Source organism: Phasianus colchicus, chromosome 13 (genome assembly GCF_987193195.1).
Source record: "Phasianus colchicus chromosome 13, bPhaCol1.hap1.1, whole genome shotgun sequence".
Lineage (NCBI taxonomy): Eukaryota > Metazoa > Chordata > Aves > Galliformes > Phasianidae > Phasianus > Phasianus colchicus.
The window spans coordinates 14,911,980-16,031,635 of NC_143448.1; the positions used below are offsets into that span (position 1 = coordinate 14,911,980).

Sequence of the window (1,119,656 nt, forward strand, 5' to 3'; positions counted from 1 at the left end):
CAGTTTTGTTTCTCAGCACGTTTGTGTGAGCTGTTTTTGGTTTCAGTTCACATGGGTTCTTTTCACCTTCTGAGTTTCTCTCTGACTTTCAGGTTACTGCCTTTTTTTTTTTTTTTTTTTTTTCCATCTGAAGCCAAAAAAAATAAAGGGGAAAAAAAAGAAAGAAAGAAAGAAAGACTCAGGCCTACTCAAAAGCCCTGCCAATTTATTTAAAATTAGAAAACAAAACAAAACTCTTAATTCTGGAATGGGACAATTTGTAACTTCACAGTAGCTTATTTGTTCATAGCTAACGTCCAGACACTAGGCTGTTCCTATTAAAAGTAGTTATGCTCAGACCATAGGGATGCTGGTGCACATACCTGCCTGACATCGAACATCTTTGCTTATGATTAAAAGCAGAGCATGGACAAAAATGGAAGCACCAAAATTCATCCTTGCAATAAAACAATTCCAAGGGAGGGCTCATAGCTTGATGTTGAGGTGCCTTTGTGCTAGGCCTTCCCAACATAAGAAGGACATGGACCCCTAACCACTCTTTCCAAGAAGAGATTTGTCCTCTAAAGTCAGCCATGAAGATGCTGTCTGTGTGGAGAGTACACAGCAACATGGGGATCTATATTTGAGCTCCATTTGGCACAACCATTGTCTTTGGAATGCTTTCATTTTATTTTTATTTTGTACCAATGTTTAACATGGCTGCTACTGTTCTGCACATATTTAGGTGTAGGTGAAAATCGTGAAGCATAATTAATTGTCCATTAATGAGTTTTTGCAAAGAATTAAGACTCTAAATGCTAATCCGTGCTTCAGAAAGAATGCCAAATGATATCCATGCTGCCTACCTGCTTCTGTTTAGCACATGAGACTGGAAGAATTTGGCTTTAATGTTAATTAATGCCTTCAATTAGAGCTTACAAAGTATAGTAAGCCCCAGCCATTTCATCATGAACCCATACAAAAAATTTGCTGAATCTATAGCTGGTGGGAATAAGCTCTATAAACTTTTTTTTGTTTTTTTCCCCAGCCTCAGATCAACCTGTTCCCAGAACTGAGTCTTCTCAACCTCTGTATGTACATTTGTCTGTCTTTTTTTTTCCGACCAACAAAGTAATGAAAACAAATGAACTAGCAAACAATCCCTCGGTGAAGAGAGGTGTGAAACCACGGAAGGAAAGGGGCAGAACACAGCTGAGAGAAGAGCAGGTACCGGGGTCTTCCTCCTCTCCTTCTCACAGTTTCCTTCGGCACAATGACAGCAGTGGGACCTGCCCTTTGAGGACCAGGTTCTGAGATCAGTAGTTAACAAATATCACCTACTTTCTGCCCCAGAAGATGCTCCAAAATGCACACAAAGACAACAAGACGACGCTCAAGTTGGAACCAGCGCTTTTACCAATTGTCAAGACGCTCTGAACGTTTCCAGCACGTCCTGCACTGCTAACTTGTGAGCACCTCACTGCACTGTGATGTTGGCTGGGATGTTACACTCTTAGCATCTAGACCTATTGGTAGAGCATTCTGCCAAATTATTTATCTTGCCTGCGTTTTGCTTGTTTCTCCTCCCCAGCGAGATCACAGATAAAGTATATTTACTGGTTGCTGCTGCCCCGGCCGGCACAGGAGCAGGGCTGGAGTGAAAGCAGCTGTTTCTGAGCAGTGTGCGTGGCTTGTGCTCATTCTCAATTCCCAGCGAGCAGGATCCTTCAGCGGTGATGGAGTAGCTTTGAGTTTCAGTCTATCTGTCACTGCTCGACTGTTTTACTGTGCACACAATGCACTGATGGGCGACATCACTCAACTGCAACAAGTCCAGCTACAAAAGCAAGTAGCAGCAATTTGTAGCCTCAATGCAGCCATTTAATCATTCCCAACACTTCCCCCGTTGCCATTCTAGATAAACTAACCTGAGAATTAAGAGCAAATATTTGACTTCCCCCCCCCCCTCTATAATTTTACGCAGTCCTGTATGGTACTTAACAGGAGACCTTTGCCCTTTAGTTAAAAGCTGTGACCAGGAAATCCCACCTCCTCTTAATGAGCTTTTTTGTTCAGCTTACAGGGAGGGATTTGCACTCCACTCTTGCACTACAAATGCTTTGTCTGCTTGGCTTTTTTATTCAACTGATGAATAAAAAAAGCAAACACCAAACTTTACACATGTTTCAGTCTCCATTAAGGCAACAAAGAGCTCCAAATGCACGCCCTAGCAACAGCAACAATTTTTTTTAAAAGAGAAGAAAGAAAATGTGGTCATTTAGGCTGTGGTGCTTTCCATAGCTGTTCCTTAATGCTTCTGTCAAAAAAGCAATATGCTTTTGAATATCAAAATACATACCTGTAGGTAAAAGGACAGACAGCGGTTTGGGAATCAATATTATTGCTCTTTCTACTGTGAAACAATCATGCAAGCAGCCCAAGCAATGGCCTTTGTCAAACTTTTTACTTGCTTATATCTTCTGACCACATGCTGAGACCTCTTGCACTCCAGTGGCCATGAAAGTGTTTTTCCCTTCTTTTTTCTCCCCCCCGTATGCCTCAGAGAGCTCTTGGCTTTCTCTAATCTCCTATTCTTGCCTTCTAATCACTGCAAACGCCTCACAATGATAGAGTGCAGACACCGGCATCGCGTTATGAACGGGTTGGAACTTGGAGGGCTAAACATAGTCACAACAAGTGCCAGTTCTGTGAGAACCTCAAGATTATTTGAAAAAGATAGAACAGAACATATTCCAGCAGAGAAGGGAACAGAAAGCCTGGGTTTCCAGAGAGCAAAACTAAACGTGTGCATGTGCAGAAGTCAAGTAGGAAGGGTTTTCCACTCCATTATGCAGCCCAAGGGCTGGGAGAGTATTGCTGCCTGGGTAGGAGGGAGTAAATGAATCTGGCAGAGCAGGGAGAGAGACGGGCTTATCAAGGAGCATGTAATGGAATATATTAAGCAAAACAAAAAGGAAAAGGGTAGAGGAACTTTTGGTGCCGGGCTGTGTTTTGGCTGTGCAGAAGTTAGGGCTAAAGGTTGGATATTAGGAAAAAAAATATTCTCAGAAAGAGTGGTGATACAGCAGCACAGGCTGCCCATGGAAGTAGAATCGGAATCCTTGGAGGTGTTCAAGAGCCGTGGACATGTGGCACTGAGGGATGTGGTTTGGTGGGATGGGCTGTTGTTTGGAGTAGATGATCTTAGTTATCTTTTCGATCTTGATTATATGATTTGATGAATGCAGAGAAATCAGACATTTGGAAAATTTGTCATTGCCATCACTCCTAAGCCTTTGGGATTAGTTAGCTGATATCAACCCTGACCAACTCTTAGAGGCCACCAAGCATCCTTAGAAATTTCTTCCTCACAGGAGATTCCTAGCAGATCAGTGCCAGTGGTGTTACTGGAAGATGCACTGGCACCACGGTTTGGGTGCAAGTGGGACACAAGGGAGCCATATAAACATTTGAGCAGGAAGGGACCTTTAAAGGTCATCTAGTCCAACTCCCCTGCAACAAAAAGAGACATCTACAGCTCAATTAGTTTGCTCAGAGCCCCATCCTTCCTGACCTCGAAGATTTCCAGGGATGGCTCATCCACCATCTTTCTGGGCCATCTGTGCCAGTGTTTCACTGCCCTTATCATCAAAAGCTTTGACCAAAGGCAACACGTGGCCACACGTAGGGGCACCCATGACAGCCTGTGCCCATAGAAAGCCCAATAAAAGTGCACGTGGATGTCTCATCAGATGAGATCTATCCAATGGGCCCTGACCATGGTTCATACTTAAATTTGATTGACTAATCTGCCAAAAAATGTGTTTTAGAAAAGTACAGGATAGGATCAACTCAATTACAGGTGCCAGATTACCTGTATGGCAAATGTCAGTTACTTTGGCAAAGGGTTGGTCTGTAGGTTTTCGGTAGCAGCACATCTTTTCCCAGATGTGTTCTACAATTATTAAAATTATTTCAGATTCAAAATCAGCTTTTCTTGTTGCATTTCCTGCAGTGCCAAGCCAGATCTTCAAAGATATGTCTAACACAACTAACCAGACAGTAAAATAAACCTTACTCAAAAGATTTTAGAATGCTTAACATCAGTGTCTTTGTAGAAAGAGAAAATCAAGAAATCGTTTCTCCACTGTAGCTAGAAAAACTGGATAAAGCCTACCATTCATTCTAATGAGCTGCAAATGTTATTTCAGGGTCCTGAACAGTATTTGCTCTGTGTATGTGATCAGTGCTGTTAAAGCTTCATGGAGGATGGGTGAGAGAAGAAAACAAGTATTTCACTGGCAGGGGCTTCCCACCACCATCTTTTGGTTTGTCTCCTATCCCATGGCTATTTGTGGCTGCCAAAACCATTGAACTTCTTACAGAAGAAAGACACAGCTGCAGCAGGAGCTGGGGGACATCACAGGCACTCTTTGCATGTCCCTGCAGCATCAGCCGCCAGAGACTCTCCCTGTCCCCTTCAGGCTAAGAAAGCCATAGACCTCGTCATGTCTAGCTTTCACTCCCTGGAATCACAAGCTGGAGTCAAGCCCCTAAACTCATACCATGCTATGGGTTGGCTGGTTCAGAAACACTGAAGACTGCATTCCCTTATGCATTTTTCTTGTAGTTGGTTGGGCTGGACCTCCTCAGGTCAGGTTTCATATCCCCAGCCACCACCTCCAGATGGGGACTTACAGTAGTGCCTTCCAAGCTTGCCAAAAAGCAGCAAGAGAAGCAGTTCCCTTGCTTTCCCATGACAGTCTAATGATGACAGAAATCACCCAGCATGGGCTGCTGGGTTTGATATTTTTTCTGCTACTGGGCAGAAAATAATGTGCCTCTTATTGGAGTAGAATTTGATTTAAAATGGGAAGGATTTAGAATTCACGTTGTAATCGGACCTACATCTCCCCTGCCAAATGCTCCTGACACTGGGATTAGCTTTATATTGCTCACATTTTACTACCTCGTGAATCTTTCGTGCTATGTGGACAGTGCTAAATCTCACTGATAAGGGATGGATGTTGCTCCTACTCCAAAAGGCCCTGCAGTTTCATCAGGGAGTACTGTAGCCAGGTGTGGGGCATGAAAAGGAAACCAACCTAATTCTTCTGTTTCAAATGCAGAGTGACACTGCATGTCTACCAGGAGCCCAATTATGGACACCCAGAAACTGTCATCGTTTCTGCATTGTGGTTGCATATGGCTGGAGGATAAGGAGACCCTAAAGTGGCACTTCCCAAGATCCCCAGCACATCACATGGAGGCAGAGCTGTGACTGCCCCAGTGCTGTGACTCACAGCCTGCCTCAGCTGCCTTCAGATCCAAATATCCTCAACAGTTTTGATCCCATCCACATTTTGCCATTTTCTCCCCCCTACACAAAGGACAAAAAACATTTATGGATCACTGTGGTTTCAAGCCAGATATCCCAGGAATGTGAACAGAATATGAACAGCAATTATTGTATGACCTACTGTTGCAGATCATGAGTTCCTCCTGCTCTAACCACTGACAGTGTTCAGAAACACAGGTAGGAGAACAGGTGGTCACCAGAGCCTGCTCAGCTCTGTCTCACCCACAATCTGACAGCAGTCAAACATTTTTACATTTTTCTGTATCTGCAAGACGAAGGCTTCAAAAAGTTTGCAGTTCCACCAGACCTCGCGCAATATTTGCAGCACCCCTCAATTAGAAACACTTTCTCACATACCTACTCATAAAATCACCAGCGTCCGCATCTCTGGCAGAAAGTTTTGTAATGAATTCTTTTTTTAATATATTTTCAGCTGTAAACAGCAGAAAACGCCCTTCAGGCACTTCACTAGACCTTTTATCCGTATGCAGGAAAAAGAATTGATTGATTTTGAAGTTAAACGTTGGCATCTGCTGTTATTCAAAACCAGGACCTTGGATACACTCATCCGCCATGCTTTCAGCTCAGCCACCAGTGTGCTGCAAATGAAGACAAGCTGTTGTCAAATGAGAAATGCAAAATAGTCAATCTGTTTGTCTGTTTAATGTAACTGGGAACATAAGCTGCTAAAAATGCTACCATTCTGCACTGTCAGATGGGAGACACTCTCCAACAAACGAAAGCCTAATGACCCATTTTACTCAGGCGCTCTGGAGTTCCTCCTAATGGTATTTTCCATATGCACTTCAACATGCTTTTAACTGAAACTGCAAATGGTACTATTTTCTATCTAACACAAGCGTGTAATCTGTGTAGCGTATTTTTTTTTTCCTCTGGCACCATGAAGGAATGCTGATGTTCAAGGCGTCTTGAAACAGTGAGCATATTGCTCAAGCATCTGATGCTCATCTTCTCTTTACACCTGTCATTGTACTGTATTAAAGGAAAAAAATCAAGTCATTAACCATGATAGATATGTTTTTAATAAGAAAGTGTTGCGCCTCACCAGGCAGATAAATAGCAAGTCTTAAGATATCTTCAGAGCCTAAGCATACAATTACGGAATAAAGTTAAATATGCTGGGGACTCTTCAAAGACTGCTATAACTTGTAAAGATTAGGTCTCTATCAATTACCCAAGCTGCACTTCTTCAAGAATTTTCTAGCATTAAAATTGCTAATTTGACTTTTCCTCTGAAAGTTCCTCATTCCCTACAGATAATTATGTGTGAAATGTTGCCTAAACAAAACAGCGATTTGGCCAAGAAAACAAGTGTGTGCTCCGTTGTCAAATAAAAAAATAGTGAAAAACAATGCTAGGATTGCCAGGGAGGGGTGATAGGGAACTCGGCAGTTCTCAGCCACTTCATTAAATATTCATAGCGTTTGTAAGTGAAAGTTCCGTGGATCTGATTTCAAAACCCACAGAACTCATTTTTTAGTGTCTTTTTCCTTTCTTTTTCTCCCCAAAATGCTATAGGATTTAGTGCATCTGCATGGGCAGCACAGTATCAACCAGCCAGCATTGGGTTTGCCGTCTCCTTAGAACACCCAGCAGCCCCACAGCCTGCTGTTACACTCATTGCTTTAAGCCCCTTGCAGTGTCAGTCCCAGATTTCTCTCCATCCCTGCTGCTACCACGGTGATATCTCTGTTAATTCTTACATGAGAGCTGCTCAGTGTGGAGCTGCAGGCTCCTGGCAGTGCTGTGCTGCACGGTGCCACACGGGTGCACTGCCCTCAGGGTTCTGCCAGCATCCATTAGCAACCCCTAACCAGCACTGAGCTCCAAGCACTCCCAGTGCCCCCACAGAAAATTAGATCCCATTCACACAGATTCCTTTTCACTGCCACAAACACACAATATTATTATTCTTTTCCATAAGATTGTTCCATTGGTGGGAACCAAAGGTGTAAGGAGTAGAGGACAGCTTAGCTGGGGAGGTGCTGGAGGTGCCACCTGAACTGTGATTGCCACCAAAGGGCCAAAACCAGTTAAAGAACATAAAGGAGATAACTGCAGCTTAAAACAGTTGGGACTAGCAGGCTGTCAGTGTGTGAGTGCCTTGGATTTTTGTGCTCAGGAGGGGACGAAAGAGCACAGAAGGAGCAGGTACAAAAGTGGAAGACAGCAGAGAGTATTTAATGCGGAGGGTTAACACAGTGGCCAGACATCTTTAAGATTATATAGAAACTTAATACCATCTTGGAATTATCTTCTCAGTAACCAAGAAGATATTAGTGCATCCAAAAAAAAAAAGCTTTTTTGCTTTATTGGAAGAAGTCAGGTACCTAAGAGAGAGATTTCAGGCTAGGAGGGGAAAAATCTATTGCTCTTTGCTTGCTGTACGCCTCCCTCCTGCACTCCAAAGGGAGAAAAAGAAAAGAAAAGGAAAAAAAAAAACACCATAAAACCAAAGCCAGGCCTTTCCATCACAGATCAAAAGTCAGGCAAGTAGCATTGCATTGTAGCTGCCTGAATTATATTTGGCCTCTGAATAATAAATAGGGAATTTTTCGAACCACAGGCTCATTAATGAGCACTAATTCAGAACTGATGGCACAATGTTCAGTAACTTAAGCAATGTAGACAATGAAGGTTCTCAACTCTGGTACAAAGAGCGACCTACAGAATCTTGCAGAATGAGTAATTACCACTAATATCCATTTCAGCTTCTATTAGAACAACCAATAAAACAAGGTCATGACAACAGGCAAGGATCACATCCCGGCAAGCATCGCAGTGGGGAGAGACAGAGTCACCCTGGAGCAGGTGGGCTCTTCCTATTAGTTGAGCTCCTCGATGAATAAGGGTTCTGACAGCTCCCTGGAGAACCGCAGACGTGCAGCAGTGGCTCAGGGAATAGGGGATGGTTTTCAAGAGCACAAAGGTTAGGCTGGGACGGGCTCTGGTTTGACCCATAACTAACAAAGGCTCTGAGGACAGACCATCCGCTGCTGACTTTTCTTTTTGCCTTTCAGATAGTTTAGTATTAACATATGGTGGGAATGATTCAGTAGTCTAATAGCTGGGGATGGACACGGGACAAGTTGTAACAAAGGGAAAAGTTGACAGATAGGAAAGGAGCAGCAACGGTTGCCTGCAGTGTGAAAAATAACTGAGCAGAATGAACTGCCTGGAGAGTTTTCTACTTTGTACAGATGAGCCTTATTATTTCCTAAGAGAAGGAGGGAAAATATGGTCAAGAGAGGAAATAAAGAAATTATCTGCAATTTTTTTGGTGCAGTAAGTAAGTAGGTGGCTGGTTGTTAAAAACAGTCTCTGATAATACTCAAGGGACCCCCTGGTGCTTTTGAAAGGCTGTAGGAAGACTGGTTTTCTTCCCCCAAAATGCACTAAAATTTCACTCTTAAACACAGGCAGTTTTTCAGTGATACCATTTGACTTTTAAAAACACACAACATTCAGACAACATAGGGCTACTCGAAGTGATCCCCTCCCAAAACAATTCATAGGCTGGAAATTGTTTATCACAACCATCTGAGCAATACTGAGAAGCCCAGAGGGGTTTGCAACCAGAGCTAATTGCCTAACAAATACAATTCACAACAAATAGTTGTGAACTCATAAAACATCAACTGTGCTGGCTAAATCTTCGTCTCTCAGGAGGGTTCATTGTATAGCTCGAGTGGTGCATTGTGGCTGTGCTGTGGGAAGAGGATTTCCCCAGCTCCAGAAACAGCCAGGGCTTGGTGAGGCTGCAGGCAGCCAGAAAGAGGTCAGCACGGCTCTGAACTGCAGCAGTGGCTCTTGAAGTTATGAGATTGAGGAGTAGATGTCAATGAGGCCAGTCCTTTTCACTTGGAACTTTGGTGTGTCCTACTCCATGCACCAGGCACCTACAGAGAGGGCCCACAGAGGAGCCAGGATGCTGTGTGCACCTGGGTGAGGGACATCAAGACCTGTGACAAAATAGGAGAAAGGGGTCTGTTTCCCCCCAGAATTATGAGTTACAAATCCCTTAAATGAATGTGAGAAAGTACATATCTTTTAATGAAAACCAGCACCCAAAAAAGTCTTCAGCTGCCTTTTGCTTAGGGTGCTCAGCAAGTAGACAGGGGTTTGGACACACAGTTTGATCTCCTTAGAGGATTTATTAAATGATGGATTTTGGCTGCCCTAAAGTATTTTGGCCTTAAAAGCTTAGAATCATAGAATCACAGAGTCATTAAGGCTGGAAAAGATGACTAAGATCATCCATTCCATCAACCCATCCCCATCAAACCATGTTTCACAGTGCCACATCTCCATACTTCTTGATCACCTGCAGGGATGGTGACCCCACCACCTCCCTGGGCAGCCCATCCCAATGTTTTGCCACTCTTCATGAGAAGAATTTTTTCTTAATATCCAACTTGAAGCTTCAAGCATTACAAAACTCCAGCATCAAAATCCACCTAAAGGATGCATTCCTACCTGCCTGTGCCCCAAGTCTCCCATATTCCAGTCTTCATCTAAACATCCTCCCATTTCTACATTTTTTTTATTATTATTTTTGTGGTGTACTATCTAGTATGGGTTCCTGCTCTCTGTTAAAATGTGCTGATTGATATTTCTTTTCTGTTTAACTTTAAGGGACCTTAGTGAATACTTTAAGGTTTACAGCTCAAATGATTGTTTAGTAAGTGAAACTCTTCTCCTCCAGATTTTGGTAAAAAACTACACAGTTAAAATATTTTATTTGGATTCATACCTCATTTTAAAGTGTTGCTCATAATACCTGACAGGAACTGAACTTTAGTTAGCTTTTTTCTGCCTCTTTTCCCTTCTTTTGAAGGAAAACAAGAAGTTGAACATAGCTTCTGACACATTAGGCATGACTACTGGGAAATTAAAACAAATGCTGGTACAATTCACAGGGGAAAAAGAGCTCAAAGTTTGCTGATAAATTTGTTCTCAGCTCCAAATGCGTGTCATAAATTAATAGGTGATCAACATACTGTATTTAGCTGGCACGAAGTAATTTTCTCTGAAGATATTAGACAGAATATAGCCAGAGTAGCAAATTGGCTGAAAGTGAAGCATTTTGAGTGCTTTGTTAAATTCATACCAGACAACTTCAAGCTCCAACAAAATGGAAAAAAATCTTTGCTGTACTTAACTCCAAGGATTTAAAAAACTGACTAATAATGCAAATACCCAAAGGTTAATAGCCTGGTGCCATCGCCTGAGCAGGCGCCCAGCTTACGAGAGCTCCATCACGTTCTGCTCGGACAGCTGGGATGCTTGGAGCGCCGTCAGCATAGGCACACTCCAAGAGGAAAACGCCTTTCAAGGAAATCAGAAGCACGACCTCACAGCCTCATTTGGCATATCAGGCCAAGCTGTTATAAGGTGACAAAATATTCTGCGGTCCCAACTCCTAACCCATGTCAAATAATTCAGAAAATCATGTATTTGGCAGGTGGAAACCATAGAATCGTTAGGATTGGAAAAGACCTCTAAGTGGGATAATATCAAGACACTGTGCTAGAAATGAACACGTTTCTCCAGTTTCTAGAGTCTAGATCTGCATTCTTCAGCCCATTAAGTGCACACCACTTGCAAGGAGCAACTTTCAGCCCTGGAAGTCCCTTACCAAGGTGATACTAGGACAAATTACTGAGGAAATGAAGTGAGGCATAGCCTAGAGCACTGCTGATTTGGAGCTAACAAACCCCTCTCCTATTTCCCACGTATCCCCAGAATCAACCTCTTCTTGGGTCTCTGGAGAACAGTGGAACAGAAAGGTTACAGTGCTGGTCAGGAAGGCAGGGAGATCAGCAGCCCTCTTTGTGCTGCACTGCACCGCCAGCCTTTTGTTTCCCACATCAAACCCCACATTTAACATATGTGTGTATATGTGTACGCGCTTCAAAATATCTTCAGAGATGGAACAAGGCAATATTATCTTTGAGAAAATGCAGATCCTAACTTCGTCTCCCAAAAGGAAAATTACGGACTTGAGCAATTCCTGGTACTTATCCAAATAGCCTTGTCAAATTATTTAAATACCGCATTGTGATATTATTGAAGTTGGTACCAAGTTACTCTTGGCAGAAGCCAGTGCTTGCTGGCAGGTGCTGAGTAGCTGAGCTGTTACCGCTCCAGCTCTGTGTCAGCAGTGTGTTGGCTGCTGTGGGGCACTGCAACCAGGGAGCTCAGCAAAGTGCCCTCTGAAGGGGTTCCATCTCCTAAGTTTCTACCTCTTGGAGGCTGGTTATGGATCTGCTGTGATGCTAGAGTGACACTAGCTTTTGGGAGGTGAGTTGGAGGGAAGTTTTGTACAGCTGCATTCAGCACAAAGCCAGTGAGGAGCTCACTTCTATCTTAAAACAACCTTAGTATGTAAATCTCCCAAGTAGAAAATGGAATTTAGGAATTTACCTGCTCTGTATTTAAGGGAAGGAGGGGGAAAAAGCCCAGCTTAGACTTATGCATTTTTCATTATTCAGGACCCACTCTACTGATGTGTGCTGAATGCTTTCGTCTCTGCTATAATTTCAGTTGGAAAACAGCTCTAAAATCAAGAGTTTGGTGGTGTTCCACAGACGATGATTCAGAAAAATGGTTCTGAGCTGTGGATACAGTAGTGACTGCCCAACCAGCAACAGCAATGGTGGGGACAGGAGGGACACCTTCAGGGGGAGAAGGAAACAAAGTTGTGGAGTAAGCATGGCATGGGAGTGATTGTGTTGGACAAACTGGGAAGACGCCATGAATCTTCTCAATTTAAGAGAGGATCAGGAGACCCTGTCAGCGGCCTCCTGCAGTACTGATGAGTGTGCAGAAATAAGATCAGGCTCCACCAGCTCTGTCAGCCAGCTGAGATGTGCACCTCAGGGAAGGACCTGGTAGATCACTCAGTCCCCACATCCTTTACTAAAACCTTCAGTCCCTCAAATATCTTTTCAGGTTTTGTCCACTTTGGCTGTAAATGTCTCAAGTGATGGCTTTTCCATCACTCCTCTTGGGAAACTGTACCTTCATCTAACAGCCCTCAGTAACAGATCTCTTGCTATTCAGCCAACATTTGCTTTGGCTCAGTTTCATCTCATTACTCTTAGTTATATCTTCACGTACCATGCTGACATGCTTAATATCATCTGAACGTTTTTGAGAGCTAAAATTTATATTATCAAGACAAGCAAAAGGAAGTAAACAGAAGATAAATTTTTCCATAGATATTTCTTTCCACGGATAAGTCTACTTAGAATGAAGCCATGCTCTAGGAAGGAATCAGTAAGCAGGTGAAATGAAATGACAAAGTTGTCACTTTTCAATCACACTAGCGTGACAAGATTGACTCTTCTGCTGGGCACCTTTACCCTTAGGGTAATTATTTTGGTGTTGCTGTGCAATAGATTTCACTTTAGGCTCCTCGTGAATGACTACAGGACAAATTCACTGCTGGTCTGAATGGATATAACTGCTTCAACTTGTCCTATGTTTTCTAGCCAAAGATTTGCCTCTGCAATTCTGTAAGAAGACATCTGCTGGGTTACAGGACACAGCACCTTTGCTCATGTTGGAGCAGCGTACCAGCTCCGGGACTCCATCTCATCCTGCAAATTGATTATTTCCACTCTTCAAAGGTCCACGTGTCTTATGCATTTGAGTGCAATTTTACTGAAAGGATCCAAATCTATCTGCCAGAAAGCTCTTTTTTCTTTCTCCAGAAACTCATAGGGAACATGCCTAGATTGTGCTTTGGTGAGGTGAATGCAGAGACTGACTTAAATTAATATGTCTGGGAATAAATTATTTCTGGAGTGTCTTGAGCCAGCATCACATGAATAGATTACCATGAAGCACTATGGGAAGCAATAATTCATCTGCAAATCATAGTTTAAAGCAGGAAAAAAATCTATGAAAGCTGAGGATAACTGCTCAGCCTCTTTCTCAGTGGTGAAAGAGCTTTGCAATCTGCAAAGTACCCTTGTCTTTGCAAGATCTTGGTTTATTCAAGAGACTTTTCACATTGTGTTATAAGGAAAAAAACACCCAGATTTCACCTCTACTGTCTCAATACCATTTAAAATGAAAGAAGTCATTACATGTGTTTGTTTTTAAAACACAGCTTCCTTCTAATTCAGCACTATAAACCAAAGAGCTAAGTGCTTCACGTTGAGAGCAATGATAATTCTCCGCTGATCACAGGAGAAATGTACTTTGCAGTCTATCTGGTGCCTCCAACTTTCCTATTCAAAATCACATAGCTGTGACCTCAGAGGGAATCTTCTCACTTTGTACATCAATCAGCCCAGAGATCTCATATTCAGCCTTCTCTACTCTCCATCTCACTATACCTCTATAGAAATCCACTGAAATTCTAGCATAAAAAAAAAAATAAATCTTTAGTTTGCCACCTGGATCATACCACATTCCTTTCTTCTACATTGTTCATAAGCACTTCTGATTCTCTTTCCTCCTACTCTGCCCACAGCTCTGAAATCTGGAAAGTGCCTTTTGATTCTGCCCCCAGCCCAATGACGTGGCTCAGAAACAGAAGCAGTGCTCTGAGAGCTGCAATGAATCAGCCTGTATTCTAAAGACCACCACAGCAGCAATACTGAAATTTGTAACACCTCACCCTGAAATTCCATACGAGAGTCTCATTAGCAGTTCTACAAAGGTTTGTGTTACAACAATCATCTCCATGACGTGAATGGTCATGATGAGCATTTCAAAGGCAGAAAACCAGCAAAGGTGAAACTGTGGATATGCCAACAGGAGGAGAGATGACAACACATGTACATGCAGCCTCCAGTGGAAACAGCTTTGTTAGCCTTCATGGAAAAGGCCTTAGCAATACAGCCTTCAGAAAGGGCTCAAAAGCTCTGTGGAGACCTGGCTGCACATCCCCTTTCAACCTGTGATGAAGTTCATTTGATTGCATCCCAGATGTGACCATGACTCGAGTATCAAGACCAAAGCAATTCTGCGTGTGTCTCCAAGTGGTGGGCAATATGTCTGCTGCTCTCAACACAAAGCAGACAGAGCGAGGCTTTGTCTGGTCTCATTCTGTCATCCCAAATCTAACCTTCTCTTAACAGCCATAGCTGACAAGAACTAAATCTGACGAAGCTACTTTACTTCCAGAGGTAAGTTTGACACCTCAGTCCCTCTGAGATACAGAACTCAGGTATTTGGAAATGAGCCTAGGAAAAATCATCTGCTTTCTCATGAGTGCCTAAATAGGAAAAGAAATCAAATTCCTGTTGGGAAGGAAAAAAGAAAAAAAAAAAAAAAAGAAAAAGAAAAAAAAAAAAAAAAGGAACAAATTCTCCCAAACAGACATTTCTTGCAGATTGCACTTGATCAGCAGAACTCATTGCACTTCTGCAGAAAAGGCCCAACTTTGTGGAGATGTCTAGAAGGCATTTAGTGGCTGGAAAACCCACTTAGTCGACTAACACTTCTTTTCTGCATTTGGAAAGACATCCGTGGGTCCTTCTATGTTATAAGTTCTCAGGCACTTTGAGAAACCTGTCCAAACAGCCTCCTGCTGCTGCTCGTGTCATAACTGTTAGCAGCTCCTTCCATAAATAAACACAGAATCCTAATATTTTCTATACAGTCCAGTTCTAGACTAGACTGGAAATAACTCAAGGTAATTCTAGGGAAGATATGATGCCATATGTTGTTGTATTAAAAGCCTGTGTATGTCATAGGAAATATTTTCATACACTCCTTTTACAGGGTTTCTGCAGCGCACTAAATAATTTTCCCTACTCAGCAAAAATACATTCCAAACAATACAATGCCACTCTTGAACTGCTGTAATCATAACCTCACACAACTTCAGTGTGAAAATTTGTTCCACTGACAAAGTTTCCTATTTTATTTATATAGTCCTATTTAAGGATATAGGACTTGTTTTAATACTACATAAAGAACCAAGCAACTGTTTGCTCAGCTATGGCAACAAGAAATACAAAGAAGGTGCATATGTCCAAAAAGATAATAGCTGACTATCAAATGAATCCCTGAAATTAGTTGTGAAACGAAGGAAATGAAGTGGAATATGTGAACGGTTATGAAAAACAACTAAATTAATTTGCATGGGTAAAAGAAACGGTACATGAGAGACAACTGTCACAGCAGAGTTATTCTCCTTATTTGAAATAAATGGGATTGGATATGCACATGCATGTGTGCATTTACGGGTGTTTGTGTGAGAGAGATTTATTAAAATGTTTAATGAAATTGCCATGGTTGTATCAAGTTACACACAGTGCTTCACAGGTCTAATCCTGCTCACGTTAAAAGTAATGGAAGTAAGAACAGTTGACTAATTATCACTGTGTAAGTGTTCCACTACGCTCGTGTTGGATTCTAACAAATTACTAGAACCTCAGGGAAAGAAACAATGCTAATTAAGATGAACTTTAGGTGTAGGACCTAATTAATATGATCTTTACGTGAAATTTGTCCCAAATGAAGCAACTTTAAAAGTTACATGAATAAATGCCTTGGGCTGTGTAGCACTAAATAAGTTAAAAAAAAAACAAACAAACACACTCCTTAAAAATCAGCAAGCAACAAATCAAGATATTAGCATGGTGTTACGTGACTGCAAAGTCTTTGCTTCAGCAAAAGATTTTGGTTTGCTTTAGCTTTGAATACCAGTGCAGGTGAAATGATAAATGCTGGGGGTTGTTTCTGCTTCCAGTGGATATCACACAGGGATGCTAGAGGGAAAGTAGAAGCATGGCAAGAATGCACAAGTGGCTCTTTTGTTTGGGGGGAAATATCGACTTCAGGATTTTGACAAAAAATGATGCGTCAGTCTATTAAGATAAGAACTTAAAACTGTATCTGCTCGTAACTTAAAATGCCCTCCTCCTGTTTCCTGGGAGACAACCAGATCCCCAAGTAGGATAAACCTGCACACCAAGTCAGTTGCAGAAGGCTGAGTGGTGAATACTGGTACGACTCCTGGTTGTGCAGCTACGTACGTGCACACACCAGTACACTTCAAGTACATAGGAACTGAAAGCAGTGCACATGGTAACATTTTGCAGTCTGGGAGAGAAATTGAGTCTCAACACATACTATTTCTGTTCTCAATCAGTACAACTTTTTGCACTTGGCTGTTTGCAAAGAGACTGGTGGGCCAATGTTACATACAAAATATCAGCTCCTGGTTGCCCCACGGGGTAGAATTACCATCCCATGGGCAAAGAGGCTTTGAGTAGAGAAGATGAGGTTCACCATGACGCTGACAGGGACACTGGGAAAGGGACTTCACTTGTTCCATAGGTCAAGTTGCTGCTCTACAAATATTGTTCAATGTTATCTAGAGGATTTATTTTTCCTTACAAAACTGGAGAACTCCTTATGCCTTACAATCCTGCTGCATTCCCCATCTGGGGCTAAAAGCTGAGCCTGCTATGAAGCCCAGCATGAAGCTCTGGACATCTCTTATAGCACCTAAGTGCCAGATGGACTTAATCCTCTGGCTGGACTCCAGAATCTTGGGGTGAATCCTGATCCCATTGAAACTGCTGGCAAGAGTCCCACTGGTTTTAATAAGGTCACTCTCTGGTCTCTGCTCCAGCAGAGCTTTAGGGAGACCCTGGAGTTTTTTACTGAATGAAAGTAAGTTGACTGAGTATTGATTTGTCTGAATTAAAACAAAGACAACAGCAACAAAGAAGAAAAAAATTAGCCTATGGGAAAACCAAATAACAACTTACATTTATTTGGTTCTGCCAGATATAATAAGAATATCAGATGCAATATGTGAACATACATAAGCATTTTGGCTTTTCTATGAAACTGGAATTCCTCACATGCTGACCTCGTGCCCTCCTCCTACTTCTATTTTTCTCTCTCACCAGTCCACGAGGAGAAGGGGGAGAGGGAGAATGAGAAAGAAATAAAGACAGAGAAAGAAAAAGACAGAATGAAAAAGAGAGAGCAGAAGAACAAAAGCAAGCAGGCAAGGGAGAGAGAAAGAAAGAAAAGAGAAAGAAATCAATGCGCTGCCAGTCAGTTTTTTAGGGCTTGTGGAAGTTATGGGGCCCTACACAGAGAAGGCATTACATTTTTTGATCTGAAGCCAGAGTCTTAATGAAATAGGAGGGCAGGAGGGAGGCTAATGTGATTCAGCATCTAAAAGCAAGCAGTTGCATCAATAATTTTTAGCACTGGCACTTGTGCTAAGACAAAACATAACAGAGTTTAGAAGACGAGTTGTCAGTGTGATTTGGGGGCCTTTCAGTTATTCAATATAACTCCATTAAGTTTTGGAAGCACAAACAGGTAGCAGGGTTTTGTGAAAGTAATACTCTTAAACCAGTATATAATTAAAATTGAGCTCTTTGGAGAATAATTCTACTATGTATTACCAGAGGTGACCTCTCTCCTATCAGTCTCTGGTGAATAGCGCTATTTGTTTTAGCGTTGTCCCTTTGCAGCCTAACAAACAGAACCCCAAAGCAGCACTGGGCTTGAGCTGGGCTGCCTGTAGCTGTGCTCAGTGCCAGCCTCTCCCTCCTCTCTGCAGGCAGCTTTTGGAGCGCACCCAGCTCTGCTGCTGGATAGCTTCTGCTTTGCTGCACCAGGGAAAGTTCCTTGTTAGTTTGTTTTGAGTGAGATGGGGTAAACTAGGCTAAAGGAAACCTTATGTTTTGGTTTTTTTCCTCCCTCATGCGGATAGCGCATAAAACTTCGAGAGACTGACTGACTTTTCAGGCGAAGCTTTGCAAATCTGCCTACGCAAGGAATTTGGCTAGGATGAAAATCCCACCAGTGAAGAGGTCTCACTACAAGTTAGGCCACGCATGACTTGTTTCCCCCTAAATCCCTCACACAGAGCACCAGCTCGCTTGTGTTGTTTGCAGGGCCTGGCCTGGCCCTGTGCAGGGGGCTCTCACTGATGGAGGGTGATGCTCAGGGTACAAACTGTTAGGCCAGGAATCACACATAATGGCTTTTCCAATATTTTTCACATCAAATGTTGAGTATAAACCCTGATGACAGCTTGTCACTGGACAGCGTGGGCTTTCCAACAAAAGCACCCCAAAAGCATTGTGTCCTTACTGGAGAAAACACCACAGGCATGAAGAAGACCTATACCATAAACATTACGATTTGAGATAGAAAATTAACTTCAACCATGCAGAGGCTGTGTTCCTTGGACACAACAATGCAAGGTATATCAGCAAAGCCTGGGCCACTACTGAGCAAGTTGATAAGCACGTTTATCCCTTTCAGGCTGGAAATCCAGTAGGAAGAGGTTAAAAGAAGAACGAGTGCTGGAGTCATGGCACCATGATCCCTGGTTTTACACTTAACTGCAGAAATCAGTGCAGTTTTCTTGGCTCCCAACACCAACCCATGGCCAGCACTGCCATGAGCCAGTACTCCCACACATACACTACAAAAGGTATATTTTGATTATATTTTCTCTCTTCAGATCTCATGACATTTACTTGCTCATAAAGTAATCCATCTATACGTAACTCCACGGCTACGGCGATCGTTAATTTTGCTGAACTGATACAGAAAGACCGAAGAAAGGGCGTGAAAAGAATCACCAATAAAAGCTGATTTTGCAACACTATTTATCTTCCCAATTATTCTTAAATACAGCATTCTGTTCACTGTTCTACATATCTATTTATATTAAAACAATACAATAAGCTGATTCTGAACTAAAGGAAAAAATTCAGCTAGCGAGCCAGAATAAGGGAATATGAATTGCTTTACATCCCAAGCATGCAAAACGCCTCACTTCTATCCCCTAAACTTACTGAAACTGTAAATTTGCATTGTCTCCTGCTCTCCTAACACAGAACTGCTGTCTGCCTCCCTCATTAATCTTCATAAATTTCAAGTGATACAATGGCCTGGCCTTGCCCTGCAGGCATTAATAAGCAGAGACAATTGTAGAAGGCAAAAGTTTGGGGCAGTCAGCCCATATGCCTAACCTATGTCTTGTTGTGCTGTGATAGGGCTTTTTGGGATGATAGCGAGCAGGGGGGTGTTTTAACCCTCCTTCACTTTTTGGCTTTTAAAACAGTACTGATTTTTGCAAGTGCTTTTGAACTCCCAGGAAGGTCTAGACAACACTGGCTTTGGAATGGAAAAGGAGGCAAGGATTTGTGAACGGCTATATTTGGATAGTATATCACACCTAATGCAACTGCTTCTGGCTATGAGCAATCACTGAGCATCACCTAGATGTGAAGGGGCCAAGGATTTTCCTTTGGATAGGTTAGCAGGCACGGCTAGGACATATGCTGACCCCTGCATGGTGCAAAGTGGCTGTACCTCTAGCCCTGGCCTTGTAGGACTCCATATTTTGCACCTTGAGAGTTTTAGCTTAAAAAAAAAAGAGAGAAAGAAAGAAAGCACAGCTCACAGCCTGGTGCTACTGCAGAAAATTACGGAGCAATTAATAACAATTTACAAGGCAGAACCAACACGTGCTAATACGTATAAAGAGCCATGTAACAAGTGTGGAAAACATCACGTTAAGCAAAAATTTCCATGGTGCAATGCTGAATGTCCTTAGACATACCATTTTCTTCCATATTTAACTTGGAAAAAAATATTTCCTAAAAAGAGCAACACACAGTTAAGGAGTACATCGAAACTGAAAAAAACCCAACGCAGTCCCCAAGTTCAGGGGCTGCTTAGGGCCAGGGATGGAAGTCTCTTCTCCAGACATGTATTAAAGTCCCCTTCTGAACAATTTTATTCCATATGGGCTATGTAGCACAAAACAAAGAGAAGGGAGCTAATGCTTGTGGAAAGCTCTCTTTGGAGGATGCCAAAGCAGTAATAAAAACTGTTCTAATGATTTGATCAGCAAAACAAACTAAAAGCAAACTTTAGAATTAATGAGAGCTCTAGATCAAAAATGTGGATGATTTTCCTCTCATTAGTGGTTTTTATCATCAGATGCTAGCATTGTTTGAATGAAATTCATTCAAAGACCTCAAATAAAAGCAGTATTTGGTAAAAGAAACCGTGATTTGGGTCGATTAACAAACAGAACATCTTGCTAAATAATTCCTTTATGAACTATTCAGTAATGATGTAAAGCGGGTATCTTTCTGCTGCCTCAGTGAAACAGCCTTCAGAAAGATCATTAAACCAGCTTTTTGTAAGACGAGCTAAACACAACAACCGAAACGTCTGTTATAAGTTTATATTTGTGTTCAACTCAATTAGGCCTTAGGCGACAGATGAAAGCAAAGCAGAGTTTCCTCCGAGGCCGTTTCAAGCAGCTAACTTTCTCAAGAAGTGCTTCTGCAAACTACTTCAGTCTTTCCAAGAAGCGTCACATCCCAGCAGTGCAGACAGAGCTACACCCACACAAAACACAAGCATCCCACCTGCCTTCAGTGCTCACTGGGCCATGCATTCCCAGCGAGGATGGGCTGGCTAAAGGATGGGGTTTTACTCCTTATCTGATCTCTTCTCATTGGAAACTCCCTCCGATAGACTTCTTCCAAATGAAACATGTTCTGTCAGAAACGTTTCACCTGCCCACTAAGTACATTCACTACAGAGAGCCTTTTTATAATGTGCTAATTTATTTTTAGAAACGGTTTTATATCGCTGAGCACCCTGAGTGCCTTTGGCAACTTCAGGTACTTTAGAAATAAATGTATTATTATTCCTCTTTAGAGATTTAAACTGTATGTTAAGTGGTTAAAAGTAGCCATTACATGGTTGGTGGCTTTTTCTTTTATTGGTTTTCCCAACGGCAATTTTAATACTGAATTTTATTATTTTTATTATTTTTATTATTTATTTATATTACAGCACTTAGACTCTTAATTTAAGGAGAATCGGTTCCAAAAATGGAAGCAGGGTGCCTGACTGTGAAATGAGGTGCCTGAGGCCAAAGCTGCGTCTCTGAGAGCTCCCAGGCTCTGGGACATTCATACCATTCTCTGATCCAATCACCTCCAGTTCTGCCCTCGTGGACTTGAGGAGAACATCCCACTGCATGTGTTTCTCAAGGAGCTAAATCTGATTGTCACTTCACAAATGATACTTGGTATACAGACATAAACAAATTGCAGTTGCCTTCTCTCCAAAGAGAGCATATGGCGCTGCTTTCAAAAAAAAAAAAAAAAGTCAAAAAATTCAGGCCAGATTCACTGCCCTGCTGTAGATCAAGATGATCCAAGCCTTGTAAAAGCACCTTTTTTGTCACAGCCTAGACTAGCTCATCACACAAGGGCTTGCCAGGAGCTTTAGCAAGCAGTTTTCTGTGCATGGGGTCTAAGGTTCATCAATCCAAAACCAAGCCCCAGACAGCCCTGCTTCTACAGGTCAGAGTGTGAAAGGGGAAAGACAAAGTACACACAAGCTCCAGAATCCCTACTTTCTGGAGAAAGACACAAAATACTGCCAAGGACAGTGACTCCAACACTTCCCAGAGAAGCTTGTTCCAATGCATTACCACTCTTTCTGAGAAGAAATTTTCCTAATATCCAACCCGTGTGCTTTTAGAAGTCTGAATGTCTGAGATCGTCAAAAAGTTATCATCAGATTAGTTTCCCCACAATAAGGTATTCTTTTCTCTTCCTTGGAGACACTTGCCAAGTTTCAGCTGTCATTACTTAACACGTTCTTCAGTTTAAATGGTTACCATCTACTAACCTCGTGAAACTGCCGGTCAGTGAGAAATGGAGAACAGCCAGCTGATTAGCTCTGATGGACTGCTGCAAGGAGAGCTGCTGCGTGTTACTAAAATGCCAAATTACTGAGGAGGACTGCAGCCAAGTGCAACACTTAGTGCGTGGCTGCTACCAGGAGGTCAGTGCATCAGAGATACGGTGTCTGCAAAGCTGGAAGCTTCTTCTGAACCTCTTCAGAGAGCGTGCCGTGATTTGGGGAAGACCTCGGAGGTGTCTCTGCTGTGTTTCCTTTGTAGTGCAGCACAGCAATTCAGCCTGAGTTGAATGCACGTAGGTGAGGGGCAGCTGCAAGCATGTACTTGAACCTATCCTTATTCATAAGCTAAGGAAGTTTAGGCAGGTGCCTGAAAATTAAGCAACCATTAGAATTTCACTGTGACATAAATGCAGGTTTTTATCTGCAGATGGGCTTAATTGGCAAATAGAGCTAATGAGTAAACTCTGCTACAATAAACCAGGATAAAGGACAAGAATCACAAGGAGGCCAACAATCAGAAGCAGGAGACGCTTTCTAGAAACCATGGTCAGCACATCTAGCTGCAAGCTGAAAGCCCACAAGCACTGTCAAGAAGGCCAACAAGTCACCAGGTCAACCAAGAAGGTCTCAGATTGGTCCCACCAGTGGTCATGAAAAATCAACAGGAATCCCTGCACAGATTTTGACAGGTGCTGGCTGAAATGCTACACAGAAAGTACCTGGATCTCTGTTAAGGCAAAGCTTCATTATTTCCAAAGCGTTATTAGCATCAACATTTTATAAAGACTACAAAATTTGATCTGAAAAGGTTCTTTGAAAATCTGGCAGCCTGAATAGAAATTCTGGGCACCTGGCTTGAACATTGCTCAGTTTTCTCTAGTTTCATCCACGGTGCCATTATTTATTTAGTTCTGCAAGTTTTTAGAGGAATGCTGCAATGTGAAACATATCACTTGCAGAGAGCCCCAGTTTTGGCAGCCCTAGCTAAACTAATGCCAACTCAATGCAAATCTCTCCCTGCTTGTTTGCATGTATTATAACAGCAAGAAACACATTTTCTTTGAGACATAATGAAAATACACTCAAGCCTAACATCAGTGTCCATATAAGGAAAATATAATAGTCAAATTAGTTTTTTCTCCCTGTATGTTTGGATAAGTCAATTATTTATAGTGACAGTCAATATTGTGTACTCAAGGTGGTAGTAAGCAAAATACAGCCCTTCAGCAGGAACAGCCTGCTTGATTTGTTTAAAGTGTCATTACAGACGTACCCCTCATTGTTTTTGGTACTGCTTTTGGTAAGGCCTTCTGTAAAAAATGAACTGTATTAAAAAGCAAAGAGCGCATCATTGCACACCTTTAATGATCCGAGGATGTCGGATGCAGTTTCGAAGCTTCATTACACACAACAAAAAAATAATGGGAGTAGTTCTGCAACAGAGGAATTCTCACAATCCTGCAAGCTCTTAAATCTTTCAAACGATCTGGTTTCTCTAGCAGGTTTCTACATCTGGTCTGGCTTGGTTTTTATTAACCACCAGCTCAGCTAAACAGCAATGTCCTGTTAAGTCCTCGTTTGGTGATGGGCTCTGGCTGTGCTCTGCAGGGGCCTGGCCTGTCCCTAAGGCAGGAAGCCATCTGTGTGGCTGGATGAATGCTCCAAGCTTGAAGGCTTAAGAATAGCTGAATTTTGGGTAAGAAAGCAAAAAACATATTCACAAGTGAAATCTCAGGAAGGTACCAGTTCCACCAGAGTCTGACTGCAGTTTTCAGACACCCAAGGACTGAGCAGCATGCAAATATTATTGCTTAGGGTCACCTGATAACGTCTAGAAGAGCAACATCTGGTGCCAAACCAGTTGCATACCTCAAGTCACAACAAATCTACAGGCAACTCCAGTAGTGAAGGTTTGAGGTTCTGAGCTTGGCTCAATTGGTGACTCGTGGAGCCTCCCTGAAATGTTGTTAAAGCAGAAATGGCTATTGTATGGGCTGTTTTGAAAGCTTATTTATCTCTCTAAGGTTAAAATTGGTATTAGTGTGATTTCCTTGGTTTAACCGATGCATCATTCCCTGCAGGTTTTCAAGAAGAGGGTAGATATTGCATAGAGGGACATGGTTAAATGGCAGGGTGCTGATGGGACTAAATGATTTTAGAAGCCTTCATGGCTCTATGAGTATGGCTCTATCTGTATGGTTCTGTGATCACACAGCTTAGATAAAACCAGTTATCATTAAATCAGTTTATTTTGCAGCTGTTTACAAACTCCAGCAGCTTTACTGATTTGCAATTAAACACAAAGAGAAAGCACAATCCCTTTTTTCTTTTCTTCCTTTTCTTTTTCTTTGTTATTTTTTTAGAAATAAGAGCCCAGTTATGCCTCATTTGGAACAGTTCCCTAGCAGTGCCCTCTGAAGCCTGGTCCTGTGCCACCAGTGCACAGAAGCGCTGCCATCTGCCTCTGCGCAACCAGGAGATCACCTTGTATTCCCGCAGTGAGGCTGAAGGAGCATCAGACCCTGCAAGCCTTAACCAAAAGGTGTTTATTGCTACCGTTATTTCCATGACAAGGGCCTGAGCTGTTTGGTCCTGGATTTGCAGAGGGAGGTACCTGAATGCAGAAAAGATGCTGGTGAGTAAAGCATAAGGGAGAGTTAGGCACACCAATGTCAGAAGGAGAATTACTGTCGATTAAGGAGAAGGAAAGTTAACTGTCATATGGTGTAAGCGCCAGGGTGGGAACCAGGGAAGATAAAACGTGGTTTTTCAACTAGAAAGAAGGGTGAAGACTAAGCTTAATGCGAATAAAAACCTCATCATTCTGCTGGGCTCCCAGGGAGCTCAGGACGCTCAGTTTTCACTACCAGGAATATGGTACTGCCATATAACTCCTCAGTGCACAGAGCTTGCTGAATTTTTCACATTTCTCTGGGCTAGATCTGCAGCTGGTGCAAATCAGCACGAGGGCTTTGACTTGGGTGGCACACGGCCAATTTTCTCCAGAGAAGGAGTTGGTGCAGATATGTTTCCCAGTGTATAGACTTCTAGTTATGATAGACAGTTTCTGGGCTCCAGCCGGTATTGGTGATCTGAAAAGGGGGTTATGGGAATTGGCAAGATATGAAATGGTGTGGGAGAGCTGCAAATATTTAATTTCCTGTGAAATAATTCCCTGGTGGTTGTCTGCATGTAAGTGTGTGCGTGTGTGCACGCACACAGCTCAACAAGTTACAGCCTAAAATGAAAAGATTTCCTATTTCCCGTGAACCACTCACGGCAACAATTGTCTGCCCAGGAGTGTCAGCAGGCAGCTAAACTCAGGCCCATTTTCCTTAATACAATGCCTTCAAGACCAAATTGACTCCCAAGAAGCTTTCCAGCTCCCTGGCTGCAGAGCCAGTTATGTGTTTAAGGAGGAAATGTGCTGGGGAGGATCTGGACTGGTTTAGCGCCTGCAGAGAGCCTCCAGACTCGTGCACCTGCCTCTCCCCGTGCCCACAGCCAAATATAATCACTGCAGCCCCTATGCAGAGAAAGGGGCACGAATAGGGCTGCGGCTGTTCCTGCGCTATAAATAAGAGACAAACGCCTGCCTGTGTGGAGGAGGAATGCAAGGCTGCAAGGAAAGCTGAGTGGGAGCAAGTCCTGACACCTCCCAGCTCCTCACCTCGCTGGGAAAAGTTCTTGTGCTTTCCATGTGCACGTGCACACACACAGCACAGAGAACAAAAGCTTTGGGGAAAGTCACAGAGAGACAGTTCTAGCGGGGCTCAACGAGGGGAAAAAATGCCTCCGGTCAGCATTGCTTGTTTGTTTCAAAAAAAAAAAATCCCCAGAGTCACAAAACAAAAGCTAAAAACCAAAAAAACTCACCTCACCCTTAACTGAACTTGAGAATTAATGGGGAGCAGTAGGCAGGATGGGGAATGCGCTGTCGTCCCTGCCCAGTCGCTGCCGCTCCCCCAACCTGTGCACAGTGGAAATCTGTGGCCTGCCCACTTTCCACGCAGGTGGACAGACGTACAGACAGGAGGCTGAATGCAATTTGCTGGTTCAGAGGAAAGTGAGGTCTGCAAGTGGAGTGAAATTGCTGATCTCCAGCAAGAGGGAGCGCTGCCATCCCCTGTCAGCAAGCATCCGCCGGGTGCGTGCACACATGCACACATATATATTCTTGCACACCCCTCCCCACCAAGTTTTAATTAAGAAATGCAGGAAAATACAATATTTTTTTATATTGTCCTTTCAAGGAGATCTCTATTTGCATAGCTGGAACCCCCTTCCCGTGCACAGCACTAACATTAGTGTGACCTTTTCCTGCTAATTGGAAAATCTTACGGAAATAAAGCCTGTCAGAAAATGAGAAGTGTCTCCCCTTTAGGCTGGCCAAACGACCTCAGAGGGGGAAAAGAAGTTCTGAATTTCTGCTCCTTCTGCACACACTGCAAAATCTTTATTACTTCAGAGAGCCTTGAAACCCAGTAATGCCCCTCCAGTGCAAAGAGAAGTAAATAAATTTCTTCTTATGACCACTTTGGAGAAACACACAACCAGATTTACTCAGCAGGGATAGATACTGGACAAGATAATGAAGAGAGAATAAGAATATGATAGGGGTTTACAGCCTCTTCTGTCTCTTTAAAGTGTTTTAATCCTTCAGAAACAGGATATCGGGTCCATTTCCTTAAAGATACAGTATCCCTTCTGGGACAAGTAATGTTATAAAAACCTAAGATGTAACATCTATCTCACAATATTGATTGGCACTTTAGTGTGATAAAAGGGGTTGAACCTGAAGGAAGGGGGGGAGGGGGGAGGAAAGGCAAAAAAGGTAAACTTGGGATTACTCTTTGAAGAATTGGAAAAAAGTCCCTGGAACACTGGGTCAAACTTTCAAATACATATATTTTTTAAATATATATCTATATATATATATATATTTTTTACGTGGAATTGAACCAAATGTTATTTCAGTGATGTTTAGGCAATTCTCTTGATTTTTTAAAGCATACAGATCCACATTCATGCCTTTATTTCCAGCTGGTGCTGGAGTTAGCCCCAGCTCCAGCACAAAGCACTGTGGATACTTTCTATGCTCCAGCAGAGGGGAAAAAAGGAGAAATTTCAAATAAAGGGACGTGCTTTTGTTATTAAACAACAAAGGAAACCCCATTTCAAATGGCTGTCTGGCTCATTTACAAAGTTTAGACAGCATCACCCTTTTTAGACAGCATCACCTGTTTTTCAGAAGTGCTTTGAATGAAAACAGAGAAACAACTGTCATCATACAGACGTATCTACAGTCATACCTGAATTGCTCAAAGTTAAAATAACGGAGACAAACACAGAAGAAATTATTCATCTGAGTAGTTCTTACTCATATGGATGCTCTCGTTTAAGCCTACAGACCTATTTCTATGGGTTAATGGGACTAGACTTATATTTTTGCCCAGAGAAGCTGTGGATGCTCCATCCTTGGGGGCATTTAAGGCCAAGGTGGATGGGGGATTGGGCAGGCCAATGTGGTGGGTGGCAACTCTGTCTGTAGCAAGGGGCGTTGGAACTGAACGTTGGAACAAGGGGGTTATGGTCACTTCCAATCTAAGCCAATCTATGAAGCTGTGATTACAGAGTGAGGTTAACAAAGCTGCCAGGACCTCTGCCTGCTTGCTGCAAACATAGAGACCTACCTGGCAGGTGCCAGGTTTGAGAGCCAGGGTGGCCCAGCATCCCTGATCCAAGTTACACAACGTAGGGTGGTACTGGCATCGCTCAGATCTTCACAGGTTTAAGTCCCAGCCATCCTAGAGTCAACAGTGTTTTCTGAAGGGAACAAAGTGACAGGCTCTTTCAAGACACATATGCTCCATCTCAATGCTATTCTCATCCTGGATTTTGGAATGAAGCTCAAAATACACACTCCAGGCACTGCTGTAGGAAGAGGATGCCAGCAGGCAGAAGAGTGCTCCCATTAAAACATGCTCTGAATACAAGGAAACACTGAGCACAAGATCATCCAGCTTGCTTTTTAGGGTTGTATTGCATTGTTGATGTGGCCAGGAAAAACAACACATTCCACATCCTGGTGCTCATTTCACATCTAAATGACCTGCATAAATATGGTTAGTTGTTGGGCCATGCAAACCCTTAAGATCACACAGCTGAGGAAGTCAGGTGGAAAAAGAGCACACAGGTTTCTGCCACCCAACACCTCTCTTACCCCACGTATTTTTTTTTTTTTCCAGATATTTCACATCACCCTACAATTCACTCACCAAGAAACTTACAAGGTAATAAAGCAGCAAAACAGCTCTCACCAAACCTCAGGTCTCTGTTACAAGCAGAGCATCCCCATTTGTCAGGGCCGCATGGACACCCTGTCCACACACAATAGTTACTTGCCCAGAGGGTCTCTCTACTTTAGTGAAATCTTTTATGGGGCTTGAATTATTCAAGCCTTGACCTTTAGCAAATCTCTCAGTCAATGCTAGTTAATGTCCTTTAAAGTCATTGACCCCAGGTCAGGGACCAAGGGGGTGCTTCATCAATGAAGACACACCGTTCAAAATCAAGAGGGGCAAAAGGTGGGGGAAACAGCCCTGCCAACAGCCCCACCTGACCAATAGCTTTCACTGTCACCACACAGTATCCAGCCCAGCATGCACATTTTGTAGACAGTTACCATGTACAACATTTTGTTGTGAGACCCCAAAGCAAACAGAACACTTGCATGGCTCTTAAAAGCTAAAGTTGGCTTGACCATAAAGGAATGCTGTCCTCCTTTTCACTTTCTCTAGATAAGATTACCTCTTACAAAACAATTTCAACACCACGTAGAAACAAGCACAAGCTCTATAACAAGCCTATCTTTCTGGAAGGATGGGTTTTCAAATGTGAGCATGTGTGTATGCTTTGTGACGGGACCTGACGTACTTTTCTAAATATTTCACAACATTCATTAACAGTAAGGTTGCCTACATTGCTATAAACAGCAAAAGTTCTGGTTCAAACCTTCGTACAAGCTCAGCACTTTTAATCTTGGACTTGAAAATGGTTCATAGGACTAGGTGAAAAGCTAATTTGGGGAAGATTTCTGCTTTCTTCAAATTGTAAAAATGTCAATGGGAGTCATGAGGTTAGACTTATTGGGCAGGCTTCTGCCCTGATTCTAGCTAGGGGAATTATGCATAATGAATTAACCACATGACTAATTTTACTTCATTTTCTATTCTTGAAGTGTCTGGAAGCAAATTAAAATACCTTGAAATTATTCATTACTCAAAAGTACTCATTGAGGGAGGGATTTATTTCACTTCACTTCAGACACCTAGAAGTTAGATGTTTAGCTGCACGAGTCATCCGGGTATCCTGTATGAGTAAGAAGCAGAAGGCAGCTCACCCTGCCCCAGGGATAGGTACTGAAGGCAGATGGGTTGAACTTCTCTTGGGGTGCAATAGAGATAGCCCAGGTGGCCAAAATTAGTTGAAATTAAGCTTAACCTGCTTGTCACAGTGTAAATGCAGCCTTTCCACAACAGTGTGCATGAATGTTCCAGAATGAGCTGACTGTTTGACATGAATAAGCCAAACCTAGCAACCATTGGAAACATTAATAGTTAAGCACCTAACTATCTAAATAAATAAATAAATGAAAAAAGAGCCTGTGTGTTGTATTGAATGTTTCTGTTCCCTGAATGGATGAGTTCAATTCACTGGACCAGGCTTCAGGGACAGCTCATCACTGCTGGTGGTTGCTCGTGTTCTGCTTCCTCATTGAAATGCTTCTGGTTGAACATCAGTGTGAAACAAAGGAGAAAGGGGGGGGTATGATGAATGCACTGTGATGTTGTGAACTTGTTCTTGAACAGAGGGAAAAAAATTGCTATGCTTTTAAACAATTCAAGTGTTGAATAAGACTTCTAAATTTGGCTTGGCCTTCAGAAACAAGGAGCTGTCTCACAAGAAAGTTGTGAAAAATTATAAAAGGAGACCGTGCATTCCGGGACTCAACCCCACCTCCACGATGGGAATCAGAGCATGGGTAGCTACAGCCTGCTGCATTCTTCCAGAAAAATCAGCAGCACAGGAGCATGGGAGTTGTGGGGGTGAAGGCAGGGAGGTGCGATCTCGCCTTTGGGGTGATACCTTCAAACTGAGCTCCAGGCATCAAGATGTGAAGGGTTTGTCTCCTAACAGGAGATACATGGCCGAGGTACACCCACACTGCTCCAAGGGTGCACAGGCAGCTCCTGTGACTGGACATAGGCTGAGAGGGAATGGCCCCAAGTTGCAGTAGGGGAGGTTCAGGTTGGATATATCAGAAAAAAAACTCTTCTCAGAAAGCGGTCGTGCATTGGGACAGGCTGCCCAGGGAGGTGGTAGAGACACCATCCCTAGAGGTGTTCAAGAACCATGGAAGTGTGGCACTGAGGGGCACGTTCAATAGGCATGTGGGGAGGTGGACTGTTGATTAGACATGGTGATCATAGGCATCTTTTCCAGCCAGAATGACTCCACAAACAGAGACATGGCTGGGGACTCCATGCTGAGCAGCAGCTTGCACCAAGGCAGGGGAAAGGCTCTGACAATGGAGTGGGAGATGCTCTCAGATCTGCAGTCCCTCTGCCAGCATCACCTCGGGGAGTGATGTAGCTCCCCACCGCAGCTCCACATGCCCCAAATACAGCACCAGGAGCTGCCATCTGCAGCTATTTGAACCAGTGAGCAAAGACTCCTTTCTCTATTAAGATATTGGAAAAAGCATTAAAAGGACCTGAACTCCCCAGGTGACATGATGCAATCCCTTCTCCAAACACGCAGGCTGCGTTTACAGGGGGACAGCAGAGCCTACCATTTTACAGAGACCCTATTAATGCTTTCCCCCCAGGCACACGGGAACGCTGCCGTTCCTGTCGGTTCAGCTGCTCTCTGCTGCCGCAGCCTAGAGGGACCCTTTTGGACAGAGTACAAAAAAGTGCAGCAGTGCCTGTTTGACACCACATGAGGGAACACGAATTGTCAATTTGTTGACAGTGTCATGTTGCCACTACCAGCTTTCCCCACGCTATTTGGAAAGAGCTCAAGTCAGTCGATTTCCCAGGCTGAGCTTCCTCACATTACAGCTCTGCATGCCCAGAGAAAAGGCTCAAGCAGAGTTGGAGCTGCTTTCTAACAGAGGGAGAAGCTGTGCAATAGCACAGATACAAAGATAAGGTGATTGCAGGCGTGATGCTTGTACGTGTCAGTATGGCCAAGATAATATAGTTTTGCTTTTCCACCAGCAGAAGCTCAAGTTCACAAAAGACAACAGCAATTAAAGCATTTTGTCATCTGAAGGCATTTTCAGATCACCCCTACAAGAAGCAGCAGACAACCATCTGCCTTGAAGTCGAGCTGGGCAGTGCTGGCAGGGACCGAATGCCTCCAGACAGACTGACAGTGCTCATGGGGAATATTTGCAGCCTGCTACAGAAATTCACAGGTTCTAGAGAGAAGCTGGAGCGTGTTCCAGGCAGCCTTCAGATCACACGCTTGGAAACTGCCTGCAGTTGCTGCTCAGTGCCTGCATGCTGGAGCATCCCTGCAATCAGCACCTATATGCACAGTGCATTTTGCAGCCTGGTAAACTCCTGACTTTAGCTCTTCCAGAAACTCTGAATATAGAATGCATTCTGAAACAAAGAGCAAAAATAAAAATCTACCAAAGTCATTTAAGTCAGGAAACCTAATAGATTCTTGGCAGCTATACACGCACACTTCAGTTTTTATATTACTTTCCCTGTGACGGTAGGAAAAGGAGGAGAATCACCCTACAGAAACAGTATTTCTTCTGTGCATAACAGGCTGCCATTTTGAGAGCAATATTGCTAACGTTCCTTCTGCTGACTTTCACTAATTTCTCAGTAACATTGTCAATATAATGGGACTTCCACTTACTGGAAGAGAAACGACCCTCTTTGCTTGGAAACATAGGCCATACTTGATATTTCCTTCTCTTAACAAAAAATCTTTTAATTAAACAAAAAGAAAGCCTGACAGATCTAAGCAATCTGAAATGAGATGATTTGTTCTTAATGATGAAAGCCAAAGTGCTCTGCTGGCCACCATCAGAAGTTGCTCCTACACTGAAGGATGCACTGCACTGATCCAGGAGCCTGAGCACCCACCTTGTTGTGACCTGAATTCACCAGGTGTGCCTAAACCCTCAGCATTTGCTAAGGAATTCAACAGCAAGCATGCAGCTGATGGAATTTGCCCCATTGCCTTATTTGCTGCCCTGCAAACGGGGTGAACATGTTCTGCTTAAAGCCCCTTTTAACCAAAAGGCTCCTTCCACAAACAGTCATATATCAAGCTGATGGAGCACATTTCTAAGGAACTGCTCTACACCTTGAAGACTGAAAGAATAAATCTTTTTAATAAGCTCTTCGGTTTTCCCGGTGATGCAGATTGAAGCAATATTATAGAAATGCATATAGTTGTCAGTAATTTTAACAGGAACGAATAGAAAATGCCAGGAGGACTCATTTGTGAAATGGAAACATTTCGTGTGATTTTTTTTTTTTTTTTTTTTTTGAGTGTTAAAGATTCCTGCAAGGACAAAGAGGCTGTGTATCTATCACACTGATCTGTGCAATAACTGCATGCTTCCTGGGATTTCCTTCCGCATCAGCTCTGCAAGGTTACTTTGCATTTTCCACATGCACAGGATGCCACAGTGCAATTAATGCTAAAGCAATCAGTTACAAGAGATACAGTTCCCAAGCTGGGAATGACACTGTTTCCTGAAAGCTACACCACACATATTGGCCCCAGAAGAAGTCGCTTTAAAATTAGAGAGCGCCGTCATTGCTGTGCAGCTCCTGTTAGAGCAAAACTGATCTGAAGACTTGACCTGTGCCCCCTGAATGGGACATCTCATAGGAGATCAAAGCAAGATTTGGTCCTCAGAATTCCCTGGTTATGGTATTATAGACACAGAGGCGACGCTCCAAAATTAAGCAGTTCCCCAACTGACCAACCAAAACCCTTTTTCTACTCCTGCATGAACTACAGCAGCTCCCACAGCACGCAAAAAAATCACAACACTCAGCCAAACCCTTCTCTCAGAGGCACTGAACCACAGAAGCCTCTGCCCATATCTGTCCTGCACATGTGTGCTGGCTGCTCAGGAGTTCACTCCTTGCCCCGCTTTCCCCTGTAGAATTGCACCAGTCAGGGCTGGCAGAAGTCAGCCGGCAGCTCAAGACACTGGGATAGAAGAGAGCTTATGAGAGTGCAGCCATTGGAGCTGCAACATTGTTAGGAAAGCAGGTTAAAAAATTGCTGATAGAGACTGGGACAAAAGTAGATGCAGTGTCAGGATGCGTGGTGTCTAGATTTTTATATGCAGTAGGTGCCTGTCTGGTATAGTTTGTACAAGCGATCACTGTTCCACTCCATTAACTCCTCATTAGGGCAGCATACTGCACCTTAAAAGTAGCTTAACCTTAAATTACCAGTATCCAAGCAAAAGAAAGAAAAAAAATAGCACATCAGGACCTAGTCACTGAGTTCCAGCACACGTCAATTAAGACAGCCAGCATGCTTTAAGCCACAGCTCTTCAGAAGAGCATCAATGTGTACCAGGATGCTGCAGCTTTAATAATTCACTATTTCCTTATTGAGGTCTGATGATGCTAAAATAAGGTGTTGAAGCTTGATTAGTAGTAGGAACATAGCAGCTTAACCTCTAACATTTAGCCTCCTCCTCCGGATCGAATTACTGATCTTTATCTTGTTGAGCTGCGCTAGCAGTTGGCTTGGGAACATTACACCTTCCTAAAAGCTGTCAATCTTTGTCAGTGTCTTTGCACAATGGATTGGAATAGCTATTTTTAAAGGCCTATGTCACCTTTTTTAAGGATGGTGTTTTTATAGTATATCGAGGGTTTTTTTTTTCCATACCCATTGCCACATGCTCAATATCACCTTTGAGTCTGAGAATAGTTTCTATTAATTTTACCTCCATTTCTAGTGAATGGGTGCAATAAGATGAGTCATCGAGGCAGGGGAGGAGAAATCATAATTTAAATTATTCATCAACACTGATTTTGGGCTTTCATTTTAATTTATTTTTCTTCTCAAGAGCTCAATACATTTTTCCACGTGCAATGAATTTCTTCAACATTACATTGAAATATATTTCACCAGCACTATGCTAATACAATTTTGTTTCAATGTATTATTTTGGCTAAAATTAGTAATAAAGAGGTGCAAATGCACAACAGGAAAATATTAAGATTTACATATTTTTTCTGTAGAATTATTGTAGGAAGACTGCAATATCAAGATTAAATGCTGACCTTTGGAATGGACAGCATCTCCCCATCACCTTTTACAAAAAGAATCTTTGGAGAAGGACAAAACCATTTTCAAATTAACTTCGTGGTTTAAGATCTACTTCACTTTTACCCCAATGTGAAACCAGGTGTGATTTCATTCAGAACACAAACTCTATTTATAAAAGATTTGGTGCTGATTTAAACACTCAGGTTTCCAGCACATAGAACTGGGAGCAGAATTTGGCCCAGAAAGTTCATTTGAAAACGTGCATTTATTCCCATCTGGTTCTGCTGCTGTTAATATATATGCTTGCCTTGCAAAGTACTTTAAAACTCAATAAACCATCATAGTAAAATAGGATAAAATGTTTTTATAGTAACAATATCTCTCACTACTATGGGACCTTTCATGCCAAAGTACCCTGAAGCTCTTTATAAATGTAACAAACTGATATTCACATGCTTCATCTACAAAGATCATTTCACCCACACTGAATGGCAGGTACGAGCAATAGCTTTTTTCACAGCTGGCAGAACTTTGAGCTAACTGACAAAACAAATTACAGGTTACACAGGTACAAAATAAGAGTATTTCACTTGCTGGAAAACATTCCCATTCTATTGAATAAGGATATTTATTTATTTTTTTTTTTTTTTACAACTTCAAAAACCAAATTAGATAATTGCCCTGTACGGCCCCATATGAACTCCTGAAATACTCCCTTTTATCCCCAAAAGGGCTGTCCTTTCCCACCCCTGGCCAACAGCAGGTGCTGTTATAGGAAGAGTAACCAAACAAGGTGAATAGAGTCCAAGCACCCAACACAGTGCTGCTTATCTCAAGTACAGCGTCCTCAGGACAATCCATGCCCCAGAGACATAAGGATGCACTTGAAGACCTGCCCAAGCTCCTGAATCCAGTTCTTTCTGCAGAGAGACACCCTCCTGCAAAGCCTATGCTCCTCTTTTATCCCTTTTCTTCCAAGGCAGAGGCACACATACAGGTTTGTGTTTCAGCCCTGCACGCTCCTTCTAGGCCAGTGACACGCAGGGCAGAAGCACGAGCCGAAGGTTCATCAAATGCTCAATTTTCCCAATGTGCCACCATTATAGGAATGCTGGTGCTAAATAACTTTGTGGTGGCTCACTGTGAAAATGAAGGTCACAAGTTGTCAAAATGGCCCTCTGCTTGATCTGCGGTGTGATGAGCTCCTGGTCCAGCAGCTGACCAGACACAGCAGGGATGCTAGCTGCAGCCACGTGCACATCACTGCCATGCCCTACTTCTCTGCTATACTAAATCCCAGAGAAGGGTACGATTGCCATACCATGTGGCAAAGGTGCCTCATTCTTATTTAATGAGGTGGCTTTTTTTTTTTAAGTATAGAAGCATCAATGGATACAAAAAAATCCCAGAGAAGGAATATTTGCTCGCTTTGTTTTTCTCCTGAAAGACAGTGCTGTGATATCATGGCATTGACTGCCAAGACAACGACTAGATTGACTAGTAAATATGTATTTTAGTGGAGCTCAGCAGAACAATATCCCCTGTAACTTAAGTCATTCCATTAGTAAGACAGAGGTACTCAAGAACATTATATCATCTTTATTCCTTCTGGAAGAACTTCACTACCATCACTAAAAAAAGTGCTTCAGAGACTGTAAATACATTTAAGTAACTCAGACAAAACAATAGGATCTGACTAAAATGTGAGGTGTTTATCTCATCCGTCAGTCTGATCTGGAATACAAACCACAACAGCTGTAGCAGACACAAAAGCACCTCTCCCTAATCATTTCTCCCCTCTGCTACAATGCTTTCTCTACTTAGAGTGCATGCTGCACCATCTCATTGGTATGGGGATTTCTTTCTAAATACAGGACAGTTGATTACAGCAGGTGACTGTCTTCCACACATTAAGATATATAATTTATGGTAACAAAATTCAGCAGGAGTGTGAAACATTGCTAAACCTAAGCAGTGTGAGTATGAGTCAGGGCCAATGTCTTTCTCTACAATTGAGAGACTCATTTCAATCATGAGATGTCTTTAGATTTAATAGTAAGAAAAATAATGTCTTTATCTTGCTCTTCCTAAGCTTCACTAAAAGGCAGAAGTGAGATGCAGCATACCAAAGTCCAATTTCCCTATTGGGGCACCTATGTGCATAGCTTGTGCTGCAAAGATACACTGAAGTACTAGCCTACCTGAAGAACAAATTCTTTTCTCCTCTTTGCTCCTACAAACAGGAGCACGTGTTACTATTGGCACTAGGGGCATAGGTGCACATGCAGGTGAGATGCACATGTACACAGTTTTGCCTCACCTTCATTTGAGGACTTCAGGGAGTTTAGCTATGACATTTCATCCATAGAATATTGATACAGATTTAATCCAATTTAATTTTAGCTAAATAAAAAGCTCTCTAACCCCACTAAGACAAGCAATTTCTCCTTGCTGAGGTCACATCGCTGCCTCAGAGTGCATGTCATTCAGGACACAGTGAGCAGCAATACCACAAGCACATACAAGAAAGCACAAGGCATTAGTACAGACAGTTTGCGCAGCTCAAGAAAATAAGAAAAACAGTAATGAAGTTGAATTGATCAACAGTGTACCAGTCTTAATTGAGGAAAATGTTCAAACTTTGGCTTTACTTCAAGAACATGCTTGGTGGGATCCTATTCAACACAGGATTTATGCAATACCCAGATCTCAGTAAAGCAGAGAGCGCATTTGCGTTCAGGTCTTTAACCACAGTTTGCTGAGTCAAAGTTTATGCTATTAATACTGAGGCATTGACAAAAATCTAAAGGTTTCCTTAATGGTGGCATGTCATCAGAAGAACCACAACTTTCTACTTTATGATGAAAAGAAGGGAAACAGTGTCAGAGCTCCTTTCACAGATCAAATGAGGTCTAGAGACTCAACAACATGACCCACACCACCACAGCGATGCTACCTGCAAGATGTGATTAACCAACTGTGCTTTGACATCCGCTCACGTTGTCAGCATTTCCTGGATTTCCAGTGCCCAGGACATTCCAATTCCTACTTCTGAACTTCAGTGAGCAAAAATATTTGACCAGTATTTTAACATATATATGAAAGAAAAAAATACTCCTGTTATTGCTTAAGTGGAATGACTGCAGCCACACCTCCACCCTTTCCATACCTCCAATGCATGCTTACAGATCAAGATCAACCTCATAAAAGACTGGAAATATATTGGTTTAAATCCCTTGAATGTTATTAACAGCCAGTTAGTTAATTTATCTGTATGAGAATGTCTAAGAATTCATCAGAAATAATACATCCTAAATTTCTGATTAGTGGAAATGAGAAATACCATACCAATCATCCAGTTAATTCACTGAAGTGTTTTATTATATGTGCCGATATTTGGTATTGAGATGTCATATTCCCATAATGAACACAATCAAGGATGAATGACTGGTAAAGCTTTCAGCTCATGATACCTATAAAATCTAAGTGTTAGCAAGGCACTATATACAGATTAATTTATAGATTTCTGTTAACATACTGTGTGCTCTCCTCTGTATGGCTACAACTTATCAGGTGTGGAAGATAACTTTGGCCATGTCTACATAGCAGCATTGCTCCATGCTGCTCCCGGCAGATAGTTCAGAATGGGAACCCTGTGTGCACCATGTACATGGCAATCAGCTAAATGCAGATTTTTTGCCCCAAATAAAACAGTTCTCTGGTTAATAGAATCTTGTCACCTTTTATCATCAGTTTGCACCTACCAGACTTTTGATGGTTTTAGGGACATAACTGTGGTCCCGCTGAGCTCAGTGGGAGCTGCTCAGCAGAGGGCAAAACCAAAGCCAAGATTTTAACCATAGCTTTTTCTTTGGAAATGCAGAAACAGTTTGCTTCTGCTCATCAGATTAACTCACTCTAGGCTCTAAACAAATAACTGACTATGATTTTTTTTTTTTTTAAATAATAGATGTTAAAATGTGAATCCAAACAAAGAAAACATATCTACAGAATGGCTGCTCTGAGTTTAATGCGTATCATTAACCATTATATGCATCTGTTCTGAGACCAGAATTACAAAAGGCCAAATTTTCTTAAAAGCATGTTAAAATATTAATAGATATCTGAAACAGTTTTATTGCATGGGTTGCCCGTCTTAGAAAAGATTACATCACACTGGAAGAAAGGTATGAGGAGTGCCCAGACATTGGTGACCCACCGCACTGAGTAGCATCATGAAACCCTAATGGGAGATAAGATTGGACATTATGGAGGGCACCAAGGCTGGTGTGGAAGAACTTTACTGGGAATGCTGGCTATAAATTTCACACCATCCAGCTTAGTAATTTTATGAATATAAGCAGGCTGTACTCACAATCCTACACATCTACAGACTCTGAACATCAGCACTGAAGTCACAGCAGAGTCAGTCATCTATTATCCAGTTATATTTTTCTCATAATTGACATACATGGCATACTGAAGCTCAGCTCTGAAGTCAGTCTTTCTCAAAACTACCGTTCCTCCATCACTCATGCTCCTTGGTTCATTTTCCTGTGGTTACGTGTGAGTGCTAAGCCTGCTTTCATTAATTTTTTACTTGAAGCAGCAAAGCCTCAGAATATCTATTTGGGGAGAGGAGATGCAACATACTACACAATTAAGAGAAGTAAAATGCAATGCTGGTTTCAATTCTTTGCCTTTCAGGTAGAGGTTAATCAATGACAGCCACAGGGCTGGAAGTGCCAGCAAATTTTGGGAGAGCAGTGCAAGCATAACTACAAGCTTCATCCTGAGTCCACTCACATTCCTTTATCAAGCACTGACTAAATAATAAGAAAAACAGCTAACTGATTCTATACTCCCATTCAAACTTAAAATTTTTACTCTTCTATTTTAGAACAGAGCAAAGCTCTCAAAATGCCCGTGTCCTGACCGTAGGTTCAAAGCAACTCTAGCTTTGAAACAGTTCTGACTATAGTACCTATTTTTCTCCAGGTGCGGAGTGAAGATTTATTTCTAAAGGATTGAAACTGTTTGGAAGATGAAAAATGCCCTAAAGAGCATCAATCTGTTGATTGCTCTCATCGTTGACCTAAGTGTAGCGAGCAAGTGGCAGCAGAAATATTTCCTGTACCTTCATGCCACGCACAGGTTATGTATGAAACACGTGATTTCCAATTTTCTCTCCCCTTATTGGGCTCATGTTTCCTGTAAAGGGCTTTGACTAATTGTGGTTTTGACAAGAGGTGCATCACATGCTGCCGGGTGAGCGCACCAGCGCAGGTCAGTCCGTCAGACGGTCAGTCTGGAAAACAGATCCATACTCCTAATCCTTAAAGCTGATATAAAGCAGAGATAAGTGCGTTTGCAATTCAGAGGTTACTCTGGGTAAATATTTGAAGAGAAATGAACTCTTGAGAGAGAAGAACTGGAAACAAGATGTCCTAGTGACAAGGATTTCTAAGAAGTGGATCATCTGGTTTTTTTTTCCTTCTCATTTAGTCTCTCTGCTGAGGTTCATGGCCTTGAAACTACAAGAAAGCTTCCCTCCCCCCCTTTACAGAAAGCTGGAGACAAATAGGTTTCTAGCAGGAACCACTGAAAGATTCATCCTGTGTCTCTCCTTGCCTAGGCTGCAAAAAGCCTCCAACCAAAGCGGGGACTCCTGTGCCTCAGAGGAAATATCCTTCCAGTTCAGCTTGTTGTTCAAGGACAAAATGGATAAGCTGTCTTTGAACTTGGAAACATATGAACCTGCACTAAGCTTAGAAAGTTGCTAAGAGCTCAAAAGCTCACCTTATTCGTATTTGACTCAGTTAGGCATTTTCCAGTTAAGGCATCAAATACTATACAACACTATATAAGCTATTTTTCAGGCATCCTCTGCAGCATCACTTCTTAGTCCCTTGGATTCCCCAGTTTCTTGAATTCTAGAAAACATTTTGGACCTCAAGTACATCTTCCAAAGCATTTAACAGCAGAGATTCTTCCAATAGCTCACAACATGCAAACTTAGGAGTGTTGTTTGAAAAACTGCCAGCAGCTGCAGCAGCTGCACAACCATCCAGCAGCTATTCAAGTTTGGATGTTACCGTCCGATTGGCAGCAGAGGTATTTTGCCTCAGATTTTATTCCCCTTTCTCATAATAAAACACGTACCATGTTCAGTCACTCAGCTCTGTTATTAATATTGATCAGCTATAGGCAAAGATTGATTCCCATATAGAGATTTCTTTAATTTCTGCTCACAGTGCCTTGCTGCCCACCCCTCCCCCTACAGCATCCCTGTCCAGTGAGTGTGTTATGAAAGCCCTCTACAGCAATGCCTCTGAACTGCAGCGTACCTGCAGTCAGCTGGCAGCAGGGTGTGCAGGGGGGGACCTCAAGCACCTTTGGTACCCCCTCCATAACACCACAGATAGGAGCCTCGGATCACAGGGATCAGCTGGGCTTGGAAACCTAAATACTTATTTTAGAAACATGGGCGAGGTTCAGATACAAATACAAAGTCCCATCACTGCAATACAACGCTGCTGAGCCTCTCCTGACTCTGCCACCTATCACACGCCACAAATCCTTGCATCAGAGCACCATAGCATTTCCAGCTACCACAGCTTTATAAATAAAAGATGTAAAACCTAAACCTTCCCTTTATTCAGACAGTCCACGAATTTATACACAAACACGCAGAATTACATATTCACAGTTAGCTGTTAACAAGGCCAACAAGTGCTTTTCCTACCAGGGAAAGTTAATCCAAGTTATCAAGGTTCTCCAAGGGAAGAGCTCAGCTGAACCAGAGGTACTTCGAAGCGCAAGCACCATTTATATAAAGTATCACACAATATTATTTTGTACTTCCAGTTTTGAAAGGCTGTGTACTTTTTCCCATTAGACTAACAAATTACAGCAATTGTGGTCAGCAGTGTGGAGGTTTCTCTGCAGAGCATTTGCCCCCTGGGAGGAAGGAAATCAGAGGGGTGTTAAAGCAATATTGTGCCTTCACCCGGTACGCGGAGCTGCCTGATAATGGTTAGCTAACAGGAACCATCCAACTGCCATTGCTACCACCAGTGGGTGTTGCTGCAATCTCTGTATCCCTCTTGCAAAGGGACAGAAAAAGAATAATGAAATTCAGAACAGGAGAAACAAAAACAAAGGAATGGGAACAAATAAGGGAAATTTAAACACCGTAGCGCAGGGAATTTGCCACGTGCATTTATCCCTGCTATGGGCCAGGCATAGCACACAGCCCACAACATACACACACACCACGTATGATGGCAGCATTGGTTATACCAGGAACCTAAACTGGCAGCACCTGGGTAACACCTGTTGCAATGCTAGACAGAGCAGATTGCAAACTGCTGTGAGTTTCAAGCATGTGCAGGTGTGTGGTTTCACCCCTGCTGGATCCCATTGCAAGAGGGGCATTACAGAGCAGGTATGAATCAATAAGTTCACTAAATTGCCTCAAGTATTAGAAAATGGGAGCAGTTAAAGTGGCACAGAAACAGGATATTCTCATTGCATGCCTCACTATGTGTTTTCTCATTAGGCTCTAAACTAAGCTTTGCAAACTTCTGTGATCTTTTCATTTAAATAAGTAGATTGAACGTATAGGAGAAATACCTGCAGTAGGGAGACACTGCAGCCTCACGTGCAAGTGTGAGAACATCCCAAACACACAAATTATCCTGCTATAATCCACATTTACCTAACTCATCCCAAGCTTTCAGAGAAAGAAATATGCATTATAGAAGCACTCGTGAGCGCTTGCTCTTTAAGACTTGCCAAAGCATCATTTAAACCACAGGATGTTTCTTCTGAGCAAAAAAGGAGTGCTGAAGTTTGCTTCATGAGTTATACTGAATATACCAGAGCATATACCTGTAAGCTATGCAGCACACAGATAAACAACTGTCTTGTTCATACATACAGATAACACAGCTTTCTCAGTGATTATTCCACATAACAAGAACGCATAGGACAAGCTTGCTCAAAAAAGTTTGAGCAAAAGCACACTGAGACATCTCTTTGCATTTCAGGAAGGAGCTAAGAAGGAAGCATTTCTTCTGCCCAGCGACAGCAGTAGTTCTTGGCCAAATTTTTATTGTATCTGCACTGATTATTTAGCCCTATTGGGGCCAAATATCCCCAAAATCCCAGATCTTAAAATTGCCTTTTTTCACTAGATGTTCACGTGACAATGTGAGATGCCATTCCTCAGCTTACACCCTTTTTAAACATGATCTGCTTGATCTCTCTCATAATGAAAAGCAAGATTTTAAATGCATGTCCAAGCTGTGCACAAAAACACCCAACTCAAAACACTTTAATGGACTGCAAATTTGAATGCCTGTACTTGAAAGCCCGGTTTATTTTGACAATATTGCTTTTTCTCCATCGTTACCTCTGACCTCCTGTATTCCTCTCAGTGGATTATTTTTTCACTGAGAGAGATGCCTAAGCATGGAGCAGAGTAGATAAGTGGTATGGTCAAATCGCTACCGGCAAACCCTGGAATTACTGACCACTTTAATAGCTCCCGTTGACCTCCAAATGAAACTTCACCTTTGGTTATTAACATGTCTCTCTACTTTTATGATTTTTTTTGGAACATAATTTGTCACAGTTTTTATCTGCACAGAGCAAGCGTTGGGCTTTTTAAAAAATGCAAGTTATCTTTTTACAACTGCTAACAATTATACATCACAGAACAGACCGGCCCGAAAACCAATTATGAAAAGAGTTGCATGGGAAGCACCACTGGTCCTGAAGTCTGAATTATAGATTTCTGAACTGTAACTGTGTTGCAGCTCGCATTCAGGAACGGGAACTGAGAAACCCAACTTCGACAGGGCTTGTTAGATCAGTGAGATAAGAGAGCAGCGTAGAAATTAATTGCCTTTGTTTTGTATTAAAATCTGATAAAGGGCTCACAGCGCTACTTGAGATCAGAGTGAGCGCTGGGGCTGTGTTTGCTGTCACCACCAGAAATCTGCATGGGGCCAGCATGGCCCTTGCAGTGTGCCCAGTGCTCCAACCCAGGCTCGGCAGCATTCAGGGAGCCCTTCCCGTGGGCTTGGCGCTGGCCCCGATGATTCAGAGCAATGACATTTTGCAACCAGATTGTACAAGCAGGAGCAACTAACCTGAGCCGTGCAAATGCTGCCAAAAGGCTTTCAGATGATCAGAGCAATATGCCAGTCAGCTAGAGGTCGATTGACCAATTAACAATGAGATCTGGTGTGCAGGCGTGCCATTTCAAATCATTATTTGCCAGAAGACCAATTACGTGGAGAGTTTTAATTTAAAAAAACACTTATTTTTTTAAATGCGTACTGGTTCCTAGCCCCAGCTTCATACCACAGTGCTGCAGCCCTAGGGACAGGTTGCAGCTGGCAGAGTGACAACAGCACTTCAGCAAAGCCTCCAGGAACATGACTGGGGCTTCCAGTTTTGCTTCAACTTGTGCTAAGCTGAAGGGATGGAGCTAAATATGAACCAATACAGCTCCTCAATAGGAACAGGAGCAAATGCTTTGAAGGTGAAAATTCATCAGCAATTAGTGATAAGATGCACTTCAGAGCAGAGTTTGCTTTCTAACAGTGCAAGGTTCAAAACAGACAGTGGGAATTTCCACTCTGTTCCCTACTTATTTTTAACCAGTTAAGAAAGAAGGAGCTCAGACCCTTAATAACTGCATTTGTTCAGCCTCTTGCAGCAGTCCTTCTGGCTGAGCCCCCAGAATAGTGCTCCTCTAGAAGCACCCCACTGCCCTGCCAGCCAGAGGGACAGACAGGCATCAGCACATTGGCATGGACACAAAGCAGCCTTCACCATCACCCCAGATCTGGGGAAGCCTTGGGACTTCACTAAAGTGCTGGGGTAAACCCTTTGCTGGCTTGTCATCCTACCATGCATGATACCAATGTTCTGTTCAAACAGATAACAGGGAGAGCTACAGAGGTAGCAGTGTTATAAGGGCCTTACTTGGAGTTAATTTATTGGGTGCTGTTTTAGAGGAAAATAAATCAGCTCTTACAGATTTTAATATTCAGTGCCATCCAAACAGAGGGGAGAACATGTGATATGAAAGACCTTTGGTCACATCTGCACAGGGAATGAACTGCTTCTTAGCTCTGAAATGCTATTCTGCAATTTGTATGCAATATCTCAAATGGTGCTATGGTGAAACGTCTACCTAGATGACTTGGTGCCGCGTGCAATAGTTCTCATAGCTATAGCAACAATTTTTTTTTCCACCCCTCCAAAACAGTACTGATCCAGAGCTCACAGGAAGAGGGGAAAAGAGCAAAAAGGCAAGTGAGATGTGAACACTTGTGAAAGCAGCTCAGGTCTGAAACTGAAATTCATCAGTGAGTAACATCCTCTGAATGTCTGTCAGTTCTATAAGCACGTATTCTGCCACTGCACCAAAGAAATTAAACCCTGAAAGTCACTGCTGTTTTAGAAGTCTTCTTTTCACCAACTAAATGCCAACTCCAAAGGACTGAGGCTTAGAGCCCTCCCAGAGCTTGGAGGTGTCTCACTCTCCTTCATGAAATGAGAAGCACTGAGAAGTGAGCTTTTGGGCTGTCAGAGCACAGCATTTCCCAGCACACCTTTACACATGGCTCTGCACTAGACTCAGGCTGCTGGAAACCAGAAAAACAACAATAGAAGTCTTGCCATATAACAAGCTGGCTCCATGTTTAAATTACATCTATTTTTTTTTTTATAGTCCAGGACAAAAAGTGAATAGGAGATTCATCGAGAAAAGCTGTTTTCATTGTTTTGCAGCATCTGGCTTTAGAATATTGGAAGTGTCCTGCTTAGTCACACTTGCCGATGTTAGCCTGAACCTTGCTCCTGCCAGGTGATTAGAAACAACCCTCTTGTGAAACAATTACACAATGCATGCATTGAAAGTAATTTCTAGGAATTGCATCAAATTATAATAAATCACCACAGGTTTTGACAGCTGAGCTTAGAAGTGCCTCGCTGCTCTTCACCCAGGACACAGACAGCCTCACTCCTGACATCTTTAAGCCGTAGCAAAGCAAACATCCTCCACCATGCTTTTTCAGGAGGCAAAGTCAGCATTAAATAAGTTATTTGAGTCTAGCAAAGTCCTGCAGCCGTGCCCTTATATTGGTACACAACTGGGGCAGGCACGGCCAGCAGTGGGCCAGGAGCCCAGGAAGCGGCGTTCTGCCTGAGTAGGTGGCTGTCTTCCTTTTGAGTCACCTCTGAAATCCACGTGCTGATGTCATCTCAAGGTGTCATCTTGTGGATATAAAGCTTACATCCTGACTGCCTGCAGTTCTGAAAGGGTTAGGGTTTGAGGCTTTTTTCCCCTCATTTTGCTCTCCCCAGGTATAGCATTGCTTCAATTGAGCAGTTTGGACAAGTTCTGGTTTGGAAAGCATCACTTTCCCCAGGCAATCCTTCCTGCTGCAGATGCACAAAATGAAGCTAGTCCTTGTCCACTGGGGCTTTGCTATTGTGCCCTGCTGTGATGTTCTTCCCTAGATGTCTGCACTCAGATATCAAGGACTACGATGCTTGATCTCCTCCTAGCAACTCAAAAACCCTCTTACTCCAAAGATTGTCTTCAGGTTAGATATTGTTCCTTAATCCAAGTCAATGACCTTTATATGCAAAATTCCTAGCATGTCAGGAAGCACCTTTATTAGCCTGAGCAGTCTCAAGATTTTAGCGATTTCCACAGCCTTCAAGAGCTTATTTCTTGATAATGTTTTCTTGAAGGCATTAAAGGTCAGGCTGGACCAGGCTCTGAGCAACCTTATGGAGCTGCAGGCATCCCTGTTCATTGCAGGGGAGTTGGACTAGATGACCTTTAAGGGTCCTTTCCAGCTTAAACGATTCTGTGAGGTTTTCTCAATGGGCTCATGTAATCGTTGCCAACAGGCCTTAACAGCCCTCCGCAAGTATACAAGGAATTTCAGCACCCAAATTCCTTTGTGTTACTGCTGTCAGAAACCTACTATTGGTTTCTTCTCCTAAGAGTTATGGGGGATCCAGGACAGAGGTCTTTGTCATGGTCAGCTGCAAGCAAATGAGGCTGGATCTGATCTCATTTGCATCTATGCCAACAGGCAGGAACTTCATCCACTGCAGTGGAAGCTTCCTGGATTTACTCTAGAGCAACTGAAATTAGAAGCCTGCTCTAAGTGGGCGGGAGTTCATTATAAGACTAAATAAGGAGTGAGTCATTTTCAGAATTTTAAACTGAAAGGAGCCGCATTTGGCTGACCTCCTTTTTTCTCCTTTGCACGCTGACAGCTTATTAGATTACAGCAGATAAGAACCATGTTCTCCTATTGGCCTTCATGGTGACATGTCTATGTCACTAACAGAAGTGGAAACAACGGTTTAAGAAAACATCAGAGCAACATATCTAAAGAGCACAGTGGTTTTTACTGGGAGTTAATTTTGATATCTAAAGAGAGAAACACTGGCTCAACATACCTGTATGCATTACCACTTCATCCAGTGTACATAATCCAAAAGGAGCCAGAGATGTTGAGCAAGAAGAGATGAGAGATCCCGTAGCGGATTGCAAAAAGCTGATCACTGCTCAGAGAAGTGATTGCCAATCTTAATTATAATTAATTACTGTTAATACCGCCATTAGTAAGACACTTAATTAAAAAAGAAAAGAAGAAAAAGAGACACTGAATAACCACCTCCCCTGCCCAGCTCCAAAGCCTGCCAGGGCTCCCAGTAGCCCCATTCTGACTCCTGCTCTGGCCTCCCAGGTCATAAATCCTTTCATCTTCATCTTGCAACTCTTTCAAGGAGACTCTTAGGCTCCTCACTGCCCAGGTGTTTTAAAAAGATGACTTACACTGATGAGATTAGGTTTGAGAGAGAGACAGCCCCCTAAATCACTTTTGGCCTTGCATCACTCGGCAAAGCAGACAAGAAAATTTCCAGGCTGAAGAGGTCCCTGGGGTAAGAATTCTGAGGCAGCTTAATTTGAGATTCTAGATCTACTAAGCCTCGCAACGTTCAGTTGAATAGTCACTCACCCAGAGTTTAAGATTGTCTTCAAAGTAGTGGCAAATGGAAGTAGTAATTACAGTTGTACCACAAGTGGAAACACTAAAGGCACACGAAGGAAGAGGTGAACGCCAAAAAGTTTATCTTCATCAGATTGGAGAGAAGTGAGAACAGAATATGTGAGGTTTATTGGATCTTCTGAACCTTCTGGTACATTTTTATTGTAAGTCTTGAAATCAATCACGATATAGAAAGCTATTGAGTGGGATTCCTCTGTGTCAAGGGCCTATTTCCTGCAGTAATGATTGACATAACCTGATATTGGCTCTGAAGTGATTGTAACCAATAGCAATCTGGGGAGGCAATAAGGACTATGGGATCGTTCTCATTCGCTCTTATGACCACAACGCTAAACACCAATTACATCTGGCACAAGCTGCCTCTCATGGACGCCCTAACAAAGAGATCAAAGATTGATCTGAAGACCTGAAAGCCTAGTTCCAGTCATTTAGCTCAAAGGTAAGGAGGATATTTGATTGTGATCTAGAAATACCTACGTGGAATATTTTCAAAGAAAAGCATAAAACACTCACAGTGAGGCCCAATATATCCAGATTAGAAAGAAATAGTTTGTTATCATGATACAAGGCTGAACACTTGCTTGCAACATCTCTACTGGGGCTGAAGGCCATCTCTGAGGTGACTCCACAGCACTCAATTGGGTGCTTCTATTGTTCTAGCCATAGTAGCCCAAGGGTCATTGGCAAGAGCATGCATCCAGCCTCACACAGAGCTCAGCGCTTTCCTAGGCTGTGGCACATCACCAAGAGCACTGCAGGAAGCCCCCAATCACATGCAGACATTGCAGATGCTGAGAATTCAGGACAAGAGGAACCATCTCGCACAGCACCAACATATCCTCCTATCCCCAAGCTGCTCTAGATACACCTTCCAACATCCCTCTGTCCCTGTGATTGCCTTTGGGCCCACACAGCAGGCATTGGCATGCCACTACTGCAGTACAAAGCCCAGGCCAAGAGGATTTTCTGGACCATCAAGTCATTCCCTCAACACCACATGTAGCTTCATCATACAGACTTCGGGATTTGCCTTTAGAGGACATAAGGCTGTTTCTAAAGCACCCTGCACTCCTGGTTTCTATATATAACCCGCAGAACACGCATTGCCCAATACGTGCCGCTGGGGAAGGGGAGCGGTGTAGGTGGGGAAGGCCATTTTGTGGAGGTTTGGATGCCTTACAGCTGGCATTAGCTTACAGATCCCAAGAGAAAACCAAAAAAAGACCACCTGGGCGGAGGCGTGAGGAGCCACCTGCATCCCGGGGGACGTTTCGGTCCTTCATGGTTGTAGCTCAGCCCCAGTGGCACAGGCATGGCAGCCAGGACCAACAAGTTGCCAAACCAGCCCAGCCACCACATGAGCAGCTCCAGACAAACTTTTTACCTCCTTGCTTTCGATTGGGTTTGGTTTTAGCGAGCCGGCTTTGTTGCTGACTAATGGCCTTTGGCAATTGGCACGGGAAATGAGACTTCACTGAACAGCAAGGTATGGTGAACTGAAATGACAAGATTATACTAGTAGTTCATTAAAGCAGATGGGGGAGATTAGGGTGCTTGTTACTGTGATAAAGCAAAATTGCATGTGTATGAAACACGCCTAGACAGAGCTTAAAAAAAAAAAAGAACAGCATAAAATGCTACCTTTTATCTCAAACAAAAAAGGGAAGAGAATTAGAAAGAGCCTGTTCTGATAGACAAAGAAATTTGGCAAATCTCAGCATGAAGCATATCTGGAAAATAAGGAAACAATTACAACATTTATCTGGAGCTTGGGCTTCCTTTTTAATAAAAGCCCCCAGATGAGACAAACAAGCTAGATCACCAACCCAACTTTTTTTATTAATAAAAAGAACCTCTCACTTTAAAAATGCAGGCTCTACTGGAAGTGGAACAGAACATGAGAAATTTGTCATCTTTCCACTTGCACCACAGTCACTCCAGCCCAACATCCCTAAGCCCTCCACCTGGTCTTTGTGCTCTCAATCTCACTTTCATTCCCCATTCATGTCCATCCTCCCCGCTGCAATAGGATGCAGAAGCACTGCTTTGGAAGAAGCATGTTGCCTCAGTGCCAAAGTGCAAGATACCTGCTTAGGAAGTTATCATTGACAAGGGTCAGAAGCTGGCTTGAATTAGCAAAAACACTTGCTAGTACCCTGCAAAGTCCCACTGACTTAATTTACAGGAAAAGCAGACAAAAATTGCCTGTTGCAACCATTTCACAGCAGAGGATATGCCCAGAGAACACTCAGCAGTAGAAAAACCCAGCCCAGGATTGGGACTTTGTTACAGCACAACCCCAATTCTACTCAAGTCCCCTCAACTTGAGAACTTTGCTCAAATCTCTCTGATCTTTGTCATTTAAACTGCCCTCCTTATAGAAGGAGAGAGGCCATAAGGAACAGCCAGTGCTTTGGGGAAGTTTGAGCTAAGGCTTGATTTCAGATCTGAACTTTGTCATTCAGGCCTCTCTCTCCCCTTTCTTCTTTTCCTTTGTGTTCGCAATACGCACTGACTTTGTAGATCAATGCAGAAGGCTGTAAATGATGCATGAAATGAAAAATCCCTGTCCAGCCAGAGCACAGAGAGAATACAGACAACACCGTACTGTCATTGCTATGGTATTTGCTGCAATGTTCACAGCTAGAAAAGCCCACTAAGTCCCAGAACAATGCTGGACTATTTTAAATCTCAAATACTTTGGGGAGGGGGGGTGGGGGGGGGGGAAGAGGAAGGGAGAAATGAACCCCCACACATCCATCTCCTTTCTGTCTTTGTTTTGGAGAGCTTTCACCAGAAAACTCTCCCATATGAGTCTTTCATTACTTCCCACTCCCCCAAAAAAGCATTCCTTCCCCTTCTTGTATGGGGGTGGCAGGGAAGGCGGAAAGAGGAAAATAAAGAGATTGTATCAAATAAATGCTTTCATCAGGCCAGCTCGGCGTGACTCATCAGCCACGCTGCACAGAGCCTTGCCTCTGAGCAGGCTTCAGCAGAGGTCAAAACCATTGGCCAGGGGGTCTGGAGGCTGTCCCCATCCCCTCGACCCTCTAGCAGGAAGGCGGATGGCTGCATTCTGAGTACTGAACTCATCCCTGCACCGGCACTAGGGATGATGAGTGCTTGGCAGCACAATTCTTCATATGGAACATTAAGCTGAGGTCTTGCACACTCCTGAACATTAAACATCCCATGATAGTCATGAAGAAGAGCTACGGGTTTTATTAACCTCAGTGTCCTGGACACATTGCACCAGGAAAGTCATCATTAACCTACCTTAAGAATACAGGCAGGGGCCCTCTTTGCAAACTATGCTCAAAGAGATACAACCCTATGAAATACCTTTAATAATTTAAAGTAACTACCAAATGTTGTAACTATAAAGGATATAACCTCACCTCGAGGAAGAAAATCTGTAAAGACTTTGACATAGTGAAGCATGCAGATCTAAAGCTGGATGCTTTTTGCTAGTCAGTGCTTAAGCATACATGCAAGATGAATGCTTCCCTCCTGCCTTGTGCCCCCTGCCAAAACCTGGATTATCAGGGCCTGGAGTTATCTTTTAGGCATCCTTTGCATTTCAAACTCAGATAAAACTCATTGACAACACTTCAACATGCATTAAGAACTCACCTGAGAAGCTTCAGGACTGAATCAAATCAACTTCTTAAAATAAATTCATATGATTCTTAAAAATTGAAATGGCTTCTTTTAAAAACTAAAAGTAGTGAGATAAAATTAGGTTTATTTGCCTTTGCCCTACTAATTTAAATACAACCTGGTTAACCCAGCAATAAATAGTACTTGAGTGATAACGGATTGCATTTGACAAATGCCAGGGTGTCGTTTTTACACTGGCTGATGTATTTTTAATTTGTGCCTCTAACACCAATCTTCAATTTGCTGCCTGTGCACAGGGGAAATAAAATTACAGGAGGAAGTAGAAAACAAGAAACTCATGCACTACCACAACTCTGATCCATCTGCTCCGTGCTGCTTTATTTGCAGTCCTGAGCCACGACAGGCAAATTCACCATGTTTGCTGCTTATTTACTTGGGAATGTTAAGTCAATAATAAAGGATGAGAGAAGAGTCAGAGTGGAAAAGATATCACTATCAAGCTTTAAGAAAAAAAAGACATATATAGTCTAGAATGACCATAGCTTGTAAGAAAATTTAAGATATCTACATACCCAATTTGGGATCACACAGCCTGAGATCAAGCAACAAACAGAAGAACAGACACCTGCAGAACTCACCCTCATCCCTGTCCCAGTACACCCCAGGGTTTCAGGAGAGGGAAAGCACTGGGACAGGCAGGGCCAGCAGCCACTGCTGTGTTAAAACTGCAATGCTTCAGGCTGGAAGCTTTCACACTTGGAAATGGTAAATCACAGAGAGTCTCTGCTAAAGTTTCAGCCCATAGAGAGTTATGTTAAAGCACCAGCTGTTATTTACATTCTATTATTTTGCAGACAGAGTCACAAAGGGAAGAAAATGGCAGTAAAAGCAGGGATGCATCTTTAAGGGGGGAACCCCAGCCTTGACCATAGCATGCAAATGTGGAGCAAAGCCCAGCAACTTAACAAAGGCTCTGCGTGCTGCTTCCAAAACACTTTGGTTATATTCATGAGCTGAGAGATGTAACAGCTTGGCAGTTACCACACAATAAGCCTCCTTCCTGCGTCTCCTCTAATTTTGCTTGATAGATATGCAAACCAGAGGAGCAGAGAGCTAACCAGGCCTTGCTTATTGATGGCAGACAGACCATAACCCAACTACCTTTCCTTTAAGCTGCCTCTGAGAGCACCATTTCAGCCTGGCATGGAGGCAGCAGGAGGATGCTGGGAGGAAGGTGCCTTCTCCAGCCACAACCTCTGCTCCAGGCACTGGGAACAGCACCAGAAGTTTTCCAACTGAAACCATTTCTATTATTTTTTTTTCCAGGGGTGGTTGCTCACATCTGGTAAAGCTGTCCCTGGGCTACTGCCATATGTAAGGACAAGGTTTTATGACTTACTGTCTGTGAGATTTATGGAGATGATCTACGATCAGCAATTTTTCATATTTTTATATCCTGAACAAACACACAATAGGAAGGTGTCAAACAACCGTGTCTGCAGCAGAGGCACTGAACTCAGCACCGGGGAGCTTCTCACTTCTATTCACTGCCTGAGACAAACGAGGTACAGGAACAGAAGCAACTAATTAAAGGATCAAGATGAGCTACCCCACCTCTTTTATGATATGTAAATGAGAACTATACAATCTGCATTGATGAAGTTCAGTTTTTCCTCAGCAGTACTCCTGAGCATGTAAGTTTTGGGATGAAATGGAACCCATGAGCTGGCATCCTAGGATGGCTTACACAGTCTAATAGTGTTAGGACAAAGAAGAACAACTTGAAACTCAAAGAGAGAGGAGATTTAGATTAGACACTAAGAAGAAATTCTTCTTTTAAAGAGTGTTGAGGCCCTGGCACAGACTTCCTAGAGAAGCTGTGGATGCCCCATCCCTGAAGGCATTCACAGTTTGGACCTAGGTCATCTTTAGCATCCTTCCCAACTTAAGCCATTCTGTGACCCTGTGATCCTAGGCATAGGCAGTGCCCCCAGCCATATGCCACAGGCTCAGTCCTGCCCCAGCTCCTGTATGTTTCAGAGGAAGGAAGCGGCTTATCGCAGCGTTTTGCCAGCATGCTGCTCTGGCTTTCAGTGTCACAAGCCTTCACCTTTCACTTACATTGGGACCAGCACTGTAAGGAGATTTAGTGAAAACAATGAACAAGAGGAAGGGAAAAAAGGTCTGTGGAGGCCTTGGTTGGGCTGCAGCCCTCAGTGCCTGCTCCCACAAGTGGCTGTTGGCAAAGGGCAGCAACTCGGGGAGAAAGGAACCACCTCCATCTATTGCTGTGTGTCTGACCCAGGTGTTCAGCCCCTCATCACTCCTTGTCTCCCTCCCTAGTGGGATTTTTCCCTTCACCTCTGGCAGTTTTCTGCCATACAAGAACAGTTACTAGACTCCTTACCTGCCTTCTGAATGTCACATATCAGAGGAAGATCACACCATCCATGCAATAGGAGATTATAGTTAACTATAACACAAATAATAATTCTTATTATCCTTATCAGACTCACGCTTAAACCTGATGTCCACAATTCTCACAAAAAGCACTGCACTGAAGTGCTGGAAGCATCATAGTCTGCCACAGTTCCCAGTGCAGCACTGACATCGGGTGCCATAACTTTGTAGCATCACTCCCACCACAGAGGGAACATCCTTAGGTATTGGCTCCCACAGCTGACAGCCTATCCCTTGCCTTATGTGGCCCAACAAACTACTCATTTTAAAAGATCACATTAAACACGCTTCCCTTGTGTACAAACAAGTCAGATCATTTGAAAGATACAATCAATTACCTCCAATTTGAACAGGTTTGCTCTTTTCCTCCACAAAAAAAAAAAAGCACATCATATCATTAAAAAGAGAAAAGTACAGAGATACTGAGAAAGTGGTATCAGTCCAGCAAGGTACTGCAGGCATGGAGAAGAGCATGGCACTTGGTGATCACTCAGACAGAGGCGCTTGAAAGCAATCCATAAAATTGATCATCCAGCTGCACAGCTTATAGATGTGGATCAGAGTTCTTAGATGGCTAACAGTGTTATTTTACAGAAAATGTGCAAGTTTCAATACGCAGGCTGTGGGATAAAGCAGAGACCCTGCATTGTTGCTCACCAAAGCACACCAGCTTTCCTCCTTTCTGATTCTTTTACAGGGGGGAAGCTTAAAGCAAGTGCAGGATGCAGAAGCGTAGGTGTTAACTCACAGCAATCCCACATCTGGGCCATGCAGAATGAGACGGCTTCCAGGTGAGCTTTCAAGTTCTTAGAGCTGAACTCAGGTGACAGTGTTCAGGCAGGTCTGATTTTCACAGCCACACACACTGCCCCAGCTTCTGCCTCCTCCTACCTCTGGGAGATAGAGAGCACTCAGATGGAAAGTGAATACACACAAGTGAAACCCAGAAGCACCAAAGGAAGGTGTAAACTATAGCAGCAGAGCTTCAAACGCATCCACCTCCCTCCATCACATTACTCGATGCACCTGCAACACAGCACAGTAACTTCTGCTAAGAAACATTTCCTCCTTTGACATTCACTGTGACACACGACACAAACTCCCCACTTGTTATCAGTCCCAAGGATTGTACTTCTTCTACATTGTTAGCATTTAATACAGCAATGCCCCTTTCTTAATACTGTGAAAGATTATGTGAAAGATTGTATCGGGACAGAAAATGCGTATTTGGAGAGCAGCTCACTTCATTCACCCTGGTAACTACCTCCTACAATTATCAGGAAATGAAAAATACGCATGCCACTGCCTTTTCTTCTCACACATTTAAAAAAAACAAAAACAATAAACAAGCACAAAGATCACCACAAACACTACAGGGTTACTCACGCACAATGCGGTCCTTCGCACTGTTTCCACAATGTATTACTAATGGACAACACTTTGAGGCTCTACAAATGGGGGAGAGAGTTTCTGATCATCAGACATTGTGTATATATGTTCACACAGCCTTTCAAAGCAAACTGACTCAACACAAGATCTACAGCAGTAACATGCTGCCTCTACTTGATAAAGGAGCTCTGGAAAGTTTGAAGCAGATACTGTCACCAAGTTACCATTTAAAAGGCATTAAATACAGAAAAATAAGAAAAAATATTACCTGTGCTGAGGATTCTTTTGGAATAAGAAGAATTACAACTGTGGGATTCGGTACATTTAGAGGTGTCATGGGGTACCTATACACCATGACCCCCAAAATGGGAGTGCAGATATGAAAAGGGAAACATAATACAGAATTCTAAGAGGAGACCATAAATAACAGAGTAGTAAGCAAGAAGTCATTAAAAAAGGAGTTTATGTGAACTCCTTAAGGTAGTTTCCCCCTATCTTCATTTTACAGTGTTAATAGCACTATTTGACTTCAGTCTTCCTGGACAGACATTTAAAAGGGAAAGGCTTCAGGTTTATTAAACAGAAGTATTGAAATTGCTAAAGTATCTAATTTGGTCCACGTTATGCGCTTTCTAACATTGTTAAGCTTCATTAGGATGCTGCAGCACTCAAATAAATGAAGACGTATTTATTATTTCATTGCCTCCTGCCATTAAAATTAATACTTCCTCTGCTAAGAGGTGCAGAGGGCAGCACTCGAGATGTTCAACATTGTGCTGCAGGTATTGTGTAAAACAGCTGGATGCCAAACTCAGGTACTTCAGCTCAGTCACCAGAGTCCTGGAAAAAAATTCATTTTGTATAGAGAAAGAGAAAAACACATCAAAGCAATAAGCTGGGCTGAGCCAGCCCAGCACTGCCCATGCCACTGCGCTACAGACTGAACCTGCACCACAAACTCCTTAGCACAAGCAATATTACCATTTCATGAAGTCTTTCAGAGCAAAAAAAAAAAATACAACAAACCCAACCAAACAAAAAAAAGTCAACAAGCAGTTCAATGGTCTCTACCCTTACCCAGAGAAAGAACAGCCAAAAAGTACCCCTACACAGCTGCCCTTCATCAGAAAGCACACGTGGATTTGGCCACCACTGCTGCTCTGAAGACCTTCCTCTTTTGGGCACACTTCCCCACTTTTCTTGTCAGACTCAGTCTGTCACACAAGACTGGAAGCCAACAAACCTTCACAGCAAGAAAACTGTTGGGAAATCACCTTCTGATTTGGAAGATTTCTTTTCTAGAAGCAACCAGCAAGCAAGGTCCAAGAACACCCGAATGTGAGCTTTCGAGACTGCTCGGTCTCTTACCTTTGAAGTCTTCTGATTCTCAGTGCGTAAGTAGCCAAGTGATGTCAATCCTTCTGGACCAGCTGGGTTGGAAAGTTGCTGAGATCAGATCTGCAGAGGTCTCCTTAAGTCCTTTCTGCCATCAACCCCAAGAGGCACTGAGTTTCCCTCATCTCTCACAGAGAAGGGCTGGAGAACTTGTGCAAAAATTACATCTACAAACACCCCTCTGCTGGCTGCCTGCAAGGAACCACAAAGGTCTCCCAGGCCTACAGTATCAAGAGGCAGAGGTGCAAACACACTACACACCAGCTCTAACACCCAAACACATGGCTACAAAAAAAAAAAAAAAAAAGCCAGACTTACATAGGCCATCTTAAACCACAAAAATCTCTCCTTCTCCACCTCAACCTCCAAAATGCACCCCCTAGATTTGAAAGGAGCTCCTATATGCTACCTCTTAACGAGACACACTTGTGCTGAACAGCTGACACTGATTAAAGCTGCACCCAACCAACCCATCCCACTCCACCCATTCACACCAGCTCCTTGTTTCTCACTAATGCTTATTGATGTGAAGTATTATCGGTGTTTGTTGGACTTTTGCTACAAACAGCCTAGTAGCGAGGCACACTAAACTGCAGCAACCTGAATTTTCTCTATTCACCATTCTTTTCCGGTCAGCAACAGGAAAAATGTGGCCTTCCCTCAGCTGACTTAAATTTAAAAACATTAACATATTATATAACTCAGTAAAAATCTTGCTAAAAAAAGGTACATTGTGTTCACTCTGCTCACACATGGTGGGGAGGAAAATGGGTATGGACTTCTTCTATGGCTTTCAGTTGATTTGCTATCAATGCCCAGCTGCTTTAGAGTAAATACAGGAACAGGGTGTCATATGGGTATCCTGAAGCAAAAGAAGAGAGGTTTCCTATTTCTTTGTTAGCTAGCAAAGATGGTATGCATGTTATCCAAAGATAATACAGGGGAAGAAATCAATTCTCCGTGTTGTTACACATCCTTGCGTGCAAATGTAAACTTGGGGAAAAGGGAAAAAAAAAAAAAAGAAGAAGGAAAAAAAAAAAGAAGTGCATTTCTGTTATGCTGAGGTCATATGAAATCACAAGTGTAAGTTGATAGGATCGTCATTAAAAAAAAAATAAAAGGGCCTCTATGGACAAAGGAGCTACGATTTCATTCTGTTCCCCCTTGGGACAGCCAGGCTTTTTCAGGATGCTGTGGATTTGGCTAAACCTTGGGGTTTGAGCCCCAAACCTGCCAACACTTTGCCATGGGACAGTGGGGTCTCTCAGTAATGCTCACACGATGCGCATTGCTGATGTGGCCCTAGTGAAATGTGTATCATTAAACATTGAATCAACACAATTATCATTACCACTGCTTTGCTACCTGTTGGCATGGACTGGGTGTGAGGGGGATGGATGGAGCAGCCCCAGGGGTTCCATGCTTCTGGACCTCACACAGGTGGTGGGCTCTCCTGTCCTAACGCAACCAGATTAAGCAATTTGCTCTTAATTAGTACTGCAGCCATTTGCAAGTGAAGAGTAGAAAGCAGGCTGTCTCTTTAAAGTTTAAGTGGATTCAGTGCACACAGTGAATTTAGAGCCTGCTGTTGGAAAAGTTCAGCTTTCTGTCACCGGGACTGTGCTCTCTGCTAATTTTTACAAGAGTTCAAGTTGTATGCACCAGTTAGCAGAGACGTTGCAGGGGGTAAAATGAGAATAGAAAGCGTGACCTCTTGCTGCCTGTGTTTATAGTGCCTAAATTATATCCAGACAATGCTTCAGGTCCCCTCCCTTGCTCTGCCAGGGCTGTGTGTGCAAGAGTGTGCACTTTTCCCCTCCACTGAGACAAGGGTGCCCTTGGTGTAGAGATCAGCTGCCTGGGAATCCACTGTGCTGGCTGGATGGGAGCGTCTCAGTGCTGGGCACAGCATTCCCAGCCCCTGTGCCCCACACTGCATCAGGAGCAAGGAAGAGCTGCAGCTTTGTCTGCAAGCCAGCTAGCGTGTATGAATAATTGAACACCAAATTAAAAAAAAAAAAAAAAAAAGCCTTCCTAGCCAGGAGATGTACTTCTAGCCAGTGTTTTTCACTTTTTCAGTGTGGTGAACAGTTATCCTTTAATCACTAAAGAGACAGCATAAATACCCACGCCTTTGTCCATGGCTCCTCTCTCCTGCAAGCTCCATGCAATGAAAGCATTGCTCCTTTCCAAACATGCCCAAGCAAGAACCCTTCAAACAGAGCACAGGAAACCACTCCAAAAATAACAGTCCATTCAACTCCTGCTTTGTCCTCCCACTGCCAATCTTGGTGCTCCCTCTGTGCAGAAAGGCAGACGTGCAGGCAGGAGCCATGAGGCTCTTCGGATGAGCCCACACCAGTGCCAGGGACTTGTGTGGCCCAAGTGAATGCAGACAGAAAACGTAATTTTTCTGCATATTTCTAAAGAATCTTGAGAGAAAAATCCTCCTGCCCATGATGGTGCTGTCCAGATGATCAATGTCTGGCATTCTTCTATCTTCACTACAGCTGGTTTAGATTTGAACTACAGGTTCGTTTGGGCTTACACTGTTGGTTCAATAAACAAACACAGGACGTAGTCCATCATGCTAACTGCAAAATAAGGCTGCTCACCTACTTCCAAACAGGCTGCTTTTATTCATCCCCGCCTTTTTCATTCCCCTCTCTTCCTCTATTCCCCTTCCACCAAACCCAAGAAGTTTGGGTTTCTGCTCCTTTCCAAAACCAGAACGTATCAAAGACCAGAAAAAGTGTGAGGTCTCTCCCACAGCCCTTCCAGCCATGCTTTGCTACAGAACATTCCCAGAAATCGCTGAAGAAATTGCTGAGACACTTTCTCTTCCTGAAGGAAGATGCGCCCACGAGCACAGCTCTGAGCCAGGCCCCAGTCTGTCCCCCAGCTGCCGGGCCCTTTGTGGGCGGCAGTCTGAGGTGGGCTCGTGGGGGCTTTCAGGATCACTGGGGCGCAACGAGAGGCCAGCTGCTTCCCACTTGTTGGGAGGAATTACAGTGAGGCTGGGAACCAGTTAACCTGCAGAGAAACTCTGATTTCCAGAGGTACCCTTGTCTGCCCAAACTCGTGGCTTTCACCCAGAACACCATGGGATCTTTTTGCAGAATCCTTTTAAGCTGTTCTAATGGTAGCACTCTGAATCTGGAGAAGAGCTTTGTTATCAATGCCGTGCAAATTGTTCATCCCTTTCTCTCCTACAGCGCTCGCCTCCACTCACTCGCCTCTCTAATAAATTCATTTGACCGCAAAGGGTGCTTTATGACTCTTGTTTAAAACGGCTTCCTAATGATGCTTGACAACATCTCCTGCCTTTGAAAGAGCCTCGCTATGCAAGGCTCTAATCCCACAAAAGGAGGGATTCTTGTTAACCTGCGCCTCCGTCCTTTCTGTTGAGTCACCACCTTTAATGAAGCACTGAAGGGGAACCAAAACGCAGCTGGGAAATTATGGCTTTACATGATCGTCTCTTGCTCCGAGAGAGCTATTGCCCAAGCCCTAATCCCGTGACTCAGCCCTCTCCTTGGACCCCTTTAATTGTCAGAACCTGAGGAAATCCGGGCCGAGGTAAATAACACTTCGGCAGCAACAGAATAGATTCACTTTAGGCAATGAATTTTTAATGAGCTGAGACTGCAGAGGGAACGCAGGGCCGGGATCCGTGCTGCTTATCTGATGGGAAGGTCAGTGTCTGAGCGCGGGGAGGGCATGGATGAGAGAACAGATCTGACAGCGCTCTTCAGCTGAGATTTCAGCTTGTCACGGCCTGGCATACCTTAACACACGAGGACCTGCCTTCAAGGTAGCAACTTACACATACTCATGCTAACAGAAACCGCGTGGTGTTTTCCCCCGGTAAAGGCAACCCAAGGGTTGTTGTCTCACTTTGCAGAAATGGAAACTAAAGAGCATACAAAGGAAAAAAAAAAAAGAAAAGTAACCAAACCGAGCAAGATCCATGCAGACGTGTCATGCTCTTTCTGGAAAATTAGACAGCTCTACAAACAACCTGCAAACAGAAACATGCATAAGATTCTGAGCAGCCCATTGGCATATTATCTCTTATTAATTAGGGCAGCAGGCCCAGCTGATATCATAGAATCATAGTATCATTAAGGTTGGAAAAGACCACCAAGATCATCCAGCCCAACCATCAACACATCAGCACCATGCCAGCAAACCACGACCCTCAGTGCCACACCTCCACGTTTCGTTATCACTACCTCACCAACCTAACCATCAACACCTCAACAAATCCCTGCTAGGGACGCTTGAATAAGAGTTTAAACTCTTGAATCTCTCTGCACTGGGGTGACACGTCCAAGACCACCTGCAACTCAGGCAGAGGCTGCAACAGTGAGCTTCTATGCCAGGGAACACCACAGAGGAGTTATTTGTGAACAGCCTCAGTCAGATCAGCACATCTAAAGTTTTTTCTCAAAGTAATGACAAAGTTGGTTTCCTGCACACTTAAGAGATTTTTTTAGGGTTTGTCAGAAAACAAAACCAAACAGGGCATTTCTGCCCTAAGACTGGGGCTTTCTCATTTACTGGATTTCTATGGGAATAAGTAGTTTTGTGAGGCTGATCCCTCTGCTGCAAACAAGAGGAAAGGAATACTGATTGACAGTCATTGCAGAGTATTCCCCCAGTTTATCATCTCCCTGATGTTTTGATCCATACCTAGTTTGAAGAGGCCTGGGCAGCTCTCAGGTGTGCCCATAGACCTGGGATGGATAAAGGACATATGGCAGAAAGCAGCACAACTTACAGGGGGCCAGCGCAAAGCAAATTTATTGTGAGTAATGGCCATTGGAAGGGGGAAAAGCTCCCATAGGAACAAAGGTGAAAGGGTGCCGGCTCCCTGCTCTTTGCAGACAGCCAGGATGCTAATAAAAATCTTGCCGTACCGAGGTGGATGGTGAAAAGCAAATATCAGTTCTTGGGAACGGATTTACCGCCGTGGTGGAACAGGTCAGTGCAGAGGGAAGTGGTTTGATCAGAAAGCCAATGAAATTCAGATAATAATTATGCTCAGTAAGAGGCAAAATAATCCTTTCATTTGCTGGGAGGTTTCAGTCATGCACTTTGACCTTCATCCTAGTGTTTCATTAATAGTTTATATTAACAATTAATGGTTGCTTTCATTGGTGTGCTGTGCAACTCGCATCAGAGTTAATTTTCAAGTTGGATGTAATAACACATAAGTCTCATGGGATACTCACCCCATGTGACAGTGCCTTTATTTGAACCAGGAGTCAGGAGAGGAAAATTAGGCCAGACACCAGCCTCACACACCTATTGCCTGAGCGCAGCCACCCTGCCTGGTGCAGCAGCTCTCACTGCCAGCTGAAGTCTGTTGTAAAGACAATTTGTCTTTGGGATGCCTTCAGAGCTCAGCATCTGGCTGGAAACCCACCTAGCCCCCGGCTGCAGAGGTAGTTGAAGGAAATGCATGCTGTTTTGACTAAAAATACATATATATTTCTTTACCATGGGACCAAAACTCAATTATAATTGAATATACTTGATACCACAGCTTGATCTTACTACCATTACCATGACAGGAAATACACTGTGACAACATTTGTGGCGACACTATATATTTGCTCCTATTTAAGGGGCAAACTACGTGTTTAGATTTGGTGATAGTTCAACTGTGAGGAAATAGGCGTTCTGCTCCCTCGAGTGTTCCCCTGCAAATAGCTCAATTAAGGGATTAATTGAAGTGCAGAGATGTCCCCTGCAGGGCTGAAAAAATGCCTATCTGGCACAGCAGTGTCATCTCTGGAAGATTCCTTCAGCAGAGACATTGAATCTGGAGAAGACAGGGACAAAACAGAGAAGAGAACGGCTATGCGAGGCTATGGGCAGCAGCCCTGTGCATCCTCATGCATCCTGGTGCATCCCTGCTGGGCATCCCATCCTGCTGCTGGCGATGCCGAGCTGTGCTGTAATGATCCACCTGGCAGTGCCCATGAGAGGTAATTTTACAGAACCCCAATGAATCAAGTCATCAATCACTGTCACGTCGAGTAGCAGCCGCGTGTGCTCCCAGCTCGGGAAAGCCTATGCGTGCTCAGGATTAAGTTGCAAGTAAACTCAGCAGTGCTGAAATGCTTCCCTAAGTAAGCACTGGCAAAGTCCCTGCTGAAATGTGGCAGAGTTTGTGCACCGGCTCTGGCAGAGCTTAAATCAGTGCCTGTGACTTAAAGTCTGCTGACGCTTTAGCATACAATTACCGTGAGCAGAAATATTCCTGGCAGTGAAGTTATCCATGTGCAGAAGTATGTGCAGGATCAGGGCATAGCTGCATCGTCCTTTGTTCCTTTCATCACGTTAGCAATGCTGAATTAAGCCTTCAGCTTTGTCTTTTCTTGTACACAAACCCTCTTGTATAGTTACATCACTACTGAATGATGAAGGAGAGGAACTGTGTAGCAAAGGGGATTTGATGGAAACAGCTTTCTGCTTTAACACAATTTTGTTGAAGAACTTAAGAAGGCCAAAAAAGAAAAAAAAAATGCAAAAACAGGTTAAGATTTCTAAATCTTAAGGCTTTATGAACTTGGGAGTGTTTCCTTTTGTGAGAAAGCCTGAAAACACAGGGAGAAAGCCAGAAATGCTCCGTCAGAGACACAAATAGCACAAATACAATTTTACCCAGCCCTAATCACCTCTAAGTGGGGGAAGGAGCACTGGGAAGAACAAAGATGTGTGGTTTTTTGCACTCTCCCTTCATTCTACTTTTGTGCCAACACTTGCTTTTGAATATATATTAAAACCTCCACTTTGCTGCCCTGCTGAGGCTGGGGATGTGCTGGGCTGGGAGGTGGCAACAGAGATTGGAACCTGTAACAGAAATTGGAGCTTGCAGTGCTTAACAAAAAATTCATATATGTATGTGTGTGTGTGTTAACTACACATATTTTTACACTGAAATGGAGAATAGCTGTTTGGGAAGAAATTGGAATTCCAAACTCAATGAATGTGTGAACCCTTTGCACTTTTCCATGATTCCATGTGGCTTTAGAAGTGCTGCTCCGCAAAGGGAGAGAACGCCGTGCTCAAATATTTGAGTAGCTGCTCACAGAGGGTTTGAAATTGTGCATCTGACTGTGCAATTTGCATTTCATCACCTAGTGCTGGAACAAATACAGCCCAATGAGTAATGATCCCATGTTCTCACTGGTGCTGCTGTGGTGGGATGATGTTTAATGGGCATGGTGGGGATGGGTTGATGGTTGGCCTAGGTGATCTTAGTGGTCTTTTCTAACATGAATGATTCTGTGATTCTATGACTGTAATTCTGTGTCCCTCAGCTCCACATCATTTGGGTTCCTGCACTAAATCCACCATCACTGACTTTCTGGAACGGGTTTGAGGTGTGTTCATCACAGAATCACAGAATTGTAGGTCTTAGAAGGGATTTGTGGAGGTCATCAAGTCCAACCCCCCTGCCAAAGCAGGTTTCCTACAGCAGGTTGATGACAAGGGGCATTTCAGCGCTATGCTGAGGACTTGCAGTGTTCCTTCTATTAAAAAAAAAAAACAATCTCACATTTTCCATGGATCTGTGGCACTCTCTGCTCCAAAGAAAAAAAAAAAAATCACGGATCTACTTAGCAGCAATTCAGAGCAAAGGATGCATGTGAGAATACTGCCATTTGCTCAAGAGCAAACAGCAGCAAGAAAGAAATGAGAGTCAACAGAAGAGGCATTGGTGTCTATTCACTGAGCCCTCACTGTGTGCAGCAGCTCACTCTCAGGAAATGAGTGCAGCACTTGGAAACATCTCTGTCAAGCAGGGATGGGTGAGCTGCGCTTCCGATGGAGGCTGATGGCTGAGGAAGTCATAAAAGCTATCAGGGAGAGGAAAGAGGCAGGTGACATGTGTAAGAAGGCAAATATTAAGGGGATGAAAGGGATTATAAAGCAAAGCTGAAAAGATGTAAAAAGCTGATTAGGAAAGCAAATATGACAGAGAGAGAAGAATTGCCTATGGGGTGAATATAAACAATAAAAAATTTCTTTTATGCAGGTAAAGAAGACGAGATTAGCAGAGAGGCCACTGGGCTACTGAGAGATGGAAGAGAGAGCTTAGAGAACTTAATAACATGGGGAGAAAGGGTAAAATAATGCACATGAAATTATTTTGGTTAGCTGACCCTCGTGGGACCAGAGATGCAAGAACAGGCACAGAAGCAAAGTGCCCTGCAAAAGCAAAGCTGGAAACAGCTCACATTGGCAACCACCAAAGCAAGGTGATGCTGCTGGGGAAGAAATGGAGCTGCATGTGGAGGGTGTGATGGAACCTGAGCCACCTCAGAGAAGAGCAGGAAAGATAAAGTGCCCAATAATGGGTTTGGGTTCTCTCCTTGGAGATAAGAAGAGGAGAAGAGAAGCTGATATGAAGCAAACATATTTGAGCATCCAGGACAAGAGACAGGAAGAGCCAATAAATATTGGCAGTAGGTTATCAGCTGGTACAAATGCATGTAAAATGCATGTGCACTTATTCCCACTAGCTGAGAATCTGGCCCCAGCCCTGCAGTGTAATTTGAATCAGAGGCTGGGTTTTAGCCATGTTAGCAGGGATGAGATCACCCAGCATCTGGAGAAATATGAACTGATAAAAACGGATCTGCCCAGCTTCATAAAGGGTAAATCTTGTCTGACAAATCCGGCAGAATTTGTTTTAGGAGCTAAAGTGAAAAACAGGCAGGGGCAAAGCAGTGGAGCTAATCCACATAGATTTCAGAAAAGTCATTTAAACGCAGCCCAGGATGGTAGACTAATACGTAAGGTTAGCAAGTATGGCATAAAAACCATTGTCCTTGAAAGACTAAGGAAATGGTTAGGTGATTAAGGGCAGGTTGTAATGGTAAAACTTTATGGGTCAGAGAGGAGGACGGTGATGTGGTGAAGACAGCTATATTTGAGGTTATTATGATGACAGTTCAAGGCATCGGATGGAGACTCATACTTTTTACACTGTAGAAAAACTGTTCTGAGGAAAGTGCTACCCCAGGTGGTTCTAATCCAAAAATCACACTGAAACCAAGGCCAGTCTATCTTCTGGGGGCATTTGTGGAACATAAAATCTTCCTGGGTCAGCAAAGCATACAATGTACAGGAATGAAATCAGGCCCAATGAGCCCAACAAATGGGGGGAAAAAAGTGCCCTCCCCTAAGGCAGGGCAAGGTCAGGAAGGCCAGAGGAATAGATAGGATGTGATGGGGTCTGCAGAACTAAAAGATGTCAGAACAAGGAAAGGATTTAAGGATGTCAGCACACAGTATGGATGTAGTGATTCGTGGATGTGTTAGCACCTTGTCTAGGCAGAGCTGCAGCTCACTCTCGGTTCTACAGGGTGATGGTGGGCAAGGCCCGAGATAACAGGATGCCCAGGAGAAGGGGAAAAACAGGGAAAAATAGGCACGATGTGATGGAGATGATCCAGAATATGAAACCAAGAAGGGGGAATAGTTTAAAGAAGACTCAGCCAGTGAGAATTCTCAGCGCATCCTCTGTGCAATCCAGACCCTCTGCAAATGCACATAACCTCATGTAGACAACCTTTGGTCCCTATCTATGGGCTGGGTTCAGCCAGAGCCTCTGGATCCAGCATTTCTAAGCATTCACCTTGAATCTATTGTCATTTCCAAGTGTTCAAAGGACTTGAGGTTTATGTGAACTTCTCACAATTTAGGCAGCAAAACTGGGCTGGGAGGGTCAGCAGGAGCCATACAAAACTCATCCATCAGTGAAACCACATGTCTGCTGTTTCCCCCTCCTAGAGAATGGAAAGGTATCCCAGCCCCAGCTCACCCCAAAGCCAGATGTGGGGTGGGGACCCTGGCACAGGAGGAGGACAAGGAGGGGATACTGCTCGTCATAGCAAGCTGCTGCACAGATAGGAATCCCAGATTGATTAATTGATTAATCACACCTGCTAATTACATTGAACAAATAGGCAAAATTAATATTTGATGTAGGTCCCTACAGAGACTGTATGGATCAATTTTCCACAGATAAGACAGCAAAGTTCTCACAGAAAACACAGAGAAACGCAGCAACATCTCCCTGGCTTCATCACATCCATCCCACCAGTGCTGTGCACCCATGTCCCACTTGTGGAGACATGCAAGCACATGCATGTGCTCAAAACCGCTCCCAGGGCTGCCTGGCTGCTGCTCGTATGAAAATCAAACATCAAAAACACATCAAGATAATGAAAATAGCAGATCAGCTGCATTTAATACATAAATCAGTGTTGGAAGCATTGCTGCGCAGCTCGAGCTGCCTTCAAGTCAAACTCCCATTAATACTGAGCAAAAACATTGGTGCTTTTCAGGAGTCTGTAAAAATCCCTTTTTCAGGGAAAAAGCTGGGTCTGTTTGCAAGGCATTGCCACAGCTGTCCAACCCCACCCTTGTGCCCTGGGATCTCCCCTTTCCAGATCCTGCCCCCACTGCATTTTTTGGAAGCTCCAGGGATGAAAGTTCCTATGTAAATAGACATTATCATACATTTGCCAGGAAGCTGCTGCGCTGATTTGGTGGCTTTGTGGAAAACGGATTTTAAAATGGATTTGTTATTGTGACAGTGAATTTCTTTTGTCTTGGATTACTGTCTAACTACTATATAGTGTAAGTAAAAGACATTCTGCAAATCTAATGCCAGGTTTTTGTTTCATATACCTCTACTAATCTAGAAAGTCTGGTTGTATTAAGAAACAGCATCAGAAAGGAGTTAAGCCAGCATATCCTCATAAAGCTGAGATAGGCATGAAATGTAATGAAAAATCCTCCTGCAAATAGGCTGCATTTTCAGCCCCGAGTCTTTATTTATTAAACCTACTTTAGGAAATTCAGACAATCTACCAACGTAGTTTGGAACGATGTGTTGTGGGCTTACAAAGTAATCTTGGGAGAGCAGAGAACACCTTGTGTTCTCACAGCAAATATTTCCTCATCTTCAGAAAGATTTTCTGGTGCATGAGAAAAACACTGCCTTTATTTTCATAAGTGATATCCGCGTCGGTGAGGAGCCTGGCACTGGACCAGCCAGCAGATGCATGGAGCAAGAGGGAAATGAGGTGGTGGTGAAGCAGCTCTTGGCTCAGGCAGGTACTCCCCAAAGCTTCTGAAAATTGAACCTTACCATGAAGTCAGTGTGGAGGAGTTTACTTGGTGCTCGTTACTGCATTGCCCAAATTTCCAGGCTGAGCTGGACCCCATGGCATGTCCCTGAGAATGGCAGGTGCCATCTGTGCCCTGCCCCAACCTAGCACCAAGGTCAAGTCCATCATGCAGCAGGGGTGCCCACCGTGGGAACAGGCTGGAATAAAGCTGCCCGAGTTCCATACTGCAATCCTGAGAACTTCTGTTCAACTGCCAGCAAGCCCTGAATCATCTAATGTCCACAGACACATTTCCCATTTCCTTTAAGTGTCCTGGGTGCCTCAGCCCAGCTTTTGTGCATGCCCAGCTGCTTCCCAGAGTGGCAACTTGCAGCCAGGAGCTGCAGCAAGGAGCGGGGCTGACTCAACCCTGTCTCCAACTGGGACCAGTTTTACCTGCCCAGACCCTGGTGAGAAGGCTGAACTCCACTTTCACAGAACGTAACTACAGGCAGAGAATAGGAAATGAGGTTATGTGCAAACTCCCAGGCACTGCACTGAAAACCACCTCCTGGTCTACATGGCCTGATCACAGCACGGGGCTGAGCTAACAGAACCTGGAGGCTCTGGGGCCAGCAGCAGACGAGCTATAGCTGCCCCCCCCCCCCATGCTCTAGGCAATGCTCAGCTAAGCAGAGCAGCAGGAGCAGAGCTGTGGTCATAGCATGCAGGGGGGCTGTGCCGAGCCCAGTGTCCCAGGAATGCAAACTCCTTATGAATCGGAAATTCCTTGAATTCATGCTCTCATGATGTGAGGAAGAATGCGCCTTTAAAAATTCTCACAGCCACTTTATTGCCAGAGCCTGGCAAGAAGGAGAATTTTACGCTAATCGGAAGGGAAAGCACAGCGCACCTTTAAATGAATATGGATAACATTATTCTATTACTCTGATGATTATCACCTAAATTGCCTCGTAAAATGCTTAGCACTGTTTATCCTGACAGTGTTTTGATGCTGGAGAAATTTTCAATTAGAGATGAAGAAGGGATGAGTGGCAGTGAAGCCATGGGAGGGCAGAGTAGTGGTGAGCTGCTGGGTCACAGCAGGCTCAGAGCCCATCCTGTTCCAGTGCAAGCCAAGGCTCTGGAGAGTCCTGAGAACAGCCTTTCAGTATGGGGAGTATAAGGAAGAGAAGGATAAACTCTTCAGCAGGATCTGTTGGAAATGGTTCCAAACTCACAGCCTCTGAGACTCTGTAATTAGCGTGCACTCATTGCTCATTTCTTTGGTCACAGGTAGCATAAGACAGCCACCATGCTGCTTGTGTGCACCAAGGCACATGGGGCTGGGGGTTCAGGTTGTCGTCAGGGCTTCTTTTGCTATTCAGTTTGTATAGAAATTATGGTGACACCAGACTTGCTGGCAGACAAAATAGTTAGTTGTATACACTGTCACTGTTGGAAGAACATTTCTTGTTCTCCTTACCAGCAACTCTCACAAACATGAGGACTTGATGATCCCCAGAGGTCCCTTCCAAGTCCTGTGATGCTGTGATTCTGAGATCCTATCTGTAACTGAGTGGAGCACACTGGGGCCACTCAGAGGAGCTACCTGGGCCACACAGGCTGTGCCCGCAGCCCCTGCTGCCTGGGAGATTCTCTTAGACATTTTAAAAAGTACCAGCCGGGATTAGAGTCAAATGACATTTGCTCATCTGAGCTTTCTCTCTGTAACTGACACAGGGAGAGAGAAAGAGAGAAAAAATCTGAATAATTGAAAGAAGAGGAGGGAGAAGGAAAGATTAGGGGGTGGAAAAAAAGGCTGAGTTCTCAGTTGGCAAGGGGAAATCCCACCAAGGATATGTGGAGATAATACTGAGCTGCTATTATATGCCTGTAACCCTCTGAAGGAGAACTTATCTCTCAATGGATCTGCAAGGATGTTTTAAACGAATCAGTAAATGAACCAGTCTGGGGACGTGAACAAAATATGTGTGTTTTCCAGCCTCTAAATATAAACAAACAAAACATAAATATTCAGAGATCACTCTAGATAGTCCTCTTGAAAACTCTTTGAGTAATAAAATAAATAGGATGGCTGTTTGTATTTCTGAGCAGATGATCTCCATGGCGAAAGCCAGGAGGGAAGGAGCTGTCTCGCGGTCCCTGGCTGCTGATTTACTCACCCGTCACCGCCGCCCCATGCCGAGCAGTGTCCACACCACATAAAGCTCAGTGCTAACATACGACACACATAATGGACCTGCTTGGAAGTCCTCGCTCGAGGATTTATGAAGAACAATCTAATTATTCAACTCAGTGCTGCTCACTACCATTATTGCTCCTATTTAAAGCCTCCCCGGAATAGGCAGTTTGTCTCAGGGGACAGACCTTGTCATAGCGGTTTTCATTGATAGAAATACGCTCCTCCAATTTGATAGCAACCAGCTAATCCTGGAGGGACTCGGTAAACATAGCTCATACCTGATCGGCCCCAGGAATTAGGCTTTGACAGCCTCGATTTTCTGGGAGCAGAGAAATGGGGCTGCTTTGCCAATAAACTCTAATTAAAGGGGAGCGGAGCACAAGCCCATCTCAGCAGCACACACCAAACTGCTTGCTGGATGGTGATTGTTCCAGCACCCCGAAGGAGGGAGGGGGATGCCAGCCTCCCAGGCCTGATCAGACGCAGGATGCTATGTTATTTATAACCCTGTGATATGTAACAGATGAGAGGAGTCACCTTGGCTAAGCAAGCCACTCGTGTACCCTCACCTTGGGATAGCTCCTCTTTTGTGCAGCTCAAGACATGGGCTGGCAGAGCAGGGAGAGTCCAGGGGAGATCCCTCATCTGCGTGGATTCCCTCATTCTCAGTGGAAAGTGGTTTTTAATTTGCCTGAATATTTATTGATTCTATTTGCATGCAAAAAAAAAGAAAAAGAAAAAAAGTCCTTTGTTCCTCCTCTCTTACCAAAATGCATTGGTGGACAGTCAACAAATTCCTCTCATTAGCTGCTGGCGAGGAGCTGAACGCTCCTTGTGACCAAAGAGATGAGGAGCAATGAGAGCTCACAGCTTTAACTCGGCCAACCTTAACAAGAACCTTTCTTCAGCCCTTCCCTGATAATTGAACACTGCCCTGACTTCAGGCTCCTGAGCAATGTCAGGAGATGCCCGCAAGGATTTAAGGTTGTGATATCCAAAGGGCCCTTGGGGAATTAGTGGTCAGGTTTTTAAAAGTATTTAGATACCTCACTTCCATTGATTTTGAGACTGGCTACGTGTGTGAAAACCTTGCTATTGCTTCTGCTGTTTTATCTTTCTTTGCTCAAGGCAATGCTAAGAATGATATATGGGCCATAATTAAAAATATACATGGAAAGAATAACCCATATCTCTACTTTTCTCTATTCCCCTTCCACTTAGGAAGCCCAGACATCTTGTACGTGTGTAGAAACAGCACCATTGCTTTCTGAGCCATTCCATCATCTAGATCACAGTTTTAGGTCCCTTTTCCAACCCACCCATCCATGTCTGGCTCTTTTGAGCATTTCTTAGCAGGACCTGCAGATTACTGTGCTGGGGCTCTCCCCCGTGGATCCATTTTCACTTTCATCTCTTCTGGGTTTTGAAGGCATAACAAGCAAAACACAGCTTAGCACAGAGCTGGGTGTTACAACATGGGGATGGGAGGGCATGCAGCTGCTCACAACTTCATTTTTGAGGACAAAAACACAAATGCAATGACTTCCAGTGCACAGTGGGCAGCTCCAGAATGCAAAGGGTAAGAGCATGTGCTTTTCCTTCAGATCTGATAGGTCGCTGCAGATGGCTTGACCTGCTGTACCCTTTGTGTAACATCAACTCAATGCTTTGGCTCCTGGTGGCTGCTGGGTTTTGATGTATTGCCCCACACACACTGTGGCTTGATATAGAGTTGGTAAGTTGTGGTATAATGCAAACAATCTGGATTCTAACTTGATGCCTAGAAACCAGGTGAATGCAACCCAGAAACCCACATGGTTGTGTTATAGATGGTGCTGCATCACAATTGACAAGAAAATTCCCACCCTCAGCATGGATGTTTGATGCTGAAGGCAGTAAAAGTGCAGCTGAAGTTCTTTTATTAGCTTGTAAGTGACAGCCCTCTCAGATAATAAATTATTTTCCGATAAGAATTTACTCTTCAAGGTAAAATGAACTCCAAAAAGAAGTCTGTAGGTGCTGTCTGCACTGACTTCAACGCAGGACTGTGGTCATGGGACTGAAAGTGTGTCCTTGCCATGCACGTCCACCTTCCTTACATGTTAAAACCCCCAAACAGCAAACTGGCTGGGGCTGAAACTTGCATGCCCAGTGGGCAAGGTGGGGGAGAAGGAAGAGGAGAGGAGAGGAGAGGAGAGGAGAGGAGAGGAGAGGAGAGGAGAGGAGAGGAGAGGAGAGGAGAGGAGAGGAGAGGAGAGGAGAGGAGAGGAGAGGAGAGGAGAGGAGAGGAGAGGAGAGGAGAGGAGAGGAGAGGAGAGGAGAGGAGAGGAGAGGAGAGGAGAGGAGAGGAGAGGAGAGGAGAGGAGAGGAGAGGAGAAAAAAAAAAAGGAAAATAGTGAGAAAGGAAGAGAAAGAAAGGAAAAAAGGGAGAGGAAGAAAGGAATGAAGGAAGAACAAGAGAAAAAAATCTTAGTTGGGCCCTCAGTGTACAGCATTCCCACATATGGAAGCTGGCCTTGAAAGCATTACATATCAGGGCTCCCACCTAACAAGTTAGTTCAGCTGTAGTTCACTTCCCTCAGTCTGTTCCAAAGCATAAACACCCTCCTCTGCCCTGTGTGCAGACACACACTCCCACACTCCCACCTGCACACCCCCAGGCCTCCAGTACCCACCTCTGTCCCAAAGGCAGTGCTCAGGAGAGCTCACTTGTCAAACCTTCCACAACAAAGAAGAAGTGAGATTCTTGCAGTGCAAGTGGCCATTCCACCCAAATCAGTGGCATTGCTTCCTACAGCCTGCCTAACTCCTGTGGTACATTTCTAGGTGAAATGTCTTTTTCCCTTATGGGTAAAGAGCACAGATTTTCTGGAGTTTACGCTACAGTATTGAAATTGGGTATGAAGTCGGCCCTTTTCAGGCTCCTCTGAATATGACCAGCATACAAGCACCTGTGTAGCACCCTGTCAGCTCTGGCAGACCTGGGCACTGTAAGCAGGACAGCTGAGCCTGCACACCTCAGGCTGCTCCCAGCCCGAGCCTCAGCTGTGCTAGGAGCTGACAAATGAGCTTGACTTATTGAGACAATAGTCATGGCTGCAACTCAAATGAAATTTGGGTTCAGACTTTTACAAGTTTAAAAATGTAGATTTTTTTTTTTTTAACTTGAGTTACTTGAGTCGTAAGTCTTTAAAGGGCTGTGTAAGACCCCACTGCCTCATGCAAAAGTCAGTGCAGAATAACTCCCCTGTAGACATTAGAACCTCTCCTGACCTCACTACTAAAATATTTGAGGCAGTGAACGAAGTGAGAGAGAAAAGCTGTTCTGTGGACATGCTGCAGCATCTCTTTATCTTTAGAGCCTAAAGAGGGTGGAGTGCAATTAGCTCATCCGTGAGAAATCTGGGCAAGCAAGGAGCTTTGAGCAGCTCGGGTTCAGCTCTGGACCTGGATTCTGCCTGGAAGGCAGCTAACTCATTGCTGCAGGGGGCTCTGTTGGGAATGTGGACCTGTGAATGGCATCTGGAACATGGAGAGGGACGCCTTGGTGGCCATTAGATTCCAAAGCTGCAGGCTCTGCACTGCTGCTTTGCAGAACAAGAAAAGCGGAGCAAAAGGGAGAATCACTCCAGCAATGCCCCATTCCTCAAACTTTTTCCATGCTAAACATCAGAAAGAGAACGATTTTGCACAGACCTGGGCCTTATATGTAACTGGGTCTCCCTGAGCAGCAACACTGCTGCATGGCTCTGTACCCACTGCCAGGAGGTAGCAAAACTTCCAGGGCTGGCCTGAACTGCAGGGTGCATCCCAACCCAAATCGTGTTTTCAGAGGAATGGAAGCAGAAGAAGATATTCCCAGACAGCTGGATGTGAGAGTATCTCAATATCCGCTCATCCAAGCTTTAATCTCTAAATTGCAAAAACATTAACATTATTGATTGATCAGACATCAATCCAACAGGAAATTTAATTAAATTAAAATGTGTCACTGAGCAGTCCTCACTGCGTCACGTATAAATCTTGGTAATAAGTTGTCAGAGACAATCACAACTGATACTGTGTTCCCAGCCTCATTTATCCCCCACCATTTTATTTTCCTATGCTGACCATAAGCATGCCCACAGACATTCCCTACATCCTCCTGATGCACACCAACCCAAACCCAAGCTCCCAGAGCTCCAACAGTACTGAACATGGTCTATTCATAGAATCACAGAGGCACAGAACCATTAGAGTTGGAAAAGAGCGCTAAGACCATCCAGTCCATCCATCAACCCCCTCCCACCATGCCTACTAATCAAGTCCCTCTTTGCTACATCTACACTTTTCTTGAAAACCTCCATGGATGGTGACTCCAGTACCTCCCAGGGCAGCCTGTGCCAATGCCTCACATAGCCAATAAGACCCGAACCACACATCTCCTGAGCAACACCTCCACACGTAGCACTGCTCAGCAATGGATTAGCCCATCTCAGACCTCATATCAGCCGTTTTTTCCCCAGCAAAACAACTGCACTGAACCACACTGGAGCCTCTGCCGAAGCACAGACACATGCAGATAATAGCAAGATGCTACAACGGATGATTAAGAAACAACTCTGTACAGTAACTTCTTTGGAGTACTATAAATCATCACGGCTGACTGAATAACACAAAAAGAGATTAAGAAATATTTTCTCCAATTCACTTCTGAACAGCAGTGGGTTTGGTTTGCTGTCACTTCTGGCAGCATGGTATTTACTGTAATTTATTATTATTGTCGCTGCTTGCTGCTATTCAGGCAGCCACCGGCTATTTACAAAAAAGTTTGGCAATCTGGGAAGTGTTTGTGGGCTTTTCTCTATGCTGTTTCTCGTAGCCATGAGGGTGTCTTTGGTTCCCTGACATTTGCTGCTCTGGTTCCTAAGTACTGGGGTTCCCAGGGAAGAAAGGAAGGGAAACCCAGATCAGTATTTATAGACATCAAACTCCAGCACTAAGCATTTTGCAGAGAGAAGGGAAACAAAGATTAGGTTACTGGGATAAACCTTATTTGCCATCAATGGCTCCCACACTCACGGAGCAGACTTACAAGCTGTGCTACCTTCAGGAACCACTTGTGTTACTTTTCTGTTGTTTCCTTTAATCTCACTAAATCCCAACTCCAATTCCACTTCTCAATAGCCAGCCCCCAAACAAATCCCAAGGTAATACCGATCGGCGTGTGACTGGATGTGAAAATAGAGCTGTCTCGGCATCGATTCCACAGACAGGGCACAGATTGTCGCTGTCTGCACCTCCCACTTGCAGCACAAGAACAGCTTTCGTGCCTTTGTCACAAGTGCAACCTGGGGAAGTTGCGATGCAAAAGCAAGGAGAGGAGTGATTAATTTCCTCGACAGCGTTCTTTGCTGACAATAAATCACTTAAGAATTTGATCTGGTAGGGTTTACCTCTCCACGGCCCAGGTCACTGGTGGCTGTTCTGGGGTGTGGGTTTCAGCTGGGATCAGCCCCTGGTGCACCTCTGCTTTGCCAGCGAACGCTCACACTGCACAGGAGATACAAAGTGAGCTCAGCTGCAGGGGAACGGCTCTGGAGTGGCATTCAGAGGCAATGATTAAAGAGCTGTAAATTATGAAGTATGTCAATTCCGGATATGCATTTAGATGGAGTTTGTCAGCCCCAGCTCTGGAATGTGTATCGCCCTCAGAAACCATCCAGAAAAGCCAACAGACTGCTTTAAACCCCAGCATGCGATGGGCCCCCAACTAGGATTTAATGGATTAGAGTGGCTGAAAAGGACCATCGCCATCATCTGGTTTTGTTTCCTATGCAACACAGCTGAAGAACTTCACCCACTCATTTCAGCATCAAAGCCATAACTTCTGCTGAAGCTATTGCATATCTTTGGAAAGACACTCGCTCTTGATTTAGAGACTGAAAGTAAGGCTAAATTCGCCACATTCCTAAGCCAACTGTTCCAGCCGCTAACTACTCTTGCTATTAAAAAGGCACACATCCAGGCTGGATTTATCTAGCTCCAGCTTCCTACAGTCAGGTCCTGCTATGCCCATCCCTGCTGTGGGATGAAGCAGACTACGCTCAGGTTTAAGCTGTAGGGATGACACTGTGAATCGCTGCAAGCTTTCTCTTCTTGGATCATCTTGGAAATTTAGAAGATTTATGAATGGACAAATTCATTGAGAGTATCTTTTGCAAGAGAACAGCCAGAAAAGCCCACCCACCCTCTTCTGATGAAGTTCTTCTGTAGGGTTGGTTTTTTTTTTTGGTAGCGTGTGAGTGCTTTGTTTTCCTTTTAATCTGCTAGCTCTTGGAACACAAGGATGAGGAAATGCTGCTAAAGATGCACTGCACTCCGATCTCTCCCTTAGCACACAGCCGCGGAATTCTGTGCATCAAAGTAGCAGCCTGTGTCACATCCAGCACAGCCACCAAACAATGTCCCTTTAGAAAGGGCACCGGGTGAGAGTAGCTTTATGACACTATTGATTTATCCTGTGCCTGCAGTTAAAAACTATACCCAGACAGACAATAAAAATAACTGCTCTAACCATATAACAGCTTCCTGCTACTAAAATGGATTTTACACTTAAAGTCATGGAGGGCTTTTCTTTCTTTCTCTTTTAAGTCTCAATTACTTTTTTTTTTTTTTTTAAATAAATGGAAATGAGAAATTGTGAGAGCTGTTTCAGTCCTGATGTTTTCCTTTTCTTCTGACACCCTCAGTGCTGCTTTTTTTTTTTTTTTAAGGATTATTTTCCTGCCACACAGTTATGTTGCAATTGCACCCCATAACCAGGTATTAATCAACCAGGTATTAGTCAGGCCAGATAGTTTAGTGCAGACTTCCTGCATGCAGAAATATGCAGTTGAAGTGGTAATCTGGAATGAATTTACCATATAAAATCAAATTGATTATGGTCTTTGTGGTCAATTGGATGAGCTGGGATTGATATTCTAGAATTAGATTCAAACTTGAAAATAATATCAAAAGCAATAGGATCATCCCCCAGAAACCCTCTTCTAATTCAAAGGACCCCACTGGGGGGACAGGGATGCAGATTGAGATTTATGCACTGAAACTGTTCATACAAGTTGCTAACAAGTTTGTGTGCTAGCACGTGCTGGAAAAAACAGCTCAGAAAAGGGAAAAGGAGGGTGAATCTGCTCTTCAAGTACCATTCCCCTTCTATTATTTTTATGATTCAGGAGACATTGCTTGAATGACACACAATGCGAGATACTGTAGTGTGACCTCCTGTCCCTGGAGACACTCTCAGAAATTAAATGATTGTGTTGGTGGGGATTTTGTAAAAGCAAGCAAATAGTGCAATAAATGAACATAAATCCACAAAACATCGGTGGGAAAATCAAGATTAGGCTCTTAAGTGGGGGGTTTTCTTCCACATACTAAGATGAATTAACTACCTTGCTTTAAAATTAAATCATTATGTCTTCAAGATTTGCTTTTATTTTAATCTGTAAAACACACTAACAGGACTGCTTACACATACAAGCACCTCATGGAAATTCTATGATTTCACATGATCTCCAATCCAGGGAGGGAAAACCTATGACTTTTTGCAGCTTTGCTCTCACACGTCTCTTTGGTGACTTCAGCACTGGAGACCTTAACATCAGTTTTTGCACCACTGTCTGGTGAAGTGCCCAGGCCAGGTGACACTGCAGACAGAGATCATTTTTTTGGTTTCTCTGATTTTCACATAGTGAATAGCAGATCATAACAAAGGCAGAAGTTAAAATTTCCCCTTAGATTACAGACTTGATTAATAATCTTCATTGCATCTTCTGGTCATCTGTACAACCCACCGTCCGGTCCCTACGTTTACACCACCTTCCTCACACAGGATTCACCATTTTAAGCGTGCCATTTCCCAGTGAATCCCCTCTCTGGTACTCACTTTCACTTGTATTGCTTTTTGCATCCTTGCAATCACTATTCCCTTCTGAGAGCCACCAGCACCTGATCAGTGTTGAACAAGGAGGATGATATAGTTAGCTAGCAGCCTACTGAGTTTTTCCCTGGAGCAACCCTTGGCTGTTTGGAGGTGCTATGGAACCCCTACACAAAACCAGCATTGTTGGCTCCCTGTATGGCAGCACAACTCAAGAGCAGATCCCACAGGATCCATCTTTTCCCTGTTCATTGCAGGGGAGTAGGACTAGATGACCTTTAATCGTCCCTTCCAACTCAAATGATTCAATGATTCTGTATTTCTATGATCTTTAAAGAGACTTATCATCTATCACAGCAAGCTTCACCTGAGCTCCATCAGCCTTTGGTGAAAGCTTGACCTCTCTGAATCGAAAGATAACTGGGAGCAGAATTTCTCCTTGCAAGTCCTCACTGCTCTGCAATGCTGAAATAAATCCTTATGGGGGAGTGATCCCTTCTGGTGCTTTTCAAAGCCTGCTCTTGAGAGTAGCAGATATATTTATATTGGAGGTGGGTTGCTAAGCACAGTAACTACTACATAGGAGCTAGGCACAACAAACCCGCTCCCCAGGTTTGACTCTGTGCTCAAATACAGCTACGTGGGTGTAGATGGCTGCATAGCTCAATAATTGTGGTAGCACATAAATCCTGAGCAGGAAATTATTTAAGGTAGCTATGGCACCTGAGAGTTTGCACTGCGAAGATGCTCAAGTGGGGCTGTGCGGAAGCAATAAGGAGGCTGCTGTGCTTCATCCTGATAGGAAAACATTCTGCATGCCTGCTGGTATAGGTGAGAATACAAGATGCTGCTCAGGAGATGAAGTGGGATAACAGGACACAAAGCAGCCTGGCTCCAAGGGGAAAAGGCCATGTCCCACCTGGTGCAGTCCCATGCCACAGACTCTCACTTACAGAGCGTGAGTGCTAACAAACTCATGCCAACATCACATCTTTGCATTTGCACAGTTCTGGGATTTCGTGCTATATCCAGGAGGTTGTTTTGACATATGTTCCTAGAAGATTGAACAAATGTCTTCTGCCTCATTTCATTCCCCCCTCCAACACTGGCAAAAGAGCAGCAAAGGATCTGTATGTGCCGCATCATTCTGTGCTTCCAGCTGGAAGTTTTTTCTGGGGAAGAAACTGGCTCAACAGAACAACACGGAGGTAAACCTGGGAGATCTGAAGGGATGCTGCTGCCTGCAGTTCCACGAGCTGGTCTTTGGGAAGTATTCTCAGAGCTCACCAGTTCACCAGTGGGATGCCAATTGCCAAGTACCGCTATCAGTTGATTAAAACACAGCCTGCCAGCTTCCTGCTTGATAAAACTAAGTACCATCTGATTGGGAATTCTCAAATCCATTACGGAATGGCTAGTCCATCACTTAAATCAGCACACACCACTTTGCTATGAATCATCAACATACTTTGTTAATATACGTGCAGCAGCTAAACCCTGACAGTCCATCAAACCATCCCCGAGTGCCAGATTCTAGGGGGTGGGAAGCGGACAGAGCTTCAAACCACAAGGTTTTCCTGTTGTTCCTTGCTCAGCTGGGTGAAGGTCATTTCCTCTCTTCACTCATGCAGAAGGAACTCAACGCTCAGCCCCTGAAGATACAGCAGCAGCCCCTGCAAGGAATCCTCTCCTGCATGGCCACACCAGCTAGGCAAGGTCACTCCCTAAAAACAGAGGTGCAGTCTTGTTATTTATCTGTTCTGCATGCTGTAGCACTGCCATACAGTAGAAGAAAGGGGCATGTTGCCACTGCATTGAGGATAACCCACTAGCTGGTTGGAAGCTTTAAACAAACAAACAAAAAAACCCACAAACAAAACACATCTCCCTTGTTGCCTCTTTTTAGGGTTTTTAATCTGCCGAGTTGGAGGTGGGTGTCCAACTCCAGATATACATCAGTGTTTGCACACCAGCTGCAATGTATTCTTGATCATCACAATGTGATAGATGGAAGTGTAACACAAAGTGCTGTGGGACCCTTGCTATAACAACACAGATATACCAGAAGAACACATCAACTACAGCAGAAAGTGAAATCCTAGTGCCTTAACTTCTTAGAACTTAAGAAAAGAGATCTTGGGGAGGGGAGCAAAACGATGCAAAAGCTTCTAGAGGGAGTGAGCAATGAAACTGGGAGGCCATTCATTACTGATCACCTGAGCAGCAGATTATAATGAAAGGAGATGTTAGGAAGGTAATAAGTCCCAATCATAGGAGTTCTCCAGTAGTGCTCTGACAGTACTAGCCTCCAATCCCACCATTCCCCTTCTGTGTCCTTTTACCTTCTCTCTCTTCCACGTCCCTCCTTCAGTTCTCCCTCTCCATTCTTTTACATTGCAATTAAACACGTTAACATTTACTCAACATACATACAGACAACACAGCATTTCTATGTAAAATGACAATACATGTTTTTTTTTTTTCTGGTGTAAAATCAGCGTAACGCCATATCTGGTCTCAACGCATTTTATTTACAAGAAAACGTGTAAGCAGGAGACAAATATCTTTTGTTTGCACTGTTTCAGAAGCATAGATTATAATATTAGGGGTATTTCATGCCCCCTCTTGCATTGCTGAAAGTCTGGGAAGTCTCAGCAGAAGTGAGACTGACTTGGAATAGGTGTAATAAAGCAGAGATTCACAGGCATAGTTTCCTCACTTACGCTAACACAAAGCAAAAGGACAAAGAGGCTCCCCAGATTCTGCCCCTGAGGTCCAAATTTGAATATATATTTTTAAAGCTGGCCAAGCAACTGAAATTAAGCCTCACGTAATTAAGTTCCCGTAATTTGAACGGAATGTAGTCCTGGGAAAGTCAGCAGTATGGAAAAGTTATGGCAAAGCAGGTACACTGAATTTTTGGTGCCATTCCTGTACATCAGAAGTCCACAAAGAGGAAATTTAGGATAAGTCAAGAGCTCTCAGTCTCTGGTGTGCAGACCCCAGACGTCCCTGGGCTAAACCCAACAAGCAGCTGGCCGGGTGGTGTGCTCCCACCTGAAGATCTCTTTGGGCTTTCTCTGGAGAACTGTGATGCTGCTTCAAAGTCTCTATTCCTCAAAAGCACCACTTTCTTCTTCTTGAATGTATGGAACATTGCTCTCCGGTCCTCATACCCGCCAGCAGTCCTGGCTTACCTCCTGCTGCTGAAGAAACTTTTGGCCTCCTCATGGTGCAGATTTATAAGCAGTGTGATCTCTTCTCAGTCCAGACGTCACCACTCCAGGTCTTCTGGGAGACTAAGGTTGGAAATTGGAAAAGGGATCACAAAACGTGATAAAAGTAGAAAAAAAAATAAGGAGAGCAACAAGAAGGAACAGCTACAGAAGATGGAACAGTTAATGAACAGAAAGGATAATGAGCCAGAAGACTTGGTGGAAGAAGGAGTAATAGCAGGAGCAAGAACTGCCAGACACCAACAGAAAAGGCATCACATAAAGCATTCGATCCTCTTTGTAGAACAAGCTCCACTCCAGGGTGGCATGGGCGCTCACAGTGGGTTGACAGCACTTCTCTTGCAAAGCAGTGTTGCATACACCCCAGAGAACTTCACGGTAGCGTGGCTCACCCTTGGGATCAGAGCTGAATGCCCCACCAAGTTCTGATTTGCTTTTGGAGAGAGCTCCCTAGTGGATCTCCTCGTGCTCCAAAAATGCTCTGAAGCTGAACTACTGTCCCCCAGAAAGTGGAGACAACCAGAGAACTACTGTAAAACCACTCTGTTGTTCCAAACAAAAATAGCAGCATACTAGCTGAAGAAGGCAAGAGAAGCAAAGCTACTGCCAGTGACCTTAAATAGATTAAAAATATGTGGGGAAAAAAAATCCTAAGAAAGAAGGAAAAAACTAAAAAATATGCTGAAAAATAACAAGGTTTTTGCTTTAGTTTGTTGTTTTTTCTTAATACTCTGCTATTTATTACTATTATACTTTCAACAATTCCACAAACTTCAGCTAACATCAGTTGGTTCTCCACTTGAGAGTACTGAAACACAGCTTGCCCAATGATGACCAAATTACACGGGAAGAACTACATTTAATAAGACAAATGATTTATGAAGCTATTGTTTCCTAGGTTCTCACAAATAACCTTAGCTGGTGTTAATCATTCACCCTCTGCCCTGTGTTATCACCATGTAGAATAGCCTTTTTAAAGTGGCTGTTTAGGGGCATAATCCTTCAGAAAGGCAGGATAGCTTCAGACAGAGGCAAGTAATTCTAGCACATGAGCAAAACACGTGACATTGTCCTTCCATGTGCATGGAAAACTTTCTTTTCACCATGCAGAACTGAAAAGTACCAGTGCTATTATTCCCAGCTTGCAGTTCTGCCCCATCCCTTTGCAATGGGCTGGCAGTGTCGTGTTTGAGGAAGACTGCTCTCGAGCAGCAGACACCTGCACCAGGACTTTGTGTCTTTCTGTCTCTGTATTTACTGTTCTCCCTGAAAAAGCACTTTGATCTTTTGGTGTTTCACCATTTGTCATGCCGTACCCTTGTCAGAAGGGAATGGTGGAACTTGAGACCTTCTTGTTGGCTGGTTTTAGGTGTAAGGTTCAGTCGGTTCTTTTTTAGCATACAGATGAGCTTTCTTGACCTTAACAAGTCTGCACTTTAAATAATGCTTAAATAGCATTCTAGTGGGTTGCACACAGTTTACTTATGGAAACTACAAGGAAACTAGACAGCTTTTCAATTCCTGTATCAAAGATAAAGAGACTCACACATAAAAGGGTGAATTATTTTGATTTGTAGTTTTCAAGCTACTACACATTCACTAACAGAAATGCTCCCTCATCTCTGGTTTCTGATAGTTCATATCAGGTTCAGTGGCCCAGATTTTCAGAAGTGACAATTCTGGATGCCAGTATTTCTCAATGCCAACCAAAGGAGCCTTAAAGATGCCAGATATTGTTAAGATATTGTAATCTTTGGAAAACTGGGTATTATTAACCTCTCTTAAACAAGACACCCCAAAATGACAGCATGGAAAACCACCAGAGGTGGATTTTCCAGAGGGATAAAGTTCTTTTCCTCACCACACCGTCCCCTTCCACTGGGTTGCTCGTGCCGGTCCACACAGCATCAGCCGTTCCCCATCACCATTCAAATTCCCTACAGAATCAAAACTGCCAGTCCTTTCCAACACTCTCAACTGCTGAACATCCTATGCAACTTATAAAAAGCTCATTTCCTTAGCTTTATCAGCTTTTAATTTGCTATCAAAGTCTTCTAAGGCTTGATTCTGGACAGCTAAAATCTGGCTATATGGTACTTGAGGGAGAGGAGGGAAGAAACCCTATCCCATTATCCGCATTATCCAGTTCCCCTTGGATGTCCTCCATGTACTTGGAGGAGCAATGCCCCACTCTTGAGGCTTCACATTGCAGCCACTGCCTTTTTGGCAGAAGAAAGGTGGATGTGGCTCCCTTCAAAGTCAATCAATGTGACTTCTTTAATCAATGTAGAAGGTCACTACTGTACCACCATCAAATAGACTTGGGTACAATTCTCGCTGAGTCCTAAATGTTTATGGGGGGCTCAAGTTGCAGCGGGTGCTGGAAAAAGTCTTTTCCGGTACCTCAGCACATCTCCAATTCCTAGGACCTTTATAAGTGTTTAGAACAAATAAGAACAAATAAGTACATCCAGGTCTCTGAGATACAATGAAGTATGCAAAATGAAACCCCAGATTACACAAAACAGGCTTTTGTGTTTCATGAAGGCTTTGAAGACATCCCATTTTTGCTCAGAGAGCTCTTTGTGAAGGAGGTCACGTTTTGAGTAAATTTAAAATGATTTCAAATTTCACATCAGAATAATCTACAAAATTTCAGTAGGGTCACAAAATAGAAATCTGTATTTCATGGGACTGCTGACCTGAGCAAGGCATGTGCAGAAACATTCAGACAAAGTCAGGACAAACAAGACTATCAATTCAAAATGTTGAATCTTTTAAGCCAGAAAATTATTCTCCCCCTATTAAAATCATTATCGCCCCAACTGGAACTGTTACAAAAGCCCACTAAAGTCAAGGGTAACATTTCCATTGATTTCCAAGGAGTTTGGATCAGATCCTAAATCACCTTGTGACGCTGCAGCAAAACCCAACCTCACTGCAGTGAACACACCTGATTTCTTACACTGCCACTCCATCCATTCGAACACACTGCAGCTACAGTCTGGGATGTTTCAGTCAATAAACACTGTTTTATCAAAATCAGCAAAGCTGAATACTGCTCCTTGGTGCTAAGTTAGGACAACTAATGAACATGTCTTTTCCTTAAGAGTGTTCGTCTGCTTTAATCAAATCCAAATGCCCAAAATTCTTGTTCTGTCAGCCTGGCGTCTTCCTGCACAAGCATAGGCTGGGGCTGGCTAAGGGCATATGAAGTGAACAAGGACCTCACACTATTTTTTATTTGGAGGTACGTAGGCTTCTTTTACAGCTGAAGACAATTCAACAAAACCTGGTTAGGTAATGGCTTGCCAGCTTTTGTGTGTGGAAGAAAGAAAGAAGGGAAGGAAAGGAAAAAGGCAGGATGGCAAGAAGAGAAGAAGGAAGAAAGGAGTGAAGGAAAGCTTCATTTGCTAATGACAAGTCACAAAACCCTTCTTTAACCTCTTGCCTCCTCTCAACAAAGTCATCCACCTACAAATTAAAATCATCTCCAGACACAAATTATTTTCCTAGGAGGCTCTGTAATGTGAATTGCCGCGTGCGCTAAGAAATCATTTTGAAAATAAGACATGGAGATTCTCTTTTCCCTCAGCAAATCAAAACAGAAGTCTATATCTGAGAGGAATTTCTGGGAAGAACAGAAAATCCTCTGGAGCTGGTACTGAAGAAGGTGCTCTAAACAAGCCTACAAGAGCATAATGAAGCAACGATTTATTGCGCGCTATGCAACTCTCACTGCTGTGCAGTATGTTGTAAGAACAAGCAAAAGGGAGAGGCAGCAGTCATACAGCCTCGTGTGTTTCTGGATATTACCAGCTCTGTGTGTGACCGTGTGACTCTGAGACGTGGATGCAGCCACGCTGCATTGCATCTCAGAGTTAAGAGTTGCACCATCTCCCCACCTAAGAAAGCTAAGAAATAAAAAACTGCATTTGGATACTGTGAAGATTTGCTTAAATACCAAACGTAATTTAGGTTGGATGTGTTACTGCTCTATTTGCACAAGAGGGATTTTCTGGAATGTTTTCATCAGGAGGTGAAATCCTGTATCTTACAAAGTCAATGGCAAAGCTTCCCATGGTTTCAAAAAGAGCAACATTCCATCCACTCCGTTTAAAATGCATTAGTGACTTGTTACAGATAGCAAATTCTGCACACAAAGTTATAAGAAAATCTTGGTCCTAAAGAATTACAATCAAATAAGGAGCAGGAACATGCAACACAACTGGTATTGCACCAATCAATTACATCAGTCAGTCAATTAATTTGCAATTAGTTGTGCTTTTTTTGCAATTTAAAATTCACTTGGTTTCTTGTAATGACTGCTGGATTGCTTGCAGTTCTGCCCAAGTTTCTCCCATGTTCTTCAATTTAATTAAAAAAAAAAATCACTGTAACTAAGAGCTAGTCTTCAAATGTGTTTGGTGAGTTATTTATAATAAATAAATGTGAAAAAAATTACCTGCAGACTACTTATGCTCCCCCCCTCAACACACACACAAAAAGGCTAAATCAGTGAAATAAATTAATTGCTATGAATTATTCAGCTCTACCTGTGGCAATGAAAAATAGCAAGAGCATTAGATTTCTTCTTTGTGTACTAAGCCTCTAATTTATAGAGAATGCATATTAATAAAACACAGGATATTCATCAATATTCAAGTCACTGGCTGCCTGGCTATTTAATCTAAAATTACCAGCCAGCTCAAAACTCTTACTAGTTAATCATGCCATCTAAGCTATTCCGATATTGATGGTTAACATTAATTGCCCAACTGCCATTTATAAAATCCTCTCCTACATCTTCCTTTTGCCTAGCAAAGCCCTTCAGTGTGCTTAACTTTAGGAAGAAGCTGGAGAACGCCAGTTCATCTGGGTCTCTGTACAGCCCCAATGGCTGGATGTTTTGCATGAAAAGGTGTCATCTCTCACTGTGTTTTTGCATCTCTGCTGCACACATTAACACAACGGCCAAAAATAGCCATACCTGTGGGCACGAAGAGGATATAAAGAGAAATCCTAGCTCTGCTGCAGTCGGCCCTTTGACTTCCATGGCATCAGGGTTTTTTCACAATCAATACACATCAATGCACCAGGAGGACTGCCCAAATTCCCTTACCACACCAGGTCTCGGTTCCTTAAATCTTGTTGAAAATTGGCCTCCAACTCTCTTAATAATCACCTTAGCTAGCTAGCTCTAGATATAGGCTCAAGCTCATGAAGTTTGTTGTAGCAGTAAGAATTGCTGATGGGAGGGATGTCAGTTTCCTAAAGCAATTTAGGCTAACACCAACCTTGAGCCAATCTTGATATTCATCACCTACAGTTTCTCTTCATCCTTCTATCATTTTATAAACGTAATCAGATTAAAGCAAAACAAGAAACAAACAAAGAGGAAAACATTCAGCTGTTTTAATTATGATCTTGGAGGCTAAGATCTTGCTAAAATTATTGAGTAAAAAAATGCCCTTTCTCTGTTCCCTGGAATAGAGAGAACATGTTTTCTGAGTTCTGCCACTTTGTCCGCCTGGAATTCAGGAACTAGCACCAAAGCAGTGGTTGTTCCCTTCCATTATCTGAGGGCTGCTCGTGAGCACTTCCTGGCTGGGTAAGACACGTGGTGGTGTTTCTCTTCCCCGATTGCTCCGGCACCAAAGCGTGCTCCTGGCCTTGGGACTTATGTAAGTGTTGCCATCCACCACAGCCATGTCAACAAGAACTTGAACCTGAATGTTTGCAGAAAGCAAACACGAGAAGCGCAATAGCGGAGTCTATCCCAATCCATTTCAAAATTCTGGTAAATATTTGTGAGCAGTGTGTTTTGTAGCGTTCGTACAGCTCCCATTGGCAATTAAAGTCAGCTTCAAAACACACGGAGGCTCTCAGTGAATTCCAAGCTGCCGAAAGGTAACAACACGCTGACAGCAGGGAGAAAATGATGACTGCAGAGTGAAACACAGCCTCGGAACAAGCAAAGACTAAATAAACTCTCAGCATACATTGGTAATTCCTTGTGGCTCGAGCCTTGTCTGAATGGGGCTTTCACCGGTGGTAGAAAACCAGGTTTAAATTAAATTTAAAGACCATTCTTAAAAGAATTTCTATGCTGCTTTGGCTGGACATTGTGTTTTTCTAACCGATGTTTACATAGTTTGACCAATTTTCACTTCTTTGCTTGAACTGAAACTATTAATTAAGCTATTTAAAAATTAAATTGAGTATATGCCTCCTTTGGACTGGATCTCAGGCTTCATTTAATTGTTGGTTCTTCTGCTGGGTTTGGCTACGAGGGTGTGTGAATCTGTCTCGATTTGGAAATGAACCCACATTTACAAATACATTTCACACAGGCTACAAGATTGAGTAAAATGCCAAAGACATGCCCTGTTTTAATTGTTCGGAATATATCCCTGTGATATTAAAAATGACATCTGCAATAAACACAGCGATATGAGCCCAGTGTAGCTCACTGCAGAGAACTGTGTGCATCCGTAAATGGCTTAGCTGGAGTTAGAGGCATAAAACAAATGTTTGATTTTGTGAGCATGAAAACATTCACACATTTCTTGTGATTTATATACCGTAATCATGCTGGATTTTCAAGTGGAAAGGGTGCCTAGAAATTACTGATAAAGGGTCATCTCTATCTTTCTATTTGCAACTAATATAATGCAAGGCTTTCTGTCTTAGGGGGGCCCAATGTGCATACCAAAGTCTGATTTAGATTTTCCCGTTGAACGGCTTTTCTGTATATAAATCTCATGAAGACACACTGATCCTTTAAACTTCAGTGTTGATGCTGAAATTATGCTGTGTGTCAAAATTACATCAAACAACCGCACTTATTTCCACCAGAAAAATTTGATTATTTCACTCTCATTTACATTACATTTTTTCCCAACTATAATGCTGACTTGGAAATTCCCTTAGGTCTGGACACACGAGGTATACTTTTTCAGTAGAAAGAAAGCTTTCATTATATTTCTGATTTTTTTTTTCCTCCTTGATTTGAATGTTATAATTGGATTGGAGAGATATTTATTGCGAACTTCATGTTTTGCCAGGCTCTGCGAGCGGCATCTTTTAATTTCTCTTTTCAATGAACCTTTTGACTTGATAAAAGTGGCTCTAAGGTATTTTTACAAAAGAGGCCAACAGAGCTGGTTCATTTTAAAACCCTCTCTTTAAAGTATCTCATTTCCTTATTATTTCTTAATAGCGGCACAATCCTGTAATGTCATAAAGAATGCTGCAGTTGACTTCAGTGGGATCGGGATCACTCCCTACCATAATTAATTCTATATTTCAAAATATTAAAGGTTATTTTATTTTTCTTTTTTTCTGCCTGAGAAAACATTTTGTGTAAAAACTTTTTTTTTTTTTTTCCAAGGGTGACTGTCAGTATAATAATAAGTTGTGTGCTTTTCAGTTGCAACGATTTATGCCTCTAATGAAATTTTCCTCTTCTCATTTACTGCAAATTTTTAATGTGAGTTTTTACAGCTGTTTACTCAGTTATTCTTAATCTTCCCTTAATATTAGGTAGAAACAGAACTGGGGAAAATCTACCTGGTTATGACGCACACCGTCTATAAAGTTGCTCTGCTCATCCAAAGCAACTTTTTTTTCCCAGTGGATTCAGATGAGATGAAATTATAACATTTTGAAATACTTTTCTTACTATACAGAGATTAATACACTTGTAATTAATAATAAGTTTAAAATATTATGATGCCTCCAGAGAAATCAAAGGACCTAATGCCAATCAGCCCTACTGTCAGGGATGGGCTGAATCCCACTGCATTAATTACGCTCTGCAGCACAGCTGACTCTCTGAGCTGGAGTAAGGGGGAGAGAAAACAGCATCCCACCCACACCAGAGAGAAAGCACACTGCTCTGGCGCTCCTTTTGAGAGGCCCCTTCAGGATCTGCAAGAGCAAAGGGCTGGGAGCCCATCTCACAGGGAGAAAATAGCCGAGCATCCACTCCCTGGGCACAGCCTCCCCACCCATCCTGCTATGAAGCATCTGAATGAAATGGTCTGGGGCCAGCAACAACTTGACCCTGAGCAGCTACGGGCAGAGCGGTGTGTCTGGCCATGCCCTGGGAGCAGGGGAAAAAAATGATTTTCCCTTGGGACCATTGGGTAAATGCTAAAAATACAAAGGACAGCTTCAGCTCCGCAAAGAGCACAACCATGCCCAGTGAGCAGATCCTGTAGAACTGGTGTGCAGAGAAGAAAAACTCTGCTGTTTCATGGGGGTGCCAGGACGTGAAAGTTAAGAACACGGACAAGCTGATGGAGAGGCATGGAGCACATATTGGTACACTGCCTATGCCAGGTTTGCCCATTGATGGCACTGATGCAGTCCCAGGACATGTGGGAATCATTCAGGCGTTTGCTCAGCACGGGCTGAAACAGCAGGGAGGTGTGCAGCTCGTGGACAAGGCACACCATGCAATGCCCAGCACCCTCACACTGCCCACAAATGAGGGTGCAGAGGGGACCCGCTGCCTCCTGCGGGCTCTGCAGAGCGACAAGGGCACTGCTGTCAGCACTCTGCAGGAACAAGCAGAGTGACATATGCTAACACGCTGTTAAACATAACACAGCCGTGTTTAAAAATACACGAGCTAGTCGGATCAAATGCATTTTTAAACATGCCTGCCTTCTTTTTTTTTTTTTTTTTTTTTTTCCCCTCCAAAAAGGAAGAGGTTTTGGTTAACATGTGCTAGTAAAAACATTTTTGAGCACGGTAGAAACAAGAGATGTAGAGTTGGGGTAAGTTGGACAAATAGCATCAGCAGGGAGAACTCACTTAAAAGACAGGTTTGCACTGATAATGTTAATTTGTTTGCATTGTCCAGTGTGCAGGATTTCACCACAAACAGAGAGCAAAATGCTTATGTGCAGCATAACACCCATGTAATCCATCCACAGCGTTTATAAATTCGGCCCTAAGGCACTACAGCAATAAACACCCTTGTTATGTAATACGATAATAACAACTCCCCAAAAGCGTTACAACTCTTCCTGTCAATACAGGTATCTCTTTAATGACATGTTAAAACTGAGAGCAGAATTAAAACCGCAGTGCAGTTTTGTGCCTTTGGTGATAGTTGTAATATACGTCCAGGGAGAGGACAAATCCTTTCAACTGAAAGGAAGCCAGTTTCTGACTCTGTCCCACGTTCCCTTTCTCTCTGCAAATTGCTGCTGCTGGAAAACACGCCAACCTTTTCCCTTTGCATGCTCTCCTGCTGCTGGCTGCTCCTCCAGCTCTGTTCAGCTCAAGGGTTCATCATCTACAACAGCTCTTCAGTTCCAGTCTGAAGCCACGATACGATCATTTCCAGCAAAGCTGGTTGCTGCATCAAAGGTCAGCGAGTGTGGTTTTTGGCCGGTGGATAAAAAACAAGTGTAAGAGAACAAGAGGAGACAAAAGGCTTTGCCTCCATGCAAATGTAACGTGGAATCGCAAATGGAAAATGGAATAGCAAAATCTAGGTCAGTGAAAAGCTTACTTGTGTGAAGAGACAATGAGTAGAATTGCCTCTAAATATAACAAATACTTAGTCAGGTTTTTACAGAAATTGTTGAAGGTTCTTTAAACACCATTCCAAGGGCCTGATTGGTAAATCTTCATGCCCAAATGTCATGGTGCGCAGTAAAATGGAGGCACAAAAATGAAACCATACAACAAACTCCCATCAATGCAAGTACACGAATACGTGCTCTTGTTGACTGCAGAATCCTCAAATAGCTTGGATTGGAAGGGACCTCAAAGATCATCCAATTTCAACCTCCTGCAGTGAGCAGGGTTGTCAACCACATAAAGAAACCTTAGAGCAAGACTCCTGCTACACTCTACCCAGCTCAAAGCCTTGAGTTTGGGCTGCCTGGCCCAGGACTGACCTCATGCCAATGAGCCATTGCTATGGAGCATGAGCTGTGAAGTGCTGAGCCCAGTGCCATGACCAGTATTCCTGTGGGATGCAGAAGGGGAAGGAGGGCTGAGGTTTGAGCTCAGAGCAGACTCAACGTGTGCTCTCAGTGACTACTGGGAAGAGAAAGGAGAAAAATGAAAAGGGAAAGGCCAGGCTGAATGTTTACATCACTGTTCTGCCCTTTCCATGCTGTGTATAAGAGAAGGTAAGAGAGCTGCCCTGACCACCTATGACAAAGAGAAGGAAATGTTCCTGGTGAAGGAATCCCGTGAAAATCTGTAACGTCCTCCACACATGCTCTGCTTGTCCCCATGGGAGGTGGTATTATCAGATTTTAAAGAGAGCAAGCCAGAGAAAAAACTGGCTTACAAACCTCCTTGGTCTGAAACTCCACAAATTCTTTCCACCATTGCGGCACAGCACCTTATGTGCTAGGTGGAAGGGTAAGCTATTGAGTGTTGAATTACCAAGGGGAAAAAAAACATCTCAAATTCCTTTCTATTTATACTCACAACTTTTCCAAATCATTATACACAAATCCCCTTGCCTCAGCTGAACTGCTCACGGGTTATGGGGCCAAGAAATAGGTGGAGCCTCCATAGCTTGCGCTAAGCCTTTCAGAAACTTGGAGAAAGCTCCCAAAAATGAAAGCAGTGAAAATTATCATGCAAGGCAGAGAAGATTTAACTTCTACAGTCCTCTGTGGGCATGCAATTAATACGCAAGACAGTGGGATACTGCTTTCATAACAGGGAGCATTGGTTGCTTCCTTGTGAGGTGTTTTCTGGGACTACCTTCATTGTTAATGGGTGCAAAGAGAGAAAAAATTGAAAAAAGCATGCCGTGTTTTGGGGTATTTGAGAAAAAAATCTATTCTGGTAGCCCAGACACTAGGCTAGGACTTGTTAAGTTGTGAACTTGTTAAGTTCATGCTCCACCAACGGCTTCCCGCATGACAAGGAACCAAAGCCTATTTCTGCCAGTACAAAATCCTCCTTGACTTCAGCAGACACCAAGGCCTTCGTGTTTCAGCTGCTCACCCCTAAAACCATTGGACAGCTGCATGGCTCCACTGCACCAGGCAGAGGAGCTCTACGTCTGGTGCTCATCCTCAGAGATACACCTGTGGTGCTTCTGCACTTGGGATGGCTCAAAACTGTAGATAATCAATATTTTGTTTTCATTCCATCTCAGTCACAATGAGGCAGATGGATACTTTTCAGATTTTAGTTTGCTTGATATCACTTCTGGTGCTTCTTTGTTTCATCTATGTTTGGTTCATTGTTTTTAGCCAAACTGGTGGATTAAATTAGGGGCATCCACTTTCACTTCTGTTTCTGGTCTATTTTCATTTAATGGCTTTCAACTTCTAGCAAAGTGTTCTCATTCTTGGATTTCCAACACTGAACTGGGCAATACAGACATTAAAGTAAGAAATATGCTAATTAGACTTTATAATAAATGTAAAAGTTATGAGAAGTCTCTAATCATATGAGATTTGGAAGCTCCCATTGCTGCCCTAATTAAGAACCTCAGCCCTCTATTATCACGCACCAGGCTTACCAATGCAGCCACAAGCAAGGACAAGGGGCCCCACGAGCTCCTCTGGAGGGTGAAACCTTAAAGGAGCAAATTGCACATCTCAAATAAGGACTATATACCTTGACTGCACTGTGTTTGGTTTACCCACACCCAAGTGCTTTTTAAACGTGGGCTGTTGAGCGATCCAAAAAGCACCCTAGCCAACATGTTCTCAGATTTCCAACCAATATCCCTTTAAAATAGAACAGTTGATGTTTCATCCTCATTAACAAAGTAAATATAACATTACTCAAAGTCCGGTGCCTTTTGTGCCAACCTGCAGCAGTATTTTCCTGCTAGCAAAAAGCAGGCTGGAGTTGGTGACATAACACCAAATATACAGATGGGAACACACTATAATTAGCAAGGGAATGTCATTCCTGCCATCTTTGCTTCGTTTGTAACTGCGCCTGTAAGCTCTGGGGAATGGTGTGTATTTCACACAGTCTGCACACGAGTGAGGATTGCCAACTGTCCCAGTTCTGGTGGAATACCCGAGATGCCCTGCCCGTGGCTGCTGGGAACGCCAGCAGTGCTGACGGATGGCAATGCCCATGGGCTGGCATGGCTCTGTGTGGCAGCAGTAAGCCAGCTCCTTCTACAATGCTGTGCTCCCATACAGAGCAGTGCTGGCACTACCCATTTCATCTAGGCAAGCTCTTCCACGCACACCCAAAACCATCCTTTTGCCCATCACTGAGCCAAATGCACAGCCTGGAGCTAACAGCAGAGGCCAAGAACTGTGTTACCCTTCCCACTTCTCTTGCTCCCTGCCTGGGGAGGTAGTGAAGTCACCATTCCTGGAGGTGTTCAAGAAAAGGGCAGATGTCACACAGAGTGACATGGTCTAGGGTGATCACAGGCATGGGCTGATGATCTTTCCAACCTTAACAATTTTATGAAAGGGAGGAGCTATTCAGTGCAAATATAGGGATTTTTCCTGGAGCTATGCTTTTCAGCACACAGCCATTCTTTTTTTAAACTCTATTGGTTCCTGTAAAACACCGAATCAATTGTTTAAGGTTTTACTTTAAACGTACTCAATAATATAAGTCCAATTGTCTTTTAAATACTTTGTCATCCTCTGCAGGCACTTAGATCAAAAACTCACTGTGCACTCCACTCTGTCTACAGAGCCAAGAGGATGTGTTCAGTTTTTCATCAGGCCACACAAACTTGTGGAACTAGCTAAGGGAACAAACAGGCCAATAATGTAATATGTTCTTTGTCTTGCGTGGAAAGTTCAAATCAGCTTGGTGGAGGAGGCTAATTCATTGTATTGAGCTCACAGGGGCCTTGCCTCTGAAGATCTCAAAGCAGGGTAGGAATATTTAATTGCACAGGTTTTTTAACTCCATGGAATTTAAGCAGAACAGGTACTGCTGATCATCTTATCGCATCACCAAAAATAATAATAATAAAAAAAAATCCCTATATATTTCTTGCACAAACTCAAGTTTTGAGATAAAGTAGAGCATTTATTTCTGGCAAGGACTTCAACCTTGATGAACAAAACTTTACATTACGGTGGACATCCCACATCCCTCAAGATTTCCCAATTTTTCCTTCTCTTTGCATAAAAAGAAGAAAAATCCATCTTCACAAATCCTTCTGCAATATCACCACACTGACAGCACAGGTTGGGAGGAGCCATGACTTTCCAAAGGTTACACGATGCCTGAACATGCATTTTCCCAGCACTATTTGAAGCTCATTTAAGCTCAAACTGCAGCTGAAATACCCTTCTGTTGTGTCCCCACCTACATCCCTCAGTGGCACTCTGCCTGCTCAGGGCACTGATTTGGCCCAGCTCTGGTGCTCCTCATACAGGTTCCTCTTATGGAAGAATAGGGCAGCTCTCAACACATGCAGGAGCCCTGGGCTTTGCTCATAGCTTTCCCTAGGATCTCCCCATAAATTTGACAGATTGCCTTGAGATCCCTGGAGAAATGGCACTGTTCAAGAACAAGGCTTAATTATGATTGTTATAATATAGTTGTGCCACTAATTCCCACTAAGAACTGCAAATTGCTCCCATCCCACTCTTCCATCCCCCACATCTGTCAGTGCTGGCAGACAATGAATTCCCCACCCAAAATATATTAAACACATGAAATCAAAGCCTTATTCAGGTTGGAAAAGATCATTAAGATCTTTCAGCCCAACCATCAACCCATCAACCAACACAGTGATTCCACTACCTCCTTGAGCAGCCTGTTCCAATATCTTACCACCCTTTCCAAGAAGAAATTTTCCCTAATATCCAACCTGAGCTGGATATTCACAGGGTACCTACGTGCAGATCTCAGTTTCTCTCAAATATATTTGTGATCTGAATGCATCAAGTAATGCATTTTCATATGATTTTTTTTAGTAGCTTGACAGAGCCTGTTCAAAATTCAAGTTGTGAATGGCCAAATGAATCTTGTAACATCTCTCCCGTGTCAGTGATCAACCAGATTCTTCTATCATGTACAAATTTAAAATTCATTTTCCATAAAGCTTGCATAGTTGTCTTCAGAAATCATTCTGAATGTTGGGTTTTTTTTTTTTTTCCATTTTTTTCTCTCCGGTTAAATTTAGTCATTCTGAAATCCACAGGAAGCAATCTCAGGCGGAGTGCAGAAGGCTGAGTTCACTGAAAACCTCAAGTGAATTAAAATACTTCAGAAATACCTTGCATTTGTGCCCTGGAATAAACAGGAGCCGCCAGAAATGCCTTCTCCTCTCTCAGCCAAGTAACAACTGCAGCATCCCGCAGCCTGAAGGTTAACAAAAACTATGCTATAAGGGTTAAAGGATGAACTCAGCCCCAGGGGGACTGCTCAGGGAACATATGAAGGGCAGTTCAATACCCCACCTACGAAAATGATCCACTGCACTGTCAGCTTAGCAACTCAAGCAAGAAGCTCTGAGATCTATTCATGTAAGGTTGAGCCTGAAAAAATTACGAGTTGTGATGAAATTAAAGACATCCAAATTTTTAGCCATTCTCCGCTGATAAAGGCTCTATTATTACCATTTACAAAGGGGAAACACAGCCAATTATAAGCTACTTCTGGCACATGCCAGGCCTCCAGTAGAAGATAAGCCAACACAGCAGAGCTTGCAGCTGGAAGCCCAGAAACCTGAAAATGAGCTGACTCATGGAAATAACCCTATATAAAATATCGGATGGTTATTTTTCTCTGCCTCATTTCTGTGTGTCTTAGGGATGATATATGAATTGCCTTATTTACTTTGTCCCATAAAACTTACATTTTTTTATTAATGTGCTGCCAGCTTCAGGAGCGGCTGGAGGGAGGAGGGCAGGAGCAGAGCAGCTCTGGTACAGGGCACTAGGAAGGCTGTGCACAAGTGATGCTGCACACCTAAGAGCTCAGCAGTGCTTTGGTTTCACAAAACAAGGACGCTGCCTGTACAAGTTTTAAGCTGGGGAGAACTGAGTGTTGAACTGGGGTATGGGAATTTATACTACTGCTCATCCCATCAGGCAGTTCAAGGTTGTGACCAGGCTGAAGTTTTTCTGCAAAATGCAAGGCTTTGGTAGCACTTCTGAGGAAAAGGAGACTCGGGAGAGACCTTATTGCTCTCCTCTCTCAAAGGAGATTGTGGTGAGGCAGGGGGGTGGCCTTTTCTCCCTGATAACAGTGACAGAATGAGAGAGAATGGCCTCAGGTTGCACCAGAGGAGGTTCAGGTTGAATATTAGGAACAATGTTCTCTCAAAAAAAGCAGTCAGGTATTGGGACGGGGCTGCCCAGGGAGGTAGTGCAGCCACTGGTGGTGTTCCAGAAATATGTACATCTGGCACTGAGCAACATGGTTAGTGGAGGAGATGGGTTGGACTAGATGATATTAGAGGTCTTTTCCAACCTTAACAATTCTATGATTCTATTCCACAGTACACTTGAGGAGCTACAAGATATGGTTTAGTTTGTGGTAGCAATGGTAATGAGAAGACGGTTGGACTAGATGATCTTACAGGTCGTTTCCAACCTTGTGATTCTATGATTCTATCACTTGAGCTGCCACTCCCCTTCCAAAACCCCTGGCAAGGAGCTCACAGGTTGTTGGGAGACATCACACAGGAGGGTGGGATGGTACATGTTTCATTTCCTTGGAAACAAGGTTAAAAGCCTGCCCTCCCCACATTATACCACACTGTCAAATTAGGGATGGCGAACACTCATTATGAATACAATTAAACACAACAGCCTTATATAATTGCCTAATTTTTATCTGCTCCTCACCTGAACAAACAGCAGAAAGAACCAAAATCGAGGGGGAAGATCCATGCTGGGTGTAAACAGGTACTTCTGCCATCCACCAGCTTGAAACACATTGGGACAGATGTCAGTAAGACAACCTCCCCTGGAAACTACTGTCCACAAAAGAGATGCTTGGGAAACTTCTATTTTACTGGGCAGAAAGGAAGGAGCTTTGCAGTGCTGTACCAGCTGCCGGCTGTAGTGGTGGTGGGGTAGGTAATTAAGAAGGACATCGTGTAACAGATAAATGCAGGATAGTAAGTACTCATTACTTGATATATAGTATATCATCTATTATTAGAGGCTAATAATTCTCTAACCTATTCATGTTACTCTTTTGTCCGTGTTGCTGGCCATTTGGCACACTCTAAATTTCTCAACATAAAATTTACTAGATGTTACAACTCATATCTAAAACTGAATTTCTGTGCATTTCACTGCAGTATATCACGCAGCTATGTAAAAGCACAGCACTAAATCCTTCGCAAAAGGAAGAACGAGCCAACAAAACTCAATGTTTTCGCTTTACTGCCAGAAAAAAAAAAAAAAGGTATATTGCATATTTTTATTAGTTGTAATTTTAACATTTATTTCTATCTTTAGAATTCTGAGTTCTAAAGATGTTTAGCTGTATTTTACTCAAACTCAATAGTGCACTTTCTGCTGGATATTTTTATTCTTTTGGATATAGCCTGTATTTTAAATACATTTATACATACATTTAAATACATTTTCAAAATGCATTTTAAAGGAAACCAAGAGGAAGTGCCATCGTGTTTAATTACAGGGAGCAAAATCCTCAAGTCATGTAAATCATCGTTTCACAATCTGCTCCACACTGTCCTAATTTGGAAAGTGCACCATGGCAAACAGAGCTAATCTTATAAAGGATTCTTTACACGTTTACAACACTCATGTAACTTGGAATGTCAATCTCCATCAGCTGTCCTAGATCACTCCAAAGTACAACTGTAGAACTCATTTATTAGGAATTTCTTCTTGGTGGCTGGGCACTACAACCGGATGCCCAGGGAGGTGGTGGAGTCACTGTGCCTGGAGGTGCTCCAGAACCGTGGAGATGTGGTACATAGAGATACAGTTCAGTGGGTAATATTGGTGGTAGGTGGACAGTTGGTCTAGATGACCTTGAAGCTCTTTTCCAACCTTAGTTATTCTATTTTGGTTCTCTAATACCACTGATACTTGATTTTTTTCCATTTTAAGTTACTTCATTTTACTTTGTTATTTCACATTATTTTATTTTTTGGAAGTCCAAAACCTCAAGCTGCAATCTACGAGGAGCCAAGCCACTCAACGCAACCCGCTCCATGAGGTTCAGAAGTCACGATAAATAAAACCACATGGGATGAAGCAATGACACAGTGTTTGCCTGCAGTTCTCTGCTGATGAGCAACTACACAATGACTCCACTGATAAGGACTTACAGCTAGAAACCAGAGTAGCCAACCAAAAATGAAACCAGATCTCTGCCTCCGTCCTCTGCAAACTGTTTCTCAGTGCAACACTCTTCTGGGAGACAGAAAGCACTCGCTGCGGGTTAGCTTTCTGTCATGCTTTCTGTCAGCTCGGAGATGCTGCCAGTGAGCAGAAGTCACCGCAGCACTGGGGGAGGACAAAGTCTGCAAACTGCCAGGCAGGGCACAGCACAGCGAGGGCAGCATCCCAGCAAATCCCCCATGGATCTGCAGAGCACACCTGAACACTGCACCAAAAGGAGAGCCGAGCGGTGTGCTTGGCCACTGAGCCAGCGAAGGAAAATCCTCTCCTAGGAATTCTGAAGCATCCCACACTCAATAGGTGCTATGTGTATATATAATATATATTTAATGCTCTCTGCCTTGTTTACATATCCTTCGTATAAAAGCAACATTTTGTCCACCAAAGGGCACTAAAACCTACGTGCATTTTTGCAGCGCCGTGCTGTTTGTTTTCATGTGTCAGCAGCTTCGCATGAGTACTCATTTAAATCCCGTTCCCCATAGTTTTGGCCAAGGCTGGCATTGGCTGCCCTTACCTATAGGCAGATTCTGCATGCTGCACTACAGGCTTTATACTCCACCCCAGAGATCACTGCTGTTTGGTTCTGGAAGATTTTCAGGCTCCCTGGCAGCGTATGAGCATTTGGGGTCCTTTCCTTGTTTTAGGGACAGAATAAACACTGCAGGTTGAGCTCAGAGCAGATGCAACACAGCTCCCATAATGAGAGCCCAGCTCCGGAAAGCACAGCAGAACCTGAACACACGCGAGCGAGCAGCCTGGTCTGAGCACAAAAGGCTGCTATCTGAAAAGGAAAAGGTTGTGCTGATATTACAGTGATAGCAGAGGAGGAAAAAGCTCTGACAAGTTTCTTAGAAACACCAGGCTGCTCCCGCACACACCTCCAGCCCTGCTCTTTCACCCCACTCCTTTCCCTGAGCTCAGCAGCCACCGCCCTGGGTTATACTCCATCTCCGAGGACCTTTGGTAACTTTCCCTTTATGCACTGAGGAGATGGAAAATGTTTTTTTCCTGCAGTTCGGATGAACCGAATTAAAAAAAAAAATTAAAAAAAAATGACTTCACTTTCTAACAGATGCACAAGCACACCTTGGGATGAACGTGTGATGGAGTCCAAGCAGTCCACCACCTGCCTCCCAATTACATTTGCTGCATTGTCCCTGGTGGTGTGCACCTGTGACATGTTGGCACTGAGCAGGATAAGCAGAGCAGGCAGGCATGGACCCATCCGCACGTGTTCTGCTATGCAGAAGTCTCCCAGTGATTATCACTGCACTTTCTCAAAGCTTAAAAGGGGCATTTTGCAGCAGCTCTTATGGATGCTATGAGTTAGCACACAAGAACTTTTAGTCCTGCAAAACAGCAAAACTATAAAAATACAATTTAAGAAACTTTTCCTATCAGGGTACAGCTGCCCAGCTGGCCATAACAAGGGAAAGGTCACCCTGGGCTCCCTGCACCACACACACACACTTCATCAGCCAATTAACCCACCAGCAATAATCCTCATCACATCTGAATATGATTTTTACACCTGGAATAATGGAAGAACAAACACAGCTGAGACTGCAGCAAGAGCTATTACAAAGGGCTTCCAAGGCTTTTGGCTCATTATATTTGTTCCAGTATGGAGTGGTGCATACCATAAGGAACACTGAGCCATGTGCTCACAGTGATATACACTGACAGGATTCATCTGACATTGGCAAGTGAAATCTTACTTTGCCACTAACTACCACAGTTATGCCTTATTATGCACCAGCAGATGCCCTAGCTGTGATCCCTACAGATGCTGTCCTTGCAGCAAGAGGCTAATCAGAGTTTTAACTTCTTTCCAGTTTTCAGTGGGATGGACACAGTGGGACAGATCCAGCCTCGCAGTTTTGGGATGTCCCACGAGTGCCCATGGGCACCACAGGACCAGTGGAGAGCCTGCCACACAAACCCTACAACAGTGAGAAAACTCCACCACTCCACAGACCTAACCTTAAATCCCTTCATAACACAGCCTGTCTAAACAGTGCTTCCCATTCACGTATTTTCAGCAGAGGATATTTCTTCAAAGACATGAGCTACATCTAAGAAAAATGCTCTCTAGCAGATAAATCATGAAGATGCTTTGCACATAATCAATATTCAGAAGAACCAGGCTTTGTTCCTGCCCCCTATTATCCTGCTGATTAGATATACTCAAGAATGGAAAAGCTAGAAAGGTACTGGGACAGAAGAGCTGCAGCACTGTCACGATGTGGTGCTGCAATACTTATTACTGCCAAGAGAGAAAAAAAGAAAAAAAAAATACAACAGAGTATCAAAAAAAGTCTTAATGTTTGTGAGGTTCAACTACAGCTTTCAGTTACGTTAAGGTGACAAATCCCAAACAATGGAAATTGTGTAATAAGTTAAGCAAAAAAAAATTAAATAAATCCAGTTTCATTCTTAGTTCATGAACTCCCTAGCCAATGACAAATTATGCTATTAGCAGCCTTGGAAGGATTGTGAAAATATCCCTTACTTACAATTGAATGTGCTGGTTGGTGGTTGTTTTGTGTTTTTTTTTTTTTTTTCCTTCATTGTTGTGTGTTGTTGAGCTAAAAATGACAAAGCCCTGAATTTCATCATTCTTGCAATCTATTCTTTTCCCCTGACTTCCTGTTTTCATGAAATTTTAATAAGGCATTTAAAATAAATAGCTATGCAGAGTCTCTATGCCTCTTTGAATGCTTGGGATGGATGTTTTGGGTAAAGTGATAGTCCAGAGACCTTGAGAGCATTTAATCCCATTCTAACTTGGCAAGACTACAGAAAATTACAACAGTGCTCTCTCCAGTTCTACAACTCTGAAGAGATTTTAGGGGAATGGAAGGAGGCCAGCCTGGTGCACAGGACAGCATGGGGAAATAGTGTTTCTGTCTCTACCAATCAGAGCTATTCAGAAAGGTCACTCTCTAAACAAGAAGATCACCTAAAAAACTAGAAGAGTATAGATGATGCTACCTTGGTACCTTTCCAAGGTTGGTGTGTAACACAAAGCCCTTCACTGAGCACCTCACACCCCTCATAGAATCATTAAGGTGGGAAAAGGCCACTAAGATCATCTAATTCAACCATCAGCCCACCCCCACCAGGCCTGCTAACCACATCCCTTAGTGCCACATCTACTCTTTTCTTGAACACCTCCAAGGATGGTGACTCCATCACTTCCCTGGGCCAGGGACCTTCCCAGCTCCCCGCCATGCTTCCCCCAGCCCCTGCCCCACATCCACTGTCGTCATGGTTTGGGCTGCAGGGAGTAGCTGGGGTTGAAGGTGCTAAAATGGGAGAAATCAAGAACCAGCTTAGAGCAGAATAGCTGAGAACCATGCAGGATCAAATCCTTTATGAATCACACTGCTCCTTAAGAGTTGTAGCGCACAGAATAAAAGCTCCAGATTTTAGGAAATTGGAGGAATGACAGAGGAAAGCCGCTCAAGTTTCAGGGTCAGTGTTTCAGTTATTAGCAAAGGTGACATGATTTGATAGGAGAATCCAAGACCTCAGATCACAGCTAAGCCTGATCCCTGAGCCTCACTCCAATTTAAACTTCTACAAGATTTTTATTATCATGCACACTAAGAGCTTCATGGGATGGACAATAAAACAATAATGTGCCAGTGGCCTACGAATGGTTACCAAGCTAAACCATTTGTCTGGGACCAGTCATCTTCAGGCCATGGTTTCCTGGATAATCATGTCTAAACTTGGGTGAGATTAAAAGAGAGACACATCTCATCTGTGCACTTTGGGAATGTATCACATCCAGGGCTCAAGGCTTTGCTTGAAGCAGGAGGAAGTTGGGCGAGTTTTTACTGCTCACCTAACAGGGAGGAAAGGGCAGGCCATCAGCTGCCACCTCCACAAAGAAGGGAGAGCAGCTAAGTGGCAAAATAAACTTGCCACAGTGGCTTAGAAAAGCAGAGATGTGGCTGCTTATAGATGTGAATGAAAGTAAGAGGATTACAGAGTGCTCGAGAGGAGCCATGCTTGGCAGGGCACACGAGGTGGCACAAATAATATCTCCTATCAAAAAAAATACAAAAATTATAAAGACAAAAACTTCCAAGAGCCCACATTTATGGAGATACCTCCACGTTTTGGGGGTCCCCAAGTTATGCCCAACTCCCACCCCCCAGCTGCCAGGCACAGCCTGAATGCAGCAGGCAGCCTCTGCTCATGGCCCCAGAGTGCTTTTCCTCTCCCTGCAAACCTTTTGAACCCTACTGGTAGGTGCAGGAAGCATTGTTTACACAGTTGGACACATTGCTTTTGCACACCACTGTGAGCCATCAGCAGCAATCTCCGCACTGGCCAGCTCACCAGCCTCTCCTTGGCATAGCCCCTGACTTTCATATATCAAATGGGCAAAAATATTCCAAGCAAAGCAAAACAGAGCGAATCTTGGCTCCTCGTCCTTTAACATACATATTCAATGTGCAGGAAGCTGGGAAGAGCTATTCATGGGGTTGGCTTGTTTTTGTTGGTTTAGGTCTGGGGAAATGGGGGGGGGGGGAGGAGGAGGAGGGCAGTTTTCAACGCACACTGCATTCTCCACAGATTTTAATAAGTGCTTTAAGCCACAGCAATCCCTTTCCTCTCATCTCCCCCCCCTCCTCCAGTGTTTAATTTCTACAAGGACATTTCACTTTAAAAGGAAGAAAGGACTGCACCATAAGGGCTGCAGTGCAAAGCTTTTGCTAGTCATTTCCAACAATATATTTTGGAACTGTTCCCAGTAAACAGGCAGATTAGCTGCCTTTGGTTCACATTTTACATTGTTTGCTAGATAGGGAAGCTCTGAAAAGCAGACTCTGTCCATACTGTTTGGTTGCAATAAAGCTAATTCTATTCAGTCCTATAGCACTATGATAGCACTTGTGTAGGATTTCCCTTCGCTTGCATATTTATAGGGTCTTGTAGAGCTCCACTGTAGCTCAGTGCCAGCATGAAGAAATCAAGCTGTCAGTAGTTTCTATTTTTGTCCCTACCTATAGTTTCAGTAATGACAAGTGAGTGAGGCAACATATGCATTTCCCATCTACAGGAAAAAATTACTGTCTTCCTTCAGTGTCTTACATCTGTGCTACAACCTATTTTCCTAGGGCTTCAGATTATGCTGATAGTTAACATGTACAAGTGTTGGTCAGGTGCAGCTGATTCTAGACACAGCATTAATGGAACCACAAGAGAAAAAAAGTTCCAACAACTCATGATTCCTGGTGTTTTCACATTTTGCAACAAAGTAAAGGGGAAAAAAATGCCTGGGAAATAGCTGCGTAGCACCCAGTTCCCATCGTGCTTTGATCAGAGCACACATTCAAGTGAGTTTGGATTCTCCACCCAATTTTGAGAGGCGCTGATTATATTTAATGCCCTCTTCTTGACCCTGTGTGGTTAACTCATTGTTGCAGCTTCTGCAGCAGTTGGAATGGGAGCAGAAGCCAAAGCCCCAGCCACAGAACCATGGAATATTTGAGTTGGAAGGGACCTTTAGAGGTCACCATGGTTAGCAACGCCACGCACTTCTACCAAGGGATCGAAGGCCAGGTTCCAATGCTAACAGAGAGATAAAGTGTCCCAAAAGCTGCTGAATTAAGGTACTTCTTCCATCGTTTGCAGTCTTCTCCTTTCATACCTTTAGAAAGGCTTTGACCACACCAGAGCATGGTGACCCCAGGAGTGCCACCCCGCCCAGCAGCTCCAAGACATTCACACAGCTGTGCTGGGAGGTGGGCACCTGCCCTGGCACACCACTGCTTTGGCTCAACAGCCCCCAACGTGACAGCATCACATCTCCAGTGACAGCTAATAAGACAGAACTGCACCCCACTGCTTTACAAAGCCACAACTCCAAACTCCTTCAGAGATAATGCTTATTTAAATAACACAGACACCAGGCATTAACAAAAGCTCGTAGGAAAAATAGCTTGGCAAGTTTGATAAGAAGAAATAGACTCTTTCATATTCTTTCCTCTCTTCCCCAGGTCCATCCTCCGCTTGCTTTGCCCACAGCCTGCAGAAGCAGATTTTTAACCCCACGTTCTGTTTGGAAGGGGTATGTGGGCACCACAGCATTCAACCTTCATCCACACTGTTCCTCCACCTGAACTGACTTTTTTTTTGGATTCTGCTCCAATGCACCAAAAGGAACAGGCAGAACTGAGACGGGAGGGGAGGGAAGCAGGGGGCTGTTGGGGGAGGCTATAAATAAGAAGCAGGGAAAAAAAATATGTTAAAAAATACAAGGCACCGCTATAAATCCTTCTCTCCTGTGTGAGCTGCTGTATCACAGAGCTGGTGGGGCTGAGAGACTTCCCCTTACTTTATAGTGCATGACGATCACCCTCTTACACCACCGCTGTATAACAAGCAAACGTCCCAGCTCCTGGGAAGTAGCTCATAAAAAGATGCTCTGCGTGGCCTCTTACGGTCCTTGGAGCAAGAGGAGCAAAAGAAAGGGCTTTAATGAGTTTAAAGGGGGGGAAAAATACTTATTTTGTTTGAGCTGTTTTCTGGGAAAGGGGTACTGGAAGGTGGGGAGGACGAAAGGATGAGGAGGAGGGATCCGAAGGAGCAGAGCTGGGTCTTTCTGCTTGTTAATACACAGCAAAATGATATGCACACATCCAGCTCCGAAAGCGACCGCGGGGAGGGAAGGAACACAAAGGAGCCATTTATTGCCTGAGAACTGTCTCTGAACAAACCCATTGTGTTAAAGTAATACAAATTCACAACACCTTCCTGCCTTCGTCTCCATCTGGGGCTGCGTTGGTTCAGGGAGCGGATGCGGCCGCGCAGCATCCTCACAAGGTCACCACGCGGGGCCAGATGCCATACTGATAGCACAGAGGTGAGGGAGAGGGGAGAGCATGGCCAAGAGGCTCTCAAAAATCCATCACCTCCTTTCTGGCCCAGCTGCGGATTTATCTGGAGAGGCAATTTAAATCCGAGAGCCAGAAGGAGGTATCTTTTGATGTAACATTTTGTTCTTTTTTTTTTTTTTTTCCTGAATACAAAGTTATTCCAGGCAATGCAGTTGGCCTGAAATAGTTATCAGTTACAAAACCAGGGCTGCTCCTATCTCCTCTCCTTGTGCAATGCTAAGATGATCCTCCCGCTGAGCTCCAAAGTAGGGGAAAAGCTATTAATTAAAAATAATTCTCCACGTTAAGGCTTGCCGCCTAAAGCTCCATTAATATGAAGGAAATTCCAGCCGTTCACTCCCTGCTGCTGGAGCCTTTTCTTTCTCTATTTCGTTTTGCTAAGCTTTTTGAGAATATATATGGAGATCGCCTCGACGCCTCCCTTTCCTTTCTCCTCAGAATTCAGACCCTCTCTTCCCCATTCCAGGGGAATGGGTCCCCCAAAGGACAGGTTTGTCCCCCTCCCACCACCTTCTCAAAGACAGGTGATAACAGAGGGACCCCCACAACCCTCCTTGAACCCAAGCCAGTAGCACCAGCCAAAAGAAAGGCGTTTTCCTGCCTTCCCGCTGAGCGAGCAGCACATTGCTCAAAATACCTGCCCTCAATTCCCAGTGTCAGCAGCCTCGGACCCATTTTGGCTTTTTTGCTGCTTGGAGATGCTCGGGGCTCTGCTCCTGGGTGATGGGGCAGGGCTGCAAAGCAGGACATCTCCGCCCTAAGCAGAGACATGGGGAAGAGGAGCACAAAGCCCAGGTCCTCACCCAGATATCAGCCGAGGGCATGGAGGATGCAACCAGTCTTGAAATTTACAGAGAGAGCCATGCTCCCCACATTTCTGCATCCCAATGTTCAGCATGGGGAAGGAATGTTCTCTCCTGCTAACTGATGGAGATGTGTTCCTTATCAGTGATGCTAACTATCATGGAAATCTTCTGAAAACCCCTTTAAAAAAAAAAAAAAAAAAAAACAACCTACATTTTATCAGGTATATTTCACATGTTTGGGAAGCGTAGGAAAAGCACAAAAAGGAAATACTGAAACAAACAAGAAACTGAAGTCCAACAACTATTTTCTGCTATGGGGAAGGGCTGAAATTAAATGCATCCTTACGCCTCAACACCACAGAACTGCAGCACATGCACCAATTCCAACAGGGCCAACATTCCTGCAAGACTTCTGCCTGTACAACATCACAGTGTCTGTAAGTCATACATTTTGTGCTCTTATTAATAGCTGCATACACGTCCATGACTTCCCCTCTGCATTCACGCACAAGTCTTTCAGAAAACAGACCCCAAGCAGTTTGCTTTATCAAATTCTGGCTGTTTTGAACTCCCCCATGCCAAAACATGACATACAGGCTGTCAGAACAAGAGACCCATCTCTTCATTGCACACATCTTAAAGTCACTGCGTTTGATTTTTTTTTTTTTCAAGCAGAAAAAAAGAAAAGAATCAGAGGTACCTTCAATTTATTTTCTTATGATTCCTAATTTCTTTTTCAAGTTCCAAAAGCCCCAAAGAGGTTCAATTAAAAACGTTTCTGCATTTTCAGGCAGCAATATTTTAGCACACATTTTTAAGAGTACTTTCCTAAATGCTTTTTTCTACAGAGATAGAGGTGAGGAGCAGCAAAGGAGATGGTGTATGATGAGAAAAAGTATTTCATAGATCACTGTGACTTTCCATAGAGCTGTGAAATGTCTTAGGTTAAACAGGATTCCAGTGGGACAGAGCAACAAATAACCCTCTCATTTTTGAGCATTAGTCCTAGTGAGCTGGGAATTTAGGTCCCAATTCATTGAAGTGGTTAAGTCCATATTTCAATGCATATAACTGAATCTCACAGAAATCACAAAGGCTGGAGATCAATGTAAAGTTTTATTTAAGTGGGGTTTCAGGTCCAAAGAATCAGCATAGCCAGCAACAGAAAGGACAACTCACCCGCTATGCACATGCTTTCTTTCCAAACCATCCCTGCACCACAGTGCCAACACAGCCAGCAAGCCCAGATGAATGTATTCCCGTGGGAATTCCCACTGGGCTCTGAGCATAGACATAGATCTCCATGGTGTGGATCCCTCATGCTACCACTGTCCCTTTGAGTGAGAAATCCCTGCCTGCATTATCACTACTGCTGTGTGGTGCTGCCATTAACAGCCATGGCAGTGAGTTAGTCAAGTACAATCTTTGAGGTCCTTTCTCACTCAAGCCATTCTATGATTTTACATCTATTGTAAATAATATTTAGATTTTCATAGGTAGCACAGGACCATCTATTCCAGGCAGCCACGCAAGTTGCATCCTTGAGTTTATAAGTTCTCCTCCTTCCCTTTGCCCTGCCTGAGTTCACACACACTCACACCAAGTGAGTCATCCAGGTTGCTTCGTGGCCACGTCAATTCATCAGCAAAACGATAACATGAGCTCTTCAGAACCCCAAACCACAGGATGTTTTTATCTGAGCTGCACAAGACAGCCCTTTCCCAAATCCAGCTGAAGGATGCAGCGCTCCATAAGCGGTTTGTTACTCACTTCTCTTCCATGGGAAACTCATCCCAAATGCCTTGCAAGAGGAATTACTGAATACAACCCCCCTCCTGCCTACATCACTTTATTTATACTGCAATAAATACAAATCAAACAACACTTTTGATGTGAAAGCTACCGATTGAGAATCCTGTGTCCACTTGAGGCTGCTTTCCATTTCCTAAAGCGATATTAATTTGTAATTTTTCCTCCTGTCTCTGCAATTACTTTTTAAGCTCTTCTATTTCACATCATCAATCCCACTTGTAAGGCTGCAAGTCACCTCGATGCCATCTGTTGAAAAACAGAGTGATGGAAAGTCTGAATAATGCACTGAGTCAGGGTTATAGATGCTACATTTTGACAAAGAGGCGTAGAGCAGGGGGAACAGATTAATAATTACTTCACCTGAAACGAAGATCAGTTCATCTATAGAGGCCTGACCACAGGCTGGAGCTAGTTCTATAAATACCTGGGTTTAGTCAGGACTAATTCAAACAAAGTAGGTATGCAAATATTCAGCACACTCCAACAGCAAGACACTTTCTCTGATGGTTCTTGCTTTAGCATGTCAATCTGAAACCTTGATTGCTTTTCTCACACTTCTTTGGATGAAAGGACATAAACAGCTATGAAACCAGTTCTTTAATATGCTACTCTTCAATTCAATTCAAACATACACTTACTGCAAAAAGAACAACATGAGCTGAGGAAAAAAAAGCAGAGTGGAGAGCACCGTAATGTAATAGCAAGTGCAAAGCAATTTACATTCCTGGATCCTGGACGATTCACATACAGAGCAATTTTTCTACTGTATGACAAAAAGCCCAATCTAGGGGAACACACGTTTCTAGCATTAGTTGAGGATAGCTCAAGGAAAAATTGTTTTTTTCAACCTAAATTCTACATTTTTAGAAGATTTTTAGAGATCAGTGCTAATAATTGCTGCTTGGCATGATTGAGTGCATACATATTGCAGAGGACAAAAAAGTCCTAAATCTTACTGGCTTGGATTCTTTGACCTCAACAAGTTTAGTCTGAAAACATTTGTAACATGATGAAAAGCTTTGTGAGAATGCTAATAACATCCTTAAAGGGTTAATGACGCCGAACTGATTGGCACTAAAAACTAGATTTCATTTGGTACAGTGACAGAGAAACTCTGCCACCAGGAGTATATGTTCATGCCCACATTATTATAGGACAATTTAGGTCATCTTATTTTAAATTTCATGGCTCTGTAACATAGATGTAAATCAAAGGCAGTGAGGCAAATGATGATTTTTCCATAGTGAGGTTTTTATAGTCTTGATCTTGAAAATATGCTTTGGGCCTGAGCTGTCCATCAAAGTCCTTTGAATTAGCCAAAGGAGTTTGCATTGCTGCTAGTGTACAATTAGAATCAGGAAACAAAAGCAGAAAGCTTTCAGAACAAGGCACGTATCATTTTTTAGTTTGGGCTACACTATCAATTACCATTTTTAAAAGAGCTGGAATCAAGCTGCTCGTGTCTAGGAGCATGTGAACATTGAGATGGTGAGGCTTCAGCAAACGCTGTGTGCTGGTAGAGAGCCTCAAAACACTGCAAAGAGAGCCAGGTGTTTACTTAGCAAATGCACAGAGAGCTGTGTGTACACCTGCACACACAATTTGCTTTTGAAGTATTTCAAGCGTTGACTGTATGATCGTAGCATGCAGCCTCAACCACATACAAGCAATGCCTTACTTTAATAAACACGCCGTGAACTTGATGTATTGGTTGTTTGCTTTTTCAGAGCTGATTTATCTGCCACTTCCATTTCCAGATTTGATTTATCGGTCAATTCCTTTTCAAGATTTGATGTATTGGTCATTTTCTTTTCAAGATTTGATGAAAGCACACCATGTGAGCCCTTTCAGATCTATTTCTAAATATTACACATCTATCTACTGTGTAGGTTTAAAATCTTAATTCCAAAACTTTCTTTATTAATAATTCATCTCTTTCTATCTGGAGCTAGCTCTTGCTTTACACGAGTATAATCTGAATTAGATGAAACAAGCAATTACAGTGGACATAAAATAAAGTAACTGTAGTTTTACAATAAATTGTGCTCTGTGAAGCTTTAAAGAGAGTCTGGAGGTTTATTAAAAAGCATTAACGCAAAATAGGTAGAATTTCAGTTTTAGTTTCAACATTTTTATGCTCTAGAATCACATGCTGAAAAAGCAAATAGAAAGGAGCGGGTGCTTTGCTGCTCTGACTGCCCAGGGGATGCCAGAGAGGGAATCTCAGTGTAAGGCACAGGGCTTCTTGCTGTGATAAAAGACACCAGAGCAAAGCTTAGGGGAAATATCAGAGCCATGGGAGAAAGCTCTCTGATCCCAGCCCTACACCCTCTGAAGCCAGTGCAAGGTTCACACCCAAGTCCCCTTGGGGCTGGAGGGACCCAACGCCTGGTAAGAAGGTGAGAGGCTCTCACCAAAGCCAGTTTGCCATACTGCCACAAAATTCCCACCAGTTGGCCAAAGCAGGTCATGCACAGTGGAACCACAAGAGGTTCAGGCACCATGAAGGGCAAGCTGGTAATCTCTTCTCCTGCCAAGTGGGTTTGAAGCCAGACTTCAGAGGGCCATCCACTGAGTGGGACAAAGACCTGGCAGAGTTCAGACTCCATACTGAAACAATGAAGGGAACAAGGTAAGCCTGACTTACTGGCCAAATTCCAGCAGCTGTAATTAAGCTCTGCTGAGCTAAATTCTCTCTGCACCCTCTACAAGATACTGGTTTGTTATCTACTTCCTCATCTGCCTCAAACTGTGGGCAGTGCTGTTTTACACATTCAGATAGCTGCTTGAAAGGAGCTGTATCCATCCATCTCTTATCTACCTCGCAGGGGTGATTTGGGGACTAATTAATAAATATTTGGAAAGATGAAAGGTGCCCAGAAAGTACAAGACAGTACTATTTCACACTCACCTCTGAGCAGATCTCTATAAACTGTGTGACATGAAAATTCAAACAGTTCAAGGAATGTGCTGCAGACTGTTGGGGGAGCTAATGCTGAAATACAAAGAGGTTCCAACCTGCCCAAGGCTGAGCACCAATGCTCCCACTGAATCCAAGAGAAACTGAGAGCACTCCTCATACAACAGAAGATGCTCAGCTGCCCACAAAATGAGGTTAGCTTTGAGGAAAAATTTATTTGTGCCTCAATACAGCTTTTTTTTTCTCTCCTGGTAGCAGCTCAGGACAAGTGCCACCAAAGTCAAAGGCAGCTTTTCCAGCACGTTTAACCTAAGTTTGATTTGAGAAACACACAGAGCAGCAGCTGGCTCCGAGATCTCCATAGCTTTTTTCCCTGCACAGCTGGCCCTGAAAGTGAGAAGTGTGCAGAGGTAGAGAAACATAACATGGAGGTGCCAGGGTCAAAACTGAAGATGTGTGCTCCTACCTCTGGCCCTGCAAAATTAATAGAACAGTAATAGTTAAAAAAAAAAAAAAGCCATAAGCAAAGGATCCATCCAAAGCCCACTGAAACTACTATTATGACTGCTACCTGCCATGAGTAGGACTTCAGGGAAACTCATACACCCAAATGTTGCCACTGCTCTTCTGTATGACAGATCGTGATCAACATAGCCAGAAAGCTGTATCTTAGTGGGGTGACTCACCTGCCTCCTCATTGACTGAGCACAGCATCACTTCATGCTACCAAGGAGAATGCAGAGAAAGCTATTTAAAATGATACCCTCCCATGCTCTTAAGCTGCTAGAAGCACCAATATAGAAGGCAACGATAGGAAGTTCTGAGGATGGACTAACTGCTACTATTTCCTTTGCTATACAAAACACTGTAGGCTATTTTCCCCCCTTTTCATTTTTAATATAGTGATGCAATTGCAACATGGCTCATCCTTTGGAGAAAACAAAGATTGCTCAATCAATCTCTGTACTTGAGAATATTAAAAAGTCTAGCACAGCATAGCAGAAGCACACGAGGAATTTCTCAGCCTTTTTCTAGAAGGGCTAGCAAGGAGAAGTCACCAGCTCCCCACAGACAAATACCTTGAATTCAGTCAGACCTAATTACCCATTTCTTATAAAGCAGAACAGCTTGTATTGTGGCCCCATTGAGTTCTGGCTGAGGAAAAACCACTCTCACTGAACGTCTTGACCCTGAAGATTCAGAAGATGACACTCTGAGGTGGAAAAGTCCACCTACACCTCAAACAGTGGGGTCCACAGCCACGTGGCTGAGAGCACAGAGGTTGCAAAGGATGGGACAGTCCAAGGAAAAGTCTCTGGACTTTGACTTTTTTTTTTTTTTTTTAAAGTGATCTGAGAACCCTGATTTCCATTTGCATCCAGTAATGACTTCCTGTCCTCTGCTGCTCCAGAAGTCAATGCTACTCTGTCCAAGACAAATCATCCTCCTGAGATAGGAAAAGGCTCCCACCCCAAGTGAATAACATCCAGCCCCCTCCTACTTTCCCAGCAGAGCTTCCCCCTCTTTTTTCCACTATGCCAGCATTTCCCACACAACGCAAATCCACACTGGAATCCTTCACACAGCAGGGAGCCAATTCTCACACCACGAAATGCCAAATCCCCCAGAACGCGTAAAACAAACGCACTGCAGTTTGCATCCTGCACTTGTTGAAAAGCAGAAATGGGCCCTAATACTTTGTTTCTCATCTGCTGGCTTCTCTCTGAGACAGCGTTTCAAGACAAACAGGTTGAGCGTGGGTACGACATGGAAGTGGTTTTGGTGAGGTTTTGTACAACCTAGTTCCCACCGCCGTGCACAAAGCATCCGAGTGCCCTCTGCTTCAGAGGTGTCTGCTGGCAGTGTGGGAGGCTCGGACAGGAGATGGGGATCTCAGCTGTGCTGACTGGGCTTCCGAGAAGCAGCTCACTGCTTCCATTACCCCACAGCTTACTGTGCTTCCAGCAACAGAGGCAGAGCATCACCTGTCACAGCACCCGTGTCAATGGAGCTCTGAACGTGCTGCCACAGGAAACTGCAAAATTACCCTTCCTAAAATGGACAGTGCTTACAGTGCAGTTTGGAGAAGGAAAAAAAAAAAAACACCAGTACAGCTATTGGCTCTCCTCTGTTCACCTATTGCTGTACGCAGGGCATTTACATCTACAGCACAACAAGGAACAGATGTTGGGTGATTGAAAAACTTGAGCCTTCCATTGTTTTATTGACTTGTCACCACAGAGAAATTTGCTTTAATTTACTTTAAAAGTAAATGACTTGATCTTCATAAAACTGGTGGCAAGTCACAGTTCTTAATGAGGACGTTAAGCAAGGATTCTGTTTAACAACCAGAGGCACCAATTCCAAATGCAGCGCCTTATCTGAACAAGCACATCTATCTTCCCTTTTGGAACATGGTGGTTTATTTTCAAGACATTCAACGTATTTGTGTGTATGTGTGAGTGTGGTGAGGGAGGGAAGGAGGGGGGAGGGAGGAAGAAGCCTGTGAGTCCTTGAAAACCTGTGCAAAAGCTTTCGTCTTCCCTCCCTCCCCATCTTTATAATGCTTGATGGTATCAGATGATACCAAGTAAACTCCCTTTTTTCCCCCTGAATCAAGTTCCCCAGACATCCATCCCAATGCCAGCATTGCCAACACAACTCAAGCTCTAAGCACCAACAGAAGACACCATCTCATCTGGGTGCTGGAACATGAAAGAGATCTTCCAATCACCTCATCATCACCACATGAGATCACTTTCCACCATTACCAACAGGAATACATCCAATTACACAAGAAACATCACCTGCAGCTTTTGGAAACAAATGAACACCCACACATCAGGGCACAAGCACTTTCCTTCTACCACCTCCTCCACAGGTTGGGTGTTTCCAGGACAGTGACCCTTGCTACAGCATTCATGCTGGATGTACGTGCACTGCTTGTGGCACAGAGGTGCAACAGATATTCACATGCATTCACAGAGAAAGGGAATGAGAAAGAAAGAAACAACTAAGCTCAGTGTCCAACTGATGGAGCCGGAGCAGTGGGCAATGAATGCTACATCGGCACAAAAGCCTTCCCATGTACAGAGCGCGCTCTGGCTCCCAGTTCAGCGCATTAGCAGCACTAAAGCTGGAGCACCAATTTCTCTAGGATTCAGAGTAAACAGCTCTAATTAGTCCAAAGCACTCCTTCCTGCAGCTCCCTGTTAGCCCCTTGCCCAGGCACAGACAAGCCCTCAGCCAGCTCCACTAGCCTGAGACAAGCTGAGCCCAAGGTGTTAACAGCTGCAAATACAACGCTGTTAGTTTAATTGGGTTATCCATCCTTGATATTTGAAAAGTCCCTTTTAAGCGTTACAACTTCTTCTTTAAACAACTGAGTTATTATTTTCTCCTGAACTCCATTTTCATTTTAATGCTGATGTTCAGTTTCTTTTGCAAATCAGTGAAGGGGAAATTCTCCCAGTAATATACCACCCTTTTGAACAACTTCTTCCCTTCTGGTGCAGTTTTAAACAGATAGAGCTATAACAGCCAAAATAAATTTTATCCCAGAAAACTAGAAGTTAAGCTTAACTTATAAAGCCTTTTTAAGGGAGGAAAAATCTTGCCAGCCTTATCACCGTGACAGTCACAGTTGTTTAGATTTATTATGCAATGGTAATCGCATTATACAATAAATTTGCTATAGTAATGCATTAATCACTTTGTAAAGAAAAATGAACTACTTGAAGGAAGACAATACTTTTTTTTTTTTTTTCCCTCTTCTTCCCCACAGTATTAACAGATCCTTAACTCCATCCTTTAGAGATGGAAACATGCATTTTCACTTCTGCTGCTGTATCTCCAATTTGAGCCAATGGCTCAGCAAGGTCACTATCATTTTACTTCTCATTTCCCAATGAAATCTCTCTTTAGATCTTCAAAATGCTTGAGTTAAAACCTCTACTCATTAGTTGCTCTGTCTAGTTCAACATACATTTCCAACATGTATACTTTTGATTGAAATGACAGTTTCAGTGGGGTTCAGAGAAGAAACATCCCTGGAGAATACCTTGTTGCAAATAAATACTTTTGCTTTGCTCCAGGACATCTCCCCAGCAGCCCCTGCACAAGTGCCCAGAAGACAATAAGAAAAGCAAAACTAGCAGGCTCTGATTCCCCTCATTTTTCTATGGAGCAAAGTGAACATTCATTGATTATTACCATCACTCCCAACTTTAAATGAATAAATGCCTTCAAACCTACCACAAAGCCCACATCCGTGCAGACAGCCAAAAAAAAATAAATCCTCTTCAATCCATCACCATCAGCAGCATTTTGAGAGAACTTCCCCCTGCTACAAAGAAGGAACCAAACCCACCCAGCTGAGCTGGAGCAGCTTTTTGGTGCTAGAGCTGATTGCATGCACCTGAGTTGCTAATGCAATCAAGGAAACTCATTAGGTGATCTCCACAGAGCACCTGGGAGACATACTCAAGTTGTTACCTGCAACTGTGAAACTACCACTCCCCCTCCTTTTTTATGTATACAATTACAAAAGTTCATCATCTAATATACCATTTTTTAAAACATGTTTCCCAGTACCTGTCAGCAAATTCTGGCTGTGCGCTGCACTACAGAACTCCTGGTGCTGGACTAAACTCACAGGGAGCTGCAGTTAATGCACACCTGTACAGAATCCTCACTAACTCTCTGTCCCACGGAAGAAAAATCATCAGTGTGAGAATTAAATTATTCCCTTTTCAGATGTAGTAAAGCCTCCAAGCAGCATTCTAACAGTCCTTTTCAGCACAGGTAAATCGAATCCCAGCAAGTTTACTGTATGCGGGCTCTTCAGAGGAGATATTAAATAGCAAAGTCATGATTGTAACCTATGAAAAAAAGCCTGAAAAACACGGTGTTGTTTAGTCTAGAGGAAAGGAGGCTGCAGCGAGCCATAACAACAGCCTTCAAATATGCAAAGGGTCAGTGTGGAGAGGCGTACGTCATGCATGGTGACGGGGACACAGCACGAGAGACCTGCAAGACTCCTCTGCTGGACCAGGGGAAAGGGCTTAGAGCATCTGCGGTGGCCAAGGTCTGTGCAGGAGTGTCTGGGGGGGCTGCAGCTCACCGGGGGGGCCTTCAAAGCCAGGCTATGCAAATATCTGTCAGGGATAACGCAATCTGTCCGACCCGGGGACGGATTACATCGCCTCTCGAGATTTCTTGCAGCCCTGCTTCGCTTATGATTTTATACACTGGAGCCCCAAGGGTAATTTTCCCCACTGCCCGAGATATTCACTTATCTGTTCAGAGCCGGGGCATTATCTCTGCCCGTTTACTTGATCTGGGTTGTGCTCATGCGAACAAAAAGGACGGCGTCTGCAGGCAACACGCAGCCCTGCCGTCACAGCGGTGATCTGATGCTGATCAGTGCACGGAGGGCATGGAGGTCAGCGAGAGAACGCAAGGGTTTGGGTCAAAGTTTGAGGATTGCTTTGTGTTAAAAAATATGTACGTGAATAATTCTAAAATTTGGAGTGGGTCTTCCTGGCATTTTCATGGGTATCGGATCACAGAATGGCTTGGGTTGGAAGGGATCTCAAAGATCCTCCAGTTCCCACTCCCTGCAATAGGGTATGTGGCTTTCTGCTGCGTGATGGGCAGTGTGAGCAGGGCCACGATGCCCCATCAACCCCCAGTGCACCCACCAGGACCCAGTTTGCTAAGGGAGGAAGGAGAAGCTGCTGGGAGAAGTTCTTGAATTAAATCTTGCTGGAATTAAATTGATTTTTAGATTGTGTAAAGCTTCAGTAACTGCAAAACTGTCCCTTTTAGGAAAAAAAACCACAATCACCAATGTTCCTTCTCCTTTAGATTCTCTAGCTTGATGTCTATCAAACTTCTATTTTTGCAGCAATGCATTACACAGAGCTTTTCAGTCCTTTCTCCCCCAGAACTGGAGTATTTATTCCATAAATTAAATTAGCTTTCTTGATTGCAAGTTGGGAAATGTACAAGTATCTAATAAATCAGAAGAAACGCTTAACCAGATCGTACATCAATAAATATTCCTCACACTTAATCTGAAAGCCATTAGGTAGTTGGGGTGGTGACTGATTTAACACCAGCCATTCAGTTTACCTGTGATGCCACATTATTTAAACTCAAGACTTTATACTAACTACAATCCAGATTTAAACTTTCGTTTGGAATTAATCGCAAAACTTGAAGGATTTTTCCTTCTCTGTTTAAAAAAAGAAAGAAAAAAGATTTAATTAAAAACACAAGATGAAATAAATATTTTAGGCAACCAGCAACAAAATGGGAAAATACCATGTGTTTGGAGTTTTAGTGCCCTCTGAGTGCTGGAATTTATTTGCAGCAAGCAGAAAATAGACAGCAAGCATAAAAATTCAGCAGATTCCCGCTAGTAAAATTATTTATCAAGCTAACAAGGGAGGAACCCTTCTAGTAGCAACAAGCCAGCAAGGAAAAGACGTGCCTTTATATTTTACCTTTGGGTTAGCACACCAGTAAAAATGCCAACTGACAAGCACTTCACATAAACATTTCTTTCTAAATGAGCTGCCTTGTTAGAAAAAAATCTAAGCAAAGGAGTGCTACAGTCAACAGACAGAAAAACCCGGGATGAATACTGCATCGCTCCGTAGTACAGAAAAATATAAATAAAGACATAAAAATAATGTGGATGCATAAATGACTTTAATAAATTAACACTTCATTTTGCATTTAAAATAACTGCTCGGGCTATAAATCTATCTTAGCTTCAATTCCACCCAGAAAGAATGCATCCCAGTTATCTGTTATTTAGCTCTTACCCTTGGACCGTACGCATACACATACATACAGGCATGTGTTGGCTGTGCTGTGCGACTCAAGCCCCATTGCAATATTTACCATATCTTCTTTTACAACCGAAACCCCGACGTCGGCTTTACAGTTCAGTTTAACGATAGCAAACTCTGATTATAAATTATAAGCGGCTTTATTGCAGCCCGAAGAGGGGGAAACTGGAAGACCCTCGATTTCCTGATCCCAATTAAATTTTAAAGGAACAGAAAAGTGACACACGTTCTGCAAAGAGCAGAGCTCCAAGGAGAGCTGCAAATTGTTCCTGTCGGCTGCGCAGAGGGCCGTTCCCTCTGAGCACTGCTTTGCTGGGATGGACGTTTGACAATTGTCAGCAAGCTTTAGAATAAAACCAAACTAAACAAAAGAAAACAACAACAACGCAAATCCCAAGGATCTCTCGTAACCATTATTATTCCATCGCAGAAAAAAAATATATATAGCTTGTGGGAGGGTAAGTGGGCAAAATCAGATTCAGCATTTTGACCGATGCTGTAACGCAGGAAGTAAAACCTGCGGCAGTTGTTGACAAAGAGAAAGCAGAAAGGAAAGTTTTACACTATGCTGAATGGCAGAAGGGATGCCCGGCTTGGGCAGAACTTGTGACCGATCCCCGATGGTTTTCCGGCCACAGTCCTGAGCTAGATCCCGCATGGCTCACTCTGAATGAGAAAGACAGAGGAAAGGTGGAAGAAATAAAAAAAAAATATATTTTTTTTTAATTAAAAAAAAAGAAAAAGAAAGAAAAATTAGAGTTTCTATTTGTGCTTTTCTCCCCTCCAAGCCAGGCATTCTTCTCGCCTCTGCAGCAGCCCACAGTGCAGGGAGGGAATGCAGCATCTCCCACTCCTGGCTGCACCGCTGCCCAGCGCATTGCTGGGGCTGGGGGAGAGCCTGGCTCCCAACACCACCCAAGGGCCCGATCCGGCATTCTTCTCACACCCAAAGATTCCTGCAAAAACAATGGGAGTTTTGGGCGTGCGGGAAACGGCGAAGCGAGCTGGCATTTGTTAACTGCTGATGGATTGCATTAATATGAATATTTGTCTGTAGGGGACAAACACTTTTGAGAAGCGAGAGCAACATTATGGGCAAAACATCAGCAATAATAACCAAAAAGGGTAGAGAGAAACATCACTGATGTAAACCATGAAATAAATAATATATGTCAACCTTTATGTTTCTTGCCTTTGATCTGAGAACAGCTGACATTAAGTCCAGGAACTGATACCTTTTTAGCTGAGAAGATACAGGATGTCAAGTTAGGTTTTTTAGTGCAAGGCCAACATGTGAAAACAAAGCTAAAAGGGTTGAAGAAATGAGTACAACAGAAAACAGAGATTATCTCATGTCATTGGAAAGAAAATGCTGGGTGTTTCCACAGAAGCTGAGTGGTTAATACAGTGCTGACTTTGCTTCCCCATTCTCTCCTTATTAGAGTTATAATTCGGGTCTGAGTGACAAGGAAATAGATCCTGAGCACAGAAAGGGAGCGCTGCTGGCAGAGTCAATGCAGAATGAGGTCTACAGCATGCACTTGTGTACGGGGCTGACTTCCCTCCCCTACATCACCTACATCCCTGACATTGCCGACATCCTCCACATCACCAACATCCCCTACATTGCCTTCATCTCCTACATCACCTACAACACCTACAATGCCTACAACACCTACATCTCCTACATACCTTCCATCCCCTACATCACCTACATCGCCTACAACCCCTGCATCCCTTACATCCCCTATGTCTCTCACTCCCCAGTCCGTACCTCTCTCTTCCTTCCCCTCCACCTTAGCTGTTTGGAGGTGAACACAAAGCCCCACGAGCAGGTGTAGCTTTGAACCTCCTGCCCAGGTGGTGCAGCAGCAATCTGGGGCAGCCCCACGCTGTGCAGGAGGGCTGCTCTTGCCTTCAACCGAGCAAACCTGGCCATTGCTTCTTGCCTAATTGCTGCTCTCGTTGCAGCATCCCGCTGCCAGCATCCCACACCAGGGGTATATTGGTGGTGCTGCACGGAGTGCAGAGCAAATGTGCTTAATTTAGCCCAGGTCTTAATCCCAGTGACTTCGTTTGAGCAGAGAAGGGCTGGGGAGCACGGCTCTGGGGTGTCAATAAGGCAGTACAATATCTCTGCACAACGTGAAGCCAGCTATTTAATTACCTATCACTACTAACAAAAGCTCTCTTTATTTTTATTAACTTTGGGAGAACGAGGTTCCCCATCACCAGAGTATGTTTAAATAATTACTGTGCAGAGTAACACGCCTGCAAACACAAAAAGAGGGGGAGCAGAGAGAGGGGAAAGAAAGAGAAGACATAAACTCAGCCTCGCTTCCCAATTTAAACTATGAATGACCCCGGGGTCAATTTTTCAGAGTATCTCAGATCAATTCAATTCTCACCTCCGCTGCCTACCTGCTAGCAAATGAACTTACTGTGCCTTCCAATAGGCAGAAACGACTAAAAGGAAATCGCATTTAGCTGCATCTGAATAACCATGGTTATTAGGCATGCAGAGGAAAAAATACCATTCCCCTTCTCCTTCTCCTCCTCTGGTTGTCATTCTCACCTCACTGGTGATTAAGATGTAGGATGCTCTCGCAGATTGTTAATTAGGTATTAATATCTGCAAGGGGCCACAGCAAGCTCCTACACCTGAGGTCATTTCTCAGAAGTCGGGCTGTCTCCAGTGACAGTACCTGCAATTCCCAGAGCTAGTTTGATACCCACTCAACAGCTGGAGCCAGTGCTTCTTTCATGTCTGGTTTCATTTCCTATCTGAAATTATATGAGTGCTAATATCTTTATTATCTTTCCTGTAGGAGTGCAGTGCTCGAGCATGGCACAGCGTGTCGTTCAGAGCCTTTCTTATTTATTTATCTTTTTTTTTCCCCCTTATGCTGTTTTTTTGAATATTTTCAGCAAAAGTCTCTGCGGTTAGCAAATTTACAGCTGAAGACTCCATTGCAGATTGGGGGGGGGAGGAGGGGGGGTAGAAAGTAGGAGGGAAGGTAATAATCTGGGGACAAAAGAAAAGGAAAGCTGCACCACTGCTGAATAATAATGGCTTGAACCTTGGGAAATAAATGAGGAGTTACAAGGGCAACGTGACCTCTGGACGTTGTGCAGGTGCACAGCTCTTTAAGGAGCAAGCACTGAGGATGCATACTTGGTGTTTGAGGGGACAGGCACACCACTGAACCACCATTTGCTTCTGTTTTGCCTCAACCGAACTCCAAACCTAAGTTACATTCTATTCAGCAAACCACCTGCTCCATGCAGAGGTTTCTCAGCCCAGCGCCAACTCCAAGCCCTACAGACTTGTGAATTCAGCCCTCGGATGAGAGCAGAGTGGGCAACACAGGAGGCCTCCAGCACAGAGCTACTTGTTGGCCCCATTAATTATCCAGGTTTATAACTGTGTAAACGGAGACATAAAGTGATCAACAGCAAGAGACCTTTAGAAGACACCTCAGATAACACGTTTAAAGTGCTGCTGGATTTTGCTGAATCTAGAATCAAAGAACTGGGTCAAAGTCTCACGAGTGAGTCAGGCTGCAGCTCCCAGCTCCAGCTTTCTGCTCTCTCTAACCATCGAGACTATCTATGGAAGCCTGAGAAGTCATTTTACACATGGGACTGACTCTACATCAGTACTTTTCCTATCTCATCTATCCCCTGGATTTTGGTATGGCATGAGTCATTTTGTAAGCAGCACAAATTAAGAAATCCAAAAGAGATGTTTGAAATATATATATATATATGTATGTAAGTAGTTGAAAACCTCTATTAGAATTAAACAAAAGCAAAAGCCATATTTCTGGAAAAAACATATTTTTTTTTTTACTTACGTAAAGTGACTGTAAATTGTACAAAATACATTGTAAAGAGAGAAAGAAGAGAGATAGGTAACTATTCATTTCTGAGCAAGAATAACAGATTGCATCCCATCTGAAAGAAAAGATTCTCATTTAGACTTAATATAGCACATCTGCTTGAAAAATACATACAAGGCTCCCATTGACTGCCATGGGAAACTTGCCAATAATATTTCGTGGAAGTTGTCTAGATATCAGCTTCGAAAAATAAAGACGTTTTAAAGGGAGGGCAAATTCAAAAATGGGAAGTTAAAAATAACTCATTCGGACCCAAAGAAATCGGGCTGTTTTTAGAGTTCTTAGCTTTCATTTGCAACTTTATCACATATACGGCCTTAGAATAAAACTTAGCTGAGGAGGCCTCGCTGCAGGGAAGTCAGGCAGTTTGACACGGCAGGCCACGAAAGGAACACAAATAACAATCAGACCTGGTTGTATGTCAACAATGCACTCCAAAAACCATGAGAGTGCATTCACAAAACATAAATCTCTTTAAAAAATGTGTGTGTGAGCACAGGAATAGCATAGAAATGTAAGTAAATGTACATGTTAGGATTGCTGTGATTTCCCTGGTGGGAAAGGTCTCAGAGGTAAACTGAAAAAAGGAATAGCAAATGTATTTCTGCTTTTTACTGCTCCTTACTCTCTCCTTAGTTCTAAGGCTCGTCCAGATAAGGAATTATGTGGTAAGATACAACGCAGTGCTACCCATTCCCAGGGCAACACTCCTGCTCCAGAGTAAAAGTGGATTTTCCTGCTTAGTTTATTCTGAAAGCAGCTTAAGCTACACTGCAGGGGAAGGGGGAGAGGGGGAGAATTCATTCTTAATCCCAAATTGGAACATCCATCCAGGGAATTCATGGCACCGCTACCGTTAGACGAATTCAGATCTTGCTTTTTATTAGCACGATTCCCCCCATAGATATTCCATGGGGTGGAAACCTGGGCCCTGTGAATTCAGTGTGGTTTCACCAAAGCTGTGGTGAGGCCAGGAACCCACTCAGGGCCTGTCCTCCCACCTGGGATGGAGACAGGGAGCAGTTCAGATCCTTTCCCTTAGAGCACAGCCAATGCCCTTCAGAGTCCATAGTTTTGTTTTCAGTTTGAAACATTAAAAGTTATGCACAGTGATGAAAACCACCAATCGTGGAAGTCCTACACAGGACTTCCCTTTGAAAGGAAAACTTGCCTTATGAAATACTGCTCACAGCAATTCCATGGCCAGGATGCTGCTGCCATTGACCCCAGAGGGACACCCAGGTGAGAATATCTTAACCCTCCAGTCCATTTGTTAAACGAATTGCCTTGAAATACTAAAAGCAAGCCAGAAGTAACATAATTCCTTAAAGGAGTCAAGTTAGGTAGGTTAGTTAGTAGGTTAGACCACAGAGACCACTGTCCACTACTGGAGATTTACAGTCTGAAATCCCCTTACCCAAAGCACCTGCATGAATACCGAGTGAGAGCAGCTCCAGAATGCACGGAGGGCTGAAGTCCTCATCTCTGAACTTATTATTCCTAATATCACAGAGACGTTTCCCTGAATTGTCCTTCTCCTTTCCAAATTCCCCATCTGACCAGATGTCTCTCTCTTTCTTGCTTTCACCTGTCAATCACGCTTGCAGCTGAAATTTGATTTCTCTCCCAACAGTAACCTTAGATGAAATATTACCATAGGGGTCAGAACTGCCTGAACCTCGCCATAAAAGTTCGTTAACTCTTCCGAGACCCAACAGCAATTCGCTTAAAAGGAAGGGATTTTGCTGCTGTGTTTTCCTATTGTAAGTGACAGTGTCACCACAGTGAATTGGAAGGAAGGAGTGAGGAATTGTTGCAGAGAGCAGCAAGCTAAGTCCTGAGATCACAGCAGAGAAAGAGCCTTTGCCTTTTTTTTTTTTTTTTAGTATATGGACAACAAGAATTTGTATTGCTGATATGATTTATAGAACTCGTATATAAATCACAGGAGCCAGGAGAGGTTTCCTCACGAATTATCAGACCTGCAGCCCTTAGCCTGGAAAGAAGGTAAGAGAACAGGAGCTGCACCCTCACAATGAAATACCTACTTGGAAGCCCACTCATGAAGAACCCCAAAGAGCCTCTCTGCAGTGCATTGCATACCTCTTCCCCATTTTTTTTTTATTAATTTCATGAGCTAATCAAATACTGCTTTATAACAGCATGCTGTATTTGACCAAAGTGTGGCAGGCCATGCTCCTAACTGGAACAGGAGGTTTTATTGCACAACACACACCAGAGCCTGTGTCATTGCAGCCCTGCAGCTCATTGGAGCCACTTAGTATTTTTTACAGATGAGGTCAATAAAAATCAGATTCTATAGGAAAAAAAGCATGCCTGTTTGAACCTAGCAGGGGAAGGAACTGAACGCTTAATCCCCACATTTTCCTGACAGTGTATTTTGTAGTCAATGAGAGTCTAAATGAAAACAAGTTCCACGAGAAGAAGCAGTGCTGATTTAGACCCTATTGTGAACTAGGAGCTGCCTAACACACACAGCCTCATGACTTCCACCCAGAGCTGAGGGACATCTTCAGGAGACCCTTAATCTCTGTAGCCGATGCCTGAACGCCAGCATTCGAAGGGAAAGAAAGAAAACATTTGCAGAGGATTATAGATGAGCGGTGGGTGGGACATGGGACGGCTGACAGAAGAGCAAAGCCCAGCACTGTGGATGCTCTGTGCACCTGAAGTCAGCTTCACCCCACAGAGCACATCCCCAATGGGCAAGGGGAAGCCCAGCACCCTCCCCAGATAGGTAAAGTGCAAAGGAAAGTGGGAACATACCTTTTGTTCTGACCTCAGGTAACAGGGATTTTCACATCACCGTTGTAGAAGATTCTCTCGGGTACCTAATTTAGTAAATACATTAAAATATGCTGTTATTAAAAGGAATTCTTAGCACTGTAAAACATGTCTGTTGTGCCACTACTGTGCAAATAGGGCCTCTTATATTCAAATCCTGTATTTAACTCAGACAGTTGCTTGTGCTGCTCGTTAGCTGTAAGAAGAAGAAAATTAACACAGCTTAAAGCGAAACGTTCCTTGCACATCTGGCCTCTCCTCTGCACGAATAGCAGGAGAATCTCACCAAGAAGTTACCTTAAAAACATCTCACCGGTGAGCACTACCTCCTATGACCTGAGAGCACGCCGCTTTCGGCATCGTTCTCTTAATGGTTATTATCAGCTGTGCTAATGTCATTGGCAAAATAAGAATCCGTTTGTGTACACATTCCCTTATTTCCCAGACAGTAGTTCAGTAACAAAAGCAGAGCTGTCACTGCTCCCGCGGTTGCTCGCGCTGTACCAATTCCTACTGTCAACATATATTTAAAATCCAATTTAAATAAAGAAAAAACAATTCAACACACACGGAGCAAATCTTTGTATGCTAAATGAGGTCAGGCAGCGAGCCGATCTGCCTTTCCTAAATACGGGAATTCTGCTGTGTCCCTTTGGTTAACTTGCTCTCCCTGCTCCCATGCACATCCATTTCCCACAGACAGCTCCAGCTCCATCCTGGTGGTGTCACAGCACCCGGCAGAGGGGACCGCCTGCTCCCCCAGGGGCATCGATCCATTAGCAGCTCTGCTGAACTATCAGCTTATTAATAAGGAAAGAGCCTCAGAAAGCTAGACAGTGCTACAGCAGCCAGAGACACAGAGCAGATCGGTTAATTCCAGAGGGCTGATAACTGCCCTTTATTTCATCTGGCTGAGCTGGGGTGAGAGCTATGCTGGAATACGTTTTCAGCTCCACGCGGTGTTGTTTTAAAAGGATTTCACAATGAAGGGAGCTGAAAGACTGCGCGCAGTCTGGAGACTGTATCTGGTGTGACATGAATATAGTTTTTGAAACAGATTTAATCTTACGATATTCCCTCCTCTACAATGACTTTGCAGGAGGAAACCCTATGGAAAGGAAAATCTGTTCATCCCACTCTGCAAACACTGAATCGCGCTGCAGACGGCACATCTCTTCCTACATATCAAACGGCTTTCATCGGTGATTCTGGAAATACTTATGTTTTAGGGGAGGGAGGGAGGGAGAAAAAGAAGGGAGAAAAAAAATGTAAAGAGCTAGGTCTTATTTGGTTCACTTTGGGGCTCATTTTCATTGTCTCTAATGTCTCAGTGCAACAGCCCCAAGTGCCTTGGAGAGCTAAAACTAATTCCTTCCCCATCCCTGTCAGCTCCCAAGGCTTTGGCAAAGCATTTTTGTTTTAAAATTGGAGAAGTGGGGTTCAGGCTGCAGGGAAGGGAATGTGCCTGCTTGCTGTTAGAGAGGGCTTTAAACTTAATCATATACACACTCTGTCATATATCCACATAGATTTGGGAAACTCGGCCTTGGAAAGCTCTGTTCTCTGCCGTACTTCAGATTCCTTAAAAGCCATGAAATGTAAATCCTGCCCCCCACCCTCCTCGGTCCCTGCAGGGATCTCAGGGCCTGATCCAAAATGTCATTAAAAAGGTTCCCTTTTTAATGGGGGGTTTAGATTGGACTCTGTGTGAGCACAGGTGAAAGAGAAAAGGAATGAAGGGGGAAAAAAAAGGGGGGGGAGAAATGAGAAAACGAAAGGAAAGAAGAGAAAGGGAAAAAATAAAGAAAGAGGAAAAAGAAGAAAAAAGAAAGAGAAGAGGAGAGAAAAAGGGAAAAGAGGAGAGGAGAGGAGAGGAGAGGAGAGGAGAGGAGAGGAGAGGAGAGGAGAGGAGAGGAGAGGAGAGGAGAGGAGAGGAGAGGAGAGGAGAGGAGAGGAGAGGAGAGGAGAGGAGAGGAGAGGAGAGGAGAGGAGAGGAGAGGAGAGGAGAGGAGAGGAGAGGAGAGGAGAGGAGAGGAGAGAAGAGAAGAGAAGAGAAGAGAAGAGAAGAGAAGAGAAGAGAAGAGAAGAGAAGAGAAGAGAAGAGAAGAGAAGAGAAGAGAAGAGAAGAGAAGAGAAGAGAAGAGAAGAGAAGAGAAGAGAAGAGAAGAGAAGAGAAGAGAAGAGAAGAGAAGAGAGAAGAGAGAAGAGAAGAGAAGAGAAGAGAAGAGAAGAGAAGAGAAGAGAAGAGAAGAGAAGAGAAGAGAAGAGAAGAGAAGAGAAGAGAAGAAAAGAAAAGAAAAGAAAAGAAAAGAAAAGAAAAGAAAAGAAAAGAAAAGAAAAGAAAAGAAAAGAAAAGAAAAGAAAAGAAAAGAAAAGAAAAGAAAAGAAAAGAAAAGAAAAGAAAGGAAAAGGCTGTGAGGCAGAGGCGGGAGGAGGCCCCAAGCACATACCTAGGGGAGGATCAGCCAACTGGAGCCGCCTGGGAGCGCACCGGGGCTAAGCCTGGGATGCAGGGATGGATCCTTTAGTTACGCAGAGTCCCCTTTTGTTCCAGGAACAATTTAGAAACGAACAAACATGCAAACAAAAAGAAGAAGCCACCCCTCACCCTGCCCTAGCCCTCCCACCCCCCCGCTCCCCCGTCCTGGTCCCCCCTTGCATGGCACTGTGACACCCCCGGGCTGGGGCAGCACCCCAACACGTGTGTGTGTATGTGCATGTGTGTGCACACGTGTGCAAGGCACTCCCTCCCCACAGAACAGCCCCCGCAGCCTGGGAGGTGACGGGGGCAGCGGGACAGATGCAATGCTGTGACACAGACACCTCACTGCTGAGCAGGTTATTTCCAGGCTGCTCCAATCTGTGACAGCACTGACCCCAAAGGTGCCCTCAGGCAGCAGTGCATGTCCCCATGCTTGCTGCTGCTCGGGATGCACAGGTAGCTGCCTCCGTATGCAGCACCAACATTTCTGCCAGGAAGGTGGAAATGCTGCTGCGAGCATTCCCTACTCTGCTGGAAATGGAAAGACACCACTCGGTTTGTTCGCTGGAAAACTTTTCTTCATCGTGGTGCAGAAGCACCACTTCCAGTGAACCACTTCTGCTCATTTCGACTGCCTCCGTGCAACACATTGCAGGGGAAAAAGCAAAGCGAAGCACATCCACGGGGCTCCAGTGTGAACAGGGGGGAGGCAGTGCTATCCCCGGCCCCCTCCCCACACTGTGACCACAGGGCGGCACCCCTCTGCTGCATCACAGTGCACTGATTTAAAAGAGGGAATTCGGGAAACAAAAAGGAAATTAGCAATATACATTTTTTAAAAGTTGGTACAGCAGCGTAGATAGAAAATGGGAATTTCGGAGTGATAAGATCGAGTGCATCGGGGCACTGAGATGCTGTCATGCTGTGCCGGCTTGTATTGACCCTGCTGGGGCTGACGCTGCCTCCAGCCCTACACAGGGCCCAACGAGCCCCGGCCCTTCGCTTTGCACTTGCAAAGTTAAGTCACATCCTGGGCTATTTTTACACCGTGCTGGCTTTGAGCTCACCAATCTGAATGCTCTTCGCCCTCCAAGAATGACAAACGCTATTCTCAGTCCTCCCCCACAATTTCAGGCAGGCAAGAATGAAACGCGGCGAGGTGTGCGGGGCTTTAATCCATTGATTTTTATCTGCTGAGCTCCCCAGAATTCATCAGTTAAGCAGCGTTCACACAGCGCTCGAGTGCTCCCTCCCCAAAAGCCGCTCAGCTCTGTGCATCCTGGTGTGCAATGCAGGAGCGGTCTTGTCCCAGCCAAGCAAGCATGGCTCTCGCCATAGCTGCAACAGACGGGCCCTTCACAACCCCACCTCTGTGATTCTGAAAGAGGGAAGGAAGTTTGCTAAAAACCTGAGCTCCCAGCACTGTGTCACGTTGCTTTTTTTTTTTTTTTTTTCCTCTCCTGTGTGAAATGTTCAGTCCGTCCGTCGGAACAGGTGTCAGAGACACAGGGTCCATTGAGCTCCTCTAGTGATGGGAGCAATAAATAGAGGATTTCCTCCCCGTGCAGCACACGCTGAAAGGACACCGATGTACTTCTGGCATCTGAGCAGATAATTCTGATATATGCATCATTTCCTCCCTAAATCCAGGAAGCAGCTACACTCTGTATCTCATATTAGTATGTTATGTCAAATAGAAATTGGTATTAAAATTATGAATGATTCTCGATCGAGAACTTCCTACACGCTGAGCAGAGGGAAACAGCTGTGCTGAGGCTCTCGGAAAGGAGAGGAGCTGGGAAAGTGCGCTCTGTGCGCTTCAAATCTGCTGCCACGTTTCGCAGGGGGTAGTGCTGCGTGGCGTTCTGATTCAGCACACACATTCTCAAGCTCTAAAAAGGGCAAAGAGGACCTTCTGACAAAAGGCAGCGGTGAGGGGCTTGCAGAACTCCCTCCCTTCTTTCGGATGCGCTCCGGGATGCTGCTTTCTTTCAGGCAGGGAAAATGCTGAGGCACGAGTGCGGGGACGCTCGGGGAAGACGGGTTTGCTTTGTTTTAGGAAAAATAATTAAAATAAAGGTGAAGGATGCTGTGGGGTGGGGAGGAGGGGGGTGCGCTGTGCTCACGGCCAGCACGGGGCTGCAGGCATCTCCCGGCAGCGGTCACATGGAAGTTCTTTGTAGCGCGGTTACTGAATGGGGACACACCGCAGGGCTGTGAGATGGGGCAGCACTGTGATGGCACGGACCCTGCGGCACGGCAGCACCCAGCTGCCCCAGTGCTGCACCCCAAGGGGGGCAGGAGGGCAGCCAGAGCCTGGCCAGGGGCGATTCATTGATTAATGAGCGTTGTTCAGAGCGGAGCGGCTCCGTGAGACCTCGGCAAGCAGTCCTGCAGCAAAGGTGGGTGCTCCCATGTCATGACTGATAGAGCCCCAACACTCGCTTGGTGTTAGCAGCAGCGCTGTGTGCTTCTGGTTGTTTTTCCCCTTCCGTTGGGAAGTTGGTGTGTTTTGGGCTGAAATTCACATGCAGTCCAGCGAAGGCTGCGCTACTTCCTATTCGTAAAGAAAGATTGCATTGCGCAGTAATATACAAAACTGGGAGAGATGCAAAGTTCCTTCCCCTCAGCTTGGGTGTGCGATAGGAATTTTCCCTTTTGCACTCGGTCTATTTCTAGGAAGGATTTCTCTTATCACTGTTCAAACTGCTCCCCGACTCTCACCTATCTCACACCCTAACCCTGCCCTAACCCTGTCCAGCAGCAGCACAAGGACCAGGAGTGGTCCCACGCAGGGCCTCAGGGTTGCACCGGCTTCACCCCATCCCCATGCAGAGCCCTCTAGGAGCCCTTCGAGGAGCTGAGCACCGCTGCGAATAAATCTGTGCATCAGTACAGGTTCAGCCCGGGGAGGTGGGAGAAGAATTAAAGAATAAGTAAAGAACCCCTGTCTTTATGAGAGGAGATAATTCTCCGATCAGCCAATAGCAACCAGTTTACCCAGAGCTTACACATTAACCAGAAAGTGGAACTCCAATTAACCAGAGTCTGGAGCTTGAACCATTACTCAAACCCTGGTGCAACAGAAGGTCAGATGCCAAAGGGCGCTGGGGAGGGGTGTAGTGCAGCATCACTGCTGGGGACCGTGGTGGTGGCACTGGTCTGACCCATGGCAGGGGAGACCCACAGCTCAGGGTCTCGAGGCTGCACAGGGCATGGTGGGCACTCGGCAGAGGAGCCTAATAGGTGCTTTTGTTTTGGTGGTAAAGCTGGGAAGACCAACAGTAGGAAGTGGGGGGATGAAAAGGGGAAAAAATTAAAACAGCACTGGGTTTCCAAGCCTGGGTCTTGAGTTAGAGCCATTGTCCTGGGGGGGCTGCAGCGTTCTTCGGAGAGCCGTTAGCACAGACCTCATCCAAGAGGTGAGAGAGGCCCAGCACACTCCTTGCAGGCTCCTGGGAAGGCTGCACTGAGTCAGCGGGGGCCGAGCAGCCCACGGAGCCTCAATGCCCTCTGACATGGGGATGACATGGGGATGACAGAGGGAACTGAGCGCACAGGGGCTCGGGGAGCGCAGCACTTCCAGCACGTTGACCGCTAGGGCCGACTGCAAAACTTGGAGGAAGCCCTTTGAATCCTTTGGCTCACTCAGGGCTCTCTAAGGCCTGTAGCAAAAATTTGAAAAAAATGACCGAAACAAACCAACCAACCAAACAAACAAAAAAAACCACCAGGTGAACGAAAGAATGGGGTGAAACGGGGCGGGGGAAGCAAAGAAAGGTAAAAGGAGGCATCGTGGGCCTCAATGGCAAGAAGCACTCCTGCCCTAACACTCCGTAGCTCTGCCACACGCCAAGCCTGATGAGGTGCCATCCCCAACCCGAGACAGCCACGCTCTGCTGGGACGCGACGGGACGAGGATGCGAAGCGCTCCCGTCTGCTTCGCCCCGTCACCAAGCAGCCCGAATCCTGGGGGCCGTGCCAGGCTGGCAGGGCAGCAGGGCAGCCCTCCTGCTGGGGACTCACACAGATGCACCCAAGCGAGGTGTGCGCAGCACCTGGGAGCCCACGGTTCCCATCTACCTGGTTTCTACCGGGTGGCAACGTCGCGTCTGCACAGCGCTATCCTTTCCCATCTCCCTCCTTCCTATCACCGAGGTCAGCTCCTCAACCAGCCTCAATGCTCCGCCAGCGCTGCTCTGCCAGAGGGGACTGTGCACTACGTGCTAAGAAACGGAGCACAGAATCGGGGGGGAAAAAAAAAAAATGCAGTTTATTATTGTAGATTATTCTCTCTTTCGATATAACCATAGAGTCAAAAATGAAAGGAAAGCACATAGGAACATCACACGTGGTTAGTTAGTAACTCAAGATATAAAACAATTTTGCACAGCAAAATGTGTAAAAGAAAAAAGTAACTGACAAGATTTTTTTATATTTATTGTGGTAAGATTTACTTTCCATTTTTTTTTCTATTTTTCTTTTTTAAAAGACAGGATATCAGTCCCTGAAAATAAAATTTACTGATTATTGCCTTTAAAACTGCGGAATCTTTTTGAAGTTACAGAAAATCCAGTTCTGCACCACAATACAACTGTAAAAAAATCTGCATCATTTTAAAACTGTGCAGTAATGCCATCTTTTATAACTGCATAAATCGTATTAGCGTTCTAAACAGGTTCGTCCTTTTTTTTTTCTTCTTTTTTTTTTCTTTTTTTTTCTTTTTTTTTTTTTTTGTATTATATGCTTGCAGGTTATATCTTAGTGCAATTCAGTCCCAAATACTTCAATTTTGAAAAAAAAAAAAAAAAAAATCCATACATTTTGAATGTAAAATACCCCTATAGATATAAACAAGGGTGCCTCCCCCCTTTAATACTTTGGTTTTCAAATACAGTCAGTGGTATAGCAAGGACTACATATACCCAACTTATAGGTAAGTTGCAAGCACATGCTGCATAAACTACTTTTTAAAACAGTCCCGTTGCAAATTCTACCCCCCTTTACATCACGACAGTAAACAATTTAGTGCATCAATCTTTAAAAAAAAAAAATAATAATAATAATAATAGAAATCTACATCTAAACAGACCTAACTCTTTCGGATTTATCTATAACATTCCTTTATCTGTAGCATACATTTTAACTGGGCTAACAGATGACAGAAAGTAGAATTAAATTATATACCAGGAACCCAGAGCATTCCACATTTGACCATGACCAAATGTAAAAAGGAAAAAAAAAAAAATAATAATAATAAATCAAATCAAAAGATGGGGCAGATCACCTACAGTTAATTGGTTTAGACTGCTTTTAGGCAACAGCACGGTTTCAATGTCCCCCCGAGCGGGATGTGAATTTTGCATTTGAGCATCTTCCCAAAGTTCTTTCTGCGCTTTGTGTTTTTATTCATTCATTTACTTATTTTATTTTTTGCCACATCGGGTTACCAACATCCATCCTGGCATGTCTTTCTAAGAGGGAATGCTTCAGTGCATTGGAAAGGAAGTCTGAAGTTCTGAGTGACTCAAAGCAGTTTTAGAGCAGATGCAAACTTTAATGGGGAGGAGGAAGAGGAGGAAGATCAAAGGTTGCACTTTTTTGCTTTCAACCCAAAAAAGTGATGAGGCAATAAAACAAAAGGATGAATGCCATGCCATAATAGTCTCCAAAAGTCCATTTCCAAGCAAAAGGAACAAAAAAAAAAAGAAAAAAAAAGAAAAAAAAAAAGAAAAAAAAATAATTATACCGTACATGACCAGCATGCAGGGTTTGTTTTCTTTCTTTTTTTTTTTTTTTATTAATATAATGTCTCTTTTTCATAGTCTTTTGAAACAGTTACAGTTCATTGCTGCTAAGACAAAATAGCAAGCGTAATGCATGAGATGAGGATGGGATTCTAATGGCAGACTACAGTCTCACGTTTGGCAGATTAAGGCCAAAACTCACATGGACACACCGAAGGCTGATGCAGGCTGGTTGGGGCAGGTTGAGCTACACCTCTAGTTTCGCACAACAACGCTAAAAACTGATGGAACTCAGCAAGCTGGAGTCTAAAAATTTCACTTTTTTTTTTTTTTTTTTGTATTTTTTTGGGTGGTTTTTGCTTTGTTTTGTGTTTTTGTTGGTTTTTTTTTTTAACGTTTGTTTTTATTATTTTTTTTTAATTATTTTTCTTTTCGCAAAGCTCAAATCTCATATGAAGAACTCAGGATGGCAAAAAAAAAATATGAAACAACGTCAATATGGTCTGACTCTTTTGGACACAGCAAGCTCAAAGGAAAAAAAATACAAGTCATGAACTTAAAAATATATATATATATGATGTGGATGGCAGGTTTCAGAGCAAGCTTCATATGAAGAACTGAGTTGGTGGCGAGTTGGATCTTTTAAATTTAAAAAAAAAAAAACAACAACAGCAAGCCCCCACAATAATAATAATAATAATAATAATAATAAACAGAAAAGAAACTGATGTAGAACTTGAGGTTGGCCAACACGCAGCCGGCCCACCTTAAAAAAAAAAAAATAAAAATCAACCCAAAACCCGAGTTTGTCTGAAAGCAGTTTTGAGTTGGAAAACCAAAAAGTGATACAAGGTGGCACGGCGGGTCGGCGCTCTAGCAAAGCCCCCAACAACAACTCACACGGAGAACTTTTAGGTAAGGTGGCAAGGCTGTGGGAACTCACATGAAAAACTCTGGAGAGGAGGGGTTGTCGCTGCTGGATCCGTTTTCTCGGAAGCCATTGCTGACCAGCTTCTCGTACTTTTCCTTGTAGGCGTCCCTCTCCCGGACCAGCCTGGAGATCTCCTGCTTTAGGTGCTCCACTTGCTGCAGCAGCTGGTTCTTCTCCGACTCCAGGACGTGCCGCTGCTGGACCCTCTTGAAGCGGCAGGACTGGGCATAGCCCCTGTTTTTGAGGGTCCTCCTCTTCTGCTTCAGCCGGATCACCTCTTCCTTGCTGACGCCCCGCAGCTGCCGGTTCAGCTCCCGCACCGACATGGTGACCAGCTGCTCGTCGGAGAAGCGGTCGTCGAAGTGCAGGCCGCCGCCGCCGCCTCCTCCTCCGTGGTGCGGGTGGTGCAGCCCCCCGGCGCCTCCGCCGCCGCCGCCGCCGCCGCCTCCGGAGCCCGCGGCCGAGGAGGAGGCGGAGGAGGGCGGCGCGCTGCCCGGCGCCGCGCCGTGGGGGTGTCCGCCGCCGCCGCCGCCGCCGCCGTGGTGCGGGTGGTGGTGGTGGTGGTGGTAGTGGGGCGCGCCGCCCTGCGCCGCCGCCGCGGCGATCACCGCCGACACCACGGCGGCCGCCGAGCCCATCTCCTCGGCCGGCACCGAGCCGCCGGCGGCCGCGGCCAGCTGCTGCCCTCTAGCATAGCCATCGAAGGCGCCGGGCAGCGGGTGGTGGCTGCTGTTGATCAGCGCCTCCACCGCGTCCTCGGGGCTGAAGCCCAGCGCCTCGGGGTTGAGCTGCTGCGGGTAGCCCGTCATCCAGTAGTAGTCTTCCAGGTGGGTCTTCTGGTCGGTGCCGGAGCCGGGGCTGGGCGCCGAGAAGCTGGGGGACGGGGGCACCGAGCTGCAGGGCGTGCTCATCGGGGTGGAAGAGAGCGATCCCCCGGCGATCAAGCGGCCGCACTGGCTGATAATGCGATCGGTCTCCACCGGCTCCTTTTTCACTTCAAACTTCATCAGATCGAAGTCATTAACATATTCCATGGCCAGGGGACTGGTGGGCAGGTCGGAGCCGCTCATTGCCAGTTCTGATGCCATCCTTTTGCTGCTGACAGTCCTCCAGAAAGGGTGCGCTCCGGGAGCGAGGGCGCTGCTCTGCGCTGCCGCCGGGTGAGCCAGCTTTGCTGTCCGTCCGTCCGTCCGCCCGTCCGTCCGTTCCTCCGCCGCGCCGCGCCGCGCTCCGCCCGCTCCGCGTTATCCCCTGCAGAGCCTCCGCTGCCGCTGCTGCATCAGAGCGAGGGGCTCTGCGCCTTCTGCACGCACGGCTCTTTCCTCCCTTCTCTCTCTTTCTCTCTCGCAAACTGCAGCTGGAAGCGTTCGCGGGTGTTGTTGCGAGGAAATTTTTTTCCTCTCTCTCTCTCTCTCTTTTTTTTTGCTTTTGTTTTGTTATTTTTAACACTTCATGGTGCCTTTCCTCTGCGCTTTCTCGTGCAAAGTGCAGAGCGAGGAGAGAGGTTCATCGGGGGAAGGAGGAGGGAGAAGAGACCGAAGACAAAAAAAAAAAAAAAAAATCAAATCAAAGTCGATATATCGCAACCAAAATAACAACAATCATAAAAAAAGGGAGAGGGAAGAAAAAAAAAAAAAAAAAACAACCAACAAACCCTCAACCCCACAGCTACAGCAAGAAGATGAAAAATATTTTAAAGGTTTCATCCAGCAGGAGAGTTTAAAAGCATTGCAGAGTTTTATAGCGCTCCTGACGTCACCCTGCAAATGGCAAATGGACTCCGCGGCCGGACCAATGGGCGGCTCCCTCCCAGCGAATATTAGCATAGAACAAGGAAACTTTTGGGAGCTGTCAATCAGGGCCCCATCAGCTGACTGTCAGCTGGGTGCGCCTTAACCCCTTCCTGCCCGCCGCCACCGCCGGACGCACCCGGGTAAGAGGCTGCGGGTGGGGACCGTTCCGTCGCGTCGGGACAGCGCCTGCCGAGCGCTGCCGTCGGCTGAGCGCTCCGCTCCGCCCCGCGGTGCCCCGGAGCTGCCCCTGCCCTGGAGCGGACACCGGAGGGCACGGCGGGGCTCTGTGCGGGGCAGCGCGGTGCCGGTCCGAGGGAGGGGGCGGTGAGTTCAGCCCCGCGGGCTCCGTGCCGCTCCCCGCGTTACTCGCCGTTCCCCACGCCCGAGCACGGGGCATCCATTTCCTTCCCCCAACACCACGCCGGGTTAGCAAAGAGCCCTGCAAGTTTTCAAGCCTCGCTCCCTCAGGATTCAGCCCCGTGGCGAACAAACTGCCTTTACTTTCGCCTCCCCTCTCCCGGTGCCCCCTCCGAGGGGGGAGGGCGCGGGGCCGGGGCGGGGGGGCGGCCGTGCGGGCGGAGAGCGGCAGCGCTCGGTCGGCGGCGGAGCGGCTCCGTGCGAACCCCGACAGCGCCATCTCTCGTCCGCAGCGCAGCGCCGAGCGGAGCCGCTCCGCTGCCGGTCGGGCCGGGCCGTCGGGGGGGGGGGGGGGGAAGCACGGGGGTGTAGGCGGGGGGTTGAGCTGCGGCGGTCCCGGTGCTCCCGCAGTGCCCCTCCTGAGCTGCCAGGCTGGATTTTATGGGAATATCGATAGAATTAAAGTTCCTTGTAATTCCGTGATAAATGGGATGTCTCTAGTAAGTAAGATGAAGTGCGGTGCTGTGAAGTTGTTTATCTGGAAAGTAATTCTCAGAAACCTGACTTCTGACACTTGGTCATATATTAAACCGGCGTCTTGAACGTTGTACTTCAGATGCTCCTTTTCCCCCTTCCCCTCGCAGTTTGCTATTTATAAGACTTTGTAGGTGCGGGCGAGTTGCTGGGTAATTTTTCACCAACTGTGAAAAGCATCGTTTGCAACAGCCAAAGAATTCTCTGCTTGGGAAATAGTACGGGGAGAGTGGGCTCACGAATAGATAACATCTCCCGACCGTGCCATTATCGGCACAAAGCCGTGCGGCTGTGCTGCTCCCGGCAGCCAAAAGGCAGGGAGGGCACGCTGCGAGGCGAGCAGGATAACGACACCTAGATGGGATCGCAGAGGCGATTCTGCAAAGCTAAAGCATGCTCTGACAGCACAAACAACAGGAGTGTAGTTCTGCACAGCCCCAAAGACATCCGGACATCTGCCGGGTTTATCTTAGAGATTGCAATTAGTGACAAACTGAATGCAACTCGGGTTGGCTTTCCTATTCCTGCACACCATTGGAACCAGCAAAAGTTCCCAGCTCACAGCATAAACCTCCCAGGACGGCCCCATTCCCCACTCTTGTTTTTCCCAGAGCAAGATGAATGTGGCACCGTATGTCACTTAACGTGCTCACCTATGAGAGGCATAAAAAGTGAAGGTTACTGCTTTTTGGAACGCACACTCGCAGTTGTTCCACTTGCATGTTTGATGGGTGTCTGTGAAAACACAGCTCCAGCCCCAGCAAACTGTTTGTTTGCATTCGGAGTGCTCCGTTTGCAAACCAGTAGCTTTCTGAGTAAACTTGAGACAAAGAGCACAAATTTGGGTGAGCTGAGGGGGGCCTCTTCCTTCACACCGATGTGAGCGAGTGCAAGCGGAGCTGTGACCTCCAGAGCAGCACTGGAGTTATTGTACAAAATTGTTCTGCTGTGATTATTGCAGAGCTGCCGCCCCAAAACGGCGCGGCGTAGCAGGGAGAAAGGATTATTAGCAATTTTTGGATAACCTTCAGAAGCAACAACGCTCTCCTCCCTCCCCTCTGTAATTCTCACTGTAGTGCTATTTTCCTTTATTATTTGGCTATTCACGACGGCTGTCTAAACATTTACAGTCCCCCTATTAACAGCGTTTCTCCCCTAACAATCGCGCACTTTCATTTCAATTAGAGCCATTCAGGCTCGGGTTTTGCCACCAGGCCACGTCCCAGCCCCTCTCCCTCTGCCAGCACCGACCCGGGCAGCGCACAGCCCACATCCCCGCACCTCCTGCCCCGCTCCAGGTTAGGAGCTCAGACCGCGATGCGTTCTGCTTTGGGTGCGGATCAGGAACAACACATTAAGAACAGTTACCGCTCCCATTGTTTGCCCGGTGTCTGATTTTATGGTGCAGAACTAAAGAGTGCCCGCTGAATTTGACTATGGAACCGGGCAAATTGCTTTCCGAAAGACTTCTTCGGAGCACAGTGATAAGGCACAACCCGCTCCTAGGTGCAGCGCCAGATAAATCCTTTTAACAGTCCTCAGATCAGTTAACAGGGTGAGTAAATCACAGATCGCTGTTAGCAGATTTATGGGAGAGAATTAATAGAATCAGACGAGATAATCTGGCGGGGATAAAATTGCTGAGGAAACAGTCCTGCCTTCTATGGGGGGTACAGAACAGCGCTGTGATTGCGGGCAGCCAGCGCGGGTCGGGCATTCGGGGCTCAATCATCGCGGCAGCAATTTGGCGTTTATTAATTCTTTTCTCTTTAAGCAACTCGCAGATGCAAATAAAAGCCGCGCTCTCTTTGAAGACACGTTCTTTATATATTTTTATTGGAGGTAATTTACTATTTGCATTACCTGTATTTACTTCATAATTGAACATTTTGCATTCAAATTTATGGAACGCGCTCCGCTCGAGAATGTATTTCTCCCCGATTAGCATAAATAGTCACTTACCTCATGAATTACTAACAAAGTTTATCTGAAAATATAGGTGTCTTTTTTATTAAGTGGAGCACCAACATATGTACCACGAATCCCGATTTGCTGGTGGTGCTGTGGTGTCGGAGAAGAGGGAACAGAAGCAGCGGCAAACAAGCGCCATCGATTAATATCTGTATGAGCGTGACAATAATTGCTTCTGCCGATGCTTTGCTAATTGTTAATAACGAGCCGGCGACTCAAAGTTTCCTGCAGAAGAAGCAGAAAGGGGGGAACCTCCTTGGTGGGTTTCCCCCCTCGTTGCCCCATGCTCGCTGATGGCCGGGGCTCGCTCGGGGCTCCCTGCTCACTGTTGGGATTGTTTCTCTCTTCCCCTTAATCCTGTTTTTATGCTCAGCTGCAAATCCCAATAACGGATATGATTTAGGCCCATCCTCCAGTATTAACACGACCCTACTTAGACAAAGGACACCCGAACCCTATCGACTGCCGGATTGAATCCTTCATCCCATGGAAGCCAACAACAAAACTTCCATTGATTTCAGCGGCAGCAGGATCAGGTCCTGGCTGGCAGCAATTTGTTTGTGTCAGAGGGCCGGGGGCTGCAAAAACTGAGAGCCATCAGCCAGCAGGGAATGAGGTCTGCTCCCCACTGACTTCCCCACATGCCCACTGACTTCTGGTGCATCTCCACAAAACGGGTGCTGACATACACGTGTGTTTTGTCTGGGTGCAATGAGCACATCCCTAAGTGTACCACTGCAAAACAATCTGCTTTCAGCGCTCTCACTTTTCCTGTGCCTGGGCAATCCATTCCCGTGACTGCAGCTTGCTGCCCCATCCACTGTTCTTTTATTTTAAAGCTGAGAAAATCTTCCTTTTAAACTCATGCTGAGCATCAAATTGGACTCCACTTGCAGCTGAACATCTTGGCTGCCTGTTCCCCAGCCTCTCTGGTATATTTTATGTAGAATTCTCTCTGCTAATGCAACTTGCTTTCCCTCTCTGTTCTCTTTTCAGTTTTGCATCGGTGTTGCCGAATCCATCATTTCCACTGCTTGCTTATTGTGTTTCTGAAACACTCAAAATATCCCAAATAACTTCGTATGATCCAGAAGGAACTTTCTTCTGGCTGGAGGTTGGTGCCACCAGGTTTGTGCTGTGCTCACCCTATGATGCATGTCCCATTTTACTCATTTCCATGAATGGCTCGGGCTGGATGTAAAAATCAATACAGACATCCCTGATGCCAAAAACCTATTTGTCTGAAAGATATAAAAAGTGAAATTGCAATAAAGATTTTTATCAGGTTTTATGGTGGAATTCGTCATTTATAACTGGGATGATGATGTTGGGTTATATAATGTGTTTGTGCTCAAATTAGCAAAGAGAGGTAATCTGGTAAAATCTGGTGCACAGGTTGAACCCTGTAGAAAACTACAATTAGTTAAAGGAGGAGAAGAAAAAAATTACATCAGTATCACATCACCAAGCTATCCCAGCAAAGCCCTGTGATACACACGAGGCGTTTCTATCTATTTTAGCTCCAAAAAATCCTTGCTGCTTCTCTCCCTTCTGCTCTGCATTGAGTTGTTTCAGCAGCAAGGAGCAGTGGCAGCATGAAATAATATGTGAATTTTATGTGCTCTCTCTTTCCTCAAAGCTGACTGCCAGTGAGTGGCAAGGGGGGCACGATATGGAGGTGATGTTTTGATGTGTGACTGCAGAGGGTGAGACGGCCATTATTAAGAGTGATTGACTTCAGTAACTTTTAAACAAAGCTGTGATTTAATGTGTTAAAGCCTGAGATGGCACAGACTCGTTATTAGTTGATGTGGTGGGCTGAGTGCCATGCACTGGGCTTATCCCATGTGAGTAAAGCATAGAAATATGTGGGGTAAGCAATGGGGTCTTCAGCAGCCCAAGGCTCTTGGCTTGCGTGGCCTTATGGCAGAGAGGGATTGTACCAACAGGAGCACATAAGGATCTCACATTACCTCCAACCTTCAATTATCATGCTGAATCTGGCCTAACCTGCTTATCTCCTGAGCATTACTCACTGGGTTTTGGCAGGAGGAGGTGTCAGTGAAAACGAGACAGTTCTGGAGCCAGCACTGCTGCCAGCAGCCAGGGCTTAATCCTGGGCAGAGCTGGGGACAGTGTATTTCTCTCCCTGCCATGGCTCCAGCTGCTCCCACCCCCAGCCCTCTCCACCAGGTGAGCTCTGCTCACATTCCCATGCCCATTCCTGTGCCTGGCCCCCAGCTCTGGTCTCCATGTTGGAAACCCAGTGGCTGGAGCAGTCTTCTTGACTCTGGAGATACAGCAGCATCCGTCAGAAAATCCCTGTGAAAACAGCCTGGGTGTCAGCAAATAGGAGCTGTAGCTTTCTAAGCAGCTACATTTGATTTGGTCTGATACATTTAACTTTGCCTTTTTTCTCCCACTATTGGCAAATGTGTTATTCTCCCACAGCACTGAGAACAACCTGCATTTTCCAGGATTGCTCTATAGAATCTCGGTGCAGAGAAGTGCATGCTGTGATGACGTCTGACATTGTTCAGTGGCATTCACTGTCCACACCAAGCAGGAATGGAAAGTTTCATGCCCCGTTCCCCTCCTGCTCCCCAGCATTAGCTCACCATTGCGGCGGGGCTGGGCAAACCACTTTGCATTTGCCTCCATCCGGAGTCCGGGTCATTGGGAAATGCTAATCCTTAACAAAAAGGAAATGATAAAAATACCCATGAAATTAATTTTCACACCTGCAGTCGAGATTAATAACAGCAACCGGAGTGGCATCCTATTTCAGCTCCCTGGAGGTGACTAAGAGCCCCGGCCATGAATATCATACCAACCACCAGAGGAATTCACTGTCTGAGGGATCCACCATGGAAAACAATTGATCCCCAGAGCTCCGCCTGCACAATGGAAAACGGCTTTAGTCATGTATTAGTCATTTTATCACAAGATGGTATTTCTGCACTGGGAGGTTTGCCCTCTGAGCCCAGAACAGAAGAACAGCATTTGGCTTGGTAATTTACACAAAGGTTTTCATCATGTTTTCTTTAGAAGGATGTGTGTAAATGATGAAGAGCAATAAACTCAGTCTTCTACAGGTTAATTCATGCCAGTTTCATGTGCGCTTATTACCTCCTGTGCTTTGAATCCGTCCCACACGTCCCTGTGAGTGGCACTGCTAATTCACTGAGGTAAGGGAGCAGTCCTTTACTAAAACACACTGCTTGAATTTTCCCCAGCTTCTGCTTTTCTCCCTTAATTGCGAGGGATGAATTGTGCCGACTGCCTGCTTCCCCTGGCTGGGAGGCACTGCTCTGCCACTGCCATCCCCAGCCTTCAAAGGTGACATGCAGCTACGAGCTATAAAGCAGGCAGCTGCACGGGGGCTCTGAACTGCCTTCAAAAGGCACTTACTTCCAGTGCCAGAGCAGCATTAGTACTTTGAGCAGGACAGGTATGCACTTGAATCGTTCTGCAGAATCATCTTGCAGGAAGAATTTATCTAATGATGTTGACTTAATCTATTGGACACGAGGTGATAGGTGACAATATCTGCTTTATTTTTTTCAGCTCTCACAACCAGCTTTGCTCACGCAATGCAAAAAGCCGTTGCCTGTGCCCCAGGAGTGCAGAGTGCAAGCACATTTGCACGAGGTCTTCAGCAATCATGGAGCTTATTTATTTGCACAGCACTGGAATGAGACAGAGAGAACTGGAGACGCAGAATTGTTTCTCTGTGGTTTGCACAGAGATTTTAGCTGCAGCTCTTTCCTCTTCCTTTGGAGCATTTGCTGCTGTAGTGCAGCTTGTGTTATTCCCTGCGGAGCAGGAGACGGGGAGGGCAGTTCTCTCTTTATTCTTTCCTGCCCCCTCTATGGATTTGCACTTTTATAGCTGTTCAGGTAACTGCTACACTACTTACAGCAGTGGCAGGCTGGCTCTTTTTGGTGTCAGTTTGGCTCCAGCAGGTTTAGATTCCATCTCCTGCAGTCTCCTCCAGCAGTGATTGTCTTTTTTTAATCTACCTGAAATTCAAGGTTCAGCTTCAAGCCAATTCCAGCAGCACGTGGCTGTGTCCTTTTGCAACTGATGAGCCAAAGGAAAGCACAGAGAACCACTAATAAGAGGGGTGAGACACCATAAGGTTTTATAGTTACTCGCACCACTCAAATAGCCTGCTATTAGTACTTCTAATCCTGCAGATTCAAAGGAAAGCTATACATCATAGCACAGTTTTCCATTCTGCAGATGGAAGCGCGCTGTCACAGGATGCCAACATCTTCATATCACCAAAATTAAACAGGTCAGTGCAAAAGGTGCACTGCAGGTCAGTGCAGAAAGGCGCACTTAGCTCTACACAGGTCACACAGTGCCTTCAGTCTGGGTCAAGCTACCACACGTGAGCCCTGCTGTTTGGCCACTCCAAAGCTGCATAACATTCCTGGTATTGGTAAAAACTCTGCCCCACTGTGTTAGCTCGCTACAGCAGTTGCCAGCTGCAAAGATTAATTTTTAACCTCCTCATTTTCCATGGCTAAGGCAGATGAGCAAACACTCCCCACCAGCCCTCAGCTGGGCAAACTGTTGTTAGATCGGTGGAGGTGACAGCTCCCGAGGTTCTGTCCCCTCATTTCTGATGCTGGTGTGCAGTCCTGCAGCACCCATTGCAGCAGAGGTGTAGCAGAGCTGCAGTCACGGTGCCAGAGCAGTGCTGCTACAGGATTTCCTCATGGAAAAAAAAAAAAAAAAAAAAGAGTACAGTTTTAGGCTTCTTGTGGTTTCTCTGAAAGATAACAGAGCTTTACATACATGGTTATCTGGAACTTGATCTTAGGGTCAGAAGTACAAGCATGTAGAGTGCCTTCTCTGCATGGGAGGGAATGGCTGGTAACCCCCCTTGTTATCTTCCCCATCACTTGCTTCTAGCAGCACCTGGCCCCTCCTTATTTAGCATCTGCCAGCAGCTGGCAGGGCTAGAAGCCATCAGAAGCACTAGCTTCTTTGTGATTTCAATTTTAAGCCCACCACTCATCTTACAATCAAAACTCATCCGTGGGATCTCCATGTGCTTGGGCCCTGACCTCCAGAGAAAAACTGATTCAAAATCATATCAATTTAATTTCCTAAGTTGCAGTCTTGCAAAACTGGGCTGGATGTCCGAAAGCGGAGAGCCCCTTAGGTTGCACCCAGAGTGTAAGTGATGGCTGTAACCCAGCAAATAAGTCCCTTCTCTTAGCTAGTAGGTAACAATTTATTCACGCTGCACAAGATTTCTGCCTCAGCTGGGGCAAATAAAAGCAGAGCGAGTTCCTCAGCATTTGCGCCTTCATTTGGGAATTTCAACTAATAACTTTCTGTCCTACTGCTGTTTCACAGGTCCCCTAACTAATATACTGGGATGTGTGAGAATATTGCTGTGACTCATAATCAGAGCTGCACAGTCCAAACCCAAACTGGATTTGGAGTGGTCGGGGCAAGGGCAAAATTACAAAAATAAAGACAATGAGATGTGGAAGACTCGCTCTGACGAGTGAACGCCCACAGCAAACCAATGATCTGCATCAGCAGCCAGGTAGCAGCAGACACAAGAGAAGTGCCTGGTCCACCAGTCTTTCTGGTTAGGTGCAATTTTCACTCGATGCTTGCAAGGCAGTAGCACAGAAAAATAATATCACGATATTCAGTGTTCCGGACAGGCACAGCCTTGGGCTTTCCCAGAATCCTAGCAGGAAACAGAGAGATGGGACTTCAGTTGGGTGTACAGGCAGCAGGGCAAAGCTGAGAGGAAAGATATTTTACTTTGTACACTTTGGGCATGCTTTTCATAGAAACATACAGACACAGAATGGCTTGGGTTGGAAGGGGCCTTCAAGATCATGAAGTTTCAACCCCCCTGTCATAGGCAGGGCCAAAGGCTTTTCTCATGGTTCACACTGATAATAACTATATATTTTTGCAAAATCGGAGAACTAGATAGAATAGTCAGATGCTGCAGAAGATGAATGACTTTTCCATTATAACAAAGTGGTCTGTCCTCAGTCCCTCGTGGCAGAACAGCACCAGTCTTTCTGCCACGCATGTCCATCCATATACAACTCAAGGACTTCCTGGTGAACGTAACATCTCTAATGCAAAACAATTAATCATTCCACCACAGCTGAGCTCGGCTCATTTACCAACAGTATGCAGTGAATGTTGTATCAAGACTGTGATGATCTGACGGTTTTAGGAATAAACCTTTCAAGGAATAGAAGACATTGATGCAAAATTGAGGTGCCACAGAAAAGGCCAGATGTTCAACTTTTAGGTCTTTATAGGGCATGCAAATTTTTTCTCATGAGTGAATGTGCACATTACCCATTGATGCGATCACTTATGCATCCAGCTCATCATCTGAATAGGCAAATATCTTCTCTTCTGCAGCAACCATCCTCAGGATTTAATGCAAAATTCATTCTTTTTGAAAATCACTCCCCTAGAACACAATGGTAAATCATCCAAGATAAAGCGATGTGAAGAGAAATGCTGCACCCTTCTTCTGAGGCCTTTATTCCCTTTCTCTAGAAAAATGTCTCCACCTTCCTGCTGAAAGACACAATTATTTCCTCGTATTCACACTGTGTTACTTGCTCAGTAGCTCACATCATTGATTGGGCTCCATTATACCAAATTCTAGAACGCCAGAAGAGCTAAGTATAAAGCAGGAGACAACAGATACAAAAATAGACGTGGACCACGAGGTAACCATGAAACCCCCTTGTTAGGATTGTCTCCTGCAAACTGGGGTGAGTCGGTACAGGACAGGAGATCACAGAGAATGAATAGCTAGTGGTGGTCCTCACATCAGGGAATTATCACCATTAAGACACTTGTCCGACTGTGTTGGACACCACAGTGTCTTTCACGTAATCTGTGGCTGAATGGCGTGCAAAAATAAGGATTCTGATCCCTAGTTCATCCTCATTTAGTTTTTTTCTGAATAAAAGTCACAATCTCCCAGCAATAGCCATTTTCAGTTGTGCCATAGCATTCCGAGTTCTGCCTTGCCAGTTTCCTGGCAGATTAGCAGCTATTGAGATCCTTGCTTGTTTCCTCTCCAGCCATGTGATGTTTATAGTTATTGGGTTTCAACAAATGGAGAAATTCAATTGAAGATGATATGTAATATAACACAATATAAATGAAATGCACTTTACATTTGTATATCAGCTTGTTAGCAGGCAACTGACCTTAACAAGAATTGCTTAGACACCTATCTCTAGGCACCAGCTTGCATGCATCTGTTTGGTACAGAGATATGCAGTGGGTCATAGTATGAACAGAAAGCATATGAGAACAGCTAAATACAACAACAGATAAACGTAAGAGCAGATATGTAAGAAAGCGAACCTGCCACCATCATCAGTCTCTAAAACAAATGGTTACTCAGGAAGACCAAATACTCTTCCCTCCTAAGAGAACCCAAGCTATATTATATACACACACAAAAAAAAACAAACATGCCCGTAGTTTTGGTGCCATAAAGCATAAATCATCACATAGCCCTCTGCAGATTGCCTCTCTGCACTGAACCGTTGGGCCACGTTCCCCGAGGTCCTCCATCCTGCAGCAATGAGCAGGACTGGAGGAGGTGGTGAGGCCAGCAGTGCTCCCAGGCCAACCTCTGCCCCTGCCGCCCCGCATCAGTCCTGCGAGCTTGGGGCTGAAATCCAAGCGTGTCTTTGCAGGTGATGGCAACGCCATGCCTACTTTTCTCTTTCCTAAAGAATTATAAGAATTCTGGACCCGTCGTGGGTCTGCGATCCCCAGTGCAGAAGGAAAAAGGATTTTTAATGAAAACCAGCTCCAGTTCTGAATATTTAATACCGTGCCCAAGTGGTAACAGGATGATAAAGTTTTGATAGGCCTGGTATTGGCTTTTATTTTTTTAAGGGGGAAACTTCTCTCTCACTAACAGAAAAAGCATTTTTAATGCCAACATCAATATAAAGCGCTGCTGGGACTTTTATATCATTTCAATATCAGGCTTGCATTCAAGGAGCAAAAATAAATGTAGTGTTCACAACCGTTGGATATTATAGCTGAATGGCTTTCAACAAGATCTTGCCATGTTTTTATTCACAAAGTATGATTTGGGGTTTGGGGATGGAAAAGGAGGGACTGGAGGGGAGGGGAAGCAGTTGTTAATGTATAGACATTAGCTGGAATGTTTGAGACCAGTCTTACTGGGGTCACACCATCATGCATAATACACCAGGGCATTTTGCAAATAGCAGAATTCCTTCTTTTTTTTGGCTTCCATTTTGCCTCTTCTGGCAGCATCAATAAATTTGTTTGATGCACTTTAAATGTTTAATTAAAACACGATGTTAGCACATTTACTGTAAGTGATAAAAAACACTTTGGAGGTGGTCTTAAAGCAATTGGTGACTCTGGAATTGCTAGACATGCACTAGTAAATCAGATACAAATTCCATAAATTGGAACGATTCTCTTTCAGTCCTGTGCCATTTCACAGATATTAAAGCTGCTTAATTTAATTCCTCCGTAATGTGGAATGTGTACAGCAGCTGATGTGACTTCTTCTGACTGATTGTTTAAGGTCAAATAAACTCAGGCCTACAGAGCACCGGATAGAAATTCCCTTTTATATTAATACTGTTTATAATTCAGTTCTCTTTCAATCCCTTAATCAGAAAAGAAATGTTTATTGTGTGATGTTGCTATAAAATAAGTAGGAATTGTAATAAGCATTTGAAAATGTTAAAAAAAAAAAAATACACTAAGTCACAGCTCCTGGTACCAACAGTCTCATCTATTTAAGGAGGTTTATTCAACTTACTTAAAAAAGAAAACTTGCTTTTAATGCAAAGCAGACACTTTTATATATGGAATATATTTTATAAAGTACAAAAGAGAAGTCAAAGCTACTGTAAACCATTCCTCAGAAAGTACCACCACTCTATCTGCCACCTGAAATCTATACCCAACTGAAGTCATTGGGAGTTTTTCTGCTTCTTCCCATTAGAAGGGCTCGTGTTTTTAGGAACTGCATAGGTAGCATCTTTAGCAATGTGCAAGGTATAGCATCTGCTGCTCCACTGCTGTTTTAATACCTGCATTCAAAACACAATAGTAATAAAAGCTTCAGAACAAATTATTACGATTGGCTTCTTTGCCTACGTTGGAGATCTTTACAGAATCAAATTAATACAGAATATAAATATCACAATTAGATTTCACTGAGATGAGCAAATAATGAATCTTTCTTCTTCAGCTAAGAAAGTAGATTTTCTTGAGAAATCTGAGTCAGCATTTCCTGCAAGATGAACCTTTTTCCCCTTCCCCCACCAATGTCAATAGCGAAGAAGTCAATGATTTCCAAGGATGTCACGGATAGCTTGCAATAGAAGAGGTAAAAGTTCACTCATTTTGATGTGTACATAACTTATTTCAGTCATCTTCAACAATATGTAACATGAAATTCTTAGCATGGAAAACTTGGCCACATGTCATGTTCTCTACCCATGAAAAAAACCAAGTAGGGGACATGATATTTCTCTAGAGACGTGACTGTGGAGAGCTCTGCAATGGGAGCCATTAGGTAGGCAGCTTCTTGATGTGAGGATTTCCAAGGATGGAGTGCTTCTGTTCTCCGCAGTGTCAAGCAGCATGCAGCCCTGACTCACAGCTGAGATTAATGCCACGCCGAGAGCAAAGCAACGGTGTACAACACAAACTGATGGTGGTGATGTCAGAGAAGTGTGCTGGTGAAAATGATACTGTCTTCTTCAGTTTGTTTTTAATTCGTATCTGCTCTCTTTCCTGATGAAACCACGGTTTTACCAACAGCATGAGGTAGAATGGATTTTTATCTCTCATGCATCAACAAAGTTATCAGCACGTTCTAATTATGCTGTGTTGTGAGAAGCAGCAAGAACACAGCTGGATTTTCCGATTCCAGCTCTGAGGTGTCTGCAAGGCAGACATTTGAGAAAATAACTAGATACTGAGGCTCATTAGACCATGTAGCACTTAAACTAGGGTTGAATTTGTCTTGTGAACTCTGTCCTGTGTGGTCAAATTCCAACTGCACGTCTGCCTGCCCTACTATTAATCACTTTTTGGATTAGGAAACAAAAATCACCTCTCCAACATTCTTAAGCAAATGTGCTTTTTTTTCTTTTCGTAAACAAACAAAGAAATCAAAACTATTTGTCTTCACTTGTTGACTTGTCCAAATTATCTCATCCCAAATCCAATGACAGTCCCAAATAGTAGCAGGAAAAATTCTCTTTAACAGCTGCACATCTTCTGAAGCTATTGTTTTCCTCACTGTTACATGGAGCTGGTGGCAGTCTTTAATGGTTAAAAAGAGGAATGAAGAGGCAAAGCCCCTGCACAACCTCACTCACCTTCACCTGACCTGTTTCAGATTCTCATAACTGCCTGAAAAACAGAGAAACCAATTGGGTCCATGCATAGGGGGGCCTTCGTTAATAAACTGTCAAAACCCTGTCGAGCATCAAAGTCATTTTCAGCAGAAATTAATAGTGTACTTTGGAGTTGTTTTCAGAAGAAATTAACTGGGTGCACTGGAGTAATTATGACACCATTTCTGAAAGGAAAATCCAGTTCTGCATTTAGCATGAAGAATACTCATAACCAAGGAGGAAAAAGCCCAAACAAAAACAAAATAGATTTTTGCCAGTTCAAGTTCAGCAACTGCGTTTCTCATAAAGAAAAAAACATTTGGTACCAGATACAGAGCTTTAAAGTACCCATATCAGGCAAATGTTACAAGGTGTTGTCAAAAGTCAAGAATATCATTCCTACTTACTGTGATTTTTGATAACCTACGGCATTAAGTTCTTCTTTACGTTTGTCAAAGGTCACAGTGCTCTATTAAGCATCCCTGTTTGTAGATAACTGAGCAGATCAGTCCTTAAGGTAAGCTCAAGGCCCACAACATTTTTTTTTTTCCTTTTTTTTTTTTTTTTTTCTCGTGGAAAACTACACTTTTAAACAGTTTTGATATTTCATCATATAGCTTGTGACAGGCCTATTTCACCATTCACTAACATGGGCTGCGGTGTCATCACAAAGTCCCTAACGCTGTGTCAGTGTGAATCTATGGAGAAGACATCAAGATGTCAACATATTCTGAGAGGGGAAAAGAGTGTCAGTGCAAGTCTACAGAGACATGGTGGTATGTGGAGAGGAAGCAAAACAAAATTGTATCCATGGTTGTGCAGCATTGCCAGACAAAGGCACGTTCCATGCAGAAGCTTTTTGAAGAAACGTGCAGCACTCCAGGGGGAGCAGCCAAGTAATTGTGGTATTTTCAAATTTTCAGCTTTATGTAACTCTTCCGTGCATTTTAGCATAGATCTATAGTGAGAAATCTCATAGATTGGAAAATGATACAGTAGTGTGCTAACGGGACAGATGAACATCTCCCTGGATAAGCCACGCTGTCCTCCTCAGGTCTCTCCCTTAACATCTTCTCTTGTAAGCAGAGGACCATATGTGCCATAGCATCAGTACACAAATAATGCAGTAGCTGATGCATGGTGCTACCTACAGATTTCATGGAGTCAGTTTTGAGCTCATCGAAGACAGATTGAAAGGTTCATTTATATTTAAGCAACTGGGCAAAGCCCTCAGGGATGCACAGCCCCACCAGTCTCTGCAAGCATTCGTCTTTCCTCACCCCTACAACGTTTCATCAAATATTTAGCCCTGCAACTCCTCTTCCCACATGCTGCCTCTCCTCCTGGCTGAGCTGAGCACCATATATGTTGTGAATGGAAGGGCTCCTTCTCCCACACACCCTGGGGAAGGGCATCTCACCCTTTCAGAACTGCAGTTCTAAGCCCAGGTTATGCTTCTTAGCCCAGACATCTGGGACACTACCACAACACAGATTAGCCTAAATTATTTTTTTGCATGATTAGAAGACACTGGAATGTAAAGGTATGCACATGTTAATGTGTGGTTGACCAAAGCCCTTTCCAATTCTCAGTGAGTTCCTCCATCAACACTTACACACCATGGCAAAACTGAGGTCAGTGAACACAGATACATCCTTGCTGTGAGCTGATAGGAGCCAAGTTTCCAGAAGTACTGCCAAATTTTAGGAATGGAAGCTTCTTTTCTTCAAGAGTTCTTGAAAGCCAACTGCCCGAATTAACTGAGGCACTCAATTCAGAAGACTCCAGAATCATAGAAGAATCATTAAGGTTGAAAAAAGACCTCTAAGATCATCTATTCCAACCATCCCCCTATCACCAATATTGCTAAAAACCATAGACTAAATGATGTCCCTAAGTATCATATCTAGATGTTTCTTGAATACCTCCGGGGATGATCAGGATCCAAAAGCACCCAGGTATCAGTGCACTTGTTAAAATAAGGCTCTCAGCTGAAAAATGGGACTCCGAAGGCCACATCACACTACTGGGTGTTGTTAAAATGAAAACGAAGACAGAACTCTAAGTCCTGCTGCATCCATTTATCAGTACAAAACAGCAAACAACCCAGGGTTTGGCACAGCAAAACAGTAAAAGATGCAACTGTCCTGACCTTGCTATGTTTTTCCCCCTTTTGCAGCGTGCTCCATCTTTCCAGTGGGGGACCTTCGCCATTCCCATAGGCAAGGTCAGTGCGTGCAGCCTGCTGGGCACGTCGCTGCAGCGTGCACCGAGCCACATCCACCGCGGGTGCAGCTCCACCAAGCCCTACAGCAGGGACTAATTTGGCCTTGTGTATTTTGAATAAATTGTTAACTCTTCTCGGCATGAAGAAGTGATTATTGAAAAGTTTGCCTCCACATACAAATGCAAATGACAGTCGAAGAACACGTGAATGTTAATCTTCCAAACCAAGTACGTAGACAAATGCTAGTCATTAGAAACATTTCCGTGCATTTATATTAGGCTGTCCTCTAAAAGACTTTTCAGACAAATATGTCATCAAGATATTCAAAACCATGTAATCTTATCCAAAGTTTCATCTATCAACAGTACAGTTTTCATCTCTCGCAGCTGTGTGTCAGAATGTGCAGGCAGATTAGCCAGCTGATAGCAGGGGGGGCAGGGAGAGAGGGGCTCTGTCCTCATCAAGAAATTCTGCTGGGGAGAAGAGACTCTTGCTGATGATTTTCTAAATATCTCCCCAAGAACCCTTTCCACGCACGGATGCAGGGGACCTTTGCAAAGATGTTCATTTTCTGACCGGAGCTGGTGCTTTAAGTCCTCCTCCCCCCATTTCCCCTTCTCTGCAGAGGAGTTCTCGTAATGAAAAACATCCTGAGCACAATTGTGTATCTGGTGGCTGGGGCAAAGCATCTCACTCCGCAGCAGATCAATTCACCAGATTTCTTGTGCCCTCATTGGCTTGGGGAGAGCGAGATAAAGCCCAAACCCAGAATATTTTGAACTCCAGCTGCACTTTTCACCTTCCTCAAAGGGCAAATCCCCACTCCGACCCCTTCTGCTAGAGCCAAAGGGATTAGTACTATTATTTATTTATTTAAGGGCACCTGACCACTTTCAGAAAGCAAATTCCGTAATTCTCTTGTTTCACGGAGGGAAATGAATGATAATGACATGTATGGGCTTCTGATAAAGATGCAAAGAGATAGGACTAAAACATACAGTAAAGCACAGTGAAATGATTCTCCACTATGAGGTTCAATATGCTGCCGTTGTTGTCTATGAGACAGTTTCCATGAATCCATGCATATGAATCTGTGCATAATCTCTGAGTGTATTCATTTTCATCCACATTCTTTAAAGCAAATTTTAGCATTACTGAGGAGCTCTATCTTGATGGCACTTGAAGACAATGTTTTCAAATTTGGGGAGAGTGGGAAAGATTTTCAAAACCCCAGAAGAGCTGTTAGGACTTAACACCATCAAAAATAGATTCTTGCTTTTCTGGGTATCTTTGAAATATCTTTTTGAAGCAAAGCCCTAAATCTTGGTGTTTAGCAGCGCTAAAAGAAGTGCCTCCATTTTCAGGGTGGCAGATCCAATTTGTGCTGACTGTGCACCTCTGAAAATCAGCTTGATTTTTGAGGTTACCTTCTTCTTTTGTGTTTGTGGCATGAAGATGCCTCCCCATGGGATGGACAGAAGCAAGGACAGTGCTTAGCCATTTGCCATTGGCTCTGATCTCAGCTTAAAATGGTATTTCAGCACAATTTTTTTATTTTTTATTTTTACTAGGAGAATCCTATGGTACAGACACCTTCCAGCATCTAAAGCAATCTAATGTCAGCTCAGCACCAGAGCGGGACTCACTGAACCTCTCATGGAAGGAGCACCAACAGCAAGAGGAGGCAGGGCTCTGTACCTCTCAGCATTCCTCTGAGCTTATCTGCTTCCCTAACTTTAATACCAAATCAATCTTTTTAATGGGAGCCCAGCACTTAACCTATTTCCGGACCTCTTCCCTCAGCTTTGGGAATGTACTTTGGAGAAATGACTGAAAACACTGGAGCAGAGTGAAGGAGCCTTTCAGAGCAGATATGGGGGAGTCCTGTGAAGTGGAGGCAGGAGTTAGATGTCTATTGACAGCCCTTAAATGCAAAAGCAAAATCTGTTCCACTCAAACAAGCCTGGCAAAGGAGCCCCAGTATGACATTCCTTACAGCTTCATTTAACAGACAAATTTTTAACTCAAAAGCAATTTTTAAAGCTTTTTCAACATTCACGTCTTTAGCTTCTTGCTTGGAAAAGCACCTTTGTCTCCTCCCAAGAGAATTGGGCAGCAGGATGGGAAGGGAAGGACACGTTATTTGATGAAAGAAGACACTGCTGAAGGCCTGGGGCTCTCTGCCTTCCCAGCAGAGCCTTGCTGCCGGCCTGCTGCCCAGGCACACGCCTGCCTGCCAGCCAAGGTCCACCGGGTCAAAATCTGCTTTACAGAAAGTGCCCTCAGCTATTGTTTACCTAGAGGAACCACTGCAGCCTATCAGGAAGTAATCTGCCTTTTTGAATGAGCTTGTGTGCCCAACTATTTATTTGCTAGTTAGATGTTAATGGCTCTACAGCAGCTGTTATGGTCTTCTGGGGACAGCATGCAACTTGTACGGCTGCACGGGACTCATGTACCAGGTGAGGTATTAATCTGGTTAGTTGAAAAACTACGGCCTGTCCACAAATCATTAATGCTGGCTACAGTAGGGCACACTTAACACATGTACTTCTGGGCCAATCAGTCACTCCTGTCCCACGTTACAGATATTTAGCCCAGAAAGTTCTGTACAAGTCCCTTTCCAGGCCCATTCTCTTGCTTTCTGGGCTGCCAGACCAGCAGAAACCAGCACGAGGCATGGGACCATGGGTGGAGGCTTTGGAGGTATGGCTGCAGTAGGAATGGAGGAGGAGAGCAGCCTGCCAAAACAAGCATGGGTGGTGTGGCTTCAAGAAATGGGAACCCAGCAGCAGGGAGCAAAGCTTGCTGGAGTGGTTTTCAAAGATGTTTTAGGAGACTGGCTTTGATTTTAACAGCCGGTTCTACCAATGGAGACCAAATTGCCTTTGGCACAGCTCTGTCCTTTTTCTTTGCCTACATGCTGCCATAAGCCACAAAGCACTCACCAAGACTCTAATGAGCTCAACTTCAAAAGAACAAAAGCCACAAATAGCATGATGTCCCACAGGAAGAGAGCAGGGACACAAAGAGAGGTAGCAGCAGTGATTTCCTCAGCAGTCGATCTACAAAAAGGGATAAGTGGGCAGCCAGGAGGTTACACTGCACTTCCACATCTTCTCTCAGTTCCCTGATCCTCTCCCCACCCTGTAAGGACTCTCTTATGGAAGCTTCAGGAATGGGTTGATGGTTGGACTGTATGATCTTAGTGGTCTTTCCAACCTTAATGATTCTATGATTCTAAGCAGAAGTTTGCCCAAGGGAACACAGAAACATGCTGTGGACCCAAAGCATCCATGCTGGGTATTTTGACTTTCACTGGGTACTGGGGACCAACTTCTGTTCTCACCAGAGCACATCAACAGAAGGGACATCAACAGCCGCAGAGAGAACTCACTGCTAAGGCTGGTATTTCCACTCTTCGTCTTGTCATCAAGCCTTATTTCTCAGAATGGTTGGAGTCAAGGATGTGGTCTTGGCCTTATCTTTGAATTTCCTGGCTTTTGTCACCAAGCATGTCACAAAGGTGATGTTATTAGCCCGCCTATGCTGATAATGACATGGAGATTTTGCTACTCAGAAGCTTATTAGAAAAAGCTGCTTACATCATGATGCAATCGCAGCATGTATTCCCTGCCCTGAATTTGCCCTTGGGGTGCTCAGATGGTTCCCCCAAAGCAGAAGCGATCACAAAGGCCATGACTGAAGGAAAGGACGTTTTCCCCCACATGCAGTTTCACTATGCTGCTAGAGTCCGTCTGGCACAGCATCTGCAATTTGCACATCGTAGGCATCACCAAAGCAGCTTTCCTCCTAACTCACAACAGCCATCATTGCACGGGGGTGGGTTTACCATTGGTTGGTTCCACTGTGCAACCCGGATTAAAACCAACAAAAAAAAGCCACCAAACCCTAGTCCTGCATGCAATCAGGAGCTGTGCATCCCACACAAGACATGCCAAGTTATACAGAGATAACAAAAGTTCAATAACTACTTCAGCAGATTGAGCTCTTGATTACTACAAACTATCTGCTTCAAAGAGCTGCCGCCTTGCCAGCAGAGATCCATCCAAGCCAGCAAGCCACCTCTGCACTGCGGGCTGGGAGCTCCAAGCACCTTTGGGAGCCTGTGGAGGTGCTTTAGTCCTGGTGAGGATGGCTGGAAGACGCGGTGAGCTCAACCTGCCTTCAGAAGGTTTTCCGGGCCAATAGAGGCACCTGAGGACGTGGGGGAAGCTGACACTGCCAGATGGCATGGACCAAGGAGAGGCTGAGATGAGGGCTGCGGGGGACGCGCACACTGATTTCTCCAAAGACTTATAACCGTGATGAAGGAAGAAATAGCTCTGCCACAAGAGAGTCTGATGAGAAAAGTCATTTGCTGCTGAAATGTAATTTGAAAAATGTATTTAATACCAATTAACAACACAAGGCAGTAATATCCACTTATCTAAACTGCTCGCGGATTACTTGCTTTTCACTTACTAACCTACCCAGTAATTTCCACAAAAAAAAAAGAAAATACAGGTCAAGCTTTTGCTACCAGATTTAGTTATTTTATCACTAGACAAAGATGAGCCAGAACGGTTATCAAGAAAAATAAGCTGGGGGGGGGCGGGGAGAGAGTGTGAGGGGGGAGGAGGAGAAAATTGGGAAATCTTAGACATTGTATTAAAACAACAGTTTTTAGGGTGTTTGATTTACTATTCAACTGTGCACAGCTGCTGCTATGAGAAATAGGAAGCATGCCAAGGGAAAGAGATGGGGGAAAAAAATTAAGGAGTGGGGGAAGGTTTGCAGAATCAACTGGTTAATGAGATATGAAAATTGTTATGAGTAAGCCACTGCTGAAAAGCACTTTGTTTGTTTGGACCAGCTTGCTGCTCACTCACTGACACGGCAATTCAGGTGCTCTCTCCAAAGGAATTAATCGGTGAATGTGAAATTTAGATGGCATGTGGGTTTTCATGCACCACTTTAGGTCCTCTGTGTTTCCCCTTCTTAATCTTGGAGCCATCTAAAACTTGCTGGGGCCTTGGCACGTGTTATTCCCTCTCGCCCTCAAGGAATGCTGCAGTGCTCTGCACAAAGGGGGACATTTTCAATGGGGAGGACAGTACAGGATATGTCCTACAGCCAAGCACTGGGGAAGCTCAGAGGACAAAGTGAGAGACAAGGGTTTGGACTCCACCACTTGCAATGCCATGGGCGATAACTCTCAGCACTTTGCCCTGCTTTTTAAGCCTCGTTATGCGGAAGGACTCAGGGCTTAAGTGTCCATGGAGTATCTGAGGTCATGAGTTTTTAAAAGATGAATCTCCCTCTGTAGTCCACAGGAATACCCCTAATTCTCTCCCTTGGAGCTTCCCACATCAGACTGCTTAGGTGGTTCCCTACTGACCGTGGCACCTGTAGGAATCCCAATCCTGGACACTGAGCTATTTTCAGATACTTGGCCCAGCAACCTAAGCACCAAACTCAGGATTATGCTTTCCACAAGGTAGTTAAGTAACCTAAATAAAAGAGCTGCCTTATTGTCTCAATCTCTTTTGAAATAAACTAAACCTGGTTTTGTGGTCCAATTGAAAAAAGCCTCTCTAGATCAATCTTAACTTGTTTTTAGTAATTCCTTGGGTTTCCCCCTGAGAAGCACTCCCATCGTGGCAGTGCTCCAAAAGTCCTCACTGCAGAATATGAGACTTGAGAAATCATTTCTTGGGCTCTTATCTCGCATACCTAATTGAGATGCCAGGCCACTACATTTAAACTATAACTTGCAGACTAATTAAAGGCAACAACTTAGTGCTTACCTAGGGATTCAAGGAGATCGCAAGATGACCTGCCTGTGTTGTAAAGGGAAGATTATACAGGCTGAACTAAACAATGTCTTCATTTTGCTGGTGATGCCTGATCTGAGGGTGTAATCCTCGCTTATCCCCACACATAAGCCTTTTTGTTATTTAGAGGCAAGTAACCTAGAGTTGCTGTGCAGACCTTTTCTCCTGGCTTTCGTGTCCTTCCCCCTAAACTGTTTCCAAGCAGCTAGCTGGTCAGTGGGAAAGCCTCACTTTTTTTTTTACTGGGGAAACCACACATGAAACAAAGTTTTGTGTGTGATTTACTTCCATTTAATTGCATATTCATATCTTCTAGATTCTAATCCCTGCCTGTCCAATTGCACAAAAATAGATGAGATCTTTCTGCAAAACTGCAGACCTGAAATGGCATTTAGAAGCTCAGGGGTCAGTTGGACAAGAGAAAGCAGGAGGGAATTCTCCTGTCTTCATGAAGATGGTGATGAAGCCTCAATTTCACATGGTGTGGAAGGAGGCAGGCAGGCACTGAGGAAGGAGGAGTTTGACAGTGTTATGGGGAGGCAAACATTTGACACTGACATGCTGGAATGCTGTAAAAATTTAATTAGATGAGTACATTAGTCATAGTTGTACTAAGGGGTTCATATACTACATGCAAAAAATGCATGCTCCAGTACAAAAGAAATATTTAAATCCTTCCTGTAAATACCATTTCCCTCATTACTGGGAAATGTGGTCTCTGTGGGACCATTGACCATGTCATTGTATTTACAGAAGTATGGTTAGAACGAGATTAACAGCATTTATGGGAAGGGTTTCATACACAGAGAAGGATGCCCATTATATAGGGAAGGTTGTGCTGAGTTGCAACCAAGTAGGCATAGGGTGTAGTTCTGTGGTGTTAAGCCATCTTGAATAGCCTACTGTTTGTGAAAACAAGGGTTATTGGTGCATTGAGATGTTCTTAAACATATCAAGGAGGCCTATTGCCATTCTGCCCCTAGAAACCATTGGGGAATGCTTTATGGCTGTCCAAAGGAAAGCTCGACTAACTTGCTTGCCTAGTCAGGGTAGTCAATGCATTTCCACAAACGAATCCTCATCAGGCCATTCCTTGGGACAAGGTTTATTCAAGAGTTCATGTGAATCCAGTGCAGACTGTCCCACAGTGAACAGCAGAGAAGAAAGATTGAGGGTTTTCATAGCTCCGAGTTTGGACCAGCAGGACATAATGCATTACAAATCTCAACAACTTATAATATTGATGGGTATTGTTTTCTGTGTTTTTAAGCTACAGCTGCAATGTTGTGGAGAAATATCTAGATTTCAACAGCCCTCATCCACTTTGTGGCAAACCAGGAAACCAATCTAGCCCAAAAATTTCCCACATCTCAATGTAAAGAACTGGGTTACTGTGGGGCTGCTCCAGAGTCTGCAGAAACCAAAGTCTTTGGAGAAAAGCTTTGAACATGGAGATCAAGGGGGTAAATTGGCTCCAAAACAGTGAATTGGTAAACTGCTAGAAAACATCCCTGCCTCACAAAACACATGTCTTTCCTTGGGTAATGATTCCTTCTCAGAAATCCCTGCAGATAAAGAGTTGGACCCTTTCCTTTATTTTTCTTTCCCTTCAACTTAAAAACATTGCCTTATTTTCCAAATGTAGTCATTTGGCAATGTTCATTTAGTAGTAGTAAATAAACAAATAATTGGCTGTGCTTTATTTTAAACAGCATTTCAGTTCTGATACCACGTGTGATATTCAAATGTAATTACAAGACTGAGATACCGGATAGGAAAAGGGTGAAAACAAAGGATGATTCAACTTAAATCAGCTAATTTTGTCTTAATCAGTGTTTAGATTGTTCTGATGAATTTGATATCAATTCTACAGAAAAGGAGAAGGCGGTGTTGGTGATCAGTTCATTTCCTAAATTCACTGAATTTGTAAAGAGGATGCTGTTGTTTGTCTGTAATCACCTGTAAGCACATAGACTAGGAAGACGTGTGAGTTTTGAGGAAGCTAACTGTGACTAAAAGCAGAGATGGGAATACCAGGTATGCAAGTCTTATGTTATTTACTGGCCACCAGCTCCCAACTTCTGTGCCATTTTTGGAACCCCTTCCAAACTAGATTTATCATAACTTTCAGAGACAGTGAATCAACAGAGAAGTCAAAAGAAAGAGGGCTCTGGGGAGAACTAGGACTAATCTAAGACTACATACATAAATTAATCAACGGCAGCCTGTTTTTGAGCACTAAAATGTGCATCAAAATTAACTTTCAGATGAGCAAATCACCACAGGTGTGCTCCCAAACATTAATGCACTATTCACACAAGTTGGAAAAGATGTGCCACACTGGAAAGAGAAAGAAAATGAAGCCTAAAACCACAGATCATATTAAGAAGATATCTTTCTTCTCCAACTCCCATACTGAAAAATCACAACTTCAAAAGACTCGTCATATATCACCATTTTTGTTGCTTATAATCAGTAGATCAGTCAGACCAACCGAACTGCTCTGTTGTAAAAGTTAAACAAATTACCACAGATTGACTGCAAGGCATATACATACATAATCTCTTTTTGAAATAGGGAAAAAAAAAACAAACAACCTTGCTCTAGAACATCTACTGCCACACTGCCTCAGAGCTGCTACAGTGAGAAGCTGTTTGGGACTGCAAGTGTGTTTTATTATGGGCAAAGATATCAGCTGATAACTGCATCTAATGCAACAATGATGTGAGCATCTCAAAAACACTGAAGGATTTCTGAAGGAACAATGTCAGTGGGTAATGGTCTCAAGCAGTTACAAGGACTTATTTAGGCACAGACTGCTACTCAGCAAATGACCAAGTGGGATTTAAATTTGATAGACAATGGAAAAATGAGTCAGCCAGGAAGAGCAAGACAAAGAATGAAATCAAACATTCTCTGGATGAAAATATGTAAAATTTCTATCCTAAAACGTACGATAGGTCACTTGTTCTGGATCGTGTTCCCATGCCACTAACACAGCTAGATGAAAGCAAGGTCCAGGCACACAGCTCAGCAGTTTACCTGTTTGCTAGTCACACTGATTTGATTTTTAGTTTGGTGGAACTAAGGCTCCCACTAACATACAATGCTGCAGATGTAAAATAAAAATTTTTGAAGGGTTTTAGTGACTTAAGAATTTAAGTTCCATTTGCAAGTGTCTGACAGGCGCTTTTGAAAACTGGATTCTTAATTAGTAAACCAGACAACCGGACTCTTAAGATCATTAAAACGATATTAGGTAAAAACTTCAAAGTCAATGGGATTTATACACCTTAGGCACATAAGCTCCTCTGAAATTTTTCCTTCATGTCAATCTGCATTCAAATAATTCTTCTTGTACTTGGCTGCAGTGTGTTTGTCATGACCACCAAGCATGATAAATCACATCTCAAAAATCCAGTAGTAATAGGAATTAAATGAATGTCTCCTTAAAACATTATATTTCCTAAAAGATAAAAGAAATTCTGCCTAAATTTTTTTTGGGGGGGAGGGTGGAAATAGCTTGCTAAAAAAAAATAAATAAATTAAAAAAAGATAATCAGAATGAAGCCGTTCCAGCTCATTTGAAGCATGCTCCCAAACGAGAGCTAGAAGACCAGAAAGCTGTGACTAGTAGAGAATAGGCAAAAGCAGATGTTGTGTCCAGAATCCTCATTGTGAAATTCAATAGCTGGTTTGGTTAGTCCTTTGAACTGGTCACTCGGGAAGGCAGTGCCAGCTTCTTTCATGGCAAGTTTGAGCAGTCCAATGTTTGAGTGTAGTATTCACCTCTTACTGGAATAAAGAGACTGTGTTTGTAAATAAGATGTCAAGTTGTGTTGTATTAGGGCCTTTTGCAACTGACAAAGATTCTCATTTTCCATAGAATAGAACCATTTGACTAAGAATAAATACTATCTGGCAGTATTTCTAGAGTCATGCTTCAAAGAGAAATTTGAAGCTGCTCTTGTATAACGTGCTGACATTAATCACCAAAAGCGAGATTCTCATAAACAAAATAATCCAAACCAGTAACATAAGCCCAGTTCTGGCTGAGCACTGATCAGAGCCAAACACACAAAACACTGGGTTACAGCAAGCAGAAAGCAGCCTGGTTCCATTGCCCAAGGAATTGTCCATGCCTTTGCATCTCAGAACAAGAACTCAGTGCTGCTAAAACCTCCCGACAGTGCAATCCATGAGCAAGAGCAAGTAGATACAAACTGCAAAAATAGCATCAAGGAAGCAGAGAAAGGTTTTAGTGCTTTAGTGCTGGAGCAGCAGAACAAATGGCTGAACAAATCCTGAGCAAGCTGATCAGTGTTATCACAGAATCATTAAGGTTGGAAAAGACCTCTGAGATCATGAAATCCAATCCCAACCCATCCCCACCACGACCACTGACCATGGTGTTCAGTGCCACATCTCCACAGTTCTTGAACACCTCCAGGGATGGTGACTCCCCCACCTGCCTGGGCAGCTGTGCCACTGCATCACCACTCCTGAGAATAATTGTCTCTTGTATCCAACCTGAACCTCTCCAGCACAACTTAAAGCCATTGCCTCTCATTCTATTGCTGTTACCCAGGAAGAGAGGTCAAACTACACCTTGCTACAACCTCCTTTCAAGGACCAAGTCAATCTTTGTCTCTGTTGAATGATGACAAGTCTCTGGGTCCTAAGGGAGACATCTTTCACCTTGCTGGAAAGTAAGGAAGCTGCTGCTGGGATCAGCTTTGGTACTTCTGATCCCAACCACAGTGGCACAATTGCCACGCTGATAGTCCCAAATGCAGTGAATAGACAGTGCTTCCTCCTATCCCTTCAATAAAGTGAATATTTACATCTCTCCCACCCCAGCTGATTGCTTGAAAGATGAGAGAGGGAGAGAGACATTGCCAACAAGAGTACATTTAATGCAGCTATTTTTGCCTATGAGGAAAGCTGGACTAGAGCAATGCAGGGTGGATTCCAGTCCTTGTACCAGCACATGGTGCCTGTGATACTTTAGCAGTGTCTGACCTGCTGGGACCCTGCAGCAGATGGAAGAACAAGGGGGACTATTTTGAAGCCCATTTAATAGCCCAGTCTGCAAACAATCTTCTCCTCTCTTGCTGCTGTTCTACCCTTGTCTTTCCTACTTGGCATGGTGCCTTTTCCCCCCCAAGCAGCAGCTGTGCACACTTGAATAGTAAATCAAACACCCTAAAAACTGTTGTTCCAAAATCTCTTCAGATCTTTCTCTCCTCTATTTCTGTTCTCATTTTCTTGCTAATGATTAAAGCAGTTGGCTTTTCCTTTTTTTTTTTTTCCCCCCCTCAAATCTGGTATGAAGTAATTTTGTGTTGCAAACAACTTGACGTATCACAATGTCTACAAGGAAAGGACTTGGGAGGTTCATCAAATTCTCTGATGACGCTAAAATGCTTTAGTTGTGTGTGGGGGGGAGAACACTGTAGGAAATACACAGTGGGGGGCTTCATAGTGCCTTTGGGAGCTGGAGGACCCAGATCATTCAATGAAAGGATGAGGAAGATGTTAACAGCCTGGATTCCCAGGTGATAAGCATCTATAAAAACACGCTTCAGTCAGTACTGATTTGCACTAACCAGGAATCTAAGCCTGTGTCCTAAACAGCATTTCTTTTTACAGTTTCAAGACTATTTCCAAAACAAAAATGCCTAGAGGATTAATATTAAAGAGAGGGCGATGAAGAAAGGACAATAAAATACCAGACAATTAGCACTATGCAATACATCATATGTTTTTTGTTGACCTCAATATCCATCATCCTGGGAAAAAAAAAAAAAAAGATGCATTTTTTTGTCCAGAAAGTTCAGATTTACAGAAGGTAACTTGCTGCTAGAAATGCCCAACTCCAGACCAAAATACCTGACAGCTTAACTGTTCCTTTGCTTGAAACTACTGCAAGAAACTCATGCTGGACATTTAAAAATATACAATTTGAGGAGAATAAAACAAAACAGAACTATCTATATATCATTTTAGCCCTACCTTTTTTATTTGCATGAGGCACTTAATCTATGGATATCTTCTCCTTGTAGTTCATACGTCTGTGAGAGTGTCGTGATGGGAGAGCTTTGGCTGTGAAAATACAATGAATGCTTTATTACAAAGAAAACCACAGTTTGAAAAGCAGGGAAAACTCTGATTCACCAGCATGACTCACACATGCAATGCAGAGCCTTCGATACCTTCAGCAAAGATGCAAAACCAGCAGCATGTAAGCACTTGCAGAGAGAACAGATTTTCCCTACATGAATGATCTTTTCAAAGGCCTTATCTTAATCTTTCTGAAAATCTCTCACTGGACTTAGGACTAGATTCCTAAAGGCAAGAGGAAAGTCAGTGGTAGACTCCATTTGTTTCTGTGGATATTACCATATCCACCAGACGAAAAAAAAAAAAAGCGACTCAACACCACTATCACGATAGCTGGAGATGGGAAGTCAGATTTCTGAAAAGGGCCAGGGAAGACCTGTTATGTTGACCAGCATCTGATCACAATCATCAAAGCTGAACTTTTCAGGAAATGAATGCTTGAGGGCCCCCACCTCAGGAGATAATACTGACAAGTTCTCAGTTTGACTTTGTGTTTTTGAAATCATTACAATTTTTTTCTGAAGGTTTTCAAATGTCTTAAAAAAGAAAAAGAAAACAACAAGACTGGAAGGTGTAAGCTTGGTTGAAGGTAAAAACTCAGTTGACTGCAGCATAAAGGATTTCAGAGCAATTTCATGCTCAGAGATGAAAGGATTTTGTTCCAGTACTCCAGGTCTCAAGACCAGTGGTCCTGATTATAATAATGAAGTATAATGCTGGGAGAACGTGACAAAGAGTCAGGCTCACAGCATCACCTTGCAGCCCAGCAACGAGAGGAAAGAAACCAGTTCTGGGTGTAACTTCAATTCATTCTTTCTGCTGGTGCTACAAGAAGCAAAGTGCAAGAATATCCACAGGCCTTAATGGTGAAACATCATCTGCAGGTGAAATTAAACACGTTTCTTCAACCTTCCTGAGTGCCATACCCAGGGCACTCATTTTTCTAGTAAAAATAAAGTTTCTTCTTAATGCAGTTAACATATTCCAATCTTGAAAGAACAAAGCTATTTCCTCAATTGTTTCCAACTTGTTCCTTGTTTCAGGATGAGACAGTTTAACTACAGATTGAAAAGTCTTAGTCTCCTTCACCCCATCTCAGTTTAGCACACAAAGATTCTACATTCACCATTTTCTGTTTCTGTGGCTGGGTTGATGCCACTCTCTTCCCTGAGCCTCTTAGAAGCCATTCCTTCTGTCATATACGTGTGCTGCATGCATTCAGCTCTACTGTTTGGGAGCTGCATCTCTTTATGGGGTCTTTTCTTTACTGGTTTTGGACTAAATTGTGTTTTTACATGCCTCTCATCCACATAAAAGAGTCATGAATTGGCTGAAACCTTGGGTTTATAGCTTATGCCGTGGGAGTATTAGGCCAGGGCTTATGCTACATACAGTAGCTTGATGTTCCTCAGCAGAAGAGGCAGATATAAGATTAAATCAACTCAGATCCTGTACACTCATCTCCCAACCATGCAGTGCTCATATGAAAGGTCGTCTCACCCCCATAAACTCTCATGTTTATGTTCTGAAACTAGCAAACTCTTTGGTTTTCAGTGCTGCCTTTCCTCTCTGGACTTGCTTAACTCTGCAGCCAGCCGTAGTCATTAATGAGAAGTATTCCTTACCACTTCCACACTATCAGCTAACTCGGCTTTGGACTTCAGTATATTACACATCACTTCTGGGTAAAAGCCAGAAATGGCCCTCTACATTCCATAATATTAGGTTGGATCTACAGAGTTCCAAAAGGCGGACTTGGTACATATTTATCTTGCTTAGAAAGAACAGCAAATAGATTAGTGGCTGTATATGAATGTGTATTAATGTTCATTAGTACTTGAGCAAAAGCCCTACGCCTAGAATTAGTAGGAAACACTGAAAAATTGGTCTTTAGTACTGTCTGCAAAGAGAGATTATTTTCCTCTTCATAACAGATTAAGCATTTGCAGAGTATAGGAGACCACCCCTCAGTCCTTTGATGTCATTACTCTGATCCAGCACCCAAGGCATGCAAAACAGAAGTTTTCCTCCAATAGGAAGATCAGCATTTTTTAGTATTTCATACAACGATTCCTCTCCCACATCTCCGTATAATAAACAAATAAAATATAATAGCAGGGATCTTACTCAGATAGGCTTCTGCATTAACACTACAGAAATACTTGCACATGGACAAGACTGTGTTCTGCCACACTGAGCTAGACTGCATCTCTAAGACACACTCCAATAGAGAAGAGGGACATCTTCTATCCCAGAACTGCATATGCACAATTCCTGCCTGTTACCAATCACAAATACTCACGCTGCCCTCTTCCTACATGGACTGAATTATGCTGGGATGCTACAACAGCTGCTCTTGGCCTTTCCCTACTCACAAGTTTGTGTCTGAGCCCAACCCCGCAGTGACCCACAAGCATCTGGCTGCTCCTCTGCCTTTCCCTGGGCTCACATTGCACACCATGACCCAGCTCAGGTACACATGTTTCTGGGTATGGCTTCAGGGGAGTTACGAACATGAGTCTGCACAGAGAGAGGAGAGAATACACAAAGAGAAAGCGCGAAAAGCAACGACAAACCTTTGGAATAAATTGCAAATAGAGGTGCGCAATTTGTGGTTAGAGAGACGGAGTGCTTGTTATTACTCAGTATCACTCATCTCCTTCCTCCAAACGTACATACGAAAGCCAGGAACAAATAATGTTTTTATAAACAGGGAGGAGGTTTTATTTTCTAAATTGGGTTATGTTAAAAAATAATCTAGGATGACTGAGTGAGATTGTACCTATGCAGAGAAATTACTATACAGCCAAGTGAATCATTAATCCAAATATAATGTATAACTTTACGGCAAACAAAAGCCAGACGTATTGAGAGTGAATTGTTTACATATTAAAATATACGTATAATTGTAACCTTCTGTTAACACATTCTTGAAGAAAAGAAACACTAGTTCTAGGTTTTAAAATGCCATCTTAACTATGCTCAGTGAAGATCTCTGTATGTAATAAGAGCGGTATATACAGGAGGGATTCTTGAAGGGGGAAAAAACCCAAAAAACTAGATCCTATGAAAGTGTTTAGCAAGAGTGGCTCCATCTTCATTTGTCTGTATTAAAAGAATTCATTGTCATCTCTAAAGACAAACTTCGGGGGCGGGAGGGGGGCTAGAAAACGTGCTTTATTGAAAGCAAGACATGATTTAATCTGATCTCACCAGAATTTCATTCTAGCTCTAGGAAGGTTGCCCTGGTGACATCACGCTTTGCATCATGTCCTCAGCCCACAGGCATCTATTGTGAGCTCTAGAAGAGACTTGGCATTAACTAGAAATGGAGGAATGCACACATTCTGAAGTACCGGTCAGGGAGAGCAAAGGCATCTTCCATTCCTGCTACTAAGAGAAGTCTAGTGCCTTGGCTGGGATTTACACCGGTTGTTTCCATCACCACAGAAAGAAACAGCCCGGCATTTGCACCAAGTTCTTTTCCAAGTTCTAGGGATAGTACTTGACAGAGCAGAGTCACTGTTGGGTCTTCCACCAGTTAACCAATTCAACCACCAGAAAGAAACCACCCCGAGTTAATATAGGAAGCAAACAAAGCAAGTTTCTAGCTCCCTTTCCATTAAGAAATGGATTAGAAAAGCATTTTCATCACCCATTCAGCCAGAGGGAAATAAGAACGGAGAAAGAAATCCTTGAATTATATATGCTGATTTATCTAGTAGGCTGGTTTCCCCCCCTACAAGCCCGTGGTAATAAACACCATGGCTCTGTTCCACCACAAATCCCCTAAATAGACTTTTATGAATATTTTTGTTCTCTGTATGATCACATAAGTTTGGCAATACAGCCAAAACACAACTGCTTTCCCTGTCCCATAAAGATTCCCTATTTCCCTCAAAGTAAAACCACTTCTCCTGAAAAACAGCCTCCCCATATGCAATCTCCTTTGCTCCTCCTGAGCTGGAGCCCTGTTGAAGCCTGTTGGGTGGCAGCTGGGCTCTTGCCCTGATCCCTAGCTTTCCACATTGTTCTTCCAAAACCAGGAGCCCACTTACAGGCGTAGGAGAAGATACGAGGATGCATCCAGATAGATCAAGTTGGCTTCACACACTCATGCCTGGTGCAGTGCATGCAGTACATGTTTGTTATCTAACCTCTGTGAGCTTTGGAATGTCTCCTATGACATCTTTGGGGATATGAGAGATCTGGAAGCCAGGGAATACAGTAGTCCAGAAGAGAAGGAGACAAGGAGATGCTGCTCAGAAACAAAACTCTAGCACAAACCCCAGTGAATCTGCAAGATCTGCCAGGCAAATGACAGAAGCCACTGTCAACACAATAATTGTGTACATCACACGTATTCACATTTCATTGCAATTTCCATGTAATCATATTTCATATTTTCCATCCCACTGAATAAATAGGTTGGAATGAAGATCCCTCAGTCTATGTTTCCCAAGACAGGAGAACCATTTCTAACTCCCCCTTTCCTACAGCCAAATGCAGGAAAGCTCCTCTGCCAAATACTCAGGGCAAGGGAGAGACCCACCCGTCATCTCAACGAAGACAATGAGAAAGTGAAGATTGACTTGCTTGTTATCAGAAGGTTGCCAGCTGCTGCGTGCACACATTGGGAGGATAATTTCAGAGGAGCTTTGTTGCAAGTGCCCTTCTTTTCCAATCAGTAGGCATCATCTCCACCGAATAAGAAGCTAACACAAACACTAGTATTCGAGTCATTATAGTGACATGTAATACTACAATTTTCTGGGCTATTGATTAGTGCTATTCTGGCATTGTAACCCAAAACACTGGAGGAAGTCAAGTGAAGAATGAGACGAGGAGGACTTAGCATGCTGGTGAGCTGGTTAAAATACCTTTGCTGAAAAACTGGCTTCGTCAAAATCACAACTTCCGGCCAAAAGGTACAAATTTTGAGACAAAGGTTTTACAGGTAGTTTGGGGATTTTTGTCTGGGTCTCCAACCTGTCAAATTAGCTCTCTAGTCACCAAGCTATCCATTATGCTCTCCCAGGTTATACTTTATTTTATTTTAGTGCAGTTTCATTCTGAGCTGCATCACAACCAAATTTTTGAAATAGCTAAAAAAATTAGTGCTTCTCTGTCCCTGACCCCTCCTTAGTGTTCAGACAGAGGGAAATAACTCTATCATAAACTCGATGGGGAGCTTATTGATAACATAAAATGGTACACCATGCTTTTCAAGACATTTGTTATTACAGTCAGGAGAGAGGATGTGAGTCAGAAGGTTCTTTCTCAGTTTCATTTGCTTTATTTATTCACTTGTTTTACTGAAACCTAAGTAGCTGTTAGAGGTAGAAGTCCTAAGATGGATGTGTTCTTTGACACACAACTTAATTTCCAAAACAAACAATTTCAACTACTTTTCTGAGTGTCATCCTTCCTGAGAACATCTGATGCATATGCAGAAAACAAAAAGTCAGCTGCAGAAGAGCTCTGGCATTGGACTGCTCTTCAGGGAGGTTCACCCTTCTTACCACCACTTCATTTCCTCCAGCACTCGTCTCTATCTCTGAATTAATTTTACTTCACTCCAAGCGAGCAGATGATGACAAAACAATAGTCTGCCATCATCTATACCAGAACTCTGGAAAAAAAAAAAAAAAGTATGCATAGTGAATAGATCTCCATTAACATCAGATGGAGAAGGAACCCTTCAGCAAAACCTTTCACACAGGTGATGACTAGAGGTGATGGACAGTGTGAGCATCTTCCAAGACGGTAGCAATGTTTTAGATAACTCATGATGCTTTCCAGTTTGGGGACTTCTTATCTGCAACACATCATTTCTGGTAGACTAAGAACAAGCTGAGGAAGTGTTCTCCACACCCATTGTGGCACTTGAGATACCTGTGCACTCAATTTATATTCCTCAAAATAGCCAAACCAGTCCATTTGTACACATGGAATGGACATGTGAACATGTAATTTTTCCCTGTGTCTGACAGAGCCTGAGTTAAAAAACAAAAAACAAAAAACCCCACATACTAATGAAAGATTTAAGCCAACTTAACCATGCATACAAGTGTCAATTACCCTCTAATTTCCATAATCTCCTCCTCACAACTCTGCAACCTCCCCCCCTGCACTTCTTCCTTTAAAATGGGAAAGTGAACTTTTTAAAAGAACAGTAGATGAAAATCATTATCGGTAGTGAGCTATGGCATAGAGCTTTGTGCCAACACATGCTGAATAACACTGATTGAAATATATGCTCAAGAAACCAAGCCCTTGTATTTTGAGTCACTTTTCCTTTTGGATTCAAAAATCTTTGCGTAAAATCCCTTACTCGCTCTGTTTCCACACATTTGAGGACTGGGCTTTTGGCTCTGAAGACCCATATCAACCTTCTGATCATTGGCAAGAAAAGAGGCAAGGTTCAGGAATGCCATAGTATCCTTAGTTTCCTTCTCTAAGGGCACTTTGAGAATATAAATGGCCATTCGGCTGTTTGGGAAGAAGAGGCTCAAGCCCCTCTAGAAAAACAAACAAACAAACAGTTGAAGATTTTCTCTTTCTTGTCTTTATTTGGCCATGGTGAAGCAGCCACGTCCACACTGTCTACAGGGGAACAGTTCAGCATGAGCCAGCATGGGAAACAAGAAGGGAGAGAGCTAAAGACCTGAACTGGAATTATGGCATAAATATGGACTCATGTGTACATGGGACACACTGCGATCCTTCAGATGTCCCTGCAGACTCACCGTTTCTCTCTGCCAAATCTGAGCCTTTCTTGCATAACATAAAGCTTTCCCAGCAGAGGTGGCCTGGGCAGCATCTTCTTTTTTCATTGCCAACAACTATTTCTGAGAAAGGCCAGAACAGAGCGTGCCAGAGTTTGGAATTAGATACAAATTAATTGCATGTAATTATTCAAAAGCATCAAGTATCTTTTCAGGATTTCATACTTATTGTTATTGTAATTATGTCCAATTTGCAAATACAATCATTGTAAATTAGTCTATTGATAACTTGAGCCTTCTCATTGTGTGCTATCACCTCACCAGATTTCTTGTGGTCTCCTGAAATGAGTTCTTTTTAATCATGATGAAGACACAACTAGAGCTGAAAATTGACCGTGCTTCTCACAATGGCTGTCTTCTATTCAGAAGAGGCAAACTCGTAAGTTATTAGCCTATGATTAAATTAGAATGTCACTGCAACATCTAAGAAGTCAAAGTCATAAAAACTTGATTTTTGTCTTTCACTGGAAACTTGCGAAGAAAAAAAACCACTAACAGTCAGTTGCCATTATTCAATGCAAAAATCTTAGCTGTGTTACCTTTTTGATTTGATGACTTTTTTTTTTTTTTTTTTTTTAAATCCATTTAGGTTTCTCTCATCATTTCATGTAAGCCAGGACCATCCAAACTGCAGGGATGTCTTGGGAAGGTTAGTACAACGATGCTTAAAAGCCCTTCAAAAGCCAGTTTTTATGTAAAATGTGTAAGACTGGTTAAACATTTTCCTTCTTAAGCTGCCCACAAGCTATAAGTAAGTATTAATATGCACAAATGGAGACAGATCTGAAGAAAATTATGTTTTCACACACATAAGATTATAAACATAGCTACTGGCATTCAACTGTAGTCAGTGGTGCTCAATGCTGGTATGTTTGGCCTCAGATATTCCCTAGGCATGCTCTTTCTGACAATCTAGTACATTGTTTGGCCAGTAAACCTTACAGAAGAAGAAAAGGTATGGCAGCTAGAAGGGGGAATACTGAGCAGCATGGAGTGATGCAAAAGAAATAAGTTATGAAGAGGAGAAACAGGGAAGGGAAAAAATCACTGAAAGGATCTTGCTCTTAGATAAGTGGGTGGGTGAGATAACCCTTCCAGATATTCTCCAGCTTTATGATTCTGTTATTCCTTTCACCAGTCTGAGGTCTGAGCATATTTAAATGGCCCAGGGTATGCTGGTGCTTAATTAAAACTTCAGAGTACCACGCAAGTAAACCTGTAGAGACTTTTCCAGGGTCACTGCGCTTACATCCAGAAAGGTGCTGACACAAGCACACATAAACACACATGATGTTGTAAGAGGTGCACTCATCATTTATTTATGAAGTTTATAATCTGACACTTAAAAAAAAAAAAAAAAAAAAATCCTAACAGGCTCTAGCATTCCACAGTTGTCGAAATGTCACCTCTCAGATACAGATATTGATTTACAGTTTGAGACCAAGCGCATTGTATTCTGTGCTAACAAGCCAGTACAACTCTATTCAACGTTTCTGAGAGAAGGAGAGGACTAAACCATCGATGGTGTCAGAAATCATTGAGTTTTGTGGGTGTATTTTAACAGCAATCTCTGAACTGGGCAGCCTGTAGACATGAGTATGGTCTGCCTGGGCAACTGGACCTAGTGTCATAGTGAGGGTTAATGAGAAGACAGTGTCAAGTTTTCATTTAGAGTTTGTAGGATTGCAGACAGTAATCCTGAAGGAAATAGGGCAGAACCACAAAAAACAAGGGCTAGATGAATCCTGGTCACTTGGTTGCTTCTCTGACATATGAGGAAACAGTTTTAATCTCATTTCTTTTATAGCTTTTATTGAGATTTCAGAGCACTTAATTCAGAAATCGACAGACAGTTCCTCCAAGCAAATCTTTGTTGAAAATCACCTGAATGATATAGCTCAGAACCCATATTGTCCAACATAGCAAAATATGTCCTGAGGAACATATCAGCTGACACACAGAACGAAGTCAACACTGGTGGTGGACAACTGTTAGAACAACGTGATAATTAAATAGAGCACAAGGGCCAAATCAACAAACGAAACAACCCAAACAACCAAAACATTAGCATGGATGTAATTTCCACATCAGAAGGCCAACATATCAATTGCAGCCAAGCCAATAGCAGAATTCATGCAGATGCTATGAGGACCAGTGGAAAATTCAAGACTTGAGTGCAAACTTCCAAAACCGGGATCCCATTAAAAGCATTTTATATTTTTTTCCATTACATATTCAGTTATAATTTATTTATACTGCAACAGGTTCCAGACAGGACTACAGTTGCTGCAACACCTTAATCAAATTTGCAATTCTAGAATCTGTCTCTATCACTAATTACTGCATGCAACATACAAGGCACACAACAATTTCACAGTCCTTAATCTCACATCCTTCAGCTACAGTATCAAGTAAGAGACAGACTCCCCTTTCCAAGGGCCCTGGCTATGGTCTGCAACCTGCAGTTATTCTCACTACTGTTTTCCAGGACATTTAGGCCTGGGTAACTGCCTTAGAAGTAGCTGTACACTGAATTATTATTGCCCACAACTTTAGCACCAGGTACTTACTTCTGTGGTGTGTTTGTTGATAGAAGAGCAAAGCACATTATGAAGAACAAGTCGATTCCTCGTAACCAGGATGCATTCAGTAGCTATCTTGAAGTATTCTTCTAGGCCTCTAACTTGGCTGTGTACTTCATTTAAAAACAACAGACTCTTCAGATACCCTAGTCCAAAATTTCTCCTACTCGTTCAAAAAATTACTGCCTGCTATCCAGATGTTGTTTTATCATGAGGTAAGCCAGAAAATCTGCTGGAATCTTCCTATTGCATTTCCAATACAAAGCATTCTAATGATGTTAGCCTTGCAAATAGTGTACTGAAGAACTTCCACTCAGGCTTTATTTTTTCAAAGGAGCTTTTTAACATCTTGTTTTCCCATGCCACCCTTTATTTATTTATTTACTGTGGTGCTTTGTGGGTGGTGGGTGCTCAATTGCACCAGTGGAGAGCTGTGCAATCAAACTTGCAACGAGACAGTAGTCTCTGATTGTCATCAGCTGCAGCTTATTATTCTCTCAAGGATTCCTTGTGCCAATCGATGATAAACAATGCGTAATCACTTGCAATTGATTGCGAATCAGATTGCATAGACTGGCATGTGGAGTCCTTGACAAAATAACGAGCGATGCCTTTTGCCCATTGCCGGGTCTGTGAGGCCCACATGTCATTATCTGAGAGCTCCTCTTCTCTCTCTGACTGTGGTGTTAAGCAGCTTGTGCAGGATGTACCAGGTCAAGGTTGTGCTTATATTTGGCATGCGACGTTTTGGTCATTCGTTTCATGTTGGTCCTGTCTCTCTCCAGATGTCCTCAATGACTGCATTTTCTGGGGATATTACCCTCTGCATCCTTACGCAGACAAAGTATGAGGGTGCAAGGGGATGCTTATGACTCAATCAATAATGCACTGAAACTACTTTTCTTCATATTTGCTAAATATTTCTAAACCTGTTTTCCCCTTCAAAACTAGGGCAGTTCATTTCTGAAGCAGTAACTAAGTCCTAAATGATTTGTTCCAAAGCCAGTTAAGATGCATTATGAGTTCAGGTAGGTTTTACTATTCAAACTTTTAGCTTCTAAAGTTATCTGGCTCTGCTCTATCAACAAAGGGCAGCCTGAAAAATATCACAAACTTGTCAATGAATTTATATCAATAATACTAAGAGATGTAAACATTGTCCCTAGCTACATTCTGATTGCTGCTCATGGCTACCACCAAGCATGGCTGGTATATGGAATTTTAGATGATGGTAACCAAACGCTAATGTTTTGATTTTAGAAATATTTTGTTTATCTAATATATATGCTGTTATTTAAGAATTTATCTCCCAGCTGCCAATGAGATTTCTGGGCCACAAATCTTGTTTTTATAAAAATGTTTAGAAGTTCTTCCGTTAAAGGAGATCAAGAAAGATCATTTTAAATTCCTTCTCTTTCTTGATGTCTTGGTGTTTCAGGGCTAGGTATAGGTGAGGCTGCAGTGATATTGTTCCAAGTACTGATCTTAGAAGAGGACATGAAACTGCATCTGATTTCCACACAAAATAAATGAGCAAACAACAAATCTATTACAAATACTCATGAAATAGGTTGTTCAGTTGAGATGACTTTTTTTTTTTTTTTTTTTTTACTTTCAGCAAGCAGGGTCTTGGCTTGCTCTTTATATTTAAATAAGAAAAGAATGACATTATCATTCACTGAATATTGTGGTTGCGATAATCATCTCCATTGATAACGTACTTCCTTTTAAACATCTGTAAAACAATCAATTGGGAACTGATGCACTGCTCTAATCTTACTTTAGAATCTGGCTCTCAGTAAGGAGTTTAAAACTGTAAGAGAACAAAAAGTAGGCTTTAATAGAGATGAAAGTCTCAAGTATGCTTCTGATGGCTTTTTTCTTCTGAAGAAAATTTCCCTTACAGTTTATGTAAGCTGATGTAGCTCCACGGGCTACAACAGTACTAACTGATTTACCCAAATATCAATGAGGTCAGGGAGAAAATTACTGAATGAAAAATACAGAGCTAATAATTAATGCTTTTGTAAATCTTTGTCCAAATGTTTCTATAACTGTCATCAGCGCGTTAAAGTACAACTTTCTGAAGCTATGGTGTAGTGTACAATTGCTCGTCCATGAGCATCACAATAGCCATAGTTAAAGGGATAAAGCACATGTAATGTCTGCAGCAGGCTTTTAGAAAAGTACTGTTCCCAATGAACATTCCCTTCAAAAACAAAACTGGTTATGTGTTATTTTAAAGTTCATTTGCTTTCACCAACCCAAACTGGTATGTCAGCTGAGGAAACAAGTGGACAACTTAGGGTTCCCCCCATCTCCCCACCCCACCTCCCCCGCCTTAATCTTGATTTAAAAACAGAAACAGAAGGAGACATTTTCTTAGCTTTTCTGTTTTCTAAACTACAGCCTTATCAGAGATCTGAAATATGTCAAAATTCTCTAGTACTTTAAAAGGTCACATATTTGAATAGTTGGTTTAAATTACCTATGTTAGAAACCAATTCCCAGCAACTCACTTCTCAGGCTTGAGAACACACTCTAAAAACATGTGAAGCTTTTGAAACATTGGACACAAAACATGAGCCAAAGCATTTGGGAAAGGAGGAGATGATTTTCAGCTGGAATGAACCACGCTCCTGCTGCAATGTCCAGTGGCACTCTGTCAGCTTGAAGGGCCCTTCAATCAGGCTCTTATACACTTCCCAAAATTACATTTGCTTCTTGAAATGTTCAGCTCCGAGTTGGACCAGCTCAGGACAAGGCCACAAAAGAGAGAAGTGTTTGTGCTGCAGTATGCAGAGACAAGCGGCTGCTTAAGATTCATTGCAATTAATTCATTCCTCAATGGCAATGGGATTCGTGTCTCCAAACCTGCTGGGGCTGGCAGGCTGTGGGATGAGCTCCTGCACAGCTTCGGTGGTGATTTCTCTGTCTGCTCAGGGCTAGAGGTGGGCAGACAACTTTATATTGGCCTCATTACACCTCTACAAAGAGGAGAGCTCCAGCCAACCCTGTGATGAAGGGATGATGGAGGTGTGGATGGCACACTGATATCTTTGCTGTGCCTCCAGATTTCTTGTGTAAGAGGAGCTGTGATGTGGTGTGAAGTGTGGGAGACGTCCTATGTAGCTTTATTTATTTACACTGGAGCTTTTGTATGACAGACAACCAGCATTTCACATGTTTCTCCAATGCGAGTCAAAACATTGGCCAATTTACAAACACAGTGGGCACGGATGTGCTGCAAACCACTCGTAAATAATTACAACCAGGTTTGTATTAACTGCCTGGGCTTTCTGCAGCACACTGATGGAAATATGTGATTGGTGAACATCTGTGATGGGTGCTTGTTTTTTTTTTTCTAGTATTGTCTTAGTGTAATAAAAAGCAATTTCATTATCAGCAGTGAAATAGATACAACATAATTTGTTTCTGTTTTGACATTTGTTAAGGATTTTTAAGCATTAAAATAGTAAAACAAGAGCTATAGTTCTGGCTATAGATAAATAATTCCAGTAACTGCAGAATGATGAAAATGCTAAGGCAGGATTAATGTCTTCAGTGTGATGGTAAAGAAACTCTCAGACTGAAAATTCTTTCCCAGAGCGCATATATATGGTTTGCTGTATTGAGTTACACTTGTAAACAAGAGGTGAACAACTTCGGCACATCTGAGAACTGAGCAAGGCTGTCCAGATAAAAAGAGCAAAACAGTCAAAAATAAAATAGGGAGTGGTGAGAAAGATGTTTGTGCCTGGAGATGGATTCAATTTAGGGTTAGTCTGGGTTTTGAGGTTCAGATGAGAGACTTAATTAAGACAAGAGCTGTAAAATCTTAAGGAATTTCAGATCCTCTTGGCCAAAACCTCCTAAGAATCAGTGTTTTCACAAGATTACATGTATAAAATACACAAATGGAAGCAGAACATATGTGCTGCTCCAGCCTTGGAAGTGACTTAGAACCAAAAAAAAAAAAAAAAAAGGAAGTTAAGATTTCAAAATCTAGCTTAGCTCACTGTTCCCTAATGCTGACAAAATTCAAGAAAGAAAAATACATTAAAATATCATGAAAGTGTGCAAAAACAGATTTTAACTTGAACCATAGAGAGATGATGGTTCTGTACCTCTGGCCCACGCCTGTGGCCCATTTAACTTGCTACTTGTACACATGGTCTCCTGTCAGGAAGGCTTAAACTGCTGAGCAATGTGATATAATGTCAGAAAGTACTTGGAAATCATTCGTGACTCAAGTGTGATTTGTAAATTCTCCTCTGCAAGCCTCCTGAAACTTTTCCTTGAAGATGAAGCCTCAGTTGCATAGTATGAGTTACAGAAATTAATAAAGTTAATGAAATCAGGCACTGCTGGTTCACATGTGATTCATCAGTCACACATCTCTGTTTAATTTGCACAGGTTTTGAGCCTACTTCTCACTTAACACAAAAGCCTCACTGTTAGTTTAAGAAATCATCTTATAAAAAAAGAATCCATTTTCTGATGCACCATAAAATATCTAATAGCAATGAATGATTACAGTTGCAAGAGCTATTTTGGCTGGAATTGCAGTAGTTCCCCAGGCCCAGGATTAACACCACTTTCCCTGCATTTTAAAAGCTGGGGAATTGTCAGTATCCTCCAACCATCAGTGACTAAAACCAGATGTTTCAGTGCAAGAAACCTCTCATTAGGCTTGGAGCAAGCTTTGAAAAACTGGTTTGCTTGTTTGTTTGTTTGTTTTAAGAAAGGGGAGTGCAATGCACCTGAGTGTAAATGCAAATTGCACTTTTTGAGTTTCATGTTGATACAGCAAAGCATAAAGGAAATGACAAAAACACTCCACCAACAAACAACTTTAGTTAGTTTGTGGTTTCAGAGCTTAACTCCAACCCTTGAGGATCACTGAAGGTGATTTCGAGTTAGAAATTCTGCCCTTTGGAAATTCTACTTTTCATAGTACAACTCCCTGGCTTGGCAAGGCACAGTAGATCTCAAGTTTCATTCTGAAGGGCTCACGTGGGGCTGCCTCTGTAGACCAGCATTTAGTTTGCATAAAATTGCATTATTTTGATTATAAATAAAAAAAAAGGGATGATACACCGGGACTCTAAAGGCAGCACTGACACGTGTCTTCAAGTTGGACAGGTTTTAAACAGTAGCAGTAAGGCAGTAGGATGAAGCTCAGATCCAGCAATGCCTCCAGTAAAAACACCACCCAAGGAAGAGGGATGGAGGGTGGTGTGTGCTCTGGCTGTGGATAAAAGAACCAGCTTCAGAAGCGAGGAATGAAGTGAGGCATCCTGGCTGGAGCAGTTTGCTTTGAAAGCTAACTCCTCTCTCGAGGCAATCCTGTTGTGTCCCATCTGCAACCAAGGCTTATTTGCCTGACACTTGTAATGAAATACAGGTTTGCACTAGGCAAATAAGTGCACTGAGGTAGGTATTTGGACCTTTTCTGTCATGGACACATAATTCAGCCCTTCTGTTCCCCTTGTCCTGCACCCATCTGGCCATCCATACAACAATGGATGTTCAATTCCAGCCTAGACTGATCTGATGGAAGTCCATATATCCAATAAATCCTTTGTCCCATGAATGGCAGCACAAAGATGTGCTACTTAAAGGACAGATATTCCAGAATACAGAATCTGGTGTCCTCAGCACATGGTTGTGGAAACCATGTGAAGGACAAATGTGCACACGGCCTCCTTGCCAGTGATGATATCCATCTACTAGATTTCAAATAAGTCATAGAATAATAGAATGCCTTAGGTTAGAAGGGACCTTAAAGATCATTGAGCGCCAAGCCTTCTGCAGTTTAATGGCTGCCACCCACCAGATCAGGCTGCCTAGGTCCCATCCTGGCCTCGAATGCCTCCAGGAATGGGGTGTCCACAACTCACATCACTTCACAAATCACTTCATCTGATTCATCCTGCTTCTGCAGAATAGGCAGAGCTGCTCCCCCTTGGAGGAACTTTATGGCATGAAAGTTCTTTAGAAATCCTGAGGACTCTGAATGGTGCTGAACCCCACGACAGCAGAGGAATAGCCCTTACATCCTTCCTGCTTGCAGTTAAGCATCGCTACCATCAGAACCACAACTGTGAGGCTACAGAGAGAAACACTCATAGCAGAGGAGAGCATCCCCATGGGACAACATGTTTTCTGTATAAATGATCTCCTGTGTCCCCACCGTGGGTCTCTGCCCAGCATTATGTTCTACACTGGGGCTCTGGCAGCTGCAGGGCTGCGTTCAGATGTGGCACAATAAAACAGCTCAGAAAGGCACAGCAGTGAGAATTGGTGATGTTTTGATCAGGGTTTTTTTTCCACCTAAAAACAAAATTCCAGTGAAATAACAAGTGCTTAAAGCATGTATTATTTATTTTCAACAGAGTAAAAGAGCCCCTACAGTATTTTGAAAGAATGCCTGTTTTATAGGTCTGCAGTGATAACATGTTGGAAGTAACTAACAATTATGTTATTTTTGTCCTTGCTAATAATGCTCAGGGAGCAATTGATGTTTCTTTTAGAGTTAATAAGAAACATTTGCAGCAAAATCAGGAACTGTGGAGATAAAGCCATTGGCAAGAAATAGTATGTTTAAATACCATAAAACAGCCAGTATCCAAACAGGTGTGAGATAAAGCATTATAAATAAACTACTCTGTATGCAGCCCATCACACGGCAAAGTTGTGTAAAAAATTGCATGAAATAACTTCACTCCTGTTCAGAGGGAAATATAACCAATCCTCGTGTCTCCTAATTAGCCTCAGCAGCTGAGAAAACATTCCTTGTGTGAAAACTCCTCAAAGTTAGGAGTCCTTCTGTAAAAATGTGAAACAATCCCCAAAAAAGCAGTTAGATTTACAGAGCTTTTGTAGAAATTGTGTCTAAGTTTTACAAACCTCTCCCCCAGTCAAAATCAGTCTCCTGAAGAGAGAGTAAAACGCCTTTCAACTTTGCAGCTATGTACCCCAGTCCTTTAGCTACTCCACACTGGTGGCAAAACGATAGCAGATGATGTCTGTGTTATTTTTATTGGTGCTGCTTTCCCAAACACACGGACATTTACCCTTTCTTCATCCAAACATTTGGTTGCATTAAGGGTTGTTTGGTTTAGATTAAAGATTTTCTTATTTTAAGACCAGTCAAATGCAAAGTAAATCAGCACTAGCAAACATGAGGTGAAAATAATTACCCATACTCACATGACTGATAAGTAGGACTATGGAAAATGGTTCACAACAAAATCCACCTGGTTTCTGTAGCTCCTACAGATCAGAAGCTGTGATGGGTTCATTGAAAGGTTTGTCAGAATCTACTGACCTTTCAGGTTAACCCCGGGATGACTTGTATTATTGTTTAGCCAGCATACGAATGTAATCAGTGTGAATTTTCAGTGAGATGCTATGATTTTTTTTTTTAAGTCCCATTCGGTCTTTGAGTTGTTTGAAACTCAAGTTAGACAAGAACTTAGATGTGTAAGCGTGAATAGTATGTGATGGGTCAGTGGTGGGACTAGATTATCCCAATAGTCTTTTCCAGCTTTGATGATTCTATGCAGAAACTCCACAGACAGATTTCAGAGGGGATCAGTAACCAGAGCCTCCAAATGCTCCTCACTGTTACTCCACTGTTACAGAGTTCAAGTCCCTGAACCCAGGTCTGTGCAACCCACGTTGTGCAAAATGCCAGAAGAGAAACCACAACATCTTGAGTCATCGTCCCTGGAGGTGTTAAAGAAATGTGGAGATGTAGCACTGAAGGAAGTGGCATAGTGGGCATGGGGGTGATGGGTTGATGATTGGACTAGACAATCTTAGTGGTCTTTTCCAATCTTAATGATTCTATGATTCTTTGGAAATTACTTCTCAGGCCTGTAATACAGGGTGTGGTTTGGAAGAAGCAGCCTTTCCCCTGATGCTCTCTGCTGACAAAACTTCCTGCAATTTGTGTTCTATATAGCATAGAAGACTCCCAGCACACTGTGACTTGGTTCCCATCTGGCTTCTGGTCTTAAGGAAACAAACTCAGTGTGATGCCAACATTTGTTTCTCCCTCATCATTCTGCACTGGATGACTGCAGAACATCCATGAGATGCCCGCAGGATGCAGCCAAAACATCCCCAGGCTGACCAGACTTGTGCACATGGGTTTCACTCTGGAGCAGCACCAACCAGAGGTGAACTTGCTTTGGTCTTGCTTTTGCACTAAGAAAAGCAGCTAGGAGCACTCAGAGTGGCACTGTGTTCCATTGCATAGTGCACACAAGCACTGGAAGAGCAGATACAGCACTGACAGAAACACAGAAATGGGAGCACTTCTTTGAGTTGGCTCTTTCTTGTTAACCACCAGATATGATAAACTCCCAGCACTGCTGCTAATAAGCAAAGGAAAGGAAGCCAATCTTCTTTTATACTCTGACACACAGTGCAGTTTGGTTTCACTCAGAGGAGCAAACCTTTTTCCCTCATAGCAGTATTATAAATAGGCACACTTCTTATCAGATTCTCCTCTTAATGTTTTTCATTAGAAAACCACGGTTAATTTTAGATAATTGTTGGAGATAATCTCAAATTTGTGTGTAATGTATGCCCTAGTTCTAAGAAAAACATGACATTGGGGAAGGTACTGCCTGCCTAACAGCTTTTCATTTACAATGCTGCTCTGAGATCTCTTGTTCTTGTCAAATGAATTCTAGTGTCTTAGACATTCAGACTCCTATCTCTCAAAGCAGATAAAATTTTAACTTGCTTAGTATTTATTGTCTTCTATATTTTGTAACAGCTTCTGAGCAGTGTGTTCAGGGACTGAGCACATGTCCTGCCAAACAAGAAGAAAAGGTTTTCCAAACAGTTTATGCCAGGATTTGCAATGGCATCTCTGACTCTTTAAGCTTTCCTGTGGGAGTCAATTTTACTTTATTTGACAGCAGTGGCATTTGCTGCCAGAAGAATAAAGACGACAGTTGTTTTAAAAAGCACGTGTGTCACCCTGCACTATCAAACAATCTGCTCAGCACTGCGAGAGATTTAAGATGAAACGAATAATATAAATTCCCAGGACGGGGGAGAAAAAGTGTTTCCAACACCAGAGGAGGTTCATCTACCGATAAGGAAGGATTAAAAGTGGCTTGCAAATATTATGTTAAGTCTTCTGGAAAGGACAAAGAGCAAAACCAAAATGTGATAAAAGTTTGGGGGGGGGGGGGGGGAAGTAGCACAAGAAAAGGGAAAGAGTTACATTTCTCCTAATGCTTCTCAGAGAACTAGGCAGGTTTCTCTTCTACAGCAGATTCTGTCCAGAGCACGGCCCTTCCAGTCCAGTCTGCTGTTCAGTAATTTGGAAGTATAATTGCCAAACACTCCTTGAATAGCACTAAATATATATAAAATGCAGTGTCACATGGCCCATGATACATGAGACACCATTAAAAAAAAAAAAAAAAGGAGAAACAGCCTCTGACCTCCCACTGTAAGAAAAGGAGAGGGGAGATAGAGGTGCAGTGATTTCTTTGGGATGCCAATGGAAGGCCAGTAGGAAAGCAATGGGCTTGGGTATCTTGGTCTTTCTGCTCCAATGTGGAGACATCTCTTCTCCGAGCAATGTTTAGAGTAGCAGTCAGTGCTGAATGTTGCAAATATTTGGAGCTGAATTGTCTCAACGTTTTGAAGGCTATGTACCTTGCATGTTGTGTTTTTCTGGGAAAATTAATGGAAAGATTCTCCTTGGCAGGAAGGAAAGCTGTGAAATCTGAACATCTCGCACAAAATTTCTGATCTGCCTTTAGGAAAAGCCAACTTCCTTCATGACCTGGCTCCTTCCCACTGGAGAGGTGACAAGGGTCAGGCAAAAAAAAAAAAAGAAAAAAAGAAAAAAAGCCTACTTTTGACTTTGTGGGGAAAACTTAAACCCCATAAATTTCAGTAAATTTTGAGTTTTATTGTACAGTACTGGCATATTTCTAACAGCAAGTTTCTTAAACAAAGTTCAGCCCTGTTATTTTATCCTCTCTGTTTATGATATGTGTGAATAGAAACATATCCAAGTTCACAGCTGACAGCCTGACCAGAGTGTCAGCTAACCTAGCAGACTGCAGATTTTCAGGGCTGGCCCCATTTTTCACTCCTAGTGGTCCATGGAAATCCATAGCTTATAGATCTTAAGATATTAGAGAGCCTAGGGTGTTTTCTCCCAGTGTTAATTGTATTTCAAACAAACACCTTTTACTCTCATACACATTCATAAAAAACACCTCATTTCTTCATGCTTACTGGTGAGGGAGAATAAAATGAAAGCTGATAACCTCATTCATATACAACAGCTCTGCTAATAAGCCTCATTTCTTACCCTGCAATTCCAGTCTTGCACCTCAAATGAGCAGAAACTGCTAGTAAGATCAGAAGGTATACTATTTTTAATAAAGTGATACATTAAACTCATTTTCACCTGTGATCAGAAGCCTTTCCACAAAGACTTAAAGAAGTTAAAAATTAATGTATGAATGACACAGATCAGCTAGCCTGGGGTGTTGCAGAACAAAACATTCTGCTTTTCAATGTGGGTTACTCTTATGGTTCCATTAGCAAATTAACAAATGAAGAGAAAATACAAAAAGAAAACCAAAACAAACCAACAAACGATCAACACAACATGAAAAGCACGCTTCGTGCTCATTTAAAAATGCCCATTAGATCATAATGTATCAACAGCAAGACAAAGCTTCCAGAAGAAGAAACTGGTGGGCTTATATTAACTCACTGGTTCTGACTGTCAGGGAAGGGTTTAGCATAGGATAAGCCATGCAATGAGTGCGTTCTTCTCCATAAGGAAATCCATAATGTAAAACCACACAAAAAAATGGCTCTAATTCCTGTTTTAGAACTTCAGGTACTTGTTTGACAGCAAGATAAGTTTGACCAGAATATCCATACTACAAACCTCCGGGGTGAAATTTAACTCCGCATAGCTGATTAACCATTTAATAAACACGCTGGCAAAAAGGCTAACCCATTGTTTCTACTCTTCTGTCCAAGGACAAGGATAAGGTTAGCTTTTAAGAGGCTCATTTTGTTTGCTGAAGCATACCAAAAAGGATCATCTTATTAGAGAACTATCACAGGAAGGTTTATAACACTCTTGCCTGCACAGAAATCAGGTAACAAATAATACATTCACATTTAAACAACGCTCTTTCTTTCAAACTTCTACCAAGTGACTTACTTGCAGAAATACCAGTGTGGATTCCTTCACCCTCTCCTCCCTTCCCTTTCAGCCCCATGCTGAATTCAATTTCACCATAAGGGTGAACCAAGACCACAAACTTCAGCAGGGATCCACTGCACTGATGGTAGAGGCTCGTTTGTCACACTGGCTCCCATAAGACATTTTCTTTAGCCAGCCTTCAGCTTGGCTTCCTATACAGCTGTGAGATGATGCTAATGCTAGTGCACAGCTGGTTACAAACTGCTCTGGGCTGCAGAGCAAAGGACCATAAAAGTCTGCACCCAGACAATGCTCCGCAGCTACCTACAGCCACGAGACATGTGGCACAAGTCAGGATTTCATCATTCACCTCTAGGAGCACGCAAATGACAATAACCAAAAAATGCATCCTACTTTCCAAGTGCAGCATAGCAGAGAGTGGTTTTGGCTTCATTGCTTTAAACAAGGCACTGATTAGCGTAATCAGCGAGCGATTAGCAAAGACAACTGGGTCACTGGGAGTTCAGCATGTGTACTGTTTGCCAGGAGGCACCAAAACGCTTCTGCTCGGTGTAAGCACACATGCTGATATGATTGTCCACCACAAGCATCCATTCAACAAACTTTGCTTGGGAAATCAGCTCACGCCCCCTAAAATTTAAGTGTAAATATTGCAAAATAAGAATTAGGATACTGGTTGGCTGAATAAAGCGTTATATGTTGTTAGTGTTTTCTGTTAAATAGCTTCAGTATGTAACACATAATCAGGAACGTTGTGATATGACAACAAGCCATCTTTTCTTTTTCAAAGATTATTATAAACAAGTTCTACGCGTTGTTGCACAGCCTAGATATGACATTCGGTATCAGATCCAGTACCAAAAACTCTCCAATAGCAGCCTGTACAAAGAACAAGTACACAGCAGCCCTCCTGAGCACAAACACTACAGCTCACACAAAACCATGGCTGACTTCAGCCAGCCTTCTAGATACAATGGAAATACTTAAAAACAAGGCTAAATGCTTATCTGAGACAACTCCATTTTCTCCATATCACCCACTGCATTCAGTTCCTGCTAGACTACAGCTACCCAGTGTAGTCTATGACTCGTCACTGGATATGCCTGAAATCTTGTTCTGTGTGTGTGGAGGCAGTGGAATGGATTCAGTCCCCTTAAGGAGAGAGGGGGCAGGAAATCCCCAGTGACGGCATTTCTGCTATCTGGAAAAAAACCCAGATTTACATACCAATACATTTGTCCTTCCTTTGCTGAAATGGTGGATGCCTATTCCTGCCAAAAGAGGATTGTATTACATATACAAAAATGCTATTAATTTCATGAGTTTCTTAGTTTTCTTTGCTAAAAGAACCCATGCAAGGATCATAATCCTGAACCTCAAAATCCAGCAATCACAATACACCTACAGCAAAGATCCTTTCTTTTCCCTCTCCTTTCTTTTCACCTGCAGACGAGGAAAACAGTATATTTTCAGGCACTATTTCCAATTGGCATTCTCTGTGATTGGACTCTGGGCATCATTAGGGCTGAATAATAGCTGGGGTACACGTGTGTGTGAACATGTGCAATATATACACAGAAATATGTGTCCACATATATATAAATAACATGACTAGTAGTGCCAGAAACTTGATCCTTAAGACTCCAGCTAAGGGCTTTACTACACTGCTCTATAACAGCTCTTAAGTGGTTTGCATTTTCAGATAATATAAATTTGAGTGTCATTGGCCTCCTATTCCTTCTTTGAACTTGATTACTGATGATTTTAACAAAGATTGCCATGCAAACTTCAACAACTCACATTTTGCCAGGTTTAAAAAAAAAAAAAAAAAGGCAAAAAATTCCCTACGAATCTGACCTCTTTGTCCTGCAGTATCTCTTAGTGGGCTGTGTGAGAAAACATCTATTTGGTTACTACCATCAGCCACTGTTTTGAAGTAAATAAATTTATTAGAAAACATATATGAACCAAGGCTAAGTTGAATCTAGAAGCTGGATGCTCTGCATTCAATTGGAGTTAAATCAGACCAGTGCAAATACAGGGAAATCCTCCAGCCAAGAGACAAAATATTTTTTTGTTTCCAGTCTCTAGGACACTAAAAATATCTTGGCATGGCAACGCCATATAATACTGCAAGCCTGATATGACACAAAATAAAGTCTGGAGATGCTGTCCTGGAGACATGCCTTTCATTGGCTCTGAATTTGATCCCCAATACTTGACAAACATGCATTTCACAGCAGGGTGACCACAGCCTTGCTTGGATAGGGAACTACTGGTTACTACACTGCAAGAAACGTGTTGTCAAGATACTTCTGGTTCCATCCTCTCCCCTAATGCCTTTTCCTTCTCAAGGGGCTGAAGGTGACAGAAAGCTAAGGGATGTCATTTGTGTAGCTGCGAGAGAACATAGAGACAAGGCTGCTCCTATGAGGGTATCAGGAGACATTCTGATTTTGCTATCATCAGGCTGTTGTAATCCAGTGTGTTTGAAGAAACGTGACCTCAGATTACAACAGGAGGCATAAGGAGATTTGCAGGAAATAAAGCAAATAGAGAGGAGAAAGATTTTTTTTCCTTGCCAAAATCACACACATCCATAACGTCAGCACCAAGCCAGTGCCTGCCCAAAAAAATAACACCTATGGGCTGAGGGAAAATATCACTATAATTATTAGAGAATAATTAAATAAACATTACTTAACAAAAAAGCAGGATTAGAACAGCAAGGCTTCGCACCATAACCAGAGAAAACTGAGTTATAGAAATTCTGCTGTCAGCACAGACAGTACTTGAGAAGTGGCAAAAAACATAAGGAGTAAGCAGAGAAAGTTAAAATAAGGTACAACCCCAAAGGATGCTTGCAGGAAGCTGCTTACCTCCGTTGCTTTACCAAACTCTCTTGATTTTGTCTTCAAATAGAAGTGGTTAAGATAAGCAATCAATCTCCTCCTCCTCCTTTTTTTTTTTTTTTTTGTCAAACAAACCCACACTTATCTATCATATGTGGAATGAGGATAAAGATCAATAAAGCAACTTCTGCACAACCCATCTTTCACCCTTAAAGAGTGTCAGCTGGGAAGAAGTTACAAATCCTTATCACCTGAGCGTGATGCCCACACCATTAATTGCAAAACACCCACGTCTTGTTGTCCACAAAATGGATGCAAGCTTTGACGACACCTGGAGCACTGTGCACAGCTTTGGGCCTCATGATGTCAGAAGGGCACGAAGTTATTAGACATATTAGCTATAGTGTCCAAAGGAAGGCTGGGAAGATGGGGATGGGTCTGGAGGGAAGGATGAAAGTGGCTGAGGTCCCTGGGTTTGTTTGGCTCAGAGTAGAGGAGGTGAAGGGGAGGCCTCATGGCAGCCTATGGAGGGGAATCACTGAGCTCTATGGGGACAGCAGGAGGGTCTAAGGGATTGACATGGAGCTATATCATCCCTCAGCCTGCTCATTCAGATTTGCCTTGTGGATTTTGCCTGCTATTATTACAATAATTCTAAAATTATGACAGAGCAGAGCTACTGAGAAATACGGGCAGGGTATCAGTTTACGCTGTGAGAAGTTCCTGTTCAAACAGAAAATGCAGTCCTCTTGGAAACTGGAAATTCCTATCATTTCCCAAATTGCACTGATGTACTGACAGTCGTGTTGCCAGCCCATCAGGGTTAATGGGCTCTGCAAAATCCAAAGACCAATTATATTTAGAGCACAACACAGCACTGACTATTATGTAGCAACTTAGCTGGTATCTAATTACTTTTGAGGAAAATGCATTGCAGAACAACATCAGTTTTCAAAGATTTAAGTTATTAAGGAAGATTAAGGAATTTCACTCTGGAAAAGAGACTTTACAGTGACCTAATTGAAGTTTTTAACATTCTCAAGGGAACTAATAAAAATTGGTTCATGCAAATTCTTCATACTTTCAAAGAATACGAACACAAGAGAACATTATCTAAAAAAATTAAGAAATTGAGATCAAAAAGAATTTAGAACAACAACAAAATGAAACAAAACAAAGAAATGCACAGAATAATTTGAATTAGAGGGGACTATTCTACCAGGTCATTTAATCCACCCCCTCCTCCCCTTGAATCACAGAGGGATTGATTTCCTTATCCTCAAATAATCCCTAATAGATGGGTGTCTAGTTGAGCCAATGATGACAATTCCACAACCTCTCTTGGCAGTCTGTACTTTCAGAAGAATAAACATATTGAATAAATTATTAAAAAAGGCCACCGTGGGCAAGGAGAATCAATGAAATCAAGGGAGAACTTGTTAATACAGAGTGGGGACCGAAAGACAGGGAGTAAAAATAAGCTCATTAAATGAATGAAAGATGAAAATGGAGAAAAGGCACAGAATCTTGTGGTGTAATTTTTTATTCTTGTAATACTGCTTTCACTTACTATTTAAAGAAAGAACGCCTACACATTTCTCTGAACACAAAGCAATTTCAAGAATGATCACATGAAAACTGCAGCTAGTGTACTGTCAGCCTCTGACAAAAGAAATGAACAAAAGCAGTGCCCAGCAGTACATTCAGAACAACTTTCTTACCAACCAAGCCAACACATTTGCAGTAGAAAATTTCAGGTAGGTTCCTAACAAATGCACTCACACACAGGAAAGCGCACACAGAAACAAAATACACCATGAATAAAATACCTACATGTGAAAGTTGGGTTTTCAAGGGCACAAGGTATAAATACATAAAGCCCCTTGTCCTGCAAGGGGACATAAATATTTAACATCACAACATCAGCTTGTTGGGAATATTCACCTCTAAGTGGTGAGGTCCCCAGCCTGCACCCAGCTACACATTCTGCGGCCTCAACACAAAATCTTTATGGCAGTGCTCCTGACAGAAGATAGTCAACAGAAAGCCAAGTGTTCTTCCTAAATCTGTCACCTAAATATTTCCTGCAGAAACATAATTTTGCACTTTAGCTAGGGCTGCAGTTACATTAAATTAAATGCCAGCACTATTCCCTACTGCTGGGGGTGGTCGTATTGGGAAGTACAGTGAAGACCATGTGCTCATGTACTGCCAACAGCTGGAGATGGTCTTGCCTGTATTATTAGAAGAAAACCTCATCCGATTCTTTCATGGCTTTTCCAACACTGCCTTGAATGTGAAACCATTCAGAAGATGTATCTAAGGGCAGCAGAACACCTAGCGAGTTGCAGCGGGGCTGCTGGAGCCTTTAGAGGTGTTCTCACATGCTGCAAGTGGTGCCGTGTGCTCCTGCTGATCTCTGGGTGTAACTCAGATTCGTCACTTCAACTTTTACTTTGGGATGTTGCTGGCTGATGCACGTGCATCGAAATTCCTGGAGATGATTTGTTTTCTAGAATGGGGTCAAAACTCTCAGCTTCTCCTCCCTTCGTTAAAGTGCTCTTGTGGGGTTATTATTAGATGTACATGTCTCCAGAGAGGAAAGAGAAGGATGTGGCTTGATTGCTTTTGCTCTGATGGATTGACTAATTGCTCATGGTTACATTTGACACTTGGATTATTTTCCTTTATGCATTTTGGAGTTCTGGATTTTGAGTGGAGTTAGAGCGCTTCTGATAGACAACGAATGTAAAAGTAGAAATATTCACTGCCTACAAACTCCTAAATGAACGTGCTGTGCTTCAAGAGGGGCTGAAGTAAGCATCAAACATGTCATTTGTTTTTTATACCCCTTTCAGATTTCCCAGATATTCAGGAAAGCATCTGCAATGCTCGTTCTCTCAGTTACACCTGAAACATTGGATCACTGTAATTCTTACTGTCATTCTCCATCTTCCCATAAGAATGCTTATTTTTCACAAGCCACACTTCTACAGTTTCCTTGTTTACTTGGGCGACTATCCACAGCACTTGGTCATATTCTCTTTATGGACTGCCCATGCAAGGTTATTAAGCGACCTGCAAACTATAATTATATCTCCATAAACACCTTCTGTCAGTTTTGCTATAAACATTATTGATTCACATAATTACAGGACTGGACCTATTTCGTTTTTAAATCTAGAAAAAAATCCCTGAAAAAGAAAACGAAACTGTGATTTGGGATTTTTTCTGCTAAGTTTACCTTCTATTTGATCAGGCTCTAGCTGTTCATTCACATGCAGCCCTTGCTGAGATTAGTTTATGTGTCTGCAATGGATGCAGACCAACTTTCTTGTTCCTGACAGGTAAAACTATACTTCCCTAGGCATTGAGTGCTTTCTCTCTCACATAATTTTATATTTTTGTTAACCCCTTTGCTTTCGAGATGTGAAGTTTAGCTCTGCCTTAAAATATATTTTGCATTGTACTTGGACTACTTACGAAAATCCAGTGACCTCATTTCAGACTAGGAGACAATGTGGGAAAAAACATGACAAAATATAAAGATTTTTTTTCCTGCATTTATGTTTTCTTTTGCTTCTAATAAATATTTAAACAAAATTGAACTAATTTAACTTGAGGACTGTTCAAGCTCAACAGTCATTCGTTTATTGCAGTTACTTTCAGAGAATTTTTATCTCAAAAATCTTTGGCATCAAACCAGAAAACGTTCTAACTTTCTTCTCCTTTGTCTTTAAGCTTACAACTTGCTTGTGCAATTGTTGCATGAAAGTAATTTTACTTTTTTTTTTTTTTTTTTTTTTTTTTTTTTTTCTTATAGGAAAACAGATGGAGAAGAATTTATCTGCAGTGGGGATTTGCTACATATAATTTATTTCACAGGATCAAGTAAAAGATAACTGTGAGCTCACACTAGCCAAGCTTCCAGAACTATATCGCTTCCAAATTGTATATATTTTTGAGATTAGAATTATGGAGAGATGTGGGTAGAGAGCCTTGGAGGCATTTTTCAGATTTCCATGAAGGCTACGCTGTACATTCCTAGTGCTCCCCCCTGACTGGGTGTCTCCCACAAAGACACTTATAATTTGTATTCTATTTACTAGCTTTCTGAAGCACTTGGTATTGAAGGAACAGCCCAAGCACCTAAAAGAGCTGCTCCCTTTTCCACGGTGGGCACGAAGTCATGTAAGTGCCATATACACCGATTATGTGAGCAGGATGGAAATCGTTCTGCCACAGGCAATGTTCCTGAGATACCATGTCTGAGTGGAAATTTTCTGGTATGTCCTATTGTTTTAGCATTACATTTTATTATTTTTTGTTAATACGGTAGGAAAATCACACTGCTTCCAGAACACGTTGATGCTAGTCAGGACGCTCTTGAGGCTAACAATGAGTCAGGACTCTGGACTCTTACCAAGCTTCTCTTCCATTGAGCTGTATTCTTTTTTCTTCCTCCTTAAGGAACTAGCTTTTATTGGCCTACTTAGCTTTGGATTAACTTACACCATACATTTCATAGCATATATATTCCAGTAAAAGCATACACACAGTACCATGCAAATTAACCTCCTAATCAAGTTAAAAGGTTGACTGACATATATAGAGCAGTGTGGAAAAGAGGTTCCACATGATAACGTGATGGTTCACGTTATTTGCCTTGCAAACCAGGCATCCCCAGCGCACTCTGGAGTGATAAAACCAAATCATGCTTGTGAGTCAAAGGCTGAGAGTTGCAAGAGGGAGTCGTACAGTGAGCAGACCTTCCTTCCCATGTGTTTAACAGTCAGGCACAACACTAACTTATGGAGGACAAGCAGCAGATCTAAAGGGAGAGAAGGAGAGGTCATTTCAACTGGGAAAGGAAATAAATGAAGCTTTCTGTCAGTGGCACAGAGGAACGCAGAGGTTCAACTCCTGCTCATTTTCAGACTACCTTTTAAAAGATCTCCCTAGAAAAGGTCTAGGCAAAAGACAGCAGAAAGAAGCAATCACTGATGAGCACTCCTTGTGATAGGGGAATCTGGTCATTGATGTGCACCTCTTCTCTCATGCCAACAAGCTCGTCTATTAAAAAATGTCTGCATTATGGTAAAGGTATAGGATGAAATTCTGCCAGCACATCTTTATGAAAGTTTAAAGCATCTCAAAGCTACTTTACTGCTAACAGTGCTGTGATAATTCTTCTGTCTCCCACACCTTCAACTGTTCTATTTCTCAGAAACAAATTTGAGCCCTATGGCTCCATTTGCTTTTTTTTGCTTTTTTTTTCTTCTGTTCCTAAGCAAAGGGTCACTGAGTGCCTTAATCAAATCTCACACAATAATGAAAAAGTAAAAGGCATAATGTAACATTTAACAGACTAACTGTCCCCCGTGCTGACTGGCTTATGATTTTTCTCAAAGAGCAAAACGCCAGTAAGATCTGAATAGTTCAGTTCAGGAAGAAAGAGAGGCCAAATATCTTTCTAATCACAAACCTTTGCCCCATGGGGTCTGAATTCTTGCTTTAAGGACCACATCAGAAGATTTATGAAGTCTACTGCTTTGTTCCCATTTTTAGGAGGCACTCCAAGTCACACTGAAGTCAATAGGAGTCCTTTCACTGGTTGGACTCTGGAGCAGGTCCATAGAGAATGTCACTTTTCTATGATAAAAAGAGAACTGTGCTGAACATGCTCAGCATTTCCACTGATGCTCACATAGAGTGGAAAGTGTTTCTTTCTAGATGAGTGATCATTCTGCACAGTCTGTAGAAACACTAACCAGACACAGCACTTGCCCAGTTTGTCTTCCTGTTACTCAGAGGAAGGCATTGCAGTGCTGTACATCCAGCTTTAAGAATCAGATAAACTTGGATCTCACACTACTGAGGACAAAGAGACTAAAATTAAGGCAGCTTTCATTTCATCAAACAATCAGTCTTCATAAACTGAAGCTCTGCAGAGTTTAATACAAGTTATTGTAATATTTATTTAGAGTTTTACCATCCTTTGTAGTCCAAATACATGGTCCTTCATTATGTTTGTTTTCTAGGTGTGAAATCAGATTTGAGATATGCTTCAAAACTCTGGCACCCGAGACCCCAGAGACACTTTGGATGTGATGGATAGGATAGGATAGGATAGGATAGGATAGGATAGGATAGGATAGGATAGGATAGGATAGGATAGGATAGGATAGGATAGACAGGACAATTGGAAGGGACCTACAAAGATCATCCAGTCCAACTGTCTGACCACTTCAGAGATAGTCTGTGAGATCACAGAGTACTGTCTGTGATATTCAGAGACTCAGTGTAACATACCTTCACTGCATCATCCCAGTGCTGCCCAGGGGTGCTTTACTGACTACAGGGACCAGAAGATCCTCACTCATGGAGCACCATGGAGCACAGCAGCATCTAAGTCCAACTTTTTCTCCAGCAGACAACCTATTTTTTCCATTTTGACAAAAAAGATGCCGTTACAAAAAACATCAACTAGTACAAAGGAAAAAAAAAGAAACAAAGCCATCCGTGGGAACACTGGACTGAAATACCTTGTTCACTCGCAGCTATAGCACAAAATCCACATTTATTTACTTGAAAGTGGAAGGTGTGACATTTCAAATACTCTCTCTGATGGACATAGGCTCCGGCTGAACTATGCTGTTCAGTTCTCCCTCGTTGGGGCTGTTTGTCTTTGGTTTTCAACTGCCTTATCATGATATGTGTGTACTCTGCATACCATGATGTGTCAGGCTAGATCAGCCCACAACTTGTCACAGCAACAAATTAAGGCAGTATGAGTGAGCTGCAGATGCACATCACATGACATTGAGAAGTTAATAAAACATAGTTTGATGGAAAATACATTGGTGTAGTAAACATCCTTTGGATTGCATTTCCTTCTCTCCTAGCTGGTTGGACTCTGTTTTTTAAATGTGCACTCTCTGAAACCTCAAAGCTGATTCTGTCATTTAGAGGTATGTGTTTAAATGTGCAAATGTGCATCTTTGTTGTTCCCTTAACAGTTATTCTGGCAAAACTACTCCAACTCACTTTTATCAGTTTGCATTATTAGGAAGAGCCATTCTGAGATGAGAGAAGATGGCCAAGCTCCTAATAACTAACTGAAGTGACCTGGGCTTTATTTAGAGGACCTTACGTTCACATTTTTGCCCAAAAGAACCAAAAATTTTCACCCAGCTCTATGTTCCAGGTTCTCCCAGACATGTACCATTCCTTTCCTTTGCTGCCCACCTTACATAACTCCCCTGAGCGTGTGTCAAAGTGTCAAAATGCTGCAAAGAAAATCATACCCCTTTCAACACCCGCCCTTTCTTTGCAAGCCTGATGTATTGGAGAGAGCTTGGTTGGGCTAACCTGGAGAAGAAAAAGAGTCTTGAGCCTGGAAGCCAGAGCTGGGAGCGGAGCCGTGCCCATCTCCCTGTTGAACTTGCTCTGGTTTGTGTAGGCGTGGGCTCAGTGAAAATACAAGGCTGACTCCAAGCATGGGAAGCTCTGCAGAAGTCAACCAAGAACAATAGGACTGTACGCTGCACGAGCTGGAGCTGTATGGACGTGTTCCCTTCGGTCTGGTGGCTGAATGGCAAACTGGAAAAAAAAAAAAAAAAGAAAGAAAGAAAAGAATAAAGTAGGGTTGAGTCCAAAATGCCTAATATTTTGGTGCATCAAATATAAGACCTCCCCACAGTTTCATTTTGGGTCACTTGAGATTGCTCTGATTCACCTACAATGGAAATTTGCATGTTGTTTTCATTTTTAAACAAAAAAACTAAACACCAAATAGCTCTAGCTGAAAAAAAAACCCTCTATTTCATAACGTTAAAATGAAGCTTAAAGCGGTGTCAATTTGCTCTCATAACGAAAAGTCGAATGTTCTTTTCATCACGTTACTTTCAAAATAGTCACGAACAAGAAAGGTTAATTTTGAAATATATCTGGCTTTAAAAAGTTCAGAATTATAAAGTTTAATTTGAAAATACAGAAATGAAACATTTGAACCTTCCTGAGAAAAGAAATGCCCCTGGTTTTGCTTTCTGACAAAACTCTTCACTGCATTCAACCTGAATTTGTGAATAGTTTTCCACTTCAAATTGCACTTCTGGCAAACGTAGTCTATCCTGGAAAGATTCCACCAGCTCTGTTGAAACTGGCACATGCTCACATACTTCACTGAATAAGAGATTTCATCCCGTAAAATGGGGATAAGAGCAAAACTTCCCCACTCAGAGAGAAAAATCTATGGGCTGAGTTGTTAAAGTTGGTAAAATATCAATGTCTCAGGCAGACACACTGAAGGTTTTGACTTCCCAAGATGTAACACTTCAAAGCAAGAGGAATTTTTGAGTTTTAATGGGAAGGAGATCAGGTTTTAAAAGTTCTAAGTAGGTAGATGAACAAAGAGCTAGTGATAAAACAAGCTAAAGTACTTTAAAATTACGCTATAGAAGGCCTCGAATTTGCAATATTACGAAGGAAGGGGAGCAGGAAGGAGGGAACTCTCAGGGCTGCAAGAAACCTGCATGGCCCCTGTGCAGGTGTCACTACCCATGTCTCATTGTTCTCTCCTTTTCCTGACCAGGAGCACCAGAAATCAATGTTTTGGGTGGAATTTTCCTGTTTCATTATATGTGACACATTTGAGACTTGAGTCTTGCAGCAGACTTTTAGCCTATGGCGGTGGGCAGGAGAGACGAAGCTTCACTGAAATGTGGAGCACACGTACACAGAAAGAAAATGGATAAAACATTAAAATGACAGCTTGCTGAGGTGGCTGTTTGTCGGACTGGCTTTAACCATGATCACAAAGTGATGTGCAGCAGTTGACATAGCTTGCTCTGACGTGGTGAAACAAAATCGATGCTTAGCTTGCCCCACTAGACCAGGATTTGCTACATGCACAAAATTTCCCAACCAGGCCACAACAGGTGTGCCAACAAAATTGTGAATGTACAGAGAGATGTGTCTATACAGTAGCCTTGAATCAAACATCTAATCAAACTTTGTCGAGATGGATTCAGAGGCTTGATCAATGAGCCGTGCTCTGCAGTTCAGGTCCATCGTTAATTTTAGAATGCTTGTGCACCCCATGCAACGTGACAGCAGAGACGCAAGAAACAATGTCAGAGTTAATAAAAAAATACCTCAGAGCCAGGAGAAAGTAAATGTTTTGGGCAAAATTCTGGCCTCACTAAAATCAATGGCAATATTCCCACTCCCTTTTGCAGCACCAGTCCCCTTGCCTACTGATGAGTCAAAGGACGCTCTGTAATAAGAATATCCATTGCACTGAGGTTTATTTTGTTATAATATTTCACTTTAGCTTCCGGATATACTTTCCAATCAGCTTTTGTTTAGCTCACAAAGGTCAATTAATGTAATTCCCGAGCTTCTGGATCAAGTTCTGTGTAGATGGCTCTCTCTAATGCATCTGCCTGTCATGAACTGCTCACACATCTCATATTTTCACTTAATTCCCTTTGAAGTTACCTGTGTGCCTAAAGTTAAGCCTCTTTTTCAAATCTTTACAGAATCAGGGACATAGTTTTTATAATTCTCCATTCAGCTGACGAGGTAAGACCAATGGAAAAGGGCTCTGATGTATGTAGAATTACATGTTGTGTTCTTCCTCTGAGCCGCTGCAGTACAAAACCCTGTCTGCAGGGAATCTTGTACTTGTTAAAAATCTATATTTTAGTTTTCTCCATTTGTTCTACAAAACGGAACTAACAGGCACAGCAAACACACACACAAACGTGCATACAAATATTTAAGAGCAGGAATCACACAAAAAGGCTGTAGAGGATGCTGGAAAAAAATTGGATTTTAACCACTCGAAAAGTATTTTTTCAAAGGCTACAAATGGAAAATATTCATGTGCTAATTACCACAGGATGTGCAAATATACGAAGGGTTTTTTTAATGTGCTTTTAGAACTTTTAGGAGAAATGCTGTGCCATTTAACGCGCCCATAGTGTCACATTATTAAATTTACGCTCCTGTTGGTTCCAACGAGATTATTTTATCATCTCCAGCAAGAAAGAATAAATGCCCATAACTACAATAAAATCTGCTTGCATAACGCATTATTTTTAAAAGAAAAAGATAACTGATCCTCGCTGCTGCCAACTGTTTGAGCCATCTCTGCTTGCAGCAGCTCAAGGAGCTCAGCTGGGCAGCTCTCACACAGCTCGGCGGCAGCAGGCTTGGACCCACTTTCTGCAGCTGCAGGAGCTGAGGAAGAGGAAAAAGGCTTGGAGTGACAGATGCCAACTTCCCAGCCTCTCATCTCAAGGGACAAAAGGGAAAACGAATCCTCCACTTTTCACAGCTCCCGGGGAAAAATTCCCCACCTCCTTTTGTGCATCTCTGCTACACCAAGGACCTCCTGTTTCCCCACGTTTCACCCAGGTGCAGTGGGGAAGAACGTCTTTCGCTTCTTTTGCACTCAGACAGCAGCAAAGCACGCATTCTCCCCATCTGCATGCAAAAGCAATGCTCTGTGTGCACTGCAATGGGGACGGGTGCCCATCCTCACAGCTCTGTGCCCGTGTCCCCCCGTGTTGCTGCCTTCCAGCATCTGCTCAGGGAGACCTCGTGCAATGCAGTGAGAGCAGCGCGCTGGGAAACAAATTCCAGCGCTCGGCTCTCTGAGCTCTGCTGTTCCTACAGTAGCAGTTTCAATGTAAATCTTTTCCATTGCTGCTCTTCTTTTCAGCCTACGGTTTTGAAACCCTGCACTTTTATTTTGCTCTTCCAGCAACGCCTCCAGCAGCCAAGCCAAGAAAGACCTCTTCCAAGTGGATCGTGAAAGAGTTAACAATGCCTTTTCATGCAAAACCACAAACAAGCAGGGGGAAAGAAAGAAAAAAAAAAAAGAGAAAAGGGGGGGGGGTGGGAAAGAGAAATGGAAAGTATCCAAATTCTAACCGAGAATAAAAGTGCAGGGAGAATATGAAACGCACAAATCATCCTGGGGTTCAGAGTTGATAAAGTTATTAAAAAAGAAAAAGGGGGGGCATGGGGAAAAGGAAAAAAAAAAACACACTTAGTTCTGTTCTATACCTTGAGGCTGTGGGAGTGGGGAGAGAGAAGGGGAACGGGTCTGACGGGAGCGGCACCGCAGCCCCAAAGCTATGGGGCTCTTTGGGGCACAGGCTGCACACCCCGCACCTCTTGGCATGGCCAGGCTTATATAAATTTGGCGCTTGTTTGGCTTAAAAAAAAAATTAAATTATTATTAGCAAGTGGGAGAAGAGAGGCTTTTAATACAGGCTGGATCTGGCCGGAGCGTGGGGTGGGGTTTGGAGGGCCCCAGCCGGCTATTGGGCCGTCCGCTTAGCAACAGCGTGGAAAGGGCCAACCCCAGCATTTTTACAGCCGGGCCACCTTCCAAGGATGGGTGCCAAATGCTCCGATCCTCTGCCAAGAAAACAAACAAGGGCACTTTTAAAAACTCCAGAGTTAAAGGGTGTTTTTTTTCCTCCTCCACGAGCGATCCCCACGCGCAGTTAATGATCTCTTTCCCTTTATCGCAGAAGTTCAAGCTCTGGGGAGTTGGTGCCATTGCAGGTTTCAGTAGTCGCTTCCACTTTCCCTGTATGTGGCAGTTTCACATCTCCGCACGCCGGAGCGGTGCCGTCAGCTGATTTCCCTTCAGATGCTGCGGGCTCCCTCACTCCATCTTCACGGTGGAAATCTCTGCTGCGTGCATCAGGCACTGAAATCCGCTCTGCGTTTATGCAACTCGCACGGTTTGCTACCGGTGTCATCTCTTACCTCTTCGCTCATTTGAAATCTGCTAAAGAAGGGGAATAAGAAGCGCGGAGACTTAAATAGGCGAAAAGTGGCTTGCAGCTAGGAATCCTTTTTCTGCAGAGAAGGAAGGAAGGATTTGGGATTTTTCTTTTCCTTTTATTAAAGACATATTTCTACGTCATATTTTTAATGTGGTCTTTCTTACATATTAGCCTTTTAGGTTACTGCAGCTGGGCGAGAGCCAAGCTTTTGCTGGGAAGAAATACAGACCTCGTGTTTTTTACCAGCTGAGGAATCTCTCGGTCCGTACTGTGACACAAAACCTCTTCTTTCCCTCTGAAGGAGAGGAGTGTGGATGTCAGAGCTCATTTCCGAGACATGCCACTGTTCTCAGGTGCTGGTGGTTTGGTGCCTGCCCAGGCAGAGAGAGCCCTGATGTTAGATTTCGGCTTTTGTGCGCTAGGGGGTTAAATTAAACAGATTTCTGTGCCGTTGCCATTGTTGCTGTAAGATACTTTAGTAAGAGGTGAAGCCAGCAGCACCTCCTGGGAAATATTAAACGCTTCATGGAGGAAGGCCTAAAGAGGCCAATATCACGGCCCTTTTCCCATGCAAGTCCTTCCATTTATTTCAGAGACTGCTCACATGAGTACAGCCAACAGGGTCAGGCCTTTATTTAAACACAGTAGCACCTCTGAAGGCTAAAGGATGTCATTTGCAGTCATGCTGCTGTTTCACTTCCTACCTCTACCTCTGATTTACTGGGCAACCTTGAGTAAATCACTTAACCTCTCCAGGATCAAGTTTACCCAAGTACAAGAACACTGCGAGCCTCCAACAATATTTGCAAAGTGCTTTGCAGTCCGTGGAGGAAAGATCTACTTGCAAATGATCGCTATAGCTGCTTTTAAGGAAATAAAGCTCAGTTTCTGTATTTAAACATGTATCCCAACTAACCTCATGTCTGCACAAGTGGCTATGCACCATAGTCCGCTACTTGGCTTTCATAAGGAGAATATGCAGGGAAACAGCTTGAAAGGGCATCATCTCACTCAACTGCACTCATGTCCCTTGATCTAGAGCTGCTAGCAATCATTCTCTACAAAGTTTTATCTGGCATATTGAGAGACCCATTCCTGCAGTTGTGGCTGAAGCTGAACATGCAGTTCCTAGAAGCAGCAGCCATGGTTCCTGTGCTATTTGCTTTCACTAACTACTCAAATGTTCAGTATTGGAAAACCTGGTCTAGGGAAGATTTTTCTGACTAGCAATGCAACAAATGATAGGAACTTCTGTGGTTATGACAATGCTCCCAACTAAGGCAGAAATAGGAAATATATGAACAACAGGAACCATACAAAAAAAGAGTTTGGGTAAAGGTTCATTGCAGTGAGAAAAGGAAAGGGGCTTCCTTTTTATCCATTCTGGTTCTGCTTATCTTTTACTAGAGGTTGTTTTGAGTGATGAGGAAGTAGAACAAGAAATCCATTTGTTTTCCTCATGACACAGCAAAATTCATAACCTAATAACTCAGAATAACATCCCTTCTGCCCTAAAGAAATAATCTGACAAAATTAAAGCAAGACTTTATCCAGAGATTGTCCAAATCGGTAGTAAATTTCCACTCAATTGAAAGGGTTTTGAATAAAGCCTTCGTGTGGGAGTCCAGCACACTGAAGCAACATCAGAAAATCTCGATGTGAATTCAGGACCAGGGTCTTAGTTTTCTTTTCTTTTTTAATTACTCGTCAGGCTCAGCCTGACGGAGCCCTACATACTTTGGTGGGAATTTACAACATAACAAAATAGGACCAAATCCTGTGGCATGTAAGGACACCTGGATCAACCTGCAGGCCCTGAGCCAACAGCCGATATGCACTGAGGAGCCACTTATCACCATACTTTCCCCAAGAACGGCTTCCTTTGCTGTGCTGCTGGCTCCAGCATGTTCAAAATACCTCCACCACCCTCTACAGTATGTTTTGCAACCCTCTGAAACTGAACTTTATTTCAGGGGTGCATACCTTGTGTCAGTAATTTCTATATACTTGTAGTTGGTTTTATAGCACTTGGTTACAGTAGGTAGTACAGTCTGCCAAGAAACTGATATGAATGCATTTCATAACATGCTTTATATAATCCAGTATTAGAGAACATTGCAGGATCTGTAATTATGTTTGCAAATGCATTTTATTGAGTTCTACATAAAAGCATACAGTACTGAAAGCAGCTCTTAGGCTGCAGAAGTATATATACTTTGCTTCTTTCCATATATTTCTTTTTTTCTGTATATTCAACAATAACAGAGGGGGAAGTACAAAGGTTAGCCTTGATTTCCTGTCAGACTCCAGCCCCTGACCCAAGCGTCCTTGAACTTGGGGACAGCCAAGACCCTCCCTGGAATCTCAGCACTATTATCTGCTTTCGTTCTAAATAGCAAAAGTGATTATGTGAATTCCGGCTTGAGATCTATCAAATCTTTAGGTCTTTCTTCTGTTCCTGACACCACGGGAGAAGAAAAAATTACATGCAGTACAGGCTTACCTTTACTGCACAGGTAAGCTGGAATCTACTACAGCATGAGCTAAAAGTGTTCCGTGCAACCTGATTTCCCAGCCTGTCGTTGGCAAGGAATGAGCTGCTTGACACATCCCACACTGACTGTGAGTGACCAGCAGCTCTGGGATGGGAGCTGCCTGCGGCGCTTCTGACCCCACTTGGCTAAGTGCAAGGAGAGGAGCTTAGCCTCTCGCCTACAGATTTCCAACAAAACCTCTCCTTTACATTGTTAATTTGCAGGAGTCAGGCAGTTCAGACAGCAGCACCATCTCTTCTCATACTGCCTTTCCAATAAATGTCCGTTCAGTCAGGGTTGATTATTTCATCTGAAGCTTAAGTCCCAGACCATCCAAAGCCCTTACATACATACAGCAGCTATACCAGTACACTAATCTGCTGCAAGACTGCTATCTGTTGTGAACATAAAACCTACTGAATACGTTGAGTTTTTGTGCTTTTTTTAAATCTCGCATGGAAATACAGTATAAATATGGTACAAAGCTGGGAGAAGGTGAATTAATTATAGTTCGAGCCTTTTTCCATTTATGGTGAGCTTTCTCCTTCCTCCCCAGCCCCCGAGGAATTGCACTGTAAAACACTCTCTCTAATAGGTTTTATCTCATTCTGCCTCGCCTCCATTTTCTCCAGCTCCTCTAGCGAATATTTGCCTCTCCTACCTGCTGCCCAGTTAAATCAGCTTCGAAGTCAGTGACATATGCCAGATCGTGGGGGCTGTCACTTTAATTCCTTCTGTACATATTTTTCTCCTCCTAACGGGGTGCCAGGGGCAGATGTTTAGAGAAGGGACCCCTTTGCTGCCTGGCACACTGATTCCTGACATTAGCTGCTAATTACGGGAGTCGAAATCCTGGTCTTCACTGACAGTACCCTGAGTTGAGCAGCCGGTTTCTCCCAGGTGCAGTTGAGTGCAGGTGCCAGGCATTAGGAACTGCATCCTACACTCCAGCAGGGTGATTCAGGAGCACTGCTTGCAGCTCCAACTCACCTCAAGGATCAAGGGAGCAGATGTCTCCTTTCCCTTTCACGCCCTTGTGCTGCCCAAGTGCACCTAGCTCAGGCTTTGGGACTCAGGATACATCTCAAAGCCCTTTCAAATCAATGGAAATACTCTCATTGACTTCATGTGGCTTTGATGGGAAACTCAACTTTAAAATCTCACCGGGCCAAAACCACAGACCCTGCTGGGCTTCTTGGAGGTGTCTGCACTTTTTCTGCCAATCTGACTAGGAGAATGCATTCTTTGCTGGCAACTTCTAAGGGAGCTCTAGGGTTTCTGATGGTTTGCTAAAATCCCCCAGCTACATAAACTTTCCTCTGTTTCTGGCACCTTATGGAGCACCCAAATCTAAGTCTTCCTCAGGGCACGGGAAGTTAAGGTTGAGCCAGGTGCAAGCTTGATAGACCAAAATAACCATGATTTATTAGTGGGCTACAGGTTTGGGTTTTAAATTGATGTTTATCAGGAAAACCCTGGAAGGAGGAAAACAGTCAAATCACTGATTAATGCAGGTACAATGGTGGAGGCAGCCAAATTCGAGCTCCTGACTGGTGGGACAGGGTAAAACAGGCCATGGCCACTTATTGCCCAGCTGCCCACCTACAGCCAGAGCTGGGGCAACCCTTACACACTGCTGTCCTGAAAAACAGGAAGATTTTGGTATTCCCTTTGGGAAGGATACAGTTCCTAACACCATGGCTTTCTCTTCCAGCTAGAACTTAACACCATCACTAAACAGACAATGAAATAACACACATTTCTATGTGCAAGTGTCCAGGGAGTGATAAATTGAAGGCTTGGGTTTTAGTTACATTAATAATGCATACAGAAATGCTATTTGAAAATAAGAAAGTGATACATTTTATGCTACGCAGTTGGTGGGGCAGGAATGGAAAGAAGAAATTTAGATTTACACTTCCTTTGCAACGCTGGGTCAAGGTGACTCCCAGCACAAGCTGGAACAACCCCACCGGCAACCTCCTACACACCTACCTCATACAGCTCCAGCTCCTCTCCCCAACTTAGTCACCTCTCCAAGCTTATTGTAGGGGGAGAGCTGGGAGAGAAAAGGCACTGAATTGCCCGTCCCCTCCCTAGGATGGCCTGAGGCATGACATGGGGACTCTTTTCTCTCTTTTTGTCCTGATCGGGGTGAAGTATTTCAGTGGGAAAACCGTGCCTAAGGATGTAGTTGTAAATCATGGAAAGAAATGGCTGGAGCAAAGCTCTCCATTTGTTACTACTCAAAAGAAAGAGAGCAAACCATTCCTACTGAACTGAACTTCAGTGACCACACAAACTTTACATAAAGCCAGTGTGTGAACGTTCACATTGCAGCACAAGTTTGCTCAGGCTGTGCTGGTACGAGGTGGCAGAACAGAGGCATTTGTATCCTGCACGTTCAGGGAGTGCATGCTTCACTCTGCTTGCTGGCTTTGCCTCTTTTATGGAGTTCTCGATTCACCCAGAGAATGAAGATTCCTACCACGAAGACAACTGGGAAACAAACCCAGAGAACACTGCACTCTGCAAGGACTGCTCACACATGCAGTTGCTTTTACTGGTGGCTGTCGTGACAGACAATTGCAGTGCACTTAGGGCTATTTCTCTGAGACGTGAGCAGGGCATTGCTTAATAAGGCAAGGGGACAAGCTTCCCACTGCCCATTGTGGTGGCAATTAAATAAGCCTCTTTGCCACATGTGACTGTGCCTTAGGAAATTAGTGTGATTCAGAATAATTTGGGTAAAGGAAAATATTCCCTTAAAGGATTCTGCCTGGGTTCTTCTGAGCGTGGAGGGTGGGAGAGGAGTGCTTCCCAGCCCTAGTGCAAAGGTGAACTCTGCCCAGAAAGAAGAAATTCGAGCCCACTGCAGCCACCTAAGGGCATTCCATGAACCAAAATGGAAAACTAATTAAGAGGGTGAATCATTTTCTGAGACTTACTCACTTTTGCACAGCTTTAGTTTTTGTCTTTTCTGTCAGTGGAGAAGCTCTTGATCCAAACCAGTGTTTATAGCCACGTTTCCATAGAGCTCTGGCATGCACAGCCAACTTGTGCGAATGACCTGCAAGACCTGTTTATAGACCTCCATTACAGAGCCTCTCATTTTCTTGGATGATTATCGTAGGTGTCAAATAAAGCTAGATTACCTGTTTTATGTCTTAGAATGATAAGCAAGCCAAAGCAAGTCATTTGGCTCATGTCGTTATACAGGTATACCTAGATATATGCACACATACATTGTTTCAAACACTCAAGGCAATCTCACAGCCTTTCTTGTTGAGATTTCGAAATCTCTTCGTTTTACCAAGGTGTTCTGCTCAGTTGGGTGATGTTGGCATCTCAGCTTCTCTGGTTGACCTGCAGAGATATTTTGCAAGATTTGAAAGAGGAAAGAGTGGCTCAAGAAAGAAGCTCTTCTTCCGGAGGAGTGATGTGGTCTTCCCTGATGGAAGGGATGTCTCACCCATGACAGAATTTGGTGCCTACAATGGTTACAGGAGATGAAGCGTGTGCTGACAAAGCTCGTTGCTGGGAAGCTTATAAATGATTCCTGGCACTACAGTTGGCAGTGGCCAGTGTTACCAGTCCTACCATTGTGTAACATTTGCACTTTACCACAATCACCAAAACAATCAAATGAGAAGAGCATGCTAACACTTGCTGGAGAATAAACTCAGCAGTCACTCTAACATCACACACTTTTTCAGCTGGCAGCTCCACCTCCTTCTCCTCCTCTGGCTGGGATGAGTGGGCTCCACCGCTGGTACCTGGAGCCCCACCTTCCTGGGTGCGGTGAGCATGGAGCCCTGCTTCCCCTGGGCAGAGATGTGCTAAGGCTTCGGGATGCGCTGACTCAGTGATGCAGGGCTGATTGCAAGTAGCAGTTTCAGCCAGCCAGCCAGCTCCAGCTCGCGTATAATATGCATTTACCAACAAACACACACAACCACAAGCTTCTTTTATAAATGATTCCGGAGCCTGGACAGCAGAGAGCTGGTTAGGGCTAAAGACTTGCAAAGTGCAAATGAGGGTACGTGGGAGGCCTGCACAACGATGGCCTTTGCGCTCCCACAGCTTGGGTCAGCTAAATTCACAGTGAAGCCCCATTCCTCAGCATAATCGAGAGATGCTCGGAGGCTGCTCTAATTAAAGCAGATTGCCGCAGCCCCGGGGAAGCTGTTACAGGAAATGGAGTTCAGTTGGACGTAGGAAAGCTCAAGGAAAAACCCCCTTCTCTTCCACCTATTCTAATATATTAATTTATGCCCTTGGAGGATCCACTTCTCAAAGGGACACCCGAAAAGTGTCAATAGAACCAAGTCCCTGCAGGATGAGCTGCAGTCTGCAAGATCTCTTACAAGAGGCTGAAGAAGTCACTTGAGAGCAGCGTGCTCTCTTTCACAGAAAAGATGTTCTAGCTGACATGCTGCTCCTCTCAAAGGATGAGGCAATATCCCTGAGAAGAGAGGGTGTCTCTTGCATAGACAAGCTATTCAGAGATTTCTGGGCTTGGTCCAAAATCAATTGAAGTACATGGCAAGACTTTCCACTGATTCCAAAGAGGTTTGAATTAAACCCAAACGTCAAAGCCAACACCATAAACTCTGCCTGGAAGCCAATACGCAGCCAAGCGCCGATTCCTCAGCATCATGTGCTTACAGCACGATACCCTGCTTACTCAGCAGGCAGCTCGCATTCGGCACCGGCTCCTCGTTTCCCTGTGGGTTCAGCTTCCTTTGCTGCATTGCAGTTCTCAAACCCAGGTGACAAAATGTGGTCACAGCACTGAGGTCTATAGCCATGAGGAAAGGTCACAGCACTCGGCGCCGTGCAGAAGCAGGGTGAAAAAAAGGGCAAAAATCAACAAAACAACAAAGTTCCTATACACAAGGAATAGGGTCTCTGAGCTCTCAGCCAATTATGTTAAACAGTGGAAAAATCTTTATTCTCCCACAACCAAATGGAACAAAATGATGACACAATGGCCTCAGTGCTTTAATCAGCAGGACAAGTCAAGCCTTTTATTCCTTTGTATATTCCAGTCAATGGAAAGTTATTGCTTAATTAACCCCCTTGAATGAATACCTGATAATTAATAAACCCATATACTGTACCCCAAGGCTTTGAGTTTAAGAAATCTCTTCTGTTCAACTATGAAAAAAGAAAACATGCTGAACTAATGGGAAATAATTCTGGTAGAAGGCAAACCAATTAGGATTAGTGAATTCCATTTCATTTAAAGTTCCAAGATAGAGAAGTAATTTATCTAGTAAATTAATAGTGTTAGTGACTTTCCTAATATATTAGCAAGTCTTTCGTATCATATTAGTGAAAACCAAGCTGGCTAGTACAATAAAAGAGTTATTATAAAGGTATGAAGGTTACTAATGTGATAAGATTTTTTGCATCCAATTAGTATTAAAACAACGCTGCTCCAAAGTGGACTTTTGTATTTATTTATATGATTACACAGCCCGCTACAGAGGCCACATCTTTTATCTCAGCAAATTACCAATTCCCCTCCCAAATTTGGAGCTACTGTATGTTATGTTCCCATGCAAAACTGCATGTGTGCTGGTATCTGTAGATCTGCATGCATAAATGACCCAGATTATTTGGCCTGGCTGCACTGTGTTTAGCACAACCCTACGGTGGTTTTGCATTCTCCTAACCTTGGATCAGCTAGAGACTGGCCTAATCAGATACAGCAGCCTAAAGGCAAAACAATTAAGCTGAAATTATCATATGGAATCAAGCCAATGCTCCATCTTGTCTGGTATCCTGTCTCCATCAGTTGCTATATCCTCCCACCTTCTCTGGAACAAGGTGAAAAATACCTGCTGCACTGAGTTGATGGAATAACCTACTCACAGAGTCATTCTTCAGGACTGAGCCACACTCTAGCTTCCCGAATAAAACTGTCCATGTTAAAACCTGAGCTAACAGCTTTACTATTATAATAAAAACCCAGGTAACTACACATGCTGGTACACACAGACAAAAAAAAAAAAAAAAAAAAAAAAGGAAAAGACAAGAACCAAAAAGTGTTTTTACTACATTTATTCACCCACTGTTGCACAAATGGGCAAATTTTTGTACCTGCTTATATTTCAGGTCACTTATTCTAACCAACAGTTTATAAACATGCCTTTGCTGTGTGTTTATGTACAGTCCTTGGAAGAAGGCTTTCAGATTGTCATAAAACTCCTTCTTATTGGGTCAGCAGTAGAACTATACAGAATCAGGAACCTGCACAGGGGTGCTTAGAGCTCAGCTGTATTACAGATTATAAATTGTGCTATTTTTCATCTTTAAAGTTCCTGCAGGAGTAGTTTTCCTAGGTAGATCAAATTAGTAAAGTAGAAACAGATGCAGTTGATTGTCCATGGCTCAGGTAGAGGTATGGGTGATAAAGACTGATCATGGCCAATGGAAGCTAATGAGAAAAGATATATTCCTGCACATTCCACCAAAATCAGAGCTGTGACTGATTCGATTCATTTCACATCCTTAAATCACTAGAAATAGTTCTAGTCTGGTTTTCAGACTTGGGTCCTGCTATTTCACCCCACTGAAAAACACAGCATCTCCTACACCACCTGGAACTTTGCCTAACTTGGCAACATTTGCTCCTCCGTACGCCCAAGCCAGAGAGAATACAGAGCAATCAGAGTCTGCACAGGGAAAAGCTGAGCTATATGTCAGAGTTTATACTGACACATGAGTGGAAGGAGCTGAAAAGATTAGAATAAATTCCACCCCAGAAGACAACACGCATTTCTTTTTTTAAGCCCCTTCCCATAAATTCAGGCCCATAAATTCTCCTACGCATTCAATGGGAATTGCTGGTAGAATGCAACATGAGACTTCTAAGGACATTAAAAACTGCATGGTTTTCTGCAGCAGTCACCATGAGCCATCATTGACACAACTGCCACAGACAAATTCAGTACAGAACCTTTACCTCCTCGAGTGTAGGACAAGTAACTATGCAAGCATAGGAACAGGTATATTTAACTTCATGACTCATTTATTGCCCTTGTGGGGGTGGGAAAGGATCCCGCATCATTAAACCATACTCTAAGCACATAAGCAGCCAAACTTTTTTTGTGTGCCTCTTTTTGAAATGTCAGATTACGATCACATCTGGATTGAGACCATAGAAAAAAGAGGAGTTATTTAAATTATTTCAAAGGTGGAGTCAAAAAGGAGTAACCAGGAAGCACATAGGAGATGGAAGAGTGAGCAGCTCAGAGAAAAATAAAAAACAGGAATCCAGAAGGAAATTCTGGATTCCTAATGAAGAGAAGTCTTAACACAGGGATAAGGCTAGGTCTGAGGCTTGGACAATGGTAACTGGTGGTGAAGATTTAAACAGATGGTGAAGGAGCCTGAGGTCAACCATGGCTCCAGTGGAGCTGCTGAAAGAGCAACTGGAGATGGGGAAAGATTACTAGAGAACGAAGAGTTATGGATGCTTTAGGAGGAAAAAAAATGACTAACTGTCAAACCAGCACATAAAATAAGACAGCTGAAGAGCGAGGTCATCGGAACAAGCAGCATGGCTGTGGGGGCTGGGGAAAGCAAGAACACTCATAGGAAATCAGATGATGATTTGATAAGGGAAATTCAGATTCAGAGGTCAAAGAGGAAGAAGTTGGTGAAAAATAGGTCAAGGGAGCAGCCTCCCTTCATTATTTTGCTCTTCAAACCTTTAATTTAACAGTTGCTAATGACAGACAGTGCTCAAAATGACATTTGTATTACCCTTCAACCCTGATGTAAAAATAGGCATAATCCTGTTTTTGCGATGATTAATGCAGTGTGAAAAAGATAATTAAACAAGGCCTGGTGTACTTTTGCTTTCTATGCCTCACTGCTACCTTCAGTGGCTCCTGCTCAATCTCCTTGAAAATCTATTAGACTAGTGCCACCATTTTATCACTTTTCCTGCATTATGCTAGACTTGTCCTCCCTGGGTTTTAGACCAGCAGCAATTCCTCTGAGGAACAGAGCAAGGATGAGAACTGTTTCCTACCCATGTGATTACATGACCTTGATGTAAATTCCAGCACATAAAGTTTTTACAGGTAACGCTTACTCTTAATTACTCACTTTGTGCAGTAATAGCAACTTCTACCCCTTCACCTGGTTAGGAAAACCCTTGGCAGCCACCGAAGGTGGTTCCACTGAAGGTGATGCACTTCACCAGCTCACAGTTACCATCTTATTTCTGAGAAATAAGCACAGGAGCTGATGGGGAGACAATGGTGCTCTGGAAACATTAATACTCTGCAGGAGGTATTTGTATAGTTGTTAAAAATAAAGTTTTTGAAGTTCTGCTCTGGAATTTTATCTCTATTTTTATTTTTATTTTCCAAAAGAAAAAAGCCTGCAAAAACCGAAAAAGGCACCAAATGTCTGAAAAGAGATTTATTTCACTTTTTTCCTGAGGACCCATAAATTTGGCGGATTTGATCCTAAACGAGTTGTAGACAAACATCAGCTTACTCCTGATATCATCAGAAATGGATTTTCTTCCTTTGTGCTGCCCCATACATAATCAAAGGCATATTCAAAACACATAATGCTCTGCTATTTTAAAATTATTGCTTGATCCTATGGCTGTGGAAAAGCAGTGGAGTCAGCCAGTGTCTCTTTGGGGTGAATCAGCAGCAGAGGCAGGACTGGAACTAAAGACATTGCAATACCTCCCTCTCTTCTTCCAGTTCCCAAAGCAATAAAACCCTTCTATGCTAAATTAGACTATTGATCAGCGGCTACCATTCCTAATGGACATCCTGTCTCTCATGTCTGGGATTAGGATGTTCTTTCTGCTGCTGGATAATCTTAGTGCTGCACAGTTGCTCTTTCTCTGCTAATTACTGACTGTAAGAAGAAAGATCTCCTGGTTGTTTTCTGTAAAATATCATCAAACAGGATCACATGAGAGGAAATAGCAACATCAATTTGCAATCTACTGCTATCTGATCAAGTTTGAGCTAACTACCAGGTATGTATTTTCTTTTCTATGAAGTGACGTTACATCATTAAACCACCATCTGCAACATGTTATAAAACATGTTGATAATTCAAGCTATCGTGTCATAATATTCATTAGGGGGAAAAAAAAAAAAAAAATCTTTCTTCCCACTCTGGTGACGGTCAAAGGGTAAGCATGAGAAGAAAATCAGACCTACCAAGTTTCTGAAGAAGTACCACAGCCTGAACATCTTGCACCAAATGCAGTCTAGGTGGCCCAACTTCAGTAGGGGTTGCCCCAGCATGACCGAATTTAAGCACTCTGATTACATGAGAAAAAGGGCAAGATGTTCTTTTCCCTGTGACCTGACACCCACACATGTTCTCACACAATGAGATGAGCCCGAGTCACACACTCAGCGAATCCTGCATTTTGGCCCAATGCAGGCACGCAGCAAGTGACAATGTGACAAAAGAGTCTACAGAGTAATTTCCCCACTTTTTGGTCCTTTCTCAGGGCTGTGAGGCAACGATGACAGGAATAATAGCAGAGAGCCTCAGTACTTCCTACCCCTTCCAGACAGCATCATCCAAGGCAGTTCTTAGAGATCCTTTATCATTTTGGTCAAGGAACAGTATCACAAATTAATTTTTTTTAAGCTCAGCTGTGATCCATACATTGTTATGATGAGACCGAGGGCAACAGTAATCCAGCCCACTGAAATCTCCCAATTTTGCACACAACCTTTGTTTAGGGGTGCACCTATTCTATTTTCATCCAGCTTTTTCCTAGACTGAAAACACCCATTAGCAAGTCAGCATCCCACGCTACATCCCAGCAGCCAATTTGTGTGCTCCCAGTTAGCACAGAGAGAAAAACATCTTTCTGCCAAATGTACCCTAAACTGCATCTTGCTAAACGTCAAGCACCGGTGGTGAATTAATAGCCCTGACATACAGATGGAACAGCAGACATATTTGAGAGTGCTGCTATCACCTCCTGCCTTCTGAGGTCCACATCCAGTGTCCAAATGGATGTCAAGGGAGGGCCTTCTATTCTTTAAGTGTAAGCTGTTTTCTGTTGTATCATGGTTTGGAACTCAATACACAAGATGTACCATGGCACTGTGACATAGTGACAGCTGCTGAAGAAATGCTGTGTTATAAACGTGCAATGATGCAGTGAACTGGCAAATCCATATGGCTGAAAAAACAAGGAGGAGGAAGAAGAAAAAAGTATTTCAGATTATTTCTGAACAAGGTAGGCACTTGGTAGTTTGCTTCAGTTTACGGGCCATAATGGCAGCTTTTATGAAAAAAAATGAAAAAAGGATTATGTATGCACACACACACACAGGTATATATATCTATATAAATGTGCACAGCTATTGCTCTTATCCTAGAGATGATCTGCACGTGGCTGGAGAAGCAGAGCTGATACTGTCCTACAGCTCCATGTCTTACTTGGTTGAGCTCTTTGGCTGAGCAAGTAGTATCTTGGCTTGTCAGAGTACCACCTTCTCCAAGCATCCCCCTGAAACACATGTGCAGCCTCCCCCTCCCTCTTCTGTGCAGACAAATGATTTCCACACGTATATACACCAGGGAAAGATCAATCCCTCACTTTTGCAGCATCGTAAGTTATGGAGGATTCTCTGCATGTTAGAATAAATGAGCGTGGACAGGATGGACGTAGGACATCGCTGAGGGAGACCCCAAAACCACATGGAAATGTTTATACAGCTTAACCGTGCCCTCATAATTGATGGATCTCAGCAAGCATACTTGTCCATTATGTTTAAGAATGCTGATAAATCCAAGTCCACGACACATGCTTCTTAGGAAAGCGACTATTGTATGTTATGGCTTTTCAAAAAACCGAATGAGGAAATGGAAGCTCACAGCCATATCAGTCCACGTTTCCAAACCTGGCTGCCACAGCTTGCTTCCCACTTCTGAAGGTGAGATCCTAACAAAAGTAGCAGTCTCACAAGTTCTGTATGTTAACAGCAACCATCCAGCTCCTTCTAAGTCCAGCTATTTTTGCTTAGATCCTGAACACAAGATTAAAAATCCCAATTTTATCATGCAGGTTTGAACTCGCAGCCCAAAGAGCAGATGGAAACAGGAGCTGAAGCCCGTGAGTCTGCTCTTTTGTATGGCACTTTTCCATCCACCTTTAATCAATGGTGTCTGAGAACTGAGAGCTCAACAAGAATTGAAGTCCAGCGCTGGCAACATTTGCCTATGCTCCATAATCACCCTCAGATTTTTATGGAGAATTTTCTCCCCAGTGATTTTTTCCCTTGTCATTTAGTGCCACTATTTCAGATTTCCCCTTGCCGACCTGCTGGAGTGTAATCAGTGCATCTATATAGAGTATGAGAATATATTTGGAAAGCTTATTTCCAAGGGCCATTGGTGATGACTAACATTTTTACACTGCACAAAAGAAGAGAAAATAAATTTAGGAGTAGCAAATAGAGCCACTGTGTTATTTCCTTCCCTGTAAATAAATAACTGTAGCACTTATATTCCAATTGAGGAGCTGGGTACCAAGCATCTTTGTGGGGAAGGCACTATTCAAACAGTCATAAACGTTCGCCCAAGACATTGACAATGAAGGCTTAAGACAGCACAAATTATAGGGAACATGAAAGAAGCCCTGCTTCCCTTGAAGACACCACCTGTTTAAGCACCTGGGAAAAATTATTCATAGCACTTCACCACTACACAGACAATAAAGATCCTATGGAAATGTCTTTGTTTAAAATCAACATTTATGGCTCAGATTTCACAGAAGTGTATGTAAATCCTAACTGATGCAACAAATGCAAAATGACGTCTTTAAAAACATGGGCCTTGCACACCAGGCTTCAGAGCAAGCCAAACCATTTCAGCTTTAGATTCTCCTATTTTAGGACCAGAAACCTGAGACCACAATTATCCCTTTTTTTTTTTTTTTTTTTCTTCATCTTCATTCTGGGTTGCTTCACCTCAGTAAATATTTATACAAACTTTTTTTTTTTTCCCTGTATAAGTACTGCCCTCCCCAGCCAAATAACTATTAACCAGAAAACGGGAGCAAACCCCACTGGCATTCACCCAATGCAGCTGCTCAGTTCCATGCCCTTGCTCAAGTCACAGGAGACCAGACCCTTTAAAAGCCAGCAAACTCTCTACACTGGGGCCCTTCCATTCTGTGCAGGTGGATAATGCAGCAGGGGAAGGGGGATGGGTGCAGAGCTCAGCCACACGTGAACCCAGGTGATGTGTGTCCCTATGCCCTGCTGCCTGTACCTAGCAAGCACATTTAAGACTTCAGTTCCCCATGCTATGCCCATCTTCCTTATCTGCAGAAGGTGAGCTGAAGTATTGCACATCATGCTGTATCACAAATACAATCTAAGAGCCTTATGATGCTTCCACAGAAGTTTAAAATATTGTGTTTAAGAAGTACTGCATAACTTGATTTTGAATTATAAATTTTACCATTACCTTACACTGCTTTGGTTTGTTTCAGTCCTGTTTAAAGACACTCTGAAAACAATTAATGGACTTTCTCCAGATATCTCATGCTGACTCTTTCATTACTGGTGCTTTTTGTGAATAAATATATCACCAAGGAGGAGAAAGCTTTCAGGTACATTTGGTTAAGTCACCATGTGGCAGATATGTTAAATTATCCACATGAGCTTGGAAGGTGTCTCACTGCATAGGGCTGCACACTCCTTAGGTGTAAATGACTCACGTGTTACTGAATGCCAAGAAGGATGCAGTCATAGAATCACAGAAACATTAAGGTTGAAGAAGACCTCTGAGATCATCTAGTCCAACCATCCACCTGCCACCAATAATGCCCACTAAACCATCTCTCTAAGTATCACATTTCCTTGGTTCTTGAACACCTCCAAGGTTGGTGACTCCATCACCTCCCTGGCAGCCCATTCCAGTACCCAACTGTTCTGGCTTTGAGCCAGATTTTTTTCCTTTATACATAAGGAACAACACTGTGGGGTCAATTGTGAGTCAAGATTCCTTGTCTCCTTCCCAGCCATCACTGTAGTAACTTGTCCTTTACCATATAGCACAGGATTGTACTATGATGGAGTTCACACTTTTCAAAACACTTATTTCAGTCACAAAGGCAACCTGATAACTTTTATTTGCTTTCTACTCTCAGGAAAATACCAGGAACTGTCCTCTCCCCACACCCCACTTCCTTTAGAGAAACCCCAACAGTTTTCACAGAAATAGGAAATGACTGTTACCTTTAGGCTTGTGGGTTTTTAGGTTATAGGCTTCTTTGTTTTCTGTTTAAAAACTTGACACTTCCATTTCATTCTTCCTGTTTGCCTCCATCTTCCAGCTCTCTTTGAACTCCCTCTTTTCTTTCGGGTACGCTTCTCACTCAGCCTGCTTCAGTTATTGTGAAAGAGATGCCAACAGCCAAGACCTTGAAAGAGTCAAAAGAAGGAGTACAGTCACATTTTGGTATTTTTATTGCCGGAGAAATTCTCTACTGTGATCCCTCTTGAACATTGCTTCCCCATAAGGAGGAAAGCTGGTGAGGGGCAAGGAGAACCCCTTGTCCTGGCCAGAGCAAAACTCTGGCCTCTGAGGATAGGATGAGTGGGACTGTGGGAGGCTGGGGATCTGTCCATGCCAAACAGGAGACAGTATGGAAATATGACACAAGAGGCTGCAACATTTTTAAATAATTTTTCATCATGTTTCTTGCCTATGTAAAAATCAGTCCTTAGAATACAACCAAAGAAATCACGCAGCGGTTTAATATTCCTTACAGTGCCTGTGTGGGCGATTTTCATACTCCCTGGTTGGGGATGCAATTTGCCCCAACAACTGTTGTGGCTGCTTATTTTTCCAAGTGAATGAAAACACAGCTACAAGTAGAAGTTACGGCAACCACTGCCGCCTCATTTACCTCTGCAGTCAGGTTTCTACTGGTACAAGTGCTCAGTTATACACAGGAAATGCAATTGCAGGTGCAAAACTTGAAGCTCATGTTTACACCCACCAGCGGGAGGCTCACCTTCTTAAATGTATCTGTTTATGTGCAAAGCACTGGAGAAATTGCCATAATAATATCTCCAGCGCATACATGAATATTACAGTGCTCCTTCTGCAGAGAGGAAAGTTAGTACGGGAGTAAAGCACATAACTCCGGGTCACAGCAGTGGAACAAAAAAGCCTGTTGGGAGTTCCTACCTCTTCCAGCTTAAGATCAAGTCTGCTTCTCCATTTTAACTCGCTTTTCCAAATAATTAAAAACTTTCTGAAAACCCGCAAGAAGCATTAGTGAATATATTCCACGCTTGTTTGTTCTAACAGTTGCCAGAAGGTCTTTCGGCCTCCTTGTCATTTTGCACTATACGACCTAAGTAACACTGATATTTATTGCTCATTTTCATTTAGCTCTTTGAAGACCAATCCACTTAATGATCAGAAACCTCACACAATTTAGCAGATAACATCACTGCAGAGACTTGTTGGGAAGCTTTAATAAGTAAAATGAATACTAAGAGGTGGGCCGGGGTGATTGTTGTGTTTTAATGCTAGATGATAAGAATCAGAGTTGTACCTGCTCATTCTTGCTCGGCGATTACAAACACGGAGCATTTCAAGTGGACACAAATTTCGGGCGATGTTGTTCCAGTGACTACCTCCAACACCTGTAAGACAGGCATTATGGTAATGATGCCTGCCCTTGCTGTCACTTGTATTCATTCACATGGTTTCTCACGCAGCAGGCGAATCCTGTTACCTCTGACCCGCAGGTGGGAAATGCACCATGGCCCAGTCCCACCATCCCTCCTCCAGTCTTTCCACTGCTGGGATCAGACCACTTTTCAGCTGGAAGATGCACAGGTAGGCTACAGGGGGTTGGCACAGGGCTACGAGAGTGTGAATCACAGAATGGCATGGGTCGTAAGGGACCCTGAAGGTCATCTAACTCCAAGCCCCTGCTGTGGGCAGAACGTAAAGTGCTTGCAGTGTTACAGCGCATCCAGAGGAGGGCCAAAAAATGCTCCGAGGGATGGGACACCTCTCCTACAGGAACAGGCTGAGAGAGCTGGGGCTGTTCAGCATGGAGAACAGAAGGCTCTGGGGAGAACTGAGAGCGGCTCTTCAGTACTTAAAGGTGGCTGACAGGAAGAAGGGGACAGACTCTTTAGCAGGGCCTGTTTTGATAGGACAAGGGGAAATGGTTTCAAACTAAAAGAGAGAGGAGATTTAGACCGGATATAAGGAAGAATTTTTTGCAGTAAAATTGGTGAGGCACTGGCACAGGTTGTTCAGAGAGGTGGTAGAAGCCCCATCCCTGGAGACATCCAAGGTCAAGTTGGATGGGCTCTGAGCAGCCTGATGGAGCTGTGGGTGTCCCTGTTCACTGCAGAAGAGTTGGACTAGATGGCCTTTAACAGTCTCTTCCAGTTCAAGTGATTCTATGATTCTATACTGCCCAGATGCTAAATTTCTAGGTACAGAGAACTCCTACAGCATGAGATCCCCATCATGGCAATGGCAAAGCTGCCAGTGCCTCTCACTGCAGTATTCCAGATCACAGAGCAGATTAAGGGAGCATCATGAGGTGTCAAAGGGAAAACAGAGTACTGCCAGTACACACAGGCAGAGAAACTCAGTGACTTGTTCAAGGTCACACAGGAAATCTGCAGGGGAACAAAGAGGAGAATCTGGTTCTTCCTAGTTCATGCCCCAACAGCTGGCCCCAGCTCAGTGACACATGGAAATGTGCCTTTAGTCCCACTGCAAAATACTTCAAATTGCAAACTTCCTACTGTCCTCCGAGAGTGTTTTATTTGTGGAAACTTTTAAAAAAACAGTCATTCTATAATGGCTATGGAAAGTTGTTTTCTTGTAAAATTGTAAATAAAGCAGTACTTATATTATTGTTATAATCTTTCTGGTCCTCAGTGACAGGGTGACCCCCGTTGGTGTACGGAAATGGAGCAATTCATGAGTAATGGACCGTTTCCTGACATGCATATGCTGCAGCCCATCTTTTGTTCTCGGATCTTCAGGGACTATCTCTTATCATAGGTCTTTCCCCCCATGGAGAAATGCTTGGAGATTGCTTTAGGTAACACAGCAGTGGGTAACTGTCAAAGCCAACTTAAATTAAAGAATCTTTTCAGCAGTTCTGAGTATGCCATTAGTGGACAACTGCAGGGGTAAACGATTTAATTCAAAGAGCTTTAAGCTTAGAAATGTTTGGGTTTCAGACCTATCTCACAAATAGGGACCACTACCTTGTCCTCATGAGCACCCGAAACTCCCATTGGAAACCACAGGGCTCTGTTTTATGATCAATGGTCTTTGCAGGAAATACCACTTTGAGGACTGAATTCATGACCTAACAGAGAAGGCCAAACCCTTGCTGTTGCCTTATGTTTCAGGGGATGTCCACCTTTCCTACACAAACAGATGGCACTGCAACAACAGCCCTCTGGGGAGGTTTTGTGGATGCACAGTTCACAGTGAGCATAAAACAGTAAAACCAGACCAAAAACTTTCATTACCCAGCGATGCAAGTCACAACAGCAGGGTTAAATCTGTTTCTATTTAGACAATATCTGGAACAGCGTTTTATTATACAGCCTGTAAAGCACTGCCTGTGCATGGGTGGAAAGTACATTGTCTCCTTAAATAAAGAACTGGGGCAGGATTGTTTGGCACTTTTTTTTTTTTTCTTCTTGTTTTTGCTTTAACCATAAACACAAAGTAACCATTTCTCCATAACATTGAACTCTTTGTGGCCTTCCTAGAAACAATAAAAGTAGCCAAAAATAAACAACTACTTAGAATAAATATTAACTCAGAGACCTTTAAAATATGAAGAAAGCTGTCTCCTCAATATCGTCTCTTCCCTGATAATGCAAAAGCCACCCCATGGGGTTTAATACCCAGGGATTTCAAGGCTTCAGGGTGTCTTATGATGCTCACTCCCCGCAGGCTGAATGCCAGGCTTTGTGACTGGCTCTGTCTTAAAAGACAGAGTCCTAATCACTTTCAACTTCTCTAATTCTTTGCATTCCTTCCTAGCAAAATAACTGCCTGCCTCATAATGGTAGAAACATTTGGAGACTAAAAGAAACAAACATAAAATAATCAATTTTCAAGGTCCACTTGCAGACGGAGGGACTGTTTATGAAACATTTACTGTTCAGTTGCAGGAGAAAATCTTAACAGTAAAAGGGGAAGCATGGAAATACTAGAGAGATTTTTTGTGAGGGGGTGGGTGTGGGCATTAAAAATCTCCTGCTCCACAGCTCAGATGATTGGCTTTTCCAGCACGTAGATGCTATCCACATGTTACCCAAGGAAACATGCATTTTAAGCTTTGCAGAGTGAGGAGGGCTACTACCTCTCACACAAAACAGAATGGGTTTGCTGACCACCAGGCTGTGGGTTCAGCCTGTAAAACATCCCAAGCTTCAGCCTGGCCAGACCAAGCAGTGACTGCAGCACGGCCCTGGCAGCAGAGTTCACCCCTCTACCAAGTGCTTCTCTTGCACAGGTTCTAGTTTCTGAAACAAAGCCTCCTGCTGGGTTCTGACTCATCATTTCTGCAGATTTCCCATTAATAGAGGACAAGAGACTGATCTTCCAAGCTAGGGTCCACTTCTGGTTTCCCCCCTTTTTACACCACACACACAAGAGTTCTGGGAGCAGTGGTACCCGTCACAAAGGATGCCACAGGATGGAAATACTTCTGGTTAAAGTCTTATCACTTCAGCAGCACTGACCACGCTTCTGATCATAGCTTGTAATCTCTCTCCAAGCACTGCCTTCCGCCCATCATCTCAGAGGTTTGATATTTTGATAGCCTTATCCCCTCTTGGATCTGGATTTGATCTTTATCTTCTGTGGTAACATTCTAAGAATTAGAAAAGGAAAAAAAAAAAAAAGAAAAAAAAAGAGCTTTTATTGGCTTAATTTAGAAGTAAGACTTGCTTTTCAATTCCAGTTAAATAATTCATTTAAATCTTGCCAAAGATGCTGGAAAACTAATGTGTACAGATGAGAAACAACCTTTCTAAAAATATGAATGGAAAACATCCAGTCTTTCCTGTTATGTTTATAGTTTTCCCTTACAGCATCGCATTAAAATTACAAGCTCTCATGTGGTATAATTTGGTTACATCCCCTAAAGACACAGGAAAATAGTCCCAAAGGAACTCTACCCCAGTGAGAACTGAAGGCACTGAGTACATCACTCAGGAACATCTCTTTTTTGATTGTTAGTGAGTGGGAATACTGGTTTCTTGCCTAGACCTCCCCAGACCTCCCTTCCCATATGTGTGAAGATGGAGCTAGATGGGGTAGCCCAGCTCACAGGTCTCTCTTACAAAGATCCATTTGTCTGGGTTTTGAGGTCTGTTACCTTTACCCACACTGAGTTCTGAGAGCAAAAGGTAACTGTGTCCAACTAACAATGAGGTGAGAGGAGGTCCCAAGTATAGGTAGCACATCCATGAGTGACAAAGACCGGAACTCACCTTCACACGTGGAGACGTTCCTCTCTTACCATTTCCAACCCAATGAGCAAAAGTTTTCAAAAGCACTCAACAGTGGCCTAATGCTGTTCCCCCTGGGGCTAATGCCAAAACCAGTGATGTTTGCTCAGCCTTGAGGGCTCTGGAAAGCCTGATCTGCTGATGGTGAACCTCTGAAGACCAACCTGCCTTGGGCATCTTCCCTATTCATGTTCAGCTCCCTGCTATCCCTCAATTTGTAAGATCAGGACTACACTGATCTTACCCCACTTGTCTGTGGGCAAACAATCAATTCTTGATGTGCACAAGAGTTCATGGTAAATGCATTAAACTTCTTAGATCTGTAAATAAGTGCACAAGCCATATTAGACCCTGATATAATGCAACAGATAAGTTCAGTGATTAACTTTTAACATACAAGCAATGCCACTGAAGTCATTTTAACAAAATTATGTATCTCCCTTCATTTTGTATGCTTAACATTAAGCTCATAGTTAAGTGCCTGACTAATTAATTCTCTCTCTATGTACTTTAACTCAGGCTTGTTTGGGTCATTCAGTGCCGTCTTACACAGATAAACAACAGTACAGCTTCTCTAAAACAATAGGCTGAAACCCATTTGCATGCACTGAGACTCTAACGGGTGCCTCAGGATCTGTTTTCCCACGAAATATGACCTTCAACTTCTCTCACTACATTTATGGACAGTTTATCACTCAAGAAGCTGAACCTGCCCTTCTCAAGATATCACAGTTTCTGGATTTTGTCTCAGTGCTGGCAGGATATGGGCTGCATTACCAAGCCCTCCATGCAGAGGATTCCCAGTGCAGGCACATAGATTTCAATGGGTTGCACTACCTCAGTGGAGAGAATTTATTCAATCTACAACATTCTTCTAGTTAATTGTGCTGTAAAGTCACTTCATATACACAACTATCATAAGAACTGGTTTCTAACGAATACACTTTTCAAACCTCTAATAGGGAATTTACATAAGTACCAGCAAGAACTGGTTTATGGCTTTCATTTCTCAGGCAAGGGAGTAAGAATCTTACCTACAGCCAGAAACAAGTCCCCCACTCCTGATACGCCTGTGGATGGATGAACCAGGTCCTGTGTGCAGGGATAAGTCCCAGCCCCGTCACCTGGCTCAGTGTTATAGATGAACTGATGAGGATGAGCTGCAGACCCCTTCCCCTTGCTGAAGAGAAGAAATGCAATCCGTGCTGTGATTCTCCTCTTGCTGCAGGAAACTATGTATAAAGCCACAAGCAATCCTTTGTAGCCGAAGAATCAGCTAAAAAAAATTCAATAATTAGCCAAAGAAGCTAATTGCTGATATTTTGTTAAATAAAAAGAAAACAAAATGCTTTAATGATCTGTGTTGCACGCTGCTCTAAATGTATATTCAAATAAAGCACGTCTCTTATTGAACACATCCAATTCTGGGCTTCCCAGATTCAATATAAATGATTAGACCTGTCTCTCTTTAGACAAATTATCAGTAAGGAAAGCCCTAGAAATATTTTCTTGTGAAATACAGTGCTATTTCTTTAAATAAAGGGCTCTGGCAGTTCTGTGAGGCAGTTAGCTTAGCGCCATTAATACAGAATACAGTCTATCAGCATTTAGTGAACTCTCCGTGACCCTGGTGGAAAGTAACTACTTTAGCTTACACTTATGAAAAATATTATTAAAAAATGCTTTTGAAATGTAAGCATCATTCATAGTCAGTGTTAAACCAGAGTTATGCTGCCGGCTCCATCAGGCATTTCACCAAAGATGGGGATCACTTGTCTTCTCCGGGGGATGCAGAGGGACTCTGGGAGCAGGAAAGCAGAGCTTCTCAAAGTACCTTGCTCCTCTCCCGCCACATGCACTCACAGGTTGCTTTTTTATTTGCTACATATTTCTTCTTTCAGCAGAAACCTCTCTGACATGGCCTACATATTCAGTTTTGAAGTTCACCTGCTTTGCAACGGAGCAACAAGTATGTGCTGCGCATGAGTACGTCCTGATGTGCCAAGACATGGCCTTCAAGGGTCACAGCTCCTCCCTTGCAGAAGGGCATCCTGGTCAGGAAGGATCTCAGGGAGGAAGCCCAGGGCTGTGTCCGCTCTTCCTGCCTTGCAGAGGAGGAAATTTTAACACTTCTCTGCCAACAAAAGGCAGTAAATGGCTTCCTTTGGTCACCCACACACACACCCTCACTGTCCTCAGGATCACGCCTGCATGCCATGGCTGTTCACCAAGTAGTACACAAGGTCACAGAATAAAACAAGCCCTTGGAGAAACCACCTGAGACGGGGACTTTTGGACGTGGTGCAGCTATCTAGGCCCACATGCATAACACTGCAGGTGTCCAACTGAGATGCAGATGCTTGGCCACTGAGTTACCTGGAACTCCACATAAAGCTGATGGGTCAGGCCCTCACAGAGAACAAATGCACTTCTCTGAGGTATCTCTGGGAGCATCTACTTCTCAACTGAACGCATAAGGGCACCTTTGTGCCTAATTCAGCCTCTTAATTCGGACATCTCCATTAAGCCAGACCTCAGTCCAAGCTTTAGCAGTTGCAAACTGAAATCAGGAAGCTCTTGCAGTCTCCTTATTTGTGTAACATTCAGGAAAGACATCTGGTGACGGGAGCTGAGCCCTCAGCCTGCAGCATCAGTGCTTCTGTGGATAAGCACACAGGGACTGCCTGTCTGAGCCCTCTGTGTCAGAAATATGGGTTTTCTGCATTTGGAAGAGGGCCACCATTGGAAGCTGAACCTGGCCAGACCAGTTAGTAACATTCTCACGATAAACAGAGCTGTGCATTACTTGGGCCACTGGCTGATTATAATAGCTATGAAATTACCCAATTTAGTTCACCACGTCAATAAAATTTATACAAAAATACCACCAGAATCTTGGCTAACATATGGATAACTGTATGAAAGTTACCCAAGCCAATGTGACAACCATTTAAGAGGACTAACCTCTGTCATACGGTTTTCATTTTATGTGTATGCTATACAAACACAACCACCACAAATATGCGTTACAGGCTGCCTGGGACTCACTACCGAGGTGAATTAGCGCTGCAGTCTGACCTGTTGAAAAGCTTAACCTTTAACCTCCTGGGCAATGGCGGTTGCAATTTGCAAGCCATTCTTGTGTTGAGTGGCTGAAAACATACTTATTTACTTGTGTAAAGCTATAAATGAAATGGGTTGGGTGAGCTCAGCTTACTTCCCAGTTCACAGATCACGTCACAAAACGCTACCACATGTTCGGCAAGTAATTCAGCGTGAGGACTGAACGCTACCGCACTGTGACCCAAATTCACTCTTCAGAGAAAGGAGTTTCTTCTCATCTGGAGTGAACAGGAGAGAATTCTGAGTGACTTCCTTTTTAAGTAACTTCCCACTATGCTTCCAAGAAAAATGAAATTTGAAGAGGTTGTTTGAAAATAAATCATTTTCAATAAATTCTCTCCATATCCCTGCTGATACGCTTCTCATTAGAAGTGTATGTTTCTTCTTGCTGCCTGCTGGTGGGTCTCAGCTCTGACCTGGCTGCATTACCCACGTAAGGTGAAGCATTCAGACATTTCTCCATTTTATCTGCAAAGGCTGCAAGTGGTGCTGCTTAGGATGAACTGCAAAGAGGTAGTTGGGAGGTGGACGGAAATACCATTTTTCACTCTCAGGTTTTGCAAGGTTTATCACTTATCAGTTTTTTGAAAGATGCATCATTTCAGGATGTGAAGCTCTCCCTGCTGGAACTGCTCTTGTCTATCAAATGAAGCCAAATCAGGAGATAACCCAGGTTTAGCAAACTGGATGTTTTGTAATGTAGATAGCAGGATAATAACTATTTCTAGATCAAAGTCGGTGACTAGGCGTTGCTCTTGGCTTGTTGGCCTTTCTGTCTGACTGCATAACCACAGGTAGGCTTGAGTTGCAAAATTCAGATCAGAATGCAAACTCCATAATTTGAGAACTATTTAGTTGCAGAGACCTGGTATGGTTCATGGAGAAGTGAGACAGGAATAAGAATGCTCAGAACCAGGGGCTGTGCACGAACTACAGTCAGCCTGATCGCGTGCTGCAGTCCTGGCCCACCTTCAGCCCCAATGCAGGTAAACTGCATCACACAGTTTTCTGAACAGACTGAAGCCACTTTTTCTTTCGCTCTGTATTTACACTTATGTGTTGAAACAGATCGAAAACATTAACCTTTCATACCTACCATAAAATTCTTCCATTAAAGCAGATACTTCTGATCTTTGTTGTCTGATATTTCAGTTCTTGTTTGAATACTTCTCTCCTTTCAGGCCCTACAATGAAAGAAAGAAGAGTGCCTCAGTGAAGACATAGACAAAAGGGTTTATTTCTCTGCTACTTCAAAAGATTTATGTTATCCAGAAAAAGCTCAAAAGCTCTGGATGAGCCAGGAAGGTTTAGGGAGGGATGCAAGGGAACAGCACACTATATATATTGCTGCTTTTCCCTGCTTTCATATACATACCATAGGCAGCTGTAGCCCTACAAGTTTTAGGTTAAAATATGACACCAGCCCTGGGATATATCAAGGAATATGGAAAGATGACACAATAAACAATAGGGATAGAAAAGGACAGAGCAGAATACGGGTGTACAGACTTCACTTACTTCAGCTGTAGGCACAAAGGAGTCCACAGCTGATGCTGGTGCTGAGATTTCTCTTGGCAGTACCAATGAAAAATAACAGCAGTAAAAATAACACCGTCATTCCAGAACTTGTGACAACCTACTTTCCAGATATTGGTGAAAATTGCAAGACTTGTTTTTTAAAGAAGAAACCTGAATGAAAAATTTCCAATCAAAAACTGCATTTTGAAGAAAAAGTCATCTTGGATGGGATCCATGCATGCCACACTCTTCCACTATATTTAAAAGCTGGTTTCAGAGGTGAATATCAGCATGTGAAACAGCATTACTATTAATGCTAAGGTCATATTTGTTGATTACGAAGAAAGCAGCAGATTTCCTTTGAAGAGAGGAACCAGTATTCCCCATTGGCTGGGAGCTTGCTGCGATAGCTCTGCAGTCAGAGGCTGGCAATAATTACACCTTGGGTTTTGCGGTCATTTTGGATTGGTGTGAACATGATAAATGACATGTTTTAATTTGAACTATTGCTCAGCAGGCCTGTTCAGGTAGGCAATAATTCACTCAAGCAGGCAATAAACCTGAACAGGCAATAGCCCACACTTTGAAGTATGCCAGCAAACTCTTTAGCAACAAAATAAATATGTACATGAACTTCCGCCATAAATTGTCTTTAGTGAGGCAGACCTAGTAAGAGTTTCGGAGCTGGCTTTTCAGGTACTCATGAGGAGCAGAATGAGTCAGTGGGCAGATCCTACTACTGCATTAATTCTTTGAAGCTGGACTAACAAACTGGTCCAATGTTAGGAGGAGTCTTCTGCTCAGTGGAGGCAGAGTGACTAAGCTGGTAAGGCAGTTTTTTCCTTTTACTAACATCAGTAAATTGCCTCCTGTGAAACAACTTATAAGTGATTCTGTTCCTTTGCAGCCTACCAAACTGCAAAAAGGCAGCAGCAATGTGCAGAGAAGGCTTGCTACAGCTCTGAAGAGATACTGGAGGGTCCAAGCAGATCCAACACTCAGTGCTCAGGACACCTGCTGGCAAAGACATGCTTGCACAACACTCTTCTTTACAGTTCTGATTTAACTGTTTTCAAGTCAGGCTGCATAGCAGACATTACATCACTTCAATACTGCAAATGCGACGTTTTCAATCTTTGGGCAAACACATGCATTGTTGTAGTTGCTTAAACTAAGAGTTTCATGAAAATGTCTCCAGACTTGCTGGTAATATGTTTCTGTCTCTGTGGGATGCAGTTGCAAAGGAAAGCAAAAGCGACTTGATTTCTTTTGGCTGCCACAAGGTCTTATTTTCTTCTATGAGGACCTAGATTGCTGTCACTGGTTACCCTAACAGGCCTGAGGTTGGTCTACGTGAAGTTTTTCCACCTTCTGTTTATATGAACAAGGGAAAGAATTTAAAGTCAGAAGAAAAAACAGCAACAGATTAAATGGAAAGAGACAGTCTGTCATCAGCAGGAGATGGCTGTGAGTCCCCATTGTTCTGCTGCCCAAATGTGCTCTTGTTCCAGATACTTCTAGGTGAGATACTTTGAGATACTTCAACATCTGAGACTGTCCCTGGTGCAGGATCCCCCACCTGTTTGCAGACATTCTACATCAAATCATCTTGGACACCAGAGCAGTACGTGCCACCATCCTATGGCTGCTGGGAGGAACCTCTTTATGGTGATTCACCATGCTGGGCACAATGTTCTTTGCCTCCCCAGTGGTGACCATTTGCCTTTAGAAAGAAAAAGAAAATGAATTTCCATGCTGGGCTTTGAATCCAGATTTACATTCTTTCCCTGCGTGAAGTTGCCCAGCTCTGTCACTCTGTTTTGATCCATCGCAGGAGTAAGATCCAGCAGCTTCCTTCCAATGGGAACCTGGACCTGAAAGCCTTCCTTCTCCCTTCCCACACCATCTGGGAGCTAGGATTTTCCATCTTTTGTTAAAATAGTTACTTACAAAAGGAGGAAAGGGTTGAGGGCAGTTCACCGCGTTTATTTCACTTGGTATGTGTTTGCCTTTGCTTAAACACAGGCTTGTTTTCATGCCAAATGACAGTTCTATTTGTTCCCCCACCCCCTTTTTTTTGTGTAGCTTATGTAGAACATCTGGTTTTAAAAGTGTCGCAATTTCTAAACATATTCTAACGCTCTTGGGATCAGAATATCAACAACTGTCTATTGCGGTAAACCGCATGTCTGGAAAACATTCCTGCAAACTGAGTTCTTAAATAAACATAAAGCATCCATAACACATAATGCAAAGCAACATTCACTCATAAACTCAATATTTAGACCAGATGAGGTGCAAAATATGGTTTCTCTAGACTGAGCCACCACAATTTACAGTAACATTGATGGGCTTTCCGTTGTATACAAGAGAGGGCAGAGGTGTGGCATGCAGATTGCAGCCTTTCTTTTAAGAGCTCGTTCTGCATTTAAGTCCCATCCTTAGGGGTTTGCTTCAGTTGGAGTAGGAAAACCAGGGCTACATTCTCCCAAAAATTTCTATGGTTATTAGAAAGTAGGAATCTAAAAAGGAATGGCAAAGGACTGACACATTAGAAATGCCTATATCTGATAAGCCTGCTGATCTTGTGTAATATCTGCATCTATGCTAATTATCTGCATGCATGTGTCTGAAATCCAGAGGCAATTCAGAGATAGCTTAAAGATTAAATAAACTGAATAAGATGGTGAAAGGAAAATTGCAGTAAATTGGTCTGAGTGGGAAGCTTTTGTTATTTTCAATCATTATTATTATTTATAGGGTGTGGAAAGTGGAACCATAAGCAACTTTATAGAGATATGCAGTCATGCTTAAAAAAAAATGGTTTCATTTTGAAACTCCTCTCCACACTGGTTTCAGAAGCCCTATTTGTAATAAGGAATAGTACCAAAGCGAATAATCACTTCAAACCACTTTTTAGTATATTGGTGGCTGATGAAGTTTGTTGCCTGGAAATGGAAATGCTGAAAACTCATTAAACAATTGCTACATGCTATAAATATCTTTTGATTATTTTTACAGATTGCTATTTCTTATAAATATTACCACCCTCTCCCTAAAAAAAAAAAATAATCCAAATGCCTTTCTCCAATTAACCCTTTAAGAATTTCCACCCATGTTCACGTAAATATTTCTTACAAGGAAAAAAGATGAACACATACACTAAGGCTGATATAATTACATTTGAAGGCTACTGAGAAGTCTACTGAATCCAGCTCTTTTGGCATCTCAGAGTTAAGGTTTATCAAGAGAAAAATGAAAAATTAAGACAGGCCTTATCATTTCATTCCCTAATATTAAAAAGGGCTGGATCATTTTTTTTGATGATTAACATCTGTAGTTATGTAAGGTAAGATAAGGATATTAGAACATCTTGCTTCCCTGTATAAAGAAGATCATCTGAACAGTATGCAAATGAGGGCCTCCACCCTAATGCCCCATTATGCAACTGAATAGATGGTTTGGCCCCAATCCTGCACATATTAGGATGAAAATACCCCCACACCATGTTCATCACTAGTGATACATACCACACACTGGACCTAAGTGATGGCTGGGGGACAGATTACAATTGCTTTGAAGACTGAAGACTGCTCCGAGATTGGTGAAATTTTAGGTATCACAAGGATAAATGCTCAAGTTATATTTTTCACCTCTTCCATAACAAACTCAAAATTTTGCACCGCTGATGTAGGTTACTGGACTGACCCAGTGTAACTGGAACTGATTCTCCATAGATGCTCAAACAAATGGTTTCTAGAAAGCAAGCCCATTTTTAGTTTACTGGAAGCAAGCAAACTTTTAACAAATCAACCAGAGTGAGAAGGACTGAGCATTCAGCCGAACATATTTCAAGCTTGAAACAACTGGGCTCTAATGCAAAGCAGATTTGTGCCAACCTGGAGGGACTTGGCCATCATGGCACTCCCTTGGGATTCACATTGTGACAACCCAACGGCTCGGCGTCTTGCTTCTGTGAGTGACACTACACGGCATGCACTGCCCGCAATTGCTATTAGTAGGCTGCAGTCACCCCTACAAAACAACTGCTTTTTGCCAAGTCTAATCACTATACCATACACTTGAGCTTCTTGAATGAGGGGTTCTCATTCAAGCATGTAGTTTATTCAAAAACACATGCTGCATTCATTATAGCTGAATATTAACAAACACCTTGAATTCTTGCACGACTATTGGTATCAGGTCTCTTGGCTGCAGCTAGGACAGAATGCCTTGTGGGAAGTTTGATGCCCAGCCAGGGCTCAGATTACAAAGCATACACAGCTTTTTTTCAATATATTGAAGAATCCACTGAATGTTACGTATCATCAAAGTACTTCCTAAACACATGTGGTTCTCCAAAATGTTTATGTTGGGATTGCAATGACTCTGGAAAAATCCAGCTTTCCTTTTCCAGAAGCTACAAAACAGCAATTACTCTATTGAGGGCTGTTTTAAAGACATAACCGTTCCATAATACGTGTGTGTGTGTGTGTATTATTTTGGGAGGAAAGGAAGAGAGAATCTTGACAGTTTTGATAAAAGCTTGAAAGAAAATATAAAAAATAAGCTCACACAAAGGACAGTTTAGAGCTTAGGCTGTATATTGCAGCGTCCTGTTCACTCTAAGTTTGAGGCAATCACTGGTGTATTGCTACACAATCATAACTACCAGCATTTTCCAGGAATCTGATCTATCTGTAGGTTTGTACGACCTCTGTTGCTTGAAGACTTGACAACTTTGCAAATTCTTGTGTCTCTTCACACAGCTTTCCTGTGGAGCACAAGAAAAGTTTTTTTGTACTTTCAAGGCTGTCAAACTATCACAAATGTAAATAAAGGCAGAGAGGAAGCCTGTGATTGCTAAGAGTGGAAACAGGATCACCTGAACACTGGTTCCATGCCTTACCTCTGAGATTGCCCTTGCTCTGCACACACAGTGAACCCCCATCTTATTGAGACTCATTACATTAACATATTTCTCAAAGCTGCATCCAATATAATATCCCATTTCTCCAAATACCCCGTTTCTTCAAAGTATGTCTTTGACATCTTCTGTTGAGTAATCTAGAAATAAATGTTTCTGTTATTATTCCTAAAGGTGTAATATTATTTACGGTAAAGGGTCATGAATACTGACTTCTCCCACAGCCTGGAGCCAGCATTCTCCCCAGTTTCTGTTCCACCCTATTGCAATCTATTTCCCTGACCTCAAGGATTACCTCGTAGCCTCTGCAAAGCCACTGCCTGGCCCACCAGAGAGCCCCGGTGCAGCTGTAACCTGCTGAGCAAACGGAGAGCACTTAGGTGTGACACTGCTCACAGACAGCACCTGTGCACGGCCCAAGTGTTTGCTCACACATTAGTTGTGCAGTGGGAAGTCTCTCACCCAACCGCTCTCACTGAGATTGTCCTGCTACGCTCTGCCCTTGAGAGGCTCCATCTGGAGTACTGCGTCCAGGACTGGGGCCCCCAGTACAGGAAGGATGCAGAGCCGTTGGAGTGGTTCCAGAGGAGGGTCATGAGGATGACCAGAGAGCTGGAGCTGAGCTTGTTCAGCCTAGAGAAGATAAGGCTCCAGGGAGACCTCATTGCAGCCTTCCAGTACTTGAAGGGAGCATATAAACAGGAGGGGGACAGACTTTTTACATAGCTTGACGGTAACAGGACAAGGGAAAATGGCTTTAAACTAAAAGAAGGGAGATTCAGGTTCAACATTAAGAAGAAATTCTTCACTCAGAGGGCGGTGAGGCTGTGGCACTCTGCCACTCTGCCCTGAGCAGCCTCATCTGGTGGGTGGCAACCAGCCCATAGGGGTTAGAATAGGTAATCTTTAAGGTCTCTTCCAATCTAAACCACTCTATGATTCACCCAAATCCCTGGTGTGAGCTCAGCTTGGATTTAAAGGAAGCCAGGTCCCTAGCTATGACACACAACAGCAGGCTGGTATCAGCCCAGCCCTGGTATTGAACTGAAATATGCCTTGAGATAAGTGAGCAAGGGGATGGCCTCTAAAAAACACAGCTCATGGATTTTGCATAGGATTAGGCAAAAACTTCCTTCTGTTTTTATAAATATTGACAAAAGGAAACAGGAAGATAGGTCTGTCCATAAAGAAGAGGTCTATTAATGCTGCTTTATTCAAGTGATAGTTTTATCTCTGTATTAAAACAAAAAGGGTAATGCTAGATATTACTTTTTTTTATCTTGATAGTTCTAAATCTCATAAAATATTAGTATCTGTATCAGCTATAAAAATTAACAGCTCCAGATCCTTCAGTGTCGTGCTCCTCAATTTCATTTTATCACCAGTTTTTCAGTTGTCTGTGCATGTACGTGTATGTGTGTGTGCACATGCACACACATCCCTCCCTTTGCAAGCTGCTTGGCTGGTGATGAATAGGCTTATAATTGCTCAGCAAGGCTGTGCAGGAGGGCTTGCGAGTGGCACTCCTGATTCCTTTACATCAGAGGTCACTATTGTACAGTAAGATCCTGATAGGAGATTGTGATAACATGATGGGAAAAAAAAAAAAAGAAAGAAAGAAGGAAAGAGAGAAAACTGGCTTTATGGCACGGATTGTTCCACAGTTAAATAATTTTCTAGGCTTAAAACTGAAAAATTCTGTCTGGCATCTCAGTCCAAAACTGCCCTTTAAAAATGTTTGGGAGCCAATGTAAACACCAAACTCACTATGCTGTTTGTATGCACTTACTCAATCTAACCTTTATTAACAATTAATCTATCAAATTTCAATGCCTATAAAATCCCCTGAGGAATAAGCCCTGCTGGAAGCCTGTATCTAGAAAACAAAATCTGCAATTACTGGCATTATTTTTTGATGCAGAGTCAAATTTAAACAGAGTTTTACAGACCGGAGCATCAATTTGCATTTTCTACTGTCTAAAGGCATTGGAGTCCCTCGTTAAAGCACACATACAGTGTAAATGCATACGAACTACAGGAGGCAGCCAGTACATATGGAACAGATAAAGGCCACATAACTTATTGAACCTTGTGGCCTGCTGATGTAACAAAATAAGCTTTGCAATGAGCAGTAAGATCTTAACATCAGCTCACTCTTTTGCTGGAGTGTAATAGATGATAGCTCTCTTAGGGCCAGATTTGGATCCCCATGTTTATCAGGAGTCTTACTTCAGGCTCTGGCCCTCAGTACACTGAATGAGGGATTTAGAAACGTTCATTTGTAATATTTTCTCTGCTCTGAGCAAAGTGCAGTAAGAGGCAGCTGGAAGGTTCCGTGTTCCAGCAGCCGAGGGGAAGGAGACCCTGCGAGCAGCTATACAAAATCTTTACAGAATGGATGAGTCCTCTTCCAAACAGCTTTTTGTCAGTTTAACAGCAATTTGGCCTGAACTGGCTAATCACTTAAATCAACCCTTTGCTGAATTTTTTAAACCAGGAGGGTTAAACTCTACCAGCCAGACCTAGCAGTGTGTGCCATCACCTTTTCCTGCTAGCAGGGAGTCCGTCGTTCTTGAGAGATGCCCAATTTCTGTCTCTTTCTGGTCCCCTTCTGTAGGTTTCTTGACAGTTTTTTTGTTTTTTTAACTCAGCCTTCCCTGGATTCAAAGTCTAATCTCACTAGGATTGTTAGTCAAGAAATCAGCCCATGAGAGTTTGGTGTAAGGATACAGGAGAAAGTTCTTGCACACCTTAAGCCTGGTACTAATGGAAACACCCTAAATGCTGATCTAGACCACAATAAGGCAAAGCTTAGAGGGAAAATCTAAGGAATCTCAAGAAGCCAAAGAGCTGATCCTATTTGTATGCCACCTGTCACCTGTGCAGGTGAAGAGATTTCAGCCTCCAAGGGCAAACTCTCTACCTTTGTGCCTTAAAGAAATGCTCCTGATTATAAACCTTGGCTGTGGAAGTTTGCTGGTAGCAGATCTATTAAAACAAAGAGACTTTATTGCTTGAGGAAATGTGTTTTGAATGGAAAGTACAGGTCTGAGAGGAATGGGTGGCTATTTACTATGCTGCATTTCCAGCAGCAATCTCTACATGCTTTTCTTTCCTTGTTTATTTTCACTCTTTTCTTGGGAAGTAACTCAGAGCTTCAAACCTCAGCTTATAGGAAAAGTTAAGCTGAAAACCTTTTGTGAAATTGTATTTCATTCCAGCATCCTAGAGGCCTGTCCTGTATTCCCTCCCCAGAATCCATCTACATCCTAACAGACACTACAAAAGAGAAGGTTGATGCTATTGTTGTTCTACAAATGCATTTACAACTTTGCATTCAGTAAACGTCCACCTTCTCTCCATGAAAAACAGAGTATATTATAAACCCATTCCTGCTCTGGAAATGCACTTCTTGTTCACTAGGCTACACTCACATGTCTATACTGTCCACTGGAACAAAGTGACCAAACCACAGGGCAAATTAAATGTAAGTACATTTGAATCCATTCATAATATAGCTGATATCTATAAAAAGCAGCTTCTAATTTTCCATTTTCAGAAATCTGCAGGGAATGAGAAGTACATTTCGAGATTATGCACAAACTGAAAGCTCTGAAAATCTTGCAAATACTGAAATTGATGTAGATGGCTCTTCTGGGCAAATAACATCTCCGGAGAAAAGACAGAAGCTCAATGGCAGTTGCCTAAGGTAAGAAGGGCCGAATAAAAAGGATTCCTCATCCTGGCAGTGAAAGAAATACAAGTCAAATGAGATCTAATCCAGCTCAGGAGTCAGGCAGGTCAGTCTCAAGCCCAGACGAGAAAGAAAAGGTCATGGGCACCAGTGGCATAAGCAGATAAAAAGATCCAACAACAGCATGGAGACATGCCCCCACTGAGTAAACAGAGCAAGGTCACTCAGCTCTCAGCTCTTCCACAGCTGTGGCAGTGTCACGGATTGGCAAGGAACGCTGTGAAGCCCTGTTGAAAACATCAAGTCACCATCTGGTGGTATTCTCCAAATAATCTTCCATTCTGACACACCAAGAAGATGATTCAGCAAAAGAAGAACAGTCATCCACAATACAGTGATGCATGTTAGTTCACAAATAATAGGAACTCATTTTTCACTTCCATGATGCTGTCCACAGTGTGGGCAGCAGTCAAGAGCCCCTTCTTTCTAAGGTCATTGTTTTAGTTTAGGAGATGAGACATAAACCCTTTCGAATCAACTATTGTTTTAATCCAGTTGGATCTTTTCTTGCTTGTTTGTTTTCGTAACATACAACCTGTGAACATTTCTTCCAAGGAACTACTGAGATGCACAGACTGATCATAAAGCTCTGATAAGAGCCTGCAGTCTAACCGCTGTGAGCACTGCTTCAATCCTGATCCCCTTCATCTTCCAAGGGTTGATACACTTCATTCCATTTTGCTTATATCTTGCTGACTTCTTAAAGAAAAGTCTAAAAGCAAGGGTTCTTTGTGATTCCTCCTCACAGAACATAGGTCTCAGTATCACTCCACATACGAGAGAAATACAGATCTTTCTTTCCTCAGGGAACAGATCTCCAGAAAATAAAGACCTACAAGAGAATTCTCAAAGTTCAATATCATAGCATTACATATTTCTTTCTTTTTTTCTTTTTTTTTTAATCTAATCCTCTGTACAACACTTCATAAAGTTTTAAAGGGGGTTATGCATTTTCTATAAAGTCCTGTAATGGCACGTTCCCCCATTAAGCCTTTATTCTATAACCTGTTCTGTATTTCCATGCTTCCCTGTAGCATTTCAGTAATGTAACCTCAAGATGAAACATACTACTGAAATGTTAAAATAGTTTCAAAGTCTTTATTTAATAAGTTTCTACCATTAAAGGATAGGAATTATATGAGAAGTTTGCTGCATAACGCATAAGAAAACAATTATTTAGATAAAGAAGATCTGAACGGCTTATATATTCCTTGTTCTTCAACCCATTACATGACATCATTTTAATATAAAAGTACTTTGTAATTATGATGCCTTCCCTGATAATTCTTTGTTGTACACCACTGAATCTTGCTTATCTGAGCCCAGAGATCTTACACACACCTTAATGAAGTCCCACAAAAAGCCTTCTCAACCCCTCGCTTTGCTTCGGTGTGCTCGAGAAAGCATTTTCTTTAATTTCCACATTTTAAGCTTTAATCTTTGCCTAGAGGGCAGTAAAACAGCATCTCCAGAGAACTCCAATAACTAAATTTGCTTCTCTTACTCAGCGAAGGTCCACGGGTTCTTCCTCAGCGTTTGTAAGGCTGTGCTGAAAGTACAGCCAAACCATAACCAACCCGGCCAGCGTGGCTTGGCACGAGCACGGCGTGGTTCGCCCCGTCTGTCTCCCCACTGACCCAACCAACCAAGTGTGAACCTGCCAAGAGAGAGCCTCCACGCCATCCCTGAAGGGTTTTGTCAACCCTGCTGCCAGCGACCCACCAGCTATGAGGTAGTGTCTTGGTTGGAGATTGCAGGACTAATTCAATTAGTTAATGACGGGGCAGACGCTAATGCTGAGAAGTTGCCGCTCTAGTTTCTGGGCCTAACCGAGGACTGTGAGGAAATGCTGGAAGTAAGACAAGTGCATAACTGTTCCATTGCAAAACTTCAATGTCTGTAAGATTTTCTTCCAGTGAGGTATGCAGCTGAGACGCTGCTTCATGGATCAAAAGCCACCTGGCGAGTGGAACAAGATCTCAGATAGGCAAACAGCCTGAGTGCTCTTTTCTTTTTAACCGAAAAAAATAAAAGAAAATTCAAATCCAAACAATCTCCAGAAATCTCTCCCCAGATCTCTCAAAGATCTGAAGAAAGACACGTGTCCAGTGGGACTCACCTCTCTGTTACCCACCAAAGGGTGTGAGTTCTACAAGAAAACGCACTTGAAGCAGAAGTGGAGTGTTTCTTAGATCACAGCAGATAACACTGAAGTTGAAAATGCTGGAGTCAACGGGAGTGGGGACAGCCCCAGCAAAGAAAAACATCTGGGCAGCAATGCTAATAAACTTGGCTTCTCATAGCCTTTTATACCTCTGCTAAGCCTCTGTCACCCAGCTGGGATGTTATCCCTTAGGAAGGGCATGACTGGAGCCCTTCTCTACCTTGCAGCCTATTTTCATAAATTGTATAGGCACATCTTTGCCAGCATATACCTCTTCTATCTTCTGGTGACATAGAATGAAAGGATTAGAAGTCAGGCAAGGAGGATAAAGATGGACAGAAATAGGATATGGTGATTGTCTCACCCCTCTAGAAAACTAGAAAATGTGCCAGAAGGCAAAATAATTACAAATTATGATAGTTATTTGGAGATAGGAAGACAGAACACATGCAGGAGTGTCATCCCCTCAGTATTTGGAATTACTTAATCTTGCTGGGAGACAGGAACAAAAATAATCATAGACTCACAAGTTAGGGTCATCTCTAGCAGATATTTGCAAATGTTTTCAAGTGCCTGTGCAGAAGGGATAACCTCAGATTGCAGACAGAGGGTGTTACCACTTTCAATCCAGCACTGTTTCTTGTGCAAAGCTCTGGTTATGGTGAGCCACAAGCTGTACTGATTTTCTTTGTGGATGCTTGAGCTTCCCTTCCAAAGCACAGAAAGGTATAGGAGATCTCAACCAAAATCTACTGGAGTTTGAAATATGCCTGGATTAATTTGCTGGAACTCCATTTGTACCGACATTCAACATTCAGAGCAGCCTTGCAGCCATGCACACAAGTTGTGCTGAATAACACAGCCTTCCCTTTTCCCTCTGGCAAAAATGGAGAAGCAAAGGAAGGCTGCTTGTGAAAAGCATTTCATATGCAAGACAGATTAGAACATTAGTGGTGTAATAAAGTAAATAAGATGGCAATTGACCTGAGACATGTGGGGTTTACCCCGATTTTTTGTTTATAGTTGAAGGTCGTAAGCTATACAAACCTCTATTGATCAGAGTCCTCTTTGTTTAAACAGAACCTACTGTATTTATTTGTGCTGTTCCTCTAAAGTCAAACAAAAGGGGACAGTTTTAAGTAAATCTCTGCATGACACTGCTGCCATGTGGTTCATTCACTCAGTATACAGATGTTTTCAATCTGTACAGTTTGTCTTTCATATCCATATGAGATGAAGCAGGCTTGATTTAGGCTGGGAATGATGCCAAAGAGAGAAGATACACCATTAACCCTTAATAAACGACTTACGAAGCATCCCCAGCTTATTCATTAAAAGGACTCCAGGAAGGATTACCAGAACACCTGATGAGCAGTAAGAAGCTTTTACTTGTCTGTAGTATTCTGCAACAGGCACTCACACAGACAACAAAACACTTGGTGCAGGAGATCTTCCCCTTTTATTCTCTCACACATGCTAAAAATAAGCACTACCAACAGTCAGCATTCAGTTAATGAATTGTCAAGAGCTAGATGGGCAGAATTCACTTTGGTTTTATATTGCAATTGATGCGCTGTGAAAAAAGGACCCTGTGCCCTGGGCATCACATGTGTGTACAGAATTAGTTCTTGGTTTATCAACTTACTACTCTGAAAGTACATATTACTGCAGCCTATAGGTATTGCTCAACACACACTACATACAAGAGACAAGACGGTGCCTCTTAACACACTGAGACAGCAGATCAGGAGACTTCCCAAATGCCACATGGGAAGGACATAGAACCACAAAACGAAACAAACTGTCCCAAAATGTAGCCCAGGAAGTTACTCATAAGACCAACCCACCTCCTGTGTTGTTTCCACTCTGCTCTCCCAACCACCCTTTCTCCTAACAACCCATCAAAGCCCTTCACAAGCACTAGAGGCGTGCCAGGCACAGCACTGCGCTTGTTTTGGAGACAGGAATATCAGAAGCAGCTACTGGCTTGGAAGCAAATGGGAAAAAAAGGCCACAGCTTTTTCTCAGGCAGTTTACAGGGCTTCGCATGCTGAGTCTATTCTTATTCTATTATCCGTCAAACAATCTGTTGCATCACTACAAAGAAGAAACTGCTGATCCAACACAACCAATAGACAATCTCATTCAATCACTTTCTTCCTTCATTAAAAGATGCAAAGCCCAGTAGTGAGTTTAAGCCCGCTGCGCCAATCGTAACATCTCTTGATTCGAGCAGGGAGCAGCATGGCTTGGCAAATGGGAAAAATCAGAACTGATTTGTTTCTTCCTCCTACTCCAACTTGGTTAGAAGGGAGAAATTCAGCACATCGCTTAGCTTAAAAAATTCACTGTGGAAGGCCACTGCTCGGGAGCGTGGGCTGAAGCAACTGCTCCTTGCTACGAAGCGTTGTCCCTACAGATTTTATAGCCAATCCCATGCAGTTAGCAGGAGGAAAAGCCTAGGATCTTGGAGTGTATTCTGCCCCATTTCAGGTCACGTTTGAAGAATGGGCTATACATAGTCACATGTATATTCAATTATTCATTCTCCAGGAGGTGTTTCAGTCAGGGAGAGCAGGCTCAGCACATACCATAAAAATACTTCTGTTCCTTACGCTTGAGATCTGCACTACAGGTCAAACGAGCTACACTCAGTCATGGGACATTAAGTCCCTGGATCTTGAACTCCAGCTGACTGCCTCACCCAAGCGTTTGGGCGCAGTGAGCATCTCCCAGCCTGGATGCGGAACGGAGAAGTCAGCGGGCTGGGTTTCTCCTCACCCCGCTGCCAAGAGAGCTGCTCTGCACAGCTCAAACCCTCCCTAGGCACAGCAAAGGCAGGGCTTTTTTCCACCTCCTTCCCCACCGTAAAAACCATCTCCCCCCAGTGCTAATCCCAGTGCAAGAGACACGGCCCTTTTCTCGCTGACTGGGGGGAATTACTTAATTCGGCACAGCTGGCCCAGCCCAGCTCCCCTGGCAGTGCAGGCAGCCAGTGCACGCAGCTGGGAGCCTGTGGCTCAGCCCGCTTTAACCCCTCCCCAGCAGTGCAGCCCGAGGAGGGATTGGGGTGTTCGGATCAGGGATGCACCCAGCTGGCTGCCATCGGGTACCGTGTATGGGGTGTGTGCCCTGAGCTCTGCTCACCGCTCAGAGGAGTGGCTTTGGGTGCCCATCAACATCTGCACATAGCACACATCATCAGGCAGCATGGGGGGTCAGGAGGGAAAGCGAGGGGCAGATTTGCTGTAATTCATAAACCAAGCCAAAAGCAAAAGCAGCCCAGTTCCCAGCCTTTGGCCACCCCAGTCTGCAGGCACGTGGAGCAGACCTTTTAGGAGGTACAGACTCCTTTAAAAAGAAAAGCATGCTGCTTTATGCATAGCATTTCAGCAGAGCTTCAGGGAGCTTATTTCAAAGTAAATCTCTCATTTGAACACGGGGAAAGAGCGGAGGAGCTGGGGAAGCAGGGAGCCACAGCTGCTGGCCCCTGCTTAAGTTTTAAACCAAACCAGAGACAACAGTCAAAGTTGGGACAATCCTGGGTAAACCACAAAAGATGGCAGCACTTCTCATCATCCTAAAACAACAACATTTTTCCAAGTTCTTTTTCAATCAAAAATGCTAGCAAGGCCACCCTGGAATTTGCTACCATTTTTCCTTACCCAAAGCTATTTTTCAACACAAGTATTGAGTTTACATATTAATACACCACTAAAAACAGGATGAAGAGTTCGGAATGCTGGAGTTACTGATTTGTTTGGGATTTTCTACAAAAAAAAAAAAAAAAAAAAAATCTGCTCCACCAATTTTCTTTTTTTTTCTTTTTCCCATTAAGTGACTGTTTCAAATTAATAGAAAGAGGATGCAGCATTTCTTGGGTTGTATTTTATGGGTTTTCCCCACATGTGGAATCTTTTTAAACATGAGAAGCTGTGGGTAATGTTATTATATGCATATTTTAAGTTAACCATTCTTTATATCTTTCTCAAAAGAAAAGATTTACCCTGTTTATGTCTGAGAAAGATGTTTATTTGGAAGATTTACTCCAACCCTAGCGATTTCCTTTACAGGGATGTCAAATGGAAGACTATACTAGCAATTTTATAATTAGAATTAGGGTGGAATAGAAAGTAGTCATTGCTTTTTGCTTTTCTAAATCATGGAAGCTTCCTATAAATCAGACTTGACAGGTTCACGACGTTATTCTCAGTGTTGTTCCTGAGCCAACAGGGCCATTTTTGGGGTGCTGACAGAAGTCACGACCTGCAGTACCAGTGAGCCCATTGGCACGGCTGAGAGATGACAGGAACCCAAACTTTCAGAAGTGGCAGCTAAACTGCAACACACCTATTTGGGGGTGGAGATGAAGAAGGTAAAGAGCAACTGGACAACGTCTAAACACCAAACAGGCAGAGTGATGGCTATTGAAAGCTCCCTGTCTCCAATGGGCTGCTGAGCACCGCCGAAGAGCAAAGTCATGGGTGAGATGGAAGAGGTGAGAGCACCCAACATCAGCAGTTGGAAAAGGATATTTGAAAATTTCTACGTGATCCTTCTCCTCAAAACGGAATTCTTAACAGGAGGTATTACTGGGCTGCTGTGAGCACGAAGAAATTTCTTATTTTTAATTTTAAAACCTTCCTAGCAATATTTTGCCTGTATGCAAAGTGCCAGCAATAGGTGGTACCCATACACCTAAGGAAACATCTACTGCATCTGGCCCCAAATGCCATCTATGCACACATTTTACTTTTCCCCTTCCTCACTAACCTAAAGTCCCAGGGCAAGAAATCTGCTACTTCCAACAAATGAGTTTCTTCAAATAAAGAAAAAAAAACAAACTACATTCAACTGACAGAAACTGAAGAGAAAACTAATTTTATGTAAGGCTTGCCTGCTCTAAAGAAAAATTCATTTTTGGCTCAAGAAAGAAATTTTAATTATACAGGAAAATATATATGGAGTTGTTACTAAGCGATAAGCAGGGAAGCAAGTTTTTGGATTCCAATTTGTATGACTCTGAGATTCGCCTGGGTTCTGGGTTTGGTGTTTCCATGCGTCAGAACTGGCAAGTCACACCGAATGTGGCTCTTATCTCCTTTCTTTGTTGTAGTTCTGTGCTGATTTGAAGTTTCCCAGGCTGGTGACACAAAGCTAATAAGGACGGCTATGAAACCTGCTCACACAGACAGCCCCTTTCCCAATCACCTATCCCTTGAGGCAAGTAAATAATTCAGTTCTGAATTACTGTAGGAAACAGCACTATCATGTCCCCTAGGCAAAAAAGTGAACCATGGATATAGAGTGACCACAGGCTGCAGACATTGGAAAAAAAAGTGGAAAAAAAGAAGGAGTTCCTGTGGTCAATGCAGAGTGGCAGGACCAGGAAAGCTGATGGCCACAGTGCATGGCAGGTAAAAAAGGTGGAGCTTCCAGGACAGAGGTCTCCAAATGTGGCTACCTCTGAGCATCCAGCTACAGGAGCCAAATGACAAGCTAGCTGACCCCAAGTTAAACCTAGGTTTGCTTCTCCAGACATAGGTGGCCTTTTTAAAAAAATAAAATCATGCCCTTTGTAGTGATAACTACAAAATTAGGGTGCTTGCCTACATCAACAGAACTTCCTCACAGAGCCCCTCCAGAGCCATTCTCCATGAATGAGGGCACCCACATTTTGCTTCCTCAGAGTTAGAATGCTCAGCCAAGAAGCAGGATATCCAAATTAGGCTGGAGCAGGCCAGACCATCACGAATCAGAAGTCTGTAGAAAGATCATAAAATAACAGGGTTTTTTTGTTTTTGTTTTTGTTTTTTTTTTTTGTCTCATTTTGTATCATCTCAAAGAACATTTACATTTGTTGCTCAACAGTTTGTACATCCCTTTTTTTTTTTCCTTCCTTTTTTTTTTTTTTTTTTTTTTTTTCCCACTGCTGTCAAACCAAATTGATTTTCAGTCGTTTTAACCTGGATAGGATCAGCATGCCTGCTCCCCCCGGTGAAAAGCCAGGACTGCAAGGAGTTGTCTGAATTCTCCGATCCTTCTGAGGCACAAAGAATTTCTTTGTCTTGTTTCTGAGAGCTGAGGGAGAGATGGCACTTAAGGCTGAATCTCCACCATCCCCCTGGTAAGCACTTCATGCTTTTGCTATTGATAGAGGAGGGAATGCTTTGAGGGCTCACAGTGCAGTTGGCAACATCTTTCCAGGAAAGGACTTCTACTGAGCACGCTTGTGTATGAATTACATCTCAGCCCTAGGGAAGATGGTTTCTTCAGTTCCCCTTCAAGGTCAGTTGTGGGGTAACATATGTTATTCGTCTCTCAGTCTTGTTAACAGAAAATCTGACTGAGCGACATGTGGAAACTGGGAAATGAAAATAAACAACATGAATAAACACATTTAAAAGGGCTTGGGGGGAGACAGAATCCCAACCTGCATGTAACATCCTTACAACAGGACAATGCAAATGACATTTAGGATTTGCATCTTAATGGAGACGGCAAATTTGAACTCTACATGACTTCAGTGCATCTGCTAAGCAAATAGAGCCACTCTTACTGCAGATGTATGGTGTGGAGTCAGTGTAATATCTGGGAACCAGCAAACTCACTGCCATTGTGAACAGCACACTTGTTTTCTTGTTCTTCTGTTTGGACGTTGCTTTTAAAACTCAAAACAGAGCAAGCTTTTGCAGAGATTGCTATGTTTAAATAGATCCTCAGCCCTCCCTCCATTATGTGCAGGAGTAACTTGCAAAGCTCTGTGCTCCCACCTCTGCCTTCCTCACTTCGCCATCCCCTTCACCATCCCCTTAAACAGAGCTGGCTGGACACAGCCACAATGCCCACCCCAAGCTCACCAGGATGAGGACACGGCCCCAAGAGCCAGATAGGATCCCTCCCTCTGCTGCAGAATCCCTGCCCAGGGCAGCATGGATGCAGGTTTCAGCACAGCCTCACTTATTCGCACTTGGGATTTGCTCTGAGTCAACACAACCTGAGGACACGTCAGCAAAGCTGGAATAACCATCTCTGGTACCCAAAGAGGCAGAACCATGACGTGTGCTGATAACAGGGCTGCTGTAGGTGACACAGTCATACGTTCCAGACACCCAGGGCTGCTCTTCCCTGCTTGTAGCAGCTGAAATTATCCCCCATGCTAGTGCTGTAGCCCCACTGCAGCAGTTCTCATCTGCTACAGTCATGTGTGCCATGCCAGCCATACTGAAGAGTTCCCTCAGTGGCTCACCAGTGCTGCAGCACACCCACTCCTTTCCTAAGATTTGGATGCAGATCAGAGCAGCTTGGTTGTAACAGCATTTGGCAGTAAATGTCTACCAAGCAACCTGGCCTGAACAGCTGAAAGGAGAGCAACAATACAAAGTCCTACAAAAAGAGACTCAAAATTCTAGAAGGAAAATTTGGGGCATCCCTTGAACCTCTATATCCTTGTATTACTATTCCTGCCTCACTCATTGCTATGTAACGCTTTTGTTTGCACTCCTTCTCTTTCTCCCTCACTATTAGCAAGGGAGAATCATGAAGTCAGGTTACAAGCATCTGCCTGAGCTTGCGTCTGTGTGTGCAGGCACATAGGGATGGTAGAGCAACCACTAGTACTGCCAAAGGAGAGAGCCGGAGACAGCTAGTGAAAAGAAATACATCTGAGGATAGTGAGCTAGAGGGAAGTGGGTGAGAAAAGTAGAAAAATTATCAAAACAGTTTCTCTCAGCCAGCTGGCATAGCTGCTCTGCTAGTGAAAAACTAGAGGCTTTCAGTGCAGTGTGTTTTGTAAATGGGGCATTACAACTAAATTCAATTATAAAACATCACACAAAAAGGCATTTTAGAATTTTCTATGGGAGCACTGGTGCTGGAACTGAACTGCTTTTAAACGAAACCAAAAGCCTTTGCCTTTGTTATTCATCATGTAACAGCATGGGATGTTTTCAAGCTTCTCAGAAAGTGGAAGACACTAGCTCAAATCTGAGATGAGGAATTCCTCTTAAGGAAAACCCAAGGATCAATCACTGCTCCTGGCTTCCTGATGGATTTTGTTTGCAAAGATCTCATGGGTACAGATGTGCTGCCTGAAAAGCAGGTTTTGCAGTGTACCTTGCATCGTGGTGGCCAGATCCTGGACATGCATCAAAGCTCAACCTGATGAGTCGAGCAGACATCAAGACGTGCTGTGATCTGTGCAGGGCTGGGTACCACACCTCCCGGCAGCACAGTGATGCTAGCAGCAGCTCAGGAAATAGCCCTTCCTCTGAGTAACAGCCTGCTCAGCCAAGGTGAGAAGCAAACCAGACAGGTTCTCTACCAAATTATTTCTATATATCCGTGTTCTTTGTAGGACTGGTGTGCTGCAATGTATTCGCATGGAATTCATTAGCACATCCCTTCTGCTAATCCTCACTGGGTTTAACACAACGTATACATTGATTTTTCCTGGCCTCTAGGACAGCTGTGTCAAGTCAGAAGCATGTGCATGAGGACAGGCTGAACCCAGCAGCTTGGCTCCTGAGAGGTTAGAGAAATCTGGGCTCTGAAGGCTCACTTGGAGGCTCAGGTGGAGGGAATTTATATTAGGATTTAAAGGAAAAAATCTGTCTCTTGATCTGTTCTTGCCACCTCCTGCTTTAAATGCTAGGATCCTCTGCTGTATCCCTGCAGCTGACTGTCAGATACATCCAAAGCTTGACCCAAACCACAAAAAGCACTAGAAAGCAGGCTCCACATTTGTACAAAGACACCCTCATGCTTCCAGAGGACATCTTTAGGGCTCACAGAACAGGACATCCACTCCACCATCCCACGACCCTCATGAACTATGAGGTTGTTCAGCAAGGCTGCTGATGACAACCTTAGCAGCTGAAGGAGAAAAAGATTCTCCTTCTTTTGCCAGCTGGGAAAGTGAGCCCCATCCAAACACCCTTGGCTCCAAGGCAGCCATCTAATGATTCCCAGGCTTAGCAGAACATCGTTATCCCTCTAAATATCATACAGTTTGGGATGGATTCAGTGGCTTTTTGGATTATCACCATGAATAAAGATGAGGTACTCCCTGAAGATAAAGGTGGGGGCCATCTGCTCTACACTCAAAGGAGTCCAAACCATCAGAGCAATCACAAACATGTGAACATCACTTCTTTAAAATGCTGGCACTGCGGCACCGGCCACGTGGTTCAACCACATGAGCAATGCCAGAACACTTCATGATATCATGTCGGGAGCCACCCACGAACGCCTATCCTCACTCTGGCTCAGCAGCACTACTCAAGCATGAGGCAAGGCTGTGCTGCATGGAGAAGGCATCTGCAGTGGGAATGGGGACTGGAGCTCCAGTGGGGCAGAGCTGCCTCAAGGGAGGCATACGGAGAAGAAAATGTATGGGGAAAGAGATGGAAATCAAAGGGTATCTGGAAGTAGGGAATAGAAGGAATGACGTGAGCAACAGGAAGAAGTTACCTCACCTTTCAGAGCTTGATCAGACTTGCACCGAGTGCAATGCAATTCATTTCCCCATCTCTTTAGATGTCAAATATCCAGAGGCGTTCAAAGTGGAGCAACAGCCAAGAATAGATGTAAAACTATAGATGTGCAAGCATGGGTACATGGAGCTCTTCCACTTCCTGAAAAAGTTTATTAATAATACTATCTAGAACCTCAGCTGTGCTTTAGTAATTCCTACCAGCTGGGAATTTCATTCTCTACTTAGAGATTTAGTCCATGTACTCTGACTGACAATGGTGGACAATTTGCTCATTTTTATTGTATGTGTTACATGGTTTATTATCTGGAACATAGATTTGATCATGAAATTCTCACTGCTTTTGTAATAAATCATTTGTCTAAAGAGTCACACTTCCCAATTTACAAATTTTCTATACGCACCTCTCTCTTGTTGTAAACATATTTGCTAATATTGCACATTAGCTGTGTAACATCACGTATACTTTTTGATACAAAATAAATGGCAGATGTAATGTTTCTGCTCTGTAACCGTACTGTCAAAGTTGAGTTCTTAAAGTTGACCATCTAAATCTGTAATTAAACAAAAATAAAAACAATTTACTAATGCAAAGTGCTACCTATCTGCTTCTCCATCTCTTTCAGAAAAGACAAAACCTCTAGGAGAAAGTTTTCTAAGAATAATATTTTAAAATTTCCATGGATTTCAGCATCTCTTCCAATAACAGATGATTATTGTTATTACTACTACTGTGAGGTTTTGGTAATCTCATAATGTCCATGTAAATTCTGGCAATGAGAAACAACTTGACATCTTCAGTCTGTGCTAAAATCATTAAATTAATAATCATGTGCACAGCCTGCTAGGTTACGGTACATCTCCCCATTGCAGCCCAGCTTGGCACTCTGTACACGTGCTGGTAGATAATCCAGGTTTTAAAAGCTGACTCCCTCTTTATCATTGTGTGACGTAGGCCTACAAAGGTCAAGGTAAGGCCATTGTGTCTTGAGTCTATTTTTATTGTACAAAACAGTGGATGGAACTTAATTATTTTTTCCATCTGCCAACCATTTTGACTAATTGAACCCTTTGGAGCCAAGAGTCAAGGTTTCCCAATGTAAACCAGACCCTGGAACTCGGCATTAGCAGAAATGTTGAAAAGTCATGAAGGAATTTTTGGTTCTGAGGTTTGGTTCTGTTTTCCAGAGTCTGATTGGGATTCAGAAGAAATCCAAACCCCTACCCTAAGTATACATTTTTTGGGGTTCTTTTAGTGTCTCAAATTTTCCAGGCACTAAAACTTCCCATTACAAAAAAATAAAAAAATTAAAAAAATTAAAAAAATATAAAAATGGGATATAACTTAAAGCCACAGAAGTATGGAAATTCCCAGTGAAGGCTTTGACTTCCATTATTTTGGCAAAAGCAGAGCATGCTTGGGCAGCATTAAAAAAGCAGCATTACTTAATACTGAAGGGTTTTCTGACAAGTTCTCTGTACTGAAGATCCGACTGTTGACCATTCTGCAGTGTATTTTCATATTTTCACCAACATTTTTCTCCCTTAACAGGGTGACTGCTTTAGCCATTAAATTATCTTGCCTGTTCTATCACTTGATTACGTATAAAGAAGTTTTCAACTGAAGTAATATTATACAGAATCACAGAACCTCCGATCTTAGCTCAGAATGTTCAAATCTGTGAAATGGTGATTCTTGCAGCAATGAGACCATCAAGAACTGAAAGACCAGAGGTATTATTTTACCAGCTGTAACTTGCAATACAGCCCATCTTTAACAGACTTGGGAACGGTGCTTCATATTGTTCTGCTTGGTAGTGAAGCCCTGATGGGTGGCTCATGCTTCTTAGTTTTAACTTTCAGTACCATAAATCCGCTTTGATTTAGTTCTGTTTAGGATGTGATATAACTAAGGTAGTATTCCCACGCTGATGACTACTGCTTCATTTATCTCAGACTCTTCTGCTATTGAAGTTTCTTTCCCCAGCACTTCCTCAGCTTGCCATCAGTATTAATGACGTGCCACAAGAGATGTTTCATCCTTTGTTTTTCATGTCTTTGGTATCTGGCCATTAGGAAGCAGAAGGTTTGGTGACTTCTACCCATTCCCTTTGACGGAAAGCTCATTTTACAGCATAGCTGTGATCATTTGGAAATGCTTCACAGAAATCAGGGATCTGTCTGAAATTCTACACTGGAGGCAAATGAAAATTTCTAATAGATCTGGGTCTTAGTTCCGCTAATTTCAATGGTTCGTTTCACTGTTCTGGCAGTCAGGATCCATTAGTGGAACAGAAGGAGAAGCATGTATAATGCATGTACAGCAACCGTATTCTAATCTGAAGTTTCTTTTTTTTCTTTAAAGTTCTTATTTTTTAAAATAAATATATAATGAGTTACTGACAGTACTTAATATCTTATACTAGACACAGTAATACCCCAAATAAATACTTAATTTCTGCTTTCCTGCAATTTCACTAGGATTACATCATGTCAGATTACTGTAAGTCTGCTTTAACCTAGTTTGAAAACACTAGTTACTCAAAGATCTTTACAATTCTTAATTTCATTCTTTGAAATACCTTTTCTTTTGCTTCCTTTATATGGTTTTTCAAGCCTGTGAAGGCCAGGAGACAGAACAAGCCAACAGGGAGGAAGTTATGAAAGCATAAATGCTGCTCAGTTGACAATAGATCTCCCTCCCTTCCTGCACCACTGGCCAGCAGCAGCTTGTTCTGCTGGGTAGATGTACAGCTAAGTCTTGCATCTAATCCAGCCTTTGGATCATCTGATATGGTAGCAAACATACTATTTGTTATTGTAATGTATATAAAAGTATCTACAGATAATCACATGGGCATCACAGGGTCTTTACCACCCAAGAAACAATATGTATTTTTGATCTCTTGACCTGATGCCAGACCAGAACCACTGAGTAAGAAGGGAGGTGTACTCTACCTTTAACCACTGACTGAAGTCATTAACATGCACTCCCTACCATGAATTAAATTAGTTTAGATTCTACTGACGATGCAAATAAACTCATGAAGCATAGCTCTATAGGGCTACAAACTAACCCATTTCAAAAGACTTTTGCTGCTGCTTTTTTTTTTTTTTTTAATCATTCCACATGATGAATGGCAAACTCCCTAAATTATCCAGGAAAAGAAATTTTAACCATTCAGCAAATAACAAAAATTGTTTTAATGATAAATAAAAAGTCACAAAGCTCAGCATGTTCTGCTGAGAACCATTAATGAGGGAAGATGGTGAGGTCCCTGAATTTACCTTCCCTTTTATTAATGCTCTTTCCCATTTACAATCCATACACTTGATCAGAACACAAAATCCTTAAATAAAAATTCTGACAAAATACCCAAATCTTGGCACTTATTGTCTTTCAAATGCTGTCTGATCTTTTGCTAAAGTCTGAAAAACTGAAGGAATTGAGGTCCTAATCCCATTGCATTCCTTCAAAACTGGACCATAATGATGACATTAATTATTGTTGCCTTTGACTTTCCTTCCTTCATAAATATCAGCTTAAAAACTGCCATTTAAAATAGCTTTCCTGTGGTAGGAAGCACCTTATCTTGTACTTGCATGTCCCTGTAACATGTGCATATGGAGCTCTGAACTTTGTTTCTGTTGCCCTCAATTAAAAGCAAAACAAAAAAAAGCTTGATAATATTTTGTTGGAAAACGACCTAACGAATATCCTGCTTATTGCAGAAAACGAATACGGCATGTTCCCTTAGCACAGAAAATAGGATGCAGTCTTGGGACACAATAAAGCCTACAAACTGCCCTTCCCTCACCTCTGCCTCATGATCCTCATCCCTGTGCTCTGTGGTCCTCCCAAAACCTGCACCATTTGTTTTCTGCTATGCTATCTAAACGGGAGATACTGCTATCTCGTCAGTTTCCAAAAAATTCTGGCAATCCTGTAATGTCTATTTTGGAATGGGCATTTAAAAATACTTTCCCGTCCTTTTTCAATCTTAAAAGGTGCTTTAATGACCTAGCTGAAAGGATCTTTAGCGTCCTCTATGCAGAATTTTAGTTCTCATGCTTAATTAAGGTGCATCTGCCAATAAAATTTGGGAATTCCTTCCTCATGACTGTTTCACGTCTCTATACAAAACCTACCCAAATTGTGTTGACACCAGCTGACTAAGTTAACTCTATAAATAGGTTTATATACCCCATCCCAGCACCAAAACCAGAGGATGAGACTTATGCAAGCTAGCATCAAAACTACAGTTAGTCGAAATACACACTTGAGAGAAGAACAGAAGATAAACACGATTCTTTTGGGCCTGCATATAGCTCAAAGTACATCTTTTGTGTTTTGCCTGGACCAGCAATGCTCACACAGGGCACGACAAATTGCAAAGACCACACTGATACTGAAACAATGACACTCATAAAATTTCTACAAAGATGACAACAAGCGGACAGAAGCTTGTTTCACTTGTATTCTTAAGATTTAAATGCAGCCAGTTGGCTGTTTGTAGTATTATACGCAGGGAAAATGTAATAAAAAGAGAGTCTGAGCAGAAACAGGGTGGGTACTGTGGATTTAGGAACCGCAGAGCGAGTCACAGGATCTCCAGTGGCCCTAGATACACAGCAGTGGGTGTTTTCCCAGAGAAATGTCTGCTGGGGAAGAGACTAAGGAGATGGATGGTGGGACGAACATTTTTCATCTGAAAATGGGTGTTGGCTCCTGTCAAAAGCTGTCTCAATCTCTCCCCAAGAAAGCCATTGCCAATACTTCTGTGCAACTTGGCACGATCATCTGTCTCTCTCTCAGAGAAAACTGCTACCCCATCTCCACCCTTCTATGTGATAGCAGAGGCTCAGCAAGCACATGTAGGCCTCAGTGACAGATGTGAGCTGAGCAGCTCTGCTCGGGATCTAGATAAAGAAGGAATGAAGGTCTTTTATCAAGGCACTGCAAACACAGGGCATTACGTGCAATAAATACACTTTTTTTTTTTAAATTTTTTAATTTGAAATCCCAAAGAATGGCTCATTTTTAAAGATTTGTAAAAAAAAGCTAGATATCTGAAAACTTGCACAGTCAAAGACTGCTTGGAATCACCCATTCAGAAGGACAGATTTCCATGGGGAAACCATGCTTGTGAATGGCAATCAGGAATTCAGAAAGAATTTCAGAAACAATCCTTTCTGTCTGAATTTCATACTTCTTGACGTTGACCAAAGAAAAATCCTGGCGGTATTTTTGCAATTACTTTATTTGCTAGAATCTTCTAAACAATTTTTTTCTTTTCAAATTCCTCAATTCTTTGCAAATAGATGACATTTATCTGCATATCACTTAACTTCATAACCCTCTTAAAAACATGTGGTTGATTTGGCACCATTAGTTTCCATATGATGTTACTCTGTGACTGTATCAGATAATTGCATAATTTATTGGCCTTGTGTATTGAACTGAGATCTGAAGGCAGCTCTCCCAGACCATTTACTCCAGACTTAGGAACAGCAAACCAGAAGACAGAGCTTGAAAAACAAAATCAAGGAGAACAGTAACAAGTGGGCACTTCCACATATTTTTTTTTTTCTCAAGAACGTACAGTGCTCAGTGCAGAGCTGAAATTTCATTTGCTTACAAAAGCGTCTTGCTGGTAATTAAAATCAAAGCAAGAAAATGAAAAACAGACACAATATTTCAAGCGATAACTACAGAAATGTACAACCTCCACACTGAATGCTGTACATTTACTCAGAAATATTCTTTGCCGATCCCTCTGTGCTACAGCTTCAGCTCCTTTCTTTTCCTTCCCACTGCGCTCAGTTGAAGGTGGTACTCATGGGATACACAATTACCCACCATATCTGGGACCTATTGAACATTTTTTGCCATTATTGTTTCATACCACTCACTCAAATGACATTAAGACATTTTGGAGTTTAATTTAGAAAACATTTCAGACAAGTACTGAGTGATACCTTCATCACTGCTGATATCTTTCATTTTACACCCACAATTAATATTACAAATGAAAACTCTCAGCTGCCTGCCTGTGTCATCTGTCCACCAAATAAATTGATGGTTGATGCAACTAATTTCATAGCACAAAGGAGCATCTGCTCATTTGGAGGCCACATTAGCTGTCCAATTAGGATACCATGTTCCATAGCGTATGACGATCAAGTTTTAGACCATGAGAAGTTACCAATTCTATGCCTTGATGGAAAGGAATGTTCAAAATAAGTTTTGCAAGATCAAAAGGAAACTGGAAGCTCAACAATTCCTATCAAATGCGTACTTGTTTCAATATCAAAATTAGGATGGATAACAAAAGGTCTCTGCATATTGGAGTTACCATATGAAGACTTGTTTTAAAAACATCCGAGAGCACTGCTTCTCTTGAGAGAAACAATTCCTTCAGATACTCTACAAGCACTCCTATCTCCAAATGGAAAAAAACAAGCTCGACTCCAGCAGCAACAGGATCCATTAAGGTTCAAGACATGGAAAAAATGTATCTCAACATATACATATGTACACCTTGGAAATCAACCGGACTTTAACACATGCTTAAAATAACAGGTGAGTCTCTGCACTTTACTGAATGAGAAGAAATTTAGGCATGTATTAGGCACCCTTTCTGAATGTGGCAAGGGGAAATTCAGAAGGGCTTGGTAACCGTGCTCCACTTGCTTAAGCCGGAATTAGGCAGCACAGTATTACCAGAAAGCCTCCCAGCTCAAGGAAGTGACCAAACCTCTGTACAGGCTTTCCCGATCATTTGTGCAAGGAAGGCATTGTGCATGCAAACAGGAAACAGGATTTGCTTTGCCACAAGAGAAAATTCTCCTGTGCCAGAGATTTGTTTCATGACAAAACAAAATTTCTTCTATGCAAAAGCTGTAATAGCTTAGTGGTATAAGTTGTATAAGTTGTCACGGATGGACTGTAAAATGAGGAAACTTCTTTCCAACGTCATCATCATGGAGCAGAATGTTAAATTAAACTCAGTTATTAAGTATGACAGAATGAGTGCTTCCAAAATGTCCTTTTAAAAGTTAAGTGTCACTAATGGAAACAACACCTCTATAGAATCACACATAGCCATTACAAAGTTATTAATGTAAAAAAACAGAATTCTACATCCTGGCTATTACAGACAAACCCTTCTTGATAGAGAGCTGAAGTCCACATCCTTACCAGCTGAAAACATTGAAAAGATCTCAGACTTCAAATAGAAAAGCAAATCCTTGGCTGCAATATACCTACTGAAAATAGTTGATTTGCAGAAACTGAGGACCTGATCTGTTTTGTTTAAGAATGTTTCAAGCGAAGAGATAACACTGGTTGTACTAAAGGAAAAGATGTGTCATAAAACCATGAGAGTTACCTTGTAAAGCTCTAATCATTAAGCCAGTAAGCATATTCTTCCTATTGAACAGCAGTGTGGAGGAGATGCAGGAAAGAAAGTATAAATATAGTATAATACAGGATAATTTCTGCTTTCATTCTAGGGAGGTTTACCACATAACTTGGTCTGGTGAGCTAAATTCTCCTTATTTATAGAGTTGAAATAGAGGACTAAAGCATACTGTAGATTTGGGGGCTTCTAGAATACCAGTCAGAATCACAAAAATCAGAAGCATCTTATTTTTTAAATAACATCAGTTTATGCAAAATTGTGATTGGTTAAATGATGATTTTCTAGTTTTGCAAGTGGAAGTGAATTGGACAATGTTCACTATCATAATTGCTTTCTGTGTGAAGAGGTCTTTTTCAGGCTGCCTTGGCTGCTGCTGTTTTAATCAGAAGGTTGTCTATTTGTATGTTAATAGTTTCATCGTGGTTTATTAGGCTTGTTGATGGAAAAGCAAAAATGAGATGCTTTACCGTTTTCAAGCTTCACTATTAATCTGTGATTTTTTTTTTTTTGTGCCCACACCAAACCATTTCAGCATCCTTTGCCTTAAATTCTCTTAATGAAAGCATGAAGAATGACAAAATACTTCCTTTCATAAAGCAGAAGGCTGTGCCAATTCACTTTCAACATGCTCATTCAGTGGAACTGAGGTAAATATGTTGCTCCACAGGTGCTTTTCCTTGCAATAACATACTCCCTAGTAATCCATTAAATTCATCTCATGCTCTGTTTAGTACCTACTCTGTGAACTGCCTAGCTGGTTAAGGTCACTGTGATAACAGGGCCAGGTTAAACAGCATGGCTATGGTGAACTCTGGCATTCCACCACTGTGGCCACAATACAGATAAGAAATGATGGGCAGCATCACGTGTGCAGTACCCATCCAGACCAATAAAGCATCTTCCCATCACAGGGTTTAAAAACTCAGTACAAGTGTTGGACAATAACCATTTCATTCCGGAGTTCCTGTTAAGTGCAGACAAATAATTGCCACTTAGCAAGTCTCTATTAAATTCAGCCCAAATTCAGCCCAAGCAATCCTTTCCAAAAGGCTGATGGGTTTTACTTTATTATTTCCTTTGCAGGGTATTGGAAAGTGTAATCACTGGTAACTAATCAAACTTCTTTCAAATACCCACAAATATATAAAGGGAATGAGATGATTAATTATTGGGCTAAGCCATTTCAAACGAGACCTCATCTAAATGAACAGATTTATTTCCAGAGCGAGCAGGGTGTAAATTTAGCTGGTTTTCAAACCTCGGAATCTGATACATGCCTAGATTTGAAGATGGAGCGTGTTATGGGTGGCTGTACAACCTCCCCCAGACAAAGCACTGCAATAAAAATACAGACTGCAATTTTACAAAAAGACTTCCTAAATGCAGTGTTGACCAGGGTTAATAAGTGCAGCCATTGGGTATTGTTAATTACAGGCAGGATTCGGTTGGGCATTAAACTAGGAGGATTTTGTCTGTTCGGCAAACATTTGTAAAATTTCAAATATTCAAACGAGCATTTCTTTTTTCCACAGTTTGAGGAGAGGAACGGAAAACATTTTGTCAGATCTTCTTCCCCACCTTTAAAAGCATCTTTTTGTTCCTGTGGTTTCCAATCAGTTCCTCACCTGCCTACTCAGTCCTTTCATTTCTTCCAACATTTCCACCTATTTAGGTGGAGTTTTAAGGAGTAAAGAAAACTGAAACATCTTTGGTTTCCCCCTTGCTGCCCTTGGAAATCCCTGGAAGTGGCAAAAAATTGCCATAGAATCATTACGATTGGAAAAGACCTCTAAGATCATCTAGTCCAACCATCCACCTACCACCAAAACTACCCACCAAACCACATCCCTCAGCAGCACATCTCCGTAATTCCTGAACACCTCCAGGGATGCAGAAACTTCAACTCAGCACCATTACCTCACTCCACTGCAGCAGTGATAATCATTAGATAATCTTCAGTCTATTTTCTCAGTAATGTCACAGGCTCACCTCATCTCTACGTATTCATTTTAAAAGGAATATTGTCTGAGTAAAATAATTGTGTCCAACCAAACCTAAGCTCATAAAAGTACAGCACCCAGCTGCACAGATATGCAGCATTTCCCATTTATGAAATACACAGTTAGAATCCAGTTAAAGTATAGGTGGCATATTCTTGTTCTTAGGCAGAAAATTAATGTGAGATTCAGTTCAATGCAGAATGATGTACGCATTTCTTCACATACTGAATAAATTTTACAAACTAAGTATCAGGGAGCCCCACCAAAGCCCTGCTTGAAGAAATAATGCAGATCTGAGGTGGTGGAGGGGCCTCACTGCACAACACAGATTGCACACGTAGCGCATTTGTGGATGGAGCATCTGCACTTTGCAAGAGATCCTGCAGAGAAACTGTCAGCACCAGAACCCTTGCAGAAATCTGCTTTCAAGCACAAGCAAACTTTTATGGAAAGCATCTCTCTGATTTGCAAAGATCTGTTCACAGCTAATCGGTGCTGTCCCTGGGTGGAAGCTCCATGTCGAGGTGTGCTGACGCACAAGAAGCACTGCAACACCAACCCAAGAAAATTCCTCATGCAGCATTTGCTCTGCACTGCTTTGTTTTTTGTGGCACGCATTTAACAGCCTGATATTTTATACTTGTCCCCAAGGTAATTGACAAAACACGTTTCTAATGCTGTTTAACAATTCTAATGACAGCGGCTGAAAGATACATTAAGAAAAAAATAATAACATTCTAAGTCATACATTTTATGTCAAATGACACGGTTCCCAAATTTGTTGTTCCATGGCTCTCTATTTCTGTAAAAACTCTCATTGAGGCTGTAGGTCACAAAAGAAGAATGAAGCCTTGGAAGGAGATACAATGACTACTTAATACTGTGTGGGATTATATGCAGTGGCCTGTGGCAATTTCTTATGTCTCTCTGGGTAGCGATGCTTTTCCAACGTTGCTTTTTTTTTTTTTTTTTTTTTTTTTTGTCATCACACGATTCCATTGTGAAATATTATTTTCATGAAGGAGGAAGAAAGAGCTGGTTACACCCTGCAGTGTTTTGGGGAAGACTAAGAAGCGTGGTTTGCAGGGAGTATGTGTGAAATATGACATTTCATTATGTGTAATTATTTTTTAACCAGTAATGTCCATGTTGAAATGAGTTTCTTATTTTTGGAATGCACGGGGAGTGGCTGGGGAGGGGAGTCATGTTTTTTTCCTGTTAATAAACTCAAGTCATTCCTATGCTAAAGTAATTTCTCAACAAAACAAATTTCTCTCCATCTGGGTAATGGCACACCCAAATGTGATTACATTACAAGGGATTTTAAATTAAATTTCAAGGTAGGAGCATTATTAATCCAATGCATTTGTCTTTATTATCATTGGATCTAAAACAATAAAGGACTTGAACTCTCTTTTCGATGGCAGCTCAGAGCTTGCTTCTTGAGGAAGCACAGGTTGGATTGGAAACATGGAGAAATCAAGTGCTTTGGCACCAAGCGTAAATAGAAAGTACCTCAAAAGGTGAAGCAGGAATGGCCACAGCCATTTAAAAAGACAGGCATTTGCAGGGGAAAAGCATGTGATTCTTTCTGAGCCAAAAGGAGAATGCTGAACACCGCCTGCCTTGCTATTTCAAAAAGAAGTGTCCACATGCCCATGGGAAGAATCTGGATGCCCACATGCTTTGAACTCATCTGCTTTCTTGTGTTCACAGAATTCAGACTGCATTTTGGACGCAAGACTTATGTTGGTTTAACCCATGACCAACAAAATGCAGTAAACAAATACAGAATGCATGAACCCCATGAGCCCCTCTTGAACACTGTTTTTCAATCTGTCACAAGTAAAACCTCAACTATCTCTGCTTATAAAATGAACGTGATCAGGATTTGTCTTGGCAGCATTACTTGTCTACCTTTTTTCCCAGAGAACCTGTCAGCTATCAGCTGATTATATTAGATCCAGCAACACAGCATGGATTTTACCAACATTCCATCAGAACCAAAAAAAAACCTAAAATCACCAAGTGCCACAGCAAATAATAACAAAACACTGCTGTATGATTTCCTACAAAGCAGCAACTTTACCAAATGTGAGAAGTTCTCACTTTCCTGCCATTCCAGGACTAAGAGGTCTGATGCTGCTTTGCCCTGTTCACTTCATCCTCCTCAGCTTTTTGAAATCTGAAAAATATTTTACCTTAGTGCAACTGCATGCATGCAAATATATATTTGTCAGTAGGCACCCACACAGATATACGGAGTTTTAGCTAATACTCATGTCCCATTTAAGAGCTAAGAGCACTCTGATTCCAAGAGCTCTGCTGCAGCAGAAGCACTGCGTTTTGATGCAGTACTCATAGCTGAGCAGAAACAGCTCAATCTTCACAGCATATTCCCTCAGTAACTGCCTGGGCATGAGATTTCCAAATGCTCAGACATAACTCTCACTGGAGAGTACAGGCTGATTATGACAAACTCCGTCAATTTTATTAGCCACACAGATGTTATGGATATATGTGAAAATCCACCATAATTCTTCCTGTGATGTGCACGGTGGCACTGCTGCAAGCTGTGCCATTCCCCTGCACAGCCCCAGAGCTTGCAGGCTCCCTGCTAGCCAGCCTCCCATGTGGTCCCCACACTGAGAGCATCTTAAAAAGAAATGGATCAAAAGGATTAAAAATGATGCTGTCAAGGCACTGGGTGATTGCGATCACTGAGTTCTGACTGTCATGAAAACTACGATTGCTGCCTTGCAATTAAGGTCAGAAAAGACCTCTAAGATCATCTAGACCAACCATCAACCCACCCTTCACCATGCCCACTAACCATGTCCCTCAACGACACATCTACTCTTCTTGACCATCTCCAGAGTATGTGACTCCACCACCTACCCGGGCTGTCTGTTCCAATGCATCGCCACTCTTTCTGAGAAGAAAGCTGTGTGACCACTCATCCTCCAGTGGTGAGGTGCCACCACAGTCTTCCTTACACCTGCCATGGGGCCATTTCTGCTCTCCATGCCTGTCTGGGCAAGGCTGGGTGCACAATGCATGACTGAAGAAGACATGAGAAATGCTTACATTCAGCTCATTTGGCTGAGGCCCTGCCTGGCTCCCAGCATCAGTTCTCGAAGGCTCAGCAAACAGAGGGAAAGCAACAAACACATCTCTAAGAAAAAGATTTTGCCTGAAGAATCTGTGGATGCCCCCTCCCTGAAGGTATTCAAGGCCAAGTTGTATGGAGTCCTGGACAGCCTGGTCTGGTGGGTGGGAAACTAGCCCATGGCAAGGGTTTGGAACTCAATGATCTTTCAGGTCCCTCCAACCTAATCCATTCTGTGATTCTGTTAAGCCTATGGGGCACTGGTGGTTTTAGTCTTTCCTGCACCTCTAGGAAGCTGAATGCAGGTTTACCCTGCGGAGGCAGATCCAGGCACAAGAGCTGAGAAGCCTCAGCTGTCAACCTCTCAGCCTTCCCATCTGTTAAAAGTCTCAGATCCAATAACCTAGAGCAAGCAACAGGCCACGTGTGAGAACTGAAGAAATTAGGAACAGTGAAGAATCCATTGGCAAAAAGAATCCCATAAATGCATTTATTACGGGCACTCAGTTACCACAGAGATTGGTGCCTTAAGAATGTTACTAATAATAAAATAAATAACACAGGCCAGGCAGGAAGAGCCCACGGAGCTGAATGAGAGCTGCTCCCCGCTCAGGGCCTGCAACATGGCTCCTCTTGGGGCAGCCCACTGCTGGGCCAGCCAAGGGAGAGCAGAACTTTGGAGCACTTGTTACTTTCAGGAGTCATTTCAGAGAAATGAAACCCCCACAACTGCAAATAATTGAAAACGTCAGTAATATCTTGACTTGCTCATGTCTTGCACGGTTTACTATAGCCCTGTCAAGTACTTTATTGCTGTCCCTCCAGGGATGTTGATTAAGCTCACCGTAGGCTCACAAATACAGCTTTTTCCCCTCTCTCTTTCTTTCTTCCCTGCACTTTTTCTTTTTTTTTTTTAAACAAGCAAGCCGTTTTCCCAAGTACAATGCCTAGCAATGGGAGCTGTAACATAGACGAAGGCAGCCGGCCAAAGGCAGATTAGAAGGAATAAAGATGAGGCATCCTATGCTGTGATGGTCAATGCTTCTTCACAAATAATTTTTCCAGTTGAGGGGTTATGAAAGTCAGAAAGTCGTGTTAAAGAGGCGTTTCAAATAAATAGAGAGTATCAACCCTCAGCCTTGGGCCACTCTCATGTTAATTTCTTTTACCTGTGTACAAAGGGATGTTCAGAGATTAACATCTTAGGTAGGTGTTTCACAGCCTTCCCATGTAATTTTACACGTATATTAAATTTTCCATTTAAAATATCTATATCAATACGGGAATCAAATGAGAACAAGCCCAGTATGGAGAAAAGCACTCATCAACAGCAGTCCAGGAGAAAGACCTACACCTGTTCTCTCTTCTCTGTGCATCTCCGACCACCAGAAATGGCCCTGTGGTACTTATCTTTCTCTCCCACAAAATGCTGTGTGTCACCTGAAGATCTGTCTCCTTCCACATTCCAGTCTCCCAGCGTACATCCTTTGCTCTGTCCCCTTGGTTAATGAGGCTAATGGGCTTTCTTATTTCCACTAAGTTGGAAGAGGATTTTTCAACTCCTTTTAAACAAAGATAATTTTTAAAAACTAAGTTTTGGTTAGGAATGCAGTCTTTTTGTCTAGGCTTTACTCACTATTTAATGTTCATTTATCTCCATTCTTTCCCAACTCCAGCTTTAGAGTGCAGCTGATAAATTAGACTAATACCCTTAAAATACCCAGAAGTACAAAATACACCGCTGAAAACTGTACCTGTTGTACCACCATTGATTCTCAGCAATTGTCTGCAAACCTATCCCTCTTCTTGCCAAAGTCTTTGCTTGCAGTCTGCACAATGATGTTCAGAGGGAAAAATTTCTGTATCTGGCTGGACTGCAAGGACACACTCATTCAGGGTCACTGTGTACCAAACTAATGAAGGGATGAAAAATCATTTGGTGCCTTTCCTTCCACTTAAACAACGCTCCGGCACAATCTAGTCCTTGCAGTGCCCTTTCTGGCTCAAGGGCAAATCATTCAAACTACCTCAATTAATCTCTTCCCAGTTTAACTCTAGCTAGATATGCTATCTGATGGACAAAGATGCTGAAGAAGGGCTGTTCTAGTTCTTGGAACAGTTCAACCTAATGGAAAGTACCAGTGAACCCTTTATCTGCCAACTTAATCCTGAGTCAACATAAGCATGTCAACAGGACTCCTAGCCACTTGTGTGCAACATGAAGACAAGAGATGAGTCAAGTATGATGCTCACGTGGCAGAACAGGCAAAGGACTGAAAGCAGAGGTGGAGCTGGTTGGTTTGGAAAATGAGGTATTTGGTTTTTGCCATGACTCAAATTAATCGGTGACAAGATGCAGAGATGTCAAGGAGAAAACATGGGGGATAAGAAGACGAAAAAATGTCCACTCTTCCAAGCATGGAACTTGCAGAAGCAGGAGTAAAAAGCCTGATGATATAGAAGGAGTAAGAGGAGAAAGGCAAAGACTACATCAAATTTCCAGTTTCCACAAGTATTGAGCTTGGGGTTAAATCAGTTTCTCAGATACTCAGGTAACTCGTATGACAAAGATGTTGGTTTTGAGAGATAAATGAATCACTAGACTGTAGGGGAGCCAGCATATGAAGGATGATGCTGCAGACAGAAACCTTGTAAATTGGTATAATAAGCTTAGCACTGAATAAGCAGGAAGGAATTGAGCTTTATTTGAGTAACAGCATGCTCATACCTAGTTGAGTTTTGAAGATGTTGACATGTGATCAGTGATAGCCATCTCCCAACCTCTGAATGCTTCTCTGTAAGTAAGTTTGTACAAACCAGCTGATCTAATGCTTGTCTGCATGGCATCATTCTGAGGAAGAGGAGACTGTCAGCACCAGAGGAACCAACAAAAAAACTGTGCTATTGGAGGATGATATGCAGTAGCTGAGAAAAGTCCATTACTGACCAGAAAAGACTCAAATTTTGACACTCCACTGAAATATTTTTATAGATTAAAGGATTCCTCCCTTAGACTGCCCACACAACAACCACAGCTCCTGGCTGTATTATATAAGTCATTTTCCATATACCTGTAAGCAAAGACGAAAGAGTTAGGAGGCTGTGGGTTTTCTGAGATAGGTATCAGAGGACCTATCTTAGAAGATCAGAGGCATTTTGTGCTCTGTTCCTCAGCCTCTTCAGCACGTACGTCATCTAAACCAAGCACTGATGTTGCTTCCCCCTCCTACAATAATCTTCTGTACACAGTATTTGGGATCTCTCCAGTAGAATCAAGCAGTTTGGCCTACTGCCATATTCAGTTATGTCACAAGGAATTACCCCTTTTCTGTCCCTTCTGCTTGTGGCTTGGTTCTTTTAGGAACAGAAACCCTATCCTATGATTACATAACATTACAATAGTATTTTCCTACAGGAGCAAGTGAGAAATATAGAAACAGGCTGTAATTTTCATTAGCAGTTATGTCTGTTCTTGCTATCTACGTGATTTCTCTTTCCCAGGCCACTGCATCTTGTTGTGAGCAAAACATAATCCTACTCTCAGTACTACAAGATCAGTCTCTCCGGGAATCTACATGATGTCAAAAATCTATTCTGATTACTCCATAGCAGAATCACAGAACGGCTTGGGTTGGAAAGGGCTTTAAAAGATCACGCAGTTCCAACATCCCTGTCATAGAAGGGACACCTACTACCAGACCAGGATGCCCAAAGCCCCATCCACTCTGGCCTTGAACAATTCCAGGGATGGGTCATCCCTTTCTCAGGGCAACTTTAGGTAATGGAGTATTGAATGCTTTATTCCAGGAAGACACAACAGTGTTCACCTAAAAAACCGTCCACCTACTTAAACTATATCCCTGAAGAGTCTGGCTGTGCTTGACTCCATCCTCCCTACCCAGTGTCCGCTTTCAGCTCTCCACTGATTTAATCATTCTTTGACAATGCCCCCAAATCACTTCCATTACTTTATTGCTACTGTTCTTTCCTTGAATAGTCATGGCAGACACCAAATACAAACGGTACTGGGTTAAATAATTCAGTAATCAGAATCAAACTTGATGTGGCTTCAAGATGGACAAATGATGCACATGGACATTATGACAGCAGTGTCACATTGACTTCTCTAGCCTTTGATATTTTCAGCATCTCACCTATAAGAATCCATGTCCAAAGTTATCAGTACTTGCCTTAGGCCACCAAGCTATCCTACTTAGTCAATTTATTAAAATATTTAATCAATCAAGAAAAAACAACGAGCGTACTCATAAATAAGCTTAGAGTTTGGCAAGACTGAAATATAAAAATAACCCATTTGAACAGAACATGCAAACCCCTCCTTTTATCTCCAAAGAATCAAAAAAGGCATAAATCTTGCAGGCTTTAGAATATGAAACTCCTTAATGCTTGATAGGAAATGGGAACCAAGCAAGTTCACGGTTGTCCATCAAGAATTTACTCTGAGATTTTGAGAACTGGCCAGGGCTGGAAATAATGCAAATACCAAACTTTATATACCATTGGTAGATCTAAGGTGTTTGTGACAGTTTTCTTTCTACTCTGCAGTTCTGCTTTTTTTTTTTTTTTTTTTTTTTTAACTTAGTAACTACTACTTTAAAGTGAAGGTTTATTTGTTTTATCAGAGAACTCTAAATTCAGTACTCTTAACTCAAAACCAACTTACTAATGAGAGCCTATATTACACCATGGTGGTCACTGCAGTCAAAAAACAGCATACTGAAAGCACCAAGCTGTGTTTACAGTGCACTTCAGCTACATTTTGTAAGACAGAGAGACCCCCAAACTACCTTAAATTCCTGGTAGTTCAAGTTCAGACGCATAATAGTGCTATAATTATGTTTGTTATGATCAAACAGCAAATGTGCAATTGTTACTCATTCCCTTAATGACTAGTCTACAAGTGACTAGTTAACTGATGGCCACATAGATGATAATTAACGAATTTGAAAAGACTGATGTAAAATAATCCAAAGCTTCCTTAATGATGTCAGCGTGCAATCACCATGGTTATTTATTTATGATCTGTAGTAAATCATTTTGTCAATTTTTTCCTGAGTTTTTTTGTGGGTTTTTTTTTGTGTGTGTGTGTTTTTTTTTTTCCCTTCCCCCTTCTTCCCCCCAAGTCCCACCACGGAATACCAGCTTTAAAAATATCCAACACTGAAAAAGCAAGTACCATTAACTGCCACCAGTAATGCCTGGAAACATAACTGCAACCAAGGCTATCATCCTGGTTTAGGAAAAGCATCATTAAATGGCCAAGAGCAACAAGTCAGTAGGATTCCCAGCAGCGTTCTGATTGTGAACATATAGTTTCAAACTCCATGAAAACTGGAAGCGCTACCAACAAAATGATGAGTCCTTCCTTCTACTAAAGAGAATGTTGTTTCTTGCTCATTTATACTATTTTTAAGGTTGACTGCTGAACAGGTATATTTTACTCTGCAACAGAACACAGCAAAACCTCCAGTAACAAGTTACTTATGCAGTTCAGGGTGGGATTTTTGGCCAGCAATGTTTGCAATACAGCAATGTTTGCTTTAAAGAGCCTCCATGCAAAGGAACTGTAGTCATTATTTGTAATGGTTCACAGTAAGGTGGACACTGGTTTCATTTAAAGCACTGCCACATAGGCATATTCCTATGTAGGATTGCTGGAATTTAAGCATGTGACTCCCATTAACATTAACGGGAGTTATATTTTTTAAATCTCTGCACATTGTGATGAGAATATACCCGATAGAATCCAATTAATCTGAAGAACATTGCATACATTTGGGAACATTCATGTTGTACAATTTCACTGGCATATGGATTTGTCCTCAATAAAGCTTGCTAGTATCTGGTAACAAAGACATTAACAATCTACTGCACATTTAAATTAAGGAGGACTAGACTATATGTTTTCCCAGCTCAGTGTAGGCAGCTACAAAAGAGCTTTTGAGTGTAAACAAATAAAGAATTGAGAAAATAAGGAAGAAGATGGTATTTTAAGAATGTGAATATTTGGAGAATGCTGAGGAATGAACACAGAGGAGGCTGTTCGTTTATAGGTTAGATGCATTTTCAACAGGAACCAAGTGAGTACAAGAAAAAAAAAAAGAAAAAAAGATGGGGGGAGGATAAAAAGAATATTCAGACTTTGGTTGTTTCCCACACGCAGAAGATAATGTGAATGGAAGTGATTTTGTTTCAGGGGTCACAGCAGAGGCTGATATTGCAACCTTTCCAGATCCTGAAAAATATTGTTTGATTAAAATAACTGCCCCGTTGTTCTTGTGATCCTAAGGAGGCTATTTTACATGACGGAGACAACAACAGCAAAGTAGCAAACAGTAAGTTTCAGTGCTTCAGAGATAAAGCACTAGAGACACATTGCTGCTGGAAAGTGTAACAGAACATTAAAGTGCATGATAAGTAAGCAGGAATCAGCAAAAAGTTAATAGGAAACCACAATGACAATATGTACATGCAGTTTAGTATAATAATTCTCTCTTCTTTTTTTTCCTTTTCCCTTTTTTCTAACAGGATGAGGAATTTAATAGTACACAGGAAAGCAATATCTTAGTAAAGAAAGAAAGGAACAACCAGAGATAAGGAAATGATGGCTCTTGCCACTAAACAATCTATCCGATTGGAAGAACATTTGTTTGTAAATGTTTGACAAGAGCTCGTTTGCCCAGACCTTGAGGATCCTCAGACCTTCTTCAGAAAGGCTTCCTGAAGAAGGAAGAAATATGTAACCGGAATTGCGAGAAATGAATCACTATTTTTGAAACCAGGATTCGAAACATGCTGCAAGGCCTGATGCTCACAGAGTGATTGTTAGGTTCTGTGGAGGAAACAAGAGCCCTGCAACCGTCTCAAATCAGAGATCTGCTTGGGAATGTGCGTGGGCCAGCTATGCACAACGGCTGCAAACCCACCTACCTATGGAGCACCCTGCACTGCTGGATGCTTGTTTACACCGACTTCTACAGATTGGTTCAGTGCTTCATTCCTAGAAGGGCTGCATAGCTTTGTATTGTGTTTGCCTTTGCAATACATTACATAACAAAAATATGGGCTGACAAGGAGGTGAAGGCACCCAAGGCTCTGCATCTCCACGCTGGGGGGAAGCACATACCAACATGCACAGGCTTGCTTCAGTATAAGATTTAATACAGTGCACTGTGATCAGAAAAGAAATACATTTTTAAGCTTTTTTTTGACAGTGAGGTCTAGTAGAAAGAAGGATGCATTACTGAGAAGGCAAAGTGCAGACAAGAAGTTCAAGAAAAGTTCAGGTGGTTTCATATCCACTCAGTTGAGACAACATGAATGTGTTCCTCCTCATTTTAAGAAGAAAGCTGGGATAGTGCAACTGCTTGGTCCTCCTGGATCACAGAATCATTAAGGTTGTAAAAGATCACTGAGATCACCAAGGCCAACCATCAAAGGTATTGCACTAAGCCTGGACAGAGGAGGCACTGTCCCAGCACTCCTCAGTAAGGCATCAGTCTGCCTTTTGCAAGCACTCTTAGAGGGCATGATTTCATGATTTGGGAAGGAATTCTCATTTTGTCTACCAGGGAAATGTCTAAAAGTCTTAATCCAGAATATCCTCAGGGCTGGGAATTAGAGAAAGAGAGAAAGGGAGAGAAAGGGGGAGAAAGGGGGAGAAAGGGGGAGAAAGGGGGAGAAAGGGGGAGAAAGGGGGAGAAAGGGGGAGAAAGGGGGAGAAAGGGGGAGAAAGGGGGAGAAAGGGGGAGAAAGGGGGAGAAAGGGGGAGAAAGGGGGAGAAAGGGGGAGAAAGGGGGAGAAAGGGGGAGAAAGGGGGAGAAAGAGAGAAAGGAAAAAAAAAACAAGCTACATATTCAGGGAAGGACGCAGGGAAGGTAACTGTCAGGTAGTGGAGGACAGTGCTTCCAGCTGAGCACCACTAAGCTTCTTCCATCCCCTCTGACTGACAGCTGCCACAGAGCCTGAGCATCACTTCAAGCAAAGAGCAAAGAAAGCACAGCACACAGGAAATCCGTAGCGAGAAGTTTTGTGACAATGTACTCAGCGTCTCACTGTCACATGCAAAGAATAGGTGAACCAAAGCCTGTTCCTCTCCCACAATAAGTTACAACTGATCTGACCTCTACTTCAGACTGCAGCAACTGTGCATCTTTAACATCCATCCTTTACTGATGAAGCTTTTTTCTCTAAGCAATGACAGCAGTGTTAAAGCCAACAGAGAACATGTGCAATTCATCTTTTCACTTGGAATTAAATACTCACTTTATAAGAAGGCAAGTCTATCTCTTTTAATAGAAAAAAAAAAAAAAAAAAGACAGAAGGGACAGGAACTACACTGTGTTTACAGACCATAATTTAAACCTGATCCTGAAAAGTAATGTTAAAATGATAAACAAGTTTGTGATGTGTTAATGTTTAATGACGGTGTTATTGAACACAGGGATTAGATCCCTATCAGATGGGGTTTTGAAGAAGATACCTGGACTATGGAAAGATTTTCAAAGGCATTTTTCTTGCTAAGAAATAGCCATCTCCTTGTACATGACTCCTTCTCAGTATCTTAAAAACACATTAAGTTTTTCATCCTCCAGTTCAGACTTTAAAACTGCTGTTTATCTATTTTAAAGATTTCTGTGATGAAAAAGGACTATAATTAATGGGGGGTTTAGGCCTCACTGTATACATACAGTCCATTCATCTACCAATCCATAGACACAGCCACATTTTTAAATTTAAGATGTGGTTAAAACTTAAAGGACTGATTGCAAAATATTGGCAAGGACCATTTTATTTAACAAAATATCCAGTGGTTTGCCTAACATCTAATTCCACAATGAGCTCACTGACGTTATCATTTTCCAAAAGACTCTGAGAGGTTTTTTAGGGTAAGAAAGAAGAGCTAAGCCTCGGAATGTGGATGATCCAATGCTCGTGCAAGAGAAAGTCACTCCAAGCAACACATAACCTTACCTGACCTATGAAGAGATACCACCCACACAACACAACTTCCACATTGCAAATCCAAAGTTGCCCCAAAATACAGAAGGCTATACCTTGCTATACCGTGGTACCCTCAAGAAAATGTCAAGCTACTCATAGTGGCTTCTCAAGGCCCATTCTTTGAGGTCAGGTTGGATCAGGCTCTGGGCACCTGACTGAGCTGTACGCATCTCTGTTCATTGCTGGGGAGTTGAACTAGATGACCTCTAAGGGTCCCTTCCAACTCAAACAATTCTGTGATTATCTTCTGCCTTGGCTGGCACTGAGAAAACAGCACTTGCTCAAGGCCAGCAGACATGCAGGTACACCATGGTGAAGATGCACGTGTTCAGAGGGACTGCAAGAAATTACCAAATTTAGAAGCAGATCGTAAAAAAAAAATAGTCAAAAAACAAAGTCCCAAGTTTACCTTCGGAATTCATTGGTTATCAAAAGCGAATTAAAAAATGAATGCATCCACACTCCGTTTACTAGGGTTCTGATTTGGGCACTCTCTGAATGTTTTACATATATATGTATGCGTGCAGCTAAAAAAAGATGGGCTGACAACCTCAGCTAATGTTTTCTTTTGAAGAGGAAGATCAAATTCCTACATAAAAATTATATCAAAGAATTGTTTGAGTTGAAAGGGACTCTTAAAGGTCATCTGATACAATTCCCCTGCTCTAAACAGGGACACCCAATGCTCAGTCAGGGTACTTACAGCCCAGTCTAGACTGACCTTGAATATCTCCACAAACAGGACATCCACTAACTCTCTGGAATGCTGATCCTAGCACAACAGGCCTGCAAGCAGTCAGTGGAAATGTGTGTGTTTAAAACCAAGCCCTTTCTATATCTTGGCTCATTTGTGATCAGAAGAGTTAACATCTCACCAAAGACCAAACAATATGTTTATGGGACTTTATCTGATGGAGAGGTTACTTCATATTGTTTTAATTCCAGTTTATACCTTCTTGAAGGTAATTGGTATTGAAAAAAACACGTCATTTGTCTGGTGCAGAACAGAAAGGTCTGTAGTATCTCTATTCTAAGATATGTTATTGCCTATTCAAGCTAAGAGAACAAAAAAAAAAAAAAAAAAGAAATAATAAAAAAAACTTTTTTAAGAACAGTAACTTTCTAATAAATCCAACACAGAATGCTACAGACAGCACTTAAGAGCACACTGACATAGTATTATCTACAGAATTATGGACAACCCTAGGACCTTGCCAGGTTGAAGCTTAATACCAGAAATAGAATAAATTGATTCAAGAAGTCATCTTGAACACCACTGTTCAGCTTGAGTGCAGTTCATTCTCTAATGATTAAATGTTTCTTCTTTATAAGCTTCATTCTGGCCAAAACTATCTTACATTAATATTTTCACAAACTACATTCCAAAATAAACATTTTATATATGATACAAATACCAAAGTCACTTCAGTTCACTTATTGTGGTCATGACCACTTTGGCAAGATTACGGGGAGGGAGGAGAAATCCAATAAATTAGATATTTTCATGATTTAGTGTTTTCAAAGGTCAGAAACCAGCACACAATATCTCCCTACTCTGAATTACACATCAGTTAATAGAAAGAACAAAATTTTCCAACAATCCAGCCAAAACCTGGCATCTGACAGAAGAACTTCATCAATGTGTCCTATTCCTTGGGCTCCTCCCTCTCACCATTACATCCTGAAGAAATACAGTGCAATAATGGACATGAAGACTAGCTCTTAAATTAAGAAAATGACAGCAGGGGAATGATGAATGGTGAGGACCTCTTTTCCTTTAAGGGTGGTGTGCTTTCATTAGCTTTCTTCATAGCATTTGCACCATAAGAAGATAAACTAAGGCAATTCAGTGGGGAGGGAATTTCAGAGGAGGGAAGTTTAGCTTTGTACTTCAGATCTCATCCAAGCATTTGCAAAATCGAAGTCTCCCTGGGACTTCTGCATTAGCCAGTATTTCAGAATGGCTGGGACAGCTGCAAAACTCACAGCCAAATTTCAGACAGAAAGCACATCTCCAGAGTTCTGGGGACATGCACTGAACGTTGACTTTCTTCTCTTACAATAAGCCTGCTCAGTTTCCTATCCACCTGGACTGCTTACTCCTTTTTGCCCCAGTTTATTTTCTTCTGATCTATTCCGACACAGCTGGCTTTTGGCAGATACTCACAATACTCATCACATGAGGAATACATGTGATGTGTCGAAAAATAGGGCCCAAATTTTGGATATTGTTCTGTGATATGCTGTCTCATTCCCTTAGTCTGGAAGTACCTTATCAAAACATCTTTGTAATTCCCTTTCATTGGTTTATCAACAGCTCTTGCTCTGAATAAAGAAACATATAGTTCACAGAGCAAAACACTCAGGACTGAGCTGAGCACATCCCTCTGGCAGGGATAACCCAGGATGAGAATGCTCTGGTGATGCTGCACAGGCTGGTTCCTGGGCTACCACATCTATTGCACTGATGAAAAAGTGTCGACTTCTGCTTTCCAAAGCCATCAACAGCTTTGTGGCACTTAGTAAGGCTATGCCAACCTGTGGAATTGATATGAAAAGAGCAAGCTAACAGCCAGGAGCTTCTGGGGTGCCCCTACACATGTTCCCTCTGTGTATGTCATACCGATGAACTCATCAAACACTCTTGGTAAAAAAAGCAAACAAAAAAGGCCAGCATAAGACCAAGATATATAAAATGCTCAAAGCAACATTAAATCATCTGAGGATGCTCACATTAAACAGAATTATTGTCCCCATTAAGAATCAATCAAAGCTATTTAGAAATCATTGGCTATTCAGCCAGGTCCCTGTGAAACTTCCCAATGAGGCAGATTTTCCACATAGGTTGTTTTTTTTTTTTTTTTGTGATTAAAAGCACTGTCTTGCAAATCCTTGCTCACATCATCTATCGTCCTAACTTGACTAAGCAGCCCTAATGGATGAAGAGTGCAAGCTTACTCATCTCATCTACATTTACCTAATTCTGCTGATTTCAGCCTGATTTGCATGACAAGAGGAAATGAAGCCAAGGGACCTACTCTCACTGAGCAGAGTTTGCAAGACAAGAACAACAGTCATGCCTACAGCTGGGCACAAACAGGCACATATCATCATCAGTTCTGGTCTGAAAGGCACACAACCACACTAACACAAGACTGGGGAAGATGCTGATAAATCCACTTGAGAGGCAGAACTCTATACTGCAGATATATTCACACCCTAATGTGTCTAAACGACTTCCTGACCAAAGCTGGCTCGTGCCCCAGTAGCTGGGAGCTAGCTGGTGACAGCACCAGACTGCGTAGATGCGTTCTATGAGGTAAGTACATCCTATACTGACAGCATTTAGCTGATCCTTCATCATAAAATGTGTATTCCACTGGTCTCTAATTGACTGGCCTGCTGACTGTATGAAATTGCCTGGAGACAAAGAAATGAAATGGGACAAATTACTTTAAGAGTAATTATATTAACAAAACGTAATGCGGTTTTGTCTGCCATCTAGAAATACTGTTAGCATCAGACAGGAGAGCAAGCGAGAATCTCAAATTCCACAACTCAGACCAGAAATTAAGGACTTGCTCTTTCTAAAACCAAATTCAGTATTTGCCACGATTTCCGTAATTTATAATCCTGAAAATTAACCTTGACATCCATAAATTGCCATGTTACAAGTTTCCTAATATATCCTTCTGACAGATCTTCTGCCCCACCCTTTCTGTGGTCCAAGTGGGATTTCTGAGGATACTGTGCTGATAGCAGCACTTTGATAAAGCACAGTGACTGTTTTCTGCTGTCTCTGAAAAATGCATGTGTGAATGCTTCATGGGTACGTTTGCATGCATGAGTGTGTTTAACACGATACTATTGACCTGGTTCTTAAAAAAAAAAAAAAGATTATCACAAAGCAATTCATATCCTGGCAAGCAGAAGGTACCAAGTCAACACGAACCCATAAAATGCTTCACATCGAAGTCTCCATTTCAGGCACTGAAGTACAGCATTAGTGTGTATGAGGCATCAGCCTTTTATGGGTAACTATATGATGAGGTGGATATTGTCTTGCTTCATTTTTGTTTGACAGTGCTATAAACATATAAAATTAAAGCAGAGCCCTAGCCAACTCTTCTCTGATAGACTTCTGGTGGTATTTCTAAGGGAAAGAAGGAGACTAGAGCAGGAGAGTGCAGTATGAGATGCATGAGCAGGACCTTAATACAGCTGAAATAAGGAGGCTGGAGCTAAATGTGGTAGTTAGGCAGCAGCAAGCAGGAGAGCAATAGGGTGCACAGTGACACTGCAGGGAAGGAGCAACTTCAGGCTCTCTGACAGCTCACTTGCAAGTGTGACTCAGGACCCCAAATTCACCTAAAAGCACAGCCTGCTTTATATACATTCACTACATTTCAACTTAAGAAACCATATGAGACAAAGAAGGGGAATATTAAAAGTTGGCTGTGTGATTTGAATGCAATGTGCCAGCAGTGAAGCTAAGGCACATGGGACAGAGGAAAGAGACAATAGAACCACACCTCTTCCCTGCTGAAGCCAGTAAGAGGGTCAGCTGAAGCAAGTGAAGCTACATGGTGCAACGCTGGGCCAAATACAAAGAGAATTAAGCGTTACAAAAAAGAAAAAGAAATTATACAAAATCTGCCTCTAATAGCAACAGAAATGCATGCAATATGCAGCATAGGCAATATATGCATACATGGTAGATATTACTAAAAACCCAAATATTTTCTTCTTCACCCTTCTGCCATTGCTAAAAAAATAGAATAGCTTTAGCTCCCTTTGACAACAAATCACATTAAGGTCACTCTGAGGAGCAGCAGGATATAAAGATCTGGTATGAAAAATCAAATTATCTTTGGGGTATAAATGCAATACAAATGCCACCCAAAATGCACTTGAAAGAGAGAAACAAAGTACTAAAGCATTAGATTTCACAACTTATTTACAGAGTGGAAGTCATCGAAATATACTTCTCCCTAAACTCTTTGTTCCCAAGCTTTAAACGCTCAGTAACTTCTCAGCCAGGGAATGTGCTCTTCCCCTTCTATTTTTGCTGTGGTTTGCCTTATCATGTGCTAAATATGTTATTGCAACACATTAGTTACTTTGGTCCACAAACCTTCACACTAGGCTCTACAAATCTCACAGATAAATCACTGATCAGAATAAACTGATTGTCTGTTCTGGATTCGCTCTTGTAAGATTAAAAAGAAAAAAAGCCCACAAGATAAGTTCAGGAAACAACCTCAAGGCTGTTACTTCTCAAAAGGCTGTGGGTTTCCACCCTCTATGATTTTTAGATTTTTTTTTTTCCCCCCAGGCCTTTTGTGTGAACAGTAAAAACTGCATTTCTCTTAAGTTGTGAGAAAATCATCCCACAATCAGAACATATTTCTAATGTTACAAGTCTGAGATATACTTGACGTGCAGACAGACTGTATATCTGTCCTCAAACCAAGATTTTAAAAGCTGCTTTCGTGACCTACTAATGCAAAATATCCGCTCTGCTCTGCACTTGTGTTTTCAAGAGGATCATATTCAGGCTGGTACAGTTGATGTATGGGAGAGAACATCCTGGAACAGCTAAGCCATGAATAATTCCAGATCTTCAACTACATCAAGCACCTTCATTCGACATCCTCATTCTGAACACCATCTTTTTTTAAATTAGTCAATGGATGCCAGATTGGGGTTATGGACTTAATTAATTTTATGTCTGTGACATGCTCACTGTATAATTATACCAAGCTGTGCACCATTAGATAATTATTTTTGGTCCTCAAAAGAGGAATTCAATTTGTTTAAAATTATTTTAGCTCCTTCAGAAAGAAGGATATTATTTCCCTTAGAAAAGCCGTCAAACCAAGCGATAAAGCAACTCCATTCTGGTAATAAAAGACTATGGCACTGAAGTGGTTACAAACCATTTTGTTCAACCAGACTATTTACAAGTAGCAACAGGGTATCTGTTTCCTGTCATCTCCATCATATATCTTGAGGCAGAGAGATTGGAGCCCAATTACAGCCTGATATCTAATCAATACACACCTTATTCCTAGAGCAGGAAGTAAAGGAGGAGGCCCTTGGGAGCCAGAGTTCAAATTACTCTACTGTCGATTCTAGATAGCAGCTAATGATAGGATATATTTCTGAAAAGGGGGGTGGGTGGGAAGGCCAGCACAGTTTAATGGGAATGTTAATGCAAAGAACACATATGTATATTAATTTAGACATCTATTTTCACATTCCACTGCCCCTACGTGAATCAGAAGGAAACTGACCCAATCTGCTTTTCACTCCTACAACTTTTTGGACTTAACGTTCTAAAATAAAGCATTGAAGTGCCAAACCCAGTCCAAAACCTTTAAAAGGAGGTTTGTAAAATGTAAAAGGACGTTTGGTTAGATTCTTCCCCCCACACGCCACATTTTGGAGCTTGTTTTTTTTTTTTTTTGTAAACTTTCACATGGATACGGATTTTATTCAGCTCCAGCGACTTTCAGCAAAACCAGTTAACATTTCCCTTTCCCATCGGACTAGTTAAACTCATTCTGTCATGTGCATGAACCCACCAGGCCAAACCCTGCATTTAACTGAAGGCAGCTGTCTGTTGACTCTTGGTCAGTTACTGGCTGTTTGGGAAGATCTTGAACAGATATCTGGGGACTATTTGTCCTCAAGTGTCAACTTCTAATTTTGTCACTTAGCCATAAAATTAACCTCTCCTACTTACTAATTCCTTCACATTCTTAGCAATGGTTCAAAGCACTGCCTTTTGTGTAGCAGTCCTTAAGAAAATGTTTTCGTTTTTTTCATCTTCCAAGAATTTGTGTAACTCAGAAATGTAAAATACCAAGAGCAAATAGCCCGAATAATCAAAGAAAGTCACATGCTACACTCAGTACTCAAGAATGAGAATGAAGCACAGGGGCCTAATAAATCTTGTTAGAATTTAGTTTTCAAAATGGTCTGGAAAGTTGCCTGGTGACATGGATTCCTTCTAGGTTTAGTACAGGTTTGATTAGCCAGGAATTCATCATCTTTTTCTAGACAGCCAGACCACAAACCTACAAAATTCAGTAAACAAAAGCAGGCGACAAAATTCTCTCTCTGGTTTTCTGGTTGAAAGCAATGCACAAGGCCCCAAGACCCTTTGGTTCCGTTCCCAAGATACTGAGCAACACTAGACATGCAAGGCACATAAACTGTCACAGGGGAACTTTTCAGGTGTCCAAAATCTTCACTTATTGGGATTATCAAAACCATATAAACTGGTACCAAACACCCACTCCACACTCCAGCAGGAGTTAGGCCACAGAGTTCCTCTGCTGCAATCCTTCAGGCTTCTAACTTAACTTCCTAGCTACCTATACCTGGTCTTGGATCATATGCTTCAATTCTTCATGACATATTTGTGTCCTTACTTAAGTATTGGTCCATCTTAACTATTTATTATATACATTCTTCCAGCCAGCGATCACTGCAATATATTTGTACAATACTTAGCATAAGCTCAGCTTGGGATTTCTTAGTCTGACTCAATATAGCTATTGCTAATACAGAGTTTCACATAAATGGGGCCCCAAGATTGTATGATACCTCTAAGTGCTGCTGTACTACAAATAAATAGTTATATGATATACATAAATCTTGCATTTTTAATGCTGAAGTCCCTTAAGAGAAAAAAAGATTTTAAATGAGACAAGAACTTTCTAATTATAATGCATGTTGATGATCTTGGAATAGGTACAAAAACCATTAAAGACTTCTACTTATTTTTTCTGCCTCTTAAATAGGAAAAATCTTTTCATCAAACACAGATTGAAGCCAGTGATAATGTAACTCTGGCTTACTAAATAATAACAGTGCAGGGCTTTCTAAATAGCCTACTTCAAATAATGACTTATATTATCCTAAATTCAAAAGCAAACAACTGGGGAGAAGGAAATCGCTAAACGAAGAGCAATATTAAATTCCAGAGGGTGAATGTGTTCTGCTAAAGGTGTGGTCTGAATGGAATTTGACCTATATCCATAATTCTGCTGTCACTCAGCACAGCTCTCAGAGCATAAAGATGGCAGAGGAGCAGGCTGTGCACAAAGCTGGGAGCTGCCTCAAGCTGCAGGTCTCCTGGGGGGCACGGAGGTGTGACCTCACTGCCTACTCCTTTACCTCCAGCCTGGGCACCTGCCTGTGGCTGCCATTTAGGAAAAGGATGAGGTGTACTGGATGGTGGCTACTGCCCAGCATGGGTTAACCTCTCCCAGCAGGAGCAATCAGTTCCTCCAACAACAGCAGCAGCAAGCTGATGGGCTCAGACAGCAATCCACAACCCCTCCACGTCTCTAGGAACTCAGCACAGAACCACAAAGGAGGTGGTGGCTACTTACAAGGTCCTTAGCCTTTGCGAGAGAGAAGAGATTGAGTTAGTGAGCTGCCTTTATTCTAGCTGAACTGTTGGACGAACTTCCAAAAATATCCTTGAATTGGCATTCTGCATACAGCTGTGTTTATGAAAGGCAGTATCATGTATGTAAATAAATTCAGATGCTGCTTGAGTTATTTTAAAACAATCAGTAGAACACTAATCATTTTATAGGCACAATCTTATCCCAAGAAAGTGACAACTTGGTGTGTATATACATGTACTAAAAGTTAAAGGCCGTCACTTGTATCTCCATACAGATATTAAACAGTATGTAGACTTATCTTACAGCCCCATGAAGAGCTACTTTTGTTTTCTGTGTACATACTTTGCTTGTTGATGTAACCTTCAAATACAATAATCTAAAAAAATCACTTACCCAGAGCTCCAGGGGCCTCATCCTAGATGGAGCTCATTATCTGCAGGTATCAGATGTACCTTGGCAGCATGTAAAACCCCTTGCCAGATGAGCAGCTCCTCCTCCCCTGCCCACAGTGCAGCTAGCAAGGGGGTAAGCTGAGCTCAAGTGTGGCCCCAGACCCTCCCAAATACCCCATGCCCCGTGGAAGGTCAAGCAAGGTGGGTACCCTGAGCCCAGGCCAGCCTGCTGCTGGGCCTTGGCCAGACAGCACGTGTATCACACAGCTCCCTCTGCTTAAATCCATTAATTATCTCACAGTGTAAACAGTTTTAGAGTACTGCGGTTGCTGGCTCATGGAGAGATAATGCAGTTTAACCACTGTCTGTTCTAACTTCATTGCCGAGCTGATATAAGGAGGGTTGCAGAAATACCTGAGCGAGATGGACAGATGACAAACATTTCCTGGCTATGGCTCCTATCAGCCCGCAGCAGCCTGGGATGATGCTTCACCTCAGCTGGACTAAGCTGAGGACATCACATGTGCTCTGCTGATGCTCCCTCTGCCTTCAAGAGGGCAAGTATATCACCTCTCAGGTGATGCAATTCTTTTCCTATCAGACACCGCAAAGATAGAATTGTTACCCTTTTCATAGGAGCCTCACACAGCAATCCCATGGTATCCAGCAATTCTCTGATTCACGTCTCAAAAAGCAGAGGCCCTGAACTGATAGGCTATCTGGCAGGCAAATATACAAAAGAACACCTGGTACTTCTTTATGTCACACTATTCCATACCAGAGTTCTGTAATTCAGGTGGTTGTTTTATTAAAACATCATACTTCGTTCCCATTCATTTTTCTCACCTTGGAGAACAATCTGGGATGCAGAAGGTATAATCTATCATAGTCTGCTATGTACTATGTTATCATTTTTACCTCCAGTGTTAGCCTGCAGAGATGAGTCCGGAAATACAAATGCTTCCATTAAGGTTAACTCTGGTATCATTTACATTTTCCTTTTTGAACAGAGCCCCACACAGCAAGGTGAACTGGTTATACCACGAGATCTATAGAGAACATGGCCACATAACAAGGTACATCAGAAATAGATAGAAATTAAGCTTAATCTTGCATGGTAAAAAAAAGAGTCGAGTCCACCTTGAAATTGATGCATCAGCAATGCAACGTCTTCAGACACAACACAAAATCTGGTGGCTAACCAGTATCACCAAGATTAACCTTATCCTCATCTCCAGGGTCCAAAGTGGGAACTTTGGGCTTTAAATAGCACAACGGTCACCGTGTAGAGGACTACAAAACCTCAGGATTACAAAACAACCCAGGCTATTGCAAACTTCCCTCACAAATTCTAATGAATAGGTTTTTTTCTTTTTTTTCTTTTTTTTTTTTCCCCCCACTCCAATACTGCTGTTTCAAATGAAAACACATCGCTGCTTTGTTGCTGAGCACTTTCTCCCACAGTGCCCTGCATAAAGCCTTTGCTTGTGCACCCTCTGGAATGTGCTTATCCCAAGATGCCTAATTGCCATTTCTTCCACCTTACATTAGAAGCTTGTCACATGCATTAATTAGGTCCATAAAAATATACTCAAAACCCTACTACTTAAATACAAAAGAGAGCAAAAGAGAGAGAAATGAGCATGTAATTTCCAAGAATGACTGCTATCTTGCTGAAGTTAATTCTGTGGACTGATGGCCTAATTGCCAACATGGCTGAGGTGAGGCCAGAGATCTCAGGCTGCTCAGCAGTGAGCACTAACATGAAAACAGCAATCTTTCAACTGGCGTTTCCAACTATGAATTCAATTTAAATTAAAAGCTTTCTTGTGGTACAAACAAGAAGCTGCCATTTCATTGGCAGGCACACAGCGGAATGGGCAAGCAGGTCCAGCCATGGGAATTAGAGACACATAAAACTTAACTTTTTAAAAAATCTTGCATTTTTATGTGTTGATGTGTTTTGTTTTAGGCTTGAGGGAATTAAACTGCTTGACTTATACAGCCCTGAAAAAATCATAGAATCGTTTGGGTTGGAAGAGGCCCTTAAAGGCCATCTGGTCCAACTCCCTGCAATGAACAGGAACACCCACAGCTCCATCAGATGCTCAGAGCCTGTCCAGCCTGTCCTTGAATGTCTCCAGGGATGGGACATCCATCACCTCTCTGGGCAACCTGTACCAGTGCCTCATCACCCTTACTGTAGAAAACCTCTTCATATCCTATTCAAATTTCTCCTCTTCTGCTGTGAAACTATTTCCCCTTGTCCTATCACTACAGAGCCTGACCCCACAGGAGATGGGTCCAATTCCTTGGTTCAAAAATCAACTGATCCTTAATTCTCTCTGGCACTAAATAACTTCTGCTGGGAGAAAATTCAGCTGCTTGTTTGGAGTGACCAGAGATACATGCAGAACGTGTCTGTGAAAAATAAACAGACAATAAATTGCTTTCTGAAAAATGAAACCAGGTTTATATTAGTACATCAGCTGTACTTGGTTTCACATAATTCTGATATCCAGAGAGCTAAACAAGTGCACATCTTTATAAAATACATGCAAAAGTACATTCAACCTATCTCAAATAAAATATCTTTCACTAGCTCTTCTGGTGATCTGTATCTTTTAGATTTATAGCAATGCTTATCTGAGGAGGTCAAAGTACTCTGTAACAAAGAACTGAAACTCACAACATCCCAGACGAATAGTAAGCATGATCATAATCTATTTTACAATGCTAAATATGGTTTTACAGAAGTCAGACACAGAAAGGTTAATCACATAGCTCCAAATAAACCCATGTAACACAGCTCTATCTTCTCTCTTCCTTCAGGGCTTTCCCTGATCAACAAGAAGAGCTCCAAGGGCTTTAAGAGCAGCAGTTAAGGGTGCTGGTTCCCCTCCTGCCCTGTTCCCCAAAACATCCACCCTGAGGCAGAGGTCTTTTCTGTCCTGGAATTCCGAAGTCTGGCACTGGAGGAAGCTTTGGCTTTGAGCTAAGTGAGGTCAGATTCTTTCTTAATGTTTGCATGCCTTTCCATTCACCTTGCTTCTCACCAGCTATCTCCATCCATCCCAGCAATCTGGGATCAAATATGTTTGTGAGCACAGGAATTCAGCAGAGGGTTGGCAAATGTTGGTCTTCTCCTTTATATCCTATTACAGCAGCACTTCCTTTTAGACATTAAACCAGCTCCTGGGAGAAGTCTTTCTTTTAGCCACCATAGTAGAGAGGACAGAAATCTGCCAAAGGGCCTTTCTTGTACTGCCTACTCTAACTTGGTGTTAGAGACCATCAGGAGGCTGTAATGACTGGCATTACTCCAAATAAATATTCCCTGATTTTTTATTCCTTAAAAGCCAGTGAGATGAGTCCCTTTTTACACAGCCTGCATGAGCCCAGATTAACCACAGCAATTGGCATCACTATTTGTTACCTCGGAAATGTTTGTCCCTCTTCTAACATGGGAGTTTACTTTGCTAATGATAAGAGAAGGTCTGAGATGACTTTGGAGCTGAAAGGAACTTGCTTCAGGTGGTCTATCTAATTAGAGCAAATCTAAAATACAGCATAGGTAGTTCTTTAATGCTCACCAAGCTATCAGCCCCTAGCATAGTCTACAGACGGTCAAGCCTGACATCAGCACATACTTTGTTTTCTTCATTTCAATAAGCCATAAATTTTAATACTCAGATCAGACTAAGTGAGTTCTCCCAGGCTATTAACTTATAACTAGGCTGAAGTAATTACATCTTTAGTAGAATTCAAAGGTAATGGTTGCAGTGAGAAGCACATATGCTAACATACTGACCTGGCAGTGGGCACAGACCCAGAAGCATGCAGCCAGAGCCATCCTCATGCTTTGGCAAAACTCAAGATGTAATTCTGAACCTTGCTGATGCCCTCTCCTTTGCAGCCTTAGCCTACCTGAGTAGTTCAGGCTTCAGCAGCGACCCCACAGAAAATGGATGGTCACAGGACAGCTTGGGTCGGTCCAAACCCCAAAACTGAAGCCCCACTTTCCTCCTCCTCCTTCCCCAAGCAGATCAGATTTTTGTGGCTTGCGCTCCACTTAGATGATGTCTGCCTTCCTTGCTGTGCTTTATCTTTGATTCACTACTCTGTGTTAAACCTCAATTGACCTACTTGACAATAGCACATTTTATGATGCTAGTTCTACTGAAGAGAAATCTGAGATACAATGAGACTAAGTAAAACGTCCAGGGTTATACATGACATTTATAGCAGAACTGGGAGCAGAACTGCAGGCTCCCCTCCTCTCTCTCTACCAAAAGGACTCTATTTTCTCTTTACTTTATCTTCTCTCATGCTTAAAATAGTTGTGGCTTATCAAGAGATTTCGCAAGGAGCTCAGGTCAGCTTACCTGTTTACCCGGGGGCTGCTGTGCTTCAAGAAGACGTGTACCTTGGAGCTATGTGCCCCATGATACCTAGAGACCTTTGAAAGCCTGCCTGGCACTTAGCTAGAGCACACAGCTGTCTGCAACAATCACGTTAAAAAAAAAAGCTGGGGGATGAAGGCAACATAAGTAGGCTGGAAGAAGTAAAGAGAAGATCTTACAAGGGCTTTGACACCAGCAAACTGGCAGTCATGTCAAGAAAAGCTTGTTTACATGGGACACATAAGTATCTCAACAGGTGGGGAGAGAATAAATTTATAGTCTATTTTATTAAGTTATTTTCAAAATTCTTAGCTTCAGCTGCAACTGAATGAGATAAGCAGGAATAAAACATTTGCCACTATACAAGCCACTATGCTATTAACCCTCCCAGCCTGCTTACTGCCATAGTTAATTCTTATCCATTTTAAGTGAATAACCAAAGAGTGATGCATCAGCTTGGTTAAGGAACTGCTGCACCCAAAACAAATGCCAATTTCAGGAAAAGGGAAGATTATTCCCTCCTTTGCTGCTTCAGAAGTCATAAACCTGAAATCTAAAGAGTAGCAAGATCCTTCATCATCTCAGTGGAAGTCAGGAACTTAGAACTTCTGAGGATCCAGGCCTCTCTCCTCACACTTTCACTTTTATGCACAACGGGGGGACAGTCGTTCGTTTATTTGACCTTTACAAACCCCAGAAGCCATGCAAGCTGCTAAAAAAATTAGCTGTTTTTTAGGAGAATCATTTGGAAAGATCCTTTTCCCTGCTTTGGCGAGACTGTCAGGTGTTTTAGAAGAGCACAAAATCTTTCCCAGTTTGATTTTTACTTTAACATCAGTTAATTTCTATTTGTTCTTCCTCCACAATTTCACTAATGCCCTTTCTGTATACGTATATTTGTCCATTACAATCTACAGAACAATCACCCTAATTGATCCAGTGTTAACCTCTAACAATTAAGACCCAGACTGTTTTTATCTATTGCTGTCCCAGTTGCAGCATTAATTCCCTATAGTGCTTACATCTCTGTCACCACCACCACCCAGCCCTTTTACAAAAAGCACCTCTGCAAATAAATGCCACTGCACAGCATCCTTACAGGAGGAACTGGGGGCTGCTGAAAAGCCCCCGCTCTCACAGTTTGTTTTTGCCTTGTGTTGTATATAATGATAAATTCCATACAGGTGTCACACTTTTTAGCGGGAGGTGAGGATTGATGGGGAACAGTAGAACGATCCATCATCAGAGGCAGGTGGCACAGTATCGGAATTTCAGAAATCTGTTCCCAATCACATCCACTGCTGGATGACTCAGTAACGACCCTATTTGCGATGCGTTACTGAAAATCAATGTGCCGCATTCAAGGTCAATGTACTGTTAGAAAACTCTTTAAGCACTGATGGATGGATTGTGTTCATTCAGAATAAATGTGAGAAGAAAGTGACAGCGGAGCATCACAACAGTTGTGCCAACTTCATGAGAACAGCTTCCTCCTGCAGAGAGAATCCTCGTTCCCTGGGGGATTGCGTCACTCCTCATTTCCTTTGTTCTTTCTCTTTTGAGCATTCAGGTAATTGTTTAATGTGTCTATCTTTGTGCAATTAGAAGACTTCAAAGTGCAAAGGCAAATAGTGATGAACAACAATCTTTACGAACTTCCCTATATGAATAATATTAATCATTATGAAAGACTATCAAAGTTTATAAGGATTAAGTAGGCAAGAAGGGAAAACATTTGAAGAATCTAAAGCCACACACAGGTACCAACAAAACCCTCTGCAAAGAGCTCTAAAGATAAAATCCCAAGTCAAAACATGGTTTTGATTTTTCTGTTATTACAGCAGCGAACAAGATTCTTAGTGCCTTTATATATCTTTACAAATTTTTCAACTCTCTAAGTGGTTTTGCATCTCTCTAAATGTTTTAAATTAGCTGGGAACTTGCCACGCATGGTAAAACAGTTCAGCTTATAAAAGATCTACATTTATTAATAAACCTAGCTCAATTTTTCATTTAGCAATGGGATGGGATATCTCACTCAACTAGTTTGCCAAACATGAATTAATGGCACTTTGGAGACGCTTTCCAGAGGGATTCAGAAATTATGCTCCTTTTCTTTCCTGAGAAATAATGAAATTGTCTTTTAGTTGATGGGGGGGGGGGGAAGTAATCATCAGCTTCCAAAAGGAAAACAGGATTGATAGCTCAAACAAACAGGAAGGGGGAAAAGTGTAATTTACCATGTGGTTCACCAGCAGCTAAATCTGTTCACTTGACACAATAAATGATGTCAGGCTTCCTCACCCACTGTGTCAACAAAATGGGTGTTGTCAAAAACATTAAGACATCTTATTGACAAACTCTCAAGTCATTATACTCTTTGAAGTGGTTTTGTCTTCTGCCTAAAATTATTGCACCGACAGCATCGATTCATCTGATACATTGATACTGCAGCATCGAGCTTCAGGGAGGATACTGAACACAGCCAAAGCCATTATCCAGACAAAGTTATTTTTGACCGTTTTGGTAAGGCTCTGAGAGGTGGGCAGTTATCATGGATGAGCAGTTCATTAACAGTCCTCAAACAATTATGTCTTTTTCAACAAAACAGTTTTTTGCCACCAGGTTATTTTGCACCAGGAGATATCAGCTAAGGGTTAACTGCAAATACATTGTCTTAAGCGAGCTGCTGCACAATATTTCATCCAGAGCACACTGCTTATCCATACACTTTAAGGAGTACAAAGCTTACAGAACTCCTCTTCTTACTCAAACAGCAGCACTAAACTGTTCACCCAATGCCATATGCAAAGCCTGAGTGATTTTACCAAAAGTTACGTTTGTTAAAGAGGACTTGGTCAAACACATGTGAAAGAACTCAGCTGGTGCAAGAAGAAAGGAATCAATGCTTAGATGAGAGGTCAAAGCGTGAGTGCGTATCACAGTCTTTTCTCCAGGTCAAATCAATGTGGCCAAGTAGGGCTAGGCAGGACAAACAGGAGGCACCAGTGGTGTGACTTATGGCTACTTCTGACCCTTAAGTTTAATACAGCATAGCCTAATCCTTATACCAACATGAATCACAAGTGACTCCATGAAAGCATTATCATAGAATGGCTTGGGTTGGAAGAGATCTGAAAGATCACCCAGTTCCAATCCTTCTGTGTTGTGCTGGCTGCCACCCACCAGATCAGGCTGCCCAGGCTCCATCCAGCCTGGCCTCGGGCACTGCCAGGGATGGGGCATCTACAGAAACCTAATGAGAAGAAAGTAATTTTTGTATGAGATTGAACAGCTATTCATAAAGGGCCCACTTCTTTCTTCTCTCCCATCTTTTTCACATGGGACGCAGCACACATCCCTGCCTCATTGCTGGCATTGCATGCTGCTCAGCTCTGCAGTGGTTTGGCAGGTCCCAGTCCCACAGCCCAGCACCAGGGGCAAATAACCAGCTCTCATCGCCCCATTGCAGCTGCACGCACAGACCACGACCGTGTGCCATTGAGCTTTTGGCCTGCTGTCCTTAATGTAAAGTATAGAGCTGAAGATAGAAGCAGGCTGAGTGTGCCAGCTCTGTCCACTGTGGATTCATGATTAAGTTTTGCCATTAAAATACAGTATATAAAACACTAATTCAGGCCAAAATTATAGACTCGGATAATATATGGGATTACTGTGCCAACAATCCACAATAAAAATACACAGTACAAATAAGTGAAAGAATCTGATGTCAAAAATGGATAATGAAAGTAAATTGTATAAACGTAATTAATAAAGGCTTGGAATGGAAACTTCCAATGTATTCAGACCCACTGAATACCCAAAGACTCCTACATTTAAGCTGAGATAGTAATGACCAGCTTCTTCTGTGTTGTTTAAACTGTCTTTTATATCAGAAGGCATCTAGGAGTCTCCACTAAATTGTTTTAATTAAACTAGCCATTATGTTTTATTAGTTCCAACTTGACCACATTCAGATGAGAAATAAAGATGCATGGAAAACCCAGACTCTGACATGAAGAAATCTATTCCTGCACAAATGCTCACAGCTACTATCTGGTGCTGCCCTAACTGGAGATAACAGCCCCTGTTTTGCCAGACTTGTCATGTACCCTGGAAGTCTGACAGGGATTTTTGTGATCCATTTGCAGTTTTTGCGGAGCCTTTTCTAAGTACTTTTCTTTCCTTTGCTCAAAACCCTCAGAGCCTGGGTGGCCTTGGTAAAGGATTTTCAGGTTTTGTAACTATGACGATGAAGAAAATATTTTTCTTGCATGAAGAACATTTGTTTACAACATCCTACTGGAAATACAGAGAAAACAGGATGGGGCAATGCCTACCTTCCCCACAGCCTCTGATGTTCAGACTTAGTGCTGCACTTACAGGGGAGATTCCCATGAGAAACAGTAGGAACTGTCACTTCTATCTGGCTTTCCACATACTCTACATGTAGAATGCGGTGAAATAAATGCATAATGTCCTGGATATCTCCATATAACAATGAAAGCATGCCTTACTCACACAAGCCACAAAGATGAAACCCCATCATGAGCCCCAGTTTTTGATCCTTCTAATTTTGATTTACTCCTATACTGAAAGGCATGCTTCCTACTATTTTTCATATAGCTGATGGCTGTGAGCCACTGAGATCAAGGAATATTTGCTCACTAGCATGGATGATGGGATTCCTAGCTTCATTTTGGGGTTGTAAGGTGTTTTTGCCATCACAGAATTAAAGCTGCTACCATTGTAAGTCTGTGCAGTTACACAATTTGAATACTAAGAAGGTTATGTCCTGCAGACATATCTCTTGGTTTCTGATCAACTTTTCAAACAGACTGCAATCACACAGAATTCTACTGAAATACACTTTCCATCTTTAATCACAACACAAGTAATTAGTAAAGCCTCCTCAGGAATCTGGTGGAACCACATGGCTAATTAGTCCACTTCTACCACTCAGAGGGCCACGGCCCAAAGGAAACCAGCTTCTGAAATGTCTTTCCCAGACCCTGAGCTGGGAACCTTTGCCAGTATCTGGGCCATGTTCAGGGCACTGCACAGCTCTCCAGAACACCAGGTCATGGAATTGAGGAGCCAGTGCTTCTGTCCACACAGCAATGAGAAATAAGGGCTGCTGGCAGGGATAGAAGCCTGCCAAACTCCATGCCTGCAATGGATGACTTTCAAACAAGTACACATGGAGAAAGAAATAAATTCCTTGTAATTTTCATAATAAACAAAACCAGAGTGAATCACTCCAGAATAATAACTTTGGTAGTTGGCCTCTCTTATTCTTTCAAAGAAAGCAAAATCATTTTGTACAAATTAAAGACCATTTCTGCTGGGAAATGAGAAATTGCATCCTAACTATTGCAAAATATTAAACGGGAGGCTAAAGAAAAATCACCCCACACCTTTGCACAGAAAGGTGCACCAACTGTATAGTTCTGCATTAGAAGTATTTACAGACACCTTTGTCAAGCTGTTTAAATACCTTGCTACATTAGTCTCACCATAGGTTTAAGTCAGTTTTCAGGCACTCAGCAGAATAAATTGCATTTTCAGGCCTTGCTGTAGCTTAGCCCATGCTTCTACCAAAAGCAGCACCACTCCAAGTACAACCAACGGTCTTCTGCAGATCCAGATGCTGGAGGTGGAAGATCTCCCCCAGCCAGCATGGGGATTGCCACAGCTTGTCACTGGCTGCTCCAATGCAGTCAGACAGCTCAGCGAAAATTGCTGAAGGTCTCAGTTGAGGGCAGCAACCATACAAATCTTTCCAGAGTCTAGGCTAGTTCCACCTCTTCTAAAATAGGCTGTTTTCCATCTTACCCACACAGAGTGCTATGTCATTATAGCTGTGCGGGTCATGGTACATCACACATACTTTGTCCCCTCGGTCATCATCTTCCTATCTATTTGCATTAACAGAGAAAAAGCTACCATTAAGGCAATTGGAAATACTATATTCCTCCTGGGCAAGTCCTACAGAAAATCCTCGGTGTTCTGTACAAGTGATGCCAATGGAAAATGGTCCAGTGATGGCAGTCAGGGTATTATCAGCTGCTCTACTGCACAGCTTAAATTAAATAATAATTAGAGTAAGTTACTCAAAAGTGGTTTGGATATGCTTCCAAATGGAAGTTGGAAAAGGAGGGATTCAAAAGGAGTAAAAGATACATATGTTTTGATAATCTGAAGTGAGCCAGATTACCCCAAAAGCCACTTAATTACACCAAGACTGAAACATCTGGTTTACATTATCTGCTAAAAAATAGCATGGTGAAAAGTGAACCACTTGGAGAGGAAACATCAACATTATTCTTGACTTACAGACTGTCACAGCAGAAAACTAATACCTATGTTTTTTAATTATATTTTTATCTTCATATGATACAGAGAGAGGAAACTCAGCAAAGCAACAAGCTGCTGTGTTAAGACAAAGGAGGAGCCCTCCGTGCCCTGTTCAGAGCAAGTGCAGGATGGCAGCAGCACAGGGACCAGGCTGCTGGGATGCCAATATGGCAGGGAATTTTTGTTCCTTGGTTCCTTTGGAACACATGTGATACACTCTCTGATTTCCTGCCACATTGCGAGTATTCTCACAGAGGAAGAAAAAGAGCAACATCCTCCACTTAGCCCTAAGAAAATTCCTAACATCGCTGTTGTCTGCTATTATATGATCTATTTCCATTTTTATTTCCTCTCAGTTGCAGCCAAGGAAAGACAAACCATGCAGAAGTGATGCCAACTGTGCCCTGCACATACAGTAGGTACTCTCCTGTCTGGAGATACCCAAATCTCTCCCTGGTACAGTAGTCTGGTATTTCTTAACAGTATCGTAGCTGAGAAGTCACATTACAGCACTTCAGAACATTTAGAGCCTAAGAAAAACCTTTTATGCGAACATTTTCAAGCTCAAAGCTCTAATCTAGGACTTGGTATATTTATCCAAGTCCTTAATTATTAATGTTACTCTATTGATTTGATACCTGAAACAACAAAACCTGTGCAAACTAATTATGCCCAGCTTCCGACTTCACAGGGCTTCTTTGCTGCTCTACTAAGGCTTCTCTTTCTTAATCAATACAGTCTGATTCATAAAACAGTACAGAAATAACAAAACTGAGAAATAAAAAGTATACATTCGTTATGATATGAACTGTGCAAAAGATACGCACGTTGTCATAGCATTTATTCACCAGAGGGATCCCAATGATATTCTGAGCTCATCTTATTACCCTAAAGCAGGCAGCACATTCATACCAAACTCCTTCATACAACTAATTTGAGGCCAGATTGCTGTAATTTATGTTCTTAAACTACATCACCAGATCTGAGGTGAACACTTTCAATAGCATGCAATGCAGCTTTGCAGTGCTCATTCCTGTTCAGCTGATTGGTTGATTTGTTGGCTTTTTTCAATCTCATGTGCGCATATAAAACCAACAAGGGGGCAAATACCGAATCATCAGCAGTGCCTTTGGTGCTCTACAAAAGTCATGACGTAGCCACTTTGCTAATGGGCTGTGAAGAGGACATCCTTACACCTCTTCCTACGATGTCATAAACTTATTCCTACAACTGAGGTGTTGCCATGTGGAAGAATGAATAACTACGATGTTTTGTGAGCTTAACAGTTTTTTATTAAGGTCACTACAAGAAATAACTTAAAACTTAATGATGCTGGTGACTCCTTGATCACAAACACATAAAACATTTTATAAAGATGTGACAAGCTGGGACAACAGAATCCCACTGAAAAACTGCTTTGATTTAATTTACCCTTAGCAAATTTTACACTTTTGAGAGGAGTGAAATTATATTTGTTATCTCAGAGAATATATAGGGTTGTTTTGTTGTGTTTTTTTTTTTCTTTCTTTAATGAAAGAGAAAGACAAAACAAACACAGAATCTAATGGAAACAGTACTCCATTTCAGTAGTAAAGGTGAGACTGCCTAGGTAGCCTTCCTAGTGTTAGCAATGACCTGTCAGTGACAAAGAGCATTTTCCTTTCCTTTTTCCAATCATTTCCCTTCCCCTGGAGACTGTATACCATATGTTAGATGTCAAAAGAGGCTCAGAACGGAAATTATCACTTGGATACAAGTGTAGATGTAGTCTTCAAACCTCCATATTTTAATCTCCACGTTTGAACATTTATTCTACTTTTATAGTAGTGTATATTGACATAGAAAATTATTCAAATCCTCTGATCTCTCCAGTTCAAAAGCAAAATGAACTATATCCATCCCAGCTACCATTGTTTTCCAAATGTTATTTAGAAAAAAAAAGTTTGTAAATGTGGAAGAGAGAAGAAAAAGTGCAAGTTCAGGGAGATTAGCAGCACACATTTGTGAACGAGCTGAACCAGAAGACTAGCTTAAATTCTTTAGTTCAACATGGTTACATCAAAACCAATGGTGATCAGAACCTGGTTCAAACATCTTCATTATCAATAGGCTCCATTAGTTCTATTGAACTGTATCTTACATCACAGAGGGAGGTAATTTACAATTTTTATAACCATCATAATTTCTGGTACACAACTAACCACATGGCCATTCTTTCGAAACATGAAGATAAATCACAAGAAAATCAAAGGTGTATTTAATGCTTGATGACAAATGGCTACTAACAAACATTTATTGCGAGAAATTGTTAAAAACAGTGATTATGGGAAAATGCTCAACAAAGGTGATTAGGACCACTTATTTTTTAAAAAAAACTTCCATTGCTTGTCTTCAGTGCATGGACCACCAAGTTGCATTTAATCCTTTCTAATTCTGAGCGGGATAATTATGGCAAAAGCTGGTAAATGAATCACATGTCTGTACAGGAGTATCGCAGCCATTGTGGCATTCAGACGGATGCTGTGTCAGAGGATTAATGTGGTATAATGCCACGCTTGCTTCTGCAGCCTGTTATTTCAATCTTGTGAGCTGCCTTTCATCAAGGTGGGGAAATACAGTAAGGTTACTGTTGATCACAGGCAGCCGGAGAGGATGCTGTGTGACATCCAAGTCCTTCAGTACTACTGAGGACTCTTGGCAGCTTTTGAAAGTCTTGTTTGGTGCATAAATGGAAGGAGAGTGAGAATTTGCCTGCGCTAGGAAAAAGTTGGCAGGTGGAGTTACAACATAAGAGATGCCATTGTGCCAACAAGTTACTTAGTTCTGAGTATTAAGCAGTGCTCACCCAAGAATTCATGAGGTCCTAAAACTGCAGAGACAGCAAATCTCTGTCCTGTCACTCACTGCAGATAGGGAAGCAGAGATGTGGGGAAGGCACAGAACTAGATGGACTGCAGTAGCCAAGTAGTCTATAGAAAATGGTGGAATATGATCCAGTCTAGAAAAGCGTGGAAAACTTTTAATACTTTCTATTTGCGATAGAAGATAGAAACGATACAGTTTCTCCACTATCTGGGCTGAGGGCTTTGTCATTATACTGAGTGTTTCCCTCTGAGAGGCCACTCAGGAACTTCGTCATGGAGCAGCCTGATCCTAATCAGGAGAGACTTCTCTCTTGCTGGACAACAGGAGCACTTTGAAAGTTATAGAGCTGTAGTTGTTGTGCCTCTCAAATGCCCACCTATGAATGTGTGCCCCGTGCTCACAACCTTTCTATAAAGGAAAGCAGCATGGGGTGTGAAAATTGTTGAGGAGCAAACAGTATTTCTCCAAGCCACTGCCCAAAACATAAAAGGGATTCAGAACACTATAGATCAGTAAAATTCCATTAAATTCTATCCAGTATATTTTCTAAAACAAGATGGAAGAATGCCAGAATACCTAAACAAAGCAGTTTTTCATGCAATTTCCATCCCACTGAGATGTAATAAGCCCTGGAGATCCTATAAAGAAACCTGCTCTTGAACAATTTACTGCCCAGATTTATAGGTCCAAGAAATGAGGATGGTTCAGATTAACTTCGTATAAGCATCTCATCTCAAGAGTTCTTCTCTGAACCAAACCTGAGCCAGATTTCTTTTCCCAGCTAGCTGCCCCTGTATGCTGCCTGAGTCATGTGAAGGGATGGAAGATGGCCACAACTGCCTATTTGAGAATTCCCCCACTATGGGGGAGTCTTAAACTGCTTCAGGTCACTGCAATCTGTTCTTACACGTCCATCACAGCAGAAGGACATCAAACCAGAGAGAGCTGCTAAACTCCTTTGTGGCTGGCACTGAGAGCCTGACCTCCTCTAATTGCTGGGGGGTCAGCACCACAAAGCTTGTCAACCCAAGAGCCATCAACATGCAAAACTAGCTGAGGGTACAGAGCTTAATTTTTTTTTATTGTTTCCATCTTGCTGAGAAAAAAAATCTCAATCTGAACAACAGATTTTGGATTACTTTTCACGTGTTTTCATGTATGTTGGGTTACTTTACATGTAAGAATTGCAGAAGAAGTTCTTCTGATGGAGAATGCTGAAACTAAATATTGACTTCTTTTTAGCTTTTATATTTTGATTGGACGAAAGTAATTGAAGGAAGTCAACTAAGATACAACATAAGCTTGGCAGGATTCAAACCTTGTACAGTTCACTTCATTAGGTCAAGATGTCTTCAACAACTTAAGATCTTATGATGAAGACATCTGCATGACTTACTATGTGGGCAGTGATAAAAAAAAAAACAAAACAACAAAACAACACTGAACCCAAATAGAGAAGTTAGAAATGCTGAAAATCTAGCATGTAATGTCTGCATTCTCTTTAGAGAAGAGAGTGAAAAACTCAGAGCTACAGGCCTTGATTTAATCTTGGCTGCCTTGACTGAAGATGAACTAAATACAGTTCATTTTGTATGAATGCAATGCTTGTGACAATGCATTAAGAACTCCGGAAACAGAGCCATGAAGAAGACCTGGTAAAGCACACTTTAGTTTTTATCCACACTCTATCTGAGAAGTCAAACACTGTAGCATTAAAAATAAGGGGTTTTAGGTACCCATCTACTTTATTATAAATTTGAAGGTTACAGAAGCAGGTCAAAGTTTAAAAAAAAACAAAAAAAACAAAAAAACTTCAGATTTCAAATTAAAACTTTGGTGAAATAGCAATGGATTGAACCAGCATGGGAAGAAAAAGAAGGGCAGGCAGTTTTAGTTACGTCTCTGAAAAAGATAACAGTGAAAAGCCTGATTTGTTTATGCCAAAGGCATTTTGCCATCTACTTCCACAGAGCCATGACAACTCTGCTGTGTTCTGCAGGGCCCCAATTCTGCAAATTGTACAATGGAGAAGGGAATTTCTAAAGTCAGTGGGATTCCCCACCACTCTCAGGATCAGAAAATTGTGGGAAACTATGTATAGAACTTGTTTGAATTTTGGCCCAACAGTTTTCTCATTTCCTTTGACAGTCTCCATAAAAATCCTCTTGTACAATTCCACTATCTTTTCATCTTGAGATGCCAAAATATAAGAGTCTGAACATCTGTTTGAAAAACAGAACACGCCAATATTTAAATTAGCAATGGTTTCTTTTCCCTCCAAGACTATCAACTAATTATTTGAAATAGATTTACCCAAATATTGTGCTTAGTTCCATATTACACATGCATAAATGAGAACAGAATTTGGCCCAGTATGTTTAAGCTAAGCACATTTTTGCAGCTATGAAAAGTAATCTGATTTCCATGGAATAGTTCATACATGGCAGTTTGCCTTCCTGGGCCTCAGTTCATGTCAAGCCTTTTCACTCTGTTCATTTTATGAAGATTTAATTGAATCCTACTTAAATAGCATCAACTAGCACTTATTCATAAAGCCATCAAGCCTTTCATCACAAATTCATAGTTTTGTAACTCAAAAAAAAAAAAAAAAAAAATCATATATCTTCAGTTGTACTATCACTGGAAACACTTGAAACAAACTCTTTTGTCCACAGTCTTCTACTGCAATTTCAAAATGCTGTCCCACGAGAAAATAAGCTTTAATTTATTTGTTGACTAAAGGTGATTTTATTTTTCACTGTTTTTCTATGGTGATGGTGAAATAACCACTGAATGGACAAGTAACACTGGAATATAAATGTAGTAAAGAAATACAGGTAGAAGAGTAATGAGAGATAGGGAGGAGAGGAGGAGAAAGCCGTTTGGCAAACCCAGAATGCCTGTTACTCCAGTGCCAGAAAGGCTGCAGACATAGCTAAGCTCTCCTTAACCCACCTTCATCTAGAGCTCAACAAGCACCAAGTGCAGAAGATGTGCAATCTGTACAGCTCAGAAGAAAAATCCAATGGATTAGAGCCACGGAACACTGAGGTTGGAAAAGACCACTAAGGTCATCTAGTTATCGTCAACCCATCCCCACCTGCCCACACACCACATCCCCACCTTCCTTGAACACCTCCATGGGTGGTGACTCCCCCACCTCCCTGGGCAGCTGTGCCACTGCATCACTGCTCTTTCTAAGAAGAAATGTTTCCTAATAGCCAACCTGAGCCTTCCCTGCAGCCAGGGCCACCTGTCTCTGCACAGCTGCTGCCCTCAGCCCCACTGCTTTTTCTACCTATTTATTACCCCTAGCATTTCAGCATAAGCACTGCTGAAACTTCATCAGAAAGAAAGTCTGAACACTTTGCCATTGGGCAAAATTTTCAATTTTCTTCCCCTCTTCCCCTCTGACCTGGGTTGTTATTTGCCAGAATAAATTGGGTTGTTACATTATTGGTTCTTGTTCTTTACAGTTGGAGAGCTGATACTGTGCTGCTCGTGACAACCTTCCAATATAACCCAGACATGCCTAAGGTAATTAAGGAATTATTCCCCCCCAGCAAAACAATACCGTATTCCTTATTTCCATCCCATAAATGATCTAACAAGGGACCAGGAAGCCTTTTTGTCTCATAAAAATAGCTTTCACAGGTGCACATTTCTTATTATTTGACATAGTAAAGATATGGTAGATTCACCTTAGCAGTGATGAAAACTGTGTGGGTTGTAGTGCCAACCAATGAAGACCCAGTACTGCAGGACAGCTGGCTTTATTCATCTGGATGGGATGGATAGGATTTGCATTGCCTATGGTCTTCACATGGATTAAATCTGGATTATACTCCTAACCAGAGAAATAGGGAAAGTTCTTACAGTCTGTAAGGAAAAACCATGTGACAGACAACAAGGCAGCCTCCTCTGCACCTTCTATAGCTCTGCCACAATGCAATGGAACAAGAAAACTGTTTCCTATATTGTGCCCTTGTTTATTTACACCTAAAAGCAGAACAAATATAAACTATCTATAGATGCTAGCAGAGCAATACAGAGGAATATTTTTTCCTTCTTAAAACCACCAGAAAACAACAATAATGGGGTTAAGCTGACTCTTGGTGACATGAGACTGTTCCACAAGCTCCTTTCAGGTAAATGTAAAGAGTGATAAGGTCTCTCCTGAGCCTCTTCTTCAGACTAAATAGAAACAGACATTCAAGAAATCCAGAAGACAGCTTGCACTGCTAAACACATTGCTGATGGTCTGCACCCCGCAGCACCCAGTGACCCTCACCTCTCTCCCATAAGCTGTGTTCACTAGGTAGCTCTCGGTGCTGATGGTTTCTCAATGGACACTTCAGTTCTGCCTGTACTTGGAAGGGTTTTCTATTATTCTAACCTCTTGGGCAGCTCTTCCTTTTGTTCTGCACATTTACTTTCCTTATCTTATTTTAACACTCTCTTATCTGCATTCTTTCACATCTTTTCTTTTAAAGAGGTTTTCTTCACTACTATTACTATTCAGTACAAGTTTAATGCAGCACTTGTGAGCCTGTGTTAATTAGGTTACTCATCCATTACCACCTATCTGGTCACATTTCAGGAAGAATGAACATTCAGGTCTTGTCCTCTCCCATCAATCAAATCCCACTTGAGGTGCTGAGCAGTCTTCTTCCAGTGTTCATATGCACAGGCCCTGGGCTGCTCCCTGCGAGCCTGTTCACCCAGATCCTCAGTGTTAACACATGGAGAGTATCCTGATAGATCTAACTCCAGAGAATAAATAGACGAATCTGTCTGAAACAGACCCACGCTCTGGCTGAAGGACTTCCCTGCCTCCTCACAGTGGGTTGGATTCTCTTTACTAGATACATTTGCAGAACCTGTCAATGCACACACTTTATGACGAACCCCTTCATTCTCTGGAAGGTCGCATCAGCTTCCTTTTGGGGCCAGGTGTTTCCTGACAATACCTATTGTCCTGCCTGCCTGGCAGCTCCGAGCTCTGACATCCACCATAGGGCTCTCGCTTGCTCCTTTTGTCAGAACACAATCTGCTTCCACGCACACTTTTCTCACACTGAGGACGTACCTCCCATCTGGCCAGAATCAGCCTTCTTTTCCTTTCTCACCAGCCCTGCCAGATAACAACGGGCTCATCCTCCTGCAACCAGAGCCTACGGCTGCTTTCTCCAAGCGGAGCAGGACTGCGGCCAACTCAACATCATGAGCAGCAGCACGCTGTGAGACAAACAGGCACATTATTCCAAGTTCCAGCTTCCTCTTCCCTTTCATGGTATAGTATCTGCTTAGTTCATCAAGGCAGAGAGCGCTGTGCAGTCCAAAAACGAGTGCCAGCTTCCTTCCAGTGCACATAAAATCAAGCCTCTCAGTGATCTGTGCTGAATTAACTCCCATGCACTGCACGGAGCAATGAAGTGCTGTAATGCAGCAGGGTGGGCAGCCTCTCGAGCTGCTGCGACTCACACCAGGGCAGGAACTCCTCACAGTGAGCATTTTGCTGAGCTACTCATGGGCATCAAACATGTGGTCCAGCACATGGGGGAAATGTCAGCCCTGTGCTGTGTCCCATAAAACAAAACAGGGTTGTCAGTTGCCCATAATTGCATCCAATGTTATAAAACTTCCAGAAAAAACAAACAAACAAACAAACAAACAAACAAACAAAAACAACCCACACTCTAAAACAAAATGTTAGAACCCCATCCCTGGAGACATTCAAAGTAAGGCTGGACTGGACTCTGAGCACCTGAAGGAGCTGTAGGTGTCCCTGTTCAGTGCTGGAGAGTTGGACCAGATGACCCTTTAGAGTCCAACTCGAACAATCCTATGATCCTAGCTTTAGCCTTCATGATGCATTATCTTTCTCAACTCCCTTATGTAGGTTTTTTTTTTTCTGTGGGGAAGATGGGGCTGCTTTGTTTTGGTCTGATTTGTTTGTGGTTTTTTTTTGTTCCTGCCAATTGTGTGAAATGGAACATATTTTGGAGGAATGAATTAAATTTTACAAAAGCTCTTCTAATAATATATATATTTAAAAAAATAAGCAAAGAATAGCAAGTATTTGCCCAGTAGATGAACTGTAAATGTTATCAGGCAAAGTAAACATTCCAACTGTAATTGTTATTGTAGATGGATGAATTCATAAATATGGAAACACTAAAAAATGGTGTAATACAGAAACAAAACGCAATGGACTGAGAAAAGAATGCAGTGTGTAGCAGCCTGGACAAAGGCAGCTCACAAAGGTTAAAGAGCTAACAAGAGCACTGAAGAACAGAGCTTTCTAATGTGGCATCAGCTCCATGGACATATGCAAACATTCACTGCCCATTCACCCCTTGGGATTTCATTGACACTGTGCAGGAACCCAAAGGAAAGCATTCCTATCCCTCTGCCCAATGCTGAACACGTCCTCATTAGCAGTCTGAGTTGCACCAGAAGCACTTGGAAGCCTGTCTCCCAACCATCCTCACGTAGCATGCTTTGCTCACAGGTTGCCTTGGAGCACAGTAACCCTTTGTGTTAAACGGAACCACAGCACATTCTGCAGGCATACACCTGGCTTGGGCCAAAAGGACTGGGTTGGGGGCAATCCAAACTAAACCCTCCATTTAAGTGAGTGCTGTGGACATTGGGTACTCAGCAGCAAGTGCTTTGCTCCTGCACTGTGTGCCTTGCTTTATGGGTGTAACATCCTTAAGTACCTGAGCTTGGAGGCTGCTACAGAGGCAGGCCCAAGCAGGGATGCTGTGCAGTCCATACTGTTTTCAGTTGCTTTCTTCCCACCCCCCTTTCAGCACCAGCTGTCAGGCAGCACAAATACATGGGATAAAATCACACTGACCAACCTCACGTTGGGTTTCACGGTCCTGGTGTTTTCTTCTCAAACTTTGCCTTGTGGGAACCCCCAGTCTCCTGACACACGCCAAGCCAGAATCAAAGACATCCTGGATGGTTTGTCAGCTTCAAGATACGACTGCGTATGAGGAGTGAGAGGATTGGCTGTCACCCTCATGTTTATTCCTTCAGTCCTCTGATGCTTTCCAAAACCAATCTGGGCAACACAACCAAACCTCTACAGCAGCAGCCCGTAGGCCTGCAGTAGCCAGACAGTTCTTTCCTGTCCAAAAGCTCCTGGTCCCCAGTGGTGTGGTCAGTGATAGCGATGCACTTTCCTCATAATTTTCAGCTTGTTGAGTTGCTCAGCTGAAATCAAACTGTAATTTGAGGATAGAAGCACTATTTTGAGTGTGGTACTTCAAGAAAACTACCCTTTGTTTTGCCAGAATGCCAACAATATTTACACCCCTGGTTTTCTCCTATACAATGCATTGCAAGTACAAATATTAGCCCTTAGATGATCTGATCTTCAATCATAAAAAGCTGTCTCGGAGCTAATGCTTGTACCCACGGTTCATTAGCAGGCAGAAGAAAAAAAAGCTGCTGAGAAATAGGAAGGCTGGCCCTCTGCTCATCTGCAAATTTATCTCTGAATATTCAGTACAACCTCAGTCATTAGTTTCCAAAGTCACACACGGAGCAGATAGATGTCAAATCAATATCAAGACAGATAACTTCTTATCAGTAAGAAGGGGTACTGAGAAACAGTCTCTGCGTGATGGTATCATTTCATTAGGTTAGTTATCAACAACCAGTGCCATATGTGACAATCTCATATAGCCCTGAAAAAAGCTTGGGAGATAATAGTATGCTTTATAGCTTAATTTCATGCAGCAGTTAATTATATGGCACATTAAATCTACCTCAAAATAAACAAATACTGTAATTATAGCTAGAAAAAATTTATGCCTTTCTAATCCACCAAAGCCTGACTGGGGGAGGTGAGTATACTTGGACATCTAAATCAATATTTAGGTCCTAAAAATGGATATTTAGACAGCTCGCAATCTTTACATTTAAGAACTGTTGTGCTGAACAGTCTTAAATCAAACAATTACTTCTCTGCAGGAAATACGCCGCTCCTCGTTTTGCTATGCTTTAACAATCACCTCTATATCCAACTGCTTTGCATACCTACTAAATAGAATTTCATTGAAATGTTGAGGAATCCATATTTTAGATGAGTTTTAGCACTACTGCATCATATGGAATATGCAATAAGATGCAACTGAATTAATTTAATCACTGTGATGGATTATTAGTATGCAAATCTAATGGTGTTCCTTTGCGATCACATTACTCCTGCTTACAAAGGATTGCAAAACTTTCATTATGTTGGCCAATCAGTCAAACATTGAGTCAGCTAGTTCATCTTTTCTGTCTTTCCTAGTGTCTCTCAATATATCAACTGGATGGTTTGACAGTCCTTTAAAGAGCAGAAACCAAAGCATCCCTTCCCTCCCCTTCCAGCAGCAAAGACCTCTAATATCAGATTCACAAAAACTCTTCTGGTTCACCTCTGCTGAATTTGCAGGATGGGCTGTATCACAATACTCTCTTTATCCTGCACTTCCCCTCTCACAGAGTAAATAAACCGAACTAATTAGGTTAAGGGATAACCATGAGTAATGTCACAGCTGCAGCAAATGACTCTCAGAGAGGAACTATGGAATAACTCAAGCATTTGAAAGAGTACAGAAGCAAGTGCTCTACAATAACCCACCATATATCAAAATAATAAAAAGAGACAGAATTTGGCAACAGGGAGGACGTGGCAGTATTGACATACATAGAGATGTCCAACATAAATATTTCAACATCCTTTATCAACAGTTTCTAAACATAACAAGAATGCAGCAGCTCAATTCCAAACAGCATCATGTTAGCGATGACCAGATTGTAGATTTAGATTGTGAGCAGGCTGGAGAAGAAAGGAGAGGGGGGGGGAAATGGTTTGCAGCTTAGTAGGTCGCTTTCAAAACGGCAGCATTGGTGCCAAATGGAGCTTTCTAATTAGTTTTATTTTCCTGCTGAAATTGCAGGAGCGAAGCACAAAACGCTGCATGGCACTGGGGTGATTCGTGTCTTTCTGGAACCTCCAGCCTAGGCAATCCCTAACTAGCACTATGGCTGCTGTCTGTGGAGGGAATTAGGGTTTAGCAGCTCCAGGATGATCTCCTGAAAAGGAGTTATTCAGACTATAGTATTGCAGTGGGGAAAAACACAAACCTTTTAGTTTTCAAACTGTATAACTTACAAGCTGCAAAAATAAATTGTTTTTCATATAAGCCCCACAAAAAGTTAATTCATAAACACCGTTGCAGCTAAATCATTTCTTTATGTGACAGCACTTAGACCTCCTAAATTAAAAGAACTAGTTTCTCAGCTATTTTTCTTTCATCTTTCTGAAAACATACACTTGAATGTGTGAAAACAATATGAGACACCAAGTCCAGACCACCTATCTAGTGCCACACTGCAAAATCTGGTTTAACAAGTCTGCATCTCCCTCCTACTGGGCTCCTCCAAGCTCTTCTCCAAGATATAGTGACAGAGACCTGACACAGTGACAGTTTTTCTTCCAGGATCATCCTTCCATCTCCACTCCATCTCTGTTTGGTGCATCACCCAACACAAGACAGGGAAAGCCAGGAGGATGAATAGCATTTATTTGAAAAAACGGTGATTTGCAAACATTCACAACAAATTGTTACCAATATTGCTGGCTACATTAAATAGTTGTTTGCACTGAGTTGCATGGTGTGCCTTTTGAATTAGAAGAGATTCTCGTGCTTGTCAGAGTTCTACGCACTCTGCCTTGGGGCTCTGCCCTACCTACAGCCTCCAGAAAGTTATTACTCTGGTACCTCTAAATAGGGTTAAGGATCCGTGAAAAAAGACTATTGCTTCAGCATCTTTTTATCCCTGTGTTCATCCCCAGCAGAGAGCAAGGTATTACAGTTTAATTCCATTAGGAGACCCACCAGCAAGATACTGGAGACGTCCCAGGGGCTGGTTGTTTAAAGTGAATCAGAAAGCTGGGGCTGAGCTGGAGATGAGGGCCAGTTAGGCACCGTGCCATGCGGTGACCATATAAGTAAGGCCTTTCAGAAGCTATTTTTAAGGATAACAGCACTTTTGTCAATTGAGTCATTGTGAAAATCCTACACCCAATTTTCTGGTTTGTAGTATGAGTTTCACGCATCCACTTAATGATTTCACTCTTTTTCCACATATGATTGCCTCCTCCAAGCTAAGCAGGACTCTGACCTTTTACTCGCTTATCTAAGCTAACAACATGGCTCCATTTGTGAGGAGTGACCACGAGGCCTTTAAATTCCAACACACTATGAAGAAATACCACAAGGAGACAAGTCCTTGGCTTTGATTTTATCAATAAGCACACCACTGCACACTGATGGAGCTCAACAGGACGGTTCCCACCATAAAGCTGAGATTGCACCAGTTGAACTGGGTCAAAAAAAAATCAAGTTTGTGCAACTAACAGAATTCTTCTCTAAAAACATTGAAAGTGGAGAGATGTTTCATTCACATCAAAAACAATAAGTTGGCAAGAAAGCTCGCTAACGGCGCCAGATCTGAAGGTGTGACCATGACGGTAAGAAGAATTGGTTTAAGAAACCATTTATTTGATGAAATTGGAGGATCCCCAACTTCATAAATCAATTCCCAAATTGCAGGAAAAAATATTACCTTTTAAATGCCCCTAATTGTTATTCATTATTCTAGGCCCTCTAAACCTCACCAGAGTGGTTTATTGATGATGTAGCCTTCAAAGAACATTATTCAGGCAATGGAAAGGAGGAAAAAAAAAAAAAAAGAAAAGAATACTGCACCAGAATAATGAATTACAGTGGACAACAACAGGAAGTTTGGTGCATTAGCTTTGGGCTAATTTAACAAATAGGATTTTTTTTTTTTCTTTTTTCAAGTCGGCTAAAAAAGAAACAAAATTATTTAAAAAAAAAAAATGGCGGTGAGATTCATGTGAAACTACGGCACTTCATTTTTTAGGTTAAGCTCTTACAAAACTTAATCCCTTGATACAGGATGGGGTTCATTTGCTGCAGGACTTCTGACCGCAGGCTTTGTGTTATTTGGGTGTTTGTCTTAACAGCTGAGCTGACATCCTGAGTCACAGCAATCACAGACAGCTTTGGCACCGGCCACCTCTCAACCAGGTTTTCACACGGTGACTTTAAATTGTGGGGTTTTTTTGGACTGGAACATTTGTACTAAGTCAGGGCAAGTTCAGTGTGCACATTAGGCCTGATTTTGTGAGGACTTCAGTGTGCCTAATGCTAAGCATGCAAATCATCCAATTCACCCTTCTGGGACAAATTCACTGGGTAAATTATTGGCATCAGTAAGACTATCGCTCCCATTTTGGGTGTTTCTTTGGAACCAATTCCTTCACAAAACATAATGTGATGGAGCTGGGATGCAGGCATCAATGAGAAATCAGGACCAGGCAAAAAAGCATCATATGAAGGAGGAAATAAAATCAGATTTGGGGAAAGTTAAAGAGACCTGCAGAAAAGTCTGACAGAGGCACCTGGCAATAAGGGAACGATGTGAGTGAAGATAGGAGACAGCTAGATAGCTAGCAGAAGTGCTAGCCATCAAGAGCCTTCTCTGTGCAGAACACTGAACTCAATGGCATTTCTAAGAGACTCAGAGGAAGATGTAGGTAATCAAGAGAAACCAAACACTTTGCAGAGGACATTACCTGCAATTAGAGCAACGCAAAGAGGAGCAGAAGGTCATTTCTTGCTCTTTTTCTGCTTAAGGATCAAATGTTCATGAAACTTTCCTTAAAAAGCTAGCAAAACCATTCTTCCGGGTGGAGTTTGTCATTAATTAGTTCATCAAATAGGCTCTAAATACATATTTGATCATCTTTAAATCACAGGGATACCTTCGTTCTTTAGGTTGGAATAAAAGCAAGATTAAAACTGTAACAGAATCAGATGCATCTCAGAGAGGTCTCAGTGTAAAACTGGCTTTGTGCACATAGACACCAGTTATTAGACATGGACACCAAGCAATCAGAGTCAAACCAAGGAGAAGACATATTGCTCCAGAGATGGAAATGATTTTTAATGCAACTCCTTCAGCAGGTAATACAACACGGGGCTGCAAAATTCACCTAAACCCCAAAAACAACAGCCTCAGGAGCCAAAATATCATTCCTAGACCTGAAATCCATCCCAGCAACTGATTCAGTTCTGCCCTCAGTGACTTTTAAAAAACTGATAGCAAAAGAAACTTTAATAACGCTCAATCTTTATAGGAAAAAAAAAAAAGACAACAGCCTTCTTTCTTTCACTTGCATTACAGAATTTACCCTGGGCCTGGGACAGATTTCAGAAGCACTTGCACACAACAAGAGAAGGTGAGGGGGGCACTGCCCCATTAAATTTTCTCCTTTCCCCTTTGTTCTCTCAGCAGCAACCTAAACAGAACTAATTCTGATGTTCCAGTGTGCTGTTGTCTGCCTCTAAGTGAGAACAAAACAAAAGCAGCATTAAGCTGAACTATGTGGTCATCCACACACCATACTGGTTTGGATGACTCTCTGTCTATGTGGCTTTTTGTGTTAAGAGCTCGTATCAATGGTCTCCTTGTTGTCCGTTGAGCCCCCATGGGGTTACATGAGTACTATCTCAATTCAATAGCTTTTCTCTCAACCATTGTCTTTTAATATAGGTTTATAGTCCTCAAGGATATATGCTGCATTACAATTAGTCATAATGTCCAGCAGTTACTGAGGCTTATTTGCAAGGCACAGTTTATTGCCCTTTGTAAGGCTGACAAAGAGATACTTGTTGAGAGCCTTATACAAAAGGCAAATACAATGTATGAATTTCTCAGTAATACAAAAGATGAAAATAATAGCCGGTCAGTAAACAGCTCTGTAAGAGAGCAAGTAGCATCTCCCCTGCCTCCTCCTCTGGCACCCACTCCTCAAGTAAATGCAACTCACCAAATTTTAGAGGGATACCTTGCAGAGCTGTGCTGCACACTCAGCTCTGCACTGCACTACCGCTGAAAAGAAAGCGAGTGGAAGGAGTTACACTGCATACCCCACGCTGGAGGTCTCTGTCATTTCTCAAGTTCAAAAACACAGATCAAGTCCTCGTGGTGGGGCTTAACACACCCTGACCTGCAAAGAGGAGGAGCCTGGAGCAGCATCCCTGCTAACAACAGGCTCGCATGTGAATGAAGGCATTTCCCATCTCAGCACAGACCTGCGTTGCTCTGCTCCATGAACAACCCCCAGGCCCACTTATGGTGCTGGGGGACTTACAGGCACAAATGGACACAATCCAGCCTCCAGAGGAACAACAGTTTTTCCTATTAATTAGGCAGAAAGGAGGCAAACAGGTGGACAAGCAGGAGGAGTCGTCCACATACAGCCAGGGGATGCAAAGCCCTCCTGTTGTGTGCTCCTGGGCACAGCAGGGGGCTGGGGCACAGGGAGGAGAGAGGGGTGTGGGAAGGCTATTATTACCTAACAAAATATAAGTTAAATCTGTGAATATTGCCATCTGGACTGTAAAGCTGAGGGGCAAAGTGGGATCTGAGAGCAAAGAGGGAGGCAGCAGAGTCTGCGCATTGTTTACCTCAAGAAAATGGATAGTAGTTTCATTTGAAATATTTGCACAAGATACTGTGGTATAATGGAGAAGAGCCAAGGTAGAACAAACTGCACCTGCCTCCTATCCTCTCACCCTGCCTGCCCCACTGCTCCAAGGTTTTGAGTTTGGGGAAGGTCACACCCAAACAATATGAAAACACAGACCTACACAAGTTGTATTACATGGCCGGATGTGAGACACAACATCCAAAATCCCCTTCAGATGCAGAAGGCGCAGCTCACATCAGATGTGAAATTGTCTAATATAACAGGCACTTTCAAGCAAAGCAAACCCAAACTAGGCCCCAATGTCCTTGGCTCAGAGCTCCTCAATGCTGACAAAGTCAGACCCATACTAGGTGAGTGGTCATCTTTACATGAGAGCTAAAGAAAGTATAAAAACTCATTGCTGGGAAAGAGCAAAACATCATCTGTGGATGGTGATAAATCACCGGGATTCTCTCCAACCAGAGATCTTAACATTAGAAGTTACTAACTCTAAACACAAGGATCTTTTGCATACCTGTGTGCCCAAGCACAAAGCAAATCCCTGTCACTTGAAGTAGAGAGATACATAAATATAAGCATCATCATTTCTGTTCATTTCCTTTTCTAGGTCTCTTCAGCACTTGGGAGAATTCCTTGGATGGTAGCTAAGCTCATTAGTTGATGAGAATCTTCTGCTGCTGTCTTATGGCTTTTCAGAAGTAGCATTTCAGCCAACTTGCCAACACCCCAGCCTAACTCTGGGTCCTGCCATTACGTTGGCTTTCTCCCCTACAAAATCATTTTTCTTTTCCTTCCTCAAAGCTACTTCTGTTTCTTCTTCCTCCAGGACTCGATGTTCGACAAATGTTTCATCACCTTACTTCTGCCAGAGAAATTACCACAGTCTTTACTTCCATCACCTGATGGTAGACAACCACTTCAGACTCGTAGTTCAGAACCCATGCATTAAGATGGGTGACTCTGCAATCATTGTACTGGTATGTGACAGACCTCGTAAGAAAAGGATGCAGTCAGTGTCTGCATCAGTCCAAGATGCCACCATTTTTCATAGCAGTGACTTAGAATCAAAGAACTGGTTATGTCTGGAGGGACCTTAAAGACTGTCGAGCTCCAACCTCCCTGCCATGGGGCTTCAAGATTTCAAGGAGAATTAATAAATTGCACTTAAAAGATGCCCAAGCCAAGACAGACTCCAAAAGTCCTCAAGGAATTGTCCTATTTCTAAGGCATTAAACCCAGCCCTCAATGAGCAGGGTAGCAGTGTGGCTACTAATAAGGAAAATCTCTGCCAGTTTTGTAGAATCAAAGAAGAGTAATGGCTGTTTTTTGGGCTCCACGTGAATGTTTGCCAATATACCTTTGAACATGAGTTCAAAATCACAGCTAATTTTGTTCCAAGACAGACGTATGTTTTCAATGACTCTTCATATCAAAATAAAGTATTTGCCCGTTGGAGAAAACATTTATTTTTAAATTAATTCAAACAGTTAAATAACAGGGGCACATCAGTTCAGGATATAACCTCTCTCTTCTGTGTTCCAGGGAATGCAACTTTTTATTTGATCCTAACCTTTGAGGGTTGAAAGGATTCTCTTTACACTTATATAGCAACATCATCTATTAGCTTTTCAACCCAGAAAAGCTTTCAGAGGGAATTGTAAATCACTGCTCCCTACAAGCCACGTGCAATAGGATCCTTAGACTGAAAACTCCTGACAAATTGCTTGCTTCTTAGATATTCATCACATAGATCTGGATCAGATGCAGGAACTCGCATTTTTTTTCCACATGCCAACTCTGTGTATTTTAAATTCATCGTGAGGGAAAGCACGAATAGCAATAGGACATTAGAAATGTCTTTTCCCGATTCCACCAGTTTACAGATGCACGTTTGTTCTATACACTCTCTGGCAGATTTTAGTGGAGTAACCATTCACATTCAAGTACCATTCCAATCAAAGGCTTTGCCTTCACTTCAAAAGTCCTACGTGTGAATAAGCAAAGCTACATGTGTAAATAAGGGTACATTAAAAAAAAACATAAAAATAACAAAGATTTTATTTCAGACAACCAAATAAGCTACTGAAACTTAATTGGGTTAAATAAACATTTATCAGAACTTTCAAATCAAAGGGAAAAAAGGGTGTAAAATATACATAAGGATCTGGTAGTGATACTGTGTTTCAGTAAAGTACCTCCTGACCTGGACTCCAGGACATGAGAAGTGCTATGGCTGACACTGCCTTGCTCCAGCCTTCAGGAGGTAAAAGTGTTCCCTTCCCAGCCCAGGCTCCATGCAAGGTGCAGCACCCACAGCCTTGTAAGCAAGAAGAAATCCCTGACAGCCATAAGGAAGACCAGAAAATTAATTTTGTGGGACTTTTGCAACACACCCTTTGGGGAAGGGCGAAACACCATTTGTCTCCCCCATGGCTGCTTACGCCTATGATAAGAAGAGGTGAGAAGGGTCAGACTGTCCCTTGGGAGATGAAATAATCCATTAGAAGTACATTACTCATTACAGGGAATAAAAGACGACACAGATGGGGAGAACTTCAAAAAGCATTACAGAGCCAGTTCTCACAACTGGACGAAGTTCAAACCCTTTTGCTGTACTTCCCTGTTCCTTCCTTCTACACGTACATCTCTGCATACAGGCAGCTCCATCACCTTCAACTTCCATGGCATCTTAATGCCCTGCATATCACTTGCACTGCTCTTTGAGACATGGTCCTTCACAGAGCAACTAGTTAGAAGTGCATTTCATGCAACACATCATGATGCTGAATGCAGTCACAAGCTGTGAGAGCCAGGGAGAACAAAACAGTTGTGGGAGGAGCATGGGGGGTAAAATTAAAATTCCTTCAAAGGAAAATTAAGCTAAGCCTGGCAAGCACGCATGGTTACGATATTACAGAATGCATATTTTTTCTTCCCCTTGTTCACGTAAACACTCCTATACACCACCATAAATTCCCAACAATAGAAGTCTTTTACAGCAGCTCCAGGCAGAATGGGAATGCTCACACAGCCATCCCAGCCCAGCACAAGTCCGTTCCTCAGGCAGTGCAAAGCTTTGTAGCACGACTTGCTTCGGTGAAGTGCAACTAATTCATCCCTCCTCCTGCAAACCCCTTCTTTCATGCAGTACAGTTTCACCCTCCCATTCCTGCTTTTCAAAGGAAAGCTCCCCCCAGCCCACAGGATTACGTGCTGCACAAGAACCATCATTTGAGCCACCACTGCAATACTGCTTTCAGGAGTAGGAAATGCATCCTACAGGAAGAAAAGACGACTACTGCCTGACTCAAGTCCCAAGCTCCTAAAATCAGCATTCTCCCTAACAATCCCCAGGACAACTACACCACTAGTGAGCAGCATTACATATTTCTCATGTGTTGACTCTTAATATTCCAGCGCAATGCAAACCAGTGAAATGCCACCAAACTGAGTGTTACCCTTTAACCCAAGGTCTAAATTTAGGGCTGGTCTGTTGCTGCAACAGCGTTGCTTTGGTTTATGGCTGTTTTGTTCTGGAAATCCACGCGTATCCGCTTATCAGAGCTGCACAGAGGTTACTGGACACTCATTTACCCTTGATCAATGCAAGAAGCACGCTGCTACGCAAATCTGCAGCATCCCCACTTTGCAAACATTTCCATCTACAATGCTCCAGTGAGATTCACTGCAGCTTTTACAGCATATTTAAATGCCACAGCAAAACGCCAGTCCTGTGTGTAAGGGATGTTCATCAGGAGTCTGGAAGCCTGAGAGCCTCCTTTGCAGCGATCCTCCAGATCCTGAGGATTTGGGGTTGAGCTTTCTAACCTCAGAGCCCAGTCTAACAAGGACTCTGAGACAACTCTGATAGTTTAGGATCATCTAGGGAAAAAAGCTCCAAACTAAAAAAGGGGAGATTTAGATTGGGTGTAATTAAAATAATTAAAACAATTTACAATACGGGCAGTGAGACACCAGAGAGGTGGTGGGTGCCCCATCCCTGAAGACATTCAAGGTCAGGATGGACCAGACCCTGAGTAACATGATGGAGCTGTAGGTGTCTCTGCTCATTGCAGCCACATTAGACCAAATGGCCTTTAAGGGTCCCTTCCAACTCAAATGATTCTATGATCTCCCATTAGGATGCCATACTCCTCTTTTTCCACCCAGTCTTTGTGCTCCCCAGACAGCAGTGCTCAAAAAAGCTAAAGGTAATGGAGAAAATCAAGTTCTCCTGAAATTAAGAATTTTCTTAAAAGCCAAGACTATGAGGTGTGCTGGTGGGGAAGGAGGGTTGTTTAAACACAAAAGATGGGACAGTCATTCAATTATACTTTCTTTTTTCAATATTTATCACCTACCATGATTTAGGATTCCTCGTTGAGCCGTAGGCTAATAAACAGAATTGCAATGTGCTTTCAGGGCATAAGAAGCTTCAGGTGACAGGGACCAACCCAAGACAGGATTGCTGTGTTTGCTACCTTCCTCCTGACACCCATCACTGAGACACAGAGCGGATTTCATTTTGGACTTCTGAATGCCCTTCTATGGAGGGGTAGGGTCTCCACTAGCAGAGACCTGGCACTTTCTTCCCAGGGAAGCAGTGTCCCTGGGGGACTATGCAGAGATTCTCTCTAAAATACGAGAAAGCAATTACTTCTGGTGTCATCTACATCCACTTTGTCCATTCTTCTTAGAGGAGGAAGGAGAAGCTATGGTGTACCCACAGAGCCGACATACAGGTTCTGCATTTACTGGTCTTCTCTTCCACAAAGATGCTGAGCTCTGCAAGCAAGAGTCTTAAACATTTCTCTGAGCAAATATAACCCTGCTTTATCTTTTGTCCTTCTAACATTGTCTGGATGAGACTTCAGTGTTTTGCTTTGTTGCTCCCTAAGGAGAGGGTAAAAAGTATAAAAGGGAAAATTCAGCAAAACAGATAAACATCTAAAGTTTCCAACAAAACACATGGTTTAACTTAAGGAAAATTCAGACAGCAATCTCTTAGAAAAATATGTACTTAAGTTTTGCTCTTTACGGAGCAGAGGAAAAAACCTCCAAGACTTAAAGGGAGATATCAAATAGGAAAGCTGAAAAATATTGAAATGATCATGGTTCACTTCAGCTCTGCACAGTGCTTCTGACACCAACTTCAGAGAGCAGAGTCCAAACCCTGTGAACTCACTCTGAGATATAAACTCCTCACTCGGTGATCCCTAAGCATCCAAACAATAATAAACACATTGATGAAGCTTGTTGGAAAGAGCCAAAAGGAAGATGTTTTCAAGAACTGGCTTGCTTTCACTTCCCTTCAAGCTTTGCTTGAGCAAAGGAGGGCTCAATGACCCTGCCTGCCTCTATCAAACATTACTACAAAAGATAGACAAGCAAACACTCCTCTTTCCCTTCCTGCAGCTCAGCATTAAGTCTGACCTCTGGTAGCATTTAATTACTTCACCTTTCCTGTTGCTGTGTATATTACCTGAAAGTCTGAAGTTGGACAGGGAGGTAAAGCAGTGAAGCATCTGGCCCTGCCTTTATCAGTTATCATCATACTCGTTGTCTTTTCTTTCTCATGGAAACAGGGAACAGGAGATCTTCACCCTGCAGTGCACTTTCCCAATAGCTCACTGGTTTAGAAACAAGCCCTAGCTCCATCTACCAGCATTGTTATGTGCTCTAATCTGAACTGCTTGAGATCTCTAATGTAGCTTGAACCTAAACTCAGTAAAATTGGTAAAAACGAACTTCAGAGAGCTTTGGATCACCTGATTAAAATTAATTTTGTAGCATTTTTGCTTTGACATATCAGCCTCATGAAATGCCACAAATACACCTACACACTTTTTTTTTATTTAGAAAGAAGTTTTAAGAAACTATCCACATCTTCCCTAGAGATGCTCAAAATAGCACTTACACATGGAGATGAATTTGCAACAAACAACGAACCGAGTTTCGCAGTGCAAGACTGGAGCTGCAGAGATCCCTTCGTGGCTTAAAACAACCTCATGAGCCAGGTTTGAAATACAGAAATGAACATTTTGTAGAACAGAGCAGCTGGACATGCTACAAGTCTTTTCTGTAGAGCAGCACTGCCCAATCTAGATGTCAAAAATGCTGAGAATCATCCGGGGATCGCACTAAGCAACCCTAAGATAAAGAAGAGATTCAGATAAAGATCCACCACAGGTGATTGCACCATTGTTATTTGTCTGTTTTGACCATGTCTACCTCATCACTTTTTCTTGTCCCTCTTGAGATTACCAAGTTCTTTCTGGAAATGAGGACAAAGCTGATAATGCGACAATATGATCAACTCATGACATCACAAAGAAAAAATCCGCACTGGGATGGTCAGAGAGAAACTCATAATTCATATCTGCCCAATTACATCTTCATAAAGAAGCAAATACTTGCTGCTTACTCTATTCACAGTAATTACTTCTTACAGTCCCTATTCTTCTGCTTGCACTTCAGTTTGGGTTGGTTGCGTTCTGTCAAGGATTCAACTGAAGTTTCTGCAAAACACTGAATCTTGCAAATCCTAAGTGTTATTAACTGTCAGGTGATGATATTTAACCAGATTAGTATATCAAAGTCATGGCAAAATCACATTTTAGGTGAAAATTATGTCTTTCTAGGCAGGCTGATTTTATCAGATCAAAACCAAAAACATGTTTAGGAAAAAAAAAACTGCTCAAGAAACACAAATCTGGCTGCACTGTTCTGTCCTTCCTTGTGTCCTATGGCACAGCATGTCTATAGACTTGTCAGCAGTTCCTTTCCCCTCATTTGATAGCTACCTCATCAAGTGTGAATCATGAAACCACATAAACTGCAACAATGCTGTCCTCCTACTGACTTCTCGGAACATAAACAATAATAACGTAAATACGACTTACCAAAGACTTAAGCAAAGCACTTAAAGGAAATCTATATTTTTGTATAAACCACGGATGTTTAGCAATGGGGTATGATATTTCCAGCTATTCAGAGCTAAGCAGAAATTATCTCACTACTGGCTAGTATGTTCCTTGGATACTGAAAATTAAAGTCAAAACAATATCTTTTATTTATTGCATATTTTTGTGTTGATATCAAGCAGCACGGGTAGGGGCATTATGGACTGGTAAATGGTTCAGGCTTGATCACTTTACAAATGACAACAAAGTGCTAGCGAGTCTTTGTAAAATGCAATGAAAAATTCATTTCGAGCAGCTTGATGCTGGAAAAAAAGAATCTAGAAATCTTATATGCAGTTCATTGACCTCTTTTGAGCGTTCATTTAGCTGTTGTTGGATACTAACCTTAGCTGATACTGAATATCCTCAAATGGGACCAGCTACCAAGTCACGCAATCCTCATATTTCTATCAGCTAATTGGTAACCACAAATATTTGTAGTTTGTGTTATCTGAGCAATAACGAGAATCCAGCATGGAAAAGACTCAGACATGAAAATCAATGTTGAAACCACCTTAAACCCCTTAAGATGACAAAAGACAGAGTCAAGCCTGGAACATTGTCCTTAAAGTACCCCATTTGTACTGCTCAGCCTGGGGATCTTGCAGGAAGAGCTCCTCCACAGATGAGCACACAGTAACATCTGCTCATCGCAGCACCTCAGCTCCCACCAACCCCTCACCACACTGTGCACCCACCAGCAGAGCTTCTCCCAGTCTTACTCCAGTGCTCTTATCCTCTCCCCCCATTGAGTGGGGAATCCTAAACGCAGTGCTTACACTGAGCAGTGTGAGTGCTGCCTTTAGCATGAAAGCTTCCACCGGCAGATCTCAGCACCTGAACCCTTTGCACTGTTTCCTGAAAGCGAAGTTTGGAGCCTTGCAAGCTGTCAGAAATGACTGTGAAGATGTTTTTGCATGAGCAAAACCTTCCTAGGACCAGAAAACAACGAGTATAAAACTGATAATAATCTGCTATATCAGTGTTCAAACAATAACCAAGACTGGATTATGTTGAGGGTCTAAGGTGCCTTCACTCCAGTACCAAGCACTGCTCAGAACCCTACAGCTGGTCCTGAGGTGCCATACACAACTTCCATTTATTATCTTCATCCAGCTGAATCTGATTACTTAATTGCAGCATTTATGGGTTTCATCTATTGGGAATCTAATGTAAGGTTCTGACAGAGCTGATAAGTGAAGTACTAAGGGAAACGTAAGGAAAGCTGTCAAGCAGCAGGAAAATTCTACAAAAAAAAAAAGTTTCCAGTAAAGGAAAAATATTTGCCATATTTCTTGCATCCATTCCACATGTGGAACTCCCTGGCACGTGGAGGTCATGCTTTGTGCTAGCACTTTCAAGCACTGCATTATCTCCCATAAAAGGCAAAGAGTGACAAAAAACCAGCAGCTTATTTGCATGAGGGTTTTCAGCCATGACCTCGGGTGAGTCACAGGCTGTTTGTCCTCTGCCAAACGAGAGATGGTGGTGCTCTCCCTCTGACAAGGGCTCTGAGAACTGCAAACAAAGGACTCCAGATATTGAAGTTCTGGGTACCCTCAGCACAGCATGTCCCCTGAGCCTTGGGCAAGAAAGGTGCCAAAACCATCCAGGTAAATTAATGCCATGTAAAGGAGGCAACACTAAGAATATTCCCTGATCACGTGTTGTTATAACCTATGTAACAGTGCAAATTAGTGTGTTTTTCCTCATCACGTTGTTTCTTATTTCTCATATTTACAGCACTTTCGAGTCACCTGATAAAGAACAGAAGTTGGTATCTTGATCCACAGCATGAAGATGACAGTACATTTTGCTCCACTGTTTCCTCAGGTCTGCTTCTACTTTTGTATTTATTTATTTGAGCCACTAAATTATCTAATTAGTGGCATATATAGTTGAAACATGAGCTGCTGTGAATATTTACTGCACACTTGTTCAGGCATTTATCTAAATAGGTGGCATGCCAGGCCTATGTAATAAGGAGTAATGATTCTTTAGAAGAGTTACAGGAAATTATGGAATACAAAAAAAAAAAAAGTTTTGCACAGTGGGTTGTGGCTTCCAACAACATTTATCAATTCTTCCTGAGATAGAGCAATTGCATAGTAACGACAAAAATTTTATTGTAACAAATAAATCAATACTTGCCCTACTGCAGTCTCAGATGTTACTTTTATGGATCTTCCCATGTCTATTATATAAAACTGCTCCTGATAGAGTGCATTAAATGACAACTGCTGGGGTGGGGGGTGGGGGAGGGAATACAGCACCACATCTTTGCACACTGTGCTCTACCTGCTATTAATCACTATCTCATTGCATGGAGATCCATTTATATCACTGCAACAAGAGCGCTGAGTGGCTTACAGTGATGGACTGCACTGCACATGGAATGTTTGCTTTTACAGCAGAGCTGTCACCGCACGCCCAGCAAAATGAAAACTCAAGTTATCCCCAATTAGAAGCAGTATTAACAGGGTGGCAAGACCAGTAAGGGAATATCATGAGGCAAGGATAAATAAAATCCCAGTGTCCTACCATTTCGATCCTCACACCTACCCTACACCAAATCTGCTCAGGGCACTGTCCAATGCAGACACATCCTCTCTCTCATACCAGAAAAGTGCACTACCCCAGTCTTTTTTTTTTTTTTTTTGCAGGGCCCTTCAATGTAAGAGCAAAACGATATTTCATGGCACACTAAGTAATTACAGCAGTATTTTCCTGGATATCTGATATTTCTAAGAGAAGTCAAACTAGACAAATTCTGTTATGCATGGGATCATACCAGAGTAACCTTTGGCTTCTAGAGAAAAACCGAAGGACAGCAACAAAAAACCACATTACCAACCAAATATGCAGTACAGACAACTAGGGAAGAAAGAGGAAGCCCAAACATGGCTTTTTCACTCTCCCAAACCAATAGCTAGTAAAAGGAGGATGCCTATCCCTTACATCTACGCTTCATAGCCTCTGACCCTACAGCAAAGGCTCCAGCAGGGACCAGTGCCAGCAATGAGCAGCAGGAAGGGCCTTTGAAGTCAAGGGAATACCAGGCACAGGCAGAGTAATGTCCCAGTGACTGAAGAGTTACAGCTGTCAAACACTGCACCTTGTCTAACCCCACTTGCTGGAAACATTTCCCAACAGAAAGGATATGGTGATTTGTTTTGATTTTTTTTTTTTTTTAAATATATTGTGCTTGATTTTGTTGTTTTTCTTTACTTTTTTTTTTTTTAAAGCTTAACATCCACAAACATTCATTACTATTTTTTGAATAATATTGTCTTCAAGAGCTTCTTGCAAGAGTTAATTGCGCCAGTTAATTGCTTTATCCCTCTCTCCTTTCCCTCTTTCTCGTATCAATTAGATGCCACTATCTGAGAACTTCTAGGAAGACAACATACTAGACATCATCTGTGGAAAGAATCCCTACTCTTTTCAGGACTGTTACACAGAAAGACAAATGAAAAAACAGCTTTATCACTTCTCCTTTCTTGTCCACATGCATGATGGGTCTCCGATAAAACAGGACAAACATTAAATAAGTCATATGAACTCTCTACTTCCCTAGTGCCTTCATTTTGAGGTGAAGTACCTTCATTTATTTTTATTTTTTTAACTTAATATATGGTAATGTTGCTTTGCTGTATGCTGCTAAGCATCTTCCTTGCCACTTCTAATCCCATACTCTACTGTCAAGGTACCCTTTACCATCCTACTGGTGCCACCTGGATGGCATTCTGCTTACCCTACATGGCCTGTTTTATCTTTGATGCATTATCCATACCCTGTGGAACAAATAAAATAACAACTTTTGCACTGTACTTCAGTGCTTCGTAGGGATACATGTTTCCTCTGGGACTAGGATTAATTTATTCACCAGTATGCTAATTTCATTTGCCTATGGCTATTAGTGAATAACCTGAAGCCTGAATTTGGCATGGTTTTCAGGAGTGCTTGCAATGATAAATGACCAAGAGGGTATATCTACATGGATTCTCCTTCTTCTGCATTTTAATTCATTAACCAAATGAAGTCTTAAAACCACTTACCTATTTTCCACCCTTCTGATAGATTAGTGCACATTTCATAGTCATTGATCTGATAAAGACAAAAAACCACCAAGACCGTCTTTCACAGCATTACAGGCAGGATTCTCTCCATTCTTCTCATTACTCAGCTAAATCCAATTCTCCTCATTGCCATTTGACTTGCAAGGGGTTTTGATCTAGGCTTTGTTTTCTAAGCATTTGTCTTATCCAGGAAAAGCACTTTAACCTAGAACAAATAGCAGGGAATAAGCAGGGAACTCCATAAAGAAAGGGTCATAGTTCCAGATCTGCAGCCTATCCTCATATTTTGGGGATACGTGGTCCAGAGAGATTGCAACAGCTTCCATGCTTCCTCCACTTCCAACCCCATGAGCTCAAGAACAGCAGACTTCAGTGGTGCTGTTACTTTATCAGTGCTTGCTCCTTAGAAATCTATTTACAGAGACTTGCCTTATCTTTCCATTCAGATTCAAGTAAATCACCTGGTGATCATTCAGTCCAAAGGTTTGGACCAAAGGTAGGTAGCTCCTTCAGAACATCCTTACCCTTTACTGAAATCAACACTGCACAAGTGTCACACCATCTCCACTCAATACACATTGAGTCATTGCTTCCAGAAATAGCACTTGTTTTTAGCTCACATGAGGGAAGATCCCCAGTACAACAAATATAGTCAACTTTTCATTTGGGCAGACAGGGAAGCAAACAGCTGGCAAAGACACGCTTTGTTTACCTGCTCTATTTGATGACTGATTTTCTGGTTCCAGAATCCTTTACCTAAGGCTCTAGCCTTTACGCGGCTTTTAAGGATTTCAGTTTAAAAAGTTAAATTTGAAAAGCATCAGTTGCTCTCCTGCTGAAGAGTGTGGATAAGGTTGTGCTATACCATCTGGTCCCAGCTGATTTTATGCTATTAAAGCGAGTCATCTTTTTAAATCAGTAACTAAGTATTTTTAGTTTGCATTTGTTGCTATTCTACAGCTGGGATCACAGTGTTTTGAAGTAAATCAGATGAGAATTATACTGTGCAGAATGTAGCAGCAGATATTCAGTGCACCTATATTAGGTTAATGTATTCTTTTTATGGATTTATTTTTCTTAGTCCAAGAAATGCAGAAAAGAACAGGGAAAATAATGAAATCCTTCAAACAACTGATTTACTCTATATCAGGGATGTGTTTACCTGCCCTACTTAGATGGGGAAAAAAACAAGTTTTAGCTAAATGTGGCTAGATATGAATATTTTCATCTTTTATTTCCATAAAGATTAGCTACATATGGCCCCTCGAGTAAACAATGTGTATTGGCTTATAAGCTCTATTGGGAGGAAAAACAGCAGCATTAAAGATGGATCTTCGCTCTCAGTTCCACTGCAACTGCACTGCAGCCCAGAGGCTACAAGAAACAAAAATGTTTATTGATTACTTTCCCCATAACTTTGTACAAAGAATATTGAAGAGCAGAGTGTACTAATGACTTAACTTCCTTCATTTAGTTGCAACATGAGGATGGAAGAAAAAAGCAAAGGGGATGTTATTTGTTTAAAGAAAATTGGGACTAGGGAGAAACACATAACCTTCACTCCTTTCAAATTAGGAATTGTTTCCAGCAGAATATATTCACATCCTTAAAAATAATGACTGAAATACTGTTTTATCTACTCACTGTAGAGCAGGAACAAGGCAATAACATTGTGCTCCCATGGCTAACAGACTGCCTTTTGAGAGACCTATTAACAGACACCAATGCAGTGCAGCTCCACTTCCAGTACAAGGGCACTTGCTTTCCACCACTTCTTGCAGCCCTCCTCGTCTCCCTTCCTTCGTTCCCCCCCATTTGTTCATGAAGGTTACTTCATTCTCTCTAAGCAACTTTAAAGCAGGTGCAATACACAATAGGAAACGTGTAAATGGCAAAACTGAAGTTATAGTTCAAAGTAACCATGCGCTGCAGAAAAGTTCTTGTGGCATGGCTGGAAGCCTTTACATTTCATCCAGTGAGGGAGCAGCTCAGCTCTTTTCAACTTCAGCTCACCTATATTCAGCATAAATGAGTTTTCTAATTAAAAGACAAGTAAAATCATTAAAGATAGTCACCTAGTTGTTCTGCACATTCACAGTCAATACCACGTCCCAAATGCATATTTGTACTGCCTAATTTTAAGTGCTTAGTAGAGCTCACAACCTTTGCCTCAATAGCAGAGGCACATCTGACAGACAGCCAAGACAACCATAATATGTAAATACTACATGAGGCATCTAGAACTAGCCTCCTTCAAATGCTTATCTATCAGAAACATACTGACATCTTAACCAGTATAATGCTATATTAGCAAACAAGAGTTTTCCTGATTGCACAGCAATCACTGTTACTTCAGTCTGTCAATTAGACAAGTAACAGCATTTCTTGATTTGTAGATTTCTCTGCTGACAGTTTCTGACTGACAGAGGACACAAAGTGGCATAACTAGCACCTGCTTATATTTTTACAGTCTGTCAAAATCATTAAGACAAGGCTGCTGCCAGCCCCACAGCCCAGCAGAAACTAGTCCATTGGTGAGAGAACAGGGCAAATGCAGCAACTTGATCACCAATACCCTTCCCTGGTGGAGACGCACTGACACCTTCAGTACTTGCCACAGTCACTCCCTAGCTGCAACTCTTAACAAAAATTTATTAAGTGGTTTGGTTGCTGACAGTACTGTCTTTGAAGTCTCCAAATGCACACAAGAATGCCCTTTGCTATGAAGATCTACACTTTCTTCAATTTGACTTCAGGTGAGAAAACAAACATACTTTACAATTGCGTTCTGTTCAAGTTCACATCACTTGAACATTTATCAGCTTCTCCTCTACTCAAAGCATTATTCATTTCAACAGCATTTTCCCTTGCTTTTCATCCTATCCTCAGAGAGGCAGTAAAACAGATTTATCTTTACCTTCTGATCTTTATTGTCCATTGTCACTTTTATAGATAAAAGCTTTTGCTTTGTTTCCTCTGCATCCAGATAGTGGTTCTGCCTAGAAATCCAACTTTTCTGGGTGCCGTTTTGCTTTCTGTTAATCATCTCCTCGTGTGACTAAATTGGCTTTGTCACCATCTGCCTTACTGCATTTGGTATTATGAAGTGTTTCCATGTTTGTAAATTTAAAAGTGAACCTCCAGCAAGAGAAGAAATCACAGATACAGTGCTTCTGAAACACCAACATATGCCTAAAAAACAAACCAATATCAACTATGGTTGACCAGCAGTGGCTTTACTAATGATGGCTCTTTGTTAATTTGGTTCTGTTATTCCCATCCTCAATTCCACATTTAGATAGGATTGCAGATGTGGCTGCCTCAGGATATTTCATTAGTCTGGGAAACTTGAGAAGTTGGTTCTTCTAGTGACCATATAGGAGAGAAGACAAAAAAAAAAAAGATGAGGGACATCTGGGAAATGCTAATTTCATCTTCAAGGAAAAAAACTACAGCCACTTTAAATGACAACTTATTTGTATAAGCATGTTTGATCGATAAGTAATGGAATATTTACAAAGCTTTCCTAATAGTTGATGCAACATGTATATACATGTGTCTTGCCCTACTGCCAAAATCTCTATGAACTGGAAAAGCACAGAATTTAACTGTAGACTGGAGTTATGCTACTCCCCTAAGCCTGTCAAAAAGTAAGGAGCATTGCTTCTATTAGCAATGGGTAACATTAACAGGGGTACTTGAGTACTGCAACCAGAGAAGTTTCGAGGGAGGTTGCATATGAAGTATAGCCCTAATTCTATGAAACAAAAGTGAAAATTGTCTTCTCTATATTCCTTAGGCTCTAGATAACAAAAGATAAACAAGTGTAATCTCTCTATATTTTATTAGGAATTGGTCATCATAGTCCCATCTGCTCTATCAGTCAATTCCAGAACATCTGAATGTAATATTAAAGCTAACCCAGTGCAGGATACTTACTCCTGTTTCTGTTTAAATAGCAGTATATTTCAGTTTTGGCTTGATCTAATGCAGGTTTTATTGAAACAAGTATATTACTGCTGAATTCAGTTTAAGTTTTCAATACATTTTCTATAAACTGAATGTGTGAATATTCTCTACATTACTCTCCCGATAGCAGAAGTCCCATGGCAAAGCTGACTAAATACCTGCTTAGCAACACAGCATGACAAAGCCATACGCCTTTCCCACTCAGGTCACAGAGTCAAAACCGACCCTTCTGCCTTGATGAACAATTATTTTCTGAGCAGCAATTGGAAGAGGCTCACCACAGTACACTGAGGCCAGAACCCCACTGCTCAATATCACAGTAGCTGTGAGCCAACAACAGCCACTGTGTCAATGAAATGTTGCTGTGCAGCTTGGAAATAAACAAAACAAATTAAACATGGATTTTGCAACCTGAAGTTCATCTGACACAACTGTACAAGGTCAGCAGCCCATCTGAAACTGCACTGAGCAGTCATTTCATTCAAGATTACAGTAGGAAATTTGCAAATGATTAAACTTCAGGCCACCAACACTTTGGTCTTCGGTTGAAAGAAGTTCATTGAGATTCCAGAGACACTACCAAACCTACCAGAAGCAAAATCTGGGTGGATATACTTCACAAACTGTGGAGACCAAATAAACAGGAACAACAGAAGGAAGAAAGTTTTGGAGAAAGAAAGAAGGCAGCCCAATGTAAAGCAGCATCTGAGGCTTCTTGGAGGAATTAGGCTGTGGTTGGCTCTGAAGACTCAGGTTGGACTGACAACCTGACCCTTGGTGGTTTCACTGTGCAGATTTATCTTTTCAATTTGCACTGCATAAAGCACTTTTGAAAACATATGGTAAATGGAGACATTTCTGAACACATCCCATGTAATAAATACATTTTATGTTGTATAATAAATAACCAGATTCAATTAGGCTCAGCATAGGAGCCATATTTTGTGAGTATTGTTAGAAATTTTAACATCTAACAATTTTGGAAGAAAACATTAACTTTCAAAAAGAGCATCAAGTTGATAGTCTGATGTCTCCTTACAGCCACAGCAAAAAACCTGGATCCCATTATTGTAGTTATCTTGAGAATGGCATTTTAACTTCTTATCTGTGCAAGCCAGGAATAACACCTTTGAATCTTCATCTTTACACTTGTGGAAATTATACACTAGATGATATGTGGTTAAACTTAGCTGCAGTGGTCCAAATGCAGTTTTACATGAAAATCAGACTGCCAGTATCTTGGAACGAAGCTGCGGGACCAAGCTATTGAACTTCTGCCTTCCCAGAAGGAAACAAAACTATAAAGATCCAAGTAAAAAAGGATCCTTGAAATTTAGCATGGAATAGTAAACTTCATGTGGGCAAGCTTTCTAAAAACACTACCTTCCTGCTCTGGGGGTGGGGGGGTGGGGGGGTGTAAGACATATCCTTATTCCATTTGTTTGTCAAGTTTTGAAATTTTGTTACTCCAAAGCTCCCCCCCCCCCCCCCCCCCCTCATTTTTTCCAGGCAAAACTGGAAGCCAAAGCTGGATGACAAGGAAGTTAAATAAACTTTCTTCTGTTTGGAACCATGTTTGTAAAAGCATACTACCAACTTGGTGTGTGAAGAGATGAATAATCATTTGTTATTACATGGAAAAAGATGGATTTGACAAAAAGATGTGGAATGTTTTCAGATGATTTCATTGTTCTGTTGGATTGAGGTTTGATTTCAGCCTTCCCTAATGTTCCCAATCTGCACATCACTAGAATTCTCCCTCCCTCCCCCCCATCATTTCAATGCAGTTTTCTAAGAAGGGAAAAAAAAAAAAAGGATTCAAAGTTTCTGGATCCTTTGAATTTTCCATCGAGTCAGTGGAGTTTCTCTCCAGGTTTGCTGGAGCAGACTGTGGTCCTGTAAGATGCATCTCTTGTGGTTCACCCAAGATGTTATTTGGGAAAATCGGGAATTTTCCAAATGCTATGCTATCATTTTAAAATAAGTTGGTAGTTTGGTTTCCTATGATGCATGCAGGATTAGTCTGGAAACTACAGCAATCAATTGTGGCCAAGTTTTGGATGACAGTAGATATTTCAGTCGTGGAAACTTGTGCAAGATATCTATAAGCAGGGAACAGCACTGATTCTCTATCACTGCTATTGCCATCTCCTGCTTTCATTTGCTCACTACCAGAGTTATGTAGCTTATGTTTTATGTCTATACCATAAGATCATCAGGTTTGGAACAATCATAACTTCTCTATACAGTACATAGCACGGTAAGATGTAAATATTTGACTGCATATATTGGGTAGATAATAACAGTCCATTAGCTCTTCGAACAGCAACAAACAAAAACAGTCTACAAACCAGCCAGTAAAATCTTTTGGAAATGGAAGCTGTGGCCCAGGTGCTCAAAGCAAGAAAAATTACACTCAAGAAAACAAGCAACTCTTGTTCAGATATCTTTGCACATTTTTTCTGTTTGGATGTGTTCAATACACTTTGAGCAGCAATCTGTTATTGGAGTATTTGGAAGATGCACATAGGGCCTGTTCTAAGTTTTACTTCACATGAGCTACTGCGTACAATAATATTAAATGGGTTGGGCACGTTGTAGCACTCCTACTTGACTTAGAGAAGTGAAAAGCAGTACCAAAGAAAATGCCAGTTTTCATTATGATTCACATAGATACATCTTATATATTTCATAAACCCAGTAATAGCAAGGAAAAAAAAAACAGGAGCAGAAAAATATCACCACCATTTATGATAACCTGCACCCTGATTACTAACAAACCTGCTTTTTTTTTTTTATTCTTTCAGGTAAATATATTCTGAAGCGAATAACAGATGACTGATGCTGCAATACAGAAAATCCTACATCAGCTACATTACAATATTTTTAAATAACGTTCCAACCTCTCAACCATCGTATGCTATCAGCATTGCTCTAGATTAGTTTTCTGTACATTTTCATCTTTGAATCTCTGGACAGAAGATTAGTTTAGGTCATATCATCAACACAATGAGTTTGCTGATTTCTCAAGCTAAATTAAGGGAGTATCATTACCACAGGAGCCCAACTGTGCTATGGAAGCTAAGTGCACTACACTTACACATGTATTTAACTTCAGTTTCATTGTCATAGTACTAGCTTCTACTTGTGAAAACCTGGTTAAGGCTGTATTATGCATGTATACATGGGCTCATATGCAGGATAAAAACGTACAAGACAGACTACCACAGTAAAGCTGCAGTCATCTCAGGCTAACATCCTCTAAGTTCACATTCATTTCAGCATAACAACGGGTGTTGTCTTTTTCTGCATGCAAAGCAACATGGTCATCAGTAATTCTCTTTCTAATTTCACATACCTCAACGTATTTCTCAGGCAGAGGTCCTAGTCTGTCATTCACGTTGGCTGATAGCAATCCTATGTAGGGGCAGATCTGATCCACTTGAACACTAAAAAAAAAAGAGAAATAAGACTGAGTACCTAGATCAGATTCCATACAGATAAAACTGACCTTCCATTTTAAAGACAAAAACAGCCTCATTAAAATATGTTTGCTGGGGCCAGTTTTGCAGCAAAAATAATTGTTACATGAACATTAATTACAGGTGGAGGTTTTCGCAGAGAGTGCATTCTCAAACGTGAGCACAGAAGCTGGAGGAGAACAATTCCCTTCTGACACACTAAAACAAAAGCTAGCTGAAGTGTACATGAAAGCTTTTCAAAATCAGCCAATACCAATTTAAACAATTTGAGACCCTTTGTCCAATTTTTGCCTGCACGTAAAGACACCTATGTAATTCTCCTACTTAGTTCTTGTAAAAAAACCCCACATGTAATGGTTTATGATAACATAAATAGTAATGATTTACTTGGCAAGTCCGTGCAACATACCAACAGGCCTGAAAGCCAAAGGCTGAAGCCCAGCCCCAGCCGTTACTTAAAACAAAGCCACAAGATCTCCAAGCCTCAAACTGCCAAGTCTCACCAAAAAGGTGATGATTTAGATCCACTAAATTTCACATCGAGTAAATGAACTGCTGAAACTTGGTCTTCAACCAATGCTTGGAGCAGACATCAAATCGCAGGGTCTGAGATGAGAAAGGTTCATCCAGAGGACACTGCAACAGGTCTGAGCCCAAATAGGTATAAACAAAGTGAGCTGTACAGCTGCCTCATTATTATACTCAGATGGCCAGAAACATTTTATGTCCTGATGATGCTGCGTACAAGGGATGGGAAAAACAGTTCTGTTATTATGCAGAGATTTTAAAGATGAATGTCTTTAAAAGCATGAAGATCAAAAAAATCAAATTAAGATCCTGCTGGCGATGAGTTTGTGAATTTTTTTGTTTCTGTGGACCAGAATCAGCAAGATTTATTTTTGTAATGGAGCCTTTAAGATTCTGTATCTCCAGCTCAGCAGGGATCTCACAGGAGCAGCACGTGCAATGAGCTCAGCACCGTGCAGCTGGAGGGCAGAAGTGCTGCTGCATCACAGGGCTGGGCTGCACCACTCTGCACCCACCCAGAGGGCACCACAGAGACAGAGGCTCTTCACCTTTTGCTTGTGTACAAAATATTTGTAGAAAACAGGCAGTCTTCCTAGGGAAAAGCTGGTTCAAACCATGTATCAGCCTTATTTTGGAGCCTGAACTTGCTCCAGAAGCTCCACCAGCCTTGCAACCTTAATAACTTGGTCTTCCATCAGTGGTGAATATCCTTATGAATTTTCACAAGGGACACCAAGGACCCAGAAACAATCATGTCTCAGCCCAAGGCACACTGAGATGGAAGCCATTCCCTGCATTTCAGCAGAGCTTTTAGTCTTTATCAGGCTCCAGGAATACTACAATTGCATATAAAGAGTTTGTATGCACTGATAAGAAGGGACAAAACAGTTTAGATTGCATGTCAGATTTCACAAACAAAAGTCAAGATGCCTGCTTCGCTAATGACATATATACATGGATATATATGAACTACACATTAGGTAAATCATCTCCATAATTAAAGCCATAATCCTCGAAGAAAACTGGTCATCACTGGCAGTTCATCGTCGCTCAATTCTGGCTCAGGCCTGAAGCAGTGTTCTTAATAGCTAATTTCAAACGGATTTTTTTTTCTTAAAAAGACTGTATATGACAGGAGATACTATATATTTATAAAACAGTGACCATAGGATTCCACTGTTTTCTTAAAGCATGCCTTAGAGCAGTCAGATATTTATGTGCCATAAGGAAAGGTTATCACAGCTTTGTGAAACAATCCTTGCCTACATGCTACCAGAACAAATTTATGTATGGCTGCATGCAGTGTGACCTGCCCCAAAGAATATGCTCCTAAAGAGGGCAATCAGGATCAGTCCCAGTTCCTTGACAACTAGCTCAAACTTTGCCATGCATTTTGTTGAGATGTAACAAGGCTCACACTCACGGCAATATGAGTTTCCCCAACAGAGTTTTCACTAAATTAAAGAACAAAACATAACTCTGACTCCAGTGCATAACTGTTGAGGAGCAGCAATGCCAGATTATAACTAACTTTCCTATACATTTCATTATAATTCAGCATTTGAGATCAACTTGCCCAAATTATGATTAGACCATCAAAACCTACTTAATTCCCCAAAACTTAACTATCTTACTTACTATTTCTTAACTTATATTTTAAAGGTTTTATTTCTGTTAAGGCAATTGACTGCCTCTGCTTTTGTGCTGTTGAAGCAACAGAACCCTCAATGCTTTCCAAAATCAGATTTTACTATAAAAATACATCATCGGGTCCCAATTATGAGCAGGAAGTACCCAAAAATGGTGATTAGAAGCTTAGTGTGCCCTACGAGATTACCTAGGAATTTTTCTGTTTAAATAATGTTGGTGGATTACCCTACATTAACAACATAATACGAGTTAATGAGGCACTCAAAACAAAAGTCATAGCACTACTCTTCTCTTGTTTAATTGCTTATAATCTCTGTTCAGTATAATACTAGGTGCAAACAATTAAATACAATGGTAAAGCAGTTCATCAAACCTAAGGAAGATCCATGGCAAGCATTCAGACCTCTATTCCCTGAGGTTAGAAGTTTAAAAACAGAATAATACTGAATCATATCCCCACTCATAGCCCTATTATCTTTCCTTTATTTAGCTCTTAGACAAAAACTGATGAAGAAGCCTAATCTCTAGATTTTATCATCAAGTAGTAAGAACAGATACATCACAATGTATAAATCCATGTCGCTTCCCTGGAGTCAATGGAGTTGTATTAATTTACTTTAGCCCAGGTCAGAGCCATTGCTTTCATATACTCAAAGCTAGGAGTACCAGATCTTTTTTTTTTTTTTTTTTTTTTAACCTCTCAAATCAGAATCATCACATCAAATATCTGTTTGATCTTGAAGAGATTTTACATGTTTTATTGGCATAATACTTAGACAGTGTTCATTTTTTTCCTAATTCTAATTCTTCTGTGCTACAGAAGCACATAGGAAGAAGTAAATACTTACAGATCCACAAGTAATTAAACTTAAGAGCGCTGTTGGGAGAATTGTCACAGCTGATCTTCAGACATCTCACCTGCCTAAATACACTTGCATAGCATTTACTTGTCTTTAAAAGGAGCAATAGATTAACAAACCACAGGTGCCAAATGAGGATGGAACAGAAGCTCCCTTTAAAGTTAAGCACACAAGTCCTAGTGTGGGCCAGTGGCCTCAAATCATTTAAGTGCTGTAAAGACTTCTCCCAGCAACTCGTCTCTTCCCACCTAGAATAAATTTCATCTCCGCTGTCTCACTCATCTACAGTAAACAGTGATTTCAACAAACACCTTCCATAGTTAGAGAGCAGGTGTTTGAAGGTAGGCTTTAGGAAGGAAGGCAATAGCTAGAAAACCCCAACACACGACTAAAAGACATCCACCAAGCTTTGCTCTTCAAGGGGCTTTCTCTAGAGAAAACATTTAGCTCAAAACAAACTGAGCTGCTGTGAAAACACCACCCTTAACAGTAAGCACAAAGCAAGTAAAAGCACAGCCCAAAAATTAATATATAAATGACATACAATTACCTTCACTCTCGCAGGCAGAGTAACTAATTTTACTGGTCAGTTAAGAAATTTAAAGACATGCTTACAATTCCCAAGGTCATCTAATGCAATAGCTCATAGCCTTAAGGATCAAGCAAAAGAGTTCTTGGCACTATCTTCCTCCAGTACAGCATTCATTCCTACCTCAGCTACCAAAAAGGGCCTCACGTGCCAGATGACATGGTTTATAATCTCTCACTCAGAAGCTAATTCACTGCAGCTGAAGCCGGCTCCAGCCTCACCCAACTGGGCTCCCTGGCAACAACTGTAGTGAGGACAGACACCTGTGTAGATGGTTAGTGCAAGAACCTTAACCTTTCCTGTGCCAGCGGTGTAGCCTGGTCCACGTACATCTCATCGCAGCCTTAAACATACACAAGTGTTCCAATGAAAGCAGCCTGTTCCTCATTAGCAATTTCACAGAGTCCGAAAATAATGATGTGACAACAAACTCAACAAAATTTGCTCTAGGGCACAACAAGAAATAGACAAGATTTCCATATTTTTGGAGGACAATTTACTGTACTTGAAAGAGATGAATTCTTTCTGTTTACATTAACCGCCTCACTATTTGGTCCAATTATTCCTACTACTTCAGCAATCATGTTATGCTTGTTCAAGAAGAAAGAAATAACAACAGCTTATCTAGTTGAGAGCTAAGAACAAACAGTAAAAAATCAGTGGATGTACTTAAGCACTACAGTTGTTGCTATTGTGCTAAAGAGATGATTCATGTTCTCATAGCAACTCGGGTGAAAGAAAAATGCTCCTCTTCTGAAAAGGCTTCTGTTGTAATGGCTAAAGAACTCTTGAATAATCAAGCTAAATGGAGAGGGGAAAAAACACTTCCCTATGAAATTACGGGCACTAAACTCAAGGACATGTTGATCTTTATATTATATCGATCTTCATACATATCTCAGTTAATAATCTGCCACTGTTATATACGGTATCGAGCCGAGACAAAAACAGACAGCATCAAATATCAGAAAGCCCTTTAAATAATGTGAATCTTCCAGCCAACAGCTGTGATAACCGAATGTTTATGGAGGCTTGCTACAGGAGAAATCTGTATCGTATATTCAAAGCCAAACACTCTTCAGTCAAAACCATTCACACAAACGATTACTACCAGCTCTTCACAAACTGCCCCATGCATTTTGCATTCACATGGCTAACTGGCCACAAGCAGCGAGCACCAAATCCTTTCTGGCATGGCTGTCATGCCACGCTCGTGTGTCACTTTGCTCTCACTGCACGCACATCACAGTCACAGCAGGTTGCAGGGAACTGGCAGGAGTGACAGAGAAGTCCGACTGGACTGTGGTCACGTTAAGCTGACTTCATAGTTTCGGTGCACTGTGATCTTGTCTTCACCCATTGAGGCTTATACTGTTACCACAGTCAAAATAGATCACAGTTTGCTAGCACATTACTGTCATGTTTTATTCATGCTGAATATGCTTTATATATTTTTTTCTATCCATTCATGGCAAAATGGTTTTCACAAAGCACTTGCTAAGTTGCTGCAGGCACGGAGGATAGGCTTGTCCTTGACCTGTGTTTTAACACTCCCCTTTGAGTAGAGCTTGAGTTTCAAATAATGGCCAGGTTGTGGGATTAGGAATCAATACTCAGGAGCGCTGGCAAGAGACAGGGGGCTTAATTTCCTGATATGTGTCAGCACAAAGCAAGCTAGACCTAGGCCAGGTATCATCAGTTACCAGCACTGCCTTCTGAAGCTGCTCCTAGACTGAACTTGCTGGGAAGGGATAAAGGCATTAGCAGTTGCTTTCCTTTCCCCAGCTGCACTCTCCTTTTCTCTCTCACCACTGTCTTCTTCCTCATCATCCTCTTCTGTTTCATTCATTGCTTTTCCCTATTTCCTCTCTCATCATTTTCCTCTTCCTCATCATCCTCCTCTCCTCCCCTCTCTTCTTTCCTGTTCTTCATCCACAGGAGCCTCAGCATCACCAGCTGTGGGTGCTGGAGCCGTGTGCATCTGGCATCATGTGCAAACCACTTCTGGCAGTACCCACCCAACCCTACAGGATGGAGCCTGCTTGGATAACAAAAACCCACAGTTGCCAGAGGAAAAAATTAAGTCTCTCAAACTGATTGTAGGGCAAAAAATTACTGTAAAACTCAGCAGAATCCCACCCAAAGGAAGGGATCATGGAAGTAGACCTTTTGATCTCACCAAGGTATGTTCCACATCATCCCTGTGAGGGAGCGTTCAGCTGGTGGCCCACAGCTGGCTGCAAGATGGGCTGCAGCCTTCAATGTTTATTTCCTCTGCCAATCTGTGTTGCAACTCTGTAGCCACAGTGAGTTCTGTAAGCGACCATTAATTAATAGCTTCAGCCAAGCAACACAGTTGCTGCCCTTTTTGCAGTGAGCATTTTGGAAACTAAAGCCATACTGGTAACTTCTCTTAAAAGTTTTCTCAACAAGTTTTGACAGCTTTAATACAGGAAAGTGAGATGGTAGCAGGATATCTACCCAGAGATTGTCATACGGTTTTCTTAAAAGCTTTTTAGGAACTTCTTGGAATGCCCAATGGTTTCGCCATCTTCTCTCTCTATCAGTTGGATTTTGGCAGAGAAGCACAGCAGGATATCCAAGAGCACCAAAAGAGGATGGACTCATTCAGGCACTACTCCCACTGGAACTCAGCTCCTGTGACTGCAGCAAAGTCCTGCTGGCAAAACACAACTGCAAGCTCAGCATCCAGCCCTAGAGCTCCTGGTGAGCATGCTACAGCAAGCTCCTCTGGATGCAGCAATTGCTGTGACTGTTCACTAACACTTTTTAAGACACTGACTTGAGCATGCACCTTATCCAGACCTTTCAAGGCACCCAGTGTTACACTGAGACTAACGTGCAAATTAAATCACAGCCTAGTTAGGCAAATAGGTTTAAATTTCATTATTATATTTGCTTTTAATATCTGCAAAATACAAAAATATCTAATAAAGAAATGCTTCTCTGCTTTATTTTAGAGTCATGTTGAAACAACTAAAGCAGCTCTTTGTGGACAAGGTATACACACCCCAAAAATTGCCCATAAATGAGATTCATCTTTGCCCTACACCCACTAGCTTCTAGAGCCAGCAAACAACCCCAACAGACAATGAACTTCACTTTCAAATTGCGTTGAGGATGTATCTGATGCAGGGCAGTCAGTGCAGGGAGCACTCCTGACGTGAACTTTCTTCTACTCCTGGAAGGCCTGGGAGCACGTACCCATCTGGAGTGCTGGGAGCACTTTTGCCCATACACCCGCATTTCAGCAATTGGCCCAAATGTCTTCTAGCTAATTTTGGTTTCCACAAGAGCTAAGCTGCATGCATATGGCTCTGTTATGATTAAATGATGCACATCTAAGTGCACTGTGTTTACAAAAAGAAAATGGTTATGAAGCGATGTTTTCGCTAGCTCTCTTTGTGTGCTTAGAACATAATTAACTGGAGGACAGGCTTGTCCTGACACAAGTCAAAAATGATTTAAACAGAGATCTTTCAAATTAAATGCTTGTGAGCCTGCTTTGCGGGTTTTATGGATTTCAGGAGGGCAGATTCACATGGCAGAGTGCACCAGGAAGTATGGGAACAGCACAAGAAATGCCCATTCCTTGCAGTACTTCTCTGGCTTGTCCGTTCCTGAAGCATTACAGCAGATGATTCATGAGGCAGAGAGTGTTCTGCAGTGCAATTTGCACTCTGCATCTGTGTCACTTCTTGACACAGTAAAGAGAAACTTGGATACACCAAAGGTTGGCCCAAAGTTAAAAATAATCTCTGGTAACAATAAGCGAGCTCTTCCTGGTCAGTATCAGACATGCAGACCCATGTAGATCACTGCTGTATTTCCAGCAAGCTTCAGTTCCAATAGTTGTGTTGCCCCAAATCCCCAGTGCAGGGGTGCATAGGCATTTGCAACCCCATTGGCATCTCTGTACAACAGCTTGGCTTGACCTTTAAGGGCATTTTATCCCGACAGTACCCAGAGAAACAGCCCACTGTACAAACAAAGGCATTTGGAAGTCACAGAATCATAGAATGACTTGGGTTGGAAAACACCCCAAAGATCATCTAGTTCCAATGCCCCTGCCCTGCCAACCGCTAAATCAGGCATATGCAATGGAGCTCAGCAAGAAGTGGAGTCCTGTGTTCTTTCTTTACCTCAGCAATATGATGAAGCTCAGCTTGGTTGGGCTCATTTTTCCCTACTGCCAACAGTGCAGTACTTTTTAAACCAGCAAACAAAGTTCTTGCGTGTGCTGCTTTGTATTTTAAAGCAGACCCCTAAGGAACTTTCAACAGTGTCAGCATCAGTGTATTGCAGTGTTTGCCACCACCCATGCCAAGCTAAGCCAAGGGAGACATTATTCCTGGAAACTCCTGCGTTCAAGGGATTTCTCATGTCTCTGAATTTACTGAGGACCAGCATAAATTATCCTGGATAGCTTCTTGGGGCTGAAAGCGATCTTGAAAGCTCTGGCCCTTTTTGCCTAGAAAATGAATTCTGAAATGCTCGTTTTGGACATAAATCGGACCTACTACTGTGGTGTCACCACTAGTGGAAGCTTGGTAGCAAACATGCTCTGTATTTCTTTCTTTCTTTCTTTGAGTGTGCTAGGTTATTAATGTTGTGGTAGGGACACGATCCAAGTCAAGGTGAGAAAGGGTTACTGCTGCTAAAATGAGTGGTTCCCAGGCCTCCAACATATTCACACCATTACCTTTGTGCAGAGTAAAAGTAAAAAAAAAAATCTGCAATTAGAGCCCAACCACATCAGTGCTCTGATACATCACACTACACAGCCACATGAACAACAGCATCCGCACCAATGAGGAAGCAGAAATGTATTGCTGGGGGCAGGGCTGGTGAACATACAGAACCACTTCAGGAGCACAGCATGCTTACCTGAGCTTGAAGCTCATCAGAAATTCCTCTTCTAAATAATCTACACTGTCTCATAAACTGCATAGATAAATTACTTGACAAAGTAGTAAATCTGTCATTATATGAATTGGGTATCTGGTCACTGATCAATCAGAGGCTGGAAAGCATCCTTATCATGATGGCTAATGTAGAAGACCACCAGTATGCTTCTAGAGTAATCACAAGACTATGCACTAGAAATATCTTTCCACCACTGTTTCAGAGAAAGGGATTTTTCTGACCCAAATACATTCACCTAATGACTCCAAAGAACAAATGTTGGTTTTGCTCTTTTCTCAAGAAAATAAAGTTTTGACTTGCACAAAGCAGACCTTTCTGGTAGATCCTACTGGAAGAAGGTCACGCCTCACAAAGGCTACTTTCTCCAGGAATTCAGCTCTGTCCCTACTTTCCTCCAGAACAGTGTTGAATTCATTGATGAAATGCCTTTGGCAGAAAGGAGCTACATTTCTGCTCAGCTACCCCAGGTCAGATCTTGAGTTGCATGGATTACATGGGGTCCAATCTTGAAATGCAGTGATCTTCTGCTTTAGCCAGATATAACCAGACCTGGAGGTCTGCTACAGCTGTGTTGACAATCCAGTAAGTGGCAGTGCCAGAAATTAAATACAATATTGCTCTTTTTGGCTGCCAAAGTAGCTCTAAGGAACCATTTACACTGAGTACTGCAGAGTCCAAAATGTGGGAGGTATTGCCCAGAATGCAAGTGAAAATGTGACTTTAGAACTGCACGTTGGCAACCAGCCCTCACACTGCAAACAAAAGGGGCCAAGACCATTCCTAGCATTAACTGAGGAGGGTAGGCTCCCCGCTGGAGTTAGTGAAATCTGAAACAAAACAAATCACCACAACTGTGATCCAGAAACTGTATGTCTATAATCAGATCTGCTGTCCTTCTGGGGGCTGGCTAAAACTTACATTTAGAGGGCTTTTGGAAAGCCATCCGTCTCTAATAAATAGGGTACCAGCTATACATCAAGTGCTGTGAGTGTATCTGGGGTTTGAATCACAATATGAGACATGGTAAGCCAGTTGCTCATCTTTGTTTAATAACAAGTTCCCCTTAGCCCAACACATAACCATCTGGAGAGAAGGAAACGTTCCCAAAAACTGTGATTTAGTTTTTAGTCAGACCCCTTGGGGGTCCATTCATTTTCTATTCATTTCTTTTTCACATATTCTTCTCTTGGACCACTTCAGCCTTCAAGAACAGCTCTCATACTCTAAGAAATAAATTTCTCACACAAGTACACTGTTCCTTCCTCTAAGCACTGTTTTTCATCTGGACATGAAATTCACACTGTTTCTGAAAGCTATTTCAATTCTTCTGCAAGTTACACTTTAGCAGAAATGTTATTCCAAAATTCTTTGCTCTCTAGTCCGCTAGGATTACCTGGTGGTAATACACCATACAGTAATTACCCGGTGCAATACTCCTCACCACAGCATCTCAACCCACTTTTATGAAGTATGAAAATATCCATGAGCCTCCTTCAGGTAAAATGCCTCGTTATTTTTTGCTATTGCAGGGAAAACAGTACTTCCTTGTTCTCCCCAACATTCAAGGAAAGTAAGAGGGAAGAACTGAAACCTGATTTTCCCTTTTATTTTTTATGAAATAGTTTCTGCAAATATACTTGCAGACTTGAGGAGGATTTCACACAACAAAGTTAACCTGGTGCATTCACAGTGAGGCCCTCAGAACAGAGCTACCTTGATAGAAATCTTACTCCGTGCTGCCATTTGCTAAACAAGCAGAAAGTTCATTCTGTTCACCTTTGTGTCCCATTCATAAGCAAACGGCTCAAACAACTCTTGATTCCAAGCTGTCTCCCTGCCTAATAAGTTTCGTTATTGACAGCTTGCCAGCAACAGCCCTAAAGTCAGCCTGAGAACATAAATACAGCCTCTTGAGCTTGCTTCAGTGCTAGAGAACTGCTTTCAATACTGTCGACAAAGCTTTAATGGTGTGAACTCAGAGCTCGAGTACTACTGAGCACTCCAGTGATCAACACCCACAGAACATTCAGAGAGTTTCGTTCCAAAATTATTTTAGGAGCCCTTGAAATCAGAGGCTTTCTCTCTGCTCTGCAAAAGCACATTTTGGAAAACAATTTAGACCATTTTTAGCTGCAGAAATGTTGAGATAACCCCACGTGCAGTGTCACTTTCCTGTTGACTTCATTCCCACAATGTCACGCTCTCAAGCCGCCTGCCTTTTTGGTCTCTTTGACTTTCCAAAAAGCTCTGAAACGCCATGAACATATATTAAAAGTTCAGCAATATTTCCTGTTCCAGCTCATTCCTGAGTGGCTCGTGGGATGGAACAAGTCCTGCTGCCCCCTCCTCGTCTTATCCTTTGGTTAAACCTGAAGAAGCTGCATGCTGCTCCAGTTCGGGCCACCAAAGCATGGACCACGCTGGCTCAGGCAGCCTGTGTGTGACCTGCCCACAGTGTGAACACAGCTAGTTAAAGCCCCCACGCTGCAGCTACAAGCTTAGAACATCTTTACCTAGTATTTTTCCTCATACAGAGCAATAAATGCTCCAAGTAATTATTGCCTTGTGTCTCATTCTTGCTTTATAGCGTCTGGAGTCTTCTTTTCCACCGGCTTTCAGGAAACGTGCTGCAGCACCCAGCTGTCCCAGAGCCCATTCCCCACCCCAGCTCACAAACTGGCCAGCATACGAAAGTTGCACAAGTTTAACAACCTTTAAACTGATCTAAAGCGGCACAAAAGCATGTGTGGAGGAAAGGCTATTGGCTTGCAACTATCTTATCCAAAAATTAAACAATTAGTGGTTGATGCAGCTATTATGGTAACCTCCTGATTTAAACTAATTTGATGTAAGATGGTTATAAACCAATTTAAGTGTGTCCAATCAGAGACTCGTGCTGGTTTAGCTAACTGGATTTTGCAGTTGAACTGATGCTGCTGTTGTACGTGGACAAGCCCCTGGGCTCATGCACCCCGTGTTGACATCGCTTCTGTCTGCTTTCATTTACACAGGGCTGTAAATCTCACCAACTCCTGGCAGTCCTGCTGAATGCCCACGCAGAATAAGTGGAATGCTAGTACAAGCCCAGAATTCTTTCATGTTTTTGTTCTCAAAGAAGAAAAACATTAGTATTTTATCACACAGAGCATAACTCTTACTGACTAGCCTCCTACGGATGGCACTCAAGCATAATAACCATTATAGGAGCTGAAGTACACAGTCTCATGTTTCAGTGGCGAAGAATCATCATCCCCAACCACACAGCCCAGCAAATGTCTGGAACAGTTCTAAGGAAATTGAGGTGTTACTCTTCTGTGAGCAGAATTCAAACCATGGAATCGTTTGAGTTGGAAGGGACCCTCAAAGACCATTTGGTTCAACTCCCCTGCAATGATCAGGGTCTTCTACAGCTAGATAAGGGTGCTGGGAGCCTCGTCCATCCTGACCTTGAATGTCTCCATGGATGGGGCATTAGGTGCACTATGTGCAAGTCATCATGGCAGCACAAAAGAACGGTAAGCAAAAACAGAGCATGGAAGCAGGTGCACAGAGGTATCTCACGGTGACTTTCACTTGTTCTCTATTTTGTACAGAAAGTTTTGGCTTTCTGCAAATTACTACAGGGTGTGATGCTGCTCTGATCCCTGCTACCGACTCCAGCTTTAGGCACAATGTCCTAGAGTCCCACTGGAGCACAATGCTCCTCCTAGCTCATCAGTCTTCGTCTTGATCTTCTTTTCATGGCTGTGGCATTTCCCCAGGCCACATTTCCTTCTGACCCATGAAGCGTGGCTCATCAGTTCTGAATTAATCATCCCCCTCTCTAAAAACATGCTTCTATTAACAGCAACAGGGTTGTTCTGGGAGTAATGACCCTGATGATACCACTCTACCAATATATGAAACTCAGACACACTTGATATGATCATAAGAGCTTGTCCTTAAAAAATAATTAGTTTCTATGAAAATGTGGGGGAAACCCAAGATTTTTATCTTCAATACACTAAGCTGTGTTCTGAATCGGATTTTTAAAGTTTTGCTACAATAAACAAAGCCATTTTTGTCAGAACATTCTAGGAATTTCCTCATCAAAGTTCTACATGATTGAAAAGGAATTTCTCATCCAAGGCCAAACATTTTTCAAAAATATTTCAACGAGTGTAAACAGTAAATGCAGTTTTATATATATATACAGATACAGGTCCAACATAATGATAGATTAGTATGTTGAGCTATCATTGGTCTGTGATACTACAATCTCTTAAAAGCTTGTAGCATTTTAATAAGAAGAGAGGCCCAATTCAAAGTAAAGAAAAAACCTTTAAGCTCAGAGTAGGCATATATAAACTGACAGACTGACTGTATTATCTAAACTGCTGTTTTATAGCTGTATTATGCACTCAATCTTAAAAAAAAAAAAAGTTAACATAAAAAATGCATAAAGATAAGGCAGTATTGAGGGGTGGAGTTGTGTTTTTTTCATTAGATACATTCTTTGATTTCCCTGCCTAAAATGCTGCAGTCAGCAGTAGCTTAATTCTAACTTATAATTAGGGTTATGCATTACACCAGGACTCTTGAGCATGTCTAACCTAAAGAAGTTCAATGCATAAATGAAAAACAGACCTGTGGCTGGCTGACTTGGCATCAGCCAGGATACCAATATATAGCAACAGAATAAATTTAAAATGAAAATTAAATGTGGTCATTATAGCTTAAATTGATGTCACATTTGCCAACTGTTTATGAAAGAAAAAATTAAAGATAAGCATGATTCTGGAGGAGGCGGTGTGCCCTGATACACAGCAGCTTGCTGGGACTTGGGGCGCATTCTAAAGTAACTTAACACTGATTTTGCTGCCTACAAAAATGATGAAAACTTGTGGGTTTTTTTTTTCCTAGATTACTTTCTTCCAAAATGCACACGGTGCTTAAGCGCACAACTGCAGAGTACATTTTTGCTAATGAAAGGCTTCTTTTAATTTTGAGAAATTTGGTTGCTTAACAGCTCTGGCTATTAACACCAGCAGGTCAAAGACTCAAACACGATTCAGATCTCCAAAAGACTTGAAAGCCTTATGGAATTAAGTGAAGACATCCTGATTAATCTGTGCCTTCTATTTATTCTATTTTCTATTGCTGGCACAAAAGGTACAAGGCCTTGTATCTTTAAGGACAGTTTCCTCTAAAAAATGAACAGGGTAGTGAATGGTGCAGAATACCTTTCAATTTTCTGCATTACAGCAAATAATTCAATTGGTGTGAAACATATTATTTTTGTGTGCTTCTAAGCCTTTTTCGGGAATTATGTTGTTTAGCAACAGAATGCATTTTACAAGCATGCAGCTTAATCCCATGCAAATCAAGTATTAGAGTGTGTAATCGCCACGTTAATAAAACCAGATTCATGGAAGGGCAAAACTGGATGCAATCCGTGGCTGAGTATAACTTGCATGCACTCACAACTTGGGGATACACCCTTCCCTCTCAACTGCCTCTCCAAGTGTTTCAGCACACGATGGGAAGAAATCCCATAGCCTCGATTTTATCCATCCATGGCAAAGAATCATAGAATCATAGAATGGGCTGGGTTGATAAGGACTACAACCATCATCTAGTTTCAACCCCCCTGCTATGTGCAGGGTCACCAACACCACACCAGGCTGCTCAGAGCCACATCCAGCCTGGCTTTGAATGCCTCCAGGGATGGGGCATCCACAACCTCCTTGGGCAACCTGTTCCGGTGCTGTGAATGTTCATATTCAATCAAGACATCACGGGAGAGGCTGAGAGCAGAAAGGAGACGAGCACCCCTCCTCTAGCCTCAGTGTTACAGCTTCTATCACACATTTCTCCAAGTGTTTAAAGGGTTGGAAAGAAGTGTGAATTTCTGCGTTCCTGTGCAAAGCGGACACAAACCAACAATGGAAACACTATTTAGAAAAGGCGGAGTCTTCCGCTGTGATTTCTTTTTTCTTTATGATTCTGTTTGCTCAGTGAAGAAACAAAGTGCTGCTCTCTGGCAGAGGCCCAACCATTTCTACATGGCTTATTCGAATATACAACATAGTGTTTAAGCATGAGCGTAATTTTAAGCAAAAAAAGTCTCTCTGAAGTCATACCGTAACAAAGTCACGCACCAAATGTTAAAACACATATTTAAGTGCTTTCCTGGATTGGAGCCAGAATGCCTAGCTTGCTGGATCCAGCCTTCAATATGTAGGTTTAGATCTTAATTTACAGACTTGATCTTAAGGAATAAGATTGTGCAAAACTGAAAAAACTTGCTTTGTTATCGCAACCATTAACCTCCTGAGTCCTTTGGAAACACATCCCCTGCAATAAGCCCTGTGGACATGCCTTTATACACACGGGTGTTGCAACCACACTGAAAAGTTGGCCAAACTTCAAAGAATTTAAGTTTGATTTTATGTCTATATATATGCATGCATATATATATATATATATATACACGTATGTGTGTGTGTGTACATATGTATGTCATGTATATGTATCAGCTGAAGAGGCAATGAATTAGAGTTAAACATTTGTTTTTGTAAGTCATATTGATTACATCAGTCATGTTTCCTAAATAATTAAAGGTTTGCTTTGATCTTTGATTGTAGGCTTGAGTTTATGACAGTTAATGTAAGTATCTTTAAATGAAGCCATCCCACACTTAGCTATTATACAGCCTCACACAGGATCACCAGCGTTCATCTGACTAAAATGAGTGAATTCAGGAAGCAAAACTATCATGAAACTATTCAGCCAAGGAGGCAGGGCGGGATTGGGTTTCCTGATAGCTTAAATCTCTTTAATGAATCACAGCAAGGTCAAACCACCCTCCCTGCTGACACCAGGGAAGCCACCTGAGCACAGGGATGGGAGCAAGCAAAGGGTGCAACAAAGCCTTTCCTCTTGTCTTCCTTTCTTGAATCAAATACTTAAGGAAAAGAAGACTACACAGAATTCTTATGTAAAATAACAACTTTCCTTGGCACAGTCTTTTTTTTCCAGACAGTATTTCTAGTAAAAGAGATGGGAGAAGAGGTTAATCATCCACGGAACTGACTGCAAGCAGCCTACCAAATAAGCAGGGATCAGCTCAGAGGACCTCAGCTCATGTAAATCAGCATCGTTTCATCAAGCTTGGAGCTTACGCCATCATGCACTCACTGAGGATCTAAAACCCAAATCTGTAAATGAAAATGATGCTAATTACAGTTCACCACCGAGCAACTGCCTTAATTTTAAGGAAATGAAGGGAACGGGCTTGCTACATGACAGTCGATATCATATTGCTATACAACTAACTTAAAGTTGTATAAGTTAGATTATAACTTTTGAAGAAGCAATTATGATTTTATTGCACCCACTCTGCTGATGATTAATGCAGAGAGCCTAGGGGAAAATGCATCCTATCATTTGCTAACATGCACTATAATTATGCATACCTCTCCAGGTACTGTAATTTAGGACTTAAAAAGCAACATTCTGAACGAGGACTGCTGCACTTGTAAAACATTACAGATGTGTTATCATATAAATGAGGTAGCTTTGACATGATAGTGTTCTAATAAATCCTCAGCTCAGATTTGGAGACAAGATATGTCAAAAGCAAAATCCAAACTGTCTCTTAATCTTCTACATAAACTGTTTATTTTTTCTGAGCCCTACAATAATACATGTGTCAAGAAGGCTTTGATGGCTTCTAGATTAAAGTACTGTTGGGTTGGAGTTTTCTCCCCCATTGCAGGTCATCTTAAGAAGGCTCATTTTAGTTAAATTAACTCAGCTAGTTGCAGGTTTTAAACGCAAAGCAAAATAAAACTGTTTTCACCAAATTGGGGACTTGTAAGATGAACTTCATAAATAACAAACTGATTTCGCTCCATTTCGGTGCAAGTTTTTAAATAGCGAATGCTGAATGATCTTCTGTCAGCTGAAGAGCTTCCTTTCACACCATTTGCAAGAAATCCAGGAAAAAAAAAAAATTAAAAGGCAAATACTTTGTATTCAGGGAGATGAATTTATGGACCACCCCCAAACTCAGCTTGCCACCACTCTGTGTATTTTTTATGTTGTAGCACTGACCTGATGTCTCTTGCAGGTTTGGGCCCAGATCTGCTACATGGCAGAGTGGAAAGGGGCTTTCCAACCCCTGCACAGTTTGGTTTAAAGTCCAGCCTGTCCAAACAGAAATTTGGGAAGGGAAATAATAAAAAAGAGGCAACAGTGCAGACCCATTGGCAGCTGGGAAGCTAGGAATAAAACCTCTATTTGTTCAATCAGCATTTAGTCATGAAACTTCTCCGTGCTCTGATGCTGGCCACTTCTACATCCCTCATCACCAGCAAAAATTTATCTTTTTTTCAAATATGCAGAGAATAGATCATACACACACAGACACTCGGAGCTGCTCCTGGAAAAAGCAAAAAGCAATGTGTGCTTCTGGGGTTTTAGTGGAGCATCTCTCCCAGCTGTCTTGGTAAGTGGTAGGGAAGGAAGAAAAAACAAACGAATAAACAGAAAAGGCAGCATTTCTACACAATAATGCGTGAACAGCAGTTGCATGTTACGCCAGCATCTGCTCTAATTATGCTATATGAGTGGTTCAACAGCATTTTGTGGTTGACTGTGCTGAAAGCCTCCCATAAGTTTGGGTTGGTAGAATTCAAGATTTATTGCTATTCAAAATCAACGGCTAAAATCAACATATATCTGTAGTTATTCATTCCAACTTGCAATGTCAGCCATTATTTTTCATCAATTTCTTTTTTTTTTTTTTTTTTGGCCAAAACAAAAACATAAACTTAAAAGCTTTTTAACAACTTGACCACAGAAAAAAAATCTGAGCGAGATATTTTATTTGATATATTACAGACAGTCTCTCTCCTAAAAGCAGATTATTTTCAGGTGTATCCCACAGAAATTATCTTTCAGGAGCTGGCAGAAAGACATGTATTTTTCTTCCATGAAAGTTAGCTAATTTTTGAGGTAGCAAATAAGAAGTTTTCATTATATGCTCTTCCAAAGTGAAGCTAAAGCAGGAAGTTTTTGTAATTCTTTTTTTTTTTTTTTTTTTTTACAAACACTTTGCCCAATATAAATAATAATAATTTGCCATTTGCCCAATCTTGACTGAAAAAACTTGGATGAAGACCTTTTCTGTGACTGCTGGAATCTTTATTCTTGCAATCGCTCAAGTTGCAGGCAGTGTCTTTGTGGAAGTAAAGCACCTGCAGCTGTCTAAGGTGCTTACAAAAAACACAGAATTCTCTTCTGCCCTCAGCTTTCTCAAGCTGGGTGTACGCTCAACATCTCCATACATCTCCCACTCAGATTGTTCTGCTGAGGCCAGGGGTATCAGGCTCTGAAATTGACTGCTGCTCATTTTGCCAGAAATGCAGCGGTCTCTTCGTACCGTGGTATTCCTCTTGTCAGGCACAAATTAAAGCCAGCCCCAGTTTTCGCACATTCACATTAAATACCTTTTATGGGTCTCTTTTAAATATCCTGTCTTGCAGAAACTGATCTGTTGGTAGATATTTTTACAAAGAAACTTCTCAGGAGAATTTTATATTCGTAATCATTTCAATATTTGTCTCCAGAACTGTAAAGCTATAACCCATTACTTCCTATTTGATGTCACTTGGACGATGCTGATCTTCAGTTTCCTTCAACAAGAAAAATTAAGAGTTTGTAGCAATATTTTTAATGGCACTGTTGCTCACTTCTTTGGTGAGGGGAAAGACTGACCTCAGACCTTTGTGACTTTTGCAATAGTCCAGAAAAAAAAAAAAAAAAGAAAAAAGCAAAGCCTTACAAGAAAATGGGAAGGAATTTGCAGTGGGCAATAGTGCTCTTGAAAGGGACCCTTGGCAGCTGTCCCTGCACACATCACTGGAGCAGCTGACTTCCTCAGACCAAGCTGAATCCCTTCAGATTTACCAAAAACCCCAAACTAAGAGATTCCACTGTAGCAGAAGTTGACCTTATACACTCTCAGCATGTGAACTTGCTGCAGGAAGCCTCTCCAGCTCTGGACCACCACCAACAGAGAAAACTAAATGGGTAAATACTTCACAAGTTAGCTCTTTTGCAGTTATTATTTGAGACAAATGTGCAAATTACTGACTTGCAAGTAGAATTAGATGTTCTCATACTGCAGAGCATGCACTAAAATATGTGCACGCGCCATCACAAGATTTGCCTCATTACAAATATGGCTGAACTTGTTTCCATAATGGTTTGCGTTTGTTCTTTTCCCTCTTCACATTTAGTTGATGTAAATTGTAGGTTTCTTGTGCTCTGAAATGATGTTCGCTTTATCAGCATTTCAGCACTATTTTATCTGTATATAAAGATCCAGCATCCTCACCCCAACACTCTTCTTCACATTTTTTACCTCAGATCCTTTATGCTTTGTGCAACGCTCTTCTAGAGACTTCCTCCTATGACTCATCCCCACAAACCAGCACAGCAATTTGGTGTACCACTCAAGCAGGTTTTGCACATGCCTGATGTTACATCACTCCCTGTTGGATGATTTAGCAGCACTGCACTGCAAGGTAACCGAGATCATCACGACAACGTCTTGAGAGAAAAGGAGAAGCACATAACCTTGCATGTAGTTACCACATCTCTTCAAGCTAAAGAAATGTATCTACCAATATTTATCAATTTTAATAGCAATCCACTCTGAAGATGCTAAATAAAGGAAATACTGCCTTTATTTTGTGAGTTAAAGAATAATTCTCTCATGCTGTAACGGCTTCCAACTTCTGCCTGCCTGGGTAGATGTAAACTGGCCTGAATGACCTGCTGAGGATCAGTGAAGTGCAAAGTTGACCTGGCCACAATTGTGTTGAATGCTCTGTGGCTGTAATTCAATGCAAGACTGTATCTCCCCTTAGTGGATGGGTCATGTCCTCAGGACTGCTCTCATGATTGATGCAGACTTCTGTCAGCAGGTATTGCCGAAATGTCTGACACAGTCAACATTCACGACCATGAAATCACACAGAAGTCACAAAGTGAGCAAACTGTATTTCTCATGCAAGGTGAGATTTTACACCTCTGTTAATCCTTCGGAAGCATCTGCAGGGATTTTTCCAGCTAAAGCCAAGAATTTCATAGCACAAGTAAAGAAGATAATTTTACACTGCTGTTAGCATCAAAGCAGCTCTGTATCTATCTTGCTTGAAATTGGCCTTTGGAATTCTCCAATAAAAAGAAGAATGAAAAATTGAGAAATATTGATTAATGGGACCACAGAGTGAGTGGGATTTCAGATCAGTTCAGTTCAATTTATTAGTCAATTCAAGCACTGTGTTCATATTAGATTTACATTTAAGGTGCTGGGCAATCAGAAACAGCTTAAGCTTCACACGAAGATGCTCAAAAATGTGTCAGTAGTGACTAGCTTTATTTCCTCTATATGCAATTCCAAAGTCTCAATTTAAATTTCTCCTTCCAGCAACAGAACGGGAATGTCTTTGGGACAAGAATACACAAGAATACAAGAATACAAGAATATACACTTATATCCAAGCAGAGATATTAAGCAGAGATTGCTTTTTCACTGATTGCTTGAGATGGCAAAGAGAGGGCTAGAGTTTTGAGCCAGAAACTCCTCTTTGTCACAGAGGAGAAAATACTGCATTGGATGTTACAGAAAACGTCACATGTGACTATTTGGACATGAAGTGATAATTCAAACAGACAGCTTTCCCCATTAGGCAAAAAAACAAAAGCTATGTGCTCTTGAAAATACGTACCCTGAGACTGCCGCAAGTAAGACCAAGTATGAAGTATCTCACCTGGACAAAGATGTGTTTCGTAAATAGATCTGTAAACCTAGACGCCACAGGATGCTGTGTGAACATGTTTAGTAAGGCAATACTCCTGAAAACCCAGAAAAATATCCCCTGTATTCAGTGCAGTGAATGTGCACTAGGGCATTTTCATTCTGGTTTTGTCAGAAGAGAAAATTTAAGCAGGCAGCACGAGCAAAGGCATGTGGGAGCACAGAGCACACATATACCACTGTGCTGCCAAAGTAACAGCAGCTCAGCCCAGTGTCTGAGTTGCCAACACGCTTTTACATCTTTGGGCAGAAGTGTATTGGAAGAACAAAAGCATTGTGATATTTTGCAACTTTATCTTTAAAAAAAGAAGCCCAATCAAACTAAGGAAATACCCCATCAGATATCAAAAGGTTACTTGACAATAACTTCAATTCTCACTCTGGCACACCAGCCATTCCCAGTCCTCCAGGAATCTGCTGTATTGCTCTTCGGAGAGTTCTCAGAGTCCCAGAACACCAATGGAAGGTGGTTAAGTTACACAAAAATCTCTGCAGTGTTGCTTAGGAGCCAATCTTTGCAGTCTATAATGAAAATCAACATCTGTGCATTCCAGAGACTTTGAACTTCAGGTGTTTCACACTTCCTGCTACTCAATTTATGGAAAATGCAAATGAAAGTAAAGCAGATAAATGTTCTTTAACAACAGGAGGGTTTTGTCATGTTTGATATCGCATTGTTCTGAAGGAGTGGATTAATTTAGCCACTACCCAGGATATCAAAGGTTATGCTTGTAGTGGAGACAAAATAGAACCTGCACGTATTTTGATAAGGTTACATCATCAGGATAGTAACAATAAAACCAGCTTGCCATTTCTGTGCAGTCCAATTTTCAAGCAGGAGGTGTCTTGTGCTCCCCCTTATAATGAATCAGGCTGACTGACATTTGGAATGGCAATAATTTCCCCAGGAGATGCAGCTGCAATCTTAGTATTTTCTGTTCTTGCTCTCGATCTGATTTCTCTTATCCACAGTATGAGGCAGCTGAGTATAATGCAAGAAGCATTATCAGCAACAATGCTACAATTAATGCTGAAAGAAAATGAATATTTGTCTACCAAATAATAGATTTTAGAATACCTAGGGGAACTACTGTACTTTGAAAATGAAGCCGTTTTGTGCCTTTATTGAAATGTACTCATATTTCCATGGCTGTACTCTGACTAGTTAACCATATCAAGGTAATAAGTGCATAGACAGTTTTTACTGTCCTGTGTTAATGCTGTTTACAGAATGCTAAGTAGTCCAGTACTACCCACAAAACCAGTCTATTTTGGCTGTAATCCATCTGTATGTCTCCACACCTCACTTCTTCCATTATTAAATCCAAGAACTAGAAAGGTCATGGCAATATCTCTCTGATTCAGAGTGCTAACGGCAGAGGACATCTCAACATGGAAACAAACGGAAATGGAGTTGTGTGCTCTGTTATTGGTGGATGTGGAGGCAGACAGATAACCGTTTCCCATCTTTACTATCTCAGGGTGTCTTTTCTTTTTCTAGTGTTCAAATGCCAGAGTCATACAAGTGTCCCATTCAGCTCCCTGGTGAAAATGGGATAAAGAAACACAAGCTATCGGAACATTCAAGCTTGCAACCAAGGCCCAAACTGAAAGGTGCTATTAATAAAGTGAAACAAGCAGCTAGACTTCAAACAACTCTGGATACAATAAGGCTTTACAGTAAGTTAATGCCCCCTTGACCATCTGCATATCATCAATCAGGTCATCCAAGAAAAAGATCTATAAATAACCTATCTGACCAACTCTGAAAAGGCTTTTGATACAATCCTTCATAAGTGCAATTGGCAGCATTTAGACTACCTTATTTGTGAGCACAAGAGTCATTTGTCCCTAGCTGGTCAAAAAATCAGTTATGCTTCCATTTGATTGTATCCACAGAACGTTTCAAACAACAAATTACAGTGAGGCAGCTGAAATCCTTCCCTGAGACCTGTCAGTACCAGCAGAAGAGCAGAAGTCTTAACCCAGAAGGTCCGTGCATCCAGCTGGACTGAGGTAACTTGCCTCACATTGCTCAAATGCAGTAGAGTCACATACATTTCCTATCAGCCTCATTTAAACAATACAAAAATAGCAAGCATGTGAAGAATAAGAAAGCTCCCAAGGTCATCAGCCAATAGAGCGTAAATTAAGAAATACCCATTCACTTCTTTAAGAGTTGCCAGGGTGAGCAGAGAGATGCTAACCTGGGAAATCTGTTTGTCCTGAGACATTCATGGAGGAAAGGCATTCAGGGAAGAACCAAGGCTGAACTCCAACAGAAACAATGGCATAAGAATCTATCAGATTGTAACTTCTCACTCCTGCTCAGGACTGCACTGCACGTAGGTTCCATGCAGCAGTCCTGCCTGCTGGCTCCAGGCCATCGATGGCCCAGCACTGAACTCTGAGGTTCATCTCATCCCTTCTTCCCTGGACCTCACAGCCCCAGGTCTCTCAGCAGTTATGCTTCCACCTGCAAACCTGGAGCTGTGGGCCTGCACCAGCAATCCGAAAACTGCTCAGGGCCTCGGTGTACAAGAACGTGAGCAAAACCCTCTTTGACATGCCTAAGCTGGTCTTTAATAACGTAGCCTACAGGTTAAATAAATATGTTTGATGAACTTGGCATGGTTATTTATTATTAATTTAGTTCTATGCAAGAAATGCAGGTCACCCACCGAATCAGGCACTGTCACAATCATTTTGAACTCACCTAGAAACGAGTTCTTATTTATTGGAAATGTTCATAATCCCACTGGCTTCAATAGAGTTTCATGAGCCAAAGTCACCAACTAATCCGTATCATATTTACTAAGTGATGATCCCTCCCAAGCAATTAAAGCTTTGTCCCTCAGATGACACGTTGTTTGTTACAAGTAATTCAGTCTAGGTGGAGGATCGATCACTTCTCAAAGCCTTATGATAATAAAATTCTGAGAACATTTCCTTCATACAGAATCATTTTGTTTTCAGTGCTTCTAGGAAAGCCTAAACATACACAGTCTTCCTAGAACATCTCTTTCTTCTCTGACAGCACCACCATTTTTATTTGTAGTTGATTTCTGTGGATTTATTTTGGGTCACCAATGTACTCCTTATGGATCTGCTCAGTGAAGTCAATTACAGTTTGGTGGATTGGTTTTCTTTCTTATTTGTTACTCCTCTTTTATGTTCATGAGCTATAATAATAATGAAACTCTACTTAATGCTTGTATTATCTCCCAAAGACTACTTTTCACTGAATTAAATGTAGGGATGGATTTTTTTAATGAAATAATACTGTTTATTACAAAAAAATATTTAATCATAATTACATTAGGAAACATACATAAAAGCTAAGTAATAAAATAAAATTAGTTGGAGAAAACAAAAGGAAAAAAAAAAGACAGAAAGGATTAAGTAGAGTCATATAAGGAATAGATTCTATTTAATGAAAATTTCCACAGTGTTCAACATTTTTATTATGGTTAATAGCACTGTGCTTCATTTTTGTCTGCAGTAATTGTGTATTCTTAATGAATGGGCACTCTTATTTCCCCATTGAGCACTGACAGAAATTAATAAACCTAATTCTGTAGGTTTAAGTTTAATTCTAGTGAAATATATAAAGCAGTTACATTTTCACTTAGCTACTAACTGGAATAGAAATGGGTTTAAGCTTTTCAGCAGCTTAATAGGGAACAAATTGGGTTTTCTTTTATTTCTTTTTTTTCCCCTCGTTCAGCACTTGGGTCTATTTTTGTTGCTACATGCAAGAAAGGACATGTCATGGCTGGTGAGGCCGAACCGAGCCTACAGTGACAGTTGTTAATTTTTTTTTTAAATACAATTACTAGACTTAGCCCTTTATGCCAGCCTTGCTGTTAATGATTGGTAAAGATGATCTCCTTGGTTTGCACTTTGATAGAGATGGCAAGCAATAGCAGACTTCAGACTGCCATCCAGAAAACTCAGCCATCATACTACTCAGAAGACAAATTATCAGGTTTTTATTTATTTTTTGTCTGATTATGTAAAGTAAAAAGCAAAGAAATAGCCTAAAGCTGAGCAAGAACTGAGTGATATCGGATATAACTACAAATGTTATTTTTCTTAGAAGAAAAACAGGATGCCTCCCATGAAATTTCAAAAAAACACTGGAGTGCATCTCAAATGCTGGAAGTTGGGTGCCCACACACTGCATGAACAAAATCAATACATCTTCCCACTACAACAAAGGAGACATGGACCAAGTATAAAATAAGTAATAATTTCATATAAGTTACGAGTAGACTGCTTTGGCCCCGTAATGTAAAGCCTCTCTTCTAGCAGGAGGGCAGGTTTAACAGTTCAAACTTAAAACCAAAGTGAGTTTGGAGGTAGGTAAATAACTCAAAACCACAAAATGGAATTTAAGGCAGAATCTGACTGTGAGTCACTAAACTCCGAGGTACAGTGTGCTGTGGCTGCTGGGACCTAGGCAGCGAAACAAATGTGGGCTTCGTGTCTTTTTGGATTTACAGTTTTTAAGAGAAACTCCAGGTGCTGAAGAGAGCCATTTTAAGAGCCACCACCGAGTGCCTTAAGGACTTGGCATGTTCACTTTGGGAAGAACCAATACTGTGACCACAGGTGGGCAATAATGAGACAATCACTTTCTAAAACACATTATTTTAAAAACAAGAATAGAAACATCAGTCTGGCATCATGACAAAAGTGCTCTTTTGGGAATAATTATATGGATTCTTCCTATCCTATAGTTTTATTTTAGAGTGGGCCAAATCCCCAGCTGGTTTAGATCAGCAGCTGATTTACTCCAGCTAAAGACCTGGCCTCCTATTTCATTTCTATTATTACCTTATCTTTTACAGTCCCCACTGTCCTAATTTATCATCTGTGTTGGAAATTCCAGGAGCACACTAAAGGGCAGCCATGAACAAAGAAGCAAAGAAAGGGAAAACCTATCAGAAAGATTAGAGCAGAGCCACGTCATGAGCTTGTTTGCACACACACCCGTTCGTTTTGCTAAATCATGAAACTGTAATATAGTTGAATCGTATTTAGAGAACTGAAGACAGAGGAGATGGTGACAGAGGCAAGAATCAGACACAAGGAGGGCTCTGAAGTACTTAAAAGCAGGAGATGTAGGAGGGCAACAGGAGAGAAGACAAAGCTATTAACAGAGGACATGTGGATGGTGCAGAAGTGGAGGATAAAAGGGTGTCAGCAACATGAGAGATGCTGGAGTGCAAAGGCATGCAGTGGGGAAAAACGTACAGCTTCAGGCTTCATTGTTGGGCTCATGTGAGGAGTGGGCAAGGTCTGTATGGGAGCTGGGAAACTCCTCTGTTCCTGCTTTCACTTTGGGTTTGGAAAGCCATACTTACCGTACTGGGAATCCAAAGCAATACCACCTAACCTTGGGTGAGCAAAGTAAAAACAATTGCGAAGGAAATTGAAGAATAACAGGATCTCCTCGTTCTCCTTTCGCTATAGCATACAGAGCTGGAATAGACTCCCAGTTCAGGAATTGCTCCAGAGATAAACAAAATGAAGTAATATGCTATTGCACGTCTTCCCAAAAGTAGCCTTTTCTCATGCTTCCCCCAGGGAAAGCTGAGAAGCCTAACCTGAGCTGGCTCTGCCAGTTTCTTTCAATTCTGTAAGTCCCCAAGGATCTTAAGTTAAACATTTTGTGAGGGATTAGTGTTGAAAAGAAGTGAACGCTTACTAAGCAGCAACAGGTAACACACTTCGAGGCAATGCAGAAGGATCTCTTAAAACCATATGGCTTGTGCCTCAACCACCCCACGCAAATTAGCTCTGAGCAGCATGGCCCATACATAGCACATACTATAGGCTGAGTTACTTCTAGAAAAAAAAAAAAAGAGAGAGAGAGAAATAAGGCAGGAATTGCATACATAATGAAACAAAGCAGAATTGCTCCTCTTCAGGGCAGTTCAGGATCTCTTGCTACCTGGTACCAGGTGGTAGATGATGAACACTTAGTAGCTTAGGCCCTGGACCACTAGAGGATGATAATGGCAAGATCCAGTCATCTCACATGCCCATCAGAATTGTATCTGAGTGCTGAAGTGAACATGTCAGACATTTAGCCAAAGATTCAGCTCATAGGATATGCTGCTCTGTAGGAGCTGCAAGAACTAAGCAGCAAGAAAGGCTTGTAGCAACATCTCTCTCACCAAAACCATGCAGAAGAAAACTTACTCTACCCAAACAGTTTCTGTTGTCCAGAGGAACACATTTTAGGTTTTAGGCGTCAATTTTCTCAGCCATTTTCACACCATGACAATTTAATTCTTTTTCCCAGATCATCTAAATAACCATTTGGTTAATGACAAATAGCTAACAGCTTCACTATAATAATCCATGCATGAAATTTGAGGTTACATCCTTCAGTTAGTCATAGAAATGCATTTTCCTGCCCTGGTTCCCATCACTGCTCCCATTAGTAGCAGACTAATAAAGATGCCCTGCAGCACCAGCCACCCAGTTAAGTAACAGGGTGAAATCTCCACCCATTTTTTCTAATGGAAGACTAGCAGGCAAACACTCTGCTGTTTACCTCCTCTATAGGTGTCCCAAAGGACATACAAGTGTTTTATTTGTCGATCAGATGCACCCAAGTTATTATTATAAGCCGCAGTTTCATACTTATTTAAATTTCATTTTTGACTTAAGTGTATCATTTCTGAAAGTTGCCTTTGAAGAAAGAAACCTAACCCACCACGTTCTATTTAGAGCAATGAGGGAACAGCACAGGTGCAATGGAGACTGGATCTACCAGCTGAAATTCAAGTTTGTCCACTGTGATTGATTGGCTGTCACTGACAGGACCTAACAAAGAAAACATTGGCTCCTGTTTGAGAGTTGCACCTACTAAATATCTATGCAATTTTACGAAATTAATCTCTCTTCATTTCTTTGGAGAAAACTATTGTTTTCCCAAGGCTGCATTTCATCGCATGTCCTACACATTTCCCAGGCAGTGGAATATTGTCATGTGAGTCTGACAGGCATACTCCTTGGTATGCTACTTATTAAATCTGCCCCTACATGTTGAAGATCAAATTCCACCACCTAATATACAACTTTAGCCCTTTTGATTACATCAACACTCAGAAACTCCAGGAGATGCAGCTCTCCTGCAGCCATAAGGCTCTCTCCATGAACCACCAGGTGAATGGTACATCACCTCCTGTCCCCCTGACTTTTTAAATTACCTTCAATCATGGAAAACTCTTGGGCACGCATGCTGGCAGTGCTGTGAAGCTGTATGGGAGTATTTGCCAGAGGGAACTGCACACAGTAGTGGTGCTACAAGTAAAATCTGAGGGCACTCGAATATGAGCAGAGCCAATGTCCAGCTCCAAATGATTATCTTTATTCTCTTTTTGGACTTTTTGTTCTTATTTTTTTCACTGAATCTAAAAAGAAATTGATGTTTAACTCTAGGAGCACTTCAGGACATGTCATGAAGGCTATAGTTTGTTACTGTCCCCAGAACAACGTATTTCAAGGCGGTAATAAAGTAATCAATGAAGCAGCATGACATGAGACAGTGTAGAGGCCCCACACTTGGTTTAGCGTTCACGACAACAATAATCAGCCAGGATTAATCATCATAATGGTTTTTAAAATTTAACTTCAAAGTGGAAGCCAGTTAGCTCAGGAATTTTGCCACTAGAATTCTAGCTCCAGTGCAGTCCATGGTCATCGCAGCTAAAAGCCTCAACTCTTTTATTAATCTTCAACCATTTAAATAAAATTAATTGATGGGACATCAGTGATTCATAGCAAATCAGTATCCAGAGAATGCAAATAAATTTCTCAGAATGAGAATATCCACCAAAATCACAGGCTGGATTGAAAACTAAGTCTTTCCTTCATCCATATTGGAAAATGCATTAAATCAAGACCTTGGTACATATGTCTTCAGACATACAAAGCCCTAATTAAGAGAAAAGATTCTGAAAGTTCTCACAACTGATAATTTGAGAATCAAAGTCATGCAAGTACCTGAAAAGAAAAACAAGTCTGATTACTCCAGACATACATCATGCTTTGACCCTGCAACATTGAACAGCCTTGGGTGTCTCCAATGAATGTAGTATCCAGCAGTTAAATAAAACTTAACATGATATGTATACAAGGTACGTATGAGGTGATTTATATAGCCAGGGAACCAAGATCAAAGTATCAAAAAGAAGTAAGTGATAAATACTTCCCATTTGTTTTCATATCTTTGTGGAGATTACATGCAGACACTATCTGGGTTTTACACAGAAGCACGTGTACCTTTTGGTGCCCAGCATCACACTATTTGTCTTGTTAGGAGAGTTTGCTGAAGAAAAGCCTCTGTGGATATGGGGTATAGAAGTGCCTGGAAATCATTTTTTCCAGAGATTCTTCCCAAGCTAACCTATTAAACATGGTGCACAACAGGCACAGGCTGAGGCAGAAGTCATTTTTAATATCACGACCTGAGTACAAATGATGAAGAAAAAATCAGACCGTAATAACATCAGCTTTTACATAAGAGACTGGAGCAGAAAAGCAACAAATGCAAGATGATAAAGCAGCAAAAATGAGGGCAACTTCTGTCTTTGAACAATTCCTTGCCTGAATAGGGAAGAACCTGAACAGGAGCACAAGTTACACTTTTAAGTCACTGAGGCAGTACTTCAAAATTTACTCTACTTCCAATATTTTGCTCGGCTTCAGCTGATAAAACCAAACCTTGAAAAAAGTTCTGCTTTTTCCTATACTCCTTGTCTGTTAAATAAGCACGTAAAAAGAAATGTAAAGAAAGGAATCAAATAACTGATTTTTCATGTGATTTTTCATGTGATTATTTCACCGAGGAACAGTTAGGTTTCATAACTGAGAACACCCAAGTACCCCTCACAAATTCACACTAGCAAACAGCAAAGTGACAGCTGAGATTTGTTCCTGTGAATCTTCAAAGCCGAAGCTGCAGCCGGCTGTGTTGCCAACAAAGTACAGGTGTAGACCATATGAGCTGACAAAAACAGGATTCTTGGGTGCAGTCACTTTTATGTGCACAACACAGCCATGCCACGGCGTGCTTGAACATCTGGAATTCACCACTTGGTTCTGGAGTGCTTTTTAACTAATTTCTGAGAGATTTAAGCTGCCAGATATCAGTAAAGCTGCTATAATGAGTTCTAGAGGATTTGAATGCCACTGAAATGCATGGGCATGCAGCTGCAGTGAGTCAGTTAAGAGGCTTTAGTGATAAAAGTGAGGGTGGCAGGCTGCAAATTGTCGGAGGTACAGAATTGGATGGGATCTCTGCTCAGTGGTTTGGATAATCCTTTCACTCCTCTACTTCAGGGAGCATCAGGGAGAGAAGACGCAGTGTAAGGAAGCTATTGCCCATGGGATGGAATCAACACCACGCATCTGCCTAAGTCACCTTCAGCCACTAAAGCCTCTTTCCCGACATGGAAATATCCAAATTCTGTCTGTGTTGACAGTGAAACTAGGCATGAGGTTTGGTATAACACAGCAGGCGCCTGCTTTCAAGTACGCCATTGGTTTCTACATCACCCAGTGCAAATCTGGGTCAGGCATGAATACACATGACTAACTGAATTTTTGTCAGGAGGCCAGAGCATTTCACCAGTTCAGGTTGTGGAATATCCAAAAGAGAGATTATTTTCCTGAACAGCACAGCTAAATGAGATTGTGCTCTACTGGAAGCCACAAGAGCAAACCAGTGGCTGCACAAGACCAAAGGTACTGGTGGTGCCATGTCCCATGTACAGCCCATTGGTGCTGAGCAGGAGCCCAAGGCAGGCAGATGCTGATACCTCCCCAAGGCCTCCTCCACCCTCTGCTTTCCTGGCCCGAAGGTGCTGACCTCTGACAGGTAGATTTCTCCTTCTTGACCATGTCTAATTTCTGTATGTTTCTCTTCCAGGGCTCACATACGCAGCACAAGAGCAAGTGAGCTGTTGTGCACATCCCAAGCAGCTGGTGGAAGGGCACTCCCTTCCTTCAGCTAAAATAAGTGACCTCTCTTTTATTCACAACAACCTCATTTTTATGCCACCAAATGCTCATTTTATTTAAAGTGGGAGAAGAAATATCCAGGCCCTCTCTACCAGGGGACTACTCCACATAAAAAGGAAAGGGATGGGGGTATATTTTAACTCTTACTTGAAACAACAGTCTTTCAGGTATAAACACAGCTGTCTGTGCTAACACAGAAATTCACTTAGATTAGATTAAACAAATAGTCAAGATCAACCACTACTAGGCGCTTCAAGCCTGAGCAAGTAATCTCTTATTTAAATGAATCACTGGGTCATTTTAATCAGTTAAGTGGCTTAGCACAGGAATGCCTGCCATTCCCCCAGGTTTCAAGAGCTTCCTTACCTGCGCTCATGGCTACCAAAATAATCACTCCACTCCACCCAGCTATTAAGCTCCAATTCATCAAAATCGATGAACCAAAAAGTGAACTCTCTGTGGCTGAAATGCCCCTTTAAAACTGAAGGATGACTCATAGGTGTAACCATCTGCTTCTGGCTTTCTACTCTTGGTCATTGCTAGGCAATTTAAATGAGGTGGTTGAAACTTACTGATAGCACTGAATAAGACTCAGTAAATTGCTGATGCATTGCACTGGCACTTTCCTAATAATAAAAAATAAATAACTTAAAAATAGAACAAATGTATTTGAGGCACCACAGGCTCATTAATTCACTGGCTGCTACTTTATCTTACCATGGGATAAGCTGGAGCAGAGGTGTAAGGAGTAATCTCAGCTTCTGTTATTAAACTGTCTGGAAGTGGAAATGTCCCAGGAGTTGAGAGCATGTTCCCCACACACACTTATGTGTACACACACATTATGTGGTTTGTGTTCAAGGCTGCTCTATCTCTGTTTACAACCCGGATGTTGGCACAACTGTAAAGATTTGGCCTCCTCCTGATTCAGGTCGTTTTATTTATATGTCCCTCAAACTTGTAAAGGTCCTTGCTGCAGCTGGGAGGAGTTCTGGAGAAAGGGACACGAGGGAGCTCCAGAACAAAAGCAACCAGGTGAGGGCTGAAGCAAACAAAACACAAACACGCTGAGAATAGCAAGGCATGGTAGGGAACAGCAAAAAGATGTGCCCTCCTGCATGTAGAGTTACATGAAGGTTTTTATTTTGTCCCTAATTTTTAGCTGTATCAGATCTGACTGTAAATTGCTCATCCTGAAATGTAAGACTATTGAAAACACAACAGATTGAGAGGGGAAAGTGTGAATTACCATACAAGACACATGCAAGCACTTCTTTTAGGGTTAGAAGATCATAAGGACCTTCAAAGTATATGAATTTTAAAAATACCTCCTATTGCTCTTCCCCAACCCTAAGCTAAGGTTTCCACCACCACTAATCCCAGTGATGACAAAGGGTTCATGGTGCATACAAGCATTCAGAGGGGGATGAATCTCTGCAAGAGCATGACTACTGATATCTTAGATAACAAAAGAGGTTCTAGAAGTAGATTGTTGGAACTATAGACTGTTTTCAACTGTAAAAATGCATAAAGAAGAAAAAAACAGGAAAAAAAAGTGAGATTTCTGTCTCAGAGTTCTATCTAAGACCTGATGGAGATGGCTGATTTCCTTCATGGCTTCAGACAAGATACTCAGTTTCCCATCATTAAAACCATAGGAAAGGCATAAGAGAAGTGAGAATTCTTCAGCCATTACCACTTGTTAAGTTTGATGTTTTTCTTTTTGAGGAATAAGTGAACTGCAGAAAAGCTCAAAAAGAAAGATATATTTCAAGAAGGAAGGAAGGAAAGAAGGAAGGCAGGGAGGGAGGAAGGAAGGGAGGAAGCAAGGAAGGAAGGGAGGGACATACAGGAAAAGGAAAGAAGGAAAAAGAAGGAAAGAAGGAAAGAAGGGAAAAGGCAGGAGGGCTATCTGTTCAGTAGGAATCCAACAAAAAAACAATTGTTTTACAAGGGCAATTGAAAATCAAAGTGAAAGAGTATTTATAGCAACTGAACTGTTTAAAAAAACAAACTGAAACTGCAACAGCAACGACTTCACAAAATCATATTCCTGAAGAAGGGGAAAAAAAGATCAAAGATCTGCAAGCAGCCAGCTCTGCATACAAGTGGCTTTATCAGCTCTTGGCTGTGCTAAAGAGAGTCAGGCATTCTGAAAGAAAAAACATTTAATGAGGTGATGAACAACACTTTCTTGGCCTTAATTATAAGGATAGGACTAAGCAACAATAATTGCAGGATAAATTATTGTCAAGAGATATTTCCAAACAACAACAAAAAACCCATGTCATTATCAAACAATTATTTTAAGTCTCATTTACATATAAAAAAGAATAAATGGAATAGTCCTCTTTTTCTTTTCCATTTGTGGGGGTGGTGGAAATTTTCAGGGTGGTGCATGGGAATTAGATGCACTACACCCAATATCACTAATGACAGATTAATTCTCTGCAGATCACTCTGGGAATTGTACATTTGTATCCAAGGGCACAATTCAATCCAACAAAAGCTCAAACCTCTGTGAAGTGCCCCCAAAGAGTCACACATAGTTAATAAAAGAAACAGAAGACCAATTTCCTCACAGAGCATCATTTGAAATAAACAGCAGAAAAGTTCCATTTAGGACAGAGAGAATTAAGCTTTAGGTAGATATGCAATAAGCTAATCAGACCTTATCAGATGAGCCTTTAAAAGCTCACATGAAAGAAATGAGATGTATACAGTAGCCTTGAGTCAAATAGGATTTCAGGAGCCAACAAGTGTATGTCATACAAATGGAGACAAAATGAGATCATGGCAATTGCTCTCAGGCATTTATCTCAACACTACTTTGTGCCTACAGATCCCAAGCAGTGGAAGACCAGTAGGCTTTTGGCATTAGAAGAGGTGCAGAGCTGCATTGTCTATTTTCCCACATGAGCAAATGGAGCAAAATAGCAGGCAGATTTTCAGCGTGCTTCCTGCTGAAATATTAAAGTAAATAGTCATATTTTCAAAAGAACTCAGCAGCTCAGAAGAACACTAGGTGCCACTGGTTTCTGAACTTTTATTTTTAAATCCAGCTACTTCTGGCTTACATTTGCCATGATCATCTTAGTGAATCTGGGTGGTTAAACCAGAGACCTGGTGAAGAGATTTTTTTTCCAGAAGTTGAGTGTGTTTGTCTCCTTGAATGCAAAATCTAATTTTTATTTTTTAGTTATCCCTCCGAAAAAACAGTAGTACTAAAGAATGGGTTGCTTGGCAAAAAACTCTCATGCATATGAATGAGTATATATGAATATATACTCTGTGAATACAGTACCTACAAGGAAATGCGATAAAATATAGCGATGGTATCTGAATGTCTTTCCTGTTTGCAGATATTCTGGCAAGTAACTTACGCACAGTGACCATCAGTTATGCTTAGAACAGATCAGGCATATTATCATAGGAATAAGCACAATAAGAATCTCACTTCTTTCTCCATGAAGAATGAACTAAAGCTGGGTGCTCTCAACACTTTTTCTTTCGCTTCATCCAGAAAATAGGGGCAGTGATAAGTATTATTGTTTAAACAGATTTTCAACCAGAATAAAGGCAAATACATTTTAGACATTTCACCCACTCACTCGCAAAATGTAAAATCCATTGCATAAATTAGACAAGCAGTTTTCAGCTTGTATTTCGGAAGTATTATGAAGTCCATAGGATACCTCAAAGCAATCAAAACAGAAAGTTGCCAAGTCTAGCATTCTATAGGCTTACATTTGCTTACTTGTTAAGTCCATCAGATCTCTTCTAGTACACGGAAGTCTCCATTAATTCAAAAAACTTACTGGCTACATTGTCCCAGCTCACAGCACACACAAATGAGAACATAAGGTGCAAACAGTTGAGAAGAAAGTCCGGAGATTATATAAATACATACAGAGCTACAAGGAAATACGAGACATGGAGCTTAATCAAAAGTTCAGTAAATTCCCAGATTCTGGCCAAATCAGTGGGATATGAATCAGACCCTAGATACTAACTTCTTAAGACTGGGATTACATTAGTGACAAGGACAGAATAGAAATGTGTTTCTTTCTACTACTTTGCTCAGTGACATGAGACAGCACACTAGCGGCTTCCTTTCTGCCCTTACTCTGCTTATTGTAAATTAAAGCCTCAGCTCGCAAAATGCAGAGAAAAGCACAGTTTCTTATTTCAAAAGCTCCCTCTAGCTTTTCCCAACTGTTTGTTACCAGAATTTTCCTGATGATCTGCTAGAAAAAGCAGCTTAGAGTCAAAGGTGGTCTCATCAGTCTTAGAGAAACACAAGCATATATTGTATAACCGATTTCAAGTAGGTTTTTAATTTGTAAAAGCCGCACAGTTAAGATGATGCTGAAAATCCCACCCCCTTCCTTTGATTTAAGATCAAAGAGATTGTTAGAAAAGTGACATAACCCTTAGCTGTCCCAGAAAACCACATCTGCCACAATTAAGCAGTCTCGGCCTCCAAGCCTCGTGCTCACGGAGCAGCACGTCGGGATCAGAGGGGTTGTGTTGCAGTTGTGGGCACGTTTGCAATAAACAAGCACGGGTCAGGCTCCCCGCAGCTTCGTCCCAGCCTACAACAAGCAGGGCACACAAAGGGAGCTGGGACTGCACACCGAGGCTTTGGGGCTGTGTGGGACGCTGCTTTTTGGGCACAAATGCTGAAGTCCAGTTCTGCTTATGTGGGTATGTGAATGGGAAGGGCTGTGTCCACTCAGAAAGCATATATGAAATCATCTATTGCACATACTTCCCTCAGTGCAGGTACTACATCAGATGAAGACATGCAAACTCCAGCAGGCACTACTGGCTGCCCAAGCATCACTCAGAGACCGGCTAGAAACACAGATACCTTCAGGAGTAAATTGAAATGAGGGGGAATTTCAGTCACTTTGCAGATCAACGTCGGATGAACTGTTAGCCCACATCTTGTGAAATGCTGATATAGAGGACCAGAAAATGATGCATAATCCTGTATATTCTTTCTACGTATATTTAACTCTATCCTATCTTTACACATATTTTCAGAGATTTATGATTTCCCCACATTAAAGTACTCCGTGTGCTATAGGAAGGATAAAAAGACACATTATAAGCTTAAAAACTGAGAATTTCATGAGAGTTAATATTGTCACTGAGGGCACACCAGAAAGAATTACTGCATTTCTCAGGCTGCTCTAACATTAAAGGATTAAATCAGAAAAGCAAAGTCTTTTATAAACTGAAGCAAATGTACAGACAATGTCAAAGCTATTTGGCCACAAATTGGAGCCATCATTTTCACTTTGAAGGCTTGCACAAGAAGCTATTCTGCACTGCAACTGCCAAAAAAATTGAAGGGAGAAAATGAATGGGACAAGGCAAGTATGGACATTCAATTCTGAAACAATGTGAAGTGCTACGTAGAAGCCATATTTATATGAGACATCGGAATGCTGAAGATTTTAATACTGCCTGTCATGGCTGCACTTGTCACACATACAGAAGAACATAAGTGAATTTCATCATCCTCTGCAGAATTAAACTGTTTTTCCCATACAGAACATCTTAACTCCTCTTCATTAACACTGGAATGATCTCAAACTCCTCTCTGCCCAGATTCCAGTCTGTACTTGTGGCTACGGACGCATCCATGACAGGGACCCTTACCTAATACAGTCAGTAATAAAGCAGAAATTACGGAACCACCAAGTCTTTATTCCACAATATGCAGTGGTCCAACAGTGGACCAACTCTCAAAGCACATGTGACAGCACAAAATCTATTTTTCTTTCACTTTGTAAACTGTTCTGTTTAGAAATTTGTTCCAAGACTACCTGCCAGCTCAAGTTCCATGGGAAAGAAAGCTGAGAGACCTAACAGAGACAGATTCGGATCTTCACTTTCTGCAAGATGTTCACTGTCAGCTACATCCATCCATATATTTCAGTGTTCACTGTATTCACAGTAACTTCAACAGTAGAATCACAGAATGCCTTAGGTTGGAGGGGACCTTAAAGATCATCTAGTTCCAACCCAACAGCCATAGGCAAGGCTGTCACCACTAGATGAAACCATCTCACGTGCTTTTGTCCCAGTGTGTTACATTTACTATTGTAATTAATCACAATAATCCATAACTGTGAAGACATAGAAAGCTCTGATAGAATTGAGAAGCCAGAAGCAGATAAGAAAATGTTCCTCTTGTAAGTTCAATACAATTGCTAAGCGTCAGCCATAAGAGTGCCACTAGGTGGGCCATTAGCAGGTGTAAAATGCCATGAAGCCATGGAGCTATGGCACCAGACAGCAACGTTCCATATGAGACCCAGCTGTACACACACACAAATATCCACCAAACTCTGAACTAAAGAAAGCAGTGGGTCCATCTGAATGATTGCATTCCCTAGAAGTCTCCCACCGTTGCATTTTGTTGTACTCCTTTCTATGGACATTTGTTGCACGTATATGTTTCTATTTTCCTTGAGATTTCAAAAGAGTTGGCATTTTTAGAGTATTGCTAGTTAATTGTTGGTGAGAAAAGACAAATTATGAGCAGGGGAACTGTTCGGGGAGGATTTAGTGTATTTGAATAATTTAGACCCCTGCCGCCAATGTGACAGGATTGTTTTTCTTTTGCAGTAGCCTGCTGCTGCAAGAATTAAAACTGTCGTGGCAGGCTATAGCCCGCGCTAGGCCTTAGTAATGAGCTTTATCAGTCAATAAATGATTTTATGCAGCAAATTAAACTGTAAATTTGGTTTAGGTGGTAAATATTTAGAGAATAAAGATATCCAGCTAATGAGGAGGACTGGGTGGGGAGAGCATGTAATGCAAATGTCAATCCTTTAAATCTTTGGGAGGCTCGGGCTTTGCAGAAAGTTTAGTGCTACAGCCTTTTTTCTAACTTTTGTGAAGAGCAGGGAACCCTATCTCTGCTGTATTTACAGTGCTAAAGGAGGAGGGAAGACCATTGCAGGGTTCGGTGCAAGCCACAGGTCCGTGCACACATTTGGCCCTCAGACCAAGGCATCAAATGGCCTCATGCTGAAAGCAGAGACACTGGATATGTTGCACTCACAGCAGCCAAGCACGGGAAGGCTGATAGGAGCCGAGTTCCCAAAGGATCAGGGAAGCTGGGAGCCTCTTCCTGGCTCAAGTCTGTACCTCTAAACACAGCTCACGTGAAAAGATCTTGGTCCTCAACTTGCAGCAAGGAGAGAAGCAGCCCTTAACAGAGGCACCTGATTTAAAACCTTCCCCTCTCAAACAGGAGACTACTTCTTACACCATGACCTTTCAGCTCTGGAGCTGCTTCTCCCCTAAGGCTCACCCAAACCCCACGCTGCTCTGTGGCCCACCCTTGAGGGCACATACATGGAAAGGGATTCTGAGAATGTGTTTTTAAAAGGCACATCTGGATTAACATGGATGAAAGGACCCCAAACAAATAAGTCGCATTTGTTCAAAGGTCAGGTGATTAGCAATATGCTGCTTCAAAAGCAGATGGGGAAGCATTCTACCAAAGCTGGTTTCCAGGATGAGTCCTTGACTTCCAGCTATGCTCCAAGGACTATTCTTTCTCCAGGGAAGGCCTGGAAAACTTATTAATCTTGGCAAGGGCATTTACAATGAAGATGAAAATTTTGCATTGAAGTTTTTTTACTGTAGCCAAAAAGTCAGCTTTCAGAGGAAAAAAGTATGTGATAAAAATGTCAGTCAGCTCCATAAAGAATTGCTGGAACTCTTCCTAAAGCTAGAAGTGTTAACCTTGCTTTCCTTCAACAGTAGTAGCATTTTTTCCGTGCGTGATTTCTGCTGGATATATTATTCTATATTTTCTGACAAGGAAAATATACACAATCCTTGATAGGATAAGTGAAACAATGGCTTTATTTATGCCTTCCAGGTGACACTGCCAGATGGTAAACCTCACACAAACAAAACCAGAAGTGCCTGGATGCTGCATAGAGCTAACAGAGAGCCTACTCCAAGGTGGGGAAACCATCTCCTTTCGTGAGAAACACAAGCCAACCAAGAATCCATGCCAAAAAGTCCTCTTTGAGCCAGTTCCAGGCTCAGATGCAGCACGGCTCACAGTGACAACACACGGAGAACCCCAGCTATGCAGAGAGCTGCTGTGAACAAGGATGTCCCTACTGGGGTGTCCCTATGTTGCGTGAGCTTCTTGCAGGCACTCAGGTCAAGGTCAGCTTTGACATTCTAGGCAAAGAGTGACGCAGTCAACTATGAAAGGCATTAGAGCGAAATTTGAAAAGGACACAGTTACATATTGAAAGGAAATTGAGCCACGGAATATCCCAGTAAAACTCGGTTGGACCCACACATTGTACACTCCAAACAATATGCTATTAAGTGCAATAAATCCAAACGGCACTCTAGAGATTTGTTTGGGAGATCAGAATATGTATTATAGATATGCTATGGAAGGCTGTTTTAAACACGAAATCTATTCAATTGCAAGCTGTTGATGTTAACCATTTCTTGAAAGACCCAATACACTAATGCAGTTTATTTACATGGCAGAGAATGAAACTTCATGTATCACCTTCTCCAAGCCTTTCTTTGATTAGATTGCCTCAGTTTAATTACCAAAGTCTGTTAAAGGACTTTCAGCACAAATGTAATTTCATGCAGGTGTTACCTGGTGTAATGAAACCAGATGTTTCCATTGGAATAGGCCTCCCTCATTTGAAATGTGTTGCTGCAATAGCCTGATATGTATATCCATCAGTTCAAACTGAAGAAGAAAAAGAGCGGTTGGGAATGTTAGGTAAGTTCAGATTTTGAGTACAGAACAGAATGTGCCACCTGTTGTCTCCTCTTTTCTGATTGTACGTAACTTTACTTTTAAATATCACAATTGTTCCGACTTTGAGTAATTCAGCAGGCTGGCCAGCTCTGCAAAGCATTAGGAGCATAATGAACACAGGCACAGACTTGCACATGAAAAAGACAAGGCTGTTCTTCACCAGGCACAGTCTTTTTATTGTCATCTTATCCTTCTGTACTTCATATAATCCATGAAGCTCTCTAACCACTTTCTGCAGTGAACTAGAAAGTTCTTGTCAGGTTAACAAAACATATTTATTGAGGCATATCAGCAGCAATTTAATAAAAATAAAATCAAAACTAAAAGCACTTTCAGTTTTCATTGTACCTTTGAAAAGCTTTTGAATATCCATGGGTTTCTACTAGTAGGAAGTTATTCTATAGGCGTTTTTAGAGCTGGTAAAATGGCATAAAATGGCATGAGTAGTCATACTGATATTCACGAGAACGACATGGTCAGACCTGTAGTTTAACTAACATTTTGGACATGCAGTTTACTTTTCGTGTTATAAAACCCAGTAAACGATAGTAAGCTGGCTGCTGTTGTGAATACAAAAGAAGTACATATTCCTTGCATGAGACAGTCTCCTCATTTTCCATCACATGCATAATCATTAGTGCTGCTAATTTTATCTTCATTATTGTAAAGTCTTGACTGGCCAAATGACAGACTAAAGGCTTAAAGCAAGAAGAAGAACCAAGACCACACCATGCCTAAGCTAACAGCAATGGGGGCTAGTTTCTATAGCATCCAAATTTTGCATCACTTTTCTGATTAACCCAGTTCATCACCCACAAAGCGGAGACAGAAGTTGTACACATCAGGCAGTACTGTCTGACACTGGAGAAAAACTCCTCACCACGCTGCAGAGAGTAAAAATGGCCCCTGCCAGTTTCAAACTGACACAAAAGGAGCTGTGATGAAATGTTCACATTTCAACCCAAAAGGAGCAAACCCAGCCCCAGCTGGCCAGCTAAGTGACTCCAATCGGCCATTCAAACATGAGCCTGAGTCAGAACCCTTTCACATTTCTCCCCATTGTTCTGTCAAGCCCTGATGCTGCACAGATGACACAAATCCAGCCCTGGGACTCAAACTCATGGGACTGCAGAGCTCTGAACAATGCAGAACAAAGGGCCTATGGGCATTAACAGAAAGTTCACAAGTAACAGCTAACAAGCAGTGGCACACAAGGCTTGCCAACCAGACAGCTCCAAACAACCAATGCACTCACTCTCTGGGTTAATTCTTTTAACGTTAAAAACAAACAAATACAGAAGATCAAAATACGAATAAATCACACTACCCTCTCCTATTCTTCCATCTGTATCTCATGCTAACCTTCAATCCCTTTGGAAAGCACACAAGCACTGAATGAGAATGAGAACTTGCAAGGTGGGGTCTTGAACTGCAAGTACAACAAACAGGCAGAGTACACGAACATACACAAGTGAGCTCATGCACACACACACACACACACAGACATTGTACATTAACAGCTCCAAACCTCTGCCTTTACAGTCGCCTTCTCGAAGGAATTCATTTTTATTTTGTGTTGTTTTCAGGTTTACTTGGGGGGGGGGAGGTGTGAGGAAAAGGGAGATATAGGTAAGTCAACTAAACTACTGTCTGCCCTCATTATTTCAATTCAGGGACTGACAGTACAAGACTTAATATTACAATAAAGCAAAACTGGTGTCAGCAAAAAAAAAAGTTTCGATGACACACTGATATGGAACACTATGATACACTGGTAAAAACTATGTGAAAACCAGAAACACATAAGACTGCAATTTAATCTTTTTATTTGAAATATAAATATTGTTACTATCAAGCTTGACAGTATAGAAAATGTGTGCCCTGCAGCCTTCTGACAAAACAAAATTTATATTTAAAACTTCCTGAAATAATGCCTTTCATATGTGGAGTTTTGTCACATTGCAGCGGCTCTGAGCCTACCTTATGGTCCTGCACCTTTAATTATTTTATGCCTAGAAGACACATTTTAAATAGAAGAGGCGGGTTACAAGAGTTTTGACAGCTGTGGATGATTAAAATACTGACAACATGCACTATATAAAATTCCCTGAGGTTTTAGCTGGGTACTCACACGAAAGTTAGCGATTAGATTCCCTCCCCCACATCCCACCAGCATGAAATGCTCTTAGCACCAGTCTGCTACCCCCTCCTTTTTAGTCAATGCAACCCCTCCCTTCCCCCCCCCCCCCTTTTTTTTTTTTGTTTAATATCTCAAGGCCACATACTTGAAAATTGGTCAACAAATTTGATTTAGTAATCTGTTCCCATTTTACAAATATGCAGCCAGGTTTCATGACCAGCTGTTCTGTATCACTGCATGAATGGAGGAAGGGAAACCATTTAAAATGTATGAATGGTTTTAGGTTTTGTTTCCACCTACCCCTCCCTTTACAACAGTGTTACAGCTTGTACTGATTTTCTGGCCTTTCGACCTATGTGTTTTGGTTGTGCAAAATATTATATTATGATGGGAAAAAAAAGTGCTCCCCAGTTCAGGAAAACACTGATAGACGTTCTTAGCTCTGCTGGCAGCCTCCTGACTTGGTACACTTCAGTAAGGGACACATGTATGGACTTTGGTTAAACTGGGACTCTAACCTTCCAGTTCTTCGTATTAAAGGCTACATATGAAATAATAATAATTACAGTGACATCGAGCTGTGGCTACAACTATGTCAGTCTGTCTCTCACTTTATAACACTACTGGCTATGAAACCCTAGAAGCAGCAAACTAACTTCAAAAATATATGAGTATTAGCAGAGTCAGACTACCAGGACGTGGGTCTTAAAAGTACTGCTCGTTTTTATTATCTTTAAGTCATTTTAATTAGACACTTCAAAACGCAAGGAAGATAAAGAAATAATCACCCATCATTTGGATGCTCCTCAACCCCAAAAGAAGGAACATTGAAAAGGCAAAGATGGATCTGGGATGAGCCAGTTTCTACACTGACAATAGAAAAGCACATCCTCCTTCAGTCTCATGAAGCAACCTGGCAAAGGTGAAGAGTTAGGATGGCCAGGATTGAACAGACTCCAAACTTCATATAAAGCAGAGATGACCCAGAGAGACGTGCAAGCCAGGAAGCAAGATTAGCAATGAGATTAATGTCATGGAAAATGCAGACAGAGAACCTTGAGAACAAGAACAAAACCCACATGGTCAGGTGGGACAAGAGCTGGGTCGACTCCTGGTTGGGGCAAGGACAAGATCAAATACGTGGCACACAGTTGCAGCAACCCACCCTGTAATTTAGATTCAGCTATTGGTGCCTCTGTATGAAGAAATGTCTATTTTACCACTCAAGAAACCTCTAACAGGTTTGATGCACACTCCTTGTGATTCTTTGGGAGTACCGAAAGGTGAGGCTTGGCTGTACAGAACACAGTCGTTCAGTTTTCAAGCTTCTGCTGTCCCAGAAGGTGCACACTATACCTGCAACTATGCAATTTTTCTTGTAGGGCTATGTTAAATAACTCTGATATTAACAAAGACAGGGATTGGAGAAGGTTCTTCTCCTTACAGTCAGCGCACGTTATTGATGCAGAACGAAAACTGTAGAAACAGAAGCCAAAAACAGTTGAAATATTTGTTTAAAGAAGTACAATCAAATTATTATGTTTGGCCAAGATATAAAATACTCTTTTAATCTTTAATATTTGTAAATACAATGTCATAAATATGTATATATATTTTTAGATTAGAAATAAGGAAGGATTTTTCCTTCCTTGAAAAATCACAGTTCCACCAGTTACATACGCCAGGAATGAGCCACAACAGCAGAACTTCATACAGCAGTACTTTACTTCCTATGAAAGCATTATGAAAGCAAAGTGTTTGGAAGATGATGCCAATTAACAAGTGCCTTCAGCCACGGGCCCTGAGGATTTCAAAGTGCATCAGAGAAGCAAACAGGATATCTCTCTTCAATTCTTTTTCCAGATATGTGTAGGCCCTGTGCACTCCTCCCCCAATTCCCCATACTTTGAGTGAGCAGAGTCTGTTCATAGCAGTGTTTGCCTCTAAAAATCTATGGATGGAAAATTCAAGACTTTAGCCAAAAAGTGTTTTATATAATAAACTCAGGATACAATCACACTGAGCCCCTAATGAAGCCTAAGTACTACAAATGCCAGGCTGATTCCACAGACAATGTGGTTTTGTAGAACAAACATGAATCATATAAAAATACAGCTGAGAAATGTAAATTCATCTCACCAGGGTGTAAAGGCAAACCCAGCCAAAGGCCAGAGACAATTTGCTGGTTTGTCTTGCTGTGGCTGGTGTTTTGCAGGGTAGCTCTATCCATGTTGGAGTTCTCAGTACAGCAAATGTAAGCAAAGCACCACACACATCTTTTTAAGCCCCAAAAGAAGTCTTAAGCAGTGAATAGCAAACTTCTACAGCTGTGTGAAGGACTCTGAGCACCTGGCCATTTTGAGACAGGAAAAAACAAGCCATTCTGAACATCCTTACAAATAATTGGAAACGCATCGTTCTCCATCTGTATGGTCACCAGAGTCAAATATTGACAACAGCTCTATGATGAGTATAACCTGAACAAACACAGGTTGTAATAAATGGCAGAGGCTGTTCACTCCAGTAAATATACCATAAACAGAAGTACGCAAGGGAACTGCTCAAATCTTGGTTCATCCACCGCAGAATAAGATTAGAGAGCAGAAATCTCTGCAAGGTGGAAGCAAGGATCAATGATATGCTGTGCCACTGAAGATGAAAATTATACACAGCAATCACAGGAGTTTTCAGCCTCTTCAAAGAAAACGACAGTGCAGGACCATATTAGGACTGCCTATTGAGGACCTTGTATGAACAGTTGGAAATGAGTACGGATGTACCACTGTGGTCTGAAACTGAAAGATTTGAGTACCTGACAGCATCTGCTGACATCATCCAGCATTTTAACCTTAAAAGCCAGTGAGAAATAAACCACGGATCCAGTGCCAAGGAACCAGTTGTGCAAAAGACAGTCATCTGTGCACCTTAATTATGTTGTCTGTGCTGCGCTGTTGTGAACCCAGGCCAAGCTGAAAGTGGGGAAGATGGGTGCTCCTCCACCCCTTTTCCACCATTCAGTCATCGCTGTGCAATCAACAGCATCTGCTCATTTCCAGATCCTAGTCAAAAGACAAACAGCATTGAAAATCACTGCCCTTCAGCTAGCCAGCACCCAACATACAAGCTGAAATCCTCAGGGCTGGGGACTGTGAGAGAAGTGCCTGAGAATGAAAAAAAAAACCAGAAATCTGGGAGTATTTCTTTTCTTAAAAAACTCAGGGAATATTTCAACTATCCCCACCACCCCACCCTTGGGAAAATGAGTTATTAAAAATGCTGGAATGCAATCTGTGTCAAAGGAGACATTACATCAGTCACTTGTTCGCCTGCTTTTTGTTGTTGTTGAAGTTCTCAGTAAAGCAAAAGAATGAAATACATAACCTAGTGTCCTTGTCCTCAAACCTTCACTGTTATATATAGGATATTGCTGAGTATTTTATGGCTACTGCTGTTTCCTCACTAGAAACTATCCAATACAGATGTTCAAGCATTGGTCTGTAAAACACAGCATCTATTAGAGCAGTTAAGCCACACAGCTCAGCTCTTTCTGGCTTCCCAGTTCGTTACATATATCATACCATACATTATTGGTTGAATCATCACTTTCCAACTGATTTTGGAGTTTCACAGTGCTCAGCGTCTAACACACACGCTGATGGGCTCAGAGTGTCTCTCATCTTTCTTCGCACAAGCAGTTACAGCTTAGCATTTTTGTATCCAATTATGAAGAAAGATGAGAACGAAATGGGAAATAAAAAAGTGACAGGTAGAATTACAGAACAAAATGGTATTGTATGCTTTGCTTGATGCTAATTGGTTTTCTTAACTGTTTGAAATCTGTGGCTTAGCATACAATAACCCAATGGGAGTGGCCTGCCAGCCATTTCAGACATGTTTTTTGTCTATTTAATTTATTTAGTGGCAGCTTTAATGCTTTTTGGCTGCTGGGCAACTCAACAGACATAACGAGGATGATCTTTATGGCACACAAAATCGGGGGGGGGGGGGGATTAAACAGGAAACATGTTTCTATCAAAGAAACCAAGATGTTTTGGATTAGCTGAAGTTTCCTTTAAAAAAAAAACAAAAAAACAAAAAAACAAAAAACTTTAAAAAGTGCAATATTTCATTGTTTAATGAGCTAAAAGTTCAACACTTCCGAGCTCTACCATCACAAAACTTCCTTTCACGTACTTCTGATTCTTCTTACTGATAGAACTTTTTTAGTCAAGTCAGCTGAGACTGCAGATGGGTCACTGCTGATGAGCAAGTGGAAATGCGAACAGCCAAGTGACAGCAGACCAAAGTAATATCCTACACCTGAGTAACTCATCAGTACGCGCTGTCTGGGTATGATTATGAGACTACCTCACAGATTCATCAAGAGTAATCAAGAACTGTTGAAATCTCTGCTGGAATTTGGATACTGCAGTCCTTCTGCTGTTGGCAGCAGGGGGACAGAGGTGAGTGGCAGGGTCCCTTCATCTGAAGATACATGTCATTTCACATGCTGAGATTACTGCCTATTTGAATAGGTATCTGAAATTATATTTTCTCCTGGCACGACATATGTATATGATCTATAAAAATGCGGGGGAAATATGCCCACTTCTGAAAATGTGGCTTGTATATGGCTGAGGTATAACAAAAACGGATCGGCTAACGCCTGGTGGCATTCAGTGAAAGCTGGGCTCAGAGGCCAGCACTGCTGGTCTTGTCTTTTTCTCTACTGACACCAAAGTGATGGAAGGCAAAGGGGGCAGGGGAAGAATCAGGATAAACTTTCAAGTGGCTTCAGACATATAACCAGATTTCCAGTTTGGGCTCTGAAACCAAGACGGATAATAAATTTAACATTTTCTCTGGATGGTGATGTTATTAAATAATAGGCATAAAATCAATAACTACCACGTTCTTTGGAACTTTGTGAAACTTACCTTGTTCAAATTTGAAAGCGCTCTCAGATCCAGACAGCCGAACACTGTAGAAAAGCAAGGTACATTTAAAATTGAACATTTTGGGCTTACTTTATGCTCCCAACTACAGCTTTTGGGATTCTGCACATTAGCTCTACTTATTGTTTTTTATATTTGTAAGAAAAATAGGCCTCAAAAGATAATGGATAGCATGCCTTACCAGAAAATATACAAGAGGTTCTAAAAATGGTACACTTGTAAATTGGTATAGATATTTATACTTGCTCTGATCCTCTGAGATGTACATTGAAATTTGTAATATAAACAGCAAAGGGTATTCCAAGACAAGCAAATTAAAATGAATTCTGCATCATTCTCTCCTGTCCTATTATTATAAGTTCTCAGGAGGCCTACAAACATTTGTACGTGAATTAAAACTGCATGTGAGTCTAGTAAAAGTTACTTTAAAAGAATCTAATCTTTTATTAGATCACAACGTAATTGATGTTTAAAATAAGAAGTTAGGCCCATTATCACAACGTTTAAATAGGCTGTGATAGTCTATCATTAGTATGCTATGTCTTTATAACATTTCACATTGTTTTCTATAGATCTAAAAACACATATATCACCATCAATTTATAATGACCAAACTTTTTTTATTTAGAAAGTAATACCATCCCCACCTCTGAGAGTGAGCTATTTATCACCATCTGATAAGAACACTATCCATTCCTATTCTCTTGGCAGCAGCTTTTCTCTTGGGTTGCTCTTCACAGGTAATAACATAGGCCAGGATAGGACCTCCCCAGCCTTTGAATCGTTAGTAATGCCAGACTCCCCCCCTTAACATCTGTCTGCCCTGTTCTGGAAACCCTCTGATGAAGTCTGCATCATTACTCAATTCCCCTTATGATTAGAAAGTTTCCCTCCCAGTCATCCTAATGCATCTTGGCTGAAAATTAAATTGGTTTCTTTTGAATTCCCTCAAGTGGAAAGAGAACAATAAGCACCATCCTTTGCACAACATTCTCATATTGAAAAGACTATCCTGATGATCTCTCTACAGTCTTATCAGTTCGCACAACTTTTCTTCATAGGTCATCTTCTATAAATCACAGATTTTCTTGTCACACTCCTCTCAATTTAATATGCCTTCTTGATTTCTAAATAAGGTGTCCAATGCAGTTCTTCAGCTGTGCACTCTCCATTGGAACTTTTTTACCTACCTTTTCACAAGGATATCATATGAGACAAAAACAGAAGCTGAAATCATGATATTTCAGCAATATCTTTCCCCCCTACTCAGGCAAGTTATTCTTTCAGAGAAAGAAATCACATAGATTTGCTGAGAACAAATCACTTCAATCTCATCCTATCTTTTACAACTTCCTTATCATTTGAATGGCTAGAAAGACATTTTTTAAAGATTTGTTCCAATGATTTCCAGGAATAACTGTTGGGCTGACTGGCTTATGAATTCCTGGTCCCTTCTTTTTCTCCCTTTAAAAAAGTAGGCATAACATCTAATCTTCTCCCACACTGGGGCTTTCTTTGTCTTCTATGTTATCAAATAATTCTGTATCTTCAGCATCATTTAGTATACGCTTAAGAGAACTGCATGCTGCTACTTCCTTTCTAATAAATTGATTAAATCACTGTGAGACATTCCTGGAAAACTAAACTGGAGAACAGCTGAACATTCTTAAACGACCAATTTGAATACACAAAGGAGCCTAACTTGCAACCCCAAGCACAAGGTTGTGAGGTAGTGCTCCACATACTTGCTCAGATATGGCTGGCTCTGCACATCCAATTAAAGAATTATCAAATTCAGGGAGCCACATTTGCAGAAAACTAAGTACGGAAAAAGTAGTTTTCTGCACATCCCAGAGTAGCTGTGCAGCTGCAAGGGACAGGAGAGGCCAACGAGACCAACATGATGGAGAAGCTGGGCCACTCCTTCTTTGCAGCAGCCCTTGGTTTTGCTATAAAGTGATTTCTCATCAAAACAAAAGGAATGCACTACCAAATCCTGGCTTACTATCAACAACAAAAAAGGGAAGACTTCCAAGCCAAAGAATACCGTCAGAGTCCAGATGACAAAAGTTTTGTCTTTTAGGTTTAGGTTCATTACTGCAATGATCCATGACAGTTCATCACTTCACCAACTCTCTGCCATGAGGTTCCAACAGATGGCTTCGATCCCTTTTACTCTTTAGCCTTCTCCTGTCCCAGCTCTATAAAGTGCCCAAAGCTACTGCTTGCTCTGCATGTTTGCTGAGACGACCCTTCCCACACAGAGCTATGGCCACCTGAAGTAATGGGTCAGAAACACTGCTGCATTTTCTCCTGTGCTCAGTTAGGCATGCAAGCACAGGGTTTGCAGGACAAAGTTTGCAACTGAGCTTGGTCAGTTTAATACTGGAAGGCAGGAAACTTGAAACCTTTAGCAAGCATTAAATATTCTTAATAAAGCAGAGAAAGAAATTGCTCTCTCTGTATGCTGCCCCGTGTGAATATTTTTAACATAACATGTGAAAAAGGAGTCTTTCTGAAGAGTTGATCCATGCATTATGTCACTTGTGAATTAAATACTGTGTTATCTTCTGAAATTATAGAAAGGAGGAGGTATTTTTAGTAATTGCTGGTTACTCAAGCCACCAAAAGAAAGCATGTTTCTCTGGGTACAACTGATTCTGTTTGTGGTTTCAGAAACCACTGCCAATATTTCAATAATGTATACATTACGAACTGCTACAGCTGGCAAGGTGTATCTGTGTTGTCTCTTCCAGGGAAGGATTTTGCTGCCTATTCAAAATGAATAGATTCAGAAGTGGAATCCAGCATGGAAAATGAAGGAAGGTCAGAGGAAGGGTAATATTTAAAGAAGATTGAGCTTTTTAACATGCTACTGGCTTCAGGATCTGCAGTCCCTAAAAATACTGGGTTTTATGCACTGGAATTCTGAGCAGACCGAGTACAGCTAAAGTGCTTCTTTGAGTGCTCAGAAGGACAGTTGTTCAGTATTCAAAAAAGAAAGGAAAGAGAACTTTTTCATTTTTAGGACACTCTGAAGCATAAACACTTTACCCAAATAAGCAACCCAAAAAGGGATTTTCAATCGACCAGAGCAAAGCTCTCTAAAATACCTTGATTCTGGCAGTTAATAAAGCAGATGCAGTACCTGGCCTCTTCTCCCTGCTTCAAGCAGAAAGTCTGAAATGTTTGTGTGGTGGGGGCTGGAGTGCAGGGAGGACTGAAAGATGGGTCTGAAGGTTTGGGAGAGGTGGGGAAGTACCTGAGAAATCAAGAATTGCCAGCCATTATGAAGATGCAGATAAACAGTGAGAGTTAAAACTCCATGGCTGAATTAATTGTTTGGAAACACATGAGAGCTGGCAAGCTGAAGGATGTGGGAGAACTATTCACTGCCTAGTTCAAATTAGATATGCAAAGGGACTATAAAAAAATCTTATCCTTGCATGACCATTCATTGATCTAATGACCAGCCTGAGCTCATCCTGACTGTCAACATATAAACATCTGTCCGTGTTGGTAAGCAGATGTGTATGGTCAGAGACTGCATAGGCCATGGATGCTACACAACAGAACCTCTTTTCTAAATCTACAGAGTCGTTTCGACAGGAAGGAGAACACAAGTCCTGTAAACAAAGAAATATGGAAAATTGTCCTTACTGGTAAGTAGGTGAAAATAATTCCCATAGTTTCCAATTTCATGTTTTTAAGCATTGAATTCAGAGGGTGGGAGAGGGGAAAAAAGCACAACAAAATAAAAATAATAACAATAAAAATAACCTTGCAGAATGAAAGGAAACCCATGCACTGGGTAACAGTGCATCAGAATTAAGAGGCATATATATATATATATATAAATATTTGCTCAACATCTGTTCCAAAGAGTTCCTACTAATATCATAAATTACACACAGAAAATACTCAGTATTTCACACTACCAGCTAAGACATGATTTTTCTCTTGGTTAATTCAATGACCAAACTTGAATTTGCTTCAGTTGGAGCATACTGGACCTCTGACTTCTCAGATTTATTTTCATGTGCCTGGGAGCAAAATTCTAGTTATATATCTACGCTCAGGCATAACTTTGCTCACATCAAGAAACCTCTCTGAGCAAGAAATGAGCACTGCTCCAAGACTCAAGGATACACTAGTAGGTCCTGCACCCTGCTCTGTTTCTATGCACTTTTTTTTTTTTTTTTGCTTTAGTATAAGCTGACTTATAGGAAGCTTCCAGTAGAGGAAAGCTGTAACTCATCTGAAAAGAATCTGTGCTTTAAGAAACTGGCACCTTCTTACTGGATCTTAAATAATATATCACATAATGCAATTATTCTATGTCTCCTGGTCATCACATGGTCTGAGGAAATCATAAGCTGGTTTTTAATAGTGGGAATGTAAGAATCCTATGGAGTTACAGTATACGTAGAACCCCATTCTTCTCTTTCTGTAATGTAAACTCATATTGGAATAAATATTTTTCTAAGTATCTATTCTCCATTTCATACATACATACATAATTATAACATGTAATAATTGTGCTTTGGGATGGTTACTTACCCAAAATATGCCAGACAATTACACTCTATGGTATTTCACTTAGAGACTCCCTCTCTCAAAATGTCCTGTTTGAAATGTGTGACACTCCTCTGCACTCCACTGCTGAAGTTGTGTTGTATTACAATCACATCTCATTTTAAGAACACAGCCATTTTTTCCTAGATCAGACACCTGCTATCAATTTGAATGGTATCTGACTGAATATTTGTGCAGGAAGGACAAGAATCAATTATTCATGAGTACTAAACAATAGACTGTACAAACACAGTTCATGAACCTGAATCCTTTACAACCTAGCTTATCTTCGATACATTTATAAGGGCAGCCCCATCTTTCTAACAACTGACATATTTATGGTACAAAAAAGGGGGAACAAAAAAGAGGAAACAAGTGTTTTCGCTAAAAAAAAAAAAAAAAAGTGAAATGTTTTGGATGATGTGAGATTTCTTTTCTCTTTCACTTATAAAAGTGATAATATTTAACCATTTAACAGAACTTAACTAGGCATCTCATGTGACAGCCCTTTCCCTGAGACTTCTAGCTCAGATTCTGCTGACCCAGGCTGTCTGGGTAATCCACACGGACACAGAAATACATGCGACTTTTGGATGCTTACCCAGGAGTGTTGTGTGAGTTTTGGACTCCTACCTGTTCTTGGCAACTTACCAGAACAAAACATTTTGAGGTTCTCTTGTCGTTAGGTCTCCTTCACTGCAGGAACCTGCGCTCTTTCTCTGGCAGCCTCTTCACTTTCAGCTTTTAAGTGCAATTCAATCAAACTCTGCCAGGTCTGCAGCGTTGATCTCCCTCTAAGTACTGCATTCTGTTAAAATCCTTCCCCATTTCGAACAGGGTTGTGAATGCTGCTGTTCTATTGTACACATTCTAATGTAGACTCTTCTTATTATCTTACGGCAATGGTTTAAATTCTGGTACAAATGTTTAAAGCATGTGGCATTCTGAAATTACAGTATCCATATCTGAAGTGTCACCATTACAGCTCCTAGTGGTGAGCGCCCAAACTATTGTGAAACATAATTTGAATTAAAATCAATCCTCCAATTGACTTTAAAGAGGCACCCAGTGCTGTTTATTTGTTTTCATGGAAAATAATACAGGAAATTAATTTCTTTCATACCTTAAGTGTTTGAGTTATAGAAGCCTGTAATGTAACATGGCATGCTTGATGAATAACATTTGCAGTGATTTACTTTAGAGCAAGTGATTGGCAGTTAGTGATTTTGATAACAACTTGCTGCCTGACACGCAATGGGCAACTCAGCTGTACAGCCAGTTCAGTGAGAACAGACACAGGGGGAAAAGAATTTCTACCGTGTTACATTTTATGATGGGGATTCAGAGGGAAGGAGGAGGACATAATTCTTTCCAAGATCTAGTAGCTGCTGCTTTAAGAAAAGAAATGACAAGGTTATGGGCTCTCCCTCTGCCATGCATCTCCTTCATAAATTTTAGCATTAAATTATAAATAAAACATATGAGGACTCAGCTCGATGAGAAATATGTCTGGACTTTGGCACTGTATAGGTCTGCACAAATCCATACAAGCTGCTTAACATTGATTTTCTTTGGCGTCTTTTGCAGCCCTATGCGGGCTACGCAATGCAGAAGGCAGACATGCCTTTTATTGTATCAGGCCCTTTGCCATTAATTACAGACATGCCTTTCCTTAATGACGGGGCACCACTGGCCTGCTGATTCCCAGACTGGATCACCAGAAGATGCAATCAGCAGAACGGAGCAGGGCTGCCAACCACGGGCTCTTCCTGGCCTGCCTGTTTTCCCCATCCTCCATTCTCTTTGCCACTGAGTCTTTGAGGCCACTGAGCATTGCCATCACATGTACCATGCCCCAATGGCTGAGTTCTGCTTGTTCAACCATCTTTCTGTACCCGTTGACAAAGAACCCAACATATATCTCTACTCCCCTTCAGGCAGAGTTCACAGTTGAGAAAGCAAGAGGGAAGACTCATCTTTCATACACCTAGAAGTGCAAAACTCCACAGCAGAGCCAATATTATACTCTTGCTCAACATGTAAAGCTAACCAAACCTCCTGAGTCTGCAAAACTGAGTGGAAAAATTGCAAAAAACAAATTTTGCCTGTGGTATTTTCACATCTTTTCTCTGGCCCTGGCTAGAAAAGTAAATGGTCTCAGTGGTTAGTGCACGGGGCCAGAAGTGAGGAGCCCTGGGCTCCGTTCATACCTCTGCTACTGACTCACTGCAGCAAACTGTTTGGACAAAATTCTTGAAAAGCACTGGCTAATTTTGGGAGCCAATTTTTTTTTGCATAAACAAGTAGAGACATGTAGGCGCACTGTACCTACCGCTTCTCATAAAGCCCGAGGGAGAGTCTGGCACACAGCACATCACTGTCAGCCATCCAGACCAGGATCTGGACCTTCGTTTAGGAAGACACAAAGCACTCTTCCATCTGAGTCAGAAAGCTGAGAGCTCCTCCTGGGCCCAGCGGATGCTATTCCAGAGATGCCAGGCTCAGCATTTAATCACAGCACCTAAAATTACTGGATTGAGCACTCCCAGTTTCTCCCATCTGCTAAATGGGCATTATACCTGTGTCATAATAGTCCTCTGACCTCCTATTATGGTGTGTCACAAAACCCAGCAATCCCACAAGATGAGATCTGTTTCAGAATATCAGAATATCACAGTAATATTACCTTAGAAGAGGTTTCGCTCAGATTTGTGCTTCTTGTAAAAGCCAAATCGCTGTTGGAGGATGATTTTAATTTTTCCAGATTAGTTTACCCACAGTAATATTCCCTTGTGTATGAAGGATTTGTTAAGTTGCTTTTCTTAATAAACCTTTCATATCAATTTCATCCTGCTGGGTAGATTTTGCCACTTTAGCAAGAGCTACTAAAACATGTATCTGATTAGGGAAAAAAAATAAAAATACAAATGTTCATATTAATTCCCCTTTTTTTTTTTTTTTTTTTTTTTTTTAACTTTGACATATTTCCTAGAAGATCTATCACTAATAGTTAATCCCTGCGATCGGCCCACGTAAACAATAACTGCTGAGCATGTAAAACAAATTGGGCAGGACCCTGCCTTAAGAGCAGGAGGTAGAGCTCCCATCAAAATCAATTCTCTCCCAGATCAAAAGGGTCATTCGTAATTATGCACGTGTATCTAAGAACAAAATTTGCCTTATTGAGAGATATTGCTACTTCACTTGCAATAATGTAAACGGTTAAAAGACAGGATAAAATGAGACATCCTTGCTGTTGTTGTACCAAGTGAATGTCGTGTCTCTGTCCACAATTCACCTTCTGCTGAACTGCCTGCTTGCAGCATTTCAAAACTTGATGCATTTTCTTTGCCCAGGGCAGTTTATATATGGCACGTTTCTCCCCTCAACCAACTTTACAATTCTTGTGCTCCCAGAGAATTCTCTCCCAGGTGTGTTCAGATTGCATGGGAATTCTGTCACTAATCAAAGAAAAACAAAGCATTTGAATATTAAAGTATAGATGGGAAGTCCTGAGTCTCTTGTTGAAATGCATGTTCAGTGGATCTGCCTGCTTTGTTACAGTGCTAATGGATCCCCCACTGTCACATTGCTGATCCCTGCTGGAAAGCCTTTATCTCTAGGGGACTAAGGTATTTCACCTCCCCTACTTCTTTCCACACCTCTGAGCAAATCATTAAGAGAAAAAAAAAAAAAAAGGCAAACAGATGCTATCACTCTGTGGACAGGACACAATCAATGACATCGTTCCAATTTGCAGTTTAAGTTTGAGAGAAATATGTTTAGAGGAAAAAAAAAAAAAAAACAACCAGAACCACAGAAATGAGAAAATCTAATCAACCATGTCTTAAAACGCATGGTGAACACGTCCCCTGCCTTATGTCCCTTATGGAAATTGTGCTTATACAACAGATAACTCAGCAATGCAGTCAATAACTGCAAACTCGATACTTCCAAAGGCACTAAAGGGGAATGTCAACCAGCACTGATGAGCAGCTTTGAACCCCTGGCATTTCAGATGCAGACTGACAAGCTAACAGGCCTTTCTTCCTCTGAAGGGAAGAGGGTTTTCATAGCCTGATTCCTATGAATAAAATTCAGTCCAAAAGTGCTGGGCATGTGCCACATTTCTTAAAAGGGCAATGATACCAGCCACTCTTGATACACTGGGGGAGGCCAATGGATGTTTGCACTCAGCACGGTTTTTCCAGTGAAAAAAAGGAACAAAAATATCCACAGAATATCTTACACCTGGGTAAGTACATCCATTTGGCGGGGAAGCAAAATGGAGTCCACTTCAGCTAATTTCTCCTCACTCGTTTATATTTAGCCCTGCTATAATGGTCCTGCAGCTCCCATCCTGCAAAGGCTCAGCATTGCCTCTTGAAATTAAAATGCTGCTGGATAACAACTCCAACTGCTTTCTATGTGCGGCTCTGATGAGGGGAATCCCTTCATTTTTTACAAAGCAAGCAATGACAAAATACAAAGGGTTCTGTTAGGCTGCACGGTCAGTGAGATTAAATGAAACCCATGGGTTAGTCAGAGTGTTAACTGAGGGAAAGTGAGGTGTTTATCCCTTTGGTCTGACCAGCACTGATGAGCACATGCAGAAGCAGCAATCCCTGGGTAGCAGGCACACAAGGACCATGCCTTCTGCTTGGCTTGGCTTATCTCTGCATCCAATGCCTGCAAGATCCTTCTCTGTACACGTTTAACTACTTGAGAAATGTCCATAATGCACTGCTTGAAAAAGCCCTGTAAGGCATCAAGGTAAGCTTAAGAAATGCTCTTAACTCTCCCAGGCACCAATTGTACAGCTCTGATTTCTCTTTTTCTTGGGTTATCCAATGTTTCCATAGCTATAAATGTTATTTGTGGTCAGAAATTATCCTGCCCTCTTTTTATCCCCGTATCTCACACACATCGTTTGAATTTTAAATTTAATTCTAAGGATCCTGTCAATAATTTTTCGTTCATAAAAACAGTATTTCCATCATGTCGTAAAAAAAAAAAAAACCCTAAATATTTTCAATTTCTGGAAGTAAAAAGCTAAAGCACAGACTGAGTAACTTTGAGAAGTGGAGTTCAGTGGTGCCTGGTATGGGATCCTTCAGAATGTGTTCTTTAGCAACTCTGCTGTTTGTACTGAGATATCTGGTAAGGTCTTTTGGGAAAACATACCGCATATCTCTTTAAGGTCCAACCAAAATATCATCTATCCTGCCCTCAGTACAACGGCCTTACTGAGATAAACAGTTCAGGGGAAAAAAAGTCTTCCACTGTAAATCATACTAACCAAACACTGGTGGGCCAAATTCCCTACCCTCCACTCCAGCAAGATGCTGTTTGCTCAACAGGGAGTCTGATTATTTGACAAAATTTAGGAGGTTAAAATTAAGACAACATAACTGTGGTCCTCTAAGAAATTATTCTGTTCTTATTTTCTTGCCTCTCTTTTTCTTGGCACCATGGGACTTCAGGTCAGAGCTAAAAAGCTTATGAACTCATTTCCTAAAATTTTCAGTCTCCCAAAAGCTTGCTTTCCTTGGATTATTTTTAATTCAGTCAATTTGTAACACATATTCAGCCTGTATCCTCCATAATATTTTATGATAAATCCCATTCAATTTCACATGTACGGTTGCAAGCTTTATTGCTTAACAAACATTTCATCTTCTCTCCCATAATTTATATCTGAATGAGTTTATTATAGACATAGCATTTCATTCATTGTGCAGTTAATTCTGTAACATGCTGCCTGTTTTCTGTATGGCCGCTCTACCATTATGTGCTTTCAGTACAATTGAATTTTTCCTTGGGAGCTTTATAAAATGGTTTATGAATATGTAATACAAATTGTATTAACAAGGCAAATGTACTTTTTATTCCTTTTGTGAACATTTCCAGTCAATGACTAGTGAGAGAATGAGCATGGTAGCATGCATCTCCCTCAACTCCTATTCACTAGGGCTACCCATGCAATATTATTTCTTAAAGGCTCATCACTTCAAAAACAAAGGCGTTTTAAAATCTCGGTTGATGCTGCAGTCAGCTCCATGGAGGGGAAGATGAGAAAGCTTTGCAAGGCGCAATCTTTTATGGCATACATTTCAGGCAGTCTTATTACCTTGATTACTATTATATATTTGTCTCACTTTAACACCTAGAAACACCAGTCCTGTTGGATTACATGCCTGCATGCATACATGACAAAGAGGCTATCCCTGCCTTAGAGCAAGCATCACTGACCATACTCCTCTAATGAGACAAGAACTGGATCACAGAACGGGAATAAGAACCGGCTTAGAGAGGGTTACGACATACAAGAGAGACTGTATGGAGGAGGCATCACTTTCAGAGCAACCGACAGAGATGATATATTCAGTGTGTGCAGCAGCTGCTGGGGGGAGTACATCATGCAAGGGGTAGTGACAGATGATGCTTAGCAGCCACACAACATTCTGAGGGAGCTCCCAGCATGACTTTCACTGTATGCATATACTTGCAAAATAAGAAGCAACATGTTTCTTTACCTAAATTAGTTTGCTTCCAGTAGACAGAAAACAATTAGCACACCAAGAAAGAAAGGTAGGCCCCTGGCCCCCAAGAACACTCAAAGCTTCAGTATAAAGAAGCTTATTTTACACCACAGCCTCAAAGCTCACCACAACACCCTTGTTAAAGCTCACAAGGAGGTTTGCTTGTGCCACTTACTTGCTAACGCACTTCCTTATCTTCTGCTCTGTCTCTGATTTGAGAATACACCTCCTGTTAAAAACTCCATCCTTCCATTCACCATTTTGGCCAGTACACTTTCTAGAACTGATCTGTGCCCGCTGTACTGGCTGATGGCTATTGGCCTGCCATGTGTTCTCAGTTACAGCACGGGGAGTCGCTCCTCAGTGACGTGACGGAAAGCCTAGAGCCTTCAATAGGAAATAATGTGGTACTGACAGAAGAAGGACAAAACAGAAAAAGTCTGAATATATTTCAGCTCAGCTGTACAGATTACAAGGGATGGAGCAAAAATTTGCTGCTGGAATTCAGATTCTTTTGATGTCTACCCACAGGCTCAAGAACTTCTGTACTGTCTATACTGGGAGGCAAGTAATATTTAACAGGCCGTTTTACTACCCATGTTAGATAGAATTACATCTATAGAGTGGGGTTTGGCTAGCTTCTTCTCTCAGATCCTCAGATGGACGTGTGGAAGAAAATCCCCTGGTGTCATTCTAGATTCCTAGAGCTAGTCTGGATTTGATGAATAGAGAAATCATCATGAATTAAGAGCAAGCCAATAAACAGGAAGGGACTTTCATATTTCATGAAACATGCTTGTAGAAGCATTCCCATTTCAGGAGAGGAAACAGCCCTGCTTTTAAAGAAGGGATCTTCTTATCTGCCTTCTCTATACTCGCGTATGCAAAGTGGGGTTCAGTAATACTGCTCACGCAGAGAGTCTCATGATTTTCCAGATTAGATTCATGAAAGGACTCAGAATTAGCAGCATGGATTGCTGAGCCATACCCACTCCTTATTAAATTCTTCCAATGACGATTTTACTGGAGTTTTATATTAGTGTTAACAAAAGACCTGAATAAGATATAAGTAAGAGATGTTATATTTTAAATAGAAGTCCAGGTAATGTGCCACTGGGGACCTCAGGATCAAATGAGCTTTTATATTTTTATGTAGAATGTAATCACTTTTTTCATGATTGTGGTTGCTACATTACTGTTATTAAAGAGTTTATTACCCTTTGGGGAATACTGCTCTCTGGAATTACATGCTTGCAGACCAGAAGAGATAGTGTAGCTTCATCCACTGATCCACTATACAGCATGGGACAACAGAACAGCAGCACACTGGGACTGGCATGGCATGGCACCAAGCATAATCCCACTGGTAGCGCAGGGAGTCAGAGTGAGATGCAATGGAAACTGGAAAGTCATTGTTATATGGTTATTCTGTTTGCAATCCTTTAGTACATAATGAGTCTCTACCAGGCTTTTCAGGGAAATTGGCCAAAATGTAACATGTAAAGAGAGGGCAAATAGGCAAAAAAAAAAAAAAAAAAAAAAAAGGGAAGATATTACAAGAAATGGAAAATTACCTAACAGACCAATTATCCCTCTTCAAACTTTGGAAAATCTTAGCACATCTTCCTAGACTATTATATATCTATCATTTATTACCAAGTCGACCTTTACCCCTCTCTCTACCTTGGCAGCGTTATGCTTTCACGGGAATTACTTTTTAACAGAGTATTCAATCTATCAGAAGACCCATTCAGGACCCACTTTCGAATCAAAGGGGTCAATACCCTCTTCCCACTGATCCGTTTTTCAGCAAGCGCTACGGTGAATATTACAAAGAAAACAGTGCCAGCTCCCAGGACAACCCTACTGGCTCCTTGCACCCTAAATACATCTTCTTCCATCTCAATTTCAGACTGCACTCTCAAGGATCATCATTAGGCAACGGGCTCATCCTACTAGTTCTGAGCTTCTATGCCTCCCATAGATTCCAGACTAATAACATACTTAAATGCGTACATCTCAGAAAGCAGACGTTATTACTGAAGTTTCCTCATTATGACTCCTGTGATGTAAACACATGGGTGGTGCTATTTTTTGACATTTTGCTTGTTTTCAAGGGGGAAGATATCTGTATGATATGTTTACACCGGAATGTGAATATCTGGAGGCAAATCAAATATATTAAGTGCATCCATATCATTACCTGTTGCTTCACTGAGACAAGGAAGGAATCTCTTTGTGGAAGATGAACAGGAATGTATTACCACAGCATCTTAAGAAATGCAAGTGATCCACAATGCCTAAAAAGGTTACAGGAGGTGACAGAATGAGTAGGTCTCTCTTTCTCTCACCACTAGGAACATCTCCTTGCTTCATTTCCCATGATAAGCTGTCAAGCAAACACTATCTAGAATATAAGAGGAAACAACTCATCATTTCCACATACAGTGGCTGCTTACGTCTCCATGTCATGGTGCTAGTAGTGGTTCTGAGCACACAAAATTCATAAATATCAGCAAAATGTGTGAAAAATATTCTGGAACATATATACTCATGTGGGTATTATCCATGGTATCTGCTGTCATCATTTATCAAATTTGTCTTTCAAAGATATTAGACTTCATGTCAAGGAGAAATGATATCCAGGACAGGATCATCAATACTACCATGCTGTCTGCTACCATGCTGTCTACAGCAGAGGAATTAAATTAAATTGCTATTTTCAATCTCAATCAAACAGAACTGAGACCTGGAGACCTGCCCCAGGTGTCAGTGTAAGGGAGAACAAGGAGGCACAAGCAGTACAAAGCCTAACAGACACGTCATGGTAGCATCTCACTGAACACCACTCAGAGGGTGGAGAGTCCTGGTTATCCTGTTCTAAGATGACCCACCCTCTTCCACTGTGAATTAGTAAGCAATTTCCCCTCAACCTGTTGTTGTTCAATATCATCACAAATACTCAGGACTACACAGAATGCAGTATCCCATATCAGCACTGGTACAAGCGCTTTTGCAGGGGAAAAGGGATCCCTATGCCCTGAGCATGACCACGATGGCATCTTCCAATAAATAGGATAACACCACCAGTAACATATTCTCAGCTCCTGCTGTGCTTTAACCACGCATTCCATTTAGCCTCTCAGGCAAGGACAGGGAAGGAGCAAGCAGTTTCTTGACTCTCCAGAGTTAAGATTTATGCTCACCCATACAGCATGTACACAAAATGAAATCAGCCTTTATACAGCCCCCCAAGTGGGAGGCACCCCGTCCTTGTATACCCATTCACACACCACATATCATGTAGCTCATAAACCATTTCACACATTAATGAGATCCAAATAATGCAGAATCTACAAAGTAGTAACATCTGTAGTTACACTACTTAGTTTAAGTCACAAGGATTAACAGTCCCCATGGTACTAGAAATACACTAATCACTTGCAAGGATCACAGAAGAATTGTTGCCATCTTGTGCTGCCTGGCTGGCCAAGTGATTTTAATCTTCTTTTGAGATAGATACTGGATCTTATAAACCACTGGTCTGCTGCTGTAAATAATGAAAGAATTCTACAGCCTATGTCCACCCATTATGTCCTTTTCGTGTAAGAGGCAGGAAAATCATATTTTAATGCGAAAAATTTTGTACTGAAAAAAAAAAGGAAAAAGTTTGCAACCAAAACTCTGTGAAAGAGCTTTGGTTTTCATTTTAATGACTCTTCCACAGCCTTATTTAAGAAAATCCTACAAGTAGGAGATAATCTAACAAATCCATGCATACCTAAAAACCCAGTGTTGAAAATAGATTGCAAAATCTTTTCCAACCCTCTTTAAGTAACAAAAATGAAAAAGAAATTAAAAAAAGGAAAGAAAAAGAAGAAAGCTTAAAATTCTGGATGAGCTTTTTTTTTTTTTTTTATATATATAATTAGAATTTTGATAATTAAATAGCATCTTTTAAAATGCTTTCTATAATACTGTATTTCCAATATGTATATAGATGTGTGTACTGAAATGTAATAGATACATTATTTCACTACCACTTTTTTAAGAACAACCAGAAATAATAGCATTCTTTTCACTGACTTGAACAGGCATCCATAGATCATCCAAAAGAATGCCACAGAAGAACAGCATTTGAATAATCCGTACTTTGAGTAATAGTTTGAACATAAAAGATTACTGTGCTGATGGCAGCCAGTGGACATATTTCATACTACTACAGTAACTTTCTTTCTTATCACTTCATTTAGTGATACCATCTCTCTTGAAAAAATAATGCTGTATGATATTTCTGTCTCCTGGAGTCGAGATGAGCATAACGATTCTATCTGGTTTAATACATGATAGCACTCCTACATCAGTTCTCCGTGAAAATCCAAAGGATTTCAAGGAAACAAACCTATATACCATGTTTGTCTTGTGTATGTTTGGCTTTGTTCTTTTCTGCAGTCTTTTCATTATTGCCGGTGTGCTGGCCGAACCCTTTCTATAGAAAGAATAATCGTAAATCTGCATGAAGTTCATGATGATTAGTTTCTCTTGGAGTTGGGCCAAAGAATAAGCCTTTCTCCAATACAGCCTTCACATGCAGGCTCAGTCAAGAATTCGTTTATTAATCCTATCAAGACTGGATTAAGCCACCCAGAGGCTCTAGTGACATCAAGTAACTCTGCGCCTTGAGATAGGCCTCCCAATCGAAAGATCTCCAAAACAGCAAGTTAGAGGTTAGCCCTGAACACAGACCACACTGTATCTCTACTTAAGCCCAAACACTGGATCAGGACACCCACATCGAGGCATCTGTCTCCCCACTGCAAGCACTAACAGCCCATGCTCCAGTTTAGGCCAGGACACAAAACGCAAGCGTGCTACAGGCTAAAGGATATAGGAATATTTAAAAGACAGAATGCGTTCTAAAAGATACTGTAACTGAAGATGAGAAGATAAAGTCTAAGCAACCCAGTAGCCAACCTAAGAATTTCTTTACTTATACCGTTTTATTCTATAAGCACACTGGTGAAAAGATTTCAGCAGACACTTCATGTGTCAAAATCTTCTACAAGTTTACTTGTCCATACACAGTATTATTTTGGTATCAAGAGCAATCATACCTTGATTCAAATAGTCTTTCTACAAGCTGTATTAAAACTCTGTCACTCCATTTCCTGAGAGCTCAGCTGACTCTTTCTGGGCTTCCTAGTTTCCTAGCTTAAATTCTTCATCTTTCATTTTAAAATGCAGATTTTGAGCTTGATACTCTACTTCAGAAGCACGATTATGCTAAAAACCTGATTTCCGCCTTCTTTTATCTCTTTGGCTATTTCATTTCAAGAACATAAGCACAATTTTCCTGGTGCAAACTCCCACCTGGTCAGCCTTGTTAGAAATGTTTGTGCCTCCTCTCAAACCAATCCCTCCCCCCCTTCCTACCACATCCCCCTCTCAATCCAGGCGAGATTTGTTACTAACATTTCACAGAGCTCTAACGTTGTGTGAACTCTTGCTGAATTATTGTTGTTCCAGGAGTGTCCTGGGGGGATTTTCAGAGCTGCTGTGAGACAGTGATATTCCTTGTGGAAGACTAATAGATTGTCACTGCTTCCACTGGGAACAATGAAGGTCAGATGTGCTAGCTAACCTATGTTAACACACAACTTCCTTGCTCTGCTCAGGAACAGCACTGAAAATAATACCATGCCTAGGTATCCCTCATTGCCATTTCACATACTGAATCAGTCCAAGCAATGCAGGGCTTTTGGCTTCAACCTGACCCCTGGCAAATCAACTCACTAATCCCACAGGATCCACTACTTCACCTGCACCAACAGAGTGAATCTCAAAAGGCAGAAAGGGAGAAAAAGGACAGGAGGAGAAGTCATCTGCTCAAAGCATCTCCGCCAGGCAGCTCAGCCCTGAGCCCTTCCCTCCTCCTGCAGCACACTCCTACTTATCATCACACAAACCTGGATTAGTCCTCTAAAAACTGCTGTGCTTTCTTTTTAACCAACTCAGTCTACTTTTGTTTTGTGTTTTTGTGTTCCATTTCTTACCTGTCACTTGGGGCTCTTCCAGAAGAAACAGACTGCACAGTCACAACCTGACAGAAGCTGGTGGATGAATTCCTCACCCTCTGGATCTGGACATTTCTTCTGGGTCCTGCAGGAGCTGTAGCCTCCTTGCCCATCTGGTGCCCTATAAAAGACAAAGGTTTAGTTTTGAGCATGTATGTTCACTATTCAGTGTTGTCCTTTAACACATCTGCATGCATGCATCTGTTGATCTTCTGTTTACCAATACGATCCAGTCCAGTGTTTTTGATATTCTGAAAAACTACAGGAGCAAATGAAAAGCTGAAAAGGAAAGGTGCGTTCAGAAGTTTTGACAGAAAATCTAATTCATAAATATTATAACTACGAGGGAAAATGAACCACAGCTTGATCACACAACACGAATAGCAATTAGGAACAATTGTTGAATTTAGTTTAGGTATGCAGCATACGTAGGTAAATACACTGAATGCTAATGGTTTTATAATAGTCTTATTAATTCACACACATAGTTAATGTTTAAGATAAACTCCCCATCTTTAGAGTAATTTATGCATTCCACTTTTATAGAATTCCAATTGAATGAATATGAACATAATCATTTTGCACAAATGTTCTCTAAGGAGTGTGCAGAGAGTCTGAGGCAATGCTGAGGCTCCCCACAGCTTTATTCATAATGGATCAGTCTATTCATTCCTTATTAATTTAATGGAGTACAACTGAGCAGTCTAGCAGCTTGAGCTTATGAGTGTTTCACAAATGGGGCTTTTTGCCTGTAATCGCTTAATCCTACTGGCTAGGCCTCATAAATTGAATAAAGGAGTGAACTAGGTTTTAATTAAGTCTAAGGAATGAGCTTGTCTGAAAGATACTACAGCCTCTTAAGATCACAGTGGTGAAGTGTGTTTGTCCAGGAGCCTGGCGGGGGCAAGCAGCCTGGGTTAGTTAGGGTAGAGACCAGTTGCTTTGATGTGAGGTATTTGTTAATACCTTTTTCTTTTTAATTAAAAATCCATTTTCCACTGTCAGTACCATCCAAAAGCATAAGCGAGAGAACTGCAGCGAACCTGACTGGTTCGGGGAAGCAAAAGTGGTTTGGGATTCATTCTTTCTGACTCCATAAAGCAGCTTACAGCCTGATGCTGGCAATCAGAGAACAAAACATTTGGCCAAGCAGTTCTGAGCTACTCTGTGTCAGGGTCCAGCCTCGGGTTGAGCCAAATGCATGCAGAACTCAGGAGCAAAAGCACAAAATGGGGAGTTGGGCTCTCACCCCCTTTGAGGGGTCCTGTGCATAGGGTCAGAGGTAGCAGGCTCACAGCCACCTGCCTGTTCCACTGCAGAGCACAGCGTTCTGCCCCAAGCATACCTACACAGCAGCTCAGGAGGAACAACTCAGTGCTGCTTTCTGACCAAATCTGAGCAAGACACAGGAATTAAAGCTCCTCTCCTGTGCTCCTCAGAGGCCCCATCCTGCCAGCCTCTTCTGAGTGAAACAGAAACAGAGAATCACTCCTCCTGCAAAATGTATTTGCAGCCACTTTCTTTTACAATTCAGCTGCTGGAGAAGCAATTCTGTCCCAGGCTCCAACCCAGCCTGGCTCTCAGCTTGGTTAGGACAGAGGGGCCTTCAGCTCCCTTCCTCTCCACAGCAGCCTCCAGAGACCAAAAATCACCTTCTACACTCCTCCAAACTACCTGTTGAGGATGTATCCTCAAGGATTTTGAGTTTTGTGGTGATGTAAAAGCTTTTCTGATGAATGTATTTCACCTCCTCCTCTGGTGGGCTGTTTAAGTTAGCTGTATTGGATACAGAATAGATGCGAGGCATTGAGCTCAGGTACCCTCCTCCCTCCTGGGACCAAGGTTAGAATCTAAACAGCACTGCATTCTGTTATAAAAACTATCAGTTTGGTAAATCATCGTTCAGGATGCAGGATTTTCTTCTTGTAAATAGAGATAAAGAACAAGATTCTGGGGAATCTGTCAGTTGCTTTGCAGTACAATGAAGGGAGACGATATGCTGTTCCTACTGTGATTCAGTTCCAGTGCAAAGTATCTGAAAGTACTCTGTAACCCAAGTATGGTTTCCACACACCCATGAACAGCACACTGCAGTCTCAACAACAGTCAGACTCTTTTTGCTGAGAGTATTATGTGCATACATGGCAGAGAGAGCCCCTGACCCCAGACTCCCACCTACGGGCACTATTTTACAGGCTTGGCATTCATTTGTCATTTTCCTTCCATACTCACAAACAAGAAATGGGGAACTGTAGGGCTGGTGAAAGGAAGGCTAATTTGCCTAGCTTGCTTCTTGTGGGTTTTATTGAATTATGCCGCTGCCCCTGAGTCATGCTTTGGTATTAGGTTTTAGCTGTAGGTTTAAGTTATGCCAAAGGCAGGAAGGAGATGAATTTTAATTAGGCACCCATCTCTCGATGTGTTCTCCTAGGATGCTTTGAAAATCCAGGCCCTAGAGCTGTCATGTGTGTGTGCATGCTTGTTCCTGGGCATGCTGTATATATCTGTGCATACACAAATCTACATAAATAAATAAAGCAACACGATCAGACGTTCAAAGGCATTCAATCCTGAGCAGCACCCTGTTGTTCTTAACAAGGGTTGGTGCCTGCTGAGCTCCTCTGAAAAGCCAGTCCAGATCTCTGACTGTGGGGAACGCTGAACTTTATACAGCTGAGATGAACGTACACCGTTTCTGATGAGAATTAAGTTTGAATTGCTTTGCAAGATCTGGTTCTGAGTGGGGTAGAACACTGCATCTTTCTAACTGGTTGGCATTTCAGTTTCAACCCACCTGTCCCACCCTGCTGATGACTTCAAGGACCATGGCAGCTTGAGTCCAAAGGCTCCTGTCATGGCAGTGGCAGAATTCAGAATGCCTGCTATAGATGGGGTGAAAAAGAATTAAAGTTAAATAAACACCAGAAGTGCATGTTAAAATGTAAATGCAAGCTGTATTTATTTAAAATTTATTTATTTATTATGTATTTATTTATGATTGCTTAATTATTTATTATGATTGCTTAATTACAGTTCTTAAAAACAACAACAACAACAAAAACCCTAAAAAACTGTCTTTTAGTCCTCTGAAGAACTCGTGTTCTACACACAACTAGAAAGGCAGGCCAGGCTCATCTCAGAGTGATGGACATACAGTGGTCACCACTTTCAAACAGGTATTATTCAGGATCTGAGATTGTTTTCTGTTTTGATTAAATTTTCTAAACTACTGAAAACTCTTTTTTAATTATTCATACAAGCAACAAACAAGTGGGCTCTGGTATGTGAATATGAAGGAGTGGAGGCCTCTAGATGTGCTTTCGAGAGCACTCTTCATGTCAGCACACTCACTGGAATTCATCTCCCCAGGGTCTGAAAGGCAGACTGCTTTGAAAAGGAATCAGAACCATGAAGTTGCAAAAATCACAAAATCTGAGAAAGACAGAGACTCAAATGATAAACGATATCTCTCTCCATTAAAAAAGAAAAAAAAACTGGACTCCATTAGCAAGAATTCAGTGAGGGGCAAAGAGCTGGTTGGAGCATTTCAGCATCTATACTTTGTAGATGAAAAAATTGCACCACAGAAGATGAAGAGCCAGTGGAGTGTGACAGCCATGCGTGACCCTGAAATGCCAAAATGGACATTAGAGCTGGTCCTTGCACTCACAGATCTCTCAATCCCAAGCAACCTCCCCTGGTAGCCATCACATCTATATAGCTCAACCTTTCCCTTCCCACCCCATATTAAGATCAGAGCCCCTCCATTTGGCTTGCCTCTTGGGTAGCTGTAGCTCAGCAAAACAGACAATACATGTGCGAAGAAAATCTGTGGAGCTGCTGGAACATCCCATAGAGTTAGCAAGTCAAAAGGATCATTGTATATCCATGTTTTTTCAGTGCAAGTAATTAATGGGGAAATACCTCAGAAGTACTTTTATATGTAATAAGTGGAAGACACCTCCTGTATGCATAAATGCATAAAGCCATCTGTATCAAAAGTACTACTGATCTGTTTTTAAAAATGGTTAATTCTCTCACATTTTAAACCAATGGCACTTAAAAAAGATAACATATAATAGACTGCAGCATTTTCCGAACTAGTGCAATTTTTAAGGTGCTGCTAACACAGATCTATTGACTGATTTGCACTAATTACTTACAAAAGATGCTCCAGGGCAAATCGCACACTCTCACTCAATTTACAAAGGAGGTCATTCAGCAATTGACAAGGTGTGCCCCTCCACTCCAACAGCTGTTGGATTGGAAAGAAAATAAATACTGAACTCCGAGAAAATGGAGAGAAAATGTTGTCAAGCTAACACAGAATTCTCTTCACGTTGTTAATTGTTAACACAAAATTCCTCTGGTTTTCATCATCCTGCAAAGGGGAAATGCACAACTGCCACAAATATTAAATCTGTGTAAGAATTGGTCCTAACGTGCTAATTTGTTTATCTCCTTGTACAGTATTTTTCAAATTTCTGTGCACAGAGCACTTAGGACCAGACAGGAACCAAGGCAGGTAACTCCCTAGGAGGAGTACATCCAAGGAAAGCACAAGGGGCCACCCCCTTAGTTTTTCTGTGCATGGGAACACGGAAATTGTACCTAGCTATCTGCACTAGGCCAACTGATCAGCCCAATGGGCTCTAGAAAGAGGCTAGCTTATCAGCAGCGTCTGGGCAAAGCTGTATGCAGTCCCTCACACTGCCCACCAAGCTTCCTACTCACCATTTCTAATTACACATTAGAAAGCTGCACAGGCAGGTGAGACAGAACGGCAGACAAGTTAGGAGTCTTTTTCACATTCCCACACTATGATAGAATATATACACAATCAAAAAGCAATTTAAGTTAGTATTAATGGTGAAAAACAGGATGCCAGCATTGTCTACTGCAACAGCTGTTCAGCATCTGAATGAAATACTGTATCCAGCGTTCACCCATCTCATAACATCCTTTTTGTATGTCTCCGAGGTCACCTAAACACATTTATTGACTTCATTATTTTTATATAGGGGGAAAAAATGGATGCTGCAGCAGAGCTGAGCAAATAACTCACAATAAAATCTTTATTCAGTATATTTCATCTTTTTTTTTTTACTGTTCTTGCAACATAGTGAAATTCTTACATTTACCGATTATCTAAAATCACTATCTGAGAATTTCTGCAGTAAATTTTTTTATGCTACAAGATGTTCTTGGAAAGTTCAGAGTGAATATTTACCATTAAGTCTGTGTTGTTATTTAGATAAACCATGCAGCATGTTTCTGCTCTCCATTTGACTTACGTAATTTCTAGGACAGCACAACTTGTGAATTTTACTGGTAAGCGTACATGACAAACCCACTAACAGTTGCTTAGAGTAGCTCAGATTCTAGGACATGTCAATAATTAATTTCTTGAGAAGTAAAATTAAAAAGCAATTTAAGGGATCATATGCCAGGTGTCCTATCCAGAAGAAGCAGAACCAGAAAATGTGATAGCAATGCACAAATGATTGTTGATTAGTTGTACATATTGCGAAATGAAACTCCCAGTGCCACATTACATGAGAGTGTGGGTATACTTTTTTTCTTATTTTTTTCTTGTTTAAAAAAAAAAACAAAACAAAACTTCTCTAAAAATTTATTTTAAAAGACTATTTAATTCCACTGAGCTCCCATTTCACTCATGGCCCGAATCAAAGACAGCCAGATCCTCAGATGCTATCAGTCCTGTGGCATAACAACATGTTGATGAACTTATGAAAGAAGGCTATGAATGACATTGCTGAAACAAATACATTTGCATGAAAACTGTAGCCCACAATGTTCTCAGATGAGACATATTAATAGGAATCCAGACGAACCCTAGATCGTTCAGGATGTGATGATACCAACTCCTGCTGATACAGATGGGTACTGATTTTGCAATATACAGTTCTGAAAAGTAGATTTGCTTCAGCGAGCTCATATTTGGATCTTGTTTTGAAGCAAGCTAAGGAATTCAGACATCCTCAGGTACAGATACATACAATTTTAGAGTGCTTTTAGCAATGAGTCTCTTCAAACTGAATGAGGTCTGAAATTTGCTTGACCCATCCCTATTAAAACAAATGAACCAACAAGTGAAGCACATAGCTCATTATGAGTATAAAAATAATTCAAAGCAAGCCCCCCACTGGCTCAGCACAAAGGGACGGCTCCTTGGTTGGTTGCTCAGGGCATAAGTAGGAATGACACAGATGCAAATTGTATTGGGGGAACAACGATGCAGAGCTATGTATGTGGGGAAAAGTTTCATCCTTTAACTGCACACAGGGGATCGTCAGACGTCTGTTCAAAGGAAATTAAGCCACGAGCTCTGAGCAAAAATGTCTCTTCTATGATGGGCAGACAGGGTGCCACAATTTCTAATGAGCCAAGTTTTATCCAAATGTTTTCTGAATTTTTGTGTATTTTTCACTAAAGTAATTTTATTTAATTAGTACAGGAAATCCAAGTAAAGCATTACTTGATTTCTATAATTGCCAGAAACACATCAAAAGAAACAGAAGCCTTGATATGATGAGACTGACACTAAGAGGTGCCGTGTTCTCTTGGTTTTGGGCTCCTCTTCTTAATCTTTTCACCAGTGTGCAAGTCAGTAAGTCACAGTTAAGTTCCAAAAACTTAATTTTTTGTCATTAATGTCAAAATTGTCATTATTACACAAATACAGGTCTAGCTCTATGCTAAATGCTTTTTATGACATTGTCTGCAAAAGAAGACAGTGCAAAAACTGCTGAAAGAGATTATGGCCACTTCATGTGCCCTGCATACACTGTAGAGGAATGGCAGGGAGACGCTCTGAGGCAGCTGTCTGACATTCAAGTTCCAACCATGCTGGTACAATTGAAATGAAGGCACTAGGACACTGCCAATGTCCCTTTCTTTACAATCCCATACCCCTTTTAGTACTGCAAGTGATGTTCCTGATGATCACTCAGCAGAGGTTCAGCAGCGATGCCCACACTGATACCCCAGTTAATGCAAAAGACCAAAAGGAACTTGTCCCTCCAATGAGCTCCTCTAGATCTGACATCGGTGACATACACAGTATAGTCTCATCTTGACTTCCAGTAACCACATGTATCTCTCAGTTGCCCAACCAGTGGGACTGGTCCATCCATGGGCAATCTCAAAACAGGAAATGACTGACATGAAACACACGGAGTAGCTTCCTGTCTTCTAGAGTCTGTTGTGATAGAACAAGGGGAAAGCGTTCCAAACTAAAAGTGAAGATATTTAGATTGGATATATGGAAATAGTTATTTATAATAAAGGTTGCCCAGAGAGGTGGTGGATGCCCTGTGCCTTAAGACATTCAAGGTCAGACTGGACTGGGCTGTGAGCAACCTGATGGAGCTGTAGGTGTCCCTGCACATTGCAATAGAGTTGGACTAGATGGTCTTTAAGAGCCCTTTCCAACACAATTCTATGATTCTGTTCTATGATTTTAAATGGTGATTCTTTCAAGAACACTCCAGAAGTGACACCCAGAGGACAAAATCCTGAAATCAGTAAGATCTTTGCCATTGACTCCAGGGGGAACCAGGATTCCTTTTCAAGATGCTTTGAAAAAAAGACTGCAGACAGTCTCATTCTGAAGTATTAACTTCTATATCTTCAATAGCTGCTGTTGATTTACACTACCTGAGGATCTGACCCTTCAAAGTTACAGGGAGCTTGGACTCACTCTGCTGTTTGCTGGCATTGCTACTCACCAGCCCAACCCTGTGCTGTGGATAACAAGAGAGCTTTAATCCCCAGCACTCTCAATCAACACCTTTCACCAGTGTCCAATTCACATTTTGTTTTGTTTCCTTAATGGAAACTCACAGAAGAACAAAACTGATAAACTTCCTCTTGCTCAGACTGCAGGAGCACAGGATAATATACAAGTTAAATGAAACATTAGGAGGAATAGAAAGCACTTTAGAAAACATGCACTGCCTCTTTAACATTTCAAATTTTTCTTTTAACATAAAATTACAGCATAATATAAGAAAGGAATTCAGCGAGATGCTCTATCACAATACTTGGGCAACTTTAACTCATCTCAAGTGTTATTATAAGAAATAGAATTTACTGGTATGGACTTATATTCAATAGCACTCCTTCCCTTTTTAATGAAATGTCATTATTCCAATACAAATCCTTTCATTCTGCAACCCGCTCCCCCCTTCATCTCACTATATTTCATTTCCTGCAGTTACGTGATATTATTGCCTTTTTTTTTCCACAGCTATTGATTTAGGTGTATATGGTTATTACAATGCAAAATAAAACAGTTCCCCCATCCATTCTACCTTGTACCGTTGAACATTAACTTAATTTGTTTCAAATCTGCATTTGATTTGGCAAGGAAACCATTTATCTTTATGAAGAAAGCCCTCATAAAGTAGGGACTTCAGGAGATCACTGCTTTAAAAATTTAATAGCCTTGTGTCTTATACACTAGAAAAATGAATTAAACCTTCAAATATTATATGTCTCAATGTAACCTTTTTGCATTTCATACTATGTTTAATTTATTATATCCCAGGAAGAAAAAAAAAAACAAGACAGATAAAGTCTCATTAGATTTAGGGTGGTAGTTGGTTCTCAGTTTTGTTTTGGCTTGGGTTGGGTTCTTTACATTCCAGGACTAAAAGTCTATCAACTTGATATTAGCAGTGGGATGTAGCTGAATGTGGTCAGGCTGGTGGTGGTTGTTCTGTGCCTGATTTTGCTTGATTTGGTACTCAGCACTGATGAGAATCACTCAGCTCTGAAGCCACCTACAAAGCTGACCTCCCAAACCATATGTAACATGCAGTGTCTCTAAGAATGATTTCTGTGGAATGAGCACAGGACAAGCTTTCAGAGTTTACAGCAATCACAAATCAAAATAATTTATGCATTCTCACTAAAACCAGAATGTTTGGATTGCAATGTAGTGTGTGATAACTTTGGCGTGACTGGTGAAAGAATGAGGTAGGAAGAAGAAACATCCATGACTGTAATGGAAAAGTTCTGATTTAAAGAGCCAGTCACTTGTACGACTAGGCTGATGAACAACAGCAAACAAGTGAAATTAATCAAAAGGTTGTGGAGGTTTGAGAACTGCTTTAGGCATCTATGCCCCTTACTTACTGGGAAAAAAAAGAAACAAAACAGCAGCATGTCACATTGCCACACGCATACAGTCATTCTGAACATCTTTAAAACACTTGTTTTCCTTAATTCAACGCATTCTGAACAAGAGCTTACAGTGAGCATACAAATCTGACCATGTCCTAACACAGTGCACCCTCCACTCCCAGGATCTTGAATCTCGAGCACAGGAGGCCTGGCAGCAGTGATCCTACAATTCCTTGTTCCTCTTTCCCATCCATTCTGCCCTCTGATACACCTCATCTGCACCCTTAGGCCACAACAATCTTAGCCAAAGAAAAGAAAACATAGTGTTTCCAAGACTGATTCTTTGGAAGACCAATGTCACAAATGCAACCCATGGTAACAGTATTCTTATTCTGAGGACAGACAGCTCATATGGCTTGGTATGGGTGAACATGATATCAAGCTTAACCCCTAATTAGCAAAGTAGAAACACATCAATCCTCTAAGCCTAGAACTAAAAGTAAATGAAACTGCGAGCAAAAATCAGAGCACGTATTTAGATGACAAATTATAAAGGTAATTATCTAACTTTAGGAGGTTGACCTTAGTAAACTGAAAGACACAATTTAATATATTTTAATATAGTACTCAAAATAATTTGTTAGCACACCCAGTAGTGAAAAAGTCATAGTCAGAAGATACCTAGAAAGAAGAAAGAGCTTCGAGCAGAGAGGCATCAAGAAAGAACCAAAGTACACTTAAGCAGAAGTAAAAGCATCTCAAAGGACTCCCTTTGGGAAGCCATGGAAGTGAAGGGAAGGAGGCAATGAAAGAGCTAAAAGTTGTGTAAGCAGAGAAAGAAGGAAGCTCATAATGCTCAAATGTAAAATAAATTCACCATCAGGACAACTTCCATCAGCATGCACCGCCACGTTACTGAGCTATATTATTTGGTGCACCTAAGTTTTATTGATTTTACAACCATAAAGTAAACAAAAGAGACACTAGAAATGCATTGAATTGGTCTCATTACAAATCTCCCTGCCTGTATCTTAGAACATTCTTAAGCTGCGTTTAGCAAGCAACCTGGAAAGAGCTGATATACTGTGTAAACACATTAGAAACATGACTGTATTTGCCTATTTCTTCCCAGTAGGTAAAAAAGGGCTATTTTCATTGGATGATCTCCAGAAGTGAAATCAGAGCACAGCATTGTGATTAGTCAGCTCATACGCTGAATTCCCAGTTTCAGTAAGAATAAGTAACATTCTAATTTAGAGCTGATATTTGACACCGTATGAGAGGGAAGGGGTTTGCTTTCCATTTTCTCCATGGACAACAGCGGTAAACTGCAAAACTCCCTGCTAAAGTGTGTGATCTTTGGAGAATGCTAATTGACCTACTAAAGTTGGCTTATTTTATTCGATGAAATTTGCTTATCACAGGCCTCTAGGTGCTTTACACAAACAATATAAATGAAAATAATGAATAAACCAAATACCTAAGTGACAACGGGGACCACATCAATAGCTATCTGCCCAACAGAATATGGCTCAAAAGAAACTATATTACAGCATCTGATCATCTCCAAAGAGGGAACTTTCCCCCCTTCTGAGGTTTGCTTTATTTCCAAGCACAGGGGGATTTGTTAGTTTGAGGCAGATCAGGTATATCCGCCCCTTGCAGACTGCAGAGCACGGCAGTTCTGTGAATATGAGCACATGCAGAATTGATGCCATCCCGTGGGTGTAGAAAGTGGATATACAAGGAGTGCAGATCCTGATGAGAGCTCCTGCACTGCCAGGACAGAATTCCTCGGTGCGGTGGCTGGGCTGAGCTTACAGCACAAAGCTGCACCCTCCTGTTGGTCCCCTGCTCTCATGCAGTATGTGGGGCAGGCACACCAGCAGAAAAGCTTCTCTCTGATGTTAGGCATTTTCTGAAGTACAGAGTTCCTCACAAAAAATCCTGTCATCTTTTTTTCTCTACCTCTTTCTCTTTGCTTTGGTTACATTCTATTTTGTTGCTATTTCTGTGCGTTAGTTTCCTGCTCAGCATGAAAGTAGCAGCTTTCACAGAAAGGCTCAACCAGCTCCCATGTTCTCTCTAGGTCAACCAGGTCAGAAAAAGCCTTATGAAGGAACCTGGGTAGGATCTGAAGAGCACAGCCATCACCTGGTGTGAGTCACAGCAATGCTAGAGGGATACAAATTATGAAAGTGTAAATGTAATATTGAATTAACCAGACTAGGCTCATGCCAGCTAGCTAACTAAACAAAGCTCAGCATGCCTTAATTCACCTGTCTGTCTGGGCAGCTCTGCTGCTTGCTCTGAACTTGCAGGTCTAAGGCTGCCGGAGTCTTTGGTATCTGAAAGCCCACTGTCCCAGCACTAAAGACCTGCAATGCAGGGCTCAGGCTAGGACAGGAACCTCACCAGCTGCAGAAATGCAACACATCTTTCACTATGTTCATGATTCCCAAGAACTATGCAACTCAACCACCTTTAAAGGTATCCACTGATTCTTTGGCCACTACAGCAAAGCACTCCATAATATTGTTATTCACATATTCCATCCCACTTAACAGCAGGTATATGGAGAAACACACCTCTTCTTCGTAGATTTAAAAGTTCACATGGGAAGAAGCTTCATTCAATCTTCTGCTAACATGACATACACTTCACAGCTGTAATTTCCTGCAGCATCTAAATGTTTCCTGTTAATATTTTCCATGTTGTTGCTGTTTTTATGAAAAAAAAAAAAAAAGCCTTCTAAATATTAACATCGTCAGATGGCAGAATGGAAAAAGCTAACATAATTCTTAGAGACACCACATACAAATCCAGAAACAGATCTGAAAACAGATTTCTCAGCACTCTGTAAATTGTGTCACAGAGGACAGACCAAAAATCCAGTCCAACCTTCTGCTTTTCCTCACGCAGTGCTTCGATGTTGTAATTTGACCTCAATTCCAGCCAGAAGACAAGCCCCATTTCTGTGCTGTAACACAGACTGTGCACCTTTATTTTCTCATTTATCCACACTCATTCTTCTGCTGCCTCCTCCTCACATTGCCATGGCACATAATAATCACACCGTTGCTTATAATGCTTGGAGGAGAAGCTTAGGCTCCTTTTCTTGGAGAAAAAAAAGAAGTAACTATTAGGACAGCTGATCTGTGCTCTTGGACTGGAAGTTTTTAACTCAATGGAGCTTTGAAAGATAGGAAACGCTAAACACAATAATACTACAAAGTAGCCAAAAACAAAACTAAAATAAAAAAAAACAAAACAAAACCAAACAAGCTGGATTTTAGTCCTCTAGTGGTTCTTGGCCATACTCACAAATTCCATTTTATGCCTTAATGACTGTCATACTGTGAGCAGCTAAGTGATGGGGATGTCTACCAAGGCAGAAGAGCAGAACTTCTCCAGAAGTGTGCCCAGCATTTGCCAAGAGTTTTATTACCCCCAAGAAAACTGGAAAACGCCTTACCCTTGTAGAGAGCAGCAACATACCCAGTAAACAACTTCTGTTATTATGTTGTTCCTTTGTTTGTGCTGCCTGGAAGGCAGAACCAGTTTTGATGGTACGAGCATTTCTTTGGCTATGCTGGCTGCCCAGCCCAACAGCTCAGCAAAAAGCACTGTGCTCGTTCCTCCTCTGGTACCTGCAACCCACAGGTGTCAGCCTTCCCCAGTAAGTGAGAAGTAATTGACAACATCTCATGTATCTCTAATTTCAGAACACTTTGCTACAGATGGGCCTAGATCGTGCTCTGTATGAGCAAAGCTCGCTCTGCTGGAGCCACGTTCAGGATCAGACAGCTCGGGTCAGACAGCTCAGCTGACTGAAATGCAGCTTCTGGAGATCTTTGCAAACTTTCTGATTGACATTAAAACCAAAAGCGTGCTTATCATTTCAAATAAGAAACTCCTTCTTTTCTCAGAGAAAATCATGCATCGTGGCTTTGGCATAAACCTGTGAAATTTCTAGCCAGAATTCTGTAAAAAAGTGATCACAAGGCCTATTCCTCCAACCATACTGTGCCAGAGCTACAGTGCCTGGCAAAGCCTTGCTTTAACAGGAGTCAAGCTTGACCCTGTGGGTCACTCTGACTAGCACTGTCCTCCACATATTACATCAATTAAACCAATGAGATTGCATGTGGACACAAGTGAACTTCAGCATCCATCCCCTGACGTGGCACTCTTTATCTGTTCACCTCTTTCCATAGGTCTGCAGGTGTTTCTGCCAATCGAATGTACAGCAAAGCATGGGGCCCATGACTATTTGTACATCGATCCCTCTGAGTACCATTACTGTCTTCTCCTGTGTTAGATCACACAACCACACCTTCCAGCTCTCTCTCTCAGTATGTTGGTTATTTGGATGCAAATCCATATTTTAAACAAATGTGAGCAAAAAATAAAGCACCCAGAGTCTTTGCAAGTGTCCATGACATGAGAGACTTCCAGTGACTTAAGCTATTTTCCTTGCTGCCATGCTGTCAGATGATTTTCTTGCCATTAACACATGCCTGTACAGGCCAAACTAATGCTTACCTTTTGGGAGATACGTGAGGAAATAAATGCAATTACGAGCTAGATGTAATCACAATTGCCTTACTATTAGAGCTGCCGTATGCTCTCATGGTTTAGTTAACAATATATGCAGAAGAGTGGAATTGCTTGATGTTCCCAGAAAAGGGGAAAAGAAGGAAAAAAAGATAAATATGGCCTCTTTCATTTATATCTGTGAAAACACAACATTTAAATGCAGAATTTGACTTTCCAAATATCACACCAAAAACCTTTTAACAAAAACAGCAGGAAGAGAAAGCTCTTTAAACCATGATATTCCATGAAGGATTATGAAAATAGAGGTCATTGCAAGAAAGAGAATTGCAAATACAACTTGAAAAGCTTCTCACATTTGTAAATACATTGAAGAGAATTTATTCCTCTCTGGTTTTGCTACCAGAGGATATTTACAGGTTCCCAGGGAAAAAGGAAGGAAAAAAAAGGACATCAAATTTGATATACTCTGTGTGGTGCAACATGCTGATGTGTCGTAGTAACACTCAACTGAGCTTCAAAGGAAATGAGTTTTTGAGGCTGGAGTTACACATTATGGGCCTGATCCTGACAGCACACTGAGTGTTCCCTGTGAGCCTTTGCTTGCCCTCAGCTCCTGCTGAATTCTGAGACAGCTTTTGATTTCGTTTGGTGCAGAAGTAATGAGGCAACATTGCAGTGTGCTTCACAACAAGAGCCAAACTGCATCTGCTCACAGAGCCCATCTCACTGGGGCCTGGTTCCTTCATTCAGGTTCAGGAGTATAAAACAGTAATAATTATGGCAGCAATAATAAAGTAAGTCTTTGTCCCTGACTCTGTGCAGGGACACTTCTTACCCAGCTGGCACAAAATCCAGCTGGGTGCTTTCACACGTGCTTTGGCTTATGATGGGCTCCCAAGGTTACTTTCCTCAGCCTTTGCCTGACAGGCACTGCTTGCAGCTTTCAGACCTGGCTCAGCGGGGTCTGATTTTCATCAAACCCCAAGTATTGGCAAGCTTAAAGATATAAGATAAAGATAAAGATACTCTTGAAAGCATAGGCTTCCTTATTTCCAAGCACAAACCTGCTGCCACTGGCAGGTGATGTGCACACAGCCCTTTGGGTTCCAGCCCTGGGAGGTGCTAATTTGGGCAGATCACTCCTTTCAGTCCAATGTGGAGGAATTGCTCCCACAAAGTCCAGCTCAGCTCTGCTGGTACACGCACTCACAGATGAAGAAGGCATAAAATTCCTCCTGACTTAAGCCACGTTATCTGAACCTCCAGATATTTCTATGGCTGCACCATGAAAACAGACTAGAATTGAGTGAGACAGCAGAAGCAGCTTTCCTGTCCCAAACTTGTGGTGAATCCAAGCTGGAAAAGATCTCTCTCTGTAGTCTGTGGCACAGTTGAGGTTGTAGTTACCCATACTGGAAAACAAATCCAACCACTCCTGCTCCATGCAAAATGCTGTATGTAGGTTTGCCTTTACCAATCAGGCTGTCCAGCTTTGCAAGCTGCAAGGTGAACACAATGGCTGAAACTAATGGCAAAGCCTTCAGAGGTTCTAGTAGAACCAAGACTTCACCTGATGATTTCCTTCTGTTAAAGCAAATCAAGCAGAGAGACAGCTCAACTTCTCACTGCCCAGACATCTGATATCAATAAGACTTTTTTACTCTGTCCAAAACTATATTTAAATTGCATTTCTGGCAGGTTTTGAGATGTGTGATATAGATCTCCTGCTATCACATCAGATGTAGTTTCCCTCAGAACTGTTGAACCAGATGTAAAATGTGAGAGATGTAAAAAGTAAAATAAAAACCCTGCTCAGAGTAAAGTGTTTCTGGCATGTGGCTATTACAAATGGGAGTTTTAGATGTCTATCTGCACTCCAGCCATTTAAGAGGGTACACAGTACCATAACTCTATTGGAGCTGATTAGTGCCAGCTACTTGTGATCAGTAGGAATTTAAAAACCAAGGGCTGCCAAACACTAACAATTTAAAAACCGTATGCCAGCAATGCGCTGCAACTGAATATTCTGTAGTGCACTTAATTTCAAAGTAGAGCCATATTTAGAACACTGGGGGGAGGAAGCTAATTTATCACATCAATATTTGCTTTTCAGCACTTAGAACTATACATGTGCTGTTTCTTACTGACAAAGAGAACTGGAGGCACAGAGAGAAAGGAATTCTTGCGAGCATGTCAAGCATCAATACACTTACACAGACAACAGGTAGAGCTGTAAAGTACTCTTCTCTTTGCGAGCACAAAATTGTCTTGTTTGAATCTCAGTTGCAAATGTGTGTAGGTATAGAACTGAGTTACAAATGGAGAAAGGTGAACAAATTTCACAGGATTTCACAGAATGGCCAGGGTTGGAAGGCACCTCAAGGATCATGAATCTCCAACCCCCTGCCACATGCAGGGCCACCAACCTCCTCATTTAATGCTAGACCAGGCTGCCCAGGGCCCCATCCAATCTGGCCTTGAACACTTCCAGGGACAGGGCATCCACAACCTCTCTGGGCAGCTGTTCCAGCACCTCACCATTCTCTCTGTAAAAAACTTCCCCCTGACATCCAACCTAAATCTCCCCTCTCTCAACTTAAAACCATTTCCCCTCGTCCTACAGTTATCTATCCTTTCAAAGAGTTGATTCCCCTCCCCTCTGTAAACTCCTTTAGGTATTGAAATGCTGCAATGAGGTCACCCTGCACCCTTCTTTTCTCCAGGCTGAACAAGCCCAGCTCCCTCAGCCTGTCTTCATAGGGGAGCTGCTCCAGTCCCCTGATCATCTTCGTGGCCCTCCTCTGGACCCTCTCCAACAGCTCCCTGTCTTTTTTGTACTGGGGGCTCCACACTTGGACGCAGTACTCCAGATGGGGCCTCACAAGAGCAGAGTAGAGGGGAGCAATCACCTCCCTGTCCCTGCTCGCCACCCCTCTTTTGATACTTCAGCAGCAAAGGTGAGTAAAAGCATGCTGACACTGAGGGAGAAACAGCTGCACCCCCAGCACATGAACATCCTGGCTCCATCCTGCACAGCACAGACTGAACGATCGCTTCCTTGCATGACATTCAGCACCACCTGAGCGATGAGGGGATTTAACCAACTGTGTGTTCCATACAGAGATGGGCAGTAATTCTCCTGTCACCGTTTTTATCTCTTTGCAACCTCTTTTTATTCCAAGGAAATCACTCCTGATTTATTGTACAGAGTGAAGAATGAGGCTGAGTCTGTTTCATCACAAGACCACAAAGGCAGGGACTCCCACCTCACAGGGACTCAGATTTTGCCTCCCCTGGAGAGTATGTGTCTATTAGCATCCCACAGACACTGTGCTGCTCAGAGCCTTCAGTTAGCTACTGCAGCTTGAGCCATGCTAAAAAAGTGAATGTAATTGCATCTAGTGGCCAAACCAAGAGAAAAGAGAAGAAAAAAGAAAAGCCATGAAACCATTTCCTTCGATCACCAGGAAACGAAAAGTGTTTCCAAGAAATGAAATCTGATGAGAGGAAAGTTCTGCCTGGTCCCAGGGGAAAGGTGATGGCTTTGTTGTGAGCAGCACCCTGACACCAGCTCAGAGATGCAGAGATGGGCGCTGCTGACAGAGGCCACAAAGGACTGAATCTGCTGTGAAGAAGGCTCCTTCCATCATTTTTGATCTTGAAAAATCCCCAAGGGATTTTGCTTTTTTTTTTTTTTTTTTTTAACACAGAAGACTTTCATAGTTTATCAAGCCAAAAAGCGTTACTGAATTGAACTGAGTTAGAAGCATAGCCAGAGTAATAAAAATGATCCACACTCCTTGTAGTTAGTCTGTATCTACACAATGTTTTCTGTTAGTACCTAAATCCCCTTAAGTAAACACGATATATTGAAAACTCTATGCTTAGCCAAGCTCCTTCACCAGTGTGAGCAACTTGTAGGAGTTCAAGGAAGGCAAATGCTAACAGCTTTTTGACAGGCTGGTTTCCTCCTGCCAGGCACGGGGCAGAGGAACCAAGAGAACAGCCCCTGTATGACTGCAGAGCAAAGAATGTGCTAATTCCTGGCCTTGCTGACTTCTGGCAAGGGCTGCCTGGATCTTTTAACATCACTGCAATTTGTAATTGTTCAAACTGATGGCATCCTAGTTAAAATGAGCTATAAAAACATGCATGAGATGAGGCTCAAGGCTTGAAACTATGGTGGTAGGATGGAGAGCAGAAATTTGGGCAAGGGGAGCTAAAGAGGTCTCCATGTCTCATAAAGAGGGGCTAAAATGGGGCCTGCATTCCCAGCTGTGAGGATGCACTGAGATTTGTGACCGCTCCTAATTGGGAACAGTGCCCGTCCCGTGGAAGACCAAACACACTGTGCTTGCAGGGAGCTGCCATCCACCCTGCTGTAGCCCAAGGGCCTGAACAGAAGCCATGGAGTTATGAACCTACTTGTGATGACAAATGCAGAGATTTCTCAATCAGTATTTTAATTTGTGATCCTGCGCTGAATTCTGCACCTCACTCATGCACACACAGAATCTTAGATAGGGCCAATGCTTCACTAGCAGGAAATCCAGGTCTTCTCACTGCACTGAAAAGATCACTACAGATTATGTTTGGTAGATGCCACTATGAGTTTTCACATATTCTTAAAGAAATTCTGTAATTCTAAAAAAAACCAACACCTTGATCCTAATGGTAAGTGACATTTTAGCTCAGTCACAATTACAATCAACGTGACTTACTCTTCACTGTAGTAGCAGGATATGATCCTTAAGTTCATACAGGGTTAAGTTTGTTACCCTCAGAGATTTCTTAATGACTCTTGTTATCTAAGCCCTCATAATGGTGACTGTGTATTATGTTTTCAGTGCACATCCTCAGACATATTAGGACATGAAGTGAACCTGACAGGGAGCAGAATATTTCCTTTCTCCTCTGAAGTGCCCCAGGAGGGCTTTCTGCAGGTGACCTCCTCAGACCCTGGCTCTACATTAGAGTTATTGTCCTGAGAGAAGATTCAGTTAAAACACCCAATTCATTTCATATAGTGCTCTTGAGTTTATTCTTAGTGGCAGCTAACTTGTAAAATTTTATTATGGATTCTTCTTTGGTTTGCTTGATGGAAAACAATTATTCTATCATCACATCTAAATGCAGTTGTGTGTGTTTCTGATATACCTTGGTGGAGCAAGCAGTTTTCTTTCCATTACCATTTTCAGATAAAATGCTAATTTCGGTTAAAAAGCAATTCAAAATATCCATCCTGGGATGATATTATCAATATCTTAATTTAGATTTCACACTTCTAAAAATGGTTGTGTTCAAGTTGGTCTGCCAGCCTAAAATAAGCCTTGTGGCTTTTGAGCACAACCTGTGGACCAAGTAACATTATTATTATTATTATTATTATTATTATTATTATTATTATTATTATTATAGCAGCATGTTGATTTCTTTTAGAAGGGCAGAGCTCACTGGTTAGGCAACACACAAATGCTTGGTAGGCTTCATCTACACCCAGAACTGCTCCTGCTGTTCACAGACCGAAGACACAGTGCCAATGAGTCCTAGCCCAGCAAGGGGAGCTGAAGCACAGAAAAAATGCACGTTCTGCAGAAACAAAAAGCAATCTCTGAAGAAGCAGATCTCTACCAGCTGTACTGGGACAGCCAGCAGCACAGCCCTGTCAGACTGCAGTGTCCCTGCTTTACCAGCTCTGCTTCTGAATGCACTGACACAGCAGTGCTACATATGAAGCCAGTCTATCCACAGGTATTTCAGGGACCACTGCACGTAATTGTGGAGGACAGGAGCACCCCGTGTACCCCCCATGTGGCTCAGGGGGTGTGGGAAAGGCTGTGTTGCCACTTAGAACCAAGACAATGTCAATGACAACAGAGCTAAACCTGTACAATTGATTTACGTGAATGTTTTGAGAGGATTGTAGAGCAAAACTTGAAATAACTTTGAAATATACTGCTCTACATATGACTTTGGCAGTGAGCTATTCTTTACCCTACAATAAACTATTTGGTGCCATGACCCCAGCCAAGTCAGCCCACCAGGATGGGCACAAAGATGAGCCACACCTCTCCCTTCCCTTAGCACCATGTTCTCTACAATAAGAGAAATAAAAACGGACAATGAATATCACTGAAACCTTTCAAAACTTGCCTGAAATTGCAGGGGAAAAAAAAAAGCCAACAGCTTGCAAAGTACAGGGGGTGACCTCCCTCCAAATCAAAGGTGCCTTTGGAAACGCACAGCTTTAAGTTGGGTGGGAGGTGATATGTGCCCTCACTTCCATAGGGTTACACACATTAGAAGTCCAATAGAAATTCAAAAATAATACAACATTGCCATCGTTTTCTGTGGTTTCAGGTGAGGACAGTCAGAGCTCACAGGAGGTCGAACCTGAAATATTTGCAACGTTATGCTGCCCATATATCAAGCCTTTTCTCTTAAATCTCTGGGCAACGGGCATTTAAATCGAGGTTCAGCACTTATCCTAAAAATTTGCTGTTTGCAAGATGCAGTTTCTAGTAGAATTTTCTCTTGAAAACCATTTGCTATCTACCGAAAAATTCACAATCCTTATAGAGCCATTATTCACATATTTGGTACACATCAAGTGAAAAATACAAGCCACCAGAAATATTATACAGTTTCTTCAGTGCTCAACAGTCCAATTGCTCTGATGAGGTGGCAGATGCAATCTAGGAAATTAAAGTCAAGCGAGTGCTGCAGAGTTGTATTTAGAATCTGGCTGAAAGCACAAGGACCATTTGAAGCAGCTCTGTGCAAAGCCCGTTCACAGGGAGGAATCTTGTTTCATAGCAAGAACCATGGTGGGGTTAAAGCCTTTAAAAAAACCCACGAACAAACAGGTCTCCTAGAAAAGGTATGCAATGTGATTTTAGTTAAGGCTTAATAGAAACTCCTGGGAGATCACCCAGTGTTTTTCGTGCTTGCATATGCACTTGAACATCATTTTAGAGGTATGTAGAATTATGCAATACCATGGATATTAACATGGTAATGAATATTAACATGATAATTAATAATATACTTAAGTGTATGTCATGCAGCTGAGTGAGCCAAGAATGAACCAAATGTATTGTACCAACTAACCCCCCACAGTTACAAGACAGAAATGAACAGCATTTTGTAATTATATACAGTGACATATTTTCTCATATCTACTGCCAAAAAAAATATCACTTTCTGGAATTAAAAGAGAGAGCAGCAAATAGAAACAGCTATGTCATCAGCAATTGCAAACATGTTTTCAGCTCCAGCTCCTGATAACTATCCAAAGACGTTCTTTTAATTGGTTAAATTGACAACTGTCCAAAAATGCAGGGCTGTGTTCACTCCTAACAAGTCAAACAGAAATCAGAGTGCCAGAGAAGTTTTGCAAGGAGACAGGAATTAGCAAATGGGTAGCACAACCCAAAAGTGAATGGTGCTGCTTGTAAAGGAGCATCTTAGATATTGCAAGACTCTATTAACTTTGCCCCATGGGGCCTGATCAAGTTGCCCATGAGAGACAGATGACAGACTGATTTACTGTATTTAAAATATAACCTTCTCTCACAGGAACACTAAGAGGATTGCTTAAGACAAGTCTTCTTAACACAGAAGCTCTCTAGTATGCCATAAAACGAGCTGGTGAAATTCAGAGCAACCTTTCAGCTGACACAGATTCAGAGAACTAGGTTCCAGCGCTTTACAACTAAAAGATGTCTTTGTAGGGCATTATTGTGAAGTGCAGGTGAGATTTCAGTCTGGGATGATGTCTCATTTGCCCCAGCAGCAGTGGGAGAAGCACATGACCCCATACATAAACGTTCACCCCACTCAGAGGTAAACTGGCTGGTGTAAATGGGATCTACAAAATGATGCAAAAGCAGGCAGAGGGAGGCCCTGCCAGATCTCCTCTGCAGCCAAAGAGATATTTCACCAGCCTGATCATGTTTGAACATTAATACTTACTAACAAGGATAACATCACAAGCCAGTAGGAAAGCAAGGTCTCTGCTCTGAAGTTTCTTATTCGAAGAAATTTTGTCTTTCAAGTAACAAACTATATCCATATTAAAAACTGAAGCCAGAAGAAGACCACAGATTCTGGTACTCCTGGACACAGAATACTTTCAATATTCAGAATCAAGGCAACCCAGAAACTCAAAATACCTACAGATTATAGATGACACACAGGTAACAAAAAATAAAAATAAAAAAGACAGTGATAATAGTTTTAGTGCAAATAAATTCCAGTCAGAACTGACTTATGCAAGTAGTCAGCAAAAATAAGTGTGTTTATTTACCTGCTTGAACAACCAGGTATTAAAAGCCTATATGATCTAGAAATTTCTGTCCACAAATCGCAGACTTCTTACATCTCTTACCATATTTTGCCATTTGCTACAAAAGGTTGTGGGTGTAGTAAGTTGCAAGTAACTTTACAAGTCCTAATCATTAGATTCAAAGACACTGCCATGTTCTTGCTCCCTGAAATCAGCATTTCTCCCTATGATTAGCTGCCTCCTGTCTCCTTGTGGTGATTAAACCATTAAAAATACTACACTCAAAGAATGCTGAACAAAGCTTTTGTGGCCCAAGAGTTACCACAGAGAAAGGTCTGTGTACATCTTGAAATATGTGCCAATATGTATTTGGACAGTTGTTAAAAACATGTACAATTTTTCCCAAACACTACAGCTCCTTCCAAACAGTGTAGTTTAATGGCATAATGCATATTTAAAGATTTTTAATAGCCTGTTTTATTTACGGTTATTTACTCAATAGAGTATATCAAGCCTTCACAACCTTTGTGGACAGTTGTGTAACCTAAGTGAGCATTCACACAGCTTTAAAGAATGTGTCCTTTATGCAGTGTATGGATCTGCAGAAATCATTACAATCAGACACTGCACTCAAAAAATGTAAGGGTTGAGTTACCTGGGGAGAGCTACAGTGGTACTGCTACACTCACAAGGGACAATTCTGCCTTCAAGATGCCAGTATAAATTCAAAACCTGTCCACCAAACCGGTGGTGGACTCTTACTCTGGATTTTTCTGTCTTGAAAGGAGAGGAGGAGGAAGAAGTAAGATTTCCAACAATTCAATTTAAAATACTGTACACGCAAGCCTTTAGTAAAGAAACTATTACAATTCTCTGCTTTAGCTGGCCTCTTCCATGTCAAACTTCACCTGAAATTTACTTTCTCAAGTTTTATAACATGCTCAATTCAAACATGGTGATACAGTTGGTAAAGAAAGAATCCAACAAGTAGCACACCACAAGCTATTTAAACATAAATTATTTTGAGGCATGCTCCCCATTGAGTAGAAAAACCTAGTTCCTGTTTCAGGACTGGAGATTTCACTCCTCTGTTGGCAGTACCCAGGCCATCTCATAACAGCTCACCTCTGTTCCTCCTTTGTGATTTGTTTTGAGATAGAATGGTGAAAAGAGTTCTCTGAAAACGGTTATGATTTTTTTTTATTTTGGCATTGTTACTGTTGTTAAGCAAAGTTCTTTACATGCTCAAGCTTCTCTTCTTTCTTGTGCAGATCCTACTACAACAGCATCCCAGATACTATTGCATTACAAACGAAACTGGAAAATATTCAGAGCACTTAAGAGATTTGCAGAGACTCAGATTGAAGAGTGTAAAGTGCTTCAAACAATTTCTCACAGGCCTATCTATAAATCACAGATATCAAATTCAACTTTGAATGTGAGAAAGGAAAAAATGAGAGCTGAAATTCATATACTGTAATTAAATGGAAAACACATGCAGAAAAATAATGGAAACATGAATCGTGTATATTGCATCTGTCTCTTATTATGGTAGGAGTGGCAATGATTAGTAGAAATAGGGTTGCAAAATGATTTCTTATATAATATCACTTCCTGTGCCCACAGGGTAGCTGTAATAAAGACAATTCACCCTTAGGCAAGGGCAAAGGCAGAAGACACAGATCTTTCTGTTGGAAAATAGAAGCACTCAGTTGCACAAAAACCTTGCCAGCCAAAGGAGGTGCTGGTTTCTCATCGTTTGAAGATACCAGCAAGCAGTCTTGGAACTCACCTCAGAGAGCAATACTGCTGCCAGGGACCTACAGCCCAGATGATCCAGGTCAACAAGAATCTGCCTCACAGCTGTCAAGCACAAAGGATGAACACTAAGAATGCTCTAAAAGCCTTAAAATGTTGACTTTTCTGGACAGTACTATGCGAATTCAATGAATGGTACAAAAATATGTACAATTAGATACACACTGGGAACTTGCCATTGTATGCACATGTATGAATGGCTCCAGTGACTGCAGCAACAATATTCCCATCCTCGGCACTGCTCACAAGTGCTGTCTGTACTTTTTAAGGAATCAAGAGTAAAACACCTCAGCTAATGTACAGGTGTGAGAGTCTATCAGGGCATGTATACCATCCGAGTATACATGACTTCAATAGGTAGCAGTTGGCCATAAATATATAATTGTGATGTTCTGCATTTTTTGCTTTAAGATTTTAACCCTGAGGTCTTCCAGAAGCAGAACACGTTGCCTAACACCACAAGATAAAGCAGTGGCAAGCTTGAGCTGGCAATCTGGGTGGATGATCTCCCCTTCCACCCAAGCCTGACTCACTGCAGCTCCCTGCAGTCAAAATAGGAAGGGGCAAGATCTTTGTTGCCTGTTGACGCCAGCAATCAGTTTGGCTGCCTTTATGTGCTGCAATGCCCAACAGGTTCAGTCCTTCTGTATTCACTGCTATGAGCACTACTGCATTAACTTTACTAATTTACACCCTCCTGAACTTCTATCCAGTGTGCTGAGTCTGAGTTTGCAAGGTGCAGGGAAGAGGGCATTATTCTGCAAACACATAATTTTCTTAAGAGTTGTCACCTTTTGTTATTAAAAATACAAGAACAACAAGAACACATACAGGCCTGAGTAATAACAGAGATTCTGGCAGATTTTTTTTTCCCTGTCATAAGCACACTGGGCCTATAGCAAGTTTTTCCCTTATTAAATAAAGAAAATTGAAAGGTAGGGAGAAAAAAAAAAAATAATCCTGCATTGCCTCTCAAATTACATAACTTTCCAAATATTTGGGGTATCCTTTACCACAAACAACTCAAATGGATGAGGACAAGGTTTGTCTCCTTGACAGTTCACATCCTCTTGCGGCCAATCTTGCTCCTCTGGAATCTCACTGAAGTCAGTGATCTAGAAGCAGGGATGACAGATGAAGCTCGAGATCCACATTTTAGAGATACCTACCCACCGTTCATACAGATCAGCTCAAGATGAAGATGCAAGTGAAGACACTGCAGGCTCAGGTTGATGAGATGGCTAAGACAGTTAGCAGAAGCAATCTGAAATCTTTGGAAATGTGTGTTTAATTCCACTTCCAGATTCTTGGCTAGAAGGGACAGGCTTGAACTATATAACAGTGACTAACATTGTTTTTCAGTATCTGCTTAGAATGGCTTGTATTCCTGTCTCTTTTTTTCACCAGTTATGGTACTGCGTGGCAATCCTGCATTCTCACTGCATGGCTGGCTACCTTCATTGTAAAGAGCAACGTGACAAGTAAAGGTCAGCCAGCAGCAGGTCCTACCTTTGCGAATCATCAATCCAAAACAGTTTTTATGTCCTTAGAGCTCCAAGAAAACCTCTCCAGCATTTTGAACTGAGAATAGGAAATCTGCATTTGATAACAGGCATGAGATGAAGCAGCTCAAGCAATCTGAGATCATCAGAAACCAGGAAAGAAGCCATAGCTGTAACCATCCACTCAAAATCAACCTATCAGCTCTCAAGAAAATAACTGCTATGTTAAAAGCTTTATCATGTTAGGCAACTTGTTCTCATAATAATTAAAATACAATGCTGTAATAAAAGAGTTTAATTTATATTTTGATAGTCAGGTTGGCACGCAACTTGATTTGGGGCTGTTCTCAATTAAGAACTGTTTATGGTCTCCAAAATCTCTTCTTGGATGCTCCTGAGGCTCTGTACCATACAGAGGAGGGGAAAACTGGCAAATCATAGTAGTGATGTGAGAACTGTGCTAGAGAAACAGGCAGCAACCTCGTGGAATTTGGATTCCAAACCCAACCAAAGCCAAGCTGTGCTGAAATGTAAACAGTTTGGCCAACTTCCTAAATTCTAGTATTACAATTTTCATTTATATATACTTTATTATTTTCCAGCACGTATGGACTTGACATTGGGTAGAACACTCCGTTTCTAAGACAAATTTTCAATTTGCAAAGTTTTCACCTGCACTTTCCCACTCCTGCCTACCAGACTGAAACTCCTGCATCCTGCCCACAGTGAGCCAGACCCCTAGGTTGAACAGGGACCCATTGCCACAGCCCTGTCAGCGCAGCAAGGATGAGCAGTGCTGTCATGGCCCCCAGCACCCAGCCTGTGCTCACAGCAGGACCTCTCTATCTCATGACATCTCCATGGCAGGGCAGAGCACGGTGCACACCCTCTTATATCACTCTGCTCTGCAACAGAGGGAAGGTGAGGACATGACAAAGAAGCAACCATTCCTCCTTACTTCAAAAGACACCGTGGTGCCACTAATAATTCTCCCAACTTAAGTAACAGCCAGCTTTATAAACAGTAATTAAAGATGCCTTCTGGTGTACCTGCGAAGGAAACACTGTTTTTATTCTCCACAAGGACCACATTTTCTTAAGTGACTTTTCATTAAAGAAGTCAACCTTGAGCACAAAAGACTTAATTGTCTGAGGGACAAGCAGTTACATGTCGTGTTGTATAACCTCTAACAATGCCTCCTAACATCAGCTAAAAGTTAAAGCCTGAGATTTCAAATGGAAAACCCCACGATCTTTCATCTCCAACCTCCTGCATGCTGCTAATCAGCAACCCTGAAAGAGAGGAAGGACTCATAGAGCAAAGCAGTGTGAGATCTGTTAACTATCTTTACAAAAACCTTGCTTAGTCCCCTGACATTTATTGGAGTAAACGTACCAGGGGATGAATTAAACCAGCATTCAGAAGTTCACAAAGTGGGCTGTTCCTCTGCCCGTACTTCTCTTTTAATTTCCAATCTCAGAACTGCTCGGAGCTCTCTCCAAGCACTCACCATTGACTGTCCAAAAATTAAGCCTTCTCTGAGTGCTTGCTAGGAATGAAAAGTGGTGCCAGTCACAGCCCTGCCTGCTCAGAAAGCCCAGCCTGGGTGAGCCCAGAGACGCAAAGTCACTGCTCTGCCTAATTACAAACCCGAGGCAGATTAACCTTTGATGACTAAATTAATCTTCTAAATAAAATGAATATGCATCAGCCTGCAAATTAGGATTAAATGCTTAGTAGAATCTTTATGTGATCAAGCAGGTTTTGTGGTGCAGATGTTAACCATTAACATGAAGCAATAAAATCATTCTTTTTTCTTATAATAACACCTAACAATTCTAAAGACACCTTTCATCTGAGAATCTCAAAGGGTTTCATAAACATAATTAATTAACCCTCTCAGCATCCAAGACAAGAGCATAATAACATCCTCATTCAACAGCTGAAGAAACAGAGGCACGGAATAGTCCTAGACCACATGCACTGGATGGTGTGTAATGGGGATGTTGGGTGCTTTGATGAACTGACAAGGTTTATTCTGGCTTCTCCTCTCACGTAGCCTTTCTGCAGCACTGCAGGGTAGTTTCTGACCAGCACAGCCTCACTGACCTGCCCAGCAATCTTGTCCCCAGCCTTCAAGTGCTGGAACAGCCCCAGTTCACCACTGGAAGACAGCTCATGTTCTAAACTGGGTACTGGGCCCTTGGCATGCCTGTTCCTTGCACGTAGCAGTAACAGAAGTTCAATCACAGGAAGACACAGATTACAGCAATACCTCGTCTTTTTGACTGCTGGTGGAGCAGTTGCCTGTAAGGGAATTCCTACATCTGTGTGGAGCAGAAGTTTGCATGAAGGCAGGAGGGGGAGATGTGGACATGTAGGATTGAAACTAGTGAACTCTGAGGTCCTTTTCAACCCAGGCCATTCCATATGATTCTATGATTCTTTCTTTTCTCCTGGAAGATGAAATACTTGCAGGGAAGCAAGGAAACCTTCTGCTGAGGTTCCCTTCCTGCACTCCTTCATCCAATGGGATATAAAACCCATTTCCAAGTGTTTTGCAATGAGGAATTTATACAAAGACATATATCATGATTTTTCAGCCTTACTTTCCTGATTTTAACCTATTAGTTTCCAACATTATGAGCAACTAAACTATAAAGTTAAGTTTCAATTTTAATTATTTGAATCAAAACCAACGTAAAGCTTCACTGAGGTAAGGACAGGCACGTGAGAATTCATACTAATAATAACCTGGTCTGTTGCTCAGCTTTGTTGACCGAACACATCAGCTTCTGCTAGTATGTAAGTTTTTCTTCTGATGTGAACTGATCTGATGGTGTAAATGGCTGCTACTGCCAAGATGTATTTTTCAGAGTATCAGGTAAGTTCTTCAAGTCAACTAAAATTTCTGGGCTTCTAAAAGGAAGCTTACACTAGAAATGTATGGCTATTTAAGAATATTGACATCACATACACAATTATAATACAAAAGAAACTTTAACAGTGCTGTAAGTCAGACATGTAAAGGCATCTTTTGTTTTGGGGCAATGGCTGCTAAACTTCATGGAAAGAATCCAAGGACTTTAATAAGCTTTGGATTGGCCACATTATTACTATGACTGTAATTCTTGATTCCTCTTGTAACATCTCAGGCCATGTGAGAAACTCAGGAAAAGCAATTAACATTCCACCATTGACTTTTGTATTTATGTTTTAAATTTACCACTTAAGACTTTAATTCTCCATAAAACTGCTTAAATATACATAACTTCAGTGTTATTTAAATGCTTTATGATCTTCATGAAATGATTAGCTAATTAAAATCACTTATCTAATTTAGTACCTACAATTTACCTTCATTTATTTGGGAGGAATTGGATTTAATGTGCAGCTTTGGTCTGTTTTCTTTGTCAGAAAATCTTAATTTGGAAGGAAAATTGTGATTAAATACTGGGGGAGGGGAACACGTCTTCTAGGCTGCAAACTTAAACTAGCGGTAATCATTAGCTACCATGTATGACACGGTGAATATAATTAAGAAATAAATTTATTATAGAAACTTGGAATTATCAATTAAAAAGTAGTCAGTGCAGTCCCACAAGGTCCAACTTGATTACTCACGTTATCTGGGCTGTCACTTCCAATGCTGGTTTGAATCTCAAAGACCTCTGAGGGGTGCTCTGTGTGTCAAGTTAAATAAGTGAGACAACCTTAGTGGAAAAATGCAGTGGTACAAGCGGGTGCAAGCACAACTCTTTTAGAGGAAAATAAAGATGTCAGCTTCAGCTTGAATATTATTGGCAAACTGTTTTTCCTTCCTGCTGTACTTCTGAGTTGACTGACAGAACAAGTCAATTTGTGGCTGAAGCGCTGCCCGTGTGATGTGTTAGGAGGGGAAGAACCACGGGGGCATTGAAGGACACTGTGGCCTGTTACATTTTTTCTTAATTATTACCTTTGCAGACTTTGATTTTTTCCTCTGAAGAGATTTCTCAGGTCAGAAAAGACCATTAAATTAGCCAGTATGACCTTGTATACATGCTAGGACAGTAGGCAACACTCACTGACCCACCCTCCATGCACTGTCCTCCTCCTTTCTCCAGGCCATCTCTCACAATACTGACCTACAGATTTATCTCAAGTACGAGGCAACAAATCAGTGCCAAAAAGTTCATAGCTCCTCCTATCAGCCTTTCTCTCTAAAATCCCAGCTCCAGCAAAATGATTCTGATGCTCACTCTAAATCAGAATGAAAAAATTGGCATGCACTGAAGAGCCAGGTTTTGTTTCTTGTGTTGAGCGTCTCACATCTCTATTGCTCTGGGGTCTAGCTCAGACTAGAAATAAAATTAATAGAAAATGTCACCTTATCATATATTTGACCTGATGGGTGTAGATGGACCTTAAATATTTCATACTCAGCTGTGGAGGCCAGGTACACCTATTTATGAATTCAGATGAAAGCAGAACAGAGTTAAAGCATAAGTTGTTTATCCACAGGCTCACAATAAAATCCTAATCTTTTCTAGCACCACATAACTTCTTCAAACCAGCTTACATCAAGAGACCTAACACCTTCCTCACAGCTCCAGAATCTATCTACACAGGAAAAATTCTGGCATTTACCCCAAACAAGGGGAAACAATAACGGTACACAATTAACTATACTGTCATTTAGAGTACAATTTGAAGACTTTATTTTGGCTCTGAATCTAAGACCACTGTAGACACAGGAATACTGACAGATAGTGATAGTCTCCTCTTTTAATACTAAGCTGACAGCATCAACACTGTTCTTCAACTTGGTATCAAGGAGTGTCAGGAAGAGTGAAATACAGTTTACCTTGTCACATCATGCAAAATGAAGCATCTCTGTGTTTCCCTAGATTCACCCCCCCCACCAGTGTTCCAAAATGTGCACAACAAAACCTCATGAAACTCAGATGATTTCAGATCATGTTACAAAGTCAAAACACAGAACAGATTCACTGAAAGATTTGCTAAGGTTCACCAACCTGTTGAGTGAACCTGGGCCCAGTTCCAGGCAAATCTGGATTGATTAATGTTTTCTTTAAATCAACATCACCTGACATTGTTTGCTGCTGAAGTGAATCTCAGCTTTTTCTTTTCTCTTTGAATTTTGGATCAGTTTAAGTACGGAGCTGAAAATAGCACGTGGAAAACAGATCTGTCCAATACTAAATAAAGAGCATGTAGAATTGTTTCCTGCAAAGCGATGAAATATTGCAAAACCTGCACCCTACCAACCTCATCAACATTTTGCAGTGTTATTAGCCTTTTGGTGAGGATCAGGCATAGGGCTTTTTTCAAACTGTCCAAACATTTACAAACAGAACAGTACACAGCTTTTCAAACAGGGGACCAAACTGATAGATACTCAGCTACACAGAATGGCACCTCTTTCTGCTAATGGACCCCCTGACATCAATGGAACTACATATAGAGTGATATACCACTACCCATTGTGAATAAGAGCTACTGTAAATAAGCTCTGGAAACCATATTCCAGCTGCAGTTGTGGTTGGTGGCTTGCTGCATTCCAGCACTTGCTAAATACAAATAAATGAAATAAAGTGGGAGATAGTAATACTCTGATTTCTGTTAGCACCAGCTATACATTTGTTCCAAGTGTCTCAGCAATCAGAAGACTACATAAATACCTTGCCATGCCTGTGGGATCCCATGCTAAGTTATAATCCATCACTGAAGCAGGCAGCAGCTCTTGAAGATATACTAAAGCATTTCTGAGGTTGAATGTAATTCACTGCTATACTCTCTGGTTGCATGTTTATTTCATCTCATAGGAAGAAGTGGCTACCTGTGGAGTGCTTGTATGCTGTAAATTTCACTTAAAATTTGTGTCATATTAAACAATTATTGACCAAAGGCTCTGTAATTCACCAGCTGATTTATTTTCTCCTTTCTATAAGAACTCTGTCAATAACTTTTACATTCTGTAGGACTACCCTGACACTCAGCTTAGCTGTATTTCTATCATTGCTTGAGAACTGCAGGACTAAGCCACGTAAAACCATTCAGACAAAACAAAAATCTGTCCTGTTCTGTCCTTCCTACACAAACATTTGTGTTTATAAATATATATATATACACACATCACATAATTGCTTTATTTATTTGGTTCATTTCTGACTCCTGGTTTGAGACAAACAAAAAAAATAAGGAAAATGTTAAAGAACTGCCAAAGTTTCTGTTGAAATGGAAAAGGAAGGGAATATTGTAAGATAGACTGCTCCCTCAATTTCTTCTTGCCTATTTGCAGTCCCAGTGGACTCACACAAGCTTTGAACAAGCACAAAGGCCTGGCAGTGCTGACATGAGCTGAACTGCCCTAGCCTTGTGAAATTCAACCATTGCAACTTCAGGATCAGCTTTGGCAAAATGCAGATATCAGCCCAGAAGAAAAAGAGATTTAAAACCAACTAGATTCTGAAAGAGAACTTTTGTCAGCAACTGAGAAAGTCCCCAAATTTCCCCATCAGGGAATGTTCTAGCAGCTTAATTTTTCCCTTATTTGTTTGTATTGCACTGAAGTCCATCCAAGTGTCCCCGCTTTTTCTCGTTACTACTGATTTAATTGTTGGTACCCACTAAGGATTCAAAAAAAAAGGAATCTTTAAGGTTCAGGCTGTAAATACATCACCGAGTCCCGACAGTCTAGGGATGTCAAAGGCATGAAATGATGACCATGAAAGGGAACTCTGCATCTGTGTTTGCTTAGTGGAACTGCAGGGCTGACCTGCAGGACTGATGTGGCTGTTTAATATGGTCTCTGCAAACCGTTCAATAACAGCAGAACTGCAGTTTAATCCTCTTACCATTACCATTGACATTATTCCATGTCCCACGAATTCCAACCCATCTGCAGGAGAAATACTTACCTCTCTGGCAAGACAACAGAGAGAGCCAAATTTTTTAAAAGGCTGCCACAATCTTTCAGAATTTTAATATTTTTTTTTTGCATGGTAACATTTTTGCATAGCACCATAGTCTAAGTTTCATATCAATTCTATTCCTGTAAGTCAGGGGTAAAGGTAATGCATGATGAGGATCAGAGCCTAAAGCTCTATGAAATTGAATTTTTTGAAGCAGATACACAAGGATATTTTGAGACCATATATTCAAAGGATCAGAAGCAAAACCCTCAATTATTTGACTTTCAGGAGAACAAAAAATTATATTCAAACTAGAAGGAGATAAGTGTGAGATTTGAAAAGCTTCAGAAGTGCCTGTAATCCTGCTTTGCAAATTCTTGTTCAGTTTTTGCAGGGTTCTTCCTATTCAGTTGAATTCCCTATGAAGAGTTCACATGTAAATGGACATGACCAAGCTTTTCACACAGTGATTCCCAATTCAATGTCCAACATTATAAAACTTACTTAAAAATTACTGGGGAGGGTAAAAAAAAAAAAAAAGGAAATGATTACACAATAGCATTAATCATTCTTATTGGTTCTCCCATACATTTTTAGAGGATCACAAAGAGTGTCACACCTTGAAGGTGAAGGATTCGAGGGAGTGAAAACCTTCTGGCTTTGGAATGAAACACTTCTGATGCTGTATGATCATTCTTACCTCTCTCTGCAACCTTTGGGGAGTCACAGTCCATCCACGGAGAATCACTCCTTGAATGGAGCAGTAAGAGCTTTGTGCTACCATTTGTGTCATGTCACTGTCTTCTGGCAGAGGACACAAGTGAGTCTGAAACCAAAGCAGACACTTAGTGTGAATGAACTGCAAAAAAACCCCAGAATATTACAAAATCTGGAAGACTGGTTAACAGCAGTGTCCTAGTCAGAGTATATACACCACAGAAACTGGTTGAGGGAAGAATGTTTCTGTATACAATACACTCAGGCTCTCACTATCACTTAATCCCTCTTCCATATATGCTAAATTCCAGCTGCAGGCCGGACTGCCTCTGAAGAATCAGAGCTAATAGCAAAGTAACAGTCATATCTATTGGCTCTTTCACCAGCATTTCACAACAGATATCACATGATTAGGTGCTAAGCGGGACTATTTGCACTTCTGCTTATAGCACATGTGATTATGTAATTCTGTGTAATGCCAAAATGGCTATTTAAGTAGCAGCTACACAAAACAGAGATACTGGTTGGACAGCACAGAAAATACAATCTTAAATAAAACTATCACAGTAAAAGTACACAAATGCATAAACATATATATGTGTTTGTGTACTTATGCACCTTCCATAGAATGTTTTCCAAATGTGGACACACTGGGTGTTTTTTCCCAAAAAGATTGAGTTAACAGTTCTAAAGCAAGACTCTGCCTCTCTTTCTCCCTAGAAAAGTTGTGCTTCCTTACAATACAACTTGTGGTTTGACAGATCCTTAAAACCTAATGGATGAAGTCCTTTGAGTTTATGATCTCATCTGTCAGCTGCTGCTGATGTTTGTCACCATCTGGCTGGCACTAGATGGCTCTTTCAGAGTTTTAGGTGAGGTAGCATTGCACGTATTTGAGCACTGAGTTTGCCAGAGGTTTAAAAGCTCTGTCTGGACAGGCACTTATGGGTAGCTAAGTGGGAGAGATGTATGCAGACACACTGCATAGAGTCACCCTCTGTCAAGTTCCTCTTATGGAACTGGATGAATAACTTTCCTTGCCCTAAAATAATACAGAGGAAGGTACATCCCGTTTACATTTATTATTTTTCAGATGAGACACGACCTATTTTCATGGCATAGGAGCAGAGCTTCTGTGAACTTTGATGAAGCATCCCACAAAGTATCAAGGTTACTTAGGAATGCTGCTGTATTTCAAAACATGTCCCTCTAACTGTATGGGCAAAGTGGTGATGATGATAGGAGTCTCCCACCGAGGTGCTCCACAGAGGTCAGAAGAAGATCACCATTTGTTTAATTTAAATAAATCGATTTGTTAAACAAGGAGCTGCCGAGATTATACAGTTAGAGGGGGGAGAGCAAAGAAAGATAATTATTTTTGTTTGCATAAATCATTTTCTTATTACTTGGGGATCAGGGTGGTATTGTTTGGGTTTGAGAAAGGAGGGCAAAAGAAGATAAGTGTATCAATTTGCTGATCAGGGTTACATGGGATTTTGCCTTTGGGCTTGGCTAAAGGAAAGAAGATCATTACTTTTATTTAAATAAATCAATTTGTTGTGATCAGGGATCACATGGGGTTGTGCAGTTTGCAAGGAAGGCACAGGAAATTCTCTTATGGATAGTTTGGTGTAGAACAAATATTCAAACAGTCCTCTGATAGAAGGAGAAAGGACCAAAAAATACCCACCAACTTCAGGACACCAAAGCTATGTTTAGGTTTTGTTCTTTTTTAAGATCCCATCTTTGCTATCTTGTGATGGTCTCCATTTTGATGTACACTTTTAACAAATTGAGTTACGGTTTATGTATATAAAACACATATTTAGATAATGCAGATAGATAGACAGACAGACAGAAAGACAGCAGCTAATAGGACCTGATCCTGCAAAAGCTCTCATATTGCTGTAACTAACGGGAAAGCTGTAATTGCCTTCCCAGGAGGTAGGACCAGTCTTCCACTGAGGAATATTCACTGAAATCAATGGCCATTCTGTGCACAGACACTTTGAGGGCCTGATATTTGTTGCTTCTTTTCTGAGGCGATTAATGAAGCTCTGTGTGTAATTTTAAAGGCTCTTCATGAACTAACTGGAAATCTACAGCACTGAACATCAGCGAACTCATATCCAAAACTAATAGGCTCAGTATTACTGCCAAAAATTGACTAAGCGCTCTTTGTGCCTGCAAATAGGGTTCTGTAGGCAGTATCCTTCTATCTGCCTTCAAGGGATAATCTCCTCTTACAAATAAAACAATTGTTTCATTTGCTCGTTGCAATGGTTGAATGAGGCTGCAGAAATGAATGTCACTGGTTTTGAACGTTCCAAAGTCAACCAGGGGAGAACCTGGGGAGTGGGGCTGCATTCAGCTAACACATATTGCTCTATGCAAAGCTAATTTAAAAATGCATTTTCACAGGTTTGAAGGCAATTCATGCAAATTAATGAGCAAACCATTCTTAGACACATATTAGAGATATAGAAGGTCTTAGGTTGGAAGGGACCTCAAGGTCCCCATCCAATCTTGTTCTGAACATCCCCAGGGATGTTCCAACTGTTCCAGTACCTCACCACCCTTTATGTCAACAGTACCACTCAGGTTGGTGTCATCAACAAACCTGCTGAAGGTATACCCAATCCCACTGTTAAGGTCATTGACAAAGATGTTAAACACCAATCCACAAGATGGAACCCTGATAGACACTTGTCACTGGCCTCCACTTGGACATAGAGCCACTGACCACAACCCTCTGGCTACAACCATCCAACCAACTCTTTACACAATGGATAGTCCAGCCTTCAAATCCATATTTCTCCAATTCATAGATAAGAATGTGGTACAGAACCATGTCAAAGGCTTTGTACAAGTCCAAGTTCTCACTATATCAAATAAAAAATGGCCCAACTGTAGCACTTAAGTAAAACGTCTGTATATGCAGGAACAAGGTGTACCATACACTACCTTGGAGTAAAAAGAATGAACAATCTAGTTAGCTCTTTAACAAATTAAACACCGTTAGAGTAATTACAGAAAATAGTGGGCCTTAACCATCCCTTGGGTGATTTCAGAGCCAATGGTGCAGTCCAGAGGATGAATTTGCATTTATAACAAGAATGATAAATCTAACTAAACATCTTTATTTTTACAGTACGTTAAAGAAGCATTTTTATTTAGTGCAGTCATATATCTCCACATTATTTTGAAGTATGCTCCTTTATTGCTTTTATGTCTTCAGAATTGCCTGAGGAAAGCATCCTTTTCTCCCTGTGTTTCATTGTTGCTACCCTTGTAGAGCATAACATGCACAAACTTGATTATGATTAATTGAGGGCTCTGGCAAATTATGTTTTTATTCATTTCCATCTAAGTCTTCCATCTGCTCAAGGAAAAAGAAGGAAATTTTACATTTATAAGGACACTTAGGGCTTTGTGGGTAAAACATCAGAACAACATGTTCAGCAGTAATGGCTACAAGTGAAGACAGCCTTTCTTCACTTGCACTCTTGCTCTTAGATCATCAACACAATGCATCCCCATCCTACAGGGAAGGCTGACGATAACTAGTCAAACTGCATTTGATCCAAAATCCTCCTGCAGAGCTGGAATTTCAAACTGAATTAAACAAGTTTAGAGTATTGCTCAATTAGATCCTACCACCAAAGGATCACTTAAAGGAGTTAAGTACTAGGTCTGTAAATATAAACACCTGTGTCCTTCGGCACAATGCATGTAACATCAGGCATGCTATTTATAAGAGGCTCTGATGAAGTTCTTACCCAAGGTGATGCAGCTGCATAGACCAGCCCCATTAGGCCTGGTGTACCACATCAGATAAGGCCCTTCCTTCAGGGTTTATGATTCAGATATATATGCTTGCCATCCCTGGAAATTGGCAAACGAGGTTTCACTTGGCAGTCTGGACTTTGCTTAATAGGATGAATGACAGAAACAAGAAGTCGTGTTTAACTTGTATTAATGCAGGGAGGAAAAGGCAGGGCTTCTTCACTTAAAGACAGCCTTGTTCTCCAGCCTTGTTGATGCATAGCATGGAGTGGTGCCGTTGGCTAATGAAAGAGCTAAACTATTTAGAGATCTTCTTCTCCAAGACCAGGGACTTGAAATAACAAAACAAAACAACAACAAAAAAAAATTCAGCAAAAAAATACAGATATGTTCTGCCAATTGTAAGCCACATCAGACACAGCTTGTGCCAGACAGCTAGCAAGGATGTTACTTCAGTGCTTCTGTATATGGGCGGACAAGAGGGGAGGCTAAGTATCAAAACCAAGTTGTTTGTGGTCCAAGCGAACCAGGGCACATTTACAAGTAGATATAGAAGCTACAAATCCTTTGCCAAGGTTTGCAAAAATCCTTGTCATACATGTACTGACAGCAGTGCTGTAAAACCTCTCAGCAGTATGCTGAAGGTAATTTTCTCTGGTAGCCTCAAAGTAGATGAAGAAACCACTTTTTCTAACTGACATGGTTCGTGCAGTACAACCATCTCTGTGGAAAGGTTTTTGGGTCAGGCCTCCTCCAGGATGAGTGAACCAAGTACAGGACGGCAGATGAAGGCCACAGTCACTGCCAGGTCTACAGGGAACATAACGAGCAGTCTGTACTTAGCAAGGAAGGATGTTCTTTTAAGTCCAAAAGGGTTTCAGTCCCAGCTGAGTTGGCCAAGTCACTTAAGCATTTTGGTTTCTGGGCTCACAAAACAGGCTCATTTACTCACTGCAGTGACACAGTTGCAGAGGAGCTGAGAGATGCCTGATGGCTTTACCAAGAAGCAAACACACCTCCAAGCTCAAACAGGAATGTGGGGAAATAAAGTAATTTGATGACAAAGCTGCTGGAATTGGACTCAGACGCCCCTGGAAATGCTGTCCCAGCTGGCTGAAGGTGCAACACAAGCATCTTGCTGCAGTCCCTGTTCCCTTGCACGTGGTGCACACATAAGGGCACAGGAGTTCATCCAGTCAGTGTGCGAAGCTCTGCATGAAGCCTCTTTAATTGGGCTTTGTGTGCATGTGTGAATACCATCCTGATACTTACAGGGTACTCAGGGAAACATAAGAATGGCAGCACGGCAGAAATGGAAAATGTATTATCATTCACATAATACATTTGATATCTGCCATCCCTCCCCCTTTTTTTTTTTTTTTCCTGCTGGCTGTGTTTGTGATTGTATGTGAAATTAATTTCTGAAGAGTTTAGCTAATAATTAGTGGTGAGAAGATGTTGTCAGTCCCTCTAGAAAACAGGAAATGGTTGTGGCTGACAGTGGGTCACGTGAGTGCTCCACTGCTCTGAGTTAATAAATATTAATCTCTCTGTCTTTTAGGAGTATTGTGCAATATCTCTGATTTGACATGGGAAATGATCAGTCCATGCCAAAACTATTCCTGTTATATAAAAAGGCATATTTTCCTTATTTACATTCAAGATGATATTTTTCAAATTAAAATGAATACATACAGAGATTAGATCTTCTCTTACACAAATCTATGCAGGATGCTATTTAGGGTGTGCCTTTTCTGCTAACAACAAATTCTTCCAACATCAGATAAAACAGATTTATCATCATATTCCTATTTTATCTTCTAACTTTTGCTCGGTTGGAAAGCATAAAAGAGACAGGTGACCCTCCAGAAAAAAAATCTGCAGAAAATGGATTTAAATCAAGGCAAAAACCCACAAGATCACTTGGGAGTTGCCAACTTTGCCAAAGATTTTGCCTTGAGCAAACTATTTTCCTTCTCTGTGCCTCAGTTTCCCAGCTGGAAAGCAGAAGGTGAAGGAAGGTATCACAGTGCTTTCCCTTCCTCTTTTTATCTTGTCTGCTCCCCCTGCAAGCTCTCTGCACAAGGCTCATTATGCTTATAGCAGATGGGGGCTCCAAACTCAGCTGGAGCCTTCAGGCATTGCTATAGTATAAATAACAGTAATGATGATAGAGTGTTAAAACAGACAGAACGTGTTCTTTGTTCTCTGAGATGGGATTCAAACTGTGGCTGGACTCCTATTTAACACTACCAGCTAGTTTATTTATGAGAGGATTTATCAGAAGTGGTCCAGTTTAATTTTCTCTAATTCACACTGCATGAAAAAATGGCACTGTCTGATTTTAATCTACAACCTGACGATGGGGCTTCCCAGAACTACAAAAATACTACATTCAACGTATCCAAACAGCCATTGTAACACAACAGCACAGGCTGATGATGCCTGCTGCCTCATAGCTCTGCTCCGTCCCATCTCTGCCTCATTTTCCAATAGGATCTCTGAAGGCCAGAACCACTGAAACAGTACATCAATTATTAATGGTAATTAAAAAATCTCAGGCATTCAGGATCTTTCCTGGGCATGCTGACTCACAGAAAGAGTTAATCTTTTGTTCTTACACCAGTCTTTTTATTTTTTAACCAAGTGGATCTGTGTTTGTTAAGCTGGCTTCTTCCTAAGGAGGAAGGAGAGGGAGAGATGGTGAAAAAATGCTGTCTTTTTCAAATGGAACAAATGCATGAAGTTAAATCTAAGTGTGCATTGACAAGCTCACAGATTATCGTGCGGTGAAAAATAATAATACAAAAAAGATGGAATCTACAAACCAATAGAAAAAAGATTCAAAAGCAGGGCAATCAATACCACCCTGAGATCAACAGGAAATGCTAAGAATAACTGTATATCATGTGTGGCTTCAAATTTATAACCGGGACATATAATCCCATTGTAAGAAGAGAGTCAAGTTCAAGAACTTAGCCTCTACAGTAAAGCTCTCATTTTAACTAAAGAAGCTGAGGTCGACGGCCTCTCAAATGAAACAGATAAGGCGACATAGGGTTCTTGTCAGAAACAAATGTTATGTCTCTCCCTACTGAAAAGCTTAAAGATATTATCAGCAAAAGCCTAGTTGGGCCTGAAATGGGTCCCAGAGAAGTAATATTAACCAGGCTCCTGGCAGATCATTTATTTATCTCAAGCTAAATTCAATAAAGAGAGCCATATATAAGTGAGGGAAAATAATGCAGCTGCTAGTAATTTATCATTGGATGGAAAGTCATTGTTATCCTTATCTCTCCAATGATGTTCTATTTCCAACTGGTAATGAATTATGGGGCTTGCCACATCTTTACTATGTGACAGGTCAACACTACCTCATGGGTACTGTACTGTATTTATGCAATCAATAGGGAGTTTGCACAGAAAATATTGGCAACCATTTTGTGAGTGACCTAGAGCAGTATGGCCTTATGATCATTGCTGGTGGTCAGTGGCCATAACAACATTTCTGTAACCCTTTAAAACAAAGGTTTATCTGAATGCTTTAAAAGTATTTTTTCACTCTGCTCTCTGTAAAGCCATGCATGTAAAGTGGACTGTTAATTGTAAAACATTCTGTTCATTGAAGATGGCTCAGCCACTAAAGGGATCTTTCCTGTTCTTTTGTTGCACTTATCAGAGGGATTTATGAAATCAAACTTCAGCACAGACTTCTCAAAAATAATTTGTGCCTGTGGTGTCTGGGGCACAGCAAAGACACAAGGAGCAGAGGTCTGGCCAGGCTGCTGCTAAGACATAAGGGCAGGCTAATGAGCAGTGCTGGGTGCCCCATGGCTCACCAATTCCCAGCAGTTGTAAGGAAGTGATGCAATTCAACACTGTGTTTGCCTTCCCCAAGTCAGCAGTGAGGGACCCTGCAAGAAAAGCAGTGGAAAACAGAGCTACCTGATGGATGGCTCCAGGAGGAGCACCCCACTGCTGGAACACCTTGCAAGGACACTGCTTCTGAAAGAGTCCCTCCTCTGGCTCCGCTCTTCTCCATTTCTCTACACTCTGAAGTTGGTTTTCATTATTCAAAATAAGATACTGTGTGATCTGAAAAGTTTGATTTTATACTAAAAAATGAGAAATACACTTTCTGAGTTCTACATGGGTTTGAAAGGTGAGATAGTTTCCCCTTGAGCCGCCTTCTCTACTGATAAACGAGCGATAAGCCATTTGTGACCTCAAGTTGTTTCAAGAGATGAACAACCCAGAAAACCCCATTTTGCTATAATTTTTTTTTTAGTTAAAATTTCTAAAAATAGAAAAACACAGCTCCTCCAAAGCATGGCAGGAACGTGTTTTGAAAACCAAAGGGAATGAGTTTCACTGAAGAGAAGCAGCAGCAACATTGATGGGAAAAGTTCTCACAACCAATAACTTAGTGATCTGAAGCCATGCAGTGAGGTGTAGTGGGGCCACCGAGACTGATCTCACCAACATCTCTAAAAGAGCACAACAGGACAGGATCATCCCTGTGACACATCCAGTTGAGGCAACAAGAGGAAAAGTAAAGCTGTCGTTTCCCATTATTATGGGAAAAGGAAATTTGGATACACTGGCCAGCTACAGTTCACTTAAATAATGAATTAGGTCACCTAAGTGATATTAGGTAAGGTGGCTCAGATTAAATTAGATGAAAAACAAAGGTGAAGAGCTCTGTCCATTGTTATATACCAGGCGTGCTTCCTGGTTGCAGAGACACAGCGTGCCTGCTGGCATGCAGGCATGTGCAAATGTGCCTCTTTGGCTCTGCATGCTTAGGAAAGTCTTAGTAATGGAAAAACAAGGGTGTTGGAGGTGAAGCCTGAAGTCCTTTGGCAGAGCAGTGTGTGCAAGAGTTTGACCAGAGCCTGCTGGCTCGTGCGCTGGCCCAGCCTGTGCTGTCGGCCTGTCAGCTCTGCCAGCGCTAACACTCATTCACAACGATTCAGAAAGTCAATGAGAGCATTTCCATATCCTGGAGTAAATAACGTCGCTTTCCCATATACCGACAGAGATATAAATTCCATATGGTTTGGCTACACAAGGAGGGGTCTTTCCCAGATCACATTAACACATGAAAACTCTGATAGTTTCCTATCAAGAAACTCAAGGGGTCATCCAGCTGATGCCCTTTCTTTTAATTGCTGAGAAAGTGTAATGGATTTTTACTATTTAAACAAGTAATATAAATAGCAAAAAAAAAAAAAAAAAAAAAATCTAGGTGTCATATCTCATGTAAACCGAGATAATCCAGAGAAATAAACTCCCAGAAATCAACTATTGATTTCTGAGTCTATCAGAGCCAGCAAGGAGTCTGCTACTCATCAGATACTCTTTCTCATATAGTTTTAAACACACTGTCAAAATCGTGTATAGTTTCTAGCTCCCAGGACTTTGACTTATATACCAATCACTCAATTCACTTTTTAATTTCCATTGTTTGGAGTCCTATCCTAAAAAAAAAAAAGAAAAATTAAAGAAAAAAAAACCAACAAAACCTAAAATATTGACTTAAAACTACTTAGGTTTACAGAGGTACACTCTGGTAAGAATGATGTATGTGTTTAATAATATGTTCCCTGGCTAATAAAATACTAGATTATTTTTGGACTACAGAATTTAAATGGAAGGAAGTTTAACCATTAGGAACCTGTTTACTATTACCAAGGGAATGACTAGTTGGCAGGTCAATAGCTATCAGCAGAAATAAAGAACCACAGCAGCCACCTGTGCTTACAGCTTGTCGCTGTTGGGAAAAAAATAAATGAAAGAGCAAAAACAAAGAAGTAAAGCTATGGCATAATGGTTTTTTCAGGTTAGGAAAAAAAAACAAACAGAAGACACTGCTCTGGGACTACTGATTTCAGTTTAGTAGAAACGATAGCCAGCTCTTCCGTGCTGTTTAAGATGAAATAGGCAGCAAATACCTCTGTGAAACTATGTCTCTAGATGAAGAGTTGAAACTGAAACACGCTGCAATATCTCAGACAGGTTGTTTGTGGCATGGGTATTAGTTATAAAAGGAAGTGTGCATGCAGGGAAGCTTCCCCTTACTATGTGAATAGTCCCACCATTTAGCCAGTTGGAGACTGGCCACCGAGAGTTGAAAAGGCCAGAAGACACCTGCTTCAAGAGCATCCTTCCTCTACCAGATGGAAATATTTGGAGCCTTGAGAAAGTTCTCACTTATTGTCATTTGAATGGGTCAGAGATAATCACATCTGCAGAAGAGCTGCACTGTGTCCCCCGGGCCAACAGACACTGGGCTGAATCATAGTTCCATTGGTGTCAATGGGACTTCCTTTGTGAAACTTGACCATGAGGCTATCTATTGCCAGCAGGGAACATTTTGAGAGGCAATGAAATCTTGCTCCTACCCAAGACAAACTTCAGTCCTGAAGTTAAATGCAAAGGAGAGATTCGGTTTTGGTTTTTTTTCCCTCTGATTTTTCATTTCCACATGAGGATGATTTTTCTCTCCTTTACCAGTCAGTTATGGTAAACACATTTTTCTGACCTAGAAACTTCGTTGTGTATATATGTGTGTTTGTATGCACTGTGTTGACATCTACATTTCATTAAAAGTGAATTAGCATCATTTGTTGATTAAGATATTCTCTACTATAATCATAACTATCAACTGTATTAGTAAGTGAAAGCATGGTAATGGCAAGTATTCTACATAATGTGTACAATGTTGTTTACTAAAAACACAGATTAAAGTACCAGTATCACCTAATACTGAAATATTCAATATCTGGGTGATAAGATGAAACTACAGAGGAACTGATTTTTTTCTTTTATTTCTTGCCAATGAAACGCAAAGAAACTTGAAGTGCTGAAGTTTGGATAGTTTCAAGAAGTTGCACTGTTCAGAAAGGAACAATTCTTCACTTAGTAAAAACCAGAGTGAAAAAGCAGAGGACACACTTATACTTCCCAAAGTCATTATGATTGATCCAGTCAAAATGGTGCCAGTGTGGGGGTTTTTTTCCAGATAATTTTCTATAATCACAAAATTTTCGATGATTTTGTTTTCATTGCAACTCATGACAAAATTATTACTTGCCTTCCATTTTAAGGGCTCTGCATGTCATACAGATGCAGCAGCAGCAGCACCTGCAGAACGCTCCTGTGCTCCCATCCACCTCCTGGTGACAGCTCCTAAAGGCCTGTTGAAGTCAAATGGCACTTGGCCAGGTTTATACCAGTTATCCCATCTACAAGTTCACAGTGGTTTAGCAGCTGTTATAGATATTAATGGCAAATCAATTGCTATTGATACAATCATTGTCCTGATCCACAAGCAAAACCTTAAATAAATGGACAAATACTAATTTAGGCTCCAGGTGATCAGGATTTCTTCAACACACTTGTTAGTATAAGCTTCCCTTCTGAACTTTGATAAGACACAGAAGAAAAAAAGAAGGAAACGATCAAGGAAAATGATTGCTGCTATGGACAACCTGCATTTCACCATCCCAGGTCCTTAACTTTGATTGTCTAATGCTGCCCATTTTTGGTGCCCTGCTCCCTGTTTGCACAGTGAAAGATGACCGCAGTGCCAGCTTGCTCTCATGGCTCAGAGCCAGCAAATGGCCAAGGAGCTCTTCATTATGTGAGCCAAAGAACACTTCCACAATAGTCTAAGTTAATAAGCAAGGCAAAATGTGATGTTACCTGAAGCTTGCCACTTGCCAAAATGCTATTGCTAATGAGTAAGCAAAGGCTGAGAGCACTGCTCTGCAGCATGTGCCACGTGCTCCTGTACCGAGCAAACAAGTGCATGGCAAGGCATGAAATCTGCATCCTGGGGCCTCATTTCTCAACAAAGAAATGAGAGCAATGGATTCAGCAAACTTTCAAAAGAATAAGCTCACAGGCTTTGACCACTGCAGTCCCAGGGAACTGCACAGATCTAACTAGCAGAGGTTGACTGCAGCACAACCAATGTAGCTCCAGGATGCCTTTTCAGCTTGCACAATCTACATCTTTATTGTTAACTTCTAGTTCTGTGTTGGCTTGCTAAACAGCATTAATATCTTTCAACCTCACGTTTTCCCAGGTTGAGGCCTCCAAGAATAAAAAGAAATACTTGAAGTGCCAAAAAGTTACGTCATTGAATAGCATACAGGAACTTCACTGCAAATACTTAGAAGAAAAAAAAAAAATCCTGCACTCAGGGTGCACTGTTTTAATGTACAATTTCTTTGAAATTCTGAAAATACTTGTGTGCTGATTTGTTAACAAAACATCTCAGCATTTGCAGTCCTTAGTTCTGCCTGAGGTAATATCGGAACTGTGGAGAGAGACACCATTAGATTTTCCTTCCTCTTCCCATAGGGCTCAGGTTCTGTAAGCCAGGTAGTTGATCCATAGAAACAAGCCACAGTCAGTAGTAAACTATCCAGGACAAAATCCCTATCACAGGAGTCTTTAAACCAAGGTCAAATGTACTGCTAAACTATGTGCTCTAGCCCTACCACAATGCTGGGATCACCAACTGAAATCCTCTGGAATCAGCCACGATGATTAAAATGATTCCCGCTGGCATAAAAATCTGCAATATAGGTGAAATAGAAACTAGGGGCGAAATTTGTCCAAATGCAAAATCCTGTGATAAAACTTTGAATAGAATCCCAGCCAAAGTGCTTAGAAAGTTCTGGGCCACCCTGCATCCAGTAAAATTTTTAGGGAAAACCCCCTGAACTACACATGCAGAAGAATTGCTATGTCAATTCTGATTAAGGTTTTGTTTTGCATATGTGAGAGGAAATAAAAAGCATCGCCTTCTGCCCCAGGGTCGCTGCTGGAAGAGAAAGACCAGCTGGGACCTCTGGTGGAATGCAGAGGAAGCTTAACCTTTATCTGCCTGCTCTCCTTGGTATTTGGTGGAGGAGCACTTAAAACGTGCATCTCCAAGGGAAAAAAAACCTCGAAGGAAGCTCTTTTGACCCAGCAGCAGGTTTCAGAAGTGCTGCAGCCAGCGGTGGAACTGCTGCCTGTCCTCTGGGCTCCGCCAGGTCCTGGTGAGTAAGGCAAAGGCACCAGCGTAGGACGCACACGTCAGATGTGGGATGTGAGAAACTGGTCTGGGAGCCCAGCAACTTTTTCAGTAATGCCTATTGTAGAGTAAGATTTATCGAGGGAAATGCTGACTCCACAACACACTAATAGAAATAGTTTGTTGAAGGGCAAAACACATGCAACTGCATGGAGACTCAGAGTGCTTTGGGAAGCACATGGTTTTAGCAGACCTCAATTGGCCAAATCATATTTTTGGCTCCCAGAATGGTCAGCTGTCCTCTGCTGCTTCTTCACTGGTACACAGCACCAGGTAAGTGGGCAGAAAGCAGCCACAAACTGCACAGGGATGTTAGCAAACACACAGGTTCCCCCACAAAGGGATTATACCACTCTTCTCTGTAGTCTGGAATGCACATCATTATGTTACCAAACAAAGGAAATTATGCAAAGATAGCCCCAGAGGCAGAATAACCATGATCCGCTCATACTTGTGAATACTGGGCAAATATTTACTAGCCACAACTAATTACCTGTCTCTGCTCATTTTGTTAAATGATCAAAGTAATCCATCCACGCACTGCGTGTGAATGTGACTATTTGTACAAAATCACATCCATTTAGTAGCACTGCAGGCCCAGATCCTGCAGTGTGCATCACTATTCACATACAAGTGATCTTATTGAGGGAATTGCTTCTAATCACTTAACAAACACCAGGACTGCAGGCTGCAGCCCGACTCCTGCAATATTAAGGTGAGAAGGATGTATAGCAGAGCAAGGGTAGGATCAATTGTTCTTAGGTTTCCTCTCTTGCTCATCAGCCCACCTGACACACATGAAATATTTGTGAAATCGATTTCAGAATGACCAGACAAAGCATAGGAAGTACCACAGTCAGTTCATCAGCTGGCTCTTCCAGGAACACTTCAGGAATTAGAATGGGAGCACATTACTTCCTTTCCCACTGGATAACTGCAGTGCATACAACAATAACCCTTGTTCTCAGAGATGCTGCCTTGCACGCTGCCTCACTCACTCGATGAAATGAACATCGTTTGCCCCCTTTCAGCAGCTGCTGTGCAGACCATTCTATAAGCTTAAACTTACTTTCTTCCTCTCCCAGTTTCTTCAGCGCTGTGCAGTATTTTGTATCAGCACTCACTCATGCTGAGGTCCTTCCAAATAAGTTCTCTTGAATCCATTACTCTCATGCAATGGCATTTACCCCTTCAGAGTGTGAGGTCAGTTCACCTTCTGCACAGTGCAGCAAGAACTGGAGACCTCATTCTGAGTTTGGCTGTCTGAAATGAGAGCTGTGCTCTCAGCCCACCTGGAGCAACAAGGACAGCAACAAGGCCTGATAATTGGGGCACTCCTCAGGTACTTTTCTCCTGCCCAAAACAGGTTTTGGAGGCAGACAGCTAATTCCCATCACAGGCAGTCCAGTCTGTGTTTGCTCCAAGTATGCAGCACTTTCAAAGCCCATGGTTGTACTCATCTAAGGAGAGCTCCACATATGCTCTCCTGGCTCAAAAAACAGGAAAACTTTGCAGTAAAGGTACAGAATAGGGTTCACCGTGATTTTTGATAAGTGCATACAAAAGGAACTCTACTTATTTATTTATGAAGTTTCCCTTTATTTCAGGAATTGTTTGTTGCTCTATTTGATCACAGTACTTCGCAAGCTCCTAATACTTTTGCATAATGTTCTTGCCTTCATTTGTAATCACTCTTTATTCAGTGTGGAAGATGGATTTTTCCAATTTTGTGCTATTATATACCTTAGCGTGGAAAGGATTAGATGGGTTTTCTTTTTCCTTTTAGTCCTTATTTAACTGCTTGTGCGCTTCAGGGATTTATATCCCAGTAGGTCTAATTCCAGGATTATAGGTATCTAGATATCCAGTAAATCATTTAGCAGCATATAGGCTTAAGGCAACTCCAAATAACCCCTCCAGCTAGCTCTCCAAGTTAGCTAGAAGTACTAGATTTGCATGAGAGTTATAAAGTAATGCAGAATCACCAATTTAGAGTCTGCTACTTACTTCGAAGTCACTCATAAAATTTATACCCACTTCAGTGCAAATATGGCAAGGCCTTCAAGTCCCATTGTTTTAGAAGCTTTCCTTCTTCCTAGCCAAATACTAATCAAAGTCTCCTCTTCCTCAGATTTAGGGTTCAGCTCTCATTCCCATAATGTTGTACATTTATTTAGATAAACACTGTCAGGTTGAGTTGACCTGAAATTTAGATTTATTAAAAATGAAATAAAATGAGTAACAGAAAGTGTTCTGTATTTGTTTTTCTAAATTCCAGTGAAAGCAGCTTCTTGGTTTGGACTTCAGTTTTCCTTGGCATCATCTCAGCCTGAACATTGCCGCACTGTGCTCATACGTGAAAACAAATAGGGGACAGACAAAAGTGAAATTGAGTTCCAGGTTTTTTTTCTTGTTTCAGCTTAGTGAAAAGTAAACATGTGGTGCTAAAGATCAAAAGTTTCTGAGGATCTATTATTCAGAATAATCAGAAGTAAGACTCACAGCAAAGATGAGGAAATCAATGCTTTTAACTGTGTCTTTTAACTTGCTCGTATCCCTTTAAACATGGCAAAGGGAGTGAGAAAGACTGCCCTGGCAGAGTGCTAAGCAAAACTATGATCTGTGCCAGTTCTCACCAGGCGTGCCTGCAGATTTGTCATTCTGTGTTTTGGGTTAGGTATTGTTCCACTGGCAACTACACCAGAAGCTCTGGAGAGGTACAGGTGTTTCAAGGTCAGCTTTCTGGTTTGGTTTGAGACGTGTGAGGATGTTAAATACATGACTAAAGATACTTGCAGCACTGGCTGATACTCGCTGACATGTGAGAGAAGGTGCACTGTACCTGACCATCTTCTTGCAGCACAGATCATGGAACAAGAGGCTGCTAAAGGAGTGGAACAACAGCATGGCCCTACACCACGAGAGGAAAGACCCTGGTTCTCCAGCAAGGCCTGGGGGAAGCCAGGACTGCATCTGGGGCGCGGTAAGGTGATAAACCAGAGCAGCCCTCCCACCCCTAGGGGTAAGTGCTTGTTTCAACTCTCTTTATGTTGGGTGTGTCAGAGGTGTGGGCCTAGAGGAACTGCCATGGCCAGAATTAATACGTGTTCTTCTGTAACACAGAAATGCAAAGTCCTTTCTAGACAGAGGCTTTTCACCTCCATGAGTGTCAACACAGAGTTCGTTTGAGGTGAGTTCTGTGGTGAAGAGAAAGGTAAGGTTAGGTGAGAAGCCTTCCCGTCAAACCAAACTTGACGGAAGGCCAGGACTGCAGGGCTGGATTAGGACTGGGCACATCCCACCACACAGGGCTGTGAGTAAGCTGCATCAGCTCAAGCAGGCATGGAGCTGTAGAAGCACACCTTGCATTTGCAGTTCCCTTCCTCACAGAGAATGGGAAGGGGAGATTAGTAGTAATAGCAGTTCACTAACTTTTTGCTCACCAGCTACCACAGAATCATTAAGGTTGGAAAAGACCACTAAGATCATCTAATTCAACCACTGCACCCATCACCACCATGCCCACTAAACCATCCTGTGCCCTGGCTCAGGTGAGCAGTCACAGCTCTGCCTCCAGCAATGTCCATCCTGCACAGAGTGGGTAACCATGCAGGCAGAACTGGCCATTATTACATGGTCCTGGTAGCCAGCAAAGGGGACAATGGAGAGTTCAGTACATTTTTTTGTCTCCCATGCAAGAGAGAAATGAAGTCATCGTGTAACCCTCTTTTTCTGACCACTCAACCTTCTTGCAAATCATTCCCGACCTGTGGTGATAGCATGTTTAGTTCAATCCTTTTAAACTGGCTTGAGAGAGCTGATCTATAAATGAACGAATACTGAATATGGAGAAATAATGCACTCCCTTGGTGCCACATCATCCCGGTCTATCGCTCATAACTTTTCACGTTCGTGTAGGCCTTGTCAACAGATCTGCCTCAAAGGGTGTGCAGGATCAGCAGGCTGCAGATTCAGAAACAGGCAACATCTAAATTCACCACCAATTCAGTAACATCTCTGCCTGAATATGATAGATAAGGATTTCAGGAAAGCATGTCAAAGATAAAAAGAAAGCTACCCTTTGCTCTTGTTTAATTTCCCTTCCAATTTCCTAAAAGGTCTGTTGTAGGAATGACTGTCACCAGAAAGATACAGGGCCCAATTTACAGCCATAGTACAGAACTGCAATAAGCTGTTGCAGTCTATAATTTTCAAGTAACACCACATTTATGAAAACTGCAACAATCCCTTTTTGCTGTGATTTGTGGACTCAGATGCCAGAAAAGCCAACTCCTCTCTCGTTGCAGAAAGCAAGAAGAAAGAAAGTGAGAGGAAGATGAAGAAAAACAAACTGGCTGCTGCCTCAGCACATACACTGCAAAATAAATAAAAAACAGTCTTAAAAAGTGTTAATAAAATATCCGCTAAGAGAAGAAAGGGAAGATTAGATCTGACAAGTTGGCCATAGGGCCTTCTTCAGGCTCTTCCCGTTAGAACTACGACAAGATGACAAGTTGAAAAATTGAACTGTGTTGACATGGCCTGCATTTTCATAAATTTCCTGCTCCTTTTTTATATTAATAAAAAAATCTATAAAATAAAAAGGGTAGGATTCAACCTTAGGCCTGTAATACTTTGCAGTTCTCCTAAACATCTTGTACCACGCTTTGGAACAAACGTAAGAGTAAATGAAAGACCTGTAACAGAAAATGTGTTGTATTTACTGAATAATCAGCTCTAATTTTTTTCTCCAAGGATCCTATTTGAGTGGAAAGACTTCAGCATGAGTTGGATGAGGTCCCAGATCATCCTGTAATATTTAGGGAGAGCAGCATTACTACCACAAGAATGATCCAGAAAATAAAGTGATTAGAGCTCATTATCTTCTGCTTTTTTTTTTCAAAATCCTACCAAAATCAGCAGAAGAACATTAATTAGGTCTAATTCTATTCTAAAAGCCATTTAAATTCTTTCTAAATAAGGATAAAAATTCTGGGATTTGGGAAACATTCATGAAGAAAGTAGGAATATTGTTGCAAATGGCTGAAGCAAGAGTTTACTTCCCTTGTATCCATAAGGAATCAAACCCAGAGTTCCCCTATTTAGCTCTGTCTGTGCTTCAGGCAACTTCCAAGTTTCAAATCTGAACTGTCTCCTTTTTTTCCTCAAAGAACCAGCCTTATAATTAAATAAGTAACAACTATACCTTTAGTTTTGCTGTCTGGGAATTTGTTTCCCAATCCATCTTTTGGAAACTCTGAATTTTTCTCTGAATTGCTAATATTAAGTAAAAGTAACATGAGAAATATTCCTGTTACATCATTTTATTTTTATCGTCATCATGATTACTATTGCTGTCACAATCTTTTCGTTGTCATTTTCGTCACTGCCTAACCAACATGCAGTGCTGCATGGCACACAGTCTGATTTCATGTTTGAAATGAGCACAGCTGTGCAGAGATTAAAGGTCCAACAAAGAGTTTATCAAAAGTGCATCTAGTATTGTTTCTAATCAGTGAACTGAACAACCCCAAGTACAAAGGCTGGCAGGTTACAGAGGTGTTCCTCACACAGTGAGCTCTGTAATAAGCATGCTTCAGTCATGCATTCAGTTGTGTTGCTGTCTTGAGGGGCGCTGCACCTTCTTTGAGGGGGCTGCAAAAGAAGCAAATCTTGATCCCCAAGCACAGACGATGTCAAGACATATGGCAAACATTTGTCTTACACAAAGGAAGTATTCTCACTGCTATGACATTAAAGGTGTCAAGGGGCAGGCCAGCAGCAAGCTTAGGCAGCGTGGCATCAGTGAGAGACCAGGCAACACCAGGACAGTGAAAGCTCTCTTGCTCACTGGTTTCGGTCATCTTCTTGCTCAAAAAACAGGTGGGACTCATAATGAAAGAAGTTATGTAAGAGCAGAAAGTTTGATTCACCAAGCTGCCACACTGGCAGCACATTTACACAACTTCTCCACCCAAAATCAGGAGGTTTAACTGTAGGGATAATTGCACCCCTTTGGCAAGGGCGGTAGAGTACACTTAAAAGGGCAATCAGAGAAAAAGGGAAAGGAACACCATTTTGAATAATTGGAGCAAAGAGGTAATACATATCTCAGTGTCACAGCAGAGACTGGCCAAGGTAACATGCACTTATTCTTATCTCAGAATTGTATTTATCAAAGTAAACTATGTTTGAGCTAAAAGGGAACACATAAATCTTCTCTCGTTGTCATCTTGAAATTCACAGCAGCTGCTAATTATATTATAGATCTTCCAGAAGTATGTACAGTAATTAACAGTTTCAGCCACATTATTAGACTTGCAGATATATTTTGCATTTTGCAAGCCTGATAGGAGCAAACGGTCACACAAAAATGGTGTAAATCAGCACAGAATCAAGAAACCAAATGGGAGTCCCCAACTGTACTGGATGAGATCTGATTTGCACTGGATGAAGACATAACCTTTAAGATGTTCACTGGCTGAACTCTCATTTTGGCTCACTCACTTAAGCTACAAGTCACTTCAGGCTTTTCCATGTTGCAAGTTATCATCAGGGTCTGACCTGGCCCCACTCAGTATGTTGGAATTGGTGACAGCTTATGTTCTTTACATCTTAAAGTCTTTCATAAAGAAAAATTGTGTTGTTATCCTTAAAGCTGGAGTACGTTCAAGGCCTCTGGAGTTCTCATGAGACCCTTGATACTGCATCCACCTGTGGATGAATTTGTCAATTATATAAAGAAGTAAAAATAAAATTTAGCTAACTAACCAGGGTGTGGTTATTCTAACCACTTTCTCCATATAGCACAGCTGCAGATAAAAAGTGCTACAGGGCATAAATGTAAGTATTATTTATATATAAGGGAAAACCAACTTATATATATGGGAAAACCAACTTGTATTACTAATTTGTTCTATTTGTCTGATTTTCATATCAACTGACATCCAGACAAATACTGTACTGAGTGAAATCAGTACCGTGCTGAGTACTAAGTGAAATTCTTGAACCAAAAGGAAGTACGTGGGCAAAAGACCAAAGGGCTGGCAAGGTGGAGTTTTCAAAAGCATTATGTGACTTATGAGCTGAACTTCCCATATGAAGCTTTCTTCTGATAGCGTGCTCTTAAGTCTTACATATTCTTCTACGAAAATATAGAAGCACTAATATGCAGGGGCTGTTCTGAAAGCAATAGCTCCTATCTTATTCTGTTGATCCACAACGTCACAGGCAGATGGTGGTGGTATGGCAATAGATGTTGAACCCTCCCACCAATACTCCATTCCATTTTGTTGCCTGTGTGACAGATGGCAGCAGGGGGAGAGTCTGACAAAATGGTATCTGACATGGAAGTGCATATGAAGCAAAGATGTGTCATTGAATTCCTCCATGCAGAAAAAAAATGCATCCATTGACACTTGCTGAACATTTATGGAAACCAAACACTGGATATGAGCAAAGTGAGTGGTGGGTGCTGCGTTTCAGCAGTGGCAACAGCAACAGTGGGTCACCTCTGTTGGTGCAGATTTTTATGAGCGCAGCATGCAGCTCCTGTTCATTGAGGGCAAAAATACAAAGCCAGTGATGTTGACTATGTTGAAAAATTGTTTTGTAGGTGAGAATTTGCTTTGTTAAATAGTATTATTGCACTCTTTGGGTGTGTTGTTTCCACAGAAATTAATAAGAGGCATTACTTTTGGAGCGACCTACATATATCCTCTCAGAAGCAAACTTTCTTAGATATTACAAACCCATATGGAATGATTATTCAGATCTCTGATTCTTCAAGAAGGTGTTAGAAATTCAACAGTGATTAAAAGAGTAAAGAAGAGGTTAATATATTCTGTAAGGCCAGCTGGGGCATCGAAATATCATAATCTCTTCCCACCTCAAGAACAGCCTTACAATCTTAACAGTAAGATATAAGTATGTATTTTTTGTGAGTTATGATTTGAAAAACATTTTGATATCATTACTGGATAGGTTTGATGTGAGCACAAAGCTGTAATTTCTATGAGAATAAGCCATAAAGGTCTTTTGCTGTTTCAGTGTCTACCCTTGCAAAGTGATGCGTTTCCTCTATTCTCATTGTGATTAAGAGTTAAAATAAAAGTGGAAAACTTTCTTCTGTGCCCAGCTGGACGGGCAAGGTTTAATGTGTGACATCCTCCATGGGAAAAGAATCTAAAGTAGAGTTTCAAGATTAATATCCAATTTCCAGGCTTTTACACTACTCGGCAATCACTCAAATCTAACAGTGAAGCAAGGAAAAGATTAAAAAGCCAAAGGCCACAAACCTGTTTAAACTTGTATAGTGGGTTCAAAGTTTCCTCTGAGATCTTGAGCTATAGTTTTCAGATATCACAGAAGTACAAAACCTAGACAGTCCCACAGATAAGTTCCTATTTACTCTAGATGAACTGAAGAAATATAACGAATCACACTTTGGACCTTGTTCTTAGCCATAACTAATACCTGGTTATTTTGGTCACTCGCTGAGAAGTGAATTTCAGATGTGTTTAAGAGTAAAATGAGCTCCAAAAAAGGGAAGCTGCTGCTACTGGAGAGAAGGATGGTGGGAAAATACTTGTGGCTCCTTGCCAAAGTGAGAATGCATTACAGTGCCTGCAACTGCTGATAGTCCTGTTGCTGAAAACTTAGTAGGAATCCCACTGACTTTGGAGACAGCAGGCTGGAATGCTGGCAAACAAAAGTATACATGTGAAACAAAGCAGAGGGAAGAATAAAGCAGTAATGCATAGTCCTTATTTACCTACATTTGCCATCTGCAGTCTTCTGGTTACTACACTGCCTTGACATAGGTTTTAGTTCTGCTTATCGATGTGAACCAGATCCTTCTGCTCAGCATGCGATCTGGGAATGCTAGTAAGAATCCTTCCTCTCTTTCCAACCATCTTAAAGAGGAATGGGCCACAAGATATGGCCCATTTTGATGAGAGCAAGCCATTTAACTTTTCCTCCACATAATACACAGCAGAAATCCATCTTACCATTCTACAACTGAAGGTACTGAGTCTAATGAAGAATGCATGAAGAAGGGAGAAGAATATAATCAGTACTTACTATGTTCCAATAGCAACGTTAGTTATATGGCTGCTCTTCTAACATACCAGGTACTGAACATAGATTAGGGGTCTGTCACTACACTCCAGAGCACGGTATGAACAGACAAGAACTAGCAGGAGAGGGCAAAGAAGACAAAGAAGTTAAAATCAGCAATATTAAAAATCAACTTCATCCTCCAATGGTAAAATGTAAACTTTTTCCTTTTCTGAATGAAAACAAAAAGCTGTTTCTCAGTCTGCCAAATATTTAGAAGTTATCTGATGTCCTCACTTGATCTGCTGAAATCCTACTTTGCAGGTTTACCAAGATCTAGGCTATGGCACCTTTTGTCAAATTACTTTTCCCTTGTCAGCAAACCCTTTCCTATAAAAGAGAACTACACTAACCTTGTTGATAGCTAAGGAAACCCAAATGCTTTCAGCAAATATGAAAGAATCGTATATTGGAAGACAAATATCTGTTCTTTGCAGTGAGATTCACAGGAACTCATCTCTTGGCAGCTGATAAACAGTTGTCACAGCTGGGCAGGCTCAAATTCTGAAAAATATCCGTGGAGCTTGAATACATTGACTCTAAGGTCATCAAGAAACCGGTTCAAAACAGGAAAAAACTCTAACCCCATGGATTATAAAGACTCCATATAACTATAACAGGTGCTTACAGTAAATTCCATTATAAGGAACCTCCACCAATAACTAGAACTGTAAGCTCTTAAAAATGGGTTGTATCACTCGATCCATAGCATCAAGGAGATGTTTTAAATAGCAAATGAAGATGAGCAAACTGAAGGAGAGGAAGAAGAACACGTTGTCCATTATTTTAGCAGGATCTCATCTTTTTATCGCATTTTAACATCAAGTCAGATTTTATTCTGTTGAGTCCCACTGCACCATTTTAGAAGAAACAGCTGTTATCAGTTCTACAGGTTGGTATTTCATTCTGTATTCTCAGAGGGTTGTCACTGACCTGTCCTTCCTGGTCCCACTGAGCAATGCAGGTAAACAGCCACTGCCTTTCCCTGTGAGTGGCTGTTGCTGGCACAGAACTCCCAGTTCTGGAAAACAAATTGCAGACCATTATCAGCTCTTCTGGTAATTGCTGCTGGATGGAAACTGAGAGCGCAATAAATCACAACATCATTATACTAAGGCCCAAATGGTCTGGAATATTTTAGCTTGAGATGGTTAATATAGAAGTGATATAGACTGCAGTGGTAGATAAAAATATACTATGTTGACTAGCTTATATGTTTTTCTGTACATTTTAAATTAAAAGTGAACAAACTTTAAAAAAAAGAAACCACTACAACTTATCTTTAGCTACAACTTTAACATTTTGCTTCTTGATGGGAAGGAAAATCTCTCAGACTTCAAATATGTGAGCCTTGAACTCTGCACAAGGCATTATATTTATGACAGAGATACCACACATAATGATTGTAGGCTAAAGGTTGGTGTATTTTCATTGTTTGGATTCTCTCTTTAAGGTAAATGTCTATCAATCCATTATATCTCAGTATTCTCGTGAACACAACAGTTTCCAGCAAACTTATTCACGCTCAGGCAAAATGGAATTGCTTGGTTTGAAGCAAAGTTCTCCAAAGTCCAATAAAATAAATGTATTACAAAACTCAAATGTAAAAAGAGAGAAGCTGAACAACCAGGCACTTTCAAACAAGCACTGAGTCATGTGAACAGAAGAAGTTTGACGGGATCTCCCTTGGGATATTCCACGAACATGTACAATCCTAGGCACGGAGCCAAAAGATCCAGGCATATCAGTGAGGTGCAAGATAGGGAGGAGTTAGCAGTCATGTTTGAAAGTATGCATTTAATGTTCAGCCAAGAAGCGATATTAACAGCCCTTGTATATTTGCCAAGTGCCCAGAGAAAAGCGTAAGGATGGAGTGGAGAGAAAGGAAATAAATAAAGCTAGAGAGGGAATATCATCTCTAAGAGAATTTTGTTTCTCTCTCTGGTTCCAGACCAGCTCATCAAAGCCAAAAGGTAATTCCACTCATTGCAGTATCTTCCATCTTGTTCAGATTTCATCCATGAATAAGCAACTGGATTTCTACCAGACAACTGGAAGCCTACCAAAAGCACAATCCTCTGACGTGCTAGCAAAGCTGGAATTAGATAAAACATTCATGAGAAAGACCCACAGATTTAGTGGATGTGACTTTCATAAATGCTGATGTTCAGAAAGAGCAGCTTTATAGAAAACATTTGCCCTTAGTTTAGAAAGTCTGTGCTGAAATGAGTTAAACTACCTCATTATCAACTGGGATTTTTTTTGTTCCTTTTTGATGATGGCATTGTTATTAGTTTCATTCAGTTAAAAAAAAAAAACAACAAGGCTCTGCAGGGCTTGTATTAAATGGTTTAGGATTATTATAATCAAATTTTGATTGAAACACTATTAATGATCTATCTTGGGAATTTAAAGCATCATTTTGGAGTTGATAGCATCTTTGTGATGGAAAGCGTATTTTTTTAATTGGATTCTTGGAGAAAGTACTGTAAGGCCTGTTCAGTTTATGTTTTAATTCAGACTGCCCTGCACACATGTACATGGTTGCAAATATTCATTTATGATCATGGCTATGTTAGATACACTTCACAAGAAGAAAGAAACAGGCCAAGCAGCAGAGGAGGCAACCTGCCTCTTTTCAGCTGAGATCATCCAAATGCTGCTTGATGCTACCAAGAACAACAGCAAGCTTGAATCCCATCAGTGCCAGACAGTCCTCCCCCGAATCTGCGACCGTGGTGAACCAGGCTGCACTTTAGCCAGGAGTATTTCTTCTGACCTCTGTGCAGCAATAGACCTCCCCTGGAGGAAAAAACATAAGACGTTTTCTCTCCTCTTTCATGAGTTTGTGTGCTGAAAACAACTGGTGCAAGCAGAATGTTCTGAGCAGCACTGCCTGCATCCAGGAGCTGCCTTGGCACTGAAAACAATGGGCTCACTTATCTAAAAGGTTGGGCAAACACTGTTATGGAGTGATCTCTGCATAACTGAGAGCTGACAGCTATTTACATCACCAAGGATTTGGCTGCACTGTAACTGCTCTTGTGACAAGCCATGAAGCTTTGAACGCTGGACTGTTTGCTTCCACATCTTTTTACACCTTGACAGTCTCCCTAATCAATCAGCAAATAAATGGTGGAAGTTCCTGAACAGCATTTTCAAAAATGACAGCTTTACTGCTACCATCTTCACACCAGCTTCTGCAGAGTGACTATTATTTCTGGAGATGCTGGGGGTTTACTTAAAGAAAGAAAGAAGAAAGAAACCATGCTGCTGCTAGCACTACTAACCCAATGAGCACTGCCTATCAAACCAAAATGGTGAAAAACTTCTGTTATGGAACAGTCAGTACTGGTGGCTCCTTTGCTACCACCTACCTGTGTAAATGCAAATTCTGCTAGTGGTGAAGCCTAAGATAACATAGTCAAATGCAAACTACCACTTGCCAACACTTTCAAATTACTTCAGTGCTATCAAACTGTTGTACACTAATCATAGCAGAGCAAAATGTCACATGCAGTCCGAATTTATATCAGTGTGCCTCTTATGGTGACCATTCTGATATTATTATTATGGTGACCCTCCTGATATTGCTGAGTATGAACTTGTGACAACACTCAGCTAAAATCATCAGTGTCTTTTCACATTTGGGCTGTAGATGAGGTAGTACTTCCTCAATCCATTCATATTCTTCAGCTATGCACCCAATCCCACTTTAGGCCAAAATCCAAAAGCACCTCCAGCCTAATCTTCTTACTCATTTTATTGTGGGAAGGAGCCCAGGTGTGTGTGCTGAAAGGAATTTCGATGGATGCCTGTGGTGCTCAGATCCCAGCATACCACCACTTGTGCAGCTCTCACTATGGCCTCAGCGATGAGGGCTGCAGGAGGACCAGGGCACACAGCACCAATCACACTGTTACTGCAGCTGAGGCACTGGAAGGGCTGAGGACACTCTAGCTGCCATATAATTCCACTGTGTCCCCAGAGCAGGACTGCTGTCCACAGCATCAGCCCAACCACGCTGTTGTTATCAACCTCCAACCTCCTTGGAAGGAGGCTCCAGCCATCCTACCCCAAATGCAGCAGGACACAGGAGAACTGGGGTGGTTCAGCAGTGCTTGTTGGACCAGGCTTCTAAGACACAACCCAAACGTGTACACTTAGAATTGTAATCAACTAATAAAAGATTCCTAATCTCTGAGCTGCACAAGAGGCATGATATTCCATTGACAGCGACTGAAGAATTTATCACTTTATCACTTGTTTTCCTCGCTGAAGAGAGTCACTTATCAGCAATGTCGCCTGGAGAAGGGTGGGTGTTGTCTGGGAATCAAGGTCCAGCATTGGGGTGTGTAACAAACGTTAACCACTTCATCTCACCTCACAGGGCACTATTTTAATTTCATCTTTATTGAGCCTAATTATCAGTTTACAACACTTGTACATTACAGAAGACATAAACCTAGATCACCTCCTACAGGCCAAAGAGGAGAAGTCCTTTCTCCTTGCCATGAACAGTGCTGTTCCTGACCTGCTGGGCTTTTGAAGAGTCAAGCAGACTGCTCCAGCAATGCTGAACTGCAGTTACTAACGTCAGCATTAGACCATTATGGAAGATTATGGCAACCCTGCCCACGGCAGGGAGTTGAAACTAGATGATCTTTGAGGTCCTTTCCAGCTCAGGCCATTCTATGGTTTTATGATTCTCCTCTAGCACTGAATTTTGGGGTTAGTAGCAAGCTTCCCCATATATTGCATATCAGACTACATGATAGAATATGTATGCTTTAGGAAATCAAATACAGAACCATTAGATGCCTGCCAATTAATGCAACCAGAAACAACCTTCGCACTTGAATTCAGACTTTTTCTATTCCTTGGAATTCTTTCCTGCAAAATGGGGTTTCTGCAGACTGTCATAAAATACTGTGAGGGAAAGAGTAATAAGTAAAATACATTCTTGTTACTGGTGACAATCTGAGAGTTAAAGTGTGTTTGAAATGCTGTGTTTTGCAATCTAGTCTATGTGATAAGTGATAAGTTATATAGCTGTAATAAACAGTAGCGATACATAAAATGTCTTACATTCTGTACAGACCTATTTGCATTGCAAAAAATCTCCATTTAGATTACAATGAACTCTAAATTATAGAGTAAACAAGTTTTGGCTACATCTCGAGGCCCAGCAGGGAGGAAGGCATCGTTTGCCACTACAGCAGAGGAATGCTGTTTACATCCAACAGAACTGCGCATGGAGACTTTGCAGCTTTAACACAGAGACTGTGACCAGGCCTCCTCAGTCTCTTTGCTTTGTGGTTTTCATTGGATGGCTGTAGGCTCTCCACTTAAAACCAGAAGCATTGAGCAGTGCTTTACTTTTCCCAGAGAGGTTAGGCCTCGGGGGATCAAGCTGAATATAGCCTACCTTTGAGCCTGCTTGCTGTGCAGCAAGCCACTGAAATGAAGCACTATTGTGTGCTCTCCTTAAGAAACAAGGGTGTAATTTCATCTTGGACTAGGAACAGGTAAATGACAATAGGATATTTGCTTTAAACGTTGCCTTGTCTTCCCCCTGCTGCAAATGACTCCCAGCCTTCCAAGGGCTCAGATCACCTTGCCCTCTGTCAGTCTGTGCCAGCACAGGCACAGCACAGGCTGTGCCAGTTGTGATGGTTGATGATCTCAGAGTGGTATCAGGAAAATCACACTCAGATATCCAAACCTTAGCAAGTCACATGTATCTATCTGACACCATTATCAACTCTTCTGTACCCTAAATTGGCCTTCTACAAACTTCCAGCTTGATGCTTCCTTTCATTAAATGCGTATGCAATGTTATTAGGAGATAATATCAATCCCAATGATGTCAGATGAAAATTGTGTCTTTCTTTGACCTTGCAGGGTATGATCTGGTCTGAAAGTGTGACAGATTGTGAACAGCAACCAGGGAGGGCTCACGTTATCTGCTCCAGATATTGGAAACTGGTTGCCACCTGGTTTCACAACTTACAGAACTTGATAAGATACCCAGTTTGTTCTGGAGATCCCACCTCCCACAGCTTTTATTCATTTATCTAGACCAACAATGACATAAGATCTTTTCTGTTGGCTACCACAACTCCAGTTTCACACAATGATGTCTTGGGAGTTGCATCCTGAAGTCATCCTGGAGGTTGCGCAAAAGGCATCAGTTCTCTTTTCAGCAACAGGTCCTTTCATAGACCCTAACAGTATCAAAGCAGCAACTTCACGCCTGCAGCACACAGTGGTGTGAAGTTTTGCCTGTCTGTGGGCCCCAGCACTTAATACTCATTTCAAGCTCCAGCCTACTCTAATTAAGACTGGGAACCTGTCATTTGAAGATATCTGAAATAGGGAGTTGATTCTCTCTCCTTTATCCAAAGTACCTCAAAATACTTATTCTTCCACATGTGCCCAGATTTTCCTTTCTGGAGGAAAGAAAAAGAGGCAAAGGTATCTTCCAAAGAATACAAGTTGTTTGGATAATTTTTGCTGTTGTTTACTTTGGTGTATTCCACTGATAAGTCTGCTGTTTTTTGTGCTAAACTGGGTTTCCAGTTCTTGTCATAAAATACCATAACATTTAGATTTAGGAGACTAACATTCAATTTTCATTTTTTCTACAAAACTTGGGACAAAGCTTGAGAGATCAGCTATGAGTCTGTTCTTAGGAATGAAGTAAAACACTCCACCTCTCACCCATGCACTCGTGGTGGCTTCCCATTTACTTCTGCATCCTCCCATTTACTGCAGAAGTGCAGAAGAAGCCCAAGTACATGAACACAACCAGTTTTTTCAAAAGCACAAAACAAAACAAAATAGGTTTGGTGCACAAACTGAGGTGTGCCTATGCAATAAGCAGGCATCAGAATCTTCTGGTTCAGGTGACAACAGAACAAGGAAAACAACTTGTTAAAACATTACCTGGAGCAGAAGTTCCTAAGTCTGCGCCAGGTGTGGCACATGCTTGAGCAACTCCTTTCAATTAAGCTATCATCTTGGAGATCCCTCGTGGGTGGTATGGCTCCGGTCTGTCCCTTGTGTGGGTTGGATGCTCTACCACATGACTTTGTGCTAATTATTATCTTTGCTGTCATATGTGCTCACCAAGAAGCCATGCTCATCACCACAGCTCCCGCGAGGCAGGTGCAAGGTAGGCACTGTGCAGCTGGATGCCTTGGTGGCATGAGCAGCCAAAGCAGGCATGGGCTTCTCTTCTAAAATTCCCAAAGAAAGGCTCAAGACTCTCTCATGAAGCAGACACATGCCACCAGTGATTTTATAAAGGTTTGAGACTCTCTCAAGCAGACACATGCCACCAGTGATTTTATAAAACAGCAGTTCCCAATTTAAAAAAGAATGTTCTATGCGTTAGGTTTGTGAAGTTGAGGACAGAATTAGTTAGCAACTCCTGTCCTGCCTGGCTGCCATTTCCCCGTCCACTAAAGACAGTGGTGAAGCAACACATCGATTTGTCCTGGAAAAAAGGAAGACTTCCCGGCTGAAAGAGCTTTTCTCTGCTGTCTCTAAAAACAAATCTCTCCAAAATATCAGCAACAAATCAATTTTACTTCTTTTTAGTAAAAAGCAAGGAATTACCTTTCTTGATTTCAACCTTATTCCCATGTCACAAACCCATCAGACCAACTAATCTTAGCAGAATTTACCATGTGTTCATATTGGAACCCAAAGATGGATTTATTTCTGTTCAGTCTTTGTCCAAAGCCACAGAATGAAATTTGTGTTCAAGGTTCCTGAAGCTGGAACCTCCCAACATTTGAAGAGTTAGGTCTCTGTTTTCTGTTCCACTTCTAGTAAAAATAAATAAATTTAAAAGGATTAACGATTTATGGGGTAGTAATCTATAAAAAGCTCTGCATTCAAGGTATTAGAAAGCAATATAAATTCTTTTGTGGAAATGTAAACGGGTATTTAAATGTAAGTAGGTATTATACCCAGCTGGTTAGATAGGGACAGGGAGAAGTCTCCAACTGGCTTTTCTGGGAATCAGATAGGTCCCTAAATCATTAACTTAGTATTAAATCATCTCAAAGATATAAATAAATTGAAAGACTTATTCAGGGATGTCTTGCAGAACTGAAGTAGTTTCTAGGTGAATGACTCATAAGATCAAAGTCAAGGAAGACACCCATTTAATTAGGGAAGAAAGCCTTGAGCAAACCGTAACACCTTTGCCAGGGACAAAACTTTTGTGTGCTCCAGTTTCATCCAGCTGTTCTGGAACAGAACTGCCCCCAGACTATCCTGCGAAGACTGAAATGAAACTGGGAAGCAGCTGATCTAGTAAGGCTCCTGTTAATTCCAGAACAGCGCTACACCAATAAATATTCAGGTTCTTCTGCAGCACAAATTATCCAACAGAACAGGTTTGTGATCACAGTCCAGCCTTACGCAAGTCTGCCTTTAAATTCCATGGCGACTTCACCATCTTCCCCCTCTGGCTGACGCAGTTCACTGGGGTAACTGCATGGTTGCTTTGCATCACAGATGATCTCTGTCTGGCATAGTGCATTTTCTCATGACATAATCAATCATGCCATTAAGGAACAACTCATCCTTGATGGCTTATTCAGAGCTAAGCAGAAACCACAAAATTCTTTTGCCATTCAAAGTATGCAGAACTTTCTTTCCTCTCCAGACACCAACATGTTTTAGCTGATACCTGATGCAAGGCACTTAGTATCACTTTCCAGTGGATTTTCAGAATTACTTTGTTTTACAGTATGTATTCTTCAAGTCAGCACCAAAAAAACAAAGCAAAACAAAATTAAAAAAGAAAAAAAAAGCAAAACAAAACAAAACAAAACCACCAACCACCAACTCTTTGTACTTTTGTATTAGCATGAAGTAGGAAGTCTGGTATGACAGTAAAGAGAAAAAATTATTCACTCTATTAATTAATCTTGTGGTAGTAGTGAATTTGGTAGGTGTGCCTCCATTACGGAGTGGAAAAGTCATAGTCTTACACACTTTATTTTTACACCAGCTGCTTATAAAAGCACATCAAAGTCATTGTTACTGCTGATTTTAGTACCAGATTCTGTCTAAACCACTGCACTGGTTTGCTTCCTTAGTCTAGCCAGAATACAGAAGAGAAAAGAGCAGAGTTGCTGTGCTGAGCTGCTTCGTAAGTTTTACTGGATATCATTAAATTCATATAAGAAGAAGCTGAAGTTCAACAGTTAACTGCAATTTGTCAACATTTAGTGCATGATTGCTTATAAAAGAATGATCTTCCTTGGATTTGGCTGCTAGCAATACTTTGGAATCTATTGTTTCAATATGAAGAAAACACTAATGCAACCTTGTGATACTTTTCTATAAGCCAATTACTTTCATCAAGCAATATACAAAGTTTTGTTTCCTTAATCCTGCAGAAATTCAATGATGCTAGATATGGTACATATGGTCAAACTTTCAAGCCCTTTTCCAGGCAACACGTAGCTCAAAAATTCTCAGTAATAATGACAAAGAGACGTGCACTAAGAAATAACTTCAGACATACATGGTACAGCATTAAAGGAGAATTATTTCTGCTCAGCCTGGGGAAATCACAGACAGCTGTATGTCTTCTCTCCTTCTCCACTCTCTTTCATTCAGGAAACGTGCAAGTTACCCTCATCTGAAAACTGCCAAATGTGAAAATCTTCTGCACTGTCTTTTGCTTTAAAAATATCATTTACTGCATTACCTCCCCATCCCTCACCAGAAAAGTAGATCTGGGGGTTTTTAGACAAGTCATAGTCTGAAGCCTTGCAACAAAATTATGGTGTAGTGTTAATGTCTGATCTGAGCATGTGTTCCCTGCCACTGCTCCCAACACTGGTAGAGTAAAGCATCTCAGCAGAATGTAAGATGGCATAATGAAGACAGCCGAGATAGGATGTGAACAGTCTGTGCCACGTTTGGATACAGACTGCCGTGATCTTTTCCAAGCACGCTTTCAGTCCTCATCTCTCTCCATTGTAAATTATGAAGAAATAAAGATAATAAAAGCAGGAGAACAAAAGATAGGCATTTCAGGGAATGTGGGAAACAAGAAAGGAGTACAAAGAAAACAGAATCTCAGGAAAAAAAGGGCACATCAATAAAAGTAATTGCACCTTTTTTTTCCCTGTAGTTTTCTAGTATGCTCCTCTGCTTTTTTATACTTACTTAAAACAAAGATATGACTATTCTGATCATTTACCTTCCTATTACTGTTTGCTCTCAATTTTCTAGTTAAAATCAAGAAAATACATATATATGCCTATTGGAAATCACTTAGGCAGAATAGATTTGCCATTTACCACATTGTACGTGAAAGCCTGGCATTTCACAAACAGAAAAAAGAAAAAAGTTATCTGTTAGCCTTATTTAAGGTGTGCAATTAGTAAAGCTATAATGCAAACACTCTCTGCTCAAGCCACTGTGGGTGTATATATGTATGACATATCTAATATGAAGCTGAGCATCTAGCCACTAAGATGCTCCCATAAGCTGTACCACAATCCTCTTAAGGATTTAGGGAAATCAGAGGCTCAGCTTTACCATCTGTGGTTTAATAAATATTTTCTTCGCAGGCTTTGTGTCTTGTTTTAGGGACCAAGAAAATAGTCATGCGGTAATTTCTCAGTCATGGCATTACTACAGAGCTCCTTTTTCTCTTTCCTCTTCTCCACGTTCAACATCTCTTTCCTCAATAACACATTCCCAAGTGGACAACCTGTGGTGGGCTGGCATGTGACCCAGCAAGGCTCTGCTAGACCAAGGGCTTCTGTGCAATCTGAATCCCATCACTGGGAGAAAACCATCAAAAGATTCTCACTGCAGGGATCCTCTGAGTCCCTGACTGACTTACAGCTTGTAGTCCCATAGCAAGGCATAGTGATCTCTGAAGAGCAATTCGATGCAGATCTCACATCCTCAGCTCTTACAAATGTGATGCATCTCAGTTCATCGTGCAAAAATTTTGGTACATGACTCAAAAGAGCAAAAATAATCCTTTCCATTTTTGCTCAAAGGCGATAGAAGCGCTATTTTTACCAGTACTATTTAAGCAGCATCAGAAGATATTTTGTAGTTCCTTTATCACATTCAGTGGTGGGGCTCCATCCAGCACTAACACCTCCAAGGAATTCGATTTTTTCATGCTCTAACTGTGCTAGCAGTATCCTCAAGCTCTAAAGCTTCCAAGCTATCCAAATCTAACTTAGAACAAAGGAAATCAGAAGAAGTTGGGCAACTTCTAAGAGAAGGACAAATTAAGGAAATTAAGATGAATAGTATTTCCCTCTAGAGCCTTAGATGAAGATAAAGAAGGCTTGCATAGGCCAAAGGATGTTAGTACAAAAGGTGCTGAGTTTTAAGTGGATGTAAAAAAGCCTCCTTGTAGAGAATTCAAAAAATAAGTTAATGATTCTGTATGTTTTCACAAGAATCTGTGAAAAGAGAGAGAGAGAGATACAGAAATCAATATAAAATCAAGTATGGAAACAATATATTATTCTATTGGTCTAGGGATAAGGGCAGAAGGCTGAGAGCTAGAAAACCTGGTTCCCAGAGCCAACTTTGCCACTGACTGGGTGCATGGTATGCCCAGTGTATGAGATTGGCAAAATTACTCTCTCTTTCTGAGCTACAGATTTCCTTCACACATGTATTTCAAACATCATCAACCTGGAGAATCTCTCCTTTTACTCATGTTTCATATTTTTAGGGATTTCAATTTCTGCTGCAGGCTGCAGCTCTTAAGGTACAATATAAAAATAAAAGCAGAGCAGAATGGAAACTATAAAATGTAGTTCAGTGGGTTGTTTCGATTCTGTAACTGCCTCAAAAGCAACAGTAGTCAAACAGTCGCTCTGTTTTCAGAGTCAGGTCCTGGACTTGTACAGCCTGTAGGTTTTGCATGTAATTTCATCAGAGCACGATGCGTGAGGATGCTATATTTTAACCTGAAAACAGACTGCGGATGGTGTTTCAGTGCACTGCACTTAGTGCATGCAAATCTTAACAAGCACGCTCACAGCTGTTTCAAGAGATGTTTTGTGAGTAGAACTGCACGTGAATGAAACGCTGCCCATAGGATATTTCAGCAGTCTTTTCTGAAAAGCCGTGTCCTGGATTCCTTTGTACTACCTTACATCAAAGGGGAGAATTAAAAAAAAAAAAAAAAAAAAAAAAGGAATCCCTTTGAATAACTCGTTCTAGGAGAAGATCTGTCCTTGTCAAATGAATGCACCTCCGTCTGTAGCTATTAATTTTAAGGAATGATTGAGACATGCCACTTATTTAAATTGAAACGCGTACTTTGCTCTGGAAAGCAGGCCCCACGCAGGAGCACATTTGCACAGCAGCCAGCTGAACCCACGCACGCAAACCACAGCAGCTTCCCCACTTTGCATAAGGCAGCGGACAATCCTGATGGGCTTTATGTGCGGTTACATCAACTGCACACGTAATCATGGTAATTGCATGCAGAATTTGAATGCAAACTGCACAGCTAATTTGTTTTTTAAAAGGGGGTAATCTTGCCACACTGTATACAAAGGAGTCAAACAGTAATTACAACATGCTTTTCAAACCTCTTAGAACAAACTCAGTGTTTCCATGAAGCTGTGCTAAAATATTTTCCAGCTGCCACTGTGCCTGCACACTGATAGGAAGAAACTTGGTAAAAATCACTGGGAGAGATGGATGAATTTCATTTGTTTGACAGAACGTCTGCATAGTATTTCTTAACAAACAGTATCAACAGCAGCTTATATTGCTGGGATAAGGAGAGTGGGTCTGTGGCAGAGCTCTTATCAGATCCATAAATGCATTAGAGAGCGTGGCGAGAAGTCAATGGAGTCAGAGCAGTTTGTAGGAAGGCCTCAGCTGAGACTGGGCATTTTGCCTGGGATGGCAAACTGAGGATTAAGGGCTTTATGGGACATGTGAACTCCACTCAAATGCAAACATAAGCATGATTAAAATTTAGCAAACTATGATGTGCAAGCCCTTGGGCAAAATCCAGTAGACACAGCTGTATTTATAGGTTGATACAAAGAAGATCTGTTAGGCTTAACAGCAATTCAGCAGCACAGTGAACAGAGAGGAGTCTGAGATCTCTCCCAGCTAAGCAGGGCTATGAGTCTCAACCTAATTCAGCATAGCTTTCCCTTAACTACTCCCTGTGGCAGCTCTGACCATACTGTTTCTAAGCGGGACCATTTTTCCTATGGATCAATGCATTAGCAACTATAATTAGACTCATAGGAGAAAACTACATCATTCTTTCAAAGACCAGGTGTCTGCACAGCTATTTCGATCATTTCAAGATCTTGGCTGAGGGCTGCACTTCATTGGTCTGAACCGATAATGGGAACAAAAGAAATTTGGAAACAATAAGAAAGATTAATGGATAGGAAGGTACTACAATCTAGATGGGCTGCAGAGCATCACATACAATGAAGCACTTCACCAGGAGTGAAAGCACTGGAATCACTGGAAATGAGGCATTAGAGTCACACAAGAAACTCAGAACTTCTGCCAGCAGTTCTCTGCAGCAGGGAGAAAGCATAACTCAGAGTCAGGGGAAAAAACACTTGGGACATGCTGGTTATGAGATCTGCATGTGCCCTCCAGAAAGCCATGCTGGTGCTTCTCCCTTTGAGTGATGAAGGTGAGCAGGAAAAGGGCTGTTATTCTGATTTGGGCATTACCAGTCCTCAGCATCTCAGTGTGAAACAGCCACTGTGGAAGTACCTCTGCCTCCTGCTGAGCCTCAGATAGCAGTGACAAGTCACCTGTGCTGCAGTGGCATTAGGACACAGATTTTTTCTCGTGACAGAGGGCTTCGAGACACTGGATTACATGCTTGTCATCACTGCTTATTGGCTTTTGTTCCTCTCATGCAGGCAGGCAGCAGGGAGTGGGGTATCACAGGGCTGTGCTGAGATCACAGAGGACATCTCGGTATTATTCTCCCCTTCTGGTATAAGAAAATCTCAGATTAAAGAAAGACTTTACTCTAAAACAGAGTCCTGTATATAAGCAGTGAACCTGAGAAGCCCATGTCCTTGTAGCCAGGTTGCAGCGCTCGCCTTTCTACTGAAAAGGCACATTCTCATCTGCTCCAGGGCTCCAACACCGTGGGCTTCTGCAGTTCTCTCAGCTCCCTAAGGACAATTGCCACCAGGCTGAGTCCCCATCCTTCTAGAAAGCAGATATGTGTTGCTCTAAAGCACGTAATTGTTGCTGCATCTTACACACAGGCACTTTGTTATGCAGTTTTTATAGGGTGTCATTCCGTATTCTTTCATTCTATTCATTTGTGCGTTGTTTTTTAAATATTTTGAACAAACTTCAGAGGCTGACTTATTTGCAAGGAAAACAGAGCCAAAGAGACTCTCGCTCTCCAGTTTCAGTGTGAGCCAGATGGCCACACTTTAACCATTTCCCTTAAATCAAACAAACAATTGCAAGTCAAGAAACACTAGGACAGCCATGGATGCAGTCAAATTTACAGCGGGCGAGCCGCTCCTCCCACCCTGTTGCAATATCTAGTGATTTTACTGAGTCCTGCAATAGCTAATGTTTTTTTGAAGTGTGGCTTAAATCAAGAGACTGCATGAGAACCAAAGCTTGGGTGGGTGATTTTTGCATTGGCATTTTCTTAAGCTTGAATTTCTAGTCCATGTGGCTGTAGAAAAGCTGGAAAATGTTAGGTGAGCACTATGATGGAAAAAGAGCCATCAATGTCAAACAAATCTCAAAATCATTACTCTTATTATTCCCTATGTATGTTTTTTATTTGTGAGAAGAGTTGCTTCAAACTGAACAAATAATAGAGAAAACTTTAAGAACATGTTCCTAACTCTCTGAAACAAGCAAAGCTCAAAAGGTGCTGAAGCTGGCAAAGCACGGCCTCAGGTAAAAATTGAGGGCAGCATCACTACAATTAGCAGCACTGAAATGAGGTGAGGGTGTAGCAGTAGGACATGTCCTTCTTTTAATAAAGGAAGAGAACATTTCTCATGTGCTTCACAAAGTTTGTGTTACCTTCTTGTCACAGTACTTGTGCTGTGCAGGTGGGATAAGGGCAGGCAGGTGTTCTACTTAATGTTTGCAGCTTCTTAAATCCCAGCAAGACCTAAATACCATCAAATTTAGAATGGGACAGGGTTTGACAACTGATTTTTTAAAATGCATATGAGCTGCAAGAAAACATGACTGGATGGTTTTGCTCACGAGCTCTCTTGTAGGGACAGGGACAGCGCTTCTCCTAAGATTTAGAGCTCCCCAGGCAGTGATCACCTCTTTTCCTTCTTGTTGTTTGTACCCCTTCTCACTGGCAGTAGAGAAACTCATGCAGCATCAAAGACTGGAGATCAAACTATTCATGTAATTCAAACGCAGTATGTCAATAAAGGATGAAATTCTCTCATACGCACAAACTGGGAGCACGTTCCAAACCTATCAGCGTAGCACATCAAGGGTTGAAAGAGAAACTTGCTCTTTTCCAGCTTGAAACCCTTTTCAGAACACAAGGCAAAAATGGTAGAATCCTGCTCCTTTGTCCCCTGAAATTACACAGAGCATAATAAAAAAGTGACATGCAATCAGCCTCTTGATGTTTCTAAAGTAGTAGCAGGAATTGATATTGCCCAGAGCAGCAGTGAGGTTCTGCGTCCCACACGTGGTAAGAGAAACTGAAACAAGGGATGTATGGAAAACCCATTACCAGAAACCTATGTGGAGACAAAACATTTTGGTTTTCGCCAGATCTCGAGAGGTCCAAGCACAGCAAGCTAATGTTTGTGATACAGGTCAGTCAGTCTCCAAGCTTATGTTATTTTGTTTTGCTAAAAGAATATGAGATGTCAGAATAATCACTGGTGTTTTTACTGACTAGCTCTCCCTAGTAGCTCCTCTTATGTGTAGCTGGTTTTAATTTGTAGAATGAGGGTGGGCATAGCTTAACATTTCTAAAGCTCTAATTGAGAGCATTTCCCTAGCAGAGAACAATAACATGACATTAATTTCTTAGAAGTTTTTAAATTAGATGCTTCAACTTTAGTTGGCAAATTTCTGGACTGTTATTATTCTTTTTTCCTAAGCCCTTTGCTTTTACAGTACAACTAAATCCAAAATGTTTGTACCATTCAGATGACAGATGACATGGCCCAAAGGCAAACACACAGATCATCTATCAGGTGCATGGCTCTGCTGCTGGTTTGCTGTGTGCTTTGCCAGCAAGTCTGAGCCCTTGTGCACCTCTGTTCCTTACCTGTAACACTGAGATAATGACACTTTACTTTCTTTCCTAAAAGCTCTGACATCTTTTGTATGTAGAAGTGCTACACAAGACTAAAATACTAATGTAAATGCCTAGATAACCCTATTCAGTAGAAATAAAGAAGAGTTGATAGGGAGAGAAATAGTAACCTTTGTCTCAAGGGATCTGGGTTGTTTTTGGTTTCTAGTCTCTACACATTTCTTTCTATCTTCCAGAATTGTCTGAAACATCTGCTGAATTGGCACAATTCGAAGGGAGAGATTTCACCTCATCCTAATTTTGTCCTGATGCAGAACTGTCAGTGTCTGGTGTTTTCAAAGGAAACAATTTTTTCTGAGAGCGGTGCCAGGAATAATCTCTGCTCTTTGACTCAATCTGTAAGCCCACAGGGTTATGTATTTATTTACTTATTTATTCTGATGTCTCCAAAAAATTAATGCATGTTGCTCTACCAGACTGCACGCTGTAAAACAGCGAAAGCAAATAAACTGCAATTGTTAATGTTAATTGGACTTACTTTACCATGTCATTTCCAATTTTTTTCAAAACGGAGATTAAAAAGGGTTGGAAAAAAAGCTGTGATTTTGTCATAAGCAATCCAGTTAGCGGAGTGAACTGAAGGGATTTGATTGTTCAGAGCTCTGCACAACCAATGAACCACATAAATTCACATTAATCTGTCCATCCACACCCCTCAGACTTGTCTGCACGGCCCTGTGTTTCTGCACTCAGCATCCCTGTAGGTCTCAGGCTCCAGACCAGTGTGCAGAAGGGTCACAGCTTTTCGGTGCATTTTGCACTGCTCACCTACTGCACACATCTCTGAAAACATGAAATTTCTGTAAGTATATAACTCACTGAGGCCTCAGATTGTTTCACCCAAATGGCAAACAAAATCTTGATGTCCCACTGACGGTTGACATGGAACTTGCTCAGTGGAAAACCCTGTGGCACCATATCTTGCAGACTCGAGAAGTTCATCCAACCTAAAAAGCAGTCCCTCACCCAGCCTTCAGCACAACAGCAGAACTGCATCCCCACAGCACTGTGCTGATGGCGTTCCCCAAACTGAATTTAAAAGACCCAGGGGAGAACACTCCAGCCTAAATAATCTCATTCTTTCAGGATCTTTTCAATAATATCCTGCTTCAATTTTCCAGTTGATAGTTTCAGTTGTATTATTCCTAGCAGTCCCTTAATAAAACCCTGTATCTTTTTTTCCTAACGTCATGATGCTTATGCCTTTTGCATTCCAACACACTCTGTCTCTACTCGTGCCCTCAGTTCTGTGTGATTGTCAGTGACTGTCAGAGATGGAGCCAGTGCCATTTACTTGCACATGAGCACATTCCCACATGCACACAGAACTGTTCAAGTTTTCTATGAATTTCCACTGAGTGTAGTCTTGAGGTGCACAGAATGAAGCTGGGCAATGCCTTACCAGAGTCTCTAGTCCTGCTTCCATTTCCCTTTTCACATGGCACTTTCTTGCTGCCATGTCATACAACCATAGAGACATAGAATGGCTTGGGTTGAAAAGGACCTTAAAGATCATCCAGTTCCAATCCCCATGCCATGGGCTGGTTGCCACCCACCAGATCAGGCTGCCCATTGCCCATCCAGCCTGGCCTTGGGCACCTCCAGGAATGGGGCATCCACAGCTCTCAGGGCAGTCTATGTCAGGACCTCACTGCCCCCTAAGTTAGGAAATTCTTCCTCGTGTCACTAACACACATTTAATGTGCTGTCATCAAGCACTTAAGTTCTCTATAAATAAAATGCTCTTCTCGCTTTCCTCCTCAGAATGAGGCTTTCCTGATGTATTAACATCACCTATTCTGTCTTATATTGTGTTGTGTTCTGCCCATTCTCTGTGGTTCTGTTTGGACATACATGAGCAGCTTCACTGTCCACTCAACCTCCCACATCACTATCATCTAAAGATTTTATTACCACAGCTTTCTTTCAGTCAATACCAGTAGCCAGGAATCACCATAAATCCCATCCTGATGCTAAAGACATCCCAGTACAAAAGATGCTGCTGTTAATAATTATCCTTCAGCTGGTTTGCAATACAATATGTATACACAAACTAGCCTGTAAACTTGTTTTGCAAATAGGAATGTAATGAGAAACCACACCAAATATATTACTGAGACCTAAATCATCGGTATATCCAGCAAATTGCTTTTTATTCAATTATTTTGTAATTTTGTTTCTTTAAAAAAGTTTGGAAACTTTACTTTCTATTCTTTCTTTGCTACTAAGGCACATTTTTTCCTATTAAAAAAATTGTTCCCTTTTTTCATTCCTGTGCTCTTTTTCACAAGCTTTCCCAAGACCTCTCACTAATTAGCTAGAAAGACAAGATTTGTCATAGTTTACCCTGTATCACAAAAGCTGATGATAAATTCACTATTTGGTGCAGCTGCAGAGCAGATGTGGGCCTCAAACTCTGAGATTTTTGTTCCCTCTGTGTAATGTGATTCAGAAACTTTAGAGTATATGCCAGCACTTATCAGAATACAATACCTGAAATGCCTCAGTATTTGTCTTTTGGGGGGAACATGATTTAGCTACAAAATCTCAGATGGAAGAACATGATACAGAAAGGGAATTTTACCATTTGCTCTTGCTGGTGTCTGGAAGTCATGTCACAGAGTGGTTTCAGGCTTAGATCCTGGCCCTGGAGTCCAGCACTGGACACCATCTTCCTTAGAAGTGAAAATGGCTTCTGGCATGGATGGGATGAACGTCAGGCAACGCAAAGGCACCCTGAGCTCACAAGGCAGTAGGCACTGACTGCACTGGGAAGAGTGAGTTACAGACAGACTGAATTCTTTCAGTTCCAAATACAGAGAAGAGACTTGTTACAAAACTCCCAAACGATGATGGGATTGCAGAAGCAAAACTGTCAGAGATTACCCACCCATTCAGATCATCCAAGACCATATATTTTGTCCTATTTAATGGAAAAAATAACTTGTGATTACATGAGAGGAGGAGAATCGGTAGGAAAGTTGTAAGGTCTGGAACTGGGTAAAGCAAAGGTTACATGTTCTGTCAGGGAAGGCTCCAGCTCCCAAACCCACTACAATAAAATTTACTGCACCTTAGAAATAAGCATGGAAATCAAATACAGAGAAGTGGAAAAAGGATATGCACAGACGGCATGTTCATATGGCCAACATATGGAAATCAAATGGAATAGCTACTGCTTTCTAAGTTTCACAGAACAATGAATTGAAGAAAAGCAAAAGTCTCCTTTCTCATTCCATTTATTTCCCTCAATACCCCACTGCCTTCCAGCCCTCACAGCATGTATAGCACTTACCCTGTTTTTCAGATATTTGCCGTTTATCTTGGAAGCCTCAGATTGTTCCATAAGTACTCTCACTCCTTTACTACAGTAAAGTAAACCACATAAAGAAGTAGCAGATGAAAGGCAACAGAAGGATTGGCAGGCAGTTACCTACAAAAATCGCCTCCTCACCATCAACACTGGGCTCATTCTCACAGCTCAACGGAAAGAGCAGCATATGAGCATCACCGTACACACACACATCCAAAGTGTTTATTTAACCACACACGTATAAAACCCTGCTGAAATCAAAACACATCTTAATTCTAGGCAAAACTTCTTAATTAAAGAAAACATATTTTCCTCATTAATACATTGTATGATGTACCAACAACCATGACATACTCCTATGGCATGTTTTTTTCTTCTCATTGTGTGAACATCTGTACATTTCCCCAGAAGCTGAATTTGACACATGTGATGCAGGAACAGAAATGCATTTTCAGTGGAAGGCGAGAGCAAACAGATGTGTACAGCATCTGCCAACAAGTTATAAGGAAGTTGCTTCTGCTTCAGGACATAATAACCTATGTACCTCTGCTCAGAAGAATGTTTGTCTTCTGTAGAAAAGGCAACACCATACTATGAGATGTACTTCCAGTGTGGAAAGTGCAGGACTGTTGGTTTGCAAGAAACCCTTGGAGGTCTTCTAGGCAACCCCTGTGCTCAAGCAGGGTCAGGTTGCTCAGGAGCACATCCAGAGGGGCTCTGCTTATCTCCAAGGATGGAGACTCCACACTCTCTGGGTAACCTGCTGAAGTGCTTCACCACCCTCACACCAATAGAAATATATATTTATGTTTAAATTGAACTTTTTGTATTCCAATTTCTGCAGTACTGAGAGGAGTCCAGCTCTGTCTCCTTTACTCCCCACCATCAGACACGTGTCAGATCCTCCTATCCCTTACTCATCTCCATGGCCCTTCATTGGACCCTCTCCAGTACGTTCCTGTGCTCACAGCTGGATACAGCACCCTGGATATATCTCACAAGTGCTGAGCAAAGGAGAATAATTACTTCCCTCAAACTTCTGGCAATGCAGCTTCTACTACAGCCTGGGATGCTGTTGGCTTTCTTTTCTTGCAGATACATAAAGCTTATGTTCAGTGTGTCATCTACCAGAAATCCCAGGCCCTTTTGTCAGACTTCTGGTGTCCGGGCAGCTCTGGTAGACACGGACTTCATTTTCAAACCTGTGTATCTATCCCAGGCACATAAATCCATAACGGGCATCAAAATAAAAGCAGGTTGCTATTCCAAGGCACTATGTACCTACAGCTCCCAATGGAGAAAAGTGGAAGTGTTATGATTAAAGCCCTATTTCATGTTTCCAGGTTGCCTGCAGCAGAGCCTTCATCATCAAATTTTGTATAAACAGAGCCCCTGCAAGATGCTACAGTTCAGCTAAGCTCTAACAAGAACTACTCAAGAGAAAAGTGCATTTCCTTCTAGTTTATTCCTTTGGTTTCAATTGTGATAAGTTACAAACCTATTGTAAGATAGATTCCATGCAACACAGGGGCATGCAGCCCTAAGATAACTCATCGTAAAACAGTGATCTATGTGGAAGGTTAGATAATGCTGCATAATGCATGAGAATACAAGATTCTCTATGAACAGACCCCCACTGCCATGTGCTGGGAGATATGAATTAGACATGATGAACAGAATAAAGCCAAGATGTCTGTGTTTAGGATATCTTTTTATAAAGCACTTGCCTGTCCTTGCACTCAGAACAGGTAGCTGCATCCATTCCCTCATTAACCATTACAGACCTTCATTTTGGAACTCTCTTGTTAAGGTGAATAGAAAAAAAGGGAAAAATAAGATCTTACTGCTAAAGCCCAATTCCTGGCCCCGAGGGTGCCTAGTTGTACAAAATGGTTGCAGAATGTAAATGCTGAAATGAGCACTACAGAAATGCTTATGGATGAAGAAACAATATCATGAATTGTGTTATGTCAAGTGAGACCCAATTTATAAACAGACAAAAAGCTTCTTGATGTGTAAGTAAGTGATGGGAGGCAGGAGATTGTTCATTGTACAAATGAGTGCAAAATATGATAAAAAGGAACTGCAGGGCTCTCAGGAAGAGTAATGTACTTACCATTATCACTTTGACACTAGCACATTCATTGGTGTGGAGCTGCAGTGAATCTGTGCCTATCACTTGTGAACTCTGTGGAAGGTTCTGCACTTGGTATGCTTTTAGGGTAGGTCTCTGGAACATCCTGGAGTTTCTCACCATCAGCATGATCAAAGTCAGGGGCTTCTGTGTGCCGAGGGAGGTTTGGCAGAGGGACAACAAAACAAGTGTCCTGATTTGGAAGTGCCAGCTCTTGCTCTCCACATGGCAGTGATGTTTACACACTCAAGTTGCCTTGAAAGCTGTGGCTGGAAGGGCACAAAAAGCAGGAGGAGGACAGTGGGCAGTGTTTCAGAGAGCAGCAGCAGCTCAAGCAAGTTATGGGGGGCTATTTGCATACAAACAAAAAAGGCAGAGACTGAATAGAAGATGTCTGTTATTTCTCCAGTGGTTTTTAACACTGCCTCTTTTATCCCTTAAGCAAATGCAATGATGTGCCATACTGATCCTTTATTCATTTTCTTTCCACTGCCTTCATGCAGTCACACCTTGGACAAGCCTCTAGAAAGGGAAGCATTCAAGCAAAGCTGTCTGTTTACAAATGTGGACCAAGCACCAGCTCTCAAGATGAGACAGCAAGACTGGCTTCAGTTTCGACTCTGCAGAGTCTATGTTGCAAACCTCAATTTGCTGAAAGCAGTGTGGCAAGTTAGCTGGATGCTGCCATAGCAATTGCGCACAGAATTGGGGTGATAGTGCTTTCTGGCACCAGGCATAATAGCCTACACCCTACACAAAGCCCTAGTGCTGAAGAAAAGCCAATTAGTTCTGTTCTATTGAATGAGCTAGGTGTTACAGTGACTATACACCTTCTCGCTGCCAAGGTGCAGCTGTGTTTTAGAGGTTGAAAAACACTAGCAGAGGGAGGAAATACCCAAGAAAGAATCAGAGTCAGTTTACTCCGACAGACTACAGTGCCCTCACGTCCGCTGTACAACACCTACACATCAAGTTTAACATTTCCAAGGGCATTGATGGGACTTGGAAATCCAATCCCATTCAAAATGTACGCTGCAGGAAGTTAGTGCTCCACCGACCACTGCAGATGAGATGTAAACACGGGACACTGGGTAAGACGCTGAGTTTGCAATGCTAAATATATTGGTTGCTCTCTGTCACCGCTTTAATAGGAGCCACTATAAAGGTGGTGTTCAGAGTCAGATTTTTTCCTGTTGCACTTTGCTAACCTTGCCAATCTCGGAGTTGGGGCTTAGAGCAGTGAGTAGTTATCTCTTCTGAAGAAGTAACAAAATGCCATGGCTTTCAGACCTCTTATCTCATAGACCCTTATCTTTTTTACTTCCAATTGTGCCTGGGGAAAGGATGAGGAGCAGATGAACACTCAGGAATTTAGCACATTGTTAGTATTTTTTTTAACCTAGGGGCAAGGAAGAAAACCAGTGAGCTAAGTGCTGTGAAGCACAGCGCTTAACTTTGCCTCCTGATCTCTGAATCCTGCACATTAAAGGCTGGTGCTGCCGTTTGATACCTGCTGCTGCTAAGAGAATGCATAATGATAAAACCACCAGCTAAGCTCTTACATCATTTTACAATCAGGCATCTCAAAAACTGTTTATCTGATCAGCACCAAATTCTGTCAGAGCGTTGACATGTGCATTTCTAAATAATTTCAGTATGTCAACCTGAATAGACACACAGAATCAGAGAGTTAATTATCTTTGACAACTTTGCCAGCTAATTTCCTATTTATATGTACCAAACTAGGGGCCTCTTTTATCCTTCCTTGTCACAAAGAGTTTATCAATCAAATCAAGGCCTAAAATTGGCTGCCAAGGCGGTCTGCCATCCCAAAGGGGAGTTTATCTGTTTGAAATCTTTCTGACTACCTAATGACAGCAACATTGACGTGGAACATAACAGGCACTGTTTTCTGTTGTTCCTCCTTCCTCCTCCCCTTCCCCTTACACCCAAGCACACCCTGTATCGCTGGGACAAGATGCAGTTCCGGCCTCACTCCTGTCCTCCCGCTGCTCCCGGCTTCCCAACAATGGATGCAGCTGTCAGGACCTGGTTGGAGACACACACAGTTCACCTCAGGATGTGAGATGACAGGACCTGCCCGTGTCGGCTCCATCCTTGTCTCTGCCAATTCAAGCACGTTCGCTGAGGAATATGAACAGCATTAAACACTGCCCGTTCCCGCTGACAGGCATTAGATGGCGGAGCTTTCCGTGCATGTTGTCACTACTTTTCCCTGACAGGCAGTTATGTTTTACTCTAATAGCCATATAGCTCCTCTCGAGTTCCCTCAAACTGGGTGGGATTTCACAAGGATACCACAGGGCTGTCACTCTTTGTGCACAGCGGAGTCAGCCCTCATCGGGGAGCTCCCCATAACATGAACCACGTGAAAACACAGCCACATCCCACGGCAAGGAGAATGAACCACTGTCTTTCTCTTCAGTGATACATGTATAAATCCAATTCCAGTGTTGGGACTGCCTGCCTCATCACAGGTGGGGAAAAATGTGCATGGGCTGAATCCCACTGTCCAGATGACACCACAGAGGTAATTTCTCTAGCAAAGTTAGAGAAGGATCTTCCTCTGAGATCAGAACGGCACCGCAGCCCCTCTCAGGTACAGATTAAAGTGTTGAGATTCATCACACATAATGCTGGCCAATCACATCATCCCTAAGCGTTAAAAATAAATTAATTAAAATTATAGAACTCTCTACAAACTTTGAGTTCTTGCTTAAGAGAGCCACTACCCCCAGTCTAAGCCACACAGGGAGAAAAGGACAAAAACATGGTGCTATTTGCCTTCTTACAGATGGGGCTGTTTCTTCCCCATCAATGTCCAATACAGCCACGCTAACTAAAAGTGGAATATGCTCACTGCTCTACCTTGCATGTATGCTGTTCACTGCAGATGCATAGCAGATAAAATGTCTCCCTGACCTCTGAGGCTCAAGGTTCCTTCCCAAGAAGTCAGCCAAAGACAGTTATAATCACAGGTTTTTAACACCCCAATAACCTCTTAAATAGGAAGGTGTCTTTCATTTTCAGAATATGGCTCCATTTCCTATCCCAACCTGTCATCCCAAAGGCTCTCCCTTCAGTCCACTGCAGTTTGAGAACATGGTGGGCACAGTGTAAACCAGTCCCCTTGATTAGAAGAATACCTGAGTTGCATTCTTTCTGTAGATAAGGTAAACATTCAAGACATGCATCCTATCCATTGCAGGATGAGGTCTCACAGAAGGTACAAAGCATCTGGAGTGAAATACTTCATTGTAATGAGTTCTTGAAAGCAGATTTTGTTATTTTATTACTTATTATCTAAAAGAAGAGGCAAGAGGGGAAAAAAATGACTGGCAGATTCTTTAATGTCACCCAAAAGCCTCAAGGGCCCAATTAATCAGGAAATATGTTTGGCTTTTGGACTTCAGTTGCCCATTCCCTGAGGCTTCTGCATTGCGGGGGCTGGACATATGTTACTTGCTCACGCTCTATGAAATTATATTTGCATGGGGAGTGATACCTGCTAGTCCAGAATTAAGATGTCAAGACCTTCTCTCATTCAAATGCCATCTCTCTCAGCTGGAATGTGTCTGGAGAGGGCCCACGATCCAGTAGAACAGCTTGGTTCATAACCTTCGCCATTCCCACGAGAGTCTGTGTGAAGATCCAGCTGTTTGGATAGCACAGTGGAATAAGAAATAGGAGAATGTGCATACTTACACCCTCCTAGATTCCAGCTGAAGAGTATAAGGCAACTCATCACCAAATAACTTAGATAATAAGAAAAAATATTTCATGAACTCATGAATCTGATGCTGATTCAAAGCCTTCAAACCTTCTGAGCCAATGGGAAAACTCCTTTCTCTTTTGAAATCAGTGATAAAATTACAGCAGGAAAAAATAATTCATCCAAAACACAAGCCAGGAATGGTCTTAAGCAGCTAAAACTGAGCTGGTTTCTTTGGAAACAATTAACATCAACTTAAAAGTTCATGAAACTTTCTCACCTGCATTGCTTGTTCTGAAGATATGCAGTTTTTCAAAGGTGCCAACAAAAACTAGTCTTCATAGCACCATTAAAGGCCAGTTTGCATTCACAGAAAATACTCCAGAAGCCTAAAAGTACCTTTTGCTTACTTATTCTGGGATGCACAAATAAACTTGCAGTCTGTTCCCTGGTCAAAGGAACATATAATTTAATTGGTAAGCCCTCATGACTGCTGGATTGAGTTGATCTGCGGAGGGATCACAGCAAATCCCCAATCCGAGCTCCCACTGCCTACATGTTTTCAGCAGGAGTGGCTCAGGGCCAGGCATACACAGACACAGGTATATTCAGACACATTCACTGCGCTTTGGGAGACTTACAGTGACAGATCTCACACTAACTCCAGCAGCAGAAAAAATGGCTCATGACACAGCTTGGGGAGTGATAATGTGGGTTAATGTTGTCTTGTGCAATGGCTATTATTTTTATTTCCCTGTCTCTGGAAGATGAACACTCAAAAATATTTTTAAATATGGAGTGAAACGACCATGTCCGGGCCCCAGAGAACAATCCTGTGTGATTAATACTGACGCCCTGGTTGCCAGTAGCCCTGTTAGTGCTGTAAGGGCTCCTCACCATCAGTGAAGGATTGCTAGGGCTTCAGCGAACACACACAAAAGTTGCTGGGCAGGAAACAATGAGAAGTGAAATTTTCATCTTTCCACTGCATTAATGAAGCCACCGTAGCAATAGTGCAAGGTTTCATGCACCAGAGAGCCAACTCTCAGCAGGGAACTCACATAAAAAGAGGAGATTACTTCTGGATGTCGCCTTAGCTGAGACTCCCAGTACAGCCCGTGGGTGCTGCAGGTGCTTATCCAGTAGAAGCTGGGCAGAGATCAGCAATTCTTTTCACATTAGCTGGTATTGAACATCAGTCATTACAACCGGCACGGTCCAGATTTGAGCCAGTGACCTATGGGTGAAAGGCTGCAGCTTCCCCAGCCACTAATCATTACGTTTTGACACAACCAATTATTCAAAAACAGTCACTCGGAGCTCAATTAAAATTTCGGCAACTTAACCATTTCTTTGCTTCTCCTCTGTCTCCTGCATGCTGTGCTCCTCAACCTAAACAAACCACATGGAATAACTGCATTCAAAGAGCCAGCATCTCCTGCAGTCAACCTCTGTCACCACTCCACCAGCCCTCCTGTGTGCACACGTGCTGAGGCAAACTCCTTCTGAAAGGAAGCAAAAAACCAAAGAGGTGTACAGATGGGTTGAGTTACCTTGCTGGTGTGTAGATGTTATAATTAACTCTCTGCCTAATGCTGAAAAGCTATTGTTAAGTTTCACGGCCTTTGAAGATTCACATTTGTAACAGCAAACCTCTCAAATGAACGCATTTAGCAATGACTGCATTTTTCAGTGATTTCTTAATGTTGCCAAACAGAAGCGCTGAATATTTATAGAGTTTCTGTCAAAAAATTACACGTATCGTTGCTTGTTTTTGCTTTGATCTAGAATGTATTGTCTATGAAGTAAAAAAAAAAAGGTTTGGACAGAGAGACAGGGAGACAGAGCTCTCCCCCTGCACACCTCCAATGTGCGCTGACTGCTAGAGGCACTGCGTCAGGCGGGTCACCTCCGACTCCAGAGCAAACCTAATTAAATTAATGCCACCTCTTGGACAACGCAGGATCATTACTGCTGCAACCATTCCAACATTTATCACATCTCTGCGGTCATCAATCAGAAGCTAAATGCTTAGTCTCCCACTCTGTGTTTCCCACAGTGCATCCAGCTGCATTCCTTCTCTCCAGCCGCAGGAAATTATCACAGACAGAGCCCTGGTTTGATTACAGCCATGTGTCCAGCTCCCATGCTGTCAGCAGGGGCTGCTTTGCAGTGCAACAGGTAGGTGCTCTGGCCCTGGAAGCCTCAACATCTACTCCAGCCCTTAGGGAGTGGTAAGAAGCATGGAGGGCTGTGGGTTCTTGGGGCTGCCACCAAAGGTGGGATGCATGACTGGGAAAAAGATCAGCTTGAGGCAGGAGGACTCAGCCTCCACATTACACGGTGAAAAAAACACAAACAGCAGCTAAAAAGAGGGTAGAATCTGATGTCTTCATTTTCAGCTGCTTCTGCTTCTACCAATCTGGGTCCCTCAGACATTCCAACCAACATGTAATTTGTAGCACCTCAGATTTCACCTTCAAATGTGGCGCAGTGCGTAACTTCCTAACAGGGACACAGGTTTCTCTCTCTTCTATGAATGTGTGGGGATAACACAAATCTCAGTGCACAACACGCTCTTCACAATGCCATTTCTGAAAGGCAGACCTTACGAGAATGTCTCTAAATAATACTTTATGTATGTCAGTACTGCCGTATCTATTGCCTAAACAGCTGCTCCTTACACTTCTCTCTGGAACATGGATGCAATCAGTTATTCTGGATTTCCACCTGCCAGGATAATGATAACGGACTCAACAAGGCCTCCAAAGGCCATGTCTGTTACCAGACTGTGCACAGCTGAGCAGGATTTTGGTCTTTCAGGCAGACACAGACAGCTCAGCAATCACAACCTGCCTAACTCCACGTTGCAGAAGTGTTTGAACATCAGCAGGACGCAGCAGAAACAATGATGCGACTGACAACTTTCGTTCTGTGATTTCAGAAATAAAGGGGAAAAAAAACCTGCAGTTGGAATTTACTTCCCACCCCCAGCTCTGTCCCTGTCATTACCATTGTGCGTTCAGATCTTTTCCATGATTAACTTCACAATACTCCCATCTTCATCAGCTCTGCAGGCGAACTCAGATTTTTAATCACTGCAGTGACTGAAACAAAGGCACAGCCATCCTGCCTTGGGGAGATGACGGTCTGGCATTTTAAACATTTTGACCACACAATCCACATATTTCCTATAGAGCTATTTAGAGTATGAGCAGAAAGGATAATCAGTTATTTGAATTATCTTTCTTCTGTTATTATAATGATTCTTTAATCCTGCGATTGATTTTACATGAAAACCTGTCAGTACTCTTTTAGCAGAAAACAATCTATGAGGGTTTGTTGTAATAATTATTACGGTCCTCTGGCCTGTCTTACACAGAGAATACACTTGTTCTGATGAAATATTGCCCAAGATTGATGTCAGAGTTGACACTCTCATATATGTTCTGGACAGGTGAGGGCTGTCAGTGTGATTGCCAACGCGGTACTGGAGCTGAACGCACCATATTGCCACAGTGTATGTGCTGTGTTTTTGCTGAGAAATATTCCTTTGCGGGTTAATTCTGCAACTTGCTCACAAACATTTGCTGGAAGTTTGGTGCAGAAGTTGTAGAGAACATTAATTTTAGATAATAATAATAATAAAGCACTTGAGCTCCTTTAAACTACTGGAGTATTAAGAAAACACGAGTTAAGCAGTTTATGAAGCTTAAATTTTTATAACTGTTCTGGGGTATTGGTATAATACTTAAAGTTCTTCTTTCAGTGTACATTTCTGTAAAATGCATAACAATACCTGCTTAAATTCAAATTTACCCAGGAGACCAGAACATCTTTGAATTGCTCATCTGCTTTATCATGCAAATTTTTTATTTATCCTACAAACATTGTTAGGGATAAATAATATAAGTTTTAAAATGGTATATTATACTTTAAATATACGTGCAAAGTTAGAGAGAATAAAGACTGTGGATTAGTCTTCCTGGACTAGTGTAAACTGAAAGGCTTCCTTCACTCCAGTAACACTTTCTCAGATGTGGCATCTCCAAATACAATGGTGAATTCTTTACAGATTATGGCACAAGCATCCATTATATCCTTTCTAGCATGCAACATATTGATATTCACTGCATTTAGTCTAAAAAAGTTCCATTAAAACTTGATGTCCTTTATAGTTCTGAGCCTCAGAAGTAACTGGAGCAGTGACCAACAACAGTGCCTGCTTCCTAACACAGTGTGACACATGGGTGTCCCTGAGACTAAAAGATTCCTTGTGGAACCTACAGATGCCCAGTTCACAGCCTGCTGGTGCAGAGTGCCCCTTAGAAGACATACTGCAGTGTATCCCAACGTCTGGTTTTGGTATGGAAAATCTCTTAGCATTTGTTACCTAGCATTTAATCATTTTCTGAGATGCTTGCTGCTGTAGATGTCTGGAATAAGATATTCTGCTGCTCCATCTCCTGCTTTCACCTTTGCATACAGAGAACTTAATTTTATTTGGTGAAGAGGCATCATTTGTTCTTCAGATTATTGAGATGTACGATGAAAATGTAGTGAATTCAAATGCTACAGAAAACTAACACAGACAATAAGTTAAGTACACTTTTGGAGAAATAGAATTAATTCTTCACCTCCAGATATACAGGCTTGTCCCATTTGATAAAGGCAGATGTAGAGGCAAAAGGAAAGGAAAAGATATCAAGCTAGCTGTAAAGCCACAGAGCAGACAAGCGCCTTGGAGAATGTAAAGCGACTCAGAGACTTAATTGTTTGCTTGAAACAGCCTTCCAAGCTGCTTCTCACTAATGCAGATTTTTAACTCCTTGCAACCTTTGGAACCAAAGTGGTTTCTTTTTAATAATAATAACCACCAGCAATAAAAAACACTGCTCCCCATCCTGACTCCCAGATGACCAACAACAAATACAACCGTAAAATTGAACTTCAGGAATGTTTCAAATCACATCTTCAGCTGCCATAAGTCAGAAGAGTTCTATATCTACCAAGAGAGTTGCACTGATTTTTATCACCTAAGAATCTGATCATTGTAATACAATATATAGAGAAGAAATGTAACGTTATATCAGATAAGTAGTTAACCAGCCTTTTGTTTTTCTCTCTGATATCCTGCCTCTTCAATTGCTGCAAACAATTAAGTGCCCACCACTTGTTTGAACAACCAAACCAAAATAATTACAAATGCATGTTGCACTACAACAATTGCATATTAACAAAGGCCTGGGGCCAATTAATCATTACACCGTCAATATCTAATTTGCATAAAACTATTCTCTTTAAAGACTCCATGTTTGGGGTGACAGGGTTACCTCATTGATTATGTAAATGCCCCATCAAGATTTGCAGAAGCAGTCAAAAGAAATAAAAAGGCTTGTCTATTTCCAGCTAAGTCAACATCTCACAGCTACAAGGCAAGGCAGGATGGAAAGGGAAAAGGAAAAACAAAAAAGGGGAAAGGATAAAGGGAAAGGAAAGGGGGAAAGAGGGAAAAAGGAGAAGACAGGTAAAAAGGAAAGAAAAGCAACAATGTAGGCCAGGCTACAGCATAATTATGAGTATAAAGCTGCAAAGAGAAAATTCAGAGCACACCAATCAACCAGGCACAGGTGGACTGAATTCTTTACAGCCCTGTCATGTTGCAAACCCCACTAAGACAGCTCAAAACCAGTGTTAACATTTTCTATTTTACCTAGAGCTTCCTCAAAGGTACATCCCTCAGAGGAGAAATGCCTCTTGAGACAAACCAAAGTCCCGCAGATGAACCCACCAATAAAACGATGCAGTCCCCTTATGGTGTAGAATATTCATTTTCCTGGCAGTTTTCTCTGGCTTCTTAAATGAGCAATTTTCTCATTGAGCTATGAGACGAGTTCTCACACTGATTGTGGGTGACAATAATAATTGCAATATATTTCTTTACACAAACTTGTCCAAGTAGGCTGCAAATTCAGCAGGCTGTGAGCTCAGTGACAGCAGCATGGCTCTGTTCTCCTCCATGCCCCAAAGACAGGGCCATGGCAGAGCCTGATGTCACACATCAGCTGCAGGACAGAGTAGAAGGAGCAAAGCACTGCCTGCTTCCATTCATCCCACCTGCACTGAAACAAGGCATCTCCTGACTCCAGCTTCAGGTTAACCTTGCATTAATAAGAGTTGCCTATTTTCGCCAGGCACGTGCAAAACAGGGAGTGCTGTGTATTATCTTCAAGGAATCTTTTTCCCCTCTGACTGGTAACTAATAGTCATGAAATGATATAAACCAGCCTCCTAAAGGATAATTAAATACTTTTCCTATGGTAAAAGAAAGCACAGCGGATAGATTCATCTTGCCCCAGAGTTACAGAATGAGTGTCTAACATGAAAACAGAAAACCCTTGCCTCTAAAAGCTAGCAATAACTGTGGTTGCATGCGTTTAGTGCTGCAGTGTGGTGGAGAACAAGGTATAAAAAAGCTAGGCCAGGTTTCACACTATCCAAAGTACACACACCTACAGAAGAGACCAAATATTTGGAAATTCCAAATAGTAGGAGTCCAAACAACAAGGCCACCAAGTAGGGAAAACAGAAGACTTCCTATGGCATATACTGCAAAAAGGCATCAGGGGGTAACATATATCATACCTGCAACACACTTCATGCTCTATTCTCCATGGAGGGCTTTTCAACACCAAAACAGGGGACAAGGTGAAGAGAGGGGAGTTTAAAGTGCAAGCTGCACTCTCTGCTCCAAAAAGCACACTATGCTGATTCAAAAAAAACATTTTCAAAAATGCCTGTGGGTAAATTTGAGCTGCCCACAGCTCCCCAGGGGCAGTCGAACTTGCTGTCGAGCCATTTATGTGGATTTCAGTCAAATTCTAATTTTAGTGTTCATTAAACATGGGTAATTCCCAAGCCAATCCCTGCATCACCTAGTATACATAATACCTCTACAATATAGGTCATCCTCACTTAGAAAACGTATACAGACATCAAAGTACCACTATTTCATTATAAGTATTAACTTTATAAATAATTATGAACTTCATAATTCTTTACAAGATGCTGTATAATCATAAATGTTTAAAAACCATTCCAGTAGGTAGAGGGGAGGGTGGATGTGGTTTATATGTATACGTATATAACCCCCACACATACACATATATGAGAAAAAGGAAAAAGGTCTGAATATGCATGCGTGTACTTCGGGCAGAAGGATGTTTTCCTGACATGTAGGCTACTGAGGAGATGTTCTGGCTTCTACTTCAGCTAAAAAGAAAGCTCCAAACCTCCTGTCCTACTGGGGGTTCTCAGCTGTGCATTGTTCTCAGGACAGCTCTTCTGTGCAGGGAGGTCCTGACCAGTCCAGACATCAGCTCTTGAGGTAGGACCTGGCAGCAAGGCATCAAATTTGAGTGCTCTCCACAGAGATATATGAGGTGGCTGTCTCCTGACCCTATCTCCATCCAATGTGACACAGATGTTGCCAGGCAGATGCTCCAGTCTGCCCGTATCACACTTCTTTTTCATGTTGCTAAAGAAGCACACACGTTTATATATACTTTTTGCATGCTTAACTGAGGAATACAGAGACTCATGCTTCAGGAGGCTGCCCTGAATTTGACTGATTCGGCAGCTGGACATGGCATTGCTGCTGTAGAGGGGATCACTCCATGCACAGCCCCTACATCACGCAGCTGCCCCACTCCCAGCACCAGGCCCTCCTGTGTCCCACCTGTAGTAGCACCCCAGGTGCTTCTGTGTGCTCCTGTGTGCAGAAACACACAGCTCATTCCCCCTACACCAATCTGCTGCTGCACACACAGTGCTTAGGCCCAGCTGGCTCCTTTGGTTGGCTTCAAAGAAGCCTCTTCCAAAAGGACTCTCCATAGGAACCAGTTATTGGCTCCTTTGAGCAGTCCTGTTACTAATCTAACAGTAGCATTTTAAATATGCACCCTTGCACTGCATTAATGTGAGAAAGTGGATTAAATATAGTATAACCGCTTGCATTTTAACAGCTCCATAGCTAATGTTGTTATAGGCTGCTGGGTTTCTTTTTATTAATTTATATTGATTTGAAGCACTCAGAAAGGCAGAGCCTGGCAGAAGGAGCAAGGCCCAGACAAGTGCAGCAGCAAGCACACATCCCCACACCACTTGGAAGGGGAAATCATTTGCAGAGAACAACGCACCTACTGCTTGCTGCCAGCCCCACTAACATGAGCCTGTTTCTCCAGCCAGAGCACACATTACTTTTCCAAAAAGTGAGCCAGCAGCATCCTAGAGATCAGGCTGGGGTTACCCTGCTTCTCTTAGCCCTGGTTGAACCGAAGGGTGTTTTTAGCTCTGCTTGCAAGAGCTCAGCTATGCATGTTTGTGCGAACTCAACACAGAAATATGAGGGTCTCCATTTGAGAAACAAACAAGCAAGGGGAAAAAGAAAAGAAGATAAATTACTGAGCAAGGATCTGCCCCTCCATTCACAGAAGTTTCCACACTGACCACGTGATGAGCTGATTCGTGTGCATTTTGCATAGATACGACTCACAGCTATCTACTTTCTAACACAAGAAATGAATCCAGGCCATCAGTCCATCCCCTCTCTCCAGGTCTGTGTTCAGCTTAAATAACCTCACCATTCCTAGGCAACTCAGGTAAACCAGGCTAATGACTGCTGCTTGTACAGCTGACTTATCCCTCCCCAGTCTTACTTAGGAAATTGCAGTGGGATTGATTATTTGGGATGGGATTTCAACCCATCATGCTCCCCCCACTGGGTCACATGTTGTGGTGTATTTATATCTACCTCAGTCATCCTAAGGATAAGTGGAAATTTGTCAGTCATCAACATGGGGCATTCAGAGAAAGTAAGAGCAGAATCAAATGTAAATGGCATCTTCAGGTTTCTTTCTGTGCTGGCCCCGAATCTGGCTGGTTTGGCACGGTTATTGGCTAGGGCAATCTTGTCACCTATACCAGTGCTCAAAGTATAAACAGAAAGTTGTGATTGATATCAGCAGCATTACTGATTAGCTCAGAAATACACAATTACTAAAGAAGGATCCGGCGGGTAAAATGAAGAAGTGAAAGAAAAGCACAAGTAACAAATATGTATAGAGTAGATAACAAATGGGGGAGGAAAGAGGAAGAGAACTGAAAACTAAGGATAAAAATGAGAAACTGAGAATTGTGGAAAACTGAGATGAGAGTGAGAGGATGTAAGGGTCAGCAGAATTAATGGCAATAAGAAGAATTTATTTGTAGTATGTTAAAAACATATGGAATCCTAAGAATGAAATGGAAAGATGCCAAGGAAGGCAGATATGTTCACTAACAGTAACAAGCTTTGTTCAGGGCTGCAGGAAGCACAAATATTGGCCAACTGACAAATATTTACCAAAAAAAATCACTTGCTAAGTGAAAGAAATGTGTAATTGTGGAAAGGAGTATGTGTGGAAATGCCACCTTTCGCACATGCAGCAGGCTGGGGTTAAGCAGCTCTCCTCACAGGCTGATCTGCTCGGGTTTCTCTGTATGGAAACCACCACCATACAGCCATGTGCTAATAGGGATGGCAGCACTGCTGTAAGAGGCATTTTAGCCAGCGCGAACAGAACACATGAAAAATAAATCTACTGTGAAACTCGGAGTACCTTTCTGATCCAGTTGTGTGATTGCACACAGCTCATTCTGCCTCTCAGGTTTTCAGTTTGTAAAATGAGGAAAATAAACATCCCCATCTGCTGTGTTCCCAAAGCTAAGGAATCAGCAGAGATGCCCTATGACTGGCACTTTAGGAGCGTTCTGTAGGATGTGATACATTATCTACATCACCCTTCTAAAGGAAGAAAGATTTGCCCACCACCTCTGAGCACCACACATTTCACAGCACTTGAAGGACAAAAATAAGATAGGAAAAAAGATACATTGAGGCCATTTCAATTTTCCAAAAAACCAAGAAAGGGTGCGCCCTGCAGCCCCTATCAGTTGGAAGTGGGAACCTACCTCCCTTTGAAAAGCTCAGCTTAAATATTTCTTGGTTTTGACTCAATAAGTTCTGCACAAAAATGAATACCTCACTTCAGTTCCTATCATTTCTGCGTCCCTTCCTTGCTGGCAGGCAAATATTGAATTCATTAAATTTTATTAAAATATACATCTGGTTCCTGCTTTTACAAGGCTATGAAATCTGCGGGTCTTTGCAGAGCAAAATCAGCTGTTCCCTGTTTAATATGGCTTTTATTGCACACGGACACTAGAGCCGAGTTACAAGATCCCCTTACCCAGCTGGCAGCCAGCGGTTCCCGTGCACAACAGCAAGCTCACATAGAGACTGTGGAAGATTAAGGCTGGCTTAATGATGATGAAGCTTGGTGCTCTGGTACGTGCAGCTCTAGAAGCCTACAAACTCCCATAGGATACCCTGAACGTTCAGGTAGAAACCGATTCCATGTCAGTGGGATCCAAAATGCAATTTGGTTCGATAAACCGCAATCGTGAGAAGCCCAAGTGGAAACAAAATACTTAATTTGCTTTCCCCGGTGGAGGATGAATATTTTCTGACAATAATGAAATTTCATTGCGGAAAATTCCCCTAAATCACGCTTTTTATCGAAAGAAAATTTAGAAAAATCTGTGGTAGAAAGTTGCAGCAGTAATTGGACGCCTCGCGGGATGCTGCACGCACTGGCCTATATTGCACACACTCTCAGATGCACGTAACTGAAGTGAACTGCACTAACACTGACAAACGCTCCTTTGGCAGTTCCAAAATGCATCATTTTGATTTGAGGGAACGTCTGCTAGGATACGTTCACAGGGAATTTACATTCCATCTGAAGGCTGTGGGAACGTGCTGACTTCTCCTTGCTTCCTCTGAGAGCAAATGGAGTGGGATCTCATCTCAGATGTGGAAGATTCAAGCTGAAATCCCACTTCACTGTAAAACTCTCCCTACAGTAGGCTGTTACTCACCCTACAATAGACTGTTAACCACAGCATGCTTCCCAGGCTAGAGTCTGGCAGAATCTCTTTTAATACTAATGAAACAACTCCAGTTCATTGAAACAGCAAGTGTACAGTGCGTAAAACTACTGCAGTTTTATCAGGTGCATGTACAGATCCCACTATAAAGTGATGTAAAATGCTTTAAGTACCATATAATGGTTTGGGTTGGAAGGGACCTTAAAATCATCTGGTGCTACCCGCCCTACATAATAAGGCTGGAATCGTATTCTCCCTCACCCATGTAATGCAAAGAAACGTAGGAAGCTATTCTTACCCTGAAAATGCAAAGATTACTACAAGAGTTTTAAAAAATAAGCACTTAACCTTATTTGCAAAAGCTACAAAATCCCTAGAATAGCACAACCCCACTGAACACACACAAGCACTGCCACCACCAGCAAATCCCACTGACTTCTCCTTGGAGTCAGCAAAAGGTCATGCTTTTCAAAGTTTCTGTTCCTTCTGTACACTGACAATGGCTATTTTCCACCTCCCGCGACCTTGAGAAGCTGCTCCCTCCCGGCTTGCCAATAGTTGTAAAACAGGGAGTGCAGCAGGAAACGGATATGGATAGAGCGAAAGTGATTCTGTTGTCCTTTTGCACACCCTCCGTGAGATGTTGAATGTGTTTGAATGTGATCCATCAAGACATCGATCCCTTGGGGAAGTGGGGATGTGTAAGGAAACTTCAAGTGCTTTCTAACTAGACCTACCTACAGGAGGATGTACTGAGCAGTACAGTAAGAAGATACATTATTATCAATAGTTCCATGTCATGGGACAAGTCACAGCAGAGGTGAGGGGAAATCAGATGTGTTCTGGGGCTCTAGAGGTTATACACTCACTCGAAACAATTTCTCCTTGAAAAGTAATGAGCAGATTGCTCTCTGTTGTGGTCTCTCAAGCTACGCTGTGTTAAAATCAGCTGCAGGAAAACAGAAACGCAACACAGAACAATGCTTTTTAATAGAACATTTTACAGGTAACACTGCAGGGATGGCATTATATTTTAAAGCTGCCAAATTCCATAATTAAAAGACAAATGTATGATTGAGAATTTTCTGCTTATGCTTAAAACCCAAAGAATTAAATCAAAATCCTTAAAAGCTATTGCTAAATGAAGGAAATGCACGAGCTGGCCCTAGCAGCGAAGTCTGTCATCAACGCAGGCTTTACCCAGCCTAAGCCACTTCATTCTTTGATCAGAAAAGAGTGGCTCGAGTGAGTATTTCAGCAGGCTGGCAGGTGTCTCCAGCAGGACAGCTGCATGCTCTGAGCTCAGCTCAGGAGTGACCGTGCCTCCCCTTTCCCCCCACCCAAACACCAAGTCCAGACCTGCATAACCGACCCATCCTCGGGACAGCGCATGGGCAGCGTGAGAACAGAGCTGGCAAAAGCCACTGCTGCTGCACTGCCAGTACAAGATCCAGAGAGATGAAGGGTGTAGAAGAGTTTCTCACTTGGTGCTAGGCCAGGCTAAAAGGCTCAGCTAGCCCTGCCAGCAATACACAACATCTCAGAGTGCAGCCTTAACAGGATTAGCCAGAGTGCTGAGTAAGTTGCAGAATCAGGCTTAATTGTCACTAATTGTATTACAGGGCCAAGGACCAAAGCCTCCTAGAGGCTGCTCTCTCTTATCTGCACTGATCTGCTCTGTGGGCTGAGGGAATGGAGAGGAGCCTTTGCCCCCAGACATCAATGGCAAACCTCTTCAATCTTAATGGTGACAGAGCAGAACCTCTTCACCTAGGAAGAGGTGCCTGTAGGACCACATGTGTTTAGCTTCTGTCTTCTAACATGAAGCCAAACAGCCCACATAGGTGCTCTGCATGTTTACTTTCCCAAGGTTTAACTTTTTGCAGTGGTTGTTATTTTTGGTAATGCAGGTCTTCAGTGATGGAGCTTTGGAAGTAATTCAGATCTAAATTACATTGGATAATTCATCAGTTAGGTTTCTAAAGAACCTGGAGACCAATGGAGCCCCTAACCATGAAAAATGTGACTCTGCTCTTTGATTACCAGCTGGGATCTCCAAGCTCTTTTGGCCTACAAAGCGACAGTTTTTCAAAATATACACCAACTAATATTTCATTTCAGCTGGCAGGACTCCATAAAACGGTTTGGACCTTACAGTGCACTTAAACCTTTTGATAAACAGACTGTATAGATTGAGCAGATGGTGGTTCAGGAGTTCAAAATGCTCAGGTTTCCAGCTGAACATACAATAACCTGTAGGCAGAAGCAGAATAACATCTGAACAGGTTGGAACTATGGGATGGTCTGTTCTTTAAAGCTGAGAGAGAGCTGGTCTGAAACAAGAACACAGAATTGGTTGGGATAATCCTTTTCTGTGGGAGAAAGCATTCAGTCCCTTGAAGCCACAGGCAGCTGCGTCATTGCACAGCCTTTTTACAAGCAGGCCTAGTTTCATCAGAACAGCAGTTGGCTATTGTGACCCCATCACTTCATTTGGAAGGCTGTATGAGAACCTAATTGCTTTAAGGGACAAATACTGACATTTAATCTACCTTTTAAGAGAATTTACATTGAAACTGAAGCTTTAGCCTGTCCTCTTCACCTTTCTGAGGGGGAGGTCTGTGGGAAGATAAGTCACAGTCAAGAGTGAAAGAGCCAAGACCGGCTTTTCAGCTGAGGTGCAGAGATATTAAAAAATAAGTCAAATTCTGTATGTTGCCACTGTTGCATGTGCACAGGCTGAGCTGCAGCTCCCACATCTTACAACTCCAAGGTTTCCCAGAGTACAAAGTTCAAATGCACTTCGCGTTGACATGAGAGCTCTGCAAGACTCACCTCAAGCACACTCCTCCAATGTTTTCCCATTCCAGGATATCTCGGAAAATGTGATGAGCTGGGTAGAAAGCAGGTGCAGAGCTGTTTCTTTGTGTGAGTCACATTTTCATCCTGGGATTCTACTGCCCCAGACTGAGCTCCTCCTGCAGGAAACTACCAAGTGTAATAGCAGGAGCTGCCCATTTCCAATAGGAAAAGCCGAAGCCCTGCACATGGCAGGACAGTTTGATCCTCCAAGCCCTTACTCTTTTGCACTGTCTTTGCTGAATCAATGGACCTGCTAACCTGAGTGCACATCACTACAGGAATAAGGAATACCAATTCTGAATATAACTTAGCAGCAGCAGTTGCAATGGAGAAGGAAAATTAAGACCTTCTCTGTGCCAAATATTAAACATCCCAATGCATGAACACTTTTCTCTTTACAGAGCTGGATTCTGACTAGTAGTTACACCTGTAATAGAAAAGCAGCCTGGTGCTCTTTTAAAAATGGGGAGTAAAAAAGGATCTACGTCATACGTGCACATCTAGTGAGTCCTGTGACCTGTCTTGGAAAAGACTCTTAGGATGCTGAAAAAACCCACATCTGAAATACGTTCCTTGCAGTTGAGTTTCAAGACATTCAATGAGATAGACATGCTAAATCATTTGCTGCCTCCACAAACAGAGGCATGCTGTGGTGTTCTGCCACCCCTCTCACATCCAGTGTTCTCTATGGTTTAGGTCCTTGGTGAAGCCCAGAAAAATCAGCATCTAATGGCTGATGCACAGGTAGCAAAGATCTGCTGCCAGCCCTGGTAGAGCTGGGGCCATTGACTGAAGCAGAAATAGTAGAGGGGGTCAAACAAACAAAAAAGGAAGGGTTGTTTCCAGCAGTCCTTCTTTCTCTCTTTAAATCAGCCAATATGAAAGTCAGGCTTTTTGTCTTCTCTACTTTAAAAAAAAAAAAAAAAAGAGTAGGGAAAACGAATGTTTCCAGAAATTAAATGGCAAGTTGTGTTATTTTTAGGGGGTTAGATGACAGGAGGCATCACATTTGAAAGTACTCACTTGATCAAAGAGCCCTAAAAGGATTCAGCAGCACTGAGAACTATATATCAAATAGGATTATGACAGAATTAAGGGACTGAGCCATTTATAACTTAGGGCAGTCTCCCTCTTTGAAGCCTGCCTTGGTAATTGATCCATTTTTCTATAAACCAGAACCATAGCATTGCATTAAAAATCTGTATCTATTCCAAAACTATTAGCTTTGTACAAGATAATCAGGGGAAAAGGTAACATTTGTATGTGACACTAGAATTTTCACTTGAAAAAGAAAATAGTCATGACATCTAAATAGAGAGAACATTTTTCTATCAGTATTACCGTGTCCAACAAATTCTCTTCTGCAGCATGTCAAAGCACTAGCTGTGCATTATGGAAACATAAACCACACAATAGATGTGGAAATTATTGTTTTTGTTTTACACAAATAATTGAAAGTCATATGGATTCCCCAATGGCATTTATTTTACCTCTTTGGACATTCAAATAGTGCTGAGATGAAATCTGAAGACATCCACCGATCAATGCATGTACTCTTACTCATGCAAGTAACCTTTCTTTGTGGGATCTCTGCCCTCAGATACTGCTCCTGGTCAGGTCAACAGCAAAACTGCATCACTTCAAAAGCACCTACAGATGTCAGTGGGATGTGTGACACCCCGGTTCCTTACAAAATGAAGGAATTTGAGGGATCTAGACCTCAGACTTGAGGCACACACGTAGGCTTGATGCTGCATTTTCTATCATTTTGGCCCATGCTCACTCATCATCTGAACACAGCAAAAAGGAATGCTGCCAGCCTCTAGATGCACTGCAAAAGACTGTGTTAAACTACAAAGCAGTGAGTAAGAACCAGCAGTAGAACTAAGATATTTGGCCATCTCACTACTGTAAGAGAAGAAGGCAGAAATTATTAGAAAATAATAAATTCCAAAGCTTCTGATAACTGATGTCTGCCAACCTGATGTCATTAGCACATGGTCTGGCTTTCTAAAAGGATTCGGCAAGCTCAAATTCTGAGTCAAAATGAACTCGTGTAAAGATGGGTTTGTTGTGCCATCACCGTGCAGATTCTAAACCAGGCAGCCCACAAGCCACACAGACAAACCCACAAGGACTTGAAGATAGGGTATTAGATCACCCTTCCCTCCAGTCCCACCCTTTCATTGGACGTTCTAAAAACATTTGTTATATCTCCTTATGGAAGGTTTGAAAATAATATTAAAAAAAAAAATCTTCAGCTATCACAGGGAAAAACATCCTGTGGTACAGAACTGAAGCACTTTTTGACCACAACTAGCCTGGTAGGCGGCAAGCTAAATGTACACGAGAGTTTAAATTCAAAATTAAAAGGCTTGTTTGGCATTAAGATATCCTTTTACTTGTTCATTTATTAGATGCATTAGAGTAACTGAAAAGAAGGACTAATTCCAAAGTACAGATTCCAAAAGCCACGGCACTTATTAAAGCACTTCGCTCAGTCAAACCAGGGTTTTACTGAACTGAGTGGATGAAAGTACTGCCATGTGTCTATCCCACCACACAGCAGACAGACCCTACCTTTTCAGATGGTGCAGACATAAATAGACCAATGTTAGCATGTCTGAAATTCAGAGAATATTTTCACCACCTAAAATAGCTGCTTGTAAAAGAGGTAAGAGCCGGAATTGTTCAGGCACTTTGGCTTATCCTCTGATGGCACCAACCTCACCCCACTGACTGTAACAGGAACCTCGGAAACCAAAGTTCAGAGTGAGTGACAAATGCCAGCTCCTTTCCCTCTGCACATGGCTTCTTAGGAAGTCACCACTGCAACTGAACCCTGCGTACTGTCTGGAGACGTGTCTATGTGTACATACTTACAAACATGGGAGACACAAAACCACACAGCTCTTTCACTGAATTCTGCCTTCACTTAAATTCACGTTCACTTGAATTTTGCCTTTTATTAACAACTACCCTTGGTATGATTTAGCCCATTAGATGGGGAGTATCTCACAGCTCCGTTACGTACAGAGAGCAGAGGCTGTGCTGGAGGAGAATATCCTCTCCTGCTATTAATAGAAGGTGCACCTGGTAAATTCTTAGCTGCTTCTACACATGTATTTTATGCACACACATGCACAGAAGAATCCTTCCTATAAACATTCTTTGAGGTGGTGAGGGTGTACGTCGCCAAATCCATACATTAATGGTAACTGCAGATTATCTGCTGCTTTGGATCCCACCTTTCCACATTAATCTGTAATGTACTATTTTTGGAGCTCAACTGCTCACCCACTATCAAATATTGTGAGCCTTCTCTGCTGACTCAAATGGGTGCAGAAGGAAGACACTGGGCAGCAGCTAAGGATCAGCTCAGCGTGTATCCAGGCTGAGACAGAGGCAAAAATTTGCCTTATGCTTCAGGTCCCCTTCCAGAATAAAAATGTTCCACCTCTTGCTTTTGAATTGGCAAAAATAGAAACACATACTTTAAATTTATTTAGATATGAGTAACTCTGTGGCACTCCAATGAGTTAAATGTTCCCATTTTGAATAATAAAAAGGAAATTCTGAACCCGAATATTCCATCCAGGCATTTCTAAACTTGTGGAAAATAGAGGCTTTTGCTCAAACACCATACAAAATAATCATTGACTACTTATTATCCACTTGGGTTCCCAGCCAAATTCACCCTGAATGTCAGCAAAAACCCACTCAGCTTCATAGCCTTACACTGCAAATAAATTTGTCACTCCTGCCTACTCTGGGGGCAAACAAACACCATTTGACCTTGTATTGATTTCTTTGATTAATCTCCCATTTAAGCCCCATTCTGAGGAGTTTAAATGGGATGTATGAGAGTCGTGGCGTTTGTGCCATGATTAAACCGAGTTGGGTGCCTCCCCTACTGCACACTGGTACACCAGATTACAAAAACTATCAGTTCTCAACCATTCACACACAAGGACCATAGACTCCACCCACAGCTGGTTGGGTTCCTCTGGCAGATCCCATCTAAATCAGAAAAGCCCAAACTTTGTGTTACATTTTCTCTGTGTTCTTCCCATTTAAAAATATTTACATAAGCTTAGATTTCAGCAGTTACAAAAAAGCATTTTCTGCCAGGACAGCTCGTCCCAAGCTATGCAATGCTGTTCAAAATGTCACTGAAAACATACGACAAAGTTTAGCTTGCTAATTCTGTGTTCTGTTTGCTTCTCTTAGAGTCAAGAGAAACTTTACCTGTTTGTTTATTTGTTTTGCACACAGGCTTTGAAAACATGACTCTTAGGGGAAAATCCATTGGGAAAATCACTTTCTCTAAACTTCTTTCCTCAAAGCTGTGTGTAGCAGCATCAGTCCTGTTGTGCAGGGGTGAGTGGGCCCTGCATGGAGGTGTAAGCATTGCAGCAGCCTGATGCAGTAACAAAGCTGGTGCAGAGCACAGGGAAACACTGTCATTACACCGCACACAATTACACTATCACCCAGATTCTCCAATTAACAGTACAGTCTCATTGTACAGCCCTTGCTTCAAAGGGAGCCTGATTTAAAAGACAAGGCAGGTAACTGAAGCCTTAGGTTATACACCGTACAACTAAGAAATGAGGCAAAAGTAATTAAGTGACTTGACCAGGATCATACAGGAAATCTTTGGCTGAACCAAACCCCGAGTCCCATTCTGCTCCCTTGCCTGGAGCCATAATTACAGCAGCATTCTTCTGCCCTGACCTCAGCCACGCTGCAGGCGCATGCACACGTCGCAGGCATGGCTCCAGTTCCTTCGCCCTGCAGACCTGCTCTGCTGTGCTAGGCAGGCACCAGTGAGCCCCAAGGAGGGGACCACGGCTCCAGGTGTGTCACCCCGTGCCTCACTGCCCCAGTGCAGGGTTCCCCCTTACCACCCTATGGCTCTGTGTGCTGTACCCAGCCTGGCCAACTTACAGCAGCCGTAAGCTAACCTGGCAGTTGTAGTGTGCTAAAATCACTGCGTTTAAGATGTGGTGGCTCCAAGAAGATATGATTTTTGTTTGTTTGTTTTTTGGGTGGTTTCTTTTTGCATTTCTTTAGTGATTAGAATGTCACAGGAAGTCTACTAAAAATTATTAGCAGTGAATTGGATAAATGCAGCCCTGAAAACATTAACCAAAGCTCGGAGCTGCCAACATTGCAAATGATCAGGATGGTCTATAATTTCAAGGAAAAAAAAGCTATATAGCTGGGGATTTCAATAAGTGTACTTTTTTTTCTTATAAGGATTACATTAGGATGTACCTGACATATTTCTTGCCCCAGTTTTATCTCCAGTGCTGTCTATGATGACGCTAAATAAACTTAATTGAAGAATATAAATACTTTTCTCTCTTTTCCTCTTCCTTTCTGTAAGCACTACTGGCAAAATGCTCTTTGATACAGCTTATTGTTGTAATTAATATGAAACAGTCTAGTCTAAAATCAGGCAGCATCAGCTCACCAGCTCCTACAGACTGCCACACTTCCACAAATGCTCAGTGTGGCTGAGCTCTCCCCCAAAACGTCTGAAAAAATACCATCAAACCAGACATGGAAAACTCACCCACACAAACAGCACAGGCACTGTAACTCTCAGTTCCTATGCACTCTTTCCTTTTTTTGATTGATTTTTATAAGAGCAGATAGAATGCAAGTCCCTGGGTCAGGAGGCTGACAGCGATCCACCAGCAGATAAGTGTTTTTAGCTTCGCTCTGGAGGAATTAATTCACAAATTAATTCCTCTGATATATTTGATTGAAACAGAAGTGTGCTGCCTCGTGTGGGGATCTCCATACCTTTTAATTTCAGGCAGTATTTCCTCTCTTGGCGAGCGTTCACTAGAAAATGAAGTCCTGTTAACTGGCAGGATGTTGCACACAATTTTATGGCTGAGGTAGTCAGGAAGAAACCAGCTTTGCAATGTGTTACACCGCTGCAAAGCACTATGGGGTTAACCATGATAATCTAACATCACAGTATATCTTTCCCCACATCTACACTGACAGAAAACTGTGTTGAAAACTGCTGATGACAACATGTCCTCCAGGCTGGGTTTGAACACATTAATTTGCTTGAGTTGGTGAGGAATAGCGAAACAGAGAACCCGCTTTGCCCAGGCTCTTCCCGTTGAGACACAGTTCTCATATATCCCTTTCCTTTGGGCTGGGCAAACTTCAGCACATTGGAAGGCTCTGATAACACAGATCAACCACGAGCCCCATTCTGGAAATCCCAAGCACACAGTATTATGGCTTCACCTTCCGCCAGGCCTCAATATCTGTGACACCATAAAGAAACACACAGATCAAAAATAGACATATCGAGGATTTACATTAAATGCCACCTAAGATGCATTATATTTTTTAAGCAAGTAAGTCATTATGAGTAAAGGCAGAGACTGCAGATTAATTATCCAACTTGCTCTTCAACTGCTTAGCAAGATTATGACTGCGACTCTCACAGAAAGGGGATACTGCAGTTTAATTGCCTTAAAAGCTCTCTGTAGCTTAGTGAGATTTTGGCTGTAACTGCGACAAATCTGCAGAAGGAGAAGCAGAGCAGGTCCCACCAAGCCCAGGTAGCACTGCCTCACCACCCTCCCTGATGCACCATCAGCACAGAACGGGACTAAGATGGAGAGATCCTATAGTGATATTAATTCTGCATGTTGAAGGCAAAGCCAGGCTGACTGATTATGTTGCTGATTTAACCTTAGCAGGCAGACTGAGCATATTTCAGGGCTATCCTTTACTCGAGCTTCTGAAAGCAGGAACTGCATAAAAATGTTCACATTTTTCTAGCAGGCAATTTTTCTAAGATTTATAGTGACATTACAGTTTGTTTATCGATTGATTCATAAAGGAACGGAAATTAACACATCACTTCCCCCCACACCCATGCCCTGTGCCAGGTTAATACTTTGACGTGTCAACAGGTGAGCTGAGAGCATAAATTCCTTCCATACTGAAAACAAGCAGCATTGCCTCTGAACTTTTTATATTAATGCTACCTGCAACAGGAACAATTGCTGAATTTTTTTGGAGATCGGTATGTAATGCTGCCAGTCTGGTTCTAACCACAATCAGAGAAGAAGCTCTCATACTCCCAAGTCACTCTGCTTTGCTGGGTTTTGCTCATGACAAAGGAACATATTTTAATTCTGTTTTAGTACACTCCTGTTATTACAATCATTTCAATTAGAAATACGGTGTAATTAATCCAGGTAGAGCAGCTGAGAAAATCATGCAAGCTTTATATCTCCTCTAGATTACGGTCCAGATTCATCAAGTAATAGCATATGATTTACAACATACAGCCTCTGCTACATACTCGAAAAGCAAATGGAATCTCTCCATCTGCACAGCCTTTCAGTTATTGACCCAAGTGTTAGTAGGGCCAAAAAGATAGCGACAGCAGCGAGTAAAAAAGGGATTGAACAACATTCATTGACAGAACTCAGCAGTCCCCACGGACTGGCTGCAATTGGCAGCAACGTCTCGTTTTCAGTGTCCAAATATAGTAAGGTAAGCACAGAGCTGATGCATCCGCTGTCCAGGCACCACTTATCAGCAACTTTTGCTTTCCTTTTCTCTTTTACCTTGGAGATTTAAAAGCATAACACAGAGAGGAGTTCAGGGGCAGAAATTTTAAAGAGAAACAAAAAGAAAAAAAGAAAAAAAAAAAGGAAGATTAATACAAACAATAGTGATGGAGATTTTACTTTTAAAGTAGAGGAAATAAATGCCTTACTTAAGCACCCTGAAGTCAGAGAAAAGATTCCTGTTGACCTCTCAGGGGAACCAATTGGGTTCTTAAAGATGTTACTAAATGCCTAAGGAAATGCTTCAAATCATTTATTATACAGTCTTGTCCTACAGAGAGCTTATGCAGAAAAAGCTCGTGTGTTGTCTAGGTGGAACTCCTATTCTAGCTGCAAATCAAACGTCATCTTCAAAAGTCCTAAGGAGCCTCTCTCAGGCTGCACTGAGTTACTACAGATGCCTCTTTATCCAGAATAGGATCACAGCCACAAGCTTGTTTGCTGCACCAGTCAGAACCATCTTCCAAGAGCAAGGCCTGACGCTGGTCGGTCTGTAAGACCTTGCCATCACACTGCCCAGTGAGTTCTTCCAACACCCACTTATAAGGAGTAAGAAAGCATCTATTAAATATGTCGTGGGGTTGAAAAGTACGAGGCCAAGTGCTTTTCTAACAAGAGTCTGGCTTAGGATGCCACAGACCTCAGTGGTAGTACAGGCTTTTATCCTACTTCTGGCATAACAGCCGCGCTTCATGTCTCACGTACCATGGAGTCAGATCTCAAAATGATTTCATTCCTAAATGGAGTAGCAAAACAAGGGAGAAAAACTTTCTAAAACCTGTCATTTTCCCTTTGCTGCCTCTCACACGCATGGAAGCAATCCCTTTACAACGCAGACACACTCCTCCCAAATGCAGGCTTCTCTCCTCCCCATCCAACCTTCGAGCAGTAATAAAGTAGTACTGCAGGATTTCCACTTTTCAGTAAAATACATGGAAATAAAAGAATCCCAAAGTATCAAGTAGAGACAAAAATAGGTAACGCTTTAACAGGGCTGTCATGCTTTTCTGCGGGAGTACTTTTTCAGATCGCATGAAAGACAGGTTGTTAGATTATTCTAAACCAGTGCCACGACGCACACGTAATTAACAGCACTGCTGCCGCTAAAGTGGCTGTCGAGAAATTACAGGAGATGTCACGGACTTCTGAAAGTCCTCAGCAAAATCCCTGTGCCCAAAATAACTTCAGAAAGTAGCTGGCGATACAGAAGGAGGAAGAGGGGCATCTGGTTTCACCATGGATAAATTAGTTTGGGAACATTCGCTGGGAATTCCGTGTCTTTCAACATTGGTATTTGTTACCATTTATCTTTAGGTTTTAAATTCCGCTCTTTTTAATGTTTTCTTTTTTTTTTTTTTTTTTTTTCTTAAAGCTGCTCTGGAAGCAACACACATCCAAAAGAGAGAGAAGTAAACTTCAGATAGAGTAACTCTGTTAGCATATATTTTATAAAGACTGTGGAAATGCAGGTGCATTTTTCAGCGTTTTGTCTAATCACAGCCTCCTGAATAGCCACGATCGCCTGCATCCACGCTACGAGAAAGCTTTCTCAAACCCGTTCGAGGCTCTAGACCATGGTTAGCAATTAAAACTCTCACGGCAGTTTCATGTTGCTCCCCATGCAGCAGCGGGCAGACGGCCTCATTAGGGATGCACACGACCTCTGTGCCGCGGAGCTGCCGCGCTGCAGGGAAGGCGCAGCCACGGTTGGGTTTCTGCTTCCGTCCCAATCTTTAAACGTTGGCTACTGCTGCTTTAAATATTTATAGCAGATGCAGGAAGTGCAGCTTGAATGTAATAGAAGGGGAGAGATGGCGAGAAACTCGTTCTCTCCAACTTTTGTTTCACTTTAATCCCCGGTTGCTAGAAGTCAAGAATTTTGATACGGCATGGTAGTGCTAAGGCTGGGGGCTGCAGACTGAGCAGGCTCCTGGCCCCTTAGCATAGGGTTAAAGTCAAAAGCAGAGGAAGAAGCTGTCTGTGGTGAATGTAAATTAAGTTTTCTTTCTCACTTCGCACAAGAAAAACCATCAGCAAAAGCAGAAATTTCTGTAGCGATATGTTACACTATATAAAGTCTGCTTCAAGACATTACAGGGCATAATCATCACTCCTGTGCCTGCAGCACCGCCTGTGAATCAAGTCCAGTGGCATCAGACACACTGTCTTGATTTCAAGTTCTTTGCTTAAAATCTCAACCTGCCTTTCATCATTTATCCCCCTTTCATTCTGGCCTTGCCAGACATAAATAAAGCATTATTAATTACATTAATCAATTATAATGCATCCTGTTCTTATAATGAAACCCATTTGTTGCACTGGAATAATCACATATGTATGGTACAAGGCAGTTCAGCCAGTTAGTCCTGGCCAATAACAACATTAATCGGGAATAACACATCCCCCTCCTTACCAAGAGAGCATCTTTATTCTGTGAGCTCCAGCTCCCATTGGAAAAGGAGTTCCCAACTGTTCCCAGGGAGGAAAGCACAAGATCTGAGCTACGATGGGCAGGAATTACAACCTGCACTGTCCAGGCTGGGAAACTGAGGCACAGAGAGGTATGTGACAATCCAATGGAACGTGGTGTCATGAGTGGTTGTAGTAAAAGTGCATCTTCCTGTTGTAGCAATAGGACAAAATTCCACATCTCTGAAGTTTTTTCTAAAAACAAGCATACCCTGCCTAGACCTGACTCCAACAAGGCTGTGTTACATTATGATGAAAGCGAAGCTTAGTGAACAGTAAATAAGGAGCTGGCTTGAAGTTAGCTTGAAAAGAAAGAAGGGGAGATGTCTTCAGTCCTATTTGTCAGTGGATTTGACAGGTTCAAGAACAAATGGACATAATTGATGGCTTCTGAAGATAAGGACTTAAATTGCCAACATTCTGGATATAGATATGAGGGTATTTGTCTCTGGAAGTTTCATCAGATGACAATTCAGAGATGTCAGTTAGGAAGGGCAGCACACAGGGGAACGCTGCTTTCTGTGGGTATTGGAGCAGACCTCATGGCTCTATCTGCTGCTGACTGCTTCCAGATATGGAAGATGAGGCTCAGGCTTGATTCCATGGCTCACCGTTGCCTCAGGGAAGACCCTGCCTCGGAATTCTTCAGGTCACATCCACAGCTAAAAGACCAAGCTGTGCTTTGGCTGATAACATTTAACCTTGACATCCCATGGTCTGTCAAATGCTGTGACACAGGCCTCAAAACTCAAGCCACTGGGAAGGGAAGCAACAGGCACATGCACACTAACTTGTGTGCACAGATTATTTTTCTGGTTAGCCTGGTCTGGTGGTTGGCAACCCTGCACATAGCAGGGGGTTGAAACTCAATGATCATTGTGGTCCTTTTCAACCCAAGCCATTCTACGATTCTGTGATAAACAGAGTGATGAACACGCTTTTAGGAAGCCAAGACAAAAGGAAAAGAAAATGATAAAAGTGCATACGTAATAAAAGAAGAAGGAAAATTGTAAATACTGAAAACTCAAAGTTTTATAGCAGTGGCTGCAATTGTTTCATAGAAAAATTCCAGCCTCGTTTAGTGCTGTGAAATTTTACAAATACACATAGAGGGAAATGATCTGAAACCCTACTTTTGCTCAGGGCTTCTCCAAATGGGTTTTTTCACTCACAAAGAGCAGTGCAGTTTGCATTGACAAGAAAATAAGTACATGAGGTTATAATCTGCCTTTGTTCTGCATGGGGAAATTCCACAGAAGATGGAGCTGCTGGTTATTTCCATCCTCTAATTAAGATACATAACAATTCTGTTTGGCCTGAAGTACACACTAAAGTATAGACATGTCAGAACTATGAAAGGGAAAAACTCTTCTTCAAAAGGGATTTTCTAAAATCCTCCAAAACGATACAGAGAAGAGCACTCTGGTCCTCTCTGACCCAGCACTGAGTTGCTATATGTGTATGCAAAACCTGATCTAAGTTCACTGGTGTCACCTGGAGTCCTGAACACACTCAGCCTGGCTGCAAAACAGAAGGTATCCAGCATACAGGTTCTTTTGCTTTCCCCTTTTGGCCATTTTGCTGCATGCAACTGCTTGTACAAAGCCTAGCAAAGCTGGAACATCACACAAGTGGGTCATGAAGTGCCTGCATCAGATAAATTACTGAGCCTGTCACCTGAACACAAAGCAGAGCTCCAGGGGTCTGGGCTAACAAGATTATAAAAGCTGATGATGTATAAGGATGGTGAATGTTCCTGCAAATGCTTAATGATGTGAGTAACCTAACTTACACATGGCAATCCTTTGAACAGCATAAGAAGTTGCAGCTGGGTCCCTGTGTAGCATTTGCAATTCTTGGGCAGCATCTTGCATTGTTAATTTTAACTGAAGGGATGTCCATTGGTGTTCTAGGCCATTTAGCAAAGGAAAATTAGATGATAAATCCAAGCTCTTTGGGACTGCAGCTCTGAGGGATTTCTCAAGCATTTCAAGGAGAACAGATTCTGAGTTCATACCTGGGGTGCAGCAATCAGGCCTTGAAAAGTGCAAATATCCAGAGTGCTGAATTCCAGCCCAACAGGTGGTGCTACTTGATGAGGAAGGTGAGGGATACCTCGATCTGCTGGGGACACAGACAGAAGGGACAGGACACTGCATGGTCACACGCATGCTGCTGTAACACGTGATCCTGCCCAGAGCATCACTATCAGAGGAGATTTGTATTCTGCTTTTCTTACAGCAAACTCATTTATATTAATTACCAAGGAGATACCAAACACAGCTCCACTAAATTCAGTCTTGATGGGGGTCTGGTGCAGCCTGATTTAGTAGTTGATTGAGTGGTTGGTAATCCTGTCTACAGCAGAGGGTTGGAACTGGGTAATCTTTGAGGTCCCTTCCAACCCACACCATTCTATGATTGTTTAAATCTCCGTGCATAACCTGAGCACAACTAACACGATGCCCTTTTTAAAACCTCAGCCAGCCAGAGGTCTCCTCACCTTAAAATCCCAAGGCAGAGTTGTTCAGCTTTCCCCATACACACACCTGAAAGTATGAGCTAAATTTTTCTCTTTGGAAAAAAAAACAAAAAACAAAAAACAGACCATATTTGGAAAGGAAGGTGAAAAAAAATTATAAGTTAGCTCTGCACCTTTGTCACACATTTTAGAAGAGAAGGTATTTAATTAAAGACAACTGCTCACCTCCAGAGAATCTTAGCTTCCAGCTCCCTTGGGTACAGAGATTCGGAGGGGGAAAAATTACGAGTGGTGCTTAGAAATGTGAGAGTGAAACAGAACTACATTTATTATTTCTGTTGTCATTCAATCTGCTGTTCTTTGAGCATTTGGGGTTGGCAATATTGGTTCCCTGATGGGCAGAACTGCTCATTAATATATGTGATACATCTGCTCTTCACGTTGTACAGAGAGCAAGCAAAATCAATCCTGGTTTTTGAGTCTGAGCTGGGAGACATAATGGGGGCTGTATCAGACAGTAGTCTAAGCCCAATTTCTCCATTTCATAAAAAACATACGTTTTGAGATCATTAAGATGTGGTCTCTTCTTCCATTCCTATCTGCTCGAATTTTACATGTAAACAGAGAGCTTTTTAACTGAAAATTCTGCACCTGCTTCCCTCCAACAGGTAACTGATTTGTAGCAGTTCACACCTACCTTTGCTTCACTTGGGATGTCTAACCAGTGGAATGGCCAACCAGCCTGCAGTGAGGGCTGCTTCATGGCAAACTGCTGTTTAATCAGAGTCACCAATGTCTCACATTGTGTGTAATGTGTAATGTGCACCTCACCAAAGCACCACAACTATTTTTTCAGCATAATGTAAGTTTATACTTCAGTTATTCTAGCATCCATCACAAAACAAGATGCTTTGATTATTTAGATACCTCCAGTCTGCCGGTATAACAATTTATCTGAACAGCATTCACCAGGACAAAAAGAGGAACATCTTTAGTAATAGTGCTGCATCAGTTATCTGGTGCTTGTAAACCTGCCTTCCCGACCTCTTGACAACAAGGGAAATCAGACATTTTCACAGCAGTGGAAGAACTTATACAATTCTGTTTTATGTAGAACTCCATTTCAGGCCCTAAGGAACTGCCTTTTCATTCTATTGTTGCCCTCTTCTCTTCACCCCGACCTGCCTCTGTATTCCCAAGTTGCTCAGCCTTTATCTTTGCATAAAGAGAAGCATGCTATGTTGTGCACTATTCTGAGGGGGGATTCCTGTCACATGAACACTCCAGCATGGCTACAGCTTGACAGCCATATCTCTTTGAAATATTATTACTGAGCACTCACTACATATTAAAATGCACTAAATGATATGTTATCTGCAGAGGAGAGAGAAAACGAATAAAGGTCAGTAAATAAATTTTGAAAAGCCCGTAGCCTACAGGTTACCATTTGTGCCTATTAAGGCTTCAAAAATCATTTAGGAATCACAGGTTGCTGTTACTTACATTAAAAAAAAAACTCTGAATGTGTAAATGTGCAAAACCATGAGACCAAACACGTAACACTGCTCACAGCACATCAAAAACAAAGACAGCCTGCAGAACTATGGGACAACACACATGGATTCGAGAAAACTTCTTTATGTTCAGTGTTTTAAAAGCAAAATGACCCCCAAAAAAGATCAGCTCCTGGGAGCAATTACTGCAAGGAGTTAGTTCAGCCATCCACCTACACATCCATCCTTCCTATGCTTATAACGTAGGTCTAAATTGCTTGCATTGACAGATTTGAAGCTTTTTATAATTTTATATATGAAATACTTAGCTGGGCAGGAGAGCAGATACCTCACTAGGCTGACAAAACAATACTCCGCAGTAGCATGTCAAATCAGCTATGGATCTTCTCTTCCACTTCTGCAGAGGGTTGGGTGCTCCTCTTTTTTTTTGCCACTCATCCTCAGTGCTGCTGCAGTGCCACGTATTGCTGGCAGAGTTGTTCTACATTTGCAGCACAGCCCCAACTTGAAATAAAACCAGCAGCAATCGTTCTGCTCACTCAGCAGGCTCTGGAAACATGCACTCCATGTCCTTACCATGGGATCAATGGGAAATCTCTGAAGACCTTCACTGAATGCACACCTGCACCCATTTAATTCTGTACCTTCTAGGCTTAGCCCATGCACAAACCACCACGCACAACAGCCAGCACATAAACACCTGACAGCAACATCATGGCCCAGTGTCATAAGTCATTCCTTTTACATAAATAGGATCCTAAATACCAACTGATTGTTAAAAGGGCATTTACCAAGGTTTACTAAGTACATAGAACATAAATCCATTTGGCATGTAATTAATTCAAAATTACATGAGCACTAAATGTGCAATTAACTCTGCAAGGAATGTTTAGGCCTTTAGCTGGCATTTACAAAGGAAGTTACAAGTTTATTAGCTAGCAATTTATTGCTAAAATACTAGCAATTCATGAGTATGTTGATTGAAATCTAACTTACTATCAGTATATCGTTATAGGGCAATTAAAGGTCTAAACAGCCCTTTCAAGTAAATTAAGAAACAATGCAAGTTTTATGCATTAATAATAATGCTGTTAACCACACAACTAACAGGTCTCTTATGCAAGCACAACAAGTGAGCTTCCCACCAGCTGGGGGAACCTTTTCAAATGCACTCAGCTGCCTCAGCAACGCACATCAAACACCAGGGAGCTACTGTGAATACTGGGGCAAAATCCTACTAGTGGGATAGAATCATAGAGTCACTAAGATTGGAAAAAAACACTAAGTTCTGAGCCCATCCATCAACCCACGCCACCACACTCACTAGCCATGTCACTCAGTGCCACATCTCTACATCTTTGGAACTCCTCCAGGGTCAGTGACTCCACCACCTCCCTGTGCAGTCTGTGCCAATGCATCACCACTCCTTCTGAAAAGAAATTGTTCCTAATATCTAACCTGAACCTCCCCAATGCAAATTAAAGCTACTACCTCTTTGATCCCATCGCTAGTTACCTGGGAAAGGAGCTGACCAGCTGACCCCCATCTTGCTACAACCTCCTTTCAGATAACTGTAGTTCAGGATGTTGGTGCCTAGACACCCTTGCATACCCCATAAATTCTCCATACCTACCCCACACATATCCCATTTGTACCCACAAGCAGGGTGCACAGCAGTGCTTCTGGAGGCATCGCTGGGCTTTGCTTCTCACTTTCTTTAAGAACCATCACAATCATCACAGCTCCAGCTCAAAACAAAAACAACAGTTTCCAAATCTGCTAAATCTGGCAAAAGTTTGGATTCGAGCCCAACCTCACGGCTTGGAACTCTTTTTGATGAAGAACTAAATACTGAATCTGAGAATCCACAATTTCTTGAAAATACATACTTAATATGAACTTGGAGACTAACCCCATTGTCCAAGTCTATTACTCAAGTCCATGGACTCCTTTGGCAGGACATCCAGTTTGTGATTACTCTTTTATCTCTGTAAAACATAATCTGGCCATAGCAATGTCAACAGACAGCCATCTGCAGCACATATTTTGCTTCCACTTATAGCCTCCACCCTATGATTCTCTTCATGTAAACTAATAATCAGCTCCCATGTGTCAGTACTTTATTGGAGGAAAATGAGAGGTTAGAAAAAAATAAATAAAAAAGGAGAAAAAAGCACTGCAATTGATATATAAGGTGGGCAGCACGTCCCTGAGATGCCAAGTTCTAAGACACTCTGGGCAGTTTCCCTACAACAGGATCCATGGGTGTACAGTATTCAAAGTCTGCAAAGCAAAGAACTAACACTGAAGGATCTGAGCACAGAGCGCTCCAACTGGAGCTGTTATACTTGAAATCTTAATGTACACTCTTCCCTCCTACACACATTCACAGTTAAACCCAAAACTGAGGAAGCACGAGGCAAAAAATGAAATGCCTTTGTTGATTTCTGTTATATTCTTTTTGTTCCTGTATTTTGAAGGGGGCTTGCTTGCTTGCTTTTTGAAGAGTTTCAGCTTTTGCTCTGTTTGGGGACACTGGAATTAAATGCATCTCCCACAGCCCAAGGGCTGCAGCACTGGCCAATGTTTCTGCCCAAAAACCTGCATGCGTATATTACAGGTGACATTACTTTGAAGTTCTATTCTTAGTTCTCCACAATGCATTTAATGACATCCAAAAACATTATCCCAGGCAATACAATTAAGCCTCTCTCAAATCCCTGAACAAAAGATGCCCAGCGCTGAGCTGGGGATGCAGCTCACTGTCAGAGCTCTGCATGTTCCCACCTCCTGTTCTGAGCACACGGGGCTTTAAACTTGGTTACAGGTGACCTGCAGACACCATCAGTGTCTTCTGGGTGTTCAGTGCAAACAAGGATTAACTTCTCTCCATTTTCCAAGCAACAAGCTGGCAGTTAGCAGGGTGGCACGTTGGATTTTCAGTGCAAAGTGTCAGTCGAGCACATCAGATGTGGAGAGAGAGATTTAATCTCAGGGTGCTGCTGATGTTTCACTCAGGGTCCATGGATGCTTTGAGGGGCCGTACAGCAGGGCAAACGCTCTCTGCTGAGCTTTTGTTTTATACATTAATGCTGGCAATTTACATGCAATCTTCATTCGATCCCAGCCAGGCCCTATTTTCCCAACCTCCACCTGTTCCTAAGCCACAGGGCGTTTGTCTCGGCCCAGATTGATCGAGCAGCGGGGGAAAAGTTGATGGGGGCTGCTCCATAGAGATGCCTAACCCCAGAAGATGTTGAAGAGGGGTTTATATGCACAAGTATATTCATGAACAACAACAAGAGAGCAAGATTTACTGGTGCCTGCCAGCGAGCCCTGAGTTATGATGAGGACTGTGTCAGTTGAGCTATTTTCACTGTTCTTTTGTTTAGGGTTGATTAGAAGTGCAGTCTGAGCCACGCGGCTCCCACTGGCAGTCTGATAAATACGGGCACAGCAGCTTTGTTGATCGTCCTCCCCTCCTCTCCCTTTCACTCCCTCTCCTTAAAAATGCATTTCCAAACCCGCTCCATTCATCCTAAAGTCAGGCCACCAAAGGAAAGCAGAATTTACTGGAAGGCCTCTTGCTTTCAAAGGGTATTTAGGGAAAGTATGAGAAAAAAAAATCCCTTGGGAAAATCTTGTCTGAAGAAGTAACACAGCATGTTTGAAAAAAATCAAATACAAACATTAGCCACGAACATACCAACGTGCCACCAAATAAAAATAATCCTCAGAGCTTGCACACAGCTTTCTGACTCTGCAAAGCAAACATTAACCAATTAGTTAAAGCTCAAACACAGGCATTCAGGTCAGCTGTGCACTGTAAGTCTGAGCTTTCAGACTCTGGCTGTGCATGGCAGGCTGCGTACCATGAGAACGTGGCTGCTGGGCTGCGGACGTTTCTTCTTGGGAAGTTCAGATATCCAGGAAGATTCCCCCACTGCTCTTCTATTACCAAATTTTATAGTGAGTAATATGCTGGGTTTTGACCATCTCCATATACAAAAAATAATCTTCAGTAAATACGGATGCGCCATCCCTGTTCCCTGCAGCAGCTCTTCGGAGCAGGCAATTCCTCTTAAGCTTAGCAGAGCTAGGAAAACAAATACCTGAAGAGCAGCTTACAGAACCTGAAGTCTTCTGGCTCTAAAACAAACACGCCTCTATCTCTTTAAATCTGCTTCCTCATAACCACAAACATGTATGTTTTTCATAAAGCTCTGGAAATTGTACTGGACCCCAGGGAAGGTACCAAGTGGAAACCCTGATATCTTGAGAGTAGAACTCTACTAGTCCTGCGGTACAATGTGCTGTTTGTAACAATTATAATAATACACCTGTACTACCATTGTCAGTGTGGAGTAGCCACATGGGGTCTCATTAGTATTGTATTAGGACTGCATGGGGAAACGGATAATGGCCCATAATGAAAAATGCCAAATTTTCTATATAATAAAAATGAACTTGATTAATGAAAATCACTTTCAGGGAAAGAGTTACAGCGTTGTTAGAAATAAAAAATGATGTATTAATCCGACACTCTTACAGATGGTCCCAACCTCCTGACAACTGCTATTCATTTGAGATGCTATTAGCATGCATAATTATGCTAATTAAGTTGTAATTAAGCACCAATTCTTCAGAGGGCTTTTTTTGTCTATCATTTAATACAACTCAGCTTCAAAGAGTGCTTAAAGCTTTACACAGTGTTTCATGAGAAAGGGGTTCCCAAGTTTCTTAGTAGAGATTTAGCAGCTGAGCTATGGAACGGGGCCTGTAATCTTTGTTTTGGTTCAAGGGAAACCAGTAAATTGAAGCAGGGTCTGCCAATTGTTGATAAAATAATTAACACTTTCTGCTAAAATAGCACAGTTCACACTAGGACAATTATGAAAAGGAGAAAAATGGTATAATTATCAATGGAGCCAACACCAGTGGCCTATTATGGCTGCTACCCTCTAATTTGAAAAAAATAATTCATTGAAAAGCAGATTGCCATAAATAATAATAATGGTCTTGACTTGGATAGACTTACTCGTATCATATACTGTCCCTCATTCCAAGAGTACTCCTGCAGGCTTCATTTAAATAACAGAACTAAGTGCATGAGCTCCATTTAAATTGATCTGAAAATGAATTTAATTAAACTAGGGCCAGTTGTACACCTCTTTCCAGCTGATCCAAGATCTGATCCAGGAAAGGAGTTGAGATAAAGCCACTATTATTTCACGATTCCTATTGATTTAATGCAATTTTCCCATTTAAAAAAGGTAGCTAAGGGTGTCAAAATCAGACACAGAAATAATTATCCTTTTTGACCATTCCTTTCCAATATTTCTATTCAAACTTTTATTGAAATGAGAGAAATCTCTTACAAACAGGCAAGAGCCCAAACCTCTGCTTGCAGTTGCTGGCAAATCCTTTTCTCCTTTTTGGAACAGGACTGGGCAGCATTGTGAAAGCCATATTCTTACAATTCCCCATCTCCCTCTCCATAGCACAGCAGATCTCTCCTCCTCTTTGGGCAAAAACGTACTGGCACAGTAAGTCAAAGGAGGATTTTTATTTTTCACTGATTCAGCAGGTTTCTTGTCTTGAGAGCAGAGCTGAAATGGCAAACAGCTTCTTTTTTAAAAAAAAGCTCATGATAAAAAAATAAACTATGTACTGTACGTGCAAGTTGACACTGTGAGTATCCAGGCTTGGCCAATTTCCTGGGACCCAAACATTTGGCTTTAATCCTCATTTAAGCAGCCTACCAGACCATTTTTACTTTCGCTCTACTACAGACCCCATCCCAAATATTAAATACCTTTGACAATAAACCCTAAATTATTTTGCCTCACATGGAATATTAAGTGATATATAGGGATAGATCTAAAAGTACATAACTGCTTTTTAAAAGTAAATGCAGAACATGCACTGTAAAATCAAAAGCCTCCACGCTAATCTTCAGATATACACAACTGGTTGTTGTTAAGAAAAAGGCCCACAGGGGATTATCTAAAACACTGGTATGCTGCTGACAACTTGGCTGTCTCTTTTTTATTATTATTTTTATATTTTTTTATTTAGTACTCTACAGTGTCATCTGCTCTAAGTTCAGACTGGGCTTTACTTCTCAGGTAACTGAAGTTCCTGAGCACTGGCTGTTTGGCTCAGCTTTCAATTAAAAGCAGGAAAGCCCACCTCTCTGTCCAATTGGGCTGCTTTTAACCTTTGGGTCTGCAGGAATGAAAAAGCAAACTGGAGATGGAGGATTTGACTTTCTGTCTCAGAACAAACTAAGGAACATCAAATAGGCTGCACTGCTTTGAACACCACTGATAAACTCCATTTAGCCGGATGCCAGCCAGAAATCCCCTGAACAATGTCTGGAGCCAGATTATCAGATTCTTACATGAACAAGTTGATAGGCAAAATGTGCATGATTTCCATATGTATTTTTCCACTCCTAAACATGCAATCTTTGTAGTGTCACACACAGACTGAACCTTCTTGCAAGCTGCTACAAATGCAGGCTTATATGTGTTAATAATGTTTAACATCAGGGCCCTGGGTTCGTACTTTTGTTCAAAAGCAAATATAGGTTCTTTAAACGATGTAGGAAAAGCCATCGAAACAACAGAGCAAATGTGCATGCTGAGTAGTTTAGCCCTGATTATTCACTGTTTTGTTAAACAAAATATCTACTTCAGCAACAACACTGCTTCACCCTGTGTTAAATATAAAGGTGGGCACAGTAAAGTGATTATCTCAGGTCTGTAACCCCAAGCATCCCTCAATGTAAGACGTGACTAGAACGTGCAGTGGTAGGAAATCCAGCACCAAAGACATTTTGCTGATGAGAAAAAATCTCAGATTCCATCCAAAAACATTTCATTCATCTATTGATGCACAGAGGCATTTTCCCTGACTTGCACCACTGCCACTGACTTTCCAAAGGTCATTTGTAATCTATAGCAAGGAGGATACGTGGAGTTTCCTATACTTTCCTCATTCCTTTGCAATGCACCATCACCCAGCAGTGCAATTCAGCAGGACCCCAGCTGTCCAGATGTTCCACCTCAGACAGACCAGACAGCCTCAAAGGACAGTGCGACACCAGCCACATTAGGGCTGCAAAGAAATCCAGGAGGAACTCTCATTGTTAGGGAGAACACTGCCTTTTGAACCTTGCTGCTTAGTTGAGCATCAACTGAATGCTTCCACACTGCTGAATTCTGTCCCATGTTCATGTCTCTCCTTTATACAGTTCCTAAACACACATATTTCAACAGATTTTACCAAAGAGGCATTTTACCTTGGGCTTGTGGGGGGCAACTCTACCTCAACTTTAAAGCCTTTGGCAAGACTCCAGAAGAGTTTATTTCCTGCTAATGCTAAGCACAGACAACACACAAACTACTGCCAAGCCTGGCACCACATGCTGCACGGAATTCCAGACCGGAACAGGAAGGGCACCACGTCTGCCTGTAAGGAACTCCACCAGCAGTAAATCATTGGAGCCATCAGTTTAAGTTGTTCTAGTGCATATCTGTCCCTTCAGATACATGCTTCGTTTCCCAAGGTAGGCTAGGTTGTAAGACAAGTTATCTACAAAACCAACACGTGCAATACATTTTATACACTCAAAAGGAATGAAATAGAGAATGTTTGAATGCTTTCAACTCATAATACTTTGTGTGTTGGGCTTAGTATGCTGTATGTCAGCTACCCTGAAAACTACCCAAACTACAACAAGCTGGTCTGAAGACAACGAATGCAAGTTTTTCTTTCAATACAGATTGTATTAGAAGAAATCATGCGTTCTCTGAACATCAACCAACCACTGAGTATTGGCAAAAAGCAATTTCTTTAATAGCAAGGTTAATTGAAATACCATTGAAAGCTGATTTCTATTGTACAATCAAAATTAGTGGCTTTATCTGAAAAATCCAATTGGCATTGAAAAAGGTTGCTAGCTGATCATAAACTGATGAGAAGAATGGTGGCTGAATGCGTAAGATATGGATGGGAAACAGAACACTCCAGTTCCATCACTGCATGACTTGGGAAAGCAAAGGCCATTTCCAATCTGTTGAGGGCTTTGGGACCTTTGGGTGAGCCATTAAACAGGAATGTTATCTACTGCAAGAACATGATAAATAATACTCATGTCAATGGTGAACCTATTAAAGACATTACAAAACCATGGGATACTCCAGACTCCCAAGCAGTAGGAAAGTATATCTCAAAAATTCATCCATCTTAGTAAGAAAGATGTAGTGGAGCCATTTCTGCACGTAATAACCTACCTTCTCTTCCTTCCCTTCCTGGTAAGCATACTGTTTAGTTCTAGCATTGTCTTTATGATTCAAACATTATCTATATTCCTCTAACACTATAATAATAATTTCTAAAGTAAGCTCTACAAAGACCAGTATGAATTTGGAGTTTGTAATGGAATCTGAAACCAAAAGGTATTTTTCTTGTAGGATTTCATTTACATACGAAAACAGAATCTCTAACAAAGATCTGATCCAAACCTCAAAGTCAATGGCAGATTTTCCACTGCCCTAATCATGGTTTAGATAAGGTTTATTAGAGCACATTTGTTCCTGGCTTAGGAAGGATCAGAAAGGAGTCTTGGTCCCCTGTTCACTTTTTACCTCAAGATCTGATCACAAAATAAAACTACTCTTTAAGTTACTGGACTTGGAGGTGACAGTACTTTCCTGACTTTCCCAGAGACAATGAGAGTTCAAAACGCAGGTCCAAATCAAACTCATTTCTCAAAAGAAGCAGAAATAAGCCATGTGGTCTGCTTACCCATACTCTGAAAGAATCTCCTCTTGACTGCACTTGACAGAAAACAAAAATACTACTCAGTGGGCTTTCTTTGAAGAAGAAATAGCAAACAACCAAGAAGTTGCTTTCCTTGCACCTGACGGTAAACAGTGCAAGGGAAAAAGAAAGCATCACAGACTTTACAGATTTTGTCACTTTCAAATCAGGCCTCAACAGCAGCAACCGATACAGGGATGAAATAAAGGAATGTGAGCTGAGAAGGGAAGCTTGTAAGTATTCCTTCCCTAAACTCTGGCCCCATGCAGTAGAAATCCAGAGTGATTAAAAGCTGTTAGATTTTATAAACAAAAAAAAATGGGATGCTCTTTAGTGACTCTGGAGCTGCCAGACTCCTGCAGAAGACACATGGGATTGCTCTTCACAAACAAACGCTGATGTCCCCATTGTCAGAATCTATCCTGGTGGTGACATTTGGCTCTTTCTCATGGGGGAAAATTTTTTCCAGCAGTTTACAAAGTGCATTTATCATGAAACACAGAATTGGTGACATTAATACTCACTTTGAGCAAAACAACAGCTCTGATGACGTTTTGCTCTTCGCTCCTACCACTATTCAGTAAGATTAACACTCCTCCACTGAAAAGTGCATTCACAGTAAAGTCAAAATGAATTCTACTCAGCAGAGCAATATGCCCTGAATACAAATAACACTCTTACAGTTTTGTGATTAATGTTATTTCTTGCTCCCAGCACACTGGGACAGAATCGCATGAGGAACTGGGAAAGTCCCAGTAAAACTAAAACATATGGTTACCATAAATAATAGAAACACATACAGCAGACAAAAAAAATTCACAGGAATTGTACATAGAAAAATGCTTTTCCCAACACCTTTGTAGGACAGGTTCCCTCGAGCACACTTTCTACAAGGGCAACCAGTCTACTCTTAAATTTCCAAAGCAATGGTGTTTCTACAGTCTCTTCTGACTGGATTTATGAGCTTCCTGCATATATTCTTTCCACTGCTGTTTTCTCCCATCAGTGCCTTATTACTTCAGAAGTCACCACGTAGCCGAACAACTCTCAAAGAAGAATTGGGACGTGTCCTTTGTTCAGATATTGGCAGGAGTCAGGCTTTCATGTTACCAAATTAAATACCTTCAGAAATCCCTTCGGTTCTCTCCCTGCTTGCTGAGTCTGGCAGTTGAGCACTGTTACTGTGATGGCTAAGAGTATCATTTTCACAGCTTGCTTTCAGAGAGCACTCTCATCTAGAGTGGGCTCAGAGAGTCAGGATTGCTAATTCTTAAACTGCACATTTGCCTGCTTGTCTGATGCTGAGCTTGTCTGATGTTATTTACAATCCACAACTTTAGTGCACTCATCAATACAACAAGGTCACTGAAGTTAAGCAAATGCTCATAACTTCTTTTTAATTGAATTCCAATGGTTTTAACAAATATACTGGCAAATACAGGTATTTCAATTCACTGAATAAACTAATGTAGTATCCTGCTACCCTTTTAAAGGATCATCCTTACACAAATATCATGTTTCCTAATTAATTCCTGCTGGTAAAGCCCATTACAATCCTCAGCTAAACAGTTCTACATCAATTCAATAACCAAATATTCCGTTTCCCTTGTAAGAAGATCATCCAAAACTTTATAGCCCTTCACCATACAAAGGCACAGCAGCTCCACTAAGTTTCCAAAGCAGACATACATCCAGGTTCTTATTTTCTTCAGCTATATCTCTCTGCTCACCAAACGAGAAAAAGAAAGCGCATTAAATACTGCTAAGGGATCCTGATTATGAAAAGGTCCCACACAGAAAGCTCCTAACCATGCCTGCCACTTGACCTAAAATTAACAGATCCGCCAAGTTTCAGAGTGAAGTTTCCTCATTGGGAAAAGGAGAGGGAGAGGCATGGGGGGAAGAAATAAGAAACCTCTACCCTTCTCTTCCTAGTCACTCCTTCAAGGAAAATCCTGAAGCCAGAATAAAGTTTGCACAGGGTTTTAGTTACAGTTAATGTATAAGCCAACAATGTTTACTCAATATTATACAGGCTTTGCAACACACCATGGCAGTAAATTAGCTTGATATATTAACTCTGTGCTGAGAAAATGAGACCGTCTCCGAGATCTGTAAAGCACTGCAAGTATTTCCCTTCTGGTACAAAGATGAGTTCGGGTCACAGCAATAAAATCTAGGCCAACGTGCTGTGCTGAACACAGAAGAAAAACAAGCTCTAGGATCCCTGCTGCCCTCACGTCCACACGTAGAAAATATCCACTGCCCACCGCGGTGGCAACACTTGCCAACCATAAGGACAGGCCCTTTTTTTCCACTTCTCCTTTTCACCCGGACACCTACCCCGAGTGCTCCATGGAGAACAGCAGCTGTATCATGACTCATCTTTCTCTTTCTTCCAATTTACCCTACAGATAAATTTCTTCAGAAATTAAAAACAGTGACAACAAAAAACTGCATAGGAAAGGAGAATTAAGGTCAGTAGGATTAAGTCAAGCATCTCCTATTTTCTTGTCTATGTCTTTCCACCTCACACTGCCTAGAATTGGCCACATTTCACTCATCACTAACATTTCTTATCAGACCCTCACTGAACAGCATAACGAAACTGAGGAACTGAGACCTTCACATGGGTTTCTGGTCAAACACCAACATGCTGGTACCTGTTCTATGCACCAATTACCTGCTGCAGGGATATCCTCCAGCTGGTCACCCAGCATTGCTGCCTATGCTCTCAGGGTCAACAGATAACTTGAAAAGAGCAAACTGTTTGCAAGGGGCTATAGATGAAATTGGGATTTGGTAATCCAGAAGACCAAGACAGTGGAGGGATGAAGACTGGGAATTTCCATGCTCTGTCCTTCTCTATACGATTTGTAGGAGTGAAAAGAAACACTTCCTTGGCACAAATGAATGCAAAGAAGTTTCACGTGGCAGATTTCTGAATGATTGCATAGGAGGTATTCTATAACAGCCAGGTACTCTCAACAGAGCTACAATTTAAGGTATGTCCCTATTTACTGACAAAGTCCCCTTGTTGTCATTTAGTAGAAAGTAATGAATGCAAGCATAGTGAGCTGTTCATTTAAAACCCAAGACCTTGGACTGAACAGTCACTAATTTCTACAGTGTAACCAGAAGAAAAATATCATAACCAAAACAAACGCAGGTCGTGTGATTCTCACTATTGTACACAATGATAACAGACCAAAAAAATGAAAATATCTGGAAGGACATTAATGTTCTTCTGCAGCCTCCAAAGAAATAAACAGCATATTGTGCCCAATTGTAACATTCAAAGATTGCAAACAATCTCTGACACTGTGATAACTGTTGGCTTGAGAATCTCAGATTCCTTCTGCAAATCAGACAGTATAAATCCACACTAGAACATGGGGTAGGCAAGTTCCACATTCAGCAGTTAATGAGTGCTTTACTACATTCTGAAGTACTGTATACATTACCTCACAAGCCTGGGCATGGCATCCCAGGGGGAAAAAAAGCATGTGCAATGCAGGCATTAAGAGTACCACTCAAACCTACAACCTTTACAGTGATGCTCTTACCTTCACCAAAGCATGCAATGTTTTGATTGTATCTCCTTGAAAGTTATTGTTGGCAAGGCTGTAACAGCTGCTATTTGACCACAGGACTCAAAATGTATATTTGCTAAACAAACAAATACTGCTGGATTCGTCCACACTCATGTAGCACAAACTTGTAAATACTGTAAATACTGGCAGAGTATTGCCCAGGTACAGAAATTTCATTGGTGTCTGCATAGAGATTTTAAAAGGTGTTGAATCACTGAGGTCAAAAGGATCTACCTTTCTTTTTGTCCATATTTTAAACCATGTTTTTATCTTACAACTTTTGATACAGACTAACTTACTCTGCACCTTTTGCTTTACCTACTTCACTCACTTATTGAAAAATACTTCAGTGTGCTTTCTTGGAAAGAAAATGCTGTAGTGTGAACAGCAGGGCTGGCTAAGCATGGACGTTTTTAAAATGGGAAAGACAAAAACTGACATTTTGTAGGATGAAAATTGAAATGTGGAGCTGAAAACAAACAATAGGAAAGAAAATATTTGTTTTGGATTAGAATTTTGTAGTGTAAAATATTTTTGAAAAATGTCTCCATTGCTGGAAATGGACCTTGCTATCAAAGCACTCGATACCTTGTGAAACTGCAGGGCCATGGTCAGTTAACACAAGTTAGATATGCTGTCTTAAACTGAGGTGAGGATTAATTCATTTTCTTCCCATTATTCACAACTGGTAAAGCTGTGATAGCAATGCCAGGACTCTTGGAGGTTTTGGAAATGGCAGACAATGTGACAACCAGTACAAGGCCAGGAACATTCTGGGTGCAGCTTTGGTTCCAAAAAAAGTCAGTGGTTGCTAGAGCAGCTCCATCCCCCTTAAGATGAATAGTTTGGAAAACAGAAGTTGAGATGACTATGACTCAGACAGGTCTGAGTATTAGATTCACGTGGGTCTTGTCAACGATAGCAGATAAATCTTGGTGGCTAAAGCTAAAACCATGTGTTGTCAGATCTTAATAGCATATGAAACAGTTTCATCTTGCACTATAATCTAGGACACCATTCTTTTCATAGTCTGACCCTGAGCAGCATTCTCTTTTTAGTACTATTTGTACACCTGTCCTGGTAGAAATTTATTGCCTAGTCATTATTTTAAACCATCAGCACTGCTCAGTGAGAGGGTTTAAACCCATTAGCACAATATAAATAGTACCAGTGCTAACAGATTCCAATCTTTTCCATCAGCAGAGAAGATATCAGATCTACTGTTTAAAACAAATTGGGGTTATTGAGGAAAAATAAGCTCCTGCCCTAAAACAGGACTTAAATGCCTAAGCAAATAAATTTAGAGCTCAGGGAGGAGACGAAAAGGGGTGACTAGAACATCAGTGAGACATCTCAGCAGTGGCCATCTGAAACCGTACCAAAGGCTGTAATTTTTTCTGACAAGGCTTCCCATGACAGCATTAAGAAGCCAGAAGGTGATGAGTATGCTCCCTTAAAGATCATGCATGTTTGGTTACTATCAACTGACCTTAACCAAGTTTCCTCACAAATGACACTGTAGGGTACAAGTAGGTAAGCTTAATTTCTCCATTCAAAGTAGAAAATCTCACTGAAAACCAGTACAAAGCCAAAACTGCACTTTAAGATATAAAAAGTTCTGATAATTATAATCACTTTAAAAAAAAAAAACAAAACATCTAGCAAATGAAAAAAAAATTAAGAATTGACCTTTTCTTACAGTTTTGGAGAGTTTGGCATTTGAGTTCACACGCCATTACTTGGACCAGAGAACCTGTTTTTGCAAGGAAATGTGTATGTTTTTCAGGTTTTTGCTCTTCAGTTCATCAACAGTATATGCAAAGGATAGGCTGGTACAAAACTGCTTGCTGGCATGGGACGGGAGTAAGACTTATCAAATGTTGCAATTGCCATCCACATTTGGACTTAATATAGATGGAATGGTGACAGTAAATTCCCACTTACATTTTCACATGTATTGGCTTCCTATGAAACATGCCCTATTTACCTCTTGCTTTAAAGGGCACACATTGAAATGTTCACACAGGACATTAGTGGAGTATGCTCTGCCTTCACACTTGAAATCACCACGCTTACTTCTTCATATATGAAAGTCAACACTTCTTAGCAGTGCATTTAGGCCCTGGCACTGCGGCCCAGAGAAGCTATGGGTGCTCCATCCCAGGCTGGACGAGGCCCTGGGCCCTCATAAGGTAAGTGGGAACCATCCCACAGCAGAGGGTTGGAGCTGGATGGGCTCTACATTCCCTTCCAACATAAGCAATTCTATGATTCAATGATTTAAAAGGTCTGAGAAGACTAGATTGAATTAATTATTCCAATTAATGACAAAATTGCTACAGATATCAACAACTGTCTAACATCCTTTGTTTTGCTAGAGGATTCATTGCTATAGGATAAAAAAACAAAAGTCCCCACTGAAACCAACAGGACTGTAAAACATTCAGCATACTATGATCATCATGGCCCATCCCAAAGCTTCATTCTCCCACTTTTTCTGATGTAGAGAATCCACGTGCACAACTCCAAATATAGAGATTTCTTATTATTTACTTAGGAATAAATAGATCTTCACTCATTAAATATTAGGACAAGGAGCGTCACATTTACTGTTTGTTTTTCTCTAAGCTGTAAGCATCTACTGGGAAAGCTTTTATTCCACTTGCATGCCAGCAGACCTGTTAGATACTCCCAGGCCAGCACTCCGGATCTCGTGCTCACATCTGCTCTCTGCAGTCTTGATAAAACATGAGCAACAGTCCAGACTTGGAAGAGGAAATCCAACTGCCCCTTTTCTATCTTTCACGTGCAACTGCCATGACAAGTGCAAGTCTAGCAATGCAGATTGTAACAACTAGCAGATCTGGAGAAAGTAAAATGAAGTACATCTCCATTAAGAGCAGCAGAGCTGGATGTACTTTCTGCTTCAAGTTCATTTTGCAGTAGTATCCAGAGACCTCTGCAAGGCCTGTCTCCAGGTCTGAAACTAACCTAAAGTATTTTCTGTAGATGTTACCAGAAATAGGTTTCCATTTGCTTAATAAGCTCTCCTACAGTTGCTTTGAAGTGTTCATAAAAGATGAGATTTACAGAATATTATTATGCAATCATATAATCATTCTCTGGTTCTAAACTACATATTTCCTTGTCTATATAAATAACAATAGTAATTTATCTAATGATTATTGCATCCATGCATCCAGCTAATTTTACATATGAAATTCAGGGCATGCTTCAGTTATCACTTTTTTACCTATTTTTATCTGCTCTATGTACTTGTTTTATTATACAACCTAAGTTATTCTACCAAAGAGTGTATTTGAGAATGAAGATACCACAAGGGCAAAGGCCATTGAAAAAAGTACATTAAGTTTAATGTTCTTTTGAGGAGACCTGCTTAATTAAAAATGGCCTTTGTTACACGAGGTTGCATAAAATATCATTTCAATGGAGTACTTGGGGAAAGTTTCCCTGACTGTGACAGTGCTGCCAAAATCTAATTAGAGATTCATCGAGTCGTATATATCAATGTTATTGTCTGTCAGGCAGGCACAATGTATCATGCTTAAGTGGATTTTTAACTGTCTAAATCAGTCTGTCTAAACAACATAAAATAGGAAACAAATCAAAAGACTAGTTGAAATCATAAAAGTGACACGTATTAATTATAAAACATCATTTGTTGTATTAATCGCTTTAATAGCAGGGAGATAGAGCCAGGTGTGTCAGAGCAAGTGATTTTCTGCACAAGGACGAGATCAATGCTAAAACAGAGACAACACTCTTCAGCCTCTGCAACTAACAGTACTCTGTACTGCATTCAATCCACATCCCTCACAAAGCACAGTGCCATGCAGCCACCTGGGCTGGAGCACCTGGGCTGCCTCGGCAGCAAAAGGAGCTCTGGGCTCTTTTGGGGTAAGCCAAGCAGTTGTTTTTGAGAGGAAAACTGGACATGAGACCAAGCAGTCATTCCTGTGAGGAAAGCTGAGGATGGCTCATTCCATGGTTCATACCAAAAAGCGTGGCTGCAGGCCATCCTGTCTTCTGTCTCTGTTCCCACATGTAGGTGACAGAACTGCCTTTTATACCCTCTCCTTTTTTATAACCAAGGATTACAAACTGGAAAGTTTCACTTTTGAAAGCTTTTAACAAGGAGATGGCTTATGTATCCTTGAGACAGACAAACTGACCAGCCCTGCTGCTCATCCAAGGGATGATTTATGTTGAATATAAACCAAAAATACCATTGACTCAGACATGAAGATCATCTGCAGGACACGGCCACGCTCAGCCCAGCACCTGCACTGAGGCTGCCATTCACTGACAGAACTGCTTACTCCAACAGTCACAACAAGGAAGGTTTGGGTTCCTGGAACTGAACACTAAGTGGTTATCATGGCTGAAAGGCCTGTATTTTAAAGGAACATTCATTCTTATGCAATGACATGTCATGAATTTTGCATGAGGCATAGCACTTGGTGTCAGAAATTATATCAGCTCCAGCTAGGGGGACAATGATACATATGTTTGTACAAAACACGTAATATGTTTTATTTAAAGTGTGCCATAAATATTTTTGCCCTGAAGCAGGGTTTAAAATGAGCTCCGTAAGGTGTCATAACAAAATGTATGTTCAGAAAGTAGAAAGAGGTGCATCTATTCCTAAATGTCTAACTTCATCTGAAAAAATTGCTGGATATTCACTGATAAAGCTGCCACTCCACTCTGAGATGGCTGATACTAATAGTAAAGCATACAAGGCCACGCTTTCTGTCATGGCTTACAATTTATGCATCAAACCTTTTCTCTCTCAAGAGTCTGAAGAAAGCAGTACATTGAGAAAGGCAGCAAATCATACTGCAGATTATAGATGCACAACATTCAATGCTAAACACTGCTGAGAAGAAAATTAGTAGCCTGGTCCATAAAGAAAGAAACCCCACAGCAGCCCTTGCCAGAACCAAACATCACTGAACAGGGTCAAGAGGACTTGCCCACACATCTCCTCTGCTCACTGCTGTCTGCAAGTATCTACTGTAATTGTATTTATGTTCTTACTCAAGCAGATAATGGAGAATGTGGATCCTGGAATTGCTCTCGATGATGGGACGCAGCACATCAGGCCAGCTTGTGTTGCTGTGTTTTTCCTGGAGATTTGCTCAGCAGAAATAATTAAAAAGAATAATTCAGCCTCTGGGACATCACATTCACTTACAGTACTTGGATATCTCTAGGTAGATCACTGATTGAGCAAGGATCTGTGCCGCTTTCCTCAGCTCTGGCGTGAGATTTGCATTTGTATGTATGTACACACAGAAGTACACAGACACAATGAGCAAAGCAGGAAACAAAGCCAAAATAGCTCAAGGCAGCCTGCCATGTGAGTTGCACTCCATTTAACACTAAGTCACTCTTAATAAATCAGAATTGCCTGTCTCCTTTCTCCAAGAAAATGTTTAAATGATTCCAAAACCCTAATTCAGTAACTAACCCTAAAACTGCAAACTGTACAAGGCAGTCTGTGAGCTTCCTGATCACTAAGGAAAATTAAAGTTAATACTGAATGCACAAAGCAAAATAACTCCACAATAGGATGTTACAGTCACAATATCTGGGAAGCATCAGTGTGTTCACAGCTATAAATGAGACCAGACATAGAGCTGTGGCCAAGGGATTCTTAGGTGTCCGTTCTGCAGCATGTCAGTCCAGTTCTCATAGACTGAAGTCACAGATCTCATGGCAGTGACCTCAGCCCTCATCTGTCATTGCAGGAGGTTGAGATTCTGCTTTGCAGCTACCAAAACAGCACCTTAAATCAAGGATGGATTCTCAGACGCTAAGCATGTGCTTGCATTTTCCATTAAGGAAAGGGTTTCTAAGCCCTTTTACACCTGTTCTCAGCCTCCACCTACCTGTCTGAGGTTACTACTAGCTAGATAGCCATAAGAAACAGAACAATTTTGTTCATAGTGATTTAGATTTGCCCAAATGACGTCATCAGGAGTGCAAATTATATATTATATATAAATATATTGTATCCAAAGCTGGTAGATAGGAGATGGAGCTTAGGCCTGTTGCCCTAGACAGAAGAGCACAAAGTCATTGACAGGAGATGTGATTGCAATTCATTTTAAGCAAAATTACAGGTTGAAGAAAAAAAGAAGCTGGCAAAAATGTCAGCAAAAGGCTGACTAAGTTTTGATGCCCCAATACCAATTTGATCTGAATCAAAGCCTCCCACACTCCTCACCCAAGGAGAGAAAATCACGGGAACAGTTCGTTGTGGAATTGGCCTGCTTGACTGCAGGAGAATTCAGTTCTTAAACCCAAGGAGACTCTAGAAAGAAGGAACACCTCTCCATTTTGACATGCAGCGTTCCCATTGATTCTGAACCATCTTCCATTAAATCAATGGCATTCTTCCCATTGACCTCGATAGAGGTTGGACAGTACCCACAGGGGAATAAATCCCATAGGTAGTAAAACAAATGAAGGCAATGGATTTCTTCATGAGTTAGTCACCAATAGAATTAAGCCAGTCAAATAGAATCAGATAATGATTTAAAATTCAAAATAAAGTCTTTATCCCTAGCCCACACCTGTCATCTTCAGATATACAGACTTTACAGATCTCAGCCAGCCTCACTGAGTGCAAGAAATCTACATACTACAATCCCCGCACTTCTGTGTTAGCTAACCCAGCAACACTTGTTTTAGGTGGAAACTGAATAAAATAAATATTCACATCACTGGGAATTAGAGCTTAGATAGGTCTTTAAAAAACCCAACTTGTATTTGTATTTTTGATGTGCAACCTAATTAGACCAGAGCATCTTTAATTAAGTGTGTCAGCCCCAGTGGAAGCCACAGAGTTCAACACTAATAAAGCTGATAAGGTTTTTATTTTTCAGACTTAGTTTATTTAATGCCTCATCTATGTTAAGCCAATCTGTAACATATGGGCAGTTCTCCCACTATGGATTTATCGTTTGGGTGTTTCTTTTTTGTGAATTAATGCAATCAAACTCCTGCCAGTGTTAATTATTTTTCTCCAAGAGCAAATCCCAGAATTGAAAACACACACACCTGTTATTTGCTGCATAGGCCATAGCACAACTGAAAAATAAGTTCAAAAATGCTAGGAGAATGCAGAAAGTCTCTGGATTGTGTAGAAGAGATTTGGAAAAAGTTCAATAAAGTTCTATTTATGTTTCTGGCCTTATAAGACAATCAGCAGAAGGGCAAGAATACTCAAGTCTATACCCATGTAGAATGGAACAATTATTTCTGTCTTTAGAGATCTCTTATTTATAGTCTCTTTACGTGAGATGGTAGGAGGAAAGCTAACCAATTACTGGAACAGGTTTTAAAGTGATGTAGCAAATTATTTAACCATTATAATGCTAAAACCAAAGCCTTCTTTTGAAAAGGTGTACTTAGGTTCAACCACACAGAACAGAACTTAGGAAGAAAACGCTACTGAAATTGTATAGCTTGTGTTATGCATCACAGTAGTCTGTCCTTCCTTCCTTCAAATCTGTGAAGGGATCTTCCAGCAAGACACCTCTGGGCAATGCAGTGGTGGCCATGGACACTCGCACAGAATCAACAGCTCTTCAAAACTGTTTTTCCTTCTTGTTTAAGCCATAAAAACATTAAGTTTGGAAACATGATTTCCCTGCGTTTGGACTTCAACAGAGCCACTGATCATTTTCATGGCTCATTTATGCAGATTAATTGGTTAATATCTATGCAATATTTTGGAATTGAAAAGTACTCAACCACTGTTCTCAACCTTGATAATCCTCTGCTGCAGTCTCATCCTCTCACCTCTGGGCTCTCCATCACTCTTTTAAGTCTCTTCTGCTCCATACTTGCTCCTCTTGCAAGTGAGCTAATTACTGTCACACATAACAAAGGAAATATCCCTTTGTAGGGGGATGAGCTAAGAGGACTTCCCATTTTTAATATTTGGCATCCTGTGATTAGCAGGCTACAGTGCATTGACTGCAGAATTGTTCTTCCTGTTCTAAGAACATATTAGTAATGCTACTAGTAGACAGGCAACTGTGCACCTCAATACTTGCAAAGTGCAACCCTTGAGAAACTTTTTGGATTCTTGCTTCTCACACAGTTCCTACATACCATGCACCAAGCAACACCAGCCATATCTTCCCATAATTTCTACACTGAACAGGTACTATTCTGCATGGAAAGCCATCCCTGAACAAATATGTAGACTGTCCAGGATTTACATTCCTTCTGAAAGCTCATTTCTTCCATGAGGCAGGCAGGTAGCCTGCAAAACTGCACGAACCTGGTTGGACATCCCACTTGTCATAGAAGGTCTTGTCTTAAATATAAGTTCCTTGTAGCAGGGACTTTCTTCTCCTAGGTGCAGACAGAACATCTCCTACTCCCTCCTAGAGCTGTAAAACAGCAGCTCTCTTTCCTATACGTGGCTACAGTGAACTCCACAAATGTGTCTTTTGGGATGCTGCCTGCTCCTGCAGTTTTGCAGTCATACAGGATTTCATCATCCTTCTCCACCCTTTCAAGCATATACCACAAGCACCAAAAAGGTAGCACTGACCCACAGCATGGCAGCAATTTATTTAGGCTTGCTGCTGTTAACAACAGTTATCTATTTCCCCCTTTCAAGCTATGACAGCCTGTCAATAAAACAAGGAGTTCAAAAATCTGTTTAAACCCAGGTCTGTTCACTGATGTTTTACAGAAAGCCCAGTGCAACCTCCAAAACTGATTTCTGTCATTGCTGTGAGAAGCATAGCATCCTTGTATTTAAAATTCTTTTTGACTTATTCAGCTGCTGGTCTTCAGAGTGCTTTGCACCTGCTTTCCTTACTTAAATTGCAGAGCTCCCAAAGGAGGTGAAAAAATGTCTTGTTTTCAGCCCAAACAGGATCTCATCTCAGACATATATTCCATCTTTAACTCTTCCCTATGAGGTTTTGCACCTGCCTGGGAAAAATTAACTTATTTCTCAGGTAGAAACACATTATTTTTTTCCTTAAGTAATTCTTTGAACTACTTCAGTGATTGATAACAGAAACCTTGTTTCTAGGTGCACACAATGAAGAACTGCTGTGATGAGTGACGGAGCTGCACAGACTTGCCGTCCTCTGAGCATAGGATTCTCTGCAAGGAGAGGACTGGGCTCACACAGGTTATTTGCTGATACTGTTCTAACAGCAGGAATATTACTACCCCTCTTATTATTTATCTCAGGGATCCTAAAGCAAAGCTGCTGAAAAAATAAGTGCAAATGCAAGGTTAGAAAAATAGAATAAGGAGAGCATGACCGCTGTCTTAAGCTGTGGTTTACCTGTTTCCATGACCTTTGCAATCTCCCTTTGGTGTCTTGCTTTTTGCAGCCCAAAGATACTGAGAAGATAGGAAATATTTTACTTTGCTTTGCCATTTTTACCACTAAAATTGGAACATTATTTTAGAAATTTTCTTTTAGAGGTACTGATTAATGACATTAAAGGCTGATGCACATATTTTTATATATTTAAGGCTGGCTTCAGTTAAAAGTCTTGTTTACACTTAAGTTGTGCTTTCTTAAAAAAAAAACAAAACTTGTTCTCAATTAACAATTGTGTTATAATTTCAAGGTAAAAAAAAAAAAGTTCCACTGAAGGACAATGAGAGCTACACTACCAATGGTGCACATCTTTAAAGAATTCCCGAATCCTCTGCAAATCAGAGGACATGAAAACTCACAAACACATAACAGTTATACCTTTATGTAATAGTAATATCTGTACCTTCTGAGTCATGTAGGAGATCTGTCAGGAATCCCATTATGAATCACAAAGCCAGCTACCTTGTAGGTTCATTTTAAAACTGTCTTGCACATCTGACTGGTCACAAACCACGAACACTTCACTCTGCGTGAAGTTGTTACTTATAGAGATTCTGTTTATTAAAATAATCAAAGCACAGAAGTCAATACTGAAAGAATGGGAGCAATTTGCAATGGTCTCCATACTGGTGTGGGATGAATGCTTGCCTTCAGAATAACCCCAGAACTAGGGGAAAGCTTCAACTTCTCAGCACCTACGGTTATCCAAACTGAGAGTGAGAGTGGCCTCCAGGACACAGCAGACAGCCCTACAGCAATTCCCCTCCCTGCCTCTTCCTATTCACCCAGACATGCTTTGGAGAGGTGAGAAAGTCAGGTAAGCCACCACTTGCTCCTTGGATTTTCTTCCCTCTGCATGAAATCCTTTCAGTAACAGAAGGAGGGCATTCAAACTTTTGCAAGACTAAGAGCTCCCAGATGTGCTTTTTCAGTTTGCTGCATAGCCCTGCACAAGAAACACAACTGGTCTCACGCAGGGCCCTTACAGCTCGTGTGTGCAAGGAAAAAAGCCAAGCTAAACATGGCTCTGACACAGACACAACTGTGCAGTGAAGCAATGGAGGCCATCAGGAGCACACAGTGAGTTTCAAGCTGTCTGTGGAAACCCTGAAATGGAATGCACCTAGAGGTAAACACAAAACTGTTCTTAATACCATCGTTCTCCTGCAAACAGAGATCCAGACAGGCATTTAACAGCATATTGGGCTTTTTCCTATAGCCTTGCTGCCCAATATGCTTCTGAGCCTTGGAGTGCTTTGTTGTTGTTGTTCATAAATGAAAGCTGCTATTCGCCATATGGGCTGAGCCGGCAGTCCCTCAAAGCCTGAGAAAGGTCCTATTTTCTATGGCACATAAATAAATGTCTTTGAGTTTTAAAGTCTCCCAGGATGGGTCAGACCTCTGAGATCTTGATCTCAGAGCAGGAGATTTGAAGATTTCATTTTTTGGCACCACACCACAGCCTGTGCCAGACAAAGCTTCCCTCTCCCTACATTACACGCTGATATCCCTGCATCCATTGATCAAACAAACCAGGATGTGGCTGTTTATACTATTTGTTTACCTCTCTGACAGAGGCCTGTAGTTATTTTACTGCTCACTACAATTCCCCCTTCTGTGTACACACAGCCACCCTCTCTGATGGCACGGCTGTGTTTAGGCTTCCTGCATTCCCACACTGACAGACAAATGTTCACCAGTTAGGAATTGCATTAGTTACAAGATACTGTTCATCCACCATTACTGCTTCCATTAGTGTGGACAGTTCAAACTAGGCAAAATGCATATCTCATGCATAATTTAATGGACTTTGTATAGTGAGTCAAAACCTGTAAGTACAGCAGCATGAAAACCAGAGCACCTCTTTGGAGACACATCTCTGGGAGATGCTGACACCATGGGGATTGCTCCTGCGACGACGAGTTGTCCCCATATAGCAAGTTGTTGCCTTTGTCTTAACTTATCTGAGATGCTGCACCAACACCCTGCAAAACCTTTTCTGGACTAAAAAGCCATCATCCTCCCTCTTCAAAATCTTCTGGTTTTCCTTCAGAAAGCCTTCACTATCTGAATATCTCCAAGGCCTTTTGCTTTTTATCTGAGTGGTCTGTATCTGGAGACAGAACATAAAGCTGAGCGGGGGAGAGTCTCTGGCTTTATGATGATTTTACTTCTTTGTTTAAAGAAAAAACTCAACTTACAGCCAAGTAATCCACAGAAATAAATAAACCAAAACCCCATGTAGAGTTTTCCTCCTATGTGAGAGCCAAGATAGCCAATCAACTAAACTGAACAGGGATATTTTATATTATTTTACCTGAATCAGTACCACCATCATTTTCAAGTAAAAATGACTTGTACTTAACAGAGTTTGACAGAGCAGTATCACATCCTACAGCAGATGCATTCACTTTATTTCATATGCAGTTCTATGTCTGCTGCTGGAATAGCAGTGTCACCAGCATGCCTCTGGCATTCAATGGATTTTCTAGATTGTGAAAATACAAAAACTCATAAGAACCAATATTATTAGCCTCCTTACACATGAAGGAAATTATTGGCTGTTTCTAACAAGCTCAGGTACCTCCTTCTGTGAAACAAACAGAGAACAGAGCAGTAATTTCTGTCCTCTATCTAGGATGATTTATCTGTCCAATTCTTACGTTACTTTCTTAAATTAGTAATCCAAAGAAGTGGGTTGGTCACCATTCAATTCCCTTTACCACTACGGGAAATGATCCAGATAAAGCAAGAGGAAACTAGTGTGGACTGTGACACAAAGGTATAACCTGACCAATTATCACCGTCTTATCCACTTATCATACTTCTCCATTTCACAGCAGTTCCTACAAATCTTCCTGTGCCACCTGCGTGAGGCCGCACAGAGTTAGCATCACCGCATCCTTTCCTCCTCATCCCCTCGCACTACCGCTCCAGCTGTCCCTTCTGCCTCAAGTCTCTCACATCAAGCACTACTTTGACCTCTGCTGCAAAATTGTTCCATTTAAATCCCAGCAGGGAGTATTTTTGAGCTGCTACAACCAGCTCACACCACGTTTCTGGTCCGGCTGGAGGTGTGACTGGCAGTAGGGTTTGTATCACACCCTGTCCCTGAGCCGTGTTGGCTCCACTGCACTGCCCAGCTCCACGTGCTGCATGCTGTCAGACTGCAGACAGTGGGAATGATCAGTAGTAGGTCAGCAGGGACATACAGACCAGAAATTTTGGGAGTCCTCATGGATTCCTATAGCATGGAGAAGTTATTGATAAATTCCAGATGATTCCTGAGCGGTAGTAAGGATGATCCTGGGACAAGTCTCACAGCACGACTTCAGCACAGAAACGTCCCCCTGTAATACTCCCAATAAGTGCCTGAATAGCATCACACTTGCCCATTCTGTGCCAGGGTGTCCACTGATCTGCTTTTTCTCTCTAAGCAAAGCATTCGTCTTAGCATCTCAGCCATCCCTGTGTTAAATAGAGGCAACAGATTTACCTTCTATGAAAAGCATTTTTAGACCCTGAGGAAAAAGCTTTAGGTGAGATGTGAGCGTTAGATAAAGACCTGCCACATAAATTTAAGAAGCAAATAAACATGAGCTGTCATTCCCACAAAAAAGAGAAAATAAGACAGTTTGATTTCTGAGTTCAAGCTGTGATATACAATAAAAGATGACCAAATACCTGACAATGGGAATAAGAAAAAGAGAGTATTTTCAATAGGTAAAGTAATATTAGGAGAATGATAGCTAAAGGAGGTCAAGAGAGAAAAGAAAGCTGTGATCTAATAAGCAAATTGTAGGAACTGGGATGTGTAATGTATAAATACATGTAATATACTGTGTGTATTTATAGGGCATAGATTTTTTTCCCTTTATTTAAATTGCTTCACAATAAGGCAATATCCTTCTCACCCATCCATGGAGAAGGTTCATAAGGCTAATGTGAGTGATCGCTTACGAGACCACTGGCCTCAACTTTAAATGAATGAGACTTAGATAATGATTTCTCTCCAGCTTCAAAGTCAAGGCTCTTCAAAAAAGCCAGCAGAAACCATACAATAGATCTGTTTTGAAGATAGAAAACAAGAATCACTGTTCATGCACTTTCTTTACAGTCTCCCAGCTGCCAGACCCATTCATATGAACAATGTTTGAAGTAAACTACCAGTCCCAGATCAAGTACACTTGATGTCAAAAGTGACTGACTGAGGCAAACAAGTAATGCTTGGTGCCTGAGCTCCAGAGTCACAGAGGGGCTTGAAAAAGATGAACTGAAATGGTGGTAGATGAAAAAAACATGAGCCTTCCTTCCTGAAGCCATCAAATGTCTCTGGAATCCTTGGAATCAATATTTCTTCATAGATGTGTGCAAATGGACAACTGAAACCTGTCCTCGGCAAATGAAAACCCTTGTAAGAAATGCATACCAGTCCTTTTCTGGTCCTGGCACCCTTTCGTGAATGTGAATAGATTTTTTTTTGTGCATCAAGCAAGTTGACACGAATACAGTCACGGAAATTGGGCAGAAGGAAGTGCAGGTTAAAAGGAAAGTACTTTGGTTACACAACGGTCGAGGAAACTTTTGTACACATCTACAATGACTTTTGGTGATGCTGAGCAGCAAAGCCAAGAATGTTCCTGATGCAGGGAAACATCTGAACTTCTACCTGAGTTTGTTCTAGAGAAGGGATATCACTATGAAGGCTATTTAACCTCAGCCCTGGAAGGGAATCCTGCCCAAGGATGTTAGACATTATAACCAGAAATTACAAGTACTCTGTCTTCTGAGTGACTTATTATGTTCCATGAAAGCAGGGAAACGCTCATGTTCTCTGTCCCAGACACTGTAGAGCAGGCTGTTTTATTGAAGTGCTCCGGTGTTTTCTTTCTGTGATTTATAACCGTACATATTCCCACAAGTACTGAAAGACACTCAAAATACACAGGCAGTCTTCAGCCTAATAAAAAACAGATACTATTTCAGCTAACCGGATTGCCTGAACAATCTCCATCTTAAGAAAACAATGAAATTGAGGGAGCACGAAACGTAACCCCTTGCAACCAGGGGATAAGATGACCATTCTCAAATGATTTTTCAGATATCATCACAATCTTGCAACAAGCCACCACAGCTCAGACTCAGTCAGATAAATATCACTGCAGCTCTGATTTAAACTCACCAGTGACCCAAGATTGGACCACCAGATAAACATGAAACCAAAGGCAGCTCCTCCTTGTGTAGTTCAGGAAAAAAAAAAAAAAAAAAAAAAGCAAAACAAAGATGAAAAAAAAAGCAAAAACTAGTGATAGAGTGTCTGTGTAGGAACCAAATATGAGTTACAGAAGTAGAAAAAAAGACATTAAGACATTACCTTAAATGTTACTTACAGTACATGTTGTGAAATACTTGAAATGTTTTTTATTGCAAAGAAAACCTCCTTCAAAAGACTATGCTTTAGAAGAAAATGGGGAACAAAGTTGTAATATGAGACATTAAAATGGAAGTAAACTCAAGTATAAAGTCTATCTATTTTTCAGAGTTGTATTATTCTGAGAATTCTTTCCCCACAGGGAACTTTGTTTTACTGGACCTGAATACGGTGTATGGTGCACCTCTGAGCTTAATGTTAGCAGGAAACTAAGCACCTCCTAGTGAAAAGCTCTTTAAAAAACTACATGAGAGATTCTCTTCTTACTCAATTTGACAATACACAAAATGAGTTGCTTTAGGATAATTAGTAAATATATTCTAGAAGGGCTTTCCTAAGTTCACTCAGTTCATGTCACAGGATACTTAAAGAAAATGAAAACACTTCTAAGGGAGCACTGTTGGTGGGAAAACACAGCCTACACCAGTGTGAGCTCACGCTCAGCTTTTTCTTTCTATTCCCCAACCTCCCCCCAGCTTCCGATAGGCATCCAAATCAAGCAACCATCCTAACTAACTACCTAGGCAGTACTGCTTCATTACTGAATGATCTCAGCACCTTCAACTTCAACTTTACCCTCCTGGCTCCCAAGCTGCAAAGGAACATCTCGATGCTGTCCCACAGCTGGGAAATGCAGACAAAAGGGTTGAATTAATTGCCCTCAGTCCGAGATGACAGCTGTGACAGAACCGAGAAGCGGCGTTTGAACCACCAGAACAACTTCACTACCTCTAACAGCAATGCAGCAAGGTGCAGAGCATCTTCTGAGGCTCACGGAGACATTGCTTTAGCCTGAACTCAAATGCACAAAACCCATAGCTTCTACACAACATCCAAATGCTTCTTTACTACATCATTTTACTGCAGTCTTATGCAGTAAAACAAACAAACAAAAAAAAAAAGCATTTCCACAGCAATTCCACTTTTCCATAAGACTCTAACTAGCTGCAATTTCATATCCAGTACAGAAGACTGATGATTCTGATTTCCTTTAGAGTCACACATGCCCCATTTCATAGGCATTCAACAAAAGAATCTTCAATGCTGCTGTATTTATTTTTTTATATTGAAACGACAGGCATACTCAAATCTCTTCTCAGCACACATGGGTTTACGTTCAGAAATCCCATTAGAATCAATGCATAAATCAAGGTACAAATATATTCCCACGGGACTGATGGTAAATGACAAAAATGGAGAATGTTTAGGATTTAAAACTATTCCAGCAGCCTGGCACCATGGGGCACATTTCAAAGCTAACTGCACATGAATTTTCTAATTAAGTTCAGTTCACAGCTCTTCTACTAAAGTCACATGGGGCTTCAAACAAGAAGATCTAACAGCAATATGACTTGAGAGTCCATCAGTTACAGCTACCAGAGGAGGGTGAGCACAGAGACTCAGCATCTTCCATTCAGAACAACACCTACCATGAAACAATAACTGAGAGCCAATAAGATTCATCGCCAGAGGATTTTCCTGGCTGTTCTCTTCTCTTGAGCTTCTCCCAGTGCTATTAACAGCCTCCACTAAAGAACTCAGAAACCACCCTTCCTTAAGATTGTCAGAGAGCTGAATTCCCAACGATGTCACTGGCTACAAGTTGTTATTAGCAAAGAATTAAGAATCATCCTCATTTATTCTTCCCCCAGAGTCCCGATAGAACTGCTCTATCCCAATGGGAGAGACAGATGCCTTGCCATTCACCCCAGGCTCTGAAGCTGGTGGTTTCATGGGTGTCAGTGGAATCACAACCGCTTTTTAACTTTGTGCATGCAGTAAGACAATCGGCCCCACGAGGTGCTCAGCTCACTGCAGGATCAGTTCCGAGTGCGATATTCTAACAAACATTACAAAAGAATCTCAATTACAATAAGCTACATGCACACAAAAAATGAATACTTTGTTTTCAGAAGATTTTCTACAAGGGTGAAATGTATCTGTGCTCCCTGGGATTCATACACAGACAGTGAGTTTGCACCCAGAATAAATTTGGCCTTTCCTGCATATACACTTGACAGTGAGGAAAATTGCACAAACTCTAGTAAGTTGCACAGTTTGTCCTAATCTGTTTTATTCTTTCACATACACCTCAATTTGAGGCGAAAAGAAATAGATATCAGATGTGACAAGTGTATGGTTTTTTTTCCCTGATATCTGACTGTTCATTTTGCCTTGGAAGGGCTGGAGCACCTTTCAAAAGTTTTAGCCCTCTGTTTCTGAGGAACTTATCCTTGTGGCATGTCTGTCAGTTTTCACAGTGCTCAAGCAAGTCTTTGCAATTTTCACATAATGGCAGTTGTTGACAGGTTGTTAGGGCTGACAGTGAATATGTTTGAAAAACTGTCAAGCTGGTGAAAAAAATTAGAGGGAGAGAGAAGGAGCCTCCTTACATTTGTAACAGCATGTTAAACTGTAAGTGCACTCTCAAACTGCACAGGCCTACCTCCAGTCATTTTACTTGCTCTACAATGACAGCATATGTGAATATATGATCCCTAAAAATTAATGTCAGATTGTCACTTTATAGGTCAGTCGCATTACTACAAAACTCTGTTTACTTTTATAGAGCCGATTTTACCTTTAATGCTCAATAAGAGCTGTTTCAAGCAAAGAAATTGCTAGAAATATGGTGCTATTAATGCTAGCTTTTAATTAGCATAACGTGGCTTTTCCCAGAGGTATTATTCTGGTCACTAAGAGCCCACTGCAATGAATATAACCTGGCTTCTGTCCAAAAGCCTGTCCCAGCTCCATATAGCAGGGATGGGGAAGCTCTGCTGGCATTCCCCACCCACAGAAAGGGAAATGGCCACCATGTGAATCCCCTGCACAGGAACCAGCTGCACCAGTGCTGTCTGTTCCCGGAACCATGCGTGTCTTCAGAAATGGTGCAGGGCGGACCGTAACAAGTTCAGTTCCACTGATCAACTGTGTCATCCAGAATGGTCCCATGAACAAAGCAGGCCCATGCGTAGAGAAGCACCGCTGATGTGACAAAAGGGAAATTACTTGGCCTCTTACTTTAAGAGAGATTCTATTCATTTTGGCTATCCTGTAAGCATGTAGTCGGCATCTGACGTTAAGGAGGAATTTCTTCTTTTACATCTTTTCACTATGCAACAACTCATAGAATCAACTCAAAAAGACTGATTTTTCTTTAGACATCAACTCAGAAGATTGGATTTTCTCTTGATGAATAAATTTTAATACTGCAGTTATTTCTACTAACCATGAACTTAATGGTTCATCATCTAAATTCTCCTTCACAGAAGGCCCTTCTTATTTTTTATTCAGATGTTAAAGACTTGTTCTTGCAGTCTTTTTATAGCACTGCTTTGGTTGGCATTTTAAGGGGAACACTGGATCCTGAGCGTCCACAGTGTGTGGCTGGTCTACTTTGTCTAATATTGGAACAGACTAAAATAACTGAGAGAAATAAAGGGCATCATAGCATAATTACAGCCTTGAAATTATTATAACCACGGTATAAAAAACTTTCTACAATATTCACAACAACACAATTCTCTTGAGAAATTTGGTAAGGTAAGCTGTACAGAAGAAGCATTCCAAAGACAGAGTTTTGCAGTAACACGCCCAGCAGAAAAATGAAGATGTTGGAAGGAAGAAGAACAGAACTGAATAAATCGGTGAAAGAATTGTAAAGGTGATGTGGAAAATTCCATGGGTGACATATTTCCCAGAACTGCACACAGCATCTGAAAGTAAATCCACTGGGACTTCAAAAGATACAGAAAATATAAAAGAGAAAAGAACATAAAAGGTAACCAGAAGAGAAGAGGAAGATCAAAAATGAATCGAGTAAAAAAGTCAAGGTAACACAGCTAGGAAATACCAAACTGCAGAGAGGAAGGAAGGTCCATCAGGTTGAGAGTGAGCTGGAATCCAGACTGAGCTTAAAACTTGATGCATCAGAGAAGACTCCTTCCAGCTCCTACTGAAGCCAAGAGAACTCCCATTTATGTGAGGAGAAGCAGGATTAGGTCCTAATCCTTCTGCCTCACTATCCAGTAAAGTGAAGATAATAATTGTATTGACAGGTAATTCTGTCTCACAGGAGTACTCTGAGGATTACGTAGCGTCTATACTGTGCTGTGAATTGCTAAGTGCTAAATATGATTATACAGGGATTTCCATCCAAAGATCTCAAAGCACTTTCCAAACATTAATAATTGAAGCTTTATAATACCCTTAGGACTACACATGTAAAGAAGGCAAACAAGATTCGGGGCTCAGCAAAGCGGGCAAGGATTATTAGACTTACTTCACAGTGGATAAACTGCACCACGGTGAGATTAAGTGACTTGCCCAAAGTCACAGAACAAATCAGTGACACTTCAGAACATGAGCCTAGAAGATCAAATTCCTTTACTCTTTGTACGAGAGGAAAGATGAAGTGCAATCAGAGGCTCAATCAGCTTTTCGAAAGAGATGGATCAGGCCACAGCAGGGAACTGGAACATCCAGAGAAGACTGAAGAGAGCAAAAGAAGAAAAAAAAAAATAATTTATTTGAAGACTGGTGGGGTTTGTTTACTTTTAGGTATGTGAGCAAGTGCCAATAGTAGAAAAGGCAATTCCTTAGAGCTGCAGAAAGTGTGGTCTATTGACAGAAGACATAGCCACTACAAAGAACATCAATTCTTTTCCTCACAGATTCAACAAAAAAGATGGTGAACACATATCAGAATTCAGACTAATTTCCCCAGGAGAAGAAGAAACAGAGAAGGAAATGAAAATCATCTTAGAACAAGGAATCAAGAAGCTAGAATGATTGAAGACTTACAGAACAGACTCCTCTCAATGTCTGGAGTGGAAGACTTACTATTTACAGAATCCTTCAAGATCATCTTCACAGCAGAGAGTTACACAACCTAACCTGACACCAAAATGGACTTGAACCTGAAGACGGCTATAACAGTTCTGGGAAATCATAGCAGCCTTGATATATTAAAAAAAAAGAACAAAAATGTAATCAAAAATAGCTTGTGAGTCTATTTAAGAATTTATCATTGCATGTGATAACAAAAAGATTTTGTCTAGCAAATATGATTGAATATCAAAAATATGACCCTGGAAGTGAATTTAGTTTGACCGCATCACAGGATTCGAGCAGGTTCAAACAACTCTGTTACAAAGCACCTGATGTTCAGCACGTGAGCAGTGACCTTCATCTGGCAGCCAGCAAGACTTTGTTTGAGGCACTGCAGCACATGCTGAACATGAATGTGCATTGTCAGGACCAGCGTTTGGAGATGAAGTGATTTCTCTCTCAGTGCTTGTACGTACAAATCTCTCACAGGCTTCTGAGCTACAGGGGATGTAAACCTGAGCTTGAAAGGAGCAGTAAGTGGAGCACACAGTCTGTGGTTATCTGGACACTGCTAATTCTCGTTTTCTTTACAACAGTGAAAAGAGAGAAGAATGTTTCCATCTCCTCAGTGCAATGCAGAAGAATTGTCACAAGTCCGAGATCTATCCATTTTAGCTACTGGACGGCTGAAATGAAATACTAGAAATCTATACAAGTACAGATAATTTTATAAGCAAGAAGGAAACTGAGATAAAAATTCATCTCGGTAAATTCAGAAGGAATACAGGAGTGTTACACAGTTATGTAACTAGACTGTTACAAACTAAATCATAAAAAAAGCTTTAAGAACTTGCTGCAAAAATCGTACTGAAATAAAACTCCTGATTTCAACGTACAGCTCAACTTCAGCAGTATTCCTGGCTTCACTTCATTTGTTTTCAGATTTTGGAAAAGGAAAAAGTGTTTCCTCAGAAATTTCTTTGCAGGGAAATAAATAAAACACAGGAGAGCAGCACCTGAAAAATGGAAAGGCTGTCTTTTCAGTCTCAGTTTTGTACCAGATCCTCAGCTTTGCTTTTGCTAAATTTTTCTGTTTGGTGTCATGCAGTGTAACACCAGACCCTCAGCTGAAACAGATAATATCTAGTACTTAAAGGCTACTATGAATAATCCCTGGTTAATGCTGACCAAAAGGATAAACTCCAGCAATCTCATTTTCTCCTCTTTAATGGAAGTAAGTTAGAGCTGAGCTAAGTGTTCGATACAGACAGGGACCTCATGTCCAGCTCTGTTACAAATGCACAGCAAACATTTTCAGTTAAAAGTGATCTGAAATTTAGACAATTTTGTGTTTTCCTGCTTAAAAAACTTTCAGGCTCATTTTGAAAGATTCTGGAGATCTGCAGAACACACTGTTTAACTGCTCTGAAAACTGCCTTGCAGATGTTTAAAGAACTGAATCAAATTCCCTTTCAGTCAGCCCATTCACTTTTGAGGAACTACTGTGAAAAACAATGATGCAAACAGAGTTTACATACATAATATAAAAGAAATTTTTAATCTCAATTTTTGAAGTTTCCACACTTCCAACTAAGTTAGTTGGAGTTTTGCCACTGAATTCATCAGTACCAAGATCAATACTTTGATAGAAAATGATCAAGCTAAAACTAAGTTGTTCTGTTTCCTAAAAAAAAAACTAATGTCCTCATCATCCACATTCTTTTCTGAATACAGCCTATTTAATAAGAAGCTGATGACCTCTCTTTGACATACAAAGGACGTTCTGCCTTTAAATGGGCTATTGCAATTCAGTTTTGATAAAACCTGACTCTCTGCAAGGAAAGAAACACAGCAGATATCAAGCCTTCGTTCCTGCACCTCTGAGATTTCCTAAATTAAGCAATTTTGCCAGCGTTATGACCACAGAATTTTATTCAAAGTCTTTTCCTACACGCCGTGAAAATATTATATATTATGCTTTTTTATGTGTCAAAAGCACAGTGAGCAAAACGATCAAAGGAGAATAAGTAAGAACAGTCTCTAATTTGTAATGGATTCCTATCTTTGGAGCTAAGTTACACAGGATTGGACTGCAGTATTTTTAAATCATAGATTTTCTGCGCTTTTCACAAAATTTGAGAAGTGGCATCATTTAAGCTACAGTCCACACAGTCCTTATGGACTTTAAATATTACCAACGCAGAAGTAGAATATCTGACTTAAAATATGAGTTAGCCAATTTAAAGCAGAAAAAAAAGTTGGCTCAGTTAAATGTAAATATTTGTATTATGATGCAACCAACAAAAAAAGCGTTCACCTTCCTAATCCACCTGTTCCTTGGTATTTCTGCAGTGCATGTCATGTTTGGCATCACTAACTACTTCATGTCCCAAAAAGAACCACAGACATTATTTTCCACACACAGATCCCACAGCCTGCTAACCTGAAACAATAATATTAAGGGAAGAACTACACAAAACAAGTAGATTTCTTTCATTCCAAAATAAGCACTTTTTTTTCCCTTGCTATTCATTGCCGTTAAAAAGGAACTTGTGACCTAATAAATGTCACAATGAGTTTCATTTAATTAAAATAATAAATATTATACAGTAATGCAGATTGACATTTATATCTTCATTTACGTGAAGCTGGATTTATGGTCAATGCTTTATTTGATGGAGGCCACAAATAATGTCTCTTAAACTGCCACAGGATGGACACAAGATCACATTAATGAAATTAGACAAGGCAAGGCACTGATATATGGAGCCCTCCTGCTAGAAAATAAAGTAAGGCATGTCCAGAGCAGATGTTTTCTTTGGCTGCAGCTTAAGTTTGCTAAATTTTCAGTGGGCAGTTTAACATCACACACACAAAGGTGCAAAGGAGCAGACCTCCTGTGACAATGCGTTCCGAGACGTTCTATGGCTAATGCTGCACATTAGCTCTGCTTTTCCTGACAAACACATTAATGCAAGAATGATTTGTAACTGCCAAGGAATATCTAAGTACTAGTTATTAAATCTGAGTTCAGAAGGCTGAAATAAGGTTTTCTCTGCTCCTTCATGGAAGAAATACCCCATCTCTCTATTTGGCTAATTAAAGATATATCCAGGGAGTTATTTACAGATACATTTGATTTCTACTTGATTCTTTTTTCTTTCTTCAGTAAAAGAAAAATTGAATATTCCTGGAATATTGGTATCAGAGACCAGACAGAAGGAATCAACAGGAAAAGACACTTCCACAGGAGAGGACTCTCCTCTTACCTCCACAGCTGCATCCGCACCAGTTTTTAGCCCATCCTGGAACAAGATGCACTGGGTGACAGTTCACTGCTTCTCACTCCAAAGTTTTCCATGAGAGGTAATAACACCACAGTGTCTATCCTCACAGTGCTTGCTTAACAAGTCAGGCTAGTCCATAGCTCTGCTGCAGTGAATAAATAATCCCAAGTAGCAGAACATTGTGAAAAACGAAACAAACTTGCCTCGTGGGCAAATTATCTAACTGGATGCTGTGTGTGAAGTTCAGATAAACGTTCAGTTACATGGAAAAGCATCTCAAAGTTTGATATTTATCGCTCTGGATTTATTTTCACCTCAGGATCTTCATGTGCCATGTTAATATGATGCCACACAGGTTCAGTGGGGGAAAAAAATGTAAATTGGGCACTGTCATCTGGGGAGGCAACAGAGACAGTAAGAGACCTGAAACAATGAAGGGTCATTATCTTTTCTGCTTCTGAACTAGAAAAATGGTTTTTCAAGTTGCATCTGCTAACAAATTGCTTCTTTTGGCCATTTATGCTAAAATTTAAGCATTACAAGCCTGAGGGTCTGGTCTAAGTAACATTACTTTCATTAATCAATTTATAACAGCTAAAATCCTATTTCTAGGTCTAGAGAGGAATGCAATATAGTCAGCTGAAATTTGGGTTCATATTCCTTGGGCTCAGGTGAAAGTGACACCGCAAACATCTCTGGACAATTTATTCAGTAATTTGCCCAGCTTCTTCATCCGCGTACCAGAGGATATGGAGATGATTTAAATAACAATTTCAAATGCCCTGTTCCAAAACCATTTCTGCATTCTGTTTCAAATCCTTACTTGAACAAAGTTAATTTCCTTACACAGACAGATCTGTGCTTAAGCCGGAGCTCTGACAGGGCTTGGAGTGGCCCCTGCAGATGCATGGTCTGAGGTTATCAGAGGGCCCAAAGTGACCACATTGCTCCCGTTCGTGAGCCCAACTCTCAGATCTGTCCTTGCAGCCTACAGGAATCGGATCTGTGACAACTGCAACCTGCCCATCCTGAGAAAGAGTGCAACAAATGGAAGGAGCATTGTATAAGGGTATTTCTCTTCTGCTTTCTATCTGCCTTTATCCCCTGGAGAGGCTCAGGAATGCTGTGGGTGCAGAACACTCCTGTTTTTATGAGGAACATGAAGCACGGCAGGGCAGCGGGCTTTGGGCCCTTTCTCATCTCTCACACAGCACTGCTAAGCCAAGCCTCCTGGAAAGGGCCTCGCAACATTAAATGTTTTATCAGCTCATGCAGATGAGTCATTATAAATCGAAGGACTGCTGTCGGAAAGCCGAGCACCACTCCTTTAGGAGATAGCGACCTTCTAACAAACCACCAACACTGTCTGCATCGGGTTTCTGTAAGGAGCCCTTAGTCACACACAGTGCCAAATCACAGTCCTGCTGAAATCAAAGCAAGGTTTGTTGTTGTACTGCCAAGGTCTACCATGCTTCTCCTCAGTCATATCACAGCTCAGACTGCTGAACAGACAGAACCCCTCGAAACAAACAGGACTGCCATACAAGCGGCAGCGCTTTCCACTTTCCTCGCTCGCCGTGCAAAAGTTAGGGCAGCATTCCTCCTGTCAGCCTGCTCAGCATGAATAATAGATATGTCAACAAGTATCCGTAAGAGGTGCGCTTGGTCCTTTTGAATATCTCCAGCAAATTTGTTATTTGGCATTACACAGAGCACACATTTTTCAGCTAGCAAAGAAATAACTACAAAACATGTTAAACCATAGAAATAATTTTACTCAAACCTTATAATCTTTATGTAATATTTAATTATCTTCTCTCCTCTCCTACTCCATTGTTTCAGTGACTATTTGCTCAATGAAGTGCCAAGGAGATGAGAAAAACAACAACAAAAAAAAAAGAGGTCAGATTGGTGCAATAACACACTGCTGTTATTTGCTGAGGGCTGAGCCTCGGCAGCTGCAAATGGTACAACTCCTGTGCAGGTCAGTGAGCTCCGCTGACTTACGCCAGCTGTAGGCTGGAACACAACTGCTGTGAAACAGATTACAGCTCTGTAATCGTAAATGTAAACCAGGCAATATTTCAGCTACGAGAAGTAAGGACATTATAGGAGAGCTGAAACTGTATTGAGAGAGTGGCGTGTGCTCCCATGCACAGCAGAGGACAAACTTTCAAGCGGCATAACTGGTCACACTTCCCTTGGAAGAGTTCAAGGCCACCCAGTGTTTGTGCTGCTGTGGTCTAAATTATTTCCTTTGTAACAACTAGTCTCACTTCGCCTGCCCTGCCCCAACAGCCCATCGAATGCATTTCAGCATCACTCCTCTGGCAGTGTGCAGCCTGACGCCTTGGCAGAACCACCACACAGCTCCACCCCGGCACAGCACACACTGGAAGTGAGCGGCTCTGCCAATTGGGCTGTCTCCATAGCCAGGCTCTAAATTAGAGCCACAAAACCAGATAGTTCAAGGATAACATGAAATCACTGGTGGAGACTTAGGGACCAAACACACAAAAAGCCTAACAGCAATGGCAGAGTAGGAAGAGGGAATTGCAGCCATGAGAGATGGTAGGAAAGGAGGAGCCTCTGAAGTCAGATCTGGTAGAACAGCATTAATATTCAAATGCCAGCAATAAGCTGCCTTATTTCTTTGGGTTACGTCTGGACATCAATGGCCTCCATTTTTTTCAGGCTTCCATCATGTTTTATACCAAGAGCAACCTGATATTTGAAGGGTAACCAATTCCTTCCCAGGTGAAGATTCATCACTGTGGATACTGCCAACATTTCAAGTTTTCTGCACATAAGCCACCAGCAGTAACTTCCAGGACATGCTATAACAGTTTGACAGTGGCCGAAAAGTGATTGGTGGCAGAGCTGGAACCAGCACTCCCAGGTTGCTACCTGGATGATGGCAAACACCAAAATCACAGCTCTCATGCAACAGCAGGCATGCATCTCTAGGATTGTAGAAGGTGTTCTCTCGTGCATGTTCAGCCACATCACCCTCCTTCTCCTAGCTTACACGGTTATTGACCTGCCCGCAGTGCTTTTGCCAACAGGAGCAATGGTGGGCATGTAGCATGGTGATTTAGGAGCTGCACACATTCACACATTCTGAGCAAGGCAAGATTTCTCTTTAAGAAAACAGCCACCCACGTCCCACGCGTTAGAGTTCTCATTCTCGATAGCACCGCTAGAGCTGAAAAACTGATAGGAGACACTGGGGAAAATTAGGACAGGGAAGGAAAAAAAAAAAAAAAGGAATAGACAGCCTGAAGACTGAGGATACCATTACCATAACTTGACAGACCATTAAAAAAAGGTCAGCATCCACTCTAAATAAATGAACAAATTAACACACTACACCATGTTCAGCTACATATTAAGAAGCATTAATGAGAATGAGAATAGCTCGCAGTTCAGTTTACTTAGCTCTTTAAATAAACATGGGCTATTGGAAATGTTATACAACAACGCAAGCACCGTAAGTGTAGCTCCAACTCCTGTCATTCCTGCAGATGAGTTACAAATCTACAAGAACTTGTCTGCTCCATGCTTGCAGCCACCGCTAAACTTAAATTAGTAACTATGTAGGCCTCTTCCAAGGCATATCAGAGACCAGCTGTGCAAGGACCTGTCACCTTCTTGTCAGTGAAAGTTTTCTGTCCAAAGAACTTTCGTCATCTCTCATTCCTCAAGTAGCTGGATGTCACTTGAAGAGACAGCTGAAGTCACTTGCAATGAATGGTCTCAAATCAGAGCTCACTGCCCTTGTCACAGAAAGTCTCACCCCGCAGCTAAAACTGTCACTGATCATGTTTAGATATGTACGCTGAGGTATCAGATTAGAAAAGAGTATGCACGAGATGGGAGTTTAAAAGAGGCCAAGTTGCAAGGAAAATCTTAATAGGGAGAATCGAGGGCTTGAACGGTTAGCCCTTTTCCAAACCCAATTTATATTTCCCATCAAATCCAATAAAAGATATCTAGCTTCTAAAAACGGCATGTTTCCAACCAACATATTCAAGAAGGAGCTAAAACTTTAAGTACTTTGGCCAGAGAGCATGTAGTTTGCTAGGATAATATGGCATCTCTGCAGCAAGTTACTTCATTAAGAGGAAAATACCCAAAAGGCATATCCTGACCTCAAGATTAATGCTCAAAATGGAGGATGCATATTCCATTGGGTTTTGGGGGGATTTTTTAATGGGAAAAAAGTATTAAATTGGTATACTCTTAAGAAACTTTTGAGAGTATGATAAAACTTCCTCTTTGTTTCTCAACATCTTTCTCCCATTAGCAGTAGGAGCACTGCCTATTGGTCATGGCAAGAGATGGTAGCAGTCGCCCCACAGTTGCTTTACCAACTCAGCCACTGACTTCTAGGTGACTCCTTTGGATTCCCACTAAGTTCTAGGAAATCCAGCTTAACTGTTGGCAAACCAAGCAGTGTGGGCTTGCCAGAGAGCACTGAGGACACGTGTGACCTCCCCACTAAAAATAGCAATGTTTGGTTTGCAGCTTCTGAAAGAAAGACAAAGAGTATGGAAACAGCCAGAGGATGCTCATTGTGCTGTGCACCACTTATTTTTTGCTTCTATTCTAAGACAGCACTGCACCAATAGGTCATAGGAACCATATCCTAGGGATGCTCTGCACATTTGCCTTCTGCAGCCTCTGGTACACCTCAGGCCCAGCCCCAGAGCAGAGCATGGCTCTGTCTTAAAAAGTTTAAATTGGCCAGTACCTTAATTTTACAGATAAAAAAGGATGTAATCTTCACTCAGAACCATCGTAAGCTTCTTCTTTTACTCTTGTTCTACTGGCTTGAAAGTGAAATTTGTTCCAACTACTATTTGTAAAGATTACTTGCTTTGCTTCTGCTTGAAAACACGGCCAGAGAAATTTAACTTCTATTTTTCTATGCCAAAACTGTTTTCAGAAATGAAGCTCCGCAGAGTGAAGTACAATAATTCAGTGCAACTTAAGCCCAGAATTTTTTTCTTCTGCTTCCAGCTTCCTCAGCCTTCCTTACAATAATCAGTAGGGAGGGTTATCTTCCTGAACCAGCCAAATTGGCACGGGTAAGAGTGTACACACATAAAAAGTGAACAAAGTGAACACACCAGGCTGGAGTTAGCCACAACCCTTGTGATCCTTCCCAGTGACTGGGGATACCCGGGCCAGCAAGCACCAAACCAGCAATGGCAGTCAGCTGTATCCTGATCAGCTGTATGCTGCCATCTCCACATTGGGTTCATGGTGTTGCTTACAGACTGTTGCTGTATCACACAACTAAATAAAAACCCCCATACAACACCAAGTGGCTACAAATAACTAAATTTGATATTGCTTAAGTGGAGTGTCTGAGCACATGGTCAGAGAGCACTGAACTCTGCCAGGTAGAATCACTGACTCCAAACAGCAACTCCTGGATGCACAGACCTTTTGACGATGAGGGCACTGCCTTCAAAATCTAAACATAGGCTAAGGATCCTAACTGCAGGCTCCTATTTTTGAAAGTCCTTGGTCTTTAATTTTCATAGCATGGTGAAAAAGAAAACCTTCCTTTTTCTTCCCCACTAGAAAGTATTCTGGGTTCAGAAGTTTATTGGAAACATAGCTGACATCCAAATCAACACAGACTGCAAAAACAACAGGGCTGACAAGACAGAATACTTTCAAAACATCACCCTGATCATTAGAACGGCAGAGCTAAACACTAATATTGTAAGCTTTTGCAGACAAGGACTCTGCTCTAGCTCTTTAAGCAACAGAAACCTGGGAAAAGAGACTTTGAAGATAAATAGATGGATTTGCTTTCTAGCAAACAAATACAGGATCAACAAAATTGAACATGATGACTATTCCATAGGCAACAGTGATGCTGCCATGCAGATTTTCAGAAATGTCACTACAGCAAATAAGCCTCTGCTTTGCTCTTGGGAGGAACAGAAAGTGAGAAATTAGAGAAGATTGTGAAGGACACTTGGGGGAAAAAAAAAGATGAAAAATAAACTTTGCCCATCATTACACTCAACTTTCATTTAGCGGGTCTCAGGGCTGGGGCGTAGGGTTGTAACTTTAACAAAATGCATTTTTTTTAATCTTCAGCTAGAGAAACTATTACTTTACTTCTACGAAAAAGGGAAGTAAAATCTCACAAACAGTAATTCATTCAACTCTAATAGAGGATGTCCTAGTTACAAAAGACACGTAGGGGTAAAACCAGCCTTTTTGCCCTAAGTTCAAAAGCATTACTGGATGATGAAAGCTCATTTCTCTGCTCCACGCTGAAACAAATGACAGCTTTGTACCACGACAAAGCTGCAGATAGGTGTTTGAACAGTGAAGAGCCTTTCTGTTGAAGTTCCACATGTAAAATACCTCCCCACAAATATGAACTCCATACATTTCAGTGACATGAGTGCCTATAGTCCTTTACAAACAGACCTACTAATGATCTCAGTAGGAGCTACACGCATACAAAATCAATACTGTTGACACTGAATTAACAGCGTGCTAATATACTAAGTTTGATACACGAACATTAGAAATAATAATTCAGCAGTTCAAATTTCAGAGCTGCAGACTTATATTATAGGTGCTGGGAGCTTCACTATTTACATTATTTCATTATTGCATTCTTTTTCGGAGCAGTGGATTTGACCTGGCAAACACCTTTTCCTTGCCAAACTATGTCTATTTACAACAGAGAATCTGAAAAACATCGTTCCACTAATGTCTACACAAGACAGTTTGGCAGTAAAGCATATCTTTATTATCGCATCACACTCTGTGCAGTTATAGTTAAGTGTCTGAGTTTGTCAGCATTTCCATTATAACCCTGGCCATAAAAATGTGTTTTCAGTGAGACTTACAAGTCAAAGGCCCTGATTCTCCTCTCACTTAAAGTGATATAAATCAGGAGTTAGTGCAAACCTGGCATGCGAGAGAAGGGGGAGAGACTCAAGGCCCTACAGAAAAGGATGCTTTGCATACATGATGCTCAATTTGCAGACATCCACATAGAGAAGGATGAGGCCATTTCAGCTCCATTCAGCTCACACATTTGTTGCATAAGCATCTGTATGAGTTCTATGCATAAAAGATCTTTAAGGGAGATGAATATGTCATGCTAACACTAGGCTTACCTGTCTCAGAAACAGTATAATATTGGTAGGAGTGAGACTGTACGATTAAACTGAACAGGTCAAGTTTGAAAACTGTTTTCAAGGCAAATCTGATTCGGTAAAAAGAAGTGTGAGACTATAGAGGAATTTCTAGATCTTTGTCCCATTGCTGCTGAAGATTTGATGAGTCACTTCATGAGAGTTCTCTTACCATTTAGATTATCACACATTCACCAATTTTTAACCAAGGATTCCAGCACTTGCCTACTTTTCATACGGGAGCGTTGTGAAGATGCAATAACATTTCCATGTGTTAAGCATTAGAGAAGCACTTACCAGTTAGTGTGTCTGATTTAATGCTCTCTATTCTGGAATCCAGGATAGAGTTACAATTTTCATCCCTAAGCTTACCTCACACTGCTTGTCTTGGTAGAGGAAAGATCTCTCCTAGCTACACATCACACAACATATGCTCCAAAACCATGACTTTCATGCCAGAAAAGCAAAGCTTTATGCAACCACGATGTGCAGACTGGTGAGCAAAAGCAATCTCACATACCAGTGTTTTGTTCACATCCTATTAAGACTGATTCCTTTTTCCCTCCATATTTCCCAATTTTTCCTCCTTGGTCATTCTGTCCATCTCCATCCTTCAGACTCACCGAGGTCATTCTGCTGCTTATGACATCACACATCACAGTCGTGGAAGGAACCACAGCATTGTCACAAACAGCATCGCAGGAGGAGGGGGAATCCAGTTCAGAAAGAATATTTACAGACAAATGTCTTGGCAATCAAGAAGACTGGGAAAGGAAATGCTGAAAAAAATCTATGACAGTTTAATGAGGTTTTGGTAACATGCTGTAGTTTTCCAACTCTGCTCAAGTGTGATCTTCGTTCTTAAAATCTGATTTTCCTTACTTTTATGGACTTAAAAGAACTACATCCATTTTGCTCAGCACAGCAATCTGAAAGTTCACATGTCTGATTTTATTATTTAATGTGTAGGAAGAATTGCATTTCAACGCTTGCTGAAGAAACTGCCTTTTATAAAGACAGTCTACAGAGATATGTTTGGAATTTTAAATCCTTGTGTTTTGCCTTTTCTTTAATCTTTTATTAATGGTTTGTGTTCCCATTACTCCAAACCGAGCATTAGGTTGCTTGGGAAAAGCGCCAATCAAACGAGTACAGCGACTGGAACTTATTTGAAAATAAAGGTGGTTTTGCTGATCAAAATCAGAGTTTCTGAGATTTAGGCCTGTGATGGACATCCGGTATTGAGGGGAAAGAATAAGAAAAAGGAGAATCATTCTGACAGCAGCAAGACAGGAGGCAGTGAGAGGGACTGGAACCAGCTCCCATCTTGCTCTACGTCTGATCAATCCCAAGAGCTTATGAGAGAACCAAATTCAAATGCTGTTTACTTTGTTGTGACAGAGAAGGGCATAAATTAATTCTGCCGTTTGACCTGAGCACAGCTCCTCCTGGGGTCCCTCCCTGCAGCTCATTCCTGCAAAGGATTTGTGTGATTTGTTTAACTTGAGAGGGATAATGGCTGTGATTTGCTTATTTGAAATGAGACAGTGAGAAAGTGAGACCAAAATTTGCTCTGTTGATACTGACAACTAAAGCTCCACTTTCTGTCCTTTCTCAGTAAACTTAGGCAATTGCTTACCACTGGATTATAATATTATCCCTCAAAATAGTGCTTACTGTGTCCCTGTTGATTTAAGTAGAATAAAATATTAACATCCAGCCTTTATCTTTTCTTCACCCAAGGACTCACATGGCTTGGTTGCCCAATTGAAAATGATACACATTAATTAAACAAAACTTGAACTATACAAATAATTTTTTAAATTTGGCACTGACATGATGTCTTCAATTCTCCTAGCTAATATTTGAGTTAAAGTATAAAACCAAAAATCATCCAAAGTAACACTGTAGCACTATTACAGTGTTTTAATACTCAGTTGAAACTTACTCTATGACATGTAACCAACAAGTGATTGATAAAGCTCTACGAGGTAGATACTGACAAAGGCTTATAACTGTGAGGAATGGCATGCACACACCATGAGAAAATAAAAATAATTAATTGAAGAGGAGGCATGTTGCAATTAAAAAAAAAAAAAAGGCCTTTAGTTATCTCAGCAAAATTCTATAGGAGCCTCTTGCAGCTTGAAAACTGACTCTTTCCACACAACAAAAATACATTCCTAATAAAATGTTATTAAAAGCAGATACACTCAAAACCAATTTTTCTCATTTGGTAGTAGGATCAGCTCTCTGTTTGGCATGTTTTTTTATACCCACCCAGCAAATCAACTCATTTTTCAGTGGTTAAAAATGATGCACAAAGTGCTACATCACACAGCATATCTGGAACATAATAAAAGAGCCACAGAGAGCTCAGTGAGCTCAGCTGTAACGCACGCTTGCACTGTGAGTTTATCTGCTCACTTCTTCATCTCTCTTTGCCAGACACTTGTTGGTTTGCTTTCACAGGGGTCTGCAGCATTCAGCCCCAAGGTCGAGACTCGGTCTAGATGGGCAACACGACTTTGCAAGCATACGTTGCACTTAAAGGAGACTATTTTAATGCTGTGATACAGATTTTATACTACATTCACCTTAAAAACACGGCACAGAAAAATCTACGTGTTGCAGTTGCTGGTCAGGCAAAGAGCAGGGCAGGGGAGCCGGGAATTCAGAGGCAGGAGGCACAGAAGCACGTAGTGTGGGTTCTCCCCACTGAGAATTGGGACCCAGATTCACTGACACCCACACTGCACATAGAGAAATTGCCAACACAGACACTAACAACTTGAGTGAAAGGCTTTTAGCACTTTTTCTCCCCACATTTATTATTTTTATTATTATTCTCATAGAACTGGCATTAACAGAAAAATCTATTTAAATTAGAGATGCTTATATTTTATTTTTCCTTCCAATTTTGGATAAATAATCTGAAACCCAGGCTTTTATATGGGAAAAAAACAAAGTCCTTCTGATTGCACCCACAATGTAGTTTTGCAAAGATTGTTTTCAATTGAAGCTCACTGGTTGAGCAGTTTATTTTAAAATATCCATTTGGAATTTTCAAACCCAGATGTTAAGACAGGTTGGGATAACAGCCACTCCTCTTCTGATTGAGTGATCGCATCAACACACAGATATATTCCACTGTAACTCCCCAGGGACTGTAAATTAGAAATATCACTAATAGTCAGAGTTTTTCTTCCTTGCATACGTAAATTTCCTAAAACTAAGGTTGTTTGCTAGAATATTCCAACAAGGCAAAAACAAAAGCAGTAAGCACACAGACCTGGGCTACTTCATTTAAAAGCCCATTGAATATTCCCAGTAGGGTTGTGCAGCATTTCTCCATCAGCCTCTGCCCGGAGCTGTACCCAGCAGCCCAGGTGTGCAGCTCCCAGGCAGGACTGCCTGCAAAACCACTTTCCTGCACACCCCTGAAACCACTCAGCTGCACAGCGTGACATTTCACAGCTTTTCTAATCCTGATGCTGAATAACACGAGGCCTTTCAAGCCATTTAGGCAAACTGATCTTTCAGTTGCTTCAAAACCAATGCCTCCTATTTACTTCCATGGAAAGTACAAGAGCTACAAAGAGCACAATAATACTATTTCATATGGCAAATTCTCAGATGCTATTTTTCAACAGTCACCACCATTAGCTCTGCATTTTCATAACATACAGGAGCCTGCATGCCACACTTGTAACAATCTGCACAGTTGGAGGTGACCCACTGTTTCACAGCTGCTATAGCAGGGCTGTTTCTAGGAAAAAAGCTGCCCATGCAGTCCCTCTTTCATTGGCTGTTTGGTCTCCATAAACATTCAGCAAGTGCTGATGAATGCTATTGCGTGGAGTTTTTTTCTGCACAGAGGAATTCAGTAGCACACCTTTGCTTCATACACACTTCCATGTCAGACACCATTTTGTCTGCCTGCCCCTCTGCTGCCATCTGTCACACGGCAACAAAATGGAATGGAGTATTGCTGGGAAGGAACAGCCTCATCTGCTGTACCCCCAACATCCACCCCTGGTGTTGTGGGCCAACAGAATAAAACATGAGGCATTACTTTCGGAGCAGCCCTCAGATTATTTAAGACAGTCACTGATGAGAGCCCTGCGCAGCTGAAATCTAACCCTCTAAGAACTTGATAACCTTGTATCTGTAACCTTGTCCTCACCTGAGGAAGGACCCACGGCACACACCGTGAAGGGATCTGCCCACGACCGAACACCACCACGTAACCTCGACCTGCTAAATCAGCCCTCAGCGCTCTACCCACCTGCCAACAGACTCCTGCAGGAAGGGACACTGTGCATCCCATTTAAACAACAAAAGCGTGTCTGACCCCTGTGAAAAGCACTGTAGTTGAACAGTAACTTCTGCTCTTGCACAAGATCCAGTATTTTCAGCTTGCCTTGTGGCTTTTTGCTTTAAGCACCTGTGATATTTCTACCACCCCAGGCAGGCAGCTTATCCCTAACACAAGGCACACCAACCCCTGCTGCACCCAGCGCCTCTCCGCCTCACTTGGCTGAAGGTTACCGACACATTTCCCACTCCTTCGTAGCTCATTTCACTAACAGGACTCCTTCCTCGCAAATCTTCTCCTCCTGCTACGTACTGAGCAGTCCTTGAGTGACCTATGCCAAACAAGTAGCTGTGCCGGTGTTACAGCTCTAATTACAAAGGAAACACTACCATCTGGTGGCCCGTTCGAAAACACTTCTACACTGGGAGAAAAAACAGTAGTTGTTGGTCCAACAATTTAGGAAAATCCGGTTTTCTTCCCTAGAACTGAAGAAACTTTAAGTATTTGAATGAGAGCAGCACGTATCCCCAGTGCTGTTTCTCTCTTTCTTTCCCCTGTCCTCATCATATAAAAAAATCTGATTAAGTCCTATTCTGAAATAGGGGTACAGCCCCACACTTCACATAGTTTTTACTTGCGTGTAGCACCCATTCTAAGTGAAGCACATTATAACAGGTGGGAGCAACCTTCCTGATAGGACAAACCCTCAGCACTCTCTTGTCCCTGAACATCACTGTAACGCAGGGCTCCTCCTGTCCATCCCAAACAGAGCACTGAGCAGTGCTCTCCAGCATGACATGTTAGAAAGCAACACCTGGAGCGGTCAGGCTTCCTATAGCTGTAACTTCCCCTGGGATCCCTGCTGCAGGTCATCCAGCTTCAGTTCGGTCACCATTCACACTATGCAGCCCCATTTTTCTGTCACTGCACTGAGATGACTTCAGGTGTCCCTCAGACAGGGTACCACCATCCAAAAGCTCCAGCTGGGAATTGGACTCGCTTCTGCCACTTCATGAAGAAACCTTTGCTGCATGAGCTTTTCTGATTTATTTCCTTTTCAGAATCTTATTCTTTCAAGTGCACAAGGTTTGCAAAATTCAGCACCACCTGTCAGTACCTGGGGAACAGCTTTCCAAAGACAATCTCGAGATAATATAAACTCTGGGGTTGTTTTTTTTTTTTTTTCCTTTAAGCCATTAACTATTTTCATACCCTTTACATCAGCTGGGAACTATATATCACAGATAAAGACAATCTCATTTGTTTTAATGGCTAAGTAAATTCAAAATGGAAATGACTATAGCAATTTGTTCTGGTGCTTTTTAAATTTTGGTCTCGTTGCTCTTCTCTCCTCCCCAAAAAAGCCCTTTCAGCCAAGGACTGGACTTCTGGCAAGCTGCTCAATTCAATATAAATCAGCTTTAAGCAAATCAAAGATTTGGCCTCAAAAGATCTTCAACTTCCTAGCACTAGTTGGGATGCTCTATTACTGGCATTCCTCACTTATAAGCTTTCGAAGGCCTTTTTTAAGCAGCCTCCCAAATAGCCTTCTATGACTGCCAACAGACAGAAGTGTGACAGACCCAGATGGGCAGGAGTGGTGGTGACAGCAGTGCTTGCATCGGGCACCATAGGGCTCAGGCTGCACCTCCTGCCCTGCCACAGCCTGGGCACACTCACCGTGGGCAGGAGATGAGCAGCAGCTGCTGCCCCTGTGCCCGAGTTAATCCTAAAGTGTGTTCTGCAGCAAGTGGCTCCAACTGGACTGCCCTTCCTTTTCAGCACGTTATATATTCAAGCGCTTGAGAAGATGATCCAGAGAGCAGTAAAAAGAAAACATTTTGATGCTGTTATCTGGAGATTTAAACATTTTGGACATTGATTCATACATCATTTCATTAGGCTTTGTTTCCTTCTGCAGAAGTTTCTCAAGGGCTCAGGCACATGATTACTAACACATCTATGCCTGTGGAACAACAGATACTTCATTCTTTCGCTATTTTCAGACTACTTGGCACATCTTTAACTCACTGTACAGAGTGCTTCAATCCACACAAAAAAAAACTGTTCAGAACGTGCCAACATGTACATGAGAAGCATAGAGTATCTCAAAGCTGCTTCTTTCATTATGACATAAAATAAAGCCGCAGTCCAGCTCACCGTCCAGGAGTCAGACAGCTGTAACAGAACCAGATGCAGTTCAGAACTTTTCTGCCCAGCCACACGACCAGCAGGCTGGCAATGCAGTGCCACACATGGCACAGATATTGGGGTGCTGCTCACCTGCTGCACAGCCCCACCAGCATGCACAGCTCTGCATCAACTGAAGGAATCCCATCAGGCTTTACTCAGGTTGGTATGGATGCAGAAATAACCAAAACTCATTGGAACCTGAGTATAGTTAATACACTTCCATGCAGCAATCAGTACTACTCCCTCTGCAAACTGGAGTGAAGTTCAAACCCAAAGGCAGAAAAATGAAGTGTTAAATGACTGGGAAGCACCAGCAGAACGACCAGGATGCGACTGTTTCACTCACTCCAAAGTACAAGATGGATATAGCTCAGACTTGTGGAGGAAACCCAACAAAGATGAGTTTTCGAACAGATGTACGACGCAGACAACAGATAACTGCAGGCATTACACAATGAAAGCCATGTGTGAAAAATATAACAGTCCGGATAAACTGTGAAAAAGGGAGGTCATTTCTAAACTGCAAAATGGATTTATTTTTATTAAGAAATACAAGAAGGTAATACAGAGACCAGTGACCAGAGTTTCAGATCGTACAGCAATAGAAAAGGAACTCATAAGTCCCTTAGGGACACCAGGCTACCCACCCACGCACAGCTTGTATTTCAAGTCTTCATTTTAAGGCCATGACTTGACCTCTGCTCACAGAGACATATTAAGGTCTTGGCACAGTGTCAGATGCCTAGAATAGTGAAGTATCGTAAACAGATTTAGTGTATGGAATTTTACACTGGCCAAAATTAATTGGCTAAGAGGTCAAATTACAGCCGTTAATATTTTGCAGTAGAAGCCAAAGCCTTCTGATTGCCCTGAAGCCTATTAACTGTTTCCATCATTGATTTTCACATCTCTAGCTACTTTGTTGAGGGGAAAAAAAAAAGAAAGAAAGAAAAGAAAAAAGCCACGGTCTTAATGCTTTCAAAAAGTGACAACAAATATGAAAAGTAGCTCAGCTTAGTGCATTTAACTGCAGGAGTCACTGCTAAAGACAAGTCCTGAAAGAAAGTGCAGGGAAGTGAGGTGCAGAGCTCACAATGCTACCTAAATGACAGCTCATCCAAGTTCAAGCTGTTCTTGCAGCACCACCAGCTTCTTACACGCACTCATTCAGCCATTATCTGCACACAGCACTGATAGTGAAGGACAACATCAAAGGCACTGCCAATCTCCTGGGACCAGATATAAACCCAAAACACAGGTTTCTCCAGCAGCCTGCCTGACCCCAAAAGGTCTGGACACACTCCTAGGCAGGTCAACTTGGCTGCAACCCACCTGCAGCTCAGCCTTCCCCAAGATCCTGCCCCCTTCCCTTCTCCCCTTGCTCCTGTCTGCAAATCCAGACAAGGGTTAAGGAAAAGCTGCCTACTGCCCGATCCTTTGCGCTGAGCCCTCTCTGTCCTGGCATCTGGGATACACACACTCCAGAGTAATAAGAGCCACAAACACACAATTGGCTTTATTGTAGGCCCCCAGGTTTAACACAGAGCACTGACTTTGTAGCCAGCTCTAATTATCATGTGGAATGGTGAGGAAATACTTTCTGGCTCCACTGAAGCCAGTGGCAGAAGTCCCATTAGCAGGATTTTAGCTTACAGTACTACAGCTGTATCACCAGATCAAATCCTAAGTGTTTATATATTATTGATAGAGTTACAGTATATTTGAGCCAAATTCCAACATTTAGACTAGGATATACAGCAGTGTCAAATGTAAGTTTTACACTAATGATCCCCTATCCAAACTTTGACCCATATTTCATACCTGAGAAATGAATTGCTGGACCCACTTCAGTAATTGCATCTATGTCTGGCTTGAGGCCACAAAGTCAGAGATGCAGATGCTCAGGTTTATAGGTCCTGAAATTACAGGTATTCCAGCAACTCCCATTGTTTATAAATTCCAATTTTAATAATACGAGAGCTTAGAGCCATCAAGTTTTATGAAAATTTACCCACAAAATCTCCTTCCAATGCAGGATGGCTCAGCTGACCCAAGTGCCAATGATGTGGGCTCCCTGTTCTCCCATCACAGCATCACCACTTACATCTGAGTTGTTGCTGGTTTGCCTTTTAGTGTCCCAATTCTCATTTTGTTATCTTTGTTACTTGGAAAGTGAGTGGCAGCATTTTTTCATGTAGCCAGCTCCCCAAAAGGACACTGTCTCACTTCCTCAGCTACAAGGTAATGTGAAAATTGCATCTCTGTACCACATCCCTCAGATTCAGATATGCCTAACCTCATTTTTGCCTCCCAGTTGGTGTTGCACAATCATCAGCTCACAATTATAGATCTGCCATGTGGTAGCCATAGCATCACTTGCACAGAAGAGGATGATTGGGATTGCTAGCTGTCTCAGGAGTGAGAATGGATACGTTCTTTGTGAAAGAAAAGACAAGACAGACTTTTTCCACTTGTCAAATCACCTCCTCCCACAAGCTCTTTTTTTTTTTTTCCTACCAGAAACAAACCAGAAAGACTGCCAAATGACCAAGGACACAACTAACAGTTGAATATAATCAAAGACAAAAAAAGGAAAAAAAGAGTTCTTGAAATCAATTGTTCATTGAACTGCCACTCTACCAGTCTCAGAAGGGCACCACTGCCACCTACCCTACACGTCCCTCTTCTAAAGGCTCTGAGATAAAGACAAACTCACCACAAGAAACACAATTTCTCCATGTTAGAGAATATTAACAGGGCAGCTTCTCTTCTGCCTTTAAGAGTGACGTACCAGCCTAAGATCCTACTATGTGGCGAGGCCAGGAGGTGGAGTAGTAACGCAGAGGGCCATGGCAGAGCACCAGAACACAGCACATCCCGCTGATCACTAGCTCTGCTCTACTAGAAAAATGCACTGTCGTTTTATAATCCCTTAATAAAGAAGTCAACACACTGCACTCATGCCTTCTAGATGCTAGTGCTCAGCATCACTGCACTAAGAAACAAAAGCAGAAGGAATACTTAAAGCCAGAAAGTAGCCTGCATAAAAAAGCGAGCAAGCAAACCACTAAACAACAAGAAGTACATACATTGTTTTTACAGCTTTTCAACCTTTTTTCTAGCTCAGAGCATTTTTGGTAACAGCTGCAAGGAACTGCTTAAGTTACACTCTCATTTGTAAATGCACATTACAAATGAGTAAAGGCAATATTGTTACTTCTATACAGACCACTGGATAATCGTGCCTAGATACATATAGCTGTTGAAACACAGAGCCAAGTAAGCCAGCCAGAAAACTATGCACTGAACGGAAAATTTGAAACAAAATCATCTTGTGATTACCATCTCAGCAGTGTCCCTTTAAGCCAAAATAAACATTTAGCACCAGTCCATCAGTAATTAGGAGGAGAATATATTTAAGCTGACTCCCATGCGTTGGCACCAGCGTAACAGGCAGGGATGTTAAATATGCCACCCTTTCCAAGCAGTGCTGATTTCCCATCCCAGGCAAATGAAAATGAAAGCACAGAACGTCCCTGAGAAGCCCCAGAGCCTTGTGTTCACAAATGAAAACTGAGTCCTCAGTTAAGACTTGGCAGAAAAGTAACTCCCTGACGTTCATCGGAGATGATGCCGCTGGAGCTGTGACTGTATCGCTTACACTTACGCTCAGCGCTTAGCTGTCCCTGAGCCCCGACTGCATGGTTGGAGATACTTGGTCTAAAATTAAAACAAATAATAATTAAAAAATAAAAGCAAACCTAAAAAAACAAGAGTGTCTTGAAGTTATTATGGACTGAGAATTAAAGACAGTGAAAGGAGACTTTAAGACCAAAAGAAGGCCAATGGTCAGATAAGTGTTTGTTTGTGTTTAAAGAGGAAACTTAAGAGGAGGATTGTTTCAAATTCTTTCAGCTTCATAACTTACTGGGATGGCAATTGCAAGCAGGATCCAAGTCTAGTAACAAATCAATCCCTCAGCATAATACCAACACCTGGGAAACCAGGAGCATTACAAGGAATCAGTGAAATTTTGTTGTGAAACACTGCCTTTGACAGATGAAATTTAAACAGCCACACCAAGCAAGGCATCTTGTATACCCACAATATGTTGCTGTATGTTTTGGAGGCGTTCAGGTAAGAGTTCTTATAGCAGAGTGACTTAGTAACTGCCCTGCTGGAAAGAAAAAGCCAACCATATTGCCAGTCATGTCACATTCTAGGACTGTTCTAATAAGGACTGCTGCCATGGGAGCTTTGGGACTGGAAAGCTAAAGTGAGAAGATTTAAGAATTGCAGACTTGCTTAAGGAGAATGGCATTTTCTTCAGAAAAACAGAACAGATGAGAAGACTGAGCACTGTAGAAAGCACGTGGTGAAAACAGAATCATTATATACAAATATACATGACCAGATAAAATTGAGAAAGAAATAAGAGATAACACTGCCATCACAGAGGAATCTCAACAAAATTGCAGGCATTTTAAAATGTACTGTTGGAGTACATCACATGCTCACAAATCCCAGAAGAGTGAATGGGATGAGCTTTACTTGGGATCCAACTGGAATCTCTTTGAGAATTCTGCTGAATAGGAGCTTGTAAAAATATTGTAGAGTCAATGCTTCAGCAAAGTATGTAAATAAGCAAGAAAGGTAGTATTGTATGTTGGACAGACCCCAAGTGAAGTGACACGGGCGCAGATGAATCCAACAGGGCTGTGCATACAGGAACTCAGGAGAACAAAAAAGACAGGAGAACAACACAGTGGAAAGAATCATCAAGAACTCTGGATTAAGGACAGAATAGCACATGCTGAGGGGGAAGGAATGAGCCATATACTTCGCAGTTTCTTCCCTGATAAAGCCTGTAGCTACAACTGTATTGCCAGAAACAAGAAATCTGGTTGGGGGGTGGCTGTGCCATGCCACAACACAAGCAAAGCAGTTTTCAGATCTTTGACAGGGGAAACTGGGGGAAGAGATTAGAGAAGGGAAGGATGGAGGTATGGGAAAAGGAGGTGACTAGTAAGCTTATCTGTTAATAACTTAAATACCTACTTAAAAATACGAGATCTATAGCCACTTAAATATTATGCCATAAAAAGTACAGACATGATTCACTACATGTAATTTCCATTTATTAACTACAATATTTAGCAAGGGTTGTAAAATAAAAGGTAGTATCAAAAGCAAATGTTAGAAATGAAGTTTAGGGTATGTATTTTTATTATTAAAAAAAACCACTCTTTTTGAAGTGATCTGCTCAACTCTGATCAAGTTTATCAGATGCCGAAGTTTAATCAAACATCTCTATTGTCATATCTTCCAATTATTATTTTACAGAGAATGCTCTGATAAGAATCAACCAGATCAGCACACCAGCAAACTGCTTCTACTAGGGTATTTCCTACACTTAAAATAGCTGCTACAGTAGACATCACAGGACAGTAAGTACCCTAGGCATCGAATCTCTTTATTATTCTCTGATGGAAATCATTGTAAGTGATAAAAATATACTTGAGATTCATTTTGAAATATGTGTAGGAGGCAGTCCCTCTTTGCCTTTGAGAGACAAATACCTAAGCTTTGCCCATCGTATTAATGTGACCTAACCACATTGTTTCTAATATTCAGCAGATATGTACTACCACCTTGCTTCTATACTTTCTTTGCTTCTTTTCTCTCTCTTCTTGAATGATCTGAAGTTCCAGAAGCTGAAAATCACAAGCAGTAATGTAGAATAAAGCCTTGCAAAGGGCACCCCGGTGAACACATTGCACCACATTGTGCCAAATCCACTGCTCAGCCACCATTTACCAATGCAGTTGGGAGTTCCTTCACCAACCAGGAGACACAGCACAAAGAAATGGTATTTGCCAGAGCTCCAGACATCACTCCAAGTCCTCTTCAAACTGCCCTCACGCAAAGCACAGCCAGAGAACAAATCCTAGAATACCTGAGAAGAAAGCAGCGTTCGCTTCTAACAAACCCTGTGGGGAATTGGGCAGGTGCAGGAGCCTACTGTCAGATAGAGGGGAAAAATCTGTTAATATTTAACTCCCAAACAAATGCTGAGATTGCTGCGGGAAGGCTTACAATTTATAACGCAATGACTCAAGCAGCTGGTGAAGTGTTTAAAAGCCTGTAAGGTAATATGGTCATTAGGACTATTTAAATTCTTGTGAAGGAATTTAGCAAAAGATTCCTGGGCTGCTTCAAACTAAATACTCAAAGGATCTCATTGACAAGCTGTAATGGGAAGGACAGGAATGTTGTGGTGCTGATAAGAGGACCTTTAGAGCTGAAACTTGTTAAGGATAAGTTTTGACAACCTGGATGACAGCTCAGAAGGGAGAATATATCTGAAGAGGCAAGAGGTTTAGATTCCTATCACCCTTCCGAAGAACAGCGAACATCCAGGTTGTGAACAGATCTGTCCAAAGATGCTCTGAGCTATAATGGATAGCAACTGATCTGTACAAGGTGTGAGGAGCAGCAGATAGTCCCTGTCAGCACAGGCTGCTGGGCTCTGAGACGGGAAGCCTGTCTCGCTGATCTGAAGATAGTTATCAGGACCAGCTACCAGCATATGTTGCCCTTCTTCTAATCGCTGACAGATCTGGACACTCATAACCCAAACAGAACTTTCCATCTGTTGTGCACTTTAACGAGTTTCAAGTCAGAAATTGCTAACATTTCCACCATTTATCTGATGTTCGGTGCCCCACACAACAAAAAGAACCGATCCTTCTAGAAGCTGCATATCTTCACTGCTCAAAAAGGAAATAAGTTTGTAATGCGGCTTATTGAGACGTTATAGGAAACTGTAGTTATTTCACTAATCCTGTTGGGCAGTGTAAAACTAACAACAGTTTGTCATTCCCCAGTCTAGAAGAGAGATGGGAGCACTTTCTCTCCACACACCTGCATCCAGCTTCTTGCTGCTTGTTGTGGAAAGGGTCTGCAGGACAGAGGCAGCTTTCTGGGCCGCCAGGGCACACTGCTGGCTCACAGTCAGCTTCCAGCCACCAGCAGCCCCAAGTCCTTCTTGGTAACCCTACTGCAACTTCACTTTGTTTCTCCTTACTATTCTTATACTAAAAGAGAACCTTCATTTAATGGTTACACACTTTCCTGCAGCACAAAGTGGTAAACGACCAAAGAACGTAGGAGCCCTCAAGCAAGAATATTGAAGCATGTTCTGCTTAATTGTGCCAGTTTTCACCAGAGAGGTGAGCGAGGCTGCACACAGCAAGTCTGCTTACACATCTTCTGGTTTCAGTAATAAGACTCAACATCATCAAACGAATTTTGGATAAGAACCTACACCATCGTAAACTGTGGGGAAATACACGTACATGTAAAGATGGAAGTTCAACAAAAAGGCTCTACAATATTAGAGGTTAATATTTTAATGATCTCCCTTTAAATAATAGATCATCTTTTGAACAAGCTAATACTTAATAGATGAGAATCTTTAAACCAAATGTAATTGAGATACAGTGTTTCTACAGCCATGTCCCCTCCTCCCAAATCTCTTTTAACACTCATTGATTTCTGCCAGACATTCATTGGAAGAATTAATTAATTTATGAACTTGTCATTACAAGTCATTGATTAAGATGTCCTTCCTTAAAGATTTAATTATGCCCAAAGATAAAAAATTTGCTAATTATTGCCTTTTATCTAATTGAAGCTTTGTATTACAAATAAAGTTCAAAGGTTTAAGACAGTTGCCCTTCCAACCACTTGGGCAAAGATGAGAATTTAATTAGAAGAGAGACCACGCTCTCAGATGCATTCCATGAGCCATTCTGGAAACAGAACTGATGACTGATTATTCAACGCGTGGAAATCTCTGAAGATCTTTCAAATTTTGGTGGGGCTTTTTTTTGGTCTTTCAAACACTTTCACAGCATCACACTTCGGTTTGGATCTATCAAGTGATTCAACAGTCTGACCCAGCTAGTGACACATCTTAAATCACAGATTAATAACTTCCACTTCTCTCTTTCTTACAAGTTCACTTCCTCTTAGACACCGATGCGGAAATGATCCCCAATAACGTGGGCTTTCAGCTCTCTGGCAAAAAAGCAGCAATCCTCTCACTTAAGAATTGCTCTTAACTGAAGATCACAGCAGAAAAACAGCAATGTCCAAACATCAACATTTCTCACCAATTCAGGAAAAAAAAAAAAAGAACATCACATGGGAAGTTTCTTTCTGTGTCATTAAAGAAACTCAGGAACTGATAGGCTCATTTCATGACAACACAAATCAAGACAGACGACCACAGAAAAGCACATCCTAGTGCTCAAATGACTCTGTGTTTAAACTTTCTAGGATGAGACCACATCTGCATAAAGCTGAAGCACGAAGCTCTCCTGTTCGGTACACACGCACATACACCACTACTGCTTGCAAATGTCACCTGCAGGAACTGTACTTGCAAACAATAGCAAAGATATCACACTGTGCTGGTAATTACCAGGCTTTGTACACAGCTGCAGCTCTGAAGAGCTGGCCCACTGGGATCCCTTGTTTCCCAACAGCATTCAGGGCTGTGTTACAGAAAACCCCAGGCTCAGCTGACAATCGCTGCCCAGGCTCCATGGCAGTGCGTGGGCAAGGACCTGACAGCCCCCATTAAACATGAAATGATTGCTCTGAAACCAGAAGCTACTCCAAGTAGGTATCCGGGCACAATAAATGCCCACTAGACTGCTAGCTAATGAAGTCACTTGACATTTATACATATAATTAAAAGAAGTATAATCAATCAATCTATCCATATTCAATCAAACCATAGTTTTGAAAGCATCCTTGATTTATGACATAGTTTATAGGAAAAGAACATTCAACACTTCAGTGACTCAGTGTTTTCTCACATGTTATTTCTCCTCCACAAAAAACACATACTGGATGCTTGAAACAGTGAATGAGCTTTGAGTAACTTTACCAAAATAACTGCATACCAAAATATTTTTTAAATCAAAAAATTGGCCCACATTCCCATGAATTTTTATTACTTCTGAGAAGATAGCAGGTACATTTCCACGTACACAGTGGCTGAAAGAGGAAAAGCAAAAGGCACTCATCCAACTGTGGGGAGACAGAAGATTCATAGGCTGTGTGTGAGCACTGCCACGACTGCCAGCCATCTCCTATACGGAGTATTTGAAGAGAGATACAGGATCACAGAGTTGTTATATTTTGAGTCGATGAGCTGTGTTCAGTAGTGCATATCATGACAACTGCCAGTCAGAGTAAATAAAGCAGCTCCAGAAAGACAGATCAGCAAGACTGAAAAAATATTCTGTTATATGTAGTGAATTAACTCCTAGCATCCTGATTGTAAAGATCAAATTCCTATTAATACAAAAAGAAGGTATTAAAGCACAGGAGCTGCACTTTCTTCTTTAAAGTTGCAGAATTACATAAATGCCTCTGCCCACAATTTCTTACAACAGAAGATATACCTCCTTGCAAAATCTAAGAATGTTCTGAACCTGAACTCTCCTGCAATTAAGTCACATCTTGACATCATCAGAGCTGAGTGCCCATCTTTTAAACACAGCTGCATCCACTGACCTTACTTGATGAAAGGAATCTTTAGAGAAAAATAACTGGAAACTTCTCTGGATTTTCCTGGTTCTCTAGCCTACTTAATGCTTCTCTGTACCAAGTAATGAAATCACTTTTGCTATGTGTTCAGCACATACAACTAAATAGGATTCCCAAACTGCTGAAGACGATTGTGGTTCAGATTTTTCACTTTTTCACCCATAACTTCTGGATCTAAGATTGAATGCCCATCAACAAGAACTCAGCAAACTTTGCTCCTCACACACATACGGGTGCTTAAACCAAAGCACACTTGGAGATTCTCTCTCCAAAAGAAGAGTTGGCAAAAGCAGCAGGAATACACACAGCCCTGCAGTGCGTGCCACAGCACCACAAAACCCCAACACACAAAAGAGGGTTGATGCCTCATTTATTTCCAATCAAAAGAAAAACTTAATAATAAACCTTTTTCTCCTCAGAACCTTTCTAGGGGACTCATCACTTCTGTTTTTACTCTTCCAGCTTCAAAGCTCAGCAGTTTTATTTTAACTGTGTGTACTGTAGAGAATACAGGTGTTCTCAGCATGCTCCAAAGCATTACCTGAGGGGAATCCTGCTCTCTTCTGTACGGCACTGTACCAAATCAAGACCATTAGTACAACTAATTCGTACACAGGCAACTTCATTAGCTCTTCATTTATGAGCAATGACATAAAAGAAAATTGACCATATTAAAAAAAAGGGGGAGCTTTCGTTCCCTTTTTAAAATGCTGATTAAATATTAATTTTCTTCAAATGAAAAAGCAGATTAGCACAAGAGACAAATAAAAGCACTTGCTAAGACCTGGAAGAAGTCCATGGCAACTTACTGCAAAGCTTTTGTTGTGCACAGGATGGGATTCATGGGACAGGGAGTTGTGAGTGCTCCTCTCTGAACGTACCAGCCTCGCTAGGCAAAACCAATCAGCTCTGCTCAAATATTACTTCAAGTTCAAAAGTGATCCTCTTCAGTTTGCAGCAGTGCTTTTTGCTTTCACAAATATCCACGCTGCAATGAATGTCACTGCTGGTGAGGCTCATTAACATTGCCAACAATTCCACAATCTTGTCAACACACAGCAGGGTAATTCAGAGTTTCTGAACCTGCTTATCACGTAAGAGATGGCAAGAGAGGAGCAGTATTAATAGCAAACATTTGATGAGAAAATAAAACTAAACAGCACAACTACAGCAGCTTAAAATTGCCTAGAAAAAAAAAACATCCCAATGCAAAAAGGAGTAATTCCAATCAACATGTCTTTTATGTTTCTTCAGTTATTGATCATGCTGAATGAAAGATAGAGCCCTCCAGCAGCCAAGTGGGAAGTCCCCAAGGCTCAGGCAGCATTGCTGTGAGAAGCTTCACATGAGCTGTGAGGCTTCAGCTAATGCTCCCTCTGAAGGCAGCAGTGTGCCTCTTGCTTCTGCTATGTCAGAATCTGTGCCTCCATGTTCCGCACATACAAATCCCAAACTTCAGATCCTAGAAGCTGCTTGCAGAACTTTTCTCTTTTTAAATTCAACATTTGGAAAGGAAACACAGCTAAGCGTGCCTGTAAGAGTTTTCAACCCTCAACTGGTGCTTTCATGTTATCTTACATTGTGACTCAGTTCAGTTTGTCAAGGGGCTGCAAGTTCAGAGCCCCTGCACCACAAGTCCTGCTCCCAGACTGCAAGGAGAAAAGGGAAGTGAAGAGTCCTCACACAGGAGAGAAACTTGAATCTTGTCAGATTTTTATGTGGTTTATTTATTTTCATAAGTAAGCTCCAGTATCTGGGCATCTCCTGATATTATTTATAGGTATTTCTATAGAGCTCATAATCACAGTATCTGAGTGCCTTGCACTATTTACGATATGCCATTTATCTCCAGAGGGTAGAGCTCTCCTCCTTTCTGCTTTGAAGATGGCTTCTCATAGAGATAAGGCACAGATGATTAACGCCTCCTGCACTTGGCATCTTGCGACACGGCTGCTTGGGGAAATGCAGCTCTTTAATCACATTCTGAAACAGAGGGTATAGGTTCAGTTTGATCTTTTTTTCTTTTTTTTTTTTTTTTTTTTGGACTGTACCTTTTCCTCCAAATATGAGAGCACAGTCAATTTAAAAAAAAAAAAAAAAAAAAGGAAAAGGAAATTTCAAAAAGAAATCAACAACTGTGTTTTTCTTTCTTGAAAAGTCAGACACAACAAAATACCGTCCTTAAAAGAACAGAAATCTAAGCAAGGCCTCCATCTGGTCAGCTCTCTGAACACATGAGTCTATGTACATTCCCCATGCTGCACAGGGACTTCATTTCAAGCCTGCCTCAGAGCCTGCCAGTATCCCAGGGAACACTTTTTCCCAGTCTTTCTGAGAAGGTCAGGATGTTTCCTGGAAGGCTGAATGGTGGAAAAAATCCTTCATCCTGAGTGACACTAAGCAGTTTGTTGGCCTGGCATGAGCTCACATAGCCAGTGAGATTGTTCTGAATTACCTTGATGAATGAACACAGTTTCTTCAATCCCAGGATGGACTGAGATCCAGTCCTTTTCTACAAAAGAAAGAGGAAAGACAACCATCCGATAAATAGCAAGTCTTCGATGGCAGCTCTTAGTTTTTAAATGAAGAGGTTAATTTAAAAGGATGAGGTTTCTCATACCTCAGTGCTACTTTGTATAGTGGCCAAGTTTCAATTGCTGAAGAAATGTAAGATTTTAATCACAAAATCTGTATCAACAGTATATTTAGGTCATTCTAGAGAAGTTTTTTTAAAACCTAACCTACACCCCTGAGGTCTGAGATGACCTTGTTAGCACAGATTAGAGAAAGATCAAAGAAAGATAACGATCAATGAGAGTAACTTAAGTTTTAAGCTTTGTGGTTTCCCTGCTATGTAGCCTCACGTCTGAGGCACTGACCTCCAGCAGCACCAGGATGCTAACAAACAACAGCCATCTCCTCACTAACTACTCACTATTTGCTACCCACCTTCCCATCATTGACTCAGTGAGCTTACATGGACTTTGCTAAGACAAATTTCACAAGTATTTCCACAACCCAGATTTCTGAAAGGACAACAACTAAGGGATGAAATTCTTGGGAAGATAAGTTAATTCTAAAGATATTTCTAAATAGCTCAAAAATCCCCACTGTGAACAGGCACTTGCAGAAGCTTAACACATCTATCTTCAGGAAGCCTCACCATAAGTGTGTTCTGAGTGAAGTGGTGTCAGCTTAGACAGAGATGTGATATTTCTATAAGATGAGTCATGTGCTGGTTGCCAGATCCTTTCCTGGACATATCGTTCAGTCCGTTAGGAAAAGGAGCGTGACTGTCCACAAGCAGAAATGCTGGTTATGAAAGCTGGATTCTCTGATATCTGTTGAGAACTTGCGAAAGATCAGGATGACTAAATCTCCCCATGTCAGAACAGGAACAAAGCTCTAGTAATAAATTATTACCAAGATAATGAATGTGGGGATCCTTTGGCGATCAGCCCCAAGGCTGGAGTCCTTCACAGTTCTTTCTTTACAAAGTCCTCAGAGGTACTGCTCAGTTTGTACATTTCAAGAACGTAAAATGCATTTCAAAAGGAAAATAAAAGACAGAACCTAACTATGATAATAGCCCAAGAAATCACTATATGCTCACAATTTAGCTTTTAAATCAAAAAATACCACAGAATACAGTTGACTCAGACTCCTGAATGCATCTCTCCTAATATACCCGTATGTAGGGCACAAAGAGCAGTGCTGCAGCTGATGTGGGCTTTCTCTTGTGATTAGTTTTGTGTTGTTGTTTTTGAATACACATGGATGATTCCAGGAGCAGAGGGGCCCCAGTGCCTCACCACTGTTAGCAGACCAGTCCATCTCCTTGGCTATCTTCTACCTAGAAAGCCAAGGCCAGGTCTCATTTCCAAACCCAATCTTCCTATCCTATTCTTTAGATGTTGTACTGAGAGATGTGGTTTAGTGGGAAACATTGGTGATAGGTGAATGGCTGGACTGGATAATCTTAGAGGTCCTTTTCCAACCTTGGTGATTCTATGATTCTATAGAAGCACAGAACAAATCAGTTTGGGCTGTTTAGGAATCTTGTTAGAAACAAAGTTCAAATTCACAAATGCTATTTACATTTAGTTTGCAGAAAACATCTGTGAAACTAAAAACTTACATCAGAGGGCTGCAATAATAATTGAAGTTTTTAGGAAAGAAATGATGGTGAGGAAAGCTCAGCTGGCTCCTACAGGTCAGAAGAGAAGAGCTGATGGAAGGGAAAAGGGGGATTTGATTTCATTTAGAGACAGGAGAGGCCAGTGATGGACTGACACAGATGAACTGTCTCTCAGTTGCTGTTTTGAAGAGAGAGAACAATAACAATTCAGTTACATTTCATAAACTATCTTGGCACAGAACAAGAAACCCAAGTCAGCAATAGATGTAAGCAGCATAAATCAGATCAAAGAAACAAATGAACGCACCCAAGGCCTGATGTTGCTTTTTATACCAGCACACAGCAGGGAGGAATGCAGCAAAATAGATTCAGCAGTGAGTGTTGAAGAGAAGAGAATGAGACCTGTAAGGTTTGAGTTGGTTGAGTTTTGCATTTTTGTGTTATTTGTTTGCGGTTTTGGGGAGAGGAGGAGGAAAAGCAGGGAGAACATTTCCATATTCCTGGGCACACTCCTTATTTACAGACAGTGCTGGCAGCAGGGCAACGCCTGTTGGCATTCCAACTATGCAGCACAAGTCACCACTTATAAAAAGACTTCTACAAGGCCTGACATGATGCTTTGCAAGCATGAGATCCTTACTCTCTCATATCGGGGTGGGACAAGGAAAGGGGTAGGTGTCATTTAATTAGCCATTTTAATATATTTTACAGTGTTTGTAGATGTCACGTGATAGTTTCACTAAGAGCTTCTCGTTATGATAAAGTGTACATGCTCTATGGGCTCAAAATACCTCTTCAATGCAATAATAAGTATACTAATTTGATTAAAAAAAGATCAAAAGATGATGTGAAAATGCTATAGGGCACGCAAGGACACTGCAAATAGACTTTCCCATTAGCCTGAAAAAAGTAATAGCAAAAGTTCTTGCACTTTTTCCCCCTGTTCTTCATTTAGGAGAATCCCTTAAAAACAATACTGAACAGTCAGCACTTTACACATTTAAAGCACAATAAATACACGAGCTAATGTTCTCGAGCACTCCTATATGTGAATTCTTTGCTGAGAACACATCCTTTGATGAGTGCATTGACATGGCCAATTTAACTCTTGAGCAGTGAAAGAAACGTACACCGAATAATGTCAGATTGTTTAAACAACAGTTCAATGATAATTTCCGAAACATTTCAGCAAGCCATGGTATTTTAGGTTAGAATACTTAAACCTTTTTGTGCTAGAGATGCAGCTCAAAATACACTGTGGAAAACAATGATAATATGTGAGTTTCTGGAACAGGTTTCTTTCCAGATATATAAACAAGGCTCACGTACAACCACAAGTCCATGCATATCATTGTACAACTACATATCATTGTACAACTACAAACTGTAAAGCAACTCAGTGCTGCTGAACATTTCAATCTGAAAAAGCAAAAGAAAGAGAAAGGAGAGCTTTTGAAAACTCTTTGTAAAGACAAATATGGTTTCTCCATGAATGAACTCAACACCTTATCATTCCATATCTTAGCTATGCAGTAGCATCTTCTGATCCCAAGAAATATTTGAGATTAAGTCTCTTAATGGTTTTACCCAAATGTCTGAGCAGTCTTCCCAAGGAAACCTACACTAAACCTGAAAAGCCTTAACTACAGTACAACTTCATTTTCTGTACTATCATGTAAATGAATCATGCCCATTTTTTTCCAGAACTGACGACTCTGAAGAAAGCACATAACAAAACATGAATCAAGGAAGTTCTCATGACAGCGTGGCAGAAAATGAAGCACTTTTTGTTACCAGACTTACCTTTTACTACCATTTACCATGATTTACAAGGTTACCTAAAAACAGTACATGCATGCACATCCCAGCTGTTAAGCACTCAGGTGTTACAGACTCAAGGACATGGCAGATTTACACCAGCCTTCAAACACGTGGGAGCCACAGTGTGGTTCGAGACGCTGCAGTTATTCCCATGCTAAGTGTAAAAGATAACTGTGATAGTTCAAATAGCTTTGCAGTGCAACAGTTGAGATTTTAATGATAACTTTATTAATAATGTAGCAAACTAATGCTGATTAAATTTCTCTAATGTTCTTTTTAACTGCACTGAGTAATAATAAATTGATCCATTTAAACTCATTTTCCTGTAAGTTAAAAGGAACTCCACAAAAGGAACTGCCACTCCTCCCTTAAACCAGCTCAACTCACCTCTTGTGACAGAACAGGACAGCAGTAGAACAACTGCACAGAACATCACTGACAACCTCATGAACACGCTGCAAGAGTGCTGCAAAGTTGGTGATGTAAGGAAGCAAGGCAGGAGAGATCCCAGCTTTGAGAGGTGTGGTGGAATAAGGACATGACCTAAGAGAAAAGTCAAATATCCATGCCCAGGAGGACAGCTGCAGACCTAACACTGATGTGTACAAAAGCTTCACAGGCTGATCTCTTGAAACCTGGGGTTTAGGAGGACCAAGGACTAGAAGGGGAAAAGGATTATTTACTGACACAAATAGAAAAAAGTCTGCAACTCTTCATGCACTATTTTTTTTTTAAAGTATCACAATTATCAGACATTTCTTCAGTTCATGTTAACCAATTAGACCACCTGAGGAAGACAGCCCAAACATAACAAGGATGGATAAGCAGAAACAATGGTAACACAGCACAAAAGTAGCACCTTTGCTGGATCAGACTCAGAGAATCTCCGTAAGTAGACAGTTTTTAAAAGGTTTTGCTGAAGAATTTTACTATGAGAGACTTGTGGATAATCTGAGCCTGTTTCTTCCAGATCCACGAGGCAGCCTACTAGAAGATAGTAGCTTTCCTTACAAGCCTTGTTTCTCTCAAACGTGAGGATTTCTGCAACAATCCCAGGTCTTTTGGAAGACCTTTCAAAGGCTAACAGTGAAGGTATTTTGGAGAACTCACAGCAATACGTCCCAGCTTCCAAATCTCAGCCAAGAAATACACTATTGTTGAGTTCTATTGTAGCATGTATCTCTGGCAGCCACATGATGTCTATTCCTTCCTGTTGAATGAGATGATACCATTAACTTCAGCAGAATTCCAGTGTCGCTAAAGATTGTATTTAAAGAGCACACAATTCATCTCAGCCAGTAATGCTTTCCTGACAGGCATCAAGATTTTTAAATCTTCTCCTGATGGATTCAGAAAAACCTTGTGATAACTGATATTCTTTAACAACAGCTTTCTCTTCCACAACCTCCCACCATTTTTACCCATTACACCTCAACTTGACAATCCCAGGAACCTACAAAGCACAGCCCAGAGGAAGCAGCTGGACAGCTAAAGGAATTAAGGTTCTTAAAACTGCCCAGAAATAGAGTTTTAGTGAAAGGAAAAAAAGTCCATATTTTATAAATTAATTTTCATCTTTCCTCAACAGTACAACTTGCAGATAAACCACTGGACATTATAACTAGCTTTACAAGCCAGCACACCACAAAAACACAAGTTCCGCCAAGTTAGCGGCCTACCGATGAAGAATTGTAGCTATATCCACCAGTTCAAGCACTAAATATTTTGTCATGTATCACAAAAACACCAATGCATTGTAAAACTATCATCCAGAGATGTTTTAATCCCTCCTGTATCTGAGCAGCTTGCAACATCTCTGTTCAAAGCAGCAGAGTTAGCAAGTAAAATACCACCCTGTCTTCCTTCAACAGGCCAGCACAAGTTAGTATTTGAGTTGGGATATGAGAAACACCCCAATTTCCTGCTGGCTGTTGAGCTATCACAGACCAGGACGTTTAACTCCACTCAAAACAACTGAGAAATCTAATGATCTTATACATAAGGCAGTCTCTTTTTATATGCCTTAGTTTTTGTTGTAGGATTAATAGCAGACAAAATCAAACAGGGCCTGATACGCATTTACACCCAATAACGAAAGATGGTCTTACAAAGGCATCAACATAATTGATGTTTAACCAAACTAAGTCAAGGATTAAAGAGGTCAATCTTCAAAGATTTACATCCCAATCATCAACTGCCTGTTTTCAGAAACTACAAAAACTTGAGACTAAGAACGACGAAACATTTGTTATATATAAACGATACTAAAACCACACAGAAATCAGTAGAAAATTATAACTACTTTAAACCAAGCTATAGAATTTTATGGCAGGGATATAATTTTCTGCTAAGTTTTATAGACGTGCCCAGAAATAAAACACCAGGCCTCTATTGAGTTTTATGGGGCTTTTCGGTAAGAATTACAAACAGTGGAATTCAAACAATACTTGTGGATCAGTTTGCCAGCAGCCCTGAAGCTGAAACTGCGTTGCATAAACCAGGCATCGAATAATTCGGGATAATGAACAAATTCATAAAAAGTCAGAGGCTGTTTGTCAGTAATCTGCAAACAGACAAAGCGGTAAATTCATGGAATGGGAACTCCTGGCTGTGAATAGCTCACCCAACTTTACTGCCCTGCCTTTAAGGGACTGCCCGAAGGACTTACAGCTCCACTGCATTCTTGCCAGGTAATTTGTGCAGCATTTTTTAGAAACAGTTAAATTAAAAAGCCCTTATGGGAAAACTCAATGAATTTAATAGAGATGGAATCAATATGGTTCTACAGAAATTACTCCAAACCCTTCAGTTGGATCTTCTCCCCTGATCTCAGCCCCCTTACAGTGCACAATACAGTCAAAGCCATGTAAGTGAATCTTAAACTGGGGATTACAGCTACAGGGAAAACCTCCAGGGAAAGAACAGCTAGGACCCCAGTAAAGCTTGTTTTGCACCTGGAAGAAGAGGACGACATGAAACCAAGGAGTTAGGCAGACCTTGGAAGAACCCAAGGATACCGCTGCAGCTTAGCAAGGAGTCAAATTATGCCAAGAACCACTCAGCAGCTTAGTACAAGGAAAACTTAAATGCTTTTCACTTTAGGATTTGAGACCGTGTCCCTCCTCTGAAACAGTCCAGGAGCCCATAGAATTAAAACAGGAATTATATCTCAACTAGTAGACCACTAGTGTTCAATATTCCTACAGAAAATTCACCCTACCTACACACCGTAAAATAATTTTAATTTGCCATCTCTGTTATGATCACCCCCATTTGCTAAATAGGAAGCTAATTACCTGAAGTTGATGATATGGAAAGCACAACAAATTCCATTCTTTTCTAAGGGAATAAATGTTCTGAAAAACCAAAATAAGGGCCACGTGAAGAAAACAAGGTGCAACATGGGCTGAAACCAGGGGGTGCAGCCAACATTGATGGAGCCTTGTGAATACAGAGAGATCCTCAGAAAACTCACTTAGGAAAAAAAAAAAAAAGCACACGAGGAATTTGCAGCAGTGAGAATAATCGTTCTAAGTTCTTCCCCACTTGGCACTTGGGTTACATGAAAGCATTCCCTCAGTAGCAGCCCCACATTCAGCTTTCACTGGAAGAAGCAAGTCCAACAGATGGAATGACAGCACTGCATCTGAGAGCTCCCCATTTTAGCTGCAGCCATGCTTTGCCCCCTTCCTGGGACACCACGTGAAATAAAGGAAGGAAAGTCTCCAAGACACCCCGCTCAATGTGGAAACTGGAGCAGCACTTCAGACAAGGAGGTGGCAGACTAGATCAGACGATTCCATCTCAAAACACTTCTCCAAGGGGAAGTATTTCATTTTTGTCCCTTGATTTCTACCCCTTCTCCTGATCAGCTTTCTAAAGCTTAGTTTTTGTATCCCAGTTCATCTAACATGACAGCCAAGAAAATATAGTTGAAACCAACATGGTTATTAGAGCAGTCTAGATTTGTAGCTTTGTTTAGCACCAGATGCATTAAAGTGCAGTTATCACCATAATAAATGTAGATATCACTAATTACAATACTAGATTTTAAATGCAACTTGAGTGTCTCAGGTGACTTTTAAAGTAGCATAATACCACAGCCAACACAAATTTAATTACAACTATCGGTTTAATTTAGTTTACATTTACAGCTTAAAAATAAACCTTTAAAAACCCAAACCTTACAGCCATTCAGTAACTATCTGAAATATTCCTATTAGATACGTGAAAAATCTGAATGTTTATTTCCATAATTTTTATTTATTTACCTTTTTGCCCTTCCATATTTACACTTAGTTAAGAGTGGAAAATTGCAGATATGCCTTTTCCTTACTTAAGGGATGTATGTGCATTTTTCCTCTCAGTGCTTAAAGAATTGGACAAATAAATCCCAGTGGTAATTACAGCATGTAATCTTATCTGAGGTTCAATCTGCTGCACTAAAAATCTCCCCTGCGACATCTAAAAGGGGAGCCACATATAACAGAAGATTTCTGGAGTCTGTTCTGCTGTCCTACATCACTGAAGCCAACAGCAACAGGACTGGGGCTCGGCAAACTGCCTTCAGCCTCTGAGCACAAAGCTTCGACTTTCAAACAAGTCCATGAAAACTGACTCATTCTTCTGCCCTTTTGAAATTCCCAGCCTGCATTCCTGGTTGTGAGAAGGATTATTTTCGTTTTATGCAGTATTTAGAGGCCCCAGCAGAGACGAGGGCTGCGCTGTGCAAGGCATGGAGCAAGCACACAGCAGAAGGCTGTGCTCTGGAACAGAGTGGGAGGGAAGCAGAGACATGGGGAAGCAAAGCAGTTTGCTCAAGATCACACAACACATCTTTAACAGGCCAATCCCTTCTGATTCACTGTGAGTCTACAGAACTAAAGATCCCCAACATGAGGTAAACTCTTAGCACTGAAAAAAGGTACCATTTCAGGATGCATATAGCAGTGTTTCTCACTTGTGTGTAGAATGTCAATACACAGAATATTCTCAGACAGGAGATACAGGTCAGGAGACTCACGGCTCTGATCCACTCTGAAGTGCAGATGCTCCATCCAGCCATCAAGATGGAGGCACAAGTCAGGTTCAGGTGCTTACCAAAGGACTTCTGCACACATCAGTGAATACTGCCTGTCTTCACATCATCTTCACTACACTATATTCAGTCCTCTTCAGGTGTTATATATACTAATATTAATTCACTGTTTTCCTAGAAGTGGAACTTGTATCATTCTCTCTATCATTCTAACTATATAAGGCTGAGAGTGATTGTAAAGGGCTGAGCCACTGGAAGAAGAAGATCTAAGCCTCCCAGTGATATGGTAATATGACTTTATCTCCTTTTTTACTAAGTTTAGCAAAAAAGAAATTGAGGAAAATGAGAAATTTGTTCTGAGTTATGTACACCAACTACCCCCAAACAATAGAATTTGAGCAGGGAAATGCCAAATGGCAGCAGTGGTACTTGGTCTGCCAAGTCAGTTATTACAGCTTCTCCTAAAAGATGCTGAAGTTCCAAATGGTGGAAGAATGGAGGAGCTGTAGTAAACTGGCTACAATCCGTAGCTTTGTTTGGCTCTTGTTAAAGACCATTCAGTCCCAGCTGGAACTTAAAAGGTTGCACAGAAAAGTCCAGACTGCAAAGGGTATCTTCCAAAAGTGGTTAGCTAACTAGATATTTACAAGCAATTTACAATTTCAGTTCTTGAGTAGATTTTCTAAAACAGGTAAAAGTTGGTAACATTTTTAAGCTTTAAACACAGCGTTCTCACTGAGTATAAAACCAGGACAGAAATAGAGCTGTATCACTATGGTACAACTGGTTGATCAAATCCGAGCTAAAAGGTTCCATTCCTAAGGCCACATTAAAGTACTTTACCCAACTGCAAGAACCACCACATGACTTGGTTATTTCTCAGAAAGAGTAAAATTTTCAGTGAGAAATGTTCAGAACATTCTTCAAAGTATTGATTTTTCTCAGCACCTCCTGTCAGCAGTCAAGGAGTCAAAGTGCATGAAGGCACAGAGACACGGCAGCAGTTGTGTCACCAAAAATTCATCAGCACTAAATGTAATCCAAGATGATGAAAGTGAGGAACGGAAACTCCCCTTAGAAATTATTTAAGAGGAAAAAGAACTGGATCAGGAGGAAAGAGTGCATGCATATGAAGAGAGCCTACAAGGAAGTGACTGAGTCCTGGCACACACAAAGCACTGGGGCACAAACCACAACCACACCTGTTTGCTTATTTCCTTTAGATGTGGAATGGAGGCTCACCTTCTCACAGCTCCACGTTACATCAGTCTTGGTTGATCAGTAAGCACTATTTAAATATCACACCTACTGCATCAAATCACCCAGCAGCCCACCCTGGGGACCCACCACTCACAGTTCTCAGCAGTGTGCAGCCCTAGGCAGGGCTGTTACATCACTATAAGCAGGTGGAGGAAAAGCCTCGTAAGAAAAGCTGCATTCAATACACAGCATCACACATTTTAAACAATCTGAGCTATAAAAATTTCAGCTGGCATTGGATGATTAGTTAAACCCATCCCAGGATCCATATCTAAAAATATATTCTAATAGTTTTCCTTGCAGTCCTTGAAGCCAAATATCACCTCCCACACAAAATTGCACTTGAAGATATCTGCACAATTGAGCCACACTATCAATGGCAAAATAATGCCCTCAACTTAAAACGTAGGAGAAGAACAGGATATACATAACAGCAGCTTGCCAGATAAAGAGTTTGAAGTCAACTTCCTGAAAAAATTATATCCATCTGATGCAACTTAAAACATATATACCCCCATGTTAAAAACAACAAATCAAACAAACAGTGCTAGTGGTGACTGAGGTCTACTGCGCTCTACCTGCCCCAGTGCTATTCTACCTGCCTAGTGAGCTTGCTGAAAATTCAGTTACACCTGGTGAGCTCAGTCTAGAGTCAGAAATAAAGTTTGATTGTAAATTTGATATGAATGAAAGTTACTCTCAAATATCTTTTCAACATTTGCATGACAAGCATTGCTGGCATTTCTTTAAGAGGATTTTAAGTGGAGAAATTAAGGTATTTATTATACTGACATGAGAGTCTGAGAGGTTCACTCAGTATAAACCGTTGGGCTACACAAAGCCAAAAAGGCTCACATTCAGTTGTCAGAGCAGAGGAAGACGACACTACAACAACTGCTGCCAAACAGAGTCTTACAGCAGCAGAGATCTCTTCTTTAATCAAAGAATCACAGCCTGGAAGCCTGTAAATACCATCACTCTGCAGAGCCACTTACAGACTGTGATAACACTTAAGGACTGAATTGCCACTGAACTGATTTTCTCACAATAGCTGATGCACATAAGGAAGCTAGCAAGGCTTTTGAATTTTTTATTCATGCACATTCTAGGTGGATGAGATGAGAAACTTGTTTAAGAAATTAAATATTTAATGGATCAAAGTAAAATAGCTATAAAAGGAGAGACCAAGAAAAAGATCCAAACATGCAGAGCAACAGAGGTTTACAAAAACTGCTTAGATGATGATCAGAAAACTTCTCCAAATGTAGAGGAGAAGAGTTGAAGCTGGATATTGCGTAAATCCAGACAGACAGTAGGATGTTAGGATAACAGAACGGACATCACCACCTTCTGGTGCTGTGGATCCCTGTTTCATAGTTTCCCCAGGGTTCAGCAGGCTTCTGGAATGCACTATCCCTCACTGTAATTTGTTCACACAGCCTGGTAAGTGGCAGCTTCTAAAGGCCAGTTTGCATAGGAGATGAGATCTTCCCAAGAGAAACAAAGCAAACTGCCCTTCTCAGTAAGCTCTCGTGAAAACTTATATTTGAGAAGCAGGGTACTCTATTCTGAGAAAACATCAACATGACACTCAAAACAGGGGAAAGGCCCTGGATTAGATGGGACAGGGATCTCAGCATTCAGCACCTGGCAGAAGTTCTGCCCTCACACCGCGGATCACTGCTACAGATGATGCACCAAAGCATTCGCTTGAAAGAGAACACGGAATCCCATACTCATGATTGATGGTGTAACACAAGCGGTGTTTGGAGAGCGTGTACCCATGTTTATATGTTGGTTACTTAGAAACCATGTGCCAAGGGCTATTTTTTAATTTACATGTACAGCCACATAGAAGCATTTCTACCACATGAAAGACAGCATACAGTATTTCACTGTGGCTTCTGGTTTCACTCTAATGATGTCAAAGTCATATATTTAAATTTACTTGACAGCTTGCCAGTTCCAAGAGCGCTAGAGAAGTTCGTCACAGGATGCTGCTTTGACGCTGCTCCATCGCACATTTAGCACTACCTTTTCTGTTGCAATTTTAGTAAGCCTTCTAGCTGCAGAAGGACTGGACTGCATGGTAATTTTACTGGTAATCTCACACGGAACTAAAGAAGGTGACCACAGTATTTAAAGGGTCAAAAAGTTAGAGTGACATACGCAGGGAGAACGTGAGTGGTGAGGCTGCAGTGCTGGGCTATAAAATAACTCAGTGTGGTGTAAATCCTTACTTCTCCCAAGGAGCCTTAGAGTACCCACAGATCACTTCTGAAAGATTTCTGTTTTACTACTGAAATTATTTTCTGCTTTTGGACATAGATAAACAATCTTATGACCCCTAAAAAGAAAAAGGATTAAAACCAATACAAAATTAGCTCCCATAACAAAAAGAACACAGCTCCAGCTGCACTAATCCTAATGCATCCCGTTCTTCATGCTCAGTTCTGTGAGCAACAGTTCAGTAACTCTTAGGAATTGACTTTACAAACTCTCTTTATATCTAAAAAAGCCTTTAGGAAACACCAAAATTGCTCCAGGCAGTCTATCTCTAGTAAGGGAGCTGTTATCGTTCTCATTACATCTAATTATGCCCATATGCTTACTGAGGTGTTTTCAGATGTCCTAGGTTTAAAGCACCGAGTTTTTATGTTCTTTTGGAACTCCTACTTCTCCATCAAACTGAGATGAAGAAATAACAAACATGAGAATATAGCACACAGCTACAGCTCACAATTCCAGGACTGTGTTTTCATTGGAACTTCCATAAAATACACCCAGAACACTCCATAATGGGAAATATAGCTCTTTTCTTATCCAAAAAAATGTCAATATGGATTAATAAAATTTACCTCAATTCTCTACTAGTTTTATAGAAGGTCTACATCTCTATAAGGTTCTGTTACAACAAAGAGTGGATAGTTGGTTCCCTCCAGGATTATGCCCCTGTGTTTTCATTATTCTTGTCTCCATTCAAGTTAAACAACACCACATTGTCAGCAACAGTATTAACCTCAGTATGATTCAGCCATCATCAGAGCCATTCTCTAAATTCTTATTGCTTTAGGGAGTATTCTACTACCAGAGCAGGACTACGGAACGTTAGTGTACATTGCACAGCATCTTCCTTTGTGATGTACAATTCTTTGTTATTATATATTCATGGAAGACCACACAGAACAACACATCTGGTCACCCAATGCTCCCACGTTTGGGAGCACCACTGATGAGCTGATGTTTCACTTGTGAACAAACTACACACTGAAATAACCACAGTAGCAGGGACTGGGAGTGGCTACCTTGAGAACAGAGGTGAGAAAGGAAACACAACAGAGCAGATTCACATCCCAGCCCCAACACCTCCAAAACAGAGGGCTTAAAAACGCAGGTAGCAAAGTGCTCACAACTCAGATTTTGCTCAGCTGCTTCAGTACATGGAAAGCTGGCAGAATACCAAATATTAATTTTGATGAAGCTCTACATAAGCTTTCAGCAATTATCAAATAAAGTGCCTCTACAAGTGAACCAAGGCTATTATCAATTTGCTCTTGATATAAGGAAGCGATTTTCATGTACTTACATCAGCTCTCAGAAGGAAGAGAATGGTTCGTAAAGTTTCCATTAGCATACAAAAGCAGTAACATCTGCTGGATGCCTTAAGAGGCCCTTATTGCTGTCACTTACTCAGCACGGCAGGCTGCAGTTGGACACCCCTGCCCCCAGCAGCACTCTAGGGATGGATGCACTACAGAGGTGCATTACAGGCACTTGGGGTGAAGAGGGGATAATATGACCACAGTTCCTGCAAGTCTCTGATCTCTCTAAAATCCTTGCTCTGTTCTTACCTGAGGATAAGTAATCAACCCGTGCTGATCATACCGTGCATAAACCTGGAAACAGCATCCTGGCTGAAGTCAGTAATCCTTTCGAACAACACACAACTTAAACGGGATGGCCTTTTAGCAAGCAAAAGGATTTCATCCAAATTTACCATCGACTTCACTGGAATATGCTGTAGCTGTAGCACCATCTAGAGGATATAAGCTGCAAATTCCTCACGCAGCAGGGAAAAAGCATGGGAAACCGCTCTCAAAAGTTGTGAATCTTCACACGCAAAGAGTGTATTGAGTGAATTTCCATTTTACCATTTACGTACAGAGGAGCTCTTAAAAATTGTTCCGTGTATGCCTACATGGCATACAATTTAAACGTATTTCCTCAGTTTATAATATTTGGATTCATTGAGGTAATAGAGGATTAAAATAAAACTTTATTAATGGACAGTGAGATTATGAAAGATTTTTTTAAACAAAACACTGAATAACTTCACCTGTATGCACCAATAATTCTTACAGAATCCTCCTTTTATGGTTAAGCAGCTGCTTTATTAAAGCACTCTGCTTTCCTATCCAATTATTGTATTATTATAAATTGATTCAATCTTCATTTTAATCTTAACACCAACTAAAACGCCAGAGCAGGTTTCCACAGATGTTCTGTTCACAAAGAGTCCATAAAATAAATTAACGAGGGGATATCATTACCCAGTACAGCCACAGTTCATTCAAATTTCTCCTAAAGATCTTATCCAGTATCACTTTGATACTTCTTTGCATAGTTCTACATAGGAAAAGCGTATCTGTAGTATAAGACAGTACTAAAAAACAGCACATAGGAAGATCCACTGCAGCTTCTCATTTGCCCACATGAGCAACAACCAAAAATCAACTCGCCCTTGTTAGCAAATTAATACCTAATAAATTCATAATTTATTTAATGGATTTCAACTATTGCAGATCATTCACCGTAAGTGTGTGAGCGAGAAATACGTAAGAATTTCTTCAGCTGACAAAAGGACTCAGAGCCTGCACATGGCACACTGAAGTAGCATCATTCCAAGTCAGTAGCTCCTGGGGAAGGTTGGTTTTACCTTTAGCACAGGAGATTTCATCACCCCACTGATTTTGTGAGCAATAAACCCCATCTGTATCTCCCATTCAATGGCTGATACATGACTGACCAGCAACGTAATTTCTAGTGACACGTGTTAAAAATTTCAGACTTCTAGTTCACATGAACACATTCTGCATTTGTCTCTTTCAGAACTGCATCAAAGTAATCACATTATATCAAACCATTATTTATTCATAAATATATTACATATATATTATGTTTATATTCATAAGGGCTGTGAGCTAAAAATCTAAGAGTGACTCCAAGCTTCCAACTACTATAGCACATGAACTGATTCCACTGAATTTCAATCAAGCTATTTAGAAATAAAAACAAGCAGTTAATTTTTTCAGCTTTTCCTGTATTATTACCAATCAGGCATTGATTCATTTCACTTTATAGTCCAACAAAACTGAAAACTTCTAGAGATCCTACAGTACGGACAAGGAAGGAAGCTACAGTAAAAGTTTGCAGAGCTTTAGTTACTTGATATCAAGATTATCAGTCATAAAAAGCAGTATTTTTCCCAAATTTAATTCATTTATACTGTTTCATAATGAACAGCAGCAAAGCAAGACTGCTTACATCACTTGTAGCACAGTGCATCCAGAGACACAGCACTTCTCTCCTCCTGGGTCTCCAGGTTCAAGAAGCAAGGAAGAAATTAAATTCCCATGGACTTACCAGCAGTCCTCTTCCTCATTCCCATGAGCAGAACTGCATCTTCTGCCACAGCCTGAAAAAAAGAATACAGAAATAGCTCTGAGTATTTTCTACCTTTCTGTTGATTTTTTGCCTCAAAATTAATTGACAATCAGAAATTTTAAGAGTTCAAACACCACACTCTTACACCAAGCATCTGATATGTAAGGGGTTCACTTGCTACTTTTACTAACAAATATTTAAACTCACTGGGGAAGCACTGCCAAGGTTAGGAAGCATTTCTGTTTCTCAAGCAGTAACACCCCAATCCTAATATTGTATTCGCTACTGCGTCCAAGATACATATATCCATATATCTGTTGCTTGGAATCTGAATTCTCAGTTGTATTTCAAGCCACCAAGAAAATATCTTCATTTACTGTTACAAGTCTAAATCTGAGCCAAGCCCTGTGAGGTCCTCATGTTTCATCCTTTCATCCTCAGCATAAATCACACTTACAAGAGCACTTCTGCATCGTGCTAGCAGCCACTTCAGATACAGTTTGGTGGGGATTTTTTGGTTGTTTTCTTTTTTGTGTGTGTGTGAGTGGTTTTTTTCTTGTTTGTTTGTTTGCAAAGCCGAGCTGATATTTGCTCTGCTTCTGGAAAAGAAAAACCGAGGCATCGTGCCGCCATGAAGGAAAGCAGCAGTGTTGAGAGAAGCCTTGAGAAACTTCTGGGCTACTGGAAGTGCCTGTCTGCTCACTGGGGCCAGGATCACGTCTGGCCCTTCCAACCTGTTACCCTATGTGTCAGCTGTACAATTCAGTTTTACACGTCTGCAGTTTGCCAACTCGAGCAGCAAAGCTCTATTCCGACGACATCCAAGCACGCCGTGCCCGCGCTTCCCGCCTCGCCCCGAGCCGCCCCGCACCGCTGCCGCGTCACTTCCGCCGCTCCCCCCAACGGCCCGGCCATGGTAATGGCGCCGCTCCTCCCGCTGCCCCGGGACGGGAACGGCGCTGGGGAGGGCGGGGGCTGCGGGCGGAGCCGGGGTGGGGCGGCCGGGCGGGAGCCGTGGGGCTGTGCTGTTGTCTCTCCACCCGTAGGCTGAAACGGAGGAAACCCTAAAAAGGATTCAAGCCCACAAAGGGGTCGTGGCGACTATGGTTGTCAATGCAGAAGGTAAAGCGCCCTCGGCTTTCTCCAAGTGCCTTAGGAAGATGTTCTCAAGTGCACGTGTCTGGTTGTAAGGCAGAACAGCACAGCCTGTAGCCGTGTCCCAATGCCCTCGTGATGCAGGCTCTGGCTCAAGTCCATGGGACACAGAAAGCTGATGGAGTAACTCACAGTGCAACCTTGATGTAACTTAGGAACTTATGTATTGCTAATTGTCTCCTTGTCTGACTAAATATCTCCTTTTTCAGCACCATAGCTGGAGCATCATTCAGCAGGCTACAGAAGGCAGAACATGTGGCACTAAGCTGTTGTTTTGGCAGGTGTTTTTCAGCCCCAAATCCTTTGTATTTGCATAGATTCATTGCCACCTTGATTCTTCTGAAAAGTCGGGAAAGAGCAGACAAGGAGTGATGTGTCTACCAAACTAAGTTGGGCTTCCATTGCTGGGAACCATTCCTTGGTTCTACTGAACACTCAGAAGTTCTTCAAATCAGTGTTACGGGGTGATGTCACGAGGAAAAGCAAGATTCTTGTCATGCAGTCTTTGGCTGGGACACAGAACTACAAGCCAAAGCAAAGCTCATCACAGAAACCAGTTTTCAGAAGCTAGGCTTCAGGTTGATCTTTGAATCATTCCTGTACAGATAAGACAACTCAATTACCTTGCCTGAAATTTGGTTCACTTCTACAACACCCTCAAAAATACACTGCACTGCCAGCAGTTTAGCAAGTAGAAAGAACACTAAGAACGAAGCTCAAATGCTACTCAGTTTTCAGAAAATCTGGACAATTGTTTGCATGCCTGGACATGCTGAGCAAAAGGTGCCCTTGTACGCAGAATAGATGCAAGCCAAGAACTCATAGCCCAGCAAACAGTAACCAAAAGCCTTCTTTGTGCTCATTTCTGGATATAAGTGTTTCCTAACCTGAAACACAGGCTGGTTTCAGAGCTGGTATTGGTTCAACTGTTTCTGTATTGTGATTAAGTAAATAGAAAGTGACTTATCCATGTAGCTACAAACTAAAGATGAACAAAATCAACGCTTAGGTAACACAGATGACCCTTGCTGAGTTTACAGACTGATACATTTATGATGGCAAAAACACCAATGTAATCCAACAGAAAAACAACAGATTTATGTTCAGTATCTTGGCACAGTTGAGTTTCTAGCAACTAGGTCAAGTATGCTTTCCCTCTCAGGTGTACAACTGCAGCAGTATGCTCACATGTACTTACTATGGTGCAGTTGTGCTATTGAGGGATGCTCAGATACAGCTATGAAGAGTTCTCCTGACAACACCACGCGATTTCAAAGGCTCTTACACACTCTGTCTCAACTTTGATTTACGAAGGGGGAAGAACACTCCAGAGCACAGCTTTGGTGGGGGTTTTGGACATTATACTACTCAAAACAAGATGTAAAGTCTCCCCACCATGTCCTGTTCAAACTTCCCCACCCTCACAAACCTGGCCAGACTGAATTCCACTAGACAGACTAGTTCAGGAATCTTGGTTTTAGCTTCTCACTTAGAAATCTTCCTACACCAACTGCAAACACAACAGGTGCTGAACCCCATCAGGAGGTACACAACACACCAAGAAATTAGATTCCATAAACTAAATCTCAAAGCAGATATGTAGTTGCCTAATTTTGTAGCATGCCTACACCTAAGCAGCACTGCTCCATCTAAGTAGTGCAGATATTCTTATCTTTTACAAAGGTTTCTTAATAGTATGGGTAATACCATGTAGCAGCACTCAGATGGAACAGAAACCAAAAGATTCCTGACACAAATATTGCCTGTCACTTATTTTAACATTCAAGGTTGAGTTTTTCATTGAAACACCATGCTAAGCATACATTGTTCATTTTGTAAAGGATTGCAACAGTTGGAGATTTTCATTTGTGAAGGATCACAGTGCAGCATTTTTAATGAAGGATTTATTTGCTTCTCGCTAATTTGGGGGGCAGAGGCAAAGAGCATTCGTCCTAAAGTAAGCACAGTTTAGCTTTCATCTAAGAACGTCACTAGTGTCAACTCATTTTCAGGTAATTATTAGACCTTGGAGAATCATTTAACATTTACCATTTTCATTAAAAGTGCCATATTTGCTGAAGTGGTCATTTAGATAAGAGGTCATATAACCCTGACACACTCACTGCTGCTTGTAAGTGATTTACTACTTAATGCTGTGATTATATAGATCTTCTCATGCTAATGCAGTGCTTGTGGGCACCTCTTTTGTTTTTGCAAAACCTCTTTCAATCTCTGTGTAACTAACATTACACAAAAGTATACGCTGGGTCATCATGTTACGCTTCACTAAGCATCCCACCAACACAGGATTATTTCTCATGACAGCACTGATTTCAAGTGATTCAAATAATGTTTTGCTAGGAAAGTTATGGAATAGTCTAATATCTGAGGAGGTTCTTGTATTTCTTTTGTTCATTTCCCTCTAAGTCTTTACCTGCCATTCCCTATCTTTGCATGTTAATTCTTCTTCCATGAATCAAACTCTTCAACTTGAGCCATTTTACTCTATGTTTGTATTCCTATCCTGCCCAGCTGGAAGACATGAAAAAGTATGTAAAGAGAAAATTGCCTTGCTAACTTCTAATCTGTTGCCTTTGTTAGTAAGTCAAATAAATTTTTTATTAGTGAAACAAGTTTATTAAAGCCAAACATTTATTTTACATTTGCAAGAGTACTATGAGCTCTATGCATTCAGCTTCACGTGGTAGCCTATTAATATAAAAAGCATGGTTAACAAATCATTGATAAACAATGATTCATTAAATCATCAAAAATTAATCTTATGTAATCATATTTTAATAGTTAGGATCAATGCACTATCAATATTTTGCATGTAACTGAAGGACTGATCCAAGAGTGGCTTTGCTTGTCTAAAGCACACACACCACTTCTGCCCTTAGGCTGGGAAGAACTTCCTATCACTGCATATCCATTCTTACAGCCAAAGTAACAAACTCTGTGACAGCGTTTAACTGAGGAAGCACGGGTGCTGGTTAAGTACTACTGAAGGGAATTTGAATTTAAGAGCCTTGAACAGCAATTACTCTTTCAACAGCTCCATAAGGCAACTCAATGCTTAACTGCCACTGATGAATACAAGTTACACTTTAAAAAGACACATCGATACCTACAATGAGCAACTCCTTGCTACAAAGCAGGAAAACAAACAAAAAACCCATGAAGACCTTTGTTGTTGTTGTTTTAAACTCTGCTGTATATAAATAAGAAACTTAACTAAATGGCTGAATGAGAAAATTATTTCTTTCCAGGAATTCCAATAAGAACAACTCTTGATAACTCGACAACAGTGCACTATGCAGGTCTCCTTCATCAGCTCACCATGAAAGCGAGGAGCACAGTGAGAGATATTGATCCTCAGAATGATCTAACCTTCCTCAGGATCAGATCAAAGAAACATGAAATCATGGTAGCTCCAGGTAACGTTTCTATTTAAAGTGACAGAAAAGGATATCTTCCAAGTTTCTTTTAACCGTTCACCAGTAAAGCTACTGGAGGAAATGTACTTTAAACACACATACGTGAAAAGAAAGCTATCTATTCAGCATGGAAACAAGTGTTCTTAAAGTACCAGGTTTCATAACCTCATAACCTTAAAGTACCAGGTTTGCAGTATATTGTTGCCTTGAAGGCAACAAAACAAGCCCAGAGGTAGACTTAACTTCTTAATTTCTTAAAGTAAATATGACCCTACTAAATTCACTTAAGGAAATATTTCATTTAGAATAGATAATAAATAGCTATCCAATAGAATTTTCTCAAAAACTTCCCCAGGCTTTTAGAATTAGTTGGCAAAGCCTGGCATGCTTAGAATTTATTCATAATAAAGGCCTATTCAAACCTTTTCTGCTATTTTCATCTCTAAATGGGGTTCTCAATTCCAAATAAAGCAGATAGTGAACTGAAAGAAGTTTCCTGCACCTGCAGAAGAGGCTGCAGATGCCATAAGTTTATTATAACTAGTGCTGGCTTCCAGGTGCTTATCTTATGACTGTTTCTTGTTTAAATATATTTACAGCTTCTTGAAAGCAAATATTCTGCTTACTAAAATAATTTAAAATGCTATAGTTACAATTTATGACAATTTTAATCTGAAATCTGTTTTGTTTTTGTTTTCCTTTTAAGCAGTTTAATTTTGAAAATTACATGAATATTATTGCTTTTTTCTTATATTAAAGAAAAAGAAGGTAAATCAATTATGGACTATTTATGAGGATTTATAAGGAAAGAAGGAAAAACATTTTAACAAAGCAGTGTTAAATGCTTTTGCAGATAAGGAGTATCTGCTGATTGTTATCCAGAACCCATCCGAATAGACCCAGCAGGATGTTATTTTCAGGCAGTGATGCAGCTCTTCTTGTTAAACCAACCTTCCTTACTGATATTTAGCATCACAGCACTAACAAGTTTCACACAATTGTTCAGTTGTGACCGAAAGTGCTGCCAGTTTAAAATTGTTATAGCTGTATCAATTTGTGTTTGAGCAACTCAGAATGCAAATATTAAAGTACTGTTTGCCCTAATACTCTGATGACCAATAATAAAGCAAGATGCTTAAACTTTGATTTAATGGATGTCCGAGTTGTCTTAATTTCAAGAACATTTTACTTAAATTTAGCTTGCATGCAGGAGAAATCATACTGCATGGAGGTCACAGAGCATGGAAACGTATGTGTACATCAACGTGTGACTGTAAGAGAGTAACCATTTACATGTATTGAAGAAAACAAATGTGAACAACATAGTTCATGCCATTATTGCCCTGCCTTCAACTCCTGGTTTTTGGGTTGTTTTGTTTTGAGTCTTCTGGGGAAGAAAAGTGAAAAGCAACCATCTTTGCTCGTGTTCCGCTTCCTATGGACTGAAACAATAGCTTCATTGAGCATTTCCACTGCTGAGAAGTTGAAGCAAAGTTGAGATAGCACTCACATATAAAACTACTACTAGTTTGCTGGTAAACAATGTCATAATTAAACCAAAACATTTTATAACTGCTTAAATATTTAGATCCAACACACAAGTTGCACTCCCCAATGACATGCAATAAAGGGTGGTGGTTAAAGCTCCCAGATCAGTTTCCCATATCAGGCCCATGTACGTTATAGGCATGAGTTATCAACAACTGTAACATGTCAAGCCTGTTTGTCTTCAGTTTATCATAAGATTTTTTTATTATTATTCCAGATAAAGAAAAAAATGTGAGATGTCTACGAGGATGAAAAATGAATCTGTTGAATACTGCTCAGGGATCTTTGTATTATATCGTATGAATTGTGGTTGAGGTTATGAAACCAATAGATCACCAAACGTCTCAGTGGACGTAAAGTCAGCAAGTTGCTCTGAGGGCTCTGCTCTGTATCACTTAAAGCTTACACAAAGGAGAGTTCTTCCACTGAAAAACCTGAGAGCTTTGAGATCTCAAAGGTTAGCAGAGATTCAACACCCAGGAAATGGGGAGTGGAGCTCACAGGAAGATTCTGTGCAGCCATGCGTTGAGAGGAAGTCAACCCAAAGGCACAGGGACACAGTTTGATGGCAATTAAGCACAGCAATCCAGCTGGGCAGATCTATTCAAAACAATAAGGATACATAAACCAAAGGGACAGCTATTGGTGACAGTACACAGTGCAGTGCAAGAAGAGTGTTATTACTGCTAGGGTGTTTTTGGAACATGCACTGGAAAATAACCACTTTAACTTGTTATGAAGAAAAATACTGACACATGGCAATGTTTTAATACTACAGTTTCTACTCGTCTGCATTTTAATTATCACCATATATTACTATATCCTTATTCTAACATCGTAGCATGTTTAATGCTTGACAATTCAAAGCCCAGATTTTTCATTTCAGCACATACTCAAAAGTACTGCTGAATTGTGACTGCTAGTAATGGGTGTTTGGGGCTAATAGTTTTGTTCCTGTAGTTTTCTCTAACAGCACTGAATTCTATAGAGGTTTTGCCGTATAACTCCAGCAAACTGCCAGAATTACAGTCCCTGTTACAGTTTTTATTGTCAAAAATAATATTGGTGTTGCAATTCCCAGCATCAGCGAAATACATACTGCAGCCTACACAACACAGCAGTGCATAACAAAGAGAAAAGCTTAGTATCTGGCAAGGCTCTTTCATTTTTGTCCTTCTGATACATGTGTTAGTTCCCTTTACAGACTTTAATCCAATATTTATTAAGCAGCTGATGATTGCTCTAGCTTGATAAAGCACTCAAAAAGACACTTAAGCCAAATCGTTCAAATTAAACACTTGCTAAATCATTTTGTTGAAAAGTGTTTTTGTAGGAAAAAAAGGCCTTAAGCAGATGCACGTTGTTCTCCAAGGGTCAAGTATTGCTCACAAATTACTTGCTTTCACTGTTCCTATGAGAGGCATAGATGCAGATAAGAGGGCAAAGTTTGGTCTGTTTATAACGATGTGTAACAAATGCTGTGCAAACACGTGAGCTCAGCCATGCTTCTGCCAGATACTCTTACAAGGGCAGTCTCTAATCAGGTTTCCTTGAAAGCATTGTAGTAGCATACAGTTTTGGCAACTAGAGAGCATAAATTGAAATATTCCATTTCATTTCCTGGTAATTTGTTCCTATTTTCTGCTAGCAAAAGCAAGCTGAACACGTATAAACTTCTCATTTATGTCCGTTGTTAGGAAATGGAAGTAACAATAGTCAGGTCCCAGTGGAAAACCCTTAGCAGCACATTGATCTAACAAAGATGAGCCATTCAGAAGGAATGGAGTCATACAGGGAAATAATTTGTAAGCTGAGCACCACAGAAGTGTCACACCACGTCATTTAGGCTGTCGTTAATGTGAACCAGCAGAGATTACACTAGTTAACAATTAACTGGAGGAGGCTGAGGAAAGAAATATATACAGGTGATCATTTTGTTAAGTGAGTGTAGAGGATGTCAAGAATGGCTGCTGCTCACTGAAAGGCAGCTTTTGGGTTCAATTGTAACATGCTAGTTGGGCAATCAGCCAAGAAAAATAAATGATGTCCACATCATTCATTCGGGATCCTCAAAATAAACTAAAATAAGACCCCATAGAGTCAGCCTCCCACTTTCAAAATAAAGAACTGTGGAGTTTCAAGCATATAATCTTGCCCAATGTATGGTCCTTCACAGGACAACAACTTTTGCCTGCTGATTCATTTAAGTCAACTTTTCACTCTCCAAAAATTGGCTTATATGCCAATTAAATACAGTCGAATATTTTATTTAATGCCTAGTCAATGCATTTGGTAGTCCTGCTTCCTATGATTAATCATTTTGTCCACTTCACACAGTGTATAAGTACCAAATTGGGTATTTTTCAGCTTAGATTGAGGTGTACATAACTCAGTGATCTAACACATGTACATAAATTTAACATAAGCGTGGGATACAATGAATGTTTCACAAACCATGCAAGTAGTAATGCATCTGTAAGATAATAACTGCTAACTAACTTGGCACCTGTGCAGACTTAAAGGAATTCAGTACTTGTATTTTGTCAGTACTGTTAAACGCATCCTTACAACAGGATTTTTAGAAGGGAGAGTAATGGCAAGGAAGGCTATTACTCCTTCCCTTTAGAGGAAGAAGTAGAAGAGCCACAGTCAATCTCCTCTTCTTTACATTCCTGCAAGGCATTAGTCAGACCTTTGTAGCTCTCCCTTGGCTACCAGAGGTATTCACTGCCCCTGCTTTCTCACAGAGGTGTCTGTGCTGATCATAGAACAACCTGGTCAAGTTGAAAAGGACCACAATGATCATCTATTCCAATCCTCCTGCTATGTGCAGGGCCACCAACTACCAGACCAGGCTGCCCAAAATCACATCCAGCCTGGCCTTGAATGCCTCCAGGAACAGGGCATCCACAACCTCCTCGGGCAACTTGATGTACCAATACAACACAACATTGCTTCACCAGGGGCTCACAGTAAAGGTAGGACACGAAATAGGCTACTGTTTTTAGAGATAACAGCTGCAAAGCCATCAGCCTACTGAAAAGATTTTCCACTGTTGCCACACCAATGAATTGCAGCATTTCATACACTGCAACCTCTGTGAAGCCTCCACTTTCTAGGCAGCTGATAGGTTTGTTTTTGCCAAACAGGCTGTTTTGTTGAGTTCTCATGTATTTCACACCCATGGTGCCTCACTTCAAGTAATGCATTTCACCTTCTGCTTACAGTTAGAACAGCAGAAATCACATCTCACAGATATGAGATCTTATTATAGAGAGTTAAGAGTTTCACGCACTTTTCCACCCCAATGATGCTCTAAAAGAGAAAAGTACACAGTTTCCTATCGTCATAGTTTTATTACTCATTCCATTGATCACCATTTCCTGTTGGGGGAGGTGATGTCTGTTTGCACCATTTGCATTCAAAACAGCAGAACTACATGGAGAGAGGAATTGATTCACACACACCATTAGTTCAGCCAGATGCCATATTAGAAATCAGCATTATCTGTAATATTTAGGTTAGAAGCATCAACCATAAAGTTCTTAAGCTCTTTGGGTGCAGAATTAATTTCCCCTGAATTTCCAGGGAAAAAAAAAAAGAGGAAAAAGGAGATTTGTACCTGGGAACAGGAGTTTCGTTTTGCAGTGTCATTTTTGACTTCTGCTGTAGATCATAATGAAAGACAATATTTACTCAGTGTCTGTGAATCAGAGAAGCACAGGGAATAATGCATACACAAATATTAAATGTGCACACTACAAAAAAAAAAATCCTCACAAGAAAATTTGGCAACTGAATGCTTAAATTAACATTAGCATATTCAAATCAGGGCTTTTGTGAGCAAGCCTGCTATCTTCAGCTTCTGTTTCACAAAGAATAACAAAAGTGGATATTTTCTCAGAGCAGAAGAAGGCATTTCAAATAACATTATGGAATTAAAAGGCGTGTTTCCTAAACAAATGCACCAGCACAGGCAAACAATGGTCTTTCCTTCACCCAGTATCTTTTACTAGATATAAGTATTAATGTTGCTCCGGGAGATAAAGGAACCTGGAAGGTGCTTCATAATTCCAGCTCTACTCAGTCATCCTTATTGACAGGCGTTTCTAATATAGATAAGAAAGATGGAGCGGATATTAAACCAGAACATCTCACCATCTATTCTTTGTTATTCTGGCAGAGATTTACCTCCAGCACTATCTCTGTGCTGCGGAACCGGTGTCAGTTATTGCAGGTGCCATTGTGGTCTGCCCAAGAGGAAAAGGCATAGGTGTGTGCTAACATCCCCCATCACTGTGAGATCTGATAGACTGCACATTATAATAAAAGAATGGGCTGCTGCACATCAGTGGGGGAGAAGTGGAGAAAATGAACAGAGTAATTCACCTGCTCATAAGAAAGGAAAATTCCAAATGTCTCAAATTATGGATTTTCATTCATTTAAGAGATTGGTATTTGCTTTAAGACCAACAATATTTAGAAATAACGTGGCCAGGCAAATATGGAATTCTGCTCTATTTTTTTTTAGCAGCTTTCTATCGTGGCCATTTGTAATGACATCCCTCAGTGTAACAGACAAACTTTTGTGCAAGAGCTTGCATTTCTGTTTATTTTTCTGTGTATTTAGCCCCAGAATCCCCTGTGATTCACAGACCACAGGCTGAAACCAGGTTACTTTGCTTTCTTGTCTGGCCATTAGATGGCAGACAACAGAACGACCATGTCTCTGCATTGTGTCCTTGAGTTTATGAAGTAAGCACGAAAATGCTGCTGCATTCTAGATTTGCTTGCTTCACATCCACTAACGATTAGCTACTCTGCATCCCAAAGGCCTTGAGAGTCACCTTTCTTCTTTTTGCTCCCAAACCATACATTGCAATAACCCAAATCCTATAATGAAAACCTAATAGCTATATCTTCCTCTTCTCCCTTATAGTCCAATTGCATGCACCTTTAAGCAGAAAGCCTTGTCCTGCCTTCATTCTCCACCATTTGCACACTCCTGATTAATTTCCGCAGTGAAGTAATTGGTCTCATCTGAATTATAACTGATTTCCCCATAGCAAGGCTCCTCAACATTATGAGAAAGCATCTGACATTGCTTTCCTATTAAAGAGATATTTAAACAAGGGACAATAACTGCACATCCACAGCCTCAGCTTTGAATCAGCCCTGCAATATTTGCAAGGCTATTTATCTACCAGTGCCAGAGTTTGCTTTTCAGAAGTCCATGATAACATCTACACACACCTACTGACATCGGGGGCACACTTGCAATGCACAAAAGATAAATACAAGCATGTCTTATGAATGCAATCCATTCCTGTTCCTCAGATACACCCATTTGAAAATCCAGTTCTTGGTGTAATTGCACTGTTGATCTTCAAAGAATGCCAGAAGATTAAGGAAAAAACATTCCTGCTATCCCATCAACAATAGAAAATCTCCATCTACCATGATTCGAATGAGGTGTGACTGGCAGCACTCCATATTTAAGTGAAAGTCCTTTGAACACAAACACATCAGCATCAGAGGAGGTCATAGAATTATATCATAGGATGGCTTGGGCTGGAAGGGACCTCACAGATCAAGCTGTTGAAATAGCATTGCATAGACATCTTGATTATTTGTGGCCTCTATACTATAGAAATGGTGCTTGATCAAACAAGAAAATCTACACTTTTGGAGGACTTCCTGCACAGCCTTTTCCCAGGTCTCTCCACAAAGCCCTGCCTCCATGAGGCTGCTGTAAGATAAAGGAGTATCAGGTTTATGCATGCTCTTTCAGCAGGCCAACTTCATGAAGTTGAATAATGACTGTGTGAAGCAGAGCCAAAAGGAACTTAAAGGGAGACTTTATCAGTAGGACACATTTAGCACAGGGGATAATGCAAATACATGTGCACCCACACACACTGGACACAGTGCACTTCTGTGCTCCTGCATGGAAAGCATTGCCAGTTTTGGCAAACGTGGTCAGGGTAAAGCATCTATGGGAGTAAATTTACATCAGACTTAAGGGGCATTATAAAAGTCACAGTGATTTACAGAACTACAAAAAATGAGATTAGCAGACATCAACATAATCTGTTCTTCATTCATGAGCTGAATCCCATCCAACAATCAACTTGCAAAAGAAGTCCAGGGCAGTTTGGAATTATCCTGAAGTCATAAGAAATCCCTTCCTTTCTCTGCTGTTACCTGAAGCACGGAGAGGCAAAGGACATAAAATCTAGGTCTAAAATTGTACCAGGTAAACACCAACATAATGCTTGCAAAAAAAAAAAAGCCTCTCCCACTTGCTGTGCCAACCAAGCTCAGTCTGGATCCAAAGTCAACCAAAAAACCCCATCATTCACTCAAGACTGAAGCACGCAGAAGATCAACCTGCCCACTCCCACACCCACTTAATCAATTAGCTGCTATTCACTCATCTGCTGTAGAAACAATTACTTCTGCATATTAAACTTGAGGACTGTGCACTACATTATCTTGATCAGAAATTAATACTTTGGTGTGCCTACATTTGAAAATGTGCCCAAGAAATGGAGACCACAGCTGCTAATGTCTTGCAGTGTGCTGGGTGAGATTTCAGGACCTGCCTGCAGTTCATGGCAGCACACCCTCCAAAGAGAGCATGATGCACAACAGGGCCAACCTCAGCATACTGCTGCCAGCCTGTGGGTACGGGCTTTTAGGGAATGCTATTAGGGAATCTGTCATTTGAACGTGGAGCTTAAGTTCTCCTCGTGGGTAATGCCTAACGCTACTTTATTTCATTAATAATGTTATGAGATTAGGAGGTATTTTATGGCCTGTAGTCCGCATATCTGGAAATAATTTTAACAAGTACTACATCAGAGTGTGTTTGCTGCACAACAGACATCTACTTATGCTGTTCCTCAATGCTCAGAAGGATGAATATGAATCCCACATGTGGGAAATTCTTAATATTATAGCACACAAGAAATCTTTGTGAATAGTCTCATAATATATTATTCATTACACATAGTGCTTGAAGACGCAGAGTTCCCATGACTATAGTATAAAACCAGTACATTCAGTGTAAAATCAGTTCTAAACTACAGCCCAGCACAGCCAGCTTCCCACTAAGTTACCACAAAAGGGGTAACAGCACAGGTTATTGTTCTGAGCAGGATGGCTGAATGAGCAATACTTGTTGTAGATATGTTGATGTGATCAATTAGAGAGGCCACGCATCACTTGTGCCTGCATCTCCTTGGGACTGCATATCCCAGACTTCCAGATCTAACCCTTGCACCAAGGTACCACGGCCTCTATACACCCTTACTTCTCTTGCCTTCATTGTCTATAGCATAGATTATCTTTTAACATATCTTTATTCAGCAGCATTAGAAATCTTCACTAAGCTGAGAAACACATTGCAAACATTACTGAATAATACATTATAATGCAGCGCATGAAGATATTCAGACTATGAGCCAGAATTTCAGTTTCCAAAAGGGTCTATGCAACTTTAATGCCTACAAGTTTCAAACAATTTTGGTGTTTTTCTTTTGAAAAAGATATTGAAAGCCTGACTAAATTTCTAACTTCCATTTTATGGGATAAAATATTCCTGGGTTTAATTCTGCATCTTCAATTTAGCTCAGTGGGATGCCTTACAAGTTTTCTATGGTATTAACATGCATGTGCTATCACTCCTGTTACAGGACTGCTTACATGCTGCCCTTTTCTGGTGGCTCAAAAGATCTCAGCTGGATACTCACATATAATTGTTTTCCACAGTCATCCTCTGCTTGCAAGGATTTACATTGGCCTGTCACTGGAAATAATTGCTGTAAAATGATTTTTGGCTGATGCTTTACACATCCAATGAACAAATGCACAAAGACTGCACAATGGATAAATGCAGTTAAAATTCCTCTTTCAAACCATTATTTTCAGTTCTAGACTACACAACAGATTTAACAACGCTTTGATGATGGAGCAGGGCAGTCCCTGCAGCCCTCACTTGCTGCCATTTGTGCAACCTCAGACACAACCACCAACCACCCAGCTGGGTAAACCCAAACCAGAGCACTGGTACCAAGGCTGTGCAAAGCCAGCAGGCCAACATCCTCAGCACTGAGCTACTGATTTTCATGGGGAATATACAGTTAAACGCTTCTGAGCATCTGGTTCACTCCTACTTCCAATATTATACTCTTTAATCACTGAGAATAAAATATTGTCTTCCTAAGCAATGCACAGCCTTTTAAATTGAGCCAAGCAAAGGACCCCTTGGAAGCTTGTGTAAGCAGCATGCGTTGTGCAAACCAGGCACAATAGGGGTGGTTGCACAGGGTTTCAAAGACTGGAAAGACTGCTTCAGATGTACCTGCTGTGGCATCCTTGGACAGCCTCCCCCAAACAACCAAACCACCAGAGGGAGGTGGGACCAACAGCTGACTGTCTTCTCATGAAGCTCCAAGAAGTTTTGTCATTCAGTTCATTAGGAGCTGCTTCAGGCTTCTGAGGCTAGAAAGCCTTGAAAAAGGCTTTTAACTGTGTGCTTTTCCTTCAGCTAAAATAAAGCATCTCAAGTGCCCAAGAATTTGTATTTCAAGACACCTTTAAAAAGGGCAAAGGAACTCAAAAGAACATTTATTAGCATTATAGCTGGGGACTTACAAGGCAGTTTCAGCTTCATGTGACCTGAAACGACCACTTTAAAAACCCAAGAGAAATGAAGCTTCTCATGCCAAGAGCAGATACTTCAAACTTACCTCTCAGGTGCAGTGAGCAAACAAGGACACAAACAATGTATTTTCACTGGTTAATTGATAGTATTCTGATAACTATTTCCAGGACCACCAACTATACAGTTCTCCCTGGTTTCTGCTCCTGCTGCCCTTTAAGACACTGAAATCCTTTCACTTCCAAGTAAACAGAGCCCATCCAAAATTTTGTTTAGGAACTCTTTTCATTTAATAATAATAAAAAAAGCAACGCAGTTTTGTTGTCACACCAATCATTCTGCCTTTGGATCATCACAATGACTAATAGCATCTATTATGACTTCTAAACTTGGCAGATGCCAGCATAGCATCATATTGAGAAGATAATCGTGTGTAACTTATGCTGTAACTAAGTAAATTGCAGTAAACAAGCAGCAAAAGTCACTGTCAGTAAACAGAGCAGATGACAATTCTAAAACAAGGCCTGTGGCTTCCAAACTGTCTGCTTCTCATTTTCATCTTTTAGAAGAACTGGTGCAGAATAGACCTTTGTTAGTGTGTCTCACTTCCTCTTACAGATCACTAATTATAGTTCTAAAAAAATTATAATTCTGAATAGAATTGGCTGAATAATTCATAGCAGTTATGCTTGTCTGCGAGTGTCTGCAAGTAGATCATGATCATCTTTAGCTGCACTCATTATTTAAAATTATTTGCCAAATAGCTCCTACAGATAGCTCTTGCTCTGTAGTTATTTGGGAGCTGCTAGTTGCAAATATTTGAGATTTGTATGCTGGGCATTCAAAGCTCAATATCTGGACAAAAACATCCAGCCATTTGTTGTATGTGCAATAAGCATGCTTACAGAAAATCACTCTGATTCTCATGTAAACATAGAAGTGAGATAGTAAGTGTTATTACCTTCAGCACTGAGCAGCAAGTGAGCATTTTCCCGAGTTGTGCCCTGCCTGCTACCCAGGTATGCTAAAGGGCAAAGAATCTCCTGGCTGGGGAAGAACTTCACAGCAGATACAGACATCACACACAGCACAGAAACAGCATCGTGATCCTCCACACGGAGGTGATTTGGTTTGGGATCTCATTTTCAGATACGAGGAAGGATGTGAACCAAAATGACTGAATCTTGTCTTCTCATGCATGAGGCAGAAAACTAAGTGACTGAAATAGAGACAAACTGTCAGCTGAAACGCCAGGATTAAATCCCTAGGAAAGAGATTTAGCCCACTTGGCAAAAGCAGGTGTATTCCAGATGTAGGTCTTTCAAAGACTTTGTTTATGCAGACAATATTGCTGGAGTTTTAAGTATTTGATGAGCCAGAATCTGGTAGCAGATGCTCCACTATAAATCCATCTTCCACCACCGCAGCCACTGGAATTACTCTGTGCTTACTACTGCACAAGGAAGATCAGAACAGTTCCAAGTGAGAACTTTTGCTCCTGGATGATCTTTTAAGAAACCAGATTTTTAGATATTTTTCCTCAGAATTACTGCAATTAAGGCTGCAATCAGTTGTCTGTATTCGAACGCAAACAAACTGCTCTGCTCTAGCTCAGTACAAAGCCTGTTGTTTTCAGAGCAGGTTAGAAAGAAAGGTTCTTGTTATTCTAATTTCCTGAAAGAAGGTTTCAGAAGTATAACTCAAGCCATAGGTGAGCGCAGGACAAGCAGCACATATAAGGAGGTGTTAGCAAATTGCTGTTTCTCCTGCTCAGAAAGAAGATGGAAGAAAGAGAGATGATCTTCCATCTTCATGATGAAATGCAAAAGGATTGTAAAAAAAAAAAAAGAAAAGCAGTAGTAGAAGAAATAAAGTTCACAACAAGAAAGGGAGGCCAAGTTACCTTACTAAAGTCACAATATTTCTAATGGTGTTATGGTTGATAGAAACATCCTCTGTACATCATGTTAGGAATTTACAACTTTTATAATGGAAGGTCCAAACCACCAATTTGCAGATATTCGAAAGGGCTTAGATGAAACTAAGGAGTCCCACCATGAGAAATATTGCTCTGTACAGATATTTTCTCCATGTTTTTTTAGGTACAGAACACTAAATGGCCTGTCAACCACAGAACTGCTCCTGTACCATTTGCCAGATGTTGCTGTGCATCCACAGCAATGCAGTCAGACTAAAACATATAAAATTGTGATTTTTGCTGGCTGCTCAGAAACACTACAGCCCCTGCTGAGCTTCCTGGCCTAATGCAGGCTTTCACCAAGACGTAGTTAAGCAGGCATTAACTGCAGATTTCTACTCTTCTTTGACCTACAGTATAAGTCAATTAGTGCCTTAATATTGCTCAAACAATCATTAAAACTTGAAGTAGGCAGAGTTTCATCTGCTTGATTCTCATTCTTCCTCTTTAAAAGCACCCATGGAGAATATTTTCAATTGCTGAGGTGTGACCATCTACATTTGGAGGAAAGCCACAGATAAATTCTGCAGTAAACAGCATGTTATCCAGCTGTATTCAAAGAATTTGTATTCAGTCAAAATACAGAGATATTTTATAATTGAAGTTACTCACTGACCAACAATGTGTTGTTGGAGAGGTGCTACTTCTATTACTATCTGCCTCATTTAATGCACTGCATCTCGACAGCTCTTGGCTCTGTAGCATCCTCTCTCAACACAACTTTGGTACAAAAACTGCACAGTGTTAAGCTAATAGTAGTCAATAATTATGTTTCCTTCTTAAATTATTAAAAGGAAGCATTTCATTCTTTGATATTATTAAAAGAAAGTTCTGCACACATACTGAGGCAGCTCTTCCAGCCATCCACACCCACTGTCATTTGTATTTCTGTAGCATGTTAGAGAGATGCCTCCACACTCCCAATAGGATACAGGGCTGCAGATTCAAATTTGTCAGGAGCTTAAAAGAGTGTTCTCACTGGGGATTAGTCCAGACACCATCTGCAAGAATTATAAATCATCTTGATAGGAAGAGCCTGAAAAGTGCATTTAGGAGTACACAAAGCACATCAGATTGGGCCCAGTGCATCCCTCCTGTTCCTGAGCACCAAATCTCATCTCCATATTCACTGCAGCCATCCCACTCCTCCAACTCTGCCAGCCTGGGCTCCACTGCACCTCTCTCCTTGCCAGGGAGAAGCTGAGTACTGATTTGCAGAGCACACCTTCAGAAATGCACATTGTTACATGCCCAGTGCTACGAACGTGCACACCTCATTAACTGCATAACAAATCTAATATGTAGCTACTGTAATTTGCATGCACAAATGGAATTACTCAGTTTTTGCACGCTCACCCAGTTCCAGCACAGAAGGGACTGCACTCTTGGCTCTTGCAAAGAAAGAGTAGAAACAGAAGGAAAAGGGGCAAACACTCATACGAACATATGGGAAAGAAAGAGAAAGATCCTCTAGCTAAGTCAGTAGAGCTATAGTGATTTATACCCCTTGCAAATCAGCTCCTTAATCTACAAAACAGGCTATCAAAGTGAGACCTGGGCAGCTGGAGAGAATCCAGCTGTGCAACAGCCACGCTGCTCCCCTTTTGCCTTGAGCATCATTTGCAAAGCAGCCAGCTAAACCTCCAGTTCCTGCCCCATTATTGATTGTAGTGGTCACTGATGTATGAAGCAAAACAAGTTAATTATCAGATTCTGGATCATGTTCACCTGACTGGCAGTCAGAAGAAGGCCCAACAAATGTCAAGGAAGAGAGCTGAAAGAAAGCAAACACGGAACACAAAGAACATGGCCAGTGGGTTTACCTTCTCACATGTGCAGCCTGTGGTCTGCAACCTGTTCCCTGCTAACAGACCAACCCCACAGCTGAACCTAGCATATGGAGAAGATGATATGAAAAGCAACTGTACTGATGATTTATGTGTCTCTGGATAACTGTTATCAAGCCCAGAGTGCCTTATCTTCAGGTGATTTGTTCATGGCACTATCTTTACAGAACACTGAAAAGTACGAAATACCTGTCACTATAGCACACAAATATCCTGGACTGTCCCCTTTATTATGGATGGCGGAAAACAAGTAACAGTGGGGAGGGAAATTAATGTCTCAAGAACAAATTAAAAAGGCACTTTTGTAAGCTGAGCTGTCAGCAGAGCCTCTCTGTTACGCACACTCCACCTAAAGGCCTACATCTCCCATATGTTTATCTGCAGAATGGGGTTATTGCTCTGTGAGCACTAACACCTTTGCTTATGAGAATACAACAGCTCCCCTATAACAAGGGAAACACAGGTGGAGACCAGCCCAGCAGGGAATAATGATCTCTCACTTTCAGTGCCCTTTCTTGATAATAGTGTTTACTCCTAAAACTTTGCTTCAACAAGATGTTTTGATGTCTTTGTGTGCCACACACAACGTCTGGTAACCAAGAAGTATTTCTGTTGTTTTTTTTTTTTTTTTTTTGTGGAAAAAGGAGGGTGCTTCCAGCAGAACAGGTGCCAGCCCAGGACTGATAACTTCTGATCCATCCCTGACTGCTGAGCTGAGGGTGGGAGCAGCTCCACCATTTCATCCTTCCCCTCAGCACACAGGACTGTCAGAGAAGGGAGAGCAGATTTGTACATGCTTGCTGTCCTACAGCAGAGCCCTGTGTCTTCTTCTGTTACCTAGCAGAAGCAAAACTTTTGTGGCCATACGGTGCTCACCGCAAGGCAACCCTATCCGAGCAGCATGGAAGGGGACTGTAACCGAACCCTGTCCTCTGCTGGCCCAGAACACAAAAGGTTCCTCCGATGGCTGCTGGAGCCCACAGCACTGCTCCCACCAGCAGTCCCCTCCTCCATAATTTAATAAGCCTCACTGTAGCAAGGTTTGCCCTCCCCCACCACACGACTCCCTCTCCTGTTCCCCAGACAAGCTGTGACAGTCACAAAGAAGAAATATTCCCCAGTGCATTGTTAAAGGCCTAACTCCCCAACCAGAGACAGGCTCAGTTAACATTAAAGCCTTTTCCCTTGTGAGCAACCTGAGCTGAGATTAAGGAGTGAGCCCACTCTGTCAACCTTAACCCTGATATGAGGCTGGTAACTAGGGCAACAGCATCTCACAAATAAACCATGCCATCCCGTTTTGTCTCCTCACACTGCAACACAAAATATGATAGGTAAGCGGATAGGCAAATAAAAGCCAACCACCACCCACTCCTCCGGCTCATATTTTAGTCCCAGAGTTTAAGAGTTATGAAGGGTTACTTATTAACACTGACACAAATGCAAAAAGAATCTTTTTCACTCGGTATGCATGGCATATACCAGATGATAGCATGCTCCTTTCTCACTTGGACTCCGGTGTAATTATCTGCAGAAAGGAGCACAAAACGAGCTTCCCAATATTAGACTCAAGCAGCTTGTCTGGTTTAGCTTGATCTTTATTTATAGACACTGAGTCTGGAAGCTTTCTGTACGCAGAACAGGACGTAGTGACCTACTCAGGCTCAGTTATATAATAGTTTCAAAGCAGTCTTAGTGTAAATTGACCCTAATCTGGTCTTGAATTGTGACACATTATAATTCCAAAAATAAATCGGCATTTATCTCACTCTAAATAATTCACTTATTTCTGCAACTGGAAATAACCAAAGATTGATAAACATAAGCGTTACTTAGTAATTCCTGAAACTTTAAGAAGAAATCCCTCATGCTAACCCCTCATTAACTATGAATGTTATAATTGGTTAATAAGCTGTTAGACCACGCAGCACTGGAGAGCTCTATATAATATTCCCAGCTCAGCCTTAGAGTCAGTTTCCAGATGCAAAAAACCATTCACCAAAAGTAAACTTTAAAAAAAATTGATGTGTTTTTTTGAAAGCACAGCCTTAATATTCACTCAGCCAGATTTGGAGGGAGATAGAAACCTGTTCACACATTTAAGCATGCAGGTACCTGTCCCTCCCCATCAATTTTGGAGCAGACATTTACTTCTTCCCCTCGCAAATACAAGGGCATTCCATGGGTACCTTGGTTGTACATTGCATAGTATTTATAGAAAGGGAATACAAAATAGAAATACAACTCAGAAAATTAACTTGCAAGCCTGAATCAGTACTCAGATATTTTTTACAGTATCTGCTTGCTCTTGCTGACAAACAGCAGTGTATGAAAAACACATATTTAGAATGTTTTCTAAAAGCTTTGAACAATACTTCCCTGCCAAACAATTGATACAAAAGGATCTTACCACCAATGGAAGAAAGGCCCACCACATCCTCCCTTTATATCAGCACCTGCTAGTTTATTGGACAAACTCATTATGCGCATTATTCAAATTTGGCCTTTCTAAAATGCCACAGCTTGGGTTCAAAGTGACCTCTTACATGGTAGCAGCACGTATTTATAGTAATTGCTTGGTAAAGTCGTCCTGCACCAGTATGAGATCATCCTCCACAGGCACTTGCCTGCTGAGGTCCCGCACAGGTTGGATTGTGCAGAGGGTAACTCACTGAGATCCATCTTCATTAGCACTGAGCAGCACAGGTGGGTTTGGGCTTTGTGGAGAAGCAGTAGGTATGCATGCTTTCAAGGGTAGCAGTTAAGGTTCCTACTGATAGTCCTTGAATCATACAAGTGATAAAGTATTTACAGATCATTAGAAACCTTCCAAGATGCTTGCCATTTCCTCTATGTATTAAGTTATTTATTCTCTATTAATTGAAGCATCTATTAATTGAGCCTCCCAGTTAGGCACAGTATTTAAAACATTTCACTTTGGTATCTAACTTCTCCTCCTGTTGCTGCTATCTGTTTCTGAAAAACTAATGGTTTCTTTTAAACTGTTCATCCAATACTTACTGCAGAATTATGCTTTTTTTGCCTATGTCAGATATTTGATTTCCACACACACAAAAAAAACCTTGATGCAAGGAGCTCAGAATGGTGACAGTGCTGATTCTCTGTGCAGATTCGTAATTACTAATAACAAAATACTGTGCCATTTGGTGGAGTATTCTCCACCAGACTTCTTGGCAAAAATCCCTCCCTGGACACTGACGGTATGTTATCACATCTGATCACGCTGTGATACCCACAGAGAGCTCTGAATTAGAGTTCTTCACAAACGCCTTCCAAAGCATTACCTAACTTGCATTTTCCTGATACAGCCTCAGCATAGAGTTTGTTTAATAAAGGTTTAGAGAACATACAGAGAAGAAAAAAACTCTTATTTTTGCCAGTCTGGTTTTCACTGTTCCCTTGAGTCCTCCATAGATGCTTCTCTTACTCAGAGGAGGCAGAGGAATAGACTTCAGGCCCTCCCTGCAGCCAAGGGCAGACTGGAGATCAGAGGGAGACTGCTTCTCCCAAGGGAAGACATCTCCACAGCTGCTCTCCTCCTTCCATTGCAGCTTTAAGCCACATCGTGACACCTGCACAAAGCTCCAGGCAGCACATACAGGACATTTAACAGCCTTGGTAGTCTACTTTGGGCTCTATTTCTACACACACAGCATAGAAGCAGAATATAAGTAGGGCTACAGGCCAAAACTTTTGAACAAAATTTAAAACAAAAAAAATTAGTCTTATTGTATCAGTCGTATTCCCTTTAATGTGCTTGAATAGATACCAGTATTTCATTTCTTCTTCAGAAATAATCCTTACAAAGGTACTCCCATTGCAAGTAGGCTTTTTTTTCCTCAGCAGATCAAACATACTGCAGAGGAAAGACTATTATGTGCTGCTACTTGGGTGTGAGTAAGGGGCAGTAGGAATTAATTGCTCTAACTCCAGAAGATATTTGCTTACATAGATTTGGCACAGGTGCAAATAAAAGCAAAAACAGTGTATATTTTTCTGAGATCTTCAAAAATAAAAATTGAAGCTTCCTTTAATTGAAGTACCTTTGCCCTGAATAAACATTTTCATTCTTTGCTCATAATACAGAACACCTAATTGAATGTTTACTAATGAGGTAGAAGTAGTTCATCTCAATATTGATTTTCCATTTTACTTACTATTACCATCTAGCATTTTAATTGCACTGAAGAAATTGAAAGAGAAAATTATAATCAATACCAAAACACACCTTCAAAGAGATTCTCAAGCCACACAAGAAAAACACAGATATCAAGGAGGAAGGGGAAAAACTGGGGTCTTGAGAGCATTTTGTTTTCAGAATGGCTAAGCAGCATTTATTACTCAGGGACAGGTAGCTGGTTTGGGAGAACATGGCAAACTACTCAGAGGTACCCAAGAGTGGTTTACAATTGCATCCATTTACCAAGAAAACAAAGAAATGGTAGAATAAAGCCACACAATAATAAGCTTCAAACCATACCAGATAAATTAGATTATCAAAGATGACAGAACCATACATATGAGAGGAAGATGCAGGAATTATATTTTCCAGAAGCACAATTATTGAAGACATTTGAAATAGGGCTGTCTAAAAGTGGACCCCTACTGAGCACTTACAACTCAGTGTTAAATAAGTTTTGGTACAGATGGCTGGGGAGTTTCTGCTCTGATTGCACACCTCCATGATAAAAGTAAGAGTCTGAGATCAGCAACATACGAAGAACACAAAGAGTGCTCAACTCACCTGTAATACTACAAGTCTCAGATACGCCTTGAAGAGGTATTCTTTACCTATAATGCAGTTCAATGTCAAAACCAAGTTTCAGGAGGTTTCTCTCCTCTCCCAGTTATCACTGTAAGATTCAAGGTCACATTCAGGCCACCTGAAGTCAGAAAATCAACATCTCTGGCCTTAATACACCAGGCACTTCAAAGCTTCTCTCTAATGACATCACCTGGGTGGTTTCTTTTATAGAAGCCCACACATAGCTCTCAATTCAATTCCATGAGCTCTTTGCTTATATCACTTTCCCCGGTCTTGCTAACAGCTTCTAGATTATAAACATCTTTGAGATACAGCTTACTTTTCATCTCACAGTTTTTCATGCCATTCAGCAGAAGTGCACTAGGAGCCTCTGCTTGATTAGATCCCAGGGTACTACTATAACTCAGGCACTTATTAGAAAAATATATCTGAAATCAGTCATACTACTTCACTTACCATATTCACCCCTAGTAATCTTAGAATCCGCAGGCAATATGCCTAGATTTTTTTCCCAAAAATACAGCTACATCAGTCACAAAAAAAACCAAACCCACATGCTCAAGAAAAGAAACCTATCTGACAGCTCAACCAACCTCCACTTCCAAGGGAAATCCCTTTACTTTAAAAGCTCACATACCTCAAATCTCCAGTCCAAGTAACTTCCAAATACTTGAGAAGATTCAGAGTCTAACCCCCGCAGTCTGCAGAGCCCAGGTGAACTGTTTTATGGGCTGCAACAAGGAACAGCTGTGTCCTTCTCACCCACCTGCTGCAGCAACACCTGCAACCTGGAGGACCCTCTACTTCCCCTTGGAAGAAGGGTTTACAATTCCATGCTTTCTCCTTCCTAGCATATCAGCTTCAGAAAGCACTGATCTTCCTGTGTATCTAAGTAATGGCATGAGTATTTATGCTGTGGGAGCTCAATAACCCCAATTACCTAAACAGCTCTTGAGAATCAGGATAGGTGGATAAAGAAACAGAAAGTGACTAGCCACTTTTCCACAACACTGTTCAGCAAATGATCAGATACCAAAGTATCGGCTGACAACAAATTGCTTTTTTTGTATTTTTAGTTTACTTTTCACCTGATGATCTCAAATTTATTAATGAAGAAAGCAATGCAAGCTTAAGTCATCAGAAACATTATCATCATTTGAAGACTCACCACAAGTAGCTTCTCACTACCCTTAGTGATCACAATCTATAAATAAGACAGGAAAAAATCCTACCAAAAGCAGACTCACTGGAAGACACCTTCAGTACATTGTTCTCACCTGAAAACTACTATCTAGTTTCTGCTGAGATCGTAAAGTACTCATATTCCTCTCAAAACTTCACCCTCCCTGGAGAGGTATCTGTGCTACCAGTTGTATAATCAATGAACACACAGATGTTATAATTATGAAATACACCAGAGAGTTTGGCTAAGCAGTTATCACACCAAAAGAGAATAGATAGGATGCTTACCCACATCCTAGGCTTGCCATAAACTCCAGAGGAAGGATCTCTAGAAAAAAACCTTCCCTACTGGTAGTCAGCTCTTAAATGGGTCTAGGAGAGGTGCAGCCAGGCTCCACCCCTTCCAGCAGCACAGGTGAATTGCCTTCAGCTGTGCTCCCAGGGCTGACTCATTGCTCGCCTCAGGTATCAGAGGTTCAGGCTGTGATTCAGCAGTTCCCATACACCGGTTTCCCAAAGTCTGTGCTGCCTGGCCTCTGTCTCAGCTTGCAGGTAACACAACAGTGCAGAGAGCCCATGAGAAACGTTCTCCCCAATTTGTCAAGTGAATAAGGACCTCAAGCTTCACTCATCTCCATAAGGAGTAAATAGCCCAGACTTTTTTCACCAGGGCACAACGGTTCTGCAGCATATAGCTACCACGTTAAAAGCAAACAGAGGTAAAAAAAAGGGTTGAGGAGAGACAGCAAATGGATCAGGAATGGATCAGGAATGCCAAACGGGTGCCCTGAAAGACCTTGTAAGTCAGGACCTTCAGCTGCTCTGTCCACACAGCTTCAGCACGCACTGAGAGCCAAGCAGAGCAGTAGTAATGCCTGACTTTGGCATGCCTTTATTCCCTGCAAGGCTTCACGAAGGAACCAATTCCGTTTGTCAGGGTAGATTTCAAGTGTCGTTTTCAGGAAAGAAAAAATAATTTGTGTTGTGCATTTTTTCAAGCTCCACAAGCATTACTAGCTCAGTATAACATTAGTCACATCCTTACAGTCCAGCAGTGCTATAATCACTGCTTTACTATGCAAACACAATCATTCACACTTAGACTGCAACTTTTTTCTCAGTGCACTCAGCCTGTTAGAAATTTTGCTTGACAGCTTTTTGATATCTATACAGTATATTTCCAAGCCTTCAGCAACAAAACTGAAGCATATAAAATCTCTCACGATGTTGAATCTTATCAAATTGAAGGATTGAGTTTAGGCTTCAATTATTTATGGACTATTAGTTTCTTGAGCTAATTATATAATTTCACTTAAACAGTAGAATAGCTTCAGCCCTGTAAGACAATGCAATGCTTTATAGCCTTTCTTGACAATCCACTTCCATAGGCAGACAGAAGTTGCTGTGCATGTGCCATTGATCTAAAACTGATAATGGACAATCAGAAGATAAACATCAATCTTCCAGACATGTTGTGCCATACAGAAAACAAGTAGTGACAAAAATGTTTAGGCACAAGAAATGTCTGACTGTTTCAAAAGCTGTCTAAGGCAAATACAAAAAAGGGATGTTATTCTGTATGAGGAGTGGTTTTGACTATTTAAAGAAATAATCTGTGGTGCAGTACTTAATGTGGCCTCCCCAAAAAATCTGCGTATATAATTACTCAGAGGACAACATAACTAGTCAGGTAAATACAGCACTGCAAGAAACAGAAAAGTATCACAGAAATTAGAAATGTCTGATGCATCTCCCTTTGGCTTCATTTCTCATTCTGCTCTTCCCATTCATGTTGGCTGGTATTTCACAGACACATCAGCTTCCTTGTGTTCAGCTGGACCTTGATCACACTCTCACCTGATTTGGTTGCTGTGTACATTAGCATCTCCACTTTCCTTCGCCTTGACTACAAATCATAGCCTACATTTTGATTCCCAACTCACTACCATGCTTGGCTTCTTCATCTATAAGGTTTGATTTGATCCCAGCAACTAGGAATGAGGGATTGTGTATCGGGCTTCTACTAATGATAAGATTCTGATATGAATTCCTGGACTACTAGAAAGATATATGGTCTGCTTTTGTGGTGTGTTTCTTGATTATTTTTTGTATAAACAGTGGTTGTATTCAAAGCTTTTTTTATTCTGTCATTAATCTCTTTCTGAAGCAAAATCTAAGAATTTTATCAAAGAGATTGAACTGCTACAAACATTACTATTGCAGCACTCATGATAAAAGTGTAGAAGCTCATCGTGCTCCAAAGCCAAAAATACAAGAATTTGACCTAATTCCAGCAACAGATAAAAATGGTTTTCACATTCATACCATTGATTTTTTATTTATTCTGAACTCTGAGTCTTCTAAGCTTATCTGTTAGCTCACAGAAGCGTTACCACGAGCACAACAACTCACAGATTCACCAATCCTCAGAAATAATTTTTATTTTTTCTTAGTAAAATATTTTTCCACCTAGTTTATGCTGATAAATATTTTCATTGATAAGCTCTTGACTTGGTAAAGCACTAGCCATGTTTTACAGTATGAGTACGTATGGGTAATTACATCCTGACTTTCAAACACAAACAGCAATCTTTGCACAAAACTCCGCTTTCTTTCAGGAGCATTTTATAGCCAATAAAAATACACATTCACAATATTTAATATAAAAATCACTACAGTCATTTGAAAAGGTTCCATCAATACTAATGGTTTTTGAGGTCTACTGTACATTTCATCCCCATATTTCATGTCTGTTGACACATCTATCACATCTATCAAGCCTGAGCCTGATCTGCAAATGACTAAGCATTTATACAATCAAGACCTCATCCTACCTGAGCCTACTCACATTGCTGAGGTCAGAAGATGAAAGAGCTTTGCGAGTCAAGTTCCAATAAATCAGGAGCAGCGGTCTAAACTATTAACGTTTCTAGGTCTCTACCTCACCTTTCAGCCAGAGGTTAATGTCAGCCAAATAGGATGTAAGATGCTTGAGATGCCACAGCTTATTGCCCAGGGAGTTATTTAAACCGTCACTGCTCATTCATGGTTACCTGAAGAGAGATGTCTTGGATGGCTGAAGTGACAGTTCTTTAAAATCACTGCCGTTAGCCAACCAGAACTGTAAACTGCATCTTTCACCCATCTCTGATGTTGGCCATATTGTTCCTGATTTTATTGGTAAACCCACTAAAAGTAATTTGCCACTGGCATTTTATTTATATGTAATATATTTAATTTTCAAGGAACAGTATTTTTATTTACTTCCAGGATGTTTTAACTATAATGTATTGCTTCGTATTACTAAATTTCAACCATGTCCCAATGCCATTCCCCAGAGACACTGTATTCAGCATACTCTGAATTTCTTTAGGTATATTTATTGCCAGAATTATTGGGTTAGATCATGAAGTTATTCCTTTTAAAAAATTTCAGGTTAGGAAACTGAACATCTGAAAATGAGATGTAGAGCCTAAGTGCAAAGATTTGGGTTACACGTTGGCCTTCTTCTTCATAGCAAGAATGCACATGTGCTATGTTATATTCACCAGAGGAACACTGGAAGCTTATTCACAAATTATAATCTGAGTCCAGACTCTTGTTCAAGTTAATAACTAAAACAACAACATGAAGCCACAGCAAAATAGCTTAATTTTTGTCTGCAGGGAAAACATTTTTCCTCTAGCTCAGACTTTTCAAATATGGCATATCAAACCTTCAACCCTCAGATGATTCATTTCAGACACAGTCACTGGTTATTTTCATATATCTGACATTACACATGGCAGGTCACCAATTCTGATTGCTTCTGCCCTCCTGCTCCATGGCGTATTGAACACAGCCCCATCTACAATCCCCAGTGACAGCTGCCATTTTGGTCAATGCCAAAGATTGAGGCCTCGAGCACTAAAAATACCCATTGCCACATCCAGCCTCTTGAGAGCTTGAACCCTTCTCCTCCCAACATCAAAAGCAACAGGACGGTTTGTTAGCACCAGGGATGCAGCCAGTAGGCTTCCCTTAAAGAAAGCAGCCTTGCTCTGAGCGCATGGGAGGCCAGCACCCAGCACCCCGCTGAGCAGCCTTTGTTGCCCGGTGGCAGCCATTGCAGCCTGATAGGACAGGCCTTGCCCAGAGCCGACTGCTTCACTTCCAGGCATTATGCTCAGGCAGACAGATGTAAACACAGGGCTGGAGCTACACCAGCCTGGCTGTTGAGCATCGCTTGCACGTCAGATGAAATAGTGACAAGGCTTTATGATTACAGTAGGAGACATTCGCTCTGAGAGGTGATAAATCCTCCACTCAAAGCTCAGTGGAGGGTGTGAGGACAATGTGGTTTGAGACAAACTGATTCCAAGATTTTTTGAGTGCTTTGCCTGCCTGAGGTGTCTTATGATCTACTGAAAATGTGGACATATGCATGCAGCAGTGGAGAAGCTATAGGATATGATATCAGAGAGAAAAAAAAAATAGGGAAGAACATCTCTCGATTAAAAAGATACATGGAAATATTTTCACAAAACTGATACTGACAGACTTTAAACTGCACCTGACCCTATTAACAAGAGACATATGCATTTGTAAGCAGTAATGGGAGCAGCACTCACAGCATTAGGAACATGTAAGCAATGCTTCATACAGAAGGACTCCCTACCAGAACAGCACACAAAGAAGCACATCTATGCAGACATATCGTTCTGTGAGCCCAACCTCCACAACCAACTTGCAGTGTTCTCCAGAGGCAATGCTCCCCATCCCTGCTCATAAACCCACAATCTGACCAAACACTGGAGGCTGTCGTGCAGCCCTGGGTGGCCAGGCCTAGCAGGTCAGAGATAGGACAGAGCTGGTTTGAAAGCCAGTGCTGATACAAGATGTATCTCTGTCCAGAACCAGAGAAAACAAAAAAAAAAGGTTTGGCGCAGCCAAGGGTTTAAAAAGGAAAGCATGTTTACAACTCTGACCAAACCGTGCCGAAGGGTAAGTAGAAAGCTGGATGAGAAGCCAAGCGAAGGGTCAGAAAGCCAGGAAGCATGTACTACAAGCGGGATTAGCAAAAGGGATCAAAGACAGCCAGCAAAGGCAGTGCAAGCCATGCAAAGGAGGAACCAGATGCAAAACAGAGACTTACAGCTTAAGCCAAAGGACACATCGACTTGCCAAGAACAACTGGAGGTATTCCCACATCTGGCTGCTGGAAGGGACAAGCCACTAAGAGCTCCATGAGGAACTGCTAAGCTGGGAAGGCTCCCCACTCCCCACAACTCCAGGAGTCCTGCTGAAGACCACAGCAGAGCTCGACTGCCCTGCCCTTGGCCAGAAACCTGCACCTAGAGGGACTGTAGAGTAGGTCTGGGAATCTTTGGGAACACTGTTCCCAAATTAAATGTCTCCACAAAAACATGAAGGAAACATCTCAGTATCAACAACACAAGATTTTTCACCACATGGGTTTTCCTGCTGCTTTTTTCATCTGCTGTTATTTTCCTTCTGAATTCCACAAGAGCTACTCTTTCTAGTAATTGTTTTATTGCTTATAGTCTGTCAGGGAAGATCTGCTAATGCAAAGCAAAATTGAGCCTTGGCAAAAGAAGTAACAAACATGTGCACTGAATCTGTCTCCCTCTCCAATGTTTTCAACATTAACCTTTAGGTATGGGCCTACTCTCCATAAGACATGATACTGTATATAGTGAAACTAATGATAAGTAAACTGATTTAAACTTATAGATGTGCTTATTAGCCAAGAAAATTGACTATTGGCCACATTATCGATTAAAGAAAACATATCAGTGCATATTGACTCCACGTTACCTGTGGAACACCCTAAAACTAATGACTTTTAATTATTCAATGCAGCATTGGCAGATATGACAATTGCTTATTCAAATATTGATTCCAAACATTTCATAAGTGACACTGCTTGAATTTATGGAGCACTAACCTATGTCTTTCAAACAGCAGCTGCAGCTTTCAACCACTGAAGAGTTTGTTTATTTTTTGTCTTGGTCAATAACGAGATGAATGTCACTGTTCTGAGAACTGATTCGGAGGCATCTCCAAAGGAATCTCCATGGAACCCATAGCTAACGATTTACAACATATCTGTCTACAAAACAAGCTCTTAGACAAAGTCTACAGTATTGTGCAGCTTTTTTAACAGGCTGATAATTGCTTATTAATTACAAAAGGTTTTCACATCACTAAAATGTTCTATGAAATTCACTAATGACAAGAAGCATAGTCATCTGTAACACTGTACAAAGCACTGAAATGTGGACAATCTGTGGATATTGTTAACCATATCAGCAGTCTCCAGGAGTTCACATTTCTGTTCTTGCTATATTTTGCCTGTTTTTTTCAAAGTGTAATAAAGAGTGCAAGTAAAGTAACTAAAGCATTATATCTTCTCTTACCTTGTACAATCTTTACATTTTTTCTGCTGTCAGATTTTTTTTTCCATGTTATTGTTGTACTGTATCATACCGAAAAATACATTAATAAAAGGACTAAGCTACCTAACAAAATGACTTTATTGAAAAAAACACCTGCAAATATTCTAGAGAGATCATTTAACCTTGTGTGTGTGCACACATACATGTACATATATATGTATTCATATTGTATATAAACAAAAAACCCTGGTATGATGTACTTTCTCATTTGCTTTTTCCATCCAAGGTTTACACAAAAATGTGGATAGCTGCCTTACTCTTTGATGTTCCAAAAATTGCTAAACTGTAGTCAATCTGAAGCTCCATACTCACAACCAGTACACACTGGGGTTTGGATTCATGTGATACTGAGCTTGATGCATAGTCGAGAGAACTGACCCATGCCTGCATGTGTCTCATTAAGGCTGCCCAGATATGTCATTTCCAATTTTTCATGTTGACCCTTCTATCTTCCTTGCTTAGCTGAAGTATTCAGTCAACTCCATCCTGCCAAAGAAATTCTAAGCTTACAGATGATCCTGAGCTCTTCTCTTGACCCTTAGTAGTGCTTAAAATAGTAGATGCTAAGAAACATTTCAACAACACTGAGGTTAAATTTTCCTTTTCGTAACCTTTTCAGTGTTTTGTAGGAAAATTTCAACACTTCAAGATGACAATAAATGCCCTTAATGAAATAAATCACATATTTTTATATGTGCATATGAGGTTTTGTAAATATATCTCACTTAACAAAATATGCAACAACTGTGGAATATTCTCTAATTAGTAACTTTTAGTTGCAGGATAAGCATTAAATCAGCAAGTCCTGTGCTTTTCACAACCAAGTCCATAGACTTGTTGTGCTCTTGCCCAGCTTGGGGGAGACTGAGGAGACGCTGAAGACTCAGATGTGATTTATGGACCCACCGCTGCGTGCTGCATTTTGCAGAGAATGGAACATAAAGAGCACCTGTAGGAGGGAATGTGCCTCTTAACCTGCTAGATTAGCTCTTTCCAAGCGAAGGGCAGGAGGAGCAAACTCTTACTGCTGCTGCTACACGAGGACAAGGCAAGAGCTGTTTGTGTCACACTTAAATGCAATTACTGCAATCGGGTCTCTATTCAGCATAGAGTGCACAAAGAAGAAGGGTGACTAGCGTGTCAGTCTTGCACCTGATATGCACAATGGAGCACTTACCTATCCCTGGCTGACTGCTGCTCTTTCAAATATTGTGATTTCTAAAGTTGTTTCTGAGGACTTCTCTGATAAATGACATTTCAATTTAACACTGTATTACCTGTAAATTACAGTTTGCAGGCCAAAATCAGCTCTCATTTGTCCTTGCACTGTTTGCACTCCCAGAAATTAACCAGTTAAAGCTTAAGAAATCAGGTGTAGCCTGCTAGGGCTTGTCCTTAGGAAGCCTGATATGGAAAGGGGATGCCTTTCCATGTGAATACAGCAAAACACAGAGTGATCCTAAAGGCATGACAGTGACCCACAGACTGGTCACATCACTCTGAGGAAGGCCTGAGCTCACGCCACTGCTCACAGCATTCAGTACTACATCTCCTCCTTATGCATTCCCTTTGAGTGAACAATGAACCAGCTGAGGTAGGTTTTCTGAAATCACAAATATGCAATAGCAAAAGCAGTTTTATGTCAGTACCACAACCAAGTCAGGTGGGAGTGTGGTGGCCTAAATGCTAGAAAGCATGGATGGACAAGTGCCATTGATGTCAATGGGAATGTAAACAAATTTGCCTCCTAAGCACGTGGCTAACTGCTCTACAAGGCTCAGCACCTTTCATTGCTTTGACTCCAGATGAAGTTCAGATAAAAAGGAAAATTCTTTCTTTCACTACAGTCCTCGTGTTGCTACAGAAATATACTCGAGAAATAAAAAACTTTCGGCTGCATATGAGAAAATTCCCACAACACAGTCAGTGCATACCATACTTTTGCTGTAATGTATACAGGATCTCCCACAACATAGAGTAGGAGGCAGAGGTAGGAGGAAAAACTGCCTGTCCAAAACATGCTGCTAAGGCAATTCATTGTGCTGCTTTATTCAGATTTGAATAGTCATCACCCCAGTATCTAAGTGCCTAATTATTTGTTCTTGAAAAACAAGGCAAGTGCCAACAATACAAGATTTGTCTGCCAGTTCAAACTTGTTTTTGGAGGGCACTCAATGCCCTTATCAGAGACAACTGGAAGCACGGCTTCACAATACATATGGGCCCAGAAGGCTACTTTATGAATCTCTAAACCAAACTGAAGGCTTTGGTCTGAGATCATGAAGAGTTCCTTCCATGCCAGCAAATGCCTCTTCAGACAATCAACAGTTTCCTCTACTTCTCTTCAGAAGAAGGGATTGCTTCAGAAAATACACAGCTGACAAAAGATGTAGCCTCCAACTGTCGTCCCTCCTGCAACAGTGCAGTTTTCTGAATTATCTTAGAGGAGGTAGGCAGTGCATCCGTAGTGCATCCATAGTATTCTGCCTGGAGCAGCATGAAGCTCAATGTCAGCTAATTAAGTACTTGATGCTAAGTGTCTCCATAGCTAGATTGCTGTTCATATACAAGCAACTGGTTAAATGTTAGCTGGGTATTTTTCATGACGTGGCAGTATATATATACATATACACTCTGTGTGTTTTAAAGAGAGCAAGAGTAAGCCATGGTACTCAGCAGAATTTTCAAGTAAATGTAAACTTTTATTAGCAAAAGTTGGCTTCTGTGTCTTTTGTCACAGTTGGCTATGTCCTTTATTGGTACTTCCCACTTAAAATCCTTTGGAGGCCATAGAAAGTCACTACTGTGGTAAATGAAGATTCCCAGTTTGAACTGAAGGAAAGGAAATATGTTATCATTGACAAGTACTGTATTCTTTTATTTACACCTTACACAATTCTGGTCTAGTTGCCTTGTTTTTTACTGCAGCATGCAAAGATATCATTCTTGTTACAAGAACAATCAATGCTTTTTTGGCCTTACAAAAAAGTGCTGTAATTCCCCACACACCATTTATTATTTTAGGAACAGACCTTCGTAACTCCTTCTATAAGGCTAGATATTTATCATCAGGAAAAACAAAAACAAAAAACAAACAACTATATCATAGACCTTTGCTGAAAAAAAAAATTAATGGCACTGTAGGCAATGGCAGATACTATTTTCTCCATAATTTTTTCTTATATAAACAGTAAATTACATGAAAATAATGCCACTCTGCTACAGGATGAAATCTTTCAGCAAAAGCCTATGTAGTAAAGCCAAGTATTTCTTCTAGTAAATATCAAATCAGATACTGATCTGTTTGAAAATCAACTCTGTGATTATAGAGCACTGCATACTGTATGCTTAGCATTAAGCACAGCTGAAAATTCCAAAGAAAATTATCAGAAAAAAAAAAAAAATCTCAGTTCCCGATCCTCATTTACAACAAAGCGACTTTAAACTTACAATGCTATAAAACAATACTGAGTTAGGATAGATATCATGTAATATGTTATTCTTCCAAAGGCCTGTGGTTGCCAGCATGGTATAAAAGTGACTGGGCAGTCAAATCTGCTTCTCTAAAATATTATGTCATATTACATTCCATTTCAAACTAATGTTTAAACATAACATAACTGAACTGCCCTGAAATTCTAATTTACAATCCATTGTCCTTGTCCTCCAAGAGCAACAACAAAAAAAATGCTGTCAGCATCACACTTTGAGATGCAACATAATCATGTTATGCAAGTGAAGAAGTCAATGACAGTCTGCCCCTCAACCTGTACTCATTCAGGATTTGGCTTCTGTTGCTTTACACATAAGAATAGGGATCATTTTTAGGTGACATAACTGTGCATTCTGATGAACGTGCATTTTACCATTGGAGCTCACCAGTATCTATTCCTGCTTCGTTTTAGTTGAGTGATAAAAACAGATTTCTTTTTGAGCTATGATAACCTCAACCCACTTTTGGAAACACATTTTCTCACGGTGTGTATAGCTGTAGTTACACAGACCCTCTCAGCCCAGCCACCGTGCCATAATTTCAGCTCATGGAGAATCCTCCAAGCATTGCTCTGTCAGCAGCATCTGGAGTGCTTCATACAGAGTGCCAGAAAGAATAAAAAACCTTGAAAAAGCATGCATCTTTCTAATAAATGATGCCTTTTCACCGTAGATTCCACAAAGGCTTGTTTATCTTTATAGTTTGTCATCACAAAACTATACATCTCTCGGCTTCTGTGTCAGTTTGCCAAATGCTCTGTGCTTCGTGAACGATCCACTATTTCTGCACAGGCCACAACCTCATTTATGGTTTTTAAAATCATTTCTGTGAACAGTTTTTAACACACCACGCTGTGCTACAGTAAATCATGGTATTGAGTACTTTTGCCATCTTAATGTTCAGAATTTCATCGTGATATAATTTATAAATAGAAGTTTTTATGAATGAAAATTCAACTATTTAAGTTTGTTTTAAAAGCACTTTGGCTGGGGGCGTGTGTCAATATTTTAGTTTCCCAGCTAGCACTCCTTCTCAGCCTTGCATTCTCACACAGCAGTGACTGAAGGAGTTTCCCAACATCACGAGCCCTTGAGCACTGTGCACACTTACTCACTAAGAACTGAACAACTGGGTGCAGTGACTCATCCTAAAGAGATAAAGACCAGATTTTCTAACTCTCTATGACCTACCCTACCTCTCCCCTTTGACAGAAGCTACTGCCTCTGTATCCACATCAGGAAGCAGGGATTTTCAGCACAAAGTTAACAGCAGACTGTGCTGCTCTTAACCAAAGCTGGTAGTAGATTATCCCATCATTTATTAGCATAGTTTGACAGAGCTTCTCAGCAGCATCTTTAGGTTGTCAGAACGACTTTATCCCATTCACCATTGGTCTGGGGCACTGGTCAGCACTCCCAACTGGATGACCAGAATCACTGCACCTTCAGCAGCAGTGAACAGGTATGTATTTCCTTGTGTTCCATGGAGAGGACAGCCAGCAGTGGAAGCATGACAACATATAAATATATAATTAATATATAAACAATATATAAATACTTTGTCCTATTCCTTTCAGGGGCTGTTCCTCCTAATCCCCAGTCAGCCAGGACTCAAAAATAAGACCCCACCAGCATGGCACCTCCTCCTCTGACACATGAGCTGGCAAGTTTCATTCACTTCTGCATCACACGACTGAACTACTACTACTCATGGCAATTTTCAATCATATTTGCTCAGATTTCCTATTTCTGCAGACGTTGGAGCCATGTGAAGTCCTATTAGTCTGTTTATGCAGCCTCTAACACAATTCAGTTTTACAGTACATCATGTGTCATTTGATCCTGTAATTTTGCAGCCTCTCCAGACTAAATCTGACCTTAACTGGTTTAACACAACCGGCTCTGAACCAAACCAAAATATTGATTTTGAGGTTGAATATGCGGTTGAGGGTTGATTTTTTCCCCTAATTGGGGCTAGAATTAAAGCAGTAATATTCAGTTATAAGGTCATCTTAAACAGTGGAACTGAGATGGAGATTTGCTTCACTCATTCCTATATATCAGATGGAGATGGAAAAATTCCTGAAATGTTTTGGCTTTGGCAGAATATCTAATTTGTCCTCAGATGAGCCTGCATGCATAATTGAAACTATAGCAGCAATACTGCTATGGAGGCTAATATTATACTTGCCTTCAAGATGGCCTGCAATAACAGAAGTGAGAGTATAAGTTTAGCACAGTGAATTACAGAAATGGAATTATATACATGCAAACTATCAGGAGGTGGGAATCTTCACTAAGTATGTGATATTTGCTATTACAAGCAGCAATATTTCTAAAAGTAATCTATCCAAAGCCTTACATTTCTGGATGTTAAAGGAAAGGCTGTCATGCACTTTCCTCTTGCCTCTCTGTCTACCTAGACGACACTGTGCAAACACTGCAGGAGTTCCAACAACTTTCATAACATCAATACATCACCTATGACTTATCTATTCAGGGTGATGCTCATTAAAGTTAACTCCAATTTGTAAAAATGGACTCTAAATAAAAAGAACGTGCTGCTGTCTTCAGTCAGGCCTCAATCAGACACTACCAACACTGAATTACTGAATCACTTTATTAAGCAATGTTTACTAAATGAATAGTATCTGGATCAAAACAATCCCTCTTTAGCATTTTAATTGCAGAATAAGACTCTTCTTTTTTACTATTATTGTGGAATAAATTGATTCCATAAATTTCAGGAGAAAAGTATTTTTGAGGCCCTCATCTGTTTCTTTCTCCTTGCCATGTAAACTGTGAACCCTTCACTCCTTACTTGGGCTCCAACTGGAAGTTTGGGCTCATCAACTCATGACCAAGGCAGATATTGGCATAAGTAGTGTAAGAGCACAACGCAACACTTGTGGAAAAACATCAAGGAAATTTTGTTGAAGGAAAAAAGCAGATGAGAGATTAGCATACCTTTCCTGACCCATACTCAAATGCATTTGTTCATAACAAAAAAAATATATAAAACTCTGAAAGGGAAAAAAAAAGGGGGGGAAACTAAGTGATGAGTGTACATGTTGATGATGCCCTGGGATATTTTAACTCGCTTGCCAAGATATGCTGGGTTTTGTGAAGCTATTGTGTTTATTCTTGTTGTTCAATAAAAAATAATTAGTTGCTATGGTAACTGCCACATCATGTCATGCCTATGTTGTTTCTGGGATAAAGAGCACCTTCTTCAAGAAGTCATCGCTTTGTGGTAAAAATGCTTTTGCTTTTTGTCATATCTGTGAGAGACAGTTTTACTCTATTTTAGACTTCCTGAACAAAAAAGACACCATATGGTCAGACAGTGTTATTTTCCTGCTCCCCATAATGGATTAAGCCATTTGTATCTTCATTAAGGAATTAAGCAACAGCCATGGTAAAAGAGGACACAAAATATCTGCAGTATCTTCATGGATATTCAAGGTGAAAATTTTTAACGCAATCAAAATAATAAAAGAATTGGCTCTGCACACAGTAACATTTCCTACAGTGAGGTGCAGTTGACTGAAGTGATGTAAGAAGGGAAGTCGATTTTGAAGAAAGTGGTAACAGGCTACACACAGACTCATGGGCAAAAGTTCTGTTAACAGTGCAGGTGAAAGTAAGCAAGAAGGCCCGCCAAGTCTGACTATAGCTGCTCCAGCAATGCTGTAGAAGGTAGAATTTCCATATATCGTCCATCTCTTGGCTCACTATACCAGTACCAGACAGATACCTTTCAAGTTCACCAGGGTCTTGCAGACCTCCCCTGAGGGTTGGAGTAAACCAGATCACTGCTCAAGTTTTTCAGCAGCTGCTACATTCCCTATCAATTTCTCTTCCCATTAAGTCAGTAGCAATCACTTAAGCATACATAGCAGAGCCAAAAAAGTAATTTTCCATTCCCAGCACCTCTGTATGTAACTATTCCACTACCACACTTTTCCAATACTTAAAGCCACCTAGGCATATTCTGTACAGGGTAAGATTTATATTGCTGTGTCTTTTTGTAAAAATTTCCAAAGAAATAATTAATAAATGTGTTCTTTCAAAGAGACTAATGGTCTAATCCAATTTTGCATTCTGTTTTGAACGAATAGGCTAACAGTTAAGTGTTTTATCATTCCAAGCCAAGATTTCAAAATAAGTGAGCCCAAGCATGGTTTCTGTATACAAGTTTGGGGTAGTCAGTAACTTAGGCAAGCATAGGCAAGTAGAAGAGCTGGGTGCCACTGTGTTTGTCATTCCAGTCATCTTTCGAGATGCCCATTCAACACGAGCTCATACAATTTGAGCTTTACAAGCTATATTTTTTGTCATTGGGCTAGTTAAGGTTGATAAAAAGATACTTTTATTCCATAGAAAAGAAATACAGCATCCATTTAGCAACTTCTCAGATCTTACTAACAGCTGGACCCACAGCAATGCTGTTTAAAGGCGATGTAGAGTAGACAAGCCAATACAAATGAGAACGGGGAAGAGAAAGTTGGGGAAAAAAATCTTATTAAAACATTATCGATAGGTCAAGCCTTTACTGACTTGTGATGAATTAATGCATCTTTAACATGAACAATAAATTGAGATGTAAATTCAAGGTGCAGCAAAATACACCTTACCTAGGTGCTAAAACCAGGCAACTACATCTTCATTCCACCTCTGTGCTCAGCACCAGTTCCTAGAAGTGACAAGTACAGAGCCACAAAGTACAAGAAATATCAAAGCCTCAGCACCTGCGAGAGGTGAACATAAGCCACAAGCTTATTTGTATGCATACAAAAAGCCACATTAAAATAATGCCATTTCTGTTTTATTTGAGACATTCCAAATGTCACATTTACGGTTGCATATGCAATCTTAATTTGCCTCCCTTGTGCATCCAGCCTGTGCATTGTGGCAGGCAGTCTGTCAGAGACAAAATGTGACCATGTAGTCCAAGATCACAATACACACACGGAAACGAATAGAGCTTGCATAGTTACCATTCTGAAATTCCTCTACCTTCTGAGCAGATTTTTGCCTTCTTCCACATACTTGTTACAAGACTAAATTTTTAAAGTTACAGAGTAAAGAGAACATTTCTGTCTTGCGCAACATTTAACAGATTCTCTGCTGCAAACGAAAACCAGCAGAAGGACCAATTCCTCACTACTCAGAACAGGTTCCCATCAGTGGAGAACAGGGCAAAATATATCTGAACTCACATCAGGGAAAGGCTGTTCTCTTGGGAAAATTTTACTGCATTTATAGCACCATATGCTGAGTTCATGCAGTGCTCCAAGAGTGAAACACAGGAACAGATCCTGGGTAGATGAAGGTGGTGAGGCCATGCAGGCATCCACAGGACAACGCTCCCAGTGCCTGCTCCTGCACTGCCAGCAGCCCCTGCTGGGATCTGCACAGTTTGGTCATTCCAGCAACTCACTGAACTTCCTTGAGGATCTCCTATGAGAGAAGGGAAATGGTGATTTTTAGCGTCTTACAGCTTGGCTGAAGCTGCAAGTAATGCCACTGGACAGAGTAAAGGCCAGTTTGCAACCTTGGAGGCTTGGCTTTCTGCTTTGTCCTTGGGTTGCTCTTCCTTGCTAAGCATATGGAGATTGCTGTAAGCAGCGTGGCTGCTAATGCTGCTCTCAGAAATGTTTAGCCTTTTTACCCCCAATAATCCTAGGCTAACTGAGTGCAAGAGTTTGGTTCCACTTCTTCTACATTATAGCTATTTTATATATTGATACACACAGTACAAGCTGCATATTTCTGGAACATGTTCCTCCTAGGAAGAGACTTGATAAAACCTAACAAAGAAAGAAAACAACGTTCAAAAAGAAAGAAAAAAAAAACCTGTTGTTATTGATGTAATTTGGGAAATGATATTTTCACAAATGTTCCTGTATTTTTAAATGCATTGATAGAATTGTATGGGGTTTTTTAGCTAAGACTGTTACTTAAATATTAAACTGAACTTAAGTATCTTAACTAGTCTATTGATCTTGCTTATAAGATTGGAAATTATCATTTACCACAGATCCTTCCAGAACAAACAAACAAACCAAAAAAAAAAAAAAAAAAAAAAAAAAGCTATTTTAAACATTTCGAATGAAAATAATCTGGAAAAATATAAGATTTCCATGTGTCTGCAGCTTTTCCATCATCAGACTAGAGGGTTTTTTAATAGCCCTCCACTGATTTAAAGACAGACATTTTAGGACACCTTTTTAACACACACAATTCACTCGCCCTATGACTCTATACTCCCTATTTTTGACCCACGTACCATCAGTTACACTCTGAGCATACAGCTCAGCAAACAAAGGCTGTATTTTCCTTCCCGTGCTGCACGCTCGCTGTATCACATGGCCGTGCAGGATGCCACTCCCTTTCCCTAACCAGAAACCATGAGTCAGACTATTTAGCAAGAAGTGAGGGTTGGCTGGCAGAGCCTTCTATCAGCGCAGTGCGGTGGCACAGTTTCAGTCTGATTTTTATTTATAGATCCATTTAAGGGTATGACTAATGGTCAACAGAGATGCGAGATGAAGTCCAAAGTAAAAGTGAAACCTCATTGTTCCATGAGAGCAGAAACAATTACAGCAGGGCTGGCCCACGGCTTGGTGCTTAAGGCAGAAGCCAGTGGATGCCTCTGCACTGTCCTCAGCAGCAGCGTAAGGACACACATGCCCCATGGCAAGCTCTGTTTATGTCTACATGTTAGCGGCTCATAGCCTCTCTTTGATATTTACCCTTACCCTAATTAAATTCTTTATAGGATTGCCTGCTGATGCTGTCCCTGCTCATATTGATGCACACAGGGTCCCTCTGACACGGGCACACAGAGCTGCCCCAGCCCCATGGACACACACCTGTGGGCATGAGCACAGCCACAGCACTGCACCAACCTGCACGGAGGGAATTGTCAACAGCTGAAACCATTTTAGCCCAAAGCTGTATCCACAGAACAATGCTTACGGCTCAGGAACTGTGATCAGATTACCAGCTCGTTGGACTAAAGCAAAAGCAGCAACAAAAGCCTTATAAAGTTATGATGAAAAAGATTAATACGAACCTGAAATCAGTAATCTGAAAGACCGCTTTATCACACTGCGTCTGGAAGGCATTGGGGAAATATTGTTTCATCAGTCATCCTGCATCAGAAAACTTCACACTTTCCACTGCACACCTTCCAAAAGAAAGGTCTTCCCATTTCAGTTCTGCACTGACACTGTTATCACTGCAAAAATTATTTCAGCACTGTCTCAGGAATATGAGGATGCAGCAGGTGTTTGTGTCTCCTGATGGTTTCAAACAGCACAGCGTGGATCTCCAGAGGCACCATAAGTTGAGGTGGCCCAAACCCATAAATGCTGAAGGCAGTTCTGAATGAAGTACCCGATTCTGCCTGGCTGCCTTGAAAATCTGCATGTAAATCCTATGTCCAAAATACTTTGGGGCACTGTTATTCTGCTGCTTTACCTTCACAAACTACACATCATTTATGAAGTAAGGACTGTGTTACACTTAACGTCTTAGCGTTCTGTTAGGATTTAATTTCTGATTATTACATTATATATGTCCTTATTAAAAAGATGCAGATAGAAGAATATATATTTTTTTCATATAAATTCACAGAAAGAAGCCAGGCAAATATTTCCTTATAAAATTAATGGACGTCTGCTAAACTGCTCAAAGGCTGAAACTAACTTCTTTTAATCACCAAATAAATGAAATATTAAGAAGCTACATTTCCCCGTTTATTTCATACATCTCTGTGCAAGGAGGAATAAAGACTTTCTCCACATCAAATTCCAAGACAGTGAACTAAAACTCAAATTTTGAGACTTAATTGGACTCTGTGGTCTCCACCAGAGAGAGCTTTGCTCCAATTCGCTTCTTCTGCACTCGCACTGCTACAGGGCAACACTGCACACAGAGCAGTATGCACGCATATGCACCTAAATCTTATTTTACACCCCATAAGTGATGGCTTATATTCTAACAAGGGAGAGTAACAGTGTATATTGCATGTATGTGTAGCCAGCGGGAGACAGCAGGCAAACAGGCACCATGAAACGTTCAGTGAACACCAGGATGAACAATATACTTCTTATTTCTCAACAACACGAATAAATTCTGGCACTGCTCTTCTTTCTGAACAGCACTTGACCCCCAGAGGACCATTCACATCATCTTGAGAAAGGCTTGAGGAACGTATCCCCTGTGGAGCCTTGGATGATCCAAGGAATAAAATGTTTGAGCACAACAGCTCAGTTCAACACTGCTCCACTGCTGCAAGAGCAGAAATTTGTCATCATGCTGTCAGGTGAAAGCTGCTGTTCCTGGCATTGTACAGGGCCCTGCTAGGTGAGATTCTCTCCAGTCACGTCAATACAATAACATGGTTGAGAACTTGTTTAATAGATTTTCCGGGAAGAATACTGGCAATTCTGGAGCTTAAAATGCTCTCTGATTTTTTCCCCCATGATATCTCATGACTACCTCCTGGCCTTCCCTGGCTGTGAACATGCTTCTGGCTACAGGCTGTCCCTCTCTCTTGGGCTTTGCGAGTGCCAACAGTAGGCCGGATAATTGTACTTCACCAGGCTGAAAGCACTGCTCTCATCTGCTGTGCTCCCTCCTTCTGGGGATGAGAAATCAGAGATTAAGAGTTGTGTGGCAAAGAGGGGTCAGCACGGGAACCGCCTTCCCTCTCCTGAAGGCAATTCCAAGTGAGGTTAGGAATAAAAGTCTCCTAGCAGAGCGAGTACATCCCTTTGCCACTCCAACTCACAGTTCAGCCTCACCATCTTTAGTTCCACAGAGAAGGAAATGGCAAATAGCCTGACCTCAACACCGCTGCAATGCTCCTGGTCTGCCCGCAGCCTTTGGTACACTGCTCTCTTCCTTCACCCAGCGCAGGCTGTAACCAAGCCTTGCCCACCACCATCATCTGCTCACCCTGAAGGGATTTATAAGCAGTGTGCGTTACTTTGCTCCTGCGGCCGGGCCCCCAAAACACCACTTTTCATCTTTTAAAACCCCTTTCAATCACAGCCAAATCGCTGTGGGCCCTCCCATTGGATCCTGCCTGTGCTATGGTTTCACCAGAGGTTTAGCAGTAGAGACAGCAGGGAAACACTTGCTGCCCTCTGCTCTGTGAGAGGGGTGTGCTGGTATAAATTGAGGGATGCCATCTTCTGTTACTGATGTTGTTTTTCACAGATATTGCATCCCAGAAAAAAAAAAAAGAATTTGTGCATATTTCTTCTCGATAGCCAAGTGTTTGCAAAGCCTGCCTTCTCAGCTTGTTCTGCATACTGAGCTTCTGCCTGCCTGTTTTGTTTTGGCTGCTCTAATTTACATAGTGTTTCCTCTCACTGTGTAGATTTCAAGGTTACAAAGAGGTCAAGCTGTATCTTTTGCAAATCAGGATGTAAACAAGTTTGGATAACTCACGTGCTACTGCTCTGCCCACCCCTTTCTCTGTTTTTCTGTTTGTTTTTAAGATTTAGATTAGCATCCAGAATGATCTGGGATCCTTTTAAAGATTCAATTTGATGCGTTCCAGCATCCAGCAAACCAACTACATAGCAGAGAAATGCCAACTGCTCTGAAATAACCACAGTGAAGGAAGCTGTGCTAAGAAGCCCAGTGCACCCAAAACTCATTGCAAGAGCAATGTCCTGTCAACTAGAATTTGCTCAAGTAGCAGAAAGAGCTTGAATCTTACGTTCAGAGAGAAACATCTCCATAAAGCACCTTCACTGAGAAAGAAAATAGAAAAAAGGTTTGACTGGGGATGGAATAGGCTTAGAATAATTCTGGCTGGTGAATCCTTGCCAGCTCCACTCCTCCACACATTCCTGCCTGCATTCTGATCTCATTATGAGCTGGGTGAGAGCGCGAGCTGCACTGGAACAGTTCTCACCCATCTGCATCCTCTTCTTACTTCTCAAACTGAAGGAGAAAGGATATTTATAACCCCACTGAGATGCTGTGAGGAATCACGGTGCAAAGGCAGCACGTGGCACACACACACTGGGCAGTGCTACGTCATGGGGCAGCTCACGCAGAAGATGCACACATATTATTTTGTTCACACTGCTCTGTGAAGCTGAGGCTTCACTTAAAGTGAATACATGAACAGCTGTTAGCACCTTGCTGGTTCCAAACTAAGACCAAAGCCATGCTCAAATACCAGTTTCTCCTCCCACAAGTATTGAGCATCTCTGGACCTCTCAAGCAAGATCTCTGAGGATCTGTCCTGAAACTAGGTTGATTCAGTATTCTGGTCAATGACTCAGCTTGTAGAAAGGACAGTACAGAGTATTGAGGAAGACTGCAAATGCTTGTAAAGGTCCTTTCAGAATTCAGAACAGTCTTGAGGAAATGAAGAAACATCCTCAGATCAAGCAAAAATCTCAGTTAAAGGCAACTATGAAGTACTGAGCAAAGGAAGGAGAAAACAGATGAACAAATATATAATAAGAAATAACTGGTTAAATAACAGTACTGTAAGAGGAGTGCTGCATGTTATGGAGGACCACAGGCGGAACACGACTCAATACTCTGACACTGCAACAAAAAATGTACAGCTCATTCCATTATGTATTAATAAGAGTGATGCATGTCAAACACAGGAAGTAATCATTCCCTTTCATTAAGCATCAGTGAAACTTCTGTTAGGGTGCAATTTGGAACATCATATTTTACATAAAATGTAGACAGATTTGAGAAGAAAACATCCTTCTACAAGAAAAGGCTGAATTTCTTCTCTATTTGTTTGGTCTGGAAAGGAGGAGACTCAGGGGAATATGATAGGAGCTTCCAACATAATAAATAAGAATATGTGATGGATAACGTGAGAACTGATTTCATTCAGAGCAAGCAATATAGAGACTATATATTAGGGAAAGTTTTCTAAAAATAGGTAAGAGCTGCAGAAGGATAGCTGCAGGATATCTCTGTGCCTACCTCATTATCCTTACCTCACAGAATGGCTGATTATCCCCAACTGGCTGTACTGTGCTGGCTGATAGCCTGTCCCATGTCAAACCTGGCTGCTCAGAGCCAGTTGTGCTCACCCTGCTCTGTGTGATGCCCAGCAGTGCTATGCCGTGCTCACAGGACACTGGCTTCCCCACAGGATGCAATCACTGTGACTCAGTGCTCAGGCATAACAAGTGTAGCTGATCCCAGATTCCTTGCCTACACCACAACGGAAGAGACAAGGACACAAAAGCACAAAGGGAAGCAGCATCCTCTCTGCTTCAGAACATGCACATCCCAGCTCCCTCAGCTTGGAATTTCTGGCAACTCTTGTCTCTCAAAGAAGCCAGACCATCTCAGGTAATTATTACTGAAAAGAAGGGAGGATAATCATTTTTCAGCAATAAAATATTTTTTGCTTGTCTCAGCAGCATTCAGCGTTCCATCTTTCCCGTGTTCAGACTGCCTGCAAACTTTCCCCTGTTTAGCAACCATGGCCACATCATGGGGCAGATTTCTCCTACTGTCCCACAGCCATGAGCAGCCTTGTAAGAATACACACAGTGCATCAGCCTTTCTGGGGCAGGGCTCCATGGGTGAGCTGAGGATTCCGCTCCAAGTAGAAAGCTCTGTGGCAAAGGAATGAAGCCCATCAGCCACTCCCTTCCATGCTACTAGCATGGTTTCAGGACTCTTCTTCAGGATGCTACAACCCTTGTCAAAAGCCCAACTGACCTCAGTAGCTCCAGAGAGAGGAAAAAATAAAACTCTCTTTGTCTCTGAGCTGGAATCTGACCCAATGTGTACATATGGGAAAAAATAATTGCAATAGACAAAGCCATGGGCAATTGGGCAGATGATGTGCCTGAGAACTATGAACATCTGTTGTGCAGTAAAAATGCAACCATCAGCTTTTCTCCATAGTCTATAAACAAATTCAAATAAAAGAACAGGATGATGGCTTTTATTTATATGTAACTGTCTATCATAGGAGTCCAGGAATTAGCATGCACTTGTACAATGGTAACCTTTCACAGAGAAGCTCATTTGCAGACCACTGTGAACTATAAAGCGTGTTTCCCCTGACACAAACTGGATAAAAGAGAGGATTCATGGGATCAGCCCTCCTCTGCCCTTCTATTTCTCGGAAATCCATGGCCACCTCCCAGCTCTCCAGCACTCTGATGGACCCACTGCCTGCTTAGAGCAGCCTCCTCTTGACACAAGGATGTCACAAAATCACACCATACACTTGCTCTCATTTCAAACAAGCAAATCAAGGCTTTCCTGTAGAAATATCCGTAGCTTCATACTTCTCATTCAGCTTTCTTATAGCAGTACTCTGCCATGGTGCCTATAAATAAACCTGTTTGGTTGCTTTGTGTGTTGAACAATATTGTTTACCAGATTTCTCATTGCCTCTACCAGCATCAGACATGCATTTTGTACAATCCCATTGAAACCAATGGAGCATTAGGAGATGTAGTGCTAGAAAGGACCTAGAAAAACAGACACCAAAACTCAGAAGCACCCCCCCACACTAAGACTGGGAATTACCATCACTGAAGCAATACTTCAGCGTTGTTAGAACAAGTTACGCACAGTTCATCTAATCCAGCTTGATGGCACACTGTCAACCACAGAGATATTTTATCACTATTAAATTGTTGCTTGTCATGCATAGATCCTCGGCCAATGGCCAAAGCAAGGCAGCAGCAGAGGATCAGAAGTCTGCTGAGAGCTTAGCTGATAAGAGAATGGGTTAAAGAGAAACTATTCTTATTTGTGTGACAATCATCTTGTGAGAATATTTTTCCGTCTGTGCTATTTTTGGTTCCCAGTGAGATCGTTCTTACAAGAATATGGAATTAGAATTTGAATACAGGCATAGTAAGAGCACTTTGCATGTGTGCCCACACACCCCCTCCTTCCCCCACACCTCCATCAGGGAGCTCCACTGCTGAGCAAGGTCAAATTATATCAATAAGGCACTGCAGGAAAGTCTTTTACATTCCCAGATTGGTTAGAGAAATTAAAACTCTTCTCCTGGGATTTTCAAATCAAGGGATGTTGTTTATTTTAAGGATCACTGCAGCATTATATTTATGACTCATTAATCACCTTGGCTATAAAATCTATGTCAAATGAGGAAACTATTACACTTAGAAGATTTGCACAGGACGGGCAGGTTCTCTGTCTCTAACCGCACAGTCTAATGGAAAGAAAAGCCCTCCTTTTCTGCACAGAGAATTGGAAATTATGGACAAGTCCCTGCAATTATGGACTGAGTTACTTAACCTTTCTGACACTGACTCTCTCCCACAGGTCTCTTTTGGGCAGGAGCAATGCTCACTGTATGCTTGTGGTGGAAAAAGATTTACTGGGGCGGCTGAAGGAATTAATAACTTTTGGTGCAGTGTGCGTGATCCTGGCGTGGTGCTCACTGTGCCTGCGCACGGCTGCACTCAGCCCAGCTTTCACAGTGCCCTGAGTACAGAGGCAGCATCCCAAAAGCAGACGTCGACAGGGACCCTCCTAGTGCTGGGCTCCGAGCAGGAGCAGTGTCCCCCTGCACAGCCATCCCATGCTGAGACAAGAGCTGAGGGTAGGAGTGCAAGCAGACAGGGCAGCGCTGGGCAGCTCAGCTCAGCTTTCTGTTAAGTTAGCAGCCCGGTGTTGGCCATGCACACATTCATTATGCAGCAGTTAACGTGACCAGCAGGACGGCAGCCTGCGTTTCACTCAGGACACTAAAAAGGCACTTCACTCACTCAGTTTTGTTTTCCACCAAGTTTTAAAAATTACCTCTCAAGGGAACCAGAGGATACACTTGAAAGTCTATTCCTGTAAACAGCTAGAAAGGTCTATTTGTTCTTTTCCTGCTGGAAGTGATACTCCTGCTGAAAAATGTAATGCACTTTTTTATCTTCATGGTATTGAAAATACAAGGCATTGATTGTGCTTTCAGCAGAAGTAAAACCACCACAATCAGGTCACACCTCTAATGGTGGGAAAGAACACGGCTGTAAGCTTGGCTTACTGAGAAGTCATTAAAGCATCACAGCTCTCTAGTACACATCCATAAAGCACAGGGTAGACTGTTGCTGTTACAAGATTATAAACCACATACTGCTGAACAAAGACTATATACTTACAGACTTTTCTGAAGAAATTTTAAAATTTATCCTTAATTCATCAATGAACATCCACATCATAGCAACATTAGCATTAAACACACAATACTGATTAAGCGTAATTGTGAAATTAGTGTTTCAGGTTTCCAAGTCTGTTTCCAGATAGTAAGGAATCAAACAAAAATCAAACTAATTGAACTGTTTAATAAAAAGTGTTTTGCGTTTTCAAATGCTACAGTAATAGCATTTCTTACCACCTCTGAGCTCTCCATTGGCTTTCATGGTTCAGCAGTGTAGGAAGATTTGGCTCACATGGGTATGAGACAGTGAGGTTCTGCTCTGCCCCCAAGGCAGGAGACTCATACAAACCCAAAGCCTCGAATTCCAGCCTCTCAAAACCAAGCAGCACACCAGAGAACACAGCCCGTATAGCTTCCTGCTCTTGTGGCTTATAGGATGGCAATTCAGGTAGCCATGAAACATTTAACAATCAGGAATGACAATAGAGAAATGTCAGTGGAGTAGAGGGGAGGACCTCTATCCCAGAAGCACAGGCTCAGCAGAAGAGCAGATGTCAAACTTTCACCCATTCACGTGTTTCTAGGAAGAAGCAGAATCCACTTAATTGAATTTTAAAATACCCAAATCTTTGTGGAAAGAAGTTCAGTGTAATAACTGCACACAGTGTCCTATGCTGGCCTTATCCAAGCACTTCCTTAGTCCACCCCATGGATGCCTGTTTTAATCCACTCTGGAAGCAAATAAAGCCAGCTCATAAAAAGGCAGCCCTGAGTGGGACGAGGGTGCCACGAGGGAGCCATGCACTTTATGGTCATATGCCATTGCACTGTGCTAAAATTTCCCTCAGGATTCCAGCAGCAGGATCCAAGAAAGCCACAATAACATCTCACCTACCAGTGATTAGTTTCTACTAGACTTGGTTTAGTTGGCTTTGGTGGGGTTTTTTTAAGGTTCTGATTTAACTCATTTTCATTATTTCACTTGTCCTACTAAGATGAGGTCCACCCCATTTCTATTTTCTTTGGGTCTCAAATAAGTAAACAGGTCTCAAGGCATCTTACCAGGGAACTGAAGCTCCGGATCCAATAACTTTGAAATGGCACAGAGAATGTGTTTAACCCTGTGTGGATATGTAGGTACTAAAAGGTTTCCTGGTCTGCAGGCTCTGTGCAAAACTTCTCCCCTCTGTAAGAGATTAGGGGAGCTCTGTGGCTATTCTAATTTGCATCATCTGCAAATAATCCCTAGTGGCTAAAATGGAGTCAAAGACAGGCATGACAAATGGGCATCCCTGCATTTCTCACAGGCACACCCCTCATTATCCTGATTTTCCTGTCAGGAGAGAGAAAACGGTGATAAGAGCCACAAATTCAGCTCTTTGGCTGTGTCCCCCATGTAGATAAGGAGACCCTCCCTGGACTAACAACATCTGCTTTAGACACAAATGTACCTGGGAGATTAGACACAAAGAGGGAGCATAATCTCCTTTACATCTCCCAGGAAAGAGACTCAGCTCTGAAATCAGCTCGCTGTTCCCCAGCCCTGCAATGCAGGCACATCTAAAACTCCTATCAGCCCCAGCAGGCTTTCTGTCTTCTCCAAAGCCAATCTCTAAGGCCACAGATTCTGCTGGGTTTGCTTTAGCTTGGATATGTAGTGTCAACACAACAGCAGCTCCGGCTGCGCTCAGATTGGTTGGAAAAGTAGGTCACCGTGTGACAAGCTGTTCTCCGAGTCGCACTTCTCTCTCCTCTCCCTTCCTCTTTGCAAATGAAGAGTGCTAAACTAGTTGCTTTGAAAAGCACACAAACGTTCACCCTGTCAAACACAAGTGGAGCCATTTGCTGACTGTGTTGCCATTCTAGACCACTATTTTCTTATGCAGTTTAGAACAACCTGCTGTGGTTGTAGCAGACATTACAAAAGAAGCCACTCGTTAGTGCTAAAATTCAAATTAACTACCAAAAAGATGTTTTGAATATTAGAAAATAAGGGGAGTATATAAGAAAGACCAAAATAATTATAAATATTAGATGAATATTCATGAAAAATGCAAAGTTCTCACACTGCTCAAGTTTTACTATCATAGAAAATGAGTTCCACAGTGGCATGCCAAAAGAACAGTCAGAAACTGCGCTTCAGCTCAGAAGCCATACTGCCCATTGAAAACATCCTGCCTGGTCATCAAACAAAACAGCTGTAACAAAATCATACAACCTTGTATCCAACCTGCGTCAACGAGCAGCGCCACCCAACAGGCACAGATCTGTGCACAGGTACATTCTCAATTATTAAGTCTCAGTTCCATTGCAAACAACCCAATTACATACCAGTGACAAGACAAAGGTGTGCCCATAGATGGATGAGCCACCAAGAGATCAAAAGGAGCAAATTAATCCAGTGAAAGATTTATCTCTCATGCACACTCTGAGGGATACTGAGAACATCTAGAAGGTAGGCTGGTGACTCCTTAAAACTGACAGTCTCCCTAAATATGTCCTAAGATTCCCATGCTTAGAAAACACAACAAAACACTGCTGTAAATGCATGCATGTCCAAAAGGGGTGTTACCTTGAAAGGGCTTTCCCTCTAGTCATATATGTAATGAAGTGCTGAGGGCAAGAGTTTTAGCATCAAAAGTGTTTTACTTTCCTAATTCAAAAAATACTATTAATTCCAGGAGGAATAATCATGAGCTAAGGAAGCCAAATTTGGAGCTGGATGACATTCAAGTCCCCTAAAAATCAGTGGAGCCACTCGCAATGATTGCAAAATGAGAAGGATTGAGTTTGTGCCCACAGTTAGTGTTGGACATGTATTTTTCCATGGTATGTATTTTTCCTATATATAACGCTATTTTTTTCTTTTAATTTCTTTTTCCTCTGCTTACAGTATTACTTGCTGCTAGCCAGTATGAAATCCATCTTCCTCTCATCATACCCTTTGATTCACATAAGTACTTGGGCACATTTTCTCTTGAACTTCTATGCAGTATTCAAAGGTGAAGTAGGCATAATTTGTTCCACCTTTTGGACACGTGCTACATTTCAGGCAAAGCTGAAGAAGAAATATTTTGTTCTAAAAAAAAAATTAGGACCTATTGCTCTTGGATCTGTTACTCTTACTAGGGCCAATGACAAATCTTCCACCATCAGTCCAGTCAGTGGGACCAGACTGGGACATGGAAGACATAGGAACAGTGGAGGAAGATTTCTCTTTTATATATATTCTCTTTTATATATATTCATGTACATATATATATATTTATACACACACACACACCCAAGGAAAAAGAAACACATTATTGTTAATCATCACAATATCTGAGTAAACAAAGTTCAAGTAAATGAGGGGAGAGTTGACTATTGCAGCAGTAAGATTTCCAAAGAAATTTTAGCCTACCCATTAAACAGACTGTTTGGAGCAATGTGAAAAATGCTTTGGCCAAATCTAGTCTGTCAGAGTCTTATTTAATTGCTTTTACATTGCTCAAATGACTGCCTATGGGCTCCAGCCAAGATCAGGCCCCACTGCTTTGGTAAATAGGCACAATGCATTACATGTACCACAGGCTGCACCTCAAAATGCTTATATGACGTACAGAATTATTCCCCACATCAGTGGTGACATACTTACCTGAGTATTTCCCTCCATTGATGAGATTTAGCCAGCTTTCACTGGAAGGCCTGCAATAATCTAAACAGAGAAGGGGTTCACAAATACTAACCTGGCTGCACCCTAAGGCTCCTGGAGCATAGCTCTGAAATGTTGGAAACAAGAACCTCTCTAGCTGAATTATGGTTTTTTTTGCTTTATTGTAGGTAGCATAAATTGAACCTTACAGTTAAGTTGCACATAGTTGTTTTTTTTTTTTCTTTGCTACTTCTCCCCTTTGCTTTTAGAAACTGTGGTTGTATCTCCCCTCATTAATTTATTTAATACCAGAGAGGGGAGAAGACAGGGAGAAACTCCATCTGATGTGGGAACACTTTTGCCTTTGTATCAAAGAACCATCTGCTAATTTACAAAATACAAACAAAGTTACTGGATGTGCAAGAACCCCTATTGAGAAGCCAGGCACAAACAGTGCCTGTACCACGTCAAGGAGTGCTGTGTTTGTTCTGGAATGCATGGCTCTTCGGGTTCCTTTTATCTTTGGTATTTTTCCTTTTTTTCATTTTATTGATCTAAGTTCAGCATAGCCAATTCACTCCAGCAAAATAATAAATATGGAACATTTATAGAATGCTCTTCCTACTGTAAAAAGCACTATTGTAGACAGAAACTGAAATCACATGGAGCAGCAGCTATTCTGCAGGCTAGTACAGGACAGCTCTGCAGCTCTGCCTCCCCAGCATCACTGTTTTGAAGTCCCAGCCTCTGCTGACCCCATGTTTTGTGAGCAATTTGGTGACACAAGAGTCAAGTCAGACCAAGCGCTCCTTTCATCCCCTCTCCCCCTCTCCTTTGTGTACCATGAGGGCAAAGCACAATGCAACATCCAGGAAATATCTTAACCTTGTTCTCTTTCAGTTGTTCTGCAAGTGAGGAATAGGAAAATAAAAGAAAGAAAGAAAAAAAAAAGAAAAAAGGAGAGATACCGACAATGCTCTTCATCTGCAGCAAGCAGAACAATGTGCGTAGTTACTGTGGTCAGCCAGCTTGCTGTGGTCTCACCACTGATTGTGAGAATAAATGTCACCGTCCAGAACACAGAGAAATCATCCAGAGGGAATTGCTGCAAGGTGGTTGTTAGTACAAGTTTGTGTTTAGTGCTCAAACCTCTTCCTAATTTCTAATTTCTCAGCTGGAACTGAGATTTTAAAGGAACCAGAAATACTTACGTACATGTAGACAAGGCCTGCAAACCATTTTCCTACAAACTGGAAGTCTGTATGGTGAAGATAAAGCTGGGCAAAAAGTACAATGAACATAATACTCAGAGAACCAGCTACTGAATGACCTGTTTCTCATAAACTGTATTACATTGGTTTCATCTCAGGGCTATGTTTTCATGTGAGTTTGGCATTTAAGGATCATACCACACTGTCAGGCCTGAAAGGTGATATTCTGTACTACCAGAAATAAAGTGCACAGACAGTAACAACATATTTTCCCATCTTTCTGTCTCAGCTCAATCGAGAAACAAAGCATATTCAAAGAAGTCAAGTATCCCCAAGGGTGCCTACACAGCCAGTGGAGTCCAGCACATAGGGCCCAACAGTGCATCTCTGTGGTATGGTACTGCTATGCTTAAGGTGACATTGAGATCCACAGGAAAACAACTTTCTGCTTCTGAATCTGAACCGAGTGCCACAGGACAGCAGGTGTTTCTGGACTGCATTTCCCAAGAAGGATGGATCTGGGAGTTGGTCACCCAGTGCCAGCTCCCCATGATGCATCATCCATACAAACTCAGCCTCTCCATGCAGACTGCCAATAAGAAACCAACTATACAGTCATGCTCCTTGGCTGTGGGTACATCCCCCTCACAAGACACTGAGCTCACCAGCTTCACTGTGCACAGCTCACACGAAGAGTTCTTGTCACTAACAGCTTCCAGGCGCCAGCTCCAGGGCTATGGAATGATGCTGACAACAGCATCAACTCTGATCCAGACAGTCCTGAAGGTTTTAAAAATAATTTCTCATTTAAATGAGCAACTGAAGTCTGAAGATATTCAACTGCAAAAATAAAATCAGGAAACAAACCTATTGTGTTATAAACTCCCAAGATGTAAATGAAAAGAAATGAATGTCAGACTGTCCACTATCTCACAAAAGCAGGTCTAAAATTAAAAAACCTTTTAACATCTTGCAGGAGCCTCAGACACTGCTAATGAGTCCATGCATGTAGCTGTGCATGCCCCGACACAAACGCCCTGCTGGGATGAATAAGAATCAAGTATGAGTTACGGTCCGTCACCGAAGCTGACAGCCCAAGGATTCCTGCACAAATTGCCATGGTTAAATCAAAGATTTGTACTTCCTGCAAAATAGATACATGATGGATTTAGCTGGACTTTTCAATGAATAACTTATACATACCAAACAACAAGACTCTATTTACTGTGATGCTCAGGACAACACTTCAGGACCGTGAAGCTGAATCTATGCTAACGTTTGCTACATGTGTGACAATGCAATTTCTGTATCCTTTTTTTCCCACCCAAAAAAACACGTGGTTTGACTGAAAACCAGTGGAAGTGAACCTGGAGCCAATGAAACCAGTAGGAGTTAAACTAAGTTATACAAGACAAGATTTTGCTGTGTGTATCGTAACAAATCCTGCTAAGGCTGCAGCAACACCCAACCTACTCCGCACATACATGGTAAATCTGCTCACACCTGGGTCCTCACCATCACAGAAACATCACAGGCTCACTGGGGGGCCAGTATGTGAGTCCTATGAATGAGAAATAGTTACATCCAGCCTCATTTGTAAAGCTACAAATGTTAAATGAGTACAAGCTTTGTGAAAGGGTTAAAAAGTTAATTTCAGATAAAACCAACTGTTTTTACAACATATTCTTAGTTATTTTAGCACCCTGACGTATTTTGACAAGAGTTGGGACTTTCAGGGCAGTTACCATAAGCTTGCTATAAACCTCATCTGACATAAAAAGCGTGGAATGGGAAAATACTGGCTGACTCCTATAGAACTAAATGGGAAAGTACTAAAAATGAATTAATATTAACCAACAACCCTTCCTATTTTGTTTTCAGCATTCTCATGATTAGATTGTGTCATTTTCTATTATTTCTATAATACAGAGCCTGTTTGCTCAAATATCCATGCTATCACGTAACATCTTCCTCTCTGTGAAGGGACTGCACAGAATATATGAGGCTGGAGCTACTTTAAATAGTTTCCATTGCTCTGTGTACACAGTGTATGATTTTCCCCTATCATCCTCCAGCACTTTTCCATTGCAGCTTTCAAACGTCACGCAGTGCCTCCTGCACCTATCAACTCTCATGCAGCGGGAGGTAAATTTTAGTTTCACTTATGTTGGCGTAATCCCAGTAAAGCCAGAAGGATTGCCTGGGTTTATCTGAGATCAGAAGGCAGCCTCAAGTTAGGCTGAGCTACAAAGTGCTTCGAAGGAGCAATTATGTTCAGCAGCAAAAGACGTAGGGTACAGAATTTAGATTGACATAGGAGTTAACATTGCCCACAGAAGGATGAACAGAACTTCTCTTTCAACTTGGCCTCGGGTGGTATTTGTGCTGAGTGTCATTTTTTGCACAGGATAAAGCCAAATTGCTGATCGTTTCTAGTTCTCAATAAATAAAATCAGCCCTGCATCGGATATCATTAACAGAATGGAAACGGGTCTTTCTGGATAATAGCAGTGCATTATGGCAGAGTAACCAGATACCATCAGTGATGATAGATTAAATAGATTAGAGAAGAAGAAAGAAGTAAAATTCAGCCCAAGCTCTTACTGCAGCAGCAACAAACTCGAATTCTCTCGCTGTCCCAAGCGACTTGGCGTTGCTTGGGCTCCCAAACAACTGTCGTATTTCACACCAGAAATGCTGCATTCCAGTTTACGTTTGTGTTTTAAATTCAGTTTTGTAAAGCATTGTGGGATTTTCCAGACTGAAAGGCATCATATATAAATTTAAAATATTATTATTATTTCAACATTATTTATGGATACCATCTGCTCGTTACTCTGTTAGAGTCTCTTCTTTTTAATGTCCTTATCACAGACTGCCTTGTTTATTACTTGCTAAATTGTTCAGAATTCAGTTCATGCTATCTTTGAGTTATATGTTTACTTCAATGAGCGCTTGCCAAGAGTGATGTTTATGGCATATCTTGCATTGATTTTAGAATTTCTGAAAGTAATAAAGCACTGAATGAGGTTCGTTTATTCTCACAAATTAGAATCTGTCATATTAATAAAGTAATACAATCCTGTCATCACTTGTATTTGTTTCTTTCATCAGACAGAGAGGAAAAATAGGTTAACTTCTCATTCATTTAGGCTGGTTTAAAGGCCTAGAGGAAGCTCTTGGTTGATTTTAAAAATCTTCAGGAACAAAACCTTCAGGTTCAGGCCTGATTCTCCCATTCCTTGCTTGTGTGAAATAACCCAATGCTATTCACTGCCCAACTGGACCCATGGGGCTCCTGGCACTGGGCACTGCTCTTCAGTCCATATTCACTCTTAAAACTCACCCAAAGTATAAATCAACCACTGCTGTCATGTCAGCTTTCGCAAGGAAATAATAACGTGTGATTCAGGGGGAAAAAGATCTCAGAATAGGATTACCAGGTTTTTATTAGAAACCATGAAGCAGATTCCCTGAATAAACTCTTACCCCCACCAGCAGCCATTACCTCACTGGAGCTGCCCGGAATTTTTATTTTCTTGGTTCTAACTTCATAACTCCGTTTTCCTTTTCCTTCTTGCTTCCTCTTGGCTGACATATTCTATAGCTGCTGAAACGCTCCTCCAGCCAGGAATGCTGGATGAGCGGCTGCCTGTGGACCGGTGCCAACGCTGCACTGGAAACTGGAAAGTGGTGTAAGGCTGGCGTGCACCCACGTCTCCTTCCAGACACAGATTAAAAAAAACAGAGCTATGCCTTCAACACTGCCGACTTCTGACCTCAAGCTTACTGCCCCTCTGGAAAAATGAGCATTTTAGGGGGCCACGCTCTAGCCGTACATAGTGCCAAGCTGAGCTCTGTACTTCTCTTGCTGGGCTTTGAGAATGCCATGCTGAGATCTGTGAGACATCAACTGCAATCCTGAATGCACCTCTCAAAGTTTTTGTGCATCTTTGTAGCAGATCACCCAATATCAGCACATAGCTTCCAATGTGTCAAATAATAATTGTGCTGTAACACCACGGTGCATACACGAATAAATACAATTCTAAATTCAATGAGATATTTTCCTTCTGCTGCTCCTCCTGCCGCAAATGAATACACCAGCAATTAATTACTGTGCTCAGCAATTCCCTGCAGCAATTGCAGAATAGATTCATTTTCAGTCCCTTGTCTCATAACCTTTCAGATAAGTTCCTTGAGTCTGGAATGGCAAGCATAAAAATATATCTTTGTGTTCATTTAACGTTTGTGAATGTTAAGCTCTCAGACACCAGGTACAACTTTTGCAAAGTTCTTCTACACTGCTTTTAAATATGGCAGCATATTTTACTATTAGGATCATTTGAGCCCACAACTAAGAGTAAGGGATAGTTCTCAATCACAGATATTTGCATGTTATGTGCCATGATACAGCTTATTTGTATTAATAATATTAGCCAAATAATATGATATTAGTTCTTGCTAGCTGACAATCATTTTGGTGGCTTGAGCTAGAACAGCTCATCCTGGCCCAAATAAAGTCACTGGAAGTTCTGTCACTGACCTCAGTGCAGCCAGGATTTCACCCATGTCACTATTGGCATACCACTGAACAAATATTAAGAATTGAATCTAATGCACCATCATAGCTCCTCTATTTTTTTAAACAATTATTTTTAGGATGAACCATTAAATGCTGCTGAACACTTCAGACGTTACAAAAAGGACCTCCATGTCAAGAGAACCACAAAGCTATTTCCTGATCATATTTTGCTAGCATGTAAAGTCCAATGAAGTTGTGGGACTAGAGCTGACAACACAGCACAGGATGAACACCGAACAGACACTGCCTAAGTGATGAAATGCAATGCAATAATACTAGTTGCAGACACAATACTAGTGTCTTGATGAGGATGTTATCTTCTGTTGCACAGATGTCTGAGGAAAAGACAACTTCCTACATTTTTTCCTGGGCAACTGCAACTCCAAGAAGAGAAAGCAAAGAAAATGGGCAAAAATGGGTAGAGGAACTGATCTGCAGTCCCAGCTTCTCAAACCTGAAATGAACACAAAGATCCTTGGGGAAATGACTTTCAAGGTGGACTGAGTTGCAAGAGACAACGGCTGGTCTTCTCTAGGCAAAGATGGAAAGCAAACCTCATGATCTTACAAGCCAGGTCTGAATCCCAAGTAATATCATGTATGTATTACACCAAGAATAATTAATAAGAAAAAATAAGTCTGAGGTTTCTGACTGGAAACACAACACAATCACAGCTTAGTTTGAGGGATTTGGATTACATTCTGGTTTTGCTGCTATTGAAACTTGTCATCCAGTGACAAGTGTCATCCTTCAAGACAAGGACTCTCTCCTAGACAGATGTATAGCGCCCAGCAAATTAGGGCTCTGCACACAAATTATTAAAAATAATTCATATTGAAAATTCTCAGGTTCCTCTTAAACAAAGGCATCAAAATCAGTAAGAAACATTACGGTAAATTAACATTTGATTCTTTAAGAATAATTTTAAAGAAAAAGAGAAGAAAATCATTAAATACGTTTCCTAATTTCTGCCCAGTTTTGCTCCTCAGATTTCTGCTCAACAAATACTCATGCAGCTCTGACTGATTTGTTAAAGTGCAGCTCCTGACCGCACACTCTAAAGTGCTTCCCTTCTCTAAGCAGCAGTCTTTTCTGGGCGGTATTTCAGTCTGTTAGGTGTCCAGAAAATACCTCCCAAGGATGGAAGAAAAACTGAATTTCTCCCCTGCTGAATAGTCTTTGGCTTAATCTTTGTGAATATAAAAGCCAGCAATGCACTGTATATCTAGGTTAAGACCCAAGATTATCCATGAATTGGACTGCACAGAGACTAGAGATGATTCTGAACCTGGCATTTCATACAAAATGTGCAGCTTCCTTGTTACAATTTACAACAGCAACTACAGTTGACATTTCACGATGCTTTACTTTTTTTTTTTTTCTTTTCATGAGGTAATCGAAAATTTTCAGTGTATTTCTCCCAGTGCCTTGATCCATATAGGTGCCTACAGAGACTGAAATCTGCCTTTGAGGTATATGGGATTTACCAGACATATTCTATGGGGTTTTGCCTGACAGTTGACACCACAGGCAAGAGCCACCATACTCTGCAGTTATTCATGGATCTTCAATTACAAGGTTTGCCATCCTCTCTCAGTGTGTGGGACTCCCATTGGTCTTAAAACTCTCCCCAAAGTATCCAGAGAAAGCCATAGTTATTGTCTCCAGCCTTTCCCACAGAACAGCACTGGGGATTCAGTGTATATCTGAAAAATGGAGAGATTAAAAACATATTTCCATCTGGCATCTGTCTGATCACTTCTCCACTTAAAAAATCCTATTACGTAACTGCTGCTCTTCTCTTTGTACCTACATCTTCAAACTTACATTCTTATTATAGAGATTTGGTCAATGGAGTCAGGCAAATAACTTTAAAAAAAAAAAAAATCAAAAAAGCAATCTTTCAAAACCTGTGATTTGTGAAAGTTTTTGTGCAGTGCCAGTGCATTACTAACCATTTTTCCATGCTGCCTTGGCCTCTGAAAACAATTGTAACCTGAGAAAACACATGGGATATGTCCTCATTTTCTATTATACTTTCTTAATAGGATGGCAGGTGAGTCAGAGTTGAGATTTTATTTGTGCAGGAAGTCTATTGATCCAACTTTAATCATCTACACCTAACAGTCAGGCAGACTGGAAGGAAGGAAATAACCATAGGGTTGATTATCAAGAGATCCCATGTTTCTGTACATCTTCATGTAACCTGAGTTTCTTCATTTCAGCCTCCCTTTCTGCATAGATGACAACAGTTCACAGAAACATTGTGAGGATTAATTACTTAACGTCCTTACTTTGCCTTTGAAAAAGTAAAGCTCTCTATTGCCTCACAGTTTAGGTGGATGTCCAAAGGGATTTACAAAAGTACTTAAGCAGGTTAAATGCCTACATCCCACTGACTCTGAAAGACTTTCCATAAACCTGACACTATAAATGGAGTAGTAATAAGTGAGTATGCTGCCACCTCATCTCTATACCGGCCAGGACACTGAAACTGTTTTTCATATTTTCTTCTAATAACTGCACGCTGATTTGAAGCCAACATCTACCTGGCTTGATGGCTTCCACGTCCCAACCCGATATCTAAACCCCTCAGTAAGATACTGCCCAGACAGGGTTTGTCAGCTGAATGAGACCATCCCTCAAACCAAATGACAGACACCAAAAAACTTCTACAAAGACATCAAGGTGGTGCAGAGATCCAATGTGCCGCAAGCTCTGCTGTAGCTACTGAACTGCTTGAAATTGCCTTGAGTTACTCTTTACTCTGGAGTAGTTGACACAGACAGACCCTACAGCAGGTCCTCTCCCAAACCAGATACAAATAAACCAGCCATATAGGCACTCTTATTGGGTTAAGATGCTATTTTTGTTACCTTTATTCTATTGAGTTAATATTGAGTTACATTGCTTCTGAGTTGCTTTCACCAACAGCTCAGTTATCTTGAAAGGAGGGATCATAGATGACAAAACCAGCCCGGCCTTTGCAACAAATGCAGCTGTTCAGCTCAGCAACCCAGCTTAGCATGTTTCTGCACCGCAGCCAGAGGAGAGCCTGCAGGCTGCGTCCCAGCTAAAGATCCCTCCCTGAGCACAGATGCAGCTGCTATTTAGTTCAAGGTCAGCTGCCCCCACGTACCCACTCTGTTTCTTTTGTGGGTTTTGTGGTCTGTACTGAATAGCCCATTACATGGCCATTTTGTGCTACCAGTGGCCACTTTGTCCTACCAGAACCTGCATGAGCTGGTTTCTAGTGTCTAATACAAGCCATAGTCTCAGATCAACCCATGGATGTATCTTACCAGCAGCTAGGATTTAGAAAACTGGTTTTGTCATCAGAGGCATATACTGAAGGACAAGAAAAAAAGAAAAAAGAAAAAAGAAAAAAAGATATTTAAATTACCCTTTAAAATGAGCTAGAGAAATTGGCTAGTGCAGAACGTGGCAGCTAATTTATTCTCTGGTAGGCAATGCATCTTACCAGGAACATGAAATGGCAGAGCTCTGGGTTTTGTCCCTCGACGATTATACGTATCCAGGTGGAATTTGAATTTTATAAGCCTTCAAGCCCAAATTGTCTTAGGAGCTGTCTGTTTAAAAGAACACATTTCTCTTTGCACATTTCGGTCAGCACTGTAATCAAGGGAGCCACATATGCTGGATCCTGTTCAACTTAATAGATAGAAATTTGGCAGTAGAGTGTTCTCCATATGGGGTTTTCAGCTGCAGAAAAGCTTCTGCCTTTGCTATAAAATAGACTGGGATTGTTCCTTTCCAGATTAGGCTGCCTCTTCATCAAGATGGTTGAGGAGGACTATATTAGAATGAGAGTTGGCTCTTTATGTGCAATACAGCACCAGTTTAAAAAAAAAATAAAAAAAATGCCAGTCCTCGAAGGGTGTTCAAGATGATCCCCTGAAATTCGGAGGGTGTTATTACTCACTCTGTCTTGATTGTATTTTGGTTTAAGTTTTATCAAGAGCACCAAGAGAAATAGATTGGCCCATCTGTCAAATATAATTCGCAATGAATAAATGCGTCTTTCCAGTCACCACCCTAATTGTGAAGGTGCAGAGCAGCATTGGAAGGTTCAGTGGTCTAATAAAAAAAATAGACCACATAACATCACACTGAAGCTATTTTGCCAAAGAAAATTACACTGGGATAAAAGTACAAAAACATTTTCTCAATTTACTGCAGGTATAATGACTTCATTGTACAGAAGCAACCCCCTTTCCCACCAAGACAAAGAAGTTTAGCTTGAAGTAATTAATTTGTGTACACAAAGCCTAGTATTTTCATAGTTGCCAAAGGGAAAGCAAAGCACATTTGTAAGGACAGGAAAAACTCACAATGAGATTGCTGAGAATAGTTCCAATAGCATGAAATTAATGTAAATTACAAAGAGCGCCTATAAAGCCACTGTAAGAATCTGTGAGAAAAAAAAGAATCAAGCCCAATAACCTAAATACAAGTACAAACAGGGCAAAAAAAAAAAAAAAAAGTAAATGCATGACCATGACAGAGGGATTTAATAATACTTTAAATGAACATTAACACTGAATGATCGCTAAAGGAATAAACATTTCCTTTTGAATATTTTGGTCATATGGTATAAGTTTCTTGTATGAAAAGTATAAATTTTAATAATTACCTTGTCTCAGCAAATCCTATGGGATTTACACAATCCAAATAGATTTGATTATAGCTTACAGGAGATACATCTTAGCTGGGGAACAATTACCTGGTGTAGGAGACGGCCATAGGGATGGTACCAGGTAAAGCAGAACACAGGAACATTCCTACAGTCTGTTCTCCTGATCCATCACTTTGAACATTTGCTTCTCTCTTTCCCTTAAGTTGCTGTTTTGTAGAGCTCCTCAAGGAGGAAAAGATAGCAGCTTGCACAGCGCAAGCAATTACCATTTTTTCACTGTTTCTTTTATACACCTGATATAATTAATTTCATGTTTTTACACTCAAAATTAATAAAAAACCACACATGACTGGGTGGAGGATTTGTTTCTCAAGAATATATTTATTTGTGTTCCCCATTAGACCTGAAAATATGAGCCTGAACTACTATATTCCAGACACTGGTTCATTCTTTGAAGGTGTTTGTGTCTTTGCAACAAAGGCTGGGATGAATTACAATACATAGTGTATTCTGAGATGGTGACTGTGTTTTCTCAATTCTGTCCTGCTTTGGTAAGTCACTGCCTTTTGTTGCCTAAATGGGCTCAGATATGTCATTCTTATTACCAAGGCTTATTTAATTCATTTACTAGGTCATTGCTTGGGATAATATATGCAAATTGTACATATTAAGAGTGATATGAATTACATCAAGCATTGCCATTTATGTGGAAAATTCATCAAATGTTAATATAAAATCTATAAATAGAAAGAATAAAATAATAATAAAACATCAATGTGCAGCAAGCATAAAAAATGAAGATCCTTAACTGCCCATTTATTAAGCAAATAAGGACAGCATATCCTTAACCAGTGAGCAAAAAAAGGCAACAGAAAATGATTCTGTGTTACTGCAACCCTGATAACCATTTAAATCAGGTCGCCAGCATTCTGACAAGCTTTGAGCTTGTAAATGGGGGAAATGAAAACTAATGCCATAAAGGAATTCCAACAACTGTGCTGGTTAGAAAGCGGTAGGAGATTTTAAAAATAAGCCCACTGATTTAGTCTGTATGACAAAGCTTATCACAGATTGCTTGGGCACTACACCAAACAGTTGGAAAAAATGATAAACCCAGGAATAATGTTTTATATCATTTTGAGTCAGTATTTTCTTACTCTGTGATTCAAATGCTCTTGTTTGCAGGTACAGCCAGGGATATTACTAGCTAGTCATAAAGCGTCCTGAATTGGTACCAATTCACTTTTCTCATATTGGGAGAACAAATATTCACTTATCATTCTAGCATCTGGCAAAGAGGCAGCCACAGAATCTCATATATCCCTACACAATTTGCCATAACTGGCAGGCTTTTCTAAAACTGAATAACTGAATAATAATGAAGGCCATTAATGATGATTAGAAACATTACAAAGAGTGAAAAAAAAGTAATACAGTTTCTTACATTCATAGACTGACTATGAGAAGAGCATTTTTGTAGAAATGGTGCATAATTATTACTCAAGGAGTGAACATCAAAGGTAAGTTATTTGAATTTTGACTCTTCAAAAAAATGTTCTCATTATTGTAGTCTGAATTGCTCACTTCAGGAAAACAGTTAGCTTCACCCCTTCTTCCTAATGATTCATGTAATGTTTCCCTACTCGATTGTTTTAGTTCAGGTTCTCCTTTTCCCATACAATGACAGCCATGTACACCACCACACATACATCCTTTCAGGAACCAGACATCAATGTTCAGCATGTTAATTTTGTCCTATGGCAGCTGATTCAAATGATGCAATTTTCACTTTTCTTTAAAATTCCCGATGTCACTATTCTATTTTTATCAGTCTCTATCAGAAAACACACTTCCACTTTTCAATACATATTGCTAGCCTTTAAAAAGCTCAATCATAAAAAGGTGAAGTGTTGCCTAACATCTGCTCTTCCTTGTAACACAAAGGGACAAAAGGCCCCACTCTTCCAACGGCAGTTGTTCGCCTTTTGCAAACAGGCTTGTGCAGTCCCCTGCTATATGTTGCACGAGCAGAATAATAAATCACCATAAGAGAATTTCCCCCAATCATCAAGCTTATATAAGTACGATCCTCTCAAATACAATCTGTTGTTCCTGTTTTGTGTTTGCCCATTTTGAAATCCAGCATGAAACCCACTCATGGCACCACGGAGGGTCAAGTAGGTCAAATCCTGAAGTGCCCATTTTCCAAGGAAATATGACTCAGCTCTTAAAAGGTCTGACCTGAGATTCACGTTTATGAATTAGCAGCTTATCACTGAGTTTGGTATTATTTGGATGAAGCACAGAAATCCATAGCAGGTAGCCTGCCTCCATCGCAGTCAAAGGTACAGGACGTTTGCCCATGTCATGCTTACAGGGTGTCCATTTTTAAGTAAGTTATAAAAGGAATAATTACTAAGATGTCTACTAAACTTTAATAAAGTGTTACAAACCATTTGACAGCAACTACTTAGCAGACAGCTAATAAGAGTGATTTCTACTGCCCCTTCCCCTCGTGTCCATCAGCAATACACTGATTACTTCCTACAGCTCATATTACTGTTACTCCGTTTATTACCTCCTTGTAAACATAGCATTAATGCAAAACATTACCAGATGTTTTAAAAAAGCACTGAAAAATAACCCTTAGTTTCCATAGCTTGAATCATTCGAACCATTAATCTATAAATTCTTTGGTTTCTTTTCTACTTAAACATTATAGGACTTTTCCAAAAGGTTTTGGTGCTCTCAAAGGTAAAATCTCGCTTGCCTATTAATGCATGAAATCTCGCTAAAGTCAGTGAAACTACCAGTGTGAAAAGCCATACTCCAGTTCATTAAAGAAAGATTAGACATTTGGGCTTAAGGAAACACTATACAAAGTGCCATGCTGAAGAGAAGTAGTCTCAGTCTTTCTCATTTACATGCAAAGCAAATTCTTCCATCATTTGCTTCCAACTTGATAATCGGGCAAAAGCATAATAATAACTCAAAGGGAGAAAAAAAAAAGTCATTTTCTGTAATAAACCACAACTTTGGATACAAGGACCTGAGAATCTATTCTTTCAGGGAGGAAGCCTCCATCTCCCACTGGTTCCTACACAACAGCCCTGTCCACCTGCGGGTGCCCCAAAAGCTGCCCCACGTGCAGGTCAACTGGAAAAGTGGGGGAAATTTAACCACAAATAAAATGGAAGGCTCCACATCCAAATACAGATGTTACACCTGTGGCCCAACAGAGTTCAGCCCATCTGCCAGCTGTGTTTCAGACCTAGATGCCCACAGCCTCTCTCCCCGAGGCCTCCGGGAAGCAGCACAGTGCTTCCTGGAAAGATGGCTGGAATGGCTGGGGATTGCCAAGTCTTCCATCGAGATTAAAGCTGCTGCATTCTGGTGGTCTCCCCCAGAGAGACACTGCAGCCCTGTTCCCACCCCGCCTTTCTGATCCTGTGGCAGAATTTCAGCCTGTACTTCAAAAAACCACCAGAATTGGTCACAGCAGTGCTCTTATCCACTACAAGTGAAAAGCAATGAAACAACATGAAACTTGGCTGAGGACCCAGACCTGAATGAGACTGCTGCAGACTAGCCTGACATCGACATATATTCTCTGGTTTCCACAGAATTATTCTTAGTTTTCATGGCTGCAGCAAAACGCCACAACCTTGTGCTGGCTGCCAGATCCCCTACACTAAAAAGGGCTGATTCACAGCAATACGAAGCAGTGCCACCGAGAGCTGAGCATGACCTAGAAATGGCAGAAGGGACTCAGGATCACGTTACTACTGATATGCAGATTATTGGGCTACTGTTTGGTTCTGCAGAGCAGGAGGAGCCTCTGGGCAGTCTTGGGAGATAAAGCATTTTTTTGTGCAATGACAAGAACACAGTCCATCAATATGCATTTAGAAAATGAAAAAGTACAGTTGAATAATGCATCATCATGTTTTTAATGCTTTTAATTTTTTTTTCTTAAAAAAAAAAAAAAATCACGGGAAGCAATTACAAGCTCATTTTGATGGGTTCAGAATCATCATTTTCCATAGAAACTTCAGAGACTGTCAATGGAATATACAGAAATATCTGAAATGCTAATTGTCACTACATAATTGCTACAAGGCTGAAACATGTTAACTCAGAACTATCTGGGCACTCAAACAGCTACATTTTTGAAAATAACGCAAAGAAGGAACTTCAATCCCCTTCTGCAAACCTAAGTGAAGAAAAACACTGCACAGAAGTCAGATGAGCACACCAATCTCCAGCTACACAGTGTGGAACAGACTTTATCTACACAATTCCATTATCTGCTTTAAAGAGAAAAAATGATTTCAAATTGGTATAAAGGAAAACTGCTCTTATGGTCACGAAGTCAAATGATCTGTCTTACACATTTTTAGAAGTATTTCTAAGGAGTGTGATTTCTTTGGCCAAGCAGAACAAAGGCTGAGAAGATGCACCTACTGGGTCCAGACATACAGTATTTCTAATAATCAGTGATGTTTTGAAACAAACAATCTATTAGTAGCAATGGGAAGGGGAAACCTAGCTAGCTTTTAAATGTAGTTTTAGCAATTACGAAGTGCAACTTAAGCTACGAACAAATAAGAACCTAATTCATCAAAATGAACATTAATACATCATTAATTTGAACACAGGAAAAAGGTAAAAATAAATAAATAAATAAATTGAAAAAAGAAAGCTAACCAAACACAGCACCTCTCCTGAGCTTCACAGTCATTTTTGTCAGATGTGGAATAGATATCCTTGCAATGAATATGTTTCCAGTTCCACTGCTTTCAAGTGTAAAAAGCCCCAGAATGAAGGACCAGTATCACATAAATTTGAACTGAAATGGTACTAAATAACATCCTTCCTTTTTTCCAACTCTCTAATTATAGAAACATCTACTGGAAAGAAGAGTTTGCCAGCCAACCTGAGCTAGTGGGAACTTTTCAACTAATCCCAGCATTCCTTAGCAGCACACTACAGGGCTTACAAACGTTAACAGCAATACATTACCATGTACAGTATAATACTTGCTATCTACTGTTCTGTATGCCAGCTTAAAGTGAATATCTTAAGGAGAAATCAAACGTTGTCAAGATATAAACCTACAGTTATAACCACAAAAAACAGTGAAGTCTTTTAACAAGAAATTATCAAATTTCTGTATCAATTAAAGTGTGTCTTTCCTAAACTGATACTAAAAGTCTTTGCTCTTGTGTTTACTAATTGGAGTAAGTCCTAAGATCTCTGCAACTTAACTATGGATCATCTAAATGTCAGTGCATTTTATCTGGTATTTCTCTCTCAGGGCTAGATTTCCTTGGCTGCATTGCTTCTCTGTGGACATGGCCACTGGCAGATAGGCTGAGTGCAGTCAGGGATTCCATTAACGTGGCATCATAACAGAATGAACAAGAAGAGGTTCAATCATTGATTTCCCATTACATTTCAATCTGATAGAAAGATTACATTTGGCTATTGCCATCAAAGAGAACTTGTTTTATTCTGCGCAACTGATATTTAGATTGATTTTCCCTAAAATAGAATTTTTGTAATTGCGGTTTCCTGTTCTAACTCTGCTTTCAGTGAACAATTCCCAACACCAGGGAATCACCCATCATACCTATTATGAGAAAACATAGTTGAAGAGTACAAAAGCCCTTTCAGAAAGGTAGAAAGACATCAAACTCCTCTAAAGGTGCTGAATTCCTCAAAAATTCACCTTTGGAACATGTTTTTGTTCTTCAGGAAGAAATATGAACCTTAAAAAGCTCTCAAAGTATCTCATCTAATGTTTGCCATTCCCATGGACATTCTCAATGGGCTAAAATTGGCACTGGGTTAGAATACTAGCAATGAACCAAAATTAACTACTGATGTTTCAAATATAGCCATTAGGAGAAGACCAATTCAGAGCTCAGTGTGAACAGAAATACTCCCACTATTTTCTTCTGTTCCATATCTTTTTGACAGCTTCTTTTTTCTTATTTTCAACGCTGTCCAGGAACATCAGGCATCCACACTCAGTGTAATTTTGGTAGCACTGGAGAACCAGGAAACTTACCACAGTGTAACTGAAAATGAATCAACTGGTCCATTTTCATCACCAGAACTGAGTGAAATGCATGAAACAGACAAACTGCACGAGGAAGAAAATTAAATTCAGTTCTTCTTTCAGTTTTAATATCTGAAGACATAGATTCCAAAACATGGTATGTCAGCAGCTGCATGCAACAATCACAGCAAAAAATATTTTGCTCCCTGCTCCCCAGAGGGCAGTGACCAGTAACAGATGCATAAGTAAGAGCACTCCCTCAGACACTTTCAGAACTCCTGGCAATCTGCAGTCTGGGGACTTCCTGAGCTGAAGGTTACATCAGCATCTTCCTGTTTAGGAGCCCCCAATGGACCTTTCTTTCATGAATTGTCTAATGATTTTTTTAAACCTATATTTACTTTTGGCATATGAAACATCCTGTAGCATGGATCCCATGACTTAATTGTGTGCTGTGAAAATGAGTACTTCCTTTTGTTTGCTCTAAATCTGCCATGCAGCCATGTTGTCTGATGCCTTGTAGGTGCCACATTCAGAGAAATGAAGAACAACATTTCTCAACTCTTTGAAAGGGTAGATAACTGCAGGACGAGGGGAAATGGTTTTAAGTTGAGAGAGGGGAGATTTAGGTTGGATGTCAGGGGGAAGTTCTTTACTATGAGAGAGTGGTGAGGTACTGGGACAGCTGCCCAGAGAGGTTGTGGATGCCCCGTCCCTGGAGGCGTTCAAGGCCAGATTGGATGGGGTGCTGGGCAGCTTGGTCTAGTGTTATATGGGGAGGTTGGTGGCCCTGAATGTGATAGGGGAGTTGGAGATTCATGATCCTTGACGTCTCTTCCAACCCTGGCCATTCTGTGATTCTGTGATTTCCACCTCAATCATGCCATTCAAAACTTCTGTTCCATGACTTCTGGACACCTTTTCCATCTGAGCATCTCTAGGCTGTCAGTCTCTCTTCTGTGGCCCTTCATATTTGTCCATTCCTGATACCTTCACTGCCTTTTCAAATTCCACATCACTGTTTTAGGAGCAGACAGATAAAAGTGCACATCGTATTCAAAATGTATATGAACCACTGACTACACTGTCCCACAGCAATTTTTATTATTATTATCCATTTGCATCCTAATAATTCCCAATGTCTGTTAGCATTCTCCACTGGATCAAAATGTTCAGGAGACATTTTCAGGCAACTATTCATAAGAGATTCTAAAACCACTCTTTCCAGCTTAAACTTTGACTATGATCTTCAAAAATCACCAGAAAATCTGATCAACTCACAAATCCTGGTCATTCCTTTAGGTCAATTATGAACATATTAAACAGCACAAATTCCCTATCCAGATGTCTAGGGGACAACAGTAGTTCTCTTTCTAATGAAAAATGAGAAAAATTATTCCAGCTCTGTTGCATCTGTTTTCAATTTCTGTTTATTCTAACATCTCTACAACCACCCCCTGAACTCTGAAGATATGTCTTCAGCCTTGGCACCATAGAGAAACAAATCAAATATTCCTCTAGCGTAAACACCAATGCAAATAATTCACAGAGTTTCTCTGCCATGTTATTTTTTCGCATGTGTATTTTACACATCCATTGGCTAAGCAGTTTCTCTGGCAGAATTTCTTTGGAGAAAAGGGCATTTTTCTTCAATGGTTTTAAGCCTTCAGGAAGTTGTTCCTCAAAATCTTCTTAAGTCTGCCTCATGGTTTTATATTTACATACAGTCTGGTTTTATATTTAACTGGCCATGGTTATGCTCTTTTTCCACCTTCCACTTTGAGCCAGATGCTTTTTTATTTATAAAAACCTTCTTTAACTCCACTATTTAACCACGCTGCTTCTTTTTGATAGTGGTATATATATACTCATAGCCTCTAAAATGGTTTAACAGCTCTAAGTTATATTTACAAGTAGTACCACTAACTCACCCTGTAAGAGTTACATCTACATTACTGCGAAAATGTTTTAAATGCAGTGAAAGTATAAACAACATATTCTATTGCTTATACTAGAAAAATGCCATTGTTATTAATCTGGGGGAGGAGTTTTAACATCAAGATTGAAACGCTTGCAACTATTTAACAAGAGAATTAAAGACCTGTGGCATGTACCACAAAGAACGGAAACTCTCACACGCAATATACTGATTCCCCCAGTCTTCACAAGTGAAAGAAGTTATCTTCCCTCACCCTCTTTGGTGAATCACTGATTAGCTCTGCCTCAAAAGTACCCATTTTTCTCCACTGATTGCAGGGGGAGTTTGGATAATGAGCTCTTATATTGACACCTCTACCACTGATATTGAAAATTAGGCAACATAAATCCTGCCAAGAGGAAACTCTTCTACTCACTGTATGGCAGCAATTACAAGGTGAGGAATACATGACATTCTCTCGCTGTTAGAAAGCAGTTCTGTATGAAGTGATAATACAGATTAAAAAATAAAAAGAAAGAAAAGAAAAAAAGAATATTCACATCACACCTGCACTTAGCAAAGCCATTTCAGTTAAAACTACTGAGATCAGGTCTAAGTTGGCTCATTTTTGGACAACCACCTAAAAGAAATGTCTGCTGTTACAACAAACCCAAAACTGTATTCTGAAAGTGACCTCCAGTAGCAGACAGGTATTGAACCTGTGGCTACACAGTAGTGCTCATTTACTTCTTAAATGTAGAGCCTTCACTCTTCAATCCTTATGCTTTTCAGGCATAGAGCCTGGGCAAAAGTTTCTTAATTTACTGTTAATGATGTGTAATTTAAATCATCATCCATGGCAGTAGCATTTATTCTTGGAGTTGCATTGGGAAGTGATCATAAAACACCCCCAGCTTCTCAACCTAAGCAGTGTAAAACAAGAGTTAGCATATTCCTTGCCTGCTTTTTCCAGCTGTAACTCTGACTCCAGCTGCTTTTGGCAACAACCTTTTCCATTACTTGCAAACAAGGTCAGTATTCTTCATGGGCCTTTTGCATTCACTCTCCTACAGATCAGTATGCCTGTGGTTTCGTCTCCTAATATCTGTCATGTTGGCAATAACTGTGCTTTTGAAGCCTAAGAATGGAAGTTTTGCAAGTGGTGAAATTGAGGAATATATCTTTTTTACGGTCACTTTCCAGATACTCTTCAAAACCAGGCCTCCCAAGGCTTCCACCATTAGAGACTGGTGCACCGACGGAGACTAATAGAAGCCAAATATTTCTACAAGAATTGCTGTATTTACTACCATCCCATGGATTGTACCTCCTGTTGGTGCCCAATTCTCCTCAAATCAGTGGCAGAACTCCAGTATTACTTATTTCTAGTGAAGGGTCAAAGCCATAGGAAATGCTAGACAAGCTTGTAAATAGCATGTCTGAGATAAAATATGTCACAGCATCATAGAATCGTTTGAGTTAGAAGAGACCCCTAAAGGCCATCTGGTCCAACTCCCCTGCAATGATAAGAGCCACTACAGCTCCATCAGCCTGACCTTGAATGTCTCCAAGGACAGGGTTTCCATCACCTCTCTGGGCAACCTATGTCTTTTTGTAAAAAACTTCCTTATATCCAATCTAAGTCTCCTTTCTTTTAGTCTGAAACCATTTCCCCTTGTCCTATCACAACAGACCCTGCTAAAGAGTCTGTCCCCTTCTTTCTTACAGCCCTTTTAGATACTGAAAGGCTTCTATCAGGTCTTCACAGAGCTTTCTCTTCTCATTTGTCCTAATGGTTCTCCACCAGCACAGAAAGACAGCAAAATAAAACACACTGCAATGTACTGGTAGAATTGATGAGATTTTCTGTCCATCTATGCAGTGTCCACAAAGAACAGCAGGACTGCTCCTGGTGTTACCAGGTTCCAGCTGTCAATGAAAGCTTCAAGACTCTCTCGTGATCTGGAACACTTTGGAGGCATATGTATTGAAGGGACTAGAGACATATCATATTTGTATTTGAATCCTTTCACCTCTGAGGATCAAATCTGTAATTTTCAATCCAGATCATTTCATTGAAACATCACCATTTCTATCGTAGGCTTTTTCTCATTATTCTGCTTATTGAGTACATCTAGTCCAAACTCCCTTGAGTAGTCTGCTAGCTATTATAACACTCATTATAACATTAAGCCCAGTATTCAGTGTATGCTGTTTATGCTTTTCTCTCATAGTATCATTCACATCCAACACGGGCAGTAAAGCAGGAGGGACAGGCACACAAAGCAGCCTGCTAAACGAATTCTAAATTTTCCATAGCTTTCACAGAATCACAGAATGGCCAGGGTTGGAAGGGACCTCAAGAATCATGAAACTCCAACTCCCCTGCCACATGCAGGGCCACCAACCTCCTCATTTAATGCTAGACCAGGCTGCCCAGGGCCCCATCCAACCTGGCCTTGAACACTTCCAGGGACGGGGCATCCACAACCTCTCTGGGCAGCTGTTCCAGCACCTCACCACTCTCTGTAAAGAATTTCCCCCTGATGTCCAACCTAAATCTCCCCTCTCTCAACTTAAAACCATTTCCCCTCGTCCTGCAGTTATCTACCTTTTCAAAGAGTTGATTCCCCTCCCATCTGTAGGCTCCCTTTAGGTACTGAAATACTGCAATGAGGTCACCCCGCAGCCTTCTTTTCTCCAGGCTGAACAAGCCCAGCTCCCTCAGCCTGTCTTCATAGGGGAGGTGCTCCAGTCCCCTGATCATCTTCATGGCCCTCCTCTGGACCCTCTCCAACAGCTCCCTGTCTTTTTTGTACTGGGGGTTCCACACCTGGACGCAGTATTCAAGATGGGGCCTCACAAGAGCAGAGTAGAGGGGAACAATCAACTCCCTGTCCCTGCTGGCCATCGCTCTTTTGATGGAGCCCAGGATACCATTTGCCTTCCGAGCCACAAGGGCACACTGCTGGCTCATATTAAGTTTTTCATCCATCAAGACCCCCCGTTCCTTCTCCACAGGGCTGCTCTCAAGGACCGCTCCTTCCAGTCTGTATGGATGCCTGGGGTTCCTCCGGCCCAAGTGCAAAACTCTGCACTTTGCCGTGTTGAACCTCATCAGGTTCACCCAGGCCCACCTTTCCAGCCTCTCGAGGTCCCTCTGAATGGCATCCCTTCCTTCAACCGTGTCAACCACACCACTCAGCTTGGTGTCGTCAGCAAACTTGCTGAGGGTGCACTCGATTCCGCCATCGCTGTCATTGATAAAGATGTTACAGAGCACCAGTCCCAAGACAGACCCCTGGGGGACGCCGCTCGTTACCGGCCTCCACCTAGACATAGAGCCATTGATGACCACCCTCTGTCTGCGGCCTTTCAACCAGTTTCTTATCCATTGAGTGGTCCACCCATCAAATCCACACCCCTTAAAATTATCCTTCCTTAAAGATAAGCACGTACGTTAGTCGTATTTTCACAATATTGGGCCATGAACTTCCAGTTATTATCATTGGTTAATGTTATTTTAAAGAATACATGAGGCATTAGAAGAAATAAAGGACAGTGAGCCAATGTATGTCAAACCTTATAGCACCATCAGTCACACAACAGATGCAGTTAAGTCACAGTATTTTACCCTGAAGCATGTTATTGCTGATCCTCTCTCTAAGCAAGCAAGCAAAGCGCAGAAGCTGGATGTAATCCAAATCTTTCCATTTCTAAATGAACTTCTTCTCTGTTTTGCCCTATTATTCAGTAAAATGTTCCTAAAACAATGGTTTTGTAAGCTATAAACAAGTTAGGCATTTAAATAATTAAGTTTGAATGGAGAAGCAGAGAAAATTTTAAAAGCTTGGTCTTAAGTCAATAAAAATTACAGTAGTTCTCAGCGCTCAGAGGAGCTCCCACTACCTAAACAAGATCAAGGTCCACTTGAGCTAAATGATCTGCAGGCACAGTCCAGCGAGGTCTCTGCCCTTTGTACTTCCCAGTTCTGTATCAAACAGGAGAGAAGTACAGTGAAAAACAAACCAGAACCAACAGTATTTGCTATTCTTAAAGCCCAAAAGGTTTACATAATTTATTAGAAAGCTTTTCGTTCATTATTCTCCCATCCTCCTCTTTGATCCAACAGAGGATAGGACATACCCAAAGCTGAAAAACTCCCCTGAACATCTCCTTTTCCCCCACAGAGCGAATGTGCTGGACTTTGACCAGTGTCAGTGAAGCCACAGGCTATGCAGACATGTTATAAGAAATAATCCATTAGTTGGAGCCTGCTGTAAAAAGAAGCTTCTCCCAAGAACCTCCTATCTCCATTCTACCAGACTGCCTATCATAGAAACCTGAAAGTAGCAATGCCAAGCCACAGCCAGACGTTCAGTTCAAGGCAGCAATAATGAAAGTGAAGATAAGATGACAAGTATTTATGAAGTACAGAAACCAACAGTACTGTAATGTAGCATTTCTCAAGCATGGCTTCAAATTGCATCGGGAATTGAACTGGAATCTTTCCTATTTGTAAATAAGGAAAACCTACACCAGTGCAATGATCTACGTGAATTCTTGTGTACTACGGAAGAATCTCATTAAGGACCTAAAATTGGCCTTATGCAATGCAAGGTGCTGTGCTGGCAGTTTGCACAGAGATGCACATCACTGCAGGGCAAAATTCAGCTATGGTATGTATTTGCCTATCTAGCATCTAAAGATCTGGGCCAGGCATTCTGCACACAAATATATACCTCTGGAAAGAAAAGAAAGAGAAAAGCATTTGTTCCTCTTAATGCATACAGCAGTCATTTGGGAAATCCCCCTAAGGACTTTGCTCTGAAAATTATTGGGCAAACGTGTCTGAGAATGCGAATTTCAAGAGTGCCGTTAGAAGTGAAACTGCATCCATCAAAAGAAACTGGTTTCCTGTTTCTATTCTTCTTGCCTTTCATTTTTCAGATGTGTAAGCTAGATAATGAAAAGCCATTCCAGACCATTTTAGGTATTGCTGGGATGAAGGTAAGGTTGTTATCTATTTGAAAGAGAATCATTTTTCATTGTCTGCTGGAATAAACGGGTAGAGACTTTTTTGCTTTCCCCTCACATCCAACTGACATAAAAATCTTAACATCCTCCAAAGAGCAGCCTGGAATTTATCCATTCCCTTCCCACAATGAAAGAATATGGACTGATCACTAAGGCTACATTTTTCTTGATCATTTTAAAGTTTACAAATTTCATATTAATTGTATTCTTTTTATGTGGTTTCATATTTTTATTCTTTACTATTTTTACTTTCCTGCTTATCGATTTTGCAAAGATGGAGAGTGTGAAGTAAGGACAGAACAAGTCATCTTAACTTTGACTTTTCTTCCAGGCAAATGAATATAACTGAAACCAAGACTTCAGTTTTATATCATACCTAAAGAGGATTCTGGTGACCCATGTCCCAGTCCCTACGTTGTAAGACTGGATCTACACCTCCCAGTGTGTGCCTAGTGCATTTTCTGCAGCCTTTAAAGGATCACTCACATAAGCGTTGAGCCAACTAAACACTAGTTAACAGTGTATGTTAACAACATTTGTTTTGGGGAGATCAGCTAAAAACATCGACAGCAAAAGACAATCCAATTCTGAATTATGTAGAATTACTTGAGACAGAAGTCAATGAAAAAGCAGTCATTGCACATTTCCTAATTCTCAAGGCTTTCCTCTCACAGTCTTTTTTAACTCACAGATTTTTCAGAGTCCAGACTAAACTCAGTAAACCAGCTCACCATTTTTGGATCTTACAAGCAGGCACCTCTTAGAGTCAACAGGTATCCACACCAATTCCATATCGCCAGGCATAAAAAAGCCTTATTCTGGAAAAATCAAGAACCACTGTGAAAATTAAATGTACACTCACTTCACTACTCCAACTTTGTTGATTAACTTTTTTTTGTACATGAAACAAGATGATTCATAATTTTCATGAAAAGAAAAAAAAACTCCACTGTAATTTATCAGTATAGAAAAAACACTTCTCTGAGGAATGACAATTCACCTCATTTTTCAAACTACTTATGCGAATTTCTCAAACTGCTCAGGCTGTTTTCAGAACTGAATTGTCCTTTTGATTTCTAAAATTTACATAGACTCATTTTTCAGGGAAAATATATTCACGGATTAACGAGCCCAAGGCTGGCTGTGTCAGGCTTGGAGTGAAATGGATATGCCATGTGTAATCTACTGCTTCTCCTCCCAGGACTAGGCCACTGGTTTGAACCACATTCACATTATGCAGCCTTATGGAGAAAACAGATTTTGTCAAATCAGCAGTTTCTAAGTGAACTCACAAGGTTTGGGTTTGTTGGTTTGTTGGTTTTTTTTTTTTTTTTTTTCTTTTTTTGCAGTTAATATAAAAGCTGTTACAAGAATAAGGATGAAGATTATTCAAAACGGAAAGCTGTGTAACTATTTCTAAAACCACATTTAAATTGGGCAGATTGCCTGAAGTACTCACTGACTGCAGTGGGAATGATAAATGCTCAGTATTCTTGAAAATGAGCCATTTATTAAGTAGCCTAATTCTGGACTTCTCTCCAGACTTCTGAAGAAGCCTTACACCCTTTCACACTCCAAGACCAGAGTGGACAGTTTTGGTCAGATCCTTATAAAGTAAACATAAATTCATCCAGTGAACCTAACTCTAACCTAAAATTCACTCCAGTCATATAGGTAACCACCCAAGTGCAGTTCAAAGACTAGATATGGATTTACCACAAACAGAACTATGGCACTTCCAATCCCTCACTGTGGGACATGCTCCTCACCAGCCATGTGTGGTTACACACCCGTCCTGCTCTTCCCTTTCTGATGCTTGGCAATGCAAAGTGCACTTCAATCCACGTCCTATGGTTTGCAACTGCTTATCTTCTAGTGTAGATTGCCTGATAGCAGCATGACACAGCAATAAGCTACACAGCAATCCCTCAGCAAGTACAAAGTTAATGAACATTACATTTGGCAAGACTTTTACAAAAGTCTCACTGCTCTCACTTCTGCTGTAGGACTGGCATAGATCTTTGCACCTCCATCAAGTCAACTTACAAGGATGGAGACCTGGCAAAATACAGTTTAGCTAAGTCAAGGACTACTAAATTACACAAGGTTCATTTATTTAATTCCATTTGGCATTACGCAAATGGCCACCTTTTGGAACTGCAGTTGCAGCATGACTCCATCATCTCATAGATTTTCTCAGGACAGAAAAGTAAAAATAGTAAGTCTTCTGCAGCTTTTGCAAAGGGATTTGCTTTGGCACAGCACTTCCTTCCTCAATCCCTGCCAAATGTCAGAATGTTTGGAGAGAGAACATTTCATTCTTTGCCACAAACAAAACAACACAGAAATAAATGAGCAGTTAAGGGAGAGCCTACAGTCTTCTCACCTAGAAAACATTGTGAGGAGGAGCAGTAAACTGCAATATCAGCTTCCAAAAGTGGGACAGTTTTCCCAACACATATGTAAATCGAAAGTGACTGCCAAAGGAGGAAACCATGGGGGTTTTGTTATTATTTGTTATTTTACTAAGGTGCTTTGGTCTTTTAGAAATCACATGACAACACCCAGAAAAAAAAAATCTTCGAAACAATCAGCAGGTTTATATTTCCTTTACTTTTCAAAGAAACTAATGTAAAGAACAGCATCACTCTGGCCTGCAGGCACCTCTCCAGTCGGCAATTACAATTGAAAAGAATTACAGCTGCAATCTAGCTGAAGAAACTGTCTTATCTGCTCCATGAATGCACCCTTGGGAGGATCCTTAAATGCTATTTTATATCCCCAGAGAAGAGTAACACAGAGACAATGATGAAAAAGGCATCTGTTTTAGATGTGTGTCGTTCTAACCACTAACGTGGGTTGTGTGATCTATGCCTGTGGATAGTATGACTACTCATTAAAATTTTATCATAGGTTGCTTCACATCTTATTTGCTGTGTAGAAGCTCAAAGGAGACCCAAACACAGTAAGTCTGGAACTTCCAGAATAGGAGTTGTAAAACAGTGAAGGATAGGCCATAAAATTTATTCCATTTATGAAAAAAAGAAAAATGTCTTTGAATTTGTCTGACTGCTGCCAGCAATGTTTCCCTGTATTGAAGCAGCACAGGTAGTATTTCACCTATATGGACTCTTCCAATGACAAGTAAGACAGGAGATATATTCTGAAAATAAGTTTCAAGAAAATCGATCTAGAGAATGTTCAAGAGAATTTTCCACTAACAACTCTCTTTTCAAAAAACATCTCTATTTTTGAAATACAGGTAATGCAGAATGAAGTAAGAAGGACAGAAAGTTTTCAGCCTTCTCTCCTGATTGGAACATGTTGGAGAAATGTTCTGATAGAGCCATCTTGCAGAACCTCTGCTCACACGTGTGCTCTTACTCTTTGTGCTTTTACATGAATGTAATGCACATAAGATCCCATTATCCTTAAAGAAATTGTTTTAATCATGACTCAGCTGCATCTGCAGCACCAACTCCAGATAATTTCAAAATCTGCATTCATCAGTTAGTCTATCCAATTTCAATAAATCTTAACACAAATTCTGGCTTAATCCAAACCAGAAAGAAAACCGTTAGATAGAAACAACTCACACATAAATTTCCTTAAACTGGTTCTAAAACAAAACCAAACAAATAGTGAGGTGCTAGGGTATTTGTTCACATGCATTTAGTGAGCCATCATCCAGCTAAAACATACTAAAGCAAGGTGGCACATTGCTTAACCTGTCATATACTGAAGTAGAAAGACAGAAGTCATTTGTTCTTCAAACAATCCCCCAGCATATGCAGAGAGACCGGTTTTACAAACATCATCTTCCAAAATCCAACCTTCTAAGTCATATTTCATCCCAGCCCCCAAAAGGCATGGAGAAACAACAGCCCTCTCATTAAATACCCACCTCTAATCCCACACGTCTAGTCAGTAGTGTTAATGATCTTCAAAGGCGTGGACTGTGAATGTGTTTAGACTTGCTAGGAAGGCAGTCCTGGGAAGCTGAGCACTAAAAATTGGCAAGAAGTGATTAAACGACTGAACTACACTGAGGCACACTGAGTATTGCATCGTTGTTGTCTCCAGCTGAAGATGTAAGCACTCAGCACCTCTCCAAAACTGGGAGACATGCTATAAATCACGACTGAGAAGCTTTCTGCCAAACCAGACCTTGTCTGCACTCCTTCTAATGCACTGCACTTCATGCATACCAGCCTTGAGTCCCAGATGGTATTGCCCAAGAACTGATAGAAAAGCAATGGAATGTTGCTCCTCAAGATATATAAAGTTCTTTACTTTCATTTTTCACTAAACAAATTCTGCACATACAAAGGGAAGAGTTCTGTACATGATGAATGGGAAGTATCTTCTAAAAATGAGGCCTCTATATTTTAAAACACTGAATATAATTCCCTAATGCTTTCTGCTTCTTTCCTTTCTGCCTTAATACACATCCCCTTTGTGAATTACCTCCAAGAAAATATTTTTAGAAAAACAATGAAATGAATTAAACTTGATATCAGCGTTATTTTTGTTACAAATGACCAAGAGAACACTTGGTTTGAGACACTGCACAAGGATTCAGATCTTAGCTTATTTTTAAACTTTGCAGTGAATTTCTGAAATGCATGCATTACCCGGAACAACCCAGTGTCTTTGTGTCTGTCTTTCCGTTCATATAACAGTGAAAATAACATTCCTTTGTCTTCTCTACAATGTCTTTTTTAGAGTGATTTTATAGGACTTATGGTAAGAAGTCTCATGTAAGGTACTAAAGGTTTGTCTACAGTGAGTAATAACAACACAAAACACAAATAAAATGCTTTCATATGTCCTTTTCTGGGTATACATCATTATGATATGATGAACAGATATAGAGAAAGTCTATGCCTTAGCATTTCTTAAAGCAAGTCACAATCTTGGAACTACATTGTTAAAAAAAATTCTGCAATGTAAATATTTTTCAGGAGTGACTTTGTTGACTAGTCCAACAAAAACAGCAGATAAGAAAATTCAAACTGCAGAGAGAATATTGATTTTGAAATGCAGGAATAAAAAGAGAAAACGTGATACAGTACTCTAGCAAGAAAGTACAGACAGCAATATCTCTGCACCTCCCAGTAGAAAACAGCAAAAGTTTGCTTGTGCAGATTCATTTAGTCTTCCCAGCATCCCATTCACAAGTGTTTCAGAATGGACACGTTTCAGCAATTAACCCACCACATTCAGCACGCAGCACACAATCCTCAAAGTGACATCTATACACATAAAATGCATTAAATTAGACTACTGGCACTAAAAATAATGTTTTCCATAGAAAAGTAGTCAAATTACTTGTTTGCACGCACAAAAAAATGAAGCTCTACAGATTGTTCCCCAAAACACTTAGGGAAACTGAACTAACATCTTCATGAACTTGCCTCACTGCATCGATATTGGCACCTGCCTGCCCAGCAGGGGAGCTCTGATCCTCTGCTACACCCCTGGAAGCGATCGCTTTCTCCATGAAGAAGTTCAAGTCTTTCCTGCCTCCCCCTCCAAAGGAAATGCAAAACATTTTTCTTCCTGAAGAATTCAGTCAAAGGGGGAGGTGGGAAAGAGGATTTGTCTCAGTTGAGAACTAAATTAATTTTACAACCTCAAAGAGGGAATTCCCAGTTTCCTCACAACTCTAGAAAGCACACAGACCTGAAATGAGACTGCTTTAAGAATGAGAGACAGAAAGCTGCAACCAGGAGGAAGCAGGCCCGGCAGCTGGTGCTGCAAAGCACAAGGCAGACACTCATGCACGATCCAACACTGAAATCAGAGTCTTTCCAATGGCTGTCAACTTTGGACTCAACACACCCAGGCATTCTCTGCCAAAGTGAATAATGCTGTAGAGTTTTGCATGACAAAAACAGCTAGGCATTTCTGATTGTGACAAATAAAGAAAAGATAATGGCAATTAACCACACCAAGTAGATCAGCTTCTGTGGACAAAACAGAAACTGGACTGGCAGCAGCTTGCTGCAAAATGTGCTACAGATGTACTTCAACATCACAGTACTGGGACTCTGCCACTATTGGCTTTTTGGAAATAAAACAAATCAATAACTATGAAACGAAACACCATGTCATGTCTGGGGGACGTCCTCTCCCTGTGTGTGCTGGGAGGAAGGATATGCAGTCATTCATGTTGGGTTGGGATTTCCAAACCTGGAACGAAATGCCACTCATAACACTTGCATAGTGGAATTACGGCTCAGTGTCATTCCAGAACATGTGACCATAGGATTAACAAGACAGCCATTACAACTGGTTAAGCCTCACTTGAAGTTTTTGCTTTTTAACCAGCTAACAGTGGCACGTTAGTTCACATCTATCAGCAGCATTATGCAAATGGCAGTCTGTGGAACAGGCACAGAAGTGTGGGTCTGAAAATTGACTGTGCTATGTGCAGCCAGCAATCTTTACTTATGTAAGATCACCCCCAAAACCATAATAACATGTCAAATATTCAGGAGAAAAAATGAAGATGTAATTGTCACTTACGGATAAATGTGTTTTGGTTTTAAAAGAGCCTGAATGATTGTAAGGGATTATGTCAAATCACATTGCAGCTGTAATATTTAAAAAGCTCTAGCTGCAATGTTCTAGATTATAAATTACATTTGATTTCATTTTTATCATTCTGAATGGATTATGATTGAAACGAGCATGTAAAGTAATTGCCCATGCACGCCATGCACCACCCTCCCCCGCCCCCAGAATCTCTCGTAAACAAAACAAGGTAACTCGAGGGAGTATTCGGAAAGGAAAGTTAGTAATGAGAAACGCACCCTTTTGTCAGCACCTGTAATTTGTCTGTATTCTTTTACAGCCAATATCTGCAGTATCTTTCATTAGCAGAACAGTCTCTCTGCAGCTATGGGGTGCATAAACTAATCACTGTGTTTCTCCAATAAAAAAACTTCTGTTCTAAAGAAATTCATTCAATTGCTGCCTATTCTGCACCGATTTACTCTCATTCTCATCTTTGTGACCTCCCCACCCAGTAAATACACACATATATATTCATGAAATCCACCTGCTCTTTTTACTTCACAATGGAAGTGATTTGGCAGGTGTCCTCTCTTCCATCTGAAGGCATCACCGCGCCCCACACATTTCATGATAAACACCTTCAAAAATGGTGTGGTTTTCTGTTTGCTTTGTTTGTATAGTAGGAGAGGAGAGGGCTCTGTGCTCAGACAAGAGCCAGGCTAGCGGCTGATTGACAGAGTAATAAAATATTACAATCTTCCCTTGTAATCTCACACAAAATAATGTAAGCGTGCATTACTTCAGCAAAATGAAACCTGAGACTCTTGACACTGTGTGCACCACCTGGCATGCAGACAGCGTGCTTTGGTTCCATGAGGTCTGCCACTCATCAGCATCCCTCTTCTTTCTTGTTTTGCTAAAGCAGAATTTATATATCTGTCTATATAAAGACAGAGAGAGGTACAGATATCAATATGCTCACAAGCACTTACTAATAACATCAGAGGAAAAAAGCACAGCAGAGAGAGAATGTTTAGTCCTTGTGCTGTAGCCAGACTGCTGAATGCAGCACCAACGGTAAGGGTGGAAGGAGGAGGTAGGTCATAGCAGCAGGAAAGTGAGATGTTGGTCTCTTTCAGATACACAGCACAGCATGCATGGGGAACAGAATGTGAGCGGGTTTTAGCAGCAATAAAATAAAGAAATGGCAGCAAGCATTTCACAGATGCTCAGACTGTTCATCAGGGTGGCTGCCTTCATATTCCCGAGTCCCTTTTGTACAAGTTCGAGGTACCCTTAACTCCCAGCCAGCTCACAGCAGCTTACCCTTACCTTTACCCTTACCCTTGGAGGAGCTCCAAGCCATGCACACACAGTTTCTGCACATCTCAAGGCCAATGAAAGCCACGTGGCAGATGAAGGCCATGTAATTTTTCCCTGCAGTCAGAGAGCTAATGGGACCATCTCTGTGGGAATGTCTCAGCCAGGGGACTAAACGGAAAGCACAGAAGTTAGCGCATGGGACATTTTATAAAGAGCTAGTCTGTACTGTAAGGATAAAAGAACAAAAACAACAAAAAACAACCAAGGGTTGGATGATCTACTATCCAGTTCCCTTCGAAAAATAAATAAAATTGAAAATAAGGGAAGAAAAACCTTTTTCTACTTCTTTTTCTGTATCTGTCATAGCAGTAAGGCAAGACTAAAGCATGGCAACCTCATCGGAAATATCAGTATTATTTCCCTCAAACCAATAAACCACTACCTTCTCAAGAAGACTTCCTCAGCTATCTAAGGTTACAGATCTATTCTGCTTAGAATATATATGGAATACATAGAATATATATCTTTTCTATAAAAGCAAGCAACAAAAACTTAAAATTAATTTCATATCTAAAATACTTTTTGAAGTTGCTGTTATACACATCTGCTACCTGCGATAGGTGTGTTTCCATGACTCATGTTTGTTTTGATTCAAAGTTTAACATAACCATTCTGATCATATCTCATCCCATGCAATCCCACACGTGTACAACGATTAATAAAAAGCCTTGACAGGGGACAAGCATGAACATGCTAACCAAGTAAATGCAATGATCTATGGCCAGAAAGATACCACTTACATGGTATAAGAGACATATGTTAGGCTTTGGGAATTTAGTGATGAAGTTACTATCATTTTTATGGTACTTTTTAGTTTCTAATTGCTAGGAGTCTTATTTTGAGACCTTGTGCAATCTTACAGCTGTATCAGTTGGTATAACCTGTAATCATCAGAATTCTCAAAAGGACCTCCTTCTTTCACAAACTACGACTGGTTAATCCAAGCCATGGAAAATAGCCATTGTTATTTTCTGTTCATACTATAAACAGCAAAACTAAGGCCAGCTATACATACTAAAGCAATGCACACAAGCAGACTATCAAAAGTCATGTTAAGCACCACTCGTCCAAATTTCACTTAAACCATACTAGCTTTTTCAGATGCTCAAAAAACTCCTTTCAAGAACATGAGAAACCCTAAGTAATAAATGTGTTAGCCAAAATTGCCTTCAAATGGATGTTCTTGTTGAAGTACGCTGTTGGGCGAGATGAGGTCAATTCCCACACAAGCCCCTTGGGATCAGACCCAGATTGAAACCATCCTTCCATGGACTTTGAGAAGGTTTTGAAGCAGCCACTAAATCTTTAAGCTTCAGTTCCACAAAACACACATCCAAGGAAATCCCACCACACACACTGAGATGCTACAGGAATCAAACCAATGGAAGGGCATCATCAGCCAAACGTAAGGCCATTTCTTCATAAGCCACTGAATAAACAGGGGAAAATTACACTGATTTTTGAAGTCATATCTATTAGCAACAGCTGAAGATAGTATTAGCAAGACTTTTAATGCTTCCCTATTTTTTCTTCTCTACTTCTTTACCCTGCAACAATAGTGCTCCATAAAATTAGGAGCACAGTGGAGTAAGAAATCTCCTGATTGGAGTCAGAAATGCCACGTGAGCTGCCTGGGTAAAACCACCATCATATACCTACTACAAAGCCCATTGGCATCTATGTTTCTTGTAACATTATCCCCTTTCTTGATTGTTATAAATTGGCCATTAAGAGTTACTTATCACTGAATTATTTTCTTTGGCAACAGGCTTAATTTTGGGTTTTTTTTTGTGCAATTGTTGTTTTTTTTTGTTGTTGTTGTTGTTTTATTTTTAATCTTCCCTGCTGTGTTGTTTGGATGCCCTTTGTCTTCTGATTTCTCTCTTAATATGTCTCCATATCACTGCTTCTCATCAACAGATTTCAGCCGTAGAAGGAGTTCACAGGAACCAATTGGGAGTGAGGTGAAGGAGAAAGAGAGGCGTGTACACTTCTGTCAGAACTTAATTAAAGAGAATCCTGTTCTTTTACATCTTCACATAGCTTCACCCTTCATGCTACAACTGCTTTCCAAACACACACCAACAGAGATTTAGTCCACCTATTGTTGATTTTAAAAAATGCGGTAAAAGAATTATATTTTAATGAAAATAGGGAGAGGGCAGAAAATGTGTTAATACAGCTCTGCGGAAAGCCTGAGTATGCTATTCTCTGCTGAAGCTGCTTCTGAGAAGGAGCAGTACCACACCTGCCTGCTTTGCACATCTCCACAGCCCCCACCACCACGGTATCTGAGTTTGACACGCTTACAGGCTGCCTGTGAGGCAGGAAGATCCTGCTCCCTCCGCTTCCCAGGCAGAATCAAAAGCATAAGTGATTTGCTCAAGGTCACATGGGAAATCTGCGAGATACAAGGAATTAAATCCAGAGCTCTTCAATCAACTTCATCTCAGACTACATTTCTGTACACTATACACCATGGGGCTGAGCACAAATGGGTTAATAGCACATTGACTTTGACACTATCTCCAGACTTCAATGGAAAGTATTTTAGCAGAGTATTTCCTAAGGGTTCTAAATAAAACGACACCAGACTTATCTGGTTCTCTAATAATCTAATATGAGAAATATTATTAGTTACTGAGGCCATGAGCTTTATGTCATATACAGAATGAACAGAACACTGAAAATGATGAGTACTTCTAGCAATATCATAATCAGAAATGTCATCTTCCATTTGACTTTGAAGCAAAAAGCAAAACCAAGTTCAAATGTAACATAGATGTGAGTTTAAACACCCTTGGAACCTCAGCTAACACACGTCAGCATTTCTGCTTCCACTGCAACGGCTCTTTTCTGGGAGATGCCTTCCCTCTGTTGCTGATGATGTCTGAATACTAAAAACACACAACTAGAAGATGGTCTGATACAGCCCATTCATGTGACATTCACATTTCATCCTTCCATTGGTGCAGCAGCTTCTAACAGAGACAGCAAGGAAAGGTACACAATGGTAGCTCAAGAGGTGGGTCGGATAAAGTCCTGTTTTATTCTCCACTAAATGAAGCATAATGTCTTGTAAGAAGAATGCATACAAATTATTATAGCTAAGTTGGAGACAAAGAGATAGATCAGAGGGTCTGCAGTAATTTACAGCTGTGAATATAAATCTGGCTATCTTGATTCTTGTATATAGCGGAGAGTCAGCCAAGACTCAGACAGATTGATGGGGCTGACACCACCAGCAGCAGATTTCCAGCAGCCTCCCCTTCCCCAGCATCTCAGGGGCTGCCAACTGATCCCATCTGTAGGGTGAGCACTCTCAGGACAGGGATCTTACAGGGACACCTCATTACTAGAGACAGACGGCACTGCAAATCAGAAAGTACAAAATATTGTTTCTCAGTTCTATCATGAGACTGAAAACCAACACCAATGGGTGAAGAAGCTGTTCCTGGCCATTTTGCGGATGCCTCGTGCCCACTGAGGCATGAGATGAGAGATAAGGTGAGCACTTATGCAATACTTGGTGGAGATAGTACAGTCGATGTAAATAAGAACTCTTTGGAATTCATAACCAGGATGCTACAAATAAAAACCTGACAGGCTAAAAAGAAAGCATTTATACTAAAAATATGCCAATATTTTAGAGCATGCTTGTGTGTAAGCACAGAGCACACCCGCTCTCTCCTGTTTAAAATTTTACTCAATTTATCTGCACTTTTCAATAAGTTTTGCTCAGGGCTGCTCTACAATTGGTTGGTTGGACTAAACCAAGTCATCCACCTTGAAATGTTTCATAGCCATAAATTCAGCACAGTTCTGATGCAAGGGAAGGTTTTGAATTCCAGCAGAAGCCTGTCCTGCCTCCTGCCCGTCTTCATGCTCAGCCACACAGCAGCACAGCAAGGAACTTCTGGGGCTACCAGGATAACTTACTCCACATCAGTCCCTCCAGCACCTCTAAAGAATGTGAATGCCTTTCATTCACAGCAGCAGCCCATACCCATGAGGCCAGAACACAAGAGGCCGTGTGACAAGCACAGGGAGAACTTCTGATCATAGAATCAGAATATGGCTTGGGCTGGAAGGGGCCTTAAAAGATCATCCAGTTCCATATCCCTGGTTGCCACCCACTAAAGCTCATGCCCCATCCCATCTGGCCTTCAGTGCCTCCAGGGATGAGGCATCCACAGCTTCTTTGGGCAGCTTGTGCCAGAATAACCCAGTGCTGATCCCAGTTCGTCTTCCAGGAAAAGGAAGAAACCAGAGTCAGCAAAAGGAACCAGCAAGGCCATGTAGTAACTTGATAATCCAAGATATTCCACAGTAATAAAACGCTGAATTTCTCATAATTTTCAGTGGAAAATAAATCCAACATCACTGTCTAACTGAGAAAATACTGCAAATGCTTAAGAGCAGCTAGAATTTATAATGCATGGAGGTATTTCCTAAAATTTATGTGCCCACTGACTTTAGTTGAGAATCTTTCAATGCCTACCAACAAGTGAAAATATGCATCACACTGGAAGTGAAAATTTGGTAGAAGATAAGCAGTTGCTAAATCTTTAAAAGAGCCTTGAGGAAAGCTGTTATATTGGGTAGTTTCAAAAAAATACCCTAGTCTTTTTCAAACAAAATACAGATGTCCCTACAACACAGGCTAAAATTAAACATGCTGCCGTAACAGTTAATAAAGAGAAGTTATTATTCACTGATATTGATTAAATACACAATGTATCTATTACAGCACTATTAGGCAGGCTGTGACCACCGTAAATGCACATCTGCTAAATATAAACCTTATTAGAAGACTTTCCTACAAATAGTCCTAAGGGTCAATTTAATTTTCCTTCAATTATCTTAGGTACGAAGTGGAGAGTTCAGAGAGATTTTCAGTAGGAAACACTGCATACAATTCTCCATTTCTGCACAGATATTCATTTTAAAACTGCCATTTTCACTGTATTTGCCATTAAGTTATTTAATCCTTTTTCTGTTTCCTAACTAAGAGACTTTTTTATAAGGCTTTTTATTAATTTAGAGCTCTATTTCTAGAGCTATTTTAAATGGAAAAGTGGTTTTCAGGAGTCCATTGTCCTATATTTAGAAAGGCTGTATTTCCAGCAGTTTGTTTACAGAACAGTTTTACACACATCCTCCCAATCACGTCATGTAATCAAGGATAAAAATAAATGTAAAAAAAGACACTCAGTAATAAGGAACGTGTTGCTCTGTCTGTTTACTTTTGACAGCGTTTGTTATAGGTTTGTTTCTCCACTTTTTAAGGGCTATTACTTAATAAATGCATAATATCAAAGGCAAATCAGAGGAGCATCCACAGGTTTCCCAACCAGGCGTATCTCCACCCTACAGAGCTTACAAACGTGAAACCCTTCATATCTTTCCCCACAGCGATCCCATAGCACTCAGGGTAAGTGCTTCCTTTGAGTCATGAGTCCTCGAAAGTTTAAGTATAATCTGTTCCAGTAAATCAAATGGTTATTTTTAATTTACCTTTACCATAAATGGCTACTTTTCAAAACAAATAGGTCCAACATATATCTAGACTTGCATGTATATAATAGACAGATGTAAAAACACGGGACACATATCCAATATACGTACACGTATCTACAGACCGGAGCAGCTACAAGAGATCTCAGAGCAGAAAGGCCTGTGGGCTGCCTGCACTGCCTGTTGGTCACTCTGTGCTTTCAATGTGATTTAGGCTCCAACCCAGTAACAAGAGGTCGCTCAATCTCTTTCCATTCTGCATCATTCTGAGCTGACCTGTGTTTGAAGCACTGCGAAGCGGGTTGTGAATGCAGTTCTTTTAACTTGGCCAGCCCAGAGTCAGAAGGAAAGAAAAGTGCCATCTCAGAAGCACAGCAAGGCGAGCAGCAGGCACCTGAACTGAGGGACCCAAAGCACTGGGGTGACTGGAGGCACTGAAGCTACACAAATTCAGGTCAGGAATAAAGCATGTGCTATTAATAGCAAGGTGAATTAACCATGGGAGAAAGTTAACCATCTTGTGGTTGAATTTCCCAACACTGGATAATTTAAAGCCAATTAGCACTGTTTTTCTAAAGCATACAGTTTAGCTGCAGTGACAACGAAAGCCAGTGGACACAAAGCATGGTAGTTCGATGACCTGTGCTATGCAGGAGATAAAACTTACTGAACCAAGCAGCCAATCTTAATTCAAATTTGGTGGGGAAAGGGATGGTGTCACAATGTGCAGTTTATCAATATCTATTTACCAAACTGACCAGAAACCTTGCTATACAAGATGCCAATCAAATACTGTTACTGAATTAAGCACGTAGTTTTCACAAAGATTGTCCCTTTTTACTAAAATGTATTGGATTTTTTCCCACGAAACATCACAGAAATTGCAGAAAGTTCATAATACATGGAAATTCTCCATCAAGTAAGGGGTGAATTTCATCAGAATAACATCAGAGAGAAAGGAGAGAATTTCTTTAAAAAAGGAGTTTATAACACAGCAATGTATGAATGAGTAACAGAGCAGTACCTGATAGAACAGACACATTAATATATCTAGGACAAGAGCATCCATATGCCATGTTGTCATACATATGGCAAGAATACAACATTAAAGAGCAATAGAAATGGGTGAAGAAATGAAAAAGAGCCAGGGACCGGGAGGTGGTATGGATGAACCATTGGTTCTATTGGAGAACAGAAGAGATTCAAAATGAAGGTGTGTGCTCAGGGAAATAGAAGAAGCACCAATGGCAGGAAAGGCTGCAGCCTTGGTGCTTAAGGTAGGTGAGACACTGTCAGGCAAATAAAGCAAAAGAAGAAGGGTGAAAGGAATCAGAAGGCATCTAAGAAGGTGACAGCATAACCTGCACCTGCACTATGTAATATGTATTAGTTTGCAGTATGTTTGCTTTTGAAGTGAAAGAAAACAATTTTGTCACAATTAGCTGTGCATAGCATCGACCAAATGACAAAATCCAGAGAGCTAACAGCCCACACTGGTTTTCACAAGGCTGCTATGCGATGCCAAAGGAGTGGATGCAATAAAAAGTTTCATGCTGCAACATATTCTGCAATGTGGACAATGCAATTGCCACTCGTTATCTAAGTTGGCTGACCAGAAGAAAACACACAGCTTCAGAAGAAGGTGAGGGATTTTCCTTCTCCCCTGGGAGAAAGGAGCAGCAAGAACACCAGGACAGACATTAGTTATACTCTGGCACTGTCCAGTGGCAAAAAAAAAGTTGTATTTTCATGACAAAAAAAGTACTTGTTCAATTTTTTTAGTCTGTTATTAAACACAGTCCATTGTCAGAACTCTGCAGTTACCAACAACCATTTTTTTCTGATCAGTTTAATTTTGTGCTACAAGAAACACTTTCATCTGTGAATTAAGATCTGCAGTTTCCACTTAGCACCTCGTGTCAGAAGGTACCTGGAGCTATAAGAGAAGCAAAGAATTTCTTTTAATGAAATATTAACAAGAATTAATTCAGCGATAGTAATAATTGTTACTGAGCTCATTCTTCAGAACTCCAATTTTAATTCACCAGCCTGGTACTGTACTACTGACTTCTTAAAGACTTTGTGAAATGAATATAGCTAAACCTCTGAAAAGATAGATAGCTAGGTTGGCCGTATTACTCTTCATCACTGCAAAAATCTGAACTTATCTATCTACAGAATTATATCCGATATTTTAGCACACTCGAGTTTGAGAAAAGTTTTCCTATTACAGTGTAAATATGAGCAATGATCAATAAACACTACAGTTTGCATAATTCAAAGAGCTAAAGAAAGAGCTTTGTGGCTTGTTCTTTTAAGCATGGTACACACAGCACTAACCTCCTTCAGAGAGCAACAGCCTTATCCTTGATGCTCCCTCCTGCTCACACCCCAGTTATCCCAGCCCCACAAACACCCAAGGGAAGCCCTGTGCAGACAGGAGGCTCGATGACCTGCAGGCACCAAATCTGAACAGCCACACAGGCTGATGGCTAGAAGCAGTGATCACATTTGCCTAGCATCAATTTCTGCTGCATTAAAGAGTACCGGCTGAATCCTCGTGCATTTAAGTAATCCACGTCTGCGTTATGTTTGGTGTTATGTCTGTGAAAGTCCCAAGCCACGGCTTTTGCTCAGTCTATCTCAACAGGGCTGGTGGTTTCTTTTATCAGTTCTGTCACTGACTCACTGTCTGACTGTGGGAAATCAGTTTAGCTTTGTCTGTTCTCCAGTTTTCTCAACTGCAAAATAGCAATGATCTCCTTTATATACTTAAGCACACACAAATACACGCACACACTTGTACCACTTAAAGAGGATTTTTTTTAGCATGCCTTGCACACTGAGCTCCTGCAGTCAGCATTTTATGAGTGCTGCAATTTAAATTTCTTGATATACTGAAAAGGCAGCAGCCTGCATCTTTTATATTCGCAGCTAAAGCAAAGGTTAGTTAAACATTACAAAGCAAAAGGGAAGATATTTGGCATATTCAGACACAGCTAGTCATACTTGTTGCTTCTAACAAAAACACTGCATCATGTTATGCATCTACAAGGACTCTGAAAACAGAGTACCATGTTAAGTCCCCCAGCTTCATATAAAGGAAGCCTTATGCAAAGTCTTCAGCAGGCGAATTACACTAGAACTGGCTAGTTCTCCTTTTTAAAAGACATGATTAACTTTTCTTATTCGTTGTCTGCGCTCTTTGCCGATTTGTGGAAGAGGTCAGAGAACAGATTGCACTGCTGCATTAAACTCTTACTTTTTCTCAGGAAAAGATACAGGAATACACTGCAAGCAGAGCTCCTAAACTAACTGATCTAATCCCAAATTCTCAATTTCTTTTTCAGATTTCTTGCATGTCAGACCTGAGAGTAATTATTCTGTGTTACATACACAGATGTACACATACATGTATGTGATGGAAAGAAACTTCAAGTTATTCAAAAAATTGCAGACATTCCTTGCAACTTATTCCATGGTACTGCAAATTTTAAGTCAATTTGCAACAAGTTTGGAAAAGTCAATAACTAGTAATCCTGTGGAAGCCAGATAGCCAGGCAAATGCTCAGATAATACTTGTCTCATCTATTTAATTTATTTGTGTCTTCTCATGGCAGTAATTAACCCTGACTCCATTAATCTTGATTGAGCAAGAAAACATTTAATTTCTGTTATTTTACTTTCAGTATTTACTTTTGCTTCTACAAACATCTCAAGACATTTAGCACCTTGCAAATACTTTGCTAATGCTAATGAACAGACAGGTTTTTGGATTTGTCTCCATTAATGAACATGAGCACTGAAGCTAGAAAGCAAGGATGTCTTCTCAGTGTCACTGGCAGTGCCACATGTGGTAGGTACATGGTGAGTTCCCACCTGGAGAACTCACCACATTCAGACATTCTAGAGGAAACACCATAATCCCATTAATCCCCCATGAAATGCACCCATCCCAGCTAGCCAGGTTGTTTTTTACTGGATAGAACGTACTATTACAAACCTTTGTCAGACATACAGAACAGTTGGGCAGTACTTGAATAACCTTTGAGCCTTTCACGACCTCTGATTTCTATTGGCCTTTGGCTTTTTTTCCCTGACAATTACTTCATCTCATGTACCACGTATTATAAAGCTTGCTCCCTGGTGTGGGGTTTTGTACAGTATTCTCAACAGATTTGATGAAAATCCCACTGAAGCCAAGGAAGAAACCTCCACTGACTCTAATGAATTCTAGATGAAGGCCATGAAAACTGCTGTGTGCTGTAACTTCAGGTTAATATCCATGCAGCTTCACCCTTTATTAAACTGCACGTTATTCATTCACCCAGGAACACTAACTGCAGAACTGAGACTCTAAAACAGTTCCAGGTGTCTCTGAAAAATCAAAGACAAGAAGAGCAGCCTGACTTTTGACAGGAACTTACACAAGATACTAAACCACTTCAAAAAGCAAAAACCAAACCAAAACAGATGCAGTAAACTTTCAGCTCTGCCGTTCTCACAAGAGGCAGTTGTTGACATGTATACCCCTAATTGCACTGGGACTTACCTTTCTAGTATAGCGGTACAAAAAAAACACACAAGCAACACAAATCCTGTTAAGTAAGACCTGCAGCTTGCAGAAATACCGCCTCGTGGGACAAGACTATAAAGGAGAAACTGGAGTCTGCTTATACACAGAGGAAGGGGAAATCAGAAAGGAATAAGAGAGAGCAAAGCTGGAGCAGGTGGGCTGAAAGTGATGAATAGGCAAAACTGAGAGAGAAGGTAGGGAACTGAATATGAATAAATAAAAAGTATCTCTAAGAATAAATGCAGTATTACTCAATCTGACCGTCATCCAAATGTTTGTTGCCTTGTTGCTGTTTCTTTTTTTCCCTTCTCCCTTTCAGCCTAATAGGACTAGGCTTTGTGAACCTAGCTTTGTTATTCTACGTAGGCTGAAAACTTTGGGAATTGTATCTTCCTGCTTGAGCTCATACACAGCTGTGTTTGGGTCCCAAGTGCACCGGATCCAGGTACGTTCAGCAGACCTGCCAGCTCTCCCAGGATGGATACTAGTCTGTTGTTTATAGCAGGAAATCTTTCTCTCTTCTGCTTCCCACAGTGACTGAATACATTTGTCTAAACGCTGGATGCCTGGATATCCTTAAAAAATGGCCAGCTCACAAGAGCGCTGAATCACATATGCATAGACTACTGCATCAAGTTGATTGCACATATGATGTACAGCCTGCGTACAAATGTGCAGTATGTCTGACCCAGCTGGGATGTGTCAGACTTGCTCTGCATGTATACATCAGCTGTGCAACAGCCTTCACTGAACCTAATGCTTTTGGAACTAATACTGTTGATAGGTATATCTAAGTTTTGCTTGGCCTAAGGGGGCTCTGGCATTGCTTCTTACCTTTGCCTTTCTGTAGCACTTGACTCTCCCCTCCTGTATGTATTTTCATCTCTGATTCACAAACCCTCACTTTGTTTTGCTGTCCTTCCTAAGCAAGCAATGTCCATCTTTTTTTCTGCTGCTCCTACAACTAAAAATATCCTATCAATGAGGTAAAGCCCTTTGTGTCTGCTCTCTTTCTCAATGATTATTTGCATTCCTACCTAGAAGGCACCTGCAGTACTAATGACCAAGCCTTGACACGGTCTTTCCAAGGCAATTACCACCTTCTGAACTGCTGAGGACAAACCTCACACTCATGTTTAATTAAGGACCAGCTATTGCACTGTCCAGTGCTTAGAATGGAATAGGTTCTAATGTTTAATGACACTGCAGTATCACCAGCCTACATAATACAAAGCCTGTATGTGATTTCATATCTACAGGGGAAAGTGTTAACCAGAGAGTAGCTTCATAACCTCAGACAGAACCCATAGGTAAATACAATCCTGAAAATATCATGCTGTCATTACATAAGAGACCAAATGCTAGATCATCTTCACCCTCTCATAATAAATCCTCCTGATATGGGCACTGATCTTGTCCCACTTAAGCCAATTTGAATTCTGCTATTCAATTCAGTCAGTGGAAGAGAAAACTCAGACAGAATAAATGAAGGAAGAGGAAGACAACCCACCATTAAACACAAAGCAAACTCTTTTCTGTTCACGTGTTAATGTTCTGGGTGGATTTCCAGAAAACCCATACAATCTCAATGAACTTCCAGACCCTCTGGGCGCCAGAAGAATTCTGGTGACCAACTGGAACGTCCTGCCGGCTCTGTGGGTGTTTCAGCACTTCTGTTCCAGCCCTCGTTTTCCTCTCCAGACTCATCTGTCTCTGACATTAGCAACAAGGGAGACAGAGCAGCTGGGGAATCAATAGGGACAAGCTGAAAGTTATTTACAGATGTTAGCCAAGAAGATGGGAAACCTGTGGAGCAGCACAGTATATGCAACTCTATCTCCAAATATGTGTTCTGCCATAATTAGAAGCTGACAGATTTTCTATTAATTTTCAGCTTTTACTGTGTGAAAAGGGACCTGCTTTCATGCCTAAGTATTCCAGTATCCCTGACATGGAGATTCCAAACTCCCAAAGAAAAGAAAAAGCACTATGGCAGAGTTCCAATTATCTCCAGAGGCAAAATCTACAGCATTTCCTGCACCTCAGTTTTGTCATAGCACCACAACAATGGTTTCAGCTGAACACAGGATGTTTGTGAAGGTTTAAAGAGGGCAACTGAGTTCCATCAGCTTCAATGCCATCTTCAATAAGCTTAACTAAACCTTGGATTTATTTTTAAATTTGCTGATGAGTCTGTCCCACATCTATCCATGCCTCAGCTACTTCATTGGACTCCAGCCAGCCTGTGATCATTTAACCTAATCACAAACAAACAAGCAGAACTGAATCATAATCACCCTAACCACCATTACAACCGTCCTATCCTCGATGTGAGGTTTGGGAGTGTGACAACAATAATGTCCACAGATGTCTACTTATTCCTAATCTTCTAATTTAAACTGATCACCTGAGAAAAATTACACAAGAACACATTGTACTTGCAGGATGGAAGGCACACTCAGCAGATCTGTGAATACTAATAGTACATCCTGGACAAATTGCCTATCAATGAGATTTGTAACATTACACTTCTTACTACTGCCCATAACTGAATTCACACTTTGAAAAAACATTGCCAGTTACCTACTGCACACAAAACCTCGTGTAATCTCTAGCTGTTTTAATAGTTCTCCTGTTCATAAAAACTAACTAACTCAGAACATTAGGACTGCCTTCTTCGAACAGGTTGAAGATCAGTTCTTTTAATTTATCCCTCAACTATTTGGTGGTATATTCCGAATGCAGACTATTCATATATAACAAAATTCATACTGGTTTCGTAACAGCCAACCTGAAGAACAATTCTGAATATGGGAAATGTTAAAACTAAGAGAATATATCACCACTGTGATTAACTGATCTTAACACACAAAGTAAAATGCAACTATCAGTTGAAAGTCATTTGTCTACTTGGCCTCTGGAACACACCAGAGTGTGTACTTTGTGCACATGGCTGCTAGGTTTCTGCAACAGCATTTTCCCAAGCCATTCACAAAATATATATATTTATAAGTGTTCTGTTTCCAGGTCTGTCCTTAATCAGTCCTGTGATGCCTTCACAGCAGGCTCTCACTCTCAGCCTTCTATTAAAGCTATAATTAATTCTGCTGTTCTAAATGTTCCATGGCTATAATTTATTTATGGGTCCAACATTTTCCTCATATCTGGGATTAAATTTTCAGCTCTTCAGTTTTCCCTAAATCTTCTCCTGATCATTCTCAATACATATGGCTACTACATTTAGCATTTTTATCTGTGTGACATCTTTGGAAAAAGCCACTGGTATTTTGTAGTCAAGTGCGCTGTGATAGTATCAGCCAGAGTAAAGGTCTGTAATAGCTATTTGCTCTGAAAGGCTGGCTCACTGATATCATTTGCCTTTCCTCCTTCTAGCTCATCCTGAACACACTAATATTACTATTATCATCAGACGCCACTCATTTTCATTAGTCTCTTCTCTAGAGAAAACAATGTTAAAAGTGTACATTATGCTTTCTTGATCTTTTTAAGCAAGTGAATACCAGGTTCTCAAACTTTAAAAAAAAAAAAAAAGAGAAGAAATAAAATCAGTAAACAATCACTGTGATGTCATATACTTATTTTTTTAGATGCTATGTAAACAAACAAATCGCAGTAAGTAAATTAACATGGTACATAAAGCCAACAAAGCTCAAACAAGCCTTCCAGCAAGTTCCATACACAACCCAACACAGCACTGCAGCAGGCCTCCCTGCTAACCAGGATGCTCACAGGGACATAATCCCCTCAGATCACCTACTAACAAAATGAAGCTTTCCTTTTTCTTTTCTAAGATTAATTAGTCTCTAGTGCAAAATAGGTATTTTTGAGATGAACATATCTAAGGACGTGAGGATGGAAACCATATATTTCTCAGGCGTTTGTTCTGCAGCCACTGTTTACATGCAAACATAGCATCGTCAGATGAACAAAAAGCCAGCTTTCCTCTTTCAGTTCTGTTGCTGGCATGCTGTGTGAAATAGTGCATTTTACTTCAGCTTGGTCATTTATGTAGTGTCTAGCACAATTTTGGCTGGAGTAACAGCTCTTATAATAAAGGTCCTATTATCTGAATAAACTGCTACAGTCCATCTAGAAAATGCTGCTTATATCCTGCATTTCTCTGACAGGTCCAGTAATGCTGATGTATTACTACCTGGTCAGAGCAAGCTGACATTAGAAACCTTAAACTATCCCAACTGAAGACAAAAAGCAAGGAACTTACATTACAACTTGATTATTTTTCAACAGTAGGTATTATGTAACTCCCTCTGAAGCATCTGCTTGCAAGTGTCTCTTGTATTTGCACATATTTCCTCTGCTTGATGCTGGAGAATGACATCTCCTTTGGTATTCCATCCTACCTAAGATCTACCCATCCAGAACACTTGTATAAGCTTAGCTTCTGTTTCAAGAGTAGTGAGCAGAGATCTGGTATGTGAGTGCCTGCCTGTCAGTATACCTCTCATCCTCACCAGCTTACATCTACTGCAGAAATGATCCTCTGTGTCTTTACACATTATGTCAGGGCACAACTGACAATATTATGAGAACTACGTATGTATTGCAACAAGAGTAATGTTTGCTGATCATATGTTAAGAAAACAGGAAAAGTCTCTTGATTCAGTTTCAAATGTGTAGGCAAACCAAAACCTATTCCTAACTGTCAAGAAACCATGCTACAAGCAGTCTGCCACACTAACAAAACCATGGAACGCCACAATGATCTGGAGTCTCCTTTCCAGGTTTATGTCACATTTATTCTCTCAGCTCAAAAACACATTTGGTTCACAGAAAAAACAAAGAATGGCTCTAAATGAGTCATTCATACCTCATCCAAATTGTGCTGTTCTGCAGTGCACCACAATGCTTCTTTTTCCTAAGCCACTCCATTCAACTCAGAGCCTGTTTTAGTCACAGCCCTGCGACAAATGTTTCCCTCCATGAGAGCAGAACTCCTGGAGCACATTTGCGTATTCAATCCAAGCAGACATTTCCATGATGAGAGAACCACAGTGAAGGAGTGGGAGTAGGAGGCGGGTGTCAAACAAAACCCAAGAGCTATCTCGAAAGCATATTGAGGACAGGAAATGGAGTTGGCTGTACCTCAGCTGTGAGACCTTGCTGATGATGGGGTGAGAAGGAAATTAAACGACAGCATCAGGAGGAAAGGAGCATGGTACTGGGACTCAAAATTAAATGAAATTATTGGAAATTCCATTAACTGAATGGGATCAGGAAATCAACCTGACGAGGACACAGCAGTCTCTGAAGAATCAGGGACAAGGCTGATTTAGCTAGCAAGCCAGGAAGAAGTGCTCCAAGACAAATCCAAAAGAGAACAGGCAGAGCAGTAAGAGTTTGTGGATGCCTGTGTGTACCACAAGCACTGTTATCAATGAAAATACTGCATGCTTGAAATACTCAATCACTTGGAGTGATCAAGGTGAGAGTCCCATGCTTCTTACTTCAGAAAGCAAACAACTAATTAAAAAAAAAAAGGGAGAGAGAGAATACACATAAACATTGGCTTCAAACAAATAAGTCCATTCACAGTTTTAGAAAGGAAAGCATATCTAGAGATAAAAAAGGCCCCGAGTTCAGCCTTGTTTTAGCAAGTTTTACACAATTGCACTGATTTTCAGATAATTATAGCATCTGTACCTGAACGTCCTGCCAGGTTCTCCCAACAGAATCTCATTCCGACTCCAACACTCGAGGGAGGTGAATTCCTATAGAACAGAAGGGAAAAAGGAAAACAGAATGAATCTTTCAATTTTAAGCATTTATTTCAACCTTACTTGTTATTTAAATGCATGTGATTGAAACTCCTCAAATCAATTCAAGTAGCAAGAAAATGATACTTCTGATTAGAAAACTAAATCAAAATACAATTAAAATAATTAAATGTGAAAACATGTATTAGCTGTTGTTATTTTTTACATTGAGAAAATTAACCTGAGAATTAGTGTATGCAGCCATTCAAAATGCATAATTTCTCCAAGTCAGGAATGTCAAAAATAATCTCCCTACGCATTCAGATACACAGACTCTTACATAAATCACTGAAAATTTCCCCCTGAGGAAAGTGAGGATGAGTTGCCAATTTCTTTCCGTAGGCTTGCAAGAAAACTCAAAACTAATTTTGTCAAATCGTAAGATCAAGGGATGTTTTGAAAATGTAGAGTGTTTTGCTCTGCTTGTGACAGAAGACTCCCAGAGAATGGAAGTTAGACAAATAGTTCTATCTGAAATAATTACTAAACCCAAACCCTTCTGACATTACAACCACTTGTGACAACTAAATCATGTAATTTTGTTGTTGACACTGAGTGACAGATGCACAGTCTGAAACAGGAACTAGATTACCCAGTGAAACATCAAACAGGTTCTATTTCATACGCCTATTATAAGAAAAGCCGAACTATTTTAGCTAGCAAATTTTAAAGGACTTATTTTTGGGACGCAGAGTAACACATGTTAACAGGCAGTCCAAGAGCAGCCAACGTGCCAAAGAACAGCAGAAGAATGGAATTTATCCTATTGCACCATTGAGAGAGGAACAAGCACTCTGCAAGGACTCCAGAACAAATGCCATTGAACTTTCAAACAAATGTGCTCTGACTGCATTGCAATTTTCTATGATTACTTCCCATGAATATTGTATCAAAGAAAGATTGTGCAAGGAAACATAGAATTTTAAAGGAATGTTGCACAATTTCTGAAGAAAGCAAATTATGAATTTTTAATTTAAGTATTCGCATCAGAAACAAGTCTTTGTAAGCTTACAGGCTTCCAATCAGATAGACATTTGGTGTGATCCATGAGTACAAGTAATACAACTATACCTTCAAATGCTAAATACAAAGAATGAACTCTGATGAACATCAGACCAAGAATAAATTAGACAGAATCACAGAATCACAGAATTGCCAGGGTTGGAAGGGACCTCAAGGATCATGAATCTCCAACCCCCCTGCCACGTGCAGGGCCACCAACCATTCCACCTAATGCTAGACCAGACTGCCCAGGGCCCCATCCAATCTGGCTTTGAACACCCTCAGGGACGGGGCATCCACAACCTCCCTGGGCAGCCTGTTCCAGTACCTCACCACTCTCTCTGTAAAGAATTTCCCCCTGACATCCAACCTATATCTCCCTTCCCTCAGCTTAAAACCATTTCCCCTTGTCCTGCTGTCACTCACCCTTTCAAAGAGTTGATTCCCCTCCTCTTTGTAGGCTCCCTTTAGGTACTGAAAGGCTGCAATGAGGTCACCCCGCAGCCTTCTCTTCTCCAGGCTGAACAAGCCCAGCTCCCTCAGCCTGTCCTCATAGTGGAGGTGCTCCAGTCCCCTGATCATCTTCGTGGCCCTCCTCTGGACCCTCTCCAACAGCTCCCTGTCTTTCTTGTACTGGGGGCCCCAGACCTGGACGCAGTACTCCAGATGGGGCCTCACAAGAGCAGAGTAGAGGGGAACAATCACCTCTCTGTCCCTGCTGGCCACCCCTCTTCTGATGGAGCCCAGGATCCCAATGGCTTACATTTTTTTCTGGCACTAAAATAATAAAATTAAAACTTCAATAACACAGTATTTTCAAAATCTTTTTCAGAAGAAAATACAAAATTGAAATTCTATTCTCCAATGTCAACCACATCGAGCAATTTATGCAGCTCCAACCCACTCCACCTCCTACTTACAACAAGAGAAGTTGAGCCAGCTGATTCAAGTCAGCTGACTGAACAGGATTAGGATCCAGCTGATAGAGCTCCTGGAGAAATAAAAGAACTGCAGCTCCTTGGCTGCATCCAGTAGTAAGGATTTTTTGCGTTCTGCTGAGCTACAAACAGTGTCCAAACTTCACCTAATAAATCCCACTAAGTTATAGGCTTACATGATAGCAAGTATAACGTTTTTTTGCCAGTTTTGAGTGCCATAAGTTATTTTCACTACAGAAAATTATTGTTTCTCACACTACAAAAGTATATATTAACCAGATGCTGTTCAGTAATCCCCAAACAATTCACATTAGCTTAGAGCAAGCAGAAGTTTCAGCTGAAGAAGATTTTAATAAGGAATGCTAGGCATCTAAAAACAGAGAGCTATTACAAAAGCATCAATGAGGCACTGAAAACAGTCATAACTAATTAAGAAATTAATTAAAAGAACAGGAGTGCAGAGCATGTTAAAAGGGCTATCTACCACAAAATAATAAAAAAAAAAATCAAAAATCACTGTGATAAAATATGTGGAAAATTAAGGATAGAATGAGAGGGGAAATTAATTACCCGCGCACCAATCATCTTAAACACAGCCCATTCTTCAAGTCTGGGCTCCTACAGGGGCTGTTAAGTTAGACAGTAGCTTTTACACGTTCTGGTGATTAAAATTTACACGTATTGTCAGTGGCTGGACAGGTATGAATCAGTGCATCAATGCAATGAAAACCTCACATTCTGCCAGGCTTCAAGAGTATTTAAGATTTTGGGACAGATGTCACATGCTTCTAGATTAAAGCTTTCATGACCTTTGCTAAATCTCATCTTTCTTTCTCTTCTGAGAAGAGACCCATGAAAACATCAACCTTCTTTCATAAACAGAAAATGTATAATACCTGCTTAGCATTGCCACACGTCTTCTTTCACTATCACTCTTACACAAATAAATGAATCACCTTCCTCAATAACCTACAATGAATACCCTGAAAAAATGTTTGCTAAGAGCTACAGTAATCAGAGCTATTTCATGCTAATATTTCATGCTCTGATTATCTTTTTTTTTTCCAATGCATTACCTTTAAAAAATATAACCTGTCCAACAATGCTATTTACAGTTCATTTCTGTTCTGTGAATGTTCTGTGCTTGTTCGTGATACTGCTCTTTATTTTGTTGGTTGATGACACTATCATCTGTCACCTCATCTGTCATTTACATCTCATTAATATCAACTGTGCCCTCAGGAATGGGTTTTCTCATCAGAAGATGGCCCAGAGGGTCTGCAAATGAAAGAAATATCAAAAAGCAGTGCCAAAAATAATAGACATCACACCTCTTTCCTCAGACCCCATAGGTGCTCCTGTGAATAATTACAGTGCATTCACATTGTTCTACTCACTCAGGTGTAGGGAGTTTGTATTTAACAATCACACTGCCAGCACTGGAAAGCTGGTTAACTTGCAGAGCAATAAGCTGGTGCTGACTGCAAGCTGCCACTTCAACAGGACTTTGCCTTCCATGCAGCAGCAGCTACTCCTGACAAGGCTCAGTGAGTTGGGCTGAGAGGGAGGTATTCAGACAGAACCCCACCAGGGCTGCTTCGTAGGGCATCACTTCCCAAGAAAAGCAGGCTGGCATGGAATATTGGCAAATTCTTACCAGGCCAGTAAAGATAGTCAGAAATGCCATTTCTTTGAATACCTTGCACACATTTTTCATTTTGCAAACCATGAAAGTCTCTACGTTGCTTTACAGTGATGCTCTTTGGAAAGAAACCCTTCCTACCAGACCATTACTGCAGTTCTGTGAATCCCATCCATTGGAAAAAGTATCAGGCAGAATCATCAGCCCCACTTAAGCCTCATGGCCAATATCTGATACGTTGAACGCTGTAAGTTTTTCTGCAGAACTCAGCTAACTTTCATGTAGATAAAAGCTTTGTGTTTTGATTATGACTTTGGGAGCCAAGGGTTTATGAAAATGTAGAAACTTTGCAGCCTGCCAGGTTGTCATATTCACATGCTCTTGAATGTATTCTACTGTGCAGCAATTGATCGGCTCCATTTTTCTGCCACTCTTTATTGTTGAAACACAGATCACAGATGATTTTCTGTTTCTCCATTTCTTAATAGAAGCAAATAATTCTTGCCTTTTTAATCAATCACCAGTTGCCTTTTCTGTGCTTAAAAAACTCATTTATCACATATAGGTCACATGTCAGGAAAAAGTTCTTCACCAAGAGGTGCTCAGGCTCTGGAACAGGCTTCCCAGGGCAGCAGTGACAGCACCAAGCTGCTGGAGTTCAAGAAGCATCTGGACAGTACTCTCAGATGTACAGTCTGATGTTTTGGAGGTCCTGTGTGGAGTGAGGAGTTGGACTCAGCGGTCCAACTTGGGATATTCTAGGGTTCTATGATGTATTAAAAGCTCCATTACACTTCTTTGCACTCACATTGTTACAAATCACACGTTCAGGTTCAATATATGGACATTTTTGTTGTTCTGAAACTGTTTATGGATCCTCTGTAGCAGGTCCTGCCTTTCCTAAGACATCTTATTTCCTGGTGAATGCCCACAAACGTGGCACTTGTGGCCTCTTTTGAAAATCCTAGCTGTAACTGCAAAATCTCATGTTATCATCAAGGCTACTGAAATGCCACTCTTATTTCAAGTTGGACAGTGCTGCACTCACTGTAGCCACATAATAAACCAACTTTCAAACTACGTATACGCTTGGTTCATTTACTTGCAATTATATTTAGGAAAATATCTCTGGCTGTTTAGTCACTTGCCTCTACAACTGAGAATCCTGCAATGATTCACACGTATCAGCAGTCTGGATCGACATCTGCCTAACTGCATAATGATGTACTTACATCCCATTTTACTGCAAATAGTGTCTACCAGATTTTCCAAGAGATATGAATTTCATACATTCTCCACTACTTTACCTTCAGCCCCAAAATCTCTATCCAAATTTCACCCATCAGTGCCTGATGTTTTTACATATCACATTAGCACCTAGCGGGCCTCATCTTTTCCACCTCAGTGGCCGTATATCTCATTGTACCATTCCAGTTTATCCACGAGGCCAACACCTCCCATTCTGCAACACTGAGAGGACCGCTCATCCAGATAAACCTGGTCAGCACTGTCACAGCTTTGACAACAGACGACTGTACCTGTCACATTAGATAAGCTATCCCTTTTGCTTCACATTAAACAGCGAAGCAATACATGGATGTCATCTGTCACACGAGAAGCCTTGGTGAAAAGACAGCTCTATCAAACACAGAAACTACGGAGAGCAGAAAAAGCCTAGCCACTGGGTGAGCTGTATTTTAACATTTAAAAGATTCCCCTTCTGAATGAAAATGAACTGCAAGGCAAAAGCACACGTATCAATACACACAAAATCACCTTACTAAGAGGTAGCCTGTTCTTATCCTTGATCTTTATCAGCCATCTTGTTTCCATCAGAAATGCTTTTAATATAATGAGAAATTCCAAAAAAGCCAAGGAATTAGATACAAATCTTTCACCAACTGACAGGCTGTGCTCCTTGCATTATTTTTAACAGAAAAGCTAATGATAAGGGTTTGAAAGTCTGTCAGCATAAGCAAAGGGACCGGTGCACTAGAAGCACTCTCCAAAATGTGAACAGTCTTCATGTTAAGTCCATCTAGATTCACCTTGAAGAAATTGTGTGCAGGTTTGTGATATTTTATCTGCACAGATTGATGTGAATGGCCTGTATGTAAATTGTTGTCAGGTTGCAGCCAGGATCCTATTACTGTAGTCTCTGGGAACACAGGAGCTCTTCCAGCAAAAATAACTGCAGCAAATGCCAGAAATCAACGGGCAGAGACAGTAAACAGGCCAGAAAGGAACAGGAAAAGGCAACCAGGGTGGCAAACATCTTGTGAAATGATTATTTGTACAGCAGTGTCAACTCATCTCTCCAACTTCACTGATTTAACTTCAGCTTTGTTTTAGTATTTAAAAACTGATTTGTGGCATGATATGTCAAGATGACTGTAGAATGAGGAGTTAAAACCACTCTCGTGTCCAAGCAGCAGAGAATTTGGGGTACATTTTCCAAACAAGAGACTTTTCTATATGAAGTCAGCTTGTCTACTAGGAGATCTATGACTGGGAAGATTACAGCCAAATACTAAGGGCAGTGATTATTAAGGTCTGATGGCACTGTCCTCTTTGTTGCAAAGATGGAAAGCAAGTTCTCATAAAGCAAAACCTGTTCAGGTCTCAACATTACTAAGCATTTTTTCAGAACCACTGGAGTTGAGTTCCAGCTGCAGCCCACAGTTGACCCCAACCCAGCTCTCTAAACAAGAGCTGCAAAGTAAGGGCAAGATCTCTCAATTTATGACTGATCCACAACTGTGATCAACTTCATCACAGTTCATGCTTCATGATCCTATGAGAACGTACAGCTCAGAGTACCAAGCATTGCAAGACAGGTTAGTTAGAGCATGTCAGAACTGCTATTTTCCCTCTCTCTGCCCCTATCACTGAAAATGTATTTTTTGTTGGGAAAAAAAAAAAAAGCAAGCTGCCAAACAATTTCCATAAACTTAATAAATTTAATCCTGTTGACTAGAATTATTTTACTGTGCTAAAATCTTAAAATTTTGGATTAACTGAAATACACTGTTGTCCAACTCAATAGTAAGGAACACAGAAGCAGCTGCTGTTCTCAGCACCGTTATCCTGCTCTGCTAATCCATACCCTGCCACGGTGCTTATTGCTTCACAATGGCTTAAGGCAAAATCAGCCAATGTCACTGGTCTTCAAAACGGGACATTTCTACAAATACCCAAATCGTGGATGGATATCATGACTTGTGTCTGCTAATGGCCTTCAGTTGTGCCAGGGGCGGTTCAGGTTGGATATTAGGAAACGTTTCTTCTCAGAAAGAGTGGTAATGTGTTGGCACAGGGGTTGCAGGGAGGTGGTGGATTCAGTCCCTGGAAGTTTGCAAGGAATGTGAAGATGTCAAACTGAGGGACATGGTCAGTGGGGACAGTGGGGTGGGTTGGACTAAATGATCTTAAAGATCTTTTTCAACCTTGATGATTATATGATTATAATTACAAGGTTGATGCTAATAATTGTACTCAAATGTACATGCAGTAGAAAACTAGATCCAGATGATAGAATTTAAAATTAAAAGTGAGCATCTGAACAAGAGTTGTATTTTGCTTTGACTTGTTATTTTGTTTATTTTTAAGAGATCTCTGTCCCCTACTGTAAATCAGGGATGTTTGGGGATGTATCTGTGATTACAGTTATTACCTGCTCTTCTGGAGAACTGTCAGATTTAATCAGTTTGTACTTACCTGTCCTAGAGAAGGAAACTCTGTGTCAGGCCAAAGTCCTAACACTGCTTAAATACTAAAAAGCAGGTGCAGTATTTCAAATCAAAGGTGACTAAAAAAGAGACGTTGTATAAAGCGTAATACAAACATTTCAAAGCTGGGATTTCTGCTACTTCCCTTTATTATTTTCTTTCATTATTGTACTTCAGTGTTACTAAAACGTCAGTCTATATTGCTAATTACTGCTTAACATCTCAGGATCTCCACAATTTTTTTCTTTTTTAGCTCCTTTGTTTATGCATTGGGGTAACCAGTTTCTTTTTAAAAGAATGCTTTTGTTTGTAAATATGAATTACACATAAATCTTACACGGAAGGAGAGGAATTAGTCATAAAAACAATTGTGTGTTTAAGCACAGAACAGTGTGAAGACTGGGAGGCCAAAAGAGATACAAAGCTGCCATCGCTACTGAAATCAGCAAAAATAATGCCGTCGTGGAAAGAAATGCTAAGCCAGGTTCATAGCCAGTAGAGGGAGCAAGGAAAGGCCCTTAGTACCCAGAGTTAAATAAAGATAAATTAAAACAGCTGCATCCGTTTTTACTACTTTTCTCACATCTTCACCTCTCTGTTGAAAGTGACACATTTGGATTCCTGATACACATCGTTCATTTCCATCAGAACACAAGGCATATTAAATGCAATGTATCTTTAAGTGTTCTACACTTTCTATCAGAGATCAGTAGGATTTCTACACTTTAGAGAGAAAATGGAGAATGCTGCACAGACATGGGTGACCTTCCTGCTGTGCACTTCAGTCTTCATTTCAGAGACAAAAGTTCTCCTGCACTATTCTGCATGGTTCAGCCACAAGGAGAATGCATGCACTGACCTTTGGCTCATGCTTCTCCCAGAATATTACTTCTAGATGATCACCCTGAACCATGTGACCAAGTCTGATGCTGCAATGCAGTGACTAATACTGGATTAGCAATGAGCTAAAAAGTTGCTGATATTCATCAAATATGACATCAGAAAACTTGAAGCATTATTCAGACAGGAATATATATGACTGAAGATGTTACTGGACAACTTAATATCACACTATTTTCTAAGCAAACAGACTAGACCAAAAGGAGTATTAGGAAAAGCCAGCCACATCTCTTTCATTGGAAGTTGCCTTGTTTAAACAACTCTGCAAATCTGACCCAGAGCTTGGCTTCCCTGCTCTTCAGCTCAAAAATTACATAGATAACTTTATCCAAGTGAATAATCTGAAGTCTGAACGGGCTGGTCTTTCAGAGTGGTGCAGTCAGCACTTTCTGCAATCAGAACGCAGGACTGGCTTTAGGCAAGTTTTACTCACTCCTTTTTTCACCATAAGCAAAACATTTCTTACAGAACATCTTAATTTTTATCTAGACCATTAGAGAAGCCCTAGTAGTTCATAGAATCATTGAATGGTTTGGGCTGGAAAGCACCTTAAGTTCATCCAGTTCCAACCCCTTTGCTATCAGCAGGGACACCTCCCTCTACACCTGGTTGCTCAAAGCCCCATCCAGCCTGGCCTTGAAAACCTCCGGGGTGGGAGCATCCACAAGTTGCAGTTTGACAGTTGCTTTATCCTGGCTAGTTGAAGTTCTAACATTTTTTCAGTGAGATTGCAGGCACTCGTCAAAGATCTCTAGAGTTTCTGAAAACAGATGTTTGTCTAATACTTCCAGAAAGCTATGTTCACATTCATTACCCTACAGATTCACAAAGAGTATTTGAAACATACCATAATGTTCAGGACAGCATCACTTGACTCATCCCTTTTGAAGGACTTCGATCAATGTTCGCTCTCTCACAATGCATTGGCTACAGCAAGACATGGACCAGGATTTTTTTTGGCAACTATTATCTTGTAAACAATTCTGAAGTGTGTCTAGAATCAAGGAAATGTCAGTCTATTCGTGAGTGGGCTGTTAACGGAAAAGGCTGAAATTAATAAAACCCAACCCTGTGTAAACTGACCGTATTCTTCTCTAACCTCTGGAATGCCAGAAGGAATAGAAGCAGGCATTTTAAATGCCTGTAACTTGGTTATAAGTGCACTTAAGACAAAAATGATTTATTGAAGCTTACATCATGTGCTATTATTTTCCACTATGATACAGAATCGTGGTTGTTTGGTTCATAACAGTGATATGCAAACATCTTCTGTCCCGAGCATTTGCTCTGTGGCAAAGAATACAGAGCACATTATGTTCTCCACTCTCAAAGCAATGACAGAGGACTATTCTACTGGCTGAGCAGGAAAGAAAGGAAGAAAACTATTAGTTGCTTGTATCTGTAGAGCCATCGAGCTGTTTGCTCTGGGTTGCAAGTGCTGCCTGATCTACCTGACTTATCTTGAATGCAGAAGTACTTCACTTAGTCCTTGCTGTTCCTTACTATTATTTCCTTTGTTTTTCTCCTGAATGTTACCCTAAAATCTTTTAAAAATATTTTGCAGTGCTGTAAAGCAGTGATGAAAGTCAATTGTAAGGGATTACTTAACAAACAGGTCTGATTTTTTTTTTCCCCCAAATTCAGTGATTATAACAGTTCTGGTGTTTTTCCCCTTTGCAAAGTGTTCCTAAGAGATAGGGATATGTGTGCCTTACCAATGTTCTTTATCTTAAAATAGCATTAGTAACACACAATATAGCAGTTGCTTTGGTAACTGATTTTTCCCCTTTTAAAGGCTGAGTAAATAGTTGTGTAACACACATGTAAATCATCAGCACACACATGATTGTTTGGGGTCTGGAAGCAACATTTATACCATAATTTTTCTTCTGTTTTTCCATGCATATGCATAAATGTTGAGGTATGATATGCTTACTAAGTAAGTAACTTTTGTCAACATGGCATGTTGTGATTAAAGGAGGTTATTTGAAAAAGTGTGACTTTGAGCAGAAACTGCAAAACTAACAGGTGTTGTGGGAAATAAAACTTCAGGCTGTTTCACTCTACTGCTAACCTTCACCTTAATGAGAGTCCCAGCTGAACAGGAATTTGGGGAATTAAATAATTACATCATGCATATTTTGAGCTGAACACAGTAGCAGAATCCAGGCCTGTTGCTTTATGGTTCTGGAACGAAGCAACAAAAAGAAAAAAATCATCTTAAACTGTTAATACCTGGCCCACAGTTCACTTACACACGCAGACTGCTCAACTTTCAGAGCAGCCACAGTCCTTAGCAGTGCCAGCCTGCGTTGCATTGGCAATAGGGGACATCTGCACCATACTACCCCAAGTAAGCAGATGGATGTGCCTTCAGCTACAACAAATGGAGGGAGAGACCAAGCAAGGGCAAAGTAATGCCAACTGACTTCAGCACCGAAGTCCAACCAATCTCAGAGAAAGAATGAAGCGGTGGGTGACTCCTGGCAAAAGGGAACTTAGGACACTAAGCAACAACGTTGGCACTCAGAAAGCACTGGTTGCTGATCTATAAGTGCAGTTTTACTTCTGTGTGGGCATTCTTTGACATAATTCAGAAAAAGTGATAAATCACGTCACTGCGTTATACCTAGAAACAAGATCATTTCTGCCCCCTAAAATGAATGCAAACACACTTGATCTCAACTATTACCATAACATCTCTCCAGCTACTTCCTTAAAATAAAATACGATTTTATTACTGAGAGCATTAAAATGACATGTTTACGTAGCAAGGATTTAATTAACGATCAGATGATAATAGTAATTTAACTATGAAGCATAGAACAAAAATCCTTTTGTTACAAATTGTAAAGGGTACGTTAGCACAGACGTACATCAGGAGTGTTCCACACCATCACATCTGATTAAGAGCAGATTACAGCAAAAGGATCATATTCTTATGCCTGCTCCTGAGTGGTCGAGCTACCATCTGAATACAGTGAATGCTGCCTGACAGCACCAGAAAACAACCAGGAAGTGTAAATATTTTCTAAGAAGTGATTTCTAAAACCAGATGCAACGGCTACCCAAATCAACTGAACAATTCCCATTCATTTTGGTATTACGTCATAAAAACAAGAGGTTGCATGGAAAAGTGGTGTCCTGTCCTGAGCACTTTAAGAACCTAAGGACAGTGAGTCAGGCAGCAGTTTTAGTCTTCAGAGCATCAGAGATCTTTCAAGAGTGACAAGACAGGAAAGAAAAAAAACCAACATGGATCAGACATGAAATCAAACTTAAAGATATCTCTATAAATCACCTGTCTTATCAAAGTCATCAGTAAGCCGGACATTGGGAGTAGCTGTTACAGCTGACAGGAGTGACTTCTTCGAAATCCAGAAAATTTTTAATCCTTCTGCATCGATTAATGCTAAGAATTGATTTTTTCTCAACCTCTGAGAAATATTGCCCACTTCCTCTCAGATGGGTGACATGTCAAAATGAAGTGTCATGGGTTACTGTCTCCATGTGCATAATCAGACGCTGTCAGACATCAGCCTTCCCACGGTCTCTTTAGATGAAAAATGCAAATTGGTTTTCAATGTGTTTAATTTGCTACTTGCATGTCCATACTTGCACCTTGGTCTGCACAGGAACTTAAAGAGAGTTTTATTCACTTCCATCAATTATTTCTCCATGTGTGACAGTGCAGAGACTTAATCTTTTTTAATTGGATTCACACTTTCAGGTATCTCTGACAAGGATTTTGCTGTTTCCAAACAGCTGTATCATATGATCTGATGTCCAGTGGGCCCTGGGCTCATTCAGTGCTCGTTGCATGTGATTGTCATGTTTCCTCTCCTCCTGTTTCTAACATTCCGCACTAATTTAGAACACGCAGTGTCATTAAACCACTCTGATGTCTTCACAGTGACTAGCAGTCCTACCAAGAGAAGCACTTCCCTTTTATCACTATAGGCAGGGAGTTTCATGTGATCTTATTTTCAACAGTAAATTACTTCCTGTTGTGAGTTCAACTGTTTGAAACACTGCACGAAAAATCCTACCCTGCAGGAAATAGTCCTGTTCTATTTAAATATTTGCTAGTTATACAAATTGCTTCCTTTTCAAATTGCTTCACTTTTTTTTTTTTTTTTTTTTTTTTTTTTTTTTTTTTTTTACTTTTTAAATTGTCTGGTTTAATTCAAGTGCGGGATAGCTCGTTGTTGGGTTGTTTTTCAGAATACTATTGGATTTAAGTTATTTCTGTAACTAGTACATGCTTTCACTTGATGGTTTTCACCTCCCACAAAAATAATTTGAAAATGACCACAGCATCAGGAAAAGTAACAGGAGTATATTTAAAGTTTAAGGGATCAAGTTTAAGTGACAACAGTGATTTTTCCATTATGATAAAGTCAGACCCTGTCCCTGCAGCCCTTAAAAATTAAAATAAAGCATTTCCTTTCTTCCTCTTCTCATGCCAAAGCCAAAACATATTATGTGTTCATTTAAAATAGGAAAGTCTCGTGTCAGTTTAATTGCACTAAGTGGGTACTGGGGATATCTGACTAAATATTTTGGAGGTAAATGCACAGTGAGCTGAGCCTAATGAACTACCAGCAGCTCCGACTCGATCCACACGACACCACTTTCAGGTTGCTTAGAAAGGCTGCTGTAAAAGTAGCGACACATTTTTAGGATTAGCCCTGATACCTGCTTGGTGCTCGTCAAGCAATGACAAAAGCAGTTTTATGAAAGTTGAGTAGTTACGGCTTAACTTTGGCATTCCCATCAGGATCTAATTATAGCAGGTTGGGTCACACTGCTGGCTCTGCCACTCCCCCCAGCAGCGCAGCTGAGTCAGCACGGCCAAGCAGGGACTGTCCTGCAGCAGGACATGCACCTGGTGGGGCCAGAGCTGCTCCGCTCAGCACAGGAGGTGCACTGATGTCTGCTGGTACGTGGGGCCAGTCCTCATTCATCTCTGCTCAAAAAAAAATGAAAAAGAAATGGAGAGAGAAAGAAGGGAAAGGAGTATGGAAATCTAATCATCACTCTGCATGATTTTTATCTTTGCCTATTCAAAGCCACAAATGCAGACTTTGCCCATAGGTACACATAAAAAAAAATTAATTCTGAGTTGCTAGCTCTTTAACGCAATCTTTTTGATCATCTCATCGCCAAATAAAGAAAAACACTTTCATCCACAGTGTCAAATCTTCACGGAGATGAAAGTTCAGACTTAAAGGCTGCTAAGTTACACCAAAGACCTGCACTGTGTGTCAATTTACAGGAAATCTGTCTGCAATATGGTTGTGAAACAACAACACTGTGTGGAAGGAGGACAGCACTTTGTAACTGAGAGTGGAATATAGAAACCTGCATTCAAGAATGCATGAAGCTCCTGAAGTTTCTTCTGCAGAAACCAAAACATGGCATTAACTCTTCTTCAGCAGTCAGTGCCCAAAATGGCTCTGGCAGCAGAGTCACTACTATACTAGTTCATCTTCTAATCTTCAATGGCTGAACTTCAAAAATGTGGTCTTCTCCATCCAGCTCATCTTTTAAATTCAGTCCATTTGCCATGTTTTAATCTCACAATGCAAATAGAGAGAAAAGTCTGACTAACATTTATTACAAAAAGGATACCAATATAAACAGCAAATAGAGCACTTTGGGCATCCTTTTTGCAGGCATCACCACTAATCTTTCCCAAGATTGTTACTGACTTTTGACGTTTCACTCCTAGGACTTTTATGTTCACTTGAAGTGTTGCTTTCTGTATGGCTGTCAGTTACAGATTAGGTGGAATTTGAAGCTACTTCTTCCCTAAGAAAGAAGTATGTGGAAGAAGCAAGTGTAAAGGATTCATGCAATCCAGGTTTACTGATGAGTGATCCCTAATTCTGACGCTGCTGAAGAATTCACTGTCAGAAGGAATGGAAAGGAAATGGTATATATTGCACGATGAAAAAAAACAAAATATCTTCAGTCAGTAAACTAAACAATAAAAGCATCCTGAAACTTTAGCAGACTGATAATTCGCCTTTTAATTAAGGTGACAATTTTATATGGCTGTATTAAAAAAAAACAAAAGCAGGTGCCTAGTCATTGCTGAGAAAATATTGTTTGAAGGTCAAATTCCTCTGCAGCTGCATGGAGATCACCTGCATTTCACATAAAGGGCAGAACTGGCCCCGCACTAGGAAAAGAAAATACCTCAAACATTTAATCCCATTTTTCCTCTGCTTCTAGATACTTAAGATGTGATCATACCGATATTATTCCATGCCTTTATAAACCTAAAGGCCTGGTCTTTGAACAGACAGTGTTGCAGAAGAATTAATATATAACCTTAAAAGAAGGAAGACATTAAAAAACTTTTATAAGCTTTGTCTGTACCAACATTTTCAGGGAAGTAAAATTATGTCACACTAATACACATTAACAGCACAGTCAGAAATTTTGAAGCCTGTTTAACCAGAGAAACGCAGAGCTTATTAGAGATTGGCAGATTCACATTAATTGAGTTTGTCCACAAAATGAATTCTAGAGAAATTAGGTGAACAGTATTATACCAGCAAAGGAAGGAATTTTACATGCTTTATATATAATTGAGTATTTAATAACAAATGGAGAAAGTGACTTAGTTCTATGAGCTGTGAGATATCTCACTGAGGAGTACTTTGAAAGCCATCCTAGCTTGCTGTTGCAACTGCAACCCCAAAAATCCTCCAAATAATACAACATTGTTCAGTTTACTGAGAAGTTGATGACGTCCATAGCATTGCCCAGCAATGTGGTACGATTTGGCAGTCTATCATTTACCTAGAAAGCTACTAAACTGGAAGACTTAGACAAACATTTCCATTGATGGTGCAATTCATAGAAAGTAAGAGGCCCCTCTTACTTCAGTATTTCTGGGCATATACATTTTCATGCACAAAGATAAAAATCTGTCTTCTCAGTTTTGTTTCATGCTTTCCTGTTGCACGTTTACTGCTACAAACACTTTCAGGTCAATGTTCTGCTCCAAGTTCCCACAAATGGCCGTATCCTTTTCCTGCCATCAGCCACACCTGGCAGAAGGGATTCTGAAGCAGGAGGTGGCCACAGCCATGCACCCAGGCAGGGCAGCACGCTTCTGAAGATGTGCTCCTAGTCCTGCTGTGCCACCCTACACAGCAAACATGGTCACAGTGTGATGAAGTGCCACCGTCACACAGCGCTGCAGGCTGACACCCTGGGATCCCAACTGCTACACGGTTCAACATGTGAATTAACATGAGTCCACTGGAAACACTGAATTCCGGTTCCTTCAGAGATCTGGGCTTCATGCCAAATTCTCAATAAATCATAATTAGGAGCTCAGATGTTGGGAATTGGTATAACAATTGTATCCAAGCAGGGATTTTGGTTCCAATCCCCTCACTTCACCATGCAAATACAAGAATGACCACCCAGCACTGAGAAAAGCTCAATTTAACAATGCATATTGCTCAGTTTAACAGAGTGAAGTGCTCTCAGTAATCTTTTGCTCTCAGAGCAATCTGTCTCCTGAACAATTCTACTTTATCATAGCAAACTAGTTCAAGAAGAAATTATTTTAACCTTGGCATTAAAGTTCTGGATAAGATACTTAACACCCACTACTGAGCAGACAAGTAAGGTCATAGAAGACACACTGCTCTGAACCGTTCTTTCCCCTTTGTACACATTTGTAAGCATACTGGAGACCTACAGACATGGTACAAAATCTGCTAGTCAGAAAAAGAGCCTCTCCTCCATTAGAACTCTGCTTTGTGCAGAAGTCGGAGATCCCGGGCTGAGATCCAGCTTTGAAGCCCCAGCAGGGAATCATCCTACAGTAAAGGATTTCTCTGCAAGCAGTCCGTGGCCAAACCCCATGCCCTTTGCATAATGGAGCATACAGCCCAGAATGTCAGAATCCATTCCAAGAATTGTGCCAGATAGCACAAATGAGGAGACTCGTCTTTACAAGTTTTATAGATGTTGATGGCATTTATACGAAGGCTTTGGGCTTTGCTGGAAAATGACTTTGAAAGAGCCTACTTCACCTCCTCCACTGAGGCTGCATTTCTAGTTCCAAGCAGCAGGACTGCAGCAGTCAAGATAAAAAAAAAAGCAGGTCATGCATGATTAATTATTAATTTCTACCAAGTTCTCAGAAATGCCCATAATATTTTTCTCAGTATGTGTGAGAACTTGGCTATTTCTCTGCTCAAGTGTTGTACATACACTGGCATGTTAGGTTTTTTCAACAGCATAATATATTTTTTTTTATAATTGATTATATAAATTAGACTTGATTTTTATTAAGCCAAAAAAATTCCACAAAATTAGTCTAATACCAAATTTAGACTGGCTGCATACTTTGATGGAGTTAATGTATTTTAAAAAAACCAAACAATTCTATGTCTGGACACATTCTGCTAACACTGAACTCAGTGTGTATTCTATCACTGATAGAGATGGGGAAAATTAAACCAAAACCAAGAGTTTGGCAAATGCTGTTCTCCATCCTTGGTTTTGAGCACGCATCTCATTTTTAATCAGTTATAAACAGATGTCACATCTAGCAGAAACGCATTCCTTGGTGTTATCCAGCTCTTTAATAGCAGAATATTTGACCACTACTACATTTTTCTACTGGAGTACTAACAGAAACATCAGCATAGCTCCCATGATGTATTTAAATGATTTGCCTATTTCCTCTCACTATGTGAAAGCCCCTATTTGCAAGAAATGTGCTTCACACACTGGAAGTATCCCAAGGAAGGCAGTTACTGCATAGACTATGTTTATGGTGTAACATCCTCCAAAGCATTAGACAGAATTAGACGAGAGCAGCTTTCATTGCTGCCAGAGTCTGCAAGAGTTCCCCTTTAAAACCAACTGCACCAAAGGCTGACCTTTCTTACAGTAACTCAATTGCACTCCAGTTGGCGATGTAGCGATGCTCTGTTTTCAGAAGGAACCTCATAAAATTTTGCTGAACTTGCTTGAAGTTAAATCTTAAGTGCTGGTACAGTTTCTCTTTTAGAGAAAGAGAATATTGAATCATTTCTTTTTTAAGATGGAAAAGGCACGGAATGGATTTGCAGATATCAATGATGCCTCCTGTAGTTTTATGGACATTTATTTTTCTTTAAAATATCTAGCAGATGGCCCAGGAGTTTCCAGGAACAATCACAAAAATCAGACTCACAGGTCAAGCCATCTTCTTTGAACATTACTAATAGAACTGCTGTTATTTGAAATCCAAAAAACCACAGCTCTGCTGAAGTACTCCAATATAAAATAACACAAGCTAATTAAAATGCACTGACACCTCCTTAGAATTTAAATCATCCAGAGAAAAAGTGGGAAAGCCCAAAAGTCATACTGAAGGACAGGAAAAGGTGAATAGGGTTATAAAAAGGACGTTCAAGAATAGTTGTTCAAACACCTTCTAAGTACGGATATGAACAAAATGGGAAATAAAATTCCTGTTCTAGAACACAGCATAATCCTCTTGCAAGCAAATCATGAGCAACAGCCATACACAATACCCAGAGGTTAAAAAAAAAAAAAAAGAAAGCAGCATTTATGTCACCTGTAATGCCAAAGAAACACCTCAAAAACAAATCAGCAATTACTTGCATAGAGCAACGCAAACAGCGTTTCAGAAGTCAAGTTACAAATGGCTCTTCATGTTTTATAAGTGTTGATCCAACTGCAATTCACTTAAAGAAACAGCTTCCCAGAGCTGCTCAGTTCAGCAGAAACTGCTTGGTGTAAGGTCGTGGGCTTACACACCCAGCCCTGTGATTCATCTCAGATCCACCATACAATAGAAGGTTTTTTGGTTTGTTTTCTTATTCATACCTCCAGTGCTTATCATAGCACAGTGTACACTTATATGCTTAGCCAGAGAGAAGTTATTCTTTATTGTCCTAGATTTCAGGTGAGGGGTGGAACACTTCTGTCATCATGACTAAACATCATCATACTGCTGCAGTCTGCACTGAAAAATGCCTGCAGAGGTAGGCACAAACATCTTTCCACCCAGGGTATGGAAGCTTCTCACACTGCAGCTCCTTCCTCCTCCTCCTGTTAAAGCCATTGTGTCCCTTTAAGAGTTTCTAGACTAGCTGTGCCACCATAGGTAAAGGATAGGCTGGATAATGCAATCTTCCCGCACACAGGCAAATAAATACTGATTCTTATCACTTCTGGTTTCAAACAACTTTTGTGAAGGCTCAGCTGAAGCCACAAGTCAGTTCTATGCTTGAAGACTGTCATGAGGTGTGGTGCCCATTTTAAACACAAAGGCAGTGCTTGGAATGCAAAAGCAAGCAAGGCAGACTACTGGACACCAGGCTCTGCCTGGCTTTACCATTGCAGATCTGACATCTCCATGGTAGGCTAGACTCCAATATTCCTGCATGAAAACACTCTTTTGGAAATAAAAAAAAATGACAGTCCTTCAATGCTTTGAGAATCTTTCCCTCCCCTCAAAAAATTCTAGAAAGTTCTGTCACTGCTATACAACGTTATGAGCTATTTCAAAAGCTTATCTGAGGTATCACTTACTGTTCATTTCTATGGCAATTCTAAAAGTTGCCATGGGACTTCATTAAATTCTTGTAGAATCCCACTATACTCATTCCTATCAAATTTCGCAGAGTTTTTCCACAGAACTTTGCACAGTCTGTAAAAGCAAAAGCTTGGAGTCAGTATAATTTAATTTGAACGTTCTGATGAATGAATTTAAAGGGAAAAATTGAGTCATCATTAATTTATAACACATTGCCAGGCTGAACAGTAAATACTGATCACCACAGTTTTGGAAATATCTATCACAAGCTTATGCTCCAAGTCTTTTACTAAGTGGTCTGCTATCAAAAACAAGCAATGTCAACAATTCCATGCTGATGCAGACAGCTACGTATTGGCAAGAGATCCCCAGCCCTTCTTCTTGAAAATACTATTTTAAAAGTCAAAGTAATTTAGTTTCTTCCCCTAAATACTCTTCTCTATATGTACAAGCAAACAGAAAATAGTTTATTAGTGCTATCTAATTAGAAAGGAGAAGCTTCAGTCTGAAACAAATGCATTTTATAACTATCCAGGATGAGCAAATAAATTGGAGCACAGTTAATAACTTATGCCAGCATTGCTCCATGCATCAAGGATCTTATATGCACATGGGAGGGCATTACAAAAATTAGCCTAATGTACCAGAAAGAATGAGTTTGATCTTCCATTACAGCATTATTCTATTACCATTGCTTTGCATTTCAGGCAACTTCACAGCAAATATCCTCTCTGAGACCGAGGCAGGTGTGCCTGCTGTGTGGGATTCACCTCACTTGTGTCAGGCTGTGGTCGTTTTGCAAAACTTGTAGCAGATGAGTAAAGTCATAATTCATCTGTGTTTGGCACCTTTCATGCAAATGGCTCTATATTTGATGAGAATGTGCAACATTTTATTCAGCCTCTCTGATAAAGTTACCTGTAGTCATTTAATCAGCTCCATCCCTCCTTCAAGTGATGTCATGGGTTTCTCTTCCCTGGCATCGGAGCATCAGAAGGGACTGATCCAAAGAATCTCAAACAGCAGGCAGGGAGACAAATATTGCACTGGGCTAAGACACTCAGGGCAGGCAATAGCACCCATTATCCAGCTACAAATAAGACTGCCTGCTGAAGGCTACTAGAATATGGAATAACAGTGGCTTCCATCAACACAAGTGCCTATGCTTTGCAATCTGATTCTTCCACATAGATTTGTATGTGAAATTTGAATTTTCAATGGTTAAAAAAAAAAAAACACCACAGAAATATTCTGTTTGGTAAAACATAGCATTGTAGTTGTCATGTATAATACCAACTTTTTTTTCTTATTAATACATCAATATAAACTATTGTTTCACCTTCATTTACTAATTTAAATGTCTTTTCCACTCGGTGCTGGATATGAACTGTAGACTAAAGTTCCCAAGGTGTTTGCCCACTTATCTCTTTCAATATTTTACAGATTGAGAATGAGTCAAGCTCAGCTGCTCCATCATTGACTGCAACTTACTGGCAGTGCTTCCAATCACTTTACCTACATTGCATTTCCCACAGGTTGAGGAGGGGAGCCCGAAACAGCCCTTTTGAGTCATCAGAGAAGTGTGAGAATGAGCTCATGGAACGGTAAAAATTGCATTTAACAACAAAGACTTGGACTTAGGAGCACAGGGTCATAGCACTTGAAGTTCTGGTCACACACAAAAGCAGATGTGATCATTAAGGCAACTTTTGTGATTCACTATCAGTTCTAGATAACAACTGTGTTTACTGAACAGAACAGCATCATTATTCATTGCTTTTTATTTTAAAATACCTTGCTGCTATTTGCATATGAGTGAGTCTTGCATCCCAAAGTAAAGAAGAAAACTGCATGCAGTACTGCTACCTGCCAGTACAAGTTCCAACCTTCACTTCTGGGGACAGTGCCTGAAAAAAGATGATCTCTAATGTCTTTGCTAGAAAGAAAAGATAATTTCTGTATAGATGAGAAAACGGGAAACCTCAGACTTCACGATACATGTGAAAAGTCCTGAAGAGCACAGAAGGGTTAAACAGAGCTGCTGCAGCCTCTAAACTGTTCCAGTGAATCTCTCTGTTCTAAGAGCACGGAAGGAAGAGCTAGAGAAGGAGACAAATGATGGTAAATGGGTGGAGCAGAACATTCTGAAGGAAGAAAGAAGGTAGCATGACTCTGGAAGCGAAATTCCAGGAAAACATCAGAAAGATGAAAACTGAAAACAGAAGTGGAATGCAACCCTTCAGTGCTGTGAATCATTGTTTGGCTGGAAACCAGGAAATAATTGCTGGAACAGGCAAACAGCAAAAAGCCATTACAGAGACCCTCAGCAGGAAACAAGCAAGATGACTGGGGAGAAGCTGCTGGATGGCTCCAGTCAACTTCCATTGATGGGGCAAGTTAACAGAAAACACAGCCCAAGCAGGAACAAAGGACAGCAGTCTGATCTGGTATGCCAAAGGAAAACACTGCACCCTCAGTCACAAGGGGATCCTATGAGAATGAACCTGCCTAAATCACACAGTGAATTTAAAGTATCTGAAACAGAAATAAAACATTCCGTTCCTCCACCTTCTCATGAAGTGGATGGCTGCATGTAGATTTAAATGGAGTACTTCGTTTTCTACTAAAAAAACTGCTTTTTCCACAAAGCATTGGCTCTCCTTTGATAAAATACTGACTCGTTTTGTTTCTTTTGTTAATGAATTCCCTACGAAATTCCCAGGGGGTGTGAAGTATTATTGCCATTCCAGATCGGTGCTGCAGTTGGAGCACCTTGTAATTCCAAGAGAGAAAAGCTGAATCATAACTATGCAGGCCATGGGGGACAACCAGGTACTCTGGCAGCATTTGCCATTTCAAACTGCAAAGGTTTAAAACAAAAAACTTACAGCTGAACATTATGGGGCTTTCACTGTTTGCAAAGGTATAAAGAAATCTCAGTTTGGTGAGGTCGGATACCACATTTCTCATATAAGAACACCCAGGAGCAGAAGTGGCTCAATGTCAGTGTGGAAGCCAACCCCTCTGTCCAGCCCAGAGCCCGCTCACAGCTCTGAGGAGCCCAAATGGCCAAAGGTGTATCTGACATACGTGCAATTAACAGAAATAGATACAGTCCTCACTCTTGACAAAGCTGACTTCTAGGTGGCCATTAAATATTGCAATATTCTGCCTTTGTAACATCCATGGAAACATACTCATCTGAAGCAGACTTTAGCCCTCAGCCATTAACTTAATTAGTTTTTATTCTGTTTTTCGAGGCCAACTCAGAACACTACAAGCACGTACATTTTTCCCGTTTCTTAAGGGTGACACAGATCTCAGCAAAATGAAGCAGCTCAGAAAAAAACAACAACACATCTTTTGGTAGAAATAGAAGAGGGCTGCTCTGAAAGTAGTGCCTCCTATTTCATTACGTTTGCCTGCGACGTCAGAGGTGGATGTTGGTGACATGAACACCTCCTGCCCCAGCATCAGGAACAGCCTCAGCAACTGCCATTCAAGAAAAATGAACAGAAATAGGATCAAGCACAGAAAATCATTAGTAAGATGAATGGGAAAGACAGAGCTTATCTTCCACAAGAAAACTAAATGAACTTAGTTTCAGCCCACCTAACTGAAGCCTGAAAAGGTTTATGATTGATCATCTGAAGTACATTAAAGAGCTAAGCACTGCGCATGTCTATTTAAGCTAAGTGACAGCACTGACTTAACAACAAACTGTCCATGTGTATTATCCATTCTTAAATAAATTCAAGCCAGAAAATAGCAGGAAGTTTCGATGAAGGTTTTAAACAACATTTCCATCTGCCAGCAATACTGTGGCAGTACCACAGCCAAAAGCTCATTATGTTCAATATGGAGTTCACTGAATTTTGACATTTTTGTGAGGTCTGTCTGTCTTCAAACTAAATACTGGGGAATACAATGCAATTTTTCAACATGCTTTGACTTTCATAGTATTTCACACTGTAATGGAATATGACACTTTTGAAACGTCTCCATCCACAACTACCTCAATTGCAATGCACACAGTTTGACACTATTAGCTAAAAAAAAACAGTGATGTGGTTTCCACCAGTCATGGATAGAAGCCTTTCAAATTTAATGTGAGGAAAAACTTCAAAATTCTCAGGACTGTCTATACTGTAAAAAGAAAAGCAAGCCCAGAGGCATTGCAGCTCCTGGAAAAAAGCAACAATTTAGAAATTACAGTTCCTAAATCTTTCTTTTGTGATGAGACAAATCTTTACAGTGCTGAAGTAGAGATTGATAGCTCACATCAAGTTGCATATTAATGGCTGGAAAGACCAACAAATTGCTTACCTATTGGGTCAGAAAATTCAAGAAGACAGCTCACATTTGCCTATTAGATGTAGAAAACACATCTAATTAAATTAACCAAACTCAATGGGCAAAACTTGCTTTTTAAAACTTGATGTTCCCTGGTCTCCCTTGCTCATTATGCATCTCAGCTACACAAAGGTGGGGCACATTTTGAAAACCCACCGGTCTCAGCCCATGAGAGATGTTTCATGCTGATGTGTCAGTGTTTCAGCATTTATTTGAGCTGCAAAAGTCACTCTGGTAGTTAGGAAGCACAGCACACAGGACATTATGCACCTCATAAAATCTTCTAGTCAGGGCATTCCGTACAAAAAATGTTGCGTCACCAACTTCCTGATTTGCAGGACTTGTTAAGAATGTAAAAGCACACCCGGGGGACTGCTGCTGGGAGGAGAGGTCTCTGCTCCACACAGATGGCTGCCGCCTCTCCACCAGGCAGCTCCTTCCCCAGCACAGCATCCATCTGGACACACACGTGCACGACGTTCTGCGGAGCGACGCACAGAGACTGAGGTGTGCAACAGAGCCCCTCACTTCTTCACAGCTGAAAAAAGTTCTTTAAAGTAATTTTAAATCAGAAAAAAAATTACTTCCACTTCTTAGAAAAGCATCAGTCTCTGATGGATCAGCTTTCAGATAGTAGCAGTAGTTAGGTATTTTTCCATTTTATTCTGCCTTCTACAGAGCAACAATTACTACATTATCTCTGGAGAGGGCACAAGTCTCCCTACAATTTACGTTTTAATTCCAATTTTTATCACTCTTCTCTTACAAAGTCGTAACCTCACTAAGGGAACAGGAAATACATCACAGGCCTGAAGAGATCATTCTGGGACAGGTTTGTGTACATCAATTATTCCTAGAATTTGTGTGTAAGACATGCAAAAGTTTGTAATACCTAAATTTTTAATTACTGTTCTTACAGATTATTGGAATAGCTCTCATATTCAACTGGTGACCTTCTGACAAGCTTCAAATTACCCTCGTGTGTTGGGAGGGAGCACGGCTGGCAGCAGGCAGCCAGGTATGCTCTGCACACACAGCAGAGGCAATGGCAGCTGCTTTGCAAACCTCCTGTGGGTGCTCCTGGGGAAAGGGAGACAGGATCCAGGTATGTGCCAGTTTGCCTCTGTATCTTTTTGGGCATTTCAATTTCATTGCTCGACAGACTTTTCTGAGAATCTGTTTAATACCTGAGCTGACTTACTGGGATAATTAACACATTAAGAATTCTGTTTTCTGATAAAATATTTTTAATTTGAAGGTGTCTGCATTTGTCTGACCAAGTGTGTTCCCATGCCTTTTTTCTGCACAACTCTCCTATCACTTATAGAAATTTAGTGCTTGAAAAATATTCTTAAATAGTTCAGCTGAAGGGTCGGGCTCAATCCTATCTCATTAGATGAGAAGTCCTTCCATGACACTTCTGGAAGTGGTCAGGTTCCCAACAGGAACATGAGGTTTAAGCAGCAGTCATGGCCACTCTGACTTTCCTAATGCTTTCCTTCACAAATGCTAAGACAACATGCTTTATGCTCTTCCTCAGCATCAACAAACCCCAAATATTCAATAGCTTTCCACTATCTAGAGTACAAGCTAAAGAAAGCCTCCATGGAATTCCTAGCATTCAGGATGGAGCCCAGTCGAAGGCTTCAGCTCCAGCTTCACCAAGCTGCACTCACAGCCATCCTTCTTTAGCCCAAATATTCATTATGAGCAGAGATAACTCAAAGATCATAGCGGTAATGCACACATAATCCTCAGTAACTTACATATAATAATAAAAATATGATTCTTAATTAGCTTAGATTCTAAGATTCAGTGACATCTTGCAAACATTAACTAGTTATTCTTGCACTAGACTGCATGGAGCAGCTAAGAGATATGATACATTAGCCTTGTCTCAGCAACATACAAGAACTTTCCATTATACATAAATGAAATCATCTGGGACTGCATCATCCTAAATACCCAAATCAATGTGGAACTAACACCATCATCTAGATGTAACTCTGCATTTTGCTGTATCAACATCTGTCGTAGTTAGAATTAATAGCTCTTTTCTTTTCATGAGGCACATCCTACCAAATTCTGCCCTTAGATGGAACTGACTTATTTCAAAGGTATTGGTTATGGAATATTACTTTATAAAGTTAGACTTTCAGCTTTTCTGTAACATCCCAAGTTGATTTAAGCATTAATGCATCAAAGTGTCACTAGAGTCAGAAAACTGATGAAAAGCTACTTTAGCTAAAGATTACTCTCATTTACTACACTGACACAGAATTTTGAGTTCCCATTCAAGTGATCAAACATCACAAGACCATATCTAATGTTCTCAGTACATATCTATTAATTTAGCACTATAACATTAGTTTATATTATCGGTTGCATCACTTGAGCTCACGCTGCACTGAACAATGAAGGACCCATTAGATATAGCATAGAACTCTGTAACATGATCTAGACCTACTCTTTCGTAAATTACTTTTACTTTATATGCTAAAATAACAAAATCCATGTAGCTTATAATAGGTTTTGCTATTATTCCTATGTTAACGTAATATCGAACAGCTTAAAATGCAGCAGGATGCAGAGAAACAAGGCTTGTGCTACTTCACTTCAGTGAAACTAAGATCTTTGTAACTAAGAGTCAGATCAACCCTAAGCATCAATTTCAGCTTAAAAATATAAGACAGGGAAAAGTTCAGTAGGACAAAATGATATAAAGTAAATTTAGTACTGAAATACATTTTCCATAGAATAGATTGACATTTCCTTGAAGGTTTGCAAAAGGCAATTTATGTCCCATTAGGAATCAAATGTAATATTTTTAGCAGAATGCATATACCGTAACATTTATTGAGCCCATTCATCTGAGATAAAACACACAGGATATGAAATGTGAAAGCCATTATAATATTTTGTCCCTATTTATTTACCTAGCCAAGATACACTATTGGATTTCACAACTCATTTATGATAGAGTCATGGGAATATGGCAATTGTGTAACTAATATCCCAAGTGAAAATGCAAAGCTCTAACCATTGAAAAAAGTACAATTCCTTTTTAAAGTAGTCTTTAATCTGCTCTTCCCTCACCACACATTAACCACTTATTGATCTTTGATATGGACGTGTGAGCTTTAAAATGAAAAGCCATGCACTTAAAGAAAAACTCTGTTCTGTAACAATTCACTGCAGTTGGCCTTTCTTGTGACAGTGTTATAGTTTGCAGAGTAAGTGTTTGTGATGTTAGATGCCAAGTATTATAATCACAGCAAGTGAGAAGGGAACGAGAGACACCACGGATCACAATCACTGGTTTAGCTTGTGGAATGAGCAGTGACCCCGAATAGAAAACGCTAGGATACATCTAAAACAAATTACATCTTTGCTGGAACCAATAACAAAAATACACGTACCATTAACAAAATTATTTTTCAACTTCCAACAACTATACCACATCCAGATTGTGCACACCACACACAAATACAGTGCAGAATACAAACATCTCATAGCCAAATCACTTCAAGCTAGGAGTGCTGGAACCCACACACACACACGTGATTAAACTGACAAGCATGAAATCCATTTGGGTGCACAAGTACCCTGCCTCATAGAGACAAATGGATGGCTATGCTCACAAATAAGAGACTGATATTTGTGTGCAAACCTGGTTGAGCTGTTTGGCAGAAATCAGTGCTGCTGGAAGCATCACTACAACATGGCAGGTTGTAATAGAAGATCCAGTGTGGTGATATCAGAACAGGAAGCATCCACATAACACACCCACCTCACTATTTTGTGAATGCAGGGGAGGAAATGACTTCTGGTTGACATTTTGGCTGCACTGAGAAACAGAGTGCTGCCTTTTCTATTTAATTGCACCAGTTATGCTACAACACTCATAATCAGATAAACTGCTGAGTCATACAAGATGCACTGCTGACTCATGACCATTTCAGCTTGGTTGTGTGAAAGACCTGAGAGAAAGAGTTTTTGTTAAGTAGCTGCAGATGAATTACAGTTTTCTATCCCACTACTACTCACATGAAAATAACATTTAAACACATAACCACCTTGTTTGCCTGAACACTCAATGAGAGACTCAGCTGCTAGCAGAAAAATGAGGAAATGTATTGTGCATATTCTCCAACACCAGTCTTCCAAAGAAGAAAAGGTAAGAGAAATATTACTGCTTTATAAAGAAAGGTGTAATGTTTTACATCAGGAAACAACCAACAGCTGTCATGTGCTCAGTCTGAGTTTTATCACCGTTTGGAAAGCTGACCAAACAACAGACAGCTGTCCATCAGGTCCAGGACTTCTCCAAGAGACCTCATTTGCCATCAGGCTGAACCCCAACCACTGCAGTCGAGGTTCTACATCTTACTTGATATTTCCAGCACAGAATAATGGGACATATGTTTTCCAGTTACGCTAGGAACAATGTGTGGAGAGACGAGATTCGCAGACAATGCAGTGCCAAATACTTTTCTGCTACAATGATGTGGCCCCACTGATTTCAAGATGTGGCTTTAGGGATGAACGAAAGAAAGAATGGCAATACAACTGCATCACAAGCTAGCTTTTAAATGAACAGACAGAATACAGTGGAGTAGAAACAACATTATGAGTAACATAATTATGTTTTAAGGCAGAACCATAAATCTAAATACTTATTAATGGAACTCCTAAGTTTATTAATTTCACTAAAGAGGTAAGCCACTAAACTGTCTTCAAAGCACTGTTAATATAAAGGTCAATCAGCCATTAGCAGCATGCAGTATGCTCCTGCATTTTTGGAGAACTCAGATATTTAGTAATGGATGTTAAAAGATAAGCCAGAGTTCTTTCAGCACATTTTAGATGAAAACTGGGATATTCTTTACATAGAAATGTAACACACTGGAAAGCTAACCTTTTCATTACAGAAAATGCCAGTACTGAGCTACACAACAGAAATATTAAAATGCTATTGTTTGATTAAACGTGACTGTAAGTGTTGACTAACACTGAGCAAGGATAGACTCTCAGCAAATATTACAAGTGCTTTTTACCTTACTTATCACCAGCTGTAAGAGATTTAAAACTCTGCCAGAGAATCTCCACCTGTGGAAACCTAAACAGTAGAGAGAAGAGGCAGCTGGGAAGCCATATTTTTTCTTTCATGGAAAGTTTTAACCAAAGAAATAAAGATATTTGATAAAGAACAGGAAAGGTGGTCTGTGTAAAACACGTTTTTGATTATCAGTTTTGAGAACATTTGTATGTTTTCATATTTTAAGAAAATAAATTATTGTACCAACTAAAGTTCTTATTGCCCCATCCCTAAAATACAACTTAACTGAAAAACCATCTTCTTTCTAGCAAAAACAAAAGTTTGATGAAAAATGTCCTTCTTGCAACTACTAGTTTTAATGTTCAGCATAAGGCTGGAAACCATTGACACTGACAAATTTGCTAGTAGCAGCAGAGCAACGCTGCAAGCTTCCTGCAATCCCCATCTCCCTTCAGGGACCCAGAAATAGCTGCTGAAGTCCCACAGTGGCTTTTGCTGACTCAAGAGAAACGAGATTAGGTCAGGAAGAAAATGCACTGATTAGTCATTTCTCAGATAGGCTTTGCTGCTATGATTGCAGGTGAGGACTGCAATCTCACAGAGGCCTTGGGCTCATAAGAAATTCAGCCACACTGCAGAGGTAATACCAACTGCTCTCATTAGCTGACTCTTAATCCACAAGTATCAAGCAATTTGTATTCTGCTTGTAGGGATTAATCTAGGCCAAAGCAAGAGTTTCTAGTAAGCCCGGTACGTAAGAAAACCCCAAATACTGAAAGGAAAGCTTGCAAACAACAACCTGGTTTAACATATCTACTCCTAGTTTTTGCAGTCTCACTATTGAGCTAGAGTCATTCAAAAGCTGTAGGTGTCTACAAAGGAGGTTGGTGTAACAGGCATAGAGAACTTAGTTACTGAACCAATGGTCTGGACCTAGAACACAACCTTATTCTGCTGTAAATTGCATGAGGCTTTTTACCAACGAATTAATGAAGAGGAACATCTCTTACAACTTATTGTGCAGTTAAGCCTCTCCACAATGTTTGCACACTGCACATGTAATTGCTACAGACCAATCTCGGGTCACAAATAATTCACATTAACACCATTCATTTTCCCTTAAATAGATTATACCAATCCTCTCCTCAATACATGATGAAATAGAGCTTGCTTTCCCACCTCCCTTAAGTTGGCTTTTCTGATTCAGAATGTTTTAAGATGACACTAAATGTTATTGCTATTAGCAGGTCTCATATTTATAATGTCTAAACTCTTATATTTTAAAAGATTCTTACAACTATTTTGACATGCTACCACGGACTGCCACAGGCCTTAGAAATACAGAAGGCAGAATGCCCCTAAGCTAAAAAAAAAAGTATCTTTCTTTATCACATTAAATTGTGCTAAGGCTGAGCTACAAATTGTTTAAAACTGACATTTTTCTTTTTTGCTTCAATTGGTTATGAAAATTATGAACATAGAGCTGAGAGGTTTCTCCTGAGTCATCAGATGCAGTCTGTAGGCACCCTGCATAGACAAAGTATCACACAAAGATTGGTACAACTGTATCATCCATAGTCTGACCTGGATACAACAAACGTGTTACTGGGAAAAGAAATGCGAAAAATGTGATGTAAAAGAAAAAGATATAATCTTGTTGTGAGTCAATTTAATCTTGATGCAAAAAAGCACAGAAGGAACATGAGCTTCAGAACTAGAAGTAGTTCCTTAAGGATGAGATTAGTTGGAGCCTAGAAATGGAAAACAACAAACAGCTAAAAGTAACACAAAGCTCTGAGTGAACAAATTAACATTGATCTAAGAGAGAGAATTTTAATGCTACATCTTTTTCTTCCCTTATTTATCAATGTGTTGGTTTCTGTTTTGTGAATTTCTTGTGTGCTGGTTTTTGTTGTTGTTTGTGCTCTACTCAATAAATTCCCTTATAAATCCTTCCCTGAATTTTTCTGTGTAAAGGAATTTGAGGATGATGATCTGAGAGGCACCATATCCCTGCCTCATACAGTCAACACAGCTGATACCCTGCAGCATGGAGAAGAGCCTCAGTATTGCTCCACTATTCCTCATCTAAGTCCATTGCTGGGAAATATTGGACAAAGACAGTGAGATCAAGGGAACTTGTGCATCTGCCATCCTTAAAGGTGAATCAGATCAAGGGCATTAATGAATGATACAGTATCCAGAGTGCATGCAGGGCTCTCTTCTCACATCATCTATCATGGGCACGCACAAAGAAAGACACACGAACTACAAAATTAATCCTTTATATCCAGCTTTGTCAAGTGCAACATGTCACTGCTGTGGTTCAGCCTAACTTTATAAAATACACTCTGAAGACACCACGGCAGGACAAGAGCAATACATTTCATCTAGAATAGGACTTCAATTGTAAACATTACTCTTCCACCTAGGTGAAAAGTAAGGTTGGTACATCTTACTAGCATACACCCACTTTTCATCCATCCCCAAATCTAAAACAACAGACTACCTTTTATTAAATAGATAAAAAGAGTAACTTCTACTTAAAAGAAAGCTGAGTATATAACAAAAGCCTTTAAGACCTCCGTGTCCAGTCCAATCAAGGGCCAAAGGAACAGATGCTAGCTCAGCTGTTCAGTTCTTTGGTTTAAAAGTTCGGTCAGTTAGGAAAGGTCTATCTGTTGCTGCTCAGTTTTGCTGCAGCCCCCATTCCTGATGTCTGCAGTCCCTGCCCTCTGATAAGAAATAAAATTTACTTTTGTTAACTCTTCTGTCACAACAGTGTTACGGAGAAACACATTCTCTTCTCACACATGAAATTTCCTCCACATCCACTTTCAGCCATGAATAGTATTGAGAGAAATGAATATTCTTTAATCGAGACTTCCTGAAGAGAGACTGATCAGTATATCTATTACATTGATTCTATGATTCTGTGTTTGAAATTTATCTTCTTCACCATGTTTAGTGGAAATATTTCTAAATGTCAAATAGAAACGCTGCTTTGAAGGGTTGCCACCAACTAATACAGCTAATATCAGCCAGCTCATGAACTGACACTTCTCCCCTATTGGTCCTGTGAAAGCAGGGGCAACATTTGTCTCACCAGGAATGTAACTATCCAAGAAAGGCAACACTTAACACACATAAGGACTTGATACATGTTAACAGATCTCTCAAGAGCAGACAGCTGATACACATAACCTTTGGGCTAAGCAGACCACCACTTCAGATGACAGAGAAGCTGTTTCTATATCCACCAGTATTAGCCTTTTGAGTCTGCCAGAAAAAGTGGATGGTTTTGTGACATGGGTAACAGTTCATTTAGACTTGAAACTCAAGACACCAAAACTTATCCAAAACTGTTTTTTCAGCTTTCCTAATGACTGCATGGTTAAAGTCAACAAGGAGGTAATGACCAAGCATTCTGTGTCAGGAAGGGGTAAAGGCAGCTCTGCTGCTGTCACCACCCTGTGACAGCAGAGCTATTGAAGCAATCACATGAATAAGTCAAGCACAGTCCCCAGTGCAGCCTGTCACCCACACCAAGTGCATCACAGCAGCCATGACCAATCCCAGGGCACTGCTGGCAGTGGTGAGGTTACGGGTGGGTCAGCAGAGGACCTGCAGAGAGGCTAACACCTGTGGAAAGGAAGGGAGGTGTTGTGGGGCAGCCAGCATGAGTACAAAAACACAACAACTCTGTTCTGGCCACTGCTGCTGGCACGTTGCACAGCTGTGGGCAATCAGAAGTAGGGCAGCACTTTGACCATATGCACAGCTGAATCAGTCCTGGCTCCTGGCACTTGAACCCTGCTGAACACTTGACTGTTTCAGCAACGCCACTCCCACAAACCTTCTTCATCAGGCAGCCAAGCAATCCAAATTACCCAGTGAGACATGGAGAACCAGCAACTTCTGCTGCTGCGAACAGCACAGGAAGACCTTAACAGCAGGACTCTCCTCCCTCCATTTCACTGCTCTGTGACAACAGCCCAAACATATGAGAGGTGGGCACACACTGTAGGACGGCTCTCAGTTCAAGCAGTGACTGCTGCTTTCAGGAAACACAAAAACTGCCCTTTGGAGCAGGTCTACCACATGTTAAAGCCTTCAAGAAACTAATTCCCAAATTAGAGCTGCTGCTAACCAAACAGCAGCAAGACCACGAAGGCAGAAAGACTGCCCAAGCTCATTTGCCAGCTCTATCACTTTCTAAGTTCAAAATGTTGGTAAATACATACCAGAATCATCAAGCAGCCATCAAGCAATTGCGTCTTTGGGTTGCATTGCCCTGGGACAGGCTTTTATTGCTAATGCTCTAGAAAGGTTTAAGAGACAGACTTTGAAACAGCCTGAAACCTAAATGTAAAGATACATGAACAAACATGAAGATGAAGAAAACAGATCCTAGCCACTTAGAAATTATAATGCCCAGCTGAAAGTCACATGTGAGTGGCATACAGTACCATCACAACCACAGGCAGTTCCTGCCTGTCTCACAAGCTCACTTGCTTCCTGCCTTTCTCCAGTAATGGTGTGCAATGCCACAAAGAACGCATACAGCAACGCAGATAGCAAGAGCTCCAGCCCAGGATACATTCTGCTACCACCCTATTTAATTACTATTTGGAGTTCAAGGCTGCACAGATTACCTCCACCCACACAAGGTAATTTGAACACTTATTTTGTATAACTCTGTACTGACATGATATTAACAGATGCAGTTTCAAGGAGCAAAAATCCTTAGAACTGAAGTTAGAGATCAAGCAGAAAAGCTAGCTACGGTCAGACCCAACTTAGGCATATCTTCTCTGGATTAAACAAACCTCCGTCCTTCAGCTGCTTCTTCAATATGTGATTCCCAGCTCCTTGGCCATCTGAACTGCCTAGCTGCTATCATCACACCCCTTAGCATGTAGATACTGCTGGAAAAATGGAAGGGCTGAAAGTTATCTCTACATAACATAGTGATATCGGGTATGAGAATCACATAATCTTTTGAGTTGGAAGAGACCATTCAAAGGCCATCTGGCTCAACTCCCTTGCAGTGAACAGGGACACCTACAGCTCAACCAGATTGCCCAGAGCCCAGTCCAGCCTGACCCCAAATGTCTCCAGGGATGGGACTTCTACCAACTCCCTGGGCAATCTGTAGCAGTGCCTCACCACATTTATTGCAAAAAGCAATAAAGAAAGACTTAGATTGGATCTCTTTTAGTTTCAAACCATTTCACCTCATCCTGTCACAACAGGCCCTGCTAAAGAGTCTGTCTCCTTCTTTCTTATAGTCCCTCTCTGGTTACCAAAATGCCACTCTCAGGTCCTGTGGGGCCTTTTCTTCTTCAGGCTGAACAACCCCAGTTCTCAGCCTGTTCTTACAGGGGAGGTGCTCCATCCCTCAGAGAGTTGTTGTGGCCCTCCTCTGGACATGCTCCAACCACTCCATGTCTCTCCTGTACTGGAGACTCCATATCTGGTCTCAGTACTCCAGGTGAGATCTCTCAAAACAGAGCAGCAGGATCACACCCCTTACCCTGTTAACTGTGCTTCATTTGATGCAACCCAGGATACAGTTGGCTTTCCGGGCTGCAAGGGCTCACGCTCATCTTTCTGTCAGTATAACCAAGATCTTTTCTTCAGGACTGAGTTCCATCCTCACATCCCCCAGCTTACACTGATAGCAAGGATTGCATTGACCAAGGTGCAAGATCCTGCACTTGGATTTGCTGAACCTCACAAGGTTCACCTGTGCCCACTGCTCATCCTGTCTAGTTCCCAGTCTCTAAAAAGTCAACTTAGAATTTGCACTAGGCTCAAGGAATCCAGGCACTCACCTATAACTTCTGACCTTTCTGAAGGATGAGAACTAAAATTCACAGGATTAACAGCGCAGAGAATAGATGTCAAAGACTTCTGCATTAGAGAGGAGAAATGAACAAAAGCAGTGATAACGAATTGGGGAGCCCTTTTCAAAGGGATACTTAGTTGACACATTCTGAAACTGCATCGTCAAACTACAGCAGAAAATTGTACTTTATTACCCAGAATCAGAATGGACTGTTTTGTGAAAGAAGGGAAGAAGGGAAGAAGGGAAGAAGGGAAGAAGGGAAGAAGGGAAGAAGGGAAGAAGGGAAGAAGGGAAGAAGGGAAGAAGGGAAGAAGGGAAGAAGGGAAGAAGGGAAGAAGGGAAGAAGGGAAGAAGGGAAGAAGGGAAGAAGGGAAGAAGGAAAATGTAACTGAGAGGCTGTCCAAAGTAACACAACGCAAAACAAGATCGGTATCTGATGATATTACTATCAATATTCTGTATTATGTCCTGAATGAAAAATTATCTATACAGTATTCTTACAAATAACACATTACACGGGCTCAAAAAAAAAATAGACAGAACTCAGTTCTTCTGTACAGTAAGTTTAGATAATCTTATTTGCTTTGGTCTATCTGCTTCATCATAGAGGGTACACAAGGTAATATAAGTCAATGAGAATTACAATTCAAACTGACCAGAAAGAAACAAAAATACAACTTCTGCTTTCAGGAAAGTCTGAAACAGAAGTAACACGTTGCCAAGAGAATAGAGAAAGAAGTAAAATTAATGCATTATGATAGAACTAACAACACACAGTAAGGCTAAGTGATGAGAAGCGAGCTGGGAGCTTGATTCCATCCTACCAAGATGTGATTTACCTCCAATTAAAGACTCCAGGGCACAACTCCAGGGTAGGTTGCTATCCTACAGTCATTACTTCAAATCCACTGAAATGCCCACTTTCAGGCTGTGGCTTTTAATGTGCTCCAACTTGTTTTGTTCCATCCAGACAGTGTAGGAAACTTGGGTTTCAGTGCAAAGGTACAGACCTGATGCTCAGCTCTACTCAGTTTAACCCTTCCCTGACTTTCAAGTACTACTCCTCATTCACACTGGTAAATGAATCAGTCCTTAAAAATTAAAACTAGTGTTTTTCATTCCATTCTTTTAAATCACACTCTAAGTCAGTCTGCCTTGGTGTAAGTAAGCCCTGTTCATTATTTCTAAATCAGTACTGTAAATGGAGCTCAAATTATTAATAGTTACTCTGGTACTACAACCAATAAAGTTAAATTCTTGACTTTCCTACAATGGAGATGTTTCATGTTTTAAAATAAAAATGAGTATACAAACATAAGAATAATGTTTAAGAACCAGAAAATACCACTTTGCAAGTTCTTTGTCAAAAAATGCATAAGTACACTTTTGAAGTGCACTTTTCCTGCAAATAAATGCAATGCAAATACTTGGTCCCATAAGGCCCAGTTTAGAGCCCTCACCCTAAAAAGCAGTCCTAAGGATTAGCATAGTTAAGTGTGTACTGCAACATAGGGTTTGCTGTACATTCATTCACAGTGGGTATAATTCTCTTCTCAGAGACATTATGAAACCCAGCAACAGCCCTCATATGTAAATGGAGAGTTCCACTAGCTTGTCTATAATAACAAATAATTGACATGTATGATATATTTACATATTTTAGAAATGCAGACAGTAGTATAAGCCACCATAAAATATTTTATTTCAAAGCATCAAACATCTTAAGAAAATAAAAAGAAAAGAAAGCTATTCCTTTATATTTTAGCTCCTATGCAAATTTCGTGTAAACACATGCATTTTTAAAAAGTGAACCATTAGTAATACTAGAAAGAATTTCTGAATGCCCAACAGAGAAAATTAATGCTCCTTCTCTCTAGACTACAATAGGCTTTTCCTATCTCGTCAAGATCTTAAAGTTCTCTGTTTTAAATTTTCAGGCAAAGAGCTAATGCTTCACTAGTTCATCATCGTGTTTTGAGCCGTGTTACAATACTCATATATAACATACATGCATATAACACTATAGCATGATAGAAAGTGCAGCAATGACAGCAGACTTGCAAGGTCCTAGGCTGCAAGTGACAAAACACTCAAACACAGCAACCAAGAACACAGAAACAAAAGAAAAAAAAATCTGCTACCCACAGAAGGCCTCAAGGAGGCAGGTTTCCCCAGCAAGATATGCTGGCCTCCATTGCCAACTCTTAAATGAGGGCTGGGAAGGGGTGGATCCTGGCTCCAGCTCCTCCGGTCACTCAGATGCATTGCACACACCTGAGCATTTCCTCTACAGTGCATTACATTCAGTGAAATCCATCACAATCTCCCTGGGCTGAAGAATTGTCTAACTGCAAAAAGAAGTTTCTTCTCTAAGAATGTAATGAGAAACAATGCCACAGAGAACCTAAACAATTGTTGGCAGAAGGGCCTGAAAGTTGGGACACCAATTCTGTCCATGACCACGTAGCTTGCTACAGTCTGGAGAACCAAACCTTCAGGTTATCATGTGCAAGATACTAATATGTTTCCTATTTGGCAAAGAATTTTGAAAATATAATATAAACTGATTAAATATAACTTTATGAACTCTAATTTAATTATTCTTTTAAAGATAGGAAAAGCTTTCTTACTGTGAAAGCACACAGATTGCTCAGACAAGATGTGGAACTTCCATCCTTGGAGATTCCCAAAACACAAGAGCAGATGGTCCTGAGTAAATGTGCTCTGGTTGAACCTCATTTGAGCTGGAGGGTTGGATGATCCACTGTGGTTTCCTCCAATATCCACTGTGATTCCCTAATGATTGTATGTATTTTTGAAACACCTTGGTATATTACTTTTTTGGTTTTAAGCTCAGAAAAAAGGATTTGGAGGAAAGTTCTGGCTTCAGGCTCCCCATCCTCCCAGTTCTGACATTATGTAAACCTTTTCATCAATGCATCAGGCTCCATATTGCCCCTTATCTAGTAAGGAAGAAGTCTTAGTTTTCTGAATTGTTACCTGTCCTTGCATGGTTTCGGAGTTACTATAACTATGCAAAAATACTGCTTTTCACTGTGCTACCCTCATGAACCCTAAGGAAATAACACTTGTAATTAGCTCCTATAGAATGTATTTGAACTTACTAAATCTGTTGAAAATAAAACTGCTGAGCTGTCAATTTCAAAAGCGATTTTCCATATGAAATTTATTTCTACATGATCTACACTTTCCCATGTGTAGATCCCATGCTTTTCAGTAGTCAGAAAGGTAGCAGATCTTTCTGTTCTAAAAGGAATGTTTTGGCACCTTTCTATTATCTATGACAACACGTCAGGTGGAAGAGAGCTGCATTTGCAAAGAGAGGAAGCAGAACATGGAAAGATGTTATTTTCGGTGTCATTGGGAGATAACTGGCAAAGAACCAATGTGTTCAGGCAGAGACAAAGCTATCTTAATTTTCAGCATAAGAAAAGACAAAACAATGATTAGCTTCAATCCTTGTTGCCAGACATGTTTCCATAAAATAAGATTGTGAATGATACAACAGGATAGTGAGAGGAACCAGAAAAGGAGAGACGAATGGCTATGGAAGACAGCAAAAATGAGAGAAATCAAAAGAACACTTCCATTTGGTTTTTTGAATGAGGTCCTACATAATCATTTCTGTTGCAGAAGTGTGTGTTCTGCTAAAGAATGCCCTGCAATGGCCATCATGTGGCTGTAACAATAATTCATGGAAAGCACAGCTTTGCTGACTCACACCAGAAACCAATTCTGAACTACTTCTATCTGATAAGTCTTACTATCAGGTTTTCTTCTTGCTCTTTTCAATGACTGCTGTTAACAGAATGCTGCTTGTGCTGGTTTAGGGAAACACTGTTTTGACAGTGAAGTCTCCTCTAGCAGAGTAATTTCTGTACTTGCCTTTTTTCCTGACATGTCTATACACTATCTCTGCTTCCACCTCCTATGACACACCATTCCATGCTTTAGTTTTTAAGGTAACTTCTTCTCCATTTCTTGCTCTCACATGATGCCAATCTGTTAAACCTACTGCAATGAGTTCATTCTCACACCTGCATGGAAATCTGTTAAAAATAACAGATCACATGCATCAGGGAACAAACTACACCTCATATGACTTCCCATTGAAAGCAAATGACAAGCAACTAGGTGCTAAGCAATGGGACTTTCTTGTGTTCTAAGTCTAGATAGGCAATGACAAGTATGCACAATTACACCATATGGATTCCTTAATGAAGTATTAACCATAATAAATATTTTGTCTTCTTCTGCATATTTTAGCTGGCATCCATTTTCCCATACGTTCCTGGTCAAAGTTTCACTTTTCTCCCTTCCCAGAATGAGGCAATATTATATTGGTCATACTTAATAAAACAGAAATCTGTTTCATTTGTGGGAAGCAAAGATGGTTTTTTGGAACACCTGTTATTAAATATACTTTCAACATCAGAAAGGTTCTAATCTGGAGTATTTGCTGTACACTAACAAATAAACATCACTTTGTTTCTAAATATTATTGTTTGTTTCATTACACTGTGGTATTTCAGATTCTGTTTCAAATGTTTCCTCTTGATGATAGGTAATTGTATGTTACAAGCTCCAAAGAATGGTTTGGAGGAAGACATTAATTTAGCATCAAAATCAAACGATCACAGCATGGCACGGTGCAAAATGTATTGGGCTTTTCCCACGTTTACTTCCTCTTGTCACTAAATATGTAAATCAATCATAAAAAAAAACTGGTGCCCTCCTATTTTCATGTTCATCAATTTCCTTATTTTTAGTTACTAGCTCTATGGTAGGGACTTCCTCATCCAGTTTGGCAACTCCTACCTGACCTCCTACTACTCCTACCTGACCTCATTTCTCTGACAATTTCCCTGACAGCCTCCCTGGGATATGTCAGCTCTCTCTCAGACCAGAGTGCACAGCCATCACGGTACCAAACTCTAGGAAATCCCTCACCCAGCCAGAACAGAGACATCACAAGCGACTCTCCTCTTCCTGCTCATCATTTCCTGTCAGATTTTCCTTCATGAACTTACTAGAACACTTGTTTTAATTTTTTTTACCTTGACTGACACTTTTTCATGTTCTAGTCATCCTCCCTTCTTTGGTTGGAGATCGTCACTGAGTCATTGTGTTTCTTTACTCCCTGCTTCACTTCCACTTGCTACAATATTCCCTTTTGCCACACTTTGCCACACCTTCCTACCCTCCTACTCACAGACAAGGTTTCACACAGCTTTCTCTTTGCTTTCTCCTTTGGTTCCTCACCCTTCTCCTCCATCCTCTCATCCACACCTTGTTTTCACCTTTCTCTCATTTAATTTTAATATTTCCCTGCCATCTAATACAGGAATTCCCTCAATTCCTTCACGTACCAAATCATTCTCATTCTCTCCCACCATTTAGCGTCCTCTTGAAGACACAATGTGGTTCTTTGCAGCAATTTTTCATGGAGCTTGCTGCCAAAATGCACTATTAGACTGTACACTCCTTGGGGGAAGTGCATTATTGACTGTGCAATACCTACACTATTTGCATAGCACTGGACAGACTGACTAAACGATCAATAACAAATCAATGGCACAGCTATGACAACAGTATTTTAGCTTTCTGAAATAAAATAGTTTCGTTTTTAACTTTATTCAGTCCAAGAGATAATTCTTTCAATTAAAGTAGTGGACACCAGAGCATCCACCAAACAAAAACAAGTGTTCAAATGTGACGTATCGCACTTGGAACGTCTCCTTTGCTTGCATTAGTCTCCTGGGACAGGAAATAGAAGAAGGCAGTGACACAATAAGAATAATGAATAATCGCGTATTTAGCAAAAACATTCAACTTAGACTTTGTAATTTGTACAAAAATCTGGATTTTGCAGCAATTTCAGTTCAGAGTAAGGAGACTGATATCTAAAGACAATTAAAATTGGTGAATCTTTATTTACAGAAGATCTCTCAACAGAAACATTTTTCAAAAAATAGGTAACAAAAACTGAACTGTTTCTATTTTTACCAAAAGACTCAGAGATGCTGCATAACCTGACAAGTTACTTTTCAGACTTGCTGGACAAATGAAAGTCAGCTGGATTTTTTAAAACTTAAAATCTTGTCTTCCACAGAACGACTGGGAAATACGCTGAGACCACAATCAACTTTTCCTGTGGTTGACAATTGCAAAAGCCCTCCTTCTGCTCCTCACTATTGACTCACACACCACTGCATCCCAAGAGACTGTGTACTCTAAAACAAGGAATGAGTAATCAGGAAAAAGATGTTTCCCCTCTTCAAAGTATTTACTAAAGCATTCATCTTTTCAAAACTTCCAAACTAATATTTGTTTGGGTTGTAAATCTCAAGGCAACAATATTGACAGTGTTCATGTAATCTAAACACATACAATGTAAATAACCTTTGAAAATACAGACCAACTCATGGATATTCCTTCCAACGTGGCTGAGGTTGGTTTTCTCATTTTAGTTGTCTGAGAGCAGAATAACACCAAAGACCAGAAAGAAATGTCTGATTATTAGACTTGCCTTGAAAGAGAAGACACGCATTTTTGGGATGGGACATTTTTAGCCTATTCAAGATATCTTTTCAGTGAGTTGATACGATGAGGACTGGCAACAATACCAGGGATATTGAAGAGCACACCTGAAAAATGACTCACTGGGTTTGACTGCCATTTTCTTCACTGCTGAAGAAAGCAGCAAAATAGTAGGTGGAATAAAACAGATTTTGAAGAGAAATATATTAAAATGCCTACTTATCAAAGAAACATATTGTTCAACGAGGACTGTAAAGAAGTGATTTGATACTGTAAACAATAAAGCTCAGTTTACTATAAGACAAAGTAACGGATTTATCAAGGAGAAACCATGGGGTGTGATTATTAAGTAATGCAATTCTTGGGGATTAAGAAAATTTTGCTGCATTAATTGTTAAAACTGCTGAAGGCATGCGTAGTTTACAGTATTTCTTAATCCATTCATCATTTTCCTTTCTAAATATAAAATCTCAAAGATCTAAATATTGCTGGTAATCAGATAAAAATCTTCCAGTTACTTCAGTTAAAAAAAAAAAAAAAGGCTTTGTTTTCCATAAGCAGAGTTGCCTGTCTTTAGGAATTCAACATTATCGCACCATCTAGCAGACCACATGAACCATAAACGTCTTTAAGCTCCAAACTACTATAAGATAGTTTTTATTGAACTGTAAGTCAATACTAAACTGGTTAGCTGGCAAGTTCATAATCATCAGAGGTAATATTCACAGTAGAGGAGATTGGGTCAATCAAGACCTGTATGTGCATGTGTTATTTTCTACTTTCATGATAAAAAGTGACAACATTCAAAATATCCAATATCAATGTTTCAAATAAGGACCCTCTCAGCTGGAAGAGTCTTTGTCTTTATCCCACTTAAAACTTGCTGGAATTTGGAGTTGTAAATGAAATTTCACAAATAATTCAGTGCTCCATACCAGCAATATTAGCAATATTTATTAACCATACTGGGGCTTACTGCATTATACTCAATAACCTGCTCCAATCCGCTACTCAGATGATAGCGTGGACTGTGCCAAGTCTCACATTAATGTGGAGTGCAGTGCTACACAAAGGGCTGAACTCAAAAGATGAAAAAAGACAATAAAATGAAGATGAACAAAAGCCACAACTACAGCAAAGGTAGAGAGCACAGCGTTAAGCATCGTTCCCAAAGCAATGACTACTAGCTATGTGTTGGCAGTAAGGTGAAAACATGGATTGAAAACAAAAGCCACTATGAGAGGAGGACTGCCATGAAGGCAAGATGGGAAGAGCTGATCTGAGCAAAGCCTAACTGAGCTCCTCCATGACAAGAAAGCTAATCGCACTTTACCTGGAGGAAGAACTCCTTCACAGCAAACAGCTTCTTGAGAAACCTCCACAAAAATTGAGCCCTTTTCTTCACGGAGCGCAGCAGCCATGGCATCCTGCATGCCAGCTTCCATCTCCTCAAGACCCCACTGTGGTGGAACGTGGAGCTTCTACCTGCAACTAGTGAATTTGGCCTAATTTATGGCCAAGTTGGTGAGGAGATTCCTCTTTAACTTGGAAAGTCTGTAGAAAGAAGTGCTGGATGGCAATGGTGGGTAATGGCTGGAGCGGCTGCGTTGCTGGCGGGAGGCTGGGAGCTTCTGGTCTTCCCCCATCCTGAGGGCATGGTAGACCAACTCCATGCAGGACCACTTGCTCATGGAGGCCTCGTGTGGGCCAGGAAGATGCCAAGGGCCACGACGGAGCTGTGTGGGCAGCTCTGCTGAGGCTCCGCAATGGGATGGCGCCTCTGAGGAGCGAGCCCAGAAGGTTCTAAAATGGTGGCAGCCGCCAGCATCACACTACGTCACAACGGGAGCTGGTTGCCCAGCACCTCGGCACGAAGACCAAGCTGCGGGAGGTCAGTGGCTTCCATTTCCTGGAGAGGGCTGGCTAATTTGCAAAATGGCTGCAAGGGAGCAGGAGAAGCTTCTCCTCACACTGTGAAGGATGGGTGCCGGCGGGGATGAGAAGGGCCACCAGCCCTCTATCCTCCTCAGGCTGCACCGCTCGAGGGACTCTCGGGAGCAGCCCCACCACCTCCATTTCCTCGGCGATGGCCACGGGGTGGGTGGGGCGGCCATGCGGCGCCGAGGGGGCGGGAAGGTGGCCGCCAGGGCCGCCCGAGGCCGGCGGAGAGCAGCCGGCCCCGCGCAACGCGCGCCGTGACCTTGGGCGGGCGGCGCGCGGCCCTCCGCGGGCCCAACCCTCCCGCGCGGCCTCTCCTCGTCCCCCGCCCCTTTTATTTATATGTTATTTATTTATTTATTTCGGCCGAGGAAAGAGTTTGAAGTGCGAGAAGGGAGGCGGGGGGGGGAAGCCGTGAAGGAAAGACGTGGGGGGGGGGAAGAAGGAGAGAGAAAGAAAAAGAGGAGGCCGCCCTCCGTACGGCCCCGGGACTTTCCCTGCCGGAGGGCGCAGGGGCGAGCCGTCCCGGTGCCCGCGGGCGAGGCGGGTGGCGGCCGGCGAGGAGGAGGAGAAGGAGGAGAAGGAGGAGCGGGGGGGGGCGCCGGCCCCGCCGCCGCCGCGGGGGAGACGCGGCTCTCGGCGCTGTGCGCCCGAGCTGCTGCTGGTTACGCCAGCCCCGCCGCCTGCCTCTCTGCCTCTCCTCGCCTCTGATTCTGCGCACAGCCAGCCCCGAAGCCTGTCATTCTGCAAAACACAGTTTACTCAACAGAGAGAGCGAGCGGGAGAGGTGGAGAGAGAGAGAGAGAGGGAGAGGGAGACGGCGCGGAGAGGAGCCCAGTCCCGCAACCCAGCATGGCTTCGGGGGACCTTTACGAGGTAGCGGGGGCCGCGGGGCGGGGGGGCGCCGGCCGGGGCGCCGCGGAGGGCAGCGCCGGGAGCCGCTCCCGGAGCCCTCGTAGTTGCGAAGAGCGGAGGAAATCGCCGAGGGAAGGGCTGGGGTGGGGGGAAAGGGCTGGCGTGTGCGCCGGGGGGGGGGGGCAGGGAGGGATGGAGCTGCTCCCTCCCTTCCCTCTGCCTCTCTTTCTCTTTCTCTCTCTCGACTTTCCATCGGGCTCGATCTTAGCAGGCCTTGCGAGGGAGAAGGAGGAAGGAGTGAAGGAGAGCGAGAGTTAGCGGTAGGATGGGGAGGCGATCGCGGTGTGACGAGCCCGGAGAGTGGAGAAAGTCCAGGTAAAGTCACGGGCGCTCTGGACGTGCTGAATGTGCAGATTAGTGCGAAAAAATGCGCCGTAGCGCTGCCGGCGGGCGCAGGGATGGAGGCGGCTCTGCGCCCGCTGTGCAAAGTGCAGGAGCCGGCGCCAGGTTGCTTCACCTCGCGCCCGGGGTGCTGCGGGGGCGGCGGGGGCGGCGGCGGGCCGGGCCGCGCAGAGCGGAGCGGAGCGGCCCCGCGGCGGGCTCCGAAGTTTGGCGGCGGCGGCGGCGGCGGCCCCGCTCCGGCCGGGGTGCGAGGTGGGGCGGGAGGGAGAGAGGCGTCGAGCCGGCCCCGGCCCCCCGCTGCACGGCGAGGCTGCGGGGCGCGGGGAGAACGAGAGGAGCTGGAGGGCGGCCCCGGCCAGAATCCGACCTCGGGCTCCCGGTTCTGGTGCCCGAACTGAGGACGACTGCGGACACTCGCGCCGTGCAGAGAAAAAGAAGGGGGAAAAGAGAAATTAAAAACGAGAACGACTGGGCACGAGTGTTTCGCGCACACAGCTCCAGTCAATGGAACCGGGGTGGAACTCTGCCACCAAAGACAAACAAAAATCCTGGATGTCCGACAGCAGTTCTTGGCGTGGAGCACCTCACCAGGCTTTTTTCCTGGTGAAATGTTTCCTGGTGAAGCGGCCGTTTGTGCGATGCTTGTCTGGAGCTCGCAGATTTGGGCTGAGGCAGAAGTGACTGCCTTCCAGTTGGGTCTGCACGGCGGTGATAGGGGACCGCTCCGCCATCTGCTTGGGTGTGGAACCACCGCCGTGGTGGAGGCAGTTGGACTTGCTCTGTTTGGTGATCTGGTGTAGATTCTTCAGTGCGAGAGCGGGAGGATCCGGCAGGTTCCACACAGGCGTTTTTTACTTTGTCGTGGTCTTTCGAACTTCCTGACAAAGGTTGTAGTTACGGGATGACACCGCTCTATCAGGACTGTATTTCACTGGGTGGGACGCAGATCTTTGAAGCAAAAAGCACTTACACTCTCCTAAGTGGCGTTAAATGATCAGAAACACGCGATGATTTGAATAGTATCGTTGACCTTTTCCCCACCATTTTGCAGTATCTGTCACACTACTTTGTAATTTTAAGGCTATTGCGTATCAGCTGTATCACTGTGGTGACTCTGGTGGAGCCGGTGGGAGTTCTGTGAAGAAAAACTTTGACCCAAAAAAACTCAGCGATAAAATTTGTAACTTCTGGGATGCTTGGAGGACCTTTGCCTTCTCTTGTCTATGTTTTTCCATAGATATTTGGATTAGTTCTGAAAAGAAATAAAGCCAGTGCTTCTTGGGTTAATAGTAGCTGTGCTGGTTCAGCTCCTACTCATTACTTAAAAATTCTGCTCCTTTTTATGATTTTTTTTTTTGTGTTATTATAAGACGATGGCATTTGGTGGTTGGATGTGGGCTGTACGTTGAGCACTACTGCTTGGCAAAGAAGTGGCACTGCTCAAATAGTAACCCGGCATGGAGGTGTTCTGAGAAGGCAGGCTTACAAACCAAGCTGCCATCAGTTTAATGCCCAGCCACTTTGCAGGCGTTTGTACAGAAAAATGTGAATTGTTAGTCTTATGGTTCAAAGCCTCTGAATCACTTCCTTTCTTTGTTGTGAAGTGCTTTTGCTTATCATTGTGGAATATAGTAGAATTGTATCCATCATAACAGGTAAGTGGAAGTCTGGCTATTCATTTCTTGTTTGAGGTGTTTGGAATACAACCATTTGCAGCTGGCCATGGTATAAAATCCTCTGCTATATGTCCAGTATGTGGGGGAAAAGCGTGTTGGACTTAAGTTGTCAATGCAGCTACATTTTGCTTCTCCATGAAGCTCTCCATGACTGAGGACAGAAGAAACATCAAGAAAGTCAATGAGTTTGTACACCTGTAGGCAGCAGGTTTGCAGATGGCAATTTTATTAAAAAATGACTCTGCACAGGCTTCCTTGTTCCTTCCTGCATATTCATTCCATTGGTTCATTATATTTTTTACTGTTCTGTTATTTCAAAAGACTTTTTACCCTTTAAAAATTAAAATAAATTCAATGACTATCTTTATATATAAAGCAGTGTAAGACTGCAGCCAAAATAACCTCAGTGTTTGGTTAACTAGGTGCCATTTTCTAGTTCAAAGTAGCATCTAATCACCAGGAATTCCTGCTCTTATATTTCTTTTAGAACCGTAATACTATTGCCAGTTTGATCTAGAAGCTCAAGAACACCCATTGAGAATTCTGTTTACTTCTAGTCAGTTCTAGATTTGTGTTTCAGGACCAAGACACTTCGCATCAAAAGATTACATTGTATGTTAAGAGGCAGATATTCGTTTCAAAGTTTTTAAGTAAATATATTATTTATTTCCTGCTAACAGTCAGGAAAGTGGATGTACTTCAGTGCAACTTCCAGGCTTTATAAAATACTAGTCTTGCTTTGCTTGACTTCCACGTGATTATGACTTGAAGTTTTTCTGAGTAAGAGTCATGGAACATTTCTTTTCTTTTTTCTTATAAAAGGTGACCTGTTAAATATTTAAGAGCTACATTGCATATTCCTTAGAAGTAACAAACTAAAAATAAAGGACTGACAAAAGGGTATTTGTTCACAGTGGCCTCCAGTAATACAGCCTGATTTTGCTTTATGATTCAAATATATTGTGGGACGTGTAGATGGGAAATCCTATTAATTTTGGCAACAAACATCCCAAACAAAAATCCCAAAATTGTAGATTTGCATTAAAGTTATTGTCAATGATTTGAAGCAAAATAATATTTTGTATTCTCCATCTTGAATTTAGTTCCCACATTATCTTGATCCAAATAGTTCTCTCAGAAGGGCTCTGGCATTAAAAGTGTACGAGACAGCTTTACAGGAAAAAAGGATCAATACAAACAGCACACCTAACTTTCTTTCCTAACACAGCATCTCATTTAGTGCAATAACATTCTATTTTATTGATGAATATAACCAGTTAATCAGTACCGTGGAGATGCTAACGAAGCGGACTTCGATACTTCCTCTTATTTAAAATTTTGGGGTTTTATATATAATATACCAGTAAACATTCAGGGACAATAATGTTGAAATCTGAAGTCTTACTTTAACATTGTGTCAGGTTATATTACAACACTGGAAGTGAGTGATCTAAGGATTATAGCTCAGTCTCTGAATGGGACTGCCATGTGCATACACTTCTGGATCACAGTAATAAAATCACTTTTTAAACCGAGCGGTTTTGGCACTGAAGTGTTGCTCAGTTTGGAAAAGTGACATTTTAAAAACCAGCATCTTAATGAAATGATACAATGCCCATTGATAGGAGGCTTGTCCACCTTAGTGACAGGTATCAATTAAATCATAGTCTGTTTATGCAGCTGTGTAAGAATGAGCTGTCATTTATTTTAGGTTACGTGATCCCCTAGAAAGATAATATATTTCTAGATGAGTTGCAACATCTCTCAATTTTAACTGCACTCGAGTACCAGCAAAGTCAGAACTTGAAGATAATAATGGCACCATTTGGCCTGTTCAAGCCTTGCTGCATGTGGAGACATGCAATTCAGAGAGAGCACCACCAAGCTTTTGGATGTGAGGTTCGGGTTGCAGATGTAGTTTTGAAAATAATCCTTTTTTTTCCTCCCCAAAGTGAGGCTTACAGATGCAGGCTTTTGAGCACTGTGTTTTCCACCTTGCTTCTCTTTCAGTGGAATTAATTTTTAGATTTAATTTAAGTATGTATCTTAAACATGTTGATTGAACTCTACTGGAAAGCAAAGAAGTATTTTTTAAGTATTTCAAATGTATCTTCCACAGAAGAGGTGACTTGCAAGAAAACATTGTTTCCCAACTTAAATCAACCTCTTCAATGACATAATAATCCCATGCTAAAGAAGCAAGACAGATTTCACAAGCAGAAAATGGTGACTTGACGTGGAATCTGGGGGATATAGAACAGCATTAAGCTGCTGTGTTGTGGAACTGAAAGCCATGGATGCAATGCTTACTTCACTAATACTGGGCTTAATCCTACCAGCCAAGCATTTGGTTGCAGAAAAGCTTTACTAACAAGTATTTTGAAGGATCAGCTATTAACTATATGTTATCACTGAATTATTATCAAAATCAGTTCTTAGAAGACAATTGTACCCGAAATTAACCTGTAAACTATGCTATTTGCTGTCCATAGAAACCTTAATGCCTGATGAAGGCAGACAGTATTTGTTAACCACAAACGGGGCAATCATCTGGATGATGGATTAAACTGAGAAATAACACCAATGGAGAAGAAGTTAGACTGGAGTGCCTTCTGCCTGGTCACAGTTCTCTAAATTAAAGATACCAAGTGAATTTCAATAGCATAACTGGATAACTCCAGCAATTTTCGTTATCTTACTAAGAAATTCCAGCGTCAGCTGCATATAAACCATTACAATGCACGTAATGACTGTCCTGTTTACCTACAACGTCACTGTTGCTACTACTCCAACTTCCTCATTACATTGTAGACTGCTTGGCATACTTTGAAATACTAAAAACCAATTAATTGCTTATGCACGTTCTAGTTTTGTAACAAAGTACTTTATCTGGCTAGAGTATCACTTAACTCAAGGTACAAGCTGACTCCTGCTTGGAAGGACTGCTGAAAACGTCTATCATGCTCAAAGGCCTGAACATGGGAAGTGATGACTTTCCTCCACTAAAGCCCTTGCACTAAACTTGCTTCCCTTCATTTACCAATTTTGGTCTTTATACCTAACAGATTAAAACAACGCATTTTCGTATTGCTTTCTGAATGATAAATAGTGTTTTACTTTGGCTTTGGTCTTTGGGTCAAAATTAATATCTGGAAACAAACTCATTGTTTAGTTATTGTTTCTGAAGGTTGCAATATTTAGAGAGAGACTAGTTTAAATAATGGCAGAATTTAAATGTGATCCAATATTGAAATAAATTGGCTTTTTTTTTTTTTTTTAAATCAATGGAGTAATTGTGATGGCCAGCTATGCTGTAAATGGCATTTCTTTGTCCATTCATTTGACTTTTAGCAGTATTACAGTTTCATGGCTCTGTACGTTTTCATCAGTGCAATCCCTTTTTGTTGTTCCTCCTTACTCATATATTTTTCAAAAAAAAAATTTTTGTAGGACATTTTATAACACACATCTTAATATTGGTTTAAAAAAATAAAAAACCCACTTAATCATTCCTAGAGTCTAACTTATTAGAACAACAGAATACATAAAAGAATTTAACACCAAATATTTTCAATGTAGGCTCAATTTACATTTGTGCAAATAAAAATTTTCTGGTTTTGACAAAGGAAAAACAGTCTTTCTGGCCTGCTCAGTAACAGCATTGCACTCTTTGTGTATTATCAGAACTTCAGACTGGTAATATTGCATAGCTGAAGGAAAATACACTTAAATCTGTTTTCTTCTATTGCACAGAGAATATAGTTTTCAGTACTGTCTTGTTACCAGGCATCATGTAAAATATTGTTGGAAATCTGTTAGGTCTCTAAAAACTTTCTCAGTAATTTAATGTGTTGGACTTGCGTAGGAAAACAATTATTCCTTTTGGCTTATCAAAGAAATTTGATTCCCACAGTATTGTAGCCTACTGATCATGCTGTTTACAACAAAGCACTAAATCAAAACAAGTATTGAAACATCTGTCAGAAGTACACTTTGCTTTGAAAAAGATCAGTTGACCCACTTGGGTGTTGCTAAATTTCTCTTAGCCACCCACAAAGTTCACAGCCCATTCCTTCAGAAAGGCAAAAAAGGGACAATGAGGATGTTCTCTTCCATAAGGCGCTTCACTAATTCAAATTTGTGGATTTTGTTTGAAGTCATCCTATTGAAATGTGTTCACTGACAGGCACTCAGTACATGAAGAAGGAACACAGGGGACTACAGACCACTCAGTCTGTGAGCTCTGCTGTACGAAAATTAGTAGCACCTATAAAAAGACATGATGCATGTGAATGTGTCGTGATTTGGAGGAGAGTTAACTTTTTTTTAGAGGGAAGTCAGATCTTATGGAACTCTCAGAGTTGATGAACAAATGGATAGGAATGGTCATGGCTGCAGTGAGTGGATTTTCCAAAAAAAATCTCTTGATAGGATCTCATAGAAGCACCTGATAATGAAACAGATCTATGGTCCAGAAGGGTTGGTCATCTCTTGGCCAGCCAAGTTCTGAGAGAAAGCAGTGATAGGCTGTTATGATAGAGTTTCCAGACCTCAATACTGGGACAATGTTGTACAGCAGAATCATCAGTTCCTTGAAAATAACCGTATTTATTACTGAATGTCTATAAATTATTATTAGCACTGTCAAGGGAAAGGTTGACAGTGAAGAGCTCAGTGACAGCAGCTGAAATTCAGTGTTTATAAATGCAAGCTAATGATGAAAGGAAAAGTAATCCTGGCTGTACATGCACAACGATGAGCCCTGAAGAAGCTGTGACTGTATCAGGAGATAGCCTGGAATCATTGTGGAAAGTTTTCGCATGTGTCTCTGTTACTATTTTAATTTGGATCATGTGTGTGCATTTGAAGTGAAGCTCTTCATCATCTCCATTTTCCACACCTTAGTTTGCATCACAAAACAAGAGCAGGTGAAACTAAAGCAGAAAACGTGTTTCAGCTCTTAAGAGAAGTCTGGTCCATGGGACAAGAGTACTGCTTAGCAGAGGTGAACCTCAAAGAGAATTTGGGATATTACTAGAAAAGCAGTTGAGAATGAAACAGAATCTGATCGCTGCAATATCACTGCAGAATACTTTTCATGTTTGCTTTCATGCTTGCAGTGTTGCATCCATTTCAAGAAAGGCAAACAGAATGTTGCAAAGGGTGGAATGACTTTCATTCAAAATAACCTTTTGGTGATTTTCTGGCTAGCAGAAGTGATTGTGGGACACATGGATGCTACAGGAAAAACAAACGGAGGATGATTAGTTAATTCAGTGATGAAAGCTATTTCTTATTGTGCAAGAAAAAGTATGCAACAAATGAAGTGATCAGGCAAACGGCTGAGACAAAGAACTACATCTTCACAGCATTTAAGTCCCCAAGTTCCTAGTTTTAGGATATTGTGGAAGTCAAAACTATAAATGGTTTCAAAGAACAGTAAAACAGCATCTTGGAGGATAGATCCCTTTCTACCTTTCAGTAGAAAGAAATCCTTAAACTGCTAATTATCTGAAAGGAAAAGCAAGGGCAGCATTTACTCTCTAGTTTCTGTTTTCCTAGGTACCCAATACTAATTTCTATTAGAATATAGTAAACCCTGAGCTAGATGGACTTTTAGTCTGACCTTGTATGGTAGTTCTTAGCTTTGTACATAGCACAGTCGTTAAACAAACATAAGTATTGATTAAGACGTTGCTGCAGTTGGTAGAGATCACAAACATACATGCCTTACAAGTTGTATTCTGTATCTAATTGCTAATCATTGCTAATTAGTATCCTTGCAAATTAAAGGATGAATTGTAATAGTGGGTCACTCTCCAGAGCAGAAAAGTCCATTTCTGATTTAGAGACCTCTCCATTCAGAATTCCAACAAGATGCAACAGGTGGAAGACACAAACAAAAGACCAGAAGAATGGAGGAGGTGATGAAGTAACATCAAAACAATCACACATAGTAAAAGTGAAGCTTTGGCTCACTGCCATAGTTCTGTCTAATAGATAAGGTAAAAGGGAGAAGGATACAGTAGAAAACATCTCAGTAAATGCATGGAATGAGGCAATTTCTTGAGGCAGTATTATTAGAAAGCTACATTAGTGTAATAAATTTAATTAATAAAAATAGCTTTCACTTCTATAAAAAAAGAAATTCAGCATCAAACTTTTTGAATGGCCTTCCTAGGCTTCTTCAGTGCTGTACAGAATTGTTAATACACGTTTATCAATCTTTAAGAGCTCCTGTGAACATACATTAAAAGCCACTAACTCCTGACAGACACATGAAGTTGCTACTGTGGTGTGTTTGTTTTTCCAGCAATGGTGATTACTAACAGAAACAGCCCAATTTTTAACTGACCAGCTCAACTTGTTATATTCTTTGAAACATACAAAAATGAACTTCTTTCTGTCATCACTTTGCACTCACTGCAATGCGTAGTGGTGTTTTAAGCTGTTCACAGATGTCAAGCTAACTACAAAGGAGACTGCATTACTTATGTATCTTATTATTCTTCATAACAAGACGGGAATTACAAAATAGAATGTGACATTATGTTGTTTGTTTGTTTTTTTTAAATACTCTTCTAGTATTGGCTTGACTATGCTGATGGACTTCCTTTGAAATCTTACGCAGTTGAAATTGGTTCTAATAATATTTTTAAAGTTATTTTCATTTTTAGAGAAGGGACTATTACAAAACATAAAGTTACATTAATACATCTGATGAATTTGTTTTTTAGAAACCTTTTTGTAATGAGTTATCAGGTGTTTTAGCACAGGAAAGGTGCTGGGAAATTTCTACTAAATACAGTTCACATGGAAAAAAGAGGAACAATTATGAAACATTTGAAATGCAAACGTGTTGATCACAAAGTTTTTTTGGTGATTACTCTAAGGAAGGAATGATCAGGTACAGCAATGAATGCACAGATTCAGGAGATACACCAAGAGAAAGCTGCCTTTGGATGAAAAGTAGTTGAAATTGCCTCTAAATAAGTAGAGGAAGCAACCACCTTCTAGACTCACTAAGAGTATGACATAACAGTATGTCTTTAAATTAAATAGGAATGTAACTCATTAAAATCCATATAGGGAAGAAAATGGAGACATTCTGGATCACAAATTAAGCACTAGGAATTATGTTTAGGTACCACAGTGTTTCCACATGACTCCAGGGAAAATAACCTGAAGTCCTTGAAGGAATAAATAATGGTGCTCATGACTGATAAGGGACAACACCGTTTGGCTGTAGTAATTGCAGACTAGATTGTAACAGAGTTTGGGTGCACAAACTTAAGTTTGTCACACTCCCAAAATGTGAGAAGTTGAAAAGCAACTCTTGTGTAATTGAACTTTACAACTGGCTGCTAATTTTCTTCTACACAGAAATATCAAAACTGATGTACTGTAACAGTCAGAAAAGGTGACTGAGGAGCACCCCAGAGAAAGCTGTGTCTGATAATGCAGTTTTATGTATACAGGGTAAATGGCACTGCAATGCCATAATGCAATGGAAAGTACAGCAATGATAGCTGAGTAGCAAAGTCCTAGGCTGCACAAGCGACAATACACTCAAACACAGCAGCCACGGACACAGAAACAAAGGAAAAAAAAAAATCCACTTGCCCATAGAAGGCCTCAGGTAGGCAGGTTTCCCCAGCAAGATGTACTTACCTCTACTGCCAACCCTTAAATGAGGCCTGGGAAGGGATGGATCCTGGCTCCAGCTCCTCTGGTCACTCAGGTGCATTACATACAGCTGAGCTCCCCTGGGGTGGTCCTGCCTTCCCACCAGGTGCTTCTCACCAGATGGTCACAGCCCACCAGCTGTGACTTAGCATTTCCTCTACAGGCACCTTTTACTTTACACCCACAGGAGCCTTTAAGTTTCCTATCAAAATACAAATGGTAATTTCCCTGGCTAGCTTTTATGCCCCTCTCCAGCACTGTAGCAACAATCTGACTGCTCCTGCTGTCACCTTCCCTGCTGCCTTCCACCATGGTGGATGACTTCTGCTGCCTCTCTGTGCACTGGCATGCATTTGCATTGGATGAGTGATTAAAGCAGGAGTGCCAAGGTAGCCCTGTCATCTCTCCCTGCTGACTAAAGTCTTTGCAAACAATATGGTGCATGACATTTATCAAGATAACAGGGATTCCAGCCTCCAAGGACAACACCCTTTTTTGGTGTGTGATTTTTTTTTAAACATAGCAATCTTTGCATAATTATTCTTTCATCAATCTTTCACTACCCTGAAAGAAAGCACTGGAGAACCTCATGGCTCAACCTGTGGACTGCCTGTTGTGGCTCATAGTAATGAACTGCTGTTCTTACAGCTTCAGAAAGCTTCAAGGAGTTGCTAGCAGAATTGATGGAAGACTTCTTCCAAGAAGTTGCTTCTACCAACTGAATAACGTGTCCCCTAGCTTGGTCATGAGTCATACAAGAGATGCTGGTTCTTTTTCCTGCATTGTTTGACCATCACACACTTTAGCTTTCTGACATGACATGACTTACAGCATTTCCAGTGAGTGCTGGTGGGAGTAAATTTCTCACTCTTGGAAGTGGTCTCAAACACTGAAGTGTACACGTGGTTATCACTTATAGACAGGCTGCAGTGGGCTGTGATTTAAATTGTTCTGCAACTGTACTGCTGTTAATTTTCTGTGCTTCATTTGCTCATAACAAATACCACTGACAACCTGCTGCACTTATGAGAAAAAAGGCAAGTCTTTTATCATGAACTGGACCTTCCATTTTTACCATAAGTGATGCAGTTTTTCTCCTCCGCTATTAACTGCTGTTCTTGAAGTCCAGCTAGTATACAGAAAAAGAAGTTCCATTTACAGATAAATTACAATGTGCAAGCAACCCTTTTACTTAGGATATGCAATCCCCATTGCTCTTGTATCTTAACATATACACCCTTTGATTTTCTGCAGTCTGTCTCAAGATTATGCCCACAGTACAGTATACAAACCAAGGAGAAAGTTCTTAAATGCCATTTTATCCCTAGGCTACAAGACAGAATTCCTTAGGTGATCAATATGATTTCTAGCTTAACATAACCCTTCTGTACAATTTCTAGATTCCCATGTCAATTCTAAATTTTAATGCAGCTCAGAACAGCTCTAACAGAACTTTACATCTTTTACATCCAGCTGCTATTCCTCCTGTTACCACCTAAAGATCACCAGTCCAAGAGCACAAGCATCTCTGGTAATAGTGAGCTGCAGTTGATCTTGCAAAGTGCAGTTACACACCAAGTGTGTCATGTATTACTGAGAATCACAAATATGTGTTTTGGAAATGTATTTAAATGCATATGCGAACAGGCAGCAAGGGGATATACTGGATATTTAGTATTTGATGCATCACTCATTCAAGATGTGGAAGGTACTTGAGGGGTAAGCCTCAGGGCTAGCTGAGGAACTGCCTGCTTAGCCTTGGATCTCACAGGACTGATTGCAGGACTTGCCTTTTTTGTTCCCTTCTGGTTATACAAAGTGTAATATGGCTTTGCAGTAACAGTGCAGGGGAGTGAGACAGACGATGAACCAGGACTGTTCTACAGTCATTTTGTTGTGTGTTGTGTTTATTTCCTTTTGAAGTGACTAATCTTTAGCTCCGTTTCTGAGAAGGATACATGAACCTCTGACTCAAACAGGGACATCTCGAAATAGGGTAAAGCGGTAGCTGCTGTGCTTCTGGGACAGAAACTGCAAACGGTTAGGAGAGCGTTCCCCTTTTCAGACATGGTGGCAGCTGCTTTTGATCTGTGGCTTCTCGCTGCTATTGTGCTAGGGAATCACACTCTGTGAGTTTCCAGAGCCACAACAGAGAAGAAGTAAAGCTGTGGCTCATTTAGGACTGGGTGTTATTTTAATGAGCTTAATAAATCCTATATAGGACTGAGAGTTTCTTTGGAGTCCTCAGTCTTTCAAAGCAGTGCTCCTAACCTGACCTTTGAGCCTTGTGCACTGTGGAGCTCCAAAAAACCGCACCAGCTCTCTGCTGCACCAATTTCAGCAACATCCCAACCCTACTCTTAAGTGTTTGCCTGCTTTAGCAGCTGTTTTCAGCATCAACTGATCAGACGTCTCTGCACAGAGCTTCAATGACACTGTACTGCAAATGGCTTCCATTGCCCCAGGTCATCATGTTCACAGATGTCCAGAAGGTAGCTACTCATGTATAAACAGACTGATTGGTTCTGTGAAAGAAGTATCCACAGAAGATAAGGATGGGCTTTTTTGTTAAGCAAGCTCATCACATGGCTAAAGATGAAATGTTCATGAATGTTAATATTGTTCTTGTAAAACACAAATGGCAAGAACTCATTTCATGTGTGGAATAGACACTGGCCTTCAAAGGAAAAACTTCACTGCACTACCATTTATCTTGAATTTGGGAAAACAGGATGGAAATAGATCATTAATTCTACGGTCATGGCTATCAACTGTTCTTCACAGTCAGCCATATCATATAATCCTTCGCACCTAGAGAAATGGATATCTGGATCTGACTTTATCTTAAAATGAGCAAGGTTCTCTCCTTCAGAGCCTAAACTTCAAAGTTGTTTCTAGAAAGGATTGGTAACACCTAACTCCCTGAGTGGTTAAGACTGAAAATGCACTGGAGGAAAGACTCGGTCAGCAACTCCAAGGCCTCCTCTGCAGAAAAAACATTCACCATAGAAACCTAAAAATGACTCACAGTGATGAACTGGCATCATTTTAAAAGGAAAGTACTATTGTACCTGTTTCCTGGCTACAGGACACCTTTACTAACGGACAGGAATTGTGAATTATGTATTCATGGAATGTCTGGTTTGTTACACTCAAAATGAAAAAAAGAAAAAAAAAACTTTCCTAAAATTATTCCAATATGCTTTAAAACCAAGAAGTGATAACTACGGTAGATAGACCAAGAAAATTAAAAGTCCTCAGGCAAAGTATGTTTATAAAAGCCATTTAAAAAACAGAACTTCAGCTGACCAAGTTGACCTTATTCATTACAGTGCTGGAGAGATTTGGCTGTGCATGGCTATGAGTGTAGCACTGTTTAAATAACACACCAGAATCTACCAGTAGTGTAATCCTTTGTGACTTCTACTAAGACATTATTTATAGATTTTGACACAGATGATTAGGGAACAATCTGATATGCTAGGTACTAGTGTTAGGGGAACATATAATTTACAGATGTATTAAAAAAAAATAATACTAATGTTTGATAAAGCCATGTTTCCCTTCTGCTGTTGTTGGTTGTTTTTTTGTGTTTTTTTTTTTGTTGTTGTTGTTGTTGTTTTGTTTTTTAATGAAGCATTTTGAAAAGGTTTTCAGGTAACTAAAAACAGAAGATAGCTAAGAGCATGACCCTGAAATAAAAATATTCACATCTTTCCAGAACGCTTATAGTGTCAGCAGTGACGGTGCTCTTTCAGGAAAATGAAGACATCCTTGAACACACAGGGCTTGCTGTGTCTGTATGATGGATCTGCGCTGTTCATTTTTTGTGTGCATGTAGTCCAAGAAAGAAGTAGATCTCCCATGTGGCACATGGATAAGGCAGTCACTTCTTTCCCCAGCCAGGACACATGATTTAGGCAGGTGCAGCAATTTCAAGATGATTCCTAATCCCAAAGCACTTGTTCTACGCTAAAAGCTCAAAGGCCCTTCTTCCCCTGTGCTTAGTCCTGCTCTGTTCGCTTCCAACCCCACCCTCTCCCCTCCTGTTGTGCTTCTGTGTGGTTTTATAAGGACAGGGACTTCTAAACTTTAGTCAGCGAAAGAAAACTTCATTCATGCCCAGCTGCCCTGGACCAGTGAGCTCATGTACCAATAATGCAAACTACTGACTGAATTTACCCCACGGAGTTCCCTGATCTCTGAAATACAGAACTGGGTTATTTTAGTAGAAATTGATTCACGAGTCATGAATTTCGTTTGAGGAAATCATGTAAATTTTAGTTCTGTCTGCTCTGAAGTGACAGCAGTTCTTTTACATTCCCCAGCAGTCTCAACAAACTAGTTAGTAAGTTTGAGGTTGAGAAGAAAACGTTGTCACTTCTTCATTTGCTGCAAGTTTTATGGTGAATCACGTGTGCCTAGTGAATGGTTTCTCAGGTCAGCAAAACCAGCCCCTTCCTTATTTTCAGGTATGTGTATTCAAGATTAATGTACTCAACTGTAGTAAAAGCCAGCAAATCCAAGGTATTTAAACTCTTTCCTTACATTTGATTAGTGTTTTACGTGCGGCTGTCAGTGTACTCCTAATGTATTTTAATTGGTTTAATTAGCATTTCTACATTCATGGCAAGTGTTCTTAAAAAATCAAATGCTGAGAATTTCATTACTGAAGGCAAATTCCTGAATTTTTACCTTCATACATGAGTTCTTTGTAGGGTTTTGCCCTGCCTGGTGTTATGACCCAATAAATTCAGATAAACAGCCAGCACTTGAACTTTTCACAAACAGATGAGAATATTCCTGTCCTGTTTCAGAAGGAAAGGGTACAGATTTATGTGGATGTAAAGCAGTTTGTAGACAGATGTGGGCAATTATTTAGCAGTATGCAATAATCCAGTAGAGCACAGGGGGAAGCTGTTTGCTTTGTCTGTATGACTGAACACATGGGTACAGATTAAAGACAATAAGTAGTATAGCAGGAATAAAATGGGGACACGGACTTGAACACCACATATCTTCCTTTTAGTTAACTTTGCCTTTGCCTTTAGTCACAATTGTCCCACCCTCAAGAGGTAGGTTCTTATTCTAGCAATGAAACAAAGAAAACGAATGACTTGTATTGGTCTGCTGAATGCAGCCATTGCAATCTTGCACATCCTAAAAATTTTCTCCCTCAAAATGATACGAAATACATAAATTTGAACTTCAAACACAGGTAGTGAACCCTAGCATCTGTGATGAAGGTTTAAAATATGGCTTCTGAAGCAGCTACAAAATTTTAGACGGAGCCATCACATTAGCACCAAAATTTTACAAAACTTAAAGAAATATGGAGACCATCTGTGCAGTTAGCTGCAAACTACTTTGCAGGATTTAAGGTTTGGAGAATTAAATTAGCTACCAGAGATACAAAAGGAGCCAGTGGCTGGAAATTTACCCTACATAAATTAGAAATGAGAAGCACTTTTTAACATTAAGGTTCTAGCATTTTATTTATAGCACTTAGGAAGATTTACCAACAGTAAAGTGCGTTTTCTGTGAATCATTTCAAATTAAGATGTGATGATCTTCTAATAGATGTGGTTTAACTAAATCAGGATTTGGGACCTGGAACGGAACTGCTGGATGTAAAACATTCCCGTGTAGCCCAAGACAGGCTGGATGGATATAGTTGTCCCTACTGGCCTTCAGATCTATGAATCTGTGAGTCTGTAACTAATGCCATGACAGACAAACAATCAAGTCTGGGCCATCACACTGCAAAGAAACATAGTTCCCCTTAAATGAATGTCACTCCAGTTGCATTGGTATTTCTGCTATGTTGTGGCATATAAAACTTATTCTAGATCTGTGCTCTACTGTTTTTTCAAAATGTCATCAAGGCTCTACATCCCCAGCAGTTTTATAGCCACAGCCCAATTGTTTATCAAAAGAAGACAGCATTCGCAGCATAGAAAAAAATGTTGTGGTATCATATGCCATTCACTCTGGAAAGTCATTCTTATTGTAATGGCTTTCAGTTTAGCCTGTACTACACTGTAAGCTTATGCTAGAAATGCTAGCTTAGAAAGCTGGAAAGCTCAAGCTTAAACATGGGGAGTCTTTCACTGCTATTCTTGTGACATCTGATGAACAGGATATTATAGCTTTTTATTTCAAACAGTGGCTAAAAACCTTTAGTTTTAAGGAAGGCATGATGACGACATCAAGGATAAGTTCACTTCTGTGACTATATGATAAAGTACAAATCACTCTTACGTGGTAGTAATTTCACTACTTTATACTGTGACCAATTCAGCATCTAATTCTTTAGGATTATAGATTTTCTCACTGTGCACGAAGCATATGTACACTATCACAGGGTGCCATTCATTGAGCAATGCCGGCAATTACCTACATAGGTAGATTTCGCATTGCTGACTATGAAGCCTGTAAGCAGATGGATATTTGAAAGGGGAAGGAGCCCAGGTTCTAAACTACAAACTCTGGAGTAGAAGAGAAGTAGAAGCCTGATAAATCTCTTTGCTTTGTAAATATCTACTGTAAAAAAATTGAAGCCAAATAGATTCTTACATGAAAGAAAATAGGCAATTATGTGTTCATTCCTCAGGCAAAACTGAAGTGGCTTATTGATTAACTTGGACAGGGCTCTCTGTTGTTAATACATGTAGTATTTAGAAAAGTTTAAAAAGAAAAACAAGTACATCACCAAAGAGTTGAAAGTCAAGAGATTTTCTGACATTTTGATTGTTATTTTGACTAAAATTATTTGATATTATATAGCCATTGGGGGAAGGCACTAAACACTTAAGTGTTCCTATGTGAGTAAGAAGTATTTCCAGGAAAACGTAGGAGATGTACAGGTGACTCATATGCTTCGTTCTCCCACACTGTCACCTTCAGAAGCAGTTTAGAGAGAAACTGAAGGATATTCCATTCAGTTTTCCCCAGCTGTCCTTTAACTAGCTTGTATCCCTGCATGTGTTGTAAAATATCTCAGGTTGCCTTTAGAAGTAATTCATAGGTGTGAACTTGCCTTTTAAAATCTGCAGTGTCTGTAATTGTGCACATTCATAGGATGAGCGAAGCAGAAATGGTAAAGATAACATAGCAGACAGCATTGCACATTTTGTATCTGTCCTGCACTGCACAGTGCATATTCTGAGTGCTGCATGTGACATTCAGCAGCCCAGGGCAAGGTCTTTTCCAGAATAACACCAAATTTTCATACTGCAAAACTCACATCACTGGGTTCAGAGCATACTCAGTCTCATTAGCACTGATCTGACAGACACCCCGTACAAGATTTTCTGATCAATATTCTGACCATTTAATTTTAAGAACAAATTCAACGTTACGGCACACTGCATATTAAAGGGAAGTGCTCACAGCTCCAGGCTCCACCTGCTATGCTATTAAATAATAGCAATGATCATTAGTATCCATGTAGTAGGATAGATTTGTATCATGCTTTGTAACTATGAAAATAACATTTCAGAGTAGTGATGGAGCAAATACGCGCTGCTCCCTAGGGAAGTTCTCTGATTATTTAAAGACAAACTATCAGTTTGTTTAAATCCTTTTTCCATGACCACCAGAAGTTTCTTGTTTCCTTGGAATCCAACCAAACACGTTAACCATGTACATACCATCTTGAAATATTCCAAACAGCTACATAAAATACTTTTTTCTTCTTATCTAGAAGGCAAGCTTAGTTATAGTTAATCAATCTCAGTTAATGTTCCTAAACATAATCCAAAAGGATGAGGTTTTGTTCTTTTGTTAGGCTACACCTGACAAGCATGATAAAAGAAGAGTTCCATGTTATGAGTCTCCTACTCCTCCCAAGTATGCTAGGAACTTTCTGGTCTTTTCAGTACATTGCACTGCATGATCTACTCCAAAACTACCAAATGCAAGCAGCAACGAACACTAACATTAAATGCAGAAATGCAGTGTCAGTTAAACAATCTTTTTTCCTATTTCGATATTACTTATTAGGATTCCAAACAGGTTTACTTCATTTTGTTTTTCATTTTTTGGAATTCTTTACGTGGGAGTTATTGCAAAGCACCTTTCCCATTTTCAACAGCAGGTCTGAGATCACTGTACAGAGGAGGAGTTCTTTTCAGATAAAAAATAAGGAAGTGTGGTTGAGGTGGCAAGGAGGACTTGAAACACAAGCTTGGATTTTCAAACCCCACCAAAGCATTCTGCTCTGAATTCTCTTACCGTCTCTGTAGAAAATTCTGGATTAAATATGAGAATTGCATTTTCATTAGCATGATTCCTCCTATCTTTGTGGTAAATATATGGTAACTAATCTCTCTTACTGTCTTTATTTCCTCCATGTTGGATGAAGAGCAGAAATACAGCTGCTTTCATGGTGTGTTGTTTGTTCACAGCCCAGTTTACCACACATTGCCTTGTTCTGCTCGTACCATAAATAGTGAGTGCTCATCCAAACAGTGAAAGCACACAGCTGTTACTTTAAATGGGGACAACTGCTTCACAATGTATCTCACTATTAAAAATGCCCATTTAACCTGGTGATCAGCTGGCCTTGGTCCTCCAAGCCATCTCTGTCCTGTCCATCCATGAGCAAAATGCTCTTGCTGTCTGACCTGTAAGTCAGCAATTCCTGGTGATACAGGGTCAAGGAAGGGAGGAAGTTCAGAGCTGCTTATGGGAAGCTCTCTTCCAGCAGCCTGGTACATCTAAACACCCTAATAGAGTCAGATCATACACCCACTTCTACAGATTGAACAGAACTCAATTTCCAAATGCAGCTGCTTTTCCAAATGGAAATGAATTAATAAATTAGTAAACGATGAGTAAATATTTTGGGCAAAATTATATATTGCAGAATCAGAGAATAATTTAGGTTGGAATGGACTTGTAGAACTCATCTGATTCAGCCCCTTGCTCAAAGCAGCACCAATTTAATTAGTTCACTCAGGATCCTGTTCAGGCAAGTTCTGAGCATCTCCAAGGATGGATATTCCATGGTTTCTCTGGGCACCTGTTCCAGTATTGGACTACATGTAGTTTGTGTCAGACATGACTGTGGGAACACCTCAAGACTATCACGGATTCATGAGAAGATTAATTAGATGCAAGAATCATGAGATTTTCTAACAACTTATTAGCCATTTGTAATTCCATAAACCATTTGCAAGTGGAAACCTAGTATTAAGTGTGACCCAAAGGTATCTTGCACTAAATTGTGAATTTAAGTTTCTGTTCATAAACTATCTGCAAAACAGTATGAGTTTTGGAGCACCAGTGTGTGTTGGTCTCAGCACTAACTCTCAATTAATAATAAGCAGACAGCTGCAGCCTTCACAGCTTTGGTTTGTGGCTGGCATAGTGCCACACAGAGAACATATACTAGCCTAATCCTAGTGAGACAAATGTGGGGAATAAATCTAAGAAACCCCACATTTATAAAAATATAGTGCCCCATTCTACGGAGGCACAGGAAACAAAGCTCTTTCCTTTACCATTGCTGGAAATGCATCCAGGAGCAGCTGAGGTATTAAGACAACCGCCAAGTTAGGAATCTGACTAACAAATGGATGGAAAATTTCCTCAGTAATGTATTCACTACTTACATATTCAATAGTGCTCCAAGCGCAGACATTTCTAAATGGTTCCTCAGCTCCATCAGAGTTCCAGTCCACTCCGACGCTCAGTACACATCAGTGATCTATCAAGAGAAAGAGAAGGCAACAGTCAGCATAGAGAGGTGGCTTGTCCCTCCACAGCAACCCCCTCAGTGATCCCACAGGCACTCTGAGCAGGATCTGTACAACTGCCAGAGAAACTCCAATGTGGTTTCTTGGGATCTCATTGGAACGGGAATGGATTCCATTCTATCTCAACCACTGTGGCTGGAGGTACAGACAGTGCTTGGCTGAACCCACCAGGATTAACGAAGGTCTCACCAATTAATGCTTCTTTGCCTTTGTCAGAGGGGTTTTGAGGTGCGATGCCGCATGGAGGCCATAAGGTGCAGTCAGTCTGAGCCACTGCAGGGACAGGCACTGCACAAGCAGTGTGCTGCTGCCCTTCACCTCCACCTACAGCAAGCATCCTCCCCAGGGAGTCCACGCAATGGCTTTGAATCACACTGATATATTAAATCAATAGGTAGGCTTTCACTCCTTCATGTCTCCCATGCACAGCACCATCCCCACTTCCTGAAGGCAGGTTTCTAACTAGCCACACTGTGAGGTGTGTTTAAATGCATCAGTCTGACAAATGCTAGCAGCTTTTGTAACTTACTGCCCTAACTACTGTCCCTGAGATAGGGGCACTCGTAGCAAGTTACATTCACAGCAGACAAAACCCAAATCTAGAACACAAATTACATCTGCGTTAAAAATCAATGCAATAATTGAGGCTACAATTTGGTCTACTGACCATCATCTGAATACTGTTTCTGGAGGGATAATGGTGCATTATTCTTCTTTTTTGACAAATACCCTTTCACAGATAATTTTTGAAATGGTATGTGCCATTTTTCTATGGAGTTATGATGGTATCCTGGATATTGTGAAATTCTGTGCTCCTATCATGCCATTATAGCTGCCCAAAGCACATTTCTTTATTCTTCCTTCTGCTCTTTCTTTTTGGCTCACTTCTGTATTCCACCATCACATCAGCTTCATTTGTATAAGCAAGAAAATGAAAAACTCCACTGAATTCTGAAAGAAATCATTGTGTTTCATGACTTTGCTTCTCTCATTACTGCAGCTTTTTACTCAAATGATCTCCCCTTAACCTTCTTCTATATTGTACAAAGTCTCCTATTTTTAGCCTTTTCCTTCTAAAGCCCATCACTGCATGGTATTGTTCCCAAATTTGGCTGTCACTACCTTTGCTATATGGATGCTCCAAGCCAGTTGCCTCCTATTCTAGTTTGGATAAAAAGCATGAAATGGAGCTGTGATTTATCTCATCATCCCTGACCAAACATTAATGCACATGGACAGCATTCTTCATTGTCCTCTCCCTCCTGGCTCAGCCATGAATACCATCCTTGCTCATATCCAGCCTTGTAGGTTGGGAATTCTTTCAGGGTTGCTGCTCTGTCAAATATGTATTGATCATTTCAAAAATATGTGCATATCCCTGTATTACAATAGCTGGAGAACACATCCAGTCACATTACACAGCTTACTCCAAAAGAACTGCTGTTCCACATCCCTTACCTTGGAGTAACTGCCTGCTCTTCATTGTCCACTCAACATGTTTTCCAACAAACAGCTTTCATTGTTCCCAAGATACTACTGCTGTACGGGGCAAGTTCCTTGGAAATACCTACTAAGCTATTATTTTGTCCTCTTTCAAGATGACTGCAGAATTTAGTTCTACAGTGCAACTTGCAATCCCTTCAGTAAGGAGCTGGTGTTGTACAACAGCCACCTGGACTGCCCAGTGTCCCTCATAAGCCCCCCATCCCCCCATACTCTGTACCCTCTCCGTGTCTCTCATCTTCTACATGGCATCAAAGCTCTGCAATTTGAACAGTTCTCAGATATCACGCTGCATGAAGTTGGTGAAGCCTGAGCACCTGAAGCCCCTGCTAACATGGAAATCATGTCCTCAGCACCTGTGGAAATCTCAACGAAGCAAACAGCTCCTCCAAAACTGAGCTCCACTTCTTGTGGCTCAGGTCTACCACTCTTCTGTGAAAGGGATGAGAAAATATTTTTCTACCTACCACACAAGAACATGTGGTTTATTTTATGACAGCCCTACAAGCAGTATTTATAAAGCAATGAGTCACTGAGTGATAGTACAGCAGAGCAGTTCAAATATTTATTTATATGGTACTATAGCCGAACCTTTGTATTTTTTTTGTGTGGAATCTTCACTTCTGGCTAAGCTTTGGGATGCATGTAAACATGTTGAACTGAAGACCTGGCCTTGAGATGAATTTGAATGAAAGTCATATGGTACAGAAAAAGACTGAGCAAATGGTACAACAGAACACGAAAATAAGCTGGGACTGACCAAGGTAACAGGAGAACAAATTGCAAATGAACGTAACAGAAAGCAGAGCATGAACTTACTCTAATCACTTCAGGTGCAACTTTTACATAAATGGATAATTCGTTCTTATTTTTAAATACTGCTTACACATTTCCATATCTGTTTAAAAACTCGAGTATTTTAATGCATTCCAGCCAGTTTTACTGAGAGAACAGTTTTATGTTCACATAACACTGCTAAGAGTCCATTCAAGTCCTGTACCTATAAACTGCTTTTAGACAAAACCAAAATATTTTATAATTTAAGTTGCAGGGACTCCTACTTTGATTTTATTGCATCTAAGTAAACTGGGAATAGCCCTGCTGACATCGTGTAAAGGAAGCATAGGCAGAATCAGGTCCCACTAGGCTGTGCTTGTGCTCAGCTCTTCTTTTAGATGGGCACACCCTTCCCACACACAAACTCTCAGATGTTAGAAAATTGGTGAATTCCATTGAGTTCAGCAGCGAAACAGCTGATGACATAGCCATAGCTGAGAGCCATACATGTGCCCAAAACAGCCAGCTCGTGGAGCCTAGCAAAATATTTTGTCTTATGCACTTAGATTTCTCATTCATCTTTTAGTCATAAGTTCTCGCCACAGATCAATGTTCTTCTCACAAGAATGGTCCTGCTTAAAGTAAAATTCATCCACATCTCGATCACAGCACACTATCTGGATTTTGAAATCTCAACGACAGTAGATAGGAACAACATTATTTTTTCCCTTGTTGGTCTACACACCAAGAAAACACCCGGTGTTTCTGCACTTAATGTGTGCACTGTAACATACAAAACAAATTTAGCACTACAGTAGAAGTTACCAGCTGCACTTTACTATGGAAATAAAAGCATTCTTTATCAAAATGAAGTGTTCTAAATAGGACTCTAACAGGTTCATTCTGAAAGCAATTGTGCTATCTCATTTGTAGTGGGCATTTGATCATAACTGACTTTAATTTTTAATACAGAGGACATTTGCTATGCCATGCTTCTTGCTTTCCCTTCTGTAAGAAACACGAACCCTCAAAACCAATCAGGAACTGATTTATTGTAGAAAAGAAAGCACTGATTTGATAAATGCAGTGCATCATTATGCTTTAAAATAAACAGAAAACCCGATGGTCTTTGATTTTCCACATATGTTGATTAACATTTCTAAGTGAAGGGGATTTAAACCATTTACTGAGGAGCAGACCTAACGGGCACTTTGCATAAACAATTATTTTGATGGCAGGGATGCAGAGTTTGACTGCAAAGGAAAAAGTACTGCTCTTGTGATACATAAAATGCATTGTCAAGATGACCATAGCCAACTGCTCAAGAGTATCTCTATTTTTAGGACACTTTTGTACCTTAGAAAACTGATTTGCTTTTGAAATGGAATCTTTCAGTACATTTTACAAAATGATTAAATTCAAGAAGTACCAGCTGTTTGCTACACAACCTATCAACAACAAGCCCAGGGCAGAAATATGTTCTGCATTGTTAACGTATCCAGCATGAAAAGGTTTATATGATGTAATTGTCTACAACTACGGGGACTACATGTGTTGACGAGGAAGTCCCTCCCAGGTCCCCACATCAGTTTTTAATTTTCTAGTCCTTTCCAAAGGGATAGTATTGGTCCTTACAAAAATCCCCTTCCACAATTAGAAGATTCCTATGTATATTACTATTCCGATCTGCTCAAAAGCCACAGTGATTCTGGCACTTCCACTACAGGCACTGTTTGCACACGTATACCTAAATATCCTAATAAAGACAGTGATTTTGATGATATCATTAAAGTTGCAGTGGGAGAGGAGGATGGCTTTTAGAGATTGAGTATGAGGACTGTGAATTCTGAACAGGAGAAGGCTGCAAAGAGCACAACTAGAAGACAAGGCCATGTACTTGTCCATCTCAGATCTGTGTGTGTCTGTTGCAGGACGTGTGGTTTGCAACCATGTTTAACCTGAGGCTCATGGGTGTCAGTGAAAATACGGAACTTTTAGAATGTCACTAGCAAGCTTGGTGCCTCTTCTGATTCTGAGAAGATTATAAAAAGCTAGAAATCCATAAAAAAAGAAAAAAGGAAGAGAATAAAAAGCAGTGTCTTTGTGACATGAGCAGGGTAGGGTGTGCACTGAACTTCATGGGAGATGTCAGTTGATATTTTACCTGTGAAGAGGGACATCTTCCCATTTATTTTATGACTCTGTAGACCTTCTGCTTTCATTTCTTCCAGGTAACTATATGAGTTTATTCTTGGGGAGCATCTGTAGCTGGTACATTGATTGGATTTACCCTGTTTTAAAGTGGTGGATCAGATCTGAAGAGACACCCAACATTAATTCCACCATTATTTTTCTAACTAACCCTTTCAGAAGATACCTTCCCATATTTTTCATACATCTGGAACAAATGCTCTGAATTAGCAGGTTTTGAGAAAATAAATAAAACTACAAGAGAAACACATCATATATACAAGCAAGCAAGAGATTCAGAACTAATGAATACATTATTTTTTAAAGAGAAGATAAGAAAAAGGAGGTAGTTAGGGCAGTAATGAATTGTTAGAAAACAAACATGTTGAATCAGATGGCATTTATCTCTCTCAGAAGTCTTACTGCCTTTCTTGGCGCCTTCTTCAAACACCCATCTATATCCCTTCCAACAGCCTGAGGCACAACATGGGACAAAGACCTCCAAAGAAAAAAAACAACATATAAAACAGTATGAGTGCTGTAATTCAGAGTAATGAGAAGCAGTTTTTCTAGTGTGTCTTGAAACCAGTCCACGCTCTGTACTGTATGCTAAAAGAGACCATCTGAACATCACAGATTACAGTTTAAATTGTTTATATAGATATGCATTGACAAAGAAGGGATGACTTGTAATTGTTTTGGAGAGACTAAGAAGACATGTGGTATTCCAAACCTTTCTGGAAATTGCTGAAATACCTCCTCCTGGAAGGTATTTTCTGAGAGCATAAAGATTTTTTACGGATGCTCTGCAGAGCTCCTGTGAACTGTGAGATGAGTATGCTGTGCTCTGATTTTACACATCTATCTACAGAAATACTTCAGGAGGAATCACCCTTCTTAACTTGGCCTACATTTTTCTTTAAGTTGACAATAACACTGTGTGGTTCACTGGGTGAGTTTGACCCTGAGACTTTTGTGAAGGAGGAAACTGTATATTATGCTCAGCATGTATAAGCTCTTGATCACTAGATTATATCGTAAAGTTCTTGAAGCTCCTCATATTTGCACTGTAATCAATTGAGATATTTTAAATTTCACATTAAGTTTAGAATGTAAATTATTTAAACAAAAGGAGTTCATTTATGACTTTATCTTCATTTCTGCCATTGTGAATACTGCTAAGTTTACTTGGAAGCTAGAGAATCTGATGCAAATGCACATGCACAGGCTCTGTGGTCTTCTTCTATTTGTCCTCTTAAAACATACCTATATAGTAACATATCAGCACCCCAAGTCTCCAGAATTAGTAGAGACAGAGACAGAGATTCCAGGCAAGTAATGGTATATGTCAGTTCTAGCACTCTCTTAACTGTGATACCCCTCTGTTACACTTTGTCTGCACTCATTTCAGTTTTATTAGATGTAACCACTTGGTTTTCCAACCAAATATACTGAATTTAGAGATTTGGCAAAGTGTAACTACCAAGGTCACTTTCAGGAAGATTTTATTGAGTTCTCACTAAAGATAGAACGGGGGAAAATGGAAAATCAGACAGTGAAGCCGTAGGTGTTTTCTGCATATTCCCAAGACTGTGCATTGTTTGTTCTAGGAAGGGATGAAATTATTTCTATTAATCACTAGCTGTCACAGAATTATTTCTCATTAAGAAAACTCATATGAACTTGTGTAACCTGAAGTCAATGCAGAAAGGTTATTACTTTATATATTACCTGTTAAAACGAATATATATCATTTAATATATTTTCTAAGTTATGTTTATTATTACTGTGGACCATGAATATAAGGAAAATGGGACAGACTGTACCAGGTGTGGATAACAAACTGATATTTATGCTTACACTGAAGCACTTCACTGTATGCAGTGAAAGAACACGGTGGTACTCCAACAGTGATAAAAATTGATGGAGAACTTAAAGCCCTGAGAAAGAGAAGAGACCATGTTGAGAGGTCAAGGATGTTTGATGCCACCCTCAAATGCATCTAGGAACAAGCAATAAGATGGTAGTGAGAACAAGGCAAATGTCTACTCAGACTTTGTGTACACCATTAGTCAAGGCAGTGGTTATGGTGGCTGGACCGAAAAACTCAGTGACAATAATTTTGGATCAGCCTGCATTTTTTTTTTAATTTTTATTTAATTTTAACTGAACTCCTTACAGAGTTGGGGTTGATCAGAAACAAAACATTTTGTATATATTTTACTTAGTGCCTCTTTGTTCAGTTAAATTTGAAGTGAAACCCTCATAGTTTTGTTCTGAAAATGCTGTCATGAAATGCTTAGTCTTTCCCAAATATATTTGCTTACTGGATAATTTTTTGAAACCATTTATTAAATTTGACCCAATTTCATAAATACTTCTCACTATGTGTTGTTTTGAACTGGTTAATCACATTCTCCATTGCCAGTATTTTGTTTCCAGAAACAAAGACTACTAATGTTTTTCCTCCTTTCATCCTCTTAATTGAAATTCATAATGCCTCATCACCAAAATAGTTCAGTGCTTTCCAAAATAAAAAACGCTTTCCAAGGAACCTCCTCCCTTCACTTTCCCTCCTTGTATTAGCACAACAGTGTGCAAATGAGTAAAGAGTTTGGATAAACTTAACCATATCTCCACGAGGGAAAAAAGGTAAGCTTGAAGAGTTGTTTTAATATGCATTTCTGAAAATGGCAAGTTATTTGGCATCCTTTCTGAGGTTCTTCCTTTGGAAAGCAAGTGGGAGAATGCAGAGACCCAAGTTGCTCTGACAGAGCATTAACCTGACGCAGTTTGTTCCCAATACAAGCTCCTCAATAAAAGTGGAGGGAAGTGCCTGCATTGTGCAGCTCTTACAGAGGAGTGCTAAGCTGAATTACTTTGCAATAGTGATAGCTGTGGTCTACTGAGTTTTGCAGCTATTTAATTTTTTCCCCATTATATATATTTATATATGTGTGCGTTGCTCCTTGTTATACTGAGCTGTAGTAATTAAAGTAACAAATCCACAGACAACCAGTGGCCACCACGGAGTTCCACAGTTTGATGTAGGGTCTCACCAGCTAGATAGGAGGACAAGGAGTATTTTAAAGGCAGGAATCATTTGAACAGCTGCTCACTATAAAGATCATACGTCTATGAGTTTGACAGCTGAAAGTCTCCGAACAGGAACAGAAAAGTGCCAGTTCATTTTTTTTCTGAGTACTCTTCTTCTTTTCAAACAAATGATCTCAAACTTGCCTTCAGTTAATTGTTTTGCCACACTGAGCAATCCTGAAGGGGACTGTGCTAAATTCAGAACAAAGATGATTCCTTGCTTTGCTTCTAGAGAGGCACTGTGCAAGACAGCACAAGGATGAGTTGTTTGGGTGCTGCAGTCGAGTGCCCAGGAGATGGAGGAAAGCTGTCCACTCTGACTCAGACACAGATATCTTAGTGCTGTTCCCATGTAAATGAATTGGGATAGGAGTATAATGTTTAGAAACTAATTACATTTAGACTCCTTTGGGGAACCCACCACGATTTCTATGAATGTACAGTTCCAGCCAGTGAACAGACAGAATTATTCCGCTGGTTTGCTCCAACAGGGGAGCTAAAGTGAACAATTACATACACCACGGTGATTGCCCTTCTTCAAGGTTAAATGCTCCACACAGATTCCACTGTTGTTCTTTATATGAGATGATTTTTCTTTGACAAGCAATGAAAAATAATACAGTAGCTATCCATGTGCTTATTTTTCCTAAGTTAACAACAGTACTTTTGTTTTAAAATAATGATTTTTTTATGCTGGTGGCATCCTTACCCCTCATAAGTCACATTTTCAAGAAGTAAAAAAAAAAAAAAACAATTAATCAGAAAACAAAACTTGGGAGAGACTACAAAAGGTGTTCTAATCATAGCCCATTTTCCAATAAGGGCTGCTCATGGCAGGTGTTTTTCTAACAGACTTGTTTGCTCTAGAACCCTCTCTACTTTCCCAAAGTTATCTCTTCTATGCTTAATCATTCTCACCATCACAAAGATTTTCCTAATGACTTATCTGCATTACAGCTGATGCAATTTAAACCCACGACCTGCTGTCCAGTCCACAGAGCATGGATCACAGCTATCTTCTTTGCATATCTATCTTTAACTCACTTCAGATTGTTACATTTCCCCTCTTCTCTAAAGTGAACAAACCTCTTCCAGTTTCTTTAAGGAGACAACACAGATCACTAGCTGTGCTTGGGTTTCCATATACACTCTCCCCCTACTTGTTACCAGTGCTGAGGTAGCACAAAGATTTCTTCAGCTGTACTTTCTCTTTTCCACAACATGATACCATTAACACGTGCTCAGATGGCAGACCAGTGTAGTCCTTTTGTGCAGGAATGAAAAGAGACATTTTTTTCTAATTGGTTCTCTGTTCAAGATAGTTTCAAGACATGAAGAAGGCATTTATAGGTACATAATCCTTGTGTGGGTTCAGGAGAATGATCAGAAAGCAACGGTATAGCAGGAGATGCCTTGGCTAGCTCTTTCAAACAAGAGATAGCTGAGGAGTATAACAAAAGTAGACTCATTTTACAACACATTTTCAATGAAATCATGGCTTCACCACGATTTTCAGGCTGTCCCTTGTTTTGGTTTGGTTTGTTTTTTTTTTCCACATTGGCTATTGCAGGTCCCCAGATCAGATTTGATCAGGCATTTTACATCTTTTCCTAACATTTTTAGAAGGGAGAAAGGCTTTGCTGTCAAAATACCGCTGGGGCCACTGCGTTCCTCTCATGTATTGCCAGGTCTGTTCATGAGAATTCTTTGTCAAACAGAAACATGTAACTCCAATTCCTAAATGCTATGTCAAGCAGTTTATACACACACCAATTAGACTCTCATCAGCAGTCAGCATGCTCCATATAGGATCCAATGGGAATATGGTGTTGGACTGCATCCTATGAAATTAAGATAAGTTTTAATCAGTAAAATAGGCTGCTGCATTTTGGCCAGCTTGGGTAGGCTTTCAGTGTCAGAGTCATTTCAGATTTTAGGCACTGTATTGTAGGGGCTGAATCTCATGAATACTAAAGCTGCTTTACAGTGTCAAGGAGGCCTTTGTAGCTGCCAACGAAGAACGTATTTCTCACGACCAAAGTATTTTTATATCTAATATGATACTTCTTTGTTTTTTTCTTTCAGGTGGAGAGGATTGTAGACAAAAGGAAGAACAAGAAGGGCAAATGGGAATATCTCATCAGATGGAAAGGTTACGGAAGCAATGAAGATACTTGGGAACCTGAACATCATCTCCTACATTGTGAGGAATTTATTGATGAGTTCAATGGACTACATGTTAGTAGAGAAAAGCGATCGAGACATGGAAAACAGACCAGTACTACAAAATTTTTACGGGAAAGCCGAGGGTCATCTCTTGAGAAAATATCACATAGACCTTCTGAATCTGGGAAGGCAAAAGGGTCAGCACACAAAAGGAAGAGAATTAATCCTTCTCTACAAAAACAGAAACGAGGATACACAGCAAAGCCAGCATCTGCTAATGACAGGGCTGCTAAAACTGTAACTTACCGAACTACTCCCAGCGGTTTACAGATCATGCCACTGAAAAAGCCACAGAATGGTCTGCAGAATGGAGATGGCAGTCATGAAAAGGATTCTAGACATTTTGGGAATGGCTCACAACAGCAAAACATGGATATAAATGATCATGAAGGAGAACAAAATTTGCCCAGCGTGTTGGAAGTTAGTAATGAATCGCCTGTTGTGAACGGAATTGGTATGTGATTTCAACAACTACAGTCTTTTGAGGGGGGGTTAATTGCAGAAACTGCAAAGTCCACTCCTGGAATAGTGATTGTCATGCTACACAAGAGATATGGTGTGAAGCACATAAGTTTCACATTCCTTCCCAATTCCTTACGGTATTTTCCTCAGTTAGTATCTCTCCTCCTCTTTTCTATGGAGTGAGGCAAAACGGTGTGGGCTGTATTGCATGGCACTGCAGTGTAAAGTTCTTACGAGGACATGATGACAAGGCATGTAGTAGGAACGACGGCTGAGGTATGAAATTATGTTCGTCTATATTATCAAGTGCCAAGTCACTGATTGGTTGTGTGTGCACAGACCTAGCGGTCTACAAAGATCAGAATCATTTTATGACATAATACCACTCTCGCTAACACATCCTCGTAAGTGTGTCCAGAGTAACATTCAAGGTCTTCAGGATTAATGCTTTTCAGTACTGAGGAATAATCAGACTTTCCAGACTCTCACCTTTGGCACTGACTAGAAATGTCAGAACTTGCAAGACATTTTCTAGTGGAAGATAGACAGCCTTGAAGTGAACTAGATGATTTGACTATAGGAGAAGTTTATTTCTAATCATAGTTACTGACTGGCTTAATTCACAAGTAATAAGCTACCAGAGAGCAGAAATTTATGTTCTCTGTAACGTATTACGCAGTTTAATGCAACTGTATATCTTCTCATTATCTAGCTACGTCCTATCTTTTTTTCAGCCTATATAACCCACAGCATAGATGATGCTTTGTAGCAGAAACTTCCATACATGACATCCTATAAGATCAACTTTTAGAATGTTTGGTTGTATTTCTTTATTTTGTTGCTTTCATGGACTTATTTTTGACCTTTGCTTTCGGTGTGTGTGTTTTTTCAAATACCTTTTAAAAACAGCAGGAGCTGCTCCAAATGATTTCCTACTGCTTACTGATATAGTAGCAAAACAATCTTTTGAGTATTATTTTTTTCTGCTCTTACACACTGCATAAAGGTTTTCATTGAGTGATACACAGTTGCTCTTAGTTACTTTTCCCTTCCAGTTGCAGTTAATTTAGAGCACAGCTATATGTATGATTCCTTTCATTATGCATTTAATCTGCTTTACTGCTGCCAATTCACCTTTTTGTTATGACTCACTGGAGCTCTTCAAAATCTTTCATAGTATTTACTCTACTTATTTGGTATTCTCTTCAAAATTTCCTCTCATACTTCTCTTCTCAGTTCATTAATACGTACATTAAATAAATTAATCCTTCTGCAGGTCCTTGGGGCAGCCACTACTAATCATCTGACATGATGAAAAGTAACCATTTGTTCCAATTATTTATTTTTATTAGCCACTTTCCATAGCCCATGATAGCGCTCATTTCCTTAACAGCTTCTTGTGAATCTCCCGGCCAAAAACTTTTCAGAAGTCAACATAAATCATAACACCCAGCTTTCCATTCTTCACTCTCCCAGCGACCTGAAAAACTCTCCTTGCTTTGGGAAGCAGAGCTGCCTTGCCCAGTCTTACTAGTTACATCTTAGAATGGCTGGGGGCTTGTGATGCAGACATCAGCTATCTCATTAGAGATACACTAGCATGTACAGTCAGCTGTAAACGTGTAAGTAGCCCAGATGATGCCAATGACACTTCAGATTGCCTCTTCAGTTTGAGCTCATGTGAGCCTGCTTAAAAAGTAAGGTGCTCCTCTAAAAAGTCTATGTTATTCACTGAGGAAGTTCTGTTACAAAATGCATCTTTTCACAGCATTGATTCCTATATGTAGATTCCTATATGTAGATGTTCTTTCTAGAACTGAAGAACTCTAAGGTCAAACGAGATGCTGTTTGTCCCCACAGAACATAGAAGCAGTGTCCCCTGTGAGCACTCAGTTTTGGCAGAAAGCAGCCCCGTGTTTGGCCGTGCTGGGGCTCCTGCCTCGTGGCTGATGCACGCAGCTCTTGCATTGCTGACCTCCCTGGAGGCAGGAGATCTGTGACTCCCAATCCGGTCCTCTAAACAAACCATACCCAGCGGCAATACCACAGTAGGAAATCCCTCCAGACTTACTCTGTGATCCCCAGCACATGCATAGTGGGGAAAATTACAAAGAGGAGAGATGAGAGTGCCAAATCCAGAGCAAGCAGCAATAGTGAAAAAGGCTCTAAAGAAAAACACCAGCCTTTTTTCTTAATGCTGCCCTATAAAATTGAGAAATCATGTTTCCTGATACGGAATTTTGCATTATTTGAAATGTCAGATCACAGAATCTGGCACAACTTACTGCAATTCACTGACCTCCCCCAGCATTCACACTCACAGTAGATGCCAGTGTAACCCTGCCACATGCCCAGCGAGTATCATTTTAAGCAGGGCAGACATCATGCTAAAACTAGCCTGAAATTTTACAAATTACAAATGAAGAAAATTTGAGAGAAAAATGCCCATGTGTTGAATAACAGAAGTTTTCTTCCAAACATCTTGGGTTTCAAAACTTTCTCCAAATCCAAGCCAAGGTCCCCACGCTCTGTCCCCCGAGACCTGCAGTTCTGTGGCTGTCTGCTTGGCGGGTCTCCCACCTCGAGCTCGGAGGCAGCCAGCTGTGCCAGAGGTTTTGGGCTGTCTGCCACCGAGTCTGGAAGTCAAAAGCCCGGCGTGCCCCACCAGCACTCACAGGGCTCCCGGAGCCGGGAGGGCCTGGGTTTGGCTCTTGGAATCCATGGCTCCTGGGCAGCCCCGGGCAGCATCCTACCAAACAGACATCTGTGTCTGTTTTGAGTTTGCCTATGTGAAGCCCAAATCAATGTCAGCCTTCTCTTGCTGCTAAGTGGATGAACGCACTGAAAATATATTTAGAAATTTTCAGTTGTTCTAGAGATGAAGATGTTTGGTGTGTATATACATCTACATGGCTATGGGTAATTGTTTCCTGCTTAACCATAGATACAACTCTCACAAACAAGCAATTTACCCCAGAGAGATGAATGCAGATGTACAGATGTATGCACAGAATTCTATATACAGCATCACAGAGGGATGGCACTCTCACATGCTGAAGTTGGGAGAGCCCTTTTATATCAAAACCTCTCTCCTGACATCTACACTTCCCCTCATCAGGAGAGCAATGTCATCTTTACTGGCAGTTATTTAAGGGTCTGCAAATTGGAAAATGCTGAAAATCTCTGCAGGAGAACATCCACAGATGCTCCCAGGAGCTAGCAAAAGCATTCCTTCTGATGACATTTGTTGTCTTCTGTTATCACATTGCTATTTCTCTCCATACATTGTAATTGCGAGTGATTGTTTTGTCAGGTTTCTTGACAGCATCAAGAAACATCCCCTTTTAATTTTCTTTCCTTTTCTACATCGCTCTATTTCTGTACCATCTGCTGAAGAATTTTTGCTTGTCATGTATCACTAACCACTGCTTTTCTCCATTACAGAAATCTTTGTAGTCTCATGGTGCCCTTGATTTAAATATTCTCTATGAACTTAGTCATTGCTTCCTCTTGTTTTTTTAGCTTGTTCAGTTTTATTTATTCTGGAGATGTACTGGCAGTAAAAGACAGCCAAATATGCTTGCTTTCTCAGTTTGGATAAAAGCTCATTGCTTTTAGATATCTTACAGATGCTCCCTTAGCTGGAGAAGTCTGAAATTATTAGTAAATTATCACCAGAACACTGTTATTATGTACAGTATTAACCATTACCCACAAGAAAAGAGACAGGGAAAGGCTGTTGGGCTGACAGGAATACCAAACTGTTCTACCAGTGAGAATAAAGGAACATGTTTTATCTCACCTACAAAAAATGAAACGCATGGAACTTTTCATTTAACATAAATGCACGCTGCTAATAAAAGGAGCAGTCCAGACCTTCTTGCCACAACATCATTATTCCCATCCCTTCCCTGGCACCAGTTTTAGTACTCTTGAGCCTACAAGGTGAACCAGATCTCTCCTTTCCTACTCTTGGTCTACCTTATCTTCTTAGATTCTAAATTGCTAATCTGTTTTCTGCAGCTCCTAGTACAACAGTCTGGAGTCTTCAGGCACCTTCTAGTACCAGCAGTAGTAACAGTAATATCTCTGCATTTCCTCTCCTTTGATGGCAGCAGAACGCGAAAAATGGCACAGGGACAGGCGACTGAAGTGGTGAAGCGGATTACAGACTAAAAGAGTTTTCAGTGTGGGGAGAGGCAGGCTGAGAGGGGATATGATCAAAGTTTACAAAATCATCAAGGCCTCCAGTAAAATAAATGCAGAACTGTCATTTCCTAAATCCCTCAACAGCAGAACTAGGGGCCACTTAGTGAAACTGGTGGATCATCAGATAAAAGCACAGATGAAAGAAAATTCTTCTCTCTGCAGTGGTTACTAAACTTCTCAAACTCAGACCACAGGAGGCTGAGGAGACAGACGGCATCAACAGGCTCAAAAAGGGATTAGAGAAATCCATGAAAAGGTCCACAGTCAAATACTGAAGGAAACACGAAGGATGAACCTTCAATATTCCTGCACGACATGCAGGGATGATACCAGGGGAAAGGACTGCAGAAAACGGCCAAGCTTGGCATGTATCTTAAATAGCATCCTTCATTGCCATTCTTGGAAATGGCACCAGTAGTCTGGGAATATCCCAATTTCCCTTAAAGATATTGAAACTTCTTCTAAATATATCTTTAGATACCTTCCCAAGTCATACTAGTAGTTAAAAACAAAGTAATAATTAGATTAAACTCCCACTAAAGGAAGGATTATTTTCTGCTTTCTATTTGTACTTAGACTGAGCATAATGTAGTCCCTCCTAAGCTGGTAAACTACATTTAGAAGTACCTAAAGCTTCCTTAGTTAATTTGTGACATCCTTAATTTATTTCACATGCATGACAGATTACTTGGTGACGGCCTCTTTCTTCCTTTGTCACAGTCATTTTTCATCTTGGCATGCAACGCTACTGTTTACCTTTGTGTGCATTCAGCAGGTGCTAACTTATTAAACTTCTCGCAAAGGCAGTTGGATGCCTTACAGCAAGCCTTCAGAAGCTCCACCACATCCATACAACAGACCTTCTAAATGGGCCTGATTTCACTCGAGTTTTGTCTTTGGATTTTGCCGATCATTTTGTCCAGTTTATCAGATTAAGCAAGATTACTGGGATGCTCTGTATACACTGAGACAATTCACTCACTGTATGTTGCTCTGTTAACCATCCATCCTTGGAAATGACACTTCTCCACGTATGCTCCTCTCATATTTAGATCTTGCATAACCCCAGTTACATTTTTGTCAGCTGGCATACAGTTAAAATACTATGATAAAATTTATCATTTCTTACATCATATATTTGATTTACAAATGGAACACATTCCTCAGGCAAAGAAGGATGCAACATAAAAATATGAAAGAAAATATTTCTATGAGGCTTTTGGTTGAGCTGGATCATCTGTGCAAATTAATCTTCTACCATTCTCTTAGCATCTGTATTTGAAATAGGCAAGGCTTAACCTTAAACACCAGCTATCAGTACAGTTAACTCCGACACATCGTCCACTTCATGTTCACTCATGCCTCTGATCTTTTAACTTCTTCACCATTTAAATCCTCTGCGTAATATAATAGGGCAATATTTCGGATGGGATCTCTTAATGTAACTAGAAAGAGTTTTGTGAAGTAGCAGACTTCTTAACAAATGTGCCTTTCTACATGTAGATAAATGTGTACACATGTGCACACTCATTATATGAAGAAGCCAAATGACACAGCAGTTGAATACTAATAAGCACTCTACATATTTTTAGCATCATATGTGATAATTGCAGTATATATATCAGCATTTCACATACTGTGAGTGATTCCACAGGCCACTGCAAATGTTCAGTCACCTGTGCAATCACCAAATTGAAACAAGTTTTGAAACTATTTCAATGAATAGAGAGGCTTTAATCTCTGTTCCTCAACAACCTGTCCCTGCTTTCCTTTTAATACCAATAGCATGAAACCTGTAATTAGAAAAGGAATCTTGCATAAACATCTTGTAAAGATATTCTTAGTGTCCCAATATATTGCCTATAACAACAGAACTGTAAGGATGAACAAGGTAATAGTATATAGGTCACACAAAGTGTAAGAGAATAAACTGCTTTGACAGAATAAACTGCTATTGCTCTCATTTGTGTTTAAGGAGGAGCTTTATCTTTCTTTTCAAGGTTCCATTTTTTCCCTAACGCTGGATACCTTCCAAAATAGCATCAGCATTAATCCTTTCAGAGTACAAAGACCAATATTAATATCATAGGTGAAAGTCAGCTTACTGTGACTGTAAAATGTAATAAGGAAAAGCTTGGGGTCACAGCAGTGACAGCAACTTCTAACGCTAACCAAATGGGCAGAGAAAAGAATGCCAGGTGAGGTACCTGTCTGCTCAGTGAGAACTTCCCTTACCTACTGTCACATAGAGATGCTCATCAAGAGACAACTTGTGTTAAAATTACCATTTTGTAATGACTTTTTGATCACCATGAAAGGAAGCAAATATAACTTTGAAAGTTGTGACATGGACAAAATTTGTCAAGTTTCATCCAAAGCTGAATTAGAATTTTGTACAAAATTCAGTTATCATCCTGAAGTGATAAGGACCATGATATAACTGCTTTCATCTTCAAAGTAGAACTGAATGCCATATGGAGTACCAGTCCTACATGCTGTAATTCACTTGAGCCAGTGCTTGTCTGATCAAAAAAAAAAAAAAAAGTTGGAATGTAAAGCTCTAAGGAATAATAAGAATGGCTTGAGCTCACATTTGACGAGACAGGCATACTTTTGATTTACCAAATTTATCATATAGAGGCTATTGTAAAATGTCACGTTATGTTTAAGCTAATAAAAAGTATGAGTCAATTTCTTTGAAGGTATGGGCATAATTATGTTTTGATTATTTCAATCTGAAAGGTACTCCTCTGGCCAATGGAAGCTTGAATCTACACAGCACTGTGAAAAGGAAACTAGATGGGGAGAAAGATTATGTCTTCGATAAGAGACTGAGATACAGCGTGCGTCAAAATGAAAGTAACTGCCGGTTCAGGGACATTGTGGTGCGGAAAGAAGATGGTTTCACACATATTTTGCTGTCGAGTCAGACTTCAGATAACAATGCACTGACCCCAGAGGTAAGCAAGTAGCCTTAGAAGCCAAAGAGAGTCATCCTAATGTGTGGGTTATCTTGGAAACACTGCATTTGGACTGTATTTTAAGTATTTTTATCCTAATTGATTATCTTAGAAAAAAAAGTCTGGAGCTCAGATATATCTAACTTTTCCATGCTTGGGATTTCTATGAAAAAGAATGCAATGGAAATTATTTTTGAATTGACATGTCTGAAACTGAAAAGCAGAGCTAAGGAAAGGAAAGACAGTCTGCATTTCCAGCGTGGAGTTGTATGAAGCAGATGTTGCCATGCTGAAGTTACTGATATATGCCATTTTTAGTGAAATCTAGTCTCATATTAATTTAAATAGTGCTCCAGTTGTTGCATAGGGAGGTATTTGAGGTTATATTCTGAAACAGTAATTGTAAAAGTATACCTTGATCCCTAATTGCTTGTTTTCTAAATCACTTTATGAATCTTTATTTATGAAATCTTTGCCAATTAAGGGCTCTGTTCCCAGCTGAATTGCATAAAGATGTTCAATATATAAATGGTACTAATTAATTCCCTGGTTTCACAACAAAACACACTCAGGGTCAGACTTGTAGCTTGTACTACTCAAGTACAAACAACAGTCACAGGAAGGGCTGAGGAGCTATTCCCTCCATGCCTCATAATCTCAGCAAAGTTGTGGTATTCACTTTCTATGTCAGAACAAAAGGAGTGTAAAGAAATGCCTGCACCAGGATGCATGTCTTGGAGAGCAGACAACATGCTTGATTCTTTCCATGAAGGCAGTAATGGCCTGATGGAAAAGATTTGCCATACATCCAAGGAGAAGCCTTAGGAGCTGCCTCCCATCACCAGTTTGGCTGTCCAAGCATTCTGCAGACTCCTCCCCAAGCTGCCCTTTTCTGCCCTTGACATCCCAGGGCAGCAACTTCACATTAAGGCTATCTGTGTGAGCACCATTTGATGCAAACATAGACTGCAACTTTTAGGAATTATTTTATTCAGTAAGAAACTGAGTAAATTGTAAATGAATTTACTTACAGTGAGCTTCAGATAAAACCACTGGCAGGCATGATGGGCCCTCAGTTTGACTCCACCTTCCCAGATGCACACAAACACATGGGCATTAATACATAGAATTTGTTTAAACTGTGGGTACCTACCTTTATCACTCCTAGTTTTTAAACTATTTAATGTTTAAAAAGACTATCTCAGTAATTAACCCAGAACACCAAATACCTGCTTTTAATACTAGTTCCTTAAAACACATTAGATGATTGCATCAAATCCATCATTCCATCCATGTATTAATTGCCACTAATTAACACTGCAGGTAAATTAAAGGAAGAGCCCAAGGGCCTGAAAAAAGGCACGAAATCAAGGGCTTGCTCTGCTCAGGCTGAACAGACATATCTTCACGTTGCTGGCTGTGCAGGTCCACATCAGCAGTGTTCAGATGCACTAACCAGTGAATGAGCTCAAGCTCTTCAGGTCTGCCAAACCAATCCATTTCATTTTTTGACAGCATGCAATATGCCAGGGGCCCCCTCTGTATGAGGAGAAATGATTAGCACGTAATAGCCCTCTTCTTGTGTCACTCCATTTGGCCATCTCTAGAATCTGTATGGAAGTTCATTTGAAAATGAGAAAACACATTTCAAAAAGCTACATTACTGACCAGAAGCTGGATGGTTGGGAATTAATCAAGCTAATGAGCTCTCCACATTTAGATTGTCTGTTTAAAACCTATCCAGGCTGAGAGCAACTGGAAGTTGTTCCCCTCTGTCGGCCGCTTGCTGGCAAACATGAGACTGCTCCTTTGGCCTCCATCCAGAGAGCAGCCCGTGAGCATTCACACCATGAAATCCAGCACCTCCAGTATTGGCAATTTCAGCAAAAAAATCAAGACACTGACAGGAGGAACATGTTGAGTGCCTTGTCCTACAGATTGTCGCCCATAGCCACAGTTAAGACAAACTGACAGAGTAGTTCAAGGAAGTTAAGAACAGTTTTAGTTGTGACAACTTTTGTGAACCCTGAGTAATAAAAAGGCACAAACACGAAACCCCCACAAATGTAAGGAAGTGTTTCATTTTGCCAGAAGAAAGCTAACTTTAAGTTTGATCAGACACTCAGTAAATTACGTTTGCCAAATCCAAAATGGTTAATTTATTGAGAGTGGGTTTCCTTGGTGTGGTTAACATCATGGCAGTTCTCAGCCATCCGTGGCAGGAAAAAAAAAGGTGTGCACTGCCCACAGTCATTATAAAATTAACCTCACACAAAATCACTCCCACTCTTGAACACCCCTTCTTCCCTTTGTGTTTTATTGAAATCTTCCCATGAAATCCAATAGTTTTGTTCATCCCCTGCCCTCTAGCATTTATGCCAATGTAATTAAAATAACTAATATTTAGGATTGTGGCACAGCGTTCTGCATGTCAAAGCTGACTCAAAATCAGATCTTTTCCTACACAATGAATTTATCACTTCACTTATGGCCATGAAGCCTATTCATGCTACAAAATCAAACTCAGCTTAGAAAAGGCTGCCTGCATTTTCACTGTACATTTTGGTAACCACAGCACACCTGCGGTTTTGTGCAGGTGACTGCAGCACAAAATGTGCCGATGCTCTTCCAGCACTATTTGCACCAACTGAAGTTGGCTCAGTGCCGTTTACAGGATTTGAGATTTTTCTACCAAATGTTCAGGGCCTGTAGAAATCCTTTCTTACATTTTAAGACCTTATAAAACTTTCAGGCCGGTGTCACAAAATGGAATGGCTTCTTTTTTTATTGCAATGGCTTAAGTTTGCTACTTTTAAAATTCATTTCTAAAAAAGATACACAAACCATTTCATCATTACAATTTCCAGTGGCACATTTTAGCACATTTTCTCTCAGAGGTCTTTTGCTGCTTCTGAAGTACATTCTCCATTGATGTCGGTGCTGCTGTAACACAGCATATTGCGAGATCCAAGTTCTGTTTCAAACTTAATATTAAATGGATCCACCCACTATTTTTTTTACCTTATAGTATTAAATATAGAGTTAATACCCCACTGAATGAGAATCAAAACATACCCTAGCAGCTAATGTTTGTATCCAAGACTGATGCAAGTACCACTTCATATGGAACAGTCAGGTTTCAAGTTTCTAGCCATCAGAATTAAAGGGCTGAAAGTTCTACCAGGTGCATTTTGGAGCACTGGCTTGCCTTCACTTCTCACTTACAACTTCAGAAAAAAGATAAAATGTGGCTGTTTTCTGCATTTTTGCTCTCATACACAGAGAGATTATTTCATTGGCCAGTCCTTACTCCCAGCGCTGGTCTTGCAGGTTCATAGCTCCTCTATTTGTCAAACAGAACAGACTCAGACCTGTCTGCATAAAGAGGCAGTCAGTAACAAAAGGTGTCCATATGTAAAAAGTCGCAATGGTGGAGGCTCTCACACAACTGAATGACTTTAAAATTTTGCTTTACTACAATATTTACAAAATATTTACCTTTAAACAAATCAGTAGTAAATCCTAGCGATTCAGAGAAGTTAACCTTTTAAACCTGCACTCCTGTTTTTATGAACAAGAGACTTCTGTTCAAGATACTTTGTGTAATGAAGGCGATAAGTTCCCAGCTTCCTGATTTCCCTGGAATGTAAGCAATATTGAAAGGAAAGGGCACCAAACACCTTTTAAAACTTCCTCTGTCCTGTGAAAGGCATTGAAATAAGCTTTGGGAAGTTTAATGAAATCTTTAAACATTTTCTGTTTATTCTGCAGTACAAGGTCCTATTAAAGAACTAACCAACTTGTTTTCTTGACGGGATTAAAAAAACAAGCAGCTTTTAAGGAAGTGATAATTTTATTGTATACTTGGGCTCCAATAAAACAGTAAGTGAAGCATTAGGGCTGGTCTAAATTTGGAGCTTGATAGATTTTGGCCCATATTGTTTTCTAAATGCTGCTTCAGAAATGTTCGTAAAATAAATGCAAATAAAAATACTGCCCCCACAACCGAAAACTGCCTAAAAGACCATTAAAAAAGCTAATTAAAAGAAGCTTGAGAATATTTTATGACTTATATTAAGAATTATTAGCATATTGATGGAAAAGAAGTGGAATCATTTAAATAATTAATACAAATAATTATAATTATTGCTTACTCAGAATATTAATATAAATAAAATAATATAATTATTGATAATCATGTTTATATTAATAATTTGGAGTACTCAAGAGTACTGCAGTGGAACCCTGCTAATAGTCATTTTAGTCTATTACTAAATGGGACAAATGCCATAGTTATACCAAAATGATGGAAGGTTAAAGAACCAAAAGCAAATGGAATCTGATCAGTGTAACCAAAACCACATAGAATCTCTGTCAGTGTAAACTGAATTCCTTGCTGTGTTAAATGGAAATTTTACTTAAACACAGACAGCAGGTTCTGAGCCAAAATTATACATTGTATGATGCAGTTTAGTACATGGTTCTGTAACCCTAAAAACAAACCATCTCTTTTATCTTATTTTATTGTTAATAGCTTTATTATAATCATTTAAACACCTGTAGGGAAATATCTATGCATACACTATTGAACAGCAATGCTGAAGGCATTTGGAGCTGCAGCGGACAGCAGGGTGGATGTAAATAGGCTGAGTGACAAGATAACCAGGTGAACTTTGGTCTGCACAGGCACAGGAACAAGGGAGTTACTATATTTCAGTGAGCTTCTGAATTTAATAATGAAGTTAACCAGCTCACAGATATTTGCACCCCTCCTCCCCCCTCCAAAACTTTTGGAGATCTAAAATACTGCTCCATTGGTTTTTTTCTGTTTTCTCATGCTGTTTTCTATTTCTAGAAAGTAGTGGAGCAGTGGAAATAAATTTCCAATCCTGCTCAGCAGCACAACTCAGAATACTATCAAAGCCTTCCCATTTTCCACTATATCCCGGAAATCAATTCCTAATAATGGACCTTTAATATCATTCTCCAAAACACTGAAAAAACAGCACTAGCAGAATATTGTCTCTTCCTCCCAGCTGTATAGCCTCTGCTCCTAATGCTGATCGGTGAACTTTTAGATGGCTTTTGCCATCCAAATCAGTGAGGGGAAAGGTAAAAAAGAGAAGCGTGTCACAGTATTGATGTGCTTGAAGGATAGCAGTGGTATCATCAAAGAGATGGTACATAAGCAAATGTCACTGGGAGAAGGGGCACAGAAGAGAAAGTTGCTGAATGGAGTACCATTTTGTGGCATCATATTTAAAGCAAAACTCCCCATTGCATATAAAAATGTTTGACTGTTACTGTCTGACATTATTTATACATCTTCCCTAAGAAAGAGCAGATCTTCAGGACATTTAAAATGAACTAAGAAGGCAATCTTGCATTCACATGTAACTAGAAAAATCTTTTTTTTTTTTTTAATCTAACATTCACCACCTTCTCAAGTTTCTTTTTCAATTTTGGACAGAGGATTTTGTTATTTCTTTTTTTTTGCCTTCATTTCCCCTTTACAAAATGTGCAGTTGTGCCTCTATTTCTACCAAGTGAGGGCTGAGACATCCTCTGAGATTCTGAGAATAAGCAGTGCTTGTAACATTGCTAATGGCATTTTTGTACCTGCACAAGAATTTCAAATGCACTTCCAAATCCTGCACTGAATTGCTTCGGTTCCACACACTGTCACATACTTGTTGATACAGAAGTTCTGAAGTGCATCTGTAAACCAAAGCAAGTAAAAGTCCACCACTTGTTCTCCCATGTGCCAGACCCAGCAGCCAGTTACATGCAGGGGGTTTATGCAGACAGATGGAAAACAGCCAGGTAGCATTGCACTCTCAAACTTGCTCTCAGAAGCCACAAGAATCCTTACAGAAGTCTACCTAGTTATCATAGAATCGTAGAATCATGGAATCATTAAGGTTGGAAAAGACCACTGAGATCATTAAGTCCAACTGTCAACCCATCCCATCTGCCCACTGACCACATCCCTCAGCACCACATCTCCACGTTCCTTGAACACCTCCATGAGCTGTGACTCCCCCACCTCCCCGGGCAGCTGTGCCACTGCATCACTGCTCTTTCTAAGAAGTAACGTTTGCTAATACCCAACCTGAGTCTCCCCTGGCCAACTTCAAGCCATTCCCTCTCATGCCATCCTTGTTACTTGAGAGAAGAGGCCAACTGCTGCCTTGCTCCAACCTCCTTGCAGGGAGTTACAGAGAGGAGCAGGAGGGTCGGTCTCCTCTGAACTTCTCTTCTGGGTTTAGGGACATATCTTAAACATAGCGCTTCAGAGATCTAAGAACTTTTTGGAAACAGAAAGCAGTGAACAGAAATAATTACGAGCGAACAGTCTTATTTTTCTCTTGCGTAGAAACCATATTTGATCCCCAACCACATTTTGCTGTCTTTTACCAAATTTAACCGTGAGCAGAACTTTCAGCACGAATGAGAAAGAAAGATTGACTCAGCTGGGCCCTGTGTAAAGGAAGTACTTTGACACATGAGTATGCGTAAGGGCAGGACGCGTCACACCAGGTGAAATGATGGCCCTACTCAAGTGTGAAGAGCAGCTCACTGCAGAGGGGAAGCTCAGATTGCTTAAATCAATTACAGCTTCCAACCTGTGTTGAATTGTCACAAGGAGCTGCCCACCAGAACTTTATGAAATAATATTTCCATTTAAAAATCATTAGGAAAACAGTTGTACTCAGATGAAGGGCTATTTCCTTACAATAACAGCAGCTCAGTTCTGTACAGACTTTGATTAGTTCGATTTATGATGCGATTAATAGCTCGATCCTGTTCTAAATCAGAGTGTAAAAATGTCTCTCTCCCTACCGGCTTCTTTGCTTTAACTTTTGTAGACTGTAACAATATCACTGACCACAGAAAAATGAATATTTGTCATGTCAATGTATATGATGTCCTCTTGTCCTACCTTGCTCTGATTCATGCCATATAAACCAAAGCAGTTGAAGAACTGAAAAAATGGGGTTTACAGGTCTTATTTACAACTGGGGGAGATTTATAGGCTATTGTTGTGGTAATCATGTTACAGAGGATATAGTGATGTTCACTGAATATAAACTATGAAAACAAAAAAAGTCGTATTTGAAATTATTAAATTGCAATCAAATACCATAAGGTAGCTAGAATTTCCCACAGAACAAGCCAAATCCTAAAAACTCTTTGAATTAGTAAGCATCTACCAAGCACTTCCAAAGATAAAATATTTTGTAAACTCTCAGTGTTATCATTCTATTAAAATTATGCAAATATATATATATATATATAGTTGATGTAAATATTAATAGTGCCCAAAATTTAAGTCTCTCAAAATCAATAAGGTTTGTAAAACTAGGGAAATGATATTGCAACGGCATGCATGTCGAATTGTTTACTTTTCTTTATCCACAGATCATGAAGGAAGTTCGGAGAGCATTGTGCAATGCATCAGCTGATGACAGTAAACTCTTACTTCTCAGCGCAGTGGGAAGTGTATTCTGTAGTGGCCTAGATTACTCATATTTAATTGGCAGGTTATCCAATGACAGAAGAAAGGAAAGCACTAGGATTGCAGAAGCTATAAGGTGACCCAAGCTTACCTATGATCTCTAAATTATGAAATGCAGTGTGTGATTATAAAGATATTTATCAGGTCCAAAAATGTTGTATATTTAAGTGTTGATTGCATTCTAATTATAGTACTGCAAATTTGTTTAGTGAAAACCTTGGACCTTTCCTTATTACAAAAGAAAGCACATTTATTCCAGTGCTAACTATCCATAGGGATTTATTTTATTCCACTTCTCTGTACTTAATACTTCAAATTAATCCTCCAAATTTAAATACAACTTTGTTGTTGTTTTTCCAAATTAACTATTGCTTCATTTTGTAAAGTGGTTCCTGAAAGGCAGATATTTTACTTGTTTTAATGTTCATCATTTTAATGAATTTCAGTACAAATGGGAATCCATGGCTAAGTCATATTCTGTTGAAACAACAGTCTTCCACTGTATTTCTGAACCTTATTAGACGGGTCTCCATTCTTTTTCTTAAATTACTTAAAATATATGCAAATGTAGTTTTATTTTCATAACTAAAATGTGACTTTCCTTATACACATATCACATTACCTCAATAGAAATTGGGACTTTATGACATGCAGTCTACAAATCAATCTGCACAATACATCACCAATGATTTACATTATCCACAAGGTATACTTCATACATATTTGGCAGATCCTCCAGTATAAATCAACATTGCTCCCCTGAAGTCAATGATGTTGCACCAGTCTATACCAGAGGAGGGTTTGGTCCTTCTATTTTTTACTCCCTAGAAATACTGTTATTCTAAGAGCTTGATGATTTTAAGCAGCAGATTCCTACAGTTCTATGAAGGAATTCTTAAGAGTTTGTTTTACAACGGACCTGTATTTTGGATGTATAACACAAGCTTAAGTACAGTTGTTACATGACATGTTAACTGCCAACTCTCTTGGTTACAACTAATGCACATCAGTTTGGATTCTCAGTTTAATACTGCTGAAATTCTCAAAGTAGCAAACATTTTGAAAGAATTAAAATGTACTTCTTAAAATATAATAAACCACAACCAGTTTTTAAGACTCTAGCTATGCCTGAATATCACTCAGTGATATCTTAACAAGAAAATCTCTTTGAAGGGATTTTTTTAAATGTGAGGGATTTCTGAAAATTCAGAAGCAAAAGAAAAGAAAACAGTGGGAGGGAAGAAAATTTGATAACACAGACACACTCACCCTCCCTGAAAATATACAAATTTAATATTATTTATGCAAATATTGTATAGATAGGTATTGTTATATATGTGCACATTTTTCTGCACACATTTAATATACAGGCATACTGCCAGATCTGCATCATAATGACTATAATCCAAACTACAAGGCTGTTTTTCTACCCTTGGGCTCACCAAATGCTCTGGAACTATTCTACAGTGCCCTTCTCCTCATCAAGAATGTCAGCTTCGAGCCCACTGGAAACAGATTTTTATTGTACCTCTGGAAACAATGCACTACTTTTTTCCATTCAGCACTCTCTGTGCTTTCTACGAACAAAGGACTGAACTCATGGAAAATATACCATAATCAGAGGAGTACAAATGTACACTTTGCTTTCTCAGTGGTTAGGATGTCCTCAAACACATTAATGCATCTCTGCCTCCACTGCTCCACATCAAATTAGACCATACGCTTCTAGCAAAATCAAATTAAAATCTTCATTACCATGTGTTTCCACTTGCTAAACTACAGATCTCATGTACTGATCACAAGTTAAAACTAAAGTTTAAATACCCACCAGATCTCATCTCACATGAGTGATTTGTTTGGGCCCTGTCCTCATCCGTTGCCTTTGAGCTTTCAGCTCATGATGTCAGCTTCTCTGTGTACTGCACCAGCCAGGCATGCCTGGCACTGCACACCTGAAGCAGGGGCAAGGCAGACAGACGGACTGCACTGCAACAGGCATGCATGGCCAGAGAGCTCTGCACCCACAAGACTTGCAGGAAGGCATTTCCAGCAGCAGCCTCCCTCGTTGCACTACCGGTCAGGCATCACTGTGTGACCCGACACATAAAGTTCTGTGTGCAGTCAGAAGAAAAGGAAGAATGACTTTACTTGCCCAACTTCTTTACAGCCTTTGATGTCCCTATGAGTTCTAACTGCAGCACTGCAACAACACTGAAGTATCCCAGAGTGTGCTTGATGGTCTGCTTTCCAGATCTCCTCCAGCAAAAGCAAAACCTTCTATATGTGATACTTATTCCTGTCTTCAAACCTAGCTTCTGCTGTCAAACAAGAATTACATCTTCCAGTTCTTTTCAAAGACTGGCTTGAATTGAAAGAAGGATCTTCCAGCCCTGCAACTACATGTGTGAATATGCGGTTTGGAGACTTGGGAACATGCCAGGTTCTGGGGACAGAGAACTCACTGAAACATGCAGCATGTAAACAGGGAGCACAGATAAATGGAGCATTGGACATTGCAGCTTCTGTAGACCAAGTTCAGGCATTTGTTCCCCCTGCCGCTATTTTAGCCTTCTGCTCCATGCCCTCCTGTTGTGCCATACTGTTGCTCAGCCTCCCAGTGTGACGGTGGCTGAATGTCTTCTCAATGTTCTGTTCTACTTTTTTCCCATCTCCAACCCTTCCTTCCTTACTCACTTACGTGAAGATTTCACATTTCCTTCATTTCTTTCCCTTTGTGAACACATTCTCCTTTGTTTCTGCTACCCATCATCTACCATTTCCTCCCCACACTACCAGCTGTTTTTCCATATTCACTTTCAGGTCCCACTTATCCCACACGCTTCCTGCTTTTTTCCACAAGTTTTCTTCTGCTTCCATGTGGTCCTCAGATCGGCTGCCATTACTTATCCACACTGTTTATTTTTGCCTATCATCACATCCCTGTTTCCTAAGTGTACTTAGTCCTATTTGCAAAGTTTACTACAAAGGTTCACAGAATTCTGGAATTAATCAGGTGCAGCGACCTACAGTCATTACCCAAGCATAAACAAGCCCATAAACAAGCAATGATGAACAGCATTGTTTCTGCAAACAAAAATGAACCACGACTCTCCTTAGCTCTGCCGTCCTCTTGAATGAAATTATTTTGAACACATAAATACAGTGTTCCTTATTTCACTCTATTTGTCTTTCTTCTGATCTTCTGTTTTATTCCCATGCCTTTCTGTTTTCTCATAGTCAAAAAACAATTCCTTACTAGACAGCCTGGAAAACAGAACTCATTCTTTGAACACCACAGTACTGAGTGATTTCAGACTCATTGTTTTCATTTAAAATACAGCCAATGTCCTTGCACTCCAGTCTGACAAAATACTTATCTTCAGCATGTTTTTTATTGTTTGCCAAATCAGGACTCTAACCTGGAAGGCACACCTCCTGTTCTCAGATGTGCAAGTCTAGGTCTTCATGACCTCAATGAGAGAGCTGCAACTCCCTGAAAGGCACATTTGACAAAATGCAATGTTCTTTCCTAACATCAGTCAGCAATAATGCACTATGGATCTAATAAATACCCAGGGCTGGAACAGAATCACCTCTCTTGTTTTGAACTTCATCTATGTATGTCTCTTTTCTCAAGTAATTGAGCATCTGATTTGCCTTCATAAACTGCTGTGCACAGGTTGATAGAGTCCATAATCTGCCTACAATTACACTCTATTTTTTCCCTAAACAGTGTATAGGCTATTGCATTCAACAGACGGCTTTCCACAGTTCTTGCGAGGTGACTTATTTAAAATATCTCCTCATTGCACAGAATTAAACATGTTCCAGTTCATTCACCCAGGTGAATCAAATTACATCTACTTCCCCATTAGATCTCATTGCCTCACACTTTCAGTTGTAGGTGGGCAAAGGGTAGTTATTTGTTACGTCTTTGCCTATGTTGTTTGCAACAAAGACCCAGCAGATCACCAGCCTTACTCTTTTCCTGCCCCAAAATTTCTATTTCTCTCTGATTCCCCTTTGTGGATCTTGTTCTTCTAGCTGTTGTGCCATGAACAGTCGCTGTCTCCCAGTCCACTGTTGGGACTTGCAGAAACCTTTCACATAAGATCCAAAGAAAAGCTTTTGAAAACATAAATACCCAACAATATACCTATGAGCCTCCTGTCTTTCACACTATATTACGTACATCAAGTTAGCCAAACGTGATCATCAGAGTCCATACTAGCCACTCTGGAGCAAAGTGAGAAGCATGAGAAGCACAGTGTGTACCAACAACTGAGTTACTGGTCCACAAGTAAAACTAACCCTAACCAAACCACTCTGCAAAAAGTATCATAGTCACTGCATTCCAGTTATTTAGTTCATATACAACACATGCAAAATGTATTAATATCCTAGGAACTATGAAAGATTAAATAATTAAATAGGAGAGAAAATTTGTGTGCGTGAAGTAGAAAATATCTTTCAATTCTGATCTTGTAAAACTGGGCCATGGCATTTATTGAGTTCACCAGTGGTTCTGATTTGTTTTCAGATTAAATACTTTTAAGTTCGGGATTTTTTCTAAGTGTTGCTTCTGTATTCAAGATCTTTCTTTTATTTTTTATTTTAGGGATTTTGTAAAAGCTTTTATTCAATTTAAGAAGCCAATTGTGGTTGCTATCAACGGCCCTGCTCTTGGGTTAGGAGCTTCAATTTTACCACTATGTGATATCGTTTGGGCAAGTGAGAAGGCATGGTTTCAGACACCATATGCAACAATCCGACTCACTCCAGCTGGCTGCTCATCATATACATTCCCACAAATTCTGGGTGTTGCACTGGTAAGGTTTTCCACTTCATACTGCTGAAGAACCTTTGTTCAACTCATGCTCTTCTTTCTCTCTATAAAATGTAAACCAGAAAACAACTTTCTCTGAACTGTCATAAGAGGAAATGTAATCCATGGAAAGTTCATCTAATTCCTACCAATGTCCTGTTTCTCTGAATTCAATAAATTCCACCTGCTGTATTCAGGAAAGACTTACACAGGTGGGAAAAAAAAAAGATTTTCAAGATGATGGTAGAAAAGAGAAGAAATGCTTCAGCAGAATGCTGTTCCAGAGTTCTTGTCTTGTGCTGTTTTGTGTTGTGCTGTGTTAGGAATGTGCAGTAACACAGCTAGATGCTGTTCTCTACTACTCTAAAGATGATCCACAGTAATTCCCATAAATTTGCTTCATTTTTAGCAAGATAACAAAGCAGAATTTGCCCCACAAAGTATTTTATGCTCTTGGCACAATAACATCACATTATTGACAGTTGCTCTTGTAAAATCAGCAATACAGACTCATCACGCATGCCAGCACATTTCTCTTAAGTGAAACAAACCCATGCTGTGCTCTGGCCACCTGCACAATCCTTAAATAGCTACCAAAACTCCTTTTAAAGTATTTTGCAATATGGAAAGATACAGTAGACCATTTGTAAATTGAATTTTGAAAATAGCAGGCAAGTATGGGAAAAAAAAAAAAATCAGGAGAATTATGCCCCAAGATCTCAAGTAATCTTTTGTTTTCACAGGCAAATGAGATGTTGTTCTGTGGGAGAAAGCTGACAGCACAAGAAGCCTGCAGCAGAGGACTGGTGTCACAAGTATTTTGGCCAACAACATTTAGCCAAGAAGTGATGCTCCGAGTGAAGGAAATGGCGTCCTGCAGTGCAGTGGTAAGGAATCACACTGCTTTGTGACTGAATGGCACTTTGCAGAGGTAAGGTGTGCTCCCTAGGCTCATCATGTCAGAAAGCAGGTCCTCAGCTTCCACAGCCGTGCCTGCGGAACAGGGCTAGCAATACAAAATCTGGATAGTGATCAGCAAACTCAGGGAATTTCCCATTTTTCAGAGCAGGGAGGGTGGTTTTACTTTCCCATCTCTACATTCAGTCTATGACTAGAACCACCCTGCCACAGATTTTGAAAAGGAATTTCAGCAAAGGTTTCTTTCATGAAGGCAGAACAGTCTGAAGCTGTGCATCTATACCAGGAAATCCCTGCTGTGCCAGTAAGAAAATAAATTTGCCGTTTGCATTGTCCTGGCCTACTATGTTTCAGCTGACTCTGCTTCTTTTCTGCACCTGCATAGCTCCTGATTCTGCAAAACGTCCTATACAATGCACCAGGAGGGCAGCATGGTGCCAGCTAACATTTACAGTGAAGGAGGTTCAGACAGAGGGATTTGACCTCAGTCTGGTCACAGAGTATCATGGCAAGGTGATACAGCTGCAGCAAAGCTCTACTAACTGCAGTGCACATTGCTGCAGTTTCTTTTAGTACTTCCTGTGCCTAAATCTGTCTTAATATCCCTCCGTTCCATATAAATGATCTGTTGTAAAAGAGAAGGTAGAGACGCAGGAGATTTTTAATTAAATGAAGCACAGATTAGATCTCACCAAAGACATTCAGAATGAAACCCTGGAAATGCAGCATAAGCTTATTTGATCAAGCTGATGTAACTGCATTATGAGTTGAGAAAACCTCTGGGCCTTTCTGTGAAATCTTCCTTCCTTCACCATTACTGGCTGTCAATAAAATCCTCACCTGAGTCCTGCTGGAAAGGCTGGAGTGAACCCGTGGACAAGGTTGAGAGTTAAAAATGTTAAAGAACAGATGCATTTTCTGAGATCCTCAATGCAAATCAGGCTGAAGTCAAAGAAATGTGGACCTGATGAGCTCATCCAAATTCGCTGTGGATACTTGTTCACAGAGAAAATATGTGCAGAACCCACTATCTGCAACTAGTGCCATTTCACTGAATTATAGAAATATTATTTCATATGACTGCTTATATTATGCTAAGTAAATTTACCTCCAGAACACAGTCAGGGAGTGCTTTTTCACTTCTATAAGCATTAAAGAAAATAAACTTTAAAGTATGTGCAGTAGAGGCCCATTTCTATCCATTTCTTTTCTGATAATGATATTATGCATGGGGACCAGCTGTTTAAGTTGTACATGCATATCTGGGTTTCCAGCCTCTATAACCTTAAAGATTATTTTACAGAAAACACCTTAATTTTAAGGGGTCCCATTTCCAAAGGAAGGCATTCGGCTCCTTCTGGTAATACTTCATGGCAGACCTCCAATAAACTAAGGTACTTCAGAATCCCTCATTCCCACTAAAAACACTGAGGCATTAACCTCAGAAGTCCTTAATTCTTAGAGACACTATTAGCGACTGGAGATAGGGCTGTAAATCAGCTCTGATTTCTGTGCCCAAATGAGTTATTTAGGTTGTACAATGGCGTCCATAGTAACAAACAAAAAAAAAATGCTGTTTACACCATTATCCATAATAACTATCAGATTCATAATAAATACTGAGTGATATTTTGGCTTTAGGTATTGGAAGAGTCCAAATGCCTCATGCGGAGCTTCCTGAAATCCGGACTTGAAGATGTGAATGAGAAAGAGTGTCAGATGTTGAAACAGCTGTGGAGTTCCTCCAAAGGACTGGATTCACTATTCAGCTACTTGCAAGACAAGATTTACGAAGTCTGATGTCTTGGCCTCACTTAAGCAGTAAACGCTCCAGTTGTGAACAGAGTCAAACATTACCTGTGCTTGAAAAGCAGAGGCAATGCATCATCGAGGAGTTTGTGACAGTGTATCCTACTGCATATGGTTGTGTCGATTTCCTTGTGAGCTACACGCTGCTTGTAGCTGGTTTGATTTCGTGTAACCGAGATGTAGGCAGGCTTCTTCAGTGCACATATTCTCTACAGAGGGCTGCATCTTTCATGTGCTCATCCAGACAGAAACATACATTCCATGTGCTGAGAAGCACCACCGAGGCCCAGTAAGGCACACCATCTGTAGGGATCTTTTTTGTCTGTCCTCCTTAACTTATTCCTGCTGTTGCAACGCATTTGGGCTGACACGGAGGGCTCAATCTAAGAACCAGGTCAGCACAATATTTTGTAGACCCAAACACCATACTTTTGAAATGGTTTAATTTTTTTTTTTTCCTAAGTTCTAACAGTGTAATGGAAAAATCTGGTAATTTATGATGTATAATATGTAAAGTTAGTTTTACCAAAACTACTAGGATTTTTTTCTTTGTTGAATTTATTTAACTTATTTATTTTGTGTTCATATTCAGCTGTTTATTGATCACAGATCTTATTTTCATACTTCCCTTGACTGAATTAATGGCATCACATGGGAATGTAAACACACTTTGAGCAGCAACACACGTAGAAAAAGAAAGAATAAACAAAAAACACACAGTATGCTGTGGGCACTAAAAAAAACAGCCACGTACACGCTCCTGTACATGTAAAATTGTACAAAAATGTATGAAACACATTCATTTGCCACGTCTGAGGGAAAAAAAGTGGATTCTGAACTAGTGAGATCCCCCTTAAGTCCCTCTTCACTTCTTGCCTTCTGGAGGAGCACTGAAGGGCTTGCCAACAAGAAGCTTTATTTAAGTTTACGACAGTCCTGTTAGCCGGATGTGAGTGACAGGGTGAGCGGTGCCGTTCCATGGCACCTTACTGTTCTTCAGGTTTAAACATCCCTTTTTGGTCTGAAGTCTAGAAGCAAACCCTTACGAGCCTTAGTCTAGTTGCCTGATTCCTCAGGTGTGAGATAATTTCTGCTCTGGAGGCCTTTGGGTGTGGGCCAACAGTTTATACAAGGTGCTAGGCATTGAGCTAAGCGGAGGGAGAAGTTTCGGGTTGCTTTTCCCGGCCCTCCACATCTGGCCACCCCACCATCTGGCCCCCAGAATGTACGGCTATCCATACAGCAGTCCACAACAAAAGTCCGCTCTGCTATTTCAGAATGTGATCCTAGTACTTTTCAGTGACACTGACTGACTTCTGAACACTGGATCGATCTCGTTTATTTCTTGCTAGTAAGGCAATTAATATGGAAATGACTCAAGCATGCTCTGTGACTCCAGCTGCCATTTTAGCATGCCCAAACCACCGCCTCTTGAAGCAGAAGCTTTGCACATTTTTTTGTTTTGCAGTTCGTGCACTTGCTCTCCATCCTCGAGCTCACGGTTTAAATCTCTGCAAACAAGGCTGGGAGCCTTCCTCCCTACAGCCTTTCCACAAAGAGTTTCGACAAAGCCTTTGCAAAATTATCTAACAGGAGATTACAATAACCCTTCAACACATTTTTATAACATTTCTCGTTCCACAACTAATTAGAAGTACTGTTTCTATGGCCTAATTGTACCACTGAATTTTAAGGAAATGATCACCCTAAAGGCAGATGTTCTCATGGAAATTCTTCATTAAAAAGACAAGGCCTGGCTTCTAATAAGCCTGCTTTCATGTTTCAAGAAATCCTCTCAAAACCAACAACTCCTGCTGTGCAGTGTGTGCACGGAGTCACCCGCACTGCACCAGATGAGGGGTTACCCAAGTGAGAACCACTGGCACACACAAGTGTTTGCACAATCAGGCCTCCAGCAGATGACTACAGAATTTTAACAAAATAATAAAACTTCTACAAGCAATGAAAATACCACGATTCCTCAACTTCCTTTATTTCCTTTACTCCCGTCCAGAGAGCCATAACTCCTAGTCACGTGTTAATAAGATATTAGAAAGTTTATTTCGACACTGTGCTTGGTTTTTGTAGATAAGTATAGAGAAATTGCTCAGCAATGTGAAGGTGTGCTTTCTATATGAGATTTTCAAACGAAGAAGAATGATAAGCTGTTAGACCTTTAAACTGCATCATTTCATCTGATTTTTCAAATATCCGTAGCTTACCTTTTTTTACGACAAAGGAATAGTTGAAATACATTTTCTATAATTATTTTTCCATTAAAGCAAGTGCTAACCATAGTTAACATTTTTGATTATTCATATCTATACAGTTACAGTCTAGTTTTCATGAAACCTATTTTCCCTTCAAGAAAAGAATAATAATAATGTCTAAAGCTTCTTTTCCAGTATTTAAAGATCAGAATCGATTTGCTCTGTCCTTACAAGGCACCCAGACATTTCGATGTACTGTACATATTAGTCTGGGTACCTTCACTAATATTCACAGTATTTAAGATTATAAATGCAATTTGTTGTTAAGTATGTTATTTTATTCTTGTGTAAATTGTTTTGTACAATCTTTAAAAATCTACAGTTTTGCATTTGTAGATATTAAAGGTAAGCAATTTATTTTGTGTTGTCCTGCATGTATATTTTTGCTGTAGATAAGTGTTGCTCTGTTTACTATTTCAGTACATTTCTGTTTAAATGAATAAGCTTACAAACTTTAATACAGTATATATTTTCAGAATATAAACTTTTATATTTCTGTGGTAGGTTAGGGTATGCGTTTTAGGCAATCTTTTTCACTACTATTAACTGTTCTTTTAATCTATAATATAATGGTTTTGTGCCAATAGTTTTTAATTAGAAAAAAAAGGCTCTTTTAACGTTAGGGATAAACAAACAATTTTGTTTGGGGTTTGTTTTGTTTTATTTTGTTATTTTTTTTTAATTATTTTGCCAGCCTTTAAAGTTTTAAATGTAATTTATAAATGTATTGCATTTGTGAATAAGCCTTACCATTAGGTACAAGAAATCTTTAAAGCTACATAATGGCTTATGTAGTACTAAGGACTTCCCCAACTAATTGCTGTAAGAAAGTTAGCAAATCAGAGTACAGGGCCTTAAGTTTTTCTTGTGAAAAGGATAATACGGGTTGTTTCCTTCAAACAACATACTTGGACTTGTCAGCATGGGCTTTGTTATATTTAAACTGTGCATTTGTGCTCCCAACCACAGTAGTTTAATCTCAGGCTTTGTGTGGCTGGGTCTATAAAAGTCAAATCTGGCTAAAGCCACCACTCTTTAGGAGACACTAAAGAAGTTTACATAAGAGACTTATAGACAATCTTAATCATAGTACATTTGGGTACTCGGTATCCTAGATGTGTTATCTGTGTCCGCCCAATTAACCATATGTTTTAAGCCATATTAAATCTCTTTACTGCTACTTTAAATACTACACTGAAAGTCATTCACTAGCTCGCTTACTCACAGACAGGACTTCGATTTTTAGAGAATAAAAATATTATGCCTTCCATAAAAACAAAGGACCAAAGAACTGCATTATTCTAATGAAGCGTTAGTTCCGTAGCCGATGAACTAGCATGACATTTGTACCGAAGATCAAATAGTCTCTTTCTGCTACAAACACTGCATTCTCATCTATGTCAAGCGTAAGGGGAAAAGACGTGTCCACTGACCGATTGGGAAAGGAGTGATGTTCAGCTAGGATGGCATGTCTATTGGTAAGGCTTATTACCAAACCTCTGAGATGAAGCAATGAACCAAAAATTCACAAATTATGTCAATGTAAATTTATTTTCAGAACTTGCACAAGTAATTAATTGTAGAACTTCCCAAATTAGACCCTTAAGTTATTTTGTCAGAACGCCATGGAACAGACTAAAACAGTTTCTAATATTTGTAATGATGAGTACATATTATAATATTATAAGGGTACAGGCACCCCTATATCACAGTGTTGTAAATATTTTCTGAAACTGGTACAGTACTGAGGGACTTGTATCTTCTGATATATCAAATATTGACTGTCTAGATCAAATTGTACACAATTTATTTGTTGATGGTCCTGTAACTAGTGTATGGACACATTTCTGGGTGCCTTAGAAGTTGTATTTTTCATGTGTGTTAATATGCAGTATTTATACATTGTGAGAAGCTGCTTTGAATAAAAACATTGAAACTTCATTTCAATGCAGTGGTTTTCAGTTTTACATAATCAGAATGAATATGGTAAGCAGCAGCCACAGTCCAACATTATACATGATCTTGTATTAGATATGATAAAGCTATTCATGGACTTCTGCCTTTTCAAACAAAGCAGGCATACAGCAGGCTGCTTAAAAGAGCAATGAAACTTAACACTATTTTTAATGGCACAAACCAGGGCAGTGGAAGCTGCTGCAATAAGCAATCTCTGCAATCATTCATCACCACAAATCCAATTTATCATTTCATTATGAAATCCAAGAAAACCACCAAGGACTGTCTTAGAAATACATTTCTAGGACACCTACACTATAATCAATTCCACTGTATGACATGTACACACCACCTAAAGCATCTCCGCTCTGAACCAGCTGCTGCATAGAGTGTTTTGGCTCCAGAGAAGAGGATTTGATTTTGAAGTGCCTTCAGCCAGGGAGGCCTGGATCCAGCCCAGAACCCCTTGGTTTGCCTGTACACAGCCCTGAGCACTGATACCAACAGGCATCTCCCAGGACTGGAAGAGTAACTAAGAAACTTCTTCCTGGGGCAGACAAGGAAGGGTATTTCTTACAGGGAGCCGGCGTTATCCAAAGCACCTACACAGCAAGACTTCAAGCCATGACATACACTTCATTAAAAAGACAACACTAATGTTCTAGCAATTGCATTGGTTAGCTCTAACATAACAGACAGTGGTAGCAATAACTGTGGTCAGCTACTTGGAGCAGAGGACTGAGTGATTCAGTCTCACTTCACCATCAACAAATCCAATTAATTATGACAATGGCCGTTGTCAGGAATTAATTTACTGGAGTTTATGCTGGACTGTAAGCACAAAACAAGCAGAGTACGACACCTTCCCTGTCCAAACATCTTACTGATAAGGCTTTGTTTTTAACATAGATGGCCAACATTTTCTTTTTAAATAAATCATTTTTAAAGGAAAGTAAATTCTTTAAAATTAAAACAATCTACACAAAGTTAAGAAAATCTACACAAATATTATGAGCTCAGGTTTTGAGCAAAAAAGTGCCAATGCTCGTGGTTGTAGATTTACATGCCAACAAACTACACAAAAGAAGATCCCAATAAGAAAGTATATACAAAGAAGGATTATAAAGTTAAGCAAACAGTTTATGAATTGCATGTAAAAAGGAATGGGCAGATAACAATCTAATTCAAGATCTAGAAAGTACTCAAACAGCTCAAAACACCTTATGATCTAAAACACAGCACTTCTCATTCTGGGCTCTGGTAACAGACAGGTACAACACTACATATGGAAAGAAAAGGAGAGGCTTTGAAACAAACAGCAAGTGAAAGGTGATGTGAAAACCAGAATGCCATTTTAATGTTCAGAGTAAGCTGAGACTCAGAGATTGAATGAGGAGGCAGATCGGTTGGAGGAGAAAGATGTGAAATTCATCCACCTTGGTGCCTTATTTTTCATGAGAACCCCTCCGAATATAATGAAAATTAATAAAATCTAACACATCTGCTTACAACTCACATCTGACTTATCCTTAAAACAATCTGCTCTCAAAGCATGGATAGAGTTTCAAGTTTCTACAAAACAACAGAGCAACAACACACAACCGAATCCAAACCAGTTAAATTGTGCTATAACACTTGGCTTCAATTTATACTATTCTCTTAGTTTTACAGAATTTGCTCATTACAGATGTAAAATAAAAATGGGGCCTTCAGAGCTCTGCTGGATACCAATTATTAAGCCCATCTGGCCTGACGTGGTAATTTTCACCTGAAACTGTCAAAAAGTACCATGGCAGAAAGAAGGGAATTTTCATTTCAGAAAGAAGAAACAGTTTATCACTTAGTAGGGAATAACTGAATTAACATAGAGCATGAAGCAAAGACCAGAAGTGCAGAAGAAGGAATGAAGACTTTGTGGAAAGTCTGTCCTAGCACAAGGACGTGGCTTCTGCTTCTAACTGGTTACGTGGGAATATCTAACACACATCACCTCCAGCTACGTGTTATTGGAAAGCAGCCCTAATTTTGGGGTGGGGGGAGATGACAGGGTTAATTATCTTAAAATCTACAACAATTTTTAACATAGCAACATTTACTGAATGCCATCTTTACCAAATTTGGTACAAAAATAACAACGCTACTTAATGAATCAGGAACAATCCCAGCAATTAAAATTCCACCTGTCCTCGAGCAAATTTTCATGTAACAGGCACAGCCTTCATCCACAAGGACAGGTCACACCAGCTGAGGTGTGAACTGACAGACACAGTACTCTGTGTTTTAACCTTCTTCAGCTCTCCAGTCCCATTTACCAATTTGGGTTCCAGATGTAATGTCTGTGGAACTTACTTCACTGGCCACGGAAATATGTTTGTGCACAGCTATCAAAATGAAAATGCTCCTTGCAATTAAGAGTCATGTCTGAAACAGGCTTTTGAACTGCTGCATCTAACAGTGGAGTTTCTGTAATGAAAAATGATTTAAACACTAAGCTGCAATCTTGACTTGTTAGGAGTAAGTTAATTACTATCATCTAGAAGTAAGTTATTCACAGTCATCCAGAAATGCGTTTCTGACGTGTCTGTAAATAAGTGCTACAATTTCTAATGCTCCCAAAAAAAATCAGCAATTTCACACTGCTGTCCTGTCAGCCTTCTGGTTGGTGATTACCTACGCTGCCTGCAGGGCTCCAGGGTATGCACTTTGTACAAGAGGTTCATTAAATGGATAAAGGCATTCACATAAAACTCTTCCCATGCCTAATTATTCAAGATCTGCATTATCTTAGCCTCTCATTTGTTTATTTTGTATGCAGCTGCAGTGAGTTGTTTATCAGGGACTCAGACTCTGGCAAGCAATTCCCTCCAAGTCCACTTTTTGCCCATTAGGCTCATAATGAGCAACAACTCAAACCTCCTGCCAGCAGAGCTGCCAAGGGATTCCCTGCTGTTCCAAGGGTAGAGGTCAAATGAGCTGTGCTGATAGGCAGCAGCGTGCCCACTGCTTGCAGTGTGGGTCTGCACTCAGCAACTGCTGCACCCTAATCCTGCCTTTATTCCTTAAAGCAAGCCTTAATAATATCAGTGGTCTGGCCCACTGTGGGATTTCCTGCCTTAATGACCTTTCATCACTCCTTGGCACAGGGCTGCTCCTAGAATGACATGTAATTTATTAACCATAGAGCAACCTGAAAGTTTCTTATGCCAGTGGCCAGGCTCATCTGAAAAAAGCAATGGGCGAGGTGATCATAATATGTGTACCACCTCTAGCACCACCCTGTGCCTTGCTTTATCAGACCAGAAAAACAGGACTTCTCATATTTACATGTACAGGATAAAAGACAGACATATTTTCCTGGACATTAATGTCATGCCTATTGGAAAGGAATACCTCAACACACAGCATATCTGAAAAGATTCATCTTCCACTCATGGCTGAGACCAGCCAGAATACAAAGTCACAGCTCCTCCCTACATTATGGATCTTAAGTAAAGCCACTTCTAGTACAAGCTACTGAAGGACTAAACCAAACATGAAAGAAACAGGCTGCACTGTGGCTGATTTGAAAGGCTAAAGCTATCCCAACCATTCCAGTTAGGTATGAGAAAATCCAACAGTGCTCCATTCGCGACTCAGGCACTTGGTAAGCACACTGCACAACTGCACGGTGGCTGTGTGCCAACGAAATGATGAGTCAGCAGCCAGGGAGGGAATCAAGTGTCAAGAATGCATTTAACCCTCACTCCAGAGAACACTTTTTAAAGAACAGAATGAAAATACCCCATTAAAAAAGTATATATATATATATATATTTTTTTTTTACTAGTGCAGACAGACATCTCAATTTTCTTCCAACTTACAGAAGCAGTTTTAATTTAGGAGAAATGCTTAAGAAAATAGCAATCAGCAAAGTGATGGAAAACAGATTCATGAACGTGCATCAGTCTAACCCTACAGCCCTTCCTCTGATAGAACTGCCACTGACAGCCCTGCAAGGCTGAGTTCAGAAGACTTTCATAAGGGCATTATAACCCATAGTACCAAATACTTGCACAGACATAAAAAGGAGTACATTTTCCTAATGAAAACACAGTTCAGCAGATCTGTCATATTCCCAAAGGAGTATCTGTGCACGCTGCTTTGCTTCACAGTATTCCTGTGAAGTGTTTGATGAAATCATGAGATTTCCTAAATCATTTTTAAATTAATCCCTCTTAAGAAATTCCCCACTGAAGCATCACTTTGCAACCTCACCCCAGATATACTATTCAGGAGAATTTTTAAAAAAAAAAAAAAGGATACAAAGATTGAGGATTAAAAACATGAAAAAGACTTGAAAGAGGACCCAGTCCTCCACCTGCAAATCTGAGCACTCATTTACAGTGCTGCAAAACACTGCCAAACCAGAATGGTGGCATTTTATACCTACTTTCTTACTCACTTTCCACAGGTGTAAATAACCACAGTGGACACCTGGGGAGGAGGGGAGTGGAAGGGGAGAAAAAAGCCTCTAGTTATTATCTTCGCAGTATTAGCTAAGGGTAATTATAGGCTGGCTGTGAACTTCCAGCTATCCCATTAATGAACAGAGATGGCTTCCAGTTAGAGGCTGAGAACAGCTAGCCGTGCCATACCTCATGCTGCTCCATCTCACACAAATGAGGGTCTTTTTCACACATTACATTGCTGAACTCCATGGCCTGAGCCATCTTGTATGGGAATTCAACTCACAGCCAGTGACATCCATTTAGTAGATGATTTAGTGGATCTCCATGCCTGGATTAAACCTGAACTGTGAAACTAAGAGCAGAACTTTTAGTACAGGCAGCTCACGTATGACAACATGGAAACATTCACAGTTAGTTTCCCCAGAGAGAATTTTTCTCCCATTCCTCAGCCCTTGTAAAGCCTAAGCCCAGCATTTTGAGAAAGTCACCAGTGACGGCAGCAGCAGCGGAGCCCTGCTGGAAGGACTTTTGCCCCAAGCCTTCTTCCTCCAGATGTCACCAACTACAGAAGAGGCTGCAGAGGAGACAGCTGAATCTGCACCAAAGACACACTGGAGTTGAACACCAGCTCAACCAGGTGACAGAAATCTAGGACATCTGAAAGGCAGCAGCCTCCCACAGAGGAGCACAGCAGCAAGAAGGTTCTCTCTTCAAACACTGCATTCCCCTTCACCATCATCTTATGGACTGGAAATACAGAAATAGTACCAAAGAATAAGTTTGAAGGGAAACCCATGTAATTTGCCATGGATGATTCTTTCACAGCTCATATTTAGCTTATACAAGTGTGAAAACAGAACTGAGTCCCACAGAACTTCAGTTCTGAAAGCAAAACTTCAGTGGATTCCAGTAAACTCCTCCATTAGAAATTCATAAGGGAAGAAGAATGTAAAAAATCGTCAGCTTGCAGAATTATGCTCGCAGTTTATGGAAGGAAATCATGACACATCTTTCCTGTGTGCAGAAAGCCCTGAGTAATCTCCCAGCATCACCCTGGCACTAATTCCAAGAAATCCTGCAGCTACAGAACTCTCCAGAGCACTCTTTCACATACCAACACTACTCCACCAAACAAACAAACAAACAAACAAAGTCTTAAGAAAAAAATCTACCAATTACTAATGGAAAATTATTTGCCCATTCTTGCACTCCTATCCCCAAACAACTTCTTTGCATGCATACCTCAGTTTGGGAAATTACAACCCCTATAGGTTAGACCAGTTTACTGCTTACAACACACTGAGTAAATCATGACAGAAAGAGACAGAATGAAGTGGCTCAAGAAGTGGCACCACAATTGCTGATTTAGCAGCAGAAGAATCCAAACACTTTACAACTTGGAAACTTGCTCTTTACAGGCTCTTCACACAGATAAGAAAGTGAATTATTGGTGAGAATTTCATTTATATGTCTCTGCAATTTTCATGCAGAAAGCATAAGCACAGACTGCTTTAAATAATTTCAGATACTCAGCACTAAATAAGCAGCTCACTTTTGAGAAACAACCAAGAAAAACCATTCCACAGAATGTCATTTATTCCTTCAAATGGGGAGATACATTTCATCAGCGTGGATGCTTAAGTGGAAATGGATCTCAGTGCAGAGACTGTTTTCAGCAACAGTTGTTAATTAAGCAGTAAAGTACTAATAAAAACTTAAGTCAGGTTGTATTTGAATACCACTATAATTATATGTAATTACAAAGAAAAGTGCAAAAACATTCTGCGATGAAGTGCATTTTGTTTTCATGCATTATGCAAATCAATTTAAAACCAGAAAGGATTCTAATGTCCACTACACAGCAGCCACCGCCCAGGCAGGCTGTGAGGAGGGGTTCTTATTTATAAGCAGGCTTTCCACTTCCCTAGCAAGAGCTACAGTTGAGAAAAGAAAAAATATTCAGGGCACTCAAATAGGGCAGCCATGAACACCAGTAAGCTCCACTGTAAATAGACGGAAATTGCATCATAAATGGAAAAAAAAATTATTCCTATTCTTAACACAAGAACAAATAAATACACAGGAGCAGTGGAGCCAGCAGCTCTTCTGTGTAGTCACGATCTAAAACCAACAAGGAAGAGCTTGTCAGGAAGGCCACATGCTGAACTGGCAAGGGGTGACGCAGCACAAAGCTGCTCCCAGCAGCACACTGCAGAGGATACGGCATTTCGTTCCAGAGTGGATGGGGCAGCAGAGGCACCAAAATGCTTTGCCATGGATAGATATGGTTAGGGAGGTAGAACTCTGTGTGTAAGCAAACCGTGCGGGAAGCAAAAGAAATCCCACAAAATGGCTAATAGTTATAACTGAAAACATCATCAATGAAGATAAAAAGGCCAGAGGGGGAAAAAAAAAAAAACAGCATAAGTATGAAGTTGAAATGCTGTCCCACAAAACTGCAACCACAGCAGAAATTAAATAAAATGTACCAGAGTGAAAAATGTTGATAATGTACTTATAATATTATCTTCAGAAGATAACAACCAGCAAAAAGGAGAGAGAAATTCTGATTTTCTGTCAGCTCCTCTTTCTGCTGACAGGAGTTTGCCACTTGTGGTAGAAATGCAATAAATACCCAACACTGTAACATGTGCCAGAGCTGCTCACACAACCTTCATATTCCACAGTAAGAGCTGTTTGTGTCTTTAAGGCTAATTAACAACAGGGTGCAACAAACGTGAGCCCAGCTTCCAGAAAAGATACTGTTCTTAAATATTAAGTAGTGTTCACAGAACCACTATGACAGCAGATAGCTTACACAGTGCTCAGGCAAACTCTACTCACACAGAATTGCCAGCTTTAGTGAGCATCAGCTGATAACAGCACACCACTGAGGCACACGTGGAACATGCTGGCTTTCAGACAGTCATCTTTCCCACATCCCTTACCTTTGCATGTTCAGAAATATTCTTTCTTGAAAATTAAGTTATCAAATCACACCCCAAAGTAGAGAGATTGGATTTGCGGAGGCTTAGATTCGTTTTGCTTGTGCATTACCTGCATATCATCTATAAACACACTACATCACAGATTGTTTTTGGTTTGTAATGAAAGCAGTGGCCCATAGGCTATATGCATAGAAATAATGATATTTTTTAAATAGGAAGAAGGCCTCTTTCATTTGATAAAAGAATGGTGCACTTTTTAGAGATTCAAACCTTACCTGAAACATTAGAAAAATAGGTCATCTTCAACGGATATAAAAGGAATTACAGCCAACAAAGAACATAACGCCAAGCCCTCTTGCTTGCCGTGAGGTGCTCACTCTATAACTCAATTAATGCTCTGAAATGAGAACATTTCTATTCTGCAAGAATTCCCAGCTTTTACAGTGTAAAATCTGCACTTTGAACATTAAGGAAGATGACATTTATATTATAGGAGCGTGATTTGCAGCAGGTTAATGTTCTACTTTGTGAACAGATTACCAGAAAGAACCTTCCCTTGCCATAAAAGCCACTTTTTCCTTTGGATTCAGAAAGCTGATTTCACCACGTAACTGAGTCATCAAGGAGACCGCTGAGCAGCAGCACCAGCCAAGAAATAAAGATTAGATTGCATCTGCTACTGCTCAGCTCTGCACCTTGCTTTGCCCAAACCCATCTGTAGTCAGCCACCATACCGCCCAGCCCTCCCTTTGCACAACACACACCACAGCTTGCTTTCCAGATGTACCAGTACACACAGCAGCACTGCCACTGGTATGCTGAATAGTTACTTTTTGCCTTGCTGGGGGTCCTTAAGATTCAGGCACTGCAGTGCTGGCCAATGTAAGACCAAGATCCCCTATGTACATTTAGCCCACAGACTCAGTTCTTCAAGTTTTATAGAGGAAAGCTTTGATTTGAGAGTCAGTTGCAAGTTCATTTTCTGCATAGTTTTATGTTATGTTTTTAGGAGAATTATGTCTCTCTTTATTTCCTGGGGCATTATATATCCACTGCTGCAGACATCCCTCTGTTCTCCAGGAGTTGGTATTGGGGCCCACCCTGTTTTCAATCTTTATTAACGATTTGGATGAGGGAATTAAGCGCATCCTCCGTAAGTTTGCAGATGACATCAAGTTGGGGGGAAGTGCTGATCTGCCTGAGGGTAGGAAGGCCCTACAGAAAGACCTAAACAGGTTGGATCAACGGGCTGAGGCCAAAGGGATGACATTCAACAACACCAAGTGTCAGGTCCTGTACTCTGTTCACAACAACACCATGCGGTGCTACAGGCTTGATCCCATACTAAGACTTGGCTCAATTATGCAAGATGTTGTGATAATACAGACAAAAATGTAGGTCCTGTTACATAAAAAGGAAAATTGACTATCAGAAATGCACAGCTGTATATACAGATATAGGGAAATGTAATATTGACCTTGCTGTACTAAAATCAATTTTTTTTATTATTATTATTTATTTTTATTTTTTTTTTACCAACTTGAGTGAAAATAGCATCAAGCCCAGAGACAGGAGGTACACCAGTTTTGCTTATCAGAGTATACCTAGCATTCACACAGACTCATTTATTTCAATCATCACAGTAGAAGGAGGTCTTTGAGATCAATACAAAACAGAAGGAGACAAAATATGTTTGTATCAGATTTAAAAATAGGTTTTGAGGCTGAGGATTAAGAGACAAGGAGACAACAGCTAAAAAAAAAAAAAGAACCTTGGGTTAGCAGTGCAAATCATTATAACTACTAGAGAATTGTTGAACAACTTCACCAACAACGCAGTTAGAAACTAACGGTGCAAAGCATAAAAATGATGACAAAAAATGGGGCTTTATTACACAACAAGGACAACTGAGTGCATTTTTTATACAGTTAATTAGGGGAAATATAATGTTTCTTTCATAATTGCACTGTGGAATTACTCACTTTGTCTATGGATCCCTTGGCAGTCTGCATACCGAAAGGTGTTACAGGTGAAGTAGAACCCAGCCTAAACATGAGGGAGAGAGTAAAGCACTGATTAGTTTGCAAAGTACTCCAAAGTCAGATAACAACAATGGTTAAAATAACCACAACCATGCAAGGATAGTGAAAACTGAGTGTTCACAAAGTGCACAATGACTTTAACAAGCAAACGAGCAGTTAGTGGTACCACGTAATTGATTTTTCAGTTCACAGTTATGAAGATTTGATTCTAAAAATATAAAGATACTGTTCTGTGACCAGCAGGAAGACAAATGAATTAGGGACTTAAAGGCAAAGAGATTTCATCTCAGAGAAAGGATGGTTCCTCACCTTTAGTCAACAACCTCTTTTGAAAATACTGGAATTCTAAGTTCTAATTCTAAAAGCCCAAGGAACGGTGGAATTTAAATGGTCTGTGATGGTGGAAGGCTGCAATCCAGGTTTAATTCTCTCCTCCAGCAAAAAGTGCAGTGTAACACAGAAACTGGTTTTAGTCTCAAACTGCAAAGATATTTAGGTATTGTCACTGAAAACACCCAAGCCAAATTGTATCAGCTATGCATCATACCCCACCATGAGTTCCAAATTCCATCCAAATTCTTGTGCTAAGTTCCAAAGGCATGCTTTGAAGAGAAAATAAAAATAGATTTTTTAAAAGCTCAAACACAAAAGGGAAATGAAGAGCTATGTTTGTTCCATATGTGCATACCACTCTACCCTTGCATGACTGTCTTTTTCTGAGTACTAAGGTTCCTCTAAAAAATAAACATCACACAGACTAGCCACTCATTCACAGATGAGATTAACTGCAGTAATAGAAATTTATGTAAATGCAGAATTTAGTGACTAAGAAATTAGTCACTGGACAATTATGTTTGCAAATAAATAATACATTCTGCATGAATGCTGCCTACAGGTCTCTCTTAGAGGCAGACCTCTAAGTGGTCTCAGACCAACAACAAAGCTTAGGCGGCTTTCCAGAGGTCAGGATTAGCACTTGGGATCTCCTGCTGAGAACCTCGACATTTTAATTTGCACTGGCCAAGACCCTCAGCAGATCAATCATGTAATCTCTATGGGAAATCTACCAAGGATATACAGAAAGTAAAAAAAAAAAAAAAAAAGAAAGAAAGAAAAAAAAAGGGAAGAAATTCTAGAAGTTCCTTACAATAAAGGACTATTTGGAGGTGCTGAGTGAACCACAGCGTTTAGCTCCAATATAAGGCAGTGAGCTGCAAGGGAGTACATATTTCCATTTGGGCACAGTTCCAATATTATATTAATAACTGGTTCTTTTTTTTTTTTTTGTAAACAGAATCAATATCCTGCTTAAAAGTGATTCTCAGAAGAGTAAAAAATTATAAAACATTAGTATTAATTAAACTTCTGCTTATGAAATTTTGTTAGATTTAATAGGTACATTTATGTTGTTTTTTCAACATGTGAACACACTGAAACATTGCCCCAAATGTAGGTATGATGTGCTCATTTGAGACACAAAAAAACAATATTTTTCCCTCACTAAATGGTGATTCCATTAATTCTAAATGAGTGCAACCTCTATGATCAGGAATTATGAATTTTCTTTTGCAGAAGGGCAAAACCAGTTCCCAGTTCAGAAGAAACTTACCCAAAACAGAGAGGCCTCCCTGGGAAACATCAGCAAAAGCAGAGACATGGAAGGAGGCCACAAGAATGGAAGGGGCTGAAGCTCAGGAGAACAGAATGTCCAAGGAGATCAGTGATGTGGTTTGGCCCGTGACCCTGAGGAATATTAAAAACACTCAGAAAATACTGTTTGGGCTGCATGTCGATAAGAAGCCTGGATAGATGAAAGATTTTGCAATCTTGTTCAAAATCTAAAGTCATACAAGATCATCTCCTAAGATGAGAAAAAGTCTGCTGAATAGAAATGAGTTTATAAAACAAGATTGCCATGCAAGACTTAATTTAACCTTAGCATTCATTACCAAACACACTTTAAAATACATCATACCCAGGGAAAGTTACTTTTAGAAGAAATTACTTACTCCATCCAGACTGTCATTCTAAACCTCAAAACTTCCTTGCAGATTGAGCTATTTAAACTATCATACTGAATAACCACAGCTTTTTTAGTATGACCTACGATGGAAGCTACACTTGAGAAAAATACAACTGAAAATATCAGCTGCATAAATCAAGGGCTGAATATCACTAGAACTACTTGCAAGACTCAAACACAGCTTTATTTACTGAGCCTTTTGTGTTTGCCCATTCACAAACAGTAACTTTCTATGAGATCTAGAAAGTTCTCATCGAATCTCAAAGGAGTGAGAGTTCACAGCAATGCCTCTGAAACAAGTAGAAAACATTTTTAACTGTGAGTGTCCTAGATTAACTGTGAGCTTCACTTCTACTGCCCCACAGCTGAGATCACTGCAGTGTCTCTACCCATGGTTCCACAAGTTGATGAGTGGGAGAGGAGATGCGACAGTTCATTCAATTACTCATTCTTCCCAACATACGTGTAGTCTTTTATTACAAAATACATCATTCACGTGGGGGAAGGAAAGTTGTGCTATTAACAGCCTTCAACATTTCTACCCTTCCAATAACTCATTTCAACAACTCAGCGCTTCAAGTCATCTCTCTCCTTTCTGTTACCTTTAAGAGACATAGGTGTTCATACCATCAAAACGTCTTCAAAATGGGGCACTCAAATCTCTGAGTTACAGAATGTTCCCAATTTACACATACAATCAGAAATGTCTGCAAACTAAAACCTAAGACTACAGACACTCAGCTGCACTTGCATATTTTGCAAGTGCACAACAAAAGGCAGTCTGCTCCAGGAAAGGGAAACACAAGCTACAGACTCTTTTGCATATACTGCAAATGAAACCACAGCTCATGGACAAGTTTCTCTTCTATTGTGCTCTATCCTTCCTAAGACTTTTAAAATAAACAGAAAACAATTCCTGCTTAATGCACCGTAAGCATGCCTTTGGGGTCTCTGCAGACAGCTACAGAAAGTCACTAGTGCAACAATATAGTCAACAGTTTTGAAATATTAACCTCCACTACAGTAACATTATTTTCTGTTGTTGCCTCTGTCAGCAGTTATTGCCAAAGAACGTTTGTATAAAATAAAAATTCTGCCCTGTGTCACCAAATAAGACTACAGTACTTAGTTAGGTGTGTGCTGTACAGTGGCCAGATATGCACGGCCTTTGTTTCTGCAGTCACAAATTTTGATATAAGGGACACAGTAAAACCTCTGCATAGGTGCTATTATATAATAAAAGATAGAATGCTTGGTTATTCTTACGCACTCAAGAAAATAGAGGGATATAAAAATAGTAAAAGTTTAAACAAAACTGTCTTATTTTATACACACAGAGTCAACCTATTGGCATGTTGTATGTAACTCACATGTAACTCATATAACTTGCTTAGCAGTGAACACTGGATTTTTCACATCCTGAAACAAAAAACAAACTTGTCTGCCACGCTCTGAGCTAACAGCAGCTTTGTTTAAGTGGTTAAATGCTCTTGTTCCAGGACGAGCCACCAGACCGGGCTATGAGCTCACAGAGCAAGCTTGTCTATTGCAGAGGTTTTATCACAGAAAGTAGTACGAGGTTACACAAGGTTACTCTGGTCCCATTTAGAAAGGGTTCTCGGCCTGATTATTTGCTTTATACTTTAAGTCAACAAATCATTACAATGAAGCCCAACAAAGCCTCTCTCACAAAAACATGCTTGGGTATTGCACAGCAGCAGCTTGGTAAGCTATAGCTATGCTACAGAAATCCTCCTGGCTTTGCAGCCCCAACAAGGTAAAGCACAGCACAGCAGCTCTGTTTTCAGTTGATAATGTCTTTGCCAGACTTGAAACATTCATGCCAATAGTCTGGCTAGATGGAGGAGAACAGGAGAACAGCAGATAAGCAGGGAAGAGAATTAAAACACTTTTGGTAAGATAAGACTACACAAGGGGAAGGAAACGCAAAGAAGCTGGGAAGCACCATGCATGGTGCCAGCAGAACAAGTATTTGGGAAAACAGTACGTAGTATAACACAGCCCTGAATGATGCAATTCCATATGACTCTTTCCCTTCTGCTCAGGATGGTCACACACACGGCTCAGTCTGTTTGGAGAAAAAGGCTGACTCCTCCCATGTCCTTGCTGAAGTCTGCGAGCACATCTGAAATGTGATGGGCGGCAGAGAGTAGAGAACAGCAAGAAAAAAGGGAAGTCCATGTTAGGACACCTGAACACTGCATTGTGGAAATTGTTTTCACCCCCACCTCTGCTTTCTTTCCTCACAGATGGAAAATCTTTAGAATCAGACTTGTTCCATAATTCCAGAGCTTCTGAGTGGAGATCCTAGTAGGACATTTCTGAGTGCTGACCAGCTGCAATGGGAGCCATTCCCTGATCATATGATGTACCACGTGGCAGTGGAAAAAACATAATTCAGGTCCTAGGAGTCTCTGTTTATAGGCAACCAGAGCTACTTTAAACTGTCATTAGGTTTGCTTTGCTTCAGCTCATTACCTGTAAAATGGGAACAGTACTCACACATTTTTTGGACCATTTTGAAAAGAAATGATGATTGCAAAACAAACACAGCAAAGCAGAAAGCCTCTGAAGGAATTTATCAGCTTGTCTACATGGCTCAGTGTGAATACTGTGCATAAGTCACTGCAAAAAAAGCCAAGTTGCTGGCCATTTAACGTACAGGAAGTTCATTTACAAATTTCACTCTTGCAATTTGACAATGTTCTTTCAACAGTTTACACAAAAGATTTATAGGAGGGGTATTATGCTCAAGATTAAACTCAGCTGACGTACAAATTTAAAACAAACTGCAAAGCAACACGAATTTCAGCTTTTTGATGGAGGCAGCACATACTCAGATTCATGCATTTTCCAAGCACTGAAAACAACGCTGCAGAATTAGGTTACACAGCAGATCTTCCTCTACAACACAACTTTTCTTAATGGAGATTATTTTACAATCCCCTTCATTCAGCTCCATGCGGAGCAAGAACCACAGATGAATTCTTGCTGTTACAGAAAAGGAATTAACCATGAAACAACACTGAAAACTCCAAAAATAACTTACTCTTTTTGAACTCTAAGTACTTTGGAAAACACACACTGCTGGATAAGTGTGTATTCATTACTGAAAGCCTGGCTTCTGCACTACTGCCTCCATACATGGCCACAAGCAGCAACTGCAAGCAGGGTTTTCACTGCTGCTGAGAGGAGGAGGAGGAAGCATAATGTAAAACGGAAGAAGTATATGCACTGCTCATGTACATTAAAAACCAGCTGTGAATGCATGCATTCATGTGCAAAAACTACTGCAGCAAATCCTATAACCACAGATAAAATTCAGACAATTTTTCTTGTCGCCTCCTTAGTCCCCATGTACATAAGCTCTCCTTGCTGACACACCCCAACACTTCCTGCATTCTGATCTCGTGGTCTTTCGGCAGTACTCACTATGAATCCCAATCCTCATGTTTTAGTCAGTTGCGCTCCACTGGATCTACCAGGAGGCACTAATATTCAAGCTGTACACAGAGAGGAATCTGAGATGTTCAGAGCATTTACAAGGTCAGAAATGCAGCTCTGCTGACATATTTACTTAATTCATTCTTTACTTTTTCCTCCAGAAGTTGATAGGTGGGGCAGATGACAGTGACAGCAGATCATTTCTGATCTATAAGAAACAATACTAGGTTTTTACCAGTCTGTATCATCTGCCAAAAACAACGCTGATGTATCTGAGAGTACTGACACTCAATATTCTCTACAGGTGTGAGTGAACACAGCAGGAAGCTGAGATCACATCAATTTCCCAAACCAGACATCTCAGTTTTAAAACCAATACATGATTCAGGAGAACACTTTCCTTATTTTCACAGCCAGTATAATGCAGGTGCTCAAATACAGTACTTGGAGTGGTGATTTCTTCCCCCACAAACTGTTCAAATATTATCATTCCAGTGGGATGTACATCTTTAATGTATTTTTAATTTTATTTTGTTTTTACTTAGATATCTGCTAGTCGTTTAGCTAGGCTGCAAGAGAGATAGAAATATTAGTGGCATAAAATATTGTACAAACATTATTCTGAACCAGATCTCCATGTTGTGCATTATATACTGTGATCTACTAAAGTAAATGGAGCTGTAACAAGTTAAACACATGGAGAATCTTTTTTATTATATATGCAAACTGAAATATTTTTTGTCCCTTAGTCATGAGACAATCAAATCTAGGATGTTCCAAAGGTCTTCCAGCACACTGCATTGCACAAGGCACTGAACCTTAAGAAAATCAGAACAGCGAAAAAAAGTTGCTAATTTCAGAACATACAGCTGATATTTATTGTAATTCTAGAACATCTCTAATTTTCCACCACAAACTATGATCAGCTCTCCCAAAGGCTAAATAACCAACTTCAGCTGCTACAATCTGCACAGAAGAGTCTACTTCACTAAAATGTACTTGCTTCTATAATTTTTTAATGTCAGTTTCTTCTGTACTAGATAATCATTTACCCAAGCTTTAATTTCCAAGTGCCGTGCTCTTGACATCTTACAATATTGTCTCAAAAAGAAAATAATGAAGAAAACACTAACAACAAAGAAGATGGCGAAGACGAACAGAACCACGGAATCATGAAGGCTGTAGAAGACCTCTACGATCACCCAGTCCAGATGTCAACCCATCCCCACCATGCCCACTAACCATGACTTGTTCCCTGAACAACCCAGGGATGGTGACTCCACCATTCTGAGAAAATCTTTACAGCACATTGTTTACCTGCCTTAAGCGTGGTTTATGTGTTTCCTGCAAACTTAAGTCTTGAAATGACATTTTTCCAAATAAGAATTTTCGTAACAGATTGAGCTACTGCTTTGCCTTCTAACAAGATCAAGAATTCACAGTGTAAGACTTACATGCTGTACTCCCACAGCCCACGCACCATAAAGGAGCATACTTTGTTTACAACTGTGCAAGGACATTGTTCCCAATCTCTAAAAACAGGAACAGGTTTGCTCTGCACCGTAGTGGCACAGGGCTGACGGAGATGCTCACCATTAATTTGAATTCATCTTCCCTCTTAAGACAATGCCATGCGTTCTTAATCGATACCTAATTAACAATTAAGGGCACCACACTGGCAGTTCTGTAAAACACAACCTCTGCCACCAGCTCTTCTCTGCTTCATCTTACTGCAAATCCTTGATCAAGAAATGGGAACAGAAGGAAGATGCAGCTATTAACTCCTGAAGAAATCATTCAACCCATGGGGAAAAAAGTAAAATAAAAAGCAGTATCTTGCCAATATTTGCTTGCAACTATAAAGTAAGAACTTTGCTAATCCTTCAATTGACAGTACGCTCAAGAGCTAGTATATTTCCCCAAGACATGTCATGGTAGCACCTCCCTGTGCTCTGTATTCCAATAATCTAAAATACAGTATCAGCCAAATACAAAAGGATAAGAGACACCAAGAAATTAATATGCAAAGCTTTGAACACAAAATGATATCTAAGGCTGTTGTATACAGGCACCTCTTTTATTAGATTTTTAGTTCAGCCCTGCAGAGAGAAGAAATTAAAGGCACAGATAAACACCCACTTTGCAAAGGGTCGTTCTGGTGGAAAAGGTTAATCCCAGATGTTCATCAGCAGTTCAGCTGCAGAGGTTACTGCCTTTCAGTGCAGTTCTTGGCTGTTCCCTTTAAACGGCATGAAAACCACTTCAGGCAAAACAAACAAGATTAGCATAGACCTTCCTCTGAACACAGTCAGAAAAATCCAGATTAATGAAAGTTGGAAAGATGTCCCCTGCCCTCACCCCTCGAACCTGCTCCTCCCCCTCATGCAATGAGCAGCACTTAACTGACCCCCTTCACTATCACTGGATGCTAAACAGGTAAATAATTGACTTTGCATTGAACAGGCAAAAGTTGGGGAAGGGGAAGAGCAGGGAAACATCCTCTTAAACTGAAATCTTGGTTTATTCTGAATTAGAGTAATGAAGAAGCCAGGGCTTCAACAGCTTCAATATATAAAAGGTAGAGACAAGAATGGCAAATTTATTTCACTTAATGACAAATATTATGTGTCCTTCTGTCCTCCACACAGAATAATGGTCTGGAAAAGAATAAACTAACTATATTGCAAGAAAATCTTAAACCATCCCAGGTCATCTTCTTTACTAGGTTTGTTATCTCCTAACCTTCTCACAACAAGAAAATCTTTTACCATGCAGCAATTTAGAAAGATGAATCAGATTGTGTTGCATTTTCCAAACCTAAAACACCAGGATGAATAATTACAAGCATGTTCACCCTTGCTATTAGTTTTAAAGCCCTCTGGGGCAAGCTGTTTAGTTCCTGCCTTCAAAGCTGAAAACTGTGTTTCCTCCTTGAGAAGCAATTCAGAGAATGGCATAGTTTTGATAAAGAAATATTTGAAACACAGAATAAAAAGAATCCTTCATTATGGGCAGATGCTGGGAATCTCTTTTCCCCAACCTCTTCTCTCTCTTTGAGGAAGATAGATGACTAAAAGTTTAGACACACACAAAAAAACCAACAACAACAGCAACATCAATTTTGAGGCAATGTATATTTCAGCAGACAGCACATCAGTCAGTTTGGTTTATAGAACCTCAGAAATGATGTTTTAACTTCTATTGCTGCTTCTGTCAATGTAGAAAATATATGTAGTTTCTCTGCACTGGAGAACAACAGATAATACTGTCACGTTCAAAATTACTCTTATTGCTTATGCATAGGATAACTACATTTGTCCTGCAATTAACGCTATGTGTTCTAGTACATGCTTGGTTAAAAAAACTGCATGTGTATTAATGTATGTAAAAGCATTTATTAATGCAGTCTTCTTTGTGGAAACAAAACCAAACAGCAGAGCTGCTGCACATGTTAGGAACGCTAATTCAAAACCACTCTTACCCTAAAGCTAATTACACCTCACCTATGGTAGCTGCATTTCTGCAACACAAAGGTAACAAGCTCAGACCAAAACCTTGAGAGCTCTTCAATTTCTCCTGCCCCTGCAGATAACAATCTCACCAACTGGCACTGCTCTTTATCTGAAAAAGTAACAAAAGTTTTAACGCATTCTGAGGAAGTCTTGTGAGGATGAATTTACCCATTTCCTAAAACTGCTCTGTGCAGAACAGTCCAAGATTATCTTTTTTTTTTTTTTTTTTTTTTAACATAAGATAAAGCCAGACTGATCTGCTTTGTAACAGCACATAAAGGAGAACACATCAGGTTTGCTGTATGCAGCACAGACGTGAACTGAGAAGGGAAGGCATCTCCTTTACACACATACATCCTTGGAAGCTCTTCATGACAGAAGCTAGATATTTTTAACGGTGCAGTGAGAAGCACTAAACCAAGTATGGCTTTGAGACTACTTCACTATCAAAATAATAACAGCCTACTTTGACCAAACATTGCTTGCTTGGTCAAGAACAAATGCTCTGCCTAGAATTTCCTCCTCTGCTTCTTTGCTGTAAGATTACAAAACCCTTCACTGGGTTAATCACTGAAATGCATACTTGATGAAGGGGTTTCCTCAAAATGCCACTCATCTCTACACTCATGTCACTTTCTGTTACTGACTCTGCCTTGCTATTCTGACTCCTCCCAGTTTGCTTTGAATGAGAAGCAAGCTGTATTTCAGAAAAGACTATGAATACAGAAAGTCAGGTGTGTTGTTATCAGGCAGCCTTTATACATGATGACAAAAAACTCTGCTGAGTCCGATTTCCTGCCTCCCATCTTCCACGTGTCCCATCCAGCAAGCTGCTGCCCTCCAGTCCCCTCGTCTTCAACAGGCATTTTCAGGCACGTAATGGCACACAGCAGCCAGCTGCCAGTCTTAGTAGCAAACTGCCTCCCAGCACATCCACACGCAGTGCTCCATACAAGTGCTCCTCAGTGCCATGTTCAGTGTCCCTGCTCCAAGCAGTGCCCAGGCTAAAAGCCACAAGGCAGATGGGTAGTACAGCCCAAGGTGACACAGTAGATGTGATTCCTGCCAGCATTCAGTAATGCACAAAGTAGAATCATTTGCTTCAGCAAATCATTTGATTCAGCAAATGACACACCCTAGTAAATTCACACCAGGGAAATGCACAAGTCTCTTCTTTTTTTCTCTTTCAGACCAACAAATGAGGCTATGCTGGACAGCTCAGGTATCTTCTGTCTGCAGATGAAGTTGATGCTTCTGTGGGGTTTGCGCTACCAATTAACTTCCCCCAGTAATGAGGTACAAACCCCACGAGAACACCTGCTTCATCTGAGGATCACTCCCTGCAGAAATGAAGCAATCTGGAGTCTAAACTCAGATTCATGGGATTTGCTTTTTTAAATACTCTCTAAAAAGCTACAGGAAGGAAAATTTTACATGGGAACCCCTTCTACTGCTCGCTGGGACAAGTAGTGAAGAGCGTTCTAACAGTAAGAAAGTTAACAATATTTTCTAACCAGCATGCACATATAGCTGTGTCTGTTAGAAACATTCAGCCAGTCTCTGTAGAAAACAATGAAGATAATTGACAGTTGAGTATTAATTTAGAGCTGCTACTGTAAGATTTCTCAATTTCTCACCTACTACACATACTGAAATTCGCTATTTACTCTTGATTTTATTCACTGCCACAGTAACAACAAAAAAAGTTAGGCACTACCATAAACAGTTTTCCATTAATATGAACTGCATCAGCCCAGGGACCTGTATCTGCTTTCACTTGAGCTCGTGTAAATCAGAAGTTAACCACTTTAACCCTTCTACATGAACTGTACTGACAGAAGTTTAGGAATGAAGGACTCGGACACGGCCATTGATTTGGCATGCCCTTTGCTAATGAAACCAGCTCTACTATTGTTTGTACTCCAGCTGAGCACTATCACAATCATTTGGATACAATAGACAGCTCTTGCAGATGGCTGACTGCTAAAGAGGAGAAAAAAAGAGGTGTATAATAGCCACAGTAAAAGGCTTTGATAATAACACATTAACTTCATAAACTTGCATCCTGCAGTAATATAAAGGAACATTCAGCAGACCACAAGCAACAAAGAGAAACGCAAATGACTTCATCAGCCATTAAGTCTGCTGTGCCTTGATCTAACAGCATGATTCAAAAGTAAAATCACGGAAATTTGTCAACAAGCATTTCCTCAGCTCGGAATAATCCTCAATTGTTGTGGCTTTTACTCTGTGCCCATTTGGGAGTGTCAAACAGACCATGAATGGGGAGAATACTGAGCAGGCTGTTGCTGTGCTTTACCAATACTGGATCAATAAAACTTGATCTGTATCAGCTTTACTTTACGCTAGGCTAAGACTGATATATGTCATCATACTCTAAGGTAGAAAGGAAAAGAAGCAGTTCCATCTCTTCCTCCTGCACCCAGCACTCAGAGGCTTGTACAACGCAGGTGAGGAAACCCCTGAGGATCTCAGCCACAGTGATCCCAAAGAAGGTGCAAAGTTCATATTGCCATTCTGCGGCTGCGGAAAGATGTTCTTTGCTGATGGGAATGAGATGGAGAACCAAGAAGAGATTAAATGAATATTTGCCGTTCAAAAGCAAAACTGAGAAGTAAATGATGTTTTGAGGATGTGATTTATGGGGCAGAATAACACAATCCCATACCAAGGAAAAATCAGTTTCTCAAACTGCCCCCACACTTTCACACCCGTTCTTTTTTCCTTCCTTTAAATGTTAAAGAGCTGAGGAAGAGGCCGAGTGCACAGAAACTACATATGGATAATACCCATTTTCTCATGTGCTTGTGAAATAAATCTGAGCTCTGGGGTATACAGAAAGAAACTGCGCATGCCAAAAACAATAATAATTTCAAGGCATATTTTACTACTCTAGCCATTAAGTATTTCTAAGTCATATACAAAGCAACATTTGACTTTTCTGATTTGGAATCTCCTTACAGAAATACAGAGGTAGTTTCCAATAGCAGCAAGAGCACTTCATATGCTGCTTTACTGGCTTCGCATTTTGCTTTGTCAATAAACTCAGCCGTTTTCAATAAATAATCTGTGTTGAAACGCTGTTTTTAAAACTTCTGATTTTAATCTTATGAACTGCAACATGTTCTAAGTTCTTTATTCCAGCTCCATCCTTACAAATCTACTTTTTGGCAGATGTTCAAAACAGCATTTCTATAAACTGCAAGTGTAAAATGTCTCATAAAATGGTTTGCAAACAGGGAATTGAGGAAATGTTTAAGAAAACACAACCGAACAAAGCAGTAAAATGGATTATGGGGAGATTTTCTTTACACACAGGTATTTGAAAACATTCTCTTCCTGGCCCAGACACTCTCATGAGTTGCCTAACAGGGAAGTCCCTTTGTAGCTCCAATTCTCTAGTTTTTGAGGGTCTCAGTTTGACACAAACTGGAAGGATTACAAAAATAGATATATCCAAACAGAGAAGGAAAGAAAGAAACCAAAATAAAGTATGCAAAGTAACTCAACATAATCCACCCATGGCTGGTAATAGTCACTATATAGACACGGGAAAAGATGCAAACAAAGAGTCAGATTGCCCAAACTCATATCTGAAACCAAAGGCAGAGCCAGGAATAAAACCTTACTTTTAGCTCCTTACTAACGTAAGGAGCACCAAGCCACACTTCAGAATGTAAAAAAAAATATTCACAGCAAGCATGATCTTATCAGAAGGAGGGTATGAAGAGTCTCATTGAGGTAAACACTTGTTTATAGAGATTACTGCCCGTCTCACCAGTTCCCTAGTGACCACCCTGCCTGCACTCACAATTAGGGTAAGCCCCTCTGTAACTGCATGAGGTCATGTTTTTCTTTCCAGCAGCAGTACATTACCATGCTTGTTATCACTCCTCTCCACAGAATCTCTCAAAGATTAGATCATCTCCAGGGCATCCTTTGCTATTCCAAAATTTTCAGTATCATTCTCATTATAGTAGTAAAAAAAGACAAAATAAAAATCAGAAATCAGTATTTAGGGAGAACCAAAGATACCTATGTACTGAGGAGGAAAAAAAGAATGAAGGAAGCAGATCATCCTAGAACTGCCAATTTTTTGTATCCTTTGAGGATTAGATCCAAGCTTATAATTTCAGTTCAATTATCTAAATAGAAATGCTCTAATTGCACTAGGATTGTGTTTTCCCTGGAGTGTTATTTCTTTCAAGTATCCTGCTGTTTATTTATATGCAGCTAAATAAAAGGTATGCTGAGCTACCCAGCGATTTACACTGCAGTAGGGATGCTTGCCACTGGTACACAGGAGATTGCTGGTACAGCACAAAAAGCCCTCCAGGCTATTCTAACTTACTAGAACTAAGCCCATTCTAGTCTCTGTCTTAAAAACTCACAGTTTAATAAAGAAAACAAAGCAATTCTTTCTGGATGACAGTCAATGAGCTGTTTTGTTGCCTTTGGAATTACTGCCAGCTCAGGGAGAAGTAGGGAAAAATTAAGCATCATGCACAGTCACCCAAAGAAAACAGCTTAGCCAGCTTGGTACCCCGTGCAGCTGGAAGCAGCAGGCAGGGCAGGGGACAGACTGCCCTGCAGACAAACAGCCACACACATCGCTCCTTCAGCATGGCAGCAGTTACAGTAACCTCATCAACATGCCCTAATGGCTGCTACAGTCAGTACTACAGATACACTGGGAAAGAACAGCATTAAGACAAGCAGCCAAGGCACAAAAGACCCAGTAAGAGTTTTGGACCTCTTAAGAGCAGAAAGGTTACAAGAATTGGCTGCTGTGGTTATGCACCTAACATACCATTGCCCGAAAAAAGTTCTGTCTTAAGGGTTAAGAAGTATGTAAGATGAGCATATGTCTGAGGGAAGGGCAAAAACACTCCCTTGTGGGAAATTGTGCCGACTGTCTAAAATGAGTCCCTGTCCCTCCTTGTCCAAAGTTTTAGCCACGTGTCCAAAAGAAAAGCACCTAAGAGAAACTCAGAGGTGGTTGAAGTCTCCCTACACATCAAAAGAGATGTCAGTATAGAAAGATTTAGTTGCAGCATCGTTACATGGTGCATCATTCTCAAACGGTCAGGCAGCAGAGGAGGATTCCCATTGCCTATCCAAAGCTACTTAATATCTTAACTTGTGTTTATGTTTATATATACAGTAATGGAGATGCAGAAAAAAGTGGAAAGGGACAAAATTATAGGAGTTTTCAAAAGGATCGAATTTGTGAGAACTCCTGAAAATTACACATTCAAGGTACTAAATATCAGGAATAATTCCCTAGAAATGCTTTATGTAAATCCTAATCAAGGGTAACAGCTTTATGTTAGCAGTAAAGAAGTAATGAGTAGCATGCTAATCTCTTCCTAATGTGCCACCATTAACAGAGAATTTGATAGGAGCAGGAGGTGAAGAGGATCTTTATCTACTTTAAGTATTTTATGACTTCGTGGAATAAATTGTACAATTCAGCTTAACTGTTTGGGAACAGGACAGCAATTTTTGGAATCAATGGTCACTTCTCACTTCAAACCAAAACCTTGACAGATAGGAGTTTGTATGTAAATACTATTTCTGTATTAATCTTCACCATGCAAAACACGCAGAGCACCTGTTGATGAACTACAGGCATCTGTGACATAGGTCTCAAGAATAATAATTAAAAAAATATTAACTAGCAATCAAAACCATAACAGCCAACAGATTCCAATGCCTGACAGGGCCTGAAAAACATTCACTTCAAAAATGCACCTACTTAGAGCTAATATTCTGTGCCATTGTGAGCATTAGCAGCAGAGGAACAGCATCTATTCACCTCTCCTTTAACAATGAGCAAGATTACTGGGAGGAAAATAAACATGATAATTTCTTGTCCAAAGCTGTCACTCAAATTGATGGAGCAACTGGATTTTTCCACAGCTGAATTAAAGGAGGCATACACACCTATTCATTTTATTGCTTTTCTCTACTTACCTAAGGGGAAAAAACAAAAAAAAACTGGGAATATCCAGCATGAGAACAGCTAAACCGTACTGTCACAAATGCAAAACATGAATTGGTGGCAGAGGGCCTGCAGGGACATCCCAGATTGAGCAGAACTGTTGAGCCAAAAAGCCTGCTTAACCTACTGGATGTTCTTCTGGAGCAGCACTTTGTTACCTTTTGAGATCAAAGCATGAGTTGACAACTACTGGGTCCTTCATCACCAACAAACCCATCAGTGCCTTCATGTTCCAAGGCTGCTCCCAGGTCAGGCATGGAAATGCTTGATTTGTGGCTTACAATGGACTTCAAGCCTTCAAGCACAATGGCATCTTCTAACTACTACATCTCCTCGAGATTTTTTCAAGACAGATAGCAGCAGACATCAGGATACCAAAGGAATTTGGCCGGTGGAAATGTGAAGTTCCTCAAACAAAGTTTTCATACTTAAACAATTACTGAGTTAATGAGCTGTTCTACGTCAATAAACTGCTAGCTCAAATCAGCTGCGCTAATTTCACTGGTTCAAGATCCAAGCTGCTTGTGAAATCAGCATTACTGTGAGTTATGAGGTCTTTATACCACTCATCTAAATTCTCTTCTGTCAGTGTGTTTACGCACCACTAGAAATGTCTGGAGCTGAACAGCCTCTGCTCCCTCTGCACACAGCCAACCCAGCTCAATGGGACCTTCTAGAACACCCAGAAGGGCTGGCAACTACCAAAAGAGTTCTCTTACTTTGGAACAGTCCCTGAAGCTCAAAAGCAGCAACAGCAAGGTATACGAAACCTCAGCTTTCAGATTTCTACGCACCACACCTAGCTGGTTTTGCATACCTGTTTTCCTGGTGCCTTTTGCAAAGCACCACCCCCAGCTCCACATATGCTCTGGCTCATATTATTGCAGTCCTATCTTTTAGGATCTCCTCCTTTTCTGAACCATTTTCTGGTTCAGCAGGTGGGATTTCTACCACTACAAGGAGGAAGTGCAGATGCCAAGGCTCACACTGTGTAAGGTACTTGTTTTAAATTCCTCAATGAATTCCTCACAGTTTGTATCCCAAGCTTAAATTCTGCATCACCTCTGCGTCGGTATCTCCATCTCTGAGGAAGATGGTCACATAATGTTTTCTGTTATTACTGGCTGCAGCAGGATTGTATTTCTGTTCATTATTAGCACAGTATTCACTCACCACACATTTTTTTTCTAGCTGCTGACTTTCTTAAATCTATTCTTTGAACTGTGCTCCTAATTTCCCACGAATAAGACTCTTATTTGCAACTGGCTCCTAATACAGTCTTCTCTTCCTCATACATATTCAAATATCAAATAGAATTTCTATTTCTCCTGTATCTTATTAATATTTTTGAACACGAATTAAAAAAAAAAAATCAAGATTTTTTAACACAAAAAAGCTGAAGCCGAGTGCCAGTTACATTCACCAAATAAACCAAAAGCAGTGTATCAGCTGCCTCCCTGGTGGAACTTCACCTCGAGTGAGATTTGGTACACCAGTTAATACAATGCTACAGATGTGCACAGCCCCTTTTCACAAGGAACAAAGCCAACCTATTCCATTAGCGTCCAAGAAAAGGCGAATGCAGACACACCTCTATAAATAACTACCAGCTATTTTTGTAAATATTCTGCTGATAGACAAAGGTTTTTAACCACACTCAGTGCTCTAAGTACCTTCAAAAAACAAAGACAGAGGGATGCAAACTGTTGTGACACACAGGCTCTATTGTCAGCCACGACCTTTCATCCACAGCAGACACTGGGCACAAGCGCACATGTGCAAAAGCAACTCGTGTATTCCCACTTTATGCTCTAAAACAGTAACAGTTCTTCATTCCAATAAAATCTCTGAAGCCATCACTGGCTCCACAGAGCGTTCTCTAACATGAATGAAGGATATTATCATATTAATTTTCTCCTGTCTTAAGCCAGTCTCTAAATGAAGATGTTTATTCAAAAATACAGATATATCTATACTGTAATTAGTGTTTATGTTCTAGAAACAAGTAATGTATCAGGTGTAAAATATTCACCAGTCTGGAACTCTTTCCACAGTTTATGAAGTAAAATAGAGATACTGAAATTAAACATGCAGAAATAATTGAGAGGCTATGCTAAATTTATACACTGTGTACCACTAAGCTAAGAAGACAGCATCAAACAGGTTTGGAATTAAACAAAGGGGAAAAAAAATCTCCAGGAAAAACAGAACAATGGCATAATTTAACATATTTGTACTTGCGTCAAATCCACTCAATGCTTTGGAAAGGATTCTGCTCAGAGTGAAAGGTGAAGGGAGGATGGGAGACCAGGAAGGAGGATGGTGTTTGTCATTAAAAAAAAAAAAAAATTGGGAAAACGCAAAGAGTTGGAGCAAAGACTGAAAAAAATTGAAAAAATGCTATAGTGGTATCTTCATCCCTGGATTCTTATTATTAAGTAGAAGGCAAACAAATGCTTATTTGCAGAAACAGAGTTTGAAGCTCTGCCAGGAATGGTCACATATACCACATGTTATTTATGACTGTATAAAGTGCAAGAATATTAGTCATTTAATGAATAACTCGGAGGATGTTTGTTACAAGACATGAAAGGATCAGAACTTTTTAAAGGTAAAGAAAGTTAAAAATGGAAATTTCTTTGCTCAGATGGCCGTTGTAAGCTCATCACAGCCTCCACCTAAGGACTACAGAAATGCATTTTCCTGCTGACACAGCCATCGCAGCCATCACTGATGGCCTTTTTACATTCGTGACTCAATATCCTCTTGTCTCTTGCGACGCTCCATCAACATCTCTGACACTACAAACTGCCCATCCCTCACCAAACTGCATTCTCTACTCGTGATGAGTCCTATGCAGACCTACACTCAGCTGTGATCTGCTCCTTCTCTTACTCCCTTCATGCACAGCAGACATTTTCCACAGGGCTCTTCTTGCCCTCCCACTTTTGCACATTTTCTCTTTCAGCCCTTCTGCTGACCTTGTCTACCACATGGTCCCTCCTCAAAGCACAGACTGACAACACTCTAATATCCGTCCTGCAGATCTCTACCCCTCCCCCCCATCACCACCTTTCTTTTCCCTCACAGACACTGCAATACTAAATCTAACAACACAATTACACATTTATGCCATCTAACCTCCTTCCAACCACTGCCCTTCTCTCCGAAGAGGAATGTTTTTCCCAACCATCGATGAAGGTTTAGAAAGGAAGAAGTAAGGTTTGTACTTTTTCCTGTATTTATACCTCATTTATTTTTCATTTATCATTGCTTCTGGTATAAAAATGCATAGTAAAGAATTAATGAATGAATAAATAAACGAACCCAAAACACTGAGCTCTCTCTAAGGAGAAATTCTCTTTGGATCTGTATTCAAAATAGGAGATGAAATGGAGCACCCAGAAACATTACCTTTTGCTTTTGTTCTGAAGATACCTGACATTTCATTGCATTATGGAGCTATTTATAAATGGAATCTGATTATAAGAAGTGTTCTGTACCCCTACCACCAAATTTGGTGAAGCAGCACTGATTACAGGGTTTGTTGTCCATTTTTTGAAGTTGTAGGTTTACGTTGTTTTGCCCCTGGCTTTCCCCAAGCACAGATGTTTCCAGCTATCAGGCTTTGTTACCTCTGTTAGAACAAGCCAACCATGCCTGGCAAACTCCTTGCTCATCTATTCCATTTCCAGCACAACTCAACCCAGCACAGTACATCTAGTACCATGTATCATACACACTGCACAAAAATTTCTCAGAAGCACAAATGATGGCTCTTAAAATCCAAACCTTGCCACACAATGACAAGGTCTTCACATTACCAGAATTGCATTCCCTCCTCCGCCGCCCCCATCCGACTCCTCATCAGTCTCTAGCATGACTCAACCCAGATGAAATGCAGTAGGTTTACAAGTAATTTCATTTCTTCTAAGCAAGATACATCATACAGAGGAAATAAAAATGTTTTTATTTTATTATTTTTGATTCTTGGCCTCTGGTGAATTATAGGGTCTATCTGGCTTCATAGATTTCTTCTAAATGGAATTTTTTCTGCATTAGTTTTGGCTTAACCAGAGTGGTATTTCCAAATGCAGCCTTCTCTGAGGACAGCAGAACACCCAGTAGCAGGTTAATATTTCCTTCCAACTCTTCAAGCTGACAAATGTATTTTGGAACTATTCCTGTTGTTACAGTGACTGCCTTATCTACAAGGCCACGGACAGGCTAAAAGCTGCCTTTGCACAAATGCATTTTTCCTAAGGTCTTATGCTGAGGGCCATCTTTTACTTGGCAAAACCCCAGAGTTCAGCTAGACTCTGAGGTTTTCAACTCATTTTAATCAATCTCTCTTCTAAATAGTAGATTTTCTTCCAAACACCTACCCTAAATCTCCTCTCATTTTGTTTGAAGCCATTCTCCTCATCCTATCACTAGTAAGCCTTTGACACTCTCTCCCACTGCATTCTCCTAGAGAAGCTGGCTTAAACAGGTGTTCTATTTGTTGGGTAAAAATCTGGTTGGATGGCCAGGCCCAGAATGGAGTTATATCCAACTGGCAACTGGTTACGAGTGCTGTTTCCCAACGGTCAATACTGGGGCTGGTTTATACCTGTTTAATAACTTTATTGATCTAGCTGAGGGGTTTGAGTACACCCTCATTAAGTTGCAGATGACAACTGGATGAGGCCTTGTGCAGAGTGATCTATAAAGAGGCAACCCTGGCCATGGTATAGGAGTTGGAAGTGGATGATCTTCAAGGACCCTTCCAACCTAGGCTATTCTATGATTGTTTCCTTCTCACTGGTCTCTTGCTCGTATTGTGAGCTGTGATAAGATTTATACAAAATAAAAGGGGAAAAAAAGAAAGTGACCATCATGTATCACCCGGAGGAAAAAGAAGTTAAAGTTTCTTACTTTCACTAGCCATGAGGGATTGAAACGAGAAGGAAAAACCTATCTAGGTGTTGCAGAGACTCATACATCATTACGACTGCAGGGTTTGTGGTTTTGTTTGTCTGTTTCTTTGTCTCTTTTTTAAAGAGTTCCACAGTTTTAAATTCGGCCAAGTGAATTATGCCAAATTTTGAGTACTCCCTGTTAGCTACTACTTGCCTTTCCTTGTAGTCAAATCGCTTCAATTGATAGCTGTCAGCACTGTGCAGAATTAAGAGCCCTTCTGGAAAAGCATCCTCAGACCTACACAAATGACTGCAAAAGAATCAAGTGGGGCAGGTGTGAAAAGAGAGCAAGGAGGGCTAACAGAGGAGTTGAGTTCATTGAACTGAAAGGAGCCAGGTACTAGCTGAAATTTCAGTATTATAAATAGAACATTATGTAGCTGAACTAAAAATAGGGGTTTTATTTTTACTTAATGTTCCTCACTGCTAGCTGCTGACCTAGGAAAAGTGGACTCAGAATGGAGAATTAATTCCCCACAAGCATGCAAAACAAAACCACCAGCCAGGCTCAACCGTCTGTTTGTAAAATAAAAAGAACATTGTTTTTAAATCAATTTCAGAAGTATCTAACTGAAAGAAATCTCACATGTTGCTGTGAAAAGAATGCAACAGAATACAATTTCTGTAGAAAACCAGCTGCAATTACGAATTCCCTCTACATACTTTGCTTATAACAGAAAATGTCTAGTGTATCTAATCTGATTCCATCATGAAACTTATATGTAACTGCTGTCCTATGTTGTAAGCAGGTCTCAACAGCAATAATATATTACCATTTCAGTACCAATTTTCAAGTAAAGATCAAGAGACCCAGTGTAAGTTTCCAGGAAAGTGTGCAAACTTGCCACCTGCCAACTGTCTCAGGGAAGCATCTTGTCATTTTCCCTTTCCTAACCACCAATTTTACATTTAAATTAAGAATCTTAATTTAGCTATGATAAAACACTGAACGGCCAGCTGCTAAAACAGTTTTCATGTTTTGGTTCTTTAAAAAAGAAAAAGATAAAACTAGCACACATGTAAATTTGTGTTTAGTTACAAGCCCACAGATCTCATCCTCAGGATGAGAAGCTTGAAACCATGGTTTTGGTTCTTCTTGCAGAGATAAGAGGAAGCTGTAAAATAAAAACAGATCTGAATCTGAACTTAAGTTCACAGATGTGTAAGTCCATGGTTTTGTTTCAGATCCATCACTAGCTAAAATCTAAGAGTCTTGATAAACTTGAGGTTTCTCCAGGCTATTTTTGTCTGTGTCTACTAGATGCTGTCTCTCTGTAACACACCACAGACCCCAAGGGGCTATGTCGAAGCATTTATTCATCACCACTTTCAGAGGAAGCTGAAACGAAGATGAGAATATGGTGATTTAACTTTGGAAAGTAAACCATAATTACTTTGAAGTGTTTGTTGGCAACAACAAAAATAACTTGCATTACTTGTCATTGCTAGTCAATTGAAATGTGTATTTACGATAAGAAATTGTTATTTAAAGAAAAGTGCTGAAGTACTGGTTCAATTTGCTATTTCCTTTCTCTTACTGTTGTACCTATTTTTACACACACAAATATACATATACAAGCATACACATGCAATCCAACTTCAAACATAGCTTTGGACCATGACCACCACTAATAATTTCAGAAAGCCTACAACACTGCCTTTACTTTTTCCTCTTCTTTTTTCCTAATAACCCACATAAAACAAGAACTGCTGTACAGTCTTTCAGCTGCAAATGGAAGGCAACACAGCCAAGGAAAGGACACAATATAAATGAAGGTTTATGTGACCTACACTTGCCAGGCATAACTTAAATCACTATCATTTTTTGTGTAAGGCCTTAAGGAAGCTTCAACTGAACAGCATAACAATATGCTAAAACAGGCCTGTTGGTCTGTAGCCAGAAACAATACCAACCCCACCAAGCTACAAATAAATCCCAATAAAGAACTTCTGAAGTTCTTCCACAGATACTCAACCTGACCCAATTAAGATAATTTCAAACGGACCACGCTCTCCATCTGCTGTCCTGCTTAAAGTGACAATTTCCACTTCACTTGCAGGCATGTCCTTTCTCCTTCCCCAGCATAACGTGTAATACATAATTTCTGTATGCAGTATCTTCTAACACATGAGAAGACATTGGAACATTTCCAGTGAGTACTGGACACTGTAATTGGTTTCCACCTGATGCATGACTTCCTGCATTAATATGCAACTTCCCAAGCAGATTTAGCTCAGCTACATGATCACAATGAACACAGCCTCAAGCATAGAAACAGGAACTCTTGAAGAAGCCCAGCACTGAAAAAACTCATTACAGCTACAAGATGATTTAAGAGCTTCCATTTTGCACACCAAGAAGCTCCAGAGGAGAGTTTCAGGTTTCCTTGTTGCTACTTTTCTCTAGCCTTCACACTTCTTGACCATTCTGCAAAACAGAACCAACAGCAGCACAGCAGCGTCTCAGCAGGGGCAAAGAGACTTTCCAGAAAACCTTTTAGTATTTCAACCTTCTTTCTCACACCAAATGTAACAATCAACCAGCCTCTCCTATGTTCCTGGTTAAAGTAAGAGAACTCTCTGATCACAAAAATGACTTGTCTCTCAAAATCCATTCTCCAGGAGTGCCCTCTGCAAGCTGTACAACAGTGAACAGCAACCAGGTTTGGACTGTCTGCTGTCGCACTCCACACACCTGTATATTCACCTCAGTGAAGACACTGCAGACCAATTAGGAACAATCTGTTATTCCATTCAGTATTACTCATTTGGGGATTTGATTTTTGTTTTCCTCAGAGGTTTTTGGAAGCCCTAATGGGGCAAAGCTTAAATTAAATTGGGAACATCAGCATCCCAAAGACAACTACTAAGTAGAACATATTTAACACTGATTGAAAATGATTACGTGGGCTGCTTGTAACCACAGCTGCCTCACTAACATCACTTACACACAAAATACTTTAAATGATCGTTACTAGCAGTGTTAAAATACGAAGCAAAGCAGAATACAACAAAACGATCTACACAAATACGTAGCTGTGAGAAAGTGCAACAAATGAGGCTCAGCAAGTACAAGCACAAGGTCTTGCACCTGAGTCATGGCAACCTCCACGATCAGTAGAGATGTGGGACAAAAGGACAGAGCACAGCCCTGCTGGAAAGGACCTGAGGGTGCTGGTGGATGGCAGGCTGGATGTCAGCCAGCTCTGTGCTCTCAGCCTCAAAGGCCAATTGTGTCCTGGGCTGCATCAAAAGAAGGGCGGCCAGCAGGGTGAGGGAGGTGATCCTCCTCCTACTGTGAGACCCCAGCTGGAGCACGTGTGGAGTCCTCAGTACAGAAGAGACACGGAGCTTTTGGAGCACACCCGGAGGGCCACAGAAACGCTCCATGGAATGGAACACCTGCAAGACCACTGAGGGAACCACAGGATTTACCTGAGGCGCGGAGCCACGCCGGCACCCACACGTGGCTGCAGGGGACAGCGGGGCACCACAAGATGGCGGCCCCTGCACGTGGCGTGCCGCTTCCCGCCGGGACCGCTGGGCGGCGCTGTGGAGCGAGGCCGCCACCGGAGCAGAGCGGGCCGGGCGCGGGATGGAGGTCGGGGCGGGGATGAGCTTAGCGAGTCGGTTTACGAGCGATGCGTTCCCCGTGCAGCCACCACAAAGCCCCTCGGTGCCGGGCTGCTGGCCGGAGGAGAGGTTGAGCCGCACGACCCCGAACTGAACGCCCCGCGGGGCTCTGAAGGACGGCGCACGGAGGGAACCGCAGCGATGGCCGCGGTTGCTGCTCGGCGCATCGGCTCGGAAAGAACTGCGTAACTTTGAGGGAGCAGAGCGATGACAAGATGGGGAATCACCATTTCAGCCCAGTGCTGGAGCAGCGTGTACTTACGTTCAGAGCAGCGTGGCCCTAGGCTGCTGGCAGCTAAGGCTAAGAGGTTTTTAACCTTGGTTTTTGTAGAAGCAGAGTTAGAGCGCTGGTCTCACGGTGCCCCAGTGCACGCTTTGGACCAGGTCCCTGCTATGCCTTGTGCCCAGTAGGATCACAATTAGCAAGTTACAAGCAAAAGCTTCTATAAAATAAACAAATCTAGCAGGACAATTAGGATTTTCCATGATACTTCTCTTTAGTGATTGTTAATACCAAATTTGTAACTTAAGCCTACAGTCCATTACTTGGTGCAAGCAGAGCATCCTCTCTGCTTGAGAACAAATGTTAATTATTAACCTTAAACCATCAGATTCTGAAATCTTTCACATTGCTTACATCAGTTTAGGTATTCTATAAATGTCTCCACATATATCATTTTATATTAGATGCCACGCTTTCTTTTAAAACATGGGCAGTGCCAACACTAAGAAATGCCTGTTAAATCATTATTCCTGTCTAAAGCTTTAGCAAAGTATATAAATAACATCAGAAATACTCATTACAGTGATTCACACCATGCATAATTCTAACTTTTCAGCTGCATACTTCAGTTATATAGCTATTTGTATTAATCATTCCTGTGCAGTGTTTATCAAGACTGCATTTCTTATGGGATTCTTTTTAATACACCCCAATTTTCAGGAAATTGCACGTGCCTATAGAAGTCCATTCATTGCTGTTTGGGAGCAGTTACCCTAACTCTATGAATACCCAGTTTATCAGCTGGGAGAAAGACAACTGTTAAACTGGGTGAAAGTAGACAGTGATGCACTGAATTCTTATCTCCGTAACAGCACAGAGCTACAAACACATAAGCAATTGGTGCTGCTTTTGCTCCAGTATTACATTTGTGAGGCACAGCAAGCTATGCTGCACCAGAGCACTCGCTGCAGATGAAGGGTGTGCTGAGTTAATTTACAGCAAGCTAGCCACTGAGCACTCACTGCAGTATAACTCATGTTAATTTCCCCTGACAGGTAACTAATGTTCCAAGCTATTCCTAGTAGATTTGAGCACCAGTACAATGATCTTCACAGTCAGAGTTTAACACTAGAGCAAGAGCTAGCCCTGCTCTTTCGTACGTACATTATGCTGTTCAGCAGGCTTTCCTTCTGAAGGAAAAGATGTCAGCATTTGATCTCTCAGCAAGAGAAAAACTCATGTACAGTGCACAACACTTGGGCTTTCATTTGTTAAATGCACCGATCCTTGGGAATACGACTGCATACTCACAATGTTATGCATCTCTTCAGTTCTTATTTTATTGCTATTTAGTGAAAGATCTGGAATCACAGAATCTGGTAAAAGAATAAAAGAAAGCTTCAGTGCTTTTACACTCAGGTATTAGCCTCTCAACCTAATCTTTAAGACAATTCTCTATTTATAGGTTCGAGGCAACACCAAATCTTACTTAAGATCTTTTATCCTCACAAAAGGAAGGTCAAAGATTCAAAGTTCCCACTCTGGGAACTCCACTATGAAGTCCTCTTCAAAAGTATCCTTATAACACCAACTGCACCATTTCCAACCACTAGAGCATTTAATTTACATAACATATCATTTATTTATCCTAAGAAATAGAGAGCACATCAAAATATACACCAGTAATAGTTTCAGTTTTTCTTGGAACTCTCACCTTCTGCATATACTTTTGCAGTCATGCTTTACCAACACAACTGGGTCCATCCAGGTATTGAAAAACAAGTCAAATACTTCTAACTTACCTTTCAAAATACAGTTTTGTTCCAAAACAGATGCAAGAACTTAATGTAAGACTGTTACAAGAACTAGCATTGATATACAAACTGTTGAATTCATTGACAGTAGGCTCTTTCCTCAAAAGACTTCAAGAGATTTATTATATTTAACTCAATAAAATTTTGCTTTAAGTAGTCTTCTTGCTAAGCAAAACGGTAAAGTCATTAAAAAAAAAAAATAAGGGGAATCCAAGAGACATTCAACAAAGCAGCTCCATTGCTACATAAGCCAACACAGCATCCTCATATCAAATTCTTGGCATTCAGAAATATGTTCAGAACTTTCTGCAGTTAGATAGCAAATGAACAACACTTGTAGCTAATGAGGCAGCTTGATTAGCACACTGCTCATTGATTTGAGCAACTGAAAGGCAAGATGCATTTTCTAACCTGAGTTTTTCTTCAACAGCAGTAATCATGACTTAACGTCCCCTTTGTATTAGTGTACGTAGATGAACAACATAGCTTGTATTTTTGGCAGCGCTCAGCATACTCTGACTGTACTCAGTGTAAATGAAGGCAGTGCTTTAGAATCCCTGAAGAAGTTCCATTCTGAGTTTCTAAAGCAATTTGCATCACATATGATAAACAAGTTAACTTACGGCAGTCTATTCTGTACTTACAGTTGGCAGGAAGAATTGTTAATATTCTCAATGGAAAATGGTCGTTTCGTCATTTTGGCTTCAGCAAAAATACTAGAACTCCACTAATTGCTTGATAGGCCATCTTCAATTTCAAACCACATTGGTTTGAAATTCATTTCTAGTAACCCATTTAAACACTGTTTTCATTCACTCTTCATAGTGTTGTGATAAATCATTCAGCATTTTGCAAGGAAAAAAAGATGAAAGAGAAACTACTAACTGTGAAGGAATAAATGCAACTCAACACAGGATTGGGAATGCTGCAGCTTTGAATGCATAATACTCCACACGCATTGATATTTGATACATCACTACTAAATAGTCATAACAAAATTATGACAGAATCAGAAGTTGTCACAACAGGTGTCTTTTTGAGGCCAAAAGTTAACTTGTGAGAAATCATTTTATTTTTCCCACATTCAGTTTATCTTTCTGGAAATTAATATGTTTTAGGTATGTTTATTTTTCCACCATTTCACAAACCACAGGTTGAATAATGGCAATATGAAAGAGATATTCTATCAACTTTCAAGTGAGTGTCTCTATTGAGATGCAATTGTCCATATATAGTATAGCTCACTTCTCAAGGTTTTTGTGAGCATTAATTATTTTCCGACGCAACTCCTTGTTCTTGGCCCTTTTTTCTTCATACTGGAAGATAGAGGAGGGAAATTATTAGATCAGTTATTCCCACCAAACAGATAAGTCAAATTTTAAACATACAGAGCCTTTATTACTCAGGATCAGAAACAATATCTTTGACCAATGTTAGATATGTAGTTCCTCATATCTATATACCCATTCATTTCTACTTTGAAATTAACATTTATTTTTTTAAAACACAAGTTTCTAAGTTAGAGGTTATTAAGCTAAAGAGTATTAGAACATTCTAATAAAAAAAGATTCCATTAATCTTGTGGAGGAAGTTAATTACATATCCATCTTAAGTTTGACAGCTACACTTCACACAAACTAGAAAAAAAAGTTGCATTAATGCTATTCTAAAGCACTGATCAGGCTCTTTACCTTTTAAAAGATACGGACTAACATGTTTGCCTGCCTTCTGAAATATGAATTTGTCATCACAGACTTGGTCTATTTTTGATCCTGGTCATTAATTATATGCACAGATAAAGCAGTATACCAAGATGAAAGGAACAAAGGCAAATATGGGTTGAGTTAGAGTAATTTTTTGCACAGTTTAAAAAAATAGAAGAAATGGGACTCCATTGTGAACAACATCAAGAAAGCATTCATGTGTATATCTCAAATGTGAAGCCCATCTTTGAAATATGCTCCTGCATTAGCAGAAGTCTGAAAATTGAAGAATCTTTCTTTCATTAGAGACAAAAATGAAACCTCCTTAATGGCTAAAAAAGAAATGAAAAAAACCTATACAGATTTGGTATATATGTCACAAGATGCAAATAACTCTTGATGTTAACTTAGTGTATATATTTGTTAATTTTATTTTTTTTTTATAATATGAAAGACTAAGGAAACCACAAATGCACAATTCCCTATGTAATGTAATAGACTACTAAGCAGATGGATTTTGGAAAGAGTTTCCAGTTTTTCATTCATCATACTGAGTGTTTTACAACTGAAAGAAAGGCATGAAACATCACTTAACATTAACAGAATGTTATTTTTTTTTCCCCATGCCATATTGTTAATATTTGTTTTCTCACTAATTTTCCTATGGTATTACGTGGAACACAACAATGGACTTTTAGCAATTTTATCTGTGCCTATTTTGTACCTATTCTATAGCTGTGAACAGCTTTTCACAGGATTTTTGAACAGGGACTTCATAGTAATACAATATCAATGTAGCCAGATTTTCAAAGGTGAGGAAACAGCCTTCAGAAAGTCATTATAATGTAATAGCTTGAATGGAAGAAAGAAAAATAAGGTTATATGATAGAAACTTGTTTTCCAAATGTGTGCTACAGTTTGGAGAGGAATGGTATTTGACACAATTAGATGAAATTAATTCCCACAGAGTAATGAAAGGAAGGTGGGTAAAGAGGCGCCCAAATTGTTCTGATTAGGAGCAACCTTTGAAGTGACAGTTCTTATTTGCAGTATTAAATGCAGGTTAAAATGTGTATTTTGTTAGTGTAACCAAGTATAGTCCATGTTACTTGTTAAAGCCAGATACCCATCCAAACTGCACTATTTGTAATGATATATCTGAGCCTTCCATCTCGTTTAAGAAATTCAAAAAGTAACTATTATTTAACGAAGTTTTATGCAAGAAGTAATCATTCAGAATTGTACTCTGCAATTATTTCAAGACTTTCAATCTGAAAAGAAAAAAACACTAAAATGTCAGCACATACATTTACATCTCCACAGGAAAATATTGCCTTTAACAGCATCCTCTGTGATTCCAGTTATTACTTTCAGGGCCAAATCTTGCCAAAAGTAGAAGTGATGGCAGAGATGCATGTTCCTAGCTCAGATTGGTCTCAGCACTGTTTCAGGCTTCATTCGTGCAATTTTCCTGATAAATTTATTTCCCCAAAAATATGTAAGTGAGGTCCAAAGAGCCCAATCCAGAATGGGCTTACATATCAGAGTCTATTTACTGATTTGTACTACTTAGTAAAAGAAGAACATTTTCTAATCACATAGGCTTTAATCTTTTATTAGTTATTTAATGACTTAAATTTATTTCTTACCTCTTTCTTTAAGCACTTCCGCATCTCACGGTCGATATCATTGCAATGGCCAAAAAACCTCAGAACATTGTGCTGGTAAGTTAGGGAAAGGAAAAAAAAATAACAATTCAAGAAATTCTTCCTCCAAACCTCTACATTTTTTAAAAGACATTTGCATTTTGCAATATATCCTAGCTGGTTTTTCCACTTTTTTTTTTTTTTTTTTTTACTGTGTAGCTAGGAGCTAGAGCTACTTCTCATTTGAATAACCTCAATCTTAGCAGGACAAGGGGATGTGGTTTTAAGTTGAGGGAGGGAAGATTTAGGCTGGATATCAGGGGGAAGTTCTTTACAGAGAGAGTGGTGAGGTACTGGAACAGGCTGCCCAGAGAGATTGTGGATGCCCCATCCCTGGAGGTGTTCAAGGCCAGATTGCATGGGGCCCTGGGCAGCCTGATCTAGTATTAAATAGGGAGATTGGTGGCCCTGCAAGTGGCAGGGGGATAGAGATTAATAATCCTTCAGGTCCCTTCCAACCCTGGCCATTCTGTAATTCTGTGCTCTTGCAGAAAGCTTAAGGTACTCACCATATTGTAAAATCAGACTGAAATACAATACCTACACTGAAGTCATCAAGTCTAGATGTAGAACATACACTTTATTGATCGAGGACTCAGTTATATAAATTTCACTTAGCACTAGCTTCACTAACACACAAATCTTTGTGTTCTGAACTCATTTGCAATTTAAAAAAATGTGGGAAGATCTACAGGCAAAGGACTTCATTATCCCAGCTATGTGAAAAATGTGAGGTGCTATGGGCCCAGAAGATGTGTCCTCTGCACATAAACACATAAATGACTGAAATGTTAGAACTAGCATGGGTGGAGGGGGAACAGAGGGAGTAAGCTTTCTCCAAACCTCAAGAATGTATTCACCACCTTTGTGACACAGCTCAGCTGTAGACTAGATGCATAGGTAAATGTTACCCAGTTTTCATCAGGGAAACCAATGCATATTTCTGTGGCTGATGAGCAGCTAGATGGATTCAGAGACATGCTGAACATTATTAAGAGTTCAAGTAGTGGGCAAGGTAGATGTCAGCTAGCAGAACATGGCTGAACTTATGAGTGCGTTAATAAATGTCTGTCATAGTCTTTAACTATGGCAGTGCTATAATTAACTTGTTTATATCTCTCTGCTTTATAAAGGGCATCAAATGACACTGAGGCGGTTGCATGGGATAAAGGGTTGCTTTACTGAAAGCTCAATCTGCTTTTAAAACATTTTTATTTTAGCTATACAGATTTAACTTTTTATTCTATTCTTACACTAGCATGCCCAATTTCAGAGTGAGCGCTCCACATTCCAAGCTAACTCTGCTCTTACTAATACAGTGAGTTGAATCCACATTTATTTAGCCAGACTCCTAAAGTGTCAACTGTTTATAGCTCAGATTGAGGAAAAAGGAATCTGTCTTCCAAAAATAGTTATTATTCCCATTACAGCAATACGACTGTGAGACAATATGCATTTCTTTCAGCAGCTGTCTATAAAAATAAGGCATGTGCTTGGGCCAAGAGCAGTGTTGTTAAAAAAAAAAAAAAATGACATCAAATAAGAATTAACCACTAGATACTCTCCATTAGATATAAGACTTAAAGTAAGCAGCAGGTTCTAGATCAGAAATAGACTGAATTTTGTGAAAACACAAATACAGGACACAGAATTCAAGATAAGGCTTTTTTGTTCTCACTATTAATTTAAATTACATGTGAAGGTTCTTAGGCGTCTTTGGTATTTTTACAAAACAGCAGATAGTCACTAATAACTATAATTAAGATCACAAACTCGTCAGATTTCAGTGATTTCAATTTCAGTTCATCTACCTTCAATTTTAAACAAAAAATTATTGATCCTTTTAAATGAACGTGAAAGTAGCTTTCACTCTGTTCTGAGGAGCACAAATATCCACTCATAGGTAAGCTTAAGACTGACAAAATTAGTTCATCTTCACATAAAAGGACCAACTTCAAACCAAAATGAGAAAATATAACCCCGTGCATGAATGTGTTACCGCTGCTCCCAGAATCTTTGTAAGTCAAATAGGCAGAAGATTACTTTGAATTGCTGCTATGGAATCAAGTACAGCATTCAGTTCCAGTTCTCTACTAAACTCAAGGTAGTCAAATAAGTTACAGTTCAGCTTGGTGATGTTCTGTTCTACACAAGAATTGCGTGTCTTAGGTTTAAGGTATCTACACAGTGCATAGGAACAGAGAGACAACTGTATGAAAAACACCATGAATGCCATTGGCCAATTCTAGTTAGCTTACATTTCAAAACATTGTAGTACAAACTAACAGATAAAAATGTACTGAACAAGCCTGGTACAGTATACTTGTTAATACTAAAATTTAGTTTTAAAACTCTGCTTCCTACATTGTTATCATTTTAAATTTATAAGAAATTAGGTACTATACAAGCTTTTTAAACATTAGTTTAGCTACTTTAAAACCAGACCTTCAAAAAATGTTATGTCTCTTTCACACTAAGAATCTTCACTCATATTTCACATATTGTCAGCCTGTAATCACTTTGGAAAAGAAAAATTCAGAATTCTTAAGAAAACAGTAAGGCTAAATATGTTTTGTCTTCAAATTTATGGATAATTGTGTTATCAAAAATTATAAACCACATCTGAACATGGAAGTGAAAATACTGCAGATTGCATGAGATGGTATAAACCAGTGAATTCTATTAAACATTCAAATGTACTTTTGTCGCCGAGCAAACTAGAAAATTAAACTCATGCACTAATACAGAAGTATGTCTATTCAGAACATCTATTTACATTAACTGAGAGAACTGGAAGAATAATTAACAGTACTGCACCAATGCTGCAGATAACTTACATTTCAGGGACTGACTCATTTATGTCCAGAAGTTTACTATAGAACAAATTAAAAAACAACTTCTGAATGAATGAGATGAAATTTCTATGGCACAGCAATGAAAAGCCTTGAGTTCTCTGAAGACAATTAGGTATTTTATATCCCTTTGTACACGCCTACTAAGAATATTCAAATGTTAATTCACATTTAGCTCTCCAAGCATGAAATGTAAGGCACACCAGCATACCTGCGTATATAGATATATATATATCTAGTGCATCTGGACTGCAGGCAGCTGGTATACAGCAATGCTGTGAACATTCTAGGAGCAATAAACACACAGACTAAAACATGCAAAAATTATTTCACCACCGTTGTAAAGCTCTAACACAATTTTAAGGTATATTTCATTTCCTAATGAAGTCACTGGCAAAGTTTTACAAGCAGTTGTCAGATATCTTTACCACTATAAATGTACTAGCTCTGTTTCATGGCTGCTCTGCCTACTGGAGATTTTTCTATGATTGTATGATAATCTCACCAATTTTCTGACATTCATTTCCCCAGCCCACCCACTCTTTTCTCTGCTCAGAACTCCTTACCTCCTTGTGACACTTCTTGAGCAGACTGATAATGAGGTTACATTCTTCAGTGTGCAGGTGAGGAGACAGGTCTGGATGCATCTTATGTAGTGATGATTTTAGCAGTAAAAGAATCTGAGAAAATTTCCACCTGCCAACATCAAAATATGAATGTATAAATAAAAGTTCAAGTTGATCACTTAAGAAATTATCATATGGTATTAGTGTTATAATAATAGTATTTTGAATCAAAATGCAACATAATATATATAATTGATATTATACACTTAAGGTAATTAGAACCAGTATACGTCTCTTCCTTATCTGTAGAGCTCAAATATTAACTATGAGTTTAAACTATTTGTGATCGTGGACATTAAGGATGCTTTTGGGATTTTTCTTTTAAGGGACAATAGGAGAATTAACCTTTCTTGAACTGCAGATCATCTTCTCATCCTCCTATTTCAGTTTTCTTCATTCTAGCACATGCATATACATTATAGCACACATAGAATCATTTGGGTTAGAAGGGACCTTTAAGATCATCTAGTTCCAATCCATATCCAATCGATATAGGATAGCTATTATATATACGTATTTTTCTTCTTTCTACTCTGTACATATAGGTGGGTAGGAACAGGAAGCACCCTGATATTTCATTACAGCACTCTGAGAACTGGCATCTTTTTACTCATCTACATGCTTTTTGAAAAAGCTCCATCCAAAAGCTTTGATGATGCTTTAAAAACCACTGTGTCCTCAAGAGTGCCAAGGAGAGTGGAACAGTAACCACTTAACTACACTTCTTTAACACAACTCAGTATGCTGCTAGCCTTTATTGCCACAAGGGTGCACTGCTAAATCACGTTTAACTGCATGTCAACCAGGACCCCCAGGTGCTCCTCTGTACAGCTCTGTGGGGCACGAGCAAATTTCATTCTAGAAACATATATATTTTTTATATAACATCTCACTTAAAAAAGAAAACAATCCCAGAAGCCATTTTCGAGATCTTTTTCAAAAAGGATGAAACTGTCATATAACAATGGCTGAAATAATATGACTTCTTTGTTGTGGAAGATTATTGTACTAGAGTGGGAAGAAGAAAAGTCCAGTTCATACCAGGACAAATGGGCTCATCTCGACAAAATTCTCCTTGTATTAACCATACTGCCAACAAGTTAAGTAGATGTCTTTTGGCTTGTTTACTTGGTATTTTATCATTGCCCTTCCTCCAAAAGAGAGCAGGTTCCTAGCTGCAGTACATCAGGCAAAAAAAAAAAAAGTACTCCTGTGCTCAGTAGCCATCCTTGTTTCAACACCCCACAGCTAAGCCATCTAAATACTGGTTGGCAGTGGTCAGATTTTACAACTGCAAAGTCCCAGTATTCACTTGCAGCACTGGCAGCTATCACCTACTCTACTATTCCTACAATACTCAAGTAATATATTTGGCCTGAAGAGCTATCTAAACTAATTTACTCTGTATTTTGTATCACATGTTCTGCTTAACAAGAACTACGTTCCCACAAGCAAATAAAGTTTTAGAATTCTAAACAAATTCACGAGCTCCTGGAGACCTGCAAGGGTGCCTTCTGCATGATGTTACAAACACATCCAGTCATTTCTTTCAAGAACCTCCCCCATACTAGCTGGAAGTACAACATTACATTGTATGTACTTTTCACACAGAAGCTGGAAACCACACTAGAGTCAACGTTCCCTTGAGAGAGTGACCAGCTCTATGATCACTTGAATTAATTTTCACATAACAAGAACATTAAAATCTTGCAAGCTCAGTTACCTAAAGTGGTACGCACTTCGCATAGGCTACAATGAATTAGCAAACATTAAAAATGTTTTGCTACAAAGTAGCAAAGGGAGGCTCAACTGGAGCCTTTAAATACTTTTGAAGTTCATGACAGAATAGTGTTATCAATGCTAAATACTGTATTTGTGTTTAGGAGTGCCAGATGAGTCTGTCACCTATAAATGATAAGAGAAAGTTGAAATAATTTTGCCAGAGGGAGTTGATGGGTAGATGAAAGGGTTTCAAAGGGTAACAAAAGTACGTATGAAGAAGGAGAGAATGGGCTACTGGTTTCCTCAGTTTCTTTTTAGTAATGTTTTAACCTAAAATAAAGATAGTAAGTCGTCATCTTGCTAGAATTTAAGTGAACATGGACACAATTTTATGCAGTAGCTCATAAGGACTCGATGCATGAAAAAAATATTTGTTAAAAAAAAAAGGGAAAAAGCAATATAAATTGCCTCGAGGAAATACGAACAGAATTGCTGGATAAAGAACATCAAGTTAAACATGAAATTGAGGTAGAAGAAATAATAGCAGTAAAATAGAACATTAGGAAAATACTATAATTATTTTAAGGCAAAAACAGACTGTGGAATGCTAAGCCAACATTAATAACTGGCAAATATTTGGAAAGGATGAACCTCTTGCACAAACATACCACTGAATTGCGTAAGAGCATTCAGCCCTTTAATGTATTTTATAGGAGATACTGCAGTTTGCACAACTCTCCCTGCCTTGTTAAAGATTACAGCATACACACAGCTAAATGATTTAGTTGAAATGCTATAAGAACAAACTGCAAATTGCTACTAGCCTCTGAATGCTGAAGACATGGAGAAAGATCATCATTCTTTTCAACTACCTTTTAAATACAAGTTTGAACAGCTGTCTCTAACCAAAAAAGCTACTTACACGCTTGGTCAATATATGAAATATCAAATATTAATGTGCAAAAGGAAACTATCAGCACTACGGAATTCACAAGACAACCACAAGTACTGGGCCAGTGGTCAGAAACCAAATGGCTGTCCAAAAAGAGCAGGGCAAGCTCTTCATTCACACGCCTGTTAGGACAGCTGTTTTTTCCTCTTCCACCTGCCAGCTTCTCCTCCTGACCTCCTTGGGGCAGATGAGAACGTGGAGGACAAAGGGGCTTCATACATCCCCACTTCTTGCCCAAATGAAGCATAGGATCAGCACACCAGGAATACAGTGAAGTTCCTTTCTTCTTTTCACAGAATCTCCCATGAATAAGAACCAATCAGTTCCCTGACACAGAGAAATAAGCTTGGTTGATTTCTCAGGCTCACCAATTAGCTTAACACTTAATATTTCCATATGGGGGTGTTTAAACCGAGTCAACAGCTTTCCTCAATGATATTTTCAGTGGAACTCATTGCAAGGCTTCTTTAAACCAAGTTGCTCAAATATTTTCCATTTCAAAAGTTGTGCATATAAAAGGCATTTCAGCACATTCGGCACACCTGACCCCAACAGCTCAGCTCTCCCACATTAAAAAAAAACCCGCGCTTCTATACAAAACATATCAAAAAGCCCTTATAAAAAGAGACCAAGCATAGAACCACAGATCCATTTCCTTTGCAGACTAACTGCAGCGCTACCGTTGTAGTGCAGCTCCAGCTGTGTAAGGGTTCTCTTCTCGCAAGAGCAGCATTTATTCACAGCTTACTTCTGTTCCAAAAAGGACGAACCCAGCCAGACGGGGCCGGGGCCGAGCACACAGCCCCAAGCCAAAGCGCCGGGACACCGGAAGTGCCCGGACATACCCGGCCGGAAGTCTCCTCAGATACAAGGGGCGGGGAAGAGGGGCGGGGCCTCCTGTGATTGGACCTCTCTTGCACCGGGCAGCGTCTGATTGGGTACTTCGAAAGGCGGGAGGCGGTTGGCGCGGCGCGTTGCCGGTTTGGTGTTGCGGTGGCAGTGGCGGCACCGCCTGAGGTGCGGCGGTGAGTGGGGCTCTGTGCTGTGAACGCGGGGGTGTGGGCGAGGTGACTTTCTGGTGTGCGGGACGAGGGCTACGGGGCCTTAGGTCGGCCTTATTTCTTGAGGAACGCTCGGCGTGGTTGCTCTCAGCCCCTCGGTCGGTCACGGTCTCGGCTGCCTTCAGGAACTGGGGCTGCAGGAAACACTAAGGTGCTGTCAGTGGCGGAACCTCCGCTAATGCCACGCTAGGGAATGATGCCGCGGTTCTCCCGCTGTCCCTAGGGTGGCTTTCAGCACTTTTCTCTACCGTATTCAGGGAGCAGTTGGCCTATGTGCTGGTCTGATTTCTTTGATACCTCAACTTTCCAGGTGTCCTCATTATGGATGAGGTCGCTGTGGAGTATATCCGAAGAACTGTGCTAAAAATCCCCCGCGATGAGATCATGGCAGTGCTGCAGAAGTGGGGCTTTCTCTCAGAGGCGCAGCTACAAACCATCAACTTCCGTCAGACCAAAGAGAGCATCTCCCACAGCGTCGCCCAGCTCTGCGAGGTAATCCTTTCCTCAGGACCTGCCTCTTGATGACCCGTGTGTTGGACTTCAGTGCCTTGTGATTGAAACTGCCTGTCCTGGGATCTCTCACTTGCTGAACGGTGTGTGTGTGCTCAGGCACTAGAGCAGCCTCAACAGTGGGCATAGCGCTGAGCTGTCAGAGTTCAAGAAGCTTCTGGACATTGCTCTTGGACATATGGTCTCATTTTTGGGTGGTCCTGTGTGGAGCCAGGAGTTGGACTTAATGATCCTTATGGGTCCTCTTCCAGCTTGGGATATGCAATGATTCTGTTCTATGTGAGCCTTACAATACACTGTTGTTTTTCCTTCCAGGAAAGTTCTGCAGGCATAAAGCAAGCAGCCCTCCTAGACATCATCTGTAAGTAAAAATGAATGAAAATAACATCTAAGTGTTTTGTTTTTGTTTTTTTTTTGAGTAACTTGGTAACTCCTTTAATCACATAGCAATCACCATAGTGATGCAGGGATGCACTTAATGTACAAAGATGACATTAATCCTTTTGGATCTGACTAATTTTTTTCCTTTCCAAAACCCCTTCATCAACATGAGCTTGTTTGTTTCTTTAGAATTCTAAATAGCCATCAACTTTAGTAAGCCACATACAGAGCACAGTTATAAATGTAGAGAGAGATGTTCATCTCCAGTATATGCTGAGCCCTGACATCTTGCCACAATGAGAAGTGGCACAGGGAAAAGCTGCCTGCAAATACTCCAGGTGGAAATTGAGCTCCGATATTAATTCACAACATGATTATTACAGCTCTCTGTTTCAATTTAGACTGATGGTTGTTTTAGTTAAAGTGTTTCTTTAAACACTGAACCTCAGAGATATCCTTTGTTTTGAAGATCTTTTGTAATTTAATTAAGCAGCTATCTCTTTTAATAAGAACTGTTGCTTTTAGGTTTGCAAAATAAGTTATATCACATTGTCAGAAGTAATCTTCTTTAAACAACTTGGTTATAAAAGTAGTGTAAAATCATTTTTTAATTACCTTTTGATAGCATTCAATTGTTATTGAGTAATTCCTGTTTTCCCTAGACAACCACATCTATCCAAACAAAAGAGTGTGGAGTGTCTACCATATGAACAAAACAGGTAAAGCTTCCTTGCTGCAGTCTCACTAGTATAACTCCCAGCAATTTACTGAGTATGGATTTATCTTTAACTAGTTTTTCGAGTACTTTAGATTAACTCTTCTGGCAACTGTTAGAAACTAATAATTTCTAATTATCTTTTATATATAAATATATGCATAACAATAATGAGACTCAAATTTAATATCCAGCTTTCCTAAAAATGCTATGCAGTGTCAGCTTTTTTCTTCTTAATATTGTTTCAGTGAAACTAAAACCATCGCTGAAACAGTTCTTGGAGATAGAATTCAATAAATTCTTCATTTTCTTGTTTAACAGGGGAAGAAACAGACTACTTTGACTTCAGAGATTTCAAAAAAAAATTTAGAAGACAAATTCAATCAGCTTTGATAAATGTAAGAATGTCTGGATGTGTTGGGTGTCAATAGATTTTCCAGATATTTGGCAAAAGGTTTTTTCTTACAATCTGCATCAAAACCAAAATAGATTTAACTTGGGAATGGTAAGAACTATATGAAAAATAGGAAAAAAAAAAAATTGAAGTCCATGCCCTTCGGAAGGGGTAAAAAGAAAGTCATATTAGAGTTCAGAGCCTTCATTTTGTGACGTTTTTGTTTTCCCATGGAAATTTGATTGAAATATAATCCTTACCACACTAGTGGGATTTGGTACTTATTCAAGCAGTATTGTGTTTGGTCTTGTGAACACAGGCTTACGGCATGTTTTAATTTTTCTGGATGTGTGAATGTGTGTTTAAAGCAAAGCTTTTCTTTTTCTACTCAGGTCACCATCAATTTTAGGGAATATGAGGATAATGCAATCTGGATTAGAATTGCCTGGGGAACACCTTATACAAAACCAAACCAGTACAAAACCAGTTATGTTGTATACCACTCCCAGACTCCTTATGTCTTCATCTCTGCCTCCACCCTTAGGAGCAACTTACCTCTGCTGTGTCAGGTAGAAAACTAAACTGCATGGACCATGACTCCACCACAGTCTTTTGGATTTTTAATTCTCTTAGCTTTGAAGAGGAGATGTAAAGAGTCTCTTAATGCAGTTTTCTGATTTATGTTGGATTTTTTTTCCCCTTAGCTCTTGCTTATTTTTTATTTAAAATTAAAAAGCCAGGGATTTGCAAAACCCAATCATTGTGACCTTTAGAATGTCACATCACAAATAAATTCATTTTATTAGGATTTTTGCTGACCTTAAATTATTCTAATTCCTCAAGCAAGTGTTAGGCAAATCACCTAAATTGTCTCTTAGAAGTTCATAATGTTCTTCTCTTAGAAGAACATTAAAACAACACTGTTAATTAACTACTCTGAAAGAGTGGTCAGGCACTGGAATGGGCTGCCCAGGGAGGTGGTGGAGTCACCGACCCTGGAGGTTTTCAAGGAACGTTTGGACGTTGTGAGGGACATGGTTTAGTGAGAACTATTGGTGATGGGTGGATGGTTGAACTGGGTGAGCTTATGGGTCTTTTCCAACCTTGTGATTCTATGATTCTAAATGTATGAGTTCATCAAGCAATGCTATTAATTAGCTTTTTCTATAAAATAGTGGTGATCAGTGTTTGTAGTCTTTTATTTTTGTCTGTCTCATAGATAGCCATAGTAGTAGTTTCATGATTTTATTAGTCTGTTTACTTCGTGTTTTTGTTAGGCTCTATGATTATTCAGCAAATCCTGGGAAGGTTCTGTATGTTAACCAAGCCTTAATAATTGTCTGCAACATGAAAACCCTGCTAGTTAAATAGTACTTGCTTCATGTGAAACAAAACATCTCAAAGTCTAGAAATACTATGTCTTTTTCTATTATACCCGTGGTGATTATTAACACTCATACTAAAACAATTTCAATTTTTATTTAAAGGCAATGGTTGTTGCTTCCAATTACCACAACATCCGTGAAATGGAGCTTCGAAGTCATTGTTTAAACTCCCTTAAAGATATTGTGTTTAAGAGGTACAGCCAGGTGAGCCAATTACAAGTATATACAAAGATGAGTCTTGCTTCTAATTCAGGCCTAGTTCTCACCCCCTAGCAGGGGGAAATTCACCTCTTTCAGAGATTATCAAGTTACAATAACATTGAACCACAGAGTTTGATAGCTTTTCCTTAAGGTAACGTTACAGTGGTGATGTAATTACTTGATATGCCACCTAGTGTTTATTATTATTCTTGGATGGTTAAGCTTAGTCTATGCAGCTGACCAATTCACTCCTGGAACTTCTTGGCACTATTTCTTAGAGTAATAACTGGGGAGGTATTAGAACAAATACTTAACTTTGTTCATCCACATGATGTATCATAGGATGGGGGGTGTTTTCTCAAAATAAAGCTGGGCTTTCTAGTCTAGTAGTTATCAAAAATGTGACCACTTTCAGAACACGAAGTGAAAAGAAATCTAGAAAACTGTTTTCAGCTAAAGCCTCTAAAAGCAGAACTGTTTTTTTTTCCCTTTTTATTTTTTCCTTGTTTAGAACTTCCAAACCAACTATCCACTACAAGAAAGGAATGTACTCACAGAAAATGGTACGTGTATTTTTAAATTAAAAAGAAGTGTGAATGTCCTCACTTGGAAAATTCGTGCTTAAAAATGTATCTCTGTATATTTCTGCGTTATGAAATGAGATTCATAATAAGAAATGCATTGTGTTATACTGACATATTATCCACCCATGGATGATATTGGTGTCACTAGGAAATATGAATATTTCCTCATGACATTCAATGCATTTATGAAACTAGAAATAAATAATGATCAGTGTCTCCTATCATACTAGCTTGTTTTCTTTCTTGGTAAGAATTGAAAATATGTCATGCAACCAATTAACTTATCAAACACAGACAGTGATGAATCTTTTTAAAATTCCAAATTTTTTTTTTTGAGCATTCACATCATCAACAAATGCAGTATTTGTATTCACTGAGAGTTATCTTTTTTTCCTCCCCCCCCCCTTTTTTTTTTTTATCCCTACCCTGCAGAGGATTTAAGGATAAATGATGAAAACAGAAGCGAGAAAGAAAGAATACACAGACTGAATCAGGAATGTTTTGGTGATGGTCCCCAACCCAAACTCGACTTTGCACAATATAAGGTACTGAAAGCAACAAATTTTGTTTTCTTTTTCTATAATTTTAATAGACGTACAGCTACATAAACTTGCAAGTAAGAAGATGGCATTGTTTCAAACTTTAGGGAGGGTGTTTTCAATGGGATAGGACTAGTTTTAAGAAGCCTGTTTGCTTTGAGATTTGGTCAGCTACTGATCTTATTTCAGTCCTTTGCCCTTATGAGTTCAACAGGTGGACTTAATTTTGTAACAAAGCTACATTTTACAATGTAACAATTTACAATTTTGTAACAAAACATCATTGCTTTGAGGCATAAGAATTTAGGATTGCTTGAAGTACGTTTGAAGATTATGTCACATATAGTGTGAGATTTGAATGATACACCAATTTTTTTTTTCTAATGAGCAGATGTACTGGGAATTCTGTGAGATTGTAATGATTTACTATGTAATTGAACTGGCTGCCTCTTCCACCAGAGAACTGTTTACCACATGGTGGCACCCTCTGATTTTTATTAACGAAATATTCCTCCAACTAGAATTATGTTAATATTAAGGAATAAAAAAGTTATTCTTCTACCTTATAGTTTGCCTGTTCAGACCTAACTGATCATTTCAGAGATCGCAGTAGACCCATCAACACATATTGTGCTGGAACTTGTAAAATAAATTTTTATTACCAGGTTGGCTACAAATGGCTTTTGTACAATAATCAGTTTGAAGAAGGAATTCAAGTTAAGTCATGCTTGTTTGAAAATATTCTAACATTCAAAACAATAGGCAGTTCCATTTTTAACTTTTATCAGCTAGAACATTTTTAGCTTAAATGTAAGTTAGTCACTGGGAGATTATTTTAAATGAAATAATATCCATATTTATATGTGTGTATGCATACGTGTATGTATAAATGTATATGTGTATATATCAGTGTAGGGGGAGAAGCTGCAGTTCTGTGTCTAGGCTGTAATTCTGAAATGATGTATTTAAATTCAAAGATTTCAGCTACTGTAGCTGAAATTTCTCCATTCCCAATGTTAGAAAATGTGTTTTTAAAATTCATCATATACTTACAAGGTGAGTCTATTTAGAGAGAATGTAAAGTTGAAGACAACAACTCACTATGAAAATTAATTACAGCTATTACAACCAAATTGAAAGATTACAACTGTAACTGTTCTCATTGTTCTACAAGCTATTTGGCATGTGGCTGCACAGTTCTTCTAGGTTGTATCATGTCCTAGAGAAAATGCAATTTCTTTTCCAACCTGAATGAGTCTGTGGTTATAAATATTAATGTGAATAATAAATACATAAAATGCATGCATTGTTTATAATGCCTGATAATTTTATCTTAACAGCTTGAGACAATGTTTAAAAGTGATCCTAAATGGGATGTTTTGGAGAAAAAAGAGCCATTCCGATGTTTGGTCAAGTTTTCTAGTCCACATCTTTTAGAATCACTGAAATCCTTGGCACCAGCAGGTAAGTAGTGCAACTCTGTAAAAAGAGAGGAAAAACCCACAGTTAAACATTTTAATCATTTTACATTCTGCTTATAGATTGCATAGAACCTGCATAGTTGGGAAATAGAAATAAATAGAATTGAATCGTTACCTCTAAAATTTAATGTGTAAATATGTACCTGTTTATTTTCAATAGTAGGTATTCAAACTCTGTGTTCAATTACGTGACAGTTGTGAAAGGTGAATACTGCCTGAGTTAAGCTGTAATTACCTGTTTATCTCTACAGGTTTGGCTGATGCACCACTTTCACCACTACTTACATGCATTCCACAAAAAGCTAGAAATTACTTTAAAATTAGAGAGAAGTCGTCTTTACATCCAGGAAGCTTTGTAAGCCCTTAATTTAAGTAGAAATGTTTTTATATCAAAATATGTGATTCATTTATTACTGGTATTAATTCAATCCATAATCACCTTCAAAACAGATTTTAAAAACAGCCTTATTCTCTGATGAACCCTTTTTTATTTCTGACTTTGGGTTAGCCCTTATAAACTAACAAGTCACTGTTAGTGAATTTGAAACAGAAATTATGATTATTTAAAGTTTAAATGGGATGATTACTTTTATCTGTATTTGCTGTTAGATGCTAAAGCCTGGTGCAGATAGGTAAGACATCTGTTCAGTTTATGGTTGTAACTGTAGGTGGCCTTATTTCAGCTGCAGGACAGCAGTGAAACACAACACATGCCCATTCTGAACACGTGAATAGTCCCATTCAAATAAGTGGAACTACCACTCTGCTTCAGGTCGGGTGTGTTTTTGTCTTTAAGACCATTGCAGGGTGTAGGGGAGAAGAGACTCTGAGAGACATCAGTAAGAAACTTCCATGCAACATTACCGGCTACTCAGCTCCAGAGTTCTTACTCACCAATTGTGACAGCCAATAATAAATATTTTAAACTTTTAAAATTCTATCTCTTGATATTAGTATCCTATGAAATACCAGCTCACAGGAATACAGTGACACTGGCAATGGTCTTCTTTGGAGGTAGTCTATGTTTTAGAATGTCTGTTTCATTAACATGTGATCTCTGCAGTCTTTGTACATAATCATTTCTTGAGCTTAGGGACACAGAGATTGGAGAAGCAAGATAGCAACATCCACTGGTGCAAACAGCAGCTATGCAGTGAAGTTCTCTAGGATTGGTAAATAGTAATTGGTAATTATGTAGATATTTCTATGTAACTGGCTGTATTATTCTTATTTTAAGAGATTAGTTTGCACTGAAGTGTCAAACAAATGCTTGTTTCCTAATTCTGCTACCTGGAAGCATATTGTGTGTGTGCCTTGTGTATGATATGTTGGTAGGCGGAGTCCTTTGGAAAAGCTTCATGACAAAGTATAACTGTTTGGAGAGGTTGTATGGGAATTATTTTGTTTACAAACTGTAAATAAATGTGTAAAGTAAGACCTCTTATAGAAGTTTGGCCTGATTTTCTGAAGCATCACTTAGTGTATAGATTTATTTTTTCCACCATCTTTACATACCTTCATAAGAGGTTCATAAGAAGTTGCTCGAGGACTATCTGCTAATGACAGATATTTTTTTCAGTCCTTCCACCTGTGACTTCAGTGTCAGCGTTGCCAAGCACTGAGCTTAACGCTGGGGTCTGAAACAAGCCCAGGTTTGGTGCAGATGCTGCAGTCTGTACGCATGAAGGATTGGCGCTCTGTGCCTCATGCTTACATCCTCACACTGCACTCTTGGAACCGGTGCCACCAAGCTTCTAGTAGGCATGTCAGTCTGTGCTGCACTTTTCCTGACGTGCTCTCCCAAATCGAGGGAGGGATTTATTGTAAAGTTTCAAAATTCTGTATCACATTTAACTATGTGCCCTCCAGCCTGTTACTGGAAAAGGCCACCTGTCCTTCCAGACTCATCTCAGCACTCCGTTCCCCCTTGGGGGCTGCCGTATGGCACTGAGATGCGTTTATTCCTTACTGCAAGCGAAATACACGCAGCTAAGAAGGCCCTAGAGGGAAAACGGGCTCAGCGGCGAGCAGCGGCACGGCGCACCTCACATCGCTCGCGCGCAACTGGAGCTGCGCCGCGGGCGCTCGGTGACGCAGCGGCCGCTCCCCGCCCCTCTTTCCCGCCCCCGGAAGCGGGACGCGAGCACCTGACAGCAACATGGCGGCGGCGGGGCGGCGCGGCGGGGCCGTGGGGCAGCCGCCCGCAGGGGACCCGCCGCCCGCCCGCGAGCTGGTGCGGCCCTCGGTGACGGAGCTGTCCCAAGTGAGGACCAACATCCTGTGCACCGTGCCCGGCTGCGGCAAGGTGCTGCCCAACAGCCCGGCTCTCAACATGCACCTCAGCAAGGCCCACCGGCTCCAGGTACCGCCCGGCTCCGCCGTGCGCCGCTCCTCGCCGGTACCGCGGGGCTGCTGGGGGAGCGGGTATCGCGGGTATCGCGGGGCGTCTCGGTAGATCGCCCCGAAGAAGCGTGCCCAGGTTCACGTGTAGACGCGTCGGTGTGCGTGCGCGGGTCGGGCGGGCTGTGTAGGATTGCACCGCAGCAGCGTGCGGAGCTTCCCGTCGTGTGCCGCTGTGCTGGTGCCTCAAAGTTTGCGACTCGGTTTCTGTTACTCTCTCCGGTGTGTCGCTTGATTTTCTGTTGCTCGGGAGGTGCACCCGCAGCATGGCAGCGGCCGGCGGTGCGGGCAGGCCGTGCCCGGCCTCTGCTGGGTCATCCATCTGCTTTACTTGGTAACGTCGGTGAGCGACAACGCAAAAAGCTGTGGGTGCCATTTTGGAGAGAAGCGCTCATTGCCACGGCGCTACGGAGAAAGTGCAGCGTGTGTGGGGAGGGCGGGTGGCCGAGGGGCCTGACAGCAAGTTGCTCTTGTTTTTCACCGAGTCCCCGTGCGGGGGTGAATGCCATTCCTGGAGAGCTCTGAGCACGGCGTTCCTGGCTGCGCTGGGAATGAGCAGCTTTAGAGGGCGAACAATTAACTGTTGTTTACGGAAATGGAAAAGCTTCCTTTGCCTCGCGACAGCGCGTTTCAGCCCGTCGTTTGTGAGGAGGAGGAGGAGGAAATGATCTCGAGGATACTTGCTGTGAATCTCAGCGTTACAATTCCCATCCGAAAACAGTGAAAAGTACAAAAACTGAATAGAAATGCGATACGCACCAGCAACTTTTGTCTTGATATGTATTATACCCATATATATATTTATGGGTAGAGGTGCAAAAGTAGTTTAAAGTGGTCCTTCAGGCTCAGCAGACAGCTTTGAACTGGCTCTGAGTGTTTGCAGCAGCCCCCTGGTGCTGCGAGGCAGCAGCAGTGTGTTACAGAGTTAAGGTGAGTGAAGAAGTGCTTCTCTCTGAGCTGACTTCTTAGTGCCCTGTGTAACTGTAATGTTTTTTGTGCACCTTTCTGCTAGATTTAGCTTGGGGAGGTACTGAAACATACAGTTTCAGACTGCTTACAGCTTCTCAGAAACACCTGGCTTATTGCAATGTATTATCAATGTATAATTGAGAGAATATTACCAAGGCTTAAGGGTGATCAAATTTTCCAGGTTGTCTTTTAGGTAAAACATAGCGTTATGCATGTCTTCAGTATGCATCTTGAATGGGAGAATAAGGGTACTAAAGTAAAATGTAAACTTAAGTTTGTTATTCTGTGTCTCCAAAAGGGGATGGAGTTGAGCTAATACAGGAATTTTTCCTTTTAAGAGAGATTTGATTCCCAAGACAAAAATCATAGAATTATAGAATGGCCTGGGTTGAAAAGGACCACACTGATGATCTATTTTCAGCCCCCCTGCTATGTGCAGGGTCGCCAGCCACCAGACCAGGCTGCCCAGAGCCACATCCAGCCTGGCCTTGAATGCCTCCAGGGATGGGGCATCCACAACCTCCTTGGGCAGAAGAGTAGTTTAGTAGACTGCATTTGTCAGCAAAACATGAAGAATTAGTGAAAGTAAGGCTTAGCAAATGAGAGAGTAAGGAGGTACTGGGGAATGTAGTAATTCTGAAGAGAAGGGAGGCTGACATGGTTAATTTGCATTAATAAAAGTAGTACCAGCAGGATCTTTTGACAAAAACAGTGAGGCATTCGCAGTACAGAAGGTATTTACGTGAAAAGCAAGATGAGCCTGTAAAAACAGAGTTACATTCAGTAGTGCTATTATTCTCTTGTGAACCTGTAACAGAAAATTGATCAGTCTTGGTTTGTAACAGTAGTTGAGATGGGAAACACTTGTAAAAGTTGTTTGTTTACAGATGTAACCAATAGGGTAGTGCTGTTGTGGGAAGGACAAGTGTGGAATATTGCAGAAGGATATTGGCTTTCTGTGGCAGGGTAAGAATCTGATTCAAATAAGGTGAAACACCGAAGATGCGTAGAAAACGACGACTATAAATGGCAAGTGTGTCTGACAAAGGGAAATTAGAAAACATTGGCTTGTTCAGCCTACCAAAGAAGAAATGGTTGAATGTTAATTTCTAGCTCTTTGTTTTCTGGCTGCTTGGCTTAACTGAGCCAGTGAAAACATGAGAACAGTGACGTTTAATTTAGAAACTGGCACTTATATATTAGGTTGAAAACTTTTGAATGCTTCCGTCTTTTGTCTTTGTTCTTTTACGGAGAGAAGTGGAAGACTTCTGTGTAGTTTAAAAACGAATCTAGAGGAATTAATGTAAAGGAGAGGATTCAATGGATTCCTGTGATAACAAGGAGACTGCCATCAGTGCTGCACTGCAGTGTGCAGCTTGCCCTCCGGCTGGGTGACCCAATGCGAATGTTACACTTAGTTCTTATATGTTCTTATAGTAAAGCAAAATGGACTTATTTCCTCAGTGCTATCATCTCCTACTTCCAGAAATGTTGTGAGTGGTTGCCTATAGTCTACTGTAAGGTACTGTTTTAAGTTAATCCAGCAGACAGAGTAAACCTGCTGCAGGGAAGCCAGACGTCACAAAGTTCACCTTGGCTAAATCTGTAGCACAGACTGCTGCTGCCTGCTCCTCCTCGCTGTTGGTACGAGTCTCAAGTGTTACTGTTCCTTACAGTGCAACTGGCTGTGGTGAGGTGTAAGTGCAACAAGTACCTCCAGTTAAAGCCGTCAGTAGGCATTGCGGAAATGCGGGGAATAAAATCGGATGTACAAAGAAAAGACTTGTGAGAATGCCTGAAATGTGTGTGATTAACCATGTGGAGCCAGGAGGGCTTTGAAGAAAGTCAAAACAAGGATAGTGTCTGGTTAGGGTTACTTGTATGCATGCGGAATCTTTCAACTTGTCACAGCAGATCTGTTGTGATCTGCACCTGGAAAATCTGTGTTCCAGCTGTTACATCTTCTTACTTGTGTTTATGTCTTTTGATAAGACTTGGCATTATTCCACACCTTAGTACTGAAGTCATTTCTAAAATCTGGCTGTAGTATACCTGCTGAGTGCCTGAACATATTTCCCTGTCATTTGTTGGACTGCAATGTTAAATGTAGCACACTTTGAATAAATTGTCACATATTCCTAAATAACTCAAACTGCTGCTTACTAAGCCTACTGATTTCATCTGCACTTGGAGAGTACAAATGCAGCTTTGATTAAAGGGATAAATGTTTTATTCCTCCCGAAGGCTTGAAGACTTGCATCTAGCGAAATTATTTCTGGAAAAATGTGGAGTTAAAGAGTGTAATTGCAGGCAATGGGGCTGGAACAACCAGATTTCACAGTGGTTATTCAGCAGATAAGACATGCCCGTTATTGAATAGCTTGTCCATGGGAAAGGCTGCTGCACACCCAGGAAGATGCTTAAAGTGCTACAGCGTTACAAGAAAACCCCCCCTTGACAGAATCATTCTGGTAGTGGGGATTTAGTGTGAGAAATGACAGCTGTTTACTTCACCTGAGCCTATTGCACTTTGTGAGTCCTTGTATGTGGTTGACCTGTGCAAACATGACAGGGCTGGAATTCTGCCCGAAGAAAGCAGCCGGGGAGTCACTGCCATGGCACCCCCATCTCATCACTTCCCCTGCTTCCTCCCACTCTTATACTGAGGAAAATCAGGTGCAGATCTCAAACGGGGTCTGTGCTGCTAATTCTTACCTGAGCAATGAACCTGGAGAGGCCACTGCAGGCTGCTGTAATTGTCTCTGGGTTGGCCTCCTGCTCAGTCTCATGGTGTAAGGAGACTCTCAGGTAACCAGAGCATCAGCTTTTATGCATAGTTTGCTTTTAACTTTTTGGTAATACAGTCATTTGGTATTTCCACAAAGACTCGTTTGGTTAGGTTATACATAGAGGGATGTGTCTTGACTGGTTTCTGTGGCTGTTTTCAGTAGTAATAGGTTCTCTGTTGTTGAATAATTTGGATGTTCCCATCAGTGTGTCCCTTTTATAGGTATTTTTGTGGTTGTCCTTGAGCCACTTAATGTTTCTTTATTTCATTGTGTGTGTAATAATTCTTGTGAGGTACATAATATATTTTTATTGTATTTTTTACATGTATCATATTATTGGATTGCACAGATAAATTCATGTTTGGAGTTTCAGAATTGACATACCAGCTGTCAGTTTTGTAGACTGGACGAATTTTGGTTTATAACTTAATTTCCTGTGGGGAAAAAGGTTTTTGGCTCAAGTAATGTAATAGATGGGTGTGTCTTGCAGCCTTTAGCAAATATCTTGGAGGAGGTAGATAGTACAGTATCAATACTCCATGGAGCTTGTTATGATTTCACTCAGTAATTTTGATGAATTTGCAAGATAGTATCCATAGAGGTGGAAAATTCCATTAGAACTTCCCATACGCTTAGTGAAGTGCTTTCAACTCATTGAGGTGTGTAAAATAATTGAGCTAAAGTTGAGGTGTATTCTGAATGCTGCCTTTAATTACAAACCTGTGGAACTGTTGTCAGCTTCTCAATTTATTGTTTTTTAGGACGGAAAATTTAATGCACCAATAAGGAAGGGTTTGAAAACTCCACAGAAATTCTACTGCTGTCCTATTGAAGGCTGCCCCAGAGGACCAAACAGACCATTTTCCCAATTTTCTCTTGTAAAACAGGTATTCCTTTTTCCTACAGCATTAATATCATACCAATTTGTTCCAGACCATCTTTAGTCTGGAGTGCATGCTTTCTCATTCAGATAGGAGCAAGTCCTCAGCGTGTATACAGGGCTTGGAGTTGTATGTGCAGAAGCTCCATGTGGGCAAGTAGTTGGTGAATTTGCATTGGAGGACTTGAAGCTTTTGATTAGGCAGATGGTGGTATGTTCTGCTAAAATTGACAGCTGCTCTCCGCAAATTAGTAAGACTGGGAAAGATCAGAGAGGGGAAAAAATCAGCAGCAAACAATGAAAGTTTGAAATGCAGCAGAGGCTTTTAAAATGCTTTTTCCAGTGGTCAAGGTTTAACATTTTTTCTGTTTTATTATCAAAACACATTTGCTTACAAGACATCATTAAGAAAACATGTAAAATGTGTTTCTTTGTGAAAGATCAAAAAACATACTTCTGTTGGTCACCTGTGGAAGCCTGGACTGTAGGAAATGAATGCTACATGGTGCCATAAATGAAAAGCAAAAGTTCTGCTGGTTGCTTTGCAGCTATCCTGTTCGACTTGATACTGTTTGCTCAGTAGTAGATTCTCAGAGTATCTACATGTTACAGCATAGACTCTTTGGCAAGATTCGTCTCTAGCCAATAAGATAAGGACAATAAGAAAATTCATATTTTATCAGGACACATAAACTTGTATCTGCATTTTGAAGTAGTGGAAGCTGCTGATACAGAGCTAATGTGATCAGGAGCCTCCCAGTATTTCATTCTCATAGCTTGGAGAGCTGAACATAGTATGAGCTTTGTGTACGCGCAAACTATGTGCAAATAAAGTCTTGTTAATTGTTACATTCCACTTCTTGCCTGCACTCCATCTTGGGCAGCCCTTCCTACTGAGACTTTTCAAAAGATTTTAATCCTGCTTCTCAGTGCTATTTAACAACTGAAGAAGAATATACAAATATTGTTTCCCTAAGAATGGCTTAGCTGAAGGCTAATGTTTACTTTTCATTGTGTGTTGTAGCACTTTATGAAGATGCATGCTGAAAAGAAGCACAAATGTGACAAATGTAGTAACTCCTATGGTACAGAATGGTATTTGAAACGGCATATAGAGGACTGTGGCAAGACTTTCCGGTGTACTTGTGGGTGTCCCTATGCCAGCAGACCAGCTTTACTGTCTCATATTTACAGAACTGGACATGAAATTCCTGCGGAACACAGGTAAAATTGAAGCAATTAAGTAGTGCTGCTTGTACGCTTCCCTGAGTCCTCTGTCCCCCATGTACTGACTTTCTGTCTTCTTTCTGTTGATGACGTTTGAGATTAGCTGAGATTGTTTTAGCTATAAAGCAATTTGCCGTTTCTTTGTTCTGTTGCTCTTAGCAGTTTCTGTTTTGTTTCAGGCAAAGACAGTTGTCTAATCAATAACATCAGTTTTCCCTGTATGTAAACCAAAAAGTTCCATCAGCAAGTTACTGATGACACTTTGCTGCATGGCATAAATGTTTGTGGTTCTTGTTGGAACTGCTTTTACAGTTCTGTGGAAGTAGAGATGATTTGGAAATGCTTACAGCTGGTAATGGTGGTGTGCAATGCAACTGAGTTATTCTTGTATAGCCTAGTCAACTTTGCTACTGTAAGTGGATTTATTTTTTTATGCATGTTTTGATTGATAGTTGTTTTCAGGTGTACCTGTATTTCATAAAGGGCAATCTGTTTCCTGAGACATACCCTATCTTCCTTGGAGGTTCAGCTGCTGCAAAATTAGTGCTTCTTCACACAAAAATTGTGTCCTCAGTTTCTGTGAGAGATCTTTACCTGACAGTAATTTCATAAACCTGTCTTGTCAATGCTCAGTCTGAGCTAGTATCAAAATCACAAAGTAACTGCCTTCAGATCAGTATTTAACATCTAAAGGGGAGAAAGCCTCTAAGTCTCAATCTCCATTTAGAACATAGATCTTCACAGAAGCAGAAACCTTTTTTTTTCTTTTTTTTTTTTTTAATGGGAGTGTAAGGCATGAAGTTTTACAAAACAGAAGTTCATGGAGATCTTTTTTATTTTAATCAGGATTAGTCCTATACAGCCTCATCTGGGACTTGAGTTAATATTTGCAATGCAGTGGCTCAAAAAATGGAAGACAGATGTATTGTGCTTGAAGGGAACATAAATTATTGATCTCATATTCACAGGGATCCTCCTAGTAAGAAAAGGAAAATGGAAACCTCTGTACATAATCAGCAGTTGGCAGAGAAAGCAAATAAAGCATTCATCGATACACACAGTAATAACCCTGGAACTCAGGAGCTGGAATCATCTGAAGTGAAACTAGTGGCATCTTTTGAAGGTTCCTGCAATTCTAACTTCACAAAGCAAGTGCACCCAAAATGTACACCGAAGATGCTTTTGCCAAAGCCCAAGGTGGCTTTGGTTAAACTTCCAGTGATGCAGCTTGCTCCCTTGCCTGTGTATGTATCTGCAACAGATTCTTCTGTCAAGCCTGTTGTAGTGGCTGTTGATAATCAAGGTTCAGTTGTAAGTACTGTTCATTTATTGCCTCAATCTGTGGGAATTCTGATTCCAGCACTGGAGGCGGAAACACTTGTATTTAAAGATAGTATGCCAGTTTCAAAAGTGACAAACTCTGGTGATAACGAAGCAGTAAGTACTGGTGTACAAGTTGACTTAGATAAGGTTGCATCAAATAGCCCAGGACAGGAGCTGGGGAATGTTTGTCACAAGAATAAAATTTCTTCAATAAATGTACAGACTGACTTATCTTATATTTCTCCAAATTTTGTACCAGCTGCAGCCTGGACTCCCGATTCTTCTGTATCTTCTTGTTCTCAGACAGATCTGTCATTTAGTTCACAGGTTTCATTACCCATCAGTGTACAAACACAGACATTACTGCCTGCTTCCAAACTGACTTCGTCCATAGCTGCTCAGACTGATGATTTTAGTCAGGCTTGTTTTCCAACGTGTGGCATTTCTAGAGAGACTCAAACCAGTAGGACGCAGGATTCTATCGATGGACGAGTGCAAATGGACCAGGCTGTAATGTGCAGTGACATCTTTGAAAATGTTCATTCATCATATAATGGTTCTACTCAAATTGAACTTCCGGAAAATAACTTAATGACTACAAATATAGATCAAACCTTGCTGCAGAGGAGTAATTGCAAGAGCCTCAATCAAGACACAGTGAAGTCTGCATCTCTTATTGGCTTCAGTACCCAGGCTAATATACTTCCACCTCAAAATACGATGGATAATCAAACTCAGACAATGGACTTGCTAAGTGATCTGGAAAATATCTTTTCAGGAAACATGTCTGGCCAGACACTGGATAATCGTGGCCTTTTGTCTGAGACTAGTTCTAATGCTGACACACATTTGCCATCTGGTTCATCACAGAGCACTGGAATAGACTTTGACATTGAAGAGTTCTTTTCAGCGTCCAATATCCAAACTCAGACTGAAGAGAGTGAGCTTGGTACCCTACCCTCCGAGCCAGTTTTGGAGTCACTAGATATTGAAACTCAAACTGATTTCTTATTCTCAGATAGTGCCACTCAATCATATAGCTGCAGAGGAAATTCTAACTTCTTGGGTTTGGAGATGTTTGATACACAGACACAGACAGACTTGAATTTCTTTTTGGACAGCAATACCCATCTGCCTTTAGGAAGTATTCTGAAGCAGTCTAGTTTCTCCATGAGCACTGACTCATCAGATACAGAAACCCAGACAGAAGTATATCCTGCCACTAAAAACGTACCTAACCAGAACATAGAAAGCAAAGTCCAGCTCAATAGTGCTGAAACACAGACTATGGATAGCTGCTTTGAGAATCTTGGAAATTTATTCCTTACCAGCAATGAGACACAGACAGCAATGGATGACTTTCTTCTGGCTGACTTAGCCTGGAATACAATGGAGTCCCAGTTCAGTTCAGTAGAAACACAGACCTGTGAAGAGTTGTGCTCCTTGTTTCAGAGCTCTGACAAGTCCAGTCATTGAGTACTGTGTAACAGAACTGTTTCCTGTGATTTGAAATTAAGTTATTGGGGTGGGAGAGACGCATTGACCAAGTAACCCATTTCACATTGTTGAATGTAGTTATTGTGTGCAGTTGGCCTAAAAGACTTTTCATGCTGAAGGTACTTCATTGAAAATGTAACTTCAACATAAGTTATATGTGCATAAAGGGGAGGGGGGGGCATAAAATATTAATGTACATTTGAACCTTAAAAAAACAGTTTGTGGTGCCTATGTTTTTTGCTCAATCTTCTTTAAAAACTGCTTCATTTAAACCGAAGAACCTTTTGAAAGTGTCCCATGTATATCTATTTCTGGCTTATGTATAGGGTTCCACTGTGCTAGACCAAAACCTGGCCTGTCCAATTCAGATGCTTCCCTGAATTACAGGGGAGGATTCTTGTAGTGTAAGCTACTTCTGTTTACTTTTTTTGGTAGCTTGTATTTTTAATCTGGTGTGAACATAATAAGCTGTACTGTTTTTCCTTTATGCCTTCACAGCTCTTTCTCCTGTTCAGAACATTGCAACTTGAACACCCATCCAGCAGCCATAGATACGTGTAGACTTGAATTATTGAGCGCTGATGATTTGCAAAACATGTAGAAAGCAGTAGTTGTTCTTTCCCGATGCTACTGATGCCCTTTGAAGGGTAGAAAAAGAGAATACATAATCACTTGGAAAATTGTTAAAATGTCCTTTTATCCTGTGTCATAAATGGGACTAAAGTAATTTAAAGTCTTCAGAAGGGATTTGCTTGAATTATTTTTTGACTGTAAGACACAAATGTTACAATGTTTGTGCCTCAGAAACTGGAATAGCGTGTTTTCCCTGAAATCCCTCTATTTTCCATGAAGATGTAAGTTGGGAAATGTCACAATGTTTATATTTCCGCTACCTTAACAAAAACCATCAAGGATGAGAAACTGAATTCTGTGAAGTATTTCTTTTCCTGTACTTGGAATTATGCTTCCAGAACTGAAGCAAACTCAACTGCATACAACAGAGCTGGGAGATGTGCTCACAGAAACCCTTTCAGAAAAGATGTATTTTGCTTTTGCACATTGATCTGCAGCAGGTGGTTCCTGCAGCTTTTTGAAAATTTTCTGAGTGTAGTCGAAAACTTGGACTGATCTGTCAAAGAGAAACATGTGACCTCCTGGTTTTTTGTATGTTTATTTTATCCTTCGTACTGTGCTTGCAGCAGATGTATTCACATGGAAAAAACAAAGCCAGTTGTGAATGTATGCTGGAATTTGGCCTTAACTGATTCTTATCTTCTTGTAATGCCTGCAGAAATGTAGGCCTCTGTTTTTGTCCTGGACGGGTTTTAGTTTCTTTTACATTAATTGACAAATGAAACATCCTTATGTCGTGCTCCTGGGCTTTACTCCTCTGTTGTTGGAGGAACTGGCTGCGTGTTTGCTAGACATCCCACCACTAACAGCTGTCCAAGCTGCAGTTTTTGAAGACTTGCTATGCTTTGTGCACAGCTTCATATCTTCAGCTCAAGGATGTGGGAGTACAGTTACTCACCCAACACAGCTAGCTTGTTTTCTTGAAAATGAGCAATGCCTTTTGATTTTATCTTACCACTCTTTAAATTGCCATACTTAAGTCAACACAGTAATCTGATAAGTATCAGAATCCTGCGCTGGTGGCATATGTCCTTCGTTTTGGATATACTAAATATTTTTGTGAAAATGCGAAGGCTGCAATCAGGCTGTTTGTAGTTGCTGAATCCTACAGTAGAGCTACTGAAACCTGGTCCAAAATATCATTAGTCAATACTGCTTATTCTTAAAAATGAAACAATTTATTTTAAATGGGTAATGGACTGTTTTGACCATTGTTTTCAAAATAAACTTCACTGAGAGCTATTTCTTGGTAGTACTAAAATGATACTTATCTCCCTTTTTCTGCAGTTTGTCTCTGATTTGATTTTCAAGGCACTGACTCTATTGTAAGTATTGGTCAGTAGTGACTTACTATTTTGCTCATTCTCTCCTCTGTGTCCTCCACTGCCATTTGAGCCGCTATATGAAAAGTAACATCAGGTTGTCCACAACCTCTTAGCACAAACTTTTATCTGGAAATGATACTAATACTACTTGTGCTTGCTCTTTGCATTTCCTGCTTAATTAAGTTACGCTGCCATTGCTGGTTCTTGATCTGGTTGTCTGTGTAAATACTATTCTAAAACTGAATTAGTAGTTTAATTAGTCTAATTAGTGGTAGACTTGTGTGTTTCTTTTGTATTTAAGGAGAAAGTCTGAGATATGCCACTGTCTATTAACCACTGCTTCAGCAAGTCCAGTATTTTGTCTCTGGGAAAGATAGTGCTCCAGCAACCAAGTTAAAATGCCTGTAGAGTCTGACAACCTGCTACAGTTGGTCAGGCTATTTCCAAATCCTTCATGGTTCATCATGGTGTCAGGAAAAAAAAAAAACAATCAATCTTCCTCCTGCATTTAGTTTACTGTAATTTCAACCTTGCTGAGACTACAGCATTCTGCTGAAAACTGGTCAGGAAAGGTGAGTTTGTTAGCTATGCTATACAATTTGTTTTAAACAATTTCAAAATATCAGTGTCTTATTTTTCTTCAGATAGCTGAAGATAATCATAAGTCACAGATATCTTTGCAGAATTTAGTTTTGTGCTGTTTAAGAATAACACAGTTGTGTACACATTAAGTTCCATGCTTGAATTCTTCAGTGCAGCTTCTCTGGAAAGAAAAAAAGATAAATTTTACACCTGTGTCTGGTCAACTGATGGATGTAATCCCCCATTGGATGTACTTGAAACTTGTGGCTTCTGAGAGAGCACTGATTGTTAGAAAAGTTAACTATGTTCCATTTTCAAGGTATATGAAAACTTTAACAAGTGAAAGGACACAGTTCTATGAGAAGCACAAAACAGCCCTCAGAAAAAGAGAAAAGAAATAGAGTTCTGTCTTACATCATGTCTTGTTGCGTTACATGTTTGTTTGTATGAGAGTAGATAGAGTTTCTTCTATTTTTGGAGTTAGGCTTCTGTCTGTTTCCACTGCCATGGCTGTAAATGCTTGTTTCTGCTTTGGGAAAGGAGGGAGTCCTCCTCTGTCTCTTAAAGGCAGCCTAAGAGATCTTGCTAGTTTGAAGTCAATGTATTAATGCTTCAGAATCCAGCTATGCAAAGCTGTTTGTGTCTAGCTCACCTCCAAAGGATGTGAAATCTTAAGGAAAAAGATGTCTGCAGCTATTTAACTTTAAAAGCTGTGAAAAACTCCAGTTTTAAACAATTTTAAACAATTCAGTAACTTAATGTATGTACATTAAGTTACGTTCTGTAACTTAATGTATGTAACTAACACTCCATATTTTATTCCAAGACTCACTCTCACACCTTTTCTCAATTGAAAACAAAAGGTTAAATTTCCTTGTTAGCCTTATACCTTGAGAGTGTAGAGGCAACAGAATAAAGAAAGGTGACTGCCTTCCACTGTTTTAAGTCTTTATCCTGGTAATACACCCTCACATGCTGAGACAAATGCAAACTGATCTTTCTGTTTGGCTGGGTAAGAGATGTAAGCATTGGCAGGATTGGGACCTTAGGGTCCTCAGGGCTTTTTGGTTGTTTGATTTTGACTTTTTTTTTAATAACCTTTCAAGTATGGGATAAGTAAGATCAATAGAACCATACTGAATCAACATAAGGTGCTAAACTTGCAAAATGCTACTAAAATGACAACTCAGAGGTGAACCAAACTTACTTGCCTTTATTATCAGGTTGTACAGCTTCCTTTTAGCTACTTTTTTTTTTTTTTTAGCCATCACCCCAGTGTACAATTTACAGTTCCAAATACATTCACACCAAAACATTTTTAATGTTGTGAGCTTTTTCATTCCTGTTTGGTGGAAGGCGCTGCTATGCTTGTGTTCATAATAGATCTACTGTAAACAGACCTCCATAACAATTCCACTTGAACTCTATGAGGATAGAGTTGTTGAACAGCAAGCTGCTTCAATGCATGGTGCAAACGTGCATCTTCTGTTCCTTTTGTTGTGGTGGGTCTTGATTTGATTTGTTGTTTCTTTCTGTGGTTCGTGTGAATCAAAATGGGTGCTAAAAGGATTTACTGGTTAGAACATGACTGCATTTTCTTGTTTAAGTGCCATTGGTGTGCAGTGAACAGCATCAAGGAACTACATTGTTCAGTTCCGCGTTGCCATGCAGTCAGGTTGATGTTTGTTTTCATGTATGTGACTCTTCTACTTTACTGAAAATGTCATCAGACAGCCTGAAACAGTAGAAATCCCTGGTTGAGCTGCACATCTCTAGTTACATAACAGAAGTCCTTCACTTCTGATTCTTTCTCATGTGCTGGTTTTTCAGGAGTATCTTCAACATAACTAGCAGTGGAATATGATGGATGGCTTGTGATGAAGTAAGCCATGCCATATCCATTTCACAATGAGGAGTGCTTTACATGCATGCTTCACGCACTCGCATGCAGAGCTAGATTGACAGTACTCTATTTTACAGATATTTGCAAGTGCATTTATGGTAAAAATAAAGTTAGATATGAAAGTAGCCATATTTTTTCAACTTATAGAATCCAAAACCTGATAATGATCTAGTTTAAACTTGTAACTATTTAGAATGGTGAGTAATACATCTCAAGGGTGAGCCTTTCCCAAAGCATGTGTGAGTTAATAAAGCTGAGAAATGTCCTGAAAATATTCTCATCACTGGTGGAATCTAGGAGACAAATCTAGTTTTCAAAGGATGTTCATGTTTGATTCTTGCTATTTAAGCCAGTAAACTTGCAATAAGCAGAGAAAAGCAAGTATTTGTTTCTGATACCTGTTTTACGAGTGACAATCCCAAAGAAGGAATGTTGTCCTAACAATTGTGAAACGTTTAAGTATATTAATGCATGCAGAAAAAAAAAAAAAAAAAAACTGTGCCAAAATACTGATTCATATTTCCTTATGAAACCTTGTGTTCACAAATGAAGCACTTATTTAGTCCTGTAAATTATACATATTTTGGAATAAAGTGAATTTCAATCAATTTTCGCCTTTTGTTTTCTGCTGTGATCTTCTGTAGAGGCACGAGTGGGGCATACCGTGCCTGTTAGTAAGTACCACCTATTGCTCTGCAGCATCTTATCTTTGGAAAGCCAGATATCTTTTGAATTAGTAGAGTTTTTGTAACTTATATCAATCTTACAATGTCAGTCCTTGATCTCCAGAGGCAGGAAAAACTTAAGTTTTCCTATGTTTTTCTACTTCTCAGTGAGTCTTGGGAACTTAAAACATACAACACAAATGTAATCAGAATAAGAAGATGCTGTATTTTTATGAATCTGAAACAACCATAAGGGAGGTTCTTTCCTTGAAGTGAACCTTTGCTTAGAGTTTTTGTGCCAAATTGGATGTATGTAGCTGGGGCTGGATTCTTTTGGCCGGCAGCATTTGGGCTGTAGGAGTAATGGTGCTCTATCTCAGACTTCTTAATGTGTGTGAAATTCAGTCTGCCTTTAATCATCTTGTACACACCAGGAGCACCTCTGCAGTTGTTTCTGCTCCTTGCTAAGTCTTTTTTTCCACAAGAGGCTCTTGGGCCAGACGGATTACTTGGTGTTCTCCAGCACTCTTACCTAAACTTGTAATTTTCAAGAGTCCTAAGCAGGAATTAACTACATTATGATGATTAGCTTTCAGAATATCCTTCTACAAAATTACAGTCCTTTTTATTAGCTTATATTATTTTGCAATATAATTTAATGCAGAGCGTAACTTTTAATACCATTAAAATTTAAAAAGCTAGACTAGATTGAGTAGGAGCGTGAATGATAGTTGTCCCTTTCCCCTCCTGTATAAGCCCTGTGCTTAGTAATAATGATCCAAACCTTTTCTGTTATTTGGAAAATACAAAATGCTGATTTCTGCTCTTACTGTATATCTTTTCAACTTGCATATTAGTTCAGAGGAGATGAATGAGCATATACTCTGTGATGGAAAGCTCAGCTGTACTATTACAGTGGCTGTAGTCACAACTGAAACTCTGTGGTGTTCCATGCTGCTGCTTTCAGTGCTATTACATGCTGAGGTCACTATTTGCACAACACAGCTTTCAGTTGTAGTGGTAGCAAAGGATATTTCCTGGAGGCTGCATGCATTTCTCTTTTGAGCATTTAAAGTTATCTTTGAAAGAATCAGACGCATAAGGTACTGACTGTTCTTGTTGAAGTTACAGGCTGTTCCTGTTGTAGGAATGAGATGCTGATGAGTTTAGTGGTGTTATTTCAGGCTTATTATTCAGATGGAGCAGATCTGCCCTACAGACAGCAGTCAGACACTTCAAACAGACCATTCTTGTGAAGCTTTCAAAGATGTCAAGATGATCTAGAAGGCACGACAAACTTGAGAGGAAGATTATGGCTGTTTAGAGATCAGGGAAGCTCCACCCATTTTAAAAATGTTTTCTTGTTTGGTGTTGATGAGAATTTACTGTTATTTCTTCCATTGGTGGTGAAACCATCCCTGACCAGTTTGCATGTGGATTCTGAATTTCCTTTGCCTCAAGAAATTGTATCTGGGCAAGCTGACTGCATTCCATCAAAACAATTGAAGGGAGAGGCAAGTTTTCTTTCTGGCTCCAGGATTTGATATGTCCTGTGGAATTGGTCCTTGAGAGGTTTGGACATAAAAATAAAGTGTTGATTTAACTTTCAGGTGTTGTCTCATGTTGTCTCATTGTATTTTTACACTTATCAGCAGTTCCTTTTGTGTGTGTGTGTGTGTGTCTGTGTGCTTTGAATACAGGAAACCCTTCCAGCTGATCTAGCACTTAAGTTTGTTTCCTTTCCATGGACAGGAATGGCTTTATTCCTAAGAGAATCTGATTGTAAACAAGAAGCTGCTGTTTCCCGTGGCAGAAGAACCCAATGTCTTCAAGGTCACATAACTTAATTAGTCCTCATCATGTGCTGTGAATTTATCTTTATGTTCTAGGCCTTTACTTGGCAGCCTTTCTGGGTGCCTTCTGTTACCTTCCTCCCTCCTTTCTTGGCAAATTCTTACATTTATTTTGTTCAGTATCCCTTTCTTTCAAGTCCTTCATGAAGGAAACACAAAGGAAGGTTTGCTTTAGTAAACTAGAAATGTTCCCCTCCTGGAAACAGTGTTTCTTGCAGCAGACTTGCTGGAAACTAAATTGTAATCAGTTTTTAATTGATTTCCTATAAACTTGGTTGACTGGGCCAAGTCTCCAAGCTACCACTCCCATGCTTACAGAAGGTATGTCAGTAGCAATTTTGCTCACCTGTATTTTGGGAGTGCTTGGTTCATACCTGATAGCATCTGTGTGCAAACCTTTTACCTATGAAACAACAGTAGAGCTATGTTAGTTATTAGTGGGCTCTTCCAACAACAGAAAAATTACCTGTACCCTAAGCAACTGCAATCATAATATCAACATAGATTTTCACTTTCCTTACAAGAGAAAGAGCTTAAAGATTTTTCTATGTATTTTCTCCGTATTTTCTAGCTGTGATTTACAGCCATTTTCATACATGCTTATGAATCAAATTATAGTAAGAACTCCTAATCTGTGAAACACTTGACTGTTTCAAAGATTTCAGCAAAATAGTCTTATTTGGCAAGAAACTGGAAAAGGAGGAAATATATATTTTAATTTCAATGTTTAACCTTTTTTCTGTTGTCTTGAGGAGTTTATTACCCATCTGCAGAGCTGCAACTTGTAATCACTAAAATGAACATGTTTTTTACTAATTGTTAACGCCGTTTATTTCTCATTATTCTCACGGAAGTAGTAATCTCCCATCTCTGAATGGGAGACTGTTATTCTTCCTTCCAGGCTATGCTATTAATGTTATTCATTTCACAGATGCATACATTTTTGAATTTTCTACATAGTGAAAAAGAGAGGACTTGACAAGTGTAAATGGAGCACAGCACAAGAAAAGTTACTGCCTATAGGGAAGTGAGAGAGATGGGGACAAAGAAAGCAAGAGAATGGTTTGTTGGAGGATGTCTCTGTTCTGTCAGAGTGAGTAACTGTAGTACTATGACTGAATAGCAGGGAGAACAAGAGTTACTGAGAAAAAATTCCTTACGTGCTTCCTGGAAATTAAAGAGCTGAAGTAGAGCTTGACTGCAAATAGTCATTGGCTGAGATCTTCAAATACAAGGAATATTGAAAGAGATGAAAGATGCAGACAGATCTTAGAATCAGCTATAATGATCTGTTCCTTCTGTGTGAAAATATTAATGAAATTCCCACTTACCCTATTCTAAAAGTGCTGTTTCTTTAATATTATAAAAGAATCACACAGAAGCAAAGCACTATTGATGCATTATTGTTCTGAAATTATGCCTCCAGAAGGTGATTATTCGTTAGCTGTGATGTTCTGAACCTGAACACAAGTTGATGGCAGGAAACTGCTAAAAAATTTACATTTATGCACATGCTTTATCAGTGAATATATGAATCTACAGTGATTGGAATTCCTCAATCTAAAGCTCTGTTTTAAAGTTAAAACCAGGTGCTGTTGGGAGTCTTGCACTGATATCTTATTTCCCAATTCCAAATTTCCATCAAAGCATTAAAAGAGAGGAAGTGTAAGTTGCAGTGAATCTCTGCCCTGAGTGCTGGGAAACATGCTCTTTGTCCTGCAGGTGAAGAAGCTGGTATTATTGAATTGCAGTGACTGACGTGTCTATAAAAAGACTGCTAACTTAATTTGCTTTTTAACAGAGAAGTGAAACAGAACTTGATCTGAAAGTTTCTCTATTTAGAATGTTGAAAAAAAAAGAATACATAGGATACACAGAATGTGTATCTATTAAACAGAAATTATTTTTACTTTATTATAGTTATTATTTTTACTTTAGTAAACTACTTAAAACAAGGAAGAATTGTAAGTGACTGTCAGATATCACCATTGTCTGCTTTCCAGGTCATTTCCCTTTCTTCTAGGAGCCAAATTAGTGAGGAACATGTACAAATGATTGTCTGTGAAGCTCACTAGGATTTAGCACTTTTAAGATAAGAGTATTATTAGATGCCCCACAGAGTAGAATGTTTTTAGGCATTGATTCAGTGATCAGTATCAAATACCTCATCCCCACAGTAGGCTACAGCAGTCATTTAAAGTGAATCTGAATGAAGAGGCTGCACTTCATCCTCAGAATAGATCTATCTTATGATCAGAAAAAAAACTGAACCTATGTGGAAGTAACTGGCATTCAGTAGCTTATAGTGCTACTAACAGTATTTTAAAAACTACAGATACCCCAGTGACTTGCAAGAATTTTTTTTTTTTCCTTCTACAGGTTAACAAGGAGAAAAAACAGACATCAAATTGCAATATAGAAATGTCCATTCAATCTAGATGGTAGTGCAGCTCTTGCTGTGTGGTGGAGCTTTAAGGAAGGTAAATAGCCCAGGAGGCAATGGAACCACCGGTATTTCTGGTGTGTTTCCTTCCTTGACCTCAACATGCTTACTCCTGACATTGTAAGCTAACGAGCCTTGGATATCATGTTTTGTGTACTTTGTTCTTTTTGAGCGTGGAATCTGCATGCAGGCATGATGGATGACTGCTGCTTTTTGAAGCAGCAAGATTAGAAATGGCCGCTATACTTGTCTGATGTAAGAGCATAGTCCCAGGATAACTGCTCAAGATCTTCTTGCAGGAGTGTGACCTCTGTATGAGTTGAGAAGAGTTGTGGTAGTTCATGAATTGCTGCATTTCCCCTCATTTATCATTCATGATGTCAGCTCCCTTCTTATCCTTCTGCTCTGTTCATTTAGCATCATGGCTACAGGAAGCAATCTCAACTGAAGTACCACTGAGCACCTGCTGAGAGATAATGCCTTTTTTATTCTTCCAAGAGGGGTCTGAAGTGTCCTTGGGAGTGGCATCTTTCACAGGTGGAAGTATTTGTGAAGATTTTGAAGTCAAGGATTCAAAGTCATGTGGATCAAGCACATCAAGTGCCTGGGCTTTTATTGCTTCATGGCTTCCGTATTGTTCACAGCTCCTCAGTTTCACATACAGTTGGCTTTTATTTACAGGTTTTTTTCACCTTGCTATGTTTGAACAGAGTGTACCTTTTTGTTACATGTTACTGTTTTAATGCCATGTGTTGTAAAGCAGCAATTAGACTTGCTAGAATGGATCGACATCCCTTCCTGAAGTGGTATCAGTGGTGGTGGCATCTACACTTAATTTGTTTTCTGGTTTCAACTGATGTTTTGTGGTCTTGGCATCTTCATTTGCACTTCTGTCAATAGGTGGCAACATGTCTAAGCAGAACAGGAGCACTTGCCTAAGGTCTCTAAGCAGCACTTGGAAGTTTCATTTGCCTTTAAGTGCTTGACTTGTTTTTGCAGCTGAAAGCAGGCGAGTGGATTGGCTCTATCCCAGCCATGCACCTGGTCATAGAGAAATGATAAACCTAAGGCAGCCCAGGGCACTGCAAGGAGAAAAATGTAGAGCAAATAGTCTTTGCTGATGCAAATAAACATTCCTGCTGTTTGAGTTTTCTTCTGAGAACAAAATAAGAAGCAGATGTCATTCCTATCCAGTTACCTCGTGTTCTGAAAGAGCTCTGAACTGAAAAATAGAGCAGAGAGTATCACAACCCTTCCATGTGGGTTTTCAGTTTTACACTGAACTGGAGCAGACTCATCTGATATCTGACGTGTTTATTTGTGACAAGTCAACACTGCTGTCTGAGGGGTCACACAACTTTTCTTCACTGTGTGTAAAAGCGATTAGCAAAACAAATTCCCACACCTCCATGAAATTGTTTCAAAGAGGAAAAAAATGTTATTTTCCATCCAGCCCTGCAAAAGAAGGGAAGCTCCCCTAGTGATGAGGAGGACACCACTGTGGCTGAGCTTCCCCTTCCCTGCATTCCCCCGGTGCCAGGGGCTGGCGGTGGGCCTGGAGGGCAGTGAGCCTGAGGAGTGCTGTTCTGACAATTGACGGAACCCACGCCTCTGTGTGAGGAAACGAGGCAGTGCCGGCCTGGAACACGAGGGATGGGAGGTGGGGGAAAGGTGCTGACAGCACCCGAAGGAAGCAGAGAGCATGAAGAGTATTAAAAATTGAATGGGAAGAGAATTGTGTATCTGAAAAAAATGGATCTGAAATGACCAGATAGGAAATGAAAGAAAAACTGTGAGGGAATGAAGAAAAAACAGTGAGATCTTACAGTGTGGATCTTGCAGTGTAAGGAATCATCTTATTTCTTACAGTGGATCACTGCCTGACCAACTGATATTTAAATTGGAAAAATACAAAAAATGGAAATGAATCATGCGATGAATGTATTTTAGTTTCTAAAACATGAGCGAGCACTATCGGGTCCTGTGCTTCCTTCACAGCATGGCACCAGGATGGAACCCAAGCACTCCTACCAGGAGATGGGATTCACAGGCATCCCAAAGTGCATTCACTTCCCTTTGTCCGGGACAAGCCATGTTACAGGCTGCAGGAATCCCACCTCACCAGCTTCCACTTTGTCTGTGCTGGAAACAGGCAATCAGGTTGAATATTAGGAAAAAGTCTTCTCCAAAAGATTGGTCAGGAGCTGGAACAGCTCAGGGAGGTGGTGGAGTCACCATCCCTGGAGGAGTTCCAGTAGGGTTTAAGTGTGGTACTAAAGGATGTGGCTTAATGGGAAATACTGGGGGGAGATAAATGGACTGAGTGATCTTGGAGGTCTTCTCCAACCTTGGCGATTCTGTGACTCTATGAATCCTTTTAAAAAGAGCACAACTATTTCTATGAGAAAAAAAATACAATAAACAGAGTGGTGTTTTTCACTTCCAAAGAACAAGATAGGTCTCTTATTTTTTATTTTTATTTTTTTTTTATTTATTTATTGCTTTTCCACTGCAGTCTTAATTGGGGCTTTTTTTAGCTCCCACACTTTCCCAAAGCCTTAAAGCCAATCACAGAGTCTGGAGAGGTGGTTAATGCTTACCTAATAAAATTGCATTGAGCTCCATCAGGGCACACAGAAGGCAGATTCACAAGGTCGTGAACTGAAGTAAACTCTTACAACTCCATTTTCTTGTTATCGTAGGTTTCTTTGGCTCCTGATATGTAAAGTAATATATATATACATATGTACATTCAAATCCAAACCCCCCAACTGCAGAGTAACTCTCTGAGCTGTCACCTCTGTGTTCATCAGAACGTGCAGTCCTTTGGAAATCATTCATTAACCCCTCAAATCAAACATCCTGGATAAACTCTTGTGCATCGTCCAGCTTACATCCTCACAGATAAAGACCACACGTCCTGGTTAGGTGAGGATAATAATTGAATGAGAGCAGAAGCTGACCTGTTCAATGCACGCATTGAGTCACTGCTTCATCTCAAAAGCTGATGTAATCATAATGCACTTCATCTTTACATCCATTTTCTCTCTCCACAACTTTCATTGCTATAAATAAGCCTGTTTTGGAAAGTTGAAGCAGATATGTGACAATGGCCACTTTGGATGAGTCCCAACACACAGACACTCCTCTCCCTGTTAATGGTTCCATCATAGTTCGGTTGGTTCCATCAGTGCTCCCCAGCACCAGCATCTGCTTTCTCCTAGATTACCTGGAGTCAGGACAACAGCTAAAATGCAGCAGAAGAGAGCTCAGTTCATTGCCCTCTGTGATTTGGATCACTTCTGCCTTTTTTTCTCTGAATTGTTGAAATGATAATAAAATAGAGGACCGAGTGGCAAGATGAGAAGCTGGAATTTCTCAGGCGTTGGGCTGACTTGAAGTGCGGTCTGGCACTGTAGAAGTGTCAGGGCTGGGCAGTGCATGCAGCAGAGCAGAGGCTGCCTTTAGCTGCTTGTATCAGCTGGAAGGTCTGCAGAAAGTGAGTAGGACAGTGTTATTAGGAGAACATTTCTTTCTGTGATTGTGCCCCTTAAACGTGCAAAAGGATGCCAACAGTGCCTGACTGATTGCCATTTCCTATGTCTAAATGTAATGTAAAACCTTTTGGTTTTCTTACAGTATAACAGAGCAACACTGTGTAGCTCCAGCGTTTACATGACGACTGGTCTATTCCTGCTGGAACTTTCAAAACTGTCTCATCATAAAAAGACTATTTTCCAGCAGAAAGATGATAGTTGAAGGGGCTAGCTGCAGCAGAACGAATCATTTCGTTACCAGCTTGTTAACATTCCCTTTTAAAGAAGAGCCTTGGCTAACATCCTTGTCATAACTCACACCATAAAACAGCAGACAGATTCAACTTTAAAATGTACATGTTTGTAACACAGAGGGGGTGGTGTACGGCTGCCTACCACTGCATATATTAAGGCACAGTTTCTGTTCATGCTGTAGCACTTGCTCACTTCTAAGAGTTCAAGCGTGGTGCACAAATATTTACAGCAGGCAAAACTGAAATCATTTCCTGTTAGAAATGAAGGTGTCTGCTGCTTCCTGTTACAAACCTATCACAGCACAAGGCTGCAGGCCATTGGAGAGGCTGGCTGTGCACGTCTGGTAAATTTCAGTGCCCAGCAGAGACAAGGCTGAGGTGTTTGTGAGAAGCTGAGGTGTGTGGGGGAAACTGCAGGTGAAACCTGAGCACTTGTAGGACAAGCTGCTACATTGAGCTTTTCATTATTTAAGCCCCATTTAATTCCCAATTTTTAGAAGCCTTTAAAAAGCCTTCTTTCATCTTTACTCCACAAGGACTGTGAAATTATTTATAGTGGCCATGCATTTATATTCTCTCTTTCTACTCTTTCTTTTGCAAAAAAATAGATGGCAAAAAAAACAAGTAGATTTCAGCTGATGATGGCAAGAGCTGAACTTAACCCAAATTTCTGAGCAGCTCATGACATGGCTCTGTTTATAGGGCTGCCCCTCTGCAGCTCACATTGCTTTGACCTGACCACTCCAAAGCTTAACACGTTGGGTTTTTGCTTTCTTATCATGGAACTTTTTTTTTCTTTTTTTATGTCTTTGCTTTACTAACTTTGGGGAATGGACATTTTTCAGCTTTGTTACACAAGCTCTGTAGCATCAGTCCAGGAAGGAGTTGTTGTTTCTTTCCTTCTTTTTCCATGAAATATTACTAGAATTTTGTGAAGCAAACAAGAGGCTTGAAAAAGCCAAAAAGCAAAAGTATTACACAAGCTTATGCTAAGAAGTGAAGCAACCAAAATTACCAGAAGGAGGGAAGTTGAACATCCCTACTGTGTGAAATGCAGCAGAAGCTAAATGAGCCCAAGCAGCTTTGTTGGCACTCTACACCACAAAGACAAAACTGAACACCTTTCCTGTACAGCTTTCAGCCACTGCAGCTTATTAGTTCTCATAGTTTCACCATCGTTTAAAAATACAAACTTTAAATATTCATGTAATACATGAAGTTCTGGTTAGTGGTTTTAAACTGAAATTAACGTTAGCCAATAATAATAATAATAATAACGGTGTCAAATTTAACACCGCAAGGCATAATTTTTCCTTGCTTCTGTGTCATTAAGGAGATTAGGAACCCAGTGAAAATAACCTGGCAATTATTTTCATGCTTCCTAAGAAAGGGATTGAAGCTGATATTCCCGATGTGAGCCAACAGTGAGCTGTGCCCCGTGTTCTGGTGGCTGTTCGGTTCCATCACGTTCGCTGCTCCCACCGTTAACCTCATCGCCGGCCACAGAGCCGCGAGCGGAATGACGAAGGTGGAAAAGCTCAGGAGTTAAGCGAGAATTACACGTCCGCACAGTTCAGGCTCAGCCTCTGGCAGGATCACTGTTTTTAATGCAATTTACTAATTAAAAACGAGCACCAGATTACGGAAAGACCGGAGCGAGGCGGCTTGGCCGGGCGGTATTTCAGCTCCGCGCAGCGCTGCGCCGCTCCGCTTCTCATCGCCTGCCATTCGTTGGAGCGCCGGCCGGCCGTCATCACAGCAAATCCCGCACATCGCACCCTGCGTGCCGTGACGGCCGCTCGCAGCGGGGCTGCTCTGCGCTGCGGCACGGCCGGGCGCGTCCGTTTCCCTCAGCTGATGCACCGTAACCGCATTATCGCGGATTAGCTGGATTTCTTCCTTTAAATGTACACTGCGAGAACCGAGCTGCCAGCCAGCTGTTTCTTATCGGCCACTTTAATCTGCGCGAGCCCGGCTCCGCTCCTTCCTTTCGCAGCTATTTCTGGCACCGTTCGGCGGGGCACGGCGCCGCGCGATGCATCTCCGCGCCTCCACCGGGGAATCCCTGCCTGTGCCGCCTCCTCCTCCTCCTCCTCCTCCTCCTCTTGGCTGAGCTCCTCGAGGAAAGACCCAGAAGGCGGCGGCGCGGTGCTGCAAGTAGGGCAGCGGCGGGGCGGGATGAGTCGGGGCGCGCCCCTGCCCGGCCCCGCCGCAGCGCCGCATGGCCCGCGGGGCAGAGCGGCGCCGGCCGCAGGAGAACGGCCCCGCACCGAGCGCTGAGCGCTGAGCGCCGCCGCCCCCATGGATAAGGCGGCCTCGCTGCACAGCGCCGTGCCCGCGCCGCCGCCCCGGCTCTACCTGCCGCGGAACTTCAGCTGCAGCGCCTGCCTCTACGGCAGCCTGGCCGAGCGCTGCGGGGGCGCCTGCAGCCCCGACGGCGACGCTCCTCCGCCGCCCGCCCCGCGGGACGCGGCCCCCGAGAAGCCGCCGCCTCCGCCCCGCGGCCGGGAGCCGCGTCTGCCCGCCGTGCCGCCCAGCCCCACGCAGCGCCGCCGCGCCAAGTCGCTGCCCACGCCCGGGGAGCGCGGCCTTCGGCCGGCCCCGCGGCACAGCCCCTCGCGCCGCAAGACCGTGCGCTTCGCCGACTCGCTCGGCCTGGAGCTCATCTCCGTGCGGCACTTCTGCGAGGCCGACCTGCCGCGGGTGCCGCCGCCCGCCGCGCCGCGCCGCGCCGACCTCTTCAAGACCAGGAAGCCGCCGGCGCTGGGCGAGCTGGAGCCGGTGCCGTTCGGGCCGCCGGTGCCGTTCGGGCCGCCGGTGCCGTTCGGGCCGCCGCCGCTGGAGCCGCTGTTCCCGCCGCAGCCCGGCGCCGGGCCCGGCTTCGCGGAGCGCGTGCGGCAGCACAAGGTGAGGCTGGAGTGGGTGCGCTGCGAAGCCGCGGGGCTGCGCGGCGCCGTGCGCGTCCTCAACCTGGCCTACGAGAAGGCCGTGTCGGTGCGCTACACGCTCGACCGCTGGGCCAGCTGCAGCGAGGTGCCCGCCGCCTATCAGCCCGCCGGGCCGGCCGACGGCCTCACCGACCGCTTCGCCTTCCACCTGCCGCTCGGCCCCGCCGCCGCCGGCTCCGAGGCCGCGCTGGAGTTCGCCGTCCGCTACCGCGTGGCCGGGGCCGAGTACTGGGACAACAACGGCGGCTCCAACTACCGCCTGCGGGGCCGGGCGCGCTCCCCCGCCTCGGGGCCGCCGCAGGACCCCGACAGCAGCGCCTGGATCCACTTCATCTGACGGACGGAGCGGCCCCGGCCTCGCCCCGCGCCGCGCCGCTGCGCTGTAAGTCGGCGGAGGACGCTTGCAATCGCTTCGCGGATGACCGACGTGCGCTCCGTGTGTCCCGGACAGCGGTCCGGCCGCGGGCGGCGGGATGGGCTGTGCGCTCCGCGTGTTCGAGCGCATTTAGGAAAGCGCTGCCGTTGAAAGCTGTGCGCTCAGCTCTGTCGCGCTGCGGTGGAGCCGCCCCGCGCGGGGCTCAGCCGTGCCGGTGGCTCTCGGCCCTGCGGGTTGATTTCCATTTCCCGTCTGACTGAGGTTCCTCGGCTGAGCTGTCGGTGCAGGAGTGCTTGGAAAACACTCCTTTTTTTTTTCTCCTCATTCTGGAAAAAGGCAGATTTCACAAAGCTGGATGAGCTCTGACCTACTGAAGAAAAGCCATATCTTGCCATATGAAAATAAGTGTATCAGTAAAAGCGTGGGGATGGCAGAGTATGTTGACTTCTGCCTTCAAAGCTGTGCTTTAGATTGGTATGAGCAGTGAAGGGTTTTCCTTTTCTAGCTTGCTTTTTGAGCAGAGGACACGGGTTGTGCTGCTGCCCGGTGCTGCCCTCCAGGAGCTCAGCACGTGTCTGTGTGCAGGACAGGGACCTCTGAAGTGTCACTGCTCAGAGTGATAAAACTCATGTTGGTATCATAGAGTCGTTTGAGTTGGAAAAGACCCTTAGAGGCCATCTTTTGCAGCTCCCCTGCAATGAACAGGGACTCCTACAGCTCCAGAGCCCATCCAGCCTGACCTTGGGTGACTCCAGGGATGGAGCATTCGTCACCTCTCTGCACAACCTGTGCCAGTGCCTCACTACCCTTACTGAGGAAACTTCTTCCTTGTATCCTCCTTGTATTTCATTTTGAAACCGTTTCCCTTTGTCCTGTCACAGCAGACCCTGCTACAAAGTCTGTGCCCTTCCTGCTTACAGCCCCTTTTGGTGCCGCTCTCAGGTCTCCCTGGAGCCTTCTCTTCCCCATGCTGAACAGCCCCAGCTCTCAGCCTGTCCCCATAGGAGAGGTGTCCCATCCCTTGGAGCGTTTTTGTGGCCATCCTCTGGACCTGCTCTGACATGATCTCATGCAGGGCTGTAAGATGCAGTCTCGAACATTTTGGGTCTTCTTTAGGTTTTTCAGGAATGACATTAATTCTATTAATTCTAATGTGTTTTTGAGTTCCTTGTAAGTATCTCGGACAGCTTGGTTGGTGTCAAGTTCTCATGGAACCTTTTGACTTCGATGGGATCTGGGAGCACTCATGTCTCCTGGTTCTGTCAGAATAATTGAACTGATGAATTCTGGAGAAAAAGATTTGGCTACATGATGGGAAAAGAGCATTTCCTTTAATTCTTCTAGACCTCTTTCTGGTCTAATCACAGTGACAGTAGCTGCTATATACTATCATAGCTTGGTTTTAGTTCCCTACCAAGTGTTCCCATCCCTGTGATCTCAAAAGAAACATATTGCTAGGACCTACTGAGCATCTCACCTGTTAGAATAAGGCCCTGATCTTGTCATAAAGTAACACTGTGTATTTATTTATCTATAAAGATAGAATTGCAGAACTAAGTCTTAGCCTAAAAGCGTATCAAGTGGTGTATTTTCTCATGAAAGCCCAAGTGTCTTTTAGTTAAACATAGCTTTTTGTAAGAGCCTTAATGCTGGAGAGAAGGAAAAGGAGGCACTCTCCATTTGGAGGCACTTTGAGATATGGTGGGAATACAGCCAAACATCTCTTCAGTTTTGCTGTAGCTTTCCTAAATGCTTTTTCTTTGCCTTCTCTGCCCACACACTAAACCAGCAACTTATTCTGGAGCATGCCAGTGCTGTTGCTTGTGGGGAAAAAGCAATTTCTGTGCAGTGTAGGTTAACCAGGGCTATAACTTTATTTATGAAGGTTTAACCCCTTTGTTAAATAAATATCTGAATATTAAACCTTTGTGGGATGTAGCACATCAGAGCATTTCGCAAAGCAGACTCCTGAGCTTTGAAGCAGCTCAGCCTGTCTTCAGCTCTAAATTTTGTGGGTAGCTTTATGGGCTTGAGCTTGAACACAGATTATCAGTGACATATGTGTAACTTCAGTAAAAGACCAAGTCTTCTGGAGGCACATAAGGACTTCTGAAAGCCTTGAAGGTGGCCCAGGTGGCCCAGAGGATGCTACTGGCAAAGTCTGTGGAACAAGTTTGAGGCATTTAAATAGAAACTCCTCAGCAATATATGCCAAAGCTGCACTGCTCTGCTTACACAGTTTCACTTCTACCACGAGTTTATTCTCAAGGCAGATTTAGAAAAACAAAAAAGAAAAACAAAAAAACTGCAGGTGCACTGAGTGCAAGGCAAAGCAAAATATTTGAATTACTTTTCAAGAGAGCAAATTGTCTTCAAGCCAGTCTTCTTGTGGAGCAGAAGTATCAGCTCAGCTATTTTCATTGGCGTGACTGAAGCCCACGCCACCTTCCTGTCCAAGTGGTGTAGAATGGTGTAGGCAAGGCAATAACCCTTAGGCAGTGTGCTTCACTTCTAAGTGAATTACTCATGGCTGGCGGCTTCGGTGACACAGAGATGACTGTCATTCATTGTGCAAAGTTGTAGCTTTATGGAACGTGCCATCTTATTTCATGTGCAATACGGTGATCCCTTCTGCAGTAAGTTGTGCTGTATGCCCATAGACATTCATGTCTGCTTTTGCACAGTTAAGCTGCTTGGTTTTTTTTGTGTGCAATACTATGCGTCTTACAGCAGTATTTCTGAAATCTACCCAATTAGTAGAAATCCTAACAAGAATCAAACCAATTAAGTGACTGTAGACCGAATTTCAGCTCGCTGGCTGTATTAGCATAAGGACAAGAATTGAAACATCATTGTCAATACATGTGCATTTCTTCAGGTTCATTAATTATTTCCTCCTTTTACCATTTGCAGATAACTTCTTGATGCATATGCACGTGCCTCAGTGTGTCATTCAGTAGCAGAGTAAGTGCACACTGTTATTCCAGCACATTTGGGGAAGGTGGATCACTGCAGTGAGCAGATGTCCGTTCATAAAGACACACAATTTCTTCACACATACATGAAATGTTTCTCAGTAGCACAAACAGGCACACATCTGCTAATTCTGTGTTTTAACATCATCTACAAAAATACTCCGAATCTGCTTTTTAATGCATTATTAAATATCTATATTGGAATCTTTACGTGCCTTTCAGCATTTCCTAGGAAGAAATCTTATTTGTTCCTTAACTGTCCCACAGAATGCCAATGGCTTTCTTATTAAAATGAAATTCTAAATATATAATAATAATAATTCTAATTCCTGAAGCACTTTCAGCTGTTATCTGCAGCAGCCAGAAGAATTTGATCGTGTTTTCTTACATTAATATGAAAGAATTTACTGTCAGAACCACATCTTCCTGGTATACCTCTCAAATTATGTCGCTGGGTAAAAAAACTGTGATTATAGATAGTATAACAAAATATATTTATTGTATATATTTACCACTTACACAGATATTCTAAAGATATATATTCTACCTGAGAGCAGAAGTTCTAGTTTTTTATGAAATGTAGTTGTGTAGATGTGATCATCTTTACAGCTTTTCCTGTGATTTCTCTGATGCTGCATAATGCTTTTAGTTACAGCTTCTAGGTGGACTTAATCTCTCTGCACACTCTGTACATTGGGATTCAGGTGCTCAGTGTAAGGAGTAGCTGAAGAAAATGACTTCTACCTTGTGATGCTGTGCTGCATGGCCTTCTGGCAGACTCCCCCTAACTCTCCTCCCATATGCACTCCATGTGTCCATGTGCTGATTGTGGCAGGATTGCCTACTGAAATGAAAATACAGTTGAGTACCAAAATTTAGGTTCTACAGTCATGTACAGTTTGAGGTGGGAGGTAAATGTGGGCTCTTTCTTTACTCAATTCTTGAATAGTGCTTTTAACTTATTTTGCAGAGTTTTTTTAACCCAGGATTTTCCTATCTTTTATGGATATCCTCTTCCTTCAGCTATTCTGTTGTGTTGGAGCTTTCTGTTTTTGAGAAAGATTGGATTTTATTTTTATGCAACAACAGGAAAAATTATTTTACATTCCATTCTGGGGGGAGGCAGAAAAACTGCTTTCCTTCCAGTTTTACTCTTTTAATATCAAATAGTAGCATGCAAAATAAAATATGCTTGAATTAACATATGCACTAGCAATTCCAAAGAATATAGCTAAGAAAAATGTCAAATGTGAGATATGCTTTTTAAAATGTTTGTGCTTTCATTCAGCAAGGCAGAAAAAAAAGCTCTAGTCCCAGTGCATTTCTACCAAGGAGATCTTTCTATGCAATATTACCGTGCTCCTGTTTTCTTAGGGGTAAACTTGGTTGGTATCATTGCTGTGTTGGTGTGTTGTGTGTAGAACATTCTGTTAAAAGTGTCACTAAGGAAACTGGGTCTTAAGTACTGTTAGATTTTGAGGCTCCTTTGTGTCCAGTCTGACTTCCCTAAACCAAAAGCGCAGTCAGAGGAGCAGTAGCAGGACAGTATTTCACAGACATGCAGTGCAGGGTCGTACACTGTGCTTTCCTCTACTCCGTGTCACCTTCCAGGAGGAAACATTGCATTGCCATCGTGTTTTCAAATTTTGTATCTTAGCAACAAACCAAACTGTATTGTACTTTTACACTCAGACAGCTAACACGTGTGTTTTTAAAGCCCTTCAGAAGCAGTGGGCCCAGCACTGTTGGATTACTGTTGAGTCCCATCTCCAAACTGCAGTATCCCAGGCATTTGTGTGCACCACGGAACTGCCTCAGTGGGCAGCACTGAGCAGCAAAATATTCTCTATTTACAGAGGACCAGGACACCCCAGCTGTGCCTGGGTGCAGACACCTGCGTGTGGGGGACAGGAAAACTGACTGCCAGGACAGGAAGTTTGCAATTTAAACAAACCTGACTCCTCCAGGACAGTGTTAGACTGCTGCTCTTGGTAGTGGAGTTGCTGTCTGTCCAAGACAGTGTAACGTGCAAGCTTTTATTGTTTCCTTCATTTACACGGGCTTTGTTGATGAAAGGATTTGTTCTAAATGTTATTACTCTGTTCCTTTTGGTTGCACTTTCTTCTGCAGTGTTGACACATCACTAAGTAATGTTTGTTTCTAATGTTTGTAAGAATAACGTAATATCACCAGAAGTTCAAAATCAACTTTTTAAATAATGCCTTGTAACGTAGCCTTACAGCATTTCAGATTATTTTCCACCAAAATGGCATCTAATCACTGGTTGTCACATCTATTTATAAACCTGTAGCTTCTCAATGTCATTAAAGGTTAAGAAAACAAATTGTGAGCATGTGGTGAATATAAAACCTTATATTTTAATGGACAGACTGTGAGTTCCTTTGTCTGAGGGTCTGAATTCTGTTCCTTTCTGTCCATGCAGGGGGTGATGCACTGCCTACCTGGAGACAAACAGCAATCTCCAAGGTCTCCATTCAGGACACTCTGTGTGTGGAGCTGGGTTGGCAGTCTGCTCTGCTGAAGTATAACCACTTCTCAAGAAGATAAGATGAGATTATCAGTTGGCATAAGTGCGTGTAGCTATCTTTATAGTCTTGTATCTTTAGCACTGTTGCAGATAAAGGCAGGGTAGCAGCCTGTAGTCCAGAAAGGGATGCCTATGTTTTAACTGCTTGTGGTTTTAATCCTTCCCAGCTCAGTGCTGCTGTGGTCAGCAGCACTGAACCATTCTGTGCAATTGAGCATTCAGCTGCCAAACCCCGTGCTAGGATGGAAACAACAGTCTGTCCTCTTTGCAGGAGGGCAAAGAGGGGCTCTCATAGCAGGAAAGTACGAGATATGTGAATAGTGATTATTTTATTGCACAGAAAATAGCAGTTTCAGTTTTCTAGTCCTGAAGGGCCACTTGGTCTAGGAGGAGGGTTTCTAAGCCTGGTGTATATGGAGCACTGACTGTGGTAGAGCTGTTTCTGTAATGAGCACACACTCTTTCCTCCAGTAGTGATGCAGTGTTGAGGCTATTTAACTATCAGCTAGGTGAAACTTAAGGACTCTTCCTAATATGCTTTTTTTGACATCAGAATGACTACCTGTTCTTCCTTACAGCTCTTCACTTGCACAGGTATAGGTAGGAAGGAGGAAGAGGAACTGGCTGTGCCAACTGTGAAGTCTCTTTTCAAGACTCTGTTAGATTCTGTATCAGAAATATGACTTTAGATCACACAGGATCACATGGGAATGACATGTTATCTTTGCCACCACAGTATGGAAAGTAGACAGATTCCTTCCAAGGTATTAAACATCTTCTTTCTACACTGGCTAACATATTAACTAAGCATCCTGATTTAAGAAATGCTCCTTAGTCTAATGGAAGGCAGACAAAACATTTCAGCTGCAGCTGAGCTGACTTTGCCTTGGTAGCTGTAGCTCAAGTGGGGCAGTTGGAATAGCCAGGAATGGCCAAGAATACTGAGTTCTCTGTCATTTTCTCTTGATCCAGCCCCTGCAGTGAAGAAGGGAGGGGGTGATGGCTGAAAAGCAGAAGTGCTCACGGGTTCCAAGTGCTAACTCATCCTCCTAACTTGTGATTGATTTTCATGGCTAGAGAAAGGTAGAAGTGCTGTACCTCCATTAAAATAGCCTCTGAGGGACAGACACTCAATAACATGAATAATTGAACACTATAAACAAATGACAAGTAAAACAGGGGATGTAGGATGCTTGTACTGCATTAAAATAGATTGGGTCTGAAGTGACTGAATTATGCTTTGTCAGGAAGAGAGGGATATCAATATTGTAAGGGAAACTATCCAGTGCAGATACCACAGACTGCACTCCCCTGCCAAGGAAAGCTTCTCTAGAACTGTGTCCCGAGCAGCCTGGGGAAAGTGCAGCAGAATCACCCTGAGGACACTCCTAGGCTGCTCTTACAGTTCATCTCTGGCTTGTGCCATCTAGAGCACTGTTTGCAGGCTTAACGAACAGGCTCCTGTTGGCCTAGTGGGTGCACTATCTAATCACACTTGGAGCTTGGTATAAAATTGCAGACTCAGGCTAAATGCCTCACCTCAGCAATCTGAGAAGGGTGGCAGGATGATGGGTAAGATAAAATGAGTGGTACAGTTCTGTGAGGAGTGACTGTAAACATTTCCAGTGACAATTTTCAATATTCTTAACATGTTTTCAGACCTTGACGTTGTCCGATGGAGCCGGCTGGCACTGCAGCCGAGTCACTGCGGTACCCGGCCACTCGGATGGGTCCGCTGCTCCATCTCTAACATGCTGAGCGCCACCGTGTGGGTAAATTATACAAGTACTCCTTTTAAAACGAAAAGATTGAAATGCCGTGTGACCGTCTGATAGCCTGCAACGCTCCGTTCCACCCGCCGGAGAAATTGTGCTACCGTTCCATTAGGCACCGTTCTTAGTCTTCCTCCTCTTCTCCCAGGTTAGCAATGCAGGTGCTGCACTGCCACAGAAAAACCCGGTGTCTTTAGTTGAAGAGCTGAGGGTCGCTCTGGAACATTTATGGTACAGTGGTAAGAGCCACTGCTACAGAAAGATCCCAATTCCTGATCCATCAGTGCAAAGAAGCAGCAAAGACTCCTGACTTGCAGAACACCAGCTCTATGGAGACCCCAGTTAAGGGGAGCATTAGAAACTGAGACCTGCCACGCTCCTAATCTAATCATGAAAGGCTTAAGTAATTGTCTTACAGCTAATTTAATGACAGTGAAGTTCACATTGTCCTTATTTTGTGTTCACAGCAGGCTCCTGACAGATCAGAATGACATTTTCATACAAACGTGTTTCCAGTGCTTAGCTTAGTGTTATACCTAGCGTACTATGTAATCTTTCATCTTTATTACTAAAATTAGATGATGGCTCACTAACAATGCATAATGGTACTTTGTCCACCTGTTTAACATGGCCTGATGAAAAGTCCTGATTAACTTTTCTACACAGACAGAAGGACTGAAATGTCACCACCTCAAAACACCAATTATTATTATTTAAGTGGTCTTGTTCTTCTAGCTTAATAGCATTTACTTGTTTTTTCTCTCTGTTCAGAGTAACAATTAGATAATTTGCACTTGTATGCACAGTTCAGATGGAGAGGCAGCAATTCACTGTGGAAAAAAGCAAATTTTGAGATGTGCAGTCTTTTCAGATAAAAACCTTCCAAAGTAATTTTGGATTGAAAAAAAAAATCCAAGCTGAATTTATATGACACAGTTAGATAATCTGAGAGAGAAAGGGGTTGGTATTTGTGAAACAGAAAGGAGATGTGATGACATAATTAACTCCTATGATATAAAGAGACATAATTATTAGTTGTGGGAGAAACATGGGAATGATTTCCCATAAAAGTCATCTTTTCAATGGGCCTCTAATGTTTAGTATCCAGTAATTATTAGTGTTAAGTCCTGAGGATCAGGACATAAAAAGCCACAGAAAAGGTGGTCATTTTGTAAAAAAAGCATCTCCTTTATTTGTTTACTGTAGGAACATGCTGGTAAGCATGTTTAATTTTTCCCTCAATTTACACAGCATTTAGTCATAGTCCAAATCTAAAATACACTCACCCCGTTTTATTTTGAAGAAAAGCATTCATTACAGATTGATGCTGGCAAACTTTGAATTTATGCTGCTGCAGTCTGGCTCCAACCAGTGCATGCTGGTCTAACTGAAGCTTCTTCCTGATGATGAATGCAGCAAGGTTGTAGGATGACTTGAAAGCTAGGAACTCTGCTTGAGTAGCATACATCAAACTTCCAACAGAATTCCACCTGTGTCACCTTACGTGGATTAATATCCCCCGACTTCCCTTTAGAGCAACTGAGAGGCACTTGGTTTTCTCTCCTGATTTCTGCATCATGTTTTAAAAAAAGCTGTACTCCAAACCTCTGCTGTGCTATTTTGTTTTTGTAAGACACAGGTCTGCACCACTCAAACTTACCTTTAGACGTCACATCAACTTTGACTACATGATTGTGGAGTTGTTAAAGTCAAGTCTAGTATAATTAGTTCACTGGTTTGCAAAATGGAAGTTTTAGTTTCATTCATTGTATGTATGTATTTATTCATTACAGCAGCATGCCTACATGATCTTAAAGGCAACATGACTACATTATTTACTAAAGTGTTACTGATCACACAATAGGCACATGATGTAGAATTCCTTAACTCCCTGTGACAGTGTTTACTTAGTCCAGACAAATGAAAATACAGCCTAAACAGTGCACTCAAGAACCTAGCTAAATGATCAGTGCATGAGTTTTGCATGGTAAGAAAACACAGTAAATCAGAAAACAAGGAGCATACCTTTGTAAAGGCAGAATTATTTGAGTTTATTAATTCTTTATATGTTTTCCTTCTTCAGTGTACTACGTAAAGAAGTAAAAAAAAAAAAAAAAACCCAACATAATCATGCGAAGAGGTAGTTGATGGTAGTTTTTTTTGGTATCATTCTTGCAACTACAACTAGGTCAAAGTATTAGGAGGTTAGGGAGGCACTGGGTTTTTTTTGTATCCCAAAGTTATATAAAATCAAGCAGTCTAGCATAAAAATCCCTTACAAGTTAAACATTTTATGACTGCAATTATTTATGGTGTATGTGAACATAAGTGATACTTTTCAGCTTGCCAGAACTCAGTATTTGCTACTTCAGTGATCGATGACAAACTACATTGAAATATTTTATATGGGTTTATTTTGTTATTCCAGCTCAGTCCTCAATGGATTTTATGTATTTCTCATAAGCATCTTCACTCATCAGTTCATCAAGTTCAGCAGGCTTTTCCACAGTCATCTTGATAAGCCAACCTGTAGTTTGGAAGTTAAGAAGAACAACAGTTGGAAATAGCCTGCACCAAGGGTTCATTCATGTGACTGCTGTAGAACAGCACTCCCACCACTCATACAGAGCTCTGTCACACTGTTAGAATTAAGGGCACTTCCTCTGCAGCAGAACAGCACTGCAGTACTTTAAAAGCAAACACAACAACAAAACCAAATAACCTGAAGGAGCCTTCTGAGTCAGATGTCTGAGTTCAGCACTGTCTCTGACAGAGGCTTTAGGAAGGGACTGTCTAGGAAAAGAGCCTGACCACCCAGGATCACGAGGTGTTACAGAATCACGAATGGAAAATATCACCAAGGGATTTAAAGTCAACCTCAGTACATCTGAAAAGAACACACTGAAATGAAGTTGTCAGCAAAGACAAGACTACAATACTATTATTATGCTATAAATTTTATTGGGCTTGAACTATTACACAATAAATTCAATTTTAAGGCTCCATACCATTAAATTGGAAGAACTAGGAATGACAGACCTATCTGTGGTCACAAGCAACACTGCCAGCATTCAGGTGGTATTCCTTATTGAAAGATAAAAACAACATCTTACCATCTTGATAACAAGATTTATTGACGAGGCCCGGGTTGTCTGCAAGGGCAGCATTAATGTCAGTCACTTCTCCTGTGAGAGGAGAGTAGAGTTCACTAGCAGCTTTCACACTTTCCAGTGCCCCAAACTCATCTGAAATACAAGATTTCACACTTTTAAGAGGAATTCACAAAGCACTCGAGTTTCAATCAGACATTCTAGTGATGACCTGTCTGTAAAGCAGGGAGGAAAACTATCAAAGAGTGGAAGTCACCAACTCAGTATCACTGACCAGCAGCACTGGGTCCCTGCAGGGAAGTGGCTAGCTGGCTATTACAGGAGGAATGAAAATTTCTTGTGTTTGGCTAATTCATTGGCTAAAGCCCTACAGCATGGTCTGACGCAGGGTTAGAAGGAATCCCATTCAACTATTGCTGCAAGACTTCTAAATAAGCCTTCTATTTACAGCGTAGACCTTTTTAATGCCAAACCTGGTTACAAAATAGAATCGAGGAGCTCGCTTGTTCTTCAGAAACACTATCAGCTGTTACATTTGCACTCACTGGAAAACACTCATTAGTATTCGGAAGCACAGCGCCGGAACCACCCAGCTGCTCTGCTCTCCTTTCTATTTCATATGCAGTTATGGAAACAGGGCCCGGAGCAACGTTAGACAAGAGCAGCTCTAAACCATAAACAAAGAGGCTGAGGAACGTGGAGCAGACAGACAAGCAGACAGGAGACAGAGAACAGCACTTTCTGGAAAGCTTGGGATTAGAGTAGTGCTGCAAGTGGTAGAAAAGAGAAGTGGAAATGAAATTCCTTCATAATAATGCTACAAGTTGGTTAATTAGAACCCTAACCAGAAAACTTCTGTAAAGCATTCACCACTAAGTGTGATATAACAGCTGTGGCCTGAACAGCCTGATGCAGAATGATGGGAAGAAAAACTCCTGCTACTTCACCTCAGTACATTTACATCTCGTTCTGCAATGCCTGAAGCTAATGACAATCTTTTCACACACCCTGAGGCAGTGCTCTGTGTATAAACAGGGACAGGTTTTTTCTTTCTACCTGCTGATGTTCACACCTCTTCAACAGAAAATTACCTACCTGAATGATTAAGAAGGCAATAATTGATAAGTTGGATTGATACAGCTGATACCCAGAAATTACTGAGTGAATATTCATGGAAAAGTTAGAGCTTGATATCAGTTAAGTTTCAGTGTTTTACAACATGAAATATGTAACTGCAAAATCACAAGCAAGCCAGCCTCAACACTGCTAAGTCCAATCTAAGCATAAATGTGTTTTAAAGCAGTATATAGATAGGAGTATTACAAAAAGCATATATAAAAATGTCTGATTTTAAATAAAGGTCTTGAAAAGTAGATATTTCCTGCTATTGTGCATGGTAGCATACATTCAGAGACTTTGAAATGAAAGCTGTCATCTCTATTCACAGAAATATCTGCTTTTATTTTGCATCCAGATGTGTAATGGTGTTAACAAACATAAATATTACTTAATAAAATTCAACTTTGAAAAGAAGCTAGGAGTGGAACTAGAGCTGAAACTTACCATCTTTATTCAATTTTGTCCCAATTTCTGGAAGACTACAATAAACAACGTCTCCTAATGCTTCCTTAAAAGAAAAACAAATGCATCAAAACTTACAATAAAGAAACTGTATGTAGGAGTTATCTGACACAGTAACTCTAGGAGCAACGTAAACAAGTCACCTGCCTGTGTAAATGTAGATGTTATTTTAAAATTGTGCATTTTTCACTTTTTAAATACTTAACTTGAAAGAAAACCAAAACGTTAGGTTATCATGACCCAAATGCCAAATTAATTATTATCTATTATGATGTTAATAACCCTCAGGCTGAGTTGCAAGGCATGTACCTATAGATTTATTCAGGCAGAACAAGAAGAGCATCTGCTTATCTTCTCAGCGCCAGCCAGCACAGCACGTGTTGTGATGGACAAAGTTCCCAACAATTTCAGGGAATTATCCCTCTGGCACAAGGCACAGAAATGTCACTTGAAATCAAATGCAGCGATTCCTCTCCAGTGACAGCTCGAGAGCTGCAAGCATACAGTCTTACTTACTGACTGAATGAGGAGCCTTACCACCAGAACAATCAGCTCAACTGGAACAGGCTCGTGCCTCTTCAGTGACAAAGTACCGTATTTCACAAAAGCCCACGGATCTGAGGGAGCAGTGGTGGTATTTACAGAAAGCAGATTACAGGAAATGCTGCTTGTCCTAACACTAATTCCACTTCATTGCTAACTTCCCATGCTAGAAGTTTAATGTGCAGTAAATCTCTGTCCTGAATTTGCCTGCGACTGCTCCAAATCACATGCCTGCACCGGAGCAAAACAAAAGTCCAAAGGGTCCCCCTACCTCCACTATTTTATACTGAGAAATATATACTGTGTTACACTTCTGTTTGGAATAGCTTTTTAGCCAGAGGAATTGCACCACATTCATGTTCAAGTGGAATCTGACCTGAGAAGTGCACGGCAGCCTCTTGCTACAGCCACACACTCCCAAGGCCTACAGAACTGTGGTAATAAATGCAGTTTTAAATTCAGCTGAACCATTAAGTTTCCATCACACTCAGCTCTCTCCAGGCTTGATCTAAACCGATTAAGAATCTATCAGAATGCTGAAACAGCATGCACTTTTCAAATAGTGCCAAGTCCAAAAATCTCATTCTGTGTGTATAGCATATGCAATTACAACAATAAAACAACAGCAGCTATCCAAAGAGCAAGGACAAGAGTATGGGTAAGTAAATATTGCAGACTTGGGTAGGAAAAGAGAGGGTTGATCAATACCTGTGCAAAATTGCTGATTCCTACTGTTCCAATGCCATTTTCAACTGATATCCATTCATGCTTGTCTGTGAATTTGCGGGCTACAATGAAACAAACTTGAAACTTCAGAAATAAGTGGCAAGTTGTTTGCTTAAATGCAATACATTGAAGTTACAAACCCTGCTGGTTTGCTTTGCTTTCCCCTGAGGTTAGGTGATTTGTTTCCCCACACCCCCCTTGGAAAATACTCCAAACAGCAAATACAATTTGCAGAAGCACTTTGTTCTGCTCAGGACACACTTAGGGACACAGCAGCAGCTCACTGTGGGGTCCTGCCTGACAGCCTTCCTGGTTCCTGTGCAATCATCCAGAGACCGATCAACCATGAGGGGAAAATGAATAGTTCTCATTCAAATGTAAAACACAAATCCAAAGCATACACGTTTACTTCACACACAGTAACAAGCTTTTCTATGATGCCTTCAGGTCTTTCCAAGCGTATTTAGTGCTTCTTTCCCAGGAATAATGAAGTTGCTGGCAGAAGGCCAGCGTTAATAACACATTAAATAGTGTCAGCATTGCAGCATCTCATTCAACACATGAAACAAAGCCACCAGGTGAAGCTGCATCCTGTCTGCTCCAGTCAGCTGAGTCCCTTCCCTGCCCTGACATCTCCTCTACAGTCTACTACTTCTCTCATTTAATGTTATCATTGATATATGTAAAATCAGTATAGCTGAAATTAATAGGGCCATTCAAACTGTGGGCCAGGAAACTGTTACTTAAGAGAATTTGCTGTTAATACTATTAGAACAACACTCATTCTGAATAGTTTTAAGATGTGCGTATGGTAAGACTTAAATCTTTTCCACAGCAATCTTACAATTCTGCATATAGCGTAGGTCTGTAAGACTCAGGGCTGCTCATATTGCCGTTTCCTTGCAGCAGTTATTTTTATATTCGAAAGAAGAAATAGAAGCAGTTTTCTTCCTGACACACCACACCAAGAGCTTCCAGCCTGCTTTGTCCTCCTCCTCACGTGCAATTTTCCTCAGCAGTTCTTTGGGTTTTCTTCAGTTTTTAAATTTCTTTTCCATGTTCCCTTCTTGCACCCCTCCAATCACACAGGGGATGTTCCACAAGTTGGGGAAGAAGTTAAACAGAGCTTCCTGGGAGGTGAGTGCCAAAGTAGTGCAGCTGGGCCCTCCTTTTGGGTCCCAAATCCTCTTCTTGGGCTCCCAGCACCCCCTAAAGAAATCCAACTTCCAGAAAGCCTTGTTTCTTAGGCTTGCATATGACAGAAAGCAGAAATCCTCACTTCAGGTCTGTTAAAATCCTCACGCTAAGTCAGTAACATTCTGAGACATTCAGTTACAGCGATCCATTTACGAGGGCTGAATGTATGGAAGAGGTAAAATGGTTTCTCTCTTATGGCAGCTCCAGTTCTACATTTATATTTATTGTGGCAGCACGATATACAGAAGCAGAGCACACGAAACAGACTGAGTAAAATGCTAATAACGCATTTTCCCATGCAGCATCGCTCAAATAATAATAAAAAGACCACAGAATTTCATCTAGCGTTACTGACATCTACATAAATCTCTCAGGACGTTTTCTAATGAACAGAAGAAACCAAATCACTCTAGGTCAATGCGTTAACCCCCAGGTAATAGGGATTTCATTGGAAATGAGTAATGAACCATAAGAACAGAGAACAACGCAGAACCTTGAGCCCCCACTGAACATTAACGTTATTCACATCGCAGAGGAGCCAGCCAGCATCTTTCTGTGTTGGACAATAGTACTGTGTTTTAAAGGGCAAGATGACAGGGAAGAAAAAGACAAGAGATAAACAGAAATTTCACTGCTTTGTTAGAAATTGATAGGTTCCTAGCAGTTCTGAAATGCACGTATGCTTCTCATAGGATATTTTTCACAAAGAAAAAGGTTAAAATGAGAAATTCTAACCATGTGGCAAAACCCACGTAAATAAAGTCCAGGTCAAATGAGAAAGAGTTAATAAGTAATCTCAAAATTTGGACTTTGAGCTTACGTGACTGGCACACGAAAGAAATCAAAATAGATGAATACATGCATCATATATGAATATGATCATATATATTCGTAAATAACGCCAGGGCACAGCAAATCTCTTCTGCGAGCGTTCATTGCCACGAGAGCATCTCCCCGTGCTCCAGCTTCATTCATTGCAGCACGGCTTCGGCTCCAGCTTACGGAGCACGTCCTAAATTCAGACCTGCCCCTATTTCTGAGACACCTGCCGCACAGGTGCACGAACGCAGCACGGAAGCGCACGGCACGCACACAGCTTCACACCTTCACAGCTTCTCAGCTCCACACCTCAGCGGCCGCACAGAGCGATCCCGGCTTCCCTGCCGGCAGGGCTCAGCTCTGCCGCCCGCTGAGGCATCGCTCCTCTTTGTGCGCTGAATCAGGAGCGCACCGGCGGCTCAGCGCGGAGCTCTGCCAGAAGCGCGGCGCGGCGCCGCTGCTCTCCAGCCATCTTGAGGCACCCTGCGGGCAGCTCTGCCCTTCCCGCCCGCACGAGGCGGCTAAAACACAGCAAAGTCCTCAACACAAAGCGCTCCCGTGCACGGTGTCCTTCCGGGCCCGCTACTTAAACGCGCCGTGCCCGGCACGGAGGAGCCCGGCAGACCTCACGCCCCGCCGCAGAGCTCGGCGGTGCCGCGCATCTGCGCGCCCCGGGCGTCCAGCGGCAGCCCGCAGGATTCGCCCACCTCCTCGCAGGGCGCCGAGCTGCGCTGCGCGAGGACGGGCGGCACCGCCCCGCGGCCGCCGGGCCCGCAGCGGCACTCCCGCACTCACCGGACAGCAGCAGCGAGCCGGTGCCCAGCCTCCGCGCCGCGGGGACCTGCGGCCGTAGCGAGAGGCGCGAGCAGCGCGGCGCCAGGGCCGGCCCGAGCCGCCGCAACGCCAACCACGCCATCTTTGCCGGCGGCCTCGGGCGGGGCGGCGCCGCGCAGAGCTCCCGCCTCACGGCGGAGGCGCCATTGGAGCCCGGCGGCGGGCGGGGCCGCCATGTCGGCGCGGCGCGGCGCGGCGCGGCGCGGGGAGTGGGGCCGGGTGGAGCTCCGCGTGCGCCCTGCTGCCGGCCCTGCGCCGCGGCAGATAACGGCTCGGGGCCAGCGGCGCGGCCGGCTGCACCGCCGTCTTCAGGGGTGATCGCTTGGCTGAAAGCGAGCGCCGTGAGCCGAGCGACGCGACGCGCGCTCGGTGTCGATTAACTACAGGTGCCAACCCGCAGGCGGTGCACATGGGATGCTTTATTTCACGTTTCGTGCGAGTCTTTAGCTACAAAGCATCAGGCTGCAAGAGTTTGTTGAAGGCGACGTACAGCGTTCTAGTCAGAAGCGCAACGGCCGAGTCTGCCCGTCGCAGCCGGCAGTTAAAAAGCGCGATCTTGTGCACGCAAACAAAGCAGCTTTTCGTTATGGTTGTCCGCTAATTGCTGGCGGGGTGCTTTGGCTGATCGTTACAGCCCGTCTTCTCTTCCTGCTTACATTTAATCCCAAAGAAACCGAAGAGTTTCATGAGCATTAAGTCCACAATTTCCTCCTCTTCTGAAGCCTGAAATAAGGACAAGGGATCAGTTAGCAGGCGGGCAGGCCAGGAGCAGACGCAGCTCCTGCTGGAGGTAGAGTTGCAGGAGGAGAAGCGTAATCCGTGCCACATGGATCAACTCTTACTCTAGGCAGAGCTGAACACCATGCAGACACATTCACCAAACAGTGCCAGGTAGCCTGAGGGTGTGCGCGCTACTGAAGAAATATTGGCTCTGTCAAAGGCTGTGAAAGTGTTGCTACTGGAGCCCGGAGTTCACCAGCTGACTGCCGTGCAGGTCATAGGATCACAGAATCATTAAATCAGAGAACCCACTAAGATCATTAAGTCCAACCCCAACCCACCCCTGCCTGCCCACTGCCCACATCCCTCAGTGCCACATCCCCACGGTTCTTTAACACCTCCAGGGATGCTGACTCCCCCACCTCCCTGGGCAGCTGTGCCGCTGCGTCACCACTCCTGAGAAGAAATGTTTCCTAATACCCAACCTGGATTTCACACAATGCTATCGACACCTGAACAGATCAGGCGCTTGGTGACATTGTTAAAAGGAGCTGTAAAGTCCTCATCAATCCTGTAGCCATTTTGGTACTGATTCCAATGGAGATGGGGCTCTGGATTCAGTATGTGAATGCCAGGCTACAGATTTTAAAGTCTGAACAGAGGCTCGTCTGAACAGGAATGGACAGAGTAATTCTGGAAAAATCTGAAGCATGCCTTATGAGTAAATGTTGACTTCTTAAAAGTAGGACCTAGTTTACATAGGTGTCATCAGGTGGTGGGATACCTATGCCATAAGTAAGCTCTGCACAACAAATGTTAAAGAACAGCAGGAGAGCTGAGATGAACACACCTGGTAGTGCTTCTGCTCCTCACTGAAAGCAACCAGAATCACTGAAATGAAGAGATTCAGCACCACAAACGTCATGAAAATGATGCAGGATCCAATCAAGAAGGAACCTAAAATCGGATTGTAGTCCAAGATCTGTAGGATTAATAAGGTAAGACATGACATTCTGATTTTTTAAAAAGATCGTATGTACAAGCAGCTATCACACAGTTAGGAGTTTGTCCCTTTGAAAAGCCTTGTGGGTAATAAATTATGCTATAGTTATATATCATATGTATATAAATAAATTTTCTCCTTTTACTTTAGGGCTTTGATACAATATTGTACAAAGGAGATGAAATATTTCATACATATGAAACGTTAATATGGGCAATCTCTGTGTTTTGTTGTTATTTTAAGTGTTTGCATTTGAATGTACTGGTATGGAGATTTGAGGTGAAAGCTGACAAACCTGGAGATTTGTTTAGCCACATAAGTAACAGCTGCAGCTCGGTCAAGTCCCGGCTTTCAAAGCAGAAATAAAATCACTGCGTGCTTTTATTTAAAAGTGTCATTACACAGAAGTCCAGTCAGGCTGTCAGTATCAAGTAAGGGCTGTGTAGGAATTAAAAAACATCGGAGTATGCTTTTGGGATTAGCTACTTGAATGGATGTAGAGTTGAAAAACGTTATGCCTAGTTACTGATCTTACCCTGCTGGATTCATGGGCTGAAACATCCACTAGAGAGTCATTCCAAGGATACTGCGGTATTTGAAAGAATCCAATGAAAAAGTCAGTAATAACAAATTAAATGTAATGAAGATCCCTTGTGGAAGGTGTTGTCTTTCTTGAGAAGTGATAGGAGCGTGTTCAGAGTGAATGCTGGGACATCACTCATGTTTCTCTGTAGTGTTTTAAGGAAAACTGCTCAAAACTTTATCTGTAGTCAATAAGTAACATATCTAGTTAAAATGTAAGCAGCTTTCTCAATGAAATGTTCCTTATGAATCTACCAATGTTGAGGGTGGGATGGGAGATATATTTCACTGCTTTTTTTATTGCTTGAACGAGTAATGAGGGCTGCTTTAGGAGGCTGTGGCTCTTGCAAACTGCGATTCATGTCTAGCACTAACCAAGAGTCCTTCTATTTGCTGATTCAAAGCATATATGAAAGCTGAGGTGTGAATTACACTGTGATCAAAATCAAGAGGGAATACCTCCTCGTAGTTGAAGATTCCCAGCTGAAGACTGACCATGGTCTCTGCTGAATCAGAGAGAGTTTTGTAAGAGCAGAGCTTCCAGCCAAATATCAAGTTTGTCTGCAAAGGAAAGAAGAATATCTTGCATAATAATCAGAGTCCTTGCTGCAAATCAGCTGATGACTGATAATTCAGGAAAGCTCTTCCAGTCTGTCATCAGCCATGAAGCTTTTTTGTCTTTTTGCTCTATTGGATTCCATTGGTTTTTGTTTTTTTTTCTATTTGTTTGTTTGCTTTATCTACAGAGGTGTGCATGAGCTGTAAGACATTTTATCCTGGATTTAAGGAATCACAGAATTATTTATGTTGGAAAAAAACCTTTAAAAAAGACGAATAATTATTTAATCTCATTAGAATGAAAATAATATTTTATTTGCATGATGAGTTTTACTATAATAGGCATAAAAATAATTATTTCCCACCTAAAAAGAAGACAAACAGAAAATTATACTTTTTTGCACTCTTCTCAGTTTGAGCTTTACCCAAAAAATGAATTTTCCTGTACTTTGCTGTGTACTTTACACCTGTTACACACAGAAAATCCTTTTTTGTTTGTTTGTTTGTTGTCTCCATCTTTGATTTTTGTACTGAATTTCAGAATTTCAGTTTGCAAAGAAAGAAGCAGGTGGCTATTTTAACTGCCTTCACATATATGGAAGAATTAGAATCCAGTCTTCTAACCTAAGGTTTAGACAGGCAGCTTTATTCAGTTCTACTTTTCAAAGCCACGTTGCTTTCCCCATTCAGAAACAATTCATTTAACCTGGCCGTACGTCAATGCAGACTGAAGACAAGAGAAACCACAGTCATACTCACAGCAATGGAGTAGGCGAGGAACATGATTGCAATAACAGTGATGAATCCAGAGATATCACCCCATGCTCTCCTTAGAGTGGAGGTGATCATGTGTAACTTAGGGTTGAGCCTCAGTAGATGCCACAGTTTCACTGTGGAGAGGAGCACGAGGAAAGCAATCAGGTAGCCAAGAACTGCATCGGCTCTTGCTGTTTCATTAAAGCTTACAGAGCTGTTAGGAACAAAGAAAAGATGTATTAGACCATCACACTGGGAATGCATATATTTTGGAAAAGCCAGTCACTCTGAACTTGTTTTCAGTGGAGAGCTAACTTGAGTTTTTGCTTGGATGTTTCTGTCTCTGCTCCCTGCTGTGTGCACATGAAAAGTTCAGCTGTACATGACTGTGCTTTGTTTCCCTAAATTATCCTGTGATTCTATGAGCTTGCTCTTCTGTGGCCATTTTCTAGCAGATGCCATTATTTTCCATTCTGTGTTAAGTATTGCTGTCCTCTACACTATGTTTCTTGATGGTAAAGGATAAAGCAGATGATTTACTAGCTTGGATGTCCTATAGCAGCCAGGGAACTGGGAGCTCAGTACTTCCTGGGGTTATTGCTTACTCCTCTTTGTGTTCCTGGTAGTAGCTGATGTCTCGGCTCCCAAGAATTGTCCTCTTCACAAACACTGACAGGGCACTCCAGCTAATCAATATAATGGCCACCTCCAGGAGATTCCACTTGCTGTGGAAATATCTCCATTTCAGAGTCTTCATCAGTTTTCCCTGTGGAAACAGAAGCCTTACTTTTTCAGTCCAACACCACATCATACAGTAAACTTATCAAGATGAGGTCTCTGCCCTCCACAATAAAGCAGACTTCTGCACATCATAATTTCTCATCATCTTTGACATTCCTGCCAAACAAAATGTCACCTTCCTATTATTTAATGAAGATACACGATCTGATTTCAGCCTTCCCCTGCTGCATGTCAACAGCAGCACTACTGAAATCAAGTACTGTGCTAAAGCTTTCACAAATGAAATGAAATGGAAGACAGCAGGATTTTCCAGTGTATCTCACCTGTATGATCATGTAGTAGACGATAAAGAGGAAATAAATAACTTCTGCAGCAACAACAAAAATGTGAAGGCTGTTGGTGTATGGGTAGAGCCGGACACTCTGCAGCACTGCACTTGTGAAGAAGGCCCCTGGAAAATAACAGTGGCAACTCAGTGCTGTAATAATTACATCCTTCTGTTTTCATTCAAAAATTTAGATCATTAATAAGACCTCCATAGCCACATTCACATCAATGTCAGTCTGAATTCAGTTATCATACTGAGATTTAAGCCTGACTGTAGGAGCAGCCCTGTAAACGTTCTTTGAAAGTTTCTTCAAATAGTAATTTTGGACAGTCAGTGGCTTTTGGGATGCTGATGCCCTTCTGTGTGGCAGTATGATATTAATCCCAGCAGGACTGAATTTGGGTTAGACTACAGATGCTAAACTGAAACAGAAAGGACTGGAGATATAAATCTGAATCTCATTCTGAAAAGAAAAGGAGCCCAATTTTGTGATTTGATATGGACATAGGTTCTCACCTAAGGCACTGGTTTCAAACATCAGGTTTACAATGCAGAACAGGTTCACATTGGCATTGTAGACTGTAAATTCAACAAACACTGCTCTTGTGAAGGTGTCTAGCCAAACGTTGTTGAAAAGGTAATGGAGAATTCTGCCAAAAAACGTATAGCCAGTGAGATAACGTGTACAGTATCATACACTGTGTCACATGAAGGAAAGAGGTGCATCATTTCATAGAGAAGGAGCACACCCAAGGTAAGATGTTTACTATTATTTTAGCATTATGTATTTCTGCAGCTATGTAAATATGAAATCCACACATGCAATTAGGAAAAACAGGTTATAATTTTTGATCTGGTTGCTATCTAAAATGGAGAAAGATCATAAGATATATAAGAATATAAAGTACACTGAAATCATCGCAGTAATATCTTCAGTGTTCAGTGTAATCCACAGTAGCAAAATTCAGAATGCAATCTGAGATGAATCCTAAATAGAGCAGAGAAAAGAGCACCATTGTCACTACAGTACATTCACTAATATTTTACCAGGATGCAAGCTTTACCTGGAGGCATTCTGAGGATCAGTTCCCAGGTGAATCACGTATCCCCCTCCCCCATAGATGGCCAGTTTGCCCCAGACTGGCTGCCCTCTCAATTTGGTCTGGCTCTGATAAAGCCAGGCTGAGCTCAAGACTGAGGAGTTATCAAAGACCGAAGTGTTCCAGTGTTCTCCATAGTCTGATGTGTCTTCTGTTTGTAGGGAGTATGGAGCATGGCATTCCTGAATCACACGCTGGAGGGTGGGTGAAACAGGGCAGGTGTCTCCTTTCACTCTCACTTGGCGAATTCGAGCGCTGCCCACCAGCTTGGAGTTCCCATCTGTAATGAACCCTAAATGGAAAAGACAGAACTATGATCAGTATTTCTTCTTTTCATTTATCATTCTGATATGCATGAATATTTTCCTAGAGATTAAAAAAACAAACAAACAAACAAACAAAAACCAACAATACTGCAAGCAAAATAGTGCTTGCATTGATTTAAACTGAATTATTGGAAAACATCCGTAGACAACAGTTTAGTATCGTTACCTGTCTGTATTTTATAGAGAAGGAAACAGAGGTCTGCAGGAGAAGAGCCCTGCCTGGAGCAGAGCAGCCATGTGCAGTGTTCACACTTGATCACAGCTGGTTAGTGCCATGTCCAAGAGTCAACCGTGCCATTGTATGCTCATAGGTACCCTAAAATGTGAGCTTGAACGTGGTTCGTATTTGTTAATGGGTATGGCCAATAGAAACATAGTGATGTTGTGTAATTATCCTTCACAGTGACCTAAGACAGAGTGCAGAGCTCTCCTGATGGAAAGCTTTATAGTGCCATCTATCTGCCATTCTGCTTTTTTTCTTAGTGATGGAAAGGAGCTTAATTGAAACTGAGACACGTACCTGGAATGGGTAATGTAAAATGTGAAAATTCAAAAACTCAGTGCAAAACTCGACTTCTGTATTAAAGATAATGAAAATGTCAGGCCAGGTGGTACTTGGGGTTGGGATGTGGGGCTTTTGTTATCCACTATTATTCAGTTTATGAAAATTCACATTAGTCTTACACACTCACAGTGTCTTCCTCCAGTCAAATATGCATGTACAAGTTGGAAATAAGTATAAAAGATAACGTTTCAGAATCTGGCAAGCTGAAGTGAATCAAGATGATATCAAAAATGTCTCTGCACCTTTATATGATCCATAAAGATTTTTGACTAAGGTAGTTTTTGCCCATGTGAAAAAATCCTCATAACTGTAGACATCATGGAATCCTTCTGTAAAACTGCTCTCAATATGCTTGTTTAAGTAATAGGAATTGGGATCTCTTTGCCCATAGGCAACCAGTAATAGCATCCATAAAAACCCCAGATAGGCTGGAAAAAAAAACCACAAGAAGAGTCAGTACACGTGATCTCAGAATTAGCACTGCTGTTCAAAATAGATTGTGTGAATGATTACTGCTGTCATCACTTATTGGGCTAAGGAGATGCTTTGCAAGAATCTGGCTGACTAGTGCTAATGAATTTACACAAGTTATGTCAAAGTGCTGCAGTTTAAGCATATCACATCTGAAATACAAGTAGGAATCTGGGAAGTGATTGAGAAAATAAGCATAGAGGCTGGCTGAACATTAGCAATAATGACAGCTCTAAACAGAACGAGTAGCTTAATTTTGTGTTTAATGTTTTCACTGATGTAAAAGTACTGATGAATACTGATGAATAAAACAAGATTAACTACATATGAGTAATACCCAGGATTTCTCTGATTAGGGCAAATGCCTTCTGCTCCTTCATGCAACTGATTTTCATTTTCTCGACATCAGCTGCAGGAGGTGGCTGGTAAATATTGCTTCTGCTGTCCCGTCGGGCTCCAAGGAGGGGATTTGAGTCGCCTGTGAGAGCAGTAATACCTGGAATCAGTCAATAGATCACTTGTATCCTGCTTTTCACTTTGGCCATTGTAAGGAAATACTTTTACTTAATGCTTTCCTTTAGGAATTCAGGTGATGTCACTTAAAGAAGCAGTATGGTTAAGGCAGCATTGGGGAATGATTGAGGTCCTGAGCAGCATGTCAGGTTTAGATACAGGTCTCTTTCTCTGCCCATTCAGCTGTATAAAGGTAGCCAGTGAAGTCCTCACTATGAATCACATATTGGTGCATAAAGCATTTAAAAATCTTAGAGGACGTTTCATTTTTTTAGTAATCTCTCACTTTACAGACAGTTACCTGGTGCAGGTAAAGGTCCATCAATGGCAGTGTTTTCTTCATCCTCATGTTCCACCTTCTTCAGAACCAGAGCAAAAAAAGCAGCAAATCCCAGCACCTGCAAGAATTAGCTGTAGACTCACAGCATGTCCATTAATATACAGAAGCTCAGAGTTTGGCACACACCACTTTGGATACAGCTACTGCAGAACAACAACTGTCCTTTGGCTTTGTGGAACTCGTGCAGCTGAAGCTTATAAACAGTGCACAAACCCTAACTCAGCTGCTTTTGTTGTATGACATATCTGCTTTGGTCACCTCGTCAACTATTAAACTACCAAAATGAGAGATGAAACTAATGTAATGCCAACAAATGACAGCAGAACTCTGTAATACATGTTAGCTTTTGTTTTAAGGGCAACAATTTCAATTTCACATGTTAAATCCTGTGGTTCTTTAAAAGGTACTATTTTCCTGTAATGGTAGCAGAACGAGTTCATATTGGCCAGTGGTTCCATTTCTGAGGATCTCACCTTTAAGGGCTGTGTGATGAAAAGACTTTCAAAGAAGGAGATGGCCATGGAGATCAGCCATTTGATGGAGTTCTCCTTACCATAATGCAGCCCATAGAGCATAGTGAAGAACCCAGATACACCACTGGTGGCTGCAACAAGGAACCAAGCAATGAACACAAACCACCAGGGCAGCCCTTTTGAAGAAGAACTTTTCTTTCCATCACCAGAGAAGCTTGGAGTAAGTGACCACCTTCAGAATCAACCAGAAGAGAAAAAATCATTCAGCACTGGAATAGAAACCAAAATCACATTCTTCAGGTTCTGTGACTACAGGCAACATTTTATGATTTAAATTCTTTTAACTAATTTTTTCTTTTAGCTAATGTAACCACACGGAATATATAGATGGCAAAAAGTACAGCCGGCAAAAATATGAGAAAGTGTGCAGACACCAGCAAAAAGAAGGAGAAATACGATGATGGTCTTACGTGCTTCTCAGTTCATGCATTATTGAAACTCCAGTAGAAATGTTGACCAAAAAAAGCCAACCATGAATGCCTTTTAGCTGCTGGATACATCTCATGATCACCACAGAGGTCAAAGAGATAATTAGTGGTATTGTTTTCAATTCTTCCTACTTAATTATCAGGTTTCCCAGAAATATATATTTTTTTTCTGCTTATTCATTTTATTTTCCCCATGCAATATTAGAGACCAGGGAGACTTCCAAAGCTCAATGATTATCTTCAGCACTTTACAGCCATGTAGTACTGCACTCAGTTTTGGAAGCAAAAATGACAGAGAGTGAGGATCTGTCATTACTGCTTTTGTGTGTAGTTCACTGCATTGAAATTTCTTTGTTGCTCCTTCAATAGAATAATAGTAAGGCATGTTTCTACAGCTATTATAATGATTATCTACAACATATTAAGTAGTAATTATTTTCAAGTCACCGCTTTTGAATTAATGACCTGAAATTACTTACACCGAAAATGGAATGAGAATTAGGTTACCTCTCACTGATGGATGCTGACGTGCAAATCTGGTTCTGCAGGAGGTTCTTCATGTGCTGAACCTGCCGAACTGCTTGAGTATAACTCTGAGGCATCTGGAATTTATGTGGCCCCAGTAATTCGAGCTCCATCTCTACCTGCTGGAGTTGCATGTACAAGCAACGGTTGTAATCGCTGCACTTCAGTCGCTCACACATTCCCTTTTCAGGAGTTGGGCTTCTTGTTTTTTCTGCAGGAAAAGAATTTACCTTTGAAGTCTGCATCTTCAAATGCTCATGGAAAACACAAAAAGAAGTAGGTCTTCATGAAATCAGTGGGATTGTTTGCTCATATATTATTAATTGAAATTGAATCAATGCCTAAGTTAAAGTTGGACTGAAAAGAACAGCAGCACAAGGACAAGAAGAAAATAAATGGGACAAAAAACTGATATTTGTGGGTCTTGATAATATATAGATAATAATTAGATACTGATAAGGCTATTAGCTAACATTTCATTCTACAGCAAAGGAAATAGAGATTTCAGTGTCTTTACGTGGGTGGTAGACGGTGTGCAGTGAAAGGAGAAGGCAATGGGCACAAACTGAAACTCAGGAAATTCCATCTCAATACAAGAATAACTTTTCTATTGCAAGAGTGACTGGACACCATGGAGGAGCTGCTCTGAGAAACTATGGATTTTCCATCCTTGGAAAGACTCAACATTCAACTGGATGCAATCTTGGGCAATCTGTTGACTCCGCTGGAGGAACCCTTCCAACCTCAACTATTCTGTGATTCTGGAATTGCCTTTGAGTCAGAATGTAAAAGCTTGGGTCATCCCATACAGTGTCACCATCAATTTCACTACAAAGGTTTCAGTAGGCATGTCACATTAAGCTGTTTACCTTGTATATCCATAGGACCTAGTGTGACAGTTACAGAGTCATCCTTCTTTTTGTTTTCATCATAAAACTCTTGCCCAGCTCTATTCTGCTGGCAAATGATATCTTCAACCAATGCCAAAAGCATGTTGATGTTGGTTGATTTTCCGAGATCTGATACTGAGGTCAGTGATGGAGCCTTCAGGGCTTTAAAGAGCGAGTTAGCAATTCTTCTTATGTCCTAGAAAAGACAGCAGCAATGTGACAGTGACTCAGACTGCAGTGACTTAAGCTGATGTGGTCAGGAGGTGCTGCTGGCTGGGAGCTGCTTGTATTGCTAAAATGGGTAAGTATGGCACATCCTATAGGGCTGGGTATAACAGCTGGATATGACAGCTAGATTTCAATGAGTTCAGCAATTCAGTTTTCAAAATTCAGTAACTGTGGGCCTGAGCTGGGGAAGACAGGGTCTATAATACCTTTTCTCTTCACTGTCTTGCTTGATGTGTGCATTTAATCCAGTGAACACAGTGATTTTAATCACTGTGCAAGGGGATGAAATGTACATAGGCTAATCTTGCTGAAGTTGAGGATTCCTACATGTGGAATATACTATGAAAGTGGATAACCCTTTGTTCATCCCATGGCAGTATGGATGAGTAACTGAGTGTTTTGCACCAAAGCACATTTGGCTCATCATGCCAGACAATTTGAAAGTCTTCTGACAGAGATTTCTGCTGTTAAATTGGAGGCGTCGAGTAGTGCATGACAGCAGAGGGCAGTGCAGGACCCAGCGGGAAGCAACCACAGGCACTTACCTTTGTTACAGCCTCTGGAGTGAGCGAGATGGCTGGGGTGACCGGTGGGGCAGGAGGTAGGCTTGGGGACACTCGGCCATTCTTTCCTGGCTTCTTTTCTGTGCCCTGCATGGCTGGCCGGGGTCGTGTGTTCCTGAAAATCTGCACAATGAGCAGGTTGATGGGGAACATGAGGAGGGAGCTTTCAAAGCCGATCATCACTTCCTGCCACGTGAACTCAATCTGACCTGTCAAGATCAAACAGGGCAAAGGAATAAAAATAACCTCAGGAACCATCTCGTGAAAAAGCCCATTTGTTCAACTGTTCCTCTTCTAGATTCTGCTGTCTCTCTATTTTCCTGTGCAAGTAATGAAAACAATTGTTACCCAAATCCATTTTCTGCTCAGCTGGATCCTTTGGCACTCCCCAAAACATGATGCTGGTCAGCATGGTGCAGAGCAGCAGTGAGAAGCAGCATGACACGCGCTGGGCTCGTGTGAAGGAGCTTCGTGGGGAGCGGCTGAAAACTGAGTACCAAATGTGCCCATCCTGGAAACCCTTGGAGGTCTTCATGAAAAACAGGTTGCTGGGAAGGAAGAGGGGGAAATTAAATGAATGCTTAGGAAGGAGAGGAAAGAATAAAGCTGTATTTCTGGGTCCTGGCCTGTTCGTGCTAGGCACTGTCAGAAGATATATCAACTATGAAAAAAAAAATCAAATATCATGGCGTGATTTACATAGAATGGTCATAGCTTCTTATGTCCTTTCCTTCTGGCCACACCATGGTGGTAAAGATAATCACGAGTAGTTTCTATGTACATTTTTAGGGAAATTACACTGAAGACAAGATGCTTGGGTTTCCACGTCTCATTAAAGTACTCTTTAACACCAGTATTTCCAGTCTGATGTTATAGTCAGGCATTGTTGATCATCCTTCTTCTTCTCCTCGTTCAGAGCCCTTTCAGAGCAATGGAAACACCTCACTGTTTTCTTTTTGTCTAGAAAGTTGATGTTTGCATACTCGCTTCTCTAGACTGATTGTTAATAGGAGCAAAAAAGCATAAAACAGAAGGTACCTGAATTGCTTCATGTCTTGCTCTGTAGCTACTGGGAACACTTTATCTAGGACACATTCTCCAATATCAACTGCTAGCCAGGAATTACAGAGGAAGTACCATTTCTGGTCCCACGCAAGGTCATGTACCAATACTCGATTCACATACCTGGTGGGAAAACATACAGGGCACAGTCATGTGTAACTGGGTGGTATGAAACTCAGGATTCAACAGAACGACTTCTGACTTCTTTGGCTGCGCCCGAACGGTGGGGCACATAGAACAGATCAGAATTCCCTAAAATAATGTTCTTCTGAGTACTTAGGTTGGTGACCTGATCCAGAGCATGTTACAGCTCCCATCTGATCACTGTGCCTTCGTTTCATGCAATATTTTCTATAGTATGTTTGATGAAAGTCTTGCACTAACTCAGAATCAACTTGTAATACGGGTATGAACTGCATATGGGAAGTATTCCTTGTCCTGCAGTTTAGACTATAATATGATCTATTCATCTGGGGAAAAAAAATAAAGGTGAAACTAGCCCTTACTTTCTAGAACTGTAGAAAGAATAATTTCAAGTGCTAGGAAAGGAAAGCAGTTGTCATTATAAACATATTTTTGAATCTTTATTATTTCTTGTATGCACTTACCAGGATGGATTGTCCCCTGAATTATCATGCCACAGTCGAATACTCTGCAATTCCCCAAGAGGAAAGAGAGTACAGAGTAGGAAAACATCCACTCCTCCACGTTCAAACACTGGTGTGTCAGGATCAGTTAGATGATGTGGCTCACTCTCTCCTTCTAGTCCATAGAGAGTGAGTGTCACCTGCAGAGTAAGATAGCAAAAAGAAGGATCGCTCATCTCAGAATCCTGTATGTGCTTATTCCTCTGACATACTCTGCCCACTTTCTAGCTTAGGAGTTGCATTTGAGCCGTGCTGTTCCATAGCCTTGGGTGCTCCTTTATTGCTCCAGATCTCTAAATGAGTGCAAAGCTCTTTTACTACACAGTACAGCTGATACCTTGGAGGTTGTGGCTGCCCCACGGCGGTGTCCTGTGAAAACTGTCACAAGATAACGATACTGAGCAAAGGGGTCATTGTCTTCCAGCACTGTGATTTTTGCCTGCAGAGTGACAAGATACAAAGAGATCATTAGCAGCTCTGTAAGTACAGATACCTTAAAGCTGTGGGTAGGAACATATCATCTTATGAACAGTGTGAATGGAAGGGATTAGGGTTAGATGAAGACTTCTGTTAAAACAGGACAGTCAAAAAGGCAATTGGCCTAAATACTTCCAGTCTTTATTAATGAAAGACTTACTTTGGCATCATCCTGGATGTCTTTCCTTCGGGCCCAAATAACTACAAGCACATATATCAGAAAGATACATCCTACTGTGGTCACCACGACGGGGTTGTCTACAAATGTACCAAATAGCTGTGCAGTTCTACTAATATCAACAGCATTAGGTATGACAAAGAAGGAGCTCCCAAAGAAGGTCAGATGGTTGCAGAGACACTGTGTGCTTCTAGAATTTGTTTTTGGTCCTACCTGAAAACCAGAAAAAAAACTCTGGATAGAACAGTTTGCTTCAAAGTATTGGATAACTTACCATGCAGATGAAGACAGTGCTGAGAATGGTGAGTTAGTATAGAGAACTGCTTTACGGGAACAAATCGTTATTGGGTATATTAATTCTGATGTCCAGCCAGAAAAAGGCATTTATAATATGATACAAACTTGTCTGAACAGCTAAGTTTCTCTTTATGTGGGAGTGCATCCCAAGAAGTGTAATGGGAATGCAATTTGAAATTTAGTCATAGTGGATTAAATTTCACTTCTTCATTTTACTAAAACATCTGAGAATTATGTTATTTGGTGGTATGAATTCAATGGGGATCACAAGAGCTGGCTTTGGCATATATAATATAAAGATATCTTTATTTCTCTCTACTTACTTGACATCCATAGCTGTTCCAGTTCCCCTGCTGCTCATCCCAAAATACACAGCGGGATGCAAAGCAAGTGACAGCTATAGCTAGCCCATCATAGACAGTGGAATCCATTCCCATGTCTTGTGAAACCATCAGATAGTAAGTTCCCTCTCCAAAAATGAGTTCTTCAGGGCTAAGAACCCAGGTATTTGTTTCACCTCGAACAAAAATATTTATTTTCAATGTATATGTGAAAATGTGTATTTTGACTACAGCTATATTGCATATTATAAATAAACTGAACAAAATAAAAGAAGCAGGTACCAAATAATCCTTAGCAACTCGTTGTTCAAAGCATCCCACTCTTTCTCCTGAAGCATGATAAATTGAAACTCCTTTGAGAAGTTTCTTTCCAATTAGATATCAATCTCATTCTGCAAATTTGGGGTCATAATGACCCTGTAAATTTGTCAGTGAGCACTCCAAGATATCCATACCGGATGCCCTTAACTTCCCAGTAGCAAACATGTATAAGGCTAAGTCTTTTGGTTACATAAGCCCAGAATGCAAAAGTTAACTCATCACTAACATGCTGTCTTACCTCCAGTAGTTTTCTTATAGAACAGATGACTTTTCATGTCATAGTTAGTTTCATTTGGGCGATAACCATATCCTAAGTAGAGTATTAGTGGAATGTCTTGTTCACATTCCAGCTGAATCACTATTGAGGTGTTTTCTGAGGTGATGTTTACTTGGAAAATGCTAAAATTGCTCAGGTTCAACTGAATCCTATCTTCCTGGGGTGCAGAATGCCTTGGTAATATTATCTGGTTTTAAACAGAAAGACAAATACAAATACAGAAGAGCATTTTACTTATCTGTAAGCACTATAAGTGTCTATAGGTACACCCACACACTAAATAATCTTTTCCATAAGTATGGCTGTCAAAAATATTTTCGTTGAAATTGTTTTCTTGATACTGCCAGATAACTTCTGAAAAGTCCTTTTCCAACCTGTATAGATTCATCACAAAATCTGTGATCATCAGTGCATTTTTTAACGAAAAGCTGAGATTATTACTGAAATATTGGTCACATGAAGTACATAAATGTATTCTCTAGATGGCAGTTTATAAATGGGCTAGGAATCCCAACCATAAGTAATATGAGCATGCAGTTGTTGGGTATTGAATCAGACATTACATTGTGTTTCAAGGTCACTGTAATCTGGAATAGTTTTCCCCAACCGTTACCATTGTCACAACCATTTAAATGAATATCATCTCATTTCTAAGAAATATTTGCCATTTTCTTCTTCATATCACAAAAATAACTCCATCACAAATGCAGACACCCATTATATGTTGAAATGAATACAGTACCACCATTTGTAGTCAAATAAGACAGTAATATACATGACAGCTTGTAAACAGAAGGAAGAAAGAAGAGGGATAGAAAATAGTGAGTTTACCTCAATGTTTTCTTTAAGATTGCTGACTGGTATGATCAAGCCATCCAGACCAGTAAGACTTAGACCTCCCACTGTTCCACTGATGTCAAAACTGGTGTCACTGGAGAAAAAGGGATTCATGGCAAAGCTCACCATCTGTTAGCAAGACATTAGTAATAATCTCTGAGTTATTGTTAATATTTCACTATTTTAAAAATTAAATTGATTAATAGACCAAATAAATTTGCTGACCTCAGACTCAAAAACAGAACTCAAAAGAAGACCAAGTCCAGTTTTAAATATATGCCTAATTTCTGTGGTAGGCCACACAACCCTGGAAGATGATTTTGATTCTGAAATGTTGTATGTATGCAACAATGTGAGGTTCTATTCACTGGAACTGTTTTTTCTTTCAGATATCAGATATCAAAATGCAATTGCACAGGCCTTTTTGAAAGAAACTCCATCAAACCTGTGTCACTCCTCTTGGAATTAGAAACAAAAAATCTGTTTTTACTGTGATAGCAATGCATGGAATTGTGTGTCAGATTCATTATTTCAATGAGAGGATTCAGAAGCCTCTCCTAACGCTCAGGTGGATATATTGCTGTTGTTATGAAGAGGTTCTGGTCACTTTTTGGCAGAACTGGAAAAGACACAATGAAAAAAAAAAATGTTTTCCAGATATTGTAGGAGTTTCCTGAGAGTGTGAAATTAATCTGAGAACCCTTTGAAAATTTCTTACAAAAATATCACAGTAATATGCAATCCATTGCTCTGAGGGTTAAAAACAAAATCTCCTAACTTGGATCACAGTTATGTGCTATGATCAGGACATTTGCAGACCTTCTGTCTCCTGCAGGATCTGAGTGCCTCAGAATCATTTGCTTCTAGCTGGGATGAAAGAGGTCTGCTGCCTATTAGTTTGAATGTTGATAGGGACTCTGAGCTGTTACGTACCCCTCGGAGCATTACATGTAAACAAACAGCAACTAAGTTTGTAGTATTGATTCCATCACCTTCTCTAACCATGCAAGTTTAAAGCAAGAGTGTATGTGAGCTGAGGGGGTGGGAAATTTAAGTTTGCTCAGCCAGCTTCATGCAATTAAGATAAGTGAAGGTTTCTTTGACCAAAAATGACTGGAGGGATGACTTGTGTGCTTGCACACTCATTGTAAAAGGAGAAAGGACTCTAAAATTGCTTGACCAAGAATGTAAGTTGGAGGTCAGATTGAATCATATTAAAGCTGTTTACTTGCCCTTATATCCACTGTTTCATCATCAACTCCTGAAATGCCAAGAGAGGAAGCAGTTGGGAGAGTAAAACTGGCAGAGCTGGAACTGGAGATATTAATGGATGTACCATCCATATTTTCTGTTTGTAATCTATCCAGTCCAGTTGGACACAAATGAAACAGAAAAAAAAGAGAAAGAAAATAAAAACACAGAAAACAAACGAGCATACAGACAGTCAATAGTATGAACTTCAAACACAGAGAAAAAGTTCTCTTAAAAAGTTCTCTTTGTGAGTATAGCTTATCTGGAAAATTATTTCTGACTCTGCCAGCAAATATATTAGTACATTGTCTCTGATGTAGTAGTTCACATAACACTACCATACAGTCATCAGGAAAAGGGGTGGACTGGCATATCTGAATGTGAAGTTGTACCCAATTCGGTGTACTTATGCAAAAGGTGCACGTGGTCTTTGTATGAACATGTTCTTGATTTCTACACACAGTTAAATGTGAATGAAAATCAGACTCTTGGGGAACAATATGGGGATGATTGTTGGGAATGGAGAATACTCATCAGGCTCCTTATGATTATATTTGCTCTTGTCAATCTAGTTACAGTTTCGTATATCATGTGTTATTGGCAGCTTGGCAACTTGGAAAATAAGAAAGAACTTATCTTTTAAAGGCAAGCAGCTACTAGTAAGTTCTTCTTTGGTCAAAGGAAGCACAACATGAGAATTTTTAAGATGATATAACTGAAGCTAATTGGGGTCCAAGCTGTTCTTACAATTAGTTAGCAACTTCATCATGCTGTTGAAGTTGTCATTATGCTGCAGTATTAATTTGAGTGGTTGGGTGGTTTCAAGGATAATGCAATGAATATTTGAGGAAAGTTTGGGTGCCTATCAGGAGCGCAGGGGGTGGTTGGGGAAGATAGACAGACAGACAGACAGACATTTGTTACTGTTACCTGTTTATATACATCGTGGCGGAATGAGTGGTAAGGACCATGGGTTCATCATCTGGTTCCTTCCCAAACAGAAGGGCACTCTGCAGATTTTCAACTGTATTCAGGAGCTGGTGGGACACCAAACTCTAGACAAGCATTAGAGGAGGGAACATCTAACAGAGCTGCTCAGAATCAGTAAGTTGCCCACTATTGGCCCTTAATTCCTTTTATTATGTAATATTGCTTTCACAGTGTCTTATAAAGCTGCCAAACTCGATGATGTTCTTGTTAATCTCAGAGAAAGTTATTCTTATCAGCAATTCAAGTTCTGTAATTCTCATGAAAACATAACATACTGCAAATAAATATGTCTTACAGTAAATGGAAATCGAATATTTAGAACTTCTGTGCATGAAATTTGAAAGACTACAAACATGACATCAATTTCATGCAAGACATTTATGTATTTATGTATGTTAATTCCCTTTCACTGCACATTTCAGTGTTTATAAAGCAAGATCTAATTACCTACTGGTAGTGTTACTGTTGTGTTGTCCTGGGGGAGTCTGAACAGTGCGTAACATTTTCTCTCAGGTTAGATTTATGTCATACTCCTTTGCAGGACTGACAGCTAAAGTGTATTCAGTCCAGGAATTACACAAAGGGAAATGTGACAATTCACATATAAATAGGAAGGCCTAAGACAAAACAAGCACATTACTTAATTCTAAATAGAAAATCAGAGTGGGCTTTCTGAGAAAATGTAAGCAGAAACCTGAACAGATTTGAGCTCTGAAGTTATGAAACAAGTCATGAATACTGAATACCTGAGTCTTCCTTGAACTGAGGGGAAAAAGGAGGGAATAGAACCAAATCTGGAAAAAAAGATTTACTGCAATCCATCTACTTGTCATCCCTTAGAGGTCTTAATGCTGATCTTGCCTTCTACAGTGCACTGTTTTGTGCCCCACCTGATGTCAATTTAAAAATGCAAGGCAGCAAAGCTCTTTAGAGTCTTCTAAAGTAGATGTTCAGCCACAGTCTTCTACAAACTGGGCTGAATCAAAATTACCTGTTCTGCCTCAGGCACTGTAGTGTTCATGGCTCTGTTTTGTATGGAGGCTTGAAGGACATTGCTCACTGCATTAAATAGGTAGCTGGCTGCATCCGTTAGTTTCTGATCATCTCTGCTGTCCTCTGTGTTTACAGTGAGCAAGGAAGCACTGACATCTTTCAGTGTATTGCTGGCTTCCACCTGCATGTGAAATAAGTGGAAAAGTCTCTGTTTTATTACTACCAATGACACAAGCAACACATTGTGCCATTGAGTCTTTTACTGAGTATTGCAACATAAGCAATCCCATGGGAATTTGTGGCTAAAGCTGTTTTACTGTAATTACTTGTGCTGGGCTAACACCTCAAACACTAATAAAGATGGTATACTACTAGATGACATACTAATGTGTAATACAGACCTGAAAAGCACAGCCTGCTTCCACAGATTCAACCCATAAAAGCAAGATGAATAATATTTGAAGGAGGCTTATCATTCAAACACTGGGCCAGGGTACAGTTTAGATGTACAGTAATGTAGTAAATCAGGTTATACTTCAGAGTGGTGAGTCCAAAATATAACCACAGTCAAATGCATGTGCATTTCAATCTTCATTTCCATATAGCCTGTTGGTTTATCAGCAAGTAATACCTTTGGCCTTGTGCTGTGCTAAATGCCAAAGGAGAATGAATCTTACAGTTTTTATTTTGTGCCCAAACACAGCTAATGATTGCTTTGTGATTGTGAAAGCACTGGCCAGCATAATAGCTCAGGGTGAGAAAGCCAAGCAAATTCACTGCAAGCTCATACATGTCCATTCCCACAGTCTGCAAATGCATAGCAGCCTCTCTGTACTGTGAGTACTGAATCTGAGCTGTATTCTTATCCTGCTGAAATTAACTGCTGAAGTGCTCCCAGGCCATTGTCTGGCTATAGCTGTATAACATACCAGAAATCAGGACAGCTCTTCTCATTGCCAGTTTATTTGTAAAATTTCCCCAGTTTGTTCTGCCCTTCCCTGTGCTTACTTTTTACTCCTTAAACACAAATACATTATCTGCTAATGTCATATTGTATTCAAGACTCCAGGAACACTTTTGCAAGGCCAATCTTAACATTTGTGCTTGGTTCCTCTGGTTGTGCTGCCATGTTCCTGCCACGCTGCTTGCTCACTGAAAGTTAAGGTTTCCATCTGAAAGATGTATCAGAGAATGTAACTGGCTGGCCAGTCATAGCCTGGATTGCAGTGGCTGCTGAGTCAATGTCTGTGGTTCCAGATTTGCTTACTCAAAACAGTAAAATGTATTCCCGTCTGGTCAAGACATACATGCTGGTACAGTTATAAAAAGAAATGAGCAAAGAACAGATAACTGTAAGGCACTGACATTCTTCCAAGGTTTGAAGGGTTCAAAGGAGTCTGTAACTGCTGGTGTATGGAGACAGGATGAATTGCTTCTTACCTGTGCTGAGACAGACAGCTCTTCAGTCCTGTAAGTGATTTCTTTCAGTACTTCTGACATCTTAAGAGCAGTTTGTACTGATGTTACATTAACAGCAGAGAGAGTTGTCAGCATTAGCCCTCGGAGCTTGGAATGGAAAGGGGTAATTAGGCAAAAGATTAAGATGCTAATTAAGACTGTGCAAATAGTGCTATATATTGACAGCCGGGCTTGCTGTGAAATATGTGGTAGAATAAAACTCCTCAAGCATCATGTGAACTGATGTTAGGTCTGCTGAGAAGCTGCCACTTCCTTAGTAGCTGTGTAACCACATGAGCTTTGTGTTTTCTTCCAACACAGAGAATTTTTACAGTTAACATACATCAGGAGCAAGCAGTTACTTCTCAGATGAGTGTGAATTACATGTAAATTCCACTTCTGGAGAAAGCAGAGCCATGTTCAAATAATAAATCATAACTGAAGGATATGCTGCATTTATCTTTTCACCTGAGCATGCAAAGCACAGTCTAAATATAAGCTTATAACTGAAACATAAGCTTGTAGCTGAAAGGAATAAACTAAAATTACTTGCTATCTAGGACTCCAGGGGAAATTTTTAGAGGAAAGGCAATTTTATTAATATTTAATTTTTGTTCAAAATCAAATTACTGTAAGTTTAAAAAGACTATCCAAATTAGTTTAAGTGATTGCAATAAGAATTGTGAATGTGTTCCTTTACTGATGGATGATAAAACAAATTTTTTGCTTGGGCAAGTAGTGAATAACAGCCAAAACCCGTGCCAAACACTGAGATGGATACCAGAAACTTGAAACCTCCATTGATTTAAAGAGCTGATATATGAGCTTTTTGTTACTTACGAGCTGTCAAAGAGTACGAAGAGTCCATTATATTGCACTGTACTGCAAGAAAACAAGTGTCTGGCTCACCTCTTTTCGTGTGTCTGTCTGTAAAGATATGTTAAAGTTTTCCTCTTGGGTCTCATGATTAAGGACTGAAGTCACTGACTTAAACAGCTGGAAAAGACTCATACTGTTGTTCCCATCTTTTAGGATGGTGTTTGCCTTCTCAGATACAATGGTCTGCAGGGTCAGGTTCCCATCGATTGTATCTGCTTGTATAACCTGACGGGGAAATCACAGATATGCTCTTAACATTGCTAACAATTATAGTTGTCATTGAACAGTTTCTGCAACCGTATCATTGGCAGCCTAGTCCGAGTGGGACAGAAAACTATGTTACCAGGTTTTTTTGTGTGTTTTATTTTGTATTAAATGCTCCAGACAGCTCTGCTGTCCTCTTGGGTCCTTTGACTAAGTGCTGAAGTCATGGACTTGTACAAATGGAACAGATTCATGCTGTTGTTAAAACCCTATAGAATGTTGTTTGCTTTCTAAAATACAATGGGACATCTTTAGAAATGTCCAAATGTAGGAAAACACCCCACTTCTCAATCTATGACAAATTTCTGTCTTTTTAAGATGTCTGATCTTGCCAACTTGGCTGACAAATTTGTGCAGAAGAGACAGAGCCTAATTCAACCCAGAGTTTTCTAAACCCCAGTGAATGGATTGCCAAGAAAAATTTGCAGTGAAAAGCAGCTTCACTGAGTGTGAAACATGGGGAAAGACATGGACTTCTATCAGCCTGATAGGAATCTGCTGGACAGGCAGAAGCAGGAGTTTTCTGGGACCTATTAGAGAATAACTCCAGACTCTCTAAATACAGCTTTTGCTACCCAGTGTTCAAATAGGTCATCTTTTAAAATTCTGTCCTAGAAAAAGAGTAGTTGGAAGTGTCTCGACTACTTTGAGTCCACTGAGAATAGTCTCTGCTTGATGGGGAAATGGGGATTATTGTATGGTCACAGATATGTAATAAATACAAAATGGGAAGAAGTTCCAAAAGAGATTCACAGGTTAACATCAACTTGGAACACCTTGAAATAAAGTATTTCTTCTGGGTACCTTCACTGAAGCATTGGTGTGAACTGTATCACCGAAACTGTTGCTAATAGTAATTGTCACATGTAAGATGAAATTATTTTCCTCTTCTCCAAGTGGAAGATAAACTGGGAAGAGTTCAGGGTCTGGGCCACAGTGCAGGAGAGAATCTGAAATAGGAAAGATGTTGTTACCTAACAGACATCACACAGACACCTCCTGCTATCTAAGAACAGGGCTCTGTGGGTTTGCATTGTGCAGACCTGACTGGCTTATATGTAGACAAAGAGCAGAAGCAGGCCGTGCCTTTGCTCTTACTGACAGCAGTAACAGTGCTTGCCAGAAATGTGAAGAAGCACTTAGTCAAACAGTTCACCTCAGGACTTACTTGAGTTCAGATAGAAGCAGTAGTTGAGCTGTGTGCTATGACTTGTTTGGCACGAATCCACAGAGCATGGAGTGCTGCAGGAGACTGTGAAAGTGGTGAGCACAGATCCCTGCTTGGGAGACACGGCACAGCTGGGGACCTGGGGCGGAGGCACGGTGCTGACAAGGTAGGTTTGTTCCCCGTAAGCACGCTGAGTCAGTGCTGGGAGTGGAGGGAGCAGAACATCAGCAGTAATCATGCTGTGGCAGCACTGATCTGCAGACATCTTACCTATCGTGGCAGTGTTGTTCAGGCAACACAAACCTAATAGTTGGCCTAATCAGAAGTGGAATCCCACTACTGAGTGAGCCATAAGAAGAGAAGAACTATTAAGAGCACAACAGTTTTTGCATTGTAAACTAAAATTCCATTATTTGATCAAGTATTCAATATAATGTTATTTTCAGATGAGCCTTAACAAAATTGTTAACAGCTTGGAGCGAGAGAATGGAATTTGTCCTGCCATGCAACAGCCCAGAACAAACTTAATTATTTGAAGGAACCCATATGTAAAGTAACAGCTCTAAACTTGTAGAATTGCTTGTCAGCAAGAGTACATGTACGTAACATCTGTATGATGTCATGGTGGCAGGGACTATCTCAAAGCAGTCTAAAAAACCCTGCTTGTCCCTACCTGTTACTTTAATCTGAAAAGCTTCTCCATGTGTCTGCAAGAAGGAGCTGTTCATTATCAACGTGGATGTGTTGCTTTGAAGCAAACTCAAAGAGTTCTGACGGAAACCAGTCAGGCTGCAGGCTGGAGGGAGGGGTGTAGACTGGAAAGCCAGACAGAAAAGAAAACATGACAGCAGAGACTCTTTGCTGCGATTTCTGTTGCAGCTGGGCTGCAGAAGTGGGGTAGCAATTTGATGTTATTATAACTGCTCCCAGACACGACACCACCATGTCTTGGTCTTCCCTGCTATTTGCAAAGCTCCCCTGTGACAAAGCACCACTCTGAGGCTGTGTGGCTTTTCCTCGTAATAGATGCTTATTGGTAGTATTTCTGACAAATCTGTTGCTCTCACCTTGTTTTGGAATGTGTTATCTAAGTACCAGTTATAGTACATGTCCTGAGAGTCCTTCTGTCCAGACACACTCAAAACAACTTCCTCACTTGCATTCACTGGCTTGCAGTTTGCCTCACACCTGTAGGGAAGTAAGACAGTAGCTACAAGTAGTAACTGGACGAGAAGTCACAGTCATTTCATAGAAAGAATATTTTCATAGAATCACCAAGGTTGGAGAAGACCTAAAAGATCATCCAGTCCAACCACTGATGTCAGCCGTTTTAACCTTGTTTAATGAACATCTGCAAAATCCCCATGATATTTATACAAGTGAGCTGCGACTCACAAATAGTGAAATGCTTCATTTTACAGCAAGAGTTTTAGAAACCTTCATCTTTATTTTCAGCACTGACTGAAGTGCAGAATCCACACACTCTTCATGTTCATTCAAGCTCTCAAGTAAATCCTAGCTCTATTTAACCTCCTGAAAGGATTATATTAACAAATCATTGAAATGCCACTGATCTTCAGTGAGGCCCCAGATTCCCAAAGACCAGATTTTTTTAAAGCATTATTGTGTCTCTGGGTGTCTAGTAGGAATTTCAGACCTATTTTTTACTTTTATTCCCATCATTTCAATTAAGTTTGCATATGGAAATCTCCAAAAAAAGGTAGATAAAAGGTAGAGGGGGTTAAAATGCCTAAGTGCTTTTGGGAAGAATATTATTCAGTTTATAAAGGGATTATGCTCAGAAATGCAGACTGGAAAAATGCAGCTAGGCCCACTGTCTTTAACTCCTTTGATGGTAATAAATAAATTTACAACAATCAATAAATTGTCATAATTGTAATTAATAATGATACACGTGGTCCTGCACTAGGTCTGTGTAGTGATATTAAGTAGTGAATGCTGAAGTTTGAAAACAGACCTGATTTCTAGCTGTAGATCTTGTTTTGCAGTCACATAGAGGCATTGTTCATCCTGCCTCTCTTCATTCCCGTGGCTTCGCACTGTGACCCTCACAGTCACTGCTGACTTCGGAGGAGGAAGGCAGGAAGGTGGGATTTGCACCTCTTGTTGGCTGGTGAGGATTATCTGGTGCTGCACACATTCATCCCATTCAGGCCAGCAAGCTCCTGCATGAACATTTCTTTTATAGCTTGAATAGTTATAACATCCCACGTCACTTATAAGGGTCTTCCCTCGTACAGGTTTCAAAGATCTTTATAGAACCACAGGTTTCCTTAAGTGTCATGGTTTATAGAGGAGGTAACCAAAGTTCAGACTGATTTCTTTGAAATAATACATGAGATCAAGGAAAAATGTGAGGACAGAACATGGATGCTCTAAATCCAGTTTTCAGCCATAAATATTATAGAACTATTGCTGTTCTATTGAGACATATACCTTTCAAATACCTAACTGTGTAAGTCACTTGGAATTAGCTCTTGGCTATGAGAGTAAAGGATTAGGGGGTAGGTCTTGACAAATTAAAACCTCAGATCTATCTTTGGGAAAAAAAAAAAAAAAAACAGAACTGTGTACCATGCAGTATTATATACCATGATTAGTTGGGTAGAGGGGCATTCTTCATACACAGTGAATGGCAAACTTTTAATGCCAGGCAGAAATTAAACCATCAGTCAGAGTATCACAACTTGGTCTGGCCTGACAGAACATTTGTCACTCATGAAATAAAAATTGGTGGAAAAACTTCAGGAAATTTACATACCACAAGACCAGAGAAAACTGGAATTATCATTGTTATCTGGCCAACCAAGAGTAATAGTTGTGAAAGGATCCACGTGGCGACTCGGTTTAATATGTATTTTGTTTTTTCTTTGGTGACCCTAAAAAATAAGTAAATATACCAGTTAGGACAGTGGCATGTATAAACACATATGCTATTTCATAAATAAATGTAAAAGGGCTGAAAATTTAGACACCGGATCACTCTATGTGCATCTGCAGTTTAAATGCTCTTTCCTTAACCAGTGGTAGCATGTGAGTATGAGCTATAGGAATAGCAACAGATGGCATAGAGGAACGACGTGTGGCCAAATATTCCCATACTCTTATGTAATGCATTTCAATTTTAAAAAAAGCTCTTTAAATAATACTTACTTTGGTCATTTGGGTATTTCTTTTAGAGCTGTCTTTTTCCTTAGTAGGATCTGTTACAAAAAACAATAACTGTGATCAGCAACTTAGTTTCAGTAGATGAAACTCTAACTAGATAGTCACATACTCTAAGTAAGATCATTGTTATTCTTCAGTCATAATGGTGCAAATCAAATTTACAGGAGGTGATGAAATTTAACTGATGTACAGAGAAGAAATGAGGGAAAGTACTGGAAAGGTTTCAATGGGATTAATTCTAAAGTCACTTTATTCCTGGTATATTCTGCTTTTGTAAATGTAAGGACTTGCCATCTAGAAGTGTTTACTGACAGCAATTTATGTGATTTGCTGTGATGCAGATATTTCCTAACTTCAGAACTATATCCCAGGACACACACTTCACTAATTAGACTTGAGGACAAACAGCAAATGTGCAATGTGTAATACATAGAGTGTGATGCTAATTAATGAGCACTTCAAAGCCTGGGAATCTGCTGTCATCAGGAAGAAGCCTTCTCAAAAGTTTCAGCACTGTTGCTGGAAAGGAAGAAATTACTAGACGCAAACCATAAAGACTCCATGAAGTGCTCTGATTGCAAAAAGACGTGTGGTCAAAGCCAGCACTGTCAGATTAACGCAATTACCTTCTTTATGAGAACTGTTTGCCAGCACATTGATGAACCCAATGTCCAGACTCACATTTGAGAAAGCATTCATGGCCACCACTTTCACTAGGAAAATACCTAGAAAAGACAAATGTCCAAACTAGTATGTCAGTGGACCAGACTATCATGTTTGTGATATAAAGTTCATAAAGAAAATTCTATTATTTTCTCTCGGTAAATTTTGTTTGTTTGCTGATGAGTTTTCCACTTAGGAAAGCATCTGTCTTATTTGAGATTTTCTACCTGAGGGGATGGGATGTTCAAATGGGTACAGGGAGGCCCAAGAAAGCTTCTGATGTTGAAAATTTTAAAACATAAAACGAAATCATAATTAGCTTCTAGTGTGCCAGCTTTTGCATGGGATTTGAATAATTTATTAAAGGAGACTTTTTTTTTTTGTCTTCTGCCACTGAATTATCTCTTAAAGACAATCTCACTAGTCCCATGTTTTAAAGGCTTTGATTGCTTAATAATGGGAAGAAAAAATGCTTAAAAGCTGATTCCTAACTCCAACAAAAACTACGTGCTGGAGACTGATGTGCAGGTGAGGATGGAGCTTCCCTTTTCTTTGTCATCTGTGCTGAGAACTCCTCAGATTTTCTATCACAATAGTGTGAAATGGAGTATAAACTTGGAAAGTTATGTTTATGAGCAAACAGGAGCATCTTAGAAACACAGAAGTCAGCATGCTGTACCTTCAGAGTGCATGGGAATGATGTATGTTTGAGGTTCCCCTTGAGGGCAGTCTTCCTGGTGAGCATGAGTTTCATTCAATCCGACCACTTCAAACCTCATCCTAGCTGGGGCACCATGAGCCACAGAGACATTTATCTCCAAATTCTCCCCCAGCTGCAGCGTGTGAGAAGCTAATACAGCCCGAAGACCAGACACTGGCTCAATTAAGTGAACAGTGATGCTCTCCGAGATCTCTGGTGCAGTTGTGTTGCTGGACACTCGGATTTGCAGCTGATGTACCCCAGGGCCTAGCAGCTCTTGAGCAGCACTGTCAAGTGTCAGGTTGTGAGGGGCAATTCCTTCCTCTGCACTGGACTCAGTAAGTGTCATGTTATTTGCTAATACAATGTACGTCACTCCACTACCTGTAAAAAGACAGTTCAGAATTTCTCACAGCTTGCATAATAGGCAATCCCATTCTGTTTCATACAGCATTTAAGTATTTCTAGAGTCATAAAAATACTGCAGCAATGCAGTTATTTTGAATAAAGTCACTCCCAAGTGTTTTTGTGCCCATTTAGGCTTGCTATGGAAGTCTGTCACATTTTCTGCTGTGAGCAGTAAGGCAGTCAAGAGAATTCAAATGCTATTGAATTTAACTTTTTAAACACGCAGATTCCAGGAGCCCGAAGTGAGAACAAAATATACAATAGCAAACATGACCTGCTTAGTGTGAAATCCTCTTACCCTCAGCTGGAGAGGCATTTCTGTGGATTCCTAACTTCAAATGCAGAAATATTACTACTGGCTCCATGTAGATTCATGTGACTGAAGTCGAGGTCATGCTTTGTCAGATTTGTGGAGAGGGAAAAAGGGTTTACGTTTATGTTCAAAGTAGTGTAATCCCTCTGGGAAAGAATCCCTCCAATAGAGCTTGGAGTGTTCAGTTGCAGAAAGGCAACAATTAGAGGGGGAAAAAAAGAGGTGTTTTCTGTAATGAAAATCCTACTTCCATTCCATGGTTAGGATAGTATCTAGATAGTTATTTAAACCACACAGACTAATTACCCTTACCTCCATTGAGTTCAACCTGAATCCACAACAGCTCTCCATACAGCGTTCGGCAGTGAGAGCCGTTCCCAGACTCACGGTGGCTGTAGCACCCAGTAATGCTTAGTTCATCCATCTTGTCCTGAACCATCACCCGCTTCTGTGCTGTCACGTGCCATTCGCTGGTGCTGCATTCCACAAAAACAACAAACTCCCCAGGAGATGCATATCTATGTGTGACACTGCTGAGCAGTCTACGACAGAAAGAGAATGGCCACTTGTGGAAAACTGTCCTGGCAAGTCTCCTTATGTGACAACACTAGTCACAGCTGTCAAATTTCTGACCTGACTCATGTCTCCTGCTGTCAGGAGGTGGACAAGGCTCTTCACACTAAAACAATGCCCTTAATTTTTCTGTTCTGATGATGTGTAAGGGATATATCTTACGTTAGAGGGTAGTAAGGATCCACAGTGTGGCCATCTCCAGTGCTAATGATGCAGGAAAGGTTGCCAGAGTATGGAGAGAGCAGCCAGTTCAAAGTGATTGTGATGTTTTCAAAGATAAAACATGTGTCTGTTACAATCAGCTGCAGACCTGTAAAACACGACAGAATTCAGTGCCATTTTGTCTACATTTCTTGCTTGAGTCAATTGATATTCATGCATTGGTGAGAACAGGCCTTCTTCAAATCAGACTTGACACTGCTGTCAATTTGAATGCATTAGTGGAGTGATCAGGAGCTGATTCTTCTCCATATCAGTTGGTCAATATTCATGTTGGGATATAATTTTATTTGTGTATTATATGTGTATGGATTTCCTGGCTTTTTATCCTATCAAAAACCCTCTGGAGCTGTCAGTAAGGACAGAGAAATTACCTTGTTATGTCTTCAGTATTTTGTGTAATCATCACTGTTCCAGGCTCTTCCTTGAGGACAGAGCAGGGATTTTTGAGAAAAATATTACACTCATAGTGTTACAGCCTAGTGAAGAACAAGCTATTGATACTGACAGCCCTTGTGCTTACCCTCCTTGCAGTGGTACTGAATGGACAAATAGCTTCCAGAAGCTGGACATGGATCTCCAAAGAAAGTGCCATCCGCTGCCACTTGGCAGGCCTGAAGACCATGACACTGTCCTGGAAAGAAGTTTATATGGATTAGTGGTTTTGTCTGTAGCTGTCATAATTCAGGTGAGAGGCAATCACAGAAACAAGGGTAGAAATGCGTTAGTATCTTGTTCCTGAGTTCTAGACAAAATCCCACAGCAAACCTCCATGCCATAAGACACTACCTGCCACTTCTTCTTTGACACTGATCCAGCTACATTCTTCCTCCGTGTCGTTCTGGGGAGGAGTCTCCAATATGCAGTAGTGAGGGGTCTTCCGTCCATAGAATGACTCTCCGATTTGAATAACTTCTCCTGATCCACACTGTACGGTGGCATTGTAATTATCACAAGCAATGCTCTGGCCATTTTCTAATAGGGAAGAAAAACTCTGATTTAACTTTTTGAATTTCCAAAAAAAAAAAAAAAATCTTCTAGAGTTCTCCTGCATTTTCTTTTTTTTCCCCGTTTGTTTCTCTTTCTCTCCTTCTCTCCCTCTTAAATTAAGCAATACTGAAAATGGAAAAAAGAAGAAAGCATCAAACACTTTTCCATTTTACCACCTTAAACAAAAATTTGATAACGTATTTAATAAAAGAAAATATTGCCATTGAAAAGAATAAATATACATTTGTGAAAAACATATAGCATTTGTTTGACCTACAGTACTGGCAGGTTTCTGATCACATCTTACTTCAGAAAGCCTTGTAGCAGTATGTGATTTGCATGATATTCAGGTAATTGCATCAGAGAAGAGTTTGCATATAAAGTACAGGACCTGATCCCATTTCTGTTACAAAGACATCTTTATTCCTTTGTGATATTCAATAGGCTCCATTCAGCAGGACTGCTCAAATGAGTAAGGTCATATTTCTAAAAGCAAACACCTCATTCTTGGGTTATTCTGAGGCAGTTAATTACCCTTTAGATTTCTTGGGATCCTTTAGCAATCAGGATATGTAGTACCTGAAGAGGAGGATGAAAAGCTCTTACATGAAAGTGTTGCAAAAGAATGTTTTTATTTCAGCTGTCTCAGGATTAAAGACATTGTCCTCCAATTGCTGTTTTGATCATTCCCCTTAAGCACCTTGATTAACAGAGCCAGTATTTGCACACTGCAGTAATTGTATGCTACTGTTATTTAAAGCTAAATCTAAGCCTGGCTGTAGCTATAGCAACATGATCAGTTTACAGATTAGAGCTCTCTAAATAAGCTTGGAAAATAATTTGCTGTTAAATTATAATACAGGCTATTATCTCTTCCATTTATTTGTTTTTTACTTGGCATAGAGGGCTCTCATAGTATATGCTGTCTTAGTAAAATTACATATGAAAATGCATAGAACCAGATGTGTGTTCCTTTGTACTGGTTCAAAATGTATACTTTTACTACAACAGACTCCTAATTCACAGAGCACCAATTGGTAGGATAAAATAATAAGAGCAGTGAATTGAACTAAGGAAAACTTCTGCTTGAGCTGAGAAGCACAAATCATTCAAGGACAGAGTCAAAGAAAGGATGAAGGCAGAATGCTGTCTCTGGTTAGATGCTTTTAGAAACATGTCTCAGGTCATCAAATGTGCACAGTTATGAGGAATCAGAGAGATTCAGTGCAAATAATGATATCACTATAGGAGCTACCTATAGATTTCATATGAAGTTTCATACTTGGTGTGAATTAAGTCTCACAGTACCTGGGTGTGACTTAAATATCACTATGCCCATTTTACAGAGACAAACTGAAGCAGTGAGGCAGCACAAACTTCTAAACGTTCAGCACCCAGAGGAATTAATGAGTAGAATGTTGTCCCTGTTTCTTTAGGGTTGTTCAAATTCCTTGCATGCAAAGCTAGTAAAAGAGGAGTCTACACTATTATTGAAACATGTATGTGCATTAATGGACATAGGCTGTAAATACTGAAAACAAGGCTGTAATTACCTCAATCTGTTCTCAGTTTCCTTGGTAATGAAAAGATGGATGTAGGGCAGGGCATTGTTGCTCAATAAAGCAAACTCTCATTGAATTTAATGGGCTTTAAGTCAGATCCTATGGTAACAGATGGTAGCTTCCTTAAAAACAGATAGTTGTCTACTGTGGTTATAATGGAAAAAAATAATTGTAATCTGTTTTTGCAAGGAAAATCAGCTGAAGGAATTGTACTGTCTGCCAATTTCCACTCCTCCAGTCATTTTTAATGTTAGTCATCTTCAGCCAAATTTGATGTATAGATATAAACCTCAAAACACTCTAAAATTCATGAAAATCAAGAGCTGGGTGAAAGAGAAAGAACTGCATCAGTGCCTCTATTATGAGTAGAAATTATACTCCAATTTATGATGAGGGCCAGCAGGTACAACTGATGCTTTGAAGCTGCTGCAGAGCCACGGGGACAGAGGGAGAAGTATTTGGAGAGACAGAAAGTGCTGGGGATATAGGAGTGAGCAGGGGGTCTGGGGAGAAGGATGGAGAGGGGATATGGAACAGAAGATCAAGACAGGAAACAAAACATTATTCATTTTGCTGTTTATGGAATGACTTGTTAATTATGTCACACCACTGCAATAGCCCTGCTATGGCTTGTGGTAACCTGTACATGTATATTGGATTTGAAGACTGTATTAGTGAGTCTACAGCCAGATTTGCCATCGAGTGCTTTTGACCTTAGATCTAGTTACAGTTTAAAGTACTTGGTTTATGTGCAGAATGCAAGGAACACAAATTCCCCTCTTATCTATATGTCAAACGGGATAATACTGCCAGCATTCCTTTCCAGGACTGTTTGTTCCAAGCAGTTTAAGGGATGAAAGACCGTACTTTTTCTGTCTGAGCACAAGGAAGAACAGGCTCTTGTCTGTATCCTTGGCCCAGGGAAGCCCTTGAACTTCAACTGATGGAAGGATCTGAGAAGAAACAAGAAAAACTTGCTCTCACATTTGCTTACTTCAGACTGCTAGAACAAGTATCACTGGAAGCCTGGCAGTATTTTTGCTTCCGTGATGAATGGAAATTATTTGGATGGGCTTGCTTTGGCCCATATTTGTGATTAAGAATTTAAGAGCAATCATATAGGTAGGTGAGTTCATATTTGTAACCATTCTGAAACCTGGTGATTTTAGGATTCTTCTTTCCTTCAGTTCAGATCACAAACAAAGTGGAAAAAGAGCAGCTATTGGGCTTGTATGGTTTTTTGCTTGTTCACTTTTAATAAACTTCAGATTATTGCTCAGCCACTTTGAAAGAAGCAAGACAATTTATGCACAATTGTGAATAGAGTAAGCTCACTTCTTAGTTCCATCTTACCAAACTCACAGATGAAGTCAAATTCCTGGCTGCAGTTTTCAGTCACACCCCACTGATACTTGGCATTCTTCAGGATGTATCCACACACAGATGAGAAAGGAGATGGCTGATCCTTGTACCAGTTACTGTAGCTTACATTTGAGGTGTCCAGCCAAATAATTGACCCTGTCAACAAAATATACATTTCCTGAGTGTTTATTTCCCATAGGAAAACAACTAAAGAGTCAGAGTCTGCAGAACAAATCTGCATCCTTGCTCCTATTGAAGGAAAGGCAGTTTTGTCTGAATAGAGATCTTCAATTTAGTTTTACATGAAATCTGACATAACCACTAAAAAAGACACTGCTGCGTCCTCCCAGACTCTCAGCCTCAAGATTCCACAATTTCCCTTACATCAGATCTTGCAGCATTTCCCAGCATGATGCTTAGCTTGCTTGTCTACTGGAAAACCAACCCAGCACATATTTTTCACTGGGTCAGCAAGCTAATCTAATGTGTGTTTACACAAGAGCAAGATCAAATGCAAATGGTGACAGCATACAACTGAGAAGTGAAGCGGACAATTAAAATATCTTAATATAAATCTAAAGTTACAGCAACAAAAGACAGTGGCTTTTCAGCAGACATCTATGGTGGGATAGATTGCATTTGTTGCCATGGTAGGAAAGCATCCCAGTCTGATAGTTCTAAAGAAGACAAGATTTTAAAATCACCTACCGTCAGTAGTTTCATTCAGCAAGGAGTCTGAAATCAGTCCTATCCACCATTCCTGATCCTCAGCAATATGTTTCTGCAAGAATTCTTGAGTCTCCTCATTTTCAATAAAGACAAGGTGCCCCCCTCCTCTCTCACACCACCTCTCGGCACTTGTGAATGTACGCTGCAGTCTAACAAACTCATAGCATGAGTGGTTGAAAGCTAGCTGATGCTTTGAGCAAGGGGTTCCTTCCTCGTCAGTTGCCTCCTCCATAGCCAAACATATAGCAAGAGAAATTAGAACTGTGATCCCAAGCCACATTCTCAGCTTAGTGCCCAGTGTGGCACTGGTAGTGCTTATCACATCAACACTCTTTTTGCTGCCTTCTTCAAAAGCTTGAGTTGTCACGTCATCAGTATTCCTCCTTCCTCTATTCTGCTTGCAACAACAGCTGCAATAGCACATGGAACAAATGGCATCTGTGATGGTGATTGTGTCTGTGGACACACAGCAAATGTTGGTACTAAATCACTGCAGTGGCCTTTGTGAGGCCTGTTGTATAAACATCATTCCATGTCAAGTCAGTTTGAAGAGAAGATATGATAGTATTGCTTTCCTCTTGAGCAGAGAAGATAAAGTTGATGTATAGTGTTACTGGACACATGCAAAAGTGAGATAAAGCTTCTCCATCAAAGATATCATTGTATGAGCATTAAAGCCAGAGGTCTTTACAATGACAACAAAGAGACACGACAGTAAAAATAAGGAAAATGAGAAACACAAGAAGTCATTAGATGGGAAAACACACTGTGTTCCTCTAGATACATTTAATTGTTTTGAATTGCTTTGTTTTTAATAATTATTATTCTTTTAGTGTGATTATTTGAGGTACTTCTTTTGGAGACTAATGTGATGCCTATAATTATTGTATCATATTCATCCTGCCCACCTGTTTACATACACCAGGGTTAGTCTCAGCTGTTCCAAGTAGACCTAATTGTTGTGCTTGTTTAGAGTTCCACACCCATATGAAATGCTACCATCAGCCCTTAAAAGCTAAGCTGCTTAACTATACAGAGCTACCTCTTACCTGCTAGTAAATAGAAGAGAAAGCTGGAAGTTGATACAGTGATCTGGGAAAATGTAAATACTGCCTTTATCATCAAAGCTAGTTGGGAGCCTGATGTGGACATTGCACTGACTGCTGATGGAATTTGTGAAGCCAGCTCAGCAACATTTAGGAGCTGAAATCCCTCAGTACTTCTGAACTTCCTTACAAAAGATACCCATTGGATTTATAAGGCCACTGGATTAGCAGAAACACAGCACAGATAAGGATCTTTAGCTATTGTGATCCTCCTATCCTTGGTAGCAGCTCCACTGAATTTGATGCTCCTAATATTAATTGATACCACGATAGCCTGACACTGAAAGAACACATGCTTATATTTGGTCTTAGGAGCTACATAACAGAGGTGCAGGAAGCAGTGATCCCTGTTTGAATTCCCATATTGCAGAAATGCCATTTGCATTACACTGTCACCCTGAAAGCAATGCACCGATCACACAGTGTGCCAGTCCAGCTCTATTTCTTACAGTTTCTTGCAGAGTAACGTATGTGCACTGTATCCAAGAAATGTTTAAGAATGATCTTCAGTCTCAAGACCTTTCTCGACTTCTACTCCAGTCACCTTTCTCAGCTGGATAAAGCAGGATTATGGTCAGGGTTTTCAAGAGAAAGTTTACAGGAAAGCGTTTAATGGGTGGGACAGTAGGAGAGGAAAGGGAAAGAAAATGTCATGGGGTGGAAGGATAATCACTGAGCTGGATGCCCCCTCTCCCACTGCAATTGAAAACTGAGACTTGCCTCAGCTATGGAACCCTTGCTCCAGATCCCACATTAATCTCTGATTGATAAAGAGGGCTGTTGAGGCAGATGAGTCTGGGATTCCCACCTCTGAGGATGGCCACTCCGTTCTCCGATTGTCCAATGTATCTGGCCCAGTCACTGTCCACACATCCATCCCTTTTCCTGGGAGAGAAATATGCCACTGCACATTTTCATGACATTCCCTTTTAGAGTCCTTGCTTTTCCTTGGGCCCTGCTGACTTGCCTGGCTTTGGAGAAGCTGACAGATAGCCCTTCTGTTTTGGCTTCATAGGTGAGAAACATAAGGATGAAGAAGGAGACTGTACTTAAATGTGTCTGACTCAGTGATACAGACTGCATTGCCAGTAAGTGCCACTGACTCACATGTGTGATGGATTAATTCTGTAGCATCATCCAATTCTCACTCTGCAACCGAAAACTTGAATACATGAACATACTGCTAAATATGCCAGAGGTGCCACAGGCTGTCCCCTGTGGATCTGCTCCAAAGTAATTGAAGTTAATAGAAATCTTGTCTCTGACTGATGGATTTTGAAACAGGCCTCAGAAAGGACGAGTAATGCTTGGAAATATCTACAAATAAAGCCAAGCTCTTCAAGTGAACACACTGTTAGCAATTTCTACAGCAGGATGATGTTTTTCTCCAAACCTACAGTTGCTGTAAATGACTCCTCAACTGCCTGCAGCAGATGGGGAATGGAAGAAAGATCGTTTTCTCTCTTTTGCAGTTTCTTGGTTTCATGCATTTTAGTGTCATTAAATCAATCTGGCCATTTATTTTGCTTACCAAGAGGAAGAGAAAAGCTTTTAAAAAGAAGAAAAAATCTGTTTTAAAAGCATCAAAATTAGCAACTAGGGTCCTCAGGAAAAAAATTCCTGAAAGCCTTTTTCACTCCTAAGGAAGAAATGACTTAATTTCAAATAAACATTGCTTCTGGATTTTTTCATATTGTAGGAAACATGCTGTTTGCATTCTTCTTCAACAGAAGGACATTTTTTAAAGCAGTTTCAGAAGTCCCCGTGGAAGTTTCCCATCTTGCTGAGATTTGTTCATCTCTGTTCAGTTGTAGCTTCCACCTGAAAGGCTGTGTACCTTTACAGCACATATTACATACCAGCAGCTCCAACTCAAACACTGTCCAGCAAACATAAGGCTTACAAAACAGTTGTGTTTTGCAAGCTTTGACTAGAAATTAATGCCAAAGCTTTCTCAATATTTTCACACCCTCACTCCAAGCTGTGATAAAGCTGTACATAACTCCTTTGTTTGTGAGCTCTGTTGCATATGTTGGAATAAGTCTTTCATTTTCCACAGAAATGTTACAGGGAGCCCTGGGATTTTCTGAGGACAATGAGTTCCATAGTATCACTGTGCTATCGGTGCACAGACAAGGAGAGGCATGGTGTCCATACTGACTGGTGGTGGTCCTGATCTGTACCCCAGTGCAGCCTCACATCATCCTGTGCTTCAAAAGACCATGGCAGCCCAGCAATACAGCCTGACAATCCTCCCCCACAGGCCAGAAAGAATTAGATTTGAAGAGTTAAGGAAGTGAAGAGCTGCCAATAAGAAAGAATAAATCACACCCTTCTTCGTTTTGGCCATTGTTCATTTGCCTTAAGGAAGAGCAAGTAAGTTTAGTCTCTATAGGAAATCTCATCTTTACGTTCCTGAATATTACTGGGTGTAATGTATAGATTTTATCTGAAATAGAAATGTATCTCTGTTCTGTGAGCATCATATTAATGGAAAACCATTTTACACTATCCTGCCATTTAGGTAGAAAAAAAAGATGATTTTCAGGTATCACTTACTTGAGTTTAGACTGTGTGTCACATGCACTTCCACTGTGTGCCAAACTGCTTCATGAAAAGGTCTGTTTCATTATTACCCGAGGAGGAAGTAATGAGTATGGAGCAGGCTGCCTGGAAAGGTATGGAGAAAAGTACTTATGTACACAGAGATCTTCCGTATCCACAGAGTGCTTTAGAAGAGTCCATCTATCAACTGCTTTTAGAAGGTGGGTCACAATCAGGCCTCCTTCCTTGCTGATCTCTGGGCTGGGTGTCCTGATAGCAAGACCCACTTGTTTGCTGAATCAAAGGAATTTGGTTTTGTTGTGGTTCTAATGTCTAATTTTCCATGTGGTAACAGTGAACTTCTCAGTGATTCCTGCTAATTGTGATCTTATCTTGTTAAGAAAAACAGAAAATAATTCTTATCTTTATAGGGTGCAATAATTAATTTAGATATGCATACCTGGAATGATAGGGTCAAAGTGCAGATAAGCTAGACTACATTCAGGAGCTGCTGAGTTGGACATAATTTGTGTTTATAGGATGTGTATGGTTACCTTCTGGCATAGTTGTTGTCTGGATAAGTTCCTGGAGGTCTTCTGAGAAGTGTCCTTATAGAAGCATATACTGCTACCTTAGGGCTAGTAGCTCGACTTTCCTAACTTGCCATACAGTTGATGCATGTATACCTCCCCCTCTCACAGATAGCTCCTATGTTTTATTGCTGCCCACAGCAGAGTCTTGACTATTGGGAAGAAGAGTAAATGTGTGCCATGTAAGAACATTAATCAGGCAAGGGCTATTGATAGCTGAGGTTAGACTTGAATTCACATATAAAGTAGCAGAGCTATCTGAAACATCTGCTGACATCTCATGTGTTCTTACCATCATAAGCGGCACAATTTAGATGTGTATGTTAATGCAAGAAGTAGTGATTAAAGGCACCCTATCTGGGTAAAGCATTAACACTGGTAGATACAAATAGGCTGAACTTTTCCTAGCACATATACCTAGCAGGCAAAAAAATTGCTTAGATATGAATTACAGCCATTGTAATTTCACTGATATCTCTGCAATCTCTTCAGATTTCTGTGAGCACAAGAGATTTCTAAGGCAGTCCTACGTCCATCTTCTGTTTGTTTTGCTCCATATTGACACGAAATATTTCCAAGCTTATTGGACAAGAACATGGAAAAAAAGCTGCGTTACACGTTTTCATTTCTCATCAGCAGATTTCAAAGAACCTTACCAAAGAGATCAGCCCCACAGTCCCCGTGTTGAGAAGAGGTCCCAGAGGCTGTTTGGGACAGTGCTTTTGTGTTAAGCAGCCTGCACTCAAATGCCACCTGACTGAAACCAGAAAGCAGTTCTTTTTTGCTTTTGATCTGATGTTGTCCCAAAGATGTGCAGTAGGCTAAAAGGTAGGACAGTGTGCAGCAACATTAACATTTCTCACTTTAGATGCCTATAACACTATTTTTACAGCTTCAGTCAAGGATGAAAATGCTATCCTCCACACTGGCAGTTGGCCCACTGGAGAACATGTTGCTGAACATGTAAAAAGCTTTTTACATGCCAAACATTTAAAAAGCAAAAAAGAACTGTTTTCTTGTTTTAGTCAGGGGACATGTGAGTGTAGGTTGCTTAACTGTATCATTACATAACAAAACATGTAGGTAGTCTTGGGATGTTGATAAGTGCAGGTAGGGTCATGAAAGTCTCACGATGAGGAAGTTTATGTGGGTATTGTGATGTTTTATTTGAATGTCTCACATTTAAATGCTTGGGCATTTGAATATTTGGACATTATAATACGTGGGTCAGCTCAGTCTGGTTAGGTATGAGTGTGGTTGGGGCAGCAGTTCTGTGCTTCAGTGCTTGGAGTTTTAATGCTCAGTTACAGAATGTTCTTATCTGAGTGATTAAATCAGTGTCTCTGGTAATATTTGTACACACTATTGTAAAAGAAAAAATGTTTCATTTATTACAAAATGTATTGAAGTCTCACAAAAAAACTCACCAAAACCAGTAAAATAATTAGTTTGATCCAAACAAAGCCCAATCAGAACAATATATGGAAACTACTGTTGTTTGAATTGACACAAACTGTATTAATTACAATCGGACTTGGACAATGCAAGAGGATTATTCCTCACTGGTGCTGGCCATATGTCTTTTGAAATGAGATGATGTCAACAAGAGAATATTTAACAGAGATGAATATTGGAGCTTACATCTCCTGGTACAGTGAGATAGCAGTCAGTATGATTTCAGCAAGAGCAGCTCTAAGTTCCTATCAGCTTTACTGCTGGAGCCTTTATTTGGTAATAATAGATAACAGTTATTAGTTGGAAGTTCTTAGCACAGCCTAAAGATGTAGGCAAGTAATTTGGTCTTTGTTAATGGGCTTTAACTATAATCTGAATTTTATAATGGAAAGGTTGTGATTAAAGTAAATTGAATAAGTACTTCTATTTCAATATCGAGATAAGAAATAGGATCGGTCTCTCCCTGATTCAAAAGGCACTGATTTGCTTCTTGTGTAAGTAAACCAAAAGTACAAAGGTAGACACGTGGCAATTACATTATTGTTATAAAAGAAGCTTAATTAACTAGCAATTTGAGCTGTACAAATCTTTAACTATTTATACAGCCAGAAAGTAAGCACTGCCCCCTTCTCACTTCTTTCCTTCAATGCAGACTATTCCATTAAGAGGCTTCAGTAACATGCCGAAAATCTCACACTACAGAAAACCATCTGTTCTTCACGCAGACAGCACAGTCTGCCCAAAGTTATGATGGTCTGGAAAATACTGTGTGTGTGAGTTATTATGTGTCTGCTAAGCCCAAAATCAGAGATAGTCAGGCAGTCTCTCCAAAATCCAGGAGGGCTTGTAGTTCTATAGGCCCGCTAAAGGCAGCAGCTCCCTTTCTAACCTCTTTCTGTTGTTCTGTATAGGAGTTTTAAGCCAAAACCAAAAAGCAGACATGGAAATATTAATAGGAAACAGTCTCAGATTCATCATAAGGATATGCAACTTTGTGCTGACGAAGAACTCCAGCTCTTAGGGAAGTTGAACTGAACTTCTGATAGTTGAACTGAACTTCTTCTTTCTCATTCAAAATAGATGAGAAGAATAAGGAAAAGTAGAAAAGTTTTCTATGCTCTCTAGAATGTGGACTTCTATAACCACCTCCATGCTCTCCCATCAAACACATCTTTGCAAAGGGAGAAGGAACACTGTGAAACAGTGAAATTAGAGAAGTTGCCTAATCCACATCTACTTCCTCCAACAGTTACACTGTATATTATAACTGTAAATAAATACTTGGATATTAATCCATTTCAGTGTAAAAAGAGGAAAATTGCACAGATAGCAGTTCTGATTTTTTTTTTTATCACTTGTTTCCATCAGTGCTTTCCAAATGGAGACAAAGGCATGCTGTCCTGGTGATTTCTCAAGGTAAAGACAAGTCGGCAGACACAGGGTGAGGATGAGAAGAGTGATGTATGTGTATAACAGGAATCTGAGCAGTCACCTGTAGCAGAAACAGTGTTATCAATTCAATGAGTGTGGATATTTATAAATGATCAATTAGACTTCGGAATGGATGTTAAAACATTTTGGGAACAACAGTGATTTAGGAGAAAAAAAATCGGATTTTAGGGTAACCTCATATAAAATTGCATAATATATGATTGTGCAAAGAATCTTTTTATCCTTCATGTTCAATGGAGCCTGTGATTTCCTCTGCAATCACATGCTTTATATTGAAATAATTCTTTTTCTAGAGGATTTTAAAATTAACAACATTGGACTCAGCTAAGTACCTTATCTTGAAAGAAATGCATGAAGTTAAAAATCCCCCTTCTTCTTAATTATTCCTGCCATACTTTCGCAGAGCCTTCAAGGAGCTGATAACCAGGTGGAATCAGGTCACATGTGGGAGAATGTATAACAGTGTCTGTTTGTAAAAAGGTGTTTAATTCAAAGGTGTGCTGCTCAGTTCACTCTGGAACTGTTTGTACCTAAAGAAAAAAAAAACTCATCGTTGTTCAGCAGTGATACTTTGTGAGTTAACAGAATAGCCCGGGTTAAATTTGACAGAATGGAAAGAAACCGATGACACTCCAGTTGTCTATCACTCCCAACAAGACAAATTCAGAAAGGTGGGTAGAGCTTTCTTCTGTTTTTCTCTCTGCTCCTGCCAAGTGGGGCAGGCACCCCTACAAACAGCTCCGATTTTCCCTGCAATGCTGAAGCTGATATTTCAGTTTCATTTTACCTTTGGTGTGCCTGGCTGCTTGAGCTATCTTCATACAGAGCAAACAGGTGAGCTGTGCTTTTCTTACTCTAACATCAAATTAGTGAAAGAGTTAAAGGGAATGTGCAAGAATTATTGTGTATGTGTTAGGGATTAAAGATCAACTGTTATAAGTTGTCGATCTATAAGCCAGCAGCCTTTAGCTCGAGTTGCACTTTAACCTCATCCTTCTATGTAACAGGAAAGAGCTGTTCTTAGCCCAGAGAGGAGGGAACCGCTACGCCTGCAGGAGCAGCTGGGTAGAGGACACAGGAACTGTTCGGTTACGTGAGCAATGGAGACAATATTTAGCAGAAACAAAGAAGAACATCCAGAGCCCATAAGAGCTGAGGTACAAGGTAAGTGAGTGACAAACTCTTGTGTTTTCAAATATATAAAATATTGAAACATTGCTCACTCAAATCAACACAGAAAAGGGAAGCGGAAAGTGAGAGACGTCAGCGAGTTTTGTTTAAAGGGCTGAGCTCAGACCTTATTTGTGCCCCTGACTGTGGGATTTTTCTCATCTAATGGGTATTTCTACGTGCTTTTTCAGAAAGTCTGTCTGAACAGGATTCACAGAAGTTGGTGGTGAGGGACAAAATCTCAGGATTTAATCTAGTGGGACTCCCTCCCCCATGGTTCCGTACAGACTTTCGTTTTCTCCTCTCCGTAACCCTTCACTACCCTCTCTAGGGTAGAGAAGGTACTTTTACTGGAAGGCATTCTAGCAAAAAATGCACAGTGAGATAGCCTGAAGTGACTTTCTAGATATGAAGACTTGATCAATTTAGCCTTTTTTCTGCTTTTTTCACCTTGAAGAAGAGGGACTTAAAGAGATTTTTGCTACAGCTACAGGAGAGGTTTGTTGTTGAGTACCTCTTTCTAGCACATATGCACATAGCAGACATCTAACACCAGTTTTAAAGTCAGTTCCCAGGTAGGTCATATCAGGTACATAATTACATGGCTATCTTGTTGTTCAGCATGGTGGCTGAATTGAAAAAGATTTTGTTTCAATGTGCTTTGTTTTAATTGGAGGTGATTTTATGCCTTTTGAATGTTTGTCACTCAAAATAAAAGCTTACTACTGAAATATATGAATTTGTTTGCAAGCAACAACTTTTACTACAACTTATCTATGTTATGGAATGGTTTATTTGAACAAAAACGGAACAGTTGAGTAAATTAAATTAACATTAAATTACTTCAGTGGTAATGGTCATTCAGTATTTACCAGTAATGAAAATTAAAGAGGATTCTGACCTCTTTACATGTTTAGCAATCCCGGAGTTCTGCCCATGTACTGTCTCCTTGTTACTCAATATATGCATTGTAAATATGACCCCTTAACACCAACGTCAGACATAAAACTCTTGCTGTCCTAAAGACTGTACAGCTACATGAACATCCGATCCTCCATAGCTGTGACAGCTCATACTGTTCCAAATATTTGGAGATTTTGCTGTCATTTTCGTGTCCTCATGTAGTACAGAAAAGCATTATTATTTTCACTGTAGATAAAAGCACAAGGTGAAAAAGAGATGCAGTCCAGACTTGTAAAGCTGTTTAAGCTGACTGATACCTATTGTGATTTGCAGATGTTCTTAATTCCCACTTAAATGAACTTTCATCTGAAAACTTCAGAATATGTCCATTTTCTTTATGACTTTTATACTGCAACTGTGTCAGAAATTACACTGAATTACATCAGAAGATTCAGAAGCTGCATCAAGTCTACAGTGCCTTAAACAAAAGACTACCTTTTTTTTTCCTGATTATCCTTGTCCTGGAATTCCTTGAGCATTTTTCTTCTCATTTAGGGAATATATCTCTCTATTAGACATCTGTATAAAGAGATGTATGCCTATTTATAGATGGATAGATAGATAATATCTAGAGACATCTAAACATATAGATAAAAAATTTTTAACTTTGAGACTTCAATTGATGTAACGAAGACCAATACAAGTATGTATCAACCAGTAGAAGTATATATCAAGTATATATCAGTATATATCCTATGAAATATGTTGATTTCTGAGAAACTCTAGCTTTTCCTGGCATGAATAAAAGGGATTAAACACATTTTTTAAAAACTGAGTGCAGGGAAGAAAAGGCCCAACTCTATTTACTTTCTGGCTGTAAGCAATTTTCAGCAGACTTTTGCTTAAGTGGTAATGTCATATCACAACATTTATGCAGAATATTACTAGCAATATTTTTTAGCAGGTTATGCTTTAGTTATCCGAAACTGAAACATAATTATTTGCTACTACAAATCTGGACTTGCATTCACAACCCATCTGTCTATGAAGCCTATGCCCTTAGTAAAATTGTCCTGCAGCATGCTCCTTTCCTAAAGGAAGGAATACTGGAATGCTTCTTTTGTTCTCAGGTCATTTGCCCACTTGGTTGCAAGGAGTACTGCTCCGAAATGGCCCAGGGATGCATACAATAGGGGACACTAAATACAACCACTGGTTTGATGGCTTGGCTCTGCTGCACAGCTTCACATTTAAAAATGGTAAGTTATTGCACATCAGATCACAGAAAGAGAAACAACCAAACATTGGTGTTGCCAATTCTGTTCTGAGTTTGATTAGCATTAAAATGTTCCAGGTGTGTGGTTATAACCCTCCAAAAAAAACAGCCATGTGGGTGCTGTGTGCTGGTGAGTCTGTCACAGCCAGCAGTCAGAGCAGGTGAGCTGTTCCCTATAACTTCTTTGTGAGAGAGGGCTGTGCACACATCAGTGAGGAGAGCCTGTGTTTCTGATTCTGGCACTGCTCTGGCTTGTGTGTGTTAGGTGCCCTGTCACAACACTGAGCTCTAGAGAGGCAGCTGCTTGATGCCAGGATCTCAGATATAGCTGTGTCCTCCAGCTACAGCCCTTCCCTCCTAACATAAAAGGAGATGGAGAAGAAACTGTTGTGATGGTTCAGTGGGGCAGTCCTATCTCTGGAGCAATTACATGTTTTAAGACCAACTTCACAAAGTCATGCAAGCAAAACCACAGTTCTTTGTCTGCAGTAACTGAGGGTAAAAGTTGTTTCAGCCACTCAGTGTAAGCAAGGGCCAATTTCTGCCTCTTGTCTGCAGGATGGAGCGTCTGAAATGATAACACTGTGATGGTAAAGTACATTTACACCTCAATCTCCATAGCAGGAGCAGAGGTATCTCTCCAGGGCTGTTCTCCAAGGCAGATTATACTGTCCTTCTTTCTGAAGTGCCAAAGTTCAGCGCTGTCTGTGCTGTGGGATGGTGTGCAGCCAGCTCTGAGCAGGTCACTGCAGGGCAGCATTTGCTTTCCACATGCACCACGAGTGCCCCTTTTCATAACCATGGAAGTGAAAGCACTTTCTGTTGCTTCAGTGCTTTTCAGTGTGAGGCAGGATGTTTTACATCTATTCTTCCCACAAAAAGTACAGTTCTGTGAAAGAACTGAGATCACCCCTGTCGTTCTCCATTCCTGTTTAGTTTTCATTTCTGTAACTGGAAGCATTTGGTGCAGCTGCAGGGTCTCCTAGCCTGTCCAAGTCTACATCACCAACAAAATAACATATAAAGTAATGAGCAGTGTTTTTTAAATTGCTAGTTGTTTTATTTCCCTGATGCAAACAGAGCTCAGCTAGCTCAAGTATATCAGTCTATCAGATCAGTTAGTGCAGAAGTTGGTTCCTTCAGTCAGTGTGCTACTCTGACATAAACAGCAAAGTGTAAGTTTTGCCAATATTAGAGATTTACCACCACCCACACATTGCTGCATAATTAATCATTTTTATACTGATTCCTTTGGTTTACTGGAAGAATTTATCCAAATCCATTCTTTCTTCACCCTAGTCCACAGTATTGTCCAAACTTGATGGTAATTGAGGAAGGTAATGAAATTGTTGCTGATCTCAGCAGCCACAAGAACAGTCCTGGGATCCTCTAGACACCTAGACAGCTGAGGTTGCCTTCCATAGCTGGGATTTAGACAGCCTGATCCATTGCAAACTTTTCTTTGCTAAAGGACATCTGCTTAACAGATTCTTTCTCCATTTTTGTGCCAGTATTCTGAAAAACTTAGTATGAAATGTGATTGAAGTCCATTTGACCTTTGTCAGGTGAAGTTTACTACAGAAGTAAGTACCTCCGAAGTGACACATACAACTGCAATATAGAAGCAAACCGAATCGTGGTGTCTGAGTTTGGAACCATGGCTTATCCGGATCCATGCAAAAACATATTTGCCAAGTAAGCAATGCTTTTCCCAACAGAGTGCTGCTATCTATCTCTCTCTCCAGCACGGCTGTCTTTTCTGTTTACTCTTGACACATGCATACAAATACGAATTTTGTTTTGTAAATTTACAATGTCCACATAGTGATAAGGTCAGGAGTGTCACGTATGCTCTGTGGGTTAGTCTAAGGCAAACATTTTAATTCCACTTTGTCAGTAGTGTTGTCTGTTTTATTCACCAGTGCAAGTAGATTTTATTGTAGTTTTGAACAGGCGAGTACTTTGTTTTCTTTCTAATGTGACATTTCCCTCCTCTCAGGGCATTCTCATACTTATCTCACACCATTCCCGAGTTCACGGACAACTGCCTGATCAACATTATGAAAAGTGGGGATGATTATTATGCTACCAGTGAGACTAACTTCATCAGAAAAATTGATCCACAGACTCTGGAGACACTAGAAAAGGTATAAATGTCTGTGTGTTGTTCTGGTTCCCTGCCTGCCAAGGAAGATGGTTTCAGACTGATTCGGACAAATCTGTTAAATCTGCAGTACACAAAATTGGAAAGACATGTATTTCCTCCTATTTCCAGGCTAGCAGAGTAGACTTTTTTGAAATTGTGGTAAAATGAAATGGTGAAGATACCTGTTCATGTAAGAACTCAGGAGTTCAAAAGAAAATCCCAAGCAGTTTAGAGAAAAGTGGGGCTTTGGGCAATTGTACAACTGTACACAGCGTAGTGAGGCTTCAGGCATAATTCCACATATTGTGCTTATGACGTGATTATTTTGGATGATTTCCATTATAATACATCTGCAGTTCTCAAGCGATTTACATAATTAACAGTTTAGTAGGTCATTTATATGATGACTTTTCAACTGCCTTATGCAAGCTATTACTTAATTGTTAAAAGCAAATGTGGACATACTGAACATTGAGTTTTTCCTGTCATACATTATGTTTTGAGTACAGTTCCCTTAAATTGAATCAAAATCATTTTGTTCCAGAAAATTGTTAGACTCATTGCCCTGTTAAATAACTGCTCTCAGAATGAAATGGGCATTTGCAGAGTAATGCCTTTAGCCAACCACCCTGCTGTTTTATGTGGCTGCAATGGAGAGGTGAATTCAGATTCTGTAGTTTGTTTAGCCTCAAATTAGGAAATGATGTGAGAACCTGAATGAGTTATGTGACTTAAATGATGAATTCTCAAGACCTCTGGGGGGCACCAGTATAAGGCTACCAGAGCAGAAGGGTGGGTGGATTTGTGCCGTTAGCTATGATCAGTTTTAATGTACTTACACATCTCTAAATTCTCCTACTGTATCATCTTCCAGGTAGACTACAGCAAATATGTAGCTGTAAACTTGGCAACTTCTCACCCACACTATGACAGTGCTGGAAATATTCTCAACATGGGTACTTCAATTGTTGATAAAGGGAGAACAAAATATCTTCTCTTTAAGATCCCCTCCTCTGTACCAGGTAAGATACGGCTTTTATCAGTATTTCTTAGAAACTTGTCAACATTTTCTTTTCTTCTAAGGTTAAGGGGAGAAATCACAAGATTTTGTAAATGTAATTTTACTTTTTCTTATTTCTGTTCAGAGAAAGAAAAGAAGAAATCTTGTTTTAAACACATGGAAGTAGTATGCTCCATCCCTTCTCGCTCCCTGCTCCAACCAAGTTACTACCACAGCTTTGGAATCACAGAGAATTATATTGTGTTCATAGAACAGCCATTCAAGCTGGATATTGTCAAACTGGCAACTGCCTACATCCGAGGTGTGAACTGGGCTTCCTGCCTTGCCTTTCATAAGGAGGATAAGGTATTCTGTCTAATGCTGAGCAATGGAGTCAGCCAGGCCAGTAACCTGTTGTTACTGTTGCTGCTCTGTTTTTTGTCAAGTTCATTAATTTCAGTAATAACCCTTTCTATAAAAGTCCTTACTGTCATATTGCACTTTTTTCAAACTAATGTTGTATTTTCTAAGTATTATCTTCCTTCTCCAGAAATTTCACAAATAAATACTGATGCTGAAGTGACAGTTTGGCATAGTTAAAATATTGTGTGCCAGAAGAGAAAATAAAACTGCTGTAGCATCCCAGACATGTACAGCTGCTCCTGCTTCATACAAAATGCTGTACAGTGTGGATGAAATCTGTTCTAGATCCATTTAATCAGATTAAGTAGAGACAGATTGGTGGAAAAGCCTGAACCCAACACAAGGACAGTCTCTTTCATTGAGGCAAGTAAGGGGAAAAAAATCTATTTCCTGAGGACCTGATTTCCACATTTTGTGACCCTCAAAATGGGGAGAGTGCTGGAGTAGAGGACACCGACAGAGAAGATGACAGAGACTCTATGCTAGGGCAGAGTTATTTAAATTAAAAATAGGCCAGGGGATTTTCCAGGTTTACTGGAAAACTTCTACCTTCAGCTTGGCCCAAACAGCAATGTGCAACAGTGAAATGAGTTTGGAGCACTTCCACACTCATTTTCTACTGCATTTTTTTGGTCTCAAGATTGGAGCCTCTCACCTCCTAGCAGCAAATCTCGAATTTGTAATGTGCTTCACTAGAAACAGGCAGTGGTTTAGAATGTAGATGGCTATCTGTAGAAAAATAATTTCCCATGTAACTGTTTGCTGATCATTAATGGCTTTACGTAATGTTTGCTGTCTTTCAGACGTGGTTTCACTTTGTAGACAGAAAGACAAAAAAAGAAGTGTCCACCAAGTTTTACACTGATGCCATGGTGCTTTATCACCACATAAATGCTTATGAAGAAGATGGCCATGTTGTTTTTGATATCATTGCCTACAAAGACAACAGCTTGTATGATATGTTTTACTTAAAAAAACTGAACAAAGACTTTGAAGAGAACAACAAGCTCACTTCCATCCCAACCTGCAAGCGGTTTGTTGTGCCTCTGCAGTATGATAAGGTAGGAAGAAAAGGGCTTTTTAAACTGCTCTCTGTTCAAGTAACGTAAAATGCATCAATTAGAAAAGTGGGTGGATGAGCAGTTGCCAGCCCTTTTGTCAAATTTTTAGTTCTTTAAAAATAACATATTCACAAAGTGTTCAGGAGTTTTGTTTTTTGTATGTGATGTGAGAAATGGCAATGAGCAGTTGGATACTGTTACATGGATTGAGGTTCTCATGCCATCATTCATGGAGATTTATGGAGGGTTGCATAGCATATATCATTTCCTTAACACTGCAATTATTTGTAAGATGCTGTAAAATATGAGCAGATATATCAACTTGATGTTGGTTAGAAAGGTAGTTATGAGATTTTGCACAATCTGATTTTTTCACTTTACTGGAAGCCTATATAAAATATATTCACACTCCCCACTGTTGCAATAGCTTTATTAAAATGAGAAGATTTCAGTTAAGTGCAAGATTTACTAGCATGAGGAATGATCTTATCTTTCAATATAATTTAAAACATCATTTTACATCATTGTTTGCAGCAAAGATTATATACTGGCCAGCAACTTGGGCAAGTTTCTGCTTGATTCCTTTGGAACAGATTATACTTTTTCCTCATACATCCCAGAATCTTGCTGGCTTTTCATGTCTCAAAAACTTATGTAGCAAGGGCAAAGGATGTATTGGATCTCAACTATCCTACCTATGCTGCAGTGTTAAACATTCAGCTGTAGTATATTGAAAACAAGAATGCACCTTAACTTTGGTGATTTTTAGTGGGAATTTTATGCCTTATATTTTAAATCCTATCTTTGTTAATTAAATACACAAACTGTATCATCAATTTATTGTGCTTCTGGAACACAGCCATATCTCTCTAAGCCTTTCTAAATGCTCAGTGTGATTCAAAGCAGTTACACAATGATATATTCAGATTTCTAATGGGAAGGTCAGAATCTAATGTTACAGGATAAATGGAGGAACTTCATGAACCTGAAATATCTGTTTAATCCCAAATTTGTCTATGTTAATATCAAACCTGATGAAAGTTCTAAATTAGAAACACATTACATTTTCAGCATCTCTCTCTTTCAGGATGCAGAAGTAGGTTCTAATTTAGTCAAACTTCCAACTTCCGCAACTGCTGTAAAAGAAAAAGATGGCAGCATCTATTGCCAACCTGAAATGTTATGTGAAGGTAAGAAATATCTGTTACACAGATCTCAAATGCATTCTCTTACACACCTACACTTAGATGTATTCTAACAGTGCCTAGCAGCTGTTCGTGTATGTCAGATCTTTATAAAGCTGAAAGTAACAAAAGCTTTAATTAATATGTTTTTCATAATATGGACAATATCTTTCTCTTCCTTATTTCATTCCTTGGAGTCCATCCATTAATATAAGACCTTGAATCTGCATAGGAATGATATAGAGGCAGTATTTAGAAGCTGAGTTGTTAAGTTAGAGAATAAGTGAATTGTTGTGACCTATAATGGTACCTCAGTTCTAGAAATTTATATTTAGAAAGAGATTTCTAGATGTTCTAGAGATTTATATTTAGAAAGTTCAAAATACCACTGTGTCAAAGACAGAGAACTTCACTTTGCAAGTGATCGATCTGTGTGTGCTTACTGGAGATCTGCACAGCTTTTTAAAAGGATTGCAAAAGATCTCCTAGGTCAGGTAAATCCTGGTTCCCAAACAGCATCCCACAGAAAGGTGAGCATCCTAGCAGACTGAGGAAGGGGTTGCTGTCACCTGGATACATATTTATCAAGAATGAAATCTTCTAAATGTCTGCAGTTATGTCAGTTTTATATTGCTCTAGGGTCCCAAGCCTGATCTTACAGCTATTAATGTGGCTTTCAGATCTACTTGTTGCGAGGTATAAAATTGATAACTTCAGTTTTGTGCTGTATTTTGTGAGTTTTACCTCTGGGAGTGGATACTTAAATTTTATGAGGGGTTATAACAGGAATTTGTAAAAGGTGTGCTTAAAGAGAAAGTTATTTCTCAGAATATTACCCTCCAATTATATCTCAGAAGCTCACATGTAATGTGTTTATGAAACAAATGAAATAATACTAATAATTTCCAGTATAATGGATCATTTTTGAACGAACTCCCTTGGCTTAATTGGGCTCTGTTAATACCCATTATTGGCTTTTTAGAATTCAAACATATAAAATCTGTTTTAAATGCTGTCAATTTTTTTTTCACAGGGTAACATTAGTTGGCCTATGTAAATGTATGCTTAGAATTATATTTCTTTTTTTGTTCCTAAGTCTCGGGCTTTTTTGTACCTAGGAATAGAGCTGCCTCGTGTCAACTATGACTACAATGGCAAAAAATACAAATATGTCTATGCAACAGAAGTCCAGTGGAGTCCAGTTCCTACAAAGGTATCACTAACATTTACAACGTTGGGAACGGTATATATATAACACAAATCAAATGTAAGCAGTTATAAGTAGACCATGCTTCAGTCTGGCCCAAAATACAGTGTCATCTGCAGTCATCAATCCAAATTGAAAGGGGGGGGGTTCTGAGGCTGGAACTGAAACTGATAGAGCTTCTAAATGACAACACTGCAGCTGTGTACTGTGATGATAAACTTCAGCACTTGAAAGCACTGAGATTAAAAGTTGGGCATGTGAGTTAGCTTACTTGTATAATTGAAACAGCCCCACCAGGCCAAACTATGGAAAAAGTACATCCTTCTTTTGCTAGTTGAAGGTATGGAATTTTGTTGCCAGCTGTTCCAAGCATATAGCTCCATAAAGAGCATACAGTTGCTTTCTTAAGTGTGTGACTTGAGATTGGATGCTGTAATATTCAATAGAGAATCAGTTTCTATTAAAACTTTTTCCATTTGCGAGTCATCCATATGCAAAGCAATAGGAAATGGCTGAATTCTCATAAAGGTAAGCTCAAGTTGTATCATTTCCCTTGTGAAGTATTGATAAAGTCAGGCTTCTTTATCCAGTATTTTATTTCCAGTCTTCTGAATACAGAAGTTACAGAGACCCTCACTTTTCTGCTCAATTTGATTGAATTTCTGTCACGTGCCAAAACCTACAAAGGAGGCAGTAGCAGAAAGGAAGAGCATTAGGCAGACACATATCTATAATAATAAGTTGTTTGTTTTTTTTTTCCTAAGGAAACTCAGTTAAAACAAGCTTTTTCAGAAAGCTAGCCTTTGCTAGAGAGCTAGTTTTGTGTAACAGGATAGCAAATGCATCCTTTGTGTATGTGTGATGGCAGCTTCTCAGGAGACAGCCTTGAATTACCAACAGATTAAGATGAAAAGTACTGCTAGTGAAGGAGTATTGCACACACAGACTCATACTTTATAATTACTGTACTGAGAGCAAATTGAGATCACTCTTGGCTCTATATAATTACCACCGCTGATTACAAAATAAAGCTGGATTTCTTCACAATGCGAGAAAATTTATTGCAGAACATTTGACAGTAGCTCAAGCAAATAAGCACGTTTGTGATTTCCAGTGCAGATAATTTCTGCCTGCCTTAAAACATAACCTGACAGCAATTTATATTTATATTGCTGCTTATTCACTTCAGTTTTTCTTTAACGAATGCAGTCACAGCAACAACCGTGTACAATCCTTAGGTCAGTGAAACTGCTGTCATCTTAGATATAAGGGAAAATTCTTCCTCCAGTGCTTGAATGCTTTCATTTTTGTTTGAAGTTATTTTTCTGAGTGAACACTGAAGGGGAAAAGAATAAAACTGCATCTGGATGTGTAGAAAAAAACTTATGTGGAAGTGTGTCCCCAGTGGAAGGTGGTTTGGGCAGGCACTTGAGCCATTAATGAGATGAAAAGCTGTACCCTGTTCCTTTGGTTAATGCCAGTGTCTGTGTGGAATTCTTGCCCCATTGGTTTAATCTTTACATCACTATTAATAGCCCGTGCTCTGGCATATATACCCCAGTTAACAATAGAAGGCCTTGAGGAATATTGAGGTCACAACAAAAGGAAAATAATTCACAGGATTAGAAATTGGAAGGTTTAAATCCTGTTTCCTGCTTTACAACAGAACTGCAGTCATTTGGGGCAAGTCACTTCAAAGTGCTGTGCCGTGCACTCTTCTCCATATGGGGAGGATATTATTTACCCATGATGCAGGGTAAGCAAGTCTTACCACATATTAGTACTTGTCAAATACTTCAAGCCCAACAAGGGAAGATGTAATTGCAGAGTAATGAAGTGGTATCTATGCCTTTTTTAACACTACTAAAATAGTCTCTATAAAATTAAGGAACATCTTATGATTATGCAGCTACCAAATGTGACTCCTAGGTTAAACATTTTCCAGGCATTTCCTTTTTGTGATACCACGTGCCTCGTTGCTCCTGACCTCTCAGCACTGGTCCCACACAGCAATCTGTTCATGTTGCACCTTTGGGATCCGCCACCATCACTGACACTTTTCTTTTCTGATCACAACAACTTAGATTGCAAAACTGAATGTCCAAACAAAGGAAATACTGCACTGGGGAGAAGAGCACTGCTGGCCCTCAGAGCCCATCTTTGTTCCCAGCCCCGGCGCAAGAGAAGAGGATGAAGGTAAAATAGCAACGACATTTTGAAAGCTGGGTTTTGCATTAAGTCTTAAAAGTTTCATTGTTGTCAGTCAGAAGAAGGAAGCTAGGCCGATGTTTCTGCAGGTCAATTAGAATGATTGCCAACCATTTTACTCCTGCAGACTAAAGACAAATCAATGACAGAGCAAAAGGAGCTTGCATAAAGTCCCACACTATTCAGAAACAGTAAAATCCATGCTTAGGACTTTCCAGATTGCCACTGGGAACTAGATTTATCAAGTGAAGAAAAGCTGGAGCTGTGGAAGTCAGTGTTGTTACAAATGAGAACACAAAGTGGCATTGCAAGTCTCCCTGTAATCTGGATCCAGTTCTGTTCTGAGGCGGCTCCTTGCAAAGACAAATGATAAATAGCTGAAAGGATGTGCCCCGAGCTTCACTACTCAGTTGCCCAACGAGACTGTCAGGGACACAGTTCAGTGTTTGCTTGCTGCAGGCAGGCCAGGTAAAGGAACAGAAGAGAACATTCATTAGTTCTTCAGCTCCCCCATTCAGACTTCATCTAGTAAGCACCTTCAGTTTGTGTCCTCAGATTCCAAGCAAACAAGACTCATTTCCTCACAGTGTTATATTTTGAGCTTGGTGTAACCAGTATGAGCTTCTAATTCTCCACTTGTATGTCACAGGTGTTGTTTTGACCTGTGTTGTGGTGTCTGAGCCAAACAAAGCACCCTTCCTACTCATCTTGGATGCTAAAACATTCAAAGAATTGGGCCGAGCCACTGTTAATGTGGAAATGCATCTGGACCTGCATGGAGTGTTTATACCACAGAATGATTTGGAGGCTGAGACGGAGTAAAGCACTATTTATCCCATTACACAAACTGAGACAGCTTTCTACTGAGCGTGGGATAATATCCCTTTTATCATTCAAGAACAACCATATTATGACACAGAATGACTATATATAATCTCTTAAATAATAGATATAATCCTTTTAAGACACAGCAATGACTTTTACTACAGGTAACGATATGCACAACTGGCACATAACTATTCCAAAAGGAGAATGATTGGTATTTTAAAAGTGCTAATGTTGTACATAACTGTGGTAGGATGAACAGGAGAGAAAGGTAATGAGAATATTTAAGTAGAATATAGATTTCTGAGCAAATGAAGTACAGTATTTATAGTGTGATACAAGGCATGAGTCACATAGGTCTGCAGCTCGTGTATCTTTCAGAGATCGTTTCAAGATTGCAGCTTGTGATGCAAGTTTTCTCCAGCCAGAAAACCTCATTTTAAACCATCTGCTACTGGTAATTAATACCAATGCATTTTCTTGGTGCTTGATTTCCACTATAACCAAAGTTATATGATATTCAGGTGCTATAACTTTCTAATTTAACAAACAAGCAAACAAAACTTGCTTTGCTAATAATCCCATGGTGTACTTTTCCTTTTTATGATGACAAAACCAAGTACATATGGTTTTATGTAGCATTCAATTATACTTCAGTGCTATTCTACCCTAATGTTATAAGCAATTTGTATTTAAATCAGTTTTCTTTGAGAATATCTGACATAACATTTCATGTAATTAGATGAGTATGTTGTCTAAAGATGAACAGAAATGTATCTTATATTAATATTGTTAATTGTGTTACTAATACAACGCATATGAATGAGAGCAATATATTTCTAGGAGAACTCAGATATACGTTCAACAATTTCTTTAGGTGAAAGTTTATTTACTGATGGAAGTTGAATCACTAATGAGGGAGAAAACTCGGTGTCCATCCATCCATCCATCCATCCATCCATCCATCCATCCATGTTAGGTGTTCACTTGGTCTGTATGTGTCACCACATTATTTGGGTATCTCTCACTTTCACATAACCTGTTCTTGGTGTTTCTGCTACTCACTGTATTTTGCAGGAGGGAAACAAAATGAGATCATTGTCATCTACTGCCCCATCACATGAGAACAACTGGGCTTTGGTGACTTGTTCATGGTTACATAAGATGTGTGCAGCAGAGCAGCAATAGAACCAACACTGTCCACAGTTCTTGATTGCTCTGTTATGACTCCCTTTGCTGTCTTTATAGTTTGCATGTATAAAGAACACACTGCCTAATTTTACTGTTAAAAAGTCACTGGGATCAGATCTAGAGCTTAAGTAAGCAGTTTGGGGTTTTAAATGTCTGTATGTTCCCTAAAATGTAAATAAACACCTCTGCAATACGTGTATGCAGAAATAGTGAACATCAGTGTTCTCAAGGCATGTTACCATCACCCTGTATGAGAATTTTATAATCTAAAGAAGAAATTGAATTCCAGTTTTGTATGTAACATAGAAATAGTACTGCAATGGCAGACTGACCTTTGGTGTTGGGAAAGTAGAAAGGCTGCTCCAAAAGCAATGCCTCCTACATTATTACATTGCCCATGACATCAGAGTCAGATGTTGGTGGTACGACAGTAGAAGCTGAAGCTTCCCACTAATATTCCATTCCATTTTGTTGCCATGTGACAGATGGCAGCAGAGGGGCAGTGTGACAGAATGACATCTGATGCGAAAGTGCGTATGAAGCAAAGGTGTGTTATTGAATTCCTCTGTGCAGAAAAAAAAATGGCACCCACTGACATTCATCACTTGCTGAACATTTATGGAGACCGAACGGTGGAAGTGAGCACAGTGAGGTGGTGGGAACAATGGCAGTGGGTCACCTCTTCTGGTGCAGATTTTTATGAGCGTTGCATGCAGGCTCTTGTTCAGCACTGGCAAAAATGCAGTGCTAATGGTGGTGACTGTGTTGCAAAATAGTGTTTTGTAGCTGAGAATTTGTTCTATCAAATAGTGTTATTGTGCTCTTTGCATCTCCTGGAGTTTCTGCGGAAATAAATAGGTGATACTTTCAGACTTAACAAAGTCTCCACAAATATTTCTGGAATTATAAGAGGAACATCAGTCAAAGGTCTAACCATTATTAGAGATCTCATTTTAAGAGTTTATCTCCAGAATTCCATCTGAGGTTTCATAGTGTTACGTGTTTGGATGACCGTGAGTTTGGATACAGGAGCTACAGGATTCTGGGGAGCTAACTCATACCACAGAGAAGACATAAAAGGGGAATATTCATCATAAAAACAGATCAGATTGGTTATCTACAGACTAAATCTGGATTTGCTAATCTCAGTGTTTGATCCAGGTCATCCTGCACCACAGACAATACAGATCAGACCATACAGCTAATCACAAATTTCTGAGACTATTTTTAGTGGTTGCAATAGTGATCTGATGAAACATTTACCACAAGTACAGTGGCATACAGTATAATTTTGAGGCTGACAACAGCAAGAGGGAATGCACGCGTGCTTTGCCAAGTGGCTGCAAGGCTTGTGGGTGTTTTGTTGTGGTAGTACAACACATGGTAGGCAAGTGCATAGTTTGCTTTGCTTCTCTGACGTCCTTCACCATGAATGAGATCCTGAGGGTCATAAGGGCCGGATTCTTCTTTTGCACCAGTTCCAGTCTTAAGTTAGCCCCTAAAACTACTGGGGTTCCCGTAATGGCAGAAAAAGAACCCGCACTCAGTGGCTGCAAATAAAAATAGTAAAGAGAGATTGCTCCCTCAGAGGGAAAGAACAGCTGAGCGAAAGCTGAGCTGAGCGGGATGGACACAACTCATCGCTTCAAAGATGCTGTGAGCAGCCCTCTCAGGTTTGGTGCATTGTTGTTTTTTATCAGCGAGTTTCATGAAATGAAGCGAATAACAAAATGTACCCATTAATTTGATCTCTGGAAGTGGGTATTATCTGTTACGCCTTGTCCCAGTGCCCCACATACACAGCAGGAGGAAGAGCTAAAACCAGTAACACAACTGTGTTTTCCACCCTTACAGCCCGTGCAGGAGGCGCAGAAACAAACCCGTGTTTGTCTGTTCAAATAACCAGGCCGCTCAGTGACAGCTTTTGCAATAATTCAAACCACTGCTCCCTTGGGCGTGCAATTACCCAGCAATGAGCAAAATACACCTTCCACCAGCAGCCCGAGAGCTGTGCGTGCTCAGTGCTGCGGAGACGTGCGTGCAGCCCTTCTGCATCCTGCCGGTCTGACTCGAAGCAGAGCCATCTGACGTTCCGGATAATTACACCCAAGCCAGAAGCGACCTTCTCACATTTTAACAGTGCCGCCAGCCCTCCTGCATTACCGCTCCGCTCCGCGCGGGGGCGCTGCCGGGGCCGGGGCGCGTCGTGCCGCTGCCGCTCCCGCCCCGAGGGGCGGCGCGGAGTGATGACGTCAGCATGGTGCGAGGCACTGATTGAGGCGGCCGGCGCGGCGCGGCGCGGCTCGGCACAGCGCGGGGCCTTGCGGGCGGCGGGGCCCGGCCGGGCAGCATGTCGGCACCGAGCGCCGTGTCGGATCCCCAGCACCCGGCGCGGCTGCTGCGGGCCCTCAGCTCCTTCCGGGAGGAGAGCCGCTTCTGCGACGCGCACCTGGTGCTGGAAGGCGAGGAGATCCCGGTGCAGAAGAACATCCTGGCGGCCGCCAGTCCCTACATCAGGTGCGGGGTGCCGGGCCGTCCCGGGGCGGTTATGTAACGGGTGCGCGGGGCGGCGGGCCGCCGCTCTGCCTGCCCGGCCGGTGCGGCTCCGGGCTGCTGCGGCGGGGCCTGTTGGGACGGAACGTCTGCCTGCCTGCCTGCCTGCGTGCCGGCTTGGCGTGGAGCTCGGGCCGGGCGGCCGTGCGCTGCCTGCTTGCTGCTGCCACATCGACGGAGCGCTCGGCGCCTCTGTTCTGTACGCTTTTGGGGCAGCGTGGTGTTTTGTGGTACGGCCTCGGCGTTATAAACAAAGTAAAAACAAACGGAGTGTGAAGTTGGTGATGAACTTTTAAATGGGTGTTGGTCCAAAGGAGCGGTTCTCCCTGCCTGTAGTGATGAGCAGGCGGGGCTGAGGCTGGGAATAGGGTGCCATAAAACTCACCGAGATGGAAGAGCAGGGAAAAGAAACCTCAGGACACTGAGGTGCTTCTGTACTCGGAGTCAGCTGTGGGAGGCTGCATTGAAAGGCAAATCCAAGGCGTGAGGTAAGGGTGAGCAGTCAGTGAAATCCTCTTCAGATGCCTGAATCCTTTCTTGGTGGTTGCTCATCATTTTATAGATGACCCAATGCCAGGTTCAAAATCAAGACTGGGAGGCTTACTTTAGGTGGAAGATGCTGCTGTTCTGCTGCAACAGCAGTACAGACGTACAAAAAATGTGTGATTTTTGGTTGCACAACCTCTGTAGTTCAAAGATACTATAAGCTATTCTACAGAAGGGCATCTTTTCACAGATGTTCATATCAATGTATTGCATTTTGTTCTTGATCTCTGAAAAACGTGCTGGGAAGCACAAGTTACGTGTCCTGGAGTTAGACAGAGCTACGTTAGCTCCAACAGAACCTGCACTCATTGGAGTTGTGGGTATTTTTGTAACTCAGGATTGCTCAGGCTCATATCCATGAAGGAACTCATTAGCTACGTGGAAAGTAGGTTACCTGCATTAATATATAAATATGATGTAGTGTTGGTCATTTTGTTTCTTCTGTGTTTTTTTGAGCTTACTCATCTTTTCTCCTTGGGCTTACAAGATGTGACAATACACGTACCCAATTCTGCAGCACATTAAGAAGCATGTTTGCCTTACCTGCCTTTGCAAAACCACATTTCTACCTGTGATGCTTGTCTCTTCTCATCACTGTAGGATCCCTTTCTTACTCCAGCTGTTCTTCATTTTGGGTGGAATGGGTCAGGTAGGGCACCAGTACTGGAGAACTGTGGTTCTGGCTGAAATGAACGTCTCAGTGGCTCTGGTGATAAAATGCAGCTCTAGCCATACCCAAATTTCTGCAAGTCCTATTTATTCTGAGTGTTTTCAGAATGATTGATTTATGTTTCTATATAAAGAGTTACCAGGAGACGCAAGAATTCAATGTCATGTTATTTTAAAGCTAGCTTATTCCAAAGCATGCTATGTTACCAGAGTCTGAAAGTCTCCAACTGCCAATTGATTTGAGTTACAGTTATTTCAATATGTAGCTCCAAAAATCCAATAACTAATTTCAGAAGAACATTTGGAAGAAAAACGAGTGGATATGTGGAACGTAGCAGTGGAAGTATTAGCTGGCACTGCCTTTCCTGGCTCTATCATTATATATTGTGGCTGTGGGCAAGTTCAGAAACTTCGTATGGTTTGCATGAATGCTGAATTTAGGGTGTGAGCAGGAAAATAAGTAGGCATGGATGTTCTGAGGGGGTGGTTGGGTGTGAGCACAGTCTATGTGCTGAAGGATTTGTGTAGCCACAGAGAGAGGAGCGTTACCTGTTTTTGAGTTTTGCATGGAAGTTATTTGGCTGAGTGGTTATGAGTAGGACATTTATAAATTGCAGTGATGTGGTTTCCCTGTTGTTACTTGGCAGCATGATTATCCATGCAGCTCAGAAATGGCAGCTGGGAAGAGGCAGAAAGACGTGAAGACAAAGCAGGCACACATGGAAGTTCTGCTGATGTTGTGGGCCCCATCTGCCTTTGTCCATTTGCTGGCTTCTGCAGGGGTAGGAAAAAGCACCAGCTTCAAGGATAAGCTGTCAGCCTTTGGGCCGGTAGGACTGCATTTGTGTGGTAGCCTGAGGTCTTGCCCCAGCTGCTCGGTGCCAGGCTGCTCATAGTCCTCATAGGGGCAGCAGGACCTTGGGTGGCTGTGTGAATTCCCACAGGATGGATGTATTTGTGCAGCTTTATTTCATCCCTTAGCCTGCCCCAGAGCAAATCTTGACATTTAAAAAACAAACAAACAAACCAGAAGTCTTCCTGCATATCTCTAACATCTTGTGGTGTGTTCCTGAGCCTGAGAAAAGGAGTGGTCCTAATGAAGAGTCTGCCACAGGGCGAAGCATGGCTTGGCTCATGGGCACTGCTCTGCTCCCCAGAGAGGTTTGGTTTGAGCCAGGTTAGCTCTTGGCTTTCTCTGCTGTAACAAACCAGCCACAGCTCTGCACTCCTGCTTTTTTGTTCTGTGCTTTTGTCCTGGCAATAGCTGTAACACATTTTTCCCAAGACAGTTTCCTTTGGCTCATTTTGTTTGATTTGAGAACCCAGAGTATATTACTCCAGCATAAGAGTGCTTTTGACAAAATAAACCGCTTACACTAGGATAGTATAAGTTGTAGCATTCATCCAGAACCTTTTATAGGATAGGTTTGGTTAAGTATTCCTGGTATCCTCAGCAGCAGGTTTCTCATCCGAGCAGGTCTGTCACTGTCTGAGCAGTTTGAGGCCGGCTGAAACTTGCAGCTCTGGGCACCTGGCAGCTCTGTCTGCTCCCCGTGTGTCAGGACACACCGAGAGCAAAGGGGATGTAGGAACTCAAGTTTGTGAATGAACTTTGCACTGTTATGTGGTGATAGTTCTGCTATCTCAATTAAGTGCTGTATTTAACAAATCAGGATTTTTTTGTTATCTCAGTGTGTCTCATCTTTGGTTTTCACACATCTGTGTGAACAGATTGTAGATGGGTGTATGTACTCTATGCTGTTCCTCAACATTTTTCTGACTTGATAACAGGCCAGTAACCATACTTGTGTCTTTTTCCAGACATGCATAATATAGCCAAAATAAAAATGAAAGGTGAAGTTCTGATACTTTACCTGTAGATGTTTTGATTGGAAATAATACGACAGCGTTTGCACCTTCTGAGCTGTGCTGTTCAGCCTTCTGGCATGCCTAAAACAAGCACATCTTGTGAGACCCCCAAACCTCCACAGACTGCAGTGGAGCTGTGCTGTGTCCTCTGTCACCTGGCTCCTTTCCTCCCCGTGCCATCACTGATCCATTGGGGTTACCAGGAGGCAGCCACTAAAACTTCTTCCTTTGCAGAACTGCACAAAGTGGGTGCCAGTGCAACTTGCTCCTGCTGCTTATTTCCTGATCCTTGTTTGGTTTTAACTGGCATTTATGGGAACTCTTTGTAGTGTTTTAGCACTGTTCAGGACTAGGACAAATAACAGCTGAAGCTGGGTGCTACTTTGGTGACGAGGACTCTGTTTTCTTAAGCTGTGCTTTAGCTGAATTGCTGTCTGCTTGTTGCAGGTTGAGGGGTGTCTGTCCGTCCCTCTCCGTTTGTCTGCTCCCCACTGCATGCAGACTGCTGCTGTAGTAAGTGCTTCTACAAGCAGGAGTTTCAAGCCATGCCATAGCAAAGCTTTCTTAGGAGAGATTTGTTTCTGTCAGTCTCCTGGGGATTTCAGAGGCTGCCCTGACAGTGTGAACTCTTGCAGTAAGGTAGGAACAGATTGTGACAGGTTTTCCTCCCAGACTTTTAAAGCTGTTTTGCAAATTATGCAACACTTCTTTCCAAATGATACTAAAATGTTACCGGTGATGCTTTAGTGATACCTCAGTTGTAGAGCCTCTGCAACTTTGAGGAGCGATGAATCAAGATTGTGGCTGCATCCAGAAATTCTTTATCTGGCACAGCCCAGAAGTGTCTAAATGTGGGTTGTATTTGGATAAGGAGTTGAGGGGCAACAGTGATATAGGTATATTAAGAGCTTATGGTTTAAAAAGGGCTATGCCAGGCTTGATTGGGGAGTTACTAATTACGTTCCTGCTCCAACAAGCCCCTAAAGACAGCCTGGAGGGAGGAAGCAATAAGGTTCCTGCTCAGCTCAGTACAGGCAGGCAATGCAGCCGGGCTGCTGCTCCATGTCAGGCAAAGGGGAGCATGAAATCAGAGCATCTTGTTTACAGAAGAGATCTTGAGGTGACACTTTGTGGTCTCTGTATTGAAGAAGAGCAATTCAAGCACGTGCTTGGTTTGAGGGAGGGGAACAGAATGCAGCAGTTCAGGATGTCTGGGTCAGTTCCACTCTGCAGGTTGTGTGCGCACCTGTGTTAATTGTTGTTTGCCCAAAGTTTTCTTGTTAACAGGGCTTTTTGTATTAACCTTTCTTCTTTAAAGTGTACTCTGTGTGGAACAGGGCTGTTCCAATGGTGCTGCTGTGCCCGAGGGAAAATGTGGAGCTGAGTTTGAATGCTTCTTTCATTGTGTTCTGTTTGCATTGATCTCAGCTACAAACAGAGAAGGAACTTCTTCCTCATGTGGGCTGACAGAAAATGAAATGAGAAGTAACTAATGATCTTAGAAAAAGAGTTTTTCTTTGCTCTGTGTAGACCTTTTATGTCACGTGTACAAATCTTTCCCTCTTGATCCTGCTCCTGAGTGCAATGCCATGTGTGTTTCTGTGCTGAAGTCTGCCCTGTTTATCTCCCAACAGTTCCAAGCAAACAAACAAAATTGCTGCTGTGGACAACTCTAAAACTACCTGCTGCCTATCAAGGAAATAGCTTCGTAATACCATGTATTTAGTGGCTGGCTTATGTCCTTAGGCATGTTGCTTTTACATCTCCTGAACAACTGTAAGCTGCCGACTACGACTCTTGCTGTTCCTTATGAATGTAGCCCTTTGACTTGTAGACTCTTGGCTCCTTGTGCTGGCGAAGTTTATACTTCACTTTCCTTTTTCCTCTTGGCTGTTGTTGCTTTTCATTGCAGCCTTGCAGACTGTGGTTTTCCAGCTTCTGGTGTTCTCCAGAGCTCCACGAGGGTAAGAGGGGTAAAAAAAAACCTGCCTGAAAAAATGAGGTTTTCTCAGCATGTTCATTGGTGTTTTTCCAATAAGTTTGCAGTAAGTCACAGATGTGTTTAGTTTATTAGAGATGTATTACTTGGTGTTGTAGTTCATAAAGGCTTTATTAGAAGTTTAATGGCGTGAGTGTGGTACTGTTCTTGCTCCTCCTTACTTAAAAAAAAAAAAAAAAAAATTAACACATTTAAATGCAGAGTTAATTTAAAAGAAGACTTTTCAACTAAGGTACAGTTGGTTTAAAATTGTAGAAATGCCTTCCTTTTCTCTTCCAAGGAAGACCTGGCTCCAGGCTGCTTCCTGTTTGGTAGAAACTCAGTTCTAGCGTTCAGCTGATGCTGAATGGAAGTCTCGTGAGTCATCTGTTCAGTGGGTGGATGTGAACATGCTCTGGAGCACCGAAATGGTGTAGATGTGACACTGGAGTAGCTGAGGAAAAGCCTTGATGAGTGCTGCATGGAGCTAACCTGCTGCCTGTTGAGGAATTGCAGTTCAATATTTCTTCCACCTTCTAAAATGAACGAATGACCTATCTAAAACAATTGGTGCAGAAATACCACATTTTAGAGGTATTTCTTTTACAGGAAGGTATGTAATAATCGTCTTCCTGTGAGGAGATGGCAGCCAGGCCTGCTCTCCTCAGCTACACGACACGGGGAGGCCTGGCTCTGTGATGCTGTGGGGTGAGCCCTAAAGCCAAGTGTCCCTGCTTGGAGACTGTGCTAGACAGGTGTGTGTTCTGTCTACTTAGTGCTAACCTGTGTGTTTGTGCAGGACTGAGGGGAGACTGCCAACTGAGATTACAGCCTGGCTCTGGGTGAGCTCAGCACTGTCAGATGTTTGGGGTGAACAGGCAGTTCGTTGAGGGAAGCCCACCAGATGTGAACACACCTTGTGCTGCTGTTGAAGGAATCGCTTTGTGTTTTGTTTCACTTTTTTCTTATAGTGGGAGGGGAAAAAAGCCTTAATCATAGAATCACCGAGGTTGGAAAAGACCTCCAAGATCACCCAGTCCAACCGTAAGTTAAGTTTTTGCCTGACTGAATTTTTTTTCTCCATTGGAAAGTTCAGGTTATTCCTCATTGTTTCCCTTTAAACCAAAGGAAGCAACTTGTGCAGATCTGTATGCTGAGCTGTTGGGTGGAATATTTTGCCTTGAGACCAGAAGTTGCAGTTACGGGTGATTTTAAAAAGAAAGACATAGTCAAGGCACAGCCAGAACGCACTGAGAGCTGGCATCCTTTCCAGGGTGTGGTGAAAGACAGGCAGTCTTTTATGTGCACTGCTGAAGGCCAGGGTGCAACCTCCAGGAGAGCCTCTCATTTGGTTGTAAAGTGCCGTGTTGGAGGAGGGCAGTGGGTGGAGTGAACTGCTGCACCATGTTGTTGTGTGTGACCTATTTAACGCTGTAATTATTAAGGTTTTTTGCATGCAGAAAGATCAGCCTGGATGGAAGGAAAATGTTGCAGATAGAACACTTCACACAGAGGGTGGTGACACACTGGAACAGGTTGCCCAAGGAGGTTGTGGATGCCCCATCCCTGGAGGCATTCGAGGCCAGGCTGGATGTGGCTCTGGGCAGCCTGGTCTGTTGGTTGGCAACCCTGCACATAGCAGGGGGTTGAAACTAGATGACCATTGTGGTCGTTTTCAACCCAGGCCATTCTGTGATTGTATGATAGAAGGGCAGACATGAGAAGGAATTGGCCAATGTAATGGTGGAGCGGTTTTGGTTAGATTTAACCCAGCAAGCTTGTAGTGTGAAGACTCAGCCAGCGTAAGGAAGAGAGACAAAGTGATGTTTGCTGATATTGTGTTTGCACTGAAACCAGAATTTGAAAGTTTTTTCCCTACTGATGAGGAACAATGATGTACTTGGCATTTTGGTGCACTCTGGTGTCCCATGGGCATCTTCTTCTGGCCTGGAGTGCAGCCGTGTGTTTTGGGCTTGGTGTGTCTTTGCCAGAAATTTTTGCTAGAGATACAGCTCCATTTGAAAATGCCTTCTTGTGAAGGTCACAGCACTAGTGCAGATAAAGGATGTGTCAGCAAAAATGGATTTTATTGTGCCTTGATTTGGAAGGATAGCCTTGTTACTTCAGTGCTGAGATAGTGTCCATTGGCAGAGACTGTGCAGTGCAGGCTGGCCCTTGTGGTTAATCTGAAGCTAGATCAGTAATCTGGAAAGGCAGCTTCTCTCAAAAAGAAGAGCATTTCCCTCTTCCCTCCTGGGTTCTGGCTTCTCACAGCTGTGTAAGCAGCCCTGCAGAGCTGAGTTGTTAGCAGTGTGGTGATGTCCAAGTAGGCAAAAGTTTTGTTTTAACCTCTGGTCTTCTCTTACTGCAAAGCACCAAAACCAAAGCAACTAGCTTTGTTTCCCAATTTCTGTTTGTTCTTCACTACAAATATCTTAAATCTACTCAAGTAACTGCAGTCCGGAGCGTTCTCTTTGGAGGCTGCGTTGCTTTCATTTACCTTGCTGGTGTTATTGCTCACATCTCAAGAAGAGATGTTTGGATGTTTTTCCTTATTGTGCGTTATGCGGTGACATCTGAGATGACTCATTAGGATTGTGCTCCTTAAGTGACGTGGAAGAGCAGATTCTAAATTTGTCTATGACAGCCACACAACATCAAGCACAGCACAGTAGCGCTTGTTTGTATGCATGGAGTCAAGCTGTTCAAAACTGAATTAGGTTAGAAGATAAGGTTAAGAAATTCCCTTGCTTTGTTTTCCCCCAGCTCTGTATGTATCTGGGCTGTGCTCTGTGCCGTGAGGTTTTATTTCCTTCCAAATCTGGATGGTCTGGTCTTTCATCTGAGCTGAGGAAGACTGAGGCAGCTATTTATGCAATGGTTTGGCAAATTAGAGTGCTTTTAAAGTCATCAGAAATGTTGTCCTTAGTAGGAAGCTCTCACATGCATGCATTAGAAGCAACCGTAGTGTGTCGCTGTTCGGTGTTGGTTTCCAGATTTCATCCATGCTGATCATAGGAAGAATGAATCACTATGGAAAAGAGCATGCTGGCAGGGAAAGCAAACATCCTTCCTGGCGTATCGACAGACTGGAAACCTTTGCTTAAGCGTGGTTTGGAACTTTTCTTCTAGATTGAAGTTTAATGGAGAAAATGGGGGTTATATGTTTCACATGCTGCTGTCTGCTCTCTACCTGAGCTGGGAGCAAATGTGTTTGGAAACTTCCCAGTTCTGAGAGCTGGATGTGCTGTGACCAGGATACCCAAGCTCTGTTTTTGCTGGTGAGGAGTGGGTGCAGGTGGTGCAAGAGGAGACATGTCCCCGTTCCTTCCTCTTACATAGCCCGTTAATTTCTCCTCTTCCAGGTTTCTCTGAACTGCTACACTCAGTTTTCTATCTTAGCCTTTTCCAGCCCTATGCCCTGCTATAAACCATCCAGCTGCTGTTTGGGAGTGGTTCTTGTGTCATGGCTCAGACATCCTTGTGCCAAAACGGGGAGCCTAGTAGTTCATTAGCTAGCAAATTAAGGCTCTGAGACAGATGGATAACTGCTCCTATCATCTGAGAGGCAGCAAAGTGTCGTCTGAAACTGAGTGGGATGCATCTGCATACTGTGAGTGTTTGTCTGCATACAAGAGTCTGTAACTGTGCGACTTCTCCATGTGCTCTCAAGTTTATTTTTTCTGCTCTGTTTGTTTTGGGCATCTGCGGTTGGTTTGTTTCTTTTCAGGTTAACAACTGTTGTGCCCTGAAGAAGTACACAGGAAATAGAACACAAAGCCTGATAAGACCCCAAAGCTCTGGGCAATGCTTCCTTGTTACTAGGAGGTGTCAGTGTAAAGTCCGTGCAATGAGGTGATTTAGCTTGGGTGTGGGCTGGTGATGCTGAGATGAAAATTAATGATAAGCAGTGCTAGTCCTTTCCCTAATCTCCCCATTAGTGCTGCTATGCAGTGTTTATTATATGCTTGTACTCAGTTTAAAGCCCACAGTGCATTGGCTGCCCTGGTTTGGTGTGGTTCTGTAGCTGTTACCCATAGGTGCTTGGTGTGGAATGGATCCCATCTCACTGCTGTTCCTGGAAATAAGCCAGGCACTGCAAATGTAGATCTGTTTGGTGTTAATGAACAAAAATGCCATTTTGTCCCGGGAAATAGGGTATAGCTTTCATTATCAAGCAAGAAACCCCGAACTCAAGTGTAACCAACGTACATAAAATTGAGGTAATTTGGATAGACTTGAAAATCTGCGTATAGAAACCTAACCCTGGAATTGGGAATGGATGTTGGTGTGAGTGCATATGCTCTTTCCTTCGTTTGGAGCTTGTAGGTGTGGGAAATGCCTGTTTCCCATGGGCAGGATGGGATGGATTGGGATACAAGTTGCATGAAATTGCTTGAGTCTTACATTTGCTGTGGAAGTTTTTAGCTGGCAGTTCACAGATCAGTGTCTGTTCTTTCAACACGATTGGGAGTCATGTGGGCCATTTACAGAAGGTGTTTAATTTTCCTAATCTCATTCCAAGAGTTAGGAAATAAGCAATTTGCTCATCCAAATGATGTTGTTGTTCTGTTACTTGTGCTAGGTGCTACACAAACACACAGCACAGCAGCTCAGTGTCAGTGCTGTTGCAGTGATTTGCATGAATTGGAGCAGTTATTTCTGCCAGAGTTTTGCTCACAGCTTAGAGCGATGTGAAAACAAGACAGCAGATATGGTTGAGGGCTGAAATTGCCATCTTTATTTGCACTTCAGAATAACTCTTTATAGACTCAGATTTTATTTGATGTGAGTTGTATGCTTTGAGAAAATGATTTATTCTGAGTGTAAGTGAAGCAGCATCTAGCCCTTAACTAGGTCGTATCTGCTTAGTGTGAGTGTGGTTAACAGAAGACAGTGACAATGTAAGGCGTTTTCCAGATCTCTTCTGTTCTACTCAAAAGCACATCCAAACTTCCTGGGATTTTTAAGGAAACTGCTCACCAGTAATGTGTCTGCTGACATAGATGAATATTTACAGCTTGATTGAGCAGAACATGGTCTGTTTCCTAGAACTGTGAGCACACAGTGCAGCTAGAGCCAGTCGTAATGTTGAGCTGATAACATCATAAGCCAGACAGAATGGTCATGTTGTGCTGCCAGTAGGCATTTGGTCACCTGTGCTCATTCCAGTGTGTGTTTTTGGGAAGGCAATGGGGGCTGTTTGTTAGTTTGTTTCACCTTTACCAAAGCGAATTGGTCAGCAGAAATGCCTTTCTGTTTGAAGCTTTGAGTGATGTTTGTGAATGCTTGGGATGAATGTGGCAGGGGAAAATTGCTTTGTCTCTATGGTGCCATAAGTAGTTTCCAAGGTTGACCTGCTTGTTCTGTCTGCACAGTGCACTATATGATAAGCAGTACCAGGGAGCATGCATATAGTCTCTTCTTGCCAATTTTCAGATTATATTGTAAGGTTTTACCATTTCTGTTTTAGTGAATGTAATCTACAGCTTGCCTGCTGTCACTTTTCTTTAGAAAGAAATGCTGTGCCCAGCTTATGAGTGCTTCTTATTTATTGATTCATCTTCCCTTCTTCTCTTAGGACAAAGTTGAATTATAATCCTCCAAAGGATGATGGCTCAACGTACAAGATTGAACTTGAAGGGATATCTGTTGATATCATGAAAGAGATACTAGATTACATCTTCAGTGGACAGGTATGGTATTAAAAAGAACTAGGTGGAAATTGGATTGTTTGACAAAATAATCTGGGTTTTAACAGTACTATACTGAAAGACAGATCCATCAGGAATCACACTTTAAAGATTAATGATGAAGCAACTGCAGAGTGGTACATCTCACATAGGCTCTGCCCATGAAATAGAGGCAGCAAGTTCTGCAAGGAGTTCTTTCTTGTCACACCATGGAGGAGGACTCTGAAAAATTCCATTTTGAGTACTTGTATTAAACTGTTCACTGTTTAGTAACCTGCTTTAAAACAGACCACTACCAGAAAAGAAAACTAGATTGACAGCAATGGAGGCTGAGACCACATCACTGACCCCATGTGTTAAAGTACTGCAGGCATTCTCATGTCTGGTTCTCTGGCCTCCTGCTGGCCATGTGCCCACTGTGTCTTTATTCCAGTAGCCTTAGAAGGTATCAATGTGTGCAGTTCATTCAGAACCAGAATGTGACTGCTGAACTGCTTAAGCTTTAGGCAAAAGCAAAGAAGCAGACAAGTCCTGAGTTTCTTTCTGGATGTTCACTTTAAAGACTATTAATTTACTGCAGAAAAATTCATTACAGGTTCTCAGATGAGAGAGTAGCAATTTCATGGTTCCCTAAGGTGCAAAATCCTGCAGTGCCATCTTCTGTCAAACCAATCCCTTCCCATTCCTTGATTAATTTATAAATGTGTAGTAGTCATATTGATTTCTCATAATTTTTGCAATGCTGTTAATATTCCATTTCCCAGCCACTGAGAATGATTGTAGTGAATATGGACATGTCATTGAAGCAAACGGGTGATGGTAGCGATAACTTCTAAATTAATTCTTGCAGATCAGGCTAAATGAAGAAACTATCCAAGATGTGGTACAAGCAGCTGATCTCCTGCTGCTTACAGACTTAAAAACTCTCTGCTGTGAGTTTTTAGAAGGTTGCATAGCTGCTGAGAACTGTATTGGTATTCGGGACTTTGCACTGCACTATTGTTTGCATCATGTTCACTACCTTGCCTCAGAGTATCTGGAAACTCATTTTCGAGATGTCAGCAGCACAGAGGAATTCTTGGAACTGACTCCTCAAAAACTGAAAGAAGTGCTGTCGATGGAAAAGCTCAATGTTGGAAATGAAAGATACGTCTTTGAAGCAGTGATTAGGTGGATTTCTCATGATTCAGAATCGAGAAAGGTCAGGATACTAAAAGGTTTATTTTTTGAATGTGACTTAAAATAGTATGCTTATTCTAATGGGTGGGAACTTCAGATAGAGTCATAGTCATTTAGGTTGGAAAAAAACGTATGTAATCATTGAGTTCAGCCATCATGTAACACTACCAAGTCTACCACTTCAACCATGTCCCCCAGCTTGATGTCCACATGACCCTGGAATACCTCCAGGTTTGGGGATGCCATCACCTCCTGGGGCTTCTGCTCCAATGGCTAACCACTCCTTCCATAAGAAATTCCTCCTAACATCCAATCTAAACCTCCCTTTGCACAACCTCAGGTAGTTTCCTCGTGTCCTGTTGCTTGACTCCTCTTTGCTGCAACCTCCTTTCAGATAGTTGTAGAGAACAACGAGTTTTCCCTTCAGCCTCGTCTTCTCCATACTAAACAATCCCTGCTCTCTCAGCTGCTCCTTGTATATCTTGTTTTCTAGGAATGTTATTTTCAGGGCTAATCTGATTTTTATAGAGTTGAATTTTGCCAGAAATGCAGACTGTGTGATTGTAGTAAAAGGGTGAAAGAAAGCTGTGTTGATATATTATTTTATTTCCTGTCTTTATTATTTAATAGGCATTAAAAAGAAAAAAGAAACCTTTTGACACTTAATGATATAATGTTGATCTCAGAGAGAGAAAGCAAGTAGCACATTTGTAGTGAAACTTCAAAGAATTCTTAATAACACTGCAGTAGATTTCGTTACTACTTCCAAATATCAGAAACGCTCTTTAAAGGTTTTGTTAATCTGTGTGTGAATGCCTTAATGTCATTCCACAGAGTTTGGGGAATGTTGAGTTGGTCTCTTTCTCCAGGTTCACATGAAGGATGTCATGTCAGCAGTGTGGGTTTCAGGCTTAGATGCGGCGTATTTACGTGAGCAGATGATGAGCGAACCACTGGTACGGGAGATTGTTAAAGAATGCAACAATATCCCACTCACACCACCTCAGCAGGGAGAGGCCATGCTGGCCTCCTTCAAACCCCGTGGCTACTCAGAGTGCATCGTGACTGTCGGTGGAGAAGAAAGAGTGTAAGTACTGAGTGGCACTGCAGGTTGATACGAATGGTCAAATAGAAGCCTCGAGGTGGAGCATCTGAGAATGCAGCGTGGAGTCAGTATTTGCATCTCAGCATGCTTGTTAGCCTATCATTTGAACTTGGTTTGGAGTTGTTCAGCCACACCTAAAATATTTTTTGAGTGGTTTGGCAGCAAGCAATTGTTTTGTGATAATCCTCTGACTTAGAGTAGGATGTGTTGTTTGTTTGGTATCAGTATGCGTTGGCTGCTTTGTTGGTGTTTTTTATTTTGTTTGTTTGTTTCTTACTCAATAGATTGTACTCAAAACAAGCACGGAACTTTGGAGAAACACTCTTCTAATCATCTTATAAAGCATCTATAGTAACCTGAAAGATAATGAGCATATACTTTGTTTCATTTATGACACCTGTGGCTCCAAAGTAGAGTCATTATTGGTGCATCTGAGATGCCAGTGAAAATTGGTGTGTCACAGAATAATCCCTTTCTGTGCCTGAGCAGCTCTGCAGCAGGATTTGTGCAGTTTCAGTACTTGCAGTACTCTAAAAGATAGCTCATTATTACAAATATTCAAATAACATTTTGCTCATCAGTTTGTCGATCGCTTTGCTGAGGTTACTGATAATCTGTTGGTTCTTTTGTTCGAATTTCCTCCTAAAAATAATACAGGTAAATACAATATGAACGAGGAGGACCTGCTTTTTATGTCTCTGGTGTGTAGAAAACTAAACTTGCCTTATCAGGGAAATGCTGCACTTTATGAATGTATGTTGTGGATAACACAGCTTTAGACGCAAGTAGTTAATGGTGAACTTGTAAAACTGTGTTTTGGTTTTGTTTGTTCCCCACCTTGTGTTCAGATCCCGGAAACCAACCTCAGTGATGCGGTGTATGTGTCCTCTTTATGATCCCAATAGACAGCTCTGGATTGAACTTGCTCCTATGAGTATTCCAAGGATCAATCATGGAGTGTTGTCAGCAGGTAAAGGGGAACTTTGTGTTTGTAAAGGCAGTGTTATGGAAACTTACCAGTGCCTCAAAATATGAGATACAGTTTATATATGTTTTTTCTTTAAGATTACGTTGCACTGGGCTTATTTCATGCTTCCCCTTTGTCTGCCCAAAACATCACTTTATTCTGTGAAAATCCCTGTCATATGAATGTCTTACAGTCACCATTCCCACAGTATCTGTTGGAATGTGCTCATCTGTTTTTCCAGGAGTATTTTGTGTTTTAAGTGAATTCTAGTTGCTGCATCACTGAATGTGTCGAAGAGTATCTGCAGTGGTAGGCTTGAGAGTGGGTATAAACACATGCTTTACTTCTTCCAGTCCAGAGCATGACGTGTGACTGATCTGAAACTCTTAGCAAAGTGTGGGATACAGCTCACCAGTCTTGTTGCCTTGCTCAGCGTACACGAGTCCTGTTTTTAAGATCACATTGCATTTTGTTTTACAGAAGGATTTTTATTTGTGCTTGGTGGTCAGGATGAAAACAAGGGAACACTGAGCTCTGGAGAGAAATACGATCCAGACACCAATTCCTGGAGTTCTTTGCCGCCAATGAATGAGGTAAGATCATTGCTTAATTGTTGGAGTTGATTTTTTTTTTTCCTACTTTGGCAAAACATTCAGTTGCTTCTGCAGAATTATTTTCTGAATCTCCAATCATTTGCATCTTATGCATTCAGAGTCATGCTAGAGATTGCTTTCTGCTTATACACTGTTGTTACCTGTAGCCTGTTAATGGCTGCAGGAGTAGCAAACAAACTGTTACTGAAGAGCTTGCTGTAAAGTTGAACTTCAGGAATTCCTTGCTGTCAAGGGCCTATACTTGAGCTCAAAGGAAATCTACATTTGTAGTTGTGAGCATTGTGAGAGTAGAGGCCTGAAAAGCAGCAGCTTTGTTTTGGAGACCACTGCTGTGCAAACTGAAGTGTGGCCAAGCTCCATTATTAGATTTCTGCAGTATCGCTTTTACTGCTCTTTGTTTTTTTTCTTTGAATACCCTTTATGTTCTTTAATTGCAGGATGTAATAATCTTATTTGTGAGATTCAGACTTCATTGTATTTAAAAAAAAAAAAAAAAAAGAAAAACCACTGTAGTAATACCTGTATCACTTGGCTGAGAGATAGGAGAGAAGATTGTATTGACTGTTCAGAAATAGCAGTTATGTTTTACAGTGCTATCCTCATTGATATTCCTTAGGCACGGCATAATTTTGGTGTGGTGGAGATTGATGGAATTCTGTATATTCTGGGAGGTGAGGATGGTGAAAGGGAACTAATCTCTATGGAGAGTTATGATATTTATAACCGTACCTGGACCAAGCAGCCAGACTTGACCATGGTTAGGAAGGTAAGAACTACATTGTATATTACCACCTTCCTTGCTGTTAAACAGTTGCAACCATCCTGTGTATCATAAGGCTTTGCTTCAACTAGAAACTCTAACAAGTAGCATGGAAATGAGAGCACGTTCCTTGTTTATGTGTATGTTAGAACCATGACTGAAAATGTTCATGCACAATACACTTAAGTGTACATAAGTGTGTGTATAGTTTTGAGCTCTTGATATAATGTGTTTACGTGTAATCTTATGTGTACTTTTCTTTTTTGAGATTGGCTGCTATGCAGCTATGAAGAAGAAAATCTATGCAATGGGTGGAGGCTCCTATGGAAAGCTCTTTGAGTCTGTTGAGTGTTACGACCCCAGGACTCAACAGTGGACAGCCATCTGTCCTCTGAAAGAGAGAAGGTGGGTGAAGGTGGAGCGTGGGGGGGTAGAGGGATAGTTAGATTGCTGGAGTGTATTCAGTCAGAACCCCCCGAAGTAGTCACTAAAGCACCATTATTATTTTTGTTTGTTTTTAAATAAAGGAAGAGTTGACTGATGATGTCATCACTGCTATATCAGTGTGGGTGTTTGATAACATGTATGGCCTTTTTAACACTGAAATGCTGATACTCTAATGAGTGAAAGTTGCCTTTATTCTTTGGGTGAATCCTTATATATTGCTGTTAGAAATCACTGCGGGTTTTACTTTCTTCCTGATCATGGTGGCCTGTAGTTGTAATGCCAAGATATGGCTGAGCAAAGAGAAGTATTCAACCAGTCAAAATGTTTCTGTAGGGATATGCTTAGTATTACAAGCAATACTATCCTGAGGCAAAACAAAGAGTAGAAATTATAGTTCAGTCAGAACTTCAACATTTTCTTTAGAGATAAATACATTATTGTAGTGGTAAGTGTATATATGTATATTTTTCATCAGTACAAGTTATATCTAAAAATACATTAAAAAATGAAAAAGTTCAGAAGGATGGAATGTTCTAGTATATCTTCTGACTGTGTGTATCTTCTGATTGTGTGTTTTTTGTTTTTTTTTTCTTCTTAATGGATTCTTAGGTTTGGGGCAGTGGCCTGTGGAGTTGCCTCTGAGCTTTATGTGTTTGGTGGGGTCAGGAGTCGTGATGACAGCCAAGCCAGTGAGATGGTGACGTGTAAATCTGAATTTTATCATGATGAATTTAAAAGGTAACTAGTCACAGCTATAAACCTGGGGAATACTTACAAATCAACAGTTACAGTTGGCTTTTGAAACGGTGGGGATTCTTGTCATAGAAAAGATGCTGTGGGTGCTGTTCATAGGTACCTCCACACACTACACGTGGCTAATCTCCTTTTGTTTGTTTTGAATCTGCTTCTGATGACTTCATTTGTTATCTCTCGATTCTTGTTTTAGAATCCACTTCACTGCATGTGGTAACTGTTTAAAACATAGCTTACTTTAGACTGAATTTCATGCTCCAGGTGTAATTGGGAAACTTTTGTACCTTCGGTGTTTTCTTTTTGCATTTAACTATAAATGGAATTTCTTTGCTTTTTTTTTTTTTAATCAACCAGATTGAAATAAGACTCTGCTGTCAGATGTCTCAAAGAAACTTGACTGTGGTGGAGATTACTAAATCTGTTACAAGATCATGTCTTTGGATGTGACCTGTATAAAAGCATATAGAAATTGTATAGCAGTGGGGAATTTATTATATAATTTCCTTCAAAGGTGCAGGTGTAAAAAAAAAAAAAAAAAAAAAAAAAAAAAAAAAAAACAACTTTAATCTCTGTATGAAGCAGACTTCTTATTGTTCTAAGTGATGTCCAAATGAGCTCTAGCCAATAGAAGCTGGAGAGGTAACGCACTTCAGGGTGGTTATGGGAAGCAGACAGGTGAGAAGAGTTGTTTCTGATCCTCCCTGGCGTTTTCTGTTCCTTTGGGGACAAGGGGAAATGCTAGAAGTGAATAAGCCTTAGGGCAGGAGAGTTTGCAGAAGAAAAATTCTGGAAATAAATGCTGTCCAACAAACTACCCCCTGCTTTTAGTTGATTTGATGGAAATGTTTCCAGACTGATGCTATTCTTCAGGTGCTCTGTGGCTCACAATTCCTTACCAGTGACTGTAAACCTGTTTCACTGGTTGGTGCAGTTTGAGCACAGGTGAGTTGGTGCCACCTGCTGTCTGCAGCAGTTACCTGCCAGGCAGCATTTCTAATGCCTGCATTTCTATTTTTGGTTAGTGGCATCCTAGGGAGTTACAGGATTCAAGTAAAAGGTATAATACAGTTCCAGTCACTTCAGCTCTTGATCTTGCACCCCTTCTGTCATGTGAGTGCCACAAGGGCTGTGCTGGCACAAGGTGAGGCAGCAGTAGTCTGATTGTCCAGCTGCAGCAGGTTGTCTCTTTGTCCTTCTGCCTTGCTGGTGCGTGTCATTTGTTTTGGAAATTCGTCTTGATGTGAACTTGAGTGAGGGCTCTAGGCAGCTCCCCGGTGACCAGGACAGTCTCTAACAGTGTTAGCTTTGCACTAAGCACTTCTCTGCTCTCTGGCTTTGGGAGAGCCCGTTTTCACCGTCTGGAGCAAGAAGTGATGTTACTTGCCAGAAGAGGGTGCTGTGATACCGTGGTCTGTTATAGCATCAGCCAGTAGGGACTGGTAGTTACTCCCAGATCCAGACACAGTTACACTTTGCAGGGTGAGTGCCATCTGTCAGAGGTAAGGCAGGGCTTGAGGAGCCTGAGCTAGGCTTGCTAAGGGACAGTTCCTCCTTTTCTTTAGTGCATAGTTAATGTGACACATACAGAGACTGATTTGTCATCTTAATGTTTTGCAGTTACTACAGCTTATTAATTTATTATTGAAAAGCACATATTTCTACAGTAATAATTTCTAAAACAAATAATGGTAATTGGTGTCCTTCAAACCAGCAGCATCAAGGAGTCAGGAGGAGGGAAATGGGCACCTCTGAACTGCCAAGAGCTTATTCATTTTCTAGTCACAATGAAGAAATACTAAGGAACTGTCTAATTAAACCTGAAATACCACATTGACTGTGATGACATGATTGACAGAAATCTAAAAGCATTAGGATAAAAGGGAAGATGTGGAAAGGAGGTATACGTTTGCAAGACTGTTTAGTGACAGTGAGTCAAAAGAACAGCATGTAAATTCCAGCTGTTATCCAGAAGGATAATTCTAGCCAAAATTCATAATGACTTTTCAGTAGTTGCATGTTGTTATCTCTTTCTTCCTAATGAACCACAGAGTTTTCTGGGTTTAATTAACTTCAGAACTCCATCACGTTTGCTTTCTTTCTGAGTATAAAGCACTTCTGGTTCTCTGAGTTCAGCCCTCAGATACTGCTGGTCCACAGCAATGGGCATGTCTCATTTATGGGTCATAGCTCTTATTACCTATGAACAGAGGATGTAGCATCATCCTAGGAATCCTAGAGCCCATGAGGAACTGAGTTACAAGTTTTGTTTAGTGTATATGAATAAGCATATGCAATTACAGTAGTGTGTAAATCTGCTTTGGATTGGGTAAAAAGGCTGAGGCTTAGCTTTATTCTGATGGTAACTGAGTCCAAAATAATTCAGTGTGTAGTCTTTCAGAATTGTAGTTCTTAAGTACAATACAGACTCCTTTAAGGACTGTGAATATGCAGAGTTCTTCACCCTAGCAAAAAAAAAAACCCAAAACAACCAAACACTGTATCCTGCTACACTATGCTACATAAACAAGTAGTGAGATAAACCAAGTGAAATGGAATACTAACATAAACATGAAATATAAACAGAGTACTGTAGTAATTTATATTGTATGTGAAGAATTTCTGTAACTGAAATGTTTCAGTTAATAAATATTTTGTCCATTTGTCTTTAGACAAATGCTCAAAAAGTGAGCATAGGCAAGTAGAATACAATTGGAGTGCAGCTTTCTTGAGGCTGGAGATGCAGATTTTAAAGGCTATGGGTTGAGCTTTGTGTGCATGCATCCTCTCTTTTAAAATACTACTTAAGATAAGAATTGATTTTTGAAAATGTGAAAGTGGGAGATGTTCAACGTGTGGCAGAGCTGTTGGTGTGCCCTGTCCTTGGCTATAGCCACGGGTGGGCTGTCAGTGGAGAATGGTTTTCTAAACCATTTTTGTTTTCTTAGCTCCTCATTCAGAAGAACTATTGAAGTTTGCTGCTTGGAGAGTAATGGTGAGGGGTGCTTGCTCTGAAACGAGTCGGTTAACAGCTGCTCAGAACAGTCAATTAACAACTATTTAAAATACTTATTTTGCTGACGGGACATCATGGAAATAAGATATTTTCAGTGATATATTAATGGTAAACCAACTAGTTTTGTAACATAGTACTAGGAGGGGTCTCCCATACAGTATCCTGGAATCTTGTTAGGAAGAAATGCTTATGCAGATGTAATGAGAAATCTGACAGCACTGTCAGCCAGTTAAGAGGAACACAGACAAGGTTTTCATTCATTTGTAGGCTTCCTTTCACAGCTGGTGTGAGCTTACTGTGACGTGTATGGAATACATGGGCTCTGTTTTGTGCCTCCATGTGCTTCCCGTTTGGAAATAAAAGTTACCATCCTGCTTACAGCAGTTCAGATGAATTTATTTGTCTGTATTGCTTTAAGACAGACAGAAAAAAAGATTCCTTCCCTTTTTAAAAGGTTTCAGTGGAAGCATATTTCAGTTTGATAGTAATTGTTTTTGTCTCTAGTTAGGCGCCGTCTCCTCCGCTGCTCTCGGGTTGGGTTTGAGGAGAGCCATCCTGGAGAAGCATGTGAGAGTTACGTTCCAGAGAGTGTTTTCACATTCCTTTTTTATGGTGTTTTTTCCATACTGTTCCAGCAGTAGGCACGGCCCACGTTGAGCTGGAGCTTCGTCAAGTGCTGATGAAATGTGACCCCTTGCCCTTCCTGTCTTTGTTCCTTCCTAGTTCTAACTGTGAAAACTGCTGTAAGCGTTCCTGAAAAGTTGTGGCTGTTCTTTTAAAAGACGTGTTGAGAAAGGCTGAGAGTGAATTTTCACAAGCAACCACAGATACTTTAATTTCTTCTTTTTTTCTCTGAAGTGCAGTAGTAGTAAAATGGTTGGGTCCCACACTTTTTTCATTTAAACTGGAACCTTGGGTTTCTAGTGGAGCCAACCCCCAGACTTTATGTGATTTCTGAAGTTGATGAGTAGCTAAAATAACCCATCTAGTGTTATGTGTTTCCTTCCCTTGACATAGTCCTGTATTTACCACTAGAAAGCAAAACAACCCCTTCCTCCCCAACAAACCTACAGTCTTCCTCCTCCGTTTCTCTGCCTTTTATGCACCCTTCCTAATTTGAGGTAACTTGGTGCTAAATGTGAAACTACTGAATCTGTTCCTTTCCCACAGTAAGGGAAGGGAGCTACTGAAACTTGCTGAAAGGTGTTTTGTGGTGTAACAGCTACAGTGGTTCAGAAAAAGATTGCTGTCCTCTCATCATAGTTTGGTTGTCCTGTGCGACAGCTGCAGAGGACAACATTCCTGTGCTTTTCCCATTCCCTTGCTTTTCTTAAAATCCCAATCATTTGTTGTATAGCACAGACACAAAATTAGAGAGAAACTGTTGAAAGCCAAATTTAAGGGATTAGCTGTCTCAAGACAAATGGTGTGTAACAGCATCTCCTTTGGTGCCAGAAGGGAGGCTTACTTCTGAATCATGAGTTAGGGCGATACAGGATTTTCAGAGGTCAGCTGTGAGAATATTTCTGAACTTTTCCCTCAATTAACCAGGTGTGGGACTGAAAATAGATGGAGCTGTTGTCAAAGGCTTATCCAACTTTTCTGTTCTCTGTAAATTATTAAATAATAAAAGATCCAGGAACGGTCACCTAAAGCATCATTAATTTGTATTGTCTTCAGGGCCTGTAATAGTAAGTCTGACAGCAGCTGCAGTGGCAGAAATTTCATTCTAAGCCATAGAGAAGGGACTGACAACTCCAGACAGGGGACATCCTTAAAGGCCACCATGGGTAGTGAGTACGTTCTCACTTGGCTACCGAAGGCTTCAGCATGGAAAAGTGCATTTCACTTGGTAGGAAGGTCAGGCTGATGTAGTGTTGAGATGTGATATCCTTAATGTGAACACAGGAGAGTTGTAAGATTATAGAAGGAGCTGGGAAGTGATTGAGAAGTTCTGTTTAAATTCTAAGGAGAGGATGTTTCTGTCTCCAAATCTCTTACAATTTTGAGTTCCAATCTTTATGCCTTCTTTAAAATGAAGCATTGCCAAGTGCTGCATTCCTCTTATTGGGCAAGGGGATTCTTGTAGCTGATAACATGCAATTGAAGAAGTTGGGGAAATATACACGGGAAGGCATTGCTTCATAACAAGTCCTTGCTATAGCAACATGTTATTTCCTGTGCTGTGGACTATTACAATTATGATTTTGCTGATTTTTAAGACAAAGTTGCTTAAAGTTGTCTTTGTAGGGAAAGTTGATTGTCGCAGCTGTTGCAGAAAAGGCTCTCATATGATTGCTGTCTTCATAAGATTACTGGGTGTCTGTAAGAATTTGTTTCAGATTGGGTTAATGGAGTGAAGCAATTCTGAAATAAAGTAACTTCATGAAGCATCAGAACTTGACAAATAGCAGTACTGTGTGGGTTTCCCAGCTAGGAGGAGCCAGGACTGTCTTGAACTGGACAATGTTCCCAGCAGTTCTTAAAGAAAGTCACTTGTGCATTCTGCTTTTGATTCAAGGATGGCAGTTGGAAACAGAACCTGGATTTTTTTAACATGCTAGATTAAAAAAAAAAATCGTATAGCAGTTCTCTGTTATTATTTTCTTACAGGTGGATTTATCTAAATGACCAGAACCTATGTATCCCAACTAGCTCATCTTTTGTGTATGGAGCTGTGCCTATTGGAGCCAGCATTTACGTGATTGGAGATCTTGATACAGGTCAGAATTAAAACTAATAACTTCTACTGCTTATTTTCTTCCAGTGTGGTTTTTTTTAATATTATACATGTAGAATAAGAACCTAGAACTTCAGTTCTCTGTAATTATAGATCATATTACATTGTTACTGTTGTCTTCAGGGAGTTAATGCTAGATGTTGAGAGATTTATAATGGTTTGTTGTTGTTGCTGGGCCTCTTCAAAAAGAAATTGAGCATTGTAAACATTTGGTTGATTTGTTGCTTGAAGACTTGAAGAAATCAAAACTAAGATATTGTTAATGCATTCATGTAAATACGAGAACAAAAATTAGTGCCAGGGTTGTTCATCCCATCTGTATGAGAACTGTTGAGTCCCAGCCTGACCCACTGATTGAGCACATGGGGAAAGAACCTGGTCAGCCCTGGGAGCACAGGTGAAGGCAATTCAGCTGTGTGACCAGAAGGGCTGCAGCCTGGCTGCCCCTCTCTTAGGCCTCATTTAAGGGCTGACTGCCAGTGGGGAAGGATCTCTCTCTGGAGATCCCTCCTTGTTGAAGTTTTCCCCTGTGAACCTAGAATCTTCTGATACAGGTGAGCAATCTTCCCTCTCTTTATAGCACCTTTCTGTTGTGCTGGTCCTTCTGTCATCGCACCTTTGTTGTAATGCCTTTCCCATCATATTGATCTGTCCAATTGCTGCACCATCCTTGCAGCAGTAAGCAGATAGTTCTGTGTTTTGGGCCCTCATCCTGTACTTCCCTGGCTGTGGTAGTGGCCCTTACCTCTAAGTCTTAACCACACACAGGTGTACTGATAAACACATTCAGTGCTCCTCCCACACAGCTGTCAGCATCTGGCCCTGCTGTAAAAGGTGTGTGGGAGAGTACGTGGCTGTGTATGTGTAAAACAGGGCTTTCTACAGAACATAGAACAGCAGAAGTCCAAGTGATGTGCATTAGGATAGAAGAAATGTCCCAGTTTCCTTTTGAGAAGGATTTCAGCAGTGTGTCCAGAAGCCGATCTGCAGTCCTGTGCGTGCTCTTGTTCCCACATCTCCATTATTAGAGTTGAAATGTGCTGGTGGGTCCAATATGTCTTTAAGCACTCTCTCTTTCTCCACGCGTGGGTTTAGGTACGAATTACGACTACGTTAGGGAGTTTAAGAGAAGCACGGGGACGTGGCAGCGCACCAAGCCGCTGTTCCCGTCGGACCTTCGCCGTACTGGCTGTGCAGCCTTGAGGATTGCAAACTGCAAGCTCTTTCGACTGCAGCTCCAGCAGGGCTTGTTCCGCATCCGCGTACCTTCGCCGTGATCCGTGTGCTGGCAGTGGAGGAGACTGGAAGAGTTCTGTGCAGTCCAACATATGTAGCTCTATATAAAGGAAAAGCTGAGAAATTACAACTGAAACTTACACTGTATGCTGTGCTTTGGTATGGTAACTGTTTTTGTTTTAAATGCTTAAAAAGCTTGAGTCTCAGTTCTTGTTTCGGGAACAAATAACTTACGTAAACATTAAAAAGAAGAGGGGGAAAACGAGGGGGGATTGAGGAAACACCTTCAGTCGTAACCATTTGGACTTTACCGTGTGTTATTGAAGGAGATCTGCTGTGTCTGGAACTGGTGGGAACTGGTATTCCTTTGGTGAAGTTTATTGAAAAGCGAGAAAGATTTAAGGTGCGTTTCCCTTGGGGGGAACCGATAAGAATGAATGCGCTATCTTGGACCAGATAGCTCTAATATGCAGAATATTATGAAAACTATATGAAAACTATATGAAAACCAACCTCCCTGGTGTACTGCAAAGACTGCTGTTTGACTGTGATGCCACAGGAGGTGTTGGTTGTTGCACCTTTCACTTCTAGTCCTTCCTCAAAGCTAAGGTCTGTGCCTAAAAATGGTGGTGGTGTGTACATATGTTTTTCATTCATTTGCAATGTTTTCATTCCTAAAAATATTTTTAATATATTTAAAATGGACTAATCTAAAATGGATGCAGTATACTACAGAGAAGTAAACTGTGTTTTTTTATGCTGACATTTGGATAGCCTGATGAACTGGTGTATGTAGATGGGCGGCATGTGTTTCTGTATGGGGTTTTGGAGGTTGTTTCCTTGCAATAAGAGGAAATGGTTTTTTGAATGGCTCATGACAACTGCTGCTCTTGGTAGAAGACAACGAAGCTTGAGAAATTAAAGAGAATAGGTTGTGTTCCTTCCTACTTCAGGGCACTTGAAAACTAGGAGGATGTTGGTTTTTTTTTATTTTTAAGACTGAGGATTATAGAAACATTTTATCTCTGGAGCAAAGGTGAAATATGGCAAGGATACATTTGTTTCACAGAAATCAGATTTTTGTATTATCACTTGCAGGAAATTTGTACGGCTATTTTAAATTGGGATCAAAAGTTGGTATGCTAATGATTTCCATGCTAGGGCACGGTCTTGTTTACTGCTGTTTGACTTTGAAAGCTGGGCTTTACGGTGTGGTTATAGTGAGGAATTCAGTATCTTGCATTTTATTTCCTATTGAGTCGTGTTCATGTCAGTAGTGATGTTCGACTGACTTCTGTTCTTGGTAAAGATGGGCTGGTAGAACACTTTACCTCACTTCTTGATTTCACTGTTGTTTATGATGGGTGGGATGCAACTTGTAGTTATTTAAAGGTTATTTAAAAGTAATAAAATGAGAGAGGTAGAAATAGAAATGAGGCCTCCTGCCCTTCAGAAAAAGATTTTGTATAACCAGTATTATAACTAAGTACAGTACTTTCCACACTGCAACTTCATGGACCTCAGACACACCAATCTGCCCTCGGTTGTGTTAGCATCAACCTTTGTCATTGTTATTAAATCTCCTTAGATCTGCTGAAATACAATCCTGAACTCATACAAGAGTTATATTCAACTAAAGATTCCTTGACGAGGCTTTCTGAATCTTGCTTTTGTTCGGTCCTTCCACAGTGCTGATGTGTAGTGGGAATTACTCCGATTCTGAGAAAAGGGGTGGGGGAAAAAAAGGCAACAAAAGAGGGCAGCAATCAATCTGTTGGCCATTATTTATTTATTTTTATTTTTTACAATGCTGAAGTGCTGCAAAACTTGAACTATAGACATCAATTCTCTGACCTCTATTAGTTGGCATATTGAAAAGTTTATATATTTATGCATTGCAGTAAACTTGATATGTGTGTGTATATATAGTCTTTAGGTTTTAAATTTATATATAATGCTTTACTACAGAAATGTGAACCACTATTTCCATCTTCAGCCATCATGTGAAATAAATCAAGTGCTGTTGGCTTATCTATAAAACCTCCCCTCTTCAAAAATTTCATGTTAATTTTGTTTCTTAGGCAAAGTGCTGAGATCCTGTATTCAAAAGTGATGAGATTGTTTCTAAGTAAATGAACTTGGTTTTCTAAGTGCTTAGAAAACTCTCAGAAACTGTATGTAGACTATTGCAGGCTGCTATCTCCTGAGTCCTTGTAGCTCCCCAGTACACTTGAGGGCATTTGGTGTCCAGAAGGCCTAAGTAATAAGTGCACATAATAAATCCAAATCATATATACATTAGCAGTGTTTTGTGGTTAAAGTTATTGAACAAATGTTTACAGTTAAAGTAGGATTAACAATAGGTATTCTTATTTTTTTTTTAAAGGCAAATAAAGTGAGCAATTTTGCTCTATCCGAACTATATTGCAAATGTGCTCAGTTAGATTTGACCAAGAAGCTTAAGTCTCTTCACCTGAAGCAGTTAACAACTTTATTTCCTAGCATGTGGCTGGAGGTCAGGGACCAACCCTCTGCCAACACCTGCACCCTGAGTTTCAGGTATGTACTCAAGGCAGAAATGTAGGTGCTCTTGAGATCTCCAAATTGTCTTTGTTGGCCTTGCCTGAAAATGTTTGCGTTGTGGTTTTGTGTTATGTTAGTGAGCAGTTCCTGGAGAGCTGCTGGGCACAGGGTTTGGTGCAGAAGAAGGTGGGAGGTGTCAGTTGGGATCTGCCTGCATGCTCAGTGACCTGTGCCTCTCTGGGAATGTGTTTCAGGAGATGGGCCTGAAAGACAAGGCCCTGTTTTTCCTAAAGGGAGCCTGCTGAACAGCTGATGGGGTGTGAGATGAACAGCTGGTCTCTGTGCAAGATGGAAGAGATGGTTGGCTTGATAGGGAGGATTTAATTCCAAAAGTACTGAGTGGAAGGCACTGACCAGCTTCCTGAGCCATAGGATTGAACTGGGTTCATTTGTAGGTGCTGCCACCCTGTGCTGCCCTGGCACCTGCCTCCCCTGCACGGGATGGCCAAACCACACCTGAAGCAGCTCCTGCATTTTCTCAGCTTGCAATCCAGGAGTTTTCAAATGATTTGGCAGTTTAGTAACTATTTAAGTTGTCCTTGCTTGGCATGGTGCTCTTGATAGCCAGTCCAGCTCAATTCCTTCCAGCTTGAATCAGCTTTTATAAATCCAGCCAGTTGCCCCACAGGTAACACCTCTCAGTGAGCTGCCTGGGCACTGTGCTGCTTTCTGGGGATCAGGGCAGCAGGCAGCTGTAGTGCTGAGGTTCTTGGGGCCAGGATTTTCATCCCTGTGCCCCTTGATGCTGCGTTCACCACTGCAGGTTTGGGGTGGCTGTATCCTGGACTGAGCCCAGCACAGTCTCAATCAGCGGCTGGGTTGCACTGCAGGTGTGGCCTTTCCCCCTTCACTGTGATGGGATTGGACAAGCTGGTAATTGTCATCAGAAAGCCACCAGTTATGGGGTGGAGGCTGCAGAAGACAGGAGTCATGGTGATGTTTTTTTTCCCCCCTCACTCCACTTCCTATCACTATCTCTCCCCTCCCCCCCCCCCAAAAAAAAAAAAGAAGACTTTTATTCTTTTTCCTGTGTATGAGAGATTGTTTTTGGATAACAGAACTTCTGCCCTGGTCCCTGTTGCTCACCTGTCCTGTGTGGACTGCTCTCCACAGGGGCCAGCCCTGGGGTTCCAACTCTCATCCTCTTCCTAAGCTGAAAAAGGGATATCCTGTGTAGGGCCTTGTGTTCTGCACTGTTCTGTACTGCAGCAAAGTCTGCACATCTTTAGATAATTCATCAGCTGTTCCTCAAGTTTTTTCACTTTTGTGGAAATGCTGTATCAGCTCAACTGTTTGGGTCAAGTGGCTTTCAGTAGCTTTGACAGTGCCTCATCTTTAAATTAAACTCAAATTAATGTGAGATTATATGATAGGCAAACTTACCAAGCCAGCTCAATGGTGAGTGCAGGCAGGCTTGCATCTCTTTTGTGTTTGACAGCACAAGACTTGCGTGTCACAGCGTCTGCTTCTGAGTCAGACGTCTTGCTGAAGGTACAAGTGTTTCCATCAGAGCTCCCAAGTGCCTGGCTTTCTTACCAACTCTCCTTCCAGAGAACATCAGGCAGCTTAATTAATTTTTTTGTGCAGTATTTTTCGTGCCTGTGTGACTTGGTAAATGCAGAAGAACAAGAAGCAAAGGGTTTAGGGAGTGTTTTCCTTGCTTTGGCTGCAGCATCTCTGGTGAGTTCAGTAACTGCAGTGTCTGTACTGCCTGCCTGGGTTTTGGTGATGCACATTTGCCATGCCAAGTGCAGGATGCAATAACAAACAGTAGTTGTTACAAGTGCCAAACTTCTGTTTCCTCTGTGTACAGCAGTAATTCAACTCTTCTGTTATATATGGAGGTGCTGAAAACTCACTGTGCTCCAGAAAAGAGTAGCGGTTCTTTTTTTTTTTAATGAATGTTACTTAAAACACTGTAAATCTTTTTTTTTTTAGTACTGTTCTGCAGTTTTGTGTTACTCCTCACAGCTGCCTTCAGCCATCACTCTGTGTGGTGCATGCGGACGCTGCTCTCTGTCAGAGCACTGATGCCATGCAACTGTATAATAAATGGCAGCTGGCAATAGGTTTTAATATTTAAAATTATAAATACTTGGATAAAGTACAATTCAGTTGAATTCATCTTATTTGCAGGAGGAAGGTTGTCTCTGGGGCGATGTGGATATGGCCAAGGACATGGGCATACTTCAGATTTTAACTAAGGAGTGATTTTGTGCTGCTCAGTGATGCTTTCAAAAGACTTTTATTTGATGTGGGGCACGGATCCTTTCTGTAACAAGCATCAAGGTTTTCGGGTTTGTGTTCTCTTTACTCCTTGGCGTAATTAAACAGCTTTTTCAGAGCGTGATGTTAATTACGTGCATGCTTGTTTTTTGAGGCTGAGGCTACTTATTCTGTGTTAGCTTAGAGTGCTTTCCTGCTGAAGACTGAGTTGGGGCCTGTGCTGCAGTCACTGGTGCTGTAGCCTTTTGATATTTGCCATCTGCTGTTGTTCTTGTTTGTTGTTGGAGCCTTGAGCTGGGCTGGGTGTGTCTGCTTTTCTGTAGCACATTGCTTTGGCAAGAAGAGGAAGGAGAGATGTCTGAAGGTGGAGAAGCTGGGCCAATAAAGCTGACTGGGAGATATCAGCGTAAAGCCAGTAAGATGTGGGTGATGCACTGCTGTGAAGATGACATCTGCGTGCTCTGAATGTAATTGATAGGTCGTCTTATGATTTAGTTCTTTTTTTTTTTTACATTTATTCAAATGGGAGGGATTGCAAGCAGGCTTTAAAGCAACAACTCCAGTCAGCTTTGTTGTGTGGGACACTGCAGCCTGACTGTTGCTGTGCTCCAGTAACCAGTTTTCTCGATTCCTTATCAACAGGTAACCTGAAACAATGCATTAAAATCATTCTAAGTGCCTAATGAATTAGATGAACATCTGCTAGAAGGTATTTATGGTAATGGGGGTATTAAACAATAACTTGCTACCAACAGCTGATAAGGTGTAAATTTCTTAGTGATACAAAATCTTAAAAGATTTTTTTAATAGCTTATTCTGCATAGCTGCTCAGTAGTTCCAGAAATTATCATCTATGTGTCAGACTTGTTTAGGAGAAGCGTTTAAAGGTTATTTGAAATAATGTCTTGAAAAATGAGCTGAAAGTCTGGAGTTTCTCAGTGCAAACAGTTAAACCTCGCTGCCCAGGGTCTGTGCAGGATTTGCGTGTGGCTGCTGCACACCTGCCCCAGTACATCAGTAAATGAACGTGCTCAATGCCATTGCCTACCTGTGCCCTTGAATGTTTGTAATGAAATGAGACTGTACCACACGCCTGTAAAAGCTGATGGATTTGATTACAATGATAGGGTAGACAGAAGCATCCCTGCTGTAAGTAACATCTATTATGTTACTGATAAAACACAAATATGTAATTTTTTTTAATGCTGGGTGCTTCTGAATCACCACGTATTGCCCTTTGTTCTTCTTTGTCTGTCTTTCTTCATGTCTTGTCAATTGATGCTAAGATGTCCTCTGGTTTTGTCAAGGGTGAGTTTCTTCCATCTGTGCTCCTACCCCAGTCACAACCTGAAGGATGTGTTGTTAAGGTGGGCTGTACTGCAGGCTGCCTTTACAGGCATCATTCCTGTCTCTCTGAATTGTCAGTGTGCTGCCACCTGCATGCATTTCAGAACAGGAAACAAAAACACTGTGGAACAAAATTGCACTTGATTAAAAAGCAAGAGCCACTTTGGAAAGCCTGTGTTTTTGCATGGGATAGGCAGCGTGCTGTAAAGACTTATCACTGTGACTCTTCTTGAATTTCTCAGCTTAATGATCTACACGCTACAGCTTCAGCCTGGCGGCATCTGTTCAATTAGTTTGTGTATGAAAGTGGGAAAGCGTTCTCATCTGTCACGTGTTTCACCATTTCTTAAAAAACAAAGCCTGTTTCCATCTCGGAATAAGTGAAGCAGTACACTGGAGGGTATGGCAGGGTGGTCGTGTTGAACAGACGTTCCCTGAAGCTCTGTGGAAGTTCTGTTCTGATAGGAAGCCAAAAGGTAGCTCCACAAGTGGTGCTTTCTCATAAAGTCTTTGAGAACTGGTCTTAAATTACTCCAAAGGACTCTTTAGGATTGCTTGCAGTGGCTGAGATGTGTTCTAGCTTTTGTTTGCACGGGCAAACATCTGCTAAGCTAATTTTGAGTGTTTCTTCCTCTCTCTGGCTTCCCAAACCTCAAGTTTTGCTTCTCACAATTGAAGCTTTCTGTATCTGGGGGTTGGAAGTGACGTTTTGCAATTTCTGATATTGACAGTACCTTAGTTTTAGTTGGTTTAAACAGCGAGCTGTGTTCTTGTGGCCATCTAAGGGTAGCATTAATACCGTGTGGTAAGCAGTGAGAAAAATGAAGTGGCAAGGTTCTTTTTTTTATCGTGTACAGCATTATCTGTACTCATCTGATGGGACAAGAGGCTCTTTGTGGCACAGAGCTGAGGTGATGCTGCCTGTTGCTGCCTCTGGTGTTGGGAAGCAGGGCTGGGATGTGGCAGGCCTGGTGCCTGAGGCTGTCTGAGGGTCAGCCCAGACATAAGCCTTGACCCAAAACATGTGGGTTCCTGTGCGTGCCCTGCAGTGCAGTACTGCTTTTTGGCCTTGGTTGTTTTGTCTTTCAGTCTTACTTGCATGCCTTTGATTTCACCCTTGTCCCAGATTTCCTTTTGGATCCAGTGCTTTTGCTGATGATCACTCAGAAATGCTTCTGTGGGTCAGAGAAGGTCTGCACAAACTCAGTGTTGCTGTGTGCTGCTTTTTGCACGTCTTGGTGTCCTTTGACAACTGTGCTCAGTGTTTGTGGCTTAACAGATAATAAGATGATTGCTGGTGCTGTCTGCAGGTTAAACATCACCTGAGCTGCTGTGAGCAATCCTTGATGTGGAACATGTGTATCACCGTGTGTGCTCTGTTCTTCTGGGCAGACGTTTGCCTTTGGTCCATAGGGGGAAGCCCCTGTTCCCAGCTACCTCATTTTTATTTTTTTTTTCCTGCACTTTGTCATATCCTCTTTTCTTCTTACATTGCATTTTGGCCTTCAGTGAAAACCTGGAACCAAACATGAAGCAGGGCAGAGTGATGCCGTTGTCCAAGGACAGTTTACTTTAATTTCATTTTAAATGAATGTTTCTGTAACGAAAAGACCAAGGTTGACCTGCAGCTGCTGTAAAAGTAAATAAAAATTATGACTTGAAAGTAACTATTATACTTGTAAATGAGAGAAGCAATTGAAAGACTGACCTGGTGATTTTTTATAAAGAGAAAACTCAAAAACAGGGATGTCAGCTTTTTCTTAAAGGCGGGTTGGGTTTTTGCTCTGCCTCAGTTCTGTGCTGATTTGCCTCTGAGCTGGAGCCTCTGTTTTCCTGACAGATTCATGGATTGTTCTGTAATGCGAAATGTGGGCTCACATGGGGTTTCCCATTTACTGATCTGCAGAGAAAAACTGCTCAAATGAACACCAACCTGCCATACCCAAGATTGTATTTTTATGCATTTCTTTGGGACCTTCAAGTATGCGGGTTTTTGCTTAGCTTGAAGAATTTTAAGGGAAAAAAGCTTTCCTCCCCTCCCCCTTTTTGCCTCTGAAGGTGCTGTTTTAACATTTTTGAATTCGTTACGCTGTGCTTGACTCCATAAAGCAACAATGTAAGCTGATTTCAGCTTTTGTTTGTGCTATTATTGTTTGTGTGTATTCAGTACTTTCTTAACAAATAATCTGTTTTCATTGAGACAGCTTCCTAACTGTAGAAGGCCTTATTGATACAAGATGTAATGGGAAGGTGCTGCCTGCCTTTCCTTTCTGTCGAGGCAAAAGTGAGAAATGTTTCACATGAACTCTTCCTGTAAAAACGTTACATGGCAGCTCATCCTACCATTGCATTGAATGCAGCAAGTCTTGTGCTGGGCACGCAGAAATAGGCTGGAAGAAGGGGCTGCTCGTGCCTCTTGACGACTGCAGCAATTAGAAGGCTCTGGAATTAGCAGCTGTTGGCATTGTGGTGGCTGTTCAGTAAATTACAGCGTCCACGCTGCCCTTGTGTCATGGGAGGATGGAAAGGCTTCTGGGCTGCGTGCTAGCAGAGATCCAGTGAGTTCTATTGGTGTACTGAAATCTGAACGCTCGGAGGCTCTGGAACCGTTTCTGCAGGGTGGATAAGTACAGATCTCAATAGCCTGGGAATGCCTGGCTCCCTGTTTTTTTCTTTTTCTTTAATTAAGTAAACAGAAACATGTAATCACTTCCCTCTTTGTGTATTTAGCATTTAATGGCCTGAAGCAGGGGCCTCGACAGTTTGAGATTTTTCTTTTGAAGGCAAAATTAAAACTAAGTAACATTATTCAGATTAGTGCTCTGCCTTCAGAGTTTTGCCTCTGTATGTTGCTTTATTGAGTCCTAGGAATCTTGCAGGATTGGACTAACAAATTAAAATAAATAGGTGAATGCTGACTAACGTATTCAGTATAATTTTGTACTATAAAAATATTTTAGCATAGGAGAATGAAATAACCGCCTTGATTAACAGCTAATGATACCTGATTCCATGATCCAACAGGAGGATGTTGGGATGTAATGCTGTTCCAAGCACGTTGCTGCTGCTCGTGAAGGCTCAGCTTCTGTCAGATCTGAGCTATTAGCAACTGTCAGGATATTGTCAAAATGTATGGCTGCCTTTTCTACAAAAATGTCAGTGTGTTGTGGTGGAAACTCTCACTTCTGTTGTTTGCCATTGCTGGCATGCAGTGGGACAGCTCGGTTTACTGCCATCATCCAGCTGTCACACTTTGACTACTGTATGATAGATGTTTACTGTTACAGGCTTTCTATATGCATGTTTTCTGTGTGTCTTTCTGTCCTGTGTGGGAATGAGCTTTTGCTTTTTTTTTTGACGTGCCTATCCCTAGATCTTTGTGTTACCTCAAAAACGAACTCGTTAATTGCTGAGGGCCAGGCCTTGGGATGCTGTGACCTGAGCATGTAGTGTCTCTTCTGTGGAAAAAGTGGGGAAAAATAAGAAGTGTTCTTTGGCTTCAGTCAAACTATGCAACACAGAGCCCCAGAGAGCAGGATTCCTTCTGGTACAGAAGAAGCACAGCTCTTGTGTCCTTCCTAATCCAGTCCTTGGTCCAAGGTTAGAAGAACTTGTACTAAATGGCTGCCCAAGAATTCTTTGTCGCAATCAACTTGTGTGCTCTGGTTTTCCTCCTTCTCCCCTGCCTCTCTCTGTCTGGTTTGTTGGATGTTCTGAGTCTGAATGACGTGGTGTCTAAGTGTACCCCCCTGTCAGTCTCGTGTTGTTGGCAGTTGGAGCTTGTCTTGTAAATCCACCGGTGCAGCTTACCCACTGGGTCAGCTGGGGCCACTTCAGTGTTTGCATCTCTTTGCTGTAGGATTTTTGGTGCGCTGCACCCCTCCAGGTAGGTCTGACTTGCTCATGTCCCCCATGTTGTCCTGTTGTGGCTCTGGTGCTTACAGTGACAAATAGCTCTCATGTCTCAAATCCAGTTTTTTTTTTGTTTCCACTGCTTGTGCATGTATGTGTGCATTTGATTTTGCTGCTTCCATCACCGTTCAGGGATAAATGCCCACGTGGTCAGGACTGTTGAAAATTCTTTGTTCTCCCATTGCATCCATTTTCCAGTGAAGATTGTTCCTTGTGTTCCTCTTCTTGCCCCTGTTCAATCAGTGTGCTGTTCCCCTGCTCTACATCCCCACGAGTCGCTCGTCTCTCTCGGTGGTCGCGTCTTCTCACCTCTACATGCCTTCTTCTGAGTATTTCACTTGCACTTGGCATTTACTCACCCCACGGTGTACCTCGTACTGCATCTCCTTCCTAACTCCACTTACTATTTTGTCTCTCTTTAATTCAGGTTAACTTTTATTTATTTCCCCTAATTTCCATCTCTTCCATAACTTGGGAGAGAAACAGCAAATCTCCCTTCAGACATCTGTGTATATTCCCTCCCCAGCACGTACGGTGTGAGGGGTCCAGAACCTCTCCATCCCTAACCCCAGGCTCTTCATAGCACTAGGAAGTACCGAGTCTGAAGGTGGTGTTTTATTTCTTTGGGTAACTGAGAATATGTGGAGATTTTCTTCTTTAGAAGTAGCCAATGCAATGAGCAGTTGGTCTGCGAGAAGTTCATTATGCTTCCATACTCAGTATTCTTAATTGAGAAACAAATTATTTATTTTGGGGAACAAATATAAATTTTTTTGTATTTGTATGTCAAAGTGGCCTTTATAGGAAAAGCACATAAAATATTTAGATTAAAATTGCTTAGTTGTGTAATTTTAGTGGGGGTTTTTATATTGACAGGGTTTCTATGCATTTTTCAAAATCTATTTGCTGTTCTGTGTTAAAATTATTGGAAATATTTTTAAAACGTGTATTACCACATTTTCCATGGTTGATCCCTTCGCAACCATTCCTTTTAAATACTGCAAAAACTTTAATTAACCCTGTAAATTAATTTTTGCCCCATAACTATTTGCATTAAGTCAATGTAAGGAGTTACAGCATGAGTATGTAGCTGTAAGGGAATAATCCCAGTAATGTAGCTTAATTATGGAGAGACTTTTTTGAGAAGGGCAGTATGCAGTGTTTCAGTTGCACTTAAAAGACTAAGTTAGCAAATCAAGTTCTTGCTGTACCTCACTCATTCTTTTTTAATATTATTTTTCCATCCTGTAGTGTTTACACAAGCATTATTACATATGTGCTATTTTATGCAGTATGCAATTCTCCTCCATTTTGTTGGGATAAAGCTGATGTTACTAGATAGGAATAAGTTGTGAATGTGTATGGTATCCTAATGGATCTGGTGTGAGCTTGGGGGAGGGAGAAGACCAAAATAGATCCATCGGTCTGTGTTTTCCATCTAGACACGTACACATGTTCACTGAAACTAAAATAATTAAACTTACGATGGGATTGTAAGTAATGTTAGTGTATTAAGGGGGGGAGGGTAGGGGACAAACGAGGGGCTTGTGGGTCTGTGGGCAAAAATACCTGTTGAGTTGTACTATGGCGTTTGTGCAATTGCCTTGGCTGCCTATGCAAATCTAGCCAGAGCTGGATGTATCAGACCCTCCCGTTAGTGCTCTGGTTTTACTTTCTTTTCTCGAGGTGTGGTTGTAAGGTTTGCTAAGTAGAAACTTCCTGGGAATGTTTGTCATCTGACGCCTCCATTCTGTCATTCTCAGTATGCATTTTGATTTTTGCTCATTTCAGTTTAATGAGAGATCCCACATTGCTCATAGATGAGCATAAGTGCAAGCTTCTGGGCAAACAAACACTGCATGCTACTGTATATTTTCATAATCGAAAAAAAATGTGCAATTTTGATGGCACTTTGACCTATTGCTGAAACATTGGGTCTTGAAATGGAACAAACTCAGCAATTGAAAACACTCTGTGTCTATATTAGATGTCATGAAGATGAAGAAAAAAGGCAGTTCCTCAAGTTGTACCCACAGATAATTTGGTATTGATTTTGATTTTTAAGAGATTTACGATTTGTTTTTTAAAAAAAAAAAACAAAAACAAACATGTTTATTAGTTTACTTTAGTTGCCATAAATTGCCCAGTGCAGAGTCTGGTCCACCTCCACCCATTTACTTTCATGGAGTGGTCGCACATAAAGCTGTAACAGCAAAGCAGAAAGCTGTTTGGTTACACACCCGTAACACAACTTGCAGAATTGCTTTGTGGCTCAAACATACAAAAAGGGACGTGAGAATTTTCCTGGATTAAGTAGCACTCGCTTTGTTTACGTGTTCAGTATAATGTTGGGTGACTAAAGGGAGGTTCCCTTTTTTAAAGTGTTTGAATTGTGCTTTGGAGACTTAGTGGCCACTGTGCAAATTGTGCTGTAATATTGTACCAAGGATCAGTGAAAGTGTTTTATCTTTTTTAATGTCGTTTGTATTTGACCGGGTTTTATAAATGTAAGAAAACAGAGTGCTGTATTTTGATCTGAAATTTGCGTATGGTAAAGTAACTTTGCTTTATGTATTGGAGGTTTGTTCAGAACTTGAATTATTTTCTAGAAGGGTACAGACCAAAATTAATTGTCTTAAAGGTGTTTAATAAACTAACCAAATAAAAACATTGATGGTTTGAAAACTTGTCAACTGCTCACATGATTTTTTCTATTTTTAAAAGAAAGGAAAAACGTAGTTCAGGATTGTCTCTCAAGGTCTTACAAGGAATGAAAGAAATGCAGTAGATTTTATAAATATCATCCATCTCCCGTGAGTTATGTTTTATTATTGAGCGCACCTACATACCAGGAATTTAATCAAAGAGGAAAACCCACAGGAAATTAATGAGGGAGGAAAGGTGAAGGAAATAAAGTGAGAGGTGGGAGTGGTCCCTCTCGGGCTCTGTGCAGGCAATGAATGCTTGTGGCAGTGGGTCCTGATGGCCATTCCAGGGGGGATGTCTGAGGGCTGAGGCTTCTGCTCACCTGTAAAAGTTCGGACAATTGCTTGAAGGTCTTCATCCTCCCCTGCCGTCGCCTTTGTTAGCCTTCTTCAAGCACTGCTGCTTTCATGAGACCTTTGGAAACAGAGGAGAAAAATATTTGAAGCAGAACAGCTCCCAAGGGCAGGTACAGAGTGCTCATTCCAGGGCTGCCGGATACTCAGCAGCCATCAGTTGCACTATGGTATGTGTACGTACATCAAACCCAGAGAGCTGAGCTTTATGAGGTGCCAAGCAGCTTCCTGGAAGAGCAGAGCCAGAGCAAAGGCTTTGGGCTGAGTAAGAGGGGCACAAGTGTGGGGGCTACGAGTGGGAGCGCAATAGGAACAGTGAACTCAGCACTGCAGTGACATTTTGTCTTCAGGAAAATTCATGACTTTACAAAGAGCTCCACCTGCTTTTTCTTAAATGAGGGGACATTGAGGTAAGGCCAAACATGAGGTAGGTGGGATACAAAATCCAGGGTGCGGGGCTGGCTGAGCGGAGGGAAGTGGGAAGGCAGTTCCTTGGCTCCAAAACACTGCAAAAATGGGTGCTGTACGTACTGGAAGGTGATGGTGGAGGATAGAAAGGAAAGGTAGATATGTTTGCTCCGTGGAAGCCTCCTGTTTAGTGCAAAAGCCGTACCAAAGTGAAGCACAGGTCCTGAACTGCCAGCCGCATTGGTGCAGAGAGCCCAAGGCCTCCAGCACAATCATGATAGGGAAGCTGGTGTTCCCATGGTTATGGCTGCGCAGATGGGCTCTGCCATATCTCCTCTGATTCTTGGAAACAGAGGAGGGTGAACTTGGATTCCACAGCCTGGAATGCTATCTGGGGGAAGAAGGCTGCTGCTTGGTTTCCTTTAATTTCTGTGCGCAGTGCAAATATGAGATGAAATTTCTCTTTATCCCCCTGAACTTTCTTCCTAAAATAACACAAAACAAATCCAGAAAAACTTCCTTTATCAAAATATTCTCCAAATATTTAGCTGAAGTTGCCAGTGCAGGGGAACGAGGCCTCTCTGTGCTTCCTCACCTACAAAACATGTCACAACAGGACCTGGGACTTCATGATGCCATCCCTCAGGAAAGGTCTGTTGCCCACAGTTGTTTGAGAGTAGTTGACAGAAAAGGAGCTTTTACCCTGACCTGGGAAGGCTGCATCTCATGGTTTTCTCCTGGCAGGGGTGTGCTAGGGGATGTGGCACAGCCAGCAAGAGCTGCTGCAATCTGAGCTGCTGGGAAGATGCCGGGGAGGGAAGCAGCCTTGGGTTTGCAGAGCTGGGCTCTGTGTTACTAAGAGGTGTCATCTGTGTTCTTTGCAGAGCCCAGGTGTCAGAGGAGGCTTCCACCAGGCCGAGGTCTCCAGGTGAAGAAGAGAGAGGTGTTGTGGGGAGGAAGAGCACCCAGCTGGCGGTGCAGCGTTCTGCAGAGCAGGTAGCTGGCTCCTGTTCTCAAGCAACTCAGATCGAGCAAGGAGCCCCGCTTCTTGCTAAGCTGTGTTTCTAATTCAGCCCTTTGGCACGATGACCACTGGAAACTGTCAAACTAACTGAAGAATGAATTGCTGTTCAGAATTTGTATCCTTCACCTTTTGTCCGGAAGCTGCTGTAAAGTCAGTCAAAACTAATGCAGATTCCATAGGGAAGGGAGCGGGTAACTTGGAATGAGTGTTGTTGACAGATTGTGGCTGCTGCTCCAGGTGAAGGCAGCGGCCACTGGATCAGACCTATTATTTTTACTTTTTCTCCAGTGTGTTTGGACTTGTGCAAGCTGGGCTCTGTCACGTGTGGTCTCCAAGGAATTGTGAACCCCAACACTGTGGGCTGGGCTGAAGGAGTTGGCTTATGGAGGAATTACGGTAAGAGCAAATGTATTTTTAACCACCAGGATATGCTTATCGTCAGGAAAGGGCAAGCAGCACTCCTATCTCTCCAGGGAAGGGGAAGTGTTGAGCATAGCTTTAGTTTTTTCCAACTCTTTCCAAACTCTGAAAGGTTTTTTCTTCCTGAGACGTGTTGTCGGATTAAATCGGGGAGTTAAATAGACATTAGTCTTGGGTCACAGGTGAAAAATGCTAAATGCCAGGCATGCAATGTTTTTCCATTGCATATAACGTGTCTTTATCCCTGTTGTGTTCAGGAAAGACCTTCGGAAAGACTGCTTTGAAACTGATTTTTTTTTTTTTTTAAACACACTGAGTGTCTGTCCAGAAGCTTCTCATTTTTTAGGATAACTTTGTTTTCTGTCTCAGAGAGGGAAACAAACTGCCCTCCTTGCAGCCTTCCACCCCACTGTCTCTGCAGCAAGCAGTGCACCAGGCTGCCATGATTTCAAGCTGCTTTTTGGCTTGGTCACTTGACCAGAGCAGGGCTGGGTGTGCTGCTCTCACTACTGCTGGGTGTGCCCTGTCCCGTGGGGCTCTGTCCCTGTGTTTGAGCTTTGCCACCCGGGAAAGCAGCAGCTGTGTGCAGGTGGCTGTGCTTGGCTGCCTTCCTACCTGCACGCAGGGACACGTGGCCCAGCTCGGGGCTCATCTCCCAGCAGTGGGGCTCTGACATTTCCCACTGCCTGCGTTGCTCTCACCAGCCCTAATCCTGCCTCAGGAGTAGGAAAGCCTTTAACATGCAACGTAATTTACTGGCAAGGCAGATGACAATAATGATCCCTTTCAGGGCACCTGGGCAGGAGGGGTTTTGCTGATGCTATAAATACATCAGGTTGGGGTAGGAGTCACAAAAGGAAAACAGGCTTTGAAATGCTAAATGCTGCCTGCCTACCAGGTACCTTGTGCTGCTGCTGTCTGTGCTGAGCACTGCTGCCTGCCTCCATGGGAGAGAAATCCAGTCTCATCTCCTGCTATCTGCAGCCTTCATCAGCTGCAAGTCCTCCTCCCATCTCACTTCTAGCCATTCTACAGCATCCCCTTCTTGTTTTGAGGAGGTTCAGGTTGGTTATTAACAAAAATCTCTTTCAAAGAATGGTGATGCAGTGGCACAGCTGCCCAGGCAGACAGTGGGGTCACTGTCCCTGGAAGTGTTAAAGAACCATGGGGATGTGGCACGGAGGGATGTGGGCAGGTGGGGGTGGGTTGATGGTTGGACTTGGTGAACTTAGTGGTCTTTTCTAACCTTAATGATTCTATGACGAGAGAGTGCGGACAGTGGCCTGCATAATGAAATGGAAGGATGACCCTATAGCCTGCTGTCAGCGCCAAACTTGGTTTCAGCTTTGTTTTTCCTTCATGTGGTGACCTCTCAAGGACAGGGAGGGCTGTGCTGCTGCTTGTGAGCAAGTCCTGGAGTGTCTTTGGCCTCCTGCTAGTAATAGGCTTGCGTTGGAGGATCCCTTCAATAGGCAAAGGGCCTGGACACCAGGCGGGGCTGCTCTCTTAGTGCAAGTCTCACTAGACTGCAGTTGAATCTTCTTTCTCACTGGTTTAGTTGCCCTTTCAGTTCCCCATCCTACTGAATAATGCTGCAGAATCCATTTTCTGTCTCTCAGTCCATCTCTTTGTTTCAGCGATGCCTGTGCTGTTCCCCTTGCCGTTGTAATGTGAAATGTTCAGGGAGAAATGTAAAATTCCCTCATCTGAAAGTCTCATACCACATCTTAAAGCTTGCCATGAGGCATAGAACGTTCCTGGTTCTACTTGCTTTGAAGAGGAAAGGAAAACTGCAAGCACAATGCTGTCTGGTCTCAGCAGAAGCTTTGGAGACCAGCCTGTTTTCATGGAAATTGGGTTGTTACTATGAGTTTGGTTTTATGTCAGGACTTGAGTGATTCCTAAATCATTCTTCTTTTCATAAAGCTGTTTGTGAATCACACATATGAAGTGACAGAGTAAGCAAATCCTGCTTCCCTTTGATGCACGGTCACCAAACCTTCTCATTTTTGTAACTGTTCCCTGGAATTTTCTGGCTTATTATTAATATTTCAATGAAAGTTATTAAAAAAAAACAACAACACTACCACCTTGTTTTCTTGTTTAAAGAGAACAAGAAAGTTGTGTAAGCTAAAATGAAAACAAAACTGGTTTGCAGCTGAATAATTGTGTAACCTACATGTTAAGAAACGAGATGAGGAAAGGGCTGAGGAGAAACAGACCGACGTGAACCCTGCAGGTGCAGGGCATTGGCTGGGGTTAAACAATCGCTGCTCATTGCTGTATTTGCTACAGCTTGGTTTGGTAACAATGTTATGCCATCGTAATGCTTCTCGTAAGTTAGACAGGAGGCTCTAAGTGCAGAAATGTTCCATCTGTCTCTATTCAGACGTGTAGTGTCGAAACCAAGTTCCCCACTACTTGACAACTTTTCTGTCCTTGCAGAATGGTGCTTTACATCCTGCAGATATCGGTCTGGTGACTGACATAGAAGGAAATCACTACATTTCTCTTTACCCACTTTACCCAGATCTCTTTCAAGATTTTTTTTTCCCCTTTTTCCCTTAAGCTAACCTGATCAGTGGTGCAATTGCAATGGCACTGGATCTTGCTTTGAGATGAGAGAGCTCTTCAGATTTGTGCTTTGTTGTACACAAATGTATTGTTATAGAGGCCCTAAAGATTAATGTTTTCACATAATAAGGCAAGAACAGTTTGGGGGTAGCACAACTGTTGCCTACTTTAGCTTTGAGTTTGAAAAGGAAGGTGTAATATTATTGTGAATGTTTTGCTATCTGTAGAAGTGACGAGCTGAAGTCTTTGCTTTTTCCATATATATTTATATATTTACTACCATTAGCAGTGTGTTGAGACATCTTCTTGCAGGATTTCTCTGGGACATTCAGTTCTGTTGATATGGTCTGGATTTGTGATTAAGTAAATAAATGTCCTTTCTCTGATTGAATTCAACTCAGTTATCTGAGTTGAGGAGCATCAGAATAGTGTAGTTTAACTGAGAGAGCTGCCATCATCACAGCTGCAGATCTGTACCCCTGTGCTGCTTTCTAGAGAAGTGGACTCTTCCCTAAAAGTTCACACTGCTTCCAGCACACAATGCAAGCATTGCTCTTGGGTCTGACACTGGGTTTGACATGTGGAAGTAGCATTAAATTTGCAAAGCAAAAAAAGGTTCCAGCCAGCAAATACCTGGGGCTATGGTTAGGTTTTATATTTGCAGAACTTTTGGTCTGATTTGCCAAGGCCTCTGTGAATGTAGTGGGCTGGTAGACAAGAAAGTGTTGTGTAGACCTGGAATGGCACTCAATTAAAATCAGTAGAGATCGGGAAATCTGAAAATTTGGAGAACAAAGGGGGGTGTTTTATCAGCAGAATTTCCCACAGACTTTACCACCACACTCTCACTGTACCAGTTTATTAAAGAGGCCTAAAAAAAAAAAACCTTACTTCTTGCCAGCATGTGAGACTCCTATCACAGTTATGACAGGTTTATTCTATTTGCAAGTCAAAACAAGTTTCTGCTCTCTCTTGGAGGTACACAATAGTCAAGATAATCCTTATTGCTACACCAGCTATCAATGCCTATAATATTTGGTATTTGCACTTTCTTGGCACCATCCTGATTGGCAAGGCAAAGCTTGCTTGGGTGATAAGTTTAGCATAAGAGACTCTTCTCATTAGCTCTGGGTGCCATGAATCAGAATGATTAACTGATTTGTCCAAAGCAGAAAACAGATTTAGTGTTTCTATACTGCAGTCTTAATAAATCGTGAGTGTCACCAAAAAATCATGTGTCAACAAATTCACAAATATTACCTAAAAATATTGCATTCTATCCCATAAATATGATCTGCTTCTATTTATACTATGGGTCTCAGACCTCTACCATTTATTTTTTCTACAGAATGCCTAGGAACTTGAAATTATGGTAGTTTAAATCTTCTCCATGTTGAGCAGATGTCAGTGGTGGCCTGAGCTCTGGTCCTTGCTCTGGTCTGCAGTGAGTGACTTGCAGGATAGAGAAGGACAGATCCTTTGAGGTTCCAGACAATCACTGAAGATTGTCACCTGTCCTCCTGACTTCAAAGTCAGTTCATGCCTTGGAGGATATGCCCCTCTCGTTCCCTGCTTCTAGACAGGAGAAACTGCCACACTACAGGCTGCTTGATCCAAGGCGCTAATCTTCTTGGCTAAGACTCCCCCTCCTTAGCAGTTTGTGTTGAAAAGAGTCATTTGGGGAGCAGAGCCCTGTGATGGAGTGTAGAGCAGAGGAAGGAGGAAAGGCTGTCCGCACAGGTAGATTGGAAGGACTGTTTAGAGCTTCTTGTTTACAGAAGTGCTTGCTGTCAGCTGACTTCTTCAGTGGGATGAGCATAAGTTTTACTCTACTCCTGCTCAGAAACTCTTCCCTAGCTGCAGGGACAGCCAGATACCTCCTTTGGCCACAGGGCTCAGCATGATGCAAACAGATCTCGCCTTTAACGCCTCAGTGCACAGTGATGCTGCTGGAAGGAGGAAGTATGAACAAGGCAAAACCGCTCCAGTACCTTAGCCCTGCTCCCTCCCTTTGCTCTTCTGGTTATGTGAATGCTTTTCTGCTCCTCAGAAGTGTTGTGCAATGTTCTGCAGGAGAGGAGCCTTGGTTGTACACCCCTGTACGTCTGCTGAGAGGAAGGCTGTATCCATTCACCTACAAATGTAAGAGGAGCTACTTCAGCAAATTCACGCACTTGAATCTGCTTTCAGAAGGCTAATTGATGACAAGGGACACCAGAATCTCTTCTGAGACTTTTCACCCAAGTATTATGCAAATTGTATGTAAACTTCCTCTCACCGTGTGAGATGAGCCATGCCTGAATGCCATTTTAGTTGATGGGTTTGGTTCTGGGGCTTGGAGTTGCCCCATCCTACCATGTACCAATCCTGAAACATGCCCAAGGCAACCCACCAACGAGCCATGGGGCTCCCAAAGTTTGCTGGGCTCAGGCTGACACTCCAAAATCCCTCCCATGTGATTTCCCACCGAGTAGTAGCTGCTGGGTTTCCCAGTGGTTGGGATCAGGGTGACTCCTTTTTGAACAGAGCCATGATGCTGATGTGGCAGAACCAATCTCTGTCTGGCTGCTGGCAGAAGTGGCCCTGCTCCCACAGTTTCTGGTAGGCAGCTTTGGTAAGTGGTGCTGACCAAAGCTCAGCCAGGACCGGACGTTCTTGGGGAGGCAGCAGAGTTGCAAACAAGCATGGCCTTGGTTATGTACCACGGACCAAGCTCATCAGGCTCCCTGCTGCTTGCACACTGCCAAATCCTACTTCCTCTGACGCTCTTTCAGTATTAGCACACCAGGTCATATGTCTGATGGGTGCAGGGACAGGGAAGTCTCACCAGAACTTTAAGGTCTGTGGGCATCTGGCTTGCGCCAACTTTGTTTCTGTCTCTCCTGGCCCCTGTGTTACTCATTTCTCCTTTTTTTTTCTTTTTTAATTCCCTTAAAATGGCTCAGCAAAGCCATACCTTCAAATCCACTGTGTACACTGCATTGAGTGGATTTTCACTCTGTGCAAACCTCGGTTTACTTTGCACTAACCTCTCTGTGCAGGCAATCCCCAGTAACTGTGTTGCCCAAAGTAACTTGCCCACTTGAATTGGGATAAGTACGTGCTTCCCAGCTGTTCCATTGTTCTGCTGCTAAATATTGCTCAGTTACCCTACCGTGCCAAGCCTGATTTGTATCTGTGGATTCTGCAAGGCAGGCTGTGGAATGCAAATTATTCTGGTGTATTTGCAGGTCTGCGCTGAGGAGGAGCACAGAAGCTTGATCCGTCTATTTCTCAATGGCTCGTTATTGTTATGTAAGTTGTGTTGCCCCACCACTTCGAGATATATTGCTGGGGTTTTGCAGGTCACTGTTCTTTTGTAAGAGAGCCCAGGATCACAAAAATTGTGTGCATATCTAGCAGGGAACCAGCATTCCAGTGGTGATCACATTACTTGTATGCAAACCTTTCTTCCAAAATCTCACCCAGAATCTATCTCCAGGCAAAGGTGGTGTCTCCTCAAGCACTTCACAGTGCTCAGTTGCTTAGAGAAGGACCTTGACAGCAGGTAATGCTGTTAGCATAGCAAAGTCTAATGTAAGGCAGACTGCTTTCCACAAGCTCTTTTATTTCAGGTAAACAATATAACTTTTTGCTTTCACTTAATAACCCCAACTACCAAGAAGTAGAGGAGTAATTTGGTAATTATATGTTCATTTGATGGAGGGCACATAAGTGGCTGCAAATGCTTGCAGATTTTAATAACTCTATGAAGTTACATTCCAGTCATTCTGGTTACTTGTCCCTTCTGCTCTACTTCTGAACAAAAGAAGCAATTTTATCAGCTGTCCAAGTGAGAGTTTTAGGGGCTTTCTTACACAGAACAAGGCAAGAGTAGGTTAAAAAACCTTCCCCTTGCACATGCTCCCTCTCAAGCAGCTATCCCTGCTCTTACAGGCAGGCTGGGTGGATTAGCTGCGGTGCCAGGAAAGAATGATGATCCCACTCAGCAGTAAATTGCCCTGTGGGGAGGTATGACCTAGAAGGGAGCTGTGAGGAGGGCTGGGAGAATGGTGAGAGGAGGCACTTCTGCCTTATGTGTGAATTAAAATGTGTTTGATTACTGGATGGATCTAGGGCATCAGGGTGTCTCTGAGTCCTGCACGTAATGTCTCACAGATGAAAGGACTGTCTGGATGCAGGGATCTCAGTGCTTATGGCAACCTCATCCTTGCTCTGAGTTAGCTCTTGGGCTAATGCACACTGCTGCATTGACACCACCACTCTGATGTCCAGGCCAGTTTTGTCACAGGCCTTGGTTTCTAAAGGAAACTCACCTCCAGGTTTCCTCCCTTAGCAGTGCTCCATCCCACCTGCCCTCCAGCTGCTGCATGGGGCATGCTGGCTGTGCTTTCCTGTGGATATCCAGATCAGGTTGTTCAGGTGATCTCTGCACCTCTCGGGCAGGACCTGATTGGGGATACTTTTGCTTGCATTCAGAGCTTATATTAAAAAATGCTGGCACTAAACAACTGAATGCTGTCCACTTGTGCAAAGCCAAGATTCATCTTGAATACATGCTTTCTCTTGTGCTGTCTGTAGTTTTGTGCTCTGAGCGGTTTCTGTCTGACTTCCACCAAAGTATTGATCAACCTCACTACTGTTTGTCACCTTCTATCAGTTAAATATAATTTGGATTTTATTTATCTTGTGTCTTTAACAAGGTCTCTGATGTGACTTCTTCCTGGAAAAAAAAAATTCCGCCTGTTGCTGTCCTTACACAAAATAAATAAAATCTGTCTGTGTTCTTGCCACGTTTAGCTCTATATATATCCCTGGTACACAGAGGAGATATCAGCTTGGGAATTGGCATGCTGAGAGTAAATAAATGAATTTACAGTAAAGCCTGCTTATTGTTTTTAAAGACCTATTGAAAGGAGAAGACTGTTCTTAATTTTCTCTCATAATCTCATTTCAAGATGTGCAGCCTCCAATGGTCTGTCGGAGTGGGCCTGTGCTGTTATCTTTGCTCTCCAGTTGGAAACCCAAAGGACACTACGGTGTTGGCTCCTGGCTGTGCTCACCAGCAGAAGCCCTTTCCATCATGGGACGGGATCCTGAGGGCCGCTGAAAAGAGCTGTTAATCCTGTGCTGTTTGCTTTGCACACCACACCCCTGCTTATTGCCCACAATCTAAATTACAGGGGCGGCCAAACTTGCTTCCTGTTCAAAACAATAGCCCTGGCTGACACATCACATTGTAATGCGCAGTGTGTGGGGGAATGGTGGGGTGGGTTTTATGGGCAGATGGGTTCTGGCCCTGCTGGGGTCTGTCAACAGGGTTACCACAGTGCTGGACAGACAGATGGCAGCTGGGGAATTGTGTAGGGGATGCTGCTGGTGGTCTGCCACAATGGGAAGTTGCTTGGAGGATGTTAATCAGGGCAAACCTAGCTGGGAATGTGGGGGAAGCTTCCTGAAAGGGATCATCTGAAGTTTATGAATTCAGTAAGAATTACTGTAGGAAAGCTAGTGAATGTCCAGCTGTCTTAAAATCTCAGATGAGCTCTTCTCTGTAAGAAGAAGGGTACTATTTTATTGCAGGAAATATTTTCATTAGGCAGCTTTCATCTGAAGTTTGTTACATGGGGATATTAGACCTAATTTCCTCTGTTTCTCTTACCTCCTCTAGGAAATGTATGTAACGGTCAGAGCTGATGTTATTTGTGTCCAATAGTACGACGGGAAGAGTTGCACCGGGCAGGAGTTGGTCCCTCTGCAAACAGGGGATTTACAGCAGGTCCCCAGGTACTTCCCAGGTACTGTGCTGAATCACAGCAAAACGTCACACAGGACATAGGTAACATACCCAGCTCTTTGTGTGCAAATGTTTTTGCATTCACAGCATTTGGCTCACAAAGGCCAGGACAGGCTGGGTGTGAACAGGACTGCTGTTCTTTGAACACATGGCCACCAGTGCCAAAAAACTGTGAGTTGAGGGTTTTTGGTTTTTTTTTTTTTTTTTCTGATATATCAAGACATTTTTAGTGAATGTGCAGAAAATCCTTCAGTTTCATACAATCTTAAGATGGTACAGCACTTTCTGAAGCAGAAATTGCCATTTTGTTCTTTGAAATGGAGAACGTCACCTTCTTGCACACAGGGCCGGGTCACTGCTGCTGCCCCATGTTTACTCTGGTGAGGTGCCACTGAGGTCGGCTGTTTTTGCTGCAGCTGAGCTGGCCCAGCACCACAGCAAAGGGGCGGTGAGTCAGGCCCACGATTGTTTAAGTGCAGGAAAATGAGGTGTATGTGCAGTGTGATCTGGGCACTGGAGCTGGAAAATCTGTAGGAACCCTTTTGCTGTTGGTTGGAGGAGACTTATGTTATGAAAGTGTTCCTGGGCCATTATTGAGGCTTATTTTTCAAGGGATGCTGGCATGTTGGGAAACTGTGCTTACTTCGATTTTAATGTTCTTTTGTTCTGCATTCTGACTCAGAATAATACCTTTCCCCTACGAGCCAGAATCACAGCTGGAACCAGGTTAGGGGTTCAAAATGAATGCAGTTTTCCAGAGATCTGCCTCACTAATAGGAGTTAGAAGTAATTTTCCCTATCTCTACCCACAATTTCCAAGGGAAAATCCCAGGTGTACGTTGGGAATCCTGGGTGTACTTTGGGAAAGTTCTCCCTCCCTGCTTTTATTCTTGCTATGGGATCAGATGACATCTGGCTCCATTGCTTTGTCAGCCTTTAGGTAATTTACTCTTTCTATCTCTCATCTACCATGATCTATATGATCCTCCCCTGAGACGTTTTAATGTCTGGAATGAACTCCCCCTTCTTCCCTGGTGAACACTAAGGCAGATGATTAACTGTACCCAAGTCTACCCCTTTTTCTCCGTAAATTAGCCTTCACTGTCTTCCTCCTTTCTTTCCTTGGCTTTCGCTAACAACCTCATGAAACGTCTGACTCCTTGTTTTTTTTCTAGGGAAAAAATTTAAACAAAACCACATTCAGGCACACAGACATACACACGCAGAATACGAACAATGAGCATTCACAGACAACCAGCAGCATGCTCACAGAGATGTGCTTATATAGAGATACGATGACGTAAATCAACACCCAGCAGCATTTATTAAATTACCCAGTTATATACACAGAGGCACAGGCAGATGGGTAAAGGCTGCATTTTTTCTGGTGGATGAATGGAAACATTGCTTCGGTGCCCACAGGAGGATATTTTGGAAAGCAGTGGCAGCACCACATATTGAAGGTGATACCTCTTTATTCACTCTTTTGGACTAATTGGCTTATCCCAAGACATGGCAACTACAGCTGCATACCAAGTGTGAACCCACACAGTTTCATAATGAGTGTGAAAACAGGGCAGCAGACTTTCCTGAAATCCTCCCCTCTTCCCAGGCAATGACTGATTCCAGAGACTGCATCCTAAATTCCCTCCTTTGATTGCTCTGGGCAGCCTATGTCTTCCTTCTTTCTTTCTGAAGAACTATGAAAGGAAACTAATGAGCCTGCCATGATTTCCATAACTCTCATTTGGATATTCGTTTACATGTGCTAGTAACAGAAAGCTAATTCTTTGACCCTGAAATGGCTCCCTTCCCAGCTGCTTGTGTGGTGGTGCTTTAGGGTAAGGGGTTGCTGTAGGCCCTGTGTACAATTAGAGGAAGATTTACTCCCAAAACACAGCTGTCCAGTTCCAAATAGGCTTCTTTCTGCATGCCCTCAGAGTGTGGGGCACTGGGAAGCACTGAGGTTCATTAATGGCTTGTACCTGGGTACCCCCACACCCACTTAAAGAGAGAACTTAATTCAGCAGCTGGAGTAAGCTGGCTCTCTAGCTGAATTTTCTTCTTTATGGCTCAAATACTTTTTTTTTTTTTTCATTTAAAAATGCTGCTAAGCTAGCTGTAATCTCATTAGATGTGCTTGAACTATGAGATCCACCTGCATCCTCAGTCTATCATTTATATAGCATGATGCCTCCAAACATTCCAACCCTATGATCCCTACTCACTGTGCAGTACACCTCCTGCTAACTTCACAAATTTTATTTCTTGTTCCACTGTCAAAATCCAGATAGTGTTTAGAACTGCTCTGATTCTCTTTTTCTTTCGACAGCAGAACAAAAAAGAGGCCAAACTCGCATTGTTTGTGCTCACAAACGAGACCTGCTACACACAATGCCTTTATTCTGCTGCTGTTGATAACCCAACCCAGCTGTGCAGTTCCATGAACTACCTCCTGCAGCTCCTCCCTCCCCTCCCATCACCTGTGTGGATGTGATATACAAATGTAAATTGATACCTATGTTGGTGCAACCTGCTAATGGAGGTAACCAATTTGCAAGTTGTTTTTCAGCTGTGCCATCCATAGTACTCCCAAGGTCATACCAAAGAATTGAAGAACTGGTGCAAAATAAGTGATTCTTTCCTACAGTGCCCTTTTCTGCCTGTCTTTAAAAACTTAATATAGCATTAACAAAAACCTCCAACAATATGTGTTCTTTTTAGTCTTTTTCATATGTTATAAAAAATAGCCTTATACACTGACACTACATTGAAAATGCTTCCCTTTTGCAGTAGTGTGGTTTCTCAGAACTTCTGATTTCTGTGGTCAGTCTTAGGCACTACAAAATCTATATGCATCATTATTCTTTTTCATGCTCTTTTTTTTTCTTCTTTTTCCCCTAGCTGTGATATCTGATGCATTTCTTTTAGGTAAATAGTAGTTTGTCTGTGAGTGAAACCTACCATTACTGACCGTCTCTTCTTTTCATATAAATCTCTGGATTTGTCATCATCTTGCTCTGTTGCATGTCAGCTGGGGACTGACCTAAGCAAATCATTGCGATTCTCTCATTTTCCCCTTAGATTACCAAGACTACAAGGACATTATGCTTTCAAGAAACCAGCTATGCTTTGCTGGTAAAAATAAAAAGGTGTGTAATTACCAAAGCACATCCCAACAGCTGATTTGTTACTTGTATCTGGGAATCTGTAAATCATAAAAAAATAGAAGTGTGTTAAATTGATGCTTCTCTCTGCCCTTTGTATTTGTTTTCTTAGAATTTGTAGTCCAAGGACTGCCTTTATATTTATTTAGAAGGTGCTCAGCACAACAAAGGCACTAGCACCAGGTGTGCACTGTTATCAGGTGAGAGTTCATACTTCACATCAGAACCCTGTTTGTATAAATGTAACATTAGGAAAGGACTGCGAACCAGTGGGAGAGTTTCAGCTGCATTTTGTGTAACACTGCGTTTAAACAGTTGAAACACACAATTTAGTAATAAAAAGATAATAGAAAGAACAACTAAGGATGTTATTTAATCTTTTCTTTTGTCCTCCAAGACACCTCTTCACCAGAGAATCTGTGGATACTAATACTGCTAATACTCTTGGCACTTTTACATTCTGCTTTTTATTTTTCATGTCTTTTGAAAACATCCAAGACTTTCAGCATTTCTTCCACTTCTCATTTCACTTCCCCAGAGTGTTGGTTCAGTGACTGAAGATACACTTCCCTAATCTGTGGACTACCTTTTTCTTTCTTAGTTGTTCTTCCTTTGTTTTGAGGAAACTTTACCTTACTGTGGCAAGCCCACAGCTCTGTGTCATATCCCATTTCCTTTGGACTTTTAATGCTTATTCTGTGTTACGGTGATCTTTTATGAGTGTTAATAATGGTGCCTTATTGAACTGATGAGCACTCAAAGCTTGGATGTGACCTATTGATGGAATAGGAAGTATTAGCTGGAGGTGGGAAGATGAGGTAACAATAATGCAGACAGTTTAGCGGAAATAGTGACTTTTCACAAAGTCCTGCCAAATAAAAGCTTTTACGTACATCTTAAAGGGAAAAGGCAGCAGTCTGATGAATTCTGTTGGAAGCTTTTCTTTTTTCCAGGGCTTTTTCCATGCCTAGATATGTGGGTGACCCTAAAAGAAGGTAGAAAGAAGCATGTGAGGGAGAAGTTTACCATTTAGGGCTGCTGTCACTTAGAAGGGTGATGTGGGAGAATGATAGCTGGTACCCTATGCACTGTCTAATGGGGTGCAGCAAAGCAGAGAAGAAATTTTAGGCTCTTACCTCTTCCTCTGTATCTTCTGCTGATTTCCTTCCTATCTACTTGTCAGATTATTTTAGTTGCCGTTTTGTTTCTGTTTGTCCCATTCAGACTTAGACTTGAGAATATAGACTTGAGACTTCCTCTTTCCACTTAAATAAATTCCTCACCACAGCAAGTCTGCTAATGCTGGTTCAGCTCAGACATTTTTTAACCTTCTTTGTATAATGCTCCATCCTACTAACACCAGGTAAAAGTCAGACTGGAGCACTGTTCAGATCAGCAGATGGCAGGCTCCTTCTAGCAACTGATATCACTAGCTTCATCCTACGTACTCCTGCATCAGAACATCTGATGGTGACAGGCAGTAAAAAAGCAATGATTTCTGCATCATGCACGCGAAAGTGTGCAACGTGTCAGAGAGGAATCAAAGATATATTTGTTATCAGAGTCTGCGTGGCATGCAGTTAGTCCCATACTCTTACTGGCATCAGCTGGGAAAGCAAGAACACAGTGATGGAGTAAACCTGGGAGGACTAGAAATCTGAATGTCAGAGATGTCACACTGGAGTCTGATTTCCCTCTTTAGACTTCATGTGTGGAGGTGTCTCCCGGAATTGATGCTGGGCTTAGAAGTGGGTGATGAGAAATTTGGGTAAGAGATGCTTGTAAATACAATCTTAATTTTATGCGTTTGTGATTGATGGTGCCCTAATCAAGCCTGTCCTTCCCTCAGGAGCAAATACAGAACTGCTCCTTTCAGGGTGGTTTCTTTAATCTTTATCTTGATAGGTTTTAAATGTCCATCACTCTTTTTGGGAAACAATTCTGTTTTATGACTTGCTGTAGCTTTCTAAGGAGCCACTACAGTGATTAACTCAAACTTCAAATGCAGGACTTGTAGCATTATTGATACAGCATCTCTTTTATGTTTTATATGTTTGCCTGAATGTATTGTATTTCCCAGTTTCACTGAAGAGTGGTTTAAAAGTATTTTTAACAATACAGCATTGTTATGAAAATGAGCTGACTACCCAGTCTGATAGCAGGAATTTGCTCTGAGTCAACAGTGGTAATTTACAAGCATTGACTAACGAATTCCATAATCCACACAACACCTCTGTGAATAAGGGAAGAAAGCTCCATTATCTCTAGTATGCATCAAGGATTAAAATATGAGAGGGACAGCTGCTGTGTAAGAGTCTAAACGGATACTGAATACAAGTTGGGAATTCCTAGTGCTTGCTTCTCTATTTGGCAAAACCACCTCACATTTCTGTACTGATATCTCTCAGGGACTTGTTGAGCCTACAATAGCAGTGGGGTTCTTGTTTTGTTTTATTGTGGTTTTTGTTTTTTGATAGCAAGTATGAATATAGTAGGCCTTTACAGCCTCCAACTGTAAAAATTTCAGTGAAACAACAGCAGCAGATTTGTTTTCTTCCTTCTTTGATTGGACTGGAGAAAGATTTTGCCTGAGCCGTTATCATCATATTATTCTGTAAAACAAATCAGGAATCATGTAAAGGTGGAGTAAAGAGTTATCTTATTCCTCTTTCTAGCTTTCCTTTGAAATCATACTACAAATCCAGCTGCTCCTCTTTGGGGAGAGTGCTCTGGCCCTTGCTGCAATCGCTTCCTGACTCCCCTCGTTTAGCTTGTCATCCAATGCTACTGCATGGGTATACTCTCATACAAGGTGCCTTTAGGCAACAGCTTTTTTCCCTGTGTACATTTTGGCATTTCAAGTGTTTTCTCTTGGGTTTTCCAGGCCCCCCACTGCTCTACAGCCTGTGTTATGGGCACTGAGCAGTATTCACAAATTTCCCATCTTCTTTTCCTTCAGAATGTCACATTGTTTTTGTTCTAACACATTGATGTATCTGCTCATAAAAATTAGATTCCTGGAAGAAAATTAAAAAAAATAACACACTGACCCCTGAAGTCCACTTTGCAATACTCTGGTACATTTACAGCTGAGACGTCTGTTGGGCTGCATGGAGCCAAAATCATAGAATACCAAGGTTGGAAAAGACCTCCAAGATCATCCAGTCCAACTGTCTACCTACCACCGCCATTTCCCCACTAAACCATGTCCCTCAGTACCACATCCAAATGCTTACTGAACACCTTCAAGGATGGTGACTCCAACACTTCCCTGGGCAGCCTGTCCCAGCACCTGACCACTCTTTTGGAGAATAAATTTTTCCTAATATCCAACATGAACCTCCCCTGGTGTGACTTGGGGCCGTACCCTCTTGTCCTGTCACCAGTTACATGTGAGAAGAGGCCGATACCCCTGGTCACAGCCTCCTCTCAGGTAGTTACAGAGAGCAATAACCTCTTCCTTGAGCCTCCTCTTCTCCAGACTGAACAATCCCAGCTCCCTCAGCCATTCCTCATACAACTTGTGCTCCAGACCCCTCACCATTGCCCTTCTCTGAACATGCTCCAGGGCCTCAATGTCTTTTGTGTAGTGAAGGACCCAAAACTGAACATAGTTTTGAAGTGTGGCCTCATCAGAGTTGAGTACATGTGGACAACCACCTGCCTGGTCCAAATGGCTACATTACTTCTTATATAAGCCAGAATTCCATTGGCTTCCTTGGCTCCCTGGGCACACTGCTGGCTCACGTTCAACTGAGTGTTGACCAACACTCCCAGGTCTATTTTGTTCACACGGGGAAGGCAAGACATCCAGCTTCTGCTTGGTACAATTTATATGGAATGTGAGAAGGGGTTTTAGTTTTAATGTGCTCTGCCTTGGGTCACATTTGCTGCAGGTTGGATGGCTGAAGCACATTTCAGCAAGCAGCATGTTTTGATTTCACTTGTCAGGGCTTTTGGTTGCCCCAGGCTGGCAGGCAATGTGAAATTTCATACCTGTTCTGTGCTGAATTTCCTTCAGAGATCACCTGCAGCCTAGAAGCACGGATTCAATGAGCTGCCGACACATACCACCCCTGAGGACTGGAGCTGTGTCCTTGACTTGCTAGCAGTGGTGCTGCCTGATGTGCTGTCCTTTTGCAATATCTCAGTGAATTTCAACATCAAGCTGCAGATTTCAAGCGAGGGCCTGGATCTTGCCAGCTAACTCATGTGTTGGCTGCTGCAGACCACTGCTTTTTTTGTTTCCTTCTGTAAAACATGAATAGAAAACCTTTGCTCTGATTTGTAAGGAAATTCACATAAAACCACCAGACTCTTTGCATACTGCCCTCCTATTGTCAGACAGCTGTCAGGGATGACAATTCTGGTAGATTTAAAGCAGTGGTTTGAGCAGGTGGCTAGTTTGCACGAACTTGCACCAAAATAGTCTCATTGGTTACAGTTCTGACTGACGGAATTGTTGCTATAGGTGTGTGCAAATAGTCCTACCATTGACACCACTATTGCGTGTACCAGAACAGTGCAGTGGGTCAGACAAGAACACTTGTCTCCCCTTGTATCAACCATCGTAGGAACTCCTAGAAACAGAGTTCCTGCAGTGAAAAGCTTACATCTAAACAAAGCTGTCCTTTCAAAATTTCTTTTTCTTTCTTCCTTTCTTCCTTCCTTTCTTTCTTCCTTCCTTTCTTCCTTTCTTCCTTTCCTTCCTTCTTTCCTTCTTTCTTTTTTCCCTCTCCTCTCCTCTCCTCTCCTCTCCTCTCCTCTCCTCTCCTCTCCTCTCCTCTCCTCTCCTCTCCCTTTCCTTAATAGGAGATCAACACATATTTACAGGTATGGGTAGATCTGATTTAATTTGTGCAACCACACGTGTCAATCACCCTTCACAGTGTACAGTATACAAAGCTCTGTGGGAGCTGCTTGTAATGGTTAGCACAGAATGACTGGTTGGTTTAAGTTCAGGAGGAAACCAGGGCTTTTAGATATGGACAAACTGAACCTCTACAAAAGAGATTTTTGTCTTCCTGTTGGTTGTATCATTCCTGCTATTAAATGAGAGTCTTTCTGCAAGCTTTAGCCAAATTCTGCAATCCTATGCATCGTTCTAGAGACTGGTATTTAGAAGCACTCTGGCAACTTCCTAGCTTTTTCTAGATAATTTTGATGCTGACATTCAACAAAAGTATTCAGAGTGTGCTAGTATTGATAGGTTACAAAATCCTTCCCTGCTGAAAGCGTTTAACCAGCAATTCTGCTGTCAGATGCAAGCCTATTTCAACACAATGGCTTTACAGCCAACAGTCATGATGAACACGCTCAGAATTGTGCACCATGCAGTCAGGAGTTGTCTCTATCAGCCTCCAACACAAAAGGCTTGATGGCAAAAGCTCCCAACCCCTCCAGTCGCAGCTCGCCTCTCCACTTTGTAACCGTGACTCCCGATGTGAACCTAAGTTCCAGATGGGAGTTTTCTCCTGGACATATGACGGCTCTGCTGGAACTGCACACCCTGCCTTCCCCTCCATTAGCAACGAGTTTCAACCTTTAAGATTTAGATTTCCTCTGACTGTTGTCAGAGCAGTGCAGACTGAAGCAGCCCAGTACATTTCTCCGCAAGTCCTGACCTGGGCCGTGCCCAGGATGATGCATCCCAACGTTTAGTAACACGTGTGTGCATTATGTGAAATATACACGTTACTGGTCGCGGCGCGGCGGTTCCAATCAGGAAGGTGGGAGCGAGATCCACAGCCCGCGACTACCTCGGCCTTCGGACTGCTGGCTCATCGCCCAGCCCTGAGGCAGAGCCGCCCCACCCTCGGGCCTGCCCCGGGGCTATCGATCGTGATTAAACGCAACAAAACCCCTCTTTCTTGGCTTTTCCAACAGCCTTCTCCTCAGGGCGGAGGGCTGCCCTCCGCGGGCGCGCAGGTGTGCCCACACACCTCCGCCCTTCCCTGGGCGGTTCCCTCAGGGTCGCGCCGCCCTCCCCGGCCCCTCTGAGAACGGGGGAGGGGCGCGGCGGCCGCGCCGGTTGCGCGGGAAGCGGCGCGCGCGGCCGCCAACACCGCTGCCGCCGCTGCCCTCGGCGGCTCCGCGGCCATTGACGTCAGGGAGGGCGGCACGTGACCTCGCCTGAGCCAATCGGCTGCGCCCGGAGCGGCTTCGGCGAGAGAGGCAGTGGGCAGCGCTCTCTCCTCTCACCGCCTCCTCCCGCGGTGGCGGCGCGCGCGGGGACACCACACACATACAGACACACACACACATATACACACACATATACACACAGAAACCCGCCCGCCCGCGCCACACACACACACACACACACACGCGCCCGCGCCCCGGCCACGCGCGGGCACCCACGCACCCACCTACATGCACACGCGCGCCCGCCGCCGCCCGCTGTCGCGCACACGCCCCGGGGGGAAGGAAGGAGCCGCGGCCGGCCGCCCCGCAGCCCCGCGCCGAGCCCCCGCCGCCGCCTTTTGTCTGCAGCCCCCGCCGGGAGCCGGGCGTGGATGTGGCGCTGCGGGAGCGGCGCGGGGCCCCGCCGCGGGGCGGAGGGGGAAGTTTGAATTCGGGTTCTGATCTCTTCCCTTGAACCCCGCTCCTTCGCTTTGTGTGTTTCTTTCTTTCTTTTTTTTTGTTTAATTTTTAATTTTTTTTTTAATTATTATTATTATTATTTTTTTTTTTTTCCTCCTCCTCGATTTAAATTTTTGAGCCCGCCGCGTGGGGTCGGATCTCCTTTCTTTTCCTCTCCCCGCCTCCGCCCGCCGCCATCCCCTCAGCCGCGATGGATCGCAGCGGCGGCGGCGGCGGCGGCTCCGGCGACCGCGGGCAGCGCGCAGAGGACGGCAGGGCGCTCCCCGCAGAACCGCCGCCGGGCCCCGAGGGCACCCGCCCCGCAGCCGCGCCGTGCCGCCGGGCCCTGCTGCACTGCAACGGCATGAGGTACAAACTGCTGCAGGAGGGGGACATCCAGGTGTGCGTCATCCGGCACCCCCGGACGTTTCTCAGCAAGATCCTCACCTCCAAGTTCCTGCGGCGGTGGGAGCCGCACCACTTGACCCTGGCGGACAGCGCCGTCGCTTCGGCCACGGTGAGTGGAGCGGGGGGACGCGGCGTTTCGGGGCGAAAACGCGAGGTCGTGGCACCGCGCCGCTCTCCGGTCGTCAATTCGGGCTTCGCTGTGCCCCCCGCGCCCCCCGGCAATCAATGGGCCCAGGGCGGCGCGCGGGCGCGGCGCGGGAGCGCGCACCGGAGCTCCGCGTGCGGCTCCGCGTCGGCGGGGATCGGAGCCCCCGATTCGGGCTGACGGCCCTCAGCGCAGCGCGCGGCTTTACGCGGCTTCTGACCGGGCGATGCTGCCGTCGTGCCCCCCTCCTCCCTTTTTCTTTCTTTCTTTTTTTTTTTTTTCCTTCTTCTTCTTTTTTTTTTTTTTGCATCGCATGTGAACGCTTCATTTTTCTCAATGGTTTCCTTCTGGCCTTCCTATAGGACACTCATGATATCAATGTGCATTGGCTTTTGTGTGGGTTCCCAGGGAGGGTGAATGGAGATGGGCTTCATCTAGCGTGTGGAGGTTGGATTTTTTCACGTCAATGAGTGGTCCCCCTGCATCTCTCAGAATCACAGATTCTGCAAAAGCGTGTCCCTTCTGCATCGCCCTGCAAATTACACGTCCCTTTTGCATTGCTTTGCAAATACAGATCCCTTCTGCATCGCTCTGTAAATGCACGTTCCTTCTGCATCACCCTGCACATACACTTCCCCTCCTGCACTGCACTTCAAATAGATGTTCCTTCTGCATCACCCTACAGATACATGTCCTCCCGCACCTCCATGCAAATAACCGTCCCTTCTGCCTTGCTATTGTGTAAATGAACAGCCCTCCTTCATCACCTTACAAATACCCATCCCTCCTGCACGGCCCTGCAGACACATGTCCTGTGCCATGCCCTCAGGTAGGCCAGCTGCCCGTTCTCACGGCGCTCCTCGTGCCACACTGACACCTCCGAACCACCTGCACTGCTGAGAGTGTTTGCAAGGGAGTGTGGTTTTTTGCTTGGTGGAAGTGCTGTGTGAAGGAGAAGGAAGCCTTGGGTGAGTGTTGCAGGAGGAAGGCCCCAAAGGACGTGGGCATGAGTAGTTTTTTTGCAGTTCCTCGTTTTAAGGAGATTCCATCAGTGCGAGGGGAAGTTGGATGTGATGGGGATGAGGTGATTTCCCAGCAGCATCCCAGGCTGGTGGTTGTCTGAGCACAGAAGGACGCTGGTGAAGAAGTGTGATGGTGCTCCAGCACAAATCTCTGCGGTGTAGCAATACTTAGGCATGAAGTTGTGTTTGTGCAGGAGACGCCAAGCTCTGCTTGTTGGCAGAGCTGCCACCCAAGAAATCATCCCCCAAAAGATTTCTCAAGTCCTGCAGGGTGGTGCTTTAATTAATGCGATGGCATTGCTAATTGTTGTAGGCAAAGAAGGAGCAAGTAGATAGCAAAGCATTGCGTGTACCGTTTCAGGCTCCATTTTGTTGAGCAGGGCTCTCAGTGCTTGGTGTTATGCCTTATCAATTTTTTTTCCAGTGCTGGGTCTCTGAGTAAGTGCTGTGGTTCACAGGGATATCTATGCTTTGATATTGAAATTCTGACTGTTTTTTGTAGGAAGTAACTGGGGGACTGGGGTGCGATTTGTTCACTTGTTACCTGAATGTGTGCACGGTGTGCTCAGCAGGTGTCTTGGTTCCACGTTATCTCCTTCTTCTTTTTTGGAGATGAAAAGATGTGACTTAACCAAAACATGCGGTCCCCCTGCAGACATGGGGGACAGGCACAAGGCCAGAACCTCCTGGAGCCGTAGGTAAATATTGAGATGCAATTGATTTGGTTTAGAGGGCTGAAGAAAAATATCCATCCCTTCCATTGATGGTGAGCACTGGGAGCGCTCAGCAGCTCTGATAGCAAGGTCATTTTTACACATAGGGCTTTCCATAGGTGCTTTATGAGCAGCTGCTAATTAATCTTCACATCGTCTCTCTGCAAATCCTCTGGCACAACGAGTTTTACTGCATTCTCTATAACATGAATAAAATCGAACAGGAAAATAACATCACTTTGTTTTGCACTTGAAAGCTACAGTGGTGATGACACCTAAATCCAGATCTGGGAGATGATGTCTGTGAGAACAATGGATGGGTGATTGGGTGATTCCAGGCATTTTCTGCCCTTTTCAATGTCACCTGAAACGTGTTTGAATGGAGGTCTTCTCCACGCAGACTCCTACACGTTAGCTCAGGGGCTGTGGAGCAGGAGCTGGTGTATGTATGGGTTGTTCACTGCAGCTTTTTCTGGTCTACACAGTATGTTCCCACATCTCAACATGAATACTGAGATCCTACATATAGCTTTTTTGCAAGAGGTGGCTGCTTCCCAGCCTCGATTCAGCAGTGATGTGTTTTGTGCCTGACAAAATAGCATTCTTTAAAGGAAGCTCCATGCAAGAATGCAGTGGAACAAGTGTTTGGGCCATCACATTTTAGCAAAGCGTAGAGAGGAAAAATGAATTTTCATTACAAAAGGTTTTTTTCTGACGTTATCACAAGTGTCTTTCAAATAAGATAAGCCCATGCTCATCCAGGAGCAGTTCTGACAGCGGAGTTCTGAATTGTTAGAGGGTTCAGTTACATGGAAACAGATGAGCTTGTGGAGTTCCGCAGTGTAGGTGTTGGTGCTTGATGTGATTTACATCGTTTCCTTCAGGTTTCTCATTTCTCAAAGAACTGGTTACTTAAAAGCAGTGCAGTTTCACCAGTAGCCTTCCATCCTGCCCAGGCTTTCATTCCTATGCTGGTTAAGGGTATTTCTCAGTGTAGGTAAATACAAATCTGCATTGCTTTGTTTTATTTTATTTTTTAAATTAGATGCCAAAGGCCCAGTGGGAAATTTTGATACTTACAAACTTTATGTGCTTGCTTAGGGATGAATCTGACTTTCTTCTCCGTGGGAGGAATAACGTTTATTTTATAAACACTTCCCAAACCCAAAAGTGTTGCCCTTGCTAATTTTTTTTTCACAAAGATCTGTCCTTGCGCAGCTTGAAGGGCAACGATAATAAAAACAAAGGAATAAAATCCAATTTAATATTCCTTCTGTGACTTTTTTTGTTGTTGTTGTTGAAGAACGAACTACTGCTATCTTCAGCAGCGATGTTAAAATTTAATGTTTAGTAGTTTAAAGGTAACAGGTGAACCTGAACTTCTGATATCCTTCTGCCCTGTCCCTTTCATGCCTCTCTTCTGCTCTTCTCTTTCATGCTTTTTCTTGCCCCAGCAGGGCAAAGTGTTGAGAACGGATGTTGAGGACAGTGGGTTTTAAGGCTCTGGATTGGCAGGAGGCCCTGTGGTGTGTATGTACGTGCAGCAGATGAGGAAGGAATAAATCAGCAATTCACTTTTGTTGGCTAGGGATGACCTCTCTAATTCCCATCTGGGAAGATAAGACATAATTAAAACCATGAAGTTACTCATTAATTTCCCTCAAGGAGGAGGAAACTTTGGCTTTTCGTGCTCATTTCAGATTTCCAGGTTTGCCCTTGGCAGGTAAGTTCAGTGTTATGTTCAAAGCTGGTGGCAAACCTGAAAAGATTGGAGTGCCTCTTACGTTATTTCCAGGGCAGAGATGATCTATGAGAACAACGGTTTATTGACACAATAGCTAATGGGAAATGTACTTGACACAAAAACGTGAGTTAGGGAGCTGCATTTAATGTTTTCTTCTAGAGAAAAGAACATACACAATTAATATTAAATGAGGCAAGGCAGGATGATCTGTTTCAAATAGGAGAAGTGGAGTAGAAAATTGTCTTCTAATTGTTTTTTAAAATTCAGCGATTTTGCTGCTGCATGTGTTTCAGCATGCTGTTACATGGCTTTCCTTCCTTCTGTTATAAAGATAGAGCGAAAATTCCTATCAAGCCAGACTCATTGTTTACTTTAGTGCAGGTTCCCATTAGTTAGAAAAACACGCTTTTTAAAATTAAATTTCCCTTGAAAAACAATTAGCTCAAGTGGGAAGCATTATGCAGAACTCTAAAGTTTCAAAACAATCTTATAAGGAGAATTCTTTTAAATCTTTCCTGGAAAGGGAATATCGTACCATTATCCAGACTGAAAACAGAATGATAATGAATTAGCTAGAGTAATAATAAAAGAAGTAAACGGTCTGTTCAGTAAACCAAGTGCTGAGCTCAGTCATGAGCTATCGATGAGGCTCTAAGAATGTGACTTAAAATGAGCCTGCTGGACCTGCCATCGTTATGCACAAAGCAAATATGAGTGCATAAGTAACGAAGCAACTTTTTTGCAATCCAGCATAACAGTGGAATGTTAATTTATGTTCTGAGATAATACTTATCATTGTTTCATACCAGTGATGATTGTTTGCATTCAACAAGAAGTGGTAGCTGTAGGTTTGGGGTGTATGTGCTTCTGCCCGTTGAGGTTTACCCTGTTGCCATTGATGAGGAATTTTCTCTGGGCTTATCAGGAAAAGCACTGAATCTTGTCATTTGCATGCCACAGGGATAATTCAGTATTCTCTGCTTATTGAGGTCAAATTGCTCCCAGTTATCTGTGCTGCTGAAAGTGAGAATCTGTTTGTGTGGTAAAGGCAGGCATGTGGCTGCATTACCAAACCCCACATTTCTCTTGGTGACTTAATGGGGTCTTACTCTGCTGTGAGAAACTCGCTTCACTCAGTCCTCAGCTAGGCATAAGAAAACCTAAAATGGTATTTCTTCAAAGTTGTTTAATGTCTGTCTAATACACATTGGAATATACAGTTCCTACAGTGGTTAAAAAGCATATTTACATGTCAGTAGTGTTAAGGTATGCGTTAATATGTTACAGAACTTATATAAAATATGAAAACAGAAGCTACATTCATTGATAGAGTGAGAGCTCTTGAGGCTGTTAGTGTTAATACACAGCCAGTAAATTTGACGTGTTTAGGAGCATAAATAGAAGGGATTCTCAGGAATACTTCTGCCTCACTTTTCTTTATGGCTGGGGAGCAAAGATGCGGTACTCAGTATCTTTGGGGTGGGGTAACAGTGCCCTGCAGGAGCTGCTCTGGTACTCACTGGGGACCTCATCCTGCATCTGCAGGGACTGGCAGAGCTCAGCATCCCTTTGTGGGGTGGTGAGATCAGCCTTGTTTGTTTTCTGGTAGCTAGAGGTGGAAAGAGCCTGAGGGACCATCAAAGCCTGGGAGCGGTCCTTCTAGGAAAGGATGTGCACAAAAAGGAGGTGTAGTTTATCAGAGGTTGTAGACTCAGCCAAGTGCCTGGTCTGTGCCAACCTCCCAAGTGACAGACTCAGGTTTGTGTTGTTACGGAGGCTGAAGCATTGGTCCCCATCAAAATCACTGGTATGTTGAGGGAGGTTTTGGAGAAAAAAGATGGCAAGCTTAGTACATAGGGAGGAGTGATTCTTGGAACTGTTTACTTTATTGTACGTCATTTATTTATACATTTGAGTTTCCTAAATAACAGGTGAGTTTTAACGTGATACAATAAAATGGCTTCTCTCATTTCCTTCTGTCTTCTGTGTTCGTAAACGTAACTGGATGAATAGGATTTGCTCAACTCCCCACATAGGATTTATGGAAGACATGATCTACCTCAAATAATTGAAGTGTTTTGGATCCTTTAGAAGTAATTAGATTGTGGGTTGTATGGGTAGGCTGTGGCTTGTTTGTTAGTGTTCTGAGCATTGCTAGTTGCATTGGTTTTGTTCTGTGTCTGCATGTGTTTATAGATATGTGTGTTTGGTTCCATAAACATATCAAGCATATCGAAAGATGATTGATACCTTAGTGTGTATAATCCATATGGAGCACTTGTGCACATGTATGCCCTCAGTTAAATAACCTTTCCTTGGGGTCATATTGAGAAAACCTGTGTGAAGTGGGTTGGGGAACACTTGCTCTATTGGAACTTTTTGCAGATTTTCTTGTCTTTTTTTTTTTTTTTAACTGGGCTGGGGAACCGATCTGTTTCAGTGCAGAGTTTCACCAAACTTCTGAGGAAGAAGAGAGGGAAACATGGCAGACTGGAGTTGCTGCCAAAAACAATGTATTATTAAATCATTGCGTAAAATTTTCCTGTTTTGCACAATATTTAAGAATGCAGGGGCAATACCAGGAAAAGGAAAAGACAATTGAAAAGCATACATTATAACCAAGCACGTCAATGGTGAGTGAAGTTGAGCTCTTGTGGTTGCAGAGAAAAACATGAAGTCAGAACCAGATGCTAAACTAAAAGGTCTTCACTTCATGAGCTTAAAAAACAGGGGAATTTAAAAATACCCTTCACGTTTGGGAAAAGGGGTTCCTATTTCAAAGCCTGGGGACACCTGGAGTTACCAGTGCTGACTTTCCCATACTTACAGTCATTTCCCTTTGGCTGTTGCATGACTGATGGGACAGAGCCATGGAGTGTGAGATGCAAAAGCAGATGAGATGCCAGGTGGCAGATTAAAGAATGGAGTTAAGTGTGTCTACTAGACATGTACCTGTTTTTAATGGAACTTAAGAAGCTCATCAAGTTGCAGTGACTCAGATCTGAACTGGAAGTATGCTCAGTGATGTACATTCTTGTCTTGCTCTGTTGGCTTTGGTTGGGTAATGTGAGGAGGGGGATTACCACTCACTGCTTGTGACATCTGTAGTAGGATGGAGGGTCCAGGCAGCATGAGGGGCTTAATGAGGCCCATGAGTGGCTGTTGCATTGGGTGACTGGGCCATGCAGCTCTACAAAATAGAGCCCATTTTTTTGGCTGATGGACTGTAGATGCTGAGCAACCTGCACTTGGGTGGGTGGCTCTTCTGCGGGAGACAGGCTTACTGGAAATACCCTTGTGAGATAGGACCATATGGAAACTGCTGCTGTCTGACCCGTTTCATGCCATCAGCACTATCCTGGAGGGAAGTCAGTAACGTGACTCCCTTCTGTGGGAAAAGGATGTGGCTGAGGACATGAGGACTGCTCACTACAATCTAATAGCTCTGGTAAGGACAGTATTGAACACCTCCTTCAAGGTGTAGTAGTCCAAAGATTTATTTTGGACCTTCATATCCTGCAGAGTTGGGGAAAAAGAAAAAAACAAACATGGAATCTGCTTTAGTGTATTAGCATTTAATTATCCAGTAGGGTTGTGGTGCAATAAGCATTGCCTGAAGAAAGGTGAATTTAATTTTTTTCTGTTTTTTGAGAATCCATAATTTTTATATATATATTTTTAAGCCTTGAAGTTGTGTCTGCAAGGTATAATTAGAAACCTTTTTTTCACTTATCAATCAATCATACTAATTTTTGAAGGGTATGTGTCTACGAATAGGAATGTGTATTTTCTGGATCAGATTTCTGGTGATGTCAACGCAAATATAAGGCAAGAATTTTGCAAACAAAGAAGTCATCTCGTACTTTATTTGTTTATAAGCATATAAATTAGCGAAATGCATGTGCAGGGTGGTTTTAAAAACAAAACTCTTTGTTTTCGTAAACTGCTTGAAGATACCCGTGGTGTGTTCCCAAAGTACATTTGGAATGATATGGAGCAGAATTTTCTCAGCATTGAAGCTGTGATTTTGCTGTGTTTTGGAAGACAGAGTTCCTTTCCTCTCAGCCTATGTCTGTTTTGGCTATTTAAATATAAGCTTTTGGGGTCACCAGGTGTCTCCTGCCAGTCTGGTTCCTGTTGTAATGGGGTTCTGTTGCACCACAAAGGTTTTTTTGCTGCTTTAACACAGTTAGTATGTATTGTGAGCAGGCTGTGTTCTTGCTTTATCTGTGCAAGCACCTAAAGTAAGACTAGAATGACTTTGTTAACCCTTTTCAGGCATGGGCATTATTCGTAGTGAAGTAGAAAAAAAAAAAAGCACTTCTCTGGAAATTGCCCAGCGAAATCCTAATTTTCAATCAAAATCCTAAGAGTGTCTAAGTTTTCTTTCCCCAAAATATGAATGTTTGACCTTCTGTGAGCGACAAAAATAAAAAGTAAGGATTATTTTGGGCCCTTGAAACAATCAGAATATATGATTTTTGGATGTAGTGTAATGCTTCAATTCTGCAAATTCTTGGATTTTGACTTTGCTGTGATCTAATTGTCTCAAAAGGCGTTCTGGTCAATGTTTTTGTACCTGGGAAAACAAAGAGTCAAAGTCCACACTTCTCAGACATGTCTGCTGCTATCAGTTCACGCTCCACCTGCAGCTCCTTGGGAGAGGTATGCCTATGGTTGCCCCTGTAGCATCCTAGGTAGGACACCAGGAACCTGTGGCATCTCCTACTAGCTTTGACTTGACGTAACCTTTATGATAAATGGGGTGGGGTTGGAACGGAAATGAAGAGTCTTTGGCCACCGGGCCACGTTGTCTCTTCTGATGTTGATAGCCACTCGTATTGCTAATGGTTGTAAATGTCATCAAAAATCAGTGGAGGTATGAGAGAGTGACACCAGAACGTGGCCCACAGGGTTGTGCTGTTCTTAGTGCCTTTCAGTCTTCCTGCAGAGAAGGTACCTGCTGGGGAGCCAGGAGCAATCAGTTCAAGGCTCTTGCTGCATGTATGCTTAGTAAATTATTGTAGTGGTCTCTTCTGGCAATCTATCACTGTACTTTTACTTTAGGGGATGTTAAAGTTGATTTCAGAAGAGTAAAGAGTAAGTCAGGGAAACCTTGACTGCATTCACATTGCAAAGTTACCATAGAATCACTGTTGTGGTCTGTTTTTGAAGAATGATCAGCAGTTTGCCCTCCTTCTCATGCCTAGTGTTTAATGCACAGACATCCTGAGGTTGAGCTCTTAAATTTGGGAACTGTTTGAGAAGAATATGATTGCAGAGGCGTCTCAAAACATCTTTCCCTCTATTGTGCTGTAAGCTGTCAACTGATAGGAAACTGAAAGTGGAAAGTTGTGTGGCCTCTTACATACTGGGTCTCTGCATTGGGCTCAGATGGTGCAAACTGATGCAAGTCTGTAGGCTTTTCCCCTCGAGCTGGGATCTGTTATTCCAGTTGGAACTCTGAGCATTGAGTTGTTCATGGCAGCTTGGAGAGACTGTTGGACAAGGAAAGCTTTCTTTGCCCTGGTTGTTACGATGCCAAACCGGGCATTGGGTGTTGGTGATGGAGAGCTGTGTGTGGCTCCCTAGGATGTTCCATCTCCAGGATGCCCCAATGACGTTCTGCTATCTGAGCATTCCTTCAGTGTCCCTGCTCTGAGAGGCAGTGGGAGGAGGGAACTAACTTTCAAGAACAGCAGCATTTGCTTTTGCAGCACAGGAGATTTCCATCTGCTTCGATGGACTTTATTGAATGAGATCCACCATTGTCTTTGCAGTACTGCTCAGCAGCCAAACGTCTGTATTTTGGGTACAAACTGACTGTTGATGGCTTTTGGAAGATGTAGCAAGTACAGTGTTCCTTATCTGAGAACAACATAGACCAAGGAGGGCTATTTGTATGTCTGGGGAAAGAGAAAGAAACATCATGTTACAGACATAATTCTGTCATTGTTTAAACCAGAAGAAAATCCATGCAGTTGCTGTAAACTGCTACGTTTAGTGAAGATGTTGTGGTGGAATGAGTATAGGATTGGAAAAGGAGCTAAAGCTCTTTTCTTTTTTTTTTTTTCTTTTCAGTGCAGGAGGGCTGGTGTTTCTTCACATCCTTCTTACAAAAAGGATAGCAGCTCCAGCTGTGTACTAAGGGCTCCACGTACAATTCCTGGTCCTTTCTGTTTCGAAACACAAGCAGAATATTTTCCTTCCCAGCACATGGAACTGAGGAGCACTGATGAAAGATGTTATAAAGGAGTAAATCGCTAATCATTACTTTGTTTAGTTCCTCTTTCAGCTTTTTGTTGTTATCTTAGATCCACCTTTTTTGTCACTGCTATTGAGTGACTTTTGAGGAAAGTTGTAACATTTTTAGTGAGAGAGCTCTGACATCTTTGGGTGCAGAAGGGGCTCTTTTTCCTCTCCCAAGGCACAAGAGGCTTGAGTGGAGCCCTGGCTCTGAAAATCACTTCTACTTTGCAACAAAGTGATGTGGACATTGAAAAAAGCATAAAACTTGTGCTGGCACAGAACTTTGTTACTGAAGGTGAAAGTACGGACACAGTCAGCATGTCTCGTCTGACTGAAAACACATTTTCTAAGATTAGATAATTCATCTTTTGTGATTGCAGTGATTGAAGCAGGAAATAAAGCTGGAAAAGCTTGAAATGAGGAGCAGTGTGCAGGACCAGACATGCACTTTGGTATTAAATATTGACATACCCCTTCTAGGTAACCGCTTTTCCTTTGGAACCTGGTCTTTGTCTGAAGACCATAATGCCTTCTTGTCACACATTTATGGAGAAAAAGTTACTGGCATTTAGAAATATTCCTAATGTCTTTTCTCCTAACGCTAACGTATGGTTCTTTCAGTGCTACGTCACTGCCTCTCTTGAAATTAATCTCGACTGATTTATTGCAAGTTATTTCGAATGTCCCCAGTGACTTGGGTTGACTAATGTACTTTAAATCTGGGGAAATCAAATCTGGCGTGGGAGTTGACCATGTATGAAGCTGATTGCTCATGGAGATGGAAGAAGTGGGAAAGCACCAGCCCTCCCTGGTGCTCTCCTGAATAGGGCCATCCTCTGTTGCTTTGAACCCAAGCTGTTTCTAGGACAAGGCACTGGCTGGTGGGTTTAATGCCTGGGTTGGTGGGTTTAATACGCGGGCTGAGCAGGGATTGGGGCAGTGCTAGCTCTTGTGTATTACCTGTACATCTGGTATATCCAGGTGGCTTGAAGGTGGCAGAGAGTGCAAGGGAAGGTCGATGTGAAGTGGTTTGAAATAGGACTGGGATCTGTGTGCTCCCACTGAGAAGTCTCTGAGGTGGTGGCTGCCTGTGCCTTTGCCTGGCCGTGGTGGTGGTGGTGGTAACTGACAGCACGGGGCTGAAGTCCAAAGCCCAACTTCTTCCCCTGCTGCACAGCCTGTGAGTCCCCTGCTGTCTGCCAGCCCTTCTGAATGCCGCTGGAAAATGATGGAAATGCATAAATGTAGTGGATTATGCATTTCCTAGTGCCTCTTCACTTATCGTGCTCGCTCCGACTGAGATAAAGATGCAATGTTGTGTTACATTATCTAGCTTTAACGTCAAGCATTTGGGAGGTTGTGTCTCTTTACTTGTCAGGCTTTCTTAGCAGAAATAGGAAAAATAAAGCACCCTGTGCATCTTCCTGCCTGTACAGTGTGTACCTGCAGATCTTGGGAGAGCTGCTGTCTTGAGATCCTTGTATCTGCTCTGAGGCTCTTGCTGTGCTCAGATTTCACGTTGCCAGATTTTTTTTGCATTGGTAAGAAAATCCTGAACAAACAATGCTCTGCTGTTTCCAAACACTGCAAAGTTTTTCCTTTTGCTTCCTGTTTTTGTAGTATGTTTGTGAAAAGACCTCGTCTTTGCATTGGAGTTAGCATTAATGTAGATGCATTCAGCGTTAGCTACTGTGTTCCAGCACGCAGGGGCCTGAGCTTTTCTTCAGCAAATGTTATTACTCCTTATTAATGGTAAGACTAGATTAAGAAAGACTTGTGCATGTAAAAGTGAAAGCACAGGCAGTGTTAAATTGTGCAGTCATGAGCTTGTTATTTCCCCTCCCCCCAAGCATGCAAGCCAGTTAGTAACCTAGTGATCCATACATATGGCTTTAATTGGATATATGCCCAGAGTGTAGATTAATATGGAAAAGCTATAAAGGCATGGGTTCACAAACTTTATTTGACCACATGAGGACTGTCTGCATGATCCCATGTGGAATGTGAGAGGGATTCTCAAAACAAAGAAATACCTTCATGTACTTAGGCAGAGCTGCATGCGAGCCACAGGGTACAGAGGTGATGTCTTGGCGTGGAAGTGAATAGACTGTTGATGAAATAGCACTTCATCAGCACAGTTATTCACTGTGTGCTTCATGCTTTAAGCAGGGCAGAGGTGCGTCCAGGGCCTCTGTGTTGCTTACCTGCCTTCATTTTTGAAATTGTTGAAGTTTTCTATTTATGATTGGATATAATCTTGACTTCCTTTGGAGGTGAGGGGGGAGAATCTCCCTGCAGTGAAGTGAAAGCAAGCAGATGTCTTGACTACAGCTGGCTAGAGATGAATCATTTTGTGTAAACTTGCCTGGAGAACATGATCTTTTTCCTCTATAAACCTACACTCCAGAGGGAAGGGAGAATCCTCATTAGTCAGTGACACCCTCCTGGCCTAAAATTCCAGTGATTCTAGTTTGCAGATCACATGCACAGACTACAAGCTGTATTCAGCAAAGACTTTCTTCACGTTGTAACACAGATTTTCTGCCTCTTCTGGCACAAATACTTCTAGGTGAGAATTATGGTATCCTAAGTGTGTGGCAGTGGTGACAGACCACCTCTGTGACCCCTAGAGCAGTTCAGTAATGAAGAAGGCTGTCCTAAACTGGCATAGCATTGCAATGAGGAGTTGAGTTGCGTGGGAGAGCCCTGATGTGTGAGTAGCTGATGTTCTGCCCTTTTGTGTGACTGATCAGTAAGATACATATCGTATATCTCAAAGCTTTCTTCCTCCTTTTTTCCATTTCCCCATGACTTTCTGGAAAGGACTGATGTGTATGGAAACAGCAGCAGTGCCCAGGGTCTCACTGCAGGATGGTGCTGAGCTTGATTGGGGTCCCAGGGTAAACTGGTGATGTTGTCTTCTTCAGCTTTTGCTGTTCTGTTTCTGCTTTGTCTTAGGATTCATTCTGTGCCCTAATCCTGGGCCCAGGACAGCTTTGCTGCTTGCAAATGGTTTGAAATACAGCTGGGTGCTGGGGGTGTGCTGCTTGCAGGCCTCCTGCTGTTCAGGGGCTACAGGTTATCTCAGTACTGTTTGTTATTCTCTTTGCCATACTCCCATGCAAAGGACGGCACGCTCTTCAGTTGCTCCCTGAAGAAGGTGGGATGGGAGCGTTATCTCCTGCTGCGTAAGCCCAAATCAACACGAGGAGTGGAGAACTGGAGATAACTGTGCTCAAATAGTTGCAGAAAATGAAGTAGCCCTACTTAAAGTTGTGTGCAAGTAGTTTCAGCCTTTGATTCCAGCCATTGCCTGACTAACGAAGACTGGGAAGAGTCCTTTGCTCTCTGCCCACAGTAAGAATATGGGAATTGAAGTGACTCATGCTCAGGGACACGGTGGTGAGAATGAGGCGCTGCCGTGGTTGCAGATAATTCCCTGGAAGTCTCCGTTATGCATAACACATTAATTGAAGAGATTCATGAGTTGCTTAATGTCACATCACTTCATTTCCTCATCCATATAGGTAAAAATGGCTTTGTCTTACCTATGTGAAAAGAAGTTCTACAGATTGTCTGACAAGTGGTTCCGTGCTGAACCTGTTGCTGTGCAGCCTGGGTTGTTTCTTGCTGTGCTGCCAGCTAGGGGCAGAGGCAGCAGCACAAAGACATGCACTTCTGAGTGCACAGAAGTGAGCAGTGGAGATGAGGAGGGAACTGTTTGCTTCTGGTTGCTTCAGTGGCAAGCATCAGAAGGATGGGTGCTTCCTGTTTATAGCTGATAACCATCTGCGACAATTGCACTGGTCTCACAAGTGACATATCTCTATATTCATGTGAGCCTACGTGGCACAGGATACCCGTACAGAGAGCTGGAAATGCAATGTGATACTGTGTGATCCTTGCCTGTTCCAGAGTGGATAGCAGCATATGTGTCACTGGGGAACACTCTCCTGTAGATAGTAATGTGTTCCTTGCAGGCAGGTCTGACGTGTTGTGTAGGCAGCAGAAAACAAACAGTGCAGTCCAGTGCTTGCAGATTTACACTGGACAGGGGGAAGTGGTGCACTTACAGACATCAGCCTTACCTTGGGTGATAGTCCTCAGGATGTACCCTAATTCTGGCTTTCCCTCAGGGCCTGTGGTTCTGCCTGTGTTGCCCATTCCAGGTGAGCACTGGACTATCGTGAGTTCCCTGGCATTTGCTGTAGTGAATCATGTAGCTTCCTAAAGTGCTGCTTCAGCCTGACATTTTTATCTTTGTATTAGTTTTATGACATGGGAAATATTGCATGGAAGAACACACTTTAACGCTATAATAGCTGCTTGTCAAAAAAGTTGTGCCTTTTTTTGTTTGTTTGTTTTTTTAACTAGAAAGTGAGTCAAAGACTGAGTTTCCCATATGGTGATTGAATTTTCCAAGTGTATCACTCTGAAGCTGATTACATCTTTTGACTGTTGATCTGATTTTTAACCAAGAGGAGGAGCTGGCTGAGGAGAGGAGATGCCTTTTTTGGCAGCTCTGTGCTTTGAGGCAGTGGGAGAACCAGGACCTTAGGGCTGGACTCAGACACCCTCTGGCTTGCTAGCATTTAATCCCACCAGGAGCTCACAGTGGTTTTGGTGTGTGGCTCAACACAGCACTTACCAGGAACAGCTGTAAGGCCCTAGCTACATTCTTTGTCTGTGGCGTGCTGCTTAAGTAATGAAGAGTACCTTTCAGATCCACTAATAAATGAGTTTTCCTTCATCTATGCCTTTGGGAATATTTCAGTACTTTCCCTGGCAGTGTATCACTGCTCTGAATCGTGTGTGGAAAAGTATCTGAAGCAAATTAAACAGAATGACTTGTGAGTAAAAGATGAAGTCAAAACACTGTCAAGACAGAGATCAAGGAGATGATGGCTACGCTCTGTGTCTGACTGGGAAATACTTAATGATGCCAGGAGGAGAAAGCTGACCGTTGTAGACAAAGTTGTGCTTGAGGTTTCTGTGAGTTTCAAAAACCCCTCTTTATTCCTGTGATTTATTATTTCTGTGGTCACGTGGCACGTTGTGAACACAAAGAGGCTTAGTGGATGGTCCGGCGAGTTCCCAAGTGCAGCAGAGCCAGCGTTAAGAGCAGGTCTAGAAAAACGAAGGTGGAGAGAATGGGAGTTGAAAGAAATAAAATTATTTTTCTGGCATAATTTGTGGGTTGGCACATCGAGATCCTGGAAGTCCGTTCTGTTTTTAGTTATAGCATCCTTCTCTTTGTTGGGAATCACTGAGAGTGATTTGGCATCCATACCCTACTAGTAAAAACAATTGTAACGACTTATAATGAATGCATTGTGTGAGCTGATTTGAGAGGATGGAATAACAAGATGAATTCTGCATCGACTGGCAGTGTGTGTCAGGGAAAGATCTGCTCTATTTATCTAATGCTGAATTGCTTAAATGTGTGGACTTACAAATATTCAGTGCTTTGAGAAAGTTTTTTTTTTTTGAGCTGAAGTCTAGATCTTCACTGAAAATTTGGCATAATTTTACATCATTTGTGTATCGGGATATGAAATCCTTATAATGAGCGCTCTCATTTTTGCCCTGGTGATTTTTAATCTGGGTTTCCTCAGAAGGAGGATAAACCATTGGCCTCAACTGCCTATGCTGAAATAACCTTCCTGGACTTTTTTTTTTTTTTTTTTTTTCTTTCTCCCAAATTAGGGCGCTTTAGTGTAAAAACAGAAACGCCAGATTGAGATCCAGCAAATGAAAGAATGATGGTTTTCAAGAATAGGCATTTGGTTTTGAGTTTTTGCTGTTCTTGATGGCGAGAGAACAGTACTTCTGCAGTTCCTTATCAGTAGTTAATCCACAGCAAAGCTTTTAAACACAAACAAAAAGTTGTTTGGATTCAGTTTTGAAAAAGGATTTTTTTTTTGCAGGCTTGGTTGGTTCGTTCTCTTATGGCTTGGTCATCTCTGAAGTGTCCCTTCAGGATGGATGTGTATGCTTTCTTCAGTCAAGAATTAGGACAATATTTATGTTGTGTTTTGTTTTCCTTTTTGAGACCAGTCCTCCCTGCGTTGGGATCTTAGAAAAGGCGTCCTACTCTGTGCAGAGAGGAACCTTTGGTGGTGAGCTGATGTTCTGGGCAGTGCAGCCAGGATGACTGGAGATACTGGAGAAGGAGAAAGCAGCCTTGGGAACAATGGAGAGGCTGTAAAAAGCTCTTTGGTTTGTGCCAAGCTGCTCCTTTTTTAAATTTTTTTGGTTGTCATAGAAATGTGCCAGTCCGTGTCTCTCACAGATGAGCTCACTAAATAAATGGCTGTGCAGGATGAGTCTGGTTTCAATGAAGATGTTTATACTTGAGGAACACAGATGGACTTAAACCACAGCCCAGAATCTAAACACCCCTGAGCTCCTGGGGGAGGGGAACGATAGGAAATGAAATCTGGGTTTTAGAGCTCAGACCTGCATCTGTCTTCCTCAGTTTGGCTTTTCCGTTTTCTCAAAAAGGAATATTGTCTGCAGTAAGGATGCCTTGATGGATGGTGGATGATGGGGATTATTTTCTTGTGGGCCCAGCTCCTTTGGGGTGGGAGAACTTCACTGCCTGAGTCTGTTTGCAGGTGGTTAGTTGGATGCAGAGATGTTCCTCTAGTGTGCAACCTTCAGCAGGTATCTGCTTGGTCGAATCTGTACTCCTAGCACTCTGTGTCTTCTGCAATAAAACCTTTTGAACAAGAGCTGACTATTTTAGCTCCTGCGCTGCATGTAAAATGCTGTGATAAGGTTGGAAGGAAGTCTACATTTAAATTTCACTGTTGCAAATGACTGCGAATGGTAGAAGCAGCATCAGACCTATAAAGGACTACAGAATTTTTAGAGGACGCAGCTAATAGTGTTCAGTGGGATGTGTCACCAAGCAATGAACAAATGTAATGCCGTCACCACGGGGTGCTGTGTTGGATGGGGTGGTGCTCTGTGTAGGCAAAAATGTCCTTTGCAGGATTTAGTCTCTGGGCTGCTTGCGTATGAGCATAATTCTGTGATTTATTCTTACTTCCAAGAAGCCCATTAATTCTTGATTTTAATCTACATTTGGCATCGTCAGAATGCTTCAAAGGAGCTTAGGTGTAAAGTGACAATAGCTGCAGTATCTCCAGGGTTTCCAGGTATCCCAGAGATCTGTTTATCTGGCTGCCTTGCTTTCCTTGGTTTTCTATTCCTGGAGCCAGGCTGCCGGAAATGATGCACACTGCTGAATGCAGAGTAGTCCTCGCTGTGCCAAAGCGTGCACTTAGAAGAATGGGAGACTCTGTCTTGTTAATTGGTATAAATAATCAAGAGTATGGAGCACATTGATTATGGCTGGCTAAAAAAACGTACCCCCAACAGGCGGCAGGTAGTAGTGAAACCACCCCCAGCAGAAGTTTTCACAGTGAGAAAAAGGATTTTGCTCTCAAACGTGCTGTGAGCTGTCGTGCAGTGAGGTGGGGAGCTACAGGTGTGCACGCCTGCATGTGGTGCATAAAGGCCAATTAGCTGATTTACTCAAGGGAACAAAAAGGGCCAGAATGACAGCATCCGCTTTTGCGATCTGCAGAGCTGTATTTGGAGAGCTCGAAAATGATCAGTGCAACTCTGCCAATTGCGTGGAATTAAGATGGGAATAGTGAAAGGACCACTTTGCAATGAGATTTTTCATTTATATCCTAGAACCACGACCGGGATATTTCATCCAGAAGGGAGCCTTTCTGGTAGCACTGTCGGTTTTGGTGTTTTCTGGATAGGTTGAACATCAGTGTCAGAGGAAGAATACCAACGATCAGAGGCCACGCTTTGCAGCATGCTTGCTATCCTGGCAGGAGAAGCTTACAGTGGTGCATTATTAGTGGAAATTACCACTTTCACTGTAGGATTTCATCTGAGATCATTACAACCTTGTTTTTAGTTTTGTAATTGGCTTAGGTCACCTTCTTGGGGGAAGGAGGCTTTGAGGGTTTAGTTGGTTTTATTTTTTAACTTTTAATTTGAAACAGTTTTAGCATTTGGATTGTTTGAAACAAAAACAAGAGAAGTCCCAACATGAACAGAATATTTTTAAAGGTCTTTATGGCTCTAAGTTCCTAACGCAGTCCAGATGTCTCCTATCTCTGCTCTTTCTGTAGCATTTTCTGGCTCAGTGTCATTTTGTGCTGAACTTGGTCCAAGCTGTGTGCCAAGTTCTGAAATAAAGTAAATCAGTGAATTGTTCTTGGACGTTTCTCTTTAATCCAAACCAACCCAAATCAAACTTCAGCTCTGACCTCAGGACTGCACATTCAAATATTTTCCTTTGCCTCCTCAGTTTCAAAGTAGCAAAAGCAGGAGATTACCACTTTGCAATATTTAAACAGACGGCTTGTGTGACATCCGTGCAGCTGAGGCAACTGCTTTACTTGGGACCTGGTGCCTCTTAAACACCAGTGATGTTTGCCAGCCCCATGATTCTTCGCTGTGATTCCCATTGTTGGGTCAGGATGCACTCGATGGCCGCACTGGAAAAGCATTTCTTTGGAGGCATGCATCATGTCAACAGATAGTAACCAAAGGAACTGTTTTGCAGTGCTCTTTTGTGAATGTTCCTGCCTAGATGTCTTAGCAATTATTAATAGGAAAAGAAACATCAGAAGTGAGTTTTAAGATAACTGACTGTCATTTATCTTCCCTTATGCAAGCAAGTATCTCCATTGTAATTAAGCACTCCACTGAAGTTGGCCTGTGATGCACATAAGCTGAATTGGTCACCTATTGTTGTTCTAGCGGTTACAGGGCAGCTTGTGCAGAAAGAAAGTAATGGGCAGTAATGTTATCTTTAACAGCAGGACAGTTGCTGGGCATAAGGAGATTAAAATATGTGACACATTCGTGGCAGAACATCGGCAAGTTTGAGATTTGCTAGTTTAATTCTTAGCAGGTTTGAGGTTTGCTAGTTTAATTCTTAGCTTTTGTCTTCTGGTTGGCCAGTTTCAAGTAACTTAAATTAAGCTGTATGTGTTGTCCAACCCTTTGTTAAACCCAACTTCCACTGAAAGAAACGTGAAACTTTTTTTTTGACTTAGTATGCTTTGCACTGGGTCCTCAAATGTTATTTACCAGGTGGTCTGGTGCAGCAGGTACCCTCAGCACAGGTGGTACTCCCAGGCAGGATGCCAGACTGGGGGTGTTGCAGATGCTGCTGCCTTGCAGTGGGGAAGGAGCTTCCAGCATGCTCTACGTGGGCCTCTGTTGTTTCCCACTCTCTGGTTTGTCCCATGCAAGATGCTTTAGGAATCCTGTCCTGGGCAGAGTGATTACCCTCCACACAAATTAGCTACCAAAACATATGTTGGAATCATCACAATTACTTTAATTACTTCTACCAGCACAAGCTTGCCCCCAGCCATTGGTGGATTAGGGTTTGTGGTGTGGATGTAGAATACATGTTCTTGGCCTTCCTGCTGCAGTTGTCTGTCATGTTTGACTATGAGGGAAATAATAGCATAAAGCTTTTCTGTAGAGTAGAATAAAGCTCTTTTTAACAAGGAAGTAGCAATGACTTTATTTGATAGAAATACAGTTAGGAATGTTTGCTTGCCTGATTGCATTGTGTATTATCTGGGCTACTGTGATTACTTCCTTTGTTTTTATTAATCAGCTTTGTTCCCTCTGGTCTTCAAGCCTGTATGTGTCTTTCTGGCCAGATTCTGTATAAACATGAGCTGGGTAAGTAACAGAACTTGCCTTGGGACCAGACAGCACAAAATTGACTTCTCAGGAGTAGCCTGGATGGTCACGTGCATAGAAATAATCCATAATTTTTGTGATGAACTTTCTAATCTGAGGTAAATGTTCATCAGCACTTTCACTTGCTCTGTGGGTAATTGGACATATAATTATGAAGTTATTATGCAGCAACGAATACCAGGGATGGTAGTAAATGAGATCTTTACCAGAGAAATGCCATAAAAAAGACGGATTTCTGCCCTGGTATGTCTTGTAATTCTTTCATCGCTTAGCAGAGTTTTTGTAGACACGGTTGTGTTTTCTGTGCACTGCCGTGTTTGGTGCTCATCTCTTGTTGCTCAGGACTATTTTGCTCCCTCTCTGGAACATCAGGCATGGAGTGACTGGTCACTCTGAGTTTCCCTTGTTTGTACACTGACCAAAGGCCTTTCCCCCTAAGCATGGACCTCATCTGAACTCCATGTCAGGGTCTCTCTGCTCTGTTTATTGGCTCCTTGTGCAGGGGCTAGACCTGGTGTTTTGAAGAGTGACCTTTCTGTAAAGGCTGACCATACAAGCTCATCTGGTGCAGGACCAGGAAACTGATTCTTGACTCCATTCAGCCTTCTCCTCCTGGTAACTTCTTGTAACAGCCTCATCTTAAACACTGGGAGCTCATAATTGACCCTACATAAGAGATGTCAAAATGGGTTGCTGTCTGTCATATCAGGATGAATGTGGAGGTGGGTCCTGTGCTCTCTGGGGAGTAGCTTGCAGGAGCAGGAGGTGTGTGCCAGGCTCACCAGCAGTTTCTGTCCTTGCTTGGAGCTTCTCACTGCAGACAGTTGAGCAGAGATGCTGGGAGGAAGGCTGCAGCGGGTGCAACCTTTGTGTGTTTGCAGATAGATAAAAACTGCTTAGGACATCTTAAGGGCTTTGGAAAAGGGGTGGTTGGAGATAAAGCTCTGTCAAGGGACAACGATGAAAGAGCTGAGACTGGAAATGAAAGAGCTGCTGGGTGATAAGGGGAAGCTCCTGTGTTTTGAGAGCTGGACTTCAGCTAGATAAAAATCTTAAAAGCCCTGTGCAGATCAGCAGAATAATGGACTCACCGAGGCTTTGCTTAATTTTCCTTCTGCCACCCAGGCTGTGGAAGCAGTTTTCGAGCGTCCCTGGCAGTGAGATTTTTGAATGTGGGAAACCTGATAGTGTGTCTGCTTAACTACCAGACGTTGGCCTGGTGCCCTTTCTGGTTTCCTTATGGAGTAAGTGCAGTGATGGGAAGAATGCGCTTCTTACACATGTAGTCATCTCAGTGATAGTAAACTGTAACAGATACCCTGCTTAGCCTACCTCTGCCGTGGTGCCTGGGGTACTGACGTGGTAACGAGGATCTGCTCCAAGCTTTGAGTGCAAGAGAGAAACCAAAAGGGAAACTAATGCTTTTTTTTTTATTTCTGTCTGATTTTTTGGAGAAGTTGTGGATGTTTGACCTAACCTTTCAACCTAAAAGCATGTCAATCCAATCTACTACATGGACAGTTTTGCAGTGACTTTATACAATTTGATTTGATTCAGCATAAATGAGTGAATGTCTTGTTGGAAAGGCACCAACAAAAGGCCTCGCTTTATGCTAACAGCACAATTCACAAATTTTAATGTGACCAGTTTTTCCGCAGAAAATATGGAAAATGTGCTTGGATGTTTAAAAAGCTGTGCTGCCTCGGTGTGAATGACTTGCAGTAGCCGAGTAGACAAAAAAACACAGCATTCTTGGAGGATTTCACTTGCAGCTTGACTAATGCAATATTGTTTCAATATCATTTAGCATGATTTTCAGGTCAAATAGAAGAGAATTTAAATAATAGGAGTAAGGACAGCAACCCACTAGGAAGCCCCAGCCTGTGGATGTGACTGCTGGCATACCAAATTGAATTTGTAAAGCCTGCCAAGCAAAAGCAAAATGTTTTGAATTACAGAAATATAAACTGAAAATAGGAAGGCAATGAGTTTACAAGGGAGACAAAGGCTCTTCTGAAATTATGAGAGAATGGTTTTATTTTGTTTGATTTTTAATGTTTATGTAGGTATTTTTTACTTTTTTAATGTGGGATATGTGTTTAGAGAATCAGCTTGGTGTAGATGTGTGCTAAATTCAGCCTTGGTTTTCCAGAAGTCCCAAGTGGAAATGAAACTGCAGGTATCAAGCATTCTGAAATTGAGTTTAAGATCCCAAGGAACCAAGAGCTAGGACACTTAGCACTTGTCAGTGCAGAATAGGGCATGCTCTGAAATCCTGTTGGAAATGCAAAGTTCTGCAGCATGCAGAATTGGAGCCAAGGAGCTTTCAAGCCAGGTAGACGTGCACTTGGAAGTGGTTTGGCAAACATGCTTTTCTGTGTGGGTGATGTTCTGCCAGGAATTGGAAGCATGCTCTGGAACTGCTCTTCTTCCATCCCAGGAGGAGTCTGTTGGCCTGGAAGTTCAGTCTTCCAGCAAAATGCCTCAAATGAGATAGTGCTGATCTAGAAAGAGTGCTTCACAAAGATTCTCTTCTCACAACACACTCTTTGTGATTGAGCAGTAGTAGCCATGTAACTCGGGGGGAAATTAAACTGTGTGTTCTCATCAAAAAACAAATCCAAATCTGTAGCAAAGCAAAACGTGGAAGAATACTGAAGTCCAAGTTAAGCATTTTAGCTGAGAGAATACTTAAAACAAACAAACAAGAACAGGATAAGCCATTTGTCTTTCTTACAGACACCTTTGGTGATAAAGAGTTTTCAAGTTGAATTATGTTTTAATTGTACAAAGAAGCTGATGAGATATTCTGAAAGAATATTCCATCCTGGAAACGCTCAAGGAGTTTTCCTCAATTGTTCCAAATCTCCCCCCACGATCCTGAGGGTTTTTATGAAAACTTACATTTCTAATACTTAGTGACAGGTTTATATCTCCAAATCTGTGAGCAAACACCAAGTGTTTAACTACGTGCTGGTGGAAAATGAGGGTTGGTGTTTAAGTGTAGAGTCTCATTCAGACTTTTCTCTTTTCAGTTTCGTTGACCAAAACATGCTAATAACAGCATATTTCTTAGTTGTCGGTGATTTCTGTTCTGCAGTGGCGAAGGTATTCTGTAATCCTGTTTGTGTCTTATGTGGCATTATTGTTTTCCCACTGTAAAGGTCAGAAAAGTAGGTCTGCCTCAGTCAGCATCTCCGTCCGATGGCTGCTAGCACACCTCACCAAGTTGTGTAACTTTCTTGTTGCTGCCTGTTCCTTGTTTCTTGATCTCTGGAGATCGGAGATGGATTTCAGAAAGCAGGTTTTTTAGCTTACTTGACGAACACGTTGCCACTGGCTTCCATACGGTACCAGGCAAGCGTTGCTTTCATTAACATCACCACTGACTGTTTCCTTAAGAGTTGTACTGCTAAGTCAGGGTTTCTGTACTTCAGGGAATGAATAAAAACACCCCTCATAACAGCTAAGTGGAAATGAATAGCATCCAGCACTGAAGACATACAAGTGGTGCATGTCTACCTGAAATTGCCCAGCTAGGAGCAACCACTGCAAGCAATGCGAGAGGCTAGAGCTGTTCTTCGTCTGGTTGGAGAAGTTCTCTAACTCAGAGGATAAACATCAAGTCTGTGTCAGTGAGTCAGATTCTAGTTGTGTTTGTCTGGGTCTTTCAAACAGATGCAGAGGAATGATAAACATCAGGACTGGGACTTTCTGAAAATGAAGCCATTTTTTCTCTGGGAGGAATTGTACTGCACGAGGCTCTACCCAGAACTGCAGGCACTCAGTGGCATTGCATTATTTGGAGAATCGAGGGCATTCATTCTCTTTCACCCCGAGCAGAGTTTTGCTGTACTTGTGGTCATCCTGGGCCAATCCGTGTGCTTTTATTGGTGTTGTCTATGTTTTTCTGTTTCGCTCCATTAGGCCAGTAGCATTCTAATAAACAATGTTAACTTCATGTAGCTGTTAAATACACTGACCTTTAGTATTGGTTTGCACAAACTGTACACAATGTGAGTCCCACTGAAATATCAAGACTGATTTAAGCAAGTCTGTCTGCTGCAATCAAACTAGGACATTTTTATTACTGAACAGATGCTTCGTCAGCCCCAGCTCTAGCATTTCCCAGAACTAGTTCTGTCTTTCCATCTTTTAATGCTTTGATGCGGTACCATTTCCCTTCCAATCTGTTTCCTCACCTGAAAAACAGAAATAAAAATTCTGTGTCCTCGGGAATAGCCAGGTTAATATTTGCTGAGTGCTTCGAAGCAGTATGGTCCCATGATACGCTGTACCGGGTCAACGTGACTATTGCTAAATCGCACTCTAGTTAGAATTACAGTCATTAATAGCTCTGAGTCTGGGGAAAGAGTCACTGCAAATACTGTAACAGCTACTTTAACTGTTTCCTTTTGAGCAAACAAAACCTCTTGACGTTTCTGCTGAGCAAGTTGTAATGGCTTAACTTATTAAAATGTTGCAGAGCATTGCTCCTTACTGGCCCCGGTAGCCTTTTTCTTTTCATTGAACCAACTGATTAGTGAAATTCCACCAAAAATGATGGCAGTTCTTCAGCTTGGTGGATTTGGAGAAGGTCTTTTATGTTCTTACTCAAGTTTTTTGCCCTGAAAACATGCAAGCTGCAGTAATTCAACAACAGGAGAAAAGGGGAACCTAAACTCAGTGACGCACATTTGGTAATTCCACTTCCCACTCCAACTGTCTTGGCTTTGGGTTTTCAGCACATTAATCAGCTTTATGGGGGGGAATGTCCTGTTTCCACAGGATTTAACTCTGTGATTGCCAATGGCTTCATGTTGCTGCATGTGGTATCCTTTAGGGATCAGGATGGGATGCTTCCAGGTGAGTGCTTCCCTGTGGGACCCACTGAGAGCTGTGCTGAGGTCTCATGGTTCCACCGTGGCTGATACGGCAGAAGTAGTATTTCTGGATTTTGGATGTTTTGTACTCCCTCTGATGTGTGCTGTGCCTCCTTGAGACAAGGAAGGTGAGAAAAATGGGAGAGACAGCAGCCGAGCAACTTGGCAGCTCCTGGGTCCAAGTTCTTGGCTATAAACCGACTTCACATAAATTATTGGTATCTTGCTTTTGCCATTTCTAAAACGGAGGCATTTTCTCCATGTTTAATTACTTAGTAATAGATAATAGTGGAAAAAAACAAAACAAAACCACCCCCAGAACAAATAATAGAGGAAAATGAGGTTGGAGAGGCTATGAAGCTTCTTCAAACTGGTTCCAGGTTCCTCAGTCGTCCTTTTCCTTTGTGTTTGTTTTTGCAAAACAGAAAGTATTTCTGTAGGGTGAATGAAAACGTTATAAATAAAAAATACAGCTCTACAGAAGAGAACTGAAATTTTTGAGTCAAAAACGGTAGAAGTATGGGATTATATTCTCAGCAGATGACTGAAAAAACCATCGAGTGGTGATGAGCTGAAGGGATGTTTGTTTGGTGAGCATGTTTTGCAAGAAAGAGCTGCTGGGACAGGGGGAAGTGGGTTAGCCCTGCTGGCCAGTTCTCGTTTTGTGGGCCCCCGCTTTCTGTTCTGCGAGCTGCTGTGTGAGATTTGCAAGGTGAAAGGTTTGATGGGCAGGAGAGCCAGGAAGCAGATTCAAACCAAGAGGCAAATGCTGATCTCTTTTCCACAAGCTTGATCGTTCCCAGGGTTGAGGCAGCTCCATTTCGTTATGCCTTTCCTCTCTCTCAGCTGGAAGCTTGAAAGAACTCAGGACTGTAATTAGGAGGACTTAATTAGGAGGACTTTTCTCACAAATTGGTTGGGGCTACAGTGAGCTTGGAGATAGCAGGCTGAATTACATCCCATTTAGTCATTCCGCTAGATGGTCAGAACCAGGCCCAAATACTTGGTTTCTAGGGTTAATGCCACCTTCCATTTTCTTCTTTTCCACCCCATTATGATGAATCTGAGACAGCACTTGAATAAAAGCTGGTGCTGACACAAACCTTTTCACCTAAGCTTCCTTTCAGAGCTGGGTGTTGTCACTCTGTAGGGGCCAGCAGGCAGTAGTTCTGAGGGTGCAGCTCCATGATTTGGGCCTTCATCCTTGCAGCTCCCCGCATTCCCACCCCTCTCTGCACACCTCATACAGCTGTTAAGTTGCATGAAGGATGTGGCTGATGCGAGGGATCTTTATTACTTTATATACTATAGGGTTAATTCTTAGCCAGATCTGTTCTTGATTTAAACTGCAAAATGTAAGTCTCTCAAATTCCTTGGTGAGTGGGAAGGAGCTGAGGGTACTCAGCCCTTACAAGAAGCCCTCGGTGTTCTGCAGGATGAGACCACAAAGTGTTGTGGTGATTTGCATCATGTTCATATTTAGATCAGTCTGAGATATTTTGGATTGAAGTTTATTTGGGGAAAAGTGGGGGAGTTCCTGCTTTTCTGGTACAGGAAAAATTCATTTCTCAGAACTCCAGGCTGTGAAGGTTTTGTTTTAGCAGTGTGCATGTGATGGGTGTACCCAGTGAGGAAAGAAATGGTGTTTGTCTACAATGTAAGGCAGTGAATGACAGGACAAAGGTTAGGTGTGCGTTGAAAGGCTGGGCATTGATTTCCTAAAGAGGCTTTTTGAAGGCTTTAGCTACCTGGGAGCGTGAGATCTCAGTCTACACAGCAAGGCATGTTTTGATGGAAGAAATCGCTGAAAAGGATGCGTCAGTCTCACTCTTGATCTCTTTTGCAGAGATGACAGTACTGTCAGCTTTCTGATACTTTGCTGAAATGAAGTGTTGTGTTAAAGTCTGGCTCAGTGATTTTGCATGGACTTCACCCCATATTTAAGATAATTGCTGCAATACATTTCTTCCTGAGACTAAATTGATTTCTGAATGGCATAATTATTTCTTCACTGCTTATCAGGCTGGTCTCTCCAGGCAGCCTGTTTAAAGATCAGATCCTGTATGCTTGTGGGGCCCTGTGAGAAGCTTTGCTGATGGACTGGTAGACAATTAAAAAATCCAAGATCAGAAAACACCGGGCCTGGTAGGAATTTATTTTGAGTGTCAGGTTTAACTAAGCTTTGAGTTCCCTCAATTCGTGAGAGCAACATGTTGTTAAGTGGAACCTTCAGAGCATTTAACATGCCTACAGCAGTCCTGTCTGCAACATCTGCTCACTGCAGCAGAAGGATTGCTTAGTTCCTGCAAAAAAGCCACCATATCCTTCTGCTGTGTGTGCCCGTTCCATTCCAGGCATACTGAGCTGCCTTTGAGGAAAAACAAAAGCAAGGGAGAAGCGAAAAGTGGATCTGTTGACAGCGATGACAGAGATCAAATTCCAAGCCAGGCCATGGGATTCCTGAGAAGGGGCTACTTAAACAGGACTCTCCTTTGATTAATTGGAGATAGGGTGACACCTTGGACGTCAGAACTGTATTTGAGCTTGGAATCAGACTCAGAGGGTCAATGAGATGAGATGCTTAAATGCTGAAATGCGATCCCCACTTCCCTCCCTCCTTCTCCCCTTTCTGGCTGTTGCAGAGACCTGCAGGTCCTGCTGCTGTGGCTTCTGTTTATGTTCAGTGCTAGTTCTGCTAATCATGGGTTCATAAGCCTGCAGCAGAATCAGCTTTTCTCCACTACCTGATGTTTTCTACCATTGTCAGTCTGGAAATCAAACTTCCTTGCAGCCTCCTTGGTGCAGGCTTTGGAAGCTTCCACCTGTTGCCCAGCTCCATAAACACTGGCTTATTTTGCCCTAAGCAAGTTTCTCATGGAGGGCAATGTTTTTTTTGAGTGGTTAGTGACTTCTGCTTATCTGCCCCAGTAGCATGTTCCTTTTTTCGAGTGGTGATTGCCAGTACTAAAGAGAAAAAAGGAAGGAAGGTAGGTTGATGGAAATTGAGATTTACTGTATTCAGTGCCTTGTTAGTAGATAATGCAGGGCAATGCAAGAAAACAACCTGCAGTATAAATCTCAGAGTGTATTCTTGCTATCTCTTCTGGAGGAATATTTGGTCTTTTCTTCTTGCCCGCGTTCTTTCCTTGAGATGCGGACTTTAGCCAGAGTGTTGGACCAACATGAAAAACTCGGGATGGTGTTCAGCTTACTTGACTTGAATAGTTGAAAGCTAGGCATCTAATTAAACTGCTCTGCTAAAGTGCTGTGGTTGTCAGCTGACTTCAGTGACTGCTGAAAGTAATTCATACTCCACAGGTTTAATTGTTTTGTGTCCAAAGGGCAGCCAGCCATTTCATAGGGACTGAAGTCAGTCTTCTATGGAGCAATGATACTCTCAGGCAACACTGATTACAGAGACTGCCTTTCTACCTAAGTATTTGGGGGCTAGCTGGTGGGGAGCAGAAATTACTGCATATTCCTCCAGTGGCTTATGAGCCTTGTCTGTGTTTTTGTTAATTGAAGAAATATAAGTCCAGTTCTACACTAAACTTAGTCAAAAGGCTGACAAATGATTTAATGCACTGAATAGTGCTGTTGGTATCAGTAGATGATGGACTGCTCTCAATAAATTTGCCTGACCTTGCTTATAAAGCAAGTGAATTAATTGAAGTGATCCTGGTGGGTGACCTGTATTGAAAACTGTTGAAGATGAAAACTCTTTTTTGGAAAAAAGAAGCAAACATTTTGTTATGGCCAGAAGGGCTCTGTGTGGTAGCGTACCCTTCACAGAAGAAATAATTATGCAAAGACACATGCCAAAAACAACATAGTCTAGGAATTTGATTCATTACTTGACTCTAATGACCAAAGTTTGAACCCAACATGCAACCAAGAGGCTGTTTAAAACAATTATGTTTTTTAAATGGAGAGACATAAAAGGCAGCAGAAGTGTAACTTCTCTTGTAGTTTACCTGTGTCCAAAGGCCATTTCAGCTCTCTGCATGCCGTAAGAGAAGCACCATGGAAGTTACACAGGGTTCACCCAGTCTTTGCCTGTCTTCAGAAGCATACTGCAAGACCCCAGACGTTTACTAGCCATGCCAAGCCTTCACTGAGGTAGAATTCACAACTCAGGGATGACAGGATGAAGTCCTGAGCATTCTGTGGCATAGCTGCCTTGCTGCTGTCCTCCTACATGCGGTAGATGACCTAGGACCTTAGCAGCAGGCTGTATTTGTATGTATTGACTGTTGGAAGGGAAGAGAGAATTAACTCCATCAGCCTGTTTACAGTTGTTTTGAGCATTACAGGTTCAACTGATAATGCTGAACAAAGTAATGACAATATTAAGTTGCCTGGTTTGTAGCTTTTGAGATTGACCTTAGACTAAGCTTCAAGTGGCTGCTCTTTTTGTGGCTGCATCATTATATCTGGAAATGAGCAGTACTGCAGAGTTACCATGGAAGCTGTGCAGATGGGATTTGCAGCACACAAGTTGCAGTGAGAGGGAGACAGGACTTTTAAAATAAACCCCTCTTTTTAGCTGTAAATGGCATATGTTGTTGTTTACATAAGTCATCTATGAATATAATAATTAATGTTTGTTCTGTACATTGGGCAGTACCTTCTGCAGTTAAAAATCTGAATATTTGTTAAATGGTTTTGAGGTCATTGGGAAAATCTCAAAACTGGAATTGTTTCATAATCCCTCAGTCTCCTACAAATGGATTTGGCCGAGACTTTGACTTTCTCTAGTGTGTCTCTCTCTGATTTAGCAGCCCTGTAGTGCTGTTGTTCAACTAAAGCAACAATAGATTAATGTGAGGCAGACTTGCATGCTAGAAATAACTAATTTAGTTATCACTGAAGCCCTTGAGATTTCCATACGCTTCTGAGACATGGCTACTTGTCTTCAGTGCAGTGCTGTCAGTGGGAATGTTTCATCAGTTCATGTTTGAGCCCCATCCTGGAGTGATTCTCTCGTGCCCCAGTGGCTGTGCAGATACAGAGCACGAGGGTGTCTTCTCTCAGAAGCTTTGCAGTCAGTATGAGGAGTCACCTGGTCACTTTAGCCATGAGTCACAGGAAAGTTTTTTTCCTAGCCCTGTGTGATAGATCAGGCCAATATAATGGCCTTGTGTAGTATTTTCACTGTTATTTTAACCTTGGTTCTCTTCCAAAGTGTTTTTTTTTTTTTTTTTTAATGCCATCAGATGTAGCTTTTCTGTCACGTTCATTTCTAAACTGTGAGTGCTTGCCATTTGCTTGAGTCATTATATTTATGGTAAGTCATGAAAAAGCCATGGGGATGGTAGTGGTGTTGGATGAGTGCCTGCCCTTTTCTTTCCTTCATCTTGGAACAGCAATAGACCTTGGGTGGGCGTCCTCCCATTTTTAGGCGAGATATTGTGGTCATTACACAATTTAGGTATCCTAGATGAAAATAACGTATTACCTAATATAGAACAGTCCAGGAAACAATATGATGCTGATGCTGCATTTTCCCAGTTGTGTTTTGAAGTTGGTTGTTTCCTTGTAGATGAATGTGTGTCCTTGGATAAGGTTGTTTGTGCCACGTAAATAACCGAGCATTTCAACATATAGGATAATTCTCTGATCAGAACAGAAGATAGTCCCAGTTGTTCCTATTTTAACAGGAATAGCCACACCATCTCACACTGCTCCAGGATACAGTTATAGACAGCAAACCAACCTTTGAAATAAAACAGAGCAACTTTTTTTCTGATAAGGAGTAAACACAAAATTGCTAGATTGTTTTCAGGGGTGACCTATTCCTCTGTAGTATTGATTACTGAACAGGTCTTATGTGACATCTCAGAATGTGATTCATACATATTGACCCACACAGTAACTTGGCAGGCAGCTGAAAAACAAACAAACCTCATTGCCCTACCCCTCCACCCCTGCAGTCCCACATTTGTTCCTTTGCCATCCTAATCCTGATTTCTTGAAGCTGAGTGCTCACCAAGCACTGTGGTCTCCTCCTAAATGAGCTGTTGTACACGTGGTGCTCAGGCAGAGGGGGGGGTCTGCTTCCCAAGTCTTCAGCCTTGCTGGTTGCTTTAGACTCCAGCTCGTACTCCTCAAGCACTGAAGGGTCTATAACAGGCATACATGTTCATTATTTTCTGTTTGATTTAATTTCAGATGAATCAGAAATTGGGTAGGAATTCAATGAAAAACAACGCCGGAGGGATAAAGAAAGAGTTGTTGAGATGCATGAGGAAAAATAATTCTGTACCAAAATCCTCAGCGCGTAAGAAGGATTAATCATAGTTCCTCAAATAGGGGCAGTTCTCTTTCTGATGAATCGATTTTCAGTTAATCAGTTATCAGTTCTGCTCAAACACGAACTCTTTGGGTGGGAGTTTACTTTTGGGCACTTGCAGCAGATCTGTTGTGACACAAGTCATGTTCAGATGTTGTATGATAGCGCGTTTCTGTTTAGCTGAGTGATACGTGAGGAATTTGCTTTGCAGCCTACCCTATGAGTAGTCTCAAGAAACATTTATTTTCCCTACCTTCGTTTCTTTCCTTATAAAACACGATTAATCTTTAACACTTTGCACAATAGCTTATGAAAGTATTAATCATCGGGTGCTGTCGCAGTGCCTTTTTGGGCTTGTCTTCGACGCGGTCGTCACTGAGTGAGTGCGTGATGCTGTTGTGCTGGAGCTGAGCAGTGAGTGAGTGAGTGCTGTGTGAAACATGGGGAGCGGGCAGGGAGCCGGCCGAGCAGAGCGGCTGGCTCAGCAGGAAGTGGTTGATGAGTTACCAGCATTACAGGCTTAGGATGAAACTGGAGTTACGTCTTGAGCTCGCGAGTATGACAAAGAAAAGCCTTCACAGGTAGAACTGCAGCTTTATTTCTGTTTGCTTTACAGAACTTGGCTTGTTCCTGTGTTCAGAAAACAGAGTCCTAGCCTAAATGTAATAATGTAGTCAGCTGTTCCTAAGTTAATTTCAGGGAGGAAAAGGCAATTAAAAAAACAAAAAAGCAGCAATAAATAATAATTTGTATTAAAAACAGCTTCTTTTGGTCAACCTTGCCATATTTATTTGAAACCTGCCATATTTATTTGAAACCTGCCATTTTTCCAAATGAAAACTCTGTGCTGGGAGTAGAAATGTAAAAACAAAATGATACGTTTTCATTTACTGCCTGAGCTCTTTCAGTAGCTGCTGGAAGCTGTGGATTGCTTCTCTGCACCATTTCCAGGTTATGCCAGGGGAATTGTAATTCCGGCCTCGAAGAGGGATCTGCAGCCAAAGGAGGGAAAAGGGCCTTACAAATGGAGTGTGATACTGAAAAGTAGCTTTTTTATTGTCACTTCCTTGTGGAATTTTTTTTGTTGTTGTTCATTTCTTTTTTTTTTTTTTTTTTTTTTTTTAATTAAATTTAGTTGGGGGAATTTTGCAGTGGAACTGATTTATATGGTTTTTCTTTCCAGAAAAGCTGGCAAATTATTATAGGAAAAATCACTATGCTTCCCTGTTCTTACTTTCTTCTCCAGAAGTCCATTGGTGGGCAGTGCTGGAGGCAGTGACTGAATTTGGGCTCATCAGTAGGGTTTACTTATGTTCCCTCTGAGTAACGGAGGGCAGTTCTAGCAGTGGACACTTGGAAAGATGAGGATGTAGTTTGGTCAGGGTACTTTGCTGACGGAGGGAACCTGGGCTTTGAACTTCTTTCTTCTGAGGACATTTCTACATAGATAAGTTTCTGCAGAGTGGCTGGTGCTGGGAAAGTACAGTTAAATAGCTCCTTCTGCATGATCTCATTCATGAACTATTAAGAGGTTTATCAAAGAGAAAGCAACCCTTGAACCTGAATCTCCACATTTTCACCTGGAAGCTCTGATTTTAAAGACGTGCATGGCTTGCCTCTCTACTTTTGCTCAAGGTCTGAGAGAAGGAAGGCAAGATCACATTTGTTTGCTTTTACATAGGTTGCTCCAAAAGTAATGCATCCTGTTTATTTCCATGAAAACTAGAACAGATACGAAGAACAAAAAAAATGCTATTTGATAGAGCAAATTCTCACCTACGAAACACTATTTTCCAAGATAGTCACCACCATTAGCTAAGCATTTTTGCCAGAGATGAAAGAGAGCCTGCATGCTGCACTCATAAAAATCAGTGTCAGCAGAGGCGACCCACTGTTTTGCAACTGTTACAATGGTGTCATTGCTAGAAAAATGTTGCCCCCACACAGGCTATCTTTCATGGGTCTGAACAGATGGAGGTCAGAAGGTGCCAAATCTGGACGATATGATGGATGTGGTAGGACAGTCCAGACAAGATTGGCAGTGTGCTCTACAGTTTTCAAGCTGGTATGGGGCCTGGTGTTACCATGTTGCAAGAGAAAGGTTTGTCTTCTGCCCTCTCCTGGCATTGGAAGTTTGAGCCTTTAGTTCAGTCAGTGTTGCAATGTAGCAGTCAGAGTTGGTGGTTTGTCTGGGTTCCAGGCAGTCTGGAAGGATCACCCCTTTCCCATCCCAGCATAATAAAATAGAAGGCAGTACTTTTGGAGCAGCCGTCCTATTTTGATTGTATGTTACTTATGCTTATTGTGGACACAAGGCTACTATGGAAGAGTTCAGAACTGAAAAGTGGGATTATTTGTGTTAAAAGGAATACTGTTTGCACCTTTTAATTAAACAGTCTTGAGTGAATTAGAATTCTTTTGAGTGAGAACAGGAACCAAGCGGACATCCTTAAACCAGTGCCATGTTTGTATAGGAAGGGGAAAGGAGAATTTCAGGAAGGTACTGGCTCGTAACTCACAATTCAGTTTTAACTTGGAGATTCTTCTGCTAGTAAAACAGTCGCCAAACTCCTGATCCAGATGGAGTCCTGACAGTAATTACTTGTACGTATGGTGCAGTACTACTTGCACAGCTATTCTTGAAGAGTTGGGTGGTTTTGTGTTAAATATCTATTACTGCTCCCTCTGCTTTCTAGGCATAATAGTGTTTTGTGGGAGTATTGATCTCTACTGGCATTGATATCGCCTGTCTGGCTTCTAGTGCAGCTCAGGATCCAGCAGAATTGGTTGTCGTTTCTGATGACAGAATGACACATTTTGGATTTTTTTTCCCTCTTTTTTGAAACTTTCTCTGTAACTACCCAAAAGACTTTAAAGGATCAAGGATGCAAGTGAATTAATGGATTTCACAGCTGGAATACCATTGTGTTCTCACATTGTGCACATCAGGTCACAGGGATGTAGGACTTATTCTCTCCAGGAATGCACACAGACACCTCTTGGTTAGAGATTTCTGAACCTCTGCTGTTCTATTGCCTGGTGAAGGCCTGAAAACCATTAGGCGAGTGCACCCAGTGCCTGGAAGCTGGGTGCTGGAGGGCCCCATTGTGCATCTGTCCCCAGGTATTTATGCCATGTAAAACTCAAACAAAATGTCACATAACTGTGGTTCCACAGCAACTATCAGTGTGCTTGTTGGAGGACTTAGATCAGAGACCAAAGAGCAAAATATCACTGATGCTTAGAAACAAGACTTGGTCCTGCCTTGACTGAAGGCCATGAGCTGTATTGCTATTTTGTTGGGTCTTGGGTGGTGAAATAGGGTGGTGGCATCACCGTGAAGCCTTTCACCTGCTCGTATCTGCTGCTCAAGTTCACCTTTGGAACCAAGTCTCCAGTCTGAGTTTTGCTGTAACAACCAGGGTACAGTCAGCCCTTGTTAATCTCTGTTCAACAGCAATGCCAGACGGCTCTTTTATGTCAAAAGCGATGGTTTAAGAGCTTCTCTCCTTTTCAAGTGTGGCACACCAAAGTTCACAAGTAGTTCAACTGCTGCAGGGGCCAGAGGAAGAGCCTACGTGACAAGAGTTTCAGGTGCCCTCCCAGTCCAGTGTTGCCGGTGGAGCCTGTCCCATGGAGAGAATACAGCATCTTGCCCTGGGCTGCATTGATGAACTCTGGGGCCAAGAGCTGACAGAGCTCTGGGACTGTGCCTGTAAGGTGGAGAAGGAGCAGTGTAAGCCACAGCTAGGAGAAGTATTTCTCTGATTTCCCTGTCCTTCTGGCAGAAAGGTAAACCCTGAGTTTTATACAAAACTTGGGCAAAATATTTTCATGAATTGCAGTTGAGAAACAAAACAAAAAACCCCACAAGTATCACTAATTTTAATTGCATTTTTAAAATTCTCAGTGCTGGGTCATGTGCTCACATTGAACCATTTTGAGCAGAAACCTAGAAGGCTGGTATCATACATGGACTGGTATGTATTGTTGGTATTCAGGTGATGCCAAAGCCTGGCAGTCTACTGCTAGTTTCTGCTGTGGAAACAGGAAGTTTCTTTAGATTTCAGTGAACGTTGTGATAAAGTTTTATGAGACTTTGGCTGTTGAAACCGCCATACTTCTGTTACCCATATTCTACTTCTTGTTCTTCAGCTCGTGGGTTACAGGGTCTTTTACCACCCTGAACCCAAACATATTCTAGTAATTTTGCTGCTAGAGCCCAAATAAGCAGAACTTTACATCCACTGACAGTTTATCTTGATCATCGTTAAACAGTAAAGAGTATTTGCCCTCTGCCAGCCCTTCTGAAGCGTATGCATGTATGTGCTGCCACTGAAGTCAGTAAGAATATACATCTGAAGCCTCTTTATTAACTTGGACCATGTTTCTTCGAGCTGAATATCCCAACATTTTCTCTAATGACCTATTATGATTTGTTGGTTTGGGTTTTTTTTTTTCCAAGCATGACTACTGAGAAGTTTTGTTCTGTAGTTTCTTTATGTTGCAGCCTTGTGCTGCAATGAGATTACTGATATCTGGGTGTCATTGTGGAGATGCAGTTTTCTTCTGTCTCCACTCATTTAAGCTTTTTCTGTTGGATATAAAAATGCAAAACTGATAAAAGCAATTGATCTTACAGTTCAGATTTTAAATAGCACATTGTACGATACTCCCGGACTCTTCCTTCCCTCCACCTCCCAGCTTATCTTACTATCGGATAAGGAAAATACCAGTATCTCATTTATGCAGTGGAGAGGTTATTGCTTTAAATCCAAACACTAAAATTGGTTTGTGGAGTTATGTGCCAGCAGAAATTGAAACAGCGATTTGCTGCTGGTGTGGAATTTGCAGCTAATTGAACTGCGGATACAAAGAAAAGAGTAGCTCAGTTTGACTTCTTGGCACTTCAGAATTTTTACCCTGGTTAGTAATTTTGAAGACTTGCTTGCAAACAGTAGTTTAGTGGGTACACTCACAGAACTGTGTGGGTAGCTATGTCAAAAAAAATTTACCAGCTGCATGTTACCCAAAGCCTAAATCTTCTGCCTCAGAAACGTAGGAAGAATGGGAATGAGAGCTGAAGCGATCTGTGAGCTCCATAAGAATGCCAGTTAGGAGTGGCTGCAGGAGATTCTAATTTGATTTTTTGCTAACAGAAAGCTAATGGTAGAAAACTGAATGATTGGATGTAGTTTTAATAGTTCTCTAAATCTTGACCAGTTCATTATATTCAATGAAAGGTACATTCAAAATGATTTGGCTTGCCATTACGTTCTATAAATTTGAGTAAGTACACTAGCAGTTAGGTAACACAAATAAAATAGATAACATGGGAGTACAGGCTAATAAAAGCATTGCCAGCAGGAAAAACACAAGGAAAAAGGAAAAACATAGAAGTAAATACCTTTAAAGTTGCACTAGGAGCTGTTATCTTCTGCCCTTACTGACTGCTTTGCTTTTTCCCCTATTTGGAAGTGTCTTACCTCAAAGGTAATTTGTTTCATGCTCATCCAGCATTAATGGTATTCATTTTTAATTAATTTAACAGTAGCATCGTCCATCTGTCAGTGCAAACCTAATCTGTTAAACAGATAAAATCTACATGTCTGCGAGTTCATTGTAGGTCGAGGGGCAGCGGTTGTGTATATGCATTCAGGGTTCTCTGTTTAATAAGGCAAAGGTTTCTGTACAAACACACAAGTGAAGAGACTTTTGAAGCCAAATGTGCCTCAATCTGCTAATATAAAATGGCAGATAAAGTGTCCTAGGTCGTGGTTTGAACATCCCTAAAGCTTGTTAATCTTCGTGGCCAAAATCTGAGGTTGGTCTCTACAAATGTTTTTTCAGCAGCCTGTTGCCTTTTGGAGATGCTGGTGAAGAAACTACAGAGTGCTCAGTGTTTCTTCTATGTAGCTTCTAATTCACCATCTGTATTTGGAAACCCCATTTACTCCATCCTCCTTCCCTCCCCCCATTTTGGATCACAAAAGACATTCTGAATGGAAACAATTGCTGGATGTGCTTTTATTTTGCACTTTTTAAAGATGGCTGTCTGGTTGTGAACAGGGGAGCGTGTGTGTGGATCTGTGGGAGCACCCAGCTTCTGTGGAAATAAAACTTGTGCTGCTGAAGGCTGAGAGCTGCTCTCTGTTAAAACAGTTTGAAGTAAGCCAAGCATTTTAAAACTATTCCAGTTTCCTGTTTGGATACTAAAATGTGCTTTTGAGTAACGGTTAAATATAACAGTGTGTTTTTGGTTTGGACAGAGATAAGCATCAGCAGCATGAGGAGAGCTGTTTCCTTTGCTACACTTGAACCTGTCCTTATGAAACAGCAGCCAGCCTGCTGCTGTGCACTCAGGTACTGGCAGGGCTGTCTCTAAAAGTGGGCAGGGATTATATTCCTCGGGAGCCCTAACCTGCACAAGAACCTACTCCAGCAGTCACTGAAGTGGGGCCTTGCGCCTCGCCGTGCTGTTGGAGGATTGAACTGTGTTGACTGACCCAGAGAGCTTTGGGCTGTTGTCATTTGCCTTCATCACTGGTGTAGGACAGGTTCCTGTGCTCTTGGCTTTTGCTGGGTTTAGGAAGGATGAAACGCAGATCATTGCTACTTGAAATTCTTTTACAGCCAGGCCTGGCCGTAGAGGAAAACAGCTGCTTTCCCATGTGGCATCCGCAGCCTCCTCACAAAGATCATTTTGCATGAACTCTGGGCTCTGGCAAGTGGCTTTGACTCGCTCTTCATCATTTGCCTAAGCAGAGCTCTTCAAAGCTGTGAGCAGGTTGCTGGTGCTGAACGGCGTGCGATGCCCTGGTGCTCATTTCCTGCCTGTGCTTCTGCACAGAGCTGGGCTAAGTGTATTTGCATTTCTTCCCAGTTTTTAAACTAGAACTCTTTAAAAAAAAAAAAAGAAAAAAAAAAAGACAAAATGGAAGGAGAGGTGAGTTGGTAGGATTGGGGGATTATTCTGTGTCTTGGGAAGTGTGGAAGCAAAGCTGACATTACTCATTGGACTTACTGTACTGGATCAGTTGGTTTGAGGAGGGGTGAAAACTTCAGTTAACTATACAGCTTCCATCAAACTTGGTTTAAAATATAAATAGTAAGGAACAAATCTTGCCCCAAAGTGCTTGTTTTAATTTGAGTGAGTAGCTGAGTAATTAGTTGAAACCGATGTCCATAAGGCTGCCATTGGCTAACCAGCCGAATATGTCTTGTGAAGCCAAATCAGTGCCTGAAAGGAAAGTTGTAAAAGCATACTAGACTATAAATAAAGATATGTCTTCTCTCATGTAAACATGTGCAAAGAAATGAGATTGAGTTTAAAGCAGAATAAATGTTTTGAAAAGTACACACACCAGTCCAGCAGTTCTGTTCCTCCCGAGCAGAGGGCATTGCAGTAGGAGCTGGGTGCTGCTGAGCTGGGGCAGAGCTGGTTCAGCGTTGTGCTGGCAGAAGCTAATTAGTTGTCCCTTTAAGTGTGGGCTGGAGCTCTTTGTGTGTCCTGTCCAGTCATTCCTGCCCCCACCCCTCCTTAGCTTGGGTGGTCCAGCTGTTTGCAGGCAGCCTGGCGAGTGAGATCAAAAAATTCATCAGAGCTGGAAAAAAAATGAGGGAGATTATTTTTGGCCTGGATCAGTTCCCTGATCCATTTACCTTCCAGGCCTGTGAAGGATTGAACTAGCCCAGCTGAGCTAGTTGTGGTAAGTCTGAAATGGGATGGAGGAGGAGGGAAGGCGTTAGGTTACGACTCTGCCTGGGAGAACCAGCCCATTTTCACTGGTTGTAGGTTAAATAAAGAACTTCAAGGTTGGCTTCTCAGCCAGGGGTTTATTTTATGTTGTGCTGGCTCATGTAATCCAGAGAAGCAGCTCTATCACATTCATTTTCTAAGCACCGAATTCTCTTTCAAAATAAAACCCATTTAATCAGCCCAGTGAATTTCAGCCCTAAGCCGTTCAGCAGGGATGAGGCTTTGATTACCCTCACATTCATCGTGTTCTGGCTGTGTTAGGATAAATTCAACCTTAGGAACTTCAGTATAGGTATATCTTCTTGCCACGCTGTTCCCTTAAAGATTACAGATTAACTAGTGTGCTGTGATAACTACAATTTTATTTTATTATTGGGGATTTTTAGAATGAAAACTTGAATTCTCCCTTAAAAAAAAAAAAAAAGAAAGAAAGAAAAAAAGAATAAGTCTAACAAAAGAAGAGGGGTTTCTGCTCCTTGCTCTGTCTTTTCTACCACCATTTGCCAGTGGGACACACGTAGCAAGGAAGGGGGTGGTACTAGTAGGTTACCTACAAGTCTGCTGCAGAGAAGCATGCCCCTTCCATTGCACACTGAAATTCCAGCTATGTTAAAATGTACGTCTCCTCCCAGCACCCTGCTGCTGGGAAAGGTGTGGTGCAATCTTGAGTGTGTGTGAGAAGGATTTATTTTTTTTTTCCCTTCGTCAGGTAATATACTAATTTTGGAGGCAACACTGCAATTATGGAAGATTAACTTTGTGATGTCAGTTTAGCTTTCTGGGTTGCCATTTTGCCAAGTCCTGAGTTATGAAAATAAAATGTAAAGGTGGGTCAGTGACCTTGTATGCTAGGGAAACTCTCCCTACATAAAGCCGAGCTCATATCAGGCTGAGAACTCAGGGCTGAAGAGGAGAAAATGAGATTCTGCCCGCCTCTGTAGTTATGAATCACAGCACCAGTTGTAGATTCATCCGAAAATACCCTGTGTAATGCCTAAGAGCATCTGGCATGTGGTGCTAGCCCTTTAGATCAAAAGCCGAAATTTTGGTTTTAAAATTTCAGATTTCCTTAACAAGTATATTGCCAGACACTGCTAATCAGCTCTATTTTTTTTCAAAAGAAATGGCACTTCTTTTTCAATGGTGCTTCCAGTTCCATTACAGAGCCAGGAGCCATTACTTTTATCAGGAGGAATTGCTTTCCACCATGTATCGTTTGGAAATGAATTGCTTGTCATCACAAATTCCACTTTGAGTACCTCCACTGAGACCAGCAAACTTTCACTGATACGCAAGTCCCGCACAGGCAAGATGATATTTGAGCTCACTCACTTGCTAACACAGATATTGTGTTACATTGCTAAGCCTAGGGTCATGTTCTACACAAGAGTTTGGGAGGTTATACTGTAAACAGGTAAATGGTTGGCCAGTAAGCACACGTTGAGAAGGAAGAATTCTCTTCTAGTTGCTTTTTCCAAAATCATTGTTGTGTCTTGTTCTATCACTATCAAACCATGTAAAAAGTTGGTTTCTATCCTAATTATAAGCTCCCTTTAAGTACTGGAAGGCCACAAGGAGGTCTTCCCAGAGCTTCCTCCATGCTGAACGAGCTCAGCTCCCTCTGCCTTCTTTCATAGCAGAGGTGCTCCAGCTCTCTGGTAATCTTTGTGGCCTCCTCTGGACCTCCTCCACCATCTCTGCATCCTTCCTGTACTGGGGGCCCCAAACTTAAATGCAGGAGGAGAGCCTGTGAGCTTCTTGTAGCAGAAGCAAGAAGGCTTCGTCTGGAGGCTCCCCTTGGGCAGTAGGCCTGTAAGAGATCCTGATCACAGGGTGAACTTTATCACTCCACACTAAGAGAGAATACATGGTAGATCTCAGTCCTTCGTCCAGCGTCTAGAATGAGGCGGTGTTGTGAAGCTGAGTCCTTGATGAAGTGATTTTACTTATAAGTACTTTGCTCAGGCTTGCTTGGTGGCTGTCAGAGGCCTCACGCTGGAACACTGCAGGAGAGACAGCTCAATTTATCTGGCTTTACTCATCCCGTCTTTCGCTGAGCTGAGAAACTGGCATCTGTATTTTTGCTTTTGGTGCCAGCATCAGCTGCCAGGAACTGCTGCCTCACTGGGCAGGGCCCTCTGCTGAGTGGAAAACCAAAGGAGCAGAGAAGAGCTGTTAATTGCTGCAGATAGACAAATCAGCTTCTGAAGGACCACCCATAGCCTTAGCACACCAGTAAAGATAAACTTGGGCAGGGAGTATTTTATGGTGTCATTGACCCCATCTAGGCAAGTGAATAAACTTCTCAGGCTTCTTTGACACAGTGCTGTGTATGTCTTACTCCTCTCTTGGGAACTCTGGGGAATCTTTTCATTGAAATATGAGCAGAACATTTGTTTTCCATTTTTTTTTCAGTATCTGCTACACTCTAGATGTATTCATAGTCTTAGAATCATAGAATATCCTCAGTTGGAAGGGACCCATAAGGATCAAGTCTTTTTAATACTGAATGAAGTTTTCTAATGCTTTGAGAGGAAGAAGCAAAGAGAAATGATGCGAATGCTGAGATGTGGTGTGGCATTCTGTCATTCTTACAAAGTGGATTTTGATAAAAGTCTGGGCTGATGAAGGTCACAACCTGCGTAACTGATCTGCCAGCAAACTCATGTACCAGGACTATGAAACTCCTCCATCAGTTACATTCCAAATACCATCACTGCTTCACTGTCTATGTAATTATCTTTTCCTCCTCTACTTTCTTTGTCACGTGCCATTAACCAGTTCATGGCAAGGGGAGATGAATTTGGCTGCTGCAGTGTGCATCTTCCCAAGGAAGGTTTTTTGATTTTCACAGAGGTTGTTTATGGACATTGAACTGTGCTATTTTTTGGGGGAATGGTGCTTCTGTTTTAGCATATAGGCCAGAGTAGAATGTGGTCTCGCACTAATGTGAACTAATTTGCCTCTCAGTAGAAGGAATGGCAAAGGTTGCATGTTTTTGGTAGGTAGCTGAGGGTACATGCATGCACCTGAGGTGAAAAAGCTTATAGCTGCACTATGTTGTGCAAGTACAGCTATTCTTATTATCTGGCTGATACTTTGTTTCAGTAGTGACTTTGGTTTCAAAGGAAAATCAATTTAATGATGACTTTACTTATGGGTTACTCATTGAAAGAAAATACCTTGGAAAATTTAGAGGGAGAGACAGTGTTTTCTGCCTCCATGGTATGAACTACTCAATGACTGAATGTGTTGTCCTTTCTCTACAGAATGCCCTTGGAAGTATTACAGGATCCTAGCTTGCTTTTTCTCCATCATCACTGTATTTCTCCTATAGCATATTATTAGGCCTGCCAGCTCCTTGACGTGTGGTCTCTGTTCAGACAGCTGTGTTTAATGGAGAGCATTTACCCAGAGTGACAGCATGGTGTGAATAAGTCTCTGGAGCTGGAGGGGAAAATAAATAATAAAAAAAAGCTCTTGCCAGGACTGTCAACCCTTTGGAGCAGATTGCCATTCTTGTATAGGCTGTGAGTTCAGAGCCCAACCAATTGCAGAGCAGCAAGCAAAGAGTAAAGAATGTGGAAGCGAGTGAACAGAAATACTCTTTGATTGCTAGAGACATCATTTGCACAAGTTCATCAGGAAATTTGATGGTAGAACACACCATAATGTTAGTTATACTTTGTAACATACCCTTGTTCCCCTAAATGTCTATACCATTTCCTCTAACTTTTACTGGGATCACAGTGCCAACTCTGGATGAAGTATATTAGAAATAAGTTTAGGAAGAATCAGTATTTTATGCGCGCTCAGGGTGCGTGGCTTCTGTTATGACATGTGTTACCGGTACAGATGGGTGGGGATGTTATCATCGTTTTACTGTTTGACATATAAATAGTAATTACAAGTAGAACTTGAACAAATAATCATTTCTCATAGTATTGTCAGAGTGCTCTGCTTTTGTGACTGCAAGGATAAAAATTATGCTGAAGATCTCTCTTCTTCCAGAATCCTTTGTGTATGTGTACGTCTATATGCATGGGCTGTATAAGTAGGAGAGAAAATTGCTTGCTGAGATCTGATCTTGTGTTCTTGGCGCAAATATTCTTGTAGTCTGGTTTCCCTCACTGTTTTGCTAACAGCTGCCATCTTCTGCAAAGGGAGCGCTGGAGCATGAAGAGAGGCTGGAGGAGAGGGCATCTCCCATGCTATGTTCAAATGTATCCTAATTGTTCACATTCGTGTTTAGTTTGATTGTGAGTGCAAATCTTGTAATTCCCGCATCTGCTTTGGGCACTTTCATCCAAGGTTGTGACAAAACTTTAATGAATAGCTGCTTTCACAATTTAGATTTAATTGCCTGGCTTAATTGAGGGGAAACTGATATGCTGAAAGATAAGCTTTTGAAGTGGCTGGTTGGTTGGGTGCCTCCAGTTTTGGGTGAGTGGGTCAAGATAACTGGTGAGCCTTTTTCAGACGGGCTGTGTTTCTGCTGCTAAACTGATTATGATAGGGACTGCAGGCATCTGGATCATACATGGCTGGTTCTGTAGGCTGCAGTGAGCACAGATGTCACAAAAAATTAATGGGAAATTCCAGAAATGTTTGATTGTAAGAAACTTGGTCATATCTCAAATATCTGGTAGATCGGAGAGTGGAACACAGCTTTGTGCATGAAATACAAATGAGTCTTTCTGCTTTCTGTTGGGGTTTTTAGTATTTGTTTTAAAGGATTGAATGAACAAATAACTAGCTGTTTATACCCTCTGTGTTCTAGTTTCTTCTTCATATGCATACATGCTTTTCTTTCCTTCTTTCCGAGCTAACAGATGTTTTCTAATTGAAATTAATTCTAAAAGTTGAGGTTTTGGTTAATTGCAGGCCTAGGAAGCTGATGTCCTGAGATGTGTAACCTCTCCCTCCTTCACACTTGTTACTCATACAGTTGTGCTTCGTCCACATCTCGCTTTCCTACTGGGATTTTTAACATATGGAATTTGAACCTTGTTTATCTTTCGCACAGAAAAGTTAGTTAACATTTTGCTAGAGGCTGACAGCAAGGACAACAACAAAAATAATCTCCAATCAACAACTTCTATGACGAGTCGAACAGGAAGCAACACCCATGCTGTGCATTTACTGACTAGCCCTCAAATTAGAGATGCAGCCGTTTCCCATCAGCGATCGATTTTGCTTAGAGGCGGTGGCTGTGTGTGAGCAGGAATCCTCCCATGTCCCTGCCTGTACTGTGGGTCTCTCTTCCATTGTTTGCATACAGGCAGCGCTGACCTTCAGATCGTTTCTCTCCTCTTGATGTTGAACTCGTAGGATGGCCATGTTTCATGATAGAAGCAACCCAAAAATGTCAAGCTAGACCCAAACGCGTATAGCTGGTGTTTCAGGCCCAGACTTCTGCAGGAAGTGGGTCATTTCTCACAACAGCTGGCTGGGATGTGGGACGTGGTCAGACCTACAGGCCTGGCTCTGCTCGTTCTGCCATGCCTGCCCTTCTTTAGTGGGCAAGAGTACTTCTTCACGAGCTTTGCTTTGAGTTTCTATTTATTTATTTAATCTATCTTTGCTGTAGTGCTCCTGCCTCTGGGTACTTTGTACTTTTTAAAACAGAGGCAAACACACCTTGTTAACTACAGTAGATAAAGCAACTGTGTAAATACACAGTGGCCACACTTTTGAGGCCCTTTATTGGAACAGCCACATTTATGAATGATGCTTCTGTTCCTCAGCAACCAGCTGAGGATGTCCGCCTGCGGGGCTGCTTGTGGGCTGTCCTCTGCCTCTCTGGTTCTGCTTTCTGGCAAAGGGTGGAGGAGGGCAGGCTGCTGCCCTTGCTTTTTGTTTTGTGTTTTTTTTTAAATTGGTTCTCTATTTCATAGTGTTGTGCCTGGGACAGAGTGATGTTGGCTGATCTTTGTACACCTGAGTTGAGCCCATCCTCATGGGGCACAGCACAGAATTCACAGCACAGAATGGGGCGTGTATGGAGCTGATCAGATTGAGTTTCTTGCTGGTGCTCACCAGTTCTGCTTTTTGGACTGATCTTCTTCACAGAGAAGTGGAGCTCTTAAGAAGCTGGAGTCCTGGATGTGAGTCCTGGAGGCTCTGCTGTAAGGATTTGCATTAATGCAAGAAGCTTTTTCTGATGTGTCCTTTTCTTTGAGCTAAAATCAGTGTTTATGACTTCGGGTAATTTTCCGAAGTAACTCATCAGGGTGTGACAGCAATGTTCCTGTGAACTTCCCTGATGTGATGTACTGAAACCCTGCCTCCATCTTGGCCAGTCAGCCACTGGCCTAAATGCAAGAGATCAGTGTGGCTGACCAAAGTCCAGCCAGGAGATATTTAGCATTTTTGGGCAGCGTGCAAAACAGAGATCACCTTTATTGCCCGCTGGCTTCTGGGAGCAGCAGCGGGCTGTGCCATGTGTGGAAGCTCCTGTGGGGCAGCGGAGATGTCCTGACGTCTGAGTGCTGTGTGGCAGCTGGCCATGCATGGTGCTGTCGGGTTGCTGCCGGCTGCCTTTTCATCTCCTCCTCAAAGAATGTATAAGTTGACCACAGTCAACACACATGATAATGTCTTGGTTACCCATGTTTGCAAGAGCTGCAAATTTTTTGTTGTTGTTTCTTGTCTAAACACTAACAGATGTAACCAGTGGACTCCATGAAAGATCAACATCAGTAAGGGAGCATTTGCGTTTAAAACTCATCTAAATATATCAATGCAAATAAACATTCAAACGAGAGTCAGTCCGTAAACAGTATTGGGAGAAAGCTCTGCCCTTTAGTGTGTCTGCTTTTCTGTTTTCCCTATTTTGTTCTCTGAAGAAGCCAAACGTACAAAAGAAGGATTGCAGTGGTGGTTTGTGCAGCTGGTGGATATGGCTGTGTCTCTAACAGGTTATTTTTCATTTCCCTTTGGCCAACCCTTTGAGGAAAGCCTTTTCTCTCTCAGCTTCATTTTGGTTTAATGTTCACTAGAGTTTAATAGAATTCAGAGAGGGAGGAGGACAGAGAGGGCAGCAGTTTTACATAGTTGTATAACTTTTTGTGTTACAGGATGTGTTTTGGTTACATGCATGTAATGTGCAGGGCCATTTATATACTTTAAGGAACGTAGGACGTACAGAATGGGCTGGCAAGTGGAACAGCTTGCTGCAGACCTGTGCCCTTCTGGATCCTGCCATGTGCCAGGCAGCAGTGGACATCTGGGAAATTTTTGGGAAAGAAGTCTGGGACAAGTTCAGTGGTAGAAATCACAGCATCTTGGGCACCTTTAGGCAAAGCGTTCTTTTAGCCTTTCTCCTAGCTTGCTATGTATGAACAGAGAGGACTGGTTTGTGCCTTAGTTTCCCAGGCAGGGAGGAGACCATAGCTCATCAGAGGGAAGGTTCCTGTCGACCAGAAGTGAGACAGACCTTTTCTGTTTGTTACGAATTTATAGACTCTCCATCCTTTCAGTGAAGGGAAATTAGGTTTGCTCTGATTGTTTAAAGTGGTTGGCAGGATTTGCACCTCATTGCAAATCATAAAATAAATTCACTTGTGGTTATGTTGCTCTTTTTTACTTAAATGGTCTTTTGCTGCCATTTAACCAATAAATTCTAGTAACAGCTGACATATGTGAGATAGAGGAGGAAAAAACCCTTAACATTTAGGGCTCCAACAGAGACTTTTCATTTTGAGTGTATCATCTTGATGTGACTGGAGATTGTCCAGGCTAGCATTAACCCTTTGGGTAGCAGAGAAGGTTGGGCAATTATCTGCATCTACTTTCCCACATTTCCAATATAAAATATCCTTTCCTATGTTTTTGCCTATGAAGTGGTCCAGAAAAAGGGCTCAGGATCGTGGCATCAACCTTTGCTCTGTTTGTTGCTAGCAGGAGAGGACAGCGGGAGGTGTCTGTCTTGTCATAGGTGACAGTAGCTCTGAGAGCATCTATGGTTTCAGTCTCTTCCCTGCAAGAAGTTGCCAGTCTCCATCCTGAGTGCAGTGAGCAACCAGAGCCCTCTGCAAACATACCAGCTCTGTCCTGCACAGAGGTATGCAAACAGGAGGAACCGAGTGCCCAGATGAATCAAATGCCAGCCGTGCACTGCTTCCCGCACTCCTTCCCTCTTCCAGGAGCCAGGGATCCCTGTGTTTACCCGCACTGTACTGACACAGTGAAAAAGCTCTGGGCTTCGGTTTCCACTTCAAAGGCAGCATTGGCTGCCGCGTTGGAGATGGAGCCCGATAATTTTGGTTACGAGTGGCTGGTATGTTCCTGAGGCTGAAATTACTGCTGATGGAGGAGCTGCACGGATGGCCTCGTGGGGTGATGTCATCTGCACAGACAGGGAGAAACCTGAGCTGTGGCCGGACCACCTCTAAGCGGTCCCGTGCCAGGCGTTCTGGGCTCCTCCACCGATGTTCTTTGAAAGGGAGCCAGCTGCTGCCAAGTGGGATGGCGGTTTGTGCTGCGTCGGCTACTCATTGAAATGGGGAAAAAATGTGGGATGTGGTTCCATAAGAAGAAAAAGGAAGAAATGTGTTCACTGCGATATCATTGCATTCCATTCCCAAGCCAGCAGATTGCTTGTGCCGTTTGAGGGCGGCCATTTGGAGTGGCTGGCTGGGACGTGTGGCTGTATCTTTGGATATGGTGAAGCAGCACTGGAAGAAACCCACAGCTTGAGTTTTGGTTTGGGTGCTGTATGCAGTGGCTTGAGCAATAGTGCAGCTACTTACAAGGATCTCCTGAAGTATAACTGTGCTTGCTCATGCAGTGGTTAGAGTACAGGAAGTTTGTGTCGGTGTTGTTTTTTTGTTGCTGTTTTTTTTAGGGGTTTTGGTAAAGTAATGGGTCATAGGAAATGACGCCACTGCTAGCTAATCCCTAGATTTGTCCTCTGCTTTCTTCTAAACTGCAGCGTTTACTCTAAAAGCTTTTGCACGACTGCAAATCAAAGTGTAAATGTACCACCCTGTCTGATTCTGAACAGAATCTTTGAGAAAAGCAATCTAGATTTTTAATTACACTTTCCAGTCATGTAAATTGCAGAGATAATTGTATACATCGCTGTCTGACCTAGTTCTGCTGTCATGCCTTTCATCTGCGGATCTCAAAGTGCCTCACAAAGAAAATTCCTCCGTATTTGAAGATGAGGAACCTTGGGGCGTAGAGCAGCAAAGCAAATATCCAGCCCGACGGGGAGCACACCTCGAGGGGAAGCAGGTCCTAGTGCATGGAGAGCCCTTGCTCCTTGCACAAGCACCCACTGCTGGGGATCACTCACCCACTCACATGCTACCTGTGTTGTCACTGCGTGCCTACGTTTTTCCAGAAGATTTGCCTTGTGTTTTTTCTCCTAACTGAATGAATGTTGTATGCTATTTCCTTCGAGGTTTCCAGAAAAGAGTTCATAGTTCTGGAGATTGCTGCTTTATGTAAATTGTAGGTTTTCGGTAGGGTTTTCTGTTTCTTTCCTGACTTTATCTAGAGCTGGCAGTAGCATAGTGAGGGGAGCAAAGACAGTCAAGTTGCATTGAATTTTCTGCAGCAGTGGCTTTCTGATGCCTTTTTTTTTCAGAAAAAGACTGGTGGAACAGTGGCTTTGCTGCCCTACAGCTGTGTGACGTAGGTAGATAATCCCACATATGGTTAGGCAAGGCTTTGCTTGTCAAACAGGAGAGTGGTTTTTAGCTGCAACGCAATTTTGCAGCATCTAAGCTGATCTTTTTCTGAAATTGAAATCAGAAGGGGGCTTTCTGATAGGAATCAGTGTCATCTGCACACTGCTCTGAAATGTGTCTGTTTTAGTCCTGATGAAAGATGTTTGCTTATCTGCTTCCAGAAGTAAATCTTTTGTTTATCTACAGAACTGGAGTATCAACAACAACATGTCCCACTGCAGCACATCCCATCCCCTGCTCCCTGGGGACAGTGGGCGAGGTCAGAGGTGCTTTAACACTCCCGACCCAATTTATTTTTGCCTTTGTTCCCACTTTGCTCGTCACTAACAGCTCATGCCAAGTGCAGTTGAGCTGGACAGTAGTTATTACCAATTCCTTTCTACAAAGGCAGATCTGCATTGTCTTTGTGTTTGCTGTTTTCCACGCCTTTAGCACAAAGAAATTAAGTGGGATAGACAAAGAGATTTTGAGGCTGGATGACGTTGCTTCCCTTGTGTTCACTGACAGCCAGCTGTCACCTCACAAAGCCTCAGCGCTGTGTTGCAACAGGCGTGCTCAGCTCCGGAGCAGGAGTGGTTCTCCATCCCATGCAGTTTGTTTTTCCCTTAATCCTGCAGCTCTGTGTGCAGCAGGGAAACGTCCTTCATGCTCTCGTGTGTGCTTGGGTGATTTTAGCCCAGGAGCCTGGGGTCAGCTGCTGGGTTCGGGAGCCAGTAGGTTAGCTGCTGCATTCTGAGTCAGACCTGTAGCATAACCTTGTACTGCATCGCATGCGAGTGGTGCTGGCGGGGCTTGTGCCAAGTTAATTGGGAGGTTTTAGAAAGCAAACTGAACTCAGCTGTTGTGAGCTGCTTTGTGATAAAGCATCTTCTGGGTGAAATGATTTTACTTGGACAGACTCTTCTAGTTTGAGGCTGTGTGCTTTCCACTGTTCATGCAAAATAAAAGCAAAGCGAATGTCTCTGTGTGACAGCAAATGGGCTTGGGTTGTCTATTTTTATTCATTGCTTTGACGAACTTGGTTTCCTTTGGCCAAGAATGAAGGAAACAGTGAAGAGAGAAGGCAGCTTCTGTGTCTGAGACGTCTCAGCGTGAGCTAAGCTGGGGCTGTGGGCCTGGAAGAAGGTGGTGGAACATGGAAACCACCAAGAGCCTCAAAGGGCAGAGCAACCTGGTTGCTGGAAGCTGGGCAAAGCTGTCAGAAAGTCAGAACCGTGCTGTCCAGCTTTGCTGACCAGTTCCTCTCGGTTACTGTGCAATTAAAGAGCTACTATTTTTTGGATTTGGTGGCTCACAAGGCCTGTCTCTCCCCACCCCGGCCAGGAAATGGCTTGCTGCATACAAGGTCGGCCCTTATCTCAGTCACTCGCAGGGCAGGTGGAGATCAAGCAGCATTTAACACACAACCTGCAACAGGGCGCTTGCACTCAGCAGATTTTCTTGGCTTTCCTGGGGAATAAGCAGCAGAAAGTCCTGTTGCTGACGTCTGTCAGCCCCTGCTGAAGCAATCAGGGAGTGCGTGGTGCAGGGCTTGCAGTGCCCCAAACCTGGAAGGCCACGCGAGGGAGGAAGCCACTGGGTTACCGGAGGTTTCTTAATCTTCGATGGGAAGGCAGACGGCGTCACGGCCAAGAAACGGCTCCTGGAGCCAGCATCACCCTGCTGATACCACGTAGTAAACACAGCCTCTGCCCATGTGCTGGCACACGGGGCCGATACTGCAGGAATGTGGTGGGGGAAACCTCATTTTGCCCAGGACTGGGACGTGCCCCTCAGACAGGGATGCAGCTGCCCACATCCATTGCTGGAGCTGCGCCAGAGCACCCACCTGATAGGCTTCATCTTATACAAAGTGCTTAAAGGATAGAAATCTGCATTGCCTTGAGCCATGTAGGGAAATTTTAGGCTTGTTTTCTTCTAAACATAAACATTTTGCAAAAGAGTGGTACTTCGTATTCTTTTCTGAAGCTTCTGGTTTTGTTGTTTGGAGCGTCCGAAAGAATATATCTGATTTCAAAGCTAGTTGTCCAACATTGAACTCCTGCAACCTACTCTCATTGCTTTTGTTGAACTTAGCACAGAAAATTGAGGGAGAGGACAGATGAGAATTGGTAAATCAGAACTGCAAGGGCAAAGTGCTGCTTGTGTAGGTGCTGGGTGTCAGTTGTAAAAATCATTTTGTCCCTTGTGCTACAAAAGAGAAATAAAAAGTCAGAATTCAGAAAGAAAAAGCTTTTATTTAACAAAATTAAAGCTACTGTTTAAGTGTTAGTTTTAAATGGGAAGCAAAGCATGAAACCACAGGCCATTTGTGTGTGTGCAGTGTTGCAAAAGACACAAAAGAGACTGCCAAGCACAGCAAACTTAAGCTGAAGAAGTGAGTGTTCAGAAAGACTGTCCAAAACAGTGCAGTGAAATCTGAAAAGCATGCTGCATTTATTTTCCTATTCTTTTTCAGCATATAGAGAGTGGATGTTAATCTCCCCTGTGTGTATTTAAGGTCACCATCTCAGGCTCCCAGCCCTGTGTACAGGCACGTCCTGGTTTCAAGCAGCATCACTTACTGGAGTGTGTTCAGAGCTGAGGCCCTGCCTGAGTGTTGCTGAACACTGCCTGAGTGTTCCTTGCTGGTTTGAAGCATTTGTTCATCTGCACAAAGTAAGTTCTGCAATTACTTATCTTCTGACGTTGCAGGTGTCATGCTTCAAAGGCTTTCTTGAGTGCCAGGTAGAATGCTGGCATCCTTTTATTTCTAATAGGACCTAAAATAAAAGAGCGTTAGAGGTTCTGAGCTGGAAGGAGTAAGTTTTGTTCACACTGGACTACCACTGAAATGAGAAACCTCGTTTGCTCTTTGAGAATAATTTATCAAGAAGTTTAGCGGAGCTGGAAAGGCAACTCGGTTTTCTGTTTTGCAGCATTGAAATAATTAGCCAGTAATTGAAAAGGGAGCCTGATTGTGCAGACACATCATTGCTTCGTAGCATAATACAAACACACTGTTTTAACAGAAGAGGACTCAAAGAATAAGCAGGGGCTGTGTTCAGTTCTGCTCCTGTACGTCATACAGTGACTTTTCAGTTTCTGCAAATACGGGTGAGGACCTTCGGTGCAGCATTGGATAGAGAGAGCACAAAGACCTGCTGTTGCGGTTGCCAGATCAGTGATTTGAGTTTTTTGGTGTTCTTGCCCTGCTCAGGAATTTAAGGCTTGTGTTTGAACAGCAGCTGGAGAGAGCTGTCCTAGATTACCTTCCTCTGCAAGTTTCTGATGAATTCCTGCCAGCATCTAGGAAGGTATAATTTCTGATCAGTCCCACTGGATTTTCAATTTCACTCATCTGTTTGCTGGTGATGCATGTTGCTAGGAAAGAAAAACAGCAGAGAGTTTTCTTAATTTGATTCTTTATTTGATTCTTTTGGTTGGCTTGATTGTTTGTTTGTTGATCTCTTACCATTTCTGTTGGGTGGTGATGAACTCGTCTCTCAGTATTGTTTCATATAAATGCAGTGAAAGAAAAACCTGTACCAACTGACAGGGTCAGTTGGCAGGGTTTTGTGGGCTGCAGAGCTTTAATGAGAGCAGCTGAGTGACCTCAGCTGTGGCTACCATTAGCTTTAGGTCTCCAGTGCATTGCACAGCACTAATTAATATTAAATACTACTAATAATCTGTACCATTTCATAAAGCTTTTCAGTCAGGATGAGAACACAAGCACGGAGGGAGGCTTGGGCCAGCAGGCTGTGTGCAGGCCTGGCCAGCTGAGCAGGTTGGGTCAGAAGGGCAGCTTTCCCACCTGGTGTCTTTTCTGGACAGTGATCTCGCTGGGCTTGGCTGCTGGGACTGGGACAGCCTGCAAAACCAGGGCACCCGATTGCAAGGCTCAGCAGCTGGTTCACTGTGGGCTGTGTTTCCCTGGGTGTGGTGGGATTGCTCGTGGGAACTGGGAAAGCGAGGGCTCACTTCATCGTACTGAATTCTCAGGTTTTGTGTGTGGCTTAAATCATATTCCTAGAGCACTTTGGGGCCATCCAGGAGAAAAAGGAAGATGCAGGATTATGTGCTTCTTGTTTTCCATAATGCAGCTGCATGTGGCTGTACTGGATTTACTCCGCTCGTATGTTTACGTAACTCAGAGGGATGTCTTTTAGCCTCTTGAGTTCTGTCTGCAGTCTGAACTCTGATGCTTCTCTTTGTGGAGGGCGTTAGAACTGGTAACAGCTCAAGGCAAGAATGGTGACCTCAGATAAGTCACATCTGGCGCCGTGAAGACAACTCTTCTTGGCCTTTCAGTCTGCACCTTCTCAAAGATGTTCATGCTTGAGCTGCTGATTCCTGTGTCCCCAGATGACGTCAGTGCGTATTAATGAGCATTGTAAATTGATTAAAATAGTTCGTGAGACAGTTAAGATCTTGAGAAGGCCCAAACTGAGTGTAATGGCTTAGGAACTGCTGATGGTGGGTGTGTGACTTGGATGGCAATTGGAGTCTCTCTGAGAGCAGTTGTGTGATGTAGATTGTTAGGGAGAAGTAAATTCCATGCAGCTTCAATCATTGTGGGGCTGCTGCTTTTCTTTTCTTTTTTTTCCCCCCGTAGACGTCATCAAATGTGAACTGGATCAGAGTACTCAAAACTGATGTCAGTGCTGTTAAGAGGTCCAACCAAGTCAAGCGTAGCACTCCTCCTGCAGCCAGTGATGAAATGTATGATTCTTTTTCTCGGTGTGTGTGCCTTAAACAGTTTTTGGCAGTAGCAGCGTCATCTTCAGCTCTTCTCACTCATCTCTATACAGGACTGATATGGCTGTTTATGCTTTTGTGTCTCAGAAGGCTGATGGACAGTTCTGGTAATGTGCCTTGTCAATAGCTGTGTGTGTTGTGGCTGTGCTTAGTGCTCAGGAGAGACAATGCATTTCTTCTTCATCCTGTTGTGATTTTTTTTTCCTGCTAGGAAAACAGAATGGATGCAGCATGTAGTCAAAGATCCTAGCTTGTAACACCTGCCGAGGAACACTGTGATTATCTGCTCTCGGGTCTTCAGAACCTCATCCAATGAGTTTTGCATTGACTTGGAGCTGCCAGTTAGCTTTCTTTCTGTTCAGAACAGTTTGAAGGAGCAGATGACTAGGCTGAATCTCAGTTCTGTACTTGTTTGATGAAGGTTGTTGCAACCACCAGTTGCTTGACTCAGAATGCGTCTGCAGGATCCAGGCTTCTAAACAAAGTGCACCAATAATTTGCCTAATGACTTATTCAGGCTGTTGAAGGGCAGAGTCAAGTCTTACTTCGTTGACATCAGTAAAGCCAAAGAAATAACCAATTTGGTGCTTCACAGTGCAGTCTGTTGTTGAAAGTACATAGGCTGGTATTCATCCTGAAAACAGAACTCTATGTGCAATGCTATTTAATATTGTGTGCGTATCCAACTGTATATTTAGAGGCCTATAATACTTCTCGACTGACAACAATGCATTTAATCTAGCACTAGATTACTGCCAGGATTACATGGCAGGCCGTGTTTCAAGAAGTGCTGTTAGAATTCAGTGACATCTACAGTACATGTGCTGCCACTGAGGCATGACTGCTGCGCCATGGGCTCTTGCAGAGGTCACAGCAGCAGACTGGAACATTGTGTTTCCAGCTCCCTGTAAGAACCTCCTGAATGAAGGATATGCTGGAAAGCAGCTGAAAATATTGATGAAAATATTGCTGCAAATAAAAGAATCAGGGCTTGGTGACTAGGTATTGCTCCTTTGTATCCAGGCGTGTACAGACAGTGTGCTCAGAGAGATGAGATAAAAATGAAAACGGGAGACAGGACAAGAATTTCAGAGGTGTGGCATGTCTGGCACTGGCGGTTGTGGCTGTGCTCGTGATGCTCTGATATGCAAAAGATACGCTCCTAGGCAGTTACACCTCTGAAAATCTGATGCTCTCTTTCTCCATGCCTAATCCTCGCATCACGGGAGGGACTCTGAACGTACAGTAAAGCCTTTGATCTGCTTTGAGAGAGGTATTGGCAGAAACTTTTTAGGACTGGCTGCAGAGCTGTTAGGATGTGGGTCACAGCAAAATGCTGTATTGATACCCTGGAGGAGAGTCTGAACTTTTTATTCTGCACAGAACAGAAGCTGAGATTAAGTGTGTGCCTTACATCTGGATCAGAAAAGTGTATTCCCCAGTTGTTCTCTGTGTTTCTGAGTTCGGTTCAGTGATCCAAGGTCTTGCAAAATGTTGCAGTATTTGGAAATATTGTGCTGCAGTGTTTATACTCCAGATATTGAATTTGATTTTGGTTTCTGTTTTATGCATTTCCAGTAAGAGTTGGTTCTTTTTATTTTGTTTTATTTTTTTTTTGCAAGGCAACAAGAAAAGGGTTAGTTTTGGATTTCAAAGATATATATTTTTAGGATTAAATATGTTTCGGAACCAGAAAGAAACAAGCTCTTTCTCGACATGATGAAGGCTAGAGAAAAAGGCAAAGTTTATTATGCAAGCTTTATGTTTTCCTCCTATTAATGATACTTCCTAAAATGCCTCGATAAGTTCTAGTTGGAGCCTGCCAGTCACTGGAGCCTTTTTCAAAGGGTAACATGGGTGCTGTACCTTATTTTCAGATGCTTTATATTTAACCTGTTTATCTCTGAGGAAACAATTGATAAACAATCTCTATGTTAAGCATTCTTCTGTAAATGTCACCGGGGAAAGTGCAGGTAGGAAAATGAAGCTAATGCATTCTCAGTGCTCTACCCTTCCTACTAATTCTGCCCTGGTGGTTTTTCTGATAAGCCAGATTTTTTGCCATAGCTGGAAACACAGCAGTGCTGTGACATTGTGTTAATACTACAGTAATGTGTAGCCAAAGCAATTAGAAGGAAGAAAGCTGATACCGACAGAAAGTTCACGTATACTTTTTGTTCAGACATGTTTAGCTGGAGTTGAGTTTATCAAACGAAATGTTAAGAAAGTGAAAAGTGAGAAATGAGCCTGTGTGAGGCTCAGTGCAGGTGGCTGGCTGTGCCTTAGGGCCCATCTGCCGTGTCCTTGCTCCTTTGCTTAAGACAGAGCTGCTCTGGACTGGAGGGGACCCAAGCTGCGGAGTGCAGATCTGCAGGACGTCCCTCTGTCACCGTCACACTGCGTCTGCAGTGGTGATGATGTGCAGTGATGTGGTGGCATTTGTGGATTTCAGTTACAGAGGGGAGAGCAGGAATAGTTATCCTTGTTTCTGTTCCAGCTGCGGATAGAGCTGATGCAAGCAGAAGTGGTCAAAAACTTTCATGTGTGTTCAGGTACAGAGTTCAAACATACTTCCCCTCTGGAGGTATTTGGAAACTTTTGTATTCTGCTGAACCCAAAATGCCATAGAGGAGAAATAAGTCATGTTTTCATCAAGGTTTGGAGCCCAAGCCATAACACTCAGTGGTAGCTGCAAGTCCATGGTGGTTTGGCTTCAGATTCATGAGTACATGCTAAAGCACTTTGGCAATGTTGGCTTTTTGAGAGCTTTCTGCTGGAAAATCTGCAGCTAGTTTAATTCTGGGCACACAGTTTGCTGAAAACAGTTCAGATTTTCTTGGTAGAGATTTCTTGGACTAATAATCATAACTCTTTGGTTGTTGAGGTCAAAGCTCAGAAGCAGTACACTTAGCTTGCCTGTTCCTCTCTTGGTGGAAAACTCAATGTACAAAGTTATGGTTGCAATATTTAAGGGTTTATAGAAATGAGCTATTTCCTTTGGAGACAACAAATAAATTAATAAAGTTATCTTGGCAGAGGGCAAGGAGATTGCTTCAGAAACGTGAACAGGAAAGCTGACTTGGTGGCATATTTGAACTTGGAAAGCCAAAACATGATTTCCAAGGGTGGGGGTGAGATCTGCAGCTGTTGAAAAGGTTAGAATTGTTTTAAAGCATTTTTTTTTTTTTTTAATGAAATGAGGAGGTGGTGCGTCAGGGGAGAAAATTAACCTATTGTAGTATGCCAGCCTGTTCTGTTGGAAGGATATTTCTTTCATAGATTACCTAACACACCCAAATGGTATTGTATAAGCCATCTCTATGTTGATGTATAGGGTGCCACATAATGTTTCCCTTTTAAGTGGTAGCATTGTGGTCTGAAGATATAAGTAAGGCCAAGTAAATAGAGAGAGGAAATCAAGAAAGCTGAGTGAGTTTTCCTGCAGCCTTAATACCCTTGTGTTGCTTCTCACCTTCAGATGTGCAGCAGCAGCTGCTGGCTGGGCGTGGAACTATTTCTTCCAAACGTGCATCACCCAGAGAAGCAGTAGGGGAAAGCCCTGCTGGTGTCCTGAAGCAGAAGCTTGGAGCGTGTGATCCTCATTGCCTGTGTGTGAACCATCTATCAGGGAGTGCAGAGGAAGTGAGTGAGTGCATTTAGTCGAGGGCTGAAACGTTTAGTTCAAAGAGAAATCATGTTGGAGGATTCAGGCAGCTTAGTCTTCCAAAAAACAGGCAAGATAGAATATGATGGATTAGTTTCTAGTAAACAAGGCTTCTCTGGAAACATATCTCATTGGAGCTGTGGTCATCGCGGTCCCTGGGGGAGACTATTGCAATTCCTTAGAATTCTTCTCTGGCCTTTAGAGAGCAGCCTGGATGAGAGGGTTTGCCAGTTTCACAGAAGATGATGGCAGCGCTGCTCTGTGTTTTTCCTTTCCAAGTGTGTCTGCTGAGATGACAATAGCAGGTGCTCTCGCTTCATTTTAGGCACTCTTACTTTATCATCTTAAGAAATAATGTGCCAGGCTAGTTAAGTGTTGCATCGGAACAGAACAGTTACCAGTTGAGCATGCATTTCCATACTGCTGCATCCTTCATGAGTACAATGTTCTTACGATTTTAGTTAAGTATTTGGTTGATTTATTTATTTTTAAACAGAAGAGAAAGTATCACTTTAAATCCTTCAGTGTATCCTTCTTCATACTCAAGGAGCTTATGGAGGTAATTTAGGTTCTGTGGTGCACTGCGTCCTCTCCATTACGTGTTTACCAGTCAACTGACACTTTTCTCAAATATTTGCTCTGCTGTTTCACTGCAGTTGCCCTCTCCTTCTCCATTCCCTCACCATCTTTTTCCATGGAGGTATCGCACATATTTCAGTCACCCTATATTTAAATAGCAGCACTCCCTCCCAGTGCAAACAGGCAGTCGTTAAAACAATGAGGAAGACCAACAGTGGAGGAGGCTATGGGTGAGGCCAGGAGTGTGCAAGCACAGTTTTGCAAGAGGCTTCCTTCTGAAGGAAAACTTTCCGTTAGTGCCAGGGTGTCAGTCTGTGCTGCTTGGTGAGACAAAACAAAGGGGAAATCACTGCTGCAGAGAGCTGGGCATCACTTAAACTTCTGGAGAGTTGTCCGAATTATTGCTAAAGGTGAGACATAAAGCAAAACAATGGGACCACCGTGTTTTCTTACCTCCTCCTGGAGCAGCAGGAAGGAAGGGGAGGAGCTGCTCAGGAGGTCCCCGCTTCTTTCCCTTGAACAGCAGAGAGCTTAGTGAGACTATGAAGAGCACCTGTGGCTTTTTTGAGGGATCCTGTATGTGTCAATTCTCTTCTGTAATCCAGAGCAGACAGCTGCACTCATACTTCACAGGAACTCCAGACCTGTGCATCCTTTCCCTGAATGGAGAATCCGCTGTTGAGAATTAAGCAGCTTGGGTTACTGCAATCTCTGTCCTATGCCCAACCATCAGGCTGAGATTGGATGTGGCATCCTGGGAGCTATGGGGCTAGAAGTGCATTAAAAATAAAGGAAAAAAACATAAATTGAAACTATTTCAGCTTTTCAACTATTGTGGTGTTTAACGGTTTTGTGTCTCTACAGATAAAAAGCATGGATGTGAGAAGTAGTGTTGGAGAATGCTTGCTTAAGCAGAACTTAATATATGGCACATTTATGCTTTGTTTAGTTTTGCAGTCGTTTAATTTGTAAATAAAAATCAGTGAGAAAGGAGCTAGGATGTGCATGATGAAGGCAACGTGAGCTGGCAGGATTTCACCTCTGAGTCAAGTCCTACACTTCTAATGGGATGTGTGATACTGGGTTAACTTAGCTTCTCTGCCATTCAGCGTTTCATACTTGGAGCAACTTCCAGGTTAGTCTTTGTACTGACAGACAGTGGAGATGAATGCCTTGCTTTCCTTGCAGCTGCCCTAGGCCTTTTGAGTTTTCAGCTAAAATTTTCCATGGGAGCTGCAGATCCTTGTGCAGCGGATGTGACCTTACTGATAACAGATGTGGTTTCCTTCTTCACCTTCTGCTGACCTGCTAGAGGTAATGAACAGCAGGCCCTTGGAGATCTGCAAGCCAGCAGTGAAAACCACTGTGTGTGCAAGCACAATGTGCAACAAAAATATGCTGTAGTGCTGTTACCTACATCAGTGATTTCTGATTGTCAAGACCAGTCTTGAAAAACTCAACTGAGCAGAGATTTTCCTTTTGTAGTACAGATCAATAAGGTTCCTTAACAGGCTGACTATTTCCCAGGTGCCAGCTCTGTATCTGAAATCAGCTGGTAGTCTTGCATTTCTGGCTCTCAGGGCTGTCCCTGGTTCAAATAGTCATCAAAGGGTGACATTTTGTTTTAGCACAGCTCATGCCTGCTTTGGTCCTTTCTCCTCTCTCTGGTTTGTCAGTGTTTGTTGCACTTCATAGCATGCAACAAGGCTGATACGTTGAAAGAGGATTGAAAATAGAGAGCAGCCTCAACTTGTGAACAGTTTGTGGATGCAGTTTTGTTTTCTGCCACATCATAGTTGCTATGGTGACTTAGCAAAGATCTCCTTAGTAGTCATTAGATGCTTCGTATTCTGGGCAAAAGTCAGACTTTTGCCTGTATTTTCCAGTATTCTACTAACAGTTGTTCTGCAGAAGAATGCGTGCATATAAAGCTATGCAGTAAGTCTGTACAACTCCCATTGCTTATTCCTGTTGCAGTAGAAAGGTATGTTCTGTGCCTGTTCCTTCCTGAAGTAATTTCAAGGAAGGCAGAAAAACAACCTATCCATCTTGTCAAAATCATTGGGTATTTCTTCTAGAGGAGGGCAAAACTGCTGTAAGTGACATATGAAAGGGAACATGAACCCTGATAGAGAAGGGTCCTCCTCACGAGTCGGCTGTGCAATTTTGGAGGAGGAGGATGCATTTGGGGCTGATTCACATGGTTAGATTCAGGAAGTCTGAGCTGTGTTCCCACATCTCCCCGAATTCTCGTGTCACCTAGGGCATGATTGAGAACATGATGCAGCTGCAGTCTTAACCGAGATTTTCTTCTAGGTTGATAGGTGGGGGATAATAATCCTTCTTTCAGTTTTTCTATGTGGGGGATAATAATTCATCTTTTCAATTTTTCTAAGTTTACTGGGAGGCTAAGATTTGCAGTTATTCATGCTTTGCTCTCCTTTGATGGTGGATACTGTGCAATTACAGAGTACTTCAGAAATATGGTCTGTGCAGTATAAGAGTGCATTCCTAGGTGATGAGCAATCTGTTTTTGTCACTGTGCCCCTCTGATCTGCAAAATGCTCTGCCCCCAGCACTGATATCAGCAAAGGCTGCAACAGATGCTCACAGAGCAGAGGTGTTCCATCTGGTGCCTATGGAAGCCATGCTGTGCCAATAGGTCACATCAACCAGCTCTGTCCCCTTCCTGTCCTGGTCAGGTGCAGCTCACGGCAGTCCTCATCCCTGTTAGCAGCAGCTTGGAATCAGGAGACAAAGCTTTTTGGATCCCAGTACCATTTCTGCTGAGCATCCAGCATTGCTGTGAGTTCCTGCTGTGTTCCCTTTGACATGTGGGGCTTGTACAAAAAAAAAAACAACAACAAACCATTGATCTTCTGCGGACTCTCAGATATGGCCCTCTTGATGGTGGGCATCTTCAGAAAGTCTTGAAGTTACAGGTTTTATTTTAATCCCAGCAATTCAAATAGTTCTGTTGGTAACATAACTGAATAAGTTTAAGTGCTTCTTCTGCTGGTTTTGACAGTAGAAATATCTCCATTAAAAAAAAAAAAAAAATCCATATGCATTTCAAGGAGTATAATTAATACTTTTCCTGCTTATTTGACTCACTTGTCATGATACATACCCCATAACATGATCTTATTTTCTTGTCTTCTTAATGACGAACCTCCATTCTGTTCTTTAAACATATTTCAGACCTGAATTACTTTGTAGTTCTCTCTGCCAATGCCTCGTGCATGGATTTCTCAGATTCTGGCACCTGCATGTCTTAGCATGGAGAACAGTTCTTTCTGACCCTTCGATGAATGGTTTTGTCTTGTCCATTTCCTGTACCTCCACAGAACTAATCAGCCCCCTGCAGTTCACTTTTTTTTTTTTCCTGCACAGCCTGGGATAATCTACTTCTTCCTGGCAGCAGTTACATTTTTATCAGTTTTGTAAGGTTAATTAATGTAGCAGCCTTCAGTCCCAGTCCTCTTAAATATGTAGTGGAAGAAGCTGCAAAAAGCTAGCTGCAAAAAGCTAGCTGCAAAGCCTCATTCAGTTGAATTGCTGTTGAAGTTCTGAGTTACCTTCCCAGCTTGTATAAATCAGTGAAGCTTTCCTCCAATGTGTTCCTACTCACCATGCACAGGACAAGTGAGGTCTTTTCTTATTATGAAACACATGAAACCTCCAACTCAGCAGCAGGACCAGGAGGCTGATGGTGATGATGAGCAGGCCAGGGGCTGGGAAGCATTTAGATGTGGGAACGTTGCTCCAAGGGAGCTCAGAAATTCCTTTCTGCAGCTCTGGGACGGAGCTGGATGTCTCACTGCTGTTAGTCTTTCTGTCTGTTTTCTTATCACATTAATCTCCATGAGATTAACATTGACTTTAAACTCTTTCAAGTCATTATGACAAGTGTACACGGCAGTAAATTCTTCCATATCAAGAGTGAAACAAATTGCCCTGCGCTGCGTATTATGGTGTAGTACTGCTAATTGCTTAACTTGATAAATGCCTTCTGATAGGTTATATAGTTAATGAATAAAGATGTTAATTGCTCTTATCAGAAACAGCTACATTTGCAGGGGCGTTCTCTGGAGCCATGGATGTCTCCTAGGAGAGATTTATTTGAAATCGTCCATTGTTTTCAGCAGTTTCAGAGTCCAGGCTGAATAGTCTCCACCCCCATCAAAGTTTCAAGAGCAATCAACTCTTCCTACACATTATTCAGCACGGCTAAGTCTTAGTTGGGTATGGCAAACTTATTGCTAGTACAGCATGCTCGTGTTCCCACTGTACACAGCATGCCTGTTAAGAGCAGCCAAGGGAGAACTAAGCACCTGAGAGTGGAGGAACAAGGGCCTGGAACATCCCGATTTCCTCCCATCAGTTGGAGTACTTAAATGGAAAAATCATTCTTTATTGTTGTTGTGTTGGTGGAAGCTGTCAGTCCAAATATACTTTAATGCAAATAACCATCTCTAGTTGTAGAATTCACATTTTCTAGATGGTCTTTTTGGAAAATATGTAGCTGAAGGTTTAGTACGTGATTATATGAGTAAGTGCCTAGAAACATCATATTAACAATGGACGTCATGTTTATTCTTTCCCTTTTAGAATTTCCCATGGAAACAAGCGGGCAGATTTTTGCATTATTGAGTAGTCTGCTGCTGCTGACTTTTCCCAGAAATGCTGAGAGAAAGCTAGCCTTACACGTGAGCCTGAATGTTCTTCCAATTTTGGGAGCACTGATTCCCCCAAGATTTGATTTATAGTGGGTTTTGGTGTGTGGCTATTCTGGAACCAAGTTGTTTCAAAGCTGTATGATTAATAAATCTTTGCAGAACTGGAAAAAAAAAAAAAAAAAAAAAAGCAAAGTTCTCACTGAGTTTAAAACATACCTGATTTCCCAATGGAAAAAGTTGCATATTTTGTTAGGAGGCTAAAGGCTAACGTGAAGGGAAAAATGATTCCGTGACCTTGGGTTTTTGTTTGTCGTAATAAATTTCTTTCTCATTTATGAGTCTCTTAGAATTCTTCAGGACTTGTTCAGCAGCAGGTAGTTAGCCAGAAGTTAGAGCTGTAAATGTAGACCTGGAAATTGACACATGCAGATTCTCTGGACAGTTTTCTAAGTCAGGCTTAATTCTGTAGAGTGAAGGAGAAGGGTGCATTATCTCGCTTCCTTTGACAGATTTCAGGCTTTGCCAAGAAACATAAATTCCCTCTTCAAAAATGACAGCTATAAAAATAAGAATTATTATTTTCTTAAATAAAAACATTTTCAACTCAACTTGATTTATTGCTCCTTAAAGATGCTGTGGTTTTGGAATGTGAAGTGTCTCACACTGCTCATCAGGAGCGCAATATTCTGTTCCCCCATGTTATGTTAACGTACACGTTTCTCTTTCATGTTTTAAATCAAATCAAACCAGCTGAAAAGTATTCTGGCAAATGTCTGAAATGTATTTTCAAATGTCTGAATCCACATTTCTGGTCTTCCATGTTATAGTTTGGGTTTTCCATGAGGCGAGCTGCAGGTGGGGATGCAGCTCCTGGGTTCATGTGAGTGAGACCTGCTGGCAAATGGGAAGGTTGAGGACTTGTGCTGCATCTTCGTCAACTGCAGTGATTCAGTGATTGACATGCACATACCTGAGCATTAAAATTGCCTGTGTTTTAAGATGAACCGATGACTCAGTCTGCGGTTTTACCTCAGGCCATTTCCTGATAAATGGCTGAACTGTGCTCGGTCTTGTGAAAGCACAAGGAACACCACTCTGCCCTTGCTTCTGTGAGTCCCCAGGAAGGGACATTGGTGTGGCGCTGACCTTTGGCCTTTGCACCCGGCATCTCCTTGAGCTTCTGGGACTCCTCATGCTCAAGGACAGCTTTTGAATACAGGACAGCAAACAGCTGTAGTAAGGCTTTGTGTGAGGTGTAGCCGGATACAGAGGATGGAGATCATAGAATCACCAAGGTTGGTAAAGACCTCCAAGATCATCCAGTCCAACCATCCACCTACCACCAATGTTTCCCACTAAAGCATGTCCTTCAGTACAACATCTAAATGTTTCTTGAGTTATATGAAGGACTCCATTGGCTGCTTTCTCCAGGTGGAAGCCCCATGTCATCTGTACAGTACCTGTTCACAGCTCAAATTCTGTGAGAATTCACGTCGTCTTCAAAGTTAATGGAGGGTATTAAGGGCAGTCAGCACCTTCTTAAGAGAGAAATTTAAATTGCCTTGATTCATCTCATGTTATGTTTGTGTCGGTCGATCCGGGATTTCTCCCTTCTCCAGTCTTTCGGAGCGTGTTTTTGATATCTTTGCCTCCTGAGCATACTAGATTTTCTGCTGGCTGTTTTCATATTTTTCCCTGAGTGTTGTAATGCTGATTACCAAAGGATCTTGGGCCTTTGGCTTCCTGTGAGAACAAGATAATTACTCTCCAGTAGGCAACGCGTGACGTGCAGTATCAGCATTAAGCCACTGGGATTCCAGTTACTAGTGTAGAACAATATTGCGGGTAATGAATAAGCAGAAGTTTATCATACTTCCTGCATAACAAGGTTTTTGTTAAAGAGACAGTGAAAATTGTTTCAGTGAGGGCTAAAGCAAAATGAGCCCTCCTGTAGCAAGTGCTGTTTAAAACGATATTGAAGTTCAGTTCCTAGTCTTGCTGACTGACTTTGTTGCAGCAAAGTTGCGTGGTGGGGTCACCAGGTATGTTTTGAGCAGTGCAGTTCATGACCTTATGACCATGTGTGAAATGAACTTAAAAGTCATTTCCAGCTGCACCACCCACGTAACTTAGAGAAGAAAGCCATACCAACAAAATGTAGGGACCTTCCAAACGCAGCTTGCTGATTTCACACTCGCCCCCAGAATCTCAGGTTGCGATGCTCAGAGTTGGCCCCATTTGCCCCCAAAGATGTGTTTTTTCTTTTGTTTTCTTATTTTGAGATCATCAATTAAAAAGAATATGTCTATTGGGCACAATGGGAGTAAGTTTATGAAATTTCAGTTAGGTGTAAGCCAGCAATAGTAAGAACATAGCTCATAAGCATAATCAGCTCCATTCACTTGCAAGATGTGGCCAACAAGGGCTTAACCACGTGGAGAGATTAATCAGCATTTCTGCAGAAGTACAGTTAACTCTGCCATAGCAGTATTGATCAGTTTGCTTACACTATAGTGCAGTGAAATGCATGTTGTCTTTGAGGGCCTCTGTTAAAACAACACAAACTGCAGTGTATGTATGTGTACCCAGCACATACACACCTATAGCTCTGTGTATTTACTCATGTGTGGGATATAACTTTATGTGAGCTTGTGTATATACATTATTTCAGCTTATCTCTATTTCAGATATAATTGTACTTCTGCTATGCTGAAGAGCTATCAGGATGCTAATAAGGGGTTTCCTTATTTCCTGCTGCTATCAATATATGTTGTACATGTGACTGCAATGTGTGGTTATTTATGCTTTAATTGTGACTTTTGCTTGAAATTGGGCGTCAGCAGTATCTGCAGTTTGAAATTAGTACTTGCATAGGAGTGAAGATGAGTAGGTTGGGTGCTCTGCTTTTGATTGTGTTTTTATGAGATGAGGACAGCCGGGGAAAACGAGGGTATTTGGAATAAAGCCACCTAAACACAATGTACTTCTGTCTGTGTGATTGAGATGCTCCTTACGTTGAATGAACGAGTGTGGTCAGGCACCTTCACAGCTCAAGTTGGTGGTTTGAGATCCAAATCAAATTTAATTAGACATTTTAGTATTCCATGCTCCCAGTCTGGTCTGTTTGGTTTTTGTTTGTTTGTTTATTTGTTTTTGTGGGTAATCTTACTTGAACAAGTTGGATGAAGGTGATTAGACTAATCTCTCTGCTGAATGGCCAGTGTAGGTATTTTATTTCACGGTTTTACAATGTATTGCAGCTATTTTCATCATCAAAAATAACTTTGATGCTACTGTTCTTACTTTGAAATTGTGGATCTTCTGATGATTAAGTACAATTTTTTTTCCCCTCTCCTTTGTTTCCTTGCAGCCAACTGGGTACATGGAAAACTCCATTTCCTACAGTGCTATTGAAGATGTTCAACTGCTGTCCTGGGAGAATGCCCCTAAGTACTGTTTACAGCTCACGATCCCGGGGGGTACTGTCTTACTTCAGGTACAGTAAACACAGAAGTAAATTCTCTTTCTTTAACTGTGAATCTCCTTGATTTTTTATTTGCTGTTCATGAAATCTAGTCCAAATTACCTGGGCTCAGAAAAGGCAGAGAACTCTGTGCTGTGAAGTTATCTTTCTGCCAGCAAATCAGCTCAGTGATAGCTTTGGAATGGTCCATGTTGGTTGACAGTCAGAGCGAGATCTGTGGGGCATGATCTAATCTTCTTGTTGATTGTACACATCAAAATAGCACTCTGTGAAAAGGAACACTAATTTGAGCCTGGAACAATCAAAAGTCAAAAAAGATCAGTTTATATAGGAAGCCCATATCTGGCAGTGGAACAAACACGTATCCTTTTCTTAAAGATATTTGATCTTCACTGAAAGATTTCAGATGAGGCCGTGTATTGCAGCCTGCAGCTTCCTCATGAAAGGGAGCGGAGGGGCAGGTGCTGATCTCTGCTCTCTGATGACAGTAATTGAGCCTGAGCAAACAGTGTGGAACTGCATCAGGAGAGGGTCAGGTTGGATATCGGGAAAAGGTTCTTCACCAGAGAGTGCTCAGGCACTGGAACAGCCTCCCCAGGGCAGTGGGCATAGCACCGACTTGCTGGAGTTCAAGAAGTATGTGGACACTGTTCTCAGATATATAGTTTGAGTTTTGTTTGTCCTGTGTGGAGCCAGGAGTTGGATTCAAAATGGTCCTTATGGGTCCCTTCCAACTTTGGCTGTTCGTTAATCCTATGATTTGCATGGGACACTGCATTTTTATTATTCCGGGTTTCTTCATCTGCTGGTGAGGCCGCATAGGGCTCCTTAGGTCACTCCATGTTCTAGTGGCAGAAGAGCATTCCACAGCTCTGACCTTTGGAATTACTTTAGATTAAGAAAAATGACTGAAGACCCAGCTGATTGACCCCCCCAGAAAATTATAAGCAGTCATAACCTGAAAAAGACTGAAGTGACTCCAGCTTAGCTCATAGAGTAGTTCTCAGCATTGTCGCAAAGACAAATTGTTCATCTGTTTTTTCAGATGAATATACAGTCACGACTGTGTATATGCATTTCATGTGGCTAGGATTGTAAGCAGACTGGTTGAGTGATTTCTGCAGAAATTGTGTAGAAAAGATTAGTTTAAACTGTGGGAAACCAATACGAGTAAGACTTGGTAGTGCTAAGATGACTCCAGCTCTCCTCTGCCTTTTTTTTGGATGGCTGATGGGCCCATTCCTACACAGAGCTGTTTCCCAGTAATTCAAGGGAGCACAGAGCTTGACCTCAGCCCCTCAGGGGTGGATTGGGATTGCAGTGATCAGGGACATCTACATCTCTATCAGGTTGCTCAGAGCCCCGTCCAGGCTGACCTTGAATGCCTCCAGAGATGGGGCACCCACCACCTCACTGGGCAACCTGTGCCAGTGCCTCACCACCCTCATTGTAAAAAACCTTTTCCTTATATCCTGTCTAAATCTCCCCACTTTTAGTTGGAAGCCATTTTCCCTTGTCCTGTCAGAACAGACCCTGCTAAAGAATCTGTTTCCTTCTTTCTTATAGCCCCACTATAATCCTGGGGTTCTACAGTCCTGTGAATGTGGGATACAGACCTTCCCCTAGTGCAGCTCTCGTGGATTCGGGATGACCTAAGGATGTCTAATCCTGTAGACTCTCTTGGTGCCAGGGTAGCATTTGCAAAGACGCTTGTCCCGTTGCACACAGTGCATGCACACGTGCCTCTGCTTGATGCCCAGCTCATTGCTGTGGCTCAGAATGACTTGCTGATCTGAGGTGTTTCCAGGGAGTGTATGGAGCCTGAATTTCAGGCAGGCTGCTGCAAGTCCACCTAAGTCCTGATTGCAAGTCCTAAGTCCTGATGCAAGTCCTGGTAGGAAAAGCCTCTATGGTGCATGACACTGGGGAAGGCAGGCAAACAAACCATGGTTTCCCAATAGCTAGGTTGGGGTCCTCATTATTGACAAAATCTTCCTTACTTAATTCGTTAATTGAACTAATTAGAGAGAAACTCATTTGTCAAGGTAGACAGTTTTGAATTTTTCATGAGATAATTCTGATTCCTCTTTTCCATAAATTTGCTTATTGATGCTGGCATTTGATTTTGTATCCATTTCAACAGCTGGAATGGTTAAATTTGCCTTTCAAAATTCTGTTTTTAAGTCTTTGTCCCATAGCTTATGGTGGCTGTCTTTACTGGCCTGTTTAAAAGCAAAGAAGATAAAATGTGAACCCACAGCTCCCTGCTGAGTTTAAAGGCAGTGTTAGGGCATACAGAATTGGATCTGGAGTGGCCTGCCATGTAGTTCTTTAAAATAAACAAACTCTACAAATAATTACGTTCTTTTAAGAATGAATTTACTTTCTTCAAATAGATTGATGCCTTTATGTAACCTCCTAGGAACTGATACAAAAATGCAGTCAGCTCTTCTTCAGTTTGGTTTTTTGTGGACTGTCCGTGCAGAATGGATCACGTTACAGTATGACTCTGTGGGAATTTCAACAGAACTGAGAACACAAGCTTTGAAAATGTTTTTAGTATGATTTAGTCCCTGGTAATGTCTGGGTTCATCAAACGTGACCAGATCAGAGGGAATGTCAAAATAGATTTCTCATATACAGCTGTAATGTGCATTCACAAATCTAATACTGAAATCTACTATTGAAAATTATACAGTGTACTTAAGAAATCAAAATAAAAGAATGGATTACTCTAGTAGTTATGCTCAGCAGACATACTCTGGTATATGTGACACATACTCCTGAGTATCCAAAAGAACTGTTCAGTGAGGCGCTGAGAAATTGAGATGCTGAGAAATTAGCTCTTGCATGCTTCAGTTATTTTCAGATTTCTGAGACGCTTCAGTATATTTATGGGAAATTGGGACTTCAGATCTTTTATAAAATCATTCGGCCCTGCTCGTCTGAGCAGCAGCACTCTGATGTAACATCAGGCTGTCAGGAAGTGTCTGATGGTGGAACAAGTCAGGCAGGTCCAAAGTGTGTTCCCAAGGTTTCTTCTGAAGTGCACTTGTGAAATCTGTTTGCTGGTTGTGTTTTTGTTTCCCCTCAAAGACTTGATCTAAATGAGATTTATGTGTAAGAAAATGCTTAAATGAATTCTTTTGGCTTCTACTCCATCGTTTATTTCATGTTTCTGATTAATTTTAATTCTGTGTTATGTCTTTGTACGTGCTATGTTTTATTAACCCGTTAATGCCACAGGATACTACTGATATAATTTGACATAAAATGAAGCACATCAATAGTTATGAATCACAAGTTTTCCAGATTGCAGAGAAGTCTAGAATTTCATCTTCTGTTTCACTGGTTTGAAGCAGAAGCAAACTTCAGGTAGCTGGAAATTCCCTCAGAATGGGAATTCATTCCCAGCAGTTCTCGTGGGAGGGTGTCAGTGTGTGGCATTGGGACATCCTTGTGTGTGTGTGCGGTAGGCATGAGAAATGCCACCAGAGAGACTCAAATCCGTGTTGAGGCTCTCATCCCTCCATCTGCTATCACCAGGGCCTATTTCTGGCTTATTACTGCACAGCAATGAGTCAGAGAAGGAAGAGTGCCATTACCTTTCCTTACATCATCCTGATGTCCTCCCCAGGAGTACTGACCCATCCCAACCCACCTGAACACGTGAGATCTGACAAGTAGCGCCAGAGGTGATGCAGCTCTTGGGAAATCAGATTGTGATAATGGGACACATCTACCTGGGTTTCAGGGGAGGATTTGGTTCTCAGGCAGCACATGGCTTCATCTGGGCTGGGCTGGTGTTGGAATGTCACCATGGTGTGTGTGCTTTCTGCTTGGGTTTGCCTGAGCATCCATGTATGCCATGGGTTGGCAACAGCACTGGGAAGCTTGGCCCATCCATTGTGTGTGCTGGGACGGCAGGGATAAGCAGAGATGGCCAGAGACGACTTCTTCACCAATGTGTCATGCTCTCCTTCCTCTGGCCAGCTGGTTTTGGTCCCTGGTTCTCCCACCATGAAGCTGTCAGCTCTCGTGGGCTTTTTCTTTTTGCTTTTCTGCAAAGAAGATAGCAGGGCTGGAGCTGGCTTGTTGCACACAAGCTTTTTAGGCCAGGAAATAAGAGCTAAATAAGTGTGAGCTCTTCAGTATCAGTAATAGACTGTCCTCTTCGTGCTGTTTTCTTGCTTTCTGTTGTAAGGCACGATGTGCTTTGTGGTGCTGCTGAATACTAATGAAAGTGATGCTGCTACTGATAGTGAAATAGCTGCAGCAACCTATTGAAAGTGACTGAGGGGGGGAGAAGCTTATAATTTTACAAGCTGTTTAGCAGCAAATGTAGGAAGAGGCTCAGAAAAGAGGCTTTGATATTTTGGTTGTGATGGTGCTCTCCCATTGAGTCATCTCTTTTTGGATGGGTCGTGAATGCCATGGAGCTGCCACCTCCATCCCTCTGCTCGTGGTGTGTTCATGTCTTGGGGTGGTCAGAAGGAAGGGCAGGCAGGACAGGAAACCCTGATGGGCACAGCAGCCGCATGCTCAGCTCAGCCCTGTGTTAGCCAGAGAGTCCCCATGGAAAATATTTTCACTGGAATTTTTGATAATGTTATGTTTCAGTCTCCTTGGAGGACCCCGTCTCTGTTTAGATGTGATGAGGAAAGCATGACAAAAACTCATCCTGTGATGACATAAAACCATAAAGCCAGGACATCCTGCTGACCAGAGAGCAAGCGAGGGAGAGAAACAGAAATACAGAGTAAACCCAGGGAGAATGAAAAACAGAGTCTGGATCCTCAAACCCTACTTATTGCCACATCTCTTCAGATGGCAGAATCCCATAGATTATGTGTGAAGGGTGCTGTTGTAAGGAGAAACATGGGAACTTTCTGCTATGTGGACAAGCCTGTTCTTGCATTCTGAGTAACACACATGCCTGTAATGAATGATGCCGTTGTACTGACTTATTGTTAGAGAGGCTTGGTAGCATGGCACATGTAGTATGATGGAAGGGGTGTTTTTTGCTGTTGGTGGTTGCTGCAGGCACGTTGTGTTCAGAGCTGTGAATATCTATATTGGCTGTAGGTCTTCACCATCGTTCCTCAAGTGCTTGCTTTCTTGCACAGGTTCAGATGCTCTGTTTCTTAGCGGTGCATAAGTTCCTGCTTTGTCTGCTTTCACCTGGGTGGAAGTTGCTGCAGAGGTTTTAGTACTGGCATGCAGCAGGAGTTGAATTTCTTAGGAAAAAAACTCTACTTTCTAGAAGTTCACTGCTTTTTAGTGACAAAGTGCATTCTTACTCACTGGCTAAGAAGTGAGATGGTTGGGTGCAGAAAAAATACTTCCCCTTTTGAACAGAGATGCACGTTTGTTCATGTTACCAAAGCTCGGTACATGCAGGTATTTAATCTCCTGTGCAGCTTTCCTTCTGTGAGCAATCCCTTCTAAACTGTTGAAATGAATGCTGTGAATGAAGCTGGCACTGCAGCTGGTCCCCAGTGGATTTTCCTCTCTGACTGAGCGTTTGCACCCCAAAGATTGGAACATAAAACGCTTCAGGACTCAGTTCCAGGATGAACTCGTTTTTGAAAACAAAAAACAAGAAACCCCACCATACAGAAGTACTGCTTACAGCAGGCTTTTTTCAAGCAGCTGTTCTTCCTGCTCATTGGAATCATAAGTAGACAAAGGAGCTACATGTAGTTTCAATCTTCTTGCATCTTCTACAGATTTTACTGCCTAATTTTCCTGTTTTCTAAAGTTCTTTCCTGCTTGAGAACAATGGAAGGCCTTAACTATGCAGACAGCTCCAAACCATGGGGCACCCACCAGCCTGCTAAAGCCATTGAATTTGGGATCAAAATTTGGAGCAGAGCTGGGCTCTAAAACACACATGGGATCCGAAGTGTCATTTTATGTAGATAGATAGGAATGAAATACATTGTACGGTCTGGAGCTCACTGCCTTCAACCTCAGAAATGTACAGTAACCTGGACCCCTGGGTGAGTGTGTGTGTGCCATGGTGGCTAGTGAGCACCCAAGATACTTCCAGTAAGAAGGAACTATTTCTGAATGCTTCCTTTGTTGGTGCAAACCTGGAAAAGAGGGAGGAATGTGGGATGCTGTGCTGGTTCGTGTTGTTGGCTGAGCCCTGCTGAGGTCAGGTACTCCCTGCAGCCAGCTGTGGTTTTGTGGCTGGCCAGGCGGAAGGCTGTGCAGCAGGATTAGTGCTTGTGGGGGGAGCTGCTGCCAGGCTGCTCCATCCTGATAATACTGCTGAGGTTAAAGGAGCTCTGCCTATCTGTGCTAAATGCTGTGCAAAGAGCTGCTGAAGGAACCACTGGTGTTTAAGGTTCCTCTTACTGTTGACTCCTGATCGCTAATAGAAGAGAGAATTCCCTAAAGGTTTGTTTTTTTTGTATTCACTTTGTCTTCTTTGTTTTCCTTGGAAGTGATCTTGAAAAGATGCTCCAACTCTGGCAGGTTCTAGTTTGAGAGCTGTTTGTGTTGTAACATGTATCCAGATGCAAACTTCCTTGATCACTTTCCAATAGCCAGTGTGTAGTCTACCTGTAGATGATGCACTGTTACTTTCCTAATTTTCCTTCTTAAATGCTATTTGAAGGCCACTGCTTTCAAGTTTCAACTCTTTTCCAGTTTGTTTTGTGGTCTTTCACATTGTGTTTTCTTTGTTTGCTCTGTATTTGCATTCCACCGATGTCTCTGACTGATGCTCTTGTTCTCTATAACAGTTTCTGTCATCCAATTTAAGGCTCCAGTTGGTTGCAAAATCTATCTATACATATCTATAAATTCTATTTATTTATAGCATTCTTACAATCTGCAGATAATGACATCCCAAAAGTAGGAGGGTAACTACCAGTTCTCAGCAGTTCCCATTATAGGGCTCTAGCATTTACTCTTTAGACTCGAGTGGCTGTTGGCTCAAGGCATGTAATGGTCAGACCAGGGATTGAGGCAGGGTGGCATTTTGCCTGATTAAGAGAAGTACTGCTGGAATACGAAGCTTGGTGTAGGAGTGGGGTCCAAGAAGCACTCTGGGGGAAGTTGTTTCTTAGCTTCACATGGGCCAAAAAGACAAGAATTTCTTTCAGAACAGAACATTTCTGGCTTCCTAGAGGAGGGTGGCTTAGTCTAGTGCAGGAGCAAGTCACTGGAAGTCACTTGCCCAATGGCTTGTGGGCTTCTGGCCTCACTTGGGTTACTGTGCTTAAAAATACATATATATATATATCCTGTCAAAGTTGTTAATGGACTTGTAGTTCCGGACAGAGCACTACAAATACCAGCTGTTGCAGTTCTTGAGAGTTTTACTGGCAGTGACGATGGTTCCAGCTGACAGTCTGTACTTCAGCTGTGGCCACTTTTGTTCCTCCTCTTCTCCCTGCAGGCTGACAGGTTTTTCCCATGGGTAACGATATACGAAACTCGAATTAGCATCGTCACGAGCACTCACTTTGACAGGGATGTTTGTCCAGAAAACACAGCTGGAGTTTTTGTTCCCCTCCAAGAAAGACTTTTTTTGAGAGATAGAATGAGAGCGTGTGTTGGAGAAAGAAAGTGCCTGAGTGTATTTACTTTGTGCCTTTGTAATTATGTCCAAAAATGATCTTCATGTTCTATTGTGTCAAATTATTTTGGACCTTTTTATTATATTAAAATAGGGTAAGAGCTGTATTAAATGAAGTTCAATCCTATAACATATTTAGGTAAAAGATCTATCTTGAATATATACGAGTGGTAGCAAATTCGTGTCGACATTCTGCACAAGGTGGGAATTCTGTGTTTGATAAATGCTGTGATCAGCCCAGACCATGATAGATTAATTCTGCTGTACTGCCTAGAGATCTACTGGGGAGCAATCAATTGTTATCTATATATAAAAATAAATAACATGTAATACAGATGTAAAAAGAGCATTACTGCATTTAGTCCTGAGAAATCAGTCCAAATTTGTGTCACCATGAGATCAGTATCTGACCTTGGGATTAAACACAGGTTTGGTAACCACGCAACGTTTCTCCTTCTAGTATTCTTGACGTTATCAGTGAACTTTGTCAGGAAGTGAAATCCATTCTGCAGCGAATACTTATCTAAAAAGATGTTGGAGAGTGAAATCGTTGAAGGATGCTTTAAATTGCTGGAAGCATGTGGTTTTTCTCTAGCGAAGAAACCATACCCTTTTAATACAGACAGATGGGCTGTTCTTCAATTCTCACTTATTGTGTAAAGCATTTTGATTTGCAAGTAAAACTTGCCCACTGGCAGGGACAAGATAGAGCTGGAAAAGCCAAAGGGCATCTCTACCCACTCAAATATTTCAAACTTATGTCACCTTGTTAAGGCATGCGTATTTACGTCACTGTGGATGCTTTTATATTTTTTGATACCGAGCCTTTTGACCTTTGGGAGTGCTGAACTGTTCCTTCGTTGGCTATGAACACTGGGAATTTCTGGCAGCTCTGCTTAAAACGGGTGATCCCTGGGAGCAATTATTGCAACATTTGTGCAGTTGCTGCGAGCAGCTCATGCGTGTGTGTGCATGTCTGCCTGTGCTGTGCTTTTCTCTCTGTTCTAATATCACTGAAAGAGCTGAGGTGTGATGGAAGCACGTTGTGGCCAGCTGGGGAGCAGCACAAGGAGGGAGGCTGTGAATGGAAAAAAACAGTACGTCCCCAGTAAAATGTCAGCCTGTCTTTTTCCTCTGTTCACCATGATTAATGGAGAAAGTGAATGTCCTGCAGATATTAAAGAGCGGATCAAAACCTGATTGAAATCAGTGAGGTTTTTCACAGTCTTTGGTCTGGACACCGTTTCAAGGAGGTTAATGTTTCATATGGTTTTGGTTCAGTGTTTTATATTTGCAGCAAGGTCTTCATGTCATTGCTTTCTATGAAAATAAATTGGTTATAATGTAAAACTAAAGCTCTGAGCAGAGTTTCCCTCACTCCAATTAGGCTGGGGTTGGAGTTGGCCAAGGTCATAGAGTTCAGAAGAATACGGTGAGTGCAACCTTGCTGCTTTTAGGGCACACATGGGTGACTTGCTTAGCTTTGGCTCAGTGATCTGAAACACTGATAGAAACTAATGATTCTATTTGTAACTTTTTTTATTGCAGGCTGCAAACAGTTACCTGAGGGATCAGTGGTTCCATTCTTTGCAGTGGAAGGTAAGTTCTGCACTTTACAGTTTTCCTTGTATATCTTTAAGAATACGTTTTAAGATTACTCTTTCCTTGGTTGCAAGAGTGTCTCTTTTCCTCCACAAACCGTAAATCAGAATGTCTGTGAGTTTCTTGGATGAAGTGGACACATCCGTTCATTACACAGCTTGATGTTATCAAGATGTGATCTCATAGATAGTGAGTAAATTCATATAGAAGCAGAGTGGTTTTGGATTTGCACTGTGAATTGTAACACATTATGGAATGACTGCAGCCCTGGCATATGTTCAAGGCTCTTGGTATACTTGGGTTTATTTTTTTTTTGTTTTGTTTGTTTGTTTTGAGAAATTTTGAAGAAAGAGAGTCTCTTAGAGTTACTTGTTGTAAGTAACATCAGTCTGTTATGCAGCAGTCTGTGTCCACACTTTGGAATTATTTAGTTCTCAAGGCAGTTTCCATTGCAGAGGTCTCAGCCCTTTCTTGCACTCTACCAGAACAATGAGCTGCTTGCTCTGAGCAGGGGCAGCGGGTCACAGTGACAGCGTTGTGTCTCAAAGCAGAACATTCCTCATCACAAGCTGAAGCTGCTGACCTTTGGATGGAATCTGTATGGATGTGAGATGCAGCTGTAAATCAGCTGTGGCCAGATGCTGAGCACAGCTGTCCACCATCCTGTGGTGCAATGCCAAAGTGCAGTTCTGCAGCTCGGCCTTCTCCTTTCAGAGTTTCAGCGAAGTCAGTCAGGTTAGCTGTGCAGTTTATCAAAATTTCAGCCTGCTGACAGCAACCACATGTGAAAATAGAAGGAAGTCCCTCCCACCAAATTGGTTTTGCTGTGGGTGTTTCTGATACTCCTGCTGTTGGAAAATAGTTGGGTGACAAAAGTGCAGTGTTTGTGAGCTTTGCATTGCCATAGTGTCTGTCAGAACTGTGTTCTGAGTGGGTCCAGGTTCTTATCAGCAGGAGCCAGGTGTCGACAACTCCTTTTCCAGACCACTGGCAAATTCTGCAACCTGTTTCCCCAGTTGCTGAAACGAGCACGGGACAGTGGTGCTGATAGCAGAAGGCTGGGCTGCAGTGTGGCACTGTATTTTGGCTTCTTGACAGTATCATTAACACAATGCTGTTCTGGTCTTGCTTTCTTTGCAACTCCTGAGAATAACAAAGAGGCAATGAAGCTTAAAGCATCAAGAAGTATCTCCATTAATTCCCTTCTCTTCCGATAGGCAGAGATGATCAGAAAAAGGCAGAATTTCTTATTCTACATGGTCACCAAGCAGGACGTGCGAGGCACTGATGTGCTGCCAGCACATGCTTCCCTCCTATAACAAGGCAAAAATCAGGCTTGGAAGTGCAGCTCTGAAAAACGCGAGGAGCGTAAAGATGCAGCATGCACACCCCCTGCCCACCCCCCAGTTCCCATCAATGTAATGATGAAGAAAATGTCTGGGCAGTGACCTGGCTTGCTCACATGCCTCTTGGTTGTGGAGAGGGAGCGTTGCTCTGTGGGAGTTGTTTTTAAAAGAGTATTTCTTAAACTTTCCAATGCTTCTGACCAAGCCTCTAATTTTGGGAAACTCTGAGTGATTTGACTTGTTGCAAAGTAGATTTTATTTTTGCTTCCTTGCTTCCCTCCCCACCCCCAATAAGTTCACTTTTGAAAAACAAGTGAAACATTATCTTGATTTGAAAGACCTTCCCTTTACCAAGAATAGCAAGTAGCTTTTTCCCATAAGAACAAGGACAGGGTTTAGTCACTGCTCAGGTACTTTGCACTAACAAATTCCTCTTTGCTAACACGGAGGTAGTTTTGATGGGTTTTGTTGCTTAGCAGTTGCGAGAAGGAACACCTGATAACTTTCTACTCTGTACTTTGGAGGACACTGGGCAGCTTTAAGTAAAACCACAGCAGAACTAAGGGAGAGACCAGAGCAGTGCAGTTGCATGAGCTGCCCTTCAGAAGCTTGCTGCTTTAGCCTATGGCTGTAAGAGCCAGGTGCCCATGAAATTTGCGTGTTTTGATGATTAAGCAGGTAGTGAGGGAACCCACATAAAACTACGAAGCCTATTCTGCTGGAATGAGTCTATTTACACAAAGCACCAGCTGGCACAGAGATCGCCGCAGCTGTATTATAATTGGGCGGTTGTGCTGATGAATGATATATTTGTCCAGCGGTCTTGCAAATAATAGGTCAAAGCATTTCTGTGGGGATGTAGAACACAGATGCAAAACGGTGCAGATAACTGTAGCGTAGTTACTTGGAGGAAAACAAATACTCAGCAGAGATGAGCTTGCTGTTGTTTGTATTCCTGGGGTGAAAAAATCTAGTGGGTTCGGCTGAGCCCAGCATCGCTCCGTGTGCCCTCCGTAAACAAGGCTGGAGGAACCCACTTCATAGCTGGCAAAGCCATATGCAGAGTTCCCAGCAGTGAGGACTAGCCTCAAGCGTACCCCTCTGATCTCACAACAGGAATACTTGTGTTACAGCTGTGGGAGCAGACTGGTGTTCTGTCAATATCTTTCCGCCTCCTTTTCCTCTGTGTCAAGCCTTTGGAGTTGGTTGTGGTTTGCACGTTGTCTGAGCTACCAGGAAGATGGCTGGGTCCAGTGAATAGCTGTATTGTTACACATTCTGGGAAGCTCCTTACATTCAGACGTTTTCTGGGTATCCCTTGGTCTCGTATGAAGGTGCCAATGTCAGTGAGAGCTTTCTTGTGGCAGTTTTAAGGATTGTTGGATGTTACGGGAATTCAATTCGCCAGCTTGCACCCTGGAAATCATTTTTGTTCCAGAACCAAACATTGAAATAAAAATGAAGAACAATTTCTTTCTGCAGCCTAGGGAATAATAAAAGAGATGCTTCAGATAAACAGAACTAAAAGAAAACCAAACACGTAATTATCCATGTTTTAGATCGAGTTCCAAGAGGTTTTATGTGTCATCCAGCTAACTAGCTGTCAAGATGCTTACACAGCTTTTTAGGTGTGACTCTCTTTGAATGCTGCGCTCCTTGAAGACAATCTTGATGTCAGGGCAGTCTGTTCCTCATTGGCTCATTTTCTCTTTGGGTTTTTCATTTCAAATCCTCCCACTAAGAGCTATGCATAATTCCTTGTTTAATCTGAGTATCAACAACTCCTAGAGCATTTTTGGCCATCTCAGCCTATTTTTAGAAGTACCGATTTTCTTTGGGTCATAGCTAAGCCAAACTGTCTTTGTCCTCCAGAGAATAAACAGAATAGGTTAGCAACTGTCCAGATCCCCAAACATAAAAAAAAATCGTTAATCCATTGTGTCAGAAGTGTTCCTTTCAACCAGGGAGGTTGGTTTGAAACCATGATAAGTAATCTTTGGTACTTGGAAGCTGATTAGTCATAACAGTGTATCAATAAAGATAACAGCATTTTCTGTGGATATACAATAGAGAGTAACACATGCAGTTCACTGCCCATTCTGGATCTAGGCTTAGGTATGGTGGCAACCAGCCATTGCTGTAGGGGGTGACTATGGCCAAGCTTGGCTTTGATGGGTGCTGTTGTAATTCTGTGACGCACACAGATACCCAAGTATGTACCCTGGCATTTTCCCAGACAGCATCCATCTAATTTGTTGGCCGTTTATATTTTGCTGTCTTTGGGGTAAGGTCTGTTTCTATGTACTTGTATAACGTGCAGCACACACAGGTGCTGTTCCCTGAAGAATCCATTGAGTCCTACTACAAGGTGCTTCAAGTACTGACCATGGAAAAGCCCACCTTACTATTTTAGTTCCACACTGCGCTTGAGTTCAAAACGACAATCTCCAAGTCTTCTCATGTTGGGTCTGGTCTTCTGGTAGGCAGCACAAGTCTAGATTTCCATTTGTTGGAAATGCACCTGAAGGTTCTTTTTAGCATGCTGGATAGTAAACTCTGAACACCACCTGTGCTATGAGATGTGGGTTGCTGGTGTTTCCTAGTTAGCTGAATGATGCAGCAATGAAACACGTCAGTTGGAGGCCTTGGGGGAATGTCCCGAGCTGACACAAGACACAGAGCCTAGAGCTGGGGCTGAAGTATGACTCAAGCTGGGAGCTCTGTGTGCCTGTGACCTGGATCTTCTAGAAAGGCTTGCCTATGTCTTGTGTTTCCTACTGATGCTATTAACCAGTCCTCAGTTCTCCTCTCATGCTGCTTTGTCAGGGATTTTACCCATCTGTTAACAGGACGGTGAAAATACACCAACTGCAGAATAGTTTAGGCTGGAAGGAACCACTGAACATCACCTGGTCCTCTCATCACCCAGGTCCCCTTCCATCCCACTCACTGCAGGCTGTGCTGTGGAGTTGTGTGAGGTTGCTCAGGGCATGCCCAGCTGTGAAGCCCAAAGCAGAACATGAGGACCACATGTGGTCTCAAGTGCTGAGCGGAGGGGAGCAACTTCCTCCCAAAGCTGCCTTTGCTCGTGCAGCCCATTGTGCCATCAGTAAGCACAATCTCTTTGTTTTAAAAAGACTTCTCTGCACAGACTCCATGTTTTGATTCCCATGAATTAGGAACTGGAACAATGCTGTCATCTGGGATTTGCAAACATTTTGCATCGAATGCTAAAACAAGAATTGTTGGCCCTCATTCAAAAACTTTAATTTTGATTTAATATTTCTCTGGTTCCCTTAGGTATTGTTTGATCTGTGTCTTCAGGAAATAGATACTTCAATGCACAAGCGGCCCTATTAATTGCAAAGGGATTGCTTGTCGTGTAAAATCATACTTGACCTGAATAACGATACCCTCTCTGCTTTTTACTGTGTGCAGGTTATGAATTCCCTATCCATTAACACAGAATATTTTTATACAGTAGGTGATTTACTCAGCTATGTGTGAGTATCAGTGTCCGTATCTAACAGGGAAAGTTCAGAGGGGGTATTTTTCTGTGCTTTAAACCTACAGAAAATTAAGAGAAACTGTTCTTGAAAGTGTGGTGAAGCTTTCCTTGTGTAGAAGCACCTTTACGGTTTTGTCACCATGGTAATGATTAAAAATAGTGCTGATACAGGAGTGGGGCTTATATAGAATTTAAATTATGACATTAAAGAAATTTATAGCCTTAAATCTCAGTAAATCATGCCTTAAAACTATGAGATCAGGAAAAAAATCACATCAGTTACAGCTAAAAATGCCCACATCTGTCATTTGTATTTAATCACCTGATTTACGATCTGAGAGAGGAAGCCTTGATACACTGCAACAACTCAATAGCTCTGTGCTGTACTTCATACTGAAAATATTATTCATCAGCACACTCTCAGAGCAGTGGCTGCTGCACTATAGACCCTCTCTGTGGTGGGTTGCACAGCACACACAGCTCCTTTTTCTTGACCATAACTTTACTTGCTTTAGCCAAAAACCTGAGGTATTTTAGTAGGGCACAACATTTCACATTTTCTGTTACTGGGAAATGAAACAATAAATCATTCTTATTCAATTAGGCTGATGAATGTTCCCCCTCCCCCCCCCCACCTTTCTGTGTCTGTGTAAGATTCAATGACAAATTGGTGGGAACCCAAGCTGTGGAATTCAGTTTTGCCTCTGAAAGCCTCAGGGCATTAGAGAGAGAAAAGCAGGCTCCAGGTGTGTGCTGGTGGTTTTATGCTTCCTGTGGAAAGGCGGCATGAAGTGCTGTCATACGTACACCTTTTGTTTACGTCACGGTTGGGATTTGCTGGTAGGTGCTCTCCCCACTGCTTTTGGCTTAAGGCATTTGCACAGTGCAGGAAGCCTGCTGGCTCCCTCACTTTTCCATGCAGGTTTGGCCAGTCTCAGGCTGTGTATTATCAGGTGTCACTCGAAAAATCTTGGTGTGGATTCTCATTGCTGAGATCTTGCTTTGCTAGAGGTGCTGTCAGCAGCTGAAGAACATCACTCTCACTTTGGGATGTGAGAATTATAGAACCATCAAGGTTGGAAAAGACCAGTAAGATCACCTAGTCCAACCATCAACCCATCCCCACCATGCCCACTAACCATCAGTGGTCCCTCAGTGTGGTCCCTCAGTGCAACATCTACTCTTTTCTCGAACACCAGACTGTTTTTTGAGGAGGCAGAGCTCAGGCAGTCCATCAGCTAGTAGTGAAATTCAAGTAGAAACTAGATAGTTATTTTCTGTCTTGCTTTAGTAAAGTCAGGACCAGCTCTAAATTTTCACCTCTAGACTTGGATGCGATCCTATTCAAACTAATATTAGGTCTGAAGATAGAAGGGTGTCAAAAACAGCTGTATAAACAGGCCAGGTTGTTATTGTGTACTTAGGTCTCAGCTCTGAAGAGGACTAAATACAATTGCAGGAGTATGTTGCTTCTCAGGAATGTTGAACTACCAGCCAAGGGGATTCTCATTTTTGTCCTGACTAGTCACTCTTCTGAATTACTGCAGGGTTGCCCACACAGCTAATTCTTTGGAATTCAAGATTTCCAGGTCAAGGTGACCAGTAGTTTCACCAAATCACAGCTTCTCCTCTAGAGATGCCATAATGCAGCACTGCACCAACATTAAACCCCTCACACAGGTTCCTAGCTGTAGAGGAAAGCTAAAAATCGGGTGTTCAGCAGGTCTCTTACAAACACAGCGCTGGCAGTTTTTCCCAGGAGTGTAATTATCCTGCTCACGCGATGCACTGGGTGTGAAAGCCTGACTCTGGGAGCTGGCATGCACTAAGTGCCTTGTTAAGCTGCTGTATTGGGACCCAGTTCTGCATTATTGATGCTTTGAGGACTCTTGCCAATTACTTCATGGGTATCTGGAGAAGACTTAAAGGAGCCCAAAGCAGCGAAAGAGATCTAGGTGTTGTTTTAGATTTCTCTTTCCTGTCTTGCACATTTGTTTTTTTATTTGTGCATCCAGTGCATATGCATTTGTCTCTTTACTGTAATATTTGAGATGGGAAGCTTCCATTATTAGACTGTGGCCTAATAGATGCACTAAGGGCAGTGGGTGGTTGTATGACTTGTTTGCATCAGCCCCACTCTCAAGTGGTGGCACCTCACAGTCTGGAGTCCCCTTTGAGGATGCTGGCCTTAGGGTCACACACGCTAACTGCACACTGCAGGTCTTGGTTGGATCTTGTGCACAACACAGTGTTTGTAACAAAGTAGAATTAAGAATGCAAATTGCAAATCTGGTGGCACTTTAGTAGGCTAAAGGACTGCAGTAGATTTGATGATTTGTGCTGATTTGGTGCAGTGAGATGGGATATAAAAATGTGGATTTTTGTGGATATAAAAATGTCTCAGATGCAGGTGTTGCTCTGAAACCTGGTATTTCCCTGTGAGAAAGTGGGAAATTGAGAGCTCTGAAGCCTAGGGATCTGAAGCCAGAAATACCCTGTTTTTTTCAAGGTCCTTTTAAGATGCTTGCAAGCATCAAATCAGTATCCAGTATCCATCTCTCCCTAAGGCTCTGCAGCAGCTCTCTGACACAAACACGCTCCTCGAGCCGTGCACATCTCTCTTGCTGACGACATTGATGATGCAGGTGCACATGAGAGAGAAGCCAATCTCAAAGCCATTTATGGTGCTGGAGTGCTAGAAACTCAGCAAAATAATGCATTTGCCAAGGAGGAGAGAGTGAAAAAGGTGGGTAAGCGTCCATTTGGAAGGCTTTGCTGACTGGCGAGCGGGGAGGAGGGCAGGAAAAGGTGAGGATGCCCACTGCTAGCAGCAGAAAGTAATAATGAAAGGGGATGACGTGGCTTTTTAATCTGGTTTGCATATCTGGGAAGAAATAATTTCTCTGTACGTTCCATGGTGCTACCAAAGCTGACTGGTATCTCCCAGAAGACAGAACTGGAATGGATTCTCTTCCATAGATTATCTTTTGTTAACAGTTCCTGCCAAATGTAGCATTAGCAGCTGCTTAATCCTAATTTGAGGTGGTTTCTCAGGTAGCAAGTTCCCCTGATCAGGATCTCTTTGTGCCCAAAAGAACTTGCGTAAACTCTGCAGCTGTGCAGTGCCGTGCTTTCCCGGTGACGAATGGCTCTCGTGCTGCATGGGATGGGAAGGGTGCTGGTCAGTGGGGTGGTTCTGCACAGCAGGTATGTGCCTGGCTGTTCTCCACGGTGGCCTTGTGCACAGCTTTTTCTCTGGCAGACCTGGTCAAAGTGCAATGATAAGATTGTGCATGTTCGTTTTTTTCCTACGCACTATCTCTTCTCTGCAGTGGCAAAGTCATTTATTCCCACTGCAGCCTGAGTGCTGGTGGATGTCAAGGACCAGGCTCCACAGACACAGCCATCATGAGTGGAATATAAAGTGCACGAATAGGTATTAGAAACCTGGAGCAGTTCTTTTTGGTGTCAGGGGTGTTCTGTAACACAGCTGCTTGCATTCGGTCTGTGCACAGCAAGTGCTGCACCTGTGTAGCAGTCTTAATGTCACAGTGCTTTGTGACTTCTGCTTTCTTTGATTCATGCTAAGCTCCACAGTCAGGCAGTGCCTGCTGTAGTTGGATGCTATTTGTTTTCCACACAAACTGCATTGCAGTTAGCCTACTGCAGGTTTGGGAAAGTGTATATGGTGCACAAATAGTCCTGCTTTTCACCCAATAGCTTATTTTATTTTATTTTATTTTATTTTATTTTTGATGGAATGTGATTTTGCTGACTGCAGCATGTGTTGCAGACGCATGTCAGACTTACCCCCCTCTGCAAACTGTGGGTTGTGCCCACAGCAGTCCCGATACCCAGACAGGGTACAAGCCAAGCAGTGGCTGCTCTAGAAAAAGGAGCCAAAAACACTGCAGCAGGGAGCAGTGGGGTCCTGCAAAGGAGGAGATAGCTGTGCCTCAGTGCAACTGAACCTTCTCCCTGGTGATGAGTCAGAGGCTGTCGGAGAGCTGCAGATGAAGCAGGTGTCTGGCTCCTGCTCTAACTGTGTGACTCCTGCAACCTCTGCTTGGGGAATGTTCTCACTCTTTCTCCAAAGGAGTTTAAAGGAGGGGTTTGTGGACCCCACCAGCCTGCAGCAGAGCAGAGCTCTCCAGTACATAAGGGACAACGGTGGTCGTCAGTTATAATGAAGTTTTTCATCCTGCCCAAGATTAGGAGGAAAAGTACTATGCAACTTAAGCTTCAAAACAAAAGAACGACCACTACAAACCTCATATTTTAAAACATTTATTCTTTTGGGGAAAACGTTGCATGGGGTTTGCAACCCAAGACCACAGCACTGTCTCTACTAATGTTTTTTGCAAGGGAGGAGCGGCTTGTGCTTCTGCTAGAAACCTATCTGCAGTCATAGTGAAATTCTGCATAGCCAAAGCAACATTAAAAACAAACCCTAGCTTGGCTCCAGTATGAGAAATACAGAACAGCAGTTGCTGTGTGCAGGATGAAAGCTGATGTTTTGCCAACCTGAAGTGTAAAGCTGATGCTGGAACCGGGGCCTGAAGAATGGGAGTGTTTGCCAAAAGGAAATGGAAGCAGGGATGGAGGGTTTCGGGGAATGCATCAAAGTGGGCCCTGCCAAAAGCGTCTCCCATGTGGACAGGTCTGGTTACGAGAGTAACCGCATTAGCCCATGCAAAGTGCAGCTGAAGCTGCAGTTGGCCTTTTGCGTTTTCTAGCTGGGGAACAGCATCTCAAATACACAGCTACAGGACTTGCTTTGGGATCTGCCAGCTGCGCTCCTGCATCTTTGTGACAAAAGGCTGCAGGCAGGGATTTGAGAGAAAGGCAAGAGACCAATGAAAGCAAAGCGCAGATCCTTGCTTGCTGGTGGGATGCTCACCACTGGCATGCTCTTCCCTCCCCATGTGGGGCTTGAAGGAAGCCACGGTTTTTGAGTTGCCTTCAGTTTTTGGAAGCACATAAGCTATATTCACATTCAAATTTGTTTTCAGTGGGGTCTCTAAGTTTGAGATCCTTTTGTAGGCTATCCTTTCCTTCTCATCCTTTCATCCCTCCTTGTTGATGAAGGCTATCTTTGCAGTGGTTTTGAAGGCATCAGAGAGCACAAGCCCGGAAGGATGGTCAAGCAGGGGACAGTTCTGATCAAAGGAGGTGGGTGTGTATGTAATGCAGACATAATACACATCCATGCCATAGCTCCTGCTTGGCCATAAAATAAGTGATTAGTTGGGTGCCGTTGTGTGGAAAATGCACATGAACATCACAGTTGCAGTGAGGAGCTGCCCTGTGAGCCCCTCGTTCCTTTTCTTCCTTTCTCCCAAGCTGAAATGGAATCTGTGTTTCATCCTTTTAAAATTCTGTTTACTTCAGCATTCTTCTGCTCTTGCAGTGTATTGTCCCGGTGGTATCTGAGCAAAGGACAAGCTCTGTGCCTGTGGCAAGTGCCCATTCAGTTGTTCCAGCTTGTGTATTAGTAACAACTCAACCCACGTCACTGCTTGCTGAACCCGTTGAACTCTGGTAGCTTTGAAACAGTGCTGATTTGGGTGTCCTGGGTTTCTTGCCTGGGTTAGCTGAGGTCTGGAGTGAGGTGGTAGACACCAGTGGGGGGGGGGGGAGAGGGGGAAGAAATAGGAAACAAACAATAAGAGGTTAATGAATATAGGCTGAAAAGAGGTTTCCGGGAAGATGTTGCAATTGGGAAACACAGCAAGGGGATTTCAGCTTTCAGCTTGCTCCCTGCTGCCCAGTGCTTGTTGGTGGTGCTTTTATTTAGATGTGAGTTAGTGATTAGCGGGGAGCCAGAAGACTTCAGTCTCACTCTGGAAATCACAAGGAAATCATCTCAGTGTACTTGCACTGCTTCTCCTTCCTACCTTTAATCATCTAGAGCATGAGCTGCTCAGGGCAGAGACTGCTACTTGATGTATTTATTCAGGGTCTAGATTCATGGGTGCCAATCTCAGTGCCATAAATAATGTCAATTTCTTCAAGAATTTTTAATGTGAATTGGCAGAAACTGAAGAGTTATGTAGACCTTCACTGAGTGAAGATCAGGAAGTGTCCAGCTTATGAAATTTCAGCTATGGTAGGGAGCAGTGCATAACTGTTGCTGTGCAAAACCTTCAGAAGGTCAGGAGTTTGCTGCAATATAAGCAGTCCAAGCTCCCTGATTTATGACACTTTATGTAAATAGCCTCAGCCCTTTACCTGGAATGGAACATTTTGTGGACTTAGTCAAGTAACTTGCTTTTCTTCATATTGGTAGATCTATTTGCTGATTTGAGCCTATCCCTGGATAATGGGGAAGCACAAGTTAGCAATAGATTATTCTTATGTTGTGTCAGAATGTGGATCTAGCTGAGTTCTGGGGATGCCATCCTTGTTGTCCTCAAGGTACTGGGTTAATAGCCAAGATGCCAGCAGGTGGTGCTCAAGAATACTTGGTATAGATCCTGGCTTTTGTAGGACAAGCCAAAAGGAGTGTTGAACATTGCCAGCAAATTTTCCCATTTCTTATTATACAGCATTTTAACAAAGTGTTCTGCAGCAGAGGGGAAAACAGTTCCAGTTCTTTGTGCTCTTTGTTCCTCTGTACACTTTTGTCCAGCAAGAGACACCTGCATTTCACATAAGCTCCATCCAAATAAAGCTATAGTACCGGTTTGGCTCTTCCACCCCTCACTGTGCCAGGGGACCTCTGTGCAGGAGGGTGACCTTTTCCCTTTTGCTGGAACTGCCCTCGTTGCCCAGCAAGAAATAAACAATTGCTGGCACACGTGGCCCTCAGAGCCATGTACGTCCGTGCCATAGCTCCTGCTTGGCCATAAAATAAGTGATTAGTTGGGTGCCATTGTGTGGAAAAGGACTGAAGAATGGAGAACTAAAATTTAACTGGCTATTAAGGATTAGGGTTAGTTATTTTTTCTATTGTAATGTATTAGTTGACAGGAAGACTGGATCTCAAAAATACAGAATGTGGCAAAGCAGGGATGAAGTTTGGTCATCAAGAAGGCCGACTTCATCTTGTCCTTTTTGGCTCAAGCATGCTGGCTGCTTTAAGGTATTCTTTACATGAAGGGTCTTCTTGGGGTCAAGAAAGGCAGCTGTGCCATGCCTTACATTTTTGTGCATTAGAGTTCATATTTCTTAGTTCTCAACAATACCAGTATTATCATCCCTGTCTGGGGAAGTGGTGAATGAGCAGGGGCCATAGATAAGGCCATTATGGGATAGAATAGCAAATGAAGATGTCATTTAAAAAAGCTGAAAGTTTCCTATGCCATAGACTCTACTAAGCTTTCTGTTCATAGCTTTCTGTTCAAAAGCTTTTGAACACTAATGGCAAAAGCCACTGCCTACAGATTTTTGTCACATGCTTGCTTAATAACACTGGAAAAGTAATTTTTCTCATGTGGGCTTCAATTCCTCCTCCTCTAAAAGAGGATTTAAAGTTAGATCCTTGGGTTTCTGCAAGACTTAATTAATTAGAGTGATTTGAGAATGAAGGATGCCCTGTCAGTGTCACTTATTCCCTATGCTGCTTCTTCTTCTGGATACTTATTAAATTCAGTGGTTTTGTTTTAAGAGTCAGCTTAGCAAGGTTTTTGGAATGACGTTAGCTGTGTGGTTCTGGCTGGTCAGTAACTAGAAGGGTCAAATTCCAAGCTGGCATGTGTTATTTTTACTCACATAAGTGGTCTCAGGAGCTGCTGCTTTTAGCAAAATCCGTGTGAAGCTGGATTCCCAGCCCAGGATTTTTCTTGTACACATTAATCTTGTGATGAATGCCGTGTGAGCAAGTGAAGGCATCTTTCACACTGTGTTCAGGGGAAGTAGCTCCCTGCGCATGTCCACATGCCTGTTCTCCACCACAGGTCTTTGCCCAGCAGCTTTGTTTTTAAGCTCATGAGCAATTGTTTCTCCTCACTCCAGAATCAGTGCAGGTAGAATAGAGCAGATGGCTCGGTGTTGGCCAAGTGCTCGCTGATACAAAGCAAATTGCTTCTGTATCTGACTGATAGGGTTCAAGCTTTAATTGAGGCTTTCAGCGAGGCACTCAACGGTGAAAAGCGTTCTGCTGAGAAAAACAGTGGCGTAACCATGGGCGAAGGTTCAGGACAGCAGAGTTCAACCCTCTTCAGGACAACATCCCTATTTATTTATTAATTTCCGGCTGCTTTCTCACCATCACTCAAAAATCCTGCAACGTCCCCTCAAGGCTGTGGCTTGGTGATGCACTCTGACGTGCTGAGATCTGGAAGCAGAGGCTGTGAAGTGTGTGGTACTTTCTGCTGGTGTGCACACAAAGGTGGTTTTCCCTGAGTGCTGCCTGTGAGTGGCTGTCTGCTTTTGTAGGTCTCCCTGGCGCAGCAGGGAGCACAGCTCCTTCTGTCTTCTCTCTTATGTGCGTCAGCATCAGCAGAGCTTTAATTTTTCATGGCTGTCTCTAAAAAGGAAAGGAAGCCTCCCTTGCCTTGGATACATGGCTTTCTTTTGTGCTGGAGTAGGTCCAACAAAAAGACCCTAAAAAGAGACACTGTGGATAAGCGAAATCGAGCTCTCTGATTCAGATTTCCTAAAGACTCCAAGAAATCTGAGGTGGTATGGAAGCAGTGCTGGCAGCTTAAAGCCATCAGTGCATTCTCCCTGCCCCAAGGAGCTTGGAAGTACAAAGTTTTTTGCTCTGTTCTGAAATCCAAAACACATTCAGTAGTGTCCACAGCATGTTTTGCTGTTCCTCTGCTTTGTCAGTGGCTTAAAATGTACTGGAAGTGTGAACTGCTGCCAGCATGCTTTTGTACTTGCCTGAATTCAATTAAAAAGATAATTGGATTGCTTTATCAGCCTTTACGTGTCAGCCCAATGCCAGCCTCTTCTACCCCCTTCAACAGTGCAGAAAAACCCAGAGCATCCAAAATCTGTTTTTCTGCATTGTTCTCTTTTCTTGTGTTTCAGATAGGGCACAGAGGTGGCTGTGCTTTGTGCTGGGCATTCTTAGGGCTGCTGCTGTGCTGGGGAAGGAGTGAGCGGCCTGCTGGGATGGGCCCGGCAGCGAGGAGAAGGGAAAATGCATGTAGCAAGTCCCCAAACCAAAACTGAACAAAGCAGGTCAACCCTTTGCGAAGTTTGCTTTATCACACTGATGATTCAAGCCAGATCTTCAAGCTGCATGAAATGGGCAGTTCTTGTGACCCGGGGCTTAGGCAGCCAACGCAGTCCTGCAGGCCTCGAGGCCTGTGCCTTGGCAAGCCCTGCTCCATGTGCTTCGTGCTGTCATCAGGAGTGGTGTTTGGACTCCAGACATCTCTTCTTTGAACTTCTAGAGTTTCATTAAGTCACCTCTGGGGATTTGGGTGGGTGGACTTCCTCTGGGCAGCGCTATTTATAAGAGCCAGCAGCCTGCAGTGCAGTTGTGTGGTAATGTGGCTGCCGAGGAGCTGGTGGGAGCTGCCTGGAGTTCAAAGCAGCCAGCAAGGAGTGAGGAATGATGTTGTTGGGCAGCCTGAGCATGGAAGTGCTGAAACGCTGTTGCAGGGAAGGCTTAAAGACCCAGCCAGTGCGTTCCTGTCACCACTAGAGAGTCACGACACAGCTTCTCAGGAGCCTTCATGGAAAGGGAGAAAAAACCACCTGTGGATCAGTGGGAATTTTTCACCGTGATGAAGTTCATTTTTATTTGTTCTGAATACAAATTCATCAATGAGCAACACAGAATAAAACATCTCTGGAATGATATTTTGACCTCCTCACCCCTGTGACTAACTCCCTTAAAAGATCCTAGAGCTTTGGAACCAGTGCAGTAGCAAGTACCTGTGGTTAGGCTGAGCAGTAAGGTGTTTTCAGAAGAAAATGGTAGAAAGAAATGCTGTGGAGTTTCAAAACTTGTCTCAAAATCAAAGGAAACCGTTGGTTTTATTTTCCATTTAAATGTATCTAAGTACAGCCTTTTAGCAAACAGGAAAGGCAAAACTCAAAATACAAAGCAATCCACTTGAAGGTTGAACGTAAGTATACATCTAAATCAGCAAGAGCTGTTAACATGAGCCTTTCCTTTTTCTTGCAGAAGAAGATATACAAGTACAAGAAGGTGCTCAGCAACCCCAGCCGCTGGGAGGTGGTGCTGAAGGAGATCAGGACGCTGGTGGATATGGCGCTGACGTCTCCGCTCCAGGATGATTCTATTCACCAAGCACCACTGGAGATCGTCTCAAAACTGCTCTCAGAGGTATGACCATGCTCCTGCAAGACACTGTCACCTTTAGATGAGGGACAATTAGTTAAAAAATTCATGTGTGGGTTTTATTTTAACTTGGTCTTTCAGAATTCTTCTGCTCATGATTTGAGTGGAATTTGTACTTGTTGGAGAAAAAGAGAATTTGATCCATGTTAGGTTTTTTTCTCTTGAGGCTTTGGGGCTTTGTTTGGTTATTCATGGTAAATTTGTTATGGATCTGATTCAAGCCTTATTTCAAGTAAGCGGTGAAACTCCCCTTGACTTCTATTCCACTGGCTTTGTTTGCATGACTGATCATCTTTGTACAAGGCCAACAATATGTATTTGCTAATAAATTCATCGTGCAACTTTCTATTATTACCAGTTATCTCAAAGAAAAGTATCCTCCTTCTTCAGAGACATTTACATCTGTTTCAGATAATTAACTTTTCATGGATAGGAAGTATAATGCCAGGCAGGTTTTTGGTGTCCCAGTTCTGATGCGCAAAGATTCGTGATAACCATAAAAGTTGCTAGCTGGTGTTGCAGTCAGCTAAGATCTTAATAGCTTAAAACTTTGTGACCTCTAAATGGATCATGCTGCTGAGAGAGCCAAAACCACTGCATTAGTCAAAACCAATGACTTCCAGTAGTTTTATTGGCTTGTACTGTGTCCATTTTAGAAGAAGGAACTTCAGGAAAACTGTAGCAGTTATTTTACTACCAAAAATGGTATGCAACAATTCTTTTACTAATTTTCTTAGAAACGTACAGCCTGGTGGCAGAAAACGGCTTTAAGAAGTTTATCACTAGCTTTAGTTTTTCATTTAATTGAATTCTGCTCTGGCATCCTGGTGCTTGCTCAGCTTTCATAGCTGGGGAGCCTTGAATCTGATAGTGCTCAGGAAGGAGTGGAAGCTTGTACAGCTTCTTGTACCAGGTGGTGTAAGACCTTCCTTAAGAGAGTGATTTTAGTAAGATTAATTTGATTCTAAAATAAACAATTGCAGCCTTGAGCATTTCTTCTGATCCTGATGGTAGCTGAGTACAGTGTATGCTAATGTACCAGCTCAGTACCGTTTGCTCACTCATTTCTTCTGTTTAACCCCTTCAGAACAACAACTTAACCACTCAAGACCATGAGAGCATTATTGTGGTGAGTAATTTTCTGTCCAGATTTGGGGACGAATCTGTGTTGGTTGTTAACACTTCTCTTACTGCTTAAGCCTCTGTCCTAGAGAAGTAGGGGAAATATGAAAGCACTTCTATCAATGTCAGTGAATTTTGAGTGGATCAAACCCATGTGGACTATCAGTTTTCATGTGGCTTGTTGTTCCTCTTTTCATGTTTTGTGGTAGTTTCCTCGTATGAAACAGCACAGCATTTGTAGGCTTAATCCTTTCTCAGAATGGTCTTCTTACTGGGGTATAGAGTGCTGTGTTTGTATCTGTATACGTACTTTAAATAGTCAAAAAAACATCATTTCCAGATGTGCCCTATAAAACCCTTAGGCTTAGTAGTTTCCTGAAGGGCTAATGCTGCCATATACAGAATGTCTCAATTTCTGATGGTATGTGAGCAAGTGCTTGTTTTTTGCAAGTATAGTTATGTGTATGCACCACTGCAGTTTAACCCTCTGTTCACTTGGTTTATAGTAATACCCTCCTCAACTTCTATCTCTTCTGTAAGTTGTGTTTATTTAGGCATAGAAATAAGTGAATCAAATGGCAACCTCAGCGTAACAAAATACAGAATCTCAACAATTTATCAGAGAGGTGGAAATTGCTTCCCCATCACTATAATTTAATTTCAGTCACTGGCAATTTCCAGGAGATTTTCCCAGTAATCAAATCTTGAAATTCACCGCCTGATGGTATCACATCTCCTTGGATCTTTCTGCAAAGTGACAAGGCAGCGTGTTGCTGCCAGTAGGTGTGAATTGTGTTTAGCTGCTGCTTAAGATACCATTTTAGCTGGGATCAGTCACTGAAATAAGTTTCTGAAGTGGCATCTACTTCTCTTTGTGATCTGCTGTAGCTTTTGTTTTCCTCCAGTTCAGACTTCCAGTTAGAACTGTGTTTTGAGTGAAAGACTTTCTAACAAAAGATGTCAGGTAACCCTGCTGTGAGCAGGGAGCTTTGGCTAAATGGCCTCTGAAGGTCCTTACAGCCAACATTTATTAGTGGTTCTGAGAGCTGGCTGCTTCATTCAGTCATGCCCTGCTTCAGGTTGTGCCCAGCTGTGAAGGAGTTGGTGTTTTCTGCCGTTGTACAGCTAAACTGTATTATTATTAGGAAGTACTGCTGTTACTGGTATGGGTATCGTGTCATAGAAGTACACAGTGATTTGCTGTGTGGATGAAACCATCTTTCCTTCTCCATATGATCCTGGAACAGATCAATATTACTAGTCATCCCTTCCTGGTAAGGGATATTGCTCACAGCTGGGTGATGTGAAACAGCAGGGTTCTGCCTTTAACCACAGGGCACAGAAAGAACACAGGCTTCTCTCACGTTGTCCCTCTTCCACAGTGACTGTACAGGCAGAGTTGGGACCTGCTTGATAAAGTCTGCTACCCACATCCAGTAGGACTGGGCTGAACAAAACAGCCATCCAGCTCCATCTCTGAGGCAATGATCCTCTGAAAGTGGTCACAGAGACACAAAGTCATGGGGCTTTTGCATTGCCTGGCTGGTGGGGGTTGGCAGATGCTATGACTGACACTGCAGGAGATGGATTGAAGAAAGTTCTTTAGGTTGGGTGTTGGATGGGTAGCAAAGATGCTCTAGTCTCATTGCATGACGTTGCCTTCTCCATCAGGCCACTGTTGCTGGGCCACCAGCAGAGGAAGTGACTAGTTACACCAGAATGAACAGAAGCTTCACAAATATTACATGGTAGCCCAGACAGGTCTTGCAGGTGCATATGGATTTCATTGTTGAAATTCACATTAATCTTAACCTGTTTGCTTGTGAAAGTGGCTGTTGTGAAACACATTTTGAGCAAACTCACTGAGGCTGAAATACTGAAGAAGATGAGAGGGAGAGCACAAAGCAAAATAGGCTACCATAGTAAAACTGCAGATGCCATCCAGATAAAATATCTGGTGTTCAGTTGCTCAATACAGAATGTCCTAGCTGCTATGTTTAGAGTCTTTTAAATGGGTACTGGGAATCCCTTTAGCTCAAGATTGGAAAAGCCCGAAGGCACCATCATGTAGAGAGAATACATTGTTCTAGTATTATTTTCTAATTTACAAAGGAACTAACAACAACGTAAGTTCATTATGCTTTCAGTGCCAGGTATGACCCCCAATGTATTTGCTAAGCATAACCACATTGGTTTGCATAGCAACAAAAAAGGAATGATTGGTCTCAACTTTCACAAAGTTAGATGCTCGATTTTGATAAAAAGGGTCTTTCCAGGTAAGAAGAGTGCTGTATTTCTTTTTATGATTTGTTGGCTGTATGTGAGTTTGAACTCTTTCATAAGACACACGTTTGCTTGAAGTTTTTCTGTTGTATCTTTCAGAGAGATGTTATTACTGAAACAGTGAGGCAGAGTTGTCCTTGCTGTGTTACATACCAAACAATGGATCTGCTCTTGTTTTCATTCAAACCATTTAAAAAAAAGTGTTGTGGGTTTATACTGGTGTATTTAAAAGCAAAGATTTCCAGAGGGTTCATAGTAAGTGTAAGCTTACACGTAAAATGCACAGCCCATCTCTAATTCCTATACAGATGCTTTTGTCCTTTTTTAAAAGTAAAGTGACCTCTCTTTTTGGGGAAAAAAAATCCCCTTCAAAAAGCTTACTGCTGTTGTAGTCTTCTAATTAATTTACTTCTCTCTCTCTCTCTTTTTCTAAAGGCAATTGCACCTTTGCTGGAAAACAACCATCCTCCTCCTGACCTCTGTGAATTCTTCTGCAAGGTATCAAAACAGCTTTCTGAAATCTCCTACTTGTGTCTGAGTGTAGTTCTTAAAGGGGGTTTTGGTTTCTTCTTTAGGTCCTTACCTCAAATCTTTTGGTCAGCAATTAGTGATATTGAAATAGTTGACAGCACCATTCTGATAAATAGATCCATATTTTTACTACATCAGCCTGCATAGTACTGATGATTTATAAGAGTTCAGATCTTCAGACTCCTCCACCTCGATCTGGGTACATGAGTTGTCCAACTGTGTGTTCTATTTAGTTAATGCAAAATCACTGGAGTCAGTGGGTTGGTAATGCGGTGTGTAACTCAGACATAATGGTATTATGTCATTGGGTAATGTCAGTAGAAAGATCCTAAGGACTCGACCTCTTTCCTGGTAAATCTATTCTTCTGCTTGCATCTTTTCTGTACAGTTTGGAGTATTTCGGATTGCAAAGCTTTGGGATTTGTAAATATTACTTTTCTTCTAGGTTTCTTTGTGTTTCAGTTTTAAGTCTGCTCTAATCTTCTTGCTGATGAGTGGATGTACATTTGTCAGATTGCCTGGATCTTGCTTAAATTTCCTACCCAGAGTTTCTTGTCAGCAGTCACACCTGTGGAAATTAGGTCAAATTTCAAGACACAACACTGACTTTGTTTCACTTTTGTAAGTCAGCCTCAGGGCTATTTCTAGACTCAATCTGAAATACTTCTAAAACTCTGTGTTGCCCACCTCCAACCTACATGGGCACTTTCATATTTTTTCATGCCTTTGGTCTCCCTTCAGAAATGGGAACTTAATTATCTTTAAAGGTATGGGACAGGCTTTGTACAGTTGCAGCAAGGGAAATTTTGATTACAGGCTATGAACTCTCCTTCCTCAGAGATAATCAGAACTTGAGTGGGCAAGTTTAATGAGCAGGCTCACGTGTCTTCAGAACTAGCCCTGCCTTGAGCAGAAGTTTGGACCAGATGACCTTCAAGAGTCCTTTCCAGCCCAAATGGGTGAGAGAGACCCACGTTGCTAATTCTGCAGCTCACTAAATGACTTGTTCCTTACAGCACTGCCGAGAGCGCCCACGGTCAATGGTTGTGATAGAAGTGTTCACACCAGTGGTACAGCGGATTCTCAAACACAACATGGTGAGTGCGTGCTTTACGGGAACCTGGTCAAGTTAGAGAAATCTTACTGTGACATCCTGTGTAATGAGCAACTGCTGTCTTGTCCATAATGCACAAAGCAATGTGACACCAAAAATCAAACCCCCCCAGTGTGAATGTGGCATGTAATCACTTATCGCTTCGTAATACAGAACTAATAAGCATGCAGTGGCATTCAGACAAAGCTGTGATTCAATGAGTGTTTCTCTGGCAGCACTGCCAGCTCGTTCAGCTCCAGCCTTCTCCCACCTGGCTCCTTGTTTATGCTCTGCATGTCATCCTTATTGTTATATTGGTTTAAAATCAATTAAAAAGCAAAATCAGCATAGGGACTTTTTTGATTTTTGAACTGAGACCCTGAACATTTTGTCTTTAAGACAGCACTAGCTCTCTGCAATTCCATTTTTCCTTAGACTCATGTTCAATATGTTCTTATGTAAATTTCCTGAGTTTCCTTATGTTTTCCTACTTGTTCTCCATACTTCTCATTCCAAGCATTATGAACTCCTGTCATTTAAGACTGTTCTTTCCTAGGCTGCTTTCCCTCTTCATATTGCCAATTAATTCCATGGTAGTGATTGGAATAAATGCTAGGGAACTACCCAACCAGCCTCTCTTTCCACCCTGTGTACCAAATTTTCTCCCTTCACCGACACTGAATATATTCTTGCATGATCTGTACTCCTTTCCAAAGGGAGATCGGAGTGCTTACTGGTCCTCCATTCTTTGAGGCATATTAAATTTCCTGCCTTAGTTTTATGTTATGCAAATAAATTTTACTTCACCACACTGGCAAAAAATTAACAAATAAATGAAATATTTAAGGCAGTCAGCCTAGCTGTGATGTCAGCGATGGGTCTCATCCCTCTGTAACTACAGAAGCAATTTCATTTCACTGAACTGGTATAATTTTGGAAACCATCCCATCTTCCTGTGTACAGCATGGATCCAGTAGAAAACAGTTCTTATTCCTTATTTTTATAAGAGTATTATTTAACTCCTCGAGTTTACAGAACTAGCTGGGAAGCCTAAGATGGCGAAAAGGTCATATTCCTGGCTCTGTGCCTGTGCTCTCCAGACATGTAAACATTTTTGAATATTCTGTAGTGTTCAATGAAATATTCTGTAAATGTTATTCTTGGATTTCAGGCTGATTTTTTAAAAAGAATCCAGAGCTCTTGAGGGGTCTCAAATAAAATCTAAATGCATAGTGTAATGCTTGTATTTGGTTAGCTTCAGAGAATTGGGTATATTTACTGTACTTAACATTTGCAGATTGAAAATCAACATGTCTGTACCGCAGTGTGTAGTCAGAGAATTTACGGTGTCATATATTAATTGGAGTGGATTTGGGCACTTTACTACTCTCTGGGGATTTCTGTACTGAATAGTCTTTTAAAGAATGTGTGTGTGTGCATGTAAATAAAGTAATCCTTCAGGGAGACAGTGCTGTTGGCAGTAAACTTCATAACCTTAGGAGGCCACGTGCAGTTTAGTGTGCTTAGAGCAGGAAAGCTAGCTGTCTGCTCCAACCTTTGCCACTACTTTCCTCTGTGATCTTTGGTAAGTTCATGGCAAATTCTACTCCACATTTTCACACTTATAAAACAGAGAAAGAGTACTTTATTTGTCTATCATGCTGAAGTCCCAAAAGAGTAAGGATAGCATTTGTCATGCTGATGCCCGCTAGTGGGTGTAGGCTGGGGATGTGCTGAATTGCTCTGGGAGTGTTTGGAGCCTCTCTGCCTTCTGATTTCAGCTTTTTGAGGGCTCAGCCCAAATATTTGAATGCAACCACTATTGCTTTATATCTTAAGAGTGAACAATATTGATAGTGTCCATCGTTTAGCATCTGATGTGGTGATAGAGCATCATATTATTTTTGGAGGTATTTTATTTTAGAGCTTCCAGCAATGACATCCTCTTTGCAATCTCTTGGGCTTTTGTTCTAATTTCAGTTATAGGGCACTTAAGGGGTTGAAAATATTCATACACTGTTACTTCATGAGCTATTGTGTAAGGAGTTTCGATGAAGTTAAATGGCACTAGTGGAGGTATGAAATCTGTGTGGTCTCGTGCTGTGGAACCAAGTGCATTTGCACTGCCAGGAGGAGCTGTTAGATGTTCAGTGGATTTAATTGTAAAACCAACTGTGAAATCACTGACAGTCCTTTTCTTGTGTGAAGTTACCACGTATCCATTCAGCAGTGGCAAAGAGTGACATGGAGACTTGAAGGGATCACTGTTCTGTCTGGGCTTGCATTCACATTTTTGGTAATTTTCTCTAGTTGTAGAGCCTATCAGATGTTATGCTCTAGAAGTGCCTGAAACCAAGATAAGTAACAGAAGGTGTCAGCACTTTGGAAGCATGTCTTCTCTTTTGCAGTGCCCTGGTTTGTTAACAAAGGTGCCATTTAGTTTTTCGTGTTGACTCCTCTTCCCCATCCAGGTGCTGGAGGGATAACTAGGAGGTATGCAGTTAGAAACACTTAGAAATTTAGTTCTGCAGTTCTGTAAAACCTGTATCATAAGGTTATACCTGCAAAAATGAAGAAATGTGCTGAGGAATAACACTTATCAGACAGCAGATTGTACTCCTTTCACATCTCAAAATAGCATGGAAGGTGAGGAGACGTGGGATTTCAGTTAGCAGGTGCCTTGCTGACTGCAGGACTGAAAGCAAGCAACTGTTGAGCTCACCTGTCAAGTTCACGTTGTACCTGAGGTAGAGATCCCTAGAGAGAGAACTGATCTGTGTTTTATACTTGATCACTTAAAGGTCATGCGTCAAACAAGATTCTCACTTAAAACAGAATAGACAGTATGTCAAATATTGAAGTAAAAATTCATATGTAAGTTGCCTTTCTAAGAAACTCCCCACAGCCTTCTATTCTCCAAGCTAGATGAGCTCAGCTCCCTCAATCTGTCTTCATAGGAGAGTGCTTCAGGCCTTTGATCATCTTTGTGGCCCTTCTCTGGACCTGCTTCATCAGTCCACATCCCTCCTGTATTGGTGGCCCTGGGCTTGGACTCAGTACTCCAATAGATCTGGGTGGAAAGAGAATTGCAAAGCATGCCATTATTAGGGAGCAGCGCATTACTTCAGCATGCAGTGGTACTGTGCTCCTGAAGCTGTCAGCATAGCAACAGAGTGAATTCAGTTGTGTTTGAATGGATTTCTTTTGAAAACCCACAATTTCAATGTACATTGCAGGCATGTTTCACCGTCTTCACTGAGTCTCTCCTTTTTGGACAGGATTTTGGGAAATGCCCTCGATTGCGTCTGTTTACTCAGGAGTACATTCTGGCTTTGAATGAGCTGAATGCTGGAATGGAGGTGGTGAAGAAGTTTATTCATAGGTTAGTTACATTTAATGTTATGCTGTACTTACCAGTCCTGTGTGCACGCTTATTTCCATTACTTCTCCCAGTCCTGCTCATCTCTGTGCTTACCTGTGAGTAGCTGGTGCTTTCAGTACTGGCAAACAGCAAATAAGTGAGAGGTGTCCATAAGGAAATATTGCTGAAAACTTTTTTTAGCTTATTCTCAAATATATGAGAATATATGGGGTTTTCTGACTGTATACACACTGGAGGTGAATGGACACCACTGTATGTACATTCCCATTATACACTGAGACTCAAAGCTTTTATAGAGAGATTCCCATCAACTTTAGACCCCATAATGCTCAGTCATGAGCTTTCAGAGGAACTGTAGAGATAACACATTGAATGAACTGAAGAAGCAACTCAGCCTTCTTCTGAAGTAGACTATTTGATGGCAACTTACAATTTTAAAATAACTGTGTTATGACCTTTCCTAAGATTCCCCAAGGCAGTCTATTCCAGCACCTCCTTCTGTCTGACTCTTTTTGCCCACAGAAATCTTCACTGCAGTGATGTAATCTTGACTTTTGTTTTTCAGCATGCACGGTCCAACTGGACAATGCCCCCATCCTAGGGTTCTGCCAAATCTTGTAGCTGTCTGCTTAGCAGCCATTTATTCATGTTATGAAGAGTTTATCAACAGGTCAGTATGAATTCTCAGCTCACCCTCTGTTCCTCACTCCCAAGCCCGTGGCATCAAAGAGTTTTCATTCAGGCTGTAAACAAGATTGGTGTGAGCATGGGTGTGGGTGTGCAGGAGCATGTCTTCATTCTCACTCCACCCATTGCTAGAAGGGGTTGTGTGTAAATCCCTGTGTATTCACAGCTTTGAACCTGAGCTGATTTCATGATACTGTCTCCATTATTGTGGAAAATCTGATTCCTGACTTATCACAAGATAGGTGCTGCAGCTCCTGACACATGAGCCAGTTTCCAATAGACATGAAGGGTTCCTGTCTGCTGTGTTTCCTGTTTGTTTATGACTATCTGACTTTCCTCATGGTAGAGCACGGACAGGGGCTGCATACTGTCCAACAGAAATTCCAGACACGAGGGCTGTAGACAAGTGTCTGGGCATGTACTGTAGCCAGATACATACTTGGGCATGGATCCTGTTACAGCTGGTACAACTTTGATGGGAAAGTTCACCTTTATACTAAACTGGTATGTCCACTGGACTAATGAAAAGCTGAAATCTTTGTAGCACAGGGGCTGCAGAGTAGTCCTGTTGCAGCATTTTACTATTTTTAGTTGATTTCAATAATCCAGTCACAAAGGAGAAAGCAATACAGTGGGCTAGGGTGAAAAGCAGTGGGAAATTGCGACAGATCTTGGCTTCTCCATGTTTCTCTGTCTGTCCCGCTCTCCACTGTTATGTCTGGCTATTGAAATTATTTGTTTATTTTTAAAATTCAGTCGAGACAATTCGCCAAGCCTGAAGGAAATTCGGAATGGCTGCCAGCAGCAGTGTGACCGAAAGCCTAATCTCCCCCTCCGCCTTCTTCACACGAGTCCTGACCTGGTCTCTCAGGAGGCTACCTTGACTGAATCCCGGCTTAAGCCAGTCATTGTCACTTCAAATGAGATCCATGTGGAAGTGGAGCACAACAACAAGGCTAATCAGAAGATGACAGCCAACGTGGGCAATGACAGCGAGCCCAACCTGATTGACTGCTTGATGGTCAGTCCCACCTGCAGCACCATGAGCATTGAGCTGAGCGCCCAGGCAGACAGGATCCTTGGCTGCTATGTGGAAATACTCAAGATGCTGTGAGTAACTATTTTAAACAGCTTTTTGAACAATGTCATCTTAGCAATGGGGGAGCTTTTCCCATAGGCCTCTCATCTTCAACATCTGTGGCCAGCAAGCACACGGTTATAAATCTAACTCCAGCACTGGAGTCTAACCTCTGAAAGAGACATCTGGCACTGCCAATATGTTCTAAAAATAGTGTTAGGAAGATGAAAAGGGAAAGCTTATTTGTACAGTGAGCCTCACGCATGTTACAGAAGACAGGACATTGTTGCCAGTGGTTTCTGTTTTGTTCTTAGCTGCCAAAATAAAAGATCCATTTATCTCCTCCAGGGCTCTTGGGATTGCCCAAGACAAAGCTCAAAAATGTAGACCTGTGTTAGGCATGTGGCTTGTGCAGCAGTATGCAGCACTGCTGCCTTGGCTTCTTCAGGAGCTGGATGAGGACAGTATTTGCCATTTGGGTATTCTCCTTGCATGTTTGTAGAATTTTTATGGCCTGCTCAAATTTACTTCTGTTATAATAGATCCTCTGTTTGTTAATCAATTGCTTTGGTATAGCAAACCTGTATAATGAACAAGTGCTCAAATAATCTTTACTATATGATGGCTTCATAGTTTCCTGGGAGGCAAATCCTCTGAATATGTTCAAGAGGAATGTAAAATACAAAGGTCTCTGGGAAACGCTTGTTTATCTCCTGGATAAATAAATAAATGAAATGAAGGAGTAATACAGAAGGTGGACTGCAGAACAGAAGCTTGTAATAGAACATATGTTCATGCAGGAAAACAACCCAAAACAGTTTTGTTGGCTTTGACATACAGCTTTCCTACTGTGTTGCAGTATGTCTATAGGCAAGCCCTAATGATTTTTAAACAATGGAAGGTTTAATGAAGTAATAGTTGATTTTTTTTTTAATGTTACACAACAGTGGGTAAAATTCAGACTCCTCTGTAAACAGTATTTGACTACACTGGAGTCAAGGGCTAGCCTGGTTGTACATTCTCTAGGAACTGCGTGAAGTCCAAATGCCATAATGAAGGATTTTGTGAAAGTTTTTTTTCCCACATTTTCAGTATTTTCAGAATATTTAACACCAATTTTAATGTAATTACTTCACTCACTGTTGAGCTGCCTTGCACATACATTTGTAAGGACACACAGAGTTGGAGACAGGAAAAGTGAATCCAAGATACTGTTCCCATTAGATTCTTGAGCAGGAGGCTGCTGAAGGATAATTTTTGTTTCCTTACCCTATTCTCTACCTTCAAGAATGCTAACATTTAGAATTGCACGGCATCTGTCTTTCCTCTATCTAATGGTTTCTAAGTCTTCATGCACTGAGACCCAGGTGCTTCATTAAACATGTTGTATATTTATTCCTGTCCCCATGACTCTAGATGTTTTCCATAAACAGTATGAACCCTTTCAGTCCTGATGCTGGCTTGGATGCTGACTCATTAAGCATCAACGGTTTTGGTTTCATCACGCAGCTGACACACGCTTATAAACAAATTTGTGAACAGGCATGTTCGTCCTCAGAGTCTCTCTAAATTTTAAAAGTTTGATATGCCAGGTCTCCATTCCCATATTACTTCCTGCACAGAGAACTCTTTATTTTATTCCATACCTTAAAACAATTTTTAATCTGTTTTTATTTTTTATTTTCACAATCACAATTGATGCAATTTCCCTTAGACTGCCTTGCCGGAACCCACACCCTGCTTATGAAATCACAACCTGTAAAAATACAAGGCAGCGTCTAAGCCAGAACCACGGCTGGTATATATTGTCACAGTTCCACTGATTTAGGTTCCCTTCCATTCCTGTTCATCCTTTGATTTATTTTTTATTTTTGGTCCCAAAAACATTGTTGCAGAAATGAGTTCCACTCGTGATTCCGCTGCTGGCTTACTGGGAGATCTTAGATGAGTTGCTTTTTTCCTGTGCATCATTTTCTTTATTTGTAATATAATGGTAAACTAAATATAGCTTTGGAAAAGCACTATAGAAGGGCTAGTACTTACTGACAGAAATGCCAGACAATCCTGTTATGATGCTGATATTTTTTGCATGCCCAAGCTCTTCTTGAACAAAGCCTTTCTGAGGTACTAAATACTGTTACTGTACTTTGAAAAATGGAGAATTTGAAGAAAGAGAGTTGGAGATCATGCCAATAGGAAGAAAACATTCATTATGAAAACAACAGTTATCCAGGAGCTGAGCTCTCAGCGGGCAGCCACTAAAATAATGTTCTTATTAATAACAGTGGTAAGCCAAACATAAATAAGTTGCTTAGCATTGAATTTAATTGTTCTTTTAGGTGTCTGACTCAATATCATCATTAAAACAAGAGAGTCACCAACAATGGTATCTTTTTTGCATAATTAACTTAGGGCAGCAGGGAGTAATTTATTTAGGCAGATTTTAATTATTGAAAGTCTAGCAAATGAGAATTCTTAACAGTTTTCTTCAGCAGAGGACTTTTTATTGTTCACCTAACGCCTACATGATACATACTTTTGAATAAAAAGCTTCTAATAGTGATTAAAATGTAACAGCAATTATTTAATAGCCACTGTAAGAACTCACTTTTTGCACAGAAGGCTAAATGTGCAGATTAGAGGATTCTGCTGTTTGGCTGTTTTCATAGCACTGGAAATATCTTTGAACCTTTTTCATTTTGGTTGAGTAACAGTACACAACTATTGCATACTCAGGAAAACATGAAATCATGGATTGAAAGATGTTGGCAGAGGAAGGACGGTCTTTAGTGGAACATAGTATTTTTGTCCTGCACTCAGAAGTGGATCAAACTCCTGTGTCAATATCCCCTAATGCAGTCTGGACTCTGATAAGGTTATTGATGCCAGCCTGAATGCTACGGTCTTAAATTGGTGCTTAGAAAATGCACTAAATTAATTGAAATCTTTCCGTGCACCATATTGAATCTGGGGATCTGAGAGCTGCTTAGCATTGCCCAGCTCTTACTTGAATGTTAATGTTTCTACGCATTAGGGAATTTCGTATACAGTCAAACTTAGGCTTGAACATCACATCTGTGGTTAGAGAAATTTATGATGAACGAGGCTGTGTGTCCTTTTCTACGGAGTGATCAGCATCAAAACCTGATGTGGTCTGAAGAGCTCCAGGTGGCACTTGGTGCTGTACCTAACAGAGGGCCCGTGGAGCTGTTTGCCTGCCCCAGGCCTGAGCTCAGCCTCATGCATGTGATTCAGAGGAGCTGGACCCAGGGGCACGCATGTTGGAGGGCTTGGCCATCTTCTTACTGTCAGGTAACAAAGAAGTTGCCTAAAAGATGTTTGATCTTGCCAAGTTGCTTGATCTAGAGAAACGAGCTATTTCTGTGTAGTTGCTCCTTGTCTCCTTATTACACTCTAAAAACAAAGAGGATTTGGGGCTTGCCGTCTCTGGGCGATAAGACTGACAGCTTTCCAAATGCAAGTGTCTGCTGGAGCTTCCCCTGCCTTCTCCGCATTCCCCAATAGGTCAGGGGCATGCTCTGCATATCCCAAGTGGATTCTCTTATGTCATGTTTATCAGGGTTGCCCTGGGCTGCTAATATGTTTTGGATTGTTTGTGCCGCACATGACATATGGGCAGGTTTTCATTTTGGTGAAAGGTGATCCCTGGCAAAGAAAATGTATTATGTCGACAGGCCGATAGCAACGATGGCCTGAAGGCAAAATCACTGTGGAGGGGGATTAGGCCATGACAGGTTGGCCAAGGCTGCGGCTTGTTCCCTCAGAAGGGCTGTTTGTAAGCCCAGTCATGGGGTTTGAGCTCTGTGCAACTTGGCACCCATTGAGAGGCTGTAAGGGGACTTTGTTCTCCAAGCCCTCCCCGTATCTCTGTGCTCCATCCCCTCCTGCTCAGCCTTAGGGCCAGGCTCCTCAGCTGGGGCAAACCATGGCCCTCCCCTCAGTGCTTCTAACACCTCTGCTATGTGCTAGAGCTCTGAATGGGCCAGAAAAGAAGACAAAAGAGGCAGCCGTCTGAAATGAAAAGAGAAGTCAGATGAGATGAGCGCAGACAGAAAGAAAGTGTTTTTGAAAAGGGAATAGGTGGGAGGAGGAGAAACACCGTAGGCTTTTAATAAGTAGTTTAGTTTTATTCTTGTGCTGTGTTTGTTTCATGTTTCCTAGCATAGATTGAAGGGATTACAGGTTATGTAGATTTTTTGTTCAGGTCCCACTCATGTGACCAAGTTCTGTATTTTTCACAAGAGACAGTTTTCTTCCTTTCTTCTGCTAGGAAGATATGCAGCAGTAGGTTCTCACCTACTTTGCTCTGCAAATGGATGCAGCACGTAACTCCCAGCTCTCATCAGGGTGATGCTTTCCAATTCTGTCGGCAGCGTTGGTCTATTACAAAGCAGCTTTTTTTCTGCTTGTTGCAATTTCCTTTGAAGAGCAGCCAGGAAAAATTGATTGGTTCCCATTATTACTAATCACGGTTCTTCAGATTGCTTAGGGAGGAATTTTAGTGGTGTAACACTTAAACTGAGATGTCGCAGGAGCTAAGCCTCAAAGTGCATCTCAGGAGAGATTTGTGGATGCTTTATTTCATGTGATGTGAAACACCTTGAGCACCTTTTGAATTTTCTCATGCAACCTTTTGACATTTGGGTCTCTACTGCTCAAAATTCTGCCCATGAAGTTCTTTGCACTACATGGAACAAACAAACCCTGTCATTTTTGAAGGGAAATCAGGTGCTATTTTAGGAGGAATATTCAAACAATAATGATAATAATAGAATTGTTTCATTTGTCAGTTCTTTGAGGACACAAACTCAAGAGCTGAAGTCCATTTGCAAGAGAGCTCATCTTAGAGGTGCAGCTCAGCACCTCTGCAGGTGTTTCATGACATTCACTTTACACAGGCAAAGTGGGGAAAATGGTTCCATGTAATGAAGTCCTGCTTCGTGTCAGGCTGCTTGGAGGCACCAAACAAAATTGGTCATTTTCACTGTTTGGTTAGCATCTAATGATGGTTGGACTAGATGATCTTAGTGGTCTTCTCCAACCTTAATGATTCAATACTTTAAGTGGGTAATGGGGGTTTTTGCTTCTGGAAAGAACTGTGTGATTCAGAGATCAGTGCTCGCTGTAGGTAGGTGTAATTCAGAGTTACTCCTAATTTAAACCAGAGGACAAAATTTTTCATGGAGGAGAAAATTAGGCTCAAATGGCTTTTAGAGCGACTGGCATGGGCATGGAGTTTCTTTTTTTGGATTACCGTAGCTTGACATGCAATATGCTTTGGTCCCTCCAATGCTAAAGATAACAAGAAGAAAATAAACAAGTTGTATTTATCAGGGGACATAGCCAAGACTCTCAGATGTTATTTGTTTAGTGTTTTGAGAAGAACCAGCACTGAGATTTTTGCCTTGTCAGTGCCTCCTCAGCTGCTGGCGTGACTGCCTTAAAGCTCCAGCCTTGTCCCTAAACTCATTTCTGGTCATTTAACCAGTGCAGCTGTGGGAAGAGACAACCCCTCCACTCCACACGATGTTGTGGTTCTTACTTAGCCTGTTGGCAGAGGAGTTTCAGGAGGAGGGTGGGAAATTACCTGCTAGAATTGTCTGAGAAAGCACCTGTGAAAAGGGCAGGGCTGTTTGCTACAGATAGCTACTGAAAGGCAATCAGTTGCAAATGGCATGGGAAATAAAAGTGCATGCACTGAACAAGGAACTTCTGTAGAGTAGTGAGAACAAAAAGCTAACTCATCCCACAGTGCTTTTGTACAGCACTCATCTCCTTTTCAATATAATAAGCTACTATCAGATCCTGGTTCTTCTGAATTGGTTACTTGCATGAGATATTATATATTTTTGTAACCTGGAGTCATACCACTCTTGGGCAAGCGATAATTGCTCCTCTGATTGACTTTTTAAGTGCCAGTTATTCCTTCAAATAAAATTTCTCTGTACGTTGCTTCATAAGAATTGGAATGCTCTGGCACATAAATTGTCTGTGTCCATGAACGTGCCCTGGTGAACTGTCCAACTTCATGTGTATTAACCTGTTTTAGTTTATGGAAATGACTGTTTCATGTCATTCAAAAAGTGGATGAGACTTTTGGAAATGCATCCATCTAGAACCTTCTCTTTGCAAAAAATGCATCATTTTGGAATGGTTCCTGTGCATATGTTGTCTGTTTCTAATGCTATCAGTCGTACCGGCCATTTGAGAACATTACGCTTCGTTCCTTCCTAAAGAAACATCAGACTTCTGTGCCAAGTTTGCAGCAAGCTGCAGCCAATAAGCTAGCTTTTGAAACTGAAATCCAAAGGGTAACAGCAGTGAGAGGAGACTGTAGGATCTACTGAACTACCTTCTACAGCCATTCCAAAGTATTTCACCCCAAGAGATGACATGCTGCCATGTCGCTCCACACTGCCCAGTATGTGCTGTTAAACTGGATGTTCTCTTTGCCCTATGTCAGGCAAGTACCCCCTTAGGGATAGCTCCTCCTAGAAGGGCAATCCTGTATATTGAAAGCAGAGAATAATACACTGCTGGCAGCTATGGTGCTAACACACCAGAGACATCCCTTTTGGGGTCCTTTGGCCTGAGCCTTCTGCAGTGGTTATCCCCATCTGTCCTCTTTCACTCTCAATTTTGGCAGTGCTTCCTTCTCTAATATCCTCTCAGCTGAGCAGAAGGCTCTGTCCTGTTTAAACTGACCTGTTCCCTTGTGCCATGTTCCCTCTCCCTCTCCGTCTCCCTCCACCTCTCCTCTCCTCTCCCCCTCATCTCCCCCTCATCTTCCTCTTCTCTCAAGCTCTGATTCCTGTAACAGGGTTGCTGACCACTTTTTCTTGCATATTGCTGTGCAGGAATATAGTAACAGTGTTTTTGAAGCAGGAGGAGAAAAGGGTTAATGAGTTGTGAATGTGCACAGCAATCTTTAGAAAAGTTCTGAGTAAAAGCGTACAAAAGAAAGTAGTACCAGATGTATGTCATGTCATTATTTTATAAATTAGACTGTAAAATTGTATTTGGTATGTGTAGGTCAAAAATGAGGGATTATCTTTGTTTCACAACTGGACTTATGCCTTCTAGCAAAGGAAAATAAATTCCAATTAAATGCAGAGCAGAGCTGTAAATAGCAATGGCCTGGTAATTGCTGCACCAACTTAGATGAAAGTATTACTTAGTGATTAAATGTCAACAGGTTTCATAAACAGCAAATGTCTTTAAGTTGACATAAAGAAGACCTCTCTGGAGGTCATTGTAAATACCAGATTTATTGTGCCTCAGTGGAGAATGTGCTGAAAATGGAAAGGGAAATGTCACCGCAGATCTTTGGAGCAGTGTCTCACTCCAGCAGAAGAGTTGTTAGTGCCTGCAGTAAGATAGTTTTTACTCCTCAAACCAACTGTTGACAAACCATATTCTATACATGCTATCTTATTAAGAAAAATGTTCCTTTTTCAGGTCAGACTATGATGACTGGAGACCAGCCCTGGCCAGCTTGCTTCAACCTATCCCATTTCCGAAGGAGTAAGTTTGTTCTGTCTTAGCATTTACTTGATTATTTTCATTCCTGTTGTTTTATAATGAAACACAATGTAAAACATAATGGTTTATAATAAGATATATTATTATATATATTATATATTATATATAATAAGAACTTTGTGCCCCAAGTGTAAGTTTAGAATATAGTGTTGAATTTACTGATATGGAGATAAACTTGAAGTCCTCCCCATACTCATTACTTTAAGAGGACCCCGAAGAGCAAAATGGTTAACAGACAAGGAAGGAAGGAGAGCTGGTGAGGAGGAGAGCTAAGTGAGAGGTGTAGTAGAGGAAGATGCTTTACTGGCATCACAGAGACTTGTATCATTTATACTTTGTATTATATGGAGAAGCTACCCTATGGATCAGTCTGGCTCCCTCAGAAACCTGTTAATGAGCAGTTGTGTTCATAAAATGCAGACCTCCACGGACAGACATTACAACCTATAATTGTACAATTTGCTGGCTTATCACATCCCCTAATGACCTAGTGTCTTGAATCAGTGAGGTCTAATCCTCTGTGCCAGGTTACCTGGGCTACAGCGAGAGCTTGGAAGTAGGCAACAGAGGCATGATTTACCTAAGTTAAATTTGAGCCCTGGGAGAGCTGTAAGCCAAGCCATGAGCAAAACACTTCACAGAATGACCATTAATTGTTTTCCTGGTGTATAATGTTAATTAGGTGTGACCATATCTTAATTGCATTGCAATTTAAGTATTCATCTGGCTGTTGGAGGTGGCCAAAATTCTGTTTATAATGACATAGCTGTTTTATTAGTCTTTTGTTTGATTCCTTCTGACCCTAAGGTCCCTCTGATGTTAATGGAAGGATGCTTTACCTGAGTTTTTTTTTTGAAAGATTATTCTTTTTGCCTTTTGTGTTGTGGTTGTGTAGTTAGTCCATTTATTATCTGGAATGAACTGAAAAGTGTGTTGTGTTTTGTTTTGTTTTCCCCCTTCCTCTTCCCAAATTCTCATACCTTTCTGTTTTAAATTTCAGGGCACTTGCACATGAGAAATTCACAAAGTAAGTTGATGCTTGTTTGTTTTGTTAAGGGGAGCAATTATTTTAAAAACTTGTTCTAGTCAATAACAGTAGTGATGTATTATTCAATATTGTATCTCTGAAGTTTTTTTATCTGTGTGGTGCTGTGAGCATGTTCTGTTAGCAATAAGAAGATGTACTTTTCTTTGTAATTTACTGTGACAGCAGGAGCCCAAGGACTAAAGATACTGGATTCTGATAGAATTTACAAACCAGTTTGTCACTGCACATCTCTGAAAGCCTTTCTAGACTATTTTGAATAGACTCTCTTCTTGGTAATCACTTTCAGACTTCATATTTCCTTCTGTGGAAGCAGTTTGACTTTTATCTCTCTAAAGTACATGAATATATATCATGTAAAGAGTAATCCAAGGGAGCTGTGACACCTGTGTGAATACTGCAAGCAACAGCTGCCTATACTTGTCCTTTTACGTTTCTTTTTTCCTTTTTTTTTCTGTTTTGTAGAGAGCTGAAATATGTGATTCAGAGATTTGCAGAAGACCCAAGACAAGAAGTAAGTTTATTGCCCATTTACCCAGAGCATTAATTGGAGGGATCTCATTCAGAAGAACTTTCCTTAAGTAGTCTGTTTCTAAACATGTGCTTTTTCTGTGCTTGAGGCTCTGGGGAGAAATACCCACTCAGGAGATACTGTTCTATGAGTGGTTTCTTGTCTTAGGTATAAACATACATTTGTGACCTTCTTGCCTGAGCTCAGTTAATGTCCTTGCTCTGCAGTAAACTACAACCAGTCTCTAGATTCTTTCCCAGTTTTTCATCTTTCATATGAAAAAAGGGAAGCAAAATGCACGGATCCATTCAGCTCAAAAAATGACAGGTTTTACTTAGCTGTTTTTAAGTTACATTGTGTGCAAATGACCGTAATTCTCATAAATCACCAGGAGACAGAGGGTAGGAGGCACATTACTGGGATGAGTGTGTAGCTGTAGCCTCTTGGTGGCTGCCTGCTTCCTAGCTACACATGTAACTTGTTTAACGTGAGCAACTTTGGCTGAATCAGAGGGAACCTCTCATCTGTGTTAATTAATTTTTGGTGTCAGCACAAAGGAAAGAAAGCTCCCCTGAGCTGTGGGTGAGGAGCCTGCATTGTCATCATGGCCCAGACTCAACGTGTTCAGTGTTTCAGCTTTTGTGAGCAATAGTCACCTGTGTTGGATAAGAAAGACCTTCTTGTTTTAGAATGACATCAGGATTTCATCTCTCTCTATTGTTGCGTGTCCAAGTAAGGTTGCATGGACTTTACCCCCATCTCCTCAAAAATCAGAACGTAATTTCTGTGTTCCTTCAGGGAAAGAAAAAAAAAAAAAAGGAAGAAAGCTTCATGGTGATACTTCTGTTAGAATGTGAGAGTAGATATACTAATCCTTCTAGTGGGCCAAATTTAGACAAATGATTGTACACCAGTTTATATGTGCCAGCTCTTCTGTGCAACTTCCACCTTACATATTCCTGTTGAGTTTTCTGTGTTGGTTTCCTTCATCCTGACTCTAATAAGTCTTATTACAGCAGGAGAAATGAGAACTGTACATGATTAGAATGAGCAAGCCATCAGCCACTGCATTCAGTATTTGTATCACGTCAGAAGTGTAGACACATGCTGGGAGAACAGGGGGAGAATGGCAGAAGCTCAGAAATCTAGACTGTTTCTTTTTTCTTTTTTGTTGCATTTTTTATTCCCAAGTAAAAGGAGCTGTTCTAGATTAGAGCCATTTTGTGTTTGATTTCTGTACAGCAAATGAAAAAGGGCATGCAATTAACGATTCCCTCCTTCTTTATAGTGGAAAATTGTGATTTTAACCATGAAACTTCCAGTAGACCCCAGGTTGGCAGGGTTACCTCTATTGGTGCAGTGTGGGAGACACTGGTGATTGCTGACAGGGTCTGTAACCTTTCCAATGTCTTTGCTTTTTGGCAGGTCCACTCATGTTTGCTGAGTGTGCGGGCTGGCAAAGATGGCTGGTTCCAGCTCTACAGCCCTGGAGGAGTGGCATGTGATGATGATGGAGAGCTGTTTGCCAGTATGGTACGTGCCTGCAATAACATGGGTTTAGTAACTTCTTTGCAGTAAGTAGGTAATGCATAGCTGGCAATAAAAAGTTTTACTTGCATTTAAAAATATATATAAAGTCATACCGAACATTTTAGGACATGTCTGTTCTCTTAAATTCAGATTGATCAGTTACCTGTGAAAGAGTGGGCAAAGACTGTTCTCAGAAGGGTTTATCTGTTTTCACTTATTCTATGTCTTCTCATGTTTGGAAAAAAAAAAAAAATAGTGTCCAGAACTAAATCATTATCCTGAGAGCTTTTGTGGGTCCATGATATTTATAAGCATCAGGAGGTGGTGTGCATGAGAAAGCACAATGCTGACATACATTAATATGCAGTATTCTGTGCCTTTTGCAGAGATGCTGATAAATACTTAAAGAGCTGCTAATGACTAATCATAAAATTTGAAAAACATCCTGTTCAGAGATGGGCTTTATATTAATCTTAGCATCAGTATTTTCCATCACTTAAAAAAACCTCCAAAAATCTTAATGCTAATAACTGCATAAAGTAAAATCTTTTTTAGCTTGAAGCTCACTTCCTTAAAGGTGTTCTTCTAAAGGCCTTCTTGGTAATGCTGGTAGTGAAGCAATAAGGAAGAAGAATTGCATCTTCTTCTACACTTGATCTTCTTTAGAATTGACCTCATCATGGAACAACTGTGGTATTTTCAGTAGTACTGAACATAGCCCAGGCAATACTGTGGACCAAGGAACATGATTTACAAGCTTTTTGTAGAGGGGTGCTGGTATGTATTCTACATGGTGGACCTCTTAGTGCGCAGGTCACTGGAAATTACACATTGTGTTCTGCCAGCAAGCTGGTGAATCAGCCACCTGGGCCATAAAATGAAACTTTCAGCTGGGAGCCCAAAATCTTCTGAAATTAATCTTTTAAATGAGAAAGGACATTGCCATCCTCTTGTGAGATGAGACTTTGATTTGTATGAGTAACTTTGCATTTCAGCTATAGGTGTCACTATGTGATATCTTCCAGTGCTATCTGGTGCTAGGAGAGTGTCTGCAGAACATTTCTGTCAGCTAGGAGTCTTCCTGAGGAAGTTTTCTTAGCATGTCTTTCCTTTCAGGGCAAATAAAGCAAAAGGAAAAGGAACACAATAGCCCAGGTGGAGCAAATGAAGTTCTGACTTACAGGAACATAGGGTTGAGGATTGCTGGATTTTCACTGGGCACTTCTTTCTTTCCTCACCAGTTCCTTTTTCTTCACTTTGAGAGATGATTTTATCCATCACCACTTCCAAGGCTAGTGCTCAGCCTGCAGATTGCCAGCACCATTTTTACATACAGCCCTTACAACCCTTGATTTCCAGCTGGCATTTCCAGAGAAACTGAGCTGCAAACAGCAATGAAAACAAATTCTCCTGTGGTTCCCCTGGAGCTGGGGTCATCGTGTTGCTAGGGATGGGATGGGGACAGTTGCACAGCTGCTCCAATGTTTCCTGCAGAGATTTTATCAGGCTGTCAGCTGGGCTGCTTTGCAGAGGAAAGCACTCCTACTCCCTCCCATCATTCCAGGCATTACCTTGTTCAAAAACTGACTTCTAGTCAGCTATACAGCTACAAAGAAACTGCAGCCCTAATAACAGTGGAGACCTCCTTTTATTTATTTGTTTGTTTGAGTGCATAACAGTGTCCATTCTAGATGCATATGTATTTCTTAGGCTTACACCTCTAATTTAAGCTATTTGTTTCTCAAATAGGTTCATATTCTAATGGGATCTTGCTATAAAACAAAGAAGTTTCTGCTTTCACTGGCTGAAAATAAATTAGGACCTTGCATGCTGCTGGCCTTGAGGGGTAACCAGACGATGGTAGAGGTAAGCCCTTAACATACGTAATCATATGGTTTATGAGCAGCATTAAGATTCAGTTTCACACAGCCTTCTCAGAATTAGATCCCGTGGAACTAGAGAAGCTGAGTTCAAGTCTGTCATATCAAACACCAGTAGCAGGCAGTTGTGTTGTGAAATATTGTTGCTCTACAGATACGTGTGAATTACATGAGAGGTGAGTGCAAGAATTTTTGGACAGAGGGATTGTTTGTTGCAATTCAGTTGGAGAGACGATGATGGGAAATAAATGGCAATGAGTGCACAGGCTGCAGCAAGGGATCAGAATTCAGAGCAGTGAGACGTTTCTGTGACTGAACACTCAATGCTTGTCCTGCCACCTGCAGAATCAGCACTAAAAGAAAGTGCATTTATCGAAACTATTTACTTGTATTTTCAGTGTTTAGGATATGTTATTTTTCTTGCATTAATAGCATATACTGGTTTTTGTGTTCCTTCAGAGAAGTTTCTTAAGAAGTGCCAAAGGAAAATAGAAATTGATTAACTAGGTGGACGAGGTCATAATTGTTTTCAATTTAATGTTACTTATCTTCATTAAAAAATACCTGCAATTAAAATGGAAAGTTTTTATTCTCTCCATAGCTTCCATGACAGAGGTAGCTGAAAATGAAGGGCAGCATGGAGAGTGCAGGCTGTGTCCCACTGCAGCCATCTGCTGGGGTCTGCCTTGCTTCTGGGGCATCAGGCACAGTCCCAGTGATGGAGAGTGCCTGGCTGCAGCATTCAACTCCCCATGCCATTTTCACTCAGCCTCTCAAATCTCTCCTCTTTGTAGGTTGGGTGCACTTAATGTGCACTCTGTGGGTACAGAAAGCCCAGCTCTTAGGGGCAGAAAATCCAGCACTTAGCTGGCTGCATGGCTCTACTGCTCATGCATAATATCCCAAATCTGCTACTCAGCAGTCCAGCCAGGGTACCTGGGAAATACCGAATCGATTGTACCTGTTCTGATGAGGACTGTGGCATGAAGCCATCTTCCAGCACTGATACAAAGTAATTGCACCTCTTGGTCAGAAGGAATGAGCACTAATGGAAGCCAGGATACATAGGGTAACTTTCAGAGACTGGAGGTCATTCTTTACAATAAAAAATGTGTTTCTTGTATTGGGAAGTCAGTAAATGTCGTTAAGATCCTCCCCAGTCTAGCCTATATAATGCATCCTCTAAAAACGTACCCAGTAATTTAAACTAGCATGCCCAAGTTAATTAGGATATTTGGAAAAAAATGAATGCAAGCATTGCAGTGACTGCTCTTCTTTCATTCTGCTGCTAGATTTTGTGTTTGATGCTGGAATACAACATCATCGATAATAATGACACCCAGCTCCAGATCATCTCTACTCTGGAAAGCACAGACGTGGGAAAGAGAATGTATGAACAGCTGTGTGACAGGCAGAGGGAGTTAAAAGAGCTGGTATGTCACCCTGCATGCAGTATTGCCATAGCACATTGTGGTCTGTACTTGCCAGAAATGGAGGTACAAAAGAAAGACAAGCAGGGTGTGAAATTCCTGGTTAACAACAGGATGGGGGCAGTGTTCAGGAGATCCCATTGTGAATGTATATGCTGTGTGATATTTGCTAAAGTATCTGATCCCATACTATGTTTCTGAATGATATTCAGTAAGCTGCTTGGAATCTGTGTGAAAGACAAGGGGTGAAATCCTGCCGTCTTAAAATCTTATAAGTCAGCTTGTCAAATTCTGCCACCTTTTGACATGTGAGTAGCAAATGGTCCTAGTGCTGGCCAGCATTTCTTAATGCTTTGACATTCGGAACATTTCTCTAAGGTCTAGTTCACATCACAGATTTTTCCTAATTTTAAAGACGGGGTCCACAGACAGTAGATAATTCTGCTCCCATTAGCACTTCATCTGCAAATGTACCCATGGTCTTCCTGTTCCTTTTTTCTTATTTGTATTTCTTCTCTTTGACCCCCTGCTTTCAGCCTGTAAAGAATGTGTTTTTTATAGTGAGGTAAATGATTTTATGAGCTGCACAGTCAGAGGCTGAAGCAGAGATGCTGACCCATGGCATGAAGACCACTATGGTTAGTTGCAGTCCCCAGGGAAGCATCTGGCACGCACAGGAAAAGTCTGTTGGTGCAGAAAAAGCAGGGAAGGGGTGGAAGGGCTGGCAGGGAGCTTTGAAATCAGAGCAGGGTTCATTCTAGGGAAAAGCTCACTCTGCTTCAGTTGGTCTGAAATGTAGTTTGGCAATCTCTTTGACCAGAATATCTTCTCTCTTACAGCAAAGAAAAGGTGGTCCCACGAGGTTAACACTGCCATCCAAGTCCACAGTAAGTTAATCTTGCCAATAAAAAAAACAAGCTTTGTCTTTCCATATTTAAACACTTGATTTATGTTTGCCATGTGGCACAGTGGTTTTGGTCAGTCAAGAGAGGAGCCCTTCCACTTGCTCTGTCAACATGACTGGGGTTTACACAAGCAAGGGCACATTGCTGTTCTTGTAGCAGTGTGCAATGCCAGTACAAGCAGCAGGTCAGTCAGGTTTACAGTAGTGCACAAGCTTGGAATGTATGATTCAATCAAAATATAGATCTGAGAACCAGATTTTGCTTTTAAAAAAGCAGACTTAATAATGTGCAGTTCTACGTTTTACATGCTGACTTCTGAAAGAAGTCCATCTCTGGTGCAGTGTACGGCATTGTAAACCCGGAGCAACATCACTGAAACCCAGGTAGCATATCAGAGCACAGTGTGGGTCTAGGATGTGCAGTGACATCTTTGGGATTAGTTCTGAAACTCATGCCTTGGTGTCTCATAAGGATACACGCTCCAAGAAGATTTCTGTCCTACTGTCTGGATGCATTTTTCCCAGGGTGTGTGAAGCAATGCTGCCACAAGAGCCCAGCTGCTTGCCAACAAACAGAAACTTCTCTGTGTGGTTCTCTGTTGCTGTAAACAAGTGGTAGAACTGTGCAACCCGTGCTGGTTAGCAGGAGCAGCACTGCAGATGGTTGCAGGCTGAGGAGTTGATAATCTTGCTCATCAATCTGATGTTTGGATGTTTCAGGATGCAGACCTGGCCCGCTTGCTAAGCTCGGGATCTTTTGGAAATTTGGAAAATCTCAGCCTGGCCTTTACCAATGTAACAAGTGCTTGTGCTGAGCACCTCATTAAACTGCCTTCACTCAAGCAGCTGAACCTGTGGTCAACCCAGGTAAGTGCTTTGCAGACTGAAACTCAGAGCGGGAACCCGTGCTGATTAATTCTGAAATTTCATGTTACATCAGCAAGAGACAAATGTGTGAAGAGGTTTGCTTGGAATGAGTTTGCCTTCATGCTGTTTTTACAGGGCCTATAAAAAATAGGTCTGTCTTATCCCCAGGACTCATTTTTTTGTAATTTTTATTTTAAATTTTAATTTAGTTTTAATTATTAAAGGATTGCGTTTGTCTAGGGTTGGAAGCTCCAGTTCAGCATTGTTGGTACTGTGTAGTTCACTGTACATCTACTGCTGTTTGTTTGTTGGAGAAGAGTTTATGCTTTCACCCGTTCAGGATGCAAAAAAAAAAAAACCAACACAAAAAAGATCACTGTGCGGCTTAACTGGTCAAGCAAAGCAGACAGTCTATGCATTGTAGGTAGTGAATGGCCCTGAATGCTGGTCAACTAAAATTTCCTCAAAAACAGCAAGAAAATAAACTCAAATAATGAATAAATATAAGGAAACTATAATGAGAATGTAGTTATTCTGTAAGCAAAAACAGGGCTGCTTAACTGAATAAATCATTGAGCAGTTAATGGAAAGAGTTTTTAAAGTAAATTTGTTCTTCTGCAATTCCCTGCTGGTTTTGGTCTCTGAGATCTCCCCTCAAGAGTTTTTCCCCGTTTTCTATTAGCACCTATTTGTAGTGCTTACTGAAAATATGAATGTTCCCAGTGCAGCCACAACAGGCAGTATTTTTTTTCACTGAAATGTCATGTAAATATCTTGCCTTGTTTTCCTAACTATTTTTATACCTCAGAAATTTCCCCTTTTTGTCTGGGGAGTAAGAAGCAGAATCTGATTCCTTGCAAGTTTTCAGACTGTCTTGTATCTGTCTCCTCCGGATTTGTCCTGACAGTGTAACTTCTGCATCTGAAAACTGAGTTTGATTTCACTCTGCACAGAGCTGCATTTTGTATGATAAAAAAGAGTTGAGATTCCATTTTATTTTGTGATATCCTGGTTTCCATTAATCGAGAATTTAGAACCAGCAGAAACGAAGTGGGTCAATTGAACAATTACTAATCAATAGGACATTGTTCTTGAGACCAAAATAGCTAATTAATACCACTTGCCTTTTATGCTTTTTGTGATGTGGTTGGGAACTGGCTGGGACTGCCATAGCCATCTTTTATAGCCTGGGTGGGAGCCCTCTCATACAAAGTCCTGACTTCTGAGGCACTGCTCTAATTAAATGGTGTCCTGTGGTTAAGCGCTGGGTAGCGAGTAAGTAGACCTGTATTCAAACCCACAACAATTATTTGCAACTGTGCACAAGTTAATTTTTCTGTTCCCCATCCACGAAATACAAATAGAACTATTTGCTTTCCCTCCTGTTGCTGGAGATTCTGGTAAACAACCTGAGCTCAGCCCCAGTTCTGAGAGTGCGTTGTCTGCACCATGATGTCCATGCACTGTTTGAACACAACTTTGCTTGCCCCTGCAGTTTGGAGATGCAGGGCTGCGGCTCCTGTCTGAACACCTCACAATGCTGCAAGTGCTCAACCTGTGCGAGACGCCTGTCACAGATGCTGGACTGCTGGCCCTTAGTTGTAAGTGACCAAAGCGAGCTGAAAGCCACATGGGTGCGGGGGAATTCACGTGGTTCAGACAGCAGCTTTAGTTCTTGGCTGCAGGCAAGGAAAGGAGCGCTGCCGTCTGAGTCCACTGTGGTTCTTTGTGGTTTTATTTTTTCTGTCCCAGAGTGTACTCTCCCTCTTGCCTCTGGCTGTATTGATGTCATTTGTCTCGATCTCGCAACATGGCCTGTTGCCCTGGGACTTCCCAGCCATTTTCACACTCCCTGCTCCAGGGAGGAGCCACAGACCATCTTTTTAATGAGTTTAGCGACTGCGTGCAGCAGGTTCCACATCTCTGACATGTTTTGCTCCTTCTTTTTGAGGAGGTGAGACTCAGGCTGTTCTCATGTGGCTTAATATCAGAGCTAAGTAGGGCAAGGCAGAGTGGGGTTGTCTAAGCAACATTCAGGATTCCCCTCTGTACCAAGTGCTGCGTCATGTGCCAGAATAAGACTCTTTACTATGTCCAGCAATGAATTATAAACCTCTCCTACTGGGTTTAAAGGGCTCCTTTAATAGGCTTGATCTTACACAGACATGCCAGACAGGCCAGTAGTTACAGCTCCTCTTAGGAAACTATTCTGCTAAGTATTGGAGCCCAAAATGGAAGTAGGTCGGGGGGAGAAGGGCTGCTGGACCAGCGTGCCCCCTGTGCACAACAAGCAGAGCACTGAGAACTGCTCAGAGTAATGTGCAGGAAACTGATGATGAGAAGTTCCTTGAACTCCTTTGAAGTCAGCAGACTTAAGCATATGCTTAATAGCCCTTCCTAAGTAGCGACTTTTTCCTGGATGAGGGCCCAAGCAGCTGCTTATCCATTTGAAGTTCTATATTTTACACTATTCAGCTTTTTCTGAGACACGTAGTCAAGTTTTGTTTATGCTTTGGCCTACTGTAAAACTGATATTTTAAGAAAAGGCAGCGTGATCCTGATATCTGTGTATTTTCTCTTTTAGCCATGAAGAGCCTGTGTAGTTTAAACATGAACAGCACCAAACTTTCAGCAGATACCTATGAAGATCTCAAGGTATTTCTGACTTCTGTCTGCTAAAGATGAGCAGTAGCTTGCCCAGGAGACTTGGCAAGTGCGTGTTGGTAGCGCCTAGCACAGAGAGCACTGGTCTGGTGGCATGGGTGGCCATCATCTGAAGAGAAAGGAGTGGATTGTGTGGGGGGGATAACGACTGAAAGCTGCGACCTGAGGCTGCTGGGTATGATGGACTCAGAGAGTGTTTAGTCTGTTGAGTCAATGAGCATTATGTAGAATTGGGAGCAAAAGCCAAGTTCTTTTTTTGCCAGAGCCATAAATTTTAATAAATAAGAGCATAATGGTTGTTTCCAGTGAGGATGCATAAAGAGGGAGATCTGGTGCACACCTCCAAAGTCATCTTCTACACTATGAGCAGGAACAGAAGTAATGTTGATGAGCAGCATTGCAGAGCTTTGATTCACAATGCAAAGAGGGAATGAAAGACATCGGGGAAGGTGCAAGTTAATCTTGACACCTCTTGGACTGGAACTGCGCTTTAAACAGAAACATCTGCACAAGTGCCTGGTTCCTTTGGGTGTGAGATGTAAGAAGTCTGGTGTTATCATTTGTACCATGAATTTACAACTGCTTCAGTGAGATGGTAAAGAACGAGAACAGCTGTGGGAGGGGAACGGCCCCAGGTGGTTTCAGGCAAAGACTGACTGAGATGTGTTGGCTTTCGTGACTTCCCATGGACTTTTTCTCCACTCTGGTGTTACATGAGTCACATCTCTTACCTTACCAACCTGAATGCTCAAGATGAAACTCTAAATTATGTTGTCTTGTGTGTTGAAACCTGAGATTGTGCCAGGTTTACTCAAAAAGGTCACAGCCTTGGGTTGAGCTTCAAACTTGTGGCAAGTCTTGAAACTGCGCTGCTTTCAAAATTCACTGCAAATGTAAATCTTCAATTCTGGCTGTGGAGCCCGGTCTTCCCCAGAGACTCAGTTGCAACGTTGCTAGCACTGATTTTTCAAGATGAAGTTTTCAAAACTTGTGTCACAGTTTTGTACGCAAAGAAATCCTTGGAATTAACAGCTGGCTTGCAGATGGGTTCACACAATGGAGCTTGTATCGGGCGCCAAGCTTTTGCAGACAATCAGGGTCAATGCTGTGTTTGGTCCAGGGCTCTGGAGGGAAGTCTATTGAAAGGCTGGCCCAGCCCTATCCTGCTTCTGAGCCCCTCTGCTGCTCACTTGAGGCTGAAGCTCACATTTTCCAAACTGCTACCCTCTGCTCTGGTACTGCGTGACCCAGTCCTCAGCAACAATGCAACAAAGTGACTGCCAGGGCAAACAGCAAAATTGACAAGGAGCAAAGCCCTGACAATTGCACAGATTTAAGAAAGCTGAGAGAACGGGCACGCATCATATTCCTCCCCTCCCCTCCCCCCCACCTCTTTCACTGAGGTTAATATTAGTGGTTATTGGAAGTGTTGCGCATGCTCAAAGGGAGGGGAATAGCATTTCTCCCTGGGCTGTGTGCTTACAGGTCTGTTGAGAACAAGTTGGCCTTCAAAGAACGCATTTTCGATACAAATCTTCCCTTCTTCTCCCTTTGGTCTGTGGGAGCACCGGGGCACGAGCTGGGGTTGACATTTCCTCCCTGCCCCACCACACACACTGCACACACAGACACCCCCGTATGTACCAGGCGGGCTGAAACAGACAATAAATAAACACCCACCACTGAAGTCATTATTGCCTAACTGAAAAATTATTTGCTGGCAGTGTCTGTAGGATTATGACTAGCTCTTATCAAAATATGTGCGCATAAATCATGGAGTGAGGTAATAACGACTCCTAGAAAATTCCAACTCCTCAATTATGCCCCAGCCTAATTAAACATGTTTGTTTGGTTTTGGAGTCTTAGCTGTACAGATCTGGACAGGGAGCAAGGAAGCAGCACCAGCACGTAGGAGGAGAACAAATAACCAGTGGCAATAAGCCCAAGTGCTTTGGAGGTGTGGAAGGGAGACCATGGTCTACTGGTGATAGGACAAGGGGGAACGGCTTTGAACTAGGAGGGGGGTTATTTAGTTGAGGTGTAGGGAAGAAATTCTTTACTCAGGGCAGTGAGATGCTTGCACTGCCCAGAGTGATGGCTGGCCATCCCTGGAGATGCCCAAGGCTGTGGATGGGCCCTGGGCAGCCTGAGCTGGTGGATATCAACCAGCCCATGGCAGTGGTTGGAACTGAAGAATCTTTAAGGTCCCTTCTTCCAACCTAAGCCATTCTATGACTCCATGGCACCAAAAATTGTAGAGGGAGGAATCAGACAGTGATGTAGCACGGAGGCTGGCTGTGCGCTTTGGGTCCACTGCAGTCACAGCTGCAGCTGAGTGCTTGTAGTAGAAATATGGGCTGGGCTCTGCTCACTGCTGCTGTTGTAGCAAAGCTGGAATCCTGAGCACACGTTATTAACTCTGACTTTCTCCTCTTGCCCAACACAGGCCAAACTGCCCAACCTGAAAGAAGTGGACGTTCGTTACACCGAAGCCTGGTGAACTCTGCCTGCCTCCGACTCTCTTTTGCTTCTGATGGGAAGGAAAAGATTTTTAAAACAAACAAAAGAAAAACAAACCGGAGAAATAACTTTTTGGTTAATTCCTGTAGAGCAGTTGAGCGCTGGGACGTGGTGGGAAGGTCGTGGTGCGAGGCGGAGGAGTTGTGTGTGTCGGGACATAGCAGGCCTGGACCCGAATCCTTACAGCTTTGTGATTTCGGAATCAACATTATTTAAATTGAAAAGGAGAAAATCTTTAAAAAAAAAAAAAAAGAAAGAAAATTAAAAAAAAAAAAAAGAAAGAAAAATAAAAGGACTTTGTAGCAGCAGCAAAGAGGATTATAAAGAGGAAAAAAAAAAAAAAAAACCCTTTGTGGATTTTATTTGCCTTTGTGTTTTATGCCGTGTGGAGAAAAAAAAAAAACATATATTCATTTGTCATTATTTACCTGGGTTTCCTTGGCTGGCACCCATCCAGCCTGAACTCCTCTGTGACCAATTTTGCTCCAGAAAATCAAACTTAACAAAAATCTCAAGAGAAGAAAACCAAACGTGATCTGATTTCCAGCCCCTCGCCCCGTGTCCTCACAGTTGTTATGCAAAGTAATTTTGTTGTACATAAGATTTACATAATGCACCTATTTAAGAAAATGGTTCACAAATAACAGGTCTGGGACCTGTCTTTTATTTATGAATTGTTAATTCTTTTACCCTTTTTTGCGTATAGTACTGTATAAACTAGTTTGCTGTCTTGTTGTTATTATTATTTTTTTTAAAGGAAGCGTCCTCCTTGAAGAATTGCCTTTTAGTAACGCAGACTGTATTATAGTCCCTCTGTCACCACATCCATCGCTTGTCTTTTTGATTTCCAAATGCCTCCGATGCTATCAAACAGGAAGGAAGATGCCCACCTGGGGGCTGCTGTTGGGAGGGGCACAGGGATTAATAAAGTCAGCTTTCCTTCCCAAGTCCGGACCGCTTTCTTTAGTCTCTTCAACCCCCTCAGATTTATGCACGGGCAGAAGGGAAATTCCGCCGTTCATTTTGCCGTTGGGGTGATCACAGAACTCTGCTGACTTTACAGAACTCCGTCGTTTTCTATTTGCGTCCAATATTTCAAAACGAGGACAAAAAAAGCTCCCTCCATGCTGAGCAGCAGCATTCGGGTTCGATGTTTTCCCCCCTCCTCCTCCCACCCGCAGCGCTCTGTGCACGCACAGCTCTGCCTCTTCCCACCGCACCGCCCCACGTGGACCCCACAGCTCTGACCCCTCTGAGGTGGGACGGCCACATCCTTGGGATTTCCTTCCAGTTCCTTAGAAGATGATTTCTTTTTCTTTTTTTTTAAACGGGGGGTTTCTTTTATAGCGACGCTGTTGACTTTTGGTTTGTGTTTTGTTGTTTTGTTTTGTTTTTTTTTCATACTGAGCCTTGGTTGTACAGAGCTGCTTATTTAAAAAAGAAAAAAAAAAAATCCAAAACACAGTTTTTTCCTCTGTTTAACACCTTTGTTTTATTCTTCAGCACCTCAAGGTTTCACATACAGCCAATGTAATTTTTTATATATAAATATATATATATTTAATCTTATTCAATGGAAGCCAAGCTTTTTTTTTTTTTTAATTTTGTTGCTATGTAGATGATGACCCTTACCCAAAAAATATGGTTTTTTCCTTTTTTTTTTCCCCTTTTTTAAATAAATGAAACAGAAATTGAGTCTTAACTCACGTAGTGTCCCAGGTTTTTTTTTTTCCCTTCAAATCCCAAACTGTACACAGATACAGCATGGGGAGAAAGAAGAAAAGAAAATATCTATAAAAAGGAAGAAAAATGGCGCCAATGTTTTCCTTAGCACTGTTGCTTTTACCAATGGTTTACTACTACTGTTCTGTAGCTGTGTACAAAGAGATGTGAAATAATTTCGGGCGAAAATAAACTGTAAGCGACTATCTTTTAGCTGCGTGCTTTGTGCTTTCTTTGAAGGAAAGAAGATCTCCAGCCCCGCGCCGTGGGGATGCTGCAGGAGCCCAAGGACAGCAGTGCAGAGATACGTATTTTTGGACTGCAGAGATGTTGAGGTGTGTTTTGGGGCAGTGTCCCCATGGGGCGATGTGCTGCACTTGCATTGCATGTTGGCCACGATGCACAAAATCCAGCTGCGGTGTCCCAGCTCTGCTGCAGTCCTTGGGACAATTGGCGAACTCTTAGAGCTCTTAGGTTCCAGTTGGAGCTCCTGGGAATGGTTTCAAGAGCAACCTATGTTACGTGGTCCTTATTCTCATCCATATTTCTATGTTTCCAGACAAGGTAAGAAGTGGTCACCACTTCAAAAGAGAATTGACTGTGCCTTCAGCCTTCCCACTGAAATGCCACTCTGCCATAGCTGAGGCAATTGAGGCAGATGGTCGTTCTGCTGTTAACACGATTAAGGCTGGAATGTCTCTCCTATGAAGAAAGGCCTGGGGAGTTAAGTTCCCTATGAAGAAAGGCCTGGGGAGTTAAGTTCACAGATGCCCAATCCCTGGAGGCATTGAAGGCTGGGCTGGATGGGCCCTGGGCAGCCTGATGTGGGGCAGGCAGTTCCAGTGCAGGGCTAGAACTGGATGGGCTTGTCCAAACCATTCTGTGGTTCTCTCATGTCTGTGTCTGTCTGATTTCTGGCTTCAAGTGATCATTGCTGTGCCCTGCCAGGTGCCTTTGGCATCCAGCCAGCACCAATTACTGAGCAACATTGTAAGAAATTTCTAATGATCACATTGGACAAGGGGTTCTCATATCAGTTACAAAATGTGAGTGTTAGAGTTGTATAATAGGAGATGCTATGTCTCAGCTTGTGCTCAGAAAGGTTTTTCTGAGTTCTATAGTAGAACACCTGGGCTTGTGGGGCACCCTGGCAGTTCCTCCTGGATAATGATGCCTTTCTGCCTTCCTTTCAGCTGTAGCTTGTTGAAAATAGGAGCCATTAAAAACTGCCCAATTTCATTTGGGAGGTGACTGCAGCGCATCTTCCCAAGGGCTGTGAGTACCGGGGCTTTCGCTTTCAACCCAAATTATCACGGTGGCTTTGATGCAAGTCCAAAGTGCACAAAGCAGCAGCACTACTTTGTTTCAGGGGCAATTTTCTCACGTCCTCATTAAAAACCTGCAGTTGTGCTGCCTTCCTATGGCTTCCCCCACTGCTCTCAGCTACGTGTGGAGTTCTAGGAGGCCAAACACAGAAAGGAATCTCACAGAGCACTGGTTGCCTACAGTTTCCTAAGTGAATGGATACTAGTTAGGCACTCAGAAGCCTAAAATCCTGATAATTCGTGGCTGCTTTGCTTGGTGGGAAGTGCAGGCATCCCAACAGCCGGTGACTTGGAGAGCTGACCCGTGGCAATCTTAGGACTGCCACCCCCTTGATGACCCACATCTCATATATCTATACATATATCTATATCTCATCTGGAAAAGAGCTCCTTGAAACCTTCCATACATCTATATGCAGTGAAGGCCATAGAGCATCTACTGTTCTCACGCTGCAGGCAGTGCTGACCTCTCCCAGGCTCGGTGAAGCCAACCAGATGTACCTATTAGAACACATCAGTCAGCTCTATTGCCGTCTTGAATTTTTAATGATTTTTGCCAACTCAATACAGTACTTGCTTCAACATATTTGTTTTAAGTGGATGTTAACATCCAGGTTTTTTTTCCATTCTCTTTCCTACTGACTGGGGAATATTAAGTAAATATTTGAGATGAACCGTTTTTATTAAGAACAGATCTTGGGATATCCCTTTTTGAGAGTAGAATTAAGTTTGTGGGTGTTTCTCCTGCTGATCCAGTTCCCAATATTGTTTTTTGGGTGATCTCACTTCTCTGCTTTTCACCTGTCAGGTGGAACAACTACAGTTGTATGTGTCCTTATAAAATAGATCCCATCAGATTTTGAATATATTTGTACACAAATCTCACCGTGACCCATTGGTCGTGAAAGAACTTGGTCAGTGTAGTGCTGTCAGTGTAAACATGTGTCCCCTTTCTACGAATGTTTACACAGATGGAACCAAAGGTCTGCATATGGGGTATAGCTTACAGCTCATTTCCAGTTCATTACTGTCATTCACTATCACAGAATTGCCAAGGTTGGAAAAGACCTCCAAGGTCATCCAGTCCAACTCTCCACCTACTGCCAATATTCCCCAACTAAACCATGTCGCGTTTCCTTCACATATTTAGCAGCTGGTACAGAAACCAGCTTCTCCTTAATTCCTGTTCCAACTGGATGGGATATCAAAGCAATAATCCCTTATTTGTTTCACTGTGCGCACTTTGAAGTTGAGTTGTTCACAGTAGCTAAATGAGATGCTTTAAAATCTTAAAAGTGTCTCCCCTCTCAAAACTCCCCTTCTTACGTATTGTTTTACTGTAAACTCAGTGCTTTTGTATTGTTGCATGAAGTTCTTGGGGGGGGGGGGAAATGAAACTAAAACACTGAAGAAAAGTTTGCTTTGTGGGTCAGAAGTGTGCTAATCATACTTTTGTTCCTACTGTCTTTGGTATGCAGTGGGTCCCGTCCTCAACATACAACAACCTCTGTTTTGGGATACTTTTATTCCCACATTTTACCAATTATGAAGACATTAAGGATAATTAATGTTACTGACTCATCTCCAGGTGCTTTGAGATCTTGGAGCTAGGTTTTGTTGTTTATTGCTGCACTAAGAGTCAGCGTGAACCTTGGAGGTTGTATAAGCACATTTATCTGGAATGCTTTGAATTTGGGTTTAAGCAATGTAATGCCAGAAGGATGCGAGTTCCCCTTCATTGTTATTTACTTGCAAGAGAGAAGAAACGTTGCAAAACTGATCTCTTTATTGGGACTTCATGTGGTTTTCTGATCTTATTTCCCCAGCCACCTCCCTCCCATGGATGCTTTCTCCAGGCGGGCTGGATACGATGGTAGCAGTGGGGTTGGATGAGATGGACAGCAGTGGGGTTGGATGGAATGGGCAGTGGTGGGTTTAACGGGATGCATAGTGGTGGGTTGGATGGGATGGATAGTGGTGGGGCTGGCTGAGCATCCCCAGAGCTATGCAATGTGATGACAACTGGGAAGATTGGTTGCATATATAGAGGGATGCGTATATAGAGGGAATAAGCCCCTTGATGCTTAGTATGGAGGTTGGGTGTCTGGTAGGTATTGGCAGTGGAACAGATCAAACCTTTGTAGAAATCCCAGTGAATCTGAAACGAGCGTTCACTGTGCTGCAGGTACAAGGGCTGTGGATAAGGGGAGCAGTCAGAAAAATTCAGTAGTGCACCCTGAGCTCCTCCTGAATTAAATAAAGAGAAACTCTAAGCTGGGAAGAAAAAAAAAAAAAAAAAAGAAAGGAAAAGAAAAAAAAGAAGTTGTGCTTGAGGTTAGCGCTGCTCTCTGCCGCAAAGCCGATGACATCAATGTTGCCATGGAGACAAAATCTTCACTTAGGTATGGTGAGCCCCGAGCCTGCGGCTGCCAAGGAAACCCGCCAAGCGCCAGGCAGCCCCGCGCTCCCGCACATGGCTCTGCCGCCTTCCTCCTCCTCCTCCTCCTCCTCCTCGTCCTGCCCCATGCCAGCACTGCTGCAGCCTTCTGCTGCTTGGTTGTTGCCCCGTAACCCACTGCCCTCAGCCAGGAGCAGTCAGTAGGCACCAGAGTGAAGCCATGGGCCGGAGGGAAGGGAGCGGAGCAGACGCCCTGCCTGGTGTTCAGTGGCCTGGCTGAGCATCACCATCACCATCAGGTCCCCTGCTCCTGAGGCTCTGCACAGCATGGCCAGGAAGATCCCAAAGGCCAGTCCAGCCCCAGGAGGTGTCAGTCAGTCTGTGGGCCAGGGCAGAGTCCTGCTATGCATTCACATCCGACAAGCAGAAGCCAAAGCACCAAAGGTAGTGAAAAATGTTCTTTTTTAGCTTATTTTAAGGCTGGCCTGTGAGTTTATTAAGCGCCTGGAGTTTTGTGTTTCTTTGTTTTTTAAATGGTCACTGAGCAGCAGAGGTGCTTTGTTGTTGTGGCCCTTGGAGCCCTGCATCGCTTCAGTGCTGGCTTAAAAGTGATGATTTTGGGGAAGAAAAATATGATTTACTCAGAGGCAGGTCCAGGTTAAACCAACCCTCTCCTTGAATTGCAAAATATATTTGAAAATAAATTTCCAGTGGTTTTAAAGTGAAATTTATTCATTTTTATTTTAGAGCTGTGGTAGGGGCAAGGGGGACCAATGGACAGCAGGTCTCCATAGCAAAAAAGGCTTTTTTAGGCCTGAATTTGTAAGACTAATTATTGATATCCTCTAAAATCAGAAATTTTACACAGGACCAGATCTCCACTGCATGATTTCTGATCACAAGAGATGAGCGTAGCCAAGGGGAAGTGACTCATGGCTGCCTGTGGTTGAAATTAATGAGATTTTTATCTGGAAATATTCCTGTGAGTGCCTTTTTCTTTGTAGTGTGAGTCAGGACAATAGCATGGAAATCATCCTCGAGGAAAACGGCGACCTCAGTGTGATGGCTGCAGAGCTGGGATGCTCCGCCATGACCAGCGCTGGGACAGCTGAGCTGTGGGTGCAGGAATCCCTGTGATAATCCACGAGTGGCTTTATTACAGGCAAAAAGGAGAATATGAGGGAAAAGGAAATTGGATGGGGGAGTTGAGGTGGAACTTATGTTGCATGTTGACTTATTTATTGCAGATAGGAAAGAGTTAACTGCAGATTTCCCTGGCGAACCAAATGATTCCAAAAGCACTTTCACGTCGTGCATCATCATCTCTGCAAGGTCTTACCAGGCTCTGAGCAACCTGATGGAGCTGTAGGCATCCCTGTTCATTGCAGGGGAGTTGGACAAGATGACCTTTAAGAGTCTCTTCCAACTCAAGTGACTCTATGATTACAGGAGAGCTCATTTTAATGGAGGGGAAATCTTTCCCAACTTGTGCTGGCTGCTGCCTTCCCAGGGAGAAACAGCAGCAAGGAGGAACCATGTTGCTGTGCAATGCTCCAGAGCCCAGCCCCGCCAGTTTGGTTATTGATGGCGAGCAGGTGGCGGCGCTTTGGGAGCTTCCCACGAAGGCTTGGAGGCCTCGTGCTGCACATGCGTCACCACGGCTGTTTTTATCTGTGGGTTTTCCAGCACGCTGAGCAATGCGGGGTCGCCCAGGAGGGACCCTGGTGGGATCTCCCCTCTGTGTGAGTCACACTCGTGCCGTGGGAGCGCTCCGGCACGCTGCACTCTTCAACTCTGATTCATGGCACTCTGGGAGAATAAATAAGACGGTGCCGCACGCACCGTGCAGAAAGGTGTCAGGGCAATGGCACCACCAGCAAACAGCAGTGGATGTAATGCAGCTGGCAATCTCTTAAATAGGGTGGAATGCCCCGCTGCATCCATGCAGAGATGTGGTCGCTTCTTGGTCCTGCATGTGCCAAGCAAAGATGCTGGGCTGATGTCACTGCACTTTGGAGCGGGTTTGCTGGAGCCCGAGGAAGTTTGTTAGCAGTGCAAGGCTGGCACTTCTCAGGCTCAATCTGCAGGGTGATTCAAACAGCAAACAGCCTCGTTTGTCTGGATGGCTCCCAAAAGCAGGGTAACCCGGGTCACTGCTACAGAAGGTGTTACTTGATATTGGTACCCGAAGCACCATAGAGACAAAAATCGAGAGCGGATTTTTTAACAGGATCCAAACGAATTATGTCTCTAAAATTGGTTGTTTGGGGGAAAAACTTCAGCTGTCATTGCTGGTACCTGAGTGCTGGTGAGTCATCCAATTACGTCCCTGAGTCTGGGAAATGGAGAACGGGAGGGCTGGCTGCCTGCTCAGCCAGTGAAGCAATGCCGCTGCAAAGCCTCACGCGTGGCTCGGATTGTCTCTTCGCTCCAGTTTTACTTGTGGCTTTGGCCAAAGAAGGTCCCCAGGTGCCACAATGGCTCTGCCCAAGTGGGCTCCTGTGGCACTGTGGCCACGTGGCCCTGTGAGCTCAGTGATGCAGCAGGAGAAGCACTGCAGGACATGTGCAAAGGGGAAGTGCTCGGTGTCTGCTGGGAGATGGGTGTGAATGCACTCCTTTCATTCAGCCTGCTCTGTCTTTAAGGACACCATGCAGGAATCTGTCTCTTCCCAGAGCAAGGCAATGCTTCAGGTGGAGATGCACACAGGTTAGCCAAACAGAGGGGCAGAGGTGAGTGAACGAGTGTTAAATGAGCTGAGTGCTAATTGCCAGTGAATGTCTGTTCCCTCCATCCTTGGGCTTCGATCTGCCTTTTTCTCAAACCTGCATGAGAAAAATAGCATAGGGCAGCACAATTAGTGAGTGCTCTACCACATCTTATATTGCTGTAATGTTGCCTTTCTTTCAAAATAAAGCAAGAAAGAATTCCCCTCATTTGATTACATGTTCTGTTCTTCCTTTCAAGCTTGTCAACGTGAAGCACGGAGCTTGCCTAATCCCTTCTTGTTATTTAATTACGTGGCGACAGTGCGCTGCTCTGGCTTCTCTCCATGCCCCAACACTTTTGGCACTGCATTCTTCCCTAAGTGCTCCAAAAACCTGTGGGTGAGGGACACACATCCCTGTACCCCAGCCTGCAGAGTGTCACTGCTGATTCACAATGGCTGGAGCTATGAGAAGGCCAGTGTCTCCCTCACAAGGCCCACGACCTCTGCATTGACATTTCATCCTCTGTGGCCCTCAGCAGTTTAAGTGTGATGCTGGCGAGGAAATGAGACCATGCCAATGGCCTAAAGCCATGAGTCAAAGGAAGCAGGTTTCCATCACGATGGTGAACGTGCTTAAAGCAAAAGTGTTCTGGGTGAGGATGTGCAAGTCCTGGAGGTGAGATGGAGGAGTGATGGTACATGGATCAGCTTGGATCCATGGCTTCACACACTCTTCTTTAGCCATTAAGTAAGCACTGCAGAGGCATTAAATGTTGTGTTTTCCATTGCCAGCCTCGTTGCCTGTACCAACGTAGCTTTGCCTTGGTGCTGATATGGACGTTGTGGGGCTGCCACCGTGGTGCTGGAAGTCAATGCTGGGCCACAGCACTCTCATGGGAGAGCTTCAGAAAGATTTTGGCTGGGATTTGGTGCTCGTATTTTGTAGGCTTTGGGCATCCCCACCTAAATCTGTGGGGGATGGAGATTCTGTTCTCCTCTGCTTCCATTTCATTTTGTTTGCTTTATTTGGACCCCATCACAGCATTTCTCAGGCTCAGGCCCAGCACTTAACAGCAATAGCACAGGAATTGATTTCAGCAGAAGTAGGCAATTCCCTAAATTATTAATGCTAATAGTGGACAAACCGCAGGGCATAGGCAAAAATAAACAAGACAAAGAGCTGGAGGAAAGCAGGAGGAACAAGCATCTCACATGCAGGAATCCGCACTGCAAAGACATGCTTGATGCATATCCCAAAATCCTGCTTGGGATGGGATGCCACCACGCTGTCCCCCCCCGAAGCTGCCCGGTCCATACTGGCCATGCAGCTCAGTGTCAGCTGCCTGCCGTGTCCTACTTGTGCTTCTCAGAAACCCTCTGTGTTTGCAGCTGATTTGCTTTGACATCAGCAGCCGGCAAGAAGTTCTCTGTGTCGGGGTGCGTGGGAGTGCTATGTGACACCTTAATCATGCTAAACAGGAACACACATTCAGATTTCCTCGGTGTTTCAAAGAAATGTGATTTCCTTTGTGCTGCAAAGAAAGAGTTGAGTCGATTGCGACTCGCAGTGGAGATGGGCTGTGTTGTGGTGAGTTAGGGTGCCAGGCTCTAAAAGGGACGTAAAGGACCCTTTGCTCTCTAGCTGCAACTCTCAGGGTCTGGAATACGGGATGAAATAAAGGTAGGGAGGATTTGCAGAGCAGTAGGTGATGTACAGCAGGCAGCGTGCTCCTGTGAGCTGTGACATGCACACAGGAGGCTCGATTTTCTGGTGTGCTCATCTTGCTGAGGGTTTTGCTCACTTGGCCTTGCTCACATTGAGGCACATGACCAGGTCCCTTTCCATCCCAAGCCATTCTATAATGCTATGGAGCTATGACTTTCTGACTGGTTCTGTGATTCTAGGTGTGTGCCCACACCCACGGTGCAGTATTGCCCACGAGGCACTGCCATGGGACAGCTGTGCTTCCCACCAGGTTCACCACCACGTGGCAGCTGCTGTTGCAATCCCTGCCCAAGCATTTGAGTTTTCAGCACCAAACTAAGAACTGCCCAAAGCTGCATGCAAGAAGTAGTAGGTCAGTGGAGCCAGCAAGGAAAGGCACTGCTGCAGTCTTGGTGCTGCTCCTTCTGGGCAGAGCCAGGTGTCCATTTCTAAGCGTGGGGGGAACTGATGGCTCACATGAAATCACCTGTGTGAAAATGCAGTGCAGGGAATGCTAGCTGTGCTGCACTGAGATCACTGCAGACGTGTTATTTTGGGACAGCATTCATACTGTGTGCTCCTTACTCAGACAAAATGGCAATTGACGTCATTTTTTCCATAATGTTGCCTTTATTTGAAATCATATCTATACATCTTGTACAAATCAACCTAATAATAAGCACTCGTGACAGACTCTACTTATGGATTGGTTTTGGAATTTAGTTTATAGACTTCAGTTGGAATTACATCCATAAAAGGGCTGCAAAAACAGAGGGCAAATGAGAGAAAATAGGATTTTGTCTATAACTCAACATATTTGTTTGTGGAACCCTTAACAATGTTTTAATCTTCCATGTGAAAACTGCCTCATCACCTCTTGATTTACAGCATTTTCCTTTGCCTTTCCTCTCTACTACTCCATTGGTATTTCTTACAAGGCAGGTATTGTCAAACCTCTTTCTTCAAACGTATAATAACCACCTTTTGTATGGAACAGGCGTATAAATTACTCAGCTTATATGACAGAACAGAAAATAAAGAGCTGAGTATCTGGCAGAGATGCCAGAGAGTGATGTTATTATAACCTTCCTGTAGAAGATTTGCCAACAGCGAGTTACGCATTGGTGAGACAACCAATGACAATATTTGCAGGAGAAAGCTTTATTACACCAAATATTAAAAAGCATCATAGTGCGTTGTACTTACAGACAAATCTCACCTCTCTCATCAAGACGTTTGATAGCAACCCTTGCTCATAATAGATGGGATTTATAGCTTAAATGGACCACAGGTGTGGAAAGACAAAATCACAGGGTTTTGTTTGTCAGTGCTACAGCCAGCTTGCTTAGACCTTCGTGGGAATTTTTCTAAGTTGCTCTTTTGGTTGTTTTTCAAGTGAGAAACTTGAAAATGTGCAGTTTTTCAGTTTTCCCGTAAGCAAATGACACCAGGATCAGAGTAGTTCCAAAGCAGAATGATCCAAAGGAAACCAAATCACAGTGCTTGATGTTGACCAGTTTAAAACATCTGCCCATCTTTGCTGGTGCTGCCATCAGACATACGGGCTTTATGCCCAGGTGCTTTGCCCCTAGAGTTTCTGCACTTCCCCAATAAGCTGCAGGCATCTTTCAGTGGAGCAGTGCAGCCCATGCCTGCAGCCAGCAAACAAAGAACCCACCTGCACCATGTGGTAGTAATGAGCAACATCAGCAGCAGCTCCTCCTGCTTCATTTGCTGGCAGGTGGCAGCAAGCAGCTGACCTTGGGTGGATGGAGGCTTAGGGTCAGCCTGGCTGGAGCAGAGGGAAGAGCTGGAAGCTGTCGGTTGGAGCTCGGGGGCGATGTGCAGCGGGTGCAGTGCTCCATCTCCCGGCAGCCGCTCCGATGTGCAAGGGGAGAACTGCAGCTGCGGTTTGGCCTGGTGAGATGCTGCATAGCAATGTTTCCTTCTTTGTAAAATAATTGCTGAGTGCCACCACGTCCAACAGACTGAAATGCGGGGGTCAGGTGCAGCTGAAATCTCAGTGCTGAGCTCTCTCTGACCAAAGCACGGAAGATGTGTGAGGGTTCTGGCTGCTCTGTATCACTGCCCCCTGGTACAGCCACCCAGCCCTTCCTGTTTGCTTGTGGTTTTCACGTATTTATAAATATTTGCTCATCTGTTTTAGGGAGAATGAAAGTGTGCAGGCTCACTCTTTGCTTTAGGTAAACTTTCTGCTAAAAATCAACCGGTGCATGACAACAGGCTGAGAGGGGAATCAATTCTCAGATAGATTTTCAAACATCACCGTTTTCCTGTTCACCTGCTGATGTTCAGTGTGGGAACGTGAAACTGGTGGCTGTACTCGAGCTGTCTCACATAGCCAAGCACAATCTCTGCTGCCCTCACACGGCACAATCAGGGAAGGAAACTGGAAATGGAAGCTTGTAAAAGGGTTAGTCATGTAAAACACGCAAATGCCAAATCACCGTATCATGGGATATGGGCCATGCTCACATATAGGTTACATATGCAAGAGCAGATTTGAGGAGATAAGCTGCTAACCTAGCCTATCTCTGAGAGAAAGTCAAGCTGGCAGATTGGAGAAGCTGAGCTAATAGCTGAGTTGGTCTTTAATCCATCTTTGCTGTAAACTATCTTGAAAGATCACCGAGAATTAGGCAGGCTGTGAGGATGAGTTAAATGAGAAACACTCACCAAAGTCACTGAGAAACACAGGAAGACGAGATTCTGAAGCCCAAATAGCACTTTGCTGGTGTATGTATATGTCTGTATAAAGTGCAAGGCAGAAGGAAGGCAGCCCTCACTTTCTGGTGCCAGGCAAGCGAAACACTGGCTGTTAATCTGGATTAGTTCCTGATCCAGTGCTCTGTACAAATGCTGTGTCAGCACAAAGGGAAGGCTGCTCACAGCAAGGGAGAAGGGAAACCTGCTTCTTTCTGTATTTTTTTTTTTTCTTTTTCCAGTTTCAGCTGAGCTGTTTTGCACAAGGAGACACTTCAGTGTCTCTTGGGGTGCTCTGAGGTTTCCAGTTTTCCCCCAAAAGATCTCATTTTAAACTGAGCTACCAGAAAGTGATGGTGCCATGCAAGGGGGTCTGTGATCCTGAGCTGGCTCCAGGGGAGGCTTATCCACCTGAAGGTGTTGGCTTAACACAAACCCAACTGCTGGGGAGAATTTTTCAGCAGTTGCAGTCTTGGGATGCATGCCTGGCTGCCTCTGCTCTGCAGCCAGAGAAGACCCTTGGGAAGAGCAGAGGTCAGTGGTGAAGTGGGGTGAATGTGATCACGTCGTGCAATTCCATCTCTGTGGGTGTGCCATGGAAGGAAAGAGCTTGTTTTGCTGGCTGCTCACAGGCTTTCCAGCTGCTGGAGAGCTGGAGCTGGCCCTGTGTTGGTTGCTGCTGAGTGTCTGGAGGTAGAACTCCTAATGCAGTTACACTCAGCTGCTAAATTATGTGAGCGACTAGTCTGAAAGCATGAATGAGGGTGCTTAGAAGACAAGCCAGTGACTTGCAAACTTCTGCTGAGGTAGCAACATTTACACAAGAGGAATTCCAAGCAGAAAGTCTGCTAGTACTGGATGCAGGCAGTGAGTGGCACCGTGGTATTGTGGATAGAAGCAGTGCAGTAGCAGTGATGGCACACAACAGAGGCAGAGCAGAAAAGCAGCTGTGCTTTTCCCTGTGAACTGAGCTGTGTGCCTTCTTTGTTGCTCTTAGAAATGGCCAGCACAGGTCATGAGTGTGTCTGAAGAAGGACAACAAAGCTGGTGAGGGCTCTGCAGCGCAGGTCTTATCAGCAGTGGCTGAGGGAACTGGAATGGTTCAGTTTGGAGAAAAGGAAGCTCAGGGAAGACCTCACAGCTGCCTGAAAGGAGGCTGTGGAGAGCTGGGGTTGGCCTCTTCTCCCAGGTGACAGTGGCAGCACAAGAGGGAATGACCTCAGATTGCTCCAGGGAAGGTTAAGGCTGGATATTAGGAAACATTTCTTCTCAGAGCAGTGACGCAGTGGCACAGCTGCCCAGCAAGGTGGGGATTCAGCATCCCTGGAGGTGCTCCAGAGCTGTGGGGATGTGGCACTGAGGGACATGGCTAGTGGGCAGGTGGAGGTGGGTTGGGGTTGGACTTAATCATCTTAGTGGTCGTTTCCAACATTAATGGTTCTACGATCCTGTCGTAGATCACCTGGTGCATTTGGACTCACTGGTGTAGCATTAAAAGGAGGTGCTAAAAGAACGGGTATGGATTCTGGTGCATGTAATAAAAGAAGTGTTGGGGTGTTTGCACATAGCACTTGTAATACTGTAGGTACTTTGGATAGAACTTTATGGATCTGAATCATGCAGTGTGTTGGTGAAGGTAATGATGGCAGAAGGGAAGAAAACCTGAGCTGCCCACACAGACAAACGGGAACTTTGGCCCAGAGCATAGAGGGGTGTCTTGGGTAGTATTTCTCTGTGCATCTCAATTTTACTGCCTTGGTTGCAGAATACTTGCACAGTGACATTTTTCAATGATTTTTTTTTTTTTTGCCTACATTCCTCTCCTCCGTTCAGAAAGCCAAACTCATACCAGTGTAACAAAGCAAACACCTTTCCTCTAGGAAGGGAATGTGGTAAGAGATGGTCCCAGGAGCTGTGCCTGAGAGCTGGGGGCAGGAGGGGGCTGGAGCACTTCTGCTGTTTCGGGCTGCCAGGATACAACCCATAACTTCTCATCCTAGGAAAAGCAATAGAAGGGATGTGTAAACATAGTGGGAGATGGATAAGTAGGAGCACGACTTGGACAGCCTCCTTCTGTGTTGTATCCTCAGTGGCAGTGCCAGCTTATCATCCCCTCTGATATGTTTTATTATCTGTAAGTACATGATAAGGCCTGTATTGTTTTAAAATTCAATTTATCGTGGTAATTTCAAACCCCACTGCTTAATATCGACTTTCTTTTTATTACATAATCCTTTGCCTTCAGGAAACCAGCAAAAACAACATTAAAGTTGATATAAACAAGTAATGTTTGATATAAACAAGTAATGTTTTAAAACATATTTCTTTTTTTTTTTTTTCCAACCTGATTCCATCGTATGGTGGCTGAAAAACCAGAAACACAGCTAAGTAAGCTGGCATATTGGCCTCAGAACTACAAATGGTTTCTTCAGTGCTGTACTCTCTCAGATTTAGTTTCAAATGAGCAAAGAAAATGAGCCTAATGATGTCTGCCCCCATGGGCAATGCCCCCAGTGGCTCAATGGTGGTCCTGCATCTGGCAGTGCTCCCAGCCTGACCTGATGCTGCAAAACCGCAGCACAGCCTGAGCTATTGCTCTCAAGGACCCTAGCGAGCCCTACAGAGATGGAGTGCTTGTGTTTGAGATTCGAGAGTATGTTTTCAGAACAACAAATCAGCTGCTGAAATGTGCCTACAATTTCTATACAAACTTCCTCTGTGAGTAAACTAATATTGTAGCCTTGGCAGATCTCTTTGCTCCCACTGTAGCAGCCCAGCACTTCTGTGCAAGAAGCATGGCCCTGTTGTCCTTGCCTTTTCTAAACAAAAACACATGCAGGAGGATTCTGTGATTCTATGATTCTATGACTGCTGGCCTTTTCCATCTCAAGAGAAGACTGATTACAAAGCATAGTCACTGTGCCCTGCTAGAACAAGTCTGTCCCCAAACCATTTGTCTTTGCTTCAAACAGTAAAAATGGAAAGAAGGAAAGGTCAAAGCAGCATGACATGGGAGCTCTACACACACTGAGAAGCAACTGCATTTTGTTTTATCTTCAGCTGATGCAACTTCTTCTGTAGAGCCTGACTTTTGATACAGTGATTAATTACCCCCTATTTTTTCCCTTCCAAATCAATTGTGATGTGGCTTAATTCATTTTCAGGTATTCATAGCTGCCTTAGCAACATGGATTTTCTGTTTCCCTCCACCACAGTAAGAACCAGCCTGCTAACCAGGCGGATTCTTCACAGTCAAATTTGAAAGCACACATTGCTTTGGTTAACAACCAAGTCAATTTTCCAGCTTCCTCATCAGAAGTCAGACGTAACCAACCTGTGCCACATGCAGGTTGAGTTGCAGGTATCTCAGCCAACCGTGCTGCTCAAGGACTATTGCTGAGATCTGGTGTGTTTTTATTGCATTAATTTTTCACGAGCACCTATAGCAGTAAAGATTATCAGCTAGTTTATAGTTAATAGGTAATGATCATGAAAGGCCAAACTAAAAGTTGTTTCATAATTTAAAGGCATACAGCCGATCCTCTTTTCCACCACTTGCAGCGTCCTTAATGCCAGCTTTCAATTTGTGTTTTCAGATACCTTTGCCCTCTTCTTATCTACACGAGCCAACCCTGAACTGCTTCCCTCTTTGCTGCATGCTTGTGTTCTGGCAGATCAGGATTTATGTTTTATGGCACTTGCACACACTTGTGCCAGCACCAGACACCAGGCCAGAGCTGAAGACAGGGGCAGCAGGAGAAGGAACTGCCTGTTTCCATTATGAGTGCTGGGTGAAAGTTCTACTCCAAGTTCTATTCATAGAATCATAGAGTGGTTTAGACTGAAAGATGAGTTCTAATTTTGCTTGTTTTTAATCTAAGAAAATGGTTTTCTTGCATGCATTTGTTTCCTGAGAGCAACATATAATAAAAATATCTGTCTTTTAAAAACCCAGCCCCAGACTTCCTGACTGACCCACTGTGAACCACTGCTGCTCTGCACTCATTATTTCCTCTCTTTGAAAAAAAAAAAAAAGAAAAAAAAGAAAAAAAAAGAAAAAAAAAAGCACAGACAAACCCACAATCTGGCAACACCTTGCTCTCCCATTTAGCTCACCTCTCATTTTCAAGCTGCTCTTAACAAGTCAGAAAGCTAAAGAACATCCACTTCTCCAGCCTGGGTCTGTCCTTTTCCTGAACTCCCCACCAAAGAACTCCCTGCTATCCCCTGTAGGAGGAGGCTGAAAACCTTCTGTTTTTCTTTCCCTGTTAATAGGAATTTCCTTCTGCTGTATTTTTTGCTTGGCTGTTTTCTTATCAAAATCCATCCTTTCTGCAACAATATTGCTCTTGCAATGCTAGGAGCGATGGTGGATTTTGTTTTTAATCTGTTCAAAAGCTGAGATTTATTTGCAAATATACCTATGTATATGTGTTTACTTATAAATCTATAACATATGATTGCTATTTGAGTACAAATCATTAGAAAACTAGCATTATTCAGCTTCAACATTTTCATTGTATTCAATGGGAACAAATTTTGGTCAACATTACGTTTCTTTCTTCTTTCAGTCTATTTCCAGCTGAGCTGACAAGCTAGGAGTTGTCCTCTGGCACAGCCTTGGAATCCCAATTTCCAGGTGTAAGCTATTTGTTTCCATACAGCATGAGGCTGAACACAGGCTGTTTGCTAAGCAGATACCTCAAACCAGGAATGAGAACTTTCAATTTCTATGTGTTCCTCTCTGGATTAAAGCTATGAAATGCTTTACCTCAAGCTCAGCTGCTGGCACTGGCAGAGCTGAAACTCAGCATTTGTCAAAAAAAGTGAGTTACGATCCCTTTTGGTTACAGACAGATCTTAAAATCAGGAACAGAGGGCATTCCAAGGGCTTACAAAGCAGAAAGCAAAGAACTGAAAATTTGCCAAAGAGAACCTGAAACCTGTTACAATTGCTGCATCTATCTCAGGTTGGGCATTATTAATGAGTTATTAATGTCTGATGCTAGTGACACATCATGAAAGAGCTCATGAAGATGGTAATAGAGTCCTGCTGGTTAAAAGTGACATACTTCATGTGTTCCACTTTCCTTCTCGTAACTTCCTTTTTTTTCTTTTTTCTATTAGTGACAGCCATAACCAAATCTGTGCTCCTGAAGGAGGAGAGTGCGTGATAAAAGGTGGCAGGTTTATTTAAATTACATTTAGTGTTAACAAACAGCTCAGGCTAGTGAAAACACGATTAGAGATTTTGTGTGCTTAAGGGCTATTAACAGTATGCTTCTGCCCAGGTGGAATCAGAGTACAAAGGGGAAGAAACCTCCATTTGACTCTGCCTAGCTAATCTCAGCAGTACGTCGCTCATTACTCTGCGCAGGATTAAAGGTGAGCTCTGTAGTGCTGCCTTTGAGACTCAGCAGGTCAGCTCTCCTTCACAGCAATGGGGTCAAATAATTCCAGGTGTGTGGCAGGAAGGCTCTGGAGTGAAGACTGTTGGGTTTAAATTACCTGATTTTCCACATTCTTTTCTCTGTTGCAAACGTTACATCTGAACTTTTCCTCTTAAAAGAGTTTAAACAACATATAAATTTAGATTTTTCAGCCAAATGTTGCTGATTGAGAAGGTGTTGATACAGTTGGTACTTACAGATGTATTGCAAAACGTATGAATTCATAGCACAAATAAAATGTGCTGGGAGGTGCAGGAGGTTTCTTACACATGGTTTTTAATGTATGTGAAAAAAAACGACTCTACCAATGTGTGAAAACATGGATTTGGGAAATGGAGCATGTCATGTAATAGGTGATATATGTCTGAATTTCTGAAAAATGGGTCCTTTGCAGAGGCTTTTCTGAAGAGGCAAAGTTAAATTGAGTCAGCATGGGTACATGAGCCCCACTGAAGTTGCACAGGTAACAGAGTAAGTTAGCAGAGCACACTGCAGACTCTGACAAGCAAGAATGTAAATTTATTCAGGTTTTTATTCATTAGTAGATATATTATCTATATTTTTTCCTTCATTTATTCTCTCTTTTAAATTGTTAAGAAATATGTTAATAAGACTGGGCTCCCATGCTAGGGTCTGTCATAGCTCACTCAGTACCAACTCCCACCTTGATCTGTTGACGTACAGATCTCTAACGCTGTATGTTAGGAAGATGCTTATCATCACAAGTAGAACAGAAGGTTTTGACCCTTTTCTGTGACTCACTCAGTTATAACTACAGTGCATAAAGATAACAGCCTTTGCAATTATGATTTGCATTCTGTGCAACCATGCTGATCCTGGAGATACACCAGATGGATGCTCTTCCAAGGCACACGTGCTTGCAATGCATATCCCACCGAGCCACTCTCATCCTACCCCTATTCAGAAAAAAATCACTCAAGTACCTCATGAACTTTACAATCTTATTTTCATTTCAGTGAGATTTTGATGCATGCTTTGCATGATTTCATGCCTAACTGTAAATAGGAGCAATGTGCTCTTTTCGTCCACAGTTCATGCTAATGCTTTTGTTGTCTGGAGGGCTCTTCGAAACTTTTCTGATGTAGCGTGGGACAGATTAAAGCTGATCTTTGCATGAGTGAGCGCTGATGCAAGAAACTTCTCCTCCCTTCCCATGTGCCCTGAGGGAAGGCCTTAGCCAATAGTAAATCCTTGCAGTCAGCCATGGAAAGAACAAACAAACAAAAAAGACTGGGCTATATCTTTCTAATGGTCCCATAGGGACTTCCACCTGCATCAGCAAAGTCAGTGTTAAGAAGGTTTCAGCAGGATGAGAGGAAAAATGGGAAGCTCTCAGTGTTGCTCCCACAGCATGGTGCTCCATCAGGACCAGCAGCCTGTGGCTTAAAAATCACAGGAGGAGAGTTGTAGTGGCTCCCTGTCCTGCTGAGACCTTGTTGACGCTGAATTGATCTCTGCTGATGGTGCTGGAGAAGAGCTGCTGGCACTGGGGCTGTGGAGGAAACACTTGCAGTGCCTCATGTTTCAGTTGAAAATATAATTGCTGGCCCTGTAAGTATAGTGGTGTTTTGTGTAGCCAACCAAACCAGCCCAAGCCACTGAGCAAGGAGTTAGCAGGTGTGTAAAAAAACCCACACTTAGTTCACGTGTTTTTACATCTGCTTTTAGGTTTGTATCGATCAGCTCAAATCACATGACAGAGTCTCTGCTAAACTGGAACTTTAAAAAAACGTGGTTCTGAGAAATGAAAGTTTTCTTCTGCAATAGGGAGTTTTGCTGTGAGGAAATGCCATTCCTAGTACAGGTCATGGTGTGAAGCTTGGGGATGTGTTCTGCCCCTGGCTGGCTGCGGCTGGGGACTCTGCAAACTCCCTCTCCACACCTCGATTCCTTCGGAAACGTGAAAAAATAATTTCCATTCTGTTTTAAAAAATGTTTTGACACCTGCAAAATGAAAAGTGCTGCAGAAATGCTAAGGGATGTTACTGTATCAAGTGTACGAGGACAGAGGGCAGTAATTTCTCAAAAGATTTTTTTAAACGTAGAGCCTGCAAGTAACGAGGGGCAAAGTCAGTGAACCGAGAAGCAGCTGAATATCGTACGGCTCAGACGTCGCAGCAGGCCAGCCAGAGCTATGACCTCCCTTCCTTCCTGTCAGCTTGTTGCTAGCTACTTCAGTTTACCTTAAATCAATATTTACTTTATTATTTACAATATTGTGATGGTGACAGTAATTTGCCAAAGTTCAAGTGAAAATATTTCAAGAGTGGAGCCAAGTGAGCACCGGAGCACTTTTCATGAGAAATGCACTTTGCTAGGAGCCCAAACTCCACCAAGCTGAGATGTGCAACAGCTGTCAGTGAACGTGCTTGAAGGTGGCTGCTTGGGAATTTCATTATTTGAGTTGTGCAGCTACAGCTGGGCAATATCCTCCAAGTTCTTTGTGCTAAGGGCTCTTTAATTTTTCTTTCCAATGGGAATTGATGGGATAAAACTATTCAACTTCTGTCCTCTGCACAAAAGCTTTATTTTCTTTGTGGCTCCTGTAGAAGCTGGCACTAGTTTTGT

At 41.6% G+C, this 1,119,656-nt stretch overlaps 13 protein-coding genes, 3 long non-coding RNA genes and 1 pseudogene across 70 annotated transcripts; 10 read left to right on the forward strand and 7 right to left on the reverse strand.

Moving 5' to 3' along the window:
* Positions 1–80,120: 80,120 nt before the first annotated feature.
* On the reverse strand, positions 80,121–134,989 carry MAF (MAF bZIP transcription factor). 7 transcript variants are annotated; one of them, XR_016470608.1, is made up of 4 exons: positions 133,378–134,989; positions 126,656–126,707; positions 124,188–124,252; positions 80,121–80,922 (listed from the first exon to the last, which is right to left on the reverse strand). XR_016470608.1 is itself a non-coding variant. In XM_090149385.1 (3 exons), the coding sequence occupies exons 1-2, from the start codon at positions 134,451–134,453 to the stop codon at positions 124,219–124,221; spliced, it is 1,110 nt and encodes a 369-aa protein (XP_090005511.1). In that variant the 5' UTR covers positions 134,454–134,989; the 3' UTR covers positions 80,122–80,922; positions 124,188–124,218. The 7 variants fall into 7 exon arrangements, 5 of the variants coding, with proteins under 5 accessions (XP_090005511.1, XP_090005512.1, XP_090005509.1 ...); XM_090149385.1 differs by lacking the exon at positions 126,656–126,707 and having other exon boundaries at positions 80,122–80,922; XM_090149386.1 differs by lacking the exons at positions 80,121–80,922; positions 126,656–126,707 and adding an exon at positions 118,440–118,454.
* An 88-nt stretch (positions 134,990–135,077) lies between these two features.
* On the forward strand, positions 135,078–142,737 carry LOC149916173 (uncharacterized). 2 transcript variants are annotated; one of them, XR_016470635.1, is made up of 3 exons: positions 135,078–135,482; positions 139,017–139,148; positions 140,472–142,737. It is a non-coding gene; the product is annotated as an uncharacterized LOC149916173 (long non-coding RNA). The 2 variants fall into 2 exon arrangements; XR_016470634.1 differs by having other exon boundaries at positions 135,078–135,298.
* A 4,109-nt stretch (positions 142,738–146,846) lies between these two features.
* LOC116243858 (uncharacterized) lies at positions 146,847–801,630 on the reverse strand. 27 transcript variants are annotated; one of them, XR_016470612.1, is made up of 22 exons: positions 800,783–801,628; positions 778,971–779,104; positions 777,302–777,365; positions 731,060–731,154; positions 668,154–668,221; positions 568,644–568,695; positions 439,537–439,624; positions 416,590–416,715; positions 383,635–383,776; positions 319,926–320,016; positions 228,301–228,402; positions 225,208–225,351; positions 223,207–223,294; positions 220,022–220,263; positions 218,217–218,347; positions 215,030–215,120; positions 213,699–213,883; positions 198,132–198,273; positions 197,169–197,904; positions 192,405–193,694; positions 162,530–162,619; positions 146,847–147,133 (listed from the first exon to the last, which is right to left on the reverse strand). XR_016470612.1 is itself a non-coding variant. In XM_090149389.1 (12 exons), the coding sequence occupies exons 8-12, from the start codon at positions 416,621–416,623 to the stop codon at positions 225,292–225,294; spliced, it is 429 nt and encodes a 142-aa protein (XP_090005515.1). In that variant the 5' UTR covers positions 416,624–416,715; positions 439,537–439,624; positions 568,644–568,695; positions 668,154–668,221; positions 731,060–731,154; positions 777,302–777,365; positions 778,971–779,104; positions 800,783–801,629; the 3' UTR covers positions 224,759–225,291. The 27 variants fall into 27 exon arrangements, 3 of the variants coding, with proteins under 3 accessions (XP_090005515.1, XP_090005516.1, XP_090005517.1); XR_016470622.1 differs by lacking the exons at positions 197,169–197,904; positions 198,132–198,273 and adding exons at positions 386,450–386,537; positions 387,819–387,910 and having other exon boundaries at positions 800,783–801,623; XR_016470625.1 differs by lacking the exons at positions 197,169–197,904; positions 198,132–198,273 and adding an exon at positions 366,447–366,490 and having other exon boundaries at positions 800,783–801,630.
* LOC149916174 (uncharacterized) lies at positions 393,218–396,669 on the forward strand. Its single transcript, XR_016470775.1, has 3 exons — positions 393,218–393,360; positions 394,895–394,964; positions 396,531–396,669. It is a non-coding gene; the product is annotated as an uncharacterized LOC149916174 (long non-coding RNA).
* Positions 569,245–574,402, forward strand: DYNLRB2 (dynein light chain roadblock-type 2). The gene is made up of 4 exons (XM_031615346.2): positions 569,245–569,580; positions 569,711–569,786; positions 573,089–573,256; positions 574,110–574,402. Exons 1-4 carry the CDS (start codon positions 569,296–569,298, stop codon positions 574,151–574,153), a joined length of 573 nt encoding a protein of 190 aa, XP_031471206.1. The 5' UTR covers positions 569,245–569,295; the 3' UTR covers positions 574,154–574,402.
* On the forward strand, positions 710,395–765,666 carry CDYL2 (chromodomain Y like 2). Its single transcript, XM_031615513.2, has 8 exons — positions 710,395–710,776; positions 711,593–711,699; positions 740,855–741,449; positions 748,409–748,626; positions 756,049–756,221; positions 760,764–760,974; positions 761,714–761,857; positions 763,530–765,666. Exons 1-8 carry the CDS (start codon positions 710,557–710,559, stop codon positions 763,686–763,688), a joined length of 1,827 nt encoding a protein of 608 aa, XP_031471373.2. The 5' UTR covers positions 710,395–710,556; the 3' UTR covers positions 763,689–765,666.
* A 1,172-nt stretch (positions 801,631–802,802) lies between the features above and the next one.
* On the reverse strand, positions 802,803–813,455 carry CMC2 (C-X9-C motif containing 2). 2 transcript variants are annotated; one of them, XM_031615009.2, is made up of 4 exons: positions 813,327–813,455; positions 809,845–809,974; positions 806,370–806,441; positions 802,803–804,333 (listed from the first exon to the last, which is right to left on the reverse strand). In XM_031615009.2, exons 1-4 carry the CDS (start codon positions 813,419–813,421, stop codon positions 804,259–804,261), a joined length of 372 nt encoding a protein of 123 aa, XP_031470869.2. In that variant the 5' UTR covers positions 813,422–813,455; the 3' UTR covers positions 802,803–804,258. The 2 variants fall into 2 exon arrangements, with proteins under 2 accessions (XP_031470869.2, XP_031470870.2); XM_031615010.2 differs by having other exon boundaries at positions 813,259–813,435.
* Positions 813,456–813,517: 62 nt separating this feature from the next.
* CENPN (centromere protein N) lies at positions 813,518–821,288 on the forward strand. 3 transcript variants are annotated; one of them, XM_031615008.2, is made up of 11 exons: positions 813,518–813,595; positions 813,950–814,131; positions 814,465–814,510; positions 815,193–815,249; positions 815,567–815,643; positions 816,032–816,208; positions 817,127–817,228; positions 817,737–817,788; positions 818,242–818,354; positions 819,689–819,812; positions 820,081–821,288. In XM_031615008.2, exons 2-11 carry the CDS (start codon positions 813,961–813,963, stop codon positions 820,194–820,196), a joined length of 1,035 nt encoding a protein of 344 aa, XP_031470868.1. In that variant the 5' UTR covers positions 813,518–813,595; positions 813,950–813,960; the 3' UTR covers positions 820,197–821,288. The 3 variants fall into 3 exon arrangements, with proteins under 3 accessions (XP_031470868.1, XP_031470867.1, XP_090005519.1); XM_031615007.2 differs by having other exon boundaries at positions 813,529–813,603; XM_090149393.1 differs by lacking the exon at positions 813,518–813,595 and adding an exon at positions 813,624–813,790.
* A 699-nt stretch (positions 821,289–821,987) lies between these two features.
* ATMIN (ATM interactor) lies at positions 821,988–839,773 on the forward strand. Of its 7 annotated transcripts, XR_016470640.1 has the most exons (6): positions 821,988–822,191; positions 826,749–826,874; positions 827,892–828,091; positions 829,063–831,033; positions 832,835–832,872; positions 835,285–839,772. XR_016470640.1 is itself a non-coding variant. In XM_031614931.2 (4 exons), exons 1-4 carry the CDS (start codon positions 821,988–821,990, stop codon positions 830,891–830,893), a joined length of 2,361 nt encoding a protein of 786 aa, XP_031470791.1. In that variant the 3' UTR covers positions 830,894–833,362. The 7 variants fall into 7 exon arrangements, 1 of the variants encoding a protein (XP_031470791.1); XR_004170025.2 differs by having other exon boundaries at positions 829,063–832,872; positions 835,285–839,773; XR_016470639.1 differs by having other exon boundaries at positions 829,063–832,872; positions 837,207–839,773.
* A 64-nt stretch (positions 839,774–839,837) lies between these two features.
* On the reverse strand, positions 839,838–841,452 carry LOC149916175 (uncharacterized; annotated as a pseudogene).
* Positions 841,453–845,914: 4,462 nt separating this feature from the next.
* Positions 845,915–856,392, forward strand: PPP1R3E (protein phosphatase 1 regulatory subunit 3E). Of its 2 annotated transcripts, none has more exons than XM_090149395.1 (2): positions 845,915–853,719; positions 854,615–856,392. In XM_090149395.1, exon 1 carries the CDS (start codon positions 846,410–846,412, stop codon positions 847,391–847,393), a length of 984 nt encoding a protein of 327 aa, XP_090005521.1. In that variant the 5' UTR covers positions 845,915–846,409; the 3' UTR covers positions 847,394–853,719; positions 854,615–856,392. The 2 variants fall into 2 exon arrangements, with proteins under 2 accessions (XP_090005521.1, XP_090005522.1); XM_090149396.1 differs by having other exon boundaries at positions 845,915–852,998; positions 853,534–856,392.
* A 730-nt stretch (positions 856,393–857,122) lies between these two features.
* Positions 857,123–863,642, reverse strand: GCSH (glycine cleavage system protein H). The gene is made up of 5 exons (XM_031614984.2): positions 863,499–863,642; positions 860,670–860,749; positions 859,401–859,464; positions 857,841–857,972; positions 857,123–857,254 (listed from the first exon to the last, which is right to left on the reverse strand). The coding sequence occupies exons 1-5, from the start codon at positions 863,617–863,619 to the stop codon at positions 857,157–857,159; spliced, it is 495 nt and encodes a 164-aa protein (XP_031470844.1). The 5' UTR covers positions 863,620–863,642; the 3' UTR covers positions 857,123–857,156.
* Positions 863,643–863,818: 176 nt separating this feature from the next.
* On the reverse strand, positions 863,819–896,822 carry LOC116243887 (polycystin-1-like protein 2). Its single transcript, XM_090149405.1, is given in 42 exon segments — positions 863,819–864,260; positions 865,108–865,239; positions 866,302–866,403; positions 867,160–867,370; positions 867,762–867,922; positions 868,221–868,348; positions 868,742–868,875; positions 869,290–869,617; positions 870,459–870,644; positions 871,025–871,165; positions 871,502–871,598; positions 872,014–872,245; positions 873,009–873,237; positions 873,896–874,112; positions 874,690–874,963; positions 874,965–875,255; positions 875,746–875,892; positions 876,378–876,556; positions 876,754–876,855; positions 877,054–877,284; positions 877,692–877,885; positions 878,269–878,494; positions 879,139–879,273; positions 880,377–880,503; positions 881,326–881,450; positions 882,377–882,559; positions 883,819–883,944; positions 884,746–884,940; positions 885,784–885,929; positions 886,148–886,348; positions 886,821–886,962; positions 887,215–887,335; positions 888,126–888,333; positions 888,930–889,047; positions 889,322–889,371; positions 889,963–890,061; positions 890,679–891,083; positions 891,733–891,962; positions 892,156–892,303; positions 892,736–892,846; positions 893,002–893,187; positions 896,118–896,822. Coding segments are annotated over 42 exon segments (7,374 nt in total). The 5' UTR covers positions 896,368–896,822; the 3' UTR covers positions 863,819–864,134.
* Positions 883,763–918,233, forward strand: BCO1 (beta-carotene oxygenase 1). 8 transcript variants are annotated; one of them, XM_090149399.1, is made up of 14 exons: positions 892,819–892,900; positions 900,021–900,337; positions 903,919–903,966; positions 905,010–905,166; positions 907,206–907,334; positions 908,917–909,046; positions 909,351–909,498; positions 910,372–910,519; positions 910,643–910,863; positions 911,724–911,981; positions 913,069–913,171; positions 914,284–914,378; positions 916,457–916,568; positions 917,230–918,233. In XM_090149399.1, exons 4-14 carry the CDS (start codon positions 905,103–905,105, stop codon positions 917,400–917,402), a joined length of 1,581 nt encoding a protein of 526 aa, XP_090005525.1. In that variant the 5' UTR covers positions 892,819–892,900; positions 900,021–900,337; positions 903,919–903,966; positions 905,010–905,102; the 3' UTR covers positions 917,403–918,233. The 8 variants fall into 8 exon arrangements, with proteins under 8 accessions (XP_090005529.1, XP_090005526.1, XP_090005524.1 ...); XM_090149400.1 differs by lacking the exons at positions 892,819–892,900; positions 900,021–900,337 and adding an exon at positions 883,771–883,848; XM_090149398.1 differs by lacking the exon at positions 900,021–900,337 and having other exon boundaries at positions 892,776–892,900; positions 903,919–903,991.
* Positions 918,234–920,886: 2,653 nt separating this feature from the next.
* On the forward strand, positions 920,887–950,874 carry GAN (gigaxonin). Of its 3 annotated transcripts, XR_016470641.1 has the most exons (12): positions 920,887–921,113; positions 931,793–931,907; positions 932,755–933,105; positions 933,953–934,170; positions 935,037–935,158; positions 935,636–935,748; positions 936,386–936,535; positions 936,798–936,934; positions 937,586–937,714; positions 943,356–943,465; positions 944,578–947,277; positions 949,438–950,874. XR_016470641.1 is itself a non-coding variant. In XM_031614977.2 (11 exons), the coding sequence occupies exons 1-11, from the start codon at positions 920,947–920,949 to the stop codon at positions 944,757–944,759; spliced, it is 1,794 nt and encodes a 597-aa protein (XP_031470837.1). In that variant the 5' UTR covers positions 920,887–920,946; the 3' UTR covers positions 944,760–948,710. The 3 variants fall into 3 exon arrangements, 2 of the variants coding, with proteins under 2 accessions (XP_031470837.1, XP_090005532.1); XM_031614977.2 differs by lacking the exon at positions 949,438–950,874 and having other exon boundaries at positions 944,578–948,710; XM_090149406.1 differs by lacking the exons at positions 920,887–921,113; positions 949,438–950,874 and adding an exon at positions 928,856–928,931 and having other exon boundaries at positions 944,578–948,710.
* Positions 950,018–977,377, reverse strand: LOC149916176 (uncharacterized). Of its 3 annotated transcripts, none has more exons than XR_016470643.1 (4): positions 972,129–977,377; positions 971,868–972,009; positions 957,815–957,906; positions 950,018–950,174 (listed from the first exon to the last, which is right to left on the reverse strand). It is a non-coding gene; the product is annotated as an uncharacterized LOC149916176 (long non-coding RNA). The 3 variants fall into 3 exon arrangements; XR_016470644.1 differs by lacking the exon at positions 950,018–950,174 and adding an exon at positions 952,296–952,390; XR_016470642.1 differs by lacking the exon at positions 950,018–950,174 and having other exon boundaries at positions 957,324–957,906.
* Positions 977,378–977,912: 535 nt separating this feature from the next.
* Positions 977,913–1,100,968, forward strand: CMIP (c-Maf inducing protein). The gene is made up of 21 exons (XM_031615386.2): positions 977,913–978,334; positions 1,043,519–1,043,644; positions 1,052,772–1,052,822; positions 1,067,767–1,067,928; positions 1,069,031–1,069,072; positions 1,071,784–1,071,846; positions 1,072,896–1,072,976; positions 1,076,251–1,076,354; positions 1,076,920–1,077,024; positions 1,077,798–1,078,151; positions 1,085,599–1,085,664; positions 1,086,683–1,086,709; positions 1,087,193–1,087,241; positions 1,088,664–1,088,771; positions 1,090,518–1,090,634; positions 1,091,941–1,092,081; positions 1,092,918–1,092,965; positions 1,093,703–1,093,849; positions 1,095,345–1,095,450; positions 1,096,434–1,096,504; positions 1,098,960–1,100,968. The coding sequence occupies exons 1-21, from the start codon at positions 978,029–978,031 to the stop codon at positions 1,099,011–1,099,013; spliced, it is 2,328 nt and encodes a 775-aa protein (XP_031471246.1). The 5' UTR covers positions 977,913–978,028; the 3' UTR covers positions 1,099,014–1,100,968.
* The last annotated feature ends 18,688 nt before the right edge of the window (positions 1,100,969–1,119,656 follow it).

Excerpts from the sequence above, each read along its gene's own strand:
- BCO1 (XM_090149403.1), top strand. The coding sequence starts at position 905,103 with ATGGAGACAATATTTAGCAGAAACAAAGAAGAACATCCAGAGCCCATA. Across the intron at positions 910,520-910,642 it reads GATCCCCTCCTCTGTACCAG|AGAAAGAAAAGAAGAAATCT; the intron begins GTAAGATACGGC and ends ATTTCTGTTCAG. Across the intron at positions 913,172-914,283 it reads ACCTGAAATGTTATGTGAAG|GAATAGAGCTGCCTCGTGTC; the intron begins GTAAGAAATATC and ends TTTTGTACCTAG.
- CMIP (XM_031615386.2), top strand. The coding sequence starts at position 978,029 with ATGGATCGCAGCGGCGGCGGCGGCGGCGGCTCCGGCGACCGCGGGCAG. Across the intron at positions 1,072,977-1,076,250 it reads GGATTCTCAAACACAACATG|GATTTTGGGAAATGCCCTCG; the intron begins GTGAGTGCGTGC and ends CTTTTTGGACAG. Across the intron at positions 1,076,355-1,076,919 it reads GTGAAGAAGTTTATTCATAG|CATGCACGGTCCAACTGGAC; the intron begins GTTAGTTACATT and ends TTTGTTTTTCAG.
- CMC2 (XM_031615009.2), bottom strand. The coding sequence starts at position 813,421 with ATGTCCGGGCACTTCCGGTGTCCCGGCGCTTTGGCTTGGGGCTGTGTG. Across the intron at positions 806,442-809,844 it reads TCAAGAAGTGTCACAAGGAG|CACAATGTTCTGAGGTTTTT; the intron begins GTAAGGAGTTCT and ends CTAACTTACCAG. Across the intron at positions 804,334-806,369 it reads GGAAGTGCTTAAAGAAAGAG|TATGAAGAAAAAAGGGCCAA; the intron begins GTAAGAAATAAA and ends TCTATCTTCCAG.
- MAF (XM_090149383.1), bottom strand. The coding sequence starts at position 134,453 with ATGGCATCAGAACTGGCAATGAGCGGCTCCGACCTGCCCACCAGTCCC. Across the intron at positions 126,708-133,377 it reads TCCTCTCCAGAGTTTTTCAT|GCTTAGCCCCGGTGCGCTCC; the intron begins GTGAGTTCCCAC and ends CCTGCATCCCAG.
- GAN (XM_031614977.2), top strand. The coding sequence starts at position 920,947 with ATGTCGGCACCGAGCGCCGTGTCGGATCCCCAGCACCCGGCGCGGCTG. Across the intron at positions 921,114-931,792 it reads GCCGCCAGTCCCTACATCAG|GACAAAGTTGAATTATAATC; the intron begins GTGCGGGGTGCC and ends TTCTTCTCTTAG. Across the intron at positions 931,908-932,754 it reads ATTACATCTTCAGTGGACAG|ATCAGGCTAAATGAAGAAAC; the intron begins GTATGGTATTAA and ends TAATTCTTGCAG.
- CDYL2 (XM_031615513.2), top strand. The coding sequence starts at position 710,557 with ATGCAGGACCACTTGCTCATGGAGGCCTCGTGTGGGCCAGGAAGATGC. Across the intron at positions 711,700-740,854 it reads CTTCGGGGGACCTTTACGAG|GTGGAGAGGATTGTAGACAA; the intron begins GTAGCGGGGGCC and ends TTTTTCTTTCAG. Across the intron at positions 748,627-756,048 it reads ACAATGCACTGACCCCAGAG|ATCATGAAGGAAGTTCGGAG; the intron begins GTAAGCAAGTAG and ends CTTTATCCACAG.
- DYNLRB2 (XM_031615346.2), top strand. The coding sequence starts at position 569,296 with ATGAAGGAAAGCAGCAGTGTTGAGAGAAGCCTTGAGAAACTTCTGGGC. Across the intron at positions 569,581-569,710 it reads CCCCCAACGGCCCGGCCATG|GCTGAAACGGAGGAAACCCT; the intron begins GTAATGGCGCCG and ends CTCCACCCGTAG. Across the intron at positions 573,257-574,109 it reads TGAAATCATGGTAGCTCCAG|ATAAGGAGTATCTGCTGATT; the intron begins GTAACGTTTCTA and ends ATGCTTTTGCAG.
- LOC116243858 (XM_090149389.1), bottom strand. The coding sequence starts at position 416,623 with ATGGACTGTGACTCCCCAAAGGTTGCAGAGAGAG. Across the intron at positions 383,777-416,589 it reads CCCAAAGGTTGCAGAGAGAG|GGCACCAGATGGGCAAGGAG; the intron begins GTAAGAATGATC and ends TGTCTTTTATAG. Across the intron at positions 225,352-228,300 it reads CAGATTCCTGGAAAATGCTG|GCAAATGGTCACCACTGGGG; the intron begins GTAGTTATGATT and ends TTCTTTCTAAAG.
- CENPN (XM_031615008.2), top strand. The coding sequence starts at position 813,961 with ATGGATGAGGTCGCTGTGGAGTATATCCGAAGAACTGTGCTAAAAATC. Across the intron at positions 814,132-814,464 it reads GCGTCGCCCAGCTCTGCGAG|GAAAGTTCTGCAGGCATAAA; the intron begins GTAATCCTTTCC and ends TTTTCCTTCCAG. Across the intron at positions 819,813-820,080 it reads GAAATCCTTGGCACCAGCAG|GTTTGGCTGATGCACCACTT; the intron begins GTAAGTAGTGCA and ends TTATCTCTACAG.
- ATMIN (XM_031614931.2), top strand. The coding sequence starts at position 821,988 with ATGGCGGCGGCGGGGCGGCGCGGCGGGGCCGTGGGGCAGCCGCCCGCA. Across the intron at positions 826,875-827,891 it reads AATTTTCTCTTGTAAAACAG|CACTTTATGAAGATGCATGC; the intron begins GTATTCCTTTTT and ends TGTGTGTTGTAG. Across the intron at positions 828,092-829,062 it reads GAAATTCCTGCGGAACACAG|GGATCCTCCTAGTAAGAAAA; the intron begins GTAAAATTGAAG and ends TCATATTCACAG.
- GCSH (XM_031614984.2), bottom strand. The coding sequence starts at position 863,619 with ATGGCGTGGTTGGCGTTGCGGCGGCTCGGGCCGGCCCTGGCGCCGCGC. Across the intron at positions 857,973-859,400 it reads GACAAAATTGAATAAAGATG|ATGAGTTTGGGGCACTGGAA; the intron begins GTAAGTTTCAGC and ends CTTGTATTTCAG. Across the intron at positions 857,255-857,840 it reads TAAATCTTGTTATCAAGATG|GTTGGCTTATCAAGATGACT; the intron begins GTAAGATGTTGT and ends TCCAAACTACAG.
- PPP1R3E (XM_090149395.1), top strand. The coding sequence starts at position 846,410 with ATGGATAAGGCGGCCTCGCTGCACAGCGCCGTGCCCGCGCCGCCGCCC.